The sequence below is a fragment of the Panthera onca genome, chromosome E2 (genome assembly GCF_046562875.1).
Source record: "Panthera onca isolate mPanOnc1 chromosome E2, mPanOnc1 haplotype 2, whole genome shotgun sequence".
Taxonomy (NCBI): Eukaryota; Metazoa; Chordata; class Mammalia; order Carnivora; family Felidae; genus Panthera; species Panthera onca.
Genome location: NC_138353.1, coordinates 57,452,336 through 58,576,026, shown reverse-complemented (window position 1 = coordinate 58,576,026; position 1,123,691 = coordinate 57,452,336). Strand labels below are relative to the sequence as shown.

The window sequence follows — 1,123,691 nt, the reverse complement described above, 5'->3', positions numbered from 1 at the left end:
CCTGGTGACCCCAGAGAGCTGGGCCGCAGCAGAAGAAGGAAACCAAGGGAAGGAGAAAAATAAGACGCATCGTATCCCAGACCGAATCTCCTCGTGACACTGTGAACGGGTCAGGGCACGGTGGAGACGTGCACCGCGTGTCTCCATGGGAGGCATCTCTCGGGGCCAACGGGTCCCAATTCCGTCCACATTTGTTCAGACCCTTGGTGGCTTTGGCGTGCAGGATCCTCTCCGTAACCTCCCACGGCAGGTGCTGGAGCACACCCTGGGAAAGGTGGGATTTGCACTCAGGCGTCTGGCTTCCAGCAGACTTCTCTTGGCTCTGGTCGACCGTGAACCCTGCAAGGAAAGGACCAGGTCCGACATCACTGCACATTTCCATCGCAGGGCATGCCCCGCACACAGGTGCTCCTTACGTGCACGTTGGAAGTCAGGTGGTGCTTTCCCGGGTCCCCGCCGCCTGTAGAGATTCTCCCGCCTCTCACCTGGTGGGGTGGGTGGTCTCTACCTGGAACTTACGCCATGGCAAAATGTCCCAGTGCTTAAAAGGGTCCCCGGATGCAGTTGATTCTCCCTCCAGTGTCTGTCCCCAGGGCGGTAGTCATTAATGCTGTTCCACAGCTCCCCTCTTTTGGGGACCTGCCAATTTACATTTCCTGCCCCCCCCCCCCCCCGTGCCTGAGGGGATCGTGTAACACGTGCTGACCAAGGGCTTGTGAGCACAAGGGACATATGTTATTTCCAGGCTGGAGTGGTTCCTTGTCCTCTCAAGACCTGCAGGGCTGTCTCTGGTCTGGTGGCCGACAACGTTTGAGATCGTGGCAACCCATCAGCCTCAGTCCCCGAGTCCTGTATGAGCAGAGAACCCCTACGTTGTTGTCCCATGATGATCTCGCATGGGTGAAAACCACACCTCTGTTACTTACGGCACTTAGACTTGGGGCTGTTTGTTACTGCAGCATACCCTAGCCTTCCCTGACTGATGCACCCAGCCTCCAGGTCTTCTTCTAGAAGGTCCCCACATTTACCATTTTCCTGGGTATCCTTCCAGAGAGAATCAACACATACACAAGAAAAGATGCTGTTCCCCGTGTTGTTATTTTTGCAGTTAATAGATCTTGGAGAGGTTTCCACATTGATATGTAAATATTTGCCTCGTTCTTTTTCAGCAGCTAAATTATATTGCCTTCGAAGCATGTACCACAACTTATTTAAACAGCGCCCACTTATGGGACATTTGGCTCTAATCTTTTGCTATTATTAACAGGGCTACAATGAGTCACCTTTCATACATGCCATTTCAGACTCATGCAGCTACAACTCTAGAGCAGGTTAGGCGCTCAGTTTCTCCATCTGTAAAATGGGAATAATATAAAACCTACCTAAAGAAATTTCTGAGTGTGGTTTATATGTCTTAGTACAGGTGAAGCACTCTAGCATGTAATAAATGCTTTATGAAAGGGTGAATGAATGAAAGCAAAAAAAAAATGAATGAATGAATAAAATACATAAAAATATAAATAAGTATTGCTCATTTTATTAATGACTTCCGGGTAAATTCATGAGCTAAAAATGGGCAAAATAAAGATTCTAAATGGACTCCCATTCCGTGAAGAAAGGGAATGGAAATGTTAGTGTTAAATTACCACTGATACGGGTGTGTTACCATTAAATTACCACTGATACGGGTGCGTTACCATTAAATAAGGCAGATACAGCAGGATCTCCTTCATCTGCCCATCCACTCGTCCATTCTCTTATCCAACAGTCTTCATTTTCCGAGCATCTACCGCGTGTTGCCCGCTATGCTAGGAACAGGGGATGCCAAGGTGAATCGTATACAAAAACATACAGCGTTATCATCACCACTTCACCCAAAAGTCAAAAATAAAAATACGTTACTTTGTGTGTCACAACCCACACGCACTGTTTCTTCATCATTGCTGATTATGTGCAGCTGTCCTCACAATTTCCGAACACTTCCTCACCTCCAAAGGAAATCCTGGCCCCCCTGGTGACCACTGGTCTGCCTCCATGGATTTGCCCCCCTTCTGGGTGTTTCCTATGAATGGGGTCACACCTCATGTGGCCTTTTGTGTCTGGCTTCCCTCACTCAGCCTCGCATTTGGGGGGTTCATGTTGTAGCCCAAATCGGAGGCGAAGAGTAATCTCTTTTTATGGCCGAATAATATTGCACCGTGTGGATCGACCACATTTTGTTTATCTTCCCTCTTTTGGCGGACATTTGACTTGTTTCCACTTTTTGGTTCTCGTGAATAACGCTGCCATGGTAGCTCGTGTACGGGTGTGTGTGTGTGTGTGTGTGTGTGTGCATATGTTTTCAATTCTCATGGGCGCAGGTGCTGGGTCCTATGGCGACTCTACAGTCAATTGTAGATGGTTCTCCAGCGGCTGCCTCATTTGCGTTCCCGCCAGTAGTGCACGAAGGCTTCCTTTTCACCGCATCCTCACCGATACCTGCTATCATCTGGCTTCTAAGGGTGAATTCTCTAACCTGCCCTGAATTCTGAGCAAAATGGTATCCGACTGAGGATACGGCTTCGTGCTCAGTAGAGCCTTCTCCTTGACATAACCCTACTGGTTGTGTGTGCTCCCGTCGGTAAGGTGGGACGGTCTCCGAAGGACCTTCCGTAGAGCGCTCTCTCCATCGTCCCCGTATCCCTGTGAGTCAGGCGAGGGAGGAGTTGTCATTCCCATTTCATAGACGAGGGGCCCGAGGCCCGTGCAGCTTCTGTGAGTGTTTGACGTCCACACAGCGGGACCCCCCAGTCCAGTCGCCTCTCCACCACACCCCCAAGAAGCCCTGTTTGAGGCATTTCATCCAATATCCTGGCCAGGTCTTTCAGGGGTCCCTTAATTATCCAGAGGAAATAACAACAACCCGAAACTGCCGTTTTAACACACTGGCTTCATCGGAAGTTTTAAATTAGTTCTGAACAATTTGGTGGAGAACGCCGAGTTGAGCTTTTTTGTAGTGATTTCCAGCAGCGAGGGAAGAGGTCATGCCACCGAGGCCTATTAGCAGGGTCTATTGTTCAGCATCTCAGGGCCCCCGCTCGCCACAGGAAACGCACAGCAAGGTGAAGGCCACGCTTGCCAAGTCTTTGAAAGCAGTTCCTCCTGCCGGCAAGTTCCTTACAGAAGCCACAGCCCACCCGACTTCCCGCGGCACTGGCTGCAGTACAAAGGAAGAAAATATTTTTTGGACCAAACACGGCGCCGAGGTTGATACTCCACAGCGGAGGCGAGTGCAAGCCGTATGCGCTCCGGCTCCGAAAGCTAACCGGCTAAAACCGGAAACTGCGTGAATGCCCACGGAGAGTTCTGGTGAATAACCCACTGACGAGACGCAGTCCAGCCATCTACTGTGAAGTCTTACGTTAGAAAAAAGCTGACGGCCGGAAACCACGTGTAATGCGTGTGAGTAAGTGAAAGAGGCAGGTTACCGTAGATCAGCCACTCTCAACTGGGGTGAGATGTCGGAGGACGTTCGACAATATCGGGACACGTTTGGTTGTTGTAACTTGGCTGTGCTGCTGGTGTGTGTGGGCAGAGCGTGCCCCGGATGCCCTACAGTGCCCAGGGCAGCCGCTCCCAGCAGGTCAGTCCACGCCAGTGGTGCCGAGGCTGAGACGCCCTGCTGTGCAACGTGTGGTACACGTGCGGTATAACAATGCGCGTTCTCGTTGAGTAAAGGCGTTATATGTCACATATGCCCGGAGGAGTGTATACCAAGTACATACAATCGATTTCTTCTCGGATAAGGGGAAAGGCTGATTTTGTGAAATTTGGGGATCTTTCAAAGTTTCTAATCTTTTCAAACTAAAACCATATTACTTAGCAATCAGTTTAAAAAGTAAAATGAGGGGCGCCTGGGGGCTCAGTCAGTTAAGCGTCCGAGTCTTGATTTCCGCTCACGTCATGATTTCACAGTTCGTGGGGTCAAGCCCCGTGTCGGGTTCTGTGCAGACATCATTGTGCCTTCTTGGGATTCTCTTTCTCTCCCTCTCTCTCTGCCTTTCTCTCTCTCTCTCTCTCTCTCTCTCTCTCTCTGTCTGTCTCTCTCTGCCTCTCCCCTGTTCACATGCATGCCCTCTCTCTCAAGATAAGTAAATAAACACTAAAAGGAAAAAAAAAGGTAAAACAAAATCAGATAGTGACGATTACAAAAATAGGGATTTCCCGGCAGTGAGAGCCATCATCCCTCATCCACAAGCTCAGTCTGCTTTGGTCACTGCCAGCCCATGGTTTGTGTGTGAGTCATGTGACCTTTGTGCCCGGTGTCCTCTGGAAAGCTGACTTCCATCTCTGTGTTTCACTTCTTCCTTCTATCACATTTCCATCTTCAGATTCAGTCAGTAAGCGCCAACCATGATTCTGCCGTGCAGAAGACATGTCTCAAGAATGGAGACTCTAGAGGTAATGGAGGCCCGTTCCGAGGCCCTGTCCACAGGCTGGGAGAGGGGCCTGCACAGGCAAGGGAGGGCTGTGGACAGAGGCCTCAGGCACCACGACCCTAAACTCAGTCTGACAGGAGCTACAGATCTCAGGGCTTGTTGGCGAAGCCAGATGAGCCAATGTGGGTAAATGCCTGCACGGGATAGGCCCACAGCAAGTGGTGTCTCATACGATAGTCTGAGACAGTGCTTGTTCTCGGTATTGTTTAACTCGTGTACCCATAGGCACCGTTCTCATTGCCGGCAGGTCAGCAGTGAGGAAAACAGTATTTCTGGCTGCATCAGTAACATATGACCTCAAACCTGGTGGCTTAGACCAACATACATTTATTATGCCATGGTCTCTGAGGGTCAGAAGCCTACGATCAGCTTAGCTGAGTGGTGCTGGTGCCCATGGGGTTTCGTGGGCATGCAGGGGTCCACTTGGAACATCAGCAGGGGCTGCGGTCTCATCCAAAGGCTCGGCTGGGGCCGGGGGAGCTGCTTCCACAGTGGATCCTCGTGTGGCCTTCGACAGGAGGACTCAGCCTCTGCTCCGTGGAGGGGCCCCTGAGCGTCCTTCCACTGTGCAGCTGGCGTCCCCCAGGGTGGGTGACCGGACACCTGAGTGGGAGCCACAGTGCCCTTGGCGACTGGGCCTCTGAGGTCACATAATCACTTTTGCCTCTTCCGTTTATTCCGTTTGTTACGCGTGAGTCACTGAATCTGGGCTACACTCAAGGAGAGAGGAATTTACTCCCGTCTCTTAAAAGGGGGAGTGTCAGAGAGCATACAGAGGTATTTGAAAATCACCACACTGTTCTCAGGTAGATGACAGTCTGGCTGGCACTTTAAAAATAGCAGAAAACTGGGGCGCCTGGGTGGCTCTGTCAGTTAAATGTCTGACTTTGGCTCAGGTCATGATGTCACCGTTCGTGAGCTCGAGCCCCGCGTCGGGCTCTGTGCTGACAGCTCGGACCCTGGAGCCTGCTTCGGATTCTGTGTCTCCCTCTCTCTCTGCCCCTCCCCCACTCATGCTCTGTCTCTCTCAAAAATAAATAAACACTGAACAAAAATTAAAAATAGCAGAAAACTGGGGCACCTAGGTGGCTCAGTCAGTTAAGCGTCTGGCTCTTGGTTTCAGCTCAGGTCATGATCTCACAGTTTGTGAGTTCGAGCCCCATGTCAGGCTCCACACTGACAGCTGAGGGCCTGCTTCGGATTCTCTCTTCTTACCCTCCACACCCCCCCACTCCGGTCACGTGTGCACTCTCTCTCTCAAAATAACTAAACGTTTTAAAACATTAAAAACAATTAAAATAGCAGAAAGTTCTGAAAATATGGAAAATCAAAAGAAATGAACAGCAAACGTCCCCTATGTGTTCACAACTCCCCCAGCTTCGCTGCAGAACCTCAGGAGCACGGCTCGACGAGCTGGGCCGTGCGCGAGGTCCTGTGACGGCCACCACGACGGACAGAGACGGCTTCCTTCCCTGCCGGAGCTCCCTGCGTTCCTGCCCGGCGGCCTGCAGCCCCCACCCACCCCCAGATCCCCCCTCGGCGTTCTGTGGCCAGAGATTGGCTTTGCCTGTCCCAGAACCTAACTTCAATGAAGCTGAACGGCACAGGCCCACGGGGCCCGGCCCCCTCCGTGCAGCAGGATGTGGTAACGATGTTTCAGGTCCCGAGGGCCGTCCTTTTGTCGCTTGGTTTACATCGCTGAGTAGCTTGTCTGGATTCCCCACAGTCTGCTCACCTGTTTGCCCACAGACCCTCTGTCTTCGCGATTGCGTCCCGCGACTTCTCCGTCTCTGCCGGTATCCAACGACAGGTGTTGCGTGACTGGACCACGCTCCCCCCGCTACCCACCTGACGACAGTGAGGGCGGGGTCCTGGTGGGAGGCGAGGTCAAGTGCATCCCTCCTGCCTGGTCCATAGTTGTTGGGTCTCAGGGACCTGAGAGATACGTATTTCTCTTCCCTCAGCTGATGGCGCCGTTGTGGGTGGGTGGGTGGGGGGGGGGGGCGCGGAGGTTTTCCAGGCGCTTACCCATCTGTGGGACAAACAGGCAGGTCACGGCCTGATAAAAACTGCCATACCTTGGAGATGCTGGAGCCAATGCAAGGGTCTGTCCCCTGGGCGCCCCCGCGGCTGTCTCCCTGGGTCTGCCCAGGAGTTTCTGCCTACGGGAGGGGCAGACACGCATGGGCTGCCCAGATCTTTGTCCTCAAGCCGTGGACTTGGGGGCCGCCCCCTGAGTCTGAGAAGCAGGTTAATCCAGTCTTTTTCTCATAGCTGCCGCCTTTCGGCGGGCTCTGGAGGCCTGAGACACGAGGGAGGCTCCCTGTAGGGCATGAACAATGCCTGGGGGGTGGTGGCTGGGGCTGTGAGGTCACCATCCAGGGGGGATCTCGGCAGAGGGACAGCCCTCTGTCCTGATTCCCAGGCTGGACCCGTCCCTGAGTGTGGGCCGCCCTCCTCAGCTGGAGGCCACCCCCGAGAGGGGTCGGCCGCTAGTCGCCGGTAGCCAGCTCTCCCAGCAGCTGGGGAAGGAGCGCTCGGTGGGAAACTGGGGTGGGGGGAAACATCTACCCCACACAGCAAGCTACCGCTCGCGTCCGGCTTTTAAGTAGTTTCCTAGAGCACGCTACGAGGGCAGACTTGAGAAGTAGCAGCACGCCATGTGACTTCGAAGCCTAAAACATTTGCCATCTGGCCCTGCAGGGAAACGTTTGCCGATCCCCGATCTACCTTTATTGAGTGCATCGAGACCAGCATTTGAAAAATGAACCAGGATAGAAGTGACCAAAGTACAGGGCTCTCAGTGAGGTTCAGTGTGGCGCCCCGAGCCTCTGGTCGGGGTTCTCTGTGATTTGTAAGATGTGTGTCTTACGGCAGGTGGGTCACGCTCAGAAATTTGGGAAGCCCTGATGCACGGTGATGAGTTTGGTCACTGCCAGCCCATGGTTTGTACGTGAGTCATGTGACCTTAGCTGTCCCCCGCAGGGTGCGAAGGCCGGTAAAGTCCTTGCCATTTCCGAACGTGGATTTTGAGTAAAGAGCGACGGGGGCCGGCGTCACGAATCCAATTGACAAGTTCCAAACTTCCATCTTGGGTAAAGTGCATCTGAAAGGCCTCTGAGCAGTGTGGTCAAGGCCTTTGTCGAATCCCTCGTTCAGTTTCTGCTTCTGAATGGTTTCTGTTCGGTCTGAGCCAGAACGGCACCGCCTGGGCCAAAGGTTGTGGATCGTGGTTCTAACATTTGGGTGAGCATCTGGGGCCCCTGGAGGGCGTGGTGAACTCAGTCGCCTGGGCCCCACTCTGGAAGTTTCTGAATCTGTGGGGCTGGGCTGAGGTCTGAGACTTTGCTGAAGCTGCTGGCCTGGGCACCCCTCCTTGAAAACCACGGCTGCGGGCCACACAATTCTAGACCGTCTGAAATTGTGGGGCCAGGACGGCTCCTGCACCATCCGGCTGTGCACCCCCCTTTCCCCGAATTCTTTTTTTTTTTTTTTTTTTATTGTTTCTGGTTGAGAACCAGTTTAATTTTTTTAAATGTTTATTTATTTTTGAGAGAGACAGAGCGTAAGTAGGGATGGGGGAGAGAGAGAGAGAGAGAGAGAGAGAGAGAGAGAGAGAGAGAGAGACACACAGAATCGGAAGCAGGGTCCAGGCTCTGAGCTGTCAGCACAGAGCCCGATGTGGGGCTCGAACTCACGAACCTCAAGATCCTGACCTGGGCTGAAGTCGGACGCTTAACCGACTGACCCACCCAGGCACCCCCACTTTCCCGAATTCTTAATCATTTAGTATGTTTAACTAGACTCCTCCTTTGCTGTTTCGATGTATGTGTTTTCAGAGAAAGCTCCGTGTCGCCATTGTAAATGGAAAACCAGTGTCCCTTAACAGAACCAGAGAGTAATCGTAACGGTGAACACTGGAAATAAGAACACTGGAACTAAGTCCAGACGAGTCACAGCCCTGGTCCTGCTCTCCCTTTTGGGAGGGGGCGTGGGGCACAGTGATCGGTAAAGGTTAGAGAAGTATTAAAGGCCTTTCAGTGCCGAACGGAGACTTAATCGGAGGGTTGAAAGAGGCCTTCTGTCTCCAGGAAGAAACGTGGGGTGGGGGGCGGGCGGAGTGAATTGATCCACTTCTGCGACCGCCTGCTGCCTGATGTCACTCGGGGGACCCAGCCCACGCCGCAGCCAGTGCTCACCTCCGATGCCGGCCACTCTCTCCATCCCCGTGGCAGCTGCCACAGCCTGTGATGGTCTTACTGTTTTTTGCCGCTTTGCCACTCGACTCTGCCGTGCCTGCTGGAATAAACACCCCGCTAGGGGAGGGCGCGCCGGCTGCTCCCCGCGGCAGCCCAGCGCCTCGCGAAAGGCCTGGCACTGGCGTGACCCTCGCTGAAGATGTGCTGAATGAGCGCAAGCCCCTCCCACCTTGTGGTGGCACTGGCCCGCGGTTCTTCTCCATGAGGGCCATCTCTCTCTCCGGCGATCGCGGTGTCCTCCTGAGCAGGACCCCTGGAATCCCTGGGTTGCTCTGATTTCTTTGTGGCCAGGAGATCCTGGGCCCCTCAATGCACCTGTTTCTGGATCCCGCCGTCTTCTCGCTGGACCGCAAGCCCTCGTGAGACGGCACACTCAACTGGGTGACCGGGAGAGGGTGATAAAGGGACTGTCTGCAAAGGCCTGGGCGGGGTCCACGGAAACCTGGCTGTGGAGAGGGACAGGGAGATAGGACGATAATGCCGGGAGTGGAGAAGGGGCTCCCAAGGGGGGAGGGCTGTCTCGTGGATGCAGCCACACGGGGACCTGCACGGAGGGGGATGGGAAAGAAACCCTCAGGCTTCCCCCTTCTTCCCGCCCTTGGCTCCTGTCCCGTCTCATCGGCCGAACTCAGCTGGAAGCCAGAGCCCAAGGAGTTGACTGGCTCCTTCATACCTGCCCCGGGGGGCGCAGGGCAAGGTGGAGGGGACGGACCTGGAGAGGTCAAGGAGCCCGGCACAGCCACTGTGGGCGTCTCTGTCCCAGGGCTTGAGCCGAGCCTGGGAGCGGGGCTCAGGGTGACGGGCCTGGGTGTCAGGTGGCCTGGTGTGGGAGAAGAGTATGCAGTCACCTGGTGGCAGCCTTCCCGGTGGGTCCGGGCGTTTCTAGTGTCCTTCATTTTCCTGGTTGTGTCTATCTGAATTTTCTAGTCTTTCTTCACTTACGATCTATACAGTGAAAAAGAAAGTATATCAGAGCACGTAAGTGAGGATGACGCCATGGGCAGGAGAACATTGACCAGGTTCCAATAAGTCAGGTCTACTCTGTGGAGTGAGGTGAACCCCGGATAAGTCAGGCCGAGTCCATAACAAAGTGAATCGTTGGCATATTTCAGTACCTTGAGCAGTCCTGTCTCGCCACTTCTCTGTGACTTGCCCCCCGGGGGATCTCAACTCATCACAACGTCAGGCACAGTGGCCGAGAAGGTTGGACGGACGAGCAAGGCCTCCAGGAGGGGAAGGCGGCCGGTGTGGATCCAAACTGGCGACAATAATAATGTGAAAAGGAGCGGCTGGGCTATTCCGAGCTTTTGCTCTATGCCAGGCATGGTTCTTAAACACTCCTCGGGGCTTGAGTGCTTCACCCCAGTGGCCACCCTCTGAAGCGGCTCTTACTTGCCGTTTCACAGAGAGGGACATCGGAGACGCGTGGGGGAGCCAGGCTATAAGTGGCGGGGCCGCGGCTTGACTCAGGCCACATGGCCCTCGTGCCTGTGCCCTCCTCTGCCACGGAGCAGACCCCGGATCTGCTGCGGGGGCACGTGCCCGGCTCTCTGTGGGGACTTTTACAGTCTCTGCGTCCCCGACGGGGAATTAGGTTCACGCGTAATGAGTCCTGTACTCTGTGGAACTTGCCTCCAGAATTCTTGGAAATGAGTACAGCTTTCTGTCTTCCTTCCAAGTTCTGAAAGTTCAGCTAATGGGGAGGGTGGACTCGAGAATGGAAAACCCTGCAACCCCAGAGAAAGTAGGTAGTTGTTGCCGTCTTGCCTTCCTGACAAAGGCTCCTGGACTTTGTAACGTGTCACCTGGGTGTCAAACAGCACACGTCAAACCCCAGGGGCCTCAGCCAAATCGAGCAGTCCGGGAATGAAGTCCAGGGAGAGAAGGAAAGGTGCAAACGTGAAAGCTGGCGGGTGCCGGAGTGCGGATCAGCCGGGGTCAGCCGGCAGGAGTCGGGGTGGCCGACGGGCACCGACCGAACGCCGGGGTCTGTGCTGAGCTCTCACTAGATAGACTCTCCCTTTCATCTGTCCACAGGCAGAAGCAGTAGACAAATATCACGCCGTGTCCCCAGGGTGCCGAAGGTGAAACCCCGAGGCTCAGAGAAGCCGAGTGAGTCACTTAAGGCCACACAGCTGGGGGCATCCGTCAGGGTGGTCGGGGTGTTGCTGTAGCAGCAAACACCCCCCAGATCTCAGTGGCTTCAAAAGACGAAGGTGTAATTATGCTCCTGCTGTATGCACACTGTGGGCTGCTGGGGCCCCGAGGTCCCTCAGGGACCCAGCCGCCATCTTGGACTGTGCTGGAAGCCGTGACAGAGGGAATGGGCTCTGAGGGGTCTCTCCGGGGTCTGAGGACAGAAATTAAGTAGTCTGACCCGGAAGTGTTACAGTCATGACTCACTGGCTGGAACCAGCTGTGTGGTCCCGGAAGGGCCATCCTGCCACGTGCTCAGAAGCCTGGAAGGAAGAGCCGGGAGATGCCAGACGTTGCCGTGTGGCACCAGCTGCCACTAGTGTTAGTTGGGGGGGAGGGGGGGTGGAGTCGGAGCCCCCTCGGTCTGACTCTGGGTCGCCGTGTGCCTTCTAGAAGAGTGGGCTCCCGGCAGCCACCTTCTGCATCCCCGGGGACCCCCTCAGTCCCTTCTGCCATGGACATGACCAGATCATCCCATGCGTCTCCAGGGGAACGAGCCTGTCCCCCTGCACTCGTGGGTACAAGCATCAGCCCACGGGGCCTCGGCTCTGAATGGCGTTGATCTCACTCGCCATCGCCATCGCATCAAGCCATTGAATGCGCAACTTCCTCTTGAGGATGAGAAGGGCGGTTCCCCAGGGAGTGAATTCCGAACTCAGCCCCTCAGCCCGCGGATTAGTGAGCTTCAGGCCTGGTTTCTGCAACAGAAAAGGACCCAGCAGGACAGCCGCTCATGTGACCGGAGGCCTGGCTCTCCCGTAGCATGGGGACAGTCTGGGCCGGCCAGACAGCTGCACGCCGCAAGCTCGTGCAAGGGTCCAGGTCCCCTCAGCCGTGTTCCTGGCCGCCCCCCGCCCCCCGGAGGAGGGTGGTGCCCTTGCCCACGGGCTGGAAGCTGACCCGGAGCACCACATGAGTGCTCCAGCCCGGACAAGGAGGAGCGGAACGGACAGCAAGCCATGCCTCATGAGAGGTGACTGGGGTCCCACACCCCCCCTGGCGAGAGCGCCGAGCTGAGCGGGAGGCAGAGCAGTGGCGGCCACGTATCCCATGGACACCTGCGGGAGCACTTCTGTCGCTGCAAGGAAGGAGCGAGGTCACCTCTTCCTGGCCACCTCCACCCGCTTCTCCTCAGGGCCTCTCTGACACTGGTCTCGTCCGCCGGGGTTTCCATCCGGCTTGCTGCCTGGCGAGACATCCCCCGTCCTCTGTGCTGCCCTCCGCCGAGTATCCGTCCGCGTGGGCTGCTGTAACACAGCGGCACAGACGGGGGGCTCAGACCGCAGACGTGTATCCCTCATGCCTCCCGAGGCTGGGCGTCCGGGATCGAAGCACCTGCAGAGGCCGTTCCTGCTGAGGACTCTCGTCCTGGCCTGCGGAGGGCCGTCTCCTGCCCGTGTCCTCACACGGTGGAGAGAGAGTGACCTCCCTCTTCCTCTTCTTAGAAAGCCACTAGTCCCATCATGAGGGTCCCACCCCATGACCTCCTCACCTCCCCGAGGTCCCACCCGCAGACACCATCCCCGTGGGGGCTAGGATGTCAGCGCGTGAAGTGGGGGAGCACGGTTCAAGCCATAGCAGTGAGACTCCACAAACGTCTTGCTGTCCGGGTCCGAACCCCATGCAGCCCCACTGCCCACGGAGCCCCGTCTCTGCCAGGATCCTACAAACGCACCACACGGCTCTATTGTTCCTTGCAGATTACTTGCTATTTACATGATTGATTACATGGGCCAGGGAGAGGGATGGGAGCCAGCAGCCCCGGGGACCAAATTCCACCCTGCTTGATGAATAAGCCTCCGTTTCCAGCGCGGGCCCGGAGCAGCAGATGTATATAGGAATGCAAATTTGTTTGAAGCCAGTGACTGGATCCTCGGCAGCTCCAAATATCCCCAAGGCTTCCCAGCCCCTTCCAACGTCCCACTGCCAAATTAAACACATGCGTCCACTTGGTGGCTGTGCACCCAGACGTCGGAGGGCAGGAACAGAAGAGAAGCCGGCCTCGGCCCGCTCTCCCAGGACCGCCTCTCCCGGGCTGGCGGAGAAGCCCCGGGCTGTGTGAAATGCCAGTCACGGGCTCAGCATCCCCAAGATTTGCGAACCTATTTTGGGGAATAAATGGCTGCTCAGAAAGGTTCCCACCTCTCTGTATAAATGTGATTTCACACGCTACTCAAAACGCCCCAGGAACTTGCAGCCAAAAACGGGCGCTCACATGGGCCCCCTCGATGAACAGCCCCTTGTGCCCTGCCGTCGGGCAGCCTGCGAAAACCACTTCTTGTCTCTCCGGGAGCCCACCGACCAGATACGTTTCCCAGAGCTGCACCGAGCCCACGGTCTCCCGGACACCTTCCTACCCCTGCTGATGCCGTCCGGGTCACCGCGAGCACTGCCTGGCTGTTCCCGAGTCCCTTCCCATTTAAACCCTGCTCTGCCTCCCCAGCCCAGCCCAAACGCTGCCTCCTCCTGGAGGCCCCCCCCCCCCCGCCCCGTTCTCATCTCTTGTCAGCGTCTCACCTTGTCTTTGCTGTCCTGTCCAGACCAGGCTGCTTGACCGATGCTCTCCGAACACTTGGGAGGGGTGGCCCGTGCAGACCGGGCCTTACAGAACGACCGTGGACTCCAGGCCTAACTCATCGTTAGCTGCGTCACCCCGGGAAGGTCATACAGCCCCTCTTGTGCCTCAGTTCCCCCACCGGTAAGAGGGTGAGGCACTGAGGCCTGGTGCCTGTGTGACAGTTCATGGGTATGCCGTGGCCCCTGCTCGTGCTTCCCCACCTTCCTCCGGCCTGGGAGGAGGGCCCCACGGAAGAACATGGTGGAGGAGGGGGCAGGAGGGCTTTGGGGCTTGGGGCCCAGGCCTCGTGGGGTTTGCAGTCAGGTTAAGGACTTGTGATGTTAACCAGGGAACCTGGCAGGGATTTGGGCCAAGGAGTGGCACCCTCAGAACTGCCTTTGGGAAGGTGGGTGGGAGGGGCTCTCTAACCTGCCGCTCGCAGGGCTGAGGTGAGTGCAGAGCACGGCCCTGAACGCAGAGCGCCTGGCGTGGGCCCCTCCCAGATCCGCTGGTCCCCGCGCTCCGGCTCTCCTCCTGACACAGCCCGACCCTCCTCACACGTGTGCTGCGCGTGCAGGGAACAGAAGCCTGGCCCCCCGAGTGGCCAGGGAGGAACGGGGCTGGCCACCAGCCAGAAGCTGTGCCAGGCTCCTTCTGGAACATTCCTTGGCAGAGCAAAGCGTGTGATGTTCGTGGCACACGTAAGACAGAGCCCTGACGCTCACTGGGTACGCGCCCAGGAGCCTGGGGAGTCTCTGGACTTGGGAATACCAGCGCTTCCGAGACCGGCGGCTCCGGCGGGGTCCCTGGCTGCTCAACGCGGAGAGGCTGTGTGGCCTGGGGTGCGTCAGTCGAGCTCTCTCGGCTTCTTCCCTGTTCGGCTCTCCTCGAGGCAGGTCCTGTGATGCGGATTTGAGTGAAGGGTTATTTGGGGGGCGGGAGCAGGGGGCAGGGTGTGGGGTAAGACCCGAGCGAGGGGGCCAGAACAGCTACGTTGTCAGGCCAGGTACCCTTGTGGATGACTGGAGCTTTACCCCCCTGAGAAAACTCTGGAAGGCAGAGCAGAGCACAGAACACACACCTCCGAGGGGTCCGGAGCAGTGTTCCCGTCATCAGTGGCGGGGCCGCCTCTGTGGGATGTTCGTCCCTCACCCCTGCAGCCTTCCCCGCCCCCCCCCCCCCACCCCCCGGCCCAGCACCAGAGCCAGCTCGGGGGCATCGACTCCCGGTCCGCAGGCGGCTGCTGGTCCCGGGACCGAGAGCGTGGAAGGGGCCGGGGTGAGGGCCAGGAGGGGAGCGCCCGGAGGATGTGCCACACGCGGAGCAGACTGGGATCGGTCTCGGGATTGGTGTGAGGGTCAATGGGAGAATCGCCGTCCCTGCCAGGGCTGGGCCCTGCACCTCTGACTTCCAGACACACTTCCTACAGGGTCGCCTCGTACTGACCTCGCCTCGGCGGTCTCCTGCCGGGCCCCCGACTGCCCACGGGGTCACCTCCGCGTGCAGCGATGTCTTGTCCTTCTTTCTGGCCACCCGGGGAAGCCGAGCTCAGAAGCTGATGGCCTAGGCGGTCACTCCCCTTGCCTCCCAGCGGTGGGGATGTGGACACGGGACCTGCGCTCCGCTGGCCAGACCGACCCGTGCCTGGCTTTAAGTTGGGAGCTCGTGTCCCCGAGAAGCAGGGACTGTCGCTGGTCGTCTCTGATGGGGTGGCTGGGACCCCAGAACAGGTGGGTTCTGGGACACATTGCCCAGATGGCCCTCAAGAAAGGACTCGGCCCCCCGGGGGCCGAGAGGACGTGCAGTGGACACACTGTCTCTGGGGTTCCTGTAGCGGGAGGGATGTGTCTTGACCAGTGTCACGTCCCGGGTTTGTGTGGCAGCTGTATGACAGGTCTCACAGGGTGTGAGGCCCAGCCCCACCCCGGCGTGGGACAACTCTGAGCTCCCCGGGACGGTGGCCTTTGTCGGGACTGCCCCAGCCGAGCTCCTCCTCTGCCCCGTCCTGCTTTCTGCTCCTCCCCCGGGTCCGGCCCTGGTGGTGGGAGGCTGGCTGGTGCCCACTTTGGGAAGCCTCAAAAGGGGTTCAGCCACGTCTGATGCACCAGTGATCGTGGGCGGGGCTCAGCGGGTGGGCACTGCGATGGGCGTTATGGGTTCTGTCTGCTCCAGGGGAGTCACGGGAGGAAGGACCCAGGCTCCTGCCAGCTTGTGGCTCTGCGTCCCCGAGGACGTCGGAGTGACCCGCATTCCGCGAGCAGACGGGAAGGAGAACTTGGCCAGACGGCGTGTGTGTCTTCTCCAGCTGGGTCCTTACGCCCCTTCTGCTCACATTGTCTAGATGGGGACCAGCCAAGGGGTCCCCTGCTCCTGCCTGCTTGCCGGGCGGGCTGAGGAGTGGGGCTCCTGGCTGAGCAGTGACTCTAGCCGCCCTTGCCAGGCCCGGGTTGATAATAGAGCAGGAACCCCAAGGAAAGGGACCCTGTCTGACAGGATATACCCCCCACCCCGGGTATTATTTATGGAGCGGGTGCTCAATACAGATCTGTTGAATGTGTAAATGAAGGAATAAAGGAATGAATGAGCAAAAGCCACAGACTCAGCTACGTCCAGGGGGATATTTCCAGGTGGCTCTGGCTTTTTGGAAAGCATTCTCAGCGTGGTTCTCCAGTCAAAAAGGAAAAAAAAAAAAAAAAAAAAAAGCATTGGCTGGATAGAGATGCCATTTTTCTCTAAGACAGTGGAAGGAAGCGTTTTGACTGTTGTCCAGGATATCCGGAGCGGGGCGGACGGACCCCTTTCCCCAGCCGGGCCTCATTCCCAAAGGCCGTGTGTTTATCTGGAAGGGGTCTGTTCCTGCCGGAGGACAGGTGTTCTGAGTGCAGCCGACGAGCCGCGCTTGGAGGCCCGGGTCCTGCCCTGGCTCGGCTGCCTGGAAATGGATGGCTTTTCTCGTCGCTCTGGTGGGAACTGGGAGTTTCCCAGCAAAAGGTAACACAGCCTGCGGAATATGATTTCCTGAGAAGCACTGGATTTCCCCCCACATTAGTCATCGCAGAATGTGTATTATTTTAACTCTTCGAGTTGGACTCGGGTCCCAGTCCACTCTGAAGAGAGAGTGGAAAATCGCCGGTGGGGCCAGCGGCTGGCGACTTGGGAAGGAGTGCCTGTCTTCTCCTCTTGGAGACGACACGGTGCTCCCCGGAGGCACAAGCGAGGCTGGTCCAGGGCCAGGACCTGGGGACTTCTCGGAAGCGGGCTCCAAGCCCTGGGTCCCTTGGGGGCCAGGGGGCCGTGGAGTAGAGGGGGGTGGTGCCCACTGAAGGTTAGGAGGCGCAGACAACGCCCTGGGGGCGGGGACAGGTCGGCAACTCAGCTGCAAATGGAAGGGGGACACCACACGTGTTACAAGCTCACAAGAAGTGACGATACGCTGTTCATGGAATGGGTGGGCCCCACGGATGTGTGCAGTTTTCCAGATGCTGCAACGAGGGTGCCGCAGGCGTTAGGATCCGCGAGAGCAAGGGCCCAGAGGCTGGAAAGGGCAGGTGTCCTCGTGGAACTGGAACTGTCTCCCTGGGGCCCCCCAGCGTAGCCCACGACACTGGCTGCACGGGTGGCGGTGGGGGGGGGCGGGAGCAGACATCTGCTCAACAGCAGTGGTGCGGGCTGGGAAAAGTCAGTGAACTTGAAAGTCCCCTCCCCCCCCCCCCTTACCTGCAGGAGAACGTGGGCAAGATCCGGGAAGGCAGAAGGCACCTGGGGGGACAGGGGGGCTGTCGGAGGTGATCACATCATGGCTGCCAGGGTCCCCCTGTCCTCTGAGCCCCCATCCTGTTGGTGGGGATCCGGGGGGAGGCTATGAGCAAATGTCCCCCTATAGGCACCTGTCCCTTGGTATCCGGGAAAATCTTGTTGGCAGGTGCCAGGTGTTAGAGTGAGGGCCCTGGAGCCAAACTGCCTGGGTTCAAATCCTGCTCTGTGATTTCCTAGCTGCGTGTCCTTGAACTGGCCCCCCCCCCCGAACCTCAGGCAATAGCATCCACCTGAATTAGGAGGGTCACAGAGGAGACAGAGAAATGCCAGGCACATTTGAGTCGTGCTGTTAAGCCGTTACCTTTGACTAGCTGACACTTTGGGATCCCCAGGTGCCTGGCCTCTCTTTCTCTGCACTGTCCCCCCTCCAGTTCTGTCTCCTCCTGTGTCCCTCTGCCGGCCTCAGGAGTCTGCTCTGTTTAAACTTCTTCTCCCAGAGGAGTTGGTGACAACATTAAGTGTTCCTGCCATTCGACGCGGTCACCTGAATCCCCGTTCCCTGGTCAGAGCACGGGCGAAGTCACGGGGAGGGGCTCAGCTGGCCTCATGCCTGCGGCATGAATTGTTACGCAGTTTCCCAGACCCAGCTCAAAAGCCCCCTCCTCCAGGAAGTCCTCTAGAACTCCGCTGAGCAGCCGGTAACTGCCTGTCCATCCCCACCGCTGGCCACCGCCACGCTCCTGGCACCGGTGTGAAATGCCCCTGGGGTTCAGCCGCAGGCAGGCTCAGCCTCCCACACTCTGCTGCCCCCCGCCTCCCCACCACACGTCCTTAGAGACCCTGCTTCTATCTCTCGTCTTCTGCCTCCTTGCTCGTCCTTGCTGTTATTTTCCTTGTCCCTCTGTCCCTCTTCTTCCATGGGAAAGGCCTTGGGACATAGTTTTTATTTGCTGGGCACGTGTGATACGCAGGCCAAGTGGTTCCCACGCCGTAACCCCGATACAGTCCGGGGCCGCCTGGGGTTCAGTCTTTGCCTGAGACGGGTCCCCAGGAAGCAGCATCTGGCTGCACAGAGTCGTCCAGAGAAAGGAACTGTAACTTTTATTTCAGGGGCCAGCTGTTTCTTGAAAGGGGCGGATAGTAAATGTTTTGGGGTTCGCAGGCCGGGCGGGTTTGTGGCCGGCCTCTGTCAAACTACTGAAGCCTGCCATTGTGATGCCAAAGCAGCCAGGGACATGACTGTTCCGATAAAACTTTATTCGCAGACGCAGGCGGTAGACTGCGCGTGGCCATAGCTTGCCGGCCGCTGCTTCGTGGACGGTGTTTAGGTCCGTCCCACGGCTGTCGGTCCGTCCTCGGTAGCCGCACGTCCCACAACATGCTCCCTCCCGTCCCGAGTCCTCCTGGAGGTCGCTCGCGGGTGAGACCCCCACACGCTCCGCCGAGCCCTCGCCAGTGTGGTTTCCTTCTCCGCCTCCCTCTGGCCCCTTCCTCCCGGCCCCTTCCGCGCAAACGGGCTCGTCTCTCCAGCCGGGTTCTCGCCTCTGCCGCGTGCCTCGCCCTCTCCCTGTCTGTCTCCCGCACGCAGGCCTGGAGAGCGGCGTTGGCACGGGAGAGGGCGGCGAGGTGGGCCACCTGAGGTTAGCACGGCTTGTCCTTGGCACAGTTCAGTGACCCGTTGACTCCCCTCCACCGTCTGCGACTTGGGATGATGGCTGTCGTCTTATAAAACAGTCAGGGGAGCAGACTGACCCAAAGATGGGGCTGGGGTGCAAGCTGGCAGCTCCCGCTCCTGGGGCACCCCTGCCCAGACCAGGCCCAGAGGGCCCCTCCTGCCCCGGAGCCCCAGCTCCTTTCCTCTCGGCCACCTTGTGAGGACGCAGCTCCGTTTCCCGCGTCCTCTCGGGGAATCTGCCTCTGGGGCCGAAGAAGGGGCGCCAGTGACTGTCGAGGCCCCGAGCCTTCCTGGGACCCCCACTGTTACCTCACATGGGGCCCCTCCCCCGCAGCAGCCTGGCCGAAAGAGGGGGTCTGGCAGGCCCCTCGGCACGTCCTAGGTCCTCTGCAAAGGGCTGCGCACTTAGACCGCGAACGGCCCTGCGTCTGTGCTCGCCGTGTGCGGGCCCTGTGCCCGAGGGTCCTGTGCAGCCACACTGTCATCCCTGCCTTAAGGATAGGGGCCGGGGCTCAGACCTGCTCAGTAACCTTCTCAGCGTCATAGAACCGGGTCCAAACTCACACCCCGGCCCTGCCGCCCACGCTGGCTTTAGTTACTCGACTGGGTTGGATGGTGTCCCCCAAACTCGCATCCTTCCCAGAGACGTGACCTTCTTCGGAGAAGGGGCCATCGCACATGTGATTAGTCGGGTGAAGTCATTCTGGAGAACACGGGCCCTTAATCCAATGTGACTGGTGTCCTTGTAAGAAGAGGAAAGACACGCAGAGGGGAGACGTCTCGTCTCGTCTCGTCCGAGGGGCGGCAGAGGCAGAGGCCGAGGGATGTGTCTACAAGCCAAGGAACACCAAGGATTGCCGGAAGCTGAGAGAACAGCACGGAACGAGTCCTTCCCTGGAGCCCTCAGAGGGACTCCTGGGTTTGGGTCCCCAGCCCTCCTGTGTCTCACGCCCCCACTTCGGGCTGTGTCATCGCGGCAGCCCTGGGGAACAGGTACTGTCACCGAGACACGTGACACCGACCTGGCCCCCGGTCAGTCCAGCCCTCGGTGGGGACATTCAGCAGCTCAGCCTCCAGGGTTGAAACCTTGAAGACTCTGGTGGAGACCAAAGAGATGGGAAGAGCCCGGAGGGGCAGCCCGAGGGCCAGCGGGGGTGGGTTCCTCCCCAGATATTTGCAGGCTGCGGTTCCCCGAATGGTCTGGACACCGCTGCCGCCCCAGGGCTGGGGGTCTGTCCGGGACCAGCACGGAGCTCCTCTCAGGGCCCCCGAGGGTCAACCAAGACAGACGGTGTGGCCCACACTCCAGGTCCCCTGCTGTGTCATTCCGGAGCCAACTTGGGTCAGTGACAGTGGTCCCGGGGTGGGGGTGGGGGTGTCTTCAGCCTCTCCTGGCAGGTCCCATGGTTGGTCATGAGACTGAAGAGGGCAAGGAGGATAGGAAGGAAAGACAGAAGTCAGGTGAGAGACGGACATGGGAGAGGGAGCAGGTGGGGGCGCGGAGAGAGGCAGACGGGAAAGAGAAACGGAGAGAGAGATCGAGAAGGAGGTCGGGACAGATGGACAGATGTCTGGACAAGTCACAGATATGGATAAGGAGGTAGAGAGGCAGAAAGACAGAGTTCTTCAAGGTAGGGGAGGGGGCGGGGCAGACAGGAAGGGGCAGAACAAAGAAGGAGGAGATGGGTGGAGAGGGGCGAAGGAGGGAGGGTCCGCAGAGACCGCAGCAAACTGCCCCTGCAGATCGCCTCAGCTGTGTGCCTAGCATCCCTCACCACACAGACAACCCCGGTGGGGCCCACGTCGTGCCTGCGGCAGAAAGTGCCCTCGAGCCCAGCCCTGGGTGTGCAGGGTGGGGTGCAACCAGCACTGGGACGAATGCATTTAACTGGAAAGGGGAGAGGCCCTCCCACTCCCCTGCGGTCACAGCTGCCGTCTCTGCCAGGAGCCCCTGCAAGACTGCAGAGAGACGCCTTGGACGACAGGCGGCAGGGAGAAGGGCATGTCAGAGTCGCCGGTTCCCCTTACCCCAGGGCTTAGGGAATTGGAAAACTACGTCAGCCAGAGGGGCTTTCACAGGGCGGGGGATGGGCTTTACATCGACACACAGGGGACCCGGAGGGAGTGTCACTGTCGGTGAAGCCTTGGCTGGTTGCAAATGGCAGGAAGCCCAGCTCAGCCCGGCTGAGTTGAAAACCAGTGTTTGTTCAGTTACCTGAGAAGTCCAGGGGTAGGTCGGCTTCAGGTGCTGCTGGATCCAGGCGTTGCGGTGTGATCAGCAAGCTGCCCCTCTCTCCTTCCCTCACCTCTGCTTTCGTCTGGGAGAACTTCGTCAGCACACAGTCCATCCAAAGTGATGCCTGGTAACTCTCGGTTTCCCACTAGCTCAGCAATCCTCCAGCCCTCCCACCCCCCCCCCGCCCCGTTTCTCAAGCTTGACCCCCTCTGGGGTGCCCCGAGTTCACTGCTGCTGTGACACAGGGCTACCCTAGAGCTGGGGGTGGGACCGTCCCATCCAACCTCATGGCCGAGAGTTGGGAAGGGTGCTCGCGGGAAAAGCGTTGAGTCAGAGAATATGAGAAGTCACTACCGCTGGGGCTGGGAGCCTGCTCGTGCTGGTCCATCTGTGCCAATGGCTGAAATACGGACAGAGTTCAGGGCCATGGCCTCGAGTCTTCTGAGCGCTCCCCCTCGCGCCATCCGGGACACCCTGACCCTGGAGTTTGGTTGCAGTGCCTGGAAAGTAAGGGTCTCCGGGAGGCCAGTGTCTGCACCATGGTGGTGTTGAATGTTTGGAACATCGCTCTAGAATACAGAGACCGTCAGAACCCCGGGGCCGGGACTGAGCTGGGGAGCAAAAGCGGGCAAGGTGTGTGGACAGGTCCCGTGTGCCTGCCAAGCAGGCCGGTGCGGATGCCGGGCTCTGAGGAGCCAGAGTGACAGAGGAGCTGCGTCCCGTCAGCGGTGACGAGAGCGGGCGCCCGTCACCGAGCGCTCCCCTTGCGCCAGGTCCCGGACTGCGCGCTCCGTGCGACCATGTGGTCCTCACCACGCCTGTGGCTCTGGGTTACGTTCTAGAGCCACCCAAGACGCCCAGGAGGGGGGTGTCCATCCTGACACAAAGGGCTGGGGACTCCTGACGGCACGCATCTTTCGACGTGGTTTCCGGGGACGAGGCTGAGGCGGAGGGTGGGGGCTCTGCCAGGTCAGGTGCAGTCTTCTATCTCCCCCTCATCCTCTCGCTCCTCCCCCCAGCGAGGACCTTCCAGAACATTCGTTGTCCCTGATGCACGGGGGACTGACAAGAGCCTCCCCGCGATGCCCAGCGTCTCCCTCAGGAGGCTGGACCAGGGCTGGGAAGAGCCCCCGGGACCCCGTCGGTACCGTTACGGTGACCGTCCGCGCCCTGGTCTGCTAATCCTCTCATCGTGTTATTTCCGTTATTTCCCGTGGATTGTTTTCCTCTTCATTATGGGTTATATTTTCCTGATTCTTTGCAAACTGGAAAACTTTGGATGGGATGCCACCTGTTGTGGATCTTACCTGCCGGGTGACAGATACTTTTGTATCCTGCCGGTATTGTTGAACTTTGTTCTGGGACGTAGTTAAGCCACTTGGAAGCAGCTCGACGGTTCAGTTGTTGCATGGTTAGAAGTAACCAGTTGCAATAATCCTCTGAGCATCTCAGAGGTACACGATCTGGGCTAGGATTTTTTTTTTTTTTTCGTGAGTGAGAATGTAGGCAACCCACTCCTGCTCGGAGACGGTACCATGCACGTGATTCTGAGCTAAGTTGTGTTTAGGTCCAGAAATTGATACCTGTGATAGGTGTCTTTTGACACTGGACTCGTGATTTGGAGGTAACGTCTTTCGTGGTCAACGAGTAAACCAAATCACGGCCACCTTTCTCCCTGCCTGCTGTGGGCCACGTGCCACATACTGTCACTGAACCACCAACCGTTGCCTCTGCGGTGCGTAGGCTACACAGCCCAGGGCTCGATTTCTCCCTCGAGGTGTAGACGGGAAGGTTGGCCCGTGCCGTGGGACAGACGTGGAGGATCGTGGCCGTCTCGGTAACGCCGCATACAAGGCGTTCGTCGTGCATCGAAGGCATTTTCCTCCAGACGCCTATTTGAATCTCACAGGGGCCTTTGTTTCTTTTCTATGTTAGCAACTTCTTTTCCTCTCCACCACTCACGATTTAATTCAATCCCCACCACCTCCCTACGCAGCCGACGTCCTTACGACTGCCGTTTGCCCTTTGAGAAAGCGGGGTCGGGGATGGGACCCTTGCCCGAGGCGGTGCCCGTGGCCCAGGACGGAGGCGAGACGTGAGTGCGCCCTGACACCAGGGCCCCGTCTGTCCTCCACCACGCATCTTGCCTCTTTTCAAAGTGAGTCACAAGGAAGACGGCCGCCAGGAAGCCAGGAGAGGTGGGGAGAGCCTCTGCCCAGCCACACGTCCATTGAATGCAGCATTGTGAAAGATCGCTTGGCAAAGGATGAGCAATAAATTAAATTACCCCGAGCACACACTCGGCATTGTCTCGGAGAAGCAGAGCGTTTGCCTGTGCAAGCAGGGCTCAGTTGTAAACCACAAGGAGACTCCACTACCTGGGGACTAGGCCCAGGAGCCCCCCCGCCACGGTCCCGGGGCCACCTCCCAGTCTCTGTGTTCTCCCTGCTCCCCGCCGGTGATGGTGGCCCCCAGCCCTGGTTCTGGGGTAGGGGGAGGCCCGGTTCAGACGACACTCTGCCCAGAAACCACAAGTTTATGAATCCCAGAAGTTTCGCTCGCTCAGGTCAGGCGCAGAGCTTGGCTGACGTTAGCGAAGACATTTTTCTCTGTCAGGCAACAGAACGCAGCACAGGGACGCCAGCTGCGAGGCCTCAGAGCCCAGGTCTCTAATTAAAACAGTGGAAAATTAGATATCTTCATGAATTCATCACTGCCGCCACTGGCCGTCCGAGGAGAGGCTTCGGGGGGCCGCCCCTGCCTTGTCTGTATGCCGGCGGGCTCCCTTTGTCGGCCCGCGTGTGTGCGCACGTGTGTGTGCGTGTGAGTGTGTGTGTGCGTGTGTGCCAGTGTCAGTGCGTCGGTGAGCGTGTCTTGGGGAGTGTGTCGGTGTGTGTGAACCTCCGTCAGTAAGAGTGTGCGTGTGTGTGTGTGTGCGTGTGCGTGTGCCAGTGTCAGTGCGTCGGTGAGCGTGTCTCGGGGAGTGTGTCGGTGTGTGTGAACCTCCATCAGTGAGAGTGTGTGTGTGTGTGTGCGTGTGCGTGTGCCAGTGTCAGTGCGTCGGTGAGCGTGTCTCGGGGAGTGTGTCGGTGTGTGTGAACCTCCGTCAGTAAGAGTGTGCGTGTGTGTGTGTGTGTGCGTGTGCGTGTGCCAGTGTCAGTGCGTCGGTGAGCGTGTCTCAGGGAGTGTGTCGGTGTGTGTGAACCTCCATCAGTAAGAGTGTGCGTGTGCGTGTGCGTGTGCCAGTGTCAGTGCATCGGTGAGCGTGTCTCGGGGAGTGTGTCGGTGTGTGTGAACCTCCGTCAGTGAGAGTGTGTGTGTGTGTCAGTGTGCCAGTGTCAGTGCGTCGGTGAGCGTGTGTCGGTGTGTGTGAACCTCCGTCAGTGAGAGTGTGTGTGTGTGTGTGCGTGTGCGTGTGCCAGTGTCAGTGCGTCGGTGAGCGTGTCTCGGGGAGTGTGTCGGTGTGTGTGAACCTCCGTCAGTAAGAGTGTGCGTGTGTGTGTGTGTGTGCGTGTGCGTGTGCCAGTGTCAGTGCGTCGGTGAGCGTGTCTCGGGGAGTGTGTCGGTGTGTGTGAACCTCCATCAGTAAGAGTGTGCGTGTGTGTGTGTGCGTGTGCGTGTGCCAGTGTCAGTGCGTCGGTGAGCGTGTCTCGGGGAGTGTGTCGGTGTGTGTGAACCTCCGTCAGTGAGAGTGTGTGTGTGTGTCAGTGTGCCAGTGTCAGTGCGTCGGTGAGCGTGTCTCGGGGAGTGTGTCGGTGTGTGTGAACCTCCATCAGTAAGAGTGTGCGTGTGTGTGTGCGTGTGCGTGTGCGTGTGCCAGTGTCAGTGCGTCGGTGAGCGTGTCTCGGGGAGTGTGTCGGTGTGTGTGAACCTCCGTCGGTGAGTGTGTGTGTGTGTGTGTGTGTGTGTGTGTGTGTGTGCGCGCACACGCACACGCCCGTGTTTTCTCCTCCTCACGTTCTACCTTTTCTGGAGTCTCGTCGAGTCAAGCAAGAGGAGAGAATTTCGTGCGACGGTGACTTTCATCAGCTCTCTGAGCTTGACGATGCGTCGCTGCTCACCGTGATCCTATGCTCCGTCCCGTCCAATCCTCCCCCTCGCCAGGCGGAGTGGTGCTATCTTTGCTGTCGAGTTTACGGAAGAGGAAACTGAGGCTAGGTGAACTCGGCTGCCCGGGCCAGGGGACCCAGCCTGGTGCTCAGCCGGGGCCTGGACCCCAGCTTGCTCCCCGCCCCTGCCAGGTTCCACCTCTGCACAGACCCGGCCCCTGTCGGCGTCCAGCCCTGTGCCGGAAGTCCGAGGCACAGACGTGGTGTAGCTGCGATGCACGCCATTTATCGTGCTTCGCAAGTGAACAGCACAGGTTAGGTAGTGTGAATATCCTCATCTTACACAGAAGGACTTGACACTTGAGTATTGGAGCAGGCAGTGTGGACCAGATACCAGCTCCTGGCCCTCCCAGTTTCCCGCCCCCGGATCTCTATGCCTGATTTGCCTCAAGTCCCCAAGCCCGCTCTGCCCCACGTGTCTGCAGACCCTAAGTGCTGAGGTCTCATGCCCCCGGCAGCAGAAGAGCCCGAGCTCCGCGGGTCAGCCGTAGTAACTCCGAGGTGTGATCTGTGATTTCCCAAGGGCTTACGATTTGACGGGGAACAGTCAGCGGTACACAAATCGAGGTGTGATATGACGTGAGCTAGAGACGCACAAAGAAGAAGTGGAAATCAGGGTGGGGGCTGCTGAGGAATGGGGGTGCCAATTTGTAGAGGGTGGTCAGGGAGGCTTTGGAGGAGGCGTTGGCTGCTGTATAGATGTGAAGGAAGTGAGTGAAGGAGCCATGAGGAGAAATGGGGGGAGAATATTCCAGGCAGACAGAAGAGGAGGGGAAGATGGCGGCTCTTACCATCGCCAGAATTACCATGCGCACAATCACCAGGACCATCACCATTCCAAGTCCAATTCCAATTCCAAGTCCAATTCCAATTCATTTAGTCTGGGGTAGGATACAGGGGCATTTTTTTTTAAAGCCCTCCAGTTGATTCTAAGGTACGTCACCAAGGGTGGGAGTTGCCACCCTAAGCTAAAACACCTTATGGGCAAAATTTTGTGTTAAAATCCCGTACTCACAAAAACTCTGTGGGGTTGATTTTCTTATCCATCCCGTTCCAGACGGGAAGACAGATTTAGAGAGAATAAGGGGCTCGAGTGAGACCGCCAGCCCACCAGTTGTGTGGTGTCCGTGTGACCCAGGTGCCCACCCTCAGCCATTGTTCCCTGTGGCCACTGAGTCAGAGGGACCTTCAGAGCATCAGCACATAATAGGCACCCAGGGAATACCTATGGACGGTTTGAAGCTCGTTTCCAAGCCAGGGCCCCCGACTCCCAGCCCAGGACACTTGCAGTTCCCATCCTTGCCCCAGATTTGTACGCTGCCCTTGAAGAAGAGAGCCAGCCATGAGAGGCCAAAAAATAGATCAAGGCGATCATCTCACCGTAGCCGTTAATGCTGTTGTCTCTCGCGTCACTGAACCCCACTTGGCGCGATATTCTAAGAAGCATCTGTACATCTATTGATTTGCAACAACCATATGAGACGGTTGCCAATCATCTCCCTGCATTTTCAGATGAGCAAACCTAAGGCACAGAAAGAGTTAGAAACTTGCCTAAGTCACACGGCGCGTGAGCGACAGAGCCAAGATCAAGATCACGCATAAACTTTGACCTGGTGGGAACCCGGCCCCATCCTTCCATCCCTTCCCTCCCTTCCCTCCTGCCAGCTTTTTGAGGGAAAACGTGGCCTTGGAACCAAAGGCTCCAGGTCTAAGCAGCAATGAGCTTTGGCAAGAACTTCTCTGAACCTCAGTTTCCTGGTCCGTAAATGGGGGGGGGGGGTGATTTGGTGCTTCCTCTGCTGATCTCACAGGGTCATCACGGACCTACAGCAGAAGGGACGTGGCCACATTTTGCAAACCTCCGAGCCCTGTGCACATGCCACACCCTGCTCTGCGGGCCACTCATGTGAACTTGGCCAACCGTGACTTTAGCCCATCAGCTCCCCGGGCATCACCGCTGCCTCCGCTGGAGGAGGCCCCTGACCAACGCTGAGTCTTTAGATGCCCTCTTGTTTCCGGCTTATGCTCATGCAGAGGGCAGCCCGGGTTCCACGCCCCCACGTGCTTCCGCACCCACGGCCACCGCTTGCTGCGGGGCTGGATGGCGGGCCGGGCTGGGGACGGAGGTTGGAGGGAGAACGGTGACGGTCCACAGTCTGAACCTCAGGGACACGCTGAAAACGCACGTCCTGGAGCCCAGCACGAGAGACGCCGTGAGGAACCTGTGTTAGCAAAGCCCCCTGGGCCGTTCTGCAGCCGGCAGATTGGAGATCGATTTCGTGTTTGATCATCCAGGAAGTCCGTGGGGGCCCCCACTCTGCGGCGCGCCTCGAGTTCCGGCTGGCGAAGCTCCGGGGCCGCCGTACCCGGGATCGCGTCTGGACGCTGCACACCGTGGGTCAGTCTCGTGGTGTCTGCGTCAGGAACAGTAGTGGTGATGCGTGCTGACTGCTCGCCACAAGGTAGTCACAGAGGTGTGCTGGTGACCCCCCAACAATCGGTTCTCTGCGGGGGGAGGGGGAGACGCGACTTGGGCGTCTGCCGGCTTCCGTGGCGTGAACGTCCTCGTTGTGGCTGACTGCAAGCTGCCGGTGCGACATCCCGGGACAGGGAGTCAGGAAGAGGCGTGCAGGCGCTCGTCGTGACCGCGTGTTTCCACGGCGATTCGACACCCGGAAACAAGAGCAGGGATGACTGTGAAAATGCAGTCACGTAATTCGGGAACGATGAGCTTCGAATACGCGTTGCCTTTATTCCTGATGTGACGTATTTAGCTTTAACTTGCACGTGACTTAAGTTTTGATAACGGGAAAGATTTGAAGCTGATGAAAGTGTAACAGTGGCCGCGAGCTGGCACGAGTTGGTCCCAGTTCTCCGCTGGGTCCCTGCCGCGCGGATCCCCATGTGACCGATGAGGGCCGCGAAGCACAGAGAAGTTAAGTGACCCGTCCAGGGTCACAGGGGGGCCGGGGTTCAAACCCGCTAGTCTGGCCGCTGCGGATAATCATCCGACACGCTAGTCTGCTGGGGTTACTTGAGGGATCGGCGCCTGTAATTGTCTCTAATGTGCTCAGATGGACAGCTCACACCTACTGTGTGCTCGGTCGGTGTGGCTGCTCTTAGCGCCGTTCCTGTTAATACAAGCCGGTGGTCCGTAAGTGCGTCACACCCGGCTTCTGTCCCGACGAACCCTCCGGGTGTGGGCCGTGGCTCCCCCCCCCCCCCCCCGCCCCCCGCCGACTTTGTGAAGCAGGCACATCGGGTAATCTTGCATTCACAAATGGGGAGCCGTGGGAGCCCCTGCCTTGCCAGGCCACGAAATAAGGCAGCTCCAGAGGGGCAGTCCTGCCCCGGCACGGTCCACACTTGGCACCACCCACGCCTGGAGACGCTGCTTGGCGTGCGGGCCAGGTGAACTGGGCTGGTGCGTGTGGGGAGCAGGTAGCGTCTCGGGGCGGCGCGGCCGACCCAGAGCCAGCCCCGCAGGCCTCCCTGCCAGGTCGGCGTGGGCGTCAGGAAGCCTGTGGCCCGGTCAGCGCGGGCTGTCATTGTCCCACGAGGTGAAAGCATCCCCGCGATGCCGCCCTGTGGCGCCCTTACCTCTCAGCCCTTCCTTTGAACTCTGACAGTAATCCCACACGCACACGGGGCTGCCAAGCCAGCGTGTCTGATGTCCTTTCCGGCTTTTGTAATGTCATTTCCCGTTGGGGATGGGGAGATGCGTTACTGGTGGAGAAGTGTTGCTTTTTGGCATAAGATCCCTGAGCTACATAGGAAAGCAGCACGAGCGGACCTTCTGGTTCAGGTGTTGTGGGCAGTTCAAAGTGTTGCACTTGGCCGTTTCTTTCCTCCCCCTCCCCCTCCTTTTCCATCTCCCTTGGCCACTCGGGGGGATTATCCGTTCAGCAAATGTGGCCGTGGAACTAGAAGCCCCAAGGGGCGGGCCAGCTTCTTTAGGAAGTGCTCGGTTCCTGGTCAATTAATCGTAAGTGGTTTCACTCGAAAAGCAAAAGCAAAAGGACGCTGAGAAATCGTAGCGGCAAAGCCCTTAAATCTTCGCTACGAATGGCAGCGTATACGATGAGTCTGATAGGACTAGTATAATCAATATGGAACAGGATCACAGAATAGTATAGCACACACAGGTGGCACAGAGCAGGGCTCAGCCAACATTTTTGCAAAGGGCAGATCGTAAATATTCAGACTCTGCAAACTGTACTGTCTCTGTTGGATTACTCAACATTGCTGGGGAAGCAGGAAAGCAGCCGCGGACAATGCATTTAAGAATGGGTGTGGTTGTGTTCCAATTAAACTTCACCCGCTCTCATGAAAAATCCCCTGCTTTCGGTAGCGTGAGCATGACGCGGCATGTGGCTGCAGGCCACAGGCCAGATCTGGCTCACGAGCCCCGGTTTGCCCACCACTGGCTCTGAGCCCCGGTTTAGGAGTCAGACGAGTTAAACTGGAACCCCGGCCTCACCGCGTGCTGTCACGAGTGAGCACGCTGCGAAGGTATTCCACGTCTGGGGCCTCGGTTGTGCCATCTGTAAATTGGAGATGACGGCGGGCGACGCACTGGGTCGTGGAGAAGTTGGACGGTGGGTGCGAGATGCTGGGCGCAGTGCCAGGCAGGGGCAGAGAGTGCGTTCGCGGGAGCGGCCCTGGTTGAGGATGGTGATGATGGTGATACTGAGGAGGAGGAAGGAGATGATACGGTGGGGAGGAGGGTGAAAAGGAGGAGGCCAGGAGGGGAGGGGAGGAGGGCAAGGAGGGGCCGGGTGACGATGGGGAAGAGTGCTGGGTCTCCGCGGGACAAGAGGGCTAGGACTCTAGACTCCGCCTTGCTGCTGACCCGGTGGCCTGGGCAGACCCTGGCCCTGACCCGGCTTCGGTGTCGTGACGCGTCCACCCGTGGGCGGCTCCGCGGGCTCAGGCGAGACCTCGTGCCTTCACGCGTCCCTTCAGGAGCTCTGGAGGGCGTGCTCTGAGTGCTGTGACGTAAAGCAGGGCAGGCGGGGGCGGCCGCATAAGCTCGCCACCCTCCTCAGACCCTCCCTCTCAGAACAAAGTCCGACCCGGCTGCGGTCACCGCGGTGCCCGCACGAAAGGGGTGTCCGCATCCTGGCCCCCAGAGCCTGCACATATGCCCTGATTTGGAAGTAGGCTTCCGCACAGATGTGATTCCGGATCTCGGGGTGAGATCGCCCCGGACGTGGGGTGTGCCCCGCGTCCGGGGACTCGTGTGCTTATGAGACACAGAAGAGGGGAGGCACGGATGCGGGGGAGGCCGTGCCAGGACGACGGCCGGAGGGACACGGCCGTGAGCAGAGGCTGGGAGAGGCAGGAAGGACCCCCCATCCCGGGGAGCCTTGATTCAGGACCCCCTGCCTCGGGAGCTGTAAGAGAATAAATGTCTGCGGCTTAAGCCGCCAGTTTGTGGCCGTCGGTGGCGGCAGCCAGGGGACACCGACCCTGTCACCGAGCACGGCGTCGCTGCAGAGACAGTGCTGCCTACGTCCTCCCTTGGGGCCGGTCCTGCCTCCAGCGTGACGCTTCCTCGTGTCCCTTGCGGAAACGCCGTTATCTCCTGATAAGTGGAAATATTTTTTTGGTGGAGATCGTTCAGAGCCGAAGTCATTCACGAGGCTCAGTGTCCGGCCTCAGCTCCTGGGTCAATGCTGGCCCAGAAAGTTCGGACTGATGCGTGGGCCAGTGAGTTCAGCCGAGTGTGTGCTGAGTCAAGGAGTGGCTTCTGTGTGTGTGTGTGTGTGTGTGTGTGTGTGTGTGCGCACCTACATGTTAATTTCTTTTTTAGTTAGGGACCAAAACTCTGCTTTAAAAAGTTATGAAGCTACAGACTGCATTATAAAATACGAGATAACACTTTAGATTATAATCGATTCACTTCCCACCTCCTATCTTTTTGTTCTGTTTGTTTGTTCATGTTTTGAGTTGGGTTTCCCGGGCTTTGTCATTCAGTCCATTTTGGCCAACAAATTCTTATCAAGTGTGCCCCGGGGGAAAGCAGTCGTCCCCCAGCGTTGCTGGGAGTGGAAACATGTCTGCTTAGGTTTTAGATGAGATATGTACCCCCCCCCCTCCCAGCACCAGAGGATCCGCCTGCTGCAGTGCCCTCGGACAAAATAAACAAAATCCAAGCTCACCTTTGATGAAAAGGATGGTAACCTGAAGGCCGCTCGGCCCAAGGTCGGACTGGGAATGGCCTGCTCGTGGCCGATGTTTCAGCCCGGCAGAGGGGTCGGGCCAGGAGAGGACACAGGGGAAGGGACCCGCGCCCCCTTTCCCTCCTCCCTAGCCCGGGAATGGTCACCTGCAGAAAGGGGACGAGGCTCCTGACGGCGGACCAGGACTCAGCTTCATCAGACTCAGCTTTGGCGTTAGACCCACCTGGCTTTGGATTTGGCCCCCTGCTTGAGGCGGTCACTTAGAAGCTCCTGTGAGCCCTGCTGTCTCCCTTTCTGCAAAGGGTCTAACAAGGAGAGCCTCACGGGGCTGCTGGAGGGACCGGAGGAGACGAGGTTCAGAGAGCAGTGAGACCCCGCCCCTTACCCTAACACACTGTCCGACACTTGCCGATGCCATAGTGAGGTCTCCGTCAGGGGAGGCATTCAAGCACTTACGCAGGCACGGGCACGAAGGAGAGTGCTGAGGACCTCGAGATCCCCTCCTCGTACGGCCTCTCTCGCACCATCAGCCACTGTTGAGCCGTGGCTCCTTGGTGGGCTGAGCCCAGCTGTGCGTGGGGTGCCAGCCTTTTCCAGCCCCTGCTTGGTCCACAACGACAGTGACGCCAGGGCAGAGGCCACAGCCTGCGTCTCACTCTGCAGCCGCGTCTACACAGCGCTCACTACCAGCCCAGGGACAAGCAAGTTCGTTTTAGAACGCCTCGTTTTATTTGGGTCACTTTAAACTCTCCGGGCTTGCCTGGCCTAGCCCTGTCCTCTCTCCCGTGTGTGGCGACATCTGTGGTGGCTCCCTGGAGGAGAGGCTGTCGGCCTCGGCCGCCTCCCGGCGACACCCCCTCCGATCCAAGTTTGGAGGCTGCCTCTCGCTACCAAATGATAACAGCTTCCTCCATTCTTTATTCAAGGCCCGCACCACGGCAGCCACTCAGAGCATGAGATAATCGGCAAGACCGGTTCCCAAAGCAGTGAAACTTGACCTCTGAGTCACTCTGGTTTTGATTCATGTGCAAGTTCTCTTAGGTTTTGTGAAATTATGAAAATAGCCCCTGGGTCACCAGCGAAATGTGCTCAGAGTGATGGAGAGGCAGCTCCGTGCCAGGCCGGCCGAGGCCCTGGGGATGCAGGCTGCATGCACTAATGCCCTGCTCGTGTACGCGAAGGCCGGCGGGGGGGGGGGGGGGGGGGGCCGGGGCGGGGGAATTCCTGGTCCTGGGGGTGAGCGGGGAGGGGGCTGTGCACAGCAACCAGCATTTTGCTTAACAAGTTGCTGAGGGAAGAAACCCGAGACCCGTAGGAGGACGGCAGGGACAGCAGGGACAGACCGTTGGGCAGGAAGGCACAGGGGGTGGAGTTTGAATTGGATCTTGAAAACGGAGGTGGAGTTCGTATGGGGAAGGGTATTTCAGACAGAGGGAACAGCATGTGCGAAGGCCAGAGGACTGGCAGGGTGTGGAGGGCTGGCGGCTGGGGAGAGAGCCACGGGTGGGTGGGAATTCGAAGACACGCGATCCGAGGACTCACGTCGACGCACCCAGGGGTCTCCGGCAGAGACTTTTGCCAAAGCTGTTGGCTCTGAGTCCGAAAGCCCCAGAAGGTGTGGCTCCAGGTACAGCCGTGGTCGTGTGAGTGAGTCCCAGTTACAGAGACTCTGACTCTTTAAACGGCATATTTAGAAAGTCCCTTCTGGCTGTACCTCCGTCTCAGGGGAGAGATCACCAACTGACTTTGGTGGGAGCTCCGTTCTCGTGGCTGTAAATACTGGGGCTTCCTGGGTAACCCCCCCCCGCTAAGAAGCCAAGGTTCGATAGAGGAACGTACGTGGAAAAAGGAGGATATGGGACCTCCCGTGGAAGTGTCCCGGGTGGGTTTTCTGGGACAGAGGTCTGCGTGCAGGCGTGCACCTGGGGTCAGCACCTGGGGAGGGGTGCAGGATACGGGGCGGGCAGCGGGAGGGGTGAGCTGAGACGCCCTGTAGAGCTGTCCTTGTCCCCGGAGGGGCTGTGACTCAGGGGGAAGCGGGGCCCTTTAGCTGAGGGGCACGGCTCTCCCCAGCGTGCAGGGGAAGGACGACATGGATGAGTCCCGAATGCAGGCGGCCCCACGGCATCTGAGTCCGGAGCCGAGATCTGACCACCGGGCAGAGGGGCCGACCAGCACCAGGTTCTCACCACCTTGCGCTCCGGGGCCGCGTCGCATCCTGTGCCGGCCGGCAGGCTGCGTGGCCGGTCGCGTTGGCATCAGGCGGCCAGCGGTGGTCAGAGGAGCCGAGGTCCGAGAGGGCGCCCTTGAGTCGGGGTGAGGGGGCGGACCACGGGCCCCCTCCGAGGGGCTTTCTCGGCTTTCTCGGCTGACCCTACAAACGGCAAAGCCGCTACTTTACAAGCCGGTCGCATTCAGGACCTCTGGTAAATAGACCACTAACTTTTGTTTATATGTGAAAGACTTAATTCCAGTTAGTTAACACACAATGTTGTACTAGATTCAGGGGTGCAATATAGTGAGCCATCATTTCCGTGTAACAGGTGCGCCCCTGAATCCCCATCAGCCATTTCACCACCACCCCCACCGCCCCTCTGGTCACCATCCGTGTGTTCTCTAGAGTTAACTCTAGAGGCTCTAGAACTAAGAGTCTCTTTCTTGATGTCTCTCTCTCTCTCTCTCTCTATCCCTTTGCTCATCTGTTTCTGAAATTCCACATACGAGTGAAATCATACGGCATTTGTCTTTCTGTGACTATTTCACTTAGGAGAACACTCTAGTTCCATCCACGTTGTTGCAAATGGCAAGATTTCATGCCTTTTTATTGCTGAGTAATATTCCCTTGGATATGTACCGCACCTTCTTTATCCATTCGTCTATCCATGGACAGTTGGGTTGCTTCCATAGCCTGGCCATTGTACCTAATGCTGCTATAAATATTAGGGTGTGCGTGCCCCTTCGAATCCGCATTTTTGTGTCCTTTGGGTAAACACCTAGTAGTGCAGTTGCTGGATCATAAGGTAGTTCTATTTTTAATTTTTTGAGGAACCTCCACACTGTTTTCCAGAGCGGCTGCACCAGTTTGCATTCCCACCAGCAGTGCAAGAGGCTTCCCCTTTCTCCACATCCTTGTCAACTCTTGTTGTTTCGGGTGTTGTTGATTTTAGCCATTCTGACAGGCGTGAGGTGAGATCTCACCGTGGTTTCGATTCGCATTTCCTCGATGATGAGTGATGTTGAGCATCTTTTCATGTGTCTGTTGGCCGTCTGGATGTCTTCTTTGGAGAAGTGTCTGTTCATGTCTTCTGCCCATTTCTTAACGGGATGATTTGTTTTTTGGGTGTTGAGTTTGAGACGTTCTTTATAGATGTTGGATACTAACCCTTTATCAGACAGGTCATGTGCAAACATCTTCTCCTATGCCATAGGTTGTCTTTTAGGTTTGTTGATTGTTTCCTTTGCTCTCCAGAAACTTTTTATTTTGATGTAGTCCCAATAGTTTATTTTGCTTTTGTTTCCCTTGCCTCAGGGGACGTATCTAGAAAGAAGTTGTTACAACCAATAAAGAGGTTGTTACCTGCGTTCTCCTCTAGGATTTTGATGGTTTCCTGTCTCACATTTAGGTCTTTCATCCATTTTGAGTTTCTTTTTGTGCATGGTGTAAGAAAGTGGTCTGGGTTCATTCTTCTGCTGTCCAGTTTTCCCAGCACCGCTTGCTGAAGAGACAGTCTTTTTCCCATTGGATGTTCTTTCCTGCTTTGTCGAAGATGAGTTGACCATATAATTAGGGGTTCGGTCCTGGGTTCTCTAGTCTGTTCCATGGATCGATGTGTCTGTTTTTGTGCCAGGACCACACTGTCTTGATGATGACAGCTTTGTGATATAACTTGAAGTCCAGAATTGATGCCTCCAGTCTTTTTTTTCATTTTCAAGATTTTTTTTTTCTTTTTCCTGTTGGCTGTCGGTTTTCTTGCTGATTGTTTTCTATTTCAAGTTGGCTCTTTGGGGACAGTCAGCTCATTCTTATGTCAACACTGCGTGCCCCCCCCCCCCCCGGGAATTGGCCACATCTGGAAAGCCACGACATGTGTCCAGTCCCGTATCTGAGGCCCGTGTGGCAAAGACAGTGGCTCCCACCAGCCAGTTGACCCCACGCGCTCCCTGGGCCCCCCCACCCAGTTGTTAGGAGGGTCCCCGTCACCGGGGACGACCAGTTCCGGCCATTGAAGTGGCAGCACGTGCAGGCAGACAGTGAAAGGCCCTGAGAGACTTAACTTCTTTTGCCAGCGTCTGCTGCTCGAACACCTTGCAGCTACTGGACAGTGGTGTTACCAAGAACTTGGGCTCCTGCGGGACCACGGGGAGCACGGCACCTGCTGACCCTCACTGGACATGATCGCGCGAGAGAAATAAACCTTTGCTGTGTTAGGCCTCAGGGACTTGGGGGTTTCGTTTGTTCCCAAAGCATAGTCTGGTCCCTCTGGACCAATTCAGAAATTGATGTCAGAGGGGGGTGTTGGTATCACAACGGCTCAAACACGCAGCGTGAGCTCAGCGGTCAGACGGCAGAGACGAGGAAGAACACCTGGTACGGGAAACGTGGGACCGACAGCGTGCGGTGCTAACTCGGCTTGCGTAACGAGCGTGCGTCTTCGGAGAAGGGTAGGAGCCCAGCACAAACCTGGACGCTGCCATCGACCTCGCTTGGCAAAATCCAACAAAAAAAGAGACAAGCTCAAGAAAACATCTCCTCTGCCCCCGAATCAGATGCGAACCAAAGATCTGGCCCCGTTGAGAAGCCAGATTCCGCTCAACCCGGCAACAGAAAAAGCCAGGCTGGAAGGACTCTGAGAGACAGAGATCCGGGAAGACCTTATAAACTGATTGTTGGCTAAGTTTTCTCGAGGCCGAGCGCAGACTAATGGTGCGGTGGCCTGTAAATCCTTTTGGTCGGGTGGAATGACTCATGGCAGAGATTAATGGTGAGACCTTCCCAAAGGAGCCCGGCAAGTTCCAGAAAGAGAAGACGATGATGCACAGAAATATGTCCTTGTGAGCGCTGTGTCTCAAAAGGCACAGTGGGCACGTTTACTGGCTCATGAGGCCAGTGGCCACCAGATAGACAAGAAGCCTCCTGACTTGTGATGGGGGTTTTACTGCCACTGGAAAGCTTGGTCCCCCACCGCCGACAGGCGGAAGGTGGCCGAGAAGTGGTAGGTACAGCCTCTGAAGAGGGCCCATCCCCAGTGTCCACCTCAGGGGACCCAGGAGGATGGAGGAGGGCAAGGAAGAACTTTCCAGGGGCTGTGGACAAGAGACGAGGGCCGGGGAGCCCCGGTCAGGGCGCGTCTTCTACCCCAGGGAAGCGTCTTCCTGGACCCACCTGGATTGGAGAAGTGCTCTTGGCTCCTTCCCCTTTGCGAGTGGGAACGTTGACCAGTCTGTGTTCTGCCCTCTCTCCCGCCGCCCCACCTCTGCGCACCAAAGGTGCCTAGAGACCAAATAGCACCCTAATTCCGGCGCTCCGCCACGAACCTCCACATCGCGTGTGCCCTGCAGGCCAGCCCGCGTCCCCAGACATCCCGGGCTTCTTGCCGGGATAGATTCCTGGCGGGACTTCCAGGCGTCTTGCTTGGAGAGGGGCCGAGGGTGGTGTTGCCATGGGACGGACGAAGCAGCAGAGACGGTGACTCTCGCTGTCACACCTGCCGTTGCCGTGTAACAAAGATCCCAACACGCGGGGATTTGGAACGATCACTGATTACCTCCCTGTCTCCCTCCCCCGTGGGTCTGGGTCGGGAATTCAGAAGAGACACGGCAAGCTTGCTCCGTCTCTGCTCCGTGATGTCTGGGGCTCGTTGGAAAGACGTGAGCAGCTGGCTTGCTCCCTGGCTCCCTCTCCACTTGGCCACACCGGGGCTTCCAGGGGCCACGGAAGGGGACTTGGTCCTCTTAAAGTCCAGGTCCGGAGGCGGCCTAGTATCACCGCCGCTGTGCTCGGTCAGTCGAGGCCGTCGGAAGCCCACCCAGACTCCAGTGGGAAGTGCCAAACCGCCCTGCACGCGCAGCCCCCTTCGGCCTCTGGAGAGGTTGCTGTGTGTGACGAGCAGCCTCAGTGTCGGGGCAGCCGGTCCCGCCCTGCTGCTGCCGGCCCTGGGCTGCGTCCGGGTCTGCTCCGGGGTCTTCTCTTTCCGGGCTCCGGGCGGCTACAAAAAGGAATGTCGCCCTGACGCATGCTACGGCGTGGCTGGAAATAGCGTGCTAGGTGACAGAAGCTGGCCCCAGCAGGTCCCACTTCCTATGGTCCCATTTCTATGAAATATCCCGATTACGTGGGCGCCAGAGATGGATAGACGTGCAGTCGTGGCTGCTGAGGGTGGAGAGTTTTCTTGGAGGGGATGGAATGTTCTAGAAGTGACCGTGGTAATGGCTAGCTGTGTGACCTCGGGCAAGCTCCTTCGCCTCTCTGAGCCCCGGCTGCTGCCTCTGGAAAGACGGGGTGCAAATCGCACCTGGATTACAAGTGCTGTTTACGCAGATTAACTACAGTCATCGGTCGGTGCTCTGAGCGGCTGTGGCCCCCAGGGAGCCTGGCCGTGCTCTTGGGGCCTGTGTGTTCTGTGGGGGAGAGAACGGAGTCCGGAGGAGCATGGTGAGTCTCACGGGGCCCCCGAGGCCGCCCCCGCCGTCCCTCCCTTCCACATTCCGGCCGCCAGCCGCGGTGGGCCTGGATGGTTGGACCGTCCCCAGGGCCCAGGTCAGGCCCAGCCGCGGGGCCTGCTGTCTTTGTCGTATGGATGCTGGCTCTTCAGCAGGCCTGTCGTTGTGGTCTGGAGAAGTACATGGCATGCTGATTACTTAATCCTAAAACAACGAGAATTTTCTCTTTCTTAAGGGGCAATGACAGGAAGCTGGCAACGTCGCAGAACTGGCCACACGCATCCCGGGCTCCTTTCCGGGGGTGGAGGGAGATGTGGCCTGTGACGCAGGGCTGGACCGGGGGGGGGGGGGGGCTGGGCTTGGTCTTCTCCCGGCTTTTCCTCCCGCGGGCTCAGGGCTCCACTCTGGGGACCCTCCTGCACTGAGCCGTCTGGTCCCCGCGGCCTGGGGGGACACTGGGGGCCCAAGGAAGGGGCCAGCCTTCAGATGGAGAGGCCGCCGGTGGCCAGCCCTCAGCGGGCAGGCCATTTGGGTTTGCCTTCAGGGGTCCCCGAAGGGTGAGGCCTCACAGAAAGGACACTGGCCGCCCCGCGCAGTGTGTCCCCGGGAGGCGGGGATCTTTTTCCCTGGACTTGGGTTCCGTCACCCATTTGAGCATTCTCCCCGGGACAAAGATTCACGCCAGGGAGCCCCTGCAAAGCCCCGGGGGAGGTGCTGGGTGAGCAGACACAGCCCTCGCGGGGTGCAGCGTGGGGTGCGGGGTGCGGGGCGGTGCTGGCTGACCCCGGTGGGGGTGACAGCCTCAAGGAGAAGGAACGGAGCTCTGAGATGAGACGTTGCGGCAGAGTCTGTCCAGTGTGGACTGCCACTGCAGTGGGGCGCACGGTGTCCCCCAAAATGTGCGTCCCCTGGCCCCAGAGCCTGTGAATGTGCCTCGACTTGAAAACGGGGTGTCTGCAGATGCGGGGAGAGTAAGGATCGAGATCAGCCCGTCCTGAATCTGATCGAGGAGAGTGTCCTCGTAAGAAGAAGAAAAAGGCTCTGAGTCCCCGGCCCAGAGGACAGAGGCAGAGGCAGAGGACGCCTGGGGCCACCTGAGCTGGAAGAGGCAGAAGGACGCCCCCACCCGGCCCCACCGGAGCCTCCGGAGGGAGCCTGGCTCTGCCCACAGCCGGTCTTACGGGGGAGAGATTCCTGTGGGTTCAAGCCCCTAGGACCCTCATATGCGACCCAGAGGAGGAATTCTGTCCCACTCTGACCTGGTGTAAACGTGGCCATGGGGTCTGTGCCGATGTCGCCGTGGCTGCTGGTGGTGGCCGCCCACCTGCCCCGGGCCGTGGGGAGGCACCTGCGGGCTGGCTTCCCTCCCTTCTCCCCGGGGGTCCCTCCGGCCTCGGGAAGCCGAGGGAAGCCTCAGCCGGCAACAGGCAGGAGTGTCGCTTGCAGCTACCTTGCCCCCCGGGGCCACCTCAGGCCCCCCCCGAGGCACCCTCACCTCCTCACCCCTTCGCGGTGCTTCCTGGAATCACTTCCTGGATAAAGTACTCGTCCTGTGCTCTGCTCTGGGGCAGCCCACACATGACCATGAGCACCAATACCAGCTCTGTGGCTGCAGGAGCACCTGATGAGCACCTACTGCATACCGGGCCCAGCAGGGGCAGTGCTGAGCGCCTACTGCATACCGGGCCCAGCAGGGGCAGTGCTGAGCGCCTACTGCATACCGGGCCCAGCAGGGGCAGTGCTGAGCGCCTACTGCATACCGGGCCCAGCAGGGGCAGTGCTGAGCACCTACTGCATACCGGCCCCAACAGGGGCAGTGCTGAGCGCCTACTGCATACCAGGCCCAGCAGGGGTAGTGCTGAGCACCTACTGCATACCGGCCCCAACAGGGGCAGTGCTGAGTGCCTGCTGCATACCGGGCCCAGCAGGGGCAGTGCCAGCAGCGTGGACTCCCCCTGCTCTGCCTTCAGAGGCACCACAACCCCACTCTGAAGCCAGCGTGGGGGGACTTACACAGGAAGTACCCGCCGGCCCGGGGAGCAGGCTGCCGAGCATTTATCAGCACAGCACCCAAGCCAGAGGGGGAGGCCCCGCCCTCCCGGCACTGCTTCTCGTGCTGGGGTGGGACCATCCGGGCCCAGCCCCCAAACTCGCCTCCGGGCTCCCTCCCGATAAGCTGACTTGGGACAAGCTGGACCCACCCGGTGTTTGAGCCCCATCCCCTCACAGGGGTCAGAGATGACAGGAGACGACTGCAGTGTCTCGGGCAGTGGGCAGGGCCTCCAGCTCTGGCTGACCGCGTCTTGCAGCCACACGGTGACGGTGCAAGGAACCGGACACACGCTCTTTGGCGGGGGGGGGGGGGTCCCCTCCAGCCCTCCCTGGAGTCGCCGGCCAGTCCCCTCCATCCCCTGCCCTGCCTGCCACCCCCACCCGCTGGGCCGGAGCACACCCCGTGCTCCCAGCACCTGCTCCCCACCGCACTGAAATGTCACCTCTCTGCCACCCTCCTGACTAGGAGGTGCCTGCTGGGTACAGTGACCGCACTAATGAGAAGAAACAGTGGTGTCTGTGCGTGTGCGGTGGGCACAGCCTAGCTAACCCCCCGGCTCCCGGAACCGTTGCCAAAGGAAGGACGGTCCTGAAAAACTATATGGGGGTGGCGGCTCTCAACGTGCCCCCAGGAGGAGGGCTCCCACACGTGACCGGCTCATGCCCGCACAGACGACTGGGATTTAGCCTCCCAGACGGCCCTTCCCCTCATCGCCCGCTTTGTTTTCCATTCTAGCCAAGGCTGCTTTGCTTCTCTGGGAAAGTGGGAAACTGCTGGATCCTGTCCGCCGCACGAGGGAGACCCACGGTGCAGAGAACACAGGTGGCATGGAGCAAGGGCCTGAACCTCCCGCCCCTTCCTAAGTTCCTCGAGAAAACTGCACGCGGGCACACAAGCTGGCCCCCTGTGAGCTCGCGGCCAGAGCTGCCGCTGGGCCTGGCTTCCTCCAGGAGGCCCGTCCTCCCTGCTCAGGAGGAGCGTCCTGCCCCCTCCCCCCCTCCCCCCCCTCCCCACCCCCCCCCCCCCCCGGGGCTGCCCCCAGTAGAAGCCAAGGCTGGCGCTCTCTCATCTTTCCGGGGCAGGAGACTGTGGCTCCGAGAGGGGAGGGAGTAACCTGCCCAGTCACCCAGCTAAGCGGTGATCTGAGGTTTCGGTTGTGCACTGGGGCCACGGCCACGGTTCCTGAGGCCTCAGCCCTCGTCTGCATCGTTGGGTCCCTCCGGGATGGGTCTGGAGCCTCCGTCCCCGAGCGGACTGTCTGCGCGGACCCTGGTATCGGCCCTCTCCTGGGGCCGTCTTCCGCGCCCTCTGGCTCCCTGCAGAGCAGCTGGGGGCCTCGCCGTGCCTGCACAGAGATCTCGCGTCTTAGATGACCACATGCTCGGTGCTGATTGACAAACGAGCTGGGACCTGAGCGGCTCAAGCAGAGTAATGACACCAAGTGTTAGCTCAAGGGCCGGCGGGGCAGGCCAGATAAAAACAAAAGGCCGGGATGGCCTGGGGGGCGGCCTGCTGGGCCCCTGGGGCTCGGGTCTACATGCAGGACCGGGGAATCAGTCACTCCTGAACGCTGCGTCCGGCCCGCACCGGCGAGCTGGGTGGTCCTGTGCTGGCCGCTCGTCAGCTCCCGCTTCTCTCCCCATCTCCACCGGCCGCTGTGACAGTTCCCGCCCATCAGTCACTCGGCAACTCAAGCAGTTACTGAGCCAGACGTCGCCCCGGGCTAGCGATAACACCAAGGACAGCAGGGACAACAGTAATAGTAAAATAGTAATAGCAAGGACAAGTGACTTTCCTAATTCACTTGATCTTCACCACAAATTTTTGAAATAGATACTGTTCATCAGCTTTTATAGATCAGAAGCCTGATGTAAAAGCCCACTAATACCCACTGCCACATAGTAAGTGTTGGAGGGGGGTATTCCTTAACCCAGGAGCACATCTGTCCGGCTCTAGACCAGTGAGGGACCCTGGGTGGAAAGTACGGTGCTTGCCCTCCAGGCTTCTTGCTCTTAGAAAGAGACACAAAGAACAGTTTGCTTTCTCCTGCCGGGCATTGTGACAGCTGCAAGTGATAGCTGGAGCCGTGGCAACCATTTTGTGATAGCGAGGAAGGGGCTGATGTGTTGAGGATGAGAGAGAGCAGCTCGAGGGAAGAACATGGGTTCTTGATGATGATGCTGAATTAACCATCTGCGCCTCCCGGTTTCTTTGCCTGCAAGGAAACATACGCTCCGTATTGTATGAACTGCCTCGGAGGGCGTTCCTGCTACTTAAGGCCAAACACCTCCTCTCTGACCGATGGACTAAAATGGGAAACGCCCTTCAGAGTGACCCTCTCGCAGGGGACCTTCCCGACAAATCTACGTGCGCAGCGACGATCTGGGAGATCGGACTTTTGGAGAACGCGGGTTTAGTGCTTCCAGCCTGCTCCCTTTCAGGCTTGAACAGAATGACCTCGGGAAAGGCCAAGCACGGCAGGGAGCGCCACTCCGGGTTGACCTTCTGGTCTGCTCGTCCTCGTAGCTGCCACAGGCTGGCCCTCAGCGCGTGTAGGGCCAGGCTGGGTTTCTGCTTGGGTTAACGCCTTCGATGCTCACGTCCGTCCCGTGACAGAGGGACCGTGCTTATTCCCCTTGTACAGGTGGAGAGACTGAGGTCCGGAGTGGGTATGTGTGTCTCCGAAAACACAGGAGGAACAGGTGAAGCCAGGGTTTGACTTCAGGTTTGGCAAGCCGTGTAGCCTGGAGAGTGAGGGGAAACGGGAGTGCTCGTCGGAGCCCGCGGGGTGCACATCGCTGTGGCCTTGGAGGCAGCCAGATGTGGCCCAGAAGTCTGGCCTCAGAAGATCCATCCCGTAGCGGGAAAAGTGCCAGTGTGCACGGATGTATTTACAAGGATATCTGTTTACGGCATCATATGGTGCAGGAGCGAAACAGCAGACAAATAGGCCAGGCAGGCTGGGGACACACAGAACACCGCTCGGTGGGCAGGGGGAGCCGTGGCCGTTCTGAGCACACGTGCCGATGGCACCTCGGCAGCCCAGGAAGGAGGAGGGGCTGGGGGATCATCAGGGAGGCCCGTCCACGTGAGGAGGGAAAGGACCTGGCGTGCACAGTAATGTCTATGATTGAATCCCCCTTGGGAAAAACAGGGACGGACTCTTCATTTGGGCGCACACGGCTGCATTGGGTCGTTCACGCATACGACAGGCACGGCGGGAAGCGGGCCACCCCACTCGCGCACCCAGAGCAGAAACACGCCAGGTGGGCCGGCGAGAGCATCACCAGATGCTCCTTAAACAAAACGCACCACTAGCCTTTAGGCAGACAGAGAAACCAAACACGGAACCGTGAGCCATTTCCTCGGGTGACGCCTACTAACGCCCCCTGAGCAAACGTGGCGTATGTGTGGGGAGGGCAGAACTAACTTGGCTCCCTGACCTCTCCCCACTCCCCACATCCACACCTTTGCGCGCCCCTCCTCTCGGCTGCGGGCGCAACCTGCGACCTGCCTCTGACCCGTGGAACGTGGCGCACGTGAGAGATTTTGCAGATGTAATCAGAGTTGTTCCTGAGCAGATTTTGAGTTGATCACGAGGGCAGTTATCTTGGGTGGGCCTGGGTTAGTCAGGGAAGGGCCTATAAAAGAGAGGCTGAGACACCCCTTGACGTCGAAGACTCTCCCATTGGCCTTGAAGACGCAAGGCATCATGGGCTCTGCGGCTTCGAGAAAGAATTCAGAAGAAGAATTCTGCCGAAAACCCACGGAATCTCGGAAGGAAAGCCTTCCCGGTTGTGGCTCTGATGAGAACACAGCCAGGTCTCACGCTCAGTCTCACAAGCCTTGTGAGACCCCAGGCAGAGGACCCAGGGAAGCCGTGCCCAGACTCCTGACCCTCAGAAACTGTGAGATAGTAAATGTGTGTTGTTTGAAGCCACCAAGTTTGTGGGTAGATTGCTACGCGGTGGTAGAAATGTAATGCAGAGCTCGTGGCTACCCGGTTGAAACAGTGAAAGGGTGTGACACGCAAACCCAGCCCCGACCCCTGTCACCCCCCATCCCGCTGCGGTGCTGCCGCCCCTCGAGGGACATCTCACGTGCAAGGGGGCCTCTTGGGTGGGGAGCGGGGTTTGTTTTCAAGTATATGTAAATGACTCCCTGCATTGGCCTCCGTAGACTATGGAATCCACCCTCTCTTAAACAAATGTTGCTTATTTTTACTTAACATCGCATCTTACAACCTTCTTTATTAGCGCCCCCCCCCCCCCCCCCCCCCGCCCCGACCTCCCGGATTCTCTTTCTCTGATGAAAACGGGTCTGAGCACATTTTCTCCTCCACTCTCTCTGGGCATGTGGACCAACCCTCCCCATTCTGGTTTCTGATGGGCGAGGGCTTGGCCGAGAGAACCACAGATAACTCCGGTCTCTGAAAATGATTAGGTCAGCTAATGGATGCTAGAGCCTATAAAATTCACGAGGCTGTCAAATCATTTCCAGACACGGGAGGGACGAGCAGCAGAAAGGCTGAGCGCCTCGGCGGAGGAGGAAGACGGAGCTTTATGGAGGCTGGAGACGCAGGGGGCGGGTGTCCCCACCGCGCCTCGGGGGCACTTCGGCGATTTGAATGTATTTCACTGGATTCTTTTTTTTTCATCATAAAAGGACTGTGTGATTCTTCGCTAAGCCCGGTGACCCAGAGGTAGATACGTGAAAAGATGGGCTAGGAATTTGCCTACAGGGAGACTGCCCCACGCTGTGAGTTCGGGAACAGAGAGGCAGCGTTCCTCGTGGCCACCCCAAACGAGACCCCCGCCTCGGGGTTTTGAAGGAGGGCGAGTTAGATGAAGCAGAACACGCCCGCGTGTTGGAATACCACGCAGCTGTCAGGGACGAAACCGAGGTCAGATGCGGGCGGGTGTGGCGAAATAACGCACAGCAACCAGAATGAACAATTCCGAACCACAGGCGGCAGCCTCGATGAGTCTTACCGACGTGATGTTGGGCAAAAGGAGCCACGCGCGGCGTGATTCCCTTTATACGAAGGCGTAAAAGCAGGCAGAGCAAACCCACGCTGTCGGAAGTTGGGGCCGTGATAACCCCTTGGGGGGGGCGGCGTTGCAGAGAGGGAGAGTTTCCGGGGGCCGGTGATGTCTGTTTGTCGGTCCGGGCGACGGTCACTCGGCTGTGTTCAGCTGTTAAAAATGGGTCCTGCTGTGTATCTGTGATTTCTGCGCTCTTCTGCAGGTACAGTAGACTTTGGGTAGAGGTTTGAAACTTGATACCGCTTGTCACGACAATGTGGGACCGCGTTCAGAATTCAGGCGTCGCGCCTCGTTGCAGAGGATGACACGTTTGGAAATCCAGCAAAAACGGTTTTCGAATGACGGGAAGTCAAAAGCGAAATACAGCTGACCTTTGAGCGCCCTAAGTCTGAACTGTGCCCTTTTACGTGGACTTGTCCCCCGTACACACAGTCGAGTACCGTGCGGGTATCTTCTTTTCTTTGCGGTCTTCTGAATGGCATTTTCTTCTCTGTAGCTTCATGGTAAGAATACACCAGACAACACACAGCGCACAAAACACGTGTGAATCAACCGTTCGCATTATCGATCAGGCTTCCAGTCAACAGTAGGCCGTTGGTCAGGTGTCGGGGTGGGGGGCGGTCAAAACCGACACACGAATTTCCGGCCGTTCGGGGAGGCCGGCGTCCCTCTCCCCTCGTTGTTCCAGGGTCAGCTGGAGCTTTGTCTTAAGCAGATGAAGCGGTTTCGGGAGGCCCGAGGGAGCTCATCAAAGGGGGGGCTGCAGGATTGGCTGTTAAATGGCGTCACAGCCGCAGCGCTCCCATCAGCCGCGCGTAGAAAGAGAGGAAGCGGGATGCGGGCAGCTCCGGTCTCCCGGCAACGACCCCCGGCTCACACCTCATTGGCCAGAATGGGGTCACACGGCCACTTCTAGCCCCAGAGAGCCTGAGAAGCCTCTCTTTTGCTGAGTTCTGTTTGTAGGGGAGACGTTCAGAGAGGATCTTGCCCATAAAGAGCAGGGCTCACCCAAGAAGCCCGTGACTGGGGGGTCACCGGGGACGAGGAAAGAGGACGCCTCCTGGTCGGAAGACTGGGACGCCCGGGGCCCGAACCTGCCGTGGCTGAGCCCCCTGGCGGTTACGGCTCCAGCACGGACCTTCCAGGACTGCTGGGGCCCTCGGGGTCATTAGGAATTAAGGCCGGGATGGGCAGCACAGAAGGGGAGGAAGCGGAAGCTGCCATTTCTCAAGCACGCTTCCCGCGGGAGAGGCAGCGTGCCTCTCACGGGCCACACACCATCCTGGGGTGTGAGGAAAGCACCCATTTCGCAGATGGGACGATGGGAGGTGAGCGCGGTGGGTATTCGACACCAGCACTGTGTGCTTGGCCTCCGTGCCTCTCACTGCCCTTCTGGGAAGCACAGACGAGGAGCGGAAGGCCAGTGGGGGGGGGGGGGTCTCCGTGTGCTCAAAGTGGACGGCGTGCCCCCAACTGGCTCTTGCCGCCTGCCCCCCCCACCGCCTGCGACAGCAGCTGACCGGCACCCTGGAAGGAAGCTCTCCGCGTCCGTGCACTGAGGCCGCTCCCCAGCCCTGTGAGCCGTGGGACCCTGGGTGCCGTGCGGACGCGGAACTCCGAGTTTCCTGACCCAGCCAGCCCTCAGGAGGTGTTCGGGGCGGGCCAGAGGGCTCCCCTCGGCTGACCTGGAGCTCTGGCTTTGCAGCAGGGGTGCCGTACGTCTGCCAGGCCGCCCAAGGTCGGGGCTGTCACGGTGGCTTGGTGAGTGCACGCCCACACGCGGGGCCCCCGCTGCCCGCCACGGCCCTCCTGGATGACGGGGCCGGCTCCCGCAGCCCGGCCGGCAGCAGGTACACGCCGGCCTGTGGTCTGGACGCTCCCTGCTGATGAGAAAGCCCAGAAAAGCCGATCATCTGGCTTCATTATCTCCACGCCTTTTCCAAAGGACCTGAGTTTTCATCGGCGTCCCGCCCCGGCCCCTCGTGGGTCCATGCGGAGTATACAAAGAAGACAGCTCTTTCTGGCGTGATGTATGGGCCCCCAGCGAGGGGGGCCATCTATCTCCACAAGACCCCGCTCCCCGGGCCAGGTATTGCTGGGGTCACGGCCCTGGGAAGGTCGCCAGAGGTCAGATAAGGATGATGTTGAGTCTGTCAGTGATTCCTCCGCTGGCCAGACCCCGCGTGATGGGGCTCTGCTTGGGGTATCAGTGAGATCTGTCGTGGGGTCGGTGAGGGAGGGGAAGGGCATGCTGGCTGAGGTCACGGGGTCACTTTGCCTCGGTGACTGAGTACCTCCTGGCTGATGGGGTCGCCCCATCGCTCCCGCTAAGCTGCACTGGGTCCAGCATCCCCTGTGGAAACCGGCCCCGAGGCAGTTCAGTGCCCAGCCCATAGTAGATGCACAGTGAACATCACGCCCGAATGAATGAACTTCTGTGTGACCTTGAGGCGGGGCCCGTGAATTATCTTGGGGCCTAGCCTCACCCCACTTCTTTGGTCAGCATACTCTGACTTCCCTTTGGGAGAAATTATTTCTTCCAATAAATAAAGTTCTGTGCGATCATGACGCCCCACCCTCCCCAAGCCGTGGGGTGGACCCGTGACTCATGCTGCGGCAGCCGGCCCTTTCCCCACCGGGAGGCTGTCCTGGGCACAGAGGGAGGAAATCACCAACGACGGCCAGAGTGGCCCATCCCCACGGAGATACCAGGGAGGTGTTTCTTGGCTGAGGGATGAAAGAAAGAAGTCCCTGTCCTGTCTGGAGTGGGGGGCACAGGCAGTGTCCTCTACCCTTGCCCGCCCCTGTTTGCTCATCCATCCATCCATCCATCCATCCATCCATCCAGAACACGCTGGTTCTGCCCCCTTCTGTGTGTTCCATCCCACGGTCACAAGCAGAAACACTGTCCACGGGCTCACAGCTGCACGGTGACAGACGGGCCGCGCACAGAAAGATGGCAGTGGGACCGTCCGCAAGGGGACGGCTGTCCAGGTTCAGGGCGTAGGGTGAGGGCTGCGGCCACGGAGGCCACGCTAAGGGTGGACCCCCATCCCGAGGGGACCCGGCCACGGGAAGGCTTGAGTGCCCCGTGGGCGGCGGTGGCCAAGGAGACGGGACGCCGCCTGGAGAAGCTGGTGCCTGGCCCGTTCAGCGCGTCTGCTCCCGCGTGCTCGGCCTTCGTACGGAGACTTGGGGGAGAGTGGCAGGAGGCCCATGGGTGCTGGACCTGAGTTGCCCCCACGCATCCCCCACCCCCGGTCCTGAAGAGAGCAGCTCCAGCCGCGAACGTGTGTGCAGCGCTGGTCCCGGGTGAGCCCCGTGAGCGCCCACGGGAAGGAGTTCTCTGGAACTTTGTGATTTCTTCTGGCGAAAGCAGCCCTTCCAAAGGGGATCTTCTCAGCCAGTTTTGTTCTGCGTTGTTTTGTTTTCCTGGGGGGCGTGTGTGGCGGGGGGCTAGGTGCTGGGTAACGGGGTCTTTGAGTGCCCCTCCGTGACCATCAGAAACCAGCTCCGCGTCCCCTGAGGACCCGGGCGCACAGTTCTTGGAACTGTACCCTCACTCCGTTATGTTTCGGAAAGTGCAGGGCCAGAGGCATTTTCTGAGGAATCAAGATCTGAAACCAGCATTATCTTACTCTCTTATTGTTGGCTCGGGAAGACATCCTGGCCCCGGCCAAGGGAAACATGTCACACTTCCATCAAGTTCCCGAAGGTCGGAACCTCCAAGATGGGCGAATTTTGGTTTCATCTTAGGAAAAGCTCGGAATGTAATGCCAGGACGCGGTGACTGTTCTAAGTAGCCTCACGCATTGAGGAGAAAACAAACAAGAAGAAGAAGAAGGGGGGATCGCTGGTCGAAGCCCTGCGCAGGGTGGAGGGCCCCGGGGACTGAAAACCAAACTACGCACAGGCCCCTCCAAACGCCACGCCTCACTTTCTGCTCCACAGTCTCCTGTGCTACCCGTCAGGATGGGACTTACCTCTCATTAAAGCCGGATCGGGTGCCTGGGCTTTGTGACACCTTCCCTGACCCCTCCAGTCCAAGCTGGTGATTCTCTTCTCTATAGACTCGCTTGTTCTGTGTTATAAGGCAGTTTTTGTTATTGTTTTGGCCTGAGAGTTACGATTATTTATGACCCCTCCCGCCCCCTCCCGCCCCAGACCACAGGTCCCCTGATGGCAGAAGGCTACATTTAAGTCTGTGTTCCTCCTGGGCTCCTGGAGCGTGGCCTGGTCCTTGGCAGGAGACCCACACCCTCCCGTCACGGTCATTCATGAGCTAAACTAAAAAACGGTCTCCCCCGTATTGACGTGATTCTACTGGCCCCCGCAACCAGCCTGCCACCGCTGTGGGTGCGCGAATGCACCCGTGTGAGTTTGTACACCTTTCCTCCTTGGTAGCCACCGAACGTAAAGAGAGATCTGAGCTCACGTAGAACCTTTAAAACTCATGCAAACCATGAGGGTGCACAGTTGAAGGCCAACCAGAAGCCACTTAGAAGCAGAAAGACCGATTTCCAGGAATCTGGAATGAGTTAGGTGCTGTAATTAAACATCAAATTTTACTCTGCACTTCCTGGCTGCTGAGATAAAATGGAAATTATTCACGATCATCAGCGTCTTCCTGTTATTCAGCTCTAGGAGGACTTTAAGGAGGAGGTCCCTGTCTCAGGCTGGTGGAAAATGCTTTCGACTTCCATTTTGTGAAAGATACAAAACATCGGTCACATATTCAAATCTGAGGTCACGGGAAGGTGACGGATGCCGGGGCGTCTTCAGACCCGCGACTCTCAGCTGGGACCTGCTGTGACGGCCGTCCCCGCACGCTTCAGGGCCCCGAAAGGTCATTTCCTGCCCTGCAGGTGGTGAGGCTGGGGCACCGCTCCCCTCCATGAGGTCATTCGGGGACCTGGGGTCCTTCACCACGTGGCTGAGTCACCCTCTTGCCCCCGTGGTCCTCCCCGTCCAAGTGGCGGTTGGGGAAAGGCACATCCACTTCTGAGCCACTCGGACCAGGAAGTGAGTCCCGTGTCACCGTGAGAATGTGTCCCAGGGCCACCTTAGATGCAAGGGGCCGAGAAATGTAATTTCTGGCTCGGCAGCTGTCCCCAGTGACAAGTGCTCGTTACAGAAGGGGGCTCACGACTCTGTGTCAGGATCTCCAAGGAAACACTTGTAAAACCCACGGGCTCGGGGCTCTGGGTGGGCACAAGCATGGGGATTGTGGAAGGGCGATTCTCACGGCGTCCTCGATGCGGGGTCCTTCCCCAGGCCGTCCCCCTCCACCATCGGGTCAGACTTTGACCACGTGCTCTGGGTGGGGCAGTGTGCCCACAAAAGGCATGTCCCCCTGGAGCCCCAGAACGTGACCTTATTTGGAAGCAGGGTCCCTGCCGATGTAATCAGTTTCAAGTGAGGTCATACTGGGGTAGGGGGGACCCCGAATCCAGTGCAACTGATGTCCTTACAAGACGAGGGGACACAGAGACGCGCACAATGGAGGCAGGTGCGTCTGCAAGGGGCTGGAAGAGGCCAGGCAGGAGGCTCCGAGGAGCCCCGGAGAAAAGCACGGCTCTGTTGACACCTTGGTCTAAGACTCTGGCTTCCAGAACTGTGGGCGCATAAATCTCTGTTGTCCGAGAGCCCTCGGTTGGTGGTGACGCAGCATTTCAGGAAACTAAGGCACCACCTGATTCCACAGTGACTCTGGCCAGGCCCAGGAATGCAGAGTCCAGGAAACCCGCGTGGCCAAGGACCCGGCGGCTAGAGGGGGGCTACGCTGAGGCTCCCACACGGGCTGGGGGCTGGCGGGCTGTATCTGGGATTATAAACTGGATGTGGCCCCCACTTCTGCCTTCCTCTCCTCAGCTATAGAATAAAGCCTAGAAAGGGGGGTCCCCACAGCATCGCCCACGCCCACCGGCGGTAGAAGCACCCGGGGCACCGTGAGACGCAGACTCCCGGGCGGGCGTGGGGCGTGGGGCGCCCCTTCTCGAGTGGCGTGCGGACGGCCCAGGGCCCCGGCGCCCTTCCTCGTGGGCCCCCGGCCGCGGGAAAGCGATTTCAGAGTCTGAGCAGCTAAACGCTTCTCTCCTTCATCGGTCTCCGGGACTGAGCTCCAGAACCCTCCGTGTGGTCGGCTGACAGAAAGACCCTGACTGTGGGGGAAGGAGAGAGACCCCTGATTACATTAGAAAGACAGTTTCAGCTGCTGTTGGGCCACACGTGAGAAAGCATGACGTAAATGTAGACTCGTTATCCAGGCAGAGAAGTTTGGGAGAAAAACAACACACCCTCAACCCGGTGGGGTCTCACAGCCAACTTGACCGCTGCGTTTTTTTGTTTTTTTTTTTTAATCTAGAACACACAGTGACCACATTGCCCCGGCCTTTTCTCTCATTCCTGGATCAAGGTGCTGGCTCGCTTTTAATATTTGCTAATGTTTCCCACACCAGTTGGAGAAAAATTGCATTCTACCTTTCTAAGTTCATAGGTAGAGAAAGAAATCATAAAGAAAAAGATTAATGCACTTGACCTTGTAAAACCTTTCTATGAATCCATGACAAAATGAGGAAGCAATCAAGTTGGGGAACATGTTGGCAATGTCTTTCAAAAGGTGGTCTGACTTGGGGCGCCTGGGTGGCTCAGTCGGTTAAGCGTCCGACTTCGGCTCAGGTCACGATCTCAGGGTCCGTGAGTTCGAGCCCCGCGTCGGGCTCTGGGCTGATGGCTCAGAGCCTGGAGCCTGCTTCAGATTCTGTGTCTCCCTCTCTCTCTGCCCCTCCCCTGTTCATGCTCTGTCTCTCTCTGTCTCAAAAATAAATAAACGTTAAAAAAAAATTAAAAAAAAAAAAAAAAAAAAGATGGTCTGATTCCCTAATCGGTCTCTAGAAGAAGAGATTAGTTCTAATGAAGGGTTAATATGAACTACATTTCTTAATATGCAAATGACATTGGTAAATCAGGAAGATCAAGGCAATCACCCCAGCAGGCAAAAGCCGATGGACATTTTCTTTTTTTTTTTTAAGTTTATTTATTTATTTTGAGGGGGGCGGGGAGGGGCAGACAGAGAGAGAAAGAATCCCAAGCAGCCTCCATGCTGTCAGCACAGAGCCCCGCGTGGGGCTTGATCTCACGTGAGATCATGACCGGAGCCAAAAGCAAGAGGCGGATGCTTAACGGACTGAGCCCCCCACGCGCCCCTGCAATGAGTATTTTCAAGCCGTTCACAGAAGAGGAGGTTTGTCACATGGCTGGCTCACAGGGAAATGCGCAGGCGCCCTAGCAATGTAAGGAGACAAAACGAAACTCAGCGGATGCCCGTTCTCTTCTGCCTGTCAATGTGGCAAAGAGGCTTTTTTAAAAAAAAAAATTTTTTTTTAATGTTTATTTATTTTTGAGACAGAGAGAGACAGAGCATGAACGGGGGAGGGGCAAAGAGAGGGAGACACAGAATCTGAAACAGGCTCCAGGCTCTGAGCCGTCAGCCCAGAGCCCGACGCGGGGCTCGAACTCACAGACCGCGAGATCGTGACCTGAGCTGAAGTCGGACGCTTAACCGACTGAGCCACCCAGGCGCCCCCAAAGAGGCTTTTAAAAAATTACTGCATTCATCACGAGATTCCAGAAAAGTTCTCTTATCATATGAGCTGGTGAGACTGGAAGCTGGCACAAGCTTTATGGAGGGCAACTTGACAGAGGGCGTTGAATGCCATAGAAGTAAGTGCACAGCTTCTAAGGCGGTCACTATATTCGCAGCAATTGATTCAAAGGAAACACTCGGAGATGCTGAAGCAGATACAAACGTACAGCCAATATGTATTCATCACAGCATCATTTAGATACCGTGTGGAAAAAAAAAGAAACAGTTTCATCAATAAGTAGCAACCAGGAATTGGGTGAACAGAAGGTGGGCCGTATCAGCAAAGAAGTGCTTTAAATCGTGTTCCTGAAAAGTACGTAAAGATCTAAGAAATGTGTACAAAATATAGTTATAGGAGAAACATATGCAAGGAAAAACAAGTGACGAGGCAGTATGTGTGTTAGGATCTTTAAATTAAGGATTTTCTTTATCAGTCTGGGAAAAAGCAAGACCTGCTTGGGATGGGTCCAAGTGTTAGCCATGAGTGAGTCTGGCTTTGTTTCTATGCTCAGTTTATTAACAGTGAATAGGGTTGGGGCGCCTGGGGGGCTCAGTCTGTTACGCGTCCGACTCAGGTCGTGATCTCCTGGCTTGTGGGTTCGAGCCCCACATCGGGCTTTGCACGGACAATACGGAGCCTGCTTGGGATTCTCTGTCTCCCTCTGTCTCTGCCCCTCCCCTGCTTGTGCTCTCTCTCAAGATAAATAAACATTAAAAACAATTTGTTTTAAGTGAGCAGAATAAAGACAACAGAAAGATCATGGCCGGATGTGATTTTTATCTGCGTTCAGGTGCTTGGGTATGCCTTCTGGGTTTTCTACAGTAAACACATACTGCTTTTATTTTAAAAATGTGTGAAATGCCCCATCTCTGACCAGCTCCTTCTGTGTTCTACTTTGCCTGGTGGTTGTGAGCTCAGGTGGGCCTTACATACAGACTTGGGACATTTGAGGGACGATCGGGCAAAGAAGCGAAGAAATGATTGCTGCTGGGCGGCAGAGTGAAACCCTGCGCAGGCCTCTTCCTGGGTAAATTCGCCTCCACTGGCCTCGGACCACGGGCACTGTCATGCTCAGGGGGGCGGCTTCTGGGGCCTGGCTCCGACCCAGTCTCCGCGGTCTGCACCTTCATTCTGCCTGACAAGCTGGGTTTTCTGCAAGTAAAGGGCCCCGTGGGTTTCAGCAGTGCGCTATCGTGCCTTATAGTAAGAAATACAGGATTTGTTCCTAAGGAAGAGCTCCTCAAACCTTTGGAATTTCCCGAGAGAGGAGCGCAATCCAGGTGTCTTTGGTTATGTGGGGGCGGCTTCTGGAAAGCCCCGAGGTCGCCTGCCGATAGGGCCGATTGCCCGGGGGGCCAGCCCTGCGGTCAGAGGGCTGGGAGCCTCCGAGTCAGCCCCTGGCCTCCGGGGGGTTCAGCCGGCCGTGCTGTGATGTGCACCACGCGTGGGGCGCGCATGGTGAGCTCCGAAGGTGCAAGCACGCGGGCCGTGCCTTCCCGCGGCGTCTGCCCGATTCGGCCATCGAGCGAGGTTAACGTAATCGCAAGAGGGTTCGGGATCCCACACCCAACGGCGTTTCAGGGCACGTGTAAGTCGGCTTCTTACACGTCACACCGGGCAAAGCCCACGACAGAGTCACACGGCAGCGAGATGTGACCGGGGCCAGGAGTCGAGGAACCAGAGGGGAAGCCGGGCGGGGAGTGCGCAGCGCGGGGGAGGCCTGGGGCGGGGCCGGGCCAGCTGTCCGTGTCCCCGCCGTGGAGTGTCTGTCGCGTTCCGAGGCGGGTCGGGCGGAGGCTCCGTGGCAGAGTTGTCTTTCTGGTGCGCTCGGACGTGGGAGGTTGGGCGGCTGGAGGGTCTGACCTCCTTTTGAAAAGAGTCTGATCAGTCTCGGGCCGCCGCAGGCCTCCTCCGAGTCTCGCTCTGATCGGCTTTGGTTCTAGCAGGCTCTGTTGGCCTTGCCGGCTATCAGCTCTGGGCGTCCCCAGCCTGTGCTGCTTTGGGCCGTATCTGGTCTTAGCTGCGGTGCGCTTGGCCGCCCCCGTTCCTTGCCGGACATGCGTGGCCCCATCTCGCTCTCTCCAGCGGGGTTCAGGGAGCTTCCGGCGGGGGTGCTGGGGGGCGCGGCACCCCTGGAGCGGGTGGGAAGCACCACGTCCCTCCCCACACACCTGCCCGGTGCATCTCTCCCACGTGTGTTGCTCAGCTATATCCCCTCCTAACAACCCGGCGGTGTAGCGAGAAACGCTTCCCTGAGTTCTGTGAGCCTCTCTAGCAAATCACCCCAACCTGCAGAGGGGGTCACCGGGACCCCCGACCTGCCCATGGCCGTCCAGCCAGAAGCACAGCTGACGAGCTGACCTGCGACTGGCACCTGAAGTGGGGGAGGGGCAGCCCGGAGGGACCGAGCCCCGCCCCCACCTGCGGGGACTGACGCGGCTGTCCTCGCGGGAGACGGTGCCATGGCTGTGTTCACTGCTCCGTGGTGTGCAAAAGGGCACGATGCAAGCCCTTTGCAAAGTGTTGTGGATCCCGCACGGGGCAAAGCTGAGCCCCTCGAATGGGCTTGATGTTAACAGGCTAAGAGTCTAGAACCTCGGCCCGGGGCAGGGGTGTTGGGGGAACACAGTCCGAAGCCACGTCGGTTGAACAGGCCCTGCTCTCTCTCTGTCCGTTACGAAGGGAAGGGCTGCTCTTGATTTTTGCAACAGCCCTGGGGACAGGGTCTCTGCTCGTCCCTACTTTACAGATGAGGAAACTGAGGCCACAGTTGTCCAGCAGATGTGGTGGAGCCAGGATTCAGACCCGAGGCCGACGTCACAGTCCCTGCACGGAACCGGCCTACTGACCGATGCGTGCTGGTGGGCGCCGAGCCCTGGGCAGGGCGTGTGCCTCTCATCCCTGGGCAAAGCCGCCTGGGTGTGGACAGGTGTCTGAACTTACAAGGACCAGGTTGTCCCCGGGAACCATGAGTCGGGCCCTTCCTGGGAAGGCGTGAACACCCGCTTGCATATAAGTGGGTTGATTGATGGAGCCCCGAAACGTGCCCACGTCCTGACCTCAGAACCAGTAAGTGTGGCCTTGTGGGAAGAGGGTCTTTGTGGATGTGACCAAGTTAAGGATCTCACACTGAGGTTTGAGATTATCCATGTGGGCCCTGAATCCATAACTGTCCTCCTAAGAGACGCACAGGGAGAGAGGCCAGGTGAGGACAGAGGCAGAGGTGGGAGGGACGTGGCACAGCCAGGGGACGCCTGGAGCCCCCAGGTGCTGGGAAAGCCAAGGAATGATCCCCCACTGGAGCCTCTGGAGGAAGTGTGGGGCCCTGCGGACACCTTGACCTCAGAGTCCGGCCTCCAGAAGTGGGAGAGAGTAAAGAACTTTCCGTTGTTTCAAGCCACCACTTAGTGGCCCTTTGTCACAGCTGCCCCAGGACCTGAATTCAGAGGAGGTCCAGTAAGGCCATTCTCGTATTTGTGTTTCTCTTGGCCAGCTTGTCCCAGCTCTCGGTGTCTGAGGAGGACGTTCTGTCTGCATGGAGGGTCGCGGGGAGACCCCCATGCGCGGGATCCATAGCCTCCCTGAGCCCTGCCTGCCCGGACCTAGAAATAGCTCGGGCCGCAGCGCCCTTTTTTGGTTAATGGATCGGGCTCGAGGTGCTGGCCATTTGAGCAGATTTGCCAGCTGGGAGGCCGCAGGGAGCCTGGCTCCTTCCCTCCCTGCCCCTTCTTATCATGATGGATGGCCGCTCGGGAGTGAGATGGAAACTGAAAAATGCCTTGCCCTGCACAGCTCCGGGCTGCGCCCTGCTAGTTTGACTCTCAAATGCAGGGTCGTAAACTTTTAAAAATAGGCACAGGGCTGCCGGTGTCGTTCAAGGAGAGTCTGATTTATTGAGATGCACCGTCATCGTTGCGGATGGTTCTGGAACATGCCGGAAGGACCCTACAGGTTGTGACGGTCCTAGGTTTTGCCCTCAGTTCTTTGCATTCCTCCTTGGCCGTTGGTTTTCTTCCCTGTGAGGAGATGGTGATGTTCTTGAGGACTTTCTGGGGACCTTCCCTGGAAGGCAGACATCTGGTGCTCTGTAAATGCTTCCCTGACGGTGTGAGCTAAAGGGAGCCAGTCGGAGGTGCCTGGGGGTTGGTGAAGTGTCCGACTTGGGCTCAGGTCATGATCTCACGGTTCGTGGGTTCAAGCCCCACGTCAGGCTCTGTGCTGACAGCTCGGGGCCTGGAGCCTGCTTCGGATTCTGTGTCTCCCTCTCTCTCTGACCCTCCCCCGTTCATGCTCTGTCTCTCTCTGTCTCAAAAATATATAAACATCAAAAAAAATTTTTTTAAAAATAGGGCAGCCAGTTGGGCTGAGGACAGATCGTGTTTGTACTGAGCACATCAGAACAAAAGCCTCTGTAAAAGAGGATTTTCAAAAACATAAAAAAGCAAAACCAAACAAAAACAAAAACCAAAACCCCAACCAACGAGGGAGGCAGGGCACGTACCTCCTGAAGAGTGCTGCTCTCAAAAGTATATTTAGCCAACTCTGTTCAGATAATGGTGGAAAATAAAATGTGCCAAGGACTCAGCTGACCGCTTTACGGCTGAAATCAGATCCCCTGAGCAGACTGGAGGTGCAGAACGGCTTCTTTACCGCCCGTGCTCCTTCTTTTATGGAGGCAAGGAAACGGGGAGCCAAACAATGGAAAGAAGGCACCGCTCGTAATCCCGCTGCTCTAGGAAAATACCCGTGGCCCTTGGGAGGCAGCTCTCTTCTAGCTCCTCCGTTGTGCCCCCTGGGCTGCAAAGTGCGGTCCGCGTCCCGCGTGGCTGCTCGCAGCCCTTCCTCCGCAAACCTCTTTGGATGCGGTGTCCATCTGCTGGCGTCGTTTTAAATGGACAGGGCTCCGTCATATGGCTGGCCATACCTTGCTCTGCCAGCCCCCTTATGGTGGCATGTTCGGCATAACAATCTGATTCTGGGCTGGTTGTTTCGTTCTCGGGTTTGAGCAAGCGGCAGATTCCTTCTTTACACGGAGCACACACTCGATGCCAGGGTTTTGTCCTCCCTCTGAGATTAGATGTGGTCAGCGGGGAATGCGGCTGGCTTCAGGCTGACATTTCAGACCTTTCCGGGCAGGGTTCAGAGCACCCTGATGGCAGAGAGGGACGTGCAATCGGTTCGACAGCTGGAGGGCCCCTGGGGAACTGGAACATTCTCCATCCGATTAGAGAAGGAACAGCAGTCCCCAAAGTAGGTTTCTGAGGGTGCAGGGAAGGCCCTGAGCAGAGTCTGTCCTAGAGACTTCCTGGTCCTTGCAGCGTGTATCATTCAGGACTTGCCTTTGGAAGCTGCTAACAGAAATCCCCCAAACAGTGGCTTAAACACACTTGGTGTATTATTTCTCTCAAGTGCTGAGAAGTCCCAGGGTGGCAGCCGACAGCGCTGGGTCAGTACGAGATTGTCGGAATTGAGATCTTTTCAATTATCTCAGACTTTATTTTATCGGTGTCTCATGGCACCAGAATGGCTGCCCTGTCTCCGCCATTGCATCTGTGTTCCAGGCAGAAAGAAGGGAGAAAGTGAAGGTCAAGTGGACAGATTCTGTCCAAATCTACTGGGACTCTGCTCGCAACCCCTTGCCCCAAATTGTGTCACCTGATCACACCCATCTGCAGAGGAAGTCTTTCTAAACTCACGTGCCTTCAGGAAACCCTAGAGCGTCTCCTATGCATGCTAAGACATCTTTTTTGGTGGCTGGAAAATAAACGGTATCTAAAAAAACAAAAACAAAACAGAACCAAAAAAACCCAAAAAACAGAAACCAAGCTAAACCAGAACAACAAGAGTAGCTATTTCCAGAGCTTTCCTTCCATGGCGACAGGGCCCCCCGAATTCCAGTGAGGGGTCCTCTGACGGCGATGCCGTCGGGGGTGCACCTACGTGCGCGGGTGGGTAGTGAGAGGCTGGGGGTGGAGTGTGAACTCTCAGGCAGGCCTCCATGATTGCACCCGCCCGCACCCAAGTGTCCTTGTCCAGGAAGCGCGGCAGAGACCCTCCGTCTGACCCCAGCCCAGGGCGTCTCCCGCCACACGGTGCTTTCCCAGCTGCGTGGACGGTCACGACTCTCGTTCAGCAGTGTCTCTGCTGCTACCTTAAGCCCTTTGACTTTTACTGAAACGGGGGATTGGCACGCATTGGGCACTGAAAGCCTGTCAGAGCAGCCACCTCTGCAGTCAGAGGGAGAGAGAAAGGCTGGGGGGCTTCGTGAACCAGCGCGAGTGACACCCCACTGCTGGGGTTGTGGCACCCCCCCCCCCCCAGCCAGATGCCCTGTGTCCCCGGGGCCGCCCCCCTGGAGACCTCACTGCAGGAAAACGGTCTTTCCTCGAGCGGATTGTTTCTCCAAACAATTGCACTTCCTTCAACGCTGGCTCTTACCTCCCGCTCTGCACAGTCACCCCGTGGCCCGGTGCGTCTGACCTGAGACCCCGTTGGGTGTCATAAAAGCCTTCGAAACATCGTACAAGCCCGTTGACGCACGGCTCTTCCCGTTACCCCCAGCCCCGATTTAACGCATATTCCCGTGGGAGAAGATACTCGGGTACGTTACTTGCCCCTGTAGACATTTGGGCCTGAGGCCCCGGGTCTCCAGAACAGACGGTCCTCGGAAAACACCCTGCTGTGCACGCGCACGTTCTTATAGCCACTTCTGCCTCTCGGGCCCCGGTAGCTTCTTTACCGGAACATCCGTCTCCCTCCCCGACGCCGACCCCACACGTCGCCTATTGTCCTCAGCCACCTGCTCCGGTCCCCACTCGAGAGCTGAGGCCGTGGCCGTCCACAAAGGGCGGCTCCCAGATTGGCCAGGAGGAGCAGGGGAGGGGCGGCAGGGCGGGGCCCCTCTGAGGCTGCGAGGGAGACTCCGTGCCAGGCCTCTCCCCAGGCTCTGGCTGGTGTGCCGGCGATCCGTGGCGTCCCGTGGCGTCCCGTGGCTTGTGGACGCACCGCCCTGGTGACTGCCTTCGTCTTCACGTGCCAACCTCCCTGTGTGCGTGTCTGTGTCCACAGTTCTCCCCTCGACAAGGACACTGATGCTTTTGGATTAGGGACCCACCTAGTCTAGTATGACCTCATCTTAACCTAGCTAATTGTGTATGCGACAAATTTATCTTCAAGTAAGGTCACGTCCTGAGGTTCTGGGGCTGGGGACTTCGATATGTGAATTTGGGGCGGGGGGGACATAGTTCAACCCATACCAGCACTCTTGCCGGATTGGAGAGTCTTGGAAGGAAACATTCAACCCGAGAGATGGGCTGAGCTAAAGAAGAGGTGAGGAGTGTTCCAGGCAGAAGGGACAGCATGTGCAAAGGTCCTGAGGGTGCAGAGAAGATAAGGCGTGCCTTCTGGAAATCGCAGGGTCAGAAATGCTTGAGTGGGGGGTGCTGAGCCCTAAGAGGTTAGCAGCATACGTAAGCTGTGCGTGCAACGTGGGCTCATCTGTAAACTCACACACACGTTAGACACATTCGTGTCTATCCAGGGCAGAAGGAAAGATGCCAGAATGTTCCCAGGGCCGTCCCTGAGGGCTCAGGGGTTGCTGGGAGGCTAGGTCTGGTTCCCTAGGCCGCGTCGCTCCCATGAGGATGCATTTCCCGGTGTGGTACGGTCTGGGCCGAGCAATTGCGAAAACTTTTAAAGGCTTATGCGGCAACCCTTCCAGAACGTTTCGCCGCAGCCGTCCTCGTAAACAGATTGTAAAGACGCAATCAGCCCAGAGCCACTCCGCTGTGATAATCTGATGTAAGCCAGGCACTGATTTATATGCGCCAGTCCAAACAAACATACCTGTGGACCATCAAACTGGAATTTCTTCCATACTTTGCTCTTATGCCGGAGGGAAGTGATATATTTACTCTGCGGAAGAAGAAAAGTCGTGTGCAGGATGCTGGGGAAAGAGCCGTGAGGAGAGCTGCAGGCCGGGTGGGGGTTAACGGCTCCTTTGCGGCCGGGGCGAACCCCCCAGTGGGGAGCCAGGCAGTTCGTTTCAGGCTCATGCTCAACGCTGCTTCCGTGGCACTTCCGGGCCCTGCCCTGAGAGCTCAGCAAGCATTACCTCAGGAGCTCTGCCACCCCCATTCGGAGACGGGTAAACTGAGGCACGGGGAGCGTCCCGTTTTCCCCAGGAGAGGGCTGGGTTTTGGATTGCCTTCTGCCTTTCCCCCTGCCCCTCCGGCGCTCTTAAGATCTGGGTCTGGGCTTGCCTTTTTAGTCCCGGCTGGGGACAGCACCGAATCAGCACGCTGCCTTCCCCTTACACCCCCTTCTCCTGCCCCGCTCCCCTTCCGCCTCCTCCCCACCTCCCTCTCCTTCCAGTAACACTCCTGCGGTGACCCTGGATATCACACCACTGACTCCAGTCCCCCACCCCTCCTGTATCCGTGGTGTTTGCTGTGTGACACTACAGTCCCCCTGCGCCAAAGGGACAGACTCCTTCGCGCTGAGTTCATGCCACGTGACGTGTTTTGGGCGTTAGAATGAGGTAGGAGTGACGGGCGTGCCCGTTCTGAGCACAAGCCTTGCTGTGTTCTCTCGCTCCTCGGCCGTGGCCGGGACAGCACGTGCCCAGGCTAGCGCACTCGCCCCAGAAGGAGGGGGGGGGGGTTGCATAGAGCAGAAACCTGGTCTTGCTGCTAAGAATCGGTGCTTTGTTACACGGCGTTTTGGGAGCCGCAGCCAACTGCTACAACGTTTCCTATAGAAAATTTGACAGTTGCAGACACAGTGCAAATAAGACAAAGTCGCGTTCAGTCCTGCCACCCACAGACAGACTCTGTGAACACGTAGGGATCTTTTCTTCTCTTCCGCCCTGGGCGCCCGCAAAGGTGCCTGCGCGTTTACAAGTGAGATCACGCTGCTCGCACATCTTACGCAGGCCAGTTACCCCCCCTCAAGGTTCCGTACCCTCTCCCCGAGCTTTTCTGTCCCGGCTCACTCCAGAGGGCACGTCTTGTCTTCGCTGCATCCTCAGGACCTTTGCACATGCTGTCCCTTCTGCCCGGAACACTCCTCACCTCTTCCTTGGCTGAGTCAACTCCTGCCCGTCTCTCAGCTCTTACCCTTCCTGGAGGTTGCCTCCCTGCACCCTACCCCCTCCCCCCCCCCCCCGCCCACCCAGTCTGGGTAGGGTGTCCCTCCGTGGTGTACCCATAGCTCCCTATCGTCATACTTCATTCATCACCTGCCTTGTGTGTGCGTGGGAACGTAGCCCGATGTTGATGTAGCACGATGCTGTGGGCAGTTTTCCTCTGCCATTGAAGGCCGGCTTGCTTTTCAGCGGAAAGCTGACTAAGTTTTAGGAGATGCTTGGCATTTTATCTGGCTGGAGGGAGACCTGTCGGCCTGCTCTCTTGAGCTAGAGCTGGAGGGGGACTCTTCCCCGGATAAACAGCTCTGTCTGTGCTCTGCCCTCTTGCACTCCCAGCCGTCCTGCGTGCATCTCGCAGCCTAGAGCGCCTTTCCTTACAGCGCTTCTCCTGCCCCGTGAAGCTCAGAGGCTCCCCAGTTCCCTGGAGGAGTGTGCAGGCAGGCTGGCCACTTGGGCCGGAGGCAAGAGGAGTCTCGGTCGTGGGAGGGCCTGGAAGGAGAAGAGAGGAGGCAGGCTCTCCTTGGTTCCCTTTGGTCACTGGCGCCCGGTCTGTGGTCCCTCAGGACCGCGAGCTCCTTGAGAACAGGGAAGAGGCCCTTTCTTTTGGTCTCACCGGGGCTGGGAGCTCTCTGGAAAGGTTTGGTGACTCCTGATCTCCGCTAGCTGCCTCTGCACCGGCGGTCCCGGCTTGTGCCCAGGGTCCTGACCACCATGCAGCTGGACCCCCGGGTCTGCTCCTGCCTGCCCCTCTCCAGCCCCCCCCCCCCCCCCGTCTCCCACCCTGGTTTTGAGGAGGCACGGACCTCACTTGCTTTGGTCTGACTCCTTTTTACTCTGTAACTGGCAACCCCTTAAGTCTTTGAGTTTGCCTTCCTGGTGGGACCGATGCCATTCGACTCTGTCTGGAGGCCTTTCTGTTTCGTGCGTCTCTAGTGTGGCAGGTGCTGGTGGGCCCCCCCCCCACCCCCGCCCCCATCCCTCAGCCTTTTCATCATGCTCAAACTGTCACACGCTTGCCTGTCACCCGGGAAGCTTATTAAACTACAGATGACAATTCTGGGGTGGGGCCTGTACTCTGCATTTCTGTCAGGAGGCTGACACCTCTGGTCCCTGGGTATCGGTTGAGTCCCAGGCTCTGGCCAACTCCCGGCCACTGCTGTCTGTGTATCTGTGCCTGGGGCACAGATGTCTGTTTTCCCCCAACCACACGAGGCTGCTGCGTGCCACGGAAGGGACCCCGAGCAGCGGCCCTCGACTTGTGACTCCTGGGGGCTGCTCCCCTGCCCTTAAGTAGGTGGCTCTCCCCACAGCCGGGAGCTCTGGTCGCCAGAGGGGCAACTGGATAGAGAAACACCCATAGGGTGTTGTACATTCTCGAATGAACCTTAGGTCACAACAGCAAAACAGGTATTTTTTAATTTAGCCAGAATTATTCTAAAAGAACATTAAACTGATGTAGATGTAGAACTTTTTTTTTAATGTTTATTTATTTTTGAGAGAGAGAGAGAGAGAGAGAGGAAGAGAGGCAGGGGGAGGGAAGGGCAGGGGGTGGGGGGGGGGAGAGTCCCGAGCAGGCTCCGCACCATCAGCACAGAGCCTGATGTGGGGCTTGAACTCACAAACCGAGAGATCGTGACCTGAGCCGAAACCAAGAGTCGGACGCTCAACTGACTGAGCCACCCAGGCGCCCCAGCGAAACAGAATTTTGAACTTGGGTGAGAAATGCCTAAAACGGAGGAGTGGTTAAACATGGGGTTGGCTTATCGTTTGGACCGGAGGTTGGGAAATGTTTCCTTTAAAGGCCCAGATGGTAAATATTTTAGGCTTTCCAGGCCATCCAATTTCCACTGCAACTGTTCTGCTCCCCAGTCCCCATGCAAAACCGGCTGCAGACCCTACGTAAGCCGACAGGCTGGCCGCGTGCCGATAAAACTTTATTTACAAAAACGGGTGTTGGGCCGCACTTGTCCCCCCAGCAGTGGTTCACTGGCTCCAGTACAAGCCTCGGGGCTCTGTCTCCGTTTAGGTCCCCGCAGAAGCACACCTCCACGTGAGGATGTGAGGAGTTTACCTGGGAGGTGACCCCAGGAGGCAGAAGTGGGAGCCGGGGCCGCGGGACATTATCAGGAATGTCCCCGGGCCCCCTGGGAGGCAGTGCTGACCTCGCTCCTGCACTGTGCCACCAGCTCGCGCGTGAAATCCCTCTCCCTCCCTGTCGAGGGCTGCTTGGGGCGGGGGGGGGGGGGGGGCACCGCGGCCCTTGCGTCTGTGCGTAGACAGGCTCGTCCCCAGAAAGGCTCGGGCGTGGGGAGGTGGGGACTCAGGGGGCGTGGTGGGTCCCGGTCGGCGGATCTACGGGCACAGACAGGAAAGACGTCCACGCGGGACTCAGCAAGCGAAAAAGGAAGGCGCGGGGGAAGCATCCCGGAGTGATGCCGTCTCTGCAAATAAACAAGGTGTGGGATGTCTCCACCTGAACACGCGCCCTTGAGCGCGCGACGTGCGGCCTTGGGGCAGGTGACAGCGACGGGTGACGCGGACGGGCCTTCGCTTCGACTCTGCTCACGGCGGCATCGTCCGCCTTGTTGCAGACGGTGCGCGTGGCCCTGGGAAGGCACAGGTCGGCCGAAGGATATGAGCGAAGCTGTGGGAGAAGGTGTGGCTTCACAGGGGCCACGCCAGGGTTGGCCAAGCCAGGGAGGTCGGCTGTAACCCCGTCTACGGAGTAGGATTCCAGCTCTATATGCTTGTGCGTGTGTGTGGGTGCGCGCGTGTGTGTCGCTGTGTGATGCGCCTGCCTGTCTGTCCGTCTCTGTCAGTCTGTCCGTCGTCTGTACCGTCGTCTGTTGATGCTCAGTATGCATCCGTGTGCCTTTCTATCTATATGTCCTCTGTCTGTCATCCCATGTGTCAAGATATATGCGTGTGTCGTGTATCACGTATCATCTGTCAACAGGGGCGCCTGGGCTTCTCAGTCAGTTGAGCCTCGGACTTCAGCTCAGGTCACGATCTCGCGGTCCGTGGGTTCGAGCCCCGCGTCGGGCTCTGGGCTGACGGCTCAGAGCCTGGAGCTGCTTCCGATTCTGTGTCTCCCTCTCTCTGCCCCTTCCCCTCTCATGCTCTGTCTCTCTCTGTCTCTCAAAAATGAATAAACATTAAAAATTTTTTGAAGTATTTATCATCTATCAATCTCTCTCTCTCTCTCTCTCTCTCTCTCTCTCTCTCTCAATATCTGTCTGTCTATCCATCTGTCTGTCTCTTCCTAGCAGGCACCTCACCCAGACGGAGGGCTTGTTCCCAGTATGTACTCAGACTTGGGACCCTTGGGTCAAAAAGTCTGTTTCCTGTGTTCCCTCCTGCCCACCGGAGGTGGCCGAAGGTGGCCGAAGGTGGAGAGGAAGGGGGTCTTCAGCAGGATGTGTGAAATGAGAAGCGGGTCGAGGGTCGACTGCCAGGAGTCTGTCGCATGCTGGGGGCGAGGGGGTCGGGGAGGAGGGGACGGAGCACTGGGGAGGGCCGGAGAAGGGCTGGCAGGACGGGGGGCATCCTGCTGCAACCACACCACTGGGCCCTGTCACGTGCTTCCTTGACCCAGTGCTCATGCAGTCGAGAGTCCCTTCTGTGTCTTCAACACCTGTAAGAACCACATAACCTCAGGGCCTTTGCACATGCTGGTCCCTCTGCGGGGGGGGGTGTGCTCTCTCAGCTCATCACTTGGCTGGCCGCTTCTCATCCTTCGGTCTGAGCTCGGTGGCCACTTCCTCAGAGAGGCGGCCCTTGCCTGCTCTGGCTGTCCCACCAGCCTGCCCTGCCCTGTTCATTTTCCTCATAGCTCTAATCGCTATCTGGAATGCTCTGGTCCCTGTGCTGTTTTATTCTCTGTGTTATCTGTATTCTCTGGCCACCAGGGAGGGCGAGGATCTGGCCTGTCCAGTCCACAGCTGCACCCGCAGTGCTGGGACGCAGTAGATGGTCAATAAAGCCTGGTTCCCATCAGCGCTCCTCCCACCTCCCCCCCAAGGATAACAGGGCCTGGGGTGGGGGTGGGTTGTCGGGGTCGGAGCCGTGCAAAGGAAGAGAGCTTGGAAGCGGGTGAGCTGGCTGCCTGTGGCTCTTCCTGCTCCAGTTCAAAGTCGGCCCTGCCCCTGGAACTGCCATTGCAAGTTTAGATTGTTCCAGAATCCCGCTGCTGACTGTTCAAAAGGCTCCCAGCTGCTATCAGGAAACAGCTCAGGAAGGTCTCCGTTAAACACCAAGAAACTGAGATGCAATCAGCCGGGCTGGAATTCAGGAAAAGTGCTAGCTCTGGGGTTTAAGAAAGAAAGAACGTGTTTCAGGGCGAGAGGAGGCAAATCAGCGGCCGAGCCCTGTTCTGCGTCCACCTGTCAGGCGCGGGCAAATCCGCTTCTCCCGTCCCAGCACCAGCGGCAGGAAGAGGCGGCCTCCCGCCGGGGCCGCAGCGCGTCCTCGCGTCCCCGCGTCCTCGCGGCAGAACCCGGGGATCCCGCTGCCTGTGGACGAGAACGCTCTGTGGCTGATGCTTCTTCCTGCTCGTTGGCATCGGCCCGTAATCTTCCAGCCGTGGTCTTCAAGGCCAAACACGAACCAGGATTTTCCATTATGGCTGCAATTTTGGCTCGTAACTTTATCACTCAAACTAAACCCACTTCAGAAATGCCATAAACTAATTGTCACTGAATAAACTGAAACTTTTGAGGAGTTTACGAAAGTGATTTAATGAAAAAAAAAAAAGGGGGGAAATAGAAAGCAAATGTTGGCTACAGAACCGCTGGCAAAAAGGTAAAACCTCGCTGTTTCTTTTGAAAGCGTGCCCCCGACTTGGCCGGGAGCCCCGTCTGCCCCGGCCCTGGTGCCCGGTGTTGGTGATGCTGTGTAAGATGCTTGTCTTCTCCGGGGAAGCCGGTTGGGGGCCGCAAGTAGAGGGGGCACAGACCAGATCAAACCCTCGTCCAGTGGAATGAATCCTGGTTCCTTGATTAAAAATCCCAATAACAACCAAGTGAACGTCGGGGTTAAGTGAATGCGAGTTAATTACGAAGCTGCGACCATTTTCACAGTTTCTGAAGTTAAACACGCCGACGCAAGCTGTCAGTTTACGTTAGGCGATCACTTGAACGACTACCGGTTCACCGTTTCACCTCATTCCTGTTAAGAAACAATATATAAAGGGTATAAAGTGATCAGCTCTGTTTATGCTGAGGAGCCGGGTTGTAATGTCAGCGCACAGGAGCGGGGCAGAGGGAGAGCCTGTTCCTGGCTTCTGCTGATTGTTTATGAACGAAAATCTTTGGAGAAACTTCCAAACACCGACAATCTGGGAATGGTCAAGCGGGAGCAAAGCCCATCAAAGCATTCCCAGCACGGAACAGGGAGAGAAGCAGGTTTCCTCCCCGGTGGGGCTGGTTGGCAAGAGGGGGGTCCGTGGGACACACGGCATTTGGGGTCTGTTGAACTCCTAAGAGAAGAAGCCAGCTGGGACCCATGAGGGCTGACTCCAGCATTTTCCGTGACTGCCGGGATGGAGCAGCGTGCAAGCAGTTGTACGAGTCTGAGCTTCCTGTTGGCTGAGGAGAGTGGGGTCAGGACGGGGGTCTGCCTCCCACTGTGGCCGCAGAAGAAACAAGAACCTCCTGCCTGGCACCCCGGGAGTGTCAGGTCTTCTGTGAGAACGAGACGCCAAGGCATCAGAAACCAGCCTGAATTCTGTCCCATGTATCACGGCAGCAACCACGAGAGCCCAGAAGAATGTTTTCTTTAGTTAAGCCTCACCGAATGGGAGGTGAGGACAAACGGCCCAGCCGTCCCTCAGCGGAGGGACGGACCGAGAGAATGTGGCTTGGACGGACAACGGAATATTACTCAGCCTTAAAAAGGAAGCAGATTCTAACACCTGCTCCAACGTGGACGGACCTTGAAGACAGCACGCTGGGGGAGGTAAGCCCATCACAACAGGACAGACACCGTAGGGTCCCCCTCACGTGAGGTCCCTAGAGGAGTCCGGTCCGTGGAGACAGAAAGCAGATGGGGGGGGGGGGGGTGGTGGCGCCGGGGGCTGAGGACGGGGTGGTGGTTGGCGTGTAATGGGGACAGAGCTGTGGTTCGGGAAGGTGAGAAAGTTCTGGAAGCAGACGGTGGGATAGCCACACAACACGAGTGTGCTCGATGCCCCTGAACCGACCCCTGAACACGGTGAAAATGGCAAATTCTGTTATGTTTGCTTTACAACAATAAAAGAAAAATAGTATATGGGGCTCCCGGGTGGCTCAGTCGGTTGAGCGTCCGACCTCGGCTCAGGTCATGATCTTGCGGTTCGTGGGTTCGAGCCCCGCGTCGGGCTCTGTGCCGACAGCTCGGAGCCTGGAGCTGCTTCGGATTCTGTGTCTCCCTCTCTCTCTGCCCCTCCCCCACCCATGCTCTGTCTCTGTCTCAAAAATAAATAAACGTTAAAGAAAAGAAGAAAAGAAAAATAGCATAAAATACGTGCGAAGTTGAGACAAAGGAATACGTCCCAAACAAGTAGGCTTGGTTGGCAAAAAGGAAGCACTCGTGTATTTAAATATTCATTATCGTCATTATTACTGGCACCCCATAAATTCCTGTGGGTTGCTTTATGAGGGAGAGAGGGAGAGAACGAGGGAGGGAACGAGGGAGAGAACGAGGGAGGGAACGAGGGAGAGAACGAGGGAGAGAACGAGGGAGAGAGGAGGGAGAATTGCCTTCTGTTACTGACCTACAGCGGATGCGTCTAGAGTCGTTTTAAGTAGAAAGACGGCCCCTGTGATGGTGTGAGCCGGGCCTTTAACATCAGCTCAGTCCTGCTCCCGTGATTGCGGCCCCTAAAGGATTTGTGGGGCCTCCAGTACGTTCTCTACAGCCCGAAGCTGTGACCCACGGGACCACGTATCGCCCACGAAAACCCAGGACACGGGGCCTGCTCACGTGTCACCTTACGTCTCCAGGGAGTTAGACCGTCTTCCAGACACTCTCCGACTTGGCCTCCACTTCTGCCCTCCCCACGGCGCCTCGAGGGCCACGGCAGGAGCCATCTGTGGATGAGGGGCAGAGAGGGGCAGCCTGGCCACGGCCACGGCCACGGCGGGGCTGTCCCCGGCTGGAACAGCCTGCTCCGAGAGCAGAAACGACCTACCATCCGGGTTTCTATCTCGCCGTGGGGCACAGCCTCTTAATGGCCAGGTGTTTTTAATAAAGGGCGGCCGATTCTGGCTGGTATGTTGCACAAACACGGGGGAGGAGAGAGAACGACTTTGCCCTTGGGACGTCCATCCCTCGCACAGGGCCGGTGTCACGGTTGATGGGAGAAGGCGCCACAGACACCTTCCCGTAGAGACTCACTGCCCCCCAGAGCGAGCCGCACCTCCCCGGGGAGCGGCTGTCCCTCACCCCATCTCCCTCTCCTTCCCTCCTTCCCTCCTTCCCTCCTTCCCTCCTTCCCTCTCCTTCCCTCTCCTTCCTTTTTGCCTGGAAGAATGTTTCGGGCGGCTGCCAGGAGAGAGACCCAAAGCTGGGCACCAAGTCGGGCTTCTCCCAGAGGAGAGAGCACTGTCTTTCGTCGGAAGGTACCCACTCGACCTAAGCCCCCGAGAGCGTGCAAAGGAGGCTTCTGAGAGTGTTTCTGGGGTGCTAAAACCAGGCCGTCCCAGGCGAGCAGGAGTGAGCCGGTCACCCAAGCCCCCAGGCCGGGCTCCAGGCATCTCGAGCTTTCCTCTGGCTTGAAACAGATCCCTGCGGCCCGGCCGCATCTGGACTGTGATCGGAGCCCTGTCTGCTCGAACCCCTAATTGGATATCTGGCAGTTAACGAGGGCATCTGATCTTATCGCCTTCTTCTCTGGCAAGCCTGGCTCCACCAAAATAACTTTTCTCTGGAAATAAAATAATACAATTAATGTCCTGACTGTCTAATGCCCTCTTGGGTGACCTCAGCTCTAATGGTTTAATAGGTGTCCTTCATCCGTTAATTACACAGAGTGCTCATTAAGTCAGAGGCATTTCTGCTCAAAAACAAAGGCTGGGACGGATAGCGGTCGTGCACGATGAAATGAGTTCGCAGACCGGGAATTTTCGTTTTCTCTTCTCTGTTTGGCGCTAAGATGGCCCCATCCCCCACACCCCACCCCTTCCCGGGGCAGGAAAACGCATGCCGCTCGCTCTCAAGTGTCTTGACTGCATTTACGTCACCTAAGAATTTTCTTTTTCTGGCTCGCTCTCTGGCATCACCCGGCCGAGAGGCTCCAGGAAAATCGTAAAGCCCGATGAATGGCACCGCGGTAACAGCCTGTCCCGCTGGAACACATTTGTGCTTTTTGTCTTGTAATGTCAAAATGAGCTTGGCCGGGAAACCGAAGCCGCCAGCTGAGTGCGGGTTTGGCTTTCTGCGTCTCTGGGGGGGAGGGGTGGGGGTGGGGGGCAGCCCGGCGTGGGGAGGGCTGAGTGAGGCCCGGCGGGCTCCCTCCGTGTCCTTGGTGGAGTCGCTTCACCCACCTCCGCGTCTGTAACGTCAGGCCGCTGAGCATCGCCACAGACCTTTGCCCCGACGGCCCCGTGAGGGCCTCCGCCACTCCCTCCTGCCGCTTGGGGCTGAGTGTGTCACACAGGCAAGTCCTGGACGAAGAGGAACTCAGCCTGGCTGTGCCACGGCGTGGCTGTGTGACCTCGGGGCAGGCACCCCACCTCTCTGAGCTTCCACAACTGTGAAATGAGGGAGGACCGGAGCAGCCGGGAGTTTCCAGCTTTGTGTCATCCCGCGGTCTCGCCGTCTGTGGAGTCCTGCCCCGGACGTGACGTGTGTCAAAGGACTAAAAGCGGGCTCTGTCTGAGGCCGACCGTGTGCTGAGTGCCCCCGGCCCCCTCCTCAGGAGGGCTCTGGGCTCTACCGGCCGCAGCGGGTTCCACGCTGGGGGCTCTGCGTTCTGCGACCGCGCTTTGGGCCTTCCTGACTCCCCCGCGTTTGCCGACACGGAGGGCGTCTCCGCGTTTGGTTTCAGAAGCTTTTGCAGACAGGCCCGAAGCGCAAAGAACGGAGATACCGCCGTCTGTTTGTCAGCCGTTCTCCGAGTGAGTGCGCCCCGTGTACTCAACAGGGTACCTACGTCCAACTTGACGTTGCTTTTCTGCCGCCCGGGGCCCAGCGGCACACACGTCAGAGAATACTTGCATCTATCAGATGAAATCTCTCTCCCCTTACGGTCCAGGGGGAAACAAAGTCCCGACCGGTTAGTAGCCGCCTCAAGTGTCCGTCCACTCGTGCGGGGACCCGGCCACACCCCAGGCCGGGAAGCGTCCTGTAGAATCCTCACCGGGCCCACGCCGGACGGGCCCAGAGACACCACCCGAGTGTCGCCAGGGGTGTCGAGGACCAGGGACAGCGGACAGCACAGTGAGGGTGCCCGCCGCTCGGGCCCCGGTTGCAGACGGGGGACTGGGGCACCCGACACCATGGGTAGATCTTCATACCGTGCTGCGGGGGGAGGCCAAGGAGAATTCCGCGCATTTGACACGAGACCGCCGAGGCCGATTGCTTGTACGACACACGGGCGCAAGGGACAGTTGCCCAAGTGGTGGGACGGGATTGCAGAAACAAAGCAAAGGGGTGTGTGGTCACCGGGCCCCGGGAGGAAACGCGAGCCCCCGCAGCTGACGGCTGTGATGGACCAGCCCTCTGTACGAGAGTCGAACTAAAAACTCCTGAGCAAATCAATACATAAAAAGGGAAAAAGGAAAAATCCACACGCAGGCCCTGGGCGTCCGCGGAGAAGTAAGCTGACTCCTCCCCCAGCAGCCTCGGCCCCCCTGCACTCCGCGGGTGCCCCTCTCATCACCCCGGGACCCCTGCCCGCCCCTCCCGTGAGTGCAGGGAGCAGGGCATCCGGGCCTGGTCTGAAGATGGGAGCGAAGCCGCACGTGAGGGCTCCTCCCTGTTCTCCGCAGCCCCTCGCGGTCTGTGGTCCGTGCTGGGGACACTGGGTGTCCCTGTGGAGGGTGTGGGCGAGCCCACACGTGGTCCACGGGCCAGCTGCGTGAAAATCAGCCAAGCCGCCTGACGCAAAACCCCCAAGTCCCCAGGGTCTGCTGCAAACCAGGCCCTCCAGGGCTCAGGTGAAGGAATCTGGGGGTTCTTTTCTGTTCATCTGTTTAATTTTTACCTAGGTTTTCGGGTGTCTGGGATGAAACCCAAGTTAGAGCAAGGAGTGAGTGTCTCCCCAACCTTGTCTCCAGGTGCCCGGACGGGACTCCCCTGCGCCCCCTGGTGGCGAGGATGAAGTGCACTAGGTGAGCCTGGGTTGAGAGCCCCCGGGGGCAGGTGGGCGTCAGGAGGATGGAGGGGAAGCCGCCGTGTCCAGGAAGGTCGCGTCCCGGGGTATGGCCGCGGGCGTTACGTCGTCTGATCTCAGTACTGTTTTCACATGTGCCTGTCCTGAGTCCAGAGGAGTGGCTTTTCTGGTGGGATTTTCATCGTGGCCGGACCCGAGGGGGATGGTTTGCTGGAGACCTTTTTCGTTCCTTTTACGCACGTCTGTTCAGGTCTGTGGGCAGGCCAAGCTCACCGACCCCCGTCACTGCTCAGAGGCCTGTCCGCTGGTGCTTAATGAGGAGGACACTGGCTTCCCCTGCATTTTATTAAGCGGGAAAAGCTGGCACTTGTGTGCGTGTGAGAGAGGCTTCTACACGTTTTATCCCGACGGGTGAATTTTACCTCTTTGTTGTATCGGGCAAGTGCGGAGAACCAACACGAGCCAGAACTGTGCTGGGGGCTGGCACATATCCGTGTGTGAACACACGTGGTCCCTGTCCCCCAGGAACTTGGAATCTATCAGGGAGGAGCATGTAGTCAAAGAACCACACAAACATGTAATTAGGATCGGAAGACCTGATGAAATTTAATCTGAGTCGACAGTGACGAGCCAGGCTGAGAGCACTCACAAGGCAGGAACGGCAGGTGCTAAGGCCCTGTGGCAGGAAAGGGCTTCCCCAGAGCAGCGTGGGAGTCCATGAGAAGATGTGGGGTCGTGTTCTGTGAGTTTCTACACCACGGAGGGGCTTCAGCAAGGGGTTGACATAATTCCATTTATATCTTTGTTCTCTCTGATACGATAAATGCACATAGTTAAGAAAGATCAAATAATCCGAAAAACGTTTTAGTAGAAAACACTGGCATGCTGCTTTACCCCAGCTCCTCCCCAGTTCCATTCCCCAGAGTAAGCATTTGGGACGCTTTTGGTTTCGTTCCTTTGTCATAGGCTCTGTGTTTTTATCCTGCTCACAACAGTAGAGCACATCACCCCTCATTGAATGAATGAGTGAACGAATGAATGAGTGAATTAATGGATTCCCACCCCAAACCCACCAGGGCAGACTCAGGAATAGCGTCTTAAGTTTTGGAAGTACCAGAGAAGCCAGCAGCCTCCGCCCCAGGCAGATCCAAGCACTGCCTGTGGGCCTGTTAGGAAGGGTTCCTGCTGTATAAGTAGGAGTGCTACCTTCTCTTGGGGGCTGCATGCCGAGAGAGCCGGGCCAACTGGCGGCGGTGAGCAGGCGTGGGGTCCTCCAGGGCCCGGTGTCTGAAGCACGAGCTCTGCCGGGTGGCCCCTGCCAGGAGAGGTGATGCAGGCTGGCAGGTGCACAGTCAGCGGGGAGCGGGCTGCATGGACAGGAGAATGGAAGGACACACGACGCCCACAGCCTGGCTCTGGGGCTGGGGGCGGGGGGCGGGGGAGGGGGAGAACAAAAGCCGGGGCTCCATTTTCCCGGACAACCGTCAGGAAAGATTAAACCCAGCCGTGGGCCCAGGGCTTGGTCAGTGGCTCAGTGCTCGCGTGCGGCCGGGTGTGTGGCGGCTTAGTTCAGATGACAACAGCCATCGGGCCCTGGGCTGGGCCTGTGCCCCGCACCTCACCAAGAGCTTGGTGTCACCTCACTGGCTTCGTCCTCACCAGCAGCTTACGAAGGGTCACCCCCCCCAACCAGGCACCCAGAGGAGAGAGCTTGTCCTGCACAGCTCCCCCGCCCCCGACTCCAGCTCTGCCTGGTGACCACTGTGGGTGACAGTCCCACCCACCTCACTTGCCAGTGAGGAAAGGGACCCCCGAGCAGACACGGCCGGGGGTGAGGGACAGTTGGCAGGGCCTGAGGGTTGAGGAGCAAACTCTCCTGGGGGGTAGCTCAGTCCGGTGGGCAGGTGCTGATCGGCCGGCCAGCGTGCCCCTGCCCTCTGCCCACAGGACCTCTAGCCCCGCCCTCTGAGTCTGGCAGGCCTGGGCCACACTCTGGGCTCTGCCTTGACCCCTCCGACTTCCTGGGAGGTAACTAGGATTTGCGTGCAGCTGGCCCCCTCCAGGCCTGGCTCTCCATCCCTGTGGGTGCGTCCCTGCAGGCAGGGAGAGGCACTGGAGGGATGCACAGAAGCGGGGAGACACCTAGGGAGGGTGGACGGCTCAGCTTCTTGACCGAACACTTCAGAGAGCTTCCCGCAGTCTGTCCTTCCTGAAGAAGGCTCCTGAGAGATGGGGCGTGTGGCTTGTTTTAGATCAGGAGTGGGTGTACAAACGGATATAAAGTTGTAAAGAATCCCCAGGTAGGGCGTTTGCCGTTCTCCGGTCCTGTGCGCGAAGCCGTGTCCTGTGACAGACAGCCAGGGTGTGGGGACCTTTTATCTCAGTGACATCAGCAGCAGGAAACTTGATAGGAAAATAAATTTCCCAGGAGAATGCCTATCACGGTCATCAGAAATGGCAGGGACCAGCCCAGAGTATGATCTGAGAGCAGAGTGGAGGGAGGGAAAGGCAGGGAGAGAATGGTTCATGCATCCTTCTATCCATCCACCCATCCATCCATCAATCCATGCATCTATTCATGCATCTATCCATCCATCATGCATACAGCCTTCCATCCATCCATCCTTCCATCCATCTACCCATCCATCCACCCACTCACCCATCCATCCACCCACTCATCCATCCACCCACCCACCCACCCATCCATCCTTCCATGTGGTCATCCTTCCATCCTTCCATCCTTCCATGCATCTATTCATGCCTCTATCCATCTATCCATCCATCCATCCATCCATCCATCCTTCCTTCCTTCCATCCATCCATCCATCCATCCATCCATCCGTCCATCCATCTATCCATCCATCCATCCATCCACGCACTCATCCATCCACCCACCCATCCATCCACTCTTCCATCCACCCTTCCATCCATCCATCCATCCATCCATCCATCCATCCATCCATCCTTCCATCCATCTATCCATCCATCCTTCCATCCATCCACCCTTCCATCCATCTACCCATCCATCCATGCACTCATCCATCCACCCACCCACCCATCCATCCACCCACCCATCCATCCACTCTTCCATCCATCCACCTTTCCATCCATCCATCCATCCATCCATCCATCCATCCATCCATCCTTCCATCCATCCATCCATCCATCCATCCATCCATCCATCCATCCTTCCATTCATTCATCCTTCCATCCATCCACCCTTCCATCCATCTATCCATGCATTCGTTCAACAAGAACTTGTGGGCACCTACAGTGTCCCAGGCTCTGCCGTCTGTGCTAGAGATGCCATTAAGGACCCTGTCCTCAGGAGGCTTGTGTTCAGGTGTGGGAAGACAGGTGACAATGTGCAGCGTGCAGAGGCACTGGTTTCTACGAAGAAAAATCAAGCAGCACGAACAGGGTAGAGAGTGTGCACGGTGTTATTTAAGTAGGACTGTCATGTAGTCTGTGATCAAGTCATTTGATCTGGAAGAGAGTGGTGACCACAATGTGGATGCCTGGGGCCCTGAGCTCCTTGTGGAGAGTGGGTGCAGAGATGGCTCCATGACTGGGGGACAGCAGGGAGGCTGAGTGTGGGGAGCAAGTGTGGGAGGGAGAGATGGGGCCAGGGAGGGCAGGGACCAGCTCATGCTTCAGGCCATTTTAAGGAAATTGGATTGTATTGTGCCCAGGCGGGAGCCCTTGGAGGGTTCGAGCAGGTCTAAAGAATCCGGTTGTCTGTTGCGTGAGAATTCATTGGTGGTGGGCAAGGTGCAAGCCGGGAGGCCTGTTGAGGGCTGTTTGATACTCCAGATGGGGATGGTAGGGCTCTGGGCTCCGCCTGAAGGGAAGCAGGGGAGGGTGACGGAAAGAGAGGGAACCTGAGTGGGAGGGGAGAGAAGGAGGAGGAGGAGGGAAGAGAGAAGAGAAGGGTGACCCAAAAGTTTGCCGCCAGAGCGTCTGGGAGATGTTGCCCATCAGTTACGATGGGGAAGACTTGGGAAGGAGCAAGTTTAGAAGGTTCAGGGGTGGGGTGAGGGCAGTCGTGGCCTCGGGCTCTCAGGGGACACTTTTCAACCATGGGAGCCTGAGGGAAGGTTGTTGGGAACGCGGCCAGGCCCGGGCAGCAGGACTCCTCAGTGCTGTCCCCACAGGTCCCCCACCAGAGGTGCCGATTCTCCGTCCCTGCCTGGCCTCTTGCAGGGGACGGGGCACAGCGCCCTGGCCACATCTCCCCCCAGGGGCTCTTCCTAAACCCCTATGTCCTGGCTGTAGCTGTGAGCTACCAGCCACAAGTCCAGGCCTGAGCCCCCCAGGGCCCCGTGCCCCATCTTCCCGCAGACTGGTCCACCCACTCCTGACTGCCAGTGTTGCGTCCAGAAGACCTTGCATTTCTTCCTGGAGGGCTACCTGAAGGGGTGTAGAGCCCCCACACTCCATGCCCTTTGGCTCCAACCAGGCAGAATTTACATTTGCAAAAGGACAGGGAGTAGAGGGCCAGATGCACAGCGATATATATATATACATGGATATTATATTTAAATATAGTTCTACATAAATACACTTATTTCTAGAGGGTACATAAATATATAAGTAGATACGGGGCACCTGGGTGGCTCAGTCGGTTAAACGTCTGACTTGGGCTCAGGTCGTGATCTCACAGTTCCCAAGTTCGAGCCCCGCATGTGGCTCTGTGCTGACAGCATGGAGCCTACTTCAGATTGTCTGTCCCCTGCTCTCCCTGCCCCTCCCCTGCTTGCACTCTGTCTCTCTCCCAAATGGAAATAAAAGCATTAAAAGTAATAAAATAATAAACATATAAGTCTGTATTATATTACATATAGTATATAAATTAAACATATCAATTATCTTGTTATCATTATTATATAAATATGTTTATGTTACATATCCATACTTTGTATGGATGTAAATATAATTTCATATAAATAAATGATATTTAATTATTACACTTATCAGTTATAATTACAATATAAATATTATAAAGTATATAATTACAAATATATATAAATACAGACATAAAAGCATTTATATGTAATAATGAACTATATAGTACATAAATTAAAAATAACATAGAATATGAATATAATAATAAATTATATATTATTATGTACTTATTCGTGTAGTATATAAAAACATATAATAAAATAATTACTAGAATACATAAATAAATCTATAAAAATAAATAATAATAAGTAAGTAAATACTTTTTGCTCGAATGCAAAAATGTATGTAAAATATACGCATAAACGTCTGTAACTTTCCAAGGAGCTTATCCTGCACCCTGCCTGGAGAGAAAGCCCAGGGAGGGCAGGTGTGTGCCTGCATTAGTCTGCTGGCACGTGACTGCGAGCAAGGCTCTCTTAGGAATAACTTTTAAATGGAGAAAAGCCATTTCTTAGCAGGAGGCGGAGAGCTCCGAGGCTGAGTTGTGTCTGCGCCCAGGCCTGCCTCCTGGTCTCCCGTCTCTTTTAATCAAAACGCAAAGGTCTTTCCCAGAGTCCCTGTGAGAGTTGGTGGGAAAGCACATCGAGTGTCCCTCAGGAGGTTTGTGAGTTCTGTTAGGTTCTGGGGCAGTGCCCCCGAGATAAGACACTAGTAACATGCAAAGAACTCGCTTGGGATGCCTCTCACCCTGCAAAAATGCAGCTCCAGGAGGGACGGGAACCGCCCTGCGCCCCTCCTCCCAGACCCTCCCAGGTCCTGGTTCCCAGGGGCTCTGTGCCCGTTGCTGGCTGGCGGAGTAGACCTTCACTGAGCCCCGCCCTGGGCTGGGGGCCGGCCAGGGCCTGGGAATTCACACAAGCAGATAAGGCGCTCCCTGTCCCTTCCTCTGACCCCAGGAGCCTGGCAGACCCACTAAGTGACACGGGGTGCTTTTTTGCATCTGCTCTGGGAACTTGGGAACTGGGCAAGTTCCCGACAGAAAATAACTACGGTAGGAAAACTTTCAAACACCCATCGCAAGAGCGTGTATTGAAATGTCCAGAAAGGTGTGCAAATCACAGGTATGCAGCTTGGTGAATGTTCCCAAATAAACAAAGCCCTGGGACCAGCCCCTGCAGCCCCCAGAGCCCCCCACACCCCTCCAGCTGTGCCTCCCGCCCTCCCGCCCCCTGATAAGGCTTATCGGGCCCGACGCAGCTGGGAAGGCACAGCCACCATGAGTGATGTGCAGTAAGGGATTTATTGCAGGGATTAGACCGAATGTGGGTGTGGGAGGCGCTGCGGAGGGTTAGAGACAAGCCCTGCCCAGCCTTCCAGGAGCGTCCCTGCAGCGGAGCAGCGTGGCTTGTGGGGAAGGTGGGGAAGCAGGCTCCCACGTGGGCTGTCGGATGGGAGCGCAGGCAGGAGTCCGTGGGCGAGAGCTGCTTCTGTGGCGGGTGGTCTGCGAGGCTGGCAGCTGGGAAGGACGGGGAGGGAGCAGAACCAGGCGCGACCCTCCAGCAGCTCGGTGCCGGCTCTCACCCGGGCAGCCGTGCGGACGTCCCGAGCCCTTCCGGCTCGAGCGCACACCCCGCTTTCCGCCAACTCCAGCCGCGCAGGGCGAAGCGGCCTGGGCTCAGCCGCGTGTTCGCAGCCCGACACCCACACGATTGGAGCGCGGATCCGGGTCGCCTGTCGGCTCGGCGGTACGTCCCATCCGCGTCACGTTAACCAGCCGCGTTCCCGTGCGCGGCAGGAGATGTTCGTTCTTGCGTTGATATGTTGCATCGCATTCACTCGTTTAGCTACGAAGGGCCTTTGAGTGGCTTCTGGTCGTTGGCGGTCAGGAGGCGCACGGCCCGCACGCGCCAGCACGTGCGTTTTGGTGGCCCCCACACCCAGTCTCCTCGGTTTGCGCCCTGCGGCGGGCTTCCCGGTGAGGCTGGCACCCAGCTTCGCGAAGTCCAGCCAGGCACCCTGCTTTTCCTTTTCAGTGTTGCCTGTTTTCATTTAGTCTGTGTCTCGAGTTCGGATTTTGACTCTGTGACCCGCAAGCTGAGATCGTGCCAGGGGCCCCTGGGTTGGGGGAGGGCTGGGCACGCAAGGGCCGAGGAGGAGGGGGCCCCGCGTTGTTGTGGCTTGTTGATGGCCTGCCTCTCCCGCCCCGGACGTGAGCTCCGTGCCATCAGAGGCTGTTAGCAGAGTGAAGACCCTGGGAGACGTCACATCCTGGTCCCCGGAGCCTGCGAAGAGGCCGTCCCCTGAGGCACAGGGCAGCTGGGGCTGCTAATCAGCTGACCTTGAACCCGGGAGCTTGTGCCGGAATACTTGGTGTCCCCGAGGTAACCACGGGGGTCCTTGGAAGCGGAAGAAGGGGACAGAAGAGAGCAGGGTCGTGGAAGTTGCAAGTGGGAGAGGACTGGACCCACTCCGGCGGGCCGTGAAGGTGGTGGACAGGCCAGGATGTGGCGCCTCCGGGGGCTGGAAAAGGCCGGGAACCAGAGTTTCGCCTCGACCTTCCGAAGGAGCCAGCCCTGTAAGCGCCTTGATTTTAGCCCAGTGAGACGACGCCATATCTCCGACCTCCAGACCGTAGGAGAATGAATATATGTATCATTTAAACCCCTAAATCTGTGGTGTTTGTTTCAGGAGCCACAGGAAACGGGCACCGTCTTGCTCCCCGCTGCATCCCCAGGGCCTGGCCCACCGTGGACTCGCGGTATTTGTCGAATGAGTCCGCGTAGGGGAGGCCACCCTGGCCGTGTGCCAGCCACACGGCACACAGCCGGGCTCGCGGAGACAGCCAGCAAAATGCAGGAGACCCGGGTAACTTTGAATTCTAGATAAACAACAAACCGTTTTTATAAAAGGGTGTCCCATGCTGTGCCAAACAAGTCATTCATTGTTTCTTGGCCATTCAGAGTGACCTGGGTGTCTTACATTTAATTAGAAGGTCATATATGCAGTCAGTTCCCTGATCGCTAAGTGTGTTCCAAATTCACAGCTAGTTAGAGGCCGACACGAGGCTTGAAGGCAGACCCGTGCGACCCCCGAGGACCCCCTACACCTTCCACCCTCCTGTTCCTTACGGTGACTGGATGAGCTGAACGCGTGATCCCTGGCAGGATGCGCCCTTCCCCCGCCATTCCCCACGTGCTTTGAGGAAGCGGGCCTGAGGGAGGGATGACTGGGCGAAAGCAGACACCGCGCAGCCTCTGTGGGCCTGTGAGGCCACGTCCCGTCCAGTCACTGAGCAGGAACCGCAAGGACCGACGCGGCCAGAAAGACCTTGGCCGCTTGTGTCTTCCTGCCAAGCCGGCATTCCCCCGAGCGGGGTCTGAGGAAGCCTGGTAAGGAAACCAGGGGGACAAGGGAAGTCCTTCCTTCGCGGCCAGGAACACTCCGGGAGGTGAAGCCGCCGGGATGCGAACTGGACAGGATCGGGCTGTTCTATTTCAGGGACAACAGTACAGAAACAGGGTCCGTGTGGAACTGGCCCTCCCCCACGGCGCACCGCCCCTGACGCTGGCCACCCCGCCGGCCTCACAAACACCTCCAGGAAGCGCTCACACGTACCTGCACGAGCACAAAGATAGCGTGGAGGGCAGCGCAGGGGGGAGGCTGGGCTGCTGTGGCAGCAGGCTTTTCGTGGTTTTGCTCCTTTTATTATTGGTGAGGACTCCAACCCACCTTGACTTTTCAAAGGAAATTAAACCGTAAGAGACGGAGGGCCTGCCCAGGGTCCCGGAGTTCAGCAGAGCTCTGCCCGCCCCAGACGACGGGGGCCCGACTCCAGTGAACATTAAGGCCTCTGAGCCGGCACGGGGACTCCCGAAAGCCGCCAGCTTCAGACAGGTTTCGGGTTTTGCGAGCTCTGCTCTGCAAATAGGATCGTGCACTTGAAGAAGTGAATTTTGAAGGGCTCCCTAAGCGAGTGGAGGGCGTGTTGTCAGGCATCCTGGGGGCCCGGGACGATGGTCCGTCAATCCGGGGGCTCTGGGGGAAGCTGCACAAAAGGACCATTGACAAAGCTGAGGACAGGGCGTGGGGACTGCAGGGCGGAGGGGCTGGAGGGGCGCCGTGGGCTGTCACCACCCAGGGCAGGTGAAGGGACACGGCCCGGAGCCTGCGCGGAGGAGGAAGGACCCCGGTCCTGCTGCAGGACAGGCCATGGCAGGCCTGCCTCCGTTTCTCAGGCAACACCCTTCTTCCGCCCCCCCTCCCCCCGCCCCGGTGGCCAGGCTCTCACCTCACATTCCTCAATGTTTTTCATTGTTGCCGATGCGAGGAAGTATCTGGCCTCTGTCTCTTCGTCTGGGTCATAAGAGGAAGCTGGGAGCTACGTTCCTGCCCCTGCCGCTCCGTGTGCCGGCTTCCTCTCCTCTCCGTCAGCTTCCTTCTTGCTCACACACCTTGTCAGGACCTTGGCTGTCCCGGCACCGTCTCCATGCCCGGCCTGAAAGGCCACACGCCCACCACCCCCTGATGGCCCCTCCGTGTCGCCCACCTCACGGCCTCCCGAGAGTCTCCACTTCCACGGCCAATGGATGAGCTGCGTGCCAGCCAGCGGCCAACCGGCTGGGCCAACGGAGGCTGCCCACACGGCCACCGCCGCTGACCCAGAGAGGCCACGCCAGCAGCAGGAAGCATGCCTAGAAAGGGCCACTGAGGTGTAGATGAAGTTGTCACTGGACCAGGTTGGACAGAAACCCGGCGATGCTTGGGCGCTGCCCTTCCAAATGACCTCCCTCCATCTCTGCCCGTCGAGGACACTCTCCAGGTGGGAGAGCGAATGTGAACTCAAAGACAGCCGGGGTCCGATAATCACCCTCCCGAGTCCCTAGGATGCCAGCCTTGGGGCTGGCAGCCAGGCCCAAACCCGGGACAGGGTCGGATCCAGGGCTCAGACGCGGGCAGGGGAGGGGTGTGGCGCATCACCTCCTAACTAGTCGTTAACCTGTTGAGAACAAAACAAGAGGGAAGCAGAAGGGACATCCCCTTTTCTTGACGGATGCTGGTAAGTTACAGTGCGCCGTGTATCTGCAGGTCAAGTTCGTTCTGATACCCAGTCTCAGGTTTAGGCAGATCTGTCCCCCCCCCCCGTCACAGGCAGCCCTGGACCAACCCGGGCCTCCCCTCTCGGAAACCTGTCCCTGCAAAGCTTAGAACGCCAAGGAACAAAGCGGAATGCATACTTCCCGTGCAGAGTTTCCTCCCAAGAGACAGAGGAGGCAGGGGGGCAGGGCCAAGCACACCCAGCTTCTGGCTCTAACTTCAGCAGCCCTGGGAAGGAAGGGCTGGGTGAGAAAGCAGAGATGCCAGGAGTGTTCCGTGAATGGGCTCCTTCCACGTGGAAGGAAACATCGGGGTGGGGAGGAATCGCTCTCCCCCATACGGTAGCACAACTCACAATTTAAAGGCTTAAACAATAAGAGAAATTATCTCACGCAGGAACTGTCTCAAGGTCAGGCGATTCTAGGGGTGGTTAATTTAGCTTTTCCATGCTGCCCTTCCTTTCTGCCGTTTTCAGCCTGTTGGATTTGTCCTCAGCTAAGACCCTCATGGTCACAAAGTGGCTGCAGAAGCTTCACATACGCATCGTCACACAACATCCAAGAGCTGGTGGGTGGCACCATTTCCCCTGCGCCTCTGTGTTAGGGAGGGGATCGTGTCCCCACGGGCTCCCAGCTGGCACCACACCTCCGTCCTCCAGTGGCCAGAGTTGCCTGTTGCGCCCGTGTGGAAAGCAAGTGCTGCCGACAGACCGTGGAACGAGCCTGATTGGGTTAGACCGAGGGGAGCGCTAGGGAGGGGTCAGGGCAACCCCGTACCTGAACAGAGTCAGGGGTCTGTTACCAAGTCATGCAAGGGAGGAGGGCACAAGGGTGGTCATCGAGTAGGGAAGGTATAGGACGGGTGAACCAAGAGCACTTGCCCTTCCCCCCGCCCCCCTCCCCCCACACAACCCCTTCGACTTACAGAGACGGTTGCAGATCAAGTCTTGTAAATCGGATCCTCATCTCCTAGGGGACATCACGTGCGGCCACATCTGTAAGACCAAAGGCTTCGGCTCAACCCGTGCCTCCCTCAGCCCCTTCGGGGGGACTTTTCCGCACAGCCGGCCTGGCTGAGGGGTCGGAAAGAGGCGTTTCTCAGGCCCGAAGCCTCTGAGGGCGGAAGCCACCCGTGTCCCGGCTGCCGGGGCAGCCCGGGGCTCCAGAAGCGAGTGCACAGCCAGGGAAGGCCTGCGGGCGGCCTTCAGGGCCTTCCGACTGAAACGCGCATCATGGGTCTGGACAACCTTGCTGCTGATTCAGCGTTCACGAACTGCTCTGGAATGTCAGTTCTGGGGGCGGAAGCAGTTTCCATGGTGACTCAGCTCTCCCTGACCGGAGGGGGGGGGGGGGGGGGAACCTTGCCCCGGGCTCGGCAGAGTCACTGACACACAGGTGCAGAGTTCACGGAGGGGGGTGTTTCGCCCTTCATTTCGAAGTTCTCGCTCACGATAACGAGGGCTCTCAAAGCGGGTGTGGGGGATGGGGTGGCCGCAGTCACTACGATGGGGTTTCCCTGGAAGGCGGGGGGGCGGGGGGGGGGGGGCTGGGATTACCTACCTGCTCGTGTGTGGGGCCCTGGCAAGGGTCAAGCCCCCGTCACCCGCAAGGCTGGGGGGAGCGTGACCAGAGGCGGGACTTGTAGGGGACCGGTAAGTGCTGGGGCGGGGGACCCGAACCCTGCCCTCTTGTCCCGGGATGGTGTCGTCCTGTCCTCAGAAGGTAGCCCTGATCTGTGAACACCCCCGTCTCTCGGTCTCCACAACACGCCGTCCAGCAAAAATGTGTCACGTGTTCACTTCCCTCTTCCCAAGCAGCCAAAGAGAAAACAGATGGTGGGAAGGGAGCCAAACGCTGCATGGTCTGTTTTCTCCCCCAAAACATTACGGCGTCTTCTTCGCGGGGTGACGTGGGGAAGAGGTCTCGTGCCATCGACTTCTCAGCCGCGTGACTTCGCCAGGAGTCTGCTCACGGGGGAAGCCTCTGGTCCGTTTCCCCACGGCTGGGGGAATCCGGCGGGACTCCACGCTTCATGCCAAGGCCAGCCGGTCCTCCAAATCCAATTACCTGAGATCATCAGCGGCTTTGGACGTGTCCCCGGGTGACTGTTCAATAATTTGTTGCTGGAAAGCAGTCGCGTTGGCACACGGCCCCATCGGCCGCCTTGGGGCCTCAGTCCTAGAGCCCTGCCTCAGCCTTACTTTGTCGATGGCTATTACAAGAATTACGGTAACATAACCGTCCAAGATGGCCCGATGGCCATGACATAGACCATTCTTGGGCTCTGAGTCATTCGACCAACTTGGTTGACTTCTGTCGTCAGTGACCCAGTTTTGTTGGGAGACAGGGATTGGATTCCTTTGGGCTACGCTGGGGAAGCGCCTGGGGAGTTCCTACCCCCTCCGCCCTCGTGCATTCCGGGCTCCGGGGCACCTTTGCTCTGGTTCGACTTGAATCGTGGTAGCGGCAACCCTGGCACCGCGTGCGACACCCACGAGGGCCCTGAGAGCGGGGGTGGGCACCCCACAGACACGAAAAGAGCTGGAGAAGAAGCTTCGTGTTCGTGGACATACTCACGCAGAGCCCAGTGGCTAGGAAAGCGGGGGGGGGGGGGGGGGGACCCACCGGGGCTGCAGGTTGGGGGCTCCACCGTCCAACCCGATTTACCACGGTTCTGGTTTCTGCTTCGCTCTCGCATTTGTTCATTCCAGATAACTGGCCTGGCCGCGCCCGCGACTGGAGCCTTTTCAAGTCAAGGAATGCGTGTCTGTGTGTGTATGTCCTGGGTCCCCCCCACTTAAGCCATCGGTCTTGTTGTGCAGGGGCCCAGACACGCAGGCATGGAGAAGCTCCCTGGGAGCGTCAGCTGTCAGGGACAGAGTACCCCAGGGGCCCGGAAGGATTGCTGGGGGGCCCTGCAGGGGAGGAGGCTGTGCGCACACACATTCACTCGTTCATTCAGTCAGTCATGAGCCCTTTATTTTGAAATAACTTTGGATCTTCAGAAAAGTTACCAAAGCAGTACAGAGAGTTCTATGTGTTCCTGTATAGGAACAGGGACGCTGTGTGTGCATCCGTATGTTTATTATGTATAGAAATCTATTAATATATATTAAAATATATAAATGTATTAAAATATACGTAAATATATATATTTTGGGGGGGAGGGTTCAAGATCTGATCCAGGAGCACAGGTTACGTTCTGTTATCCTGTCTCTTTAATCTCCTTTATTCCAGAACATTCTTCAGACTTCTTCGGTCTTTCAGGAACGTGACATTTTTGAAGAAGGAAGGCCTGTTATTTTGTTGAATGGCTCTGTTTGGGTTTGTCTGGTGTTTCCTCGTGACTGGATTCGGTTTACGACGCTTTGGCAGGAATACCCCCACGGTGACGTTGTGTCCTCGTCAGGGCCTCATATCAGAGACCGATGATGTCATTTGTCCCATTAGTGGTGACAGTCACTGATCCCCCCGGTTCGGGGGTGCCTCTCCTCTGTAAAGTCGCCGCTCCTCTCTCTGTAAATGATAAAGCGTCCTGTGAGCGATATTGGAGACTGTGCACCCACCCGTCTCACTGCCGTATTTCTCCTGCCCGTGTCGGACCCGTCAGTAGTCTTGCGTGGCCTAAGTACCACGAGGGTGGTTGACTTCTGCATCCCGTCCTTCCTTCTACATTTGCAGTGGCTTCTCCTTTTCCACCTCTATTCCCGGGGTTATGACCCGCTAATCCCAGCATCTGTTGTCTCGCTCCAGTTGTCCTAGATGGGGCCAGCGGGAGCCCCTGCAGGTGACTTTGACGTGTCCCCGGCCCTCACCAAGCACTTCCCTGCGTCCATCACAATGGGATGCCTCAGGCTCATCTTGAACTTTCCCCGCCGCGTCTTGGGATGAGCCCCTCTCCCCACACAAATGTGACCCCCTTCTTGCCGCGTATTTGCACCCCCACAACTAGTATTTACGTCATCTGAGTCGTACCCCGGCACCGTCTCTGTTTTCGTGCACCTGCTGTGGTGTAAAATGTAAGACACTCTTCTCAGGAACAGACCGCCGAGAGGACCCAAGAATAAGTCCAGACACAGGCTTCTTGGACTCGTGCAGACAATCTGGTGCACGGGCGATGGCCTAAGAAACATGCTAGCTACCCGGGGCTCATGTTCACCCCACCAACTATCCGCCTGAAACTTTGCCTCAGGAAGCCCAGCTGCTGGACTGGAGGGTTGGAGGATGAAAACAGCTCTGCTCAAAGATGAGGGGAGCACAGCCCTGGTGCACGAGGGCAGGAATGCTCAAGCTCCAGGGAGTGCCCCAAACCCCCCGGGACGCGCTTTCACCGCTTTGCTTTGCATTTGGGAGCCTCGATGAACACAAAGAGGTAGAAACCACACAAAGACGACGTTCTGCTGGTGAGGGAAGCCCACATAGTATCTTTGTGCAAATTAGGAGAAGATGCTTTGCCCCCCCCCCCCCAATGCTCCGGCAAACAGAACCCTGAGCCATGTGTAAGCCTTGTGAGTGCAGCGTGGGCTACCCCCTCGCTGCCTTGGCTAGGCACCTTGTGCAGTGGACGACCTGTATGACTGTACCCAGCTGCTCAAAATCAAGAGCGTCCTGGATGTTTTCTTTCTGCCGCAAGTTGTACTGACAGTCCACAAAGAACAAAGAGGGCAACTGCGCGGTTAAATGTTAGCACGTAGCTGTGTATGGATGTCAACTCCTCAAAATCTTTGATTTCTTGAATTCCAGGCTCAACTCTTGTTAAGGGAAAACTAGGTTAAGAGGCTCCTTGTCAGGACCTTTGCTTTGTTCATACCTCTGAGGAGGTGCTGGGGGTAAATAAGGGACCAACCGGAAGCTTGCCCGCGCTGCGGAAATAGCATTTCTGGGGCTGCGTGACTGCCCGGTGGCCAGAGTGCTGATCGGCTGTGACACAGGGAGTCAGGGTCATCCCAGGCAATGCCGTGAGCATCTGAGGGCGCGGGAGGGCGTCTCAGAGGGCAGACACAGGCCGCGAGGAGAGTGTGGAGTGGCCGGGGGGAGGAAGCAGGAGCTTCTTGGAGTCCAGGCAAGGGGGTGGCCTTCTGTCCATGCATTTTTATCTCCGTTTCACAGAAGAGACTCAGGGAGCAGTGAAGCTGCTGCCTCTCGTGAGCAGATAATTACTCACCCCTGCAATGACGGGGCAAAAAGCTCCGTCCGAATTAGACAGCTTACGTTGCTCTGGCCGTGGACCGTCTTCTTCACGCACATGACATCCCCTCACTTAGCCTCTGCAAGGGCCCTACCTTTCTATAGGTAAGCAATATAGGTGTTAGGACTGGGTGAGATGCATTTAACCTAAAACCCAAAATAGCGGTGGTCGTAACATATAAAAGCGTGTTTTTCTCGTTAGTAAAACAAGTGTAAACATAGGGAGTCCCGGGTCAATACAGTTGTCAGGGACTCAGATTCCTTTCCTCATTTGCTCTACCCTTAGACTTCATGGTTCAAGATAGCTGCCAGAGCTCCAACCATCATGTTTGCATTCCAGGCAGCAGGGAGCAGAGGAAGTGTACTATTTGTCTGTTTATTTCTCAAGGAGCTTTTCCAGCTGTCCCACCCAGTAAGATTCATACGTTTCCTTAGCCGACCCTCGCTGGAAGGGGGGCTAGCAAGTTACAGTCCCTTCAGTGAGTGCATTACCTCCTGGGATAAACATGGGATTGTATTACTAAGTAGATTCATCAGGGGGGCACTGGGTGGCTCAGTCGGTTGGGCCTCCGACATCGGCTCAGGTCATGATCTCACGGTCTGTGAGTTCGAGCCCCGCGTCGGGCTCTGGGCTGACAGCTCGGAGCCTGGAGCCGGCTTCGGATTCTGTGTCTCCCTCTCTCTCTCTCTGCTCCTCCCCTGCTTGCTCTCTTTCTCTCTCTCAAAAATAAATATTAAAAAAAGTTTTCTAAATCAGGTAGGCAAGGTGCTGAAATAAACTCCCACTCTCAGAAACTTGATGAAATAAATGGTGTTTTGTGCTCACGTCACAGTATGGCTCCGATTGAGCGGTGGGCTGGGCTGGGGTGCCGCGCTGGGTTCGTCAGAGACCCAGGCTCCCGTTTTGTGGCTCCCCCTCCTCCGGGCGCTTAGAGGCAGCAGGTGGGAAACCCGGTGGGGACTGGGAATAGGGGGTCTGATGGGCTGGGCTGGAGGGGGCACGTACCGCCCCACTTACACACCATCGGCCAGAGCTCGGTCAGGTGGCCACCTAACAGCAAGGAGCCTGGGACATGTCGTGCACAGAAGGGAGAGGGGTCGCCGGCAAGTGCCGTGGCCGTGGGGCACACCGTGAGCGTGGGGCCGGGCTGTGGGAAGGGAAGTCACGGGCCCAGGCGGGAGTGGAGTTCAAACCTCGGGACCCCAGAAGGAAGAGCCAGCCTCCCTCCTTGGTGGCGGAGAGACTGAGCCCAGGGCTTTGGTGGGACGGCATCCCCTGCACTGTCCCCTCCCCGGAAGCGCGGGGGGCAGACCCAGCCTCCTGCTAAACTTCCTCTGAAGGATACAATTAGTGGAGATCTCCAGACAGGGGCAGAAAAGTGCGGCCGCCCCCCATGACCTGAATGGATCATTTGTGGTTCAAATGACAGACAAATGCAATAATTAGGCCTATTTAGTAAAGAGGAGGTGAAAGGTCAAACTAGGAGGCCAACTGTCTCCTGTTACCAGCCTGGTGACCACGTTGGGCGATGTTTGCACAATAAAGCACCGTCGGCCGTCCAGGAACTTGGTTTCCAGGAGGCCACACCGGGCTTGCGGGACCCAGGCAGGACCGTGTCCCTGACAAGCCCCCAGGGCCGAGACGCTCTCACCGCCGCCTCCATGGTGTTGTGTCACGGCGGGGGTCGGGGAACGGACTCGGGTCATCGCGGACAGGCTGCCTCCTGCCCTGCGCTCTGACTCCCCAGCTTATCGCTTTCTTTTTCTTCTCCCCGCAAAGCTGATTTCATTTCATTTTAACCCAAAGCAGATGATCCACCAGCCTCTAAGCCCTTGCTGTGCTCCCCGCCTGGGAGGGTTTTCCGAGGGTCCCGCGGGCTCGAGGGGTGACAAGGGCAGGGGCAGCCGGGCGTGGGCCCGGGATCACGGACACAGAATGACAAGTACGCGGCCTCGCTCCCCTCCTCCCTCCCTCCTGTGGCTCCTTCTCCTCTTCTCCCCGACCTCTGGCCTCCGGCTCGTCCTCCACACGAACACAGTGGGGACTGGGGTCCTTGAGGATGACAAAGCCAACACTGTCCCTGGGGCCTCGGCCTCCTGCCACTTCCTCCCACGCCTGCAGGTGTCGTGCCCTTGAGACGGTGGTGAGGGCTCAGGTGGGACCCGGCAAACAGCTCCCAGCACCCGGAAGGGTGCAACAGCGCCTTCGCAGCCTCTGGTCGGGCATCTCCGGTCAGAGGAGAGGACGCTGGGGGGGCCGCAGCCCCTCCCGTGAGCCCCCTCCCTCCCCCCCCCCACCGCTGCCCACGAGGCTCAGAACAGAGCCAGGTGCCAGCCGCGTCTCTCAACTCCCCTTCTAGACCCTTCCTGCAGGGGGGACGGTGGATCGTGCACAGACCCCTCGTCCCCCGTTGGTTTCATGCTCCTTGAGCCTTTCCACGACTCACTGGGAGCCAGGGGCAGGGAGGACGAGCTCATGACTGCAGGGACATCACGGGGAAGCCGCCCAGCTCTCTGGGCTCAGTTTCCCCATCTGTGAAATGGGTTTGTGGGCATCACGGAGAAGCCGCCCAGCTCTCTGGGCTCAGTTTCTCCATCTGTGAAATGGGTTTGTGGGCATCACGGGGAAGCCGCCCAGCTCTCTGGGCTCAGTTTCCCCATCTGTGAAATGGGTTTGTGGACATCACAGGGAAGCTGCCCAGCTTTCTGGGCTGTTTCCCCATCTGTGAAATGGGAGTGAAAGCTCTTGTCTCAGCATTGACATAGGAACTGAAGGCAGGCGGCACCCCCACGGCCCTGGTTAGTGGGGGCCCCCCGTTTCCTTTTGAAAAGACTCCCCAAGGCCTCCAGGGGACAAGGGTTGCTCCTTCTTGCTTTGGGGGACCCTTTGGAAAGCCCCCTTCACATTCTCTCCTCATTCCTACCTGGTTATTCCTGCTCAAAAAGGCAGATCCAGCTGGGGAGGGGGCAGGGGTGAGGGTCATTGTCCTTGAGGGGAAGGCTTCATCCGGCCCGGTCACTCAGGAAAAATGGCCATCCCAATGTTCCGCCCCCTTTGGCCTCGAGAAGCCAGGAGGCCAGAGGCTCCAGGCCAGAGCCCCCGAGCCTGGCAAATTCTGCGTCCGAGCTCATGGAGCCTTTGCCAGTGCTTGGGGTGGGCACGGCAGGGTTTGGGGAATCTGCTCTCCGAATACAGCCTCCTGGTTCCCACAGCAGAAGGAGTTTTATGGTTATCGTTTTTGGAAAAGCCTCAGTCTCTTTCCTGCCTGTCACACCAGGTTTTGCTCTGCCTGGTGCATGAAGGTGCAGAAGCAGAAGCCAGAAGGTGCGGGGAGCAGAAGCCAGCAGACCCGGGGCGATGCCCAGGGAGGGTATCGCGTGCGGGAGTCCTGCCTGGGATTCGGGCGCCCCGCGCACGGCCACGGGGGGGAGGGGTACCCGAGATGCTTGTCTGCTCACAGTCTGCCCCCCGCCGAAGTCCAGGCAAACCCCCGCCGGGACCTGAGACGCGGACGGGTGGGGGTGGGGGTGCAGATAAGCAGCCCCCGCCAGGGAGGCCCGGCCTGCCAACGTGCTTTGTGCTTTGTCGAAAGGAGAGCCGGCAGGAAGGAGGCTGCTTTGTTTGTTTGTTGGTGGAGGATGTCCTCGTGCGCCCTCGAAAGCCCCCTTGACTCCGGGGGACAAGCCGGGTCCCTCGGGAGGGATTGTTTTTGTTTTATTGTACAAATTAGAGCCCAAGTGTGGAAGCCGCCGAAAGGCACGGCCCTCGGAGCTGAAAATGCTGGAGATACGTTGACTGAGGGGAAAAACACCACGTTGTCCAAAAACACAGTGCAGGTCAACTCCAGAGACGCCCGAGACCCTCCTCCCGTCGGCGAGGGTCTGGCCTCCCGCACGAGGTGAGACTCGTCAGGGTGGGTGTTTCTGTCGAGCGGAGACGTGACTGTTCTCCCGCCTGGCACCAAATCAGCTTCTTGCTTTCAGGAGTTCACCTTCACCCTCGTGGAAAGCCAGGCGCTTGAGTCACCTCTGGGTGTACCCAGGGACCCTCGACTTGGGCTTTTCCGGAGCCGGGACGGGTGGCCGCGAGGCACGGTGAGGGAGACAGACCCCCATCGGCCGCCCGTCCTGGCCTCCGGAGCTGCAGACGTCGGGCAGGGCGTCAGCACCCTCGCCTGGGCTTGTCCCCGGCCCACGGGGCCGGTCACGCTGCCACCCCCGGGACCTCGGCGCTGCCCAGATGGGGAGACGGAGGCACACGTGCCGAGGGCCGCAGAGTAAGCTGGGAAACCCGGCACCAAACCGCGTCACAACCGACTACCTTCCGGGAGCACGCGATCCTCGCCTCACACGCCTGTGTGGGAAGCGTGACTCTGCCAGCATCCAAGCTTCGGACCTACAGAAACGTCCGTGTTGTGTGGCTGAACCCGACAAGAGGCATCGGTGCGGGAGCCTCTGGCAGCTGAGAGGCGCATGCCCGGGCGGCTGGCGGCCCCGTGTGCTGGGTGCGCGTGCCGCGGTGGGAACGGCCGAGGGCAGAAAGTCACGGTGGCCCCCGGGGAGAAGAGTGTCACTTGCAGAGAAAAGCAAACTGCGGGGCCGGGGGATGGAGCCGGTCTTGAAGCTAAAGACAAGGACCATCTCCCCCCGGAGACTGCGGGCCTGCCTCTTGCTTCACTGAGGAAATCACGTTTTCCGGGGTGGACTCAAAAATACTAGAAATATTAACACTTGGGACGCCTGGATGGCTCAGTTCGCTGAGCGTCTCACGCTTAGTCTCGGCTCAGGTCACGATCTCACGGGGCGAGGGTCCGAGCCCCACGTCGGGCTCTGTGCTGACCGCTCACGGCCTGGAGCCTGCTGGGAATGCTCTCCCTCCCTCTTTCTCCGCCCCTCCATCACTCACGCCGTCTCCGTCTCTCTCAAACATAAAATAAATAAAGCTTTAAAAACACGTATGGTAACCAGGCTGGCTGCACGTAGATTCTGGCTCCTTGCAGCCTGAGTGCTGTGTTCTTACCCAAGTCTTTGGAATTGTGCGAGACGATTGGATATTTTTGTCCCCATTTTAAAGATGAGAAAATCAAGAGAGGAGGCGCATAAGAAGCAGCATCTCGAAGCCCTGGGTCCTTCACTCCGGGGGGTCACAGCCGTCTTCCTCTCTGCTGGAATCTGTTTCCCAAAGAGCCTCGTGTTTCTGGCACAAGGTCACTGAAACCGATTAAAACGCAGAAGTCGGTACCTCGCTTCTAACCTACTGCAAATCTGATTTAGTAAAAATCCGATTTCCACTCTCTTGTAGTGGGTAAAAAAGAAAACTCTCTTTTCCGCGAGCTTCTGGTTTCGGTGCCTAATTAGGTTGGTTCTACCATTGTTGCGTTTTAAAAGTAAAACATGACTTTATAATGAACATGGAAACCGGGCAGGAGGGAGTCGGGTTCAGCTGACACGCGGCCGTGTGCAGCTGCCACCCGCACCCTGCACTGAAGCGGCCCGTCCTTTCCTCCATTCGTTACTGTCTTTGAAAGGAACACTGGAAGGGAGAGGGCAGGGATGGCTCAAACTGATCAGGACCTTTTCCAGAATCCAGCCTTGGCTGCGTTCCTCTCCAGCATTAAACACGCTGGGCCGGTTCTCGGCGGCCGCCATCCCCCGTCCTCCTCCCGTGTCCCGCTTTCTGGGGTCCACCCGGTGCACAGACATCGTCCCCAGAAACCTGAGCGCGGGTCCTCGCCAGAGGAAACTTCTGGGCCAGCTGCTTGGTATGGCAGATGTTCCGCTCAGATCTCCAGCCTGGCACGGACAACGGGGATGTTTGGGGGGCCGGCATTTCCCGAGACCGAGGGGACTCCTCCCTACCACTGACGTGCACACCTTATGGAGCTCGGTTCTTTGCAAGCACAGAGAAAAATTCCGCCCCAGGGCTGCGATCACAGTCGAAGGTGCGGAGGGAGTAAGCCACCTGTCAGTTAGCTGGAGCCCCAAAGGCTTCGTGGGTTCGAGCCCGGTCTTGGAGAAAAGAGAGAGGAAAACAGAGGTGAGGGACAAGCGCTCGCGGTTCAAACGGGGAGCTCGGAAGTCATCGTGAGATTACCGTCTGTGCGCATTGAGGTGGGTGTTACGGCATGTGCCCATTTTACAGGTGAGGGAACCGAGGCTCAGCAGTCAGCTAAGGTCGTCCTAAGGTCGTCTAGACAGTGTCCCGATTCAGATTTAAATCCAGATTTGCCAGATGCGGGTGTCTTAACTGTTTGCTAACTCCTTACTTAGCAGGGCATGTTCCTTCCTGGCGTTCTCGAGTCAGAGCCAGCCCCCCGCCCCCAAGCCTCAGCAGAAATTATTGCCCCTCTTATTGATGAGGAGACGGAGTTAGCCAATCCCTCCACCCCGTCCGGGGGCTCCGTCCCACCGGGCCACCGGCACCTCTGAGAGCGAGGGACCCCCTCCCTGGCCAGATCTTCACGGAGGAACACAGTGACCTCTGACACGACTCGGTCTGCAGAGCCCCAGCACGAACAGACCAGAAAGCTGAGAGCACGCAGATTTCCGTGAAGATTGGGGCGTTTATCGCAGGAAACCACCTTAATTGCTGTTCACTTAAGCCCCTGCTACCCTGCGTGACCGCAGCTAGAGATCTTGATCTGGGCCTCGGGACGGGGGGACAGGGAAGGGGGACCAGGTCTGCGGAGGACCTTAAGGAGACGGGCGGCCTCTGGGTATCTCTTCTACTCTGTTTGTTTGTTTTCATTAAAAATAAATAAATAAATAAAAACAACCCAGCGTCAAAGTGGGTCTGCTCTGAGGGGCGGGGCTGTTGCGGAGGGCGGTGGCCCCTCCCCAGAGCCTCGTCTCCTGCAGGGTTGTGCAGGGGTGAGGAGCACTTGACGGTGCTCAGCCTGAAGCTCTGCTCGGGGTAGCTCACCCCTACCTAAACCAGCCTCTGCTGTGAGCAATTTCCTGGGCGTAGCTTTCTTCCTTTTATATACATTCCACTACATCCCCCCTCCCCACCGCTCTTTTTTTTTTTTAATTAGGAAAGGACTAGATGCTTGTTTTGACAAATGCAGCCAATATAGATGATTACAAATAAAAACAAGGCATGTCTCGCCTCACTCCATACCGTTGGCAGACTGGGAAGTATTCTGATTTTTCCTGTAGTTGTTCAAAGCCTCTTGTTTTGTGTTTTCTTTACAAATTAGGATTGTTGCGTCCATATTGTTCTTCAGCTTGCCTTGTCACTTACTAACTAACTTACCGGGGATAATTCTCAAAGTCGGGATGAAAACGTCACTTTTTTCCCACCGGAGTATTGGATTAATTCCATGAACAAACCAGTCGATGCAATTTCTTAAAGTTAGTCTTTTTCTTTGCCCAGTGAAATGCACATAAATTAACCTATTCCACCTTTTCCTTGGGCTGCCGGGAAGCTCAGTAAAAAATTCCATTACTAGCTGATGTCATGAATCGCCCCCTCTCTTCCCTCCTAGCATGAAGTAGGTAACACTACCCTCACCTTCCCTACTGTGACATCAGAGTTATTTTGCACAAATGTTTACTCTGTGCTCCAAATTATAAGCTTCTTGCAAGCAGGACACGTGTGCTTTTCATCTTGACTTTCTTCCTCGAACCAGGGCCCAGCACGTGCCCAGTGGATCGTGTTTTATGATGAATTAATGAAGGTACCTATGATGCCTAGTATCCCCTGTTCCTCCCTTTCGCTGGCTTTGTTCCGTAGGAATTTGTCAATTATCTTGGTTTCCGTTCGGCTTTGTTTTAAAAGATGTGTTAAATTATTTGGGGGCCCAGGTGGGATATAAAACTTAATTATGCTTAAAAGTAAAGAAAGATCCATCAAAGCAATGGGACAAGCTACTAAGTCAATTCCAAATCATCCCAGAAATTGCAGTAGGAAATTTCTCCCTGTCCCTGTGGCCCCTGAGGCCATGCTGGACGGTCCCTCTCCATCTTACCAAGCTTGTCTCTGTGGAGACCTGGGGGCAGGATTTGTCTAGAACCACCACCACTTCTGATCCCGTTCTCTGCAAATACCCCTTTCCGTAACCTACCCCCCCTTCCCCATTACTGCTGACCGTGGTGTCAATAGCCCAGCTCTATCGATAAACCAAGGCTGGACCAGTAAATTCCTTCCACCTTGGCAGATCTTCCCACAGCCATGATGTGCCTCATCAATGACACAAATCCTGATGATGTCCAGTGATGCCCGAAGATGCCCAGTTATATCTAGTGATGCCCAAAGATGCCCAGTGATGTCCAGTGATGCCCAAAGATGCCCAGTGATGCTCAGTGATGCTCAGTGATGCCCAGTGATGTCCAGTGATGCCCAAAGATGCCCAGTGATGGTCAGTGATGCTCAAAGATGCCCAGTGATGCCCAGTGATGTCCAGTGCTTCTCAAAGATGCCCAGTGATGCCCAAAGATGCCCAGTGATGGTCAGTGATGCTCAGTGATGCCCAAAGATGCCCAGTGATGGTCAGCGTTGCTGAGTGATGCCCATTGATGCCCAGTGATTCTCAAAGATGCCCAGTGATGCCCAAAGATGCCCAGTGATGTCCAGTGCTTCTCAAAGATGCCCAGTGATGCCCAGTGATGTTCAGTGCTTGATGCCCAAAGATGCCCAGTGATGCCCAGTGATGCTCAGTGATGCCCAAAGATGCCCAGTGATGCCCAAAGATGCCCAGTGATGTCCAGTGATGCCCAAAGATGCCCAGTGATGGTCAGTGATGCTCAGTGATGCCCAAAGATGTCCAGTGATGCCCAGTGATGCTCAGTGATGCCCAAAGATGTCCAGTTATATCTAGTGATGCCCAAAGATGCCCAGTGATGTCCAGTGCTTCTCAAAGATGCCCAGTGATGCCCAAAGATGCCCAGTGATGCCCAGTGATGTCCAGTGCTTCTCAAAGATGCCCAGTGATGCCCAAAGATGCCCAGTGATGGTCAGTGATGCTCAGTGATGCCCAAAGATGCCTAGTGATGCCCAGTGATGTTCAGTGCTTCTCAAAGATGCCCAGTGATGCCCAAAGATGCCCAGTGATGGTCAGCGTTGCTGAGTGATGCCCAGTGCTTCTCAAAGATGCCCAGTGATGCCCAAAGATGCCCAGTGATGTTCAGTGCTTGATGCCCAAAGATGCCCAGTGATGCCCAAAGATGCCCAGTGATGCCCGACAATGTTCAGCAACGCCCAGTAATGTGAAGTGATATCCAATCGTGTCCAGTAATGCCCACCGATTCCCAAATGCCCGTGACATCCAGTGCTTCCTAGTAATGCCCAGTGATGTCTGATGTTTCCCGTGGGACCCAAATGTGCCCAGGGAAGCCCGGTGGTGCCCCGTCGGAAGGGCTCTTTCCACAGCCGGAGTGCCAGCCCGCTCTGTGCACGCTTCCCCTACTGCATAGCTGGGAAGCTTCTGGTTCGGTCCCGTTCCAGGGGGTGTCCCTCATGCATCTGCCACGCTAGAAGCAGACTACCCTGTGTACATATGCCCCAGTGTGTTGGACTCTTCATGCCCGTAAAGACTCGTCCTCAGACTACATTTCACAGCCATGACATTCCAGACGACGAAAGCAGCATCTTCCTATGTTGTTGGACTTTCAGGCTGGCTCCAGCTTTTTGGTCCATCACAGAAGGCTTTGCTGGCCATGTCCGCAGTCGTATCTGCCCACACCTTAATTACGTCCCAAGGATCTGCGCCTGGAAATACACACGCACGAATGACCACATTCGCTGAACCGTCCTTCTGGAAAGTTCTACCACCCGTACACCCCAGCAGCGCAGCTGTGCGTTGATGACGGGCTTTTAAAGACGGACGTCTCCGGGCGCCTGAGTGGTCAAGTGGGTTCGCGTCTGACTCTCGGTTTCAGCTCAGGTCGTGATCTCATGGTTTCGTGAGTTCAAGCCCCGTGTCGGGCTCTGTGCTGACCGTGAGGAGCCTGCTTGGGATTCTCTCGCCCTCTCTCTCCGCCCCTCCCCTGCTTGCACTGTCTTTGTCTCGCTCTAACGATAAATAGACTTAAAAAAAGAAAGATGGATTTCCCCAGGGCATAGGCGCTCGCTCACTCTTGGATGCGTTTTTACAGCCACATGGGGAGCTTTTAGAAAGGAAAACATTTGCAGTAAGTGCCCAGGTGATTTCAGGAGGCAGACGGGCCGAAAACCCCCCAAGAGGGACCCTGCCTGCTCCTGCGTTCCTCTGTCCCTGGTCAGCGCGTGTTTCTGGAGCACCTGCCGTGAGCCACACTCTTCTCCTGGGTATCGGGAGCACAGCAGGAAAAGCGCCTGTGCTCGTGGGGTTTGCCAGTCTGAACCCACCACGGCCTGGGCAGCCAGGCCCCTTTGAGTCTGTCAGGCAAGCGCCCGCCGCTGGAAGGGCAGAAACCCACCCGCTAAGGGAGCGAGCGGGGCCCAGGCTGCTTCGGGCCGCTGTCTCCCTCCCCTCCTTCCTGGTGGCCGTTGCAGAGGAGATCAAAGACTAGGACCTTCCAACCACAGACATCCCCCCCTCCCCACTTTGTCACTCGGCCACTGGGAGTTTGGTGGTGGGCGGGCCTCTCCGGGCAGCTGCAAAGGTCATCCGCAGGCCCCCGCAGAGCAGCGTGGCCAGGTCGTGCGACCGTCCCTCCTTTCCTGCCCCTCTCCACCCCTGCAACTAATTCTCTCTGAGGCCAGTCCAGAACTGATGGCCGCCACACTGGGACTCAGGTCTGGCTGATGGGTGCCCGTGGCAGGGTGGCCTAGCACGTGCCTTGGCCCCATTCCTCCCTCCTCCCTTCCTTCTTCCCTTCCTCCGTCCCCTTCCTTCTTCTTCCTTCCGCCCTTCCTTCCTCCCTCCCTCCCTCTTCCTTCCCCCCTTCCTCCCTCTTCCTTCCCCCTTCCTCCCTTCCCCCCTTCCTCCCTCTTCCCTCCCTTCCTCCCTTCCTCCCTCTTCCCTTCCTTCTTCCTTCTTTCTTCCCCCCTTCCTCCCTCCCTTCCTTCTTTCCTTCCTTCCTTCCTTCCTTCCTTCCTCCCTCCCTCCCTCCCTCCTCCCTTCCTTCTTCCTTCTTCCTTCTTCCTTCTGCCCTTCCTCCCTCCCTCCCTCCCTCCCTCCCTCTTCCTTCCCCCCTTCCTCCCTTCCTCCCTTCCTCCCTCTTTCCCTCCCTTCCTCCCTTCCTCCCTCTTCCCTCCCTTCCTCCCTTCCTCCCTCTTCCCTTCCTTCTACCTTCTTCCTTCCGCCCTTCCTCCCTCCCTCCCTCCCTCTTCCTTCCCCCTTCCTCCCTTCCCCCCTTCCTCCCTCCCCCCTTCCTCCCTCTTCCCTTCCTTCTTCCTTCCCCCCTTCCTCCCTCCCTTCCTCCCTCCCTTCCTCCCTCCCTTCCTCCCTCCCTTCCCTTCTTCCTTCCTTCCTTCCCTCCCTCCCTCCCTTCTTCCTTCCCCCCTTCCTCCCTCCCTCCCTTCCTTCCTTCCCTCCTTCCTTCCCTCCCTCCCTCCTCCCTTCCTTCTTCCTTCTTCCTTCCCCCCCTTCCTCCCTCTTCCCTTCCTTCTTCCTTCTTCCTTCCCCCCTTCCTCCCTTCCTCCCTCCCTTCCTTCCTTCCTCCCTCCCTCCCTCCCTTCCTTCCTTCCCTCCTTCCTTCCCTCCCTCCCTCCCTCCCTTCCCTCCTTCCTTCCTTCATCCCTCCCTCCCTCCCTTCCTTCCTTCCCTCCTTCCTTCCCTCCCTCCCTCCTCCCTCCCTTCCTTCCTCCCTTCCTTCCTTTCCCCTTCCTCCCGCCCTCCTCCCTTCTTCCTTCTTCCTTCTTCCTTCCCCCTTCCTCCCTCCCTTCCTTCCTTCCCTCCCTCCCTCCTCCCTCCCTCTCTTCCTTCCTTCCCCCCTTCCTTCCCTCCCTCCCTCCTCCCTCCCTTCCTTCCTTCCTTCCTACCTACCTGTATTCATTCACTTACTCCTTTTTCACTGCTGTGTCCCTGGGGAACAGGACCAGCCCCTGCTGAAGCTCCCTCAGCTGGCCAGCAGCAGACCCGGGGCCAGAAGTCCGGCCCCGCACAGCGCTGCACATGGGGCAGGTGATTCGCAAACACTTGCTGGTTGTTGAGTGAACTGAATCATCTCGTTTGGGCTCTCGGTCATCAGTGTACGTGGCCCAGGTGCCACGTGTGCATACGGGGCTCAGACTGGGGACAGAGGAACGACGACGACGAAAGGTTCGGTGACCTGGTCAGTGAGTGTGGGGAGGGAGCAGGATGTGAACAGGGACGGTGGCTGTGCAGGGACCTTGGGCCTGGTGTGCGTGAGGTGGAGACTTTGGGAGCCATCGATATTAGCAGACGTTCGATTGTTCTCACAGGGAGCAGACAGAGACGCGGCAGCATTCTGGGTTCCTCGGACTTTAATTACAGAGCTGAAGCACTTCCGTTCAGGAATTTGGAGGAGCAGAGACCATAAGTCACTCAAATAATTTGCACCGAGTGAAGGTTGTCCCGAAGGAGAATGCAGCCCCGCTCCGGGGAAGGTCAGCCCTTCCTCAAGCCCGGCGGGTATCTGAAACTGCCGTGCGCGTTCCGAAACGGAGGGCAGCGGCCCGGGGACTCTGCCCGGGAGTCACAGACCCGAGGCCGGCACCGTGGGGGACACGCCTTGTTGTCAGACCCCCCCAGTGCTGCGTGGAGCGGGGGGGGGGGGGGTGGGGGGGGGGGGGCGTCTCCAGAAACATTAGTGCGTCCCTTTGAAGTCTGTGAGTGGATTGTCCTCGGAACAATAATAAAGATGAGACAAGCCCCGCTCGCGGCAGGTGGAAGCCAGACAGAGGTTTCGCTAGAGAAAGTCGTGTTGGTGAAAGCAGGCTTGTTTCTTCCCCGTGTTACCCTCCCAAGAGTGAGCGCCTGTGCACCGTGGGCCTGGAAGGGGTTGACCAGAGCCAAGGCCACGGCTGCCTGCGTTTCCCTCATTTGCAGGCCGAACCTCGTGCGTTCACGTAGGCATCTGCAGGGTCCGGGGCTCCGTACTGGCGGTCTGCAGAGTGTGACGGGGACACGGGGGCTCCTAGGTCTGGGGCGCGATGCACGGCACCCGAGAGGGTACGGCAGGCTGGCGGAGACGAGCAAGAGAGGGGTTGGAGGGGTGGACAGAGAAGTGCAGGGAGCGAGAGAGAGAGAGAGAGGAGAGAGAGAGAGAGGAGGGGGGAGGAGACGAGAGACAAAAAGGAAACAGAAGGACAGAAGTGCACACCCGTGCAGACGGATGGACGGAGACAAGCAGAACGAAGGCGGAAGGAGAAAGACAGACGAAGGCGGAAGGAGAAAGACAGAGAGAACTGGGCAGAGAAACGGAGACACAGAGAAAGAAACAGGGACCTGGAGAGAGAGATGCACAGACGGAGGCAGAGACCCACCCTCTAGTCTGTGCCCCGAAAGCACGGTCACCCCCCATCCCCACCGCGTCCCGCCTTCACATGTGCCCCGTCTGTAGGCTGTGCCCCACTTTCGTTCAAATAGAAAACACGGGTGTCCTGTTGAGACACAGAACTTCGAACATCTGAGCACCTTCTGGGGAAGCTTCCAAGGGCAGCCGCGTCCAGGAACATCTCAGCTTGCTTAGCGGGTGCCTTACAAGCGAGGCGTGCCCTCGACTCCGCCCACACAAGTTTCGGGGGCCCGGGGCCCTGGCTCCCTTCCCGGAGCCTTGGGCGTGAGAAGAGAGCCCAGTGTCTCATGGGTCTTCAGTGGGACCCAGGGACCCCGGGATCCCACGTCAGGGGTCTTGTGGCACAGCCCCGGTCAAGGTCCCAGGGTGTCTCAGGGGGTTATCTGTATATTAGGACCCTTTGGGGTCTTTTCTGGGAGGAAACAAACAGGAGACACCCCTTCTTTCGGGCCATTCTTTGCGGACAGGTAAGAGTGGAGCTGGAGGTGTGGTTGAACGTGAAGCCAGAATCTGAGGACACAGACCCGAGCCGCTCCCCGAGGCTCCCCCAGGCTGCCACGTCCCCCAGGAGCACCCCGGGTTCCTCGGAGCCGACAGGCCGGGGGTGGGGTATAGACGCGGGGCATTCATCATGGAAGGGTTGGGGTGCTTAGGAGGAGGGGCGAGAGGAGAAGAGAAGAGGAAGAGGAAGAGAAGGAGGGATGGGGAGGGAGGGTGGGAAGGGGAAGGACCAAGAGAGTGAGATGGGGGAGGGGAGGGGAGAGGACACAGCGGGACAAGCGGCTTCCCTGAAACACCCCTGCTCGGCTTTCCCTGGAACCTCCCGGAAGCTCACGGCCAGGTGCAACCTGAACCACGCAAACCCTTGGTCAAACGTGTGAAATGAAGGGCCGGGACCTGAATCGACCTCCCCCCGCTGCAGCTCTGATATTCTGGAATTCCGTGAAATCATCGTGTAGCGGAGTCCTAATCAGGGCGCGACACCGATGGTATCGTGCCCCATGTGTGCACTGCGTTTGCGGTAAATGAATATTATTTCATTACGAGAACAAATCATTATTATTGCCAAGCAGAGAGCAAGTGGGGCCGGGGATGATTAAAACCATACTTCCGACGACTGTCAGCTCCTGTACAAAGACATTGATCTCTCCTCCCGGGCAGCTAAGCCTGGAGAAATCCGCTTTTCATTACCAATCGGCATTGACTTAATGTACCATAGCTGTCTTATCACATTTAAAGTTATGTCTACTTAAGATATTTAATTTAAAGTGATATCCTTAATTTCCTCATGGTTTCCAAAGTTTATGTTAACCGTAACCTGCTCGTTTGCAAACGCTCTCCCTCTTTGATTGCAAGTCTGATCCCACACTTTTGTCTCCAGTTACCCCAGGGTCGAGGCCCGAGCCCGGGGTTGCTCATCCCTGCCCTGTCCGGAGTTCTGCGTTTCTGTGGCGCGAGGTGATTTTGATCAGGCCTCCGGGCACATGACAGTTACGATGCCGGCCGGCGTGGACTTGTGTGGCTGCTGGGTGCCAGGCAGGGGGATGCGCTCGAGAGGGGTCATCTCCTGGCGCCCACCCGGCAACCCAGGGGGCAGGGGCCTCTACGTGCCCGTTTACGGAGGAGGACGAGGAGGCCCCGGTCACGCGGCTGCAGGGCAACAGAACCGGGAGCCCCCCTACGTCTGTCTGCCTCTTTTAAGCATGACGCCCGTCCTGACAGACCCCGTGCCAGGGGCCCACCTGGGAGCGCCTGTTGGCGGCCCCTTGGGGCACACGGGCCAATAGCGTGTGCGGCCGAAGCTTCACGCCAGGCGTCCCTCGCTCTGAGCCTCGGAGCAGGCGTCCGCCGTCCCCTCTCTGCAGAGGGACGTTCCACCCGCCCCTCTCCCCAGGTGACAATGGTCAGCTGTTGTGGCTCTCCCCACGGTGCCCTGGGGGGGAGGGGGGGTGCTGGGGGTGCTCACGGCGCTGGCGCAGGGCCGAAGGGGCAGGACCAGCTTGGCCCCGCGGAGCGTGACTGCAGGTGGAAAGCCCCAGCCCCACACGGTGTCGCCGCCCGCTGCTGAGGCAGGCGCTCCCGTCTGTTGCTAAGCCGCCCAGAGCAACCGTCCGCGTCCACGGGAGCTGTGCCTCTGCCCCCTGGGTCGCTCGGTTTGAATAGACTCCTCCCCCAGGGGCGGCGTCACTCATGAATCTGTCGTGCTCTGTCCTTATCGTCCTTGTTGTTTTCCTTATCATCAGATATTTCCGGGAAAGAGCTGCCCCGTTTGAATTCCATAAGCTTCCATTAAGAGATTAAGTGTTTGTTTTTTTAATTTGAGAGGAGAAAATAAATGGATAAATCCCCCCTAGAAGGGAATGACGGGCGCCCGGGTGGCTCAGTCGGGTGAGCATCCGACTCTCGGTTTCAGCTCGGGTCGCGATGTCACGGCTTCGTGAGTTCAAGCCCCGCGTCAGGCCCTGCACTGGCAGCGTGGAGCCTGCTTGGGATTCTCTCTCCCTCTCTCTCTGCCTCTTCCCGGCTCGCACCGTCTCTGTCTCTCTCAAAGAAATAAACTTAAAAGGAATAGAGCGAAGGGAATGACCTTGTAGGCTGGCCGCAGAGAGTCTGTGCGCGGACCCTGGGGCCGGACCGCCTGGTTTGAGCCCCGGGGAGCCTGGGACAAGCTCTGCGTCCGTCCCGTGCCGGTTCCCGCACCTGCCGAGCTGGGCAGGCGGCGCCCCAGCACACGGGAGGGCTGCGGGAGGTGCTCTGGGTAAGTGCACGCTCTCCCCACGCTGAGCGATGGCCACGCCGGTCCGTGCTTCGCCGTTACTATTCGTTAATGACACGCCTGCTTCGCAGGGCGCCTTTTACCAAGCACGACGTCAAAACCTGCTGGTGAGGTTGGCAAACAGAACCTGCTCGCGAAAGCTCCCTCCGCGTCACCCACACCCCCCGGATTTGTGAGCTGTCTCAGATACCTGGATCCTGCCCCTTTTATGCGCAGTTGATTCCATTTACAATGTGAAATTATAGCCCAGATTAGTCCCAAACGCTTAGCAGTGAGAACGGGTCACGCTTCGTCCATCCGTCTGCCTGAAGCCCCCAGCCACCAAGCATCCCTGTCGTGTCCCGTCCTCAGGATCTTCCAAGAAGACCAACAACGTGCTTGATCCTAAGAGACGCGTTGAGTGGTTTCCCCGCCGTGTTTCCTCCCCGGGTCACGGCAGCCAAGAGGCAGCGTTCCGTTTCACGGATGAGGGTCCTGAAGCTTTTAGGACTTTGGTGAACCTCCGAAGGACACGCGCGTCCTGGTTGTCCACGGAACCCGGGCGCTCAAGCGTGTCGTTGCACTAGGAAGGGATAAAACTGACAACCAAAGACCGGGAGCATCTGAGAGCACGTTGCACAGACGTTTCACGGAGGAAAAGGACTGAGTCAGACCTAATTCCGTCAGAGAGCTTACCGCACACAAGACCAGGCGGGATAAACACATGTGACTATTTTAGTTCCCCAATGACTAAGGCAATGCTCATTTTGCAACTCTTTTCAGAGCGCTAAATATATATTGGTTGCGGATTGACACAACTCTTGAGATTGTCTCAGTTTCACTCTTTTTATTTTGTAAGTCCTTCCTTTGCGATCCACGCGATGTCTTCAGTTGCAGAGAGAAGTTCAGAGTTTTTCACTGTTTGCAAAAAGTTTTCCCTGTTAAATGTCAACAGCGAGTGCTAAAACAACAAAAACCAAACCAAACAAACAAAACATTCTATGATCTTCCCAGAATTATGGATTGAAGGGATCTGAGATAATTTTGGATCTGGGTCAGAGGGGATCCTCATTAATTAAACCCTCGGGCCTGGGAATTCTCCAGGGGCGCAGCGAGGGCTCAGGGCTCAGGGACCCCTGAAATTTCGGGGGGAGCCTGGGAACACCCGCCCCCAGACACAGGCCTCACGCCTTTCCTCATCGTTCTCGGCCTAGCTCATGACTCACAGCGTCCTGGGAGGGACGAGGCTCAGCACACCCCATGGCACGCCCACCCCAGTGTCACAAGGAAAGGGTCTGGCCGCTCCCCTTCCTCTGGTCACCTAGCGGGTCGGTATTTGGAATCCACCAGGAAGTAGGTACTTGGGGTAACAAAAAATGTGTAATATTTTTGACCTAATTTCAGGAAATCACAAATAACCATTCCAGAGCAGTTATTCTATTTTTTTCCACTGGGAAAGGAAGCTTGCACACTTTAAAACATTTTTTTATCGTAGAGGAATAGTAAAATAAATTATGGCACATCCATAAGTTGGCATATTGGAGACGCATTAAAACGACGTTTGCACGGGTCCTTTAATGATGCGGGGACGTTCCTATGAGATGCTGACCAAGGGAGGGCAGCGTGAAACAAAACTCCTGACGCTGGCTTTGTGTAAGGATGCGTCTTATGAGACTCGCACGTGTGCACACACATGCACACGCGTGCAAACGTTTGCACACGCACACATACACACGCGCACGCACGTGCACAATGCTTTGCGCACAAGTGTGTACACACCCATATACACGTGTGCGCGCACGCACACACCCACACACATGCGTGTGTGCACAAACACGTGCACGCGTGCAAACGTTTGCACACGCACACATACACACTCATGTGCACAATGCTTTGCGCACAAGTGTGTACACACCCATATACACGTGTGCGCGCACGCACACACCTGCACACATGCGTGTGTGCACAAACACGCGTGCGCGTGCAAACGTTTGCACACGCGCACGCACGTGCACAATGCTTTGCGCACAAGTGTGTACACACCCATATACACGTGTGCGTGCACGCACACACCTGCACACATGCGTGTGCACAAACACGTGCGCACGCGTGCAAACGTTTGCACACGCACACATACACACGCGCGCGCACGTGCACAATGCTTTGCGCACAAGTGTGTACACACCCATATACACGTGTGCGTGCACGCACACACTCGCACACATGCGTGTGTGCACAAACACGTGTGCACACGTGCAAACGTTTGCACACACGCACATACATGTGCGTGCGCGTGTATACATGCTTGCACACAAGTGTGCACACACGCACATACACACGTGCACACACGTGCGCCAGACAGAAGGCAGTTTGCTGCCGTGCTGACCGTGGGCACTTCTGAGCAGCGGGACTGCGTGTCGCTTTAATTTTCCTTTTTAAAACTCTCCTAGATTTCCTCCAAGCAAAGAATATTATATTTATAACCGAAACCGGAGGATTCTGGTAAAGCACCGTCTCTCTGGAACAGAGGCTGTTGAACCAGGGTATGAAGAGAAAATTAGCAGCGATCGTGTTGTAAGTCGGAAGCTTTCAAAACGATCTTTAAAAGCGTAAATCCAAGGCTTCAAGTTTAATTCAAACGTTTGGAAACGAGCAGATCCCGTTACACATGTTTATTTCTTTCACGTCTAAGCAGCCGCGCGCAGGAGTCAGATTCCAGTCTCCCTGGCCGCTGCAAAGGCCGTGGCCGGCGTCGTTTCGGGGAGCTCCGCGAGGGTTCTGACCGCTGCCTGGCCTCCCTGGTTTTCCGTTTCTCCCTCCGTGTACCTTTTGGTGTGAGAGTTCGAGGGACCGAGATTCAAACCCGATTTGCGGTGTGGTCCACAAAGACCAAGGAGTATCCCCATCCAGGCTAATTACTTCTTGTTTTGTCTAAAAAGCGAGGGAGCTTGGAGCTGGCCCCGGGACAGGGTTTCCAGAACGTACGAAGCATGGAATGGCAGGTCACGACACACCCGCCTCGCAGGCTGTTCCAGGCCAGAGGCCAGACCCGGGCGCCCAGCGGGCAGGGGCTGACCCTGACCTCCCGGAACGCGCCCCTCGCCCCAACCCCGGAGCAGCCCCTCACCAGCCCCCGGCTCGTCCCCTGCTTGTTCCAAACTGGTGGGTCTGGACGCAGGCCCCGGGGTCAGCGCCAAGGCGGGGCGCCACTTTGCAGAGCTCACGCAAGGGCCTCTGCCCGAAGACGGAGTAAACAGACTCTCCTTAAAGGTCACTCCTTCAGGCTCCAGCTCCGGCGGCCAGAGGAAGCTGCAATCATTTTTCAGGGCTGTAAATGCCAGAAGAAAAACTCACCAAGCCACAGCTTCCCTCCATGCCCCTCGTCCGCCGAGCGCCTTCTCACAAGGCATTTCCTTGCCAAATAAAGATGCTTTTTTTAAGCCTGAACCCGGAATAGACCTCGAGTAACCTTTACACAAGGGTCTTGGGAGGCGAGGTTTTAAATTTAGTTTGCAAGCCTCGGTGGCCCCAGCCCGCGGGCCCTGGCCCCCGCGGGCACCTTCTGCCCCGTCCTGGCGCTCTGTGCACGCGGGACTGCCTGACTGACAGGTCTGGACCCGGGGCAGAGTCTTTTCCACTGAAAGGGGTCTCAGCGTGTGCCTCTGTCGTGTTTTATTCTCATTGTTTCATCAGGTCCTGTTTGCTTTGGTTTGCCACAAAAGGAAAGATTTTATTTCTCCGACCCGGTCTCCCTGAGATTAGATGTGGCCCCCTGTTGCTGGTTCATCCTGAGGACAGAGGAGTCCTTGAACAAGCAGGGGGGTGGGGTGAGGTGAAATTTAAGGATTGATTTCAGTGGAGGTGAGACGTCTCCTTTCAGACTCAATGTGCCTGCCCCACTGCCCACATCCCGGACGCCCAGCTCGTGGATGAACATGTCCCCTTTAAAAAAAATAAGGGGGGGGGGATGCTCTTTCTCGGTAGGGCTCAACCGTTTAAGATGTTGGACTAGTTCATACCAGAGTGTGACTGACTGATGCCAGAGCCTTGTTTTCAGGGATCTGCGGGCTAGACATACAGAGAATGAAGTTCTGAAGAGTAACAAGAAGGCGAGGGGGGCGGCTGGGAAGCAGGTGGCCGAGGCCGGAGAAGCAGGGCAGGAGACAAGGCGAATGCGGTCATTGTAACGTCGTGTGTACCCCTGTTTTGCGCAAAGGCGTTTCTGCAGGAAGAAAATCCAATGTCTAAAAGCAGCTCACGGAGGGAAAGAAAATAAGGGTGAATGAATGCCGTGGCCTAATTTGGGTCTGTATCAATTAAATTATGCTGTAGCCACTTCTGCCTTGTGGACCGGCGACATCTTGAGTCAACAGGGACATCCTCGGGGCTGGGCCAGGTCTCCTGCCTCCCGGGAGCCCCAGCACCCAGCAGGGCTGTGGTCACAACGCCTGAGGCTCTCACTTCAACAGCTTTGGGACAGTGGCTCTCGTTTCCTTGGGCAGCTAGAGAAAACGTCTGTAGGAGAGGCTTTGAGGAAGATTTTGAGGAACTATCGATCTGTCTATAGTTTGAGAAAGTATTTTCTTTTGAAAGTCAGGTCTCTAACCAGCTTCACGTGTCCTTTGTGAGTTTCCACAGGCTGGAGAAAACAGCTCAGCTACTCTCTCTGCCGCTGTCCTGCTCTGCGACCCTCAGCAAGTTACTTAGCCTTCTGTGTCTCTGGAGATGCTGTTCACGGGAGGGACCAGCGCGGTTCCCGGGCAGGGCTGGGAACCCTCGGACCCTCAGGCGGTGGTGAGCCCGCCGCCCCCCGCCCTCACCATCTACAGGAGCGCCCAAACACCAGAGGCAGGACCGTCTCTTGAGAGAAAGAGACGAGCCCTCGGCTCAAGGAGGTGTGGGGTGGGGCTGGACCCACGTTTGGAAGGCGTCATTTGCAGCCCAAAGACCCGGGGTTTAAATAGATGTGCCAGTCCACAGGTGCGTAAGTGGCTGCTAACTATGTGCAAAGTACTTTTTTATTTTTAAGACAGAAGCAACACGAACTCCTCGTTCCTACCTATGATATTGGCAGACTGATAGATTGGCAGAGGGTCAGGTGATACGCCGTGTGAGGCAGGAATGGGACCCACGTGCAGCTTGTTGGTGGCCAGAAACTCGGTCACTCCTTGCTGAGACACATCTGTGTTCGGCGTGCGGGCGCCTTCTGCTCACCTGGGGAGCTTACCCAGGGAGATTCGAGGTGCGGTGCTGTTGATAGTGCTGTGAAATCACTTATCGCTGAGCTAGAAGCAAAAGCAGGCCAGCAGCCGCATGTCGGGTCCGTCCCCTTTTTGTCACATAGGACGCACAGGTCTCTATGGGTATGATTTGTGCAGACAGACGTTGGATGAGATTTGACCAAAGCGTTATTTCTCGGTGATGAGGTTTGGGGTGGGGCGATTATTCCTTTCTCCTTTCTCCTTTGATGGTTTTCTTTTGGAAATTTTCAGTCTGAAATTTTAAGTCGTTTCAAAAGAGTATGTATGTCCTAATTTTGCAAATAAGGGTGAAACGCGTAGCTGAGCCCTGCAGAAACCGTGAGCCGTGCCACGGGGGCCGGATCCACCTCACGAGAAGACATTCCAGGACAGGGAACTTTCAAGGACGACAGAAGACAGCTGACGGACGGCAGAGCCCCGCGGCCTATCTGGGCCGATGGGGTGATAGCCGCTCATGGGGCCTGGCTGGTTTTAGACCCAGGGCTGGTTACAGACCCCGCAGGCCCCAGCCTCTCTCTCTGAAGTAAACAGGAAGCAGAGCCCGGCCAGGCGCTGGTGGAGGACCTGTGTTCCCGGCTGCGAGCAGAGATCGGCCCCCGCTCCACACAGACCAAAATCCCCAGGAAACAGCAGGTTGGATGCTGGACACCGTGGGGCGTGAGTCGTGAGCCAGGCTCCTGCGCGTCCCTTCAAGGTGCGGGGCCAGAAGGACAGAGGAAGACGGCCTCACACAAGGAGAAGCGGGACGGCAGGCCTGCGGGGTCCTCTCTCGGAAACAACGGGGCACACACCCCGAAAACGGCTGGGTGGCTCCCTCAACGTGAGGACGCAGGTCACGACCACTCACTGCCACGGCGAGAGACAGACGACACCTGCTGACTGAGCACTGGGCTGAGGCCGGACGCGGGAGAGCGGACCCGTTTGCTCTCCTTACCGCCTGGCGTTGAGGGACCGTCCAAGGGGCACATGGGTGCGAGCTCATTAAAACATTTAAAATGCTGCATCAGGGGCGCCTGGGTGGCTCAGTCGGTTAAGCGTCAGACTTCGGCTCAGGTCACGATCTCGCGGTCTGTGAGTTCGAGCCCCGCGTTGGGCTCTGGGCTGACAGCACAGAGCCTGGAGCCTGCTTCGGATTCGATGTCTCCCTCTCTCTCTGCCCTCCCCTGCTCGTGCTCTGTCTCCCTCTCAAAAATAAATATTTAAAGAAGCATTTTTTAAATAAATAAAAAATATGGAGCCAAACACACGCTGCCCGCAGTGGACTCCGTGATGCCCAGCGTCCGCGTCCACACGGCACCTGCCCGTGCACACAGGCGCCCCCTCATGTGGGACCGTCGAGATCTGCCGGGGATCCTCGCCACGAAGGGGACAGCTCACCCAGGCCACACGCAGCCTGTTTGCAAGCCCACGTATTTGCGAGACGAGCAGCTCGAGGGGCTGTTTTGTGACAAAAGACAGAAAAACACGGACGTGTGACTAAAGTGCCTTGAAATGGGGTTTATCAGAATAGAAGTTTCCCCTTTTTGTTGCTATTGTTTTTGCCATGCTTTTGTGTGTGTGTAAAGAAACAGTTTTAAGCGATTTTAAAGGTGTGGCTGTGGCAACTCTCCCTCTAATGGCAGCAATAAATGCCAGTTAGGCAGGACCCAGGGGTGCTGTCAGTGCTTTGCATCTATTAACTCACACCCTTCTCCCCACCATAGGTCCTCCCCATTTTGCAGACCAGGAAACCAACCGAGGCACGCAGAGAGGTTGAGTAACTTGCCCAAGGTCACACAGCTGTCAAGAGGCAGCTCCATAATGTGTGTGTGTGATCCCTTTGTCACAGGTCTGCAGCCGGAGATGTGACACTGAGAGTCACGAGTGCCTGTAGGCTGCTCCCTGTCGGGCTCTGCCGGGACATCTGTGTCCTCGTGTCTAATTAGCCCGCTTTGTGCGGCTAAGTCCCAGTCCCCTCCCGTTTCGCCAGCGAAGGAGATGTCAAGTGACCCAACCAGGATCACAGACCCAGTGAGTGGGGGGGGCCCGCGTCACACCAGGTCCGTGTGAACAACGTCTGTGTCTTTCCACGCCTGCTCGTCATCCCCATCCAGTGAAACGTGGAGAAACAAAGGAGCATCTCTGCGTCCAATCGTTGTCTGATGTCGATTCCGTGACATTTCGAGTCTTTGGAGACGATACACTTATAGGGAGGGGAAAAAAATGTCCTTGGAGAAAAACACAGCGACCAACTCAGCTTTCCTCGCAGGAAGAGCCCGTTGCAAAGTCCCTGCATGAGAATGACGTGGCAGTCTAGAGGCTTTGACCGTCTTTGCCCCGCAGAAACGCTCGCCCCAGGGGGCTCGTGCCTCCCCGGCCGCCCCGGGAAAATGTGCCGGGACCTGCGGCCCCTGGGTGGAGATGTGTTGGTTGTTGGAGCTTCGGCCACCGGGCTGCCGGTCGTGGTGAGCCTCGTCCCCGCCCTGCTGTGTGCGTCCTGCTCACGATGCAGCCAGTGAAACTGGTTTCTGTGGGGCCAGACCCCTCTCCCGCGCTCTCTCCCGCTCCCTCCCGTGCGCCGAGAGCCTCTGGATTGCATTAGCTTCATAAATAACACGTCTGTTGTCAGATTTTCCCCTGGTGAGGAAAGGGCAGCTGGGGAAGCCGGTGGGTCACGACCTTCATGTTTCGCAGCGGGAGTCAAAACGCCTCCCATGCCAGGTCGGGAGCGGAGGGTCTGTGTTATGCTTGCGCTGGGCCCTGACAGGCACATGTGATTCCCGCGCTGGGGGGACCCGGGGTTTGTTTCATGGCCTGCTCGGCACCGAACATCTGCTGGGAAGTGGGAACGACCCCCCACCGCCACCCCCACCCCCACCCCCGCCGAACCTTCCAGGCTTGGAGCTCTAGCTCGGGCACCCAGCCAGGGAAGGGTCGCAGTTTCTCGATGCCCAGGTTCAGCAGCGGTGAACGAAGGGCATGGCGGGTCCCGAGCCCGGTCACCTGAGGGCTCTGTAAACCGAGGCTCCGGGCCCAGAGTCGGCGCTCAGCGAGTGGCAGGTGTCGCTGTGCCCTTGATCCCGAAGACACGGGGACTTTCCTCTCTGGAGGCCGTGCTTCCTCCTTCTCCGCCCCAGGCCCTGCTTTGGGCGGGCCCGCGGCTCCCTCGGGTGCACGAAGGCCTGCACGGGGGAAGGAGTGCCAGGCCCAGAGCGCGTGCTTCTGGCTTCGGGTCCGAACCCTCATCTGCTTCCACGGGCGCCGGGGACAAGGCCTGACCCTCAGTTTAATGCCCGCGTCCTCACTGCCTATCTCTCCAGCGTTTAAGTGACTCTGCGTCACCTCTTAGTGGTCTTACAAGAAAAGGAAAACTTGGGAGATGGGGGCACCCAGGGGAATGGGAAGATGACACACCCGTTTTGTATCAGGCACCTGCTTCGACTTTTAGAATTCCGTCTTTGTCGTCCTCCTGCTGACGGGGGTTTTGGACCCCTCTCCCGAATGAGTGCAGGGAGATTCGTGACTTGCCTTGATCACCCCTCGCGTGGGATGCAGCCTGGACCCCAGCCCCAAGGGAAGGTCGAGCGAGCTTGGGCACCGGGATGAAAGCCGTCACCCTCCCACGGGTCCTGAAAGTATATTCCGGTGAATTCTCTCCCCTCCGGCCAGGGCTTCCCTCTATCATGCTAATACGGTCCGTTCCCTCTGTGTGACTTTGTAAAGCACAGCCCTGCCCATTTTAGCAATAAGTGACCTCAGGGTTCCTCCTCTGTGGGAAGCCTCCCTTACCCTTGTGACTATTCACTGGTAATTTCACCCCATCCCGAGGAGGAGTCGGGACAGGACGGCGTCTTTCCTCCCTGCTCAGGGTGGCAGATCTTCCCCAGCGTGCGTTTATGCCCCGCACGGACTGAACACGGAGGGTCGCCCCGCGGGGATGGGCACTGTGGCCGGCTCTCCGGGTCTCACTGGGGCTTCGTGTGTGACCTCCTGCGGTCCTCAGAGCTCGGTACCCTTATCATACCCATTGTGCAGATGAGGACACTGAGGGCTGGTGCACCAGGGAGCTGGACCTTGAAGGATGACCCGTGGTAATGGAGAACGGATTCTCAGGAGGCAGTTTCTGAGGTCTAAATCCAGACAGAGCCCGGGCCCAGGGCTGCTGACCACCAGCCGGGAAGTCGCCTGCCCAGCCTCCCCGCATCCCAGCCCCGTTTTCCCCTGTGTTCTCCCTACTCTCTGAGAATCTCATTTCCTTCTCTGCCTCTTGTGTGCTTCCCCCTCCAGATTACGAGGCCTCTGCCCTGATGTTCACCGTTACGTCCTCGAGCCGCACTGAGACCTCTCCTGGCATTAAAAACGCATCGGACCTCAGGAACAGTGGCCTGGGCGGTGGGTGGAGGCCAAGAGAGCAGCAGAGCAGAGTTCAAAGGCGCGGCTCTCGCCCGCTTCTCCCCTGGAGGCCTGCTCCCCGGGGGCCCCCGGCCTGCAGACCCTTCTGTATGGGGGTGCGCCCAGGACTGCCGTCCGACCCCCTCCGATCTGCACAGCTACACCCTTGAAGGGAGCTTCAAAGCATGTCTGCCGATAGATCAAGCCTTCTCTCAGCCATGACAGCCCCCCATCGCTCGCCTCCCCAAATAAACCCGCGTAATGAAGACAGATGGCCCCGGTCAGCCGCCGGCCCCAAGCAAGGCCTGCAGATGGTGCTGTGGGCGGCCGGAGGCCACACACCCCACCCCCGAGCGGTGCTCTGAGGTGTCACCGGGATGGAGACTGGCCTCGGCCTGCACTCCCCCCATCGCCCTGGGGGCAACACCTCTCCACGATGAGCCTGGTGAGTCTGAGTAGATGGGCCCCCTTGCAAGGCGCGTCTGGAGCCTAAACCACCGCCAGCCCCGCCTTGGCCAGCGGGCAGGGGCTTTATTCGCCTGGCTCCCCGTTAGGGAGGTGGCCTGGGATTCGGGGGCCCTCCGGAGATGGCAAAGTGGCCCGGGGCGGTCGGGGCCTCACCCTGGGGTGTCTGAAAGCGGGGCCCCGAAGAGGAAGGGCACCTGCCCACCTCGTGCCAGCCCACGGAAGTGGGGGAGTCCTCACGAGAGGGGCAGGGTCTCTGCGAACGTGCTGGGGGGGGGACAGCCGTTAGCGAGCGCTCCCCAGGGGCGTCCCACTGGGTGGGGCTTTCAGGACACAGCCTCAAGTGTGCCAGGTGGCCTCTGGGTCTGAGGGTCACCTGAAGGGACTGGTCTGCAGAGGTCACTGCCCGCTGGGAGCTGGGTGGGGGCAGGACGGCGGCCGCCTGGTAAAGGGTGGCCAGTGTTCAGGGCACCGGCCTCAGCGGGATGTGGGCCACTTGCTGGGGGACAGTAAGAGTCACACGGGGGCCCGAGGGGTCCGTGAGCCACACACCCCGCACACCAGCTGCTCTGAGCGCCCCAGCTCACAGATGGGGGAGACTGAGGCCTCAAGGCCCAGAGGGCCTGTGACCCCGAGACCCTGCCCCCTCGGCTTCTCGCGGCCAGTGGTCTCTGTCGCAGGGCCTGACTTGAGGGGGCTCCAGCGGGGGCCCCTGGAAACGCCAGGGTCAGCCATGGGTCTGCAACATCCAGGCGTTTCTAGACGCTTCTCCAAATCTCCTGTGGCGCGGGGGAAAGGCGCGGTGAGGCGAGGCCAGCCTTGTGTGCGTGTGGCGTAGGCAGAGGCCGGGCAGGCGGATGCCTGTGTGGTCCGAGGGGGCCTCGTGTGTGTGGTCCGTCACCAGCTCAACGCTGATCATCTGTCCAAAGGCTGCTAACTGCCTGCCGATGACCACTGTGTTTACTTTAGTCCTGTCTGCGCCCACGGAGCTCCGAGCGCTGTCTCCTTCCAGCTGGACCTGCTCAGGGAGGGGGGGGGAGGGGCACGGTGCACAATGGACAGGCTGTAAACGGGGCTCGGGATAAATCAAGACATCCCCCCACGGGCCACGTCCCCGCCGTCGTTTCTCCGGCAGCGTCCAGCCTCCCCGGGGGCCTCCGGCCCCCACCCCAGGTTGGCCCAGACGGACCAGGGTCACGAATCACCCGCGCCGAGTGGGGCCAGAGGGCTGTTCATGCTCCTGACCACGGACATAAACACGCGCTTGTCTGGCCGGGGCTTGCGTGTGTGTGCACACGTGTGCGTGTGCCCGCGGCGGCCGCGTGTGCGTGCCTGTGTCTGCACGTGTGGGGCGAGGGAAAGACGGATCTGTTGGGGGGTTCGGCCAAGTGTTGGCAGGCGTCTGCCGGCCCCCGGGGTCTACCCGCCGCATGGAGATGCTTAGCGTCAGTCCACCGCTCCGGGGTCTCACGGTGGGGAGGTAAACGCACTGTGCAAACACGTTTCGGAGTCTGCTTTATGACGCGCTCCAGCGGCTGTGCGGGATTCTGTAGAGTCGGTGGACGTGTTCTGATGACTTCCCCTCTTTGCCCCGATTTTACATGTTTCATCGGCACCTTGCTCTTTAAGATTTACTTCCTCTAAATCATCTCCGATATTATATGCAATGAAGAGGGTTGGAAAGGAGACAGCGACAGACGCACAAAGAGAATGCCTTTTTTTTCCCCCTTTAAACTGTGGAGGTTCTGGAAGGTCTAGTTTCAGTGGGTGTCAAGCTGGACCTTTGCGTTAAGAGGTTAAGCCTGCACGGGGTTCGCTATGACCAGACGCCATGTGCAGAGAGGCTCCGAGATTCAGAGCAGTGCTTTCTGAGCCACGTGGCACCTCGGTGGCCAGCCACTCGCTCACCGGGTGGCACGAACACAGAAATCGGGTCCGTGTGCCTCGGGACAAACCAGTCGTCTGGCTTCCCGTCCAGGTCAGTTAGGAAATGCGCAACTCGAACAGAGACCGGTAACTCCATCACGAGGCTTCTGTTACCAGAGAGAATCAGGATTTACCTAGAAAATCAGCTCCTTCTTACTCACCCACGGTGCTAAATGCAAACAGCTTAGCTGGGCTTTTGCTGTTGTTGGTGCAAAGATAACAGATGCCCGTGTAGAACATTCGATTGCCAAAACACGTAAAGATGTATTTTTTAAAAAAAATTTCCCCTCCCAGTTTCCCGTCCTAAGTAAGTGTGGGCAGCGTTCGGCGGCCCCCCAGCCCTCCCCACCCCAGGCGTCTCTTCATATAAACACTCGCTTTGAAAAAGCTATTGGAATCATATTGGACTGCGAGTTTGGAGCCTGATTTTTTTCAGCCTAACGGTAGACGTCACGGGCATCTCTCCACGTCCACATGTACCTCGATCACTTTGTGGCTGCCCGGGGCTCCTTCACCCTTGGGATGGGTGGTTAGGTGTGAGCGTCTAGTTTTCGCTCAAGCAGATTGACTTTCTGGGCGGCGTTCTCTGATTGGGTTTGGGGGCTTGCCCCCAGGCAGGAGGGACTCAGGAAGGATTTAAGAATTCTATGGGAGAGTTCAGGACTTACGGCCCCTAAAAATGAGGCCCGGGTAACATGCAGACGCCCTGGCTCAGTGTGCCTTTGCACTGTGGGTGAGGGGTGGACACCAGCAGAGAGCAGAGACTGCGGGAAAGGAGGGCCCAGGGCACGTGACCGGCCAGCAAGTGCCCCTGAGCGGGGAGCTCGGGGCAGGAAGGCCACCATGGCCCCTGGATCCTGGGCAGGAGAGGCGGCTGCTGGGGGCTTGTGTGTGTGTGTGTGTGTGTGTGTGTGTGCACGCGTGTGCGTGTGCATCAGCCAGAAAGAAAACAGAAATTCCCTGCAAAGGGAAGGATGTGTCCATCTTCCAGAACCGTCTCAGAACCTTGTAACAGCCCTCCCTCTGCCTCAGTGACATGAGGCATTGCTCACAGAGATTCCTTCAAGCCAATCGTTTTGTTACTTATCTCAGACACGTGCTGTCTCTCCCCTTTGTCAAGTTCCCCGAGGCCTGGGAGAGTGTTGCCTCCTCCAGGAAGGCTTCCGGGGCTCCCGCTGGTCCAGGGTGGATCCCCGCACGCACTCCTGTCTGCTCAGTCATATCTGCTGCAGGCAGGCCTGTCCCCACTGGGGTCCCTCCCACATCCTGTCCTGTCTGCACCGCCACACTGCAAGCTCGGGGTCGGGGGGCACCGGCGTCTCAGGACCTGACCCCGGTCTTTGCACATGTGAACGCACAACACCACGTGTGGGTGAGCAAACAAACCATCGCTCTGAGGCCGCAGACCCCCGGGAGCCGTGGCTGGTGCTGGGGTTTCTGAGAACACCAGGCTCGGAGGATGAGACTGTCCCGGGGGCAGGGGGCAAGGGGAGGGGAGTGAAACCCTCGCCTCAGGCCCAGAATTGAAGGAGGTGCTGAAAAAACCCAGGCGTCAAGAAGAAAGGTCTAAATGAATGCAAAAATAAATCCATGCAGAGTAAAATCTGACATCTGTAAGCAGAGACGGGACACGGGTCTGGCTCAGGGCGAGTAAGGTGGTTCGGGCAGGGGAGGGTCAGGTCCTGTCCTTCCTGCAAAATTCTGCTCTTTTGTTTGTCGTGGGGGTTTTGCATTAATTATGAATTTTTTAAATATAGAAGTACAGTTTCTGTCTTGATGGCTGAGTTTCCAGCGCCCCCTTAATCGTGGTGCTAGCAGGAAGTGCCTCCCTCACCCCGCCCTGGTCTGGCCCCGTGACAGGTCTTGTCCCCGGTCCCCAGTGCCGGAGCTGGGGCTCAAGCCCAGGGCTTCTCTGCGAAGCCGTTGGCCCCGAACTGTAACTGCCAGCGGGACCCCAGATGCGCCTGGGCCCCTGGGGCTCCCGGGGAGAGCACATGGAGAGAGGGACGGGCCGAGCTAAGGACCCACAGAAGTCACACAGTAATTCTCTTTCTTCCCTCCCCCCCGCCCCCAGCCCCCAGTGCCTGTCACAAGGTACACAGAGGTCCCTTACAACCCACCGGGTTGCTTCTGCATCAACGTGGCACGGTCACCCCGGGCGTGGCAGTGGCTGCCCTCGGGACTCACGCATTAACACTCCGGGAACAGTTTTATGGAAATGAGTCACGTACCTCATGGGGAATGTACACTTCGCTTACGATGTTGACGACAGAACGTTTTCCTCGTTTTACTTAACGTATGATTTTTTTTTAAACAAAATGTTCCCGGAACCCAGACCCTCAGAATCTGGAGAAGGGAAAGTTTACAGGACACACGGGAAGGGTCATTTATAAATTGATTTCGCTGCTGACCAAACAGTTTGGCCTGTCTTCTTCTTCTTCTGTTTTTTCCTTCAGTGAAATGATAACATTCTTAAAGCCAGCCCCTCGCCCTCCGAGGTAGAGCTCTGTTTTGCTAAGATCCAGACAGGTCCTGTCAGTGCGGGCTGTCTGCAGTGCTGGCTTCGGGGCCCCGCGGCCTGCCGGCTTTAACGGAGCTGGGCGACCGATTCACTTAAAACAGCAACAACAACAACAACGACGACAGTGTAATTATTCGGTGGCACAGGGTAGCTTCCTGAGCAGAGCGTATCCGCCATTAAGACAGACGGGGAGGGGAGCAGGAACAGAGACCGGGAAGGCTTCTGTGTGGCTTCGGGGGCCGACCTGGGCTTCTCGGAGACTTGGTCCCCTCACCCGGAATGTGGGGGCCCCACACCCTCCTTCCAGGTGGGACGGGCCGTGCACCGCCTCTGGCTCCGGGCTCGGTCCCAGAGGGTCTCTGCCGTGTCGTGTGCCGTCCTCCCCCCGGAGGAACAGATAGTGTCCAGGAGGGAGAGGGCCATCTCAGAGGCGGGAAGGCTCGAGTTGGGCTTGGATGCCGCTGGGGGAGGTGGTGAGACACCCTTTAGAAAAAGCTTTATTTAACATCACATATTGAGCACCTGGGACGCGCCGAGGCCTCCGCTAAGCTGCTCCAGGAAAGCCCGACCGACCGCAGTGGGCTGAACGCCGCGGAGGGACCAGGCGGGACCCGGCCGGTCCTGGGGGCGGGAGGGGAGCCGGGCCCGAAACGGCCGGCCTCAGCTTTCAGGGCTTCGATCCCCGTGTCGGCGTCTCTCTATTGCAGGGGGGCTGCTGAGCCTCGACTTTTCGGGATTCTTGAGAAACGAATCATGGAAACGGTTTGCAAAGTGCCCTGTGTTTGTCGTAGACTATCCGGAAAGTGCCGCAGCACAAAAAGGAGGGGAAAAGGCACACCCAAGTGCACCACCAGGAGGTACCAGCTTTTCACGTCTTGGTATTTTTGTGTGCAAATTACACGCACGCACGCACACCTCAGGGAGGAGCAGTGAGAGCATTAGCTACTGTTACTGCTGTTATTTATTTTCTCTCATCCTTATAAAAACAGGGCGACCTGTGCATGTGCAGGTTTTGCAAATTACTTTATGTAATTGCTTGAACATTCCCTCCTTCCCCCCCCCCCCCCCCCCCGCCCCCCACCTTCTCCGTTTTTCTACAATGTAATTCTTCACGGCCTGGGAGCAGAAAACTGCTTCGGACTGCTACCCCAGTCCCCTCCCGGTGTGTTTCTCTGTGCTCAGCGCCGCCTCCCGGGCAAAGGGCACCTCGGGGCCCACGGGCTCTGGGAGGCTGCGAGGACGAGTGACCCTGGCGCGATTTCTGAAGTCCTGTGTCCCTAGCCGATGCCACCTGGGGGGTGGGAGGGAGCAGATCAAAGCAGCTAGAGCAGGGGAGTTTCCGGGCTCCAGGCGGGGCGACCAAGGGAGACTTCGGAGGTCCCCTGCCCCGCCCCCCCCCCCATGGGATTGTCGGATTGTCGCAGACCCAGGCCAGGAGGGCTGAGTCTTAGGGGAGCCAGTACCGCTTCCTTCCAAGGCTCCTTTATCAAGCAGAGCCTCCCAGCAAAGTCAGGGCGAGGGAATCTCAGTTCTGTGGGTGAGAAGGGTGCACGTTCACGGGCAGCTCCCGGCTCCCCTGGGGCTCTGCAACCACTGGGGCTCCAGTAACAGGAGCACCGGGGTCCACACCCCTGAGCAACCAGGTCCCACATACTGTGGCTGCCACGCCCCTCCCCTCCTCTGAGAGCCCCCAGAACCCAGTGTGGGAAAAGTCAGGGCTTCCAAGTCCGTCTTCTGGGAGAACAAACCTGGAGGGCTGACCTCTGCCAGGTAAACTGCGGCCCGTGTTGTTCTGACCTGAAACTCAAGCCCCCTTCCCCCCGCCCCAGCAATGGCCCCATCTCTGGCTCCCTCCCTTTCCAGGGACAACACCCACTCGACAAAGTGGGATTCTCCGTAATTTTAACTCTTTCCTCTTAGGCGTTTCTGTCCCCAACTCTAAAATGTTCACTATCACAGGCTCAGATGGTGATTGAGTCAAGGCTCAGTCTGGCCACCGCCCTACCGTGGTCTTTTTATTCCAAAGGGAAGCTGGCAATGATCTTGCCCGGTGAGAGGTGGTCTAAGGGGGGCAGTTGCGGTGGCCCCAGGGCTCCCCTGTCCCGTGGAGCCGGAGGACGCAACTGTGCGATGCCCCGCCACCCCCTCCCCCAGCAAGCCCCGACCTTCCCCTTCACCTTTGAGGCCCGACTCTGGAGGTGGGGGGCAATCGGGGGATTTGGGAGGGTGGGGGTGCCCCATAGCCAGTGGGGGGAGGGTGTGGGGAGGGGAGGCCACGTGGAGGGAGAAGGCAGGAAGGAAGTGTGAAGGGTGCAGAGAATCTCCTGGGTAGTGAAGGGAGTGTTCGATGAGCAGTGAGTGTCAGAGGCCAGGGAGCACCTTAGTGGGGAGGAGGGGGAGAGGGAGGGACCGAGTGGCAAGCCGAGCAGGGGAGGGAGGCGGCAGGGGCTCCGATGTCACTCTGACCTCCCTCCTCGCTAGCTAGCTCCTGTGTGTCCCGGCCCTGCACCCGCCCTGGTGCCCAAAAGGAGTGGAATGTGACCCTCCCCACCCCCCATCCCTGCTGCTGGCCCCTCCGCACACCCAGCTCTCCATTGTGCCCCTCCACCCCCCCCCCCGCCCCGTCCCCCACAAAGGCTCCGGCACAGCGTGCTCTGTGCACCCTCCCCCCCCCCCCACAGGCCGCAGGGGTGCGGGGCGGGGTGCTACGTTTACAGGGACAGAGCCCTGCGGGGAGAAATACAGGAAGGGCTCAGCTGGGGGCCTCTCCCTGGGGCATCTCCGTGCTGAGCTGTGGATTGGAGCACTCGTGGCCCCTCCGGCACCGTGGTCTTGGGTTGGGTGTCTCCAGCAATAACCAGCTCCCCCAGGGCCAGTGTCCCGAGAGGACCCCGGGAGAGCTGCCCGCGGTGCCGTGATCTGGCCTCGCTCGGAAGGCGCAGCGGCATTCCCACCGCACTCAACCGAACGAAGCGTCCCAAAGCCCCGGATTCAGGGGGAGGGGACATAGGCCTGACCTCTCAGTAGGAAGAGAGCAAGGCTGCCTGGGGGGCGGGGGACGGGGCATGGGGTCGTGGCCCATCTTGGAGGGTGCTGCTCCTTCTGTTGGAAAAGTGTGCGTTCGGTGCTTGGAACACCTCCGGGAATGACCTGATCTGTCTACAGATGGGTCATTGAGGCTCAGGTGGGGCTGACACTTGGCCAAAGCCACAACTCTATGGGGCGCCTGGTGGCTCAGGCGGCTAAGTGCCTGATTTCGGCCCAGGTCCTGATCTCACGGTTCATGGGTTCGAACCCCGTGTCGGGCTCTGTGCTGACAGCTCGGAGCCTGCAGCCTGCTTCAGATTGTGTCTCCCTCTCTCGCTGCCCCTAACTGGCTCATGCGCTGTCCCTCTCTCTTTTGAAAATAAATGAACATTTAAAAAAGCCACAGATGTAGATGGAGGTGGAGCTGGAAGCAGCCCTGAGTCCGGGGAGAGGCCGCAGGTGCTTTAGTGGAGAAGCAGGACCTTCAGACTCACTGGCTGCCGGGGGCGGGGGCGGGGGCGGGGAGCGGTACTCAGACTGGGGTTCATCTAGTTCCCGGCAGGGTGGCCTTGGGCGCATCACCGCACAGACCGCTGGCAACACATTGAAGCAAAGATCGCCTGAGCACCTACTGTGCGCTGACATTCCGTGTGTTTCCACGGATTAACTCATCAGATCCTAACAACACTGGATGAGGTGCGATAATGATCATCCCCGTTTCCCAGATGAGGACACTGAGGCACAAAGACCAAGGTCGTTGCCAGCAAAGAGTGGAACCAGGGCTTGGCCCCGAGCACTGAGCCTGCAGAAGTTCTCGTCTCCACAGCGACACGGAAAGGAGCTGTAGTGTGGGGACTGTGGTTTCCAGGCAACGAGATGTCGGGCTCATCGTGAAGGTCACCAGTGAGCTGCGTGACATGTCCCCCCGCACAGCAGTTCAGCGCTGCCCGTCAGGCCGGCCTCTACACACGCCACACGATCCCCGCCGGTTTTCAAACCCCAGCCAGTTCTCTTCGACAAGGACGAGCCCTCGACAAGGACGAGCCTGGCTTCGGCATGTTTATCGGAAACAAATGAGCGCTGTTCGTACAAGCTCAGCTAACTAACAAGCGTTTGGTCTCCCACAGCAAGACTGTCGAGGGAGAGTGGGATGGCCCTGCTGTCGGAGCCAGTCTGCCTCGTGGTTGCAAAAGGGCTGCCTGGCCTCCAGCCTCCTCACAGCCTTCCTATCAGCCAGCTGCTGTTCCAAGGGCTTTGTACCTATTAGCTCATTTAATGCCCCCAGCAAGCTGTGAGGAAGGAGCTCTTTTATGACAAGGGCACCGAAGCCCTGGTTGGGGGGGGGGGGGTTATGCAGAAGCGATAGGACTGGTAAATGGCAGGGCGCCTGTCTCTCTGGGCCTCATGCTAAGTTCTCCCTGTGGTGGCGGACAGAGCCCCGGGCTCGGGTCTTGAGGACACATTTGGCCTCCACAGACAGGACGGGTCAGCTTGGCGGTAACCGGGAACTCTCACCCCGGGCCCGGTGGCTCCGCGCCGTGGGCCCCCTTCCTCGGGAGCCAGGGTCACCTGGATCCATCGTGAAGAGACCCAGGCAGACGGCCCCCGGCTGACACGTCGGTCCTGGGGAGCAGAGTGGGGCCCAGCTGGGGCTCCCCGCAGGCGTGCCCGTAAAGGAGCCACAATCTGTCGCCCCCCCTTGGACAGAGGTTGCCGTGTTTCACGGCCCTGCTGCGGAGCTGTGTTGAGTTCACTTTGCTTTGACGTGCCAGGGAGGACAAAACACTCAGTGACCTCCTGTCTCTAAAGCGGCTCTTTCTTCCAAAAGGGTCACGAGTTTTAAGGCTGACTTTGTGCCCGGACGGGCTAGGTCTGAGGGTGACTGGCTGGTCAGGAAGCCCTGTGTTTAGACCCTGACTCCCCTCCGCCCCTGCTCTGTCATCTGGGGGGGCCACTTAGGTTTGAGGGCCCTCATTTCATCATCCATACAATGGGTGTAAGACGCCCCTCTGATTTGGCTCATGCCAGAGGGAGGGGGACCAGTGGCACAGGGGAGCGTCAGCACCCCTCCTGGGCAGCCCGACCGGCCCCTCAGCCCGGCCTTGACCTCCGCTTCCGCAGCTGGCCGTTTAGGGAGAGCCCATTAGTGGAGACGGGGCCACGGGGCTCTCGCGGCTGGAGCGCTGGCCCTGCCACTTCGTGGTCAGTGACCTTGGGCTGGTCGTTTTACTTCACGGGCTCCGCTTGGAGAGGAGTCTTCAGTGGCTGCTCCGGGGACACCTGGCCTCTGCTTGGAGGGCCATCGGGGGACCTGGTCCAGGGGCTGGGGAGGCGGAGCCAACACCTGTCTCCGTTCCGCGAACCTTCTGCCGTACGACTGGGCGGGGCGGGAGCAAGGGCCTCCATCAGTTCAAGGGGATCCGGACACAGACCAGACAAGCTTCCCGCCCCTCTGGCTTCTCTCACCTTCATGTGAACACAGACTCCTTCTGCAGAGGGCTCCAGGGGGCGGGCCGCCTGAGGCCAAGGTGCACGTGTGACGCCCTCACTCACCATTCTTTTGTTCCAAAAACTGTCGCCGTGAGCCTGCCACTGCTTCGGAGCCCCCCTCGCAGCCCCTCCCTACTGGAGCCCGTGCGGCCACAGGGGAGCCCGGCCCGTCACCAAACAAGCACGCGGGTGGGCGCGAAGGCCCGCGGGGAGGGGCCCACCTCTCCCGTGCCTGCACCTTGGACAGAGGCGTGGCCTTGAACCGGGGGAGCCGGGGCTGCGGGTGAGGATGTGCAGGCAGCTGGAGCTCTGGGCTCCAGACTTTGGATTCACAAACCAGGACAACCCTCCCCTCCGACAGAAGAAGAAATCCCCTGCGGGAGCCGACCTCGAGCGGTCAGAGTTTGGTTTCCTTTCTGCCGACTAAGGGCCCTAAATGTGCTCTGTGCTGTTACCATCGTGTCCCGAAGGACGTGTCCCAGGTTAGAATGGATGGGTCTCACTGCCCCTCCCTGGTCTCCTGCCACCTGTCCCCATCGCAGACCCCACCTACCTGGACCCCTTCACCCTCACCACGTCAGGGTGCACCTGCCCAGCTTTCCTTCTCCTGGGGCTGCCTCTGGTCTTTGCCTGCACAGCGATCTAGAAGTCCTGGGTGTTCAGTCAGTCTCTCCCTCTCTCTCTCTCTCTCTCTCTCCCTATCTCTCCAATGTCTCTATCTCTCTCTCTATCTCTCTATCTCCCTCTCTCTGTCTCTATCTCCCTCTCTCTATCTCTCCAATCTCTATATCTCTCTCTATCTCTCTATCTCTCTCTCTATCTCCCTCTCTCTGTCTCTATCTCCCTCTCTTTCTCTCTCTCTCTCCATCTCTCTTGGCAATGGAACCCTTTGATAAATACCCAGCTGCCTCTGCGGGGGTAACTGAGCACTCATGTACACTGGGTCCCAGAGTCTCCATAGCAGGACTGAGCTCAGTGGCCCAATGACCCGCCCTCTGCGGGCCGCCCTCTGCCCCCGTCTCCCTTCACCACTCACCCATGATGTTTCCTGGGATCATCAACCAAACAGACTTCACTTAAATTCTGTCTCTGCATCTCTTGGGCAGGATCCCAAATTAAAACAGTCCCCAGGAAATCTGGCCGCCTTTCTCAGGCACCAAGGCTCTCCCAGACCAGCCCTCCATAGAAGATGCTCCTAAGAAGTAAACAAAAGTGAAGGACTCACAGACTCATGGCGACTTCCACACTTAGGACCGCCCCATGCGAGACTCAGGGAATGTCCCAGAAGCACCCCTCCCCCCCCCCCCCCCCCCCCCGCCCCTGGATGTTGCCCAGCTCTAGCTCCTTGAGTTGCCGGGAAGGTTTGGTTCTCGGCAAAAGGAGACCCGGGCGCCTGCTGTCACCGGCAGCCAAAGCGGGGATGTTATGAGAAGGAACCTTAGCCGGCAGCTGGAGATGGGGTCCGGGTGGGGAAGACCCCGCCTGAGAGGTGGCAGTCTGTCCCAGGGGCACTCCCTCTGCCCTGGGTGGTGACGGCAGGCCTGCTCAGCCAGACCGTGCATGGTGATGAACTCATCCGAGCCCTCCACGAATGCACGAACGAGGCTCCGAGAGTGGGCCCGCCCAGCCTGACGATGGCAGAGGCTTCCTACGCTTGGTCCTGGCAACCTTGACCGTCTGCAGTGACACAGAGCTGGCAGAGGCTTGAGGGCTGTGTTGGGTGAACCCTGCACGCGTGGTCGACTTAGGGAAAGAGAACTCGCTGTAGAGGGCCCAGCCCAACAACCAGCCACAAAGATGGAAAGCCAAGCTCAGGAAAAAAGCGGCAGAAGAAAAAAAGACCCCAGGAACGTGCAGGAGTCTAAGAAGCAGGAGCTATTTGATGGTCTCTGTAGGTCACCCCTGGGGTGGGGGGTATTGTATTTCTTTAAACACGTGTGCGTAAAAAAAAAAAAAAAAAAGTAAAAAATAAACACGTGTGCGTATAGCTTTACTACTGCCAATGTACACATATGCGTCGAATCCTCGTAACGATCCTGTGAGGTCAGTAATGTTATTATCCCCGTATTTTAGACAAGGAAACTGAGGCAAAGGAGAATTTAAAATGGCTTGCCTGTGGTCAATGGCAACCATAGCAAGAAGCAACAGGGTTGGAATTTAAGCTCAGGTAGTTTGCTTTTGGAATATTATTGCTTTTGCCATTAGGGTAAAAGTCCAAAAGATGGGTGATCTGGCTATTGGCCCCATGAAGGTCTTCAGAAGTCTTTCTTCTCCACTTGGCAAACTTTTTTTTTTTTTTTTTTTTGAGGTCTCACGGCCCAAGAAGGCTGCTGGAGCCCCATCCATGGCATCCACATTCCAGACAGAAAAAAGTGGTGGTGACGGAAGGAGAGAGACAAAAGGCAGTCCTCTCAGCCGATCAACACTTTAAAATATTTTCTGGGAAGAGCGACACAATAGCTCTTGCTTACATCTGAACGACAATAGGCTAAGAATAGGTATATTAAAAATAAAGAGGGGCGCCTGGGTGGCTCAGTCGGTTAAGCATCCGACTTCGGCTCAGGTCACGATCTCACCGTGCATGGGTTCGAGCCCCGCGTCGGGCTCTGTGCTGACAGCTCGGAGCCTGGAGCCTGCTTCGGATTCTGTGTCTCCCTCTCTCTCTACCCCTCCCCTGCTCTCTCTCTCTCTCTCTCTCTCTCTCTCTCTCTCAAAAGTAAATAAACATTAAAAAAAAGAAAGAAAGAAAAAGAAAAATCCTTGCACCAACCTCTTTTTCTGGGGCCAGGTAGGAAGATCCACGTGAGGTTATAATAAAATCTGTCGTATCCTGACTAACGCTAGAATTCCCGCATTTAAAAACTCTTTGTGTCGCCAGTGACCGCACAGCTGTCGTCCTGCGGGTGTGGAGCGCAGCTGCTGGGGTGCGGGCGGGCTTGGAGCCGTGAGCGAGCTGGTCCGGTCTCTGTGGGTGGGTTCCACGGGCAGTGCCGTCCCCCCAGGACAAGGCTTGCTCTCCAGTTCTTACGGGTGTAATTAAATGAGGTGCTTTGCAGAGAAGACCCTCCCCTGTTTACTTTTACGCCCGAGAGAGGCAGCAGTCACCTCCTCCCTCTGGCCCTGGGAAGGTGTGACAGCCCACGACGGCCCCTGCTTTGGGGCCGCTCTAGTAGGCATGCCCGGTGTCACCCGCAGAACCCCGCGGGCAGTCCCGTCCGGATTTCGGCACCACATCATGTCAAGGACAGGTCTGGTGTTTGTTTGTTGGTTGGCTCATTCGACTTCCCGGTGGGACTTCAGAGCGCAGTATCCGGGGCCCCTCTAGGGACCTGGGGACAGGTGGCACTGGGGCCGTTTGGCCCCGATTCCAGGGGGTGGGGGCTTCTTTCTAGCTCTTTGCTTCAGCCCTTGAGCCTGGGGGTTGGTGAGGTGAGGGCTTCGCTAACTATCAGACAACTTTCCGGCTCTGAGCCTTGCCACCCCTTCTGGCTAGCTGTCACCCTGGGCGAGGTGGCTCGCCCTTTCTGGACTCAGTTTCTTCATCTGCAGAGTGGGACGATCACGACTGGTAAGCCAGAGGTGCTTCCAGGCATTGTGTTTGATTAGCCTTGAGGCCCAAACAAAGTGCCCAACAGAGAAGCTGAAGTCTTGAGCAGTCGTCTTTTCGTCCCCTTCCAGAGATCTGTCCCCACCCCTGCATTTTTATCTCCCCGCCCCCAGGCTGCTTCTTCCAGGCAGCAGCCTCAGGAGCTGATTGACAGTGACCTGGGCATCTCCAAGTGTTCCCGTCCTCAAAGTGCGCGTGCCACACAGGGGCTCGGTCACCTGGTGAGACGCACTTACAGGCAGAGGCCGAGCGCCCCGTGCGGACAGTTCCCGGGAGGGTGTTAGGTTTGTCGGTGCCTCTGAACTGCCTTCCCCTGGGGTTTTTAAGTTTGATTCCCTTGGCTGAGAATTCAGATCTCGGCCTCACCACAACCTCATGAAATATTAACAGTTTCCCCGCTGGAAATCGTGGCGGGGGGGCGGAGGGCAGGCGAGAGCAGCGACAGCACTTTCTTCTAGAAAACTTGGTTCAAGCGTGCCTGCCGTGCTGCGCGCCCCGGACCCTGGCCACGCATGTCTCCCTGATTCCTCCCGGCGCTCTGTTGGGTTGGGATCGTTTCTACTCCCATTCTAGAGATGAGGAAGCTGAGGTCACACGGGAAACCGGAGGCTCGCCAGGGCCGCGTCGGTGGTCGGGGGTGAGGTCACGCCCAGACCCTGAGTTGGGCTGGGGATCCACCCGGAAGGATTGTGCCCAGCCCTGATTCTGGAACTTTCCCCAGAAGGCCCGTCCCCATCAGGGGAGCACCCGCGCTCTCTTCCATATTCCACGAGGTCAGGCCCACGCGCCCCACGCCTCCTTGGCTGGTCCCCAAAGCCCCCCGCGGCCCAGCCCCCAGCACCGCCAGCTCAGGCCGCCTGCGTTCCTTGGCAATGGGCCACACTCCTCCACAGCCCGGGGCTGTCTCTAGCGTTCTCTTCCATTGGCGGCCGTGGGCACGGACGGCTTTGGTGGCCCCGCGTCACGTTCTCCCCGGCTCGGGCTGGCGCCTCCCTGGACATTCTTCTCGAAGCTTCTTTTCGCGCTGTGCTGATGTTCTCCCCTGTCGGCTCCTCAGGCTGGAAGGGACCTCCAGGGCCTCAGAGTTAGTTCATCCTCTCAGAGACAGGAAGAGTCGCTCTGCTCTCGATGCTCCTGAGAGAGGTTTTCAGGTCTTCAAGGTGACCCCCCTGGCTGACCCCTCCCCAGCGACATCGGATTTGACGCCTGGATGGACTTCTTTTCCTTCTGAAATCAATCCCAGCCTGGGTGTGAATCCCAGTTCTGCCATCTAATACTGTGTGACCTTGGGTAAGCAGCTCAACCTCTCTGGGCCTCGTTTTCCTCCTCTCTCAAGTGAGACCGGCAATAACCCCCGCCTCACGGGATCATTGTGGCGACTGTGTTGGCTGAGGCACCCGGCCTTAGAGGGGCGCCCGGTGCACAGCAGGCGCCCGGGGCTTGTGGGTGCTGTCTCCAGCACACGTGTGGTGTTCCGGGGACCCGAGTGCCTCCTCGCAAGTCTAAGGGAGGCTGTGCTGTCGTAACTTTCACAGCCCTGGGTTCAAGCTGAGGCATGTCTGGACTTAAACCCTGGAGTCCCCTTTTAAAAAGAGCAAATCACACAGAAACCTGTGTTCTGGCACTTCGTTACGCAACACTCTCTCTACGGGAGGGAAAACGGTACCGAAGAAAGAGCAAAGCGTATTTTTCGTCCAGCAAACTGAAATACCAGGCGTTAAAGGGAACGTGGGAATTTTCTGGCATTAAAACACTACTGCTCAAAATAAACCAGAGAATATGAATACCAGAGACTTATGGACGGGTTAAGGTTCCAGGAGAGGCTGGAAAGGCTGCTTGCCGGGGTCATAGACAGCTGAGCCCGTGGGACTCCAGCGCCCCGGTTTCGGCCAAGACTCTTTCCCATGATCCCATAGCAGGACAGAAATCCCACCGGCTCTGGCCCTCCAGACACATCTGCGAACCAAGCAGGTGCTCCCGGCTTCCAGAAATGAGCCAGCGTCTCTGGGTGTAGCCGAGGGGACAGACGGGAACGCGTGAGCCGTGGATATGAAAGTACCACGAAATGCCTGCGTGGGGAGATGGTATCCAGGGGAGCACAGGGGTCTCCTGATGATTGAAACGAACCGGTGAGGGACGGTGGGGCCCCAGGGGTGAGGTGCACAGGAGCTGGCAGGTGGCAAAGGGCACGGGACTTACTGAGCCAAGTAGAAAGACTCCTTCTTTGACTCCGGGATGGTTCAAGCACTTGCCCCACGCACCCCCTGAGAACAGAGTGGCCGGCCTCCGTGAGCGCCACATCCAGCCCAAAGTCAGTTTATAGGAGCGGTATTGAGTTGCTGAAACAAATTCACTAGGTGAAACCGTGGGTCCACTAAGGGGAAATATTAGGCGGCGGGTGGGGACGGGTGGGACCGTTTTGCGGCTAGGACCGCAGCATTTTAGTGGCCGGGCACACAACGGAGATTATATGTGGGCGCCAGCCTGGGCGGCTGTCCAGGTCAGGACTCCTCCGTGTGGGCAGCGGCCCCCAGGGTGCTTCTGTCCCACGGCTGTAGCCTCCCGTCAGGTGTAGGGTTTGCTGCAGGATGGGGAAGATAGTCCTGAGGGGCCTTATGCAGGCAAGTAAATGCACAGCCCAGGAAGGGGCACATGGCACCTCACAGCCCACTGGCCACAGCCAGTCCCACGGCCCAGCTCAACGGCAAAGGGTGCTGGGAAGTGAGGTCTTTTCCAGGTCTAGGAAGGTGTACAGATGCTCAGGCTGGTCACAATGTCTATGGGAGTTCCTTCCAGGACAGGGGCAGAAAGGAGACCCTTTTGTCCTGTATCTCCTTCATTAGTTAGAGGAAGCATTTCCCACATCCCATGGGTCAGAAATGGGTCAGCATGGCCGTCGCTAAACCAGTCACCGATGGAGGGAGGGGGGTTACGATGGCTGTCTTAGACTGCTAGGAATTTGCTCCTGAGCTGAGGTCTGAGTCACCTCCTTGAGGGATGGATAGTTAAGCAAAGTTGGGGTTTTCTTAGCAAGACAGAGGAGGGAGGAACCACATCTGGTCCAGATGGATGGATGGGTGGCTGGCTGGGTGGGTGGATAGATAGAGGAAGGAAGGAAGGAAGGAAGGAAGGAAGGAAGGAAGGAAGGAAGGAAGGACAGATGAATGGAAACATACATACACAGAGAGTCAAACGTCTGGGTGATTTGAACCTAAATTTACTGATGTCCACGTTGCTGTGCCAGAGGAGGGAGGAACCACATCTGGTCCAGATGGATGGATGGGTGGGTGGCTGGGTGGGTAGATGGATGGATGGGTGGATGGATGGATGGGTGGATGGATGGGTGGGTGGATGGATAGAGGAAGGAAGGAAGGAAGGAAGGAAGGAAGGAAGGAAGGAAGGAAGGATGAATGGAAACATACATACACAGAGAGTCAAACATCTGGGTGATTTGAACCTGAATTTACTGATGTCCACATTGCTGTGCCAGAGGAGGGAGGAACCACATCTGGTCCAGATGGATGGATGGGTGGGTGGCTGGATGGATAGAGGAAGGAAGGAAGGAAGGAAGGAAGGAAGGAAGGAAGGAAGGACGGACAGATGAATGGAAACATACATACACAGAGAGTCAAACGTCTGGGTGATTTGAACCTAAATTTACTGATGTCCACGTTGCTGTGCCAGAGGAGGGAGGAACCACATCTGGTCCAGATGGATGGATGGGTGGGTGGCTGGGTGGGTAGATGGATGGATGGGTGGATGGATGGATGGGTGGATGGATGGGTGGGGTGGATGGATAGAGGAAGGAAGGAAGGAAAGAAGGACGGACAGATGAATGGAAACATACATACACAGAGAGTCAAACGTCTGGGTGATTTGAACCTAAATTTACTGACGTCCACGTTGCTGTGCTTGTCCCCCTTAACATACCGGAAGGGACTGCTCACTCGGATATTCCTCACACAATTGCAGGAGCTCTTCCTCGTTTTGTGTGCAGAGAAATAACTTTTACACACAACTTGGCAGAAGTGCTGATTCTGGCTGACTGTGGCCTGGAGCCTCGAGGTGTCTCTAAGGCAGCGATGCTCTGGGTGAACGGAGAACCTTCCCAGCATCTTCATTTGGTGCTTATCTGAAACTGACTGATCTCCAACACAGACGATGGCCTGTCCCCGATGTAATTCATCCGATGGCACTCGATCAGCCTTGCCGTGCGCCAACGCCCCTCGTCCCGTGGCCCCGAGCGGGAGCCCGCCCGCCGAGGACGTGGTCCTGTTGTCGAGTTCCGGACCCTCCCGGCCTCGGGTTCTTCACCTGTGACATGAAAGTCCCTTCGAGGTGACACTGTCTTCAACCGCTGGTATCTGAGGTTTCGGGAGGAGCAGGAGAGGGGGCCGGAAGGGGCTGGCCGGCGCGTGCCCGCCTGGAGATGTCAGCTGTGGTCCGCGAGGGACGGGACGGTGAAGGGATCGAGGCGGCCGTCTTCCTGGTCGGAACCTGACCTGCACGAGAAAGGTGTCTCTGGCTCTTGATAACTCGACCTACCCCTGGGCTCGAGCTTCGGTCCCACTGGTCAGCTGACAGCTGTCGGCTCCGGGGCCTCCCTTCACCCGCGCCCGGTGGTGTCTGAGCGGTAGGCGGGGCCCCTGAAGCGCCAACGACAGATGGAGGGAGACATGCCTGCCCTTGGTGTTGATGTCCACGTGGTCACCACGGACAGCATCCTCCTCCCTGTCCCTTGGGTCCTTCGGGTGTGCTGGCCCCTGCCACACCACACTCAGGGCCACCGGAATCCCGTGGGGCCATCTGTCGCCCTCCCGGCCTACGTGGGCTCACGCCCATTCCCTCTTGGCAAGCAGCGGACAGGATCTCATTTGCATAATTCAGAAAGAAGGTTCAGCTTATGTAACAGAGACTCAAAGGTCCAAGGCCTGTTTCTCTCTCATGTTAGACACAGACAAGACAAGCCTTAACCAGTGGGTGGAGGGTGTCAGGACTGGGGACGTCAGGTCTTTGGCGGGTTGGGGGGGGGGGCAGGAATGTGGGAGCTCTGGCGTGCTCATCTCCAACAGCATCGAGGTTTCGGAGAGCCGGTCCAGTCGGGAGGCCGGGACCCGCAAACGGCCAAGGTGGATGAGGGGCGCGAACAGACAAATGTCTCTCTTTGTGCGGGATTACTCAAGGGACGTGGCCAGCACACCCCGCTGGGAGGAGGGGCCCGGGGAAAGCATACACTCAGGAGATGCACGGTTTCATCCTAAAAAACGCCCAGCCTCCCTTCTGATAGCGGCCATCTTCAGACCGAGCCCAGGCTGACTTGGGGACGGGCTAGAAGATGCTCAGAGCATTCCCCTGGCGGCACCTGTCTCTGAAGCCCGGTTGCGGACACGAAGTAGGAGAAAAAGAAGTGTGGGTTCCCAGATCTCCACCACTTTACCTCCCTCCGCCTCTCCTGTCGATGACTAGAAGGCCTCGGTTACTGGAAGAGACGTCCTTTTTGTAAACAACTTACAGTTTCTGGTCCCTTCTGTGGGACTTTCCAAATGCTGCCCCTTTTCCCAAATCGAATGCGGAAAAGTGAGTTTGAAGTCACGGGGATTTAAAACCGAAAAAGAAAAAGAACTTGGTAAGGGTTCTCGGTGACGGAAAAATGTTGTTCTGCAGAGACGCTGGTAAGAGGCCACCGGGAAGGCGGGTACAAGATTAGTAACTCTGAAAATACTTGGTATCATCGCGTGGGCCCCACGAACGCGCTCATCGGTCATGTGTGTGACCTGTCCTCTCCCCGCAGCTGAGTGTTGGTATTGTGTCCAGACCACGGACGGAGAAGACAAGACCTCGCTCATGTTTAGGTGTCATCGGTTGAGCGAGTGACTGAGGTAACAGTCGACGTCTGCGAAGCGCTCGTAACTTTTGCATAAAAACCGGGCAGAGAGAGACGTGCCTCTGTGCTACGGTCTGTTTCTGTAACGTACCCCCGGCTCGCAGGTCACAAGGCAGTGGCCTGGACGTCGGGCTCTCCCCTGCTGTCCCCCGGCCCCCGCAGACCAGCACCTCTTCCGTCCCACGTTCCCGCTGCTCACGTCGCGTGAGCGCAAGGAGGGGCCTTAGCACGGGCCGATGGATTTTCCTCGGGCCACCCGCGCGGTCAGAGGCCGAGGAGGGCTGTGAATGCCTTTCTGCTGAGTGCCGCTTCGGGAGGCCCCGGATGCTGCAAAGAGCACGGGGTGCAGGAGGGGAGACCTCCTGGGGCCGCCAGAGCCCAGGCTTTGAGTCCGCCTCCGACGGGGGCCAGGCTCGGCCACGTGCCCCGGAGGGATGCCACCACACCGTGCCTGCGGACCCCGACTGGCCGGGGAGGCTCGGAGGAAACGGTAGCCTCATCCAGAGAGCCCCGGGCGGGCAGCCAACTGGGCGCTGAGCGGTCAGCACAGGGGAAAGGGGCAGCTTGGCGGGCAAGCAGGTGGAAAGCAGGGGTGCTGAGTAGGCAGACTTGGGTTCAGGTGTGGCCTTCCACACCTGGTCCAGATCCTCCCTCCTCCGACTAAAAACCCGGAACGCAGCACGACAGACCAGCCACGGGGAGCATGGAGAGAGGAGGACAGGCTGCTCCGGGACTTTGGCCCCAGAGGAGGGGTCGGCAGTGGCGTCCCCGGATTTCCTAGGGCCTCCCGAACATCCCGACAGAGCACTAGAGGAGCCTGGGAGCCAGAACCATCAGCGCACGTCAGGCAAAACGATGCCCCAAGGAGACATTGCTCCCCTCAGAATGAGGTACCAGGAGAAGTGTGGGTGAACAGAACAGAAAACCTTTATGACGATACCGTCCTCCAGCCAGCCGAGCTCTGGGGGGCGGGGGGGGGGGCAGCTGCCACTCCCCTGCGGTTTCAGGGGCGCTGAGGGGGATCCCCACCCCCTCATGCCACCACGGAGGACACCCTCCACCCCCACCCGGTGGCATCGGCACAGCCGGTGGACAATAGGCTCAGTAACAAAGAGCCCCAAACTGGTGGCTTAAAACAACAGAAATGAATCCTCTTCTGGAGCCAGAAGTCCAAAATCAAGGTGTGGGCAGGGCTGTACTCCCTCGGGAGGGTCCTTCCTGCCTCTTCCAGGTCCTGGGAGCTCCCCACGTCCCTGGGCTGGTGGCCGCCTCCCTCCGGCCTCTGCCTCTGTCTTTACATGACCATTTCCCTGTGTGTGTGTGTGTGTGTGTGAATCCACATCTGTCTTCTTATAAGGACACTAGTCATTCCGGGTCGGGCCACCCGGATTCACACACACACACACACACACACACACCCCTCAACCCAGAGCAGGTGCTTTGGACCTGAGACACGGTAGCCCAAGAACCAGCTGGGCATCATTCTGACAAGCAGGGACACAGGCCCACTCTGCCCACACAGGGCCCTCCGACGATCAGAACCCGGGTCCTCATCTAGGAAACACAGGTGAGCACCAGCTGTGCATGGGACTCGGGCTCACACGTGTGGGACACGAGGGAGGGAAGGGACGTGGCGCAGGCCGTGCCATGTGGGTGTCCTGGGATTCCGGGCTGAAACCCTTGTTTTTGTGAGCTGGTGGGGGGACAGAGCCGCCCAGCTGGAGTGTGAATGGGGCGGGAGATTTGTAGGATCACGAAGCTCTTCCTGAAGCTCTTTGGTGGTGGGGGGGGAGGGTTGAGGGATCCCAGATGGGGCACAGAGCTCACGGACGCGGCGCAAAGTGGTTTTCAAAGGGCCAGGGCTGTGGCTCCCGGAGTCATCTGGCCCAGAGTAATGTAAACTGCCTTCCCTTCTAGACCTACGGTTTATTTGTACAGTTTGGGCCGTTTCTGTAAATGTTTGACCCGTTTGGAAATCCAATCCAAAGGGAAAGCAAATCGGGGCTTTTATTTTGTGCGGTGGCGTTCTCATCAGCGGTGCCGACATTTAACCTGTTGCGACGTATCGCGTGCTGCGTTCGGCCAGCGAGGAGAGGAGAGGGCCTGTCCTGTTCTGCTCTGTTTTGTCTCTTTTAGAAACATGTCGAGGTGGAGGGTGTGGACGTGTGAGACGGAACGATCCCCTCATGCCCGGAGCCCCCAGCGTGGGGCACAGGGCGCGGATCTTGGACGGACGGAGAGCCCCGGAAGCAGATAGTCGGGGCTTCCCGGGTCTCCAAAGAGGCACACTGTGCCTCACTGCAAACCACGAGCACTTCGCGCTTTTCTTGTTGATCGACGTGCTGCAGATACGCCAAGGCGCTCAGTAAACTTACGTGGCTTCCGATAAAATGGCCAATTGGCCCCAGCTTCTCTTCTAACAGATTAATCTAGATTTTCACAAAGCCGGACTCGCTAACCTTTTGGGGGGAGGGAGAGAAAAGAGGAAGAGAGCGTGAGCGTTGTTGGTGCCCGCACACCAGATTCCAGGTTGTTACTGTGACTTTGGTGCTGTGTGAGTTCTGGGATTGGAGATACAAACCTCGGGAAACCGTTCAGCGGGGACTTTCCAAACCTTGAACCCCGGGCTCGGATGGCCTGGGTCCCGGCCCCTCACGGGGTTGCTGACGTTACGAGGTCCCCCGTCCGGGATGTCACTTCTGTGCATAGCAGATGGGACGTAGTCCTGCTTCGTGCAAGGTGTCACCCAGAACGTGAAGGAACAGCCCGTGGCCCGTGGCCCGTGGCCCATGGGAGGGGCCAGACCTCAGTGCAGACAAGACCCTTGAGAGTCCAGCTGGAACTTCAGACTCAGGGCCCCTTCCCCAGAGGGTCTGGCTCACCGACCAGGATCCAGGCCCAGGAGTCCGCTTATATGCAGGGGCCCCGAGGCCGCCCTGTGCTGTAACTGTGGGAGCAGAGACCCCGTCTGCACCGTTCTCTGCTCGGTGCCTGGCACACAGGAGCAGAAGCATGGCCGGGACCTGGGGGGTGACAAGGAGCTTCTGAGAAGCAGATGTACCGCTTGGTGTCAGGGTCAACAGGAGACAGGCCACTCGCATCAGGAGAATTTCAGGAAGGTCTGTCGACAAAGAGAATTCTATTCAGGTGGGGTTGGGGTGTGGGGGCCCCCGGGGGGAGAGCACAAAGGGGGGGTAGGGGACAAGGGGACTTGGGGGACAAGGGGAAGGAGAGATGGCAAGACTCAGGAGAGAGACTGGTGTAGAAGTGACCGCCGTGAGGGGAACAGTGACTTCAGATTGAGGACACGCCCACCCAATGTGACCTCCCAGGGGAACCCCAGCGGGGAAGGAGGATTCCTGGTCCCTATCCTGCCCGGTCTCCCTGTTTTCCCCGAAGCTGTGCTTACCCTGGACTCAGGGGGCACAGAGGCTGAGGACAGCAGAGACCCAGAAGGCAACGTCCTAGATCCTTCTCCCGGAACTCTGCTGTCCCCGCTGCCCACGTCCGCCCCCTCTTTCCCGGTCTGTTGTCACAGCCTCCAGACTGGGAGCCTCATGCTCTTGCCATCCCCCTTGCATAGGCCAAGAGCCGGGGTCCTAACACGGCCCGGATCACACCCTCCGGGGCCGCCCTCCCTGCAGGCCCCTCCCCTCTTGTGCAGGCACCACCCTGGGGACCGGGAGTTCCTGGTGATTTCCTGCCTTTGAGCCTGTGCACGCCTGCTGCTTCCGGCTACCGTCCTTCGCCCTGGTCGCCGAGGGTCCTTACGTCTTCAAGATTCTGCTCTGGTGTACCTGCTCCAGAAAGCCTCCCCTGACCTCTAAGGCTGCATCAGGCCTCCTTCCTCCGAGTTTCCGTGGAATCTCGGCCCCTCATAGGAATGATCCCACATAAAGGGAGTTTATGCAGGAGCCGTGCGTTTGCAGCTTGACGTGGACGTTCGAGGTAGGGACCTAAGGAGGAATTCTCCCCAAATGCCAAGGAGAACTGAGACACGGTCAGGCTAAGCGTGCGCAGTATGAGGTCCTGTAGTGATGATGTTGTCATTGCTGATGAGGGACACACCTCCTGTGCCAGCCGGGAGTCTGGCCGTCCCGTGCTGCGTGGGCATCATGGAGGGCGTTGGCCAGGCTCAGCCCCGCTCCCCGAGAATCTTCCTGGGTTCAGTAAATGCGTTGTCCTTCAGGCCACTCCCCCTGTACCCCTGAGCCCTCGCCAGCGGGGGAGCCTCAGACTGGGCGTGGACTGAGTCCTGATTTGGAAGACGGCGAGGCCTCTAGTCTCCTTGAACTAGGAGCCAGCTCGTCCCGGGGCTTTCGCCTTTCAGCCGGGTCTGCGGTCACATCCGAGCTGTTCGATTTCACCTAAGTCAGCCGCACCCAGGGTGGCGACCTCAGCCCTGCGGGTTTGGTGATCATCAGTGCCAATTACCAGAAACGCCATTTGCCGGGGCCGTGCTGCCTTCGCTCAAGCCAGCAGCAGAGAAAGGCATCATTCATAAGGTTAACCGAGACCAAAGTGAGACCACACTGCTCCTTTGGGGGAACCGACCCCGGCCCTTTGCCATCCCCCCACCCCCACCCCGCCCCCACCGCGTGGTGTTGGAGCGGGTCCCACCCACCGCACATTCTGATCGCTGTGCGATCCACCTTTGCGGGGACCCGGGTTTCAGGTCTTTGAGGGGTTGGTTGAACCAACAACCCATGTGGACGTTAGCCTTTGGGGGGCAAACCGGGATCATTTCTCTGCCGGGCTACACGTCTGCGCTGTGGGGATTTTCGCCTTCGCAGAGGCACTTGTGAGCTCTAGGATTATAAAAAACATAGAAACCAAATCATAATAACTGGCGTAGAGAGAGGGGAGAGCAGAGTGACTGAGCCAGTGGGGTGTCGAGTTACGTCCGAGGCCAGTTGATTTCTAGAACCTGTCCAACCTTCTCGCTTGTTGGCAGTGATGAAATTGATTGTGAACCAACTCGCCAAAGGTCTCTCCGGCAAGACCCAGCTGGCCGTTCTCCGCGGGGCCTTTGGCTTGTCTGTTGAGCAAAGGCTCAGTTCACAAGAAACAAAAATGAGCAAAGAGCGTCAGATTCCTTCCTGCAATGTTCGTGACGACCGAGAGGGTTTTATCTTCCCGTTCTGGGCTGTACCATTTTTTAAAGGTATCTTTATAAAAGTTGATTTATTTCTGCTTATCTTTTAAACAGCTTGAGATCTAAATGCAGGTATCACGAACTGGTCGACAACTCAATGAGTTTGGGTTCATGATATTATTAACTTTTTTAAAAAAAAAATTGTGGTAACATACACATAACATGAAATCTTCAGTTCTAACCATTTTTAGGCATACAATTCAACGGCATGACTTACTCCCCCCGGTGTTGTGCAACCACCCCCGCTCTCTGTTTCCAAACATCTCCCCTCACCTCCGAAAATACCTTTCTCAAAGGAATCTTTGTTAACCTCCCCACGGATTGTGAGAATATCCAGATGAAAAGTGAAATAAAATCGTCAGGCTTCCTAAAGGTATTAACCCCAAAGTGCAGACACCTGGTTCACTGGTTACTAGAAAGTTCCAGAAGGTACTGGTTCCTGAACCTGAGCTCCTCGGAGGAAGGGAATCGGGCACAGCGTCTCCGACACCAAGAGCTGTGTTCGGCCTACGTGAGCACGTAGTCAGTGTCCGTGAGATTTATTCTTGGAAGCGTCTTAAATTTGGGGTGTTGAGTTGGAACCACATGGCTGGGTGTGGGGTGGTCGGCCAAGAAGGCAGGACTCTGTGGTGCGGTGGGGGGAGGTGGTGGGGTCCGGATCGGGTGTGTCCTGGGGCCCCGGGGGCCCCACCTGCCCACTCTCCACCCCATTCCATAAACACCGCGGTCTGCGTCTGTCCTCACGCTCTGTATGTTTTTTAGGACTTTTTATTTAACCCGAGAACTTTTGTACAAGGAGAGATGCTCGTAGCATATTAATAAAAATGCAAAACTGTATTGCTCGCGGTTATAGTGTTGCGTTAAAAAGCATCGATATGTCCGCTGGGCGGCCCCATGGGGCTCGGTCATCTTGCGGGGCCCGGGCCCCACGCCGTCCTCCTCGATTGCCCCCGACCATACCTCCTGCTCCTCCCCTCGACTCAGCCACACGGACGTCTGCCTCCCCAAGCACCTGCTGCTCATCACTTCCACTTTGCACTTTCCCGCTTTCTGGAATGGCCTTCCCCAAACTTCCACAGGGGCGGCTAGCAATCCTCTGAGAGCCTCTCCCGCCCACCCCACGTCTCCTTCTCCCCTTAAAACCCGCTCTCACCATGACCCGACGTCTGTTCATCTCCGGCCCGCACCCCAACCGGACCGGGAGCTTGTCCTGTGTGCCGTCACGGCCTCAGTGTCTTGTGGCACATAGTAGGTGCTCAACTAATACCTCTGGAGTGTTCCAGAGTCGCCCAATGGGCAAGCGAAGGGCGGCCGTCTGGAGTCCCACCCCACGCCTTCTCGTCCTGTCCTGGCCATGCCGGCTGCCCCCTGGCCCCGCCTCTCATACCCTGTCCCCCGCCCTTCTCCTGCGGGCTGGGGCCTCGTGCAGGATGTAGCACTCCCTCCATCCAAAGGGCTCAGACGTGAGGTGACCCCGTGGACGGATGCTTGGGGCTGACCTCCTCTGCGGGGGTCCCGGCCGTGCAGGTGCTGGCTAGGGGGCTGAGTGATTCTGCAGCTGGGCTGCAAGCCCCTCCGCGGACGGTGCCTCCGAAACCTCTCCGGGAGCCAGCCCCGCTTCGGGAAAGGGGCCCTTCACACATCCGGGGTTCCAGCCACGACAAGATTACCGCGACCCAGCCCCTGGCTCTGACTCTGCCGATGCTCTTTCGGTCTGCAGCCTCAGAGTGATGGAGAGACCCAGCCTCCAGCCTGGCCGTGCCGGGGGGGCATGGAGAGAGACCCTGGCGAGGTCGGTGCCAGCCACCTGGAAGGCTGCCTGCGCGCCCCACAAATGAACCTCTATAAAAGGGATTCAGAAGCCGGTTAGCACAGCCCGGCCCGGCCGGTTACTCGGCACTGGGTGTCCAGAGCTCACCCTGTGCAGGGCGGACCCTCGTGGGGTAATGGCCCGGTGCTGGAGTCGCCCTCAAATGGAACGGAAATGCCGGGCATGGCCGACCGGCCAGTGCTCCCCGAGGGACCTGGGCTGTAGGACAAAGCGCCCCGGTGCCCTGAGACGTGAGAATAGACCCGGCAGGTGCCACCCAGGAAGCCAGTGCTGCACCAGGACCCGGGGAGCTGGAAAACCCCTGCTTCCTAAAGCGTATTGTTCGGAGAGGGGTCGGCTGGTGCGTGCCATCTGGGTGTGTGGGAGCGTGTGCACGAGCGTGTGCGAGAGTCTAGAGGCCAGGACACCTCGGGCCGAGAAGGGCGTGAACGTACCTTTGCCCCCACGCGCTCCTGGGCCCGCCGACGGCTCCCTCTGGACACCGCCAGTTTTCCGGGGAATTTCTGCAACACCCGAGAGCAAATGGCAGGGCCCTTCCAGGGGGCAGTGGCTTCTGGTCAGAGGGAGGAAGGCAGCCAGCCTGTGGCATGTTGGGAGACCTGAGGGCAGAGGCGAGCGTGGGGCTGGGCAGGCAGCAACCCGTGCAAAGGGCAGAATCGCTTTTCTTGTTAGAAAAGCACGCGCAACACCCTCCCGGTTAAACGTCATCCCCGGTGCTTTCTCTCTCTGTCTCCTCTCCTCTTCCCAGGATCCCCAGAGAGGGGGTTGAAAGAGGGAATTATCCTGATTTTTGGCTGCAGAACTGGGCTCGATGAGGTGGCTTGTCCAGCGTCCGGTGGGCTCAAGCGACCGAGTGGAGTCCGGGCCTGGGGAGCTCCCGCTGCGGGTGGGCCCCCTCCCCACCAGTCCCAGCAGTGGGGGCCCGCGGCGTTTTTAATCACAAGTATTCGGTGGTTGCCAGCGCGTCAGCTCCGAGACATTAAATCCCTCCCCCTCTGCCCTCGACATCCGCAATATTAACATCCTCGGGGGTCACTAGTTGCCCTGTTCTGCCAGTTACGCCATGGCATTACTTCTGCCCCTGTTTTGTGCCAAATATTTACACACCTGTTTGGGGTGGCAGTTTGGAGAAACGCTTTGGGGTGAGCGTGCCCTATCTCCACCTCCCGGCTGCCTTCCATCCGGACCGACGGGAGGAAACCCGGGCATCTCAGCTGTTTGGGGGGTCTGCCCATGAGCCACCAGAACGGCGAGAACCCTGGTTCCATCTGGCGCCCTCGGACGTTTGTCGTCCCAGAGACGCAGCTGCACGGGAGACGCGGTGGGCTCTTTATTTACCGCCTCCTTTCGGTTTTACTGGGGTCCCCATAAAACCCGCTTGTTGAGTCAGAGGTTTATGGTCCTGGCTGTGTTCTGGGGATTTCATATTCCGTGTGTCTGGTTTGTCATTTTGAGAAAAGCCACAAGTTTTGTTTTGTTTTGTTTTTGTGTTAAACAAAGGAATTTCAGGATTTGTGGGGAAGCTACATCCTGCAAAAAGGAAGAACTTTTTCTGGGACATTTTCAAAGAAATAGAAGCTACAAAGATCGAGACCCTTCATCTGGTGTTTCTCAGCCTTTAATTTTGAAGTTCTTAAGTCTCTCTGTGTCTGTCTCCCTCTCTCTGTCTCTCTCTCTTTGTATCTCACACACACACACACACACACACACTGATGAAATAGCTAGAGACAAAAAAGGCAAGTTTCAGGAAAAATAGTAATCTCCACAAAATGTCCAAAGCCTTCTTGGTTCTCGTACTTAAACACAATTAAAACTTGCTCACCAAGGTGAGAAACGCGTGTTTGTGATCTTACGGTTCGTGGGTTCGAGCCCCGCGTCGGGCTCTGTGCTGACAGCACGGAGCCTGGAACCTCCATCAGGTTCTGTGTCTCCCTCTCTCTCTGCCCCTCCCCTGCTCCCGCTCTGTCTCTCTCTCTGAAAAATAAAATAAACATTAAAAACAAATTAAAAAGCAAACTTTTGGGAGGCAAAGCCACTATGGAAAGCCTATTTTAATGTAACGTCACCCGACACGGATACTTCACCTGTTTGCATATTTACACACATTAAATGTACGTCGTCATCTCAGGGACAATAGATCATACTTGCCAGAATACACTGTTAGGGTTACTGTGGATGTGGACACAGCACAAGCCAGAGTGCGGTAAAAGGGTCTCCAGAGTGGCTCAAACTCAGACACGGCACAAACCAAAATGAACGACAAGGATTTTTGTAACAGCTCAAACCCGATCGCTAATTTCAATGGGGTTAGTGAGAGCATCTTCCTTCGGGGTCTTATGAGTAAAACGCCTTTCATTCTGCCAATGGCGGAGTTGGTTCATTAGATAGAAACGCGCACAAGAGGTCTCTCTCTCTCTGTCCTCGCGTTGTTTGAAACGAATGACCAGACGTATGGCTCACGTTCTCCCTGCCACAAAACAGCAACAATCAAACGACCCCTGGGAGAAATGGCAGACGGAGGTCTTCCCGTGAGGACGGCAGACCGCTTCCCCCCGGACAGGGAGGGCCATGCGCTGTGCAAAAGCTGTGTCCCTCCTCCCCGGGTGAGACCAGCACATTCGGTGACGAGGGCGAAATGTGGCGGCCTCGGCTGGTGTCAACAGCAGGGTTTACAAAACCCACGTCTGGCAGAAAACGTGACTTGGGACTGACCTAATCTTTCTGCCTTCAATGTGTGTCTGTGGAGTCGTAGATGCGGTCTGAAATCCTTCGCTGTGACAAGGAGAGCGTGCAGGGAGGTGGACGTCCCCCTGCACCGTCTCTGGGGGGGCTCCTTCCCGCCTGCCGACGGGGGGAGGCGGCTCTGCACCCAGGACGCCCGGCCCCGGCCCCGGGCCGAGCACCTGCAGAGCCCAGGGGTGTGCCCCGGGCCGCCGGCTCCCAGGCTGGGCCGTGTCCCCCACACGCCATCGCCCGCCCCACAAATACAGGGGGGCAGCCCAAGTTGCCCCTCGGTCCTGGCACTGTGGCTACGGCACCTTTTTATTCTCAAAAGCGTCCTGACCGAGATAACAAACGGTCACCTTCCTCATAAACACGTGTAGACATACATTCCCTTAGTGACTTGCGGCAAGTGCTGGATCCGGCGGGTTTGTTCTTGGGCACACGGAACCGACCCCGGGACCCCTCCCCCCACACACTGTCTCTCAAGTTAGAGTCAGCTGACATGTCACCACAGGACACCTGTGTTCCGTAAGGAAGGGCCCAGCTGCCTTCGGTGGTGATTGGAACTTGCTGCAAATGGGCCATGGCGTGTGTGTGTGTGTGTGTGTGTGTGTGCGTCTGCATGTGTGGTGTGTATGCTGTGTGGGGTGTGTATGGCGTGTGCATGCGTTTGTGTGCGTGTTTGCACGTGCATGTGTGTGTGGTGTGTGCACGCGTGTGTTTGTGCGTGCATGTATATGGTGTGTGCATGTGTGTGTGTTTGTGCGTGCATGTGTATGGCGTGTGCATGCGCGTTTGCGTGCATGTTTGCACGTGCATGCGTATGGCATGTGCACACGTGTGCGTGTGTGTGCATGTGTGTGCGTGTGCATGCGTGTTTGTGGATGGCGTGTGTTTGCACATGCATGTGTATGGTGTGTGCACGTGTGTTTGTGCATGCGTGTGTGGTGTGTGCATGCATATGGCGTGTGCACACGCGTGTGTGTGCGCGTGCGTGTGCGTGCGTGTGTATATGCGTGCATGTGTATGGTGTGTGCATGCGTGTATGTGTGGCGTGTGTTTGCACATGCATGTATATGGCGTGTGCACGTGTGTGCATGCGTGTGCACACGTGCGTGTGTGCGTGAGTGTGCTGTGGTGTGTGTGTGGCGGGCACCTTTGGGAGAAGCAGGGCAGCAAGCCTGAGCAGCACAGCCAAGCGGCCGGGCAGGCAGCCACGGCCAACTCCAAACCCTGTAGGTTTCCAGCCCGGAATTTCCTCCATTTGCAGCAAAGGGGACAGGAAGTCAATCTGTTCCTCTGACCCCCGGGCAGGCTTCTGGCAGCGCACGTCAGGTGTGACCGCCACTCCCACACTCCAGGTGGAGGAGGAGGGCGGGAAGCATTTTGAGCGGAAGCGGTGCCTTCTAGGAGCTCAGCCTGCCGGAGCTCCCTCGACGAGTAACTTGCTCAGTCCCAAAACTCTGGAATGAGGGCCGGGAGCGCAGAGGCAGGGAACCTCTGGGTCTGCCCAGGTGTGGGCGTGGAGGGCTGGAAACAGCCTGCAGGGCAGGGCAGGGCAGGGCAGGGGCCGGACACGGGGTGTGGCCTGCTAGCTGCCTCTGAGGGACTGTGGCCAGGTACCATCGTGGACAGCTGAGACCGTGTGCCCCCCTGCTGCACCTCCCCCTAGATGTGGGTGGCCTGGGGGGAGGGGTCCACACACCACGATTCCCCGGCCACCCAGGGAGAGGGTCGTGCCTACAGCAAGCCGGCTCTCTGCTCCTAATGGACGCACAGGGGTCACGTGCAGGGTCGAGATCTGACCAGATTTCCAGCACGCTAGGGGTACCGGCCGCCACGGCTGCCACTCGCTCCCGGAAGCCACGGGCAGCGGCCTGGGATGCCCAGCCGCGATGCCACCAGCCCTGGTGGCTCGACCGTTACAGACAGAAGTGCGTGGTGCAAGGGCAAAGCCGTCAAGGCGTGTCAGCACTGGCAGCGGCCCCCGCCGTGGTCTCCCCAAAACCAAACTGTCCAGGCGGGCAGGCCGGCTCTCCCACCCCAGACCGTATATAGATCAGAATCGGCGCGTGTTTGCCCCTTAAGACCACACACGCGGCCTCGGTGAGAGGGGAGGGGGGCACGGCCCCTGGGCTCCTTCTCGGCCGGTGTCCCCAACCGCCCCCCCCCCACCCCACGAGGACCGCGGTTCACAGTCGCTTGTCCACCACGGCCCTGACCTCTGGCTTGGCGTGCCGAGGGGCCGGGGGATGGCAGCGAGGAAAGGAAAGCACCTTGAAGGAGGAAGCAGAAGAGCAGGAAGGTAGTTTAATATTTTAAAACGCAGGTTACGCCCCCACCCGCCGGCCCGGCTCAAATTAAACGTCGCCGGGGAGGTGGGAAGCTGCGGGTGGGCGTGTGGACTTGCCCTGCGCAAGGCGACGCTAACGTCGGCCCCGCCAGGCCTGTCAGGAGGCGCGGCGATTCTGCTCCCCGGGACACGTGACCGGAAGACAAACGTGCGCGCGTCCGCGAATGCGCAGGCGCGCCCGGCTCCCGCGGCCGCAAGGTGGAGGCCGCCCGACGGTCCCCCGGGGAGGTCAAGGGGCCGGGAGCGTGGGCCGGTGTCCTCGGCGGAGCGGCCCAAGGCCGTGAAGACGGACTCGAGCCCTGCCACGGGCGCATCTCAGTGGTGAGGAGCCCAGAAGCCGCCGCCCACGGGACGGTCCCAGCAGGTGGAAGCGTCCAGGACGCGGGGGGGCCGGGAGAGCCGCCGACTTCGCAGGAGCGGGGGTGCGGACGGGAAGGGGCGTCTGGGGCGCCCGCGCCGCCGTCCTCCCTCATGAGGGCGGGGGCTCCGCGGGGGTGTTCCCGGTGGTCCACACGTAGGCCCGGACACCTTTCCGTGTGTGCTTCGCGCAGAACAGTGGAGCGCCCCGCATTGCGTAGCAATAGATGTGTGCACTGGACGGTACGGGGGAGAACGGCGGGCTGGCTGTGGGGCCCGGAGGCCCGATCCACACCGTACTCGCTCTGGAAAGTGAGGGGTGTAGGAGGTCTCCTCGGTGAGAGCGTGGGCCTCTCCAAAATGCTGTGGGTCCTCGCCCGGCAAAATGTACGTATGATGTTCTGCAAGCAAACTGTGGGGTCTCGCGGCCCATCCGGTGACGCCCAAAGGGGCCCACAGATCCCAGGCTAAGGAGCTCCACTCAGGGTGACTGGGGGTGCCGGGGTTAGGGAGCAAGTTCCGGAGCCCAACACCCTGAATCTGGGCCCCGTCACCTTCTAGCTGAGGGGTTCTGGGGGCGGGGCTTGCTGTGGACGCTTCAGTGTCCTTGTCTGTAGGATGGGGATAGCGAACCTCGTGGGGGGAACAGGTCCCCCTGGGGCTAGGAGGACGTATGTCCCAGGAGGGCCTGCTCTTCTGCCCCGGGCTCATCTCCTCGTGCCAATAAGAGAGTATTTGGCCCATGGATTAACTATGTTCCTCCCTCCAATATTAGGGCTCTACAGGTCAGAGCCAGGCAGGACTCCTTCTTCAGGAGCACCCGCATCCCCTGGCTCCCCAGCTGCCCCTAGGCCCTGAGCCCCTCCATCTGAGGGTGGCTGGGTCTGAGAAGGGGGTCGCATCCAGTCAGCTGTCCCACTGTTGAAAGGAACCGGCCCCCCAGGTGTTATGGTAACTGTCACCTGTGCTGCACATCTGTAACATCGAGAACAACAGGTGGTCTCCGTTGAGGGCTCCCTGTGCTCAGAGTTGCATTGAACCCTTCAAAGCACCTTCCAAGTCAGGGACCGTTTATGTCCATTTTACAGAGAAGGAAATTGAGGCTTAAGGGAAGTAAGTCAATGTTAGTGATTGCTGAGGTTGGGATTTGACCCAGGCAGCACTGGTAGCCCTCTCCACTGTCACACAACACCCCCTTGATGCAGGTACGGGACCGTTTTCTTCATTCCTCACTTGGCGAAAGAAGTGCATAAACTGACTACGATGTTTATAAAAAAAAATGACATGAGCCCAAGTCTAATCATCAGCAAACACCAGAAAAATCCTGCTAGAGGCACGTTGTACAACATACCTGGCCAGTATTCCTCAAAACTGTCAAGGTCACCTGAAACAAGGAAAGTTTGAGTAACTGTCCCAGCCAAGAGGACCCTAAGGAGACATTGATAACTGTCATGTGATCCTGGATGGGATCCTGGAACAGAAAAACGAAAACAAAACACTACATGAAAACTAAGAAAATATGAATAAAGTATGGACTTTAATTAATAATGATGTAATAGCACATCAATATTGGTTCATTGATTGTAGCAAATGTACTATACTAATGCAAGATGTTAACGATAGGGAAACAGGGTGTGAGTGTAAGGAAGCTCTGCACTATCTTCTCAATTTTTCTGTAAATCTAAAGCTATTCTAAGGAATAGTCTATTAAAAAGAATAAGATGATTGGCTATCTAGAAGGATGGATGGATGGACAGGAGGATGACAGGATGGATGGGTGGATGGATGGATGGTTGGATGGTTGGGTGGATGGATGGATGGATGGATGGATGGATGGATGGTTGGATGGGTGGGTGGATGGGTGGGTGGATGGATAGATGGATGGATGGATGGATAAATGGGTGGATGGATGGATGGATGGTTGGATGGATGATGGATGGATGGATGGATGGGTGGGTGGATGAATAGATGGATGGATGGATGGGTGGATGGATGATGGATGGATGGATGGATGGGTGGATGGATGGGTAAGTGGATGGGTGGATGGATGGATGGATGGATTGGTGGGTGGGTGGATGGATTTGGTGGGTGGATGGATGGATGGCTGGATAACTGGGTGAATGGATGGATAACTGGGTGGATGGATGGGAATCTGGATGGATGGATGGATGGATGGATGGATGGATGGATGGATGGATGGGTATGTGGATGGATGGGTGGGTGGGTGGATGGATGGGTAAGTGGATGGATAGATGGGTAGATGGAAGGAAAGAAGGAAGGGAGGATGGAAGGTAAAGTGATAAAGAATCACAGAACATTGACAATGGCAGAATTTCAGTGATGAATATATGCATTTCACAATGGGTAACTTTCCTGTATGTTTGGAATTTCTTCTAATATAATGCTGGGAGGATAAAAATGATCAGAGGCTAATTGATGCATGCAACTCTCACCATTTGGTCTCCTATTCCTTTCCACTTTGCACTACTCTGCTGGTGATGAGGGTAAGGGTAGTTCCATATTAAATATTTAAATGAATATTTAATGTTCACGAACACTTCATCACCGTGCCACTGCCTGAACCTGGTGCCTCTGGAATAATGCAGTGTGGTCCCCTTTTACTTCCAAAGTGGATCCAAATTTTGACAGGACAGGCATCAAAGGCTATGAATGCCAGGGTAAACTGGGGACTAAAGAATGGAGACAGGGGCCCTGGATAATCACCATTGAAGTCCTCACAACACACAGTCGGGGCCCCTGGATGGAATTGGGTTTTTTTCGAGTATGTTCCAGTCACCTCCTGCTCACGCAAGGAGGACAACCTCACACTGGGGACTGAAGAATCTGTCAACGCGTTGGAAAAGTGTAACAAAGAGGGAAATGCGCATCTGGTGATGGACGGACAGCACTGGGCATGTTGCTGCTACCGGGGCGGCCCCTCCTCCACCTGATTGAGCATGGGATGCACAAACAACCCCAAATGCTTCCAATCTGGTCCTTGAGGAGAAAGGATATTTGTGGTAACGGAGAAATTTGCCACCCAGTGCTGTTGCTTTGGTGTCGTGTTTCTGTGGTCGCAAGTTATTCATCCAAAATTGGTCTCTGCTAGGAAACAAGAAAAATATTCCATACTATAAAATGAGATTTGAAGTGATCTTCCTTCCCGAGGTTGATATTTGGGGGAATGAAAAGAAAAAAAAAACAATCAAAAGAAGAAAAGGAAATGTATTGGGTTGAAGAAATCCTCCCGCCTTTGAAAGGTGTTTCTCATATTCTGACCCTGGGCTTTCTTTTCCTGGAGCCAGGGTGATCTTCCCATACCTTGGAAGGTCTCCAATCTTCTCCACATGGATGTCGGGGCGCATTCTCAAAGGGCTAAGATTTAGTGTGCACCCAAATGTGGACCCCAATTCAGACCGCCATAAACACACCATGGAACCCCAGTAAGACGGCTGAACTCCCCAGACTTGTCTTCTCTACCCTCCAGTTTCCATTTTAAAGGAAAGATGTTTCTCAATCAGCCTCTGGTCCAGTCCCTGGAAAATCTGGATGCATGCAGTGGCAGCACTTGCCAGAAGGACAGAACGTGGGGTATCTGGCTGAGATCTCCTGCCCACACCCGCCCCAGGCTGTCCATCTGCAGGATGGGCGGCTGGCCCAGCCACTTCCAATGTGGGAAGCTACGGCCCCTGGGGGAGCTGATCAGCCCCAGCCCCAGGGCTTCTAGCCCCACCTAGTCCCATGCAGGTCTTCTGGAGGTGCTCAAACTGGGGGTCCGATCCTAGTCCTTCAGTGTGACCAGTCGCATTGCTTGAATCTTGCAAAATGGCACTGTGATAATGCCCACCCCTGGGATTTTGTGGGGGAACGACTGAGCCGACCCATGCAAAGTGCTTACCATGGCACCAGACCAAAGCATTCGCTCAGCAAATGGTCCCCATAATTATGGGACAGATCCAATTCTGGAAGGGTCTGGTCTCTCTTCCCAGGTCTCAGGCCTTGCCTGCCTGCAGCTGACAGGTAAAGGAGCTGTGTTTGAAATCAGGGAGCCTGGGCTCTCAGCTTTCTGTAGGAGTGATGGGCAAGTACGGCTGGGCACTGAGCTGCCACCGATGAAGCCGCCTGACCTGACTTGGAGATGCCTTGGTTAGCCCGCTGGTCTTCCAGACGTCCCCCACCTTGGGGACAGGTGCAGGCCAGGGAGGAACCATGCACACTGCTTTTCCTGATCCGTTCCCTGATGTGACGTTTAGATGCACTAAGGTTGCCCCCTGTATGTGCTCACAAGGTGAGCAGAGATGGATAGGTCCACACGACTCCTCACCGTTCCCTCAACGTCACGTGCAGCCTGTGTCTCTGGACTAACAAGCATTACAATGTGGTCAGCTTTGCTTCCTGTTGATGCTTCTGATGATGGGCGTTTTGGGAAAAGGACAGAGAGTTTGAACCAATAGAGAAGGGACTGGAACTTGCTGGGACAGGTGCCCTAGCCCCACAAAGCCCTGCTTTGCAGCGACATGGGGCTGTGGGCTGATAACCGACTGGCTCAGTTGGAGAGGATGAAGCCACTCAGCGTGGATGTGGGATCTCTCTGGGAAGTGCTCACGAGGATAGAGCATGTTTCCTCGTCACTGATGCCCTTACAAATGTCTCTCCACCTGTCGCTCGCACTGCAGACCCTTTGCTTAGGGAACTTGGGACCTGTGGACAGAGCCAAAGCCCAACTAGTGATAGGGATTCCTAGAACTAGTCTACTCTGTGCCATTTATTGCTTTACCCATCCATTCACTCATTCAGCAAACATGCCATGTTATCTCCTCTGGGTCAGGTTTGTTCCAAGATAGTGGGTACTGAAATGCCTCTGTATCCCCAAAGCCCAGACCAACCAGTGCTTGGCACCTGGTAGGAATGTATTTTTGAGGAATGGATGGATAGATGGATGAATAGACAGGTGGGTGGGTGGATGGATGGATGGATGGATGGATGGATGGATGGATGGATGGGTGGGTGGATGGATAGATGGGTGGATGGATGGATGGATGGATGGATGGATGGATGGATGGATAGATGGGTGGGTGGATGGATGGATGGATGGATGGATGGATGGATGGATGGAGAAGAGGATGGATGGATGGATGGACAGGTGGATGGATGGATGGATGGATGGATGGATGGATGGATGGATAGATGGGTGGGTGGGTGGGTGGATGGATGGATGGATGGATGGATGGATGGATAGATGGAGAAGAGGATGGATGGATGGATGGACAGACGGATGGATGGATGGATGGATGGATGGATGGATGGACAGACGGATGGATGGATGGATGGATGGATGGATGGATGGATAGATGGGTGGGTGGATGGATGGATGGATGGATGGAGAAGAGGATGGATGGATGGACAGACAGGTGGATGGATGGATGGATGGATGGATGGACGGACGGATGGATGGATGGATGGACGGACAGGTGGATGGATGGGGGGGAAGATAGGTCACCTTCACCCTCCAGGAGGGTAATCTTTACTGTATCCCCATAAAATCCAAGCAACACTCTCTTTGTATCTTTTTCTTTCTGGAGAGAAGTGGACAGACCACCCAGATGCACAGACCCAGCCTCTCATTCTTACATCCTCTTATATCCTACATTGACTGGGCACCTACCATGCGTTCAGCATCATGCTGGGTCCCCAGGGTCAAGACTACAAAGGAATATGGTGGTAGGTAGGCCTTTATCAGAGGGTAGGGATCTTCTGTTCCCATGGCCCTGCCCAGGTGAGGAATCTGAGATCAGAAAAGTTAGGGACTCAGTCAAGGACACCCTCTGTGCTGCCCTGAGAGGCCAGTGTCTGCTCTGGCTGGAGCTCTGAGGTGCCCATGCTGACAAGAGCAGCATAAGGGAAGACGGAGTGTAACTGTGGACAGGCTCCAACCACCTGGATTTGGAGGGAGGAGCGGTGTGAGGGCTGAAGGGCCCAGGGATGGCTCCGAAGGCAATGGGGCTAGTAGACAGCAGGCAGTACCTCCGGTGCCATGGGCTCCCAAGAGCAGAGAAGGGGAGAAGGAGTGACCAGCCTTGGTCAGACCAGCAGCTGAGCCCCCTCAGACCCAACCAGCCACTGGGACCACCAGGACCCAGCCTGCATTCCTCCCACCCCCAGCCCCAACAGCCACCTCGATGACAGTAATAATGGTGGATAGACTTGACCCTGACTGTGTGGGGGCCACTGAGCTGAGAGGCCATTTCACTGTTGTGTTTGACTCTGCTGGGGGAGGGCCACTAGGGATGACAGCCCCATCATACAGGTGAGGGACTGAAGCGTGCAGTGGTCAGAAGGTTTGCCCCATGTCACACACTAGAATCGGCCCCTGTGACGGCTTGTCCTCATGGCTTCTGTCCACGGCCATCTCTAGGAACAGCTCCTGCTTGTTGCCCTTGGGGGGGGGGGGGGCGGGGTCTGTAAGGAAGGGTTCTTTGGGGAAGCTGAGACCCTTGCCCCTGAGTGCAGCCACTGAGTGGCGGTCCTGAGCTTGGATCCCTGTAGACTGAATCGCCCCTGCCCTGTGCCGCCTCCTGGTAGCCGCGATCTTGGGCCTGATTCCAGCTTACTTCCTTTGAGCCTCAGTTTCCCCATCTGCAAAAGGAGTGGGTTCATTGATAGCAGTGGTTCTCACTCCACGGCGGCATCGCCCCCAGGAGCATCCAGCATGGCACGGTGGGGGCGTGGGGGAGCGTGGAATGCTGCACAGGACGCCCCAGCAAAGACGGATCTGGCCCCAGTGTCATCAGTGCCGAGGAGGAGAAGTCCTGACCTAGCGGGCGTCAAGCTTCCAGAAACTAAGTAAATGCCAAAGTTCATCAGAAGTGGAATTCTCCTTCAGGATCTTGAAAAGAAAAAAAAAAAAAAATCCTCTCTCCTTTTCCCAACGCGGGCCCCAGGAAACCCACTCGCCAGCCTCACACACAGACCCTCTTGCAAAGCTGCAGTGAGTGCTTTGAGGGTGATTCCGATCCAGACAGGAAAGCGTCTAATTCCCCAGAGCACACCCCGAGTTTCTGACTATTGAACATCTGCACACGCTCGCGACTCCACTCTTCCCGCCGCTCAGCGCCGGGGCAACGACTCCCTTCTTTCATTTTGTTTTCCCCTCCCAGCTGCCCTCAGATGGAAACCTGGTGAACTCTGGCTCCGGCTGCAAGAGCATATTTCTAGAAGGCTGCATGAGCTTCCTTACATATATCGCAGTTCCTGAGGGTGATGTATCACGTTACTAATTCCCTTAATTGCATGTCTGGGCTAAAAACAGACTTTCTTAGTTTTCCTAAGAAGTTACATTCTTAATGACATTAAAACACTGTGGTAAATGAAGCTAAATGTTAACTGGTGGACGTAAATCATGAATCAGTATGTAGAGTGTTTACCTAAACTTGTTTATCCTTCTTGGTCACTCGTTTTGTAGGTTTTGCCAAAACTGAGAGAGGGATCGTGGTGTCAGATTCAGTATCTGGAAATAACTCAAGAATTCTTGTTTTCTTTCGATTTTTAGCCCCGGCCTGAGTGGATGCTGCAATCATGTAGTAATCAAAGAATTAGAGAGCAAAAAGGCTGCAGGCTGATTCATTTCCCTGGATTTTTGCAGAGGATGGGAGGGCGGCAAAGCTGTAGGGAGAGATGACGTTTTTCCCCTAAGGATGAAGAACTTAAAACTTGCGTTGTTTGGTTCTTTCCAGTTCAATTTTGAAAAAAATAGAAAGCAAAGATAGATGGGTGATTTATTGTAAGAGACAACAGCCACCGAGCACCCACTAGACGCCAGAGGCCCTTCTAAACACTCCGTGTGTATTAGTTCAGAGTTCTTCCCACAGACCCAGAAGGCCAAAGCAGCACCCTTCCCAGCTGCTGGGATCCAGTCAGGCCAGGCGCCTTCTCCAAGACCGCATGGCTAGACAGGGGAGACTCTCGACTGGAACCCCAGGAGGCTGGTGCCTGCTTCCTGCCCGGGGATCGAGCTGTGAGGTTCCAAAATCACATGCTTTCTTGGGAATGGAAATAGTCCACAACTGAAACTCATCTGTGACAAGCATTATTGCTCGTAAATCCCTCTCCACCAGATAAGTTGTCATGTTGACTTCATGATTTTTTTTTTTCCTCTCTGTGGGTTGAAAGTGCTGTATTTTGGTTTGTCTCCATTTCTCTCTGTCTCTGCCTCTCTCTCCTGGTCAGCCACATTTTATTTGTAGATAATTTATTTTTTTTCATAAAGAATGCATCGTCAAAATTATCCAACAGGACCCTTCAGACCTGTGCATTTGATTCTTTGTACATTTTATCAAAAAAGAAAGCCCATAGACAAATACTGGGCTCTAGCGAATTGATATTCATGCAAAAGAAACTGGGAGGAAGCACACTAATATCTGCAATTTACTTTGAAAGGAGGGATGGACAGACGGATGGATGGATAGATGGATGGAGAGATGGAGAGATGGATGGTTGGATGGGAGAGATGGGAGAGATGGATGGATGGATGGATGGATGGATGGATGGATGAATGGTTGGATGGACAGATGGATGGATGGAGGGACAAACAGATGGACGGATGGACGGACAGACGGACGGATGGACAGATGGATGGATGGATGGATGGACAGATGGATGGATGGAGGGACAAACAGATGGACGGATGGACGGATGGACAGATGGACGGATGGATGGATGGATGGGTGGGTGGGTGGTTGGATGGACAGATGGATGGATGGAGGGACAAACAGATGGACGGATGGACGGACGGACGGACGGACGGACGGATGGACGAATGGATGGATGGATGGTTGGATGGATGGTTGGATGGATGGTTGGATGGAAGGATGGATACATGGATAGATGGTTGGATGGATGGATGGGAAACCAAGCACAGCAACATGCTGACTTCAGAGCTGAGAGGGTAGGCACATCAATGTTCACTGTACAACTCTTCAACCTTTATGCATGTTTACAAATTTTCATCAAAAACATTGAAAAAAAGAGGGGTGCCTAGGTGGTTGGTTCAGCCTCCAACTTCAGCTCAGGTCACGATCTCACAGTTTGTGAGTTCGAGCCCTGCATTGGGCTCTGCGCTGACAGCGTGGGGCCTACGCGGGATCCTCTCTCTCCTCTCTCTGCCCTTCCTGCTCTCTCCCTGCCTCCCTTAAAATAAATAAACTTAAAAACGTAAAGAGTATTGGAAAAATAGAGAACGAATATTCTTGACAGAAATTCAAAAGCCACATGGTAGGAGTAAGTGTTCCGCCACTTGACCCTGCCCTCAGTCTCTCAGTGTCTCTGGCCCCTGTGGTTCTGGCTACCCTTCCAGGGGCTTTCAATGCCTATCTCAGCCCATGTGCTCTCTTTCTGCCGATGGTGATGATAAAGTAATAATAACTAATGATTGTACAGCCCGTGCTCTGTGCAAGCAGTGTCCTAAACGCTCTACGCATACTGATTTGCGAAACCTTCTCCAGAGCCCTGCAGGGTGGCTGCCGTTATCACCCCCACTTTACGGTTGGACAAAGTGAGGCAGAGAAGGTTAAACAAGGTGCCCGACACCACCCATCTCATGGGGCAAGGCGGGGGGCGGGGGGGAAGCAGACGGCATGCAGACTCTTCCACACTCCGAGGCCCCCACTGAGCGACGTGCCCCAGGGATCACTGCCTTTGTGAATCTGCCTCTTTATTCTGAAGGCTGCGCCCGTCCTTCTCGGGATAGATCCCGGTTCACTGGCTCACCCCCGGTGCATGAAGGTCTAGGTTGTGTCCAGGCTTCTGCTCCCACACACAGTGCCTGCAGGCTTCTGAAAGTGCACACGCGCCCTCTCATGGTGGGGCAAACCCCCGAAGAGTGGAGTTGCAGGGTCCGGGAGAAAGTGCATGCGAAATTTTGGTAGCGACCGTCATGTGTCTTTCCAAACAGCTTGCCCTGCATCCGCTGCAGCCAGCTACATGTGAGAGCCCCTGACCCGCACGCCAGCACGCACACTGCTCATTTAGTCCACGGTGCAGCACCGCACCCAGGTGAACGGTGCCCCCCCCCCAGGTTTTGTAGGGCGCATAGTGTGTGGTCACACCTAGCGCCCCTGAGATACTGGAAAAACAGCCTCACTGTGGTTAGAACCTGGTTTTCCTTCACTGAAGATGAGTTAAAGCATTGTTTTATAGATTGAGACTCCTTTCTACGGCCTTTCCTTTAACTAAAACATGTTCACCCCCAAACTGTGGCTGTAGGTGTTGGTTGCCACACAGGCTTATCCCTCTCCCCCAGTGTGCTCCCAGAAGGTAGATGAGAAAACATTTATTTTACTGCTCCGAAGGAAAAACATTTACAAACCATAAAAGGAGACAGGGAATATGACAAAGAAAAGAAACCTGGGTTGTGGGAGCCTGTGAGATCCCTGGGCCAAATCGCCCATTTGAATCTCACTCCGGTCAAACCCCATTCCAACATTTTCCAAGAGGCTGAGAAAGGAAATCTGCTGGGAGCGGAGGGAGGGAAACACCCAGGGGGTGTGTGCGCGTGCGTGCGTGCGCGAGTGCACACGGACTCCGCGTGTGTTTCAGACGTGGACTTACGAGGACAAAGAATAAGTAAGAAAGGAAAGAAAGGAAGAAAATAAAACACAAACCTTGTGTTCAGGTGGGCGGCGTGCTGGGAAACCCTGCCAGGGGATCTCAGAGTTACCGTGAGGGTCTTTGCAGCTGTGTCCCGAATATCTAGAACATTCCGACCCAGGGTGCTCTCAGAGAGGAAGTGGTGGGTTCTCCTGTGCCCTGCACTCCCCGTGCCCTCTGACTAATTCACTGGTATTTATGAGAAGAACACAGCTTAGCAGTCTTTTTCTGATCTAACGCATTTGGAACGTAACTTAGGACAGTATTCCGTGTTTCCTTGCGAAACCGTTCCCGGGTCCCCGTGCCCCGAAAGCTCGCCGTTCTTGGGGACTCTCGGGCAGCTCCTGAGCTCGCCTGTCAGGGAGGGACGGTCCGCAGGTCTGGGGTAGGAAAACCAGTCTCGTTTCGGGTTTTGGGTTGTTTTTTTTTTGTTTTTTTTTTTTTTTTTTTTTAATTGTGATGAAATTGCAAACTTACATCCTGAGACTAAAATTAAATGGAGGGAAGGTCTGACGTCGTGGGTGGTCTTCCTCAGGCGCTTGGAAGGAGGGGTGGGGTGGAGCGGGAGAGTGCCTTTAGCAACGTTTCCAATAGGGTAATGACAGCAATAATGATAGCTGTCCCACTTGGGAAGGGGAAATCACACAAGCCTACACGGCGACAAAAATAAACAAGCATGCAACGCTGGCCAAGGGGCCCGGGGTCCGTTCTGAACTTGAAAAACATCAAAGCGAAGCCAGTTATCAGGCCGGCCAGGCTCCAGGCTCCGCCGCGTCCTGCCCGGCACTTTTTATCGGCCTTGGACGGGCTCGGAGGACGGCCGCCCGGCACAGCTGTGGGAAGGACGACCCGCAGACGGAGGGGAAGACGCCGAGGTTGAACAGGGGTGCCCGGGACCCCGTGCATCCAGATGCCCTCCGTGCCGCTCCTCGGGGTGCAGCAGGGACAGCAGGAGCCAGACTGCGGCCCCCGGGGCCTCAAGACCCCGAGCGTGAGCCCAGCCCTGAGCCCCGCTTCCCCGTCCGCGCAAACGGGGGGTCCTGAGGACGAAACGCACCCGACGCTCAGCCAGTAAAGGCGTTTGAGTCTCTGTCACGTGCCAGGCATGGTTCCGGCAGTGGGAGGAAAGTCGTCGCAAAATAAGGTCTTAAGAGGCTCTTGAAGAAATCAGGTTAGAATACAAATTCCAGAGAAATCAGATTAACAGCTTCCGGGTGCTGAGGGAAACGTGCGGAGCCACGACCGCGTGCGGAGGACCCACGTCATGCACACACGTGAGCTCACACACGCGCACGACCACGGGTAGATCTGACAGTGATGTGAGTGACCAGGGGGGTGACGTCAGCATTGAGACGCCGCTGGCACCTTCGTACGGCCGTTTTGCGAAACGTTACCCCTGGGGGATCCACCTCCCTGGACCCTCTCGTACGACTAGGGGCGACTCTGCCATGATCTCAGCAGGAATTCCAGGAAAAGGAAGACGAAGCCCCTGGGCTCCCCGAGCCCGTGTTCCAGCGGGGAGTGGCTCCTCCGAGGTGTAAGCTGGGCGCAGAACCCCACCTTCCAGTAGGCGTCAGGTGCGTGGACAGCGGGTAACCGGAAATAGCGCGGTTAGGGACACGGGATCAGTCCGGGTCTCGCTGGGCTGGAAATAAACAGCCGCTCGAACTGGGTTTTAAATTGAAGGGGTTTGGGGGCACCTGGCTGGCTCAGTCGGTGAAGCATCCGACTCTTGATTTCGGCTCAGGTCACGGTCTCACGGTTCATGGGTTTGAGCCCCACGTCGGGCTCTATGCTGACAGCGCGAAGCCTGCTTGGGATTCTCTCTGGCTGTCTGTCTCAAAATAAACAAATAAACTTAAACAAAAAATAAATTGAAGGGGCTTTGACAACAGCAACATTTGCAAGGTGTGGGCAAGGTCTGTGGACCTGGGGGAGGGATGGGAGGCAGCAGCAGGGGACTGTAGGGATGAGGAGACACAGGTGACATCATGGCAGGGTGTCCACATGGAGAGGACCCAAACGGGAGCTGTGACCTCGAGTAGGGGACACCGCCCGCCAGGTGGAGGTGGCCCAGCGGGGAGGGAGCAGAGAGCACCCAGCCTCCCTCCCCTCACTGTCCTGTGGTCCACGGAGCCCCCGCTGCCAGCTCCAGCCGGGAGCACAGGCCAGGGTGGGACGATGGAGTCCAGGCAGGTCGGCCGCCAGGGAAGGGAGGACTGAATCGGGAGGGGCTCGAAGAAGATGGTCGGCAGGACGACCATCCATCAGGATGATCTAAATTAAGACACAGAGACCGGCGTGGGCATCTACTTGAGCATCACGTCCTGGGGCCCCCGTAAGGGGGAGCACGCTGGGCAGCTGGGAAGGCAAGGGCTTGGGGCGCTCGCGGTTGGGGTGAGGGTCTCCGGGTGTGAGTCAGAGGAGCGGACCCCTCCCGGGAGTCATCGGGCTGCCTGCAGCTGAGGTCCGGGCTTTGCTGGCAGTTTGCTGCCCCACAGGTCACTTTGAGGACCAGAGCAATGCTTCTCGCTCCCTGGGGCCCGGAGGCTCCGGTTGTCGCTGTAAAGGCACCGGGGCCATGGCCGTGAGCAGCACGCACACGCACAGAGCCTCGCCCGGCTTACAGCAGGCGGGGGAGAGCTCACGAAGCTGGCACAAAACAAAGCAGAGAGGAAGTTGGATGGCGCTGCCATAAATAATTGCCACCAACCAGGTGATTAGAGCAACAACAATTTATTCTCTCCCAGTTTGGGAGGCCAGAAGGCCCCAATTCACGGTGTCACAGGGCCTCGCTCCAAAGGCTGGAGGGGAGGATCCTTCCCGCCTCTTCCAGTTCCTAGGGGCCCAGGCGTCCCTCAGCTTGTGACCGAGTCCCTCCTCTTCTGTCCCTGTCCTCCACAGCCTCTCCTCCCCTCTGGTCTAGGGAGAGCATTCAGGATGGTCTTCTCTGCACTTCTTAACCTAATCACATCTGCAAAGACCCTTTCTCCAAACAAGGCCCCATCCACAGGGTGCAGGGATTAGAATGTAGACATACTTTGGGGGACCATCCAGCAGCCCCCCCACCACCACCACGGGTGGTTATAGGGAATGGGGAGCTTGGCGGAGCAGAGGAGGGAGAGAGACCATCCGGGCAGGGAGAGGCGAGGGGAGGCATCGGTGAGGTGCACCGCCATCAGCCCTGTGAAGGAGCAAACCCTGAGGGCGGGGGTCAGGCCCCAGGTGAGGTGCGGCCCTCGGTCCTGTCTTTGGTCCTGCCCTCGGTCCTGTCCCCGCCTCTCACGGCCTCTCAGCCTTCTGCCCAGTTTTGCACTGTGGCTGGTTTTGATTGTCTGCGCTGTGTTTACTCGTCGGATTGATTACCTCGTGTTATATAACCTGGGCCGCCACAAGCCGCCATCTGTATTTTACAACATCCAGAAAGCCCAGGCCGGCCTCAGGTGTTGAGTTGGGAGCCTGGGTCTGTGGGAGGAAGAACCCTCCAGGCGGGGCTGCATAAGCCCTGGGGGCCCCGGGCCTAAAGGAAGCCCCAGGCCCCTCCCCGCTCAACAGTGATGAATTTCAAGACAGTGACACTGGGCGTTAAACCCAGCGGGACTCTTGCGACAGGGACGCCCGCTGAGTGGCAAAGGGTTAGAGAATCACCCAAGTTGATCCAAAAACAAACACAAAACCCAGACTGATCCCGGGTCCCGCCCAGACCAGTGAGATCAGAACGTCCAGGCGGCCGGGGTAGCAGCATGTCTTAAGGCTCCCGGGGTCTCTTCCTTAAAGGGAGCCCATCGTCTCCCACAAAGGCCTGCTTCTCCCTGGGAGGCAGTCTGCAGAGCCGCTGAGGCGAGGCGGCGCTCACCGGCCACTCTGTGCGTGCTGGAGGTGGAACTCTGGCCACACACCTCGGTGCCCTGGGGACAGCCAGGGCTGGGAGCTCAGGGGGCAGGTGAGGGCGTTGCAGCGGTTAGCGGAGGTGACGTTCTTCAGACGCGCCCGCTCCTGACGGCTCCCGGGGGGCCCTGTCGGTGTTGGCTGTCCTTACCAGGCACCCTGGGCCAGCACAGCGCCCGCACGGCACGGTGTCCTGCAAATTCTTGGGAGCGTACAAGACCTGGGTATGAGAAGGGAGGAACGCGGTTGCCCGAGGCGCGCGGCATCCCTGGGGTCTTTCCCTGGCCCCCATTTGGGCTTCCTGCTAACAGCAAGGACCAGCTCGAGCCTTTGCCTAAACTAAACAGCCCCCTCTCCAGCTCCCACCCCACGAAAATATACCCGCACAGCCTACACACACACACACACACACACACGTTCATTTTCTTGGCTGTTCACACTTCTCCTTTTACAGGTCCTCCAGTCCTGATCCTAAGACTCCCTTGATTTTGCTCCGGGCCCAAAGCAGAGCACTGAAGGCACACACCTGCTCTTGCTGCAGTGGGTCAGCGGCGGCTGAGGGTCAGTTCAACACTGGGCTCCCACCAAGCTGGGACCCCCAGGGAGGCACAGAAGAGTCAGAGATATGGATGGAGTCCACCCTGCCAGGAGCCAGAAGTGTGATTTAGAGGAAGGAGCCCATGGTCTACATCGTGGTACAGAGGAAGGGGCCATGGTCTGTGTAGTCAAGGAGAAGGGGCATGTGGTCTAGAGGTAGACGGTCTGGCTTCAGAACCCAGGCACCGTCGTTCACTGGGAGCGTGAACCCGGGCAGTTACTTAACCCTTGCTATGCGTGGCTTCCTCATCTGTAACCTGGGGACGGTGCGAGTGCCTTCCTGTCTGTGGCTGTCGGGAGGATGGGATTAACGTTAATCTTAATAAAGATGGACAGGGGTGCCTGGGTGGCTCGGCTGCTTCAGTGTCCGACTTCGGGTCAGGTCATGATCTCACGGTCCGTGGGTTTGAGCCCCGCGCCCGGCTCTGTGCTGACAGCTCAGAGCCTGGAGCCTGCTTCGGATTCTGTGTTTCCTTCTCTCTCTGCTCCTACCCCGCTCATGCTCTGTCTTACTCTGTCTCTCAAAAATAAATAAATGTTAATAAAAAAAATTTTTAATAAAAATTAAAAAATAATAAAGATGGACAGGAATTTAGTAGATGCTCAGCGAAGCTTTTCCGGGCCCCTGAAGCTGCTTACGGTCTAATAGGAACAGGATGCCCGCGGAGGACCGAGTAAGTTGGGGTGAATCTCGGGGAAGGATCGGGTGGGGATTTCAGACACTCGGTGTCATGGAACCTCAGAGAAATCAGAACCCCCCTTCTCACCCCAACTGTGGCCAGTGATTCCTTTTCCCTTTACCCACCCTGAAAGCGGAGGTTAATTATTACGATTCCAATATATCGCGTTTATTTTTGAAAATTTACATATTCCTCAACTAATGCCGTTTGTTACAGGAAAATTGGAACATACAGATAAAAAAAAAGGAGGCCAAAAACCCACCGTGCTCTACCAGCCAGAGATGACGGTGAACATTCTGGTTGATGCCCATCCAGGTTTTCTTACTTAAAACACAGAAATGGGATCGCCGGCCTTCTCACCCACTCGCCTGGCTTCCGCCCTCCCCCGGTCACTGACCACCACCCCCACCCCCGCCTTGTCCAGGTCACCAGTTAACCTCGAGGTGACGATTTCTGCGGCCACTTGGCTGATTTCACAGCCACCCCGTTGTGATGACACTGCAGTGAGCATCCTTCTGGCTAAAATTTGCATCTTCTTTATATGCAAACAGATGTTTAAGTGAACCCCCGTCCCCAAACGTATCAAACCCTAAAGCTGTGGAACGAGCAAGGGCCTACCTGATCCCCACCTCTGCACCGTCTCCCCCCTCGGGAAGCCAGTGCCCAATCAGGACAGACTGGCGATATGGCAGGCGGCACCCCCCGCCCCCCCGGGTGGGACTCCCCTTGCCCAGGAAATAGGATGGTTCTAGACGCACACTGCACAGCCGCACGTGGCTCCTGAGCCCTGGCAGCGTGGCTGGTCTGAACGGAGATGTGCTGCCATGTTCTGAAGAGTCAGTGTACAGGAATTTTAAATATCTCCATCTTCCCATTAATTGCAGGATAACGTGTTGGGTATACTGGGTGAAGGTATTTTAAAATCAGTTCCGCCTGTTTCTTTCTACATCTTTTTTACCGCGGTCGCTAGAAAATTTTAAATTACGTGTGTGGCTTGAGTTATATTTGCATTGGACGCCGCTGGCCAAACACGCCCCCTTTTCACATCCGTGAAATTAGTTATGCCTATCAACGAACGTTGTGTTTGTTTCATTTCACCACCCTGGCCGGTGAAGATTGCTACGTCTTCGTCTTGTAGATAAAAATGGGTCCCTTGGGGCACCTGGGTGGCTCAGTTGGTTAAGCGTCGACTCTTGATTTGGGCTCAGGCCACGATCCCAGGGTTGTGGGACCGAGCCCGGCTAAGCGTGGGCCCTGCTTAAGGTTCTCTCTCCCCCCACCCTGTCCCCCTCCCCTGCTAGCGCACTCTCTCTCTCTCTCTCTCTCTCTCTCAGATACAAAGATAAAATGGAAACAAACGTACCCCTTGGAGAGATGTGAGATTTGCCCGAGATCACAGCGTGCTGAAAAGAGCATGCTCTAGAACCGGACCTCCGTGCAAGGCCAGGGCGTGTGCCCCGCGCTCCTTGGAAGCCCACCTGCCTGGACTGCGGGTCCAGACTCCCATCCTGCTCGCTCTGGGCCTGCGAGGCTTTGCGCCACACTCAGTCCTGCGTCCCTGAGGGAGTCTGGACTTCTGGGGGACTCGGCTCTGATCCCATAGGCCTCAGGGAGCCAGGACAACTGGGGAGAGAGAACTGAGCCCTCCCTGCCCTGCAGCCCTGCCCTCCCTTGCCTTCTCCCTGCCCTCCCCTGCCCTGCAGCCCTGCCCTCCCCTGCCCTCCCCTGCCCTGCAGCCCTGCAGCACTGCCCTCCCCCTGCCCTCCCCTGTCCTGCAGCCCTGCCCTCCCCTGCCCTCCCCTGCCCTGCAGCCCTGCAGCACTGCCCTCCCCTGCCCTTCCCTGTCCTACAGCCCTGCCCTCCCCTGCCCTCCCCCTGCCCTTCCCTGTCCCGCAGCACTGCCCTCCCTCTTCCCTCTCCTTCCCTCTCCTTCCCTCTCCTTCCCTCTCCTGCCCTCTCCTGCCCTCCCCTGACGCCCTGCAGCCCTGCAGCTGCCCCCTCCCCTTCACCACCAAGAAGAACACAGAGCGGGAGGGAGGGTGCCACACTGTCTTGCTGGGTCCTGTTCCCGCTAGGGTGACTGTTGACAGGAACACGTCACCCGAGAAGACAGATGCTGGCCTGGTCCTCAGGCCTCAGTGCCAGAGGCAGCCCTGGGAGGCCTCTTCTCTGTAAATTACTGCATTTATTTAGCCCTTGAAGGTTTTATACGGAGCCTGCTAGGCCACAGAGGTGGGGCATCCGGTCCCCCCTGACGGCCACACCGTCCTCTCTGTCACAGGGACACTGGAACCAGCCTGGCTCAGACCCACCCCCTCTGGCCATTCTCTGTATGTATTAGAGGCACTTGTCAGTCGTGCTCAGATGTGGTTCTAATCGTCTGTTTCGCATTATCGATGGCAACGTAGTGAGTTGGTGAAACCGCACAGGCTCGGGGGTCCCTCGGTCGGCCTCTGACGGCCCCCCACGCGCCTCCTGGATGGGACCTCACGGCTCGTCATTACGAGGCGCCACCACACGCCTGGCACGGGGCTGTCGTTTCCTAAGGGAGGAAACTGAGGCGGGAGGGGCGGAGGCATAGCCAGGACGTGGAGGCATCAGAACGTTAAGGGGGCTGTGGCCTGCCAAGGGTCTCAAATAGACCGCCGGCCAGGTGACAGCACGGGAGTGCCACGCTGAGATTGTTACGTGGACCAAGAAGGCAGGACGGCGCCTCCGGAAGATGCTGTTGGAATAAGCCGTTATCTCTCCCTCTGTACACAGATCGGACCCCCCTGCCCTGCTGGTGGGAACGTGGAAGGGGCGGGGCCGTGGAAAACCGTCCGACAGCTCCTCAGAAAGTTAAATCCGGAGTGTCCGTGAGATCCGCAATCCCACTGCTGCGGACGTAACCCAAAGCTGCGAACAGTTCAAGTGTCCGTCAGCGGGGGACTGGATGGACAGACCGCGGTCCGTCCAGGCGGTGGCCTATCGCCCAGCCGTACGAGCCCCGGGCACGGCGGGCAGCAGCTGGGAACGGTGATGCGGGGGGCAGGGAGACACAAAGGCTGGCAAGCTGTGGGGCTCCGCTTCCGTGAAGTATCCCAAAGAGGCAAGTGAGGGAGACGGAGGGCGGACGTGCCGTTCCAGGCCGGCCTACGGAGAGCGGGGAGTGCGAACGGGCCTGGTGTCTTTGGGGACGACAGAGATGTCCGGGGACCACACAGAGGAGGCGACTGCACGATGCCGTGAATGTACCGAATGTCATGGGTTCGGACCCTTCAAAGGGTCCATTTCTTGTGTTTGCTTTTTAAAAGGGGCAGGCTCCTTACGGCAAGCTTCTTTCAGCCACAGGGGGTGAGTTTGCAAGCCATCCTTCCCACCTACAATCTCACGAGAAGTCTCTGTGCCCCCTTCCTCCGGCCCCAGTTTCCCCGGGCTGGCCTCTCCAGCAAGTTCCCCACAGGCAGCCACGATTGATAGCTGTTCAGAGGGGTGGCCCCTGTCCCCATGCCTGAGCTCTGCAAAGGGAATCGACGCTCTCACAGACGGAGAGCCAGCCTCCCCGTTCCCATAACACCCCGCAGTTGCTGTCTCCCAGTGTGGCAGCTAATGGACCAGATGAAGGTGTTCAGAAGTGAAGTCAGGTGTCTCAGAACCACAGTGGTGACTCCAAGTCCTGGCTCCTTAAATTAGCAAAACCAAAAACCAAAAAACAAAAGAACAAGGCAAAGGTCTGAACACCAAGGTGGAAAGATACAGGCGCTTGCGTGCACAGCTGGGGGACGGGCCCGTGAATTTACAGCCTCTCCACGCGGTGGCTTTGTCAGTATACACGCAGGAGCTTAGAAGCGTCCACACCCCCTGAGCTGTGGCTCCTGCACCGGGAAGTTCCCGCAGGAAACACACACACACACACACACGACTCGCGTCCAAGGATCTGCATCCGCATCCTCGCGTACGAAGGTGCCCGTCCAGCAGCAGCCCCCGTGTCAGTCAGGAGTAGGACGGGCTGCGTCCTGTCTTGGCGTTTCTGCTCACTCTGCAGAAGCATCTTCCTTGGGGTCCACAACAGAGTTCGGTGTTTCAGTTTTAAAATGTACGTGTTCTGGGGCGCCTGGGCGGCTCCGTCGGTTGGGCGTCCGACTTGGGCTCAGGTCCCGATCTCGCGGTTCGGGGGTTCGAGCCCCGCGTCGGGCTCTGGGCTGACGGCTCGGAGCCTGGAGCCTGTTTCAGATTCTGTGTCTCCCTCTCTCTCTGCTCCTCCCCCACTCGTGCTCTGTCTCTCTCTCTCTCTCAAAAATAAATAAACGTTAAAAGACAATTATTTTTAAATATACATGTTCCCAAATGATATTTTAAAGGAACAGAAACATTTCATGATACAGTGGTTATGGGGAAAACAGGATCTAAAATTATATCATTCTAACTGTGTTATACACATATACGTAAACGGAGAGAAAGAGAGAGAAAATACAGCAAAATGCGTAAAGTGGCTAATCCCCAAATGGCAGGGTTATGGATAATCAAGAAATTATTCCTTAAGTGTTTCCCTTTCTTAATCAACTTTCTATACTGAATGTTTTGTTTTATAATAAACATAAGACACTTACTTTACAATAGGAAGAAATGTGGTGGTTTTCAGATCCCCCACTCGTCAGGAACTGAAACGGCAAATATAAGAAAAGGCATGAGGGGCAAGTACGTCTAGGATTATCGCTTAAGGGGCTGTTGACCCTACGAGATCCCACGCCCAGCTTCCTCCTCCAAGGAGGCAGGTGTGGGGTGTGGAGATCCCTCGGGTTTGGTAAGCTTGCTAGGCGGAGACCGGAGACCGGGTCTCAGACCTGGTGCTGAGGAGGGCGGCCTCCCCTGTGAACCGGAGGAACCGACGGCCCCCAGTCCCAGCAGGGCTCTGGGGCCCAGGCCCAGAACAATGGAAGGTGTTAAATGTCTGTTATTCCAAGCCAGCCGAATTAGCAGACTTCAGGGTACTTAAGACCCGTGCCACCCTCCAGAAAGCCCTCCTCCTTCAAGTGCCGCAAAGCAAACCTCTTATTGGCGATGCTCTAACTGTTGAAAGATCACAGGCCCTTTACAGGGCCTGACAAACCCCAGAGACCCCGGAGGGAGGGCGGCAGTGAGACTCCCAGAACGGTCAGGTCAGTGACACAGGCTGGAGGGGCAGGGGGAAGCTTCCCCGGGTAGGAGAGGGAGCACAGCCCCAGCCACCGTGCCGAGACTCCCCTGGACACCAAGGGCTAGACTCTCGACAGGTCTCGGGTTGCCCTGATGTCACCACACCCTGCAGGTCGGGAGCACTGAGCCCAGTTTATAGGTGTCTTTAAAAGGGAGCTCATGTGGCCCCGTGAGGAAGCATCATTCACTCACCCGTCCATTCAAAACTATGTACTAAGGCCGGACGTGACAGGCACTGTTCTCCACGCAGGGGATACAGCAGCGAACGACACGGGCAAATCTCTGACCTCCCGCAACTTGCGTCTCTGGGGGAGCGTAAACAGACCCGCAAACGTCAGGTCATGTTAAGGAAAAGGAGGGCAGGGCGAGGGGTGCCGAGTGGAGGGCCATGGGGTCTGAGCAGACACCTCACTTTCCTGGGAGCCCTGCTCCCCTTTGGCCTGAATAACGCGGTCGGCTGTGCTGACGTCACATCCCGGTTGTGACCTCATGCCGAAGCTATGCAGGGCGTCACCACTGAGGGAAACTGGCCAGAAGGTATACAGGGATCTTCCCAAATTATTCCTTACAACTGGGTGTGCGTCTGTACTGATCCCCAAATTAAAAGTGTTTTAAAAAACAAATAATGATCAGCCCCCCCTCCCCCAGTAATAATCATAGCTCCCATCTGTCAAGTGTCAGCCAGACCGCCTGGGTTCCAATGTCCGCTCCACGCGTGGGTGAACTCCTAACTGCTCCGTGCCTCAGTATTTGCATCTGAAAAATGCATCCTAGGTGGTCCCTACCTCCTCTGGTTGGTGCGGGGATGAGCTATTTCTGGGCCGGCGCCCCACTTGGGCTGTTTGTTTCTTATTGCTGTGACTCTGCGGAAGGTTCTGGAAGGCTCTGGGCTGGCCCTTTACAAGCATGGATCATTGCCTCACATAATTCTCACAGCCACACTTCAGAGGCAGGAGGAGCCCCCTTTTACAGCCTGGAGATGGTGGGGGGGGGGGGGTCCCAGAGCTGAGGTCAGGTGGGCAGGGCTTAGAGGGCATAGGGGAGGCTCCTGGGCCCACCGAGTAGAGGGGGGCCTGGCCTCTGGGGTCAGAGGCTGCGGGAGGCAGTTTGGCCGGGCCCTGGCTTTGCAGAAGCCACAGCCCCATGGGGAAGCAGGGACAGGGCTGGCTCCCATCTCCTCGTAGGGAGGGGCCGCGTGCCCTCCCACCACTCGCACGGAGGCCGGAGTCGTGTCAGAGGGGCGGGGGTCCGCAGGGCCAGCCAGAGCTCCTGCCTCCTTCCCGAGCCTGCCTCACTCTCTTTCTGTGTCAAGCCCCGAGGTTTGTCTCGGCAAAGAGAGGCTTGGCATTTCCAGAAAGCGTTCTTCCTTCCCTGAGAACAAACAGACCCCAGCCCGTCACCAGCCCCACGGGAGGCCCGACGGAGGAGGAAGGTGGCTGCGCGTTCCTGCCTGTGGAGGGCAGGCTGCGCGTGTGCGGGGCCACCCCAGCTGAGCCCCACCTTGTGGGGCAGCAAACGGAGGCCCTCAGAGGCAAGAGCGCCCCACGGAGAGGAGCAGAGCTGGAGGGGCCGGCCTGCTGCTTTGACACCGTCCGAGAGGCTCTCCGAGATAACATGCCATCTTCCGGCTGTGGCGCCAGCCTCTCTTCCCCGCACTGCCGACGGGGTTCCCACCCCAGCTCTGGCACAAACTACCTGTGTGCTTCAGGGAAGTCACCTCCACTCACCCCATCTGCGAAATGGGCACAAAGTAACACGCGCCCCATAGGGTGTTGCCATGAATGAGGCCGCGTGAGGCTCCCCGACGGTGTCTGGACTTCTCGATACTCTACGCGAAGTCTCATGAAGGAGGCTTGCGATTTACAAGGGGCCAACGGAACATCAGGGTTACTTAGAACAGGTAACTGGGCTGTAGGTTCCAGTTCATCAAGATTTGCTTTTTTTTTTCCCAGAAAAATTTAGAATTTTGTTTTTATTTTGTCCTGCTACCTTTACCAAGGAAGAGAGAGCCACGCGAAGATTCGAGAGAGCTTTGTGGAAGTCCCACTCTGGGCTCAGAACCTGCCTGTTCTTTCAGTTTGGACGCTAGGCCCTGGGCCAGGAGTGGGGGTGTGCAAGTTAACGAGGGGCCCCTCGGTCGCCCAGATGCCCAGCCCGGTGTGCACGCCACGGACATCCTTACCGATGCTGCATCCCCAGACCAGGGCTGGCCCACCATCCACACAGCGTCTCCAGCGCGCGAGTTACCAACAGCCAAGCCTCTGCCGTGTCCAGTTAGACAAGAGGAAGCTCACAGAAGAAGTCTGCACCTGGAAGTTTAGGGTCAGGACAGCGGTCTCAGTCCCTGACTGTTCACGGAACCCCTGGGAGCCAGTAAAAACATTGGTGGGGACCCCCGCCCGGCCTGAGGCCTCCCCGATCTCTGGGGGTGCAGGCATCCGCACCGTCAAAGCTTTCTAGGGGACCATCAGGGACAGTCAGGGTTGAGAGCCGCCAGGGGGCGGGGTGGGAGGCTTAGGGTGGGAGCAGCAGGGGACGAGCTGCGGCCAGACGGTGAAGGGGAGGGGAGGGCAGGTGGACCCTGCCCCTAGTGGACTTTCCTCCTTCTGCTCCTCACCACACGTCCCTGACCCCACAGCTTTCTTCTCCCCTCCCGCCCGGCCCATCCGTCACCCCCTCCCCCCGCCGTGTCCCAGGCCGGCCACACGTCCAGTCTTGCAGACGGTGCCTCTCCAGACCCCCGGGCTTCCTGCTTTGATGCTCAGGGGGTGGAGGGGCTGCCGCTGCCCTGCTGGGAGCGACGGCCAGGCTCCCCAGCCGCTCTCACTGACCCGGCCGGAGCGGCACGTGGGGTTCTTCCACGGCAGCCCTGCTCCAACGCTGGCCTCGGTCCCCTGGGCCCCTGCCCGTCCACCCAGAGTCCAGGCCACCCTCTGAGCACCTCCCCACCAACGCATTCCCAGCTGTCCCGTCCCCTCCGGCCTGACGAGGGCTCCGGAAAGCTGAGCACAGAAGCCAATGTCGGGCTGCCCGCCGTCCTGCCCTGAGGCTCCGTGGCCGTCGCCGGGGCCACCGTCCCTGCGGGCGGCATGCACAGGTGTCCGCTAAGAAGGGGGCAGCGGCACCTGTCCGGGAACAGGCACGGCAGCCGGGGGTGCCGGACCGCTCCCACGGTCTCGGCACCAAGGCTTTGCTGCCGCATTGCCGGACGTTTTCCTTCACCGCCTACGCTGCTGCCCAGGGTGACTTAGCCGGAAGGGTCAGGCCGTGGGTCTGAGCCGAAAAGTAGACGGCCCGTCTGTCCGTGTTGGGGATAAAGGGAATCAGATTTCCCGAGGAAGGGCCCTGGGCGACATGGGGTTTTTAGGAAGGGAATCCGTAGGGTCTGACGATGTGCGTGACTACATCTCAGGCAGATGAATCAGACGGGGGCTGTGGGTCCCGGGTGCCCCGTCTGATCCGTGTCCAGTCCATTGACAACGAAAACCTTTAAGTGAATATAAAGATCACTTTGGGGGTGAGGGAAGAAAGACAAGGGGTAAGTCCCCCGCCCAGGCACACGCGTCCGCTGGGGCACGGGAGGGACTCAGCCTGCTCTCTGAGGTCCGGCTTCGAGCTGGTTCCGGGTGCTCCTTCCCTCGGGTCAGGAGACTTTAACGAGCTAGAGGGTGGTCGCTGAGAAGTGCAAAGACTCTCAGCGGGGGGGACGAGCCTCAGCACGTGGCCAGCCCCCACCCTTTTCACAGAAGGAGAAAACGTGGCCCGGAAAGAAAGACGCGCCCTTGGTCACACACACCCAACTCCCCTCCCGACCCTCTGCGGAGACCCCAGACCCGGCTCTGAATTGGCCGGCACACGCACACAGACCCGGCGTCTGTCATGAGCGAGCAAATGTGGGGAAGGGGCGGGATCTTATATTCCCAATGCTTTTTTTTTTTTTTTCATTTGAACGTAGACATCTGGCGTCCTCTAAATACATCAGAAAAATGTAAATCTTGTAAAACCCATCAGAGAGCGGTTTTAGGTTTGGCGGGAGCACGGGTCAGCGGCTGCCCGCTGCACCGTGCTGGGAAAACGTGGCTGTGCACACGGGTGATCTCGCCCGTGGCCCGTCACCCCCGTCCCCAAGGTGGCCAGGCTACACTTTGTCTGATGCATCCACGTGAAAACGTGGGTCAGCGGCCTCATGCGCATTGTGTTGCATTAACCGTTTTCAACAGCTACCTAAGACCTTTCCTGCTTTCGTTTTAGGACGACGGGGCGGCGGGCAGGGGAGGGGGGCGGGGACCCCAACTCGTGGAGGAACAGCGTGCTTCTGTCTGCAGAACACAAATCCCAGGCACACCAATTAAGCCTCAAGACATGCACCCAGCCAGATTTCTAGTCCCACGTCTAAAACCCTCCTCAAAAGACATTTTCTGTTTGAGACATATTAAACAAGCTTTATTTAATAATGCTCGACTTGACTTATCCAGTTTAAATATTTGCTCTGATCAGCAACCATCTGATCCTGGCCTCCTTCGTTCCTGGCTGAGGAATAATTTCTCCGGGTTATTTTTCTTTGGTGCAGAGTTGATCCCGGAGGCAGGGGAACTGCTCTCGGGTTCCCTCCGCGTCTCTGGTCCGGGCCGTGGGGAGAAACGAACAGCGCCATAAAAAGCCTACGCCGCAGGCCGCTTTTACAAAGCGGACAACTGTGCCGTTGACGGAGGAACGTGTCGTTTAAAAGACTCCCCCTAAGCACATAATTATAAGGAGAGATTTCTCTTCTTAAAGGAGAGCATCAGAATGTAAGGCAATTCCCGAGGAGGTGACCTTTCGGGCGATGTGTTCTGTCCTCCGCCATCCGCTTCCCCCCGTTCAGGGATCTTTATAACCATCGCTTACGCCAGATGCAGGGTCGTCCGTCAAGGGTCGGGGATTCCAGGATAGCACGGAGAAGATTTAACATCTTAATTCGCTGTGTTTTAAAGGAGGGAAGGACACTTGGATTTCTACTAACTTTGGGGACCCTCCACAGAAACGTTTCGGTTATTACTGTCGCTGTTTTTCAGATTTTATTGTCAATGTTTAAAACACAAGACTTTTGTTTGTTTGTTTTTTAGGTCTTACCTTTGCACACTGCCTTTGAAAACGGCCACCTTGACGCCCGTGGGCCTGGCCATCCGTAACGACACAGACCTCTGACTGTGCTCCAGATACCAGCCCAGGGTAAGCCGGCCAGCGGCGAGGGCAGTCGGTTATCTGCGTGGCCTCTGCGAAGGGGCTCTGCTCCCATCCCGGGAGGGGTCTTTCTCGGTGAGAGGGACGTTTATGATTGCGGGCCAGCGCCTGGTTTATGGACCCCGGCCGGGTGGGAGGGTGCCGCCCGCCAGCCTGCGGCCTGCGCCGGCCTGAAGTGTTTACCGCCGGGGTGATTTACGCCGTCCAGGTGTTCGTTTGGGAAACATCTCAGCTCCGGGCTGACACGGCGATTGCCCTGCATTTGCAGACTTTGGCATTTTTCTGTTCCTGGCGATCCAGGGCCCAGAGAGACGGTCAAAAAAAAAAAAAAGCACTGAGCCAAAGTGGGTCGTCTCCTGTGATGGTCACACAGGCCGGCCGAGGAAGCCCCAACCCGATGCCCTGCGTCCTGCCCCACGCGGGAAATTTCCCGGCACGGGGTCTGTGCCCCCTCATCAGAGTAGTGTCTTCTTCTGTCCGTTGGCTCTTTGGCCTCTTGGACGCTGCGTAGATGTCGTCCCAGGCTTCCTCTCTGCCCTTTTTAGCCCCCTGGTGCTTGCCAAAGGGCCCCTGAAGCTGCTCTTTTCTTGGGCGAGATTCCGGGACCTTGGGTACGGCAGACACGTTCTGGAGAGCGAGCTGGGGTTGGTGGGGGTTTGCTCTGCGTGGACCAGCCTCGGCTAGGGTGCTTACACTTGGAGGGACCCACTCGACAGAAGGCTCTGCCGCTTTCCTCGACTTCTGCTCACATTCAGTGCCGGCACGATTGTTAGTGTTTGTCACTGGGTTTGCGCCAGGAGGTCCTAACACCCATCCTGGAGCAGCCGTGATTAAAACATGCCCCAAGCAATCAAAATGGCTTTTTTTCTTTGCCAGAAAAATACGCATTTTGTGTTTAATCCGATCCCTCCCATCCTCACTGGAAAGGAGCTTGGACATCGATTACGCGTCTATTTTTACACTTATACTCATCTGTTCTCCAGCCACTTCTGATAAGTCTGGTGAAAAAGCAAACAACTGTATTTTTGCCTCATAGAATATTATATCAATGTATATATATTGGCATGGAGGCAGGCAAGGATGCTCGCAGAGGAATTGAGAATGATTCTTTGCCTATGTTTTAATTTTTACAAATACCCTTCTCGCCGATTCAGGGATACTGGGCTGCTTTTAAGAGCTCATTTCAATTTACTATTTCTCTCTCCTTGACAAAAACGCCTCCAGAAGCCACAGTTTTCCTCCTTACACAATCTGCAGACGGAAAACATTGGGTCAAACACAGACGGATAAAGAGTAGGGGCCGTCAGACCCAGGTTTCACAAATGATACAATTCCTTCTGTTTTGAGCCCTACATTTAAAACAGCCTTTTCAGCCAGTGATTCGCACACTCACAAATTCACCAAAAAAGCATTCAAACTTCCCCTGTTTGTGCTCCTTTCTCCCGGATTGTAAATACACGAACCTCCCACCACAGAGAAGTATCATCATTTTGCCACACTAAACGGCCACGTTCTCACCAGCAGTGAGACTGTTTCAAGTGATCAGCCCTGGGGCGAGAAAAAGAAAATTCCAGCCATAACACAAAAATCTTGATTTCTACACATCAGGCCGAAATCCTTTCAAGTGACTGTGGGCTCCCTGGGAAAACGGTTTTTCTCCGTTACCATTTACAGCCTAGTATCGAGAAGCGCCGTGGAAAATGTCGTGCGGTTTCGAAGAAAAAGGTCGGGTGTTTTAAAAGAACAGCTTTTGCCTTCGCTGCAGATTTCCTAACTGTGTGTCTTTGGAAACCTCTGTCCTGAGTCTAAATAGGATGTCTCCACAGATACACGAAAACGCATGTGACCGCGGTCTGTTGTAAAGAATTGCCTGAGAAAGTTGAATTTTCAAACGCGGGCACGTTGGCCATGGCCCCCACAAGCACGGTTTCACCAAACCACCAGATTCGTTTATTTTAACCTCTCCTGGAACCGTCCCCAAAAAGCAGGTGACTCTTGAAAGATTTTGTTTTTTCATTCTCAATTACGAGCGGGATAAAATGAACGTCATTCTATGCAGTCTGAACATTAACATGTAGGAGGGAGTTCGCCGGGATCTGGTAAATGGCTAAACAGATTAGTAGCCTTACTTTTTAACATATAAACATCTGAAACCCGTTTCCTGTTTAAGAAGAAGAAGAAGAAAAAAAAAAAAAAAAAAGTCTAGGTGGATGACCCCGGGTACTTTTTTTTTGATTAACAAATGTGACTTGTACATCATGGTGGAAAAAAAAAATGGCCCACGCTTGGTGGTCTTTCTACAGTCTGTATATGGGAGAGAGAGGAAAAAAATACAAAAATAAACGTTACCTTCTCACTTTCGGGGTGGGCAATGCCATTTCTACAGCGGCGTCCCGGGCTCTGGTAAATGTTAAGGCTGTCACCACAGACAGAATCCCCACGGTCTGTGTGCCTCGATAGAGTCCGAAGAAAAACATTCCCTGCATTCCTGCTGGCTGGTCCTATCTCCAGGCCCCGGGCTCGGCCCTGCAGACCCGTGTCACCCTGTCAAGCGGCAGAGGACACGGCTAATCTAAACCTACGCCTTCCCCCCGGCCAGCCCCGGCGGCAGGGCGAGAACCAGGACCGGTTTGCTGTGAATGCGCCACACGCAAAGTCGAGGCTCTCCCTCGAGGGCAGAGCGGCAGCTGCAATTTGTTGAGCTGAGAAGGGCTTAGAGGTTCTGGCACATTCTGACAAGATAGATTTTATAGGGTTTGCGCTCAAACTTGATATTGGACGTTGGGATTCCAATTTTATGTCTCGAACGATAACAATAGCAGCTGGGACCTTTAAGAAATGCGTTGTATCCCTTGTATTGAAGAGTTACATAATAAAAGCTATTTATGTCAAACCCCTTATAAGGGAAAGATTTAGCCCGAATGTCAATATAACATATAATACTTTGTATATTCAGATAGGGAGAAAATCCATATCAGCACCGCAAATAATTTTTGGTCTGGAGTACCTGATACGTGGGGCCTTTAAGATTTTAAAGGAAGCATCTCCTTGCTTTAACTTGCAAATTCACTGAGTGGCGTTTTGGGGGGGGGGGGAGACGGGGGGGGGGGGGAAGCGGGGGAGGGATACTATTTCTCTTAAAAAAAGAAAACAAGTGCTGATGAACCCTTATTTGTTGTTCCACGTCCTTCTGGTGGAAAGACACAAAGGCACGCGAACGCGCTGTTGTTTGCTTTGATTGTGACGATTTCCACGGCCTGTAACGCAGGCACTCGCTGGCCCGCGTGCTGATGCCTCCCTGCTTGTCTGGAGGCGGCCGTCGCTTCGGGCAGTGACCGGCGGCCAGAACGTGTTCGTTCCGACGAGCGGACGGTCAGCCGCTCAGAAGGAGAATCTCTCCGGGGGCTGCAACCAGACCCGGCAGCCTTCCGTAGGCGGATGTCAGCGGGGCTCAGGGTGGCCTCCTGCTGTCCCAGCGACAGCACGCCCGATGGTTTCCGAGCGGGGCGATCGCACCGCCTCACCGACGGGGCTCTGGCTGACGCTGGCCGCTCGGAAATGACCACGTGGCCCCGCCAGGCGCGCTTGTTAGAAAAGCCCAGCTTCCTTCTTATCTTGTCTGCTCAGACAAAGAGCAGAGCCTGATCGAGAGGAGCAGAGAACCCCAATTAGCGAGGCCCAGAATCTTCCCCCCTCCCGGCACCCGCTCCTGCGGCTCAGCCCCGCCCTCGCTCTCGTCCGACTTTATCAGGCCGGTGTGACCGGGTTAATGAGCAGAGCCTGGCTGGGTGGTGGCGGCAACGGTCATCCGGACAGAGGCCCCGGGGACAAACGAAACCACGGCTCCTCGGGCCCCGCCGGAGCCGGCTGACACCCACTTAAACTCGCCAAAGCCCACGCTCCGTTTCTCGTCCTGAGGCCACAAGTTGAGCGGGGGGGGGGGGGGGGGGGGGGGGGGCAGCAGACGAGAGGTTGAACAGGGACACTCCTGAAGCCTCTCCGCTGTCGTGTGTCGGAAGCTTGCGGCTCAGCAGAAGGTATCTTCCTGTCCTTTCCTCCTTCCCTCCGAGCCCCGCGCGGTGCCCTCCCCAGTTTTCCCACGGAAACCGGCACAGGACAGGGCAGGCCTTCGCAGCGTGTGGAGTTGGGCGCTGGCCCCTGGGTGGCCGTCAGGGAGCACGGGGGCCCGTGAAGGGCGTCCGAGGACAGCGTGGGTGCTCGGGACACGAGCGGGCCGGCACACGGGTTCTGGAGACACGTGCTGTTTATCCACATCGCCCCTCCCCACCCCCACCGGTGACACCCTCGTCCACCATCATCACCTCCACCAGGAGGAAATAGCAGGAAAGGGAGACGCGGCCGCCCCCGCGGAGGAGGCTGCTTGGTCCCCAGTGATGACCGCGTGGCTGGCGGCCAGCCGCCTGGAGGCCATGCTGGATGCCAGACCTTGTGCGCCGTTGCATCAGCTTACGGAACAGCCAGTCCGACCCCCACGACAGCCCAGGGGGGAGTTTCTCATTGCCTGCACTTGGCAGAGGCAGAAAGAGGTCAGCCTCTGAAGACCAGATGGGAGGGCAGGGGCAAAGTCACAGGGTCAGGAGCCAAAGCCGTGCCGTCTGCCAGCGGGCCCCGGATGTAGCCTCTGTGCCGTGATACCAGGGAGAAAGCTCGGGCCACACCACCCAAGGGCAAGCCCTGGCCCGTCTCCTGGGCCTGTCACGCCGCCGTCTGGAGCCTCCCGGTGCTTGCCTGCAAAGCGGGGCCGGCACTGCTGGTCCCACCTGACAGAGGTGTTCAGGATGGCAGAAGGAGACAGGAAAAGCGTACCTCACATCCGAAGTGCTCGGCAGACCCTAGGTGCTCGACCTGGGGCCTCGGCCACTTGACCAAGCCCCCTGTCCGCTCACCGAGTGGGTCACAGACCACCAGGTCCGTTTCACGAATCCACCTGGGAGCTTGGGCCGTGTTCTCGGACACGGGATAACACAGCTGCTGGGGACACACGGTGGGGTCCCCCGTGCCTGCCGCACGGAAGCCCAGGCCGGCGGCAGAAACCCTCGGTCCCGCGGGGAAGGCGGGCACAGCGCCCGGGGCCCCAGCCCTCGCCGGGAGGGACCGCGCAAGGCCCCAGGCCTGGCCGTGGGAGTCACGTGACATGCCATCACAAGACCGCACGCGAGCCCCTGCAGGCTCGCCGCCCACCCACCGGCCTTCCGGCCACCCTGGCTGCCCTCTGGTTTCTGTTGCGTCTGTTTGGACGGCAAACCCCCGTGGGACCCCGCCTTCTGCACTCTCTTCAAAGCCCACCGGCCCCACCCTTCAAACAACGTGTTGATGGTTGCACGGGGAGCCGCAGGAACACTAAACAGGCCCGCATCCTGCAGCCGGCCTGCTCTGGGCATTCCCAGCCGCAGAGGCCAGGCGGCGTGGTGGCTGGGGGCCTGGGGGTCGGGCAGACCAGGTTCGAATCCCACTTGAGCTTCCCGTGAGCTGTGTTTGCTCAGGCAAGCAGCTTGCCCTCTCTGGACCCCAGCTTCCCCGGCCAGAAAAGGACAACAGACACGGGCAGCGAGCCGGTTTGCAATAAATGCCGATTTTTGTACTGCTGTTTCACTGAGGCTAAAAAGGAAAACACCTGAATGTGTTGAGAGCAGCAACTCATTCTTAAAAAACAGGATGCTGCCTCTTTTTTAAGGGCTAGAGGGAAGGCACGCAGTGGTCTGGCGCGGCGGTGAGCAGGGGCGCTCTGCCTCGGGAAACCCGGGTTTGGCCTGGTGCGGTTTGTACGTGCTTCCTGCGTGACCCTGGACATCCTTCTCCTTATTTCTGGACCCTTCCTCCGTCTGTACACGATGTCGCCCACGTTTTCTCCCCACCTTCTTCCTCCGGCTCCCGAATAAAACCTTCCGTAAGACACCACCTCAATACAGACACCCCGCTCTCAGCCGCACCGGACATTCTGACGGCACCCACCCCCGTAATTAGAAGAATGCTGACTTTTCGCAAATGTGAGAAAACCTGAAAGTGGAGGGATGATGGGTGATTCTCTTCTGCAGCCCATCTTTTCTTTCCACTTCTTTTGAATTAAGTTTTCTATTTTATAAAGTATAAAGTTATTATAATCACATATAATTATAATGAATTATCATACAATGACAGAGTTATAACATAACTATAAAGTCTTTTTTAATAAAGTACGATTAACATAGAATGTTCTGTTAGTTTCAGGTGTACATTATACTCATTCAACAATTCGATACGTACTCGGTGCCCATCACGACAGGCGCGCTCCTGAATCCCCATCACCTATTGCCGCCGTCCCCCCACCCACCTCCCCTCTGGTCACCATCCGTGTGTTCTCTAGGGTTAAGAGTCTCTTTCTTGGTTGGTCTCTTTTGTTGTTGTTGTTGACTTTCTTAAATTCCACGTATGAGTGAAATCATACGGCACCCGTCCTTCTCTGACCGATTTATTATACTCTCTAGCTCCGTCCATGTCATTGCAAATGGCGAGATTTCATTCTTTTTCTGGCGGAGTAATGCTCCTTTCTATATAGGTACCACATCTTCTTCACGCATGCGTCTGTTGAGGGACACTTGGGCTGCTTCCATAGTTTGGCTATTGTAGATAACGCGGCAGTAATCATAGGGGTGTGTGTATCCCTTCGATTTCGTGTTTTGTATTCTTTGGGTAAAAACCCAGGGGTACAATTACTGGACTGCGGGGTAGACCTATCTTTAACACTTTGAGGACCCTCCGTACTGCTTCCCAGAGGGGCCGCACCAGTCTGTGTTCCCACCAAGAGCGCACCAGTGTCCCTTTTCTCTGTGTCCTCACCAACGCCGGTTGCTTCTTAGCTTCTTGTGTCGTTGATTTTAGCCATTCTCTTTTTTTTTTTTTTTTTTTTTCCTTAGAGAAAGAGAGAATGCGGGTGGGGGAGAGGGGCAGAGAGAGAGAGAGAGAAAGAGAGAGAATCTTAAGCAGGCTCCACACTCAGCACGGAGCCCGACACAGGGCTCCATCCCACGACCCTGGGATCATCGAAATGAGCCGCCCAGGCATCCTGATTTTAGCCACTCTGACAGGTGTGAGGTGGTATCTCATCATGGTTTTGATGTGTATTTCCCTGATGATGAGGGACGTTGAGCATCTTTTCACGTGTCTGTTGGCCATCTGGATGTCTTCTTCGGAGAAATGCCTGTTCATGTCTTCTGCCCATTTTTAATTGGGTTATTTATTTTTTGGGTGTTGCGTTTGGTAAGTTCTTTACATATTCTGTGGGTTTTCGAATGTCTCTTTATTTATATTGAGAGAGAGAGAGAGCGAGAGTAGGGGAGAAGCAGAGAGAGAGAGGGAGAGAGAATCGCAAGCATCTGCCTGCTGTCAGTGCAGAGCCTGATGCGGGGCCTGAACTCAAGAACTGTGAGAAAGAAAAAAAAAAAAAAAAAAAAAAAGAACTGTGAGATCATGACCTGAACCAGAAACCAAGAGTTGGAGACTGAACCAACTGAGCCACCCAGGTGCCCCAGTTCTTTATGGGTTTTGGATACTAACTTTATCCGATACATCATTTGCAAATATCTCCTCCCATTCCATAGGTTGCCTTTTAGTTTTGTTGATTGTTTCCTTCCCTATGCAGAAGCCTTCTATCTTCATGCGTTCTGCAACATATCTTTGAGTAAAGTCTCACATCTTCTCTCCCCAACCCCTTCTAGGAATTTCTCCTGACAGGCACCTGGTTGTGATGACAGGTGTAGCTGTATGACCCCACAGCCCTGCAGCCCTAACGTGTACCCCACCGCGTGGGCACGGCATTCTAACGGGCGACCACACCCCTCCCTGTTGTGGGTGTTGGTATAATTGCACGTCTGTGTTACATGTTTATCTCTGTAACGGAATATTTTACCCAGAAAGCTTTGTGCCGTATCTCAGTTATTTTGGGGGCCGTGGATTTACAGTAGGTCATAAAACAGAGTCCAAGGCTACCAGGCTTTGATGACCCTTGGTTCATTTTAATGGCACTAAGGAGCCCCACGGGGGGACATAAGGCACCTCTGCCCAAGCAGCAGCCCATAGGTCAAAGTTCAGTGGAAGTGACCCTAGGGCCTTTGCCTGTGAATTTCAAGAAGCTGCATGAACTCAGACTTTTTCTAAGAAGCAGACTTCGTGCGGGGAGAGGGGGACGTTTTCTTTAAATTGTCACAAGTTCTCTGGGGGAGAACAGCTTTATAGATGAGATTAGTATTAAGAGAATTATTTACAGAGACTGTGGAGAAACCATTTCTGCTGATTAAGGGCACATCTAAAAGAAATGAAGAAAAATGAAAAACCTAAATCGCCATGCTGGGGCAAGGACAGGGACAGTCCCTCCACCGTGTCATCTCTTAAAATCCACACCCAAACGCAGGGGAGGGAGGTGAGTGGAGCCCAACCACAGGCTGCCAGCCCAGCAAGGCCCCTCAGCATTCATGTCTTCCGTGGCCCTTCCGTGCAAATGCACGCTAATCCCTGGGGTCTGGCTAAAGCGAAGGTTCAGGTTCAGCAGGTCGAGGTGGGGCTGAGACTGTCCATCTTTTTTTTTTTTTTTTAATTTTTTTTTTTTTCAACGTTTTTTTATTTATTTTTGGGACAGAGAGAGACAGAGCATGAACGGGGGAGGGGCAGAGAGAGAGGGGAGACACAGACTCGGAAACAGGCTCCAGGCTCCGAGCCATCAGCCCAGAGCCTGACGCGGGGCTCGAACTCACGGACCGTGAGATCGTGACCTGGCTGAAGTCGGACGCTTAACCGACTGCGCCACCCAGGCGCCCCTAGACTGTCCATCTTTTTTTTTTTTTTTTTTAATTTTTTTTTTTTTTCAACGTTTTTATTTATTTTTGGGACAGAGAGAGACAGAGCATGAACGGGGGAGGGACAGAGAGAGAGGGAGACACAGAATCGGAAACAGGCTCCAGGCTCTGAGCCATCAGCCCAGAGCCTGACGCGGGGCTCGAACTCACGGACCGTGAGATCGTGACCTGGCTGAAGTCGGACGCTTAACCGACTGCGCCACCCAGGCGCCCCTAGACTGTCCATCTTTAACCAGCACCCAAGGATGCCCGAAGTTGCTGGTCCCTGAACCACACTGAGTGGCCGTTGATTTTACCCAGTCGCTGGGAGTGGCTTCCCAAGCTCCTTGGTTTGGAGCATTCAAGACTTTAGAATCACCAGGGGAGATTTTTCAAAACCCAGTACCTAGGCCGCATCCCAGACTCAACCAGAATCCTCACACGGGGGGCCCAGGCATCAGGACGTTCTCACACGTCCCAGGTCCTCCGATGTGCACCTCACTTAGATGCTCCCTTCGTCTGGGCTGGGCAGGAGGAGCAGGAAGCCTGATCGACGCACCAGAGAGCCCCACCATTTAGGGTCCCGGAAGCTCGCAGGAAGGGTGGCTTGCCCAAAGGGCAGAGTTAACAGATCCCAGCAAATCAGGGCATCCAACGCAAGGGCGGCACTGAGGAGCCTGGTGTTTTTCCCGGCACACGGAGGGTGGAAGTCAGAACAAAGGCCACCCCTGGGGAAAGTATAGGCTGAGAAGGGACGGGGCTAACGGGGGAGGCCCGGGTACTGGCGAGATAGCATATGTCTCCACTGAGGTTACGCATCCATAACACTCGTCAAGCTGGACGTGTAAGATGTGTGTACTCCATATACTTTCTGGATGTAAGTTAAACTTGAAGAAAAAAAAAAACGTTAAAAGCCAAGAGAGATAAATCTATATACCAAGTAAGATGGCTGAGCGGCGCCTGGGTGGCCCCGTCGGTGGAGCGTCCGACTTCGGCTCAGGGCGTGATCTCACGGTCCGTGGGTTCGGGCCCTGAATTCAGCAGCCTGGAGCCGGCTTCGGATTCTGTGTCTCCCTCTGTCTGTGCCCCTCCCCCGCTCATGCTCTGTCTCTCCAAAAAATGAATAAACGTAAAAAAAGATTAAAAAAAAAAATAAAACAAACTCAAATCGATACTGAACCGTAAAAATCAGAAGTATTGACTATCAAATCCTTTTTTTTTTCTTTTTAATTTAAAAACTGTGTTTTGGAGGAGGGAACTCAGGGAGGGGCTGGTCATCCACGTGATGACAGAGGAAGCTGGTCTCAGAGACACGGAGGGTCTGGCACCCACTTGTCTTGGCAGCTCCTGCCCTGCAAGAGGCTCGGAGCAGGGGTGAGTGTCAGGTGTGGGAGAGCAGGTCTCCGGGAGCTCTCGCTGGAGAAGCAGGTGCAGCTGAGGACAAAGAGCCCAGCGTTGCTCAGGGCACCAAGGGTGGTCCGATTGTTAGCACAGGTGCACCGCGCACCGCCCGCCCCCCCCAACCCTGCCTCTCCTCCCCGAGTGTCGCGCCCGGGAACAAGTCTGACTCATTCACGAGACGTGATTCGTAAAACGCGCTTCCCGAGTCGGATGGAGAGGCGGGGACAGAAGTTCATACCGAGGTGTAAGTGACTGTCTCCAGGCCCCTTCCCCAAGCCAGAATTGCTGCAGACCTCTGGGAGGAGAGAGCTTTGAGGCTGGGAAGGGGCGGCCAGGACCCTCCAAAGCAGGAAGAGTGGGCCCCAGGCCAGTCACCGCCCACTTTGACTCTGCAGCACATGGAGGAAACTCTGGGTCAACGTTGCTGTTGTTACTGTCACGGAAGGTGTCAGTGAATTTGTGCGTCCTCACAAGCGTGGAGTCCCTTTCTCTGGGTGCTGAGGGCGTGTCGGCAGATTCTGCATGTGGCCCGGGCCACTGCACCCAAAGTAGAGAGACGGACAGTCAGCACGGGTCCTGCGGAGGCTGAGCCCAGACCTGCGGGGAGACGTGAGGGCGGAGGCAGCCCCTCCTCCGGACAGCGTGACACTTGGGTGCCCCGGGACGGGCCGGTGAGCAGCATCCGGTGACTTGGGATGGCTGTCCTGCGCCGTGGGAATCCCCGAGACCCCTTCTCGCCCCCACGCCCCCTCCCCTGGGGTGCCACGGGTGGCCGAGTGTATCTACTGCCCTCCGGAACTGGGGCATGACCACAGGCGGGTTTGGGGACCCACTGGACCCGCTTACGACACATCTGAGCTACCACCCCGCTAACCCCCTGCCCCCCGTAAGCCCCTCCTGGGACTGGTGGGCTCCCGTGGTATTGTGGGCCTCCTGGATTAATGTCCGTTCGAAGCCAGTGTCCGAGGATCCGCCAAGAGACCTGATTGCCCTCTTTCCCCCATGCAGTTGCCTCCGTCAATGGCTGCTCTTGTCCCCATCCAGCCCTGCCCTTCTGAGCTGTGTCCTCACACGGTGGGCCGTTCTCACCTTCAGAGAGGGTCGTATCATCTGCTGTTCAAACCTGGGAACTTCTGAGTGTACGTGGGACAGCAGCCACAACTCGGGACAGACAGAGCGGGACGTGTGGCCGCCATCACCCATGCATGGACAGCAGCCAGAAGCGTCTGGGTGACTCATAGCGCTGCAGGTGTTGGGTCTTGGCCCCCCCCCCCCACCAGTCTTGTCCTACATCTGTAGCCCAGACAAGCAGGCTTTCCTCCGCCCACTGTGCCTCTGAGCTGCCGTACAGGCAGGTTCCTCCTTACCTGCCTTCCCTTCCCACCTGGCTGCCTCTGAACCCGCAGCCCAAGAGTAGCTGGGGCCTCTCTACGGTGATGTCTCTATCCTGTCGCCCTCACCACACTGTGGTTTGTCATTTCTGCTGGACGGCGGAGACAGGGCCACCCCCTACGTGGTCCCCACTGGTGTCTGCCGTGGGCATACGGCAGACGACCAAAGATACTCGTCAAACGAGCGTGGGAATCTCTCTGGATGCCTCCGACAGGGGAGGAAAGTAGCCGCCAATCCGCCGGGACTCTCGGCGAGCCGATGCAGCTTGGTGACGCTTTCGCGCGCCGTGTCCTGATGTGAAAGACAGCCATCCCGTGGAGAAACATGGAAAGTCTAGAGCAACGTGGACAGCTCAGTAGTTGTCCCAGCCGTGAGCGGCCCCAGACTCTTGCCACGCGCAGCCCCATGGCCTCTCCTGAAGGGGGAAGTGCGGAGAGGGAGGGACCGCCTGGGACCTGGTCTCTGTGGGCAAAGCGCACCAGGCGGCACGGGCAGGGCAGCCGAGGCCGGGCGACACAGCGCCTTTGCGAGGACCGTCAGGGCAGCGCCACCCTCTGGGCAGGCCCGGCGCCGCACCGGGGTGTGCGGTTTGGTGAGCTGCCTGGGGGCGGGCGGGACCGCCACCAGCCCCCTCGCCAAGGGCAGTGGCTCAGGGAGCAAACCGCACGGCTGCCCACGGCTGCCCCGGGAGGTGCCACGGACAGCGTGCAGCCCAGGGGAGCCCTCGCTCTGACCTTGGGTTCCGCGTGGAACCCCCTTCCCCCTTTCCTGCCCCGAGCCCCAGGTTACGGGAGCAAACCATGGTGATGCCCGCAGGACGGCTGCATTCAGAACAGTCCCTACTCCCCGCTGCCCGATGTCACACCAATGCTATTTCCTTTCATTATAAATAGGAATCTCACTCAGGGGTACGGCCTCGTACCCCCTCGGCCGCTTTGTACTTTAATCAGAGCTTTCCTGCCGAACATGTTTATCTTCCAGCAGAGAGGTGCTAATTTTATCTTGCAGGAGTGGATATCTGCTTACGTCCCTTCTACCTTGGAGGAAGATAACCGAACGCGCATTATGTCATCTAAATACAGCATCCTTGGAGATCAAAAGGCATAATGTATACATCTGCCAAAGTTGATGGAGCGGCCATTGGTGGACTTTTCCGCCGGGTCGTATGCGATTCATTGATAGGCATGCTTCGCGTTTCTGTGAAAGAAACTCCCAAGCTCTCTGTTTGTGCCAGTTGATTTCAGTGATATTGAGAGGTTTTGAAATCAGAGTCCAAAATAGATGCGCCCTCTCACCCCTCTGTGTAAGCCCTCACCACAGGAAATGGCACAGGTTCAAATTTTCATAATGGAAGCGCCGTGGGACTAGATAAGGCGAATGTCCCTTACGGTGACGTTTCAATGTTTAAAATAGAGTCAAAATGATCCATAGCCAAACTCCACCTGAGCGTATTTTTGTCTTTGGACGCGAGTCCCGCCTCTGGTTCTAGTGCCCGGTCCTCACTTTCTTGGCTCCCATTTTGTTGTGAGCGTGCACATGCCAACACACACACACACACACACACACACACACACACACACACGTATTTGAACTAAATGGCCGCAAAAGTAGACGTACTCTTCCGCGACGCATTGTCCCCTGACGTTTCGTCTAGTGTAGTCTAGCCAGAGATCTCATCCTTTGCTTCTCGAAGTGTGGTCCCTGCACCAGCAGCAGCAGCATCCCCTGAGAGGTACTAATATGGAACCCAGGACCCACCAGCCTGCGAAACCATGGTCTGCAGGGTCATCAATTGGACGAGCTCCCAGGCAATGCACACTGATGGCCGAGAAGCTCCGGGCCGGTCTGTTTCGTTTTCTGAAGCTCTGTCTCTTCTTGTGAGTCGATCGCCCTTCTCTAAATGGACCAACACATTCTTCTGTGCTCCGTGACCCAGGGTTAATTAACCTACTTGGGGACCCTGGAGCCAGCATTCTTTGGGCTTCACGTGGCTTTGTTGGGAGAAGAAATTGATGTTTGCCTACAACTGTGTGCTCAGGAGATGCCCCAGATGGGTCTTCGAGATGCAGAAAGATGAAGGCAGATGGTTGCCTCTTGACGTAATGGTGCTGCCTAACAGCCAACCACAAAACCTCAGTGTCCTAAGGACAGTAAATTTTTCTTTGCTCATGTATCTTGAGCTGGGCAGCGCCGCCGATCTGGGCTGGGTTTGCTCACATGTCTGGGGCTGGTAGGCTGTGGCTGATCTGGGCTGGCCGCAACCGGGACAAATGGGAAGTCAACTCGGCTGCATTGTGTCTCACGTCTAGCTGGCCAGCTCAGGCACGTCCTCATGGCGTGGCAAAGACACAGGAAAGCACATCCCAGTGCGGGAGCTCGTAGCGAGCCCCTACTTCCCTTGTGTGGCTAATGTCCCACTGGCCAAAGCAAGTCACACAGATGAGGCCAACATCAAGGGGCGGGACGGTTCTCCCAGCCCGCAGTGGGAGAGCCCTTCACAGTCACATGCACAGGCATGGATGTAAGGAGGGGTGAACGACTGGGACCACGGTGTGCCACCCTAGCTGTGTGACACTTCCAGATACTCAGATGGCTGGGAGACAGTGTTCTAGCTCACAGTACCGGTGAGAGGCTTGGATTAGATGGGGTAGCTCCAGCAGATGGCGGGGTGCCTGCACACAGGGCGTGCTCTGTAAATGGCCGCCATGACTTTAATGGCGGTAACAACTAAGGATGATGGCAGGTCTCATATTCCAGCCCCAGGGGCCTGACTCTGCCTGTTCTTCAACTCTACAGAGAACAGATAAGTCTGTGCTCTGTGTTTGGGGGCAGAGAGAGTTGGAGTGTGTGTGTGTGTGTGTGTGTGTGTGTGTGTGTGTGTGTGTGCCCACATTACCCAACTCTTGCTTTAGTTGCCCGTAATGAGGTTGAGGCTGGAGCAAACCCTGATTGCATTATGCAGACACATTTCCCCACTAATAACCACACTCATAGCTCTTGCCCAGCACCCAGCCTTGATATCTGCAGCTGCCCCTGGAAGGATCTCAACTCTCCCTACACCTCCCACTAAGATGAAAATGTGGCCATTATTTTAAGAGCCCAGTAGACATTTCCATTAGCCTGAGGGTAACATGAATACACATTTTTATGCCTTGGGGCAGATTTTTTGAAACCGATCTTATTGAGGCAAATTTTATTTACAACAGAATGCGTCCATCTCAAGTTTTGACCAATATACACACACTGCAACCATAACCGCGACGAAGATATAGTTTGTTTCGTCCATTTCTGTCACCACTCAAATACCGCTGCCCTTCCCAATAAATCCTCCTACCTCAGGCAACCACTCATCTGATGTTTACAGCTATGGGTTACTTGCACCTGTCCTAGAACTTGATTTCCATGGAATCATGCAGGATTTACTCTTCTGTGCCTCGCGTCCTCCACACAGAATAATATTTTAAGCTTCGTCGATCTTGTTTCTTATGTCAGAAACTTGATCCTTTTTATTATTGAGTTGTGTTCCACCATACAGATTTACCACTGTGTGTCCATTAACCTGTTGATGAACTTTAGGGCTTTACGCAGTTTTGACCGCTTAAATAAAACTGCTCTGATCATTTGCATGCTAGTCTTTTTGTGAACATGTGCTTTAATTTCTCTCGGGAAGAATTCCTAGGAACTTAATCGCTATGTCTTTCAGGAAGTGTATGTTCCACTTTATTAGAAACTGCAAGCTGCCTTTCCAAGTGACTGTCCATTTTATACACCCACCAACAATATGACAGGGTTCCAGTTGCTACTTATCTTCGTCAACACTTGGTAGTGTCAGTGTTTTAATTTTAGCCATTGTGGTGGGTGTGTGATGTTGCCACACTATAGTTTTGATCTCCATTTCCCGATGACTAATGATGTGGATCGTCTCGTGCGTCTCGTGCGTCCATTAGACATTCTCCTTCTTGGTGAAGGGTCTCAGTCCTTTGTAAAATTGTGTCGATCGTCTTTTTAATATCGTGTTGTAAGAGTTCTTATGTATTCTGGTTACAAGCCAATATCTAAGTATGCATACTGTAACCATTTCCCTCCATCTGATGCTTGCTTTTCCATCTTTAATAGTATTTTTTAAAGAACAAATATTTTTTATTTTGAATTTCAATTTATCACTTTTTTTATTAGTGTGTTTTCTATCATGTCTAAGAAATCTTTGCCTGCCCTAAGTTTGTGAAGGTTAGAAGCTTCGTAGTTTCAGCTCTTGCATTTAGATCTTTGATACATTAAAAAAAAAATTTTTTTAATGTTTATTTGAGACAGAGACAGAGCATGAGCGGGGGAGGGGCAGAGAGAGAGGGAGACACAGAATCCGAAGCGGGCTCCAGGCTCCGAGCTGTCAGCACAGAGCCCGATGCGGGGCTCAAACTCACAGACCGCGAGATCATGACCTGAGCCGAAGTCGGATGCTTAACCGACTGAGCCACCCAGGCGCCCCTAGATCTTTGATACATTTTAAATTGATGTTTGTATATGGTGTGAGGTAGGGATCAGGGTTGTTTGTTTTTTCTTCTCCATTCGACGATCGAGTTGGTCTTCACCAGGTTCAGTAAATTCCCTCCTTATTGGCTGAGTATTGAATTGTGTCAAAAGCTTTTTCTGCACCACGTCACACACTGAAATACTAATAAACATGAACTGCAGAAATAGGTAATAATCACCAGGACTATATAATTAGGGATGGCAAGAGGACTCATTCCTTCCCTGGCTCTATTGCCCTAACAGCAAAAGGCACGTGTCAGCTGGTGGCCCAGCAGCTACTTGCAAATCTTTTTCCTTATCTATCCAGGCAATCACTTTTCCAGCCTTTCCTACAGAGAACACACGACCCAGTTTGGGTCAATGAGCCATGAAAGAAAGAATGTTATAAGACTCCTGGAAAAGAGTTTTTCTCCCTGATAAAAGGGGTGAGGTTGCTTCTCTTTCTACCTGTCTTTGGAAGCAATCCTACAATGGTACGATCCCTAAATAAACATCTGCCACCTGTGACTATGCTAGAAGGTCAGGAAGATTTCAGAGATGCTACCCAGAGTCCTGACATCACTAGGAAACCCATTCTACCGTAGGATGGAGAACCCCAGATGTCTTATTTGGGTAGATAATTTATTTATTGGGTGTGCCAAATCATTTGGTATTTTAATATTTACTTAATACAGGTTTCTCCTCCAACCCCTAAATCCCATTCTGGTCTGGAATGAATCTTCTCTAGAATGAAGCAGCTGTGTATTTTCATTACCAATTCTTTCGAAACATGAGAATCAGAGGAAAGACTGATTCCACAAGGTAAAAGCCAGGGGATGGGACCTGCAGAGCATTGTGGAAAGACTGCTCAGCCTAGAAGTTGCAAGCCTGAGTTCTAAGGCTGCCAGCCTCCCCAGCACTTCCAGGCTTCCTTCATTTTCACAGTGTCTCATGCTCCTTCCCTTGTTCAAGACTTCCCTCTGCCTGAAATACTCATGTCTAACCACGCTTTCCTTTGTCTGGCCAGTCCTACTCATTCTTCAGGTCTCAGTTTAAAGATTACTTCCTTAGAGGGTACTTCCCGATCCCCCAGGATCCTCTCTCCTAGGACGCTGAATTTTTTCTCATAACAATGACCCCAATTGAAATTAAATACATGATTTGCCCTAACCTGTCTCCTCCACTGGAATGTAAGCTCTCTGAAGAGGGGGATCTGATCTGCTTGTTGGTGCCCTACTATGGTGCTTAGCACATCAGAAATCTTCAGTATGTATCTGATTGGTTGAATGATGGATGGATGGATGGATGGATGGATGGATGGATGGATGGATGTGGGTGGGTGGGTGGATGCATAGTTGGATGGGTAGGTGGGGGATGAATGGGTAGGGAAATGGATGGAGGGAGGGGTAGATGGATGGGTAGGTGGATGGATAGGTGGATGAGTGGAAGGAAGGAAGGAAGGAGGGAAGGAAGGAAGGAGGGAAGGAAGGAAGGAAGGAAGGAAGGAAGGAAGGAAGGAAGGAAGGAAAGATGGGTGGGTGGATAACTGCATGGATGAATGAATGGATGGACAGATGGGTGGATGGGTAGGTGAATGAATGGATAGGTGGGTGGATGGAGGGAGGGAGGGAGGATGGAGAGATGGATGGATGGATGGATGGATGGATGGATGGATTGAATTGCATTAGCGCCAGCTTGCTGCATGACCTTAGGCAAGTCATTTCCCTTCTAGGCTGTAGTTTTCTCATCTGTCACATAAGGAGTTTGAACTGAGTGGGTTCTAAGAGTCCATCCACCACCAACTCTTCATCAGATTCACTCCAGATGCTCAGATGTGGCTTTTTAAAATTGGCCCTCCCCCCATCTATCCATTTACGTTCCACCACTGCTGGTGACCCTGCAATTGTTCCAGAAGCTCATTCCAAAGAAGGATCCCATGGAAGACAGCTGGAGCTGGTCCCCTTGACTACCCCCAAGATGCTGGGTGCACTGGTCTACAGACATGGGAGGGCTGCAGTGCCTGGCAGTTTCGCCATGATGCCAAGTCCCCAGTCCCCTTGTTCTGTGATGGGAAGGCAGGAGTTTCGGTGGGTCGGTGGTAATCGTCAGAGGCGGCCGTACCTATTTGCTTCCATTCCAGCACATGTGGTCATCATCACTCACACGGTGGATAAGAAGAGCCCTCTTTGCAGATGAAGGATCTCAACCAGTGCAATTTCCTGCAACGCCTATTCGGGCTTTTACATCTACATGGCAGGTGCTGCAGGGGTTTAATCCTGAGCACCTGGCTGCACATGGAAAGCTCTTCTCGAATCCACAGCCTGCACACTGTGTATTAAACCCCTGACACACACCCTCACTATCACCCCCAGTGGGATCAGAGGCTAAGGAAATCCCATCACATTTACTTTACCCTTTTTGTTCATGTCCTCAGGGCAGAGTCACTGGCTCGTCTGCCAACCCCCCCCCCCCCCAACAGCAGGAATCATGACAAGAGGTGACCAGTTACTGAACCTACTGTCAGGAGCACTGCTAGGGCTATTTAGTGCTCTCTCTCTCTCTCTCTCTCTCTCTCTCCCTCCGTGTGTCTCACAATTCTTGATTATGTATTCTCGTCTCCATTTGATAGAGGGAGAAACTGAGGCTCAGAAGCATGCTCACATCCTGGCCCAATGTCACACAAGCGAGAGTGGTGGGTCTGAGATTCAAACCCAGGTCTAAGCCTCGGAGGCAGAGCATGTGTTCTACTCCTGGCCGCCTGTCCAGTAATAAGGCAGGGGGCTAGACAAGGTGGCGGGGGCTAGACAAGGTGTCAGTCATGGAATCAGAACCAGGAAAGCAGGCTGCCCAACAGCTTTGCCTGCGGTGGGGCTGGGGGGAGGCAGGGATGAGCAATGAGACACTCATGGGGACCTCCTCTGGGCTCACAACCATCCGTCCCAGAAACCCTCAACTGGAAACCAGTGCCCCCCGCCCGAGATTGCCATATAGCTCTCTGAAATAGGGATAAAGCAATTTTTTAATAAGTGAAAAGGGGATGTGTAATAGAAGGAGATTGGAGAGGTCCGGAAATAGGATGCTCAGAACAGCTGCCACGCGTCGGGGCAGAAGCTAAGAAAATCTCCAAGACGCCGCCTTGGAGCGTCGATGTTGCTTTGATAACCGCTCCGTGCAACCTTATCCACCTGTGAGAAAGATAACCTCCCACAGACGCCCTCTACTGGTCTTAAGTACATTACTTGCAGCTGACAGCATTCCTAACTGACACACGACTTAGGCCACAAACCACCTGTGACACACCCAGTCCCTTCAGTGGCTCTTGGTGGGGGAAGGGGGGAGAGCTAGCTCCTTGGCCTATATTCAGAGACCCCTGTACCCAAACCTCCCAACTCCCCTGCCACAGATCGTCTTGGGCAAGCCACCCGATATCCTTTGCCTCTCTCCTACAAAACCCCACCGCAAATTCCAACTCATGCATTGTGAAGGGATCCTTATCCAGTAGGAATAATAGCCACCGTCTGTTCTCTAGCTGCATTCCCGAATTAAAAACAACCAAAAAAAAAAAAAAAAAATCGGGGAGGGTTGGCCTCCCCACATTCCCAGCTCAATAAATACAATCAAATGATGGCAGATGAAAATCAAACAGCCAAGCATTCCATCTGAATCGGGAATCTGCAGCCCAGATCCTCCTGGGTAAAGCATGCCCCATCACCACATCATTACCCAACCCTGCCATTAGGGAAGGCAAACCCGTACTTACAATCACAATGAACGTAATATGTAACCAGGAGGCAGCCTGCTTCCAGGAAACGTGGCTGAGCCCGCCCCATCCCCCAGCTGCCCTGCCCGCCTCCTTCCATCACCCGTTCCTGGTTCTGTGCTCAGCAGAGGTCCCCGTGACATCAGACACCTAACATCTCTGTGTCCCTCCTGTGTCCTTCTGCCTCCTGCTGTGACAGACGCTGTCTCTCTCTCTCGGGGCATTTTCCTCTTGTCTGATGCTAACGCGTGCCTTTCTGATCGCGACTCGCTCTGCCGTCGGTGGGATTGCAAGTCAAGATCTCAGGGCCAAAATGCACCTTGTGGGCCCCGGTGAGGGGCACAGGGGCAGCAAGCATCTTCCGTTTGCCTTAAAGGAGCACGAGTTAGGGCAGCAGCCTGGAGGGGCAGGTCCCCACCCTGTGTGTGTGCCCGCTGGTCCGTGCTCCTAGGCGAACCTGGAGATCGCACAACAGTGCACACGTGGGTACAGTGTACAAAGCATTGTTTTTATGGCAAAGCCCTGGGAACAACCCAGCTATTCAGTTATACAGAACTGTTACATTGATCAATTGGCAACGAAACAAAGGGCGCCGCCATTAAGAAGCATCTTCGTGCGGAAGAGTTAACGCCAAGAGACATTACTAATAATCCATAGACGTGAATGAAACATGCTGAGTGAAGCAAGCAGTGAGTGCCTCATACTGAGCGCCTGTGCACACATCCTTGCAATGGTCACAGCGACCCTCTATGACACACCGAGGCTCCAAGCCGCCCAGCTGGTCAATATCAGATCTGGGATTCCACACCAGGAAGTCCGGCTTTTTGGCTGTATGCTGGAACACGTCAGAACGGTCGTCGGCAGAAAACGGGGCAGGCGGAGAGGACGAGAGGGAATAAACCGGCAAGCCGATCAGGTGGCCTTGCAACCCTCTTTGTGAGAGGTCCAAGGAAGGGAGGGCAGAAAGGAAGCCGAACGCAGGGGCAGGTATAGGTACAGATACAGGCAGAGGCGTGTGTACAGATACAGGTACGGAGAGAGGCAGGGTACAGACGTGCGTGTGTACAGATACGCACAGTGTGACACAGCTGAGACTCTGGCGTGCCCCTGCTTCCTAGGCGGATCCACCGTCCCTGGGATCCTGTGTCTCCCACCCGCCCGCTCCCTTACCCTGGTCACAGCTGACTTATTCAGGGCTTAGCACTTAGCCCATAGGAAAAATAATCCACAAGCTGGCCAGAGATCTCTAACCTCAAAAATGCTCGCAAAGGTTATTTGATTCACACAGGCTCCAGAGAATTTGAGCGAGCGACACGGAAGGGATTCTCCAGCGAAGGTAGCCCTGTGACGGAGAGAGGGCCGTGCGGACGGGAGGCCGTGGGGCGGTCCAGGGGACGAGCTGTGCGCCTCCCACGGCGGCTGCGACGTGGGCCGAACGGGGACAGAACAGGGCTGTGGGGCTGTGCAGACAGGGGAAGAAGAAAATCTCGCAGGGCCCGGCGTTCCCCCGGAAGGCGGCCTGGACTTCTCGCTGCATGGCAGTGGGGGGTGAAGGCAAAAGCTCCAGACAGATATCTTCAGACCTCCGTGTGTACTCCACTCTGTGCGTCGATTTCCCCATGGGGCCCCCAAGCATTCGTAGCTCCAGACGTCGGTCGGTCCCTGGTCTACGCCTCCCACGTGCTGGGCTTCTGCTCCTGCTTGGCAGACCCGTTGCCGTTGGCCGTGAGGCCTCGGGCGGGGGTCACCCGGACTGGCCGCCCCCACCGTGAGCAGGGACAGAGCTGTCCCACGGCTCTCTCAGCTGTGTCTCCCGTGAGCCTCTCAGCCCCCTCCTGCCACCACCATTGACGTGCCCTTAAAACGGTTAATTACGACGACTTTGTAACTCTGAGAGGCCAACTTGGCTACGGACGCCATGTGCCTATTTCTCTCCTTTCTCTTCAATTCCTGGGGGTGGGAGGGACCTGAACTTGACCTTGAAAACACAAAACACTTCCCAGTATTGACAACTTGTCTTCGTCAACCAGTTAGCACTGGGATGGTGTTCCCGAGGGAACGCGGAACTCGGCGCACGAAGCGGTTAAGCTAAACCGTGAGCCTGGGAGCCAGGGCTCGGGGCCGCTCCGTCGCTCCGCGGCCCTGTGTGGTCCGGGGGCCACTCGCTTGTGACCCCGATGCCTCTGTTTCCCAGAAGTATAAATACCGATGTCCTTTCCTGCTTGAGGCTTTTCTTCCCCCGGAAACTCAAGTGTTGAACTAAAAATATTTGCTCAAATGTGAAAATGAAACCGTAGAAAGTCCCATGCATACAGGATGTCTGGATTCTCTCTTCCTGTGTGTGTATTGTAGAGTCCAAGAGGCAGTGACTATAGCTGGAGGATAAGGGTTCTAATCCAGCCCGCAGATGAACAAACAGCGGCTTCACCCAAGCCTCTTGACCTCCCTGGGCCCCAGTTTTCCATGTGTACAAAGAATGCTGGCCCAGATTAGCGGTTCTCGACCTTGGTGGTACATTCGAGTCATCTGGGAAGATTTTTTTTTCAATGCAGATGCCTACACCCCACCGTGGATCCATTAAGTCTGAATTTCTGGGTGTAGGGCCTGGGCCTTGGAATTTAAAAAAAAAAAAAAAAATTCCTCAAGTGATTCCCAGTATGCCGCCAGGATTGAGAGCCTCTGAACTGGGTTCATGGTTTTAAAACTATTTTTAATCAGATTCGTTTCTTTAAACAAACACACTAGAGGCCCCGTGCGTACAGCAAATCACATGCAGTGGTTCTGTTTGAGGCCGGAGAGCAGAGAGGGGTCCAAAGTTCTGCCCACCCAGCCTCTCCTCCTTCCGCCTCCCGACCCCGGAACCAGCCCCTGGGACCCCTTGCAGCCCTGGAGGCCCCCTCCGGGCCCTGGAACCCGAATGTTCTGCCGAGCACGGTGCAAAAACTGCTGGAGACTAGACAGTTTCCAAGACCGTTTAAAGAACTAACGTTCTGCGTTCGTGTGAGAACAGTCACCATCTAGAGCAGGTATCTGGTTCATAAATATCGTCACACACCCATTAGCTCAGTGAAACCGAGTTTCCGCCCTAGATCGTGTCTGGTTGTAGAACCCGGGGCCGACGCTGGACAGTCGGGAAACTCGTCCAGCCGTGACTTCCCCGGGCGCTCTCGCCAGCCGGGGGGCTGCCCGGGCCCATCCCTCTCAGAGACCCAAGGGGAGAGAGAGGCCCACATGATCTAGTTCACACGACCGCGGGCAAGGAACAGCGGCTCTGGAAGTGACCCTGGAACCACCCAGCTGGCACGTGGGGGCAAGTGCAGGGGTGTTCACGGGGGGAGCCCGTTTTCCAGACTGAATGTGGAACTTGTATCCGAAGTCGGACCCCCCCCCTCAGGAGGTCCCAGTTCTAGGCCCGAAGTATTTAAAACAAACTTCCCTTTGCTCTGCAAGTTCAGAAACACGAAGGTGCGAATACAGTCCCGTGGGAGCAGGGCCAGAGTCCCCAGAAGAACAGTGTGTCAGGGGGCACGCAGAGGGAGAGCAACGCGGGACCATGACAACATGGACAGCGAGAAATGTCAGCATCGCCATCAGAGCCCCGGGCCAGGATCAGGGAGTGGCTCCTGAGGCACCTGCCCCGCCAGCGACGTTTAAGGCGCCACTAAAAAACTCAGCACTCAAATAAGGAACACTTCAGTGCCAGATTTCAAACAATTCCGCGAGGAAAAAATATGAACGTCGCAAACGGAAGATCAATACTGGGATTTTCTCATTGCCGCGGCCCCCAACACGGCTCAGGTTGGTGAGGACAGAATCCTTTGGATGGAAACGAAGAAAGCCTCATTTGGCCTATTGTTAATGACGGTTTCAGGAAAGAAAACCAAAACTATGCCATCCAGTGGTTATGATTACGGAGGGCTCATCGCGGTCCAGACACTTTACCAGTATTCTCTGCATTTACTTCTCACAACCGTTCTGAAAAGAAATTAACCATTTTACAGATGAAGAAGCTGGGGCCTCAATAGATAGTAATTTATCCAAGTGTGAAAGAAGGAAGTGGGGAACCCCAGAAAACCCTGTGCAGAACTCACCAGGGAGGAGGCCTGCAGATCAGACAAAAACGTAGTCATCAGGCCAAGGTTTCCACCTGATCCCCGACCAGGGGTAACTGGACACTAAGACCACCAAGGCCTCCTGGGCCTTGTTTAAGTTTAATTGTGCTTATGATAACCTTATAAGGACAGGATACGTGTTTTTACTGTTATGCATTTGGGCAGGTCACTCTTGGTTTGCAAGTCAGTTGGCTCAGCTCGAAAGCAGGAGCGGGAGTGGGACCTGACTGATGTCCATGCATCTGAGGACACTAGAGTCTGTCCTCCAGCCACCCAGCTCGTCTGTGACCGCTCTCAGCTTTGGGGGCTGGTCCTCTCCCTTTGACTGTAAGGGAAGCTGGGGATTACCTAGACCTTTCTCTGCAAAGGGAAGTCATTTGCCCCCAGGCTGAGGAGGAAACCCTCTCCGTTTCTCCTCTAGGCTTTCGTAACTTATTAGGCAACCTTTATAAAGCTTCACGATAGAGAAGCCCTCCCTTGGACCGCCTGGACTCTGATGGGTGTATCAGGCAGGCAGCCGCCTTGCTGAATGTTGGTTCAAGAAGGCAAGTTGCTGACTCAAGCCCTGAGAACACAGTTGTTTGGGGCATAGCTGCAAGGCAACACTCCCACGTCCGTCCTGCTCCCGCCTCCAGCAGAGACCCAATGACGTGGAAGGTAGAGAGTGACACAGAAAGAGACAGAGGACTGTGCTCAGTCGAAGTGCCCCTCGTCGTCAAGAAGAGAAAGGGTGAACACATGCAGAGAGCGGGAGTCGCCTGGGGGAGGGGGGGGAGAGTGGGATCCCACCCAAACCGACTTTAGTTTGTTGTTTGAGGAATTTCCAGGAACCTGGTCAACAGGCCTGACGCCTAGGGCTTGGATGTATACAAAAGCAAACGGTCTTAAAATGAGCAGAAGCAAACAGTGAATGCCACGTAGCTGAGAGCCTAGGCCTCAGGTAGCCGAGTTCTAGGCTTCCTGAGAATGTTTTAGGTGTGGTATCAGACACACCCTGGACAGTGTCGGGTGGGCGTGATGGGGCGATACAGACAGCAGTTCTGCCCTTCCTCCTGGGCACAAGGCTGGGCCACGTTTTCTGGAATCCCTTGCAGTTAGATGTGGTCTACGGCAATGAGCAGAAGTGACACGCCCCCCCCCCCCCCCTTCCACACCTGGCCTGTCAAAATCTCCCTGTGCTCACTTCTTCCACCCAGGGACCCAGAGGGGCCCACGAGCACAGATGCGTTCAGCCTGGTTCCTGAACGCCAGCACGGGGCCGAGAACCCCGTGGACTAAGTGAGGAAGAAATAGACTGTGTCGGGATAAAGCCCCGAGACGTTGGGGTCGTGAGTTATGGCACTTGGTTGGCTCTAATACAGGCAGCAAGGGGCACCGATTTGAAGGAATTCCGTTGTTGAAGCAAACAAATATCAGGAAAGGCAGAATGAGGGCATCTGAGAACCTGCCCCATAGGAGTTCATGGATTCCCTTTCCGGAATGTTCCATTAATGTGGCTCTGCTCAACACTCTCAGATTCTGCTTCTCTGGGTTCAGGGCTGAAAATTCCCAGGAAGAAGGATGTTCAACTGAATCTTTTTCTCCCCCCCAAACCTATCCTTCCTTCTGTCTTTCTCTGTCTCCTGAGATTTTATCACCACGCAACCTGCCAAGGAGGCTGAACGCTTGGCGCCCACTTCACCTCTCTCCCTCAATCGCTGCAGCCACTGATCACCAAGAACCACTGCCCAAACATCTGCCCAATTCAGTGCATCATCAAGTGTCTCCGGGACAACAGCCAAACTATGGAAGCAGTGCGAATGTCCACTGACAGATGAATGGAGAAAGAAGACGCGGTATATATATATACAATGGAATATTAGTCATCAAGAAGAATGAAATCTTGCCATTTGCAATGATGTGGTTGGAGCTAGAATGTACCCTAAGCGAAATAACTCAACCAGAGAAAGGCAAATACCATGGGGTTTCACTCATTCACAGAATTGAAGAAACGTAACAGATGAACATACGAGAAGTGGGCGGAGGGGAGAAGGGAGGGAAACAAACCATAAGAGACTCCTAACGATGGAGAACAAACTATGGGTTGATGGAGGGAGGTGGGTGGGGGATGGGCTAGATGGGTGATGGCTACTAAGGAGGGCACTTGCGATGAGCACTGGGTGTTCTATGTGATGAATGACCAAATTCTACTCCTGAAACCAACTCCTGAAACTCCTGAAATTCTACTCCTGAAGCTGCACACTAGCTAACAAAAATTCAAGTTAACCATAAATAAATCAACAAAAATGAAAAAAATAAAAATCTGAATTCTGCCGCCAGAAAAAAAAGAACGTCTCCATGGTACCTACCAAAGCTGACTGTATGATTATCCTAGGGCACAACACCTCCGGTCCTAGGTACCTACGCATCAAAATGAAAGTTCGTGTTCGCCAAGAGACACGTAGGAGAACGCTCATGGGACGTGCGTTCACGATAACCCCAACTAGAAACCTCCACCAATGGGAGAATAAATAAATATACCGTGGCATGTTCATACAATAGAACAGTATTCTGAGAACAAGAGGAACCACGTTCTAATACTTAGAATAACGTGGCTAAACGTCGAACGAAAGAAGCCAGGCACACCCTACATGAGTCAGTACACATATGAAGTCCAAGAACAGCCAAAATGAATCAATGATTCTGGTGAAAGTCAGAGTGATGGCTGCCTCCGGGAAGTTGAGCTTTGGCTGAAGAGAGACCCGAGGGAGCCTCTTGCGGGTGCTAGAAGTATTCTGAGCCTTGACCTGGCCGTGTGCCTATTTCAGAATTCACCGAGCTGTACCCTTCATCGCTGGTCGCTTCGTTACAGGCACGTAATCTTCAGTTAAAAATGATAACACGTCTCCCCCGTTCCACCACCGTCAGTGGCTCCCGTTGCCTCCAGAAGGGCCACTTCCGTTAGCAAGGCCCAAAGGCTCTTCACGACTCCGCCTCCCCTTGGCCGTCTTCGTCACACACATTCCATCAGTTTTCCAGGCAAGCTGCGCCCGTCCGTGGCTCTGTGTGCCTTCACAGGCTGTGACTTCTGCCTAGAATTCGTCTCTCCTCCCCGTCTGCACAACACGTTCTTCACCATCCTCGGGGGTCCGGTCAGCGCTCACCTCCTTGAAGCACACCCTGATCCTCTGGGGAGGAGAGGCCGCCCCCCCCACCCCCACGCACCTGTTCATTTCCTACGGCCGCCTGAACAAGTTACCGCAAACTAGGTGGCTCAAAACAAAATAAGTTTATTCCGTCCTGGTTTGAGAGGCCAGAAGCCCAAACCCAAAGTGTGAGCAGGGCCGTGATGTCCCCAGGGGCTCGTGGGTCCCGTGCCGTTCTCTTGGCTTCCGGTCTCTGTGGCAATCCTTGGCGTTCCTCGGCTTGTGCGTGCCTCGTTCCTATTTCCGCCGCCTCGCCCCACGGCCTCGTCCCCCATGTGTGTCTGTGTGTGCCTTTCTGTCTCTTACAAGGATGCTTTCATGGAATTCGGGCAGGAGCTCCAAGCGAATGTCCAGGAATTAAGTGACTAAGTGATCCAGAACTTGCTTCTTCTAAGCCTCCTACCGGTGCCTTCGCTGGACCCGATATCCCAGCCGTTTGCTCGAACGCCCTGACGCGTTCTCCCCTCTGAAGGGGTCCACCAGGAGTCAGGAGCAAAGGGAGAAAATCTCAAGGGCCATCTGGCTCCCTTTCGTTCCAGGAACTCTCCGCGCCAGCAGCCAAATGATTCAGTAGGTCTCAGGAACTCCAAGGCTCTGCCACGGAGGAGTTCGATGGGAAAGATCAGATGTGCACTGTTGGTGTGGGAGGAGAGCCGCGGACGTGTCCCAGGAAGCAGATGGAGGGCAGAAGGTGGGGACTTTTTATGAGCGTTCGTTCCAGCTGTGGGTTGGCGGTTTGGCCCCCGGAGCGGCTGGAACCAGGCAGCTCGGCCTCCGAATTCCAACCTGCCTGCACTTACCAGGAAATGGCACGGCCTGTAACTGGGGTGATCCCTGCTGCCGTCCCGGGGCCCCTGGCACGTGGAGCGAATACGCAGCCTCTCGCTGGCCCGTGGAACCACCTGCGTTCCCGAGGACCCCGAGGGCTGTGGGTTCTTTCTGGGGGGCCGTGGGGATGCCCATTACGTGATCGTCAACCGGGCCTCTCTGTCCCACTCTGGCCTGCCTCTGATGCCAGTTCCCCGCCCAAGGGCTGTCTCCTGACACTCCCAAAGCTGCTGAGCCCTGAGAGGAGCAGCCTGGTGAGTCTGCACCGTGATGTGCCCCGTGCAGAAATGGGGAGGCTTCTTCCTCTAGCCTCCTGTGTCCTCCGGGGACCCGGGGTCCACCCGTCTCGCGGGGCCACCCGCGTATGGTCTCTGTCTCCTGGTTGCTGGGGAAAGAGACAGAGTGTTAGGAAGGCAGCAGCTTCCTTAGGAGAAGAAATGCAGACGCCGTGTGGTTATGTCCACTCACGTCCTGAAGATGGGAACGTGGCCCCGGGGCCTCCGCGAGCTTCAAGGGAGGCTGCAGGTGGGTGGCCAGGGGCCTGATGAAAACCCAGGGACTTCCCTGGAACTAATGTAACCCTGTGTGTCAATTATGCTTCAGTCAAAGAAACAAACTAGGGGGGTTATTAATACAGGAAGAAAGAGAGAAGGCTATCGAGGGGCATTTCGCATTGTCCTCAGGGGCTTTGTGGAGACTGAGCACAGGGCAGCCACGGGAGCTCGTGGAGTGACGGGGCGGGGGGGTGGGGTGCGGGGGGATGCACACTGAGGTCGTCAACTGCCTTCTCTCTGGTTCTGGGAAAGGGAGGAGACCTCTGCGTCCTGTCCCCTTGTGGGAGCCATGAAAAAAGGCCTAAAATTAGTTTGGAGCGAGCGATCTTATATGCCATTGGAGGGTCATAGTTTGCAACAAACTACACAAGCCGGAAAGTCCCATCAAAAACTTAAACATGAGACTATCCGATCTAGCACTTTACATTTCTAAGAATTCATCCCACAGCTAGAGTCACATGAGAGGCAAAGACGTTTTCAAAAAACGTCCACCGCGGCATCATCGTTACAGTAAGACTAAAAAATGCCCAGGCGTCCGTCAGCAGTGGGCTGGCTTGATAAATTATGCTAAATCCACACCACAAAATACTATACAGCAGTCAAAAGCAGTAAATAAAGCGTATCTGTGTAATAAAGCAGCCTCCTTAGAGCTGCTCTCTCCAGAACACAGACACTTCGAGGACCCGGAACTCTCTGTGCACCGGGATTCCACACGTTCAACAGCGTCAGCACCAGAAACAGACGAGAACACAGAAGGACAGAAATAAATCCCTAAAACTGCTGGGTTTGGAGTTACCTGGGCCAAGGCGCCCGTGGGGCCTGTTTTTAGGTGGTAGACGGTGTTTTCTGCTTTCTTCTTTCCGGTGATCTGTCGTTTTCAGTTTTTCCGGAGCGAGCGAGTAGCGTGAGAAGCAGGGAACTTTACCTTTTAGCAGCTGTGTTGAGCTAGAACTCACGTCCCACACAAGTCACGGTGCCAGAGCGTGCGGTTTGGTGGCTCTCGGTGGGCTCAGCGATACGTGCAGCCGTCGGCACAGGCGGCCGTGGAGCGTTTTCCTTACCTCGGGGGGAAACCGTGTGTGGGCTCGCGGTCCCCACCGGTGTCCCCGCGGCCCTGGGCAGGCACCCGTCTGCTTCCCGCGTCTGGGCGTCCGCCTGCTGTGGGTGTCTCGTGTTCACTGAGCCACACCTGGGGGTCCTTTGCGTCTGGCTCCTCTCGCTCCGCGAAACGTTTTCGAGGTTCACACCATCACGTGCGTCCGCGTCTTTCCCCCTGCCATCTAATACTCCGCCAGGTAAAACATTCCACTGGTTTCCCCGAGTCTCAGATTTTTCCCAGCAACAGTGAAAACGGGATTCCATGATGTGTCTGCCCAGCACCCCCACCGTTTCCCTAGGTTCCGTCTACTTGTGGGGTCACCGGCTAGGACCTCTTGCCCCAGCCCTCGCCTCCGTGCGAGATTTCCAGACAGGGCCGCTCAACATTTCACCGTTGGCTGTGGCTTCTAGTCCAGGCGAGCTGGGAGGCCGGATGGGAACGGAACCCATGGGGGGCAGGTGGGCAATGTTAATAATAACGGTCGGCCCTTCGGGGGCCTTGCTCTCCATCGAGCCTGCCCCTGTACTTCCGCTGTCGGTCTTTGGGAGGCAAACGGGATGAGGAACACAGAAGGGGGGTGGGGGGGGGGGCGGTCAGAGAAACAGCCACAGCCAAGAGAAGGCAAGGTGGTCAGGCGAGGACAATACGTGAATGCATGCCGCCTCCTTCAGGAAGCCTTCCCTGACTGTCCTTGCCCACGGTGATCTGGATAAAGGGAGGGGGGAGTCTGGACACCGAGACTCAAATATTGACTGAGTCACTTGCAGCTGTGTGTCTTGGGCAATTTACTTCCCTTCTCTATACCCGAGTTTCCTTATTTGTCATCCAGATTGCATTTTCCAGAGATGACCACAACAGTATTCATCAGTCATGCGTATCTATGGTCTGACCCTCCTCCAAGGGGGAGCTGGGGTCCGTGTCCCCTCCCTCAGTCCAGGTGGGGGGCTTGTGACTCACGGATAACCACAGGAAAGAGGGTGCAGGCTCCCAAGGCTTATCAGAACGGGTGCTGGCATTTCTGCCTTGTTCTCTGGAACTCTTGTGCTTGGGGCACTGGGCCACCGTGGGCAAACCTGACTCCACTGGGCCACTATGCTTGAGGAAGCCCAAACCCTGGGGGAGCATTTGAGACTCGGGGCCCTCTCAGCCTAGGCAGGAGCCTTTAGACGATTCCAGCACCCGCCCGCCCCCCCCCCCCCAGAGTTCTCCCAGCTGGAAGCCCATCTCCACTGTGTCCCATCCAAATTCCTGACCCACGGAGGCCATGAGCCTAGTAAATCCATTGCTGTTTCGGGCCACTGAGTTCGGGGCGGTGTGTCCCATGCAATAGCAGCTGCAGGAGACTGTGGAAGGGGCCACACCACACCCAGCTTCGGTGGAAGGCCTGAGGAAGGAGGGGTCACCAAGCGTCAGCTTTTCCCTTTCTCCTTCAAGCTCCTATGCTGTCTGTTCTCCAAGTAGCACCCGGCACCTCCAGACTCACGGACATTAGTGAAAATTCAGCCAAAATACATCATGTCCTCAACTGGATTATGGGCATCGTAAAAAGCCTTGCTCATCCCTATACAGGTGACCTGGCACACACTGGTCCTCAGTTAATATCTGATGAAGGAAGGGAGGAAGGGAGGAATGGAGGAAGGGAGGGAGGGAGGGAGGGAGGGAGGAAGGAAAGAAGGACTGGCCAGCTAGAAACACCTAGAAGGCAGAGACCTGACCTTGCTCGTCTGTGTAACGCCAATGCCCTGCACGTAGTAAGTGTTCAATTAATTCTAGCCTGCAACTTTGGCATAAACCATGATCATTTCTCTTAAAGAGCTTTGAGCTTTTTCCCTCTTAGTTGGATTTTTTTTCCCTAAAATTCTTTACTTTTTGAAGGATAATGCAGTAACACAAGCCAGCCCTGGACTATCTGTTTAATCTTCTTTCCCCTAAATATTAGCTCAGTGGGAAAAGGAGCCTAACCTCTCTGTATATTTTTCTCTGTGTATACTTTTGGCCAGAAGGCTGGAAAACCCAGCACTAAAGCAAGATGCTTGGAGATTCCAAGAAAAGATGGAGAGAAAAACCTCCTGCCAAGGAAGGAAGAGGGGTGTCGGGGGGCAGGGACAGATGTGACACATCTCTTCTACAGGGGCTCTGTGTGAGGACGTGCCTGTGTTATGTGTGCGTGATTCTCAGTGACAAGCACGTGCACCTCCACGACCCCAGGGGAGGACGGCTTCCAGCCAGGTCACTGCTCGGACCGACCTGAGCCAGGCTGGGGGCACAGACCCCTTTGCTTGAGTCCCTTCCCCAAAGACACGCGGGGCTGAACTGGGCTGACGGCTGCACGACCCGACCAGTTACTAGCGATCAATGAATTTTACACTCAAACTGGGCGGACTTTGCGATTTGTCCATTTTACTTCCATAGGCCGTTTAAAACAATTATGTCATTGGAAAAACTGCCTATATAGATATGCACATGCATATATGTAGATGTGGATATATACACACGTGAGTATATTGCACACACATACACATCTGTACACACACATCCATGCGTACATATGTATGGAGACACATGTATGCACACGTGTACATGCGCATACGTACGCATTTATAATTTAATGCGTAGAGAAGAAAGGCCCTTTGGAATTGGAAGCATCACAGACTGAGAGGCAGGAGCCTGGCTCCCCCACTCACGTGCAGAGTGGCCCTGAGCAGGCCCCTGGCCCTGTCTGGACCACGTTGGCCATTCCCTCCCTCTTCTCCCCAGAGATGTTCCTCGCACGACAGCTGGAGTGACCCTTTGAGAACAACAGCCCTCTGGTCAGAACCCAACAGTTTCCCATGTCTGTCAGAGTAGAAGCTACGGTTCTTACGATGATCTCCACGGGTCCTTCCAAGACCCTAGAGTAGCGGTACCCAGCAGATGGAATGTTCTAGAACTATGCCATTCAGTAGGGTGGCCAGCAGCCACGGGTGGCTGCTGAGCACTTGAAATGCATCTAGTGTGGCCGAGGAGTCGATTTTATTTTAAGTAACGTAAACGCAAGTGTGAGCGGCCACGTGAGAAAGTGAGTCCTGAATCCCTAGACTGTCTGTCATCCCCCTCCTCCTCCCCACCTCCCGACTTTCCCCTCATTCTCTCTGATCCGACCATGTTGGACTCCTCACTGCCCTTCCCCCTCTTCTGCCTCAGGGCCTTTGCACCAGCTGCCCCCCCCCCCCCCCCGTGCAACTTCCTTCTTATGTTTCCCACTCCCAGCCTGGAAGCCCGGCCCCTTGAAAACAGGGACCCCTGCCTGTTCTGTACATTCGTGCTTCCCAAGCTTTTGGAATAGTGCTTGACACAGCGAATGCTCAACAAATATTTGTTGAATAAAAACATTGAACCGAGGCTCCTGCTGTGGTTCTGCTCGCGGAGCAAGGATGGCCTGACCATTCAGTGTGCCACACGCAACCTCCCTGCTTCTTTCTAGCTCACGGGATCCCAGATTCCCTAACTTGCCCGTGTCTGAGCAGGTGGAAGGCTTCGGACTGAGGGGGCAAGCCGCCCGTGCCCAGGCATCCCGGCTTTACGCGGCTCACAAAGACGCTCGTGCTCTTAGCCCGACTGGAACAGGCTGGCAGGTGGGAGGAGAGTCCCCACACACCCGTCTCCCCTCACTGGCACTCCCCGGGCTCCGCTGCTCCCGCCTCGAGTGGAGAGCCCGGCACCGTGAACGTGTGCGATCACGCACCTGCCAGCTCCTCCCACTCTCTCCCTCGCCTTCCTCACATCTGGGAGAGAAGGCTTATTAGCGAGAAGCCAGGGGTTTGCATTCCCACAAACACGCGGCAAAGGGAGACAAGAAATGATTTTCCCTCTTGGGCCGACCCCCATCACGTGTGTCTCCCGGTCTGCAGGTCGGGTCCAGCTTCTCCCCTGAACTAATTCACCCTTCGAAACTCTCCAGGAGTCTGAATGCCCCCCAAAGTATAGACGCCTCCTACACTTCGTCCCTTCTCGAAACTCCGCTTTCCTTTCCTTGGTTCCGGAGAACTTTGTCCACGTAACGGTACCCAGGTCTCCCAAAATAGCGGGAAGGCCGTTTGCTTCCTGGCTGCTGGACCCCCTTATCCACGCTCCCTGCAGCCCGGGGACAGTTTACAAGGCGAGGCTGGTCTCCTTGCTCATTCCAACAGGGCTTTTACCCTTGTCGCCAAACTAAGCCTTGAAATGGTAAAGAGACATTTAGATTTCTCTTGTGCCCAGCTGACAGTAGGTTTACAGTTTATAATCTGGCCTTTGTAAAAGCATTTGTCAGCCTGGATATTTCATTTTAAGCCCGACCACCCACGCAGAGGGCCAGGCAGGAAGCGGCCCTTCATTTGCACCAACAGCCGACTTGGAGGCTGGCTGCAGAATGACAGAATTCAGTCGCAAAGGGGGACTTTTTTGGCATTATCTCCTCCGCATCTCCGGGCGAAGGCAGCCCTTGTTTATAAGAAGCAATTCCTGAATGCTAAATTTGGAAATTCTACGTGTCCCGCTAATCCGCCGGCCCCGAGCGGGACCGGCCCTCTCGAAGAAGCCTCTCCGCTTCCCCTCGGGTCCCCAGCGGGACCTCCCGACGTGACCGTGAGGGCCCGGGCGCTGCGGGCCGAGCAGCCAGAGGCCCACTCAGCCTAAGCACTTCTCCTGCCGGCCCAGGAGGCGCTCCGCGGCGGGGGTCGGTTTTATTTTTAAGTGCTGGCCCACCGCTGTGTGTAAGGCGGCTCTCCCCGGGGCCGGCCCAGCCCAAGCTCTGGCAGCATCTCAGGGGTCTGGGCTGTGGGAGTGGACACAGAAGGACGGGAGGCCGGTACAAAGGCGGCATGAAGTGATACGGAATCTCGGTAGCCCAAGCCGGCCTGATTAGCGGGGAAGGAATGTAATCTAATAAGTAACACTCACATTTTATCTACATTTTGCCTGAAGACATTTTCAAGGGAGGAAATAACACCGTTTCGGGCGACGGGTGAAGGAGACAGCGTCAGCGATGGTTCATTTCCAGAGCTCACTCCCCCTCCTGCACCCTCCACCTGAGCCAGAACGCTGGAATTCAGCTTCGAGCTGTCCCGCTGACTCTCCTCCCCCTGCCAGACCTCCGCGGTCCGAGCTGTGTGTGCACATGAGCTCCTTCAGGGAATCCGGGGTGAGCTGGCTGGTGGGGACGCAGACGCGTGAACCCAAGGCGCTTCCCGACCCTCTCTTCACATCTCTTCTTGCCCTGGAGCTGGGGTGGCTTTTTTGCCACCCACACAAGCTAGGTGCACCCCAGGCTCCTGGATCCTACTCAGAGACCCAAAGAACTTGGTCATGTGTTTGGAGCGAAGGCTTCGTGCCAGCAACTTATTCGTGTGGCTAAGTCCTCATCCCGGGTCAGTTTGGGTGTCTCTCAAGCAGAGCCTGAGGCAAGGATTCTCACACAAGTAGATGATCCGGGGAGCAATCCCGAAGACACCAGTAGGGGAGTGAGGACGTGAGGCAGGGAAAGGAAGGAGGCTGCAAATGCACCTTTTCAAGCAAGTTACGCACCCCCCCCCCGGGGGGCCCCTACAGAGTAATCCCTCTGGGGAGTTCTGTGGAGCAGTGGACAATATGCACCTCACACCTTCCCGTCCTGAGCAGACTGGGACCCGGGGGGGTCCCCACCAGCTCACCGGCTCCGTCATCATTGGCCGAGCCTATTGTCCACGTAAACAGGACCAGCTCTGATAGCTGGACAGAGCCCTCAGGCAAAGGAACACAAGTGCGGTCAGTTGGAAAACGGGCATTTGCTTGAATAGTGAGGGCGAGGGGTATGGATGGGCACAGAGAACCCAAGGTCACTTAAATAGAAAGGAATGGAGACAGACCCAAACCTAGGTGGCCTAAACGTTCTTAACCCTCTCCCCACCGCCTCGCTTATCAAACACGAACCCTGGTTTGTTTGGCATAGAGCCCTCCCTCCGAACCACACTTTGGTTTCTGTTCATGCATTATCAATTCAAACGAATGCCCATGAAAGCGTCCTGGTTTCTTACAAGAGACACGTATTTTATTTGGATCGATTTCTCATATGCTACATTGCAAATACTCCAACCCCAAAGGTTAATGTTACCTTTAAAGTGGCTATAACCAGATTCCACTGGGAATAGCCAAGCTATACCCAATTTCACCAGAAGTCTATGCCAAAGCGTATTTTACATTCTAAAAATTAAGACTTTAATAAAGCTGTGGAGACTAGTTTTTCCTGAATGGCTGCATGGATCTTCGGTTGGACTGAGCCCTTACTCATGTAGACGTGAATGGAGTAGCTCCTGATCTCCTAAAATGTTGACGAATTAAGGCAATTTCTTCTGACCTGGAATTGAGAGGGAACCCACTAATGGTGCCATTAAAGATATTACAAATCTAGGGGTGAGGGGTGGATGAAGAAATGGTTCAAACTCATTTATCCAGGGAAATAGGATAGTGTTACACCACTATTTGTTTTTACAGTGAGATTATTTTACATTTTTCAAAAGACATAACATTTCTCTTGTTCAGAGGATCGATTTAGCTTATATAAGAACTTACCCTCCCACTTTTTTTTATATTAAAAAGCTCAAAAGGGATGCCTGCATCCTCAAAGTCATTTGCTAAAAATGTTCACATAGACCAACGTACTGATTTTGCTGATGTCACATATCACATGTAACCAAACACACACACACACACACACACACAGACACATAGTGGTTTCTCAGATTTTTCACTTAATAGCGATTCTTCCTGCAAAGCCTTATGTAGAACTTCAGTATGGGAAGCAGACAAATACGAAGCTGTTTCGATAGAAATCGGGTAAGGAGTTCTGGTTGGATCTCCGATCTCCCCTCCCCCCGGCATAGTGTCTACCCACGTACCTCCCGACAACCCCAAGGACTGAATAAACCGGCCTGAATATGGCGACTCAAGACCAGACCGCACATGACACCTGCCACATGAGAAAAGTAAGACTAAGCGATGTAGAGTCATTTGGGTAACACAATGGAGCAAATCGACAGGCTGACACAGATCAGAATCCAACTCTGTTAACTCTAGGCTGCCCTCCAGAGCCGTAAGGAAACTGGAAGACGCAGCAGAGATTCCAGAAGGGCTATGCCTTCACAGTGCAGCTAAAGGGACCCTAGAGGTAAGGCTACTCCAGACCTTCCCTAACAAAGTTAAAAACAAGCCTCAAAAGGATCAAGCTGACTTTCAAGTAACTTAACCTCCCGCTCCTGCCAAAATAAATTTCAACCCTCTTTAAAGGAAGACAACCAAATCCAACAACTCAATAACAAGCATTTGTAATGTTTGGCATCCAATCAAAAATTACTAGACATGTGAAAAGCAGTAAAATGTGACCTATAACCGGAATAAAAATCAGTCAAAAGAAACAGAGCCAAACAATGACAGCAACGTTAGAATTAGCATGGAAGGACTTCAAGCTGCTTTTCATAAGTAGGCTCAAGGATTTAAAGAAAAACGTGAACATAATGGACAAAGAATTGGAAGGCACGAGAAAGAGCTTAACTGGAAGTTTAGAGCAGAGAACGCTAACTGGAAGATGAGATTTCCACTGGGCGGGCCTCAGAGAAGATTAGTCGCTGCAGAAGAAGGGATCCGGGGCCTCGTGGCTGCCGCAGGGTAGACCGCCTACACCAAAACGGTTCCGTGGGACGACATCAGACAGAATGATATGCAGGTAACTGCATTCTCGGAAGAGTGGATAGAGAGAGAGAAAGGAGCAGGACAGTTTTCGAGGAAGTAATGGCCAACATTTCCCCCCATTGGATGCCAACTGCAAACCTACTGATCCAATAAGATTAACGCAACCCAAGCAGGATCACCGCAAAACCACGCCAAGGCACGTCCTGACAAAGTTGCTGGAAAACGGCGATAAAGCACAAAATTTAAAATCTGGAGGAAAAAAGGCACATTGAGTTCAGAGGAACAAAGATAAGGATCTTCGCAGACTTTTCATCAGGAGAGGGAGTCGTCGCGGCTGCAGGAAGCTGGTGAGCAAGGAAACCCAGCTGGATTAGGGAGCCATGCTTAAGCCTCTGGATGGAAATCCATGCGGCCCCTACAGTGATCTGTGCCAGCAAAATGTGTGCCTCACGTGCCACCTCTCTATTCGTGAGATCCGTCCCCTTGTGGTAGACCAGATCACTGTTCGACAGCATTCACTCCCTCCTGAGCCCCATCTTCCCCGGGAGGAACGTATTTCTTCGCCACTTGACTTTAAGCTTGGCCACGCGGCTTGCTCTGGCTGAGATTTAGCAGAGGCGTGATATGTGCTCACACAGTTGGGTTTTCCTTCTCGCGATCCTGTCTTTGACCATGAGTAGGACGTGCCCCGGCCAGAGCCTGGCACAGACGGGTCCACCCTCGATCGGCCAAACCTAGTCCAACCTCCGCCGACCTCAGAGATGCATGTGCACGAAATAAATAAGTAAGTCCTTATTCTTACATGCCGTTGTACAGCTGCCTTTCCTTTCAAACCCATCCTGAAATATGTTCGAGTATTCATTCTGTCATCCGGCTGTGCAACCTAAGCAAACCGCTTGGCCACTCTGGGCTTCATTTTCCTCTTCTGTAAAACAGGGATGTCGGGTGGAATCAGAGGGTTCCAGTATTGGCCTTAAATATAAAAGACATCTTTCGCTATTTTCCCACTCAAAGCACATTTGGGAAGGGCCTCTCTTCCATGAAGAAACTAACTTTGTTGAATTATAATTGATTAACACAAATTAGAAAATCGAATAAAGGCATATATAACTAGGAGTCAGTTGGGCTCAAAGACACGAAATATTATCCCATTGAAGGGTATTTAGTTAGCACAGGCAAAAAAAAAAAAAAAAAAAATCACAAGGCAGTGTGTGGTTTCCAGGGGATCTCGTCACATAAAGTAAGGAACCCTAGGACCGCTCAAGACCATCTCCCAAGGATCTATGTAGGGGATTCTCACCGACATTTATGTCTACAAGCTTCGCTCAGCCTAACCATGTTTGGCTCCCCAGAAATGGTGGCCAGCCTCCAAGGCCATGAATTTGTGCTTTCTTTGCTGTCATTAGCTGGTTTTTAAGATGTTGTCGGTTAACCCCTGAATTCTTCTCACTGTCATTTCTCTGCCCAACATTTTCTCCATGGCCTCCATAGAGCAACTGTCTCAGTGTGGGCTCCCCATGAAGGCAGAGCCTGAGACAAGGGTTTGGGTGCCCGTAGGCTCTCTGGGAGGTACCTCGGGGAAGCATAAGTCAGCAAGAGGGGAAGTAAGTTGGGGGTGGGAGACGAGACGATCAAACCGCACCAATGAAAGGACTACCGCTGTAGGAACGGGGACCCGACTCCCGGGGTCTTCTGACAAACCGTGTGCAATACGCTCCAGAGTTACCCTGTTGAGGGACTGGCAACCCGAGGTATTTACCCACCAAATCCCACCCCTCGACGACTGAGGGTTCTTCCAGGACAGGTTCCATCTTGGCGATTCCGAGCCGCCCTGCACGTGCACCGACAAGAGTCCCCGCAGTGCCAGAGCAAGTCGTCAGGCGGACGTGAGAAGGGGTGCAGAGGGCTGAGCGGGGAGGCACTTGGGGTGCCCGGGAGTGCGCAGCACAGTCTCGGGTTCGGGGGACCGTATGTCAGCAGCACCGGCTGCCAAGGGCTATCCACTGCCACGTGTGGACACGAGCCAGAAACCACGCCCCCCTGTTCACAGGCGTGGTGTCCTTGACCTCGCTAATTCTACGCAGTAGGTGTTCTTGTTCTCCCATTTCTCAGACGGAGAAAGTAAGGCTGAGCAGGGTTACGTACCTTGCCCAAAGCCACCTAACTTGTGACCGCGGTAGCCGCGATCGGGACTCCGGCCTGACGCCTGCCTCTCGAGGACTAGAGAGGGTCTGTCGTGGAGGCCGTGACTCCGGAGGGTCTGTCGGCTCTGACCTCTGACCTCTGGCACACCTCAGCTCTGTGTAAAGTGTCACCTGCTCTCTGTCCCCAATCCTCCTCGGGTGCCCCCTGCCCACGCACAGGTGCTCACCACCTTAATCCCAGAGCCGTGGCGAATTCGACCGGGCCGCCGCTGCCCTGCACCGATGGGCCCCAAGCTGCCCCTGCTCACAGAGGCCCTGCAGATGTGTGCAATTAGGGGGCGGGGAGGGCCTGCGTCGGAAAACAGAATTCTGCAAAGGATGCCACAAGGACTTGGTCAAGAATACCAACCTCATGTGACCGGTGCCCAGGGAGCAGAGGAGGCAACCGTCATGCCTCCTGGGACAACGCTGAATCCTCCTCTGACCGCAGCTAAGAAGAGGCTTTCAGGAAGAACAAAGGGTTAGCGGCCTGGACGGCCAGCACGACCCTGGCTTGGCTGGTTAGGGTAATTCCAGGACAGACCGTAATTAAGCTGCTTATGGTTTTGGCTTTGAACCCACAGAGCTCAAGGCAAAGGGAGAATATGATCTAAGAGCCAAGCCCATGTGGAACCTTCAGAGAGGGACGCAAGGGCTGTGGCAAAGCCCACCCGTCCCCCAAGCCATCTGTCCTAACTGCCCGCGGGGGCCTCACAGTTGAAGGAGAAGGGAGGACCCGGGAGCCAATGAGACGTGAGTTCCAGTCACTAACGAGTGGTTTTCCTGGGGCTCGAATGACAAATGGCCCAGACTGGCAGGGAGGAGGGCGCTCGAAAGAACAGAAATTTATTCTGGGGGCCGCAAGCCCACGGTCGAGGTGTGGACAGGGCCAGGCTCCCTCCAAAGGCTCTCGGGAGGGTCCTTCCCGCCTCTGCCAGCCTCTGCCACCGCTGGCCACCCTCGGTGTCCCTGGCTTGTGGACACATGCCTCTCCGCCTCCGTCTGCACACGACCTTCCTGCCTCTGTGCCCCATTTCCCTCTTCTTATAGGGTGCCAGTCCCCGGGTGAGGGCCCAGCCCGGTCCGGTATGACCTCACCTTACCTTAATCATGTCGGCTAACACCCTGTGTCCAAAGGAAGTGACACTCACTGGTACCAGGGGTCAGGACTGGAACACGTCCTTATGGAGGACACAATCCAACTTAACAGCATCCTCCTAGCCTCTCCAGACAGAGGCCACTCACTCAGCGTGCAACCAGGGCACCAGTGCTGGTCTGCTTAGGAGCGTTTACAGCAACGTGACGTGGCCGTGACGTCGCTGTTCCCAGACTATCTCTGGTGAAAGGCCAGATCTTTTTATTTCCGATTCCTCCTGGTTGGATCCAAAGACCTACTGCCCAAGCCTAAGTATTCAGCCTTCGCTCCCGGCCACCCACTTGCTGGCCTTGACCGACAGCAGTGGGCTGGTGCTGGCATTCATGCACACGCACACACACGCCCATAACACGTGCACACACATGCATATATGCACATACACATACGCATGCATATACACACATGAACACACGTGCGTACATTCATGCACATCACACGTACACACATGCTCACACATACACTCATGCACACATGCTCACACATACGTACATTCGTGCGCATCACACATGCACATGCACACACACGTGCATACACATACATTTGTACGCACATACATTCGTGTGCATCACACGTACACACATGCACACACATATGCACACGCATGCACACACATTCCCATACACACGTGCACACACATGCATACACGCACATACACACATATGCATACACGCACATGCACACACATACGTTTGTGCACACACATACATACATTCGTGCACATCACACATGCACACACACACACATGCACACACATACAGTCGTGCACACATGCTCATACATACATACATTCGTGCACATCACACACATGCACACACGCACATGCACACACATGCACACGCACACACGCACACGCCCATACACACGTGCACACACATGCATACATGTACATACACACATATGCACACACACATGCACACACATACGTTTGTGCACAGACATACATACATTCGTGCACATCACACGTGCACACACACACATGCACACACATACGCTCGTGCACACATGCTCATACATATGTACATTCGTGCACACACACATGCACACACATACGTTTGTGCACACACATACATACATTTGTGCACATCACACGTGCACACACACACATGCACACACATACACTCATGCACACATGCTCATACATATGTACATTCGTGCACATCACACGTGCACACACATACATTTGTACACACACACACATTCGTGCGCGTCACACGTGCACACATGCACACATGCTCATACATACGTACATTCGTGCACACACACATGCACACACGCACACGCACATTCATGCACATGCACACGTACACACACGCACTCGTGCACACACACGCACACTGCACCTTCCCCACAGCAGAGCTGCCCACCCTGGGGGCCTTCGCCCCGAGCCCCCTCCTCCGGGCAGCCAGCCTTGGCGACCTCGGCCGGCTGCGCTTCCCACTGCCCATCTTTCCTGTGGAAAGTAATTCAGGCTTGTCAGGGACTCTCACAGTCGGGAAACTTTGGTCTCAGAAACAGGTTAGAAAAGTCTACAGACCGGGCTGTAACGAGACCTCCGGATAGGTTTTGTGGCCCAGCTCTGACATCAGGAAGCATCCCACTGACCCACAGAAACGCAACCGCTCTTCGCAGAGCCCGCTGCCTCTTGCAGCATCATTCGGGCCCGCAGGAAAACCGCAGGTGGGACCTGAGCGCGCGTCCACGCCATAGCCGGGAAGGGCCGGGAGCGTGGCGGATGCGGGAGTCCCGTGGGGACAGGCAGCGAGACGCGGGGCCCGCGGTGGACTGACTCTCCCGCGAAGCCCACCGCCCGCAGCTTGAGGAAGAAGGTTGTACAGACACCGCGGGGACCCTTGGGAGGGCCTCCCCCTGGAATTGTGCTGGGGAGTCTCAGGCACGTCTGTCCAGTTTCCTACATAAACATGTACCTACTGGTAACACAGAGCCGAGTTTGACACGGTTCTCCACCTCTTATAAATAGTATTATTCTGGGCGTCTCCTTCTGTTAGGAATTATTCGCCCCTGTCGGCGCGTGTCGCTAAAATCCATTCGCTTTTCGCCGCTAGGCAGTAGTCCGTGCTGTGAACATGTGACACTTGATTTCTCCTCGTGTGAGGGGCATTTGGGCTGGGACATCCGCCTGCCACTCCACATCGTCCCACCGTAAACATTCTCGTGTGAACGGGGGCGAGGGAAGGAACTAGTGACAGGTAAGGGAGGCACAGCCTGAGCCCCACGGGCCCCCTCAGCAAGCAGGAGTAAGGACGTCATCAGAAAGTCACAAACCGCCCAATTTGAAAATGGACAGATGACCTGAGTAGACATCTCTCCAAAGAAGACAGACGAATGGCCAGTCGGCACCTGAAAAGATCGTCCGCGTCGTTCGTCGTTAGTGAAACGCAAATCAACAGCACAATGAGGAGGCTAACACCTGATCCCCACTAGAACGGCCAGAATCAGACAGGCAGGCAACAACAAGACGGGGAGAAAGCAGAGGCCTCGCACACTTGTGGACGGAACGCGAGATGGGGCAGCCGCTCCGCAGCTCTTCGGAAAGTGAATCAGAGGTCCCGTGCGACTCAGAAATTCTACTCTTAAGGATACATACCCAAGACAGAGGAAAACACACGTGCACCCAACAACTTGTGCGTAAATGTTCACGGCAGCATCATTGATACTTTTTCTGTAGCTTATATTTATAGCCCAGAGCAGAAGCAACCCAAATGTCCATCCGATGAAAAGGATGAGCCAAACGTAGCTCGTCCACACGCTAGGATACTACGGAGCCATACAAAGGAATGAAGTTCTCACACTTGCCGCAGGAGAGATGAACTTGGAAAGCACTCTGTAGAGCCCGGGAAGCCTTCGGATTCCCTTTATACGCAACGTTCAGGACGGACAAATCCATGGAGACCAGGCAGATTGGTAGTGAGGCAGGGGAGGGAGGGAGGGGAGAGGGAAGGTGACCGTTAGTGGGTACAGGGCTTCTTTTTGAGGTGATGGGAATATTCTAGAACCGACTTGGCGGTGAGCGCAGAACTCCATGAATATACTAAAAGCCGCCAGAATTGCATGCTTTAAACGGACGGATCGTCTGGTGTGTGCGTTATCCCTTAGTAAAGATGTCCGCCCTGACACACGCACACGGCGGTCGCATTGGAAATGTTCGTGGACCGCTCTCCCTGTTCCTCTGGCGGGCTGGAGAACAGAATCGGTCAGGAGAACGTAGCGACAAGCGTGGGGCCCAGTCGCTGACTCAGACACACCCGGACCCTAATCCCTCCCCGGGGCGTGAATGCCGTCAACCACACGGCCCTCTTTGCCTCTTCACTTCCCCTTCTTTGCAAAATACGCGCTAACAGGGCCTAGCTCCTACAGCTGCTGGGAGGGTCAAACGTGATCATGTGTGGGCCCTGGCCACAGGGCCTTGACACGTGCAGGCCCTGCCTCAGGGTCACCAGGCGACTTCCGCTGCTGCCGCCCACAGGCCAGGGACCGCTTGGGACCCAGAGGGAACTGCGTCCCGAAGGTGACAGCCTGGAAAATCAGGAGTTGGGGGTGGAGGGCGTGGGGTGTCAAACCCTGCTCCTAAGGTATTTGGGACAAGGTTGGGAGAGGCTCCACTGCCTGCGAGCATGTTTCTTCCTATCACAGAGAGGGACCCCACTCCCCAAGTTGGAGAGGCTCAGAGAGATCCTTCTAAGCTCAAGGATTACCATGGAGGAAAATGACAGAAGACAGGGGCCATTTCCCCCCAACTTCAAAGGCCGCCTCGGAGTACGGCCCGGTGCTATCAGGGTATCCCAGCCAACCCCCACCTCTGCTCGCAGGGAAAAAAAAAAAAAAAAATCCTTGGACAGGATCCATCTTTAACTCACTTGCTGTGTCTGAGGCCCAGACACATGCTGTTTAGACAGCCTGTTTCGGTGGGTGGTCAGGCCGGGAGACCCGCGTGCAGAGTTTACAGAAGGTCCCGGCACAAATGAACTGTTGACGACCAATTGGAAAGGCTCAGTGAAATCACAACATGTAAAATGTGAAAAGGGGGCCCTTTTCCATGCGGGGGGGGGGGGGGGATGGGGAGAAAAAGAGGAAAGAAAGGCCCATTTGGAAAGAATTCAAGCAACCACAATAAGGCAACGCACAGGAGTCTGGCCATCAGACCCGTGTGCGCTCCGCAAAACGCGGCCCCTCCCTCCCCGCTCACACACACACGGCCTTTTTTTTTTTTTTTTTCAAAGCTTCATAGATTTAAATAGTTTTTCTGCATCAAATACAAGAAACAGACCGACATTTTCTCATCCCTGTTATGTGGCAGGCTAATATTTGGCTATTTACGCTCCATTGGAGACCATTTCTGGGAGAACACGGCCCCTTTCCAGGTTGGTGGCCACCCGCCCCCACCTTGACCGCCAGGGCTTGGCGAGGTCTGAGCGAGCAGGGGCGGCCCCGCCGAGGGTTTGGGCACAAAAGCCTGGCCGGGGCCGGGGCCGGGGCCGGGGAGCGGCTTCCATCCACCGCGAGGATCCCCGCTCCGCAGCACAGCCCGTGGGGGAGGGGGGGGGGGAACGTCCTCTGCGTGGGCCTGAGCGCGAGCACCCGTTAGCACGCCATGTGGGAGCATGCATTCTAGAATCTGCTCACACCGGCTTCGTGTTCAGCCCCCCAGCAAGTCCCGCAGGGGTGCCCAGAAGCTCTTGGGTTTCCATGTCTGCGCCTCCCTGTTACCCTACGCACATCCAAGAACAACCCATAGCTTTATTCTGCATGTTTTTAAAAGGCGTTAAACGCGTCAGGTTGACATTTCCTTTCGAAACGTTTAAATTTTGCTCCGAAGCGTGCTTTTGGCATTTGTGGATACGGACACGAAGCGTAGGCAGGTGGTGAGCAGGTACGCACCCCGCCCCCCCCACACACACACACACACACGCTCTGGTCGGTCCCACGGCCAGGGGTGTGGGGGGCGGCAGCTCCTGGACGGTTGCACGAAATGCGCATTTGCGAAAATTCCTCCAGGCAGGAAAAGTGCTACTCATTTTCAGGCTTGCCGGCTCTGGCCGGATCGCCGTGCCACCGGGGCTCTGGGGGAGAGTCTGGCTGCTCAGCGTAGGCGTCCTCCCGCGACGGGGCTTCGTCAATAGCACGACAGTCACTTGTGGTCGGCAAGCCCCCACGCACCTTTCCGGGGCACGTTAACACCTGGTTCCGTCTTCTGCCCGGGCACACCTTGCCTGCCTTTCTGTTAGGTTCTGTCGCTATTTGTTGGGTTGTTTAGGAGCCTTTCACACGCCTGTGTGATTATAACACTGGCAAACGCCAGCGCCCCCGAGGCTGGAGGGGCTGCTGCGAGGGCACGGCGGATGTCACCTGCGGATGTCACCTCCTGAGGACTCCCAGACGGGGAGGCGGGAGGCTGGCAAGGAGAGTGCTTGCGGGCAGGACCCTGACGGAGCCCCGGAGCTGTCGGGGAGGACGGGAGCCCCTCCTTCCGGTCCGGGGCTCCGCCGGTCACCCCCCTTCTGCCTAAGGGTGCGTTCGTCAGGGAGAAGAGCATTTGGGGTTTTCGCCGTGATGCGCCAACCCCTTTAAGGTGCGTGGTGCCTGTGCAGGAGTGGCCCCGACTGCGGAGTCGGGAAGCTCCCTTTCGGGACTCCAACAGGTACGTTTCGATGCACTTGGCACTTCCTTTCCGCAGACACCTGATTTTACTGTATCGTCTCAGGTAAACGTCCACCTTACTCTGGGGGGGCCGCTGACGGATGCCGGTGTGGAGAACGCAGCTCCAGCTGGGGCCTGGGGGCCGCGCGGGACCCCACCAGACCGGTGTCTCATCGTAAAACGACACCGGGGACCCTTGGTCTGCAGCCAGAGTTTATTGCCTCGAAGATGATCCGAAGGAGGGGTTACGATTCCAGAAAATTCTTTCAGGTCTCCGTTGGCCCCATCCTGACTGGCCCTGCCAGCCACCCGTTGAGAGCGGGACCCCCAGGCCCCCCGGCTTTCGGGTCCAGGCCGACAGCAGGAACTCGAGCTCTGCTGGGAACCCCCCTGCCGAGCGTTACCGCGTCCCCTCCGTTCAGCGCCCCACACCCCGTCGCCACCTGTCACCGCCGTTGGCAGTGTCCCCGTTTACAGACACTGACACCCTGGGGCTCAGGAGGCGACGCATCTTTGCCGAGGCCCCACAGCTGGCACTGAAACCTAAAGCGGATGCCAGAACAGGTGCTCTTTCCCTGTCCCGGACTCTCCCAGCCGCGGGGGTGTCTGCTTCCGGAGGCCTGCCGGGAATTCAGGTGGGCGCCGAGAGGACGCCTATCCGTGTTCGTCGTCACGTGGGTTGGGGAGGTATGAGCCACCCAGGCACCTGTCACACCGCTCGGGTGAGGCGACCGGGGCCGGACGCGGTCGGTGACGCCCGTGTGCCCTGAGCCGCCCACCGGGGTCCGAGCCCAGCCCTGCCCTGGCCGGGTGACCTCAGACCCATGACGGGACTTGGGTCTTGTTTAGGAGTCTATCCACTCATCGGTCCATGGGCATCCGGGTTGTTTCCAGGCCTCCGGGCCGACCCTTAGGAGGCGCTGCGGACGGCGACCGGTGCGGGAAAGCATGCAGTCAGCGTCAGGTCTCAGGTCAGATGTTTCAAGTAGTTTTGCTTAAACTGAAAGTACTTTCTAGGGACAGAAAAATGGTACCAGCATTTTGTAGATGTGGAAACGATGGCCCCGTCGTACCCAACGTCCTCACGGACACTCAGCGTTTTCAGAGCGTGACTCTCAGCCCCGGGCGCGCCCGAGAGCCGTGGGCGGGGCCTTCAGCACCTGGCCCCACCTCAGACCGCGTGGAGCACCGCGGGGTGCGGCCCAGGTCAGGAGGACGGGGACCCCAGGTAACCTGCGCACAGTGGGTCTCCTATGTGCGCACAGTGGGTCTCCTATTGCGGGCACAGAGTGAAGACGAACTGGAAAGGAGGGTGAGGGCTGGAGACTCGGGGGACCCAGATGGGGCGGTGGAGACGGGGTGGGGCTGAGAGGTGACCGTGAGCCCTACTGCCGGGTTGAGGTCAAGTGTACATTTAACTGCTTTAAACTGAGCGATTCAGGGGCGGTGAATGCGTTCCCAGTGCTGGGCAATTGTCACCAGTATCTGATTCCAGAATACGTGCATCTCCCCAAAAGGACGCCTGTCCCCATTTGCAACGAATGGCAGGAACGGGGGCTCCTGCCCTCCCGGCCCCAGGCAACCACTGGCTTCCTTTCTGTGTCCGTGCATCTACCCGTTGTGGACTTTTCTGTGGAGGGAACACACGGGCTGTGGTCTCCCACGCATGCCTTCTCTCGCTCGGCACGGCGTTCGCAGGTTCGCCCCCGTGGTAGCTGGGAGTCAGGGCTTTGTCCCTTGCCGTGGCTGTGGGTCCAGGCCACGCCTCAGTTATCCACTCATCGGTTCATGGGCATCTGGGTTGTTTCCGCTTCTTGGCTGTTGTGAGTAATGCCGTGAGCATTTGTGTGCAAGTGTTGGTGTGGATGTGTGTTTGCGTTGCTTGGGCAGGCACTAGGAGCGGGCGTGACCCAGAACTCCACTCCTTGCAGGGAGCAAACTCCCTTGTTTTAAACACAGATCCTTGCAGCTAACATTTGTTTTTGAGAAGGTACTGGGGTCTCAAGAAGTTTCTAGACCCTTTTCTTTCTCCCCCTGACTTACTCCTAAGCAGCATTCCCGGCTTGCCCACAGTGACGGAGCTATCGGGGGTCCGTGCAGGGAGGGCCACAGGCGGCCTGGGGAGCCCCCGCAGGCCCCCCTCACCTCAGCCCTGCCCTCACCCTGATCCGCAGATCAAGGTGGCATGGCAAGAGAGGGAGGAGAGCAGACGGGCTCGAGGAACCCGGTGTGGCCCCTGGTCCGCTGCCTGCGGGCCCCGTGCAGACCCCGGCCTCGGCACCTGTCGCAGGAGGTGGTCAGACGGGAGGCTGTCCGAGACCACCACCAGCTCTGAAGGGACACTGCATGGGAACGCGCTCGCCTCACCTCCCCCTGCTGCCCTACAAGCGCCAGTTCTGGGGTCCAAGGTCACATCCGAGCTGCGTGACTTCCTGACCTCACGGGTCTCATTTTCCTTATTTGCAAAATGCGGATAATAAATGGGTCCAGCCCCTACAGCAGCGGTGAGGCTTCCGAGCGTCAGGCACCCCCAGGGTCGCGTGCGCCCCCAGTGTCAGCTTTTGTCACTGCTGTTTAGCCACCAGAAGAAGCTCTTAGCCCCAGCCTGGCCCTCGGCTCTCCAAATCTAAGTGGAGAAGGAGGAGGTAGAGGAGAGGGTGGTGGGAGGAAGGGGAGGAGGGGAGACGGGGAGGGACAGGGAGAGGAGGAGGAGGGGGGCTCCGGGAAGGAAGAAGCTGGTTCGAGGGAACGTGTGAGAAAGTGGCCGTAGGTCTCCTGTCCTCATTTCAAATGCGGGCTTTAATTACACATATGTGGCTGGCAAAGAAAAATATGAACCCCCAAGAGGGTCACGACCTCAGAGTATGTTTTTAAATACACAGAGGAAATCCCCAATTTGATGCTGCTGGATGGGTAATGTTTTTATTCTTTTCCCTCGCTAAAACCTGGCGCACGACCTTCAGCCAAAAAAGCAGTGTTACCTTGACACTGGGCTTTTCACGTCAGGCAAGGGGCTGGGGTTTGCTGTCGCGGTGAGATCCTCGCTGGTGCAGAGACAGGGTCCTGCCTGCGGGAATCGAGCCAGGTGGCCCCAGATGCGCCTTCCGATCAGATCGGAAGCGGAGCCACCTGGGCAAGGGGATGGAAGGCGGAGACGAGGTAGAGACAAGAGCCAAGCACGTTCGCGATTTCCAGCGTTAAACACGAGGACGCCGAGCGTTGCTTCCCATCGAAAACCGTGCTGCAAGTTCAACGTCTAACTTAGCAACAGGGCTGGAACCCGGGCCGCCGAGCCCGCTGGTCGGTTTCCCAGGCGACAGAACTGTCCGTGACCACACTGCAGCTCAGCGAGCCACTTAATCAGGCCCCCACATTGTGTGTGCCGCTTTAATCAACAAAACTTGTTTTGTTGCAACCATTTTTATGGAAAATTTTTTTTTTTTTTTTCCGAAATGACTTGCACATTTCTCAGAGGGTTTGGGACATATTTTGAATTTCTCCGGATGCCACGGCGGTGCGTGTGGGTCCGCGTGCCAGCTTCCACCGCCGCCCCTCCTTCACTCTGCCCACCAGGAGCAGAACAGACAGACAAGCTCCCTGCCCGCAGGGCACAGACACTCTGGAAAGCAAAGCCAGTGGGGAAGTCAACCGCGTGGGGCTCGTGTGAGGAGGGCCCAAGCGCTTGGAGCCGGGACACGGGAGCAGGTGCCGATCAGGTCGGCCCCCGTCCTCCGGGTTTCAGGGCGCTCGCCTCTGCCCAAAATTGCCCCGCCTGCTGTGGCCTTCAGGATCGCAGGATCCGTGCTGGGAATACTTTTCCTTCTGTCGCCATCCTTGAATAGGAGGTTCTGAGCCACCGAAAGGAAAGGCATCGAGTGCCCGCGCGGAGACCAACGTGCTGGCTTCTCCCTGCCGCGTGCGCAATCCGGGCAGCTCCCGGCTGATTCCCACGTGAGGCCAGGCTGGGGAGCCCGGCTTAATCTGGAGCAGAGCGCCTCTCGGCCTGGGGTCCCCCGACCCCCGGCATCAGCATCACCCGGGAGCTCGCTGGAAATGCAGATTCTGGACCAGGAGGTCTGGGGGCCGGGGCCCTTGGCACACCCTCCGGGCCAGCTCGCGCAGGGAAGCGGGGTGGGTTCTCCCTCCCCTCCCCGGACCATCGCTAATTCTGCCACCGACACACAGGAAGCAGCGCGTATCACAGCCATTCCTCTCCCGTCTGGGCTCTGCCCTGCGGGTGATAAAGGCGGCCCTCGGCTCGCAGAGGCCCCGCGGCTAATTAGATCCAGATGCGGCCTAATGAGCCCTGGGGCGGCGGGGCCGGGGCCCGGCAGGCACTTGAGCCCCCGACTGACCAGGCGGGATGCGCCTGCGCCCCAGGCCTCCTTGTCCCACAGACGCGGTGGTGACCGTTGCTTCGAGAGCCACCACAGGGAGGGGACAGGAGCACCTGCTGAGTGAGAGGGGGTGCAGGTTAAAGCAACTGTGCGTGCCAGGGCCTTGGCAGGGGCGTGGGAGGACCTGTGAGGACCGCGGAGGCCCTCCTCCCCTCCCCTCCACTGGGAGGCCCTTCTCAGAGCCCGTCACCTCCCTTTGCCTCTGCACCCTCCTGAGGGGGCCCGGGCCCGGCTGCCTCCCTGGAAACTATCAGGCAGAGAGGACCCCGCACTGGGCTGTGTGGCCTGTTTGGGTCTCCGAAGGGCGTGTCCACTCATCCCCGGGGCTTGCTCAGGGAGGAAAGAGGGGGTGTTTTCCCTTGCTCCTGAGAACCTTCTAGACCAGTGGTTTTCCAACTGCAGCTCCATCAGAATCACCCAGAAGGCCTGTTCATGGGCAGATGGCCCCACCCCCAGACTTTCCGGTCCAGAATCTGCATTTCCAGCAAGCTCCCGGGTGATGCTGATGCTGCGGGTCTGGGGACCCACTCAGAAGCTCTCCTCCAGATTAACCCGGGCTCCCCAGCTTGGCCACACGTAGGAATCAACGGAGAAGGTGTCCACGTTCCAACACCTGCCAGCCTGCTTCCCAGAAATTAGGAAAGGATGCGACTTTAGGGTGACCTCCCATTTTGCAGATGAGGACACTGAGATCCAGAAAGCTCAAGGCCATGCTTGGGGTCACTCCTAGTCAGGCACCACCTGCTTTCAGATGGGTGCTGTTCCCATGAAGTTCTGTGGCCTCCTTCGTCCTCTGGGTGGGGGTGTCTTCCAAGAGTAAGCACCTGCGGAAGCAAAGAAACGCTGAGCTGCAAGCGGAAAGGCCAGCGTGTGCCTGGAGAGGGTCACTTCTTGTTCCCGGAGGGCCCGAGATGAGTGACCCTGACTGGTCCCGTGGCCCTCATCCCCACAGCGATCAGAGACCCACATCCCCCTTGTCTCGTGGCTCTGTCTCTCCCGTCATCGGCTTCCGAGGTCGACAGGTGTATCTGAGCCAGGCCAGCGGAAGGGAGAAGGGCACAGAGGATGGCGGGGAGGTGTGGCCTGGCGGTGGCTCTCGCGTCGTTTCTGCTCACGTTCCGTTGACGCAGTCTGGCTCACGGCCTCACCTGACCGCGAGGGCCCCTGCGGAACGCACGCAGGCTGGGCTCCGGGGAAGAAAAGGAAATCGGTTGTGAATGGCTCGCCGATCTCCGGCACAGTTCAGCCTGAGCCGGGTGGGTCCCACGCCTAGGTGTATTCAGCCCCCAAAGACGAAAACACATTTGCACAGGAGACGTGCCGAGAAGAGGTTTACGGCAGCCTGCTTCCCGAGAGCCCCTCCTGGAGCCGACTGGCTGTTGGCCAAGTGCCGGCCAAGGCCACATCCGCTGCACCCACACCCGTCCCCCCAGATCCCCTGGTCCCAGACTGCCGGTCTTCCCTGTGTCCCTCCTGACTCTTGGATGCACCCCCTTAATTTCCTTTAATCCTGCCGGGAGAGGAGGGCAGTCTGCAGTGACCCCTGGAGAGACCACGGGGAGGGCCGTGGAGGTGGATGTGGCGGTCTCCTCGTCTGTGGTCCGATCATGCCTTGGGGTGCTTCTCTGCCCTTCCCCTGCTTCCTGCGGTCTGACCCTAGAGCCAGAGAGATCTCAGGGTGACTAGTCACAGTGGCTGCTCCGGGCCATCTGCAGAACGAAGCAGAAATCAGGAGCCCGTGAAGGACACCCCTCACCCCAGAGGGGAGAAGGGGGCCCACGTCCAAGGACGAGGGGGCCGTGAGCCCGGCAGAGGGAGCTCAGCAAGCACGCATCCCCTGGCGCGGGCCCAGCTCCACTCCGTCTTTCCCCCTGTCCTGCTCCACGTGTGCCACGTGGACATCTGTCACCAGATCCAGGGCCCCCCTGGGTGACCCGGGCCCGGCCCCTCCTCTCAGGACCACTAACTTAATTGCATATTTTTGTCAGGCAAGGTAACAGTCACTCCTTTGTCAAATAAGGTCACGGGCACGGGTGCCGGGGATTAGGGCGCGTCGTGTCTCTCGGGAGCTGAGCCACCTTGGAGGCCACGGCACAGCCTTAGAGCGTTTGAACCGGGGAGGACCTCGGAGGGGCTTGCGCCAACCCCCCGCCCATTTACAGCTTGGAAACGGAAAGTGCGAAAGAAGTCATTTGTACAAGAAGCTGGTGCCCAGGTACACGGGATACGGGGTGCGGACAAGCACCGCAGTCGGGGGATCCCCGGAGACGAAACGATTGCCCCAAGCGCTGATAGCAACAGTAGCGGGAGTGGTGACATCCCGCCCGATCTTTGCTGAGCGTTGACCCCGTGGCCGCCCTGCACGGGGTGCTGAGGACACAACTGTGAACCCAAAGTGTCTTCCTGACGGAACTCACCCTCTCGCCGGAGAAACAGACGACGAAACATCCCGTGTTCCAGAGCCACGCGCTAAGGAAGGAGAGCCGTCCGAGCAGCGGGGACAGGAGGGTCAGGAGCGGGAATCCTGAACTCTGAGCTTGCAAGGCCAGGGAAGCCCTCACCGAAAAGGGGTCGGGATTGAATAAACCCAGGAGGAGCGGAGGGAAGAACTTGCCGATGCCTGGGGAGAACATTCCAGAGGGAACAGAATGCACTGAGTGCTGAAGCAGACGCAAGCCTGGAGCACCGGAGCATCCACAGGGCCCCACAGCTGGAGCAGAGAGGCGTCTGGGGTGTAATGGGCAGGATCGGGGAGAAGCTGGGCACCGGGGGCTGGCGGTCGTGGCTTCACGGCAGCGTATCCTGGGGTGACGTGTCCCGGCTTTTCCTCTGAGCGTCTGGCTAACACGGGAACAGGGTGCGGGGCAGACGGAAGCAGGGAGAAGCCAGCAGGTATTGGGGTGAGGACGGAGGGGGGCTTAGGCCAGAGAGGCCAGAGAGCGGTGGCAGAGAGAGCTGGACTGGGGCCAGCGGGATCTGCCTGAGACCGAACGTGGCACCTGAAGGACGGAGGAACAGGGCCGACCCCGGGGCTTTTAGCCTGAGCAACTGGAAGGAGAATAATCATTTCTTCTCTCTTTGATATCCAGCTGTGGACAAAACAGCAAAGGCCCTTGCCTTCTGGACTGTACAGCTAGTGCGGGGGAAGCTCGTGAAGAAAACCAAAGACGGGAATAAAAAAAATACATGTAAATTATAGTAAGTGCTTAAAAAGCAAGCGGGGGGAAATGCACTCTCTAAGAATGTCAGCTCTTGGCGGGCAGGAATGCCTTATTATCCTCCGCTGGGGCCCCGCTGCCCGGAAAGCACCTAGCAGTGTAGCACCCGGGGATCAATAAATATTGGCTGAAAATGACAAAGGACAGGGGAGGCCATGGTCACTGAGCCCTACCCGCGTGCCAGGGAAAGAGCACAGTGTTTCGTATGCAGCCTCTCATACCAGCTTCACAACCTTCGAGACAGTACTGGTCCTCTCCACATTTGATTGATCAGAAAAGGTGTACCGATGAGGCTAAAAATCTACTCAAGGTCAGCTAACTAGCAAATAGCAGAGATGGGACTTCAACCCATCTGGCGTCTGGCTTCTGAGATCCTGACTTTAACAGTCACGTGATTCTGCCCCCAGCTAAGCTTCATGCAGTCATCTACCCACCTAACCATCCACCCACCCAGCTACCCACCCACCCAGCTACCCACACACACACCCAACCACCCACCCACCCAACCACCCACCCACCCAGCTACCCACACACACACCTAGCCATCCACCCACTCAACCGTCCACCCACCCAGCCAACCACCCAACCAGCCATCCACCCACCCAGCTAACCAGCCATCTACCCACCCAACCATCCACCCACCCAGCTACCCACACACACACACCCAGCCATCCACCCACTCAACCACCCACCCACCCAGCCAACCACCCAACCACCCACCCAGCTAACCAGCCATCTACCCACCCAACCATCCACCTACCCAGCTACCCACACACACACACACACACACCCAGCCATCCACCCACTCAACCACCCACCCACCCAGCCAACCACCCAACCAGCCATCCACCCACCCAGCTAACCAGCCATCTACCCACCCAACCATCCACCCACCCAGCTACCCACACACACACACCCAGCCATCCACCCACTCAACCACCCACCCACCCAGCCAACCACCCAACCACCCACCCAGCTAACCAGCCATCTACCCACCCAACCATCCACCTACCCAGCTACCCACACACACACACACACACACCCAGCCATCCACCCACTCAACCACCCACCCACCCAGCCAACCACCCACCCACCCAACCACCCACCCACCCAGCTACCCACACACACACCCAGCCATCCACCCACTCAACCATCCACGCACCCAGCCAACCACCCAACCAGCCATCCACCCACCCAGCTAACCAGCCATCTACCCACCCAACCATCCACCTACCCAGCTACCCACACACACACACACACCCAGCCATCCACCCAACCACCCACCCACCCAGCCAACCACCCAACCAGCCATCCACCCACCCAGCTACCCAGCTAACCAGCCATCTACCCACCCAACCACCCACCCACCCAGCCAACCACCCAACCAGCCACCCACCCACCCAGCTACCCACCTAACCGGCCACCCACCCAGCTATTCACCCACCCACCCATCCACAGAGTCATTCCATCCAGCATCTACTCAACCACCCATCCATCATCCATCCAAGCGCTCATCGAGCACCAGCTGTGTGCCAGGCCCTGGAGAGACGATACTGATCAAACCACACACGCTCCTCATGTTCTTGGAGATTCCAGCCTACAGGAGGAGGCCACAACATGAAAGCTGAACCTAGGAGGATTGGTGGTGTGAGGCAATGAGTATAAACAGAGACACATCTGTTGGTCGTGGAATCGGCTCCACCTGGAATGAGCTGTCGTTGCACATGGAAGCCAGAGCTTGGCCTGGAGTGGCTGAGAATGTGCTCAAAAGTCCTGCCGTGACAGGGCTGACCCAGGAGCAAAATTGTGAAATCACGCAGCCTGTCCATAAGCCTCTCTCTCTGTTTGGAAACTTCCAGCACCCACACCAGGGCTCTCACGCTATCCTCTGAATGCCAGAGCCTCCCACTCAGGCTTCCTGAGCTCCAGAATTCTCTCTCCCTCCTAGCTTCCTTGTGCCCTGCTCCAGGACCTCAAGTCCCTGTAAGCGCTAAACCCCAGTCCCCAAGTGCTAGCAATGATCTCGCATCAGAGCAGCAAAAGGTTAGGACACAGGAAAAGACCCTGGTCTTTGGAGGGTCTTGAAAGGAGTGTATCAAATGGTGGCATTTCTGGCACGGTAGTGGACAGCCTTTATCTGACCGCCCGGCCGCCGTTACTCCCGCTTCAGGGATTAGCGTCTCTGTTTCCTCTGGGGAACTGTCCTTTCCCTGTTCTCCCTCCTTGAGGTTCAGGTGTGCATGACGCCACCCCCCAGCTTCAGGCGCGAACACAGGACCCAGGCCCAGATAGCGCAAGTCACAGTGGGGGGCTCAGAGATGCCACATGACCAGGCCTGTAAGAGTCACCCTCAGTGTCTTGCTGGGACAGCGGAGAACGAAGCACATTCTTCGCCTTGACGTGACACGCCTTGAGTGGTTGCACCTCGGTCCAGAGTTCCCAGAGACTGGTACCCGGACCAAGTGAAACCGACCTAGAGAAAAGCAGAGCCGAGGGAAGGGAGAGGGGCAGACTGCCACATTAGCCAAGGGCCTGGATCCAACTGTGCCTGAACTCCTGGCTCGGGGGGGCGTTGTGTTATGAGTCATAAAGTCCCTTGTTTTTATTACTTAAATGTGAAGCGAGCCGCTGCGGGGAGGCCGTGCTGAAGGCATCCTCCCCCCAGAGGCACTCAGGTGAGGCACACAGCGACCACACCATCCTCTCCTTTGGGTTCTCAACGACCCGGGCCCTTCCTTTTCCCAGTGAAGCCACAAGCCTCTCATCATATTTTTAAGTGAAGGTAATCGGGCGATGTCCGCACACCGCTCAGCGTCCTGCCCCACGTCCTGGAGAGAAACGTGATCGGGAAGGACGCTAGTGTTAACCGTGAATTACTTCCGGGAGGTGGGATTTCAGATGATTTTAATTTCATCCCTGGTGGCTCTTTGTTTAGCACGTTGCCAATTTTCTACCGTGAAGACAGATTCCTTTTCTCGTCAGACCAAACATGTACTTTGTCTTAAAGGAGAGAAGGAGGGGCGCCTGGGTGGCTCAGTCGGTTGAGCGTCTGACTCTTGGTTTCGGCTCAGGTCATGACCTCACAGTTCGTGAGTTCAAGCCCCACGTCCAGCTCTGCACTGACAGTGTAGAGCCTGCTTGGGATTCTCTCTCTCTCTCTCTCTCTCTCTCTCTCTCTGTCTCAAAATAAATAAACTTAAAAAAAATAAAGGAGAGAAGGAATTAAAACCGGGAGTGACGTGGACGTGGAAGCTGGCAGGAGGGACACAGGTGGAATTTCAGCCCGTGGTACTTTAAAAAGGCCATGAACGTGGGGTTTTCTTGCTGGGTCTGTAAAGCAGCTGCCAAAACCCAGAGCAGCCTGGAGACCGACACGGACAGGGCGCCCCAACTAAGATTATGGGGTTTTTCCAGTGATAAAGGTTTCTGATGTGGAAGGAAATGTGTTGTGTAAATGCACACCGCGGACCCCGACTGGGTGCTCCGGAGCTGTCTACACTGCAGACCCCAAGCAGGTGCTCCAGAGCTGTCCACACCAGGGACCCCAAGTGGGCGCTCCAGAGCTGTCCACACCAGGGACCCCAAGCGGGCGCTCCAGAGCTGTCCACACTGCAGACCCCCCTAACTGATCACCACTCCCCTCCCACTGAGCCCAGGCAAAGCTGCGTGCCGCCTCCCGGAAGCCGCCCTAGCCGACTGAGCTGGCAGAGGGGTTGAGACCTAGATGCCTCCCGGAGCCTCGGGAGGGCCCCCGACTTGAGGAGCCCGTGCTCAGCCGGGTTGAGGCAGGGAGCCCAGAGGCGAGAGCAAGCGGGCCTGTTTCGCAGACGAGGGCAGAGGTCTCAGACTTGAGGCCGCCTCGGAATCACCCGGAAGGCTTGTGCACAGACGTGTATGCCGTTACTGATTCCACGGGGGCGGGTGAGGCCTGAGAACCTGTGTTTCTAACAAGTTCCCAGGGGATCTGGTGCCGCTGGTCCGGGAACCCACCTTGAGAACGGCCAGATTAGAGGAAGAAGAACCCGGAATTTGTCACTCGGGTTGATTAGAAGCCAGAGATTCTCGACATTAACTAACTGAGTTCAGATGTGTTAGGGATCCCACCTGACCCCCACCACCGCCCCCCAGCCCGAGACTTCGACCCAGCTGGTTTGGGGTGGGGTCAATACGGATAGTTTTGTATCGCTCGAGCTGCAAACCAGGGCCACAGGCCTTTCCAAAGTGTTCGGTTTCTAACCCTTTAACCTCTTGCTCCTTAAAATGTCCATTTTCCTTTTTATTTACTTATTTGTTACTTGGAGGGATATACATTAGTTGCAATTGTTCATGGCTATAACTTCAGCTCCAAAGATGAAGCTTGGTGGTTGGCACTTAGTAATTACCTACTGAGTGACTCATTTCTCTCAGTGGCATGGGAGCTAATAGGATCTACTGGGCCTAGTGGAGGCCGTTGAAGGCAGAGCCATGGCGTCTGAAGGGGTAAATCTAGAATATGCTGTTTGCTCCAAGGTCAAGGTGGATAAATCGCCATATGGAAACCCTGATTATAGTAAATGCAATGGAAGTGCAAAGTAGGAAGGGAGAAGGGAGGGAGGGAGGGAGGGAGGAAGGAAGGAAGGAAGGAAGGAAGGAAGGAAGGAAGGAAGGGGGAAGGAAGGAAAGGAGAAAGAAAGGAAGGAGGAAGGAAAGGAGAAAGGAAGGAAGGAGGGAGAGAAGGAAGGAAGGAAGGAAGGAAGGAAGGAACGAAGGAGGAAGGAAGGAAGGAAAGGAGAAAGGAAGGAAGGAGGGAGAGAAGAAAGGAGGGAGGGAGGAAGGAAGGAAGGAGGGAGGAAGGAAGGAAGGAAAGGAGAAAGGAAGGGAGGAGGGAAGGAAGGAAGGAGGGAGAGAAGGAAGGAGGGAGGGAGAGAAGGAAGGAGGGAGGGAGAGAAGGAAGGAGGGAGGGAGGAAGGAAAGGAGAAAGGAAGGAAGGAGGGAGAGAAGAAAGGAGGGAGGGAGGAAGGAAGGAGGGAGGGAGGGAGGGAGGGAGGGAGGGAGGAAGGAAAGGAGAAAGGAAGGAAGGAGGGAGAGAAGGAAGGAGGGAGGGAGAGAAGGAAAGGAGAAAGGAAGGAGGGAGGGAGGGAGGAAGGAAGGAAGGAAGGAAGGAGAGAAGGAAGGAGGGAGGAAGGAAGGAGGGATGGAGGGAGGAAGGAAAGGAAAAAGGAAGGAAGGAGGGAGAGAAGGAGGGAGGGAGGAAGGGAGGAAGGAAAGGAGAAAGGAAGGAAGGAGGGAGAGAAGAAAGGAGGGAGGGAGAGAAGGAAGGAAGGGAGGGAGGGAGGGAGGACTTGGATTCTGAAGCCTGGGTACTTTCCAGAAAACCGGGCTAAAGGGAGAGCTGCCCCCAAGGAAAGCTGTAGCTCCAGCAGCGGGAGCCCCCACTGGGAAGTCACCGGGACTTTCTTCCTGCCTGGGGGAAATGGGTCAGGGTTTGGGGCAGCCGCCGGGGCGCCAGGAAGCATAGCGTGTGGCCTGCAGGCCACGGGCTTCTCACGATGTCTTGGGGACCCGGACCCGGGGATCCAGACGGCCGACGTCTCTGGGCGAGGGGCTCTGGGCCCCGAGAGAGGCTCCGTGCTCCTCGTCGCCCTGGAGCCTCCCTGCGTCCGGGGACTGCTGTGGGACCTCTCCTCCAAGGGGCCGAGATCCTGTCCGGGAACGTGTGCCCCGGCAGGCGTGGGGGTGGCAAGTTCCACAGCCCCGCCCCGAGGCCACACAGGATTGCAGGGCTATTTTTCATGCGACACCAGTCTCCGCACAGGGTTGGCGTGGCAGGCCCCTCCTCCCGTGGGGCATCTCTGCTCCCAATCAGTTTCCGTCCCAATCAGTTTCTGGGATTGAGTCCTCTTTCTCTAAATAAGTAAATTAGCTCTAATACCCTTATTTGCTATCAACCTTATAAACCTAATGCAAACCAGATGGGCCTGGCTTCCCGAGCCCCCCACGCTGCACGGCCCAGCCTCCTTGGGTCCGCCTTGGCAGACTGGCTTGCTCGGCCCCTGCACCCCTCCTCACCCCTGCATACACAGCCCCCTGTGAGGGGAGAGCGTGTTTGGACTGCTGCCCGCGCACGAGGCTTCCCGGGGAGAAGCTCGGGGTCCACCAGGGATCCCTCGTTCTCCGCGGCAGCCCCCACCGCACCTCTGCTTCCCCGTCGCATAATTTCTTCTTCTGCAACCAGAAAGCATCGATGGTCTTTACTCCTCATCGTCAAAAGTGGTGCTTTCATTGCAGAAACTCCAGAAAAGACAGGTAGGAAAAGAAGACAAGGTAAAACGGCCTATCGCCTGTGCACAGAGACGGTGAACCACAAGTTTCTCTGGAACCAGAGTTTCATCTGGAGCAAAGGTCAGCACACTTTGACCGTGAAAGGACAGTCGGCGGATGTTGGGGGGGGGGGGGGTGGCCTCTGCCGAACTCGGCTGCCAGAGCGTGAACATGGCCAGAGACAGTACGTCAAGGAACGGATGCGCCGTGTACCGATAAAACTTGACCAACAAAACAAACCAGAAAACAGGTGCTGGGCCCCACGGAGCCCACGAGCCGTAATTTGCCGACTCCCGGCCAGGAACAGTGCTGTGCAACACAAAGGAAGTCTGGGCCACGAGGGTAATGTAACATTTTCCACCAGTCACATTCGAAAAGGTGAAAAAGGAGCAGGTGCCATTTGCACCCAGACTGTATTGTATTTCACCCAAAAGTCTCATTCTAACGTGAAACAATATTAAAAATCGCCGATGAGAAACCTTACACGGTTTTTTTGGTACCGACTCTTCAAAGCGCAGACTTCATTTGTACACCGACGGCACATCTCAGCTTGGATGAGTCTCGTCCCAGATGCCAGGGAACCACGTGTGGCTAGTCGGCCACCGTACCTTACCACACTTCCCGCTGGTTGTTTTTACAAAGTGGCATCTTCCGCCCCCGCCGCTCGGCCGTGATCGGTTACTTCGCCTCTCCGTGCCTAGTTCCTCATTTATCGCGTGAAGATCGCGTTACCTCCTAGTGTGGCTGTAAGAAGTCGGTGAGGAAAGGCTCACAAGTCCCGCCTGGGGTCTGGAAAACAGCAGACACCCAGCAGGTGCAAAGTCTTTGGTGGACCGTCAGCATGAGGCACAGCCACAGAAAAGGATGATTCTTGTCTGCTTTGCCAACATCCCCACCACAAAAAGGCAGGGACTTTTGGAAGTCGACCATCCAGCCCGGCCCCCAAAATGGGGAGGGGGCGCCCGGGTGACTCAGTCGATTAGACGTCCGACTTCGGCTCAGGTCACGATCTCACGGTTGGTGGGTTCGAGCCCCGCGTCGGGCTCTGTGCTGACAGCTCAGAGCCTGGAAACTTCTTCAGATTCTGTGTCGTCTTCTCTCTCTGCCCTTCCCCTGCTCACACTCTGTCTCTTTCTTCACCAAAGACAAATAAACATTGAAAAAAGTGTTTAAAAAAAAGAAAAAAACCATAGGTATCTTTAAAAAAAAAAAAAGGTCACTCAACCAGAAAGGCCTGGAAGCCGTTAGTAATAACCAGCACATGAAGCATTTAAGTGTCTCTTTTAGTTCATCAAAAATTCAGTGAGTTTGAAAATCAGCGAATGTGATTTACCACATTAATAGATTAAATAAGAAAAACCGTGATAATCTTAGTAGATGCAGAAAAGGCATTTGACAAAATACATCCTCTATTCACGACCAAAAAGAAACTATCGGAAAACCAGGAATGCAAGGGCACTTCCTGACCCTGGTAAAAGGGTCTTCAAACCCTACAGCTAACATCAGACTTGCCGGTGAGAGCCTGAGTTCTAGTCCTCCAGGAGCTGGAACACGACAAGAATGTCCTCTGTCAATTCCCTCGTTCACATCACACTGGAGGTCCCAGCCAATGCAATCGGGTAAGAAAAAGAAATAAAGGCATGCAGATTGAAAAAGGACAGATAAAACTGTCCTGTATTTGCAGGTGATATGATTATCTATTTAGAAAAATCCCAGAGAATCTTTTAAGTTCCAGAATAAATAAATAAGCTTAGCAAGATCACGAGACAAAAGGTCAAGATGTACAAAGAACCAACACACACTTCACATTTAACCCAAAAAGTAATTCCAAATGGATCATTAACACTCCACCCTAGGAGTAATAGGGATGAGACCCTGAATCTATTTTTGTTGTTGTTGTTTATTTTTGAGAGAGAGAGAGACAGAGCATGAGCAGGGGAGGGGCAGCGAGAGAGGGAGCCACAGAATCCGAAGCAGCCTCCAGGCTCCAGGCTCCGAGCTGTCAGCACAGAGCCCGATGTGGGGCTCAAACCCACAAGCTGTGAGATCATGACCTGAGCCGAAGTCAGACGCTTAACTGACTGAGCCATCCAGGCGCCCCAGGACACTGTTAAAAGAATGAAAATGTAAGGGTGCCTGGGTGGCTCAGTGGGTGAAGTATCCAACTCTTGACTTTGGTTCAGGTCATGATCTCCCAGTTCCTCAGATCGAGCCCTATGTCCAGTTCTGCACTGGCAGTGTGGAGCCTGCTTGGGATTCTCTCACTTCCTCTCTCTGTGCCCCTCCCCCACTCTCTCTCTTTCTCTAAATAAATAAATAAATAAAAGCCATTTTTTTAAAAGAATGAAAATACAAACAACAGATTTGGAAAGAATATTTCCAGAGCAGGTATCTGATAAAAAAAAAAAAAAAAAAAAAAAAAAGAGCTTGTATCTGGAATATATAAAGAACTCTTACAACTCAGCAAGAAGAAAACAAACAGATTAAAAATGAGCAACCGATCTGAACAGACACTTCACCAAGAAGATATATGGATGATAAATACCCTATGAAAAAGTACTCAACATCAGTGGTCATTAGGGAGATGCAAATGAAAACCACAATGAGATATCACTACATGTCTATTAGTATGGCCAAAATCCAGAAACCTGGTGGGAATTCTCATTTCTCGCCGATGCCACAAAACGGTAGAGTCGCCCCTGAAGACAGTTTGACCGTTTCCTATAAAGTTAAACCCTCACTATATTGAGTCGAAAACTCGTGTTTACACAAAATCATTTATGTGAGTGTTTATAGCAGCTTTATTTGCCCAAAACCGGAAGCAACAAAGACGTCCTGTGACAGACGCGTAAAGCGTAGGGCGCCCATACGGCGGAATACCACTCAGCAATGGAATGTTCCTGCTTCGTGTGGCAGGATTCACTCACATGTGTTTTGCTCAGTTAAGGAAATCAGGTCCAAAAGGCTACCTATTACATATGCCATTTATATGACAGTCCGGAAAAGGACAACTTACGGCATGGAAAACCGATAAGTGGTCACAGGGACTTAGGGAAGGGACGTGGCCCTTGACGAAGGGGACACACGCAGGGGACTCTGGGGATGGTAGGGCTGTTCTGTGTGGCGCTGGGTGATGGGCAGATAAAAAAAAATTTAATGGAAAAAAGGGCGAAATCTGGACAAAGTCTGTAGTTTAGCTGATGATAATGTCCCAGCTGGAATCTTGTTGTGCTGGCCCACGTCCCATGGTTGTGAAAGGTGACAACAGTTGGGGAAACGGAGTGAAAAGCGTATGGGAACTCTTGGAGTTATCTTTGCAACGCTTGTATAAATCTAAAGTTAGTCCAGGATAAAAATGCTTCCTTGTGTTTTAAGCCGGTGAGTCTCTTGGGTCACCCCCCTCACTGGCCGCCCTCCGCGTTCAACTTGTCCGTTCGGCGCTCTGCGCGTTTGCACGGCTCGTATCTCCCTGTCCTCATCCAGACAGGCGACAAGGCCTGGTGGTTTGGGGCACAGGAGAGAGAAACAAGGCCCCATTCTTTCCATTTACAGAGGAGGCGCCGGGTGCCCAGAGACGGTGAGGGCTTTGCCCCCCGCCACCCAGGATGCCCGCGCTGGCCGGCCCTCCCTCCACCTACGTGCTCGCTAACCGCCAACATGCAAGTGCCGGGTCAGACTCAAGGCTGCGGTCATCCGTGTCTTCATGGGACACCTCCAGGCCCTCCCTCCTGCGGCACGCGGACAGTAGGCTCGCACTTCCACCCCCTTGCGCCGGGATGGGTCCCAGGACTACTTCCGCCACTACATTGTGAGCCAAAGTGCCATGTGTCACTCGTCTCAATCGAACATCTCGTTACAGGTATGACGCCCCAGGCTCCCACCTCCCTCGGGCACGGGGGCTGGCGTCCGGGTGGTGGCTGCTCTGCCCGCCTGGGGCGCCCCGGGGCCGCAGCGGGGGGGCCCTGTCCTGCCTCGGGCGCATGGGGAAGGGGAGGGGGCCGTCAGCCTGGTTTGCAGTGAGTCACTGTGACCCGCTGTGACTGAGGGTCACTTGTCACAAAGAGTAGGGGGTTCGTGGGTGCGCAGTCAGAAAACCAAGGAGGGACACAGGGCACGTCACATCGGCTTGGAAAATTGGGGGGTGCTGTCTCAACGCGCAGTCTTTTCTCATCACCTGGGCGGCGGGCCCAGCCCTTCCTGGGGAGGTCGGGGCAGGGAGAGGAATGCCAGCAGGCGGCCATGTGACCCCGTCAGGACAGAGCGGGACCTCGGCCGGGGAGCGATGGTGGTGAACACGGTGGGTGACCGCGTGGGGACACAACGCAACGGTTCCCGATGGCCACCGACATTGACAGAGGGCAGTGGACGTGGCGGCAGGTCCGAAACACAACCAGACGCGTCCGGCCAAGCTTTCAGAGACTCCGGAGCCCGAGACTCCACCTGTCCCGACCCCCCTGGGACCTGGTGCCCCTTCCTACAGCCGGGAGATGCGAAACAGCCCGGGCCTGTGTTCTCTCCGAGGAGCCCTGTCATCTGTTCGGTTGCTCCTAAATTCACAAAATGACTTGTAACTCTTCCTCCTGCCCCATCCCGACCCTTGTCCCGCCCCAGATACCCCAGTGCGGAGGCTGTGGGTCCCACACAGGTGTCCAAGGTTTGTCTCCCTGCCTCCCGGCTTCTCAGATGCCGGTGGCTCCAGGAGGGGCCCGGGACTCTCCAGCGGGTCGAGGAGAATAGTGTGCGGCTTGCCCAAACACTGACTGCAAACCGGGTTTTTCCACGAAGGCTTTTACGGGATGTGAAGATGTTGGGGGGGGGGGGCTTCCTCATGGAGCTCCCCGGCGGTGCTCTAAGGGGCCGTTAACAAGTCCCGTTTTGCAGAAATAGGAAAAAAGACCTGGGGAAGGTGAGAGATGTGGTTTGTTCAAGGCCACAGGTGGGGAGGCCAGAGCTCCAGGGCCCAGCGGGGGCCCAGCCTTGAACAAACAGCAGCTTCCCCGCAGGGGGGCGGCAGGTGCATCTGTGGCCCCCCATCCGAGGGCAGCCTGGGCCCCTGCATTTACTCCAAGGCCCCAGAGTTTTCCCGTGTCCTGAAAATTCTGTCCCCAGAACCGTCCCAACTTCTTGTGTCCTGGTAAGACGGGCCACCCAAGGCCGTGGCCTCACTCCAAAGGCAGCACCATTCCTGGATCTCGAGCAACCCGGGGGGGGTCCCATCCACCCCAACGTGCCTGGACCCCCAGTAGTTCCCCTCTCACGGGCTCGGGCAGGTGGTGCTGGGGGCAGAGGGATCGAGGAATCAACACTCACTTCCCTCCGGGCAAGAAAGGCCCCCATCGGACCTACTCTAGGAGCGTCGCCATCACAGGGGGAGAGGGGGCAGGGTGTAGGGGTGAGGTGGTAGACCGAGGCGGGGTCCTCCAGACAGAGCCGCGTCGGGAGTGAGCAAACGGGTCTCCGCTTCCTCGACGGTGGAATGGGGCGAGCCCTTAGCCTCGGAGGGTCTCCGGGAAGACACACGGGTCATAAATGCACAGCTCTTAGAGGGGCCCGGGGCCAGAGCTGGTCTGCACGTCATCACGGCAGTGACTGTCTCTGCTTAGTCACCGCGACCGTAATCGCAGGATAACAGCGCGCCCATGCGTGCGTGCCCCTGGCACCGGGCTAGGTACTTCGGGAGCTCTCGCACACTTCACCCTCGCCGCTGCCCCGAGGCAGGAATGAAAACCCGAGGCTTCGAGTGAGGAGACGGCCTGCAAGAGAGCACCGCCGGGCCTCACGCTGCCGGCCTCCCGGCGGGCCTCCCCGGCCCGGCCTCCGCGTCGCCGCCGCCTCGTGACCGTCGCACAAGCGGCTGCGTGAGGGAGAGGGATGCAGGAGGAACCCAGGCCTCCCCACCTCCAGCATCCGTCCGCACCCTGCGGGAGCCGAGGAAGACATCTCGGCCAAGAGGTGGCCGGCACGTGAGAAGCGCGTCAGCGGCCCCCCGACCCGGGCCCCGTCCCCTGCTGCCCGTGACCTCGGCAGAGCCCGGAGGGCCCCGGGTTCGGCTGCCTCCTCTCGCACGGAGGGTGAGGGCCGTCCTGAGGAAAAGAGGGCTTGGCCCGCATCGTGGGCTCGTGGCCCCCAGAGATACAAGTCCACGTCCTGACCCCCCAAAGCCCGTGGATGCGACCGTATCTGAAGAAAGGGTGTTTGCAGACGCGATGAAGTTAAAGGTCCTGAGATGACGTCATCCCGAAACATTGGGATGGACCCTAAATCCAGTGACAGAGGGAGAGTGAGGACACAGACAGAGGACAGTTCACATGAGGAGGGAGGCACAGGTGGAGGGCGCGGCCAGAGCCCAGGGGGTGCCGGGGGCCCCCCGGGAGCTGGAAGGGGCAGGAAGGACCCTCCCCTGGGGTTCCACAGGGCGTGCGGCCCCGTGACGCCTCGGTCTCAGAGCCCTGCCCTACTGAAGTGTGACAGACTAGGTCTCTGTGTTGTTCGCCCCCGGCTCCGTTAGGGCACCTGCAGGACGCGTGGGCGGCTCGGAAAAGGGCAGGTGGCCTTCAGTGGACAAGCGTGTGTGGAGTAGCTGCCACGGGGCCCCTGGTCCGGCACCGGGGACACAGCGGCGGACATCGTCCCCCTCATGCTTGTTCATCAAGTCCCTCGCGGCCCGCCCGTGTCTAACAGAGAACAGACCTTAACCCCACGCCAGGGCACAGGGGGAGGGACACCAGAGTCCTGATCGTCTCTCTGTTCCCCTCCCCTCTGGATCCACCCCGGGGCCTCTGCTCTGCAGCCTCCTCCAACCCGCGATCTGGGGACGTGCCTTTGGCAGCCAACACAAAGGCCCTGGAAAGTTCGAGGCCTGTTTCCACAGGGCCGCGTGCTCAGGGGATGCCTGAAGTTTCAGGCGTGGGGGGGTTCCCAGCCTGGGCCTTCGGGGTCTTCGGAGAAGCCCGGGGCTTCCAGCTTCGTTGGTAGGATTCCAGGCTGCCCCTGCGGACCGGACACCAGGCGACAGAGGCCTTCGAGAGACGGAGACCCGGAGATCCTCCGGAGGGAGGAGAAAACCAGGGAGGAGGCCATCACCCCTCCCCCTGAAGCCCTGCGGGCACTCGCCTGCCGCCAGATGAAACCCGGTCAGGCTGCCAGGGGTCGGCAGCGCCGCCTCCCGGGCCTCAGTTTTCTCACCTCGTAAATGGGCTCCTCGGGAACACTTCACACACAAGCGCCCGCTTGTGCGACATAATCTCAACAGCTGCATTAAATCGCGGAGCCTGCAAGGTGGACCCCAGCAATCCGCCGGAATTAGGGGCATCCTGATTCCGAACAGAGTCTGCTAGTTCTTCGCTCCCAGACGAAAATCGAGTCACCGTCACGGATGGGAGCCCTGTGATCACAGGGAGGTGGCGGCCACGGAGGCTGGGCCAGCAGCGGCCGAGGCCGCCCACGGGCCACCCGCCACGAAGCCCGGTGATGACTTAATCCGTCCCACATGGAGCCCTGGTAGACGCTGACCTTTGCCCATTAACCCCACGACCCCGCCGCCCTGGCTTGGGACTACTGTCTGTCCTCGATAACCTCCCCGCCATAACTCAGGCCTCGCCCTGGCTGCAGAGATGGGCTGATAACGTGCTGCGTTCTGGGGTCAAGTTAGCGGGGCTCCGCCGACAGCCTCGCTGCCTGGGAAAAACAAAGCCCTTGGAACGAGGCCACCGGGCTCTGGAACGCCTTCACGCTGGACACCTGGAGGGAACCGCGGAGCAGCTCGGGGACCGAGACCCCCATCTGGCAGACGGAGGGGCCAAAGCCGCCCCAGCGGGGCTTCTCCTGGGCCTTGCAACCCGGCCGAGGAGAAACAGCCTTGCTGTCTGCCCTGTTCCCGTCTTGCAGAGACCAGTTATGGGCACGGACTCAGGCGCCTGGGAGAGCCCAGGGGTCCCCCGGGAGGTGACCTGTGAGTATGGACTTGGCTTCCTGCTGGGGAGCAGGCCTGGGTCCAAACCCCACCCGCTCTGCACCTGACCAACCTTGGGCACTGCACAGATGTGCCCTGAGCCTCTCCCTTCCTGACATGACCCCACGGGTGGCAAAATCAGATCTGGAGAGAAAGCCGGTCCACCGGGCGTGACTCAAAGCCCCAAAGTATCTGTGGACACTGAGGGAGCGTCATCCGGGGGGTGGGGGTGCCCACCTCTGGGAGCCCCGGTGTCCTCGCCAGGACCCCAGGCAGGTCTCCGGGGCTGGTGCCGACACAGACAAGGCATCACCCTAGGACTCGGTGGGCGGCCAGGGGCTCACCCCACCGCCGGGGCCGTCGGGAGCGGAGCCTTGTCTGATTCTCAGACATAGGAAGTGCTTCAAACATACCTGGAGATGTGCAAGCGGGGACTTCGGGAACAGGCTTGGGACGGGGCAGTGGGCAGAGGCTGGCGAGGTTGGAGGAGCTCGGTGGGAAAAGCCGGGCGGGCCAGGAGCTGAGCGATTTGGAAGCAGGAGGAAGTGAGCAGTGTGCCGGGCACAGAGAACAGCTGACCTTGAGCGCTGACCGCGGTGTCTCTGGAGCCCGCAGCCACCCTGCATGAGTGCCCTCCGGGCCTGGAAACGCGCGGGCGCCGAGCTGTGGCAGGTGCATAACACCCCACACAGCACAGGCTCCCCCTCGGACGCTCGGCCTGCGGGAGGCTGACCCGGGAGGTTGTGTTGGGCACGTTCTGGTTCCAAGATAGAGGCAAAGAGGCAGCTTTTTTGGACCCCACTGCCCCAGGGTGCGTTAAATAGTTCAGAGACTCACCGCTCAGAGTGGGGCCCGGGGGTGCTGAGAGGCCGCGCTCCCGGATGGGAGGCACTGGGAGGTTCGAGGCGCCCCCGTCCCACGTATCCGGCAGAGGGGACGCCAGCGCCGGCAGCCGGCCCTGGGGCTGCGCGTGGGGTGTGCTCGGAGCCCTGGCTCCCTGGACTGTGCCGTGGAGGTGATGACAACCACTTCCACGGGGTCAGAGTGAAGAAGGGTGTTTGTAGAGGGCGTAGCATGCAGTGCAGGAGACCCGCCGCTTGTTATCATTATTCATCGGCTTGGCTGTGGGGCATCACCTCCTTGAGGCACGTGGAGGTCACCCACAGGGGAGCTGGGAGGTCTGGCCCCCGGCTGCCCCCTCCAACTGGGAGATGAAGTCCGTCAGAGACCCTCCAGGCCGGGACGCGTCCGATGTGGCCCCTGTGAGAGCAGGTGTCCCCGGCCAGAGGCCAGCTCCCCTGGCTACAGACAGCCCAGAGCGCCCTCGGGGATGGGGCTATCCCACGGGGGCTGGGAGACGCCAGGGGCCCCCCTGCGCAGGAGCCGTGGGGCTGCCCTCCCCCAGTCCTGCTGCCCCCTCGTCCTGCCTTCAGGGCCCAGCACCAGGCCCCAGGAGTTGTTTAAGACACGTGCTCGCCGAGTGAGCCCAAGGAGGGATGCTGGGCCCCTTGCCCGCCCCACCCCACCCCCGACACCCTCTGACCTGGGACACCGGCCCTGGGGAACTGCACCTGACACACCTAGCCTTTCGTTCTCCGGGATTCTTCAACCGGGAAGCGAGCTGTGTGCTCAGCGTGGCCCACTCAGCGATATCTGAGACTCACCAAGCGGGGCGGACACGGGAGTCTGACGACGATGACGGCGACCTTGTCCCACGGAGGGACCAACCCTCCCACAGCGATGAGCTTACAAAACAGGGTCGCTTTGTTGCATTGAACCGCATGGCGCGTCCCGGTCCCCGGAAGAGTGGGAACCGCGCCCAGAGGACGTGCGACTCACCTGTCCCGCCCCCGCACAGATGCGCGCCATCACCGTCCTGGACAGGAGCCTCCCCAGGAGCCGGAGCTGACCGGGCGGGTGCGGAGGGAGGGGCCCGGGACAGGAGCGGGGGCCCCAGCGGGGGACAGCTGCAGCCGGTCTGACTAATGGACGGGCCGCCGCTCCGACAGGCCTCGCAGACACCCGGCCAGATAAACGCACCGTCTGTCCGGGCCATTTTTCCTGTGCTATCTCCTGTGGAGGCCCCGCTGACACCCTGTCAGCCCGCCAAGTGACGGATGGCCCCGGGGAGCCGGCCCGCCCCACCCCGGCGTGCAGACCTGCGGGGCTCCCCAGGGCCCACCTGCTGCTACCATGCAGGCGTGCTGCTCTCTGGGGTGCACAGGGGGCACCCCAGACTCCGGAGCGTCACATGCGTCGGCCCACGCCGTGCACGCGCCCACGCGGACGCACGTGCTGCCTCGAGGCGGCCGGCTTTCGAAGCGTGGGGCTCGGCAAGCCCGGCTCTCGGCAGTTTTTCCGCGATCACACGGCTGGACCCTGAGTTTCTTGCCGACCCCCTGCACGCATTCATAGGGGTCCCGCTCAATCCCGAGGGGGCCGACCCACCAAAGGCACGACGCTGGACGAGGAGGCGAGCTGGCCACCACGGCCTGGGCAGGGCTGTCTCAGACCCCGCCCCCGGGGAGAGCTGGCCAGGGCTTCCCGTGCCCCGAACCCCCAAAGTCGGTCAGAAGCAGCACTCCACCTTCAAGCCGTGAACTTCCCGGGGAAGCGAGACAGAACGAGCCTCACGTGCTCCCGTTATGAAATGGACGTGCGAGAGTCACGTGGCCACGGCGAGTAAACAGCGGACCGTCCGCTCGTCCCCAGCCGTCTCCGGGGAAATGACAAACGCCGGATAGAACCGGTGGGACCCCGGAGGCCGGATGCCCACCATCGCGGACTGTTTATGTTTGAGGCCGTCCTGGAAGAAAAATGTGAGAACGCCTTTCCAGAACATGGCAGGCAAGCGAGGCCTGCCCGGGTGCCAGGGAAGCCGCACAATAGGGCAAACGCGTAGAGGAAGGGTAGGGCCGGGCACGGCCGCCACAGAGACGGAGCGCGGATTCAGCCCTTCCCTCCGCTTTCTGCCCAGATGCTGCAAAAAAGGGACCTGGGGTCTGCTCCCCCACCTGGCCCTCGGGGCCTGGCCCTGTCCCTCGGCCCGCCAAGTCCTGTGAGCCAAATCCGTCTGCTTTGGTGGCCTGTGCAAACCCTGAGTTTGGGGTGACGGACGCTCCAGACGGACGGACACACAGGAGCTCCGTGACAGTTATCGGTGAAGCCCGGTAAAAGCAGGCCTTTTATTTTATTCCAGCTCAAACGCTGCGGTCCGTTCAGGAGCAAGGCGGGTGTCTCCTCGCAAAGGACGGGGCCCTTTGAGCACCAGGGAATCAGGAGGCCGATCGTGTGACTTCCCAGGAAGCTTAGCTCCAAGGGAATCCGCTCTTGGGCAATGTCACCCTTCCTGGCCTCACATCTTAATAAGAACCAACTTTCTGGAGGTATTAACCCAGGAACAAACGTCGACCCACGTTCACGAAGACCCCCGCGTGTGCCAAGTGCTGTCCGTCAAAACTCACCGGCCCCCGAGGGAAGAGCCGGCTGCTTCCGTGACCTCGTGTCCCCAGGGGGGGCTCCTCCTTTTCACCAGCGACCTGCCCGCAGGCCAGAGGCTGACGCGCGTCTGCCCGGGTTTCCTCGCCTGCAAGGTGGACGTGGTCACGGGGCCGCCATCGCTCAGGGGCCGTCCTGAAAACGACACAAAGGGGGGGATGCACAGAAAACTCGGGCTCAGGAGTCCCCACCGGGCAGGAGGTGGGTCGAGCTGTGTCTCAGAGGGACCCCAAGACACGGGAGTCGCTTCTCTCGGCCACAGAGGCCAACTCTGCTCCCCTAAGGGCACGGTGGGCCGGGGCCCCCTCGCCAGGGCGTTGTCCTCATCCCCCGGCCCCGAGCAGCCCCCCAGCCACCGTGCGCCCCCCGCCCCGTGAGGGCTGCAGGCTCCACGGGCTCCAGAACCACATCCTCGGACCCGCTGGCCCGCGCCCCGTCACACGGCCACGCCCGGCTGCGAGGAGGCGGGGCAGACAGCATTTATTTGGGGTGGCCCCTGCCCTTGCTTAGAACTGGGGGTGTGACGGCACGGAGGAAGGGCAGGCAGGTGTGGGGACGTACGAGCCGTCTCAGCCCCGCCCCGCCAGGCAAGCACCGTTCTCTCCATTTCACAGATGGCACCACTGAGCCGCCTCCGAAGCCTTGGGCGGACGGGGACGTTGTCTTCTCCCACCGGCGCGCAGGATCTCACCCGACAGGCAGTGCGGTGGGGGGTGGGGGCCGGGTGGGCGTCCCGTGGGGCCTCCGGGGGAGAGACCACCCTGCCAGGCCCGCACGGGGGGCCTCCTCAGGAATGTGCCCGGAGGCCCTTCCCACAAGGCCATTTTTCTCACCGCCTCGGGGGATTAAGATAGCAGACGGGGAGCCTCTCCCCTCCTCCACATGCCCGCCTGGCTGGTGATGCCCAGTCGGGGGGAGGGCCGGGTGGGGGCCGGCTCTGCGCTCTGCTGAGCCCACGCCGGCAGGGCTCCGGGGTGCCGCCTGGGGCCAGGCACGGCGTGGCATCATCAGTCTACCACCGCCGGCAGCCACGGAGGCCGGCTCCGCGCCTCTCCCCAGCCAGGACTCGAAGGCGCAGAGGCACGGTCACCTTGCCCAGGTGACTCGGTGACTCGGGAGGGCACGGCCACACCAGCCGGGTCCCGCGGGGGTGTAACCGCAGCTCAGCACGACCTCCGGACAGGTGCTTCGCCCCTGCGTCTGTGACGGCGAATCTGGAGCTCCCCTCGGACGGGTGCAAAGAGAACCATGTGGCCACGCGGGGCGCTGGCCGTGCGCTGCCTGCCCTCCCCGGCGGGGCTTCCCCGGCGCGGTCTCCCCATCCGTCGCCCGGGGGGGGGACAGTGGCTGCTCCCCTGCTCCTCTCCGTCGGGAGAGGGTGACAGCAGCTGGCATCGCCGTCCTGACTGGTACCTGTCTTTGCGTTTGAAATGAGACCAAAAATTGAAATAATCAAACGCAAGAGAAGAGAGGCAGAGGGGAGGGTGCAGATTAGAGGGAGCTGGGACGGGCCGTAGACGCCTGGAAAGGAAGCCCAGCCGCCGAGCGGACCAGGCGCCTTTGGTGCGAACACAGAGGCGAACACAGGCACCACGGCAGCAAGAAGGGCGATCGACGCTTCCGCAACGTCTTCCGTTTCAAAGCCTGGTTCTCGCCCTCGGAGAAGCCGGGCTGGACACGGGAAGCCGGACCAGGGAAGCCTCGAGTTCAGCGATGTCCAGCACCGGAGCCCCCCCCACCACCACCTCCCGCCACGGGGACGAGGGCTCCGGAAATCGTGCCAGGGCCGCCAGACGACACACACAGGATGGACACCGGGCCCCCAGGGGCGGACCCCGAGACAAGGCTCCGGGAACGAGCAGTGTAGTTTGGGGGTGACCACAGCCCCAGCAGTGGGGGGCAGGCGAGACCCCAGGGGGAAGCCCGCCCCACCGGGTGCTCACAGAGCAGGAGACCACACGGGCCAGCGGGCCAGGCCCCCGCGCGCTCCGGGAGCAGGGCAGCGCCCACCCGACCGGCGACCCAGGGCAGGGAGAGGGCAGAGGCTGCCGGCGGGTGGGGCCCACGCGGGCGGCTGCACCTGCCGACATTCCTTCCCCTTAACCGCACTTCCCTGCGTTTTATGTCGTGTCCTTTTTAACGAGAAAAGTAACGGAATCTGATGAAAGACAGAATGGCCCCGAACCCTCCCCAGCGGAGTCAGCTCTGCGGTGTCACGGTCCCTCCACCACCGGACGCGGCTCCCTTCCAGCCAGGTCGTTGCCTCTGGCCGCGCACCCGCCCCCTCGGACGCCTGCGGCCCATCGGGCGACACGTCGTCAGATATTTGAACAAGGACGGGTGTCCATCAGCCTGAGGCCATCGCTGCCGGGCTGTGAACACGGGTCCTGACCAGGCCCCCCGGAGACAGAAATCCCTTAGCTCCTGGCGGGCAGGACTGCAGGGACCCCGGCGGGAGCCTGCCTCCATTTTGGCACACTCTAACATTGCAAGGTCGTCCGTGGAGAGGAGGTGTCCCTGGTACAGCGGGCGTCTGGGCTCCGTGGGGACCCGGGCCCTCCTCCCACCCCTGCTAACCTGGGGATGCTCTAGGGATGCTCCGGGGCTGCAAGCTGGGACCCCCCCCCCCGATGCCCAGCCGTCCGCTGGCACGTGCCCTCCCTGCCTTCGACCCCACGTCGCACGCACAGTCCCAGGGCAAAGTGCCAGCCGACACAGCGTGTCCTCCCTTCTCTCTCCCTCTTTCGCGTTTTTCCCCTCGCCACGTATCGAGTGTCTAACCTTCTCCCACCCAGACCCGCTCTGAGAAATAACACCTTCCCCGTCATCCACACCCCATGTGAGTCAGATGGCTCGGAGGGTGATTGCTTTGCGGGCAAAGGGGCACACGGGGGCCTTGGAAGCAGCCAGAGCAGCCGGGGCACTTCTGCTCCAGCCGAGCGCACGCCCACCCTGGGTCCCTGTGGTCGAACGCTACGTGTGGGCGCAAAGCTCCGCGTGCAAGAATGCTCGCTGCAGCCGAGAAGCGGTAACCCCCGGATGCTCACCGCCCGCGCCATGCGATGGACGGGCCCCTGGGTTGTTCCCTGACACGGAACACTTCAGAGCAGCAAGACCGAGGCGCCCAGCCACCCCAGAGAATCCCAGGCAGCTCCACGGCAGGGTCTGGGGCGCCCCCTGGGCGTGTGCCTCCAACGCAAAACTGGGGTCCTCCCCTGAGCAGAGTAAGTTGAGAGCCACTTCCTGGAACTCTGTGTCCTGGGGACAGTGGCTAGACCTGAAACCCTGCAGGGACCAGCCGTGCTGTGTGACCTTGGGCAAGTGACTTAAACTCTCTGTGCCTTCCTTTCCGCCTCTGAAAAGCGGAGATAGTGATACCTGTGGCTACCATGAGTGAGATAACACAAAATCTCGTGGAGCTATGGTGGCTGTGGCAGGGATGTGATGCCTTGCTCTGTTTGGGACACTGGGAACACTGCCTGCTGGCGAGCCAGATGGCCCACGTGACCATTATCCTTAGGCAGTGCACGGGGTGGTACAAAGATTACAGGCTTTGGAGGCCGGGGCATCTGTTGGCTCAGCTGTCTCCTGTGTGTCCTTAAGAGAATCGCTCAACCTCTCTGACCCCAGTTCCCCATCCATAGAATGGGTTGTTCTTGGGACACAGAGAAGATAACGCAGCGTTTAAAACGCACAGCGTGGATCCTTGGGTGGTAACGGGAAGTGATTTTAGGTGGTCAGTGGGCAAACCTTTTGTTTTAACGGTAAACACGTTTATGCTAATGCTCGTTAGAAAGAACTTCAGAACTAAGTATCGAATCTGTCACTTTCCGGGACTTATTACTGAGGCTGGGTTTCCTTTCGCACCTTTAAATGTCTTCTACGGCAACTACGTAAAGGAGAATATTTGTAACACCAGGGGAACAGAGACAGGGCACTTGGGTGCCCCGCCCGCGGCCCCTCTGCGACCTGAGTTCCCCCCCCCCCCCGCCCCGCCCCACTGTGGCCGCGTGTCCCTGCTTCTCAGCCTGGGCCAGGGGACCGCGCCAGCCCTGCGGAGGGCGGCCTGGGGGCTCCAGGAGCCGCCCCGCAGCACAGACGGGCGTCCTGAGCACGTCGGCTGGTGCGGTCTGGTCGATTCCTCATCGAGTCCTGCGTGGGGCTTGTGCCTCGCACAGTTATCAATAAGCTTTGTTAACAAACCCTCCGGCCCCTCTCCCTGCCTGTCTCCCTTCTCCTCGGCCCTGCCCGGGCCCTGCGTGGGCAAGAAGCGGCCGCAAGCTTCCAGAAGTCCCAACCTCAACGTGTCCGCCAGGCTGCGCTCCTTCTGGACGCCGTAGGGGGGACCTGTTCCCTCGTCTCTTTCTGGTTCTGGAGGCGCCTGCACCCCGTGCTTCGAGGCCTCTCTCTCCACCTTCGGAGCTGGCGGTGACAGCCTCAACCCTCTCCCTCTTCCTTCCTTCAGGGATCCTTGCAGTGACCCTGTGCCTGCTCAAATCACCCAAGACACTCTCCCTGTTTTAAACTCTGGAACCTAATCCCACCTGCAAAGTCCCCTTTGCCACGTAAGGTCACATACTTGCAGGTTCCAGGGATTCAAGCGGAGGCATCCTCGGGGGCCAGTGTTCCGCTGACCACAGACTTCCTGGGCCACCCTCCCCACCCCCTTGAGGCTACCTGTACCGCATCCTTGCCTCAGGCTCTGCTTCTGGGGACCCAAACCCACCCCCGAGGACACACACCGCCCCTCAGCTCTCGCTGCACCCTCAACCCGTGCGACGAGGAGCCCATGTGGGACATCCGTATGGAATCTGACCTCATGCCGCTGTGATCCCCACTCAGATCCCAACACACCCCCGTCAGCCAGTGCTCCTGGCGGCTCTGGAGTTTCCCCTCCAGAATCTCAAGTTCTGTCTCAATGTTCCACACGTGGGCATCTGTCCGGGGCCTGCGGGAAGGTGGGACGGAGGATGGAGAGAGGGCCAGCCCTTCCCCCGCCGCGGGGCCCCCGGCAGAGAAACCGGGCAGGGGGAGATGATGGAGGGGCACCCCGGAGGCAGTCTCCCAGAGAGGCCCTTGCCCCCAGGCGGCCCCGGGATGGGGGCGAGTCTCAGAGCCGTCCTGCAGGTCCGGCCGCAAGCACGAACCCACACACGGTCAGACAAGAGCCGGCCCCGTGCCGCCGAGCCCCTTACGTACGTGGTCCCATCCGTCGTCCCAGGAGCCCTGCCAACTGGGTGCTATGCAGCAATCCCATTTAATAGATGAGGAAGCCGGGGCCCAGAGAGGTTGGGTAACTTGCCCGGGAACACACAGCCAGTGAGTGGTGGAGCCTGGGCTCGCGGTCGGTGTGTGAGATGCTAAACTCCTCCCGACCCCCAGAGGGGCCAGCGGTGTAGACCTGCAATGTTTCAGCTTAACATGCGTCCCCTGGAGTCCAGTCGGTGCCACTAACCTAAGGGAAGGGGAACGTGGTCATCCGAAGGAGGGGTCGTTGGCTCGAAAGCAAGGATTGTTCCAGAAGCAGCTCCCTGACCACCGAGCCCCCAGCTGAAACCCCGTGACTTGGGCTCCTGGTCTGAGCGGACGCGGGCAGAGGCCCACCCCAGGGACCCCTCCTGTCGGTGCTCAAAACTCCCACCTGCCAGGGCCCGCGTCCCCATGCCCGGGGGCTTCACGTCCCGGGTTAAAGAGCGTCCCCTCGGAGTGCACGTCCGACCAGAACCTGGGAACGTGACCTTATTCGGAAATAGGGGTTTTGCCGGTGGAACTAGTTAAGTCAGGCTGTACTGGGTCAGCACCGGCCATGAGCCCGACCGCCGCGGTCCTCAGAGGAGGGCGGTGTGAACACGGAGACACGGACGCACTCTGCAGGCTGGGCCTCCGACTCCGGCTCAGGTCCTGATCTCACGGTCCGTGGGTTCGAGCCCCGGGTCAGGCTCCGTGCTGACAGCTCGGAGCCTGGAGCTGCTTCGGATTCTGGGTCTCCCTCCCTCTGTGCCCCTCCCCTGCTCATGCTCTGTTTCTCTGTCTCTCAAAAATAAATAAACGTTAAAAAAATTTTTAAAATATATGAGAGAATAAATTTCTGCTGTTCTTAAGGTCCCGCTTTGTGACATCGGTCACAGGCGTCCAGAAACAGCTGCTCCAGCGGAGCACAGGGCGAGCTGCAGGGGCTGGGAATGCTCTCAGCGGGGGCAGATGGGAGTCCCTTGGATGGGACATCAGTGGGGACCGTGTGTCACACCCTCTCCTGTAGGACCCCAGCAGGACCAGGCGCCGGGAGCCCACGGGGGGCCACCTCGATGCCTCTCTGGGTTGCCTCGTCTCACCTCCCCACTGCCCTGCTGATGTCCCAAACATACAACGTGCACACACCCTCGCCCCAGGGTCTCCCCCTGGTGGGGAGTAAAATGAAAACACCACCTCTCCCCATCTGGACACACCTCCAAGGACAGGGACTGCGAAACTGCAACCAAGCTTTCTTAAATACTCGCTGAGTGTCTCCCAGGAGCCTTGCGTGGGATATAGCAGACAACACAGGCCCAGATTCCGGGGTTGTAGGCAGACCGAGATGCCTCTCACTGATGCACTGTGGCCAGGGTGGGGGCGGGGGGCTCACCACCGAACGTTGCCTTGTCCACCTTTGCCTAGGATGAGGGTTTTAGCGTTGCAAACCATGATTCCTAAGTGGACTGGCCCAGGGCACAAAGCCTCATAATAACTCAACTCACAGGAGACGGATGTATATACCATAACCCATATTTAGAGAAGGCGCTGCCTTTCCGGGGACTGGAGTTGCCCGGGCTCCCAGACACCACGCTGCCGGCCCGCTGACATAGAGATCCAAAGGCTTCTGGGAGGACCAGGGCCGGTCCCGACACTCACAAGGTCTTGATGATCCTGCTGCCTGTGCCCTGAATGTGTCCTTTTCTGCCCCCCCCCCCCCCCACACACACACACAGAGCAGGGAACTTCTCTGTGTGGTTCGCAGCCGTATTTCTGGGGTGGGCACAGACTTTGAAGCAGTGCTAACTGTTCAGGAGGTCAGGCTCCCTCCAGTTTGTGCCCTTGCTGTCCCCGTGTCTGACCTGTGGCACCCAGCCAGGGGATGGAGAGGCACAGCGCCCGCGGCCCACAACCCGCGGCCCAGATACCTCGGTAAGAAACAGCAGCCTCCTTCCCCGCTGTGGCTCCTGCGGGCGAGAGCCAGGCACGTGACCCCCCCACCCCGGATGCAAAATCATCTGGGAAACGGGGTCCCCGGCCCGGCAGCCACACCCGAAAGACCGTCCTACATGCTGGGAAGAGGAGCATCGCGTCGGAGAACAGCCAGCGCGCTCGGCATTTGATGGATCCATTGATCGACGCGTTAACTAACGAGCGAACAGACCGCTGGAAAGAGATCTCGTGACTGCTGGCGAAGCGTTGAGCTGGCCCAGGGACCCTCGGGGCCGAACACGTGAGCTCACAGACGTGCCGTCCGCCCCACAAGTCACCACCAGGTGCGTCCCCCACTCACGGGGCCTTCGTGGGGTCCCGGAGGCCCGCTCGCCGGCCTTCCCCACCCCGAGAACCAGGCCCAGGGACGGGGGATGTGCCCAGGGTCACGGGGCGAGCCTGTCGGTGAGGAGCGGGGCCCCCGGCCACCTGACCCCCAGGCCAGGGCCTGGGCCGCTGCATGGCCGCGGGACCCTCATTGTTCAGCTAATTACCGCAAGTCCAGGCCTGCGGAGCCTCTGTGTGGGGACGCTGTGTAAACATTTCCTCTTTGGCAGAGCAGGAAATGAAGGGATGACAAGGTCAAGTGACTTTCCTCGGCTCCCGCTGTCCTGCCCGTCATCCCAGGCCCCGCCCAGGCCTGCTGGCCGCCTTCCCAAGGCTCCTGAGCTGGGCTGGGGGGAGAGGGCGGGGGCGGGTGGCCCCACATCGCCCCCCAGCATCCTGCCGCCTCCCTGCTGGACGTTTTGGGGAAAGTCGCTCGACCTCTCTGGGCGTCCATTTCCTCCCTGCCAAGTCCCTTCCCCGTGGGCTTGTATTAAAGGACACAACGTGAGCAAAGCGTTTGGCACAGACCCTGACAGGGAGTGGGTTCTCACCATTGTTTTCCTATTTTTAAGCTCTACTTAGATTATTCACAGAATTGTACACTTTACGATGGTTAATTGTATGTTATGTGATCTTCACCCTGATGAAGATTACGTATGAGACTCTTTTCTCCTGTCCCCTATCATCACACACACACACACACACACTCACACGCTCTCATCTCTTATCACACTGAGATCTCACAGCACCCCTGCAAATGTGCCCCGCGTCCCCAGCCTGTAGATGGGTAGACTGAGGCACGGAGAAACGAGCCACTGGAAGTCCCACGCTGGATTAGTGGCAGGGCCAAGCTGTGCTCAAAGTCAGACACACACACTGACTGCAGGTCCGATCTGCCGGGTCTGCCCCCAGGTCCCACACGGGTCACGGGCGCTGCCGCGCTACCTCTCCTAAGCTGCTCTCGGGCCCCAGGCTAGCAGCTCTCCCCGCGCCCTCCCCCCGCCCCCACTGACTTTTCTGCTCAAAGGAACTTCACGATGAGTTAATCCGACACCCCATTTAACAGAAGAGTAAACAGACCAGAGAGGTTAAGTGACTTGCCCAAGGTCACACAGCTAATTAGTACCAGACCAGACACACAGCCAAGGCTTCCTGCCTCCCCCGCCTGGGCGGCTCCTGGAATCTTCTGCAGACATCTGGGGGGGGGGGCTCAGCTCCAGCGACAGGGCTCCGCGACCGTGCCGCCAGCCAGCGGGCCAGTAGTGAGGGGCTGTCGCAAGTTCGTAGGACTTTTAAAACTCTTTAGGTGCCAGGCTCCGTGCCTGAGCCAGTCAAAATCTGACCCGTGCCCCAGGTCTCTCCCTAAGTGTTCTAAAAAGAGAAAAGTTGCTTTGAAACTTAGAAGGAAGCAATTTCCCAATTGCCTGTGCATCAAATCCACTTATTTTTTCCCCCTTGTGTGGACTGTGGGATTTTTAAAAAAGATATTTCCCATTACAAAAAAATAAGTTCAAAGAGAAGAAAAAAAAAAAAAGCAGCGAGCCCCTGTGAGCGCCGCGGGACGCCAAGCTGCCGGGAATGGGTTGCCCTCTGCTGGACACACGGGGTATAGCCGTCTTCCGGACCTGGCTTCCTGAAGGGCCTAAGGAAGCATCTGCGCCCCCTTCTCACTCCCCAGAATCATCGCGGACCCAGCGCAATGGCTGTGGTGCTGCCCCCAAGCGGGTTCGCATCTTCCCCACAACTAGGAGCTGCTCAGAAGTTAGACATGCGCTTGGAGGACGTGACGACCCGTCCGGGGGCCGCGTGGGTGGCTCAGCGGGTTGAGCGTCCGCCTTCAGCTCCGGCTGTGATCTCGTGCTTTGTGAGTTCGAGCCCCGCGTCGGGCTCTGTGCCCACAGCTCGGAGCCTGGAGCCTACTTCCGCTTCTTCCGCTTCTGGGTCCACGCCTCTCTCTGCCCCTCCCCCCACTCACGGGCTGTCTCTCCCCGCCTCGCCTCCCCCTCCCCTCCCCGCCTCCCCTCCCCTCCCCGCCTCTCCCCTGCCTCCCCTGCCCTCCGCCTCCACTCCCCTGCCCCCCAGCCTCCCCTTCCCGCCTCCGCCCCCCGCCCCCGCCCCGTCTCCCCTCCCCTCCCCTGCCCTGCCCCCCGTCTCCCCTGCCCTGCCCCCCTCCTCCCCTCCCCTCCCACCCTCCGTGCCCCCGGCCTCCCCTCCCCTCCCCCCGCTTCCCGTCTCCCCTCCACTCCCCTGCCCCCCCCCCCCCCCCCCCCCCCGCCTCCCCTCCCCGCGTCGGGCTCTGTCCCGACAGCTCGGAGCCTGGAGCCTGCTTCCGCTTCTGTGTCCCCCCTCTCTCCGCCCCACCCCCCACTCACGGGCTGTCTCTCTCAAAAATAAACGTTAGAGGACGGTTAGAGGATCACCTGGTCCCTTGGTTGGTTTGCCTGCCACGCCTCCCACGTGGACCTCCCACGTGGAGCGCTGTGCGGGACCGGACAGGTGCGCCCACTCCTGCTGGGGCCACAGACAGCAAGCGGTTGAACAAATTACCCCACGAAGTAGAGCAACACAGGCCAGGTGTACAGGCCAGGTGTCGGTCCACGCTGGGAAAGAGCAGGGGAGGTGGCGGGGCGAGGGCGGTCAGCCCAGGCCGCTCTGGGCACAGACCTGAACGCAGGGACGCGCCATGCGGCTGTGGGGGGAGCGGTGCCCCAGGCAGAGGCGATGGCCGGTTGGAGGGAGAACGGGAGGCTCAGGTGGTGGAGGTGGAGGGACAGAGACAAAGCATCGGGACAGGCTGTCCCCACAGCCCCGAGGACGTTTGAACGGAGCCCCACCCAAGCAAACGCTGGAGAAAACCGCCCCACCAACAGGTGACATTTGCACCAAGGCTCCCTGGTAGGCCTGGAAGAGGCTGGGAACCCGGGGGGACCCAGCCTGTCCCATGGCATGGTGACAGTGGGGTCAGCCGCACCCACTCAGGAGAACTAACGGTGGGGTCAGGGGCCGGGGTTCCCACCTGGTCACCCGCGGAGGGAGACAGCCCTTATGGAGGGCTCTAGTGGGGAGCACACAGCCTTCTGGAAGTTTCTGAGCACTCGAGGGCAGATGGCAGGCTTCTCTGGGCTCCCCTGCCCATCCCCAGTCAGGCCGGGCCTGTTGTGCTGAGCAAAGGCCTCCGTGTCCAAGGCCACTGCTGCCCCCACTTAGTTTCCTCTCAGGAAGGGGCCCTGCCTCCCTGCGGCTTAGGTCATGATGACAAATGGAGGGCAGCTGACCCCTGGCCCCGGGGTCAGAGGGCACCTGCACGTACCCACGCCAGGCAGCATCGGAGGAGGGGCTCAGCCCGAGACGGGAGGCCTGCACTTGCTCAGCACATTGGTCCCTCTGAGGGGCAGGAGGCCGGACAGGGTTTGACCCCATCACGAGGCTCCCCACGCCACCTTGCCCTTGAAGCAGAGGACGTCGTGTGCCCAAGGCCGGCCGCATCGGCATCACCAGGGATCTGAGAGAAATGCAGGGTCCCAGGCCCACCCGCAGAACCAGGCCCAGCCCACTGGGGCCCCGAGGCGCAGGGCCAGAAAAGAGCCACTGTGCACGCTGCCCGCTGCTGCCCGCTGCTGCTGGCATGGCCCTGCCCTCCCCTTCCCCTCCCTGCACCCTGGCCTCCTGGGCTGGCTGAGCTCCCTAAGTGCCCCCGGCCCCCCCCCACCCCCCCGGCGACGGTGCTCGCACCCGTCAGCAGCACCCGTCAGCACTCTCCAGCAGCCCCCCAGAGAGGAAAACGCTTCTCAAGCGCTGACATGTGAATGAGCCGGGGAGGAAGAGGGGGCCTCTGCCCTGGGACACCCTGGCTCCACCGCCCAGGGTCCGGGGCAGCCCCCGGGGACAGCAGGGCCGTGGGGGCGAGGTGTGGCCGTGGCCCTCGGGCCAGAGGAAGGACAGTTTGAAAGTGTGGGCTGGTCCGGGGGCCCGGGGACGAGGCCTGGGCCCCTGTGGTGGGAGAGGGGCAGACGGGCCAGCTGGGACTCTGTCATCGGAAGGCCGGTGGCCAGCTAGCTGCTCAGGCGGGAGTTGGTCCACACCTGCCCAGCGCCCAGCTCACGCACGCACCTGCCTGGGCACTCCTCCACCCTGACCCAAGTGGTTAAGTTTGCGTTACGAAATTTTCAAACATAGTAGAAGCGACCGCCTCCCATATGTCCTCGACTTACCCTCGGCGATTAGCTTTTCGCCAATTTTTCTGCGCAGCCGATAGTCACAGACGTTGTGGAACCCACTAGCATCGTGCGGACGTGCACGTACTTCCATCCGAACTATCACAGCAGCATCTCTGCAAACGGAAAGACGTTCGTCCCAGCGATCACGATGCCGTTAGCTCACCTAGCAGAAGTAACAGTAATTCCCTCATCGTCTGCTACCTGGTCTGTGTTCGGATCTCCCCAGAGGACCCCAAAATGGACCAGGATCCAATGGAGGCCTGCGCGTTGCACTGGGGCGTTTTTACCCCGGGCCAGGGTCCCCGGCTCCCCTGATTTCCCCGTGCGCTGCACCGTTGAGGAGACCAGGCTACGGCGTGCAGAGTGGCCCCGACCTCAGCTCTGGGATGAGCCCACAGGCGAGGGAGGCCTGGCAAGAGGGACCCCAGATGCCCCAGAACGGCATCCGTCGACACAAGCCAGTGGAACGGGATCTGCCTAGGACAGAGTCACGGCCCAGTCGGGACGAAGTGCCCAAGGCCATCCGCCAGAGCTGTCAGGCAGGACCCCCTCGGCCGCAGGTGGATTCGTGTGGACGGGGAAGACGACGTGGCTCCACCAGTGGGCGCCAAGGATCGAAGGGCAGACTTGCGCACGGCCGCCAGCAGATGGGTGCTAAGCGTGCCCGGCTCCCGGCGGCTCCGTGGGGCGCACGTCAGCCCTCGGAGCCCCAACACCCCGGCTGCGGCGATGGGCCTACGAACAGGGTGAACATCCCACCGGGCGTACGGTTTCCGCGTGTCCTTCCTCCAGCGTCTCCCCTTCTGCCTCGACGGCCGGGCACCTGGGACTCTCTGAGAACGGTCCCAGAGCCCCGGCTTACCGTGGGGGAGTCTGGAAGCCCCCAGCCCGAGCCCCCCGCCCCCCGGCGGGTGGACCTTGACCCCAGGACGCCGCTGGCCTGGGGCGTTGTCTCTCCTTCTGTCCTTCCTCACCCGTCCTGGTTTCTCCCGTGGCCTTTACCGCCGGGACACAAATCTGCTTCAGGTCCGTCTCCAGGGAACCGGATCTGGGACCGGGAACCAGCTGAGAACCTTCCCAATGAGCCTTTCGAGAAATCTTGCAGAATCAGTGGAACTGCTTCCCAGGGAGAGATGCTTCATATTTACATAAATTTGCATACCGTTCTGGGTCCCCAGAAAGTCCACCTACACCCCCCCACTTTGAGACCACGCGCCCGTGTTCGGGTCTGCTGCCTCGTGCGGGGCGGGGGCGTCTGATGGAGGGTGACGGGCGGCCCGCGGGGCCCGCGCTGGGACCCCAGCCGTGCACCTGCAGGCTGAGCAGCTCGGGGCAGTTCCCCGCCCCCCCCCCCCCCCCCCCCGGTGCCGCACGGGCCTAACGATAAACCGGTTCCCACAGGGTTCTCAGGGCGACTGGTTGGGACAATCCACAGAAAGCACTTAGCCCACAGCCGGCGCGGCATAGGGCCGTCTGAAACCCTCACTGTCGTCCCTTTGCCGTGAGATGCTTCACGTCCCTACTGGTCTGCGTGTTACAACTAAATGCACCGAGTCACCGGAGGCCAGTGAGACAGGTCTGATTCATTTCCAGGGTCCAGATATTTGAAATCACGCACCGCGGCTACTCTCTGCGTATCATCTCAGTTAAACCCGCAGACAAATCCTGCCGGGCGTGATGTTGCCAGACGGGGAAGCAGGCGCAGCACCTGGGGAGAGGCGAGCTGCCCCCGACCCCGGCTCGCAGCTGGCAGGGCAGCGGGACAACGGGCCTGCCCGCGGCCCCCATCCCCCACCCCCCCAAGAGCCCTGGATGCGGTCGGGAGACTCCCAGGTGCCAGTGTTTGCGACTTCCCTGGAAAGAGGTCTTGAGCACGGAAATCCGGATCCGTCGTCCCAACTCCCGTGTCTTCTGCTGCTCATCAGCCTTGGAAAGCAGCTAAAATATCGCTTCCGCCTCGCGGGTTCCCATGCAAATCGCTCCCAGAGCTGGGGAAAGTGCGGTGCCTTCAGTAGGTCACAACCTTCGCCCCTTCCTCTCCTTTCCGATGCAGGAACTGGGTGTAGTTCCTTTCTCCCCATGCCGGCCGCCGGAGGAAGCCGTTTCTGGCCACCGCAGCCTGTGCCGGCAGAGGCCTGGGTGGGTGGGCTGCCGGCTTCCTGCCTGCCCTTTGCCCCCTGTCATCCCCGGCCCAACCCCCACCGACACATGGGCCGCCTTCAGTCCCACGTTCCCACTGCTCCTGCCAGGCAGCCCACCTGGATTTCACCCACTCTCCGGGCGAGGGTGGCCGGGGCTGGCGGAGCGGCCTCCAGCGACGCAGCCAGCTGTCCCCCCCCCCCCACGGGACAGCCGCCAACCACGCTGGGGACCCCGGAGCCCGCAGGTCGTGGGTCGGACGCTGTCTACACCGCTGCCCTACTGCACCACGGAACAGAACGGAGGGAACAGACCACCCACGATGATGTCAGCGAACATCCCGCCATCGAGAGGGACCGACTGGGCCAGTGTACAGACCCCGGTCCAGCTGCAGGCCGCATCCCATGCCAAGAAGCTGCCGTCCGGCTTGAATGCTCCTAGGAGCGGGGAGCTCGCTCCTTTCCAAGGAGAGGAATTTATCTCACGTAAGGAGAGGGTACTGGCCTCGCTGCCCCCTCCTCCATCAGACCTTTGAAACATCCCCCAAAGCAAGCCAGCTGCGGCCCTGAGACCCCTGAACTGCCCTTCCTCCCGAGACTTCACCGTGTCCCTTCACCCTTTCTCTGGCATTCTCTCTGGACCGTGGAAGCCAGCACCTACTGACGGCACCCTTCATGCCAGGAGCGTCCTCACAGGGCCCCCAGCACCACCGCCCTGTGGCGCTGTCTTCGCCCCTGGCGCCCAGGTGAGGGCCCGCGGGTCACAGAGCCGGAGCCCTGCCTCTCGGGCCTCAGCCCTCGGCCAGTTCTTCCGGAGGGTTTCCGTGAGCCCGAAACACTTCAGAATCCCCCAGAGCCCCTGCTGAAGGGCTGTGAGCCTGAAGAGACAAAGGGCACACCTCAGGAACTGACGTGGAGTGCTCCCCGTGACAGCCGAGGGTGCCCACACCTGCTCACACCTGCCCGGGAAGGATAGGACTCCCCGGCCTGGGGACGGGGCGGGGACTCGGGGTGAAGGATTGGGAGGGAAAGGGCCTTGTCGCCCACGACTCTTTGTCAGGGTTTGAAATCAGCTTTACCCTGGCCACGTCTTCCCTCTTTGAAATACTTTCAAAGATGGGAAAATGAAAGAACATGAACATCTGGAGGGCGGAGACCGTGGGAGAGGCTCCTGTCCGCCTGGAGGGAGGGGCAGGGGCGTGAACATCTGCTTGAGCGGAGAAGGGCAGGGGGGTGGGGGGAGAGGCAGGATGACCTCAGCCAGCCCCTTGGGAAATCGCCTCCACATTTTTATTTTGACGTTCCCGCAGCAGGCACCGCGGGCTGAGCCGCCGTGGTGCAGGGGGCGAGCCGGAATGAGCTGGAGACCTTACCCCGCTGTGTTTCTCTGCGGCAGCCAGCCCTTGGAGACGCGGTGGGCGCCCACCTTGGGAACGACCGACCTTCCACGGGGACCGCAGCCACCGCCCGTCCGGCGCCAGGGGCTCCCAGCGGCTCAACTCTGTCTCCCTGCAGGGGCCCGGACCCTCCCCAGCACACGTCCACCCGCACGCCTCCCGGAAGAGCAGAGACCCCAGGGTTTCGTGCGCTCTCGGTCTCCGGTAGAACTGAGCGGGGAAAGAAAACCCACAGGAGGACCCGAGGGGCGTGGGGGGGGGGGGGCAGTCAACCGGCAGAAGGGGCCCTAAGGCGCAGCTCGCACACCGTTGAGGGGAGTCCCGACCCCCGTGCTGGGCCGGCCGGGGCTGCCGGGGCATCAGTTGTCAATACCCCTCACAACGTCCGCGCGTTCAACCGAGCCAGGCCGCCGCTCGGAACGCAACCAGGGAAGACGCTTGGCTCAGCGTGCTTACGACGGCGAAAATGGGACAGAGCGCCCACACGCGCCCCCCGGCGGGGCCGGTGATGCGGACGCGGGTGTGGCCCCGGGATGCTGCCCTTCAGCAGCCACTGAGAGTGTGGTACGAAAGTGCCCTGGAGGATGTGGAAATAGGCCCTCAAGACGCTGTTAAATGGGAAAAGGAAGGGCGCCTGGGTGGCTCAGGCGGTTGAGCGTCCGGCTTCGGCTCAGGTCACGATCTCCCGGTTCGTGAGTTCGAGCCCCACGTCGGGCTGTGCGCTGACAGCCCAGGGCCCGGAGCCTGTTTCGGATTCTGGGTCTCCCTGTCTCTCTGCTTCTCCCTGGCTCTCACTGTCTCGCTCTCAAAAATAAATAATCATTAAAGATTAAAAAAAAAAAAGATTCTCTCTCTGTCTCTCTCTCTCTCTCTGCCCCTCACTGGCTCAGTCACTCTCTCTCTCTCTAGCTCTCTCTCAAAATAAATAAATAAACTTAAAAAAAAACAGAAAAAGGAATATAGACATAACAGGACTCTGATTTTGTAAAACCCCGCATATATACACATACGTGTAAAGAAAATATCTATAAAATCATTTCGGCTGCGCTCCACAATCCTTACAGGTCATTTCTGAAGTGTAGGATTACAGGTGATGTGTGTTTAATAGTTCCGCTCATCTGTGCATTCCAACTATTTTGTGAGATGCTAACTCTCGCTACATTGACGTCTTTGAGGCATGATCTGCCTCCAAAACCGGACCACTCTTTTCAAGTGTACATTTCCTCACGTTCTCACAAGTTTGTACCGCCCGCGTAACCCCCACCGCAAACGAGACCCAGAGCTTCCCGCCATCCCCGAAACGTTCCCGTAAGCCCCTCTTCCGACAACCCCTGCCCCCTCCCCCAATCCCGGCCCCAAGCGACCATTAATCTGCTTCTTGCTACTCACTTAGGTCCACCTTTTCCAGAGTTTTATAAAAGTGGAACCACACTGTGTGTGGTCTCCTGCGTCTGTGTGCTTCCACTCGGCATAATGTTCTTGAGATTCGCCCACATTCCACGAACCAGCAGTGGTTTCTTCCCTTCTCGTAGCTGAGTAGGATTCCACGGTGTGGCTACGCCTCGGTGTGTTTACCCACTCGCCCTTGATGGGCAGCAGGGTTGTTTCCAGTCTGGGGCTGCAATTACGAAGTAGCCGTGAGCATTCATGTTCACATCCATCCGTGGGCATATGCTTTCCTTTCTCCCGGGGAGACGGGCTCATGCAGTAAATGTATGTTTGGTTCTAGAAGAATCTACAAAACTGTCGTCCGCAGTGATTGTATAATGGTACGTTCTCACCAGCAACAGAAATTCCGGTCGCCCTACTCCTCGCCAACACTTGGTATTGTCTGGTCTTTAATTTAGCCACTCGAACGGGTGTGTAGCCCCCTGTGGCTCTAACTTGTGTTCCCCTGAGGACCCGTGTGGTCAAGCATCTTCAGTGCGCTTGATGACCATTCGTGCATCTTTTTGTCTGAAGTATCTTCTAACATTTTCCCCATCTTTTCGTAGGATTGAATGATTGTCCAGCGTAACACATTTTTGTTTTGTTTTGCTTTTAATATACTGGATAAAGGTCCTTCGTCCGATGCACACGTCATGAATATTTTCTTCCTACCAGTGACCACGGTGGCCTTTCCCATTTTCCTATGGTGCCTTTTGAAGAACCTGAGTTTTAAATTTTGCTTAACATTAAAATATCAATGTTTTTCTTGTACAGTTTACATTCTTTGGGTTTTTATCTAAGAGACCTTTGACTACCCAAGGTTACAAAGATCTTCTCCTATGCTTTCCCCTTGGAATTTCGTAGTTTTGGCTTGCATGTTTAGGTACGTAATGCATTTCGGTTTAATTTTGTGAATGGTGTGAGTTCACGTTCAACGTGCATTTTTGTCCGTCACCTACGATGTCCAAACTTGGAGCCGCTGGCCACAGGTGCCAGCTGCGCGCTTAAAACGTGGCTAGTCCGAATCAAGACGTGCTATCCGTTAAGAATACACAACACACGTCAGAGAATTGGAGCCGAAAAACAAAGTAAAATGCCTCACTGGTGATTTTATTGATCATACGTTGAAATGACAACGTTGTGGGTATACTGGCTTAAACGGACTACATTATTAAAATTAACTCTACCCACTTCCTTTCGCTTTTTGAGGATGGCCACCGGGAACTTTAAATCACGTGTGCGGCTCGCATCGTGCTTCTGCTGAACAGCACTGGGCCCGGTGGACACCCATTCCAGGAAACGACTCCCCTTCCCCTGAATCACTTGACCACGCACGTGCGGTTCAGTTCATGGCTCTCTGCCCCGTTCCACTGGTCCCCACGTCTGCCCGTGAGTCACAGCCATGCCGTCCCAATTGCCACAGCTTTATCAGAAGGCTTGAGATCGGGTCACGTAAGCCCTCCCACTTTATCCTTGTTTTCCCAGTGTGTGTTTGTTCCCTTCAGTTCTTTCCATCTCCGTGGGGATTCTCAAGTCGGCTGGCCAGGGTTGTTTTTGTGTTTGTTTTTTTAGGGCTGTTGACATTTTATTAAGATTACGTGAAGTCCGTAGATCAGTTTGGGGAAGGCTGACGTCTTAAAAACGGTGAGTCTTCTGGGCCATAACGTGGGGTAGCACGCCGTTTACTTAGGTCTTTGTCGCTGTCCATCAGCAAACCGTCCATCAGCATTACGGTTTCACTTACCCCAAAATAGGTGATGGTTTTGATACAATTTTACATGGTGCTTTTAGGTTTTTATTTTCCAGCTATCGATATAGAAAACGTGACTCAATTTTGTCGTAAAGCGATCTAGTATTTGCTGTCTTGCTACATTCACTTACTGCTTCCAGGAGTTTTTTGGCGACCTCCTTAGAAACTTCTACGTTTACAGTCGTAACCACAAGTTCTTCCTTCTTTCCGGCGGCTCCCTCCTGGTGATGCCTCCCCGCACCCGCCGTGCCCTCAGGGGGCAGACCGCGGTGTGCACGGGGTGACGGGCACCCCTGTCTCGGCCCCTGCTCAGGGACACGGTCAGCCTGTGCTGTTGGTTGCTTTCTATTGTTGTTGTTAATGTTTATTTCATTTTGAGAGAGAGCGAGCGCACTTGTGCGAGCAGGGGAGGGGCAGAGGGAGAGGGAGACGCAGAATCCGAGGCAGGCTCCGGGCTCCGAGCCGTCAGCACAGAGCCCGACGCGGGGCCTGAACCCACGGACCGCGAGATCGTGACCTGAGCCCAAGTCGGACGCCTCAAGGACGGAGCCCCCAGGCGCCCCAGCCTCTGCTGTGAAGTGAACCTCAATGCAGGCATCCATTGATCCGTGAGCCTTTCTCCGGTTCAGAAAGTCTTCCTCCTTCCCAAAGCGAGAGTTTTCATCATGAGCTGTTGTCAAATTCTTGAAATGTGTTTTCCGGCCGTACCAAGATGGCCTTCTGGTGCTTTCCGCTTCACTCCGTTAAAGAGGGTATTCTCGTGTGCCGGACCAGCCCCGCTCGCCTGGGGTAACCACTGGACCCTAGCGCCCCGCGTGCTGGGCTCTCCTCGTGACGGAGGGAGGCTGGGCTCCGCCCTGACCCGCTCACCTTAGAGCCCGGCCGCCCCGGGCACCAGCGAAGGGCAGGGCTCCCAAGCTCTGTTCTCTCCAGGTTCCCGGCGGGGAACGTCCCCAGCACAGCTAGAGGCTCCTGGATGCTGCGAGCCACGTCCAACAACAGCATCCACGTGTCCTCGGCAGCCCTTCAGGGAAAGGTGCCCACGTAAGGCCATGACCGTGGCGGTCTGTCAGCACGGCTTGACCGCAGGAGCTTCAGACCCCGCCTGTCATCAGGTTCGCTTAATCCCCAGAAAACGGTCTAATCCATAGCGTCCCCCGCAGGATCGAGGACAGAAAGTGTGATTTATTGCTGCTGAAGTGTGTCCTTTCATATTTCCAAACTGCCTTAGGGAGCAATTTCTCACGATGTCAGCAGCCGGCTGCGGAGAAGAGGAAAAGGGGCAGAGCCAGGGGCGGGAGAGGGGCCGCACATGCTCCCTCGTCCCCGGGACCCCGCGCCCGGGACGCTGCTGACCACCTCGGGCGGGGAAGACGCCTGGCCCCATGTCCTCGGCTCCTAGGGCCCTGGCCCCGCGTGCTCGGAGGGGGCTCCTAGGGCCCTGGCCCCGCGTGCTCGGGAGGGGGCTCCTAGGGCCCTGGCCCCGCGTGCTCGGGAGGGGGCTCCTAGGGCCCTGGCCCCGCGTGCTCGGGAGGGGGCTCCTAGGGCCCTGGCCCCGCGTGCTCGGGAGGGGGCTCCTAGGGCCCTGGCCCCGCGTCCTCGGGAGGGGGCTCCTAGGGCCCTGGCCCCGCGTGCTCGGGAGGGGGCTCCTAGGGCCCTGGCCCCGCGTGCTCGGGAGGGGGCTCCTAGGGCCCTGGCCCCGCGTGCTCGGGAGGGGGCTCCTAGGGCCCTGGCCCCGCGTGCTCGGGAGGGGGCTCCTAGGGCCCTGGCCCCGCGTGCTCGGGAGGGGGCTCCTAGGGCCCTGGCCCCGCGTGCTCGGGAGGGGGCTCCTAGGGCCCTGGCCCCGCGTGCTCGGGAGGGGGCTCCTAGGGCCCTGGCCCCGCGTCCTCGGGAGGGGGCTCCTAGGGCCCTGGCCCCGCGTGCTCGGGAGGGGGCTCCTAGGGCCCTGGCCCCGCGTGCTCGGGAGGGGGCTCCTAGGGCCCTGGCCCCGCGTCCTCGGGAGGGGGCTCCTAGGGCCCTGGCGTGACCGGCTTCCTGGGCCTGCGGGAGGAGCCCGGGTCCTCCCCACTTCCTGCCCGCCTGCGCCCAGCTGCCTGGTTTTATTAGAGCCAGTTGTCTGTGAGTTTCCTAGAAACAAAAGGGGCTGATCTCATCCGCCTCGCCCAGAGAGATGAAATGCTAGCACAAAGGCCTTCGCCTCGGGCCCAGGGCGTCTCCAGGACCACCTCCCTGAGTCCTCACGACCCCCCAGGAGGCCACTTGTACCACGACGGCCACTGCCCGGGAGGGGAAACTGAGGCACGGCTGGAGTGGGGCCAGCACTCCTCAGGCACTAGGGTGGGGCTACAGCAGGAAGCCCCAGGCCTGCCCCTAGTGACCTGGGTTCCCAGCAGCCACCATTGTCTTCCCGGCACAGCTGAGGACGGGGCCGGCGAGGTCGGGGCCCCGAGCTGCCAGGGGCACGGGACTGAGGCTGCTCATCTGAGGGCCCGTGGTCACAAGTGACCGTGGCCCCGTGACCTCCCGGGGGGACACCGACACCACCCCCAGAGCGGCACCGAGAAGCCACACCGGTGACCTGTGTGCCGGCTGCTGCCTGCTCCCGTCCCGGCCGTAAGCTCCGTGAGGGCTTGTCCCCAGAGGCCAGAGTCGTGCCCGGCACGCGTGGGACTCCGTGAACACGTCGAACGAATGAACGACAATACTTAGCGTTCCCTAAGCCCTTGCTCACGTCGGGGATGGCGCTCAGGACCTGCCCGCACGGATGCGCCTCAGTTTTACCTACCACACGCGGTCAGAACCCCAGCATAGTAGCACTTCCTTACGGTCGCCCGCTGTCCTGGCGGCCAGCGGTCTCGGCCAGGTCCAGCCGGGCGGGGGCTGGGCGCTCACTCACCTGTCTGGCCCCCGGGGCTGGCGAGACTAAGACCCGGGACTGGAGGGGCTCGTGGTCACCTCCTTCCCCGGGGTCTTTACCCGTGGTCTCGGTGAGACTTCCGGGTGGCCAGAATATCCCATGTGTTTTAAATCTACCCCAGGTGAGTGCCGTCATCTCCACTTCACAGATGAGACAACGAAGGCACAGAGAAGTTAAGCGGGCGGCCCAAGGTCACACAGCGAGTTAGTGGAGGAGCCAGGACTTGAGCCCTGAGTCTCTGCCCTTGACCACCTCCCTGTGTTGCAATTCCAGGGGCTCCTGTTCCCCTGACACTCCTGCCTGGATCCCAGACCAAAATCCCACTACTTCTTTTTGTTGTTGTTTATTTTTGAGAGAGAGAGAGAGACAGGGCAAGCAGGGGAGGGGGAGAGAGAGGGAGACACCGAATCCAAAGCAGGGTCCAGGCTCTGAGCTGTCAGCACAGAGCCCGACACGGGGCTCGAACCCACAAGCTGAGATCAAGACCTGAGCCGAAGTCCGTGGCTCAACCGACGGAGCCACCCAGGCGCCCCCAAAATCCTACTTCTAACGAGAGGGGTAAGTCGAATCTTCAGTTGCAACCAATCAATGTTTCCGAAGCTCCCTGGAGCCCCCAGCCCCAGATTTACCCATGGTGATGCTAACGAGGACACAGTCCCTGCCCTCGGGGAGCTCCGGGCCAGGCAGGGAGACAGGCCGGCCCCCCACGGGCTGCCGGAGAGCTGTTGGTGAGACCACGGAAGAGCTGGCTGGCCTGGGCGGCGGGGACAGGAGCACTGACGCCGGGGGGTCTGACGGGACTTCACCACGGACACGTGACATCTGAGGGACTTAGGGCGGGGCTCCTCGACCTGACCTCAGCACGGCTGACATTTGGGGCCACACGCTTCTTGCCACGGGGTCTGTCCTGTGCATCGTACAATACAACTGCACCCCCTAGCTTTGACCAGGAGCACCCACACGGCCAACTGCTGACAAGGAGAAACGTCTCCAGACGGTGCTGAATGGTCCCTGGGAGCAAAATTACCCCTAGTGGGGAACCACTGGCATGGAGGAAGGAGCAGGATGTTTTCCAGGTGGAAGAGACAACCTAAATCCAGGCAGGTTCAAGGTGGGGCTGAGAGGTGGGCTGTATGGCAAGGGAAGCCAGCTAGCCTGGGAGAGCCTTGGATATCTCGTCGGGAAATTGGGACTCTGTCCTGTAGGCAACAGGGCGCCGGGCAAGCAATGATTATTAAGCGGGGGAGTGAAACAAGAAGGCTCACTCCTTAGGAAGATCACTGTTAGTGGTGTAGAGGCGGGGAGCGTGGCTTAGAGGCTACTGCACTGATCCGAGCGAGAGAAGACAGGCACCCACAAATAGGAATGTCACCGGGCGAGATTTGCAAAGCGCTGCGGGAATTTGGAGCAAGGAAATGCTGAAGACAGAGGTGACTGAGGCGAGTTCCAGCCGGTGGGCGCTCTGCGTTGAGCCCCGAAGGGGGTGGCCAGGAGGGGAGGGGCCTTCCTTATTCCTTGCTGCTGAAGAGGCATATGTCATCCCTGAAGCAGGGCTGCAAGTGAGCCTGGCTGGAGGGGAGGGCACATCTTCCCGATGCCCGGCGGAAGGACCCGGATGGGGTCCTGGAGCCACATGCTGGGAAGGGCGTGCCCCCACGAGGTTCAGGAGGGTGTGCTGGGGGAGGGTGCACAAGGCGGGTTGTGCACGCACATGCCCATCAGGGACCCCAGGCGGAAGCTCCCCATCCCCCACGTTTTTACAGCTGTCTGAGCCCCCACGGGGCCGTCCTGCCCAGGGGCCACCCCCTCAGCCAGAACAAGTCCCGCAGTTTTCCCAGAGTGGGAAATCCCAGAAGGAGAACCTTGATTTCAGGTGGCCGAACACGGGACTGTGGGTGAATCCAGGTGACGCGGCCACGGGGTCTGGAAGCGTCTCCCGCAGCCCCTTCCGCCGTCCCTCTGCATCTGTCTGCGTCTCGCCCCGGGAGGACCAGGGAGGTCCCGTGGCACGCAGCCACGGGCGTCATTGCTGCGTGACCCACATGCCTTGCTCTGTGCCTGGCACGGAAACGATGCTCAAAGAACACGCAGGAATCCAAGCTGCCGCTTGGCCCATGAGACAAGTTCTGGAACCAGTCCATAAACATACCTTTAAAAGACCAGCTCCTTCGGCTCAGCTATGCGAACAGTCAGCACCTTTTTATCCAAAGAGAGAACTCTGAGCCTCTTTATCTGACCCCCGGAGACTCAGCAGGGCCTGCGGGCTCTGAGCAAAGGGCCCACACAGACAGTGGGAGGGAAGCGAGAGCCGCCGGTGCAGCGTGCCGAGGCCGGGAGGAGCCCCGTCCCCCGGGTTCCGGCACGTTTCCAGCTGTGACGCCCCGGGTGCTGCCCCAGGACTGACCTGTGCACAAGCAAGTGTTGTGGGCTGAACCTTTGCTGCTGTTTTCTCCCGTGCGTCTGTCTGCTCCGACGGGCAATGTTTCCTGACGGCAAGGAGCGCGGGAGGGGACACCGGGGTGCCGTCCCTGGCCTCGCGGGCTGGCACGCAGCGGGGCTCCCTCAGCCGGACCGAGCGCCGGCCCCCCGGACGCGGCCGGTGCACCTGTTGCATGAGGGCATTTGGGGCTCTCCTTATCCCTGTTTTGCAGACGAGGACGCCAAGGTGCAGAGAGGTTGCTGTCTCATCCAAGGTCACACAGCCGATAAGCAGCAAGCTGGGAACGAATGCCTTTAACTAGGAAACCACACAGAGTCTCCCGGCATTTGGACCCCTTAGTACTTGCTGGGTGGGCGCAGTGAGCCCAGTGGCTGGTGTGCACGTCATTATCACCATCGTTCTCACCAGGGCTCAGGTGTGACGGGCAGGGCTGGCGAACGGGAGGGCAGCTCCCGGGACGCCCAGCCCGGTGCTCTCGGCCCCGTGCCCAGCCTCCGTGTGCCAGCGTGGTCACCCTGCTGAGTGCCCTGGGAAGCCCCACCTCTGCCTCCTGGGGACCTGGGGCGTCCACCCTCAAGGGTCCCGGGGCTCTTCCCACCCAGGGCCTGGGCCAGCTGTCCGCCCTGATCCCCTGCCCGGAATAGCTCGAAGGTCAAGGCAGTGCAGAGACCAAGAGCACGGGCCTGGGGACTCTGGTCAGGCACTCACGGCAGACAGGCTGCTGGACGGGCTTCCTCGTGTGTGCTTCCTGGTCGGGACCATGGGGACAAGGGCAGACCGACCTCTTAGGGCCGTCATTTCCTTTCCCCAAACCAGCGGTGTCCACGTTCAGCTCGAGGTGGACAAGCTCCCGTGGACGAGGGCACAAATCCCCCCAGTGGCCAGGCCTGGGCTTGGGAGATTCATTTGCACGGTGGCCTCTGTAAATGCTCCAGTCTTCTCCGTTGCTGGCGGTCTTTCAATGTCTGCACATCCCTCCGCTGGCTTCCCCATCCGCCCGCGCTGGACACCAGGTCATCTCCAGTGTGGGGTCTTACCAGTAAAGCCACCATGGACATCCTTTTACCAGTCTTCTGGGGACCCGTGCACGCGCTTCTCTTGGGCACGTGGCCCAGAGGGGAATTGCGGAATGAGTTTAGATCCCGCAGGCAGTGTTGGGGAGCTTTCGGAACATTCCAGACGGCGTCGTCCGCAATCCTCGATGCTCTGCTGGGCCTGAGCTGGGTCCCGCCGTGACTGTAACTCACGTTTCTCTGGTGCATAATGACACCTGGTAGCATCTCACGTGCTTCCTGAGCATTTCAGAGCTTCTTTACGGAAGTGGTAGCTCTGGGCTCTTGCCCCACATTTATTTGTCTTTTTCTTATTGATTGGTGGGAGCTCTTTATATATTGTAGGTATGCGTCCTTTATCAGATATGTGTGTTTGGAATATTTTCTCCCAGTCTGTGGCGTGTCTTTTTGCTTTCTTAAAGGGGTGTTTTGGTGACCAGGAGTGTTTGATTTTGCCGGAGTCCCTGGGACCGACTTCGTTATGGCAGTGCCGTGTGGGTCCCCTCTTGGAACTCTGCCCACTCCGAGGTCCTCAGCGCATCATCAATACCAATGAGCACATTCCGGTGCCCTGTTTCTTCCATTTCAGCCCTGCAGACTTCACACGGTCGGGGAGGTCTGTCCTGTCCCTGTCCCAGCCCCTGGCACCACACCCAGTGCACCGTGGGGGGAACCAGGGGCTGGGGGCATATGAGGTGCCCCCCCAAAAGCCCAGGCTGTCCCTCACTGCCTCCCCCCTCAGCACTCGGAGAAGGAAGATGCCCTCTGACAGAGTCCCGGGTTCAGAAGGCCAGAGCACAGAGCAGACTCCCAGCCAGCTGCCCTGCCCACTTCCCCAGGGAGCCCGCCGGGACCTGAGTCATCTCCCAGCCTGGTCCGGACACCAGGGCGTCCCGGGAGCTCAGATCTTCCCAAAAGGGAAGATCAAAGTCCCGGCCCCACTTCAGAGGCAGGAATTTGATTGCAGAGATAACTGGGCTGTGGGGTGAGCGAGCACAGAGATAACGGGAGGCGGATCATCGGGTCATTTGAAACCATGACTCCTCATGCACGTGAGAGACTCCCCCAGACCCTCTCCTCCTGGGATCCTCGCGGGATTAGAAGCCCTCGGTTCAGGAAACTCAGAGGGAAAAACCTCCCCCGGGACCCTGGAAGCACAGGGCGAGCAATCCAGAAATCTCCTGGCTCACAGGGCGCACCGACCGCGGGGCCGAGAGCAGCTGCGGCCGCTGCCCGCCTGCACCGACTGCTCTCGTGGGCCTGCGCCCGCGTGTTCACCGAAAGGCATGTTCTAGAATGTTCGCTTTGGTGCTGACGCTAACAGCCCCCAACTGGAAACCACGGCGGGACCGAGAGGTAAATCGGGGCGTGTCCGGATGATGGATGAACGTGAGCGTGTACGGTCGCAACCCACACCCACGCGACCGTGTCTCCCGACGGGACCCTGACAAAGGAGCCGGACGGAGAAGAGTAAATAACCACGACTCTGTTGTGCGCATTTCAAACCCGGATGACCTCACGGTGCTGCTGGGAGCGAGGAGAGTGAGTGCCCCGGGCAGGGGGGCACAGGGGCCTGGGGGCCGTCCTGAGCAGGTCTGCTGGCTCGGCTCACGGACTGTCATCCGCGCAGCCCCTGCCCCCTCGCCCACATGCGCTGTGTACCACAGTCCAGGCCTTCTCTTCAAAAGGGGGGCATCGATGGGGCACCTGGGGGGCTCCGTCGGTTGAGCATCCGACTTCGGCTCAGGTCACGATCTCACAGTCTGTGGGTTTGAGCCCCGCGTCGGGCTCTGTGCTGACAGCTCGGAGCCTGGAGCCCGTTTCGGATTCTGTGTCTCCCTCTCTCTCTGACCCTCCCCCGTTCATGCTCTGTCTCTCTCTGTCTCAAAACTAAATAAATGTTAAAAAAAATTAAAAAAATTAAAAAAAAGGGGGAGCATCGGGGCGCCTGGGTGGCTCAGTCAGTTGAGCAACTTCGGCTCAGGTCATGAGCTCACAGTTCGTGGGTTCGAGCCCCACACCAGGGTCTCTCTATCAGCAGTGAGCCAGCTTCAGATCCTCTGTCATCCTCTTTCTCTGCCCCTCCCCCTCTTGTGTGCTCTCTCTCTCTCTCTCTCTCTCTCAAAATAAATAAACTTCAAAAAATAAACTAATTTTTAAAATAAATACAATTTTAAACAAATAAAAAGGGAGGGTCGGCTTCGTTGTGGAGAAAGCTGGGCTCGCCCCTGGCGGGTGGCCCGGTGGCCCCGCACCGCCCTCGGCTTGCCAGCGGGACACCGGACAGAGGCCACCCCGCGTGCGCCAGGCTGACCCGTGGACACTTGGCTGGAGCCCAGGAAGCCCAGGGATCGCAGAAATGGATAAAAGTGATCTAAGTGTGGCGGGATCGACAGGGTCCCGAGTTTCGTCCAAAGACAGAAATAGGGATGGAAACACAGAACAGAGACTGGCCGTGTGACGAACAGCCTGCCTCCCGCTCCGAGGACGGGCTATTTATTTGGACAAGAACCCACACGGCTCTCTTTTTATCCCCTCTGGAGCACATGTCATGTCGCCAGGAATTTCACGGTTATTAAAAGCTGCAAAGGAAAAATCCTCTTAGAACTGCCTGTTCGTAGCGACGGGCAGGCCGGTCCTCAGAGCAACGAGGTGGTGAAGCTGTGGGAGCCGTGACGGTCCCCCGAGGCCACTGCAGATGAACGCACACCCCGCCCCGCGGCCCAGGGGGCCACTTCTGGGCCTCCCCGACCAGAAGACGCAGGCCAGAATGTTCGCGGCTGCCCTACCCAGTGCCCACCGACGGGAAAACGGAGAGGCGAATCAGGACGTATTCTCACCATGGAATATTCCACAGCGATGAACTCGAAATCCGACAGCCACAGACCCACAAACGTGGTAACGACCAAGAGAAGCCGGGCACAGAGGCACGCACGCGATACGACTCAGTGGCCATAAAGCCCGACTCAGACAAGCGGTCCTGGGAGGGGTGGCTGTGGGAAGGGGACGGAGCAGGGACTCTGGGGGACTGTGGGGGCAGGGTCACGTTCCGTGCCTTCTCCTGGGAGCTGGTATCGCGGGGGTGCCCGCCTGGTACCCATCCCTGGGTGTCGTGCTTTGCCGTACGTACATCCTACTCCGGTAAAAACTTAGTGCACGTTTAAAGCACGGTTTCTAAACGCGGCCTAGCTCTTGACCGAAGAGCTGGAAAATCACCCCAGGAGGAAGGACCTTCCCGAAGGACCCCTGGGAAGGCGGGGGCTGACGAGCCCAGGCGCTCCGCGGACGGTGCTCGGGCACGAGGCCACTGTGTCTCCTCCTTCTCGCCAGCCCAGGGCCCCGCGCCCAGAGGTGGTCAGTGAAGGCACCACAAAGAAGGACTGCTTCTGAGCAAAACTCTGTGTGGAAGCCGCCCTGTGGCCCTGAGACAGGGGACAGGCTTTGCCGCCAGCCGCAGAGGCCCACGAGTCTGGGGCCAGAAACAACCGTCCCAGATGGTCTCTGCGGAGTCTGGGACGGACCTGGACGTCCACACCTTCTCCTGATGATTCACCAAACGCTGGTTTGTGAGCGAAGTCCCTCACCCGTTTGTTTTCAGTCACTCTAAGGGAGATTCCCATGGGTGGGCCTGGCTTAAGCAGTAGCAAGGTCTTCATAAAAGGATGTAGGTCTTCCCCGAAGGACACTCCAGATAGTCGCGGGGTCTGCCTTCCCTCTGGATCCTCCTTCGCGTCTGCCGCCTGAGGACCACAGCTTCGCCCAAGCCCACGGGACCCCAGCCTGCTCATCACCGTCCTCCCCGGCCGCCTGGCCTGCCGTCAGTGGCCGAGCTCGGCCCCCACAGCCAACACCTGGTGATAAACCTGTCCCTCTTTCCATCCATGCGTCCCTCCGTCCATCTGTGTATCCCACAGCTGGATCTAGATACCTGGGCACATCGCTACCGCACGTGTCTGTCCACCTACGTGTCTACACCCGCTTCGGCTTCCCCGCCTGAGCCCTGACACCGATGCCTGTGTGTCCCCCCACCGACAGGTGCCAGCCCCGGGGTGATGGTTAAGCGCCCACCTGTTAGGCAGGCAGCCTAGGCCGGTTGTGTCACCTGTGACCTCCCAGGCTCCTCCCCTGTAAAATGGGGACAATCGTAAAGCACCTTCCTCACCGTCACCGTGAGGGTGAGCGACGTCAGCGCAGGTAAGGCGCCTGGAGAACGCCTGCACGCGGGAAGGACCGTGCGCGGGTCAGCTCTGATTTCCTGCGCGTGACGGGGCTGAGAGGCGCGTCCGTGTCTCCCTCCGTGCCAGAGTGGGGGCTGGGCTCTACCTGTGCTCCCTAAATCTCGGTCCCTCGAGGGGAACCCTCCCTGCTACGGTTCCTGCATGCCACGCACACTGGTTTGCTTCCCTATGTTTCTTTTACTCGACTTCCTATAACTCAAAACCTCCTTTAGAAGGGAAACTGCCCATCACGGGGAGCAAAGGGGATCCGGTCTCACCTTGGACACGGGGAAGGCGGCATGAGACTCCCCACCGGGCTACAACCCCCAAACCCGGGGGCTCTGAAAGACACACGATTTGGGTCTGGGTTTGGTTTTCTCTTGCTTTGTCCGTTCAGCGCGTGCTCACCGGATGGTAAAACCTCGAGGCCGTTCGGTGTATTTATTCCAATCCCATGAAAATCGCGTCTCGCTGAAGAGACAGAAACAGAAAGAGAACCGTGAGCGAATGGATGGGAGCCCGTGCACCTGGCACAGGCTGAGGGCTGGGGAAGCCTTACAGGGGTTCGGGCGTCCCTGGCCTGGGCGTGCCAGCCGCCTCTCCTGCGGCGGGCGCTGGGGCTCGGCCGGGAGCCGCCAGCATGTGACAGGGTGGAGGCTCACAGGCGGCGGCCGTGTTCCCCACGCGCTGCGTGTCGTAGGCATCGGGGTTCCTCGGTGCCACAATACGCTTCTTCTCCAATCCAACCGGAAGACGTTTGTGTCTCCTTTCCGTGCAGCACGGGCCGCCGAGTCCAAAGACCCCCCAACTCTGTCACCTGCTAAGCACGTACCCGGGCAAGTCACTGGGCCCCGCAGAGCGACCCTCACACCCTGGACTCGCGCTCCACACCCGATATGCCCGCCGTTGTGATATGTGACAGCTCTCTTCGTGTCGCCGTCGGCCACAGCTACACCCCCACGGGGACGGCAGTGCTGGCGGGGGGGAGAGAGGCCCCCGGGAGCCCCCTACCAGGCTGGCTGCCACGGTGGCCCTTGGGGACCCTCCCTCTGGCCCTGCCCGGTCCCCTTCCTTCCCCGCCCCCCTCCGGACTCCCACGCGTGTGCTGGGAAGAGTCCAGAAACCCCCAGCATCTTCCGTGCTCCCTTCTTGTGCCAAACGAGGGCCCGCGGGGAGAGAGGAGCCTCAAGGCCGAGGGAGGGTGGTCATCCTGGACTTTGGAGGCCAGCAGTCCCTCTGAGACTCCGTAAGGACAGTGCTCGGCAGCACAGCTCTGGAGTTCTAGGTGGTTTCCATGGCTCGGGACTTATAACCTTATTTTCTTTTTTCCCATGTAAATGCCTTGGCCCCCCGCCAGCCTCTGACCAGCAGCTTGTAATTATCCGCGTGTGGAGAAGGGCTCGCAGTGTCATGGGGAGCAGGGGCCGGAAGCCCAGGAGCTTTCCTGCTCCCCGGGCCATGAGGAAGCTCTGCAGGGGAGGGCAGGCCAGTCTGGGGGGACCTGGACGTGTTCTCAGAGCCACACCCACTCGATTCCCTTGTGCCTGGAAGTGCAGTCCATGAGGGCAAGGGAGGACCCGTCCCTCCCCTGGGACCGTATTAACCAGCACACCAGCTGCTGAAACAAACAGAACCCGTCCCTCCCCCGGGACCGTATTAACCAGCGCACCAGCTGCCGTAACAAACAGGACCCATCCCTCCCCCGGGACCGGATCAGTCAGCGCACCAGCTGCCGTAACAAACAGGACCCGTCCCTCCCCCGGGACCGTATCAGTCAGCGCACCAGCTGCCGTAACAAACAGGACCCGTCCCTCCCCCGGGACCGTATCAGTCAGCGCACCAGCTGCCGTAACAAACAGGACCCGTCCCTCCCCCGGGACCGTATCAGTCAGCGCACCAGCTGCCGTAACAAACAGGACCCGTCCCTCCCCTGGGACCGTATTAACCAGCACACCAGCTGCTGAAACAAACAGGACCCGTCCCTCCCCCGGGACCGTATTAACCAGCGCACCAGCTGCCGTAACAAACAGGACCCATCCCTCCCCCGGGACCGGATCAGTCAGCGCACCAGCTGCCGTAACAAACAGGACCCGTCCCTCCCCCGGGACCGTATCAGTCAGCGCACCAGCTGCCGTAACAAACAGGACCCATCCCTCCCCCGGGACCGTATCAGTCAGCGCACCAGCTGCCGTAACAAACAGGACCCGTCCCTCCCCCGGGACCGTATTAACCAGCGCACCAGCTACCGTAACAAACAGGACCCGTCCCTCCCCCGGGACCGTATTAACCAGCGCACCAGCTACCGTAACAAACAGGACCTGTCCCTCCCCCGGGACCGTATTAACCAGCGCACCAGCTGCCGTAACAAACAGGACCCGTCCCTCCCCCGGGACCGTATTAACCAGCGCACCAGCTACTGTAACAAACAGGACCTGTCCCTCCCCCGGGACCGTATCAGTCAGCGCACCAGCTGCCGTAACAAACAGGACCCGTCCCTCCCCCGGGACCGTATCAGTCAGCGCACCAGCTGCCGTAACAAATAGGCTCTGAAATTTCCACGGCATCACACAACCAAAGTCCATTTTTCACTCTGGACGTAACCCAGGGTGGATCAGCATGGCATCACACACTCATTCGGGGACCCAGGCTCCTTCTACCCGTGGCTCCGTGTCCCTGGGGGCATCCAATTTCCTCTCTGGGATGCTCCCTGTCCCGCCAGCAAATAAAGGAGAAGGTAGAGAAGGCACATTGTTGTTACCATAGGGCCCGGAATGGCCCACATCATTTCTGCCTCGTTCCTGGGGCAGGAACAGGGCACCCGGTCCCACCTAGATGTAGGGGCTGGGGTGAGCCGTCCTCCTACACCCAGGGAGGGGAGACCACACCTCTTGAGGCTGGCCTATGGCTGCTAGAAGACTCATTAAATACTGGCTGAGGTCGACTGCATGCAACCCCCAGCCAGCAGCAGTAGGACTTGCTTTGAGCACCCCGGGATGACGGTTCTGGGGACTCTGGAAGAGCCTTAGGCTGCTATTGCAAAGGCTCAAATATCTCTATAAGTGTAGAATGAAGAATACACTCTTTGGCCCACCCCATCCAACAACAACACTCCCTCCTCATCTGTGAATTTACTCCTCACCCTACAGACCTTCCCTCTAGATTCTTGGGTGGCCCCAGGAAACAGCAGACTCTTACTCTACTAACATCTACGTTATAGGCAAGTGCTTTCAAATTGCATAAATGCTATGCACATAGCATTCTATTTGTGTGGAGAAATCTTGACAGTAACTCCATGCAAATCAAGAAAGGCTCTCTTGTGCAGTCAACAACCTGCACAACCGTGCCCAGCAATCCTGTCATAAGTTCTGTCATCTGCTCAGCCTCGGGGTGGGAATGGTGTGAGCCAGTCCTCAGCCCAACCATTGAATCACAGTGGGAAGGAAATGAGGTCATCTAATCTGGCCGTTTTGAAAGCTCCACTCCGTCTCCCTCTAATTCTCTAAAACCACCGGTCCAGTCCAACCTCCTCAATTTCCTATGGAGGCTCCGAAGTTCAGATGGACCCGGGACTTTCCCAAGGTCACAGAGCCCTGTGGTTAAAATCAGACAGCACATCGGTTTCAAACTCCCAGTTTGACCATCTGGACCAGCACTGCTCCCCCACCCAAAATAATACGAGCAACAAGGGTACTTTTAAGCTCTCTAGCTGCCATATTTTAAAAAGGAAAAAAATGCAAATAAAAAAGAGGGGCGAACATTAATTTTTATAATATATGTTCTTTAACCCAGAACATCAACATGTAACATAAGTTAAAAATATAATAATGTACTTCACGTTCCGTATTTCACACCGTCTACAAAATCTGGCGTCATTTTACACGTAACACGTCCTAATTTGGATGCTAAATCTTCACCTAAAATACTTGATCTGTATTTAGAGCTCATAAAATTTATACTTGGAAAGGTAGGTTCATATGCCAAGTTGACACGAACATGCTTTGGAGTTTCCTTAACAACTGATTCGGGGATCTATGCTCACGTTAAAATTAATTAAAATGAAATAAAATGGACGTCTCAGCCCCTGGCTCACACAGGCCACATGACAAGTGCTTGGGGCTCCTGGAGACCGTGAAGAGGGGTTCAGCTCTGGAACTAGGACCAAATCTACCCTGAGCCCTGGGAGCCTTCGTTACAAGAAAAATACGTTCGGGGCGCCTGAGTGGCTCAGTCGGGTGAGCGTCCGCCTTCGGCTCAGGTCACGATCTCGCAGTTCGGGAGTTCGAGCCCTGCGTCGGGCTCTGTGCTGACAGCTCGGGGCCTGGAGCCTGCTTCGGATTCTGTGTCTCCTTCTCTCTCTGCCCCTCCCCAACTCTCTCTCTCTCTCTCTCTCTCTCTCTCTCAATAATATAATAATAAACATTTAAAAAAATTTTTAATTAAAAAAAAAAAGAAAGAAAAAACTGTGAGGATGACCTCTTCCCCAGGCGCATTGGAGAAAGAAACGATCACGCTGGGAACATAACAGGGGCTCGGAAAGCACTCCTCATTCTCCCTCTCCCGCGGTCATGCCCCTGGTTTCCCAGGGCTCCCGTCTGACACATGGCGGCATCGTGCGGCCCCTCGGGCTCCCACAGCGGAAAGAGGCCCGAGTCTTCAGCAAGAACAGGCTGTGGGGCCACCAGTGTGCCTGGGGACACCCTAGACGAGGCCTGGACGCAGAACCCGGTTGATGGCGAGGACCGGAGGTAGGACGCACAGCTTCTGCCTAGAGCCAGTGCCCCGACGCCCCACAGACGCATGGGCCCCGTGGCTGCGGACGGTCTGGTTGCAGTGATGGGGCCTCGGGGGGTGGGTCCCACGTCACCTACTACTCCTTTCCTAGGGGTCCTGCCCCAGGGCCACCAGCTGGGAGCTTAAAACAACGGAAACACGTCCTCTCCTGGCTCTGGGAGCAGGAGTCTGCGATCCGGGTATTGCCGGGGCCGGTTCCTTCTAGAAGGCTCTCAGGGAGGATCCTTCCTGCCTCTTCCAGCCCCAGGTGCTGCCGGCCATCCCCAGCGTTCCCAGGCTTGTAGGTGCACCGCCCGGATGCCCGCGCCTGTCTCTACACGGCCACTGTCCCTCTGTGTGTGTCTGTACCCAGTGTCCCTCTCCTTGTAGGGGACTTAGGATCCACTCTAGTCCAGGCCGAGCTCATCTCAACTTTGTTACATCTACGAAGACCCAATGTGCCCAAAGGGCACGTTCACAGGCACAGGGGTGGGGGGCGGTGAGGACTTGCTCACATCTTTGGGGGGACCCAACTATGGTGCTTTAAAACCACCGAATTTCAGTCCACCTCGGAGGCTGAAGTCTCCTCGGACACAAGTCTCTGCGGTGCAGACAGAGAACACACCAGGAGTGGTGGGAACCTAGCACTCTAAGCTGGTCCTCCCCAAGCCGGGGCTCCCAATCTGCTCCCTCCACCAGGCCCTTCTGGAATCTCTCGGGCTCTTCCAGCTCAGAAACTGGGACAATGCTCTGTAAAACCCCAGCCGGCCCGTTCAGGTTGGAGCCTCCCCACTTAAGTGACCCAGGGTGACAATTCTGATTGATTACGACCGCTTTCCTGGGGACTCGACCAGGATTCTGGAAAAGTCGACTTGATATTTCTCTGTTCCTTCCAACCCCAATGAACCTGGAGCACGAAGTGGAAAACTCCAGACACAGCGTGTAAAAATGGATTTTCCCCTAATTAGCCAATGAGGGGAAGGCCAGGGGCAGCCTGTCTTACTCCCGCAGAGGGACACCCCCACCTTCTGGAGCCCCTCCAGCCCCTACCTGGCCCCCACGCTGCTCGGCCCCGTGCCGAGAGGCAGACGAGATCAGGCAGAGGCTGAACGCAAGCACCCAGGGGATGTGCACGTCCGGGACAGCCACCTCGGGGACCACACGGGCCCTGCACCGAGAAGCAGACGGGCCCTGGAAATGTCCACAAGATCCGTCCTCCAGCCTGGCCAGATGGGCTCTGGGGCGAGCGCGGGTGCCAGCGGGGGGCCCCTCCAGGCGGCGACGGGGCGAGGGCCAGCTCCTGGGAGAGGCTGGCAGCCCAGAGCTGAAGGCTGTCCCCAGGTGACAGTGGGGGCACGGCTTCTCCAGATGCAGCCACAGCCTTCGTCTGGGGAGGATGAGGCTTTGATCACAGCCCTGTGTCTGCCGGCTGGAGCCCGACCATTTTCCTGCATCTCATTACGGGAGCGCGGGGCCACCAGTACACGAGACAAGCCTGGCATTCTCTCTTTGACCTAATAAAGCCTTTCTGAATTGCTCTGCTCGCTCCTGGGGAAATGAGGAGGCCTGCTCCAATTACTGCCATAAGAAAAGCCTCTTAGAAAATGCCGGAGTGCGGGCAAAGGAAGGCTCCTCCTGCCTGCCTGGGAGCAGGGTTCGGAAATCCCAGGCGCCTTCTGCAAACAGCCCCTGAGAGGAACCTGTGTGGCGCGTCGGGCTCTCTGGGAGAAGGTGGGGGCCTCTGGGGGCCTCCGAGGGCCCTGTTTTCCTCCCACAGGATAGGGGGGCTCTTGTCTGCAAATTGGCAGGTGAAATTGAGCATTAAGGAAAAGTCAGCCCGGCCAGGTCAGGGTGGAGGCAGAAAGAATTTGGGTTTGGTAGGAAAGATGGCAAAATATAGGGGGGGGGGGGGTGGGGAGGAGACAGAGAGAGAGAGAGAGAGAGAGACTTTCACAAGGTGCTGGGTCTCTGAATTACAATGAGGCAGCCTTGCAGGACTCGGTCAGATTGTCCAGTCTGGGTTTGGAAAATGGTGGGATTGATTAGGTTGCTGTTCAGAGACCTTCACCTCCCGCCCTTACCTCCAACTCAGGAGAAAGGGACTCTAGAAATCGTTGAGCCGGGTGCCGCAGGAGGCCGACCCCTGGTTGGCAGGAGGTTTAGGGAGTCCGGGGAAAAGGGAAGGGGGGGAAAGGAGTGGAAGAAGCTGGGTGAGGAGACCCTATCCAGGAGAGGCCACAGTTGTCTCCATGGAGAGCAGGACAGATGGGGTCACCCTCCCCCCCAAGAGCTGTCCCCTGGGGGAGCAAGAGTTCCTAGCCTCTAAACCCCCAGGCTGATCAGACCCTGGATATGAGCTGTCTCCTGCTGTGGCAAAACGGTAAAAATTACACAAACAACTGCACACATTGGTCTAAGACTGAGCTCAGAGATGCAATTATATGTCAGATTTTCTTGAACGGTGGATTTTTCTAATGAGCTTATGTTCATAATTTTGGTGGAGTGTTGGTGTTCTTGTGTTTAGGATAAAGGCCTAATTTGCTCTGCAATGTCAGTCCCCTTGAAGCAGATTCACTTTTCCGCGCACAGCTTATCTGCCTCAAACTGTACCCATGCCAGACATCGCGAATCAATCACAGAACACACGAGGCCCCATGCCAGACATCGCGAATCAATCACAGAACACACGAGCCGCCCTCCGACCACAGCCCTTCCATCGTGACCCTCTCTGTGCCTGAAGGTCGCTCCCTCCCTCTCCCCTCCCGAGGCTAGGTCTCAGTTCACGTTCTCCTCCAAAACTACTGTCCTGGCCATCACCCTCTCCGGACCAGCTGTCTCTGCCCGTGCCCACCCGGTTACAGCACCGCACGGGTCTGCTCGCTTTCTGTCCTTCCCGCCAAGTGTAGGTTCATCAGAGCACGGGTTAATGTCCCGTTCACCGCGACCCCAGGGCCTGGCACAAAGCCCCATGTACTAGGAACGCGTGGTGAGCGTTGCAGAGGTGTCCCCAGATCCCTTCCATCCTGCCTCATCGTGACATAGACACAGGTGAGGAGGAGGGGCCGAGCCTTCCCCAAGGTTCAGGTGTGAGTCCGTATCAGAGAAATCAGCCCAGGTAAGTCAGACCTAAAACACACACAGCATTTTATTCCTCTGGCCAGAAGGACTGGTCCCCGAATGGACACGTGATCCATCTGGGGCCAACAAGATGTGATGGGGCACTTGCTAGAAGCTTCTGGGTTCAAAGAAGAGTCCATTCTTAGGAACAAGCTCTATCTCCTTACGAACGGAGGGGTTATAGAGGTGATGCCTGGAACGTTTGCAGCCCGGAGCGCTTAATAGATGCCAGGCTTGGTAAATGTCAACAACTCTATGAAGCGGGTACTACGGCCATAGCCCTTTACGGGTGAGAAAACCAAGGCCCAGAGAGGCTAAGGGACTGGCCTGACGTCACAGAGCCGATGGGCGGCGGAGCCTGGGTTTGAACTCAGGAGGCCTGTGGCCCCAGAGTCGGAACACTGAACCACCTGTCGTGTCGCGACGATCGTGTGCATTTGCCACGTCAGGACATCCTACCTGGAATATCTCACCGGACGTCAGAGCAACCCCACAAAACAGATAGCATTACATCCCGCTTGACAGATGGCAGAGCCGTCTCTGAAAACCAGGGGAAATATGCTACATCCGTGGACGGGTGGATGAAGACGGGAGGCCGGACCCGTCGAGTGGCCCTGACTCGATCCCCGTGCTCCCGGCCAAGACTGGGCTCGGGAAGTTCCCGTCGCCCCTGGAGCCGGCCCTTGGGACCGAGAGCCTCATCCTGTCTGGGATCGCCGAGGGCCGCCCTGGGCACCGAGTTCCCAGTAGCTTCAAAGGGAGCCCAGAGCCAGCCGAGGTCCCAGGGGGCGCGGACAGCAGGAACGCCCGCCTGGCCCCCGCCGCCGTCGACGCGCCCCGCTGTCAGACGTCAGAAGCGCGAGGCGGCTTTGGTCTCGGCCGTCGGCGGATGCGACCAGGGCAGCGCGGAGCCAGGCGCTTCTGGGAACCGTGCCGGCATTTCCTCGTTTCGTCAGCTCGGCCGAAGCGCCCCAGAAACCACATGCAGAACAAAGTCTCCGGGGCTCTGTCTGGAAGGCGAGAGGATTAGGGAGGAGAGGACGGCGTGCCGCTGGGGAGCCTCCCCAGGGCCTGGGAACCTCTCCAGGCCTCCCCTGAGCCGACCGGCCCCCCCCCACCCCGGGATGGCTCGGGGGGCCTCGCGCTGCGAGAATGACAACGGGCAGGCGGCAGGGGCCGCCCGTGTCCTGAGCGGGGGCTCGCCAGCCAGGTGTGCGGGCCCTCACGGGCCTGGTCTCAGCCCCTCAGACGCCCCGGGGTAAGGACCTCGCCGTCCCTCTTTCGCACATGGGCTCAACAAGGCTTGGGAGCCTGGCGGGCGACGGGGCCGGGTGCCAGCGAGTCCGTTGCACCCCAAGGGATGCTGGGATTCTCACGTGCTTCTGTTTGCCTTGTTTTCACAGATAGCGTGGTGTGCAAAAACAAGAAAACAGATGAAGTGTCGTGGAGAGTCGCTGCGTCTCTTACAGATGGGGAGACTGAGGCCCAGGGACGCGAGTGACTTTCCCAAGGGCTCCACCCGCTCTCGGCCGGGACAGGAGCCACTGGGGCTGGAATCAGAGACTCAGATAACTTCGAGGTGCTCGTGGCCGAGGCTGGGGCCGGATCGAGGGAAGCAGTGAGGGGGTTGTGCGGGTTGCCCTGGGGGGTCAGGAGGATGTGAGTGAGCATGGGAACCAGCTGGCCGTCCGACCTGCCACCAAAGGCCCGCTCAGAAAGGCTGTCACGGACCTGAGCCCCGACACCCCCACGTGGAGGTGGGAGTCAGCCAGGTCCATCGGGACCACCCTGGTCACCAGCCTCTGTCCCCAAGCCCTGCTGCCCACCCAGCAACCTACTCAGATGGGAGGGAGGCTCTGGGGGGGGAGGGGTCTGGAGGCCTGGGGGGAGGCTCCTGGGTGGGGATCCGGGGAGACCCCGGGCCAGGCTCTGGGATGGGGAGGTTGGCTCTCAGGAAGAGGACAGGGAAGGCAGCCAGGATGCACGCTCGAGTGCACACAGCCCCCGAAGGGCGGACACACACCCGCCCGTGTTCTCCGTGCTCCCACAACCCAGGCGCCCACTGGCTCCCCGGGCAGGTCAGGACGAGGGTCTTGGGATGGTGGGCACACACAGCCAGGTAGGCTGCTCCCCTCCCCAGACCGGGAGCCCCTGCTGCGTCAGGTGTCCTCCCGGTGCCCGGGGGGAGGCTGGTTGCCACCGTCTCTGCCCACCCCGTCTGCCCTTCTCCTTGTCCCGTCTCTGGGTGTCCCCGAGACACCTGCTCCAAGTTGGCTCCCCTGCATCCCTGTGGGTGTGGCCTCGCTCTACCTGCTTCTGTTCTCAGTCCGTCTCCCCCCACCTCTGCTCTCTCTCTCTCTCTCTCTCTCTGTGGCTTGCTCTCTCTCTCCCTCCCCACCCCAGGGGCTTCTCCCATGGACATTTCCGGGACAATCCTCTCCCAAACCCCACAAGCGATCCACTCTCGTGGCCTCAGAGCCCCACTCAGAGCCACACGCCTTGGACCAGAGGCGGCCAGGAGACGGGTGTGGGCCTGGGGCAGGGTGGGTGGGGGCTTCACTGTGGGGGCTGCAGGAGGCAGACAGCAGCCGGCCCCTTCCCTGTCACCCTCCGAGTGGGCTGGGGGAGACCTCTGCAGAGGTTTGCATCTCGTCAGTTGCTTCCCCCGCCCCCAGGGGCTCCCGGGAGCAGCCTTCCTGAGTCCCCCCCGGAACGTGTGGAGGGACGGGCTCGGGTCTCCTGGAGACAGACGTGCCCAGGATGGGTCTGAACCCATCTAACCTGCTTCTCCTTTCTTCCAGAACATGCTTTGTCCACTTCAGGAATCCTGGACCTCCTGAGGTCTGCCTGGAGGTGGGGTCAGCAGCGCCCCCAGCCCGGCCTCTGGGGCTGCTAGGGAAAGCCCTGGGGCTGTGGAGCCGGGGAGCAGCACAGGGGCAGAGATAGACAGGGGTGGGAGGTGGCAGGGAGGACGGGAGGAAGGTCCGGGGCGGCCCCGAAAGCCAAGAAGCAGGCGGGCTCGCCCCACGTGGCACAGGAAGATGGTGGTGACCGAGGCCAGCCCCAGGCTTGGGAACTCGTGCCTGCTACCTGCTGGCTGTGTGACCTGGGGCAGATGACTCAACCTCTCTGTGCCATTGTTTCCTTACCCAGAAGCCATGACTAATAATCCGCAGCATGGGTCTGTCAGGAGAACGACACGAATCGATACGTGGAAAGCGACTACGAGCTCCCCTGCTGGACCACCTGCCAGGAGGCGCTGAGCAGGGCGCCTTCCTGCCAGACACCCCGTGTCAGTCAGATCAGCCGTGAAGAAGCAATCGGACAGACCCAAACTGGGGGACAGTCTGCAGCATAACCCCCATGCCCTCTGCAGAAGATGAGCCCACGGTCACGGTAAGAACGCGCAGCCCTCCAGCCCCACGTGCTCAGCCGCCGAATGCCACGCGGGGTCCTGATCCCGAGGGGGAGCCCTTGTCAGGCAAGCACTTCTGGGCCATCTGGTGGCCGGGGACCGAGGGCTGATGGCGGGGACACGGAGAGCTCCCTTGCCCCGCGCTGGCGGCTCTTTCGTAGGTGTGAGATGATTTCACGTTTTAAAAAAATATACGAACAGGTTAAAAAATAACAGATCTGTACCCGCAACCCACAATAATGGCAATAAAACCCGGAGCGAGATCAGCAAATGTTCCGGAGCGTTAAGGACCTGTTGGGAACCCACCGTCCCCCCCCCCCCCACCGCCAGACTTTCTTCCCGATGAAGCAGCCTTCTGTCCCCCCAGTGAGCCCGTGTGTTTAGGGCTCAGCCCTGCCTGCCTCTCCATCTGGGAAACTTTCTCGTGCTAGGGAGACCCAGAGCTGTGGCCTCAGGCAGGCAGCCTGAGCAACTCTCTCTCTCTCTCTCTCTCTCTCTCTCTGAGCCTCAGTTTCCTCATCTGAAAGCGACCCGCAAGTGATAGTAATGACACGAGGCGAATGTTCAAAAAGGCAACAGAAAGTAGCTCCGTGTGAGGCTGTTTTTAGGAACCATTTTCACGTCTTTTCTCCAAGGCCAGGGTTCTTGTCCCCTACCCCTTTGCTTCCTTTCAAACACGGGCCTCCAGGCCAGCAGGCTCCTGGGCCGGATGCAGGACACCTCCAGGCTGGACAGGGTCCCCTGGAGCCACTGAGCTCAATTCGAGGCCTGGGGGGGAAGTGGGGCCATAAACCTCCCCCAGCCCGGTGACAGGATGTCACTGGAGATCAAACCGTTATCAGAATCAAAGCCGCCCAGCTGATGGATGAGACTCCAGGATCCAGGGGCCCAGGCGGCCAGCCCCTCGCTGTTATGGGGCTCCGAGAGCTGCAGCCCCCTTGCCAGAAGGCTCGGCACACTTTAATTTGGGCCAGAAGGTGACTTATGGCCTCCCAGGAAAGATGCTTATCTCTCTCCGCAGGCAGGGAGGGGACCGAGGTGCCAGCAGGCCGGCGGCTGGAGAGGCCGAGCCGGGAGGGAAGGACCAGGCTGCCGGCCGGGGCCTCCCGTCCCCACCCTCTCCTCCGGGCTAGTCCCGACAGCTGGAGCCCCACAGGGCTTTCAAACGGCCCAGAGCTCACATTTTGTCCACAGCCGACAGACGCACCAGCCCGGAGCGCTTCTCCCAGGAGGCTCCGGGGGGAGAGGTGGGAGTTGGCACCCTGACCTCATGCGCAGGGTCAGAAGATTCCAGGAGGGCCAGGCCGCTCTGGAAGCTACATAAAGCCCCAGCCTCAGAGGGGCCCCTGAAGGTTCCCAGAGCTGTCAGGGTGTGATGTCGACCATGTCAGGGTCCCGGAAGCTCAGCCAGAACCCGGAGATGAAAGGAACTCAGCTGTCATTGCTGGAGGTGCCAGAAGAATTCCGGTGTGGTCTATGCCGTTCGGCCGCCTGGGTTCGAATCCTGACTCCGGTGGTGCTCCTGCCTCCGTCAAACAGGACGGGCAAAGGGGCGTCCTTCAAAGGGTCACCCTTCGGACTCCGTGAGCCGCCGCTGTGCCTGGCACGTGCCCGAGATCGCTTCATTGTTATTAATATCAGGGTATGGACCTAATAATAACGTCAGGGAAGGGCTGTGGTGATGGTGCGAGACGGCGCAGCCGAGGCTTTGCTGTTTGACTTGTGTTTTCCAAACCTGCCTTCCTCCTCTAAACGCGGGTCCGAAGCTCATGAACGCGGCAAGAGATGCCCCACGCGGCCAGGCCTGGGGCAAGGTGGCCGGTCCCCCCCTTCCCCCCCAGCTCTGCTTCTTGGAAAGACCCCGGGCCCCGCAGGGCCACACTGCGCCCCCTGCAGGCTCCTCCCAGTAGTGGCAGCCGGTGTAGACGCTGCCACGTGCAGAGTGGAGAGGATCGCGGTGCTGCCCCGTCACGTGCGCGAGAAGCTTCCCCACGCCGTGCGTGTGCGTCGGGTCCCCGGGCCCCGCAGCTCCATGCTCCAAGACTGAGCCCCTCCGGTCAGTGTCGCGGGCCACCCCCACCCCCCCCACCGGGCGCCACACGCGGCCTGCGCTTCCCCTGGTTTAACGGGGAGGGAGCGAATGGGTAACAGAGAAAACAGGAAACCCTGTGGAGACACATGGCGGGGGACGGACGAGCAGGACAAGACCGGGCAGGCCGGGGACCCCGATCTTCAGCGCGCCGGGGATGCAACAGGGACTCTGGACACCGGGAGGCCCGGGCTCCAACGGTCCTCTGCCCCCCACTCGCCGTGTGGCCCCAGCACAAGACGCCCCGTTCTGGGAGGCCCTGGTTTCCGTGCGCAAAAACAGCCCGCAGTTTCTCCCTCGTGCGCGGTCTGCCACGTGAGCTCCCCTAGCCCGGGGCGTGTCCACCCGACGCGGCCGCGACGAGAAGGGCGGGCGCGGGGGGCCCATCCGGCCGGCGGCCTTCCCGGTGCCTCCTCCCCGGGGACATCTTCAACGGTACGAGCTCCAGGACGCGCAGTGGGAACCGGCCGACGGCGGGCTGGGCAGGGAAGGCGGAGGCGGGCCCAGAACTCGTCCGTCCGTCCGTAGGGGGAGGCCGCGGAGGACGGTTCTCCGGACGCCGTGTGTGCGCCACGCCCTCGCGCGCCGCGTGGGTCCCCGTCCGGGGGACGGGACCCTGGACGGACCCTGTACTCGGGCCTTTGCGGGAGTCGTCAGCTGGAGCCACGCCCCGAGGGGGCACACGTCTGCTTCACAATTCCGGATCACCATGGTGGGCAGCGTGCGTGTGTCCCGGGGGCCTGCTATCCTCGGAGAGGCTGCGTCCCCTGTCGGGGGGGGGGGGGGGGGGGGGGGCGCCTTGACCCCCCCTGACGATGACGGGCGTGGAGGGGTGGGGGGAGGGGGACTTTAAGAGGCAATACTGGGCCTGGGGCAGATAAGGACCAGTTGAATGCAGAATGTAACTTGGCCACATCTGACCTCAAAACCGGGGGAAGCTGGGCAGACCACAGCCCCCACGATTCGTCTTTGGAACTACGGCTCTGGGATCATGGGATCTGTCAACGAGAAAGGATATTTGATCTGCAAAGGCCCGCCGGTTCATGGGACACGTCCCAGGGTGGCCGGGAGGCGGGCTGCACTTTGGGGAAGCGGCTCGACCACTTCCTCTTAATTCTTCTGGGTGCGTGAGTTCCCCCGAGGGTCTTTTCTTCGGTGACCCTGCTGCCTTCTCACATTGTTCTGTTTTTCTGACAACAGCCGGTTGCCCAGGCAACCCCCCCGGGGAGCCCGAGTCAGACCCACGTCTTCCCTGCGGGGAAGTTGAGCCCTTAGCCCATCTCTGCATCCTCCACCAGCCGCCCCTTGGCGTGACCTCAGAGCACGCCCGCCAAACCCCAGGCAAAGAGCTCCCCTTCCCTGCGGGGACCCTTCCCGGGCGCTGAGCCCAGCGGCAAGAGGCAGCTGGGCTGGGACCCGGAGCCAGCGTGGCCCCGAGACGTGGCCCTCCCAACCCTTCCTAACAAACATACACAAAGTGCCCAGGTCCGTGGTGCGGAGCGGCCCACGCAAACAGCACCCAGAGAGAAGCAGAGCCGCGGCGTCCCCCGCCAGAACGCCCTCCGCCTCCCCTCGTGGGCACCCCGTCCCCCCGCGTCCAAAAGGGCAGCCGTTCTCCTGACTTCCAACCAGCACAGCTCTCTTCTGCCTGTTGCTGAACTTGATACAGACCGAGTGGCACAGCGTGTGCCCCCGGGGGACCTGCACCGGGCCGCCGTCACGTGGGTGAAGCCACACACGTGCTCACGCTCCCAATCACGTGGCCCGCTGGCTAGTCCGACCCTCCGGTCTTTACGGATGAGAGCACAGAGGCCCAGGGCGGGAATGTGCCTTGCCCGAGGTCACACAGCAAGGCTAGCAGCCCGGTCTTCAGACTCCACATGCGTTCAGTGGGCTCTCCCTGACCCCGAACTGCTGGGGGGCCGTGGATCTCGAAGCGTGGCCAGGGGACCGGCGGCATCGACGTCACCCCGGACTCTTGTTAAAATGCGCATCTCCGGGTGCTGCCTCGCACCTGCGGAATCCGAATCCCGGAGGAAGAGGCGCGGGGCTCTGCCTTTTGGCGAGCGGGTCGGGGGTTTCCTGGGCTCAGGGAGTCCCTGCGAACCCCGAAGGAGCACCGTGCGATTCTCCGTTTTAGCCACTAGGGGGAGCCAGCGCCCCAGAGACACAGCCTCGCGCCCTCCAGCGAGCCCCAAACAGCGAGTTTTACCTGGCGGCTCCGGGGAGAGCCTCACGTGACGTGACACCAGTCGGCAGTGTTCAGGGAAAAGTACTTTTGTTAACACGGGAGGCAGGAGACCTCGGTCCCCACGGGTCCCTCCTGGGCCCCAAGCATCCCACCTGTGAGCTCCAGATTCCACACCCCACCCCCCCCCGACCCCCCGTCCGCAAGGCAGGGCTGTCGCACCCTCGTGGCCTCTGAGTCCCCACCCCCGGCCTGGGTAGTTCACAAGACGTCCACTGACGTCCTTAAGACATTAGGAAACGCGAGACAGTGTTGTCACGCTGCAGGCGTCTGTGGGCGGTTTGTGGATGGTTCTGCCATGGTTCCGTGTGTTTTATGGGTAGCGCTTCTGGAATCACGTGCTCTCCGGCCAGGACGTGTGAGTGGAGGGTTCTGTGCCTACGTGTGAGGTCCGGAACTGTGGCAGCCACCTTGGGCCCATGAGATCCCCAAGGCAAACATGATGAGGATAGTAATGCTAAAAACGGAGCCGAGCCTGGAGCTTCCCTCCCTCGGACCCTCTAGCGAGGCAGGTTGATAAACCTCCTGACGGCTCACTCCAGCCGGGACTGGACTCCTCTGGGACTCCCCCGAGTCCGCGGCGGGTCAAGGTGTGGGGCGCGAGGGAGCTGTCCGGGAGGTGGGTTTCTACGTAGTCACGCAGGGGCCGCTTCTGCGTCCCAGCAGCATGCTACCCGCTGCTTCGGTGAATCAAAGGAGGTTCCTAGCGCCGTCACACGTAGTTGTCATCTAGTTTTGCTTTCCGCTCTTTGCTATCAACTGAGCACGTATGGATACACACACTACCTTTTCACGGGGACGACTAACGCGGGGGATACAAGTTCGGAGGCCCTCCTCCATCCCTGGCAGGCCTCACAAGAGCCCCTGTCAAACCTGGATCCGCATAGTATAAACCTCACCTGTAACGAGGAGGCTGAGGCTCAAAGAGCTCCCCTGCCCGAGGACGTGCGGCCAGAACGGCCCGGCTGATGTCGCCTCTCCTCCGAGTTAGGTCACGTCAGGTCGGCGAGCCACGTGCTGAGAAGGCGGGCTCAGGGCCCTGCGTTACGTGCTGCCCAGGTAGGAAGGAGAGAGAGCGCGAGAATCCGGGGAATGACTATCCCGGTGTGTGAAGACAGAGCCCAGTCCCTCCGTGCTTCTGGAGCCGTTTCTGAAGACGCCGGACCGAGGCTCCCTCTGAAGGGCGATTATCTGCTGGCAAAACTGGGATCAGCTCTCCCCCGAAATAACAGCCTTGGTCTCCTTGAGCGGAACTGAGGGGCAATCCTGACTACGGTCGGAGGCCCTGTACTGCTCCCCGCTGACCCGCTTGTCGTCAGGGCAGGGGTCAGAATCCCCAGGAATACCTCAGTCCACCCTCCGAACATCACAGCTCCTAAGAACCTGATTACTTCTCCCGCTGTCCCACCCCCGCCCACGGGGCCCCGTAAACCCTGCGCTTAGGAGCGACACACAGCCGATTTAGAAAGGCACAGACCAAAGTCGGGCTAATGACATAAGCCGTGATCGTTGCCCTTACCGGTACTCACGCCAGCCCCGCCCCACGTGCCTCAGCCATCTCGTCCCTTTTCTCAGCCTCCCGAGGCCTCCGCCCCCCCCCCACCCCAGCTCCAGGGGCCTGTACCCCTAAGCCATGGTGGCCTCCATGAGCTGGACTCGGCGTCCCCCCCGTCATCACTGGGGTTGTAAGGTCACCCGCCGTAGAAACTTGCAAATCACTCTACGGCGGGGCTCTCCAGACATCAGGGGAGGCTCCCGTGGAGCTTGGAAGACCCCGAGCCCCCGGCCCACGCCCCGGGAAGGTTGAAGGAGAGCCTCCAGGGATGGGTCAGCGGTTGGCGAACGTCCCAGACGGTTCCACCGTGCAGCCCGCGTCCTAGACAAGCGCGTAAGGGCAGGGCCGTCTGTTAAGAGTCTCTGTGGGTCACCGTGACCGAGGTAAAAAGAGACAAAGTGAATTAATTTTAACAGTCTGTTTTATGCCCCCCGATATATCCAAAATGTTATCCTTGTAACATGCAACCCGGCATGGAAACATTTACTAGCAAGGCGTTTAAGTCAGTCTTCTCTACGAAGTTTTGGAACTCAGCTGCGGATTTCAGACCTGGGGCGGTCTCAGTTCAGACTCACACGTGGCTACCACATTGCACGCCCACCTGGCCAGATGGGCAAGTCCCCACTCTACAGATGGAGAAACTGAGACACCGAGAGGGGAAGGGCCTAGCCCAGGCCCCGCAGCTGGGGGCAGCAAAGGGCAGGCAGACACAGGTGTCCCGGCCCAGCCCGGGGCCCCCTCTCCTCCCACACACAGCTCCAGGTGGTTCCTGGCCGCATGCCCTGTCTGGGGACTCCCCCAGGACGTGGGAGGGCACGGTGGAGAGCAAGCCCCCCCGGTTCCCGCACCCCGGAGACCAGGCGGGGTGGCTGAGCGCCATGCCGCACGCCGGGAGGACTTCTCCGCTGTCCATAGTCACCCTTCCGGCCGCCCTCGCAGGGCAGTGGCGGGCACTTGGGGCTCTTCACACCTCGCCGGGCACGGCGCCCGGGAAACAGCAGGGGCACGGGGGAGGGGCGTCTCCAGAAACCGCTAAGCGCAGACAATCCGTAGGACGGAAGTTTCCAGGGGTCCCGGCATCGTGGCCACCGGGCAGGGGCCACTCGGTCCCCGCGGCCTGCCCGGCCCCTCCTGGTGGCTTTCCTCGACAGAACCCCCTTCCAGCTCTTGGGGACTCTCGGTGGCCCACCCCCGTCACCGCTGTACTCTTTCTACCGTCAGGGTACGGCTTGCGCATACGTGAGTCTTTCCCCACCAAAGGGAAGGTGCAGCAGGAGGCCGGATCTCCCGCCGAGGCCCTGCACCCGGGACAGGGGGGCCTGACGCCCAGCCGCTCCGCCACAGCCCGTAAATGACCCCATTCACCAGGTCCGGGCTTCGGGAACCTGGAGAGGTGTGCGTGGCGTCTTTAGAGTGGGGACTAACCGGGGTGCAGGTTTGAGGGGGAGAAGGCCGCCGTCCCATTTCTGCCACGAGATTCACGGGTTGGTGTCCGTCCGCTCAGGGGTGGCAAGGCGTGTCACCCCGGCCAGCTTAGAGCACCCCCGGGGGCCCGTGGCGATGACGAATCCTGTGCAGGAACGAAGCATCCAGGAAAAGGGGCCTCACTTCCCAGCCAAGTGCAGGGACAGTGTGATTTCTTTCTTTCTTTTTGTTTCTTTCTTTCTTTTTCTTTCTTTCTCTCTCTCTCTCTCTCTCTCTCTCTTTCTTTCTTTCTTTCTTTTTTGAGAGAAACAGAGCACAAGCAGGGGAGGGGCAGAGAGAGAGGGAAACACACAATCCAAAGCAGGCAGGCTCCAGGCTCCGAGCTGTCAGCACAGAGCCCGACGCGGGGCTCGAACCCACGAACCGCGAGATCATGACCTGAGCTGAAGTCGGACGCTCGACCGACGGAGCCCCCCGGGCGCCCCTATGATTTCTTCCTTCATGGAGCAGCTAGCCCTTGGGAGTATTATGGGCACCCGCCCCCCCATAAATCTCCTTCTCGGCTCGTCCTGCCTGGGGTCTGCCTCCTGGAGGGGCCTGAGGCATATGGCAGAGCCCGAACGGCCCGGGTGGTACTCAGGGCGGGGGACGGGCCCCTTTTCCCCACGTGGGCAGGAGCCGAGGCTCCAGCACCTTCTCAAGGAAACACTCTGAAGCTTTGTCGACCTGACAGAAACTTCAGAAGCATGTTCAGAAAATGCACGCTCCGTGGCGTTCGAGCTGGGAGAGCCCTCAGCCAAACCGTGGCCCCGGGGCATGACGGGAGCAGGCCCAGGTGCTGTGGGGAGAAGGACGTTGGCCGTGACTCTCGTCGGGGAGCACGCACCCCAGCCCAGAAGCACATTGAAACCAACTTCTTATATAACTCAGCCCATTCTTCCTCATCTTTGTGGTCAGTTTTCTAGAACCCACCAGCAACTTTTGGGTTCACCTTCTGGTTTTGATGTGCTGTTCTCCACCTTTGAAAGGGGAAATGGTCAGGAGACCTCAGTATTTGTTTTGTTTTGCTTCATCTTCAGTAATGAAATGGAGGCAGCTGTCCATCACGGCACACCTGGCCGGGGCAGCGCTGAGCCCACCTGCCCCACGGAGGGGACACGGACCGTGAGGAAAGGGGGGCAGGAGCCACAACTCAGGGACGCGAACACAGACTCCCGTGGAGTTCGGGGAAGCCGGAAGGTGCCCCGCGTTGTCGACTCTGTTCTTGGTGGCCCTAAACTCTGAGCCGTGTTCTTCTCCCCGTGACCACGTTCCATCCTAAAGGACATGGTGCGACGTCCCCATTTTACAGATGGGCCATCTGACGCTCGGGGAGCTGACGTTGCCCCCCGGGAACGGAGAGGTCAGGTCCCAGCCCAGGGCCCTAACCGCTGCCCCAGGGAGGCCCCCTGTGTGCTTGACACCTACCAGATGCTCAGCTCTGAAGATGAGAACCCCTGACATCTGTCCTCCAAGAGTCGCTGACCAGTAAGCGAGCCCCCAGACTTGGGTCGTTTCAGACAGACCCCCCCCACCCCACGGCAGGGCCAGGCGCTCTCACGGCCACAGCATCGCTCCGACGTGAGCCCGCTCCGTGCTCTGGGACAGGGACTTCCCTCGCCTGGGCGTCAGCGTCCTCACGCGTGAAGTGCGGCTCCAGCGCCAGACCCCCAGCGCTCAGATCTGGGCGGTACTGCGTCTCCCCAAGTGACCTTGCCCAGGCTACCGAACCCCTCTGCCCCAGCTTCCCCGTCTGTGGAATCAGCCTCTTGCAGGGACTTGTCATGAGAAGCATCAGCACCTAATAAGCCCCGGCCCTGCTTAACTGTACATCACTCCAAGGATGGAGGTGAGCTCCGGAGGTAGCTGAGGGCCGGAGCTCCCCTGCAGGTGTGGGAGGCCGCGGACCCGGATTCCTGCTGCGCCTGCGGTTTGGGAGCCAGAACCCGGCTTCCCGGAAGGTCTCCCTGCAGTCAGGTCCGGTCGGCCAGCCTGCAGCGGGTCTCTGGGCCCAGCTCACGTGGGGCGCCCCGCGGCGCGACCGTGAGCGAGGTGTGCGGGAGAGAGGCCAGCCCTTCGCCAGAGCCCCTCTCCTTGGCTGTCATCGGGGGACACCGTGTCATCCCTCCCGCCTCCGTCAAGCGGGGATGAGAATTCCCGCCTCCAGAGCTGCTGCCGGAGGCTGAAAAAACTGTAATCGTTATATTAACGACGCCCACTTTATGGAGCCCTCGCTATGTGCTGGGTGTGGTGTGAAAGGTTTACGTACGAGAGCTCGTTCCATCCCTGCCACGATCCTGTAAGGTAGACACAGTTCGCTTCCCCGTTTTGCAAAGAGAGAAACCAAGGCACGTGGATATGAACCGGGGTGACGGGGTGGGAAGGTTACCCGCACAGCTGTCTCTTCTCCACACCGGCCGTGAAGCAACAGGGGTCAAGACTCCTCTTTCCCGGGTCTTAATTGTGGCGCTCGGCCTCAACTTTTCAGGACTGTCAGTCAGGAGGACGTGATGACCCCTGGGAGAACCGAGTAAGGGTTCGGTGTCTGTGCTTTGGGACAGTGACAACCCTGGGGTTTCTGGGAGGCTTCCCTGGTCCTCAGAACAAAACTCAAGAATGTTTAGAAGCAGCCGCGTCCGACGCTAGGTCCTGCCTGCGAGAAACCCGCTGTAAATGGGCTAAGTGGAAAGGCAGGGGAGGGGCGACTCCGGGAGAGACACCGTGCCAGCCCCAGTCAGAGAAAGCAGGGGCGGCTTTGTAAACATCAGACAGAGGAGATTTTACGGGAACAACACGACCGGTGATAGACGGACATCTCCTAAGTAAAGGGGTCGATTCGTTGGGAAAACATGAGCAGCCTCTATGAACACCTGCTCACAGAGCTTCAAAAGAAAAGCCCAAGAAACTGCCAGAGAAAGAACACATCCTCTGATGTGCCCAAAGCGGATAGAAGACAGAGCCAGGGCCGTGACAGGGTCTGAACCGAGACTCGGGCTGAGGGAGGGAAAGGCTGCGAAGGAAGAGCTGGCACCGAGGGCGAAGACGGGCACTTCTCGCATTCCGTCAGGCTGGCGGGGGCGGGGGGCACCCGCTGGCATCACTAATAAAAACAGCAAAGGAACGAGGTGGTGGGGGCGGCGGGCGGGGGACGCTGACCTGTTTGGGGATGTGCACGGTCATGCGGCCAGCAGATCATGCAGGCTGGTAGAAATTTCTGGAAGGCAGCAGTAGAAGTAAGGCAGCCAGAGGAAAGCTGGCGCTGGGGGCGGGGCGGCCAAGAGGTTATAACCCGGACACCGTCCAACGAGCAGCCTCCCGAGAGTCCCGGCTTCGGCGTCTGCCGAGCCCCCTTGGTGGAAACACGCCCACCACCCAGATACTTATCCGGCACTCGGTCCCCCTAAGTGTTTGTTGAGCGAATAAACAGACCGGAGAGCCACAGCCTCCACTTACGAAATCCCGGAAGGAATAAAACCCAAATCTGCGTGTGTAGGTGTGTGTGTTTCAATAAAGCCACGAGGAGAAAACAGGAGGAAACATCAAGTCCCCCGACGCAAACTGGAACCGAGCCTCCAGCGTTCCCCAACGAATGACCCAGAACAAAACAGGAACATCCGAGGGCTCTCTGGCCGGGCTCGATATTTCGCTTTGACTCTGCTCCGTGACAGCGGGTGCCGTTTCCAACAAAGAACAAACGTACTTTCTGCTTCGTGTCGAACAACTTTCGGGCGCAGTCCAGGAGAGGCCCAGGGGACGGGGGATCGCCGTGCTCTGGGGCCCCGAGAAGTCCAGCGTCCGACCCTGGGAAGGTGTGTGAGGCCACAGGGCAGATCTGGCCACAGGTGAGAAGCAGGACCCCTCCTTGCGGCCAGCACGTGACGTGTTTGACCACACGTGGTCCTGCTGTACACACACACACACACACACACACACACACACACACACCTGGCCGCGTCTGTTCCCTCTCCCGTCAGGGTCCACAGAGCATGGCATCTCTGGGAGGAACGCCCAGGGACGCTTCGGTGACTCGCACATACGGAGAAGCACAGGAAAGCACCTGCCAGACCAGACTTTGATGCCAGGGGGGTTAGCAGGATCTCACAGCGACAGCCCGGATGGTGTTTTCGTCCCGTGACATCGGTTCCAAAAGGTCAGGAACGTGCCCGCAACGTCCCCCAGAGAGCTTGCCCGTCATGTGAGCACGTCATGTGGCCTCTCCAAGTCCAGTCCCGGGCCTGCCCCTGGGACCTTGGACAGTCTGCACCTGCACAGTGGGGACCGTGACGGGTGTCACAACTCCCAGTGGCCGTGAGCGTCGCCACACTAGGAACGTGACCTTTGACACCAGCGGTCTCAGGGGCAAAGCCTGGTTCTTCCTCCGGCTCGCTGCGTGGGAAGCATGGCCGGCCTTCCTCTCCAACCACGTCTTCACTTTCTCCTCCATAAAATGGGGACAGTAAAGCGCCCATCACGTGGGGTTTGGGGCGAAGGGGGTGCAGGACGCTTTGGCACGGGGGTTCGGGGACCACACGCTCTCCCTTTGGGGCTGCTTGTCCCAGAGCCCGCTCCCAACTGCTGCTCGCAGGCGTGTGTGCTCCAGGCGGAGGGCGAGACCCGGTCCCCATCCCCCACACCCCCATCCCAAAACTACATTCGCTGTGCATCCCTGACGCGTCACACGCAGGGAGGCCTGGAACTGGCTTCTCAAGAAAGAGCAGCTTTGATGGCTAAGTGGTTAGAGCCCCCAAAACAGCCACCGGAGGCCAAGAGCCGTCCAAGGAACGACACATAACCCTTTAATGAAAAGGCAAAGGCTCGGAACAGCTCGGCCAACCAAAGCTCCACGTCTGGGCGCTGACCTTCCTTCCGAGCTTCCTGGAAGCGAGCAGGGAAGGCGGCAGGCTCTCAACAGCCAACAGAGGCACTGAAACCTCGTCGCGGCCCCGGACTTGGCTCTGGGGGAGAAGCCCGTCAGAGGCGCTCGTGTAAGTGGCCCCGGAAAGCGAAACGCGGACGCCTGAGAGAGCAGATCTGCCGGGGAGGACAGACGGACAGACAGGCTGGCGGGAGGGGCTGGGTGGGCCCCATTCGGCGTGGCTATCGAATCGAGTACGGGACCGGGGCGTCTCAGAGGGTCAAAGGAGGCGCCACTTACAACGATAGCCACACAGGCATAAACGAGGCCTCTGCCCGTGCAAATTCGGACCGCGGCCACCAGCGGTCACCGCGGCCGTCGTCCGGTGTTCGGGGCCGGGGGCGGAGGGCCGTCCGCGTGTGTGACTTTTTAGTGATTTGACCTAATGGCCACGGCTGATGTTTGTATGGGCGATAAGACACTCGAGGGCCGGCCGGCGCCCTTGGGCTGGGGACCACGCTGGGCCCACCATCATCCACCAGCTCTGAAGGGAGGTGACAAACAGCTTTCCTGCGAGGCTTCCCACGCGTGGCCCCCGGGTCGTGGAAGCCACGCACCCTTCGGATACCCTTGCTCATTCAGGAGTGTTTGGATGCCCAGCTCAGAGGCTCTGTCCCCTCCCAGCTGCAGACCTCCCTACCCCTTTTCCTTAGCTGAGAGTTCACCGTGCTCCCGTTTGGGCCGTGACACTTCGCGTTCCGAGGACACCGGACAGGGTTCCTTTCGCACAGCCCATCTGACATGCTCCCCATAGCCCCAGTATTTTTCCTAGGTTAACTGCTGTCGGGGGGGTGGGGGCAATAGGCCAGGTCCCGCCTTCCTCTGGAACAAACCTACGATCAGAAATAACTCTCTCGTTTAAGGATAGCGGGCGGCTTCTGAGCAGCCCAGCGGGAGCCAGCGAGGTTACAGGCTGCAGAAAAGAACTTCGGAGAAAACTCCTTTTGATGTCCTCTCCTCCGTTCGGACGGCAAAAAAAGAATTCTCCCGGTGGGAATAAATGTGACCGGTGAGTTCGCACACAGAGGTTTTTAAAACCTTTTACGTCTTTGGGTTGTTCCGGGAGTTCTGAAAGCATTTTGGGTGACTGTGCGTCCCGCGTCGTCACAGCGAAATGACTTCTTTTTAGACGGTGTCGTGTGATGTAGAGCCTCCCCTCGGCGCGTCCTGACCCCAGAGCCTGCACGGCCTCCACCCGGGCTCAAATGTGACGACGGGGTCCCGCCAGCCTGCACCACCGCGGGCTCCTCTCACAAAGCCCTGAGTGTGTGTGGCTTTCGGTTTTCCTGAAAACGCAACCGTGATGTGACTTTTTCTGCTTTTGACACAGGATGGGTCCCCTAGAGTGAGAGAGTTAACAGGTGAAGACGGGGCCCGGCAGTGGGCACACGGGGGGGGGGGGGGGGGGGCCTCGGGCATCGTGGTGTCCCGCCTCCCCTTAGAAAGGGGGAAACTGAGGCCCAGCGACAGAGCCAGAACGAGAGCCTGCAGCTCTTAGTGCCCCGGCTGAGGTTGTAAATCGATGCTGCGGGGCTCTGAGCCCCCCACGTCCACCAGACTTTGCTTCCCCACCCCGCAGGCCAGCATCACCCCCGCCGGCCGGCCGGGCTCCCGCCTTGCTGGGCTCAGACCCCCGGGGGCATCGTCGTCTCTCTCTACAGCATCTCCCTCGCTCGTGGTGTGAAATTAGGAACAAGGGCCTGCAGCCCCTTCGGTGGCAAGAAAAAGGAGCTCTGGGGGGGCTTTCCTCCTTTCCTGCCAGTCAGGGCTGGGCCCCCAGCTGGACAGGGCTGCAGGGGGGGCTTGGGCAGGGACCGGAGGGGGCTCGGCTGTCAGCAGGGATGCCCAGGGGGCAGGAAAGCAGCCCCGGGCCTTGTCCGTCTCGTCGCCTCCCCCCCCACCCCCGGCCCTTCTCCAGCACCTCACAGGCATCTCCCACACTCCCAGGTGCTCTGTAAACGCCCCCCTGGTGGCTTGAAGGGCCCGCACCCCTCAACTTGCACAGCGGCACAGCTCAGGTGCCGAAAGTGCGCAGATCACGCACCCAGGCCTCGGCAGATCCCACGCGAACCCCCCAGAAGCCCCCTGGTGCCCCCTCCCGGGCGCCACTCGCCCCCCAAGGGTAACCCCAGCCTAGCTTCCAGTGATGGGGATCCCTCTTGCTGCTTTGATCGTGCACAGGTGCAGTCATGGTGTGGACCGTTTCTGGTTTGCTTGGCCAGATGGTCTGTTTGGGAACCATCCGCGCTGTTCAGTGTGGCTGAGGGTCGTCAGCTCTCAGCTCCCCAAACACACCAGGACGGGGAAGGCCGCCCAGAGGACGTTCCCACTCTCTCAGGTTAGAAGAACAAACCGTGAGGCCGCGGCAACTTCGGACGATTCCTCCTCGTGTCTGTCCGTGCGTCTGACATCGGGAGAACACGGGGGATAGAGCTGTACTCTTTCCAGTTCGTTCTGTAAACTCGGCGTGATGTTTTTAAACCCGTCCGTGCTGCTGGCGGGACCCGCGGCGTGGGGGCCGCACAGCCCTGCCCACCCCCGATCCCTCGCACGCGTCACACGGCCTTCCACATCCCCATCCCTGTCCCCTGAGGGACCTCCGGGCAGGAACTTCTTGGGCCACACGTCCACCCTGCAGCCCCAAAGGCAGCTTCTGGACTAGGTGGTGAGCAAATACCCCAAAGTTTCAGGGCCAGGGGAATTGGAGGAAGGGGTGCCACGACCCGCCAGCAGGGGGTGCTGCCTCCCTTGGGATCTTTGAGGCCCTAAGGGTCTCAGGAGGTTGGAGAGCCCCTCCGATGGATGGGATGGATGGAGTGGGGCTGTGCCAGCCACACCTGTGCCTCCACGGTGACCCCAGTGACCCCAGACACTGGAGCTTCCCTGAGCCCCGCAGGTCGACCGCTGGCAAGGGGTGTACTGCAAGAGTGCATCGGGCAGGAAGGGGCCCTGACACCCCCACACGCCCACACGTCCTGCTCTGCCGTCACTTGGCCATCGGGAAGGGAAGGCAGAATGCGAGGGGACACCCTCGGGCCCATCGCAGCATCTGAGAGGTCAGGGCCCCGCCCCGGGAAGCCAGGCTGCCGGCCAGCAGCCTCTGGCGTCTTCCAGAAGCTTCTCCCACCTCCACGGCCCTGCCCGGCCTCTGCACCTTGCACCACAGGGAGAAGAAGGAAAGTGAAAATGAAGGGAAGTCGAGCAAATACTGAGAGCAGAGTCCCGGGGCAAAGCACCCCCAGGTCAGAGGCAGCCGTGCCCTCATCCAACCCGCCCAGGGCTGATGCCACGTGAACCTCGGGCATGACCCTCCGGCCTTGGTGACGGCGCTGGGCTCCGGGACCAGAACACGTTCCTGCCTTTTCTCCTTCTCCCGTGCTGACCGGTCCCGTCCGTGCCCTCGGCGTCCTTTTACCCACCCAGCATGCACTGGGTCCCCGCTGCACGCCGGGCGTGTGTGTAGGGACCGAGGGGCAGCGGGGCTGGAGCCACGTTCACGAGGACCTCCGGCGTGCACGGCCACCGGCGAGAGGGCAAGAGCCCCGCCACCGAGAGGGGTCACACTGCTGTTCCTGCAACTGGGTTCTGGCATTTCATTATTCTTTGTAAGCAGGCTCCACGCCCACGGCGGGGCTTGAACTCACAACCTGAGATCAAGACCTGAGCTGAGATCAAGAGTCGGATGTGGGTGCTTAACCGACTGATGGTCCCTGGACAAGACGGGGAGGTTCCTCCAGGGAGCGGCTGCATCCCTCCCACGCGTGCCCTTAAAGCAACCGTTTCTTAGTAGATGGGGGCTCGGGGTGTGTCTAAAGTCACTGCAGCCATCACCGTGCGTGTGGCACTCTGTCCGCGACATCTCACACGCGTCAACTCATTAGGATCCCATTTCACAGGTGAGCAGGCTGAGGCCCAGTGACGTCAGCAGACTCCTCAAGGCCACGCAGACAACTGGGGCAGAGAGAGGGAGGCCCCAGCCCGGGCAGTTGGTACTAGAACCCCCCAAAACCCCCTCCCGAGCTGCGCCGCTGGACATAAAGCCTGCCAGCGGGTCCAGATGGGGCGGCCATCCACCCCAATCCGCCTCCTGGGTCCCTAGGCATCTGGAGCACAGGAGAAGCTTCCAGAAAGTGAAATTTTTCCTCCAGCAGGCTCCAGTGGCTTCGAGGGGCCCTGAGATGTTATGGCTGTTCAACACCAGGACCAAGCGGAGTTCCAGGAAAGCCGGAAGCTTCATGACCCCTCCTGTCCGACTTTCTTTTTCACTTTCTTTTTGTTTGGGTTTTTTTTTTTTTAATTCCCCACCCCGTGTTTTGTTTGTTTCTTCTTTTTTCTCTCCGACTTCGTGTTTCCCTGTGCTTTCCAGGCTGCCTGCACTGGGCCCGTTGCATTTGGAATTAAAGACATGTTGTCTTACGTCACTCGCTAGACACACGTGTGTGCTGTCTGTCACCACCAGTCAGGAGAAAAAGGAATAACCAGCACAATTCAAGCAAACGGGCAGGATGGTTTTCTGCATCATTTTCTAGGCATTTTTTCTTTCTTTCTTTTTTTTTTTAATGTTTATTTTTGAGACAGAGACAGAGTGTGAACAGGGGAGGGGCAGAGAGAGAGGGAGACACAGAATCAGAAGCAGGTTCCAGGCTCCAAGCTGTCAGCACAGAGCCTGATGTGGGGCTTGAACCCACGGACCGTGAGATCATGACCTGAGCCGCAGTCGGACGCCCAACCGACCGAGCCACCCAGGCGCCCCTCTAGGCGTTTTTTCTAAGCAGACACGACCTCAAAGAAAATCCTTTGGAAACATGCCTCCTTTTCAGATTGAAACCAGGAGCCTGACCCGTCCCCGGGTCCGAACACAGAAGCCTCGGCTTCCCCATCTGACGGGTATCAGCTCCCGGCCGAGGCGGAGCTCAGGACACCAGGGGTTCCGAGCTCGGAAAGTCGGGGGGCTGGAAGGCGAGGCCACAGTGGGGCTCTGGGCCGCGGGCGCGGGACCGCCACAGCGCAGCCGGCTCCCGGCTGGCCTGCCAGGAGCTGGATCCACGTGGGTCGCTCACCCGTGCCGCGTGTGACGGCCGCCGGGAAGCCCCGGAACAGCCAGAGCCAGGAGTCGGGAAGGCAGGGACTCGAGGGGGGCGGCGACCTCGAGGGGTGACAGGGCCGCCCAGCCGGCCCTGCTCTGCGTACCGGGCTCCAGAAGGCAAACTCTGGGCGGCCGCACGCTGGACACCAGGGAGGAAAACCCGCTCGTTCCGCTGCCCTTCCGGTGGACCGGGAGGCCCTGACCGTGAGGACCGGGAGGCTCGGGGACAGGCGTCTGCTCAAAATCCCGGGGCTGCCTCCTTACGGAGCGGGGCCTGCCTCGGAGTCGAAGGAGACTCAGCCATGCCCTGGAGGCTGGCGGGAGGGACGCGACCCCGAGGCGGGCGGACTAACGCTTCTGCCCCACCGGAGAGATGCTTCGCGAGGGCCTTGGAGCCTCACACACGCACACCCCCGTCGCTCGCCCTCCCAAGTGCCTTCCGTGCCTGAGCGTGAGTCCCGGCGGCCAAGACCCTCTCCGGCCCCGGCGGAGGCCTCGCCGCAAAGTCACCGGAGGGCTTGGAAGCTCCGAGGAGGCCAGCGCCCAGGACAAACGCGGGGGAGAGGGAGTGGCCACCCTGCTGGGGCCGCACCGGCCTGCGGGGCTCCGGAGGCTACTCCCCCAGGAGCCAGCGGACTGGAGCACGAGGGCCTCGGCCCTGGAGCCAGGCTTCCTCGCCGCCCACTGCTGCGCCGCCTTGGGAAAATGGCTCCACCTCGCTGGACTGAAAGGCCAAAAGGAGTTCTTATCTCCCCGACTCACGGGTTACACGGGCTGGGGCCACGAAGTGCTCAGGACGGGGCCCGGCGCATAGTAGGAGCTCAGTAAGTCAGCTCTGTTGTCACTACTGCCTGTCCCTCCCAGATGGCAGCACCAGGGTCCGTGCTGGGGCCCCGCCCAGCGCCTTTCTGGCCGTCCTTGGAGAGGCCACCCAGGAGACCGCCTGGGACCTCAAGCCCGGAGGACTATGGGAGCCACTCCCTGGCCTACACACTGGCACGCGAGGCCACACGTGCACACGTGTACGGGCACGTCGTCACGAACATCCACGGAGGAACACGCAGGCCCACTGGCAGCAGCCCTCCCCTTGCCTCCCCTCCCCTCCTCTCATCTCATCCCTTCCCCTCTCCTTCGCTCTCCTCTCCCCTCCCCTCCCCTCCTCTCCTGCCATCCCCTCTCCTTCCCTCTCCTCTCCCCTCCCCTCCCCTCCTCTCCTCCCATCCCCTCTCCTTCCCTCTCCTCTCCCTTCCCCTCCCCTCCCCTCCTCTCCTCCCTTCCCCTCTCCTTCCCTCTCCTCTCTCCTCCCCTCCCCTCCCCTCTCCTCTCTCCCCTCCTCTCCTCTCCTCCAGTGTGAGTAGGACGGGGCAGGGCAGGGTGGGTACGGTGCCAGGGTACAGCCCTATTGCTCAACGCCAGGACCACACTTGGTCTCAACGGTCAGGGACCCGACTGTCGGAGCCCGCGGGACCTTGCAACCAGGCCTTTGTGGGCCACGGGCTTTTAATACTTTTGGAGAAGTTGGGTTTCGGCCAAGTTCCTCTGCTTCAGATTCTTCCCGGGCTGGTGGGCTCCTGCCCCGCTGAGGCCTGCCGGCCGCCCCGGGCGCCCTGAGGGGTCACGGGGGTCACCGCGGCTGCCGAGGCACCCTCCAGCTCCCACGCGGGGTGCCTGGCCGGCCGGGGTGGCTCACCCCAGCCCCCCAGCACCCCCTGTCCGGCAAACTCAGACCGGGCGCCCCAGGAGGCACTGCGTTTCTCCCCACCCTTTACCCCTCAGCTTCTCGTTTTCTGTTTTTGTCCCCCCTCCCTGCCTCTTCTTTATGCAAAAGATCTGGCTCCGAGCAGCTAGTGAGCCACGGGGCACCTTCACTTCACCCCTCGCTGAGAAAAGGGCCGCGTCCTTCTCTAGGCAGTCGGGGGACTCCACTCGAAGCCCTCCGGGGCGCGTGTCCTTTACGTTGCTGTTTGCTGAGACAGACGTGGGCAAAAGTCATTTTCCAACCTGCCCCTGGGCCACAGTCCACAAACCGGCTCCCGGCCCGGCTGAGCCCCGGGCCGTCCGCGGTGCGGAGCTGGCTGGCTGGGACGCAGCCCCCTCGCGGCCCGGGACGGGCCCAGCAGCCCGGAGACGCCGGACAGGGAAGGGCGGAGGAGGGCAGGTGCCTGTCCCCGCTCTGAGAGGGGCACCGGGTCACAGAGCAGGAGGTCGGGTTTGAAAATCACCGTCGCATCCGTTCTTCAAGACCTTCCGTTCCGCTCTTGTCGCTGCCATAACACCTGAGCACAGATTCGGCAGGTTAAACCGACACGGACCCGTCATCTCTCGCTTCTGGGAGCCGCAGGTAGGACACGGCCTCGTTGGGCTGGGGTCAAGGTGTCCACAAGGCCGTGTTCCTCCTGGAGGGTCCGGGGAGGAATCCGTTCCGGTGGCTCTTCCAGCTTCTGGAGGCGCCCGCTTTCCTTGCCCCGTGGCCGCGCCTCTGCCTTCAGAGCCAGCAGCGTGGCAGTCCCCGACCTGTCGCCCCTGCTCTGTCCTCACGTCTGACTCTCCTGCCTCCCTCTCACCAAGACGCTTGTGCCCCCACTGAGCCACCGGGTCGCCCAGAATGATCTCCTCACCTCGAGATCCTTGACACAATCGCATCTGCGACGTCCGTCTGCCATGAAGGTCACAGACTCTTCGGGGGGAGGGGGCCTTTGCTCTGCCCACCACGCCACCCCGGGGCAACTTACGGGGCATCTCCTGCCTCCTCCACGAAATGGTGGTGGTGACGGTGAGACCTGCTCCCGAAGGACTTACGTGGTTCATATTCGCGGCTCCAACAGCCACGCCACGTGCAGAGCGGGCGCTGTATGTGTGTCTGTCGAGTACAAAACAGGGGAGCTGGCGCTCCCTTCTGGGTAACCGACTTGATCTAGAACGCCGCGGTGTCATTCCGCCTCGGTCCCTTCGGTCGCGGGCTGTCCGCAGCACTGGCCGCACGCGGCCCTTTGTTCTCCCAGTGCCCAGGCCACGCCTGGCAGCTGGCAAGCTCTCCTGGTGCTTGGGGGCGAAGGCCTCTCGAAAGCCAGACCCCCGGCTGTCAGGCTTCAGCCGGCAAACGCTTCCCGGGCCCTCCCGTGGACCAGGCATCACGCCAGACACCGCACACATCGAGGCGAAACAGCAGAGAGCGACACGCTCAGGTCTTCGGGACGCGGCCCGGCGCGTGCGCGGACGGCCGCTCTCAGATGCGGTGAGCACGTGGCCCCTGCTGTCCCGCCGCGGCCGCGTGTCAACCTCGTGAGTTAGGGAGGGCCGGGATGCCTGCGCCGTTTTAAAGGTGCAGAAACTAAAGCCCAGAGAGGCTGCTCAGACCGCCCAGATCCCACAGCCAGCGTGCCGCCCAGCTCCCGGGTCTCCAGCCAGCCCCTCGGCGCCTCCCCAGCCTTGGGGGTGAGGGCGACCCCGTCCACAGGGAGGCCGGGGAGCTGCCCACCCCCCTCGTACGCCACGTTAAACAGAACAATTGGCGGCGTTTCTACGAGGTCAGGGAGGAGCGCGTGTCAGGAGCTCCCGCAGCGGATCCAGCGCGAAGGTGCCCGAATGCCCCGCACCCCGACCGACGCACCCCACGGAGATCCGGAGTGAGCCTCTCCAAGAAGGAGAAGCGAGGCAGGTGGCGGGTGGGGGGAGAGATCACGGGAGAGAGCTGGGGGGCCGCCGGGCGAGGACCCCGCTGGGGAGCAGGGAGAGCAGGGAGGGGCTCGGACAAGCCCGGGACGGCCGGGACACAACCCCAAATTCAGGAGGCCCAACGTGAGCGTAGCTCGTGTCCCTTGCTAAATAACAAATCGTGACCGTGCCTATTTTCACCTAACCTTCGCCGTCCTCCGCGGTGCAGAGCCGTGACAGCCCAGGAAGTGGCAGGTGGACTGTGTCCCTTCTCAAAGCGCAAAGGCTCTCCCTCAAGATCCCGCCCTAGCCAGGTGCACCCGAGGGTCCGACACGGCCGCCCTGACAGCCATGTGTTGTGACATCGCCAGGGTGGGCCGCACACGCTCCCAGGGTTCAGGGTTGGTTTTTCTGATTACCCTTGAAGACTCTGGCCCGGAGCCCTTCTTTCATAACGTGGCTCAGAACATTCCCACAAACGGTTACAGGGTATTTTAGGCGACACATCTCTATAACCGTAATGCTTTTTAAAACCTGGTTTGTTTTTTTTTTTTTTTTTTTCAGTTTTGCCCTTTTGCAAGATAACTGTTGTTATACTGATTCAGAAGCTCTTTCTGTCAGAACTGTTCTCGGCCAGAATTGCTCTGCAACGCAGCGTGAAAGACAAAGCTGAGCCAAGGGCACCGTCCCCACCCCCCAAGTCCAGCCCGGGCACCATGCCGTGGGCATTCCGCCCAAAGCAGCAAAAGCCACGTCCTCTGGCTCAGGGTCTCCAGGCTGAGTACTCCCCGCAGGGAAACGCAAGTCTGGGTCACCTTCCTTTTCTCCTCTGGAGCAGGAAAAGGCATCGCTATTTGAAAGCAACTGAGAACACAAGGCATCACGCCGGTCCCACGGCAGGAACCCCAGACCCGGGGCCGGTCCATTCAGACCACCTGCGGGTCCACATCACTGCGAAAAACACCCACTCGGAAACTAAACACTCCCCCATGTGCAAAATACAGACACCGCAGGGCGCAGAGCAGTGTGCCTGGTATAATCCTATTTTTATAAAAACAGAACACCCTCTCGCGCCCGGCAAGGACGCCTAGCAAACCGTGAGCGTCACGTATCTCTGGCTTTTGGAAGGTTGAGGAAGGAGGAAGCTTTGTTTAAATTCTCTGGCCATACACAAACGCTGTCTCGCGGGTGCTTCTTACGTTTGTACGTGTTTTTTCCTTTAAAGAACAACGAAGGAAAGGTATCATTGCGTACCTAGCATTTGCAAGGCACCCAGATGAACGCCGAATGTCATACAAAAACGCGAAGCGGCGGAAAAAGTAATTACGGTTTGATTTAACTGAGCACCGACCACGTGCTCAGCAACGCTGTGACCGCTTTGTGTACGGGATCTCATTGGAGGCTTCAGCAGCCCTTTGAAGTGGATGCTGCTTTTCTCTCCACTTTTGGAAGAAGGGGTGGGTTCAAATGTTTACCCAGAGGCACCCTCCTACCACTGTGCTTTTGAGAGTCTCCGTGTTTTGTGGAACGCCCGCATGTTTTTAAACCCCTGTCCTTGTGCCTCCGTTTACGCTTCACCCTGCCGACATGGGGACCTCAAACAGACAAGGATCGAGAAAGCGTTCCTCGAGCCTCTGAAACTCTAGGGACAGCATTCCCAGGACATCTGTCTCGGGCAGTGAATATTTGGAAGGACGTTTTAAAGTCCAGTTCGCATCACATGCAACGCACAGGCTCCAAAGAGTTCAGAGAAAGTGGTCGAGAGCTTTGCTTACAGAAGCGGGTCCTCAACACATACAGATGTGGTTTGTTTGGGACGCAGACGCCATCTAGAAATTTGGTTTGAGGGTATCTAATTCCCTGTTGTTGGTTTTGTTTGGGAGTTTGCCTCTCCGGCTGCTGTGTAGCAATCCGGGTATTTTTGAGGAACGTAACGGCGTGGGTGGCAAGAGATTACACCACAGACTTTTCAAAGCCGATGGATCGGGTGTTCGAAGCGGGGCTGCCACATACAGTGGCACAGTGTGTGCACTGCACAAAGCACCTGGCTTTCAGGCGGAGTTAAAAACACAAGCTGTATGCGGCCTTCTCTGAAGCAAGGGGCTCTTTTTTCTTTACACAAAAGGCGTGGCAGGCAGTTTGCCAAGCCCTAGGCCTGCAGGTGTTCACCCAGAGGGGGAGCCTTTTTTAACCCATCTTCCCAGTAGGGGTGACTTTTTCCAGTTCACAGAGTGCCACATAGGCTCGCTGGAGCTGGCTCTGGACCGGGAGCGCCAGGGAGGGAAGAGAGGGGCGAAGGCAGCCTTGAGGAACACCTCTCCGTGAAGGTCAAAGGAGGAAGAGAAGCAGGTGCGGTCTGATAAAGGCACGAGGCTCTCAGGAGTTCCGTTTGCAATGAACGTGAAACTTTCGCGGGCCCTCCACCTTGAGGTTGGCCGTGAACCCTCTGTTACACACGGACGAGGGCGGCCAGAACTCCAATCTGAGATTCCCCTCGAGGCCACGCCTGCCGTCTGTCGTGCGTGTAGGACCACGGCGGGTAAGACGGACGCTGCCCCAGCCAGGCCGCTGGCCTCCAACCGGCAAGATTTTCATTAGACAGCCGTGTGTCACGCCTGCTTGCCTGAAATCGCTTCGCCGAGAACCGGTTAGTCCTAAAAGAGAGTTAAGGGGCCCCTGTAGCACTCTCGGGGTTGGGGCTATGGCGACTTGTATCACAGGGAGATGCAAGGGGCTGGAGCCAGAACCCCCGGGAACCGGGCGTGACCAGGAGGGGAGACACCGAGGCAGTGCCGGCGGAGGGAGGAGGGCATCGCAGAGGGAAGGGGGCAGGGGAAGCAGAGGGAGAGGCCAGGGCCGTCTGGCCCGCACCCGCCTTGCGAACTCGGCCCTCGTGCCTTCACTCGCTCACTCCATCGGCACGCGCTGGCCTCTGGTGCGCCAGTCACCGGGCCAAGGCCGGACACACGCAAAGGAAGACACTGTGCCTGCTGTCATCTCTCAAGCAGCATGAAAATAACGGGGCGCCCTGCGTCAGGCGCTGCGGGGGCGTTTCAGCTACAACAACTCACGGACCCTCACGTTAACCCCTGGAGACGGATGCCGTTTTTAGCCCCGTTTCCTAGAGGCAGAGGCAGAGGCAGAGAGAGGGGAGGCCGCTTCGCTGAGCTCACACAGCCAGGACCCTCCGGCTCCGAGGCCTACACTCACCGACTCAGAGACGTCCCTTTGAAGTAATATTTTACCGGTAGCATGTTGTCCAAATATTGGACATTAAGAGGAATAAAGAGGTTTCAAGCCTCGTGCTACCTAATGAACGCTGTTGGTTTGAGTAACCCCAAACTGTCACTGAACAGAAACTCAATACAGGGAGTTTTTATGACCCAGGAGCTGGTAGTTAGCCTGGGTGCCTGACCAAAGGTCAAAGTGAGTCCACTGTAAAAGGGGGGGTCCCCAAGGGGAGTAAGGAAACAGGTGCAGCAAGCCTACAGTCACATGACGTAACACCTTCCCTCCATCCCGCTGGAATCTCCCTGCATGACAGAGTGATAAGCATGTCAGGCCGACGCCCCCTGGGCTGTCCCTAAAGGACACCAACCCCCACCGGTGCCCCCCGGGCTGTCCCTAAAGGACACCAACCCCCACCGGTGCCCCCCGGGCTGTCCCTAAAGGACACCAACCCCCACCGGTGCCCCCCGGGCTGTCCCTAAAGGACACCAACCCCCACCGGTGCCCCCCGGGCTGTCCCTAAAGGACACCAACCCCCACCGGTGCCCCCCGGGCTGTCCCTAAAGGACACCAACCCCCACCGGTGCCCCCCGGGCTGTCCCTAAAGGACACCAACCCCCACCGGTGCCCCCCGGGCTGTCCCTAAAGGACACCAACCCCCACCGGTGCCCCCCGGGCTGTCCCTAAAGGACACCACCCCCCACCGGTGCCCCCCGGGCTGTCCCTAAAGGACACCACCCCCCACCGGTGCCCCCCCGGGATGTCCCTAAAAGACACCACCCCGCATCACAGGACACTTGAGGGAGGCTCCGAGACGCTGGTGTTGGAGAAAGACTCAGGATAAGACTGTGCAGAGGACGTCACCCGGAAGGAAGCTGGGTGGCCACTGCCGTAGGGATCGCCACGGTCCCGCCAACGGCAACCACGGAAGGAGTCCTTCCGTGAGCAGCAGTGGCCTGTGGCGGGCGGTAATCCCACGGCCCGTGGAAGCAGGGGCGGTAGTGACAGGAGCTGCAGTGACAGCAGTGGTCCCAGGAAGAGCAGCAACAGGGCGGTGGTAACAGCCGCCGTGGCCCAGTGACAATGGCGTCCGGGGTCGTGGCGGTAGGAATCACCGCGGTGGCAGCCGGAGGAGGCGTCGACGGAGCTCCAGCACCAGTGGCGCCCATCGTCATGGTAACCGTGAGCTGCGGAAGCAGTGACGGGGGCAGTTGTGGCCGTGGCGGGGGGCGGGGGGCAGTGCTGAGTGCGTTCGTATATTCGCGTAATGCTCCCGACATGCTACCGGCCGTGTCCCCATTATACAGATAAGGAAACTGAGGCACAGGCATATTAAGCGTCTCACCCAAAGTCAGCCCACAAGCGTCGAAGGCAGGACGTGAAGCTGGGATGTAGGGAGGTCTTAACGGGTGGCCCCGCCCCCGAGCTGCAGGACCCCAGGACCTCTCAGGACCTGTGGGTGGCGGGGCTGAAAGCCACGCGGGGGATGGGAACCACCGGCCGGGCACCGAGTTCCAGCCCGTGGGAGCTCATGCTCGGCACTGGGGAGGCCGGATAAGGGCAGGGGACCCTCGCCAAGAGCTCCAGCCACTGGACAGAAGGTGAACAGGCCGCAGGCCATACAGGGCCCTGAGGGGCGGACACCCTGGGCGCGGCCCGGCCAGGCAGGTGTCTCGGGAGGCACCAGCCTGTCCCAGCCAAGGGCCGCCTGATCCAGTGGTGCAGACCCGGAAGCTTCCAGGAAAGAGCCTTCAGGGCCAGGGAAAGGGCTCTTGCAAACCCCCGCCCCCAAGGCAGGAAGAAGGGGGACTGGCTCAGGGGAGCCCCAGCCCACAGGCACGGAGAGGAAAACGCTTTCCGCCAAAAATGTTCTTCAAAAAATACACAAAACCTTAAAACGTCATTTACCTCACACTTTTGCAATATTGCACAAAGCAGCGAGACCCCCCCCTTCCCTCTGTCCCCCGGCAAATCGGGGGAATTACTTGGCAGAGGAAGTACAGGCCTATCAAAGTCACGGACACAGAACGGCCCAGACGTCTCTGTCTCCACCACTCGGTCACATGCGTCTCACCGTCCCTCCCCAGCAGCCGCAGCGGCCAGAGCCTGTGGCCGGACAGTGCACAACAGGGCGGCTGGGCGGCACCACCCGAGGGCAGGGGCTCCGGACCCGGCCCTCGGGCCCCATGCGCGGAGCGGACGCTTTTCGCTTCTCGTCTGTCTTCACAACTACTTTCTGGAATTTGTTGCCATCTGACTTCCAGATCGTCAGTGTCAGCACTGTGACAAAAGAGCCCCAGCTGGAGAACGAACGCGGTTGCCGGGGCCCCGGATGAGCAGAGTAACTTAGCACGGATCGCTTAGGCCCCACAGGGCACCCAGAAAGACTCAAGACGACTCAGGGCACCCAGAAAGACTCACTCCCAGCCAGGGATTCACCACCTGACGCACGGCAAAGAGCCCCGGGCACCGTCTCTCGGGACGAGGCGAGCACGGGTGGGTAGGACCACGACACAAGTCAGTTCCGAGGGCTATTTTCAGCCCACTGGGCCACCAGATTCCAACCACAAAGGCAAATGAAAAACCAGAAGTAATGAAATGATCTAGCCAGCCAGAGGGGACTTTGGGCAGCAGAAACTTTCATATTTTAGGTAATTTCTTAAAAGAGCAGAACTCACTACGGGCCACCCCCCCCTCTACCAGAAGAGTGTGGTCTCTCTTGTCACTGTGTCGTGTTTCGTTCCTTCCCCCACCTTCTTCCCTCTCGCCCTCCCCACCGCCCCCTGAAGAGCCATCACCACACCCCTAAAGCCCAGAGCTCCTTCTGGGGTCTCTTTTGCAAAACTGAGCCTCGCTCACTCATTCTGGAAAAACGTCCTGGCACTTTATTCTGGTTCTGTTTTACGTCACTTTTAGAGCACACGTGGGGAGCTCGGACGGTGCTCAGCACCAGCTGTACAGACGTGTCCAGTCACCCCAAACTAAACTCAAGTACGGCTACACTCGAATACGTATAAACACATACGTGAAGAATTTGAAAAAGAACCATGTTCTCTTGGATCTGTTCTCGCGCTCAGAGGTGGCCTTGGAGGCCGTGTCGAGCCATCACCCCTGCGGGGCAGGGGGGAAACAAGAGGTCAGATTAAGGCTGAGCTAAATCTTGTGTCCCAGTGGGGAGCCCTGGGGCCACCTGCCAGTCACCGCGGTGTTTTCTTTCTCCACTTAAGTATTTGCTCCCGATCTTTCGTGCGTCCTGTGAGCAGTCAACCTCAGGAACCATCTTTTTAAATTTTTTCAATGTTTACTGATTTATTTTTGAGAGAAAGAGAGAGCACGAGCAGGGGAGGAGGAGACAAGGAGGGAGAGAGAGGGTCCCAAGCGGGCTCCGTGCTGTCAGCGCAGAGCCCAACGTCAGGCTCGAACCCACGAACCGCGAGATCGTGACCTGAGCCGAAATCGAGAGCCAGACTCTTAACCGACCGAGCCACCCAGGGGCCCCCGTCATTTTTATGTTTTAAAGTTCATTCAAAACCTCCGACACAATTCCCCCATCGAGCGGCGTTAAGAACGTCTTGCACCTCCGCTTCTCAAAGCACAATCCGGTCCCCCGGGAGAGGGTCAGAAGTGCCCAGTCTCGGGCCCCGCCCTCTGGGGTGAGGACCGGCTTCCACCGCTGTCCCTTCTGAACCCTGGCGACCTCACGGGGGAGGATGCCACGTGAAAGACACCGTGCCTGCTCGCAGGTGCCCCCCACTCAGGGACGGGCAGAGCACCCAAGCTGGAAAACGTTAGCTGGCCGCCCAGCCAGGGTGAGAAGCAGACGATACCCCCTCTGGTTTTGGCAGAAGGGCAAACAGACACCCTGTGTGAAGCCGCATCACCTCTGCCAGGAAGCCTTTGTGTGTCCCCTAAGACAGGGTCTGGCCCCCCAACTCCGGAAGCATTTCCCCTGCAGGCTGGTGGTTTCAACCTGGCATCATCTGAGGAAGTTGTTTTAAGTACAGGTGCCCAGGCCCTCTGCCCTGGTCAGCAGAGTCAGGATCTCGGGGGCTGGGGGCCCCCCTCCGTATTCTCAGCCGCTCCCAGGCACGTCTTCTGCGCAGCCAGGACCGAGAGCGCCCGCGCTCACTGGCTCGCACGGTCCCCGGTCTGCCCCCGCTCTGTGTCTCCTCGCCCCCCCCCCCCCCCCAGGCCGGCCGCCCCCGTGGATGCCCCGAGCGTGATTTTCTGCTCGTGTGCCTGCTCATCTGGACTGCGAGCTTCCAGAGCTCAGTGTGCCTTAGGTCCCACCATATTCAAAGTCTCATTAAATATGTGCATAACTGAACCAGACAGCCAGCTGGAATTAGAAGCACGGGGCACCAGCCGCTGCTTCTCTCGATGTTGCCCGTCACACCCGGCCGGGTCCTCACCTCTGCTCTCGTCTGAGCACAGCTGTCGCCACTGCACACCCCACCCCCCACCGCCCCTGCAGGGCCAGGCCCGCCTGCCTCGCTCGGGGGCAAGCACCCCGGCCCAGGCCTCTGGGGCTCCGTGCTCGTGCCTGGGAGCTCGCCAGGTCGACCTTGGGCGTCCGCTGTGACCTTGGCCGTCAGGTTGGGCGTGAGCACGTAGGTCTCCTCGTGTCTTGTTTCTGAGCCTTTTCTCCCCGGCCTGTGCCCCAACCAACGGTGAGTTGAGTTTCTTGCTTGCTTGTGACATCTAGTCCCCTTGTCGGGGGCCCTGACGTCTTCTTCTGACTAGTCCAGGGCTCCCCACTCACATGTAGGTCCAGCTTCTAGAACCCTCCCTCCTGTTATCAGAGTTTCCCACACCGAACAGAGCTGCTTGCACAGGCCTTCGAGCTTCCCCTGTTCCCAAATTCCTTTGAGCTTTGCTCTACATATCAAGACCCTCTTGACTTCCTCTTGACTGAGTGCATTTTGGCCTGGGATGACCTTGTCCGTGTAGACTCTGGCCTCCTGGCCTGGGTTTCCCCCCGTTTCCCACCATGGCAGCTGTGTCTGTGCTCCCCTCCCCCGCACCCCTCAAGCCCGCACTTAATTCTTAAGTATCCCGTGCTTAAATATCCTGTTCTTAAGCTGAACATGTTTGGTGATGGATGTGAAGACAGACGGATAAATGGTAGCTGGATGGATGGCTACGGCGATAGATGACAGATAGATAGATAGATAGATAGATAGATACCAATAGATAAATCAGCTGAACTGCCTTGATCCTAGAAGCCCAACACAGATCCAGCAGAGATCAGTGGATCAATTCAAGGCTTACACCCAGGTGTCTACACCCACGGTCTACAGACAAGTACAGAAGACGGCCCCCGTCCTCTGGCCAATCAAACCTAGAGCGCTCGGGCCCCCATCTTCCAGGGGAGCCAAGGGGACAGTCCACGGACAAACTGAACCGACCCCTGGCCACACCCAGTGCTTCCCTTACAGGTCAAGGTCACTTTCCTCACCCGTAAAACGGGGCGACGTTCGTTGTACCTACCCGCGTCCGTGTCCCAAGGCCGCTGTAACAAACTACCACTAACTGGGCGGCTTACAGCGACAGAAATTTCTTCTCTCACAGTTCTAGAAGCCAGAAGTCTGGCATCTTGTTTTGCTGAGCTAAAAATCAAGGTGTCAGCACGCTGGCTTCCTCTGGTGGCTCCAGGGGGGACTCCACTTCCTCCCCTCCTCCAGTTTCTGACATCTGCTGCCTTTTCTCGACTCACGGCCCCGGGGCTCAGCCTCTGCCTCTGGGCCCACACGGCTTCTACTTCTCTGCGTGGAATCTCCCCCTCCCGCATCTCCGAGAACGCTCGCGATCGCGTTCAGGGCCTACCTAGACCCCCCAACACACTCTCCGCGCCCCCCCAAATTGGAACTCGGTCGCATCCGCAAGGTGGTCTTGGGGCCAGAGAAGGCGGGGTTCACGGGCGCCACGCTTTAGGACACGGACTATCTTTGGGGGGGCCGTTACCCAGCTGACCACGTTGCCCCCGTAAGGGTGGCCTCAGGCACTGCAACGGCCCTACCAACACCGGCCGTCTCAACGACACCACGGATCCAGCTCAGTTCTGGAGCCGACGTGAACGTGGGAGCAAACGGAAATTTCTGGGCGTTCTGTGAGTCCAGAAAATAGAAACGGTGCTCACTCGCTTGTTTGGGAAACCGGAGCCTCTGCCGTTTTTCTGGCTGAGGCCGTCCACTTTTCTGTGGCCACGGACCCGCGCGCCCCTTCCCTGCAAAGGGTCGGTCCACACGGCTCACTGAGAGACCCGATTTGGAGGAATGATTGCCTCAGCACCGGAGCACAGACAAAGCAGAAAGCTCCCCGTTGCGGTGTCACTGGAAGTCAAGAGAGTCCGAACCCGCAAACGCTGAGAAGGGAGAGCGGAATCCACTTTCCAAGAAGCTGGTGGATGCCAGAGATACATCGTCTTGTGCCAAGTCCCGGGAGCCCCAGGAGCCCGCCCCGGACGAGACCCTAGACCTGCACATTAGCATGCCATCTGGTTTCTGCCCCGTGGATGACCGAAAACAAAACAGAACAAAACCCCAAACCGAGACATGTAAGAGGGAGTAGAGAAAAGGGTGACTTAGACCTCGGGGCGGGAAGACTGCCTGTGTTTTTCAGTGCATTTGGGGCCATAAGAGAACCAGCCCCATTAACCCCTCAGAGGCTGGAGTAAATTCACTTTCTTTTCAGATCCTGGCGAATCCCCGTGATGGATACGTGACCGGGAAATGTTGGTGGGGGCTGGGTATTAACATTTCTATCACATTTTTCTTTTGTGCGGTAATTGCAGCAGGATGGTGAAGGACGGGGCTCACCCTCAGCAGACGCTGCGAGCGTATTTGTGTGTGTTCCACCAACACGCCCACAGCTCACTTCCAAACCGATCAACACATAACATCAACAGAGAGACAGAAGGCAAAAATGGCAGAATGGTAACAGCTGTTGAATGGGGGTCACGGGTAAACACTGGTGTCCATCATTCTTAACTGCTCTGTGTGTTTGACAAGTTTTCATAATAAAAAGCTGGCGGGTTGGGGGAGACAGGAGAGATGACCGGGTGAAGCCGAGTCCTTCCGATGGTCTTTCCAAGACTCCACTCGATGGGTGGAAGGAAAACCTTCAGAGAACTTGAGCCAAAATGCTGAGGGGCGGTGGGGAACTGCTGTGAGTCGCTCCGTGTCTGGGAACAGCCCCGTAAATCCGATGTCGGCCAAGGGGCGCGTTAAAGGTTGGTCGCTGTAGGGGTTTGCGGGTGGGAGCAGACTTCTGAGTCGGCTGTACGTGGGACGGCTGTTCTGACACAGAAGAATCCGGAGACCCCGATTTCCAGAGGGAAGGACCCCACGAGGCTCACACAATCACGGTCTTTCGGCTGTGATGAACACTCCCCTCAGCCTCCCTTCCACCCCCTCTGATCAGTCTCAACCAATCGTGCAATCGTGTCCCTCCAGAGCGATTGGTCCAACAATGGGCACGTGACCCAGCTCTGGTCAATGACTTGTAAGACGTCAGCCAGGGTGCTTCTGGGAAGACGCTCCTCACTCCCAGGAGAGCGCCCCGGAAGAGGTGGTCTCTTCTCGGTCTGGATCCTGTCACCCGAATGTGATGTCCGGAGCGACTGCCGCCATCTTGTGACCAAAGACAAAGCCAGTGTCAAAGTTGGCAGATGGAAAGGACCTGGGTCCTTGGGGACATCTGTGAGCTGACCTTGAAGGCCACCCATAACTCCCCACTAAGGAAATCATAGATGTCCTTATTCTGTAAGTCTGTTGGACTTCACTTCTCGTATTTCTGCTACAAGGCCGAGAAGCAGTACCGTGCCAACCCACATCAGGCCTTTGAGTTAGGAAAGGTATCTCTTCCTCCAGGAAGACACCCAGCTTGGGGAACAGGATGCAGCTGGCTTTCAACCCCAACTTGCCCCCAATTCCAGGAACCTCCGCCCATGAGCGACCCACACAGTGGTCATAGAGGACATCTGGCAAAAACCCCGGGGTCCCACCTGCCAGGCTGGTACCTCAGCAAGAACAGAGACATTGCTCCCTCCACTCCTCCATTCCTGGATGATCCTGGCCTTTGAGAAGTTCAGGATGGTGCCAAGGGGTGGGGCAGCCGTCACCCTCCCACTCAACCCGCCCTTCGTGCGTACTTAAGTTTTGAACAATTCACATTTCCTTGACTGTTATCCAAAGAGCTGTTTAAGCACCCCCCACCACTTCCTTTCCAACCAGAGTGGCCCGTGAGCACCCCTCCTGGAAATCCTGGAAACGTGGCTGTGGGGGGAGCTCCTCCTTCCGTCCGCCCCGCACCCAACCCGGTGGGGCTGCGGGGACCATCACGGTGGCCAGCTCACAGTTTCTGAGACCCTGGCTGCTCTTGGCTCAGCTGAGGACTCAGAGGCGGGCGGATACAAGCTTCCCACGAAACATCCTCAGGAGCCAGATGTTTCCAAAGTGCATCCAAACCTCTGCCCGCTGGCCTCCCCCAGGGCTTGGGCTCGCTGACCTGGGAAGCGAGGGGGCGTTGGTGGGGCCCCGAGGGATGGGGGGCAGGATGGAGTTCAAGGGCCAGGAGAGTATTTTGGTCTTGACCCCTGGGGCTCCGTGCGAGAGGTGGCCGGGCCCTCGACTTCTGTTTCCCATTCTAAAAGGAGACGGCGTCAGCTTCCCCTTCTGACTCGGGCCGGATTCCACTGCTGGCCCACGGTGAACCGTGCGGACCCTGCCCAGGCTTCCGCGAGGCCCAGACGGGCACACCGGCTGGCCTTCTCCCAGCTCCAGGGGCCCAGGACACCCCGCAGAGGCAGCTCGGGCTGGTGGTCGGAGGTGGGGAGTTTGGAGTCCATGGGATCCAAGTTCAAGCATCAGCAGTGCCTGCTCCTGGACGTGTGACTTAACCTCTCTGGTCCTGCTTGCTGTCTAGGAAAGGGGGATGTTAACCAGGAGCTCCCTCTCGGGGCTTCTGGCAGGACTTCATACACACAAGGCACGTAACGCACCCCCTGGGCCTGGCGTAAGTGTCCAGAGACGGGTCTGGTTACCGGTAAGAGTTCACCGCCCTTTCCAGTTTGCAAAGCACTATGGCGGCTGTTACCTTAGCACCTGAATAGCTGCTGCGGGGGCTCAGAGGCGGGCTGCACCTGTCCCGAAGCAGGAGGTCAGCTGGCTCCAGGCCCCGTGCCCCTCGCTGCCCCCTTTCCGCCTTCCCGCTGCCTCTAAGCTGTGGGTGCCCAGCACAGCCGCCTGAGAGGCCGATGCCCAGCACAGCCGCCTGAGAGGCCGAGAGCGGGCCCCGGGTCGGGTTCCGGTGTTGATATTAATGTGCTGGATGACTTTGGGCAAGAGGCTTCCCCTTTCTGTTCTCACTGTCTTTCAGAGTCGAAAGCCGCATCATGTCCAGAGTACCTTCTCCCAAATTCGACAGGCTGAGAATCTTCCGCTACCAGGGAGGTCGACTGCCTCACTCACGTTTGCATCCTCACCGCGAGCCGCTCTCGTGCCGGACGTCAGCTAGACGCTCGGAGTACATTATTCTAATCCTGACACCAAGCCCTGGGGGGGAAGCCATTTTGTTCCCAGTGTGCAGACAGGGAAACTGAGGCTCGGGGAGGAGAAAGGACTGCGAGAAGGCCACACCAGTGAGTGCTAGAGATGGGCTTGAGCCCACGATGATCAGGCTCCAGACGCAGCCGTCCCCAGAAGGTGCCTTCCGTTGGGCCCTGCACGGCTCTTTGTAAACGACCAGGCTTCGCCCTTGGCCGTCAAACTTGGGAGCGAACAAATCACACGATGTTGCCGATTTGAGGACGGCCAGAGCCACGGGGCAGAGAAACCCATCCAGCATCCCTCTTCCGTGAACATCCACCGTGCACCTGTCCCGTGCCGGCCTGGTGCTGGGTGTGGAGTTCAAGACAACACAGGACCTACCCGGCCTGGCCCCGAGAAGCTCTGCCCGGCAGGCAGCATCGCAAGTCACGGACGAATGCAAAACGGTGCGGCGAGAGCGCAAGCGAGGGCCAAGGACTTTCCGATGAAACCCAGAAGGTTCCACTCAGGTCTCGCCTTCCGCGTACCTCTCTTCCTTGCGTTTTCTCCGCTTGAGGCCATGCACACGTCGGAGCCCCGCTCAGTGGAGGCTGGAGAGCTGTTTCTCCCGCTTCTGCGTTGCCCGTCTCATACAACACCTGGCGTGGAGGTTTCTTAACTGGCCCACGAAGCGGTGAGTGGGCAAGCGGGTGAGGGAGTTAACGAGCGTAGCACTTAGGCGTAGAGACCGTTATTTTCTATATGACCCGCGCGGGCGTCGAGCCCGGGGTGGTACCTTACTGAGGACGACCTTCGTTTACACAGGACACGTGAGCTTCTCGGTCGCTGCTCACAACTTAGGACCCAGCGCGTGGCCCGCGTATCGGCTTGTGCGTCTCGGGAGCTGGGCTCTACTGTTGGCTTGGCCGCTGATCCCCTGAGACGTAAAATCAATTCTTCCCCCCGCCCCCCTAGCCTCTGCGTCCCGATCTTTTGTATCCCACAGAGAAATCTGAGCGCCCTCCCCGCTCCTCGGAGGTTTGCAAGGCCGGCGACGTTCCGGAAGGCACCGCGCCAGCCCACGAGGGGTAATGACGAGCCTCGCGTCCCGCGGACCTCGCGTGGGCGGCTTGGATCAGCCACACTGGGAGTGGTTACCCCACGGAAATTGGTATGTGTGGGGTTTGTTGTTGTTGTTGTTGCTTCTGGAAAAGAGTTAGATTTCTAGCAGGACCTTTCTAGTGTACCACTTTAAAAGGTCCAAATCTCTTTGAAGTATCTGGTGTTCTCTTTAAGACCCCTCTGTGTTTTGCGATTACCCAGAAAACATCATCTTTTCTGTTAATAAAACATTTACTGACTCGTTGCGGTACTCTGTCCACCCCTCCCTAATCTCTCATCGAAATGAATGCTCCAAGAAGGCTTCTGGGTTTAGCCTGTGCGTTTTTACGTCCGCCCGCAACCGGCTTTTCCCGTTGGGAGAACAGAGCCTGGGCAAAGGAAGCGGGAACAGGTGGCACTGGGTGCCAGAGTGCCAGGGGCACCTCATTAGACATCTGTCCCCACCCACAGACTGTGCTGCACAAGGGACTTCGGCGACGAGGACCTGTCAGTCGTGGCTCATTGGTTGTAACAAAGTTGCACAGGGGCGGTCAGGGGCGCAGATGAGCCCGGGGGGGGTCCCGACCCTCCACATCTTTATTCACCTGCATCAGGATCACCTGCTGAGTTCATGAGAATGCAGATTCCCAGGCCCGTCACACCCAGGAATGAGCCCCTTAAGGAGGTCTCTGTCTGCGGGTGACGGTGCCCAGTCCAGCAGTGCGGGGGGTGGTGGGGAGGGGCCAGCAGTGCATGGGGGGGGGGGGCAGAGCACGAGGACCCGGGCCCCGTCCAGCTCAGCAAAGGTACCAGAGCCGTCCCCCAACTCACACAGCCTGGGCCCGAGGCCCCCTCTGCTGTGCTGTGTGACCGTCCCCTTCTCGGGACAATTCAACCAGACACCCCGTGGTTGGCAGGTCAGCAGGCCGTGAGCCCTCAGCAGGGGGGACAGGCCCTGGGAGCCCCCTCAGTGCCGCGCTCGTGGGGCGACTCCTCCTCTGAGTCTGCCGCCAGCCTGAACCACCAGCCAGGGCAGGCATTTTGTCTCTGTGGACAGAGGGGCCCCCGCGGGGACCTGGGCGCTCAAGGACACAGGTCCAGCTGCCGTCAGGGACACATCAGTTCCCTTTCTGAGTGGGCGACAGTGACCCAGGCCACACAGACTCAGCGACCCACCCGGCTGCTTGCCAGGAGCTAAAATGCAGGGAGACACCTTCCCCTCCCCTCCTGAGTGGATCTGCCCGGTATTTGCCACAGGGATCACCACCGGTTACTTCCACTGAGGGACATTGGGCTCTCCCGCTCACCTCTGTCCTCGGGGCCCTGGGAAACAGCAACTGTCCCCGAGCCCTGGTGGAGGGGAGGATACTCATCTCAGGCTGTTGAAGCCACTTGGCCAAGGCCACCCAGACTGGAAACACCTGGGCCGGGACTGGAAGCCAGGACAAGCCCTTAACCATCACCCGGCCATGGCCTGCGTCCTGGGCACCGGGGGGCTGAGGCTACAGGCTTGTTGAAATGAACCCCGAGCCACTGCTTGGCCCAGAAATCTAACCGGGAAAATAGCGTCACCGAGACTGAGAGCCCACTGTGCGCGAAGCATTCTCCATGGGTCACCTTACCTCGCTGAGACTGTTGGCAGGGACCGGCCGGGTGGCACTGAGGCCGTGCCTAGAAGTAAGACTCCCGTGTGTCCGTCCCACCTGCACCACAGTGAGCTCTGAGCAAACCCGGGGCTGCCTGGAAAGTCGACACAGGAGCCCCCCGGGACTCAGGGCGAGGGACACACCCGAGGTCACACAGCGAGCTGCTGTCCGAGTCTGTCTTAGAACGTGGGCTTGTGCTTTCCTCTGCTGGTTCCGGCACGATCCAGCCGGCCAGGCTCCCGCGTCAGGAGCAAAGCGCCAGCCAGAGGGGAGCTCGGCCCCAGAGAAGACGTTCTCGCCCAGGCCACACGAGCTGGCTCATTTCTCTCTTACTTTCTCGTCTGCGTCAGATTCGGGATCGAGGCCCCGGAGCTCAGTTCGGCTCAGGCTGCCCTGGGCCAGGTCAGCATCGCCCGGACCACTCGCGCTCTGCTTCCCAACGCGGTGTCATCCGCCGTGGGGACTGAATGGACCCTCGCGTGGATCGCTTTGGTCTCTGTCCGTAGATGTAGCATTTCTTCTGTCTGGGACTGGCCCAAATTAACTTGGTGCCTATCAAATTAACACCCTGAAACGTTCATATCTGTGGTTTTGGAGCGTGAATGAACCAGAGGAAATCCCCAGCGGAAATTCGCCTTCACGGAAGCCAGCCACGGACAAGTGCTGGGACACGGCCACACCTTCCAGAAACAACATGGGCACCCACGTCAGGGCACCTGGAAATGTCCACCACCCTCCCTGGGTTTGAATGTTCGGTCAGCCAGAGCCGCTGACCTCCTCCTGTGTGCCAGGCACCTGCAGAAGCTAGACATGCACAAGACACAGTCCCTGCCCTCATGGCATTTACCGTTTAGCGGGAAGCCACCAACGGCATTAATGTCACAGGGTAGCAAGTGCTCCCAAGAAAAACAAGGCTGGACAACAGCGGAGTGAGGACAGCTCTCTGAGGAAGTCACATCTGAGCAGATCCCTGGACGAAGTAAAAGAAACGCCATGTGGACAATTGGGAGGGATGATCGGCGGGGGGGGGGGGGGGGGGGGACAGCAGTGCAAAGGCCCTGAGGTAGGACCATGCCCATCACATCTGAGTGCAGCAAAGAGCCCTGCGAGGCTGCCGTGGGGTGAGGGGTGGGACAGAGGATGGAGAGCTTCTCCCTCAGGAAAGCCAGTCCTGGACGTCATCCCAAAAGAGAAAGCATGTAGCATCGTCCGCGAGGATCAGAAATTTCCAGACCACCCCGATGACCACCCACACGCGGACAGCTGAATGGAGGACGGCATACGGGCTCTGTCGGGCCGATTCTGCAACAATGGGGAAAACCTGCATGATATAATGTTAAAAAAAAAAAAAACAAAAAACACAGAACTTTTTTAATCACAGCTCAGAATATGGTCTCCAGCCGGAATGAAGACCAAAGCTGTTGGTGTGGTCTGGGGGGGGGGCGGGAGGGGGAATGTGGGGAGCAGTTCTTTTTTCCCTGTTTCAAATTTTATATAATGCGGTTGCTGTATTATTTTTATAATTTTCAAAAAAATTAAGGTGAAAGATGTGTCTCAACCAAACCGATGGCAGAGTGAGGGAGGCAACGAGAAAGGTTAGTTTCCCTTCCTCACGATACCAAACCCCCACCCCCAACACACACACACCGATGTTTCGGGTTTTCTCACCGGGGCCTTCTGGAACGCGGCCAGACGCAGGGGACGCCATGCTCAGCCCCAGAGAGCCACAGGGCTTCCTCGGACTGGGGGAGCCCTGCCCCTGAGCATAACTAGATTTCTAGAACAGGGCACATGACCTGGAGAGACCTTGCCCCCAAACACCTCCCCGGCTTCTGCCCGACACCCCACTGCGTGAGGCTCATCTGAGCCACGGGGATTCCTCCGAGCCCCCAGTGGAGACAGCCCAGCGCTCCCTCGCGTCGTATCCCACGTAAGGCGAGCCTGGGGTCCGGGCTCACCGCCTCCGGCCCAGCGTTAAACAGCCCCCCAGCCGCTCTGTGGCTGTCCCCATACTTGCAGGCAAGTCAGAGGCACAAATGCCCTGCGTGGCCGCCCCCGCCCTCGGTGCAGGGCACGAGGCCCGGAGGGGACTCACAAGGAAGCTCCTGCTTCCTTCTGTCCCCCCAGCTCGCCTAAACCTCTCTCCTTCCCCAGGTGCCGCCCAGCCAAGCTGGCTGCTGCTTCCTGAAGGACACTGCTGCTCTCTGGACTGAAGGCAGCCTGCCCACCCAGCTCTGTGTTTGGCTGAGCCCTTGACATTGGCTCAGACGTCCCCTCTTCCAAGCAGCCCTCCCTGACTTGACCACATCCCAGCGAGGACCAGGAGACCATCCAGGCCCCCCCCCCCCCTGCCCACACCAGCACCCGTCCTGACTAGCCGGGTGGGAAGAACCTGCCTCCTTCCCCCCACACACATCCCTGGGATGCCAGTCCACAGGCCATGGTGCAAGAGTGAGCCCAGGTTAGAGAAAAGGCAGCATGAATGAGTGGGAGAGGGGCTCATGTGAGCCTGGGACAGACGAGGCACCCGAAATAGGCAGGAGTGCCTGGATGGCCCCCGCTGAGAGAGCCATAGTATCGTGGGCTGGGGAGAGGTGGCCGGTCCAGGCGTGGTGGGGAGGGACCAGCCAGGCAAGCCCAGCCCCCAGCCCCCCAGCCCCCAGGAACCCATTTGCCTTCTATGTCATAGGACAGGATACTCGCCGGCAGAGAAAGAACCTGGCATCTGCTAAGTGAGCCCCCAGGACCGGCAACCTCTGGGCCTGCGCTGGCTGACCGGGTCCCCCGGCGCCCAAACAGGGCCGGGTGGGTTTCCTCCCCCAGCCTTCCCACGCAGCTTTCCACGTGATGAGGGTCTTTGTCTCCCAAACAGGGATAGGAAATAAACTGTCCTGTTGTTGTATTTTTTTAAATCTCGTTGCAAAAATAAATTCAGAACATAGAGAAAAAAATCCAAAGACGAAACCCACGAGTGGACTCATTTCTACACCCGCCCTCGGAAGGGTCGGCCAGGTTTAAAGAGGACCTGCGTGGGGGGTTCATGGCCACGCCACGGCCACATCACACATTCCAGTCCCCGGAGATTTTCAAAGTGCAGGTGCCCGGGTGCTGCGGACAAGAGAAGGGGTGGCCTATGGCCTTCAAGAGCCATTCGCTTGGGTCCCAGATCTTAACGGTTTCCTATTTTCACCTCCCTCTATGTTCCCAGCTGGACTCCACTCAGCGCGCCAGGGGTCTGATTGAGTGAACAGAGACTGCATCTGCCCAGGCTGCGGGGACCCATGAGCCCCGGGGTCGTGGAGAGCAAAAATGCAGGAGTGTGCAGTCCGATCAGGCCTGCAGGGTCTGGGGGTGGAGCAGGGTGGTCCCCTGGCCTCCACACGAAGGGTCCAGGGACCCGGCCAGAGCCCCCACCCGCTGTGTGGTCCTGGGCAAGCCAGCTGGCCACTCGGAGCCTCCGTTTGTTCAACTGTGTAAAGGGAACAATGATTAGACTGAGGAGTGGTGGCCAGGGGTCCCCCCACCCCCAGAGACACGCACGCCCGAATCCCCCATGGATGTGTCAGGTTACGCGGCAAAGAGGAGTGACGGCTGAAGACGAGACTGTGAGTCAGCCGACAGAGAGTGGCGGGTCGGCCAGAGGGGTCCAACATCATCAAGGGTCCTTAAAAGGGGAAGCGAGAGTCAGTGATGCAGGTAAAGGGGGCTCCACCCGACGCAGGTTTTGAGGGCGCGGGAGGAGCCCCGGCCAGGCAAGGCGGCATCTCTAGGAGCTGGGAGCAAAGCCAGCGGGTTCTCGCCCCGGAGCCTCCAGAAGGAACACGGCTCGGGTCGCGGCCCGGGTCGGCGGGGGGCTGTGCCAGACTTCTGGCCTCCGGAACCGTAAGCGAGCACATCCGTGGGTTCTAAGCCGGCAAGTCTGTGCCAACGTTACAGGAGCCACGGCAGACTAAGTCACGCGCTTCGCAGGGTTGTGGGCACCAGGGGAACAGGTGTGCATGCAGCGCGTGAGGTTCAGGAACGGAAAAGCTCGGCCAAGGTGACTCCGTGGTTGGGGGAGCCCGAACTCGACGCCCTCACCCACGTCTTCCCCCTTTAGCGAGAACGTGCAAGTCCTCACCCAGCTCCACGCGGGACCGCGGGGCGAGCCCGCCCTCCCCGCTCCTGCAGCGCGCTGACCGCAGGCCTGGGTCGTCAGGCGGAGCCCCGCTCCGGTCTGGGGAGCCCGGGCGTATGGTCGGACCCGGGAGAGGGCGGTCACGTCCACCCGGGCATCACTCTCGGTGTGGGACCTCCTGGCCCACGGCTCCTGTGAAAACACAGGCCCCCTGAGTCAGGCTTTCTCACGACCAGTATCTTGGCAAAATACACTCCGTGGATTTTCAAAAAGATGCTTCATTTATTAAAAAAAAACAAAAAACAAAAAACAAAAAACGATGGAGTTTCGCTCAGAGAACTGTTTGTTTCTGAGAGTGTGGACCCTCCAGCCAAGAGCCCCGGGGGGCCCGCCTGCCCTGGGATGGAAGAATCCGGTTTATTCCTCTTGCAGGGAGGGCGGACCCTCCCGCGGGAACCGCGCATCGAGCAGGTGTTAGAGCCCTGGGGGGGCGGCTTGGGGAGGGTCTAAGCGCGGGGTCCCCTCTGGACTGGGTGCTCGGCAAGGGGGGGCCGCTCCTCTAACTGCAGGGCAGGGGGCAGCCCAGATGGAGCCCTCATTTGAGCCGAGAGTGGAGAGTGCTTGCTATCTCGCAGGCGACACGGTGACCCGTTCCGTCTCCCCGGCACTGGCCTCTGGGCGACCTTGTCTGAGGCTGGTGTTCTGGGAGGCGGTTTGCGCCCAGCCAGGAGCCAGGACCGTGCCCGGGGGGCCAGGGGCCCCCTGCTTCCTCAAGAGTAATCGAGTGAGCCCTTCCAGAAACATCCCGCAATCCCTGCTTTTCACACTGGCCACCCCCTCCGTGCCGGGCGTCGTAGGAGACGGTTCCGGGCCCCACACCTCTACGGGCTCATGTGCAGAATGAAGCCACGTTTTCCAAAGGATTTTTTTATGTCACGTTAGAGTTTCATGAGTTTCCAGGGTCTCATGGAAGACAAGGGTTCCCTGCACTATTTAGTTTCGGCAGCACTGGGCTTCGGCTGCAGGACTTCTCAGAGCCTTCAATGTGTTCCAAAGCACCTGAAATGCACAGGAAAAACTGGGGTACTTTCAAGCTTAGTCTGACTACAAACGAAGTTTGAAGTTTCTTTGTCCGCTCTGGAAGCTGGGCAGCTTGTGGGAGAGAGTTTATAAAGCGCAGAAATAAGGGGGAAGCTACCACAACGGCGTCCATGGGAGCCAGGGAGTCTCACAGCGAGTTCCCGTCGCAGATACTCCGTAGCACCGGCGTGCGGGGCTACTGAGCGCGTGGACGGGGTGCTGCCGTGACCACTTAAGGGCAGGCCTGCCGGCTAAAGCATGTGGGAGGGCTCAGCACCGCGCCTGATAACTATGGAGGCTCCGAAGGCGCAGCCCCCCTGGGCCCTACGCGGTCTGGCCCCAGCCCGCACGCCCCGAGGCCTCGGCTTGTCCCCTCGCCCCTTCCCTGCCCTCTGGCTGCCGACACGAACCGCGCTCCTTCCCAGGCGCCCCCTCGGCCCGGAAGCCTCGTCCTCACTCCGGGCGAGCTGAGCTCCCAGCAGCGTCTCTAGCGGCCCTTTCCTGATTTCTTTTCTAGCACCTTCCACGCTGTGAGTAACACGGGCTCCTCGAGTTTCCATTCGCCCCGTCTCCAGCCCTAGAAACGGGCTGTGTCTGTGTCGAAGTCTGTCTCAGCCACCGGCCCTGGTGCCGGGCTCGGCGCACGGAACGTGCTCAACAAATCCGTGTTGAGTGAATACACGAGTGTGAGGCCGCTGCCGAGTATTCTCATACCCCCTCCGGCAAGGGGGCCGTCAGCGTTCACCTCGCGGGTCCCCAAGCTCTCCGCCTGCGTCCAGCCGCTCGGAGCCGCCGGCCTCCCTGAGAGGCGGGTCCCGTCCACGCACCCATTGCGCAGACGGGAAGCCAAAGCCCGCCGCGGCCAGTGGCCTACGAGACGGCCCAGCGGGTAAGCAGAGGAGGCAGGGTGTCCGAGCGGGGCAACGCCGTGTGGGGTGCGGGCCGGGAGCCGGGCCTGCAGGGGAGCAGGCCGGGCGTGGAGGGCGGGGGGCTCCAAGGGGCTCTAATTCGGTCTCTCCCACACGGGCTGCCCGCAGCACCTGGGCCGCCCTCTCTCTGCAGGCGCCGCAGAAACCTCAGCCGGCCGTGTTGCAACCCAGCGGCCCCGCCGCCCGGCTGCTCAGGAAGACGGGCCCCCGACGCAGGCACAGGTGTCCAGAGAGGGACGGGCCGGCCCCGGCACAGCGTGGACTCTGGGCCCGGGGCGGGAGTGGGGGGAGACCCCGAAACCGGACCCCCGGCCAGTTCCCCTTCCGCCGCCCACAAAACGTGGGACTTCCACTAACGATTCCTCTTTGGGAGTCGCTTGTTCCCTAGGGCAGGACACGCCGAGCCGGGCGCCTTCCGTCCCCAACTTCGCGATTTCACTTTTCTTATCAGAAAGGTGCATGTGACTCATCTCGGGAGCCGGGCACCTTGCCGCCGTGGAGCTGCCTGGATGTGCGGGGTCCCCGAAACCTCTCCGGTCTCTCGTGTACGTGTGTCGGGGCAGAAGCCTGAGGCGAAACGAAATCCAGAACGAGAAGAGCTGGAACAGAAAGGAGAAGAGCCGGGCGGGTCCCACGGCCCCGGGAGCCGCTGCCGTCCCCCCCCCCCCCCCGCCCCGCCCCCAGGCCGGGCTCTCCTCTGGACGCAGAGCCCACTCTCGATGGCCAAGCCGGGGACACAGTGCCATCCCGGAAACAGACCCCTTCTGAGCCACGCAGACCCGGCCCCACCAGCGGCCGCTACCGGACACACAACCGCTTCGCCTCCCTAAAGCCTCGGTTTTCCCATCTGTGAAATGGGGCAACGGTACCACCCACCCCACCAGGTTAGAGAGGACTAGGTGCGCACGCCCATCACCGGGGCCGTTGATTCTGATAATAACCACGATGTATCAAGCACCCATTTTGATCACACAACATGACCCAGCATTTCAGTACGTACGGCCTTCCTGTCGTGCTCTGAGCACTATTCCCCATTTCCTTACACGATCGGTACGGTGAGCCAGTGGGTCCGGGCTTGGGACCTGCTGCTGCTGACCTGGGGTCCCTCGTTAAGATACAGAGTACAGAGTGGACACCCAGCCGGTTAGGGATCCACACGGCATAGAGCTGAAAATATCACCAGCCCCGTGGTTCATGCGCAGCTGAGCCGACCCCGGGTGGTCCAGCGCCTGGACGTCGACCTCCACCACGTGCAAGGACACTCAAGGACCAAGTGCTCTGTCACCCTGGAGCCTTGCAGGAGGAGTAAGGGAGGCATACGGATGGGGACAGAAGGCACAGGGGTGTGGGACACTGGGGCCAAGAGAGAGGCACTTGGGAGGGAGGTGGGAGAAGAGGGGCGGACGGGCGTGTGAGCAGAGAGTGGGAGATGGGTACTGGCCCCATAAAAGCCAGGTTCTCGAACATTCTCTCTGGCTCTTGTGCGGACGATGGGGCAGAGCGGGCCCCCTGGAGACCCACTGGGAGGCCATCATGACTTAATTACTCTGAATTTAAATAGCCACATGGGGCTAGGGGCCACCGCATGGGACAGCCCGGCTCTAAATCACTACAGGGCTTGGGGCGGTGGGGAGGCTCGTGACGTCCGATCTGTGAGGCCAAGTGACAGTCAGTTGCTATGAAGACAGCGGATCAGAAGGGTGGCCGGGTGTCTGCAGGGAGAGGTTGCCCCTCCATAGGCAGTGGTCCAGGCAACAGCGGCTGCTGGCCCGGAGGGGGCAAGCTGGCCAGGGAGGCTCAGATGTCTAGCGTCCTCGGCCTCCTTGGCTGAGACACAGGGGCAAGGAAGGGAGGTGGCCATGGGCAGCCAGGGCAGTGGCTGAGATAAGGAGCCTGGTCTGAGACGTGCTGAGTTTGAGGTGTCTGTGGCCCTTCTACCAAAGTGGGCGTTTCTTAGATACCTGCAGAATCCGTCAGGCCCGTGTGAAGACGTGGGTTAGGCGTCCCCAGCCTGCGGTGGCCGCTTTCTCACGGCGGGACAGGTGGCCTGGCAAGGAGACCGGGCCTGGCCTGGCAGAGCTCAGCCTTAACAGGCGGCAAACCAAGTAACAGACTCCCACCTGGCGACCCGACCCCACCGCACTTGGTGCTGAGGAGGTCTGAGCACCAAGAAGGGAGTTTCCCCTAACCTGGGGCACTGCCCCTGACCCCTTGCACAGCAGGAGCCGCGGGCCCCAGCCTCTTACCCACGAGGTGCCCCGTGTCTCTTCGCCTGGCAGCTTCCTCCGGGCACCTGCGTCTGTTCCACTGCCTGGGCCAGATGAGCAGGGAACTCGTGCCCCGGGGGGGCAGCGTGTGTGTGTGTGTGTGTGTTCACTGCCATTACTCTCACAATAACCCTGAGAAAGGGGTGCCAACTGCATCACCCACAGTTCAGAGGCAAGGAAGCCGAGCACAGAGAGATGATGCCCTTGCCTGAAGCCACACAGCAGGGAGGTGGCAGGGCCAGGCTTCCGGCGTGTTCCAGCATGTACGAGCCCCACAGTCACACCCCGATCATGACACCAGCGTCGGGATAGTAAGGGCCGCCGGCCCCTGCCCCAGCCTCTGCGTGCTGTTCACCCCACAGGGGTCCTCTCGTCCCCCCCACCCCCTGCAGCCCCAGTGGTTGCCGCTTCACTGGAGGAAGCTTCTCTCTTCACACTCTAGACTCAGGGTTTAAAAATAAAGAAAAATAAAACTGATTCAAAATTAGCACAAGACTCGCTACAAAGAACACAAGACACGGTTTCCTGTGTATGTGTGTTTTCTTCAGTTTTTTTAAGACTTCCAGAAAAGTTTCCTCTGCAAAACTGAGACCAAAAGGGTAAAAAATGCAAATGTGCTGGTCCAACCTTGAACCATCATCTGTACCCTGCCCAGGGAGGCCACAGAGACTCAGGAGAGAGAGGGCCAAGTCCCAAAGTCTCAGGAACTCTAAAAGGGAGCTCCCTAGAACTGTGTGCAATCGCCAATACTTTGGGCTCCAGCCTGGAACGGGCAGCTCCTTGTACCCTGTGTCCTGAACCTGGCACCATGCTTGGTTTGATGGGTGGACGGATGATGGGTGGACAGTTGGCTGATGGATGGATGGATGGATGGATGGATGGATGGATGGATGGACAGGTGGGTGGGTGGATAGATGGATGGATGGATGGATGGATGGATGGATGGATGGTTGGGTGATGGATGGATGGGGATGGATGGATGATGGCTGGCTGTTGGATGGATGGATGGATGGATGGATGGACAGACAGGTGGATGGATGGATGGATGGATGGATGGAGGATGGGTGGATGGTGGGGGGATGGATGGATGGATGGATGGACAGACAGACGGATGGATGGATGGATGGATGGAAGGATGGATGGATGGATGGACAGACAGGTGGATGGATGGATGGATGGATGGATGGATGGAGGATGGGTGGATGGTTGGGTGATGGATGGATGGATGGATGGATGGACAGACGGATGGATGGATGGATGGATGGAAGGACAAATGGATGCATGGATGGATGGATGGATGGATGGATGGATGGATGGAGGATGGGTGGGTAGGTAGGTGGATGATGGGTTGTGAGTAGGTAGGGGGAGCTGGACAGGTAGATAGGTGGGCAGGTGTAGGAGTGAGTGAATGAACATGGTGTGTTTATAAAAACTCCATCACTCGACAGTCGACAGAGCCAGCCCGAGAGGAAACCGCCAGATGCTCACAACCTCAGATCTGGGACTCACACGCACCCCCACCCTGCCCTCACCGGCTGAGCCCCCAGTCCCTCACCATCACCAAGGAATGGAACCGCCAGTCCAGGAGGCTCCCACCCTAAGAAGCTGAGAGGCTATGTGCTGAGAGCGCAGGGCCCTGTGTGGGACAGGAGACAAGAAGAGATGGTGATGAGCCAAAGCGAGTTGTTGGGTGAGGCTGGGAGGCGGGATTCTGAGTAGCTGGCCTTGGGGGGAGGCTGCAGCTTCTGGGGATTCGGGGGGGACAGGCCCAGACAAACGTGTGGGATATCAGGGAGCCAGAACCCTCTCTACAGAAAAGGCAAACCTCACACAGGAGTCCTGTTACAACGGAACAGAACTTTCTGGGTAAAAGAGGGAGCAGCAGCCCCCCCAGCTCTAGCTGGGACACCAGCTCTAGCTGGGACAGGCCACGGGGGGAGTCCCGGCAGAGGAGGGAAGGAGCCGTGTGGTCCGCGAGACCATGATGCTGCGTGGCGAGGCCGCGACAGGGTCAGGCCCTCCGAATCTCACTCCCTTCGGTTTGGTAAGACCCAGATCGATAAGGCTGGGACACACAGAAGACTGGAAATCCCAAATTTGCCGACTCAAAAATCTCACCTCCTCCCATTTGAAAGTGCACCCTCGTGTGCCCTCCGAGGGCAGGGCAGGGGGAGGCAAGGTCAGGACAGTGCGAGCAGTGAGCCCTGCTGGTGAAACCCGCTGTCTGTGTTGCCCACACAGCAAGAGCCAGGTCTCCCGCGTTCACGCCTTTCATCCCGCAGGCATTTACGGAGCAGCCCGCGCTTTGTGACACAGGCTTCTGGGGATGCAGACAGACACGGGCCCATCCCCCTTGAACATAGTGTCTGGCAGGGGAGACAGGCCCCCCAAAAGGAAAAACTCGCACGCATGAGTACATAAGTGTTCCACGAGGTGGTGCGGTGAGACAGGGCAACAGTCCTAATCTGGAGGCCGATCGGGAAAGGTTTTCCCAAAGACGCGGTACTTAAGGAAGGAAGGAAGCAGGGGTTCGCCAGTCCAGGGAGAAAGGGAGCGGACTCCAGGCAGAGGACGCGGCACGTGCCGAGGCCCTGGGGCGCACGGGAGGCGTGGGGCGTGCTGGAACAAGTCCGGTGTCCCTGGAGCTGGGTCGGCAAGGAGGAGCGTGGAGCGAGAGAGGGCTCGAGGCGCTGCTCGAGCGGGGCACTCAGAGTCCTACAGCCACCCGAAGGGTTTTGGTCCTCACCCTGAAAGCAATCCGAAGCCACAGAACGGATTTAAGGGGTAGAGCGCCGTGCTCCTGGGCTCGTGAAAAGACCACGCGGATCGACCTTCTAATGAACGCCTCGAGGAGCTGCGTCCGACCGCTGGACGGCCAGCGCCGGGAGGGCCACGGAGCCTACTCGGCCACGGCTCTCCACGGCTCTCCTTGCAGACCAGGTGCCCGAGGCAGAGCGGCCAGGGTCAGTGCCACCCCACCGGCTCCTGCCTCGGTTACCTTGAGAAAGACCCCTAGTGTCGGGAAAACGGGACCTGTTTTCTTCGAGAGCGTGGAAAGGGGTCCGGGAAGCCTGACAGGTGACCACGGTCAGTACCCACAGCGAGAAGTCGCCTGTATGACGTGCTGAGAAGCGCCCCTCGCCTCCGGGTTCCTCCCACGACCCGCAACTCCAGGCTGCGGGTGACAAGAACATCAGACACACCCGAACCGACGGGCAGTCTGCAAAGCGCCCGGCCGGCTCTCCTCAATGCTGTCGGGGCAAGTCCGGGAAACTGTCACCACCCAGAGGAGCCTAAGGACACAGGACGACTGACCCCAACTTGGGTCCTAGAACAGGAAAAGGACACTGGCTGGAAAGTAAGCACAGGCTTAGTTAACAGGAACCTGTCAACTGGTTGTGACGGAGACACCACAGTACGGGCTCGGTGAGCACGGGAGAAGTAGGCGGATGGACGTCCGCTGACGAACCACGCTGTCCCCATCACTGGTCAGCTTCAAGGCAAATCCGGGTCGCTCACCCAGACTCGGGCAGTTTGCTCACTTGGACATCACTCAGCCTTGGTTTTGTCATCTGAGCAACGGGAATAGTGTTTTGCTGAGGCTCTCGGGAGGGACTCAACAAATACGAGTTCCCTTCATAACTGGGATGACGCCCGCTCATCCACAGGACACACATTTATTCCCCTACACGCCACGCCCCCCACAGAGCCGTCACCGTCGACGGCACAGTCCGGGAGCGGGAGACTCGTCATCTGTCTCCTCCAGACTCCCAGAAAGCTCGCTCCGGCCCGACCCTCTGGGCCCGTGACATGTGCCTCGGTCCCCATTCACCAAGCGTTTGGGCCACGAGAAGACTCTCATGTGCTGAACGGCTCAAAGTAAGAACAAAGGATCCGTATCAGAGGGACAGTGTGACGGTAAGTTCTGGAACATTCCGGCCGCTTCCGAACTCTGCCCCACTCACACAGTCCTTTGGTTGTTCCTTCAACAGACACCCCCTTGAGCACCTGTGACGTGCCAGGGAGCAAACTGAACACCCAGCTGGCGGCTGGCAGCTTGGGTCTCTACTGTAAGCACACAGGCTTTTTATTTTTTTTTTTAATTTTTTTTTTTTTTTTAATGTTTATTTATTTTTGAGACAGAGAGAGACAGAGCATGAATGGGGGAGGGGCAGAGAGAGAGGGAGACACAGAATCGGAAGCAGGCTCTAGGCTCTGAGCTGTCAGCACAGAGCCCAACGCGGGGCTCGAACTCACAGACCGTGAGATCATGACCTGAGCCGAAGTGGGACGCTTAACCGACTGAGCCACCCAGGCGCCCCAAGCACACAGGCTTTTTAAAACGTCTTTGGCATTTGTGAAGCACTCCTGTCTGAAATGAAACAGAAATCGTAAGCCTCATTTAGAAAATAATTCCTTTCCTCCCACACACGCTACACCGTGCGCCTACGATGTTGTTCAGATTTTCCAACTACGAATTTCCTTTAGGTCAAGCCCGAGAACCCGGAGGAAGCTAAGGAAGATGTCTCGAGAAAGCCTTGCGCTCACAGCGGTTTTGAGTGGAAATACGGCCTTTGCTGTGACTGCATCATGGTTGAATTTCGCACCAGAGAAAGGAAGGACCGACGTTAACCTCAAAACGAGGAAGACCGTACTAGTCACACACAGAAAAGCAGTCCCCTGAGCCAGAAGCCCCGGGGGCCGCGGCCCGGGAGCCCGTCGCCAAAGTTTCCGAGGACAGCTGGAAGGCGGGCCCCGGGCTGGCCGAGCCAGAGTCTGGCCGAGCAGGCTCGGAGACAGAGGGAAGGCAGAGGAGGGAATACCCGTCCAGACAGGCTGGCAACAGCGAGTGGGAAGGAAGTGGCTTTGTGAGTTGTCGACCTCACGGCAGGCCGAGAAGCAGAAACTTAACCACACAGGGTACAGAGCTATTTTCAACCTTGGGGTTTTCACCCCCTGTCCCCAAAGCGCTCGGGCGGCCTGGCTCCCGTGTGACACTGGCGGGGCCCTGGACTCATGGGACAGGACGGGAGACAAGGCAGGTCTGAGAAAGGCACGTGGGGCAGCAGGCCCCCGCTGTGGAAGCTGAGCCTCGGTTTCCCCATCCGCTCACGCGGGTTCTGAATCGGTCTCCTCCCGAGGCTGTAACAAAGGACCACAAACCCAGTGGCTGAAAACAACACACCGTGTCCTCCTCTGTTCTCTGACATCTCGGTGCACACTGAGGCCAGACGTCCGGAGGTCAGACGTCCAACACGGGTCTCCCTGGGCTCGAGCCCAAGCGTCAGCCGGGCTGGTTCCTTCTGGAGGCTCCGGGGACCATGTTTCCTCCCCTTTTCCAGTTTTCAGAGACCACCAACTTCCCTGGTTCGTGGCCCCTCCGCATCTCCAAAGCCAGCGGGATGGCCCCTCCAGTCTCCCTCTGACTGACTCCTCCCCTCCCCCCTTAGAGGACCCTGCGGGGACAGCGGGCCCACCAGGTCATCCAGGACCACCGCCCCATCCCCAGGCCCTCGACCCCGCCACACTGGCAAAGCGCCTTTGGCCATGAAGGGATCGTCCTCACGAATTCCTTCTGAGCACGAAAATACGGACATCGTCGGGGGGCGTTACCCCGCCTACCCCAAGTTCCTTCCCTCTTGAACCTTCTAAGATTCTGGGCAAGGGAGAGGAGTCTTCTCTACCAAACACCATCAGTGACAATGGCGGCGAATGTTCGTGGCGGCCTTCCTCCCCCACAGTGCGCTGTCCCACGTGACCTGCAGCAGTGAGGCCCCGTCCCCACCCGTCCACAGAGGGGTAAGTCGGGCTCGGGTGGGGAGTGCTGGCTGGCCTGTCCACGTTCACACGGGAGAGAACGGCAGGCCCGGGCCCGGGCCCCTGCAACCCACACCTTGCCAGAGTCCGAGCCCTCGGCCACCTTGACGTAACACCGGCTTCGTGTCCAAGGTGGGAACCTCACTCACCTAGTCGAATCGGGATGGACCAAAGGTCTGAGCATCGAGCTTCTCAGCCCCAAGAGCTCTCACCCGCTGCTGGTGGGGATACAGAATGGCACAGCCACTCTGGAAGGTGGTTGGGCATTTTTCTCACGAAGCTGAACATCGGCTCACCCTACAGCCCCGAATCGGTGCTCCCAGGTGCCCACCCAGAGGAGCTGAGAGCTAATGTCCACACAAACACCTGCACGCGCGCGTTGCAGCCGCTTCACTCATAGTGGCCAAGCGGGACAAGAAAGAGAGCAGCCAAGGTGGCAGGGAGGCCACGGAGATGCCACGGAGATGCCACCAGTGAGCCACTGAGGTAGGACAGAGTCCAGGCAGGAAGATCACAGCCGCCGCCACGGGGTCCCGGCCGCCTCTCGCCTCCCTCCACTCGGCCTCTTCCAGCCTTGCCCTCCTGACCTTCCCAGGGCAAAGCCCCCCTGCCCTTTGCCAGTCTCCCGTGTGGTCCTGAAAGTGGGTGAGGAGGCCCCCGGTGATGCTGGTGAGGACACCATCTCTCAGTGGGGGAGAGGAGGGCGTTAGGGGCGCAGACGAAGCCAGGAGCCAGGCGCCCGCCAAGGCGAGGACGCGTTTACCCTGGGCTCGCTGGGCAGGGTCCAGGGCCCCCGCCCCAGGACCGTCTCTCTGCGGCTTCCCGCCCATTTGCCAGGGGAGGAAACTGAGCATGAGAGGTCCCAGTCGTGCTCCCACAAACCGGGCAGGGCCGGGGTTGGGGGTGGGGAGGCAGGGCCCCCCTGCCGACCTCTGGTGCCAACGGCCCTGCAGCCCGAGGGAAGGGAAGTGATCCAGGCCCGCATCACACTCAGGAAGCGAAAGGCACCCTTAAGGGAATCACCTTGACTTTCAGAACGGCCCGTGTCCCGCACCTTCCCCCGAAACTCCCGGAAAACAGTATCCTCCTGAGTCACCTGTGTGTTGGCTCACGTCCTGCCGCTCCGTGGGCCACGCGGCTACAGCCACCCGCCGTCTTTGTCGTGCGCAAAGGCCCCGTGGCTTCCCCAGGCCTCCTGACGGGCCCCCACCTTCCCCCTGCCGCCAGCCCAGGCCCCAGCCGGAGACGCCGCCCCGCCCCCCGGCTACCCCGTCCTGCCTGCACCCCACGTTCCATTTCCATCCTCTGAACCCCCGGGGCCTGTGTCCCACGGGGTCCACACGCTGCCTTGGGTACAGGACGCACCTCCGGCCCCCTGGCGGGAGCCCTTGACGAGTGAGGGAACTGGGGCGCTCCCGTAGTGAAATGTGTGCCACCTCTCAGAGCCCGATTCCTGCGGCCCTGGGAGGAAGACTGTCTCCTGTCCCGCTCCTCCAAGAGAGGAGTGTCGTCAACACCCACAAGAACACAGAACCTCAGGAAAGAGGAGTCCTTTGCATGAACAGGACTCCCGTGGTCAAACGGGCACCAGCCGAGGGCCCTGCGGAGGTTAGCGAAGGCCCGGTCTCTCCCGTGCGGGTGGGTCTGACGCAGAGCTTGACAAGCGGCTCCAAAAGGCTAAGGAGAACCGGAGAGTAAACACTGCTGGCTTTGGGGGCCGTGCGGTCTCTGTTGCAAACGCTCACCTCTGTCTCTGTAGCACAAAAGCGGCCAGAGACAGCACGGAAACATGCGAGCGCAGCTGCGTTTCAATAAAACTTTATTGACACCAACGGGCAGGGGGCCAGATTTTGCCAGACTCGCTGACCCCTGGCCTAAGGGCACCAGAAGAGATGGCATAGGAGCCAGGACTGGCAGGAGCAGAGCGGTCACCAAGGTGGTGGCGTCCAGAGGGACAAGAAGAAGGAACAGTTCCTGGAGCCCAGGGACAGTCACAGGCAGACCACCGCACTGGGGGAAGCATGGCTGACTCGGGCAGACGCAGGGAGAAGACGGGGGTGTGCGCGCCTGGCCTTTCTCCTCCCTCCCTCCGACTTCCTGCTGGGGCTGACGCGGCTGGAAGGGGGGGGACCGGGGGAGCCTGCCAGCGCGTCCATGGAGGTCCGCTTCCCAGGGAGCGAGCAGGTGGGCACCGAGCGGACAGGCCCTTTGGGGGCTCTCTTAGCTCCCTCTGTCTGATTCCACGCCCACTAAGCACTCCCCCAAATTGTCACCTGCCCACAGGAAGAGGCTGGCCCAAATGCACCACCTTGAGCACCGGGCCAGGCCTAAGCGCTGTGCATCGACGACCTCCCCCGAGGTCAGGGCTGTTACCCCCACAGCAGCCGCGTGTAGTAGGAGTGACAGATCATTTAGAGCCAAGGATGCTGAGATTCAGAGAAGGGAGGTCATTTCCCCAGGGTCTCACAGCTACTCAGCAGCCCACTCAGGATCTGAGCCCTCCGTCCGTGTATGTGCCCTTGGCGCGCGGACCTCGGTGACAGCGGGGCCCTTTTCCCCGCCCGTCTCCCCCTTCCTCCTCCTGGTCTCCAGACCCAGCCTCCTGGCCCCTCCTGGCCTGCCGCCCAGCCCCCAGGCTCCCCGCCCCCCTCCGTCCTGTGGCCCTGCCTGACCCAGTGATGCAACAGCCCGGCCAGACTTGCAGTCGAAATCTTCCGAAATGTACAGTAGACCAGGCCGCCTGCTTCCTGCAGGCTTCGCCCCTGCCCCTGTCGGGACCCCGGGGCAAACGAGCAAGGGCAGGAAAGCAACAGTCGCTTTATTTCTGGGCTTGGGATTTCTAACCGGCCCGGGGTTGCTCAATGTGCGTGTTGGACGAGTAGCGGGGACGAGGTCAGAAGGAAGGTCTCGTGTAGGAGCTGCAGGAGGGGAAATGCCGAGCGGAGGGGCACATCTGGGGCGGCTGGGCGCTCCGTGATTTTTGCCCCCAGAAGCTCTTCGAGAAAACAACACAGGAAGCCCTTGTGTGTCTCTGAGAGATTGTTCTTTTCCAGATTCTTTGTTCTTTCCAGCTCCCTTGGGTCCCTACGGTTGGGTGAAAAGGAGGAGAGGGCACCCTTCAGGTACCGGGTGACGTAAGCATGTGTGTGTGTGTGTGTGTGTGTGTGTGTGTGTGCGCGTGTGCAAAGCCAGGAACCGGGCCATCTCAGAAACGTCCCTCCCGAGGAAACCTAGCTCCACACCACAGGCCGATCCAGGGCAGCTCAGATCCACCCCCCCCCTCCCAACGTCACCGTCGAGAAAGAACCCTGAGCTGGATCCACACGGCTAACCCACCCCGGCATTCAGGAAAAGCCTTTGCACGTCCTGAGCACAGACCACCCGCGTGCTCAACGCACCCGCACTCCGGGGCCTCTCTCCCTGCAGACCCACGTGGTTCCTCTCCCCCCGGGGAGACAGCCCGTCTGGGAGGGAAGCCAGCGACCCTGGGCCTCCAAGCAGAGCTTTGAACCTGAGAGACCTGTGCATTCACGTGACCCCGCGGAACCCTCCGAGAGCACCGTCATCCTTCCACCCTGCACGGTGGGGGGAGGAGGCGACCCAGGGCGAGTGGGGGGGGGGGAGCCTACGTGTCTTGAGCACCTACCGTGGGCCAGGCAGCTTGGAACACCTGCCCTCTGCAGCCCTCGCCTCCCCTGCGAGAGAGAGGCAGCCCCCACGTCCGTCCGCGTGCCACAGTGGCCTCTCCACCGACCCACCTGCACCATCAGAGCCCTGACCCACCGCGTGCACACATCCGGGACTCGCTCAGCAAACGCCGAGTGCACACCTCTGCACACCGGGCCCTGGTTCACATGGTCCTTGCCTTTGCTGAAGAGCAGACAGTAAATAAGAAATAACAGTATAATTCAGGGGCACCAGTGGGGGCAGGGGGGGGGGGGGCTCCATCAGTTGAGCGTCTGACTCTTGATTTCGCCTCAGGTCATGACCCCAGCATCGTGGGATCGAGCCCCTCGCGGGACTCCACGCTGGGTGTGGAGCCCGCTTGGGATTCTCTCTCCCTCTCTCTCTGTTCCACCCCCACTCACATGCGTGCACGTGCTCTCTCTCTCTCTCTCTCAAAAAATAAAAAGTGTTTAAAACAGAAATTACATTAGGGGCGCCTGGGTGGCTCAGTCGGTTAAGCTTCCGACTTCGGCTCAGGTCACGATCTCACGGTCTGTGAGCTCGAGCCCCGCGTCGGGCTCTGGGCTGACGGCTCGGAGCCTGGAGCCTGTTTCCGATTCTGTGTCTCCCTCTCTCTCTGCCCCTCCCCCGCTCGTGCTCTGTCTCTCTGTGTCTCAAAAATAAACATTAAAAAAACAATTTTTTAAAGAATTGACAGTATAATAAAAGTTATGTTATAATTATTTCCATATTTATATACTATAACATAGTTTCAAACTCTTAATCATTATGTGATCTAATGAATAATTATTGTATTTATGAAGTTACGTGATTCTAATGAGAGATGATCAAATAATTCTAAAATTAGGCCAAGTACATAAACAATTTGTCACGTTATTGAGTAAGAATTTGCAAATAATTGCATATTATCATTTATAGTTCATGTAAACAACACTACTTCCTAAGACTTATCAATATGGAATAATAAAGGAATTTAATTACATAAACGATAAATATAAATATGCTTTTTCCAGTACTTGCTGAGGCCAGGTGCTATCGTGAGCCCTGGTAACCCACAATCGGTGGTTGTGAGGTGATAGATCACTTCAAAATAGGGGATTACCCCCGTTTTACAGATGAGGGAACTGAGGAACAGAGAGTGTAAGTGATTTCCTTTAGGACACACAGCTAATAAGCCCTGAGCAGGAAGCTGAACCCTGGGCTCTCTGGCACATCGTGCCTCTGCTGAGAGGGTGACCACACTTGGTGGAGCTTCCCGGGGCCCCAGCTCGTCCCCTGGCCCTTCCTGCTCCGGGGCACACAGCCGACCCCCACCTGCCGGCCGCTGCGGGGGTGGCCGAGACGTCCCCCGCTGCCAGAGCCCCCTCTTCCTGCACGAAAGGCAGGGGGAAAGTGCCAGTCGCTAACGCCCCCGGGAGCGGCCTCAACCGGCACCTGGGGGAGGAAGGTGGGCGCGGGTCCGGGTCCCTCCCGGGGGCCTGGCCCTTCCGAGTCCAGCAGGAGCACTCCCCAGTAGCCAGGGGGTCACCTCCGTGGGCTCCTGTCCCCCCACCAGCCTCTCCTGACAGGACTCCACACACAGACTACTCACACTCCATCCTTGCTTCAGGCTCTGCTTCTGGCGGCATCAGAAGCAGGACCCCGCACGGCTTCTCGGTAATGACCGTTCACACCAATAAACCGCCACCCGCTCGCCAAGCACTGTTCCAAGTTGCTTCGAGGTGCTAACTCACTTACCCCCCCCCCCCAAGCAGCCTACAAATGGGAAAACTGAGGCCTGGGGGATCTTCCCCACCCACTGTCATTCACTCAGCTCCAGAGCTGGAAGCCCGACCCACCACTCCCGGCCCCACAGAGACACAGCCAGCGGCGTGACCTTTCGTTACGGCTCTTGTGGTCACACAGACATTCTGGCAGAGCCCCAGTGCGGAGGATGGCAGGAAGGAAGGTGGCCCTGAATGAAAATTAATGAAATCTGGCCATTTGCAACAACGTGGATGGAACTGGAGGGTATTGTGCTGAGCAAAATAAATCAGAGAAAGACAGGGATCGTATGATTTCACTCATACGTGCAACTTAAGAAACGTAACAGAGGATCACAGGGGAAGGGAAGGAAAAGTAAGATAAAAACAGAGAGGGAGGCAAACCATGAGAGACCCTTAAATACAGAGAACAAACTGAGGGTTGATGGGGGGGAGGGGGGATGGGGAAAGAGTGATTGGGTACTCAGGAGGGCACTTACTGGGATGAGCACTGGGTGTTATAGGTAAGTGATGAATCACTGAATTCGAATGCTGAAGCCAAGACTACACTGCATGTTATCTCACTTAAGAATAAAATAAATAAGTAAAAAAAATAAAATAAAATAAAATAAAATAAAATAAAATAAAATTAAATTAAATTAAAATAAAATTAAAATAAAATAAAATAAAATAAAATTAAAATAAAATAAAATAAAATAAAATAAAATAAAATAAAATAAAATAAAATAAAAAGAAGGATGGGATGAATCTGAATCAGGGAGACACCACTCAAGGCTCTTGCCGTTGCGGCCAGGTTAGCCCCCTCTGAGAAGCTCCGTTCAGGCCCCATCCTCACGTCTGGTGGGGACGGGGTCTTTTTGACACAGTAAAATACACCAGAGTCACGCCCTGATTGGGGATCAGTGCTCCCAAGAGAAGGGCTACTTCCCGAAGAAGGGCAGCGACCACGACGGAGCGAGGAGGTCTATCTGCCTGGGACTTGGGGAATCAGGGCAGAAAGGAGCTGGGGTTGAAGGAGCTGGGGTTGCAGGGGTGGGGGCAGAAGACTTGTTTAACTAAAGGGCAGGTGGGATGCGTAGGAAAGGAGATGTTTCCGGGCCCCGCGGAGGCAGTTTTCAAACATGGCTGCCAGCACTTGGACACTCCTGTCACGAAGAGGTGGGGGCCCTGCTCACGCTCCTCGCCTGCGTGGCGTGTGACTGTGTTGGCCAACAGAACGTGCCAGAAGTAACTCTCAACAGTGTCCGAGGCCGGGTCACAAACAGCCATCCAGCACGCCCCGGGTCCCCCGCGCTACCCCGGGGCCGCCATTTTGTGAGGAAGTCCCAGCTACACAGAGAGGCCGCGTGCAGCCCCAGCTGTGCCCAGCCTCCCAGCCCTCCCGGCCACGGGCACCGGCCATGTGGATGAAAAGGCCTCCGGAAGATTCCACCCCCCCCCCCGACCCCCAGACGCCGAAGTCACCCGCCGCCATCTGTGCCTTCCCAGCTGGCACCCCAGACGTGGTGGAACAAGGGGAGGTCACACCATCATGCCCTGTCTAAATTCTGACCCACAAAATCCATGAGCAAAACAAAATGCAAGTTTGAAGGTAGTGAGTGTGAGGGGTGGCCGCCCCCATCCCTGAAAGGCTCCATCTAGATGGAAAGGCAGCCCAGCCAGAGCAGAAATAGGGCCCCGAGGTTGGTCACACCATATCAGCCACTGTTTCCCCATAGACATGTTGTAAGGAGCAACCTCAGGGCAAGTTAAGTCTGGAAAATGCTGGATCACGTGAGTTTCTCAGCACGAGGGAGAACTTTCTACGCGCAGTATACATGCCCAGGAGGAAGACAGACATTATGAGCGGGCCAAGACATTTATTGCCTCCCCCCTACTTTTAGTGAAAAGAGCCAGACTTTCCAGTGAGAAACCACCCCTCTCCCTCCCTCAGCCCACTGAGCTGTTGTTAAAAATTACAGTCATTAGTTATAGATCGTTCTTTAGAAAGAATTTCTAAATATTTCTGAGTAGTTGAGTTGCAAAAGTTTCTCTTGTGGAGAGGCTGACTCACTCACATGAACTTCTTCCTGGTTCCCACAATGGCTTCTTCATGGAGAGAACTTGTCCCCAGGAGCACACAGGGGTGCCTGCCCAGGGGACCCCTCCAGGAGGACTCTCCTAGGACCCCAGGCCCAGCAGACCCAGTGGATGCTTATCAGAGGGGGCCGACATCTTAATTCACCACCATCTTCCATCGCACATGGATTTTGCAAAGGTTGGTGTTCCTAAGGGGCAACCACTCAGGAAGTGATAGCTGAAATATCTTAATTTGTGTAAATGTTTTTTAGAAAACAAAGTGTGAAGGCTGCTCGTGTGACAGAATGTCTCATGAGCCCGTTCCCACGGGCTGCCCTTAGGTCCCAGCAGCTACTTGTCCAGAGGCAGCCACCCACCTCAAGAGTCAGTTCATCTCTAGGGCCCTAACGGCATTTTCTTTTCTTTTCTCATTTATTTTTATTTGTTTTCATGTTTATTTATTTTTGAGAAAAAGAGACGCGGAGCACAAGCAGGGGAGGGGCAGAGAGAGAGGGAGACACAGAATGCGAAGCAGGCTCCAGGCTCCGAGCGGTCGGCACAGCGCCCGACGTGGGGCCCGAACTCACAAACCGCGAGATCGTGACCCGAGCTGAGGTCGGACGCTTAACCGACTGAGCCCCCCAGGCGCCCCCCTAACGGCATTTTCTAAGCCCCCGATTATTCCTGAAGCACCTCGTCCCTGAACCCCGTCCTCTGCGGATGAAAGCGCTCCGGCCTCCCTCCTCTCCCTGCGAGCAGCTGAGTGAGAAGCGTCTTGTGAACCGTCCGCACAGGAGAGTTGAACTCCGGGGGAGAAGCAGACTCAGTCAAGTTTCCACATTTGGCCCTGAGGGATCCCCGGGCAGAATAGGACTTGCTGATAAACAAAGTGTCTGGTTGCAACCGCGAAGGTTTCTAAGAAAGCCAGCGATTGGCCCAGCAGCCGCCCTGCCCGGGTGTCACAGGCCAGCCACAGGCCTTGTCAGAAGGCCTCTCACGCCGAGCTGTCCCGGGACACGAGTCGGCCCCAGCCCGCCCAGCATGGAGGGGCCCGTGCCTTCTTCCCCCTGTCTCTGCGCTGAGGAGGACAGTCCCAGGACCGCGTGGTTCGTCTGAGGCTGCAGAGAGAGTGCACGTCGCCCATAGACAGAGCCTGGCGGGGGACCCCTCTCCCCCTGGGCTGGCCGGGGTCTGGGCCTCCCTGAAATGGACCGACTGGTCCTGGGTTGTTCAAGGGGCGTGTCTCATGAGGCAACCTCCAACCGGACCAAACTGGGTCCCCCCGTGTCCCCGCTGTCTGTGTCCCTAAGGACCCAGCACAGCGAGCACGTGTGTAACTGGAAGGATATGGAAGGATACACGACCCCATCGTGTGCGGCCGACCCAGGCCGGGGGGCCTCGCGCAGATCACGCCCAGCACTTTCCAGGACTTGCTCCACACCCCCCCCCACACCCCTCCATCAGCTCATGGGACCCCAAACAGGACCCCGGACTTTCATAAAAACATAGCATGTCCCACATTTTCTCCAGGATATCCTGTATGATCTGTGCGCCTCAGTACCTTTTCGCTACTGTTTTGGGGAGGAGTGAAAAGCAAAACAAAACAAATCGACAGGCAAAAAACCCTTAAACTCCCAGCGTAGCCTTGTGTTTTAATCCCCACCCCCTTAAAGAACCCAGAACAGAGTGACAGTGATGAAATATTTTACAGTGACTTAAACAAAAAACGGAGCATGAACCAGCTTTTAAAAAGGCACTTTATTTTAATAAAGAATAAGAGAGATCAATACACGCTTTAAATGGATACAAAAATAAATATTCACTTAGCATATTCAAGATACACGCTTTCCCATTCATTTGAGCTAGAAACCGAAAGTCGCTGTTCTCTGACGTAATTTCAGAAAACGGGTCTGTTACCCCCAACAATGTGAGGCCGGCTCTGTCCGCCAAAGAGGAAAAGCCACTCTTGCCGCATTTTCCTGTATTTTCAGGTGAATTCAAACACACCTAGAGGGCCTACGACCATCAAGTCTCGCTACATATGCCACGCCTGCGTCACCTTCGTGGAAGCAGCCACGGGCAAAGTGAACCAGTCTTCCTCGGCTTGGATTTTAAAGCAGCGACTCATGGTTACAAGGGGGCCAGGCTGGCAGTCTCGTCCCCCAGATCCCGGGTCCTCCCACACCTCAAGGTGAAAGCCGACAGGCGAGGCCGCTTCGTGCCCCGTCGGCTGTCAGTCAGGGCTGGTGGCCACAAGGCTGGGTTACGAAGGAGAAAGAACGGGGTGACGACTCTTCTCCCCCTCCCAACCCTGCTCCACAGAGAGTTGGGGGGAAAGCCCGCGGACCCTCCCCGACCCTGCCAGGGGTCCACACTGCAGGTGGGACGGGCTCACCCCGGCCGCCGACTTCCACTGGCAAGCGGCCGGCACCCGGCCACCCTCTGCCAGTCCCACCACATCGCACAGGATACACGGGCGGAGAGGGGGCACCCCAATCTAGCGAAATACAACTGGCTTTTTTTTTTTCCCAGAAAAAAACGTTTAAGTACTTTTCAATGATGAAAGTGATTTCAGAGCGGTTGTGGAGATGGGGAAGGTCGACGGGAAGGCTGGCCTGCCGCTGCCGTTTTGACACATTGTGGGGCAATAAATGCATCTGATTGGACAGGAAATAGCGTGACGTTCCTCTGGGGCTAAAACTGGGACTCCTCCCCTGGAGTCCCACCACAGGACTCGGCTGAAGAGTAGAATCTGGTGTGGCCCCAGGCCTGGGAGTCCGAGGGATGGGGAAGGCCTTGTCCCTGCCGCCATCCACCCTGTGACCAGGGCAGCGGTAAGACGCCGACACCTCTCATCCGCGGTCCCCAACCCACCCGAGCCGCGCCCACACGCTCACCACCGCCGGCTCGTCGATGGGTTGACCGAGTCAAAGGCACAAATCAAAATGCTTGTACAATCTACAATTACTTTTTGAATCTGTGGTTTATATCCTGCTCACCTTATGTGAAAAAAATATATATATCAAAGCAGTTTACAAGAGGACAAATTGAAAGAATGAGTATTTTTAAAAACAGGTCAAAACCATTTAGAAAGAAGAAAAAGTGAGGGATCTGGGATGATTGAATTACAGCAATGAAAACACACACACACACACACACACTTAGCTCGAAGCTTCCAGGCGACAAGGGCCCAGAGGAAAAATCTTCATTGTGTGGAGGTGAAACCACACCAGCTCACCTGGTGATGGAAATGCCCTCCTGGCAACAGATCCCCGGAAGGAGGTGCACTCCCGCAACAAGCCAAGAGTTCTGTGTTCACTTGCTAAAGGGGGGGCTGCTATCTAAGTTTCTCTAAACCTTATTAACGTGCTTAAGAGCAGAGACGCTCCACGCGGAATCAAGCATATCAAATCACGAATCTATGGCTCTAACGCAAGGTACAGACAAAAAGCAGACTTGTTCTGACAAGTTGATCTCCTACTCCAATTTTTTTTTTTTTTTTTTTTCTTCCCTGGAAGCAGCTATTTGCTAGTAAAACTAAATGGCGAGTCTTTGGAAATATCGATTATCCCGAAATGCTGAAAGAATCTAGCAACTGATGATAATTAGGGGAAATGCAGGGAATACATGTTTTAATCACGGGTTGTGTGTGTAGTTACAGCATCTGGATCGTTCGGCGCACTTTCCTACGTTTATACCTGAACAAGAGGCGTGACGCGACTCTGTGTCGAACATCAAGCCCTCACGGGACGCCCTTACTAAATTAAGAGCAGATGAAGCCCCGCCCCAGGTCAGAGGGAGCCACATCCTTAAATAATTACGACAGTAATTGTAATAACGAAACGCGAGACGCGGGCAGGACGGGGTGCCCGAGAGAGAGGCTTAAACCGTGATCTGCTGGTTTTCTCTGAAAAAAGGTCTCTGGTGGGAGGCACAGATGTCTGGAAACATCCGGAAGACCTGGTCCGGCTGGGGCTCCTCGGGGGGCGGCACCATGGGGCCGGAACCGCAGCTCTTCCTGGCTTCCTCCACCAGCTGCTGGACGTAGAGCTGCTCGATCTACGGGGACGGGCACAGGTCAGACGTGGAGGCGGGAAGCGCGGTGGCCCCGCCTTTGGCCCTGGCCAGATTCTCGGGTTACCCAGGCCGAAGCTGACATGGAGAACCTCCACATGAGTCCCACACGAATGAGCCCCAAACAGGCGGTGCAAGGAAAGGGCAAGGGGTCTCCCCATAGGGCCCCGGCCTGGTAGCCAGTGGCCAGAATTCCACCATTAGGGTTTCATTCCTTTGACTAGATTAAACAAGGGCTTGCAAAGCCCTAATCCGTTCCTCAGACCTTGAGGCAGCTGAACCTTGCTAGAAAGGTAGCGTCTTGCTAGAAAGGGGGTTTCGACTTAAAACACAAACAAACAGGAAAGGCAGGGAGAGAACACAAAGATTGTGAGTCCCGGAACATGGGAAGATGGTTCAGAGCGGCAAGAATGGCAGATGGCAAGAATCCCCCAGCCCCGCGTGGAGGTTCACCGTGCGCCCCGGGCCTGCCTCTGCCCACGGGTGGAGCAGCCCGCTCCCTGTTCTCCAGCCCAAGCGTAAAGTGGGTCCCGCCGTGCGGGCCAGGAGATCCGGCCCCGTGGCCAGAAGCCCCACGGCCGCCTGTTCCTACCTGCACGAGAATGAGTTTGGATCGCAAGGGAGTCATATCTGGAAACTCCTCTCCAAAGCACAGCACCACCCTGCTGTCGGGAAGCCGGCTCTGGTTGTTGTAGAACTGTTGGAGCTCTGGGGAGACAGGAGGGGGAGGGGCCCCTGTCGACGCCGCCGGGGCCCCCGCCACGCTCTCTCCCCGGGGGTGCTCCCCGCGGCTGTCACACCTGAGCCCACCCTTCCGGGGCCCCTTCTCCAGGGAAGCTGCCAGGACTGCTCAGGCCGGGCGGCAGGAGAGGCCTGACCCCAGCTCTGGGCCGGCGCGGTCACGGGGAGAGGAGCAGAGAGCTCTGGGGACACAGAGAAGGGAGCGGCCACGGCACTGCAGGTGCTCATTGCAGACACCCTGACCTGGAGGTGACCTGGGAGGAGCACCCGGGGCGGGATCCTAGCCACATGCCCCACAGAATAAGTCACGACAGCTACCGCCAGCGTGAGTGCCGTCCGCGGACTCAGCGCGCCTCGGGACGTGCACATCAAGCCCCGGGGTGCCTTGCCGAGATGCAGGTCTGACCCCGCAGGCCTCGGTGGGGGGCGGCGGAGACCCCGCACTTCTGACCGGCCCCCGGGTTACGGGGACACTCGGCGATGCACCTGCGAGCTACCGGGTCCCTTCATCCCCCCGAGGGCCACACGGGAAAGCTGCGGTCTCCGCACGCCCATTCCACACACGGGGCAGTCAAGGCGCGGAGCGGTTCCCCCCCAGGGTCGCTGAGCAAGAGAGCGCAGAGCAGGACCCCCCCCACCACCACCGGGGTCCCCAGCTGGGGGGGGGGGCGGCCCGCGGGAGGGAGGCGAGATCTCTGGGAGGCAGGGTCCCCAGCTGGGGGGGGGGGGGGCGCAGCCCGCAGGAGGGAGGCGAGGTCTCTGGGAGGCAGGGTCCCCAGCTGGGTGGGGGGGCGTGGCCCGCGGGAGGGAGGCGAGGTCTCTGGGAGGCGGGGGAGGCCAGCCGGCGGTGGCACCGACCTCGGAAGAACTGGCTGGTGTCGAAGACCTGGACCACCTCGTCCCGCTCCAGCTTGTTGGGCCTGTCCCTGCGCGGGACGGCGTTGCCGCTGCAGAACACGCGGCCCTGGCACCGGCGCCGGACGAGCACGCCCTGCCGGCTGCTGTGCAGGAGCACGCCCCGCTCCAGGTGCCCGAACAGCTTCCGCGTCACCTGCCTCTGCCGCTCGCTGGGGATGGCGTCGGCCGGCGGGAAGCACACCAGCTCCAGGCCCTCGGGCCCGAGCAGCCCGGCGCCGGGCGGGCCCGGGGGGCTGAGCGACAGGCGGCAGCCCTCGGGGCGGGTGGTGGTGGTCCGGCCCACCAGCTTGCCCCCGTAGTAGAAGCTGATGACCATCTGGGAGAAGGCTGCGGGGAGGAGGAGGGCGACAGGTCAGCTCCGCTGGGCGGGGCGGGGGGGGGGGGGGGGGCTCCCCGGTCCCTTCCGGGCCGGTGCCCAGCGCTCTCCTTCCTCCCAAGCAGGCCGGTTGGCTCCTCGCGTGCGGGGGACCCCTCGGCAGTGCGGGAAGTTCACGCACGCCTTCCGGAAACGGTGTCTTTGTGAGCACGAGGACGTACGCAGAATCACTCAGGAAGCAGTGACTCGAAATACGAAACAACTGTTCTCGTGCTCTCCGTTCTCCTGGGGAAGGTCGCAGGGCCGGTACGGTTTGGAAGTCAGTAGAACTGCCCCGTCACACGGCACTCTGGGACCGTCATACGACGTCACAGAATACCCGTAAGCGACACGCCACGTTATCCGTTACCCGACAGATACACCGTCGCTCGTGCTGTGGAACAACGGGGCCGTGACCGGATTCACAACGGACCGAAGTGTGAGATTTGAACTCCACGCCAGGGAGAACAGACATGCCCTCTTTTCCTTGACAAATTCACAGCCCTCTTGGGGTTCCTCGGATTTCAAATCACAAATCCCTCCAAACCCTTCATCTAAGCCTGTTCTTAGAAGAGTCTGAAAATCATTCAAATTAAGTCAACGTTTCTCCAGACGTGCTACACTTAAGGTCGGGGAAGGAGGCAGGGCGGTGACCCAGAGCTAAGTAAGTGAAAAGATCATTCAATCTTCGGGGCGCCCGCGAGGCTCAGTCGGTCAAGTGACCAACTGGCTTAGGTCATGATCTTGCAATGTGTGAGTTCAAGCCTCAAGTGGGGGCTCTGTGCTGACAGCTCAGAGCCTGGAGCCTGCTTTGGATTCTGTGCCTCCCACTGTCTGTGTCCCTCCCCCGTGCACACACACAACACACACACACACACTCTCTCTCTCTCTCTCTCTCTCTTCAAATAAATAAAAACTTCTTTTGTAATGACAGTTAGAGAAAAAGAGGATGTTACCAGGTGGTACCCAGATACGAAAAACCATCGTGCAAGTGGGGCTCCAGTAACTGAAATTTGGGAACCTTTAAGCTAAGGCACCAATGAAGACAACAGCTAACTTCTGCGACAGTCCCAGAGAAATCTGCATTTTGATAGTTTTAAACTGTAAGAATTACAGGCACTATCACCAAACTTGGTGAGTTTGGGGCACCTCCTAAGGGTCCCGGATCAGTCCAGGGCTGTCTTCTAGAGCCACACAAACTGTGAGCTGCCCACCCCCATGGCAACCCCTCGAGTTGTGCAGTGCACCACCCACACAATAGTCAGGGGCAGCCCTGTGGGTAGCCACCTGCCTCACCCAGGTTAATAATGCTGTGTACTTATAATTTCTTGCCCCCTCCCCACTGGGCTCTGATTAAGAATCATTTGCTCAGTCAAATAATAAGACCCCCTGCTGCTGTGGGCACAGGCTCCATCTTCCCCCACATGGGGGTTAAACGGCATTCTAGAACCACTCTGGGTTGGGAGCTTCAGGTGTTACGGTCCAATTCATTTATATGACATGTGGGAAAACTGAGGCCCAGCTGAGGTCACCCAGCTGGCGAGTGGCAGCTGAGGTCACCCAGCTGGTGAGTGACACGTCTCATCCTGTCCAGTTCCCCATCCTGCGCACTGTGCCAGCTCTGGGACATCTGCATCCCCCGATGGCACGCTCCACTTCCTTCGCTCCAGAACATTTCTGAACTTTGTCACAGACGAATGAAACACTACAGACGACTCTGTCACCACTCTGCACCCTCGCCCCGCCACTGCCGAGGCTTTATCTCACACCAGCGCCTCGCGGCCCGAGGGAGCCACAGATGGGTGCTCTGGAGAGGCCCAGACGAGGCCTCCTAGGGACCCCAGTGCCACAGGGCAGCTTAGCTTGGGGCCAGTTCGAGCCGGGAAGGCCTGAGCGACGACCGCTGCCCCCGCAGTGAGCGGCCAGCAGAGACCCGTGGAGAAGCCGCCACCAAGGCCACCAGGTGGCTCTGGCCAGCCCACCTTGACCTGCCCTGCCCCCGCACGGCCACCTGCCCACCGGGGGACAGCCGCCCCACAACGGCAGCAGAGCAACGATGCCAGGAGCACAGACTCCCCGACGACGCGTGAGCCCAGCTGTGACTCTGTGCCTCAGTTTCCCCATCAGCAAAGCAGAGATCGTGGTGGCACCCAGCTCCCCAGGCGGCTGGGGACGAGCAGGAGCTCGTGTGTCGTGCGGTGCTCACGGGCGGCTCCTGAAGAAATCGGGGTAACAGGACCGGAAGCTAGCCGCGTAGATGAGACTCCCGGAGTCATAAGCCCTAATTCCTGGTCGAGGCAGCACACGCCAGGCGCTGTTCTCAGTGCGCTGAACTGAGGGGCACGTTTAACGCTCACGATGGGAGCTGGAGGCTGCTGATCACTCGACGCCTTTTCCAGGTAAGGAGTCGGGTGTCGACAGGTGAAGGCATTTGCTCTGATGGCGCAACCACGAAGCGGGGAGAGGGGCTCCCCGGCAGGCCGGCCCTGCACCCGCGTCCTGCAGCGCCGAGCCCGCCCCCTCCGTTTCCGGACACGGCCTTGCCCCCCTGCCCCACCACTGCAAACACCGCCAAGCACACCCCCACCCCCCCTGGCAGCCACGGGCGTGTCCGGATCCAGCCCGGGGTGGGGGGGGGGGCGTCCACGCAGCTCTGTTGCCCACACTCCACACGGGGAGGTTTCACGTAAAGGTCTGGACTTCTGATCCCTCCGGAAAAGTGGGGACACCAAGCCTGGCGGGTCTGAGGCCCGCAGGGCACCGTCCAGCGCTGAGCAGCCGAGGGGCAGGCCCTGCACTCCTTCCGCGGCCCCGCTCACTCACTACCTCGTCCCCGCGGCCCTGAGAACCGGGGACCCTCGCCATCACCTTGTTTCCACAGGGCGGGGCCAGAGAGCCTGTGGCCCGAGCAGAGGGACCAACGTCCGCAACACCTAGAAGGTTTTAGGAGTTTCTGTGCACGCGGCACTGCTGTGGGTCGCTCCGCCCGCTGTGCGCCGGGACGAGTCCGGAGCCACTCGGCACACTTCCTCCTCACCCGGATGCCTCGGCCCTGCCCCCGGCTCCTCTCCCGCCCCCAGAGAGCACCGGTCAGCAGACTCCCCGGGCCACGGAGCTGACTAGCTCAGAGGTCTGGCCCCGCGGGCCAGGGCGTCCCGGAGCGGTGACAGGAGTGCGACGAACAGGAACGCGGGTTCTCCGCACTTTGCGGGCCTGGGTGAGAACCTGCCTCCGCCACACCCCGAACACTCGTCCCACGAGGCCCGTGGTCCAGACACCTCTCTGAGCCCCGCTTCCTCCTCCGCACCGGGGGGGGGGGGGGGGGGGTGCTCTGGGGTCCATCCTGATGGGTCAGGCTGTTCACTTCTCACAGAACTATCAGGGAGGACACGGGCTTTCTCTGCTCCGTCAGTGAGCCAGAATGCAAACTCCAGGGGCCACGGCAGGAGGTCTGAGTCCCCAGCATCAACAGACAAAAACGTGGCACAGAGGCCACCTCTGCCCACGAGGGGCGGGAGCCTGGAGAGGACGGCCAGAGGCCATGTCCTGGCTCTGCGGCCCACGTGCTGTGTGACCCAGAGCCTCTGAGCCTATGCGGCGGGAACGATGTGGCGGGAGGTGTAACGGGACGAGGCCTGACCCTGGCGCCTCGCCAGTATTCGGCGTCAGCCGCCACCATCAACCCCATCACCACCGTCGTCACCACCACCAGCCCCAGCCCCAGCCCCATCGTCGCCATTAATTAGGACCATCGTTATCACGAACTTGAGTGTGGAAGACAGTAGAGGAAATGGGCACTGGGGACGCTCGCTGACCAGTGACGCTCCTACCAGAAAACTAACGCTACGTCTAATCCTCACGAGGGTCCGGTGAGGTTCTGCCTGGCGTCACACAAGAGAGGCAGGGCTGGGCCTTGAGTCCGTCTGTCCCCCTGCTCTCTCTCCTGCAGGGTTACGCTGCAAAGAGCTCTCGGGATCCATCTTTCGGCCCGTTCTGAGAAGAGCCTCAAAACGGCCGGCCCCTGACGTGCTCAAAAAGCAAGCAGCGAGAAGGATGAACTGGGGTGCTGCCTTCTGACGTGCGATCGGCTCATCCATGGGCCCCTGCGAGCCCACTCGGCCCTCTGGGCTCTGCCTTCCAGGAGCGCCCGCGTCCCACCGCGCCAGCCCAGCCCCGAGCACCCGCATACCTGAGTGGTGCGGATCGTAGGCAGTGTAGCCCGTCACGAGCGGCAAGCCTGTGGGAGAAAGAGAAGGCCCAGTTGCGCGTGAGGAACCAACCCCAGCGCCGCCCCCCCCCCCAACAGTTCCTTTAAAAGCCACACGGGGTGTGCTCCCAAGGCCCAGAGGCCCTGCCACAGGCTTCCGCTCAATTCAGTGCTTTTCCCTCCCAGCGCCATGACCCGCGTTTCAAAAACACGGAAAATCAGGCCTCAACTCGACCGGCACAGAGGGGGAGGAAACGTCCTCTGTGCTGTGGGGTTTTTGACCAAGTGCCGGGGTGATGCTTTCCTCCCACCCAAGGGCCTGCTCCCGAAATGTCACTGGACGGCGTGCCCACCCTCCAGGCCTGGTCTCCGGAGGGAAACCTGGGGCCTCAGCTCGCTTTCCGGGAGGGATAGCCACCGTGCAGGGAGAGGGGACTCTCCCGGGGCCCCTGATGCAAAACTGCCACCCACAGCCTGGAGACCTTTGAAGTCAGTTGGGCCAGAGTCACCTCCCAGTCTCCCACAAGGAACAGTCGGGGAAAGAGGCGGAGGGACAAGCAAAGAAATCTGTGCTCGTGGAGGGTCGTTCGAGAAGGAAGCGGGCTGGGGGGGGAAGTGGTATCAGAAGCTAATTAAGTAATTTATTAAATAAGTGATTATTTATTAATCCCAATGAAAATAGGGGTATCATGACCCTATGGGACAGGTCCTGGTGTCTCCATTTCACAGATGAGTAAACCGAGGCGTGAATGAGATCTGCAGGCCCCCGCCCCGCCAGGGGGCTTCAAATCCAGGGCGCCACCCGGGCAACCCTCGCCCGCCTCCTCTCCTGACGCCCTGTGCTCCCCTTGGCTCTGAGGGGTCCCTCATGTCCCAAGGGAGTGGCTGGCAGACATCCGTGCCAAGTACGAGTGTGGCCGAGACCCCCAACTCCCCTCTGGCCTTGGAGAAGTTTGCACACCCCCTCCCTCCCCTCCGACCCCTCCAGGAGCGCAGGAGACAAGCAGCCCCCTCCTACGGGGAGGGCCCATGTGCCCCCCGAGAGGCAGTGGCGAACGGGGCCACGGGCATCACTGCGGACTCAGTTACCTTCGATAAAATAGGGCTCACAGTAGAACCACCGCCCCACCTGCCCCCAGCTGCCTGGAGGCTGAAAGGAGTCAGTGCCCAGACCACTCGAACGAGCCCCGCACGCCGGCCGCACCGGGGGGCCCCTCCTCACCTGCGCTGGGCTGCTGGATCCACCAGTCTGGGAGCAGCTGGCCCCTGCAGGCCTCCGGCGGAGAGGGGCTCCTTTTGACTACCCCCATGTAATCGTCCACAGAAGGCTGGAGGAACAGGGTGAGAGAGAACAGCATTGCGGTCGGCGGGCTTCCAAAGTGGGGCTCCGGTGCTCGTAAAGGCAAACGGTTTAGACTTAACCCAAGCCACACTGTCAACCTTTTATCCCAAGACAAAGGGAAAGTTTTACTTCGCCTCTTGAAAGACCTAAGACAAATCCAGCAGGCTGAGCGCTCAAACCACGCGCCCGACTTACCAGCCCCTGCGGGACCCCTAATAAGTTTATGGGCGCCAGTTGCAAAACCAAATGGCCACGGGTCGCCCAGCCGCCCGGATGCCCCGGGGAGGCAGACAAGTGCTGGGACGCCGAGGCACAGCGACGCCGGACAAGCTCTGCCACGACCGGGCAGGCCCCGAGCACCGTTCCACGCCCACGCTTCCGACCTCTGACCCACTCCTCAACGGATGCGGATAAATCTGGGTAGGCAGCATTTTGAAATCTGCTTTCCTTGGGATCCTGCTGCGCCAACCCAACCTCTCTCAGCTGAGTCAGCAGAAAAGCCTCGTGCAGAAAAGGGGACGTTGCTGGAGAGACACGAAGCCCGGAGTCCACTTGGCCTGCTGCCAGAGACCACGCAGAAACCTAACAGCTGCCATCGGCAGGAATACTCAGCAGCCGAGAGGAGGTTGGCACCTCCTGACAGCCAAGCTACTCGTAAAAGTTCTGTTGCTGCCACGACGGTATTAAGGAGAACGTCCACAGCACCCACACCGCCGTGTACGAGGACCCTGCGGGATTATTTCAGCTAGGCGACGTCTGCCTTGTACTGGCCGTAAAAACGGAGTTAAGAAGCAGATGGCGGCAGGAAAAGGGTATTTGTAGAGAAAACGCTGGAATCCGAAAACCGTGTGTTTTGCCTCCGGAGACCCCGTTACGCCTTTACTCACAGCCTATTAACTCGGAGTCGATATACAGGCCTAACAAGCTCCAAGGCCCGCCTTTCCAATCCATCGAGACCTAACGCCGCAGATTAGGAAACAGGGAGCCCGCCTGACCTGAGCGCCCCCCTCGAGAAGCCATGTGGTCACGACGACCCCAAGCTGCAAGGGAAGTCTCTCTTTCATCGTAGCCTGTCTAAGAAGCCAAGAGAAAGCAGGATGTACTTTTTCTAAGACTGCCAATCGAAATGTTTAAAACGTGGCGAGTTTAGGGCGGGAAGAAACGGCACCCAGCCCCGGCGCTCGGGATGGAGGCGGGGAACGAGGCGACGGGGCGGCCAGACGGCAGAGGCTGGCCTCGCCTTCCGTCTCGGGGGAGCAGGTGCCGCTGCCCGACAGAGCCCAGGGCTCTGCAGGCCTGGCCAGGGCAAGAGGGGTGCCGCTCCTCGCGGGGACCCACGCGGCTCCTCCCAGGGCCCCGGCAGTGCCGCGGACCGGCCACTCACCTCCTTGATGAGCTCGTCGATCTCAGAGCGCGTGCACTCCATCTCCGTGATGTCGCTCACGCAGCCGGGAGTCGCCATGCCTAACTTGCCTGCGGAAAATCGGACAGGCGCGTGACCAATAGCACTGGGGCACTGCAGCCTTCCGCGAGGCCAAAATCAGTGTGTCGTGCTTTTTGGTTTTGTTTTGTTTTTTAAATGCCGAGTTGAAGGAAATAAAAGTCACTGAGTGTCTTCGCTGGTTTGGAAAAAGGCCCGGAAACTATTTCCCGTGATGCTTCAGTCCTCTGACGGGCAAAGTCAAAGGGAGAAGTCAGTTTCGTGGTTTCTAACACTCAGAGGACAAGGACAGTGGTGCGGCTGGGCCGTTTGCCCAGATAGAAAGCGAGTTCCCGTCGGACACACTCTACACTGGGCGGTCACCACCTGTCCAGGTTCCATTTGTAAGTCAGGCTGTCTGAAGACGCTCAAAGATCTCCCGGCAAAATGCGTGTGCAGATTGGAGTCATTTTTTAAAGTTAATTGACAGGAAATGTCTCTGTGGCCTTTCCAAATATACAGCATGCATCTGTGCACACACGGCAGGCCCACACATGGGGGCCCGGCGGGGTGAGGGGGGGCAACAAGCTCCGTCAGGCATGGCTGCAGGCACAGAGCGACCCGACAGCAAGCCCCCCACTTCCTCCCCATCCCCCCACCACAGACCTGCCTTCCGAAGTGATCAGAGGGCCACAGACACTTGACTGACCCATCGCTCTGTCCTGACTGCATCTGGATTCTACTTTGAAAGACTCAAGAACTGGCTAGAAGCTGCTGATGGGGGAAGGAGGGGGTAGCCTGCAAACCACTGAAGGACAGAGCACAGTGGGTCCATTTAGACTTTATGCAAATGCAGCGTCCCTCTGCCCCCTGAGAACCTACTGCTTCTTTAAAACCCGCCCCTGCAGGTGATGCTGGCTGCACCCCGTACAAACAAGCTAGGGTCACCTGCCGGCTCAAGCTCGGCCAATCCCAGGGTGGGAAGGACCAACAGAAACCTCTCCACTCCTTCAAACCACAATTCGATTTGTGACAATGAACAATTATCCCAACCTTGGAGGTGAGTAAGGCAGAAACGATGCACACTTGGCCTTTCAAAGCCATCCCGGAGGGTTAATCTAAGAAGTCTCCCTGTAAAGGCCGTCAGATTCTCTGGGGGGTGGTCAGTTTGTTTGACTTACTGTTGACTATCGATTAGGGCTCTGACTCAGTCAAGTTCGGTGCTAATTTACAGACAATTCAGCTTCAAGTGACCGGCAGCACAGATAACCCCCACACTGGGGTCGGGGGGAACATCCACGGGTTGGGCTCGCTGACCATGTGTGACCCATGCTTCCTGTCCTCTGTTCAGTCTTTATCACTATGCTGGCTCCCTCGTGGGTGAGTTGAAGGGCTGAGACCCAGGCTCACTGTCTCTTTGGAAGACTCACAGTTTTAACTGTTTTTGAAATTACATGTCGACCCTCTCAACCTTCCCCCCCCCCTCCCAAGTGGGAAGGGCTCGAGTTCGGAATTTCTGCACAGCCCTAAGGAGTTTCTGAGGGCTCCATTTATTTGTAGATGCCCCGGGCATTCCTGGACCACTAAAAGGCAGGTAAGGAGAAGAGGGTAAGGCTGCAGGGGTCTAATTGCTACATCCAGCGGCTAATCGATGTGTCAAAGAACGCTTCAAGCCAGTGACGGTGATTAGCTTTTATCCCACGGGCCGGGCGGACTCTGCTGATTCCCAGCAGCTACACAGGCTGCCACTTTGGAAAGGGTTCGGAGGCCAGACCGAGCTCAGCGCATCCCGGTTGATTAGTGATGTCTGACCAGGGTGCCGAAGCAGGACGACGGGCTGGGAGGCGGGTTTCCACCATCCCTGCTTTAATCTCCTGGGAAACACTCTCTTGGGATTCTAGCTAGAGCGGGAAGACCTTTCGGGAATCATCACATCCCAGAGTTCCCACATAACGATCGGATGTAACCGTGTGCTGGGGCGTATCTGGTCTACGGCGGCAAAGCTAACAGCGCCATCGTCCCCAGACGCATTGGTAACTTTACCCTCCATCCTGTCACCCATCCCTTCTTCGACCACCTGACTGGCACCTGGCCCCCTCTGGGCATTGCTGGAAAACAAAAGGGATGCCTCATCCACACTGTCCAGGATGCTCGCTCCTGTCTAACCCTGTTCGTTACTGAGCCTCGGGGAGGCCCCACAGTGAGCTCCCGGTCTGACAGCCCCAACCTCCCCACCCCTTCCTCCCACGGAAGCTGCCACTCGGCCAGCGGATGGTGGCCAGGGTCAGGGGAAAGGGCTCTCCACATCTGCTTACGCAAAGGAGTTGACTGGCAGCTGAGCTAAAACCACTTGCCCCGACCTCCCACCCCCGACCCAGGCTCTCTGGCGGGGCCTGCGGGCCGGGCAGCCTCTGCTGGGCTGAAAACCCGTAAGGGATACTTACATTTTTGCTCTTCCTCGGGGACGATGCGGTAAACTTTGTATGGCTCTGAAATGTCCAGCTGGGACCGGTCTGTCACCTCCTCAAAATCTGGGCTCTTGTTCAAAGCACAGCGTAGTCTCGTCTTCCAAGTGGCTGGTTCTGCTTTGTCCCCTTCCTTGAATTTCCCTTTAAACACTGCCCAGGCCTGTAGAAACAGAAAGAAGCGCATAAAATACGTGGCCGCCCACCCCCACCGGCCCTGCCCACAGGCATCCACGGCCACGGGCGAGACCAGCGCGTTCTCTCGCCAGTCCTGACAGTCACTTTTGGCCACCACCTCTCGTTCGAGGACTTTCGGGACAACTTTCTGTGACAGATGTGAAAAGATCGGGGCCAGGAAGGGGCCCCGGGGGTCACCCAGCTGAGCCAGAATCCGGCCCAGGGCCTTGGCTCCTATACAGCACACATCTCGGATCTGTCTCTGGGCCATTCCTGCCTGGGACCAAAGGGTCTGGAGGAGCCTGAGGTCAGCTACAGCACAAAGAGGAAGTCGCACATGGTTTCACTAGAATGTTCAAAACAAAGAACAATTTGTTGCTTTTTCAAATCAACCCCTGGCTAAAATTTAGCATGAAAAGGGAACATTTGCAAGAAGTCTGAATGTGGTCACCGCTGCCTTGCTACTTTTAATAGAAATTGTGTTTTGCATTTTGGCGTTTATTCTAACCTTCCCCGCCCCACCCCCAGGGCCCTGCTTAAAAGGGCAATGAAATGGGTTCTGTCGCTGTTGGTTTTCCACGGCTCTGCTTCTGACCTCTCCAAACCCCTTAGACTCTGAACAAGGACGAGAAACTCAAAGCTGAAGACCTAAAAGCCACAGTGCAGAATGGGGCAGAACTAAAAGAGAATTCAGACAAACATGCGAACGGGCACGGTTTGAAGATTTCAAAACGGGAATCCAGACACCCCAGTGAGGAGGTCACTGCTATCGGGTGAAGATAACCTCCCCCGTCAGACGAAACCGGATGCAACTTCCAGCCTGGGATAGCACGCCATCTGGGGGGAATCCCCAGTCCCACTCAGGAAAATGCAGTTCCAAAGGTGACCTCCCCAAGGTGACCCAGCCTGGGGTTAAACACCACTGTCCTCACTTCCGACCCAATTAAACTCCACTACAGCCAGAGTTCTGAAGCTTAATGCCGACACCGGCCCCCTGGGAAGCTCGTGAAATGCAGACGCCTGGGCCCTGCCCCCTGAGATTCTCATTAACTGTGGGTCAGGTCTGAGAATCTGCACCTTTTCCTTTAAATGTTTATTTATTTATTTGGGCGGGGGGGGGGGGGGCGCGGAGAGAAGCGAATCCCAAACAGGCTCCGAGGGTCACCTCCTTCTCGGACGCAGACGCAAACTCCCCCCTAGAAATGTGTTCCAAAGTAAATGGTTTTCAGTCCCTTCCGGTCTTTTGCCCAAGGATTTTTTTTTTTTTTTTATTTTTTTAATGTTTATTTATTTTTGAGACAGGGAGAGACAGCATGAACGGGGGAGGGTCAGAGAGAGAGGGAGACACAGAATCGGAAGCAGGCTCCAGGCTCTGAGCTGTCAGCACAGAGCCCGACGCGGGGCTCGAACTCACGAACCGTGAGATCGTGACCTGAGCCGAGGTCGGAGGCCCAACCGACTGAGCCACCCAGGCGCCCCTAGGATTTATTAACTGCAGCTCAGACCATGCATTGATTTATTTCTCCCAAGGAAGGCCCGTCACGCACCCGCGGAGCGGCAAGTTCACACTTCTATTACGTTAAGTCAGAGCTTCTCCACCTCAGCACTGTTGATATTTGGGGTCGGATCGTACTTTGTGACGGGGGCCGTCCCGTGCGTGGCTGGCTGTCCAAAAGCATCTGTGGCCTCCACCCGCTGGATGCCGGGAGCGCCCCTGCCCCTGTTGTGACAACCCAGTATGTCTCCAGCCACTGCCGCGCGTCCCCGGGGAGGCGAAATTGCGACACACTCACACTCCCCCACCCCACCCCCCCCTTTGAGAACCACTGGTTAACCCACATTACAAACGGACCCCGAGGAGCACGGGCTTAGAGGCATGCTGGGCCCAGCTGGTTTTTAGCCGACGGTAGTACCTTCCGTCCACGGCTCGCACTCCCCCGAGAAGAAAGCCAGGACATCACAGAACAAAGCGCGGCCCCGCGGTCAGGAAGTGCCCTGGGTCCGTATCAGGTGCCTTGCTTCCAGCCCTGCCCTGAGCCCTTTCGTGGGCTCTCTGCTGGGCTCTAAACCTCCCAGCTTGGCTGGCTGATCTCTCAAGACTCTTCCCGAGCTAACATCTGGCAGGACAGAGCGCTTCTGAGGCCCAGTGACAACAGCCAGCACGGCGGTCAGTGCCCCCCCGCCGCCCAGGCACTGCATTCAGCAGCAACCAGCATTGACCACACACGCTTCCTGACCCAATGTTACTGCCCCATCTCGTGTCTTAAAAATCAAGCACTATTTTTTTTTTTTTTCCTCGAAGGCCTACTGGGTTTGAAATACCTGTGCTACTAAGTAAGTTCTAACTCACTCAGGCCTGTCACAAGGCTGGTCGAGGAGAGAAACAACCCTCAGTCAACAAGGATTCCACCCACCCCACCGCCCCGGGTTTGTGAAAAGGAGGCAAAATGCTTTTTGAAAAACAAGCATGAGTGGATACGAGGGCCTCGGTGTGCCCGGGGACGGTACCAAATGGGCTCCGTCTTTTTCAATCCCCATCTCTGGCCCTGCCCCACGAGGCCGGCCGCAGAATCCTATCTGCAGATGACGAAGAACGCTCTGGTACAAATGCCTTCTTAAGCTCCACTCTATCCTCTTAACTCACGGACTTTTTAAAGGTTTCCTTTGAATGCTTCAAACAAAAGTTTCTCTACGGAACCAGAAGATCCATAAAATGGCTCCATCCAACCGAGGCCCGACTGCGGGCTCTTCCCGTGGGCGTCGCGGGGACGCACCCTCAGAGGACGGGAGCCAGCCAGCATGGCACAGGGCAGAGCCACGTGGCCTCCTCCCCCTGTTTCGCACCCGCGTGCCTCCCTCCCCACGGCCAGCAGCTCTGGGGGCTGCCCGCGCCCCCCTCCCACCCGGCTCCTGCCGAGATTGTGGGCTTCTCTCAGATTGCCACACTGGGCGACTGCGAAATGAACGGAAACACTGGGAATCTTACACATTTTTCTCAACGCTGTTGAAACGGCCATGAAGGGCATTGCATAAGACATATAAATCTGGGGCTTTATTTCATTGCCCCCAGAGCGTAAGCTGAAACAGGGAGCTGCGTGAAGGGAGAGGCCTGGCAGGCCACCAGGGGCCTCGGCCAGGGCCCCTCCCCTCCTCCCAAAGAGGCTGCCGTGATGGTCACCCTGAAACCGTGTCCTCGGCACCCCACGCGTCTGCTTAAACCTGCTCCCTCTGGCCGCGGTCGGCAGCCTGCCGGCTTCTCAGTGGGGAGGGGGGAACGTGCCCCCCCCCCCCCAGGCGGGTCTGGCAATGTCAGGGTGCCTTTGGTCGTCACACTGGGAAGAGGCGTTACTGGCATGTAGTCGGCTGAGGTCAGGGGTGCCGCTGAACGTGCCCCAGTGCCCAGGACGGCCCCCCAAGGAGGAACTAGCTGGCCCCAGACGCCAACGGGGCCAAGGCTGAGGGGCTCTGGCCTGTAGCCAGCTGCCATCCAGAACTCCCAGCGGGCCCAGAGAACCTTGGGCACTGTTTAAATGTAGCCAGAGCCATTCCCAAGAGAGGTCCACCACGAGCCCCAAAGGCAAAAGGCACCACCGAGAGTGATAAGGGGGCCATTGTCATTGCCAGGCTCCTGAGCCGGGGTCCTCGAGGGGAAGAAATCTGCTGGACACTCAGGCTACATGGGGCCCCCTGAAGGCGACTGCGTGCACTTGTGTCCGCCCGCATGTGCCCACTTTTCTGGAAGAGGGCCAGTAACTGGCAGCGGATTCCCAAAGAGACCCACGCCCCCGGATGACAGAGGTGACAGAATTGCTCAGATGCGGAGCCTCCCCGCAAAGCCCAGAAGCACTGATTACGCCTCTGAAGCCAGCCGCGACCTGCCTATGCTCCGCTCTGGGGCCAGGGGTGATCTCCGGTCGCTTCTGTTTGGTTGGGCCAGCGGATCAGTCATCCCTGGGGAAGCGTCTGGGTGCTGCGCTGGGGTCCCGCAGGCCTGCGCTCCCTCCCTCACCACGGCCCAGGGTCCGGTTCCTCCCTTCCACAACTCAGCCCGCCCTGCTCCTCCCCCATACTCACTCCCATACCCCCATGCCCACAGAACAAGGGAGGGCTCAGGGTCAGCTACCTGCGGTACATCTGTTTGCAAACACAGAAGCCTGGGCTCACCTTGACCGAGGGATCCAAATCTCCCAGGGAGAACGCAGCAGGGAGCCTGCATTCCTGGAGCCTCAGAGAAACCCACGGGTGACGATGACCCCCAGGGGAATGACAAACACCTCTGCTTATGGGTACGGCTCGGGCTCGCTCGGGGGCAAGGGCTCATGCTTGGGCTGCCAGGCTCCATCACCCAAGAGCCATGAGATCTTGGACAAGTCCCTTCTCTCGGGGCCTCTACAGAGGCAGGAGAGCAGCACAGCCGTGTGTGGAAGGAAAAAGAAACACGTGGGCCAGGCCTGGCACGGGGCGAGCTCTCACTGGGCGCTGGCGGTAAACAGCGAGCCTCTCCATGCTTGGGTACTTCTTATTCTCAAGGGGAGGAAGACTATTTTAGATATCTGCTGCTGCCTCAGGACACCCTACATGACCAGGCCCAGGAAGTCACGACAGATGGTGTCTCTCTCATCTGAGCCGACCCTACACTGCCAGGCAGATAACCTTGAAAAATGAAGACTTATGCCCTTCCTAGAATTTTTTTGTGGATTTAGGCGGTAGCGTCCGGGGGTCTCAGGGCCTCGGAGAAGTACTCTCACTCCCGCTTCACTAGTCCTCGTGCAAAATAAATGGTGGTGTAGGTGATAAAGGTGCCCTCAATTTCCTCGGGGGGGAGAATACCAACAACACACAACCTCGAAGGGATTCGATCACACATACCGTAGATGCAAAACCACCCGGTATATATTTCTGAGACACGTTCGGCACTCAATCGATGTGTGTTTTAAGAAAACAGGTTAATTTTCGAGCAAATAAGAGAGATGTCACTCAACCCCTCCACGGGCCTGCAGGGAAGACCGAAACCACTGGTGACGCGGGGAGGGAGCTCGAGTCTGTACCTTGAAAATGGAGGCATCCACTTCCTGATTATAATCTTGTTTGCCAGCGTGTTTCCAAGGGATCCGGAACATGCTCTTCTCATCGTTTTCCCAGATCAGCCCCGGGTACATGTTGCTGTCGATTTGCTCGATCAGCCACTGCCGAAGCCGCCGGCCACCGTTCCGGTCACACATCCTTGGAAAGGAAATCGAACACATTCTGTGATGTTACAAATATCGTCCCGTTAAACGCAGCATCCCGTGTACTGGCACACCAAGAAGCACTGACAGGAAGATCAGAGGGTTGCCACACAGGTGCCCGCCTCGGGGAAACCCACGGACCTGGGACGCCGGGCCACCTGCCGAGGGGAGGCCATGCCTCCCCTGGGCCTCAAACCCCCGAAGGAAAAGTGGAAGCTCCCCGGGAAACCTGCAGCTTCCCAGCAGCCAGACGTCAGTCCCTCCTAGGGTTCCGCCTGGCACTCCTTCTAGCTTTCGCCCCTCGCTCTGGTTTGGGCAGACAGCCCCATCTGAGGACACCTTTCCACTCACAGTACGAGCTGGGGAGTAATCACTCTGACACTGTCAGGTCCCTTTAGTGAGCAGCTCGTCCCTCCGAGAGCAAGCTCCATTACTCGATGCCCAGTCTGACCAGTGTTCATGAGTAAATATGACATCTGTGTGTGCCAAGAAAGAAGAGATCCTCAAGGCTATCCCTTTGAGATGGTTCCTTCACAGCTGGGCTAACGATAAGACCAAGAGTCTGGGAATGAGACAGAGCTGGGGGCCCACTTGAGTCCCGCCATCTCCCAGCTGAGTGACCCCGAACCATCATTTAACCTTGGGTGCCAGGCACCCAGGCTGAAGCCCCAGGACAAGTATCAATACTTTGCGTCATTGCGGTGAGGGCTCAGAGGATGTGTATAAAGCACCTGAGGCCACGCCTGGACCTTAGAAGGTTCTCTCTAAATACCGGATGTCATTTCTTCCAACTTTCTTCCTCGGGAAGTCTCACGACCAACGGGGACAAAAGCAAGGAAACCCACTCTGACCACTGGACAGACCAAGTTAGCCGGGCTAGACTCTTCCAGAAGGCACCAGAATTTGGGGATCTCACCAGGGTGCCCAGAGACATCCTTTGGAGGAACATTCTTGCCAGAACAGGCAGCTTTCCCAACAGCCCAGAGAAAAAGAGAGAACAGTCATGCCACATCCACTCATAGCCCACATTTACAAGAACAGGGGTGGAAATCCCCTAGGCGGTTGGACAGACGCCCACCAAAAAAAAAAAAAAAAAAAAAAAAAGCATTTCTATTCCTCTGATTAAAATGTGGCCTCTTCGGGCAAATCGGTTTGAGACAATCAGTGGAGACAAGACACAATGTCCTCCAGAAAACAGTCACATCCAGAGCCATGCTGGTCCATAATGTACATGACTCGGAAACCAGCCACCCTGCAGGTAGCTGTCGGACCGGAAGGGGGTCCGGGTCCCAGAGAGAAGGTGAGTCCCAAGTGCCAGCTGTAACTTTTCCATGCCCACCTGTGGAGGTAAAAGGAGTGAAGCACGTGGGACAGAAATTGGACTTGGATTTGGAAACTGCAGACCCAGCAAAGGCTTTGCTCCAACTAGAGGAAGGTGTTTGGGAAAACCACCTGAACGCCTCTGAGGCTCTCCTCATCTGCAAAATGAGTGCCTCTCAAGCATCCCAGAATTCCAAAACAGTCCCTGTGTGTATAAGTAAGAAGGTACAGATTTAGGAGGGACACCTAGTAACAGAAAGAGAACGACACCACCAAGCCCCCCCTCCCCCGGCCCCGGAAAAATAACCTCGCAGAGGACTGATTCCTACAGATCCCCCCTGGAGAAAAGACAGGAGACTGTCCCCTCGCTTGAGGAATGAGCTGAGTGCAGGAGGAGGGTGAGGGGCCAGAACACGATAGAAGGGGCGGTGTCTGCGGGTCTCTCAATTCAATGAAATGTGCCCACCCAGGAGTATTTTGTTCACCCTCTTAGTACTAGGCTTATAAACCCCAGTCCGTGTTCCAGGAGCCCCCTGAAATGAAAAGCAAGATTTTGTTTGTATGGATGCTTTTCTAGAAAGTGAACCAACACCTTCTTATTGAGATTTCTAATGGATTCACAACTCCCAAAATTGTCAGGAATAACTGCCTTGCTGATTTATAAGAACAGGAAAAGAGAAAAGACAGAGAGGGGCACTAAGAGGAAAAGTGATTACGGGACATGAAAGCGGGACAACACTTTAGAAGCCATGTGAGCAGCCGGTTTGCTCACAGGAGGGAACATGGAGACCCAGAGAGGCACCCTGACCCCCAGGCACCCCGGCCAGCGTCTTACTTCACTGACTCTGCAGAGAAAAACCACGGTTAAGTCACGAGATCTAAGCACATGGACCGCCCTACCTAAACTTTCACTGAGATCACCTCTAAGACCCTAAACAGCAGTAAAAGCCAAGATTCTAGCTCGATGATGACCCACAATGATTTACTGAACGCTAACAAATTAATTCCACCAAATGCCAAGCCAGAAAAAAATGTATAAGTCCAGTCACATGTTTATAACTTCCTCTTCCTTGATTTTTAGGTAATAATTCTCTTTATGGGCCAAGTCCTATCTGGAGCTAATCTGCATCCCAATAAATGAGTCCGGGGGATCAGGCTTCCCAGGCAGGAGATGATAAGACGCTTAGCCCGGGCCCCACCCAACCCAGATTCCAGGATGTGCCCATGAGGCCACAGAGGACTCACCTCCCGCACTCCTCAGGGCCCCTCGGCATTTGCCTGGTGGCCACAAATCCCCATCTCCCCTGACCCCAGACCAAAAGCATCAAAGCCATTTCTTGCTTGGGCCTCAATCTTTCTGAAATGACTGAACCCAATTCTGTTCATGGAGGAACCGGACACAACCCCAAAGGACAGGCTCGGAACCTTCATTTAAGGACCAGCTCCTAATTTAGGTTAAAAAAAAAAAAAAAAAAAAAAAGTGTCATATCTCCCCATATGTTGAAGGGTTAGGTTGTTTTGGGGTTTTTTAATGTTTATTTTTGAGAGAGACAGAGAGAGAGAGAGAGAGAGAGAGAGGGAGAACCAGCAGGGGAGAGGCAGACACAGAATCCGAAGCAGGCTCCAGGCCCTGAGCTGTCAGCACAGAGCCAGATGCAGGGCTCCAACTCAGGAACCATGAGATCATGACCTGAGCCGAAGTCAGACGCTTAACCGACTGAGCCACCCAGGTGCCCCCAGGGAGAGTCTGAGGTTCTGGAAAATTCAGTCTCCAGTCTCCATTCACAACACCCTCCACAACCTTGGGGAAGCAACAGATCTCACCTTAGAAAGTCTCCCCTTGGCCCTGGAGCTTTTATACCAAAATGCTCCCGTTTGCTGTGAGCCCTCCACAGCCTTTCTCGCCAGGGACCACTGGGCTATGACAGGAGCAAAGGGCCGCAGACCCACTCATAAATCCTAACTGTCAGCAGGCAGAAGAAAACCCCAGGGCGCACCCCTCCACAATGCAGGGCACGCAGCCTCGGCGAGTTTCCGGGCAGTTTCTGGGTCGTGACCCTCCAAGCGTTCCTCCAGGCAGCAGGGCTTGGGCGAGACCCAGGGGCAGCTCTTGCAAAAAGGGGTCAATACTTCCCCTCGTTAGGCAGGCCATTCTAAAGTTTTCCGTGCAAACCAGATTTTAAGAAAAATGGGATTATTTTTTGTCAAGCATCAGCCATTTAGGGAGCGGCCACCCCATGCTCAACGCCTGGACTTTGGGTTTGGGCTCCGGGGGACCAGCAGAGGGGGAGGAGAGACAGAGCCGGGCCGGCCCGCCGCCTGGGCCCGCTCCCGCCCAGCCGCCTACCTGCCGCCGCGCGCGCCCGGCCCTCCGCCCGCCTTCGGCGCCGCCGCCCGCGTTCCCACGCTCGCCGCCGCGCTCCAGGGATGCGGCCTCGGGCTCGGGCGCCCGCGCGAGTGTAGGGACGGGGGGCGGGCCCGGGGCGCCGAGCGACGGCCGCGCAGGCCAATGGGCGCTGCAGGGCCTCCCGGGTGGCCCAATGGGCGCGGACGCGCCGCCAGGACCGCCCAATGGGCGCGGCCCGTCCGGCCCGCCTTCTTCGAAGCGCTCAGCTTTCCGAGAAATCACTTTGCGCAGGGGCGGCCGCTGACGGCCCGGGTGCCCTTCCGGGGTCCCCGCCGGGGGTCCCGGGGGCGGCGCGGGACGGGGGTGTCCGCAGGAATTCCCGAGGGGACTCGGGGGCGTCCACGCGCCCAGGCCGAGGGCAGGGCGGGCGGTGGGTGTCAGATGGCGGAAGTCAAGGCGCTGCCAGGTTCTCGGGGCGATGCTGGGGTCAGACCGCGGAGGTGAGGCCACGTCGGGGCTGGGGCGAGGGTCAGATGGCGGCGTTCAGGACACGGTGGGGCTGGGGCTGGGGCCGGGTTCAGATTCCAGAGTCAGGGCTGTGGGATTTATGATGGGTGTCAGACCGCAGAGGTCAGTGGAAGTCACGGCTGGGATGGTGGGGGCCCAGAGGTCAATGCTGCAGACGGCCTGTGGGTCCCTGCAGAGTGACCCCCAGGGTGCCCACCCAGCCCTGGTCAGGCTATCATCTCTGTGGGCTGCGTGGGAGGCATCCGCCACCCGGAGGAAGCCCCTAATAACATGTCCAAACAATGGCCAACCTTACATCCGACATGTGTCTACTTATAGACCTGGTCCTAGATGAGGAATGCTTGCAATTGACCGGGAGTGTTAAAAAAAAAAAAAAAAAAAAAAAGTGCCCAGCTAAAAAGGTATCCGAAACCACTGCCCTCTGAAGATCAGAAATAAAAACAGGATTGTCTAGCATACTTGTGCTAGAATGTCCAATTAGGGAAATTTTCATCATAAATTATTTTCCCCAGAAAATGTCACTTGTGTTGAGGCAGGGTCCTCTGTGGGTGTGCGTCCAGTTTCCAGCCCCCTGTGGATGTAAGCTGGCATTTACTATATATGGGAGTGCACTGGGGGGGCAACAGTGGTGACGGAAATGACAAAGAAAACCCTCGAAGACAGGAGGAAAAAGACACGTTTCCCCACACTCAGGTCTGGGGCAGCCTTATATAGAGAAGAAGGAGAGCCTTCATTGGTTTTTATGGCCTCATCGGCCGCTAATACACAAGCATCGGTGTTTTCCGAGCCATTTATTCATTAGGCTTTTCAAGAACCTATAAAAATGTTTGAGCCTGAGAAAGAAATTTTATTGGCCCCAAAATGCAAAAAGTACGCTGCCAGTTTGAAATTACTAAGTGCTCAAAGAAAAGCCCCCAAAACATAATGTGCCAACATCAAATTGTAATTTATTTACTGATAAACATTCCATCGTCTTTGAAAACCACATGCAAGTTAGAAATCACTTGGTAAGAATTTCCTGACACCATGATTGCCAGGAAGTCATAGCAATCAAACATTAAATGAGTTCCCTGTCACCAAATAATTTCAAGTGAAAGCTATTTTTGCAAAGCTCAAATTCTTTAAGAGTAGTTGGATAATTTTGTGGGAGTATTTTGATATGTCTGTTAGGATGTGGGACAAGCTTCCCGAGCTCAGAAATGCTTTAAAGAGGCTGCATGGGTGTTTATAGTCCTACCTTTTCGCAAACGTGCCCCTTAAGGTACCCAGAGTTACTGACCGATCAGTGCTGCCCACGACACAAAGATGTGTGCTCAAATTCCTGCTCGACACTCCAGTTGGGTAAAGACAGGAGCACACAAATATAGAGAAGTCAGCCCTGGAACCGTCACAGCATGCATTGTTGGCGGTAGGTGTCACTATATACATTACGGGAGCCGTTCACAATACACGAGCTTGCGTAAAACTGCTCCTGAAACCCGTATTTTCACCGTGGTGATTCCTCACTGCCTAGCGACAATTTCTAACCTTATCTGTTTAGCTCTGTTCTTACTTAATGAGCATTTATTGAGCCATGGCTGTGGGTTAGGTACGGTGCCACGGACCGAAGACCCAAAAAACAAAAGAGTCTCTGACCATTCCTTCCTCTCCGGTGACCTGCCAGCACCCCATAATCCAGGTAGACTTCACCCTGGTCTCTGCTGCAGCCGTGGGCACCTTCGTCCTCCGGGTCTCTGCGTGTCCCACCCGGTCCCCCTGCTGAAGCCTCTCCCTCCAGGATGGATTCGCTGTGGCTTCACAGCACGTCGAGATGTTCATCCTGGCATCTAGAAACCATACCCTCCTGGGCGCGCCTGGGTGGCTCGGTCAATTAAGTGTCCGACTTCGGCTCAGGTCACGGTCTCACAGTTTGTGAGTTCGAGCCCCGCGTCGGGCTCACTGCTGTCACCACAGAGCCTGCTTCGGATCCTCTGTCCCCGCCTCTTCCTGCCCCCCCCCCCACCCCCGACTCTCGTGTCCTCTCTCTCTCTCAAAAATAAACATTTAAATAAATAATCAAATAAATAAATAATAAAAACCATACCCTTCCAAAATCACCTCTTACATCATCTGACCCGAACCCTCTCCCTGGGTCGCAGCCTGCCAACGCGGTCAGAACAGCACGTTGTGCAGCCGGGCCCCGGTTCAGATCCCAAGTTCCTGGCTTACTAAACGTGTGACCTTGAGCAGAGGAGTTAACCCTCCTAAGCTTCAGTTTCCTCGTCTGTATAATGGCGCTGATGATACTGTTATGTTAAATCATTTGAAATCGCTGATATTCAGTTGCTTTCTGCTCCACAGAAAGGGCAGTTTCGCATGGTTCAGCCTAGTCACGCCTGCCTCTTAGGAGTAGCGAGGGTTGGTGAGACCATGGGGGGCGCCAGGGAGGTTGCGGGCTCAGTAAGGGAACTGGTGGAGAGATTTCTCGGGGGGGGGTGGGGGGGGAGATTTTCATTTTCCAGTCCCCACCTTTGCACTTTCCAAGCCAGGCTTAGAGAGGAGGGTTCAAGAGAGCTCGGAAATGTGCTCGCTGGGAGGACAGGTGTCAACTCCCTCCTGAGAAAGCCTGGGGCGGGGGCTCTGACTCCTGTTCTGGAAACCTACCGGGCAAGGGAGACCTACTGGTCGTGGCACCGAGCACTTCTGATGAGCGGGTCACAGCCCGCAGCCTGTGCCTTGTACTGTTCATCACCTACCTAAACACACTAAAAAAAATCTCCAAGTCTCTATTCATTTCCTGTGTCTGCTGTAACATCACCAATAACTAAAGGCTTAAAACAGCACACATTTATTATCTTGCAGTTCTGGGCGGCAGAAATCCAGCCCAGGTCTCGGGGGACTAAGATCAAAGCGTCCACGGAGCTGCGTTCCTGTGTCTTTCCAGCTTCTTCCAGCCGTGTTCTGGGCTTGGGGCCCTTTCCTCCATCTTGAAAGCCACATCCCATCACTTTGCCCTTTTCTTCTGCCTCCCTTGTCACCCAAAATTCATGCGCTGAAATCCTCACCCCACGGTGATTAGGAGGCGAGACAGCCCCTCCTATTAGGATAACCCCTCAGTCGCATTAGGAGGTGAAGCTTTGGGGAGGTGATGGGGCCGTGACGGCGGGGCCCTCGTGAACGGGAGTAGGGCCCTCGTGAAAGGACTCCAGGGACTTCCCTCCCTCCTTGCCGTGGGAGGATACAGAGGAGGCAGCCGTCTAGGAAGCGGGCCCTCACCAGACACCGAATCTGCCAGCACCCTGAGGGTGGATTTTCCAGCCCCCAGAACTGCGAGAGACCGATCTGTGCTGTAGATAAGCCACCCAGTGTGCATGTTTTGTCATAGCAGGCCCAAGAAGCTAAGACATTCCTCTCCCACATTTAAGTGCCCTGCGATGACACCAGGTACACATGCATTTCCCACCGGCGTCATCCAGGACACCGTCCCCACCTGAGGACACTGTCCCCACCCAGCTGATTAGTACCTTCAATCCCATCTGCAAACTGACTCTCCCTTCGCTGTGTAAAATGACACGTTCCCAGGCTCCACAGATTAGGACCCGGGTGTCTTTGGGCCCATTACTCTGCCTGCCACACTATCCCTAAGATCCGACTCAAGCCTAACCTTTTTTTTTTTTTCCCTCCAGCCTTTGACCCTCATTTTAAACGCACTGGACTCCAGCCACACGGAAGTCTGTATAACATAATTTGTGGGACACATTTATGAACGATTGCTCTGAATTCTCCTTAAGATAAAGAATAAAACCTTGCTCTGGTTTAGCACGCCTAGTTAGCACAGCCCTGAATTGGGAGGGGCCTTAGACAGACAAGAGGTGGTCTCGGGGGGACAAGAGGAGAGAAAGCTGGAAGAACATTCTTTCGTCTTTGTGCTCTAGGAGAGGAGTTATTTTTTTTACACTCCTCTTAGCTGAGCATCTCCAAGAACACCCTCAGTTGTGGTATTTCACTGGAAGGACTCAAGAACTCAGCAAAGAGTTGTACTCACGGCCAGGATATTCTAAGGACAGGACACACGGCACGATCAGCAAAGGCACAGGCACGTGGGCAAAGTCTGGGGGAACAGGGGCCAGCTTCCGGAGCCCTCTCCCCAGGGTCACACAGGACACAATTCCCCAGCGATGCGCTGTGACAGCAAGTGTGACGTGGCATCCCCCGACGATACTCGGTAGGGACTCAGCGCCCGGGGTTTCATCGGGGGGCCGGTCCCGTGTGCGCCCACCTCTGCCTGGCACGTGCCCAAATCCCGGCCTCCCAGGAGAGGAGCAGGCGTTCAACACCAGCCACACCGTCTGCACAGTGTCGGCACAGGGAGCCACTCTTGTCGATTCTGGGAGGGGGGGACCCTCCCCGAATCCCGGATGCCGGCCGAGGGCCGACCTTGCCAACAGGCCTTCCCGGGGCCCACGGTCTCAGCCCTGCCGCGTCCGCTCACTTCCGCACACGCTCCCAATTCTGAGGGGCTTTTGACACCCAAAAGGCGCCCGTGGCTGTGTCCCTGCTACCAGCTGCCTGCATTTACTTGTGAACGAGGGTGAGTTGCGTTTTCTCCTGTCGCCCAGGGGCGCAGCTCGCAGGACAGGCAGGAGTGAAGGCAGGTGGGAGGAAGGCCTCCGGGGAGGGCCTCTCTCCTGCCACCTGCATCGCCTACGCTGCGTGGGGCCTGCTGGCTGCCAGCTGCGTCTGCCGGCCACGGGGACCCCGATGTGCCTCTCTAGCTTCTCTGGCTTCCCAGGCTTGACCCCACTGCCCTCCAAGTACGGCCCTGGGCTTAGGAAACAAGGACCACGGTCGGATTTTTTTTCCTGAGGGCGTGTTTCCGTGAGACCAGTAAACAATGACTCTAATGGAGTTGAGCCCCTTCAGGATGTGATACTGACTCTGAATTGAACTTTCTGTTTAAGACCACATCCACACAAGGACATGACTGCTCTCCTCCAAGACAGGCGAGGCCAAATCGTCGAAAGGCTGGTTAATTGCTAAAACTGTGAATGGCCAGCCAAAGAGCACCAGACACAAGGAGCAGGACAGTCAGAAGAGTATTCATCTGGGTGGATACGAAAGAAAGGCTTTAAAGAAAACACAATGTGCCGGGGGTGCGGCGGGCCGTGGGTCAGAAGCATAGCGCCGGCAGGACAGGATGCTTGCTAAAAATAATCTAACAATCGTCTCAGTGGGGCGCCTGGGTGGCTCAGTCGATTAGGGTCCGACTTCGGCTCAGGTCACGATCTCGCGGTTCGCGAGTTCGAGCCCCGAGTCGGGCTCCGTGCTGATGGCTCAGAGCCTGGAGCCTGCTTCGGATTCTGTCTCCCTCTCTCTCTGCCCCTCCCCTGCTCACGCTCTGTCTCTCAGTAATAAATAAACGTTAAAAATATTTTTTTAAATAATCTAACAAGCAAGAAAACAGTTGTGGGGCGGGGGGGAGGGTGGGTGCAGGCAAAGGGTCCTCAGACAGGACGGACAAAGCAACAAAGCCATGAACGAAACGCTACATACACGGGGCTTCACTAAAATCGGGAGTTCACATTCGTTATGAGACGGCATGAAGCGAGCCCAGAAACTCACCACGCCCATTTTCAAGAAATGACTTTTGTCTAGAATAGAAAGGAGTCCTATGCACCAGTAAGAGCAAGATTCCATCTCCACTCCAAAGCAGAGGCGGTTGGGTGCCTGGACCTTCTGTGCCGCCAGACGTCACAGGCCGTTTTCGGAGAAAGGCAGTGGGAAGAGCTGTGTGGAAATGCACTTTATCATCTGTGAGTCGGCCCCCTAGTTAATTCTCCGCTTGGCTGTTACAGAAAACTGCTCTGTTGTGACAGATGGCGGGCGCGGTGACAGCGTAGTGCCCAGACCTGTGTCTCTAGCGGTCTTCGTGCGACACGTTTTAATGCCCTGGAGCCCCGGCAAGCGCTCAGGCTTTGTAAAAGGAACGTGACTTCCTTGCACAAGGCTGATCCCCTTTGCGAGAGCTCCTTGATGTGAAGTGGTTTGTGTGGGCACGAAACAAAGGACACATTTGAATCAGTCCTTCTTCTAAGACTATCGAGATTAAGTCTCGCTAACACGGAAAGTCATGCTCGCGCTCTGACCTTCACACGTGCGTCTGTCAAGAGACGGGACACATGAAGCGAAGAGAAAGATCAAACAGCCTCGGCACTAACCAAGTAAGTAGCCACAGAGCGCACGAGAAGGTGGACAAAGTCGCCGGCCAGGGAAACGCGAATCGAAACCCACAGCAAGATACCCCGATACACCCGCCGGAACAGCCAAAATTATAAAGGGACTGACGATCCAGGGGTCGGGAGAGACGGGGGAGGATGAGGGCGATGACGCGCGGCTGGCGGGAGCGCAACCTGGCGAGATCGCTTTGCAAAACACAGGTGGAACCCGTGCCCAGAACTTCTCCTCCTAAATCTGTCCCCAAGAGAAATGAGCGCAGGGAGCGTGTCCACCAAAACCCACGTGCCGGAGACTTCACTGCAGCTTCACGCAGAATAACACCCAGTGTCGGACGGAGGCAGCCCGGATCCCGACTGGGCTGCGCGCGGATGACCCGGCGCGTCACAGACAGAAAGAACACACTGTCACTCCGGTCGGCAGCGAGGACGCGGCTCACAGACACGACGCTGAGTGAAAGAAGCCAGAGCAACGGTGTCTGCTTTTGTGTGCACGAGTTCAGGAACAGGCTAACTAAGGTGGCAGAGGTCAGAATAGAGGTCACCTCGGGGGGGGGGGGGGGAGGGGTGGCATGGGGGCGGGGCTTGAGCAGGACGTGATGGGGATGAGTCACCAGGGAGCCATCGACACCTTGGTCTGGGGGTGGGGGGTGCACACGGCCGTGAACGTCCGGAAAATCCGTCCTGCTGTATTCAAGGTTTGTGTAGAACGAGGACTACAGTGGCAGAGGGGCCACTCACAACCTGCGAGCAAGTGACGGGGATGTTGGCTCAAGCCGAGACGCCCGACAGACCTTGGCGAGGTCAGAACAAAGACCCGAGGGTGTGCACGGGCGGCCCTGGGCCCACAGTGCAGGAAGTCTGAGCTCTGCCTGACAAAGCCAGGCTACTTGAAAGCTGGCTCTTTATCCAGGCAGATAAGGGAAAGATTCGTTCATTAGTGCACCCAGCACAGAAGAGATGGCTGCAGTGTGTCAGGTTGTTAAACACACAGGGCGTGTGCGTGCGTCTGTGCGCGTGAGGGTACACGCAAGAGGTCAATCTTTTTTCCGTGTAAGAGGCTGTCTTTCCATAAAAGGGGGATTTCTTCAAGGTGCCGAATCGGGGCGGACCCAAGGGCCTTGGGAAGGAAATATTCAGAACCTGGACACAACTCGTCTGCTCTAGGGATGTGAACTTTGAGCCCATGTCCTTATAAGCAGTTTCTCTTTTAACTGAATCAATTGGTCTATTTGTTCAAGGTGGAGTTCGATGATTATTTACCCGTCGCTAATATTGCCCCCAATTTATTTCTTTACCCCGGAAGGATGACAAAAATCTGAGATAAGTCTCAGTTTGTTTATACCCTAAAACCCATTACTTTTCTTTTTTATGTTTTTATTTATTTATTTTTTTTATGTTTTTGTGTATTTTTTGAGAGAGGGAGAGACAGAGCACAAGCAGGGGAGAGGCAGAGAGACGGAGACACAGAATCGGAAGCAGGCTCCAGGCTCTGAGCTGTCAGCACGGAGCCGGACGCGGGGCTCGAACCCACAGACTACTGCAAGGAAACACCGCTTTACCAAAACTACCGATTCTGACATGTAGCGTAGATGAAAGTCTTTAAATTTTAATATGCGTAAGTAACACGGGGCGCGTAGTACCTTCGGGCTGGGGCCAGGACCCTGCTCGCGCTCGACCAGCAGTGCTTAATAATCTAGAACGAGTTGGTCCATCCCGTCTCCGAGCTACCTTTGTGGACTTGCCATAATTATCTCTCTGATAAACATACGACTGAGCACGGGGGGGGGAAAAATAGCACAACGGTGGTTATTTACCTCTGCGTAGAGCCATAGGCTCTGAGGATTCAAAGCGACATTGAAAACGGTGAGCCAGAAGCCCGTCTTCACACTGGTCCTAAGAGACAGGGCGGAAAACTTGACAACGGTCCCCACGTGACCTTCTTTCCGACCTCTGTGGCACGTGGGGCTGTTGCTTCCGTGTCCACTGCAGTCCACGTGATGGGTGAGCTGTGTTTTCACAAGCCCTCTGAACGCGGGATGACGGGCCCGGTGCGTTGGGGAGCTACCTCTCCCCTGGGGGACCGCGGAGGGAACAGGTGCTTCCCCGGCTGTGGCGGTTTTTTTGCGGGAAGTGCTCCGGCGTCATCAGGAGAGAGCGACTGAATCCAAACTACTCAGGTCCCTTGCAAGTTTAAGATCCCGATTGCAGGGGCGCCTGGCCAGCTCAACAGCAAGAACATGTGACTCGATCTCGGGGTCATGAGTTCGAGCTCCGCACTGGGTGTAGAGATCACTTAAATAAAAAAAAAAAAAAAAAAAGATCATGATTCCAGTTCATTGTCACTAACGGGAACTGGGGCGGTTAAATCCACACCCGGTCGTAATTCGTTTCGCTGGAGCCGCACAGTCACTGGCTGGGATGTGCCACTTAACTAGCAACAGAGAAAGGTCGCAGGGAAGCCATAACGCGAGCCGGTGCCCAAGGCTGAGGAGGCGCAGCGCAGGGACCTTCTGGTGGCCAGCGCTGGATCACAGGACTCCGCCTGAAAGTGAAGGGCAGGGCTTAACGCCCTCGTGGGCCGTAACAACTTCAATCCGCAGTTTGCTTTCTCTTTGACAAAACGCTTGCTCTCGGGCCTTCTCATGTGGTTTTCCAAACAGCCCTGTGGGACAGGTATGATTGTCCCCATTTGGCAGATGTGCAGGGTGAGGCCCAGGGAGGCCGAGAGCTCTTGACCTCAAGCCCAAGGCTCCTCCCCCTCCTCCACGTTGCTTTGCCCCGGGGGTGCCTGTCTCCTCTCCTGGAAGATTAAAGGGTTGAACTGGCCAGGTGCTTCAGTTTCTTCCAGATCTCCGGGACTGATTTCTCCGGCAGAGCTAGGCTGCAATGCCCACCCACTGGGAACTTGGGGCGTTGGAGAGAGGACACAAGTGGCTGAAATTTCTTTACAAGTTAGTCATTTCCTTCCTGACAGCCTTCTTCTTGCTCTGAGCTCTTGCTTTGCACCCCTGTCACCTACTCATGCAAACAGAAGCATCATCACTTGCGGGTCAGACTGGAGATGTGTGCGAACACCACCTGCTTCCCCTCCGCTCCTGGAGCAGGTGTGAAGGTCGCGTCTGCGGGAGGGTCGCACGAGCTCACACCAACCCTCGGGAGCTGCGCACACCCTCTCCTTGCTCGCTTCCAAGTCTTGGGGCTGCTTTCCGGGCCCCTGAGCGTTGGGGACTATCTCTTTGTAGAGTAATTTCCAGGGACTCTTTCTCATCGGATGCGAGTAGATGGAAACCTGTTTCATCCCAGGAGGTAGGACTCCGGAGAGGCAGCGTATGCTGCTGATGCCCGCGGAGACTCCCCTGTATTGAGCAGGTGCTTTACCCTCTCAGGCAACGGATGCCATGTTTCTTCCCCCCACAGACCGTCCGAATGCTCTTACCTCCTCATTTGCTGCTTGGTTTGGGTTATTTACTGTTTCGATACATGAACTTCCTGGAATGGTGCATGTCCCTCAGTATTCGTATGTTGAAGACTGACCCCCAATGTAATGGGATGAGGAACTGGGGCTTCGGGGAGTGATTAGGTCATGAGGACAGAGCCCCCATGAATGGGGTCAGTGTCTTTATGAAAGGCTCCAGAGAGACCCCTCGCCCCTCCACCATGTGAGGACACGGCCAGAGGGTGTCATTTGCGAATCAGGAAGTGCTCTGTTATTGGAAGTGAGAAAACAGAACATGACCGGATAGAGAGCATACCATGTTCATGGATGGGAGCACATAACATCACAGAGACGAGCCAAGACAGTGTTGCACAACGATGTGGGGGGCTCGCCCTGCCCGATGTCCAGTCCTGTCACTGAGTGGCTGGGACTGAGGGAATGCGGTGACAGCCCAGGCAGAGACTGAAAGTCATGGAAGCCACAGGGTCAGCTCGGAAACTGCCCTATGTGTGTGGAAATGTGATGTGACACCCGGGAGTGAGAGCCAACGGCCAGAACAGCTTGTACCAGAAGCAGAACTCAGAAGGACAAATCCAGAGATGTGAACCAGATGGGAAGAGGGGTTTCAGGCAAGAAACAGTGTGCTCACAAGGGAATGCAGACAAGGCACAGCTGGGACAGGGAGGGGATCCTATGTTGTCCCTTGACCCAGGACTGACTTTTCAACCTTGTTAGCAAATGTACCCACACAAAAGAGAAGGGGGGGGGTGGTTGGGAGAAAATGCACACACACGGCATATACTAAATGATTAGGAGGAGTAAAGAATAATCATAATCTCCTCTCTCAGGACACCTGGGGCCTCTCTAGCAGGGACAATTGGACAAGTGCACAATCACTATAATTCAAAGTAAAATATGCATGTGGTTAGAAGGACCTGGGCAGGGCCAGCACGTGCGGGTCCAGAGGGAAAGATAACAATGTACCCACGCAGAACACTCTGGTAAAGTCGATGAAGCCCTTCCTCACAGGCCACGGGCCGTCTGCTGGAGCTTCTCGGCCATCTGATTGGGGGATGGAGGGTCAGGCTGAACACCAGCACCCCCACTGGACACATGCAGAAATGTGGATGCATCGAGGCACAAAGGGTCGGCCAGTCAGCAAACTGGAGAAGGAGAAAACCTGGTTCTCTTGACGTGAAGGAAGTAGGGCTTACCTGTTGCACCAAATTCACCCCAACTGGAACAATCAGGGAAGACTTCACAGAGGAAGCCACATTTGAAATAGGCTTTAAAGGTTGAGAAGGGCTTTTTACAGGTAGAGGCAGAAAAGACCTAACCGGGAGAGAAACTTGTGGCGGGGACCCCTGGGACAATAGAAAGCCTGGTTTCATCTCTTGGAATCTGGTTGCTTTGTGTGGCAGCGCCCGGGGACACTGGTGGTCACAGGGTAGCAGCATCCAGGTTACAGACGGGAGAGTAAGGGACACGTGGGCGGGGGTGGGAGCCATGCGGAGACGGGCTTTCTACGCCAGAACCCGAGTGACGAGTGACGTGCTGAGACACAGATGGCCTTTGGGAAGGCGGGGGAGGGGGGAGTAGGGGGAGAGGGGGAGGGGGGAGGGGAGGGCTCCGTGGGCATCTTCGCCTCAGGTGGGTGGCAGGATGAAAGAATTCATTGTGTCATTAAGAAAAGTTTTCCGTGGGTGGTTGATCTCCCTGACCGTGAACCTGGGGGTTTCCGGACAGGCAGTTCTCCTTTCCTGGCTCACGGCTTCCCGCCTCCCTCTCTGCCTGGCTCCCCCTCCGCCCGCCTTCCAGCCGGGCAGCACCCCTGCTACCGTCCGGCCCCTCACGCGCTCCCCTGCACACAGAAACACAGAAACACACTCAAGTTCTTTTAATGTGGTTTCAACACCTTAACAGGCGCGACACAAATTCCATACTAGAAAAAAAAAATGTTTTTCACCCTTCGCCTCTGCAATAGCCAAGCATCCCAGGTGCGGCTTGGCTCAACCCTGTGCGTGGACTAAAATGCACTGAATTGCCCTCTTGAAAATGGCAGGTTTGGGGGCATGTGAATCCTACCCCAGTAAGAAGAAACGAATCCTACCCCAGTAAGAAGAAACCGTACCCAAACATACGGTAGTGGTGGTGGGTCTGGGCACGCAAACGTTTGCAGCTGGGGATCGGGGGGTCAAGTTCGAGCTCCCGCGCTCTTTCGGAAAAAAGGTCATTTGAACGTTCAGACTAAAATCACCCGAATTTCACTGTGCGCATATCCTAAGCTATTGAATGACACGGTTCTCACCCAGCGTTCTCCACTTCTCTCTTCTGGTTTTGACTGGAGGAAATTTAAAAATTATGTCATTCAAAGGCACTGAGGTTGCTACCTGCTCGCTATGCAGACATCTTCAGGAGACGACAGGGGAGGGAAAAGAGAAGAGGAAATACGAGGCACCTCAGGGCAGAGAGGGTGGTCAGGCAGCTCTGAGGGGGTGACATTTAAGTTAAGAACAGAAAAGCGGAGAAATCGGCTGTGTGAGCTGGAGGAAAACCAGCGTCGTGGCCACATGGAGTCATGTGGGAGAAAGTGGTTTGTAAAGGACGGGGCGCCCAGCCAGCCCTGACCCCGCAGTGGTTTCCAGTGTCTCGGGAGAAGTGACAGGGGACAGGGGATGTGGGTGTCAGACTTGAGACCGGGCCCAAAGCTGAGAAGTGCTGTCCCAAGAACGGCGGGAGTTTCCTCCTGGCGAAAAGGCATTTAGCAAACGTCACGCTGTAGAATGTATGTGGGAGAGGTTTCACGTCACCTCCATCCAGTGGTTTCCTGATTAGACAATATTTGAGAGTAAAAAAAAAAAAAAAAGCAGGGGAGGTGGGGGAAATGCACTTGTCAGTCCTCAGTATAACTTGATCCTGTTCAGAAGCTTTTCAAGGCGGAGGGGAAGCATTATTTTTGGTGGGCAAGTCAGGAATGCCCGCAAGTTCCAGCAGCAAAAATCATGAAAAAGTAAGGTTTTGACAGGAGACGTCAGTAATCCCCTAGGGAGGTCACAAGGATTCTCCGCCTCTTTTGGGTCGTGGACCTCACGGTGGGCTGGATGGTGACCCCTCCAAAGAGATATGTCCACACCCTAAGACCTGTGACTTTGCTTGGAAAAGGGCTCTTTGCAGATGTGACTAAATTACGGATCTCGAGATGAGATTACCTGAGACGTAGGAGGTCCTTATAGGAAGAAAGGACACGGGCACCCAGGGAGAGGCCGCACGCAGACAGAGGCTGAGATCGGAGCGACGCGGCCCGACCAGGGAACACCAGGGTCCCCGGCAGCCAGCAGAAGCTGGGAGACAGGCACAGAATGGGTTCTCCTCCCAAAGCTTGCCTACACTTTGATTTCAGTCGTCTGGCCTCCAGAAATGTGAAAGAACGAGTTTCTGTTGTTTTCAGCCACGCGCTCTCTGGCAATTTGTTGTGACGGCCCCAGGACACCCATACAGATTCCTTTGGCAATCTGATGACAGGGCACTGTCGAGAATAACGGTTTTGGGAGCCACATCATGCAGTGTGTATATATGGCTGAAGAAGAAACCAATCGCATCGCAGTGCACCTTTCTCTCTTGGCCCCGTGGGCCTCAGGTGAAGAGCAAGGAGGAACTTCTATGGTTCCCGCTGGAGAATTTCTTGGTGTTTGTCCCTATCCAGAAACCCTGCTAATTTAGCAACTCCCAGGTTGCTAAATACAGATACAGATACAGCGGTATCTGGGGGCCCCTTGCCCTGGACACTGCCCGGGACGGCACTGCCTGGCTTCGGGACCGCGTGACTCGTGTGAAACACAAAGCCTCGAACGATGACATTTAAAAGGGACAAAGAGGGGCGCCTGGGTGGCGCAGTCGGTTAAGCGTCCGACTTCAGCCGGGTCACGATCTCGCGGTCCGTGAGTTCGAGCCCCGCGTCAGGCTCTGGGCTGATGGCTCGGAGCCTGGAGCCTGTTTCCGATTCTGTGTCTCCCTCTCTCTCTGCCCCTCCCCCGTTCATGCTCTGTGTCTCTCTGTCCCAAAAATAAATAAAAAACGTTGAAAAAAAAAAAATTTAAAAAAAAAATAAAAGGGACAAAGGAATACATAACATTTCAGTGACACGCCTTCCATTTAAAATCTTCCAGCGTCACCGTGCACTGATTTCCGGGGATAGGAGCAATGACACCAGACTCTTGAGGGGTCTGGTCCTCCAGCACGGGCTCTGCTCAGATCTGAGCTGCGCCCGCAGGGAGCCTCCTGTGCCCGCAACGGGCTCCCAGCCTCACGACTTGGGGGTGGCGGAGTGGGGTGGGGGGGGGTGGGGGGAAGACTGATGACCGGTCTTTCAGAGAATAGCGCTTTTTGCTTCCAAAACATTCGAGGTAATTCTGGCCCTAAAATCACCACCGCATTTCAACCTCAGAAAGCCAAAAGGACCAAAAGTGTTCGTGTCAGATCACCGTGTCCCCTGATGTACAGATTTGGTGAGAAGACCGGCCACCAGCTGCCCCGGGTCAAACACTTGGGAAGATTGTTAGTTCAGAGGGAAAGAAAGAATCCCCAGGGTCAGCAGCAAATCAGACTGACGTGTGCAATCTACAGAAGGCTTCACCCCTTTAGCACCTCCCTTGCCCCACTGCCAGGGAGCCAGGGCCGCAACCCCCGCCCCCGCCCCCGCCGCACCCATAAAGCTTGCTGTGACGTCCAGGCCAGGGAAGCACAGATGACCCTCACGCTCCCATCCTCCTCTTCCTTTAGTGGCTTGTAGTGGCAAGCTCTCCTTGTCCACATCACCTCTACTTGGACAGCGCCTGAAAACGCACCCCCCACCCCGATTCCCTGCCCTGATCCCTGGGGCCTGTGCAGGCGACGGGACGTCATGCCCTGATTACGTCTGTTACGTGACATTTTGTAATTAAGATCACTCATCAGTTGACTTTGAGTAAAATCAAAAGGACGATTATCTGGTGAGTCGAATCTAATCACACGCACCCCTGAAAAACCAGAGAGTTTTTCCCCCCCGCCGGCAGCAGGAGGGGAGGTCAGAGAGGCAAAGCCTGAGGGGCCACATGGAAAGCACGAGGAGGAATGTGGGTGGCCTCTAGAAGAAAAGACCGGTCCCCAGAAGACATCCAGCACGGCAGTGGGGAACCTCAGGCCCACGTCTTCAAGGAGCTGAATTCTGCCAGGAGCCTGAGTGAGCTTGGAGGCAGGGCCTCCCCAGTCGAGCCTCCGGCAGAGAATGCAGCCCGGCCGACCCCAGGAGGGCAGCCCACGGGGCCCTGAACAGAGGACCCGGCTGAGTCCACACGGACATCTGACCTACGGAATGTGAGACGACAAACGGCCGTGGCCGGGAGCCACGAGTCCCTGGCACAACCAAACAAAGGCTGCGGAGGGGGACGAGACCACACGCTGATCGACCCAGGGCAGCATTTGGGGGCAGCGGGAAACCCCTCCGACCTCTGCACATTCTGCACGACGAACAGGCTCCGATAAGCCGCTTGAATGGCACCACGGTCATCAGGGACACCCCTTCTCCGGGACACCCAAAAACGTATCATGAGAAGAGAAAGGTTAGGGTCCCCACGACGTGACCAGTTTTTATAAACGCCTCCTATAAGCCCGGGTTATCTTCACGTTAACTCCCACCCAAGATGCCTCCAACCAACGGAAGTGGCCCGTGCTGCGTCTTCACGCTCTGTGGACACGGTCTGGGAACAGAAAGGGCAGCGGTGGCCTGGGCTCTCGCACGCAGTCCCTCCCCCTGCCCTGAAGACCAGTTCCACAGGGGGTTCGGGGACCCAGGGGTCATCCGTGGCACCAGGGGAAACTGAGGGGTACGTGCACCCATTGAGGAAGTGGCGAGCTGAGGACCAGAAGCGGGGAGCAAAGGACATGGCTCGGTCCCTCATAGTCACTCACACCCGTCTCACATCCACCTAGCTCTAGCTACTCAGCCACGACACTGCCGTCTTTTACACCCTCTTGCTGTCCCGCTTCAATTTATATTCCGTTTGAACCCCCTCGTAGAAAATGTTTGTCCCTTCACAATTTCAGTGTTCACTGTGTTGAGAATGCCAGGTTCCGAAGTCCCCTCTCGGGAAAGCTGGTATCCTCATCGCCGAGCCTACCCTCAAGGATACGAGACCTGCCAAGCACACCACCTCCCAGGAGCCCTCCTGGGATTGCTCCCGGGGGTGTAGGTCAGAGGCGGCTGAATGGTGTCGGTGGGGAAATCTCCAGGGTCATGTTCTGAAACTCTGTAACTTGTTTTTGTAAAAACATGTGACACTCTTCGTTACTTCTCAAAAACTCTTGCTCTGAAGATGCTGACCTCGCTCCCATGGACTGTGTGCCTCCAGCAGGGAACTAGGCTCCTTCCTGCACATCCCGGGATGGGCTGAGCGTGACCTGGGAGAACGTGCTTCCTTCTGGGTCACACGACCTAACAGGGGTGACTGCGGGTCGGGAAAAAGCAAAATGCTCCACTCAAGTTCCCAAGACCTCGAGGAGAGGGTTATGATTTTTCTTACGTTGGAAAGGAACCAAAATTCTTTGATTACAGAAGTTTAGGTCTGCCATCAAGCCTCTGCATACTTTAATTCTTAGTACGTTTTTTCCCCTGCCAGCATCGCATCCGGCCAACTCTGAGTGCGCATGCCTGAGTACGTCCTCTGCTTGGAATTGAAAAGGGGAAGGGCGCCCGGGTGGCTCCGTCGGTTAAGTGCCCAACTCTTGATTTTGGCTCAGGTCACGATCTCACAGTTTGTGAGATCGAGCCCTGCAGTAGGCTCCGTGCTGACAGCACGGAGCCTGCTTGGCTTCCTCTCTCTCCCTCTCTCTCTGCTCCTCCCCTGCTCGTGCACTCTCTCTCAAAATAAATAAGTAAACTTAAAAAAAAAAAAGAATTGCAAAGGGGAGCTTGGGGACCCCGACCTGCCCCTTGCTCCTCCCCTCCCCTATACACTGAATCTTTCTTGTGTTTATGCCTTTTAAAAATTGATGGTCATGGTCACATCTGCTCATGCACGTTCAGGGCGGCGCCATTCACGATGGCCAAAAGCAGAAACGGCGCGAACGTCCATCGACAGATGACTGGAGAAACAAAAGGTGGTCCAGCCACTCAGTGAAATCCTAGTCAGCATTAAATAATAACGAAATCCTGACTTCGTGCTGCAACATGGATGGGCCACCAGGACCCGACACTAGAAGGGAACCAGACAGAGGGACAAGCGCTGTCTGAGTCCACGTGTACATTGGATACACAATAGGCAAATCCGTAGAATCAGAAAGTAGATGATGATTCTGAGGGCTGGGGGAGGGGAGGGGAGCTGCTATCTCACGGGGACAGAGTCTCGGTGTGGGGAGAGGAGAAGGTCCTGGTGACGGACGGTAGTGAGGGCTGCACAACAGCGTGATGTCCTGAGTGTCGCTTCAAAATGGTGAAAATAGGACATTTTCTGTTGTGTATGTTTTAGCACAGTAAAAAAAAAAAAAAAAAAGTTAAAAACGTTTTCAGCGATAGGAAAAAACAGATTCGCTGTACTCTTTCAATGATCAATATTAACCTTATGAAAATGAAAACTTTCCAATTCTGAAATGCTGAGTCAGCAGCTAACCAAGGAATGTAGGATGACAGGGAAATGAACTTGCTCTTTCCTTGAACTCGTGCAGAACAAAGAAAAAAAATCAGATGTAAATATATTTTGCCTTCTGTTGGAGAATTAAAGGTTTGCATTTTCTGTAAAAAAAAAAATGAAAAGGGGGTGCCTGGCTGGCTCGGTTGGAGGAACATGCAACTCTTGATTCTGGGGTCCTGAGTTTGAGCCCCACATTGGACACAGAGATTAAATAAATAAAACTTTAAAAAAAATGTTTTTGAGAAGTTGAGAAAGGATATAAGGATCAATTTCCATGGAATTCTGTAAACTGCTTCTTTTCATGTACTTATTCCTTTGTTTCCCTGCTCTCCACTATTGAATTATTTTAGGGTAACTTCCTATTAAAATCTTACTGTTTATAAAGATAAAAGATGCTTGTAGGAAATTTCCAAAATGTAGAAAAGCATGAGGAAAAATAATTTCCCCAAAATTCAACCACCCAACATAAACACCACCAATATTTGGTTAACGTTTTCCCAAACCCCTTGTTATTCTAATGGATGTAGATTAGCTAGATTAGAGGGATGGATGGATGGATGGATGGATGGATGGATGGATGGATTGGTGCATGGATGGTTGGATGGATGGTTGGATGGATGGATGGATGGATGGTTGGATGGATGGATGGATGGATGGTTGGATGGATGGTTGGATGGATGGATGGATGGATAGATAGGTGGATGGATGGATGGATAGGTGGGTGGGTGGGTGGATGGATGGATGGATGGATGGACGGATTGATGCATGGATGGTTGGATGGATGGTTGGATGGATGGATGGATGGATGGATGGATGGATGGGTAAATGGATGGATGGATGGGTAATAGATGGATGGATAGAGAGATGGATGGATGGATGGATGGATGGATGGATAAATAGAGAGATGGATGGATAGATGGATGGATGGATGGATGGATGGATGGATGGACGGATTGATGCATGGATGGTTGGATGGATGGTTGGATGGATGGATGGATGGATGGATGGGTAAATGGATGGATGGATGGGTAATAGATGGATGGATAAATAGAGAGATGGATGGATGGTTGGATGGATGGTTGGATGGATGGATGGATGGATGGATGGATGGATTGGTGGGTACGTGGGTGGATGGATGGATGGATGGATGGATGGGTAAATGGATGGATGGATGGGTAATAGATGGATGGATAGAGAGATGGATGGATGGATGGATAGGTGGATGGATGGATGGATAGGTGGGTGGGTGGGTGGATGGATGGATGGATGGATGGACGGATTGATGCATGGATGGTTGGATGGATGGTTGGATGGATGGATGGATGGATGGATGGGTAAATGGATGGATGGATGGGTAATAGATGGATGGATAAATAGAGAGATGGATGGATGGATGGATGGATGGTTGGATGGATGGTTGGATGGATGGATGGATGGATGGATGGATGGATTGGTGGGTAGGTGGGTGGATGGATGGATGGATAAATAGATGGATGGACAGATAGATGGACAGATACATGCATGGATGGATGGATAAAAAGAGAAATGGATAGATGGATGGATAGATAGATAGATAGATAGATAGAATTATATTTACATAAATAAAACAATTATACTTGTTCCTTTTTTACTCAGCAAAATGCTGTGGCAATCACTCCCTACCAAAGAGTACATTTAGCTATAGCGCCCTTCCCAAAGGCTGGTTAATATTCCAGGGTGTGGATAAACCATGGTTTATTTAACCAGCCCCCCATATTGGACAATTTCAGTTGTTTCCAATGTTTCCCTATAATAGACAATGTTGCGATGGTCATCCTTGCCCATTTGACTTCGTGACCGTTGTTGGGGTACCTCCCTGGAGAAGTTTCTAGATCTTGGTTACTGTGTCGAAGAATATGCACTTGAAGTTGTTGAACATTTTCCCAAATTGCCTTCCAGAGGAGCTGTGGAAATCTTATGCTCCTGCCAATGGTGCCTGAGAGTGAGCGTCCCTTTTCCCGCACCCTGACTGACACGGGACAGGGCCACGCTGCCTTCCTATCTGCATCTTCCTGAGCAGTAGTGAGGTGGGCCAACCAGATTGATTTTTCACAAACTATAATTACAGGCAATTTAAGTCTTATTTGAATTCCCTGCTCATTTCCTTTGCTCACTATCATTCACCTTGCTCTTTATTAATTTGTGGATTTTTTAAACATACCTTTATCCTTTGTCACATACTGCAACCATGCTTTCTCACTTTGTTTTAACTTCGTCTATGGTATTTTGTTTTGCTCTCCTGCACAGAGCTTTTTGATTCTCAAGGAATCGGATCTATGAATCTTTTATTTGGTGCTTCTAGACTTCATTCATGCTCATAAAAGGCTCCTCCCAAGATTACAGAACATTCATCCCAACTTTCTTCAAGTAGTTCTGTGTGTTTCACACGTAATCTTTCATTCTGTCCTAAACTTATTTTGATATAAGAAGTTGGGGGCGGATCCCACTTTTTATTCCAAACGGCCACCCAGTTATCTCAATATCTCAGTTTCCCCCTCTGACATAGCTTCTTTCTCTGACAGTCCTCATGTGGTTTGTAAGGTCATTTCTGCATTCTTTCTTTCTCCCTCATTATGCACACAGTCTTCCTCACCATGCACACGGTCTGCTTGGACGGTCGCACATTTGCTGGGACTCCAGGCCCCAGGCGGATGGTGCAGGCACACCCTATCCTCCCGCCCTCTCCGCACAACCGAACCCTGAACGGACGCCTCAAGCAACTCTGTGACTTTCCTAACAGGTCAGTAACAGCAGGTGGATTCGGGGGGATAATGAAGATTTGAACAACTGATGGGGTGATGAGCTTCCTGAGTTTCTTCCCCCCCCTTATGTCCAGATTTAACCGTAGGGAAGCCTGAATCCTGGAACCACACAGTGGATGTGGGCAGGACAAAGCTGCATGAGAACTACTCTCTTTCTGGCCTGCTGGCTGGGAAGGCGGGGTCCTGAGAAACAGAGAGTGGGGGAGACCCCCTTTCTGCTCTTTTCTTTTCACCATCCTGCCCCCCCCCAAAGCAGCCCCCATCACAGATCTGCACTCCCGTGGTGGTGCCAGTGCCTGTGGGACATTTCAGACAACCAACACTGAGAGGAAAGCCCTTCTCTCTGGCCAGACGCACCAGGGAAGAGGGCACTGGCAGTCCAGAATCTCTGCTCTCTCTTTCCTCTCGTTGCTTCACCCTGAGGCCGGAAGTGTGCAATTGTGCAAGAAGGCTACCCCCCATCTTTCTAGTCAGTACACCTGGAAAAGGGACCCTTCAAAGCTGCGGGTAAGCCCCTAGGCTCACACCCAAGTTGCACATGTGTAGCATTGACCGATGGCACACAGCAAAGGCTCTGAGAACTGAACCACAGTGTGGCCCGCTACCCGTGTCCCTGACGGGACGGCGCTGGGCAGTGTGCATGTGGAGTGACACGGTTTATGCTGCAGAGGCTTTGGAAACTAAACAAACTTGGAACCACAGCCCACAAAGGGCAGGTCAGTAGTCTGCAGTCTGAACTTAACCAGACTGCTAACCTGCTAAACCAGAAAAGGAAATATTCTCCAGAGTCATTTAGCAAGAACCAAAGTTTCATAACATAATATTTAAGATGTATGGGACACAATCCAAAATTACTTGACATACAAAGAATCCAGAAAATCTCAACAGCTCTCAAACCCAAGATGACCCAGATGTTGGCGTTAGTACAGCCTTTCCAGCGGCTGCTGGAACCACGCTTTGTGAAATAAGGTGAGTGCGCAGAACAGAGCAAAGACAGAAGTTCTCGGTAAGGAAATAGAAGGCATAGAGGAGAATCAAAGAGAAATTTTAAAACTGCAAAATTCAGTAACAGAGATTTAAAAAGTCACAGCTCAATTGCAGAATACGTGGTGGAGAACAGATCCACAGCTGGGGAGCCTAGGTCCACTCAGTTGGTTGAGGGTCCGACCGGCTCAGGTCATGATCTCATGGCTTGTGAGTTCAAGCACCGCATCGGGCTCTGTGGTGACAGCTTGGAGCCTGCTTTAGATTCTGTGTCTCCCTCTCTCTCTGCCCCTCCCCCACTCACACTCTAACTCTCTCTCTCTCTCTCTCTCTCTCTCTCTCAAAAATAAACATTAAAAAAAAACTTTAGGGGCACCTGGGTGGCTCAATCGGTGAAGCATCCGACTTCGGCTCAGGTCATGATCTCACCGTTCATGGGTTTGAGTCCCACGTCGGGCTCTGTGCTGACAGCTCAGAGCCTGGAGCCTGCTTTGGAATCTGTGTTTCCCTCTCTCTCTGTCCCTCCCCTGCTCACACTCTGCCTCTCTCTCTCTCTCTCTCAAAAATAAATAAATATTTAAAAAAAAATTAATAGCTCAATAGGAAGGATCTAATCTGCACAAAAGAGAGAAAAAAGGTTTTGAAAAATAAACAGACTTGGACACTGTAGGAAAAATATCAAAAGGTCTAATAGTCATTTCAGTGAAGTCTCAGAAGGGCAGGAGAAGAAAAGTGGTGCATATCAAAATATTCAAAGAGAAAATAGTGAAAAACTCCCCAATCTGGTGAAAGGCATAAGTGTACAGATTCAAGAAACACTATAAATCTTAAAGAGATAAACCCAAAGAAATCCCCACCCTGCCATATCATAATCACACTGCTGAAAACCAAACATAAAGGGGAAAATTATTGGAAGCAGCCAGAGAAAAGGCATATGTTACATATAAGGGAACAATGATCTAAAATACTGGAGATTTCTCATCAGAAACACTGGATGCCAGAAAATAGTGGAAAAACATTTTTTAAGTGCTGGAAGAAAATAACAATTAACCCTTAATTTTATATCCAATAGAAACACCTTTAAGAAATAAAAATGAAGTAAAGCCAGTGTTAAATGAAACAAAACTAGAATCCACTGACAGTAAACCTTCTGTAAAAGAAATGCTAAGAAAAATATTCAAATGACAGGAAAACAACAGAGGGAAACTTGGAACTTCAGGAATAAAGGAAACAGAAATGGTGAATCTAATAAATATTGTTTTTGAGTTCTTTAAACTATGAATGACAGTTGAAAGGAAAATCTATAACATTTTCTGATGAGGCTTTTAGTGTAAGGAGATACAGTACTTCTGACAAGTACAACACAAAACAGGGGGAAGGACAGTAATACCTATGATCATAAGTTTTCTACATTTTACCTGAAGCGGTAAATTATCAATCCTAAGTAGGCAGGATAAAACCCTAAGTATGGCTGTATATTGTAATCCCTAGAGCAACCACTTAAAAATGATACAAAGAAATATAGTCAAAATCCATAAACAAGTTAAAGTGGAATACTAAAAGAAATATTCAAATAATCCAGAAGTTAAGAAAGGAGAAAGAGGAAGAAAAAACAGAGAAATAAAAAACAAATAATAAACTGCTAGACCTCTATTTAGCTATATCAATAATTACATTAAATGTAAATAGTCAAACACGTGGATTAAAAGACAGAGATTATCAGACTGAATTTTTAAAATATCCAACTATATGCTATCTACAAAGAACATACTTCAATGACATAAAAAGGCTAAGAGTTAGGTGTATGTCATGAAAACATTAATTAAAGAAAGCTACTCATGGGCGCCTGGGGGGGGATCAGTCAGTTGAGCATCTGACTCTTGATTTCAGTTCAGGTCATGACCTCACAGTTCGTGGGATCGATCCCCATGTGGGGCTCTTTGCTGACAGCACAGAGCCTATTTGGGATTCTCTCTCTTCCTCCCTCTCTACCCCTCCCCGACTTGCACTCTATTTCTCTCTCCCTCTCAAAATAAATAAACAAACATTTAAAAAAAGAAGAAGAAAGCTATTCACAAATTTAAACACAGGTATCATATAACCCAGCAACTGTATTCTTAGGTCTATAATCAAAAGAAAGGAAAATCTATGTTCACCCAAAAACTGGTACATGAATTTTTATAACAGCATTATTCAGAATAATCAAAAACTGGTAACAACCCAAATATCCATCAACTGATGAATTGATAAATAAAATACACCCATGCAATGGAATATTAGTCAGCCTTATAAAGTAAGGAAGTACTGAGGCACCTGGGTGGCTCAGTCAATTAAGCATCTGACTGTCGATCTCAGCTCAGGTCATGATCTCATAGTTTGTGGGTTCAAGCCACTCATCAAGCTCTGTACTGGCAGTACAGAGCCTGCTTGGGATTATCTCTCTCCCTCTCTCTCTGCCCCGTCCCTGCTCGTGTGTGTGCTCTTTCTCTCTCTCAAAAATAATAAACTTAAAAAAAATTTTAATGAAAAAATAAAGCAATGAGGTACTGATACATGCCATAACATGGATGACTCTGGAAAATATGCTAAGTGAAAGCAGCCAGACACAAAAAACACAAATTGCATTATCTCATTTATCTAAGTGTCCAAAGAGATACATGTACTGAGACAAAAGTAGATAAGTGTGACAAAATTGATAACGCAACGTTTTCACACCCTGTGAAGGTACTAAAAAGCACTGAATTGTGCAGTTTAAGTGAATTCTCTGGTATATGAATCTTAGGTCAATAAAGCTGTTTTTATTAGGAAGGAAAGCTAGAGTGGCTAGCTCAGAATAGCTTCAGAATAAGGGGAATCGCCAAAGACAAAGAGGAACAACATATGGTGACAAAGGGCCGATTCTTCAAGACGACGCAACCAGCCTAAGTGTGTAGCCATTAACGGCAAAGAATGAAAACGCAGGAAGAATCCCGCAGTGTCGGGGCTAAGCTCACGGGCCAGGGTGGGGTAGGCAGCAGGTGGAGTGAGTCTGGCGCGACGGCCCCCACCGTGTCGCTGGTGCAGCCTACCACGGGGCCAGAGGCAGAACTCACGCCGACTCTGCATCTCTGAACGAGCGCGGGGAAGGCGCATGTAAAATGTCTGAAGACCTGAACAACCAACTTGGCCCACTTAACATTTCTAGAGCACTCCATCCAACAGCACGAGACGGTTTCTTTTCAAGAGCACGTGGACTTTCATCATTGTAGACCATGCCCTGAGTCACACCACACAACGACCAATCTAAAATGACAAACCTCAAATGAAAACAAATCATACTAAGCATGTTCTTTGCCCATAACAGAATTAAACTACAAATGAATGACAGAAAGATAGTTACAAAATCCCCCTAAATATTTGGGAATTAAACAACATACTTCTAAATGATCCCTGGGTCACATAGTAAGCCACAAGGGAAATTATAAATGTTTTGAATGGAAGGAGAATGAAAATTTGTGGGATGCCAGTAAAGCAGAGCTTGGAGGGAAGTTTAGAGATAGCAAATGTTTATATGAGAAAAGAAGAAGGTTTTCAAATAAATAATCTAAGCTTCCACCTTAAGAAACTAGAAAAAAAAAAAAAGAAGAGAAAATTAAACCCAAAGCATGTAAAAAGAAGGAAAAAAGTCATACTAGGAACAAGTATGAGTTGAATTAAAAACAGAGAAACGAGAGACAAAATCAATAAAACCAAAAGTTGGTTCTGTGAAAAGACGAGGAAAATTGATAAACCTTTAGCCAGACTGACCAAGAAAAAAAAAGAAAGAAGAAAGACAAGTATTAGCAAAATAAAGGCTAGTATACAGCTCCCAGAGACATTAAAGGGAGAACAGAAAAATATTATAAAATTTCTATGGTAAAGTTTGACAACTTGGGTGAAATCGATCAATTCCTTCAAAGACACAGACTACCAAAGCTCCCTCAAGAGGAAACAGACAACTTAAATAGTCTTATATTTATTAGAGAGTTTATAGCTTCAAAATAAAACCTTCTTTTTTAAAAATGTTTTTCTAATGTTTATTTTTGAGAGAGAGAGAGAGACAGAGACAGAGCGTGAGCAGGGGAGAGGCAGAGAGAGAGGCAGACACAGAATCCCAAGCAGGCTCCAGGCCCTGAGCTGTCAGCACAGAGCCCGACATGGGGCTTGAACTCACGAACCATGTGATCGTGACCTGAGCTCAAGTCGGACACTTAACCGGCTGAGCCACCAGGCGTCCCCAAAATAAAACCTTCTAAGAAAGAAACCCCAAAGCTAGATGCTTTTATCAAGCACCTAATGAAGGAATAATACAAATTCTACAGTTTCTTCCAGAAAATAAAAGATAAGGAAATACTTGCCAAGTCGTTCTATGCATCCAGCATTACCCTGATACCAAAACCAGAGAAATACTACATACGAAAGGAGATCTGCAGACCGGTATGCTTGATGCAAAAGTCCTCATCAAAATATTAGCACAGCACAACCCGCAATAAGGAAAATGCACCATCACCAAGTAGAGTTTACCCCTGCAACATCATATTAGATCAACACGTAATTTGCCGCTTTAACAGACGAAAGAGTAAAAATCACATCGTTGTGTCAATAGATGCAGAAAATGCATTTGACTCAATCTAACATCCATTCCTGATTAAAAAAAAAAAAAAAAAAAAAAAAACTCCCAGAAAATTAGCAATATAAGGAAACTTCTCTAACCTGATGAAGGACATCTACAAAAAACCTACAGCTAACATTACACTTAATGTTGAAAAACTCAATGCTTTCCCTGTAAGTTCAGGAACCAGGCAAGCTTATCCACCCTCCCCCTACTGCATTGAAAACGTATGTCCCCCAAAAAACCTATACACAAAATTTATAGCAGCTTTGTTCGTAGTTGCTAAAGGTCAGAAACAATCAGGCATCTTTCAGTGGATGACTGGATAAACGGTGGTGTTTGTTCCCCTACTGTGGTGTGATATATGGTATATTTCCATACAGTGGAATAATACTCAGCACTGAAAAGGAATAAATTACTGATTACACACAACGTAGATGAATCTCAAATGCATTACGTGAAAGAAGCCAGACCCAAGAGATTACATTCTGTATGATCCGGTTTATGTCACATTCCTGAAACGGTGAAACTACAGGGAGAGACAAGAGGTCCATGGTTGCCTTGGATGAAGGGCGGAGGGAGGGTGTGACAGCGTGGGGCAGCGTGGGGAACGGGGGGTGGAACTGTTCTGTATCCTGACGTGTTGGCCGTTAGAAAACCGTGGCCATTTGTCAAACTGTGAAGACCTGTACACTCACACACACACACACTTTACGATAAATTTTGTAGAAGTTAGCAAAACACACATGCTTCTTAGTCATATTTCCACGTAGAGTCTTACAGATGAACTTTAAAACAATTGTGTTAAAAACAAAAAAGGTCACAAGTAATTGGCTTGGAACTCCATTGAATTTATAGATAATTTATGGAGAATTGACATGTGTGCACGTTTTTTTAAATTTATTTATTTATTTTGAGAGAGAGAGAACCAGCAAGCAGGGGAGGGGCAGAAAGAGAGGGAGAGAAAGCATCCCGAGCAGGCTCCCCACTGTCAGCGCAGAGCCCGACGCAGGGCGGGCTCGATCTCGTGAACCCTGAGATCATGACCTGAGTAGAAATCAAGAGTTGAACACGGGCAGCCTGGGTGGCTCAGTCGGTTAAGCCTCCGACTTCGGCTCAGGTCATGATCTCGTGGTCTGTGAGTTCGAGCCCCGCGTCGGGCTCTGTGCTGACAGCTCGGAGCCTGGAGCCTGCTTCGGGTTCTGTGTCTCCCCCTCTCTCTGCCCCTCCCCCACTCATGTTCTGTCTCTGTCTGTCAAAGATAAATAAACATTAAAAAAAAAAAAAAGAGTTGTACACTTAACCGACTGAGCCACCCAGGTGCCTGGTTGTATTTTCAATAGTAAGTTTTTTTTCTGATAGAGAATTAAATTAAATTCTCTATCCAAGAACAAGTCGTTTTTTATGCCCTCGAATGGAGTCATCAATACTTTTTTCAGTGTGGGTCCTGCACAATTTTTGTGACAACTTTTTATGGATTTTTATGCATTTTGTTGTTACTGTGGATGAAATGTTTTCTCTTCCACTACAATTTTTAAATTATCATTCTTGGCTTAAAGGGAAAACAGAGATTTCTGAATACGCGTTTTGTGAACAGCCACCCCGTCGATCGCTTTTGCTGTGATTAATGTCACTTATTGGTGAATATTATGACACGTGGTGTTTACATCACCCATCCACAGTGACTGCTCTTTCCACCATTTCTATGTCTGACTTCCTTTTTTAATCATGATGACTAACGCCTCAAAAACCGGGTGAAGTGATTCCACTTTTATTTTCTAAGTTTCGCCCAGTCACAAGGGACCAGGCTGCCCTTCAGCCTCCTGCTCTCAAGGGCCATTTTTCCGAACTGGGAGACAAAGGCTGGGGTCTGTACGCACTTCTGTCTCTCTCTCTTACAGCAACTTTCCAATAACTAAAGATCAATGACTCCTCAATATCAGAGTTTCCAAAGGAACAAAGCAAACCACTCGCCACTCTACCACTGGACAAATCAACTGTGCCCACTCTCTCCGGCTCCCTGTCTGTGTTAGTCCCGCATGACGCGTGCTCGGCCGGCATCGTAACCTAGAAAATGTCAGCTGAGAGGCAGGGAGCATGGACTCCTAGACCCAGACAGTCGCGGGGGCACAGCCCCACCTCTCCATCAGAAGTTCGGCTGAAAAGCAGTCATGTAAGGAAGAATCAGGAAGATCGGCAGGTGCGGAAGCAGGGAGGAGGGCTGGGCGCCGTACCTGGCCCCAACCCCCTCGCACCCCCCAAGGCTGGCCAAGCAGGCAAGGCACAGAGAGCCGGGGGGAGGCTTCCAGCTCTGATGTCACACATCTGTCTCTTGGGAAACACTGGGCAGGGCAACAGGGATGGGGGGTTGAGCCATCAGAGCAAGACAGCCAACAAACAATTCTAGGTTCTTCCAGATCATGAAATCATCTGCTCTTTGCGTTGGAAAGGACCGTAGGGTGACCTAACATAACTTCCCACCCCTTGTAGGAATCCCCTCTAGAACACCCTTGACAATCTCTTGGCATTATTCCAGAAATCAGTGTGTTTTTTTGTTTTTTTTTTTTAATTTATTTATTTTTGGGACAGAGAGAGACAGAGCATGAACGGGGGAGGGGCAGAGAGAGAGGGAGACACAGAATCGGAAACAGGCTCCAGGCTCCAAGCCATCAGCCCAGAGCCTGACGCGGGGCTCGAACTCAGGGACTGCGAGATTGTGACCTGGCTGAAGTCGGACGCTTAACCGACTGCGCCACCCAGGCGCCCCCAGAAATCAGTGTTTTTTTAACAGTTTAATGTCCAGAGAACTCTTATACGGAGACCAAATTAGTTCCCATTCAAACTGCTTTCAAAAACTGAAGTGGGGCTATCTTCTGTGCCACCCCATACACGGCTTCTCTCCCCAACACGTGACCATGAGTGGACCCGTAGTCGTGCTTATAAAGAATTCTTTTGACATACAGTATACTCTTACTTGGATTTCAGTAGAAACAAACTATAGGGATTCTATTCGTAAGCGGGGAGGTTTATGATCACAAATTTTGTTCGACGGACCTTCAGGCATGCCCTGCTTGTGTCACTGGTTCGCTCTGCTGTCCACGGCTGTGTGTCAACGCCTATGGCTTTCCCTTGCTTTCGGGTTATCCCTACCCCTCCTGCTTTATCAGCCTGATAAAGGATTGGTAAAGGGTTCCTATTCGTAAGTGGAATGAAAAGGGGACGCTGGTTTTTCTCCAGGTAAACGGGCAAGATTTTTAAGTTATATTTATTTATTTTGAGAGACAGAGCCCAAGTGCGACGTGAAGCGGGAGACAGAGAGAGAGAGAGAGAGAGAGAGAGAGAGAGAGAGAGAGAGAATCCCGAGCAGGCTCCACACTGTCAGCACAGAGCCCAACGTGGGGCTCGATGCCATGAAGATCATGAGATCATGACCTGAACCTACATCAGCAGCTGGACGTGTAACCGAGCCACCCAGGTGCCCCAGACCCTCAGTCTTTTAAAATCCTGATGGGCCAGAAAGCTGAGAAAGCTGTCATGTAAAAATTGGGAGTAGCTTCCGTTTAGAAATGAGGTGTGGTTGATCTTTAAAACTCATCAGGCGAGAACACCGAGCCTCAGAGAGCGAACAGCTCCGTGAAGAAAGTCACAGACCCCCCGTTTTTCATCCTGAGACTGATTCCAGCCTGACGTCCTTTCGGCGGCTTTCCCTGAAAGCTCTCAAACACTGGCTCATACACAACGCCAGTCTGAGCTAGCCCTCATAATTCAGAGCGAAAATATCCTTTCTTTTACGAATAATGATACCACTGTATGGTGGCTGGTTTTCGAAATGACCTTATTACAACGTCAAAGTGCCAACTCCCCAACACAACGGGTTTTTTTTTTCCTACTGGTCTTTGAAGCACAACAAAGTAGAAGCCCCAGACAGCTACCATATGTGATAAAAAGGCATCAGATATGAAAGCAGAAAACAATATGAGAGCATCGTATGTTTCAATGCATTCGCTAAAGACTATTACATAGGAATATGAAAATAGGGCTTTATGCCTTTCCCCTTATGCACAGCGGTGCGTGTCCCCAGGCCACCAGGTGGAAATGGGATGAGCCGGTTGTGGAACATGAGATTACCCACACCGGACGAACTTTTGTGTTAATTACCATGCCAAGGAACAGAAATTCACCTATGCAGACTCGTGCCTGACGTCTGGATAAGTGAAGGAAACCTAAGATATTTCTGGAAATCGGGACGCGTCACTAAGGTGCATGACAAGGAGAACTGTGTTTGAAACCAACGCCCACCTTCCAAACTTTGAGTCGGAGGTTTTTCTGGATACTCACTGAGCTGGGAGTTGCAGAAGAGAAAGAAACACAGACCTAGGAGCAAGGTATGTATTTCAGATTGTTCTGTCTCATTCTCTAAGGTCGCTAGACCACTTTGGCCACTCGTTTCTCTAAGTCACAATATTTGAAGGGGGCCCAGCTACGAATGCTTTGGCCAAAGTGCACTACAAACTTGCACAAAGTCAGACTACAGTCTTCAGAGGGAACGGCAATATTCTAACTGGCATCCCAGATAAATACGCTATCTGATAAAGTCTGAATTCTTTTCATGACAGGCCCTGTATATACACTCCAGTCTTGCTTTTTCTAGTAAAGTCAAAACAGAATAGAGTCTAGAAATAGATCCACATACATGTAGCCAATTAATTTTCTACAAAGGAGCCAAGGCAATTCAATGAACAAAGAGGAACCTTTTCAGCTAATGGTACCAAAATGGTTGGGCATCTAGATAGAAATTTTTAAATGGGGGCGCCTGGGTGGCTCAGTCGGTTAAGCGTCTGACTTCGGCTCAGGTCATGATCTGGCCGCTTGTGAGTTCGAGCCCCGCATCGGGCTCTGTGGTGATGGCTCAGAGCCTGGAGCCTGCTTCGGATTCTCTGTCTCCCTCTCTCTCTCTGCCCCACCCCCACCCGTGCTCTGTCTCTCTCTCCTTCAAAAATAAACATTAAAAAAATAATAATAAAGTAAAATGAGCCATGACTCATTTCATATACAAAAAATGAACTCAGAAAAGCCTAAGACATAAATGTAAGAGCTACAACTAAAAACTTCTAGAAGAAACATAGGAGAAAATCTAAGTGACCTTAGGCTAAGCAACGTTTTTTTAAGACACCAAAAAGCAGAAACGTAATCATTAAAAAAAAACAACTCAGTTTTCAAAAAATGACCAAACACTCCAAACAGACATTTCATCAAAAAAGATACACAGATGACAAATAAGCCCGTAAAAAACATCATCGGTCCTTTGGGAAATACAAGTTAAAACCACAAAGCGAGGGGTGCCTGGGTGGCTCAGTTGGTTGGGCTTCTGACTTCGGCTCAGGTCACGATCTTGCGGTTTATGGGTTCGAGCCCTGCGTCGGGCTCTGTGCTGGCAGCTCAGAGCTTGGAGCCTGCTTGGGATTCTGTCTCCCTCTCTCTCTGCCCCTCCCCCTCTCATGCTCTGTCTCTCTCTGTCTCAAAGATAAGTAAAAACTAAAAAAAAAGAAAGAAAGAAAAAGTAAAACATAAAATAAAAAATTTTAAAAAACACACAAAGCGAAATGGTTAAAATTAAAAGCCAGATGGCGAGGCCTGGGAGCCACCAGCCGGGAATCTCATCCATTCCTGGTGGGAAGGAAGACGGCGGGCGGGGCCGCTCTGGAAAACAGTGTGGCTCTTCCTAAGAGTCAAACATAAACTGGCCCTATGACCCAGCAATTCCATTTATGGGCATTTACCACAAAAACAGAAAAGAGATGCCCATATTAATACTTGTAATCGAATGTTTGTAGTGTAGCAGCCCTGGAAGCAAGCCAAGTGGCCATTTAACTGGCGGGCGGACCGATGCACCGCGGTGTCGCCACACCTCGAGGCGGCATTTAGCTATCGAAGGGAAGAGTTCCCGAGGCACACGACAGCGGACGAACCTGAAAAGCGTTACATGACGTTTTAAAAGCCAGATATTAAAGACGACCCCCCCCCTGAGATTCCAGGTATAGACACTTATTTGCTAAAAGGCCAAACGCAGAGAGAGAGAGCAGATGGGGACCTGCCAGGGAGCTGGGGCTGGAGGGAGGAGACGAGGCAAGGGACTCTGGGACGATGGAAACGTCTCACGTCGTGATCGCGGGGCTCACACGGGCGCTCGGGTTCGCCAAGACCCACCGGTTGTGCACGGATTTCATTGTGCCTGAACGACGCATTGACAGAGCTGACCCGCGGCCACTCAAGGGCGAGTCCCCGGGAGACGGTCAGTGGGGAAGCGCGATTTCAGTTTCGTTTTGCCGGAGGATTCCTCTGGGTTTAAGTGGGTGAAAGCAGAACGTGGTGGAGAATTTTCAAAGTTTTCCCGATGCCTCCCCCCACCCCCAGCCCCACCCCCGGCCCCCTCGCCGACCATGGCCGCTCTCCCAGCCGGGACTCTTGCTTTTGCTACTGATTAGAGGGAGGAGCGTGACCACATGCTCCAAGGGGGTTTGGCTCCCGGCTGCCCTTTCGGCGCGTACTTTCCAAGCTGTGTTCCCCAGAGCACACCCCTGACCCGGAGCCCCGGCCCTCTGTGTGTGCTCACACGGTCCTCATCCTCCGTTTTCCGGTGACACCTCGCGAACGTTTACATCAAGGGCCGTCCCGGGGACAGGGGGGCCCTCCGTGGACCCATCGCGGGTGACACACACGGAAGGTAGAAGGGAATGCCGGTGCCAGGTGCACAGCTCAGATCACGGCTTCCCGGAAGCCATCGCTCACCCTCGGCAGTGGCCTGGCGCACCCCGAGACTGGGCGCGGCCCCTCCCCCTGACTGTCTGTCCCCTGCGAATAGCGCTGGCCCGTGAGCCAGTCCTCAGGACACTGCTGTTGCCCTCGCCGCCCGGCTGCAGCCCCAGTGAAGGTCGTCTGGGCGTCTTAGCTGTTCCCCACAAACGCCCGCAGCCAATGAGTCCTGGCCGTGTGCCTCCCTGGATGCCCAGTCCACACGCCGCCTTGGGGTTCGCTCCTGCTCCGACCTCTTTTCCTTACCCCTGCATCGAGGGGCCTCAGCCTCCTCCTGGAAGGGGCTGGGCTGGACGAGACAGAGGCCGTGCCAGCTCCCCCCTCCCCCGCACTCCACCCCCACCAGATCCCACGCGGAGCCAGAGGGCAGCCTGCGCGGGACTGAGCGGTCACGGCACAGTTCACGGCCAGCGGGATGCCACCCTCACGGTGAGGGCCCAGTTAACGGGAGACGCGCTCAGCAAGGCGGGCTGGTGTGAGCGGTCACCGGGGAGCCCCTCACCAGTAGGGCCATCCCCCTGCAGCCCCGCACCTAGGACCCCCCAAAGCCACAGGAGGCGCTACGCCACGAGTGCGGGAAAGGCGGCACGGTGACTATGCGGCGGGAGGCAGCAGCTCTATAGCCATCGTATGGAGGGGCCAGTGACTGACGGTACCCTCTCCTGCCTGGATAGGCGGAGACCAGCCAGGATGCTTCAAACGGAAAAGATCCAAGGCAGAGCTGAGAGCTGAACTTAACTTTTCCATTTCCACAATATGCCCAAAGGCCACAGCACACACACCAGTTGCGGCTCAAGGGGGAAAAGGGGGGAGCTTTTTCCATTGGAGAAGTTCCCAGTCAGATGGGTTTTCCCACAGAGCTCGGTCGGAGACAAACGGGGTCCTTGCCCTCCAGGCTCAGCCGGTCCTTGGAGTCACTTCAAGGCTCTGCTGACATTTGGGGCTGGGTCATTCTTTGTGGCGGGGGGCGGGGGGTGGGGAACGTCCTGTGCGCTGGAAAGGGCTTCCACCCACTGGGTGCCAGCGGCACGCCTCCCCCAGTCGTGACAACTGCCACTGTCTCCAGACATCGCCCAGCGTCCCCAGAAACACCCAGTTAAAAACCACTAAGCTTTGTTTCTTCCTTTTGGTTCGGTCCCTCTAGTTCTCTTCCCCTCTTCTCCGCCTCTTCCCTCTCCCTGCTTCCTTCAAACCTGCCCCCAGACCACAGTCGCCCCCTTGGCTCTCCCACGCGAGACCACTCCCAGCACGGGGTCCCAGGGAGAGGCCCGTGGCTTCTGAAACGAGAGTGCCGCGGTCCCTGGGTGAGGACCTGTCTGCCAGGCATCACCCACGTTCCCTTGGGCGTGGCCAGGGACCTGCAACTCGAGGACACCCTGCCCTGCCCTCCACCTGCCCCCCTCCACCTGCCCCCGCCCTGGCCCTCTGGGAGGCTGAGGAGCAGCGGCCCCACGGCACCAAAAATTTCCTAGGAAGGGCTTTCCCCACCTGCTCCAAGATCAGAGCAGCAGGATTCACAAGAAGTTGACAAGAAAGGAAACTGAACTATGGGGCAGCACTCACTTCCCTTCAGGGGGACCCACCACAGTCGGAAAACGGGGGAGTCCCTCGGGCTGCCTGAGTCACAACGTGGCCCATAAAAGGTGTGGAGATCACACCTGTCAGGAGCGATCTGCGCACAGACAGAACCCTGGTCTTCAAGCCCTCCACCCTGGTCTTCCCCCGTCGCCTGTCTTCGGGGGCAGAGACGGACCAGGCTCGGTCACAATCCCCAGGTCTGAGCTTGTTGGACACCGTGTGTTGATGTATCCCTGTCCCAGCCGATCGAGTCCAATGAGAAAGCAAGTCTCGAGGTCGTATACTTCGTGAACCCCATCTCTTGGGCATGTAGTGGACACCTGTGCCAGAAGCACGAATATGATGGGGGAATTTTGCCTTCAAGATGAAGGTTGTTCCTGGTAAGTTCTCTCTTCAGACAAGAGTCCCTAGTGGAGGGATCGGGGCCGGGACAGAGAGCTTCTGGCGCTCGATGCCCACGCCCACCCCCCACCTACCCCTCAACCCCCGCCACGTGGTGCACAGGTTCAGACGAAAATCAGCGGCAGCCTTGAAGGAAAGTACATTTCGGTCTAGCTGGGCTCTGGTGGGAAGGCTGGGGACGTTCTGGATGTACGGAAGGTCCTCCACCCCCACCTCTGACCCGGGCACCCTCAACCCGCGGGGAGAGGTCCCTCTGGCTCCGCAGCAAAGGAAGGGGAACCTGCCCCCACAGCGTTACCCACTCAGCAAACACCACGCCTGGCTAAATGCCACCCTCTGCTCTCTCCATCCCCGGCCCAGAGTCCGAACGCGGCTGCAGGGGGGGCACGCGGCTATGCGGTCCATGACCCTTGGCAAGCCTTCCTGCTGTCCAGTGGCCGTACCCACTTCTCTAACCTTTTCCTCTCTCTGGACAACTATCTCAGACGTTCTCCCCTCAAGCCTCCAGTTCCTGTACCACTGGGAGAACGGAAGCAACCAGAAGACAGGGGGCCTGGCTGCCGAGACAGGGGCGAGGTCTGACTACAGGCAGGGCCTTCACGGAGGGTTCACAGCCCCAGCGCCCAGCTCCCCAGGCCTGGCGCTGCCCTCGGCACGATGTCGCGTGAGGAGGCCACGTGCCTGACCAAGCACGTTGCCCTGAGCCTGGCCGGAAAGCCCCCGTGGTTAGAATGGGGGTTAGGAATGGATCAAAGGAGAGAAATTTTAAATTTAAGGATTTAAATTTAAGGTTGATTTAAGGATAATCAACCAACACCCCTTTCTAAGTCCCCGAACGCCGCCGTGAGCAAGCAGATGGAACGTCTAAAAGTCCCCGTAAGGACACAAGAGGGAAGGGGGCCGGGGAGCCGGGCAGGGATGGACTGAGTTAAGGACCTGGAGAAAGGACGTAGTGCTGGACGACCCAGGGCCACAAAATCACCAGGGCCCTGAGAAGAGGTTGCTGGGCTTTGCAGACGGAGGAGCGGCCCTGAGTCAAGGGACTCGGGTGCTTCTAGAAGCTGGGAGAGGCCAGAACGGATCCATCCCGGAGCCTCCAGAAGGAACGCAGCCCCGCTGATGGCCTCATTTTAACCACCGAGACCCAAGTCGGACTTCTGACCTCCAGACTGTGCAGAAACAAATTTGTGTTGTTGTTTTTTTCTTTTTCTAAAGTTTATTTATCTATTTCGAGAGAGAGAGAGAGAGTGAGAGTGTGAGCAGGGGTGGGGCAGAGAGAGAGAGGGAGGGAGGGAGAGAGAGCATCTCAAGCAGGCTCCGCACTTTGAGCGCAGGGCCCAAAGCGGGGCTCGAACTCACGACACGACGAGACCATGACCTGAGCTGAAACCAAGAGTTGGACGCTTAACCACCTGAGCCACCCAGGTGCCCCCAAATTTGTGTTGTTTGAAGCTGCTAGGTTTGTGGTCATTCGTCGTAGCAGCCCTGGGCAACCAGCACGGGACCTCAAATGTCTTCTGCTCCAATCCATTCCTTGAGTGACAAGAAAGGAAACCGAGGTACTGTTACGAGGCAGGTGCCACATCAAACACACACACAGGAAGCACGCTGACAGCTGAGAAGTCCTAGTTCCTAGCAGGGCTTCGGCAAGAAACTCCCAGGCTGAGGGAACAGAACAATCGAGAACACAGCCTCTCTCTCAACTCCCAGAACAAGAGTGGTTTACCCGAGGCACCTCCTTTTGTCAATTACGCCAAAGCCCCACAAGAAAAGATGAAGGGCGCGGGGGGCGGGGATGCAGTCAAGTGCCGTGCATAGCTGCCCCAGGCTCGCAGAAGGTTCTAGAAGGCCCTCCTCATGAGGGGCTCTGCACACAGCAAGCAGTTAGGACGCAACTCCATTTAGCCACAAAGGATCTCGAGGTGCTGACCTGCGGGCCAGGCGCTAGGCAGGTCCTGAGACAGGAAAATGAAGGAGCTAGAGCGGGAGCCCTCTTGGTCGCTCGCAGCCGAGAACAAACATAACAAGATGTACGGGACAAACATAAAAGAGGGCACGTCCAAAGGCGCAGATGCAAAGATAAGCAACGTTTTGTGGTTTTCCCACTTCATTTTCAGTCCCAGAAATCACATCACGATGGGAAAAATTCCCAACGTTTTCAAAAAAAAAAAAAAAAAAAATTTTTTTTTTTTAATTCTAAGTGGGCCCCATGCCCAGCGTGGGGCTCGAACTCATGACCCTGAGATCAAGAGTCACATGCTCCACCGACTGAGCCAGCCGGGAGCCCCTAAATCTTTTTCGGCGTAGTCTGAATGTCTTCCGCCTCAAAGACGCAGATTAAGTGTGCTTATTTTAATATTTATTTAGGAGATAAGCGATACGCGTATGTTACAAAGAGAGAAATCACATCGGTCTACGGGTAGACATGCTTCTCATACCCAGAAACGGAAGCAGCAATTTGGAACCGGCGCCTCGATGGAAAAGCATGTAAGTCACCCTCGAGTTGGGCCACCCTTTAAAGAACGCTGCCCTGAGCGTCGACGCCACTCGAGATATTTCCACGGTCGTGCGCTGTCTCGCCCGTACACTGTTGTGAAGGGTGACCGCGGCATAACCCTCGATCCGCTCAACCAGACAGGCGCACACCACGCATCTCAAGGGGCCACGACCTGTCGTCTGGGTTGTGAGGCGTGTCCCCCTGCCTCGGGGTCCTCTGTGTCCCGACAGGACTCAGAACACCCGACGTGAGCTCCAGGGGAAGGTCTCCCTGTCTGTCCGTTTATAAACGTAGCCAAGTTAATCTCCTTTTTGGGCAAAGGGAAATATAAATGGGGTCTCCAACTTTCTCTCCTGTCCCCACTGCCCCGGCTGAGCCCCCTCTTGGTGGGGGAGAGTTAGCACCCTCCCATCCTGGGATACTCTGGAGGAAGGAGGCAGGCGGGTGGCTGTACCGTGGGACCTCCGGGGAACGGACGCTGCTCGGCACAGCCCTGAGGGGAGGCGCGGACACACCCAGTCTCCCCTCGATGTTCTTCGGAGCCAGAAGCCTGTCCGTGAGTCAGGTGGGGCTCCTGGAAAGTCCATGGGTTGAAGTCCTGCCTCTGCGGGGAACTGGTCCCATCGTCTGGGCGGGTGTTAGAATAACGGCCCCCTCCTTGCAGGGCGCTTCCCGCGATCCCCTGCTTAGCCGCGTGGCTCTGCGGCCCCTCCCCTCCAGAGGTGCTAGTCGTCCCCTCCGGGAGGGCCTCGGGACCCCCCTGGCCAGTGCGGTGGAGCAGGAAGGACGTGTGACGTCCAAGGTGAGGCAGGTCCTCCTTTACGCTCTTGGCACGTGCTCCCCGTCGCTTGAAGACGCCCAGGATGAGCGGCTGAGCCAGGTGGGAGCAGCTGAAGGATCAGCAGTGCACGCGGGAGTCCTGAGGAGCGACGCGGCAGCGCTGTTTTAGGCCTCGGTGTCCGGAGGCAGTTTCTTACGCAGCAACACTCACCGATGCATCAGCGAGGCCCTCCGGTTCCTCGTCAGTGCACCTGTTTCCCGATCGAGAAGGCGAGTTTGAATTCGATGGTCTCCAGGCCCCGAACGCTCCAGAGCCACGTTGGTAAACAGAGCCGTGGCAAAGATGCCAGGCCAGAGGGAGCAGGACTCAGGAGCACGCGGCGCCTCCCCGTGGCCACAGTCCGTCCCGCTTCGGGGACGCTGACGAGGAGGGCGGCCAGTCCACTCCAGCCACGCTCCCGGAGCACGGGGCGCGGTGCCGGGGACAGGTGAGCTCGGCCACCGAGGGCACGGCCCTCCAGACCTGTGGTCACGCCCCGCTCCACTATCCCTGCCGCCTGCCCTTCCTCAAAAGGCCCCCGGCCACCCCGAGCCCGTGTCCTCCTCTGCCGACCACAGACAGGTGTAGTCACCCCCGGGAGCCGCTGTGAGGAGCAGACGCCGTACGAGGAGCGCCTGGTGCCCAGGAGGCACCGAACGTGGGGGCTGCAGCCTGCGCGCTCGAGCTCAGAGGTGCGTGGAGGGGGTGACAGCTGGGCCGGCACTAGTCAGGGGGCTTCGATCATGCCTACGACTTGAACGGGCAGCGCGTTTACGGGCAGAAGCGCTCGATGCCGACCGTACGCGGTTCCCAGAGCCGAGACAGAAGGGGACGTTGGACGGTAACTCCCCCTTGTTCATCTGGACGAGCGCAAACATCGTAGTAAGTCGTCAGTGAGGGCCGCACATTCCTTGGGCCATAAACCAATGACCGTGGGCTCCCCGTAGAAGCAAAAGGGTACTTTTAAAAGCAGCAGCCCTGAGTCACTGGTACCTCCCAGTGGTTGGGTCATTCTATTTTTCCCTCGTCCTTCTCTAAACTCTTAACTTCCCCATTGTGGAATATCATTGGCTTGACCTCTGACTTCAGGCTTATTTCCAGAGGCGGTTAGACTTTCTGTTCTGAAAAGGCTCTTTCTCCGAAATAAATATTTAATTACCCTTTGATTCTCGCCTTCTCCGTCCGTAGGAGAGCATCACACCGGAGATGTAACTATCGTTTGGACTCCCAAACTCCAGCTGCCCCGGGGGCACAAAGTCCCCGTGGCTCCAGCTAAATGTATGCGTGTTGTGAAATCCAGGGTGTAGAGGGATGTTCAGAAAATAGCTTCTTGAACAGGGCTTCCTTCCTGTGGCCAATTTCATGTAGACATGTCACAATTGCAAGGAGGAAAAAGTGAGAGGTTAAAAAAATACACTGGATTTGCTGAAAAAGTTGTTTCTTGTAAAAGCTTCTCCCTTCCACTTAGGGAACGTGAACAAGCAGATTCCCCCCCTTGGTGTCCCAAATCTGTGAAGGTGAAGAAAACCTGGCTCCAGCAGGGGTTCTGGGCCTGAGCCAGCAAACCTCTGCCAGCCTCGGGACAGAGGAAAATGACATGAGAAGAGGTGGTCAGACCACCGGCTACGCTCACGACCTGGGCATTGGGTTGCTTGAACACCTCTTGTGTCATCAAAACAAACAAACAAAAAAAAAAAAGGAATGGCACGGAATGGGGTCCTTGCTGGGCCAAGCTGAGATCTGGGCATATCTTCCATTTATGTTCAATTACTCCATCCCCGAACACGGCCCTGACAGTCTTCCCGTGCAGACTGCTGGTGGTGAACCTCTCTGCATCTCCAGCTGAAATGTGTTTGTTTCATAATTCCCTCTTGAGTGACAGTTTCGCCGGCTTTCGATTCCAGCCTGACGGTTAGATTTGCTCATCTCCTTGAAGACGAGATTCCACTGGGTCCTGCTTGAATGAGTATGCCGGAACAATGGGACGAAACTGGACCCCTACCTCACACCATATACAGGTGCACCTCGTTTTATTGCACTCCCCAGATACTGTAGTTTTTGCAGACTGAAGATGTGTGGTAACCCTGTGTTGAGCAAGTCTATCGGCGCCTTTTCTCCAACAGCATTTGGCTCGCTTCTCGTCTCTGCAGCACGTTTCGGTGATTCTCACGATATTTCAAACTTTCTCATTATATTTGCTACGGTGATCTGCGATCAGTGATTCTGACTCACCGCAGGCTCAGATTACGGTTGGCATTTTTGTAGCAGTGATGTGTCTTTAAATTAACGTACGTGCCTTCTTTAAACACAATGCTATTGCACACTTAAGAAACTACAGCATAGCGTGAATACACCTTTTATACGCACCAGGAACCAGAACCCTCATTTGACTCACTCTACTGCGGTATGCACTTTATTGTGTGTGATCCTGACGTACCCGCTCCATCATGGTGGCCTGGAACCAAACCCGCCACATCCCTGAGCTTGGCCTGCAGCTCCCGCGTGGGGCTCCTTCCGCTCAGCACAATGCTGAGACTCATGCACGCTGCCGTGAGGACAGGCAGTCTGTTTCTTCTATCTCTGGCTAACACCCCACTGTCCGGAACACCGTAGTCTGCCTGCCCGTTCTCCCAAGGCTGGACCCCTGGACTGTTCCCAGGTGTTGGCTATTTTGCATGAAGTTGGCTCTGCCCATCCTTGTGCCAAGCGGCACTCCTGGAAGAGTGAGAGGAAGCACGATGAACAGTCAAGCTACTACCGCTTTCTTTTAAGTTTATTCCACCATCCTGAGAGAGAGAGAGAGGAGAGTGGGAGCAGGGGAGGGGCAGAGAGAGAGGGAGAGAGAGAATCCCAGGCAGGCTCCAGGCTCTGAGCTGTCAGCACAGAGCCCGACGTGGGGCTCGAACTCACGAACTATGAGATCATGACCTGAGCCAAAGTCAGACATCAGATGCTTAACCAACTGAGCCACCCAGTTGGATCTAAAGGTGGTTCCCACCCCGCCCCACCCCCCCGCCATCTCCCTTCTCAGACAGCCCTACCTGTGCCCCTGAAACCGTCTCGACACGTCCAGAGCAGCGCTGGACACACAGGACATTTCAAACCAACCCTGGTGGACAAAGTCCTCACAATGGCGTTGGGTCTGTGAAGTCCCAGATGGGGACTCTGGGGCCCAGGCAGCTTGAGCAACCAGCCCTGCGGCAGACAGGAAACCCTGTCCCACCAGAACCATCCTGAACTAACCTCCTGTCTGCCTGAGGCCTGGGTTCGGGGTCACTTTGAACGTGTCTCAACTTCCGCCGACACACCAAAGTGCCGGCTGTTCCGTGACCCTGACGGTGTGCGGCCCAGCACGACCCACCCGCAGCAGGCTTTGGGCAAATACTTGCGGGATGGGGCAGGAACTGCAAGAGAGCAGCGTGGAAGGAGGGCCACCGGAGACCAGGATCTCCTTCACAGACAGCCCATGAATAGCAGAGCTCCCAGATTATGCAAACTCTGTTTTTCCTGATGGCAAATCCCAGGGCAAGGCCTTGAAGGAAAAGAAATGTGGGCCAGAGAGGTGCAGCGAAGATTGGGGGGCCAGACAAACTGCCTAACGGGACGAGCTCAGCGCCCTTGAGCTGGACACAGAAGGCCTCCTCCAGGTTGAAGAGCGGTGCCCTGCACGCGCTAACAGGTCCACAGAATGTGCCGGAACCTGGCCGGGAGAGGAGAGCCATGCTCCCCCACAATTCAGCGAGTAAGGTCTCCGTCAAACGAGGGTAGCACCCTCGACTCGGTTGTTCTTGACCACTGACCAACAAAGAGAACCGAATAATATGGGGGATGTGTTTCTGGGGTAAACGTTTTCCCATGAAGTGAGACCGTGCACCCCACCCTCCCCCCCATCCGATTTTTCCATCAGGACTTGGAAATTAAGAAGTGGGAACTTTTGGGAAGCCACACCAAGCGGCGAACGTTTGAACCTTTCAGGCAAGGTCGGTAGCCAGACACGAGCTCGCTACAGCCCCGGGGACCAGCCGCCCCGTCCAGGTCCGCCGTCTGACGCCGGGGCTAAAGTGCACGTGACCTTCAGACCCACAGGCACCTGAGCAGCGAGAGAGGGGGCACAGCCTTGAGAAACCCGCCACCCGGAGGGGAGAGTGGCAGAGACCCTCGCAGAGGAAAGTGGCCGCGGTGCCTAACGGGGGCACCCTGGTCCCTAAGGAACAGCCCCGGGGCCTTTCGCCAGCGGGTCAGAGCTCTTGGCCGCAGACCCACACAGGGAGACAGTGCGGTGGCGCGGTCTGGGAAGCAGGGACCCGCGGGAAAGCTCAGTTCGTGCACACACTGTGTCTACTGCACAATCGCCAAGGATAACGAATAGACATTTCCACGACCCGAAACACTAAAGACACTGAGCTGCGACAGAGAGATCAAGGGACGTATAAATGATCTAGAATCATGTGTTCCTGCCCCGAAAATCCCAGTGTGGAAACACTAACGCTGATGACAGAATTAATGCTTGTACTGGGGGATCCGAGAGAGGACGGACAGCCGTGTGCTCGACACATGTGAGAACAGACTGATAAAAATTCAGAACGACATGTCTGCTATAAGGACTTTGAGGACCCAGAAACAGGGGAGGGTAAGGGGACAGGTGCTGGGGTTCTGGGGACGTGTCTGGGAAGTTCCAAATGTCGAAACCCCAGCAGTGTGGTCACGGGGAGGCCAAAGAGAGCCACGGACGTGCTCCGGGCAGGGCTGCCCTGCAGACGCGAGCTAACACAGCGGCCTCCGGAAGGGTCGCTCGGCCAGCATCTGGGACGTTGGAGGGTCCCCCACTCCCAGAGCCGGTGACAGTGGCTCCCTGGGCTGACACTTTTGTGCAAACGGTGTGGTTGAGGCCGAGCACCTGCTTTCGTCCCGGGACTCTGGGATTTGGGCACGTGCCAGGCAGAGGGCGCTCACGTGACCGGCCCCGGATAAAACCCCGGGTACTGAGTCCCTACCGAGCATCATCGCTGGTGAACAGAACTGCTGGGGGTTGAGTGTGCCCCGTGTGCCCCCCGGAAGAGGGCTCCAGAAGCTGGCACGTGTTCCCCCCAGACTTTGCCTACGTGCCTGTCCCTTTGCAGTGGCAAGGCAGCCCTGGAACCCAGCTTAGCCTCATGCTTTATCCACAAAACGCCACCCTGGAAGGGAGGGGAAGGGCATTCTAGGTGAGGACAGTGAAGAAGAAAACAGCGTTCTTTTTAAAAAATTTTTTTTAATGTTTATTTATTTTCGAGAGACAGAGAAACAGAGCGCAAACAGGGGAGGGGCAGAGAAAGAGGGAGACACGGAATCCGCAGCAGGCTCCAGGCTCCCAGCTGTCAGCCCAGAGCCCGACGCGGGGCTTGAACTCGCAAACCGTGAGATCGTGACCTGGGCCGAAGGTGGTCGCTCAACCGACTGAGCCACCCGGGCGCCCCTCTGTGTTACACTTTTTGATGGGGCTTCCAAAACGAATGAACTCCGCGTGTCAGCTATATCGACTACGAGAAATAAAAGCGGTCTCTCTCTTTGTGGGGGGTGGCGCTGCGTCCCCTGAACAGATGCGTCCGAGCCCTAAGCCCTTCACCTGTGGGTGAGCCGCTATTTGGAAACAGGGTCTTTGCAGACGTCAGGCTACGAGGAGGCCATGCCGGAGCAGCGTGGGCCCTGAATCCAACGCCTGGTGGCCTGAGAAGAAGACCAAACGTTGGACACAGACCCGGACATGGGGAGCACCTGAGACATGGTACCGATGGAGCCCAGAGTGACGTGCCCGCCAGCCAACGGAGGCCCGGGGTTACTGGGAGATGACAGAAGGGCACGCGGGGGTCCTTCCCCGGAGCCTCCGGAGCTATGACAGGACGCACTTCTGCTGCCTCCAGCCCCCGGTCTGCAGTCCTCGGTTTAGCGCAGCCCCAGCGGGTGCCCGTGCCCACCCAGCGATGAAGCGCGTGTGCGTGGAATGCATCCTGCCCCGTCCAGCGCAAGGGCGAAAGCTTTACCCAAGCTGGGCGTATTTCAAGGAGAGCCGCGTGAAGCTTTCACCCCGTGCAAAAGGGAATCAATCGACTTCAGCCGCGCCGAGGGCCCAAGTCACAGTTTCAAAATCAATCACGCGGGTGCCCGATCCATCAGTCCGTCGCTTCTGCTCTGGGAGAGGCAGAACCTCTGACGTCGAGCTTCACAAAGTTAGCTGACGCGGGTCAGGGCCACATAAGTGGTCAGGGGACACCCTTCCCTGCCAGCGGGGCGTGTTATCAGTCGTCGGAGGCCGGAAGAGAGGAAAGACTGTAAGTATCCAGGCTTCGACCCGGGTCGACCGGCATCGACCACGTGGCGGTGAGCTCAGAAAAGGACTGCTCGCGAGTGGGAAAATATTTTTAAATTCTATGTGTCAGAACTGAAAGAAAAAAGATTTTACTCCCAAATCATCTGTCCAAGGCGATCAAAATTTCAAAGACACACTTTGGAATCTTACCACCACAGGGCAGATTTAAAATCACATACGTGCCCAGAAGTACCCAAAAGCACAGGACGGTGTCCCCGGCCTGGGGTAAGCTGGCGAGGGGGGACAGGTGGATGGGTGATTCACAAGCTGGTAAGTACCCGACACCAAAGAAGCCGTAACATAAGAAACACTTTACAGTGTCCAAAGCTCCAGAAGGGAGCTTCGAGTCTCCAATTCCCACGTTCAAAGGACTGTGAAATTTTGTACCCAAGGAGGTGAACTCACTCTCCCAAAGTGACACGAGACAGGAACAGGCTGGGCTGGTTTGGGGCTCCTGGCTTCCCATCCCCTTCTTACGCTGCATCCCGGCAGCCCTGTGGCCCTGTGATCCCCACAAGAACGCCTCGTGCATTTCTACACTTGGCCCATGTGGCAGATGAGAAAATGGGGCTCGAACAGGCAAAATGCCCTTCCCACGACCCCCCGGCAGCCAGCGGCGGGGTGGGGACGAGAGCACGGCTCCGCTCTCCTTCTCTTGCAGGGCACTCCCTCCTGAATTCTGGGGAGAAGGATTTGCTCCAGCCGGGGGTGCAGGAGGTTTCCTTGAGCTTTGGAGGGCGAGGACTCTTGACTGGGTTGAAGGGGGGGCGTTGAAGAGGGAAGGAAAAGGGATGGTCTCATGAACCGGACCTAGAACCAAGCCGTCCCCAGCTCGCTGCAGCAACAGAGCCAATGGGACGATGTGGGGCATGTGTGGTGGCCATTCAGACTGGGGGCTCCCCCCTCACTGTCGTCATGGGGAAAATTAGGAACCTGGGGCCCGTGCGGGGACACGCCCGAGTGGGGACAAGTTCTCCAGATGATCCCACAGGCTGGATCCATATTCAGGTCTCGGCCTCTGCAGACATGGGCGTGGGCTCACTGTCCCTGGGGTCCATGCTACGAGGTGGCCAGAGACAAATGTTCCCGCCCCAGGCTGGCACCACCTGGAAATAGATGTAGACACAGAATGTCCCAGGGAGAGGGCAAATCAGTTGATCCCTGGGTCTTAGGACTATGTCTTGCTTCCAGCTTGTCGGTAAAAAGAATCACCCCTGAGTTACACAAGCAGGGGGTTTTGGACCTGACTTCCGGCAGATTCGATCACCCCTGTGGTCACCCCGAGCTTCGGGAGGGGGCAGTGTGTCTGCAGCTGGCACAGAACCCCCCCCAAAAGGCGCCTCCCCTTTGCCCCACGCGGCCCCCACTCTGACTGGGGCTCCGCGGCAGATCCTCTCATTCTGACCACGTCCTCCGAGCTGGGACGTGGCCCCGGTCGAGGGCCTGGAAAGCTGGAACACGCACCTCCAGGAACCCCTCCGTGGGGGCCCGGCTCGGGGGCGGCAGAGCCGGGGGACGTGGCCCAGCGTCCTGCATCCGGCAACTGGAGATGCAGTGAGGCGTCCGCGGGGGGGGAAGAAGGGAGGAAGAGCAGAGAAGGGGAGAAGGTTCGTGAGGCGCCTTCAGAGAGAAAGGTGGAAGCCAGGCCACGTCTGGTGCGAGGCGTTTGCGCACTTTGTCCCGTTTGAGCCTCCCTGCGCCCCGTCGCGCATCGCTGACGTTGCAGCGGAGGCTCGGAGGGGCTCAGGCTGGGCAGCCCGGGGACCTCCATCTTCCCCCTCCCCCCCCCCCCCCTCCCCGCACCGCACAGCCCTCCGAGGGCCCACGCTCACAGGTCACTGGGTGGGGACGGGCGCTGGCACGCAGAGCCCCAGTCCCAGCTGCCGAGCCAGCCGCAGGACTGGGACTGCAGGCCCTGTGGCCAGGCTTCCAGCTGGGGTGGGCAACAGCAGCCCTGGGAACGCAGGACCAATGGGGAACTGAAAAACAGCAGGCCGACAGCTGGAGTGGGGGAGCCCAGTTCTCAGGGACTCTGCCTGGGGACGAGGTCGTCACCGCATCCGGGGCCCGTCTGGGAACTGCGCACGGGGACGGACCCGGTGGTCTCCTGGCCTCCACGGCCCACACGAATGCCCTGAGTGTGGCACAGGGGCCCCGCCTCGGAGACCCCCACTCGGCCCTCGCCTGCCCGGAGCTCCCGTGGGTCCCCCCGCACCCGCGATGCCCGCTGACGAACATTTTGCCCCTCTCTTCGGGACGTTCGTCGATGTCCACCCTCAGTAATTAATCAACCCTCTCCCGCTCGGCCCTCCGTGGAACGCTCAACACCAGGCCAACTGCTTCCCAAGGTCCCAGATGCGTTTCTGGATGCACCTTGGTCGTGGTGGGGGTGGGAACGGGTCCTCCTGGTCAAGAACGGAGGCTGGGGCGGGGGGGGGGGGGGGGCGGGCATTCAAGGTCCCGGAAGCCACAGGTGACGGCGGCTCAGCGGCCCCTGAGTGGCGAGGGGCAGGAGAGCCCCCTCCGGGAGAACTCCGGAAACCGGCGTCCAGCCTGTGATTCACTCCCGTCCCGCAGGCGGGTGGCCCCGTGGCTCTGTGACACCAAGCCAAGGAGCTGGGGGCCAAGGCCTTCCCGCCAAGGAGGGCAGGGAGCCGAAGCTCTCTCGGCCCCCGAGCTGCCTCCCCACCGACGGCCACTTCCACATCAAGTCCGGCGGCCTCCAGGGTCCGGGCCCACGGGTGCCGGGGATGCAGGCGAACCCACCAGCTCAGGACGTCCCCCCGGATGCTCCCAGCACCTGATGCCAACGGCTTCCTTATCGTTGCCCTCCTTCTCCCAAAGAAGGGATCTTTAAAATCCCTTTACTGAGAACTTTGCGTTTTGAATTCTCAGAACGACACTCTCTCCTACTTTGCAGGTAGTTGGGACTCCAGAGCCAAGGACAGAACCACTTTGACGTCGTCACTACGTCACTCTGGGAGTCTGGCTGGGCACTCGGCTGACCCGTGGACCCCTCGTGCCGCCTGAGCCTGCGCGCGTGCCCCGCACGGCCCCGCAGCCTGAGTTCACACGGACCTCCCAAGTAAGCTTCTGAGCTGTGGGACTCTGCCCACGGTTCCCAGGTCGCGGTCATGAGCCCCGGGTGTCAGAGGCGCTGCTGCGGCCAGGGACTGTGACTTCCAAACCCCGCGTGGCCCCCGCGGCCTCACGAGACCTCGTGGCGCACGGCTCGGCTGCCGGGGCTCTCCTGGCTGACATCGTGTTTTCCGTTCATTACCTACGAGGAACACCCCACCTTCCAGAAAGCTGGGCCAATGCCGGCAAGGAGTTCCCACAGCCAGAACCCCAAGCCCCAACCTGGTACCCAACAGGCAGCACCTGCCTCTGCAGAGAAGGATCTGGAACGCGGACCCCGGGGTTGGGGCTTGAGACCAGGAGACCCCCTCCAGAAGGCCATCTGGCCCCTTGTGCCACTAATCCTGCTCCACCAGGATCTGCTCGTCTCAAAGATGCAGAACAAGGACATAGGACCCAACCTGCTAGACTAGTACCAGAAACACATAAACTTCTGGGCACTGGAGATGCCGGGGGTCACGGGCCCAGAATACGCTTGTCCACACCACCTGCACAGCTCCCCTCTAGACAGAGCTACACGGAAGCAGTAAACGGGGCCTCCCCTCCCGCGACACTGTGGACGGAGGCGACGCCCACTGCCCTGGGCACCTCCTGAAGAGACAATGTCTCTGGGCTTCTCCCCCCTCCAAGCTCCGTGGCGGGCTGAGTCCCTCCCGGCACCACGGAAGCCGGTCTTTCTCCGCTCTGCCACCGCCCTCTGTGGGACCCGCGGAGCCAGGAGGGTGTGGAAGCCACGTCTGGCTCCGCCTGCCTATCTCCACACCAGGCCCGTTGTCTGGACGGCCATGCCAGCCCCGAGCAGGAGGACTGCCCGGGTTCTCTTCCCGGTCCTGCCACCTGCCAGCTGCGGACGTGGGCTGGCCGCACACCGCTGCCCCCACTCTGTTGCTCAGCTTCGGGGTACAGAGGCTCAGGCACGAGATGACACCCGGGGGCTCTCGGGACAGTGCCTGGCACAGCAAGAAGATGAGTACCGAGGGGCGGGAGGTTGTCCTCCCCTAAATGCCCAGGGAAAACCCTCACCGAGCTGCCCCGTTGAAAACTGTAGCTGCCAGAGCATTTTATCATGTTGGGTTGGAACGGGCTCCCCGGACCCCCCCACCCCCAGGGCCCACAGCCAGCCGGGGTCCTAACTCCTTTCCAGCACGGCAGCCCCTGTGAGTCACGGGCCCACCTGTTTTCCCACAGGGCCGCCCCCTCTCTCCGTGAACCCCTCCCGTTCTCCAGGCCTCGGGCAGCAACTCCCTCCTCACTGGCTTGGATTCCACCCCCTGGCGAGGATGGAGTTCGTCCACAGGCAAAAATCAGGAGCACCGCACACCCAATGCCCAGAGGCACCCGCTTAAAATCTGGCAGGCATCCTTGCAGAAGTGTTTTTCAACAAGAGAAGCTAATTTTTTCAAGAAATGAAACGTAAGCTGGAGTGTGCTTCGCTCCCTCCACGCATTCTCCTCAAAGAGAAAGGGAGTGGCTCTACCTCCCCCCTTCTTCTTCTTGGCTGGCCGGAATGCAGACCTGATGGCTGGAACGTGAGCAGCCGTCTTGGACCCTGAGGCACTGTGCTGGGAATGACAGAACAGGAGGATGGGAGAAGCTTCAGGACGCAGTAGCCATACCTGCGTGGAGCTGCTACCTTGGGAGCTTTCTTGTTCTAATATGTGGCGAGAGCAATTTTCTGTCTAGGGAAAGAACTCCTCCTCTCATTAATTTCCCTTTGATTCCTTCCTTCCCTCCTCTCTTTCCCTTCTTCCCTCTTTCCCTCTTGCCTTCCTGCCTTCCTTCCACACAGCCAAACTTGATTCCAACTGATACCCGGCCCGACGCTGTTTCCATTTGCCGGTGAGGCAGACCAAGCAGGAGGATAAATCGAGTGACGTGTCCCACCACCTGCCCGGTAGGAAAACACCGTCCATCAGGAGAGGCGGCTCTTTCAGACAAGCCGTGTGCTGAGGAGGGGCAGAAACCAGCCCTGCGGGGTGGAGACGTTCCCCAGCGGGTCTGGAGGACAGACAGCCTCTCTGGACGCTCGCCCCACAGTGGAGAGTGGTTCTTCACTCGCCGTCCCGCTCACTCTCTCACTGTGGGGGAGGGCACTGCGAGGGGACAGGATGACAGGGGATTAGACACCGCGCACAGAGCCGCGTGCGGCTGAGAGCACCTGGCTGCGGACAGGGGAAAAGAGAGAGAAGGGGAATGAGCTGAGACCCCTTATCCAGAACACAGGTGCTACACGGCCACCACCCCCAATTCCGCCTCAGACCTCGGGCAAAATCCACTAAGTCTCTGTGCTGGAATCTTCCGTGTGCCTCCCTAGACCTGCTTTCCATCCAGCCTGCGTGGCCCCATCGGCAAACCTCCGCTGCGTCCAAAGCCAGCTACGGGGAGCCCAGTAGGAGGCTGGAGGGAGGAGGACCGGGCTGTGGCCTCTGTCCGCTGGCCCCTCCCCATACGACAGGCTGCATCCCTGCCCCAAGGATCAGTGCTCCTCCCAGGAGACCTGATGGAGAGAACTCCCTCCTTCCGGTCCTAGAAATGTCTTCCTTCCCTTGGCCCTGCTGGGTTGGGGTGGGGACAGCTGCTCTGCCCCCATCTGGGGTCCTGAACTCTCCTGGGTTCTGCCTCCCTCACCCTCCCCCCTAAATCCTCTGAAATGAGTTGTGGACCAAGGGGCCGGGCACTCCTTCCTAACTTGAGGGTGCCCTCCCTGCCCGGGGGCCCCTGGCATAACCCCACAGACGCTCACGTCCCCGGCGGCGGCCGCCTGTACTGCAGACACAAGGGCTCAAGCCCGCGGAGGGGGCTCCTGCCAACCGTAACCCGCGGCACCAGCAGCAGACGTGGCTGTCTGTGAAACGCGACAGCAGTGGCATCGGGCAGGACGGCCGGGGCCGAGAGCGGGGGGCGGCCAGGCCTGCAGTCCCCTCCAGCCAGGCCACGGGGAAGCCCGTGCTCACTCGGGACATGGCGCCCAGAGACCGGGCTGTGACCAGAGGAGCCGGAGGCCGTGGCCTGGAGGGCGGCCGCAGGAACCACAGCCTGTACCCAGAGAAGGGAGGCTGGGGGCCCGAGCCGTCTTTGCCCATGCCGTGACCTGCTGGGTGGACGAGCCTCGGATTTGGCCTTCGAGCTCCACGGCCCCTGCGACAGATAGGAGACCCCCCGGAAGGTGGGTTCGGGAAAGGACGGCGTAGAAGCCTCAAGAAGATACATCTGGGTGCAGAAGAAGAAAGAAATTTCTGGCAAGGCGAGCTTTCTAAAGCAGAATGCTTCCCAGGAGGGAACGGGGCCCCTCCAGTGTTGTTGGGGGAACTGGAGGCAGATGAAGGGACCACCGATAGAGCCGCCACAGAGAACGAGGCCACGTTCAGAAGGAGCGAGATCCTGCCGCGTATGGGACAAGCTCCGTCGCGGAAGGTGGAGTGACAAGAGTGGCTTGCAGAGACACGTGCGGTTGAGGATGAAAATAAACGGCGACAGTCACAGAGGCTGGCTTTGAACCGAACAGGAGCCCACGGATGCGACTGGAATAAGCGAGAGAGCGAAAGAGGAGGCTCTTTCTTACGGGAGAACGCCAACAGCCACACAGAAACAACGGAATTAAAAACCACCGCGTGGCCATCCTAACGGCAATGACTAACCAAAACAAGAAATACTCGCGGATACTGAGATTCGCGAAAGAGTAGCGGGGAGCAGGACTTTACATCTTCCCCAAGGGCCTCTCCCCGAAACGCTCACCGAATGCAAACGCGGGGAAGTGACGTCACGATGGCGAGACCCAGCCGAAGCCATCTCAATCAGGTGATCGCCAGTGACCAAGTGATCAAGTAATGAGGCATCAGTGCCGAGGCCACCGGGCTGGCCAAACGCTCACGTGCACCCCCACCCTGGCGGGATGCACTGACCAGAATGCTGTGATGTTCCAGCCGGGGGCTGGGGTGGGCAGCAACGGGCAGGTGCCGTTTAATGGGGGACAGAGCTTGTGTTTGGGACGACGGGAAATTTCTAGAGATGCATGGTGGGGATGTTGTGCAACAGTGTGGACGTGCCTCACGCCACAGAGCTGCACCCTTAGTGCGCTTTCTCCCCCTCGCGAGGAAGCGTCGGACAAATCCAAGCGGAGAGGCATGGGACAAAAGACCAGTCTGCAACAGCAAACCTCTCAGGGCTGTGAATGCCGAGGAGAGAAACCCATGAACTGCTCCAGACCGAAGACTGGGGCAGATCCAGCGGCCCTGGATCGGGTCTTGCCTTAGGGAGCACGTGACTGGAACAAGGGCCCCACTGTTTGGGAAACGTGGATGGGGGTCTCTGGATGAAGGGTACACAGGAGTTCTCCGAAACGTTCTTTGAAACGTGCTCCTGTAAGCTCGAAGTGGTTTCAAAATAAGCAGTAACAATAAACATAAAGGAGGAAAAAAGGCAAAAGAAAACTCGATGGGCTGAACACGAGCACCTGCTGATCCACTACAGCAGGAGGGACACGGTGCCTGCAGAAGCGCCCCTACCAAAGCTGACCCTGAGCCGGGTCCAGCCCCGACGGACAGAAGGGCACGTCACAGACACACGGGAGACATGCCACAGGACGAGGACCCAGTCTCTTCGACAAACAAATGGCAAGAGAAAAGGGAAAGGACAAGGGAGTCTTAAGGAACACAGCCACCCTTCTTAAAATTCTTTTTTTCAACGGTTTTGTTTTTTTTTTTTTTTTTTTTTTAATTTTTGGGACAGAGAGAGACAGAGCATGAACGGGGGAGGGGCAGAGAGAGAGGGAGACACAGAATCGGAATCAGGCTCCAGGCTCTGAGCCATCAGCCCAGAGCCCGACGCGGGGCTCGAACTCGCGGACTGCGAGATCGTGACCTGGCTGAAGTCGGACGCTTAACCGACTGCGCCACCCAGGCGCCCCTTAAAATTCTTTTTAATGTTGATTTTTGAGAGAGAGAGAGAGAGACAGACAGAGCGCGAGTGGGGGCGGGGCAGAGAGAGAGGGAGACACAGAATCCGAAGCCAGGCCCCGGGCTCCAAGCTGTCGGCACGGAGCCCGCCGCGGGGCTCGAACTCACGAACCGCGAGATCATGACCGGAGCCCAAGTCGGACGCTCCACCGACTGAGCCACCCAGGCAGCCCCACATCCACCTTCTTTAGATCCTAATTCATTCAAGCCAAACAACTTTAGGAGGACATTCACAAGAAAATCAGAAATCTGAACGACGCCTGGATATTAGGTGCTAAAAAGGAATTGTGGTTAACTTGTCCGGATGGAATGGCTGTTGTGCTGAGATTTCTTTCCTTAAAGTCCGCATCTCTAAGTATTTAGACATATTTGTCGATAGAACAAGATGATGCCTGGAACCTGCTTAAAAATACCAGGGTCGGGGCGCCTGGGGGGCTCAGTCGGTGGAGCGTCCGACTTCGGCTCAGGTCAGGATCTCACGGCTCATGAGTCTGGGCCCCGCATCGTGCCCTCTGCTGACAGCGCAGAGCCTGCTTAGGTTCCTCTGTCTTCCTCTCTCTGCCCACCCTGATTACGTGCACGCACTCTCTCTTTCTCTCTCAAAAATAAACATTAAGAGAAAAAATACCAGAGTCAAACAACCCAAAGGGCCGCCGATGGATAAACGGATAAACAAAATGTCGCCTCCGCATATAATGGCATATCATTCGGCCATAAGAAAAGGACCTGGGACTCATGCTACTAACGCCTGAAGCCCGAAAACATCGTGCTGAAAGAAAGAAGCCAGTCACAAAAGGTCAAATGTTATTATTATTCTGCCTGTAAGAGGCACCTAGGTAGTCAAGGTCACGGAGACAGAAAAGAGACTATGGGCTCCTGGGGACTGGCAGGGGGGAGACATGGGGAGCTGCTGTTGGATGGGGAAGCTTCTGTTTGGGAAGACAGAAAAGTTCTGGAGATGGTGGTGGGGATGTTTGCACAACAGTATGAACGTACTTAAGGCCACAGAACCTGCACGCTTAAAACTGGCTAAAATGCAAGTTTTAGGTTTTACGTTATACCGCAATAAGAAAAAAACCAGCAGGGCGGTCAAGCCACTTGCCGAGAAGCATAAACGCGGGACGATGGGCACAGAGTTTTCTCTCACTACTCACTCTGCTTTCGTGTGTCTTTGACCTTTTTCCACACTCGAATGCTTTTTTAAAAACCTGCTGATAGGGGCGCCTGGGTGGCGCAGTCGGTTAAGCGTCCGACTTCAGCCAGGTCACGATCTCGCGGTCCGTGAGTTCGAGCCCCGCGTCAGGCTCTGGGCTGATGGCTCGGAGCCTGGAGCCTGTTTCCGATTCTGTGTCTCCCTCTCTCTCTGCCCCTCCCCCGTTCATGCTATGTCTCTCTCTGTCCCAAAAATAAATAAAAAACGTTGAAAAAAAAAAATTAAAAAAAAAAAAACCTGCTGATAGAACAACAGTCCGAACCCCCAGGGCTGAAGAGGCTACGTACAAAAAACACATGGGCAAATGCTCAGGAGATTACGTGGCTCTGGACTGTGCTTAAACCGCATGCAAAAACACGCATTCGGGGGGAGAAAGTCTGGAAGGAACTCTAGCAGAATTACATGAGCTATGGTGCCCGGGGGGGCAGAGGGGGGTGGGGGAGCGGGTAAATTCTGTTTTCCTTTTCCACACTTTCTCCCACAGAGTTACCGGTATGGTGTTCCGAACCGGGCTGCACGAGCCCCAAGGCAGTCACAGGGGGAGACGACGTTCAGAAGCGAAACGCGACAAGGGTGCCCAGTGGGGAGGCGATAGACTTCGGGAGAGTCCCGGGGGCTTCCTGGAAGAGGTGGGCCGAGGTGGGGTGAGAGCTTCGGGCGCCCCCCCCCCTCCAAGCCTCCCTCTATCTGACCCTCTGGCTTAAAGCTTGGCACCCCCGAGCCGGCTCCACGGTGGTGTGCAAGGGCCACAGCCCTGGTCCCCCCCCAACCCCCCCCCCCCGCCCCGGGAAGCCGGGCCCTCGAAGCGCGCAGGACCCCCGAGGCGCCCACCCTGCGTGCGCGGAGGGGCCCGCCCGTCCCGGTGTGGGGGCGCTTCCTGTGCAAACACCAGGCAGCTGCAGCGCCCATGGACTGTGGTTGACGGCCCCAATCTGGGCCCTGAGTTGCTCAACCTGCCATGCTTTTCCTGTTCCCCTTTTCCCCAGCGGGTGCAGGTCCTGCTGCGTGTGGTCCGGGCGGCTCTGCGGGCTCACCGCAGGGAACGCCGGCTCCCTGCACAGTGTCCCCCCCACCCCCCCCCCCAGCGCTGTTTCCACGTCTCTGATTGTTTTTTCCCTCCCTGGGTTGCTAAACAGCTTATGAAGAAACCCTTTTCTTTTGCTTTTTTATTTTGGGGAAGGAGTCCAAGGCTGTCTGTGTGCAAAGAGGCTATGACGGTCCAGCCAAGGTGGCGGGACCAGCACCCTGCACCCCAGGAACGAGGAGGAAGCAGCTCCCCTCCTCTGTCTCCTGAGAAACAGCGTCAGAACGTGCCCGGAGCTTGCATGATAATAACAACCCATAATATTTACCGCGGGCTCCTGTCAATCAGAGGAGGGAGCCCCTGCCGTCGTCCTCCCAACAGCCCTCCAGCCCCCTGGGGTGGGGGGGGGGGGCGCCGGCTGAGCCCCTGGCTGTTTAGATGAGGAGGCTGCAGCGGGCCCCGGGAGGTGGCCCGGGTGACCTGGGTGAGGCAGGCAGGAGGTCGACCAGAACCAGGACCACTCACCCATTAGGGTCCACCCTGCACCGTCCCCGGGGCCCAAGCACCACACGGGCAGAAGGCTACAGGTACAGGAGGCTCAGGCGTCCTTTGGAAAAGTGAAGAAATCACTCCTGAGTTCACCCCTTTGGGGAAGGAAACTGCAGGGGGGAAATGCCCACAGGGAAAAACACCTTGTGTGAAGAGAGGGTCACTTCTGGGGGACGGAGCAGGTGAGCGAGAAGGGACCCCGGGGAGTGTTTTGTTTCTTACGCCAGGCGACGGGTCTGCTGGGTTCACTGTATCACCCTTTATACGGTTCTGTACGTCTGAGATATTTTGTAATTTTAAAGCAAAACCAAGAAAACCTTCAACTGCACAGGCCTCTTCTCTAACACTAAATCCATACTCAGAAGAATACTGGCCAAGTGGCTGGCGGTCTTTGTAGCAGAGACCCCGGGCCCCACCATTTATCCAAAGACACAGCCTCAGGATCCAAGTGCCTAGCCGACAAAATGGAAACAAAGCCCCTCCCCGACCACGGGGTCGGAGCTGCGCTGGGGGCCGCGCCACGGCCCCTCCGGCTTAACTGGCCTTTGCGGACAGAGCTGCCCAGGCCGCTCCCCAAATGCGCACAGCCTTGCCCTCCTCTACCAGAAGCCCAAGGGGGACCACGGGCCACACTAATACGGCAACGGGGAGTCGGGGGGCGGGGGGGGGGGGGGGCGCTCTGGTGTGTTTTTCAAGCTCGAGGAAGCAAAACGGGCCGCTCAGACATCTGAGACCCCGATTCTGACCCAACGGGATCCTTCCAGGGTAAGCATCAGAAAGATCTGTTCCCTGCAGGTGGCCGAAAATACAGAATTCACTCACAACATAAAGAGCTCAGCATTCAGCTGCTGCAGTCCCTGGTTATACACCATTATGTCAAAAACCCCATGGAGGCCAGTGACCAGCGCTCAGTGTCCACGGTCACACGGTCACAGGGTGGAGGGCTATGTGTACACCTGCACGGCTCGCCTGGCTAAACCTGAGCTTTCCATCTACACACGGGAAGGGTGGCCTGGATCCGGGGTTGGAAACGCACCCCAGAGGCACAAGGTCCCTACACTGACCCCATGAAGCGCATTCAAGTCGAGGTGTGCGGCCACAAGTAACAGAAAGCCACCCACTCTGACTGCGCAAAGGGAAACGCGATTCACCCAACCACCTAACCAGGGAATCCTGAGGTGGATCCGGGGTGGAGGGGTTTGGAGACTTACACAGAGTCGTCAGCATTCCGGGCGTGTGCGTGTGCGTGTGTGCGCCTGCCTGTGCGCGCACATCCCTGGGTCCGCGTGCACTGTGGGCGTGTGCACTGTGCTGTGTGTGCCTATGCACGTGCGCCTGAGCGCGGGCGCACACCCTGCGTGTGCAAGGGTAGGGTTCGCGGGGACCCCGCAGGGCAGGCCCTGGGGCCGGGGTTCTCCTGGGTCTACGCCTCACGGTCGGCAAAGAACCAAACCCAGGCAGAGTTGGCGGCCCTGCGTCCCCCAGACCCCTCCGCGCCGGCCGGGGCAGCCCCGTGCCGCAGCTGCACACACACCTCACACGCCCACGCCGCTTCCCCCACCACAGGTGGAGCACCCCCCCCCCCCGCCCCCCCAGGACCGCGTGACTGCGGTGCTCCGCGCCCGGGCACCACGCCCTCAGCTTCTTGCAGCCTCTCCCCGCACGGGGTGGCTCCTCCCTCTGCTGGAACTCGTGCACCTGCAGCTTCCAGACGACCCGCGGGAAGCGCCACCATCCGTTTCCACATTCCCCTCTCGGTAAACACGGGCTTGTTTCCCTTATTTTTATTTTAAACAGCGCCGCGGGGCCGCATCCTCAGAAGCCCTCCCGGGTCGGGTGCCCACCTTTCCGGGCAGCCGCCCCCCACCCCCAGCGTGGTCACGCCCACCTCCCCCTCCCACTTCCTGCCGCCCCGGAGACTGCAGGTGGCAAGGGGAGGAGCCGGGACTGAGCGGGAGGGAGGCCGAGGTGCAGAGCAGATACCTGATGCAGCCGCCCTGGGCTCCCGTCCCTCTGGGAGGCAGGCAGACCCCCCCCAACTCCCCCCCCCCCCCCCCCCAGCACAGGGCTCTGTCTCCTCCCATCTCAGATCCCAGATCCGGGAAAGACTCCGGGGTGGCATCCAAGGGCTTTTTAGCATTTTCTGTCAGGTCGGTTTCAGCTCGAGATTCCCGGCCCCCCCGCTGGCCTCCTGGCCGGACCGCTGGCCCAGTTGTGTGTGCTCATAGTGCTTCTGGGGAAAGGAGTCTTAGCTTTGGTTGGATTCTCAGAGAGGGTGTCGACTCCCAGTGTTTGACCCCGTGTGCTTAATTAGGCTCTTTCTGTTATGAATGATTAAAAAAAAAAAAATCAACTTAAACTGGCTTGAGTGGATGGAGGAGGAAAAAGGAATTTATTGGCTCATGGTGAGGCTGAATCCGGGGCTCAAATTATGCCAGACAGCACAACTCTCTTCTCCATCTCTGGCTCACTCTGCCCCGTGGGCTTGGTGGTCAGGTGGGCTCACGACCGCCCTGTGCCCCGGGGGTCCAGACTCAGGGGGAGAAGAAGCGCTTTCCCCCAGCCTCTCCGGCAGGGGCCCCGACTACGGTGCACAAGGGGGGGTCACAGGCCACCATCCGTCCCTCAACCACAAACGGATCCCTCTGGCAGAGGACTGGGATGCCCGGTGGGCTCAGGCCAGGCCCCACACCCAGCCCCCGTCCAAGGGATGATGAGTCACCACCAGAAATCCGCGTGGTGCTCTGAGGAAGGGGTCGTGGCCCGGGGCAGAGGCAGAAAACGTCCCCTGCACTCTGAAAAAGGCCAACTCCTAAGACAAGTCCAAACTCAAATGCTCTGGTAGTTTATTGTCACGGTTGTGGGATAGCCTGAGGGCGGCGATGCCATCTGCTGGGGGTGGGATCGTGTCCTCACCCCCCACCCCCCGTCGGTGAAGTCCTGACCCTGTGAACGTGACCTCGTTTGGAAATAGAGTCCTCACAAATGCCACACTGGACTAGGGTGGGCCATAAACGCAATGCCAGGTGTCCTTAGAAGAGAAAGGGGAAGGAAATTGGACAGACACAGGGAAGGCCGCGTGACAATGGGGTGAGGGACCAAAGCGCTGCAGCCACAAACCCAAGAATGCCAGGGGCCGCCAGAAGAGGAAAGTCCTTCCTTGCATCCTCCGAAGCGAGCACAGCCCTGCCCACACCTTGACTCTGGACTTCTGCCCTCCGGAACGGGGAGAGTGAATGAATGCCTGTTGTCTTAAGCCCCCAGTCTGGAGTAACTTCTTTCTGCAGCCACAGGACACTCCTGTTCTGCCCAACCCTGACGCTGAGCTAGCACCCAACACCGCCTCCAGGCACCTGACGTGGGCCCTCAGTCTCCCCAGCCCATCGCGTCCCAGCCGCAGAACAGCAGCTCTCCCAGACTCAGGACGATCCCACGCTGGTGTTTTCCAATGGGGCCTCGGGGAGGTTTGAGGAAGCAGTGGCCCTAATGGCTGGGAAAGTCCTCCAGGGCAACCTTGTGACTCTGCTTTACAGGTGCCCCCAGCAAGCTCCTGATCAAAGGGAAAACCCCGCGAGACGCCCTCCAGCCCAGCACAGCTACACCGCATGCAGAAACAACTTGGCGGGACCGAAGCCCACGTGGCTGCTGGCCAAGAACCCCCAAACATGAAATCGCTGCCTAAATTCCCTGCTGTCACACCTCCGGAACCCGTGTGGTCAACTCCAGCGGGCCGTCTCTGCCATCCGGACACTGGATCGTCTCAGCATCCCATGGAGAAGCTAAATCAAAGCCGTCCTGGCCCAGCCAGCCTCGGGCGCTCGTGCCCTGCCCTCTCGGCTCAAGTCCAATCTGACGGCTGTGCCAGGGTCCTCAGGCCACCGTGGGGCAAGGTGGAGCTGCAGGCACTGCAGCCGGACAGACCAGGATCTGGATCCTGACTCTACTGTTTACTTGGCATACGGCCTCTGGAAGGGGTCCAGCCTCTCTCAACGTCCCCATCCAGAACAGATAACCGTACTTTCCTACTTCTAGGACCGCAGTAAACAGGAACCGAGATAATACACAACACAGACGCTGGCTTGATTACGTCACGCTCAAGCACCCACTGGGTAAATATTCATTGGCCGTCTCATAGGTGCCAGGCAATATCCTAGAAACCAGGGTTACGGTGGGAGGCAAACAGGTGTTTTGAAGTTTATCAAGACGAAGAAGGTAATAATGGGGACGGTGATGGTGGTGATGAAGCTGAGACCCCTCTCTCGACCATGAGACCATCATGAGCGGGAGCTGTGTCTCCCATTTCCTGGTCCCTCAGCGCCTGGCACATAGCATGTACTTAACAAATGCGTGTGGCTCACGGACTTATTCTTCAAGTTCCCTTAAGCAGAGGAGAGCTCCGCCACGGATAGTTCCAACTGGCCCCCGTGCAAATCTCTTTGAAGCCATGTGTTTTGTCTTTAAAACTGACTTAAGCTTTTAATTCCGTTCTACGGCATATCCGTGTTTGCTTTACTCATAAACAGTAAGGACTTTTTTCCAAAACTTTGAGTGAAAACGATGCCCCAAGAAAACATACCCTGTTTACTCCTGTGGCTTCTGAGATACTCACTGCACACGCACACACGCGCGCACACACACACACACACACACACACACACACAGCCCAGTCGGTCAGGCTGCCCCACACATGACCAGAAGCCCAGAGCCCGCGGCCAGAAGTGCGAACCCAAGCTGTTGCCCGCTCTGGATAAGAAGCCTCTCTCTCCTGGTGACGCTGGGGGCAGGGGAGCTGGACAGGCAAGGCCCTGAAGGCAGCTCGTGCACTGCTCAGTGCTCTGCGGGGCAGGGAGGTTGAGCCTGGGCTCAGCGACTTTAGGCTGAGAGCCAAAACATGGCAACATAAGAAGGCCCTGAGAAGGTCTCTGGAAACTTCATTTTCCCTGTAAAACCCCAGTGTTCCCAGCATGGGGAAGCTGCACCATCAACCTGGACAGACCCTGGGCCACAAAGCAGCGGTGTCCATTGCGGGAGCCCCGCGGATGCCGTCAGCTGGCATTTCAGGAGCTGCTCTGTGTGGCCGGAGTCTGCAGGTTGGCTGAGGAACCCGCCCAGCTCCCCAGTGGCAGCCGTGTCCTTGTGCTACACCCTCTTCAGATGGTGACACCAGGCAGGAAGAGGCAGGGCGCTCACCAGGCTACTGGGCAACGAGGACTGGACTCAGGGCCTGGCTTCCCCACCCCACACAGCCCGGCTCCCGGAGGCTCTGTTTCCCCATTTCCAAAGTGGGCCTTTTACGCGATGTTTTTCAGCTCTGTTACATAACAGTCACCCTCGGGGCCTGGAAGTACAAAGCAGTTCCCGGGTACTTTGACAACGACACGAGTTCGGAAATAAACTGGGCTTTCCCGAGCAGATGAAAATGCGTCTCGCTTGACCCATGAGGACGGGGGTCCCGTCCTTCCAATCGCAGAGGTTTGGCGTCGGTAGGGACAGGGACAAAGGGGGAGTCTATCTCGCTCCGTCCCCTTCCCCGGGGTGGAGGCAGATCTGGGGCCTGATCACACGGATCTGAGCTCCTCAAGTCGGAGAAGGTGAGCTCACCTCTGACGTGTGCGGTGCTGGGAAGCCTACAAAAGCTGTTCCCCCAGGGAAACGGGGAGGGGGGCCCATTTCACTCTCAATTTGCAGAAATAATCGCTCCCATTTTCAAACAAATACAGCCGTGTGGTGGAGCAAACCACATATATATGCCCATGAATGTCCACCAGCAGACACGAGGCTTTCAAAGGAACGTCACGCCCAGCAGGACGATTCAGGCCACCGTCCAGAACCCAGATCGCACCAACTCTCCTCCGGCTTTCCAGGAGACAAGTCTCACAAAGGGGAAAAAGTTGTAAAGGCAGAGCCAACCTCTGGGGGCTGCAGGACAAGCACGGAGCCTGGATGCCACCTCGTGTTCACAGGGGATATGACAGCCAGCCCCGTGCCACCTCTGTGAAGGCGTGAGGTTCAAAAGCCTGCTGATGGGGGAGAGCCCGTGTCAACGCGGGGACCTCGCACCGAACACCTCCCTACCTCTCCCGTCAGCCCAGTTCAGCAGCTGGGTCCCCCCTTGGTCACCAGGCTCGTCCGGGGGAGGTGGTGTCCCCACCCCGAGCCTGGCCTCAAGAGCGCCTGCCTGGGGGCTTACTTACTCCAGATTTGCTCCCCTGCAGAGTCTGGCTCAGGAGCCCCGGGTTGGGCAGAAGTCTGTTGGTCCCACCCATTCTCCAGGCAACCTGGGAATGAACGCAGCGGTTCGAACCTACACTGAGTCACCCGGGGGAGATTTTCAACCCCACTGATACATCCAGGGTGAGGCCCACGCCTCAGTGCCTTCAGGTGGCCGCCAGGAGACCCCACCTCGCAGCCGGGGCTGAGGAACACGGGAACAAAGCCTGTTTCACCGTGAACTTCCTCGTGAACCTCAGCGCCCTCGGGAGGGATGCCCGCTCTCAACACGGCTCTGCAGCTGGGTGGCCAACCCTCCGGTCACCCTGGGACCAAGGGGCTCCGGGATGTGTGGTCGCCTGCACGGATAGTTCCCGTGCTTCCCGTGGGACTTTGTCAGGACGGCCTTCGCGTCCTACGACACAACGTAATTGACAGCCCTAGGGACGCAGAGCTTTTGAGCTAAAACTGTAAAGGTCCCAGGGTAAGCCAGGACGAGGTGGTCACCCTGGCTCAGACTAGCAATGACCGGGCCTGGACCTCCATGTGCGCATCTTTGAGAGCGGTGGCCAGAGCGCCCATCGGCTTCTTACAGGGGACCGTAATCCCCCAACGGTGATAGTGTCGCTTTCCATCCCTGTCTGCGACCCACACCCTGCTTGTGCACCAGATTCACAGTGGCAGGGGCACCGTACGATTATGTTTCATGGGAGGAATGGGATTCCTAACATCCATCCCAGACGCCGCCTGTAGGGCAGGTCTGGGAAGGGACGGCTGAGCTGCTGTGATGTGATTGGTCGGTTGGACAACAGCGACTGTGGCTGATTTGGGTGTCGACTTTTGGTTGGTTCAGGGGCCAGGAAGTGGTGGCCGTCACAGGAAGATGAGGAAGTCATTTGAAGAGATCCTGAGAGGTTGACTCGTCCTAGGGTTTGGACACGTATACTCAGTAAACATTTACTGAGCACCTACTGTGGGCCAGGGGCCCAAGCAAAGACTGCACCACAGCAGCCGCTGATGGGGCTCTGGTGCAGGCCACCGGGGGGTTGAATCCCAGCACTGCCTTTACCGGCTGTGTAACCTCAGCCAAGTCACTGCACCTCTCTGTGCCCCCATCCCTGACTTTGTAAAATGCAGTGAATAACTCCCAGCTGTTGTGAACAAATGATGCATGAGAACGGTAAGCCAGGGCCAGGACCCAGGTGCTGGAGGCACACTCAGCCCCTCACCAGCCTTTGTGCGGTCTAGGGTTTAGGCGACGTGTGGAGTGAGCCCACATCTGACACGTGTGAGGGCTGCGGGAATAGTCCTGGGAGTTCATCGCACCGGGGGAAACCAACACTCTGAAGGCAAAGTCAGACGCAAGAAGGTGATGTCGGCTTCAACTTGTGAAGCATTTCAAAGCACCCAGAAGACTTGACAGAATCTGAAAAGGGTTTCTAAGAGTCGCTATCAAAAAAGGGCTATCTCGGAAATGCAAACTGGTGCGGCTGCTCTGGAAAACAGAAAATTACAAATTACACAAAAAATTACAAATAGATCTACCCTACGACCCAGCAATAGCACTGCCAGGGATTTACCCAAGGGACACAGGAGTGCTGATGCACAGGGGCACACGTACCCCAATGTTGACAGCAGGGCTTTCGACAACAGCCAAAGTATGGAAAGAGCCTAAATGTCCATCAGCTGACGAACGGATACAGAAGACGTGGTTTATCTATACAATGGAATACTACGTGGCAATGAGAAAGGATAAAATCATGCCATTTGCAACAACGTGGATGGAACTAGAAGGTATTATGCTGAGTGAAATAAGTCAGAGAAAGACAGACATGATGTTTTCATTTATATGTGGATCTTGAGAAACTTAACAGAAGACCATGGGCGAAGGGAAGGGGGAAAAAGAAAGTTACACACAGAGAGGGAGGGAGGCAAACCATCAGAGACTCTTCAATACAGAGAACAAACTGAGGGTTGATGGGGGGTGCAAGGGAGGGGAGGGTGGGTGATGGGCATTGAGGAGGGCACCTGTTGGGATGAGCGCTGGGTGTTGTATGGAAAATATTTGACAATAAATTATATTTTAAATAAATTTTTTAAAAACTAAAAAGAACAATTATGTGTGTACTAAGAATAACATAACTAAAGTAGAAAATACTGGCAACTATTTTGCAATAAAAACCCACTTTTTTTTTTTTAATTTTTTTTTTAACGTTTATTTATTTTTGAGACAGAGACAGAGCATGAACGGGGGAGGGGCAGAGAGAGAGGGACACACAGAATCGGAAGCAGGCTCCAGGCTCCGAGCCGTCAGCCCAGAGCCCGACGCGGAGCTCGAACTCACGGACCGCGAGATCGTGACCTGAGCTGAAGTCGGACGCCCAACCGACTGAGCCACCCAGGCGCCCCAATAAAAACCTATTTTAAAGAGAGAGTGCTATCGACGTTCTCTTAACCTAAAAACATCTTTTTCTCCTTCAAATACCAATATCAAAGATGCATTAAAAATACACGTTAGGGGAGCCTGGGTGGCTCAGTCGCTTAAGCATCCAGCTTCACATCAGGTCACATTCTTGTGGTTCGTGAGTTCGAGCCCCGCGTCGGGCTCTGTGCCGACAGCTCGGAGCCTGGAGCCTGCTTCGGATTCTGTGTCTCCCTCTCTCTCTTCTCCTCCCCCACTTGTATTCAGACTGTCTCTCTCTCTCTCAAAAATAAACATTAAAAAATTATTTTAAAAAGTACACTTTCGGGGCACCTGTGGCTCAGCTGGTTGAGCATCTGACTCTTCGTTTCAGCTCAGGTCATGATCTCACAGTTCACGGGTTCGAGCCCCACGGGGGGCTCCTCACTGTCCATGCAGAGCCTGCTTGGGATCCTCTCTCTCCCTCTCTCTGCCCCTCCCCCAGGCATACACGCACACGATCCCTCAAAATAAACTTTAAAAAAAAAAATACATGTTCAACCTATTCAATTGCTCTTTTCGAAAAAAACTAATTGACCGTGCTCCTGCCCCCACCACGGTGACACTCCCTTTTGGAGACCGCTCTGTGACACCTCGTGGGACCCGGGATGTCTCAGGCTCCTCAAAGCCCCAGCTGACAGCCTCTCCGCGGCAGGACGGCACACAGAAACTCCTCCACATCCCAGGCCCGGCTGCGCGCTGCTCTCCCCCTGTACCAGGCCTTCTCGAAGAACTCTGCTAGGCTAATCCTGCGCGAGAAAGACGGAGACCAGACTCAACTGCCGTGATGAAAGGAGCCACCACTACTGAGTTTTGAAGAAGCTCGGCCGGTAACACACAAGGGGGACAAAGAAGCAGACCGCAAGCTGTCGGGAAACAGACAGGTTATAGGAAGCAGACAGGAAGCAGACAGGCCATAGGAAGCAGACAGGAAGCAGACAGGCCATAGGAGGCAGACAGGACGCAGAAGCAGACAGGAAGCAGGTGGGCCACAGGAAGCAGACAGGACGCAGGAACAGACAAAAAGTGGACCGGTCACGGAGCCGTAGTCGATATTCCCTAGCTTCCGCCTTCCACTCTCCATCGTTGGGAAGGGGTGTTCCGTAGGAGTAATACCTCCTTGCCTCATTTTCTGATACCGTCAGTACGGATTTTGGCTTCTCTATAGTTACTGTTTTTATGTGGGGGTTCACAGACACTCAAGAAGGAGGTCACTGCAGGCTCCATCCTCCTAGAATCCCTTCCCCACGGTGCTAGCCACTCACCCCCACAACTGTCATCGTCGAGTTCACCGCTGCCCTCACCGGCGCGGGGGCGCACCTGCCTTCACGGCTCCCGGTTCCTCTGCCCTTCCTTCTCGCAGCCCACTCCTTCCCTCGGAGTTCAATCCCCTTCTTCCCGACCGTGCCCTGCAGCACTTCTCCAGAGACCAGTCCGTAATAAAAGCTGATCTTCACCTAGGAAGATCCTGCTTTCTCTGCTCGTTATAACAGTTTCACGGATTCTGTCATTCGAGAGGAAATTATCGTTCCATTGCCTTCTGCCTTCTAGGATTGTGTTTCAGAAGTCTGCTGTTGACTGTGCCTTTGCAGGGAATAACTTTTGTTTGTTTATTTATTTATTTATATTTTTAGAGAGAGAGGGAGAGCAGAGGAGGGGGCAGAGAGAGAGACAGAATGTCAAGCAGGCTCCACACTCAACACAAAGCCCAACGCAAGGCTCGATCCCACAACTCTGGGATCATGACCTCAGTCAAAATCACAAGTCTGACGCTCAACCGGCTGAGCCACCCAGGCGCCTCCAGAATGATTTTTTTTAAGTTGTGCAGGGTGGAAAGCTGCCGGCTGGTAACAAGGTGAACACGAGTGAGAGGCAAAAATAATAGGAAAAAGGGACAAGGTGCATTTCAATAGCCGGGAACTCTCCCAGCAAAAGTGAGGAGCTGCCGGGGGGGGGGGGGGGCTCTGCAGATGGCTCCACGTGGAGACCAAGCCTGGGTCTGTCGGGAGCCCCACTCCTAGGGGCGCAGGGACCCCCCGGCCTCGCTGGTGTTCCCAGCGCCCTGCCCCAGCTTCCTTCCTCCCCGCCACCGCACGGCACTTCAGCCCCGTCCTCCCAGGGCCTTTGTCCGGAACCGTTTCCACCTGCCACCCGCACCCCCACCCCAAGACGACTTTTGATGCTCTTCTTGGCTGGTCCTTGACAAGTTACATCCTCAGGGAGCCCTCCCCCAACCAACCTCAACTTGTTCCCACGCCCGCCCCAACCCTGAGGAGCATCATTGAAGCTTCCCATTCTGCCCATCGTTTTACTCGTCCTCGGTGTTCCTACGAGCCCTGCAAGGATAAGGGCCCCAAGGGTCGGGTCTGTTACACCCCACAGCATACAGATGAGAGAGCAAAGGTCAGGTGGCCCTCTGGCGTAGGGATGACAGACTGAACCAGGCACGAACGCTGCTCCCTCCTGAATTGCCACTACGGTGGCAGGAGAGGGGCAAGGACACAGACGACAGGACTCCAGGGTCACATTTTGGAAACTGACGCTGATGTACAACTAGAACCCTCTTAGCAAGTTCAAGAGAGCAGGTTCCAACACGGTAAGGGCAGGCCTGGTTACCCCAGAGAAAGTCCCCAGGCTCAAGGAGACTTTGTCTGGAGCTTTCCGGCATAAGACTCCGGGGGTCAAAAGGACCTTCGAACACCGTCTCCGGGACTCTCTCGAGTTCCCTCAGGCAGAGCCCTCCACTTCTAGCCCCGTTTAGCTCCTTCCTCTCGGGGTTGTTCTGTGGAGGGACAGTGGCCTTGAAGTGCCTGGCCCGGGTAGGTTCTCAATCAATGGGTCATTTAAGGGTCAGAAGGGCCAGGTAACGAGTCAGGAGTGACCCTGGGCCACGTCAGGCACCTCGGGCCCATGCAGGAGCCCACCCTGGGAAAGAGCTGAAAATGGTACCATCTAGCAGGAGGCCCGAGCTTTGTAGGTGAGGCCATCCGGAGGCTATACTGGCCTCACACTGGCCCTCACAGCCAGACTCCCATCCCCTGCAGATCCCAGCATCCCTCCCCCCAAGGCGGGGAGGGCCTCCCGGGGAAGTCAGTGGGCCCTTCAAAACAAGGGAGCAAGGGCATTCCTAAACCATCAGGACGATTCTACAATCACGGGTTTTACATAACCTGCTCAATCTTCAGCTACTTAGTTCAAGCCTTCTAACCACCTGTGACAGCCTCTGATCGAGCCCCCGGCCAACTTCCCCTCCCAGTTACGGCTGCGCTTCTCAAAGGCCGCCTCCCACTCTCCGCACACTCCCCACCGAGGCTGCTGGGAGACCCCTCTGTGCCAGCCCTCTGCACAGCTCCTCGCATGGAACGTTCTAGGATCTGTTCTGCTGTTTCGGCAGGGCCTCCAGGGATCAGCGAGGGGATCTGGCGGGCAGGGCAGGCGGGAGAGCAGGGCAGCGGGATGCGAGCCCAGAGGGGGCCTGCCGGGGCTGGGATGATGGCAGTTCCCTGGCACGGACTCCGACATCGCTTTCTAAACTAAAAGGCTGAGACCGGCCAGGGAACCACGTCCATCACTGACGGAGCTCAGCCCGCCCTTCCTAAGCCCACGGTCACCCACTCCAACCTGCACGGACAACGTCAAGGCGGGAGGGCGGTCCCAGAAGAAAAACAGCCATGGGGGCTTCTGCTGGCCCAGCTTCCACGATGGGATTTCACGCTCATAAAAATTTCTAGTCGAAAACCCAAACACCCCGCGTACAAAGACCCTACGTTTCTCGTTTTTCTATGACGTCCCCTTGAACGACTTACTCTTGCTATTTCGTCCACACCCGAGATAAGTTTGCAGCAGACACTTGGGACAAACCGTTTCAAACGGGCACTGGCGCTTACAGTCACCAAAGAAGCGACCACGGCAGGGTTCACGTAAACTGCTCGTTTATTAGCATCGGTACTGCAACATAACAGTTTCCGGGAGACGCGCTGAGCTGCACGGAGGTGGCGGAACGAGGCGAGGAGAGGCGAGGCGAGGCTCGGGTGGGCGGAGTGGCGGCTCCTACTTCTTCCACTCGTTCTTGTCGTAGTCCCACTTGGCTGAGAAGCCCTGGATCGGACTGACCTTCATGTCCAGCATCCTCTTGGTCTGCTTAGCCACCCACTCCTCCTCGAAGGTGTGCGGGATGGGGCCATACACTAAAGCCCAAAACAATTTCATGAGACAACGTCGTCCTGACCGGTTGTTTCTAAGCCCACGCGTTACACGGGTCAGGCCTTCCCCCAACACACTGGCCGCCAGGCTAGCAAAGTCGTCTGCCGCTCGGCACCCACACCCACACCCACACCCGGGTTTTGAATTCTGGGCACTGACAACTCTTGATATTTCCCAACTATTCTCTGTTGACGAAAGGTTATCAATGAAACACGAGCTGAGAGCACAATGTCTGCTCCGTAAGACGTAGATGAGGGGGCCTACAGACCAGCGCTGAGCACAAACAAGAAACCACGAGTGACTTGTGAGTCCTGAGGAACACGTCCACGGTCAGACCAAAGGTACAGGATCACAGCCGTCTGGAACGGGAAAAAGCCATTCTGCCCGGACACAAAGAACCCGGGAGAGGGAGCACGGAACGAGCAGACAACTCCAACGGCCTCTGTGCAGACCCTGTGAGGTCTAATGACCCAGAAATCTGCTTATGGAGACACAGTCCCTATTCAGTCGAAACAGCCCTTCGATAAGAAACAACGCCCTTTTCCTTGACCGAACCTTCCCGACGCCGTCCTCCAATAACGTAATAAAGCGCCACAGAAAGGCGGTGTGCCATACAGAGCAGGAAGTCCTTCGCTACCGAGCACGGCCCGCCGCGAAGAAGTCAGAAGGTGGCTTACACCGCTTCGGTGAACGTGAGCCGGACCCCAGAGCGGAGGCGCCCGCCTCGCGCACAGGCGCCCACGGCCCACTCCCGGGCGCCGGAAGACGGCGCGGAGCCGACCCGATCCGGGCCTGCGTGGCTGCGACCCGAGACCCCAGGCCCCCGCCACCCCCACTCACCATAGTGCTTCTCCCAGATCAGGAGGAGAGCGGTGAAGCCGATGAAGAACATGGCAGCGCCAACAACCGTCTTCCACTCGTTCGTGCTCCTGTTCATTTCCGCGAAGCTCTCGTTGAACTTCATGCGGTACACTGGGGAGAGAGCACAGCCGTCGGTGCGGGTGAGGGGAGGCCGTGCCAGATTGTGAGGCGGGGCCCGCGACGCGGCCGAGGGGCACAGCGCACACGCACGTGCTCTCCCACACGGGTACGAGGGGTGGCGGAGGGGACGGAACGCACCTAGTCTGCTTTGAGCACGAAAACCCCACAGAACCAGTGAAGTCTTCCTCCTCGGGTTACGGTGCAGGATCCACTGAGTCCCCAGAGTTTCACCCCCACCCCCCGCCACCTGACGGGGACTTTCGGCCTCTGATCTTCTGTCAGTAAGTTAGAGCGGACACCGCCCACCCGGCAGGGCCGCCAAGAAGCCGTGTCCGCACCCTCCTCCTGGGGGACCGGAGCCCCAGGGACCCGGGCAGAGGTGCGGCCAGCCCACAGAGCCGGGACCCCGGAACAAGCCCCCGGGACACGCCCCGTGCTGGTCTCCGGGCGGCGCCCCCAAGCTCACAGCCCAGACCCCGGCAGACATTCTCTCTCACACGGTCTGCCAACACTTCTGTTCAAGACCCACATTCAACTTTCTCATCGATGGAGAGGCTGCTCCAGGGGGCCTTCTCTTTCTCTTTCAAGGCCTTCTGGCTGGCAGAGAGGTTCTTGACGTGAGCCACGTCGGGCAGGGGGTAGTCACGCCGGTCCACATAACTCGGGAGAGCGTAATCTTCACTCTTCACGACGCTTCCTACAAAACACAGCGACGAGTGTTTGAAAATTCACACGGGTTCCGAGTGACCAACCCACACGAGGACAGGCGTGTGCACCCTGAAGACCTCGGTCATCCCAGGGACTGAGGCCACAGTGTCACACGGCCGACGGACCGTCGGGGGAAGCAGGCCCAGACGGCGGGGCGAGGGTGCGGGGCCGGCTGAGCGCGGCCCTTCTCGCAGCCGACACGCCCCTGCCAGGCCAACTGCCACCGGGGACGGCAGGGTCACGCGTACCAGCACCACGCAGAGGGCACGCGGGGCTCTCGGGACGCCCTGCTGGCCTACACGAAGGCCCTTCTGCAGGAGACTCAAACTAAGGAGGGAGAGCAAAATCGACAGAAAACTCGTAAAAGAAACAAGCGTCCAAAGGTCAGAAACAAGACACAGGGCGCTGTTTACTGTCCCAGAAACAAACAACCTGCGCCCAACAGAGGAGGGACGCAACTACCCCCACAGGCGTGTCAAAGGTGTCATTCGTTCACAGGTTCAGAAATGTTGGCTGAGCACCTGTTACACGCTCGCCGCGGCTCCAGCTGAGAGCAGCGAACAGAGGCGGCTGCCCGTGGGTGCTCACAGGCCAGAAGCGGACAGACCCGTGGGTCCCAGGTCACGGCACGGGGGCTCAGGAGAAAGAAAAGGTACAGCAGAGGAAAGGAATCGGGGCGCACGTAGAGCAGGAAGCAAGGGACGGCAGTCAAGAGAACGAGGAAACAGTCGCGTCCTCAGCAAGTCACACAAGATCCCGGGACTTTTTTTTTTTTTTTTTTTTTTTTTTTTTAAGATAAACCGCTGGTGTACTTACACGTCCACGTAACTGAACACACAAAACTCCCGGCAGAGCAAACCCAAGTTATTATCAGTGGAGAGAGGACAAAATGGGGATTTCTGCTCCAAGAGATAGAAATCTTAGTGCCTTAAAACAAGCACGCATCTGTGTGTGGCTCAAGAGAAACAGTTCAGAAACCAGAACACAAAGGAGTATCTTCATTTGTATTTAGGGCTTTCCCACTGCTGAAAGCTGTTTTTTCAATTCCATCCTATGCTTGCAAGAAAACGCTGTGATCCAAACTGGTCTGGAGGAGTGAGGTCTTGCAAAAATGCTTCGCTTCCGTTAGCGGAGTCGCCATGAGCACACGCTCCCAGGTCACGTTAACAACAGTGACCCATTGCTGCATCTCAAGCAAAGCACAATTTCTCTAGATGTTTATCTCTGGAGCGCAAGTGACTTAGGTATACACAGCCCGATTCCAAAAACTTGAAGGTGGAAAGGACTGGAATTACTTTCCACGGTTCTATAAAAATGAGTGGCCTAAAAGAAACAAATGTCTACCAGCACTCAGCTCCCATTAATCACTAAAAACAGACGTAAACTGGGGTAACGAGGACATTCCACAACTGACCGGTGGTTATGGCACAGCTCAGGAACTCAACTCAAAACCACTGAAGGGCGCTTTCAATGGGCCCGTGTCTGTCGTGTCAATCACCTCTCAGTAAAGTTATCAAAATGCGAATGCTCGCAACCTTGGAACACTCTCAGCATAAAACTGCACTTTCTAGAACAAGAACGGCCAACGTGTGGTCTCGGGGCTGCAAGGGTTCTCAGCACTTTGGGCCTGGTCCCCCACACCCCACAAAGATTAGCACACCAAGCATTCCTTTAAGAGGGAGACGAAAAGAGACTTTGCATCTGAGCGAGGGGCTCGTCGCTGCTGTCCTCAGCTGGGTGGGTCTTTCTCTGAGCCTCTGCTGAGGAAATCTGGGGAATCAGGAGCGGCCCCCTCGATCATACGTGTCACAGCACAAGCACCCAGACACAGAGGCGGCTGCCGGTGGCACTTCAAAGCGCTACTATCTTAGGGGGAAAACCAGTCCGTGTATTCAGGCACCACGCGTGAAAGCTAAAAACGGAAGGCCAGGGGCACCCGGAGGGCTCAGTCAGTTAAGGGTCTGACACTTGATTCGGCTCAGGTCACGACCTCACGGTTCATGAGTTCAAGTCCCACGTGGGGCTCGGGGCCGACAGCACCAAGCCTGCTTGGATCCTCTGTCTCCCCCCCCCCCCACCCCTCCCCTGCTCATGCATGCACGTGTTCCTTCTGTCCTCAAAAATAAACCTACAAAAAAAAAAAAAAAAAAAAAAAAAAAAAAGGACAAGACCTATTCAATGGACCGCAGTTTTCTCTACCTGCGCACTGTGTACCAAAAACACAGCAATGAAGAAAGGCAGGTTCTCAGCCTCAAAAAAGTTTGCATTCTGGAAGCAAAGAGACGACACACAGAAACCCCAGTACGTCAGCCCTCCAAGCAGACAAAGCAGGATGATGTAGGCCAGGCAGCATCTTCACAAAGGGCGGTGAGGAAAGGCTATTCTAAAATAACAACTCTGGAGCTCTGAGGCAGAAGCCACAGCCTGCCACACACCAGGAATGGGTCACACCCCTGGGGACGGGGACCCTGAGCACCCGGGAGAGCTGCCTTGGGTCTGTCATTTCCTTTTTGCGTATGCTTTGATAACATCAGAGAGGCCTAGTGCAGATCTTACCCCAGACACGAGAAGCCACCGGAGGATTTCAAAAAGGGACTAATTTAACTAAGAATAAGTTTTGGCTAATGCCACTGTAAACAGAAGGAAGCTGGCCTCTTATGAAAGGCCAGAGTGACCAAGGGGACGTGAAGGAACTTTCGGGGGTGATGCAAATGTCGTAGTCCTGACTGGCATCGCTGTTACACAGCTGTGTGAGCTTATCAAAATCCACAGAACATTATGCTTACAAAAGATAAATTGTACTTTCTGTAAACTGCACCTGCAAACGAATTAAACAAAGCTAAAAAAATATATAAGCAAAGCCAAAACAGAAACAAAATATAATCTGTCATAAGTGACTTGCTAGGTTTTTTAAAAATGTTTATTTCGGGGTGCCTGGGTGGCTCAGTCGGTTGGGCGGCCGACTTCGGCTCAGGTCATGATCTCGCGGTCCGTGAGTTCGAGCCCCACGTTGGGCTCTGTGCTGACAGCTCAGAGCCTGGAGCCTGTTTCAGATTCTGTGTCTCCCTCTCTCTGACCCTCCCCCGTTCATGCTCTGTCTCTCTCTGTCTCAAAAATAAATAAATGTTAAAAAAAAAAAAAATTAAAAAATTAAAAAATAAAATAAAAAATAAAAACGTTTATTTCAAGAGAGAGAGGAAGAGAATCCCAAGCAGACTCCTGTGCAGAGCCCAACGCAGGGCTCACCCCCACGACCATGAGATCTTGACCTGAGCTGTAATCAAGAGTCACACGCTTACCTGACTGAGCCACCCAGATACCCTTGGCTTCCTACAATGAAGGAGTGTTTCATTCCACACCTACTAGTTAAACAACAAACTTGTCTTTATTATATCCCCATTTAAATAACAAACATTTCAACGATACTCTCACCAGATGATTTGTGTTATCCTGGACAATATAAGGAATGGAGGAAAATGTTAAGACAACAGACAGGATCACCAATTCGAGGACACAATTTCAAGGAAAAATTCACACATAAAAGCAGTTGAGGCAGTAGCAGTTACTGGTTATTGAGCCCCTGGATTCATAAGCCTTGCTCTCCCAGTTATCACTACTCAAGCCTTGCACTTGACCCCTCCCTAACACAACCTGCCATGGTAATTTGCATTTTGTCCTTTCGCTGGCTTTCTCTCGGTCTAGGATGCCATTCTCCTCTAGAAAATAAGGGTAACCTGCTATTCCTTCAGCACAGAGAAGCCGCCCCTCCAAAAACCTCTCCTGAACCCCAGGCCGGGGTAAGTGTTTCTCCTCAGGGCACATCACTTATTCAAACACTGTCTTCACATATCTGTCCCTCTCCGGACTGCAAACATCCTGGGGAAAGGCCCAAAGATGCTTGACAGATGCAAAACTAAACTCGCCATGTGCTGCTGGGCACTGAACTAAACTCTTTACATATATTTCAGGTGAGAAAAGATTCCTACATGTAAGTAGCTCATCCAAGACAAAAATGAGATTGAATTCTGCTCAGGCTAGAAGTCCAAGCTCCTTCCCTTCCATTGCCCCAATAATGCAAGTGGTATTTAAGATAAATGGTTGAGACTTTTTTAGGGGGAGAGAGGAAATCATTAAAGTCGTGTATGGTGGAGATCTCTTGAAAGGGGTGGAACTTGAACCTGAAAAAAATGGGAAGGGAAGGAAAAGGGGGGAAATATCAGTGTAAGCAAAACTCCAGACTAGTATTCAACATGATTCATAAATGCTCTATAATCTAGAGGTAAGCCCTGTTAAAATATTGATACCCCCCCTGAAGTCCCACAACAGCAGAATCAGGATCTGAGCCACCTTAGACCATCTGTGTTTGAAACTCCGGCACAGGAGCTCACACACAGTGGGAACAGGATGAAATCAGCTCAGCCCATTTAGAAGAAGTTACACTTACCATGCGCTCGTACACACACAGAGGTGGAAATTGCTCGCTTGCCAATTAGGCTAAACACTCTGGTAGCCAACATTCTGAAAGAGAAAAATGCACACCTTCTCTATGAATAAGGGCAAACACCCATCGGGGATTCCAGTGCATTTGGGAAGTCGATGCAACTTTGGTTTTTTATCCCCCAACATCTATGACCCACTGTTTCTTCGTTACCGACTCTAAATTCACAAAATACCCGAGGATGAGATTTTTCTTAACAATCGACACGTTTTTACGGGGCTTCATAATAGGCCAAACGCCGTAATATATACTCAGGAAATATATATATACAGGAAATTAGCAGAAAACTGGCTTTGTTAAAAAAAACAAGAAGAAATTTTAGTGAGGAGACTAAACCCTAAAGCGCTGAGCTACCATGACGGGCTCCACTGTCTGGACGAAAAGGGTAAACAACTCAAAGGTACCGGCATGCACTGCACGCAACTGAGCATTTGGTTAAAAACCTAGCATGTGCCTAAAATAGGAAGAAGACATCAGGCAGAAAGGCTGCAAATACGGCCTGGTCCACTGCCAGTGTCCGCGGACGATGACCTGGATGACCCAGCTCCCACCCGGGACCTTCCGGCTTCGGGCCCATCTCCCCTACCTCCCCTTCCTTCCAAACGGGGACTTCAGCAGGGGACTGCTGGCGACCAAAGGGACGCCGAACGCATTGAGAAAACGCACAATAAACATAAGCATGACGTCAGGGCTGAACTGGCTCGCACCCTGCGTCTTCTCTCCCGGGGCCTGGCCCGCGCGTGGGCGGACGCGGGGCGGCTCTCCCCGAGCCCCGTTAAACCGGTGCGGTCGCGCAGTCGTAGCTGGAGGGCTGCGGGCCTAGGCTGCAGAGCCGCCGAACCCTGGCCCCGCCCTCGGCCAGCGGGCGCTCCAAGGTCAGAACCCGAAACCAGACCACGGCCGGGGCGGCGCAGGTGCAGCCAGGCGGGATGCCGCGGGGCGGCACACAGGCCGCGAGCCGGCGGCCCCCGAGCCCCGAAACCCCGCCGGCCGGCCTCAATGTCACAGGGCTCCGAGGCCCAGTCGCCGCTCCCTGCTGGCGCCGGGCCGCCGGGTCGCGGGCACGCTCGTCCGCTGGCTGCCGGCCCCTGGCCCTCCCCGGCCCCGCGGCGAGGGCCGCCCGCCATCCTCCGCCCGCTCACCTGCCGCCCGACGCTGCCCGCCGCGACCGCCGCGACCGCCCTCTATGTCCCGGCTGCCCGCTACCGGAAGAGAGGAACGAGGGCGCGCGCGGAGCACCACGGGATCGAGGAGGACCCGGCCGCGCCGGAGGTCACCCGAGCGGAAGGAGGGCAGCGCCGCCAGCGTCGCAAAAGGGCTGGTCGGGCCGCTTTACGGCGGCGTCGAGAGGCTGCTTTACGGCGGCGTCGAGAGGCTGCTCTACGGCGGCGCCCGGCCAGAAGCGCGAGTGGAGTGTGAGGCGGGCGCGTCGCCTTCTCCCCGGCGGGTTGCTGGTGTGTGGGGAGCCCAGCCCGCCGCGGGTCTCCGCCAGCCGCGGGGCCGCGCCAGGCCGCCGCCGCCTCACCCCGCTTCTCCGCTGAGTTGCCGGGCGGCCGGGCGGGGGATCCAGGCCTGAGCCGGCGCCGGGGCCTCCGGGGCCCTGCCGGGCGCAGTATGCCCGGGGTGAAGCTGACCACCCAGGCTTACTGCAAGATGGTGCTGCACGGCGCCAAGTACCCGCACTGCGCCGTCAACGGACTGCTGGTGGCCGAGAAGCAGAAGCCCCGCAAGGAGCACCTCCCCCTGGGCGGCCCCGGGGCCCCCCACACCCTCTTCGTGGACTGTATCCCCCTCTTCCACGGCACCCTGGCCCTCGCCCCGATGCTGGAGGTGGCCCTCACCCTGGTAAGCGCGGGAAGGGCGGCCTCCCCTCGGAGCGTGCGGGCGCGGCCCCGGCTGGAAGCGCGGGTGTCCGGCGGGAGCCCGGAGGCGGCCGCGGTGGCGGAGAGCGGGGTGCCCCCGCGGGCTCGGCCCGGCGCCACGGGGCCGCAGCCGGAGCGGCCGCCTATGCGGTCGCCGTGCCCCCAGAGGCGCTGTAGGTCCGTTCCTCAAACCGGTAGCCTTTGCAGGAACGAGCTGTCGCTAACTGGGTCGGGACTCGACCGCGCGGATGCTTTGGGGACCGGGAGGCGCGGGCAGTTGTGATGAGCTGGGAGTTCGACGCTGCAGCGTGCTTCCCGCGCCGCCTCCCAGAGCCCGTTCGGTACCTGGCGTGGGTGTAGACGCCCTGGTTCCTTGGCGGGCAGTGCCCCGCGGCTCGAGAGTCCAGACGTGTTCGGAGAGGTAGTTCTGACCTGACAGGCACTCCTCCCTTTGAACGTGCGCGACCGCCGTGTAAGGAGAGCCTGTCTGTTCCCGCCCGTGGTTTTTCTTCGTCGAAGTCGTCTCTACCCGCAGCGCGGGGTTCGAACTCACGGCCCCGAGATCAGGAGTCGCACGCCCCACGGACCGAGCCTGCCGGGCGCCCCAGAGGACGCACCCATGGTTTCAAAAGCTGGAGACTGAACTTAGAAGGCGGTAGCAGACCTGCCTCTCAGCCATCGCACTTGGGTGTGCTGAGCGCCTGCTGTATGCACGTGCGGTGGGGGAGAGGTTTAGCTCACGGACCAACTGTAACGGAACTCCGGGCAGTAGTTCTTAGGGTCTGGGGATCAGCGCAGGGAAAAGACCACCTGGAAGGTCCACGGACTTGTTAAAACCTCGGAGCGGAACAAACCCGAACCTCGGAGCCGCCTCCTGAGTTGAGATACTGTTTACTTTCCGTTTAAGTACAAATATAAACTACGATCCTTAAGAAAGTTGGTTCACACAGAAGGTAGTTGAGTTTGAGAAGGTGTGGCTAGAAATGCTTTGTCCATACTTCACCCCAAGTAAAATGAGCCCGTTTCATAATTTTCCTAAATGGGTTCTCGGGAGGTGGGAAGTCCCCTTGGGCAAATGGCCCCCCAAGGCCTACGGGGCGCGTCTTTGAGGGCCTGTTAAACTGGACCATTGTGTGCATTTCTCCACATCTTCTCAGGGCAGGAGATAAATGAAAGTAGGGATTTATAAAACGCATCCTAGCTGCTCTTGAGGGGATGTGCTGTCAGTACCAAATTGGCCCGGGGAGTGGGGGGGGGGGGGGGGGCAGTTGATGCAAGTGTTTCAATCCAGCCGCCTTAATTACTCTGATCTCAAGGGAATTGCAGGTGCTTGGACATGCGAAATACAGTCATTTGCAGGGAACTAGGTTTACCAGGAGCACTGATGCAGGATTATTCAGTTTTCCAGTCGGGCGCCAGGCCTGTGCTGGGGGGCGGAAAGAAAGGGCTGTGGATCACAGCACCTGCTTGGCCGTTGATCGTGCTCCAAGCAGAAATACAGTCTCTAAGGATAAGTGCCGTATGTGGGCTGGGGCAGAAAGCGGTGAGGTCCAGGGCTGGCCCAGGCTTGCCGAGTCAGGGAAGGCAGGCTGCCTGGGGAAATGCACTTGCCAGGAAGGGCTAGGCGGGCCACCCAAGTAGTAATGGGGGGAGGGGGGGCGGGGCGGAGAGAACATTCAAGGCAGAGGGGGGACGAGAAAATGGCAGAGAGGGGGAGCTAGAGCGTAGAGTGTTAGGGGATCGAGGGCAGATTTCAGAGCAACCCGCAGGTCACACGGGAGTGCGGGCACCATCATGAGGACAGAGGGCCGCCACTGGAGACAGTTCCACGGGCGCATTTGTGTGCTGGAGGGATGGCTCCAGCCTGCAGCAAGGAGAGTGTTGGGAGAAGTGCATACAGGACCAGAGGCAGAGAGGTGGCAGGTCAGACAGAATCAGGAGGAAGACTCCACGGGACTCTGAGACCGGTGACTGATCGTAGTGTGGACATAGGGAGAAGGAAGCAAGGGTGGCGCCTCGATTTCTGACTTCTGCCTTGGACGACAGTGGTGCCGTTTGTAGAGGGGAAATGAAGACCCAGCATTGAATGTTGCAAAATGGGTCTGGAGCCTGGAAGACGGACCGGCTGGCATTGCAGGTTGGGAACCGGTAGCTTTGCAATGACTGTTGAGGCTATGAGAGCAGGTCGTGTTGGGAGGGGCAGCGTGTGGAATGAGGGGAGAGCTATGGATGGTGCCTTTACAGGGTGGATGGAAGGGGAATCGGCAGGGGAGTAGCCAGAGGGGTCTGAAGGAAACGTATGTTCTTTAAATCCATTTAAAATCCTGTGAGATGGCCTCAGTTAAGCATCCAACTTCAGCTCAGGTCATGAGCCCACCGTTCATGAGTTCGAGCCCCGCATCGGGTTCTGTGCTGACAGCTCAGAGCCTGGAGCCTGCTTCGGATTCTGTCTCCCTTTCTCTCTGCCCCTCCCCTGCTCAGACTCTGTCGCTCTCTCAAAAAAAAAAAAAAAAAAAAAAAAAATCGTATGAAATATCTAAGCGTCTTAAAGACAACTTGAACCTCACTTGGAATTGTCAAAGAATTTTTCTAATTCTTATTCTTAATTAAGCTTTGTAGAGTTAAAGGATTATAGTACTTCCATAAGATAGAAACACAATACTCGAGAGAATTAAATATACTACTAACTATAAACAACTGCATTAGAGTTACCTTTACACAAATTTTCCCCAAGGAGCAGAGCTGCCTCCCAAACCACTTAGCTGGGGAGGGAAGATGCCCAGAGGAGACCCGGACTCTTACAATGGCCCAGTGCCACCAGCTTGTTAAGAGGGAAAGGGGCACCCTGTCCCTCTCCCCCTGCCCCTCCCCCACTCACGCTGTCTAAAGAGAGGGAAGGGGGTACTGCCCGGGGCCCTGTTTGATCTTACCCGCCGCCCTTTTCCGTTCTGCCCTCACTCTCCACTTCGAGCACTTCCCCAAACATGCCCTTCGGTGTTTGAGTCTCCCGTCCCGCAGAGTTAACGTCTGCGCTAGATTCTGGGCCTCAAGTTCTGTAAGCAGTAAGAACAAGCTGGGGCTCCGCCCTTGCCCAGCGGTGGTGGGTTACGTTGGCCTCTCTTATACTGACCTACCCTGAATCACAGCCCCAGCCTTAGACAGGTGTGAAAAAGATGCCGATTGAGTACAAATTAAGTAACTCTCAGAGCAAAGTTACAAGGGAAAATTTGCGATTTGAGTCTATCCAAAAAAATTTTATCACAATTAACGTATTTCAGTTTATGCCATTCAGCTTTTGACTTAGCAACTTTATAACCTGAGGGCGGTGAAAGGTCTCAGCATACGGAGCCACAGTTTATCAGTATTTCAGCTATGGAAGATGCGGTTTTAATAAAGCTTCTAAATCCATGAAACTGTATAAACGAGGCCTCATTTTCATGGCTTTTTTCTATTCAGGGAGTTTCATATTGTAATTATTTTTAGTAACTGGGAAAGGCTGACTTGATAAGCAGTCCATCAAAGGGCAACATCAGATTCCTTTGAAAAGCTTTTCATTATAATTTTCCATTTAAAAAAAAAACCCTTCCATTTCTGGGTGCTTTTCATTTTTTTTTTTTAAAGCACTTATGCCTGTTATTTATCCTTATAACCCTTTGACGTAGGTAGTGACGGAATTATTTCTAATAGCGAAAACCCATAAAATGTTAGCAGGAAAATCAGTGTGGACCTGCTGTTTCTCTAATCCCTTTTTGTCCTTTTGCCCTCAGTTGATTTCCTGGTCCTGGTTCCGCTGAGATGACTTTCTCAATGGCCGGTTGGTCTAACCACCTTGATTCTTGTCCGGAATTCTTTCTGCTGCCTCCATGTGTGCCTTCTCTGTGCTCATTGGCATGGGCCGCTGTCCTCCGGCTCTTTCCTAAGCCCCCTGCCTACTCTGCCTGGTTACCTCCAGAACATTCACAGCTAGCCTGGGAGACGGAGATGGTTTGCTCCAGGCCCTCTCTTCGTTTCTTCCCTCTGAACTTCACCCTCGCCCCATCCCATGTACCTCCAAAGCTCTTTCACGGAGCCAGCGGCTTTCCATCCCGCGGAGAATCAGCACCCAACTTTTCTTCTCGATGCGTCTAGCCCTCCCCTTAGGCTCCCAAGACCTGCTTGTTGCCGCAGACGGCAAGGCTCCCAGACACCCCCAGCTTGTGGGTGGCACGTGTGGGAGTGATGCCCTCCTCAGGGTGGCTCTCCTCCTGCCTTACCTGCTTTATGGCGATGGCAACGGCACGGTCGCACGAGGGAGGTAATACTGCTATGAAAATGATAATGTCACACACGCGTGTTAGCAAGTTTGCAGAGAGAAGCTGGTAATTCTTTGTGCACAGCTGAGCTGGCAATGAACGAGTGGGGCCTGGTGCCTTTAGTCGTTCTCCTATGTGTCTGACACGGAACAAGCCAGAAAAGGCACTTGGCAGAGGGTGTGGCAGGCTCATGCCACGGTAAAGGTGTCCTCCTTTTGCCTCTGACGGGTAAAAGAAACCACAAGAGTAAATATGGAATTCAGACCCTGTGTGCGGAGCCTGTCGTCCTGAGCTGTGGTCTTCGTGTGGATTGTTCACGGGATGCGTGGCGGGACAGCAGGGACCGTGGAAGTGGACTCACAGAGAACGGAGATCAGATGCCAGCCGCTCAGTTCTTCTGCCTTGCCCTGCCCCACCTCGGGGCGAGCTGCCTCTTAAATCCACTGAGGCTTTTCTTAACAAGCCACTTGGGCTTTCTGAGGATTCGGAAGCCCCTCACCACCTGCCCGCCCCCTCCTTGCCTCCCCTGTTCACACTGCTCGTCTTCTGCTCACTGGCTTTTACTGCCCTCCGGGTCACTCACCTGATGAGGTCTGGTTCTATTTTTGAAACCATCAAAGAAAACTCTTCCATCTTATTAAAACTTGTTCACTCTGGGGCGCCTGGGGGGCTCAGTCAGTTAAGCGTCTCTCTCGATTTTGGCTCAGGTCATGATCTCACGGTCCGTGAGTTCGGGCCCCGCATCCAGCTCTCTGCCGTTAGCACGGAGTCTGCTTGGGATTCTCTCTGTGCCCCTCCTCTGCTTGCGTGCTCACTCGCTCACTCTCTCAAAATAAGCAAATAAACATTTAAAAAAAAAACCTTTTTTTCCACATCCGCCCTTCTGTATTTTCAACTGTCTGTCTGTCTGTGGGCCGTGGACGTGGGTGTGCATGTCCATCACAGGCATCCTCACAGCAAGCTTAGTTGTCCTTGTTTGAATCGTTCAAAAGTTTTAAAACCAAGCCAGAGCCTTTATGAACGGGCTCACTTTTAGGGCAGCCTTTTCAGAGAGTTTTAGAAGCTCGAGGTCATGATGCTGTTTTTCTGCTGAAATTGATTCGACCACCGTGTTTGTCACAAGAATCGCCTTCACGTCAGTTACTTTCCGTGCTCCCTGAGCACAGATACAGGTGATCCCACCTGTGTCTGCTGAGGGACATGTCCTGAACTGTTGCCTCCAGCCCAGGATCGGATCAGGAGCAGCTGAGACAGCTCACGGGGTGGTCAGAACAGCAACAGGCAGCAGGTAGTGGTCCTTGTACTAAACGTAGCTGTGGTCAGCCAAAAATGATCCCCTGGCGTGTCCACACCCTAATACTTGGAACCCATGAATATGTGACCTTACTTGGCAAAGGGGACTTTGCAGATGAAATTAAGGATCTTGAGGTGGGGAGGCGAACCTGGGTGATCTGAAGAGCCCGGTGTAATCATAGGGTTCTTTTAAGGAGGAGACAGGTGGGGCAGTACAGGGAAAGGAGAGGTGATGACAGAAGCAGAGGTCAGGGTGGTGCAGCCCCCAGTCAAGGAATGCGGGTGACCTCTAGATGCTGGACAAGGCAAGGAGGAGATTCTTCCCTAGAGTTTCCAGAAGGAATCAGCGCTGCCAACCCATTTTAGATTTGTCTCCAGTTCTGACTGGCTAGAAGGACAAGCCTCACCAGAGAGCCAGGAGAGGGCCTCTCAAGTGGCTAGCGAGGACGCACTCAAGAGGCTGGTCTTTGAATAGAAGTAAAAGCTGAGAGGGCGGGCTATGCTGAAGGGGCTAACCCTGTGGGTTTGAGTTCAGGGAATGGGGCCAGATGCCAAAGTTTAGAGCTGGGCTATGTCGTTTGGTGCTACAAAAAAATAGTTTTAGAAAAAAATGAAAGAAGTTGCTGCTGTAAGTACCAACAGAAAGTTTCTGGGACCCGTGCCTTTAAGAAGTGATAGAAACAAAATACAAGTGATTGTGGAGTACTTTGCAGCAAAGTTACAGCGAAAGAGCCATTATAAATATTGGAGACATAGCCCTAATCTTTTGGGTGGATGACCAAAACATCTAATTGGTTCATTGAGCCTTGGTTTTGACCCAATATGGTAATTCATGAGCTCTTAGGAGGCCAGAATTATTATTCTAATCCTTGTGCGAGCAGGGAACCTTGGACTGGGACCATCTGGTAATATCTGCTTTTAGTCACAGAGGACGCTGCCTGAGCCCCAAACCAGAATTCAGGAAAAAGAGCAGTACAGCTGTTTTTGTTTTTTGGTTTTTTTTTTTTTTTTTTAAGGAAAGAAGACTATTTTTAACTAGTTAATTTACTATGAAAAAACTGAGAATCAATTTTATTTCCTCTTCTGATTGAGAATAGAATTTACTGCAGTATGTTATTAAAATTCCATTACGGGGGGCGCCTGGGTGGCTCAGTCGGTTAAGCGGCCGACTTCGGCTCAGGTCACGATCCCGCGGTCCGTGAGTTCGAGCCCCGCGTCGGGCTCTGTGCTGACAGCTCAGAGCCTGGAGCCTGTTTCCGATTCTGTGTCTCCCTCTCTCTCTGCCCCTCCCCTGTTCATGCTCTGTCTCTCTCTGTCTCAAAAATAAATAAACGTTAAAAAAAAAAAAAAATTCCATTACGGCAGGGGCACCTGGGTGGCTCAGTCGGTTGAGCGTCCGACTTCAGCTCAGGTTGTGATCTCGCAGTTCATGGGTTCGAGCCCCACGTCGGGCTCTCTACTGACAGCTTGGAGCCTGGAGCCTGCTTGGGATTCTATGTCTCCCTCTTTCTCTGCCTCTCCCCTGCTCACGCTCTGTCTCTCTCTCTCTCTCTCTCTCTGTCTCAAAAATAAACATTAAAAAAATAAAATATTTTTTAAAATTCCATTATGGCAAAACAGGAGGACCTTTTGTTGTTTTTCATAATGGCATTAGACCTGCCAGAAGCTAAATCTGATGAGAGAAGAGTGGCATTATAAAATGGACAAAAACTTTGAAAGTCGGCCACCGTGCTCCCGTTTAAAAGCATGCCACAGGGAATTGAGTGCACGTGCATACACACCCCCACCTGCCTCTGCCCCCAGATGTCGGTGGCCTGTTTACCCCACATCCCAGCATAAAGTGTTTTCATGGTTTGTTGCTAGGAATACAGAAATTTAAATAGAATATAAAAAAACTTGGTTTCAAGAGACCGAGATTTCCATTGTGGCTCTGCCCCGGCTGTGTAAATGTATAGGTTTAGTTTGCTTCTCTGTGAGAGATCGATTTCCGGCATCTGAAGGCTTGCTCAAGCCCCAGAATGCGTCCATTCTTTATATCTGACGAGGAGGTGGGTAAACATGGTCCCCTCCTTCACCTCCCTGCAGTGCTGCCCCTGTGCAACATGTGTGGGCATTGGGGCCCCTCAGCGAGAGTGATGTGGCCTCCCGTGGACCATGGACAGCAAGCTAGTGGGGCCTTTCTCGTGGGAGCACCCATTTTCTTGTAGCTTTCTCCTGGGGACGAGGATTCAGGGATTATACTGTGTCTTGTCCGGGCGGGGAGGGCGGGGGGCAAGGTCTCCTGTGTTTATGAAGAGGTGACATTTAAGAGAAAATCATTCATCTGTTATTCCCAATGTTTGTCTCTTTCAGATTGATTCATGGTGCAAAGATAATAGCTATGTGATCGCCGGTTATTACCAAGCTAACGAACGAGTCAAGGATGCCAGGTATGTCCAAGCCACAACCCTCTGGTGTGAAAGAACGATCATGTGACACACAGTCTCTGATGCGCCTCTTGACCGTCGGTAGGCTCTGTGAGAACAAACCCCTCCTCGCCTTCCGTGCTCGTTTATAGCGTCTGAGAGGAGCTGCGGTGTGGTTAATTTCCAAACAGAAATTGTGACACTTGCATTAATTTGGAATTGAGATTTGTATAATCTGTGTTTTGCTTGAAGGGAATTCACACAATGAAAGCGACAGTCAGGGGCCTCTGATTCCGATCCCAGCTAGGAGTGGTGTAGGGCCGAGCATTAGGAAAGACTGCTGCCGTCTTTGGGGACAAATAAAACCACTTTTGGGTTTGGTGCTCTTAGGGTCTGTACCGTGATGAGGATGTAGTGTTTGCAGCTTCCTTCTTGTGGGCCCCTGGTTCTCACTAGTGAGCAAAGGCGAGGACGTGGCTCGTTTTCTGCGTTAGTCTCCTCCTCCACAGAGACAGGGACGGCACACTGGATGTTCGGATAACTTGAGGAGGGCCGGTCTGAGGGTCGTTTCCGAAGGTCTGGGCAGCGTGTAAGGGAACTCACCAGAGGGGAGGGCTCGGACAGAAGGCGGCACCAGCAGCCCTGCGCCTAGAGGGACCGAGGGGAAGAGGGCGGTAAGGACGTGCACCTCAAGAGAAGCAGTCCCTCTAGGGACACGGCCAGCAGGGCAAGCCCCAGAGGAGTCGGTGCTCTGATCTCCCTGTGATTTCCTTCAGCCGGAAACCAGGCACAGACGGGAGGTGCCCGGCACGGCCCTCTCGCTCGGCTCACGTCGTCAGGCAGAGCCACTGACTCCGGCGTCCAAGCAGTTGGGGGCTGCAGTGGACGGTCCCAGAGTTCCTGGGATGCCCGGAGTGCACCCACTTGCTCAGCATAAGTGAGGGAATGGACTCAGGAGCACTTTAGGAAATAACGCAGTGAGCCGGTGACCAGGCGTTGCTGTCATTGATGAGGCACAGACGTGCTTCAGGGACTGGGTGCGGGCAGGACTCACGGGGAGGCAGGGTGACCAGCCAAGTGCTGGGCTCCAGACAACCCTGGCGAGAGCCCCTGCTTGGATGGCAACATGCAGGGCCTCTGTGGTCCCGGGAACCACCACTCCTCCACAGGCCCCTTCTGCGTGTGATCCCATCGGCCCCCCGCGCATTGATGGCACCACGGCTGCGTCTCTGATCCAGACCTGTTCACAGGGCCCTTGTGGTCTCCGTCTTTGTTACGTGAAAGACCGGGCCCAGAAGGACCGGCCCAGGGCCACACGCACGCCCTGAGGGTGGTGCAGAGGCTCTCGCAGCGAGAGCGATGAGGAGCTGCTCTGTGGGGATGACCGGGAAAGCCCTCGGGGAGCGGTGTCGTCCGAACGGGGCACCCGGGAGTGGGCTTGTCAGGTTCACGTGTAGAGAGAGGAGGGAAGAGCGTCCAGAGAGGGGACGGGTGAGGTAGACACCGGGCGGAAGTGGGCAGGAATCCAGGGCACAACCCTAGAAAGGTCGGGCTCTAAGGCCTCTGGACCTGCACTTTGTAAGCAATGGGGAGCTGTCCTCGGAAGGAGGTTTCCTGAACTGAGCAATCCCCTCCCACAGGTGCTCTCACAGAAAGGCGAGGAGAACAGGCAGGAGGTAATGGCACCAGCGTGTTAAGTGTAGAAGCCTCCCTTTCCTTCCCCCCCCCAACACACTCCCAAACCCCGGCCTAGCGTGGTTGCCCCACGTGTGTGTGCACGGCTCTCATCTGCGCGCCTGTGTGGCTCACGGCGCCTCCGTCTTCCTGCCTCTATTTGGACCTCAGCCCAGCCCAGCCCAGCCCAGCCCTCTCCTACCCAGACACCATTTTTATGCGACTCGTAATCTAGACTTTCCCATTTCCTTCACCTGCTCTGCTCGGGAGGTTTTGCATTCCCTCATCTATGTCTGTTTACGTGCCTGCTGAGAGGCCCTTGTCAGATCTGTAGGGGGATTAAAGAGAGCTGGGGGACAAGAGGGCCCGTTACCCTTTAGTCCCTTCGGATGAGTCTCTGCGAGATTTGGGGCGGGGGGGGGGGGGGGGCGGCGCTTATCCTCCCGGTGTGTGTGCCGGGACTGCGTGTCGTCCTTTCCAACCCTCACGACACTCCGGTGGACAAAGTCCATGCAGACACGGTCACTGCACAGACGCCACACACAGCTTGGAAGCTCAGGAGCTACCGTTACGCTAACGTCCGTGTCCAAAACCATTTGCCGGGAAAACCTTCACTTGTCTCTCAGCCAGGCCTAACTTCAGATGTGTCCTTCTTTTAGAAATACCAGCTGATTGACTGTCTCACAGCCTGGGCCTTACAGTCAGGTACACTTGGATTCGAAGCATAGATGACTTACTGATTCGCCTCTTTGGGCTGCAGTGGTCCTGTCTGTCAAACGGTGGTAACAGCTCACGCCTCAGAAGCCGGTCTTGAGGACAAAGTGAAGCAACGTATATCATGTTTAGCTTTGTGCTTGGTTGGAAGTGCCAGCTTTGGGCTGTTACTATCACTAGTCCTATGATTGCTTTTTCCAAAAAAGGATCATTCAAATGTACTATTAGGACTATACCAAAAGAAAAAGCTTTTGCGCAGCCGAGGAAACCACCAACAAAAAAAGGCAGGCGAGTGAGCGAGAGAAGATGTGTGCAAATGACATAACCCATAAGGGGTTAATATCCAAGATGCAGAAAGAACTTCTACAACTCAACACTCCCCCCCCCCAAAAAAATAATAAATAATGAGCAGAGGACCTGAATAGACATTTTTCCAAAGAAGACATACAGAAGGCACAACAGTCCCAACAGAGAGGACGCTTGGCATCGCTCATCATTAGGGAAATAGCAATCGAAACCACAATGAGATGTCCCCTCACAGCTGTCAGAATGGCTAAAATCAACAACATAAGAAATACCAAGTGTTGGTGACGATGTGGAGAAAAGAGGACGTGTTGGTGGAGAATGCAAATTGGTGCAGCCTCTGTGGAAGCAGTGTGGAGGGTCCCCCAAAGTTAAAAATAGAACCACCATATGATCCAGTAATTCCACTACTGGGTATTTAAGGAAAATGAAAACACTAATTAGAAAAGATACATGCACCGCTGGCCGCAGCACTATTTACAGTAGCCAAGACCGTGGAAGTAACCTCAGTGCCCATCAGTAGATGAACAGATATGGAAGGTGTGGTATATACACACATAGAATAGTACTCAGCCATAGAAAATGAGATCTTGCCATTTTTGACAACATGGATGGACCTCAAGGGTATTATGCTAAGTGAAATAAGTCAGAGAAAGACAAATATATGATTTCACTTACATGTGGAATCTTAAACTCTTGGGGCACCTGGCTGTCTTGTCAGTGGAGCATGCGATTCTTGATCTCAGGGTTGTGAGTTTGGGCCTCATGTTAGGTGTAGAAATTACTTAAAAAGAAAATCTTTTTAAAAATAATAGGGGTGCCTGGGTGGCTCAGTTGGTTAAGGGTCTGACTTCGGCTCAGGTCATGTTCTCGCAGTCTGTGACTTCAAGCCCCACGTAAGACTCCGTGCTGACTGCTCAGAGCCTGCTTCGTATTCTGTGTCTCACTCTCTCTGCCCCTCTCCTGCTCATGCTCTGTCTCTCTTACTCTCAAAAATGAATAAATGTTTTTAAAAAATTGTTAATAATAGTAATAAATATAAATAACGAATAACTATTAAATACAGGGGATAAGCTGGTGGTCACCAGAGGGTAGGTGGGCGGGGGGGATAGGTGAAATAGATGAAGGGGATTAAGAGGTACAGACTTTAAATTACAAAATAAATGAGTCACAGGGGGCACCTGGGTGGCTCAGTCGGTTAAGCATCTGACTCTTGATTTTGGCTCAGGGTGTGATCTCACAGTTCCTGAGTTCAAGCCCCACATCAGGCTCTGCCCTGACAGCACAGAGCCTGCTTGGGATTCTCTTTCTCCCTCTCTCACTCTCAAAATAAATAAATAAAATTTAAATAAATAAGCCACAGAGATGAAAAGTACAACATAGGAGACATAGTTGTATTTTTAATGTTTTATTATTTATTTTTGAGAGTGAGAGAGACAGAGGACGAGCAGGGGAGGGGCAGCGAGAGAGGGAGCCACAGAATCCGAAGCAGGCTCCAGGCTCCAGGTTCCGAGCTGTTAGCACAGAGCCCGACGTGGAGCTCGAACCCATGAACCGTGAGATCATGACCCGAGCTGAGATGAAGAGTCGCACACTTAACCGACTGAGCCACCAAGGCACCCCAGGAAACATAGTTTTTTAAAAAACCAATCCATATTTTAATATTTTGAAGTGTAACATGTTTGTAGCTATTTTATTAAGCTTAAGGGCATCATGTCAAGTTTTATTATAGTACTTGATAATGACTGGTGTTTTGCTTCCTAATTTGGATTACACGTGGGGAACGTCAGTACCAGGCACAGCGCCCTGGCCTGAGGTTAGATGCTCAAAAAAAAGCATTTAGGTCGAGAATGTGCGATCTCAGTTCAAGCAAATTTCTGGCTTTGCGAGTGGGGAAGGGGATTGGCAAAGGGGTCTCTGCCTCCAGGGTGCTCCTGCAGGTTTATTTGAGCCGAGTCTTGACGGGAACAAGGGGGTGACCCGGCCTAGGAAGAAGCAAGGGGGTGACGCTGCTCCCATAAAGTGACAGTCCTACATTAGGAATGCAGTCAGGGGTGAGGCTGGTCAGGATTTGAGAGTAAGTGCGTGATGCCAAAAACTGTAAAGTGGCATTTCTTTCAAATACTTTTTCTACTCATTAACTACAATTCGACTTTTTTCAAAAGAATGCATTTTAAATTTGAGTTTCGGGGCATCTGAAGAGGTAGTTGTTGTTTTTAACGGATGTTTCTTGACCCCTTCCTGATAAAAGTCGCTAGCTACTATGAGTGATCATCATAAATGTTAGGACGATGGTTTTAGAAGTGTCTTCATGGCAGAAGCTTCACGAGTCTCAGAAGATCACTTACTTAGCAAACACCGACTTCCTTTCTCTGCATCCGAGGCGTGAGTTAGGGACGTCAGATTGTGTCTGGCCCGCGTTTCATGGGTGAATAGGCAGGCCTCCTCCGTGGCTCCAGTCCCCCTCCTTGCCATTCGCCACTCGAGCCGTGGTAACTGGGCGCCTGCCGGCTCCTGGTAAATGCGGCACGGCCGTGCGTCCCTTGCCAGGCTTTCCGCGGTGGCCTGAGGGACAGCAGCCCCTGGGACCCGTTCTCCTTCAGACTGCTTTGTTGTTTTTGCGTCATTTTTTCTAATCCTGCAGACTTACAGGCATCACATCACTGCAAATTCTCAATTTTGGACGTGAAAATGGAGTAATTAAATAAAATAACTCATTTTCCTGAGACATTATTAATCGGACTTTTTTTTTTTTTTTTTTTTTTCCCAGCTCAGTCACAGCATAATCATATGTTTCCTTAGGTAAACCCCATAATTATCCATGTGTTTTTGTGGCCGTTAAAATATATTACGTCTCCGTCCTGGGTTCAAAAAGCTGAGACTCTCCGTTGTGCGGGGCAAAAATGAGATGCACAGAAAGATCTGTGCGCCAAGGGTTAGGCGTTAAAGCGCTTCAGGAATAAACAGAGTTTAGATAAAGGCAGGCCAGACGGACCCCCGCCGGGGCAGCGTGGCGAGAAAAGAGTTTTCTGGGCATCATGGACGGGAGGGGATTCGGTAAGCAGAGAGCAGGTTGGAAGGGCATCCCAAACAGGGAACAGTGTGAGTGCCGGGGGAGCACGCGAGGGAGGCCGTATGCAGGCCGTTGCACTGACGTTAAAGACCCACAAAGCACTGCTCCCGTGTGTAGGAACGGTAGCTGGTCCACAGGGAGAAAGGCTAGACGCACGGAGCTGAGCACAGTGGGCTCTTGTCTCCCAAGCTTTGATGAGTCGCGGGAAACAGACCGGAAGTTTCATTTTAGGAAGTTTGATCTGAAGATACACGAGATAAGAGCCTAGAAAACGAGGCCGGTTAGGAAGCAGTTTTGGAAAAACCCAGGTGTAGGGTGACAGCCTGAGCACGGTGAGTGGGAGGAGGGCAGAGGAGGCCGAGGCAAGGGAAGAGTCTCCAGCACCCGGTGAGGGTCAAGGGGGAGTGGGCAGGCAGAGAAAGTAGAGCGGGAGGTTCCAGCTGGGCCGCAGGGCCGGGGGGAGGACGAGGGTGCTTGGCAGGCCTCCGGGGTGCAGACCCTCGAAGGTAAGGGGGTGGGTACCCCGGTGGCCCGAAGAGACAAGACTGCCGGCTTATTAAAGAGTGAGATTGGTTGAAATTTAAGAAACACGGGTGAAAGGAGACAGGTTGGACAGAGGGAACCAGGCAAATAGTGTTTTTTCCCATGGAGGAAAAGACCGGCTCAAATTTGGAGCGGGGCAGGGGCCACTAAAGGAGACCCCTGAGGAGGAGGTCTGCGTGGAGGGGCCCCCGGGTGCCAGGAGGCCTCTGCCTGAGATGGGATCAGAAAACAGCCAGGGCGGCGAGGGTAGTGCAGGGATGATGCGGGAGCCTCTCTAGTCTGCTCTGTGGACTCAAGGGTGCAAGTTGTCACTTACCGAGGTCGGGATGGGCCGGAGCCAGCGATAGGAGGCTGACGAGCGTGGAGAAGATTTGGAATGGCCTAGAAATGTTTAAACTTAAAAAGACAAGGCGGCCGACTCCATTGCCAGCAGCCGAGAGGTAGATGGAGTCCCTCTGTGAGCAGGTGTGTGATGAAGCAGGCGGCCAGGGAGGCGTCAGAGGGCGGGAGCTCCGAGCGTGTGCTGCGCTCTCCTCTCCGCTGGCTCCAGGGGGCCCTTCTGCCGGAAGGCAAGGGCCCGCTTCGCGCCGTGCTCCCCGTGGCCCGACGGCACTCCCTACCCTCGGCACAAGTCCCTGCGGCTGACCTCGATGGCCAGAAGCCGCCCTGGCAGGCGTGACGAGCGCGCACGGGTTACCGGCACCGCCCTCTGCCTCCGTGCGTGTGAGCCCTGCCCCGGGGGAGACTGTTGGACGGCGTCGACTAGAACGACTGTCAGCTCACTGCCGCGTCTTTTGCAGTCCGAACCAGGTTGCAGAGAAGGTGGCCTCCAGAATCGCCGAGGGCTTCGGCGATACCGCCCTCGTCATGGTGAGTCACTCTTGGGCGCTGTCGCGTTTTCTGTTGCCGGACCGGCTGCCGAGCGTTCTCTTGCTCACGCGGAGCCTTCTCGTGTGAGCGGTCTCCTCTCCGCAGAGGCTCCGTCAGGCCAGTGCCGCCCTTCGCGGCCTCCTCCCGGCTGCAGGCCCGCAGGCGCAGTGTGAATGCCGCCGGGGCGCGGCCCACTCCACGCCTCCAGGAGGGGCGGTCGTTCCAGCTCAGTGGTCCTCAGAGTGGGGCTCTGGGCCAGCGGCATCAGCACCACCTGGGAACGTGTCGGAAATGCAGATTCTCAGGGCCCGGCAGGCTGCTTGAGTAAGCTTCCAGATGATTCTGATGCGCGCTCAAGCGTGAGAGCCGTTGAATCAGAGCAGCCGACGGCCCAGAGGGAAGGAAGAAGTCAGGCAGACGCTAGCAAACACCAAACCCTTGGTACACAAGCTCAGTTCAGACAGACTTCTTTTTTTTTTTTTTTTTTTTTTTTTTATTTATTTTTGCGACAGAGAGAGACAGAGCATGAACGGGGGAGGGGCAGAGAGAGAGGGAGACACAGAATCGGAAACAGGCTCCAGGCTCCGAGCCATCAGCCCAGAGCCCGACGCGGGGCTCGAACTCACGGACCGCGAGATCGTGACCTGGTTGAAGTCGGACGCTTAACCGACTGCGCCACCCAGGCGCCCCTAGACAGACTTCTAACAGGGGGGCAGAAGCTCTGCTTTTGTGAGAAAGCTGTGAAGTACTTACTGAGCACTTATTCTCCGTAACAGTTAGTCTCGGGCCACTCGAGGTGTGATTGCACGCGTCGGGTTTGCGGAGTCCGCGCACCGTGTGGGGGTTTCTGTCCGGGCCGGGGCTTCCGCTGCCGCCTCGAGCCACGAGGAGGCACCTGAGGCCTTCCACCAGGGTGCCGGCTGCCGCTCCCCGTCAGCTCTGTTCACGAGCGCGTCCTTTGTCTTGTGCGCAGGTGGACAACACCAAGTTCACGATGGACTGCGTGGTACCCACGATCCACGTGTACGAGCACCATGAAAACAAGTGGCGGTGCAGAGACCCACACTAGTGAGTGCCGTGTCCTCGGGGCGGCCCCGTGCGGTGTGCTGGGGGCTGCTCCCACGGGAAAGCCGGCCCGGCCTCTGGTTTCGAGAGAGCGTATTCTCCAGGGGGGTGTACAAACCTCACACAGAAAGCGTGCATGCTCCCTGGCTCCCGAGAGAAGCTGGGTGCTACTCCGGGGTCCCCGCCCCGCCCCCGGGCCCCCTCTTTCGGGCCTCTGCTGTGGTTATTTATAAGCACTCTGAAAGCATCTGCCGTCCCCCTCCGGCTTCTTCACAATTTCGTTCGGAAGGGGCTCCTTCATTTCTCAACCATGCCCCGTGCTCTTTAGGCACATCTTTGTTGAAAACATTCGTGGGTGCTGGCATCCGTGACTGTCTTCCTTTGTCCCACTGTGTGTGTGGCCGGTTTTCTGTGTGCTCTGTTGGAAAGCCACCTGTTCTTTGCCGAGGGCCTGATCTCTCCTGTTTCGCCTTGTAGTGATTACTGTGAAGACTGGCCAGAGGCCCAGAGGATCTCCGCGTCGCTCCTGGACAGCCGGTCGTACGAAACACTTGTGGATTTCGATAACCACCTAGATGACATTCGGAATGACTGGACAAACCCGGAGATCAATAAAGCTGTCCTGCACCTGTGCTAGGGAGGGCTGTTAGCGACTGCTGTCTGGCTATGTCCACTGCACGGAAGAAGAAAGCTATTTTTCAGTGTAAATAACATCTCTCCTATAGCCCGTGTGGAGAGCTGGCCGTTCTCAGAGGCGGCACGTGTCCTGACAGAGGGCAGGATGTCCCTCTGCCGGCTTTTTAATGCAGTCGCCAGAAGAGGGGCGGAGTGTCCCATCCGACTGCCCCTGTGGAGTCCTTCCCAGTTGTCTGTTGCTCTAATCCTCCAGATCAAAGCTGTTTCTGCCTGTCCAAGATTGTTCCTATTAAACAGTTTTAACCTTTTATAATCTGGAGAGAATACTTCTTAAGTCTTACGAACTACCTTTAACAGAAAAAGCCCAGATCTTGTACTTGAGTGTTTGTGACTTTTCGTCCCGTTTGGGTTCGTGTCCGGTCCCGGGATCGGGTGCATGGCGGGCTGGTGTCCGTGGTGGGGAGCCTGCAGCCCTGAACCGCGCGGCCCCACACCCGTCGGGCGCACGTCGCTGCCGCGACCACACAGTGGGAACGATGCCACTGTCGCCTGAGAAACCTTCATCGTGAAGGGTGAAAACAGCCACCGCTGATAGTAGGAATTCGCGCGGGAGCACGGTTGTGATGCTTCTCAGTCAACCAGAAAGCTCGTGAGCCTGTGGGACCGAAAAAGGGAAAAGGGAACCGTATTAAGATGACCTTTGAAAGGCGGAAATCAGTCCCAACTCCTGACTCACTCGCATGATGATCCAAATGGTTCTAATCTGTTCTGTAATTGTTTCTTTTGTATTTGAAGCAACAAAAGCAACACCGAACTTAGACTCCCCAGCTTCACAGAGCGCTGCGAGCTCTGTGGTTGGAACAGGTGGTCAAGCTCTGTAATGCAATCCGAGGAGAGGACGAGGGGGCTCTATGGTACCGCGGCATTCTTTCTCTCCTGCAGGAGTCCTTTTCTCCGCCCTTTCTTCAGACACCCCTCCCCCTTAGCTTCTGAAGCTGGCGTTCCTTCACGTGAGGACGTGGACACAGGGGTGACGGGTCGGAGAGCGGGGAGCCGTCTCGTTCCGAGTGGGTCTGTGTTTGTTTCAGAAAGGGAGCATTTACCACCAAAGAAAGCTCTTTTCCTGGGATTAAAACCAGCACGTGCTACAGCGGCCCAAGGCCAAGGGGAGCTGGCAGAGCTGGGTGGCATGAAGGTGTGGCCAGGGCTGTAACTCAGAGGCATTTTAAAGACCGACTCTTGCTGTACCTTGTGTTCACCTCTCTGTGGGATCCTTGTGCTCGTTTTTCCCACCAGCTTCCCAGGAAAGCTGTGCCTCCCTCCCGTCCGGATTTCGGCCTGGAACCAGGTTCCCGCTCTGTGGCTGAGTCAGGCTTAGGTTTTCAGAAGAAAGCGTGTTAAATATTCCAAAAGGAGGAATGTAGGTTTAAAAGAACAAAAACGCATTTCCCAAGTGCACACACCTCCTACATCCTTGTAAAAACAGCAGAAGCCCGTGCCGGGCTCCCCCCACCTCGCCACCCAGCCTTGTGGTGAGGTCCCCGGGCCTGTGGTCTCCCTGGCGCTAAGAACCAGATTGTTTCCTCCCCAGGATAAAAGTGAGAAGCTGCCCAGCAGCCACACATTTGTATTCTTTCTTTGCCTTTTTGTAGAAAAGGCTTTAAGGAATGACACAAAGCATATTCGTGTACTGAGAAACTCTGTCCATCAAAATCTTAACTCTGAAGGGATCTGAGGGCAGGCGGGGGGCGGGGTGTGGTTGTGTAGAGATGTCCCCTCAGACCCAGCCGTGTGCTCAGAATCACCCTGGTGGATGTTGTGGTCTCTACCATAGCACCCATCCAGTACGAAACAGGCAGGATAAATCATTAATGGATAAAATGTCATTTCCATTTCTAACCATGGTCGCCTGAAGAACTGGGGACACCGAACATGGAAAAGTCAGCAGGAACTTCACAAATAACAAAAGCACTGTGCTTGCTAGAAGAAAATCAGTCTGGCTAATTCTAATTGAGTTAGGGTGATTTAGAATGCAAAACAACTTAGAAATCTTGAGCAGTTTAAATTTTTTATGTTTATTTTTGAGAGAGACAGAACACAAGCCGGGGAGGGGCAGAGAGGGAGGGAGACAGAGAATCCGAAGCAGGCTCCAGGCTCTGAGCTGTCAGCACAGAGCCTGACGTGGGGCTCGAACTCACGAATCGCGAGATCATGACCTGAGCCGAAGCTGGCCGCTGAACCAACCAACTGAGCCACCCCGGGTGCCCCGCAATTTAAATCTTCAAGTCTGTTTTCCGGGAATCTGATGTTTTTAAGCCTCCTTGGTGTAAAAAGTCCTTGTGTAATTAGCTTTGGTTGTACAGCTTATTTTTCTGATCTACTTGAAAACCTGTTGTTTCTGCATATGATGATTCTCAGCTACGAAAGAAAAATGCTTGCTTCCATAACTGCCCCTCTTTGGTATTGTATGTATCTTGACACAGTAGCTACTTTATGACATCATGGTAGGCAGACGCTAGAAGAAGAGCCAGGGGAATCAATCTTTGTACCCTGCGGGCATTTTTAGCCACGTTAGCGAAGAGAGCGCAGTCTAAAGATAGACTTCCGTTTGACTAGTTGACATTTCTTGAGGCTTTCCATCAACTCAGTGCCTCTTAAACGTGGGATTTTTTTTCCCTTCAATACCAAGAAGGCCTGGCAGCAAATGATGGTTTGTGGCCCCTTGGCAACTCTCAGGTAGGCAGTTAGAGCGCTCCGACTTCATTTGCATATGCTTTAGAGTCCAGGGGGTAACTTGAATATTTTTATCCCCATAATCTTGACTTGTGTCTCCTTAAAAATGTCGAAGATACCTTCGAATGGGATGCAAAATCTGATCAGCTTTCCGTGTCTTAGAATAAATTGCTTTTCTTCTGAGGGTCCTTTTGTTCCTTAAGGATTAACTTGCTGGGGTGGCTCTTTCCTTGCAGGGACCTGAAGGTTTTTCTTTAGATGATGAGATCGAGTCCAGCTCTAGAGCTGCCAAGAATTGTGTTCTTGGTCTTTTGCTTCGAAAGCAGTGCATCTGGTGCCAGCGAAGCATCCGCTTGAATTTGACTGGAGGGAACCTTTGGCTCGAACTTGTGTTGCCTCACAAAGCAGAGAGAGTAACATACTATATTTAGGGCTCTCTGAACAAACGTTCCAGATACCAATTACAAACCTGTAAATAATTGCCTTTCAGAATCATCGTGAAGTTGTGTGGGCAAGGCTCCTGGCCTGGCACGGTCCCCGGTGGCCGGGGAGCCTGTCCCGAGGCAGGACACTGGCCAGTTCGCCGAGGGCCCTGGATGCTCCTCGGGCACTGAGGATTAAGTGAATTCCGGGGTGGACAGGATTCGGCACCATCCAGGTCCCTTCCCTGCGTCTGCCTCGTTACTAGAGAAGAGTCGACCGTCTCAGAGTCGATTTCTCACAAGGGAGAATCTTCCCGTTGCCTCCCGCCGTGCCTCACCCCCCCTTAGGTGACCGCACGAGGCAGCAGGGTCTGGCACCCGCCGGCGGGAGGGGCTGTGTGGCAGTGAGTGGCCCAGCGTGCCAGGTGTGAACCCCAGCTCTGCCGCCTTTGCTCTGCGGCTGCGTGCAAGGCGTGTCTCGTGTCCCGTCAAACGTGGGGTGGTGACGCCTGTTTGCGGGAACGTCGTGAAGACCCCATGTGCTGGCACTTAGCGGGACACGCTAGGGCTGCGCTGAGGAAGGTTCTCCACTGCTAATGCTGTAGCGGTTCCAGGCCGGACCGAGAAAGAACAGAGCGCTTACTCAGGAGACATCCAGGGCACGTTTGTCGAATGAGTAAGTAAGTGAAAGCAGCCTTCTCGAAAGACAACAGCAGCTTATATCTAACCCTTTCCTCCCGTTTACCTTCCCAACCCTGCTATGATGTCTCAGGGCCTCGTCTGCGTTTTGCAGGGGGAACCAGGGCACGGGTGTTGACGCATCTGCCCAAGACACAGACCAGAAGGGAAGGTGAGGCAAGGGCTCCAGGTGTGGCCCCTCTCCTAGGAGACCGGGAGCAGAAAAGCCGTGTCTGCCTCTTTCCCACCGTCAGCTTCCTGTCCCCACCCCATTGCTAACACGTTTTCGTCCTCACTGTGACGTCAGTGTATGCTCATGTCAGAAGATGGCAAAGAAACAAAGTTACTCCCTGCCTCCATCCTCCGTTCCCCTCCCCCCCCCCCCCAAAGACAAGGTAGAAAGTCAAATGTGCAGTGATGTCCTTGGATATTGAGATGCAAAGAACTTGGAGGACCTTACGGCATAATTTAAGATATAGAAGGTATAAATACAAGGAAAATATTAGGAAATTTGTGCAGATTCCTGGGCCCAGACCCCAAGCATCGCAATTCATTGAGATTCTGCGCCCAAAAGTTGGCATTCGTGGCAGGTAGATTCAGATCCACAGAAATCCAGAGATTCACCCAGTGGTACCCAGACAGCCAGGACCTGAGGAGCTGGACCGTAAGGCTGGCACTGTGGAACCTAGTTGGGCAGGTCAGCAGCTGAGAACTCACAGCTCGACCGGGCTCACACTGGCAGAATTCAGGGCTCCTGAGTGAACTCTGTCTCAGCGGGAGCTTCTTTGATTTTTTTCTTTTTTAAAACGTATTGCACACACAATGCACAAAACGTATGCTTAACATTTGAACAATCAGAAACAGACTGATAGCTTTTGAACAATCTCATAGCCCTAGACCCAGGGTGATAGAGCAAGGTCAATGTCTTAACACTCCCTCTGCCTTCTGAGGTGTCCTACACGTCTTAAAATTGTTTTGTAATGTCTATTTATTTTTGAGAGACAGCATGAGTGGGGAAAGGCAGAGAGGGAGACAGAATCGGAAGCAGGTTCCAGGCTCCTAGCTGTCAGCACAGAGCCTGACGTGGGGCTCGAACCCACAAACCTTGAGATCATGACCTGAACCAAAGCCGGACGCTTAACCGACTGAGCCACCCAGGTGCCCTGTGTCTTTAATTTTCAAAGTTTGGGCTCCAGTCTGTCCTGTGCTGCTCCTTTCCAGGAGGTGCCTTTATAGTGAGACTCATGTGGCTCCCCAGAGCCCCGCCCTGGCCCCCATGTATTAAGACATACCCACAGGGACCTACTGCAGATCAGCTCAGACAAAAAGAGGTACAAACTAAAAGTCATCTGAACTCACCATTTGCTGATATCCTTCTAACTACCTCTCCCTAAATGTCACAACTCTGGATCTTTGAATTCTCAAGTCTTAGATTTAAATTTATTAAAAGAGATGTGCCATGAAACCCCTTTATAAGAGCGTAATTCATATTTGCTGGACTATGTAAACAGTTTATTTCCGAACTGTTACGTTGCTCACTTACATTCGTCTCCTAAATTCAACCCTTGGTGTTGGCGGTCTTTAATTTCAGACATTTTGGTGATTTGTGGTGGCATCTCGTGGATTATTGGTCTATGTCTAAAACGATACAGCTTCCAGAAGGTAACAGAAGAATGTATTCATGACATGGGCTCAGCAAAGATTTTTCAACAGGACCTATAAAGAAACAATCCGTTATACTCTGTTGAAATCAAGAACTTTTGTTCATTTAAAAGACATAATCAGGGTTGTGAAAAGGGAGGCCACAGGGCAGAAGAAAAGATTTATGATACAGTCACTCAACCGAAAACTCCAATGTGTCTACCCAAATATATTAAAAAACTACAGATCAGTCTTTAAAAATAGACAGCCCGGCTGATCGGGCGCTTCCCAAAAGAAGATATCCACACAGCCAGCGAGCGTATGAAAATGTGCCCCACGAATGTCATCAAGGGGAAGCAAATTAAAAACACGGGAGTCCGTTTGTTAACGGGAAGAAAAGGTCAGGAAGCAGAACCGTCCACGTGTGCTCAGCTCAAATGCCCCAGTGATCCCCAGACCGCTTCACACAACCGTGACTCGGGGTCAGAACCACCCCCTCCCGAGATACAGCATCCGGCTCCTTCGGTCCTGGAGTAGCGGAAGCTTGAGATTCCGCGTTAATGCCTGGCCCAGGCAAACAGGGAGCAGCAGTTACGGATGTGAGGACCTCGGCTGGGTTTCTCCCAGCCTACGTAGGGCATGTACCTCTGCAGGACTTAAAGGAAGACCCCTCCTGTGGCCGCCTGCCTCCGCCATCCCGGCCTCCCTCCTTGTCCTGTCCCGAAGTTCAGACCTAGTCTTTCCAGACTGGAATTGTTCTCTTAATCACCCATAATGCCTGGAATTTACTCAGCACCTGCCTTCTGAGGAGCCGAAAGTCATTTGCAGATCCTGCTGATAAAACGGCTGCCCCGTGGTCAAGCTCTCTGCTAAATTACGTCTGTGCTAAGAGGTAGTTTTCAAAAGGGCTCCTCGACAGTCCTGGGGACCTGGGGCGCCTTTATGAGCCGGCTCTGTGCCAGCTGGAGCCCCGGGACGAAGGCACTGTTCATCCAGGCTTTACAGGATTATCCGGGAGGGATGGTGGTGTTCTTCGTCATAATTATGGACTCAAGTGCGGCTATCCAGGTGGGCTGGTGCACCTGCCAACGCAGCCACACTCTGTGCCACCGCTCACAGCTAGGCAGAGGGAAACCGAGGCAGGGCTGATCCCAGGACAGTGGGGAGGCTGGAAGCAGAGAAGAGGGGAGGAGGGTGTTTTGGTTGTGGGACCGGTACAGCAAGGCAGATGGGGAGAAGCCCAGGACCCAAAGGAAGATAGGACCTACCTGCGCATTTCCCCATTTTCAGCAAGGGGTCCCTTGGCTCCCTTCCCGGATGTTTCTCCCAAGCAGCCCACCGTGCACACGGGCCGCACGCAGGCAGGGCTGCAGGCCCCCTTCTGCGGCCAGAAAGGGAAAGGGGCTGAGTTCATAGGCAAGAGCCATCACTCTGGGGAAGCTGGAAGCCGAGGTGCAGAGCCACGTCCCTGAGGGGTGCCCACCTGAGCAGTCAGGGAGGCAGGACCAAGCCAGGGCCAGGGTGGCAGGGAGGGACCCGCCCCAGCAGTGTGGGTGGGGGCGATGGGGTGGGCGCAGAGGAGCAGGCACAGGTGTTGGAGGAGGCCGGCAGTGGGTGCGGGCATGTGGGTGCGGGCATGTGGGTGCGGGCAGTGGGGCATGGGGCTTGGGCCTGGGGGCCAGGGTTCAGCTGACTGCCTAGTATCGCACAGTTTCCATTCGCATCCCTGAGGCCTCAGGGAGGAAGTCGGGGTGCTGCCTGCACAGGCTCCATGGGCGGGGGTGGGGGGTGGGTAGGGGAGGAACGTTCCAGAGACTCAGAATAGGGAAACGTTATTCTGTGCAAGTTCCGTCTGTGCTGACGACCAAGAGGCTCCCTGGGGCCTCCCTGACCACCTCACCTCCCACCCCCTGGAGATGCCAGCAGCTGCTCCCGCTCGCTGAATCCCCCCCCCCCGGGAACCCAGACCCACTCCAGGCCCCCAGAAACACGCCGCAGGGAGGAGGCCTGGAAATGACCCCTGACGAGCTCCCCCCGCAGAGCTGGGCTCTCTGTCTCACTGTGCGTGGGTTAATTTGGGTGGGAGATCGAGGGTCACTGGCTAAGCCTGGAGCTGAATTAATCTTGTCATGTATCGTCCCCGCTCCACCGGAGCCGTCAGCTGGGGCCAGACCTCCCCGGCACCCCAGACGCTTGGGCCGCCACTCTGGTTTGCTGAGTCACGGGGGAAGGAGCGCCACAGGCTGACAGGCACATCACGGCTCACCTCCACCCTCAGAGGGACGGATCCGCCAGCCCCCCGCCCCTCCCAGGGCCAGGGAACTGTTTTCCTGGTGACGCGCTTAGCTTTCCTGAAGCAGGAACTTCCAGCCCCAGGGCAGGCAAAAACCTCCCCAGTCCGTGGCCACGGGGCCTTTGCTGGGGACCTGCCCCACCCTGCCCTTGACAGGCCTGGCCACCCAGCCACCCAGGCTCTGACAGGATACAGGATATGAAAGCCCCAAACGCAGGGCCTCCTTCCTGCGGTGCGCCTGTGGCAGGAAGTACACGGTCACCAGGTACGAGTGGAGGCGGGGTTGGCCAGGCCTCTGCTGCTGCTGCTGGCCGGGCCCCGGGACAGGGACTGAGATCCCAGCTGAGGATGCTAGGGCTGTGGGGACCGAAGGCAGGTAGGACGGTCCTCCAGGCCTTTCCTGCTCTGTGTGGCAGCCGCTTCACCTGCGTCCCGTCTGCTGGAGCAGGGGCGGGAGAGCGGCTGAGCCAGGCTGGTGCTGACACTCACTGAGTCAACAGGACTGCAGAGGCTGGACCGGCCTGGAAAATGGCCCCGTGGCCGTTTCCCTCCCGCTTCAGAGGTGCCTTGGGGCTCCCTCGCTTACCCCGGGGACCTTGGGTTCAACTGTGCCTCAGCTCCTGTCCCCTAGATCGGTTCTGTCATGACGAATGCCGCCTGAAGTGGCCAAGGGAGGGGGGCGGGTGAGATGAGCAGAGGCCGAGCTCAGCCATCAGCAACGTCTACACCCGCGGACTGCACACCCCGGCACAGCATTTGCTGAAGCACTGGAATTGCGGGGCCCCTAAAGAAACTCTAGGAAGGGAGAGTCACAAAGGTGTCCCACAGCAGTGACCAGGGCACAGCCTCAGGGCCTGAGTCACGGGTCCTCAGACACCGAGGCTTCCCACGGGGAGCAGGAGACCCACGTCCGCCCCTCTCCAGCCCCATCTGCCTCTGGTTCCAGCTGCTTGTCGGCGTGGCGGTGGGGTCTGGGCCCTGGACGGCCCAGCACGTCACTCCCCCCCGGGCCTCTCCGCAGCCTCGGCCTCCTGGGGTCCACAGAGGCTTTCATTCCAGGAATGCTCTTCACTCCCGCAGGCTCAGAGCCTCGTAGCGATGCCCTCATTCCTCCGCCGGAGTCTCCGAAGCTAAGTGGTGGCCTGGGGAGCCTGCTGGGAAAAGAGGCCCATCTGCTTGCTGCCTTCCCAGAAGTGGCATGGCGACTGGACGCAGGTGGGCCTCGCAGGCCTGAGCAAGCGTCCTTGGCTTGTCCTTGGCCACGGCTGACTCGCTTCTTACCAGCTTACTGGAAATCCCTGCTCTCTGCCAGGCCTGTCTTATTACCAGACACAGCCCTTGGCCACGTGTGAAGTCCTGTGGCTCCGCCCACAGCGTGTCCTTGTGCTCATCTGCTCTCTGCCTGTGACAGGTCGAAGCCCCCAGGTCAGGATCAGCCTTGCCCTCTCGCCCCGGCACTGCCTGTCAGCACCTCACGCGGGCGTCCTTGGAGCAGCCCGCCTCTTCTGCTTCCCCTCACGAGGGGAGACCCGCTCCAGTGTGGTGACAGAGTGCCAGGCACACCCGGACTTGGGGACTCACTGGGTCTCGAGGCAATTCATCGCCCCGTTCTGATTGCCAGAAATTTCCCCTTCTGTTACACATAAGCTGTGTCCCGCAATCCCCTTCTGACCCTGGTGGCAGCCCCCAGGGCCTCCTTCCCAGGAGAGCTTTTCAGAAATAGTGACCTCCTCCACCTCTTCCCCAACACCCCCCCCCCCCCCCGCCACCGTCGTGGTTTTGACTCCCTTCACCACGTGGATTCTATCTCCAGTCTGTCCATTCCTCTGTCCTCAAGGCCGGGAACTGGGGATATGAGCCAGGGATTAATCGCACGGAGTAAGCTTCCGAAAGTCACGGGGGCCATTGGAAGGCCTGAGCTTAGAGATAATTTCCCTTCTCTGCAAAGGCCAGGCATTTAGTCCAAATGGGCAGAGTCGGGCGAGGGCCAGGCCAGCAGGGGACAGCAGCCACGGCCCAGATGGCCATCCCAGAAACACAAGCTACCGTCCCCAGCCTGAGACGCGAGACGGCCGCTGATCTCTTCTCCTAGAGGTAAGGGGGCTGCCACTGGGAGCCTCGCGGGGGCGTCTGCGAGGGGCTTGGAGGGAAGAGCGGCCCCGGCCCCCTGCCCCATCTCCAGACCTCTCTAAGTTTTAGGAAGAGCCCTCTCTACTTGCCCTCACCATGCAACTTCTCTCAGTACATAACACCACCTCCTGGGTGCCCACGGGACGCCAGACACTTTTCTGGACCTCTGCTTGTGAATTTTTAAACCTGGGTTTTTATTGTCTTATATCAGAAGCCAGATACACCCTGGTGGGGGGGGGGGGGGTTAACCTAAAGATGATAGACGGTTGTACCAGAGAAAGAAGTGGCAACCACACTTCAGTGGGACTCGGTCCAGTTTAAATGAGATACTGGAATTAAATGGAATGTTGAAAAGACAGTTCACTTTCTTCTCGCTGTCGGCGAGCAGCACCCCGGGAGGAAGACGCCGTTCACCTGTTTGCCCAGTTGTGTGGCCGCCCAGCAGCGACCCTCCGAGCCTTCGGGTTTTGCCTTTATGCTGCGGGGAGCAGGCACTTCCTTTGCTCCCCAGATGAGGCAGCCAGGCCTTCCAGCCAAGTGAGCAGCTCTCCAAGGCCCCCGGGGCGAGGCGGGGCGGGGGGGGGGGGGGAACCTTGAAGGTGGATCTAGGACTCAGAACCCCCTTCCGTGTAGACCCCCATCCTGGTGAATATTTTTATAGCTGGAGACAAAGGTGGGGCTGCTGATGGCCTCAGTCTTAACTTGGTGCACTCCTTTGAACTTGGTGTGCTGGCGGCATGGGGGTGGGGGGGCGGGGGCAGGGGCTAAAGTCGGCAGGTGGCTCTTTGGTCCCCAGGCGGGCTTGTCCGTGCAGGGGAGGGCCATCTGCAGCCAGAGCAAGACCCACCTGCCTCTCCGGGGATTAGCCGGGGCCCCAAGCACCGGGCTCGACTTGCCACCTGCAGGCTCGAAAAGTGGTTTCCGCGTCTGGGAAAGGAGAGCGAATCAGCACTGAGTAGGCGCAAGGGAGTCAAAAGGCCAGTTCTGAATCTGGCTGGCTGAGCTCAAACCCCGGCAATGCTGGGCGACCTCTCCGCCCTCCGTGTCCTCATCTGTAAAATGTGCTCGTCGCCATCAGGTCGGTTCGTTAGTGCCGGGCACACACCAAGCAGTCCACAAATATTCACGGCTGCGATTCTCACCAGACGCTGGTCGTGAAAAAATGGCCACGCTTTGGCTCCACGTCAGCTGGGTGATGTAGGTACTCTCACCCCATCTTTGAGGGGGGGACACCGAACGGCGGGGTGGGCAGGTGACCTTCGCGAGGCCATTCTTTAGTTTTTCGTTCAGAGGGGCCTTAATTTTTTTACTACGGAGCATCTCAAGTACAGATGAGTACAGAGAACACCTTCACGCGCCCTCTCGTACGACACTCAGGAGCCCCTCGCCGCAGTTGCTGAGTTTGCTCGGAGCTAAAATGTTGAGCTGAGACCGCCTCTGGCTTCCTCCCCCTTCCCGCCTCTTTCTCCCCCTTCCCGGAGTCCAGCGCTCCCCGGAGGCGGGGGCGTGCCTCCCCGCGAGTCGGGTCGCGTTGCGGGGGTGTGCGACTTCCACTTGGTCTTTTTTCCAAAGTGTCCCAATCGACATCACGCCGTCCGTGCGTTTCCCTACTCGCTGTGCCTTTGAGTATTTCCCGTGCGGACACCCACAGGTCTGGGTCGCGTCCCCTTGGCCGCCGTGCGATCTTCCGCCGAATGAGGCCACCGCCTATCCACGCCCCAGGGCGTCCGTTCATCCTTCTGACGGATGGCAGTTCCTACTTGGCGGTTTGACCCACGGTGCTGGGCGAACAGCCCCGCGCCTGCCTGCTCGTGCGCGTGTCCCAGGACACAGACCCCTCGGTGGAGCGGCTGGGCGGCGGGGGATGAGCTTCCCAGATGCTGCCCGCTTCCTTCCACCGCACGAGCTGGGAAGAGTTCTCGGCGCCGCGGCCAGAGCCGGCGCTTGGCGCCCGTCGGGTGGGTGTGCGCTGGGGCCTCCTCGGTCGCCAAATGCGGGCGTGCCACTACCGAGTGACGCGGCTGGGACCTGAAATGCGCTGTTCTGAACCGAGATGTGCTCTGAGTGCCCGAGTGTAAAATACGTGCCCGCTTTGGAAGACGCGGTACAAAAAAGGAAAGAATACGAGCTGTCTCATGAATAATCCTTATGCCGGTTACACGTTGAAACGATCGTGTTTGGAGACATTGGGTCAAACGAAAAAGACCCCTAGAATGCACTTTGCCTGTCTTTTTTTCACTCCTTTTAACAAGGCTGCTAGGAAATCTGTAAGTGGCACCGGGGGCAGGAGTTAGATTTCTGTGGGATGATGCAGCCCTACAGTCTGCCCGGCAGGTGCCTGGTGGCAGGCACCCGGGGAGCGTTTGATGAATGAGTGAGTGAAATCAGACACTTGAGAGGAAGACATCCTTGGCGTAGCTGGGGCCCCCCGGCCCCACCCCTGGCGCCTGTGCCAAGGCTGAGAGCTATGCGCCCCTTGGCCCCCTGCCTCCGGGGACTGAGGGGTGGGCCCCTGGAGACCAGCTGCCTGGGAGAGAAGCCCGGGCTCTGCCGGGCCAGACTCCCGGCCCTCCCCCCCCACCGCAGCAGGGCCTCCCGGAAAGCCCCACGCCGACCACAGAAACGATGTCCTGCAGGATGGCTCGGGCCCCCTTGGGCGAGCACCCTCGTTTCCCTCCCAGCCCTACCCTGCCGGCGCTGTCCCTAAGCCCACGGGAGGCCAGGACTACACTGTGGAGGGTGGTGAGTCAGCCGCTGTGCCTGCCCAAGGCCTCGAGGAAGAAGGACACCAAAGCTTGGCTCGGCCCCTGGGCACGGTGCCCCGGCCCTGCACTCCACGGGGCCGCCGTGATGCCCTGAGAAAGGTTAACTTTGAAGCCGCCTGTGGAGCGGCTAAGCCAGGCGGAGCTTGAACAAAGAGCCCCAAGGCTTCCAGCTTGGGGTGCCCTGCAGAGTAACCCCGGAGCAGTGGGGAGCCCGGTCTGAAGTGTCGGCGGCTCCCCTCTCGTTCCAAAATGTGCAGAAAGCTCACCCATCTGGACTCTGGGAAGAAATCTGTCACTCAGGGCTTCAGGCAACTGAACGTCACCCGTCAGACACGGTGCTCACACGTAGTCTAATGGTTTTAGGTGGGAAATGTTTGCCAATGACCTTCATCCTTTTCTCCGTGACACATGGTGACCGGTAGGTACGAGGCTGGACAGTTGAATGGCGACACCCTGAGGCCCTGTCGAGCATGGAAGACTGTGTCTCCACCGTCCCCAGGGGCCACACTTTCTGGGCCTTGGGTCTGCTTTCCTAGTTCCTCGTTCTTCTCTGGTCCAGAGCCTTCATCCGCCCCTGCTGCCTAGGGCATCTGCGGTCCATGTCCTTCCCTGCCCTCATTTTCCCCTGGCCCATCCAGACCCCCTCTGAAATGACTCCCTCTAAGCTGAGCTGGAGAAAGAAACCAGACTTGTTCAATAATATGTAAAACAAAGGCAAAAGGTTTGGATTGGGTCTTACCTCTGACCGCTGGGTGGTCTTTGGCACAGGGCTTCGGGGTGTGGACAGGTGAGGTCCCCAGACATGACTTCACATAAGTGGCATTGCTGTCGTTTTAGAACATACTAGTACATGAACAAGAGTGCCGATCAAAAGCAACCAACTCACTACAGATCACCAAGTACCAATGTTTTTGTCTTCAAGATGGTTCTAAGATCTGCCGTTTGCTTGAACTTGCCAAAATAGAAATGAATTCAACAAAGCAAATTCACCCACGGGCTGAAGGAGACACAGGATGGGGACCCATCCTTGATTCCTCCTGTCCCCCATCCACTGCCCACATGTCCAGTCCTTGACCCCTCAGGGACGCCCCTTCCTGTCCCCCCACCCGTCCACTGCCCACAAATCTCATCCCTGCCCCCGCCAGGGACTCCCCCTGTTTCTCCACACTCATGACCCCAACCCCAGCCCAGGTTGGTGCTTCCAAATCTCCTGCCTTGCCAGGCCTCACCCCAGAGTCCTGGACACTGGTGAAAAGTCTCACCCACACCTACCATTAAACACCATTGGCTCTGGAGCTTTTTAAAAAATAATTTCTGTGATTTTGCATTTGAAATATTTGGCTATTAGGAGCGCCTCGGTGGCTCAGTCGGTTGAACACCCGACTTCGGCTCAGGTCATGATCTCACAGTTCGTGAGTTCGAGCCCCGCATCGGGCTCTGTGCTGACAGCTCGGAGCCTGGAGCCTGCTTCGGATTCTGTGTCTCCCTCTCTCTCTGCCCCTCCCCTGCTCACACTCTGTCTCTCTCTGTCTCTCAAAAATCAACAATAAAAAGTTTTCTTTTGAAATATTTGGCCAAAAGTAACTTCCCAAAGTTAACATCAGCTTTGAGCGCTCACCGTCTGGCGTACTCGAACACTCGCGAGTTTTCAATCCGACTGAAGTGAGCGTTTCCAGGTCTCAAGCTCGCGGCTCAGTAACGCCCCGCGTGTGGACGGTCACCGGGCTGTTTGCACCTGTGGGTTGTGGATCCAGCCACCGTGAGCATGCGTGCACCAGTCTTTGTGAGGACCCAGAATGTCATTGCGCCCCCCGCTCCGCCCCCCCCCCCCCCCCCCCGGGTGGAATCATGGTATGTTTAGCCTTTGAAGACTCTTCTCGGCTGCTTTCCAGAGTGGCCGTATCAGTTTACATTCCCAGCAGCGATGGCAGAGCCTCCCCACAGCCTCCCCAACATGTGCTGGGTCCCTTTATTACTCTGACGGCCACCCTGATGAAAGTGAGGTGGCACCTCGCTGTGGCATTCATTTGCATTTCCCTGACGACCAACGACCCTGAGCGTTTCTCTCGTGCTCCCTGCCCCCCGTGTACATCTCTGGTGCCCTGTCTATTCAGATCTGTTTTTTTTTTTTTAATTTTTTTTTTAACGTTTATTTATTTTTGGGACAGAGAGAGACAGAGCATGAACAGGGGAGGGGCAGAGGGAGAGGGAGACACAGAATCGGAAACAGGCTCCAGGCTCTGAGCCATCAGCCGAGAGCCCGATGCGGGGCTCGAACTCACAGACCACGAGATCGGGACCTGAGCTGAAGTCGGAAGCTTAACCGACTGAGCCACCCAGGCGCCCCTATTCAGATCTGTTTTGAATGTAATTTTGTAACTTAAATTTAAGTGTCTTTCTTTTTTTTTTTTTTTTTAGAGAGAGAGAGAACATGAGGAGGGGAGGGGCAGAGGGAGAGAGAGGGAGGGAGAAGGAGAGAGAGAGAATCCCAAACAGGATCCACACTCAGTGCGGAGCCCAGGTCAGGGCTCGATCCCACGACCCTGGGATCATGACCTGAGCTGAAATCAAGAGTCAGAGGCTCAACCAACTGAGCCACCCGGGCGCCCCTTAGACTTAAGTTTTTAATTGAGTTACTTGCCTCCTTATTATTGAGTCTTACGGCTTCTTTCTGTATTCAGTCCTTTCTCAGATACATGATTTGCAAATGAGTTCTTCTGGTCTGTGGCTTGTCCGTTAATTTCTGTAATGGTGTCTCTTGAAGGTTTTTACTTTGGTGACGTATAAATCGAATCTCGTGACTCTGCATCTGTGGGCAGATGCTGCTTTGCCTGTGGCCACTTTCTGCCCTCTCCCCCGACGGGCAGCCCTGATGGTCCCCGGGCAGGGACAGTTGCGCTCACACGCCGACTTCCGGCCGCAGAGCGCATGGAGGGTGGCGAGGGACGCCTGACTGCCGGGTAGAAACCCAGGCCCTGCCACCCCCAGCCCAAGCCCTGGGGCAAGTGAGGCACCGCTACCGGCCTCAGCCCTCCCTCTGTACAAGGCGTCTGCCTCGGAAGGCCGCGCAACTTAACATGGGGCCCGGCACCCAGGCCAGCTCAACACGGGCGTGAGCTCCAATCTGTCTGGTTCTCCCAAAGTTACGGCTGCTCCCTGAAGGCAAAGTGAGGCTCTTTCCCGACTCCCCAGGTTCGCGTGCCGACCAGGACGCAGGGATGAGACTCGTTCACTGCTGCCGGCCCCCAGCCAAGCCCTCACAGCATCCCCCAGGGGCACAAAACTGCTGGGACAGTGTGGTCATGGAGGTTGGAGGGCCCTGGGCATTTGAGGAGCGTTGAGGAGGGAGCCAGACCCAGCCTGGGGCGTGAAGAGGGGGCGTCTCAGCCTCCCCCAGGGTGGGGTTGAGCCCCTGTGGCCCTGCTGACGACCTCAGAGCAGCAAGGGCTCTCGGGGAGGGACCCTGTGGGGCAGACAGCCCAGCACAGACCGTCCCCCCGTGCAGCCACCTAGTTAGTCCCCGTCTCCTGGGGCCTGTCTCCCCAGGGCCTGTGTTTCTTTTTTAACTTTTACTTAGGGAATTTTCAAACATATATGTGGAGACATTTGAAGAAAACTGAATTATCGTTGTAAGACTCACATTGGCAAGAGTGTCTCCAGCCAGTGTTTATTTATATCTAGAACACTTATTGTGTCCTGTGTGAAGGAGAACGCACTTATCTGCATTTCGCTTAATATATGAAATGAATACAAAGGAAAAGTTGCGATTTAAAAAGGGAGAGGATGGCACAACCAGTCCCATGGACCCGGCCCCCGGCCCCGGCCGTGGCCTCGCCAGGGCCGCTCCCGTCCACCCTCCCATCCGCGGAATAAACTCCAGGCGCCCCATCCCCAATCCCCAGTCCCATGGCCCACGTTCCCAACGTCCCGCAGCACGGTGCGAGCACATGCAAGCACACCAAAGCTCCCTCGGAAAGAAAGAGCCAGCTGCCACTCACCCCGTGCTGGAGGGTCCTGGCGAGAGAGGCCAGCCCTGCCCCTCTCCAGCCCGGCATCCTTGGTCCACCTCTCCGAGCCCCATTTCCGCATCTGTAAAATGGGATGTCGAGGCCCGCCGCCTGGCAAGGCGCCTCCAGAGGCAAACCCAGACAACTGCAGACCGTCTGTGAGTGCACAGGTACCCAGCAGGGCACAGCAGGACGGTCAGCCTCACAGCCAGGAGGACAGGCAGGGAAGGGGATGAGATTGGGGAGGGGGACACACAGAGCTTCGGGTATCTGTCACAGCAACAACAGAAACAGAAAGCAAATATAGCAAGTTGTAGGTGTACATTTTCTCATGCTCTGTGCTTTTTTGGACATGTGGAATAATTCATAAATCTAACTGCAACAAACTAAGGCCAAGCTTAAACAAAGCATTAACTCAGATCACATCTATGCTTGGCACTTCATAGAAGCTTGTCTCAGCAATCTGTTGCCGTGTAACAAATGTCCCAAAACTAAGTGGCTTGAAACAACGACTGTGTTCTATTTCCTCCCAGTTCTGTGGGATGCGTGGGCTCGGCCAGGTGGTTCTTGGGCAGCTCATGACACAGGCTGGGGCTGCTGTCACCTGATGGGGGCTTGCCATTGTCAGATGACCCAGATCCCTCCAAGCTACCCGTGACTCGGTGGTGCTCCCAGGGTACAGGGTGGTTGCATCACAGTGACCAGGAAGACCCAAGCTTCTCAGACCCATGTGGGGTCTGCTAGGAGGCCAGACTGCAGGACCACCGCCCCCCAACCCCAACCCTGTGCCATATCACAGGCTGTCCTGCGATCATCCCAGATCGCAGCCCACCCTTGGTCCCCGCTGAGACTCGGGCCTGCCTGATGTCCGTCTAGGCCCAGAAAGTGTCCGGAACAACCACACCTCCCCTCCTCTCCGTGGCCTCTGGCCCCATCTCCTGATGCAGCCCAGATGGGGACTGTCACCCTCCTCCATGCAGCCCCTCCGTGACAACTGAGAAGGGCCCCAAGTGACCAGGTCACAGAGACAGGACCAGCTCCTCCCTGTATCTGGGCACAGCACCCTCGGAGAGGGGCTCTCCCCTATAGGTCCCCCGGCCAACTGCACCGGTTGGCATTTTGGCAGATGGCTCCCTTTGGGAATGGGCCCCAGCGTCTGGGATGCGTCTGGTCCCCCAGTCCCCCAGAACCCTTCTGAGGACTTGTAATTCTTCGTTCACTCATTCACACTCCATTCTCCCTGAAGCGTGGAGTGCCTGCACTCTGCCAACCATGTGACCGTCAGCAAAGCAGACCTGGTCCCTGCCTCCTGGGGGCTTACCTGCTGGTGACAGACAGACCTTCAGCGACATGGCCAGTGAACCCACGACAGGCTGTGGTTCCACACTGGCAAAGGGACCCTTGCTCAGAGCTCTGGAAGTCAGGAGGGGCCGGCGGGGCTAGGGCAGTGGGGGAGGAGACGGTTCAGGAGGAGGAAGTTGTCCTACAACTGTGTTCCCTTTTCCGCCCTCCTTGGGACCTGCCCCGAAGCCAGAATCCCCGAAGCTAGCGTTTCCTCCTGATGCCCTCCAGAGGCTTCCCAAAAGGCCACCTTCTGCAAAGTGTTAGCTCCCCGCCACCACCCTTCACAGCCTCCTAACCATTTTAGTTTCCTTCTCAGTGCGCAGCCCCTAATGTCCACGGGGCTAGGGCTCTCGACGGTCTTGTTCACCCACTAGAGCCCAGAGCCTCTGGCACGTGCAGGCACCCGGTCAGGGCTGGGGACTCTTGCTGAATCCCGCACAGGAAGCTGTTGCTGGGTTCATCCCCAGGGGAGGGGCCGGGCCGGGAGGAATTGCTCCCACCGTCCTGCTTCCTCCGCAGACCAAGGGGTTTGGGGCTGAAAAGGAAGGGCTTTGGGGACAGGTGTCAGGGGCCTGACTTCACAGCCGCCCGGCCGGGCCCACACCTAAGGAAGCCTCCCCTGGCCTGCACCACCTGCCTTTTCCCGAAGCTCCAGGTGATTCTGGTCACAGGCCTGGTGTGGGGCCCCCGGCCTGCAGGTTCAAGGCTGCCCACTCCTCTCTTCAGTAACGGCTGCTTCCAGGTGGGGGTGCAAGGTGAGCCTCCACTCCCAGAACCCACCCCACCTCCATACCAAGCCCAAGCTCCAGGGGGTGGGTACCTCACCCGGCTGCCAGGAGAACAGTGTCCACATAGGCCCTCTCTCTTTCTTCTCTCTCTCTCTTTTTTTCTTTTAAACCAAAATCTTTTTATTTTTGGAAATTTTCTTTTTTCTTTTCTTAAAGATTTATTTAAGTGATTTCTACACCCAATGTGGAGCTCTAGCTCACGACCCCGAGATCAAGAGTCATAAGCTCCACCGACTGGAAAGTTGCAAACACACACTCAAGTGGAGACACATCCACGTAACTTCGACAATTATCCACGTTTCCCGTCATTTGCTTTGTCTCTCTCCTCCCCCTTTTTATTTTCCTGGACACTTTTAAAGCAAACTGCTTCTCATACCAAATTGACCCATAAATACACTTCCATACGCATCGCTAACAGGAGGTTTTAAAAGCACAATGATACCACTGCCGTATCTATTAAAATCAGTAATAATTTCTTTTTTTTAGTTTAAATTCAAGTTCATTGACGTACAGTGGAGTCTTGGCTTCGGGAGTAGAATCCAGTGACCCATCTCTTACCTACAACACCCAGAGCTCCTCCCAGCAAGTGGCCTCCTCAGTGCCCATCCCCCACCCACCTCCCTTGTCAACCCTCAGTTTGCTCTCTGTATTTAGGAGTCTCTTATAATTTGCCTTCTTCTCCGTTTTTATCGTAGTTTTCCTTCCCTTCCCCTACGTCCGGCTGTTTCTCAAATTCATCATTTCTTAATATTATCTAATACCCAGACCCTGTTCCTTTTTCCACTGTTACCTCACAAATACCTTTTCGTAGCAGGTCTGTGCATATCAGGATCTGCACACGTGTCACACACGGCACTTGGTTGATGTGTCCCTAAGTCCCCAGTCTGCCAAGTGGACCCTGCTGTTAGACTCGAGGTTCTCCATGGGAGCAGCCACTGTGTGTCACCTGGGAGTTTTTAGAAAACACCCATACCTGGGCTCTGCCTTCCCTGGGGTGAGCCTGGGCCTGGGTGTTTGCCTTATGCATTTTCATTTATCTGCTTGTTCACCTCCCCCCCCCCCCCCCCCCCCCCCGCCCCCGGGAACCGCTGGAATCCACTCAGGGGATGAGCAGGTGATTGCGCCCCCCAGTGGACAGGTGTGGAGCTGTCACAAGTTGCAAAGGGGGAGGTGATGCTAGTGGGATCAGGGGGTGACGGCCAGGGATGCCGTTCAGTATCCCACAGTGCCCAGGACGGCCCCCACGACAGAGAATGACCCAGCCCCGGAAGGATGTCAATGTCAAGTGCAGACCCTGAGCGGTTCGGACACACTGAAGCACAACCCCTCCTGTTCCCCAGGGAGGGGGGGGGGGGCGCAGGGGGAGGAAGGGGGAGCCGGGCGGGGGAGGAACAAGTTAAACTGGATTGTTTGCATTCCTCACCTCAACCCTTGCTGTTGACAAAACGCATCCTCCTGGCCGCCTCTCAGTAGCAACCCCCAACCTCCCGCCCTGAATGGGGACAAAGTCTCTCCCGCTGCCCCCTAGCTGGCCTGTGCCGCAGCCCCCTGGGGAAATGGAGAGAGCATCAGTGTCTCCCCCTCGCAGGGCCCGTCCTGAGCAGGTGATGACGTGGGGGTTTCGTGCATAGGTGACGCCGTCACTGACAGTGATCCTACACACTGGGGTTCCCCGGTGCCTGACGCAGAGTAAGTGCTCCAAAAGGTTTTGTAGACACGAATAGATCCCCATTTGTCCCTTGTGGAAACCGAGGCCCGGAAATGCTGATCTCACAACGAGCATCCGTTCAGCCGGCTGAGGACTTCTCTGCCTGCTGGAAAGGCCTCGCTGGTCTCCACCCGGCAGGAACAAGGCCCTGGTGGCTGTGCCCACCGTCCCCAGGGCCTCCCCCACACCTGTGTTGCCACCATTGAAGGAGACCATTCCGAGCAGCCCTGCCCCACAGCTCACAGCCAGGACACAGACCCTGGGCAGCCCACCTTCCCTCCCAGTGGGGACCCATGGAAGGAGCATCCTGTCCCTGACCCTGCCCCCTTCTGTCCTTTCGGGAGGGGAACAGGATACATTTCTACCTGTCACTCCTGACTTTGATACAAAAAGATTGCAGCATTTTTAGGAATGACTCAAAGGGCGAACACAGCTAGGATGCTGACTCTATTTCCTGCAACTCAATTCTTTCCTGCTTTCGCCAAGGGAGTGTCACTGTCCTCTGTGACTCAGTTTCCCCTTCCAAGCCTCCAGAAGTACACACAGCACAGGGTGTGGAGACCTTGGGCGTGTTAGATGGAGCTGGCATGAGGGACTTCTGCAGGGACAGAAAGAACCCATGGGAGGGGACGCTTTTGTTCCTCCGGGCTAGCTGGGTGGGTGCCAGCCGAGACCTCCACACCAGGGAGCCTCCTAAGAAACCCATTTGGATAAAAGATCTCTGTACCCACCGGGAGGGGAACTGGGGAGTTACTCCCAGCTGGGTATCAGCAAATATCTGAAGCTGTCACCTCCAGAGGTGAAGAGTGATAGCGCGGGCAGAGAGCAGAGGGGCCAGACCCCCACACCAGGGAGGCTTCCTTTTGATCACGAGGGCCATCCAAGGCCCCGTAGCTCCCCTAAGACGTGGGGGCACGTTGCTTACTTGTCCCCAGGGCCCGGCGCAGGGGTAGGGGACTGGGGATGGCGGGATGTTGGAGCCTCCCCTCCCTGCAGCCGGGCGACGGGGCCGACTCAAGTATGACCACACGGTACGGGGTGACCCCGGAGCCCCTCTCCACACACCGCCGCCGCCCCCCCTCCCCCCCGGGCAGGGGTGCACGGCTTCAGGGAGCTTGGCACCCAGCCCCGGGGAGGGGCCCACACTTTCCTTGGGCCCCACCCTCCTCCTCCTCCTCCTCCTCCTCCTCCTCCGGGCAGGGCGAGAGGAAACTGAAGCGGGAGGCCGGAGGCGCGGGCGCCGGGCGCGCCCCTGGCACGGTCGGCGGGAGGCGGTGGGCGGGCCTGCTCCGCCCCCGCGCCCGGGCCGAGCGATCCGGCGCCCGCGGGCGGGGCGGGGCTGCGGGCGGCACCGCCCCGAGGGGCCGGGGAGGGGAGGGGGGGGCGGGAGGCGTGCTCGCGGCGGCGGCGGCGGCCAGGAGCGCCGGCCGGGGCGGAGAGGGGACCCCAGTGCGCTACCCGGCCCGGGCCATGACCCCCGCTGCTCTCTCTTGCAGGCTCGTCGCCGCGGCCCCCGGAGCCCGGCCGCCGCCGCCACCAGCGCCCGGGTGGGCCCCGTGCGCCCCGGGCGCGGCTCCGCAGTGAGCCCCCCAGGAAGCGGTGAGTGCCCCGCGCTGCCCGCCCACCCCTTCCAGTGGACGCCGCGGTCCCCGAGAGCCGCAGTCCCCCCCCCCGAGCGGCGTCCACGCCCCGCCGGCTCCCGCGGCGGGAAGGGCGCGCCCGGGGAGGCCAGAGGGTCCCCGGGGGCGGTGGGGGGAGGGGGGCGGGGAACCCTCGCGGGCCCGGACGTCCCCCTAACTTCTCGCAGACTTTTCTGCGGACACGCGGGCTGGGGCAGAGTTGGGCCCCTCTGGCCGTGTTGCAACTTACACGGGGCGGGTGGGGGGTGTGTCCGCGCGTGGCCGCCTCTGGCCCCCCACTCTCCAGCCGACACCCCGCGCTGTCACGAGTTCCTCGGGAATGGGCCAGACCGCCATTCCTCAGAGCTGGAAAGGAGCCCAGCCGGGGGTGGGGGCAGGAGGCCTCGAGAGGAACCATTTCCCCTCGATCGAGTATTTCAAACTATATTATTTATGAGCCGCCTCACTTAGGGGCCCCCTCGGCTCCCAGGGCATCAAAGCAGGTTTGCAACCGCAAAGGGCGACCAGTGTGAACGCACGCGCGCCTTCTCCGGGCAGGCAGAGCTCAGCGGAACCCGGGGAGGCTCTCATTAAGGGAGACCCGCAGCTCCGCTCGCTCGGCCGCGTGGGGGGCGGGGTCGAGGGCGGTCGGACTGTCCCGCGGCGCCGGGCTCTGGGGCCTGGGTGGAACCCACAGCAGGGTCAGCCTGTGCCGGCTGAGCAGCCAGAGGGGAGATGGAAGGCAGCGGGGTGAAGGCACTTCTGAGATCGTGCAGCCTTTGTGGGACGAACGCCCCACTTTACAGATGAGGAAGCTGAGGCTCAGAGAGGCGCGGCTGGACTGGCAGGCCCTGGTGTTTCCTGCCCAGCCCCCAAGGATCCCTGCACCAGCCCTCCCACTTACCGTGTCCAGGCCACACCCACCTTGGGTTCTTCGTCCCCACCCTGGGTACCGGTTCCTCCGGATGGATGGCAGGGTGGGAGGGAGGGAGGGAAGCAGTGTATTTATGGAAAGACTTAATCCCTCTGCAAGCCCCAAGGAGGCTGAAAGCTTCACCACCTAATCTCCTCTCCCTGGAAGCCCTTGCTGGTAGGGTGCAACTCAGTGGGCGCTGAGCCCGAGTTTAGGTCCCCTCTGAGGACTTGAGCCTGGAACTTGCCCTCAGCCGGCATGGAAAGAGAGCAGTGCTATTGAACATGGAGCGAGCCCCGCCGTCCCAGACCCCGTGGTGGGAGCTGGTCCCATCACCTGTGTTGTTCCTTCTCATCCTCTGACCGGATACTGGTGTTATCCCCATTTTACAGATGAGGACACAGAGGCTTGTGAAGGTCATGGGGCGGGAAAGAGGCAAGGCCAGGCCCCTGGGACCACCAAGTGCAACCCCCCCCCCCACCACCCATTAAAATATTATCACGGTACAGTATACACAGCCACAGTCTTCCCTGGGAGCCAGGGCTGGTTCCTTGTCCCCCACAGGCAGTGCGCATCGTTTACTTTTCTCTTTACACTGAAAACCTTCAGGAGGTGAGCTGGCAGGTACTCACTGCTGTGGGCTGGTAGTTTGTGGCTCCTGTCATCAAGGCTGCTGGAAAGAAACAATTGCATGGGGCGCCTGGGTGGCTCAGTCAGTTGAGCGTCCGGCTTCGGCTCAGGTCACGATCTCTGGTTTGTGAGTTCGAGCCCCACGTCGGGCTCTGTGCTGACAGCTCAGAGCCTGGAGCCTGCTTCGGATTCTGTGTCTCCCTCTCTCTCTCTCTCAAAAATAAACATAAAAATGGGGCGCCTGGCTAGCTCAGGTGGTAGAGCATGAGACTCTCGATCTCAGGGTTGTGAGTTCAAGCCCCATGTTGGGTATAGAGAGTACCTAAATATAAAATTAAAAAAAAAAAAAAACATAAAAAAAATTTTTTTTAAACAAACAATTGCGTGTTTTGGGGGGCACCTGGCTGGCTCAGTCAGAAGAGCAAATGATTCTTGATCTCAAGGTTGTGAGTTCGAGCCCCACCATGGGTGTGGAGCTTACTTAAAAAAAAATGTTTTTAATTGCATGTTTTTTATTTTAATGATTATTTATTTTGAGAGAGAAAGGCAGGGAGAAAGGGAGAGAGAGAATCCCAAGCAGGCTCTGCACTGTCAGGGCAGAGCCTGACGTGGGGCTCAGACCCACGCACTGTGAGATCATGACCTGCCTGTGTCGAAATCAGGAATCGGATGCTCAGCTGACTAAGCCACCCAGGCGCCCTTTTAATCACATGTTTTAAAATTAACCCGTGGTTCATTAACCATTATCTTGACTTCTAACAGCATACTTCTTATTTTGAAATAAACACTTTTATTGGCATATGACATTTGAAAAGGTACACAAACCATAAGCATTGAACTTGACCACACAGAGGCCCAAGCAGGCAGTGGGCAAGTATTTTGCTCAAAGTTACACGGTCAATCACAGGGAAGCACCCTGTGCCGGGACAGAATAGTAGCTGGCAGTGTCAGTGTGTGCCCTGCCCCCCCATCCTCTCTCACTTGCTGCTGGCCCCTGGCAGCTGTCCCCGGGCTCTCTGTCCCCGCGCTGTCTCTCGGAGAGGAGCTCACAGCCTCCTGCAGGCCCGCGGGCAAAGGCCAGGAGATGTTCATGTTTTGCACTCTGTGTACCAGGATGGGAGGCGTGTTAATGCTCGGAGCATCTGTTCCCGGCACAGACCCTCTGGCTGGAATTGCAGGAATTCTAAGCCTGTGACAAAAAGAAAGTGCCTTTTCTAAAGAAGGAAGAAAACCAAGATGTTCCCTGTGCCTACGGGGAGCCCAGCGTGCCCAGCCTGTTCGTATCTGCTCCCCTGTGTTTGCAACACGGACCCAGGTGTGGACAGCTTGCCCAGGTCCCCCCAACCCCCCACCCCCGCTGGCTGGGAGCGGCACCTGGTTCCCTCCTGCCGTGGGCCCACCCACTTGGGCAGAGTGTCGCATTCCTCAGCTATGATGCTTCCCCCTTGCCCCCTCCCTGGGCTTCAGGTGAGGTCTTTGTTCAGGAGGCGCCACCTCGAGAGGGTTATTCTGATCTCTTCCGGGAGGTGGCTCTGCAGAGACCAGGGTCAGACTTCCAGCTGGACTCTGCCTTTCACTCACTTTCCCTCTCTGGGTCTCCATGTCCTCATCTGGGAGACCCATGTTAGAACGACGGCCGCCTCTGTGTCGAGCTGCCGGCTCTCGCAAATAAGAATTCGGGATGCCCGTGGCTGCCTCTGTCGGTGGAGCGTGTGCCTCCTGATCTTGGGGTCACGAGTTCGAGCCCCACATTGGGGGTAGAGATTACTTAAAATCTTTTTTACTGTTACTGTTTTAATTTCATTTTTTTAATTAAAAAGGTGTTTTAATGTTTATTCACCTTTGAGAGAGAGAGAGAGAGCGAGCATGGGGAGGAGACGGGCAGAGAGAGGGAGACACAGAATCCGAAGCAGGCTCCAGGCTCTGAGCTGTCGGCACCGAGCCCAACGCGGGGCTCGAACCCAGGAGCCGCGAGATCGTGGCCTGAGCCGAAGTTGAACTTAACTGAATGAGCCACCCAGGCACCCCTATTTTTTATTTTTTTAATTTTAGAGAGAGGCAGAATTGCGAGCAGGGGAGAGGGGTAGGGAGAGAGAGAGAATTTTAAGCAGGTTCCATGCTCAGCACAGAGCCCAACACGGGGCTCAATCCCACTGCCCTGGGATGGTGACCCGAGCCGAAATAACAGATGCTCAATTGACTGAGTCACCCAGGTGCCCCCAAAATAAAATTTTTAAGGGGCACCTGGCTGGCTTAGTTGGTAGAGCATGGGACTCTTAATCCCAGCATTGTGAGTTCAAGTCCCACATTGGATGTGGTGGCTCAGTCGGTTAAGCGTCCGACTTCGGCTCAGGTCATGATCTCACAGTTTTGTGGGTTCAAGCCCCGCGTCGGGCTCTGTGCTGACAGCTCAGAGCCTGGAGCCTGCTTTGGATTCTGTGTCTCTTGGCCTCTCCCCCACTCACGCTCTCTCTCTCAAAAATAAGCACTTTAAAAAAAGAAAAGACAATCTTTAAAAAAAACAAACAAACCAGGATGCCCAGTTAGTTTTCAATTGCAGATAAATGATGAAGGATTTTTTTTTTTATTTTTTTTTTATTTTTGGGACAGAGAGAGACAGAGCATGAACGGGGGAGGGGCAGAGAGAGAGGGGGACACAGAATCGGAAACAGGCTCCAGGCTCCGAGCTGTCAGCCCAGAGCCCGACGCGGGGCTCGAACTCACGGACCGCGAGATCGTGACCTGGCTGAAGTCGGACGCTTAACCGACTGCGCCACCCAGGCGCCCCATGGATTTTTAATATGAGTATGTCCCATGCCGTAATTGGACACTCTATATTTTATCAGGAACCGCTTATCTACGGCCACTTCCAACCCTAGACCTGTATGATTCACTCCAGAAAGATTTTATCTCCCCCTCTAGAGCCCGGCTTCTGAGCTGCAAAAGTAGGAACTGAAGGGAATCAGCAGACAGACCCCCAGGGGCCAGCCTTCTAGAAGTAGGCACCTCCCCGCCCGCTCCGGCCCCCCAGCCAGCCGGCGCGTCGCCTTAATTTTTCTGCTCTGTGCAGAGAACAAACCGGTTGATTTTTCCCTTTGCAAACCCGTAGGTGAGCCGGCAGGCACTCACTGCTGTGGGCCGGTGGTAGTGTCTTGAAGGCTGCTGTGAAAACAGGCACAGACAACTTGGCCAAGCGTGTCCTTGCCCTGGAGATGCTCATGGTTTCAGAGAACGCCGTGTGGTGTGCAAAGAGCTGATCCCCATCTATCTTGATGGCGCAGAGGAGGGACAGGGCCCCCCCACCCACCTCGGGAGGAAGGAAGTTTGTATCATTGCCTGTCCCTGTTGTGGCCGTTTGGCGTAGGGGGATTTTTATGCCTGGGTGCAAGAAAGAACCTGTTCTACTTCAAGCTGTTGTGCAAATAATTAACAATCTGATATTTCCAAGGGAACATAAACAGCCCGATTCAAGATGAAAGGGAGGTTTTTCACACTCCTGCAAAAGTGTGAAAGAGAGAACATTTATACCTAAACTAGCCTGACTGCACTTGGAGCCCAGGGGGGGACCCCTCCCGCTAGATCTCCTTTCTCCCATTAAATCGTTACTTTCTAAAAAATTGTAGGGGTTTTATTTATTTTTGAGAGGGAGACAGAGTGTAAGCGGGGGAGGGGCAGAGAGAGAAGGAGACACAGAATCCGAAGCAGGCCCCGAGCTGTCAGCACAGAGCCCGACGACACTGGGCTCGAATTCACCAGCTGTGAGATCAGGACCCGAGCCAAAGTCAGACGCTCAACCGACTGAGCCACCCGGGCGCCCCTGAGCGGAGTAATTTTTATAATCATCTCGGCTCACGAATTGGCTTTTTATTTATTTATTTATTAACGTTTATTTACTTTTGAGACAGAGAGACAGAGCATGAACGGGGGAAGGTCAGAGAGAGAGGGAGACACAGAATCTGAAACAGGCTCCAGGCTCTGAGCTGTCAGCTCAGAGCCCGACGCGGGGCTCGAACTCACGAACCGTGAGATCATGACCTGAGCCGAAGTCGGACGCTCGACCGACTGAGCCACCCAGGCGCCCCAAGACTTGGCTTTTTTAAAAGCGTTCGCTTGATATCAGTCAGCTGTCGTTGCCGTGAGAATGACCGTGAAGGCAGGCCTCCACTCACACAGGTGTAGAATCAAGCTTCAGCCCGTCCCACGCGGGGCCTCTCCCACGCAGCATCCGTGGCCTCTTCCGGGCTGGCCCTCCGCCCCCAGCCCCCACCCCCCACCCCAGAGGGAGTGGATCACCCCGGGGAGCACCTCCTCCTCTGGACCCAGCTCGCGATGCCCCGGGCAGTCTTCCAATGCAGTGCCCTCCCGGGACTGCTCCTTGACAGTGACTGACAGTGACAGTGGCCACCGTCCCTGCGGCTGGTGGCAGGATGCCTGTTTCACAGACCAGGACACAGAGCCTGGGGGGGCCGAACTTCAGAACCTCAGGCTCAGAGAGGGAAGTGCCTTGGCTGAGGTCACACAGCTCTTGGACCCCAGCTCTTCCTTGATCCCCAGGGCCACCCCCCACCTGCCGCCCACCTTCTGTCCTGTGGGGAGGGAGGAGCTGGACGAGGAGAGGCATGGCGGGACGCTGGGATGAGGAACGGCGCTTTGTGAACATTCTGCACCTGGGAATTCTAGAAAGCGGAGACACGACACCTAGGTGCCACCTCCGCCTGACCCTGGTGCAGCTTCTTGTCCTGTGTCCCCGCACCAGCTGGGGCCACGCCTGCTTCCCCTGCCTCTTGCCTCCTTTATCGGCTGTTCTTTCATCAACCTCCGTCCCTCCCCCCTCCCCACTTCCCTCCCCTTTCCCCCTCCCTCCCCCTCCTTCCCCTCCTCTTCCCCCCACCTCCCCTTTCCCCTCCCCCTTCCCCTTCTGTTCCCCCCTTATCCCCTCCCTCCATCCCACTCCTCTTCCTCTCCTCCCCCTCCCCCTCCCCCCTCCCTCCCACTTCCCCTCCCCCTTCCCCTCTGTCCCTCCTTATGCCCTCCCTCCATCCCACTCCTCTTACTATCTTCCCCCTCCCTCCCATTTCCCCTCCCCCTTCCCCTCTGTCCCCCCCTTATCCCCTCCCTCCATCCCACTCCTCTTCCTCTCCTCCCCCTCCCCCTTCCTTTCCTCCCTCCCTCCCTTCTTCCTTTCTTCCCCCTTTCCTCCATCCTTCCCTCCCTCTCCCCTCCCCACTTCCTCCCCTCCTTCCCTGCTGGGTGTTTTGAGGTGGTTATTTTTAAACTTATTTATTTTGAGAAAGAGAGAGAGGGAGAGAGAAGGAGCAGGGGAGGGGCCGAGAGAGATGGGGAGAGAAAATCCAAAGCAGGCTCTGTGCTGTCAGTGGGGAGCCCAGCGTGGGGCTCTATCTCATGAACCACGATACCATGACCTGAGCTGAAATCAAGAGTCGGACGCTGAGCCGACTGAGCCCCCCTGGCGTCCCAAGACGGGTATCTTTTAAGCTACAAGGCAGCTCTGGGACGACACCTGTCAATTCGAGGCAACTCTTAGGGAGGTGGTGCTCCCGGCACAGCATAACACAGCCTCCAGGCACCAGAGCACACCTCCCACTGCATCAGAGAAGTTTCTAGGAAAACGGGGTCCCATGCACAAAACTTCCCGTGCCACCGCTGGGGGGCAGCGGTGTTGGGCACAGGGGCTGCGGGACCCCTGTTGTCTCTGCCGTTTTCTTCCCTGGTTGACTCCTGGAAAGAGTTTCAAGCTTCCAGAAAAGTTGCAAGAACACCAGGTGCCCCTCGTGCCCTTCCCCAGAGATGAACGTTTGGCCACATTCTGCTTCTGCACATACACATGCGTGTTTTGACTTTCCAGCTGTGCAAGCTGAGAGTTCAGTTGCAGGCGTGATGGCCCTGGACCCTTGGGCGTGTGTGTCCTAGGGGCAGGAACCGTCTCTGACAGACTCGGTCCAGTGATAAAAATCAGAGAACTGAGCGTTGACCCCATACTGTTGCCTACAGATAATTGTCTTTTTTTTTTTTTTTTTTTTTTTTTTTTTTTTTTTTTACTCTTGTAGTGCTTTTCAAACAAACACAAAGGTACATAACGAATATTCCCACCTTTCAGTGTCGGCGCCCCTGCCCTGGTTGTGTCCTCCCCCTGCACCCACAGCACGGTGGTGGTTTTTCATCGCTTCCTCCAGGAAGACCTCCTCATAAACCATTGTCTAAACCGTGGGATGGGGGGGGGGCGTCTGGGGGGTCAGCCTGTTGAGCACTGGCTCTTGATTTCAGCTCAGGTCATGATTTCAAACTTCGTGGTATCAAGCCCCGCGTCCAGTCGGGCTCTGCACTGTCCAGAGCCTGCTTGGGATTCTCTCTCTCTCTCTCTCTCTGCCCCTCCCCTGCTCCTGCTCTCCCTCTCTCTCTGCCCCTCCCCTGCTCCTGCTCTCTCTCTCTCTCTGCCCCTCCCCCTGCTCCTGCACTTTCTATCTGCCCCTCCCCTGCTCCTGCTCTCCCTCTCTCTCTGCCCCTCCCCTGCTCCTGCTCTCTCTCTCCCTGCCCTTCCCCTGCTCCTGCTCTCTCTCTCTCTCAAAATAAATAGTTTTTTTTTTTTAAATAATAACCCCTGAAAAAAAAAATAATAATAACCCCTGAGATGGGATGCACGTGCGATCTGTCGGGTGCACTGTGGCCACCACTTGAGGACCACCCAGAAGTGCACAGTGACATCAGTGGGGTGCACCATACAAAGCGTGATGTCACGCGGGCTGCTTACAGTGGCCAGCGTGGGCCCTGGCTGTATTTGTATGAGCCCGACCTCAGGGCTGCAGACCCCTGGGCCGGAGACCCAGCCCCGGGGAGGGTGGGGAGAGACAGAGGGAAGGTCTAGGCCACCCCCCTGCCTACCACTCCCCCTCCCAGCCCTGTGGTTGGAAGTGTTGTCGCTCTAGGGCCCAAAGTGCCGTGTTTGAATCCTGACCCCTCCACTTGCTATCCATAAGACCTTGTGCAAACTAACCTCTCTGTGCCTGTGTTTCCTCCTCTGTGAGGTGGGGATGGTCCCAACCCCTAAGGGCTGTTGGGAGTATTAACTGACCAGGAATCTCGGTCCAGGAGCTCTGGTGGGTGCTGGGCACACAGTGAACGCTCCAGAAATAACACCCGTTATTCTCACGGGCTCTCTCTTCCCCCAGCCCAGCCCTTCCTCTCCCCCTGAGGAAGGACACCCTTTCCATGGCATTTCGTCCTGCACATTAGAATCCCCTGGGGAGCTTTTAAAAATCCCAGTGCCAGGCCCACACCCCAGGCCAATTACCCCGGAATCTCTGGGGTGAGACCCAGGCATCGGTATTTTGCTAAGTGCCCAGGCGATCTTGCTGGGCCCCGTGCCTCGGCAGCTGTGCTGAGCCTCCCCTGCGTCTTGCTTGGATACAGCCCCCAAGACTGCAGGCAGGATGGGTCCCGAGAGCTGGCATTTCTCATGAGCTCCCGGCGATCACTTGCCCCAGGCCTCTGGGCCAGGACCACACCCGGGACAGCACAGCCCTGGAGAAAGGCCCCCTGCTGGAAACCAAGACCTGTCCTCTCTCTGGGACTGTCATAAACCACAGCAGCTGACACTTCTTGAGCTTGAGCCTTGTGCCCCCCTGATAACTCAGTTTTCCATGCTGCTCAGTGACACCTCCAAGAGCATCCTCCCCATTTTAAAGATGAGGAAAGTGAAGTCCAGGTTGGTTGAGGAACCTGCCTGTGGTCAGCTGGCTGAGTCAGGCCCCGGCCAAGTCAGAGATGCTCCACGGCAGTCTGTCCCTCCCCTGCCCTGTCTCCCTCCCTGCCACTTGTGTCCCCAGCCCATCCCCCAGCAGATGTCTCCAGGCCACCTCCTTCCTGCCTGTCCCACATACCCAGCCTGGATGAAATCAGAGCCCTCCCCTTGGGTCCCTCCAAGTCCCCCCCCTGCCCCCCCATCTCCTGACCCTGCGTGTCTCCCGGACTTCCAGCCACTTCTCCACACCCTCACTGCCCCCCATCTTCCACTCTGAGACCCCACAATTTCTGGCCCAGAGCCAGCATCTCTGACCTTAACAGGCACACGACTCCCAGGGGGCCTTGTTAAAATACCGATTCATTTGGGTGTGCCCGAGATGCTGCATGACTGAAGTTCCCAGGGGGGGACCAGCACAGCCCACGTCATGGACGCCTGGGGGACCCCAGCATTTCCTAGGCATCGGTGCCAGCCTCTGTGCAGGACGAGGAGATGATGGGCCCCCCTGCCGGCCCCCTCCATCCCTCTCCCCTCCCCAGCCTGGCACACAGGCAGCTCCCTGTGAAAGGAGGGATAAGCACCCCGCCCCCATCAACCCTCAGACACAAGGACCCTCAGAGGTGAAAACAAGAGCCTCGCCTTCCCTGGAAGGGCCTGCAAGCCTCACAGGCCCCTGGAGGGGCAGCCCCGGGGTTGGAACCCCAGCTCCCCTCTCCTAGGAAGCTGGCTGGCCTCGGGCAGGGGACACCAGCTCTCTGAGCCTTGATTTCCACATCTGTCAATGGGGAAGTCGTAACACCTCCCGGGGTTGTTGCTGCGGAGTGTCAGGCGCATACATCGTCAGCTGCCCCCTGTTTTATCCATCAGTCGGCCGGCAGATCGTGAGAACACTTGGGACAGTTTTAACTCCCACGGACTAAGGCCCGGGTGCCTCAATCTGTTAGATCTCCAAAGCACGCGCATTTATAAAGAGTGGCCGCACCATAACAGAAGGTGAGCCCATCACGGCGGGCTCAGGGCCACCTGCAGGCTGGCCAAGGGTTCCCCCACCACCACCCTGCTGCTTCTGAAGCCAGCAGCCCCTTAATGGAAAGGCCAGGTGGCTTCGGTTCCGAAGGGCGGCCCGACCACACCCTCACCTCAGCTGCACCCCACGCTCCAGGACCTCCAGTATATTTAGCTCCGAGGCGCCTGAAAGCTTTTTCCGCCAGCATAGGCTCATCTTTGAGCAAACTCAGCCCAGATGCAGCCAGCACGCACCCTGACCTCGCCAGTCACCGGCGGTTTCTCTCCCCACTACTTCCTGTTGTGCACCCGTGGGGCTGCGGGGGGGGGGGGGGGGGGGGGGCTTGGCCGCACATGGCCAGCACCCAGCAAGCCCCTTCTCTCTCCGCAGGCCTGCGGACGCGCCGCCATGGGGCTTAAGCTGTCCTGCCTGAAAGGTAAGGGGGGCGGCTCCCCCACCAGCTCTTCTGGGGCCCAGGGAGGTAGGGGCGGTGCAGGAATGAGGCAGGAGAGAGCAGGAGGCACACCCCGGAGAGGGAGGGGGCACCGCCAGTCAAGGCAGCATCTGTACACAGCAGGTGCCTTATATATGCGGGCTGTGGCTCTCAGCACTCCTCCTTCCCTGCCACTGGCAGGAGAGGGACGTGGCCACGGTGCCCTTGGGCCTTGGCTTCTCCCTCAGGGGGACTAATCCCAACCGCGGAGAGTAAGGGAGGAAGAGCTGGGCACACACGGCGTTTTTGCTCTGCACCCCGCGGGCCTGGTGTCACCGGCATAGGGGTTTCGGCCTGCCGGGGCCCGGGGAGGGTCCTAGAAGGACACAGCGTCACGGTGGCACGTGGTAGGTGTTGGCAGAGGCAGTGCAGACATCTGTCCTGTGCCCTAGCCCCTGATGTCCAGCCACGGTCCACAGGGAGACCTCTCCCCTTGAAGCCCGTTATTCAGTGACAGACGCCTCCCAGCCTGAAACCTGGGGGTCGTTCTGATGGCCCCTCCCTCGCCCATGTGGGTGGCATGCCTCGCAGAGCTGACTCACCTCCTGGATGTTTTGGGGGTGTCCCCGGCCCCATCCCTTCACCGCAGGAAGTCAGGGGTGTGGGAAGGCCCTGGCCAGGCAGAAGGACCACCTTCAGTCCCCCTGCCGGGATGGGTGAGCTCAGGAGTGCATCTGATTGGCCCCGCTTCGGGTATGGGCCCCGCCCCTTGACCAGGGGGTGGGGCATCTTGGTGGACAGTTTCTCTAAGACGCGGAGCAGGTGCGCGGCAGTGGTTCCCCTGGACACCAACAGGGTGTCGTTTGCAAAGTGGGGACGGGGATGCTGGAGAGGCGGAAGCAGCCCACCTCCCTCCAGGGCCCGGCCCCTCTGAGGCCGCAGGCTGAGCCCACGCAGGAGTAGGGGGGGGCACCTGCTGAGCGCACACCTGGGGGGGGAGGGGCACCTGCTGAGCGCACACCTGGTGGGGGGGGGGGGGGGGGAGGGCCAGCCGTCGCATCCAGACCTCGCCCTTGGAGCTCAAGGACCGTCATCCTTCAGGCTTCGCTGCGGGCCTCCCCGGCGCGGGGCACAGAGGAGGCATTCGGCGCCAGCTTATCGTTTTGGGTTTTAATCGTGGCAAAATGTACGTAACATAAAGTTCGCGCTCTTAACCATGTGTAAGCGGACAGTGAGGGCCGAGACATCAAGCGCACTCACGCTGTGTGCGGCCGAACCCGCCTCCCCTTTGCGGACCGGAACTCTGCCCCCGCCCGCTGCACACCCTCCTTCCCCGCCCCCTCTCCCAGCCCCGCCTGCCGCCGCCCTTCCTTCTGTCTCTGTGAAAGCGCTTACCCCGGGCACCGGCGCACCTCATCTGAGTGGGTGGTACAGTATCGGTCCTCTTGTGACTGGCCTGCTTGACTCAGCATGATGTGCTCAGGGCATGATGAGCATGATGTGCTCAGGCCCTCCTTTTTCAGGCGGAGTGAGAGTGCCTCGCGTGCAGAGGCCACGTTTGGGGTACCCACTCAGCCCCCCACGGTCCAGGGCTTTGGGTTGCCGTCCCGGCACATCTCTGACGAGTAAACCGAGGCCTTGGAGGAACCTCTGGGGCCCAAGCAGGGGAGGACGCCCGGGCGCTGGGGACCACACCGCCGCCCTCTCTCCCCTCCCCGGCAGGGCAGCAGGCCGAATGCTCCTGGCGCTGGGAGCCTTTCAAAGGGCCACCTCCAGCCTGGCCCCCCGAGGAGCCACCTGCCGGGACAGGGGCAGTGCCATTGAGTGAGGTCTCAGACCTCGCGTATTTTTCACTGTAGCTCTTAGGGGCGAGGCCTGCCACCAGCCACACCAGCCTCTCACAGCCGTGATCCCTGGAGGTGGCAGGCCACTCGAGAGGGACAGGCAGCGGGGCGGGGGAAGCTGGGCACAGGACCCGCTCTCGGTGCTTCACCAACACCACCCAGGCCGTCCTCCTCTGCGGAGCCTGAGTTTGACTCTTGCCGCCAGGGCCGTGCGCAGTGCACGCAGTTGTCCACCTTACCTCCTCTGCCCTCGCCGCCCGCAGAGGCCTGCCGTCACCCGGCCGTGGGGCCGAGACCCGTACGTGTTTAGTGTGGGCCCTGCGCGTCCTTCCACGCTCTGATGCCTGTGTCGCCTTCCGCCAGCAGTTGGTCTTGGGTCATTTCCAGCTTGTTGCGTTTGTAAATGGTGCCGTTTTGGTCATCTTTCATTTCCGATTTTGTTAACTGTTATTTCCTTTTTTTTTGTTCATTTATTTTTGAGAGCGGGAGAAAGGGCACAGCTGGGGAGGGGCAGAGAGAGAGGGAGACAGAGCGAGAATCCCGAGCAGGCTGAGCACTGTGAGTGCAGAGTCTGACAATGGGACTCGGACCCACGAACCGTGAGCTCGTGACCTGAGCCGAAGTCGAACGCTTACCCGACCAGGCCACCACGCCGCCCCTAAACTTACTACTTCTTTGGGATAAATTCCAGAAATCCGAGTGACCCAGTCACATAGTTAGGATCGATGGTGAATTCTTGATCAGAACTTGATGAGAAGTCCAAAACCAGGGTGCCCGCAGGGTCGCCGCAGGACCTCCGGAGGCTCCAGGGGAAGGTCCTCCCTGCCTGCCTCTGTCCCCACACGGCCTCCTCCCTGTCTCTGTGTCCTTCCTCTTCTGGAGACACCTGTCCTTGCACTTAGAGCCAGCCTTAAATCCAGGATGATCTCATCACAACGTTCTTAACTAATCACATCTGCAAAGACCTTGTTTCCAAATAAGGTCGCGTTCCAGGTGGATGTGGATATGGGGGGGACACCCGTCACCCCACTGCGAGTCACTTCACCCCTGAGCCCCTTGAGTGACGGGTGGGAGCGTGCCCTTCGGTCTGATGGCAGAGACCCCACCCGAGGCAGGAGCTGGTGAGGGTGTGGTGTGGGAAAGGAACACATCCTGGTTTCCTGTCCCCAAGGCGAGTGGGCACAGAGGAGCCCTGGGAGTGGGGTCCTGCTGCCCGAGGGCCTGGCGGGAGCAGCCGTGGCGACTGGGAGTGCTCCACTGTCCAAAGAGCTCCTCCCTCGTGCCCTCTCATCCAAGGATCCAAGGTCAGGCACGTGGCCGGCCTCCCCGTGAGCCAGGAGCTGCTCCTGGAATGAGTTCCCCGGATTTGCCTTTTAATCCTCACTACAGCTGGGCAGCGTAGGTAACTTCACAGATGGGGAGACCGAGGCACAGGCCCCGGGTCATGTGGCCGGGCAGGAGGGGCGGGCTCAGCAGGCGGCAGGGAGGGGTGCGTGGTTTCCCCGTGCCTGAGCGTGGGGTGGTGCTGCCCGGGAGACAGCACGGTAGGGCTGTGTGGTTCTCGGTGGGGTCCCCAGACCTGCAGCCTCAGCGTCATCTGGGAACCGGTCGGACGTGTGAGACCCTCCCAGACGACTGAGTCAGAAACTCGGGGAAGGGGGGGGGGGGGCGGTTAACAAACCCTCTGGGGGATTCCGGTGCCTGCTCAAGTTGGGGAAACACTGGTGACGGGGCTCTGGGGTTAGAGAGAGCTGAGTTCGGATCCCAGGTGTGCCCTAAGTGCAGCTTTGTGAAAATCCTTTCCTGTATCAGAGCCTCAGCTTCCCCATCTGTGAAGTGGAATGATGAGTGAGGACATCGCCTGGGCCAGGTTTTGAGAGTTGGAGATGGTACCCAGCAGACAGGGCTCCCGGGCCGGGCTGGTCCCAGCCGACTGTCCTTCTGGGGCCACCTGGGGCCAGGTGGGGCTGGGAGGAAAGGGGACCAGGAGACGGAGACTGCGTCCGGAGTTGGTGGCTTGGTCAAGTGTCTTAACGACTGTGTTTTAGAACAGTTTTAGATTTACAGGAAGTACAGTTTCAAATTTACAGTTTCGCCGAGAGTTAGCACACTGGCCCCTTCATCCGGGTCAGCAGATCAGTCCCGACAGGTTAGCATAGGTAGAGTCCATGCTTTGTTTGGGTTTTCCTCCATTTGCCCCTCAAGCCCCTTCGCTGTCCCATGAGCCCACCTTGCAACGACTTGTCACATCTCCTCAGTTTCCTCTGGTCGTGAGGGTTTCTCAGAAGCTCCTGTCTTCGTGACCTTGACCATCTTGAGGACCGGCTGGCTGTTTGGGAGGACGGCCCACTGTTGGGATCTGGCCGATGTTGGGGTTTTTAGTCTCTTCTGAGCAGGTGACAATGGTGATGGTGGGGACAAGGGACACGGGCATGCCCTCCCCGGCGCCCCCGACTGCCCAGGGCATTTCTCCCTTGCAGGGGAATTGAGCAGGGGCTCAGAGCCTCTCCCCCACTCGGCCTGTAACCCAGGCATGGGGTGGTTGGGGCTGGCAGTCAGGATGCCCATTCTTCCGATTGGTGTCGGGAGGCCCAGGACTCACTGCGGGTCCCGGCGCAGATGAGAGTCACTCCGCGGCCCCGTCTAGGGCAGACGGTTGGTTCCAGCCGCCCGATGCTGCCGGTGGGGTCCGTCTGGGGACTGTTGATTGCACAAACATTGATTGCATCCCTACTGTGCGCTGACCCAGGGCTGGATACAGGGCTTCAGACAGGAGCAAGGCCGCTGTGCAGCTGGGAGAGAGGGGAAAGGGGGAGAGAGGGGGAGAGAGGGGGAGAGAGAGAGAGCGAGCGAGCGAGACAGAGAGAGAGAGAGAGCGCGACCCTGGCAGCAAGCAAGCCTGCGAGAGCTGGTCTGGGAGAGAGTGGGGAAGGAGAGCGGAGAGGAGCAGGTGCTCAAGGAGAGAAGAGGCCAGGTGGGAGGGGAAGAGGGCAGAACTTGGGCTTTACTCCAGTGGGGGCTGGGAGCTCCATGAACAGGGGGTTGTAAAGGCCTCCATTCAGCCGGTACATTTTCAGCAGTTTTCAGAAAGAGTTAGAGGCTTTATACCTTTGAAAGGAAGGCGACAGGTGGGGCTCACATGGGGACAGAAGATGGCCAAGGTCAGTGTCTCCGTTTACCGAGTGTTACTGTTCCTGTCTGTACAGTGGGCTGCGGCTTCCCGCCCATGGGGATCCTGGCGGGGGGGGGGGGGGGGCTAACCTTGCCGCCTACCCCTGCACCCCCCTTCCCATGGGGGACAGAGCCCAGACCAGCACTGTTCTGGCACGACCTTCTATCTGTGGTTGAGTGTCTGTTACATGCCAGGCACTGCACTGGACCCCAGGGAAGGGCAGTGAGCAGCTCAGAGTCCCTGCCCCCACGTAGGAGAGGCAGAAAGGAGTGTGTGAGCACGAGACCCAGATGGGTAGATTTTGCAGTGACGGCAGTAAAGGGAGGTAAAGTGGGGACGAGGCGGCTGAGGGCCTCTTGCCGTGCGTACGTCAGAGCCAGCCATGCAGAGGCAGTGTTCCAGGCAGAGGGAGCAGCAGGTGCAAAGGCCCTGAGACAGGAACATGTTGGGGGAGCTGATGAGCACTGAAGAAGGGCGTGTGGCAGGAATGAGGGGCCAAGCAGGAGGAGGTGAGGTCACGGGGGCAGGCAGGGCCATGACAGCTGAGCCATGGGACCCAGAACGTCTTTTATTAGTCACAGGAAGCAGGGAATCGGTGCAGACCAGGGGTCAAAGCATCCCCTGCCCTTCAGAATCACATGGATGGCTTTCAAAATGGTGCAGCCCTGGCTCGTTCCCGGGGGGGTTAGGACTCAGCTGGGGTGTGGGCCCTGGGCACCAGTGTGTTTACGAAGCCTTCCAGCTGATTCGCCTGTGCAGCCCAGGTTTGAGAACCACCGTTCGGATCCAGTGTCCTTGCTTTTCAGGTGGAGCTTGGGCCGGGGACTGGCTGTCCAAGGCGACAAGGTTAGCTTGGCTGCAAACCCAGAAGGCAGGGGCTCGGAGGGCGGGGAGACCCCCACCCACTCAGAGGAGGGGTGGGTAATCAGAGCCGGTCTTAAATGCTGAAGCAGATGGCAGTTCATCTGGCCGTGCCCTGTCCCCGCAGGAGAGCCCGCAGCCCTCCAGGCTCATGGCCAGGATCTAGCCCCGTGTCCTGCTCAGGCTGACCCCACCTGCACCCTGCTGTCCTAGGGAGGAAGGGAGGGGTTGCCGGGAGGGTCACAGTCAGGTTGCCCGGCCTGGGGCGCCCTGAAGGACCCATACCTAAGGTTGGCCGTGGAAGCCGGTGGCCCGAGGGCAGGCTTGGGCTTCTGAGCACCAGCTACGCCTCCACAGTCCCACCTGCTTGGACGCACCTCCAGGGCTCTGTACCTGAGATGGCCCCACACAACTGTCCTAGATCAAGGGGGACGGGCCTTTTACCTGCCCATCTACCGGACGAGGTGGAGGGCTACGCCGGGAGGGGCATGACCTTGGGCAGAGCCGAGATGAGGGGAGTGTGGGTGTGCCTGGCCCTGAGCGCCTCGATCGCCACACCTCGGCCCCTCCCAGCTTGATGGAGGGCAGGCCCTAGGGGCCCATCAGCAGGCAGCACTCCAGGTGGCTGAGGACTAGCCTGGTCCTGGGGGACAGGGCTGAGCCACAAAGGGACGGGCCCTGAGGACACCTGTCCTTGAAGTCATAGCCATCCCCACAGCCGGCCTCAGCTCCTGGCGGCCCACCCTGGCGTCCTGGCCGTGGGCCTTCCACGTGTGGGTCAGAAGTGTGGGCCATGCAGGCGAGAGCACGAAGGTGCGAAAAAGGACCGGCCGCTCTATCTGAGCAGCTGGAGAACCACACGCACGGTTCAGTGAAAGGAGCAAGGGGCGGGATGGGGGGGGGGGGGGGTCTAATACCACCAATCGGTGGGAAAAAGGAACAGAATTTGCATGTGCAGACAGAGAATGTTCTGGAAGGAAGGGGACTCACAAAGCAGTCACCACGGCTGTCTCAAAGTGAAGAAGCCTTGAAGAACAGGGTGCCTGGGGGGTGAGCTGAGAGCAGAACCTGGCGGGCTGGACTCCAGCTGCCAATGCTGCTGGCCTGGGAGGGGGACCAGCTAGACCCGGTGTCCCCACCCCAGGACTCTGTAGGGTTCACTGTGGGCTTCCCTGGGCCCGGTGACCACAATGGCCCACCTCTCTCCTTCCTACTACCTAAGTCTGTCTATGTTAGCCTTCCTTAGAAAGTGTTTTCTCTTTTTTATTGCTTTATTTTCTGAATACATAAAGTACCTCCATGGTACAGAATGTAAAATGTACCAAAAAATATGTTGGAAAGGGGCGCCTGGGTGGCTCAGTTGGCAAAGCATCTGGCTCTTGGTTTTGGCTCAGATCTCACAGTTCATGATCTCACGGTTCATGGATTCGAGCCCCGAGTTGGGCTCTGTGCTTACAGTGCAGAGCCTTCTTAGGATTCTCTCTCTCTCTCTCTCTCTCTCTCTCTCTCTCTGCCCCTCCCATGCTTTTCTCTCTCCCTCTCTCTCTCTCTCAATCGATCAGTCAATCAATAAACTTAAAAAAAAAAAAAAGAGGATATGTAGTAAAGAGTAAGTCTGCCCTTACCTCTATCCTGACCACCTGCTTGGAGCCAGCCGTGGTCACCGCTTCCTTGCGTCGCCTTCCAGAATATTCTATGTCTTCATGCGCAGACATGGTCTTGGGCGTACTCCTTTTCTTTTTCCAACGCGAGTGGTGGCAGTCGACCTGCCGTTAGGTAGCAGCGCGCCTGCCCTTGTCGCGTTGAGAGTGTTGCCACGTGGCCTCAGGAGTACCCACCTCGTGGGGAATGACTGAGCTAATGTAGCGCGAACGGCCTTTGTTTTCCTCGCTGGTCTCACGGGTGCAAAGTGGTATCTTGGGGAAGATTATGCGTCGTATCTTTCCTGAGAGAAAGGTCTGCGTGGACAGAGCAAAGACACAGGCTGTAAGGGAGCCGCTGGGTGGAGTTTCACGCACCGGCCCACGGCCGCGTCCAGAAACAGAACGGTCCCCTAGGACCACTCCCCCGACCCCTGACGGCACCGATAGCTTCTCCTGTGCCTGATCTTTACCTGCCCGAGACCTCTGTGCGTGTCACCTGTCACCTGTGTCCTTGTGTGGAGCAAGCAGCTTTGCGCTGCCCAGGCCACGCCTGAAACTCGTCTGAGACCCTCTCTGAAGTCACCGGGGAGCCCCGTGTGTCCCGGGGCCCAAGGCGGAGGCCTCCGTTTCTGTGAAGTGAGGGCTGGTCTGCCCCCCCCCCCCACCCCAGGCGCCAACGTGAGGACCACGGGGGACGCTCTGGGTCAGAGCTGGTGCAGAGTTTCCTGTGTGTCAGCCTTGCATGTCCTGGGTCACCACCCAGAACTTTACAGCCGTCACGGTGCTGCCTCTGGTAGGATGGGCGTGTGCTGTGGGCGGTGGCCGTGTGATCAGGGGCAAGTGGGATGATTTGTCTTTGCCTCCGTTTCCCCCACCCCCTCAGGGCTGTGGTCTAGATAGTCCCAGGCGCGGCAGGCCCTCCATACGAGGTGCTGGGGGGTGGTCCTCCTTGTCTTCTCCCTCCACGGAGGCCGGTGTGCCCTCCGGCCGTGGGCGCCGCCACCCCTTGCCTGTGCAGAGCAGCAAGCGCTCTGAGAAGGCTCGCTGCACTTGCCCTGGCATCAGGGTGTGCAGGGCAGTGGCAGGCAGGTAGCTCTGTGCCCAGCGGGCGCCAGATCCTGGAATGACGTGTGCCTGTCCTCAGGGCCCAGGCTCCCCAGGAGCTCACATGTTTGCTCAGGACAGTCCCGCTCACCGTCTGCCTCTGGGACTGGCAGGCATCGACTCGTGCGGTGGCCCCAGTGGCTGTGCTGACAGCCCTAATGATACGGCCCCGCCCACTAGTGGCCAGCGGGCCCCCACACACCTTCACTGAGCATCACGTGTCCTTACGGGAGCCCTGCGGGTTACAGGCCAGTCTCCTGGGTGAAAGCTCGCATCTGTGTCCTGGTAAGGGAGGCCGGGGCTAGCCCCCCTGCTGGGCACAGGGCGGCCCCCTCCACAAAACACAGCCTGTCCCAAACGTCAGCGGTGTGGACGCAGAGGAGCCTGGAGCTGCACATGCCAAGCATTTCCCGGGCCCCGGGCCCGTGCCAGGGGCTCTGCCTGCTTTCTTTGACTTTGTTCTCACCGCACCCTCACCCCCCTGGCCGAGACCCAGGGAGCCTTCCGGAGAGGCTCGGGGCCGGGAGCCCGCCAGAGTCCGCCCTGGCGCTGGGGGCAGGTGGGCGGGCCGAGGGGGGCTGAGGGTGGCGGCCCCGTCCACCCCACCTGCCTGCCCTTCCCTCTCTCTCGTGCGTCTTCCCGGGCTCTTGCTCACGCAGTTCATCCCTGACGCAAGCTGGGGCTTTTTCCTTAATTAAAAAGAGATTTAAAACATCCACTGCTGTCTCCACTGGGCCCAGGCTGCCTGGAAAAGGTAAAACCGCCCTCACTGCCCTGGCCTCATCCGTAATCGTGCAAGGCTTTCTGCTTAATTGGAATGAAAAAAAAAATGAAGTGCGTCTGGAACCCTTGGAGGCATCGGTCGGCTTGTGTTTTGAAAGACCTGCGCTCAGTCCGACATCCGGTCAGGAGTTAGTTAGCACACAGTAGGTATACACTACGTGCCTGCCCACCGAGCACCTCCCTGGGCCCGGCTCTGCGCTGCAGGGGACGGGAGCGTCGGGGGAGAAGGCCGGGGCCAAGCCAGGTGACGTCACGGCCGGCCAGCAGGACGGAGTCAGACTCCGTCTTCCCTCGTTCCCCAGCCGGTGGCCATTCCAATCCAGTTCGGAAGACGCGCCTCCGGGTGTTGAGTTGGAACCAGGAATATTTTGTCAGAGCCGCCCCCACTCCAGCTGTCCCTCGGCGGGGGTGGGCTCGGGGGCCTGTGAGCATCAGCCGGGTGGCACCCGCCCCGCAGGTACTTAATTCGGGCTGAACCAATGAGCGAGTGCTAAGGGTAGAATCCCGTGCTCCTGGTGACCCCGTGTGTTTACCGACTCTGGATTTCTCCCCTGCAAACGCACTTAATGACCGCACCCCCCGGCCTGAGCGCAACCCCCACTGTGGGTCCTAGAGTCCTCAGCACCCCCTGGAGGTGGAGGCCATTAGTTACCTCCATTCGCAGGGGAGGAAACCAGGCCCAAACAGGTGGAGTCCCTGCCAGCTGTACCAAAGCCCAGGCGTACGTTCTGGCCCCCGCGACGTCGCAAGCCCAACAGTCGCGCTGTGCGCTACGGGGTCTCCAAGCTGGGTGCCGGCCCATGCGCCATTTTCAAAAGAAGCAGCAGAGGGCGCCCGTGAGCCACGATGCCTGCTGCAGGCAGCAGGTGTCGGCTGTGGCCTCTGAGTGGCCTGGGCCCCCCCCCCCCGCCCCCTCCTCCCCCCGAGAGCTGCAGAGGAAGGGGCCCTGGCCCCGGGGAGCTGGGGCGTCCTGAGCAGGGCACAGGCCTGGCTCGGGGCTTCTGAAGGCTGGGAGGTGGTGGCTGACACCAGAAGGGGCAGGCCTGGAGCCACGCAGCCTATGCGCATCCTTGGCACCTTCTTTCCTCGCGTGGTGAGCGGACAGGGTCCTAGTATCCACCGGGGGGGGGGGGGGGGGTGGTGACAAAGCTGCAGTGGCCCCCAACCCGGGGCCCCCCCAGGCCCCAGCCAGCTGGTCACCCTTGGCTGTTTCTCTGACACTTGGCCGGCCCGTGCCCCACACCAGTGTTTCATTCCTATGAGACTGGTATTAACCCTACTTTTATGGTGGGGAACTAGGCCCAGAGTGGTGCCGCTGTGTCCCCACGGTCACCCTAGCCTGGGGACTCCCTGCCCTGGCTGTTGGACTCACCTGGACGCTTTTAAGAATCCCGGTGGCCCAAGTACAACAGCGAGATCAGGTTCCCTGGGGGTGGGGCCCTGCATCAAACTTCCCAGATGAGTCCCCGTGGGGCAGCCAAGATGGGAAACCACTTCCCTGGAGCCGGGGAGAGGGCAGAACCAGGTTCCAGGGGGATGTCTGTCCGGCCCTCGAGCACAGCGTCTCCCCATTTCACCCGCTCCCACAGGCCGGGGTTTGGCTGCCTGGCCTGCTCCTTCTCCAGGGTGAAGAACAGCGTGTGTCCCAGAGCAGGGGCCCAGTCAAGGTCAGGTGACCGCCAGTCCCCGCCCCAAGCTTCCTGCACAGGCACCCCGAGATCTTTCAGTATTGCTGGGGTGCTGAGATCTGCTCCCAGTCCCCTGCCTCTTCGGGGCCTGGCCCCCTGGAATCCCAGCCAAACCCACCGCTTTCAGGAAATGGGCTTTTAATGGCCTGAGGCGGGCACATAATTAACGAGTAACAATTCTGGCTTTAGCACAAATGAGCTCCTTGTCTGGGGCACGGTTGGCATTTGTTTTTAATCCCCAAAGTAGACTTTATCTCCTGAGAGCTTTTTCCCTCTGCTGGAGGCTGGGCAGTCCCCGGGGGTGGGGGTGGGGGGTGTCGAGAGGTTCTGGAGTCCTGCCCTCCCTCTTTCCGCCCTCTGCCCTCCTCCCTCTCCCCTCCCCTCCCTCCTCCCTGCCTCCAGCATCTCTCCAGGGCCCACTGAGTGACCTTATGCTTCTCGATTAAGAAAGTGGGCTTTGTCGCCAAGCTCCCAGAACCCGTTAAAATGCAAATGTGGGGGCCCTGGGAGGAGTGTGGCTCTTCTCCATTAGCATTTTATTTTAGAACTTGGGAATATTCTCGGAGGAAGGGGCCTTGAAGACAGAGCAGGGAGGCTCCCTCCTGTTACAGATAACAATAATCAGAGCCTCCTTTTGTTGCCAGCACCCCATGAGACGCTTTTTATGGATGATCATAGAGAAAGCTAACAGGGATGGGGCACATTCTAGCGCCCCCCCCCCCCCCCCCCCCCCCCGCTCTCTGGGCAAGCGCTTTACGTGAATTCATTCATTTTCTCCACCCCCACACCCCTCAGAGGTAGGCGCTGTCCCTATAGGACAGCAGCCAGGTTTGGGATTTCCTTCTTGTCTTCGGCATCAACCGGCCTCAGGCTTTTGAGGTTCTGTTACTGCCTCTTAGGACCTCAGGCGCGTTCCAGATCCAAACTCCCTGACTTCCGGATGGTACAGGGCAGGGACTGGCAAACCACAGCCAAACCCAGCACGCGTCCCGTTGTTGCAAATAAAGTTTTATTGAAACACAGCCGCACTCATTCATTTGCACCCAGTCAGCCGCAGCTCTCCTGTGCTGATGGCAAGGTTAAGCAGTTGCAACACAGACTGCATAGCCCCGGAGCGAGAAATATATGTACCGTCTGGCCCTGTGCAGAAAGTTTGCCAGCTACATTGTATCGAATTACAAGAAGCACCGGGTCTTGCAGTCAGGCAGATTGGCTTTGGGCTGGGATCCTGGCTAGCTGTTCAACTGAGTGCAGGTTCTTCTTCCTCTCTCTGGTCCTCAGTCTCCACGTCTGTGAAATGGGGCTGGTTAGACTTGGCACCTCGCGGGGGAGCAGTGAAGACCGAAGAAGTCTGGCACGCAGCAAATAACCTGTGAATGTCAATGATTACCAGTGATACAGGAGGGCCTCCTCCTGGAGGCTTCCTTTTGTCTGTTTTACATCCCGGCTTGTGCTGCTTTAAGGGAGGCTTGCAAAGCACGGCTTTAGATCAGGTTGGCAGCAGCCTTGGTGGGTGCTCCCCAGGGACTCGTAGTCTGGTGGGGAGATAGGGTCTCCTCCTGCAGAACTAACTGGCCTGGCAGAGCCGGAAGAGGGGGGCACGGCACCACCCCAGGGAGGAAATAGGATCAGGGTTCAGGATGGGGAGGGGCCTGGGGCGTCGCTGCGGCTGTGAGTTTGGTGTGACTGCAGAAGGATGCCGCGTGGGGCGGGAAGGCTGCCGCTGGGAGCAGGCCGTGTGCCAGGACAGCCTCGCCCCAGCCCGCGGAGCGGGGTCCGACCACCCCGCTTTGTCAGCGAGAACAGGAAGTCAGAGGGAACACAGTCCACAGGACACCCTCACTTCTGACACCAGCTGCAGGTTCAGGGGTTCGATAGTTCCCCGGAAGGACAGAACTCACGGAAAGGTCTTATACTCGCGGTTACGGTTTATTACAGGGAAGGGACACAGATTCGAGTCGGCCAAGTGAGGCGGTGCATAGGGTGGAGTCCAGGAAAGTTCCAGACGGAGCTCTCCTTGTCTCTGCCCACCGGATCACAGAGGCGTTACCTTCTTGGTACACACGTGCGACACGCACACGCACGCTCGCACACACGGAGTGGTGCCGATCGGCGAGGATCTCCTGAGCCTCGGTGTTCAGAGTTTTTAGTGGGTGTTCCGGGTTGAATCGCGTCCCGCCCCCCGATTCACTTATGGGAGTCCTAGCCCACAGTACCCTAGAACATGACCTCATGTGGAAACGGGGTCGTTGCAGACGTACAGTTAAGAACAGGTCATACTGGATTGGGCGATGGTCCAATGTGGATAATTACGGATTATGCTCCATTATGACTCGTGTCCTTACAAAAAGGGAAATTTGGACACAGACACACAGGGAGAAGCCGTGTGAAGAAGAAGGCGGAAACCGGGGTGATGTGTCTGTGAGTCAAAGAATGCCAGAGGTTGTCCGCAAACCACTGAGAGCTGGGGAAGAGGCCTGGGACGCGGTCTCCCTCGTGGCCTCTCAAGGAGCCAGCCCTGCTGGCCCCTGGGTCTCGGACCTCCGGTGCCCAGACTGGGGGAGAGTCAAGTCAAGTTCTGTTGATGGAGCCCCACGGTCCGTGGTGCTTTGTCACAGCAGAGGACACGAGTACATTGAACCCCATTGCAGAGGCTCAGTTGATTGCCCATGTGGCGGGTCTGTCTCCAGTCCCTTTGGGCATCACCCAAAGCCCATGTGGCTGGACTCTCCAATGTGCCCAGGGTCCCCAGACACACAAAGGCTCTCCCGCCAGGCCTGGCATCCCAGGGGCTTAGAGATCACCTCCCGGAAGCCGAGAACAGAGGCCGGACCTCTTTTGGGGCACGGGTAAATTCACCACCACACAGGGGCCCGGAGAGGAGATGTGATTTGCCCAGGGTCGCACCGCCAGTGAGCAGCCGGCCCGACTCAGAGCCCGTGACTTTGCCACTGTGCCGGCCACGGGCAGCTCTTCTGAGCACAGAGCCCAGGCCCCGCTGCAGATGGGCCAAGAATTCGGCCTCATTCCATTGCTTCCGGTCATCTGAGGTTCATGCTTTTGCGGATTTGGACAGACTGTCTCTGACAGACCAGGCACGAGCCGCCCATCAGAGGAACACCCCTTAGGTGACCAGAGGCCGCCCTCAGAAGCCCCTTGTGGTTTTCCCACAACCCAGAGGGTCTGGCTGTCCCCACCGTGCACCTGCTGCCCCTTCCTCCTATGGTCGGGGCAGGCTATGTGGACTGTATCCGTTTCCAATCCTGTGCAACAAACTGCCCTCCAACTCAGTGGCTTAGGCATTATGTCGCAGCGTCTGTGGCTTGGGAATTCAGGAATGACCTAGTGGGAGCTTCTGGCCCCGGGTCTCTTGTGGGGCGACGTTTAAGCTGGCAGCCAGGGCTGCGGTGTCATCCAAAGGCTTGACTGGGCTGGAGGACCCGTTTTCCTGGTAGAAAGGAGGCCCCGTTCCTCACCGCACGGGCTCTCCCCCAACCCCAGCCCGCTGGCTGCTCGCTGGTCCTCGCAGCGTGGCGGCCGGCTTCCCCCAGAGCGGGAGGCAAGGAGCAAGTTGGCGTCCTTTGTGACTTCATCTTGGAAGCCCCACCCAGGCCTTCCATCATATCCCGTGTGCTGGAAGCCTTGCTAAGACCCTCCACCCCAAAGGGGAGGTGAATTAGACGCCACCTCTTGGGGACATGCCTCAGAGCCACGCCCTGGCCCCACAGGGGCCGTCGAGGAGCCCATTTCCTCAGCTGCTGCTGTGGCCCGGGACCGAGATGCCTGAGCAAATGTCATCCCAGTTGGAGGCTGTTTGGGGTGAAACCAAAGGGGAGGGGCCCGGAGACCAGGATTTTCACACCCAGTTCGGTGGTGCCTGAGGTCCTTTGGCATTCACAGTGTGAAGCACTCTGCTTGTTCTCTCCCAGATGCTATGCCGGGCCCAAGGGAATCACAGAGGAGGGAGTCACTGGCTGCCCTCCAGACGCTCACGGTAAAGGGAGACAGAATTAAGAACTAATGTCTCAATACAGTCTGATCAGTGCTGGAAGAAGGTTGAGGAGTGAATCCGTGTGGACAGACAAAGGAGGGAGGGACCGCATTTGCTGGGACGTCTTCCCCCAAAGAAGAGCCCAGTGCGCTGGGCTCTGAAGGGTGAATAGGAGCCCATTCCCCTGGTAAAGAAAGAAAGAACATTCCAGGCAGGAATTGGGTCGGGAGCCCAGGGTTTTGGGGAGCTGTGAGCAGTATCGGGAGTGTGGACCGGTGGCGGGGAATGAGGCTGCGGGTCGTTTGCGCCGGATCTTGAAGGCTGAAAGCTGGGCTGGGGGGTTGGCTGCAATTCGTGATCAATATCTCCCAACGTGTATTTCACGATTCACGGTTCTGTGAGATGGCAACAGGCGTTCCTCCAAAAACAGACCCCAAGATTACTTAAATTCAGGAAGCCCAGGGTGAAACTCAATTAAAGAGCTGCTTCCCTGCTGCAGGACTTCTCAGAGCCTTTAATTCTCTAACATGCACGAGAATCCCCAAGAGAAAGATAGATTAGGTGGGGTCCAGTCCACATTCAAATATGTGCTATTCTCAAACCCATTTGGTCGTGGAACCCCGGGAGGCCGGTGTTCCAGGGAACATGCTTTGAGAACTGCTTGTAGCTAGTTGTCAAGAGGCCGCGAGGGTTTCGCAGGTATGCGGTATGATCAGGTTCGCAGTTTCTGGCAGAGAGGCTAGTTAGGGGCTTGAGGAGGGAGAGAGAAGGACGGCAAAGCCACCGAGGGATGATGGCATCTGCAGGCTTGTGATGGGTTAGGCTGGCTGGGACGTCGAGGGAGAGGAGAGAGTCAGGGTCCCCTAACTCGGACGGGAAGGACAGAGCAAGGGTGTGGCGTGGGTGACCTGGGTACTTAGTAGCAGCCACGGAGCAAGGAATCCACCAGCAGTAGAAGAAATGGACAGATTCCTCCCGGGAAAGCCCAGCTCACCTGAACTGACACAGGAAGAAACAGAAAACCTGACTAGCCCCGTGTCTATTGAAGACCCCAAATTCCTAATCAGAAAATCTTTGCACAGAGAAGATTCCAGACCCGGACGGTTCCCCTGGGGAATCCAATTAGATGCGTGAGGGAGAACTTGGGCATCTCCCAGACGCCCTTCCAGAAGGGGATGTGGGGGAGGAGTGGCCGCATGAGGGGTTCCTTCTGCGCGGCAGACGGGCCGATTCTGGTTCAAGCTGCGCTCCGTGCCCCACTTTAGAGCCGTGTTCCGGGGGCCTCTGGGTATCAGACGTTGCTCCGGGCACCCGAGCCACGTTAGTGAACAAAGCAGGCGAAACTCAGTGCCCTCCCTGGGCGACGCAAGCTTGGACGGGCCGTTGAACTGCCCTGCGCCTCAGTGTCCCCCTGCGCGGAGCGAGGCCAGCACTCCCCTCCTTGCTGAGAGGTGGCGGTGAGGGAGGGAGGCAGGCAGCCCGCAGCCGGGGGCTCCCGGCGGCCACTGATGCTTGTCTCCCTGTCGTGTGTGTACGTGTGCGTCCCGCGGCCTGCCCTCTCAGGCTTTAAAATGTGTGGCAGCAGCAGCAGCAGCAGCCATGACGAGGCCCCCGTCCTGAGCGACAAGCACCTCGACGTGCCCAACATCGTCATCACCCCCCCGACCCCCACGGGCATGATGCTGCCGCGGGACTCCGGGCAGACAGGTGAGGCCCCCCGCCCTCGTGTGCCGTGGGTCTGAGCTCACGTCCCCACCTGCCCGGGGAGCGTTAAAAATGTATGCTTGACTCTGCGTCCGTTCCACCGTGGGCCCCTCGCGTGTACCAGCCTCAGCAAGATGTGGCATATTAAGTAATTAGCTAGACAGCCCCTGCCGGCAGCCGGGGCGAGTGATGGATGGGGCTGGGGGAGCCCAGCAAGGTAATGGATGGCTGTGCCTTCCCCCGCCAGCTGGGGACGGGTGCTCCGTCTTGCTGGCCACAGCCCTTCAGTGGACAGGACAGACCGTGTCTGGGCCGAGCCCGTCTCCGGGCCTTCTAGATACAGCTCGCTGCGGGGGTGGGGGGGGTCAAGGAGAGAGACTTGTTCCCAGAGAGAGACGCGGACCGGTGTCCCCACCTGCCCCTCTGTGGACACTGTTGGAGCCTGTGGGACAACTTGTTCATCTGTTCATCGAAGAGATTTACCGAGCCACGCCCGCCCTAAGTGCCGAGGCTGCTGTCATGAAGGATAGTAATAAAAAATAATGATGACGTTAGCAGTAAGCACACTTTCTTGTGGAGTCCTCAGGGTAACTCTGGGTTAGGTCCCGGTCTCGTCCCCGTTTAACAGGCGGGGAAACTGAGGTCCAGAGAGGGTGAGACATTGGCCATATAGCTGGTAAGTGGCAGGGTTGGGATTCAGACCCAGCGGTGTGGTCCGGAGCTCGCTCTGTGGGCCCCAGGCCAGGCGCCCTCCCAGTCAGCGGCTGGCATCATTCAGCCAACCAGCCATCACGACATCAGTCCCGCCTGATGGCTCCTGCGGGGGACACAGACGCAAGGCTGACGTGGGGCTGGCGAAGTCTGGCGTGGGGGCTTGGATAGACTTTTCCAGAAGGGCTAAGCTTGGATCTCAGCTTGCCCACCAGGGTTAGAGGATCCGGAGGAAGCCACTGGACCCCCTCTGGGTCGAGCCCTGTGCAGGGACTGCGGCTGGGCCATTCTCAGTAATGACTCACACTGGGTCACATTCCTGTGTCCCCTTCCCAAGTGCCAGGCACCGGGCTGAATGCTTCTCTTAATGTCTCCTTCTCCTTCCAACCCTGAGGCTCATGAGTACCACCCTTATCTCTAGTTTACAGATGGGGAAACTGAGGTCCAGAGAGGGGCAGTGACTCACCCAGGGGCACACAGCAAGGTGGGAGAAGACCCAGCCTCCTGCTCCAGTGTCCAGAGAGCTCAGTGCGGGCTGCCGTTAGGCGTTCTTCCCTGCCAGCCTTGGTGTCCTCATCTGTAAAATGGGTTCGCAACCACCTTCCTGGCCCCCAGAGCCAATGTGGGTGTGGGGAGACTTAGGGTTACTTTATGAGGTCAGAGGCCCTGAGCTTAAGGCAGGAGAGGCCCCTTTAAGCTTAAGCAGCTCAGGGGGGGCAGATCAGTGCAGAGACTGCCAGGGGGTCACCCTCCTGTCCTATCTGCTCAGACCCCGTCTCTCCGTGTTTCCCCTTGCAGAGAACGGAGGCAGGGGATCAAGGGCACAGACCTCGGGGTCGGAAAGCCCTGAATTCGGACCCCTGCTCTGTGGCCTGTCACCTTGTGACCGTCAGCAAGAGGCTGTACGTCCCCGAGCCTCAGTTTCCCCATCTGTAAAATGGTGCCTCAGAGGTTGGGGAGGATTCGTGACAAGGTCGGGGTCTGATATCACGCCCTGCACAGTGGCCGTGTTGTTGATATTCCCTCCCCAGCGACACTTAGGGCTGGAGGAGACCACCAGACCTGGGTAGCACCCGGGGCTGCATTGCTGAGTAATGATTAGATCCCGGGGCTTCCGCAGGTGGTGAGGAGCGGGGCTCCCCTGGCTGACCCGAAGCAGCTCTCCCCCTCTCTGGGCCTCAACTTCCCTCTCCAGGACAGCGGCATGGAGGTGTGGACCTCCCCGCCCAGCCCTGGGCTTGAAGGCCCCTCCAGAAAGATGCTAAGTCGGGGGGTGGGGCCCAGGGTAGAATGCCAGGGACCTCAGCCGGGGCCCCGGGCGAGCTCTGTGTTGGGTGTGGGTGTCACCGGGGCCCCCCGTCGGCATCCTTACCGCCACTGCCACTGTGCGGGGGGAGCCCGGAGATACTGGCCCTGGAGCTCTGCGTGCGGTGGGTGGCTGTCCAAGACGCTGATTCCTTCTCTTCCTCCTAGTCTGGCTGGACGAGGCAGGGCCGTGCCCAGAGGACGGAGACATAGACCCCGAAGCCTGAGGACGGGGCACGGGTCGGAGAGCGTCCTCCCCGGCTCCTGCTCCAGCCGCCCGGCTCCACAAGTCCCTGGGGGCGAGGCTGCCTGGGACAGATGCGCTGCGTCCCCTGGACGGGAAAACAAAGGCTCCTGGTGCCCGGCAGTTCGCAAGACGAGCAAGGAAGGAGCCCTGCTTGCGTCCGGAACCGTGTTTCCCAGGCCCCACTGAGCGGACCGGACCTCTACTGCCCATGCGTTCGTGCTGCCCCCGGAGCCGTGGCGACGGCCGTCAGGACGCGCTCACCCTCCCCGCGCCCCGGGCCACGCAGCCGGGCACGCGGGAGGTCCACACACGCTCAAGAACTCCTTGCAGAGGAGTGACTGTTTTGTACATGTGGTTTTACAGCTACCGAAACAGCCCAAAAAGTGGCTTATGATTTCTCTTTTGCATTATAAATAAAGGCCATCTGTAACGATCGGCGAGCCCGGCTGCTTGGGCTGGAGAGGAGACCAAGCACACGCGGGTGCAGAGGTTCCGAGGATCCCTCCACGTGGAGGGGCGGGGCGGGGCGGGCCGCAGGGGCCTCAGGATGGTCTCGGGCCCTCCACCTGCTCACCGGCCCGAAGTCACGTACCCAGCTCCGGCCTTGCCAGCTGTGGGATCCTGGTAATAATGCACGTCTAGGATGGGAGGCAGTGGTTTCGGGTTTCGTTTTTCTCAAGGACGTTAAGTTGCTAGTGTCCCCGTCCTGCCCCGTTCTGGTGGTGACACCTGTGTTTGGCTTCCACCCGATGCCGCGTGGCTTCTGTTGGTTCGGGTTTGCCTGCTGTGCTCGCCGGGCTCCCGAAGGCGCCGCGTCTGAGCCGAGGCTTTGTGAGAAAAGAGTGTATTTGGAAGGTGATCCGGGAGCACACAGGGAGGGAGGGGGGTGGGAGGTACCGTGCGGGGGACTCCGCGACCCCTCGGGGGTTCGGTGATTCCCCAGAGGGACTCGCGGAACTCAGAAACGCCACCACGGGCGTGTTTATGGTTTCTTACAGTGAAAGAATGCAGATTACCATCCGCCAAGGGCAGAGCCGACGAGGGTGGGGCCCAGAAGAGAGCGCAGGAAGGTCTCGTGGACAGCTTTTGATTCTCCCAGCAACCACGATGACGCACGCTCGGGTCCCGCCAGCCCCCGGAGCACCCTGAGCCTCGGTGTCTGTGGTTTTCACCGGGGGAGGGGGTGGCCACGTAGACTTGGCTGGCCGCCCACGCGGTGACCTCAGCCTCCAGCCCCTCTGGAGGTCAGGCCGGTAGGGAGTGACTCAGGCTTACCGTAAATCCTACTGCTAGACTGCTCCTCGCGGCCCAAGGCTCCAGGTAAACAAAGACACTCTTATCTGGCAGGACATTCCAAGAGCCTAGAGGTCACCTCCCAGGAGCCCAGGGCAAAGGCCAGACCTCTCCGGGAGGTTCCTTCTGTACTGCACGAGGAGGGAGGCAGGGAAGGGAAGGAGCCGGCAAGGGGGTCCTGGAGCCAGTCACTCCTGGGGTCTCTGGGGAGGTGGTGTTGGGCCCCGTTCAGCGCCGTCCCCGCCTGAGGGGTGAGGAAGGGGGTCTGTGTCCTCCTCCTTCCATTTGGCCCTGGCCGGGCCCTCCGGAACCACCCGGCACTTCTGGTCCGGCCCCTGGCAGAAGCAAGGCTTGCAGAGGACCCCGGGTGCGCTGGAAGGCTGAGCGCCCCTGGGCACGGTGGGCCCACAGTCGAGGCCTGCTCGGCGGCTGTGCAGCCTGCACGGTCCAACGGTGCCACCCTCAGGAGGGCCCGCGCTTGCTTGAAGGCCCTGCGGCCTTGCAATTCTCTTTTGGTTTCTTTAGTGTTTGTTTATCGCTGAGAGAGAGGGTGGGGGGAACAGAGGATCCCAAGCAGGCTCAGTGCTGTCAGAGCAGAGCCCGACGTGGGGCTCAGACTCACGAACGTTGAGATCATGACCTGAGCCGGCATCGGACGGACGGTCAACCGACTGAGCCACCCAGGCGTTGACCTGGATGCTGAACGAGGGCCCGCACGTCCGCTTTGCCTTGGGTCCTAGGAATGGCCTTCCCTGGCCCTGCTTCCCGCCCCCGTGGCCCTCGGTGCACTGAGATGCAGCTCGGGCCATCGGAGCCTCTTCCGTGGAGCCCACCCGGCCTCCCACTCCGATGGAAGGAACAAGGTCAAAGGCACATTGCAGAAAGAGCATAGGGATAGGAGATGGGGGCCGTTTTGGGAAAGCATAATCTGTCACCGCGTTCGTGCACTGCCTGTCCCTGGGTCCCAGACCCGTGCAGTCTGGTGCTCCTCTACGACGGGACTTGCCGGCTGGGAGCCTTTTCTGGCCCCAGCTCCACAGCACCCTGTCTGTCCCACCCGTCTCCTATGAGAGAGACGCCCTTTCCCTGTGTCATAATCACTGACGTGCAAGTTCTCAGGTGATCGGGCACCCCCGTCCACCAGCTGGGGCTGATCGTACCCACAGCCAACCCTCCAGCGCCCTGACACATGACCCTTAGAAAATAAAATTCCATGGGGCGCCTGGGTGGCTCAGTGGGTGAAGCATCCAACTCTTGATTTTGGCTCAGGTCATGATCTCACGGTTCATGGGATGGAGCCTCGCATCAGGCCCTGCACGGACAGTGCAGAGTCTGCTTGGGATTCTCGCTCTCTGTCTCTCTGTGCCGCTCCCCTGCTTGTGCTCGAGCTCTCTCTCTCTCTCTCTCTCTCTCAAAAATAAATATTTTTTAAAAATAAAGAAAATTCCAGAAGGTAGTGACACAGTCTCATACACCAGCCTGTTCCCAGAGCTCACAACAGGCGCTCAAGGTTTTTTATTTTTTAATGTTTTTTATTTATTTATTTTGAGAGAGAGCGAGAGAGAGTGGGGGAGGGCCAGAGAGAGGAAGACAGAGAATCCCGAGCAGGCTCTGCGACACCGCAGAGCCTGACGTGGGGCTCAATCCCGTCAAATATGAGGCCGTGACTTGAGCCAAAATCAAGAGTTGGCTGTTTAACCGACTGAGCCACCCAGGCGCCCCAAGGTGCTTACTATTTAGCACTCATACAGCTAGCTGTGTCCCAGGCACACCTCGGAGCACTTTGAACTCATAAGATACTCTTGGAGGGAACGCTTAGAGATAGCGTATGAGTCAGCGTTCTTTTTGCTGTGATGCTGCTGTGTAACAAACGACCCCTGCTATAGGACGAATGTGTACCCACCCCCCAAATTCATATGTTGAGACCTAATCCCCACTGTGATGGTATAACGGGGGGGGGGGCCCTCTGGGAGGTGACGAGGTCACGAGAGTGGAGCCCCCAGGAATGGACTGACACTCTTACGAGAGAGACCCTCAGAGAGATCCCACCGTGGGAGGACACGGCCAGCTCTGAACCAGGAAGCAGGCCCTCACCAGACACCGAATGTGCTGGCGCCTTGATCTTGGACTTCCCGACCTCCAGAGCCGTGAGAGATCCGTTTCCGTTGTCGGTAAGTCATCAATGGACACACACATGCTGCCCAAACTCAACGGCTTGGAACAGCAAAGCCTCCGTGTCTCACTCCCTGGTCTCTGGGTGGCCGTGAGGAGCTGAGCTTTGTCAGGCCGCAGCTGGGTGCAAATCAGCTTTGTGTGTCTCCTGCTGTGGCCAGCCACCGCTCCAGTATGTTCTCGTGGAGGGCGTCGGGAGCACGCAGCACAAGCCAGCCCACGCAAGGGTATTCTCAGCTCCTGCTCCTGACTCGGGGGCCCCCCCAGTCCATGACTCTGGGCCCCAGGGGGATGCTGGGCCTCAGGGCTGGGGCTGCGCACGAGCCCTGAAGACCGGCTCAGTCTACAGGCCGGCAGGGAGCCCCCACGTCTCCCTGGGCACAGCTCAGAGGCCTCCAGCCCGCTCAGCAACCTGCTGCGGCTAATCATGGCTTCATCCCAGGCTTTTAGTGCCCATGGCAACAGGAAGCGGGGCTGTGAGCTGGAGCCCCGGCAGGAGGGGCTGGTCAGAGCCTGTGCGGTCCCAGGATGCTGGATGTGGCTTGCTCGCAGGGGCAGGGTGAGTTCCCTTGCTCTCACGGGGCCCAAGGTGTCCACACCAGTCCTGGGCTTTTGGCCTCTTGTAGCTGGAGGCTTGATCGGTGCTAAAGCCCGCATCCTCGGGTGGCTGCCCACTGAGTAAGGGGACGGGGACCTTTCCTGGTGACATCTGCACCCAAAGCTGCAGTCAGCCCCATGACACTACTCACTGCCCAGCGCCTGCCTCTGTCTTCAAGGAGGCTTTCTCTTCCCACAAGGGAGGGGCGAGGTGGAGGGGGCCTGTTCAGGGCAAGCTCTCGCCCAAGGAGGGCATGAAAATGGGGGGCCGGGCACCCCACTGCAGCCCTCATAGGAGCCGTGAGAAAGAATGGGGGGAGTGGGTACCAGCAAGGACCCTTTTGCTGTGTGATCTTAGAAAGTCACTTGACCTCTCTGAACCTTTTTTTTTTTTTTTTAACCCAGAAAGAGAGGATAATATGGGGAGTATCTTGAGGATTAGGTAAAATAATCTGTGTAAAACCCCTGCACGGTGCCTGGCACAGAACGAACAGTCAATGTTAGTAGTATGATCAGGCAGGTCACCAACAGCTCTGGGCCTCAGTTTCCTCATCCGGGGAATGGAGACAGTGCCACGGGCACCTGAGGATTGTGGGACATTGAAGGTATGAATATGGGGTGCACGGCAAGCATCTGACCCATTCTTTTTGTTTTTAAATATTTATTTTAAGAGAGTGCAAGCAGGGGAGGGGCAGAGAGAGGGCGACAGGACCCGAAACAGGCTCTGCACTGAGGGCACAGAGCCCGACCCCGGGGCTCGATCTCACAAACCGCGAGATCATGGGCTGAGCCAGTCAGATGTTCAACCGACTGAGCCACCCAGACGCCCCTTCTTTTTTTTTAAGTTTATTTATTTTGAGAGCAAGAGAGCACATGTGCGCGCGCGCGCGCGCGCACACACACACACACACACACACACACACACACACACACACACACACTCACACGAGCGGGGAAGGGGCAGAGAAGGAGGCAGAGAGAATCCCAAGCAGGCTCTGTGCTGTTGGAGCCCAATGTGGGGCCCCAACTCAGCCACCCCGGTGTCCCCACCTGCCCGGTTCTTTCCAAGGCTTTCTCTGGAACAGAGGCAGGTGAGCTGGGGGCTCTCAAGGTCAGCTGCCAGGGCCGGGGAGTTCACACATCGGGGAGCACCCCTCATTCCCTGCGGATGGGAGTTGCACACTATCACCCCCCGCCTTCCGTGCCCTTGTCCCCTTGGTGGTGTCGGTGAGGCATCCCTGAGGAACGTTCTGGTCTACACTAGTGTTTCTCGAACTTGAGTGTGCTGTCTTGAGTAGGGATCCTTGAGTAGGGATCTCCTTCCAATGCGGATTATGTTTTGGGAAGTCTCGGATGGACTCGGCGACTGTGATCGTGTATTCCTGCTTCCCAGCCTGAGTCCCAGTCTGTCCCTGGGCGACCTTCAGCAAGTGACTTCACCTCTAGGAGCCTCAGTGTCCTTGACCTTCAAGCAGGGGTAGTAGCTAGGTTTGGGGGTGGGGGGAGTTTAAACGTACGAACACGCAGAACCTAGAATAATAACGTGTGGCCCAGGATCCAAAAAGTCCTCCAGGAGGTGCCCGATAATGCTGATGTTTGCAAAGCTGTGTTTGAGAAGAGCCACCAGGCCCACCTGTGTGGTCACAACCTTGTGCAGTTGTTCAGTTCTGTGTGGACCTGACCCTTCGTTGTGTAGCCGGGGCCTAGGGGTGCCCGAGCACCGGACTCCAGCGGTCCCCGACAGGCCAAGTCTGGCCGCCGGTCGCTGACAAAATCCAGAGGCAGAGACAGGAAAGGGATTTATTCCTCTGAGGGCGACACTGGGAAGACAGCGGACCAGCGGCTCAAAGACTCTCCAAAGTGCCGAAAATACTTCCAGTTTATCTCAGGAAAGTGTGGGACAAAGGTGGGTGGGTGCGTGCAGGTAGGCAGTCAAGTCAAACGCACCACTGTCTGGGGTCAGTCATGAGAGGTCTTGCGGGCTGTCAGGGCTGATGGGCTTATCACTTGAGGGGACAGCTTCTGTTCCCATCACAGGATGCTCTGCCCTCAGGGTCTTCTGCCTGAGTGGAGAGAGGAGCTGGAAAGAACCCAAAGCAGCAAGCTTGAGGTCAGGGGCGCCTGGCTGGCTCAGCTGGTGGGGCGTGCGGCTCTCGATCTCAGGGTCGTGAGTTCGAGCCCCACATTCGGCGTAGAGATAAGTTAAGAAATAAAATCTTTTTGGGGCACCTGGGTGGCTCAGTCGGTTGAGTGTCCGACTTGGGCTCAGGTCGTGATCTCACAGTTGGTAGATCTCACAGTTTGTGAGTTCGAGCCCTGCACTGGGCTCTGTGCTGACGGCTCAGAGCCTGGAGCCTGCTTCGCATTCTGTGTCTCCCCCTCTCTCTGCCCCTCCCCTGCTCATGCTCTGTCTATCTCTCAATAATAAATAAAAGTTAAAAAAAAAAAAAGAGTCAGACACTCAGGAGCACCTGGGTGGCTCAGTCAGTTAAGTGACCTACTCTTGATTTTGACTCAGGTCATGATCTCATCGTTCGTGAGATTGAGCCCCGTGTCGGGCTCTGTAATGACTGAGAGAAGCCTGCTTGGGATTCTCTCTCCCTCTCTTTCTGCCCCTCCCCTGCTTATGTGCTCTCTCTCTCTCAAAATGAATAAGTAATCATTAGAAAAAAACAGTCGGGAGGTGCCTGAGTGGCTCAGTCGGTTAAGCACCCGACTCTCAATTTTGGCTCAGGTCATGATCTCACAGTTTGTGAGTTCAAGCCCTGCATCGGGCTGTGTGCTGACAGCATGGAACCTGCTTGCGATTCTCTCTCTCTCCCCCTCTCTCAAAAGTTAAAAAAAAAAAACAAAAAACAGTCAGAGGCTCAGCCTACTGAGCCACACAGGCACCCCCCAGAATAAAATCTTCAGAAAACAAAACAAAAAACAGTTTGAGGTCAGAATGGAGGCAGCCGAAGTCCTCTTTCAATTAAAGGCGGGAAGTGGTGGTGGGGGGGGGGGTGCTTATATTTAGGTGGGGAGTGGGTGTCTCTCTGGAGCTGGTCTAGAATGATGACTTAGTTGATCCCAAAGCATGGCTCCCCGATTCTCACTTCCTGATTCTCTTCTTCCCTAAACACATCCTGGGGGAAATGGGTACTAATGTCTGTAGTTTATTTTTCATTTATTTGTGATGCCAGAGTGGTGCATACCGATTAAAACCAACAATAAAAACGCTTTGTAAATGGCTCCCCCCCAAGTGTGTGTCGCTGGGGTGTGGAGCAGGGTGGCGGTTAAGTGGCGAATGGAGAGGAAACAGAGGGGCATGAAGGGCTCTGGCCACCGAGAGAGCCTGTCACCCCTAACCCGGGCGTGTCCCGGAGAAGTTCCCAGCTTCCGGGAGGGGAGGGAACGTCCCGGCCCCTGACTAGGGACTCACGCTGCATGCTGCATGCCTCCGGGAGGGGAGGCTGGGAGGGGAGAAAAGCGTGAAAACAGATGGAAATGTAATTTTTTAATGACAGCAGCAGATGGCAGAAAGACAAGAGTGTATTCGCACCATGTCGGAGCGATTTGAGAGCGCCCGGCTCAGCCGTGATGTGCTTCAGCGGCTGGCAGGACGGCTTCCCACCCCCCCCCCCCCCCCCCCCCCGCCAAACCCTGGAGGCCTGCCTGGAGGGGGAAGGTCGCGGGGCCTCCGGGGAAGGGCGGCTGCCTGGAGCCACAGGTGGATGGAACCGCCTTGGCCACCTGTGCTGCAGGGCTTTTCTGGATCGGCAGGTACTCTCTGAGCTCTGTTTTTAGCCGGTCCCTACTCTTGCCGCCCCTCACCCCCACCCCACCCCCCCGCTGCCCTAGGCCAGGCCATTGCCACGGCTCACCTGGACTTCTGCCCCATGCCCGCTGCGTCCACAGCAGCTCTGTCCTAAGACGTGAGTCTGTTCTTGTCACGCCCCAACCTACATCCCTCCGAAGGCCCTTCGTTGAGCTCAGGATCCCGTCCTCAGCTCACCCAGCGGGTCCTGGAGAGCCGGCGTCTGCTGCACACTCAGCAGGGAGACTGGTGCCTCGAGGGCTGTCCTGAGGAGGCCACTCCCGCCTAGAGTAGGAGCCGTCACCTCTGAGCATCACTCGTGTCATCCTCCCCCAAGCCCCGCGGTGGCTCCGGGAGGTGGTGACGTTCAGAGTGGGCCACAGCTGGAGCCGGTCAGCTGAACCTGTCGGTCAGAGTCACGGCTGGCCAGAAGGTCCTGTTATCACCCTCACCCTGGAGCCCCTGGAGGGGAGACAGCCCCCTCCACGTGGGAGCCATGGCTCTCAGGCTCCTGGGGCTCAGCTGGGTGGCCCGTCCCCATTAGGGAAGCCATCCTGCCCTATCATCAGGCCCCTGCTCTGAGCTATCTAAAGACTTGTTTCAGCCGAGACCAGGGAATGAAGGTGTTTTCCAGTCTGCATTTCCCTTTTGCAGCCGCGACTATAATTCCAGCCCCCTCCTGTGTGAGTCACAGCTTCCCCCAGAGGCCACAGGAACGAGCCTGGAGTCCGTTTATCAGCTCAGGGGCCTTTAGCCTCGGCGGGGCCATGCCCCAGAGGTGGTGACTCCTTCAGTCCAGGTGCGGCCTGGGCATAGGGCAGGTGATTCCCCTGTACAAGCAGGTGGTGCCTCCCCGACCTCCTCCACTCTGCAGGGCAACTCGTCACCGTGCTGGGCCACTCTCCTCCCTAGAAGAAAATCGCCCTCACGTGGCCGGGATTCAGACTTCAAGGTAAATTAATCAAGGATTGAATGAACACGCTTTGCACAGATGGGCCGCAGGTGCTTCCCAAACACGCTCGGCCCAAGAATCACCTGCGGGGGGTGCCTCGGCGGGTCGCGGGCCCGACGTCAGACGCAAGGCCGCCTGACCCTTCAGAGGACCCCGGGCCCGAGTCTGTGGCTCATACTGCAAATGTCCAGTTTCCACATGGGGCTAAGTGGCTGCCTTACTGGAGGGGGCAGCTCCAGGACACTTGTCCGCTGCCTTAAGGTCCCAAGTCCAAGATGCTGACTCATTTTCTGAGTGCCATTCTGCCGGGCTGAATTCTAACGTAACCGAAGGTATTGTAGCCCTGACTATCCTGAAGGAGGCAACAGGTTCAATTCCAGGGGTGTTTAGATGCCTGGGGGAGCCCCTAAAGGAGAGATTTCTTTTTTTTTAAGTAGTCCCTCTACCCAGCCTGGGGGCTTGAATTCATGACCCCCCCCCCCCAAACCCAGAGTCACATGCTCCACCAACTGAGCCAGCAAGGTGCCCCAAGATGGTTTTCAAGAAACTTTTCTTTCTTTTCTTTTTTCTTTTTTTTTTCTAGAATAGCTTTAGATTTCCAGAAAGGTTGCAAAAATCCTATGGGGGATTCCCATAGAGTGCCCGCCTAGTTCCCCCTGCCCTACTCTGATCCGTTTCTCAAAATTAACGAACCAATTTTGATACACTATTATTATTATTTTTTTTTTAGGTGCAAGGTTTATTTCCAGTTAGTTAATGTGCAGCGTTTATGAGTTTCAGGTGTCCAGTCGAGTGATTCAACACCTTTCACACAACCCGGTGCTGATCAGGACAGGTGCCCTCCTGAATCCCCATCGCCTATTTCCCCCATCTCCCACCCACCTCCCCTCCGGTCACCATCAGTGTGTTCTCTGTCCTTAAGAGCCTGTTTCTCGGGGAGACTGGGTGGCTCAGTCGGTTAAGCGGCCGACTTCAGCTCAGGTCCCGATCTCATGGTTTGTGAGTTCGAGCCCTGCATTGGGCTCTGTGCCGATGGCTCGGAGCCTGAGCCTGCTTCAGATTCTGCGTCTCCCTCTCTCTGCCCCTCCCCTGCTCACACTCTGTCTCTCTAGCTCTCTCAAAAATAAATAAACATTAAAAAAAAGAGCCTGTTTCTTGGTTTGCCTCTCTTTTTCTCCTTTCTTCATTTGTTTGATTTCTTAAATTCTACGTATGAGTGAAATCATATGCTATTTGTCTTTCTCTGACCTATTTCACTTATTATACTCTCTAGCCCCATCCATGTCGTTGTAAATGGCAAGACTGCATCCTTTTTATGGCTGAGTAATATTCCATTGTATATATACACCATATCTTCTTTATCCATTTATCGGTTGGTGGACACTTGGGCTGCTCCCATAGTTTGGCTATTATAGATAATGCTATAATAAACATGGGAATGCATGTATCTTTTTGATTAGTGTTTTTGCATTCTTTAGATATATACCCAGCATTAGAATTACTGGATCGTAGGGTAGCTCTATTTTTCATTTTTGAGGACCTTCCACACTGTTTTCCAGAGCGGCTGCACCAGTTTGCATTCCCACCAGCAGCGGAAGACGTTCCCCTCTCTCCACGTCCTCACCAGCACTTGTTTCCTGATATACTGTTATTAACTAAAGTCCACTCCTACTCACGTTTGCTCAGGTTTTCCCTAATGTCCTTTTTCTGTTCCAGGACCCCAAGTGACATTGAGTGAAGTCTCCTTAGGCTTCTCCACTCTGTGACAGTTTTTTAGACTCTGTTTTTGAAGAATTTGATAGGTTTTTTTTTTTTTTTTTTACTGTTTATTTATGTTTGAGAGAGAGAGAGACAGAGGGTGAGTGGGGAAGAGGCAGAGAGAGGGAGACACAGAATCCGAAGCAGGCTCCAGGAGCCGAGCTGTCAGCACAGAGCCCGACGTGGGGCTCGAACCCACGAACCGCGAGAGCATGACCTGAGCCGGGTCAGACATTTAACCGACTGAGCCACCCAGGTGCCCCTCCTGTATCTACCTTCTTGAGGGCAGAGTCTCTATAGACATCATTTGGAATTCTTCTGCACAGTAAGGTGTATGGTCACTGAATCAGAAAGTCTACCTCTGGAGCTTAGGGAAGGCATTTTATTTTCATTTTAATTATTATTATTATTTTGTTATTATTTTGAGAGAGCACGAAAGGGCGAGCGGGTGAGAGGCAGAGGAAGAGGGAGAGGGAGAATCTTAATTAAGCAGGACGATCATGAGATCCTGACCTGAGCCAAAACTCAAGAGTCCAACGCTCAACCGACTCAGCCACCCAGGCGTCCCTGTAACTGGCTCTTTTCACGTGGCATAATGAATTCAAGGTTCATCCCCATTGTAGACAAATCAGTTCCTCATTCCTGTCTGTGGCTGAATAATATTCCACAGTATGTACAGACTATGTTTCGTTCCTCTGTCCCTCGGCTGAAGGACATTTGAGTGGTTTCCACCTCTCAACTGTTGTGAGTCATGCTTCTGGGTATGGAAACACATTTAACCGCCCCCCCCCCCACCCCGGCCAGGTGACCCCGACGTATGCTCCTGTTTGAGACTCGAAGATGTCATCATTTTCGCAGTGTGTAATGCTCGCCGTCTCATCTTGTTCTCTCAACAGCCCAGTGAGGTAAGGGCAGCCCTGCCCCTGTTCGACAGACGAGGACAAGGAGACTCAGGTGATGTGGCCCCCGGGCTCTGCTAGCTTTTCCACTCGTCCCGTCGTGCGTGGTCTCTCTGAACCTCAGCTTTCCCACCAGCTCTTTTCCTTTGCTCTTTTACAGGCTGTGAAAATCAGGGAGGGAAGCCTCGCCAACTGCGGAGCACAAATATTTGCCAGTCAAGAAAACATTCCCCTATCAGTCAAAACCCAGACAAGCTGGCATACACCCTCTGCAGATGCCTGAGGGAGCTTCTATTTCAGGAGGGACCAGGTGGCTAGCAGCTCCCCCCGCTCCCCAAACATCCCAGGGTTCTTCTCATTCCTACCTCGTCTGCAGATGAAGAGACTGAGGTTCAAAGTAGTCACTTGCCTTCCGTCGCACAGCATCCAGAGGGACCTTTTATTTATTCCCCCCCCCCCCTTTTATTTCCTTCAAAAAATCTCCACGCTCAATGAGGGGCTCTAACTCAGGACCCCACGATCAAGAATAGCTCCCTCTGCGGTGCCTGGCTGGCTCAGTTGGTAGAACATCTGACTCTTGATCTCAAGGTCATGAGTTCGAGACCCATGCTGGGTGTAGAGATTACTTAAAAAAAAAAAAAAGAAAGAGGCAGGGGCCAGAGCCCCCTGCCCCCCCAAAAAGAAAAAAAAAAAACAAAACAGTCACCTGCTCCACAGACTGAGACAGCCAGGCTTTGAAAGTGTTTGTCTTAATAAATGGCATACAATGAAGGAGATTTTCCAAAGCAGATAAACAGCAGACATAGCTTTCTAGGCCATGTGGGTGGGCAGAACTTAATTATGGCCTTACTTCATCTCTCTGGCAACTCTACAGGAGGCAGGTGCATGGCGCAAGTTTCAGGGGGGCTAGGGAGGAAAACATGGGGCTACCTGGGGTGGGGCAGCTTTCCTGTCGCATTCACAACACTGGAATCCGCCTGTCTCCAGGGCCTAGTGATCCAGGGTTCAAATTCAGCCCACTGCCTGTCCCTTCTAGCCTGCAACCAGCAGCTTCACCTCCCAGCAAGCTTTCCTGGCCCTGGTTAACATTCAGTTTCTACAAGCGTCCACGTTGACACCTTCTAGGGGATTCTGACACAGAAGAGTGTGAGAACCACTATCAGGTGTTACAAAAGCTCGCCGCGTGGGGGACTGTGCAGCAGCCTTCAGGAAACTCGCCTGGGGTCCTTGCCCACGTAGAACTCTGAGCCTCTTCCCAAACTTTCTGAGCTGGAACATGCGGGTCGGGTGGAGGAATGCGCATTTTTATAGGTTCTGACCAATATGTAAAGACAGGACAGAAGGCTGTGAAGTTAAGAGAACTAGACTTTCCTTCACTCCGCTGGGGCCCCGGCGCCGTCTGTCCAGCCAGGTCACGCCGTGGCCTAATAATAAATGCATTTACTCCTGGCCCTGTGCGGGACCCAATGTAGACGTCCCCCGAACTCCACCCACAGTTTGAATCAGAGTGTTGGCGAGTAGGCGTCCGGGACAGGTGAATGGACACGGAAGCATGGTGACAGCTGAGCAGCAGGACGGGCAGAACGAGGGGCACAGCCCGAGAGAGGAGTGAGAAGGGGGCGGGGTCTGGACGCTTCGGGTCGCGGGAGGGGGTGTGGCCGCGGCGCGGGCGGGGCGGGGAGGAGCCGGGAGAGGGGCGGGGCCAGGACGCGGAAGGAGGGAGAGGACGTCGACGCGGGACGTGAGGGGGCGGGGCCTGGTCTCGAAAGGTACGGGGCCGCCCCGCGGGAGGGGGTGGGCCGGGCCGTCAGAGGGGCGGGGCCGGGGGCGGGGTCAATCAGGGAGGGGCGGGGTCGGGCCGCGAGAGGAGCATGGTCACGCCATAAGAGGGGCGGTGCCGGGCCGCGGGAGGGGCGGGGTTGGGGCGTGAGAGGGGCGGGACGGCGACGCTTGAGGGGCGGGGCCGGGGCCCGCGGCTTGGGGACGCGGCCCGCAGCCGGGGGGCGTGGTCTGCTCTCAGCCTAGTTGACCCTCGCCAATCCGTAGGCTCGAAGCGGCCGCGGTCCCCGCCTCCCGCCGCTCAGGGGAGAGCGCCGCTTTGCTATTGGTTGCCGATGCTCGTTCCGGCCGGGGGCCGGGCCCCGCGCGGTGGCGGGAAAGCTGAGGCTTCCGCGCTTCCCTGGACCTTGTAGGGCTGCGGGAGGCGCCAGCATGGACGCGGCTGAAGTGGAGTTTTTGGCTGAGAAGGAGCTGGTTACCATTATCCCAAACTTCAGCCTGGACAAGATCTACCTCATCGGGGTAAGGGTTGGGCCGGGCATTTGCCTCAGACCCCAGCTCCTGAGAAAGGCCCTAGTGTCGGAGCTTCTGCGGACGCCTGGCCTCCATTTCGCCGAGTGGTGGGGAGGAGTGCGGGGGGGGGGGGGCGGGGAGTACGGATGCGGACCCCGAGTGGCCGGGGGAGTACGGGATGGGGGACGCCGAGTGGCGGGGGCGGGGGGAGTACGGGGGGAGGGGGGACGCCGAGTGGCGGGGGGGGGAGTACGGAGTGGGGGGACGCCGAGTGGCGGGGGCGGGGGGAGTACGGGGGGAGGGGGGACGCCGAGTGGCGGGGGGGGGGAGTACGGAGTGGGGGGACGCCGAGTGGTCGCTGGGAGGGGGGAGTACAGGGTGGGGGGACGCTGAGTGGCGGGGGCGGGGGAAGTACGGGGGGAGGGGGGACGCCGAGTGGCGGGGGGGGGGGAGTACGGAGTGGGGGGACGCCGAGTGGTCGCTGGGAGGGGGGAGTACAGGGTGGGGGGACGCCGAGTGGTCGTGGGGGAACCCTGAGTGGCCGGGGGGAGTAAGGGGGGGGGTCGGAATACGAGAGGGGGGAACGGACGGCGAGGGACGCCGAGGAGACGAGGGGACGAACAGATGGGGCGACGTTGTGAGTCTGGGCCCGGGGAGACCAAGTCCGAGGGCTGGGCCCGGCCCCTCAGCTGTTCCCCGCCGTCCTCCCGGAAACCGGCCCCGGTGGGCTGGCCAGGTGTGCGCAGGTGAGCACAGTTCTGCTCCCTCGCTTGGAGCGGCCTCCCTGGGTCTGTGTTCGCAGCTGGGCTTTTAGATTTCTTTGGGGTTCGGCTTGTGCGGCACCCTTTCTCTCGCTGGACAGCAGTGGGGTCCGGTGACGCTCGTTGCCCTGTTTTGTCTTACTGGGGGCTCGATTTTCTTTTGGTAGGGGGACCTGGGGCCTTTTAACCCCGGCTTACCGGTGGAGGTGCCTCTGTGGTTGGCGATTAACCTGAAACAAAGACAGAAGTGTCGGCTGATTCCTCCTGAGTGGATGGATGTGGGTAAGCATGTGGGTGCAGCAGAGCTGGGGTGACCCCCGCCCTTCGGGTGGAAGCAGGGGGCCCCTTCCACGCAGGCCACCAGCCGCTGATCAGCTGAAGTTAATGAGTGCTTGGAGACTCACCTGGCAGAGCTCGCTCATGGCTGTTACCAATGTCACGCTGTCACATTTTTTTAAATTTATTTTTGAGAGAGAGTGAGAGACAGGGCACGAGCAGGGGAGGGGCAGAGAGAGACGGAAACACAAAATCTGAAGCAGGCTCCGCACTCTGAGCCGTCGGCAGAGACCCGACGCGGGGCTTGAACTCACGAACCATGTGAACGTGACCCGAGCCGAGGTCGGCCGCTCAACCAACTGAGCCACCCAGGTGCCCCTCAACTTGCTTTACGTTTAAAACTATCGTATGACGTTGAAGGGGCATTTCTTGGGACTTTTAAAAAAATAACTCTGTCGGGGCCCCTGGCTGGTTCCGTATGCAACGCGTGATCTTGGGGTCGCGAGTTGCAGCCCCACATCAGGGATACGGTTTACTTAGAAGATACTTCTATAGGCTTGCATGTGGCCCAGACTCATCTTACCTGGTACAGCGTGCACGCAAACGATGCATCATCCCAAACAAGGGAATATTATTTGGCCACATAAAGGAATGAAGTACATGTTATGCTACAGCTGAATGAACCTTGAACACGTGATGCTAGTGAAAAAAAAAAACCCAAAGATCACACCCAACTCCGAATATACTAAAAACTGTCGAATTGTACATTTTAAATGGATGAGTTGTATGGTGCGTTAATTATGCCTCGGTAAAAAAGAAAATGAGATACAACAATGCAGACAGGCTTCATCCTGAGCCTTTGCGGTCTTTTTCCTACCTGAGACAAAAGCGGCTCATTCTAGCAAAGAACGTTCATTTTATTTGGAATGGGGGTCCATACGGGATTTGAACGGCCTCTGAGTGACTTTGATCATCCCCTGCCAATTGGGAATCCCCCGGGGGCACCTCCCTCCTAGAAGCAAGGACCCTTCGAGCCAGCCACTCTCAAGTATACTTCCGGAAAGACTGTGGGCATCTTCTCCTTCCGGTCCTAAAGGTGGGGGCTGGCGGCCCTGGTGGGTCTGCAACAAAGGGAAACCCCCAGTTCCTTCTGCTGAGGGGCTCTTGCCAAAGCAGGGAACGCTGTCAGGTCTGGCTCTGTTAGTGCTACCTCCTGTTCTGGCAGTTTGGGTCCATCCAGACCCAAGGTGACGGGGGCAGAGGCTGTCTTGTCGCAGGCCCGTCAGGGCCAGAGAAGGTGTGGAGGGCGTTAACCCGAGCTTTTTCACTGGCCGAGGCCACACTGGGGTGAGTAGTAGTGAAACAGCACTGGTCAGTAGGCTCTGCCCAGGAGCGGGCCGCCTTCGGATTCCGCGGCTATAGCGGAGTCCTACCTGCTCTTGGGTGTCCTTTAAACGGAATCACCTGGTAGGTGTTGAGTTCTCTTATTTAAGGCTGTTGCACATGCCATTACGTCATTCTTGTGTTGCCGAGCAGTGTTGCATTCACGGTAGAGTACTCCGGTTCGGTCACCCATTGTTCTGTTGGCGGATGTTTGGATCCTTTCCCATTTTGGGCCATTGCTAATGAGGCTCTCATGAACATTCCTGTCCAAGTCTTTTTGTGGATATACGTTTCTAATTCTCTTGGGTAAATACCGAGAGTGGCAGATTGCCAGGTCACAGGGCAGACTGTGCTTAACTTTGTAAAAAACTGTCAGCCAGCCCTCCAGAGGGGTCGGGCTGTCACTTATCCCGCCAGAAGTGTAGGCGAGCTCCCACTGTTCCGCATCCTGGCCGCCGTTGGGTGATGTCAGTCTTTTCGATTCGTTGCAGAGTTTGAACAGAGGTGTTTCATACTGATTTAGATACTGGAGGTGGGCAGACGGGGTTGGAGTCGAGGCGTATTTGAGTTTGTTTATTTTGAGAGAGAGCGTGTGAGCAGGGGAGGGGCAGAGAGGGAGGGGGCGAGAGAATCCCAAACAGGCTCCACGCTGTCAGCGCCGAGCCCTGTTCAGGGCTCAAAGCCACAAACTGTGCCATGATCTGAGCCCAAATCAAATCAAGAGCTGGACGCTCAACTGACTGAGCCACCCAGGTGCCCCTAGGTGTATTTTGAAGGAAGAATCCACAGGATTTGCTGAAGGACGGGCTGTGGGATCTGAGAGGAGAGTTAAGAATGGATGCCAGGGCGGGGGTGCCTGGGTGGCTCAGTTGGTTAAGTAAGCGTCAGATTCTTGATTTTGGCTCAGGTCTTGATCTCACGGTTCATGAGTTCAAGCCCTGCCTCGGTCTCTGTGCTGCCAGTATGGAGCCTCTTGGATTCCCTCTCTCGCTCAAAATAAATAAGTAAACTTAAAAACAACAACAAAAAAACGGTTGCCAGGGTTGCTGGCCTGAACTACAGAAGGCTACGGAGGTGCTGTTCCCTGAGCTGGGGGAGACTGCAGGAGCGCGAGGGCTGGGGTGCGGACCAGGAGTCGGGGTTTGACCGTGTTACACTGGAGGTGCCTATTGGACATCCAGGTAGAAATCATGTGAGCAGGAGTCTTTGGTCAGGGAGCTTGGGAAGGGGAGATGGGGGGATATGAATGAGGAGGTCATCAGGAGTGTTTAGATGGTATTTAAATGAGGCAGGATGAAGCCACATGGGATGTGGTTTGGGTGGCGGAGGGGTCAGGGGACTGAGCTCTATATCCCAGCGTTGAGAGAGAGAGGTCAGGAAGGCCTGGAAGAATCCGTGAGACAAGAGTCCTCAGAGCATGGTGTTCCAGAAATCAAATAATAAACCTGCCCTGGGGAGGTTTGATCTTTGTCAGATGTGAGGACAGATGGAACCATTGGGTTTGGCTGAGCAGAGGCCGTGGGGGTCTTGGTGAGCTGTGTTGGTGGAGGGGTAGAATAGACACCCCCCTGAGTGGTCGAAGAAAGGAAGTTTAACTTGGAAAGATGGTTTGGTAGCTGCTGTCGGGAGAATGTTTACACCCAGTGTGAGGCTCGAACTTTGGGCTGCAGTATGGCACCAGGGGAGAATGGGGGCCACCACTGAGAGCGAGCCCCCCCCAGCATAGTTGTGTGTGTGGGTGTGTGTGTGTGTGTCCTTTAGCAACAGCGGCCAGTTCAGGTTCAGGACTTTCTCAGACCAGCGAGACAGGGAGATGGGGACTGGGCTCCACTGAGTGACTTCAGCTGCGAACATTCAGCCCTCCGGTGTCCTCACCCCGCCCCCCGCCCCGGCCGCAGTGGCCGCGGTGTAGAGCCGTCTTGCTCTTCTGGAAGACGCCTAAGTAAGTTTCTCCAGCAGCCGGTCCCTTTGTGCATCAAAGGCAGGACGCTGTGCTCTTTCCCTAAGAACTCTGACGTCCTTTCTTCAGTAATAGACCCTGCGGGGCCAAAGCAGCAACGGTGAAGGAAATCTACCGCCTTCTGTAAGAGAAGTATTGGGGGAAATAGACCCTGAACCATCTGGTGACTGGTGTGTGATTCCAAAAAGTGTTTTCTTCTTCTTCACGTTTTTGGTAGTTAATCGAATAGGTAGTAGAGACATTTGGTTCATTTGGAAGAGGCTTAAAAAATACGCTGGATGTGGTGATGGTAAAACGTATACTCTTCTAAATTTCAGAAAAGTTGGAGAAGATTAGGGATCACGAGCGAAAGGAAGAAACTTTTACCCCTATGCCTAGCCCTTACTACATGGAACTTACCAAACTCCTGTTAAATCAGTAAGTACGTTTCCCTTCTTAGAGGCCACCTGTGGGATACGACTCGTGATTCTCCTCCCCCGGCCTGTCCCTCCTATCCTGTCGCACGTTCACCTCTGGGGTCAGCGGCGTCCCTGGCCACCCGGTTCCTCAGGTCGGTAATCCGGGAGGCGTGTGTGTGCACGCACCCTTGCCTGGGCTCCCTCCTTTTCCCTTTCCTCTTCCCACCCCTCCCTCTCCTAGGCAATCCCTCGGCTCTCTGTCACTTGGCCTTGGACCCACGTGTGAGCCTCCATTGTCCTCTCCGGCCTTTATTCTTAGCCGTAGCTGGGCTCTATGAGTGAAGCTTTACCCCTCGGTCTTTGTGCGCAGGAGTTCTCGCACGGCCTCCGCAGGAAAGGCCAGAGGGCTCGCGCTCGCTCGGAACCCTACCTGTAATGAAAGCCCGCTAGTGGCAAAACCTGTGGTGCGGTCACTTCTTGTTTCCCTGTGTCCAGTTCTGGCTCCCCGTTGGCTGCTGCTTTTTGGTTGTTCAAGAGGAAAACTTTTTTTTTTTTTTTCCCCCGAGCGAGCGAGTGAATGAGCTGGGAAGAGGGGCAGAGGCAGGGACAGAATCTTAAGGAGGCTCCGTGCCGGGCAAGGAACCTGACACGGGGCTTGATCTCACAGCTAGGAGGTCGTGACCTGAGCCGACATCAAGAGTCGGACGCTTCGCCGACTGAGCCCCCCAGGCGCCCCAGAGTAGTCTTTTAAAGACGGAGCGGCTTGTGACTCCCCTGTTCCTTGGAGCCTGTCCAGGGTTTGGGCCGATGTCCCGATTACGGCTTGCAAAGCGCCGCCTAGCCTGGGCTCCTCCTGCCTTCTCTCACGGCTCTTACACCTTCTTCCCTCTGATTCCCACGTCGGCCTCTCACTTCTGTACACGTACCAGGGTCCTCGGGGCTTCCGTACTGTGTTCCCTGTGTCCAGTAGGTCCCTCTATTCTCTGCTCCCTCCTTCGGTTTAGCCTGATGGGGGCTCTCTCACAGGTTCTGTGTGCCTGTCCTCTCGGCAGCTCTGTAGCCCCGTGGCGTTTGTCAGCCGTGGTCTCGTAGTCACTCGTGTGGCTGTGCCCTGCCACCCCCACCCCAGTGCTAGTGGGAATGGGTAGGGACTAATTTGCACTAGTACGGTGCCTGGTGCACACGTTTGTTGAATGAACGAATGACGTCAGTAGAGGGGGGCAGGCAAGCGTGGATGAGTTTTACTAGAATGTGATCTGCAAAATGGGGGGAACCTGGGTGGCTCAGTTGGGCCCTGTTGGGCCCGGTGCTGAGCATGGGGCCTAAGTTTCTCTCTCTCTCCCCCTCCTCCACCGTCCCTCCCCCCCCCCCCCCCTTGCGTGCTTGCTCTCTGAAAACAAAAAATTAAATAAATAACAAAAGCGTGGGGCGCCTGGGTGGCTCAGTCAGTTAAGCGTCCACATCTTGATTTTGGCTCAGGTCATAATCTCACAGTTGGTGAGTTCGAGCCCCACGTTGGGGTGTGGCATTCTTTGTCTCGCTCTCCTCTCTGCCTGTCCCCTGCTCACACACCCAGTCAGTGGGCGAGCGGTGTGAGCCTGTTGACCGGCAGCCTGAGGAGTGCCGTTCCCATTATGCCGGGATGCAGCCGCCTGCTGGTGCCAGAGAAGGGATCCTTGGCTTGAAAAACGAGGGACAGTTGACGAGAGGAGGGGACGCTGTAGGTAGGAGGCAGGGACCTGTTACGTTTGGGGAAGCAGAGCTGATGGGGCAGGTGTGAAGGGTAGGGGAGCCCGGGCTGTCATTCTGGGGCCGCAGAGGCCCCGGGAGGGTGCCCGACGGATCTGAGAGCCTCGTGGGGCAGCAGAGAAGGTGACTCGGAAGGGAAAATACGGACGCCGAGGCGAGGGGCCTGCTCATCTTTAGTTTTTGTTTTGTTTTTTTGTTTCTTTATTTTTTGAGCCAGCACGAGCAGGGGAGGGCCAGAGAGAGGGGGAGAGAGGATTCCAAGCAGGCGCCGTGCTCGATCGCACACAGCACGAGATCGTGACCTGAGCCAAAATCAAGAGTCGGATGCTCGACCGACTGAGCCGCCCCAGCGCCCCAACATGTTTAGTTTCTGAAGTTCAGTGTCTTACGTATGCGGTTCCTATCGAAACTCTTGTTTGAGAATTCTTTGTGACTCATTCGGCCAGGGGCCCTAATTTTACCTTTGTTCTGCAGTTCAGTTAACAAAGTGGCTGGGGTCCTTTGTTCCTTAACCTGCTATTCGGAGCGTCAGATCCAAATGTTTGGGTCTTCAATCCAATCCACTGTGTAGATTCTGTACCTCTGATTCTCCACTGCTGATCACAAGCTACTTTCAGCTTTCCCAGCATGCCTGGTGGCGGATGGTGTTGGCCTCTGCTTTCGTCTTCTCTTTTGTCTTCTCCTTCAAAGGTTCGTTGACAATCTAGCTCCCAACGGGACGGCCGTCCCACTGACCCTTGCCGACTCCAAACTTTTACCCAGAATTCACTGTATATAGGTTTGCCGGGTTTATGCTAATGTGCAGCTTCTTCTTCGGTTTCTGTAAGCGTACTTGTTTTCTCTGTGGACTGGGACCGTCCCTAGCCTTCAGAGCTTTGGGGAGGCCAGAACTGCTTTGTGGTGCGAGCCCAGTGGCCGGCACAGGGCTGTTGTCTTCCCCTGGTGGGTTGTAAGCCCTTGGATAAGCGAGGAGGCGTGAGCATAGAAGTCATGACCTTTGAGCCAGCCCGTGAAGCAACTTCATTCAAGGTGGAACTTCTGCAGCACAGAACACTCCGTTACCCTGAGACAGAGGATGTCCGACTTCCAGCTTACTCTCCGAAGGTCTCGCGCTGCGGCCTGCCGCGGGGCAGCTGACATGAGCACGAGTAACTTTGTGCGGATGGATCGTGGCTGAATTTGCTTGGCACCCAGCTTACCTGCCAGAAACGTTTACCTCTTCAAACTGAAAACAAAGGGAAACGCATTTTGTATTTATAACGGCTCGTGTTTCCCTGAGCCCGAGCAGCAGTCTTTAAGCAGCCACTTCTACCCGGAAGGGCACCTGGCTGGTTCAGTGGGTGGTGCGGGTGGTGAGTTTGAGCTCCCCGTTTGGGTGTGGAGCCTGCTTAAAAAGCAAAGGCCGCTTCTCCCCAGTCGTTGCCGTCTGTAGTCTACCAATGTGATTTTTTTCACATTTCCTTCCCTCAGCGCTTCAGACAACATCCCGAAAGCGGATGAGATCCGGACCCTGATCAAGGATGTGTGGGATACTCGCATTGCCAAACTGCGGGTGTCTGCGGACAGCTTCGTGCGGCAGCAGGAGGCCCATGCCAAGGTGGGCGCGGTGGGGGCGGGGCGGAGGGACGCCCCCTCTCAGTAGATTTTACATTTTCTCAAATCAAACACTCCCCAACCAACCCAGTCGGTTTTCTCTTGCGTTTTAGCTGGATAACCTGACCTTGATGGAAATCAACACCAGCGGGGCTTTCCTCACACAAGCGCTCAATCACATGTACAAACTCCGTACCAACCTGCAACCTTCGGAGAGCGTCCAGTCGCAAGACTTCTAGAGAAAGACCCGGATTTGTAAAGAAAGGCCGGCCGGAGGCGTGCCAGGTGGTATGTGTGCGTGCCCGAGACGTGGTAGGGGCACTCTTATTTCTGGAGTGTTCTAGAACCGTTTTTAAACGCCTGAGAAACTGTGTACCGAAACCAGGAATGAGTTCGTGACATTGGTGGAAAGCAACAGGTTCGTGCTCAGTCATCGAGACACTTGAATTCCACATCTGTCTCTGGGAGCCAGCTGTTCTCTTATGGGGGGAAGAAAGCAGCTTTGGCGAAACATGTGATCTTTCTTTCCTAGCAGAGCCTCCGGCCTCCCGGGTGGTTGTCGTGTGGGTGAGCATTCGGTGATGTTTTGTGTTTTAGAGTAGGATACAGTAGGAGTGGCGATGTGGCCTAGGACTTTCCTTTCTTGACCAACGCTGATCTCTTGGGCTAAACTTAGCGCCTCTCCTTGAGTTTGCTCACAGAGAAGGACACAGTTGACCATCTGAGCCCAATAAAGATGGAATCCGCCCAATTCTTGAACTGGGGTTTTCTTCTGCATTACTACCAAGGGAGCAAGTCCCATGGCTGAAATGGCCTGACTGATCAAATGGAGATCAGGGGTAATCTTCACACTGTTCTCTTGGGTACTTCTGGTTAAGGTGCAGGGCTGCTTATCAGGAGGAAAGCCAGGGGGGCGCCTGGGTGGTTCAGTACCTTAAGCGTCTGACTCAGGACATGATCTCCTGGTTTGTGGGTCTGAGCCCCACGTGGCCCTCCACGCTAACAGCATGGGGCCTGCTCGGGATTCTCTCTGCCGCTTGGATGTGTGTGTGCGTGCATGCACGTAAGCTCTCCAAGTTAAAAAAACGTACAAGACCACACCAGGGGTCATCTTTGGACTCAGAAGCCATTCTGGAGGTGGCAGGACATGTGGCCTTGGCATGATTTAGGATTCCTTGGATTGATTATACAAAGAAAAGATGAACCCAGACATAGATTTGCAAGACATGGCCCGTATGGGAAGAAAAGGCCTTAGGAGAACAGAATGAAGAACAGGCCGGGGCCTGGGAAAGGCCAAGTAAGTAAGCTGGAGATGGGACAAAGGAAGGAGTAAAGGTTCTGCAGGGACTTGACTTGTGGTGACCCTGCAGACTTTTCACAAGGAGATTCATGAACTAAGAACTTAAAGAAAGGAAAGCGTGGGAAAAATGGATTGTGTGCTCTGGGGCACGTGACGAGGCTCCAGGCATTGTTCTGGGAGGGCCTGTGCTGCTGCCCTTGATGGAGAGGAGAGACTTTGCTGGAGGCAGTGTCTCAAGGAAGGATCATTTCTTTTCCGAGGAGAAATACCTTTCAATTGCGGTTTAGAATCGCTCTAGAAATTACCTTACCTTGAGGGGAGAGATGATGCTTTGGAGGCATACAAGGGATAGAAGGTTCTGTACCCAGCTGGCTTTTGATAGTAGCACGGTCAGGAGCCTGCTCTCCCTCGGGCTTTTCGGAGTGATCACTTTTACACGCGTGATCAGCTGAGCAGAAAGAACGGCTTCTGGTGTTTGCCCTTTAGTGTTCAAAGCCCAAACTCACCTGATGTGACTCAAGCACTGTTTGTCCGTTCCAGATCGCTCCCCAGCTGTCCTCCGACAAACAGCCAATGGTTGTTATCTGAGCACTGAAGGGCCAGACACGGAGCAGACTGCTCTCTGTCATTTAAGGGGACAGTGTAGAGGGTTGCTTTCGGATGACAGGACTTGCCTTTTCATCTGGGGACTCTTCTGGAATGAAACCGCACGGTACTGGGGAGAGCCAGGAGTCCTGCAGAGCTCAGACCTCACCCCTTAATACCTTTCTTTTAAAACCTGTCTTCACATTTTACCTCTAAAGCTAGATGGCTGGGCTGCTGAGTTGGTTTTTTTTTTGTTGTTGTTGTTGTTTTGTTTTTTTTTTGGCCCTATTAGGACATACAAAAGATTTGCCTCTTAACATGATTTAGGAAGATTTTATTTTTTTGGATGTTGTCAGAAATTACAGCAATATATTCATAAATACCTAATTACTACATTCAACAAATAATATTACAATACAATTAATTCAAACAAGTACACTTAGAACAGGTTTAATTTCACAGCATCTAAACTGCCCCCAGAGTGACCGAGGCATCCCTCCTCCCTCCCCTGTACTGGTTTTACTGTTCTAGCAAGTGAGCACAGGCCACATACAAAGTAACACAACCAATCAGCGTGGCCTTCCTCAGGTCAAGGCAGAATGAAGGAGTCTAAGTTAAGTGCTGGATCAACAGGTTGGGACTGGCTACTGTGAGACGGGAGAAGTCAGGTACTGGTTTCCGTGGGGTGCGGGATATTTCCGCTGCTAAGTGGCCGAGAGTTACAGAATTGGCTTGTGCCGACCATCTCCATCTTGTGGTGGATCCCTGGAATTTTCTACTTTGAAGACCGCTCAGAGGGGAAAGGGGGCGCCTGATTTTTGAGATTCGGCAGCCTTATCGAGCTACTGGAGGAAAACCCATTCCACGTACAGACCTTCTTGGACTAGGATCCTCCGCTGCCGAGAGTGCGGGCTCCTCTAAGTACTCTTGGAATTTCCTTAAGGATGTAATCTATTAGAATGTGAATGCCAATGAAGTGTTTAGCCTATATTCTGTAGAAAAAAAAAATCCTGTTAAGTCCTGTCTTGGTCACTTATCTGAGATAATGGACGGAGGTCATGATTTTATGTCCCTTTGGCTCTAATTAGAGGAAACAACGTTTTCAAAGGATCAGGTCGTAAGCGCCAAGTTCGTTTCTAATGATGGGATTAAATGCAGAACCCCAGGACCCCACTTTGGAAGAGGACCCTCACAAGCGGAGTGCAGTCCCCTTGAGGACGGACGGCAGCCCGGTCTCGCAGGGGCGGCAGGAAGACACAAGGTCGTGAAAGACGGGGGTCTCCACGAAAATACTGACCCGAGTTACGTAATGAGTTCTAGAGCAGATCTGGCGTACTTCTCAACTCTGTCTTTTAAACTCAACGTGAAATAGCGGACAAGGATCACGCATTTGTCCATTTTCAAGCCCAAACTGAAGAGAGGTGGTGCTGTTGTTTCCAAACCCTCTGAAAACGAAAACTAGCCACCGGACGGGAAAGCCAGCTCCTCGTGGTGCACCCCTGCTTTCTTCCCTTCCTTAGTTTCTTCGTGCTGCCTTACTGGTCTGTATTCTGATTGTCTTTCTACTGAGAGGTGGGAGTGCGGGGAGGAGGAGGGACCGAAGCTGGAAGGCAGGGGAGGCGGTTAGTCTCCAGCGGCAGGGAGCGGAGCCCTTCTAGCTGCACCCACCCCTGGGTGGTGACCGCCCCCCGTGGGCGTGGCCCTCGACCTGTAACAGCACCCCAACAGGGGGCTCCCCTCGGATGGTGAGGGGCGGGGCGGGGGCTGTTTCCTCAAGCCCTCCCCAAGCTGCTTAGCAGGGGCGTCCAGCCCTTTTCTGGGGCCGGGGGAGGGCGGGGAGCGGGGTGCTGAGGTGGAGCCCTTGAGCTTGCTCTTTCAGACCGGAACGAGCCAGCCGACTCGGGAGCAATTCGGTCATCTCGTCCCCTGACCGCTAGCAGCAGAGCCCCCTCTCAACACCTGTCCCCACTTGTGGAACGAGTTGGTCTCCCAGTGTCTTGGCAGGGGAGGGGAGGCCCGCAGCACAGGCCTGCGTTCTCGAGTCGTTTTTGTGGAGAGGAAGGCGCTCGTTGACTGCTGATAATACTGGCGGCACTTTTTGTCTGAGTTTGCTAATAACTAGAAGATTCTTGGCAGACATACAAAGCAAACTGTGTGGGAACAGATAAAGCAACACAATGCCATCTGCCAGCAAGCTGTTCTGCACAGCTAAGGTCTGGTGCCGAGGGCGCGGCCACCGAGCGCAGTGAGTAGCCTTCCTGAAGGTCGGCCAGCCTGTCCCTGACCCAGGGTGAAAGGGACAGCGGCCATCGAGGTTCTTGCCTCCACCCCCACCCCCGACGGACCCGCCCCTGGCTGCTTGGGCCTCAGGTCTGGGCCCATTCGGGCGAGAGGAGACCCCGCCTGGATGAGCTGGAACGGGGCCGAGAAGGAAACACTGCTTTGCGCGGAGAGAGAGGGCGTCCCCGGTTTCTAGCCGCTGCTGTGCTCAGAACAGTAAGTTCGAAGGGAGGGGAAGTTCAGCTCAGACATGGTTTACCTACTTTTAGGCTTTTACAAAGCTTTGCATCTAAATAAAGCTTCTAAAGTTTCTACTTTGCACCTGTTCTCAGACTGCTGTAAGACACCTTAGAATCCTATCACAGAACTCGCTCCCTTCCTGACAGGTTCTTCCGGCAGAGCCGCGGGCGCGCTCGGCGGCACCGGGCGGCCTCTGCCCGCCGGGGCCCGAGCCCCTCCACAGTAGCAACTGGTTCTGTCTGCGCTCCAGAGCCAGGGGGAGGGGACAGGAGGAGGTAAGAAGGAACAACACATGGCTTTCTACGTCACTTTCTGGTGCAACTCAAAAATGAAGTGATCGCATAGGCGCCAGTGGTAAGCTCTTTTACTTTTCTTCTTCTTTAATTGTTAAAAACACTTCAATAGTTTAATGTCCTGACCAGCAGCAGTACAAACACTAAAAGCAAGTTTTTTTGCCCAGGAAAACAAAAGCAAAAAAACAAACAGAACCCCCAAACAGGAAAACAAACAAACAAAAATCCCCCCAAACCACATATTTAAAAATGGCAGGCTTTTTATAACAATAATTAAAGTAATAAAAACATACAAAACTTTGTTTTTTTTTTTAATATATATACACAGTACAAGGCTGAAGCACCTTTGACTTTTCTCTCAAAATTTACGTTTGTATGAAAACACAACCCACCGCAGTAACAATTTCGTGGGTGTGAACGTATGTATACATAGAGCTCTGTACATTTTCCCCTACCGAGTAATAAAAAGGTACCTTCAGTTGGGTGATGCACTTTAGATAAGAGCTTTTCCGGGGAAAAGCCTGTGGGTGAGGCTTCGGTATTGGTGCTTTGTGGGCTCCTAGGACCTGTTGCTTCGAAGAGAATTTTGCAGACAAGTGACAAACAAGCCCTTTACCAGGAAAATGCACCCCACCTTCCTTCTGCCGAAGCCGGTCTCCGTCCTGGGGAGGAGCGAGGCCGACCCCGCGCCGGGGGCAGAAGGGGACGGGGGGGGGAGGGGGGGGGCTCGAGGAGGTGGGGAGCCGCGTGGCCACACCAGAAACCCAACACAGTCGGTCTGATCCATTCTTCCGCACCCAGGGGCCCTCAAGGATACAGTTTTAGTGTTGGTAAGGGAGCTTTCACTTTCAGACTAGAAAATAACGGCGTGGGGGAAGAAAACCACCTTTAAAAAGAAAAGACCAAACAAAAAGAACGATGGGCGTCCTAGACGGTTGCTCGCTGAATGACAAAGGTGATTCCGTTGCATTGAAGTCAAGGCGGGTTCGTTCTTCTGGGGCCTGGAGTCCTCTGCTTCATGCATGGCACATTCTCTTTTTTTTTTCTTTTTTTTTTTTCTTTTTGTTAAATTTTAAGCTTCAAACCTCCCAGTGAAAAATATTAAATATTCAAGGTAATAAAATAGATAATATTTCTATACTATAGGTTCGGCCTAGCACAAGGGAAACCGTCACCTAGGATATCCCTTAAAGTAACCCCTAGGCCAGTGCATTGCAGGCAACACAAGGCACTTCCTTAAGTGATCCAGTTCTGCCTGGAGTCGCTCCCTCTCGGAAACAATCTTCTGTTTCTGGCTCCTCAACTCCTGGAGAGAGAGAGATTGATTCAGGTAAAACACTCATCTCACGGTAAGGAAGTGTGTGTGAGGCATGAATGCGCCAACCTCTAGTCTGGAAGCTTCCCCTTCCCAGCTCAGGATTCGGGCGGTGGTCTCTGGAAGAACCAGTTCAAACCGTGACCGAAGCCTTGGGTTCTCCCAGTATCTGGGCCGTCTCCTAAAACCAGGGTCTGTTGCTGGCTCAACACCAACCCTGAGATTTTAAAAATGAGCCGATACTACACAACTGTGGCTGCTCAGGACCGGCCAAGGGCTGCACCCCACGTCCCCACGTGCCGGGAGGATGCCGGGGAGTCGCTCCCGTCATCGGCTGCAGGAGGAAGGGGGCTGGGGTGCGAGAGCTTTGCTCCCCCTGTAATAGCGTCTTCCATCCCCCTCAGCCAATCACCGTAGGGGGAGACATACGGGTAACACCTCCCCCAAAGGGATAAGCAAATAGCCTCTTCTCCCTTCCAGAACCAATACCCTGTACGTGAACAGTACCTGCCTCCTTAGCTCAATCTTGGGGAACCCTCGGGCTCCTGAACTCCCCGCCCAAGACTACACCTGTTAGCCTCCTAGGAGCAGTATTCCCACCCCTCAAAACTTGTCTGTAGCGGGGACAGACACAAGCTTAGGCTCCACGAAGCTGGCTGTGTCTTAGGAACCTGCCCGCCCCCCACCCCGGCCCCTCTTCCCTGGGGGCACTCACCGCCATGCTGTGAGAGAGCTGCTCGGCTGTGAGGCTGAGGCTATAATGCTGTGCCTCCAGCCGCCTGCACTGCGTCTGCAACACCTGCCGCTCCATATTTTGCTCTGAAAAGACAAGCCGTGTCGAGCTGCTGTGTGTGTGTGTAGGGGCCACGGGCCTGGCCGGGGTCGCCCTTCTTGCGGTGCTCTCCTCGGGGCCGCACTGCTCCCCGCCCTCTGATGGGCACAGGGAAACCCAGCCCGGTGGCCACAAGGCTACTAGGAACTCCTTAAGGGGAAAGTGGTGGTTGCAAAACACGTTTTTCAAAAGGAAGGGTACAGTGAGAGGTCTGAAAGCTGGTAATAAGCTGCTACGAGGCCAGAGTAAACTTAGAAGCCGAAAATAGAATTCTAATTAGTAAAATCTCTGCCTTGCCACAAGATACTGGGCCTGCTTTTCACAGGAGTGACTTCAAACTTGCAAGGGTCAAGGACAAGTCCCTGCTTTCCTATGAAGCGTTTTGAGAAGGGAGACCCGGGAGAGCAAGCGGACAGCCTACAGAAGGGACAGTGCAAGGAGGGGCACTAAAAGCAGCCTCCTGCCCCCTCAGAACACAGATTGAAGTTGTTAAAAGCGCTAACGAATGCAGCCTGGAACCAGCGACATCAGAAAACACGAAAGCTGGACTCTCCACCGGAAACACTAACTCTGACGAGTCCTCTGCGGCCAACTCGGCAGGAATGAGGACCTCTATTTTGTCCCCAAGGTTCAGAAACCAGAGAAGCGGCTCTCTGTCACTGCCACTCTCTGTTCAATTCAAGAGCCCAGAGCTCAAGGAGAGAACTAAACTATCACAGAAGGTCTGACCCGCTAGGACTACCTAAGGAATAAGGGACCACACAAACTGGAAAACACAACTGGTACCTAAATCAGTCTAATAAAAAAGGCCCCGCTCACGGCAGAAAACCAGCAAAAGTCGCTTAATGCAATTTAATGCCAGATTCACGGAAAAACATCATCATCAACAAGATCCATTCTCCCCCAATCTGTAAATTCAACACAACTGAAAATCTGCATAGGGATTTTCTGGGTGGCGCAAACAAGGCGGCGATCTTGAAACCCCTGGGAGAAGCCCAAGGGCCAAGAACAGGGGGGCTGTCCGAGAGGTGAGTGCCTGCGGACAGCCGAGAGCAGGGGGCCCACGGGGAGCGGCCAGGAGGATGCCGAAACCCGCCAGGATAAGGGGTTGCCCAGGTGGGAACGGTGAGGTTACATGAATTCTAGGCATAAGAAACGCGAAACTTGAATTTAAGGAAATGGACAGAATCATCACGTCCTGGGGGCAGAGAGGGATTCCCAAACAGGGCACCAAAAAACAAACCCAGAGAAGCTGGACTCACTTTGCTCCGTCACAATAAAAAACGCTCTACGCTGGCTCTGGATACCGAACTCTGCCAGCCATGACTGGTGCGCCCCAACTCCGCTCCAGCCAGGAGGGGGAGCACGGGGGGCCGCGGCACTGCAGCCTGGGAGGTCACGGGAGTCCTCTTGAGGAAACCGAGGAGCAGGGAAAGGAGGCAGAGGGCCAGAAGCCCAAGGATAGCGCCCAAGCCTCGTGACCCCACCCGCTGCCCCACGAGGGCGACGAGCCTGTGGGGGAACCGCCAGCAGCCCTGAGGCGCTCAGCTGAGTTAACACACCTTCTTCTGTTTTCAGGCCCCGTGTGTGCGGCCACAGTCAGGGCCGATGGGATATTTAGAAGTATGGCGGCAGACGGCACAGAAAGCACGGCCCAGGTGGGGGCCGTCACGCTGGGTGGGGACAAGCAGTACTTAGGCTTGTCCGGTGACAGGGGCCTCATGTCTGGAAGCTGGGGCGTCTGCAGAAGGCTGACAACAGTTCTTGAAACAGGCAGAGTGGCTGAGGACATTCCTGAGCGCCAGGGTCACCACGCACAAACCGTCCCCAGGGCTAGCAGTGAGGTCCCACAGGGACGGGGCGGTCCAGTCAGCATTCTGTCACCTCCCCGCGGCCCTGCGCCCACTCCCATACCTTCTAGGTGCTCCTGATAAGCTTCAAAAATGGCCTCAATCCCTTGCCACTTGCGCCTGGGGGGCTCGTCGTCGTCCTCCTCCCCGTCTTCGTCGTCGTCCTCCGAGGCCTGGTCCGTTTCCTGCGTGAGGGGGCCCTTCCTCCCGGTGGGGGCCTCCTGCTGCCCGTTGTGCGGGGGCACGGGGAGCCGGCTGGACGACTGCAGCTCGGGAATGTTGTAGTGGATGGCCGTGTCCATTTTGTGGTTCTGCTCCGCAGACAGCGCGGCCACGTTCCCTGCGGGGGGAGAACGGGCAGGTCACGGGCCCCCGCGTCCTTCGGAGATCCAAGATGGCGATCCGCGGCAAGGTCGCCGAGCCACAGAGACCGCGACAGCCCTGCACTGCGTCCCAACGAGGGTGTGATCCCTGCCGCGCCAAGCCCCAGGGTCCCGCAGTCCCCCCCAGTCACATCCAGCGTCAGCTGCTACTGGGACCCGTTTACGGGAGGCGTGCGCCGCCTCGAACCACGGCCCGGTGGGGCGTGTTCTAAGGCGGGCACAGCGCCTCCAGTGTAGACAGCAGCCTCTGCGGGCCTCTGGGACGCGCTCGGCGGACTTGTCCGAGGAAATGGGGCACCTGGGTGGCTCGGTCGGGTAAGTGACTTGACTCCGGCTCGCCGTCTGTGAGACCGGGCCTCACACTGGGCTCTGTGCTGCTCAGGACTCTCTCTCTGCCCCTCACCCGCTGAAAGCACGTGCCCTGCTCTGCTCTCAAAATAAACTTAAAAAACAAACTCCTGAGGAAACGGCCGCACGTTACACGTCAAGAAAAGGGCCGGTGTTGGGGCGCCTGGGTGGCGCAGTCGGTTAAGCGTCCGACTTCAGCCAGGTCACGATCTCGCGGTCCGTGAGTTCGAGCCCCGCGTCAGGCTCTGGGCCGACGGCTCGGAGCCTGGAGCCTGTTTCCGCTTCTGTGTCTCCCTCTCTCTGCCCCTCCCCCGTTCATGCTCTGTCTCTCTCTGTCCCAAAAATAAAAAAAAAAAAAAAAAAAAAAACGTTGAAAAAAAGAAAAGGGCCGGTGTAAAACAAGGCAGGAAACGCGGGTCCTGGGGCCCCAGGAAAGCCTCTGCGAGGTGTGTCTGGGAAGGGCACGGGGCCTTTCCCCGAGCCAGCTCGTCCAAACACGCTCTCCTTGCGAAGGGGAATTCTTCGCAGCGAATTCATGACACGCATCCAGTGAAGCGCTCCCGATTCTCACTGCGAAAACGGCCATCCTTTGCCTTTGGGTATCCTGGCATCGCCGATGCCAGCGGTAACTCGGCTGGCGCCGACCCGGCACCCGACCTGAGTCCACAGACACGTCCTCTATCCAGCTCCCAGGGCTGGCAGGGACAGACATGCTTGGGCCTAATAACCCAGTTATTTTTCCTGGCTGTTGGGGCACACGCAAGTTTCTCTCAAAGTCCGTAGTCCTTTAATCCCCGGGGATTCTTTCCTAACCAGTTTCAACCTCGGACTCCATGAGAACCAGCTGTCGGGACCCCTGTTCTCCCACCAAATCGTCTGAGGGCAGGGAGCGTGGGGGCTCAGGTGTTACAAAACGCTCTCTGGGGTCGCTGGAGCAAACACCTGCTGGGTCTAGTCATCAAAGGGCGGGAAGATTCCCGGGCGAGTCTGTGTGGCAATGGCGCAAAGTCACCGAGCTACAGAAGGACCGGATCCTATCCGTGCGGGGGAGGCCCCTCACCTGGCCTAATTGAAAGGAAGCGCTTCTGACTCAACTCAGACGGCGTCACTTGCTAACTTTTCCTGGAGGGCGGTCGGTAGACCGGGGGCACCAGCATCACCCGGGCTCCCGCCGGCACCGGAGAATTCTCGGCCCCGCCGCAGGGGCCCCGTGCGCGCCGAGCTTAAGGGGCGAGCCCCAGCTGCCGCAGTGACGCGGGAGCAGGGCCGGGCCGGGCCGCCTCGTTACCTTTGTGCTTCTGCAGGGCCTTCTGGGTGGACTGCAGCACAGACTCGTGGAACTGATGTGCAAACTCCTCCGCCACGAAGGGCTCCCACGGCTTGCTCTTCCCGTTGATGCTGTGGGACAGCGGCACGGGAATGTCCTTGGGCGCGGGGCCCCGGATGTAATGGAGCATGCTCACGCCCTTCTTGCCCCCGGGGGCCTCGCTCAGCCTGGCCTTCTCGCCGCCGGCAGGAGCGGGCTCCTGGGGCCGCAGCTGCTCCGGTCTCCCAGGCTCCGTGGCCTTTGGGACGTCAGCCAGGGAAGCAGCGACACCCACAGGCTTCTCCGCATCCAGAGAGGTTGGCTGCGTGGCTGGTTCTTTTAGAGACAGAAAGCGAGGGAGATGTTAAGAGCGCCAAGCCAACAGGCCGACCCTGACCTCCAGAGCTTACGTTTAAGAAAGACCTAGCACAAAGGACAGAGACCCGGGGGACCGTGTAATGAAACGTCCTCGTGAGCGCGTGCGGTTGGAAGGTGGGGCTGTGTTCAGCGGCAAGTCCGTCCTTGAGAGGCGCCCCAGGAAGGCATCTGGGAAGAGAGAGAATCTGAAGGAGGAAGCAAGTGGCTACCAAGAGGTAGAAGTCACGAGGCCCAACCCGACAAGAAAGACCACGTTAGGATTTGAGAGCAGGGCCGGACCATAAAGAAAGATTTCCTGCTCCACTTGGCAGCGTAGCATGAGAGAGAGAGAGAGAGAGAGAGAGGAGGAGGTGTGAAAGCAGGTGTCGGAGAGGCCTGAGGGCAGAACAAGCAAGACAGAGAAGCTAAAGAGCAGCGCGAACGCAGGGCCGCAGCAGGTGCTGAAACACGGGGCCTGGGGCTCCCGAGGCCCTGGCGGTGACGGCCGTGGCCTGCCCCGAACGGCCGCACACAGCCCCGCCACACAGCCCTGCGGAAGCCGGGACCCGCCCCCTGGGCTCCCGGCTCTGACTTCCCGCTCTCCTGCTCCGTCCAGAGAACAGCCTTCCCGATGGTGCAGGAAGCTTGTGCGAGAGAGACCGAGAGACACCCTTTCCAGGAGGAAAAGATTCGTGATGAAGAAGAGACCCTGAGCGGCCGCCTCTGACCTCGGGCAGCCCGCGGGACAGTCCCAGGCGGGGGCGGGAGGGGCTGTCCTTCCCGCCCTGGGCCTTACCGCTCAGGGAGATAGCAGGACTGTCCCTCGGAGAGTTCCTGAGCGGGTCCGCCACCACCACGGACAGTGCCTTCTGCTTCATGGCATGGAGCATTTCAACAAGTTTCTCTTTGTCTATGAGAAAAGCAGCCCGAGATTAACAGCACGGTCGTAGCACCTCCGAGAGGAGAGGGGAGTAGACGGCCAGCCCAGGCCGTGCCCGGCAGCTGCAGGTTCTCTAAACCAGGAGCAAAGCAAGCACCAAGGGACAGGCTGTGTTTAAGGAAAGAAACCTTCGGTTTAGGGGGAGCCCAGATTCTGCTCAGCTTCTGCATCACATTAGAGATGCATCCCAAAGATCGCTGTGTGTGCAACAGCAAAATAACGGGTTCCTATGACCTTCTGAGAGGACTTCCGAGGATGTGTTCTTACTTAAAAGACAAAAAAAAAAAAAAAAAAAAAAAAAAAAATCCCAACACAGAAGGACCACCGCGAAGATCCACCCAGCACCCCGGAAGTCCAGGCTGCTTCGGGGCGCGTTCTCCGCGGCCCAGGACGCTTGCCATCTACTGAGACGGAATCAGAGCCTGTGATGTCTGCCACTGCGAGCTCTCGTTGCAGGGGCATTTGTCCCTGCCGAAGTGGCTGCATCACCGGTGGCTCCCGCGAGGACTCAGGTCAGGCAAAAAGATGCTCTTTTACAAACAGAACTGTGGCTGTTCCCAGGGACTGGTCCTGGTGCCCACCATGTCACCGTCTCTTTAAGAGAAAGCAAGACCCCCAGTTTCCTGGTTAAGAACGAAAAGGAAATCGCCGCACACCAACTACATGCACCGGGAAGCAGGTCCGCTTTCCTTCCGACTTCTTTCCAGAGAGAAGTGACCGCCTGGGGTCAGCGAGGAGGGCTTGGAAGCGTGCACACGAGCTCCCCAGACAGGCCGGGTTCTCAGCTGAACCCACATCCTGGAGCTAAGTAAGCGAGCGTGTGGGGCAGACCGAGGAAAGGGATACCAGAAAGTGTTCAGACCCCACCCCGCTTCTGCACTACGTTCTGGCCCAAAGAGTCGGCCCCCACACGGAGGGGTGGCCGGGAGGATCTGGAAGCGTTTTCCAGGGCAGACTGGCCGGGCGGCACAGACAGCCCCGAGCCCACTGTGGCCGGAACAAGAAGCCTCCCGTGGGCACCCACCAAGCAGAAACGCCCACTGCGCAGGCAGGCGCGCCTCCCCCTGCACCCGGGGCTGCGGGGTTGCCCCGCCTGCCATCCCAGGTGCCAGGAGGTCTGACAAGTGACAAGAGTGGCTTGACTGCAAGTCCGGCTCGCAGCGACTTTTACATACAGAACCGCCCCACCCACCCCCAAGCCTTCCGTTCCACCCGGGATGCGACAAGAGCAAACGCACTTTGACCAGGGCAATCTGCGTCTGGGATGGAGAGAAGTTAGATGCGGGACAGACCCCGGGGCAGGCGCGAGAGCCGAGCGGCTGCCTCCCTGGCGCCGGAGGGAACAGAGAGAGCCCTGGGCCCCCGTGTTCTCAGATTCCACCAAGAGCGAGGTGCGGGACATTCCCCGGGGGCCCACGGCCCCTGCCTCTCCGCAGTCTCGTGGCCGCCCGCGAGCCCCGCGCCCGGTCCTACCTTTCCTCTTCTCGGCACTGACGTGAGTCAGGTTGAAGATCGTCAGGAACTTCTTCTTCTCCTCGAAGTTGGGGCTGTTGTTCATGTCGTCGGGGCTGTAGCGCGTGGACAGTGCGAGTCTCGGCGAAGGCGTCTGCCGCTTGTTCTGAACCGTCGGGGGTGACGGGCTTCTCTCTCTCAGCATCCGCCGCCGCTTCCTCCGCTTCTGGGTCAACAATTCCTCCTTCTGCTGTTGGGTGGTCAAGCCAAAAAGTTGCAAAAACTCTAGCTTCTAGATCGGGAAAGAAAACAAAGGAGTCTGAAAGCCCCGGCCGTGGCCTGCTTCCACCGTCCCAGGGGCCCTCCTGGAGTCCTTGAAGCCCACGCGCGGGCGAACTTGGGGCCGACGGCTCGCCGGGGGCGGGGGGTGTCAGAGCGCAGGGGTCCCGCAGGTGTGGGGCTGACCGGGACGGTGGGAGCGAGGCCAAGGAGCAGGCACTGATGGGGGCGCCCGCAGCCCGGCCCCCGGCCCCCGGCCCGGCCCGGCGGGGAGGGGATCCCAGATACCTCGGAGGACGTGTCCAGCTTGAGCGGTGGCTGCTCGGCCACGCAGCGGAGGTGGGCCCTGACCTCGTCCTCATCGCTCTCGTCGTACGAGTCGTCCAGGTCGTAGTAGTACCCTGGCAGCGAGAACGGCCCCGTTCAGCCGGGCCGGGAGCCTCAGGGCTCGGGCGGACGCACATGCGGGGCGTCTCTGGGACGTGTGTGCAGACGCGCCCCCTCAGCCCAAGCCCTGCCGGCCCCTCTGCGCACCCCACGACCCAGACTCCTTTTACCCCAGCTGTAAACGCGCATTAACCCCTAGTCCTAGGACTTCGAGGCAGAGGGGAGGGAGGGGGGCAGTGGGAAATGCAGGAGGCAGGCGTCAGGCTTCCCTCGGATCCCAAGTGACCAGGCTGAGGCGGCCTGAGCGGATCCCTCTGCAGGGACATTCGTCACACAGGCCTGGGGCTGTGTCCTCAGCAACCCAAGGCCACTCGTGCGCATCCGGTCCCTCCTGCCATCTGGGTCCACTACTCGGGAGGGGACAGGCACACTCAAGTCCCCACCGAAGGCTCAGGGCACGCACATGTGGAGAGCAGCACCCCGGGGCACCCCCTCGTCCTCCCTCACAAGGCAAGTGGCGGAGGGAAATACTTCTTGGGCCCTGAGCCTAGCCTAGCCCAACAAGCCGGGAAAACTTGGCCTTGGCCCCAGCTTCTGGCTAAGAGGCTGAGTTCAACAGGACTGGTGGTTTCCAGCAGGAGAAGAGACATTGTTCTGGAGCAGCCCCTGACGCCTCCTGGGCAGACAGGATGTGCAGGTCGGGGGGGACAGCCGCTCTCACCCCGGGCCTGCTGGCCGAATCCCGACCCCTGCGGGAGGAGGAGGGGGCCGGACCTCCTCTGCCGACAGCCTCCTCCCCCGTCATGTCGGATGATTAACATTTAAAACCGTCTCGTCAGCCTCGGTTCCTCACTTATGAAACGCGTGTCTGTGGAACCGTCTCCCACTTGGCTTTTTCGGGACAGTCTGCGCCATAACAGCGCCGGCAGGGCCCCCGGTCTGTCTCGCGAGCAGCGGGAACCGGGGTGCGGGGTGGCGGGCGCCCCCGGTCCCGGGGGGTCAGGGCCCCCAGGGACACCCCACCTTTCTCCTGGGCTTCTCGCCGCCTGCGCTCCTCCAGGTCCAGCTTGCTGACCAGCTTCCGGCGCTGCTGCAGGAACTCGTCGTAGACGTAGGCGGGGTCGGGGCCCCGGGGGGCCGCGGGCCGGTAGGGCGAGCCCGGCTTCAGGGGCCCGGGGAGCTCCCCGAAGGGCGCCGGCTGGGAGAGGGGGGCCCGCTGCTGGCCCAGGAGGGTCTGCGTGGACCTCTCGAGCTCAGCCAGGAAGGGCGCGGGCCCGTGGGCGAAGGCCTGGTGCTCCAGGCTTCCCGCCTCCCGTGGGGGCGGCTGGTACTTGTCCAGGGGGGCGGCCTCTCGCTTCCGGGGCCCCTCCTCGACCCGCTCGACCTTCACCAGGGGGACGGCCGCCTGGCGGCCGGGCTCGAACGGGGCGGGGTGGCTGTGCAGGGGGTGGCTCTCGGGGGCCCGCCGCGTCTCCAGGGTGCTGTCCATCAGGGACACGGGGTTCCAGAGGCCCGTGGGCACAGAGTGGTGCTGGGGCTTGGGCGAGATGAGGGGCGGGGGCCCGCCAAAGTGCTGCGGGGGGTCTCGGCTGCCCGGCTCCTGACGGTTCGGTCCAGGCCTGGGGAGCGAGCGGAGCAGGCCGTGAGTCGTGGCAGCGGTCACCTCCAGGCTGCCCACCCGGGGGCGAGAGGCGGCTCGGGGTGGCCCGGACGGGAACTCCCCCGAGAGCCCCTTCCAAGCCACCGGGCAGGCTACCGCCTGTGGGTTCCACTTGCCCTCCACACAGCTAAGGCAGGTTCGGGCGGACCTGCTTCTGAGAGGACGCAGAGGCTCAAAATTAGACACTGCTTGCTGACCGCACACAGACGCTCTCAGGCCAGACCTGCTTCCTCTCCTGTGTCCCACCCGTGACCCAGCTTATTCTGTTCCGCCGCTTCCCGAAACTCTGTGAGGAGAGGCCCCCGTCTTTGTTTTCCACGGGCAGACCCGCCACGGAGAGGACGACAAGGTTCCCACGCCACGCCACGGGCGCGGTCTGGTTAGCGGCACCCACCCCCAGACGTGCCACTCTCCTCTCGCAGGTGCCTGCCCAGCCCAGTGGGGTGGGGGAGGCCGGCTTTGGGGGAGACCCTCACAGCTAGTACGGGTCTGCGCTGTTGCTCAACCCCAGGGCTCCCCAGCAGCAAGGGCGGCAACCCCTCAGGGCCCCAGAGCAGGAGCCACACCCAACGGGGCTTCAGGGAGCCCAGCCACCGGCCGGGGCGTCGCGCGCCTCACGCTCAGGCGGGGTGGGACCCGGAAGGGACCTTCCACCTGCTAAGACGCTCTGCCACTGTCCTAGCAGGGCCCTGGGGCTCTGGCCAAGGAGGGGGGACATTTCACCACAGCCACCACGTGACTCCCAGACACCGGCTGGGAGAAAACCCCAAGGCCGCAGCACCTGGGATCGGCAGAGGACAAGAGAGAACCGTATCGAGAAGCCGTGTGTCCTTAAGTAAACAAGCCAAGGAAAACCTATCAGTGGGATAATATTTCATGCCCCAGAGCCAAACACTGAATGGTTTTCTAACTCAGAACACAAGAGCCAGTCAGCTGTCAAGTTCACGCCGCTGTAAGGCCAAGCGAGCTGGGACCACAGAGGCCAGGAGGCCTGCTAGGTCCCGAGGTGGAGGGAGGCTCACGGCAGCGGCGGGGCTGGGATCCTGGGGCCTCGGGCAGAGGAAGACCCCTGTGGGAGCCAGAACACCCAGGTTTTATCAGGAGGTGTCGAGGGGCGCTGGCTGCTCTCCAGGCCCCGGGGTGTGAGGGGGCTCAGAGACCTGGCCTCTGTGGGGCCTCAGAGAAGCAGAGGGGACCCTCGCTGCAGGCTGTCGGCTGCGGGGACACTCAGCCGGGGCGGAGGGCCCAGCTACCACGTACCCCCAGTCACACCAGCCCAGCCGAGCGAAAGAGGGAAGGAGCACGTGGACGTTCCAAGAGCCTCCGACCCAGACAGCATCCCAGACGCCGAGAGCCGGAAAACATTCCACGGACCTCCCCACCCGGCCTCCTTTGTGCACAACTGAGAAAACGGGCGTCTAGTATCCCGCGTCCCTGAGACGTGGCCCGGGCCTCTCCCCCAACTCTGGCCGATGAGGGGGACGGAGGGTGGGAAGGGAGACACTAGGTGACAGCCAGACCGACAGGTGGGGGGGCTCAGGGCGCAGCTGTGAGGGTAAGAAGGGGCCCAGCTCACAAGGCAAGACTTGTCCCCAGCTGGGGGGACCCAGGGACGGCCTCCCGGGGAATCTGGGGCTGGCAAGTGGCTATTATTACAACAGCAACGAACTTGATTTCCTATTGAAATAAAAATTAAACGCAGTCCCCGTTCTCATTAAAAAACGTTTGGGCTTGAAAGCAGAGAAAGATGGAAAGAATGGGTCTAATCGTCAATTAAAGCTTCTCACGCACCCCCCTCCCCCCCAAGTGCCACGACCATCCCTGCAGGGACACAGCCGGGCTCTGCGGGAAGGCCCTGGCTCCGGCCGGCGCCGTTTCTCGGGGACAGGCCCCTCTGAGCGCCTCCTTTCCCTGCTCGGAGGCTCAACCTCCTCACGGGCTGAGAGCAGGGAGAGCGGAAGCACTCGGGAGGCCGGGCGAACGGCAGCGTGCGGACCCCCCTTCCCTCCTGGGGGCCCCACCTGGCGCTGTCGGGCCTGTGCTCCGCCTCCGCGGGCGCCGGGGGCCGGCCCATGTCCAAGTGCTGCTCCAGCACCTGCTGCCGGAACTCGGACACCTGGGACTGCCGGTCCTCCTTCTCCTGCCGCAGCCTCCGCTGCCGCGCCAGCCACTTCTCCTCCTCGTTGGTGCGCTGGATCAGCAGGGCCGTGGCCGCGCTGCTGCCCGGCAGCGAGAAGATGCTGTGGTTGGAGAGCAGGCTGGGCACGCTGTGGTGGGGGGCGGGCGTCGGGTGCAAGGGGTGCTGCACGGCCTTCGGGGCTTGCAGACCTGCCTCCTTCAGCTTCTCTGTGGGGGGGACAGGCCGTCAGGGCGGGACCGCGGCGCCCCGGGCCCAGCCCGAGCCTCCCCTGCTCTCCTCCCGCCTTTCCAGGAAGACACCCCCACCCCGGCCCCGCCCCTGGACACTCGGTGGCGGCCCCGCCAGGTGCCGGACTGAGCAGGCAGGCGCCGGCTCACGAGAGCGGACCGAACTCTCCAGAGTCACGCGAGCCCGCCCGTCGTGCACAAGCCCTCGTAAAAGTCCGATCGCGTGTACTCGCAACGAAACAAAGTAGGTTAAAAAAAGAGAAGCCTCAAGACTCATCCGCCACCTCCTAACGCTTTCGCCGCGCTTCGCTGCCAGGCGCGCGTCCCCGGCACCAGGGCGCGTCCCTTCCCCGCTCGCGCCCTGCTCAGCGGCCACCTCGAGGCTGTGGCCTGGGGAGGGCCACGCGGTGAGGCCGGCAGCTGCCCGCCGCGGTACCTGGGCGCGTGGGGGTCAGCTGCTCCGAGGGCTTGGCCCGCTCCTCCGCGGCGTGGCTCCGCAGCCCGTGCAGCTCGGCCACGGGCAGGAAGGCCGGCTCCAGCGCCTTGGCCGCCAGCAGCTCCTTCTCGCGGGCCCGCTGCTCCCGCTGGCGCTCCAGCTCCCGCTCGCGCTCCTTCTCCCGCTCCCGTTCCAGCTCCTTCTCGCGCTCGCGCTCCTTCTCCCGCTCGCGCTCCTTCTCGCGCTCGCGGTCGGCTTCCCGCTCCCGCTCGCGCCTCAGCTCCTCGTCCAGCTGTAGCCTGCGGCCAAACGGGAACGGCTGGTGCCGGCCCGCGCGGACCCAGAGGGGACCGGACACGGGCCCCCAGCGACAACTCCCAGGAGCGGGACCCCGGCAGCCCGACCTGCACGGCGGGAGCAGGTGCACGGGGCCCCGCTCTCGTTGACCCCCGAGGGACTCAGAGGGCTCCGGGCCGCGTGCCGCCGGGCACCCGCCACCGCCCCCACCTTGCGGGCGAGGAGACCGCGGACACGGGCGCTGGCCCAGCCGCTCCGTCGGGGCGGCAAGCGCGGGGGCCGCCCCAGCCCGGCACGCGGCTCACCTCTCGGCACTGAGGCTGGACATCCGCTCCGAGTGCAGCGCCGCCAGGGACGAGTGGGAGAGCTCGGGGGGGTAGCGGACCCCGGACAGGTGGAGATGCATAGCCGATGGGTGCAGCGGGGGCAGGGAGCCGGGCGTGGGGATGGGGTAGAAGGGGGACCGTAGGGCTGACAAGCAGTAGGAGTCGTCCATCCTGTGCAGGGAAGACAGGGCCGGGTGAGAAGCAAAGGCAAAGCAAATGAACCCCGGCCCCGTCAGCAGGTGCGCCCCGGGGCATGTGGTGCCGTGAGCACGGGGGACGGGGCGGGAGGGACGCGAGCCTACACAGGCCCCGCAGACAGAGGCCGTGGCCGTGGCCAGCCCCAAAGCCCCCGCCCGAAGGGCCGCTGGGCAACAGCAGCTCGAGGTCCGAGGCCCCACACGAGCAGCAGCCCGCTCCCCGTAACCCGCCGGGTCGGGATTCGGGAAGCCCCTACACAGAGCAGAGACGCGGGGCACACTCCCCCTGGGGCTTCTCCGTCACACGGCAAAGGGTCCCTCGTCTAAGCGAGGCCGTGTGCCCGGGCGGCCAGTGAAACAGCCAGCAAGAGGGGAACTGGCGGCACAGGGGGCAGGGGGAAGGGTTCCCGCCACGGGCCAGCAGCCAACTTGGAAGGTTCGGGGGCCGCTCGAGACGCAGAGCGCGGCCCCAGGACGTGAGGCCACGTGGGGGGACGGCCCCGGAGGACTCACTGGGGCGTCTCACCTGAAGGCTGGGTGGGGGAAGGGGTGCGGGGCCAGGTAGCTGGGGTGATAGTAGGCGGCGGCCGCGGCGGCCGGGTCCAGGCCCAGGGGAGGCAGGGAGGTCATGCGGAGGTCCTCGGTGGTGTGGTAGGGCCGGAAGCTCCTCAGGTAGTCCTCGGTCACGGTGCTCGGGGGCACCACGTGGTGCACAGGCCGCTGCAGGCTGCGGGGGCGGGGACGGGGACGGGTGGATGAGGGAAGGACGGCGGAGAAGCAGGCAGCTACTGCTGGCTCCTGGGGCCTGCATGGCCCTCGCCGTCCGGCAGCGGGCACGGGCTTGCCACCCACGGCCGGGAGGCGCCCCGGGGCCCCCGGGATCCAGACCCCAGGCGCACGTGCCCCCTGCGCCCCCTGCACCCCCAGCCCCCGATCCGCACTTACTTGAGCGGTGGGAAGCGCGAGTCTTGCACCACGGAGCTGGGGGAGATGCCGAAAGGGTAGGGGGTGCTGAGCAGGTGGGAGGGGATGGCGGGGCCCCCCGCCTTCTCCTGGGGCAGCGGGGGCTCCACGATGAGGCGCTCCCGACCGCCGCCGCCGCCCCGAGAGCCGGCGTCCTGCTGGAGGACAGAGAGCAGGAGTCAGGCAGGGGCGCGGGGCCAGGTTTCAGCGCCCGCTCTGAGGTGCGCCTTCCTGGAGGGTCTCTACCCAAACGCGCGCTGCACGGAGGAGGCGGCACGGTGAGAAGAGAGGGCACGGGCTGTGATGCCGGGCTCTCCCCTGGGCATCAGGTCTGGCCGTGCCCATCAGCAGACCGAAAACCAGGGCCGGGAGAAAGCAGGCGGGGCTCAGGGGGGTCGAGCGCAGGCCGGTCAACCCGCAAACCACGGTGTTCCCGCCGTGCCACGGAACACCAGGCACCCCTAAAACGACAGGGAGCCACGGCCCTTTGACGGTCTCCAGGAGCTGGCAGGCTGAGGGACGCGTCCAGGAGTGGACCGCCGGGCATCTGGAGGCCGAGCCCCGTGCCGGGAAGATGCTCCCGCTCCCCAGACCCTCCCCCACGCCCGAGGCCCTCCGGCTCGGTTGGGAGGTGTGAGCAGCGGAGCCCCAAGTTCATCTCCGCGGCCGTGCCCTCTGACCCCAGCAGCCACCTCAGGCCCGCACGCGAGGTGGGGCAGGAGCGGACGGCGGGGGCCAGGCAAGGAGGCCCCGGCCGTCAGGCACGTCTACCCGGCAGGCCGGTGCCAGGCCGCCGCGCCCTCCCCGGTCTTCCAGAAGACACATCAGTGATAATTAATTGAAGGAGACAGGCCGCTGATTGGAATTTTTAATGAGCGGCAACATCTGTTCCTTCCCACACGCTGGCACGGCCCCTCTGCTCACGGCGGGGTCCTTGCAGGTTCGCGAATTCCGACTCGCCCTTCCCCGAAGGGGGGGGGGGTTTCACATGGCAGGTGTCGAGGCGGGGGGGACACACGCACCCACACCCACATCCGAGGTCCGAGCGAGCAGCCCAGAACTCCCAGCCCCCAATTTTCCAGAGACTTCTATACAAGGGCCCACACCTATGTGGACAGCAGGGTGGGCTCCCCCCACAGCCTTATTGAAGACGGCTCCTGTCCGGTTCTGGAGACCCCGGATGAGACCCATAACGGCCCCGTGCCTCGGTTTCCCCATCTGTCAAGCGTCCCAATCGCAGCGCCAGCTCCTAGCGTGACAGGGACGGACGGGCGGAAACGGAGGCGAGGAGGGTGAAGCGGCAGCCGGTCGCCCGCCCACACCAGCGTCTCAGGGGCCTTTGCCAGGTCAGGGCTTGCCGGGTCCGCCCACACGCCCACCACCTGGTGCGGGGCAGGCTTGCATGAGCCCCTCCACCCACCTGCTGCCACGCTCTGGCCTCACGGGGGCCACTGTGGGCCGGAGGGGGCCCTGTGCCCGTAGTCTGGGACGGACTGAACAGGGGGTGCCCAGCACTGAAGGGGACTCCAGGCACCCTGGACGCTGCCCTCAGGCTGGCCAGGACAACCCCTGCCCCCCCGGGCCAGAGCAGGACAGAGGTGGCAGCCGGGGGCGGGGGGGGGGGGCCACAGAATCCTCGGAGGGGGTCCTGGACCCTAGAACAACATCTGGGGAGAAGCTCCAGGCGGCTCTCCCCAAACCAGGCCGTCGCCCGCCTCCACGTGCGTCAGCCACCGCTCGCGGAATCAACGGCAGAGGCAAGTGCCCCCGGGGCGGCCCCTGCCACGCAGGAGGGGCCCCGAGCGCACCGGCCCCAGCCGCCCCTTCTCCCCCTCAGCGGGACAAAGCCCTGCTTGCAGGCGGCCGGGCCAGATGGCACCTTCCGGGCGGCAGAGGACAAACAAGGCGCTGGAGAGCCTGGGGGAGGGGCTGGCGGGCGAGCAGGGGGTGCGACGGGCCGGACCCACGTGCCTTCCGTCTGGCTGGAGCCCAGCCACGCTTGCGACAGGCACCTGGGAACGGGGGCGGCCCTCTGGGGGCGCGCAGGGGCTGCCCCGGGGTCCAGGGAGCAGCCCCCAACCGGGGCCAGGCCACCGCGGGGCACCCCAGGAGCGCGCCGGGCTCCCACCGCCGCCCTGGCAGACAGACGAGCGGCAGGGAGCATCTGGGGGCGGCTTTTGTTTCAGGGCTGCGGCCGCAGGCACAGCCGCGGAGGTGAAAGGGCCGCAAGGGGGTGGGCGGGAGGGAGGAAAATCCTTCTCTGGTGATTAGAGAGAGGGCTCCAGGCAGACAGGCCCGACATGCTCTGTTAGCCCGAAAATAGACCATTTTTCATTTCAGCTGTCCTCCGCAGCTCCCACTACCTGGGAAACAGGGCCCTGGCGACCCCGGTGACAGGCCCAGGGCCCCGCCCCCACGCCTCCCCACCTTGCGGGATCCCCCCCCCCCCACTCCTGTGCCACCACTTGGGGAAGCGGCTCTCCTCCCCGCCTCCCCTCCCCAGAAGGATTACATTCTCCACTGAGCCTTTGTGAGAAGCTGATGAGCCATACATCATCTGCTAATGCAGTTCCCTTCCCGCCGCCCTCCCTGGTGGCATTAGTGTTTCATTAAGCGCCGTGGTGGTAAATGGCCAGAGCAGATCCATCACGGCCCTTTCTCTGGGGCTACTAAACGTTTCTGAGGCAGTCAGGACCCTCCGCGGGGTGCCAGGGCACAGGTGCTGGAGGAGGGGAAGACAGAAGGCGTCCCATGGCGGCTGTCACCAGCCAGTGCTGAGCCAGGGACAGGGCAGGATCCGGAAACGACCCGGGGCCGAGGGAGTCCGGGAGAGGCAAGGAGTGGCGACGAGTCAGGGTCCGAGTCGGGTGGCTGGGGCCCTGAGGTCAAGGTGGATCGCCAGGCGGCTGACAGCGAGAGGCAAAGAGTCCCCCCTCCGGAGGCAGAAGGTCCCGGGGAAGACCCGACCCTCCCTCGAACCGGGCCCAGGGGCAGCTCAGGGGTCTCCAAACCCCTCTGGCTGGAATCTGCCCGCCAGGCCCCACCTGGTCTCTCCCGGTCTCCAACTGCACAGAGGGCTAAGCAATGGCCACCTCGGACTCGGGGCCAAGCCAGGGCCACACCCAGGAGGGTCCTCACCCCTGCCCGAGGGTCACCCCCACCCCGTCTGTGGACAGAGGCTGGCTACCTCCCACCCCCAGGGCAGAGGAAAAGCAGATCTACTATCTACTGGATGACCAGGGCGTAGGGGTGGGGGGAGGCTGGTGCCCAACTGACTCCCCTCTTCCACTTTTCTTGTGGTTTAGCTGGTATTTTTTTTTATGTTTATTTTTGAGAGAGAGAGAGAGAGAGAAAGAGAGAAAGAGAGAAAGAGAGAGGGAGAGAGAGAGACAGACAGACAGAGTACGAGCAGGGGAGGGGCAGAGAGAGAGGGAGACACAGAATCTGAAGCAGGCTCCAGGCTCCGATTTGTCAGCAAAGAGCCCGATGCGGGGCTCGAACTCACGGACCGTGAGATCATGACCTGAGCCCAAGTCGGTCGCTTAACTAATTAAGCGACCCCCTCTGGGGACTCAGCAGAAAAGCCCAGAAGTATCCTCTCACCCCTGCTCCGCCCCCCCCCTCGGTTAGGGGTACCCGGGTGCAGGTGGGGGGGGTCAGCCGAGGCAGGAACAAAGGAACCCTCCCAGGCCTCCCGCACTGGCAGGACACCGTGGCAACAGCCACACCCAGGGGAACCCCAAGTGCGGGGCCTTCAGAGGCCAGGACAGAAACGGGAAAGCGGGACGCACGAGAACACCCAGCGCCCTTTCCCCACTTCCGTCCCGTGTTCGAGCGGCAGGTATTCAGAACAGCTACCCTGTGTCACCTCTGCCACCTGTGAAGCACCTCATGCGGGGCTCACGCGGGGCTCCGGACTGAGCCGTGTCCCCCTCAACTTCTCACGGCGGAGTGCCAACCCTGGGAGCGTGCTGGAGACGGGGCCTCGGAGCAGGTAACTAAAGGTGAGGTCATTCGGGCGGGCCCCGATCCCCCAGGACCCGTGTCGCCAGAGAAAGCAGACCGGGCCCCGCATGAGAAGACGGCGTCTACAGGCCAGAGAGAGAGGCCTCGGGAGGAAGCCCGTGCCGGGGTCTCAGACCCCCAGCCTCGGGGGACACGAAGAATAAACCTGTCGTGGGAGCCCCCGGAGGGGTGCTCGGTGCTGGCGGCCTGACTGAAGCCCGGGGATCCTCTTCTGACACCCGGCCCTCCGGGCGGGTGTCCCGTCGTCCTGCCCCGCACGGGGGTCGGGCTCACGAGAGCGAGGCAGGGCGCGCGGCCGCGATCCCGAGACGGGCCCCCCCCCCGGCCGCCCCCCGGCTCACCTGTCGGCTCTCACTTCTCCAGACGCCATTGACGGTCTTGGTCGGGGCGATGGTCACCACGGGGGGTGTGCTGGGCACACTGTGGCCCCCAGGGGGGACGATGACGGGGCCCATGGGCACGCGCTTGGGCGTGCTGGCGGGAGAGCTGTGGTTGGTGGCCGGTGAGGACACGGGGGACGACTCGCTGCTCAGCGAAGACCCTGCGGGAGAAGGACGCGGGAGGCTGAGCAGGGGCCACGGCCACGGAGGGCTCCGGCCGTCCCCAGCCCTACGCAGCCCGCGGACAGGCAGGGAACCTGCTTCCCCGGCCGCCTCGGGCCGCGCCGCGCTCCCTCTCTGGCTCCGCGGCCCAGCGCCCCTCACCCAAGCCCCAGCCCGAGGCCAGGGTGGGCAGGAAGGGCCGCCCCCTCGGACGCTGACGGAGACACGGGCCCCGACACGAGAGACGTGTCCCATCGCAGCTCGGGGCCACGAGCCCACATCCCACATCACACAGGCAGGATGTGCTCCGTCGGGGGGCTGCCCCTGGCTGGGTGGGACCCGGTCAACACAGCAGCCGGACCGGAGCCCCCCCTCCCCCCCCCCCCCCCCCCAGCTCATAACAGGCCCCGAGCCCTCCGCCTGCAGGTAGAGGGGCTGCAGGAAAAGGCAGGGCACGCAGGATGCCCGAGCGGCCAGCAAAGCACCGGTCACAGGGCTGGATGGGCCGGGCACGAGGCAGGGACACAGAGAGGCGGCCGAGGGACGCTTACTTTTTCGTTTCTCAAATATCAACTGCAGCTTATTCTCAAATTTTAAAAACGGAGACCTAATTCGCCATTTAAAGCGCAGAGGCTGGTGGCTTCTAGCACATTCACTGGGTTGTGCAATCATCGCTGCTACCTGACTCCAGATCGCTTCTGTCCCCCAGAAGGAATGCTGTACCCCAACATCACACCCAGCGGAGGTCCCCCCGGAGGTGGGATGGGGTGGGCAGAGTCAGGAAGCGGGGGACCCGGGGTTTCTAGAGGGCATGGGGGGTGGGGTGGGCAGGGCCCGGGGGGAAAGCATTCCGGGGTCCCCAGGGAGAAAGCTCGGGTGCAAGGCCAAGCTGGCCGGCTGCTCCCCCGGGAGGGGCGGCCAGGACAGGGAGCGTATGAGCTGGGCAGTAACTATGTTCAAGTGCGTCCTGCTCCCGGGTCCCCGCCTCCAGCAGGCACCAGCCTTGACCTCGCTGTGACTCAGGCACGTCCCGGCCCTGGGGCCTCCAGCAGTGTCGGGGGGGGGGGGGTCCCCGAGATCCCCACCCAGGCTCAACAGAGTCTGTCACACAAACACACACACCCTGCATCCCGAGGAGGAGGGAGACCCCCGTCACGCGCCCACACGACGCCGGTGGTCCCCACCCCCATCACAGACGGCCGACACGGACCCGGGGCAGACCCCACAGCATCTGAAAGCACAAACCGCAGCTGGGGCTGCCTGGGACGCCCTCGCGCCGGGCGGGCAAGGGGCACACGCTCGCCTGCGGCCACGGGGGTGGGATGCGGGGGCCCAGGCGGCCACGTGCTCCACCAGCCGGGACGCGGACAATCACGCGCGGCCCAGGGACGCCCCGTCTTGCTCGCGGACTCAAAGGGCAAACGCTGACCCTTCTGAAGGGCTCAGATGGCCCATTCTGTCCGCAAGCGCCCCACGCGGGTCAGGGGAGAGAGGGAGCAGCGTCAGCAGAGACAACCCCTTGCGGAAGGAGAATCCCGTCTGTTCACAGGTGTCCTCCTGTATTTCGCTCCAAACGTGCCTCGTTCCCGGGGCCGAGGGACCCTCGTCTCCACACCGTCTCAAGCGGCCACGCTCACATTACCAAATGGAACCTTTGTGTTGAGGGGGAGGCAGGGCAGCCTCCGGCTCGCGGGCGCAGACAGCCGCGCGGCTGCCAGGGCGGCACCGTGGGGCCATCTCTCCTCTCTGCCCCAGAGGCCCTGGGAACGTGGCCCCGCGTGGCCTCAGCAGCATAACCAGGAAGCAGAGCGGCCGGACATCAAGGCCCCAGCGACATCAAGACAGAGCCTTGCCCTAAGCAAGGTGCTTCCATCCAGGACTCCTCAACGTTGACTCCCTAGGCTTGTGCACAGCATGGGCAACTGTACAAAGCAGCCCCACGGGGAGACACCCAGCCCCAACCCCACAGGCCAAGCCCCAGAGCGGCCCGGCAGCTCGTTCTGCTAGCAATATTGGTAACAACACCGAGGCCGGGAGCCCCGCGCTCCCAGATCCCACCTGTCAGGGCCTGGCCACGTGGGCAGGAAGGAGCTGCCCGAGGGCTGCTGGCCCTGAACTGCGACCCCAAGTCCCCCCCCCCCCAGATAAAGCAGCAACCACAGCCCACACCCCAGAATGCTGCAACCCCCAGTCGGCCAGGCCAGGCCCAGCTAGCTGGGTCGGATGTCATGACCACCGGGGGAGAGCCAGTATCACACGCTGGCCACCCTCCCTTCCCAGTGGGGACAGCTTCTGGGGTTTTAGGACAAGCTACTGTCTGGTCAAGTTGGTGACCCCCCCCACCCCCTGCTACGAAGCCGGTTTCAGGACCGCTGAGGGGGCAGGTGGGGTGTGTCACAGGCTAATCCGGCCAGCCCTGTGAGCGGAGCTCCCGGCTGGAAAGTGACCCCCCTGAGGTTCCGGAATGGCTCTCGTGGACCCTCACCCAGGTTCGTGCAACTGTGGGAAACTGGGCACATCTCTCTCAGGCCGCCAGCTCTCTCCCTGGCCTGGCACTCCCCCCTCTTCAGGGGTACGCACCCAGCAAAGCACCTGCCCCCCAGCCCTCCACGGGGACCTCCTCCGACGCCCGCCTGCACGTGGCCACGAGGACACAGAGTCGCTATCAGGTCGAGGGCCCGGGGCGGGGGGGGGGGGGGGGGAGGGAGGACAGGAAGCAGCCACAACCCTCAGCCACGCGATAGCAGGGGCTTTTTCCTGACCTGTGGGGTCACTCCCGATACCTGTCCTGCTGGATACTCAGTCTGTGCACTTTTCTGTAGGTTATTTAGATATTTAACTTTCGTTTATTTTTTAAAGTTCATTTATTTATTTATTTAGAGACAGAAGAGTATGCAAGAGCAGGGGACAGGCAGAGAGGGAGGGAGGGGGGCGGGGGGGAGAGAGAGAGAGAGAGAGAAAGGGAGGGAGGGAGGGAGAGAAAGAGAGAGACAGAATCCCGAGCAGGCTCTGCACCCAATGCAGGACTCGATCTCACAGACTGGGAGATCAGGACCCGAGCGGAAATCACGAGTCAGATGCTCCGACCGACTGAGCCCCCCAGGCGCCCCTGGCGTCGAAATGGTTTTACTGACCTAATTCCCGCAGCACAGAAACTGTCCCCCATCCCCATCTCAAGGGCACAATTCCTCAGTCCTCGGTGTATTCATAGCTGTGCAGCCATCACCCCAAACAGGAACCCTGTACCCTTTAGACCCCGGCCCCCAGTCGGTCTGGTCTCCAAGGACGTCCCTACTCGGGACGGTTCCCACAAACAGAATCACGTGGTGTGGAACCTTCCGCGTTGGCCTTTCACTCAGCCGGCGGTTTCTTCCAGTTTGTCCACACTGCAGCCGTGAGTCAGGGCTCCGTTCCTTCCTCCGGCTGACTCCTGCTTTACCCTATGCGGAAACCCCTTTCATCTGCGTGTGCCCACCTCTGGGCTCTGTGAGGCTGCTGTGTCTCCTGCTCTCGCAGCTCATCTCCCGCCCAGCTCGTCGTGGGGGCAGAGAGGGTGGACGTTTGTGCTCTGGACCCAAAACAGGAAGGAAAACACACACACACACACACACACACACACACACACACACACACACACACGCCAGGAGGACCTGCGGTCACGGCAGGGGCCGCCAAGAGCCTGGAGGAAAAGCTGGGGTCAAAGGCAGATGGGGCTCTGGTGGGGGGGCCTCGCACCCCGCCCTGCAAGCGCCAGGCTCTGGGCCGCAGGTCGCAGGGGCCCTCCTCCCTCAGACCACCCTCCTGGCCTCCGAGCCCCCCCTCTGGAGGGGCCCCGCCATTAGCTCGCCTCCCTGGATTAACCTCATTCCTAATCACCAAGGGGGGAGGGGCGGGGGAGCTCGGGGGCGCAGGTGCACTTGGACCGGGAGGCCACCGACAATTAGCAGCCTAATCTCCTGGGGGAGGGGGGAGGGGGGAGGGCGGCGGGCGTCCCTCGCCGGCCGGAACAGGCGATCGATCCCTGACCACGCACCCACAATTAGCGAGCGGCCGCCCCGACCCCGCTTCGCGCTGCGGCGGGAGGCCGTGACCGCCCTAATTAACTGGAGGCGCGCGGCGGGAGCCGGTCCACGGGCGCGTGCGGCTGGGGGGTGACGGGAGGCGGCGCTCGCCGTCACCTCGGCCGCCCGACTTGGAGGATGAGCGCCGAGGCCGCGGGGCACGTGTAATTAACAGCTGAGACCCCAGACTCAGGAGGGGAGGGTGGGGGGGGGGGAGGCCTGGCAACGAAACCACGGCGTCACGACGGCCGCTGGCTCTCCCAGACGCGCGCTGAGCCCGCCACGAACGCGCCCACCACCCGCTGGACGTCCAGGACCACCGCCCGCCCCGACTGCAGGGCACGGAGGGCAAGGCGGGCTCCCGGCGACAGGGGCGAGACGAGAGGCTGGCCTCCCGAAAAAGAGGGCCGCTGGGACGTCCTCCATCCCGGTAGTCGGGCCACCCGAGCTCGGCGGGGTTGCGCCCAGGTTCAACCAGTACAGGCGCTGACCCAGGACCCGCGGCCACGACAACCGGGGGGTGGGGTTGGGGGGGGGGGGCACAGGCATCGAGGACCCTGCGTGTCCCTGGCTCGCCAGGGCCCTCCTCTCGCTCCCGGAGTCTGTTCTGTCCCAGGTCAACCCCGGGTGGTCCCAGGCAGACCGCAGGGCATGTGACCGGAGCTCTGGGGCTGCCCTCTGCCCTCCCCGTACTCGGCCACCACTGTTTCCAACCGGGACTCGGGGACCCGGGCCTGGCGGGCGCGCACCATTTGGATCCAGAAAGGAGACTGGCCATCAGTACGCCCCCCTTGCTTGCAAGGCCGAGGGGCCGTGGGAAGCCTCCCAGCCGGCGGGGTGTCAGGTGGACGGAACCCGGACGGTCCCAGAGTCCGTCTCCCCAGAACGTGCCCGACAGAACAGAACGGTGGCCCCGCGCCCTTTGCAATCGAAGTGTGTAGGTTCCAGGGGCCAAACACCACGGGGAGCACCTGGAGGCAGGGACGGCCCGCAGGGCTGCCCCTGCCCAGCCGGGGTCAACGGCTCCCACGACCGGTGGGTTTGGGGAGAGGTGCCCCGAGAGAGTCACGGGGCAGCCGTATCCCTGCTTCCGGGCCCGGGGCTCTCCCCACCCGCACCTCCACAGTGCAGGACGCTGTCCCCCCACACGGCCACCGGCATGTTCCTGGGCCCTATCTACCATCACGGGATGGTCAGGGAAACCCAGAGCAGCAAAGGCCGGGTGTGGGTCTTTCTCATGAAACGCGTTTCCGGGGGCTCGTTATTTGCCAGTGGGCAGGCGAGGGCGGCGGGCTCCTCCGTTTGCCGACAACGCTGTCGGGGTAGGGCACACGGAGGGCAGGGGGCTCCGGAGAGGTGGCCGGTGACCAGGGAGGTCAGTGTTGTAGCACCACAGCCGGGGGAGGCCCGCTGCACCACTGGCCACCCCCCTCCCTGGCCTCACCCTCCTCCAGCCCCGACCTCCCTTGCCCACCTGCCTCCAGAATCCCCAGGGCCCTGCAGACAGAAGTCTCCCTGCTCGGCGAGCTGACACCTGTGCCCGGAGACAGATGGGGCGGCAGATCCCGCGGGGAAACGCCACCCCGGGGAGCCTTGCCAACGCACGGCTGACACACACGTGGCCAGCGTGTTCGGCGGGATCTTCTCTGCAGATCTGTTCTGCTGTTTTCTTTGAAACAGGATTTCAGGTGTCAGAGGAAGCCCCGCCCTCACTCTAGGGGGCCACTGGCGGGCGGGGCAGAGTCCCGCCTCCGGCCTCAACGAGGGCCCTGGGGCTCGGGGACAGGACCTCGGTGGGTTCCAGCAGCCCAAGGCCTGCCAGTAACCAGACCCGCCTGCAGAGCCAGAGACGAGATGCGGCAGACAGCCAAGGAATGGGGTGGAAGGAAGCTTCTGGACAGCGGCACCCGCGTTTGGGGCCCTGGACCTGAAGAGTTAGAAACTCAAGTCTGTTGCCCGCCACCTGTGCTCCCGGCCGACGCCAGCTCGGTCACCCGACGGAGCCCAGGGCGGCCACCGAGCCCATCCCGCTCCCTCTGCCTCACCGGGGCCCCCGAAGCCGCCCGAGGAGACCCCGCCCGGCACAGCCGGGTCCTGGGGCCGCAGCACGGGCTGCCCACAGAAACCTGGCCTCGACAGGGGCGTGGGTGTGGGGCAGCCGGAAGGTGGGAAGGGTGGGCCGGGCACGCAGGGACAAGCAGCGAGCCCGAGTGAGGCCCGGCCCGATGCGTTCCCGGGGCGGGGGGGGGGTCGGGGGGGGGGGGCACACAGCCCCAGGCGACTTGCGCTTCGCCAAGCGGCGGAGGATGCGTCGTGGAGCCCGCCTGCTGCAGCGTGGACGCGAGCAGATTGCCACTCAGCTTGTCAGAGCCGCGGCCTCTGCTTCCTCGTGCTCAGGGACAGCAGGGACTGGGGCTCCCGGGCTCGCCCTCTGCAGGGGGCAGAGGGGAAGGGTCAGGGCCTCTGGGAGCACCCCCACCCCCACCCGGAAGCAAGGCGGCTCCTAGGGCAGGCGAGCAGGTGTCAGACTCCAGGGGGAGTTTCCTGACTGACGGGCACGGACTCACGCCCTCACACAGTCACTCAACAAGCATCTCTGGGCGCACAGGGCCACTGGGGAGCCTGAGAAGCCCTGTGAGGCAGGCCCGAAAGAAGGTTGGGACACTCTCGGGGTTAGAGGTCCTGACCCGCCCCAGGTCGGTGGGGTCTTGGGATTCCTAGGTTGGGGCTCATTCAAGGCTCATACTTGGGCTTCAGATGCCCGTGGAGGAGGGGGGACCGTCTCTGTCCAGAAGAGGCCCTGGTTGGGGGACAGGCAGGGAGGAGGCGGCCAGGCCAAGGCAGGCCTAGTAGCTTCCAGAAGACACAGTGGGTCGAGTGACCCAGGAAGACGTCCTTTTTGCCACCAGAGGATCAGGAGAAGGACCCACGTGACGCCTCAGCTCAGTGGGGCCGCGCTCTGGCCGGTCTCGGAGAGAGGGTCCCAGGGGCACAGCTGCGACCAACCGGGGTCAGACCCAAAGAGTAGCCAGTGTGGGCTCGGTCACTCCCTGTGCTGGGCGCCCCTTTGTCCCAAAGAGTAAAGACGAGGGACCGGGAGAGACAGCAGCCACCCTGAGCGCCCCGACAAAGCATGTGACGCGGGGGCAGATGAGCAGGTGCCGTGGCAACCGACCCTCAGAGGGGAGGGGCGGGGTCACTCCCAGAGTCCGGTCCAATTCAGCGACCGGGGGCGGGGCCAGAGGAGGCGATGGCAGGGGAGGAGTGGTGGGGGTGGGGGTGGTCAGGGGTAGGGGATGATGGCCATGGTGGTCCCCACTTGGCACACAGTTGCTATGCCGGCCGCTGGTATGTTCTCCCTGAATCAAAATCTAGGAGGATGACACCTGAGAAAACACAGGCTCAGAGAGGTAAAGTGAGGTGCCCAGGTCACCCAGCAAGGACATGAGCCAGAGGGTCAGGCGGGTCCAGGCCCTGGGCCGCGCCCACAGCCCCTTCAGGAGCAGCGGGCATCTCTGTCCTATGCGGCCCCCCCGGGGCGGCCTGGCTGCAGGAAAGGCGGCATCGTGAGCCCCGGGACAGATGAAACACCCCTCCGAGGGGCTGATTTCTCTCTTCTGTCCCCTCTCAGGGTACAGCCAGCCACACAGCACTCGGAACACTTCCTCTGAATTGAATGTTTGAACTGCACCCTCGGGACACGATGTGAGAAAAGACAATAGCCCAAGAAACGAAGGGGCGAGCTTGGGCCAAGGCTTGAAATAAGGGGACGCTTCACGGCGAGGGAGGGGCGGCGGGACAGAGGGCCAAAGGGGAGCGGGAGACGCGCCAGGCTGCGTGTGGCTGGCACCGTGGGCCTGGCGGCTGGGGTGGGGGCGCTGGAACCACACATTCCTGGGCACGGCGGGGGATACCTGCAGAGACAGGAGCCCCGGGGAGAGGGGCTGGAGGCCGTGATGTCCATGGACCCCAGTCCGCGGCTTCCAAATCCCCCTCTGCTGCTCTGGACGAGGGACCAGCCCAGCCCAGCCCTGCCCACAGCCACGCGGACGGAGAACAGAGGCCAGAGCAGGCCGAGAACACAGCGGGCGACCGGCCAGTGCACGGCCCACACTAACACACGCCGCCGCCTCGATGAAGCGGGGGACGGCCTCGCACGCCCAGTGACAGGTGGATGGTGCCGGCCAGCCGCAAGGTCGTTCAGCCGTGAAAAGGAACGAGGTCCTGGCACACCGCGCGGGGACGGCCCTGGCACATCAGGCGGAGCGCGGGAAGCCGGTCGCTGGCGCTGTGCGCCCCCCCACCCCGGCCAGGGGAGGGGGCAGGGCCCGCTGCCGGGTTAAGTGCTGCTTTAGGGGCAGCGGTGTGGCCTGGGATTAGCACCCAAGGCGGCACGACTCCGAATGCACTAAAAACCAGGGGAGGGGACTCTTACGCCACCGAACGAGTTACAACTTGGAAATCTAAGAAACGTCCTGACCCTTCCCCGACCGCCAAGCCCCCAGCGGCTCTCTGGTTCCAGAGGGAAAGGTAGGGCCAGCTGGCTCTCCCCTTGCGCCCCCACTGCACCCAGGCTTCTGGAAGCCGACAGTCCACACGACCCGCGGCCCCCGCCTCAGGCACAGACTGCCGAGTGCCCCCTGCACCTATGAGGTGGGCCTAGGAGCGAGGGAGCTTCCCCCCGGGCTTGCAGCCCTCACTCCGGCTCTCCAAGCCCACCTCGACAGGCCTACGCAGCAGCCGCAGCAGCGTGGGGCACAGGGCGCGTGCTCGCCAGCTGGGTGCCCGGGGCTCCTGACTTGACCTCCCCGAGCCTCAGCTTTGCCATCTGCACGACGGGCAACTCTGGGCTGTGAGCCGCTTCTGCCGATGGAGACGTCACGGCTGGGGTGACTCAGTGAGACCCGGGGCGTGGCCCAGGGATGCTCACGAGTGACGGCACCTCCTCGTTTGTCAAACCGTGGCCTGACTGGGGGGATCAGGTAAAGAACCGAAAACCGAGCTCCCTGCCAGGGCTTTGCTCACGGCCGCCAGGAAGCCTGCCATGCTCAGGATACAGCGTGATGAGGGCCCGGCGCCCACGCGGTGGGACCCATGCGCGGGGCATCCCGGGGTTCAAACACCGCTCCACGGTCCACGGATGCTGAGCCTCCCAAACCCGAGCCCTCACATCTGAGCGACGCGGGTGGCTCCGGTCAGCCGGCGGCAGAGGCCGAGCTCCCACGACAGCGTGCACCGTGGCCAGCGTGGCCGCTGCCGGTCGTCCCTCACCCGGCCCTTCGCCGCAGTCACTCTTCCCAGGGCGGCGAACGTGCGGTGGGGAGCGGCGCCCTGTCCCCGGGCCCGGCCTCTCCAGCAGCACACTTTGCTCCCGGCCAGCAGGCCCCGGGAGGCTCTTACGGGTTGACTGCCCGCTGGCCCGTGCTCCAGCCAGACGCCGGGGCCAGTCTGGGGCAGCGGAAAGGGGACAAGGGCCATCGAGGCAGGCTCCTGCCTTGTGCCCATGGCCCTCCCGTGAGCCCCCGTCTGCAGACCTCTCCCCTGCAGCTTCCACGAGGAGGAAATGTGCCGCTCCGTGGCCACGACCTCTGCTGACGGGAGGTGTCACCCCAGGACGAGCCCCGTGGGCCGGGAGGGACGCCCGGGGGCGAGCCAGCCCCAGTGGAACCAGCATGCATGCTCCCGTGACCCTTGTGAACGCCGAGGACGGAGACGGCCAGGCCAGGGGGGTGGCGGGCAAATTCTGCCACGAGGGCTTCACCGTTGAGGGGACCAGCAAGCCTCAACCCGCCCGGTCCCCGCTGTGCGCGCGCCTCCCTGGCCACCGTGCAGGGAGCCGGCTGCCGTCGGCAGACATCTGTTCTCCAGCTGCGTGGCAGGAGCAGCAGGGACGTGCCGACACCAGCGGCCACACTGGGCCCAGGTGGACGGAGCGGCCCACAGCGGGCGGACGCGAAACCAGGCCCCAGCGGCTGCTCTTCCCGGGCAAGCGCCCACCCTGTCAGTCCTAAGCTCATCCCCTCACGCTTCCTCCTCCGCCCAACGACCGGAAGGAGGCGAGATCCCGAACCCAGGAGACCCCCCGGCCCGTCCCGGTCGGGGCAGACGTCCCGTCCGCCGAGCCGCAGGCCCGGGAGCCTGTGAAAACAGACACGCTTCCTTCCCATACCCGCGTTCCCCCGCCGAGGGCCCTGGACACCGAGCCCTGGATCTTTCGGCCAAGGCACCCAGCAGGCAGAGACACTCGGGTCCCTGCTTTTGTCTGCCCAGAGGTCAGCCCCACCTCCGAGCGGCAAGTCCACAGGCTGTGGGAGAGGCCTGCTCAGGAGTCCCCGCGGCCCCCGCTACAGACCGCCCCCGACCCGACTCGTCCAGCCAGCAGCCCCTGACCAGGACTAACACGGACAACTGGATGACCATCCCCAGAAGCGCCCGAAGCCAGCGGCACAGAGAGCCTCACGGTATGAAGACCAAAGCTCAGAGAGGGTCAGCGTTTCCCCAAAGCCACACAGCCTGTCACCACCCAAGCGACACCAGGAGCCGGGGCTCCAAACCTCCGGGGAGCACCCGCCCATCCACAATCCTTGCCTCGGCGCGTTAAGCGGTAACGGTCCGGGTGGAGGGAGCCGTCCCAGAGACCCCACCCCTCTCCCACCCCGACCCCGAGACCCAGCGGGTTTCCAGAGATGCGCTCCCTGCCGGGCCTGGTGTGGGCAGCAGAGCCCGAAGCCGCCGCGTCGCCTGGGAACCGCGGGCTCCCAGGGAGGGGGCCCGGCACACCCACCCTCCCCACCGCGGGCCACCCCTGCGGCGCCTCCTGGAGCCCAGGCCGGACCGAGGCGGCGGCGGCGGCGGGGGGAACGGGAAGCAGAAGCGCAGCCCAGGCGGCCACGTGGGGGGGGGGGGGGGGTCCGGGACGGTGCTGCCCCCCCCGCCCCCGCCGGCGGAACGAAGCAGCAGGAGAGACACCTGAGCAGCCGCGAGGGCGCGAGCGCCCTGCCTCCAGACCCCCAAGGACGCGGCTCTCCCGCCCCGGCCGCCGCACCCGCTCCCCCGGGGCCTGGCGGGAGAAGGGGCTGCGCCTCTTACCTCTGGGCTCCTCCGCCTGTTTGGCGAGCTTGCGCAGCGCGGCGGCAAAGCTGGAGGACGGCGCGACCTGGGCCGACAGCGCACTGCCGGTGGTGGGACTGCTGCTGGGCACCAGGGCGCCATTGAGCGGCGAGGGGGTGAGGGGGTTGACGGTGGCGGTGGTCCTGGTCGCGGTGGAAAGCATCCCTAGTGAAGGGGACTTGGGCTCATGGCTCATGCCTGAAACAGGAAAAGAAGAACCAGGTCACCCAGAGAGTAGGAGGGCCCAGCACCAGAGCGGGGGGGGGGGGGGGGGGGGGTGGGGAAGAGGGGTGCGCGGGGTCCAGGGGGTCCGGGGCCAGCAAGCAGCATGCAGGGAGGGGGGGCAGGAGCAGACCCGGGCGGCCGCGGCGGGACAGGAAAAGCAGGCCAGAGCCGGCGCGGCAGAGAGAGCAGGGCTCACGGCACCCCCGAACCCCAGATCCGTCATCAGAGCCACAAGCGTCCCCGGGACCCCAGTGACAGCAAGATCCCACAGCCCGGAACATCCACCAGCGTCACGCAAGATGGGCGCGAGGGACAGTAAGACACGGCCGCATCCTCGCGACGGAAAGGACCCAGCGGGAAGGGAGAGGGCCGCGCTGACGGTAAGGAAGCCAGCGCCACGGCTACTCCTAAGGTTTCTGCCAGCCACACGCGCACCCTGCCCCCCACCCCAATGACGCTGGCGAGCCTGGCTCTGCTCCCGCCCCCGTGTTAGAGAACACGCGGGCAGGCAGCGCAGACCCGGGATCCGACCCCAGGCGGGATCCCGGTGGGTGTCCACCCGCACAGGTGCCTCGCGGAACAGCCCCATCGGCAGTCGCGGGACACGTGGGGGAGGGGACCCGGCCGCCCCGCGGACCCTGCCTGGAGGCTGAAAACTGTGGCTCTAAACCACCATGGCTGGGAAACCCCGCTTCCCGCTGGGGACCGGGCTCAGGCCTCACCGTCCAAGGAGCTGAGGAGCCAGTGCCCACCAGGGTGATACCCGACGCCACGGGGGAGGACACGGCCACCTTCCCACGGGCCGCCAGCCTTTCAAGTCCCGTCTACGTGTCAACGAGGAGGCTGAACTGCCTCCCGAGCGGCCGATCAATAAAGGCCCAGCTCCGTATCAGGCGGCGAGCAAGCAGCACCATAAATAAGTTTTCCATTAACGTTCCCTGCCCTCTCGGGGCACCTGCCCAGCCGGGCCCCGCTCCCGCCCCCCCCTCGCCGTAGGTGCACTCCAGGGGTGTAAATCAAGGCCCATGGCCTCCCAGCTGGCAGGGGCCACAGGTCGTGAGCAGAAGGAAGCAAATTGACTTCCAACCCCCGAGACGGACACCTGGGAGGGGCAGGCTCCAGGAACGCCCAGGGTCATCCGGGGAGGGTCCTCGGGAGCCACCGCTCTCCTGCGAGCGAGTGGGCTGGCGCAGAAAAGACAATACTGAGGCAGGTGTGAGCTTGGGGGAACACCGTGCTCTCGGGTGAAGGCTTGCGCGTGGGAACCAAGGACCCCCACGGCCAGGCTGGGGGCAGGTCACGTGGGTGGCTGGTCAGCGGTGCTCTGAGGCAACAGTTCCACTGAGCGGCCGTGGCAGCGCGGACCCCAGGCTGACCCACGCGTCCTCCTCTTTCTGGAACGGCGGCGGGTGGGCGGACCCCAGCAGAGAAACCTGACCCTCCAGCAGGGGTGTGCCGTCCCTTCCCCCCACCCGTAGCCTGATCGCCAGAAACATGCGGGCGTCGGACACGGGTCGTTCTCAGTGAACCCAGCAGCCGGCCAGCCCCTCCTCCAGTAGGCAGCGTGGCGGGGGAGGCGTGGCCATGGTCCCGGAGTAAGGAAGTGGGGGCCCGAAGGTCAAGTCTTGAATTCACTTGGCTGCCAGATACCAAGTCACTGCCTCTCTGGGCCTGTCTCCTTGTCTACAAAACAGAGAAAAGACAGAGTCTACCTCGTGGGGTTCATCTTGAGAGGCCTCAAGGAATTAATTTACATGAAGGGGTTTCAGAGTGTGCCTGGCACGCCAGGGGCCATTTAACATACAGTCCATCAGCCTGCAGAGAGGGCAGAACCACGGGTCCAGATGAGCAAGGGGGCTGGCCAAGGCCACACACGTCGGTCTCCGCAAAGCAGGACACAAGCTTCTGGCTTTGTGGACCAGAAGCCCCTGTCACTGTCCCCTCCCCGGGCTGGGGACTGCACACCCTAGTATGCATGCCTTGGGCAGAGAGCCACTTCCGCGTTCCTGAGTGGGTGGACGCTGATGCGGGCGGTACCTAAGCCCTCCTCCGGCCCCGTGCAGCACCCACACCCGGCGGGCTGATGGGAGCTCTGGGGAGCGTATCCACCAGTCGGAGGTGCTACGCGGTAAAACGGAGCCTGTGTGGGGGATGAGGCCCGGGATAAAGCGCACCAGTCCTGGCGAAGCACGCACGGAAAGCTGTCCCTACAAAGGGCTGCCGGGGAGACGATGTGTGCGAGGAGGGACCGCAGGGGACATCGCTTATACCTGGCTGAGTCACCTCCTGGGACGCCTCCCAACGGGCCTGGGAGAGGCCAGCAGACCCACCACCTACCGCCCACACCGCACCCGCCCCACAGACCTCAGAGCATCCTGGGAGCCGTTCACAGCCTGGTCCCGGTCATACAGATGGTTCAAGGCCACACAGTCAAGCAGCACGCCCAGGATTCGAACCCTGTCTCCTGGGCCCGCACAGCAGCTGCCCAGTCCAAGGCCTGACCGTGACACCCGTTCTGGAGGGATAAACAGGCAGGCACATGCACGCACATACACACGGCTAAAATACTTTTCGCCAAAGTAGCTTAAAAATACGTCCACCTAATCCCTTCAAGAGGCGGAGACTAATTCCCTTCTCCCAAATGCGGGCCAGACTTACAGACTTAATTCTAATGAACAGAGTTTGGTGGAAGACACAGTCTGTCCCTTTCAAGAACAGGCCACCAGAGGCGCCGTGGCCTTGTGCCACCCACCCGCCCTCTTGAATCACTTGAGGGCACTCAAGCAGGCTGCAGAGACTCCCGTGTTTCAGGGAAAAGGATGCTTCCGGACAAAAGCCGCGGCTCCTCCCCCAGCCTGGTGGAGCCTTCGGATGAGACCACAGCCCCAGCCGCCAGCTGGATTCCAGCCTCCTCTGAGACTCTGAGCTCCACCCACCCAGCTGAGTCACCCGCGGACCTTCCCCCCCCCCCCCCACCACCAATGTTTGTTAAGTCTGGGAAGAGTTTGTCACGCAGCTTTGAAAAACCAACACCGTGGCACCACACGCTCCACTGACCAAGACTGCCCTCTCCAGTTCTCTCCCCATCCCCTTTCCTTCTTGGAGCCCAGTTCGGGCAGAACTTGCAGACGTTCAGCTATCTGCAAATACCCTGTGACTTTACCCACAGTCTCCAAAGCGGGCCCCCCGCCCCCCCCCCCTTCCTGATGCCATCAGAGACCATCGACCGCCGCCTCCCTGCTCCCTTACTCCTTAGAGAGCCAGCCTCTTTAGTCCCCAATCCTATCAGAAAGGCATCACTGTGCCCATTCTACAGACGGGCAAGACACGCTTGGATCCACAGGCCGACAGATGGTTAACGGCGGGACTGAGATCCCGGGAACACGGCACCTGTGTCCTGTTTATGCTAAAGTGGTCAGGGCCCAGATCCAAACCCATTCTGCCCTGCGGCCCACACCGCACACTGATGTCAAGATAGGGACGAGGGGTGGGGAAGTGAGGGTAGGCAACGTGGTTATTCCACATCCCAGTGACCGGTCCCCAAGGCCCAGGAGCAGATGTGAGGTCACTGCTCGGTGGCCATGTGACAGGCTGGCCAGCTGGTGACCCGAGTGGACCTGCTGTGACCGCCAGCTGACAGTGCCGGGCACGGTGGCACAGAGGTGCTGGGACAGGCAGTCAGCGGCCACCGGACAAATCCCAGGCCAGACCCCAAGACATCACACGCCCCCTAAGGTGCTGGGGGGGTGTCTTCAGTCGCAGCGAGGGGAGCGAAGGTCTCACTTCTGTCCTTGTGGCTACATCGTAATTTCTCTGCAAGGAACCAGGCTTTTGAAAACGCGGCGGGGGGGGGGGGGGGGCCGCCAAAGAGATAGTCACCGACGTGAAATTGGCACACCCTCAGAAGCCCGGGGCGTCCCCCTGACCGGGGCCTCCTCTGGCGAGGTGCAGGGGCTGAGGGAGCTAGGAGGCCCCTGCCTGCTGGCCCCTCCCCCCTCCCTGGGGCAGCTGCCCCCTGAACGGCAAGGTCACATTCCTGCCAGTGACAAGTGACCTCCCCTCCCAGCTGAGCCTGCCCTCCCCTCCTCAAAGCCTGGCACCTGCTCCCTGGGCTCAGGGAGGAGCCCCCCTGGGTTCCTGGGGGGAGGGGGTCCCCCCAAAGCCAGCATCTCTGCTCTGGTGTCGGCCGTGGGCTCCAGGGGCGCTGTAAGCCAAGAAAGCTCCTGCTGATGTCAGGTCACTTAAAATAGAATCCCAACCCAGACACTTCATTAAGGAGCTAAACTTAGCCCTGCTCCCCAGCGTGTGCGGGCGCACCCGCAGGCTGCCGGGAGGGCAGGGACCGGGGACCACCAGCGGCTGGGGTGGCAGCACCCTTGCACCCGGCACAGGCCAACCTCACGGGCCCCTGACACCTGGCAAAGGGTCGCCCCGGATCTACAGCGGCTCGACGCGGCCTCGGGGGAGCCCCCGCCCACCCTGCCCCTCTGTCACGGGCTGGGGTCACTTCGGGGCCCACAACCCCCTGCTCTGCCCCCCAGGCCCTGCCCAGGGAGGCCCTGCCCAGGGAAGCCGAGCCCAGCCTCCCACACAGGTGTTCTCTGGCTGAGGCCGGGGCGTCCCCAGGGGTGGGCCGAGGGGACAGTGGGCTTTGGGGTGGCCCCTGCACCTCAGGAGGCCCTGGAGGAACGTGGGGCACCTGCTCCCCGTGCCCTCGTTAGAGGGGTACTTATTAGCTTCTGTGCTCCTGGCCGCTGCCTGAATTCTTGTCTACATTATCAGCTCATGTAAATTCATTATCCTAACAGCTGGGAGTAAGCTCCACTGTGGGGAGGCCGATGATGGATGAGGGCCGGGGTGCGGCCAAGGCGGGGGCGGCTCACGAGCGACTGGGTCATGCGGCCCCCCTGCTGCCCTCCTCTGGACAGGGCTCCAGCCCCCAGGAGGAGAGATCCCACCAGAGGTGAGATGTGACCGCTCCACGCCCCCCCCCGCACCCCCCAAGCCCCAGCTTTCTGCCCCCCCCGGGTCCCAGCACAGCCGAGAGCCCACCGCGATGCCGGAGGTCGAGGGCAGGAAGGGGGCAAACCCCACCGGGCTGTCTGCACCCACAAAGTGCCCCGGCCCCCACTCCACGGACAGGGCCGGTGTGCGGAGGCTAAGGGCGCCCCGTCTCAGAGCTGCCACCGGGCAGGCGAGGCCCTCTCGGTTCCCGCTCCTCCTCCTCCCCAACGTGGTGTCTTTGATCAACACTTTTCCTCTTCTGCCTACGTTTCTAATATGGCCAGAAGCAGCACAAAGCTTCCAAAAAAAAAAAAAAAAAAGGCAAGGAAGGAAAATCCAAGTGCAGCGCGGCTGACGGTCTCTGTTCTCCAGAAACCCACCTTGTTCCCGTCCTACGGAATGGACCCAAAGCTCCCAGAGGCAGGACTTCAATGGGGGGAGGCCCCCCGACACTCCATTAAATACGGCCCCCGCCCAGCCCCCTCCTCTGCGCGACGGTGGAGGGCGTATTAATCAGCACAACGGCCTCCCGCAGACCCCGTAATTACTGCTTCCTTTCATTGGCTCATCCGCGGCACCAGACCTCGGCCCGCTCCCTCCCTGCTCTGTAATTACAAGCTAATAGCTGAGATGAATTTTCTGCTGGCTCCGGGTTCAAGCACCAGTCCGCCCCTTCCCCCTGACGGCCCCCCCTGGGGTAATTACACCCCGCGGGGCCGGGCCCAGCGGGGCCCCGGCTCTCCTGCCCCTCGCGCCCAATCTGGACTTGGATGCTCTAATCGCCCCTCCTGGTAATTTTTCATTACCACCGGAAGAAATGTTTGTGAACAAATACAGAGCGTCCCCGGGCTGGGGGGAGCGGGGGGAGGGGGCCCGAGCCACGTGCTTGGTGATCCCCACACCCCCAAAGGGGTGAGGCTCCCGCAGCCCTAACGAGGCCAGGGTCACCCTGCCCTGGAGACGGAGACCGGGACCGGTGGGCGGCTGCGGTGTGGGGTGCCACGTGATCCTGGGAGCCTGTGCGGCTTCATAATAAATTCATTATTTTATTTGCCTTTGGCGTGTTCTGAGCTCACTCGCACGAAGCAATTTTTCTTGGGGGTGGGGGTGGGGGAGTCCGGAAGGTTTTCCTGTCCGGATGCACAGGACGGCCTGCTTAGGCCCGATGTCCTTTTCCAGCTAAGGACAGCCCCCCTCCGGCTGCAGGTTCCTAAGGGGACTGGGGCCTCCTTCTGGTGCCAAGTCCCAGAACCGGACTAACTCCCCAAGGCCAAGGCCCCAGCAGATGGCAGGGATCCTGACCTGGAACCAGAGAGGACAGCAGACAGAGCAAGGAGCAGGGACGGGGAGGCCAGCCTGTGCACCCACGGGAGACCCTGGTCCGGAGCGAAACAAGTCACAAGGCGGCTGGCTGTCCCACACGGCCGCCACCCCCCCCGCAGACCTGTCACTCAGCAGTGTGAAGTCACCACAGAATGCCAAAGGCAGGAGCTTATGAGCTCCTCCAGAACCCCAATCAATGAGAACGGGAGCTCACCCCCACAGAGCCGGCACCACAGGGGGAGTTGTTTCCAAAGCAAATTTCCGGGGTCACCCGACAGCCACCGTAAACCCTGAGTGGGGCTCAGCCCAGGGCACAGAATGCCCACGCAGCAGCCGTGAATGGTGCACAACGGGGTGGGGTGGGGGACGTTTAGGGTCCTCCCCAGCCTCAACCCTCCCCCGACTGCCACGTTAGTAAGGTGGGAGGGGGGGAAGGGGTGCAGAAGGGAAGTGGAATCCAGATTCTAGGGAAAACAGGAGACAGGAGCACTCAGGACAGGACCCCCCCCCCCCCCACACACACACATACACACATACTTATCACTTGGTGCCTGTGTAACAGGTAACAGCTGAGCGGGTTGGGCCAAGGGGCAAACCCAGCAGGGTGAGGCTGAGATTCCTGGGAGGGGTGCCCCCTCCCAGTGGGAGGCACAAACCAGGTGGCCACAGAGATGGCCAAGGACAGTCTAGGGGTGGAGGTTCAAGGCTGCAAAAGACCAGGAGAGCCAGAGGCCGGGAGGGGGGGCGGGGGGGGGGGGGGGAACGACGGACACAAGTCAGGCAACAGATGGCAGCGACATTTGACAGCGATTACTCTGAGCGGCCGCGGCGTCTGGAGGAGCCTGGACAGATGATCGGCTTGGAGCGGCAGGGGGCGGCCAGCCATCCCGAGGGGGCGGCAGAGGCAGGAACCACAGCCGCGGGGAGGCACACAGTTAATAAAGCAAGAGAAGGCCAAGAGACAGGGTCAAGGCTGCAGCCCAGCATCCGGGACCCCAGGAGCCGTTCCCGAACACCAGACAGGAACAGCAGCCGTAAAAGCAGGGACTGCTGTGCCCCGAGCTTCACATCACGCAGTAACTCCTGAACAGACCCAGCAGGCAGCGAGGTCAGAGAGGCCACCCGGAGTCCCAGGGCCGGAGAGGGAGATCCCTCCCACCCCATGCCTGTGCCTTCTCCACACCTCCTGGAGGCGGGCAGCCACCGGGGGTCCCAGGGCCAAGGAGCCCCCCACCACAAATTGTCCCGAGGGGCCTGCCTCTTACTCCCACTCTACAGGTGGGTAAGCAGAGGCGGGGACAGTTGTGCCCTTGTCTAGGCTTGCATGTCAAGAGGCCGGGACCTGAGCCCAGTCTTTCCTTGCTCCTGTACTGGCAGCCTCTCTTTAAATATGAGAAGACATGGGGGAGGGTCAGTCACTGGGGTCACCTCCCATTTTGCAGACCCCAGTCCTGTGACGGCCGGTTCCTTGGAGAGCACCCGCCTCTGTGCCATACCCATTTTATGGTCGGCATACGGCCCGGGAGTGATGATGAGAATCTGATTTTGGGATTCCCCCCCCCCCCCCCCCCGCAGGTCCCCACAGCTCCTGGCTGGAGGGTATCCACCCTGCAGCCACCTGAGGCCCAGGTGACAACCCCGGACTGGGACCCTTTTATGTGCCCGTTGGCATCTGAGCTAACCAGGCCACCTCCGAGCTGAGTCTTGCTCACAAAGGAGCCCTTTCAGTGGACTCCAGAGGCACGGGGTGCAGGAAGCCGGTGGGGGTCAAAGGTGTCCGAAGCAGAGGAGAGGTCCCGAGGGAGAGAAACCCAACCCAGCCAGGAGGCGGCCACTGAAAGCCTCCAACTTTCCACGGGGCAGCAGGTGGGGAAGAGGCCAGGAGGGCAGGGGTCAAGGCCAGGTCTTTCTTCTAAATGGACAAAACCTGATGGGGGGGGGGGGGGTGAGGGAGTCCAGACTTTGAGGAGCAGAGCCTGGGCCCTGCCTCCTGCCCCCTCACTGCAGTGGGTGTGGGCGCCAGGGGTCCCTGTTGGAACAGCTCCTGCCTGACGCCTGCTTCCGGTGAGGGAGGCGCAGAGAGCACGGTCGCTTCAGCACAGAGTAGGTGTTGACAAAAGCTGTCTGCACCTGCAGCCCCAGCCCCCAGGGGCAAGAGAACAGAGATACAGGTACGCCGGGCCACGGGCACATCTTGGCAGGTCCTCAGACCAGCGGGGGGGGGGTGGGGGGAGGGAAGGGGGGAAAGGGCCGGCTCTGGGGGCTCACGTTGCAGGACCACCCGGGGGCTGAGGCAGGGGACTGAACTGTGGGTTGAAAAACCAGCCAGAAGACCAGTTCCCAGTCTGGCTCCCAACACCACTTCTCAGCGGGGTGGTCCGAACCTCAGTTTCCCTATCGGTAATGGGATTGGGTGGGGGGAGAGCGGGGGACTAGAGGCAGTGGGGCAGAGGCTAAGCAGGCCTCCTTTTACCCGCCAACCTGTTTTTATTCGGCCTGATGTCACGTTGCTTAAAGGGGAATCAATGGACGTTTCGAAATGGAAGGTTTCAATTTAAAAAATGAAGATCCCGGTTTCTCTTACAAAATTAGAAGCCGCCAGTCCATCATCCTGAGAGGGGCACCTGTCCCAGGTCCCCACTGCTCCCTATGGTCTCAGGCCGGTCTGCGTGCTCAGTACGGAGCGTGGGTGTCCCCCGCTCTGGAAAGACGTGTGCTCAGGCAACGAACAGTATCCACAGGGGCTTAGTGACAAACGTGTGCGGCCGGGACCCTCCGCCCAGATGTCACCGCCACCCTGACTCCGTCCGGACTCAGCAGGAAGAGGTCACCAACCCCTCCACACTCAGACTTGGGGGCGAGGGCCCACCAGGAAGGAGGCCGTGATCCTGACGTGTGTCAGCTGCAGGGTCGGGGGGGGGGGGGGGGGGGGGCCTTGCCTGGCTCAAAGCCAGCACGCTCAGGCCAACAGATTTTTGCTTTTGTAAAAAAGGTCCGTTATCGTGATGGTCCAAGTGGCAGACTATATAGCCTCTCCCGCTGAAAACGTACCTACTGAATTCTGCATCAGATTTACCAAATCCACACAAGCCAGGCCCACCCGTATGAGTGACGTCCGTGAACACAGGTTATAGGCTCCGACGGCATAGATCCCCTTATGTATCAGACCATGAGTATTAACACCCTTTCCCCAATGTTACACACCCAGGCAAAAAAAAAAAAAAAAAAAACAACCAAAAAAACCCCCAGAATATCAAGAAAAAGATCCAGAAACCTCCAAATTCTGATGGTACTTCCTCCTGGGCTCATCTACCAACCTCAAAGCCCTGTGTACTATGCCCAGAGGGGACTAAATGCCCCCCCACCCCCAAGAAAACAACCATCCTGCGGCCAAAATGGACCCGGTAACAGGGCCATCACTTACCAACAGTTACCATGAGCTCCCACTCCTAACCCTGCCACAGGCCAGGCCAGGCCAGTCACGTCCTTCTGTCCCCAAATGTCCTCCGTCAACTGCCCAGGAGCTGACTGCCCGGGCCTAAAGAATCCTTTACTTCTGAAAACAAACACAAATCCCTCTGCGGCTCCCACCAGGAACCTGTAAGGTTCCTGGAACCCCAGCAGGATGCTGGGGCCCAGAACTGGACCTTATGGGCACCAATCTTCACCCTCTGGAACCTCGAACCCCGCGCTCCCGGGTCACACAGCAAGCAGCAGCCCGGTCTACCCCGAGGACCCACCGTGGGTGCCACAGAAGCCTGAGGAACAGGTACTTGCCAAACGAAGGGTTTTCTTCTGCTCATGAGGTCAGCAAACGCCCTGGGAGCCAAGGCCCCTTGGGGAGGTGTGCAGAGAGAAGCCCAATGAGCCAGGACTGGGCCGAGAACGGTCTGGGCTGCTGCGGGTGGGCAGAAACCACAACCGCTCCTGGAACAATCTGGCAACATGGTCGAGGATGTCAAACCTTCACACCTCGGCCTTTTCCCTTCTTCGCAGCTATTCCGCAGGCAGGTCCCACGGTGTGAACACACGTGTTGGGGGCGGGGGGGGGGCTCCCGGCGTGCGGTGCGGGGGCGGCTGTTGGTGGCAGCAGGAAACCCCGACATGTGCAGCGGACCCCGGCTGCAGACGCGCTGGCGTGGGCCCCCCGCCAGGCACAGCACAGCAGGGGGAGGAACTCGACGCTGCCCTATCGGTTTCAACTCGGAAACCAGCTATCGGGGTAAAACGCACGGCCTGTGCCCGAGTGACAGGCTGCCGGGTCTGGCGATCCTATTAAAGAGGCCCTCCGGTCTTATAAAATGTTATAAGACATATTTAGGCAGAAAGTGCTAGATGCTAAAAGTCTACACGCGCTCAGAAAGGCAAGGCCTGGACACAGAATCCCAGGCCGCTCCTCCTACCCCCTTGGGGAGCTTAAGCAGAGCCCACTGGAAACCCTTCGTGAAAGGCTGCAGGCAACCCACGGGGGGTGCGGGGGGCAGATGCTATCTATGCTTTAGTTTTCTGAGCTGTGAATCCCCACTCCAGACGGCAGGGGACAAGCAGACAGCCCTGCAGCTTCAGGGACACAGAAGTCCCTCCCATGGGGTGGCCTGGGAGGCTCAGTCGATTAAGTGATTAAGTGTCTGACTTCAGCTCAGGTCACGATCTCATGGTTCGTGAGTTCGAGCCCCACGTAGGGCTCTGCACTGACAGTGCGGAACCTGCTTGGGATTCTCCCTCTCTGCCCCTCCCCTACTTGCGCACCCTCTCGCTCTGTCGCAAAATAAATACACTTAAAAAAAAAAAAAAAAAAGAGGGGACACCTGGGTGGCTCGGTCAGTTTAGCATCCAAGTTCAGCTCAGGTCATGATCTCACCGTTCACGGGTTCGAGCCCCGCATCCGGGTCGGTGCTGACAGCTCAGAGCCTGGAGCCTGCTTGGGATTCTGTGTCTCCCTCTCTCTCTCTGCCCCTCCCCTGCTCACACTAGGTCTCGCTCTCAAAACTAAATAAACGTTAAAAAAAAAAAAAAGAAAAAGAAAAAAAAAAGGTTCCTCTGATGTTCCCAGGAAGGCGGCTAAGAACTTTGGCTTTGTATCCAACTTTGTATCTTCCCTGAGGGCCGCCTGGTCTAGTCAATGAACAGAGAAAGCCCCCAGGTCACCTGTACCGCATGTACCCCATGTTAACACCTGCGTCACACACACAACAGTAACCAAAACGCAAAGCTAAACGCACCAGAGGAACTCAGCAAGATGAAGCCGCTCCCAGCTCCCATCGCTTAACTGCCTCTTCCTTCTCTGCCAATTACCAGCGACGGGTCGGCGGGCCTGAGCCCCCCTGGGGCCCCCATTTCTCCAGGCCAATGGCCAGATGGGGTTGACCCCCAACCTCACAGTTAGGCCCTCAAGGGAACACACAGCGCCAATACCAGTCCGCGCCCCACGTCACACGAAGGCATCTGTCCGACCCCCCGCAGGGGCTGGGTGGCGCGCTAGACCTCGGGGGTCAGCACAAAGGAGGCCCCTGCCCACCCCGCGCGGAGGCCTGGTCCTCCTCAGTTTGACACAGAGATTTTCCTTCGGGACGGCTTAACCTGCCCGGCGTCGATACGGCCCTGACCAAAAGCTCACCGATCGATTCCTTTTATTGCTGCCTGAGGCCACACGCCCGCCATCTGAGCACAGGAAGGGCAGCGCCGGGGGGAGGGACGAGTCGGCTGGAAACGGGAGGTGCGCACGTGCAGGGTGGCTGGAGTCCGTGGGGGCAGGTGCGGCCCCAGCACCGCAGGGTCAGCAGGGGCTGATCTGGCATCTCGAGCCTTTGTGTTGGTCGGAAAAGCGGCTGCAGCCCGTCCCTACGCCAAGCGACTGCAAGATGCAGGGCGGGGAGAACGGGGCCTTCCAGCTTTTATAATTTAAGGCCTGGGGTCACCGAAAAGGAGAGGACGTGGGGGTGCTTTCTCTGGCAAACCCTCATACAGGAGCCTCTGTGCCAGGCGCTGCCCCGAGCTTTTCTAGGAGAGCACCTGACCTCCAAGAGCCTGAGGACACAGGTGTCCTCGGTTGCCACCCGATTTTACAGATGAGAAAACCGAGGCCCAGAGAAGCGCCGTGCACGAGATCACACACAGAGGGGGACGCTGCCACCCAGGCGCCCCCTCCAGGCTCGCTGGGGGCTTACCCCCAGCATCTCCCTGCGGTGCCCTTTCACAGGTGCGTGGCACACCTGTCACCTGAATCCTCAAGCCGGGGAAGGTGTCCGCCCCCCCAAGGTACAGACGGGAGACAGCTGGAGGGATGCCCCGTGCCCAGGTCTGGCAGCCCCAGAGACGCTGCAACGTGCAATTCCACACATATGTCAAGTTCTCAAGCCGGAGGAACCAGTTCCAGAAACGGCAGGCTTGGCCAGAGCTCCAGACAGGCACGGAAGCCATCCATCCAAACACAACTCCGCAGGCCCCCTTAGGGGAACCGCGTGCGGCGCACCCAGGCCGGGGGAGAACCGCCTTCGGGATCCCACCCCAGGCACACACGAGAGCCCTCCAGCGACCTGGGGATGGGGTCTCAGGGGTGGCCAGAGACCTCCGCGCCCACTGTCCTTCCCCACCACCTGCCCCGGTCAGGCGAGGTGGTACCAGTCCCCAGGGGATGTTTGTTGGGGTTCACGGGGTTGCCCCATCCGATTCGGGGGCAAAAAGGCTTCCTGGGGAGGACCCCAGATCACCTTCCCCAAGCGGGGGAAATTCCTTACCCCCACTTCCTGCCCCCCCACCCCATGCTCCCCAGAGGCTGCTTTCACTTCCCCTGGCCCCACAGTCGCTTCCCCTCTGAACTTGGGAACATGCTATGCTCAAGGCCTCCAGAAGGGCAGGCAGGGGGGGCTGGTGTCGGGGCCCCCCGGAGATCTGGAGCCGCCTGGAGAATGCCAGGGACAGGGCCAGCCTGTACAAACTCAGTGGGGGGAGGGGGAGGGCTGCGCGGTTCCGTCCTGAAGGGGGCGGGGACGAGTGCCTGGTGGTGGGGAGAAGCTGCAAAGGGGAGATTAAAAGGCCCCTGGCTTGAGTTTTGGCAGGTGTGCAAAGGGCCGCTCCTGTGTTATCTGTCCCTACACCTCCCAGCGGCGAGCGCCGGCTGGGTTCATAGGAGGCGCTCAATAAATTCTCATTGACAGGGACACTCTGAAACGTCACCTCCCGCCGCCTGTGGCCTCGGCCGGGAGAAGGGCCAGTGTGGGGGAGTGAAGCTGGCAGCTGGGGGGAGGGGGGGCCACGCTGCGCTCCGAGAGAGGCGGGGAATGGACGCGCAGCGGCCAAGCCGAAATGTCACCTGAAACACGGATCCCTGCAGGTTAAAAAACAGCTCTCCCGGCACACCGGGCGGGGGCGGGGGCGGGGGACAGGCAGCCAGCTTGTGTTGCCATAACAAAGATAATTAACGTGCTCCCAGCCCAGTGTGGACGTCGAGTAACCCAAGCTGGGAATTCCAAGCCTTCAGACGGGGCCAGGAAAAACCGGCCCTGCTGGCTGACTCCGCAAGCCCCTGCGAGTCCCTGGGGCAAGAAGAGAGGTAGCAGGCAGGTCTTGCCTGCATTCTTCTGGAAAAGTAGGAGCCGCCAGCACCCACCCCTCAGGTGGGGACGCAGAGCCCAGAGGCCCTTCCTTCTCCAGAGCAGGAAGGGAGAACAGCACCTGCCCAAGGGTCAAGGGCACTTAGGAACTTAGGGGAGCTGGGAGGGCTCAAGTTTGGAGGTGCAAAACTCAGGTCTGCCACCGAGTGGCGCTGCGTAGACTTTGCTCTCGTGCCTCTGGTGGGAGATGCGGACAGAGCCCAGGGGCAGGCGCCTTCTGCTTTGAAACCACAAGGCTCTATCGGATCTGAAGCCCCTGAACTTCCCCAAAGACAGGGAAGTCATTGGCGGCCAGACGGCTGCCCGAGGCGACAGTTTTGTGCAGGCCACCGGAGGGTCCAGAGGGGTCCTCTTCTAGCTGTGAGCGCTGGTGCTGGCCTCCAAGCCCCTCTGCTTGCTCACCCCTCAGGGGACCGATTCTGTGCCCCAGTCTGCACAGCAGAATCACCTGGGGAACTCCAAGCCTTCTTTAGCCTAGGGCAGGAACCCAGAGGCTGTGGCCTAGCTGGGTTCGGGGACACCGGGCCACTCGGCGAGCTTAGAAAACCAAGCTTGGGGATCTATACAAACCCTTCGCAACTCTGACAAGCCAGGATTCTGAAAGCCGTCCCCAACAGGTCAGGGCCTGCACCAGAGGGCAGCCCTTGCTGCCTTGTTTGGAGTCTGGCCCCGCACAGAGGACGGGGCCTGGAACCAGGACAGGCCCCACAACCCCTCTCCCCGGCCCTCCTCCGCAGGCGGGGCTGCTCTCTCACCAGCTCCGGACTCAGGCTCCCAGGGGTTCACAGAAAGCCAACTCCCAGGTGTCAAAACCCCGCCTGCTCCAGCTGCCCCCACCTTGCCCTTCTCGCAGTGTTCCTACTCTTGCCTCGACACGAAGTGACAAAGCCGACCCCGCGCGGGCCATCATCAGCACCCCCTCCCCCAACACTTCGCCCAGGGGTCAGGACCACGCGGACACAGGCTACTGAGCTCGCCGCAGGCTTCAGCAGAGCCAGCCCTGCTCGCTTCCGCGTCCACCTGGGCAGGGTGGAGACTCCCGGCACAGCAGGCAGCAGGGATGACACACGGCCGGCCGGGTCGGAGCCTGCGCCCTGGGCCCCCTCACCTGTGGCGTGGCCCGGCTGAGTCAGGCGGCAGCCTGCGCCTCAGGTTCCGCCGTCCCCACCGGTGGAGACGGCCTGTAAACACAGGGTGAGCAACTTTTACGTGCCCCAAGCTTAAGTAACACTGACCGAGACCCATAAACAGGCTGCTGACCCGGGGTTCCCCACCCCCGCTCCGCTTTCCAGTCTGGGGCGGGGGGAAGGGCACAGAGTCCCCCCGGGGAGAGGGGCCAGCCGGCCAACCAGGCCAAGCACCCCACCAGGACCTTCTGGCCCACCATCTCCGCCTCCTGGAAATCGGCTTAGGCCGGGAGGTTCCCACCCAGAGTAGCTGAGCCTTTGTTCCGGGGCCTTCACAAAAGGAGTCCTTTTTTTCATCTGGTGGTCTCGCTTTTTGTTTCCAAACCCCGACCTGTGTGGGCCCCAGATAAGGCACCGCAGGGGTTAACAAGGGTTTAATGTATTTTAGATGCACTCGGCTGACAAAGGCTAGTTTACAAAACAACGGCCAAATCGACTCAACTCCAGGCTGGTAGCCACCACCCAGCTGGGGGCCAGCTTGGGGTGGGGGGGGGGCGCGGCTTCCCCACCCGGCGCTCAGCCCTCAAAACTTACAGCCGGCGCTCCCGCAAGGGGTCTCCCGGACCCAGCGAGCTGGAGGGGGGAGGTGCCCGAGGCATCTCTTCCCCCCCCCCCCCAGTCCCGAGAACCCCCCTTCTCCCCACGACCTGCGCTGGGAGCCTCCACTGCACACTTCTCAAGTGGTCCACTGGTTCCCCACCCGGAGCCGCGGAGGGCGAGCCCAACTCCCGCTCCGCCTCCACGAAGGGAATTTAATTAGCCTGCTGGAGAGGCGGGCGGGCGGCCGAGGAGGTGTCTCTGGTGCTGCAATATAATTGAATCGGCTCCACTCGGTCGGGCCACTCGCCGCCCATCAGCGCGGCCGCGGGCCCGGGAGGGCTGGGGGCGGGGAGGCGCATCCAGGCGGAGCAGGAAGGGCTGGGGAGGGAAAAAGGGCAGCGCGAGAGTGGGGGGCGGCGGATGCAACCACCCTCCCACCTCCGAGGCTGGGGCAGCCATCTTCGGCAGGAGGAGGGGCAGGGGCACCGCTCCAACGGGGGGGGGGCAGCGGAGCCCGGGGCGGGCCCTTGGGAAGCAGAGTGTGGGGGTCGGAGACCCGGGAGCCTGCAGCTCCGCCCTCCCGGCGGTCTTCCCCGCACCAAGGGGAGGGGGAGGGGAGCAAGACAAAAACCTTAACCGCGAGTCCCCAGTCCGCGAGCTCCGCCCCCCCCCCTTCCAGCCGCCGCCGGCACCTGCCGTGGGGGTGCACGGCCGCCCCCCTCGCTCCCGCCACCGCCGCAAAGTTTTTGCCCCGGCTCCGGAGCGTCGACAGCTCGCCCAGAGCCCCCTAGCTTCCCGTCCCCCTCCCCCGCTGCGTGCACCCTTACACGCCCCTCGCCGGGAGCCGCCACCGAGCCCGAGCCCCGCGGCGGCCCGTGTCCCCGCCCCGGGCCAGGCCGCCCTGGTTCCGACCCGTGCGGGCGGGGGGCCTTTGGTCGCCTGCCCGCCCGCCCGCTCGGCTCTTATCGCCGCTCGCACTCCGGGGGAAGTTGACCAGGAGCCGTTGGCGGCCAACCCCGCGGAACCCGCGAACTTGGAGGAGGAGACGCGGTGGACCGGGGAGGGGGGTTGCGGAGACCACCCCCCACCCCGCCCCACCACCCGCCCCCGCCTAGCGCGGCGCGCTCACCTTTCATGCCAGGGCCCCGCAGCTCCGCCTCGGCTGACCCATGCTGGAGCCACCGTCGCCCAGTGTTTGTCTAAACTGCTTATCTCACCCCGGGCTGCGCGGCGGCGGTGGCGGCGGCTCGGGCCGCTGGGGAGGTGGAGCTTCCGGGGCCCCGGCCAAGAAACACCTGCTGCTGTCGCCGCCGCCGAGGACACACCCAAGCGCAACGCCGCCCACTCCCGGGCCACTGGCTCGCTCCAGGCTCCCTGACCTCAGCCAGCGGGAGGTGTCGGGTTTCAGCCGCAAACACACACACGCGCGCGCGCACGGACGGGCGCCCGGGTACACTGGCGCGGGCACACGCCCCTCCCCGGCCTCATCGGCCAGGTGAGTCGAGGACACTAAGCAGGTAGGGGAAGTGCCACCCTCAGGCTCCCGGGGGGCCCCTGGCCCGACCGCTCAGGGGTCCCAGATACACTAGTGTCCGAGGCCCGCCACTTAATTGCACAAGTAGGGGGCGGTCAGTTCCAACATGACCGCCACGCCGGCAGAGCCCTAGCAGGTCTCGTGACCACCGCGTCCCCAGTGCCTACAACAGTGTCTGGCACAGAGCAGGCCCAATAAAGAGCGGATAAACTCGTGGTCTGGAGGCCTTTGGGAGGAGGAGAACTTTCTTGGAGCCGGTGAGCCTGTTGGCGGCGGCGCAGGGTGGGGTGAGGGCAGCACAAGATAGGCCGTGCGCTTTATCCTCCCCGACCGCCCCTCCAGATTCGTGACCTTACAGCCACAACTTTGAAAGGGTTGAATGTGAAAACCTCGAGCCTCTGCGCCTTCCCGTGCCCAAATTCTAGGAACTGCCCCCTCCCGTTGTTAGAAGTAACTTTTGGGAAGGCCCCACGCCGGGCCAAGGGGCAGTTCTTTCAAGAACCCACGTCTCAGAGGCTGGGGAGTCCACGAGTCCACGGAGGCGCCGCTCCACCAGCGGGATCATTAAGTAGCTGGGGTTGCGGTCAGAGGCGAGGCCGCCCGCCTCCAGAAACTGGCAAGACCCACTGGGCCTCGGGCCCCAGCGCAGCGCCTCCCCATTCCTGGCACCCCCCCCCCCCCCACCCACCCTACCTCACCCAGGCACTTGACAGACTGGAATGACTCAGGGAGCGTCCTGAAATTCCTGGGCACCCACAGGCGGCTAGGCGAAGGACTGCGGGCCCCAGCCTTCCTGCCCCCAAGCCCACCCCCGCTCCGCCCCGCCCCCACCGGCGTTGGGCGCAGACCGGGAGCCTGTAGCCCACCCCCGCGCCGCCTGCGTCTCCAGGAAGCGCCGGGTTAATGGGGCACGCCTCGCCCAACGCCCCTGGCCCCGGCGCTTTCCGGCGCCCCGGGGTCTGACCCCGCGCGCGTCCCAAGCTCCCGGCAGTGTTGCGATGCCCCAGGGTCTCTCCCTGTACGTTCCCTTTTGAAAAGTCTCTAATCTACGGCTTTCATACTTCTGGGCCCGGAGGCAAAGCGGGACCCCCACCCCAGCGCCGCGCGGCGGGTTTCAACTTTCGGACCCAGGTGCCAGCCCGCGCTTCAGCCAGCCCCAAACCTGCCCCGGGACATGCCCGCGCCGCGCTTGGCAGGCGCGCACGCTGCCGCCCCGCGGGCCCAGCCTCCCCCGCCTTCCTCCCTCCCTCCCTCCCTCCCTCTCTCTCCCTCCCCGCGCCAGCCCGGATTGCGATGGGAGGGAGCGCTGGGCGCCTGCCACCCCCCATCCATCTGTTCCAGATGACGCTGGCGGGCCTGGAGCATTCGGGGCCCGCGCCAGCGGGGAGCCGAACCCGCCTATGTGCCCGCTGCGGGCCGAGGGGCAGGGCCCCGACGGGCGCCCCCAAGCCACCCGCTCCCCGGCTCCACCTTCGACTTCGCGCCAGCAGGGCCACACGGAGTGGGGGCGCACACGGGTCGCGCCCCCGCCCCCCCGCCTTGCACAAGGCTCGGAGCCGACCACAAACGAAAAGGGAAACGGACCCGCGAGGCCGGGCCGGGGGGCCGTTACTGGCTCCTACCTGCGGGCGCCGGCCGGCCCTCACACCGCGCGGGAGGGGCGCTTCCCCTGCACCACCGGCCTCCTGCGGGCCTCGGCCTCCGCCCGACGCCTTACGCACCGCACCGCACGGTATCTCCGCAGCGCGGCCTCCGGTCATGTATGCCCAGCAGTGGCCGGCAGATTCACCGCGGCCCCGGCGGCCAGAGCGCGGGGGGAGGGGAAGCGTCCGTCCCCGCCGGGACACACCGGCGGGGGCAGGGGAGGGAGGAGTCGGGAGAGAGCTCGGCGACAAGCCTAGGGCCTCAAAAACAAAATTAAAAACCTCTGGGGCTGCTCCAACGCTTTCCCACCTGAATTTCAGGCTGCGGGGGAGGTGGGGAGGGGAGGGGAGGGGAGGGGAGGGGAGGGGAGGGGAGTAACATGCAAATGAGCATCTCGCACCTGGCCGGGGAGGCTCCTCCCAGCTGGCCCTTCCAGGCCCTCCAGGCCGGCCTCCAAATACCTCCTGCCGGGAGGGACACCCAGCACCCGCTTTCTCCCTTCAACCCCGGGAGGCCCCGTGAGGAAGGCGGCCCAGGTTCTTCCACCTGTTTGAAGAGGCCCACGACAGCTAAGCACAAAGTGGTGGGGTCGCCACTCAGGTTATCATTTGGCTCATGTTTAGAGTTGGAGGATCCATCCCGTGTAGACATCTGGTTCCACTGGATTGCGAGACGGGTGGTCCGGTCCCGTTTCACAGATGAGGAAGTTGAGGCCGAGAGTTGCTCAAGGTCACGCGGGCCCTGGTGCGAGGGGAGCCGCTCACACCTGGAGTCTCCTCCCCAGCCCGGCACCGCCGCGGAGGCGGGGGGGGGGGGGGGCGCTGCAGGGAACCCCAGCGACCACCGGGGGGCAGCAACGAGCCGGCGGAGTGCGCGTCGGTTTAGTTGTGCTGGCGGCCGCCAGGCGGGCTGGCAGGGGGGTGGGGGTAGACGGATGACACTCACTGTCAGCGCGCCCAGCTCGAGGAAATTAGTAATCCGGGAGCACGGCCTCCGAGTTTAAGGGTGGGAATTGCTCTCCTGCAGCCCGCGTTCCTCGCTAACGAGGTTTGTAGCTTGACTCCTAATTTCCCGCCACTCGGGGCTCAGGCTGGCGGCCCTCCATTTCCCTCCAAGGCGCGTTCTTTCTCTTTCCTCCTCAGCAGCTCCCACCGCTCTGCCTCCCAGGACCTCCCCTCCCTCCTTCCCATTTGCTGGGAAACAGAAGGCAGAGACAAAAGGTTCGGGGTAAAAGGGCAAGGTGCCAGGGCCAGTCCTACGGGGGGCCAACGTGGGGACAGCTCCCTGAGCTGGGACACCTGCCCCTACCCTGCACCAGGGTTCTGCTTCCTACGTGCCAGGGGCGACAGGATGCGGGTGCATGCCCCCTGCCAATCTCAACTGTGCCTCCTGGTGCAGAAAGCAGGGTTCCTACCGCCCTCCCTGGGCTCGGAGCCCCTAGAAGATGGATCCCTGCAGATCCAGCCCGGCCTCCTGGAGCCTGTGAAGTCTGCATGGCCAAAAAGATGAAGAACCCTCCGTCAAGGACAAGTCCCGGGCACCTCTTAAACCTGCCTACCACCTGAGGCTAGGAACTGAGGAGGAGGTGCGCGATGGAGAGGCACAGAGGGATGGGCTGGAAAGAAAGGGGTGCCTCTGACCACCATGGTGGGCATTCATTCAGTCAGTCAAGAAACGCACCAAGTGCCAGCGCCCTCCAGGAAACAAAACTGAAAGTGCCAGGCCAGCCCTCAGCTGCCCTCAGAGACCAGGCGACAAACCTCGGTGCCAAAGTGCTGTCGGGGCGGGGGGGGGGCGCTTCAGGACAGCGCAGAATGGAGAAGGCAGGAGGTGGTCGGCTACTCAACCCACCACCACCCCAAGGGCACCTACCTGGGCCAGGTGAAGTTCCCAGGAGGGTGGGCACTAGCAGGGACTGCTTCCCACCGGGTCCCAGCACAGGTGCCAGCCCCTGGTCTGTGACGGGCCCTTGGCACCACGGAGGGAATCCCACGGTCCTGGTCCTGGTCATCCTGCGTCCTTGTGGGGCCAGTGGGACGCTCAAGCACTTTAACAGTGCCCTCTGCCCCGATCAGGTGCTCCCAGCACACAAGGACACCATCACTGTCACATGGCCGCAGCCACCTCATTCGGCACCTTTATCGGCAAATAAGCCTCAGGGACCCGGACGTCGTCGTCGTGGGTGGGAAGGGGATATGGCTTCTGCCATTTACCAAACACCCAACACGTGCCAAGACAGCTCAGCCTGGGCCTTTTGAGGTGGACCGGGTGACCTCCATTACAAAGCCTGGCTAGGAGACCAGAGGTTAATTAACTTGCCCAGGGTACACAAATTCGATCCGGGCCTGATCCAGACCCGGGCTGTCTGCCTGTACCTGGCAGCGTTTGTAATAATTACCTGCTGCGGACACCCCTGGGGGGTGGGGGACCCATCACACAGAGCCTGTCACCTGGGGACCTGTGCAGCACCTCAGCTTGAGTGGCCCACCCTCCCCAAGGCGACGAGCCCAAGGGTGTCACCTGCGTGGGTGGGGCCCCACCGCGAGCAGCAAAGGTCTGCCCAGGCACCACTTGCAGCCCAGCGACCAGACCCCCACCACTGATCTACAGAAGTTCTCTTTCTCCTTCCAGCCAGCACTGCCCAGAGCACCTCTCCCTCTTCAAAGCTGGACTCAAATCTTATCTCTTTCCAGAAGGCTTTTCCCTTCCCTGCCTCTGGAATTCATCCCTCCGGGCGCTGAGTCCCACAGTGCAGTGGGTCTTAGACAATGTGAAGGCGTGGGGGGGGGGGGGGGGGGGTCCGTGAGAAACACAGATTCCCCAGGCCACTCACTCCACGGAGCAACCCTGTGGGCCAGGAGGGAGCATCCCTTGGCAGGCCGGGAGAGGGGGAGTCTGGGCCTCGCGGGCTCCTTCCCCTCCCCCGCACGGCGGCCTGGAGGGCAGAAGGACAGCAGCGGCGACACGGCCCCAGCCCCCTGGCACGCCCGGCGCGTTCCGACATCCCGCAGATCTGTTGAACCGGTAAACGGAGGGAGAGGGCGGCGACGGGGCGGGGGGGGGGGGGGAAATGGGAGGGAGCGCCCCGCCCTCCCTCTCCAGCCGTGGGTCCTGCGGCAGGCGGGGCCGGCGGGCGGCTGGGGGCGGGGCGGTGCTGGGGGCCGCCCCCGCCCCCACGCCCTCGCGGCCGGCGCGCGGTAGCCAAGGTCACCTGCGGGGGAGCAGCCAGGGTTAAGGCCTAGACGGCGCCCCCGGACGAGGTGACGGGAGTTTGCCTCTTCACCCCGGGCTGCCCCAGCACTTCCTGCCCTTCCGCCAGCCTCCAAGCTGCACTCGGCACACAGCTGCACTCCCTTACAATCAGTTAACAGCTGTTTTGCATAGATTTTCAATTCTAATTGCCTCGCTTTGTGAGCGCCGCCGAGCCCCGGTGAATGGGGAAGCCGCCGGGCGGCGCGGAAGCGGGCGGGGAGGGGACACTCGACGGGGACTAAAAGGAAGCCGGTGGGCGCGGGGCGGGCTGCCTTTATTCCTTCTAAATGAGAAAAGCACACCCCTGCCACCAACTGCCCCCGCCCCTGCTCCTGCCTCGCCGGGCCCGGCCTCTGAAAGGCGCCCCCCCCCCCACCCCCCTCCCCGCCCCAGCCCGTCCACCCCGCTCCTCCCCCCCCCACATACACACACACACACACACACACACACACACACACACGGTCCCCTGGGGGCGGCCTCCAGCTCCGGCCCCGCCGCGGGAGCCGTGCCCCCCTCCCCCGGCCCCCGGGCTCTCCGGGACCCAGATATGGGAAGCTAATTGGACAATAAAGTTGAGCTGCGAGCAAACGCGCTCTCTGGAGACAGCTGGCATCTATAAAAGAGAAATATTTGCATTTAAAACCTTTAAACTTTATACGGCGGGGCCAGGCCAACGCGGGCGGAGAGGGGGTGGGAGACGGAAGGGGGCAGCGACTCGTGGGGGCCCGCAGAGGCTTTTCTGCCACTGGTGACCCCCGCCCCGCACCCAGTACCTGCAAGATGCCATTCGGGACAAGGATCGCCCGGGTGGCCCTCCCACGGGGTCACGCACAAACCTCCTTAGCTCCACCCCCATCTGGGGGCTCTGCAATGCCCTTCCCAGCTGAGCCTGCCGGGGCCGGCGTCCCCCACCCTCAGGGTGGGCCCGCCTGAACCGCTGCCCATCCCCCCCGCCACCTGGGCAGAGCCTGGGCTCCCCTCCACAACCAGTCTCTCCCCCCTGCCCCCTGGAGGAGGGAGGGAAACGGCCTCCAGGCTGCAGCTTCCGGAAAAAGACGGTTTGCAAGGAGTCTCCCCCCTCCCCGCCCCACGGTGGCCCAGCGCCTCCCGACTCCCAACACCTTTAGGGCACGGCCGGGTGAGGGCACTCGACCCCTTCAGCATTCGGAGCCCTGTGGGGGTGGCGCCGCCTTATCGTCTGGGTGAGGAAGTGGTCGCGCAGAGACATCACCCCGCTTTCCAGGGCGCCCCCTCCTCCACGCTGCTGTCTGGGGCAGGGGGGCTGGGTTTCATTTCCTGGCTTGCCTACTTCCCATTTTTCATATCTGAGAGAAACCTGGCCACATTTTCCTACTGTCAACATTTGTGATGTAAAGCAGGAGAGAATATGTTCCTGAGTGGTCTTATTTTAGCAGGCTTTTATGAAATCGCAGAGCACTCAAAATCCCCGAATCCCATCTACCTGGCGGGCCTGCGCTGTGGGACAGGCGCGAGCTCCCTGGTTCTGCCTCCCAGGGCAGGTGCGGAACCTTCCGGGCAGGGGGCGGGGGGCACGGCCCGCAGTGGTGGCCAGCAAGGCCCATTAAGCAAAATCCTCACCGGCCACTCGCCCCCGTCAGGAGAACACAGTCCCAGCGGCACCGTCTGGACTCCTGGGCCAGCAGCGTCCTGGCTCGGCATTCAAGGCCCCAGACCAGCTGTCTTTCGGCTTCACCCATCTCCCTCTTCTCCCCAGGGCACCACCCTCTGGAGCCACTTACCTGCTTCCACACCCTCCGCAGATTTTCCCACCGCCTCATCCTAAGCATAAAATCACCGGGCATCTTTGCACCGACCTCATTCGATGGTCGTCCAAAGAGCAAGCTGCCGCAAGCACATGCTGGCATTCGGAGGGACGTGAGCATGGGGACAGAGGGTCTGAGGCCAGAGACACTGGCCTAAATAAGCCTGCGCGACCCCCGCCTGGCTGGGCACATCGCCACCTCACCCTGTACTAATTTTGCCTGCTGTTGTCGGGCGAGCAACACAACCCTTCCCGCGGCTCTCGGGAGGCCTTCCACGAGAACATAAACCAGAAAGAGCCTCGCACGGTGCCTGGGACACAGTTGCAACTCAACAGACGCGCTCCCGTTCAGTTTCACGAGGAAGCGCTTCTCAGATGGGCAGGGAGGCCAGGCAGGCGACTGCACCAGTACAGGGGTGGGGGGTGGGGGGGTCGCTCTTGCACATCCTGGCAGGAACATCCCTGCCTTTGCCCATACGCAGGAAGAGGCCTCCAGGAGTCAAATACTCGGGCACTGTCCTCCTGGACGGTCTCCTGCAGGGTCTGCAGAAGAGTCAGAAGGGTGGAGACGGGCCGGCCACCAAAGTCCCTTGGTTTCGTCGTTTTTTAAATGTTGGTGGCGCCTAGTCGGAACTTGCTTCTCAGAGATGCGTCTTTAAAAGTCACCCGACCCACCGGAACGTCCCCCACCCCCCCCCCCCCGCCCCAGATGAGGGGATAAACAAACATGGCTTAGCCACACAGAGACGTGGCGTCCTGACACAGGTTCCAAGGCGCGGTGCGTGGGAACGCACGTCCGCACAACCCTGTCCACGAACGGTGTTCATTCGTGGCCGGAACCTGGAAACAACCTGAGTGCCCATCAAATGATACGTGGATTTAAAAAACCCCAGGTCCTGGCCACGCGGCAGAATATTACTCGGTCATAAAAAGGGTGAAATACACGAGGGGGAGACTTGGGGGCTGGGGGAGGGGTAGGAGCGCGTGCTAAGGAGGACAAGGTTCCCTTCCGGGGAAGCGAAAAAAACGTTTTGCACCAAGATAGAGGTGGTGGTTGTACAATTTCGTGAATGTACTGAATGCCTGAGTGGTTCAGTTCAAAATGGTTCATCTGGGGACGGCTGGGTGGCTCGGTTGGTGGAGCATCTGACTTTTGACTGCGGCTCAGGTCGTGATCTCACGGCTCGTGGGATGGAACCCCGAATCGGGCTCCGAGCTGACAGTGCGGAACCTGCTTGGGATTCTCTCTGCCCCTCCCCTGCTCGCTCTCTCGAGAGGAAGGAAGGAAGGAAGGAAGGAAGGAAGGAAGGAAGGAAGGAAGGAAGAAAGAAAGAAAGAAGAAAATCATTAATTTTATGTTATGCGAATTCTACCTCAATTTTATTTATTTTTTATTTTTTTACCGTTTTATTTATTTTTGAGACAGAGAGAGACAGAGCATGAACAGGGGAGGGTGAGAGAGAGAGGGAGACAGAATCTGAAACAGGCTCCAGGCTCTGAGCTGTCAGCACAGAGCCCGACGCAGGGCTCGAACTCACGGACCATGAGATCATGACCTGAGCCCAAGTCGGACGCTTAACCGACAGAGCCCCCCAGGCGCCCGTCTCCTGGGCATTTTGCCCCCGCAGGCTCCCACCCCTCACACAGACACGTTCAGTGCTGTCTCTGCAGACCTGACCTCTGAGCCCTCCAGGTGGGGGGGCTCACAGTGCCCTGTCCTGCCCCACAACAGTCCTTCGGCTCCAGGGGGAGGTCCTGACGGGGAAAGGCAGACGCCTGTCGCGGAGCCGGGCTCCTGCCACCTGGCCACACCTGGCCGGAAAGCGGCCGGCTGTGATGCGGGCAGGGCCGGGGGGGTCACTGGTGGCGGGGGAGCCCTCCAAGCCCGGCCCCCTGACCTGAGGCCAGTGTGGCCCCTTAAGGCAGGGCAGCGAGAGGGCCCCCATAACCCACACACCTTCCGCTGCGGAGGCCCGGTGCCTCCTTCTGTGCCCCAACACCCAGTGGACACAGAAATCTGGGTGGTTCCCTCAACAGCTTCTTGGGAAGAAGCCTTCTTTGTAAACATTAATCAGCCGTCTTCTCGTTGGGAAAACCCCTACCTTCCTGGTCAGTAGACCACTGGCTTGCGTGGTGCTCCTGCCCCTCCTCCCAGTGCCGAATCCCTCCTGGCAGCAGCTAAGGTGTGGGGAGTGCTTACCGTGTGACAGGCACGCTGCTCCTGGCACAGGAGGCTGAGCAGGGGTGAACCGGGGGCCCTGAGCCTAGACCTTCACCCTCCCCTCCCACGGCCCTGCCCCCCCCCCCCGCCCCCTCTCCCCACCTCTCAGGATGTCAGCGCCTGACGAACTCCTGGATTAATTCATCTACTGCCTGTTATTAAAATCCCAGGCTGTCTCCCGGACAATCAAACCCCAGGTGCCCCCTTCCTGCCCGCCAACTGGACGAGCAAGGCCGGAAGAGAGAGAGCACAGGCCCGGCCTCGGCCCCCGCTGCCCACCAGCGGCCTGGGACAATAGGTCAATGCCAGGGCTTGGCCACCCGCCCCAGCTCTTGTCGTATTTATGTCCTTATAATTTGGTCTCCCCACTGGAAGTAATCAAAGAGAGAGGATTACGTTGAAAGCGTCATTTCCTCTGTTGGAAGCTGCAGGTGCTTTTCGCCCGGTGTCTGAGGTGCCCAGGCGTCCGCAGGGCCCCCAGCGGAAGGTTGGAGGCACTGGTGCACTGTCACCTCTCTCAATTTCCACCTGTGTGCCCCAAGACGGGACTTGGCTTTCCCTCCTGCGTGGCCCTTCTGGCCTCCGTCCGCCATGCTCCCATCCCAGAACCCCTGCCTCCCACCAGGGACTCCAGCCTGGCACCAGAGGCCGTGCAGCCTCCCCTGCCTCACCCCACTCTCAACCTGGGCGTCTCACTGTGACCCAGCACCCCCCCTGCACCCGTGTCTCTTCCTCCCCACATTTCCCTTTCCCACCCCCACCCCCTGCACAGGCCTTCCTGGAAGTGTCTCACATAGTCTCTTTACACACCCAAGGCCCCACCACGCCTGCCTGTCCTGGCCGTGTTCCCCGATCCTCTCCAGACAGGTTAATGCGGACTTAAGAGCATCTCGTACCTTTGCTCCGCGTACCTTTGCTCCGCGTACCTTTGCTCGTACCACTGCGGGGTGCACCCTTCCCAGCCCTCCCCAAATCTCCCTAGTTTACAGCTTACCTCTTCCCTCAGGCCCTGGCTTAAATTCCGCCTCCTCCAAGGAGCCTTCCTGGACGTGGCTCTAACCCCCTCTAGTGGAAGTCGACCTTCCCCTACCCGGGGTGACTTCAGCCATCAATCCAGCCTCGCTTATTTCTGGGCCCTCACCAGCTCTTAAATAAACGTTTGCCGAATTGATTTAAAGGAAATTAGAAAGCCCCTAGGAGGACACAAACCTTTATCAGCAACGAAGGCTGCGCGCATCCTTCCTGCCCCGAGAGAAGCCCAGCCAAACACAGAACGTGGGGACCTCCAGGAAGGTACACTCGGAACCCTCTCTTGCTAGAACGCCGGGGCCTTTCCAGAGTCGTTAGGATGCAGTTTTTTCCATCAGCCGTCGCAGAGGCCACATCGCCCATGCCACACCGATCCCTCCCCCCCGAGAGGACCCGGAGCGTTCTGCAAAGAGTCGCCGGGAAAACAAACGCTGGGTTGTCGGTTGCTTTTTCCAACACTCCCGATGCCCTTACAAGAAATACACGGACAGGCGCGCCATCCCCTCTCCACGCCAACCTCCGCAGGCCGGAGTTCAAACCGGCCTCCTCTTGCAGGATGGACAGCAACAGCCGAGTGGGCCTTCCGCGTCCACCAGGGATGAGAGCTCCCGGCCCCTCCCCTTGGCCCACATACAGGGCTCGTGGCGGCTCCCTCCTGACCCGAGGCCTGCTCCCCGCTGCTCCCCGGACAGACCTGCCGGGCTAGCAATTTGAGCCCGGGGTTAGCGCAGCCCAGCTCAGGAGTTCTATTCCTGGCTCGGCCTGCAAATTGCTTCCTGACCTTGGGAAAGTCCTCACGCCGCCTGACCCCATCTGCGAGCGCGGCCACTGCTGTTCGCGAATAACCCGGGGTGGCGCCTTACAAGCAGGTCCCGCTGGAAGCCGCGCTGTTCGAGGTGACCCCGGTGTCCCCAGCAGGCTGCACGCGGCTGGGCGAGGAACGGTTGGCACAACACCTGGAGGCCGTCCCCAAGTGCAGGGTGCACGAGCAGGGCACCGGCCTCCGCCTCAGATGCTCCCAGGGGGACCCTGCCTGGCCCTCTGTCCCCGGGGGAGGAATAAGGAGGTAACTGCCACCCTTCTGCTGCACAGAGGGGCGTCTCAGGGCCCTGGCCACGCCAGGCAAGCTCACCTCTCTCGCAGGTGACATCTGGCCGGGGTCTAAGAGGAAGGGGGGGGGGCAGGGAGGGAGGGGCCATGCAAAGCGTTTCTCCCAGCCCCTCCACTGCCTGTGTGGTTTCTCTCGGCGACGCAGAACAGCCAGACAGGTGAAACTCAAGCACCTGTTGTCACAGCTGGCCAGGGCAGCGCCTGCACAGGAAGTGGCCCTCAAGGCCCAGCCCACTGCTCCATTAACCTGTGACCTCCAAGCTCCACCCCCCACCCAGGAAGCAGGCTGCCAGGGGCACCACCCCCCCCTTGCACCTCCCCCACTTTCTGATTTGGGGGGTGGGTCCCGGGTGGAGCCCAGGGACCTACATTTTCAGCAGGTGGCGGGGGGGGGGGGAGCCCTGGGGCTCACCCTTCCAGAACCTCGGCGTCCCAGCTTGCTGTGACATCTGACTTGGGGCGTGATCCTCTTTTAAAAATTAATTTTAACTTATTTTTCCCCGCCTCTCTCCCCCAAAAGAATTCAAAGCAGCATTACCAACCTCTGATACGGAGACGTGTTTATTATTTTTACGTTTTCTCCACGAAGCTCCCTGGAAACTCGAAGGGGAATTATATTCAGAGAGAATTGGGTCCCCAGCGTAAGTCAACATTATTCATTTAACAACTTCTATCGGCGCATGGAGATGTGAGCCGGGCCTTACCCGGAGCCGTCTCCTGCGGTTACTGTTAGATTTAATTCACAACATCCGAGGAAAATAATTAGGGGGAGTGGGAGGGAGGAGGGTGTGGGGGGCGCCCACGGCGCTGTGGCTGCCGGGGCCACCCCCCACCCTGTCACCCCAATTCGCCCACGGCCTCTCTCTCCGGCACAGAGCACACACCGCTCGCTCCATTCCGGGACTGCACACGCACACCAGGGGGCTGGTGCCCCCGAACCCATCTGCACAGAACTTTTGGGAGAATGGAAGCTGCCGCCAACCAGGCCACCCCTCCCTGGCGCTCAGCTGTTGGGGGAGCAGCCCCAGCCCAGAGCATCTGCTTGGAGCCCCTTCCCTGCCTGGCGACCCCCGGGAGGGACAGTCCCCTGGCCTCGGCCTGGATCCTCTGAGGCGGCCAGGGAGCTGGGGTCCAGGGGGATTAGGTGTCCCCACTCAGCTCTCTGGAATGCTGGTGCTTTCGTTAGCACGAGTGAATTATCCTGGCAATTCCCGAAAGATCCAAGTTGTTTTCTCTGTGTGTATGTGGAGGTGGGACACAGAACTAGAGAGTCAGGCTCTCTGGGGGTGTGTGGGCACCCCAGTGAAAGCCAGGCCTGCTATCTGGGAGGGGAGGAGGGGGATCCAAGGCAGGGAGCACTCTCACGGCTCCCCCAGGCGACCAGGCCAGCGCTCCTTCACCCCGGAGAGCGGGGAGAGGCAGACAAGTCCCAGGGTGGCCCATGGGACACAGAAGGCAGGAATCTGCAGCAAAGAGCCTCGGGGCCAACCTTGTCCGGCCTGCTCTCTGAGAGGTGACACAGTGAAGGAACAGGAGACAGAACACAGGCCCGGGAGGAGAAAGAAAAACATCTTTCCTTGCAGACCGTCTTTGCAGAAGGGGTGAACGCTCTCCCTGACACTGTCCAGAGTTCAGGCCGGAGGGACCACAGCCCTCCGGTCGTCACACACTTTTACATTACGTTCTTAACCAACACGTCGTCCCCAAGCCTGGGGAGCATTCCAGATCTGTGCCCCGCCACGTCTCCCTTTCCTCTCTCTGTTCCAAAGACCGCAAGAACACCCCCTCCTCCAAACGCCCCCCAGATCTGACCCCTATCCGCCAGAGAGGTTCAGTGATCTGATTCAAGCGACACAGCACCACGGACAGGATGAAAATTCAAATCTGGTTCCGGGCTCGGACTTCCCCCTCTTTCTGGGAGAATCCAGAAAGTTCTGAGGCCAGTACCAACTGAGGACAGCCTCTCTTTCAGTTAAGACGCTGCATTTGTGAATATGCTTAGGATAGTGCTGTCCAACAGAACTTTCTGGATGGCTGAAATGTTCTCTGAGCTGTCCTAGCCGGTTGTCACCAGCCACGTGTGGCCACTGACCCCTTGAAATGTGGCCAGTGAGACCAAGGAGCTGAAATTTTAATGCTGTTTGATTTTACCTAACTTAAAAAAATTTTTTTTTAACATTTATTTATCTTTGAAAGAGAGAGAGAGACAGAGGGTGAGCGGGGAAGGGGCAGAGAGAGAGGGAGACACAGAATCCAAAGCAGGCTGCAGGCCCCGAGCTGTCAGCACCAGAGCCCGACGCGGGGCTCGAACCCACGAACCCTAAGATCACGACCTGAGCAGAAGTCAGATGCTTACCCGACTGAGCCACCCAGGCACCCCTGAGTTTATCTAATTTAAAATGTAAAAATTAAATTGAAAACAGCCAGATGGAGCACTGGCTACTGTACTGGACGGCACGGAATACAAAAATGACCCACTTTCCCAGCCACAGGTTGATATTCAGTCTGAGAGGTTACGTGGCAGGCTCATGGAGAAAACCATCTGCATATCGGAATGGAGGGCTTCCCAAAGAACAGAGCTGTAGTGAGTCCAGAGTCCTGCCCTCAAGGGGGTCTCCAGGAAAACCGTGGTCTGGAAACATCACAGGAGTCTGAGAACACTCCTAACTGGGAAACTGTTTTGACACCTCATTTCCCGAGTGAGCAAGGGGTCTGCCCCACTCCCTTTAGGGGACACCACGATGAGGTCAGGAGAGCAGGTGCAACCCTCCCAGAGGTGTGACAGAGCAGCAGGCGAGGCAGCCCGGGATCTGCCAGAGAGAAGATCCCACTTTTAGAACAAGTATAGGGGCTATGGATGGATGGGTGGATAGATGGATGGATAGAAGGAGGGAGGGAGGGATGAGGAAGGGAAGAAGGAAGGGAGGAAAGATGGAAGGGAGGGAGGAAGGGAGGGAAGGAGGGAGGAAGCAAGGGAGGGGGGGAGGAAGGAAGGAAGGGAGGGAGGAAGCAAGGGAGGGAGGGAGGGAGGGAGGAAGGAAGGGAGGAAGGAAGGAAGGAGGGAAGGAAGGGAGGGAGGAAGGGAGGGAGGCAGGAAGAGAGGGAAGGAGGGAGGAAGCAATGGAGAGAGGGAGGGAGGGAGGGAGGGAGGGAGGAAGGAAGGAAGGAAGGAAGGAAGGGAGGGAGGAAGTTGCTTAATGGATGGGCGGATGGATGGAAAAAACAGAAAATATCTGCCATTCCAGAATGCGTCCAGAGCTTTGGCAACAGTCATCAGTGGGTTTGCAGGAAGGAAGACGCCAATGTTTTCTGGTCAGTAAGATCATGACACCAGGGCCAGCCATCTGCCCCAGGGGTTCTGAGCCGGGAGGCAGGCCTATCACTCTCTCCGGGGCTAGGTCTCCGCCTGGGGAAAGGGGCCTTGAGCTCTCAGGCTGCCTTTTGTCAGGCGGACAATTGTAAGCTGAGCCCCCGCAGAGAAAGGACGCCTCCTGGGTCTCTCCTGATGCAAACCCCAGAAGACAGGATGCCAGAGCCTGGCAGGGCCAGCGAGGCTTGGGGAAGTCCTTTCAGGGAGGGCGCGGTCGCTGTCGCGGAGGGGCCCCCGGGGGGCCCGTGGGCAGGCGAGGGGGCGCCTGTGTTTGTCTGTCTGGAGCAGACTCAGACTCGGGGAGGCACAGGTCTGGGCAAGCCCCCTGCCCGCCCTCCCCGCGGCTCCTTCCCACCACACCGGGTGCCTCTTCCATTAGCCTCCGGTGTCGCCAGCGGAGGGCAGCGCCAGGGCCGTCCCCTTAATTAGCCTTTGTAATTAGCAGTCACACACCTCAGCAGCCACAGGTACCGAGGACCTGCTTAGTGCAGCCGTCGCTTGGCAGACTTTATCCATATCACGTCCTTTGATGCTCCCAACAAGCTCACCAGCAGGGACGATTATGATCCCCGTTCGACAGACGAAGCAACAGCCATGAAATGTGCTCGAGTCACACAGCGAGGGGGACCCGTGGAGTGAATCGGGAACCCAAACTCATAATGGAGGAAAACGCCCATCCCACGCTTGCTGCATGAATGAAGGCGTGCATGGGTGAATGAGTGCACACAGGACCGAGCAAAGCAGTTCCCCGTGGTCTGGGGACTGAGGCTCGGCGGAAGGCAAGGTTGCAAGGCAGGCGTCCCCGCAGAAGGCCCCGGCCAGGCGACCTGGCCAGCCCAGGATCCCCAATTCCCCCGGAGGCTCCGGCGCTCACAGATGGGGCTTCCAGCAAAGAGCGGATGGATGGGCAGAGATGTGAGGCTCTAACCTCTGCCCACCTGCCCCTGCCAGCCTCCCAGGCTCTCCACAGCAGGGGTGGGGGGAGGGGGGGACGCTGCCCTGTCAGAGCCAAACCACAGGCGGGCCAGGCCTTGGGCAGCCCCCACCGGATCCCTCCCTCCCCCGGGCCTCTCTCCTCCCTCCCTTTTCTGCAAAGAAGTCAAATTTGCCACTCTGATGCATTAACCAAGCCGGGTAATGAATGGCGAATGAGAGACGCAGGCCAGGCGCGGACCCCAGCAACCGGGCAATTTTCCAGGCTCTGCTTCCGAGCCCCTCCACTCAAGCCCCCGCCCGCCCGCCCTCCCCAGCCCCCCGCCCCCGTAAGAGAGAAGCAGCATGCTTCTGTCATCAGAACCGCATTGTTCTGGCCAGAAGAAAAAACGGGTCCAGCAGATGGCAGGTGTAACAAAAGCAGCTTGCTGTGGCCAAACCAATTATTTATCTAATTATGATTTACCACTTAACCACATGATCTTTCTGCAGAGTTGTGGGCAATTAAAACCAGGGTGACTATGTAGATTATGCAAATGGCTGGAGCCCAGCGAATAAAATTGGAGATTAGACATTCACACAGGCAGGAGCTGGCACAGGGCAGCCCCCGGGGGGGAGCAGAGGGGCCTGGGGGGGAGGGGAGGCTAAGGGGCCGGGCAGTGGGGGGAGCAGGAGGGAGAGAGAGAGAATGGAGGAGAAGGGGCTGAGGGAGTAGGGGAGGGAAGGAGGGGCGGAGGGAGGGGATCTGGCTGTGGGAACCGCACCTCCCGGCTTAGGCCCCCAGGCTGCCCCCAGAGATGACATCAGGCCTGGGACAGGGGACTCAGGGCAGCTGTCCCCACAGGAGCTGCAGACGGCCAGGGGTGGCTGAGCCTGAGCCCTGTGGGGAGGCACCCCCAGGGCGACCGGCGGGCCAAGCTGGACGGCCCAGGCTGACTCCAAGTGCCAAGGCCGTGGGCAGCCACACTCCAGGCGCTGGGAAGGTGGCTGGGGAATCCAGAGGGGTGCAGGGACAGGAGGGGACCTCAGTGCCTCCATCCAAGGCCCTATGATACCGGTGACTTCCCAGTCCCAGCCCAGCAGGTTGCAGCGAACTCTCTCTTTCATTCTTCACCACCAGCTCTGAGGCAAGGCACCAGTGGCCCCATTTCACAGATCAGAAAACTGAGGCTTAGGGAGGTTAAGTTACTTGCCTAAGTGGCCTTGCTGGGAGGCTGCAGGGCCAGATGTGGGTAGGCCAGGTCAGCCTCCAAGCCCCCAGCCTGCCAGGACAGCGTCCTTGCTGGAGGGGAGGGTGTTTCCCTCCGTTCCAGAGCCTGCCCCTCCAGCGGACCGCCCCCACCCCCGCCACTGCCCCATGGCGAGCAACTGCGTGGCAGGCCGTGGGCAGAGCTGCCCTGGGAGGACAGGTCTGTTCAGGCAGACGACCAACAAGGACAACGCTAGTCCAGAACCTGGGACACCCAGGATGGGTCCCAGTTCCCTGACTGACCAAGCAAGCTGTGTGATCCCAGCCAGGTCACCAGGGTCTCTGGGCTGAGTTTCCAAACAAAGGAACTAGAGATGATTTCTCCAATCCGTACAGGTCTAAAAGCAGGGGTGACACTAGTATTCAAATGTGGCCCAGGTCTCCCCAAGACGGCCCTGCGGAGGGAGGAGGGACAAAGAGAGAAACCAGCAGCCAGGGGAAATGCCCCAGGAACCACCACTCGGGGCTGGTTTCCTCTATTACTAATAAAAGCAGTGGACAAAAGCAGTTACTGAGTGCCCAAGCCACACCCTGCTCCCAGCGCTTTGGGTGTTTCCCCCGCCAAAAGCCACCTAACCGCCCCGTGGAGTAGCACTATGATTCTCGTTGACCGAAGCACAGAGAGGTTAACCAAGTCGCCCACGGTCACACAGCGGGCGAACGGCCGAGCTGGGACTGCCATGCATTCACTCTTTCCACAACTGTTAGCAGCCCCTGAAACGTCAAGCTCTGGGTTGGAAGTTCACCATAAAAGCGGACAGAAGAGAAGGTCCCCGTGCTGAAGAAGCTGACATTTTTGCACCCGCTGTGTTTAAGGCAAACCCTGCCCCCGATACTCCCGAAGGTCCTGTACCCCGTCCAGGGGCGGGGGGCCACTGGCCACCGGCGCTAAACTGAAAATAAATTAAAATTCAATTAAAAGGAAAAAAAAAAAGCTTCGTTCCTCATCACGACAGGTGCGTGTCAAGTCCTCCACAGCCACACGTCAGTGGTGGCCACCCATCTAGAACGTTCCACCGGCGTAAGACATTACACGGGACGCGGCGCTGCCCTGGAAGGTGAGCTGTGGGAGGGCAGGATTTCTGTCTGTTTTGTTCACGGATGAATCCCCAGCACCTAGAGAGAGCAGCCTGGCTGCTCACTTATGCAGGAGAACGAATGCAGGACGCGCCTCTAGTAGCAGACGGGGTCCTGGTGAGGCCTGAGTGCTGACGGCTCAGCCTGCCGACCGCCGGGAGGCCACGGGCACCACTGGCCCAGCTCTGTGGAAGCCAGCCCAGGGCCCAGGGCATGCGGCTCCCACCAGGCCCCCTGGGGAGGTCCCCCACTGCTGCCCACGCCTGTGACTCTCTCCAGGACCCTCCCAGCACCGCGACCGAGCGAGGCCACAGGAGAGGGATGGCTCTCTCTCCAGGAAGAGGCCAATTCCCCACCAAGACGGAGCCCTCAGGGAAAGGGGAGAGCAGAAGGAGGGTACCCTGGGCTCCCAAACGTCTTGTCTCCTTGTCTAAACTGGCTGTCTTCCTGGGTCAGGGGCCTCAGGCTCAATGTTGGTGGGGGAGGGGGCGGGGGGAGCAAGTTCAGAGAACCCCTGCCTAAACATTCACAGGCCTGGGGTACCTTCCGGAGCCCTGGAATAAAGCGGGTGCAGCCTGGAGGGAACCGTGCACTTTGGGGTCAGGTGCCTTCCTGAAGGTGTGAGGACAGCAACGGACCCTCTACCCAAAGACCATCAGGATGTCAGGGGGTCTGTGGCCCTCATGTCTCTTCACACACTGGGGAGAACAAGGCAGAAGGTGAGACCCACACCTGGGGCCCCTGGAGATGGGTGGAAAGGACAGGCGACCTGGGCGTCTCCAGCCGGGTCTCAGGTGGCCTCGACCGCCAGGGCGAGGGCGAGGGGTCCGTCCCACCGGCCTCTTCCTGAAGCCCCCGCCTTGTCCCCCAAGGGACGCTCAGCTGCACTTCACCCTCGGTCCGGTTCTAGAGTCTGTCCTGTCCCGTGAGAACACCGTCGCGAGGGCCCTTGCTGCCGGGCCGCTCGGTGCACACACCGTCTATCCCCACTGCACCTTGGGGACATCCTGCGGCTGAAAAAGAGGCCCCAAGAGGCAAAGCGGGCCGCTGAGGGTCAGAGTGGGTACGGGAGGGCCAAAGCGGGAACCGGGGCCTGACCCTAAGGGCGGGCTTCCCTCCGCGGAGGAGCTGTCAGACTCCCGCGCACTCGCTCTGTGCGCCCCAGGCCCCCGAACGCTTCTCCTACACGCACTCACACCCCTGTTCACGGCCTCACACACACACACGCAGGCTCTCTCACACTGTTGCTCCCGCGCTCACCTGTAATGCTTCACAAATGTTACTCCTTGCGGCAATTAATTGGCCAAAAGAAGAAAACACCAGCAGGGAGCCACCCCTTCCCAGAGATGCCAGGGAAACGCCAACCAGGCTCTGGCCCGGGGCCCGTCCGCCCACGGCCAATTCTGCCCGAGAGACCGGAGGGTCTGCGGCTCAGCGGGCGCGCGTGTGTGCCCGCAGGCGCAGGATGGCGTCCCGGCGTCTCAAGCCGCAGGGCAAGGTGCTGGGAGCCCCCTCCAAAGCAAATCCCCACCCCAGAGACGACGCTGGGGCACAGCACACTTCCAGCTCTGGCTAGGAGGGTGGGGGGGCCTGAAGTCAGGGCGGCCACGCGCAGGGCAGGGGGCGGAGGGGCGGCAGGGGCGGCCTCACCCCGCCCGCCGAGGCCGGCCTTCCCCCTTCCCCCCGAGAGCACTCTGCCGCCTGCCTCAGTTGATAGGAGATTTACGCGGCCCGCGAAGTCGGGAAATACGGAGGTATTCCTGATAATTCTTGTCCTAGCAAAGGGCGCGGGCAGGGCCCATCAATCCCGGGAAATAAAGAAGGTCCCGGTTTTGCTTGTTCTTCAGCGAAGGAGGGGAAGAGCCTTTTAATCGCCTCATTTGGAGAGCCGGCTAGGGTTGTATGTCATCCGAATTACAGATTCAGCATTAATTGACCAGATGTGGGGGGCTCTCTCAGGGCCCCAGAGGACCATAAAGCCGTTCCCACACTGGTAATTAGCAGACAGAGCGGCCCAGGCTGGGCCCCCCCGGTCCCCCAGGGCACGCTGCGGGAAGGAGGGGGAGCACCAGGACCCTGGGGGAGGGGAGCACCGGTCATCCCTGAGCACGTGCTGTGTCTGCTCCAGGCTGGGGGCCCCAGGGGCTCAAAGGCCCACCCTCAACACAGCTGGACTGAGGCCACAAGGGGGACGTCACGTTCTGAAAAGCAGGTAGACCAGGGCTTGCCGGGCAGCTGCGATGGGCACATTCCCCGGGCTGGTCCGGCTGTGCTCTCCTGGGGGGGGCGGTGGGCACTGAGTGGGACGCAAGAAACCAGTGGGGACACTGTTCCCACCCCCAAAAGGGTGGGTTCACTGGTTAGGCTCCTGGCCTATGGAGGGAAGGGGCTCTCTCTGTAGACAGCAGGGAGGATCAGAGGGGCAGGCTCTGCCAGCCCAGCCACAGCAGAGGTCAAAGCAGGGTCCAGGGGCTGCCTGTCCTGCAAAGCCTGAACTCTGCTTGCCCAGACATGGGAGGCTCTGAGGCCGGGGGCCCAAGGGAGAGCCCAGGAAACCGGGGGGGCGGGACCCCGGGCTAAGTATCGCCAGCCTGGCTAACCCTGACTCCCTGGGAACAAGCGGGTCAGGAGTGGGTTCTCAGGTGGGAGAGCTTCCGGGGGTCCAGCAGCCCTCCCCACACCCCACACCCCGGGTCTCCGCTCCATGACGGGGCCAAGCCAGCGAAGGTCATGACCTGAGATGCATACCTCAACGTACCTGGGCTGAAGGCGGGAAGCCCAGGGGCTGGTCCCCAGGACCCCAGCAGGTGCGTCCGTGTCCCCCGCCCTCCCCCCTTGGAGCCCGACCACCCGGAGCCCCACATGCACACTGCCGCTCGATCAATTCTGCCGTAATGTATTTTATGAACATGCAGATGGCAGGACTAGGGCCAGGGGGAAGGTTTTACCTTGGGATAAGAAATTAACACTGGCAAATAGCAAATTTACTGCATGTATTTTCATTTTCCTAATACCAGCACCATCTGCTAGCAATTGGGGCTCCACATCGCTGTTTTCCCCCTTTATTTCTCCCTCCCGCTCGTATTTATGTTTTTCATTTTACGCAGCCGGGCCCTCCAGACGCCCGCCCGCGGGAGTGGGGGTTTCGTCGCCCCGCCGGAGTGCCCAGGCTGTGATCGGCACCCCACAAGCCCCGCCCGGGCCAAGGGCCATCCCTGTTCTTGCTTCTCTAGCCTATTAAGTGATGGAGGCACCCCCACCCCCACCCCACCAATTCCCTGCCTTGGAGGGGCGACATCTTTCCCAATGAGAAAGACAGACGTCGAGCAACCCACGCTCTAAACTGAGGTTGCTCGATAAAAACCAGCTACATCAGGACCCCTGGCAACTGCGGGCACTTATGCCTCCCTTGTAACTTGCTGGAATTACTTAAGACTAAAAGGTTTGCCACCATGTGTTCTGTAGGGTGCCTCCCCCAACCCCCGGGGCAGGAGGAGTGACCTTCAAGGAGCAGTCCTGACTCCTGGCCGTGTCACACAGCCAGTGGGGATCTGGTGCCCAGAGCAAAGGCTCCATTGTTGGGGGGGGGGGGGGGTCTGGAAGAGCACGCACCCCGGGCTGGCTGGTGGAGACCCCAGGTGGAGGAGGGATCGGAAAAAGGAGAGGGCAGGAGGGGGCCGGGGAAGCAAGGGCTCCCCTCCCCTGGCATCCGGGGAACTGCCCTTGGCTGGGACCAGGGCACATTCACGCTTTAGAGCTGGAAGGACCCCTTGGTCCGAGGCCATGCTGAGGCCTGGGCTGAACTGTGCCTCCCCCCCACCCCCAAATTCATAGGCTGAAACCCTAATCCCAGGACCTCCGAATGTGACCTCATTTGGAAATAAGGTCATTGTAGATGTAATTTAATTAGTTAAGATGAGGTCATTCTGGGGAAAAAAAAAAAAAAAAGATGAGGTCATTCCGGAGCAGGCTGGCCCCCTAATCCAGCGTGACTGGTGTCGTTTTAAAATTTGGACACAGACAGACGCACACGGGGAGGACGACGCGAGGAGACGGGGAAAAAGGCGGCCGTCCACAGGCTGAGGGGCGCCTGAAACAGAGATCCTCACGGCCTCAGAGGGACCAGCGCTGCTGACGCCACCGTGATTCTGGAGCCCAGGCCTCCAGAGCGGAGAGAGGGGACGCTTGCGCCGTTTCAGCCAGAGCTTGGGGTCCCTAGCCACAGCGGCCCCGGGACTCTCCTGGAGCGGATCAGCCTCATTGGACACCGGAGGTGAAACAGGTCACTTTCTTGGTAAGCCTCGGACGAGGATCGCATCTTCCCTCAAAGGTGGCGGACTCAGTCGGTTAAGCGGCCGACTTCAGCCAGGTCACGATCTCGCGGTCCGTGAGTTCGAGCCCCGCGTCAGGCTCTGGGCTGATGGCTCGGAGCCTGCAGCCTGTTTCCGATTCTGTGTCTCCCTCTCTCTCTGCCCCTCCCCCGTTCATGCTCTGTCTCTCTCTGTCCCAAAAATAAATTAAAAACGTTGAAAAAAAAAGTTACAAAAAAAAAAGGTGGCGGACAGAGGGCAGGTTTAAGGTTACGAAATAATGGCTACCTGCTGTTGCGGGCACTTCCCACTTACTCCCTGCAAAGCCCCACCTCTCACCACGAGGGAGACTCTTCCATCACCCCCATTTTACAAGCGAGGGAACTGAGGCACAGAGAGGTAGCGTGATTTGCTCGAGGCCACGCAGCTGGTAAGTGGCAGAGCCCGGAAGTGAACACAGGCAGGCCGGCTCGGAGTCCCTGCTCCTCACGGAGGCACCGCGTGGCATCCTGGAGCCAGAAGAGGTATAGACCGGGGACCCAGCTCGGTGCCCGGCATGGAATCACTTAGGAAGGACGGCTGCCACTGTCCTGACCACCAGCCTTACAAAGGAGCGCCTGTGGCCCAGAGAAGGGGGTGGCCTGCCCAAGACTATTCGGGAAGCAAGGATCAGAACCGGGATGGGGTCCCAACCTGCTGATGCCAGGCTGCAGTTACGGCGGAAGGCTCCAGACTTGGGCTGTATCCCACTCCACACGGAGGTACAGCCGGGCAGAAAGACACCTCCAGAGAATGACATCCCAAAACAAGGCATTAGAGAAAGCGCTGGCAACACGGGGGAGCCCCGCTGCCCTTGGCGTCCCCGATGGGGTCTCCTGGCACAGGCCTCCAGCACCGGGCTGCGTCCCCGGGTACCCTGAAGACATCACCTCGTCCGCCATGCAGGAGGGCCACCAAAAACAGCAAGAGGAGAAAGACAGCCCAGGCAGAGCGCGTCTTTTCGGGAGCCAGAGAAGCAGGGCAGAGCGGGGAGCATCCCAGATGGGCCTTTGGTCCCTGCAAGCCTTGGGGACCGATAGGTAGCGACCTCTGGGCTCCAGGCTGCCAGCACCACACAGGCTTGGCAGGCAGAGCCGGGGAGGCTGGTGCCTGGAGGCCAAGCTCATTTTATGGTCCCGTCCTCCCGGCCAGCTCCCGAGACAACAGCAGGTAGAGGTCTATGGCTGTCCCCTCTCTCCCCTCTCCCTGCAAACTGCACACAGGTCATCGCGCCTTTTGGTTTTGTTTTTCCATCTTTTAAAAGATGCCCTGGCAATCAGCAAAAGGGAGGAGGGGGGATCCAGCCCCACACGACAGGATCTGGCCCTGGAATACGTCCTCGGGTCCATCAACCTTCCCCTGGTCCGTCCTGGGTGGGCCTGTCACTGCTTACAGTCCAGATCATGCAGACCCCACTACTTACCCCACAGGGGCCTGGGCTGGATGCTGGATGGGCAGCGGGGGTGGGGGCGGCCTCGGCAGCCTCCACGCTGGCACCTGCTCCCCTCCGACAGAACCGCTCCCCCCCGCCCCCCCGCACCCCTGCTCAGCCAGCACTGCCCCCACCAACTTTTCCGGCCAGAGGGGGAAGCAGAGCACAAGACTGGAGGATAAAATTTGATTTGAAAGAATTTTTATCGCTCAGCCCAATGATGGCTTTAAATATTAAAAAGGCATAAAGCGGAGGGGGAACGGAAAAGCTGTACCAAGTACCAGGCTCAGATGCCTTTTGCCAAATATGCTGCCATCTGAGGAAGGAGGGCTGGGAGAGAGGAAGGCTGCGGGCGGGGGGCGGGGGGCCTCTCTGCCTCCCCGACCCTTCTGCTTCGCAGACGCTTTCAAAGCAGCATCCTGGATCTCCCAAACCTTACCCGGAGACAGGTAATACATTCATTATTGATGGATCAGTACCCGGAGAGCGCAAATTACTGAAACAAACATGGCATAATTAGGGCATTAGAGGGAGCGTGGAGGGAAGGCAGGGTAAAGCCACGCTTGGCTGTGGCTTTCGTCTTTGCAGGTGTTCAAGTCGGTGGCAGCCAGCATCCCAGCCTGCTTACCATATGCACATCCCAGCTAGCCAGTTCTCAGCTGGGAGGTCCGCTGGGAACTCACTCCTGCCCAAAAAAGAGGGGCACCGAACCAGCCAGGCCTCTCGGGGAGCAAGCGGAGGGGGAGAGAGCAGGTCTCTAAAAGCACATGCACGCGCACACGCCCCCCCCCCGCCCCCGCACGCGCTCACACACACACACACACACACACACACACACACACACACAGGCACACACACACACACACACACACACGCACGCACGCACGCACGCACACAAAGACCCAAGGCCAGTCTCCGGGCTGTGCAGCTGGCGAGCCTGTGTCCCCGTCCCCGTGCGTGCCCTCAGGATTTCATGACAAGAATGAAACTGATCAGGCAGCCTCCAGTTCCATAATTAGGGCCAATTGAAGGAGACAAAGAAATCTATGGAGATCACAGTGGGAAGTGGTAGTGATGAACGCTGGCTTTGAAATAGCATTTTGTACTCACTGGACCATCACTGTCTTTACATAAAAGCTGCCTGCCTCCTTTCTCTCTCGCTGCCTCCCCTGGGGCAGGGGCGGCCGGAGAGGCAGGCTCCAGACAGCCCCCTCTACCAATCGCCTTTTCTGGGTCAGGCCTCGGTTTGGGTAGCACGAGGAGGAGGAGGAGGAGGAGGAGGAGGAGGAGGAGGAGGAGGAGGACGGGGAGGGGGTCAGGCCTCCTGTTTTGTTTTTCTGGGTTTGGGCAGTGGGAGAAGGCACGGACAGCAGGCATCCGAATCCGAGGCAAGTCAGGAAGGCGACCAACTTACTGGCTTTCTGGGACAGGACCATGTGCACCCGCACGACGGCAGGTGGGTGTGCGTGCGACCGGGCGCACACGGGAGTGAAGGCGCGTGAGCGTGTGGGTCCTGTGTGCGTCGGGGGGACCGAGGGGTCCACAGGAGTTTTCTCCCTCTCGCTTTACGCCCTCCAAACTTAGGACGACCGACGACACGAGCTCCGGGCCCGGGACTGGAAGCCGTCAACTCTGGGGGACCCCACAGGCAGACAAGAAAAAAAAAAAAAGAGAGAGAGAGAGATTCGGGGGCAAAGGGGCCGCCCCGCTGGGCACGTGCTGTCGCTCAGGAAGGACTCGGCCGCCTGTGCCCTCAGCTGCCGGCTCCCCGGCGTGGGGTGCACGGGGTCAGGGGGGGGGGTCGGGAGGCTAGGTCAGCCCCACCGGTCCTGTACATTCTGCCCGGAGACCCCACGACAGCACCCTCTGGCGGGCGGCCTCTGGGCGGGGGGGGGGGGGGGGGGGGGGGGGGGGGGCGGAGCGCCCCGCCGGGAGGGTGAGGGGCTCCACCCGCACCCCCGCGGCCGCGGCAACCTGATCGCACACGCGTGTGTGGTTTCCCTCCCCGTGCCCCCAGTAATCCTCCGACTTTACAGCAAATTATTAAAACTCACTTATATTTAATCTGCCTTCTGGAATTAATTGAATTTTTACGCTCAGCAAATGCCACAGTTTGTGCTGCCTCCCGATCGCTGGCTCGGAACAGCTAAATGACAGGCTGCCGACCAACCACAGGCTCCACAGACGGGCGCTGGGGGTAGGAAGGCATTAAGAGGCGAGGGGGGGTGTGCAGGACGGCCGTGCCCACCCCCAGCGCCCTGAACCGTGGAGAGAAGAATCTCAGTTTATCGACACAGGGGGGCCGGGGCTCGGGGCGCCCCTGGGCAGGGGGCATGGCAGGGGCTGTGTTCCGGAGGGCCCCCCAGAGGCGGAAGCAAGCCAGGAGGGACCCCTCCCCTTGCCAAAGGGGTCCTCTTACCAATCTGGGGCCAAGGAAGCTTGGTCCTCTCCCAAGTGACCGGCCTCCGGCCAGCTCCCAGAGAGAACACCACCTCCTTTCCCGCGCTTGGCGTCGCGAGCGGCCCAGCGCACGGGGGGCTTCCCGAGCCCCCTGAACCCCGGCCAACTCCCGCAGCAGACGGCTACCCCGAAGGCGCAGAGGAGCCGAGGTCACGCGGCATCTTGGCACGCTCCCTTTGTGCCGGGACACATTAACCGGGGGGTGCCGACACCTCCGGGGAGGAGGCAGTGTTTGCAGAGCCCTGTTTGGGGTGCTAAGTGCATCCTTTACATCTGCCAGGTTCAGAGTCTTATGTGAGATGACACCAGGCCTCGCGCAGAAGCGGCTGCACGCGCGTGCGCCCCCGGCCCCCTCCCCCCCGATTCCGCACCAGCAGCCCGCTCGCAGGGGGCCAGGAGTCTCCACGAGCCCCACAACCCACAACCCACACCGGCGGTACCTGCTTCCCACATCTGAGTGACCGTCCAGTCGGGGCAGGGGGCTTGGAGAGGTGCAGACCCCCAGGCTCCAGCCCGAGTCTCCCGAATCCGATTTGCTGGGTGGCAGGAGACCCGGGACTCTGTGTCTGGTCAACTCCGTGGACTTCAGATGCAGCTGGCTGGGGCTGGGAACCCGCAACCACGAAGACCCAAGTGGCCTCCACGACAGGAGAGGGGCCCCCAGGCCTCCAGCTCATAGGAAGGGTACGCTGACTGAAGGGCGGAGGTCAGCCTGATGCACAGAGTGTGGAAAGTTCCAGGCAGCTGCCAAGTGGTGCAGTGAGACTCACATTTAGTCCCTGGGATCAGAGACGGGGGTGAAGCAAGGCTCAGTCCCCCTGGGTCGGCCAAGTTACTGACCAGCCTGTCCCTGTCCCTCTACACACACACACACACACACACACACACACACACACACACATACACACACACACCCCTCTATGGAGTCAGGGAGCAAAGACCCCATAGGAACAGGTTCCCCAGGGGCCTGCCTTAGGGTCCCACCCCTCAACAGTGGCGCAGAAACAGGACAGGGCCCATCACCCCCCCTTCCCAGGAGCACGCCCCCAGGTTTACTCTGGCTTCTGCACCGCCCGTCCCATCCAGACTCAGCGGAGAGCCAGGGTCTCCCCAGCTCCCCAGGACGTTCTGGGCCCAACTGCCAGGCTCCACAGGCTCTCAGGACATGGCCGTACATGGCACCGGCCTGGCCCTGGGACACTGAGCATCCTGGACCCCAGCAACCTGCTGTCAAGGGCCTGACCCCAAAGTCTGTGTTCCCTGCCTCCCCTCCCTCTCCAAAGCTGCCCCGTGCCTAGTTCCCAGCATGGAGGGAGGCGGCTTCTTCCCTGCCAAAGGCCCCCGGTCAGGAAGCACCCTTCCTCAGTCCCCCCCCACTGCAGCTCCTCATGGAGGGGGACAGACGGGACCCCCACACCAGGCCAGTAGGGGCTTCCCCAAATCCTTATTAAAACCGCTCATGAAGGCAAGTCGGCCAACCTGCCGGGCTCATACACAGCCCTCCCGGGGGACTCACACTCGGTCCCCGGGGCTCACTCACAGGAGATCAAGCCCGGGGGTTTGATCGGGGGCCTTGTGACCGTCACGGGCTGCTTGGGCCACAAAGCAAAACACCACACAGCCCAAGTGGCTTCAACAACGGGTAAGGTCCGGGAGCTGGGGTCCAAGATCAAGGCCCCGGCAGGATGGCACAGGGTCCCCTTCTCGCTATGTCCTCCCATGAAGGAGAAAGGGGGCTCTCTCTCTGCTGTCTGTTCTCACAAGGACACCGATCCTACCAGAAGAGGGCCCCACCCTGTGGCCTCATTTAACCTGAATTACTTCCTTAGAGGTCCCATCTCAGGATACAGCCATACTGGGGGTTAGGGCTTAAATTGAGGGACGACACAAACATTCCATCCGTAACAGACACACCCCCCACCCCTCGCTGTGTGTCAGCCACCATCGCCGGGCTGTGTGGCCCGGCAAGAGACCTGACCCTCTGGGCATCGACTGGGACACGTGTCAAACTGAGCTCACCGTGTCCCCTTGGCTGACGTCTGGCAGGCTCCGTGTCTCCACAGAGGCAGAGGATACCCGAGCCCTACAGGTTTGCAGAGACACCAGCTCTGCCCCCCAGCTCTGCCCCCCTGTCCCGGGCTCAGCCTCGGCTTTCGAGACTTACCACCTGCTACCCAAGGCCCGTGGCATCTCTAGGAAAGGCCCTTCCAGAACTCCTGCACGTACTCCTCCACCACTCACCCTCTCTCTCTGAGCCCATCTCTTTCTCCTCATCGCCACAGATTTTCCCACAGCAGGGCCAGAATACCCGTCCGACCCCAAGTCCCCCCTTGTTCTGGTTTCCTTTCCCCGCAGCTTGCGGAAGCTCTGTGAACATCTCCGAAACAGATACTCAGAGCTGGCAACTTAGTGAAGTTCCAGCCACAGGGCCTTTGCACATGCCAGCCAGCTCACTGGGCTGCTCTTCCCCTATAAATCTACCAAGGCGGCTCCCTCACTCCCTTCAGGGCTATTACTCCCTACAAGGCGCACCCTGGCCCATCCAATTGAAACCTCCACCCATCCCCTCGCCCTTTCCCCCTCCCCCTACACACACTGTTATCTTTCCTTTGTAACTGCGTGACACATACCTTATTTATCTTGTCCATTATTTGCCTCCCCAACTTCCACGCCTGGTCCAGGAGTTCAGGAATCTCTGTCTGCTTAGTTCAGTCCTGGAACCCCAGGGCCCAACATAGAGTGAACGTTCAAAAATGTCAGCTCCCCATCCATGACTCCAAGCAGGGCCTGGACCATCTTTCAGGGCTGGTTCTGACCTACGACGCCACAGGAACCGCGGGAGAGGTGCTGAGACGGGGCTCCTTGGGGACTGTCGTGCCTGGATGAGGGACAGGTAAGGGACCACGCCAGGAACAAACCCTTAGCGGCCCCCCACCCGCACCCCTACACTCAAGGTCCCGGCATATCCCCGGAGCCCCAGCCCAGGTCCCGCAGGAGCAACGCAGCAGGACCCAGGCAAACCCCGCTGTCCCCAGATCTCCAGGACATGTCACTTTGACCCCGGCCACCCTGCCCACAGCAGGCCCGGGCTCCCAGCTGATACAGGCTGCCCAGCAACCCGGCCAGCTGGATTATCATACATTAAGACATAATTACTCGGTGGAAATTTACAATACAAAGCGCCCTCCCCAACAAGTTGGCCACAGAAGGATTCCAAGGACACAAAGCGCTGCTGTGTCTGTGACTGACCCCCGCCCCCAGCTGGCCCCAGCCAGAATTTCAAAAGAAGTGGGTGGGTCAGATCGGGCAGAAACCCCATCCCACCCCAAGGCGGAAGCCCTGCCCGGGGGGGAGGGCCCTGTGGTTCTCTAAGCCCCACCCCCGAGGGGAGGGGCCTCTCTGTCCCACCCCCATCTCGGAGCCCGCTCTGGCTCTCCCTCGCTCTGGCGCTGGCATCGCCCGGGTCCCCGCTGCTGAAGCCGCCTGAGGAGGGGGTACGGCAGATCCCGAGCCACAGACTGGTTGTGACCTGCAGTGAGGCACGGCTTCCAAGTAACGGGCGTGAGTGAGTGCCTACTGCCTGCCAGGCACTTTGTTAGCACCGGGATACAACTGTGAACAAGACAAACCACATCTCTCCCTGTTCTGGCAGAGCTTACGGTCCAGCTGGGGAGATAAACAGTAAAATACACAGAAAACGCACGTCAGGTGTGTGAAGGGTGTACGCAGGGAGGCGAGTCGCGGCATGTGCAAAGGCCCTGAGGCGGGACCACCTGGGGTCAGGGGACACGGGGCACGGCACACAATGCTGCTAAGATCGCTGGCCTTTATTCTAAGGGGGGTTTGGAGCAGGGGGAGCCACCTGATGTGACCCGAAGGGACTGCTCAGCCAGCAGGGCTGGGTTCGGATCCTACTTTTACCACTCCCCGTCCCGTCCACAGGGCTTTCAGAGGCGGTTTAGCCAGCTCGGCTTCTGTTCTCGGCACCAGAAAACTAGTAACAGCTACCACATTCTTGCTGTGAAAACCGGAAAGAATATCAGCAAAGGGCCAGGCACACAAGCCGGGCAGCAGGAGAAAGTTCCCCAGGCCTCAGCATCCCCATCTGCAAAATGGGTACCAGCCCCGGCCAACGGCCACCTGGCACAGACGGACTAAGGGCCAAGCGACCTGTGCTTTTGTCCACTGGGAGCCGAGGTGCTTTAGGCTGTGGCCCCGAGTCGTCCTCCCCCGACTCCCACTGCCCCAGCCCTGAGTGAGGCTCCTACCCCGGTCTACACCAGGGTCCAGCAGCTATGCTTCCAATGTTATTAGGGGCCTTAAGGTGGAAACACTGATCAGGGGTTATTTATCTTCTGGCCATAGAAGCCAGGGGTGGCTGTCCAGCGTCCCCCTCCCAGGTGCCGACACACGATACAGCAGGCTGCTCTGACAGTCCCTCCTGAGGCCCTGGGTGCCGGCAGGAGCAGGGAGGAGGAGCAGACAAGCCTCCAGACCATCAAAGGCTAACAGCCTCCCAACACCAGGTGGCTGGCAGCTTAGAAACAGAGGCTCAGAGAGGGAAGGGACTTGCCTAAAGCCACACAGCACCCCCTGCTGATCTGCCCCCCACCATTCATGTGGCTGCCAACCCCAGTCTCTCCTGGGTCCAGGAACCTGCTCTGCAGAAGGGAGCCAAGCAGAGGAAGGCAAGCTGGCCTTCCTGCCCTCAGGAGCCAGACCGTGGGCTTCTGACCGTCTCAGAAGGCCCAGCTGAGCATTACAAAATTCTGGAGACCCGGGGGGCGGTGGGATGGTCCAGGGACAACCTTGAATCTGGGCCTCTATCTGTTCTGCTGGCGGGGGGAGGGCACCTTGATTGCCCCCAGAAAGTCTTGGAAAGGTGGGAAAAAACCATCAGTGCCAACGGAAAGGCAGTCTGACACGGGAGCTCTTTGGAGCTGGTGATGCAGAACTGCCCAGACACCCTAGACCTCCGGCCGCTGTCACACCCTGGATGGGTGGCTTTGCCTCTCCAGGCTCAGCTTCCGCCTCTGAGATACGGGAAGGTGAGAGCACTCAGCAGACGGACGGACGCAGGCACAGTTAGGCTAGGTGCCCGGCAGGGGCTCACAGGGGCCCGCTGCAGGAGGGCGGGGTCCCGGCCAGGCCCAAGTCTCTTGCCGGCTCGGGCTGGCTCCAGATCACTCCCTCCGGCAGCCTCAGAAGGGCAGCAGGCCCAGGGACAGCAGAGGAAAACAAAAGTGCCCTAAAGGCATAGCCCACTTCTCAGTAAGGCGCTTCCGCGGGGTCCCAGGCACGTATATTGGGCGGGCCTGTGACCCGCCTTCCACGACGTCACCCACCCATCGCGTGCCTGCATCTACCCCTAGCTGGGCCCCACGATGGTGCCAGGAGCAGCTCAGCCCACCTCCAGCACCTTGGTTTCCTGCCTGGGACACGGGGAAGGGGGTATAAAGCCCCACGCAAAGTCCGCAGTCAGGGAGGGCCTGCCTGCTCTTAGGAACTAGGCCATCAGCCGGAGGGTGTGGGGGCCTCAGGGGCCTGCTGAACCTCCCTGGGGGGTTGCAGGGGCCAGGCAAGGCAGACGCATGAGGTTCCCAGGGTCACGCCGGGCTCGGCCAAGGCGAGCCAGGAACCCACACTACAATCTCAGGGAACAGGTGCTAGTGAGTCTCTCCTGACCTCGTAGGAAGGAAAGAGGCTTAACAACCTACGTCGGGCATCAACACTGTCGCGACACCTGTAACACAGCCCCGTCCTTGGGAGGGCTGAGCTTCTAGGAAGAAAGGGAACTCCGCTCTGGGTGGAACTCTGGGTGGAACTCCGCTCTGGGTGGAACAGAGGCTGCGCTCCGGGGTCCGCTCTGGGACTCCGCACAGCCCGCGTCCCCACCGCTGGGCGAGCCCGAGAATCTGTGTCTCACGCAGAGCAGGTCAGCACCTGGCTCCTGCCTGCTTTTAAAGGGCAACCTTGGGGGCGCCTGGATGGCTCAGTCGGTTAAGCGCCCGACTCCTGATTTCCGCTCAGGTCATGATCTCGCGGTTTCCAAGTTCGAGCCCTGCTCTGGGCTCTGCGCTGACAGCACGGAAGGCTGCATGGGATTCTCTCTCTCTCTTTCTCTCTCTCTCTCTCTCCCTGCTCCTCCCCCACTCACACTCTCTCTTTCAAAATACATAAACTTAAAAAAATTTTTAAAGGACAATCTCACCTCCGCATTCAGTTTCACTCAAAGTGCTGTTTAGAAAGATAAAACTCTTTCCTCCTGGATTCTGTCAAACCCATTTATGCCCGACATCCAGCTGCATCGGAGACCACGTCCCTTTCTTCACTTGTGCCTTTCTCTCCGGAATCCACGCAACTCAGAAGCATTTGGTAACATTGTGTATTAAGGACGCGCCATAAAAATAAATTGCATTGTAAAAGGGGCCTCTTAACAGACAACCTTGGCTCTCGGGTTAAATGCCTAATTTCACACTATTATCCGCAGCGGGATCAGATAAGGCAGAGGGTGCCTGGGATTCCAGGGGCCTGCTCCTGGAGGATGCCAGCCTGGCACAGAGCGGGTTAAACAGGGCCCCAGGGTAAGAAACCTCTTCCAGGTAATGCTCCCCAGTGCTGCTTTCACACCAGAAGATTCCTCGGGACCAAATGCTCCCGAAGACAGCTGTCAGACACGTTGAAAAGCAGGAAGAAGAAACACGCACACACAAAAATGAGGCAACGTACCAAATGCCAAAATATCATGAAAATTCAAACAGCTAAAACAAATATAACCATAAAAAGACTGGAATCCTAGAAAAACGATCTCTGCAATTAAGCAGTTTTCTGCTATATAGTGATAATCACCTAATTATACTATTAATGACAGTTCAACCTGCTTTGAAATAAAAGGACATTCTTCCATAACAGGATGCCAGCTGTTAGTTACAGATGTCAGACATCTTTAAAGCATTATTATTAAGGGGGGGGGGGGGACTATAAAATGAACGCATCCATATTTCCCCTCCCCACATGGAAAAAAAAAAAAAATCACGATTAGCCATGTCGCTTTTGCAGGGCCAAGTGAAAACGGAATGCCAAGAGCCAAGCAGGAGATGGGAAGGTGGGAGGCTGACGGGGGAGGGGGGGGGGGGTCCCCACCTCCCTGGCCTGGGCCGGTGCTGGGGTGGTGGTGGGGGGGCTGCAGACACTCCCTCGGGCCGGCCCATTGAACCCCCCCCCCCCCCCCGCCTCGAAGAAACTGCAAGGAGGGTCTGTGTATGTTTCAACGGCGTCTTTAATTCCTTCCAGTGAAATAATCTGCGGGACCAGGATGTTTACGCCAGATAACAGATCTCCTGGCGATCCTGCCAGAGCCACCCGGGGAAACACACAATGTCAGGTCCGTGGTGGGGGAAAGCGGTTAGCTGCAGCCAAATCTGGAAGGGCTGCGGGTCACATGGGGTGGCGGCAGCCGGCCTGCCCGCCCTGGACCCTGCGGACATAGGCTTGGACTTCCTCCCTGCCCGTGTGTCTTCGAACTGTGTGCGCCTTTGACATTCGGGAGCGCCAAGGTGTAATAAATATCCAACTTTGTCTTCTGACAATAGGCAGCCACATTTAATTAACTGGAGCGTAAAGAACCGGGGAGGAGGGGGAGGGGGGCGCGGGGAGCAGCCACAGAGGGAGGGGATTAACCTTTTAGGCAAGCCGCTGGCGGGGCAGGGGGGGCTCTGGCCTTGTCAGGAGGGTGCGCGGGCGAGCCTGATAAATCTGACGCGGGGCGCCGGGGACCGCAGACCCCGTAACCCTGCAGGGCTTCCTCAGGGGGTCCCCCGGGGTCTCCAGGGTGGCGGGGACAAACGCCCGGCTGCCTCCGCCCCGGCCCCCTGCTGCAGATCGGTGAGGGGGCCTGGCATCTAGAAAGCACCAGAGAACCGCCCCCCCTCCCCCCACCCCCCCACGCACCAAAATCTCAGCAGGGCTGGAAGGAGGGCAGGCCGGCTCTGTGCCTTCTGGAAAGGACATCTGCCACATTCCCCAAACTGCACCCCCCCCCCCCCTTCCACCGCAGGCTCTTGGCCTGGTGGCTGGGAGCCCTTTAGCAGCAGGGTGGAGGGGAGGCCTGGAAGGCACACTTCTGTAAGGTCACTCCAGTGGCCTCCTGACCCCGGGGCCTTGTCACGCAGAGGAAGGGGCAGCTTCGCGGAGTCTGGCTCCTGCTGGCCTTTGGGGAGTAAGCCTCGGGTTTTAATGGGATGGAAGAGGCTATGTCAAAGGGCGAGAGAGGATTTCAGAGCTGCTGAAAGGCACGGACGGGGGTCAGGAAGAGCCTTCCCGGCTCAGCTTGACCTTGCTGTGTGACCCCAGGCAAGCCACTCTCCCTCTCTGGGCTGCAGCCACATCATGGACACTGGGATTTTCCCAGGCTGGATTCTCACTGCAGAGCTGCGGAAAAGCATCCTGGAGGGCCATTTATCCAGTTTACAACTCCCACGGCCGGCCCTCAATAGCTTCCTTTCTGTCCCACAAGAGCTCAGGGCCAAGCCAGCGCTGTACCAGTTGGAGGCCGGCCAAGAAAAACTCGGGCTCCAGGGGCTGCCTGTCAGGACCAGACAGGAGGCCCAGGTGCCCCTCCCCCGGCACAGGGGGACCGGGCTTCTCCCAAATCCATCCTCCAGAAACCCAGCACGGGCTGTCTCACTTCTGCCTCGACCGAGGAAGTAATGCCTGCCGGAGTTCTCCAGAAAACCCCCAGACGAGGGCGGCAGAGGTCACCCATGTGTCCCAGCATTTTACCCCTTCTTCTATGGAACTGGGCTGTGCAGAAATTTCTCTCAAATTCCCAGAAGGTTCCCCAGAAACACACGACAGACACTCACTCACAGTGGGTCCATTCTGAGCACGGACGGCCACCTGTTCTGGACTCCCCGGCCACGGTGGCCCCGCAGCTGCCACGAAGGGCGGCGACGAAAGCCATCCCGGAGCGCCTTAGAGTTTCCGAGTCGCATACGTCACGGATACAGAAAAACAGCAGGTCCCAGGACGCTGCTCCATTTCACAGCTGGGAAAACAGAGGCTCGGGGAAAACACAGCGGTTCGCACAAAAGCTCGTGTGTGCGTGTTCACAGCCACGTGGTTCCAACAGCCGACAGGGGGAAAGGGCGCGGACATCTGCGAACGGGTGAAGGGACGAGCCAGATGCGGTCCGCCCCCACGGGGGGGGGGGGGGGGGGGGTTGACTCGGCCGTGAAGGGGAAGGAGGCGTTGCCCTCGCTACGCCGCGAATGACGTCACGAACACGAGGCTCAGCGGACGAAGCCGGTGTCCTATGTGACTCTACTGACGGGACGTGTCGGGACAGGCAGCCCCGGGGAGCCAGGCGCGAGGGGAGCAGCGGCCTAGGGCCTGGATGACGGGGTCAAACGGGAAATGACCGCTTCCCGGCTTGGGGGCAGGGATTTGGGGTTTTTTTTGGGGGGGAGGGGTGACAAATGTTCGGGACCCAAGTAGTGGTGACGGCCGCCCAAGTCTGTGAGGGTGAAGGGCACTCTCTAAACGCACCGTGTGTGGGTTTTATCTGAACAAGCAAACCAACTGAGGGGCGCCTGGGTGGTTCAGTCGGTTAAGCGCCTGACTTCAGCTCAGGTCAGGAGCTCATGGTTTACGGGTTTGAGCCCCGCGTCGGGCTCCGTGCGACGGCACGGAGCCTACTTGGGAGTCTCTTTCTCTCCCCCTTCCCCCACTTCTGTGCTCGCTCTCTCTCTCTCTCTCTCTTAATAAATAAACAAAAACGAAGAAAAAACCTGAAACCCAGACGGCTGGAAGGGCCCGTGCAAGGTCACACAGCCGGTGGGGGGGGACAATCCACGCATGGGGCACGACTCGGCTGGGGGTGGCCATGGGAGGCCCCTTAACCCCTTGCCCATGATTCCAGGCACCCCCGTACCAGACCCCGCTGTGCCCCAGAACCCCAACGCTCTCTATCAGGGTCCAAACCCCCTCGTCACGGTGCAAGTTAGCCCGACACCCAGGCCTCTGCTTGTGATCCCGCTCACCTGCGATGCCCTGACTCAACAGAGGGAAGCCCGCACCTCTTCCGGGAAGCCCTCTGGGTGGCTCAAGGCCTCCCTTCCCCCGGATTGTCTCTAGCACTCGGGAGGAGGTCACTGAGATGCTAAAGCTGCCGGGGCCCCGAGGGGCGGGAGAGCCCCCCCCCCCACCCCCCCCCCCGACACCGAGCAGAGAGAGGTGGGAACTCAAGCATCCGGGGCCCCGAGGGGCGGGAGAGCCCTCCCCCCCCCCCCCCCCCCCCGACACCGAGCAGAGAGAGCTGGGATCTCGAAGAGGCTCGTTCCAGAGGCAAGGCACACGCCAGGGGCGTCAAGACAGCGAACCGGAGTGTGTGTGCGTGCGTGTGCACGGGACAGAACCAGCCTGGGGACCTCCCAAGGAGACACCCCGAGCCTGTGCACGCACCCCCCCCGAATGACGGGGACGGCTCCAGGCCCCACCTGGTCCACAGGTCCAGGGCCACGTGACAATGGAAACGATTCCTTTCATCATCAAACTGTCACTTGGTGGTTTGTGTCCCCACCCCCATCCCAACTCACTTCCCCATTTCATGTCCCTCACTCCTACCTCCTCCATGGCCCTTGTCACCCACACGTGCCACCGCCGGCCTGACCCCTGTCAGGGCTCCCTCACCTGGGCTCTCGTTACCTCTGGACTGTCCCCCTCTGCTCCCGTCCTTCCCGTCTCCAGTGTTGCAGGCAGGCCAACCTCCCTGCTCCGGGAGGTCCCTATGGCTCCAAACACAGCCAAGACCCCTCCTCGGGCTCCCAGGGGCCTCCCGGCCCCTACAGCCGTCCCCCGCCAGGTCGTGAGCCCAGTGCCTTCCAAGGGGACTTTCTGTGATGACGGACAGCTCTCTTGCCCTACAGGGCGTCCAACAAGTTGGCCACTGGCCCCACGCAGCTACAGGGCTGGTGTGACTGAGGAACTTAAGTTTTGATTCTGTTTCATTTTAATTATGTTTCAACAGGGGGCGCCTGGGGGGCTCAGTCCGTTAAGCGTCCGACTCTCGGTTTCAGCTCAGATCAGGATCTCGTGGTTTGTGAGTTCGAGCCCCACATCGGGCTCTGCGCTGACAGTGCGGAGCCGGCTTGGGATTCTCTCTCTCTCTCCCTCTCTCTCTCTGCCCCTCCCGCGCTCGCTCTGTCTCCCTCTCAAAAACAAATAAATAAACTTAAAAAAAAATAATTATGTGTCAATGGTCACGTGTGGCTAGGCCAACGTGTGGCCTACAGACCAGCCACATCCGTGCCACTGAGCCTGGGGAGGGTGCAGATGACCTTGGGGGCTGCTCCCCCTTCCAAACCCACTGATTCTTCAAAGTCTGCTTCCAACACCACCTCCCGCAGGAAGTCCTCCCAGATCTCTCCAGCCACACGGGAACTTTCTGTCCTCTTGAGCCCCCGGAGGCTGCATCTTTCCAAGCCCAGAACCTTGCAGCCCACTCCCGGCCAAGTCCCTCCCCTCCTCAGGTGGCCAGGCGGGCCCTGAAGGCATGACCTGTGACTCACTTTCAATCCCGCCCTCCGCCCCTCTCTGGCACCCAGCAGGTGCTCGGGAGCTGCCCCAGCAGCGGCAGCAGCTGCAAGAAGCCAGCAGCTCCTTCCAAACCGGGGCAAGGAGAACAAAGTTGGTTGCGGGCTATTTGCTTTATTATTCCTTCCACTCGGCTCGCCCCACCGGTCTGACCCGTTGACTGCCTCTCTCCGGGCAGAGCACCTGGGAGGTGACAGAGCCCTGAGTCAAAGGCATCAAAACCAGGATGAAAAGCAGGCGGGTGGAGTTATTGGTTTCAATAAGCCAAATAAAACCTCACAGGCTTTTCATGAACCTCTCTGCAGGCCGCGCTGGGGCCCATCGGCTTTGTCACACAGCAGGTGTCAGATCTCCAAGAGCCTGCCAGCAGCCCACCTGCGGACCCTCGAGGCCCCTGAGAAGCCCTGGCAGAGGCAGGTCAAGGGCGAGGTCCTTTCTCCCCCAGCACGCTCCCTCCCACAGCCACACACCTGGCAGCCTCCCACGTGCTCTGGGCTCTGACCATCTCCCCCGATGCCAAGGCCCCGAAGGCTCACAGGGGCCAAGGGCCAAGGCCGCCCAGAACTCCCCGGTCCTGGCGGAGGCCCCCAAAGCGGCCTGTGGGCCTGGGGCTCAGACAGGTGACGCTGAATCCCATCTGGCCGGTCAGCCGGCCCCCCCAGAGCCGTGGCTCTGAAAGGGGTGGCTGGTTCAGCCTGGGAACCCGCGGCTGCGCTTCCTATCTCGGCTCTAACCCCGGAAGCTGCCAGAAACCTCACTTTTCCGTGTCCTCTTCTGCCAAGCAGAGGATCGAAACCCCCACCTCCACCCCAGGACCTCAGGCAGGAAGTGGCTTCAGCTCCACGCAGAGGCAGTCCCCGGGGGGTTGCAACACCAAGGCGCCTGTCCAGGCAGAGGGCAGGTGCAAGGACCCCAGAGGGACCCACTGAAAGAAAGCCACACGAGCCTGATGTGGTCCCAAGGCCCTCCCCACGGGCACACCGCGTCGGTTCCCAAGAAGCAGGGAAAACACACATTAACATTAACCCAACACTGCGGTCCCCAGGAAATGCCCCCTGTGCCGGGGCACCGAGCCGCGGAGGCCTGGGCAAGCCTAGCCCCCGAGCTCCAATCCCTGCAGGAAATGAGATGACGAGAGCCACACTAACGACAATACCAACAGCAGGTCAACGCCACAGAGAGCCTACCACACGCCGCACGCCGCGAGGGGCACGTGAAACGTTCGATCCCTCCCAATGCTCCCAGCCAGCTCAGGAAGCGCCACGCTCCACACCCGCACAGGCAAACCGCGGCCGTCTAAGCAGCCCGCCCACGACCTTACAAGGAGTCCATGGTGGAGTCGGGGTTCGAGCCCTGGCCGCCCTGCTTTGGAGTCCCTGAGCTCTCCTGTCGCGCCAGGCTCCCTTATGAGTAAGGAACCACCCGAGGAACAGAACCAGCTGGGGATACTAACACACCACGAGCTTCACACACGGACGGGGAGGGCCCTCAGCGGCACTAACCCCAATCAGGCTCCAGAACCAAAGGGTGCCCATCGACGGGACGCTCACCTTCCGGGGCTCCCCAGCGCTGAGCCCCAGGAGACCCTAAGACAGGAGCAGAGGGGTGGGGGGTGGGGGCTTCTGTCCCTTGTCATAGAGACATCAACATCACTGGCAACTGCACAGTGCCAACCGGCCGGGTCCGGAACCCTCTGACTTTAGGGCCTCTTCTCTCAGGCCGGTCTAGCCGCGACTGTGCCGATGGGCTGTGGGTTATCAGCCCCCTCGACGGACGGAGAAACTGAGGGAGGGGAGCACGGCTGTCCCGAGGGCCTCCTCCCCACAGAACTAGCCCCGAATCTGGGTCAGGCGTGGGGCCGGCTGCTCCAGCCGCTGATCAACCCTGGCGTGCTAGAGTCAATGATGAATATTCATGAGCCCATCCGGTTCTACACTTTCATTTCTGGCCCAAATTAATAATTTACCACGGCGTTTCATAAAAACCAGGCATAGCTCATTAGCAGCTCCCCAGAAGGCACTGGCGTCGCCCCACGGATGCCGCTGAGGGGGCTGGTCTTCCTGCCGGGACGGGTAACAGTGCCCCCGCCTCGAGGGACAGCCCTCATCCACGCAGGGCTGGTGAGCCTGAAGCGGGGGGGGGCCCCTCTGCCCAGGGAGGCGCCCGAACCCGAACCCGAACCCGAACCCGCCCCGGAAGGTGCCGTCAGAGCGCCCGGCCTCTGCTCCACGGAAGCATCTCGAGGACACTTTCGAAGCTGACCCTGGAAGGGCACGAAATCTTCTCCCCTCCCTGCGAAAGGCCAGGCCACCACCGCCGGCCTGGAAACGGGGACCGCAGGTGGGTGGACCGCGATCCCACACGTGCCCAACGAGGCGTCGTAGGTGACACGGCGTGACCCGCCCCGGGGCTAGATCCTAAGAGGCCGTGCAGTTTCCCCCTCGCGGGCCAGGACATCCGCCTCTGGAGCTCCAAGCTGCCTCCTAAGAAGTACCAGCTCTCTCGAGGCCGCCAGGTCGTGAGGAAGCCCAAGCCACACGCAGGGGTCACGGGGAGGCAGCCGCGGGCCACCAGCCGGCACGAACCGCCGGGCACGAGCGCGACAGGCCCTCAGAGGGGTCCAGGGGCTGGCCGCCGAAACCCCTCTGCGTCCAGTGGTCCTTGTCCCGGGGCAGAGACCAGCTGTGCCCGCCACGCCCTCTGGGAGCTCCTGAGCTCAGCCACGACATCCACGATGATCCCTCCATGTGGTCACACGCGTGCTCACGGACACTCCCTCCGTCCCAGCCCGGGCAGCCTGGTGCCCCGCACACCCACGCACCCGTCCCCCGGCTGCTGGTCTGGTCTGGCCTGCCCACCCCTGCCCGGGGCATCCTGTGGTTGGTGCTGCAGTGGAGACGGGTTGAAATCCATCTGCCAGAGGAAACTTCCCAAAAGGGAAAGGGGGGGGGGGGGGGCGGGTGACACCTTTGTCCCTGGGCCCTGAAGATCCAGCAGGCTCCTGATACCGTTTGCACTCATTCCCAGAGGGGTGGGGGGCAGCCTGTGTGAACCGCCCCCCCACCCCACCCCACCCCTCCCGCACGCAGCTGCCGCCCCGGCCTCACCTACCCAACTGCTCCCCCAGCAAGCAGCCCGCCCGCTGGGCCCCTCCAGTGAGCTCGATTAAGACCCAGGCACCGTCTCCTCCCCCTTTCTTTATGTTCCCCGCCCGCCCCCCCCTCCTCTTGTCAGATAATCACGGGAAACCAGCAAACGGTTGACAGTTACCAAGGCAACAGAAGTTAGGACTGGCGAGGAGGTCTAAAAGCTAATCCTAAATGAATTATAGGGCAAGAGTGACAAGGGGGTGGGGACGAGTGGCGGGCAGCTTCAAAGGGGCCCCAGTGCAGGAGACAAGGTGCTGTGGGCCCTGGGGCTCGGCCACTCACTGGAGGGTGACACTGGAGTCCTTCGGGGTGGGGAGGTCGGAGAAGGAATTCATTAAAAGGAAACCCTCCGCGGAGGACGGTCCGGCAATGACACCCTTCATCCAATAAGACATAGGGCGCTGGGGTGCACCCGATTCGGCGTTTCTGACGGTGGGGGCCGGGGGGGGGGGGACAGTGGGAGAAGAGCTGGGACCATCTGATCAAAGTGATTGTTTCTTCTTTACTTATTCAGAACTTGCCATCTTGTGACCAGGCCGCTGGCCGACAGCCATTTCGGGAGTCTGAGCAAAGTGGCCCTGAACTCCTCGCTGGCCTGCCCAGCCCCACGGGGGCCGAGGGGCAGTGCCTTCCCCGCCCCGGCCACTGCCCCTGTCAAGAATGACTCAGCCAGGTCTCTCGGGAAGGGCCCCCTTCTCCGGCCCCAGTCCAGAGTCTGAGACACAGGCCCGGAGCCGGAACAGCCCCCGAAGCTAAGGGTCCTAGAGCGCTCGGTCCACAGATTGACCCATCGAGTGCTCACGCCGACCCCACTGGCGGCATTTGATAAACAAACACGCCGAGGCCCAGAGAACAGAAGGAATCTGCCCAGAGCCACATGGCCAGTGGGGAGCAAAGGCAGAATTGAACCCAAGGCTCTTCGCCCAGCTTCCCGGCTGGTTAAGACCAGAGCTGCAGGGCCTGAGCTGGCCCCGCCCGCCAGGCAGAGCCCACGGCCGACCTCAGCCCTCAGCCCTCAGCCCTCTCAGCCCTCGGTCATTACCACCTCCTCCGGGAGGCCACCTGGAAGACGGGATACCCTTCCTTCCTGATTCCTCTACACCCGGCTGCAGTGGCGACGGGCTGAAGCTGGGGGTGGGGGGCGGCTTTCCCTCACCGAGGACCCCCTTCCAAGGAAATTTCAACCCCATTCCCAATCTTCCTCGGGAACTCAGCCACCCGGCTCAGTTTCCATAGTCGGGACAAGGGTCAGACCAGTTGTCACCCTTGAAGGAGCATGGGAATCCCCTGGAGGGCTCGTCGGCACACAGACTCGCAGACCCGCCTCGGGATGGTGGGGGGGGGGGGGGGGTCCCCCGAGAATCTGTACCTCTTGACAGCTCCCCAGCGGTGCCAATGCTGCTGGCTGGGGAACCCCGCTTTGAGAACCGCTGAGACGTTCGCCCACACTCAGCCTTGACTGTCCGTACTTTGACCTCTCCTTGCAGACGCCGGGGCCACAGGCCGGACAGGCACTCCCGCTCTTCCTCACAGACCCCCGGCTCAGAGGCGCCCCCCAGCCCGCCCTCCTTCCGCAGGACCCCCTCACTCTAAGGAAAGCCTCTGCTGACTGTCCGCCTCCACGAGGAGGCTGCTGGAGCCATCTTCCCCAAACAGATGGGCCCAAGGCGGTGTGTCATCCAATCCGTCTCTGCCTCCAGACTCTCCCCACCTCTCAGCGCCTCCACACTGCCAACCCAGTCTAGCCTGCCACCTGTCTCTCGCCTGGGGCCATGGCAGTCCCTGCACCCTGGTGTCCCTGCTGCCCCGACCGCCTGGAATCTACCTGAGCCCCGCAGCCGGAGGGGTGCTCAAGGGCAAGGCCTCCCGCCCCACCTCTCATCTCTACCCTGCTCCCCACGGCACGTGCCCGGTGGCCACACGTCCGTACGTCCTTGGCGCCCCAGGGCCTTTGCACATGCAGGACCCTTAGCCTGGGTCCTTGCCCCTCACATTTCACCAGGCTAACACCGACCTTTCTGGCCACCTGGATAAAGTAGCCTCCACCCACACTCCAGCAACCCCCACCGCCTCCCCTGCTCTCCTTTTCTCCAGAGTCTGCATCACACGGGGGACACAGTGCGACGAGCTGGCTCCAGGAAGGGACGGCCCTCAGGGGCTTCTCGGCTGTATTTCCACGCGTCTGGTCCGGTGCCTGGCGTGTTGTACACCCGCGCTGAATGAACAGAAAGAACCTCGCTGCTTTAAAGCCCTGGGATCCCCCCACCCCTTGCAACACAATCCAACTCACGTGTCACTGGCCTTATGACATCAAGACCCTCCAAAATGTGGCTCCCACCCACCCTAGGGGGTCATTTCCTCCCCCACCGCTTTATTCCGCCTCACCAAGCTCTCCCCTCCCTCCGAAAGTATCCTTCCTGGGAGGCCACCAGCCCCTGCGGGGGTCAGCTCTGCTTCCCAGCTGGGCCCTGTCTGCCCTGCCCCCTGGTCCTAACGCATCTGTCTGGCCTCTGGGGTCTGGAGCCCACAGCTCTCTGAAGGGCGCACAGGCTTCAGAACCCCGCCACTAGATGGCACTGCCGAGCCCCAGGGCAGGAGTGGCCGCCTTCCCTCTCAAGGGCCTGCCTTCCCTCTCAAGTGCCTTCCCTCTCAAGTGCCCGACAGGTGAGGGTGGGGGGGCCGCCTGCGAGTAGGAAGGCCGGCCCCAATGTCCCCTCCTCCCCACGGCCTCTCAGACACTGCCTCCACCCCCAGCTTAATCCCAACAGTTGCCTCCCATGCGCTTCCAGAAGATTCTGCACACACCAGCATTTGTGCCCCTGGACTTCTCAATCCGCACGTCTGCGACCACCAGGGTGGGAATGGCCGGCGCTCAGTCCCCAGCACTCCGGAGGCACCCTGAACACGCCGAGTATTTTAAGAAAGAGCAGCTTTTCTGTTCTTGTTGGTTCAGCCCCCTTCGCTGTACCACCCTCCTTCCACTCAGCCTCACCGCCTCGGTGGTCCTCACTTCCAAGGCCAGCCTTCAATGCCACCTTCTCCGAGGAGCCTTCCTGGATTTCCTCCACCAGGGTGATCGCAGGAGACTCCAGGGCACTCCGTCCTCGTTCGCCTCCCTCCCTGTTTGTTCCCGGAGCAGGCAGGGGATAAGACACAGACCTCCTCTGCCGCTCCCGCCAACGTAGGTCAACAGAGTGCAGGGCCTGGCAGCCCGCAGGGGGAGCCTTGCCCGGCTGGGGGAGGGGGCACAGACCTGTTCTGTGCCCCAGGAGGGGAGAACGGGGTCACACGCACACGTGTGCGTCTATGTGAAAAGCAACATTCTAAGAACCCAGGCCCCGTAGGAGACCACCAAACGGAGAGAAGGGAGGGGCTGGGGCCATCTGACCTCTGAGGTCCCTTCCAAGTCCAATGTTCCGTGACTTCCCAACCCTGCAGGCCATTAAGCAAGTGGCCAAATGCCCACTGGGCGGCGGTCCAGGCCTGGTCAGAGGGCGCTTCCTGTCTCTCGGCAGGAGGAAGACAGGGCAGCCGCTGCTCCTTCCAGGCCGGGGGCTTCTGGGACGGGGTGGACTCGGGCTCTGGGGGCGAGATCTGGACCTGGCTTAAGTCAGACCCGGCCAGCCCACACCAGCACCCCCTCAAGCTTCCAGCTTGGCTGCGATCTGGGCTGAGGGTAACCGCCAATCCCAGCCAGAGCTGCGGAGGGCCTGGCATCAGTGGGGTAAAGCCAGAAAAACGCATTTTCCCCCTAAAGACTTGTAAAAAAAAAAAAAAAAAAAAGAGTCTCACTGATTTTTTTTTTCCCTTTTACCCCAAGCTCTCACAGCTCTAAATATGCCACACTTAGTAATTTTACGAGCAAAGCAAGCTATACATCACACGGTTTTATGTTCCTAAATTAACAAAAGGACTTTAAATCTATATGGAGCTCTTAAAAACACACAAAAAAGCACGGCATCCATTTTTATTCCCTCACCCCCAAATTCCCTCTTCCCTTCTAATGTACTCCCCCCCCCCCCCGGCCCCCACCCCATGGCTGCAAAATTTCAGCTGATTGTGTAGCTAGACCACCAAGGAGAGACAATCCCAAATATGGATGAGCGACTGCTTTGCTGACATCCTCAAACATGGGGCTCCGTCACCCTTTGGGAAAGGCTACTTTAGGGGTGATAAAAGCCTGATTTTTTTTTTCCTGCAAAGTAGATGATGAGAGGCCGTCCCCTTGTATACAAAGAGGCCCCGTCCACCGACCCGATGTCACCAAAAGTCTAAGGAGAATTACAAGCCTTGTTTTCTTAGCTGCAAATGCCAGGGTAGACCAGATGACTGGAGAGGCCCGTCCACACTTGCCCCTGGAGGTGGGGGGGGGGGGGTGGTGGGCACGTCATGTCCACATCCAGGGGGAAGTGGGACAAGGGCTATGGAGCACCAGACTTGGAAACGCAGCCCAGGTCTACAGGCTTCATCCTACAGGCTTGGCCTCTGGCAGCTGGGTGGCCCTGGCCAGCTGCCCCTCGGGCCTCCCACTGCCCCCTGCACCCCTGCACCGGAGGACGAGAATCACCCTGCCCCAGTCGAGGGCAGGAATCCAGGTATCATAATGACTCTTTGCTCCAGGAGCATAAAAGAAACTTTTCCTGACTCCAAGAGTCAAGGAGATAAGAAGCAGGAGAGTTTCCAATGGGGCTGTATCAGATTCCCACCCATGGAGTAACAACACATTTGAGCAAGAAAAAAATCTTAATGAGAACCAAATTGAGCAGGGGGGTGGGAACCAGAGCAGGCCCCTCGGAGAAGGGCTGGGCCACAGCTGGGACAAAAGGCCCCTGGCTTTCCCAGCCGACAGATGGAAATGTGGCAGCCCCTCCCCAGGTCTCAGGGGTATCAGAAGATTAATTAGTGACTGCCTGGAAAGTGCTAGATGGGAGCCGAAATGCTTGTCCCCGCTGAGTTTCTGAGCTGTAAATAAGCAGCTTTCTCAATCACAACCGAAATAGCAATGTTGTCCTTTTATCTGACTCAGATCCCTGTAGGCCCAGCCTGCCCCCAGAGCAGGCCTTGGGTGGTTCCAGAGCCCGCCCCAAAGCCACGGCTCTGCTAACCGCCCGGCAGCTTCCCAGGTCGGGCCAGAAGCCGGGCCTGAGCTCCATCACCCCCCCTCCCAGTTCTGCCCCCCCACCCCGCCCCCAGCAGACACCTGAGGACAGGGGAGGTGGGGGGAGGCTGGCGGCCAGCCCTCGCCTCCAGGCCCCTCCAGCCCCCTCCATCGGCCCAGGTGGGCCCGCGCAGAGACCCACACCCAGCCTCAGGCTGGGGCTTTCTGGCAGCGGTCTGGGCGCCCAAATCAAATCCAGGCAGCTCCCCACAGGCGGCCTGGGCACCCTCAGCTCCCCGCAGGGGAAGCCCAAGTCCCTTGCAAGCCTGTCAAAGGCTCGGGAGGCTGCTGGGGGCAAGGGGAGTATTCTGAGGGGGACCCAGAGTCTCTGAGAGCAGCCACCAGCAGGCTGTGTGGCTTTGGGCCAAGCCCCAGCCCTCTCTGGGCCTCAGTTTCTTCCCTGGAGTTTGGAGTGTCCTTCCCAGCGGTGGACAGTCAATCCCGAGGGGCAGCCTGGGTCACCCAGAGTTCAGCATGGGGCCAGGGTGGGGTTAGCTGACAGCTGGGGAGTCCCCCCCCCACCCCGCCCCGCCGTGAACTCCAGGAACAAGATAAGGGGGCCGGCAGGGCGCCATCACCACCACCACCAACGGCCAATTCCCTCCCTCGCTCTCCTTCAACAAATATTTATTAAGCAGGGACTCTGGAGCCAAACTGCCTGCCGTCACAGCCTGGCCGAGCTGCCGACTGTCTGCTTGACCGCAACCTCCCCGTGCCTCAGTGTCCTCAGCTGGCAAGGGAGGGGGCACACGAACACCATGTCTGCGACGGAGCGGGCACCGCGCAAGAAGCGCCTCCACCACCCGTCCCTCCTTGTTGTGTTTGTTGTTGTCGTTACTGGCCTGGCGCCGAGCTGGGCCTCAAGGAAGCACACGGTCGCCTCCCGCACGGAGTTCGCAACCTGGTGGAGTTCAGGAAAGGGGGTAGCTGGGCGCACGAGCACACCGAACCGGAAGTTTTCCAAGAAGCATCGGAGACCCCACCCATCCGCCAGTCCCCAGCTCCCTTCCCACGGGTACCAGCCCTGACCTCTGCCAGGGAAGGATGCAGAGGTCAGACACTGTGTCCTGGGGGCCAGGGGTCGGGCCCAAAGACGTGAGTTCAAGTCCCAGTCCAACCACTAAGGAGCCCTGTGAGTTTCTGCAAATAATTCCACCTTACTAATGATAATGTGGAGGGCACCTGGCTGGCTCAGTCCATTAAGCGTCTGACCCTCGATTTCGGCTCTGGTCACGACCTCACAATCCATGGGTTCAAGCCCCCAGATCCGGCTTCGTGCTGACAGGAGCCTGCTTAGGATCCTCTCCCTGCCCCTCCTCCGCTCACCTGTGGGCACGCCCTCTCTCTCTCTCAAAGATAAATAAGCGTAAAAAAATATGGTGATAATTTTTATTATAGCTATCACTTGCTAAGTGTTAACCTCATCGCAGGCACGGTCCTCAGTGCCCTGTAAAAATTCGCACATTTAATCCCTTATACCAGATGTCAGCACACTTTCCCTGAAAAGGGCCAGATGATAAATATTTCAGGCCTGACCAGCCTTGTTGCAACTGCTCGACATTGCTCTTGTAGCACGAAAGCTGCCACGGACGCTCCGTTGAAAGAGGAGGCGTGGACGATAAAACTTTATTTACAAACACAAGCGGTGGGCCACAGATCGCCAACCCCTGCCTCGCACGGATACTGACTTGGATACAAGTCTGGAGCCCATCGCACAAATGGGAAAACCGAGTCCCCGAGAGCTTAAGTCCACCTGCCCGAGGTGGCAGCTCAGAAGGGGCGGAGGCTTGGAACGTGCCGCCACCAGCCTCAATCCTGTCTCGGGTCCAACAGGAACAGCAGTCTGTGAACTGCCCCCGGGGCGGGAGGTGAGGGCTGGAAGGGCAGGTTCTGGGCCCTGGGCTCTGCAGTTGCAGAACAGAACCGGGCCCCAGAAGCTCCAGAGCACTGGTACCAGACCTCTGCTGTAAGGGGTGCCACCGGGCCCCTCTGTCCCGGGGCAGTGGCCAGTTGCACACCCCAGCTCCGTCCTGTCTAAGCTGGCCGAATCCCCTAGCTCCTCGGAGCCTCGCTTTCCTCATCTGTGAAATGGGCAGGCACCAGCACCCACCTCAGGGGTGGCAGTGAGATTCACAGGCGGGACTGCTGCAAAGCACGCCCGAGGGGGCCTGACAGGGGTCAGGACAACCAGGCCTCCATTTGACTATCACCTTGACTACTCTGCGCTGACAGAAGCCCAGAGAAGCGAAGGCATCTCCCCACGATTCTTCCCACTTGAGCCCCTATGCTCTGATACCACAATCGTAACGTACAAAAACCCTAGTAGGAGAATTTAAAAAGAGAAAACCTGAGAGACAGAGAGAAAGAGGGGAGAATCGGGTGACAGCCCCCCCCCCCCCCTGCACAGGCCGAGGAGGACTTGAGCCCTGACCTCCCCCGGGGGTCCAGACCTGCCTTCTTCACCCCGCTGCCCCCGAGGGCTTAAGACCAGCCAAGACTGATTTTCCTTAATTGCTTCGAATTTCCTAGCCTGACACTTCCTCCTTTTCTTTCGGAGGCTCCAAGAGTAAATAGAAAATCGGTCACCTGATGAAGAAGTATGTTCCAGCAGCCGTCCAATGGCAGGTGAAGTAGGGTGTAGATTACAAACACCTGTGCTTTCAAGACGCCCTGTACTTAAGAAGATTCATTCTTGCCACAAACATGTACTGTGTCTACAAGGCAAGGCGCAGCACTGGGGGGGGGGCTATAGATACAGAGGAAGGAACTGTCCCTGCTTTGCCCCCGCAGCTCCCGTGCAGGGGGAGGCGGGGGGAGGCCAACTAACTGAAAAGCAGGCACAGCAGCAATGCTACAGCTTGGGTTCCAGGAGCCCCGATGCATCCAGCTCCCCAGCTCGAGGCTTTCTGGTATCTTCCTGGGGGGGGGGGGGGGGGGGGCCGGCTCTGAGCACCGCCCCCGCTCGTCAGCCCCGGGTTGGAACAGAACCCTTGTGCAAACTGGGGGTTCCCGGTTCTCATGTGCCTCAGATCCGCCAAGGGCCGTGTGGACGGAGGGGAAGAGCTGTACTTGCACTGCAGGAAAAAGACCTCAAGAATAAAACGATTCTTCCTCACACAGGCGGTGGAGACAGTAAGCACGAAATGCAGACCTTGTCAGTTTCTGGGAAGGGCTGGGGCCCTACAATAGCCACAAAGCAGCTCAGAAAGAGTAACTGTACAGATTTCACCCAGAACCCATCAGTCTTTCCTGCTTCTTTTTTTAAAGTCTGTGGGACACTTGGACGACCTCTTCCCTTGACCTGGCCCAGGGCAGCAAGGGCCAGATCCAGAAGAGCTGGGTCCTGTCCAGGCCATTCCTTCCCCCCCACGCTCCTCCCAGGGACTGCAGGGGTTCTGTGGGAGCCTCGGCCAAAGTGACAGGGGTTCCTGAACGTGCAGTGAAAAAACCCAACACCCAGCCACCTGCACCTTTCCCCAGCAAAACAGTGCAGAAATTACCCTCCGCGGCCAGCCTCTTTCTGCAGAATTTGAGAAGCCCCCACAGGAGCCCAGGAAGTTCCCCTTCTCCCTACAGCACCCCAGTCTCCCCTCCCCCAGATCCACGGTGGCCCCAACTTCCGCAGGAACTGTGTGAACTCCCAAAGACGAAACTCTCAAGGCAAAGAAGGGAAAATAAAAACAGCTTGTTCCTAGTACAAGCGGTCAGTCGCTGCCCTGCCTTCCTGACCTGCGCGCCAGGGGCCCAGGGAGGGCAGGCCCAGTCAGTTGCTCCTGACCCCGGAGGCACTGGAAGGGGGTGACAAGGAGGCAGCCCCAGGGCCTAGGGATCACCGAGGCTCCTGCCGCCCTCTCCGGGAACCCCTGGCTTCCCGGCTTCCCCTTAGCCCACATGTAATTATTTTTAAGGTCTCAAAGTCCAAATAAGGTGAACTCAAGAGGGGCTCCCCAAACCTCCTGCTGTCACCCCCTCCCCGCCCCTCCACTCCGGGTTACAAGCACGACTTGCCCCGAAACAGAAAGTTACACGGCAGGCTGCTGTCAGCGCGCAGGAAGGTTAGGGAAACAGGAAGCCACGCCAACCACCCTCCGGAGCTTCCCCGGCCCCCTCCTCCGACCTCGGCAGGAACAAAACCTTCCAGGGAAACCCGGGCAGGAAGGGGGGCGGGGGGCAGGCGCGCCACGCTCGCGCGGAGACGGCGCAAGGGGCCGGCAGGAGGCAGAGGAAAATAAGCCCCAGGCTGGGGGAGGGAGGGGGGCGCCTGCCACCCGATCGGGGCGGCCTGCGGCAAAGTAACTTCACACCCGGTGCTTAATTCACCTTGGAAGGCAGCGCGCCCCGGCCGCTCGCAGCGCCGCCGCGGCGGAGCCGGCTCGGGGCAGACAAAAGGAGCGAGACGCGCAACCCCCGGCGGCGGCGCGGTGGGGGCGGCGGGCCGGGTGGGCGCTCCCCGCCGCACGTAGCGCACACACCGCCGGCTGGACCGCAGCGGGAGCGGCGGGGCCGCGCGCGCCCGCCCGCGGGGGAGGGGGGGGGGGCGCTCGGCCGACCCACCGCCCCGACCCAGGCTGTGCGGGTCTGGGGGGGTCGGGAGGGGTGGGGGGTCCGGGACGCGCCGGCGCCGCGCGGGACCCGGGGAGGCGCACAGCTCGCTTACCTGGTAAGTAATACAGAGGCGGCTTCAATCCAAACATGATTCAAATTAGAATTCCATAGTGGCCAGAGAGGGATGAAGAAGGTAAAAAAAAAAAAAAAATTTTTTTTTTTTAAAAAACCCAGCAGTGAGACAAAAAGGGCCGTCCAAGCCCAGGCGCTCAAAAATGTCCAAAACAATAAAATAAAGACAGAAGAGCGATCCCGAGAGCGACGGAGAAAAATGTCTTTTTCTTCCCTTTTTTCCCCCTCCCTAAGATGATGAAAAGGCTCTCTCTCGGGCCAGCGCCCGGGCAGTTTCGGCCACCTCGGCCCGGGCAGATCCACAATGGGGTGACTGACGACCGAGGACGGGCCGGAGCCTCCACGGCTGCCCGGTGTCTTCGCCGCGTGTGTATTTTCTGCCTTTTGGACTTGAGATGCAAATAAAAAAAGGAGGGGGGCGCACGGCGGAGGGAAGCAGGCGGGAGAGCGGAGAGGAGCGCGAGAAAAATAAAGGGGGGAGGTGAGGGTGATGAAATTGGGGGGTTAAGATCTTCAGGGATTACTCATTTGAAAGAAAAAAAGGAGAGAGGAGAGGGAGAGAGAGAGAGAGAAGCAGCCCCAAGACGTGCGAGTAGCAATCTCTCCTCCATTCAGCCATTTGAATGTCAAGGGCGAGGGTCAAGGGACCTGTTTCCAACAGGGTTTCACGTTCAGAACCAGAAGGAAAAAGGAAGGGGGGGCGGCGGGAGGGGGTATCTCTTGTTGCCAAGGAGAAATCGGCTTTGTTTTCGTTTCCCCTTAGCTACTGGGTGAGGAGGGGCGGGGTGGGGGAAGAGGAGGAGGGGGCGAGCGAGAGAGGGGAGAGGAGAAAATTAATACCCAAACAGCCAAGAAGTACCGAGGGGGAGATTTCTTCTCGTAAATAAAAGAGGCGGCGATTGCAAACAAGTCTCGGGCAGGAGAAAGCAGGCCGAGGAGCCGGCTCCCCTCCCCCTCTCGCCACCAACACCCCCCCCCCAACCTTTTTCTTTCTTTCTTTTTCTTTTTTTTTTTTTTTTTTTTTTTTGGTTATCTCCCCGGGCCGGCGTCCCACCACTGACTCAGAGAGCAGGGGTGGGGGAAGGAGGAGAAAGAACTCGCGGGGGCTCGGGCGCCCGGGCAGAAGGAGCAGGAGGAGGAGAGCGGGGAGGCGAGAGCGCACGGCGGCGGAGAGCCCCTCGATCAATTTTCATGCAAGAATCATTATCGGTAAATTGGAAAGCTGGCTGCCTGACAGCAGATTTGTCTCCCCTAATGAAAGCGAAAGGGTAGGGGCGCAGCGGCGGGCGGCTGCAGGCGGCGGCGGCTCCTTCCGTCTCTACGCGGCGTCTTCCAAGAGCTCCATGCTTTGCAGGGCGATAATAATAGTTTCACTTGCGAGCTTCCCCCGGCGCGGCCGCCGAGCCGGGCAGCGGATCCGTGCGGACTAGGATCGGGGGCGCCGAGAGCTGGGCTCCCCTCTCCAAACGCGGGGAGGCTGCCGTTGCTGGCAGCGGGGCGCTCCGCTCTGCCCCAAAGCGGGGCCGTTTGCAAACAGTGGGCGGCTGCGGGCGCCGCCGGGCCCCCCTCGGCTGCCCAACTCTGCGCTCTGGCCGCCGGCCCGCCCTCCCCACCCACGGCTGACAGCTGCGGGAGCCGGAGTTCACCCGCCGCCGGGGCCTGGGAGGAGAATCCCCAAACCGTGCCCGGGGAGTGGGGCGGGGTGGGGGGGGGGGGAAAGCTCTGGCCCGCCTTTTGTGAACCCACGCGGGACTGCGGAAACGCACACACCGCCCAGCCCGGGGGAGCTCCTAAGGCGGGCGGCTTCTTTCTCTCCTTTTCTTTTCCTCGCACCCCACCCTTAAAAATCCCTGTTGCAAGTGTAATCAAATGCCTGATCCCTTCTTCCACACTCTCCCCGCACTGGTGCATTATCAGATCCGGGAAGGCATGCTTCCAGGCAAATAGACCTAATAAATGCTATTACTGGGATTCTGCAAGCCCCGGCTGCACCATAGTAACGAGAGCCCTGGCTAATTTGGTTTAAGAGAACGATCAACTGCACAGAGTGTGTGTGAGTGACTGTGTGGAGTCTGTATCTCTCCTCCCCACGCCGCCTCTCTTTCACACCAGCTCAAGAAGGCCCCATGTGATAATTCCCCAAATCGAAGGGGAAAAAACCCTGCCGCCAAACCACATCCTGTGCGCTCATTGTCCAGCCCAGCGATTTTAAAGAGACAGGATCCCTTTACCCACGCCCCCACACACTCTTTTAACGCACGCTGCAAAGCTGCCTCTGGATGTGACCGTTTATTTTCAAGCCCTTTCACCTTCCGAAGGGCCCCTCCGTGGCACAAGCAGCCGGAATCGCGGCTGGGTGACACTGAGGGGTCACCTTTTGACCCCAAATGCAACCATCCAGGTTTGAGGAACAGACCTGAGCCCGCAGGTACGCAGGGCGGGGCTCCGCGGTCACGCCAGGCTTGGGTTCCTGCCAACGCTCTCCAGCCACTGCGTAAATCAGGGGTCCCCAGCGGCAGCCCGGGGGTCCCTTCTAAACGCGGCGGCTTCGGATGACAATTGAACTCCCGGAATATGATACTCTAGAGGAGAGCTCCGGAGGGCAAATCGGAAGAGGTGGGGGCACCAGGCGCTCCTCCTGACCCCTCAATGCCACTCACCTCCCCCCCCCACCCCCTCCCCCCGCCCGGAGGATCTTAAATGGGCTGGGCGGAGCGCACGAAGCCGAGAGAGAGGTGGCGCTCCGCCCCGCCGCCACCAACGGCTGGGTGGGTGCCGCACGCCGGCGACTGCCTCCTCCGCCCGCTGGGCGGCCGGGGGTGCGAGGAGCATCTTTGGATCCCCTGCTCCCTCCCCCGCCCCCTGCGCCCCGCCCGGCGCCTCTCCCCGCGGGCGGCCGAGCGCGCGCGGTCACCCGGGAGGGCGCCGGGGCTGCTGACCTGGAGGAAACGGGCCGCGCGGGGCCGCCGGCGCCCGCCGCCGACATCTGGCCGCTCCGCCCCGCGCTGACCCCGGAGGTCGCGCCCGGCCCTCGGCGGCGGCGGCCCTTTGTTTCCGGGGCTGCGTGGCGGCGCGCTCGGCGCTCCCCGCACCTCCCCCTGCGCCTGCCGCCGCTGGAGGCCTGGCGAGGGAGACAACGGCCCCGGCCCGGCGGGGTCGGGGTTCAGCACCTGCGCGCCCCCCACCCCCCACCCCGCCCCCGGCTCGGCTCGGCTCGGCCTGGGCCGGGATCCCAGCTTTCGCCTCCCATCCATTTATCACCCACTTATCACCGGCACACTTGATAATCTGCGCCCCTCTGGGAGTGGGGGGCACCGGGGCGCGCACGGGAGGCCCCGGCTGAGCGGCCGCCCCCTCCAAGTGCGTCTTAAGCTTGGAAAATCTCCGGTCCTACTTTGGGGAAAAAAAAATTTTTAACTATTTTTAAAAGACCCTAAACTATCCGTTTCTGTTGTCATTCTTTTATTGGTTTTTAATTCTCCGGGATTACAGGAACAACAGTAGTAATTAATACTAAACCTTCCTCTACTGTATATGCTAATGGCAGGAGCCATAAAAATTAATTTGCAAACATGTCATTACACAATAGCTGTACAGGCAATAAACCTGTAATTATGGGCCAATCACAGGCAGGGTACAGAGGGAGGGATGTTCCCCCAATCCGCTGGGTGCCCCCCTTCCCCTGCTAAAATGGGGAAGGTGGTGCCAGAAAGGAGCTTGCCTTCTGAGAGCCACCTGTGGAGAACGCCGCCAGCCCCAGGGGAATGCCAAAGGGGTTTTCGGTCTCCAGCTCCAACTGGCCTGGCTTCTACGCGAGAGCCTCTGGGCACAGCCAGTCCGGGGCCCTCCAGGACTGAAACAGGGTGGGGGAATCAAGGCAGAGCCTGGGGGAGGCTCCCCGCCAGCCCGGCTGGTGGGGGGCGAGCCGTAAGAGGGGGGTAGGAGGCCCCACACTGGTGGGCCAGCACCAGCCTCTCCGCTTCCCCGAGGAAGGCACACATCTCTCCCTATAAGCATCTGAATGCCTGCATTGAATTATCTCAAAAGCCCAGGCCAACCCTTAATTGCTTTTGGCCACTCCCCCGGGAAGAAGGTAAGAGCCTCTGGAGTCTAGTGACACTAAGCCTCCTTTGGCCCCGGGTCTAGGCGGCTCCACGTAGGTTGGTGACATTTCCTGGTGACAGGGACATCTGTACGGGAGGAAAAGGTGAGCGCCACTAGGGGAGGGCGGCTGCACCACAGCTCCTGACCCGAAGCCAAAACAGCTGAAAAATAGAAAGCAAAACCCCCGCCGTGCCAAGCAGCCTGCTTAGCGGGCAGACTGTCCGCTGAATGGCTCGCTTGTTTGCCATAATGTGGCTGAACGATGAGCTGGAATGGCTCGCTTGTTTGCCATAATGTGGCTGAACGATGAGCTGGAAGGATTTTCCCTTTCCCACTGGCCCTTGTGGCTTGGCTGTGGTTTTTGGAACTCCTCACTATGGCCATTGAGTCCCAGGGGAGCCGCCCCGCCTCTGAGGGTGGCGATGGCCTGCCGGTGGGGGGGGGGGGGCGGGGGGGGGGGAGAAGGGAGGGGCAAGAAGGGCAGCCAGTCTGGGCCACACCTGGACCAGGTGAGAAGGGCAGAACCTCATGGGGATTCCGTGCAAGGACAGGACATCTCTCTCCACCCCTGTCTTCTCTTAGAGGCCGGTCGTGGCAACGACCCTCCCCCTCTGTATCAGCTCACCTCTGGGGAAAAGGAGGGCATTTCTAGAAAACAGGCAGGAAGGGGGGCAGGCTGAGCTTCCAGGGCCCCTTCTTACAGCTGGGACCACCGCCCGGCCAACTCGCTCCCCACTGCCTCCCTGAGAGCCCCCTGCCCACGCTGTAAGCCAACCGAGGGTCAGAGGGGGCACGCTGGGCCTTGTCCCGGGCAGGGTGCAAGGAAAAGAAAGCTGCTGCATTTCTCAAGAGGAAAGCAAGCCGGGGGCTGCCGGCTGCCTCCCTGGAAGCCGAGTGGAGCCCCCTAGACACCCACTCTGAAGATGCAGGGCCCCCGCCCGCCCCTCCCCTGCGGCTCCTGCAAAATGGAGGGGGCCCAGACTCCCCCTAGCGGGGCTGCTGTCGCCACGGCGCGGGGACGGAGACAGCCTCCCCGGCCAAGAGCGTCAGCTGAACGCCATAAAAATAGCCTCCCCACACGTGCTGAGGACACTGAGGCTGCAGCCGGGGTCTGGAGAGCACAGCCGGGCGGGGAGGGGGCCGGCTCCCGGGGCCTGATGCCTTTGTGTCCCCACGGGCACGCCGGTGGCCACCTGGGCCAGGCCCAGAGGCCACCAGGCCACCACCACGCCTGGAGGTGCTCCCCGGGGATCCCAGGAAAGGGAGCAGAGGGAAGGCCGGGAGCGTGGCTCACCTGAAATGCCCCTTTGGGTCTGCCCCCTCCACTTCCCTCTTTAGGATAATCGTGCCAGCTGATGTTTCCTGAGCACTCGGTCTTTGCCAGCTGCTGTGCTAAGCGCTTTTCACAGGGAACTCACTGGATCCTCATGACAAAGCTGTTCAAGGTCACCATGAGGCGTTTCGTTTTCTCGATGAGGCACAGAGAGGTCAAGGACCCCGTCCAAGGACACACAGCCAGTAAATGGCAGAGCTGGGATTTCAACCTGAGCTGGTTCCAGAGTCCAGGTTCCTAACCACCAGCTTCGAGCTGGGCTTGCCAGAGTTCAAGTTTCAGCTGGGGGGGGCCCACCCACTGTGTGCCCTCAGGTGGTGACCTCACCATTTTGAACCTCAGTTTCCTCCCCTGGAAGATGGGATGAAATCACTCCCGCATTCCAGGTTATCCGGGTGGATAAGCACCCCGGTGCCCGGCAGCCGGTAAGGACTCCATAAATACAGCTGTAATTACTCCCGTGTTTTGAAAAATAGCGATAATAACAGCCATTGATGGGGCCTGAGTACACCCAGGGCTGCGTGCTACGTGCTTGGCTAAGGGTGTTCTCTTATCTGGCACCTGCCCCCACCCTGGGAGGCGGACCTACAGTGACCGTCACCCCATTTTGCACATGGGGACACCGAGGCCCCTGGACGTGAAGTCACTCACCCAAAGGGCACACAGGGAGCGGACACACCCACTTGCCCTGTCTGTCCCGCTCTAGTCCCTAGGTGACCGGACGACGTGCGAATGTTCTAAGTCTCAAGACAGGCAGGTCTGAGAGGTCCGGACAGAAATGGCGGGGGGGGGGGGGGGGCGGGGGGGGGGGAGCTCTGTCCAAGCATCCCTCCCGACGACATCTGCAAACCCAGGCCCGGCTTCCATCTTCGTGTGCTGTGCCCGCCTTTCCTCTCCTATCCCCCAGGGGCTACAGTGCACACCCAGGCTATGCTGTCCCATCTTGTGGGGGGCCAGGCCTCAGGGGGCCTCCTCCAGCTGCCCCCGTGCCGTGGGTCGAACGGCGGTCCCGCCAAAACCCGTGTCCGCCTGGAACCTGCGATTGTGGCCACACTGGGAGAAGGAGTCTGTGTCGATGGAATGAAGTTAAGGACCGTGAGGTGAGGTCATCCTGGATTATCAGAGTGGGCCCTAAATCTGACGACAAGCGTCCTTCTAAAAAGACCAGAGAAGATGCATGCGGAGAGGCCACTCGAGGACGGAGGCAGAGAAACGAGGGACTCGACCACAGCCAGGGGGACACGTGGTGCCCCGGGAGCTGGAAGAGGCGGGCAGGATCCTCCCCTGGAGCCCTTGGAGGGAGTGTGTTGGGCCTGCTGATACCCTGGTTTTAGATTTCTGGCCTCCAGCACCCGGAGAAAATAAATCTCTGATGTTTCAAGCCGCCCGGTTTGTGGGACTTTGTTACAGCAGCCACGGGGAACTAATACATCCTGTCACTTTGTAGAAATGCACGCCCTCTGTGCTGCCAACCCAGGGAGGCCCTGGGTGGCGTCCAGGGCTGGACGCCATGGGCCTCGGGCCAGCGGGGTCAGCCTCTCCTTCGGGTCTGTATCGAGGGCCCGGGGTAACATGAAGGGGCCAGGACCCCCGCACAGGTGCGTGGTCAGGTGGCCCGTCCTCCGCGAAGCCGCAGTCAACACCCGCTGGGATGGGGAGGCTTCCCAGTGACCCGCCTACCCTCCCGTCTCCTCCCTGGTGACCCACATTTGCTGGCTGGGGTTTGGGCAGCAGCCTGGGCTGTAAGGGATCATCGGGTGTGGCCATCTGCCCGGGGGACGGCCAACCAGCCCTGCCAGAACAGCCTATGAACCGAGGGCTTAGCTGGCCTTCTGCGTCCCGGCCGCCCCGTGAGGCCTGGGGTAACAATAACAAACAAGGAGCCCTAGAGTCCAGCTTTTCACCGAACCTGTTTCTCTCTCCTCTTGGGCTCAGACCCAGACGGTATTTCTTAGCCTCGCATGCACATGTGTGGGGCCAGATGACCGAGTGGCGGCCAAGAGAACGTGGTAGAAGGGAATAGCTCGCCACTCCCAGGCCTGGCCCCGAGCCACCGCCCGCGGGAGCCTCCGTGTTCTCCTTCTGGGTCTGCCTCCCAGATGTCAGCTCCCAGGACGACCCGGACCCCACGTCTAAAACACGCAGCGCCTCCACCAGAACCCCCAAAGGTGGTTAAGAGCAGAGGCCCCTGACGCGGCCTCCTGCCGAATATACGTCATGGGGGCACCTAGTGGAGAATTACTCCTGTATAGTTTCCGACGTGAGTCGGAAACGGTTACTTGTAGTGCCATGAGCCGCTGGGACTCGGGGCCTTTGTTAGCTGAACACGTTACCTATTTCATACCCACAACCAAAGCAAGCCTATCAGGATCCCCGTTTTTCCGATGAGAACACGGAGGTCCAGAGGAATAAAGTCGGCTTGCCCAAGGTCACGCTGCCGGTAAGAGGCAAAGCTTGCCTCCGAGCCCCAGACCCTGCGTTTTAAGCTGCTGTCTGTGGTGTTCCCCTTATTCTGCCTCGGGTAAGAGCTGGGAAAGAGGCTGGAGCTCGGATGCCCTTTTTAACAAAGCCAAAGGGCAAGTCAGTCGCACGGCCGCGGTCAACGCGCAGAACCGGGCATCCGGCCTCCAGCGTGGGCCCGCTGCTGGAGCGGACTGCCGGCGAGATCCGCGTTTGGGGGACCTCCTTGAGACAGCGGTGGGACCAGCCTCGGGCAGCGACATGGATGGCCACGGCCAAGGGGCTCCCTCCTCGTGGCTGCGTGGAGGCCGGAGAAATCGGACGGAGACGGTGTCGGGGACCGCCGGGGCCGCACGCGGCACATCCCCGAAAAGCACCCCCTGCCCTTCCCAGCCTGTCCTCACACGCCTCCCGGGGACAAAGGCCGGCCACTTCTGGAGGCGGTCCATTCATAATCCGCGACAGCTCTTGTCAGCGTTCTGTTTCCTGTGGAGGCAACAGAGCAGTGCCCAGGGAGGTCTCCGGGGGGAGGGAACACGTTGGCGTGAACGTGCCTCCCGCAAACCCCCACGGGCACCTTCTGTGGACGCGGCGACGGCCCGCGTGGGGCCTGCCTCCTCGGATTCGGCTCCGGCCACTGTCCTGATCTGCTGCCCGGGGCCAAGCCGACGAGGCTTTCTTCTCCCTCCCACAGCCTGTGCACCAGGGACCAGGCGGAAGCCGGTTCAAGGCAAAAAAGGCATTTGTGAGCAGCCCTCCCTGCTGCCTGCTGCTGGGGACTGCTGGGGAAGGAGTGACCGGGGGGGGGGGGCATAATTACCCGCCTGTGGATGACACGCACATCTCCCTGTCTCCCCCTGGGCCTAACTGCTTTGGGTCTCTGTAGCCCTCTGGCCGACAAGATCCGAGTCTTAAAAGGTGGCTGGGCACTGGCTTGCAGCACGATGGGGTCCGAGAGGGGCTCCCCGGGGCCCTGGCTCAGCCCTGCCACGTCCTGCCTTAGCATCTGCCTGGCCCACCCTGTCCCCGCTGTCCCCCACGGCCTGACCGTCCATCCACCCTCCGGTGGGTCCTGCCTGAACCCACGGGATGTCCCCAGCTCAAGACAGCCTCCTGGAGACTAGCTCCCGGGCCAGGCACGGATGTGGCCCAGGGCTCCCTCCCTCGGCACACTGACATTTAAGGCTGGAGAGTTCTTTTTTTTTTTTTTTTTTATGTTTATTTATTTTTGAGAGACAGAGAGAGAGAGAGAGAGAGCAAGCAAGCAGGGGAGGGGCTGAGAGACAGGGAGACACAGAATCCGAAGCACTGAGCCGTCAGCACAGAGCCCGACGCGGGGCTCGAACTCAAGAACCGTGGGATCATGACCTGAGCGGAAATCAACAGCCAGACGCTTAACAGACTGAGCCCCCCCAGGCGCCCCGGGGCCAGAGAACTCTTTGCTGCGGGTGGCCCTGTGCACTGTGGGATGTATGACAGCATCCCTGGCCTCTACCCGCTGGATGCCAGGGGCACACTCCCATCGGGACAAGGAAAATCTCTCCAGACCTGGCCAAATTTCCCCCGGGGGATGGGCGAAGGCACAAACTCACCCCAGCTGAGAGCCATCAATGCAGCCTAAGGGACCCCACCAGTATGCTGCGGGACCAGAGTTGCAGACCCCGTTCTGCCATCGGCCTCGGACAAAAAACCGCTCTCCCTCGGCCCCGATTTTCCCACATAAAAAATCAGAGGGGCTGAATGGGGCCTTCCAGCTGTCCCAGATTCTCCGATGCTGCTTAGAATCAATGGCTCCAAAGTGGGGACAAGCTTGTGTCTCGGTTAACAGGGCCAGGAAGGAAGGAACGCAATGATGTGAAGGTGCTCATACGGCCAAAGGGGGGTGAAGGCCGCCAACAGGTTATGTGGGCTACCCTGGTGCCTTGGGCCTCTCAGTCATTGTCCTTTATCTCCACAGACCTCCTTCTCTCCAGCCTAAGCAAAACCTGCTACGGCAAACAAAGTATATGCTATCAGTCATGTACACTCTAGTGTGATCTAGCCCCACCTCTACTATCTTCACGGAACCATGCTGTGGGCCCCGTTGGAGCATCTTGTGACTCACTGGAGCAGCTCTAGGATGCATTTGGGAAAGGCAGGACAAAAGAGCTATTCTGCCCACTTGGGCCAAAACGGTGGTTTCAATTTCATAACATCATGTGATGAGATGAACTTCCGGGTGCCCTGTGCTACCGTCCGTCTCAACAGCTGCCACGGAGGGGAGGGGACAGTCTCAGTCAAGGGCTGGGGCTGGGAGGAGTTACGTGGCCCAGAGGAATCGCGGTCAAGGGGTGGGTCCAGCAGGGCCCCCAGCGAGTCGGGCCCTGAGTGGCTGGCTCCCCTGGGCCTCGTGACCCTAAGTCTCCTGGCAGCACCTGGGAAGCCCCAGCTCGTCTAGAGCTGCAGGGTGCCCCAAGACCGGAACGTTCTCACGGGGCGACCACAGCCCTGACCCATGTGTCCCAAAGGCAGGATTTCCGGTTGTTCCTGGGGGCGGATCATCCCCCAATCAACACCGCGTCGGCTTTTAATCGGGAGTTGGACGGCTGTTCCCGAGGCGGAGGGGAGGGTGCACCTGTTTACTTCCGCAGAGTGGGAGGCACGCGGGCATGGGGGGGGTGTGGGGGGGGATCTGGGTCCCGGCACAGCTCAGCCCCCGTCACAGGTGCAGCGTGGCTCTGGCCTTCTCTGGCCTTCGGTCTCCTCCTCGGTAGGACGCTCGGACTAAATGATCCCCCAGGCCTTCCAGCTCCGCGAGCCCATGATTAATAAAACTCAGACACACCATCTGCTCACTCTGACATTTAAGAAACAGAACGGCTTTCCAAAGAGAAAGCTGCCCGGTGCAAGTCGCTTCTCCTCCCTCGCCTGCCGATCGAGGGTGGGTTCGCACCCTCCCCACGTCCCAGCCCTGAAGGGAGGGGGGGGGGGAGCCGACATGCGCACGGCACTGTCTCCCCCACTCCACCCCAAAGGTCAAAACGGGGGAGCTCGCGGACGGCAGAGGCCCTGCCCTGCTAGAACTCTGAACCGACCCCCTTCTGGGACGTGCACCCTTTGAAACGTCTTCTCCGGCCCGAGAGCCAAACGTGCCTCCCGCCAATGCGTCCCCTAACCCGGACTGTTAGCGCTGGTCATCTCACCTTCCCCACCGGTGCGACTGTCGTCCGTGCTGGGGAGTGAGAGCCCCTGCCCCCTTCACAGGTGGGGAGACCGAGCCTGAGAAGGGAGGGGTCGGGCCCAAGGTCACGCGGGTGACAAGCAGCAAGGTGGGGGGGGGGGTGTCACCCTTATCCAGAGTGATAGAGAAACAAGGTCTCGGCCCCACTCTGCGGCCACACCGGGATAGCTACCCTCCGGGCCACCCCGGTGGCTCTGCTGTGGCTTAGGACGGCAGGCACTGGAGGCCAGGAGAAGAGAAGGGGGGCAGGGGGGGACATCGGGGCAGGTGAGACCCTCCCCTGCCAGCCAAACTTCGGAAGTGCTTGTAACTCAGCCCCGGAGCTGAGCAGGGTCAGACCCGGGGCCCACACGGGTCTGCCCTCTGCAGCATCGGGCCAAGCGCCCAGGTTCTGCCCCTGGCGGGGCCCCACGGAGACGAGCCCTGTGGAGGCCCCTGGCCTGGGATCTAGCATTCCTTGTGGGCTGAATCTCAGCAGACCCCCATCCAAGCTGGCCTTTTGCTGCAGTTGGCCCTCGTCGGGGGGCCCAGCCGGTCTGCACACCCTTTCCCTGCCGCTCTCCTCCTCCTCCAGGAAGGCCTCCCAGACCACTCTGGACGCGGTGGCTGCCACTCCCTCTCACCCTCTATGCTGGGCACAGCCCGGGTCGTTCCTCCAGTGCTCTGTCCCCACCCCCCACCCCCACTGCCACCCTGAACTGGGAGAAGCAGCAGCCGGGACTTCCTGTTTTCTCGTAACGACCCATCAAATCAACCCCAAAAGCTGGATAAAAATAGCCCCCCTTCCCCCCCCCCCCCCCGTTTCTTCAAAGCACCAAACCGCTGACAAGACTGTAAGGAGTCGCCAGGCCAAAAGGGACAGGGACGTCAGAGCCCCGGAGCTGACTCGCCACAGAGGCCACGCCGGCCCTGAGCGCATCCGCACACCCGGCAGGTTCTGAACTTCCGTTTTTACGGCCTTAAGGGTCGAGGGGGACAGAGAGCAAAGCCGGGGGCCTCTGCCCACGGTGGAGCAGACCCTGCCGGTAACGAGGCAGGACCCCAGAGGGCCACCCCGCTCAGGGTAAGAGGGAGGGGGGAGCCGGCCAGGCCTCGTGCGGAAGCCACCTTCATCTCAGGCTTCAAGCTACACCCAGTTTTTTTTTCTTTTTGCAAATGCAACGGGCACACGCACACGAGAGATCCACGCCTCCTGGCCGAGCGTCAGCAGCACGAACAGGCGAAACAAGCAGGCCCGCCGCGACTCCAGAGGCCGGCACAAACCTGTCGCTCCGACAGAGAAGCGAAAGCCTGACGGGACCTGCGGGCGACGAGACTGTCACAGGACGGGTGCCGCGGCCTAAGGCCGCCCCAGCACGCGGGCTCCCCGAGGGCCCTGCCGGTCCCCTCCGCCTCCTCCGGAACCACGGCCGGCTCGCCTGGCAGCTCCGTGGCTGTCGGGGGGCGGGGGGGACGCGCCACACACACACACACACACACACACACGCGCGCGCGGGACCTGAGACCGTCGGGGGTGAAGGCTCAGCGGGGTCTGCCGCAGGCGAGACTGGTGACTCACACCGCCCGCGAGCAGGCGGGCGACAGGGCGTCGCCAACCCCCCCGTTTCCCTTCGGCGTGACATTTCCGCGGGTGAAGGCAGGTGCTCGCGGAAGAACCAGCCACCGAGCAGCCTCCACGGTGGGGTCTCCGCTCTTTATTACAACTCGCGGCCTTGGCTCCCGGAGCATCAGGGATTCTTTCTGTGGGGGCAATTTCGGCGGCTGCAATTAGCTGAACAGGCATCTTTTGTCCCCGCCGAAGCACTCAATCGCAGGTGTAATTAGGTCCCCTCACCCCTGAAATCTGCAGAGAGCTGCCCGCCTTGACTAACTGCACCCACAATTAAGCGCTTACGGGCATGTGGCTGCAGCCGGCAAACATGTGCACGCGGCTAATCGCGGGGGCACCGAGCAGCCTTTCAAAAATAGACACTGTGTTGGAGAAATCCAGCCTTCTTGCGTTTGTCGTTCGAACGGCTCTGTCCAGCTGGGAATAATGAGGAAAGACAAACACGCCAATTAGGCGAGGTCCATACATAAATAAACTGCACAGCTCCTTAATTAAGCCACTTACGGGAGTGGGCAAGGCCGCGAGGAGAAGGGGGAAGGAGAGCGGTGGCCCCCGAGGGCAGCAGGGGGCGACGGAGATGCCAGCGGAGAGGCCCGGACCCCTCGGCCAAGGGGTGTGGCGGTGGGGGGGGGGGGGGCGGGGGCTGGCGGAGGACAGGTGGGCAAGAGGGAGGCTGGGGGAGGGAGGGCAGAGGGGCGGCCTGAGTGGTGTATCCAGAGGACGGGGTGCCAGAGGAACCTGCCCCCCCCCACCCCCGCCCTTTCCCACAAGCCGGCCCTGCCTGGCATCTGACCTCCTCCCGGGGGAACCGTCACATCTGCTCTTCCCTCCCGCAGCCCCGCCTCCCCCCTGGGGCCTCAGAAGGGTGGCGGAGCCCCAGATCGAACCCCCTGCCTGCCTCCCGGGTCGGCTCCCTCCGACGCCTTGAGCTGAGACCCCAGGCCCTCGCCAAGCCTCCCCCCCCCCGCCCCCCGCCCCCGCGAGCGGGACCCACGCGACGTCACACGCAGTTGAAAAACAAAGGACACCGCAGCCTGGATGGAGCCAGCACATGCCAGGAGGAGCGTGGCTGCGGGTGACGGCGGCTACCTCTGCCCCCCGCTCCCTGCCACATCCACTTTCTGAACTCCCTGCCACGTTGCTGTATTGTTTCTAAACAATACAACCGAGCAGATTATACTCCGCTGTAATCACACAGGGAGAAAAGCTTCCCGCGCCCCCAAGTAGAGCCACTGACAGCCATTTGCCTTTTGCAGAGAGCAGCAGTCCCGGCTGGAAGCAAAGGGCAAAGGCAATATTTAGATAATTAAAAACCCATTGCTGATGGGGCCAGCCGGGTGGCCACAGGTGGCTTTGGGGCGGAGCAGCAATGGCTCAAAATGGCCTCCGTGCCTTCTCTCCTCCCCTTCCAGCCGCAATCGAAGCAGGCGGACAGGTGACCCCTGAGAGACTCCGGTTCCACGGTCCCTGTAAGACGTGGCCCTGGCCTTGCCCTTCTGCCTTACCTCTACTTCTAGCCGCGCCAGCCTCCCCGCCCCAACCCGGCTCTTCCCGCCTCAGGGCCTTTGCACAGGCTGTGCCCTCTGCCTGGGACTCTCTTCCTCCAGCTACCCACAAGGCTCTCTCCATCCCTCCCCTCCCTTCAGGTCTGCTCTCAGACTCCCCCTCCCCGCCGTTGCCCCACCCCCTCACCCCACTGTGGGGTTTCTGTTGCACTTTTTCTCTGCATTTACACCTGACAGATGTGTGCTCCTGTCTTGCTCTTTGGGACTTCACTAGGCTTCGTCACCACCGGGTCAGCAGTACCGAGCCAGGTGTCTGGCACACGGTGGGGGCTCGGTACCGACTAAGTGAATGAACGAATGATACCCAGGCTGGACACGAAAGCAGCCCGGGGCAGCTGCCTCTGAACAGGGACCGGGCCAGAACCTGGACTGGGAACGTGGTTCCGGAAGCTCCCGAGGAGTGCGGGTCCCTGCTCCGTGGGAGCCGGGTCTGGAAGGCCTCCAGGGTGGCGGCCTGCCCAAGCGCTCAGGCCCCAGGCAGCCCCCGGCAGCAAGGGTGACCGCAAGCGGGTCCGGCTCTGCAGCTCGAGTCCCCTCCTTCGGCCCTTGAATTTTTAAAGCTTTTCTCGGCGCTGAGAATCACTAAGCAACCGGGAGCACAGCCTCGCTCCTCTGTCTGACCCTCTTCCTGCCCCCCCTGCCTGAGCAGACACCTGTGAAAATCACAATCAAGATCAGCCAAACCTCGATTATCTGCTGTCACGGGGACGGCGGACCGCGGAGGCGCACAGATGACCCAAAGCCCCAGTTTGGGGCCCCGTGACCCTGTCTGGGGCTGCTGACGAGCCACCAAAGGAGTGGGCTTCACCTCATCCCCCTCCCCCCGGCCCCCCTCCCTGGGGACTTCCAGGATGGGTGCCAGGCCCCACCCGGCGGGCGCGATGCCTCAGGCCTTTTCACCTCCCCCTTCTCCAACTCCCTGCAGGGCGTCCCACACACGACGTGATCTGTCCCTCATCCCTCATCCATCCCTCGCTACCAGCTCGGGACCATGCCAGGGCTGGAGTTTCTGGAAGCTTCCCTGTTGTGACCCACGAACATTCTCGATAGTGACTGTCCCCGGGCTACACGGTGGCCAAGGCTAGGCCTGCTTCCCCAGCCACTTCGGGGCTGTGTTGGCCACTGCCTCCTCGATGCAGGGAGACAGGTGAGGGAGCCGTTCCTGCCCAGGCAGCCCCCCGGGGGTAGGAGCCCAGGGACGAACAGGCTGTGTTCAAACCCACCGCCACCTGCCACCCGGGACGTCTCTGGACCTCAGATTCCTCCCAGCTCCGAGCATGGATGAAGGACCTACCACCTGGAGAGCGGAGAACATTCCGGGCCCCCCGGGAGGCTCGTACATTCCGCCATCGACGAGGTATGGCTAACATCCCCGTGTCTCAGACACTTGGGTCCCTGCCCAAGGTCGACAGAGGGAGGGGGGTCGCGGAGGCAGACATTCGGCAAGGGGCAGACACCCTGGAGACCCTCCCGCCTGGGAGCGTGGCTGGCGGCCCCGGCTTCAGGAGGGGCCCGGCCGCTTCCACGCCACCCGTAACGACCCGGAGCGGCCCCACCCCTCCTTTTCCGAAGAAGCCCAGATCCAAACCTGCACATCACCCCACTTCCCTTGAGGAAACAAGCCAGCGAGCCCCACAGAGAACTCAGAACTTCCTGGCCTTCAGCCAAACCCACAGAAGCTTGGCTGCTGACCCGGCCCATCCTAATCCTCAGGCAGTTCCTGGCCCTCCCTCCTTGGGACACTTCTCCCTCAGATATCCTCACCGCGTCTCGCCCCCACCCCCACCCCCCTTTCACGGCCCTGGGGTCTGCACTGTCACAATCCCCTCTTGCAGCCACTGTCCCGACGGCCCAGCCCTTACGGGGCATCTCCCATTTGGAAAGCCCAGAGCCCAGGCCCCACCCCCAGCCTGTATACAGCAGGCGTCCCATGAATGCACATCAGAAGGCCGAAGGAAGCAGGGGCAGGGCTGGGCCCAGAGGCCCACGTCCGAGGGACTTTGGAAAGCTGATCCCCCAGGCCCTGTGGCGACACAGGCCAAGTGGGGGAAGGGGGTGAACAAATGGTCCCCGAGGGGCCGGGGCTCAGGGCGGGTTGGTTTGGCCCGTTGGCCCCTGGCAGCGGGACTGGGGTCTCGGCCACATGCAGCTTCAGATTAGCAAGGGGCTCACTCTTTTCTGCTTTCAGGGTGTCATCCCAAACCACCAGGCAGCCTTCCTCTTATCAGCAAACTGTCACGCCCAGAGGGCTGTGGGTGGCTTTGTTTTTTATTCTTCCCTCCAGGGAGCCCTGATAAGGAGGCTGACCTTTACCCTCCACTGCTTCCCCTTAGTGGCCTGGAAAAGCACCCCCCTCCCCGCCCCCCAACCTAAGCAGAGATGGGCCTGGGGCTTCCAGAGAAGTCCACTAACCCCACCCTCAGTCCCGGCCTGGGGAGAAGGAAGCCCCCAGGGCGGGGGTTCCCCAGGCGGCCTTGCTGGGGTCCCAGCCCGTAGGTGGCCCCTCATGTGGCCTCTGAGGTCTCAACGGAAGGCCGCATCTCCCTTCTGTTTCCAGAACCATCCAGCACCCAGGAGAAGCTGGTCCGGCTGGCTGCTGGGAGGGGAGGGCTATGCACACCTCAGCGCCAAGAAACAGACGCGGGCAGGGAGCTGGAGCCGCGCACGTCTGACTCGTCACCCCCAGAACAGCCCCGAGCGTCTGTCCGTCAGTAAAAGGACAGCCAAGCACCATGCGGAATCCCACGGAGAAACCTCGCTCGGCAACGAAGAGAACAAACACGGACACACGTGGCAACCTGGACAAACGTCAGGACGGAAGGTCGCGCAAAGGCAGCCAGACACTCAAGGGCAGGTGGCTCCGCGAGGCTCCGGGGCGGGCGCGCCTCCCCTAGGAAACGCCCAGAAGCACGGAGAGCGAGCAGGCCTGGACCAGGCCGCCAGCACCGGCCACGGGGGCCGAGACGTGGAAACCACCCAGGCGAGCGTCGCAGAGGCACGGGCTCACAGCCCACGCCGCGCACACGCAGCCGTCAGGGAACGAAACCCCGACGCGCGCTGCGACGCGCATGGTCCCCGGGGACGTTACGCTCCGCCCGCGAAGCCCGGCACAGACCGCAGACGGGCAGGTCCCGAAGGATGCCACCCCCGGAGTCCCCGCACTGGTCAGATTCCGACTCGCGGGCACAGGGCAGCCGGGCCAGGGCCGGGGAGCCGATGGGGACAGAGTTCGGGTTTGGGGTGACGGAAAAGGCCTGGAGGCGGGCGGCGGCGAGGGTCGCGCCACAGTGAAAACGTGCTTCACGCTGCTGAACTGACCGCGTGAAACCAGATGAGACCCTACGTTTTGTTTCGGCCGTTTTGCCACGAAGTCAAAAGGAGGAGAGACCCTAGCCTGGAGTCAAGGAAGGTCATCAGCGGCCACCTGGCTGGGGTGGAGAGCCACTGGGCAGGTGCACCTGGGAAGGAACTTTCTGGAGGGAGGGCCACGTGCTGCACGAGGACCAGGGCGGTGGGAGCACAGACAGATGCCCGTGTCAGAGGCCAATGACCACAACTCTCGAGATGCCTGTAGTTTACCGGACGCAAACCGTATCCGATAAAGTTGATTCGGAAAGTAAAACCAAAACAAACTTTGAACTCTCGTGTCCCGGTATACGCGTCCGTTCGCTTCCCGGTTATTTCTACGTTGCACACGTTAACAACCTCTCCGTTATAAAACCAATGCAAAGAGAGTATCTAAGAGATTAGACGCACAGAGTTCTAGCACATTCCTCCCGTGTCAGAGGGCTGCTGTGTGTCCCCTGCTTTGGAAGACAGGGGTCAAGGCCGTCTGTGCGAGGGCCGGTTCAGGGGCACAAGGGTAATGTCGTGGGGACAATCTCCAGCCCCTGAAGTCTGCTGACAATAACCACGAACCCCGAGGCCCCGGGCACATGACTTGCAGGTGAGACCAGTCTTGTGCCACACGCGGCCCCCTCTCTCTGTCACACACGTGTAAGAACAGACGTGACCTCCCCCCACCCCCACAAATACCCACGGGGGCAGGTGCGGCAGAATCCTGCCAGAACCTGGGAGTCCAGAGTCCCAGACCAGAGGGGTAGGTCCGTCCTACCCACCCCCCCACTCCCGCCTCAGCCTCTGCCCAGGGTCACAGCTCGAAGCAAAGCTGGGGAGGCGGGGGAGGGGGGGCTGCGGGAGCCCAGCTTCTAAGAGTGAGGGTGGCACAATGGTTATCACTGAGGGGTCTGGAGTGGGAGTGCCCAGGTACAAAGCTCACTCTTCCATTGTTTAGCTGTGCAGCCTTGGGCACATTCCTCCCTGCCTCAGTTTCCCCTGTGTCGTGGGGATGACACTCGCTGTGGGGGTAGCTGCAAGAAGGGACAGCTAATGTACGAGGCACTCTCCACTCAGTGTCATCCTTTCAGGACACCCCTTCCGGCCTCTGCAACAGCCCCCCACCTCCCCAGCTCCTCCCCAGGCTCCAGGGGGGGAGGGACAGAGTCTGCCAATCTCCCTGCAGCCCAAGTCTAAGTTCATCTGCACGGGCGGGTCTGTGTTTATCCTTAAGTCGTCCTTTTCCTGCCCTGGGCCTAGCACCTGGCCCCTCCCTGGCCCATTGTCTCAGGACCCAGGGCCATCCGGTCCATCCTGGCAGGGGGACAAGGGAGCCCCCCACCGCCATTTCCTTACAACAGCTCAGACTCCCAGTCCCTGACCCAGCCCTTGGCCAAATAAACACAAGTGCACACAAAAGGCATCCCGGCAAGGCTGTGAGGGGCAGTGACAGGGTGGGAGGGCCAGGCGGGGACACAGCTCCCAGGGTATTCTGCTTAGGACGCCACTGGGGCTGTCCCCATGTTCAGGGGCGCCCCCACCCCGCCAGCCCTCGGGTCCTGGGGAGCTGGAGCCCATCCGGAATGGACCTCTCAGCAGAGGGCCTCTCTCTCTCCTGCCCAAAGCCACGCAAAGGCCCTGCGGCCCCCGTGTGCACTGACCGCCCTGTTCTCCGACTGGCTGGGATCAGCTGTGCTCACGTGGGCATGACAGGGGTGTCTGTTCGAAGTAAGGGCCACCCACTGCCCCAGGTCAGGAGGTGGCAGGGGACGGAAGCCATTGCTGGAGCATCAGCTCCCCACCAGCAGCCCCTGGACAACCCACCCCCGCACGGAGGCAGCGAACGGTGCACCCGACGCTCCCCGCCCCAGGACGGGGGACAACGGAGGACCGCTCCCCAGCACCTCTGAGGGGCCCCCAGCAGGGCTGAGCTCCCGATGCCCGCACGGGCTCAGTGCTGCCTCCGCATCAGCTTCTTTCCTTTCTTATTTGCTGTCCTCACTGCTGCGTCTCCAGGGATCACCTCCCAAATAAAAGTCTCGAAACCCAGCCAGGGGCAAACGTGTACCAATGCGTAGGTGACAAACCCAACAGGGCCCAGGGACGGATGGCTCATGCCTCGCAGGCAGCGGGGTGACGGAGAAGCCAAGAAAAGTGCCCTATGGTGGGGGGTGGGGGGTGGGGACTGGGGTCTCAGCACTGGGACAGAGGTAAATAATCATCATCGCGTGGACCTCGTGACTTCTTCCCCCGCCTCCGACGGGTCTGGATGAGACCCCGCTATCTCCAATGGCCGTGGTGGCGGCTGTAATTGTTTCCTCCGCGTTCGATCCATTAACGGGAACTCAGACCCACTGGCTGCTTGCTCACAGAGGCTGCAGGTAGCAATTTTCCATTTGTGTTTCAAATTTTAATGAACGTGCCTGTCCCCTGGGCCAGCAGCGCGGGGCTATAATCCTGACGGAGCTGGTCGCAGGCGCACCACCCAAGGCTGGGGCCCCAGAGGGATTTCTAAGAGGGCTTGATTTCTCCGGGGAAGAGCTGCAACGAAAAATGGTCCTCGCTCCAGCCTCCCCGGCCCCCTCCACCCCTCCCAGCTGGCTCGGTGTCGAGCAGGCTGCAAATCGTAAGATGATTATTTCTTTCCGACATCCCCAAAGTATCCTATATCCCAAGATGGAGAGTAAAGTTCAGCTCTGATAAGATTGCATCACCGGGGAGGAGATACATTCTCACCCCTGCTCCCTCTGCCTCCGGCTAACATAATTCCTTTCTGATCTTACCCAGGGCATCCAGTCAGGCTGGGAGGCAAACGGGATAATCCATTTTAGAGAGATTGATCAATATCGTTAGGAGCCTTTTAAATGGTTCCACAGGCTTCGAGGAGCCAAGGCAGACGGCTGCGCTGGAAACTGGGGGGCCAGGGGTGACAGGAGGGCAGGCACAACTCGCAGAGATTTCCTGACAAGCCTCTCATTTCCTACCAAACTTGAAGGGCTGGTTCCAATCGGGGCGGAGAGGCCAGACACATGTGGGCAGGTTGTACACTGCACAAGAGGCTGGGCCAAGGGGGCCAGCAGGGTGAAGTCTAGGGGATCCTGCATTCCTGAGACGGGTGTCTGGAGCAAACAGAAGGGCACGTGCCCCTTCCGGGCACAAGCGGGGGCAGCTCCCGCCAACAGGTGCCGAGCGGGAACGCAGACCCAGCGTAAATAGAGATTTCGACTTGTCAAAAAAAAAAAATCTGTTTTTTAAGTGTTGGCAATACGTTTTAAAAAATAAGCAAGACGCCGTGTGGGAACCAAGTCAAGCAGAGCTGCAGGCCAGATACTGAGGCCTCCAGGACCTTCCACCAGCCCCAACCAGGAGGCTGTTTCTTCTGCCAGAGGCCCTACCCACCTGCCACCGAGCTGCCCACACGCACTGGATCGCGCTCCTTCTCTGCTGAAAATCTCCCAACAGCCTGACCCCCTTTGCTCTCATACCCTTGAAAGGCCCCACCCGCCTCTTTAAAACGCGTCTGGAGTTGGATTACATCTCACCCAGACCTCGCTGCCTGGACAGGGCCTCCTCCCTGGCCTCCGGCTGCCGCCGGCGCCCCCTGCAGTCTGTTCTTGGCACGGCAGCCCGAGGAGGCCTGTTCCGCCACAGAGAACCCTCCGCGGCTCTCCTCTCATTTGGAGTGAAAGCCGAGCCTTTTACAACCCTCTCTGGGACCTTGTGCTATCTGCCCTCGGCCCACCTCTCTCCCCCTCACTGGCCTCCTGGCTGTCCCGCCTGCCTCAGGGCCTTTGCACTTGTCCTTCCCTTGTTGTAACCTGTGTTATCTCCTCTATCCACAAAGGAGCTCTATTAACAACCGTGCTGGAGCCAGCAAGAGGCACGCGTTGGGACTGCCGCAAACAAGACGTCCCTGTCACTTTACATCCCCCTCCCACCCCCGCCCCAGGCTCTGCTAAAGAGTGTCAGAGAAAGGCCTCCCTGACCGCCACCCCCCCACCCCATAAAAAGCGGGCAAGCTCCCCCTGCTTGATCCCTCTTACCCTGGTACCGTCTCTCCGTATCGCTTTCCCCCATCCAACCCAATGCTTATTTATCTGTTTTCTGGTTTCTTATCTGTGGCCTCCCTCTGACTGTAAGCTCAGGGGGGGGGTTGTCCACTGGACCCACTAATTGCCATGTGCCCAGGCTAGCAGGGCGCCGAATGCGTGACCGTCTTCAGGGTCCCTGCAAGCTGCTTATTAGCACGACACTCAAGCCCCCTCACATCCCTACCCGTCTCTCCAGGCGCGTCTCTGGTCCTCCCTCCACGATGAACTGCCTACTGTGTGCTCAGCACGTGGCTCTTCTCTCCGTTCCCAGAATGCCCTTCTTCTCCCCGCCCCCCACCGGCCGCCAGGTGAACTCCTGTTCATCCTTTAAAACCCAGTGAGGAAATCCCCTACTTTAAGAAACCTCCCCGACTCTGTCCCCACTGCCTCCTCCCACTACCCCTCCCACAGGCGCTTGTGGGTGGGGGGTCCACGGCCACCTTAGAGGGCAGGGTCTGCTGTGTGGTCCTCCAGGTTCCGCGTGCCTGTGCTTCGTCATGAGCCCACTGCTGTCGCTCCCCACCCGGGGCGCTGATGACCTAGGGGGGCTGTAATGTGGCCACAGTGACTCCCCGGGGCAGCTCGATTTGGCGTTGGAAGGGCTGCCTTCCAGGGGGTCTCCGCCCCCCCCCCCCCGCAGCGTGGAGTGACCCCCTTCTCTGAGAAGCCAGGGCTGCTGAGAGAGGGTCTGGAGGGGGGCTGGGGCCCCAGCTCCCGCAGGTGGCCTCGTCCTCCCCCCGCACCTGCCCGCACGCTGGGAGCCAGCTCCCCCTCCTTGCTGGTAGAGGGCCCTTCTCCAGCCAGGCTCCCGTCCTTTCTGTCCCCCTCCCCACGCAGGGCAGCACTTGCCCACGGTCACGGGCCACAGGGGCCTCCCTTAGCAGCCCCCCAGTGCCCCCCGCACAGGCGAGGGGAGCGGGCAGGGGGAGAGGAGGGCCAGGAGGAGCCCAGGCAGACGGTGCCTCCCAGGAAGCGCGGTGCGTCTGTCTGGGGCCTCACTGTGCCCGCTGGAGGGGACCCCCGGCTGCTCAAGGGTGGCAGGAGGTGAGGACCGGGTCAGGGCTTCACCCGGGTCAGGGACCGGGCCACTCAGAGGCGGCCAGCCGCGCCCCTCCCCAAACCCCCGTGCCTCCGACAGTATTTTTACAACACTGTTTTGGCACGTCTGCTGTGAACTTAATTTAACATCCATATTGCTGCTACTTAATTAAATAGATGAACTCATTCTACATTTACAAGTCTTAATTCATCCTGAACAAAATTGGCCATGCTCAGTTCTTTATACTCTAACAGCTCCCTGGAACAAATGGTGGCCTTTGCGAGTTAACGGCAGGGACAGGTTAAAAGCTAATTATCGGCTCTGGTCGCCTGTGTGAGAGAGAGTGGACGTCTTTATCCATCATCAGAAGTGAGCGGAGGTCCCAGTCACAGGGCGACCAGGGCCGGCGGGCCCCCCCCCCCCCCCCAGCCCGAGGCGACCAGGGCCTCGACTCTGGAAGAGGGGTGGGCGCCCGGCCCCTCCCCCCCCCCACCCCCCCCACCCCCCCGCGAGCTTCCTGCCTCCACCTGGGGGCCTCTTTCTGTCCCATCCACCAGGCCGCCTCTCCCGGGGAGCCTCTGGTCCTCCCACCGCTCGCGTCTAACCGCCCTGGCGAACGGCACGGCTCCACAGGGCTTTTGTCGGTCTGTCCCGGCCACCAGCACGTCTGTGTCTGCCCGGCCTCACCGCCATACGTGGACTGAGACCAGGGTCAGTGTCTGCGGCTCCCGCGTGGCTGTGAGCAAGGGGCCTGGCGGGGGCCACCTGCGGGGGTCCCTGTCTCACGGGCTCAAGGTTCACCAAGCTAAGCCCTGGGCTATAATAGGTGCTCAATAAACGCGACAGGTACGAGTATGGCTCCCGGCTTGGTGCCGGGCACAGGGTGGGGAGGGGGGTGCAGAAAAGCCTTGCTGGCAAATTGCAAATCGGGTGCCTGCTGCCCGGCCAGGGGGAGACAGCGAGACGGGGGGCCCGCCTCAAAGCAACTCTACCTGGTTGGGACTATCCACACCCTGGTGTCGGGGCCCGGGGGACGAGGAACGTGACGTCTTCTCGGGACCCTGGGAGGAGACGTCTGGCAGATCACCGGCCCCGTCACTGCCAGCAGAGTCAACGAAGCAAACCCGAGGCCGCCAGCGGGCGTCCTGGGGGACCTCCTCCTCCCTCCACACGCAGGCCCTGGGTCGCAGAATGAGACATTTACCTCGCGCCGGTGAGAGGTCTGAGGCGCCAGGTGCCGCTCTGGGTCCCTTCCGGGCACGTTCGCAGGTGGGCCCCACAGCAGCCCCGCGCAGGGAGGGGACGACCGAGCCCAGAGAGGTTACGCGGCTTGCCCAGGGCCACACAGCTGGCAACCGCGGGGACGAGACGGGAACCCGGCTATCCGGGGCGCAGTCCAGGGTCGAACCGCAACGCACGCTGCCCCTCACAGAGCAAACGGAACCCCCAGAGGCCGGGAGCGTGGCCGGGCCCCTCTCGGTCTGGGACCCCGGCTCTCACCTTGGTGGGCAGTGCCCCGCCCTCCACGAGGAGCGGCCCCCCCCCCGCCCCCCACCCAAGGAAAGCTGGCCGGCCTATCGAGGGCATCGCGCGCTGGGCAGGGGGGGCCAAACCACAAGGCAGGAAGTCTGGCCAACTCCCCACTCCTCGGCCCCCGGGATCCTGCCTGCCACCAGCCAGACAGCAGGCTCTCCCACACAGCCACTCCGCTCACCGCCCTCCGGGACCTCTGCCAACGAAGGCTTGTGGGTGGGAGCGGGAGCTAACCCAGGGGAGGGGCCCTCTGTGCCCCCAAAGCCGTCATCCCACCGGCCCGGGGTGGAGACACCCAGGGCCGAGGGAGGCCAGCACGAGGCCACCAAGCTGCCCCAAGGCCCCTCCCCGCCCCCACCGAGGGCCGCACACCAAGGCCTGGAGGCTGTAAAACGCCACGGGCCAACGGGCCTCGGTGATGCAACGGGAGGGCTGGTTGCAGCACGAGAACCGGTCTCCCTGGGGAGAGACTTGTTTGTCGAGAGAGAGGGGAGCTGGTGATGGGGGGGGGGGGCCCACTCATTAGCTTCACTCCTGCTGTGGCTTCACTAACGGCTGCTCCGCGGCCTCAGGGCGTGGCGGGAGAGCCCTGAAATGTGCAGGTGAGGCTCCAGCCGCCCTGGACGAGCCCTGTGGGCTGGCTGCCTCAGTTTCCCCGGTGTGTAGATTCCCGCACCGCGTCCCGCGCACACGGGATGTCACGAGGCCATCGGAAGCCGGACGGCCCCTCTGCCCTCTCCTCCTTGTAATTACAGGCCTGGCCCCAGCTTCTCAGCCCCGGGACGTGGACAGGTTCAAACAATACCTGTCTTCCTGGACCCTGCGAGCAGGCGCGGGCATGCCCCGCCCTGGTCTCCTGGCCTCAACCGTGGCTGCCGGTCCCACCGCTCCACACACCCACCCCCGGTCCTCCTGCCCAGGGCATGAGGCTGGCCCAAAGAGGTGTCTCAGGTGGCCTCAGCGCCCTTAGGACCTCCTCCCAGGAGCAAGGCCCCATCTATCGACGCCCTCAATAATCATGGCCATGCTAGCGCCCTTGGTCAAGTCGCTTCGCCCGGGTGCCTCGGTTTCCTCATCTGCAGGGTGAGAGCAACGGCCCACGGCCCGTGCGCCCACACTGGACCGAGGAAGCCAGGAAGGGAGGGCGCTGGCCCTGGCAGCGAGGTGGGGACCGGCCGGGCATCGAGGGGAGGCGAGGCTGCACCCCGAGGGGTGCTGGGATTCGGGTGGGCCTCGGGCCCCGCCCCCGTCCTGACCACAGGCCTCGGGCAGGTGTGGGGACAGGCACCCCCATCGCTTTCTGTCTCGCAGCTGACCTCAACAGCGGGAGAGGCGAGAGGCATAACGGACGAGCCGCTTCCTGGCAAATCCCACAGTCCATCTGGGGCCTGCGGGAGGCGGAGGGGGCGTCTACTAAGGTCAGGCAGGGCGTGGGGGGCTGCCAGCTGCCTGAGGAAACCCTTACAGCCGCTACCCTCCCCGTCCCGGCTCAGGCAGCCCCTGCTGTGAGTGGGGAAACTGAGGCTCGGAGAGGGGGAGGCCGCCTGGCCGGCAGGGCCCGGCCCGGCTCCAAATGCCCCCTTCCCACGAGGGCGCCTGGGATTTCCAGGAGGCCCTGGAGAGGCTCCCCAGGAAGGCGGCCAAGGGGCCCGTGCCTCCGCCCTGTCGCTCGCTAGGAGACGCCACTGGCTGCTGTGAGTGGTGCCCAGTTTCTCGCTGGCACGCACAGACATGGGAACACTTGGCATTGCAGGGCCCTCATTAGCAGAGGATCTTAAAACAGTATGTGGAAACCCTTCAAGACCCCCCTGGGCTCAGCGCCAGCACACTCGGCATTTTACGGGGTAAGAACACTGAGACAGAAACGCTGGCCTCTCGGGGGGGGGGGGGGAGTGGGGGTCGGGGGGGGGGGCTGGAAGAACAAGGAGGCTGCAAACACATGTTCCCGAATGCAAGGGGAGGGTGCCCAGGCAGGAAGGGGATCCGGGGACGGGACTGCAGGGAGGAAACCGAGGTCCACGGAGGTCTCAAACGTGCCCAGAGCTACTCTGCACCAGGCAGGAGGGAGGGGAGGCTGGACGGGGAGGGCAGGGCAGGGCAGGACCCTGGCTGCATCACGGACTCGCTCTGGGGTCCAATTCCTCATCCAAGAGGCCAAGTTCGAGGTGAGGTGAAGGTGGAAGGTGATTCTGCAGTTTTAATCTCTAAGTCCCGAGAGAGGCCAGCTTCCAGACCCGGGCCCAGCGCCCTCGGCCCCCTACGCTGGGTCCCCCCGGAAGCATCACTGAACTGCAACCAGAGGTCAGCGGGTGGGATGCCTACCCACACGGGTCAAGTTAGAGGGGCAGCCTCGGGGTCAGAGTTTCTGCCGCAACTCAGTCAATCCCAAAGTCTTCCTGAAGACCCCAGACTCGCTCCTCAAGCCTCCCAGCCCCTGTCGCAAAGCAGACCTGTCAACCATTCTCCGGGCCAAGCCGCCGGCCAGCAGACCGGAGGCCTGCAGGGGCCGGGCCCCACTCCGCCCTCGGGTCCTGCAGCAAAGACAACCCTCCCTCAAAGGTCCATCGTCATCCACGGAGCCTTAGCCTCTGGCATAAAATGAAAAGAACAGAAAGCGGGGCGGGGGGAGCTCTTAGCCTCTGAAAAGGTGGAAGTGAAAACAGCAGCAGGGCCCAGGAGATTGTTTAGACGCGTTTTCTGGAGACACTCCTGGGCCTTCTCTTGGGGACTGCTGGTCTCCCTTGTGCACCTGGGGAGGTCAGAGCACAAAGCATTGTGGGTCACCAGGGGTCCTTCCCGAGTCCAGAGACGGGCCCTCCCCCACACGTCATCCACATCGAGGCTTCTAAGGCCGCAGGCCACCGGCGTCAGGGAGAACGGGACTTCTCAGGACTCGACTCCTCAGTCACGAACAAGAATGGCGGCAATGATGATGACGGTCAAAGCTGAAAACAGGCACAGGATGCCTAGGACCAGCCCTGTCCAGGACACCGTGACCCGTCGGGGAGCTCACCAGGCCTCAGAGTGGCCCCCTGAGGCCGCTGCTCCGTCATCCCAAAGAGGGGAAACTGAGGCCTGCAAAGGGAGCCGGTCTGTGGTCACGGAGTGAGGGAGGGGCCACGATCCACGCTGTGAGGGCGGGCCCATCCTGTGCAGGGGGACCCAGCCCAAATCCGGCCCCAACCCCAGAGCCACCAGCCACGTGTGGACGCCCCCATTAAATCAGCTAGCACCGAATGACGTCACCAGTTCATGGCTGCCTGTGCCATGTTTCAAGTGGTCAATAACCACACGTGGCCGGGAGCTGTTGTACCGCACGGTGCAGATCTAGAACATTCCATTGTTGCAGAAAGTGCCGTTGGATGGAGCTGGTCTAAGGGCCTTTCCGGCGGCGAGGGTCGGGGACGGGGAACACGGCTGTATGGGGGGGGCTCTTGCCTGAGGTTCCAGACAGCCCCCCCACCCTGGCCTTTGTTTGAAACGGAACTGGCATTTCCCAAGGGCCTACATGACCCGGTCTCTCTTCTCAGCACCACTGGACCAGGCCACCCCCAGACGGGTGCCACGCGTGCCCTTCATTTGTCCTCAAGGGGCTCCCCCAAACTGACGGAGAGACCAACAGACAGGACCGAGAGACAAGACCGGCGTTTCCCCTGGGGGCGTCTCACGCAGCCACGGGCCCTAAACACACACCAACCTCTGTCTGCACGCGAAGCGTCCCCCGCACCCAGAGGGATTGAGGACGAGGCCGTGCACACCAAGGCTTGACTTTATAGCTGACTCTGAACCTCACCCCTGCGTGGTGTATTCTCCCTTCCCGAGGTCGGGGGCGGGGGGTGGGGGACGGGGTCTCAGGGCGACAGCTGGCCTCAGGCGGTCCTGGGGCTGGAAGCTGAATGTGGACACCCTGGAGGCCCCCTGGCTCTACTCTCTGGACCTCGGCTTTCCCTGCGTAAAACGCTGACAGTCACAACTGTGCCTCACGGTTAAGGAGACCATGCAGACAAAGCACAGAGAACAGTCCAGGCCCCAGGTCAGGGGCGCCCTCCCTGCCCCACGCCTGTGGCTGCCCTGTCCCCTCCACCTGTGAGCATCCTCATGGCCCAGAGACCCCCCCCTTGCCCTCCAGGACCCTGACACTCGGACCCCGGCGCCCCCTCGCTCTCCCGGACCCAGACACCCGGACGCTGGAGCCCCCTCGTCCTCTCAGAATGGCCCTGCACCTGCCCGGGCGGCCGCCGAGGGGCGCTGCAGCCCAGGAAGCCCGGAGGCCCTGGGGACCAGCGCAGGCGGCCTCTGCCGGGGAGAGATAACCAGCCTGAGTTCCTGCTGCCGGCCCGACGGGGCATCGCGGCCACAGCCGTCCCTGGCGCCCGGGCGGGAGGTGGCAGGAAGTGACAGGGAGGCAGAGCCGAGGGACAGGCCCCTCACAAAGAGCGCGTCCTCTGTAAGTGGAGATAAACCTTGGGCGGGAGGAAGGGGCGCTAAATCAGTTGTTGAGCCGATGTACCACATGCTGACAGGGCAAATGCGAGGCCTTTCACGGCCACACGGCTTTCATTTGTCCTTATTCACCGAGGAGCCTCCGCTTTATCTCCCTCACATTATGTGAGGCCACGAGGCAGACACTTGCTCCTCGTGCACGGGGCTCCCTCGGAAAATATTAATATGTAAATGTCACTCTCCGTAGACCAGAAATGAAACGGGATGACGGACTGGAAGGCGCTCTGTCTGCTGGCAAGATAAAAAAAAGAGAGAGGGATGCTCAGGACGGGGGGCGAGCCGGGGAAGGAGGGCCCGCCCGAGCAGGGGCTGGGGTGGGTGGGGGGGAGGCAGTCAGCCACCTGCCCCGTCCCCTCTCCAGGCCAGTGGCTCAGCGAGAGGCCCGGAGGCAGGGAGGCAGCTCCTGGGAGCACTTGCGTGCGGGCACTGGTTTGACCTCCGGCACCCCGACGGCCCCATTTCACAGATGAGCAAACCGGTGGCACCCGGAGGTCACGTGGCTAGACCAAGGCCATTCAACCCGGTTGCGTCCCCCTGCCTCGAGGGCCTCCAGGACAGAGCCCGCGACGGGCCCGGTGCCCCATGAGGCTTGTGCGCGAAGGTCTGGGACCGCAGGCTTCACTCTGAGGATGTGCTGGCCGCAAAGAGACGCCGGACCGCAGACACGTGGGCCCGCGGGGTGACTGCCCCCGGGGCCCCCCCTTCCAGCCCTGCCCGCTGCCAGGCACGTCACTCCTCTGCATCCAGACCCTGCCCCCTCCCCGCCCCGGGCCCTCCCACCCCGGCCCTGCGCAGCGGGCCGAGGGGAGCCCCGGATGAACGCGGGGGCGTCTCCAGCCCCGCCACCCTGACACGTGCTCAGGCGGCCCCCCACCCACAGACAGCAGCGCCCTCGGGCCCCGAGAGGACGCAGTCTACGGCCTTCTGCCTGAGGCCGCTGCCTCCTCTCGGCCCCCACCCTCCCGCCGCTGCCAGGACTCATCAGCAGACTCCACGGCGCGACCCCAGGCCCAGGAGCTGAGGGGAGCAGTTGTTTGTCTCCTCCTGGTAGTGCCAGCTCACTGCTTAACCCCGTCCGGCAGGAGCCCGCTGGAGGGGAGGCCCTGCCGCCCGGCCACCCCCGGGGCTGGAGCGCAGGCCCCCGGGGACAGGGACAAGCCCGAGCAGAGGTGGGGCGGTGCCTGCAGATGGAAACTGTGACTTCAGGCAGCTGGTATGCTGCTTGGGAAACATCAGTGCTCATCCGTCAACGGGCGGCGCCCTGGGAGCGGGAGGGCGGCTCCAGGGCTCCCCCGAGACAGAGCGTGTGCGCACACACACACGTGCACGTGCGGGCCCACGCATGCTCACGCGCACGCACACAGATGCACCTGTACGCGTGTGTGCACACGTACAGGTGCACACGTGCGTACACGCATAGACACGGGTGTGCACGTGCATGCACACATCCCTGCCTAGCCTCTGACTCAACGGCCCCGACCTCCGCTCCCAGGCTCTCTTGCAGGCCCCGGGGCAGACACAGGCAGAGGAGGGGCGGGAGGGGGGCAGAGCAGCTGCCTGGCAGGGGCCGGGGGCTCCGGAACCTTGGGGAGCAGGGCGGAGGGGGCACTCACGGCCAGGCCTTGTGGTCTGGACTTGAGAAATCTCCATCCCGTAATAGGTTCTGGCAACAGGGCCTTCCCCAGAACAATGGGCTGCAGAGTCTCTGAGCTGGGCAGGCGTCTCTGTGTGAGAAGCGGGGCTTGGCAGGCTTTCAGGGGGCTGTGCCAAACCTCCAGTGGGTTCGCTGCTCCCCGACAGGGCTGGGCGGGGGGGGGGGGTGCTGCTAAGCCAGGACTGCCCACCCCTGCACAGGCCTGACTGCCTTCTTCCGTCCTCCAGGAGAGCTGTCCTGGGGGGAGCTCCAGGTGGGGACACCCTGGCGGGGGGACTCACAGACACAAGACAGGGAGGGGAGTGAGGGCAGCAGATTTGCCCCAGGGAAGTCCTGGGGGCCTCCTGGTCCTCCTCCCCTGACACTGACCTGGTGGGAGGAGGAGAGGAGAGTGGGGAGGGGGAGGAGGCAGGAAGGGAGAGAGGAGAGAGAGAGGAGAGAGCCCAGGGAGGAGGGGAGAGCAGGAGAGGAGTCCTCTAGGAGGTGAGTCCCTGCTGGCTCTTCCAACAGCCCCGGTCGCGGCCTAGAATCACCTGGGGAGCAGACATGCAGATTGCCAGGCCCTCCCGGGATTCTGATGCCACCCCACCCCCGCCCCACCCAGGGTGTGCACCTGGGGGGGCCTCCAAGAGCAAGCTGCTGCTTCCGAAAGAGAGAAAAGTGTGGGGCTGGGGTGCTGCAGCAGACCCTCCTGCTTCCCAGAGGAGGGTGGGGCTGAGGCCAGAGGCAGCGGGCGTCCCCCCCAGTCCTTCTAGAAGTTGGGCAGAGAAGGGACGGGGAGGCCAGTGACAGGGAGGCATGTGGGGGCCTGGGAACGCGCTCAGGGGCAGCAGGGGGTTGGGGGGGGAGAGAAAAGCTTCTCATCAGTGGGGTGGGGCTGGGGGTGGACTCAGGGAGAGCCTCAACGTGGGGTGTGGCGGCCGATGACAGCAGTGGCAGGGACAGCTGACGTACCTAGGTGACAGCCCCTGTTTCCGGGCCTTTAGGAACACCGTTCTTCCCACACTACACACAGGAGCCAACGGGGACACAGAGAAGTGTAATACGCGGCCTGAGGTCACCCGGCTGCGAAAGGCAGAGCTGGGGAGGAAGCGAGCCTGGCACAGAGCGAGAACGTGCTTTCACCCGCTTTCCCTGCACGTGAGGAGGAGGAAGGGCAGACCCAACGGTGACGGGAGTCAGGGCGCAGCGCAGAGTCCTGCCCGGACGATGGCAAGGGGTGGCCCCCTCCCCTCCTCCCCCCCCCCCCCCCCCCGTCGGGCCCACGGACCACGGAGCAGAGCCACGGAGCAGCCACATCCTGAGCAAGCAGACACAGGCCAGGATGGAAGGGTGGTTCGAAGGCCTCCGAGGTCCCCAAGGTGATCTGGATGCCAAATGCGGGGGTTTGGGGCCACAAGAGGTGTGGGATGCACCTTCCAAAGGCGCTGGCTAGCGACCTGCCCAACTGTCCCGAAGCTCACCAGGCCGGGGACGGGCAGGTGTGAAACAGGGGTCCCTCTTACAGACTCAGTTCAGTCAGCATCTTGCCCCCTCCACCATCACGAAGTGCATCGGCCCAGGCTCGCGGGCCGGGGGAGCGCTGTGATTCGGGGCTGGCCCCTACCGCGCCCGCCGTGTGGGGGACCCTTAATTGATGACGTGCCGGTAAGTGATGTTTATATAAAGTAGCTCTTACAGCTACTCAGAGTACAAGACGAAGAGCAACCCATCAGCCATTTGCCTCAAAAGAGAGGGAAAACACCACGTCCATCAAAAGCAACCCCCGAAGAAAGTGACGGGGAAGGGGCCGGGTCAGCTAAGCAGGTGGTCACTTTGAAGCTTGGGGCTCCACCCACACAGACAAATGGCGAACGGCGGGTGACAGGGAAATCACCACCAGGTTGCCGGCCACCCCCAGAGCCGGACGGGTCTGGGGTCCCTCCTGAAGGGCCCAGGCCACGGTGCCAGACGCTGCCCACTGCCCCCCCCGCCCCCCGGCCCTCCCACCCACTCTGATTCCTCCCTGGCCACCTGTTCTGTTCCCTGGGGGCCACAGCTCTAAGGACTGTGGCTGGAGGCGCAAGCGTGGTTTTCAGGGGGCCCTGATGAGCCCCAGGGTGACCCCAGGGCCCAGCGAGACCCCCTGTGCCCGTGACTCCTGTCTGCCGCTCAGCGATCCGCACTGGGCACCACGTGCACCCTCTCCAGCGCTCCCCCCCCCCGCCCGAACCGTCTCCATCCAGCTGCTTCTGGCACACGCAGAGACCCAGACTGGGAGCGGCTGGGGAAGGCTGGCCTTGGGGGGACAGTCCGAGCCCCCGGACGCCTGTGCAGACCCCACAGTGCCACTGGAGCTGACTTCTAGGTCGTGTTCAATAGCGCCGGGCCCTGCGCTCATTTCCTGCGGCTGCCCCGACAGACCCCCAGACTTGGTGGATGAAAACAACACGAATAGATTCTTCACAGCTCCGGAGGCCGGAGGCTGGAAAGGAGCATCGCTGGGCCGAATCGGGTGCTGGCGGGGCTGTGCTCCCTACAGAGGCTCTAGGGAAGAATCCTTCCTTGCTCCTCCCAGCTTGTGATGGCTGCTGGCGTTCCCGGGCTCCTCGCTCCAGGCTCGGCCTCCATGCCCTCAAGCCTCCTCCACGTCTGCATCTTGGATCCCCCTGGGCCCCTCTTGGAAGGACACTCATGGTTGCACTCGGGCCCGCCTGCGGGTCACCCAGGATCACCTCACCTCACGGTCCTTAACTTCATCACATCCGCAAAAACCCCTTTTCCAAATCAGGTCACAGTTCCAGGTCCCAGGAATCGGGACACGGACGCTGGGGGGCGGGGGCAGTCTCCAGCCTACCATACGCACAGAGGGAAAATCAGCGAGGTCCCTGCTTCCGTTTGTCCAGCCCCGCTGGCCACGAAATCCACTCCCTCAGTCAGCAACCTCATCTACCAACCGCTTGCGAGTGCCAGGCACCGTGCTGAGCACCGGGAATACAGCAGAGAGGAAAACAGAGAGCGATCCCCGTCTTCAGGGAGCTTACGTGTGCACGGGACTAAAGAATAAAGAGTGACGGCCACAAAGGCCAACAAGTCCAGGAGAGGAACCGAGTGTTACATTTCAGCAGGGCGAGCAGCTGGCTTTTGCACGAAGGCCTGAAGGAGCCGGGAATACGAGCCGTGCGGCGATCTCAGGAGAGCTTTCCGGGCAGCGGGAACAGTAGGTGCAAAGACCCTGTGGCTGCACGTTCACAGAACAGCAAGGAGGTGGGTGTGGTTGGAGTGAAGCAGACGAAGCGGGGAGTCAGCTGTGGGAGGAGGGAGCAGAAAGCTTGGCTGGGGTCGTGGGGGGCTGTGTGGTTAGCAGTGGCTTTCACTGTTGATCCTGTGGGACAGGGGCTGTAAGAAGGATCCTACAATGAGGCCAGAGCCACGTGCACCCACGCCCTGGCTTCCTAATAACCGAGCTGCGTCCTCCCCCACTGCTTTCCGGCATTTTCTTCCAGCACGTGACCATGAGAAGCAGCCTCCAGCCTTTACTGAGTATCCAGTCCAGTCCAGGAGCCTGGGCTCCTGTACACGACAGCAGGTGGCCGTACAAGGCTGTCATCGACGGTGCGCGCCCCGGGCTGAGGCAGGATGTACGGGCCACACACACACACACACACACACACACACACACACACACACTGGGGCGCTGGTTCCGGGCCAGGGGTGAGCCGCGGGCGGTGCTGTGCCTGCTGAAGCTGCAGCCTCCATTAAGAATTTATCAGCCCAGAGGGAAGACGTCTTTAGCTCTGGGTCTCCCACGGTGGGGTCCCCCAAGCAGCAAAACTTTGCTTCTGGGAATAGAATGGAAATCCAGCCCCTGGAGGATAATGGGAAGCCGGCTCACAAAGCATTTCCCTTTGAGCTGGGCCGAGCGGCCCCCTGATGACGGGACAGGGGGGCGCGTGGGGGCCCCAGGGGGCCCCAGAGCCAGCCCACGAGATGGCGTCCACGCTGGAGGTGCTCGGCCCCCAGGGCCCCACCTGCTCGGCGCGCCTGGCCTAATAAACCCTCTCTCGTTCGAGTCACATTTGATGCGGTTCCAACAGGGAGCCATACGTCACCAAATCCAGCAAAAATTTGTGCTAAATTGAATCAATCCATCTTGGAAATGGCTCTTGTCAGGTTCTGTCAGAGAGACCGTCTGCAGGGGACGAAGAGATCAGGAGGGGCCATCGGGATGTGGGGGCGGGGGGGGGGGGGGGCGCGGATCTGAGCACCTCGAAGCCCCCCGAGGGGGAGGCAGGGACCCACGCGCACACACGCGCACCGTCACGAGCGAGGCCCACGGCACGCGGGGGGCGGGGGCAGGGGTGTCCGGTTAGCAGTGCCCCCCCCGCCCCCCCTGCTGTCAGCCGCTGTTTTACCTTCGATGGAGCCTTCTCCCTGCTCAGTGCAGGCGAGACGTGCAATTATGAGGCGCTTACTCACTGCCAGGTAAGCTGTGCGGCGGGAGGGCCCGGGGCGAGTTCCCCACACAGAACTCAGCCGGGCAGGGGCAGGGGCCCGGACGCCCCGGGGTGGGCAGCGAGGAGGACGGCCGGGAGCTGGCCTGAGAGGCTCCTCCGTGGGGACGTGGGCCTCGCCCCAGCACAGGGCTCAGGCCCTGCCTCCGGGCCCCTGGGAGAAAGGGGGCACCGCCCCGCTGTTCTGGGGGAGGCCCAGGCAGAGCAGGAGCTGGCCCAGGGGAGAGCCCCCCCAGGCACAGCCGCCCCAGACCGCACTTCACTACTGCCCCCCAGAATCTGGCTCTCAGAGTCGTCCACGGCGCAGATACAAGCCTCCCGGCCGGCTCGCTTTCAGCACACGTCCACGCAGACCCGGGCTCCCGCCGCGCGAACGGCCTGCCTGGTCCAGCCTCCGGCCCTTGTCTGTGCTGTGCCCCTCCTAGGTGAGCCTTCGCCCCTCTGTGGAGCTTATCCCCACCCTCCCCTCCCTCGGGTCCCAGCTCCCGTCCCCGCCGCTGCCACCTCTGGAAGCTCGGGTCCCCGCCGGGGGACCGAAAGCATTCTATCCGCTCGTGCCACCCACGGTGTCCGCCTCGCCCACAGGCTCCGAGGGGCAGCTGCGTGTGCAGATCGGACGCGCACGTCACGCCTCCCGAGTATGCACGCGAAAGTTCAAGGGCGCCGAGACGCAGGTGAAGGACACAGAGGCAGTGCTGAGTTCTTGCGAGTTTCACTCTGCCGAGAACAAACCGAGAAACCAACTTCCCCCAGCACAGCAAATTCACGGCTGACCACGCGCCCCAACCCCCCGCCTGTGCCTCGGCGGCCGGACACTCCGCACCGGCCAGCCCCACCCCGAGGCCCGGGCACGGGGACAGCTGGGTCGCGTCTGCTCCCACGGCCTCTCCCCCTCTTGCCCCCGGTGGTGCGGAAACGGGGCAGCAGCGATCGGCCCAAGCGACCCAGAATACGCCAGTCCGGAACGTCACTGACTGGAAAATTACCTCCTGGGCTTAGAAGCCGGGGCAGCGGCCACCCGAGGGGACAGGGGCTGACCTGGAGGCCGAGGGAGCCCCTGGGAGCTGGCCACGGTCCGTGGGTTTCTTACCCGGGTGCCGGTCACACGGCGAGTTGGGCTGGTAAACGCGCACGAGGGGTCCACCCACACACACACTTTTCTGATGAATACCGCCCTTCACGGACAGCTGAAAAGGAAGCGTCGGCTGAACCCGGCCCGGAAAATGCCTGTGTTGAAACCCTGACGCCCGGCACCTCAGAACGTGACTGTGTCTGGACACAGGATCTTAAGTTCATGTGAGATCATTCGGGTGGGCCTGGTCCAGCGTGACCGCTGTCCTTAGAAGGGGAGACAGGCCACAGCCACACGCACAGAGGGGAGGCCCGTGTGAGGACACGGGGAGAACGAGGCCGTCTACAGGCCTAGGGAGAGAGCAGCCCTGCCCACTGCCTGACCTTGGACCTCCAGCCTCCGGAAGCGTGAGAAAACAGATCTCTGCTGTCCAAGCCGCCCGGCCTGTGGGGCCTGGTTACGACCACTGGTGACAAAGCCCACTGGTGAGCAGGAGCCCCCCAAGTCCGGCGGGGAAGGCCGGCCAGCCCAGCGCCCCCCCCCCCCCAGCCGCCCCAGCCCCCAGCAGCAGCCATCAGGTGCGGGTGGGAAAAGAGAGGCCCGGCTTCGGCTCCACGGGGATGGTCGTCTCTCTGAGTCACCACAGCCCCCAACTCAATCTCCAAACCGGATACCCACTAAGCTGACTGCTGAGGCCACAGATCGACAGAGGGATTTATTAGCAGGCGGAGGAAGACAAAAGCAATCTCGCCTGACACAAATATAGATGAATACACGTACAGGAAACCCACAGACTGGCAAATTAAAACGTGGGTCGGGCTGGCGAGCATCGAGGAGGCCGGCTGATGGATCTCCCCAGCCAGCCAGCCAGCCAGGCCGACCAGATGTCACCACGACACGCGCTCGAGAAAGTGCACCCCCCTGTGCACCCCGGAAGGAGGGAAGGACGAGGGGCACCGAGGGCTGGCAGGCCCGCGGGGCTGTGCCTTCCCAGGGTGGGGGACCGCGTGACTCCGGAGGAAAGGGGGCATCAGCTCGGCAAACCTGGAGGCCCCGGGGACGGCAGGCTTCCACGGCTCTGTCCCCTCACGGAGCCACGAGGCTCAGGAGAGCAGACCATGAGCGTGGCTGCCTCTCCCAGCAAGTGCCAGGGACTCTCAGAAGAGCTGCGGGCACCAACGGGGGGCACACGGCTGAAGGCTTAGCCCGGTTCCGGGCACAGGGCTGCTAACCACGGGCCCCCGCCCCCACCCCGGGCTCAGAACCGCATAGACGTGGACGGCCTCCGCCGAGAAGCCAGCGCACGACCCCTCAGGATGCAGTGCCCGGCCCGGCCCCTTACTTGGCTCCTTCTGTCCCCTCTTCCTGGAACAACCCTCCCTCCCTCCCTCCTTCCCTGCCTCCTTCCCTCCCTCCTCTGGTGGGTCCCACCTCCTCGTCATCGTCATCGTTGGGGCTCAGCTCGGACCTGTCGTCTGCAAAGGCTTCCCTCCCTCCCGGCACAGAAGGGCCTGCTTCCTCCCCAGCGTCCCCACGGAACCGTGTCCCAGGAGGCAGCCACATGCGGCCGTCGACGCTGAAACCTTAGAATGCGATGAAATGAAACGTTCAGTTCCTGGGTCTCCCTGGCTGCGTTTCAAGGGCTCGAGTGCCACAAGTGGTTGGTGGTGACTGAGCTGGACAGCCGGAACATTCTCCCAGCCCGGCAGCAAATGCTGCTGGATGGGGCGGCCGCGGGACGTTCTGCTGCGGGTCGCTCCTGGCTGATCACTGAGCCCCTCTCGGAGCCTGGCACGCAAGAGGGGATCCGAGCTGGCACACTGACCTGGAGACCTTTCGGTCTTCTGCTCTCTGATCCTCGGAAGGCAGAGTTTCTGGAAGCATCTGGCGATACTGTCCAGGATAACGTGCTACGTGTGTCTGTGTGCAGCACCCGGAACCAGTGTTTCTCACACGTCACCTTGTTCGACCTCTGCAAGGAAGAGGTCACGGGCCTGTTTTACGGCCACCGATGGATGCCGCGGCCGCAGGAGATGCCAGAGCAACGTTGAAGTTGTTCGGCTGACTGCCAAACTGTGCCCTTGACTCACTGGCCTCCAGCCAGGGCTCGAACCTGCAGGCCCCTTTCATTGCAGGAGGGCGCACGGTGAGGACGGGGCCCCCGGGTAGAGTCCTGGGCACGCACGGGCCTCGGGTGCATTTGCTGCGACAGACGTGGTTAAGTACGGTGGCCTTCGGGGCAGGAGGAGACGCAGCGGGGTTCTGAGACTCGTGGGAGTTTGGGCCGGACACGGCCTTGGGTCACCCCACGGCAGACGCCGTGCACCCACATCACCCCGGCTCCGCGACACCCCCGCCCGACGGCACCGGTATCCTCCCCGGGGACCTCTCGTGGGGTCACACGCGGCTCACCGTGCTCAGCTCAGACCTGACCTCCAGGGGCAGCGGCCCACTGAGTCCGTCCCCCCACAGACACAAGGGCAGAGGAAGGTGCAAACGCTTCAAAACACCACGGTCCAACCCGGAACGGTAGGTGGGTGCATGTATGAGCAGGTGTGGGGGGTGTGCGTGTGCAGCCAGGCACGTGGGCGAGGGCGTGGGGTGGGCGAGGGCTGGGTACGGAAGGGACTCCCTACCCAGGGATTCAAGAGCTGTCACTTCCGTCCAGAACTTCAGCCCCAGAAGCCCTGTCCTGACGGGGCGTCCCCATTCTGAGTACTGGGGGGGGGAGGGACATCGGGAAGCTTGGGCGCACTTGGGCAGGACAGGCTTTACAAACTGTAGACGGCCACCCTCGCCCCTCCGCCCTCCCCCATCCAGAGCCCGGGCTTTGAGGGCGGCCCCCAGGGAGCATCCAGGCCCCGCCCCCCTCTCCCACGACATGCCTTCTGTCAAACCAGGCGTCTGCTCCTCCCACCCTCCCTTCCGCCCAGGGACGCGCACACGTCGGTCTCCCTGGACCCGCCCCCGCGTCCCCCTGGACCCGCCCCCGCGTCCGTGGCTTGGAAGAGGTGGATGGGCGGGGCCGACGAGGGCGGAGGGGCGCGGTGGACGAGGGAGCTGGCGCTTTCTGCAGGGTCAGCATCCGGGCTCCCTCCTGCGACCACTGCCACACCAGAGCCTCCCTGCTAATGAAGGAAGAGAGAAGGCGACCGTCTTTTGCGCCGCGGGTCCTAATTAAGCACCAGTGAATTCTCCAACCTGCCTGCTTTCTGTCCCCAGCATAATATGTTATTTACCTGCAGCTAATAGGTTCGCGGGTAATGACAGTCTTGTAGCAAATGACGGCCCTTTGGCTTCTGACAGTTTTAAAGACCAGTCTCGGGGACACTACAGTTTCTAATTACAGGGTCTGTCACCGGCGATGTGCAGTTCAACACCACTCCTTCTCCCACAGGTGACACTTCTGTCCAGATAGGAAATTTAAGCTCGGCCGTGACAGTTAAGGTTAAAAATACTGCTCGGTAAGAGGCGAGGGATAATTTGGGCCGCTGCCGTGTTTAATTAATTGGACTGTGGCAATCAGCACTCCGTGGGCCGTAATTACAGGCGGGGTGAGAGGCCCCGCTCCCCCTTCCCGTGTCTTACAGCTGTAATTTCGCGGGGGCTCTGACCCGGCTCGGAGCGAGGGACCCTGGAGTGCCTTCGAGGCACATGGTACTTCATTAGGCAGCCATGATTTGTGAGCAGGAGAAGGAGCGAGCCCGGCGCAGGGCGGGGAGGCGAGTCGGGAGGGACCGCACCTGCCCTTGCCCTTCTCAGCTGCAGGCTGCTTCCCTCCCACCCTCCTTGTCATGCTGGCAGGCGGTGCGGTGACAAAGGCCAGCGATCCCCGCATGCCAGAGAAAGCCACCCGGAAGAGAGAATCCTGGCCCCCACGCGCTCGGTGGCATCCATGCCGCGCTGTTCTGCAGCAGACCCGCTCAGACCACAGGGCCTTTGCACATGCCGTGCGGCCACCTCCCCCAGATGCCAACGTGGTTTCCTCCCCCTCTCTGTTCAGGAGCCAGCTCAGTCTCCTCCCTGGTGGGGGCGGGGAGACACTTTCCCTGCTCTCATCCCTGTCACCCCATCCCTGCACCCCACGTCTTCCCTCTGACGATCCCTGACACCATCTGAGACCACAGTCTGCTGTATGTTCTGGCCTGTCTCAGAATGGACGCCCCGCTTCCTGGTCCCAGTCCCCCAGGGCCACTGCCTGTCTCTGTTCAATGCTCATCTTGTTCGAGCCTCAAGGAGGGCCCCCCAACAGGCCAGGCTAGATACAGCCCCTCCCATTCTACCTGCCCGGCTCGTGCCTCTGGACCTCGACCCCAGGTGCTTGATCCGGTCCGTGGGTCAGGAGCAGGCTCGCCTGGGACCGCTCGGCCCTCCTTCGCCGTCTTTAGCGTTTGGGGCACGTATACGGCCTCGAGGACTGAGGACTCAGTCAGGACAGAAGACAAGCCGAGAACCGGGACCACAACCCTGAGACCCGGGCTCTGGCCAACCGTGAGGAAGGCAGGTCCCCTCGGAACCTCTGCTTCCCTGGGCACAACCGTGAGCGGCAGGGACTCTCAGGTCAGGCCGCGCTCTGCCTGGATGTCAAGTGCCGTGACTCAGCCAAGCCTCAGTTTTGCTCATCTGTAAAATGGGACAGCCCTCCTTCCTCTCACACGGTGGAGCGGGGCGGCGGGGGGTGTGGTGTGCAGGTCATAGGAGCAGAGGAGCTGAAACGCGTAAGGGGCTCAGGAAGCCACGTGCAGGACAGACCCCGTGACGCTGCAGCTTGCCTCGCCCCCGGACGTCAGGAAGGGTCAGGGTCAAAGCTGAAGATCCACGTGTCCAGGTTCTCGTCCCAAAGGGCACGAGGCTTCAGGGGCTCTTTGGAACCTCGGCCCCCGGGCCACCACACGCTGACCTGTCCCTCTGGCCGGGCCTCGTGCTCGGTACTGGGGAGCAGGGGGTGGGTCTCAGTTTACCGCGCCGTGGGCTGCCTTCCCTCAAGCTCAGCGCCTGCAGGGTATACAACCCCTTCCCGCTGTCCCCCTCTGAGCACCCCCCATATTCCTGCCAGAGAATTCCCCATGGCACCCAGCTCCCCCGCTGGGCCTCCCATGATGAGCCTGCCGCATGCTGGTGGCTCACGGATGATTTTCACGAAGGCTGAAGCGGGGCTGTGCTCACCCCACCAGCCCCTCCCTCCCTCCACCAGGCTGCACAGGGGCTAGAGGAGAGCTCTGTCCGGGCCCGACGGGGACTCAGAAATAGTTACTCATCCGGAGGGGACGCCAGAGAAGGAGCGGAGCAGGCGAGGCCACCGTGCTCCGGGAGCACCCCCTGGGGGAAGGATTCCCATTCCAAACCCACAGGCAGTGAGGACGGCATCCGCCAGCGGGCAGCGCGCCCTCCGAGGCCCTCGCCCGAAAGGGGGGGGGTGGGCTGAACTGTGTCCCCCCCCCCCGAGATATGTGAAAACCCTGCTTTCTCGTATTCTTTCTTTAAGTGTTTATTTATCTTCGAGAGAGAGAGAGAGAGAGAGAGAGAGAGAGAGAGAGGCCGTGCGCGTGCAGAGAAGGGCAGAGAGGAGACACTTTCCGAAGCGGGTTCCATGCTGACGGCAGAGAGCCCGACGCAGGGCTCAAGCTCACGAACCGTGAGATCATGACTGGGCCGCCTGAGCCAAAGTCAGACGCTTAACCAACCCCAACTGAGCCATCCAGGCGCCCCGAAACGCTGGCTTCCGGTACCTCTGAATGTGGCCCTATTTGGACACAGGGCCTTCGCAGATGTGATCAGCATAGAGGCCCAGACGGGGTCACGCGAAGGCAGGGTGGAACCTTCCCGAAACAGCACCCTGACGCTGGGCACAGGCAGAGGCCGTGTGAAGGCAGAAGGAGACACTGCGGGGATGGGGCCACAAGCCAAGGGGCACCCAGGACGGCCACCACCAGCAGCTGGGAGCGACAGCGAGGGCCCTCCCTGGAGCCTTTGGAGGGAGCACGGCCCTGCCCACACCTTGAGCCCAGGCTTCTTTCCGCCTGCGGAACGCGGGAGAACAGTTCGGCTGTCGAAGCCCCCGGTCGTGGCACTTGGTGACGCAGCCCCACGAACCCTCCCGCGGGGCCACGGGAGAGACAGGCAGAGCGGTGCAGCTGGCCGACACAGTGGCAACAGCAGCCTCGGGCGACCTCTGCGGGGTGGCCGAATCCATCACTGCCACGCCGCGCCCCTCCTCCCGGACCCTCGCTGCGCGGTTCCCATGGAGCCCGGGGACCCAGGGGGTGGGGGACAAGCGTGCCTGTTTATTAATCGAAGGCTGGGCTGCTCCCATCTCAGTGGAGAGCTGCTTTTGAAGTGCTGAGTGATTTATTTTAGCCAATTACTGGTTCACTTCCCCTTCCGAGGACCCCCACGTAATTGATTGAAACCTATTGAAAACAAATTAGCCAGCACCAGGATGCAGAGATCTGTTTATCGCTTCTCTGGAGGTTTTCAGGGAGCCCCCGTGAACTGCAAAACACATTCGCGTTTGTTTCCTCCCTTCCCCGGAAGGACGGAGGAGGAGAGGAGAACAAACCTTTCTCCAGGCTGAGGGAGCCCTCTGTGCACCCGGCAGCCCGCTGTTTTCCGGACGCCCGCGGTCCCGGGGACGATCACCTCGGGGACGCCCTGAGTGGCGAGCACGCTAAGGCCGGGGCCCGTGCGGGGCTGTTCAGGGTGGTGCCAGTTTCCGCTGCAGCCGCTCAAGTCTCCACCCCTTCTGGTGTCAGAACCTGCTTCCTTGGCCTCAACCCCTACGTGGCGCTTCTGGCATCTGAGGGAAGGAGCGTCTCCGTGGGTCTCACGGCCAGGCTGTGGCTTCTGTCCATTTCACCACGACTGTGGTTGTTTTGTTACGTTCGGGGGCGGGCTCGGCAGGTCAAAAGTGTCGCTCGCAGGTGACCTCAAGTGCATGTTGAATTAAAACAGTTATTTTCAGGGGCACCTGGGCGGCTCCGATGGTTGAGCCGATGGGTTCCAGCCTGGGCTCGGGTCACGGTCTCCCGGTTTGTGGGTTCAAATCCCATGTAGGGCTTTGCGCTGATGGCACACAGCCTGCTTCGGGTTCTGTGTCTCCCTCTCTCTCTGCCCCTCCCCTGCTCACGCTGTCTCTCTCTCTCTCTCTCTCTCTCTCTCTCTCTCAAAAACGAATAAACATTAAAAATTTTTTTCAAAGAAAAAAAATTTTAAAAAATTTTTTTTAACGTTTATTTATTTTTGAGACAGAGAGAGACAGAGCATGAACGGGGGAGGGTCAGAGAGAGGGAGACACAGAATCTGAAACAGGTTCCAGGCTCCGAGCCGTCAGCACAGAGCCCGACGCGGGGCTCGAACTCGCGGACCGCGAGATCATGACCCGAGCCGAAGTTGGACGCTTCACTGACTGAGCCAGGCACCCCCGAAGAAAAATTACTTTTAATCACGGCACACAAACCTTACCCCCTTAACCAGGTCTAAGTGCGCAGGTCGGTGGTATTAAATACATTCACACGAAACAGCACTGAAAACATTATTTTCCTACCCACGTGACCCCTGCTCCGTGACGGCGGCTGGCATTCTCTCAGTGGCGCCAGCGTGACTTCTCCTGCCCCTGGTTCACGCCTCCTTCGCTGTGCCCACCTCGCCCGCCCAGGCCCACCTCTGAGGAATCCCAGCCCCATTGGCACACGGTGCCTGGGAAGGGGGCTCCCTTCCCGCTCAAAATCCTGCAGTGCCCACCCCTGCTATCCCATCAGGCCTCAACTCCTTCTAGAAAAGCCCCCTCCCCGCCAAGAGCATTGTCACTGGTGAGCTTCCCCAGACCCGCTCACCGCCCCACGGACCAAGCTTCCAGTTAGTGACGCTGGGGATGCCTGCCGCCTGCCCGGGAGGGGCTGACGCCCCCAGCCCCTCCACCCACGCAAGGTGCCCTCCCGCATCCCCGGCCGGCTGCGCGGCGTCCCTCTCCTCAGCTGCCCCAAGCTGAAGAGGGCCAGACCCTGCAGGGGACCCGGCCGCCCCCACCGTCACACCGCGTGGCTCCTGCTGCTATTCCTGGACCGCCTCGCTGCTGTCAGCAGGAACCACCAGGATAAAGGACGAAGGGCCTCTTGTGGCGCACGAGGTCGCGTGGAGAAGCTCCCCACGGGGCACTGGGCGCAGCCAGGCGGGCCCCCCTCTGCGGCCGGGCGACCGGACCGTCCCCGTAAGGGGGAAGAGCTTTCAGAGGTGCGACCAGCGAGTGGAGTCTGGAAACCCGGCAAATCCACACTCCTGCCCCTCGGGGCCACGCCCACGCGCGTATACGTAACGTGTGTGTGACGCGTATACATATAATGCATACACAACACGTATATGACCTGTGCGTGTGTGTGTGTGTGTGTGTGTGTGTGTGTGTTTGGGGACGAGGAGACGCAGATCATAACCGGCAGGTCTGTGCTACAGAAGGGAGGACGGCCAGGGCGCCAGTGGGTGGCTGGGCACCAGGACCTTCCTCCCCCGCCAACCTACACGGCCCTGTGCTCTTCGTCAGCTGGTGCAGCCTCTGCCTTTTGTCTCCTGGGTTCTGGACCTGGGTCCCACCCAGCCTGGTGACGTGCGGCACTCCTGAGCAGGAGACACCGCGGGCGGGGGCACGAGTCCCAGAGCGCGGGTCACCTGGCCCCCCCGCCCCCCGCCTCCCAGCTGTGGGACCTCAAGGAAAAAGCCAGAGCAGCTCAGTTTCCCCATCTGCAAACAGGGAGAGCCAGGGCACAGACCTCACGGGGACGTCACCGAGACTGAACCGTTGCCATGCCGGGTGCCGAGACTGTGCCAGCACAGGCAAGCACTCCAGAGCCAACAGCACGCATCCCGGGGCCCCCCATCCTGTGACCTGAGCAAAGTGCCAGCCAGCTGTGGGCACGCGCCAACCCCTGGGATCCGTGATGCGGATCTCATCTGGAGACTGGGGCCGCATAGCCATGACGAACATGTAGGTCAAGAAGCAGAGGTGTTGGGGCCCCCGGGGGGCTCGGTCAGTGGAGCGTCCGACTTTGGCTCGGGTCACGATCTCGCGGTTCGTGACTTCAGGCCCTGTGCCGACGGCTCGGAGCCCGGAGCCTGCTTCGGGTTCTGCGTCTCCCCCTATCTCTGCCCCTCCCCTGCTTGTGCTCTGCCTCTCAAAAATGAATAGGTGTTTTAAAAAACTGTAATTAAAAAAAGGTAAGTATTGACCTTAAAACCCCAGCAGACATGCTTTCTAGGGAACGCTGACCCTGTGCCAGGCAGTGGGCCCAGGGATTCACACCCAGGATCTCCTTTATAGAAACATCCGTGCCCCTGCTGGACAGCTCCACGGCCCCATTTCACAGATGGGGAAACTGAGGCCCACAGCTGCGGCCTCTGGCTCAGGTTACACAGGTGCCGGCATTCCAGAATCCCCGACGGAAACCACAGCGGGTCAAGGAGGAAAGGGGTCTGGGGCCAGAACAATGTCAAGGAGGAAGGGGGTCTGGGGCCAGAACAATGCTCGCTGCCTGGATCAGTCTCAGTGCCCCAGGCGCGGCCCACGGAGCCACACTAAGCGACAGCTTCCGTGGCACTGCCCGGGTGCAGACACAAGGGGGCCGTGATAACACCGCCCCCAAGGCTTTCCTGAACCCCCAGCCGGCCGGGGGGTGGGGGGACAGGCAGCAGGTAGGGGATGGTTCCCAGCAAAGCCCCCCTCCTCTCCTGCCTGCTCCCGCCTGCACCCAGCCACGCGCACACCCTCCAGGGAAGCTGACCCCCAATCACAGTTTCCGAATATTCCCAGCACTCTGGCCTTGCTCTTCGCCATGGACAGCGTGCTCCCCTTGCCCCCTCAAATAATTGTCCCCGGTTGCATGTCTGCTCTCAGCCTGGGCTCCAGCAGCTTCCCGGCCTGGCTGCTGCTTTGCTCATTTCCGGCCCCAGGAGCCTCCCGGCGCCCTTGGGTGGACCTCCCAGCGCCCTCTCTGGTTGGAAGCTTCCCACGGTATTTACTGCTCTGTTCTCTGGAGGCCTCGTCCGTGGCGCTGTGGGTCCCGGTGGCGCGGACCGTCAGCGGTGGAGACACGATCGCTCACGCGGCATAAACCTGTTGTAGCAATTCCCGGCCTGGGCCCACGACAGGCCCGCGCTTCCCCGACGACGGCACTCAGAGGCGCAGGGCGGCGGAAGAAGGATGCTTCTGGGAATTACCGCCAGCTGCAAGGTGGGGGCCTTTCACCTCCGGGGAGCGGGGTCAAGTCACTGTCACCGTGGGGCCCGGGCCCCAGGGAAATGAAGCAGGAGACCCTTGCCCCGGGTCGTGCCCCCACTCCCCGCCAGACACAAGCATCTGGAGGCATTCTGCAGGGGGGCCCGACTCTGGCCCCAGAACGATCGATTCCCTGGGACCCCCGATGACGCCCTGAGGCAGGTGCTGTCGTGCCTCGTGACAAACGAGGAATCTGACACCGCAGGACGTCGGGCGAACTGCCCCCGGTCCCCGGGCGCCAGCAGCCCTCCCAGCGGGACAGACGGCCCACGCTGGGTCACAGCCTCCGGGAGGCCTTGATTAGGCCTGAGCTGCCTCCTTCGCAGTTGAAAGATTTCAAAGCACGTTCTCATTTGAGCCGCAAAACCCAGTGAGATGTGACCGTCTTTTACCAGCCGTCTGAGAGCAAAGCATCCAGGAGCCCTCAGGCTGTGAGCAACAGGCCAGGACCAGACAGGGGCCTGGACTCCACATCCAGCGCTCTCTCCTCGGGCCTCAGAACACATAGGGGGGAACTTCCGGCCTCCAGAACTGTGACACAATCCACTTCTGTTGCTTTAAGACACCCCGTTCGGGATAATGTGTTACGGCAGCCCGGGGAAACGAACAGAGTCTAAAACCTCAAACCAGGTTTGCTGGGCGTACGCTGAGGTAAGGGCCTGCCCCAGGACCTTTGCACATGCCCCCCTAGCTCCGTGGAGCACACTCCCTGGACATCACAGGGCTTGCCTGCATCCTTCCTTCAGGCTCAAAGCCAGTCCCACGCAGGCCTCCCTTAGCCACTCCATCGACGTCAACCCCCTGGCTCTCTGTCCCCCGCCCTGGCTGTACTTTTCTTATTAGCATGTATCACTACCAGATCGCCTATAATCGGTGAGTTTATTGTCACGTGCTCCTTCCAACACACACAGAACCTGGCACATGGCAGGTGGTCAACAAATGCTCGTAGGATGAATATACATGAGTTTGGGCCCAACACCAGGCCAGGCAACCTCAGGAAGGGGCAGGAAAGGCTCAGTGAGATCATGTGGCATGATCCCTTGGGCACAGATGCCTCTGGGAAAGAAGACACCAGGGCGAGCCTCCCTCTGGGAGGCAACCCGATAGAGAGGGTTGAGGGCGTGGCATCTGGAAACTACCTGGGCTCGAATTCCCACTGTGCCACCTCCAAGCTGTGCGATCTCAGGCAAACTGCTGAACCCCTCTGGGCCTCCGTTCCCATCTGTAAACCGGGGAAATAAAAGTACCAGCCTCGGGGTGCCTGGCTGGCTCAGTCGGACGAGCACGAGCCTCGTGATCTTGGGGTTGTGAGTTCGAGCCCCACAACGGGTGTGGAGATCATTCAAATGAACGAAACTTAAAAAAAGAGGAAGGTGCCAGCTTCCTGCAGTTGTCACGTTCATCGAGCGAAGGGCCGGCCCCCGAGAACAGGTGCCGCGTTTCCCAGCACCACATAGGACCTACGGATGCCGCCCTCGTTGCGGGAATTCTGGGGGAGGGCCGGTGAGACGAGGCGGAGGGTGGGCTGGAGAGGCACGGCTGGGCCCAGAGGGTTGGGGGACAAAGCCCACGAAGCGCTGGGGCGAGACCTGCTCAGGCCTGTCTGGGTGGCTCTGGGGAGCAGAGCAAACTCATCTAAGCGTCAGACTCTGTTTATTTACGGTTCAAATACACCTGCCATCGAGATCCCAGCATCCGCAGCCAAAAAGCCAGCTCTGGCCGAGCAGGAGCGTGGACCCTGGTGCTCTGTCCCTGGTGGGACAGGACTGTCCCTGGTGGCCTCTGAGGGGTGGCCAGTGGTGGCCAGCTCTCCGGGCCTGGCTGCCGGCCCAGGGGTCAGCTCCCCAGAGCCTCAGTGGCACCTGGCAAGAAGAAAGGTGCCCCGGGGCACCCACAGCACCTCGAGACCCACATGGGCACGAGGACAGAAAGCACTTCTTGTCCATGAGGGCCACAGGCCACAGCCACCACCGAGTTGACCCACATAGACAGGGAAGGCGTCCCCCCAGTAAGGGACACTGGACAACATGGCCCCACCCCCATCCAGATTCCTCGCCCCTGCTCAGTTCAGCCCACGCAGGGTTTCGGGGGTCCCCTCTCAAGAGGACACCCCTCGCCTTTTCCTCCCCTCCCCTCCCCTCCCCCTAGGTGTCCCGCTTCTGCCCTCCCCTGCTCCCTCCACAGGACAGCCAGAGGGGCCACACCTGGCCCGTTCGCTCCTCCCCACCCCGCCACCCCCCACGGATGCCTGTGTGGTGGCCTGTCACTGCACCTGCGAGCCGGCCCGTGCCCCAGCTCTCGTCACGTCACCCGCGGGCCCCGCCGGACCTCCCTTTGCTCCCGCCGCTCCCTCTGCCAGGAGCACCTTCTCTCGGACACCCGGGCCGCCCACAAATCCTCCCCCGAACGCCAGCTCCCTGACCCCTCCGCTTCTCCAATTTGCAGCCGGCCGCCTTCCCCGAGGCACCTGCAGCTTCGAAGCCCCACGGCTCCTACGGACGTACTGGGTTTGTCGTCTGCTCCGAGGGCAGGGATGGCTCTCTGTGTGGTTCCAACGTGGCCCTGGCGCACCACAGGGGTCAGGTTGTAAGTAAACGGACCCCGTGTCCCTTCTCCCGGCCCCGGGGACGCGGCCCGAGGAGGCACCCGTGTGAACGAGGCTGGGGCAGCTCACCCAGGACTGCCGGCGAGGGCGTGGGCAGGCAGGCGCCAGGCAGAGCTGCGGGAGAAGCTGCCAGAAGAGCTCTTTCCAGCGCCCCCGGGGGGTGGTGGGTGCACGCGGGGTCCAGCCGTATCTCCTCGTCCGGGCACCCGCAGGAGCCACCTGGAGGACAGCTGGGGGGTCCCCCGGAGGGCGGAGCGAGGAGGAGAGACGTGTCCCCCGTGGTCGGGGTCCGGGCTGGGGCCCCCGCCCCCCAAGAGTGGCTCAGGCAGGAGCTGACGGCTGCGCCCCTATCCGGCAGACTTGGCCGGCATTAATTTGACCATATATACGCACGCTAATCAGCTGTAACCGTGGCACCCAGCTCAATTCAAATTGATTTACTGAGCCTGCAAATGGATACAAATGTGATTAGAGGCTTTTTATTTTACATAGGTTCTCTATAAAATGATTTAAATCAATTGCCCGGCAGGCCCCACGCTATTATTGCACGGAGCCTTCTCTTCTATTGATGGATTCGGTGCTCCGAGCTAGAGCTGGGGTGCCAGCAACACCCTCTGGCCCAGCCCCGGGATCAGAGTCGGGGCGGCCACGGCACCTGCCGGGCGTGGGGCCACCTCCTCGCAGGGTCACCCTCTGCGGCCCGCAGGGCTGGCCCGGCACCCTGGAGAGGGTGGCGAGGGCAGGTGGGTGATGGGGGGGGGGGGGGCGCGCGGTGAGCCTGGCTGGGAGGAGAGGGCTGGCGTCGCCATGGCAACAGCCTCCAGGGCCCTCCCCCAGCCTGCCTCCCTCTCACGTGACGCTCACCTCTGGAAGCCCGAAGGGGCTGACCCGACGAAGGTCATAACCTGGGCCTCCAAAGCACAGTGTGGGAATGGGTGTTTCCCGAGGACGTCATGTGTCCCACCCTGAGGTTCCTCCGTCCAGACAAGGCCGAGGGGTGTGTAGAGCACGGTCTCTGACCCACCTCAGACAACACGAAATGCCACCTCCGGTTTGCAGCGTGCATCTCGTCCAGCTAACACAGAAGGTACGAGGGGCTCCCGGAAGCTTCCGCACGCTCAGCATGGAGTTAGGGGCACAGCCCAGCACAGGGGATGCCCAGCGAGGGGCCGCTAGGCGGCCAAGGACGAGTCCGTGCCACCAGGCCCGCGGCGTGTCGTCTGGGGCCACAGAGCAGGGGTCTCAAACAACAGAAGTTCATTCTTTCACGTTCTGGGAAACCGGAAGTCGGAAATTGGGGGGTCTGCAGGGTCATACTCCCTCCCAAGGCTTCAGGGGAAGATCCTTCCCGCCTCTTCCAGCTTCGGGGGGGGCTCCAGGCGTCCCTGGGCCACGGCCGCCTCCCTCCCCCTCTCCCTCCTCCCTCTCTCTCCTCTGCTGCAGGGAAACCAATGCGTTTAGGGCCCATCTCCATTCGGCGTCTTAACTCGACTGCATCTGCAAACATCCTGTTTCCAAATAAGCTCCCATTCTGAGGTTCTGGGTACATGTGAATATCTGGGTACACTATTCAACCCAGTTACAGACGGAATCTCAGCCGCCACACCAGCAACACAGCCGTGTGGGACCCGTCTTTTTCTTTAATGTCTTTATTTAGTTTTGAGAAACAGAGAGAGAGAGAGCACGCGTGAGCGCAAGCAGGGGAAGGGCAGAGACAGAGAGGGAGACGCAGAATCGGAAGCGGGCTCCAGGCTCCCAGCCGTCAGCACAGAGCCCGATGCGGGGCTCGAACCCACGAACCGCGAGATCATGACCTGAGCCGAAGTCGGACGCTCCGCCGACCGAGCCCCCCAGGCGACCCTGGACCCCTCTTCCGCTAAGGCAAACTTGGGCCATTCAGTAGCTGAACCACAGAGGCAAGGCTCACGGTGGGCTGTTGGGCCACATGCTACCCCTGGTTCGCAGGCTGCACGGTCCCTGCTCCCGGGAGAGGTGACGTATCACCCCCGTCTCCGCCTGTGGGCTCCCGCAGCCTGTTCTGAGCACCTGCAGAGGCAGGGTGGGTACCCCGGCCATGGGCACCCTCCTGGTCCCCCGGCGGGCTCCGTCAGCTGCTGGAATAAACCCACAGCGCCCACCGAGAAGCAAGGGCAGTGGACAGAAAGGACATCAAACATCTCGGCGGCAAAGCCCTTGTTCAGGACAATCAAACGGGCCGGCTCAAAGCCCAGCGAGGCGGGGGATGGGGTGGCTGGGGGCTGAGAGAGAGGGGGCTTTATTTCCACTCCACAGCCCCGCTGCCGGTACAGTAGCCACTGGCCACGGGCGGTAATTTAAATTCAAAGTAACTAATTAGAATTAAATACAATTTAAAATTCCATTCCTCAGGCACACAAGCCACATGTACGGAGCGGCTACCACATGGGACAGTACAGCTGTGAAATATTTTCCACCACTGCAGACTGTTCTAGCGGGCAGGCTCTCTAGGCTGTTTCTCTTGCGTATTTTCTGCCACGGGCAAAAAGAATCAATGCAAAAAAAAAAAAAAAAAGCAAAGATAAAAAATATTAAAAGCACCCAGGGCTTTGATTTGCCATCACACCGGATCAGACCCCTGGGGACAGGGCTAGGAGTCTGCAGTCTGCTTCGGCCTCACGGGCCCTCCCCCGTCACCGACCAAACGGCGCACGTCCTCCCAAGTCTGGCCCCGTCTCGACCCCAAGAGCTCATTCCCCCTCCTCTCCCCACTCTTGCCTAATTCTTGCCCTCGTCTGATTCTCTGGTCTGCTTGAACGTTTCCCGGAGCCCTCACAGGGTTTCAAACACTCTGTTCTCTGTCCTCGACCTCACAAACTCCTACGCATCCTTCAAAACCCCAACACAACTCCCTGCCTCCGGGAAGCCTGCTCCTGTAGTATCTTGGACTACCCCCTCTTGAGGCATTTCCCGCCATGAGCTGGTTGCTTGCACATGCGTCCTCTCCTTGGCCACGAGCATTTTGTAACCAAACGAGTCAGTTTAATACTTGGCAGGGAGCAGGAAGTCTGGACGTGCTGTGGGAGGGATAAGCCAGATCTCCCTCTCAACTTGACCTTGAGTTTCCTAGAGATTAACAGCCTGCCTAGCGCCCTGCAGACTCTGCTAGGTGTTGGCTGCGTGAATAAATGAAGGAGAAACAGAGGCCAGGGATCAGGGTCTTGTAACGTCCCTCCGTACTCTGAGCACACGGTTGGAGCTTGCACGGAGCTGAATTAGCTGGAGAAAACACTGGAAGAGCGCGAGGTTATCTGATGTGGGAGCGATGCTGGAAGGGCCATCCAGACACCGCGGGGGGCGGGTCTGTGTCCTCCCTGAGGACAGACTCCGCCCCGGAGAAGCCAGCCCAACTGCTTGGTTCTTCCTGTGCCTCCACAGCCGGGAAGCCCTCCGTGAGGTCACTGTGGGGCTGGGCCTGGCTCCCTACACGATTGAGAGCCACGCTCCCAGGCCCCCCTCTTCTGCTCCTGTTCGAGGCCTCTATGGCTGGCAGTGGGGCTGCCTCTGCCTCTTGACCCCCCCCCCCTCGCACACACTGCTGCCCTGCAGAGAGCTGAGTGACAGGTGGGTGACACAGAGGGGCACCAGCGATGTGTCACCGCAGCCTGATCGGCCCTTCCCAAGGCTGGGAACTGCAGCCTATGGGGGACCGTACCTAACGGAGACCCGAAGGGCACATTGACTGTCCAAGGTCCCACAGACCCCGCCTCCCTTGGGCCGTGCTACCAGCTACCAGAAACTTCCTCTCTACTCACAACGCTTCAGACACCACGTGGGGGGCTTTCCACAGCAGGCAGTGCTCGGCCGGGGCAGACCCCGCAGCTGCCACCCCACGGCCCTGCCTTCAGACCCCAGCCCTCCTCCCGTGTTTCTGGCTGGCCAGCATTAAGTCAGGGAGTGTCAGCACCCTTCTCGGGGTTTATAATTTGCTAAAACAGCTCACAGAACTCAAGGAAATGCCTGACTTTTGTTTACTGGTTTATCATAAAGGACACCACTCAGGAACAGCCAGATGGAAGAGATACCCAGGGCAAGGGGTGGGGGTGGCGTGGAGCTCCCCTGCCCTCGCCGGGCGCGCCACCCTCCCAGCACCTCCCCTGTGCACAGCCTGGAAGCTCGGCGAGCCCTGTGCTTCGGGGACCTTCGTGGAGGCTCGTCACACAGGCAGCACGCATCATTAACTCAGTCTCCAGTCCCGCTCCCCTCCCAGGAAATCAGAGTTCCACTTGTAACTGTGGCTTGGCCTCTCTGGGGACCAGCCCTGTCCTGAAGCCCACCCACAGTCACCTGTATATTCTAAGAGACAAAGAAACTGGGAGCGGAGGGGGGGAGAGAAACCAAATGTGGATTTACCACGTCACCCCTCTCTCCTCTCTCCTCCCTCCTCCCAAGGGCGCAGCCTGGGCCTCGGAGCACCCAGCTCCCTGCCTCTTTCTATTCCAGGCAGCACGGCAGGGGGGGGGGGGGGGTCCCATGTCAACCTGGGGCCATACTACCTACGTTCAAACCTTGGCCTGCCATTCCTTGCTGTGCAACCTGGGCGGTCACCTAGCCTCTCTGTGCCTCTGCTTCCCCATCTGTAACATAGAAATAAAAACGGAAGGAGTCACGAGGTTCCCAGGAGACCGAAATGAGTTTGCACCTGCCCTGCTCAAACGAGCCCTCAGTGTTTGTCAAATCGATTTGCCCAGGGTGCGAATTTAGACAAGGACCGCCACGCCTCTCAGACACGACCCCTCACGGCTGGGATGAGCCGTAGGGGCCCAGGACCCAGGTCTGCAAAGACGTACTTAAACTTCTCCACACTCGTGGGTGACTGAGCTCTCCAGAAAAGAGCAGGAAGGCAACGCTTACCGAAGCAAGGCACGCGCACCCACTCCGGGCTCCCCCCCCCCCGCCCAGGTCTGAGTTAACACAGCGCTCTCCCCGGGGCGGGGAGGTGGTGACTGCCAGGTGCCGCTGGTACCCAGCCCATTTAGGGGGTGCGTGGCCTGGCTGCTGTCTCTTCCCAACGGCACCGAGGGGCAGAGGCGGCGTCTGGAACCCTCTGGAATCTCCAGGACGCTGAAGGATCCCTGCGCTCGATTCCCCCGGGTGCTTCCCAGCACTGAGCGGACCCCCTGGGTCCCTGGGGCGCCTACACCAAACGGAAACAGGGGCCTGTGCCTCTCCCCCAAGCTGGACACGGCCCTAGGCGCGTGAGAAACTGGTGAGACAAATTCTGTCTTAGCCTGAATTCTGCAGCCTACATCCAGCAACACCCGAACTCATTCCAACAAACGCACAGGGAGCAGCTGGCCCTCAGAAGCAAAGCGCGCAGACAGGGGAGCAGCCGGGCTCTTCCCTCGAGTCAGGGAGGGAGGGCTGCGTGCCCAACGTTCGGGGGGGGGGGGGAGGGCGGGGGCAGGAGGTGAGGACAGGGCGACGTGTGGAGGGAAGGCTGCGGGAGGGGCGGCTCCGCGTGGAGGTGGGAGAGGGGCCAGCGGGCCCCGGGGAGCCACGGAGGGTTTCGCACAGAGGCAAGCCCACGCCGGCGCAGAGGCGGCCCGCCCTCCTGCACCCTCCTGGCACGGCCTCCGGGCACGGGGAGCGCCGCGGCGTCCGCCCGGTGCCGATCGCCATCAGCGAGCGCCCCGGCTCTTCGTGCGGCGGGGGGGGCGCCGGGCGGGAGGGGCCGCGCCCCCGGGGAGACCCGTGCGCGCAGCGCGCGTGCACGTGGGTGAGCAGACGTGGGCGCGCACGCGCTTCCGGGGATGAGCGAAGGGCCGGGGGCGAGGCAGCGCAGGTGAGCGCGTGCGTGAGCACCGTGCGCGGACACACAACGGAGGCTGCGTGGGGGGCCGGCCGCGCGGGTGCACCCCGCCGCCGGGCAGGCCCCCTCCCGGCTCCGGGGCACCATCATCGTCCCACCCGCAAACAGGGCCGGGACAGGAACGGGGCTCTGCGGAGCCGGAGCACCCCCAGGCCAGGCTCAGGACGGGGCACAGGTGCAAGGGGGTCGTCCTCCCTTCCCGTGGTGGTGGAGGGGCAGGGAGGCAGGAGGGCCCCCCACCCCCACGCCCCGGGACGGGCCGGGCAGGGGTGAGGTGGGTGGGAGAGGCAGGGCAGGGGTGGGGGCGCGGTGGGCAGCTCCCGCCAGCCGGCCCTCCCCGGGGGAGGCTGGCATCGGGCTCCCAATTACAGGAACAATTAGGGCACACTGATGCACAGCCAGGCGCCTCGGCGCCACCGTGAGAGTGACAAGCCGGCCCGGCGGGCTGCGAGCCGGCTTTAATCCCGGGAAGGCTCTCGAGTGTTAATGGTGCAAGCAGGCTCATTAGCTGTAATCCATCTGTCCTTAATGCGGCCGGGGAGCAGGTCTGCGGGATGAAGGAGGTCCTCCCAGGAACTGCGGGCAGACACGGCACTCAGAGGGCCGCCTCCCTCCCTCCTTCCCTGCGCCAAAAAATGAAATAAAGGCAGGGTGAAGGCGGGGGGCGGGAAGGAGGCCGGCGCTCTCCACTTCCCCCTATTTTGGGAACACGCTGCCCAAAGTCTGGACGCAGGACCTGGGCCTACGCAGTCCTCTGGGAACAGGCAGGGGCTGGAATGGGGGCCTCTAGGGCACAGGAAGCCAAGGGTGGGTGGCCCCAAGGTGCCTCTCTGTAGGTTCAGGCTGCCCCTCCCCCGACCCTGACTCGTTTGGGGAGGGTGGGGGGGGCGGTGCGGAGTGTGAATGCTGCCTGGAATGTTCCACATGGTTTTCTGACAACCATACATCCTGCCTTTGTCTGTGGCGGCACAAGTGACCCTACCACCCCATCTGGGCAGTGGGTGACCTGACCCGGCACCGAGGACAGGTGCTGAGGAGTCAGGGCTGAATGCGGACCGAGCAGGTGGGTAGATGCCTCAGGCGGGGCTCACGGGCACCCATGCCGAGGCCTGGGGGGCCGGCGCAGGGGAGGCGGCACCCCCACATGTTGTCTCCATAGAACAGAGGCTAAGAAAGCAGGGGGCTGGGGCTCAAGGGGGCTCAGGGCCGGGCTGCCTGGGTTCCGGTCCCAGCTCTGCTGCGGGATACGGGTTACTTAGCCTCTCTGTGCCTCCGTTTCCCCATCTGCAAGACTCGGGAAAGTCGCAACCTCCCTGGAGGGTTGTGAGGAAGGTGAGCCATTTCCCTCTGGCCCAGCACGCGGGAGGCGTTGACGTCCCCTGTCATGATCCGAGACGTGGCCTCTCCGTGGCTGGTCCCTCGAGGGCCAATGGTGATTGCCGCCACGTGGCACCCCCCGCATGATTTACTTTCAACTTCAAATCAACCGGAGAGAGAACTCACATCGGCTAATTTTTTTAGAAAACCAGCTGACGTCCAGAAGGAAGCTGTCACTCACGAGCAGAAACGGAAGTGAGTACCCCAACCTCGAGCCCTCCCGGGGCCCGTGGGCTCGCGACACCTGCTTCCTTTGTTCAAAGGGGATTCGCAAAGGCAAGAGAGGCGCGAGGGCCTCCCTCACGGCACATCGGAAAGATCAGAACCGGGGAAACTACGCCCAGATGACAGACGACCCTCCCGCACGACACAAGATGGTCTGGAGCGCCCCCACGGAACCGGAAAGCAGAGCCCGCTTCGCCGGGCTCAGCCCGCGGCCTCCAGGCACTCGCTCTGCCTCTTAACCACCACGGCCTCGGTTTCCCAGTCCGCAAAATGGGGGCACTCGATCGACGCCCCTGTCGCGACGGCAGCCGGGGGTTCCCACCCAGCACGCGGGCCTGAAAGCCTCTCCATCCCGTGGGCTAAGGGGCCGGCGGCGTGCGGGCAGGGACGGCCAGCTGGCCGCGGGCGGGACGGAGCACGGACGCTGTGCCGAGGGCTGCCGTTTCCTCGGCGCTCTTCAATTATTCAAACAACAGCCGCACCCTTATTTAAAGTCTAGTCTTGCGTTCGTTGCATCCGGCAGCGAGCACGGGAGGCTGCCGGTAGATTTACACGGGGACAGGCTCCCTCTCGCAAAGTCAATTAATTAAGCAAACACTCCTGCCAGCGGGTTCTCAGGTGCGCACCGGGAGGCCCACGGGTCTCAGCCTGCCGCCTCCGGGACACTCGAGCCGCAGGCATGGCCAGGTGGGGCGCAGCCGGGGCTGGAGAAGGGCGCAAAGGACCGCTCACCGGCACCTGCCGTGGGCCAGGCCCAGGACGGGGCTCGGGTGCCTGACAGGCTCTTCCAGCCCTCGGGGCGGGCCCCTTCCCACCCCAACTACAGACGGGGCAACTGAGGCACGGGGAGGCTGAGGGACTCACCCAGGGCTGAAGGCCAGAGAGAGGTCACAGACGCTCCTCTGCACCCACACTCTTCTGTTCTCCCCTTCCGGCCACCCACCCAGACAGGAAGCGAGAGGTGCAAACGGGGTCCGGCGTTGACTGGGTGCTTCCCACCCTTCTAACTCAGGGTCCGTGGCAGCCCTGCAGGTGAGGACTGCCATGACCTGTATTTGACGGAGGGGAAACTGAGGCACGGAGTGGCTGAGCGACTCACTCAAGCTCACGCCAGTGGTGAGGAATGGGGTGGGGAGCTGAGCCCGGGCTGCCAGGCGCCGGTCCCCGCTCCCAGAGCTGAGCCTCAGGCTTTCTGGACGTCCACGCCTCATCGCCTTGCCGGGCCCCGCTCGAGGCCCGCCCCCCTCGCCCAGAGGCACGTGGGCACTTGCTCTCTCTTTGTCTCTCTCACCTGGCAGAACGGTGCACCACCCAGGGCGCCCCAGATTCAGTGCAGCCCATTGGCAGAGCTTCTGGAATGTTCCCCCCCGCCTCCATCCATGTTAGCTAACATGTAGTAAAATAATGGTTTCAGGAGTGGAACTGAGTGATTCATCAGAGGAGGTTCTGGAACGTTCGGGTGGTTTGTGGCACTGTTCTTCTCCAGTTAATGGCAACAGGCAGACCGTGGAGGGCACTTGGCTTGCAAAGGCCTCTCACAACCATCTCACAGGCGAGGATGTGAAACCCAGAGGCGCAATGACTCAGGCCAGGTCGCCCGCCCACCCCCAGGTCTCCAGACACCAAGCCCCCAGCCCTTGCGGCGAAGGGCCAGCCTGTCTGCAGAGGCCTCAAGCTGTACAGCTAAGGGGTGGGCGCTGGGGCGGCGGGCAGGACCGTGTCCCAGCTCTGTCACCTCCCAGCTGGTCACCTCGGCCAAGTCACAAGCAACGGCTCTCGGTCTCAGTTTCCTGATCGGTCAAAGGGCAGCGAAAACACAGGGTCTCCTCATTTCCGTCGCTGGGGAAGGAGCGCACACGGCACCGGTCACCTTGTGCTTCTCGCCTCGTGTCCCGGGGCGCGGGGCACAGGTCCTCCAAAGCGTGTTACCTGCTCTGGCAGCAGGATCAGTGGCATCGAGGTGGAAAGAAGCTGCCGGACCCCGTGTGCACCGACGCATCTCGGCTCCTGGCAACAGGCCACACCGGGTGCTGCTGGCCAACGGGTGTGGACCGTCCCAACCTTGGCACACGTGCACGACGGAGGACTTCGGCTCAAGTAAAACCTCTCCAGTAACCGCCCACGGGGACGGAGAAGGGGTCCATCTGCGAAGGACGGACTTCGATGCCTTGACTGGGGCTCCCTTCACCTGGAGTGCCCTCTCACCCCCTCCTCATCCATCCAGAAGACTGACGCCCTCAGAACCCGGCTCCGGCATCACCCCCTCTGCACCCCGAGTTAATCCCTGCCTCTCCCACCACAGAAACCACCGACAGGGAGCCAGACATGTGCCGAGCACTCTTTCAAAAAGGGAGGTGCCTTCTGCCTGGTGTATGGCAAGAGAAACTGAGGCATAAGGCGGCTAAGCCACAGGCTGAGGCTGCACGGCTGGCCGGTGGCAGGGTCCGGACTTGAGCCCAGAAGGTCTGGCTCTGACCTCCACGAGGCTTGACTGTTTGCGGAAGAGGAGGTGTCGGGATCGGAGATGGGGGACGGGAAGGGGAAGTCGCCAAAGCTCCAGGCGGGAGGCCACTCGGCCCAGGGAGGCAGCAAGGGCAAAGGCTAAAAACCAAAACTGAAACGTGAGACGAGGTGGCTCACACTGTCCCAGGAGGGGGGTGACGAGGCCGCTGGTTTCTGCACACGCGGCTCCCTGGGGGCAGCTCGTGCAGCGAGGAACCCAGCTGCTCGTGGGACTGTTATTTCAGAGCAGAGAGAGGTGGGGTGGAGGGCTCCGGGCCGCAGTGTCAGGGAGGCGGTGCTGGGGCGGCAGGGGTGGGGGGGGTGTCAAGCAGAAAAACCAGACTGGGGGGCCCGGGACGTGCCCCTGGCAGTGCCGGCCACCCAATCTGGCCCCTACCCTTCCTGGGGAGCCTCGGCCACCCCCACCGCTCGCCACACCAGCTGTAAAAGCAACACCCCTCGGTGGATGGTCCCTGCCGTGTCCCCTGGGAGGGCAGACGCCCAAGGCAGATCAGGGACAGGCCGCCGGGACACTGGGGGTGGCTGGGGGTCCGGGTGGGGGCTCCGCTGGGTCCCCCAGAAGCACCAAGTCCTGAGGAGGTAGGCTCAGGAATGGGGGAGACCACAGTAGGGCCCCCCAGGGACGTGGGGGCAGACAAGGGGTGGGGGACAGAGGCTTCCACAGGTCCCAGACTTGCCCCAGTCACACAGCCAGTAAGAAACGGAGACACAGGGGCGCCTGGGCGGCTCAGCCGGTGAAGCGTCCAACTTCAGCTGAGGTCATGATCTCCCGCACCGGTCGGTTGTGGGTTTGAGGCCCAAGTCGGGCTCCCTGTTGTCAGCATGGAGCCTCTGTCTCCCTCTCTCTCTCCGCCCCTCCCCGTTCCCCCATGCGCGCATTCTCTCTCTCAAAAATAAACATTAAAAAAAAAAAAAAGGGAGGGGCGCCTGGGTGGCTCAGTCGGTTAAACATCAGACTTTGGCTCGGGTCACGATCTCGCGGTCTATGAGTTCGAGCCCCGCGTCGGGCTCTGTGCTGACAGCTCGGAGCCTGGAGCCGGTTTCCGATTCTGTGTCTCCCTCTCTCTGACCCTCCCCCGTTCATGCTCTGTCTCTCTCAGTCTCAAAAATAAATAAAAACGTTAAAAAAAAAAAAAAGGAAACAGACACAGAAGCCTCTGAACAACAAAGTCTCGCCTCGCCCAGTGGGGCCCCACAATTTCCCTTTGTCCCCATCCAAACATCTGCCTCTCACCCACGTGGCACGATGTCAGGGTTCAGGTGCTAGAATCTGCAGCCAAACTGCCTGAGTTCTACTCTGGCCCTGACACCCAAGGCCGACGACCAAGGCGTGTGACTTGGCCTCTTGTGCCTCAGTGTCCCCGTTGGTCACGTGGGAACAGTGCCAGTCCAGACTTCATGGGGGGGGGGGGGGTGTTGTAAGCGTCTGAAGCTTCCGAACACGGGCTCAGGAGCAGCCGGGACCCAGGAGCCGCTAAAGCAACCCCCCCTCCCCCGCCACGCCGCTTCCCGCCCGGCCAGCTCAAGCAGCTGGCGGCCCTCCAGCTCTGGGACCTCCGATCTGGCAACAGGGCCCCGGAGAGTCCCGAGGAGGAAATAGGTCCTGACGCCGCAGCCACAAGCAGGTGGAGCCGAGCCTCAGTTTCCCCACTATGTACCGTGTGTGCAGAGGCTGAGGCCTCTGTGATGCCCAGGGCTGGCGTCCAGGCACCCGGTCACATGCGAGAAGCAGTCACTCCGCCGTGACAACGGCCACCCCCCGGCTGTCCCCGGTGGCCCCGCAGTCAACGGGAAGTCCACAGGACGGGGAGGGGAGGGGCCGGTGAAACACCCACAGGCCCAGAGAACTGAGAACAGACGTCCCTACAGCAAGCTGTGCAAACACGTCCACAACAGCCAAATCGTGGAGGGCACCCAAACGCGCACCAGCGGACGAACGGGCAAGCGGCATACGGCCCGTCCGTGTCTGGAGTATTACTCAGCCGCGAAACGGAAGGCGGTCCTGTGGGACAAACCTGGAAAACGTTGTTCGGTGAAAGAGGCCAGACACAAAAGGCCCACATTTGAGGATTCCGGTTATGGCACGTGTCCGGAATGGGTAAACCCACAGAGACAGAGTGGAGACTGATGGTTGTCAGGGGCTGGTGGGGGAGGGGCGGGGGCGGGGAGATAAGCCGTGACGGCGAACGGGTTCGGGGTTTCCCGGCGGGGTGACAGAAGCGTTCTCAAGGACACAGTGGTAACGGCCGTGCAAGCCTGTAATTGCAGAAAAACCACGGACTCGCACGCTCTATCGGGTAAATCGTATGGAACGTGAAATACATCTCCGTACGACTGCTGCGTCAACTCAAACCCGTGGAGCCTACTCGGTGTCCAGCAAGGGACTCCGGAGGGCCCAGAGGCTCGTGGCGCCCACACGAGGAACGACCGGGGGGGCCAGTCGGCCCCGGCCAGGAGGACATCACTCGCGGGCAGCCGGCACGCAGGGGACGGTCTCTCGGAGTTCCAGTTTTGGCTAAAGAGTGGGGAAACACATGAAACGTTTACCCAGGATCATTATTGAGCTCCTCCTGCATACGTGTTCCAGGCCCTGGGGATGGGCCCTGGAGCCAAAGAGCTGACCATCCCTTGCCTTGGTGTGGCCCGGCTCAGCAGGGAGACGCTCGGAATCAGGAACTCCCATGAGTACGTCTGTACCAAGCGGGCCAAGGAAATGCTCCATCTGAAGGAAAAGCCGGGGTCGGCGGGGAACAGCATTACAGGAAGTGGGAACCGCATGTGCAAAGGCCGGGAGACAGACCGGAACATAAGGCAAGGGTGGCAGCTGCCAGGACCTCCACCTGGGCTGATAGAAATCTCCCTGCTCCATTCTGTCCCCGGAACACCTAAGAGGTCCCCACTAGGCTGTGACAGCATGGGGTTTGAAAAGCAACACGCTGGGGCACCTGGATGGCTTGGTTAAGCATCCCACTCTTGATTTCAGCTCAGGTCATGCTCTCACGGTCGTGACGCTGACCCCCGCATCAGGCTCTGCACGTGGAACCTGCTTGAGATTCTCTCTCTCCCTCTCCCTCTGCCCCTCCCCTGCTTGTGCTTGTTCTTGCTCAAAAACTAGATTAAAAAAATAAATAATGCAATGCAATGAAGGACACCCCTCAGCATCATTACGGGCTCTGAGTCGAAGTCTGTCTCTGCCTCAGTTTGACCGAGCTCCTGCCCTCACCTGCCTCCGGACATCTTTCTGCTTCCCTGGCGGCCAGGCCTGCAGGGGTCTGGATGTGGCCAGACACAGCCCAGCACCCCCAGGAGGAAGCAGTGTTCGGGCTTGCTGTGCATGGTCTGGTGGCCACCCATCTGCCCGCCCGCCAGGGGAAGGCAGCTTTGCGGAGGTCCCCCCACCTCCCCCCCCCCCACCGTGGATTAAAGATTTACGGAGATGTGTGTGCACGCACGCTTCCTTGCAAATTGGCTGCCTTGAGGGTGGGGACCTGGCTGATGAGGGCAGAGAAGCGGGGAAGGAGAAGGAAAAGTCAGCATTCTGTCCACAGGGGGCCAAGCACACAGGGGGCAGGGGGCCCTGGAGCGGGTCGATTCATCCACGGGAAACGTTATTGCAAAAGTCACAATACATCGTCTCTGGGCCACGTCAGCTGTGGCCCGGAGGATGTGGGGTCGGCCCCGGCTGAATCAGGAGGTAAACCAGGGCCGTCCGGAGAACAGAGCCAAGGGGGAGACTCCAGCAGGATTCAGACCGCCGAACCCCGAGCCCCGGATTCATCAGCGCCGTGGGGCTCGTCCAGTACGTTAGAGACCGAGGCTGCAGGATGGGCCATCAAAAGCATCATTTTGGAAGCGGCAAGGAGACGTCACAGCAGCCCTGGGGAGGTGGCTGGAGGCTCAGCTTCCAGGCAGGGGGCAGCTCGGGGCAGAAGGGGGGTGAGGAGGGTGGTGGGGAGACGGTGACAAGACGTCACCGGCGAGGGTAAAGCTCTCGCGGCAGCCGGGAAAGACCATCAGCAAAAGGCACTCAGGTGTAATTGTGGGAAATGCTGCAGAGAAACGAAATGTCTCTGGCGCCCCTGCTGCCCGGGCCCCCCCACCCCACCCCCCTCCCCGCACCTCTTAGCTGTTCTCCCTGCTCATGGTGCACGGAGATGTGCCTTCCCCAGATGAGAGCCCAAACTGATGCCCCTCCTTTCCTCCCCCGCCCGGACCCCCCAGGCACCTCTTGCCCGGACTGGTGCAGTAGCCAACTCACTGGTCCCCCTGCTTCCACCCTGGCCCCTGGGCTCCACCCCCCGCGTGATGACAGAGGACCCCGTGAGAAGGGAGGTTGACCCGTGTCCCTCCTCTGCCCGAAACCTCCCAGGGCTCCCACCTGGACCCCGGTGCAGGCCACGTCCTCTCCTCTCCTCTGTCCCGCCCACTGGGACTCTTGCTACTTCCTGAACATTTCAAGTATGTTCCCCACTCGGGGCTCTGCCCCGACTGTCCTGCCCGGAGCCCTCTCCCTCAGCTGTCGGCCTGACCAGCTCTGGCACCAGTCACTCGTCACAGAGGTGTTCAGTGACCCCACTGCAGTGGGCTGAATGGCGGCCCTCCCAAAACACGGGTCCACGTCCTAACCCCTGGAACCTATGAATGGGACCTTGTCTCTGGGACCACCTGGGTGATCCAGACAGAGCAGAGAAATGCGGCCTCAAGCCCACCAGCTCCCCTCACCTGCAGCCATAGGAGGAGGGGGAACCCCGGCCGGGGGGCTGGGGGTGGCAGGCGGTTCCAGAGAGCCCAGGAGAGACGGGCACGGCTCCCGGCGCCTCCATTCCTGGCCGGTCGCCTGACCTGGGCTCACACAACGGCCAACCGCTTTGGAAACCTCATCCTTCGCCGTGGGGTCACTGCAGAAGCCTGGTGGGGAGGCAGGGGGCGGGGTGGGGGGGCTCCTGCTCCCCCCAGAGGACCTCAAGTATTTCTTGACTAGGTGAACCCTCAGAAACTCTCAGAACTCTCAGTGAAAGGATCCTGAGCCCTTAGGAGGCCGCCCAGGGCTGCCGGCTCCGGTCCCGGGCCTCAGCCCCTCCCGGTCCAGCATGGACGTGGCCCCTGGGAGGCCGGCGTCCAGAGAGGGTGACCTTGCCTTCTCTTCCTTGGCTTGGCCGCCCCAGAAAGACAGACTCCTGGGGAATCGCAACACTGCCGAAACGAGCAAGGGAGACCAAAGTTCTCGGTTCCTCTTGGGACGTGGGGTATTAGTGCCTTGGGGCTGACCCAGCAAATTTGCATTATGCCGGGGGCTCAATACGTGGCAATTTACGTCGTCCCGGTTCTGGGGGCCTGAAGCCCCGGTCCAGGTGGCAGGTCCGCACTCCCCCCGCCCAAGGCTCTCGGTGGGGGAGGCCGGTCCTGCAGCTGCCAGCTCCTGGTATTGTCGGCCACCCAGGGCGTTCCTTGGCTCGTAGACGCAGCCCTGCAGTCTCACGGGGCCTGTGCTGCAAGGCATCCTATCCGAACATCTGTCTGTCACCGTGTGCCTGACGCCGGTCACTGGATCGGGGCCGGTCGTAACCCAGCACGACCTCATCTTAAGCCTATCACGTCTGTAAAGGCCCTGCTTCCAACTACGGTCACGTTCACAGGTACCAGGGGCTTGGTTGTGAACGGATCTTTTCTGGAGGCACGGTTCAACCCACAAGAGGTGCCACCGAGCGACAGGACCAGCCCTGGACCCAAATCCTGCTGGCTGAGCTAAGCCCACCCCGGGGGGGGGGGAGGCTGTGTCCGTATCCAGGGTCTCCCTGATCCTGTAAACACGGCGGGCAGCCTTAGGGAGGCCCCCAACTTCCTGACTCAGGTTCCAGCTCTGTGAAATGGGTTTGCGGATCCCAACCTCTCCAGATGGGCCGGGGGAGAACTGGAACAGGAGGGGCCCTGCCGGAACCTTCTCTCCAGGTGAACCAGGGTCTTAAACCTCAGCTCACAGCCACCGTCTGGGCGGAACGCACCTGCCCACACCCAGGCCTGCTGGCTCACCGTTCTAGGTGCCGTCTGTAGCTCATCCTGGGTTCAGTAGCGTCCCCCCCAAACGCGTGTCCTCCTGGAAGCTCAGGATGTGACCTTATTTAAAAATGGAGTCTTGGCGGATATAATCAAGACAAAATGAGGTCATACAGGATTAGAGTGGCCCCAGATGTAATGACTGGTATCCTTAGAAGGTGAAGGAATTTGGACACACACACACAGAGGGGAGGCCGGAGGCAGAGACTGGAGGGACGCGGTCACAAGCCAGGGGACGCCCGGAGCCCCCAGGAGCTGGAAGAGCCCCAGAAGGACCCTCCCCAGAGACTCCACAGGGAGGGTGGCCCTGCGACACCCTGATTCAGCACTCTGGCCTCCAGAGCTGGGAGAGAATATACTGCTGTGGCCTTAAGTCGCTCAGTTTGTGGTAATTATTTTTACGGCAACCCCAGGAAACCCCCCACTGACCTTAAGCTGAGTGATTCTCAACCGGGACCATTTTGCCCTCCTGGGGGACAGCGGGCAGCGTCTGGAAACCTTTCTGGCTGTCGCACCTGGGGGCTGGAACCGGCACGTGCTGGGGAAAAGCCAGGGATGCTGCCCAACGTCCGTCTGATGGTGCACGGAGAGCCTCACGACAAAGCAGCATCCGGCCCACAACGCGTCAACAGTGCCCGACGGCTGAACGTTTCGTGAGTGACAAAGGAAACAGACTTGGCACCCCTGAGCCTTCAGGGTCCATCCCGGGGTCCGGCCGCGAGTGGCAGCTCAGTAACCAAGGGCCGAACGAACGCTCGACAGGCTGGCACAGGCCACCGGTAGGCCCTGGGAGCCCCGGGCTGCCCGCAGGCCCACTGAGGAAGGGGGGTCACCAGGAGAGGGTCTAGCACACGAGGAGGGGGGCAGGCTAAGAAAGGCCACAGAGGCGGGCGGGCACCTGGTGCCCCCCGGACTCACCCCTGCCTGCTGAGGGGGAGGGGGAGGGGGCGCGTTGCCCGGGGCCTGCCAGCAGGAGCCCCTCCCCCGCCGCCCCTTCCCCCGCCCCCGGCATCGAGCTCCAGTGGGCTTGTATGTCGGCCAGATGGCCACGCGCTGCGTGTCAGGAGATAATCGCTATTAAAAATTCACTGGGTTTCATCTTTTTTTTCTCCCCCAGGTTCCGTTCGGGCTCTCTGCTTCCTCCTAAAGAAGCCACCAAGCCACCACCCGTTACGCTGTTCTCATCGTCTCTGATTAAAAGAAACACTGACTGGGTCACGGGGGTTCCTCCACGCTGGTGGCTGGGGGAGGGGGGAGGGGGGAGGGGAGGGAGTGCTGGCTCCCCCAGGGCGGCCCCACCCCTCACCCCAGCGGCACCTCCCTGGGGACTGCTACTCCCGTCCCCCCAGATCCCCGCTGCTCCCCTCCTGAGACCCAGACTCCGCAGAATTGCTTTTCCGCCCCAGGGGACTCCAGGGTCTCCCCGCCCCACGTAAGGGGTTTCACGCCCCAGCAAGAGGCAGCTGAGAAAACTCCAGAGGCAAACGGGGCAAAGACAGTATCTAGAAGATCCCGGACACACAGGGCGGGCAGGGCGTCAGAGGTCTGTGCTGCAGCGAACCCCGAGGGGCAACTTCACCCAGGAAGGACTCCGATCCCAGCCCTGCCCCTGCCGCGCCTGCTCGGCCCCCACGTGTGCCCAGCGCCGGATGAGGTCGGGAAGCAACAAGGCCGAAGGGCTCACTCTCCAGAGCGCAGGGCTGGGGGCGCGGGGGCATCAGGGGCGGACACCCCGCAGGCCTCACGGGAACCTCAGGAGTCAGTCCGCCACGTTCCAGCACATTCTGGGCACTGGGGTCCCAGCTGGCTCATGGTGCCGGCCTTCCAGGAGGGGGTGACAGGTGATAAACCACCAAGCAATACAGACGGGGCTCCTGCAGAGGGGACCCCAGCTCCCAGAGGCCACGTACCTCACCCCAGAGGGAGGGGGTGTGGGGGCAGAGGGGACAGCATCTCAGGCCGGCGATGACCAAGAGTGACAAGCCTCCAGGCCCCTGGCGATGGTGAGGACAGGGTCCGGCATGTGACCCGGGCGGGGGGGGGGGGGGGCTCTGGCAGGCAGAAGACGCTGGCTCCTTGCCCCACCTCGTCCCCAGTCCTCTGGCGTCCCTGATCTCCCACAGTGACAAGTGACAGCTAAGGTGTCTCCTGGGGCCAGGGCCGGACCCGGCGGGCTCAGTTCAGACCGGAGAGGTCTTCCTTTCTGCCAGACCCGCTCATCTCTCCCACCTGAGATGGGGACCAGAGAGAAAGTGACAGCCCAGCCTCCCAGGTCCCCAAAGCCAGGCGTGTCTGCACTTTTGGCCACCTCACAAAACTGGGGGTCCTTGCAGTCCATGGGGGACAGATGGAAGTTCTAATCACAACATAAAAGATAAAAGCTTAAAAAAAAACATAAAAGCTCAAAGATACATAAAAGGGGGGTAAACGAGGGAGTATTCGCGTCCTGGGGCTGTAACGACAAATGACCATGAACTTGGTGCCTTGAAACAACAGCATTTACTGTCTCCTGCTTCTTTTTAAAGTTTGTTTATTTTGAGAGAGAAGGGGGAGGAGGGGCAGAGAGGGGGAAGAGAGAGTCCCAAGCAGCCTCCACGCTGTCAGCGCAGAGCCCGATGCAGGTTTGAACTCACAAACCACCAGATCGTGCGTGACCTGAGCCGAAATCGAGTCAGACGCCCAACCGACTGAGCCCCCCAGGAGCCACTCCCTTAGCTATTTTCTTATAAGGACACCAGTCACGGGATCTAGGGCCACCCTAACCCAGAAGAACCCACCTCCAGATCCTCAACTAACTGTACATTTCCGAATAAGGTCCCATTCTGAGGTCCCAGGTAGATATGAATTTGGGGGGACACTGTCCCCCTAGTAAAAACCACCTACAAAATGTCACCAGCATACTAAGCCTAGTGTTACCCCATTTTCTCCCAGAGCCCAGACTCTTAGACATTGAGAGAAGGGAAAAGACAGTCACTGTTGCCAACTTCTGTCCCTAATGACCTTTGGTGGGAGGGAGATGGGGGAGGGGGCGGGGAGACGAGCCGGCCCCCCCCCCCCCCCCCCCCCCCCCCGTCCCTGGCAGAGCTGTCCAAGGTGATGACCCAAAGCCGGGCAGGTCCCTCCACAGGGGGTCAGGGAGGCAGAGGCCCAAGAAGGGAAGTGCCTGCCCAGCCAAGGTCATGCATTTGCTTCTGGATCCTTCACTGCTCCCCAGGGCAATCTCCCATTCTTGTGGCTCAAGGATCCCTAAACGCACACACATCAGAGACCACAGAGGTGATGAGGGCCCCTCGGTCAAGGCTTTCAAGGTAGACAGCGGCACTCGAAGGCCAGAGACCCGGGGAGGGGGGGTATAAAGAGCAGACTTTAAAGGTCAAGGGTCACTAAAAACAAAGGGAAGGGCAGAGAGAGAATCTTAACAAGGAGCTGGTGAGCAGACCCTCCCATACGCTCTCCTCTGCCCTGTCCCCCAGGTCACTTAAGACGCAAAGAGTTTCTCTGGGACCCGGCTCTGAGGAGCATTGACGTTTACTAGTTGGCGGGGGAGCGGAGAAAGGCCGGGGGGAAGCCCAGCACCTTCCATGTCACTGCGGCCACAGGCAACCCGAGAGGGACAGCTGCTAGCCGTACCCCAGACTCACGAGCAAACCACACGTTGTTGTTTCAAGCCGCTACGTGAGGACGATCTGTCGTGCGGCCCTACCTGGACCGGGACGGGCGTCGTTATCATCTCCTTTGGTCGATGAAGAAACTGCGACCCAGAGAGGTTGAGCACCTTGCCCAAAGACACACAGCCAGGAAGGCAGATCCAGGAACGGAACCCCAGCCATCAGGCTCCAGACTGGCACTCCTAACTGAGAGCAGCCAGGAGCCCCAGGCTAACTAACGAGGGCCCGGCAGTCCCACCCGGCTGCCGCAGCCCGTGCTGAGCCCCGGACTGGAGATTAAACCACCTGCTCAGTCCCGCTCCTTCATTTGCCTCTTCCTCTCCCGGCTGAGGGTCTCCAGAGATTCCCACCCCAAATAAAGCAAAAGGTATCTTCGAACCTGGAAGCGGCTAGTCTGGTTTACTTACTGAAGACAAAAGAACAAATGATCCCATCCCCCACTGAGTCTTCCTCGATGGCGGGGAGGCTGTCACCAGCCCCACCTCCCACGGCTGCCAGGACCCACCATCAGGCCCTCTGAGGCTGCAAAGTCTCAGGGGAGGAGCCTGGTCTGCGCCCATCAGCACTGGCAGCGAGGGGAAAGGGCCACGGGCTGACACGGCCCCCGCCGGCCCTCTAGGGGTGCCCCAGGACCCTGCCTGCTCTGGGAAGGACTCAACAACCGAGGCCGTGTGCCGGCTTCCCCAGCCTCTCGCTGCAACCCACAATGACCGCCCCCCCTGCCCAGAGCCCGGCCCCTTGGAGACTGGATGATCCCAACCCCACGTCCTTTCCAGGTGGAAGAAAAAGTTAACATCCGTTGACATTTACGAACCCGACAGCCTGCAGGTGCCCTTTCTAATTGGGTTGATGCATTTGTTTCCAGGAGGGGAGAACCACAGCGCCTGCTCCAGCTGGAGACTGCAGCACAGAGAGGTTAGGTCACCTGCCCCAAGTCAGACAGCAAGGAGGGGGTCTGGCACTCTGCCGTTATGCTCGGAGCCTCCCCAGCGGCCAACGGCACTAAGAGACAGAAATGGCCAGGCCACAGCAAGACGCAGGGTCTAGGGGGCTGGAGAGAGACTCTGAATGGTGGGCAGGGGGCCGGCCACAAGCAGCTCTCACTTCAGACCTGACAGATGGCGTCAGTTTGCGGTAGAGTAGGGGACTGATCTCCCTGGCCGTGCGTGGTTGGCTCGGGGACGTGGTCCTGGGGCAGAACTGCCCGGGGCCACCATCACCTCTCCCCTTACCGCCTCACCAGCTGTGTGACCCTGAGTAGTGAGCTGAACCTCTCTGAGCCTCAGTTCCCTCACCTGCAACAGCGAGACCTCCTGCCGTGAGGCCTGGCGCCTGCACCAAGGGAGACCCTGCTGGAGTTCAGCAAGGGGCTGTCTGGAGACCCCAAGGGGCTGACCCAGCCTTCCTCACGCAGCCTCCTTCTGCCAGCACCACCACAGTAGGGCTCCGGGAACCAGGTAAAACCCTCGCAGCTCCAAAGAGACCGCTGGACGCGGGTGTGTGAAGCCTGCGGTTCGACCGTCCCCAGGCAGCGCACACCCTCGGAATCGTCCTCCCGGGGCCGCCTAGGGAAACTGAGGTTCTGGAGGTGCCGAGTGACCGGGCCGGGGGCCTTCTGGGGCGTCTGAGGCCCCACGGGGCCCAGGAGGAAGGGCCAGCGGAGAGGAGTGCCGATCAAACACTAAGAGGGTCTAAGCTGCAGCCCCCACCCCGACACCCCCCAGGAGAGCACTGGGAACCACCTAAGCCGACATCTGATGGACGGGGATTTGTTTTAAGCTCTTTCTACCCGCTGGACTATAATCATCAACTGTTCACGACCTCTCCGCAAGCGATTCCTCCCCCCCGAGTTTTCAAAAGGCAAAAAGCTTTAAAAGCTGCCGTTCAAAGAGGCACAGAGGCACACTCAGAGAGATGCAGGGCTGGGAGGGAGGAGGGGGCCCGGGAGACCCCAGCAGGGTGAGCCAGGGGCTGGGCGGAGAGCAGGAGGGGCACCTGGGGCCTGGCAGGTTCCACTGGCCACTCCCTTCTTCCCAGCCTGGCCCACCTAGAAGAGAAGGCCGTGGGCGGGGGGCACCTGGAGGTCAAGGTGCCTAACCTTTCTTTCACAGGAGCGGGAGGGCTCAGCTGATGTCATCATCCCACCCACTCAGTCACCCCACCTGAAGGAACCTGGGTGACCCGCGTTTCTGGCCACCGCTGCCTTCTCTCCATCACCCTCCAACGCCTGCCCTTGGCTGGAGCCAAGGGCCTGGGGGCTGCCTGCCCAACGCCCCCTTCACACTTAATCAGCTTGCAGGGGTGCCCCCTGGGCGTCCGAATCCTGCTAAACCCTCTCCAAAAGGGAATGGAGGCTCCCTGACACTTCTTACCCTCTTACCACCTAGCCAGCGACCAGCCCTTCGAGGTCACAGCCTTGACACCGTGAGAAAGTTCGCCCACTCAGAGGGCTGACATGGGCCCAGGGTGAGCCTACTACAGCTTGAAAAGGGGGCAGGTTGTGATAAAACACAGTGGGGGGGGGCACACCCCCACACCGTAATTTGCCCCTGGATCCGGTTTCCTGGAGGCACAAAGGGGCCCAGCTCGCTAACTAGCCGGATAACGCAGGCCCCAGGGCAGCCCTGCGACCCCGCCTGGACAAAATCTGGGGATTCTCCACGCTTCTCATTCCCCAGGCCCCGGACGGGCCAGACAGGCGAGCAGATGGGGCTTTTCTACTTTAAAAAATAAATCGATTGGCTTCTTTTCCGAGTGGACAGGATGAGGCGGCGGCGGGAGGCGTCCCTGGGGAAGCACGTGCACGAACCCGGAGGTAATCCGGGGTCACGGGGCCAGGCGGGGTGGGCGGCGCGCCCCAGAAAGTTCCATCCCGGGCCCCCCTCCCCCCCCCCCGCCCCCTTCCGCGGGCGGCAAGCCCGTCACTTACTGAGGCTCTCCAGCAGGTTCGACCAGGTCTTCGCGCCGAGCATGGTGTGCTACCCCCCGCCGGGGCCGCGGGGGACTCTAGGAGGGGCTTCCCCGCATAGCCGGCGGCGTGGGCGCGGGGGGTCACCAAGGGTGGGGGGGGGGCGCCCAAGCGCGGCACGCGCTCCTTCCGCCCGCTGCGCGCCGGGGGCCGTACAGGGGATCGGGGGTCACGGGACAGCCGGGGGTGTCCCCAACCGGGGGGGGGGGGAGGGGGGCTCAGGAGCAGCCGGGGGCGTCCGCCCGCCGTGCGCCCTGCCCGCCGCGGGGACCCGGGGGAGGTGCCGCGTCGCCTGGGAGGCGAGCAGCCCGTCACGCCGCCCCCGGGAGCGCCCCGCGCCGCCCGCGCGCCCTCGCCGGAGGCTTCGCGCACCACCCGCCGTGGCCGCGCGGCCGCCTCGCGGCCACCATCTTATTCCCTTCGCGCTCGGCCGGGCCGCGCGCCTCCTCCCCGCCACCTCCCGCGCGCCGCGGCGCCCCCGCCGTCCTCCCCCCTCCCGGCGGCCCCGCCCGCTCCCCGGGCAGCCCCCGCTCCCCTGCACTTGATAACGCGCTTGTCAAGACTGCTGAGTTGTTCCTGACCTCTCCCCCGCCGCTGCTAATTAAGGCTCCGCCGTGACAGTTCAAGTGCCGAGCATCAAGTTTGCAGAACCAAAGCCTCTAATTGGGGCCGCTTTTCATTTCTCCATCCCGCGGGCTGGGGCTCCCCAGACCTGGGCACTGGCGCATTTTCCTTTTGTATTTTTCATCAGGGAGGTGGGGGGGGGGGGGGACGGGCACCAGGAGAGGAGGGCGGTCAAACCACCAAAAGGCTAGGGGTGGGGGGGGGGCCTCCTCCGCCCTCCACTCGTCGGCCGGCCGCCCCAGGACCTTGTTCCCCACCCAAGGTCCCTGAGCTCCCCGACCTGGGGCTGCAAGGAGCTGAGCCCCACCCGCAGGAGGCGACTGCAAGGGCAGCTTCTGCCCCCTCCACCCTCGCGGGGTGTGGCAGGGAGGGGCAGCACCCGCCCCCCCGGGCGCCCGCTGGGGTGGGGGTGCTTGCAGCCTGGGGTGCCCGTGACCCTGCGGAGCGCCGGGACGGCGGCGGGATTGCCACGCCCCCTCCCCGTCGGAGGGGTGCGTTCTTACGCCCCAGTTCCCTCCCTGGGGCTGCCGGCCTCTCCTTTCCAGATAAGTGCTGGCGAGCATCGGGGCTCTTAGTGACTCTTCAAGCTGCCTTTCTCCTCCAACGCCTACTAAATCAAGCCGGCGCTGAGAGCCACCGGCTGGGAGGAGAGGAGGGAGGAGGGGCCGGCTGCCGGCGGGCTCGCAGGGGCTGGCGCAGGGGCGGGGGGACTGGGATAATGTCACTGGGGAGGAGAAGGTGGGGGAGGTGAGCAGGAGGCCCAGACCCCGGCTGGAAGAGGAGGGGGGAGGGGGGGAGCAAACGCAGCGGGAGGCACACGAGGTCCTAGCGTGGCCGGCCAGCCAAGGCCTTTCGGCTCAGCCTCCTGGAGCCTCACGCCGCCAGGCGCTCGGCGTTTCCCACACTCGCCTGCGCCTGAGAATTCCAGGTGCTTCTAATTAAACCGGGACGCATTCTTTGGAGCCATCGCCCAGGTGATTCCTCTGACTCAAGTTGGCGACACAAAGCTGTCCCCGGGGGTCTCAAAGATTGCCGCCTATTAGAACCACCTGGGGCAATCTGAACCCACCCCACCCCTAGCCCCCCGGGTTGTCTGGGCCTCACCCAGACCAATGACATCAACCTCTGGGCGTGGACCCAGGCAGCGTGAAAGCACCCAGGGGGTTCCTGAGGGCAGCCATTGTTCTAGGCGGTGATTCTCAGCGGGGCAGGGGATGGTTCCGCCCCCTCCCCCCCCATACTTGGCAAGGTCTGCAGATGCCCCACGAGGCAGATGCCAAGAAGGGGGCAGAGCGCTCCGCAGATGCCACCCGCACGGAATCATCCAGCCCCAGATCTCTGCAGGGCCCAGGTGGGGGGAACCCCGGGCCAAGCCAGGCCCAGCCCAGCTCGGCCCTTGCCTCAGACAGGCTCCCGGCAGACGGCTGGGTCTCCCTTCCACCCTGGAAACCCTCCTTCCCGGGAGGTTGGCTCAAGCTGGGGCTGCTCCTTTAGGACTGTTTGCTCCAGCTGAGCTGAAATCCCCTCAACTCCCGCCCCTGGGCCAGCCCCTCCCCAGCCCCCTCCAGGTGCGAACCTGGTACCTGCCTGCAGCCCATTCCCACCCTCCAGCAGAGTCTCCCCCCACCGCCACCCCACCCTGGTTTCCTCTGCTCGTTCCCCATCACAGTCCCAGGTCCCGGAATGTTCCCGGGTTTGCAGACATCTTCTGAAAGTTCAGGCCTGCAGGACCGTGGCTGCCCATGTGTGTGTCCCATGTCTCCATGCTCCAGAGAGGACTTCCCCCACTCATCCCAAGTCCCCTGTCCTCTGCTGTGCTCGTCTGCCTTTGCAAACTCCATGCTGGGCTGCACCGAACTGCACTGCATTTCATCAGGGGGGCTCTTGGATTGTTCAGCAGATTAGCAAACGATTCCGTTTCAGGTATAGTCTGGTATCCCTCCCGTGTGGACAGGTAGCTGTATACGTATCGGTGTGAGCTTGGGTCTCATCTCTCCCAGACATGCCAGTCACCTGGGGAGTTTGTAAAACACCAGGCTGGGGCCCCATCCCCGACCCCGTGACATCACGATCTCTGGGGAGGGGCCCCAACCATCAGTACTTCTGGATTTCAGGTGGTTCCGACGTGCGGCCAAGACTGAGAGAAGCGGCTGTAAGGATTAGGGACGCAGGCTCTCCCTGGCCAGCCTGTCTGGCCTTGAACATGCTTGGCGTTTCAGGCGAGATGATCTGTATCTTCTCTGGTCCAGGGATGTGGGCTGGGTGCAGCCTGCTCCTTCCCCAAGCTCAGGGAGAACTCCCAGCGGCCAGGGTGGGCCCCCCCCCCCCACCGATGGCGTCCTCCCCCTGCTGACAGCAAGAGGGGGCGTCCTTGTGTATCCCCGAGGAGCAGGTGTGGGGAAAGCCGGCCACGTGGCCAGGAAGCGGGGGAGGTGTGGCCTGTGGGAGGTCCTGGAAGCCCCTCTTCTTCATCCCAAAGGGAAGAGAACACGATGTGGAGAACTGTGGGGGCCGCTCCCTGGTGGGAACTCTTGACAAGCTCCTGGGAGGAGACCCGAGCGTAGGCTCCAACTGCGCCATTAGCTCACTGTGTGAGCTTGGGCAAAGTGCCCTCATCTGGAGAGGACGGTAAACACTCGCTCAGCCCGGCACACGGCGAGATATATAACACACGGGCAAAAGAGACCAAGCCGGGCAGTGGCAATGAGCACGCCGCTCTTCCTAGGGTGAAGAATCTCCTGGGTGGTACTGGGTTTGTGCTCTGAACCCCTAACAACCAAGTGGAGGTGGGGTTGTAATGGGCTCCCAGCCCTGGGAGCAGGGTGGCCAAGCACAGTTGTCCAAGTTGTCCACTGCACAACAGCACCTAGGTGAGATGGCAGACGGGAGCTGAAACCCCACCCTGACTCTGTTCATCAACACACACCTAGCGCGGGTTCTGTCTGCCTCAAGGAAGAGTCATAAAGGACCCATATGGGCGGGTCATGGCGCTCTAGGAAAGGCCTGCGGCTTCCCAGATCCTGACCACCTATTGCCAAATCCCTTTATCCCGCATATATACTCTGCCTGCCCCCTGACTTGGCCCCAATGCCATGTTCAGGGTGAATGAGGGCAGAAACCACCAGCCAAGCAGGGCCGGGTGAGGTGGCTTCCAGAAGCCTCCAGAGCCCCCCAGGGCCTGAGAACACAGGACTAAGAGAACCCAGGCAAACTGAGCACACCTCACTCGGACACAGGGTCTGGAGTTTCCTCATCTGTCGTTCAGAATGGGGCAGGGTGCCCAGCGAGCTCATTCATCGGAAATGCCAGTCGCTAGTCTGTTGTTCTTGGGAAGCTAGGGGGTAGCACCGAGACTTGGTCACCTTCCCTGCGCTCAGGGCAGCTCCCTCGGCCCCGCGTCTGTCCCCCTGCCCAGCCGTGCTAACGCTGGACGCCTGGGGGCTGAGGTCGAATCACCCTGCGTCTCGTTCCTGTGGCCTGAGGACCTCACCGCCTGGCTCGCGTGGGGGCCCCTAGGAGGGAAGCCCGTCCCTGCCTCACCCTGCCCCCACAGGCCGAGAACTTGGGACTGCCCGAGCCTGGCTATGGGCACATTTCAGAGCCGCGAGGGAGAGATCCAGGCCTGCAGCTGAGGGCCCCTGTGCTCAGATCCTTCCCCGGGATTCCCTGAACCCATCAGGACGAGACAAGCACCGGTCTTCACGTGGGAACAGACCTCTCGGGGCGGGCTGGCCCGGGGCCCCCGCTTCTGCGTTCGGGATGGCGACGCACTGCCCCCCTACCCACCCCCCCACCCCGGCCCGTTCTGGGGGCTTGACCGTTTCCAGATGAGCCTGACGGGGCCTCACACCAGCCTGTCTCTCCCCTCCCCGCCCTGTCTGCCTCTTGGCCGTACCATCCCAGCTGCCTTTCTTGGGGACAGCAGAAAGCAGGGGAGGCAGAGCCCGCTGGGCTGGCTCCCCTCCCCAGCCATCCCGGGCTGGCAGGAAGCCCAGGACACCGACTTCTGAGGCTCATTTATCGGAAGATGTCTCGGAGCCCAACTGGCAGTCTTCTGGAGAGAAGGCTGCGGAAGCCGCGGGAGGTGTTCACGGTGATTCAGCGGGAGCAGGACCCTGTCCTCACGTGGTGAATGGCGGGGTGGCCGAGTCTCCTTTTGAGAGCACAGCCTGCCCCAGGGTGTCTCCGGGAGGGGAACCGAGGGCTGTGTGCTCACCAGGGGCATCTTCCCTCCCCCCAGACGCCGCACTAGCCTTAGGCCACTGGGCTGCCTTGAGTCCTGGCACACACGCACACGCGTGCACACACGCACGGGGCAGGAAAGAGCCCATCTCCTCCCCGACCTCAGGGCCAGGACCGTGTTCACTCAATGAGACGTCAGCCTCCTCTAGACCCGGCCGGGAGGAGCCGTGGCCCGAGGGCAAGCAGACACCCAGGTTCCAGTCTCGAGTCTCGGCTCTGTCACCTGGCAAGAGTGTGTCCCCAGTCTCTCGGGGTCCGCTTCCTGATCTGGAAAATGGGACCACCACAAGCACCTTCTGCCACGGTGCCGGGGAGGATGAAGTTCATAGGTGTTTGTGACGTGCACGGGGCAGGGCCTGACTCTCGGGGGCCCCTGGGAAGGAAGAGCGTTTCAGCCCCGGACGGGGGCAGGTGGCGGGACTCAGCTGCCAGCTGCCCGCAAGGGCTTCCAGGCTTCAGGCTAGGGGCCTGGGGCCACCGTGAGGGTTTCTGAGGGGCAAGAGGGCTTTGGAGAGGGGCACCAGGCAGGTGGGGCTGGCCCTATGGGTTTCCCCAGTCCCGTGTGCGTCTGGGGGGCAGTCTTCCTAGACTAGGGTGGCCTGTGACCTCCTCCTGCAAAGGGAGGCGGGGGGGTGAGGAGAGCATGGGGCGGGGTCACTCACAGGAAAGGCGAGGGCCACCCCTTCCCTTCCCGGGCCCCTTGGGTCACCACCTGATGGGGCCTGCCCCACCCCCCCCGACTCCCCCTAATTAAGGGGGCCCAGCGCTCACCGAGCGGCTCCCCAGCCCCCACCCCTGCGTGGCTGGTGCCGGGTCTCCCTGCAGCCTCCCCTCTCCCAATTAATCATGCTCATCAAGCCCCTGACGCAGCCTGCACCCAGAGCCGAGCCCTCACCCTGTGTCCGCTCCCAGAACATTCTGCACAGCCCTGGGAGGAGGCGCTGTGGGAAGGGAAGAGGGGCAGAGGGCTCTGCCCGCTGCTCAGGGTCCCCTTGCCTGGGGCAGTCGCACTGCAGAGCTCCCCATAATGGCTCCCTTCACCACCTCATCAGCCCAGCCGTGCCGATGCCAAAATCTGGAACCTTCACCCACGGTGGGAACTGAGAGTGTGCTCTGTGGTTGGCAGCCCAGCACCCCCCTTTAATAGAGGAGGTCTGTGCCCAAGCCGGGCTGCCCGGGACAAAGCCAGCAATGTTGGGGCACCTCTTGGGGGGCACGGAGCCTGAGACACAGAGGCAAGGGGGCAAATACTGCCAAACGCACTCCCAGGGCGGGCAAGGTCTCCAGCTACAACTCGTGGTGCCCACAGGGTGGCAGGGTAGGGGTGGAGGCAGGGAGGAGCCCCCCCCCGCCCCCCACCAATGCAGAGGTCTCCACGCCCCCCCCCCCCCGCAGCGAGGGGTCATCTGGCAGAAAGGAGGTGCTCAATAAATGTTTGTTAACAAACTACACGGGGAGAGAAAACGCCAACATGCTGCCCGGAAAAGACCCAGAGTCCCACCCACCAGATGTTTTTCTCTGGCAACGTCTACCCTGAGGGTCCCTGTGCGCGGATCCTTCTCCAGGATTCCGTGAGCCGTAAGGAGGAGACAACCACAGGCTTTCGCGTGGGAACAGCCTGTGCCCACGGGAGCCGGGTGAGTCCAGGGAAGGAGGCAGCACCCACTCTGGGATTCTAGAAGCATCCGTGTCCGACAGGCCAGGGGCTGCCAGTGGCGCTCACCTGGGGGAGATCTGACAATCCCAGGGGCCCGGCCACAGTCCCAAATCGACCGCATCAGAGCCCTGGGGGAGGGAGGGGGCCCGGCCTCAGTGTCGTTGGAGGATTGTGGTGATTCCCCCAAGCCTCCGGGCCAGGGGCTCTGGAGGCAGGGTAGAGGTGGGTGGCCGGAGTGGGAACACACAGGGCCCGGCCCGGCTCACCACCCCAGTTAATTACCCCGGCCCCGTCGGCATGTCCCGGCTCGTGAAAGTTGGGTAAATAAATAAACAAGCGTGCTGGCAGGGCCCCGGGCAGCGCCAAATTAGGGATGCAGAGTCAGACAGCTTGACTCCCAAGACATAATCAGTTTAATTGCGGGGCCTCAGCTCAGGCCAGGGTGGCGAACTGCTTCCACACTCCCGTCCGTTTTATTAAAATCCAATTATGTGCGCTGGCCGCGAGTCTCCGGCAGGGACAAAGAGGCATCTTCAGCCAAGGTCGGACCCAGCGCTGGGAGACAACGGGGCGCGGGGCGCGGGCCCCTCCTGCTTAGGGCACACGGGCCTCGGGCTCTCTGGGGACCAGAAACAGGGAGGAGGCTGGCGGCATGACCCTGGGCTTCCGTGTCACCAGGGGGGACAGCGATGCCACAGACCGCACGGGATCCTTGTGAGTTGCTGTTGTCGACTGAACGTTCGTGACCTCCCGCCCCCCACCCCCCCCCCCCGGCCCCACCATTAGGCATCTGTTGAACCCCGAGTCCCAGCGCAATGGTATTCGGAGGTGGGGCCTTTGGGAGGTGAGTAGTTTCGAGGAGGTCACGGGGGTGGGGCCCCCTGATAGGATCGGGGTCCTCAGAAACAGAGGGAGAGACACAAGAGGATGCAAGCCACAGGTGACACCGTCTGTGAGCAGAAGTAGACCCTCACCCAGCGCAGAGTCTGATCCCCGCCTCCCGGCTCTGTCGGCATCTGCCGCTAAGGCTGCTGAGCCTGCCCGGTGCCTGGTGTTTCGTTACAGCAGCCCGAGGGACTAAGACAGGCCCAAAGCAAACACCCTAATGTCCACCGCTGGGCTAACAGACAGACCCCTCGTGGTGCATCCGCGCCAGCAAATGCCCCTCGGCAACCCCGATGCTCTCACGCCCGCCGGGCGGATCTCGACGGCTAAGCCAAGGCCACCAGACGTGAAGGTCTTTGCACGGAACGCTTCCGACCACGTGACATCTTAAAGGCAAGGCCAGAGGGACAGAAAACAGATCTGTGCTGGCAGGGACCGGGGGCAGGGGACAGGGGACAGGCTGCCAAGGAACACGACGGAACGTCGTCGTCCTCAGATGCACGAAGTGACTCTTCTCATCCAAGCTCTCCGTTTCACGGGGAGCGGGAACAGAGAAGTCAAGCCACCTCTCTAAGGTCACACAGCGATGCGAAGCCAGGCGTGCTGGCCCAGAGCTCCCGTCCGCAAGCACCGCGACGGTCGGGCTGCCTCCTCTGGGGAGCCCTGTGCTCACCGAGGGGATGGTTAGCTGGCCGGAAAACGAGGCCCCGGAGCTCTATCAGCTCTGCTCCCCGAGGAGTGGGGAGCTCCTATTTCCATCGATTGTACTTGGCGAGCGCTCCTGGGCCCCTCTGGGCCTGACGCAACCCGGCTCCTCGGGTGACCCTGTGCCCGAGGCGGCGTGACAGGCCCCGATCCGGAAGCCGGGGCTCCCCCGGGCTGCGTCGCCCCGGCCACAGGCCCCCCGTCCCCGCGAGGGCCCTGCCTTTCCCCCAGACACCCCCGGCTTTGTTTTTCCAGGCCCTTCCAGGCCCAGCACCATCCAGAAACGTCGGTTAGGCCAGAACAGCTGCCTGGCGCCTCGTGAATGCCTCAGATGCGGTGCGCGGCGGGAGCCCCGAGCCCACATGCTGCCACTAGGTGAATCGGGCCTGCCGTTAGAGTCACAAAGACCAATTAAAGCGAGAGGAAAAGCGGCCTCCCCGCCTCCCAGAGCACCCCGGCCAGCTGCTCCTCTACCCCCGCCTCGCCGGCCCCGCGAGCCCGCTCCCTCCGCACCCGGGCCACCTGCCTCTGACAGCGTCATTATTGACACCCGCCTCCTGAGCCCCCCGCTTCGGTGGGCGAGGGCCGGGGGGGGCGGCGGCGGGCGCGGGGGGAGGAGGCACACAGCTCCCGGATTTTCGACGCCGTTGCTGCGGGGAGAGATGAGAAATTGCCTTTCTGACCCAAAACCGGAGTTCACAGCTGCACGTCATTACGGATGTCTCCAGGAGGCCCTGGGAGAAGCGCGGCTCGGGAAGGGCTCACCTGTTAGCGACAGCTGTGCCTGCCTCTCCCGCAAGCACGTTGGTGGTTTCCTGCCCGGGGCTGCAGGGGCAGGGGGTGGGGGGCGGCCCGCGGCCCCCCCCCCCCCCCCCCCCCCCGCCAGTCTGATGAACTCAGCGGACGGAGGGAGGAGGAGGCACCAGACCAGTGAGCGGGAGCGAGGGGGAAGAAATGGCCACAGGTCGGGGGGGGGGGGGCTCGTTTCGGAAGGCACCAGAAGCCAAGGGGTACATCTGCCCCCCCCTCCTTCTTCCGGGTCTCACGTCCACCGGGGTGAACGCGGGCATGTGTCGGGCACCTGGAGTACCTCCGGGTACACGGCAGGCGCTCAATGAATGCTCCCTCCCTTCCTCCCTTGCGGTCGGCCTCTCCGTGCTTCTGAAATGCCACCTTTCAAAAACGCGAGTTATTTAAAGAGCCCAGGCTCCTGGGGCGCCTGGGGGGGCTCAGACCGTTGAGCGCCCAACTTCGGCTCGGGTCATGATCTCACGGTGCGTGGGTTCGAGCCCCGCGTCGGGCTCTGGGCTGACGGCTCAGAGCCTGGAGCCTGCTTCGGATTCTGTGTCCCCCTCTCTCTCTCTGCCCCTTCCCTGCTCTCTGTCTCTCAAAAATAAATAAACGTACACACACACATACACACAAAAATAAATACAGAGCACAGGCTCCTGAAGGTCAGGGGTTCTCCACCCTGCACTCTGGAGTCATCTGTGGACCTTACGGAAAGACCCAGAAGCTCGCTGCGGGATCCCTGAGGTTGGGCCCAGCCGCGCTTCCAGAGCTCCCCGGGCAGTCTGAATGCACAGTGGGGTGGAGACGCTCGGACCCGAATGGCTCTTATCTGGCTTTTGAGGTCTGTACGTGCTTTTCTAAAGAGGGCGGCGGGCCAGGGACGAGGGACGGGGCCCAGAGCTGGCTCCAGAAGGAGAGCCGGGCTGCAGAGTCGTCGTCGCTAGGCGCCAGGCCGCCCTGCCCTCGCTTGCCAGCCGCGAAGGCTTGCACTCAGGTCCCCAGGGCGGAGACAGAGCAGGCCCCTGGTTCCGGCCGCTGCTCCCTGCGTCGGCCCCACCAGGAGAGAGCACGGCAGCCTGGCCGTGAGGGCGTATGTGACAGCAGGTGAGGCCTCTCTCTGGAAATTTGCTGACCAGGCTGAGTCCTGGCTGGGTACACGCCGTCTCAAAGCTGTGCCTGGGAAGGCACCCCGTGGGTGGGCCTCACACCTAAAATCCTGGCTGCTGCGTCTCGGGAGCATTTCCACGCTCATCGCGGCCTGGGGCGGGGGAAATGGCGTTTCGGTTCCTTCCCTGCGGCTTGCTAACCAGAAGATGCTGAAGAAGCTCTAAGCCCTGCAAAGCTTCACTTGCCCCATCTGGGAAGCAGGAAGATGGCCAACCCACGGGGTCACGGTGAAGTTGAAATGGGGAGACAGGCCGAGGCAGGTGTCTGCCCCGCAGAGGGGGGGAAACGCCTGGCATGTCCCGAGCACCCCCACGTCCCGTGTGGCCGGTTCGTGGAGCAGCCCCACTTTCCAGATTGGAAAGCCAAGGTCTCTACAGGTTGCCTCCCCAAGGTCAAGGGGTGAGGCCGGGATCTGAACTCGGGAGCCCAAGCTGTTGGCCACCACTCACTCATGCGGGCCGGGCCCCCTTCTGGAGGCATCTCTCACCGCATGCTGGAATGCCCCGGCTGCTGATGGCCGAAGGGAGAATCCTCTTGGGGGGAAGACTTTGCATGCAGGGGACCCCGGGCCACGAAGGGAGTGGAGGCGGACTGCACGTTGCCACCCGTGTCCTCCACTAAAGTCTGGGCGGAGAGCAGGCCCGGTAAACCTGGCCTGGCTTCCTGGACACCGAGAGGGTCCAGGGCCTTGGGGGCGCACTCAGGGTCAGAACCCGGAGTGCCGGCTCGCGTCCTGGCCGAAAACAGAAGCCCGGTGGGGCACGCGGCACGCACACAGAGCACCTGACGTCGTCGGGGGCACCGAGGAGCGGGGCTCTGGGCTCCGGGAGGGGCTGAGGGTGGGGGGAAGGTGGAGAGAAAAGTAGGTAAGGCGCGGACAGCAGAGGCCGGGAGGCAGAGCCGCAGGACGGGCCCGGGAGGGCCCCCGGGGACACAGACAAGGCAACCCAGGCCGAGACGCGAGCTGACGTGCCCCACCTCCCCGTCCCACCTTCTGTCTGTCTGTCCCGTCCACGCATCTCCCAGGTTGAGCTTTCGGCCCCCGGGCCGGGCACGCGGCAGGTCCTGGCCCCCCCCATGTGCTGAAAACCCACTGGTGGCCGTCTGTGGAGGCGCCCTGCCCTGGGCCAGCCCTTGTGCCCTTCTCATTCCTGCCCCGACGCCCCGGTGTCCCAAACCCCGCCCACGCCAGGAGCCGCCGTTGACGCGTACCTACTGGGCGCCAGGCGCCGGCCCCGGAGGTTACCGCGGACCATCCCACTGACGCCCGTCACCGACACTGTGTGGGAACGTCTGATACTGTCCTCTCTCGACCCCTGGAGAAACCGAGGCACAGAGCACCTCAACTGCCTCCCAGAGCCTTTACTCAACGGGTGCACGGATGCACAGGGGTGGAGGTGGGGGGCCTCGCGGCGTCCTGGGAGAGCCGGGGTCCTCCCGGGAATGAGCCCCCCCTTCCCTGACCTGACCCCACCCGGCCCCCCGCGGTGCGATGCCAGGGCCGGGCCAGGCTCTCTGGAAGCAAGAACCCCAACGATAATGATATGCTGGTGGCACGGATACCCGCAGCTAATATTTACATAACGCTCACCGTATGTACTCCAGGCGCTCTTCCAAATGCTACGCACGCAGCCATTACTCACAGAGCCTCCCAAGCCTGTTTGGTGCATGCCGGTATTTGCCCATTTCACAGATGGGGCACAGAGAGGTTAGCTGGTCTGCCGAGGACACACAGCCGGCAGGCGTCAGGGCTGGGATGTGAACCCCTCGCTCGGCCTGACCCCAGGGGCCGTGAGGTGGGCCCCCCGGCAGAAACCCACAGGGGCGGGGAGGGGGACAGGGGGGCGGGGGGCAGGCCAGCCGCCCAGGGCCAGGGGGTAGGGGGAGCTCTCCCTCCCGCCAGGAGGAGGCCGCTGCTGCTGGCGCTCTCCCCGCGAGGCCAGGCCTTGCAAGGGAAGCAGAAATCTGTCGTTAACACAGTGCCAAACCCAAAGTGGCTGGTCCCGAACTGCAATCCAATAAAAGTGCGACTTGTCTATTTATCATCCTCGGGGCTTTTTATCACAGTGCAGATGGCTGCTACCTTTGGAAGGCTCAGCAGCTCGCTGCCAGCCGCCCGCCACGCAAAGCTTAGCTCAACAGAATCTGGGCCTGCACCTGTGCAGGGCCGCGAGCGGGGGCCCCCCGGGCACGCGGGGTCCCGTGTCCTTCTCCCGCTCAGCGCTCACGCGCTGCCCCCGCGCCCGCCCCCGCGGAGCTGGTGGCCCACGGCCGCCGCAGCGCAGAGGCTCCCCCCTCCACGGTGCTCACAGCCGCGCCCACCACACCCGGTGCGGAGGGAGCCCCCAATGACCCGAGGAGGCAGGTGCTCCCGGGAGCGGAGAGAAAGCGGCAGGAGCCCCGCGGGGGAGCGGAGGGCCGGGTGCGAACTCGCGGCCCAGGCGGCTCAGAGCAAGGGGCCCCGTGGGGCGCCCACGGCGATGCAGGCGGGAAGATAAAGCCAGGGAAGATCAAGGGCCAGGCGTGCAGCCTCCCGGCGTGCGGGGAGTGGGGAGGGGGGGAGCCCCAGGAATCAGGAGCCGCCCCAGACCCCTGCAGGCTCACGTCCCGCGGGGCCTCCGGAGACCGGGTCCGGAAAGAAAGCCCGCGGGAGGGCGGGTATAGACACCCACGCGGAGGCGGGGCGACAAGGAGGGGTGGGAGGTCCCCCCTGGCTGGACGGGAGGTCGGGCCTGAGGCCGGGTGCCTTCCAGTCCTTCCAGCTGCCACAGGTTTATGTCGAGAAGGCAGCTTTTCCACCAGCCCGGGGCCCCAGCTGCAGCGCGCGTGCGTGCCCGTGCGTCTCTGCACATGACCCGTCTCCGTGTGCGCACGTACGCGTCTGCGTGCGTGTGTGCATATCGGCCTCTGTGCGCACCAATCTCTGTACACGTGTGTGTGTGTGTGCGTGCGTGCGTACGTGTGTGTAGGGGCTGCAAGTTTCGCCCCACCCCCACCCCGCAGCCTGCAGAGGTCCAGGGGCCACCCCGGCACTGTGAGCCATGACCTTTGCCCTTGGGGCTGCGGCCCAGGAAACAGAGCAACGACCAGAACGCCCTGCCACCCCAGGTCCTCCCGGCTGGCCCGGTGTCTGCTCTCCAAGTAAACCAGACTCGGCAGGCCTCCTACAGCACGCACCTTAGGATGCTGCTGGACTGGACGAGGGGCTGCATCTGGAAAAGGCACTGAGCATCCTTCCAGGCGTGTCTGTGGTCTCCCCTACGGGGTTCAGGGCTCCGGCCTTCCCAAAGTCCTTTCCAGCCAGCTGGGGAGACTTAGGCCCTTCCGGTTGCCTAGAACGCCCCTCCCTGCCGCCCCGAAACGGCCTGCCCCGCTTCCAGATAGGCGCTCCAAGCCTCTGTTATTTCTGGGTGCCACAAGGCACACAGGTGGGCGCAGCCACCCCCGTGGCAGAAGCTGTGGCTCAGAGAGGCTGGGAACCGCCACAAGGTCACCCGGCTGCACGCTTTTCCGCTGGGCCGGTTCGCAGCACTGGGGCTCCTATGCCCCAGCCTCTCCCGTGGTCACAAAACGGGGGCCGGGAGGGCAGCTGCGCAGAATTCCCTCGGCCCGGCTACACTGTTAACACTCGCCTCGTCTGTCCTACAGACAGAGGTCTGTAGCTTTGTTCTTTTTTGGCCAGGGTGCCTCAGTTTGTGCCCATCGTAACAATACCTAACTCGTAGGTAAACGTTACCTCGGGCCGGACCCAGATCTAAGTACACACACTTCCTCCTTCGATAGTCCTCTCCCCCACCCATCTTTATGTTTCAGATCGGAAAGCAGCACAGAGAGGTGAAGAAACGGACCGCAGGTCACACAGCTGGGGCCAGGACTGGGACCCGTGTGACGCACCCCAGGCCATGGCTTGGCCGAGAGCTACACAGCCCTCACTGGCCATCTGCAGCACGGTCTGGTCACGGCAGACTGGACTGTCTTTGTGCAGGACAGCGGGGACCGGAGAGTTCCAGGCTCTGCCTGCAGCTTTCCCCTGGTGGAGTGGGGACAGGTAATAACGAGCCCCTTTTCACCTCAGCCTGCTGGGGGCCACACCAGGAGACCTGTCCTTGGCCCCCAGGGTGGAAGCTGGACCTCCCCTCTTCAGAGAGATGTCAAGTCTTCTCAGCGGGCAGGGTGGCCGCCCCTGGGCCCCTCATGTGGCAGGCAGCACCATGAGGAGAAGGGAATGGGGGCCACGCAGGGTTGAATAGCGTCCCCCCCCCCAAATTACATCCACGTGGAACCTCAGAAGGGGACTTTATTTGGAGATACGGTCTTTGCAGATGGGTCTGGAGGTGCGATCGCCCTGGATTTAGGACGAGCCCTGATGGGAGAACAGACACCCCTCTCCTGAAATTCTGGACGAATCCTTGGCGGCACACCGCCAGCCTCGGTTTACCTCCACAGTCAGGTTCAACCTCCTGCTTCCTAACGCACCAGCGGCTCTGAACTGGCCAATGAGTCCATCACAACACCCTTTATGCATTCGCTCAACAAACATTTATCAACCATCTACTGCGCACGTGCGCCAGGTTCTTCCAGGCCCCAGAGAATATGGCAAAAGTCCTGCCTGCATGGGGCTGATGCTGAGCTGGGGGAGCCAGACAGTAAACGACCAATCAAGCGACACCACTTCAGCAACCAAAGACTGTCTGGGGGAAAGGGAGCACCAGACTATTAGAACAGTAAGTGCAAAGGCCCTGAGGCAGAAACGAGATCTTCTGTTCAGGAGGGAACAAGCCGTCGGTGGGGTTGCAGCAGGGGCTCCTTGTGGGGGGAGCTGGGGGGGGGGGGCACTGGAGCTGCCTGACCACACAAGGCATTTAAGGTGTCCTAAGGAGTTGGGATTTTATTCCACCTGTTACGGGAAGCTGCCGTAAGCCAGGTGGTTTTGACTGAGTGGAGTGGGCTCCCCTCTGACGGCTACAGGGAGAAGGGAGGCCGTGGGGGCGGTGGGGGTGGAGGGGGGGTTGGGGGCAGGACCGGGAGACAGGCCTGTTCCTCTGGGAAGAGGTTTTGCTGGAGGGAGAGGTGGGCCAGAGCAGGCGTCGAGGGTCCAGGAGGAGAGAATTAGCTCTCAAGTCCAGAGGGAGGAACTTGCTCGTCAGCGGGCTGGTGACCCTTGGGAGGGCAGAGACGTCCGTGGGTGGGCGAGTGTGCGTGTCTGTGCCGACGTGTCTGTGTGTATTACAAACGTGTGCCCGTGTGCCTGTGTATGGAGGTGTGGGCGTCCCCGTGCACGCGTGTGGACGCTCACCCGTGTCTGTGCCGGGATGCGGAGGCTTCATCCGCCAAGTCCGGACCCCCAGGCTCATCAGAACCCCGCCCCCCACTGACACAGGCCCAGAATTCCAAAGCGCCTCAGCCTGGCGCCTGGTGGGGGCGGGGGCGCACCCTCCCCCTCGCAAGTGCTTCTGAACGCGTTCTACCCTCTACCTCTCCAGGCCCACCGCCATCTGTCTCTCCCCCTCCTGCCGCTCGGCCATTTGAGCCAGTGATGGGGGGCGCTCCCCGCCTCCGGGACCGGGAGAGCCAGATGGCGGGAGTCAAGGCCCCGTGGTGCCCAGGGGAGGCTGCACGGGGCTGCTGTCCCCACAGCCACCCGGGGTCACGGGGCAGGCCTCCACCGTCATCGCTGGCGCCTCCTGGCTGTCCCGGCCCCTGTCCCCGGGCCCCACCTCAAGTGGCCTTTTGCAGCCACCACATAAATCACCGTCCAGGCCAGGACCGGGTGAGGGAGCAGGGCTGGGGAGGGCACAGCCCCTGGGGCCTGCAGACAGACTGGCTGCCAGCGACCCCTGACAGCCCGGGCCAGGGGTCTCCAAGGGCCAGCTGGGAGGTCGGGGAGGTGCAATGTTGCCCTGGGCCTGCGGGTGACCCCGGCTGGCCCCGCTGCACGGGGAGGGCCCGGGTCAGGGGCGCAGGCCAACACCTGTCCAGGTGGCCCGCGTGGAGGGCAGGCCGGAGGCCACGCTGGGTGGCCCGGAGCAGCTGCCCGCACCGGCCGGTTCTGGGCCTTCATCTCTGCACACGACCTCAGCGCCCGCGGACCTGGGCGCAGCTCTGTGAGCTCGGCCCCCCGTCTTGTCACCAACTTCACAGACGCTCCCTGAGAATGCCCGCCGCATTCTGGACACGTAAGCTCGGGAGCTGTTTAGTTTCTGTTCTGCCCTCTCCTTTCTAGCTGTGAGAGCCTGGGCAAGTGATTTGGCCGTTCTGGGCCTCAGTTTGCCCATCCGCGAAAGCGGACGCTTGCACCTACCTCTGAGGGTCTCGGGAGGGTTCGATGAACAGGGCCACCACCTCCGTGGAGGACAGCTGCCCTCCACGGAGGCTCCGGCGCGGGCCTGGGGGCTCCAACAGGACCGGGCAAGGACGCAGCCCCTCCTCCTTGCTCTCCCACCCTGGAGAACACACTCACTACTTTGCACGAGAGGAGCAAAGGCCCAGGAGGCCCTCAAACACGAGGGTCCCTCAGGCCGGGCTCGCAGCCCCTCGCGTCAGATGCGTGGATTCACTCGTTCACTCACTCATTCGTTCACTCATTCCACGAAGTTTATAAAGTGCCTACTCTGTGTTAGACGACTCGTAGGGAGTGTAGAAAAGAGGGGGTTGTCGAGTAGGGGCTCGGTCCGATGGGGGCGGCAGAGGCACAAACACAGGGTCCGATTCAAGCAGAGACACAGACAGAGGTCGGCAGCCTCCAGGATGCTGAGCACAGACCTCCCTTCTCCAAGCCTGGGACAGCTTCAGGGAAGCAGACACTGAGCGGTAACGAAAATAACGAAGGGTACTTATCATTTGTTGCGTTGTGAGGGGAGTACTGTTACGATCAGGGAAGCTGGAGGCCCAGAGAGGCTCAGCGACTTGCCCGACACCACACAGCTAAAGCATCTGGGGAGGATCCCAGCCCAGAGACGGCACAGTCACTAGACAAACATCCTAGGGCCCTAGGGGTTGGGATCCGGCCTCAGGGACATCCCGCCCGGTTCCTTGACCCCCCACAGCCGGAAGGAAGGTGTACCAAGAGCACATTTGCTTTACAGGTGGGGAAACTGAGGCCAGGCGGAGTCCCGGATGGCAGGCAGTGAGTAGAAGCTCTGGGAGCCCAACCCAGATCCCCTCCTAGGCTCAGATTTCTAACAGGCCTCAGGGCCTGCCCCCTCTCGCCCCCTTCCTGGGTGGAGCCCGCCCGGTTGTGCAAACATATAGCTCCCCCCTCTGGGGGGGGGGGGGGCGTGGGTGCCGGCTCCCTAGATGGCATTATTTCCTCATTTCTCCTTCCTAGCACCAGACGGCAGCCTCCTGGTCCAGCAGGAGGCCCCGGGCTTGGCAACATCAGGCTTTCTCGAAATAAAAATGAGGAGGGAAAAAGCCTTTCCAGGAGGCCAGTTCTCATATTTACATGTAAAAAGGTCCCCTCGGGCTCTCCCCGCCCTTCCCCCCACTTCCTCTGGGGGCGGGGGATCGTTTGGAGGGCGGGCAGGGGGCCTCTGTGACCCCAGGCGCCTCCTCAGGGACGGGCGGAGGCGACCGCTGGGAGAAAGATCAGATGGCCCGGGAGGGGGGAGGGGAGGCGGCTGCTTCCTCGCTCCCCTCCCCCCTGGGATTTCGTGGGTGTGGTAACACGTGAGGCCGGCCGTCTGCGCCCCGCGCCCGCACCCCCCGCCCCAGCCATCTGCTCCGAGGCCAAAAGTCGCCGGGGAGGTGTGGGGCGCTGCCGGGGGCTGCGCGACCCCGGCAGTAACCTTCCCCCCTCCCTGTCCCCACCTCTTAAAGCAGATGTCCCTTACTGATGGGCTCGGGGTCCGCTCCAGCTCCCCCCCCCCCACACACAATGGCCCCTCCGGCCCCGATCGCCCGCCGCGGACGGCTGCGGGGGGCGGGCTCCGACCCGGGGAAGGCCGCGGCGTGGGGTCCCTGCCCGGGAACCAGGGCGCCCGGCCAGCGGGGCTCCCTCCAGGCCGCCGGCCCGCCCCTCCGGCGGCGAGGCCGGCGCCCACGGGCCCTCCCGGGCTTGGGCCGCGCGCCCAGCTGGCCCGGCTGGGGCGGGAGCTGGCTCCGGGGACTCCCCGGGAGGTCAGAGCCTTCCCCCTCCGGGCTGCCCTGTCCGCGCCTTAACCCTCTGGGCCCAGAGTTTCAGCTCTCGCCCCGGTTCAAGAGGAGAGGGACTCTCTCCCGGGACCTGTGAGTGAGGCCCAGCGGCTGGGCCCAGACAAGGGATTGCCCAGAAACCGGGAAGGTGAACCACCCCCGCCCCAGGCTCACCCCCACGCCAGCGGCTTTCATGCCTCCCCTCAACAGCAAGCTGGAGCTGTAAATACTCCAGGGATAGGCTCAGGCTGACAAAATCGCACTAGAGTGTTAATGACTGAGCTGATGCCCCAGCCAGAACTCCGGGCAGGCATCTGGTTGAGCCAGTTATCAGCTGTGTGTCCTGAGGCCAGGGTCTTGAGCTCCCGGTGTGGTTTCCCTATCAGTAAAATCAGGATAAGAAAAACCCCTGCAGAACTGAGTTGCTGATACCTTCAAGGGATGCTTGCTGAAGCGCAGAGGAGGGGTGGGGTTAGAGGGTAGAAAGGGCTTGAGCTTTCAAACAGCACCCCCCCCCCCCACTAACCCTGGGCTAACCCTAATCCAGGTAAGGCCACAGAGGCTGGGGGGTGGGGGGGGGTGGGGAGCCATCAGAAACTAAATAAATTTCCAAAACATATCCCTGAGATTCAGGGCCCTGCAGCCCCAGCCCCTGCCTCTTTGGGGCAGCTGGGGAACACCGAGGTCTTGGGCCGCAACCCTACAGAACTTGTGCTCACCTCATCTCTCCTCACCAGGAAGATGGGAAGAATGGCTCTTCCTTCCCTCATCGAGCCAGTGTTTTCTTTTTCTTCCATTTAGTCACCAGCCAACATCCACTCAACATCCGTCCAACATCGTCCATCCATCCGTCCGTCCATCCAACATCCACCCAAGGAACCCAGGGGTTGAGATCAGACAGACCTGAGCTTAATCAAATCACAGTCCTGCTTTTATGTCTGGTGACCTGCCCCAGGTGACTTAGCCTCCCACAGTCTCAGTTTCCTTGTCTGTAAAAAGGGCGTAAGGGCTGCCTCATTCAGGTTTTGGGAGACTAAATGAAAAGCAAATGGCACCTATAGTCGAGGCCGGGGGTGTATTTAACCCACACACGCCTGATTACTTGCAGTTCATGGTCAGTAACAGCATCTGCCTGGGTCGATACCGGAGTCTGAGCTCTGAATCCCCCAGAATCTCCAGGCCCCCCTCCAACGTCCCCAGAAGAGTCTCTGGGAGAGGGAGATTTATCACCACCTGAAAAAGCACAAGGTAAACAATGAGGACCTTCGGGGGCGCCTGGCTGGCTCAGTTAGTAGAGCCCGTGACTCTCAATCTCAGGGTCAAGAGTTCAAGCCCTGTGTTGGGCACGGAGCCTACTGGAAAGAAACAAAAACAGGAGGCCCTTCCACGCACAGGGTGACGACTCCAGGCTTCCAGGCTCAATCTCCAGTGAGACAGCCCCGACTCTGTCGCTCTGTGTCTGGGGCGTGCTGCTTAAACGGTCCCAGCCTCAGTTTCCCCGTCTACAGCGTTGCACTCAATGCCTGTAAAACACCCAACACATACGTGTCCCTCGAGGAACAACTACGATCCTTAGAAACGGGCAGAGAAGGGATCTGGGGGCCGGGGCCGTGCACAGAAGGTGTAACCGCAAAGGTGGCCCGGCGCCCGCCACTGTAAGCGAGGTACGCGACAACACGCGTGTGCACGCGCCCCAGCACACGGGCACGAGGGCAAGGCCTGCGCGGGGCGGGCTCGCGTGCCAACCACCGTCTGAGACGCGCGGCTCGGGCGCCAGGACGGCTGTGAGACGGCGGAGGGAGCGGTCGGCGGCCACACCCGGCCGAAGCGGTTTCTACCCGCTGGGAGGTGAGCGCAGCTGAGAGCTCCTACCTCAAGGGAGATTTCCCTTCGCTGGGCCCCACTGGTGATGTCACGGGTGGCGGAAGGGCCATGGGCAGGCGACCCCGCCCCCCCCCCCCCCCCCCCCGCCTCCCCTCTCTGGGCGCGCTCCCGCGCCAGCCAATGGCAGAATGTTCTGGAAGCACTGCAATCCATTCTGCATGCTCAGAACCTAATCTTATGACACTCTAAGGGCTTTATTAATAGCCTATTAGTGGGTAATTCATGCATTTTGATGAGAAATCATCTAGTGGTCGTTTATCGGGGAGGAGGGCTGTGGGGGCAGGTAGGGGGCGTGGAGCGCGGGGGCGTGGAGCGCGGAGGCGTCGCCTCCACGTTGCTTCCCGGCACCTGCCCGGCGGAGGACAGCGACTCCACCAGGTCCCGCTGAGGCGGTGCGTCTACAATGCCCCCTCCTGACAACCCAGCCACTCATTAATCTTGATGGGCTTTCTGCTGAGCATTCTTCCCGGCTTTCAAACCGTTCGCTAATTGCAATTAATCACTTACCGAAACAGATGTCAGGAACAATAGGGCTGGAAAGGCTGGAGGCTTGATAAAGCTGTCAGGAGAGGGTGCGTGGGTGGCTGGGGGACCAGGGGGCCCGACGCCCTCTGGGTTCTGGGCGCTTGGGGGGTGCCAGGCAGCCCGCTCCTGCCCTGGGCTCAGGGGGTGGGGGGAAGGCGAGGCCGCTATGGGGAGCTCTGGGGAGGCGGGTTCAGAGTCAAGGCCAGGTGTCAGAGGGGAGCCAGGGGGAAGACACCACACCCATCCCCTCCGGGGGCCAATTTCCAGCTCTAATGCCCCAAAGGATCAAGATGGGGGGAGGGGGAGGGGGGAGGGGGACCGGCAGGTGCTTGGATCAGAGAAGCAGGCTCTGCGGTTGGGGTTTTCTGTGTTTTTTTGCCCTGTGGTAACATGAGGATTGTATATTCACATTAGTTGCCAACATTTGAAAATCAGATTTGACAGAAAAATCTGGACTTCTGGCTTCTCTTGAAAAAATAAAAAGATTTTGCCACACGCCATCTTGCAACAGCAATCAGCTGTGGCTGAGCAAGCTTCCAACCCCCCCCCCCCGCCCCCGCCCCCACCGTGGTCTGGGCCACAGTCCACCCCAGGTGGCTTCCCTCTTCCTCTGGCTCCTGGACATTCTTCCTTTGGCCACTCCGCCTGTCGGGCTAGACAGGAGAGGCTTTGCACATGACCACCCTGGACGGGCTCCAGGAGCCGAGCTCACAGGGTTTGAACGCTGGACATAAGAAATCTGCCCCCTGAGGGGCGCCTGGGTGGCTCAGTCGGTTGGGTGGCCGACTTCGGCTCAGGTCACGATCTCGCGGTTCGTGGGTTCGAGCCCCCGCGTCGGGCTCTGTACTGACAGCTCGGAGCCTGGAGCCCGCTTCGGATTCTGGGTCTCCCTCTCTCTCTGCCCCTCCCCTGCTTGCGCGCGCTCTCTCTCTCTCTCCCTCTCAAAAATAAATAAACATTAAAAAAAAAAAAAAAAAAGAAATCTGTCCCTTGAGGCAGAGGTTTCAACCTTAGCTGCACAGGAGAATCTCTTTGGGGGCCCTTAAACATTCTCACGCCCAGGGCCCTCCGGGACGGGGGTTGGGAATGCCTTGTGTCAGTCAGTGGTCCTCAAAGTGGCATCTCCGAGCAGGGGCAGCGTTACCTAGGAACTTGCTGGAAATGCAGGTCCTCGGGCCCCATCCCAGACCTCTGAACCTGAGACTCCGGGGCTGGGGCCAGCAAGCTGTGCCCGAGGGAGAGCCCCCGGGGGGGACTCTGACACCCGCTCAAGTTGGAGAATCACCGTTCTGGACCGTGACCTGGGCGGAGGTCACGCAGGCGTATTCGTGCGTAAAACTCCCTCCAGCTGTACACGTAAGGTGAATGCCACGTGCCACATCTCCGCGCCCACACCGCGTCCCCAGCCAGTCACGCCAGAATCTCCGGGGCTGGCAGGCGGGTGCCTGTATTTTGTCAAGCTCCCCAGGTGACCGCGGCTGGGAGCCCGGGCTGAGAGCCACTGTGTGGGCTCAGCTCACCAGCTGCGCTCACCCACCTCCTCCCTGGCCTGCTTTTGCAGGTGCCGAGGACGTACTGTGGTAGGACTCAGTCTCCGAATCACCAGGCGGGGCTCCCTCGGCCCTCCTCCCGTCGGGCTCCCTCCGGGAATCTACTGAGCGGGTCCTCCCAAGGCTGGGTGATCTCGGGCAGGTTGCCTGACCTCTCTGTGTGGGCCTCTCCCCTCCTCCGCACTGGGATCACGACCACACAGGCGGCACTCCCCGAGTCGGGACAAGGATGGCTCGTCTCGCTATCTGCGTGGCCTCACCGCTCCAAATGACCGCGAGGGGCTAGACGGTATCCCTCGGCGTATGTCTGTGCTTGTTTTCCCATCTGCGAAACGGGCTTCGTGCTCCACAAGGTTGTGGAGATTCAGGGAGTGAACACTGAAAGCTCTCGGCCCAGCACCGGGTCCTCTGAGAGGGCTTGGAAAGTGCTAGACACTGTTACGATCCTGCTGCACAGCTGGCCCAGAGCCGGGCTCAGGCTAAGCCCCTGATGTGGTCATGGAGGGGACAGAAGAATGAATGAGACCCACCAACAGTCGCTCACTGCACAGCCCCTACTGTGCACCTGCCCGGTTCACGGCCCCGTGCACGGCCCTGGGAATAACGCCCCGGGCGGAACAAGTCCAGCGGGGAGGCGGAATAAGTAAACACGCACATCCGTGCATGTGTCAGCTATGATGCAGAGCTCTGGAGAAAAACAGAGCTGGTAAGGTAAACAGAGAGCCCGAGGGAGGGAGGGAGGGAGGGAGGTCTCACCAAGGCTGCGCTTATAAAAAGGAAGGGAGGCCGGAGATCATGCAGATGCGTGTGAGCGGGAAGAGGGTTCGAGGCAGCAGAAGCAGTGAGTGCAAAGGCCCTGGGGCATGTCTGAGGACCAGGAAGGAGGCCAGCAAGTAAGGCAGAGTGCGGGAGGGAATGAGGACAGGGAAGCAGTGGGGTTGAGGGTTGTGGGACAGATCACACTAGGCCTGGCGGCCAGAGTAAGGACTCTGGCTTTGCCCCAGTGGCACGTGAGCCATGGGAAGCTGCTGAGGAAGCAGGGGGGACGTGTTGTGCCTCATTAGCACATTCACACTTGTCACATGTAAGGACAAGCTGCGCCCCGTCCGCCCACGGCTACCAGAGCCCCTGGGGTAAATACAGGGTCTCTGGCTCCCCGGGCACAAGGCATCCAGGAGAGATGGCTTCTGGGCCGCAGCCTGGGCCTTCTCTATGCTCCGAGGGTCAGGTACTGGCACGTGTGTGGGGCACACACCCATCACAACACGGTCACGGGCATCTGGCACGACGGGCCATTCTCTGAGGGTGCCCCAGACAGACGCATGTTCCGGGCAGGAGTCGCGCGTCGTGGGAAGGTGTACGTGTCCGGGGCTATGTCTCCCTGCGTGTGGCTCTGCGTGTTCCCTTCGCTCGCAGGTGTATGTTGCAGGAACACGGGTGCCCACAGATGTCTGCTGCTCCCTCACGTGTTCTCGGGAGTTATGCAGCATGTTGGGTGTGTGTGGTGTGTGTGTGTGTGTGTGTGTGTGTATTCAAGTCTGTTTTGTGTGTCGGCGTGTGCTTAGAGCCGTGGGTGTGCCATGGTGGGCACAGAACCGACACGTGCCGAGCCCATTCCTCCTGGGAGGTCCTGGCTCCCATGGGGTAGACGAGCTCATGGTTCCATTTCCCAGGTGAGCAGACCAGGGCTCCAGTCAGGATTCAAAGCAAGATGTGTGGGACATGCCTGTGTCCTGCCTTGCCCTCTCCAGCCTCCTCTTCAAGCCCTTCTCACTAAAACATGAGGATCTTAGAGCCAACGTCATCTATCATCCATCCATCCAACCACCCATCTATCTGTCCATCCATTGATATATCCTTCCTTCCATCCATCCATTCATCCATCATTCATCATCCATATATCCATCCATCCATCCAACCATCCATCTGTCCATCCACCCATCCTTCCTTCCATCCATCCATCCGTCCATCCTTCCATCATCCATCCATCTATCCTTCCATTATCCTTCTATCCATCATCCATCCATCCAACCATCCATCAATCTGTCCATCCATCCATCCTTCCTTCCATCCATCCATCCATCTATCCATCCATCCATCCATCTATCCATCCATCCTTCCATCATCCATCCATCCATCATCCATCCATCCAACTATCCATTAATCTGTCCATCCATCCATCCTTCCATCCATCCATCCATCTATCCATCCATCCTTCCATCATCCATCCATCCATCATCCATCCATCCATCCATCCAACTACCCATTAATCTGTCCATCCATCCATCCTTCCTTCCATCCATCCATCATCCATCCATCCATCATCCATCCATCCATCATCCATCCACCTATCCATCCATCACCCATCATCCATGTATCCATCCATTCATCCATCCATTATCTACCCATCCTTCCATCCATCCATCATCCATCCATTCTTCCATCTGTCTATCCATCCATCCATCCATCCATCTTCTATCCATCCTTTTCCCACAAATTCTGAGAGAGCGTTGACTGAAAATATAGCTTCTGGAGCCTGCCAACTGAGTAGCTGAGCAGCTGTGGGCAGGGGACCTCATCTCTCCGTGCCTCAGTCTCCCTATTTATAAGAAAGTATAGGGGCGCCTGGGTGGCTCAGTCGGTTGAGCGTCCGACTTCGGCTCAGGTCATGGTCTCGCGGTCTGTGAGTTCAAGCCCCACATCGGGCTCTCTGCTGTCAGCACAGAGCCTGCTTTGGATCCTCTGTCCTCCTCTCTCTCTCTCTGCCCCTCCCCCCCACTTGTACTGTCTCTCTTTCTCAAACAAAAATAAACATTAAAAACAAAAAACAACTCTGTATCTATAGGATACTATCTATATTGAGCCCGAGGAGGGAGCAGTGGAGGAAGTTCCGATTCCTACTGCGGAATCTGCAAGAATCCTTGGCCAAGGATTCTTGGCCAAGGTGAGTCACTTGCGTCTCAGCCTCGAACTCTCCACCCGTGATTCAGGAACAAAACTGTTCTGTCCTAGCATCAGGAGGCCAGGGAGTTAAGACTGTCCAGCACAGCCTGATAAATGGGGGCTGCCGTGACTTTAGGAAGGTGGGAAGGCAGGCTGGCCTGGCCGGCCTTGGAGGGTGGGCCGGGTGCTGGTGTCCCCTGGGTGTGCAGGGGTGCGGCCCCCCAGCCCGGCAACACCCTTCCTCTGGGGTCTGGCTCCCAGCTCCATGGGTGCCTCCTGTGCCAAGCTCCTGGCTTCCAGCAACCCGGCCCCGGGGGTGGACCTGTGTGTCCTCCCTTTGCTTTTTCGGTCAGTCCCCTGGCCTGTGTCAGTCCCCTGGCCACCCGCGGCCTGTGTTAGCTTCTTCCTGTTGAAATACCTCACGCGGTTCCCATCCTCGGGCCCCTGGCTGAGACGGCACGGCACGGGCAGCTGCGCGACAGCTGTGACCGCACAGGGGCAGGCAGGGACACGGGGCACCGCCAAGCCCCCCGCGCCGGAGCACCGAGGGAGGGCCGACCGGAGCCCTGGGTGCACAGCCCCGCCCCCCTGCCTCCGCCACCCGCCTGGCCCTCTGCCCGCCCCGCTGCCTTCTGGGATGAAAGCGAAGCCGCAGCTGCCCGTACGTGCGGGACAGCGTCTGCCTGCAACCCGAGGAGGCCCTGACACATGTTAAAATAAATATTCTGCAAATATGATGTTCCATATGTATGACTTCGTGGGGTGATGATTTTCCTACTGATCGCTGTGACAGCTGTGCTAGGAACACGGGCCTGGGCGGCCCTCGCCGTGCCACGTGGCGGGGGGCGAGGGGGGCGCCGTGGCGCGGGAGCATCTGGCGACTCGGGACGCGCGGGGAGCCCGATGCCTGTCAGCGCTCAGCGCGGGCACATTAGTGATTCCGAGGGACGGATGGAGCAGGTGTTCCCAAGCAGCCTGTTCGTGATAATTACTTTTAGATTGTTTTAAAGTATTTAAGCAAGATCCTGGAGGGCTGGGAGGGAAGGGAGAGGGACGGCGGCTGGCGGGTGGGTGGGCGCCCCCAACCCCGGAGGCCAGAGGACCAGGCCGCGTGACGTGGGCGGACTCCACCGGCCGGAGGGTCAACGCGTGGCTTGTACCAACGAGTCCGGCTGGGCCAGCGCTTACAATGTCGACACAGTCGGGTCCCATGGCCCAGGCCCAGGCCCAGGCCCAGGCCCAGGCCAGCCGCTTCCAGAAGGCCCGGCCTCTCTCCAGGAAACCCCCGGTCCCCTAACGGAAGGCGGGCCACGGGTAGAACAGGGGAAGTGCCTCGAACATCAGCCCTGACACTGCATCTCAAGCCTCGACTTCCGACAGGGATATGTGGCCCCGGCCTCTGCGAGGGGCGGGGTGGGGGAGGGGGGGGCTGAGGCCCACTTCCTGCCCCGGTGCTGAGAACACACAGGGAAGCCGAAGATGGTCCCGAGGGACCGACTGAGCAAGCGAACAAATGAATGAGTGAAGGGACGCACGGGGTCGTTGTTGCTGGGGACACAAGAGCTGCCTTCCGGTCTCCTTCAAGAGACTCCAGAACATTCTCCGTGTGAGTAGACAACAGCTCCAAACAGCAGGCTGGTGTGTGGCCTGCAGAGCCCTGGGGAGTGGGGGCTCGGGTCTCACTAGGGGCTCGGCCTAGACAGCGATCAGGGCAGGAAACGCCACCTCTGGAGGTGTCCTCAGCTCAGCCCCCCTCTGTGGGCAGCGGATGCCGGGACGGACACCGGCCAGCGGCTCAGAGGGGCCCCCTCGAGACACGCGATGACCTGGGGGCAGGCACCTGGGGAGAGCTCTGCATGCAGCAGCAGCAGGGGTGGGGACGGCGAGCGGACAGACAGGTGCCCACTCTCCCACAGCCGCGGTGGCTTGGCGGAGCACGGGGGCCGCCCCGCCCCTCCCGGCGCCCAGCCCCCCTGCCCTGATTCACTCTCTCCTTTGCCCACGAGTCCTCTCAACCCCTGGCCCGTCGGGATTCACTGTCCAGGCAGGTCACAGCAGTGCCCCGTGAGCGTGTGCGAGGCCAGGCCCCCCTGGACTGACGGGACGGGAGCCCCGTCGGCTGGGCCCTGAAGTTCCCCCCGGGGGCCCTCAGGTACAGCAGGAGGTGACCACGGCCCAGAAACGGGGGCCCAGGCCTGGAGCCCTGCGCAGGGGTGGGGGCCGGCTGGGCGTCCCCAGGGGGCTTGAGGCTAGAGCTGGCCTATGGGAGCGGGCACGGGGGAGGGCAGAGGCCTGGCTTTGCTGCTGCTGCCTGGGCAGGATGCCCACGCAGGGCTTTGCCTCTCTCTGCAGACAGGAGTCCCTCCGGCCACTTCCCGCCCAAAGGAACATCTTCACTCTTCAGGGGGGCAGGTCAGAGGATTCGATTCTGGTTCCCGCGGAACTGGCTCTGCCCTCCTTGCCCTCTGCAGTGTTTGCCCAGGCGGGGCCTGGGGCCAGCTACACCCTGCCCTCCGCGGGCAGGGATCAGAGGGCCGGGGGCCGGGAGCGGTGCTGTTTACAGCCGCTCTTTAAAATCCAGGCAAGTTCAATATTAGCTGTGGGGTTTGTGCAATCTGTTGCCAAGATAAAGCAGCCGGTGGGGGAGCAGGGTGCCGTGCCCTGCCCCGCTGGAGCCCAGAGCGGCCAGGCCTGGTTAATGAACAGCCAGCGGGCTCCAGCAGCTGCTCCCCCAAAAGCCTGCCTGCCAGGGCCCACCGAGTCCAACCCCGGGGCGACAGTGCTCCGTCCACGGGGCGCCTGAAAGCCTCCTTCCCGCTCCGCTCAGAAAGAGGCCCGAGCCCTGAGGGGCCTCCCAGCACCCGTCCCGGCTGCTTCACGGCCTCACCCACCCCTCTCTCTCCTCACTGCCCGCCTCAGGGCCTTTGCACCTACCGTGCCCTCTGCTTCCTCACCAGCTTCAGGCTGGAATGTCACCTCCTGCAACTTCAGCTTCATGTGTCCCTTTCCTGCCCTCCCCTGGCCTTACGATTTCCAAAGACCTTATCACACCCTCTGCCTGGATCATGGATCACTTTGTGCACACGTTTATTTCCTGGTCATGCCCGTCTGTGAGGGCAAGGCCCTTTCGTAAGAAAACTTTTGGGGGGCCAGAGCGGCTGTTCGCTAAGCATCTGTGCCATGGGCCCGGACTCCCGGCCCAGTGCTCCTCCCCGCACACCCCCTCCCTGCCTCCCGGCCCCTCCTTCCTCCTTGCTCCCTGCAGGTGTCCCCCACCTGCTGGGCCGCCCTGGGAGCAAGCTGACATCCCTCATTTAGTGGCCCCTTCTCCTCAGAGCCTCTCACTGTCAGAGCTGCTGGGAGCCACGCACAGGAGGAGCTGACAGTCACCCCTGCAGATTTTCATTTCTTATTCATGCCGATAATGTAAACGGGACTGTGTCTGGAGCAAAGTCACTTAACCCATTAGAAGAAGCTTCTGCTGCATCACAGCCCCAGATGGGGGTGGCGGGGGCTGCGGCGGGTGAGTCGGGCCTCAGACACAGCAGGTGGGGGGGGTGGGGGGGGGGCACCACCCGGGACTCGGGTCCCCAGACGGGTCCAGACCTGGCTTCCCACACTGGCTTATCCCCACACAAAGGAACGGTCAGTTCTGCGCATTCACCAGGACCATGCCAGGAAGGGTGCCCCCCGGAGGTGTTCAGCAAGGACGTTAAAAATGCCGACTTCGTGGGGGGTGCGGTGTGGACTGAACGTGGAAGGAATACAGGGAAGAGGCCCGTCCCCGGGGAAGCCTTCAGTGAATGCCAACCACTGTTGGTTCCTTTGGGAAGAAAACTCTTGAGTCAGGGCCCCCCCCCCCGGGGTGGGTGGGGGGAGGGGGGGGAGCTCAAAGGAAACGTGAAGCACGGAAATACAGCCGACGTCTCCCGCCGCCTCTGGGGAAGCAGGCGGTGTAAAAAGCGATACTCTAGCCGTTACCCCTTGTGCGGGCACAGGTGCACATGTGCACACGCGGAGGCCATTCACGAGGACAGCTTTGCAGAAAGAGGGCCAGATGGTTCAGGAGACCCGCCTTCTCAGAAGGAAGGAGCCTCTGTGGTCAGGAAGTAGCCGCCCAACGGTCCCGAATGCGTCAGTGACGAGCTCGCCGGGGCCGCTGGTTTACGCAGCTCTACGTCCTCTGAGCCCTGGGCCCGTGAGCCTCCTGGGGCCTCAGGGTCACGGCCGCACGGTGGGGCGATCGCACACCCCCGCGTCGTGGGCTGCTGCGGCAAGGATGAAATGAGACACGACGGAGTGAGCACTTCCGGGTCTGGTGGCCTCGGGACCCCAGCCGGCTGTGCATCCTCGGGCAGGCCCCGCCCCTCTCTGTGCTTTGGCTTACTCTGCGCGTTGAATGAGGGGGGAGTCGGCGCCCTACTTGCTGTGTTCCTTTGTGGGGTGTATCATCCAGGGCCGGAGAGACAGGAGAATTGAGGTGATCTGTGGAGAGCAGGCACCCGGTGAACGCCCCGGGTCCCCATCCAACCATGATCCGGGGCCAAGGCCAGAGACAGCCCTCAGAGCCCCTGTCCTGGGCCCAGAGGGCTGGGAAACCTGGTCCATGAGAGGCCGGGGCCCCGCCTGCACCCCCACCTGCCCAGCTCTCCTTCCGGGGTGTATTTCCCAAACGCTCCCACGGCTCAGTGCCTGCTGGGTGCTCCCTAAACGTTAAGTGTAAGCCTCCCGAGGGCCCTTGAGTACGTACTGTGATTCTGCCTGTTTGGCCGAAGAGGAAACTGAGGCCCAGAGCGTCAGGAGACATGACTGGACCGGCAGGGCACCAGGCAGCAGGGGAGGCACACAGCGGGAGCACGGAGGGGGAGGGGGGCGGCTTATGGGCCCGAGTGGCGCCCCCTGGTGGAGGCTCACAACACTGCCACTCGAGGGGCCTCCCACCCTCTCCGGGGGGGCCCTGGAGGTGGCCCTAACCGCCCCCCCCACACACACACACTCAGGCCAACTGGAAGCCACCCGCCCTCAGCCTCTGGGAGCATCGTTAATCCCCAGACTCGGCAGGGCCACGGGCGCCCCATCACGGGCGTCCCAGCGGCCAGACACAGCCAGCAGGACTGGGTGGGGCCAGAGAGCACAGGTGCACGGTCACAGTCTCGGGACAGCCTGGCACTCACGGCCGTGCCGTGCGCGCTCCCTGGTTTCCTCTGAGGTAAACGGAGCGGGAGGATAAAACGGTGAGGATCAGACCCTGCCTGGCCCCGTGTGAGAGTCCGGTGGCCGTCCCAGAGGCATTCTCCCCGAAGTCTGGGAGCCCCGAGTCCCAGATCAAAGCATGGGCAGGGCCACGCCCTCTTAAGGCTCTAGGAGGATCCTCCCTGCTTCTTCCACTCTCGGGGGCTGCCCGCACCCTTGGCCACTGCACGGGGCCTTCTTAGAGGGACCCCAGTGTCGGATTTAAGCCCCACCCCCCTTATCCAGCATAACCTCATCTAAATTAACTGCGTCTGCAAAGATGCTATTTCCACAGAGAGTTCTGAGGGGCGCCTGGGGGGCTCAGTCGGGTGAGCGTCCGACTTCGGCTCAGGTCATGATCTCGCGGTCCGTGAGTTCGAGCCCCGCGTCGGGCTCTGTGCTGACCGCTCGGAGCCCGGAGCCTGGTTCGGATTCTGTGTCTCCCTCTGTCTCTCTGTCCCTCCCCCGCTCATACTCTGGCTCTCTCTCTCAAAAATGAATAAACATTTAAAAAACAAAAATCATGGGGTGCCTGGGTGGCTCAGTCGGTTAAGCGGCCGACTTCGGCTCAGGTCATGATCTCATGGTCTGTGAGTTCGAGCCCCGCGTCGGGCTCTGTGCTGACGGCTTGGAGCCCGGAGCCTGGTTCGGATTCTGTGTCTCCCTCTCTCTGACCCTCCCCCGTTCATGCTCTATCTCTCTGTCTCAAAAATAAATAAACGTTAAAAAAAAAATTTTAAAAACAAAAATCAAAGAGACTTCTGAGGCTCCAGTCGAGGAACGTCGCCGGGCACTTCCCAGACCCGTGACAATGACAACTACCAGCAGAAGGAGGGACCAAAGAGTCCCAGCCGGGTCTCACAGGCGCCTTCCCAGCCACGACCATCCCCGCCAGCGCCCCACGACTCGGGTGCTCCCGGAGCGGGGGTTCTCAGCCCTGGCTGCACACCCCAGTCCCTCGGGGCTTCTCAAAACTCCCCCTGCGTGACCCCCACGCAGACCCCGTCTGTCGGGACTTCTGGGGCAGGGCCCGGGCACCAGAGGGGTTTCAGAGTCCCCTGGGGCGACCGCAGCAGGCCCTCGAGGCCGAGGAGCGTGGCGCACAGGCGAGGGAGAGACGGTCCCTTGCTAAAGTCTGGAGCGACTGCTGACGTCCACGCGCCCTCCACGGGGAGGGCTGTCCCCAGGGCAGGGCGCCCTCGCTGCAGTGACCGGGCCAGCGCTCCCCGGGGCTCCGTGCTCCCCCTCCGCCGCTCACTGCCAGGTGTCCCCCCCGCCCGGCCTCCCAGCTTCAGGCGCCATCTGTGTGGGGAGAACACCCACGTTCGGAGCGCCAGACTCTAACGCGACTGCCAACTGGGTCTCTACTTGAGCGTCTAGCAGAATCTCTTAGCGTGGCCAGAAAGGGGCTCCTCTCCTTCTCCCCAGAGCGCTCCTTCTGGCAACACGGTCCCTCCAGCGCCTCAAGTCAAAACCTGCAGGACCTCTGCTCCCCTCTTCCTCTCGTGTCCCCCTCTGACCTGCCCCCAAGTCCCAACAACGCGCCGGTCCAAAGGTAGCCGGATTCCGGCCACTCCCTCCCAAGCGACTACCCTGGCCCTGCAAACCGCCGGCTCTTGCTCCGGTCCCCCGCTGCTGTCCTGGCCCACCCCAGTCTCTTCTCCCCACCGCCCCAGCAGATCTTGGGGCAGCGCCTGGAAGGGACGACGCGGAGGCTGTCCGTCCCTTCAGCTCTGCACCCGTCCTCTCAGGGGAAACTGTCCCCAACACCACCCCCGCCCCCAGACACGGTGGCCTGTCTGTGCTGGCAGTTTCCAGCAGTCACGATGGGCTTCCTGGAGGAGGCGGGGCTTGTGTTAAGTGCCGATCTGGACGGGCGGCCAGAAGGGAGACCGGCAGTCCACCACGGGCAAGGGAGAGGAGTTGAGGGGACCAGTGTGCAGGGAAAGGCGGTGAGCAAGCCGTGTGGTCTGCCTCTGAAGGAGCCGGGGGTCAGGGGCAGCCTGGCACAGCCCTGGGGTCCCGAGTCTCGCAGCTTCCACTCGTGGAGACCACACCCAGGCGGTTAACCCGCTTCGTGCAGCCAACAGATTCCTGCTCGGCCCATTTCTAGCAGCCCTGCCCCCATCGTGGCTTCCTCTGGTCCAGGGATTCTCTCTGTGGCCGCCCCCCAACCAAGGAGTCAGAAAGGCCAGGCTGGGGCCCGGCAATACCTATTTCAACCCACCTTTCAGGGGGTGCTGATGACGCTAGATTTCGAGAACCCCAATCAAGCCCCGTGGAACCTTATGAATATCGGGGCCTTGAGCCCTACCCAGCCCCGCTGGACTCGGGATCGGCCTCCTAGGGATGCCACCTGAGCGTGTGACCACATGTGGCCAAGGCCTCCCCAGGGGGAACAGAGCTGGCGAACCCACTCACAGAGACGCTGGGGCCAGCAGTCAAGGTGGGAGTCCTGCAGCCGTCCCCACACACCTGTGCCAGTCCTTCTAGAACGAGCGGAACTTAGCGCCCGGGAAGCCAGAAACCCCGTATGTACTCTGACCCCGTGCTTTTGTAGGTGAGGACACAAAGGCCAAGAAAGCGAAAGTCACAGCGGTGACGGTGGCTGAGAGGCAGCGTGAACCTGGGTCTGGTGACACTAAGTTGAGCCACCCGACGGGATTTATCGGTGGCTGGGCTGCTTCGCTCCCAGGAGACGGTGGGGGACAGGGACGCGGCTGCTGGGGGCGTGGGGGCTAGTGGCTCCGAGTGGGGGGCCCCGCTTGACATCCCACAGGTCACAGGACGGCTCCCTGGGAGGACGACCAGTCAACAGCAGCAGGGTTGAGGAGCCCTAGGCGACAGGCGAGTTCTGGGGCCGCCGAGCCGGTCCAGGCCCAGGAACCCAGGGACTTGCCAAAGCGCAGCGCCGGGAGCCCTCAAATTCCCGCCAGACTCCTAGCAGGGAACGCCACCGGCTTCTGGAACGTCCGGTAAGGATCAGAGGAGCACCGTGCGTCCGGTCAGCAAGGCGGCACCCATCCCCGCCGTCCGCCCGCGGTCCCTCCCGAGGGCACAGGCCCTCCTGGCCCGGCAGCTGAGCCCCCCTCCCCGGAAGGAGCCGGGCGGAAAGCAGAACCCCGACTTCCACCTGCTCAGAAGCGGGTCAGCCCGGCACCGCCGCCCCCACGGCATCACGCCGTTTGCTCCCACGTGGGGTCCGAAGGGGGGAAAAGAAAAACACCCCACGGAGCAGAATCACACGTTCAACCTTGAGAAATTAGGCGGCCCCTCCCGGCGCCGGGCTCCGAGCCCCCTCCCTCCTTCTGCTCTCACAAGCACTGGTTGCAAGAGCGGTTCATATTTAATAACGCAATTTATATTCCACTCTCCACATAAACTATTGTAAAGGCGCTCTAATGTAAAAATACATCTGGCTTGTCAATAGTTTATCTTCTGGATCTGCATCTAAACCCCTGGGCCTTTCTGACTTATGGCTGCACCACTGTCTAATGAATAAAAAGGTGCAAATTATAGGCCCGGCTTTAATGCTCATCATAAAATTAGACGGTAGTTGCAAAAGCTGCATTCTCCTGCCCCCAGTGCAGCGGTGGTGAGCCATAAATAAAGTGTATTTAATGCATCCCAGGGCTGTGCAAACCCAGGAAACAGCGTGTTATTGCTTGGCCTTCGATGGGTCCGCCACAAGTTCAATGAAGTGATAACGGATCCATCATGTGAATTTATGTTAACTGTCTCCTCGCAAAGCCATGGCCTCAACGCTGTAAATAGCCCTACAATCCTTCTAGCAGGCCCGCCTGCCAATAAAACCGTCACTGCCAGGCTGGCAGCAAAGCACCTTCAGGACAGGGGCCAACGGGGGCCTTGCCTCCGACTCTCCCCGGCTCTGCTGCGGGTCCGCCGACGGCAGAGGGAGTGACTCTTCTCTCAAACCGCAGATCCCACTCACGGGGGTCGACGGAGGCCACCTGCCGGGGGAGGGTTTGCTGGGGACTGGGGCTGTGGCTGGCGGGGGGTGGGGTGGGGGCTGGCCGTGCGCCTCAGCCCCGGGGTGGGGGCGGGAGCAGGGCCGGGGAGGCGGGGCTGGACACCCAGGCACAGGGGTCGCCGCCCCTGCCTGTGCCGGCTCACCTCCAGGGCGCCTTCGGCACCTGCTGGCCCCACCGTGGGTTCGTCGGTTCCTTCGTTCGCTCACTCATCGCTACTGTGTTTCCAAGCGCCTGACGTCGTGTGCGCCCGAGGAGGACCCACTTCCCCTCTCGGGATTCCGGACGGTGGGGGAGACGAGACTCCCAAGCCTAGGTCTACTCACACCTGTTCGTATCTCACTCACAACACCTCCTCCCTTCCTCGAAGCCCCGTGGCACCAGCCCGCACGCATCTCTGTTGCCAGATTGCCAAGTGGAGACCCGTGGAGAGGCCGCGAAGCCGGCCCGTGCCAATGGGCTAAGACGTTTTTCCGCGGAAAACCCCAGCGTCCGTTACCCATTGTGTCAAGGACGCATTTGTGCACGCGGGGCCCGGGTCGCGATATAAAACCTAAACGTCGCACTGGGGGGTTGCAGACCTAAACGTGTGAGAAACACTGGACGGCCCCCGTCGTCTGGCCCGACGTCTCAGCGGCGGAGCACGGGTATCGAAGGCGAGGCCAGGGAGCGTGGAGTTCTGGGAGGGACGGTTCTTTGAACGAATGTCTGAATCCTTTCTGAATTCCTCCTCTGGGGTCAGTTTTCTAAGGGCCCCAGGCTGTTGGGACAGCGGTACATACGTGCATGTAACATACAGATACCAGCGACCGTGTGGGGCGCCTGGGGGGCTCCGTCGGTCAAGCGTCCGACTTCGGCTCGGGTCGTGATCTCGCGGTCTGTGGGTTCGAGCCCCGCGTCGGGCTCTGTGCTGACGGCTCGGAGCCTGGAGCCCGCTAAGGATTCTGTGTCTCCCTCTCTCTCTGCCCCTCCCCCGTTCATGCTCTGTCTCTCTCTGTCTCAAAAATAAATAAACATTAAACATAACTAACTAACTAACTAAATAAATAAAAGCGACTGTGTGGGGGCGCCCAGGGTGGCTCAGTCGGTTACGTGTCCGACTTCGGCTCAGGTCGTGATCTCACGGTGCGTGGGTTCGAGCCCCGCGTCGGGCTCTGTGCTGACGGCTCGGAGCCTGGAGCCTGCTTCCGATTCGGTGTCTCCCTCTCCCTGCCCCTTCCCACTTGCACTCTGTGTGTGTCTCTCTCTCTCAAAAATAATTACATGTTAAAAAAGAAAAACTGACAGCGAGTGTGTGGACAAGGCAGTCTGGAGGCCACAGGGACCCCGGGACCACAGCCCCTGGTATCGGGTGTCACTGACACTCACGGTTAAAGGCGGCCTTTCCAAACTCAACTGCAGCAGTGGCCTGCTGTCCTCGGGGATGACAGCTGCGGAGGTGGGGATATCGATCTTCTGTGTCTTTAGCAACGTCCCGTTCTAGTGCCCAGGGCCGCCCCTCCCGGGTAGAAGTCCTTGAAGCTGCTCATCCCCCAACCCCGGCCCCCGACGGACACCCCAGCTACCGCGGGTTCTCCTTCAGGACACAGGCGTCCCATAGTGCCCCCCACGGGGAGCTCAGAAAACAGGGCTCCTGCCTGAAGGGGCGGGGGGAACAGCCAGCCTCCCCGTGCTGTTCGCTGGCGTGCAGACCCCACGCCTGGCTCTGCCCTCCCGGGGCTGGGGGCCAGGGACCCGGCCACCCACTGGAGCATGACAGCCACTAAGTGTCACAGCTGCTTGGCAGGATGTGTGGAAACACAAGGGCCGTCAAACAGGAACAAGCATCTGACCCCCCCGGGCCAGCCATGAGGCAAACAGAGCAGCTGGGGCTCGGAAGGGTGTCCCCTGCGGGTCCCAGCCGCGCGGAACCTTCCAGAAGCCAGGGCTGCCGTGAGCAGAAACCTGACTTCGTACACGTAGGTCAAAGGTTCAGCTTTGCAACCGCACCTGAACAAATGGAAGGAAGGGCTGGCTTCCTCCCAAAGATGTCCGTGTCCTAGGCCCTGGAACCTAGGGCCAGGGTAAATACGCTACCATGTAGAGCAAAAAAAAAAAAAAAAAGGAGTCTGCAGGTGTGGTGAAATTAAGGCTCTGAATGAGGGGGATTAGCCCGGATCATCCAAAATGCAGTCACATGCATCCTTTTAAGAGGGAGGCAGAGGGAGCTTTGGTGGCCACAGAGGGCCACATGAGGACAGAGCAGAGGCTGGACGAGGCTGGCTTCAGAGGCCGGGATGTAGTGGCCGAGAGAGGCCAGGGACCGATGCCCCAGAGCACCCCCGCCACCGGGAAACCCTCCTTGGTTTCACCCGCGGACTGAATCTGGCCTCCTGGCCTCCTGAACCGCGACCGAGTAAATGTCTGTTGTTTTCTGCCACTGAGTTTGTGACGGTCGCCCCAGGACGCGGGGTCTAAAGCTTGCAGCTTCATATCCTGTAGTCACTCCCCTTACGTCCCTAATCACTTCATCCGCGAATCGGGGGCTCCCGAGTGACATGTGATGGGACAACGGGGGCTTGAAGCCGTGGCCTGGGTGGCAGGCCTGTGAGAAGGCACCTGGGCCCACAAATGGGGGAGCCCACCCCGACACCCAGAGGGCCAGGGGGGCCAGTGGGGCGGCAGCTCCTGGACACCCCTGCCTGCAGAGGCCAAGGGCGAGCCCCTCGACCTCACGTCGTGCTCCCCGTGCCTTACCAGACCCGTCCCCCGAATCCCCGACGATCCCCGGGGTGGTGACCCCGTAAACACCAAGCAAGGCACACACGTCAACACCCCAAGGTCACCCGGCTCGGCGACCCTCTGTTCTCGGAATGCTCATCGCTGGGACCGCTTGGCCAGCCCCCTCCGTCCTGGGTTCGGGCCCCTTCAGCGAGGGGCTGGGCCTAGGGACTGACCTCTAAGGAGCAGAGCGCAAAGCGACATTGGACGTCCCCGCCCGGATGAGTTTACGGAGACCGCAGCTCCCCTCCCGCCGACGCCTGCTCTCTGGCCTTCCCGGCTTCTCGCTTCGATGAGGCAGGCTGCCACGCTGGGGGCTGCCACGTGGGAGAGGGCCACGTGGCAAGGAGCCAAGGGAGGCCGCGAGCCAACATCCAGCAAGGGACTGAGGCCCTCGGTCCAACAGCCCCCGAGAAACCGAGTCCTGCCAGTGAAGCTGGGAACGGGTCCTAGAGATAAGCCCGCAGTCCCGGCCGATCCTGGATCACAGCTCAGTGGGGGAGGGGGGGGGGGAGGGGGGGGGGTTCTTGGCACAGGAAATCCCGCCGGGCTGCACCCAGATTCCTGACCTACGGAGACTAGAAGATGGCACCTGTGGCTCGGAGCCGCTAAGTTTTGGCAGCGGCAGACCGCACCCAGCCAGACGTTCTTCGGAAAGCCCTGGGCCCCGCAGCCCGCGCTCCGGTCTCCAGCCAGCCTCCGCTCAGAGCCCGCTCCTTCTCACCTGCATTCTCCACAGTCGTCTCTACCCTCCAAGGTCCCTGCGCCCCTGGGTTCCGCAGCATCTCTGGGCTCAGTTGGGGAAATGCTGTGGTCCCGACAGCAGGCTGCTTCCCATCTGGGGACCCACAGGCTCGCCCCCCACCCCCGCCAGGACGGGGACCTTTCTTGCCCCACTCCACACCAGACACCGTAGGGCACCCACTGTGTGCTCAACGCTGGGCTCACGGGGGAACGGCATACGGTTCTTGCCCTCTCTGGGCCCGGGGTTGTCAGGTTGGGGACCGGAGGACTGGGGTGGGGAGATGGCTGCCCCCTCCGCCCAGGCTCCGGTTCTGAGAAACCCAGCGTGCGGCACTCAGGACTCACGGTCATCCCGAGGCGAGCCCCGTGGGGAAGTGACCGGGCGCGGACGCAGGCCCCGAGCGCCCCAGAAATGCTCACGTAGAGGGCGGCCGTCCGCGGCCAGCATCCGCTCGCATTAATTGCATTTAGACTGCCTTATAAGAACAGAGAGCGGAGGGGCGCCTGGGTGGCTCAGTCGGTTAAGCGTCCGACTTCGGCTCAGGTCACGATCTCGCGGTCCATGAGTTCGAGCCCCGCGTCGGGCTCTGGGCTGACCGCTCAGAGCCTGGAGCCTGTTTCGGATTCTGTGTCTCCCTCTCTCTGCCCCTCCCCCGTTCATGCTCTGTCTCTCTCTGTCTCAAAAATAAATAAAACGTTTAAAACAAAAAAATCTATAAAAAAAAAAAGAACAGAGAGCGAAATGGTTAAAGATTCGGGGAGCGAGCTGCTGGAACCCAGACCGAGAAACGCTGCTCTCACAGCAGGCTGGTGGCCAGTCTGCCCAGCAGCATGTGCCTCGTACAGGAGCCCAGGCCTCAGCAGGGCAAGCGCCCGGGGCAGGATCCAGCGTCCGTGAACGTGGAGAGTGGGGCACCAGAGGTCGTCCGTCCTCTGAACGGTCTGCCGTTGCCGTTTCCAAAACCCCCACTGGACCCGCGGCCTGACAGCGGGAGGACAAAGGGACTGTCAACGCAACACACGCCTGGGGGGCACACGCTGTGAGCGAAGCCTTGTGTATACAGAAGGTGCTCCATAAACACTCGGGGAGGAGAGCCTCCTACACGTTCTGCGATGCCTCACTCAGCACACAGCCCCTGGGCACCCAGCACCCTTTCTCTCTCCCCGGTGGTCCCCCTCTTGTGGCCACAGCCACGTCCGCCTGCCCCCGGGAGGGGCCGAGCTGCCAGGACAGGTGTCAGTCTTCGCCGGTGGCGGGGGGGGGGGGGGGGGGGACCCACCTGCCAGCCAGGTAGACAGCCACCTGCCTCCGGGCCAGCTGGTTTAGCCGGTGCCTGAGTTTGGGGGGGGGCGCCCCCAAAGAAGGTAGCCACGTACCTTTGAGGTCGGCAAGTCAAACTGAGCTCCCCTCTGGCTGGGCCAGCAGTGTCTCTGACCACCCCCCCCCGCCCCACCCCGTCCCCGTGGTCCCAAGGACTCTCTAATAATAGCAATACTAAATCCTCGTGGCCAATTCTGCTCCGTTTCTATAAATAATGTAGAATCTTTTTATTTACTGACAGGTTGTAAAAGTATCAGGGAGAATAATGTGAAATCAGGAGCTGCTGAATAATGCATGACATCACGCTCGCTCCCTCCCTCTCCTGCCCGGGCGGGGTCCCCACGGCCCCCTCCCTGCCACCGCGCCCACCTGGCGGGGGTCAGAGAGCCAGCTCCCGTCCCCGGGCACCGCCTGCCCCGCACTCCCACGCCCGCGGTTTGGAACCCGCGCGCAGGTCTTGGGCAGGGAGGGGTCCCTGGGGCCACAGGAGTGCAGGGTCTCTGGATTTGCACTCCTGCTCACGTGGGTGTGCAAAGCAGGCCTCAGGCCCAGCCGCCTCCTCCTGCAAACAGGCATTTGCGTGGTTTGGGCCGGGTTGGCCAGAGTCTCCTTCCAAGCCCCCCCCCACTCCACGGCCACACACACACACATACACACACACACACACACACACACACGCGCACTCTGGGCCTTCCCGTTGCCATTGATGATCTCAAAGTCTCAGCGGGGGGGGGAGGGCTGGCGCAATCTTCGGTGGCCAGTTCCATATTTTTTCTTGACTTTTGAGGAATTGGCATTAATTATTCAAGGTGCTGGCTTGGTTATGCCACTGTTAACTGTCGGTGGCTCAGGGTGGCCAGGACGCCCAGGCTGCCTGGGTTCACTCGGGGCCGCTGCCTGCGGCGGGCTGACCTGACGGGTCCCAGGGCCACGGGCGCTGCTCCCAGGGCAAGCTCTCCGGAGCCCGGCTGCGAGGTGCGCCCGTGGGTCCAGGGTCTGCCCCTGGCCGGCAGTGACCTCTCGGCCACCGGCAAAATGGGAGGTGGGAGGGAACAGCGTTTCCTAGCTGCAGGGGTCGTTCTAGAAGCCTCGCACATGTGCCTTGCTTGTTCTCGCCCGAACTCTCTAGAGTACCTGCGCTCATGCACCCCCAAAGCAGGGCCGTGATCTGCTTCACTGACCGCTGTATCCCCCATGCCCAGGGCAATGCTTGGTACTTAGCAGGTGCTCAGTGAACTCACGCCAACAAAGCTTGGTAGGAAAGCGAGGCAGGAGAGCTGGGAAAACCGGTAAGGCTTCTCCAGGAGCCTGCGGGGACCAGAGCGGGGGAGAGGGAACTCAGAGGGGGCACAGCCATGCTGGCAATGCCTTCTTCCCGAGGCCGGTGTGGGGATGTGGGAGTCGTTTTCTTCTTCTTAATGTTTTATTTATTTTTGAGAGAGAGAGAGAGAGAGAGAGAGCGAGCGCATGAGCAGGGGAGGGGCAGGGAGAGAGGGAGACACAGAATCGGAAGCAGGCTCCCGGCTGTCAGCACAGAGCCCGACGTGGGGCTCGAACCCACGAGCTGTGAGATCATGACCTGACCGAAGCTGAACTTAACCGGATGAGCCCCCCAGGTGCCCCTGTTCTTCTCTTATTTATCCTTTGCCAAATGCTTACTGTTTCGCAGTGAGACGTGGTTGAGGTCCCTGCAGCCCCTGGGGATGGAACCCCCCCTCGGAAGCACAGCTTTCCGGAGGCCACGGGCCCCTATCGGGGTGGCGGTCAGGGGCGGGGGGCTCGGATCTGGGGGGCACCCTGCCGGGCCCTCGAACCAGGCAGCTCCCTGTGAGCGTGAGGGTCGGGAGGGGAGGCTGACGCCCCTCGGGAGGGCTCCTGAGTGCGCGGCACACGCAACATCCACATGCGTGTGCAAAGACGCACACACACGTATTTGCACGGAGCACACACACACATTTGTGCACGCGGCACGCGCACGAGTCACACATGGCACGCGGCCACATACGCACAATTGCACACGACACTCGTCACGTACGTGTCCACACACATCTAAACACACACGCGCACGCACTCCTCCGAGCAGGACCGAGCGACAGGGAGGGACGCTGTCCCCTGGCCCGGGAACCTGCATCAGGCTGAGCGGTCCGATTCGCCCTCTCAGCTACGACACCGGAGTTGCAGGCGTCTGAAACTGGTCTCTGGATCCTAGCCTACGCTCCCATTTCACAGCTGGGGACACCAAGGTCTGTGTTACCTCGATCTATTCCCGCCACAGCCCTGGGCGACAGGTATGTGCCCACTCTGCAGACGCGGGCGGGGATGCCACCATTTTCCCAGAGGCAGCCAGCAGTGGGGCTCAGATTGAACCCAGCCCGGCCACCTCCAAGCCCCCGCCTCCTGACCTGGGAGGGAGTGGGTTCTCACGTCTCTGCCCGGCTTCCCCCCGCCCCGTGACGAAGAATGACTTTACTAACACTCCCACCCCACACACCCAGTGGGCACTTTGGGTTTTCACGTGCATTAACTCATCGAACCCTCACCACCGTCCGTGGGAGTCAGTGCCACCACCACGCCCATTTTGCAGATGAGGACACTGAGGCACAGACAGGCGACACCACTTCCTGGGGCTTCAACCGCAGCCACCCGGCTCACTCTAGAATGCCGAGGTGCATCTACACGAGGCTCTCGCCTGGGTGGCACGCGGAATCACCCAGAAGCTTTGACCCGGAGTTTCTAAAGTAATTGGTCCATGGATGGAGCCCGGGCCTCGGGATCTTGTAAAGCTGATTGCAGGGGGTGGGGGGCAGCTCTCCCTTTGGAAGCCTCACGCCTCCTTCCGTGAGGGCTTCGGGGAGGGTCCCAGGGGACCGCCTGAAATAAATCAGACCTGCCGGAGGGGCTCCCTTCCCTTGTCATTTTAATCCTGAAGCACAAGGCCAGCAGGTCCCCAGAGAAGCTGGAGCGAAGACGCCCCAGATGTGAAGCTGACGGGTGTCCTTGAGTGGGGCCAGATGGCGGCTGGGCCGGCAGGTGGTGCCGCCCTCGCTGCCAGAAGCTCTGGGGAGGCCCAGGGGCTGAGTCAGAAACCTAGGCTCCCTGCCCAGAAGGTGATTTTGGAACCTCGTGAATTCGGACGTGACAGCTCCAGAAGCTGGGAGGAGGGCTCCGTTTCCAGAATTAGTCCCTCCAAGAGACGGGCCACGGGGACCACGTGCTCTGGGCGGGGACGATGCAAGGAGACACGGCCACCAGGCACCTGCTTGTGGGCTGTGGGGCGGGAGGGGACAGCCCCACACCCACAGCAGGGGGCAGACACAAAGGAGTGTGTGTGTGTGTGTGTGTGTGTGTGTGTGTGTGTGTGTGCGTGTGTGTGTGTATGTGTGCAGAGGCAGGGGTCTGGGGCCGGCAAGCCTTGCTGGGTGGCTCTGGGTCCCACACTCTGCCTCTCTGAGCTGCCGTCTACTTCCCCGTCTGGGAAAGGGAGGAAAAGCTCTGCTCTGTCAGGGGCAAGAGAAGGTATGAGAGCCCCTGACCGCGTGTGTGAGGAAGGCAAGCCTCGCCCCTCCCTTTCCTCGCCACAGGACTTCACAGGCAGACAGGGAGCCAGGGAGGGCCCCAGGGTGCTGGGTCCATACGCCCCCCTGCACCCCGCTTTAGCCAGCTGGTCCCTTCCTGGTCCCTGGCTCTCTCCCTCCCTCTCCCTGTCATCTGAAGCTCGCTGCCTCCAGGGTCACAGGCGGCAGCCCGCTTTCCAGGCATGGCCTCCTATGGCTCCAGCCCCCCGTGGGCCTGTTGACACCCACGCAGCCCCGTTCCAGGCGGGCAGTCCCTACACGGTGGCCCCGAGCCCTTGGGACAAGTCAGAAACGGCCCGGCCACCCCAGACCGCACACAGCCTCCCCCTTCTCAAGTCGGGGAGCGGAGAGCACCGCCAGGGCCCTGGGCCAGCTGGGTTCCTTGGCTGGCGCCTGGCGGTGGGCAGTGGGCCTCTGGCCGCGGCCGCAGGGGCGCCGGGGGCAGGGGCGGGGGGGGGGGGCGGCTGGGGGGCTGGGGCTGAAGGCACGGGGCTGTCTATACCCCACCTTCTTCCCAGGGGACCCGAGGGGGGGCCTCCCTGTGGACCGTGAGCTGTGAGCGAGCAGGACGGGCCGAGGCTGGGAGCAGACTGCCCGGGGCTGACAGGACGCTCTCCACAGCCCTATTAATACCTGAGAGAACGTTCCAGAAGAAGCAGGAAAAACCCCAGGGCACCTCGGAGCTCAGCGGACCGTGCTCCGGGGGGGGGTCTTGGGTCTAGTCTGGGGCGACCCCAGGTCCCGCAGGACTCCCCAAGGCATCCCTCTGCAGGCCTGCACGCTGTGGCTTTCCCCTCTCTCTAGATCTATTCTGGGCTCGCTCTGCTCCGGGCCAGGCTGGGAACGGGGCTGAGGCTCGGGGAGGGCGGCGCGGGGAGGGCGGCAGCGGGCCAGGAGGAAGCCGGGAGCAGGCAGGCGGTGGATGATTTCGGAGCTGTTCTGGGCAGGCCCCTGGAGAGTGTGGGCAGGGGAGGGCGGAGGTGACAGATGGAGGGAGCATTTATTAAGGGTGAGCCGAAAGATGCAAAGGGTTTTCTGGGGAGCCCTGGTGAGAATGGAGCTTTGGAGCCGCTGCGGTGAGGGCTGGGCATGGCGCCCGGCCAGAAGCCGGAGCCGCAGGCCTGGGCACCGGCCACGGGAGGGTGTCTCCGGCTGGTGCCCATGCCAGCCTGTGTCCAGCACGGCCGGGCCTGCCCGCCCAGAGACGCTCCTTTGCATTCCTCCTGCTCCGCCCTAGGGCAGACTGGACCCGCTCACTGGCCTCAGTCTGTCCGCCCGTGAGATGGGGAGACTCGTGCCAACCTTCTCACACGGAAGAGCCTGCTGCTCGGGAGGGACGTCATAATCTTAGTCTCTTCCTTCCTTTCCTTTGTAACGCGCTCCATAGCCAACACTCTTCTCAAGTCCTGGCTGCCCAGGCTTAGATTATTCCGAGCTGGATCCATTCGATTCTCAGACCAGGGGTCAGGGCAATGTCCAAACTCAGCCTGGCATGCAGGGCCGGCCCCGACTCGCCCCAGGCCCTCCTTCCGGCTCATCTCCCCCCTTGCTGCCGCTGCTGTGGCCCAAACCCCCAGCCTCCCTTCCTCGACGTGCCCACGCCTCTGCCTTCCCCACGTGCTCACCGTCCCCGACTGCGAACTCCCAGCTAATTCCCATGCATGTCCTTCGAGACCCGACTAGAGCGCTACCTCCTCCAGGAAGACTTCCAGGATGCCCCCAGCCTGCCCTGGGTTGAGCTCGGTATGCTGATAGAAGGGGGCGGGGCCGGCACGGAGGGTGTTCTCGGTGCCCAGGGAAGGCTGGCTTCCTGCAGGCGGTGGGACACGGGACGGGGAAGGTTTACTTCGCTGCAGGAAAACGTGCTCTGGGGGGAGATGAGGGGTTTTCCACTCTGGCTAAGACAGATGAGCTGAGCTGATGCTCAGTCCCCCAGGGGCTTGCAGGGGGAGCCCACAGCGGGGCCCGGCTGCCGGCAGGGCCAGGAGCCCCGAGGTGAACCGCAGAGGGAGAGGAGCGGAAGGCCTGTCCGGGACAAACGCAGCAGCCCCAGGGGACAGTCCCGGGGCAGACCCGCCGCCCCCCCCCCCCCAAGAGCCCACCCCATCAGCGGCTGGTGGAGCTCAAAGCCTTACTGTCCTCTTCCCGTTCATAGGAGCAAAGCAAGCCCCCCGCCTCCGCGATGGTTTGAGAATTCCCCTCTCCACCTATCACATTAGAACAGTGTCTGCCGGGGCCACAGGGGCTCCGACAGGTATTAAACTTTAATGAGCTCTAATGGCTCTGCCCTACTTTGTGAGCGCCGGGCCTACATTCACGAACGTTTCATTTCTCAGGCCCTGACCTCCTTCCGTCCCGCTCCCGCTGCCCCCTGGCCGGCTCCCACCCTCGAGGAAGTCTGTGGGCAGCAGGCAGGACAGGGGCCTTCCTGGGCCACCTGGAGGCCAGCTTCCTGTGCCAGGCGGTGCAAGGGTCATTGTCCTGGGGAGGCCAGCAAAACTCCACGACCCAAACCCCCAAGTCGGCAGCCGGCAAACAGGCCCGCCAGCCTGATGCAAGGGGTGGGGGCATTTCATTAATTCCTTTGCCTGCAGGTACATTAAGTTCAGAAGCATCGGGAAGGTCCCTGGGATGGGGGGCGGGGGGCGGATTCCACTGCTGCCCGCATCACGACCTAAAGCCCTCCATCGGGCCCCAGACAGGATGGGACCAGCATGAAGGGACCCCGGGGCTGGCAGCCAAGCCCCCCGCTGCCCTCTGGCTGCGATGACGCCCACCTGCTGGGGGAGGGTGAGAGGTGGCGGGGAGGTGGGGGGGGGATGCTGCAAGCCCCCGACTCAGGCCCAGCTACCAGGCTGGGGGGCTGCCCGGTGCTGGACCAGAACCCCCGAAAGGACTGGAGCCCTGGAGTCGGCTGCTCTCTCACGGGTGTGGCTCCCACGGCCTTTGCGGGACTGCAAATCACCCACAGCCTGAAGAAGGGCTGTCCCGGAAGGTTCCAGACCCGTCTCCGTGAGCAACAGGTGGGGGGTCATCTCTGCAAACGAGGTAAACAGAACACCCTCCGGCGGCCCCAGCAGCCCTCCAGCTCCAGAGAGAAGCAGCAGGTCCTGAGCACCTACTGTGTGCCAGGAACCGTGCGGGCCCGAGCTGTGTGACGTCAGTCACCACGGCCAGCAAGATTCAAAGGGGGTGATGTATCAGTCACAGACATCAGCTCGTGCGGCCTCCGGCCCGGGGAGGGTGTAGACCGCCACCTCCCGTCTGGCCTGACGCGGCCAGGGGGCCCCAGACCCAGCTGAGGCGACCGTGTGCCTCCCCTTCTGGGTGGCACGCCTCAGGTTCGGGCACTCCGGGAGGCAGCTGTAGGGTTTCAGCCGCTGGCCTGAAGCCGCGGCATCTGCCTGGACTCTGTCCGACCCTCCTCCCTCTGACCAGCCTGCAGTCCTGTCAAAGGGAGGAGGCCGAGCCCAAGGAGGCACAGAGAGGAGAAGAGGGAAGCCCAGCCACGCCGGGATTCGGCCGCTTGAGAGGCACAGGCCCCACTTCTGGGTGGACAGAAAGGCATCTTTGTGAGGGCCCGTCCGCCTGGCCTCTGTCTCCCCTGCTGGCCTCAGACTCCGCGTCCCCGGGAGATCTGCCGGCTTCCCAGAGGCAGCGTTCCCTAATCGTTAAGGACGCCCATCGATCACCTGGGTGGGGTCCAGTCCCTTCTGCTGCTTCCTGGCTGTGCTATCTGGCTGGGCCTCAGTCTTCTCATCTGTGAATTGGGGATCCTAACATAACAAGGTTGCCGGATAAAATACAGAGTACCCGGTGCAATTTAAATTTCAGACAAACACCGAATAACATAGAAACTCCATGGTTTTTGGCCTACTCGTAGAGCTGGGCAACTGTCACCACGGTCCGCTAGAATATACACGCCACGCCAGAAAGAAACCCCACTCCCGTCAGCTGTCACTCTCCGTCACCCCTCCCCTATCCTAGGCAAAGAGTAGTTTTTAGTACGAGTATATCCCAAATGTTACGTGGGATATACTTGTACAAAAACCCGTAGTCGTTGTTTATCTTGAGCTGAAATGTAACGGGGCTCCTGTTTTGTTTTTCTTTCTAAATCTGGCAACCCTGCCCCCTGGGCCTGCTGCGGGCATTAGATGGTTAAACAGTCTCAGTTACCCCTGTGGGCTGTTTTGTTATGTTTAGTGTTTGTATTGTCTTAATTTGCAATCCCCCAGAAGCAGAGCCTGAGACAAGGATTCAGGTGCCAGGGGTTTGACTGTGAGCAGATTCCAGGATGGGAAGCAGTGAAAGGGTGAGATGGGGAAGGGAGGAGGGCCACAGAGGGGCCACCTAGAGCAGGCCTGCTGGGGACCCTGGCAAGGACACGGAGGAGGGGTTTCATCCACCAACGCCTCTCCTTCCTGGGTAGGAGTCGCTCCCGGGGATGTCACCCCCTACCCGGAGTGGGGGCATAGCCAGCTAACAGCGCGGAGCATAGAGATCCGGGAAGCGTCGGGTTCTAGGGACTTCTCTACAGGGTGAGGTCTGGGGCGGGCTTAGCAGATGTCAGCAGGGCCCAACAGCATCTGGTACCGTGACTGGGGGCAAGCATACTGGGGTGAACTGTGCCCCCCCCAAACGCATGTCCACCTGGAGGCTGTGTGACCTCAGATGGAAACAGGGTCTTTGCACGTATAATTAAGATGAGGTCATACCGGACCAGGGAGGCCCTGATCTAAGGCTTGCCGTCCATATAAGAGGGGGATTTTGGCTGTAGGCGCGTACAGAGGGAAGGCGGTCATGTGAAGGCAGAGGCGGAGGCTGGAGGGATGCGGCCACCAGCTAGGGGACACCCGGGATGGCCGGCCACACCAGAAGCTGGGAGCGAGAGGAGGGATCCTGCCCGGGAGCCTTTGGGAGGAGCGCGGCCCTGCCCACACCTCCTCCAGACTGTGAAGGGACACGTTTCTGCTGTTCCAACACTGCCCCCCCGCCTCCCGCAGGGCGTGTGGCCTTTGGTCACGGCAGCCCCAGGACACTCACGCAGCACGCCTGCCCCTCTCTCCGCGCCTCAGCATCTCCAACTGACAAGGGATGAAAACGCCTGTCTCGTCGGGTGGCAGGTGCGAAACGCGCCCGTAAACCTACAGCGCGGCAGAATCCCGCACCGTGTCCGCTGCCCTGACCGCTTCCGTCGTGGGTCTGTCGTGGGTCTGTCGCGTTCCTTCCCGGCCGCTCCGGGAGCGTGCTGGGCTGACAGGCGGGGGCGGGGAAGGGAAAGGGGGAGCCTGGCGCCCTCCCGGTGTCAACCCCCGGGGCGCCGTGATCGAGTGGCCCGCTGTCACCTCCCTGCGGCGCCCGCCCCAGCCGGGGGGGCGGGGGGGGAGCGTGCTGCGTGTCGAGCACAGACACAAAGTGCCACGTCGCAACATCGGCGGGCCAATCACCTTTGCTTCAGGAGACAGCTCCGGCTGTCAGAGGCGCCCGGAGGTAAATATTTCAGCGGGCGGAGGCCAGCGCGGGAGCGTGACGGGCCAGGCTCCCCAAGGCGGGCAGGAGGGGACGGGCACCGCCGGGGAGCGCTGGAGTCAAGCTCCCCCCGTTTAAAATAGACGCACAGTAAATCCAAGGCAAGGAAGCGGGAGAGGCTAAAGCCGGGATAAAATACGAGCGGATATAAAGCCGGACACCTTTATTGTTCTGAAACGTCTCCCAACAAGTTATGGGACCACAGCTTGACCCTAACCCATCATCTTGTTATACGGCGGGACCCAGCGCCGGCGCTCGGAATCCGGGCTCACGGGGGGCTCGCCGCCCTGGCCAGGCCGTGGCCCCGCTCAGCCGCCCGCCCAGGCAGGTCTGACCCTGACCCGGACGTCCCTGCCTGAAGGCAAACAGCCCCGCCCCTCTCCCGCCACCTCCAACCCCTGCTGAGCAACCCCCCCCACCCCACCCCGGTCACCCGAGTGGTGTCCTCCCGCCTGGGCAGGGCCGGGTCTGTGGACTCGCGGAACGACAGGCACTTACTGGGCACCCACCGCTTGCCAGCCGCAGTCCCGGATTCTGGGGACACGGAAGTCCGCGGGGGAGCACGATGCGTCTTGGCACACGCCCCCTCCCGGGGAACAGCCGCTGGCACTAATGCCCCGACCCCCTCAGGCTTCCTCAGCGCCCGTTTCTTCCCGTGGAAGAGAGCAAAGGGCCTGGCTCTGCGGGGTCCCTGGGAGCTGTCGGGCCCCAGTCCGCACAGAGCGCCTCCCCACCGCGTGACGCCCCTCTCTGAGCCTCCGTGTGCCCCTCTGTAAAATGGGGATGGCGGCACGTACTTTGTGAGGACTTCGTGCTAACCCGGGAACGGGGGCTTCGGCAGGAAGGGCTCCGTGACTGCTCGGGATCTTTCTTATTGACACAGGAGAGGAGATCCCGGAGGCAGCCTCCTGCTCCCTGTCTCAGGGTCTCCGGAAGGGTAACAAACGGGGGGCGGGGGGCAGGAAGAAAAGCAGAGACAGGGCCACCCGAAGGGACTTGGAACAGCCGGGTCTCAGGCCACCTGCACGCAAACCCCATGCAAATCCACGTGACCCCCCCCCCCCCGCCCCCACGGGCCCTGCTGTGACCCTGGCAGCGTCCCCGCGAGGCTCTGCTGCATCAGACAGCTTCACACGAGGCTCGGCAAGCCCAAGCTGGTGCCTGGCGGCCGGCCACTCCTCCGCCGGCACCTGGCTGGGAGGCCTTGGGCCCAGTCCCCTCTCTCCGTCAGCAAGAGCCACTCGAGGTTCAGAGAGGACTCCATGTGACCCAGCTTTCCTCCACCTTTTGGGACTCGTGATGCACCTGTGGCCTTGCCTGGAGGCGCCTCGTCTCACCCGCCTTCCCGCCACCTTGTCACAGCCCACGCCCCCTCCCCGCGCTGTCCCTCATCGATGGGCAGAATCGGGTCCAGGGAAGAAGCCTCGATGTTGTCTGCCTCCCTCTCTCTTCCTTTCTTCCTTCCACCCGCCCATCCATCCATTAAAGCGTCCTTCCTTCCTTCCTTCCTTCCTTCCTTCCTTCCTTCCTTTCCTTCCTTCCTTTCTTCCGCATCCTTCCTTCTTCCTCTGTCCACCCGTCCTTCCATTCACCGGTTTGGGCAGCCAGTGTTTACTGAGCACCTACTACGTACCTACCAGGTACTATCCCACGTTCTGGGGGCACACCAGTGCACAGAGGGGAGGGCAAGCTCTCCCATCCCTACGTTCTCGCCAAGGGAGGCAGATGTTTTAAAAAAGAGGAAATCGACAAATGAGCAAATGTGGGGTCATTAGCACCTAGTAGGAGGAAGAAAGCAAATCAAGGTGAGAAGAGAGTGAGTGATTCTGTGGGGAAGGCAACCCAGAAGGACCTCACGGAGGAGGTGACATTTAAGCTGAAGCCTGAAAGGCAGAAGGAACCAGTCACGCCAAACTTCCGGGGGAAAGGGAGTTCCCGGCCCTTTCCAAGTAAGTGCAAAGGCCCCTCAGCAGGACCAGGAGAGACCGGGCCACAGGAGGTCAGGGGTGAGGAGGCCGGACACTGAAGGGGCGATTCTGGGAAGCCGGCTGCTGTAGGAATTAGGCTGGGCCCGGAGGCTGGACCCTCAGGTGCTGGGGGGAGCTCACGCCCGAGACCACGATATGGGGTCACCCCGCCCGACTCTCTGTGGTCTCCAGGTGGTTCCAGAGTGCCCCCTACTCAGAGTGGCAAGAACTCGGGAGCTGGCACGAGAGGATCTCGTGTGTGATGCTGCGTGGCCCTGGTGGGCCCCAGAAACTTCTGTGCCTCAGTTTCCCCCCACACACGCCCTGTCACTGCAGGGCTGCCTCGAGGAGGGTTTGGCTCCCAGCATCTAGGCCCACTGACCGGGAGGCCCTCCTCCCTCCCTCCCTCCCCAGTGCGGCTCTGGTTCCACACAACTGCCCATTGTGGGCCCAGCTCACCCGGGCACACCCAGCGCAGGCTCTGACTGGTCCTGGAGGAGGCCAAGGGCACCGCCTGCCCACCGCAGGGGCCAGAGGGAGGGGCCAGAGGCATCTCCGCAGGCTCACCCTACCTGGGCCCTCGCAGTGAGGGGGGAGGGGGTGCCCAACCGGCGGGGCTTGGAAAGAAGACGGGGGTGGGGGGGGGGGCGGGGGCTGATCATTCCAGCCCTTGGGCGCCCGTTTCCGGAAACCCAGCTGGGTAGGGGTGACCGTAGGGGGAGCCGCGGCCCCTTCCAAAGTCGACCCAGCCGAGGTACGGGTTCCAGGAATATCGCTCTGGCCCCCTCTTCTTCCCCAACACACCACTGGGGTGGAGTCTGATAACGAGAACCCCAGGAGAAGGTTCTGGAAAGAGCATCCCAGGAGGGTAGCATGGGGGGGGGGGGGTAGCTAATCCTTCCGGGGCACTGAGCTCCGTGAAGTCTCCCTTGCAAGGCTTTTCACGAATCAGCCCGTTCAATCCCCTCATCACCATCCTACAGATCGAGAGGCTGGGGCCCAGAGAGGGTAAGGATCTCCTGGAAGGTCACGCAGCCGGGATCCAAGCCTGTGCTGTGAACCAATGGTGCCGCCACCGACAACGACAAGACCGGACCCCACATCCAGAGTGCCAGGTGCCTGGTGCTGTCGGGAGCACATGCCCCACAATGGCTCGTTGCACCATCGCAACGCCTGGGTTACTGTCCCACGCTACATATGGGGACACTGAGGCCGCAGAGGATGACGGGACTTGCCATTTGCACAGCAAGTGAGATAGCGGGGCAGGATTTCAACCAGGCGGGATGGGCCCTCTGCCCCTTTCAGAATCAGCTGCCCCCTCCGGTTCTGGGGCAGGAGGGCTGTATACGCGGGCGACCTGGGGCACCTGCCCCACCGCTGAGCTCCTGGGGCAAGGCGGCACGTTGAGGGGTTCCACCTGCCGTCAGCCGTCGCCCGAACTTAAACAGGGTGGGAGATGGGGGTGGGCCCCGAGCAGACACCTGTCGACCCTGACCCAAGGGGCAGCTGTCACCCAGACACCGGGGACCCCGGACAGGCGTCACCCCGGGCCCCGGAGCTCCCCACCTCGGGGAGGAGTGTCCTCCCCTCCGCTGCCCCCCTCGTGGGGCACGAGCCGACCCTGACAGCCTCCCGCCGTCTGGAGCTGCAGCCAGAGCCGGAGCATTCTGGCCCGCGGGTCACCAGCGGTCATTCCTAATGGCTCGGCTCCCCTGTCCAGCTGTCTCCACGAGGGAGTGATCTATGACCCCATTACCGCCGAGGCCTCTGAAGGGCTCCGGGATGGATTACCGGCTGCCTCGAGAGAGCGGGGAGGCAAAAGCACGCACAGGTGAAAAATGAACTTCATCAGACTCCCCGGGTCTCATTACCATCCATCAGCAGCCAGCCCGACCCTGGGGTGGGGGTGGCCACTCGCCAGGCTGCAGACACCCCCCCCCCCCCAGCCGCTCGGCCGCCAGACCTCCACCTAAGCTGTGGCTCTCGGCTTTGCCGCCTGCCTCGCTCCCCAGGGACCCTAAGAAGGGGCTGATCGCCAGGGGTGGGGGCAGGGGGCGAGCGTCTCCCACCGGGCCCTGACTCCGTGCACCTGGGAGTCCCCGTCCGGGCGTCGCGACGGCAGACTCCGACGGTGGGGGCCATGCTGTGAGACACGGGCCTCCTGCCCGGACACCCCCCAGCAGACCCCGCCCCAAACACCTGCCCAAGTTGCCCTGCTCTGCTGGGGCAAAGGGTCTCCCGGCCGAGAAGGGGCTTGTCTCCCATCTGGCAGAGGCCGCCAGGGCTTGGCGTAACAGGGAGTGCTTCTGGAGACATCTGGCTGTGCCAGGCAGGGCGGGGGCAGGTGCCCAGCTCGCTGACCTGGCCCAGCGGAGGCGGGTCTCCCGCCCTGGCCCGGTCACCTGGTCACCTGCCAAAGATCCCTCCAGACGCAGAAAAATAAAACTCGGGTAGGGCCTGATGTGCGTCCCTCCTGGGCCCCACCCCTCCACCTTGCGTCTCCTCAGGAGGCCCCTGGGCTTCATTAACCAGAGCTCATCAAGTCCCGGAAGATGAAGCCTGCCAGGCATCCAGAACGTTCTACCCACACGCCTGGCTGTGAGCTCTCGGCCCTTCTGGGGGCTGAGCCTCTGGCTGCACAGGTCCCAGCTTGAACGAGAAGAAAAAGGGAGGTCTCCGGGGATGAGGGACAGGTACCCGAAATCTTTTCTCATGTTAGTATTTGAGACTCCTTGCTCAGTGTCTCTTCTGTGCAGGCCCATCGCTGAACAACCAGCAGGAGCTCACGCGATCTCTCGGGTGAGGCTGCGGGATGGGTGCTTTTGGCGATCCCGTTTCATAGGTGTGGGAACGAGAGTTCAGAGAGGTCAAGAGACTGGTCTGAGGTCACACAGCAAGTGAACAGCAGAGCTGGGAGGGAAGCCAGCGCCCCTGCGTCTCAGCCACATTACAGGGCCAGTGAGAGGTTCTCCACGCGGAGCCCGACCCTTGCCGGATGAAGGCCAGCCTGCCGCACGACCACATCCTCACGGGGCATGGGGGGGCGGGGGGGCGGGGCTCAGCCAGCGTGAGGCATATTCCTCTCCTCTCAGAGGGGGTCTCTGGATCAGGGGGCCTGGGCTGGGTGGTCCTCACCAGCACATCCCTACCGCTCTGAGCCTGTCCCTGCCCATGGAGGGAAGCAATACAGACCGGCTCTCGATCGGCGGTGAGTCCTGGGGAGGGCGGCCCTGGGAAGCTGCTTTGGAAAAGGAAGGCTCCCGGATCCAAAGGGATCGTCGGTATTAACTGGATTCCGAGGGGAAAAGCAATCGGAATCTGAGCCAAAGTTGGGGGTGGCCGGGAACGGCCACGGACCGGTGAGAACAGCCTCTGAGCCAAGGACTGTCCTGTGGCCTAGACACCCACAGTCCCCTCTGCCCCCCGGCTCTGCAGGCAAGAGGCACACAGGGCCCTCCCATCTCCAGCGGGATGCCTTTCTGCTCTTGGCGGGGGTGGGGGGGTATCTCTTTAATGGCAGACGCTTCTTTTCTTAAAAAATTAAAAAAAAATTCTTTTTAACGTTTGAGAGAGAGAGAGAGAGAGAGAGAGAGAGAGAGAGAGAGAGAGAGAGACAAAGCGCGAACAGAGGACGGTCAGAGAGACACAGGGACAGAATCTGAAGCAGGCTCCAGGCTCTGAGATGTCGGCACAGAGCCCGACGCGGGGCTCGAACCCACGAACTGCGAGATCGTGACCTGCACTGAAGTCAGACGTCTAACGGACTGAGCCACCCAGGCGCCCCTGTGGCAGACCCTTCGTGTCCCAGCCCCACCCTCGAGCCCCTGCTGCTGTCTCCTCCTGGCTTCTGCTCCCCTCCCCAAGCAGACGGACACCCACGGAGCACGAATGAGCAAGTGTGGGCAGCTTCTGGGGAAACCCGCAGTCACCCAGGCTAGCCTGAGACAGGAGTGTGTGTGTGTGTGTGTGTCCGAGAGAGACGCCCGGCAGGGTGCGTGTGCGTGCGCCCGCGCGAGGGTGAGAGGACGTGCACTCGGGCAGCGAGCTCTGTGTGCCCACGCCGGGCCCCCGTCCCGCCCTGGCCAGGGCTCTTGGGTAAAGGAAGGGCCCGGGATGCCGAGATAAGGCTGGACTCAGTGACCGGGGAGGGAGCACCAGACGGGGAGATAAGCCATTGGAGCCGCCTGTGCTCCCCGGGCCCCGCGGCGGCGTGTGGCTGGGAGATAACCACATTCTGAGGGCGGCGCCCAGCCAGGCCGGGGCCGTGTGATTGATGTGCAGTGGACAACCTGCCCTCCCGCCCGCCTGCCCAGAGGGGAGGCACCGGTGGAGAGCAGGCGCCCTGGAGAGTGGAGTCGGCTGGGAGCCCACGCCGCCGGAGTCTATTATTGGGCCTCGGGGAGGCCTCCTAGGGCGCCCCCCCACCCCCCCCCAGCTAGCCCTGCACGAGGCCCGGCCCCCAGGCGAGCGGGGTGCCCCGGACAAGAAGAGGGGCCCATCGGCCGCGTGCTCTGTGCAGACATTTCTCTCTACAAACAGGAACACTGGCCCCAGGCTTACCCAACAGGCGCCTGAAGGCCGGTTGGCACAAGTGAGTCCTCCTGGGCCCGGCCTGTGTGCTGGGCCCTGAGGCCCTGAGAAGTGAGTCACCGTCCCAAAGCTGCTGGCCCCGGTTCCGCATTAGTGAGACCCGCCGTGGTGCGGCTGCCTTGTTCAAGTCCTGACTGTCCGACTGCCAAGCCTCAACTTCCTCATCTGTAAAATGGGGCTGGCGGTGCCCGCCTCCTAGGGACGTCGCGAATGTTACATTGGCACCTGGTAAGAGCTCTGTACGCGTTTATTAATTCAAATGAAGTTAATCGCACGGACTAGTAGATTCTACTCCTCGGCGGATCGCCCACAGCACTGAAACCAGGTGCTGGAAGTCAAACTTGTACGCGTCTATTTGCACCAGCATTATTCACAGCAGCCAAGAGGTGCAAACGGCCCACATGCTCGCTAGCGGCAGAACGAACACGTCACACGCGATCGACGCGCACGCCGGAATATTAGTCAGTCAGGAAAAGGCGTGAACGACTGTTCCCGCTGCACGTGGATGAGCCTTAAAAACGTGCTTGGCGAAGGAGGCCAGTCACAGAAGATCACGTCTTGTAGATGCCGCTCATTCGAAACGTCCGGAAAACACAGACCCGCGGAGGCAGAAAGCGGGTTAGCGGCTCCGGGGCTGGGGGAGGGGAGAGGAGAACGCCAGCTGATGGGTAAGGGGGCTTCCTTTCGGGGCGGGGAAAATGGTTTCGAACTGGATAGACGCGGCGGTCGCACAACACTGAGCGTACTAAGTGCCACTGAACCGTGTACTGTGAAATGGTTAGTTGTAGGGGCTCCTGGGGGGCTCGGTGGGTGGAGCCTCCGGCTTCGGCTCAGGTCACGATCTCGCGGTTCGTGGGTTCGAGCCCCGCGTCGGGCTCTGCGTTAACGGCTCGGAGCCTGGAGCCCGCTGCGGATTCTGTGTCTCCCTCTCTCTCTCTGTTCCTCCCTTGTTCTCTCTCTCTCTCTCTCTCTCTCTCTCTCAAAAATAAATAATTTTAAAAATATTTAAAACGGTTAGTTTGACGTCAGGCAAATTTCATCTCGATACCAAAAGGTTGCATTCCTATGCATTGCAAAGATGTTACCAGAAAACCAGAGGGTTCTCAGACCCACTCGGAAACCCACAGGTCCCCCCATAAAATGCAAAGAACGGGGAGAGGGAGTCTTCCCCACCTGGGGACGGCGCTTCCCGGCTGCAGGAGCCAATTTGTTGAGTGTGTTTATGTCAGGATTTCAAATCGTTACCGTGTGGCACATTAACTGGATCACGATGGAGGGCCACGGAGATGGGGGGCGGGGCGGGCAGAGGGGAGAAGCTGGGAGGTGGGGGCACCTGGGCGGGGAGGGGCCTCCCTCGCCTCACCTCGCCCCCACTTCTATCTTGCTTGTGACCTTGACCCCCGCCCCCCCCCCGCTCTCGTCTCCAGGGAGCGGGAGCAGAAGTGCCCACAGCCACTTGCTTCCCTCACCTCCTGGGCCGTGGCCATGGGGCTCTGGCCAGGCCCCGGGGTCAGGCTGTAGAGGGAGCACATGCCCAGGCTCCCTCATGGCCTGCCAGGGGTCTGCCAGCCCACCAGGGAGTGGGTTCCAGGCCTCAAAACCTGAGCCGGCACCTGCCGGGAGGGGCCGGTAGGAAATGCCTGCAGGAATGGGCAGCTGGTTCTGCTCTGGCGAGGACCAGAGGCCTGGGAGACTGAGCAGTGGCTCACCTGGGGGAAGGGGAAGGAAACCGATACCTGGATGCACCTACTATGTGCTGGGAGCACCTAGCGGATCTCTTCAGGAGCAAGGTGGGGGCGACAGTCGAGAAGAGGGAAGGTGGGAACCTTCTCTCCGTTTCCTGTGTTGCCGGTACACCCATCCCTTCGTTCGGCAAGTATTTCTTGAGGGCCTACTGTGCGCTGAGCGCTGCCCTGGGTGCTGGGGGCAGAAGCAGACACAGATGCTTGCTCTCTTGGAGCTGTGCTGCCAGTGGGGACAGCCAACAGTGAGCGGGAAAATCTGCTAAGCGCACTAAGGGTGGTGGCTTGTGCCCAGGACAGGCGGGTGACGGGGAAGAACGGACACTTTAGAAGAGGTGGACGGGAGGGGCGCCTGGGTGGCCCAGTCGGTTGGGCGTCCCACCTCGGCTCAGGTCATGATCTCGCGGTTCGTGGGTTCGAGCCCCGCGTCAGGCTCTGTGCTGACAGCTCAGAGCCCGGAGCCTGCTTCGGGTTCTGCGTCTCCCTCTCTCTCTGCCCCTTCCCCGCTCACTCTCTGTCTCTCTGTCTCTCAAAAACAAGTAACACTGAACAAAGAAGAAGAGGTAGACAGAAAGCCCCCAGACAGCGTGGTTTCATCTACAGACCTCAGGGGAGGGAAGGGGGGCCCAAGGCTCCCAGGGAGCGGCCACAGCAGGGACGAGGTGGGGGCGTCCTCTGGAGCGAGGAAAGGGTGCACGGCCCCCTGCGTGGCCAGGAGGGCCGGGTGCCTTGCCCAGGCTTGACCAGCCAGTACGTGCCAGAGCTGGGTTCCCAGCCTGGATATTTTAACTCTGAAGTCCTCTCTCTGGCGGTTTGCACCACCGGATTAGTAAAACCTCTCCCTGAGGGAAGGAGGCAGTGGAACGGCACTGACACATCTGGATAGCTGGGGACCAGGCTGGCCACTGGGACAGGCGGCCACTTTCATTCCCAAGTTGCCTGCTAGGCCTGCCCAGAGACCCGGGGCGTGTACGAGGCCACGGGGCGCAACGATTCTCCCAGGCCTCAGTCTCGTGGTCTCTCAGATGGGTCAATAACTGTGCATACCTCCCTGGAGTCATGGGGAGAAGTCAGAGAGTGAATCCGTGCAAAGCATGGGCCTTCCTGTGCAGTAAACGCTCCAAGCACAGAGCTGCTGTCCCAGCAAAGAGAGCAGGCGTCTCCCTGGCCCCTAGTGGGGGAGTCAGGGAGGCCAGGTGGCCTTCCCACGGCTCATTGCCCGGAAATGGGCCTCTGGCTTCAACCCTCCCACACTGGCTGCTCCTGGGAGGCCAGCCCAAAGACGGCCTGAGGGGACGGGCAGCCGCGTGTCGGGCACCGAGTGCCCCCGGCCAGGGAACGTCACGGGCTCTGAGAAGGGGGTCTGGAAGCCGGGCCCTTCCTGAGCGGCTCAGGTCCCACCATGGGGGAAGGGGCCATGTCAGGGTCAGGTGGACGCGCTCCCCTGCCTTCCCTCCCTTCCCTCCCTTTCCAGCCCCTGGCCCGGCCCTCCTAGCCTTGACCGCTGGCACCGGGGGTGGGGGGGTGGGGATGGGTTGCCGTTCCCAGGGAAATCCGCTTGATCACATGTGTCCCCGAGCCCGCTGGGATGCAGACACCCAGGCCGATAAACCCCTTTCCTGGGGACAGGCCGTCTGCGGAAGACCCGAGATAAGACTGAGCGGCCACCGCAGCCGCTGTGCTTTCATGCACATCAGCAGAGACCTTCTAGCAAACTCTGCACCACGGCGGGGGTGGGGCGCCTCTCCCCCCAGCTCCCAGGGAGCAAGAGACGGAGGCCTCCCCCTACGACCCTGCACGTGTTTACGAATCCGGGGCCTACCCCAGGCCAAGCCTGCTGCTGCCCCCCGCCCTGCGCGCCCTCTGACCTCCAAGGGTCAGAGGCGAGAACGGGGCTGGGAGTTCTGCCCAGGACACGCGGAGTGAAGAGCACTCGGCCCCCTCTGCCCGCTGTCCCTGCTCCAAGGGCCTTCCGTCACTATCTCACTTCATCTGCCCACACCCCCATGAGGTAGTCGATCTCCTCTACTTTTCAGGTGAGAAAACGAAAGCACAGAGAGGTTAGGCAGTTGGCCCAGGGTCACACAGCCGGGAGAGGGTTCGTCTGGCGTCTCCCTCCCCAGGCTCTGTTCGGCCCGCAGGCCATCGGTGAGTCCTAGAGTGAGGACTGGAGGGCAACGGAGGGCACGGGGCGGGGAGCAGGGAGGCACGGTACCCACGGAGCCCGACACACGGATCCCGGAGGAGGATCGGATGCCCGGCGTGCTCGGAGGGATGGTCACGGCTTCCTGCAGCGCCCCGAGCCCTCACGCCCTGTGCGGCCCAAAACGCGTGCCCGTCACCCGCAGTCGTTCACCCGCGCCATCCCACCGACATTCCGGGCTTACAGTCAAAAGTGGCCAGGATTTCAGAACCGAAAATCAAAATGTGGTTGGTGGAGAAGGCGGGAAGGACGCCCTGGGCCACGGCACATGGCCCCCTGCGGTTGTGCAGTGCACGACCTGCCCCGTGGTGGGAGCAGCCCGGAAACCCGGCGGGACCCACGCCCCCGGGATGGTGGCCGCGCAGGGAGGTTTCCGGACCAACCTGCAGGTCGCCTTGGATACGAACTCCTCCCCCAGGACAGGGCGGGACAGCTGGCCCCACCGGAAGACCCCCTCTCTGCTGCCCTGCGTGCCCCTTCGCGGAGCCCCCCCCCTGCGCAGCCCCAGCCCTGCACCCAGTGGACTCCCACTCACAGCTTGCGCTGGGGGGGCACCTGTGGCTTGGCAGGGCCTGGTGCTGAGGGGCGAAGGCGCAGACATCCGCTGCCGTCCTCCACTTCTGGGCTCACCTCCAGCTCCTGGCTCCCGCGGTGACAGCCCGCCTCCCACAGCTCTGCGAACAGAGCCAGGCTGTGCTCACGTGTCCCCGCCGGGACCACACGGCGGGCGGGCGGGCGGGGAGGGGGGCAGTGGGGGGAGCGAAGCGCCGTCCCACGCCACCAGGCCACAGGCTCTGTCTGTGCCCAAACCTGCCATTAGGGAGGCTCGAGGCGGCCAGCCCAGCCCGCCCAGTCACCGAGCTCATCCCAGACCAGCCCCTGGGGTGGCGGCCGCAGGGCAGGGCCACGGCAGCAGGCTCCAGATGGCCTGAGGTTACCAGTGTTCACTCCGCACCGGGAACCATGCCCCAGGTGGCCTTCCCGGGCCCTGGGAAGACGCAGATCCCGGGGAACTGAGCCTCGGGCAGGGCGCGCACCTCTGCCCGTGTGGTCTGGTTCCTGAGGCCATGCTTGGGGGGTGGGGGGTGTGCAGGGAGAAAAGCTGCAGAGGGTTTGCTGGCTCTGACGCTGGGGAGGGGCTGGAGCAGCGCTTGGGGTCCCCGAGGGCTCAGGGGGCGGTTGCTCGGGCCCAAGGAGGTGGGAGAGAGGCCGCCCCCGAGTGTGGAGGTTGGCTCCTGGTGGACATTCCTGCTCCAGAATTGCTGGGCTGGTCCTGGGCCCTGTATCTGCCCGGGGCCAACCTCCCAGATCACTGAGACTATTTCCTGATCTGCAAACAGGGCAAATCGCTTGAAAGCTGGCATGCAGCTGGTGCTTAATAAATGCTCCTTCCCTGTGCAGCTGGTGCTTAATAAATGCTTCCTGTACCTCACTGGGTGAGGGGGAGAGAGGACCAGAGGCCAGGGGCTGCCCCCAGGATGTCTTCCAGCCGTTTCTGAGCACTTACTCCGTTCCAGAGAAGGGAGCTGGGTCTCACCTTGTGGGCTGTCCCCCACCCCAGGCCCAGTGAGGGTCCCAGGGGGTCCTCCCTGGCCCAGTCGGGGTGTTGAGATTCCTGCGCTTCTCCCCACCTGGAGGAGGTGGGCTGTGGGTGGAGCGGGAGGTGACACGGCTCAGATGCTTCCAGACAACGGCAAAGACGAGGGGACAGTGACAATCAGGGTGCTGACCGTCCACGTGGCCGAGCTGGGTGGTCCCGAGGGCCTCACACCCTGACCCTCCCCCCCTTGCAGCCCCCACCCGTGGGCTTTACACCAGGCAGTGGCCCAGAGAGGGCAGGCCGCTCGTTCAGGGCACACAGCTCTAAGTGGCAGTGCCGGGATTCGAACCCGGGCCGGCTGGGTCCGGAGCTCCACTTTTCATACCACGTCTGGGGAGCGAGGGGTGCCTGGGACGGTCTCTCGGCCCCCGTAAGGGAAACCGTGGTGCCACCGTCACCGAGGCGAAGGGGTGGAGGGACTCTGTGAGTCTGTCCTGGCCTCCGGCTTGGTGGCAGAGGGCCGCCCGGCGGGAGGGGACTGGGGTCCCAGAAGCTGGCCTCCTGGGCCTTCTCCTGCACAGCCCGCCCCCAAGCCAGCAGGTCAGACGTGTGTCGTGACCTCGTCCTCACACCCTCCGGGACGGCAGGCCTGGCTGGTCGCCACAGCCGCCGTCTCACTCGTTCCCTCGGCCAGAAGCCACAGGGGCCACCGCGCCCGCTGGGCCTGCCGGGCACGCACACGCCCACAAACTCCGAATCATACACACACACGGTCGCACACGACTGGGGTGACGAGGCCTGGAAACCCACTCGACTGGCCCATCCTGATGGTGCCTGGAGGCGGGGAGGGAGGCCTGTGGGCGGCCAGGGCCTAAAGGAGGAGGCGTGGAGGAGCCTGGCCCTGCTTGGCGGTGGGTGACCACGGGGGCAGGACCACGGTCACACCACCCCAGGCGGCGGGGGAGGAGAGGAGACCCAGCCGTTCTCCATCAGTCACACGTCCCGCCACCTGCTCATCCTCAACTATCCACCCACCCGTCCTAGAAAGGTTTGCTGAGCACCTGTGTTTGCAGAGCCTCTTCTAGGCGGCCGGCAAGAAACACACGACAGACCCTCCCCGGCACCGGGTCGGTGCCGGAGGGACGCAGGTAGAGACGGGACACTTGCCAGCGACGACGACACTGTCACCGAACGTTGGCTACGCGCTTTGCCTCACTCGCTCCTCCCCGCGACCCTCTCAGCAGCTGCGGCCAGCACCCCCGCTTTGCAGATGAGGAAACTGAGACTCCTTCAGAGAGGAGCAGACCCAAGGGCCTGTGCCTTTCGCTCGTTCCTCTCCCTCCTTCCCCTTCCCGTTTCTGTCTTTTGTTTGAAATAACAGCGAGAAAGAACCAGAAAAAGCGACACCCAAACAGCCAGTGATTATGTTACAAGCTGAGCAGCCATATGTCCTGGTTTGCCCGGGACAGCCCTGGTTTCCCCCCTTACATCCCACGCAAGAAGTAACACCACCGCCTCTGCTCTCACAGTGCCCCGGTTTAGACCCAGCAGAAGCCAAGTAAGGTCCCTTCCCACGACAGAAAAAGGCAGGGTCCGGGGACGGAGCAGTCGTGGAAGGCTTCCTGGAAGAGGCGGGGCTGAGCTGTGCCGGGAGGGAGGGAGAACAGCGCCTACCTCACCGTGCGCTGTGAGGCTTCTGTGAACTGGCGCCTGCCACGTGGGCAGACAGCCTTGGCATACAGTAGGTGCTCGCTAAACGCCACCTGCTATGGCCCTTCCCGTCGCGCAGACAAGGTGCACGGAGGAGAAGGGACCTGGAATCTGAGAGCGTCCCATCTGATCGCTGCCCTTCCTCGACTCTCCAACCGGTTTGGGGGGGCTCTGCTTGAATACCATCAGGGTCGGGGAGATCACTACCGCACAGCCGGCCGGCCGATCTACAGACGAGCAGGGGAGTGTGCCCGTCCGTGCGTTCCTCCTGGATCAGACCGAATCCAGGCCAGGGCGCGCGGGGTCAGGCCCGGAGTCTGTGCCTCCTCCCACCTGCCAGCTGGGGGTCCCGCAAGACGTCCGTGCTGCCCCCAAGGCTGGCCGTGATGAGAGGGGAGGGGAGGTGACGAGAAGCCCTCACACCCCACCGGGTACGGGAACGGGAGCTCCAGGGCTTTGGCATCACCTGTGCCATGCACGCCTGTCCCTCCCGGGATCTCCTGGAGACTGAGCCCCAACCACGCATGTGCCCTCGGCCTTCTGGATCCGCCTGGCTCGCATCCCGACCCCTCCCCCTTTTCTTCCCACTTCCTTCCGGAAGCAGGAGGTGGCCTAGGTTCTAGACCTGGCCCCGTCCCGGGCATCGGGGTGCTCCCTCCTCTGAAGGAAGGGAGGGGAGGGTTCGGGGACCTTCCTCTGTGCTTCCTCTCAGGTGCCCAGAGCTGGCATGGGGAAGAGGGGGTGCCCGGGGCAGGGGCATCGAGCACACACAGGGGGAGGCCCCGGGCGGCTAGGGTACCTGCTGCCACGCCTCGGTGCCCTGCTACACCCCCTCAGGATTCCAGCGCTTGCCCTTGGGCCCCTGGGCCCTGACTGGGGTCATCGCTCTGGCCCCTGGGGACATTACATCAGTCCCCTGGGCCCTGCTCATGCACGGGGCCGACCCCGGGGGACTCACCCGGGAGCAGCACTTTCCACCTGGGGCTCTTCTGGTCCATGAGAACTGCCTGTCCCAGCCCCTGACCCTCCCCACCCCGGCCCGGCCAGGCGGCCTCGAGCAGCAACCTTCGGCCTGGGGGAGGGACGGGGGGGGGGGGGTGTTGCGGAGCCGCAGGGCCAGGAGGAGCAGGGCCAGGCTCTCAGCTCTGCAATTCGGTTTCGGGAGCAGACTCCGGAAAAGTCCGTGGGGAGAGAGCGCGCGTGCTCGAGCTGCCCAGCGAGCCGCGACACGAGCACGTGGGCAGCGGGCCCTCCTTCGGCCCTCCCAGGCCCCGGCCCGCCCTGGCACACGCCCCCTCGGGCTGCACACAGAGCTCTGGAGGGAGGAGGGTGGCGGGAGCGTGGTCGCCACTTCCTGCTTTCCCTTTGCAGACTCGGGCACCGGGCTTCTCCGAGCGGACCCGGCGCGCCAAGGTACTTATGGCCGTGTCCCGGGGAGCAGACAAGACCCCGGATCCCACGGGGGTCCCAGTGCCCCCCAAGGTCACCCTTGCTCAATCGTACAATCGTTCAGCATCTATTCTGAGCCCCTACTACGCGCCAAGTCCCCGCGGTGTGCTCGGCACGCTCCAGGCACAAGGAGCCGTTCGTGTGGCCGCGTTCCCAGAGGTCAGGAACGCCAAGGGCACGTGGCAGGGAGACAGGGGCCAAGGACGGTGCAGCCCAGGCCGAAGGAAGGGGTGCAGGCCCGGTGCCCTCGACCCGGGACCTCAGGCCTCGGCGGGTGCCCCGTGGACGGGGAGGGGACACAGGGACGATGCCGCAGCCGAGTTGGGTCCAGCCCTGGTGGGGAGGAAGGGCCGTGGAGGAGCAGAGGCAGGAGTCCCTGGGGCGGGGTGGGGGGACTCTGAGGGGGATTCCGGGGCGGCCTGGGGGCCGGGGCAGGAAGCCACCCGCCCCAGGGCTGTGGCTTTGGCCGCCTTTCCAGGGCTTAGCTGTGCCCCGACCTGAGAAAACATCAAAGTGCACCGAGACCATCCTGGAATGGGTGGGAGTCCAGCCCCTTCCGGGACGCTTCCCGGCCGGGCCGGTGAGAGCACCCCCGAGGGCCCCCATTCCCCATTCTAAAGGCAGAGCTTACTAACTCAGGTCGCTTTCACAGCAACAGCCCCGTGAGAAAGGTCCTGTCATCATCCTCACGTTCCAGAGGAAGAAAGTGGCCCAGGGAGACCCCTGGTGCACCTGCTGGGGCTGAGCCGGGCTGTCTCGGGTCCCCCTGGGGCGTGGCCACGAAGCCTGAGGGGCCAGTCCTGGCAAAGCGCCCACAGGGGTGCCTGGCATAGAGTCAGCGCCCAGTACATCCCCGCAGGCCGCCGCAGTCCCCACCAGCCTGCCCATTCTCCAGTCGAGAGTTGCGCCCCATGCCCCACAGCCGTACACGGCCAGCTCAGCCCAGCCACAGCGGCTGGCGTGGCAGGTCAAATAATGGCCCCCCAAAGACGGGCGTGTTCTAATCCCTGGAACCTGTCAATGTGTCACGTCACTTGGCAAAAGGAACTTTGCAGATGTGATTAAGCTAATGGCCCTGAAACAGACAGATGACCCTGGATGATCCGGGCGGGGGGGGGGGGGGTCGGGCAACGCAATCACGAGGGTCTTTGTAAGAGGGGGGCACAGGTGCATGGGAGCCGACCTGAGGACAGAAGAGATTGCGGTGATGTGGCCAGGGAGCCATGAGCCAAGGACCTCGGAAGCTGGCAAAGCAAGGACTACAGCCGCCCGAAGGAAGCAACCTGCCCGTGCCTCCGACCTCCCGGCTGGAAGGTAACAAACCTGAGTTCACGGTCATGTGTCACTGTCGCTGCAGGGAAGTTGTACGACCAGGAAGATAACTCCCTAGACTCACAGCACCTGACGCATAGTAGCTGCTCATTAAACACTCTTCTGTGTGTTTGATCCAAGGTGCTCACAGCTTCTCAGTCATCCGAGTTCAAGGGGGAGAAAGAACCAGTCATGTGCAGGTGACCTAGTGTCCTTGGCCCCAACACGTCAAACCTCTGGAAAGGCCACCAGTGGTCCCTAGAATTTTATAGTTTACTTAAAAAATTTCTTTTAATGTCTATTTATTTTTGAGAGACAGAGAGAGAGAGGGAGGGAGTGCATGAGCGGGGCAGGGGCAAAGAAGAGAGGGAGACACAGAATACAGAGCTCGTTCCAGGCTCTGAGCTGTCAGCACAGAGCCAGATGCGGGGCTCGAACCCACGAGCCATGAGATAGATCATGACCTGAGCTGAAGTCGGATGCTTAATCGACTAAGCCACCCAGGCGCCCCATAGAATTTTATAGTTTAGAGCAGCACCCTGAGAGGGAAGAGAGGTTCTGGAACGGAGTAAGAACCTGCTTGGAACATCAACCCCCAGTCCAGGAAGCCTGAGGAGATGTATGCCCCCTATGCGTACAAGAATCACGTTTTCTCGTTACGTTCCCCCGTCCGGGTCCCCGGCACTAGCTGACTTGAAACCTCATATATTAGACATTTGTATTGACAGATGTCTACGGAGCACCTATTACGTGCACTGTGCCAGTTTCAGGAGCGCGAAAGACGACAGACAGTAACACGTGGGCCCACGAAGAGGGCAAGTGTGCTGCGCGCAGGCTGCCCCAGGACCTTTGCACTTGCTCTCCCGGTGGCCTGGAACTCTCTGCCCGACATCACCGCCTCAACAAGGCCTTCTGTGTCTACCCTGCCTAAAGCCGCAGCTGTCACCTCCCTGGGTCCCCCTGCCCTACTTTTCCTCACGGCACCTAACACCACCTGGCGTCACACGTTTTGCCCAACACGGTCTTCGGCATGCGGTGGGCGCTCAGTAAATGTCTGTGAACAAATGCACACACGTAAATGACAGTGCGGATGTGCAAAACAGGCAACGGTGAAGGCACGAGCAAAGGTCTGCTGGGAGAGACGCCCAGGCTTCACGTGGTTTCTGCTCCGAATCAGGGCACGGGTGCAAGTCGGTGTGGGGCACGGCGAGGCTTGGAAATGATGCTCTTTGAGCCAGACGAACCTATACGGTAGCAAACTGGTGGCTGCAGTCCCCAAGCACCCTGGGTAAGCCGCCGAGCAACAGAGAGAAGGGTCTGCAGGCCCGCGGGGGTGAGTCCCCGTGAAGGATTCAGAGACGCTCCCGGGGAGACAGGAAGCCACCAGCAAAGGGCCCCTCAAGGCGGCCTGGCTTCCTCAACCTCCTGCCCCGACTTGCAGGCTCTGAGCTCCCCGGCGTTACCCGAATTCCCGAGAAAATAAACACGCGGCTTGTCGCAGAGAAAACAGACTTCGGATCCCAGCTTGGCCGGGGCCCCACAAGGGAAGGGAGAGAGGTGAGGGCTTCGGGAGGCCCTCGGGCTGCCAGACGGGGGCCTTGCCATCGCAGCCGGCAAGCAGGGGCGGGCAGGGCTGCAGAAGCAGCGGCCGAGCCGGCCCCTGGGCGCTCCGAGCGGCTGCCACTTGGCAGCTGGGGCACGGTCCCCCGAGTCCTCTGTCAAAGCACTCGGCACCAGCACCCGCCCCGAGTAAGGCCTGCCAAGCACTTCTGAGGGCCTGAGCCAAGTCCCCAAGTGGAAGGCCCTGCCTTGCTGGCCCTGGAGGCCCCAGGCCGGGAGCCCATTTGCCCGACCAAGAGACAAAGGCCTTTGTGGGGCCAGGACTTCAGGTGGCCACCAGGCGCCCTCTGCAGGGGTGGGGGGGGGGGAAGGGGGGGCTGGGGCCAGCTCGGGTGTTCCTGTGGGCACTCGCAGGGACAGAGCCGGGTTACGGGGAGGCCGTCTGCCTGGTACCACGGGCTGGGATTTGTACCTAGAGAGCAGGAACCCCAAAAATTAACCAGCCCCACGGCGGGCACCTACGTACATTCGACTTCCGGGCAAGTCACAGTGCTATGTTCCCCTCGGCTCTCCCTACTGGGGGGACTCAGCCCGGGCCTGAGGGGCTCAGCTCCTAGGACCCCGCCTGATTCTCCACTGGCTTCCTTCTTTCGTGCCCTCGGCCTGACTTCTGAAGGGCATCCTTCCCGGGAGAGCTGGGTGAGCCCCAGCACCTGCATGCAAAGCAAAGCTGCACGGTGTCCCTGGTAGGGGGCGGGGGGGGGGGGGGAGGTGGTAGAGAGAGAGGGGAGCAGAGGTGAGCATGCATTTTTCTGCCGTTTGCACAGACAAGGCTGAGCAGGACGGTCCCGGGAAATGTGCCATCCCAGGTGGTTTCTTGGCAGCGGAAAAGGAGATAAGGACTTGTGTGCCAGTGCTCTCCCAGGCACAGCACCCAAGGGGATGAGGGAGAAGGCGGGAGTAGGGAGTGGAGGAGGAGGCAGGAGCCCACTCCAGGTGAAGCCCCCGAGGGTAAGATGCGTCTTTTGCTGGAAGCCAAGGGGCCAGGCTTCCCATCCCTGCCCCTGCAAGGACAGGAGGACGCCCAGCCCTGCCCCGAAAGCACACAGGGACCCGGGGAGGGCGTCCGGGGGACCAGCAAGGCTCGGCCCCAAGCTCTCGGAGCCCGGTGCAGCGTGCGGCTGGGGCACACATGACCAGTGAGCCCTCAACGGCGCCCGGCCCCTCCTGCAGCGGGTTGTTGCCACCGTCCGGCCCCCTTGGCACCCGGAGGTGGTGGGAACTGGTTCAGGCCAACGGGAAGAAACGTGGGTCCCCTCAGGGCCAAGGTGAGGGAGCATCCAGTGTTTCCTCCTATGTGTTCTCCTGCCCGCGTCCACTGGCCATGGCATCAGAGCATTCTAGAAGCCGAGAGGCGGCAGAGACACAGGCGAAAGGGAAACCGGGACCCGGTATCCCCCAGCCGGGAACCACAACGGGCTCAGGGTCGTCTGTAATGGCGCCCACAGGCGGGTGTGCCCCAAAGATTTTACGAGTGACTTTGTGATCGGCCGGATCATGGCCCCGAAAGACGTCTATGTCCTATTTCCTGGAACCCGTGAATCTGCCCAAGGGTCGCTCACGTGGCAAAGGGGAAGTAAGGGAGACCCGGGGACAGAGAGCACCCTGGATTATCCTGTGGTTACACGAGGCCCTCACAGGTGGAAGAAGGAGGCAGCGATGTGCCTGGAGAAGCAGAGACACGGCGTGGCCCGCTGTGCAGGTGGAGGAGGGGCCGTGAGCTGGGGAATCCGCACAGCTTCCAGAAGCCGGAAAGGGCCAGGAAGAGGATCCTCCCCTGGAGCCGCCAGAGGGAACGCAGCCCTGCCCACTCCTTGCTTTCAGGCCAGGGAGACCCACGTTGGACTCCTGGCCTCCAGGCTGCAAGGCGGTACGTGTGTGCTGTCTGGAGACGTAAGTCGGTGGCCGTCCCGAACGGCAGCAGCAGGAACGAGGTCAGACAGACCTCTTCCAAGATACGCCACCGCCATGGTGGGTCATGGGAACAGGGAGAGGCCGGGCACCTGCTGGGCCGACCCGGGGGCCAGCGGGGTGTGAGATACGCTCGCTGACCCTCCCACCCCGCAGCCCCGTTCCTGCTCGCCCCTGCCCCACGAACCGGGGTCCCCGAAGCCCGGAGTAATGCGAGTGGAGGCTTTTTGGGTGGGAGGACAGCCGCAGCTCTGGGGACAGAAGGAACCCAGAGACCACCCGCAACGGGGCCCGGCCCCCCGACGTGGCAAGTGAGGAAGAGAGGAGCCCTGGGAACACGGCTGTCGCTGGAGAGTCGATCGGGGCCTGGTCTCCTGCGCCCCCGTGGCAACTCCAGGAGAGGGATCTGTGACTTCCATTGTCTCTGTTAATAAAGATACTAGAAGCTACTTTAGAAGCCGTTCCACAGCTCGGAAAGGACATCGAGGGTCCACGCGGCACAAATATGGGACCACCACTTAGCTGTATAATGGGGCTGCACAGGATGACCACACAGAGAGCACATTCACAGAGACGCAAGGAGAATGGCACACCCTGGAGTTGTGCAGTGTGCAACCCGCACGGCCTTGCATGGCAACCCTGGCCGGCTCCTTGATATCCATCCCACCGACATCCTGCTACGGGAAGCCTTCATTTTTACCACGAACTACTCGCAGCTGGGGCGGCTACGCTTTGGGAAGGCTCTGAACCTGGTACAGCCTCCACGGCTGGGAAGCGCAGCGCTGACTCGGAAACCTGGACCTGGGTCTCGGACACCAAGCCACACCCTCGCTCGTCAGCGGATCGTGCCGCTTCTCTCCCAAGGAGGCCGCGGCGGCACAATGATAATTGTTCCGGAACGCCTGTTCCCATCCGTTCGTGCTGAACTGGGAGCAGCCTCTCGCTGGAGTTTATACCACACGCAGACGGCACAGCCCGGGCTACAGGCTGAACAATCTCGGGCAGAGCTGAGCCTGGGGGCTCGTCACCCTACGAGGAAGGCTGCCTCATGGCCGGGTTTCGGCTGTGCCCTTCTCCCACCGGCTGGAGACTCCTTGCCTGCCTGAGGAATCCTGGCCTGAGGTCCCCGCTTCCCTTGCAGCCCCACAGCTAAACTCCCGACGGTCAGCAAGTGACCACATCCTGGGGGTCACTCGGAAGCATGCAGCATCCGCCTCTGGGAGAGAACAAAGCAGGGTGGCCCCCCGTGTCCCTGGGGGCACTCAGCCCAGTCACCTGGCACCAGGGTTCCTGCGGTGACAGCCTCCTCTCCTGGCGCACATTGCTGTCCTTGCCTACGGGCTGTTTGCAGGGAGCCGAGGGTCAGAAACGGACCCCTCAAGGCAATAGATGCACGCCTTTGACCTGCCCGTAGCCGCCCAGACGTTCTGGGAAAGGCCCCTGCCCCAGGGAGCACTGGGGGGAAGCCACCATGAGGGGGCAGGGACAGGTGGGGGGACAGGGGTTCAGAGCTCTGGAGAGAGGTAGTGGTGTGTGTGTGCGTGTGCGTGTGTGTGTGTGTGCATAGGGATGTGTAGTCTGTACGTGTGTGTCTGCGACGCGTGTTTACATGCTCGTGTAAGAGAGGCCCGGGGCCCGTGGGTGCGCACGCATCTGTACGTACGTGCCTGCGTACGGCACCTTGTGCGCACGGATCTATATGTACGTGCCTGCGTGCGGCCCCTTGTGTGCGCGGTAGTTGCTGGGTCTGGGTCCGCTCCTGTGCGTCCCTGCTCCCGTATCCAGGTGTCTGCACGCGCTCACCCCCGGTGCCTGCCCGCCATCCAGCTGGCAGTGCACAGCTGGACCCGGGGGCCGTGCCTGCGCGCCCGATGAGAGGTGGCAGGTGCGTAATAAACCATTAGTCACTGTCACGTTTCTGAGCAGCCTCCGCGGCCTCCCGGGGAGGGGCCTGCTCCAGGACTGCGCTCCTGGCAGGTCTCTGGCTGTGAAGCTGCCCACCCCCTTCCGGGCAGGGCGGCAGCCTGACAGGAGCAGCTGGCAGACGGGGGCCTTGGGCCCCTGCCCTGCCCCAGGCAGCCCAAGGCCCGGGTCTGGCCCTGTGTGCGCCCGCGGGGGGAGGGGAGAGTCCCCAAGGGTCACGTTTTGCCGGATATTACCCAGCACCGAGGCGGGATTGGGGTGGAGGGGGCAGGGCCGGGAAGCGGCCTCCAGGATGCTCCACGCTGCCTGGAAGAGGCTCGGCAGGTGACCGGGGCGCGGACACCAGCCCACGCGTGCCAGCACTCGGGGCCGGACCTGCACTGAACGCTCTTCCGTCCCAGTGGATACCCACGCCTGCCCTTGTAAGCCAGCCCCCCCCCCCCCCCCCCCCAATTAGCCTTCGTTCCCATTTCTCAGATGAGGAAGAACAGGCACGGAGCAGAAGACACTGGTCCAGGGCTCTGAGTGCCCGGGCGCCAGGGGGCGTGGCTCCCCGTAGCACCCCGCCCACCACCTGCGTGCCCCGCCCACCGCCCGCCTGCCCCTCTGCCAGGGTCTGGGAATCCCTCAGAGGGCTGCATGGCCCGTGAACCCCTGGTCTTCCGGCTGTGCCCCTTGCCCAGAGCACATCACGGAGAGAAAGGGGTGGGCACTGGGGTTGTCCCGGGGGCGGATGTCCCCACCACCCACTCCGCACATCCACCAGCCCGTCGCCTCCCGCCCTGGCCCGCTAACAAGCGCCTTCAGCGTGGGCTCACACTGGGGGCTGGCACGGGTCTCAGGATTCAGTCCTCTCTGGGCAGTGACAGGCGGGACACATACAGGGACACCCCCTCGGAGGGGTCTTGTGGACAGAAATACGGCCTCAGGACCTGCTCTTAGGACCCTCCCCAGGTAAGAACGCAGGCGCCCACACACCCCCACATCCGGCCAAACGGCCTGCCTGGGATCCACTCACTGCCCCCGGCCCGGGTCCCGCAGGCCCCGCAGCGCAGCCCTCCGGACTCTACACTCACAGGCCCATCACCCAAGGAGGGTGACAGTCGTCAGGGAAAGGGCCGAGATGGGCGAGCAGGCGGGGTCTCCGCGGCTGGTGCGGCGGGAGCGAGATGGCCACGACGGGATCGGTGGGCAGCGTCCTCCCCCAGCCACGCGCCCTGGTTCCCCCTGGCCCAGCTGAGGCTAACTCGGGAGACAGATGTGTGCCAGGCCCCGGCGCCTGCGCATCCACGACGGAAAAGCCCAGAAGCCGTCCCTGCACCACTGGCGGAGAGAGGGCGCACACGGGGTCGCGCGCGGGACGCCGGAGCAGCACAGCGCGGCGACCACACAGAGCGACCCGCGGAGTCTGGGGAGGGCAGCCGGCCGAGAGACGGCCCAAACCGCCAGGAAACGGAGATCATCATGGTTTGGGCAAACACCGGTGTGCGGTTAGAGACGCGCCCGCGGGTGGTCCCGGGGGGCGGGGCCCGTCCAGGCGGAGGGCGTGTCTTGGCGGGTGGGCGGTGGGTGCCGGCGCCCCATTCGGGGTCGTTTAAAGACGAACGGGTGAGTACCGTGGCATCACGGATAATAAACACAACAAACAGGGGCCGTCTGTGAATATCCAGGATGAGAGAGTCAGGAAGCAAGGGGTTCTGATCAAACCACCAGGCGAGGAGCGTGAACGAGAAAACCCCAACGCGAGTTAAGGGAGACCGGAGCCATGTGGAGACCGCGCGGGGCGGAGGTCTGTGCCCGAGCTCCGCGTTGGGAGCCGCCCTCCCTGCCGGGGACGGCATGAGCCGCGCCGGCACCCGGGGACGGAAAAGAGCCCGCGTCTACCTGCGCCTGCGGGGTCTGCTCCGGCCCCGTCCAAGCCGCTCTGCTGACAGCGGGCGGGCCCCGGCTCCTGGGCTGTCCTGGGGCCTCTGGGCGTGCTCTCTGCTGGGGCGCCTGGCCGGGGCTCAGGCTCCCTGGCTGGGGGGTGGACGGCTGTCGACGCCTCCAGAGATGCAGAGGTGACCTGGAAGGACAGGAGGGGACATGGTGAGTCTTGGGCACACTTGCCCAGAGGTGCCCAGTGGGTGGGCCCCCGGACGCCACTCTTGCCCCCGCCCCCGCGATGGCCCGGCTTGGCCATCAAGGACTCAGCTGGGCTGGCTCAGGGCGGCACAGGGCCGGTCGGTCCCCAGCAAAACCAGCGGGAAGATTGCCCGGTGAACCCTGCCCGAGGCCACCGGGCTGGCCGCTGGGTACTGGGGTCGCACCCGCTGGCCCCGTTGCTCCCTGAGCCCCCTCAGCTCCTGCCAGGAGTCGGCAATAACTACGTGCTAGTTAATTATAACCGTAACAATTAACTTAGCTAACCTTCAGTCGGCTCTGCAGGGTGGTCAGCCCATCCCCCACCCTTGTGTCTTCGGTCTCAAAAATTTTTTTTAATTTATTTTTGAGACAGAGAGAGACAGAGCATGAGCAGGGGAGGGGCAGAGAGAGAGGGAGACACAGAATCTGAAACAGGCTCCAGGCTCCGAGCCGTCAGCCCAGAGCCCGACGCGGGGCTCGAACTCACGGACCGCGAGATGGTGACCTGAGCCGAAGTCGGACGCTTAACCACTGAGCCACCCAGGTGTCCTTTTTCTTCCCTGTGGTAAAATGCATCTCACATAAAATTTACCATCTCGACCGTTTTTAAGTGTACTGCTCACCATGGGCCAACAGTCACCTCAACCCATTTCCAGAACTTTCTCGCCCAAACAGACACTTCATACCTATTGTGCTCTAAGTCTCCAGACCCTCCGACACCCACCATCCCGCTTTCTGTCTCTCTGACCCTGACTATGCGGGGTTGCCTCACCCTCTCCCACATCTGGGGAAACCGAGGCTCAGAGAGGGGCGCGAAGGAGCCTGAGGCCTCGGAGCCGCCAGACTCGGAGGCGGGGTCGACCCGACCCACGGGACTTCAACAGCTCCAACCTGGGGGAGCCAGGCCCTGCCCCGAGTGCCTGGGGGCCGGTCCCTGCCACTGGCGACTCCCCACTTCCCGCCCCTGAGCCCCAGGGCCGGTATGGCTGTCGGAAAACAGCTCCATGTTGATCCAGCTGTTAGGGATTAATGCCACGAAGCCAAAGTGCCCTAAGAGAGAAGGATGGCCCAGAATCCCCCGGGGCGAGCCGGGGCCCCGCCAGCCCTCCCTGCAAGAGGCGATACGTTTACCGTCTGTTTCCGGGCATGCTTTAATTTATGGGATCCATATGGTGACATGGCCCAGACCACAGCCCCCGCAAATCCCACGGGCGTGCTGGCGGCTTAGGCCGGAGCCAGGAGGAGGCGGCACCCCAGCCCGGCACACTTCCTTCACTGGCTCGCTCGCTCAGGGGCCGGGGGCCCATCGGCATGGCAGGGACCCCGGAGCCGCAAACGTACCCCGTCTTGTCGGGTTTTAGCTGCTCTTACAGTCCTGTCCTCATCATCTGGGGGAACTCTGCCAGGCGCAGGCCGCTGGGGCCACCGTTAGTCACAGGGATGGCTTGTCCAGCCAGCCTGGGGACCCTCCACGGGGTGGCACCTGGCCAAACCGGGCCGCGTTCTTGAAAGCCCCCCCGGGTGGGCTGGCGGGCAGTGGGGGAGGGCGGTGGGGGGCCCTGGCTCTGACCCCTGCCCACGGGCTGGTGGAAGGGAGAGAGGGGAGAGGTCCCCCTCCTGCTTCTCCTCCTGGAGCCTGGGGACCAGGGTCCCGCTGGGGGAAGGCAGCCCGGGGCTGCCCCTGGAGGGTAGGGGTGGCTCCCAGAATGGGGAGCTGTGGGCAGGGGGACCCCACTTACTGAGCACCTATGTGTCACGCTTAATCCTCCCAAGAGCCCTGTCACAAACCAGGACACAGAGGCATGAAGAGACAAAGTGACCTGGGCTCCTACCTGTAACTGGAGGCATCAGGATGTGAACCCAAGCAGTTGGGAGAAGATTCAGCTGTTACACACCAACTGGGGGACATGGCTTTTAAGCAGAGACGGACAGACGGCAAAAGAGGCTCTGACTGGGCAAGAGGGGTGCGGACGACAAGCACTGCGGGACCTAGGAGCCCTCCCGGGGGCTGGGGAAATCCAGGCAGGCTTCCTGGAGCAGGTAGAGTTTGAACACAGCCTTCAAAGGGAGCAGGCTTTGAAAGGGGGGGGGGGGGAGGGGAGGGATGAGACATTCGAACTCATCCCTGAGGGACCAGGAGAGTGACGTGTGAACAAGGTACTGGGTAGCTGAGAATGGAGGGGGATGGCAACGGGCTCGGGGCCACGGGCATCACATGGAGGGGACAGAGCTCCATCTTGCGAGGTCCGATTCTTCGAGAGGAGGCTGTGAATCCACTTTTAAGAGCCGCGATCTCATGATTATTAAGCGTTGGCAACTAGTCCAAGACGTGTTACAACACCGTGTGAACCCTCAGATGCTGCTGGTAGGATTGTAAAATGGGGCCACTGCTCTGGAGACCGGGCCGGCAGCTCCTTCCGAGGTCACACGGAGCGTTAGCACCTGACCCAGCGGCTCCTCTCCCGGGTAGGTGTCCAAGAGAACCCCACACCCACGTTCACGCAAACACTTGCACGTGGGAGCTCGTAGCAGCCCAGGGTCCCCCAGGAAAATGGATTCTGCCCACAGCCTGAGTGAGCCCGTTGAGTCTCCGGATGAGCACGCGGCCGGCCGTCGCCTCCACTGGCAGCCCGTGAGGCCCCCGAGCGCAGGACCCGGCCGCGTCGTGTTACGACAAATGTGTTGCTAAAAGCTGCTAAAACTTGTTACGCGGCAGCTGTGGATAACTAACTGATACAACACGTCAAGCTCTCGAACGGTGCCCGGCCCAGACAGAAATGTTCCTTGGCACCACGGTGTGCCAGAAGCACGAGGGGCCCGGAGGCCAGTCCCCCCCCTCTGGGCTAGCTCCTCCGGGAGGTAAAAGGATTTCACCCCCTTTCTCTGTGCTCAGCAGCAGCTGCCCGCGACTCCTGGCGGGGCCCAGTCAGTATTAACGGACAAACAAGGCTGCCGGGTGCGTGTGGTCCTGCGAATACGGATTATCTCGTGTTGGCTCACGTTAGGTGGAGGCCAAGGTTCCAGCCAGACCATCGAGCGGAGGCGAAGTCCCCTTTCCTCAGGTTTCAAAGCCGAACGGATGACAATTCTCGACTAAACAAAAGCATCTGAACCCACACGTTCACAGTGCCCTCTCTACACAGCCAAGAGTTCCAACCCCAGGGCCTGTCTCCATTTAAAGGACTATTAGGACGGGGCCTGGGGCATACCCTGGTCCCTGCCTGGGGGCCCTGGAAATCAGCAGTATCTCGGAGCAGTCGGGGGGGGGGGGGGGATTGTTTTAAAAAATAATCTTATTGTGGGGCGCCCGGGTGGCTTAGTCGGTTGAACGTCCTGCTTTGGCTCAGGTCATGATCTCACGGTCTGTGGGTTCAAGCCCCGCGTTGGGCTCTGTGCTGACAGCTCGGAGCCTGGAGCCCGCTTCGGATTCTGTCTCCTCCTCTCTCTGCCTCTCCCCTGCTCACACACACTCTCTCAAATATAAATAAACATTAAAAAAATTTAAAAACCGTCTTACTGAGCTATTCACGTAACTACACGATTCACCCACTTAAAGCATACAACTCAGTGGCTTCTAACACACTCAGAGTCGCACAACCACCGCCAGAATCCACCTCCGAACATTCTCGTCACCCCAAACGGCGGCCCGACCCGCTGACAGTCCCCTGTCGTCCCTCCCCAGCCCTGGCGGCCACGGTCGCCTTTCTGTCTCGGCAGATTTGCCTGTTCTGACGTTTGCCATTCATCTGCCACCCTCCGGCGTGTGGCCCCTTCGCTCAGCAATGCGTCCCGGGCTCATCCGTGTTGCAGCCTGCACCGCATGTATGTTTGAAAACCGGGGAAGTTCCAGCTTGAGGGCCCACAGCAGCCCAGAGGCTGGGCAGGACACCGGAGGGTGACAGGCAACCATGACTGCCCTGAGCTCAGGTGACACTTCTGGAAAATGGGCGAGTGATGCCTACCCTAGATTTACTGAGCAGCTGCTATACGCCAGGGGCCCACCAAGCGCCTGACATCCATCCATAGCCCACTGAGTCCTTCCAACAGCCCTACCTTAACTCCCACCTTGTAGAGGAGGCAACTGAGGCACAGAGAGGTCAAGACAGCTGCCCCAGGTCCCCCAGCTGGTCACAACGACAGCTGAGAATCAGGCCAGCGCTGTGGCCTCAGTCCAGCACCTAGACCCACCAGCCCCTGGCACACAGTTGCCCCCCACTGAATACTAGCAGGGCCCGGTTCCCATACTCACGGCCACAGCAGACACCCAGCAAGGCCGGACCGCAGTCTCCAGCACGCCAGTTTGTGCCGCGGGAAAACGGCAGTGGGTTTGCTGATGGGCTGTGACCGATCTGTCACGGGAGCGAGGCTGGGAGAAGGAGACAGGGTGTGGGGCTGCAGGAGAGGAGGAGACGCCAGGGTCCCGATGGCGCAAAAGAACACGGCCTTCCCTTCGCCCCAAGGAAAAATCGGGCGAAGGCAGGAAGCCGAGCTCGGGAGGAGAGTCACCTCCCTCCCAAACAGGGATGGCCGGAGGTGAGCCTTGGCTGGGAGGCTGGGTGGGCCTAAGGGGCGCCTGCTGAGCCGGCCGGAGACCTCTGCCTGTTGGGGGCCACGGGGGTCACAGGCCTGCCCGGGAGGGAAGTGAGGGGACACGGCCCAGCCCTGCCGTGGGGGCGCCCTTCCCCCTTCCCACCCACAAAGACGCTGTGCTCTGTCTGGTGGGATTCCCTATTCTGCACCGCGAGCTGGTGCGCCAGAGGCCCAAACACGGAATTTGACGCCCCTTAATTCCCTGTAACGGCCCCGTAACGGCAAGCAGAGGACTCCAAACACTGCAGTAAAGGGAACGATAAGGCTCTGGGTCAGGGGGAGACTGGGCTGCTGAGTGCAGAGGCCCCGATAAGCAGACAACTAAAGGGTTATTAAATGTGCAGCGCAGACCGGGCGTAATTGGAAAGTTATTAGATGTGGAATACACACAGCACCCAGTAAATGAGTAATCAGGGACTAATTAAGCTCACGCGACACAGCAGCTCGTGCTGGAGAGGCTGGTGGCTGCCGCATCTGTGACAGCAATTAGGGGCGCTCGGCTGCAGCACCGGGGCGGTGGGGGGGGGGGTGGGGAGGGTCGCCGGCTCGGCCGGGGGTCTCGATCTGACTCTCCTCCCCACCTGAGCCCTCCCAGGTGCTCCCACCTCTCAGGGGCTGGAAGGAGGGGGCGAGGCACCAGGCTCGTCCAGCCTGGAGGACAAGAGAAGTCCAAGCGGACACGTGATCCGGGACTCAGAAAAACGAAAGCCAGGCTCTGTCCCCGGCTTCGAGTCTAGCCAGGTGACAGCTGGCCACAAGCACGTAAGGGGACAGAGGGTCACGACTCCCCACCTGGACGATCTGCGAAGCGTGCACAGAACCACTCCCGGGAGCTGCGCCTTCAGGTGGGGGAGTATGACTAACCTACGGTACAGAGGGGGAAACTGAGGCTCAGAGGACGGGAGGCAGACGGAGGCCGCCCAGCCTGCTCAGCTTCCTCACCCGTAAAAGGGGGGTGCGGAGACCCACACCCACAGCCTGAGCGGTCACAAGGACTCAGCCTAGCACAGCCTGACGCACAGGAAGCCCGGGAGACGAGGGACCCCAACTCCACCTGCTGCAAAGAGAAAGTCTCCGGATCAAGGCCTGGGGCTGCTGGGGCCGAAGAACCTCCCGGTTCAGATAAAGCGGGGGTTTCTTGCCAAGCTGGGAAAACGGTGTCTCCGAAGGGCCGGGGTGGAAAGCTCGTGCGGCAAGACCGTCAAGTGCGAGGCTCGCCTGCCTATCGGCTCTGGTGGCAGCTGTGCACCCACAGCACCTACAGGGGCCAGGCCTCTTGCTAATCTTGGCAGGTGTCGGCCCATTAAACCTTAGACTGCCCGGGTCGGGGTGGGGGGTGGGGGTGGGGGTGGGGACGGGAGCAACTGTTAGGCTCCGTTATACAGATGAAGAAACCAAGGCCCAGAGAGGGTAACTTGCATTGGCCACATTTTGTGGGATGGGCAGGTGGCGTGAGATGTCTCGGAGAGCCTTACTGGAAAGCCAGAGTCTGCCGCTAATGCACCAGGAGCCTCGGGAGACACATCTGGGTGGGGCAGGTGTGGCCAGGAAGGCTGGGGTCACAGGGAGGCTGGTAGGATATCTGGACCGCAGGCGGGCCAGTGGGAACTGGCCAGAGGCAGGCAGGCCCAGCTTCTGCTGCTCTCGTGGCCAGAGGGAACATTCTAGAAGGCATGTCCCTGGCTCCCTCCCTCAAGGAAGGCCTCTGAGGCAGCGATTCCCTCTCATGGCCTGGGACAGGGCAGAAAGCTGCATGGAGGAGTCCCCTGTTTCCAGAGGCAAGAGCGCTCCCTAATGGCTTGCAGGCAACAGAGTGCTGTCGGTGACCCAGTCCAGCCCAGGCAAGAGCCCCCGGGGACATGGAGCCCCTGAGTCCTTGGCATCAACCTGGAGGGCCACCTGCTGGAGGCCGGCACGGGGAGCTGGACTGATCTCTGACAGTCACGGCCTGACACCCCGGTTCTCCCGGGGTCCCCTTATCCTACCCTTGCCGAGGCCCACTTCCCAGGGAGACAGCCTCCCATCAGTCTCTGGGCATACACCCTGGCCCACTCCATCCCCAGCCATGCCTTGTTCTGAGTGATCTTCCCAAAACATCACTCATCCTGCTGACCTAAAACCCTTTACCCAAGTTCTGACTCTCCGTGGCATCCAAGAGACATGTGATTAGGCCCAGCCTAGCTTTTCATCCACCCCATCCACCTATCCAACAAACCATGCACCCACCCACCTGTCTATCTGTCCATCCTCCATCCATCCATCCATCCATTTGTCTGGCCATCCATCCATCCATGCATCCATCCATCCATCCATCCATCTGGCTGGCCATCTGTTCATCCATCCATCCATCCATCCACCCATCCATCCATCCATCTGGCTGGCCATCTGTTCATCCATCCATCCATCCATCCATCCATCCATCCATCCATCCATCTGGCTATCTGTCCATCCATCCATCCATCCATCTCTCCATCCATCCATCTGGTTATGTGTCCATCCATCCATCCATGCATCCATCCATCCATCCATCCATCTGGCTGGCCATCTGTTCATCCATCCATCCATCCATCCATCCATCTAACAAACATATATTAAGCACCTAATGCCTGCATCCATCTGTCTGGCTATCTGTCCGTCCATCCATCCATCCATCCATCCATCCATCCATCCATCCAACCATCTGGCTGGCCATCTGTTCATCCATCCATCCGTCCATCCATCTGGCTATCTGTCCATCCATCCATCCATCCATCCATCCATCCATCCATCCATCCAGCTGGCTATCTGTCCGTCCATCCATCCATCCATCCATCCATCCATCCAGCTGGCTATCTGTCCGTCCATCCATCCATCCATCCATCCATCCATCCATCCATCCATCCATCCGGTTATCTGTCCATCCATCCATCCATCCATCCATCCATCCAATAAACATATATTAAGCACCTAATGACTACACTGTGCCTGGGATACAGCAACAAACAAAACAGTTAAATTTCCTGTTGGGGAGGTTGGAGTGACAGACATATTCATGTGTCAGTTTGTAGAAAGTGCCAGGAAGGCCAACGGAAGAGGCTAGGGAGGGGGGTGGGTGAGTAAAGTTAGAGTTCTCCATAGGCCGGCCCCAGTGACAGGGGCCATTTATGCAGAGACCTCAAGGAAACAAGGAAGCTAGCCGTGGAGACAGGTATGTGGGGGAAGGGTGTGGCGGGTAGACGGAACAGTAAGTGTGATGGCGCTGAGGTGGGAGCATGTTTACAAACCTTTTCTGAAAAAGCCACATAGTATTTTTGGCTTCAAGGACCGTTATAGTCTCTGTTGAACCTACTCAACTTCGGCATCGTAGTGCTAAAGCAGCCTTAGACCACGCGAAAATAAGAGTGTGTGGCTGTTTCAATAAAACTTTATTTGTGGACACGGAAATTTGAATTTCGTATAATTTTTGCATCATGAAACTTTTTTCCTTTGATTTTTTTTTTTTTTTGCAACTTTAAAAACGTAAAATGCACGTTTAGTTCATGGGTTGTACTTAAACAGGCTGCCTGGTGGATGTGGCCCGCGGGTTGCGCTTTGCGGATCTCTGTTCTAGAAGCAGCAAGGAGGCTGCGCGGCCACGGGCAGTGGGGAACGGGGTGTACCGTCTGCCGCTATTCCCAAAAGGCGGGGGAAGAGGGGTCTGTGGGAGGAGGGGAGCTGAGGCCTTGACGGGGGCAGAGGAAAGGCTAGGAGAAGTAGGAACGGTGGGGCCACGGCTGGTTATCTAGTTTGACGTGTCCTGAAGGCACCTGTCACCCACCCGAGTACCGCTGGACTCATTTTGCTTCAGGGTTCGGGGCAGATGCCACCGTCAATGCCCACGAGGCCTCCTCCCACCCCGCCAATGCCCCGTGCCTCCCTCTTGCTTGAAATGTCTCCCCCCATATCCTCTGCCTCCTCCTCAGCCAAGGGTGTGCCCGCTTCCGTGGTCTGTGTCCCCAGCTCCCCTCCCCAGGAGGAGTTGGCCGCCCCCCCCCCAGCCCTCCTCCCGTAGTGTCTTCACCCCTATTGCCACACACCTGCCCAGACTGTTACCCTCCCCCCAGGCAGCACTAGGTAACCCCAGGCCCTGCCACGATGTCCCCAACACGGCGGATAGAGGAGACATGTGAGTCATGGAAGGGACGACATGGACGCCTAAGGTCACGGTTCCAGGCATAGGGAACATCCCATGCAAAGGCCCTGAGGCAGGAGTGTGTCCAGTGTGTTTGAGGAACAGCAAGGGGGCCTGTGGGGCCAGAGATCAAGGGAAGCAAAGGGGTGACATTTCAGAGGGCCTCCTGGGTCCCGTAAAAGGCTGTGGCTGTCGTTTGGAGGGAGCCCAGAGAGATGTGACCCAGCTTTTGTTTTTGTTTTAATCTTAACGTTTTCTGTTGAGACGCTTACAGATTCACGTGTGATTGCAAGAAGTCATACGGAGACCTGGCGTCCCCTTTCCTGCTATTCCCCCGGGAGGACATCTTACAAAATCGTGGCCCCACATCACAGGCAGGATGCCGCCCCCGCCTGGCCTGTGCGTGTGTGCGTGTGTGTGCGCGCCCTCTGTCCCATGTGGCGTCACCGCTGGCCCCTGCATTCACCGTCGCGGTGCAGACACGGGTGGCTGGGCCACGGGCGCGCTCTGTGACCCTCTCCCACCGTGTCCTCCTGCGGCCATCACTTCCAGCATGTTGTGTGAACACAGCCACACGGGCCACACCACACGATCCCTGGAGCCTCACCACGGCGCTGGGCACAAGGGCGGGTCCTTCCTCTTTACTGCACCTGACTCAGGTGACGGAAGGCCCGTTCCTGCAGGTGCGGCCGCTCCCTCTGTCCCCACACCAGGCTCACGGCCCATCAGAGCCCCATGCCTGCCCCTCCTGTGTTCGGAGTGTGTGCCTGGTTTAACTGCCACGCCTCATCCGGGGCTCGCAAACATCCCTCTGTCCGTGCACGGATGGCCCCGGTGGCCCCGTTTACCAGGCACCGTGCTCCCCACGCACCTGCCCTCTGGCCTCACCTCCTTTCTTGCCCCGAGCTAGGGAGGTCAGGGGGTTCATGAGCGGTAACCTTTATGGTATGCTCCCTTCTCCAAAGTGGATCAGAGACGTTTAGCAACCTGTCGAACGCCACACAGCCAGAAAGATGGGCAGACGTCCACACCCTGGTGCACCTAAATTACCGCAAAGACAGATTTGGGGGCGGTGCCTGCCCTGGGCTCCGTGGGGAGCCCCGCACGTCCACCAGAGGGGCCCTGCCCGCTGCAGGTGAACATGACATAATTACTGTGGAAGGAACTGGGCCGTCTCACCCAGGGCAGTCAGTTTATCAAGCGCTGACAGTGCATTAGCTAAGTGATCACTAGACTATTAATTTTTTTTTTTTTTCCCCAGCCCTTGCCAGGGGTATTATAGTGAAAAACGACAGCTTAACCGCGGGGAAATTCTTCAGGGTGACAAAAATAAAAATAGCTCTAATTGAAGTTGATAGAAATTATACCCTTTAAAAACACACGTCGGGGGGTGCACTGGCTGTAATGTAAATTAACGTCGGGGCAGGGTTTCTGTCACAGGATCGTGGAAACATGGTGACAGCCACAGCAAACAGCCTCCCGGGACGTCGCATCTGCTCGGTGGCAGCTAGGCCCGGCCCCGCCCACCGTTGTCAGGACTGGGGGGGGGGGGGGGGCTGGAGGCGGGGCCGACAGGCACGCGGGCGCGCGCACGGCCTCGCTCGCTCACCTGCCCCCTGCGCTCGCACTCTGCCGGCGGGCAGGGGCCCTGCTGACTCTCCCCCGGGCGCGTGTCCCTGGTGTCCCGCAGCCCCCAGGGAGAGGCCATCGGAGCGGGAGGCCCAGCCACCACGGCGAGGCCCTGCTTCCTGAAGCCGGTGCCGGCTTGAAACACACACGTGTTAATCACGGGGTCCCAGGAAACGTACAAGGATCCGCACGATCCGGTACACGGCGGCGGATCGTCTCTCCGGAGCCGGAAAGGTTTCCACTGGGCGGGCGGGAGAATAATAACCGTAATGGCAATAAAATAATAATAAACACGGGGATAGCATCTGCTCTGCGCTCCGCACCGTTCTTTAAGTACTTTCCACGTATTTTAATTCACTTAGCCCTCGCAACAACCCGCGAGGTAGACCCTGTCATCATCATGCTCCTTTTCCAGACGCGGAACGGAGTCTGGAGGCCCAGAGAGGCTGCGTACCCGGCCTGGAGGGACAACGGGGCGGGCGGAGCGGGGAGCAGGGGGCTAATCGGCCTCCAGGACCCCCCGCCCGGCCCTGCCCGGCGCCCCTCAGCCCTACACCTGGAGAGCAGGCTGAGTCCGAATGCAGAGCACGCCCCGTGGACAGCGGCCTCGGGAGCTGGCCCTGCGCGCCCGCTGATTTTCAGGTAACATGTACAATTCGGTTCGGCTTTGGCTTCGGCCTCACCTGCTGAGACTGGGAGGTTTCCCTAAGCTTCCCAAAGCCCCCAGCGTGCACTCCAAGCGGTGCCGGGTATGCGTGGGGGCGGGGGGGGGGGGGGGGGAGCGTCCGAGAACAAAACGGCCCCAGTCGTTAACTGTAGACAATTTTTCTGCCCCTGCCCTGTGCCAGGCACTGTTCTCGGCGCTGAGGGTTCAGCAGCGAGCGAGACGGGGTGAGTTCCGGGAAGGCACACGCTAGCACGTCCCCTCATTCCGGGTCCGCGGGCACACGAGAAGCTCCTCGAAAATGCAACTCCCAACGCGGTCTTGCAAAAGGACGCAACCTGAGAATCGAAGAATCTGGCCGGCAAAGGACTTTCAAGTTCCCTCCTTCAAAAGGAAGAATAAAGGGAAAGATGGGAAGGAACCCTCGTTTTCTCTCTCCCTCACCACCCACAGGTGCACACACCCAGGTCCAGGGACAGACATCCGAGGATGGAAGGGGCCTCGGGGGGCAGCGATTTTCGGGGCTGTTCGCTGCTGCCTTCCCCGGAAAGATCGAAGGGCAGCAAGGGGCCGGGGTCCTGGCTGACTGAGGCGGGAGGGTGCATAAAGGAGGGAAGCAAGCAGGGGGCCTCCAGGGACGGCCGGATGCGGAGACACGCCACGCGGGGCCAGGCGGTCTGCACGCCGCTTGCTCAGAGGAGCCACAGGCGGCCCCCGTGTGCCCCTCCTCCGGAGGACAGAGATGCCCTACGAAGGGAACGACAGGCCTGCTAGCTTGGCTTCGACGCCCGGGTAGACTCGAGGACAAATCGTCAGGGGGATAATCGGCTGCAGTCACAGCAAACAGCACGGGAATTACTACGTGACAAGTGCCCGGCTCGGGGGGGGGGGGGGGGGGGGGGGGGAATGACGCCGGAGGCAGCTAAATCCCTTGGGTGCCAAAGTGGCCCTCCAGGAGAGGGGAGCCGGTGCACGGGGGCCTCGTGGTCCCTCACGGTAGTCACTCTGCTCGTGACAGCCCCCTGGGCCGGCCCGGGCCACCTGCGCAGCCTTGGCCTCACTCAAACACCTGCCCGACCGCTAAAACCTGCGATGCTCGCGGGGTGAGCTGCTGTGGGCCCCACCTCCCACAGGCCGAGCTCTGCACAACTGCCTCACTGGTCCTCAAGCAACAGCAGCCGGAATACTCAGCCTCCTTCTATGAAGCTCACCTTGCTTCAGGAACTGACTCCTTCCCTAGGGGCTGTGTGGCCACGGGGAAGTTACTAAACCTCTCTGGGCACCACCCTGTCATCTGTAAAATGGTCATAATGACCCTAGCCACTTCTCGGGGGGGGGGGGGGCGGGGAAATGGCCTCAGACACACATGCTTAGAACACTGTGTTCTAAGGACCCGCCCAATAAGGCCTAGATGATTTTACGTCTCCTTACAGCCACGCTTTAAGACAATTGTTCGACATCATCTGATTTCACACAGCAAGCGCTGTTCAAATGCTTTACGAATCTTAACTTGCTCGCCCCTCCTAACACGCCCATGAGGTAGCTTCTGCTATTATGTACCCATTCTGCAGATGAGAGGACTGAGGTACGGAGGGGCTAAGTCAGCTGCCCCGAATCACACCCAGATGTTGACATGCTGTCATCCGTGGTCTGTGTTGTTCACCTCCACAAGAAACTGTCCCTCGAAACGGCCCGGAAAGTCCAGGGGGCCCTGGGGTACCCCTCATCATGCAAAGGAGGTTGACCGACTTAATACAAACGGCTGCTTTGAGGGAAGAGAGGTGCAGAGGGAGGTGTGAGCTCTGGAGACTAAGAGGGGTAAACACCTGTCAGTTCGGCGACTGGGAAGCAGGACACGGTGAGGGTAAAGCCGGCAGGGGGAGGGAGGGCCGGTGGGCGCTCTCTCAGTCCCTGCCTGGTGAGCGGGGTGGGGGGCGTGAGGAGACAGCCTGGAAGCAGGAAGCTTCAGGAAGAGGAAGGGACCCTCCTGCGGTCCTACGTCCATTGGTCCAGATCTTTATTCTGATGCTGGGTCTCTTCTGACCGTGTTGAAAAAGGACCACTGACCCACCACCGGCCGCTGCAGAGGTGTGGGCGGAGGGGCTGGGTGACCGAGGACGGCACAGGAGGCCGAGAGGGGTGCAGGGGGCTGGCTTCGTGCATTCTTGGTCTCGGGGCAAAGACGAACGGGGGTCCGGGGACGCTCGCGGCACCCCCAAATCTCGGAGGTGGGAAGAGCCTGAATTGTCCTCTGCCCCAGGTTTCTCAAACTCGGGGACATATCCCACAGGAGAAGAACTTTTAAAAAGGAAATGGGGTAGAATGAACATGCCGGCGTGTAAGGCACAGAGTAAAAATACCACCTCCCGAAACCGTTTCAAGCATCAGATGGACGTCAGCAACACCTGAGACCCGGGCACACGGCACCCCGGCCCTGGGCCCTGGATTAGATCCCCGCCCCCCCAGCTCCGGCCCTCCCCAAGTGTCCCCCGGAAAAAGAGCCTGTGGGGCCAGGGGCCACGCCCCCCGCTCCAGGACCCCAGGTCTCCCTGCGTGCACGGCCCCCGCCCGTCGGTCCCCTGAGCATGCTGCAATGCTGGAGGGCCCATCCTGAAGGGGAGTCCAAGGGCAGCGTGGCTACAGCTCGGGCAAGCGGGCCGGGTGCATACTGGGCTGTGATGCTCTGTCCTGTCCAGGAGTTCGTGGAGCAGCTCTGGGCACCACCCCCCGCCCCGAGGAAACCCCCCTCCCCCTTAGTGCTGGCTCCTGGAAAACTGTTCTCTCAATCTGGTGCTCAGACCGGGAGCTCCTTGAGCAAAAACCCTTGCTAACCTCCCGGCCTGGAGCCAGGCTTCATAAATGTTTGTTGAACGACTAATCAAAGGAAGGAAGAAAAGCTCAGAACCCAACAGCCAAGCCCCAAACACCACCGAGTCAGACACAGCCAGAGATGGGTCCGTGGATACTGCCAACGGCCCCTGGTGATCACGAAGGCCCAAGGCACAGCCTGGAAACTTCCAGAAGGACCCCAGCTGGCCCCCATGCTGGAGCCAGTCCCCATGCCCTGTTCTGTCCCGGTCCCCAAGACGCTGGGATTCCAGAATGCCTAGGCCCCCCCCCCCCGCCCCCCTGCCATCAAGGGCCCTGAGCCCTGCCTGGCTGTTCTCCTGGCACAGCCCATGGGAGGGGGGAGCCCCCGCGCCCCACCTCCCGCTGTTGGAATCCGTCCACCCGGCAGCCCGGAGTATGCTGGGGACTCTTTACTCGAGCCCCGATGCGAACAGCAGGCTAAGGCCCACACTTGCTCCCAGGCTGCGGCTTCCTTTCTTTGGGCCTCAGGCTCCCCGGCTCTGAAATGGGTACGGCCCCTCCCCCTCCCCCCTCCTGTCTTTCTCGCCTCCGTTGGTGTGATCACTGGTGCCGTCGTTGTTGGAACAGGGCACAGGACCACGAGGCTCCACGCACCTCAAAGGGGGAGCCTGGCCACTGGACAGACGCCGCCCGAGGGGCGCCAGCCTCACAAGTTTCCACCTGGATTACTGAGGACACCTGGAGGGGCTGGTCGGGATTAAGGGGAAGCCAAGCCCCCAGGCGCCTTCCCTGGGCACGGAGGCTCCCGAAGAGGAGGCCCTGACGATGACGTAGGGCGCGGCCGCGAGGTGGCCACGGAGGGGGGACTGCGGGGGGCCTTTGGAGCGGGCCAGAGCGGGTCTCCAGCTGGCAGATGAGTGCACTCAGGCCGGCGCCTTTTCCTGTGGCCACAGAGCCACCGAACGGACCGGCGGTGCAGCTGGGTGAACGGCGGGCGGGTACGGCAAGTCCCTGCCACTCTGTCCGCGTCATGGTGGCACGTCGCACCGAGACCCCCAGGGCGCAGGGCCGACAGCCCCAATTTACGGCCCGGGAAGCTGAGGCTCACTGGGGTTGGGGGAGAGGAGCCAGGCGCCGAGTCTGGGGCAGGAAGCACCCCGTCCCCGGGGATGCCACCCGCGCCCCAGGAAGCACGCGCCCTGGCCCTTCTGGGACCCTGCTCCTGCCCAGCACGGCCTTCACCTCCTGAGGCTCCAGAGCCCCGGGTGGGCACACGCTCAGCCAGGCGGAGCGCCCGCCGCGGTGCCAACTCGCTGGCTCCTCGCTAAGTACTCATTTTTGCCAGATCAAAGGACTCATTTATTAAAAAGCGGATTGAACTTGCCCGCTTGCCTCCCTGGAAACGACACTGAGACAGGAGCCCCCCCCCCCTCCCCCCCCCCCCCCCCTGAGCTCTGCCCTCCTCCCGCCCGGCTCCATGGGGGGCCTGCGGCCTTGAAGGGCCAGCCCGGGGGACAGGCCGGCCTGCGCCCAGCGCCCGGACAGTGGTGTGGGGCTGGCCCCACACATCGCTGTGTCTGTGGGCAAGGAGAGACCTGGAGGTGAAGGGAGCAGCTGGGTCAGTGACAGGCAAGGCCCAGCGGAGCCGGGAACGCACGAAGGAGAGAAGGAGCTGGATCCCGGGCAGCTCGGGAGGCAGATGGAGGTGTGGCCCCCCTCCCGCCCACGAGCCCCACACCTGCCCTGGAGGAGGCCGCAGCCGGGCACCTGCAGATCCTGGCCCCCCACCCCCACCCCGGCTGGCCGGCTGGCCCCGCCATCGCGAAGCCAGTCAGTCCCTGGTCAGGGGTTGCACCTTCACACCCCTCTCCCTCCGGTTCCGCTCGTCTGGTGGGAACTGCCCGGTTCAGGGGTTTATAGAAGGGAGAAAGGCTGCCGGGACATAACTGGGGCAGCGGGGGGACGGCAAAGACCGAGAATTGGTCACTAGCTTTTAGGGTCACTAACAGCCACCAGAAGCGGCCGGGTGGCCTCTGAGAGCAAATACAGGTGAGGGGCAGGCTGAAAGCCTCCTGCAGGGAGAGACGATGGGGAGCTTACCAGGCAGTGGACACGCTGGGAACTTGCTGGAAATGCAGATTCCCAGGTCCCCCGGCCCTGGAGCACAAACTGATCTTTAGTGGGGTCTCTGGGGGGACTCAGAGGCTCACCGCAGGCTGGCAGGCCTGAGCCCATCCTGTAAACGCTAGAAGGGAGGGGAGGTGACTGGGGGTGGGGGGAAGAGGGAAGTTGCCGAGGCTGGGGGTACCCCGGGGTGGGGGGTGGTGGTGGTGAACAGAAGTCAAGAATGGCCTCTTGAAGGAGAGATGGGGTTTCTGAGAGAGGCACAGACAGGAGACCGAATCAGGCGTTTCCACACAAATAACTAAATATGCTGTGGGAGCAAACGCTCCTTCCCCTCACTACTGAAGAAGCTTGTGTTTACCAGTCAGGACACAGCGAGGCCCTGGTCTCACTGCAGCCTAGAGAAGCAGAAGGGTGGGGAGGGCAGGAGAGGAAAGGACAGGGGAGGGGAGGGCAGGGCAGGGGAGGGAAAAGAAGGGCAGGAGAGGGCAGGGGAAGGCAGGGGAGGGCAGGGGAAGGCAGGAGAGGGTGGGGCAGGGGAGGCAAGGAAGGGGAGTGGAGGGGAGGAGAGGACAGGGGAGGGCAGGGGAGGGGAGGGAAAAGAAGGTCAGGGGAGGGGAGAGGAAGGGAGGGCAGGGGAAGGCAGGAGAAGGCAGGGGAGGAGAGGGGAGAAGAAGAGAGGGCAGGAGAGGGCAAGAGAGGGGAGCGGGGAGGGCAGGGCAGGGGAGGAAAGGACAGACAAGGAGAGCACAGGAGAGGGCAGGGCAGGGCAGGTACCAACAGGAGGGACGTTTAATCATATTAATCCAGAGCTCCAGCTTTGGGAGCCCGCAGAGCTGGCTGTGAACCGCACTGTGACCTCAGGGAAGCCACGTCACCTCTGGGAGCCCCTGCTGTCCCTCCTGGAAAGCGGGGCCCAGTGGGACCACACTGAGCGGCAGTCCCCTCTCCCAGCAGGGCCACACGCACCTAGAAGACGGCACTCCCGTTGCTTTTCCCTGCCTGCAGGCGTGAGCGCGGTCTGGTGCCTGTGCCCCACTGGCCGCATGTGACCCCGCTCTGTGGACCAGGCTGCTCCTGGGGTCACGGGTCTGGAGCCCTGGCTCCCGAGAGGCAGCCAAACCGGACCTGAGGCCCCAGCTCCACGCCAAAGCAGGAAGCCCCCGGAGGGCACAGAATGGCCATAAAGGTGAGTCAGGCGTCCACACTCCTTTCATCCAGAGGTCCTGGTGCCCCACACACGGACTCGTTAAATGTCTCCGCGTCCACCTGAGCAGGAGGCCCTAGGCCCGCACCCCACCCCCCCACCGCCCCCGCCAGGCCCGGAAGGGGCTCTACGTCCTTAAGGGAGCTGCACAGATCAGAAGCGTTTTTTATGGTCCACGCGAGAAGCCTGAGCTCAGAAACGGTAGGTGTCTTGCCCAAGGTCACACAGCAGGGCATGAATGTGGTCTCTCGGATTCCTAGTCGGGTTGGTCCCATTCATTCCCGCCCCATAACCAGGCTGGGAAATGTGGGCCTTACCGGCTCCCATGTGCCTTGAGCAGGGAGACTAGAACGTCCTCACCTTGGCCATAGTTCCCCATGGCCCAGTCCAAGCACAGGGAAGGTCTGGCCACAGGCCCCAGCCTTGGCCACAGATATTTGCCAAAAAGGAGCGGGAGGAGCCCGAAACAGGGAGCGGACTTTGGGACGAGACACATGTTATTGAAAAACACTTTAAATTATGAAATATTTTTCACATTATGAAACACACTTCGTGCCTTCCCCCGACACAACTCACTCCCCCACAGTTCGGAGGCCAGACGTCTAACACGGGGCCTCGCGGGGCTCAAGTCAAGGTATCAGCAGGGCTGGCTCCTTCTGGAGGCTCCGGGGAGAGGCGTCTCCCCGTCTCTCCCGAGTCCAAGGTGTCCTGGCTCCTGGGCTGCCGGCCCCTCCAGCCCCGTCTGATCTCCCACGTCCTACTTCCTCTTCTGAAGCATCCCTCCACCTCCCTCTCATAAGGACCCTGTGAGGACACTGGTCCCACGCGGATCATCCAGGACCACCTCCCTGTCCCCTGTCCTGAACTGAAGCACAATTGCAACATTCCCCTGCTATAGGCGGTCACGCGGGCCAGGTTCCGTGGGTTAGAACACGGACATCTCGGGGACCGTGATTCGGCCGAGCGCAGCACGCGTTTAATGACTGTCACCCCCCACCACCCCCTGTCACAGGAAGAACACGTGGGACCCCATGAGCCCACCAAGGCAACCGGGGATACCGGCAGGTGAGGGCCAGAGGGCCCGCCAAGCCCCTGCGGAAAGGACTCTGCACCTGCCTCTGGAGCCTGGCCCCGCCCCCAATGGGGGGGGCGGGGAGAGGGAGCCGGCTCTGCTCCAGGTTCTCCCCTGCTCAGCCCCCACTCCCCAGCCCTCCTTCCCAGGCAGTCCTCGGAGTTACTGTTTTAATGAGTTCCCTGCCCTCTAATTAGCAGGTGCGGCTTTGAAAGGAAGCGCCTGGTGTTTACCTTGCACGGAGCCTTTAATAACCAAACCCAAGGAATCGCGGGCTGGCTCCCGCCTAATCCCCATCTGAACAGCAGTGCTTAATGAGCCTCGGCACCAGCGAACCTTCTCCTGCCCTCTCCCAGGCGCCCTGCGGCGCCCCAGGGGCTCGTTACCGAGCAGGCTTCAGCCCTGCCAGGAGGCGCCCAACAGCCCAGCGGAGTCGGAGGCCCGGGGCAGGGGGAGGGCCGGGGGGGGGGCAGCGTGTGCCCGGATTGACTGGTGTCCTGCAGGCCACTCCGTGTCCCCCGAGCCAGCAGGGCACCAGGGCTAGCATTTACCAGCACCCGTGGGAGCCCAGGCTGTTCTGGGGCTTTACCTCTCCAAGCCAACGCCCTCACAGCACCCCTACTGTGGCCCCAGGGGAGGGGAGACTGGTAGATGCTGGCAGTTTCTGGGCTGATTTCACACGACAGTCCTGGGAGGCAGGCAGCGAGCACTGGCCCCCATGTTCCAGATGGGAAGCTGATGTGCAGAAGAGCTGAAGACTTTGCTGGAGGGTCAAGGGTGGTGCCCACAGCCCACAGCCCTCTCCGGGGAGCCCCGGGCGCTGTAGGGAGGAGCAGGGGCAGAGGGCAGAGTGCAAACATCAAACAGAGGTGCTCCCCCCGCCTCTGGCTCCACTAGGGGTTCGGGCAATGACCCACTGAATGCGTGCCCCACTGGAAGGTTCCAATCCTGGAGGCCATGGGCGACCTCCTGCAGACCCAGCGTCTCCTAGCTGGAGGCTGCGGGCAGACAGCGGCCAGCTGGTCTGGACGGTCGCCTCCGTCCCCGTCCATCCAATCAGCACAGGGGACTGGGTGGAGCTGAGGCCCCAGAAGGCACAGCCAGCTGCACGGGGCCGGTGGCAGGCCTCGTAAATCACAGGACAGGCTCAAGGATCCCGAGGAGGGGGAGGGGGGACAGGCACGGCAGGGGGGCAGGGCAGGGCCCCCCCCCCCCCCCCCGCCCATCTTGTCTCTCCACTCCCCTCCCCAGTACGCACCCTGCAGAACCCAGAAAGGCCCCCCCCCCCCCCCAGCACTCTGAAAAGAATATTCTAGATCATGGGGGTTTTTGTTTGTTTCCTTGTAAAAATCAATGGATCTGCCTCTGGGTTGCTGGAAGGCAGAGGCGCCTCCCACCCCATTTGTGCCGTAGTTACGTCCCCCGCCTCGCCTCTGAATAGCCCGCCAGTCTGCTGGGGAGCTTGAAAGGCGTTTGGAGAGTTTAGGCGGGAGAGAAAAGGCCTCCTCGGGCTTCCTTTGTTGGGAGAGGGCCCCCGCTGGGCCTTTATCTGGCTCAGCCGGCTCTGCCTGCAGCTCGGAGACGCCCCCAGAAGGGGAACAGGAAGCCGGGCCCTCCAGGCCTCCCTTCCCTCCTGGGGTACAGGATGCCACCCAGGCCAGAACCTCCACGGCTTCCTCTTCCTGGGGGCTTGGTTGGGGAGAGGAGGGGGTGACAGCTCGGCCACCACAAGGGAGCTCTGTCTGCTGCCCTGCTTCCCTGGCCTGGGGGTGGGGGTGGGGGGGGGTGGGGGGGGCGGTGCTGAGTTACCTAGCATTTACTTACTGCACAGGGCACCGTCCATGTGGTCTTCTGGGACATGGCCTGGGGGGTCGGCGGGATTCAGGTGTGGCCAGGGATCCAGGGATTTGAGAGGCAAAGGGGGGCCCCAACAATAAAGACGACATCCTTCCAGAAATCTAACGCGGGGCAGGAGAAAACCTGTGACCTGAGAATTCCCTTCTCTGCGGGTTTCAGTTCCCCCACCTGTGTGGCAAGGGCCAGGGGACCCGTCATCCCAACAGCGCTCATTCTCATTTTACAGATGAGAAAACCGAGGCACAGAGAGACTAGCCAAGAAGAGGTGTGGCGGGATTCAGACTGGGCCACCGGCCCAGAGTCCTCTCACCCTTAACCATTGTGCCCTCCTGCCCCTCCCAGCGGCTGCGAGGGTCCCACATCCCGACGAGGCCAGGAGGGCCCTGGTTCCAGAAAATGTACTTTTTCCAATGGAGAGACGGTAAGCGCAAACTGTCAGGCCATTTTTCTGTGCCTGGAAACATTTTCACGCGAATATAGTTCTAAAAAACAAGGAGGAGATATCCTTTACCAAATCCACAGGACCCAGTTTTTGGCCTGAAAACCATGATGGCGACGAGAGTGAGCCCCAAGAGGTCAAAGCAGCGAGGAACACAAAGAAAGAAGGCACCCAGGCCAGGCCCAAAGCATGCCCTTGCCAGCAAAGCTTTTCCAGTTTTATTTACTTATTTAATGTTTACTTATTTATTTTGAGAGACAGAGAGAGAAGGGAGTTGGAGAATCCCAAGCAGGCTCTGAGCTGCCAGCACAGAGCCCGACGTGGGGCTGGATCCCATGAACCGTGTGATCGTGACCTGAGCCAAAACCGAGAGTCAGACGCCCAGCCAACTGAGCCACCCAGGCGCCCCTACGCTTTAAAAAACAAAAACAAAAACAAAAAAGACCCAAAAAACTGAGATATAATTTGTATCATAAGATGTAACGTTTTCAAATGTACAGAAGCTGGCTCAGCCTGACGGCCTCCGGAGAATCTGATTTGAAAGTTCTAGTCTTCCGGGGCCCGCCTGACCTCTAAACTTTCACCTTTTCTAAGGGCAGTGGAAGCAGGCAGGGGATCCGATCCCGCTCTCCCGTGGTCCCCACCTACCAACGGACGGTTCCAGAAATGCTGAGTCTTTGGCACTGAACGCTGTCTCTCAGACTGCGTCTGCCCCTTGGCGACGGCACAGAATTGCCCTGTTGGACCACGGACCTCATTTTTGGTCTGGAGACCGTGGCGCTCAGAGTCCCAGGCAGTTCTCCGAGGTCCTGTCTCCACCGTGAACCACAAATGCTTGGAGGCCACAAACAATGGCGCCCTGTTCCGTTTTCCCTTTCGACGGCTACTCCGGAGGCGGCAGGGGCCCAGTCCTTGGGGGGGGTCTCTCACCAGCCGCGACCCCACCCGTTGGCCGAGCCTTGGTTTCCTCAAATGAAAAGTGGAGATAACAGCCCTTGCCTGTTGGAGCCCTTGGGGGGCCCAGAACGACCTCCCCAGGGCCCCGGGGCTTGGACCCAGCCGACCCCCACGGACGCTGGCTAATGGCAAGGCGACAGTGTAAACAGTCTGCTGGTCACTGCATGTGGCAAATTCACCTCTGATTAGGTTTATGTATTTATTTTTCTTAGCAATAGGGTTTGGCAGCGCAAACCGTGTGGCCGGTTACACTGTTTCCAGAAAGCTCAGGGAGTTCTTGGCCACTCTGGGTGGGCTGCTCCCCCCCCCCCCGCCCCCCCCCCCGCCAAAAGCCACAGCCAGACCCCCGCCCCTGGCTTCCAGGGCGCTGACCCATCAGGCGCTATCAGACCGCGACTGGCCGCCAGCGACGGCTGGGGATGCTCTGTTTCCTGGAAGTGTGCCCCGTGACACTGAGCTGGCCTCTGGAGGACAGCAGTGTTGAACTTGGAAACTGACGCTGTGCTCTGGGAGGCTGGGAGGGTCCGCTCCACCTAGGCCTTCTGACCTGCAAGCTGCTGGGTGCAGAGCCCCGGCCGCCTTCCCACGCAAGCCTGGTGCCTGCTCTGAGCTGCTGAGTCCCCCGAAGCCGCCTGGGGAGGGAGGGGCCGCAGTCAGGCCCAGACGGGGACCCCGCCCTGGTGTCACAGAGACACGTCTGGCTCTCCCCCAACCTGGCTCTCCCCCAACCGGACCGGGCATGTCCCTGCTCCGCCCGCCCCGTCCTCATCTGAAAAGTGGGGCTGTTGGTCTAGATTGGAATTCAATCAGCTGCACACGCAGTAGAATTTGTCCCCCCCCCCCCCCCACTTTCAAATAACAAATACACAAAATAAATTCGGGTAGGCTAGTTGAGGCATTGCAAGGGGGCGGGGTGCGAGGAGCTGACCTCCTGGCTTCCCCTCCCTTTCCTCCCTGGCCCGAGGCCCCTGAGGTCAAGCTGCCGAATACTCTTTTTTTTTTTTTTTTTTTAAGTTTATTTATTTTGAGAGAGAGAGAGGGGGCACGTGTGCGCACAAGTGGGGGAGGGGTGGAGAGCAGGGTGGAGGTGGGGGGGAGAATCCCAAGCAGGCTCCACACTGTCAGCACAGAGCCCAACGCAGAGCCCACGAACCGTGAGATCATGACCTGAGCCGAAGTCGGCCGTTTAACCAACTGAGCCACCCAGACGCCCCTGAATACACCATTTTAAGGACCCTTTGGTATCCCATAAAGCCTGAGCACGAACTACGTAAGCTTTCATCAGGCTACAGATTAGCTGAGCACGTACTAAGTGCCAGGAACTGTTCTAGGAGCTGGGAATACAGCTGTGAACAGGACAGACAGGGTCCCTCGTCTTCTGGACTCCTAGAAACGACAAGACTGACAATGAATCTGTGACACACGAGAAGGAAACCAGAGCCATGGACAAAGGACTGATGTGATGAACTGTTATTTCTGGGAGGGCCAACCCCTGAGGAAGGTGAGGAGGGGAGCTCTGAGTGCCTCCCTGGCAGGAGGACCGGCAGTGCAAAGGCCCTGAGGCACAAGCACCTCGGTCGTGGGGGAGCGTGGGGAGAAAGCAAGCGAGAGAGCCAGCTGAGGGGTCACATCACATTTCAGTGGGCTGAGTGTACTGAGTTCAACAGCATCCCCCAGCAAGTCACGTCCCCCTGGGACCTCAGGATGTGACTTTATCCGGAAGTAGGGTCTTTGCAGACATAATTAGTTGACGTGAGATCACACCGGATTAGGGCAGGCCCCAATTCAGTGAAAGTGTCTTAATGAGAAGGGGAGAGGACACAGACACAGAGGCGGCCAGGCGGAAGCCGAGGCAGAGACTGGAAGGACGTGGCCACAGGCCAAGGGACGCCTAGGGCCCCTAAGCCCTGGAAGAGGTAGGAAGGTCCTCCCCCAGCCCGGGCCCGCACGGGGGCTTCTGATGTCCGGAGCTAAGGGACAAAACATTTCTGGTAAGCCTCCCAGTCTGTGCTCATTGGTCAGGGCCACGTGGGGCACTCCTACACCCGGGGCAGGGCTCTCCTTCCGTGCGGGGAGCCACGCGGGTCAACGCAGACTCTGGGTGCTTTGGATGCCGGGATGGCACGATCCGATGGGCATCTTCCAGGGCCACGTGGCACGGCGCGGCCCGCCCTGTCCAGCCCTGACTCTGAGTTCTCGAGTTCAGGCGAGCATCTCTGACACCCGGCTCCCAGCCCCAGAGGCGCCTCATGGGGGCAGCATCCTGGCGGAGAAACCGTGGCCTGTGCTCCCCGAAGAGCCCCCCGAGTGACACACGTCTGCTGGGCCATCCACAAGCCGAGCGTCCGCTCTGTGGGAGATCAGGGCCCTGCCTGGGGGGTGGGGGTGGGGGTGGGGGTGGGGGGGAGGGGGGGAGTCGCCCACTCTACTCTCCACCCAGGCCCCTCCGGAGGCCCCGGGGCCCGAAACGACAGCAAAATGGACCCGCCGGCCCGGACTGGTTCTCCCTGTTGCCTTATTTACAGTTTCCCAGACGGATTTTTCCTCTGCAAAGCTGGAGCCTGTCATTATCCATCCCGGAACCTGTAATTTTTTTTTCAAAGAACACAGCCCGGAAGGAGAGATGAGTCAGAGGTGGCGTCCACGACATGCTTTGCCAGTGGTAAGCCTGGGGACGAGGCGGGTCGAGTCGGGGGCGCAGGCAGAGATCACCCACCGACTCAAGAAGCATTTATGAAGCACCCTGTGTTTGCCAGGCACCCAGCGAGGTGTCTCCACAGACCCAGCGCCCAAGGCTCAGCGCTATTCTAGCAAATGGGACACCGGGGCTGGCATTTGCGGCCCCTGTGAACGTGTGTTTGTGGTAACCACAAAACTCCGACGGGATGTGCCCAAGGAGCCTTCCCCACAGTGACCTCGTGGGGCGGCCGCACCCACGCCATCCCGCCCCAGCCGGATGCAGGGAAGGGGGGAGACGCTTGGAGGCCCAGCTGTCAGGTGGATACGGAGGGGGCCCAGGAGCTGCCTTCCCGCCTGCTGCAGCCTGAGCTCTGATGTCACTCAATCTGGAAGCTTCCGTAAGGATTCCTGCCTCGCTGCCCCACCGGTGTGCAAGCCCCACCGACCGCAAGCCTCAGGTCAGAGGTCCACTTTTCCAGCCCTTTGCCTCACAGATTTCTGTCGACTGGTGGCGGGGAAAGAGCTCTGAGACCCCCGCCCAGCCCCCGGGCAGCTGCCCAAAGGGCAGGGCGGAAGAGGAGGAAGGGGGCGGTGTCAGGCCCCACGGCTGTGACCCCCCTCGCGCCCGCCCGAGCCACAGGCCGCCCTGGCTTTCCCAGCACAGACACGGCCACCGGACACTTGGCCACACGCCACGTGAGCGCCGGGGCCCCCTCGGCCCCGCCGGTTCTAAAGAACGAGGCCTGGTTTATAAGCTCCTCGGGAGCCACGCTGCTTGGGGAGTCAGTGCGGTTTCCGAGATCATCAGAGGTGACGACATCAAGACCCGAGGTCGCTTCACGTCGGCCCAGGAACAGCCAGTCCTGGGGGGCCCGCGTCCCCGGGGAGGGGGGAGGGGAGCTGAGAAGCCATGTGCCACAAGGCCTCGCCGGCACCCCTGGTGACCGCCCGTGTTCCGCCCGTGCGGCCGAGCCTGCCACCGCGCCGAGTGCTTGCACACCCCGTGTGCTCGGTCCCCGTGAGCAGACGTTGCTGTCATTTGCATCCTACAGATGGTACAACGGAGGCCCAGGACGGGATGGCCACCGCTTGCCCAGAGCTGGATCTCCTACGGGGCCTGGCAGTAGGTGCCCCCTCCCACGGTGGCCCGCCCGCCCGGACGCAGGTCCCTGCCGCGTCACCACGGGAGGGCCTCTGTGCGGATACTCACCTGCCCTGTTTGAACTTTGCCCTGCCCCACCGCCAGACCTGGGCAGACGCTATTCTCCCTGCCTGGCCTGCCAACCTCTTTCTCAGCCTTCTAGAACCTTCTGCGTCCTTTCAAAGGCTCCGCTCAGGCCCACATCACCCCAGGACCCCCGGCACTGGGTTGACATTCAGACACTTGGTAACTGGGGGCTCTTGTCTGCATTTGGGTGCCCCAGAAGCTGACCCTGAGACCGGACTGGGGTGGAACAGAACCCTGATGCACGGGGGTGGGGGTGAGACAAGAATGGGAGGAGCCAGGAGGGCACATTACTGCTCATGAGGCTACACTGTGGGTGGCGGGGACTCAATCCCTCTGGGGACGTAGGGGGCCGTGTGGACCTGGGTTGGGCCACCCGAGGGGGAGGAGGTTGGAGGGTTTGCCCGGCTCCTGCTGCCAGCTGCTGGCACACACCGGCCCGTCCCCTCCAGAAGCTGGAGGCGGGAACAGGGGCAAGCCCTGGGAGGGGCGGGGTGCCTACAGGTTCTGACCAATCAGAACAGACGCCTGGTGTCAGCAGCGGGAGGGGGGGCCCCCACAGCACCTGCCAGCTGCCCACCTTCCCTGAGGCTCCCCACAAAGGCCCAGTCTTGCTCCCAAGCTATCCTCAGAGCACACAGTAGGTGCTCAGTAAACGCTGGCGGTTTAATAGACACACAGCAACACGGGTGGGAGACCTTTCCATACACTTAGGGGAGAAATGTGCCTCTGCCTTAGGCCCCCGTGGAGGGATCGAAGGCCGCCAGTGGGCGGGGCCTTGGTCCCCTCCTGCAGAGCCCCGTGTGATCGCAGGGGACAGGCGAGCATTAGGATGCCCCCGCTGGGCTCCCGCTGTGATTACCGTTGACTCAAGTGACAGTTCATTCAATATTTAGACTCTGTGAAGCCTTCCCCCCTACACGGTTTTGGGCCGCAGCCAAGCCGGATGGGGTTACCTGAGCCGGACAGGTGTTCACACCTGCCCAGGTTCTGCTCGGCACGCCCCTGGCGAGAGAACGGGTCCTCCTGCCAAGACGATACCACCTCTCCGCTCCCAAGACACACAGGGACACCAGCCACCACGCCACTGGGGACCGTGACACCTGCAAAGCCCCATGGGGTCAGGACGGGGGAGTGGTGCAGCGGGGGCTCCCAACCCCGCCATCTACTGCAAAAGACCACCGACTGTTTACTTCCGTGGCCCCTCTGCGGAGGACAGGTGCAGCCCTTGCTGGTGGCCTGGCCCGCGGAAAGACGCCGGGCACTGGCCTACCACTGCCCCCTACTGGCCACGAGCAGTACCCCTTCCCGTCTGTGAGCAGCTCCCTCTGCTGTCGGGGATGAGAACTTGCAGGATAACCTGCGCCGGTTGGGGCACCAGGGAGAGAGAAAGTGCCCCGACCAGGGGTCAGGGGCGTGGGTCCCACACCCGCTCATCCAGCGCCATGGCCACGGGCCACATGTCGCTATGGAGCCCCCAGAATGCACCCTGGGCCACTTGAGATGTGTCATAAGTGGACACACCACGTTTGCTGTGAAAAGATCTCACTGATAACTCAATGCAGTGATTACACGCTAAAATGATTATATTTGGGCTACATATTAAACTTTATTTCACCCGTTTTTACTTTTCCTCTCCGGTTTCACTGAGCTATAATTGACATACGACATTGTATTGCCTTCAGGTGCATCACACAATGATTTGATGTGTGCACGTCCCGCAAAAACGATCAACACAATGAGCTTCGTTAACATCTATCACCTCGTGTGGTTACAAAACGTTTTTGCTTGCGATGAGAAGGAGAATGTTTTCACTTGTTTGTAAGGGGCTACTAGGAAAATTAAGATTACATGTGTGGCCTGTGTGGTACTTTTTTTAAATGTTTTTATTTATTTTAGAGACCGAGAGAAGGCACGAGCTGGGGAGGTGCAGAGAGAGAGAGAGACAGAGAGAGAGAGAGAGAGGAACCGAAGCAGCAAACCGGATGCAGGGCTCGAACTCACAAGCTGTGAGATCATGACCTGAGCAGAAAGACGCTCAGCCAACGGAGCCACCCAGGCGCCCCTGGCGTGGTATTTCTACCGTGCAGGGGTGCTGTTGTAGAAGTTAATTGGCTGCTATGAAGTTTCCGGTAAATCACTTGACCCTTTGGAAACCGGCAGACGGACCAGATGGCCTCTGGCGTCGGTCCGGCTGGGATACTCTGTGGCCCTGAGCAGTGGCCTGGGAGCAGCCAGGGCACAGCCCTTCAGGGCAACATACCGTAGCAGGTGCGGCCACTCCCTTCCCCCCTCTCCCCTCCCACCTGGGGCCCCCCACCTGCCCTGCCCTCCAGAGAGCGGGGGCCTTGGCGGCCCCTGTCAGCTCCACACTGCTGTCCCAGGTCTGGTTCAAGGATGGGCCAGGCTGTTTGGCCCTCAGGGCGAGGCAGGGGTAAGTGTGGCCACCAGCCTCGCATCCCCTCTCCCTCAACTCTGTCTCCTTCTCAGTGGTCAAAAAAATTTTTTTTTAACTTTTTTTAATTTTGTGATTTTTAAAAATATCTATTTATTTTCGAGAGAGAGATACAGAGACAGAGTGCAGGCAGAGGAGGGCAGAGAGAGAGGGAGACAGAATCTGAAGCAGGTTGCAGGCTCCGAGTTGTCAGCACAGAGCCTCACGTGGGGTTTGAACCCACGAACCGTGAGATCGTGACCTGAGCCAGTCGGAGGCCCAACTGACCGAGCCCCGCGGGCGCCCCTCAGTGGTCAAATCTGACTGTACAGAGGTGTCCTTGCAAATCTTGAGAAAGACACTAAAGACTAAAGACAGCCAAAGGTCACTGGACGCTTTGGCTGCTCGTGTCCAGACGGGGCAGAGCTGGGCACTCTGGACATTTCTGAATCAGGCCTCTGCTTGGTCCCAGCACACGCACGCGCAGCAGATTTTCTGAGCTGGCTCTCATTGGAAACACTGTGGCCGGCTGTCCCTCCAAACCATGCAAATGTCCTGGATGTTCTGATACATCAGGGTGAATGTGGGGACAGCGCCAGTCGGCCTCGTGATCGAGATGTGAAGGCCCCGGGTCTCTCGGCTACCGAGGCTGGGCCCCAAGACGGGCTCTGTCTCTCCTAGCAGATGCCCTGAAAGGTACCCGAGAGACCGAGACCACGCTGGTGCCTGCCCTCGGGGAATCCTGTCTGGGGAGATAAGACTCGGGAAAGAAAGGATGAACGACAAGCTGGGGAGAGCCCGGTGCCTGTGCCGGGGGACAGGGAGGGATGACCCAGGATGGCGGGGCGCCTCTGGGAGTGTACAAGAGCAGGCAGGTCTCAGGGAGCAGACAGCAGAGGACGGAGGGGCCCCAGGGGTGTGTGTGTGCACGTGAGGGGACAGTGGGCAGCCAGCCTGGCTGCCTCCGAGGCCTGCAGCCTTACCAGAGCCCTGCTGTGCCTGCCATGCCGCCATCTGGCCCCCAGCTGTCCTCCCCCCCACCCCCCGTGCTGGCCGCGTGTGCTTCCTGTCTGCTTTTCACCCCGAGTCGTGAGCTTAAAACAAACATCCAGAGCAATCTAAAGAACTTTCCAGAAGGTTCCTGGGAGGAGGCAGCATTCCTGTCCCCCCTACTTCGGGGAGGCACGTGCACACAGCCTCGGGGTCTGGGCTGTCTTTGTGGCCCCAGCTAGCAGACTGACTTCTCCTTTCTTCTTCCTTCCCTCCACGGCATGAGGCACTACTGGGGAGGGGGGGTGGGGCGAGGGCGGGAGGGGGACCTCTCTGAGCCAGCTCTCTCGTTCTCTCTTTCACCCCCCCCCCGCCACACCCTCACCCCCCACTCCCCAGCACACCCTGGCTGGGACCAGTGCATTATCATATCACCCTAGAACCTGCTCACCTGTCTTAGGTCCCCTGGCCTCTCAGCCCCCCAAAGTGAGCAGGTGTGGGGGTCCAGCGGCCCAGGGTGGATATTGTCAGCTCAGCCTCGGCTGGGGGCTGGCGGAGGCCAGGCCTGGCATGAGAGCCCCCAGCAGCTCCCAGACCCCATCTCTACAGCTGCGCAACTGCCCAGGCCTGGGGCCACCTGGCCTCAGCCCTCAGTGCCTGTCTGAGCTGGCCCTGGGGTCCTGCTTCAGGCCGAGACCTTGCTCCCCCGGGTATGATGCCCCAGCAGCTGTCCTGTGGCGACCAGCAGGGCAGGAAATCCTCTCACGGCAAAGGGCAGGGAGGGGGCAGGAAGGGGCACTGAGGCAGGGGTGGGATTATTCCGCTTGGCTTCCTCAGACCCGACATGAAAGGCGCTGTTGTCCGTGAAAGAGAGACAGCCAAGATGGCCTGGCCCTGGACCAACCAGGCAGGCCATCTCGGGACACCCACCCAGGGTGGTCCTCGGGCGGGGCCTGCCTCCCAGGCATGGAACCACACGGGACAAGGGGTGAGCAAGGTGTCTCGGGGCCTTGAAGGGGACACACGTGGCAATGGGGGTTCAGCCGGAGAAGCAGGATGGTGGGAAGGGAGAGGGTTCTCTGACCCCGACCCTGCAGGCGCTCCCAGAAGAACGTCGCAGACTAACTCACTCAACCCTACAACGGCCTTCGTGCAGCGGGTACAGGTGGGGCCACTCCCTGGGTGGGAAGACGGGGCATGGCCAGGACGGGGCAGAGTGGGGACTTGAACCCAGAACCCACCCCGCTCTGTGGATGCCCAGCTGTGGTCTCGGGGACAAGAGGCCACTGCTGGGTCTGCCCCTCCCGTCCTGAGAAAGAGCCCCGGGAGGCCCCACTGGCTTCCCTCCTGTCTGGGTGGCAGGAACGTCCTGCCAGGGCTGAGGGACTACTGGTCCCTGGGGCATCAGTCCCAGCGAGGCCCCTTCTCCAAGGACCCGTAGCTCCTGTTGGTCCTGAGGCCTCTCCATCCCCCGCTCGGGGGCCCGCCAGGAGGCCGCTCAGTAAACACTCCAGGCCAGCCAGGCCAAGCCAGCATGGGGACAGGGACCCAGGGATGCCCCTCCTTGACCTGGGTGGACGAGACCTCCTCCGGCTCCTGCAAACACCCAGGACAATCTAAAGAACTTTCCAGAGGGTTCCTGGGAGGAGGCAGCATTCCTGTCCCCCTACTTCGGGGAGGCACTTGCACACAATCTCGGGGTCTGGGCTGTTTTTGTGGCCCCGTGTACCGCGGTAAACAGTCCCCCCCCCCAAACGAATGTCTTCCCGGAACCTACAAACGGGACCTTATCGGAAACAGGGTCTTTGTAGATGGACTCAAGTTAAAATAAAGTCGTGCTGGATTAGGGTGGGCCTGAAATCCGATGACAGATGTCCTCATAAGAAACAGGGACAGGGAGAGGTGGGGACGCAGAGGAGAAGCCACGTGACAGCGGAGACAGAGACTCGGCTGGATGTGGCCATAAACCCAGGAACGCCCGGGGCCCCCAGACACCCTGGCAGTGAGACCAGCGCCTGGCAGAAGGAGGGGGCATCTCCTCTGTGCCTCGCTCTGGCCCTCCTGGGTCACTGGCCCCAGGCTTAAGGTCTCCACCCATCTGCTGGGGGAGGATGGGACCCAAGAAATGGGGCATCTTGTGGGGCCTCTGGAATTGGAGGCTGGCACCGGGGAGTAGCGGGCTGTCCTTCCCGCCCGGGCTTCCTCCCCCGCGATCAGAACCACTACCGGCTGGAAGACGAGCTAATCCTTCTTGACAGACCTACAACCATTCCTGACAGCCGTGGAGGAGAGGCCGGCGGGGGCTATATTTAGCCTCAGATTGTTCCTGCCCAGGTGGATCCGAGTGGGAAGGCGCTGAAGGGTACGGGGCTGCGGTGGCAGAGAAGAGGGGTCCCGCCGGCCCCCCTGCGTGTGCCCCCAGCCCCGTGGACAGACCTCCGGACTCAGGACTTCGGCGGGAGCGCGACCTGAGGTCCTGGGTGGGGTGTCCCTCCCTGGGGCGTCCTGACTGGGCACAGCCCTTTCCAGACGGGGCTGGGAACGCCCTCCCCAGCCAGGAATCCTCCTCGAGCTGCCCTCGCCTTGCCCTCGTGGGCCTCCGCAGCCCCCACCGGACCCCGGATGGCGTGGCCCCCCTTAACCCGGGGACGGCCGATGGAGGGTGTCCGAACGCCAGGGAGCAGGGAGGAGGGCGACCGAGGGAGAAGGAACAGGGAGGACAGGTGACAGGGTCTGAGAGAAGGGCCGGGGGGGGGGGGGGTGGGGGTGGTGGGCAGGAGGGGAGGGGGAGTGGAGGCGGTGGGTAGGGAAGGCTGATCCCATGCTTATGAAAAGAGAGGGTAGAGCGATGAAAATATTAAGGGGAAAGATAGTTTAATAAACACACCTCCCTCTCGAGGACTGCCGGCTGACTTGCAAACCTTAACCCGTCTAAGTTCACAGGCACCCAGTGCGGGGTAGCCATGGCCACTGTTCCCATTTCCCTGAGGAGGAAACTGAGGCCCCCAGAAGCTACAGGCCCCAAAACCTCGGGTGATGCTCGAGCCCCACGGCGCCCCCGCTAGGGCACACCCCTCCCCGGGGCCTCCCTCGTCACAGTCAGGACGGCTCTGCTTGCCCCCCTCCCCCCGGCACCGGGGGCAGCTGGCGGGGGCGCAGGCCAGGCCCCCCCCAACCGGGCCCGGGGCCCAGCCGAGCGCCGACGCGGGTCAGGGGTGAGGCGGCGCTAAGTGGCTTATGCCTCCATGCAGAGGCCAACCGACAGACGGCTGGATTAACAAAGACGCGCTCTGTTCCCCGGCAGGTCATGTGGAAAGCACGGCCACGGCCCCTGTCACTTCTCCTTTTCTATTTTTTTGTAAGAAGAGATGTTTGTTCCCGAGCCGGGGCGGGGGAGGGGGCGCCCGCCTCTCCACCAGCTGGAACCACATCAGCTGCCACGGGCACAATGGGCGCTTCTCTGCCGCGTCCGCGCCTCACCCCCAGGCCCCGGCACGCGGGGGGCCCGGCACAGTGACCCTCCCGAGTGCCAGCTCGAAAGAGCAGCAGCTGAAGGTGGGCCCCGGGCCCACAGCCTCAGCATCCCTCCGGGCAGCTTGTCGGGGACGCAGGTTCCCGGGTCCCACCCGGGCCCGCGGCTTCAAACCCTCATTCCCGGGCCAACTCCGGAGCCCCCGCTAACCGCCGTACCGAATCAGGCCGCCGGCACCGCCACGCACCCGTCCGAGCGCCTCCGGAGTCCCGAGCCGGCAGAAATGCCTGTCACCCCATCCACGACAGCGCGGTCCCCAGCCGGGGGAACCTTCCCTTGTGGGATCTCAGAATGCTGAACTTGCCCTCGTGTCCCCCCCCCCCTCCCCCCCAAAAAGGCTTCTGGTCAACCTCTCTGATTTAGACTACACGCAGGGCGGCTGTCTGGCCTGCAGAATCGGAGAACTGTTTACTGGAACGTATATATTCTGTTCTTTCGGGGTACACGCAGGAGTGGAAAGCCAGGCCTGCCTCTCAAAGACCTGTTGAGGGGGGTGGGGAGTCGGTTGTAATAAACAAGAAAGAAAGATTTCCTGTTAAGGACTGATCGCCGTAGGAACGTTGATAGTCCTGGGAGCCTCTCTCCAACGGTGGAAAAGAAGGCTCTGTCCTCCTCTCTGTGGTCAGCCGTGCACTTTGCGGCTTACCACGCGTGTCCGTTTCCCAGGATGGCTTTCCAGGCCTGGGAGCAGAGAGGCTGTTTCGACACTCGCTCCAGTGTCCGAAAAAGGAAAATGTGCTCTCTGGCCCAGCTGCCCCCAAGGGCCCCTTCAGGGTCCTCCTGGAGGGCTGGGCTTGGGGTCCACGGCACAGAGGGGACCAGCCAGCCCTTCCTACCCCCAGGCCCTCACCACCGAGCTATCAGCCACGCGGCAGTGAGGTCCTGAGGGCCCCTTCGGGCACCTCCTCTGAGTCCAGAGAGACAGGAGCTCTACCTTCTAGTTCACATATGAGGACACAGACCCTCGGACGCTCGTTCAGGGTCTCCTCGAAGTTCATGGCCAAATCCCTCCCCTGCCCTCCCCCTGCCACCGGAGGATGCCGTTGGAGTTGCTGGCCCACCACTGGGGAGGAAATTACCACATCCTTCCCTTCGAGAGACTTCTACTGGCTTCAACAGAGCTGAATCCAACTGCTAAAAGTCCCAAGTAATGAACAGCGCCCAGAGAGGTCTGGTCCCCTGCCTCTGGCTCCTGGGAGGTGACCTCCGGGTCCTTGGGATGCCCTGGGCAAGAGTGTCTTCGTTTACCTGGGGCCGTGGGCTACACGGCATGGTCCATGCGTCAGTGATTTCTCGGCCGGGGAGGGGGGGGTGGGCCACCTGGGTGGTCAGCCATCTCCAGACACTGAGGCTCGGGGGAGCATCTCCAGCTGGCAGCACGCCATATGGGTGGGTCACCCTCATCGCCGCGAGGGGTCAACACTGTCTTGATCCCGCCGGGAGGGGGCGGCCGAGAGCCGGCCCCCTGCCCCGTGTGCCTCTCGCCTCGGCCCATCCTGCTCAGGATCATAAACCTCAACTTGAGCGTCACAGCCTTCCGCTCGGACTTCCGTGAGGGCTCCCAGCACACGGCCCAGCCTGGGCCTGGGGGTGGGGGGCGGGGGGCCGCCTTGCGGACCTCCTCCCACGTTTGCGGATGCTGAAGCAGAGAGAACACGGCAGAGGAAGGAGGGCAAGGTGGAGGCTCTGGCAGAGAGCTGTCAGCCTCGATGGGGAGCACCCGCCTCCCACCCCGCGTAGACCGGCTCAAGCCCCTTAGGGGCCGCGTGTCAGCAGGTGCACCGTGGCCGAGCCTTCCCCGCGCCTGGGGCGGCCCATCTGCCTCAGCACAGAGCCTGGCTGTGCGGCCCAGCCCTGCAGACCCCGCACCTGGCACTCGGGGCTGGGATACTCGAAGGCGCGAGCTGGGTTTGGACGCCGGGCCTCCCTCCTTCTCCCCCAAAGCAGCGCTGGTGCCCCAGGGCCTAACGGGCAGGGGGGCCGGGAGCCCCCTCTCTCCCTCTCGGTGAACCGCCTCTCCGTCCGGCCGCTCTCCTCTCTCTGGAAAACGCTTGGCCTAAAAGCTACCCTGTCCGCTTCCGGTGGCTTCCCCGAATCGGCCTGGGTGCGGCCTCGCGCCGGGGTGGATGCAGGCCCCTGTCTGGACGGCCTTGAACTGCCAAGCTAGCTGTCTCAGGGGAGCCCTCGGCCCCCTAGCAGTCTCAGGGGAGCCCTCGGCCCCGTCCAGAACAAATCACTCACACTCCACACCACGCACCCAGTCTGCAGCCACAACGGCCACGCCGCCCGGGACGAAGCATCGCGGACCCTTTCGCCCCGCTCTGGAGCCACACGGCTCCCGGCACTCGCTGTCTGGTCGGGCCGCCCTCCTGCGCACCTGCCGGCCGGGCCAGGGCTCCAGAGCATCCACACCCGCCCCCTGTCCCCAGCCCCACGCGCGGAGAATTCGGAAACGGATCTGGGCAGGATCCAGAGCCGCGGGACGTTTTAGGGACACTGTTCCCGGCGAGGTCGTGAGCGCCCCGGCCTGCCCCATCTGTATTCCGTGCGTGCTGCTTGGGTCCAGCGGGAAGGTCACACCCAGCTGCCAGCCGGCGGCTTCTCACGGTCTCAGCTGATGCCAGGCCTGGTCGGCTCGGGGCAAAGGGACCCCCACCGGGGCAGCTGCTCACGGGGTCTCCAATCCCAAGAGCCCCCTTTCCCTGCCTTTCCGAAGTCACGGGCCTGGCGTTTCTCCTGACACACGGAATGGGGCTGCTCCCGGCGGCTACCCTGTCTCCCCTGTGATGCCGGGAGGGGGCCCAGTGACCTCCGGAGAGGGCCCCCCACCCCACCAGAGTGCCCGTCCTCCCCAGGCTGTGGGTCGTCAAAGAAAACAAGCCTAGGCATCAGCCGGGGGACTACTCAGAGCTCTACACACAATGTGTAGATGTGATGCGATTGATCCGCTCCGCCCTCTGGGACTCAGTTTCCCCACCACAGAACAGGAAGGCTGTCTCTGAGGTTCCTGGGAGCCCTGACATTCCATGATTTGGGGACATCTGGTGCAGGACGCACAGCGGCCGCCCGGTCCCATATGCTTGGCCCGCAGAGAGGCACCTCCTGCCGTCTCCTCTCTAAGGATGCCGTGGCTGGCTCTGCAGAGCGCCTGGAAAAGCACAGGGTACAGCCCTTGTGCTCAGAGTTTCCAAGGGACTCGGGGTTCAAGCAGGGCCAGGCAGTGGCCACACTTACTGGGCACTCCCCGTGCCAGGTGGGTCATATACTTCCTCTCCTGTAACCCTCGCAGCCCATTTCAGTCATGGGGAAACTGAGGCAGGGCCCGGTTTCCCTGGGTCTCCTGGAGCCTGAGAAGTGCCGTCGGCTGTGAACCGGCCGCCTGGCTCCACGGCCCCGCTCCTGGCCTTCGTACTTGTAACCCGGTCTGTAATTGCTGAGCTGTGTGGCCTTGGGCAGCCCGCTTCACCTCTCTGGGCCTCAGCTCCCTGGTCCATAAAGCGCGAGTGACCGCAGAAGCTGCTAGCCAGGGTGGTTGTGGAGGCCAAAAGAGTGAGTCCGGGTAGAGCCCTTGGCATACAGCAAACGCTCAACGACTGCGGAAGCGCTGCGAGGATTGGGCTCTGCTGCCCACGTGCAGGGCGGACATCCTGGGAGCACAGGTGCCGGGTCTGGTTCAGAGGAAGGGGCGTCTCAGTGCCCTGGGGCGACAGGGAGGTCTGCCTGCAGGAGGAGGCGACGCTCAGCATCACCAGGTGGACAGGCAGGGGACGAGGACAGCCCCCACCCGCTGACCGCAGCTGAGCAGGGACGTCACGACAGCCTTCTACTCCGGGCACATCTGGGTAGTGATCGCCACCGAAACCCAAGGACGGGCCTCCGTTTCCCAGGAGGCTCCCCGACCTGAGCACTACCATGGCTGGGGGGAGTCCTGGAGCCCCGCGGATCGGCCTAATCAGAGTGACCGCCGAGATTAAGGCACGCGCCCCACGGCAAGCCCTTCAGTCACCTGGCCGCCTCGCCCGGAGGCCGGGCATGGGCTGGGCGCTCCCCGAGGCCCGGGTGAGGCAGAGACTGGCTGGACGCTCACCAGATTGGCTTCCTCTCTCTGGACACACAGCTAAGCAGTATCTCCCCCACCCCTCGCCTCGAGCTGGACTGAGCCGGCCAGCGGGGTGGAAGCGGAAGTGACGTCACCACCGCACCCTCTCCCGCCATCTGGCAGCTGGGCCAGCGGCAGGGGACTGCGAGGCCCCGGGAGACCACAGCGCCCGGGGCCCCGAGCCATCTCACGGAAGGCCCCCCTCGACCCCCCGTTGAACCACGATGCCCGGATGAGGGTAAGCTTTGCTGCGTTACGCGTGAGGGTGCGGGGCTGTTTGTCACAGCAGCTGGCCTCGCCTGTCCTGACGAACACACTGAGCCTCATCAAGGCCCCTGCCTCAAGGGGCTCACGGTGCTCTCGGGCTGAGACGTATGGGCCCCGCACGGGAATCCCCAGGGCTGCTGGGTAAACCCGCACCCTCCTGGGCCCCCGGCCACGCCTTCTCGACCAGAAGCTCCCGGGGGGGGGGGGGGGGCGAGGCCCCGCAACCCCATTTCCAATCGGCGCCCCTGGTGATCCTGCCGCCCAAATGCCTGCGAGAACACGGCTGGTGACAGAGCGGAGAATCGCCGTCTCTCACTGGATGCTGGAGAAGGGGGCAGGCTGGGACCTCCTGCCTGAGTGCGGCGCCCCCCAGGCTCCCCCCCCCCAGTCCGTGAGAGGCCTGATGGCAGCGCCGTGGGGGCGGGGAGGCTGGGAGCCATTTGTGGCCGACGATCACTCAGTAAACTGGGCAGACAAGAGATTCGTTAGGGTCCTCGCTTAACGCAATGACGAATTCATTGAATTCTGATAAGGTCGTCCCTTAGCAGGTGGGATAAATCGTGGCTGAGTCTTGTCGGGACGACTGAGTCATCCCGGATTAAATTAATAGTGATTAATTGGGGCTCCTGAAAGCTGAGCCACCGAGCGAAGATTAGAGTGTGCGTTCGAGCTCGCTCTCCCTCCCTTTTATTTCCTCTCTCCCTGCCGGGGCCGTGTCTCGGGTGGGAAACTGGGACGGGAGGTTTGAGGACCCGGGGTAGCCGTGAACAGCTGTTCGGAGGCCGCCGCGCAGCTCCGCTGGGAGGGCAGGTCTGCGAGGGCCCCTGCCTGGAGGGTTCTGCTGGGCTTTGGATGTTCTGACCCGCCGAGGTGGGCAGAGCCGTCTGCCCGGGGCGCACACGGAGCCCAGAGAGGCTTGCTCTCTGTCACCCATGTCACCGGGAGCTACGCTGGCAGCAGCCGGCTCGTGCACGGCGCCCGACTGTCAGCCCGGGGATGCGCGGGCAGGGAGGAGGGCGAGGCGGTGGGCTCCTGGCTGTGCTCATCTCCTGAGACAAACAGAGGGTCTCTGGGCCAGCTGGAAGGAAGCTGTGCCCAGGCTGGGGGGGTGGGGGTGGGGTGGGGACAGGTCCCACGTGCAAGGCCACAGACACGTAAGACACAGACAGCAACAGAACCGGAGACTGTCCCACCTGGAAGTCACGAAGCGGAGACAAGTCAGGCTGGTCCCCCCAATATCCCTTTGGTGGATTTCCTGTCTGTTGCCCATTTAGGGTGGCTCAGGATACCCCCCTCCGCCCCCCGCCCCGTCTCATTTCTTCTAAGCTGTGGCTTCTACAAGCCAGGGCAGAAAAAGTCTGTGTTCCGTGGCAGATTTTTCAGAGGGGGCTGTATTTTCTGGACACCGCTCATTATCCCTAAAGCCCATCTCCCGGGGACCGCCCCATTCCGGGGGCTCCCCTCCAGTGCCCCCCAGTGATCCCACACATCTCCCCCCACCCCGGTGAAGGCCACTTCTGCCAACCGCCTGGGTTATTAGCAGACGTTCGCCGAGGGCAACGCCGTGCGAGGCCCACATGGCTTGTAAAACGCAACAGGGACTCAACTTGGGAGGTTCGACCATAAACATTCCTGCAGCGGGCTTGGCAACCTCCCTGACTCCAAACGTCAAGGCGCCGTGTGAGCGAGGGGAAGGAAAGGCGAGGGCGGTCCCGGGCAAGCCCTACGGCTCTGGGGAGGTTTTATGCCTCTGCAGAGAGCCATCGGCCGGACCCGTGCAGGGGGCGTGCGTGGCGCAAGGATGCAGGGCGGAGGCAGCCCCGGAGGAAGGTAAACTTGGACCCTGTCAGCGAACGCTCTCATCCCACACTCAAGAAGGCCGGAGAAGTGAGTCAGTCCTGGGGACCAGCACTGCGACCCTGCCTCCTTCTCCTCCTCCTCCGGGGCACTGCGCCCCCAAATGCCAGGGGGCAGCCGGGCCGGGGGCTCGAGGCACGGGGTGCGGAGTGCAACCACCGAGGTATGTCCTGGCTCGGCAGAGCGTGCCAGGTGGTGGGGCCCAGGTTCTTCACCGTGTAGACCCTCCAGCCTCCTCCTGCACCCTCGGGGGGCGAGGGCCTTGAGAAGGAAGGCGCGTGCAAGGGGAGCGCTCAAAAACGCAATCCTTAACAGACGACGGGTCGACAGATCGCGTCTAGCCGCACGATGGAATATTACTCAGCCGTGAAGAGTGATAACGTCCGGACGACACAGGCTCAACGGGACGAGTCTGAGAAACACCACGCTGAGGGGACAGAGGCCGCACACAAAAGCACAAATATCGTGAGATTCTGCGAAACGAAATATCCAGAACAGGCAGAGTCACAGAGACCGAAAGTAGAGGTTCCCGGCAGCTGGCGCTGGGGGAGCGGGGGGAGGTCATCACTGAATGGGGCCAGGGTTTCTGTTTGCAAAGATGAAAAAGTCTCGGAAACAGGGGTGGTGACGACGCAAGGCCGTGAAGGCACCTAAGGCCGCAAACTACGTGTGACGGTTAAAATGGCAAACCTTATGACATCTTAATACGATAAAAAGCAGCATGGTCGAGTGCATCGAAAACCATTTTCGTTTCTGTGCCGGAAGGCGCAGGCCAGAGGTCTCCGATGGAAAACGCTGCCCTTGAGCCCTGAAAGCAAGAGCAAGCTCCCTGGATGCCAGAAGGCAGCCCTGCTCTAGGACATTCCCCGCAGCCTCGGGCAAGTCGCCCGACCTCACCGCCTGACGCGGTCAAGGACGCAGCTTCAGTGGCCAGGTGAGGGCTGCTGGCTGGGGGTACACAGGGAGGCCCGATGGGACAAGCACGACAGTCCCGGACCCAGGAACCTGGGTTCTGCCCCCAGCTCTGCCCCCCGGAAGCTTTCTGCCCCGAAGACCAGCCAATTCCCAGATCGACACGGGAATTCTGCTCTGCCGCAGAGCAGACTCAGCACCTGCTGACATTCAGGACCAAGGCTGTTAAACGCCAAGGTGCTGTTTGGCCCGCCTATTTCCTCGGTTTGCCAGGTCAACCCCAAACGCATTTTCCTTCCTAAAGATGAGTGCGCAAAGGCGACGTCTGACTGTCTTACCAGCACGGTCCACGTCCGCTAAACGAACTCACTGACCAGAAGGTAAAGCCACACGGTGGGAGGGTGCAGGGCTGGCCGTGGAATGTCAGTGAGACACGGAGAGATGAGGGGGTGCCTACAGCCATAGGCACCGGTGGGGGAGGGGACCGGCCTTGACAGCCAAGAAGGAAAACTGTCCAACGCCACGTACGAAAATACCTAGACTCCCCCTGAGCCCATCCTGTGGGCTCTTCACCACCCGCAGTGGAGCATCCACACCCAAGCCCTTCCATCAGCAGGGCCTGAATCGGTTTAATTACTTTACAATATGATGAGGTCTCTTTCGTCAGGGCTGGACAAAGCAATGTCCCTCCCAGGGACCCTTTCACACGGACCAAGGACATCAGCCAGCTGAAGAGGGTGTCCCAGACCCCAAGGGCAACTTCCCGGCGTTTGGGATCTCTATCCCAGGAGGTCCCACTGCCCAGGCTGGCCGCAAAGTGCCACAGAGACGGCACTTCAGGCCCGTCGACCTTGAGAGACAGAAGGTGCTCACCTAAGGTCGGATCTCTGCCTCATCGGCCCTGGGCCTCACCCCAGGCCACCCCTGGCTCGGGGCTCCCTCGGCCCCTGGGTGGCAGGTTCACAGCCAGCCCACACCCCCTTCTCAGGGCGGGAGGGTCCCCGGGGCCCCCGGGCCGCCGGTCAGCCGGCTGTGGCAGGCAGAGTAACGGTCCCCCGAGATAAGTCCGCTCTAGGCCCCGAGCCTGTACGTATGTGACCTCATATGGCAGAAGGGACCTTGCAGATGTGAGTGAGATGGCGAGGTGATCCCGGAGGCGAGAGAGAACCACGAACAGAAGCGGGCGGGAGAGCCGCCGGGCTTCGGGCTTGGAAGAAGGAGCGGCCGGGAGCTGGAGGCCAGGAAGCGGGTTCCAGGAACCACACCTTGGGGTCAGCCCAGCGAGACCTGCGTCAGACCGCTGACCTCCGGGGCTGCAGGCGACTCAGGGGGTGTTGTTTAGCCGGCAAGGTCAGGGGCACTTGTGAAGCGGCCACAGGGCGCCAGTGCCCGGGCTGAGGGGATCCTGATCGGCTGAGCTCAAGGCAGGGTCCCCGAGGGGCGGCCCCGGAAGCGAGTCTCAGCTCCTTCCTCCGCCTCTCGGGCAGGGTCTGCGGGTGGAGTGTGAGAGCAGGTGGGGGCCGTGCCGTTAAGCGCCCCTGCTGGCCCCTCCGCGGGTGATTCAGAGGTGTCTATGGGAAGAAGTCAGGTGTCACCTGACTGTCAAAGCTGCGAACGACCCCCTGTCACCCACGGAATCGATCCCACCAGGACGCTTCCCCTGCCCCTCGTAAGGACTACCACTCACCCCCCTTAGGGGATGAGGAGTCTGGCACCTACCGCGGGGCCCTGGCACCTCTCCCCGCTTCCCATTTCCACGCTGAGGCGGAGCCCCGCCTGGGACCTGCGGGAAAGTCCTCTCCTGGGACGGCACAGCGAGGCTCCCAAGCACCCCTGGGGGTCTACAGGCCCACATCGGGGACGCTCAGGCAGGTGCAACCCCACCCCACCCACCCCTGCCCCTGGGCAACAGCGGTGAAAACGCGAACGTGTCGGTCCACCTGCCACGGGAGGGTACGCCGGGGCCCGAGCACAGAAGTCCTGGGGGCTGCTGCCCACGGCCCTGCCCCCTAGGGGACTCCGAGGGGGGAATCTCCGACCATCCGGGGTGACATCTTGCCTGCTAGTGTTCTGGCCAAGATTCGGCCGGAGTCCCTCGGCAGGTACGGTTGGAACCACAGCTGTGGCAGAGATGGGGCGTGAAGGAGAGACTCAGGAACATTCTGGAATCACCCGGGCGGGCGGGTGATGGATGGGCTGGACGTGGGCAGGGGTGACGCCTTGGCTGAGCTGGGAGACCTTGGAAGGTCACCAGGTTGGAAGGGTGGAGAGAAAAAGTTGTCGCTTCCTGGACACCCTGGGTGTGTCCCCTGGGGACATCTCGGAGGAGGCGGCAGACAACAGGTCTAGGCTCCTGACCTCGGAGAGCAAGGCTTCCACAAGCCAGCGGCGGCTCTGTCCCCAAAGCTGCCGGACCTGCAGGGTCCCCGGCCCACCCAGACCAGGGGAATCAGAATCCGCTTTTTCTAAAATTTTTTTTTAATGTTTATTTATTTATTTATTTAAAAAAAAATTTTTTTTTTCAACTTTTTTTATTTATTTTTGGGACAGAGAGAGACAGAGCATGAACGGGGGAGGGTCAGAGAGAGAGGGAGACACAGAATCGGAAACAGGCTCCAGGCTCCGAGCCGTCAGCACAGAGCCTGACGCGGGGCTCGAACCCCCAAACCGTGAGATCGTGACCCAAGCCGAAGTCGGGTGCTCAACCGACTGAGCCACCCAGGTGCCCCCAGAACCCGCTTTTTCTAACGAGATCCCAGGGGACGTGAGTTGCCTTACAGTTTGAGAGGCACATGGCGTCCAGGCCCCCCTGGAGAAGGAGATTCTCACCTCCTGTACGTGGCCCGTCCTGACGTGAGCTCACGGGATGCAGTCCTTGAACCGAGCTCAAAGTGACCAGGCCCGTTTCTCACTTTTGTCCCTGTGTTTCTAGATGCAGGAGAGCGATTTACCTCCAAGTCACAGGGCTCCCCCAAATGAGCTCTGGGGGTGATGACAAAACCCCCAGGGTGCCAGCGACAGAGGGAGAGAAGGGACTTCAAATCTCAAAGATGCCGGCGAAGCCTTGGCGACGGGGCTCCCCGTCGGGTGGTGACGAATGAGGTGTGACTGAAAACGAAAACGGCCTTAGATGGACACGGGAGGGCTTTACAAACGCCGCTCTCCGCTCACTAAGATCGGTCCCCCCCACCCCAGGCCTGGCCGCCGTGACCGTGCCGCATGAGAGACCCTGAGCGCCAGCCCCCCGCTGAGCCCAGTCAGGCTCCAGAAGCTGGGAGGTCACGGTGAAATGCAGGCTGATTTAAGCCACTCCGTTTCACGGGGACGTTCGTCATGCCCTGCAGATGACCGGACGTTGCCCAAGGAAATACTCTTGCCACCTGCAGACGGGGACGGGGCCCCCCTCCAGTCCCAGTGCCCAACGCTGAGGGTGAACAATGGTGAGGACGTGGCCTGGACTGTCTCCCACCCTCCTGGAAGAGGAGAGGCCAATGCAACCGGTTTGGCCAAGTCCCCCAGAAATTCAGCCGCCACCCCCCCCCCCATGAGGATGTCCCCTGCATGAGCGCAGAGCGCCAGGGACAAGATGTCACACGCGGGGTACCCCGCAGCTGGGACAAAGGGCTGGCCAGACCCACACGAGTCGCTGAGAGGACACCGCAGACCCAGAGGCAGGTGCTGGGGGCCAGGCGTGCCAGGAACCCACACCCTGTTGCATGTCATACCCCAAGAGAGCTGATGAAAAAAACAAAACAGAAAACAATGCTATTTGTACGCAAACGCAAAAACTTCTTCACGAGAGAAGCCTTGTTTTCCAGATGAGAACTCAAAGCCCAGAGAGGTTGAGTAGCTTCCCCGCGGAGGCACAGCAACCAGCCACAGATGTGGGACGATGGCACCTCCCAGGCTGAGGACAGTTATTCTTTTTTTTTTTTTTTAATGCTTATTATTTCGGGAGAGAGAGAGAGCATGTGCGCACGAGGAGGGGAAGGGCAGAGGCAGAGGGAGAGACAATCCCAAGCTGACGGCGCTGGGCCACGAGAACCACGAGAGAGCCACGAGATCACGACCCGCGCCGAAACGGAGAGTTGGACGCTTAACCGGCCGAGCCCCCCGGGCGCCCCGGAGGGCGGCTGCTCTGTTTACCTCCGGCCTCTTTACTGGGCTCTGAGGGTCGAGAGCAGGCCTGTCACTCCTGCCTAAGTCCCCGCAGCCTGACCCCGGCAACGCACAGTCAGTGCTAACAAAAGATGGAGGGAAATAAAAGCCTTTTGTGGTCAGAGTGACAAGGAAGTGTGTTCTGGGCTCGGGAGGGAGGAGGGCAGAGCCCGGCCGGGAGTTTAATGGCCCCACGGAGCGGCCTGTCGCGTCTTGCCAATGGACGGCCGTGCCGGCCCTGACCTCCACCCCCAGCCTTCTGCAGGGCGAGGACAGCATGGGGAGGGGCTCCCGGGGTCAGGGGCGCAGTCAGCAGCTGGGGCTGGCTCGGCGGAGAAGGGCTGGGACGAGGCCCAGCCTCCCTGCCGGGCAGAGGCCACACACCGCGAGCCTGAGCCGTGGCCCCGGGCCTGCGGGCACATCTGCCCTCCGAGGGCAAACAGCGCCGCATTCACACCGGGGGAGCGCTCAGGGGCCACGCGGGAGGCGGGGCGGGGCGTTGCTCTCCGCCAGGGTGGCAACAGGTCTGCTCGAAAGGAAGGAAGAATCCAGAAGGCGCCGCCTGACTGCTTCAGGAAGGACGGAAAATACGGCAGGAGCCGGACAGGGCCGAGAGGGCAGGGGAGGGGCAGGGGGGTACTGGCTGCGGCTCCCCACCCCTCCTCACCCAAGCTCCGGGTGGGTCTGGGGGTCCCGGACACCTCACCGGCCTGGATTCTACAGCCAGGTGACCTGGTCTGGACCCTGGCTCTGCTGAGTGACAGACCCACTCGGGGCCTCAGTTTCCCCCACTGTGAAACTGGGATCATGCCAGCAACTACCCCACGGGGCTGTGGTGACGGTTCTTGAGTCCCTAGAGGCCCTGCATGTGCACGGGACGCGTCACGTAAGGGCCTCGTTCTTGCGGTTCTTCGGGGGGCCAGCAGCCCCTGTTCTGAGTTGAGCAGCTCTGGGTCTGACGGTGAAGAAACGCTTCCCTGCTTCCCTCCCCGGAGTTGCAAGCACACACCGCCCGGCTCGTCCTCCCGAAGGGAGGCTGGGCAGGGGTTCCTACACTGGCCCGGCGGCCGTGGGAGGGGCAGACAAGTCTAGGACGCAGTCCTTCCTGGCCATGTGGTCGGCGGGACAAACGCAAAGGCACCTCAGAGCCTACGGGGTGGCAAGCAAAGGACCGCATCCTTTCTTCTTTTCTGTCTGCCTCTGCCCCCGCCAAGTTTTTACGCAGAGCCGCTCAGCAGTGCAGATTTTGATCAAAAAGGGGAGCCAGGTGTAAGCGAGAGGTTTAAGTTAGAGAGAGGTGCCTTCTTGCTCCAGGACGCGTGGCCCGGTGTGCCGTACAGAGGCTGGACTGCAGTTGACGTCCTTGTGCAGTGCGGCACTAGCACAACTGCACGTGGCAGCCCCCAAATCACAAGCAGAGCGCCCACCGACTGACAGAGGTCTTAAGCACGTTCCTTTGCTCTCCAGAGGCGTTCAGGTGCAGGAAAGAGACCCGCTGACGTTGCGGTCAACCGCATAAGGCAGGCTGCCATCAGCGCCGAACGGAAAGGCCCAGACCAAGGTGGCGCTCGCTGGAGAAGGATCCCCGAGGGCGTCGCGCTCCTGGGTGGGTAGCCAGGTAAGGGCACGTCAGGTCGGGGGCGTAAAGTGGACAAGGAGGCGTGATGAGAGGTCAGCAAGGGGAGTACCGGAGACGGGCCAGCCGGGATGAGCTGGGGCCGGCTAATGGCGCTGGGCCTGGGCACAAGGGCAGGAAGGAGGCCTTCAGGTGCGGCACGCAGGCCGGCCTGAGCCCCAGCCCACCTTCCAGAGGGGGCCTGTCGCCCCGGGGCACTGCACCCTGAGACCCCCCCCGCTCCTGGCCGGGTCCCCCAAGCACGGCCTCCTCCAGCTTCACCAGAGAAGGCACCGCGAAGACGCGAACGCAAGCCGGTGACCAGCCGGGTCAGCAAGCATCCTCGCTGGAGGGGAAGTCGGGGCGCCCCACCCCGGGGCTCGGGGGCCCTCAGCCATCGCGGGGAGAGGGAGCGCTGGCTTGCGTTTTCTCCTCCGTCCCGCCGGGGGCCCCATCCCTTCCCCCTGTGCAGGCCCTGGCTCGGAGGCCGCCTCCCCAGCGACTCAGTAAGCATCGGACAGCTGCTCGGCACCTTCGTAAGAACGAGGCAACCCTCCCGTTTTACAGATGAAGACGACTGAGGCTCGGAAAAGTTAAAGGCCTCGCCCAGGTTACACAGGGTGCAGGCCCTGCGCGTGCCGGCCAGACAGGCCCGGCAGGGACAGCAGGCGACACAGAGCCCCCACGTCACCTGGAGACCCTCGGCCAGCACTGGCGGTGACGGGCGCCGGCTCTTGGGCCCGCCGGAGGGAGGGCAGGCCAGGGAAGGGACTTGTTCACGTTCCCACCTGCCCGCTGCCGCCCTGCGCTGCGTCCCGGTGGCCTCTGTCTGCCAGCTGCCGACGGCAGGGCGGGCACGTCCCCGCCTCATTCCTCCGGTCCCGGCCGCAGCCCGCCTACTCCCCCCTTCCTGGCACCGCCATGAAAGGCCATCGTGAAAGGCGGGGGGCCTGAGGCCCGCCGGGCGGGAGACCCCGGGGCCCAGGCCGGCTCCGGGTTTGACTTCTCTCCCGGTGAGGAGTTGGAGAGGCAGTGAACCGGGATGGCCTCGGGGCCCCTTCCGCAAAGTGTCCCTTCAGGAAACAGGAATGAGCGGCATGGAGCTTTCACGCACGCATGTACGTGTGTGTGTGTGGGGGGGCTCTGATGGGTGGGGACCCCAGGGGGACCCGTTCACTGCACCTAAACCTCTCCAGTCCTGACCCATGCGCAGCCCTCAGCAGCTGTCACAACTGGCCCCGCGGGAGTTAGTGCTCCCTCCCCGGCCCCTCCTCCCACCTCGTCTTGCTGTATCTTGCCTCGCGGCTTCAGCGGGGCCGGGAGGTCTCAGTGGGTCAGGAGCAGCCTCCAAAGAAGCTTCAGGAAAGGGCTTGTGGGTGAGCAGGAGACAGCCAGAAGCAGAAACAGGTGCCAGGAGGCCTCACGGCCAGATGTGCCCGGGAGTGGGGCTGCCCAGGTTTGAATCTTGCTTTATAACCTAGCTGTGTGACCCTGGGCAAGTCGTCAGCCTCTCTGGGCCTAGACGGCCATCAGGCCAACAGGGATGAGAAATCCCTTCTCAGGAGACGGTGTCAGGAGGGCGAGGGGATGTGCCGAGTGCATGACCGACGGCTGCGTCCTTGGCAAACCTCCCGCTCGCAGCTCTCGGACAGTCTGCCCCCCGCCCCGGGCCTCCCTCACCCCTTTTTGTATTTCCTCTCTGGGTTCCGCCTTGGAAGCTGGTTGGGGGTCACCCCAGAGAAGGAGACTCATCGGTTGACATTTGCTTCTCGGCTTTTCTCCACGTGGCCCCCACAAGCTGGTGTATCCCCAGCTCATCAGCAACTGCTGCTGGCTGTTTCCGGAAATCGATCCCCGACCTCCCGAAAGAGGAGAGACCCTTATGGGCTCCGAGGAATGACGGTCACAGGAGGAGAGGAGGCCTGGGAGTCTGGGCGGGTCACCGGACTACGGTCCCACGTGGGAGGGGACGGCAGTGTTTGTGTTGTAAGCACCGTTGAGGTTCCTCGAATAATTCATCTGGTCTCCTTTCGTCCTGGAGCGCCCTGGCCGGCCTTCCTTCAAACGCCACCTCTTCTGGGAAGCCCTCCTGGGTTCGAGCCCCGCATCAGGCTCTGTGCTGACAGCTCCGAGCCTGGAGCCTGCTTTGGATTCTGTCTCTGTCTCTCTGTCTCTCTGTCTCTCTCTCTCTCTCGCTGCCCCTCCCCTGCTCATGCTCTGTCTCTCAAGAGCATTCTAGGCGGAGGGAACCGTACGTGCAAAGGCCCTGGGGTGGCAACACGGGTGGTGTCGGGGAGGAACATCAAGAAGACAGCTGAGCTAGAACAGAGTAAGGGGAGGAGATCAGGCCGGGGGGGGGGGGGGTACGGCCAACCACTAAAGGCCTCATGGGATGCCGTGAGATCATGAGTGGTCATGAAGCTCCAAGGTCCTCCCACAAAATCCCGGAGTGCGTGGTGCAAAGTGCACGCAGGCAGTAGGTCCCCCCACTCTCCTGCTTCCCTGGCCCCACCGAGTCGGCCTCCAAGGCCACCCTGGGAGCCCAGGCCTCCACAGCCCCGCCAAGTGTCACCTGTCTTGCACAGTTTCCGGGAGCCAAATCTGACAGAGCCATCTGTCTCCCACAGACCCCAGCGCTTGCCTCCAGCTGGTCCCTCGCACGAGCCAGAGTTCTCAGTGACACCGCAGAACACTCATCTGCTGTCCCCGTCCCCCGAGACGCGGGGGGGAGGGGACCAGAGGCGTCGAGAGCCGGGTGTGCGGACGGGGCGAGGTGGAGTGGACCCGCGAACCCGCAGCCCCCCTGCCCTTCCAGGTGGGAGAACATTTTGCCACAGCCGATCCTCAAGAGGAACTGCTTCTGTACCCCGGCCCCTGAGAGACTCCGAGACCCCCACCCAGGGACCAGGAGAACACTCACTTGTTGGTTGGCTTTTTTTTAAAACTCCCTACGCAGGGAATAAAACATCCCCCTCTGGCTGATCACACAAACTCGCCCGACTTTAAACTTCCCAAGTGATGCCACAACAGATGTTCAAATAGCCCCTCAATCTTTCAGCTTTCCAAACACACACACACACACGCACACACAGGCACGCACGCGCGATCCCATCTGAAGCTGTCGGGCACTTGGACCAGTAGATGTGTAAACCTCAGCGCCAAATAATTTCTGGCAGGCCCGAGAACTCCTCGTGATGATTATTACAGCTCAGACGTGCCTGCTCTTAATTTATGATAACAGGACCCAGCCTTCCGGGCCAGGCGCTCCACAATAACGTAGTGTCGGGACGGGGGTCTCCCGGTGCAGAGCCCAGCGTCTGGAAGCCCACCTCGTGGACGGACACCCCAGGGCGCCAAGTCCCCGGCTCGGCGAGCTGGAGGACGGCAGGGACTTTTGGGGAGACAACGTACCGGCCGGGAATGTGGACACAGACACCCCCATCTCACCTTCCAGACCTCCAGTGTCCCACGTTCCCTCAAATAAATGTTCCCGTTTCGAATGAGTCACTTGGCAAAGAGACAGAGCACTTGTGCCAACGTGCGGGCTGACCCCCCCGAACCCTCCCTTGGAAAATACCAAGTGGCCACTGTGCTCCCTGCTGACGAGCTCGGGGGAGTGAGCCCTCTGCCTCGGCTGGTCTCTGTCGCGGGGGGGGGGGGGGGGGGGTCTGCTGACTCCCCCCGGGCGAGCGAGGTGGGGTTCTGGGGTTTGTCAGGACGCTCGGCTCTTGTGCACCAAGAGTCCAGAGAACCCCCCGGTCTCCCACATCACCGGCCTCACCCCAACAGCCCTCGGCTTCCCCGTCCGCTTCTCCCCTGCCAGGGTCGTGCCCTGACGTTCTGCTTTCCCGCGTGGTTGCTCGTGACGTCGAGACTCAAAGGGGATCAAAACCACGCACTCCCAGGTGTGGAAGATGCGTGAGAGCTCTCGAGAGCAGGACGGCGGCCTCTACGGTGTGTGGGGCGCACAGGGGGCAGGGGTCTTCTCAGAGCGCAGGTTCTGTTCGAGGGCCGGGGCCGGGACTCTGCATTTCTTACAAGCTCTGGGGAGGCCGTGCTGCTGGTGCACAGACTCACCGAGGGGTGAGAGGCTGGCCCGAACCCCCTCCCGGGGCAGAGTCCGCGAGCTCAGGAAGCACCCTGTTTAATCAAACGGGCCACGGTGGGCGGCAAGAGCCCAGAAGCGACACTGTGTCCTTCAGCGTGTGACATCAGGGGGCCCGTGACGTCATTCGTCACACCTGGTGATGGCATCATTGATCACCTGGCACAGGTACGTCCACCTACGTGGATGACTACTTGCTAAAATTTGTTTTTACTGTTTATTTATTTTTGAGGGGGGGGGCGGGAGGGACAGAGAGAGGGAGACACCGAACCCTCAGCGATGCCCGTCTCCCGCCTGCCGGCCAGTCTGCGCACACGGCCGGGAAGGCAGCCTTTGCCGCACGGTGGCCCCGTGTGCCGGCCCTCGGCCCGCATCGGCCGCCCTTCCCTTCCTTATTCCACCATTTTCCCCACCGTCCCTCCCGCCTGCGCGATCCCAGCAGGCCGCAGACCACGACCCTCCCCTGGGTTGACATCCAGTCCCCGGACCCCCGCCTCCCCCTCGCTGGCTCGTCCCCGAGAATCGTCAAGCCGGCACGTCCCTTAATTGGCGCACGAGAAAGACCGGGGCTTCGAGAACAGAGTCCTGGGGGCCGGGGAGGTGCTGCTTGCCTGGGGATGAGGCGTCCGGGCAGGAGCAGAGGGGAGGGCACGGGGCAGAGCGGACGGACGCGGGGGCTCTGGCCCGGCTCCCGCCCACCCCTGCCCTCTCCCGCCCGCTCTCCGTCTGATCTCTCTCCGCCGTCATGTTCTTTGTCCCCGCGCCGCACGCTGTGATTACATGCCAGGAGTCATCCTGCCGCTACGGAGGACCTGTCGGGCACATCCTCTGTGCTCCCAGCCCGCTGACCCGCAGGGCCGTCTCCCGCGCCGGGGCACCTTAAAAAGCACAACAGCGTGTTTCTGAGCCGGAGGAAGGCCACAGCGGAGGGCAGGCATGCACCTGCCGGGAGGGGCAGGAGACGTGCAGTCCTGCCCGACCCCCTCCAATCCATTTTACTCGCGCCCCAGGGCACACGGCGAAGTGGTAAGAGGACCAGCCCTGAAGCCACGCTGCCTGCAGCCGAGTCCCAGCTCCACCGCTGCCTTGCCGTGCGGCCTTAGGCAAGAGGCTTCACTTCTCTGGGCCTCAGGTTCCCCATCCACTCCCCAGGGGCTGTCTGGGGCTGCACTGAGCTAATAGGCCGAGGAGGGTCCCGGGCACAGGACCCGGCTGCGGCTGTGCAAACACCTGCGAATATTTTCTTCTCTCCTGTGGTGCTGCCCCTTGGTTCGGGCTACGGGCCTGACGAGGCTGCACGGTGCGGTTCAGCCCCCCCGGACGGGGGCGGGGGGCGTCCCAGGATTCAGGACGAGCCAGCTCGCTGGGGCCCTCAGGCACCCCCTCTGTCCAACTCAGAACATGTGTTGGGGGCCCCCACACCCCAGAATAAGAGTGTGAATGGTCATCTGCTGCTGTGGTTCTAGAAGGCAAAGGGAGAGACCCAGGGCCACCTGGGGGCAGGGCGGGGGGGGGGGGGTTGGCTCACTCAAGCATCTGACTCTCGATGTCAGCTCAGGTCAGGATCTCACAGTTCATGGGTTCGAGCCCCGTATCAGGCTCTTGCACTGACAGCATGGAGCCGGCTTGGGATTCTCCCTCTCCTTCTGCACCCCCCCCCCCCAAAATAAATAAATAAACTAAAAAAAAAAAAAAAAAAACGAGAGAGAGAGAGAGACCCAGCTGGGATTCACGTGAAACTTGGGCACAAAGGGCTGGCACCCACTCATCTCTGACTTCTAAGGCCCCCCCCTCCCCCCAGCAGGGTTTTCAGATTCTGCTAACTCGGCACTTGGTTAGGGACAGAGCCAGCAGGGGGCGCTGGAGGTCTAGTGAGATGAGGGCGGGGTCCTGGGTGGCCCGGAAGCGACGACAAGGGGCCAGTTCACGACTCTAAGACTGGTCACCAGAGTGTTACCCTCCCACCGTGCTCTCTCGAGCTGCTGACCGTGTTGCAAGGTCACTCACGCAGCCCCGTGGAGAGACCCACCACGTAGACCGGACCCAACCCGCCCGCCAAGTGAAGGCACCAGCTTGGAAGCTAATCTTGCTGCCCGGGGTCAGCCCACAGCTGACGCCAGACCCAGCCGACCTCTTGAGAAACCTTACGTCAGAACTGCCCTGCGGAGCCACTTCCGAAATCCCGACCCACAGAAACCGTGAGAGACCGTCAACGTGGTCTTAAGCCGGTGCGTTTGGGGGTGGTGGCGGGGGTGGGGGCGATTAGTCATGTGGCGTCCGGTGTTAACACAGCACTGAGTTACACAAATTAACCAGGAAACTAAACCTTACGTGATAGGTGATAAAGGTGGATCTAGACTTAAGAAACCCCGGCACAGAAAAAGTATGAAAGTACGACCAGGAAGAGAGAAGTAACTCACGATAAAACTCCTCCTAGGAAAACAAGAGCCTCGGGGGTCCTCCCGGCTGCTAGCAACGCGCACTGTGCAAGCCCCGTTCCTCTGGGGGCTCCGTGTCCTCGTCATCAAACCAGCCGGCTACCAGGACACCTCCGGTCCTTTCTCAGACATTCGACGTTCTTGGATTGGCAGCTCTAACCCGGTCCTGTACATACCGCGGGTCCCCCAAAAGACAAGCAACTTTCACAAGGCTGGAGGGAGAAAGGCTTTAACATCTATCAACCCCAGCGGGAGGCAGGCGGGCCACCCAGTCAACGTAAAGCAATGGTTACAAAAAATGACGGCCAAGAGCCCGGATGTTTGGGTGGCCCCCCCCCCCACCAAGATCCTACACGGGGCGAATGCAGCCTCCAAAGCTCCAGGGAAAGGGAACGTCCCGCATGTGGGCTGACCCCGGGGACCCCGTGATTTCCGGCTAACTAACCCTGCCCGTGTCACAGTGATCGCGCCCCACTCAGACAAGGTGACTCCATCCCGCTCCTGGATCTCCCCAAAGCAGAGGTGACAAGGCTTATTAGCACACCAGTCTAATGCACCCCCTTCTCTGTCCTCCTGTCCCAGAATATCACCCAGAGCCCAGGAGTGCGCTCATTTTCTAGACGGGCAGTCGAGCCTTCTGGATGGAACTGCCCCCCCCCCCCCGCCACGCCCACTGTCTCAGTTCTGCCCACGGAAACCCCACCACAGGTGGAGTGGGGGAGGGGTTCGAGCGTCACATCCTTCTGGGACTTTCTTTTTCTTTTTCGAGTGGTGCGTGTGGTTTTTGAAACAAGACAACAAAAATGGAGTCTTTGAGACTGGTCTTTGAAACTCCCGGCCCGGACTAATTAAGAGGTAGGTTAGATTAAGCCTCGATGCAGAGTAACTTCTCCGCTGGGCATTTAATCCACTCGCTCAACCCTGTGGGCCTCGGTTTAGCCACCTACGGAGGGGATATGAGTAATAATTATCTCCTTTGGAGAGGTGCTGGGAGGGTTAATTAACTGAACCGCTTTGAGTTGTTCCGTGGCCCAGCTTGGTGGGGGGGGGGGGGGGCGTGAGCACCACCACCCAGTGTCTCCAGGAAGAAGCCATCGCCCTCCTGCTGTCAAGAATTCATGACCTCGGAGGAGTCCCCGGGCTCCGGGCTCCGCAAGGCCTTGGATGTCCTGCCCGCCCCACGAGGTTCACAACTGCTGGCCTGTTAAGGTACCTTGCAGCTCTAAAGCTTAATGGTGCTTGTGTCCAGAGAGAGGCCGCTGGCATTGTGGGTTTACTTGCTTCTTCACCTTTCTGGGTCTTTACTAAAGTAACTTCAGGGCCGGGAGAGCCATTCTTCCCAAACTGCCTGGCACAGAAGCAGCAAGGGCGCCTGGCCCAGCCCTCCCCAGGTGAGTTCTCGCCTGGCCCTGCTCCTGGAGTAAGTCCAGGAGGGACGGAGCTGGCCGGGCCACCCCAGGACTCAGTGAAGGTTTGGCCCCGGGGAGCCAACCTCGGCCACAGCAGCGTGGCCCACGGGACCCTTCACCTTGTCCCCGGTTCCCTCTGCTTCTCCTGAGATGGTTTTCTAAGAAGCTGGACTCACATAAGACAGTGTCCTCAGAGGGCTCTGGGAATGGAAAAACAATTCTGCAAACTATGGGGAAGCAGTGGGGACGTTTCAAAAACTAATGGTCATGGCTTGCCAGAACAACGTGGGGAAAATCCCCGAATAAAAGAGACGGCAGGACTCCGTGACCTTGGCCTGGACGATGACCCCTTACTGGTGGAGTTGGAGAGCCTCGGTGTCTGGGGGGGGGGGGTGGTTCTGGGGCAGAGGGGCCTCATCCTGACCGGCGAGGGACTCACTCAAGGTCACGAGGCAGGCAGAGGCAGGAGCTGGGTGCATGAGGTCCGAGGGCCACGCCCATCGGCTCTGAAATAATATGGGCTTTGGGACAAGCACTGCGGACCTCGCTCTGGGGAAACTGCCAACAGATGTGCTGACTTCAGCAAACCTTGGGGGAAAGAGCGCTTTTGGGGCCTGGGCGGCCTCAACTGCCCCCCCCCCCAACTCTGCAGGTGCACAGAATCCAATGACTCCCAGAGCCACACGCCTAAACTCAACACAAGGCATCCCCCTGGCTAATGATCCGTCCCCCCCCTCCCCCCCGCCCGATGAAAGCCCCTCATCAGCTCTGAGATTCAGGGAAGGGGCTTTTCTTGAGATTTCGATCCAAACGTGGGCAGGGGAGGGGCACAGTCTCAGGGACTTGAGTGAGCACGAGAAAAACGGGTGCTCAGAAAACAACCACCTCCAATACGGGCACAGCGCTGGGCAGCCTCACAGGTGTCCCGATACGGGACACATGTGCCCCAACGACCCAGGAAGCAGCAGGGACGGCATGAGCCCCGTTACACGCGAGGAAGCCAAGGCTCTGGGCTGGGGAGGGACTGTCAGCGGGATGAAAGGCAGGCCGGCCGGGCAGCAGGGTTTTCATCACTGAGAGCGGGGACACAGGGGTCCCCTCTGCAGGGGTTCAGACCCCAAGCTTGCCCTTTCCTTCCCCACTGTTCCCCCTTCCGTCTCAGCCACGGCGCTCCACGCCAAAGGTGGAGGAAAAAGCCCGGAAACCTCTCGTTCAACACCACGTTAACACGTCATTTGCGTCTTAAGACGTTGGGGGTAAAAACATCCCCCAAAACGTTTGAAGCAGGAAGAGACAAACAAAAAATTTCACAAATTCATGCTCATAGGGGAAGCGTAAGTCGGTCCAAGCTCACGTAATTTTGTTTTGAAAACCCACGTTATTTTCTTAAAGTTTTATTTATGTTGAGACAGACAGCACAAGCAGGGGACAGGCGGGGAGAGAGAGAATTCCAAGCAGGCTCCAGCAATGACCCCGCAGCAGGAAGTCCTGGGGCCACCTGGGGTCTCCCCGAGGCGCACGGCCCACCCCACCTCTGCATCCTCCACTGTCTTCCTGGCCGGCCCTCAGCGCCCTCCTCCCGGACCCCACCACCCTTTCTGAATCAAATATCCTGAACGCTGCCCGAGGCAGTCACCTGCCTCGGTGACTCGGTCACCTGCACAGCCCCATTTAGCACGCGACCGTTTAGTGGGTTACTGATTTCACCAATGTCCCTGCCGCCAGGCGCAGGGGCGCGGCCAGGCTGGGTCACAGCAGGGGCTCGGGAAACGGTCAGCTGAATGAGTGACTCCAACCCAGTCTCGCTGCGGATCAGACGTCCCCGCCCACCGCACGGGAGCTCTGAGTCTCCTGGGCCGACTACCTTTGGTCCTCCTGCCTCGGTTTGCCTCAGTCTCTCCCTTTGGGCTAAGTGAGAAGGTCTGCGTCAGGGGTTCACACAGCAAGGGTGCAGCAAAAGTCAGCAGCCACCAGAAGGGCCTTCCAGCCGCCCTACAAGGTGAGACAGCTCGCCCGGCGTAGTCCCCCCAGCTGTGTGACCTTGGGCAAGGAACGCAACCTCTCTGGGCCTCCATTTCTCTCCTCATCTGAAAGGTGGGGACGGGAACCCTGCCAACGCAGTCTCACAGTTAGGACGACCTTCTCGGTGACCAGATGCTGTGCCAGTGCACGGCTCAATTACCTACGGGCTCCCCGCCGTCTGAGGCGGGAAATATGCCCACTGTGGAGAGGGGGACCCTGAGGCCCAGGGACTTAGGAAGTGCCCCCTCTGGCTTTGCCCATAGCCGTGCAGGAGCGGAGGGAGGGCCTGTGTGAGGCCTTGCACCCCAAAGTGCAGAAATAAATGGGGACCAGAGGGCATCTGCTCAGCCATCTGCCCGGTCCCAGAGAAGCCCCTTCCCTGCCCAGGCCAAGGGCGCCATCTGCTGGGGGCGTGGCGCTCGGCACCCCAGTGTGCCCTCTGCTCAGCGGCCAAGTGGGTCTGGGGCCTGGGAGGGGAGGCATGACCTTAATGTACCCAGGTTGGGCCTCTGGGGGTCCCCGTGCCCTGGATGGCTCCGCACCTCCCAGGACACACCTGCAGAATTCATCCTTGACCCTCATGGCTCTGGGGGGGGCGGGGATGGCTCCGGAACCTTCTCTCCGTTCACTGGTGTGGTTCACAGTGGATATTTACTATGAGTTTGGTGAGAAGGCTCTAGACTCAGGCCAAGGCCCTTCCCTCAGGACGCTCCCTGCCAGTGCCTGGGGGGCCCGCACCCCTCAGCGTCCCAGGGTCCCAGTCCCCCCTGCCTCCAGGCCTTTGCTTCTCAAGGCCCCTGGCCCAGGCTTTCTTCTCCCACCCCTTCCCCCGGCCTGCCTTCCACACGGCTTCCACGTCCCGCCCTCCCTCAGTGCTGACGAGCCGGACTGTTGGGGCTCTGGCTGGCCGTCCTAGCCTGGAACTGTCCACCCTCCTCCCCATTCCTGAGGCTGCGCGCTCTGGAATCTTCCTCCGCCGGTAGGCGGGGCCAGAGCAGGCCCCGGTCAGCGCCTGCGGCTGGCTGCCGTTTGCATGCCATGCCCTGTGGCCAGCCCCGGCAGAACCGCGTGTGGCCTCTCGTGTCTGACAACCTCCCACCGCGGGACACGGGCAGCCGAGGAGCTGTAATTAGGGGCGCTGTGATCTTCCAGTCTGCTGATGGAGAAACCACGGGAAGTGCCTCCGCTCCCCCACGAGCTACAGAAGGCGCAGGGCCGGGGCCCTGGGAGGCTGCGGGGTCCAGGGCTCGGCCGTCTGTACCGAGCGGGTGGCAGGTGACCTGTTCCCGGGGGCAGGTGCCGGTCACTGGACCAGACCAGACCGGCGCTCTGGGCTCGGTTCCTCCCACTGGCAAGGGGAGGCTGGGGCAGCCGGGCTTCGTCCGCACGGCCGTGACTGAGCCAGCTACCACCCCTGCCGGCAGAGGGCAGGGGTGCGGCCAGTACCCCCGATGCGGTTCTGGAACCCCGCAGGGAGCAGAGCGCACAGTGCTGGGCCCCTGGCCCCAAAGCTACGGAGTCAACCCTCCTGAGTGCCACCACGGCCATGCATCACTGAACACACCGCTCTATCTGCATGCAAGACGGCCTTGACCGTGTTAACCATCTTCGACGATTCAGTAGCATTTACTCCATTCCCTGCGTGTGATTTCTGTCACCGGAAACAGAGACCCTGTCCCCATCAGCACTCACTCCCCATCTTCCCCCTAAGCCCCTGGCAAGCCCCAGCCTGCCTACTGCCCCCACGGGTTTGCCTGTTCTGGATGTTTCTATGCATGGGATCACACGCACGTGGCCTTCTGGGGCTGGCGTCTGCCACTCGGCGGGAGGTTTTCGGGGCCCGAGCAAATCTTCCACACAGTACGGATGGACCACATTTGGTTTCACATTCGTTGATGGACATTTGGGCAGATTCTAGCTTCTGGCTCTTGTGATTCATGCTGCTGTACCGGCTCCTTAAAAAGCCTTCAAAGTCAGGTTTGTTAGGGTTAATTACACACAAAGACTCACCCTTCTCACCTCGCTTGGCTGTGACGTCCCCTCCACCCTCACACCCTCTGTGCAGCCGGTGACGGTCACCCCGCGGTAGAGGTGACGACACAGAGCTATGGTCACCCCATGTTGGAAACGAGGACCCCGGGGCCCAGAGAAGCTGAGTCGTTGCCTGTGGTCCCCTGGCTCTGAGGTCTGCGTGGCCCGGAAGCTGGCATCCTTCACCTCAAGGCTGTTATCGTGCCAACCCTCAGCCGGTCCCGGCTTCCGATCTCGCCTGAGCAGAAGCAGGGACGCCCGAGCACAGACAGGGCCGTGAGGGTCCCTCCCGCTCCTCCTTGAGGTCCTCAAGCCCGCGCCCGAGCCCCGCCAGGAGCCGTGGGGTTGGGGCGGGAAGGGGCTGGCTGATCCGTGCATCTGGCAGGTGCCCGGGGGGTTACGGCACACCGTGTACAGCTGAACCGTGGCGCGGAGAAAGATCCCACCAAAAATGGGCAGTTTTCGAGGAAAGTAAAATCTTCCAAATTCACCCAGGAAGCAGCAGAAACACGAACAGACTTCAGACCCGGAAAGAAACAGGCAAAGTTGTCAAAGGATTAACTCCAAGGATGGTGAAGGCCAGATGCGGCTCCGTTGACTTGGGGGAGTGATCGCCCGGATCCCCCCCACTCTGCCAGCTGTCCCCAGGCGCAGGATCCCCCCCTCCCCCTGCACCCCGCCACCAGCTGTCCCCAGGCACGGGATCCACCCCCCGCCCCCCGCCCCCAGCTGTCCCCAGGCGTGGGATCCCACCCCTGCCCCCTGCCACCAGTCGTCCCCAGGTACGGGACCCCCCCCCACCAGCTGTCCCCAGGCGCAGGATCCCCTCTCCCCCTGCACCCCGCCACCAGCTGTCCCCAAGCACAGGATCCACCCCCCCCCCGCCCGACACCAGCTGTCCCCTGGCACAGGATCCCCCCCCACCCCCGCCAGCTGTCCCCAGGCGTGGGATCCACCCCCCGCCCCCCCCGACACCAGCTGTCCCCAAGCGTGGGATCCCACCCCCGCCCCACGCCACCAGTCGTCCCCAGGTGCGGGACCCCCCCCACCAGCTGTCCCCTGGCACAGGATCCCCCCCCCCCCGCCAGCTATCCCCAGGCGTGGGATCCCACCCCCACCCCACGCCACCAGCTGTCCCCAGGCGCAGGATCCCCCCTCCCCCCCACCAGCTGTCCCAGGCACAGGATCCATTCCCCCCCCCACACCAGCTGTCCCCAGGCGTGGGATCCCCCCCACCCCCGCTGCCAGCTGTCCCCAGGCGCGGGTGAGGGTGGAAGCCACCTCTGGCGGTGTCGCAAAGTGTGCAGAGTGAACCCTCGTGCCAAGAACGGACAGCCACGCACTCAAGGCGAGCCTGGGGCTTGACTGTCCCTCAGCCAGTGGCCGGCCCGAGGCCGCACAGGACGCGGGGCGCCCGTGCACCTGTGTCCGGCTGGCCGCTGCCCACATAATAGGTTGCTCGGGGAGCGACCTCCAGCAGAGGGGAGGGGAGGGGAGGCCGCGTGTTCAAAAGGAAAGAGTCCTTAAATGTTTTTAGAGACAGAGCGAGCAAGCACATGAACAGGGGAGGCGCAAAGGGAGAGAGCGAGTCTTAGAAGCCCAAGCAGGTTCCACACTCAGCACAGAACCTGAGGCGGTGCTCGATCTCGTGACCCTGGGATCGTGACCTGAGCTGAAACGCTCAACTGACCGAGCCCCCCCAGGCGCCCTGGAAAGCGTCTTGAAAGAAGGCATCCCACGGATGCTGGCCTGGCCACAGGGCCCCGCAGGTACTCCCGAGGCCCCCCCACCCCTGCCCTGGGGCAAACGCCTGCTTCCCTAGACTGAGGTACATCTGACCCAGAACGTGACCCAGACCACCCCTCCCTCCAGGCAACGCTGCCCCCCCCCCCTTGGTCTCTGTCCCAGGCACCCAGGCAGGGGGAAGGGGGGCAAAAGGTCAGAAGACCCGTTGTTGGCCTGTGACCCTGTCAGCCCCTCGGCCCCTGTGAGCTCCTGGTTCCCTCCAGCTCCTGGTCTCACAGCCCCGCCTGCCACTCGGGAATGGAGTCCCAGAACACAGAGTGACAGCTGAGGGGTTTCCGATCTGTAAAGGGCTCACCGTGTCGGTTACTCCCTGGTGCGGGCAGGGTTTCCAGGCTTTGGGGAGGCCTCTCCCTTTGCCCCTTAAAGATCACCGATGCCAGTAACTACGGTGACAGTCCGCCCCCAGCCCCCAGGACCTCGAGTCCCCGGGCCAGCCTGCGCACCCTCCTCGACCCCGGGAGCACACGGGGGTCTCTGCGTGACAGGGATGTGGGGAGAGCAGATGCGGGGAGGGAGGCGGGGGTTGGGGGGGGGGGCAAGGACACCGTAGAGAGAGGCACGTAGAGAACAGTAGCCTATCTTCAGCTCCCGGGGCCCCGGAAGCACCCAGAGACCTGCAGATGAAGCGGTAAGGGACATGGGGCACAGGCAGGGCCTGACGGCATCTGCTGTGCCTCCAAACGAGCCACGAGTCCCGGGGGCACTGGCTCCCGCTGAGAAATAAAGCATCCGGGCTGGCCGCGCTGCTACAAGGTGAGGCGGAGATCGGAAGCCAGGCGTGGCTGGCACAGGGCGCCCGCTTCCCGCCCCCTCCCGCCTGCCTGGCCCGGATGGATGGGCTGTCGCAGCCTGCAGACGGGCACATTTAGAAACTGCTCTTTCTGGAGCGGATGGCAAGACCTCACGCAGGAACCTCTCCCACCCCGGAAACACCCAGGGCGACAGTCTCTGCAGCTTGTGGGAGGCGGGCTTCCAAGGATTATTAAATGGATTTTTCCTCCCTCCGGTTTGAGTTTCCTTCAAGGCTGCACGCAGGACAGAGCATTAACAAAGCGGCCGGCCCAGGGCAGCATCGATCCAACAAGCATGACAGCCTGTGAGCTTTGATTGAATAAAATCGGCCCCCACTGGGCCGCTTTAATTGTTTCCAGATTCTGAAAATATTTGAAAAGAAGATGCGAATGGAAAAATCCACCTCTGGCCACGGCAGCGTCGGGAGCTGCTGTGCCAAATGCCCACGCGAGCCGTGTCCTCGCAGAGTCACAGGGGCAGAGGGAGCGAAACCCTGGGGTCACCAAGAAAAATGGCCCCGGGGAGGAAAAGGACACCAGGAGGAGAGGCTCCATCAGACCGGGCTCCTGGATGACGTCAGTGGGACAGCAAACCGGTCACCGCCCGGGCGGAGGTGGCCCCGGAGAGGAGGAGAGCCCAGGGCAGCCTCTGTCACCCGCAGAGACCGAGGGGCCGTGTGGCGGCAGGCACCATGAGGGGTCGGCATCCTAGGCGTCTGCTCGGAAAGCAGGTGCCCCAGGAAGGTCACTCCCCAGCACCTGCCTGGTCCCCGGTGGCCATGGTGGCTGTAGAGGAGGACACCTCCCCCGCCGTGAAGGGCAGGCCACCAGCAGCATCACAGGGAGAGCGTGGGGGTGGAGACCCGCTGTCCCAGCTGTGCAGCCTTGAGCAAGTCGCTTGCCTTCTCTGGGCCTCAGTTTCCACACCTGCAAAAGGGGCTGGGCGACTCCAAAAGCCGTCAACGGTGTCTCTGGAAGGCAGCTCCAGGCTGTGCCAGCCCACATGCTGCTTCATCAGCGACACAGTGCGTGCGTGTCTGGCGGGGGGGTGGGGCACAGGTACCCTTCCCACGGTGCCACCGCCTGCCTCGAGACCCCAGGGCAGCCTGCTGCCGAGAGGAGTGCCCCACAAGGGCACTTTTCAGGGGCACTGGGAGCCCTTCGCCAATGGCGTGGGTTCGAAGGTGGGCAGGGGAGGGACTGGGCAGGCAGGGCTTGAGAGGAGGCTCCAGGGGGTCAGGAATCCCCTATTGTGCCCAGGTTCCCCAGCCCTGCGTGCCACCTGCGCAGCATTTGTAAGGATCTCCCTAATCAGGAAAGATTGTTTGTTATCTCCATAAAACATGAGGGAGAGAGCGCGTGCGCGCACACACACACACACACACACACACACACACACACACACACACAGGTGCACTCCTACCCTGAGCCCAACACAGATGACAGCCTGTCACGGTCTGCATGTTACAAGTCAATTACGCCCACCTCCCAGCCAGCCTCTGATGCCGCCGGGGGCAGGCATCTCACCGTGTCGGGACACCGACGAAGGACGTGGGATGCTCCCCCGGGAGGGGCCCGCCAGCCCTCGGGAGGCCGCCACCTCTCAATCAGGAGGAAATTGGAGGTGGGGGCGGCTCACTTATTTTCATCCTTCAACCTCCATATTAAATAGCACGGTGATTTAAAAAAAAAAAAAAAAAGAAGGGAAAAAAGAGAGGAAAAATGGTGGGGTTTCAGCACAGCCGTGGGCAAGTTTCTGAACCCTGCCCTCGGTTTCTCCATCTGTAGAATGGAGCTCATGCCCACCCCAGGGTCGCCGCATGGGAAGCCCTCGGAGCAGAGAAGGTCACTGCCTCCTTTTCCCTTTTCTTGTGTTTTCGGCAGCCTGCTCTTCCCCTGCCCTCCCTGGACCTTGGTCATTAAAATCAGACCCTTCCCGTGTACCTGGGGTACAGATGGATGCTGTCTTTTATTTTTCAGTTTTTTAAATATTTACTTTGAGGGAGAGACAGAGAGAGAGAGAGAGCATGGGGGAGGAGCAGAGAGAGAGGGAGACAGAATCCACATCAGGCACCTCGCTGCCAGCACAGAGCCTAACGTGGGGCTCGAACCGACGAACCGTGAGTCCATAACCTGAGCCGAAACCAAGGGTCGGACGATCAACCGACTGAGCCCCCCAGGCTCCCCGGATCCTGTCTTTCAGACCCCGAGTCTGGGCAGCCCTGAGTGTGCAGAGAGCGTGGGGACCCCAGAGTCTGCCCCAGAGAGTGGTGGCACGTGGGTCCTCCCCCACCCCCCGCCCCCCGAGTGCAGGCACGCCTGGAGGGAAACGCCTGGTCTCCCACACGGATGCAGAGCTGGGACAGCTAGGACCCCTCCCGCTCAGTCTGCACGGGCGAGTGAACCGTCCAGGCCCCGGTGGGGGCGCGCCGGAGACAGCCACACCCCGAGATCCTAACAGGAGCAGAGTCGCAGGCCAGCCTCGGGGCTTCACTCCCATCCTGGACAGCTGCACAGGGTTCGGTCCGACACCTGGACGCCCATAAAGGCTGTCTTTTGTCCTGAGGGGTTTGTAGCTTCTGACTTATCGCTGTCCCCAGAACAGGAGACCCAGTGCCCCACGCCGCTCTCCACCAAGGACACACGTGGAGGCAGGGTGCTGGCTGGGGAGGGGAGGGGAGGGGAGGGGTGGGGAGGAAGGGGCCGCGGGCAAAGTGCAGGGTGGGTAAGGCGGGGCTTCGCGGTCCCCGTGTGACATGATGACCATTGCTGGCACTGCCATTGTTGACATCTTTACTAACAGGAGGAGGGTCTGGGGTACGGCTGCGGGGTGTCACAGCTGACAGGTGCCCTGTGCTGGAGGACCTCGCCGCACCGCCGTGCCCCGGGCCCCGCCTGGCACCAGAGGCTCAGGGACCCGTCCCTGGAGAGCAGCCGGTCCTGGGCCTCGGCATGGACCAGCCAGCGGGGTGGCAGGAGGGCCAGCGCTGGGCCGCAACAGAGGCAGGAGAGAATGCTGTCTGGGGGCTGGGGGGGCTGGGGGGGGCTAGGAAAACCACCCCCTCCTCACCCACCATGACAAACCCCAGCAGGTCCCGGCGGCGAACCGAGCCCCGTATACGAAATACTCGTCTAAGCTTGACACGGGCTCTTCTGCTATCCCCATTTCACAGATGAAGAAACTGAGGCGCAGACAGGCACCTTGGCCAAGGTCACCAGCTGGTCTGTGGCGGCACAGGGTTTGAAGCAGGCATCTGGCTCCACCGGCCACGTTGAACCAACACACGCGGCTGCCTCTTGTCCAGGAGGGCGCAGCAAGAGAGGACAGGGTGAGGTGCCAGCCTGGAGGCGGCGGCTGAGGGGCGCGGCTCTACCCCGTGCGCACAGGCACCTCCCCACCCCTTCTACGGGCCCACTCACTGCCCTCGCTGCCCGCCAGCCCCCAGCAGTGCCCGAATCGCCCAGGGCCAGCCCCCTACTGCCCAGAGCCCCCCCCCCCCCACACAGGGCATCCGTGGGGAGCGGCCAAGGGCGTGACCGAGAACCCAGCGGACTCGGTGGGCCGGCGGGAAGGGGGCGGGAGGCTGGCCCGCTTCGCCTCTGGATTTCCAAAGATTGGGGGGGATACACTGGGGTTGGGGGGAGGGGAGCTGCCTGCTGCCCCCCCCCCTTCCCGGGGACCTCGGCTCTGGGACGGGAGGGGGGGACACGGCTCTGCTTCAGGCGAGGGGCCTGGCGCCTCGAGGGAGGCCGGCCGGGCGGCCACCGCTGCTGCTCCGATAACCTTCAGCCCTGACCTCATTTCCCACCAAGGCTCGTGCAATTTCTTCCAATTTTCCACATAATTAGCTGAGCGGGAAACACAGCCCCGGCGCTGCGGCAGGAAGGAGCTGGCTGCTCCAGGACCCACAGCCCTGTGGCTCAGGGCACAGCCACCCCCACCCCCCAGTAGCAGCGGGGAAGAGGGACGAGGGGGGAAGGGGCAGGGGTGGGCGGGGGTGCCTGCAGTCACGCAGCTCCCCACCCGCGAACTCCGTGACTCGGGTCGGGTATCAGACGTGGCCTGGGTGAGGTTCTCCTGGGATGAAATCCCGGGACAGTCCGGCAGGGGCCTCTGGAACCTCGTCTCTGCCTGCCACCCGCCCCAACACAGCCCCGGGCCCCCCATCCCGCCGCCCCCTTGCCCTCCTAGTCCCCGAGCCACCCCTTCCCCATCCTGGAGGGGCTGGGCCCCAGCTCTGTCTCCCACGTGCTGTGTCAGCAACACAGACTTGCTGGCCTCGGTCTTGCCATCTGTGAAGTGGGTGCGACAACGGAAGCAGCCTCGAAGCCGGGAGGGGACGGGTCCGCATGCAGGAGGCCTTTGCCACAGGCCGCCCCACTCCTCGGACGGAGGCACAGCCACCGCAGGAGTCACTGTCGAGCCCTGGGAGGGCGTGCTCAGCTCCTACCACCGGCTTCCTTTCCCGGGGCACCCTGTCACCCCTGCCCGCGAAGAGGGAGGCCCTGGGGCGGCTCCGGAGGGCTTCCTGTTAGCAACCCCCGATGTGGCCAAGCAAAAGTAAGAGTAAGTAAGGGGCAAAGGTCTCCTTGATGTCCTGATGGGCTCTGCCATACGCTAATTTGCTCCTCGGGCCTCAGTGTCCCTAACTGAGCAACGAGCGAGGCCACGCATGCCTCACCGTTCAAAGCCCTCCTTCCTGGCCGAAGAGAGAAAAGATGCGGGACGGGGGGCACCTCGCCCCGCAGCACAAACAGGCCACCGCGGCCCCCAGGTGCCCTGCAGCCCGAGGGGGAGGCCTCTCCTGGGCCGAGTGGGGTGGGGGCCCCTCCACGTCTCCGGGGAGCCGCGGCCTCCTTGGAACGGCCTTCCCCTGACAGCATGAATGATTCCCTTCCTCCCTCTGGAGCCTGGAGCCAAGGCCTGGAATCCATCATTCCGTGTCATCTGTCTGGGCCTCCGCAGGCCCCCAAGCCGCTCTCACGGGCAGTGCGCTAAACGTTCTCCAGCGGCACGGGGCACGTGGTACCCAGAGAACGTCAAGGCTCAGTGCCTTGGATCTGGACCCACACCTGCCCCGTGACCACGGACTTGGAACCTCGCCTCCCAACCTTGGGATGTTCATCGGAAAACTGCTTTTGCAGCTCACGTGAAGCTCGCACACCTAGGGCGTGGGCAGGACTTGGGCACGCGGTTCCCGGTGAACAGCAGACAGCCCCCCGAGGCTGATCAGAACCCTCCTCCCTGAGGAAAGTCAGAACCACCCACCCACCCCCCCCCCCCGGAAGTGGCGAGGGAGCAGTGGCCCAGGGCCAGCCGGTGGCTCAGAGTGTGCCCCACAGCCGCCCCGTGCCCCAGCAGGTGGCCGAACCTCTCTTTCACTGAGGCAGCTCCCCACACGCTGAGGGCACAGGGCCTCCGGGACGGGTCTGTGGCCCCAGGTGGACCGTGAATCCCCATGTGGCTCTTCGGGGACCTGTGCTTCAGGATCGAGGGCCTTGACCCTGTGGGGCAGCCGCCAGGGAAGGCACAGGGCCCTGGACCTCAAAGCTGAGAAATGAAAGGCGTTGCAGAGACTGTGGAGGTCAGGGAGGGCTTCCTGGAGGAGGGGAAATGAGGCCGGCGTTGGAATGAGACAAAGAGTAAGGAGAGAAGGTGGCCCAGGCAGCGGCAAGGGGAGCCAAGGGGCTAGGGGCTGGTGGCGGGGGAGACAGATGTGAAACCGGTTACCAGAAAGTCAACCTGGAGAGGGCAATCAGGGGAGACTTCCTGGAGGAGGTGATGCCTGAAAGGAGTACATCTGAGGGCAAAGGAGGGGTGGGGGGGGACCCCAATACAAGAGATAGGCCGGGCATACTCAGGAGACCAGAAGAGGGCCCAGGCTGGGCCGGGGTCTGCGTGGGCGGGGTCTGGAGGGTAGAGACTAGTCCTGGGAGGTCAGACTTAGCGGGAGGAGGGCGGCCAGATCCCACCGGCGGGGCCCTCGTCTACGCTCCCTGCCTCTACCCCGAAGGCCCTGGGCGGTCTGATTCCCCTGCTGGTGCCCTCTTGAGAGGAACCAAATGGTATCGGTCCCCCCTTCAGGCCACTCCCAATGTGGCGCTACGGGGAGGCGGGCCCCCCCGCCCCCGTCAGCTGCACAGTGAACACCCGCTGGCCCCGCACCACCCTCCGCCACAGCCCGACACGCCCCTTGTGCTGGTACCCGCCCACTCTTCAGAGGCCGCTGTGGAAGCACAGAGAGGCCAAGCCACCGGACTGGCCTCACACAGCAACCCGCGTCGGGGCCTGGGATGTCTGGTCTTGAGACCAGGACTTCCGCCCCCCCCCCCCCCCCGCCCCCCAGGCCAGGGCGGCCCGTGTGCTCCTGACAAATCCCACACCAGGGGCTCTCGGCGGAGGGCAGGCCCAGCCAGCTTCACAGCCGTCTCACTCCACACGTGCTGGGGCAAGTGCCGCCGGGAAGCCGGCCGGGACAGAGGCTGGAGCGCCCACAGACATGTGCACCCGACGGCGAGGTTCACTCGGCCGTACTGGGCCAGGATCAGGTGGAGTCCCCTGTGGGGCCTCCTGGGCTCCAGAAGAATCTGGGGGAGGGGGCAGACGTCACATTCCACATCCAGGACAAGTGTCTGCACAAAGATGTTACGCCTGATCTGCCCGAAGCCCCCAGGATGAGCCCCTAGGGTGAAACGTGCCCGGCAGGGCACTGGAGGCCTTGGAGCGGGGCCCCATTCTAGCCCCCCAGCAGGCTGTGCCCCAGGATCGCCAACTCCTAACCTTCAAGCGACACGTCCCCTGGAACAGCCACCCCACCTTCCCCACCTGGAGGCACTGGGAGTCTATGGAAACGTCACTCAGGCGCCTCCTCCTCCTGGAAGCCCTCCTTGATGCCCAGGCTGAGCATTATCTGTGCTCCCTGCTGGCCAGCAGCTCTGGGAGGCCAGGGTGGCTGCTTAGACCCAGCATCTATGAAGCCAGCCCACGCGAACCGCGGAAGGTGGCGACTTCACAGTTGGACCTGATCTTCGATGCCTCTGCAGCGTCTGCCCCAGGAATCAGGGGCTCTCATCCTGTAGGTACAAGAAATTCAGGCTTTAATGCATGAGCCAAGCCTGTTCCTGGCGCAGACGAGGGATTCTCACCTGAGAACTTGTCAGAAATACAGATTGGGGATGAGACACTGGGGGTGGCCCAGCTATCCGTGTTTTAACAACCTCTCCAGGGGCCCCTGACGCTGCTCCCTGAGAACCCCCCCCCCCCCCCCGCCCGAAAAGATGATACAAAGTCACAGACTGTTTCTCTAACAAGGGGGAGGGGAGGAGAGGGGAGGGAAGAAACTTATTTAAAAAAGGCGAGGGAGCTGATGATCTTTGTTATTGATCCCTGTAAATAAACACGAGAGTAACACTCACTGATGATGATGATGATGATGATGTCAATGAGGCCTTTCCTGACCGCTATTGGAAGGTGTAACCCTGTCTCCTGCCCGAAACTCTCTGCCCGCCCCCACCCACTCTTCCCTCCAAGCCTCTAATCACCTCTAATTAGCTGTCAGGAGCTTCGAGCTCTGCGGCACCCCTCCCAGACAGCCCATCATACGTGGGTCTTTTTATCCTTCGTTCTGCCTCCTTCCTTTACCCTTCCTTCTGTCTCCTTCCTCCCGGAAGGTCAGCAGCCATTTCCATCTCTGCGCTAGCCCAGCGCCTACAGCAGAACCTGGCACACAGTAGGTGCTCAGTAAACGCCGATCGGATGAATGAAGGAACCGGAGGCTTGCTCCTGTCCTTCGGCTCATCCGCAGCACATTCGCCCACTGGACGGTCTCTCGACAGGCTAAGGGCGCCCGAATCGGTGTGGCTCCCGCACCCAACGTGCAGGTGGGCAAAGTGAGCCTCGGGAACAGCGGACTTGCCCGAGGTCGCACGGAGCCTCAGATTCCCACTCTGCTCTGCGTCCTGAGCCTGAGGGCCCCGCTCACTGTTGGCAAAGTCGGTCCCCAGGGATCGGCCTCTTTGGCCTTGCCCCCCCCCCCCCCCCAGCCAACACAGACAGACCCCAGCAGTCCAGAGGCATCGCCAAAACGGAAAGCGTCACCCTGGAACTCTCGGGGGGATGCGGGAGGGAGGCCACGGCGTGCCTCGTCGGTTTTGCAGCTAGCGGGGCGAGCAGCGTCAGGGCCGTGCGACGATGTCTGCCATACGAGAGGCCCCCCGGTGCTAAGACACACAGCTAATTAGCTGTCAGGAGCGAGGCAAACTCTAGCCCGGCCCCTCCCCGACCATCTCTCCCGGAATCGCCCTCTGCCACCGTGTGTCACCACATGATAAAAGGAAATATGTTCAAAGCCGAGGCACTAACAAGAGACGGGGAGGCTGGCGGAGGCAGGGAGCAGCAGACTGGCTGTGACACTCTCCCAGGAAAGGGGGATAAATTAAAACCATTAAAAAAATAATTTGTCATCGTCACTTTCCAGAACGACATTATTCTCGAAGAGCGGGGCTTTCCGGGAGGCGCCGGGGCCCCGGGTTCACGGCCGGCTCTGCCCCTCGCTACCTGTGTGACCTGGGGCGAGTCACTCCCGTGCCTCAGTGTGCCCGTCTGTAGAGCGGGGGTGGTAACGGCCTCTCCGTCATAAGGTTTGGTTGGGGGTGGGGGTGGGGTCCTAGAAGACGAATGCACTTGATCTGCTCAGCACCAGGGGGACAGCATGAACGCGTGACAAGCCACAGGGGGTTCTCGCCCAAGCTGCTGCGGGTCTGTGCGAAGATGGCCCAACTCTGAACCCCTCTCAGTCTCCCCTTCTGCAGAACGGGGATCATAGTAGCTCCGGCCTCAGGGTCATCGGGAGAATTCAGTGAACCCAAGAAGCACAGACACACCCGAGGGGAGGTTTGCCGTCCCGCACCTGTTCCAGGGCATCTGCTGGGTCCCGTGGACACAGCCGAGGACGGACGGCTTCAGAAGGGGACCGATAAATAAATGCTGGCTGCCGCATCCTCCTCACCCCGGGCTTGCTCTCACTTCCCCCGAGGGGACCCCATTTTAGAACCTGCTGGAAGCGTTGCCTGGCGGTCAGAGCCTTGGAGATGTGACCACCTCTCTGCAGGCCAGGAAGAGGCACGCGAGTTGCCGACCTTGATGGAACCCGGACCGGAAGCCAGGCAGGGTTCGAAATGCCACTCGAATTCCCTCCCTGAGGTCCGGAAGCAGCCCACTGTGCGGATCGGGAACGCCGGGGCGCCCAGAGGCGGTCTCGTCCCCGAAGCCACACACCTAGTGAGGGGTGGCACCGGGACGCCCGCCCCCCCAAGAGCCCTCGCGGGGTGCAGCAAGGGTGAGATCACGCACACGGCGGCTTCCACGCATGCCTGGCACACAGCAAGCCCTCAGTAAGCGCCGGTCGGGGCCGCGGTGCAGGTGCAGTCGGCAGGAAGGCACCGAGCGGGGCTGCTGGAACGCAGGCAGAGACACGGCGTCCCAGGGCGGGAGGACAGCACCTGGATTCCGGGGGTGGCCTTGGCCCGCCAGGCCCTGCAGGGTGGAAGTGAGCGCCGGTCGCTCGAAATCGCGGCTGAACAGCCAATTCTCGCGCCGCAGGCCCCTTTCCAGGTGACCCGCGCCCCCACGGCAGGACGAGGCCCATTGGCACACAGCCTCCGTGTGGCCGGGTGTCACGGGCTGTCTCGGCCGAATCCTTCCCGAAACGCCGAGCCAGGCCTCGGATCCTCTCCGCACCCTCCCCTTCTCGCTGCGGCGGGGCCAGGGACGGTCAGCAGATGTCCCCAGAAAAACACAAGAGCTCATGTTGATGCTGCCGACCGAGGCCACAGATGGATTCCCTGTGTCCTCATGGACAACAGCCCCCTGTGCTCGTGTGACATGTGCTCGGTGCCAGGAGCGGGGGCCCCACCAGACACAATCCTGGGCTTTGCACGGCGCAGCCTGGGGGGTGATGGGCACACAGAGGGCAGGGGCGACTCAACGCCCAGAGTGCCGGGACTGTGGACGTGCAGGTGGGAGCAGAGAGGCGGTGTCCTGGGGGGCCGGGGAGGCTCCCGGTGGGTCAGCCTCCGTTGCCATGGAAACCCACTCCTGCCAGATGAGTCGGCCGAGTTGAAATATTTGACCTGACAAGCGTCAAGGTCACTGAAATTAAAGCCCTGGTGCGACCCCCGAGACCAGAGGCGATGGGAAAGTTAGGTGGCTGGGAGGGCTTGCTGGAGGGGGAGGGGCTGGAGCTACCCCTCCCCCCCCCAAAGCCCCTACCCCCCGTGCTGCTGGGAGGGCAAGTGGACTGCCACGGGGCCCCTCACGTGAGCCTCCCGGGTCTGGGACCACCACCCAGGGTCCTTCAGAGGCTGTGCTGGGGAGGGGGGGGGTGTGGCCCTGTCCCATCCCTTACTAGACCCCCACCTCCTCTGTCCTTTCAGCTCCAGCCAAACTAACGCCGGGCGGGGGGTGGCCACCTCCAGGAAGCCCGCATCAGGGCCCCCCCCCCCAGCAGAGCCCCCCACACGGGTCCGGCCCGCCCGCCTCTCGCACATGGATCTCCCTCGGGCTCTTCCTTCTCCAAGGGTCCCCACCTCTGCCACTGAGGCTTCCAGAGGGACAGCAGCCCCGCAGAGGGAGTCTGGCTGCAGCCCGGAGCAGCCCCCCATCCCGACCCCGTGCAGTTCTGTCTAGTCGCTGAGCCCTCTCTGCCTCCAGGAGGGCCTCCAACTTTCTCAGGCAGCCCTGCCCGTGGTCTCTATTCTGACGTCCCTCTAGGGCTGTTTTTGGACCCTAGGCTTCCTCAGAAGGAAAGAGTCTTCTGGCTTCTGACACACAGTGGGGGGTGGGAGGGGACGCACAGTGGGGGGGGGTACATGGTGGGGGGGGAGCACACAGTGGGGGTGAGCACACACTGGGGGGAGCACACAGTGGGGGTGGGGCACACAGTGGGGGGCACACAGGGGGAGGACAGTGCGGGGGGGGGGAAGCACACAGTGAGGGTAAGGCACACAGTGGGGGTAGGGCACACAGTGGGGGTGGGGCGCACAAGGGGGTGGGGTGCACAGTGGGAGTAGCACACAGTGGGGGTGGGGCACACAGTGGGGGGGCACACAGGAGGGGGCACACAGTGGGGGGGCACACGGCGGGGGGAGCACACAGTGGGGGTGGGGCACACAGTGGGGGGGCACACAGGAGGAGGCACACAGTGGGGGTGGGGCACATAGTGGGGGGCACACGGGGGGAGGACAGTGCGGGGGGGGGGGGAAGCACACAGTGGGGGTAAGGCACACAGTGGGGGTAGGGCACATGGGGGGAGCACACAGTGGGGGGGGCGCACAGTGGGGGTGGGGCGCACAGTGGGGGAGGGACGCACAGTGGGGGAGGGACGCACAGTGGGGGTGGGGCGCACAGTGGGGGTGGGCGCACAGTGGGGGTGGGGCACACAGTGGGGGGGGAGCACACGGTGGGGGGGCACACAGGAGGGAGCACACAGGGTCACAGGTGCTGTGCACAGGAGGTCAGGGTGTCGCAGACGACTAGCTGGGAGCGGTCAACCAGGCCCTTGGAGATCCAGGGGCACCAGCCCCCACCCTGGCTTATCTTCCTCTATGTCTCTGTCGCCCGGCTCCCACCTCCTCGCTGGCCACCTCCAGAGCCCTGGTTCCTTGCCCGGAGCTCCCATCCGTCAGCAGGAGTCAAGCCCTGGCCGGGGCCCAGGACCCCACGGGGCCTCTGAGAACCTCTCCTCGGCCCGGCAGCCCCCAGGGCCTCCCAGAAGTGGCTCTGGCCCCAGAGAGAGGCAAAGGGGGAGCAGCGGGCCCCCGCTGACGTGCTGAAGGATTGCCATGGCAACCGCGCAGGGCCAGGCCAGCTGGCAGCAGAGGAGTCTGGCAGAGCAGCGGGGCTGGCTTCCCCCCAGGGAGCGGGCTGGGGCCCAGGGGCCACGCAGGGTGGGGCTGGGGGCCGCCAGTGCCGACGGTGACTGGCCGTGTCACTTTCCGAAGAGCGCGCGTGTCAGTCACCCGGCAGGGCCGGACGCCGGGGACGTGGACATTCGCACCCAGGGGTGGAGCCGGGGGCCCCTGCCTGAATTCTCTGATGCCTCCTGAGCCCCGGAGCCCGGCCAGGAAGGGCAGGGGCGGGGGAGGGCGGGCTGCACACGCTGGGAGGCTGCGCCCTACGGGCCGCGCACACTGTTCCCGTGGCACGTAGTAGGTGCCCCACGGCAGAAGGAACAAACGGGCAGCTTCCTAACCAGGGCAGGCTGCTTGGTGCCGGGCGGGGCCAGCGATCCCCTGAGATCACACTTGGTCCTGTGGACACGGGAGGAAGCACACACACCCTTCGGGACGTTTCTTGCTCTCACTTGCACCCCTGGAAGAATGTGGAGCCCCGCTCTGAAGACAGAGTGCCAGGAAAACGCGTGTTGGGGAGCTCCGTCTGGGTCCTTCTCCCTCCCACCTCGGAGAACGTGCCCTGGGCTCTTCCGGGCCCTGTGACAAATGGGGCCTGTGCGGCCTTCACGGTGCGTGGGCAGGCGCAGGGGCCTCCCGGCCCAGTGTGTCCATTCTGTCCCTCAAGTCCCCTGCTCCCGCCAGGCCTCCCCCGGGGGCCTGCACGTGCACTCCCTGATTGGATGCTCAGCTCAGCAAGGGTGAGTCGACCCATTCTAGAGACGAAGAAACCGATGCCCAGAAGCGAGCCAAAGTTGCCCGAGATCACCGGGCCAAGCGAGGAACGTTCCGGGCCCCGTGTTCCCCGCCGCCGCACCTGGCCTCCCGCAGTCTCCGAGCTGGGGGCCCGGGAGATGGGGCAGGAGCAGATGTGTAAACCGAGGCCTGCAAGAACGAAGATAAATGTCCCATGTGTTCAGAGAGATGGTGCAGCTCAGTTTGTTCTGACTTCTCAGCGAAGCAATTGGCAAACTGCTGGACCAAATACGATTTCATCGCTCGCATCCTGAGACGGCCACAAATCACATCACGGACACGCTAAGAGCTATCCTTTCTCAGACCGCGTGCTCCGCTGTGAGCTTTGGTGAAACGTACGGGCTGAGCCGGCAGAGAGTGCCTCTGGGGCTCGGCCTCAGTTTCCCCGTCCGTAAGACCGCAACAGCAACGGGACCCAACCTAAGGCTGCCGTGAGTTTGAGTTCACACGCGCAAAGCGCTTGGCGCACTGCCGGCTACAGAGACCACGCCTTCCGTGTGTGCCTTGACCGTGGCTGCGGGTGCTGTGGCACCCAGCCCACTGCTCGTGCCTCCCGCCACGCCCTCCCCCTGCAGGCAGCTGCCAGTGCCGACGGCTCCGCCCACAAGCACGCCACGGGATCACGAGAACTCTCCCGTTTAACAGATGGGGACACACACAGAGGGTAAGGACCTCCTGAAGGCCACACGGCCCCGCACGGAGGAGCCAGGATTCCAGACTCCCTGCCGCCACCCCATTCTACAGATGGGGAAACTGAGGCTGGGGTGGGCCAGGAGGGGTGTCCTCGGTGGCTCCGGCCACACAGCCAGGACGAGGCCGAGCTGGGCTGCCAGCCGCGCCTTCGCCCTCCTGAGCCCAGCCTCCGACTCTCGGGCCTCCCGGGGAGAAGCCTCTGGAAGGGCCGAGGAGGCGGGCTGGGAGGGGAGGCGCCGACAGCAGCCTGGGCTTCTGCCACCGGCTCCCATCCCTGCCTCTCACACCCACCGCCTCGGGGGAGCCGGAAGCCAGCGGTGCCAACTGTTACGGCCGCCCCCCTCCCCCTGCCCATCTGCTCCTGTGCCGGGATCGGGGTGCGCGTCAGGCCCTTGCCTGGCCCGCCGGCTGCTGCCTCGGCGGGGGCTGCTCCGGACCCTCCCCTTGTCCCAGGCCTGGGCGTCCCCAGGGGGCTTAGTACCGTGAGCAGGACAGGACCCGATGCGCCCCATGTCCTTGTCGCGTGCCCTCGGTGTGGCCGTGGGCCCTGCGCCAGCTCCCGCGCACAGCCCAGGGCCAGAGCCCCCTTCCTGTGTCCTCTCCTCTTCTGGCCACGGGGCCCAGGGTCCACAAGCCTCCCACTGCAGATGTTTCCTGCCTGGCAACTGTTCCAGAAAGTTATCCTGGTCACCCATCGTGTGGCCTGAGTTAGACTTACAGCAAGCAAGGTGGGGAGGGACCTTTGAGAGATCATCCGGTTGGTGGCAGAGGTCCCTAAAAACCGAGGGCCCAGGGCCATCTGTCTCAGTTTGTGACACTCACTGCCAGACCTCCTGGGGGTCCAGGGGACAGCTCCCCGTGGTGCAGCCATGTTGAGGGACCACCTGAGAGGCAGGAGAACACAGTCTGGACACCTGCCGTGTGCCGGGCACTGTGGGAGGGGTGATGGATCATCCCTAAGGGTCCACTCGTGTCCCAGCCCGGGCACCAAGAGGACAAGGCTTGCAGGGCACGTGGGCCAAGGGGGCAGAGGGCGGGACAGGGTGGTAGGCAAGGCTCCAGAGGGGCAAAAGGTACGGGTCCTAAGGGCCGCAGAGGGCTCAGAGGGCACCCAGGACCGCCCCCTGCTCCCCCTACCTCCAACACTGCCCCGCGAGAGGGCTCCACACTGGCTTCACCACTTCATGGCTGGGTAACCACAGGCTAGTTGCTTAGCCTGTCTGAGCGCCAGGCCCACCGGGGATAAGAACAGTGCCTTCTTCTGGGGTGACTGCAAGGATCGCTGAGTACTGCCTGGCGCGTATAAGCGCTCACTCCTGGCCAAGCAGCAGGACAATGGCGAGGTCCCCCTCCAGCCACCCGGAACCTCCTCTGCTGTCCCCAAGCCCATGGCACCCGGCCGGGTTCCACCTCCTGGCCTTTGCACATGCAGATCCCTCTACCGGCAACACCCTTGCCTACCCCACTTTGCCGCATGGCTAAGTTAATCTCTTCCTCCAGGACTCAGCCCACGCAACGCCGGCTCTGAGAAAGGGGCTGGATGGGGGTCCCAGGCGAAAACTGCAGAGGACCCCCCCCCCCCCCGCCCCCCCAGGCTTGTTAGGCCACGGGCTCGACCGGATCTTGCAGGGGACAGCGACATCTAGTGGGCAGAAGACACACTGCCCTATCACCCCAGGAGGCCCCCGCCCCCGCCAGAGCACCCTAAGTGCCAAAGCGAACAGAGCCACACCCTCCCTGGGAGAACCAGGCCTGACGGGTGCCAAGGAGGCCAGGCAGGCACACTGTGTCGCGGGCACCGACGGCTTAGCTCCCCCCCTTCCAGAACCCCTCCTGCCTCTTCCCGTGGGCAGCCGTGTTCCTGCCTGGCATATGCCAGCCATATGCTCTCCCTGTCACAGCATCCTCAGCGGGCCCGCGAGCAGCCTGCTGGCGGGGGTGGGGGTGCCTCTGAGCTGGAGCTCACCCCAACTGCTCCACCGAGCAAGCCGCTCACGGAGCCGCTCCGAGGGGTTCCAGCGCCCCGGCGGGGGAGGCGGGCCTAGGAGCTCACATCACAGACCCCAAACGGAGACACCGAGCAACCTGCTTGCGGCCACACAGCTCACGGGGCAGACCAGCGTCTCTAGCCTGAGCGGCGCGCGGGCAACGCCCCGTGGAATTCTCGGCTGGGCGGGACGCTCAGTCGTCCAAAGCTCTGCCTGCGTGAGTCCCCTCGCCACGACACCCTGCCGTTTCCTCCTCCCCTGGGAGAGCCTCAGGGCCCCCTCGGAGACCACAGCCAGCTGGTCTCCTCCTGTTCTGGCAGCCGCAGCAGGGAAGTCTTCTGAAGGGCACTCTGGGCCCGAAGCCTGAAACTGACTCTGCTTCCCAAACTGGGTTCCCCGGAGCTCCGGCATTCTGCAGACAGGCCTGGGGTCTGCGTGGGGAGCTGAGGGGGGAACGGACAGACGCAGGGGCTCGTCCCCTTAAACCACAAAGTAGCTGGCGCTGATTTCCTTAGGAAGCACGTGGGCGCACAAGGCCTCAGTGACGGGGGAGGGGAGGAACGTTCCAGAGCTCTGCACAGCGCAGGAGGTAATACTGAGCGTGTAATAACAGAATCAGCCCCTGAATGCCGCCCGATTCCCCTGCAGGAGCCAGGCCGAGGCAGCTCCACAGAGGGTTTCACACCGAGTACCTCCAAGGTACTGGGCAGGGTCACTGTACCCCACACTACAGGGGCTCACTCAGGGACCCGGGCATCTGAATCCCTGAGGTGCAATCCTGCCTCTGCCTCTTGCTAGGCTGTGCAGCCCAACTCCACCTCTCTCTGTGCCTCAGTCCCCTCATCTCTGGCAGTGCGGATAACGTGGACGAGCAGACCGCGTTACTTTTCCAGGGCTTACACCCAACGACCACAGGCGGGGGGCTTAAAACCACAGAAGCGTCCTCTCGCGCTGTCTGGAGGCCAGAGGTCTGAAATCAAGGTGGGGGCAGGGCCGTGCTGCCTTCGAAGGCTCTAGGGGACGGCCCTTCCTTGCCCCTTGCTGCTTCTGATGGCGGCCGGCCCTCCGTGGCCACGAGTTCCAATCTCTGCCTCCATCTTGACGTGGCCCTCTCCCTGCGTGGCTGTCTTCACGTGCCGTTCTGTCTGTGTCCAAGTCCCCTCTTCTTATAAGGACACGAGTCATTGGATTTAAGGCCACACTAACGCGGTACGACCTCATTTTAACTGGTTACATCTGCAAAGACGCTCCTTCTCAATAAGGTCCCCTTCTCTCAGGTTCCGGGCGAACATACACCTGAGGAAACGCCATCCGGCCCCTCCACACACCGACAGGGCTCGGCGCAGGGCCTGGCACACAGAAGTGCTCCGAGACCGTGAGTTTACAGATCCTCACCAGACACCTGAGACAGGTGACTTGGGCCCCCCCCTTACAGACGCGGACATGGAGGTTTGGACAGTGAGCTGTGCGCCTGGAATCAGCCTCACAGCGTGGGGCTCAGTTTTGTCGTCCGCATTCCTGGGCACTTTCCGGGTTCATGCTCCCTTGGCCACCTTCTGGGGTGGCACAGACATCTTCCAGCCAGGCCATCACCCGACGCGCTGGAAGGAAACCTATTTGAGGAGCCGCAGAGGAGGAGAGCAGGAAGGTGTGGCCTGGCGGGAGGGCGTGGCCTCGAGGGGCGTGGCCTAGTGCGAGGGCGTGGCCAGGCGGGGGCGCGGCCAGGCGGGGGCGTGGCCAGGCGGGAGGCTACTGTCCTTGGGAACCTAGCATTGAGGCTTTTTTCACTTATCATAAGGAAACAGCAGTCTGACCCCGTTGGATAAATGTTCACTGCTGAAGCAAGGGGCAGGAAGGTCAACCTGACCGCTACGTTCCCATCTATCAAACAAGCATTGAGCCCCCTCTGGGTCGGACAGGTGACCATGCCCACATCACAGGCAGGGGGATGCTCCCGGCCCGGCCGGCTCAGCCCCACGCCTGGCTGGGCCCGCCCGGGGGGTGCAGGGGAGAGCACGGAGCCTCTCTGAGATTGGCACATGGTAGGGCCTAGTTACCCAGAGGACCAGCAGAATGAGAGCAAGGCCCGGATGCAGACGGGGGCAGGGAATTAGTTGCCTCTGATGGGGCCGCTTCAGCGTGGGGCTGAGGAAAGAGCCGGGGGGGGGGGGGGGGGGGGGGCAGGCCGCCGGCTCAGCCACCACCCTCCAGTGTTTACTGACCTCCTGCCGCTGTACTCGGGACCGGGACACGGTGGCGGACAAGACCCAAGACCTTCCCCGTAGGGACAGGCTACATTATCCCGGGCGGGGGCGGGGCGTCCACGAGACGACCGGACAGAGCCCAGGGGCGGGCCTAGAACGGCGGGGAGAGATTCTGCCACAAAAGAGCACCGAGGCCTGGAGCCACCGTGCCACCTGGCAACCCCACTCCCGGGGGGGACGCGCCCAAGAGCCCACGCAACACCTGCACGCGCCACGGTCACGGCAGGTCTAACAAGTGACGGCCCGGAGCGGAAACAGCCCGGACGCCCACCAGCGGTGAGCAGACAAACTGCGCGTGGCACATCCATCCCGTGAAACACATACTCGGCCGCCCTGACCCCCGCGACGGCATCGGCGTCGATGGACCCCGACACCCTGCCGGGTGAGAGAAGCCGGGACGACCTAACATCCAGAGCAGGCAGACCCACCAAGACAGCAGATTCGTGGCTGCTGGCGGCTGGGGAGACGGAGGAGTAGGGAATAGCTACTAAGGGCAAGGGATTGGGGGGGGGGGGCGATAAAACGTTCTAGAATGAGACAGTGGCGATGGCTGCATGTATCTGTGACTGTTCTAAGGTACGTATTTTTAAGTTGGTTTATTTTGAAAGAGAGAGAGAGAGAGAGAGGGCATGAGCGGGGAAGGAGCAGAGAGAGAGGGAGAGGGGGAGAGAAAGAATCTCGAACAGGCTTCTGGCTGTCAGGGCAGAGCTGACAAGGGGCTCGAACCCACGGAAGGTGAGAAGAGTCAGATGCTTAACGGACTGAGCCACCCGGGTGCCCCTGTGACTATTGTAAAACCCACTGAACTCCGAACGGGTGAGTCGCCCTTTAAAAACGGCACTTGAAACGACACTCACACACACGCGTGGTTTTCAGATGTTGGGAGAGATTTTGACGTTATTAAGATTAAAAGGAACGAGCACGTGTCGTTCTATGATCAGAGAACTAAGACGGGTGTGTGCGGACGCCCAGCTTCCGTGGCAAGGCAGTTTCGCTGGCGGGGCCAGGAAGGCTCAGGGCGGCGGCGGGGGGGAGCTCCCCAGGGGCCTCTGCCAAGGACGGTGTGGCACGGGGGTGGCCACGAGGCCACCCGGGGCAAGGACCTGTAGAAAGGGGTCTGAGCTCGTCGTGAAAGAAAGGCCGCCCGCGTTCCCTCTCTGCGGTGGGCAGGGACGAGGGCAGGGTCTCTCGAGGGCACGGCCGGGAGCTCGGGCCGGCCTCAGGATGGCGACCAACGTCACAAGACGCGCCACAGAGCGTGACGCACGTCCAGGCGGGCGCCTCTCCATAGATCTTGCACACTCGCCCGTGGACCCCACGCCAGCCCAAGAGGAGGGACTGGTATCATCCCCGCTGCACAGATGGGGAAACTGAGGCAGGGAGGGGCACCCGGCGACACCGGTCTCAGCCCTACGGCGTCAGCAGCCACGGGGTGCCGGGCTGCGGGGGCCCGTCCGTCCGTCTTCCCGCCGAACCCCAGCGTGGGCCCGAGCGGCGGCCTCGCACTCGCCTCTGGGCACAGAGAAGTCACGCGAAGCCGGGCCATCAGGCGGTCAGGGAAACACCCTCAGGACGCTTCTCACACCAAACGTGTGGCTTTGCTACACCAACCACCACGTCTGCAACTCTGCAGGCTCCAGACCCGGGCTGGGGGTCCTGCCACTGATGACCACAGTCAGCCCCGATCCGCCGGGGGACGGCTCGGTCCCGGGGAAGTGCCTCGAGTCACATGCCGACTGAAGTCCGGGTCCCCTACGCCTCTGACTGATCGGCCACTAGAAACTGGGGGCTCCCCCGACCGCCTCCTCACATTCGATAAATTGCTCGAGGGGCTCGCAGAACCCGGGGAAGCACGACATAAGGGCGCAGCTCGGGGAGGGCCGCATGGAAGGCCACGGTGTCCCGCTCGCTGGGTGGACAGCTGGGCAGCGGGAGCGCCGGCCTGGACGCCTGCCGGCCCCACGCGGGGGCAGGAAGCCCAGAGCTCCCCTCTGAAGAGCCGTCCCGCTGCCGGTGACTTCCGCCGTGCGAGGTCCCGGTGCTGCAGGCTGGCAACGCCCTTAGAGAGAGCTGCTTCCCGGCCGCCCTGAACTCAGGGTCCTGGTTTGCTCCCCGGCTCTGTGTCTACCAGTCCCCCAGCCTCGGAAGCTGGCCAACGCCGTCCTCCTTGCCTACGTGAAACCAGCCCGGACCCAGCAAGTGGCAGGAGGTAGTCAGGGCCACCCAGTGACCTCGCTTTGCTGGGCCCCGTGGCTCCTTCCGTGAGGCCACGGGGGAGGTCTAAAGCCGGGGTTCCCCTGGAGAAGGGGCCCCGGCCCTGCCCCCTCCCCCTGGAGCAGCCTTGCTCCTTCCGATAGGGTATTTGGGCTGCTGGACGAAATGTGAACAAACACCGCTCTTGCTTACGAGTCTGTCGTGTGTGGCTAAGGCAGGAGGGTTCACTGGGCCTCACGCTGGCTGGGTGAAACGGGGGTTTTGTTGATTCGGTAAGGGAAGAGTCTGGGGCATGAAGGACTTCAGGCATGGCTGGATCCAGAGGCTCAACCACATCTCCTGTCTGTGTCTGTGTCTCCCTGTCCCCCCAGGTCCTGAGTTCTTCAGCACTGGCCTTGCTATTGGCCACAACATGCCCTCCTGAGCACTAGCTGGAGGGGAGGCTGAGTGCTCAGCGCCCAGCCAGGTGGGTCCGACCCGACCGCCCCCGGCGTTGAGCCTGTGCCTTCTAGGACCCTCAGCCCAGGGCCTGGCATACTGGTCCCAAGGCGGGGGTTCCCACTGACCAGAGACCTTCGGAGTGGGCTTGCAGGGGGGAGACAGAACCGGTCAGAGCCGCCTCTCCCGGCTCCGTTCCAGCCAAGATAAGGTTCCCAAAGGACTAATGCTTGTGTGTAAATATTAGATACTTCTGTCCCCTTCGAGACCAGTTACACAGATCACGGTGGCTCCCCCAAGACTCTGCCTTCTACTTACTGTATCATCATTAACAGCCTATTAGGTAACAGCTGCTTGGAGACAGAGAGAGAGGGAGAGGGAGAGAGAGAGAGAAAGAGAGAGAGAGAGAAGGAGAGAGGGGGAGAAAGAGAGACAGAGGGAGAGAAGAAGAAGCAGGAAGGCAAGGAGAGGAAGGGGAAAGGGAGAGAGAGGGAAAGAAGGGGAGAGAGAGAGGGAGGAGGAGGAGAGGGAGGGGGGAAAGAGGGAGAGAGGAGGGCAGACAGAAAAAAGGGAAGATGGGGCGCCTGGGTGGCTCAGTCAGTTAAGCGTCCCACTTTGGTTCAGGTCACGATCGCACAGTTCGTGAGTTCGAGCCCCGCGTCGGGCTCTGGGCTGACGGCTCAGAGCCTGGAGACTGCTTCGCATCCTGTGTCTCTCTGCTCCTTCCCTGCTCACATGCTGTCTCTCTCTCAAAAATAAATAAAGATTGAAAAAAAAAAATTAGAAAAAGGGGAAGACACAAAAGGAGAGAAAGAGACAGAGATGTGAGAATGACAGAGACACGGAGGAGGAGACGGGAGAGCCGGGAGAGACAGGACAGGTAGAAGGAATAGGTTCAGATACACAGACACCGGGGAGAGAGGCAGGGAGGGAGGCCCAGGGAGGCAGGAGGGAGCTGAGGAGAGGGAGGAAGGAGAGGAGAAATGGAGCAGGATGGGTGGGGGGAGGAGCAGTGGGAGGGGGAGGGGAGGGGGGAGGAGGGAGGAAGTGGATGGAGAAGGGAGCGGAGGAGTGGGGAGGACGGATGGGGAGAAGGAGAGGAGGAGGGGGAGGAGCCAGGGACAAGGCGGCAGCTGTGAGCTCTCTGAGGGGCACGCCACGGGCCAGCCCACCTGCCCATCGGGGTCCCCTGCGGATGAGCAGCCGGAGCCCCCCATCCCGGTCAGCCTGCCCCCGCAGCGGTGCTGGCCCCACAGTGCCCTCAGCCCTGCAGGCAAGCAGGCAGGCGGGCAGGGCCGGGGGCAGACAGTGGGGGTGGGGCAGACGGGAAGGGTGGGGGGGGTGGCAGGAAGGGCTGGGGGGCAGCAGGCGGGCCACAGGAAAGCCCTTCCAGGGCGGCTCGCACCAGGCCTTACCCCCACGGCACCGAGCGATTTGCTCCCCAAAGGCTCCCGCGGCCCAAAGGAGCCCAGGCCCTTTCTGCAGAAGGCCTTCAGGTGCACGTCCGGCCTGGCTGCCGGGCACACTGTGGGCGTCCGACACCGTTCCGAGGAGAAGACAGGGGTCGGGTACCTGCACGGCAGTTCCAAACCAGCTCCTCCCCGCACCCCCGCTCTGGGTCCCCGGAGCAGCCCCGCGGGGCAACACGGGGGCTCCACGCGGAGGCCCAGTGGCCAGGCTGCCCGAGGCCACCAGGCTGGGGCGCCCCACACCGGCGCTCAGGGCCAGCGACCCAAGCTCAGGGCCGCGCTCCTGAACCCCAGCAGAGTGCTCCCAGGAGCATCAAGTCCCCTGCTGGAGGTTCAGGGACAAAGCGCGGCCCCCAGGGCGCGAGGGCCTGAGCCTTCCCCAGGAGGAGGCCAGAGAAGCCACCGTGAGCTCAGCCCAGGCCGGGACCCCTCTGGCGAGTGCGACGCGGCCCCACGCCTGCAGGGTGCCTTTCCGGAACAAAGCCACCCACGGGGACCCCACTGCTTCACTGCTTCACTGCTTCTCCCCAAGCGCGGGCTCACCCCCCGCCGTCCACCTGTCTGTCTGTCCAACCCAAGCACAAATATTTACTGAGCACTCCCTACCCACTGGGCGCTTTTCTAGGCAGCGGGGACAGCACGAATGGCACACACAGGCCCACAGGGAGCCGAGGACACCTGCAGTCAGCACACCAGGGGCGGACGCGTGGCGGGGGGCGTGCTAGGGTCCTGGGGTGAGGATTTACGATTTCCTCTTCCCAGTGTCCTGGGAAGCCGCCTCTGGGCCCTCGGCGAGGGTGACCCAACCCGGCCCCCCCACAGAGCTGCCTGGGGCTGAGTGTGGGGCACACACGGGCCGCAGCTCCTGGAAGGAAGGCTGACCCCCACACCTCCCAGCCTTCAGGAGTGGTGACAGACACCCCCCCCCCACCCAGGTCTGCTCCCCAGAGACAGAGAGCTCTTTCATCCTTTCCAGGCTGCCCCCCAGCCTCCCTTCCCGGCCCAGGCAGGTCTGGTGGGCTGGGCCTGGTGTCCCGGAGCCCCCCCGGCCGGGAATTCGGGCTACCTGGTCCTGCAAAGCATTTATTTTGCCTCCGCCGGGGCTGGGAATAATTAGGCGACCAGGAACATAAATCACAGCCTGGCCCTGGACATCTGCTAATCGCGTCCGAGGACGGGTGAGGTGGGGGCAGGAGACAGCCACCCCCCCACATACCCCTGCACAGACACGCGCGCGCACACACACACACACACACACACACACACACACACCCTGGTAAGCAAGGCAAACTGCAGGTTTGGGGGTTTGGCGCCACCTAGGGTTCATCTCCTGGAACTGCCAGACTGGACCCCGAGGCAGGGCCCCCCACCCCCACCTCCTCCCTACGGCAGGGGCGGGGGGGGGGGGGGGGGGGGTGCGACGGGGGGCAACGACGACTTCTTCTACTGGAAGTCCCCATCTGTACCCATCGCACTAAATTAAAGTGGGAGGGAGTGGTAAGGGCTATTTTAAGAATTAAATATTTAAGAAACGTAATGTAACTGCTTTAAAACCAAGATGCAGGCAGGTAGCTTTATCTCGATAAATCCCATCGAAAGGGCCAAAAACGGGTCAGTCAGGAAGCCCCTCTGCAACGACCACAATAATGGGGCAGGTGCGGGGACAGTGTTGGCAAAAGCAGCCCTCCCACGGCCGGCCATGATAGGAAGCTTCCTTTTGTTCTTTCAAGCTTATTTATTTATTTTGAGAGAGACGGAGAGCATGAGCAGGGGAGAGAGAGGGAGAGAGAGAATCCCAAGCAGGCTCCGCACCATCAGCGCAGGGCCCGATGCAGGGGCCAGAACCCACGAACTGTCAGACTGTGACCTGAGTCGAAATCAAGAATCAGACGCTTGACCAACTGAGCCACGCAGGCGCCCCAAGACACGTAGTTTTTAATTTTTTTTTTTTTTTTTTTTAACGTTTATTTACTTTTGAGACAGAGAGAGACAGAGCATGAACGGGGGAGGGTCAGAGAGAGAGGGAGACACAGAATCCGAAGCAGGCTCCAGGCTCTGAGCTGTCAGCACAGAGCCCGACATGGGTCTTGAACTCACGGACCGCGAGATCATGACCCGAGCCGAAGTCGGCCGCTTAACCGACTGAGCCACCCAGGCGCCCCTTTAATTTTTTTTTAATGCTTACTTTTGAGAGAGAGAGACAGAATGCACACGGGGGAGGCGCAGAGAGGCGGGGACAGGGGACCTGAAGCAGGCTCTGTGTTGTCGGCACAACGTCCGACACGGGGGCTCGAACTCCCAAACCCTGAGATCATGACCTGAGCCGAAGTCAGACGCTCAACCAACCGAGCCACCCCGGCGCCCCGAGACACATGCTTTAAGAGGGCCAAACAGTGTGGAGCGCAAAGTTGAGGGTCCCTCGTACGTCCAGGAGCCGCTGCTGTCCACAGCGGGCCGTGCATCCCCGCAATTCTGCCATGCACACACGTGTGGGTGTGTGCACCCATTCGTACCTGTCAAGACACAAACCAGAGCCCACGAGACGCACCCATCTGCTCCTGGGCCCCCGCCGAAGCACCTCTGGGGTTTTCCAGCCCTGCCCGCCGCACGGACGTCCTCGCACGGCTCGGCTTACTTCAAGGCCACCCTCTCTGGCGGGACACAGGCGCCCGAGGTCCCGCCAGGTGCACAGGGCCTGGGCGACACGGGTCAGGCTGCTCTGGGACGCGCCCGCTGCCCCCCGAGAGCCCCTCTGGGGAGAGCGACAGCGGCGGACGTGGTTCCGGCAGCAAAACTGTCAGGTCAAAGGGATGCACGTCCCCAAGTGGGGCTCCCCTCCCGTGTCTCTCTCCCTAGGGGCCGGAGTCCTCTGGAAGCTGAAAAAGGACAGGAACAGATTCTCCCAAGGAGGCTCCGGAAGGAAGCGGCCCTGCTAACACCTTCCTTGATTTGAGTCCCGTGAGGTTGATGTTGAACTTCTGGCTTCCAGACACTACTATTCAGAAATTACCCAGGCACGATTTTTATTAATGTAACAAATGCGAGGATTTTTTTTTTTTTTGAGAGGAGAGAGAGCGCACACGAGTTGGGGAGAGGGACAGAGAAAGGATCGTAAGCAGGTTCCACGCTCAGCTCAGAGCCTGACTTGGGGCTCGATCCCGCAACCCTGAGATCATGACCTGAGCTGAAATCAAGAGTTGGACACTCGGGCACGTGGGTGGCTCAGTCAGCTGAGCCTCTGGCTTCGACTCAGTTCATGATCTCACGGTTCGTGGGTTCAAGCCCTCCGTCGGGCTCTGTGCTGACGGCTCAGAGCCTGGAGCCTGTTTCAGATTCTGTGTCTCCCTCTCTCTCTCTGCCCCTCTCCTGCTCACACTCTATCTCTCTCTTGAAAATAAACGTTAAAAAAAAAAAAAGAGAGAGACGTTCAAGCGACTGTGCCTCCAGGCGCCCCTAAATGTGTGTTGTTTTTAAGCCACTAGGTTTGTGATCGTTTGTTACAACAGCCTCAAACAGCAAAGTTGGGGGAACTTTGCAAGTTACCAGCTGAGCTCGGGCTTCACCCCAGACCAGTTGAATCCGGATCCCCAGGCAGCGCCGGCATCTGGGTTTTTCTAAGAGCAGGTGGGGGGCGGGGGGGCAGCTGCCTGATGCCTCCTGCTCCCGGAGCCCCCTTTCCCGCCCCAGCACTGGCCGGGCTACGGGCACGAGTCTCCCTTCACATGACACCCACCGCCACTGCCCCCAACCCCCACCAGCAGCAGGCCACCGGGGGGCCTCTCTGGGCCTGTTTCCCCATCAGTGAAACTCCAGGGACAGCCCCCGCCCCCACCAGGCCGCCGCGGGTATAAGATCAGGAGGCATGTGCAGAAAGGGTGGCACGGGCTCAGCACTCGGGAGGGTGGTGCTGAGGTCCGTCTGCTGTCACCTTTGCCCCAGAGAGGACGACACGGTCCCGCGTCCCAGGGCAGACCTGGCCCAGGACCCACGCACAGCCCTGGTCCCTGTCACCCTGGGGGCTTCGGGCAGTTCAGGGCTCACCCCCAGGCCCCCAGGGCTCACCCCCAGGCCGCCCAACCCCACTGGTTCCTTCTGTTGGCATCAGAACCACAGGCGACCGAGGCCTGTGGGCAGAGCCAGGTCCAGCAGGGGGCGCCACCGAGGGCTGCGGGATTCTGGAGGGAGGAGAGGGGACAGGAGGGTGGCTGGGGAGGGGCGGAAGCCATGTGCACACGTGACCAGGAAGGCATTAAACCCCTGGGTGCCAGGAAATCTGTGGACCCTTAGAAGCATGGAGCTCCGAGGTGCAGGCAGCAGGGTGGCCGCGGGAGCACAAGGACGGGTCACAGCGGGCTGGCCCGTGATGTCGCGGTGGGGGGCAGCAGGGAACTCAGCTGACCGACTGGGGTTGCCGACAGCAGCTGGGAGAGATGAGCGTCCTTCCAGGGGCTGGCTCCCTCCCCAGCAGCCACCACAAAGGATGGGCAGGCTGCCCGGGCCAGGAAGTGTTTGGGGAGGACGCCACGAAGAGGGTCTGGCCCATTCTTAGTCCTAAAGCAAGCGCTGGGGATAGATCTGGGGGAGAGAGTCCTTTGGGGCCTGGCTGTGAGCCCTGCCACCTCTAGGAAGCCCTCCCTGACTCTCTCTGCAGGGCTCACTAGCTAAAGCAAAGGGTTCGGGATTCTTGCAGACTTCAGCTTGAACCCCCGTTCTGTCGCTGAAGGGCTGTGTGGCCTGTTCCTCCGTGGCGGCCCTGGGCGGGGGGTGGGGGGGTGTAACACCAGCAAAAAGACACGTTTCCTTCAGAGATTCACCCACAGCCCTCCCCCGATGGGGTGCGGTAAATGCTTAACCACCAGCTCGCCGAAACGCAGAAACACCACCAAAACAACATCACGGATTCGTAGCACCTGCCTATTTCCAGGGTAGGAACACTCCCAGGGCACCTGAGTTCGAGCTCGGCGTGGAGGCGGGAAGAGGTGTGCGTCTCTGGGCCCCAGGGCGACGGGAGGAACCGAGAGGCCGTGCGGGGAACACAGGCGACACGGCATCTGTGCGGCCCGGGCGCTGGCCTGGGCCCCCTGCACCGAGCCCTCTGCCACCCTTCGAGTGGAGACCATCAGCCCCGTTTAACTGATGTACAGACGAGGCTCAGAGAGGGCAGGCAAGGTGCACAGCTGGATGGGGTCCGAGCCAGGTCCAAACCTGGTCTGGCTGCAAAGTGGGCAGGCTTAGCACAAGCGCCCCGGGAGGATGGGGACCTGCCTCCTCACGCATCCCGAGCTGGGCTGGGAGGCGACAGGACCTCAGGACCTCAGGTGTCAGCTCTGTAACATAAGGCGCCTCTTTTTTTCTGATTTTGCATTCTTTACTTTTTTGAATTTATTTTTTGGGAGAGAGAGAGGCAGCACGAGTAGAGGAGGGGCAGAGAGAGAAGGAGGGAGAGAATCCCAAGCAGGCTCCATGCTGCCAGCACAGAGCCGGATGTGGGGTTCGAACCCATGAGACAGAGAGATCATGACCTGAGCCGAAATCGAGAGTCGGACGCTTACCCGACTGAGCCACCCAGACGCCCCAAATAAGGCAATTTTCAAAAGTGAGCCCGGATGGTGGAAAGCAGGGTCAGAACACCCCTTGTGCCATCTGTGGGGATGCGGGAAGGACCCGGCCCGCGCCAACAGGAAGAGCGTGGGATTCCAGCGGGGAAGCCACTGCCCGGCCACCTCCCGCGCGGCGGTGCAGAAAACACCCCGGACGCCGCACATTTCATCGAAACGGTGACAACGGCTGAGCGCTGCACTTGTGCTAACTTGTTTCTCCTTCACCAGACTCTGGGAGGGCAACACCAACGTCCCCACTTTGCAGATGAGCAAGTTGAGGCTCCGAGAGATTCGGTGATTTGGGCACAAGCAGCCACCCCGCTGACGGGCGGTCCCAGAGGCCTGCAGACCTCAATCCCCCAGGCCCTCTCACCTGTATTTCCCCCTCGGGGTACAGACTCCCACACGCAGGCGCGTGCGAGCGACTCAGTGACCCGCCTGACGGAGGTACCCTGTCGCTAGGGGTCTGAGACACAGAACATTTCTAGCCCCCCAGGGCTCCTCGCGTCCCTTCCCAAGGTAGCATCGTCGTCCTGACGGGTTGGTCGGCCGATCCTGGGGTCCCCTGGGATAGATTCTCGAGCACAGATCCCAGACCCCATCCCCGGCCAGCCCTCCCTTTGGGACGTGGGGCCTTCAGGAGTGACAAAAACAGACGTCTGCTGGCCCACAAGAAATGGCAAATCACAGACCCCGCGTGGTTCCCCCCAGCACCGTTCGGAGGGCGACAGAGTTACCCAGAAGGAGCCTTGCTGGCTTCATCCCCCCTCCTCTCGGCCTCGGTGGTCACAGCCTCCCTGGACAGCTGCAGGCAGCGTTCAGCAGCAAAGTCTGGCCCCGAAGACACAGGGGCTGCTGGGAGGGTCTGAGCCCTCGCCCTCGCTCAGAGAGAGGCTGCGGGGAGGGGGAAGGGCTGGCGGGACTTCTCGGGGCCCATCGAAGCCCCTTCCGGTGGCTCGTCCAGCACCTTCTCATCCACCCCTCCTGCACCCCGCCTTCCAAGCGGGGCAGGGAGGCATTTCTGCCTGCTTTGCTCCCACCCCCGGCCTCGCTCCGGGTACGTCTGTCCCTGGGAAGCTGCCACCCTGCTTCCTTTCTCCGTACGAGTCTTGCTGGCCTTTCACAAGCCCAGCCCCGGTCGTGGCACCCTCCCTACTGCCCTCCGGTGGCTCTCCCTAACGTTGATCGAGGGCCACACCGCCTTCCCCGGGCGCTGCCCTGCAGGGCGGGTCTCGCCAGCTGGGGCACACAGTAGATGTGTCGTGTGTCTGTTGGGTGACCTGACCGAGAGTAGAAACTGGGAAGGAAGGGGGCACAGCCAAGCTGCAGGAGAGGCGCAGGCGTCGGCACCCTTCAGACGCCCCTGCCCTCACCAGACCCGGGCCCAGGGTCCTGGGGCCACCAGGGAGAGTCCGAAGCCAGGGTCCCGGACCCAAATCCTGCCTCATGCCTCCAAGGGGGGAGAGACGGAGCAGGGAGAAGGGCCAAGACAAGCAGAGAGCCATCCAGAGCCCCTTCCCAGGACGCGCCCAAGCAAGAGGCCACTCTCACGCATGTTCGGGATGCCACCGGCAGAGGCAGGGGCCAAGGGCTGACGAAACCCCGGCTGCCCCAGGATGCCGCCCGCCCGCCTGCCTACCCAGGGCCCCAGCCTCCCACACCATGCCCTCCAGGGCTGCGAGGCATGGTGGGGCTGCGGAGGGCAGAGGGATGTCTCCAGAACACCACCTCCTTTGGATGACCGCCTCCGTGGGAGGCGATGGTTCTGGAAGAAAAACAAACACGCGCTGGGGGAGGGAGGAAGCAGAGGCAGCAGATGCTGGCAGGCGAGACACGGTGTCTGGAGGAGGTCAGGGCAGGCTGGCGGGTGGCTGGGCTGGAGGGTGGCCCCCCGGGTGCCCTATGGCGCCAGGCCAGGGCCGGGGGGGGCCCCCAGGCTCTTCCGGTTGGGCCTGGCAGGGAACCTGGGCAGAGAAAGCGCCCCTGGCAGGATGCCACCACGCAGGGGTCCTCCTGCACCCACAGCTGCCACTCCACACCATCCTGGGTCTGCCAGCGCCGCTGGCTGGGGGGCCCAGCCCAGGACCCCTGGGGTCAGCCCTCTCCTGTCCACTTCCCTCCACTTCTGCCCCTGCCTGCGGTCAAGCCCTTGGCTTCCCTCCGGCACCCTTTACGCATTCGTTCAACCGGTCACTCGGGAGCTCCTAGGATGCCCCAGGCCCCACTCAAGGCTCTGGAGTGGCTGCAGTGGCATTAGCCAGCAGACCCAGCGCTCACTCGCCTTCAATGGCTCCCTACTACCTTCAGGACAGGGCAACCCCCACAGCATGCATTCAAAGTTGTCAACCGGGCCCTGAGCTCCGCTCTCAGGACTCCAGCCCCACCCAGCCCTCCAGCTGGCCGGACAGCCGTCCCCCTCCCCGCGACAGCCTGCACGGTGCCCACGCTCACCACCCCCTCCAAGCCTGTGCCAGAGCCAGTCCCTCCGCCGTATGGCCCATCCTGTCCCCTCTGCCCATGGCTCTTTCAAGAGCCTCCCTCCTCCCCTCCGGCAGATGCTGTAGCTTTAAACCAAAGACTCCTGGTGTGAGATCAGCGGTGAGTGCACTCAGGGGTGGGAGAAGGATGTGGGGCCTGCGGAAGGGGTGGCAGGGAGAGCCGGGCAGAGGTCCCGGGGGGCCTGGCGGGGGCAGGAAGGTCACAGTGTCTAGGCCTTGTGCACGTGGCAGAAATCATTCTGCTATAGACCCCAGGCCCCTCCACTCATAGCCGGAGAAATGCTGCCTGGGGGCCACAGGCCATTCTCCTGCTCGTGAACCTTCAAGAGCTCCCCACGGTCCGGCCACAAAGCCCAAGCGATGCCAGGTGTTGGCACCCGGGAGTGGCCATTCACAGCCTTCATGCTGGCCCAAAGCACCTCCGCTCCTGACCCTGGCTCCATCACCCGGGGCCCAGGCACCCGCTTTTCTCTGGCTCCCAAACGCCCCTCTTTTCTCCACTTGAACCGCAGCCCTGGCCCTTTGTGACACCACAGCAACCGGACTGCTTGAAGTAGGTCCCCTGACCGGCCCATTTTACAGATGGGGCTGAGGCAAAGAAAGGCTAAGCCACACACCCAGGCCACAGGGCTCTCCAGTGAGGGGCTGGGCTGGGCAGGGACAGGGCCGCCCTCCCGAGGGCCTTATACGGCTTCGCTTGGACCGCCCGCACTGCTCTCTCCCGGCCTTGCCTTTCCTTCCCTACGGGCCGGCCCCAGAACTTCCGGCCCCGCAGGCCAGAGATGAACACCCACCAGGCCACACCAGGGATGTGACCGTGAACCAATGTGGGCTCTACCAGACTTTTTCTGATCTTATTTCGACGCTGAAATGAGCCTCTGCGGCCCCAGGGCCCACAGCCCCGGGGGGAGCCCGGCCGCCCCGGGGGCGGGCGCGGTTCCCTCCTCCCCACCGGGGGTCTCACCCGGGGCCCCGCGGGGAGGAGGCCGAGGGCAGCCACCCTTTCCGGTCGGCGGGCAGCCCGGCCCGGGAGCTACCGCGGCGGCAAGAGGAGGGAGGAGCCAGGAAATCCGGGCGGGGCGGCGCCCACCCCCAGCCCCGGGCCAGGCGCCGGAGGGGGCGCCGGCTGCCCCCAGAAACGCGCTCCAGATGCGCGCGGCGCTGCCAGCATTCCTGGAAGGTAACGCCAGGCCGGGGGGGGGGGGGGGGGGGGGTACCCGCTGCCAGATGTGCGTGGCGCACAGCTGCCCCCGGCTAATAAGGTCAGCTCCTGGCTCCGGCGAGCCGCGCACACACCGGCCGCCCCCGCCCGCCTGGCACCCGCTTCCCGCGGAGGGAGGGGGAGGAGGGGGCGGACCCAGCCCCACCCCCCCCGCTGCGGGGGAGCCCCCCCCACCTCCCCCCAGTGGGGACGGGAAGGACCAGGGGGTCTGGGAGGGCGGGGAGGTCAGAACCCATTCCCACCCCTGGGGGAACGAGCCAACCCCCCCTGGGGGTGGAGCGAAAACGCCCAGCGCCCCCGCCCCCCCAATACCTCCCTGCAAGGCGTGGGGGGGGGGGGGAATGGGGGGGCGCGGGGCTGGCTCTGATTTTCTCATTTTCTCCCGTATTGGCCGCTTCCCTTCGGGGATTGAGAGACCGCGGGCTGTTTGGGGTCCTGGCCGGAGGGAAGGGCAGGCATACTACGTGCCCCTAGGTTGGGGATCCCCACTGTGCGTTGGGCCAGCTGCGTGGGAAGCCCAGCTGCAGAGCCTGGGGCTCCTAGGATTCCCTGTCCCTGCCACGAGGGAACTCACCGCCCCCCCTCCCCGCCCAGGCTATCCACTCCACCTCACCCCACCCCAGGGAACACCCTGCCCTCCATTTGGGAGATGTGAGGTCACCAGCCTCACAGTCGTGGGCAGGGGGGGGGGGGCGGGGGGGGGGGTAAGGGAGTCAGTTGGGGGATCAGAGCCCAGATTCCGCTCCTCCCTTCCATCCAGGTCCCCGACAGGGCCAAGGGCAGCCCCCCTCCTGCCCCCTCCTCCCTAGATAAAGGCGCCGGCAGCCGCCTTTGTTTCTCGGGTGTAAACCGAGCCAGATGCGGTCTAATCCCCCAGCTGGGCTGGATTTGCTGGCGGCTTGGGCTGTAGAGCCTCCCAAGCCCTCCAGCCCCGCCTGCCCGGCTGGCGTTTTCTGAGCTGCTGGGGTGGGGGTTGGGGGCGCTGGCAGCCTCCACCTCACCCATGTCCCACCTGAGGGCCAAGGACACAGTGAGGCCCCTGGCTTTGGGACTCTGTCCCCTCCCCCCCCCGGGCCTAGGGACCTTGGGCGAGCCTCGGTCTTCTGATCTGTAAATTAGGAAGGCGCAGAGGTCCTATAGCTCAGATGCTACCGGGACCTGGGACGGGCGCTCTCCTCCCTGACCACCCCGCCACCGTGCGCAGTCTAACCACACCTCGCCAGGGCACAGAACAGCGGGGTCTCAGATGCCTACGGAACTCTGCGGGCTCCTTCAGTCCTTCCGAGAACCTGAGAGAACTCAAGGAGGCTGGTGCCAATATTAACCCCACTGCACGGAAGGAGAAAGGTCCCAGAGCTAGTAAGAGACGGGGTTATTATTAAAACAGGGCAGTGGTCCAGGGCACTGAGCAAGTGAGAGGCAGAGAGAACGGATGCCCAAGGGGCAAACACAGGAGGAACAAGGGGAGGGCGCCTTCCCAGCCCGGGCTCCCTTGTAGCTCTGGGTGAGCTCCTCAACATGTGCTCTAAAGCCCTCCAGAATCAGCCCCCTGGGAGTCTTGTTAGAAATGCAGATTCCCAGGCACTGGCCTGTCCTGTGGGGGAGGCCCTGGAATCTGCATTCGCTATGACCGTATGTCACGGCCAGAGGCGGCGGGTGGGGGGGGGTGGGGGGGGGCAGGTTTGAGGACCCGCGTTCTGTGCTGCTGCCCAGGTGGCCGATGCCATCTGTGTACGGGGTGGGTGGGGGGCGAGGCCGGAGGGGGCTGGGGCGGGCCAAGCCGAAGGCAACTCTGAAGGGGGCTCTCTGTCCCCGCTGGGGCCCACCCCACAGCCCTGGGCCACCCGGGCCGGGAACACAGCCTCACCTGGGCTGGTCCAGCCAGAAGGTGGGCAGGACGCCAAGCTCAGAACCTGCCAGGGGCGTCTGATGGATTCGGCGCCTCCTTCCAAAGGCCATTAATCATCCAAAGAAACTCCCTGTCAGTCCCTCTGTTGCCAGCGCCCCCCCCCCCACGCCCCCCGCCACGCACACACGAACACATACGCGCACCTCATGAACGCAGATGCACGCGGCGCCCCCACACACCCACACATACAGGCACACGCTTCTCCCACCACACGTCTCCCGTACAACGTGGTGCGCACACATGCACGGACACACACGCGGCTGTCAAAGCGGCTCCCTCCCCGGGAGAGGAGACCAGCAGGGCCCTGGAGTGGTTCGAAACATCCCCGAAGACCAAGCCACCCCGCGCAGCGTCCCCTGCAGGGCCCCAGCCAGGTCCCAGCTTGACAGTCCTTTGCTTGGGGCTGCAGTTCTGTCATCCTGGTCCCTCTCCGGGGCTTCTCGTCCCCAGCCAAAGCTTGGGCTGGTGGGCAGGGTGATTAACAAAAAATGAGGAAATGAATTAATGATTGGCTGATAAGCATGGTTTGGCAGAGGCCTTGCCTTTGCGAGCGGGGAGGGAGGGGACCGTGAGGGTTCTTCAGGGTGAGAAGGCATTTCACGGATGAGAACAAGGCCCGGGAAGGGACCCCGTCCAGAGCCAGCAGCCCCCCCCACCCAAGTGGCCTCCGGGACCACAGCACAGACACCCCCGCCCCCCGCCTGCCCACCGCCCTCTCGACCCCGGAAGCTCAGCCATGTGTGTCCTACCCAGGCTTGGGCACCTTACACACCGGACCCTGGGGCCGTTCATTCATTCGTTCGTCCGCTCATACCAAAAAGGACAGAAATGCAGGGTTGAGATCCTGGAGCTTCAGCCAGGGTGGAGGGAAGTTTCTTCAGCGGAGCAGTTGGGCCTCCAGGAGGAGGTGACATTTGAATATTCAACGAAAAAGGGCTGGTGCTCCGGACAGAGGGCAGGGGGCAGGGGGCTGCGGTAGAAGGACCCCTCCCGCCCCAGACCCAGGAAGAAACAGCAAGCGAGGGTCAGGGCGGCGGGTGGGGGAAGAGGACTGCCTTCTCTCTCTCCTGACCCCTCACCCGGGAACCCAGCTCAGCCGCCTTAGGGCCCTCCTGACAGCAGACCCAGCCTGAGGATCTGTCCCACACCCACATCCTGAGCAGGACAAGGCACCAGGAAGCAGTCCTGTCCCTCTTTGCTCCCCATTCCGTCCACACCCTGAGCCGCCACCCATCCTGTGCAAAGCTCGAGGGGAGCAGACCAGGGCTCGCGTGGGCAGGACATCTGCATTCAGGTCAGAGGGCTGGAGTTTTGGGGGTGCGCCCCCAGGAAGTGCCTCGTGGTCAGGGCTTGTCACTGGGGTTTTCACACGTCCTTGAGGGTAGCTTCCCGCGGGAGGAGTCACGGAAGTACGTGGCTCCACGTGGCCTCGTGCTGACAAGCACGTGCCCCGTAAGGGACGCAGCAAAGGCCAACACCTGCGCTCTGGCCTCTCCACCACAACGCCTGCCTCGCTGCCGTCCGTCTCCCAGCCCCAGCCGTGGGGAAGCAAGTCTGGCTGGGCACAGCCCCTGGGGCTGTCAGAGCACCGAGCGGCACCCACCAAGGCACATTTTGTGCTGGGGGAGCAGTTAAGGGTCATTAAAGACACTCACGGGGGGAGGGCGCCCGGGTGGCTCGGTCGGTTGAGCGTCCCACTCTTGGCTTCGGCTCGAGTCGCGATCTCACAGTCCGTGGGCTCAGACCCCGCATCGGGCTCTGTGCGGGCAGCGTGGAGCCTGCTTGGGATTCTCTTTCCTTCTGCCCCTCCCCCACCGGCGCATTTTCTCTCTCTCTCTCTCTCTCTCTCTCAAATAAATACGTGAACTTTAAAAAGAAAAAAAAAAAAAGACACTCACGGCAGGAACGAATAGAGGTGACCTTGATACAGAAGTGAAGCTGTCAAGGTTCAGATGGGCCTTGGGACCCCGGCGGGCACGTGCCTGCAAGGAGCACCCGATGTAGCCGTCACACTGTTCACACGGGTGACTCCACACACAGCCCCTAAGGAAGGCTGTCCGGTCACAACTCTGTTCCACCCATGCGTCCAACTACCGATCCATTCATCCATCCATCTAAGCATCCGTGTGTCTGTCTGTCCCTCCACACACCTGTTCTTTCCACCTGTCCATCCATCTGTCCGTCCGTCCGTCTTTCCATCTTTCTGTCCTTCTGCCCACGCATCTGTAGTAAGCAACTTTTTCCCTGTACCTAACCAGCATCTCTGGGCCCCTCCTCGCCTAGTGGGGCGGTCAACGAGCACACGCCTTCTCCCTTGATAGGGGCAGGCAGGCGGCCCAGGCTGGGCCAGTCAGAATCCTCCCTGGGCCGCTAGCAAGGGAACCGCCCTCCTGCCCACTCTGGGTCATGCCAGGTGTCAGCCTGGAAGCACTGGTGGCAATCTCTGAGTGCATGTGAAGAGAACCACCCACTCCACGAGTGAATCCCACACACAGGAGGAAGCAGAGGCCTGGAGAGAGCCCGACGAGCCCCGGATCCGAGGGGGACCGATGAGGGGGACCCTCATCAATTTCACAGCTCCTAACTTTGTGCTACAGCCAGCTGGGAGCTGGGCTCACGTCACTTGGGAGCAGGGAGGGGCGTGGGCGACACAAGCCCTCCTAATGCAGCATATAAGGTGACTTAGAACCTTCCGGGTGCTCATCCCTGAATCAGACAAGGAGACCCAAAAGACACACAGATCCTGGTCTTGCCGGCCAGAGGCTGACCCCCTAGCTGGAGAGGCAGTTCTAAAGCAAACAACGAAGAAAGCCACAGAGCCCAGACATTCAATGCCAGCATGGGATCAAAAGGGGAAGGCAGGTTATCGCTAAGCCTCGGTTTCCCTATCTGTTAAATGGAGACAACACCTGGAGTGCAGAGCTGCTCAGAGATCAGTGATGGAAACAAGCCACCTAGGCTGCCTACCCACCAGCCATTCGTACCCCTTCTTTTTTTGATGGCACGGTCTGTCCCCCCATAAAGTCTGAGAAGGTCAGACATTCATGTTCCCAGCACTCCTGCAAATACAGATGGGCAGATGACCAGCCCTGGACGAGTGAACTCAAGTTTGCGGAAATCTGGGAGACACTCTTCCCCAAAAGGGAAAAAGACAAGAGAGCCGCCTTCCCCTTCCCATCCTGCTTTTGGATGTTATCATGTGAGAACGTGATGCTTGCAGCCACGGCAGCCAGCTTACCACCATGAGGACAGAGTCAAGAGAATCATGCTTGAATTTACTGTAAGGAAAAAGTCCTCTCTTGTAGACTTGGGACTGTGGGCGGGGGTTTACCCTCTCATTACCGGTTGCGGGAGGTGGTCTCTTGAAGCAGATCAGAGCACAGATCCTGGGGGTGCCTGGGTGGCTCAGTCAGTTAAGCATCCGACTCTTTTTTTTTTTTTTTTTTTTTTTTTTTTTAATGTTAATTGATTTTTGAGACAGAGAGAGAGATAGAGTGTGAGCAGGGGAGGGGCAGAGAGAGAGGGAGACACAGAATCCGAAACAGGCTCCAGGCTCTGAGCTGTCAGCACAGAGCCCGACGCGGGGCTCGAACCCACGGACTGTGAGATCATGACCTGAGCCGAAGTCGGACGCTTAACCGACCGAGCCACCCAGGCGCCCCCAGCATCCGACTCTTGATTTCGGCGCAGGTCATGACCTTGTGGTCATGGGATCAAGCCCCACATCGGGATCTGTGCTGACAGCATGGAGCCTGCTTGGGACTTTCCCTCTTTTTCTCTGCCCCTTCCCTGCTCACGCTTGCGTGCGTGCACACACACACACACACTCTCTCTCTCTCTCTCTCAAGATAAATAAATAAACTTAAAAAAAAAAAAAAAGGCACAGATTCCGGAACCAGCCTTCTTGGGTTCAAATCCAAGGTCCACTACTTGCTGGCTGTGTGACCTCAGGCAAACTACCTAACCCCTCTGTGCCTCCATTTTCTCCTCCATAAAACAGGGCTAATACCCGGGAGTCTTAAGAATTTAGCACGGCTTGAAAACCATCTAGCACAGCGCGTGGCACACGGAAAGTGGCCAACTGCCATTAGGTGTCATGACTCGGAAAACGTGGGGGTAGGGGCGGGCCAGGCCGGGGCCGGGGGAAGCCGGGCGCGCACAGGGGCCCAGCCCGCGGGAGCCGAACAGGAGCCGGGAGTCTGCTCCCGGCCTTGGCACCGCGGTGCACTTGCTCTGTGTTCGCCCTGCCAAGGCCGGAGCAGCTGGCTCCAGCCTGCCGATGACGCAGCCCGCCCGCCGTGCCCGCCGCCCGCTGGCTGGACCGCCCCTGCCCACGGGGAGCCAGGCTGGCAGCCCACAAGGTGGGCGCCCTGTGCGCCGGGGGGGCCGGAGGGGGGGGGGACCTCGGCCCCGATCCGGAGATGCCCCCCCCCACCTCCGCGCAGGCAGCGCTCTCCGGCTCGCGGCCAGCGGGCACCACCTTCGGCGGAACAAGCGTGGAAGCGACTGCACTTAGCAGCCTCGCAGCAGTGAGTCAAAAACCGTTGTTTGGCCCGGCGGATGCCCAGGCCCTGCACGGCTCCCTGCACGGCTCGGAGAGGCCGCTGGGCTGGGGGCCAGGGAACTCTTTCGGGTGTGTTCTCTCCAGCGAGGCCCAAACGCCCCGGGCTCCGGGAGGTGGGGGTGGGGGGAGGCCCAGGGTGCTTTGCAGCAGGGTAAACCGAGGCAGAAGGCGGCTCCCATCTTTCCGCACCACGCCCTTCTCCGAGCAGACCCCTTCCACTCTCTGGTCCGTGGGGCGCGAGGATGTGATCTTGCTGGGCCCCCCTCTTCCAAGAGCTAATCAGACACGAGGGAGCTTCCCTCCCCCACCTATCTGCCCGCTCCCGTGGTTCTCCCAGGGCGGGGAAACGGGAAGGATCGACGCCAGGCACGTCGTGCAGGCAGGGGCCTGGCTGTTTACGCACAAGGCCGCCCGCCTCGCCGCGAGGGCCCCGAGACGGGCGCTGCCGTCGTTCCCATCTCACGGGTGAGCACACTGAGGCTCGGGGTGTGCGAGTACCTTCCCCGAGTGACACAGCCAAGTGCACGGAAGGACGGGAATTCAAACCCGGGCTTGGCTGGCCTTAAAGCCAGGGCATTAACGGCACTGACTCAGCATTCCCAGAAGCTTCCGGCCGCAGGGAGGTTCCCTCCCCCTCCTGCACACTGCTGCCCAAGAACAGTGTTTACAACCCTCCTCTGCTCAGCAGCCTTCAGTGGCTCCCCAGCACCCACAGGAAAGAAACAAACCAAACCCTTTGCAGAGTCCTCCGCATCCCTGACTCCTGACGGCAGTCCCAGAAGCCACTGTGTCACCAGAGCCAAGTGACAGGGCTCCGTGACCTCCTCCAGCAGGCCAGGCCCACACCCACCACAGGGCCTCCTGTAGCGTGCTGTTCTCTGCCCACAGCCCCTCTGCTTACCTGCCACCTCCCGGGGAGAGGCCGGCCTGGCCCCCTCCCTGCGGCAGCAGCCCCCACCCCTACAGGGATTCCTCTACACCCCTCCCTGCTCAGCATGACCCTCTCCTGGCACTGACTGATGTGTGAGGCCTCCGATCAGCCGATCAGCCCAGCCGGTGGGCTTGCTGAGGGCAGGACCCTGCCTGCCTCGTTTCCTGCCGCATCCCCCCGGGGCCAGCACATGGCCGGTGTTCGGGGAAACGCTGAGGGAGTAAGTGAATGAGCGTGCAAATGGATGAATCTCTGTCTCTCGGGGCTCACCCAGGGCCAGCACAGATCTCGAGACCTGGCTGGCCTGAAAGGAACCTCCCCTCCCCCGTTTTCTCTGGCCTACAATTGTCCTCTCCAACCCTCACGGGACCCAACCACCCCCCCTCTGGCCCCAACCTCTAAGACCCCGCCCACTCCCCTCCCAGACACGCCTCACCTGGGCCGACTCCCCCCACTGTGCCTATGCGTTCGTGCTGCCGGAATCACCCCTGCTCCCCCGCCTACCCGGTCAGCTCCCGCACATCCCTCAAGAGCCCCTTCAGGTATTGCCTCCTTTGCAAGGCAGAGCTGACCACACCTGCTTCTGACACCTCGCGTCCTGCGGACACACCCACCGTGAGGTCCACAGGTCCACAGCTGTTTGTCTTCACTGAACGTAACGCCTACACCCAGGAGGTGCCCGCTACCCTTACCGAACACCCACCGCCTCTCCGTTCCTTCGCGGCGTGCACGCCTCCCCACTGGGCTGGAACTCTCTGATGGCTGCTGGGGTTGTGCTGTTCGCTGTTACGTCCTCAGTGCAAACTCTAATGGCTGTCGGATGGATGGATCAGTAGAAAGGAAAGAAAAATGGACGGATGACTGGGTAGATGAATTGGTGGATGGCTGCCCAGAAAGCAACAAGAGGGATGGATGGATGGATGGATGGATAGATGGATGGATAGATAGATGGACAGATGGACAGATGGAAGGATGGCCAGCCAGATGGACGAATGGCTGGCTGGCTGGCTAGATGGATGGATGGATGATGGATGGATGGATAGATGGACAGATGGACAGATGGAAGGATGGCCAGCCAGATGGACGAATGGCTGGCTGGTTGGCTAGATGGATGGATGGATGATGGATGGATGGATAGATGGACAGATGGACAGATGGAAGGATGGCCAGCCAGATGGACGAATGGCTGGCTGGCTGGCTAGATGGATGGATGGATGATGGATGGATGGATGGATAGATGGACAGATGGACAGATGGAAGGATGGCCAGCCAGATGGACGAATGGCTGGCTGGCTGGCTAGATGGATGGATGGATGATGGATGGATGGATAGATGGATGGACAGATGGACAGATGGACAGATGGATGGATGGCCAGCCAGATGGATGGATGGATGGATGGATGGATGGATGGATGGATGGATAGATGGATGGATGGATGGAAGGATGGCCAGCCAGATGGACGAATGGCTGGCTGGCTGGCTAGATGGATGGATGGATGATGGATGGATGGATAGATGGACAGATGGACAGATGGAAGGATGGCCAGCCAGATGGACGAATGGCTGGCTGGTTGGCTAGATGGATGGATGGATGATGGATGGATGGATAGATGGACAGATGGACAGATGGAAGGATGGCCAGCCAGATGGACGAATGGCTGGCTGGTTGGCTAGATGGATGGATGGATGATGGATGGATGGATAGATGGACAGATGGACAGATGGAAGGATGGCCAGCCAGATGGACGAATGGCTGGCTGGCTGGCTAGATGGATGGATGGATGATGGATGGATGGATGGATAGATGGATGGACAGATGGACAGATGGATGGATGGCCAGCCAGATGGATGGATGGATGGATGGATGGATGGATAGATGGATGGATGGATGGAAGGATGGCCAGCCAGATGGACGAATGGCTGGCTGGCTGGCTAGATGGATGGATGGATGATGGATGGATGGATAGATGGATGGACAGATGGACAGATGGACAGATGGATGGATGGCCAGCCAGATGGATGGATGGATGGATGGATGGATGGATGGATAGATAGATGGACAGATGGACAGATGGAAGGATGGCCAGCCAGATGGACGAATGGCTGGCTGGCTGGCTAGATGGATGGATGGATGATGGATGGATGGATAGATAGATGGACAGATGGACAGATGGATGGATGGCCAGCCAGATGGATGGATGGATGGATGGATGGATGGATGGACAGATGGACAGATGGATGGATGGACGGATGGATGAATGGATGGATGCCCAGCCAGATGGATGGATGGATAGATGATAGATGGATGGATGGATAGATGGACAGATGGACGGATGGACAGATGGATGGATGGCCAGCCAGATGGATGGAGGGATGGATAAACAGATGGATGGATGGATGGATGGATGGATGGATGGCCAGCTGGATGGATGGATGGATGGATGGCTAGATGCATGGATGGATGATGGACGGGTGGATGAATGGATGAATGGATGGATGGACGGATGGATGGCCAGCCAGATGGATGGATGGATGGGAGGAAGGGAGAGAGGGTGGATGAGCAGGCAGGCAAGCAACTGGGTAGGGGGAATGACCACTGCCTGAGTTACTTATTCCTTCATGGGGCACCCCAGTCTTCTGACCAGATGAAGACCCCACAGAGGAGATGCCCCCACCCTGACCAGCAAGGGCTACCGTTGCTCTAAGCAGGAGGCGGGGGTTGGGGGAGGTATCTCCGTAGCACTCCATCCACACACAGATACACGCGCACATGTGCATACACGCGTGCACACACACCCCACCCACTGGGGTCGTCGGGACCAGCCCCACAGACAGTGTGTCGAGGCTGAAAGCACCGAATCATCTCCTAGCAGGGGACGCCCGGTGAGCGCTTACTACATACCTGGCCCCGGGCCAAGCCCCGCTGTGGAATCTCCGCGCAACCTGAGTTCCAACACGGCACCAGGCGGCACACTGCTCCCTCCCTTTATCAGAGGGGAAACTGAGGCCCCAACAGGCTAGATTGTTCCCCGCAATCACCCAGCTACAGATGGCGGAGCCAGGCTTCAAACCCAGGCAGTGTGGCTCCGGAGCCCGCACGCCTAGCCACTCGGCCGCCAGCGGTCCCCAGACTCGGCCGCCATGTTCTACCTGCCCGCTCCCTGGCATTTCACTCTCTTTGGCCTTCACCTTAATTCTACGTAGTATTTCCTATTTCACGGTTTTCCTTAAATCAACTCACTTTCTGAGCTGCAGTAAAGCTTAAAATGTATGTGGCCACCATAAAAGGAAAACTGGTGTTAAGCAACATAAATAGAAGGTAGCCCTAAAAATACATCCTACGAAAACAAAGCAGTGTTGTTCAACTTTAGCCAAATACTACTCCCAACCAAGGCTCTGGGCCTGAGGCCTATTCTCTCTTAAAAAGAGAGATCACGAAGCGTGGTAGTTTAAAAATACGTCCACAGATGCTCAGACACGCTTCCCTTGAAGAGGTGGGGCCCTTGAGTACGGGCCGGACTTAGTGATTCACCACCAGCAAAAGGAACATGGCGGGAGTGACAGCGTGTGGCTTCTGAGACCTCCTGGTCATCTCTTAGATCACTCACTCCGGCAAAGCCACTCGCTCTGCCGAGCCCCACGTGGCAAGGGACTGCGCCCTGTTGCCATCAGCTAGCACCGGACCGAGGCCTCCAGCCACCAGTGTGAGGGAGCGTGTGCGGGTGCCATCTTGGCAGCTGACCCTTCAGCCTCAGTAGAGCCTTCCACTGAGACCGCAGCCCCGGGCGCCATACTGGCGACAGTCTCCCCCGAGACCTGGAGCCAGAGTCACCCGGCTGAGCCACTGCCCACAGCAACTGCGGAGATAATAAACATTTGTTGCTTTAAGCTGCAACGTTACACCATGGCAGGTAACTCACACAGCAAGCGTGAGGCCTTCCAGACAGCAGTTCCAAGCTGAGAACTTCTTTGAAATAGGACGATCAAAGAGCAAGAAGGGGAAGAGGTGACCCCGACAGGACTCAACGTACCTTTCAATATCATTACTAATACTAATTGGGATGCCTGGGTGGCTCAGTCAGTTAAGCATCCGGCTTTGGCTCAGGTCACGATCTCGCGGTCTGTGGGTTTGAGCCCCGCACCGGGCTCTGTGCTGATGGCTCAGACCCCGGAGCCTGCTTCGGATTCTGTGTCTCCCTCTCTCTCTCTCTCTCTCCCTCCCCCTGCTCACACTCTCTCTCTCAAAAATAAATAAACATTAAAACATTTTTTAAAAATAATATTATTAGGTCCCTCCAGTCTGCTCTCCCCCAAGCCGCCAGGGGCAGGGGGCTACGCTGAATCCGCTCACGACTTCCCGGGGAACTTCCCCAGCACGCGCCCTTCACGCTTAGACTGCACTCCCAAGGAGCCACATCCTCCAGCCCTTACTGACCTCCCAGACCCCCACACCCCGTTCTCCCTCCTCCCTGCCATCCACACCGGCCTCCTGCTTCCCCACAGAAGCCCCAAACTCATTCCCACCTCTGGGCCTCCCGCCCTGATGGCTCTTCTGTTCCCTCTGCCAGGACCGCTCCTCACCGGTCTGCCCCTCACCCGACTCAGGGCTTTGCTCAGAGGCCCCTCGGCCACAGTACGTAGCGGTCAACGTCTGAAGAGCCCCCGTTCCCCGACGGCTTCCGACCCTCCAAGGCTCCACTGCTATCCACAGCTCTGACGTGCACGTGATATCACGGTGCACACTCACTCCCTCAGTCTCCACTGCTCCCCGGCAGAAGATACACCCGACCGGGGCCAGGGCGGGTTCGGGTGGCTCAGGGCTACATCTCCCTTGCTTGGAGCAGCGACCTGCACACAGTAGGCGCTCACCGAGCGGCTGCAGAACGAACGACACAGCCTCTCGATCCTGCCAAGAGCATGGCATCCAGGGAGCTGGGGACTCAGACTCAAACCGAACGAAGTTACAAACTCGAACTGGAACAGACCACGCTAATTTGTAGAGCCTCGAGCTAAACCCAAATATAAAAATGTTTCTCGGCTGCCGACCAAACCGAGGAGTTTTTTTCTTTCTTTTTTTTTTTTTTAATGAGTTTGGCTCCAGGAATCTCTCCTCTATGTTCCTAAAGCTTGTCTCCCTCACTTCTTCCCTTCTCGGGCTTTGCATATTCGCTGTCATCACCAGCCATGGCTTTTCCTACACGGTTCCCTACTCTTTTGTTCTCCGCGGGGCAGGGCATCGGGGTGTCAAACCTCTGTAGGGTCCCTCCTCTGCCTTTGACATGCGCCAGGCATTGCCCCAGGAAGCCGAAGTCCAGGGAAGTGATCTTCCTCCAGAGCATCTTAAAAATGGTATTGAGAATGGGTACAGGATGATGAGAAATCTCTGGAAAAAGACGGGTCGGCACAACAGCGTGAATGTACTTAATACCGCTAGACTACACCCTTTATTTAAAAAATATATATATATTTTGTTACTGTTTACTTATCTTTGAGAGAAAGAGACAAAGCGCGAACAGAGAAAGAGCAGAGAGAGCGGGAGACGCAGAATCCGAAGCAGGCTTTCAGGCTCTGAGCTGTCGGCACAGAGCCCAGCGTGGGGCTCGAACCCACAAACCTGAGCCGAAGTCGGACGCTTAACCGACGGAGCCACCCAGGTGCCCCTAGACTATACCCTTTAAATGGCTAAGTGGTAACTTTTACATCGTGTTTATTTTATACACAAAGGAAAAAGACGTTAAAAAAAAATGGTGCTGGTCCCATGTGGCATTATCAAGTCCAAGAGCCTGAAAAATTTATACTTTGCGATGACGGTAGGACTGCACACGTTTTTCTGTGTTTCTCCGAGAGAGAGAGAGAGAGAGAACAGGTGGTAACAGCTCTGATTCCTGCCTGGTCAACAAACCAACTTCTCCTTCGTACGGGGACGCGGAAAACCATCAAAATCAGCCCGGTAACGCCACCCACAGAAATGTTTCACAAGCGTGCTTCTGGGACAGACAGGACACGGTTTGAAAATTTTTAGCTTCCTCTGCCGTCTGCACAATCAAAATAGAGCCAGGAGAAGCGGTCACTGGATGAATGGGGCCCTGCGGCCGGTGGACCCAGACTTCTGCAGGGGAAGGGAAGGCGGGCTGAGCCCGAGGGGCCGCCCCCAGGACAGATGGAGACCAGTGAGACAGAAAATAAACAAACAGAAGCTTCCCAAACCTGGATAGAGGGTTTTCAGCGGGGACCATCCTCCCTCCGCAGTGCACACGGTGAGCCTCAGATGCATTTTTAATTGCGCCACGGTTTTCGGCTCCCAGGGCTTCGTTTGGGCTTGAGGAAGTGCTACATTTCATTATAATTTCCAAGTTGTCTGGTCCGACAGAGACATTGGCGCACGGCTGGTTCAAGTGGGGATTGGCTGTTTTGAAAAATAGGTGTAACCTGCCCCCCCCCCCCGCCCCCCCAACAGTGTTCCTCCAGACCTCAAGCTGCTGGTGGGCCAGCTTCAGGCACCAGAGAGCAGACACAGGGGCGGCGGATAGGTCCAGTGACCAGAGGCACCGCCCGCAGCCCAACCTGTGGTCCCGGTCACTTCGCCAGCTCACCGGCGCACGGGGCCAGCCTGAGTTGGGGAGTCCCGGTCCGGCCCCAACCCAGGGGCTGGCCGTGGCGGGCAAATCTATCCCTGAGGTCTTGGCTGGCCCAGCTCAGGAGGGCGTGTGATGGAGGAAGAGGCCGGGACCTCCGCCCTCAGGCACATGAGCTTGCGGCGAGGAGGCCTCAGTGGGGGCGCAGGGCAGTGGAGGTCAGGGCAGGTCCCCTGCCGGCAAGGACGCGGACGAGAGCAATGGGGGCTGCAGAGCCAGCATCCTGCCCCCTCCCCCTCTCCCAGGCACCCCCGGGGGACCCTTGGCTGCTCTGTGGCCAGGTGGGTGTCAGCCTCCCCGCCCTCCCTAAGGCTGGCCAAGCCGGAGAGCAGAGAGCGGATAGCGGTGACCCTGGGGAAGAAGGGCTGGGCCGGCAGCTGAGTCAGCTCCCCCCAGGTCACCCGGAGAGCGGACCTCCCCACCCCACCCCACCCCACCCCGTCTCTGCCCAGGGCCTGCCCCGCCCAGGCGAGGAGCCCGAGTGCCATCAGCCAACCCCCCCCCCACGGTGCCCGGGCGGCTGGGGGGCTGCGCCCCACCCGCCTGCAGAGCACCGCTCTCTGGACGCGGGTTATTTACAGAGCCGGCTGCTATTTTAAATCCTTGGCGTGTTTAGGAAGCCCGGGCTGCGAGGGCGGTGCAGGCAGAGCCCGAGGGGATGGGGGTGAGGGGACAGCTCCGGCTGGGGGTCTGGGGCCTGATGCCATTTGAACAGGGGACCAATTAATCCCTACGGGGGCGTGGGGGGGGGAGGGTGGCTCGTCCTGTGCAAAAGCTGTGTGTGTGCGTGTGTGTTGGGGGAGCGTGGCCCACACCAGCAGCCTGCAGCTGACCTCCCCAGCGAACCAGCCACACAGGGGGCTCCTCAGGGGTGACCAGGCTGGTCCCCTCCCCCCGGCAGGGACAGCTGCAGGCCGCCCCTGGCCTCCCGGCCTAGAGCAGGGGCGAGCCACTTGACCTTGGAGGGCTGGTCTCCTCTGGGATTTTACGGTTGGGGGCCTGGTTTTCCCAGCCATGGTGTCTCAGAGAGAGGGCAGCCCAGAGGACGCTGAGTGGCCACAAAGGCTTGGCTGTTCTCCCATGTGCCTTGCTGGGCTGGGGAGGAGTGGCGGGGGGGGGGGGGTGGTGCTGCTGTGGGGGCACAGGCGGGGTGGGGGTGGAGGAGGAGGAAGCTGAAGGAGCCAGGGAGCAGGGAGGACGTTTGGAGAAGGTTTCCTGAGGAAAGGGGTGGGGAAAGACACAGAGGACACAGAGATAGAGAGACAGTCACAGAAGGAGACACAGAGACACAGAAAGAAACAGACACAGAGATGGAGAGACAGAGACATATAGACAGAGACACAGAGGGACACAGAGACAAAGAGAGACAGAGATAGAGAGACAGACACAAAGAGACACAGAAACAGAGAGACAGAGACAGAGAGAGACACAGAGAGACAGAGACACAGAGACAGAGACACAGAGAAACACAGAGACACTCAGTGGAGAGAGAGAAGCCGGAAGACAAAGACAGAGACCCAGGCCGCGAGACAGACAAAGAGAAGCGGAGAAGGCGCACACCGCACCCGCGGGAGAAGGTGCTGGAAGGCCGACGTGTGTGTGCCGAGGCTCAAGTTCAAACAGGAGGGGAAGAGGTGGTTTGACGACCAAAGTCATTGAAAAGTTTTGGCACATCTGCCCGAGGCTCCTGGCCGCGGGCCCGGCTCCGCGCTGAACTCAAACAAACCCCTGTAGCAGCCATCTGCTTGATTTTAAAATAAATCAAACAGTCTGCTGAGCCGGGTGATCGAGTTTCCATCTGTGCCGCCGCCCGCTCGCCGGCTTGGAGCCGCGCTGGCCTCTCCCAGCCAAGCCTCCTGGCAACGTGTGGGCCGGTGATTCCTCCAGGAGCAGGGAAACCGGACCCCCGCCCGCCCGGCCCTAACTGAAACCAAGTGCTATGTTCACAGCCACCCACTGGAAAGGGGGACCGAGAGGCGCTCCCAACGCCCAGCCGCGGGGTCACGCTGCATGGCTTCGCCCACGGGGAAGGCCTGTGGGGACGGGCCGAGGGGGCAACGGCCCCACGCTGGGCCGGAACACGCAGGCCGGGCGGCCCGGGCCCCACCTGGAGCACCGAACACAGCGGCAGGGATGCCCCTCCCTCAGGCGGGGGCCACCCTGGCAAGTGCGGCCCGCCTGTCCCCAGGTCAACTCCTGCCGGGGCCGCAGGGCCGGGACGCCAGCAGGGCCCGGGCCCAGGCCAGAAACAAAGAATGAGAAACACCAGCTGGGCAGGCCTCAGTGATCCCATCTGTTCAATGGGCATCAGGCAGGCCCCTTGGTGGCCCTGGGGGAGCAAGCATGGGGGCCGGTGATCCCCAGGCACACGGGGCAATTTCGGAAAACACAGGAAGGAAAGAAACGACGGACGGCAGGACAAGATGCCTCCTGGGGAGCCCCCCGTCTCGCCCAGGACAGAGACGGTGACTGGGGCCCCGGCTGTCGGCTGAGCAGCCTGGGGTCTCTATCCCCAGCCGGATGCCTCTGTCCCACCACGCAGGCCGCCCTCTGACCCTGCCAGACGTTCCCTGAGGCAGGCACTGGGTCCCAGGAGGGAGGTGTGGGGGTGAGCAGACACTCCAATCTTACCCCTGATCCCATGATCCACGGCACCCCTGGCGGGGCGGGGTGGGGGGGGGAGCACACAGGTCTGAACACCCGCCACCTCTCCCACAAGGCGCTATGCTGCCTCTGAGCCTGGGATTCCCGTCCCCTCCGCCAAACCCAGAGGGAGGCGGAGTGCATGGCCCTTCCAAGGGGTGACCAGTTTCTTGCACCCAGAAGCTGCCTCTGGATGGCCTCGCCCGGAAACGCATACGAGGCACGGCCTCGCCAGGCACGCTCTCCCCCTTCCCACCTCCCGGCTTTGCCGACAGCCTGTGCGAGGCTCCCGCCACACTTCGCCCCCTCCTGGCCACCTGTCAGGTTGGGGCCTCCTCACCCCCATTTTCCAGACGGGAAGACTGAGGCAGAGAGGGGTAGAGTCAGTTGTTCAAGTTGCCCCAGGACAGCAGTGGGGCAGCCAAGGCCCCGATCAGACCGGCCCCCCCCCCCTCGACCGCCACGCCATCAACCACCGTGCCCCCCTGCCTCCCTGAGCCCCACCTACGCATCAACCCGATCAGCCTTTGTCGGGACCCACGCGGAGGTCAGGCACGCCTCTTCCCGTAGGCCGCCTCGCTTGTTCCCCAAGAAAACCCACAGCCAGGCAGCCAGCAAGAGGCGGGAGAGGGACGCTGAAAAGCGCCCACGCTGGGCCTGCACAGAAGCCAGGCCTGGGCCCGGCGGGGAGGGCGCGCGCGGGAGGGGAAGGGGCCGCCCTGCTGTGGCCACAGGGTCTGCTCCGAGGGTCACCCTGCCTTCCTCCTCCCGCCCACCCCCGCCCCGCCCCCGTCCTCCTGCCACAGCCCCCAGGATCCCCCTCAGCCACTCAACAAAAGTTTCCTGCAGCCCCACTATGTGCCGCCCGCTGTCATCCCACGGGGCCGCACGGAAGACGCTCTCATCTCCTGGCGCGGGCGCGGGCGCAGGCCGCCAGAGGGAAGGTGCCAGGGCTGTGGGGGGAGGGGAAGGCCCGACGGGAGGGTGCCCCAGGCCTGCCGTTACCGCGCTCCCCAAACCGGGTGGGTCACAGATCCCCTTTCTCAGTTGGCAGGGGTCCGACTGAGCCTGCGGGGCCCCGCGCCTTCCGAGGGCGGATCCTTCCTGCCTTTGCTGGCTTCTGGTGACTGCCAGCCACGCTCGGGGATCGTGGCTTGTAGCTGCCATATTCCCATCCCTGCGTCCGTCCTCACGTGGCCTGTGTGTGTGTGTGTGTGTGTGTGTGCGCGCGCGTGTGTCCCTCTCCCTGCGGGGACAGCAGGCGGTGGCCTCACCGTAACTTGATTCCATCTGCAAAGCCCTCGTTTCCAAATAAGGCCGCACTCGCGGGATCGGCAGATGTGAGCGAGGGGGACACGGCACCCCGTACGCTCGGCTCCCACACGCTGCCGCCGCCCGAGCAGATCCCGCCGGGGGAGGAGAAGCCGCTCCTGTGGACACGGGCCCGACGGACATTCCAGTCACCGAACCCGATACTCGCATGATGTCAATCTTTCTTCTGTCTCTGGACTGCGAACAGCCAGCCCCTATTATGGGATACCGTGTACCCGGAGGGAGGCCGCCGGTGCCGGCTCCCAGTCTGGCAGGAGACGCCCGGGGACGGCCTCCACCCTCCACCCTCCACCTCGCTCACCGGCGCTTGCTCGCCCCCTCTCCCTCCCTCCCGGAACCGGGCACAGAAAATCTGGGTGGGGACGACCCAGGCCTCCGTTCCCACACAACTGACTCAGTGCAGCCCGCTGACCTCCGCCCTCCGAGCCCGTGGGCGCGGGCCGCCCGCAGGCACCTGCCCCCTACGCCCTGCCCCAGGCTGAGGGGGTCCTCGGAGGCTCTCAGCTCCCGCGAGAACCCCAGCGCAGAGTCTGGGCCCGGAAGATAGCCTTCGAGGTCACGGGGTCCCCTCAGGGGGGCTCCTGAGGGTGTGAGCCCGGGCTCCCCGGGCCGGGGACATGTTCCTTACACGGCACGCACGGCAGGGCCGGCCTCGCTGACGAGGGCACTCAGGCGGTGGCAGAGATGCGGGCGGCGGCCGCCGGGGTCCGGGCACCGCTATTCTGTGACAGCGGGAGACGTGCTCTAGACGCCCGACGGGAAACGTCCAGCGTGCGTGCACTGCCGAGATCCTCCGCTGTCACCTGGGAGCGGGCGGGCGTCCCGGCACGAGGTCTGGGGGGCAGCTAGCTTGCCGGAGTGGCCACGGGCAGGCCCCGCGGGCCGGGTGGCTTCAACACCCCTTCCGGAGGCTGCGGGTCCGAGACCCCGGCGGGGGGCAGGGCGGCTTTCTCCCGAGGCCTCTCCCCGTGTCCTCACATGGCCCCTCCCCCGGACCTGGGTCCCAACCGCTCACAAGGACACCAGTCACGCTCATGCTGGGCCAGGGCCCACCCTAATGGCCTGGTGTTAACTGAATCCCGTCTTCAAAGGCCCGGCGTCCACACACAGTCACATTCGGAGGTGCTGGCGGTTGGGGCAATTCGGGGGACACGACCCAGCCCACGTCAGGCATCCGCCACCAAATGGAAGCCATGTGACGGGTCGCGTCTCAAGGGGCACCGGCGGCACAGAAGCTTTCGGCTCCCCGTGGCCACGGGACCCGAGAGTCCAAAGGTCTCATCAGGTGCCGGGAAGGAGGCCCCGGAATGCTCTACCCCAAGTGGCAGCACAGAAACCGGGGAAACGGCCCGCGGCCAGCGCCCGGCTGCAGCTCGCGGGAGCTGCGGGGCCTTGGACAGGCCACCCCATGCCTGCCTGGTGGGTCCCCAGTAGAGAGGCCGGGCCCCCTGGTCTCACCAGGGGAGGCTCCAAGCAGAGTCACGCGTGGTCACCCGCAGGGGGCTTGCAAAGCAGGCCCCTCCAGACCCTCCAGCCGCCAGGAGAGCCGCAAAGGTGCACCCCGTCTCCCAGATGCCGGAAGCAGGGCCCAGACCCGTCCCAGCTCGGGAGCGGCAAAAGCGCCTCCCTCACGTTTAGGACGACGGGCTGGGGACAGTGTCACAGGTGGGAGGGCGGGCCCCTCACCTCCTGAACACAGACGCGTCATTGGCGTCGCACGTCCTCCTCCAGCCCCGACGCGCGGACGTGCTTCCTCACGGCTGCCCCCAAGGCACAGATGCGACTTTGTGACCTGCGTCTTTCTACTCAGCGTTAGGTCCCAGCACGGAGCTGATGGGCCGGAGGGGCCTCCACGGCGGTCTGTCACCGCCTCGTCCTATTCCGCTCACGGGGCACACGGTAGTTCTCCTTAACCATGTCGTGCCGGTGGACGTTTGGAGCTGTCCCCGTGATGACAAATAGAGCAAAGAACACCTCTGCGCGCCTGGTCGCTTTCCTTTCTTGCAAGTTACTTCCTTAGGATGGGTTTTCAGAAACGAGATTGCAGGTCGAACCGTGGAGGGCTGGAAAAGCCCTGGGCGCGTATGGACGAGCGGTTTGGGGAGAGAACGTATGACACAGATTCGTGCTGTCACTCCCAGGGGGAATGAGCCATACTGATGCAACATCACCAGCACCAGAGCTTACTGCTTTTCCGGTATTTTAACAGTTTTCATGGAAACGCTTCTCTCTATTCTTATTATTTGCTTTCTTTCTCCCTTGAACTACTTGTCCAAATTCCTTTTTTTTTTATATTTTTTTACAGCAACCCTAGAAGCTGGCAAGTTCAGAACCAGCTTCTGGTGGCCAACTGGTTCAGGACACCAATGGGTCACTCTTTGTGCCTGGTACCCGACCAGGGGTGAGGGACAGCCTCTCCCAGGGGCCCTCCCAGCCTCAGCTGCCTCCACCGCAGGGGCAGGCCCCGCAGGCAACGTCTGGGCTGCCTGCCTGGGGCTCCTCGTCCCTGCCTCGGGTCACGTGCTATGGCTGAGCCCATGTGGCTCAGATATAAGGTTGCAGAATGTGGGCCAAGCAGCCGAAGGGACACCGCTTTGCCTTGCGTGACCCGTGGGCTGGCCGTGGAGAAGCAGGTGCTGTTGAAGCTGTTCCTGGGACTCTGGGTTGCCCTAGAGGCCATCTCATCTCCCTAATTTGGGGCGGGTGAAGGTACTGGGGGAGACGATGGGAGGGGGCAGATGTCAAGGGGGATACGTGCCAGCTGGAGCCCAAGAGAGACTCAGAAAAAGGCAGGGACAGAACACAGACCCTCAGCTTCCTTTACACTCAGAATAACCGGGTGCGGGCAGAAGGCAGAGAAGTCAGGCACCCACAGCCATGTGGCAAGGCGCTGCGGTTAAAAACGGGGCCATTGGAGGGGCGCCTGGGGGGTGGCTCAGTCGGTTGAGCGTCCAACTTGGCTCAGGTCGCGATCTCAGTTTGTGAGCTCCAGCCCTGAGTCGGGCTCTGTGCTTACAGCTCAGAGCCTGGAGCCTGCTTCGGATTCTGCGTCTCCCTCTCTTTCTGACCCTTCCCCCCTTTCACGCTCTGTCTCCCTCTCTCTCTCAAAAATAAACGTTAAAAAAAAAAGAGATCATTGATAATGATTAAAAAAATAATAAACAAATAAGACATTGGTGGTCTTGGGACAAATCCTGGTGTTGTCCTGACCAGCTGTGACACCTGGGGCAGGTTCCCTAATCCCCTGGGGCCTAAGTTTCCTCATCTGTAAAATGGGCTCATAGCGCCTATCATACACGGTTGTCATCAGAGTTGATGGGGCCAAGGTGTAGGCAGCTCAGCGGCCCGGGCCACGGTTAGCGCCCGGACAACACAAACTTTGGACGTGCGCTGACACACAGAGCCAGCCCCCACCCCACCCTGCCGGTCTGCCACCCACCGGCTGAGCCAAGAACACTTGTTACATTTTTAAAGGAGTATTTGTTAAATAAATAAGTAAATAAATAAATCAGTAAGAAGAATATAGGGCAGAAACCCAGAGACCGGCCCACAAAGCCTGAAATATTTACCGGCTGGTCTTTGAAGAGGCAGCTTGCCGACTCGGGGCCTGGGGACCCCAGAGATTCCCGTGGAATCATCTGAAAGGGGACAGGTGGCGTGTGGGGCAAAGACCCAAAGGAGCGAGGAGAGAAGACAGCAAGAGGTCGGTGGGCGAGGGAAGGGCTGCCTTTAAGGACCGGTGTCTCAGAGAAAGCTCCGGGCCCGGGAGCAGGCCTCGTGGGGGCACCAGCCCGCTGGTCCTTCCCCGGTGCACAGGAGCACCTGCTGAGACGCTGCGGGACGAGGCCCCAGCCACGGGGCGTGGTCCCTCGCCCCCGGAGCTCAAGAACCCAGATCCGGAAGGAATATTGAGAGGCCCCGGGGAAACTGAGGCAAGACAGCATGAATCACCCAAGGTCTCTGGCCAGTCAAGGGTCCCAACTCCCCAGCCGGTGCCCCATCCTGTACGTGGTGCTTTACGGCTCTGCGGAAAGGGGGGCCTGGGAACGATCCTCAGGTCCTCGGGGACCCCCGCCGGGGCACGACTGGCCGCTCCCGGGCTGGGCCGCCGGCCCCAGGGGACGGGGCCTCCTCTGTCTTGCTCGCTGCCATCATCGGGGGCCCGGCCCACGCCCGGGGCTCGGCACGGATCTGCCAAAGGACCGAGTGACTGAGGCTGGCCGGCGGCACCCACCCACCTGGCGAGCCGCAGACGGACCGGACCCGGGCCCTGAACACCCTGCCTGCAGAGGGTCTCCCGGGAGAGGCCCACGCGTGGCTCCTGGCTGAAGGGGCAAGGCCTCGGCCGCGGGGAGGATGGTGCCCTCAGCTGGGTGGGGGGGGGGGTGGGGGGGGGCGGCCCCTCATTCTGCCTCCTTGAACGTGAGAACGGGAGGAAGAGAAGACAGCGGCTCGGGGACGTGAGCAGCCCCCAGCCGCCAGCCCGTCCCCGTCCCCGCGAGCCGCGCGCCGGACCCTGCCAGGAGCCGGGGCCAGCGGCAGGCCTGGAGAATAAACATGTCACCGCGAGGCCAGCCCGCCGGACCGCTGGAGCCGAGAGCCGCCGGAGGCAGTAAACAGTCTCTCCGCTCTTGGCCGCGGCCCCGGGCCCACCTCTCTGCGCCGGGAATTAGCGCGGGGCCTGCCATAAAGAAAGGGCAGGCCGGGGCGGGGGCGTCGCGGGAGGGGGCGCTGGGCCCGCAGGCAGGCTGGGCTGGCGGGGGGCCAGCACGTCCACCCTCGAGGCCTGGAGGAGGCAGCGGGAGATTGTGAATGAACCGGCCCCGGGGAGGGCGCCAGGAGTCCCTGTCGCCTGCAGAAGGGCGGGCAGAGGGCGGGGGAGGGGGAGAGCCTTTCTCTCCCCCTCCCCCCCCCCCCCCCCCATAGATGCTTTCCGCAGCCTAAAGGCCACCTGGGGCCTCCAGCTGGTCACACAAGCCCCAGGGAGTCGCCCCTGTGTCTCTGCCCCCGGACGGCCCCTGTTGCTGGTTCACATCAGGCTGAAAACCTGCTGCCTTCGTGTTCGTTGTACCTTCCAGAATCACAAGGCTCCTCATACGGCGAATCTAGCCATGTCACTCCCAGCTGAAACCCTTCTGTGGGGCCCCCAGCCCCCCAGCCCTTGTATCTTGGGTGTTTCCAGCCCTGCCTGCCTCGTCTTTAGACACAGCCTCCCTCCCCACCATGGGTCTCTCTCCTGCCTCAGGGCCTTTGCACTCCCTGGGAGCTCTTTTCCTGGAATGTTCTTGTGCCCCCTCCAACACCTGGTCCACTTCCCCTGTTGGTCAGCCCTTGGATCAGCAGTCCCTTCCTCCAGGAAGGCTTCCAGATGTCTCCATGAAGTTAAAGGCCTCCATCCCCTACTTTCCAGGTACCGCGTTCCTCTCCTTCTGAGCCCTCGCCCCAGCCGCAAGCTTAACTCTTGGTGTGGTTCCGTGACTCGCACTCTCTCCCCGCGAAGGGGAGCTCTGTGAGGGAGGGGCGGCGTCTGCTTCTGGGAACCACCTGGTTGCCAGACGTTAACCGGGCACAACAGGTACTTGCCGAATGAACGAATCAGTGGGTCAGGCGACCTGGCGCTCGGTTCAGGTCCCCTCCCGGGCGGTGCGGCCTCCACGGGCGAGTCCCTGCCCCCCTCCCCTCAGGGCTCGCAGGGACACCCCACCGCTGACAAGAGGTCACTACGGGCTGCCCAAGCAGGGCGGGCAGTGAGCAGGGGCCGTGAGGGCTGCCGCTCCCCCCCCACCACAGAACGTCAGGACGGTGGGCACGAACGGGCTGGAAGAATCCGAAGGAAGAGAGAAAGAAGCAAGGCCATGAAGCCTGAGCGGGGAGCAGCGGGCCAAACACGGGCCCCTGCTGTGCAGCCTTGGGCCAGCGGTCGGACCTCTCTGGTGTGGGGGGCAAGGGGGCAGGCCTGGTGTCTGTGGCAGGGGAGTTGGGGCTGTGGGACCCCGTTCCGCTGCCCACAGTGGTCATCCCGAACGCGGTACCAGGAAGAGGGCAGGGGTGGGGGCTCCTGGGGAGGAGGTGGGGGCTCGGCGAGAGGCCCAAAGCCAGATGTGAGCTCAGGTGCCCCAGAGGACCCGCTCCCAGAGGAAAGGACGGGACTCAAGGCGTGAGCCTCTGGGGAGAAATCCTCTGTGGGGTCGGGAGCCAAGGCCCCAGGAGCCGGGGGTAGAGGAGAAAGAGCCGACAGGAGGGGGCGCAGCCAGGAGCCTGTGGCCTGTCACCAGGGGGGTGGCCGGACGAGGCATGACTCGGCCTCCCGCTCCCCCCAGGCCGGGCCCGGCCCCACGTGCAGCACATCTGGGCTCCAAGGAGGGCGCCCAGGTGAAAACAGACACCCAAGGATTCTTCCAAGAGGTCCCTGCCGCGAGGGACCCTGGAGCCCCACGTGGGAAGATAAACGTGGCCCACAGGTCCGGACAAACACTGCTGGTGACAAAGATGAGACCCAAGTATATCCGAAGGTGGAAGGAAAGGGAGGAAGAGAGTGACAACGTGTCAGGGAGCAGGCAGGGGAGCAGGTGGGATTGTCCTCAAACGGCAGAGAACACGGTGACAGTCCTGGCTATTTTTATTTAGGAGAAAAGAGAGCAGGGCGAAGTCAGAGAGAGCAGGCAGCCACGTCTTCCGGCCTGGAAGTCTGTCTCCGGGCCCGGCCTGTCCCACCCCACAGTGCCCATCCGTGCTGCCCCCACACCTGGGCTCGGACCGGTGCAGTAGTCTCCCCCTAACCCCCGCTCTCTCGGCTACCAGCCTCCGGATGCCACCCTGGCCTCCACACGGGGGTCAGCTCTGTCTGCGGTCACGTCGCACTCCTGCTCGCAAACGTTCCCTGCTGCCCGTGGCTAAGCGGGCGAGGTATGCCCTCCGAACAGAACGTGCCCGATGGATCCTTTTTGGATCCGGAGCTCCCACACTTAGACTTCAGAGAGAAAACAAAGGGCAGAGGCGCGACCTCTGAGTCCCCGCCCCCAACGCTTTTTGACGGACAAGGAAACACCGCGTATTTACGCAGAAACGGAGGAGGAGAGTCTTGGCGAACAAGCCAGCCTCTCCTCGCCTGGGAGAGAATACACACGGCGGGACTCTCGGGGAGGGGGTCCACGGCGCGTCTCCCTCCCTCGCGTCTTGGTCAGAACGACGGGCCAGGCATTCACGCCCTGCTCCGCGGGAGCCCCACGGGGGACAGAAGGCACCCCCCGCCCCAGCTCACACTTTGCCAACACAGAGAAGGCCTGGCCAGGAAGGCGGGGCGGGGGCCCGGGGAGCCAGGAGCTGGGGGGGGGGGGCGGGGGGGCGTTGGGAGGTGAGGGAGGGGTCTCTGCAGTGCTCCTCAGAATCAAACGGTGGCGTCCAGGGTTGACCAGGGGAAAAGGTGCACGGCACCTCTAAAGTCGCCAGGGTCTCCCCACGGGGGAAGCAGCTGGCGCCCTCGCCAGGACAAGCCTCCGGCCGCAGGACTCCGGGCCACCTCCTTCCCGGCTACCCCATCGGCCACCGCCAGGCGCACCTGCCCACGCTCTGCTCATTCGCTTCTCTTGTGCCCGTCTCCTTGGCCGCAAGGTCGGCTCCCAGCAGGCAGAGGCCCCGGCGTGTGTTGTCCACGGCCACGGGCACCCCTGCCCGGTCCCGGGTGGGAGCCTGCCCTCAGCGGGCGCTTGGAAGACGTGCGCACTTGGCCAGCTGGGCACCCAGCCCTTCACCCAGCCGGCAGACGCAGGGCCCCCTCCCCTTGTACATCGAGGGACACAAGGGCTCCTCCCCCGGGCGCTCTGTGGCCCTGAGGCCCCCCTCCCCCAACAGGGTGACAGCAGAGAGGAGGGACAAAGAGGGCTGGAGGCCACAGGCCCAGGCAGGTGGGGCTCCTGATCCCGCCTCCTCCCCCCCCCACCTCTCCACTCGCAACCAGGCAGCGAGGACCCCGAGGGCCACAGCCAGGTGCCCCAGGCAGCCGCGGCCCGTGAGGCCCCCCCAACCACAAGGGTGCCCTGGGCGGCAAGAACTGAGGCCTCCTTACAGAAAACACACTCGGCTGGGTGGTTTGCCGTGGACCCTGCGTTGAGAAACTGCCTCGTACGCTCATCACACATCGGAGGCGTGGCCGAGCCACGTGTGAACAGGCTCGCGCTGACCGCTGCTCCGCTCACGACAGCCCGGCTCCCGCTGCAAAGCTCAGGGCCAGCCCCGGGCCGGCCGTGCGGTCCGCGCCCACCCCGGTCCCTCCCGGCCTCGGGCTCTCGGCCGTGCCGTGGTTGGGGCCCTCAGGACGTTCCCGCTGTCCGCCCAGGAGACAGGAGCACCCAGGGAAGGGGCCCGCTCCAAGGTGACGCGGAAGCTCGATCCTGACAGAGAATTGCCAAGTGACCCGGCGTAGGGAGGAGTTTACTTTAGCGCCGAGGACGGGCTGACTCTCTCGTGACCGTCGGGGGCTCCCTTTACCCAACCTGTGGGACTGCGCTTGGAGGTGCTGACCTCTTTGGGGTTTTGGGCCCCAAACCAGGATACAGATGTGGGGTTTTGAAGCTAGAGAACCCGGCCCGCCCCTCCCCGCCCCTCCCCGCCCCACGTGTGTTCCCACATTCTTTACCCCGGATGCCGACCCCGGCCCAGCCCTCGTTCCGCCGTCCTGGAATCGTCCGTCCGTCCGTCCAGCTCTCCCACCGGGCTCTGCGCCCCTTGGGACCAGCCCCTGGTCCTTCCTGCGTCTGGCACACAGTCGGTGCTCAATCGGTGGTCGATCCATGGAAGAATCACATCCAGTCCCTCCTCTGATCCCTCGGGAAGCAGGCTGCTGGCCCGAGGACACCAGACGGCCAGGGGGCTCCCGTCCTGGGGTGCTGGGACCCCTGACAACAGTGTGGCCCGCCCCAAGGCTTGTGGCCGGTCCGCAAGTGCTGCGGTCACACAGTCCCTCTCAGCACGCTGGGGAGAAACCCAAGCACAGGGTGACCTTGAAATTCGGTTAAAAATGGATTTTTCCGATCTTAATAAAGACCCACTTAGCTTCTGAATGCGGGGATGCATCCCGTCTAGACTCGCGGCCTCCGGGAGTCCCTCCCGGGGCCACCGGGGGCATTTGTGCAGGACGGTAACAGGCTGCTGGATGGATTCACGTTGCTGCTTGAGGCCCGGGCAGGCCTGGCTGCCAGCAACCGGGGAAGAACGGAGCGAATACGAGGGAGTGTCCGACGCCCCCTGGCACGGGGGGGACAATGGGCACACGGGGGGCCACCCTCTCCTTCTCTAAGATTTAAGAAGGAACACGCTCACCGCAGTCAAGCAGTGCAGGGGTCTGTGAACAGCAGGCCGATCATTTTCCTTGCTCTGTCACCCAACCCTGGCAGCCGCCTGGGCTTACGATCAGATGTGACTCCTTCCCCACGTTTCTTTTTTTCAACTTTTTTTAAAGTGATTATTTATTTTTGAGAGAGCGAGAGAGAGACAGCATAAGCATGGGAGGGGCAGAGAGAGAGAGAGAGAGAGAGAGAGACACAGAATCCGAAGCAGGCTCCAGGCTCCGAGCTGTCAGCCCAGAGCCCGACGCGGGGCTCGAACTCACGGACCACGAGATCATGACCTGAGCCGAAGTCAGATGCTCAACCGACAGAGCCCCCCAGGCGCCCACCACCTTGCCCCCGACGTTTCTACATTGTGGAAAAATCCAGGACAGGACCCTCTCTCCCAGTCACGGAAACCGAGATTCTCCCGTACCCCGGGCTTTCTGTAATTCAAGGGCATCTACCGCGTCGAGGCAATCACGGCACCCATCCCGAAACCCTTCCCCAGAGCCCCCACAGCCCAAACTTCTGGAAACCAAAAGTTTTCTGAGCTCGTTTGGCGGTGAAACCTGCCTGGCCTGGGGGCTATTTGTAGTCTCAGCTTTTTGCACACTGGGTGTGACTATTCTCATGTTTTGCACAAGTACCCTGTGCAGCCCAGGCGCCACTGGGCGTTAGGTGAAATACAGCCTCTGCACCAAAGATGCTGGCCACCAGCTGAAAAATTCCCAAGCGTCTCTGGCCCCAAAAGCATCCAACAAGGGCCTACAGACCAGAAGTGACCGGAAAGCAGCTGCTAACCCTTAAAACAGGGCACAGTCTCGATGCCTCCACCTTTCCATGACGCTCAGGGTGCCACAGGGCCTTGGGACGTGCTGAAAGTTCTCCGTCTTGGAGAAATGCATGGGGTTATGCTGCAATGGACATCTTGACTCTCCTTCTCTCTCTCTCTCTCTCTCACACACACACACACACACACACACACACACACAAGCCTTGTTTTCTACAGCGAAGATTAGCAGTACATACCCTGAATGCTGGCGAAAATGCGAGGCAGATGAAGACGGCTATGTGCCAGGTGGCAATGTTCCAAGACTCGGAAATTGCAGAACTGTCTCCAAGTCCCGGGTCTGCAGGCCATCAGCTGTGTGACTCAGGGCACGTGACATAACCTCTCTGGGCCTTGGGAAACTGCGAAGCCGTGAGGCCACATGCAGCTCTCCCTTCTCGGCCACCACCCCTGCCCAGGCCAGGACCCCGGCCGCCATCTCCCAGCGGTCTCTGCCTGTCTCCTTCCTTCCAGCTCGCCTGCCCGACACCACACAGAAAAATTCCCTTAAACCCGCTTCGGTTAGGTCGCCCTCAACCCTTGCTTCAAACACACAATGGCTTTTTATTGCCCCAGTGAATGGAGCCCAACCTCCTTTGTTGGTTTAAGGAAGAAAAATCTTATATTAAAAATAATAAATCACCTGGAATTCTGTCAACCTAAGGCGGCCGACCTCCCCCGCTTGTCCACACAGGCACACGCAGAGGCACACGGCTGTGATCACCGGGGGGGGGGGGGGGGGGGGGATGGGGGGGATGGGGGGGCATGGGGGGGTGGGGGGGGCACATCTGCATCCCACTTCCCACTCGTCATGTCATTCCTGTTTTTCCCGTGCCGAGAAAGAGCCTCCACATTTACCTGAGAGCTGCTGGTCCCACCATCAGCCCCAGCAGAGTGATGGATGTCCTGAACTCTCAGAATCTCATGTCGCAGGATGTCTTAGCAAGCAGTTCCCGAAGTGCATGATGCAGAATGGCGATCTGTCCTCTACCCGGAGGGTCAGAGCGAACGTCGGAGCGTGAAAGGCACTGATAAGTCCTGCCGCGCACAACCCAGCACAGATTCCTATAACCTGTTCCCAAACACACGTGAGCAAGGAGGAGAAGTCATCCCAACACCCGAGTCATCAGTGTCCCTTGGCACACACCCGGGGGCAGGCTAACCGTCCGAGGCCACCCCGGACGCGTCCAGAGTCCTCTCCTGCCCAGAAACCTTCCCAAATGTCCCCCAGCGATCTCCCTGGTAACTGATTTGAATCCTGAGCCTGGTACTCGTGCTCAACAGGGACTTCTCTCCTTTCACCTCTCGGAAAAAGTTCCCTGCGGTTACTGCCGCAGGCAGAGCTGGAGGAGACGGCCTCAGACCAGCCCCCGACCAGCTGGCGGGGTGAGGTCAGGCGACTGTTCCCTTCTGGGAGCCCCGGTTTTCTGGGAGACGGAGAGGCCAGCGGCTCGGCACCGACGTGTTATGATTCTAGCCTGTCTGGGTTTTCGGCTCACGGCCGCGGCAGCGACCGATGGGGTTACCGTGTCCAGGAAGGGCAGCGACGAGCAGCCCTGACTTTTCTTCCTGGAGCCAGTCATGACGTGGAGTCAGAGGGGCCAGACGGAGAGCCCAGGACTTCTGTGTGCGCCCCGGCGGACGGGTCCTGGGCAGGGCCGGGGCCCCGGGACTTCACTTCCTCCCCATAAAATGAAACAGCCTCACAGACACACAGGCACAAACACGCACACGGACATACAAACACACGGACACAAAGGGGCACAGAGAAAGACAGACCGACGCAGAAGCAGATACGATACGGAGACGCGCGCACACACACACACACACACACACACGCACGCAGAGGCACGTGTCCAAGTGCGTGTAAGACTGGCGAAATCTGAACGAGGCCGGCGGATTGTGTCGAGGTCGACATCCCGGTTGTGACCTCGGACCGCGGTTATGCAAGATACCGCCACTGGGGGAAATTAGGGGAGGGGCACCCAAGGTCTGTTACCTCTCACAACTACGTGTCAATCTACAATCATCTCAAAATAAGGTTGTTGTTGTTTGCTTTAATTTTTAGGCAATACCGCCTTCCCCCATCCTTTTTTTTTTTAATGTTTATATATTTTAGAGACAGAGCACGAGCAGGGGAGGGGCAGAGCGAGAGGCAGACACGGAATCCGAAGCAGGCTCCAGGCTCTGAGCCGTCAGCACAGAGCCCGACGCGGGGCTCGAACCCATGGACCGTGAGATCGTGACCTGAGCCCAAGTCAGATGCTTAACCGACTGAGCCTCCCAGGCGCCCCTAAGTTTTCTGTTTTTGTTTTCAATAAAGCCGGCCAACTAACACCTGTAGCATGGGGACGTCACACGGACTCAACAGGACGGTGTATTTATCATTCCCTCTGGGACGCCCAACCGTATAGCAGGTGTTCAATAAATCAACCCTGAAGAACAGGATCGACGGAAGAACGTGGAGAACACAGGAGATGTTCGGGAGCTTTCCTCATTCTCTTGCTAAAGCCTGAACCACAGCCCAGAGAGACGAACCCGGCGGAGCCCGGGCGCTGGGCGCACCGTCAGCGGAGGGCTCCCGTGGTCTCTCGGCACCAGGGGCTGGTCACCATTCGCCAGCTGCCGGTCCCGGGAAGCCACTCGGAGGCTGCCGGAGAAAACTGCCCCGTCCTGGTCTCATACCCCTCTGGCCACTTACTGCACGGCTGGCGGGGAGGCCAGGGAGTCCCCAGGCTCCCCGCTGCCCGATGAGGCAAGGCCAGGGCGGTCCACGGGGCCACTCGATGGGAACCAGAGGGCGGGGGGGGGGGGGGGGGGGTCCGGGACGGGGACGGGCCCAGGGCGGAGGCTTCCGGGAGGGCAGACGAGGTTCGAGAAGGCTTACTAGCGAGCAGCCTACACCTGTGAAAACCCAGAAACCAGCTGGGTGTCCAGCAACAGACGAACAGTGGTCACTACCTGGCCAACAGGTCACTACCTGGCCCTTGCTCCAAGGACGCTCCGTGCCACGAGGACTGTGTCACGGCCGGCCCTCTGCCCTGACGCGTTCTAACTTGCCCCGTCTCCCCTACGGATCCTGCCACTGTCCCCCACCCCTCAGCTGGGGAAGTCACAGTTCAAGTGGGCCGGAAGCTCTGGGTTATGGAATCACGGGGAGTTTTCATCACGTCCTTTCAGTCTCTATTAGCTAAGTTTTCAACACCGGACATGTGAGACTTCAGGCAAAAGACTCAACACTGTCAGGTAAGCTCCCTTGACCCCTTGGTGCCAACTCCTCCCTCGTCCCGGGCCCCTCCCTGTACATGCTCCCACCCTCACGTTCTGGAAGCTTCCCTCAGGGTCTCGTCCTTCCAGGCCGCCGTACCACACCCACCCCGAGGGAGGGTCTGAGTGTCACAAGGTCCAGGACGTCTTCTCAAGCTAAAAAGCTTCTCCAGCATCGCCTTGAATGCATTTTGCAGAGTCCCAATCCGCTCGGGGCGGGGTGGGGGGTGGGGGGGGGTGGTTAGGGACGCTCCTTCCGCGTGGGGGCCCCGTCTCAACCTGCTGGACACACGCCCCGGTGGCGCCCAGGAGGAGGAAGCCACGACGGCGGCTGCCGCGGAGCCGTGAGGCCGGGCTGGGGCGCAGTGCTCCCCCAAATCCCCACCGCGACAACGCGATCGTAAGGTCAAGACGACAGCCAGCGCTTATACGGAGCTTGCCGACTGCCAGGGACCAGGCTGAGTGCTTCAGGCGCATGAATCCACTCGACCCCCGCTTTGAGGCTGATTCAATCACAAACGCTTTACAGATGAAGAAACTAAAGGGGACAGTAGTCACTTGCTCAAGACCTCACAGGAAGTGTTGGAGCCGGGATCCGTCACCTTTAAAAGTGAAATAAAAAGCATTAAAATCCTTTAAAAAAACCTTTTAATGTTTATTTATTCTTGAAAGAGAGAGAGGGAGAGAGGGAGACAGAGAGAGAGAGATAGAGAGAGAGAGAGGGAGACACAGAACCCGAAGCAGGCTCCAGGCTCCGAGCCGTGAGCCCAGAGCCCGAAGCGGGGCTCGAACTCACGGACCGTGAGAGCGTGACCTGAGCCGAAGTCGGACCCTCAACCGCCTGAGCCCCCCAGGCGCCCCAGAAACCTTCTTTTGATATGAAGGCTCAAGACTCGAAAAGAACTCTAACATCTGTTGAACGTGCACTGCTATATCAGTAAGGGTAACAGGAACACTTGCTCTGCACCCCGTTTAAAAGCAAAGCACACTTGCGGCACCTGGGGGACTCAGGCGGTTAAGGTTCTGACTCTTGATTTTGGCTCAGGTCATGATCTCAGAGTTCGTGGGATCGAGCCCCACGTCGGGCTCTGTGCTCACAGCTCGGAGCCTGGAGCCTGCTTCGGATTCTGTGTCTCCCTCTCTCTCTGCCCCTCCCCTGCTCACGCTCTGTCTCTCTCTGTCTCAAAAATAAATAAAACATTTAACAAAATTCAAAATAAATAAACAGACATTTAAAAAACAGTAAAAGCAAATCACATGCAAGAATCCCCGTGTATCGCTGGTGGGGATCTAAACCTCCGCGGCCTCTCTGAAAATAGTCTGGCAGTTTCTCGAACAGCTAAACAGACTTATGACAGGACTTAGCAATTCCGCTCCCAGGAATACACCCAAGAGAAAAGAAAATACGCTCACGCAAACACCTGTACGCAAATGTTCGCGGCGGGAATCACAACAGCCGAAAGGTGGGGGCGATCTAAATGCCCACCGACAGATGGATGGACCGAAAATGCAGCACATTCACACGCCAGAATATCATTTGGTCGTAACAGGGCATGAGGGCAGGGGTGACCCTGGACAGCCCTTCGCTAAGCTACAGGAGCCAGCCACAAAAGGCCACGTGTGGTATGATTCCATCTCTAGAAAACGTCCAAAACAGGCACATCCATCCAGAAAGTAGTGCTCGCAGGGCCTTGGGGAGGGGAGCTTGGGGTGCCTTTCAGGGGTGATGAAAAATGTTCTACAATTAGTGGTGATGGTTGGACCATTCTCTGAATGTAACAAAACCACAGAACCGCGTGCTTTAAAAGGGTGAATTTCATAATATCTCAATAAAACTATTGTCAAAAAAATTATTTTTTTTTTTTAAAGAATGCAACTCCCACAGGAAAAAAACTTCCCCTGGCCCCGAGGGGACACAAGGAGGTCCTAGAAATGGAAGGGCGGTGGGTTCAGAGGGTGGCTGTTCGCCATCTGGCTTTGCCCTCCCGAGTGCCACCGCTGTACCCGGGGCTGGGGATCCCATGCCCCTCACATCGTGAACGCAAGCACCTGTCGCCAGAGGAAAAGCCTTGGCTGATGGGAGTAGAAATGTCCCAGGGCACCTGCGTCCAGCCTCAGCCTCCAACGTGCCCCGGGCCAGGCCCACCCCCCTCCCCAGACCTCAGGGTCTTTGACAAAAGTGAGGGATGTCGGACTCAAGAGTCACAAAGGTTCCTCCCGTCCTAGGAGTCTAGCTCTGAAATTTGCCATGAATGCAAAGACAAAAGAAACAAGAGATTGCAATCACGGTCACAGATAAAATATACTTTGTAGCCAAAGTATGGGAAGACACGGGCCTTTTTAACAGTAAATATTTTGTATAATAAAAAACAATACGTCGTTATTACGTGCATATGTTCCAAATAAGAGAGCCATTAATATACGAGAGACAGCTGGTTATCCTTCGCATCTGTGGTTCTGAGATAACACAGTTTTCCTCTTCTGCGTGCAAAAATGTTTAAGTCTAGTATGTTTCTTACTCACGCCAGGTTCGATAAAGTCCCCTCCAGCAAAAGGACGTATCACCTTGACTACCAGCGAGGTCACGAGAGCAGGCTGATGGACAGAAATCACTCTTGCCTCCACGGACTCAACAGACAGAGAGGAGACCAGGCATGGAAAATGTTCCCATAAGCATTAATAACCTGGAAAAGGGCCTAGTGGCCTCACGAACATTTCATCTACACTTGCAAAAATACAGCAAGGGAGGCTGCAAGCCTAAAAGACATTGCCTTTCAAGCCCGAATGGGCTGGTTAAAAAACTTTTAAAAGGCCCAGTCTCTTAAATATAAACCTTTTAGGAAATCAGTAAAATCGATTGATCAAGAAGAAAGAGAAGGCACCATTCACCACCACCACCACCAAAGAAAGAGGGGACGTCACTACAGAACTTACAGACATTAGAAAAATACTAAGGGAATGGAGAGAGGCGCCTGGGTGGCTCAGCTGGTTACGCTTCCGACTCTTGATTTCAGCTCGGGTCCTGATCTCGCTGCTCATGGGATTGAGCTCCGTGTTGGGCTCTGTGCTGGCAGCTTGAAGCCTGCTTGGGATTCTCTCTTTCTCTCTCTCTCTCTCTCTCTCTCTCTCTCTCTCTCCCTGGATCTCAGCCCCTTCCCCTGCTTGCACAAGGGCACACAAGTGCACGCACTCTCTTAAATAAGTAAACATTTAGGGGCGCCTGGGTGGCTCAGTCGGTTGAGCGTCCGACTTCGGCTCAGGTCATGATCTCGCGGTTCGTGAGTTCGAGCCCCACATCGGGCTCTATGCTGAGAGCTCAGAGCCTGGAGCCTGCTTTGGATTCTGCGTCTCCCTCTCTCTCTGCCCCTCCCCCGTTCATGCTTTGTCTCTCTCTGTCTCAAAAGTAAACATTAAAAAAAATTCTTTTAGGGGCACCTGGGTGGCTCAGTTGGTTAAGCGGCTGACTTCGGCTCGGGTCATGATCTCGCGGTCCGTGAGTTCGAGCCCCGCGTGGGGCTCTGTGCTGATAGCTCAGAGCCTGGAGCCTGTTTCAGATTCTGTGTCTCCCTCTCTCTGACCCTCCCCGTTCATGCTCTGTCTCTCTCTGTCTCAAAAATAAATAAACGTTTAAAAAAAAAAAAATTAAAAAAAAATTCTTTTAAATAAAATAAAATGAATAAACGTTAAAAAAAAAAAAGAAGAAAAATACTAAGGGAATATTCTACAGAAGTGATGCCAATTAATTTGACTACCTGCATGAAATGGATAAGTTCCTTACAAAACAGTAATTAGCAGAACAGACTCAAGAAGACATAAACCTCATGGAATAATTCTCTCTCAGCACATCAAGACGGCGGCCAAGTCTCTTATCCGCTGAAGAACACGGGGTTACCGACCAGAGCAGGTTTTTAAACGCGAACAAAGCTAGTTGGTTCGGGCAGCGACGTGTCCTAGAACTTCCATTTCTGGTGGTTTTTAAAAACATATATTTAATGTCATCTCCATTCATCCCCCCCTCCCCCAGCTCCTATCCTCTCTGAGACTCTGATCTTGCCGCAAAGTTCCTCAGGAATACCGCTCCCGTGGGCTGCAAGGAAACACCGTGTTCGATACACGAGGGTCAAATTTTAGCTATTCTCTGCATCCGGTGGGAGAGACGGGGCTCACACGCATGAGAAGACCACATGAGACCACACAGAACAAAGTTATTACCGAGAGTGACCAAGCTGCATACAGACAAGTGCCTCGGGCAGCCAGGAGAGAGGAGAAACTTCCAGCGGGCGGGAGTTAGCAAAGGAAGGTGTCCCGGAGCAAGAAACAGACGGCGAGGTGGAAGAAAGAGCAGACGTCAGGACACGACGGCGGGGACAAGGGTGGGTTTCAAGCAGTAACGAGGAGCTGGGCACATGCGTAGTGCTTATAAGCACACCCGTGACAGTGGCTCTCTCCCCACCGGGAGCCACACGACCCCCGTGAGAGCCTGATGACGAGAGTTACGGACCCTCTCCCCAGAAAAATACACGTATGTACCCGGTTCTGCATTGCGTTTTGAGGGTTGAGAAACACGTATGTGAGAAGCACGGGTCTTTGTAAACTCTCCTAACCCGGTTCCAGCGTGTTCCTCTTCCTGGGGCCCGACCCCAGCGCGGCCCCTCCCGGTTCGCCTCCCTCCACGAACAGGGTCCAGATCCCTGTGTGTTTGAGCTCCACGGCTCAGCTCTCCAGAACGAGGACCCTGTAGCAAAAACAGTTACGAGCCGGTACTTGCTGGGCACGCACGACGTCCCGAGCCCCATGGCAGACGTGCCGTGGAAAGTCCCACATCCAGAAGAGGAAACGGGGCCCACGGACAGACCGACAGACAGGCGGTCAGGTGGCAGGTGCCTGCCGGCCGTCGCCAACTGCGAACGTGGGTCGTCTCCGGGCCACGAGTCCCGGGAAGGGCCCTCCGCCGTCTGCCCGGATGCCCCCTCGCCCTCTCAGGCGGCACCAGGAGCCCAGAGAAGGAGTGACAAGACCTCAGATGGCAGGTGGCCCAGGACAGTTCCAGGTGTTGCAGCCCCCGTGCTGCCTCCTCCCACAGCTCCGTGGTGGGGTCATTTGGAACATGGCCTGGATTCCCTGCAGCTGAGGCCAAGGTTCACGGGAGGGTAATCAGGAGCCCTCCCTACGTGACAGGCAGGACCCCGGTGGGGGCCTTCTGAGGCCAACGGGCTGCGAGCGGGGCCTCAGACGCCTCCCTCTCCTTCCCCTGCTCCCAGCAGTTTGGTTGCCACTTCTGCTGGAGTCCTGACTGCCTGCCAGGCCCCCGCTGGGGACTCTGCCCGTCATGTCCCCCACACACACACGCACACACACGCACACACACGGCTCTGAGGCGACGTCCCCCAGGCTCCCTGCAGGGCCCCAGAGTTTCCCACAATGCCCCAGGGAGGTACACGGAGGCAGCTCTCCCGCGGACCCGGGCCCGGGGAGCTGGCCGGGATGCCTCAGGCCACCGGCAGGCCCCCAGCACGGAGCCCCCCGGGGAGCTCCCGACCGCGGGCCGGGCCGGGGTGAAGCCACCGGGAGGAGGACTGGGCCCAGGTTCCAAAAGGCCCACGCAGAAGCCAGCGAGGGGGAAACACTTCTCCCGCCGCCCAGAGAACTGCTTCTTCCCCCGCGTGAGTGCCGAGAAGGTCCGCCCAACACGCTGGGGACGGTCCCACCAAACGGGGCGGGGAGGGCGAGGAGCTCCGGAGCAGAGTCTGGTGAGAAGTTTCCAGAGCGTGTTCCAAGCATGCTCCGCTGAGCTCCCCCAGGCTGCGGGCCAGATGCTGGGCTCCTGGGGGGTCCTGGGCTGAGGGCGGGCGGGGACACGGCTCTGGCCGCCTGACGGCGATGACATCGAAACGCAGGCACCCAGAGAGTCACCGGGAAGGGGCTTCTCCCAGACCTGCCACCCCAACGCAGCTGGCGGGGCGGAGAAAGCGGCAGGCAAGGGTGCGTCCCGCCTGGTGCTGGCAGCTGGGTGGCTTGGGGGGGGGGGGGGGGCGCCCTCCCTCTCGGAGCCTCGGGGGCCTCGGTTTCCAGACGGGGGAAATGCCGACAGAACGGACTGCGAGGTGCTACCGGAGAGAGACGCGGGACCGCGACAAGGGCACAAGGGCACCAACGCATCAGAGACAGAACAGTCTCTCCTCCAGCGAGGAGGTAAACACGGACACCGTTAGAGGGGGGAAAAGGAAAGACTCCCCCGAGAACGCAGCACGGCCTGTGTGCACACATCCCGGGGCACGCACGCGTGCGAGGGCACAGGATGTAGGAGAGAAGGTTGTGAACGCGGGCAGGATGTCTGTGCACGCGGAGGGGGCCGGGGGAGGCCGCAGGAAGAAGGGCCCCTCCGGGCTCTTGCGACACCCCCCGCAAGCCGCTGTCCTGGCTCAGCGGGCCCCCAGCGACGCCCGCCCGCCTTCCGTGGGGCTGCCCGGAAGCCACTCCTTAACCCCCAGAGAAAGGTCCCGGTGTCCCGGGCACCTGGCGAGAGACGGGTAACCGGTCACCGGGGACCCGGGTTCGCCCATCCGTGGGGAGGAACCCGCAATCACACGGCACGGGAGCTGGCAAAACCAGGCCCGCGACCGGCCTACACGTTTTGTGAAGTTTGTTTACTTATTTTGAGAGAGAGAGAGAGAGGGAGAGAGAGAGAGTCCCAAGCAGGACCCGAGCTGTCGGCGCAGAGCCCGAGCGGGGCTCGATCTCAGGAACCGTAAGATTGCGACCCGAGGCGAGACCCGGAGTCGGATGCTTAACCGACCGAGCCACCCAGGCGCCCCTCGACGCGCTTCTGCAAAGGGAAGAAAATGCAGAGCTTCGAGGAGAGCAGGAGGGCGAGGGGTGACGGGAAGCAGGAGGGTGGGGCCGCCAACCGAGCCCCCTGTTGACACACAGAGCGTGAGAAGGTGGAGAAAGGCCGCTGGGGTCAGTCTGATGCTCTGCCACCACCAGCCCAGGGCCGGGTTTCTCCGCACCGCAGGGCTGAGGGGAGGGAGTCCGGGAGCCCCCTTCCGTGCTTGGCTGGGGACGCACGAGTCCGGTGGGCAAGTCCTCAGCTCCTGCACGAGAGGGGAAGCGGGGGCTTGGTCTCCAGAACGGCACCCCCTCTCTTCCGCAGGCAACGGGCCGGGGGAAGGGGCCGGGCCGCTTTCCGCAGGGCTGGCGGCCCGGGGACATCGAGGCCACTCCACCCTGTGCCTCCGGGTGGCTCCCAGGGCTGAGCTGCTTTCCTCGGGGCGGGAGCAGCGGCCAGGAGCCCCGCGAAAAGCCCCTCGCTCTGAAGGCCCGGGGCCTCCCGTGTCCAACGGTCCCGGGACGTCGCATCATCGCACAAAAGGACGAACAGCGCGGGACTGTGAGAAAGGAAAGAAGCCAAGCCTGGAGGAATCCAGCCGCCCAAAGGAATCGGATTAAAGGAGCTGCTGCTGTGGCCACTGGGAAGCCAGGCTGTCAGGCCAGCTGAGCCCCCACTGCCTGAAGGCTCCTCCCGGCCTCCCTTGTCCCCGAGTGCCCGCTGTGCTGTGGTCCCCGGGAGCCCCGGTGCCCCCTCGCCCCAGTCCTGCTTGGCCCGGGGATCTGGAAGGCCCACGCCTGCCTCCCACCTGCCTGCGTCTCCAGCCCATCAGGACCCACACAAGCCTCTTAACCCCCGTCTACGAAGCCTCTCGTCTGGAAGCCGGGAGACGAGGTTTACGGGTCCGGGGCGGCCTATAAAAACAGTGCTGCCGTGTGTCAATGCTCCGACCCCCTCTCCCAAAACCCCTTTCTGGAAGCGGGTGCTTGTGCGGCTACACCAGGGCAGGGCGGGATAGAGGCCAGGTCCCTGCCAGCCCCACATCATGTCCAGGGAGTGCTGCTGAAGCCGGGGCGGGGGTGGAAAGGCCAAGGCCTTGGAGCCGGACCACCCCGACCACCCAGTTCTCCCTCGTCCTGGCGTCCCAGCTGCCGCACTCACTGCTTGTAATTCGATCCCGAACTCCCAGGTTCAGGAGTCTCGGTCTCTGCATCTGAAAAATGAATGGCCCCCATGCCACCCATCCACAGCGCAGGTCACCCCGCCCCCCACGGTCACGGGAGGAACCCGCAGCCCGGGGAGGACACTGGCATCCTCCCCAAGGTCCCCCGCGTGGCTGGTGACAGAGTGGGGCCAATGACGGGACCCACGGAGGTTTGGGGCTGATGACCCATCAGTGGGCAGCCGCGGACACGGAGCTGAGACGGTCGGGTGACCCACAAGGCAGGGGTGAACCGCACCTGGCACGCGGCCACCTGTCACCTGCCCCACGTCTCCCACCATGAAGCGCGTGATACTTTTAATGTAAAACGCAACGCGACCCGAAGATACCTTTCGGACACTGAGGCGGCTCCTACGGTATAATCGACAGTCAGCAGCAAACACGTTAAAAGAATAAAATAACATTTACGATGGCGTGACTGGCATATAAACTCAAAAAGGGAAGACCTCTGTAGATTCACTGCTGATTTAAAACCCGCCCAGGGACACCTGGGGGGCTCAGTCGGTTAAACGCCCGACTCCTGACTTCAGCTCAGGTCATGATCTTACGGTTTGTGGGATCGAGCCCCACACTGGGCTCTGTGCTGGTGGCATGGAACCCGCTTGGGGCGCTCGCTCTCTCTCTCTCTCTCTCTCTCTCTCTGCCTCTCCCCCACTCACATGCTCGCTTGAGCTGTCTCCCTCACTCAAGGTAAATAAAGTTTACAAAAATGAATCAAATAAAACCTGCCCGTTTGTAGGACCCCCATCAGTGACCCCCTCCTCCAGGCAGCCTTCCTAGATCCCCACTGCCTCCCCCGCCCCCACGGGGGCCAGGTCCTGGCTGGGCCCTCAGCCCTCCCCGCGCTGACCCACACACACCTGCCACGTGGCTGCATCGGGGTACCCACTAGGGAGGAGTGTGGTGCCGCAGGGAAGCCTCCCAGCTCCTGTACCTCCTGGCTGTGTGACTTTGGGCAAGTGACTTCCCCTCTCTGTGCCTCAACTTCCTCATCAACAAAATCGGAGAACCTGCCCGACACGAGGGGTGGAGGCTTCCACGGGGCACCGCGGGACGGCATCAACACGCTCGGCTTGTCATCGCCGTCCCCTCCCACCTCGCTGTGTCTTCATGGGGACCGGGTGGACAGACGGAACCCCAGGGCCCTTCCTCGTCACCGGCTCTGCCCCACAGCTGTCACTAACCGGTCGGCGGGGTGTCGTGGCCACCGTGGGCTCTACCTTTGAGGGGCCCTCCTTGGGCCGCGGGCTGCTCCCTCGCCCCCACTGCACTCTCACCCGACAGCCCGCCAGGCGGAAACGGTCACCCCCAGCGCTGCCCGCTCCTGCCCGGGGTCCCAGCACGCCCGTCCCTGCCCAGCTGAGCCACACGCTGACCGCGACCTGTGCGCCAGTCGTCTGAGGCTGTGGCACCTCGTGGAAGAGACCCAACCCGAGCAGCGGTCTCTGCCGCAGCAGGGAAGCAACGGCACGCGGCCCGGGCGGCGGGGGCGGGGGACCGGAGCGCCACGGGACTCACGGCCAAGCCAGACGTCTGTCTCGGGGGTCTTCTCCACGCACCCCCCGGTCCTGCTCCTGCCGACGGGGCCGAAAGACGAGATGGCTACTGCTCGGCAGCCATACAGGAGCCCAGGGGCCCAGCCAGCAGGCCACCGTCTACTCCCACTTCACAGACAGAAAACTGAGACCCAGACCAGGGGAGAGTCTTGCCTGTGGCCACTGCGAGTGCTGGCGCTCAGAATCCGGGACTTCTGCCTTCCAGGCTGGAGCTAGTCCAAAGCCCCTTCCCAATTCTTTTTTTTATTGTTTTAACGTTTATTTACGAGAGAGAGAGAGAGAGAGAGAGAGAGAGAGAGAGAGAGAATCCGAAGCAGGCTCCAGGCTCCGAGCTGTCAGCACAGAGCCTGACGCGGGGCTCGAACCCATGAGCCGTGAGATCAAGACCTGAGCCAAAGTCGGGCGCCTGACTGACTGAGCCCTCCGGGCGCCCCAGCCCCATCCCAATTCCTAACACAGTCCCTCTTATCCCAGGGAGAAGACCAACTCCCACCTTCAAACTCAAATTCGACATCAGGAGACCTAGGCTAGGAGCATGGCCGTGGTCACGTTTAGTTGGTCGACCTTAGCCGACGGAACCACCCCAGTCGTACTGTGTCATTAAAACCCACTAGGGGCGCCTGGGGGACTCAGTCAGTTAAGCCTCTGACTTAGGCTCAGGTCACGATCTCACGGTTCACGGGCTCGAGCCTCGCGTCGGGCTCTGTGCTCTGTGCTGACAGCTCGGAGCCTGGAGCCTGCTTCGGATTCTGCGTCCCCCTCTCTCTCTGCCTCTCCCCTGCTCGTGCTCTCTCTCTCTCTCTCTCTCTCTCTCTCTCTCTCTCGACAATAAACATTAAAAGTAAATAAATAAAAACTAAACTCCCTGGTGGGAACTCTGAACTGGAAGCGTGAAACACAAAGCTCCCAGGGGACTGAGCAAATCCCTGCTCAGGGGCGTCTCCCCCAGGAGAAACGCAGACACGCGTCCACACGAAAAGCTGCACGCGGACGTTCCGGGAAGCATGGCCCCCGGGGGGCCAACAGAATCAGCGCCCACGTCCGCCAGCCGAGGCGCGGGTGGGCAAAACGCCCATCGGTGTGGGGACGCCGCGCTGGCACCTGCTCTGGCCGCGGCAGACCGGGGACGCGCGCTGTGTCCGAGAAGCCAGGCACGAAAGATCGCGAGTCGCGTGGCTCCGTGTGTGTGAAATGTACAAGACGTACACCCACAGACACGGAAGGGACGCGAGTGCTTGCGGGGCTGGCAGGGGTGGGGGGGGACCGGATAGTGCCGGTGGCCGCACGGCTCCCCGAACGAGCTAAATGTCACCGAGTTGTAGGCTTTGAAAGGGTGAATTTTATGGTGTGTGAATTATATCTCAACTGAAAAACAGATAAAACAGTGTCTTCGCAAGGTCAGGGCGCCAGGCCTGTCTGACCGGCCCCCTCCCCTGCCCTCTGGCACCCCAGCTTCCTCGTGGTCCCCTGCCCGGACCGTCCTCCTGGCTCAGGTGACAGCCCCCAGCCCTCCCCCCTCCCCCCGCCCACTCATTTGCTCGCAGCCACAGCCCTCCCTGCACCCCATCTGGGTTACTCACTGTGGGACCCTGGGCCCAGAACAGTGCCTGGGACACAGCAGGTGCTTCATACAGACAGACTGAACAAAAGAATAGAATCCTTTCAGCGACCGGCACAGCTTTCAAGATAAAAGTCCCAAATTCCTGGGCTATGCTCACAATGGCCTCCCTCACCAGTCCTTACCGCAGCGCTGGAATCTTCTGGAAGCTTTAAAATACCAGGGGCCCCAGGGCTACCCCTTAGAGATTCTGATTAAAAGGCTGGGCTAGGGCCCAGTCACTGGCATAAAATTCAAACGGATTCAAATTGGCTCTCAGGCAAATCCCACTCCCCGCATCTAGGCCTTTGTACATACTCCCCAGGAGCACGTGACTCTCACATGGACCCGGCTGAGTCCTTTCCAGCCTTCGGACTCAGCTTAGAGAGCGCCTCCTCCGGGAAGCCTTCCCTGAACACACCAGCTTCCCACCCTCCTGCGAGCTCCCGGCAGGTCCCGGCACAGAACCCGGCACGCCGCACGACCACGGCCAGAGCCTGTCACCGCCTCCCCACCCCCCACCCACGCGAGCAGCCGGGGGCAGGGCCCGCCTGACTCCACAGCACGTCTTCAGAGCGCCTGCTGCCGTGTAGGTACGCAAACACCTGTCGACCTGCTGGGTGGAATGTGTTTCTCCCGGGCGGCCACGGACAAGAGTAGAAGCATGAGCGGGGACGAGGCAGCTGTGTCCCCGTCACAGGGCTGCCGGGATTTCTTTCAAAACCTATGCGTCTAATCAGCTCGTATTGCTGAAAAAATACAGCAGCAAAGTGGCATTAGGCTGTGGGCTTCTTGGGCCCCCTGGCATAGTGTCGCCCCCCAAAAGGTGATCCAAGAGGTTTCCTGACCCTAACGTGGGGCAGAATATCACGGGAGGGGCCCCCACATCATACCCTGAGTTTAAAACCCCGACCCCACGAGACGGGGGAGATACTGAAGGAAGGCGTAAACTCCCAGGTTCAAGATCGCCAAGGGAGGGGGTCTAACGCACAGCCGGTAACTACCGCTACTGATCCTGTATCACATACTTGAATGTTGCTAAGACAGCAGATCTTAAACGCACAGAAAAAAGAAGGAAAACGGCCACGTGGTGAGACCGGTGGTGATCGTTGTATAACATATAAATGTTTCCAACCAACGTGTTGCACCTTAAACTCGCACAATGTTATACCAATCATACCTGAGCACAGCTGGAAAAAAAGAAAAAGAAAATAAAGAAAACCTAGACCCCGGGAAGGCGCCCTCTCCTTCCTAACCCTGCAGAAGAGACGGCCGATAAATTACTCGACGTTCTACCCGCAAGGGCAGACAGCCCCGGCATCCCTTCTCAACACAGCCCCACCCGCCAGTCACACGTGTGAAATGCAAACCACCTGCGACCCTTGAGGCCCTGACCTTTCATTTTGACAGACGGGGAAACTGAGCGAAGGTCACATGGCGAGAAGCTCCCTCCACCGTGGCCCCCGTGAACCTCCCACTTGCGGCTACGTGGCCATCGGAGGCCAAGTTCCTAGATACTCTTCCTGGGGGCCAGACGCATCACCCCTCTCCCCGTCCCGACCAGGATAGGGACCAGGGGCAGAAAATGAACGTGATCTCCAGACATGGGTGCTTCCCCAGCCCAGAAAACGTGCCGACTGGGGAAACCTGCCCACAACCTACAAACCCTCCAAAGACAGTCACAGAGAGCTAACCTCCCAAGAGTAAGATCCCGAGAGATCTAAGCAGAGAAGGGGCCGGAAAGCTCTGAGGACTCTGGACTTCACCAAAGACGGCCACCCTGCGGCCCTGCCCCTGCCCCTCCCTGCTTCCAGGGAGGGCTGAGCCTTGGAAACCTCCTGCCTCAACCTCCTCTTTCCCAGTTGCCTCCAATCACCTCCAGGTTTAGGACAAGGCGGGTCTGGAGAGCTCACTCCTCTGAGCAGATGGCTTCCAACCTGCCAAGAAAAGCACAGCCCTCCCCTCGGAGGAGGCGGTGGGAGCTTGAGAAAGGCCCAAAGCCCAGTCGCTGCCCAGCTGCCGCCAGGGAGAGAGGGTGCCGGTGTCGGCCCAGCCGGGCAGCCCCCGCCCCCCGCCCACCCCGGCATCTTCCGGAAGGCTCCCCGCCTCCAGTCACCTTGCCTAGGTGTCCCACGAGCCCACACCGGGCTGGGGAGGAGGGCTGCCAGGCCCTCCCTGAAGAGCACGGAGCCGTGTGGGCGCCGAGAGCCGGGGAACGGGGGAAACAGATGTGCGTGTCGGCCCCGACAGGCAAGTGATGACAGGCGCTCTCTGCGGGCCTCAGATGTCAGCCTGGAGACAAGAAAGGGGCCGCGGCAGCAACACCTGTTTTGGGTGCGGAGGCCACGCTCTGGGGGCCGGGCCGGGTGTCCCCTCCGTGAGGGGCCAGGGTGCGGTTAGGTAAGCAGCTCTCCAGTCCCCGGAACGCTCCCAGGACAGACCGCGGGAAGAGGGCAGGGTGGCCCGCCCGCCAACTGGCTCGCAAAGGAGGCCGAGGGATCCCGCGGCGGACCTTTGGGGACGGGGGCAGGCTTGTCCCACCAGCAGCGGGAGGTCCCAGCTGCGATCTGAACACCAGAGCAGGGCTGGGAGAGGAAAACCCAAGGGTGCCACTAGTCAGCAGGGCAGAGAACGGGGAGTACAGGACGTCCGGGCCGGCCAGCGGGGGCCCATCAGGACCTCGGGCCCGTGCAAGCTGACCTCGTGCCTCTCAGCTGCTCTGGGGGAGGGGGTGGGGCCCGTGCAGGGGACATTAGGACCACGTCCCTCCAGGGCACTGCCACCTTCACAGCTGGAGCCCCGGGGTCTAGAGAGCCTAGAGGCTGGAGCACAGACGCCAGAGCGGGCCTCCTGGGTCCAATGCTGGTCCCGCGGTTACCAACTGAGCGACCTTGGGCCAGTCACTTGACCTCTCTGGAGTCGTCATTTCCGGTATGAAACGGAGGCAGCGGCACCTGCCTCAACAGCGTTGTGGGGAGGGCTCAGTAAGAGTGAACACGGGGGAAGCATGTGGCACGGTCTGGAACGCGGAGAACATTCTAGAAAGGCATCATCATCCCTATTACGTCCCCAGCTGCCATCTCGGGCAGCCTGGCCAGCTGTGCCCCCTAGCTCCAGGGGGAGGGACGACCGACCCCTTATCCCCTGCAGAAAGGTTGGAGGGCAGAGGCCGCGACATCGCGGCATGCGGGCGCCTCCCAGAGACCTAACCCGGAGTCGCCAGCACCTCAGGGACAGAGAAGGGAACAAGCGTGTCCCGCGTTCCCACCGGGCACCAGCCACTCTCAGACCCCAGACCTTCCAGAGGAAGGATCACCTCGGCGTCCCAAGCACAGTCCTGTGCACGCGGCCGGCTCAGAGGTCTGGTGGTTTACACGGCCCGGTGCCCTCCAGGAGGCGTGCACTCGGCTGGACCGAAAAGCCGCAAACGCGACCCCGACAGAGGGTGTCGGTGACTTCTTTTCTTTCCTTTCTCTTCCTCGCTCTCTTTCCCGTCCCCTCTCTTTCCCTGTGTTCTTTCACACTGTTTAAAGCTGATTCGCCAATGAATGAACGTTGAGCAGGAAACAACGGAGGCGTCGCGGGAGGCGGTATAGACGAGGTTCCGGAACATGCCGTTCCGGCTCAGCGGTTTCCCTGTGGCTACCTTCCAATGCCCCTGGCCACTCCCACCCAAGTTCTCAAACCACACGGCGGAGACAGACAGGGCTCAGGGGCTGGCGGGAGCGAACCCTGCCAGCCCCCGCCGGGAGTCCCGGGTCTGTTTCCAGCCGCACTGTGTTGAGGCCTCGTGCCCACCGTGGCGCCTCCGGAGAGCCCCGGCCCCGCTTTGTTTACGGTTCCGCGGGAAGTGGTATTCTGTGCCGGGCTCCGCGCCCCTCCCCCCGACACTGAAGGCGCTGCACTTGCCTCCAGATCCCCAGCGTCTGGAACAGTGCCTGGCTCAGAGTAGGCGCTCCATAAACATTTGTTAAATGAATGGCAGGGAGGGAGGAAGGAAGGGCAGGAGGCTGAGTTTCCGGCATTCTACCCTCTCACAGGCGGGAGCCGATGCTCCCCCGTCCTCCCTCTGACTACTGGAGCCGCACGGCTGCCCTCCCCACCCCGCCTCCCCCGCCCCCACCCCGCCCCCCCACCGCCAAGGCCGATGGCCTCGCCACCCACCTGGACGGCTGCCACGGCCCAGCCCTGGGTGGATCTCTTCCCGGCGCGTTCCGAGCCTTCTTTCAAGGACTTTTTCTCTCTCCCCTGTGCCTCCAACTCCAAAACTGCCTCCTGTGCCTGACTCCGGGGCCTTCCGTGCACGCCAGCCTCGTCCCCCCTGCCGTCATCCCCACTAAGCACCTCTGGTCGCCCCTTGCCTCCGCGCCTCCTCACCCTTGACCCCTCCCTCTCCACCGCACCCCGCCCGAGGACGGAGTGGGGCTCGGGGCTGGGAAGACGTAGGTTGAAGACCCACTTCAGCCACCTCTACTGGTTGTGGGAAGGTCACCGATGCCACCTGACTTGTCTGACTTCTCGTCTGCGAAATGGGGGCAATAAGGCCTCCCAGGAGCAGACGCTCTGGAAATGGCGCCGAACCGCGCAAGCCAGCCAGCCTTCCCCAACTCACGCTGACCCCTTCCGGGCAGACTCCGGCTTGCGTTTTCATCCCCACGAGGCTCCCCTCCACCCCAACCTTCCCAGCTGGACTGTTTCCTCAAGTTCCTGCCCGCGAGGCCCGCGCTTGGCAGCTCATCAACTCCCGATGAGTGAGCAAATCAACAACGGAAAAACTCGCCACGGCGTGGACGCTGTGCAGAGAGCACCCGGAAACCTCAGAGAGGGCGCTGTGGCCGGCACGCGGCACCGCCACGGAGCCCGAGACCCGCGGCCACCCCGCGAAGCGACAGCCTCACAGAGGAACCGGCCTGCCTCCTAGAACAGTCTGCCCGACACACCAGGTGGATGGGAGGGTCTCACTGGGCGCCAAGGGCCTGACCTTCCGGGGGCATCCGAATGCCCACGGCGGTCGCACACTGGCCCTCCGCTCCGCACCAGGGGGACGAGCACAGACACGTGCTCTCACGTGCTCGGTTCCCAGGAGACGGGGAGGGATGCTTGGGGACGGCGCTGGTGGCGCAACAAATGTTTACGGAGCACCTACTCTGAGCCAGGCACTGTTCCAGACGCTGGGGATCTGGTAGCAAGCGCAGAAGCCGGGCTCACCTCCCAAGTCCTGGCCCTTCCGGAAACCGCTTCGGATTCCCAGCAGCAGATCCACAGGCTGGACCGCCGCGTGCTGCTCACGAGGAGTCCGCACCCACAGCGGGGAGCGACGTGTGCCCCCGTTTAGAACGAGAGGCCCAACAAAGCCCCCAGTGACACCTCCACGGCCCGAAGGGGACGCGTGCAGACAAGGTAGCCTGGGCAGAGCGCGACGGCACAGAGCAAGCACCGGTCACGGGCCCCACGCCCGTGACGTGGTACCATGACAGGCGTCCGATCAAACAGGCCGGTCTCACGGTCTCCGGTGGGGATTAGGGTTCAGGGCCCCCTCGGCCACGACGCTGATCCCAACTCACAAACACCTACTTCCCCAGACCCGCTGGGGGCAGGTCCCGCCTCGGCCTCTGCAGAGGCAGATCCAAAATTAACTGAGCCCCGTCTGGCTCCTCCGGGGCAGGCAGCGTGAAGGCAGGCGCCTTATAAACAGGGCGCCGGCACCCCCCCCCCCCAACCTCCTTCTGCACAGCTGATTTGCAGCGAAAAAAGACTCTCTTCCGCCGCGGAGGGGAGGGGGGCGGAGTCTGCTCAGGCCACTGTCCCCCAGGGTCCCAAACCCCCACGTCTGAAAACCTGGTTCCATCTGCTGTTAAGCAACCAGAGGGTCTCAAAGGACAAGTGTGAACTTGGGTGTGGAAAGCTCCAGAAGCTACACAGTGCGAGCGCTGGAGCGGAGAGGACCGTCCACGTCTGCTGCGTTTCCAAAGGGGTTAGCGCAGAGGCCTCACGGTGACCCGCGTGGCCGGACTAATTACCAATGTTATCAGGCAGATGACAGACGCGCCCCGAGCTTCCTCTGTGTGACAGACTCCGCTCGCTGCAAACACCCTCAAGTTCAGGCCCGTGCCTGCCGTTTTCCGCAGTGCCCTGTTCTGCCACAAGACCGCTCCCGGTCCCCCCCAACTCCACTCGCCTGCCAGCCCGGCCAGGCCGGCGCTGTCCCCCAAGCACCAGCCCGGCGGCCCCAGGAGGGCACCTCCCCCCTGGAACGCGGCACACAGAACCGGTACAAACGCCTCCCCGGCAGAGGCACAGAAAACAACACGTCTTCCTTCCCCGCTCGGATCGCAGAGGCCAAAGAGAAAACCGCCGCTTACCTTCATCGCCGGTGCCGCCGGGGAGCTCCAACCGAGGGGCCCCTGGCGGGCCAGCCCTTGGCCGGCGCACACCAGGGTCCCACACTCCACGCAGGCGCCGATGATCAGCTGCCGCCCATCGTCCACCAGCAGGCTGTGGCTCGCTCGCAGGGTGTAGAGGAACAGCGGCAGCCGGGCGACCCGCACGGCCCTCAGCCCAAGACACCGCTCCTTCTCCTGCTGGCAGAAGAAGCACACGAACGTCTCCACCCGGTACTGTCGAGACCAGGCGCTGACGGTGTGCTGGGAGCCGCGGGCCTCGTGCTGCAGCCACTGGCCCAGCAGGTCGTGGTAGCACAGCACGCAGGTGGCCACCAGGCCGGTGGAGTCCGCGGGCCTGGCGCGTGGGGCCGGCGGGTAGACGGTGAGGAACGGGAAGAAGGGCTCCTTTTCGCCCAGGCGGCCCGAGGGGTTCACGTTGAGCTGGAACTCCTTCCCGGGGCCCAGCTCGGCCCCGCAGACGTAGCAGACGGAGGCCGGGCTGCCCGGGGCCGACGCGGGCGGCTCGGAGAGGGCGGGGTCCGAGGCGGAGAAGGCCTGGTGGTACCTGCCCAGGAAGCCCTGCACGGAGGTGATAAGTTCGTCGTTGTGGCAGGTCCGGTACAGGGCCCACACGTCCTCCAGGACGCTGAAGCACTTGGGGCAGCTCCGGACCTCGCAGCGCTTGTTGGGGCCCCGGGCGTTGGGGGGGCGGGGCAGGAGGCTGAGGAAGGGGAAATGCATGGAGCCCCTGGGGGTGCCGTTCAGGATCCTGGAGGCCACGGCCCGGGCGTCCTGGGTACAATCCTCCCCGCAGAGATAGCAGGCCTCCGGCAGGGCCCCGGCGGGCGGGCCCTCCTCCCTGGGGGGCCGGCGGCCCTTGGAGGCCATGCCCGGGGCATGGCTGTTCAGGGGCACCACGTACAGTCGCTGCAGGACGGGCACGTTGGCCAGCTCGAAGCTTTGCCACTGCTGCATGAGCGAGGAGAAGCAGCAGGGGCACACCAGGGTGCTGCCGCCCTCGCTGATGGGCTGTGCCCCCGGAGGGGGGCTGTGCAGCCACAAGAAGGGGAAGAAGGGCGCCTGAGCCAACTTTTCCTGCTTCTGCACGTGGATCTGGTGCCGCGAGGCCGGGGCCAGCGGCGACCCGCAGATGTAGCAGCAGAGGCCCTCTGCTGGCGCGGCCCGGCTCTCCGGGGAAGCCCAGGGGCCGGCGCCTCCGTTCTCCTTCTCTTTGGCGCCGGGCAGGGGCTCCTCCTCGCTGGTGATGTTGATGTCACTGTCCTCGGACATGCAGTAGCTCCCGCGGGCCTCCCCGGGCGGCCTGCTCTCCGGAGGAGTCCCGGCGGCCGTGCCCGGAGGCACTCCTTTGGCGCCGTCCGCGGGGGCCGCCTGGACCGGGGGGCCTTGCCAAGGGTCCTGAACGCCCCTCAGGACGCTGGCCCGGGCCTCGGGGACCCAGTGCCTCCCGGCCGTCTTCCGCCGGCGCCTCGTGCCGGCCTTGGGCTCCCCGTCCCCGCGCGGCTTCGAGGGGACGCCCTCCTCCTCCTCCTCCTCCGCGTCGCCCTGTCCCGGAGGGGGTCCCGGCGCCGGCCTCCACTCCTGGCAGCGGCCCGCGCGAGGCCCGGGCCCGGGGGGGCCGCGCGCCGCCCCCGCCGCCGCCGCCGCCGCCGGCGCCCCGTCCCGGCGGGGACTGGCGGCGTCGCGCGCGGCCGGCTCGGGCTCGGAGAGGGGGTCGGTGTCCGACAGCTCCGACAGCTCGGAGTCCCGCGTCTCGTCGCCGGCCGCGCCGCCCAGCGCGTAGGCGACGTTCCACTCGCGGGGGCCCCCGGCGGCCCCGCGGCGCCCGGCCGCGCCCGCGTCGCACTGGTGCGGCCGCTTCAGCCAGTACATGCGCTTGTCCACCGGCGTGCGGGCGCGCTCGAACGCGGCCCACTGCTCGCCCAGGAAGCAGCGGCACACGGCGCACACCAGCACGCAGCCGTCGGCCGGGCACAGCTCGCGCGCGCCGGGCGCCGGCTCCTGCTGCTGCAGGAACGGGAAGAAGGGCTGGGCCGCGGCGCCCGCGCCCGCCGCCGCCGCCGCCGCCGCCGCCGCCACCGGCTGCCTCACCTGCAGCTTCAGCTCCTTGCCGCGCCCGATGCCGCCGCCGCAGATGAAGCAGGAGAGCGGCGCGCCCCCCCCGCCCCCGCCGCCGCCGCCGCCGCCCGCCGCCGCCGCCGCCGCCCGCTCGCCCACGGCTGCCATGAGCCGCTGCTTGCGGGAGAGCGGCGCCGGCCGCCCGCTCATGGCCGCGCCGCGTCCGCCCGTGCGCCCGCGCCCCCCGGGGCCGCCCTCAGCGCCCGCCGCCCACGCCGCCCACGCCGCGCCCGACGTGGGGCATGAGCGCGCCGCGAAGTTTGGCGGCGGGCGGCCGGCGCGGGCGCGGGCGCGGGCGCACGGCCGCTCGCGGGGGCGCCCCCCCCGGCCTGCCGAGCCCCCGGCGGCGCCGCGGCGAGCGCGCCCGGAACGCAGCGGCAGCGGCGGCGGCGGCGGCGGCGGCAGCGGCGGCGGCGGCGGCGGCGGGCCCCGGGCGGCTGGAGCGGCGGCCGCATGTGCGAGCTCCGGCGCCTGCCAAAGCGTGGGGTCATTTAATTGGGGAGGAGGGGGGCGGGGCGGCGCGGAGGGCGGCGGGGGAGGGGCGGGGGGCGGGCGCGCGGCGGGCGGGGAGGCCCTCCCCCGCGCGCCCGCCCCGCCTCCCCGGCGCTCCCTCCCCCCGCCGCCCGGACTGCGCACAATGGCCCGGCGGCTCCGCGGTCGGGGCCGTGTCCGGCGGGGGCCCGCGCGCCGAGGATCCCGCCCCGGGCAGGGGCCCGCGCTCTCTCTCTCCGTCTCGCTCTCGCTCTCGCCCTCGCTCCCCCCCCCGCCCCCCCGACCCGGACAGCGGTTAAGTAAAGGGCGAGCGGGGCGCGCGGGAGGAGCCCGGTGAGGACGCGGCCGGCGCCGAGACTCCGAGGAGCCCCGTGGGGGGGGAGGGGGGCGGGGGGGAGAGTGGCTCTCGGGAGGGGCGGCTCGGGGCGCCGCGGCCCCCTCCCCGTTTCAAAGCGGCGGGGGTGGGGGTGGGGGGGCGAAGGAGGGCCGTTGGCGGCCCTGCGCCGCCCCGGGTTGGGGCACCTTTCGGGGTCCAGTGCGCCGAATGTGGAGAGGGAACAGGAGCGGTTCCCTGGCTCCTGGGGCGTGGTGGCGAAGGCGCCGTCAGGGGGCCGGAGTCCTTAACCTGCCACACAGCTCTCCCCACCGCTGCCCCGCGGCCACTGCAGCCCCACCGGCAGCACAGAAAGGGTCCTGCGTGTCTCGGCGCTGTGTGTTCCAGAGCAAGTGACTCAACAACTCTGGGCCCTTTCTTCCTCCTAATGACTAGGAGCTCTGGCAGGGGACCGACTGCGTGCCAGGGGCCATGCTAAGCACTTTCTACACATCAGCCCAGTGCCTGCCCCCAGTAACTAACTCTGGGTTGAGTGCTGACATCTGCCCATTTCACAGATGGGGAAAAAAGAGGCACTGGGGGTTTAAGTTACTCTTCCGGAGTGGCGGGAGGGATTCAGCCCCAGGCAGTGGACTCCAAGCCCCACGCCAGGCCAACATGTCGTCCCGTGGCCGGGCCCCTTCTGTCCTCCCCACCGCCCTGGCTCAGGCTGGGAGGCCCTTGTGCGAATCCGGGCCTCGCTGGGCCTCCTCTTCCCGTCTACGAAATGACATCTCTTCCAGCTTCAAGAGTCTCTGAGTCTCTGACTTCAGAGCAGTTGACAGTGAGCTGCCCCTGCCTGCCAGCTGGAACCCAGAGTGAGCCTGGGGACAAAGGTGCCAGGTGGGCCCTCTGCCCTCCGGGGCACTGGCACGTAAATAAACCTAGGCTTCCCCCTTGGCATGGGGGGGGGGGGGCGCACGCATTATAAATCAGCAGAACAAGGGCGAGGGGCCGCCTCCTGGGAACCCCTGGAGCGTATTCCAGGGGTCACAGTCTAGGAGTTAAGAAAAAAATCATCACCACCACCAACACCGCCAGAAACCCAGTACTGCAGCTCCTCACCCAGACCCAGAAAAGAGCTGCGTCGGCAAAAACTGTCCCCAAGGAATGCTGGGGCAGGGCAAGGGTTTCTCCCTGCTTCTGGCATTTTGGTGGCAGGAGGGAACCGATGAGGAAACGCTAAGGGGCAAGGTCCACTCCTTGGGCCCCTAGCACAACCCTCGAGCCCCACACAGACCGGTGAAACCGTGCCCCTTTGGAAATGCAGATCCCCGTGGGGTTACCCGTGAACCCCTTAAGCTCGTGCTTCCTCCCTCCTCAAAATGCCTCCATGGGTTCTCTTTGTGCTACTGCTGCTCACCTTTGCGGCCTTGGCTGCCGCGTCTTCCCCCAAAGGCTTCCCTGCCTTCAGCATCCCAAGCAGGTCCCCCGCGCTATTCCCTGTCTCAACTCCCTGGCAAAGGAATTTGCTGATGGTTCTATTTATTTTTCTGTCCAACTCTTCCCTGAGCTGCAGCCTGGGTCCGCCCCCGCCCCGCCCCGGGCCCTGCACCCCCGGGGCAGCAACCAGGTCTGGCTTGCTCGCTGGTCACATATCTGGGGCCTCACTCAGGGCCCGGGTCCCGTGCACTGGGGTCCCGATCCTCCCGTCCCTCTTCGGTCTGTGTGAGCGTCAGACGAACCTCTTAGCGCCCCAGGCCTCAGTTTCCTGCTCTGCACAGTGCGGTGGTGACCCTTACCAGATTTGTGTGTGTGTGCCCATGAACTGAGGCAGGGTGATGCCCTGGGCACAGAGGCCTGGCACGTTGGGAGTGAGAATGTGTGCGTGTGGCCCCTTTGAGGCTCCGTGTGAGGGAGGAGGGCCACGGGGGTCAACAGGACAAAATGAGGGAGGTGGGAGTTTTCTTGGCTAAGCTGGTCTTTAAGCGGAACTTCCCGAGCATGTGCCTTCTGTGTGTGTGTGTGTGTGTGTGTGTGTGTCAAGAGGACCCGGGGTGAGAGGAGGGAGGCATCCAGCTGGATGTTTTTGTTTCCCTCAATGACCAGTGACTCAGGAAAGTCCCCTGGCACGCATCTCAGCAACCAGGAAGCAGGTGACCACAGATCAGAGGGAAAAGGCAGGTGATGATGGTTGGCTATCTGTGGGTGGGTGACCGAGGAGTGGAGCCGTTGGCACGGTGTGACAGTTACTCGTTGTATGGCCTTGGTCTGCGACTTCGCCTCTCTGAGCCTCAGTTTCCCCATCTGCAAAACAGGGATAACAAAGTGGCTTGTCCCGGAGGGCTGCGAGGGGGGTGAACTGGGACAATCCAGGTGAAACACGCTCTCCACGGCCCCGGAAATAACTGTGTTTGGACACATTGGTGGAATGTTAGTCTCACCGGGACCTGTGCCTTACAGACGTAAACTCACCAAATTTGTGCGACAGGCCTGTGAGGTAGGTTGTCCCGTACCCCCAGTTTACGGGCGAGGAGACAGAGACGCAGGGAAGACAAGTCGAGGCCCGAGGTCGCACAGCCTGGTGCAGCTGAGCTAGAGCCCAGGCACCTTGTAGCTCCCTGGCTGTTAGCTAAGAAGACGAGCTCTGTCCTGAGTCCAAAGATGCTGGTGGGTCGGGGCAGGGATGGCCTCCGGTGCCTCATGTGTGCTCCCCGTTTCACACCCAGGGCAACTGAGGCCCTGATGGGTCCCCGTCTGGACGCAAACAGGCGGGACAAGTGCCAGAAGATGAGACGCGTCGAGGCCCCCTTGTGTTAACCTCACTTGGGAGCCACAGCCTCCCGGCCCCAGCAGAGCCACGTCCCTGCTCCCCGCTCTGAGCACATGGCCTCCCTGCAGCTGGAAAGAGGGTCCCCATCTCCCCCCGGGCCCCGTGAACCACTGCCCGCACTCCCCATCTTCCTTCCTAGGGCGTGGGGGGCGGGGGGCTTGCAAGCAGCGACAGGTGCTCAAGGGCAGAGCCGGTCCTGCGGACGGACAGACGGCGAGAAAGCGCCCCACCTTGGTTCTGAAGGAGACCAGAAGGCAGGCAGCTTGGAACGTCTGGGCGCATCTCAGATTCGCAGCTTCCTGTGGGGTTGTCTTGGCCCAGAAACCACAGGAATCTGCCCTCACCCTGCCGGCGAGGCGACTTTCCAGGCTCTGCGCACTTATCGCACGTTATTGTGTGCATCTGCCTCCGGGCCTGCTGTTCCCACTGGGGCAGAACCCGAGTGGCTTCCCCTGTGCTGTGGCACGGTGTCACAAGGCCAGGGACGTGGCTGGGGCTCCATCGGCGCTTGACCTTCGGATGCTAAAACCTCACCAGGCCTTCCAAGTTCCAGAATTGCCCGGCCGCTCCTGCCGGCTGCCAGTGTCCCGCTCCCCCCGCGGGGGCCGGCAATGGAGGCCGAGTCCGTTCCAGGCGCCCAGCCTCCCCCCTTCTCCCCGGGGCCTTTGCCCTTTGGGTCCTCCCTCGAAACTGCATGTGTGTGTTTCAAGCACCCCTCCCAGGGCCGTTTCCTTCTGCAGGCTGGCCTGTCTTGGCTATTTCGGAGGCTGTGTTTGGCCTCTGGCTCACTGGGGACCAGGAAAACAAAATTTATCATCTGACTGCCCTGGTTTTTTTGTTTTTTTTTTTTTCCTTCTTTCTCCTCCCCCCACCCCCCCAAGAATGAAGCAAGCACTTTTCTGCCATTCTCAGAAAGAGCTTTAAACATGGCAGGCCACCGGCAGAAGTCTGTCCTCCTCAGACGGAAGGAATGCAACCATTAACAATAAAAAAAAATCCCCGGGATTTATGGGGGCCTCGGGCTTATGAGCCGTTTCACACCCGTTAGCTCACATGACATAGCAGTGGGGGGGGGGGCGGGGGGAGGAAGAGCGGGAATCGTCCTCTCCCTTTGAGACACAGGGACACTGAGGCCCAGAGGCACAGGCCCTCATAGTGAGATTTCCTTGCACTTTCGACGCGGGCCAGTTTGTTCCGTGTAAACATTAAAAACGCACAGCATGTTGGGTGACCCTGTCTTAGCGCCCCTTTTTTTCTAATACAAGAGCTTTGGGGAGTGGAGGGGGCAGGGCGACCTTCCCGTCGCGGGGGCCCGAGACCCCCGTGCAGATCGCTTCGTTAAAAACCAAAGTAAACACTGCCCGCATTCTCCAGTGAGGCGCCCGTGTGTGGGGGTGCACGTCCCAAGAGCAGAATCGGGTGCCCTTTAAAGCCTCGCGTGGTTCCCGTCCACCAGGAAAAAGAATCCGGAAGCAAACAGCCCAGTCTCCCCTTGGGTGACACCATCCCCCCCGACCCCCTCCGTCTCGAAACCCAAGGCTGTTGCCAGGAACTCCCGGGGCCTCGTAAAACCCCTTTGATGAACGATCGCCAGGCTGGCCCCGCGGCTGGGGATGCGGGGACAAACACTCCACATAAATCTCGAGTGAACTCAGATGCTCCCGGGCTGCTGGGTTCTCTGCAGACCCCTGGTCTGCTGCACAGAATCCGCAGCAATCATTTATGTGGTTAGCTGCCAGCCTTCCAGGTCAGGGAGGTTTCCCCGAGAAGGTAGGGCACGGGGAGGGGGGGGGGGGGAGGGCTGGGAACAGAAGGGCTGGGAACAGACGAGCCGCCTCAGGGGTGCGTGGCTTGCGGGAGGCGCTCACGCCAACCGGCCCGTGTCCCCCAGGGTGCCACGCCGGCCGCTGAGGTGTGCTGCATTCCAGGCTGACTCCACGAGCCGGTGCAGCCTCCGTGACAGGCTAGAAAACAGGCACTCTTGTCACCCGATTGTACTGATGCAGACACTGAGGCTTAGCACGTCCCCAAGGTCACAGGGCTGGGAAGTGGCCTTGGAGTCTTGCTCTCATCCGCGCTGCCGTGTGCCCAGCTCCTGGCCGGCCATCCCCGATCCTCTGCAATAAAGGCACCCTTGTCCCTCGCCGGGTGCCGCCAGAGAGGCTAACGGCCAGCGCTTCCTGGACGCCTTCGGGTCCTGTCTATGGCTCCGCCGGGGGCCCCACCCAGCCCGGCTCCCTCACCCTCAGGCCCGGAACACTCGGGGGGCTGCGGCAGGTCCTGGGCGCCGGCTAACGGGGGGCGGGGGCTGGCGGCCAGCAGCGACAGATTCTTTCCAGCTGCTCTGAGTCACCGAAGGCCGGCCCGCCAGCCCGCCTGCCCTGGTCTTTCACTTCTGTGGTCGGCTGGTGCCGGGCGCACGATGGGGACGAGAAGCGAGGCCGACGCACGCGTCTAGTCCTAACCCGGGGGGCTTGTTTCTAAACACCTCTCGCTGCCGCGCGGCCCTGAAAAGCGTGCATCACCGTGTGGGGACGGCTTGCGGGAGGTTCACAAACCGAGCACATCTGTGTTACCAGCACCCAGAAAGAAGGCAGGTCCAGCCTCCCAGGAGCCCCCCCCCCCCAGCTTGTGTCCCTTCCGGGCCCCGCCCACCACCAAGGGTAAAGACCCACGGCCAGAGCCCCGGGCGTCCTGGCTTCCAACGCCACACCGGTTTGTCACTTTTTTAGCAGCTTTATTGCGACGTGACTCTCACGCCACACAATCCCCCCGCTCAGTGGCTTTCAGCACGTTGACGTGTGTACCACCACGGCCACCTTCGGAACGTTTTCACCACCCCCCGGAGAAACTCCGGACCCTTTATCCATCACCTCCCGCCCACCCCAGCCCCCTGGCAACCCCTACCCGGCTGTGTCCCTGTGGGTTTGCCTGCCCGGAACGTTTCGAGTTAAGCGGAATTGTCTACTCTGTGGTCCTTTGTGCCCGACTTCTCTCACTTAGCGTAAGGTTTTCAGGGTTCACCCATGTGGAGGCATGTGTTGGTACAGACTGTCTTTGTACCTTATATAAATAGAAGTATGTCATATGTCCTCTTTGAGTCTGGCTTTGGGCTCTGTATTATGTCTGTGAAACCCTTGTCTGCTTTCTCCTGGAGGCGTACGGGATTCTTCTCTTCTCTTTCTTTCTTTTCTTTTGTTTGCTATATAGTATTCCGTCGGGGACGATGCCGTAACTGATCCGTTCCGCTCTCTTTCTAAGTTTATTTGTTTTGAGAGAAAAAGGGGTGGGGGAGGGGCAGAGAGAGAGAGAGAGAGACACAGAGAGAGAGAGACTCCCGAACGGGCCCCGTGCTGTCAGCACAGAGTGGGACGCGGGGCTCGATCCCACAGGCCGTGAGATCGCGGCCTGAGCCAACATCAAGAGTCAGACGCTCAACCGACCGAGCACCCCGGCCGCCCGTCACCCGTTACCGCTCTAGACAGAGCTTTCGGCTAGGTGCTGTCTCAGGCTGACACGAACAGAGCTTCTCTGAACGTTCTGGCCCACGCCTTTTGTCGAACACTCATACTGTGTCTCTGGGCGCACGAGTGCGGGCCCCAGGGCGTTTGTGCGTACCGAGATGTCAGAAACCGCGTTCGGGGTGGCTTACGGCACACCCGGGGCTCCCTGGCTCCCCCCCCCCCACCCCCGCTCTCAGCCGCCCACTCGCCAGCCCGACCCCGTGTGCCGTCTCCCCACCCAGCAACCCCCACGAAGCCCACACGGGCCGCAAAGGACAAGGGCCCGGGGGTCGGTGTTTTCCTTGGGCTGTGTTAGCACGTGTGGTTTCTCGGACCCGGCTCTGAAACTGTATTCCTTTCAGAGGCCAGAAATACTCCGGCATGGCTTGCTCTAAAAGGGGAAACACATTTTAAAATTCCAATCTGCCCAGGTCTTAGAATGATTTAGAACATTCCAGCTGTCGAGAGGACGGCGCTCACCAGGAACAGTGACTTACAGTCCCCGGTTCCCACTGGGAGTCCTGACTCCACTCCCCCCGGGATGCAAAGCGTATTTCGGGGGGTGGGGCGGGCTGGGCTAGGGTTATTCCCACTTCGTACATGAGGAGAGTGAGGCCCAGAGGCGCGGAGCCACTTGCCCGAGATCACACAGCTTCTAAGGGACAGATCTGGAACCAGAGCTGGGGAATGACGGCACCCGCTTCCCCAAACTGCCGTGGGGCGACCGGGGCCCCTCTGAATACAGACGCACCGCCCCCGCGGAAGGTACGGGAGGGACCGTCTGTTTCTCCCCGGCTGCTCCCCGAATGGCTCCTGCCTTGAAGAAGTATGTATTTTCGGAAAGCTGAGGCTTGGGACCTTCTCCAGCCCACCCCCTCTATTTAACAGGTGGAGGGGCCGAGGCCCGGGGACCTGGCTCTTTCCAGGCCGCACGCACGCGGCGTCGGGGGGGGACCTCTCAGCTGAAAGCTCTTCCAAGCCCTCGGGAAAGGTGGGTTTATGGTTTCGAGGCCAAGGTGCCCTTGTCCAGGAGCTCTAGTATTCCTTCCTGACCCCAGGCCTTGCTCGGGACCCCGGGGCTCGGCTCCCGTGAGGACCGGCCCTGGCCTCACGAGAGAACCAGAGCAAGTCTGATGCTCTGGGCGGTCTCCCGAGGCTCCGGGCTCGCCCCCCGAAGGGGCGCAGGTGGGGGGCAGGCAGGAGGCCGGGATCAGGCCCCGGGGGTCCCGCGGCAACTCGGGCTGGGCACCCTGACGTGCCTTCCAGAAAGACTATCTCTCTGTGGGGCCACCCGCGACCCTGCACGGCCATTAATATTTATCGGGCCTGAAAGCCGAGCCACTGGAGAGGGGAAAACGGCCATGAACAGGTGGCGTGGTGGCTGGCACCCCGGCCCGGGCTGTGGGCAGCTGGGGGGGCTTAGCGGAGGGGAAGGGGGCGGGTGAGGCGGGCTGAGCGGGAGGCCACTTCCGGGGGCAAAGATCTAAGAGCAAGGCAAACACATGGTCAAGGAAGAGAACATCGCATTATAGGAAGCGGCCGGGTGCATGCGGCCAGAGGGTGGGGAGGAGTCGGGGTGGGGGGGCCCTGGCTCGGGGTGGAAGCCGAGGTTGGGGGAGGGGCAGCAGAGGCCTCCCCCCTGCTCCCCCTCTGTGGGCGCCTCACATCTGCTCTCCTCTCCGCTGGAGCCCGCGTGATCTTTTCAAAAGTGCAAATCCGGCCGCGGCCTCCCTCCTACGTAAAACCTCCTTCTCAGGTTTCATGGCTCTCAGGTGGTCAGACCCCCTCTTTGCCGGAGCCTGAGCAGGTCCCCCGGAGACCCGAGGACTCTGCTTGGCCACTTCCGCCCTCCCGGTGCTTTGGCCTTTCTAGGAGGCACGACGCGCTTGGCCTCACAGGGCCTTTGCACGTGCTGTCGCGGTTGTCGGGAAGGGGAACTTGCTTCCCTCCCCTCTGTGCCTGTTTAATTCCTGCCTGTGCCAGACGTAAGGCGTTCCTCACCCTTCTCCTGCTCTGCGGGCAGGCCCTGCAAACTCCATACCCCAGCTTCCCCCGCCGTGTGACTACCCGCTAGGTTCAGCCAATGGAGGCCCTGGAGGGAGACCCAGGGACGGACAGAGAGAGAGGCCGGGTATTTCTTCCTTTCTCTTCTTCTCTCCTCTCTCCCCTCTCCACGTCTCTCCCTCTCTGCTTCGGGCAGTGTCTCCAGAAAGGGCATATTTCTGCTGTGGCTCCAGTAACACTCCTCTCTGTCCCTCCAGCCTGGGCGGGGAGTGGGGAGGTGACAGCAGCTCTCTGTGGTTCCTAATCTCCTGCTCCTCTTACAACGGGCTTATCACTTTTGTAACCAGGTCCCTTCATTTAATTCCCTCTTCTGAGCCACCTGGGGCGGGTGTCCTTTTCCTGATGGTGCCCGGTTCATCTTTGGGTTCCTGAGGGAGGGTCTAGACCTCACGGGAGCCCTCTCTGGTCCTCAGGCCTGGCTCGGGAACCGCTGGGATATGCTAGGTGATTTCTTTTCCTTCTGGGCACTTCGTGCCGTTCGCAGTTGTGAATTCATGAGTGTGGTTATTCGATTCACATCTGTCTCCCCCCACCCACCCCCCAAATTTGCAAGCTCCGTGAGAGTAAGAGCCAGACATTTGTTGTTGTTCAACACTGTATCTCTAGCACCAGAACCTAGCATAATGCCCAGCACTGACGGGGCACTCAGTAAGCATTTGCTGAAGAATGCACAGATGGATGGATGGATGGATGGACGGATGGATGGATGAGGAGAGATGTGAGGAATTCATCCAATCAGAATCACTTATTCTAGGTGAATCTTTTTTTTCCCCCTTTCTCATAAGGTCACTAGATAGACCGCTTGGAGAAACTCATCATTCATTCATTCGTTCAACTATGGTTTATTGAGCACCTACTGGGTACCAGGATGAATGAATGGATGCGTGCATGGGTGGATGGATGGTTGGATGGATGGATAGATGGATAGATGGATGGATGCATGGATGGATGGATGGATGGATGGATGGAAGGAAAGAAGAGGGATAATGGATGGGTAGGTGGTTGGCTGATGGATGATGGATGGATGGATGGAAAGAGGAAGGATGGATGGATGGACAGATGGAAGGAAAGAAGAGGGATAATGGATGGTTGGCTAGCTGGTTGGCTGATGGATGGATGGATGGAAAGAGGAAGGAAGGATGGATGGATGGATGGACAGATGGAAGGAAAGAAGAGGGATTATGGCTGGTTGGCCGGCTGGTTGGCTGGCTGGCTGGCTGATGGGTGGATGAATGGATAGATGGATGGATGGAAAGAAGATGGATGGATGGAAGGAAAAATAGGGGATGATGGATGGGTGAGTAGCTGACTGGATGGATGGATGGATGGATGGACAGAGGGAAGGAAAGAGGAGGGATGACGGATAGATGAGTTGCGGGTGGGAGGAAGGAAGAATTTACTCCTAGAAAAAAAAGGAAAGCAGCAAGGGAAGACGGACAGGCTGCATTAAGATAAAAGATACAACTATTCTTTTGAGGAGAAGCACAGGGAGGGGGGTGGCTGTGCTCACATGGGACCTTTGTCCTGTGTCCCTGAAATATGCAAGAAGGCCAGGCTCCGAGAAGGGAGTGGGCAGGAGAGGTAGCTTCTGAACTGAGCTCTGTGACCCAAAATTAATGGCTTGGGTCTGAAGAGCCCATTCCCAGCCATGACTTTGAGGCCAACAGGGTGTGGCCGGTAGTCCCCGGGCTGCTCCAGAGACTTGGGGCTCCTGAACCGGCGGTGTCTACATGCATCTGGCAGCAGGATGCAGAGGCAAAAACTGAGACAAAACAGAGACCTTGGAGCCCCCGGGCCCCCATTATCATGGACAGCATTTCCCTTGACCCCAGTCTCCGGGGCGCAGGGCAGAAAGTCTCCAGCTTGAAGAGCCCCAGGATCGCCACGAGTCTGCTTGGCAAGCTGATGCCTGGAGTATCCGGGGACCCCCGAGGCAGGGGGCACGGACCACAGTTCGAAAAACACAGATATCAGGGGCACCTGGGCGGCTCAGTCAGTTAAGCGTCCAACTCTTGATTTGTGGCTCAGGTCATGGTCTTGAGGTTCACGCGTTCGAGCCCCGTGCCGAGCTCTCTGCTGACAGCATAAAGGCTGCTTGGGATTCTCTCTCTCTCTCTCTCTCTCTCTCTCTCGCTCTCTCTCTCACTGACCCTCCTCCACTCACTCTTTCTCAAAAATAAACTTTTAAAAGAAAAACAGGTTTACACGTTTTGTTTTGTTTTGTTTTTAAAAGAAAGAAAAACACTGATATCACTGGGTCTCAGATCGTATCAGGAAAGAGCGGGAGGGAGGCAGGGGGGCAGTACGTGCTTGAACTTGGTAGCCAACGATCGGGGTTCAACTCTGACCCCCTGAGCCTCCGTGTTTCCACCTGTGAACAGGGCACAGTGCCCTCTCTCGGTGTTGACGTGACTACTACATACAAAACACCAGCAGAGAGGGTTCCACACCCAGCAAATGTCCAGCTCCCAACACATCCACCCAGTTAAAACCCAAGAGCACACCTCCGTGACACCAGACGAGTTCCGGAATTCACAATTCCGCGGCTAACCCCGCACAGTGTTACTGCACGCCTCAGTGGGGTCCGACACGACACCTTGAACCAAACTCACGGATATTTCTACAGCAAAACATGTGAATCTTCGCGCCGAGGCAGGGAAACTGAGGCTATAAACGGCCTCACGTCAGTTCGGGGCAGATCTCTGTGACCGATCGGGTTCCGCGCAAACTTCGTCTCTCGAGCTTTTGCGATTTGGGCATTTCCGATGAGGGACTGGGTCCCGGGTCAAGACACAGGCGTCCCAAATGATTGCCACGGTAGCCTCGCTGTTGATGGAGAGGATTACACCGATACTGTGCAAGCAAAAGCTTGGAAAACACGATCTGCACGTCCACGGAAAGAAGACAAGACACCGAGAGTCGATGTACCTGCCAGGGGGGTGGCTTCCTTCTACAGGTGGTGGTTTCCTTCTTTTTGTTTACAGGTGTTTTGTATTTTCATTCTACCATGAACTGTGCATATATATTGGTTTGTGATTTTTTTTTTTAAATAATAGGAGCTTCAAATCTTTAAAAAAATTTTGATGTTTATTTTTGAGACAGACATAGTGAGAGCAGGGGAGGAGCAGAGAGAGGGAGACACAGAATCCGAAGCGGGCTCTGGGCTCCGAGCTGTCAGCACAGAGCCCGACGCGGGGCTCGAACCCACAAACCGTGAGATCATGACCCGAGCTGAAGTCGGACGCTTAACTGATGGAGGCCCCCAGGCGCCCTGGGAGCCTCAAATCTTTAAATGCCCACAGACTTGGTGACATTTCACTCTGGGGGGGCAGTGGTGGGCCAGGGGTGTGGGGAGACTCAGGAGCAGATGGGCACACGGGCCCGCTCGGGTCTCCTCTGGGGGTGACCCAAGCCCCCTTGGCTTTGTTCGCCTGAGTTTCGCTTTCCCTCCAGCCTCTGAGGAGATGCTGGCTTCCCCACCAGCGCAGGCCTGCAGGCTGCAGGGGTGCACGGAGCCCAGGGAGGAGGAGAGACAGGCCGAGAGGCAGGCGGGAGGGTGGAGGTGGGGGCAGGCGGCAGAGGGGCCACTGGGTGGGAGCTGCTGTGCCACAGCCACCCCTCCGACAGGTGGCCTGCCATCTGTTCCGACTCCCCACCCAAGCCACGTGTCCAGCCCTCTTGAGTTTAACTTTGGCTGCGCACGCGGCCTGAGTTCATACAGCCAGAAAAAGAACTCGCTGAGCGCGGGCCGGGCAGAGGACGGATCGCGGGTCGCTTGTCCCCTAGGAGCGAGGCTAAAAATGACCAGGGACCTTGGAAAGTCCCCGTGCTCAGGCCCTGACCTGCAGTTCTCCGCACTGCGTTCCCCGAGTTTAGCCTAAAAGCTTTTCAGAGCTGGGCGCACCCGTCGTTTACCTGACAGACACTGAAAGGCAGGCCCAGAGAGGCAAAGGGGATCACACAGCTTAACATCGGTCAATTCGCTCATTGATTCCCCGTTTATCAACTGGGCTCCCTGCCGGCTACAGAAATAAGGCCTCGGGGAGCCGATAAATCCAGCGGGGAGACGCCATATAGACAGCAAAATTTAACAGAGTTCCCTAGCCCTGCCCCTGAACACCCGAGAGAGTGAAACTCTCTGAGCCTCAACGTCCCCACTTCTCAGAGCGGTGGTATGAAAGGTCACCGCCCTGGGGGCTACGGGCTGGTCCTTTCACTCAGCTTCCGCATCACAGACTTTTATTTTATTCTTGGGACAACCTTGTGCGGGGTCACGATCATCGGCCCTTTGCAGATGGGGGAAGGGACACGCCAAGGGTTTTGCCAGCAGGCGCGGGGCAAGCCCAGACACAGACCCGAGTCCCTTGGATCCCCAGCTGCCCCACCTCGACCCTCTGAGGGGCCCCTCCTCCTTCCTCTCTGAATCTGCCTCCACCCTGGAAGGGAACATGTTGGAACCTGTCACCAGGGCAGGGCCCAGCTGTCACCCTCCCAGCTGCTGGGACCCTGGTGTGTGGCCGCCAGGGCCAGGCCGCCGGGGGACGCCGGGGGGGGGGGGGGGGGCGGGGAACGCATGCAGCTTCTGACCCACCCGAGGCAGGGAGGGAGGCTGGGCAGGAGCCACAGTTACAGCGTTCTACCCTGTGCTACTCTCTGCCCCCTCGCAGGCCCCTTCCTCCAGGCAGCCAGCCCGGCCTGACCCCTTGCTTCCCGCCAGGCCACGTACCTCCCCCACACTGGACCAAGGGACGCGCAGAGAGCCCTTGGTGGGGGCTTCCGGGTGGGAACTGCCTGCCTGGAAGGAACCCCAGGAGCCTGACACCGAGCCCGGGATGCACGGCGGCTCGTCAGTGCGTGCTGATTCTCACAAGTCTCCGTTGCAAGAGTGCTTCGTGAGGAGGCACTGAGAGCCCTGAGCTCGTGCCTGCCCTCCGGCCCTCCCATCAAAGGGCAGGTGCTCCTGGCACAGCACTGCCCTTGCCAGGCAGGATGGTCGGTGGGGAATGATTGGCTGACGTTTACTGCGGACATCTGTGCGGCCACGGGCTGTGGTCTCAGCCTCCCTGGGAGACGACGACCTTGAACCTGGAGACAAACAGTAACTGACACAGGCCGAGAATTCAGGTCGGTCACCTCCGAAGCTACGTCTGGCCCGCTGGGCTCTGTCTTTTTGAGTAGATAGCTATTCTGGGCGGGCTGGTGGCTCTGGAGTCCGGTTCGGCCAGCCCTGCCCGGGTTGGCGGGGGGGAGCCTCTGACCTCTGGGGTCCTGCCAGTGGCCTCAATCCTCAAAGCTGTTGGGGGCTCCCCAGCAGCTCATCCAGACAGGGGCCAAGAAGGGGAGTATGGTGGGCACTCGACTGGGAAGGTCCCATGAGGGGACAAGGGAGGCCGGAGGCTGCACCAAGGGGTGGGGCCCGGGCCTGGACACCCCCTCCCAAAGGGCCCCAGGACACGCAGAGTGGGAGCCCTTGAAACGGACTCAGGGCCTTCCCTCCAGTGCTCAGGGCCCTGGAAACACAGGGAGAGGGAAAGGCAGCCAGCTGCAGGGGGGCGGGGAGCGGGAGGGCCCGTCCCGGGAAAGGCCTGCCTGCCAGGCCCTGGCCTCCCTGGGCCGAATGCCTCTTCCCACCGGCCCACAGGCGCCAGAGCCGGCCTGGGAAGGAGCCGCGCCAGGTCAGGGCAGGCCCGTCCCCTCCTTCGGGTCCCCGCCCTGAGAAGGGCTTTCTTCCCACCAGAGCCAGAAGCAGACAGAGACACCAGAGAGAGGCAGAGACAGAGAGCTACAGAGAGAGACAGAGCTACAGAGAGACAGAAACAGACACCAGAGAGAGACAGTCAGGGAAAGGCAGACACTCATCAAAGACCGAGGCAGAGAGAGAGAGAGAACAGAAACAAAGAGACAGTAGGAGGTACAGAAACAAAACGAGACAGATACAGAGACAGAGATGGATAGAAACAGAGAGAGACAGAGACATCCAAAGACAGACGTGGGTGCACAGACAGACAAAACGACCTCACCTACATGGTAAAACACAGAGTCAGAGATACAGACACAGGGAGAGACACACACACACACACACACACACACACACACACACGGCGACCCAGCACCTCCCCGACAGAGACCTGTCCACGGCCCTTGCCAGCCTGTCACCCGCATCACCTCGAATCGGCCCCTTGTTGGGGGAGCAGCTGGTGTAGACCCTGGGGCCGTCCCGGGGGCGGTGACCCGAGACTGCGGGTGCCCCGGCCGCCCAGACCGTCCCCGACATCAGCGTTGTACGTTCTGACCCACACTTGCTCGGGCCGATTCCTTGCACGTCAGAACCCCGGCTCTGCCTTCGCCCGCTGACAGACCCGGGTCAACGGACAGCACCTCTCGGAGCCTCAGTTTCCTCCTTTCCAGGTGGAGAGGGGGTGGCCGTGGACCCGCCAGGGGGAAGTGATGCGCCTCAGCAGGTGCCACCGGGCTGACCGCCCCGCCGTGCGGACATGTCTACACCACCAGCATGAAGAATGCCGGGGGTCAGGCCCCCAGGGTCCAGACGGAGGCCTGGCCACCGGTCCCAGGGAGGGTGCGGCCTCGGGCCCGGGTTCTACATGGAGCCTCCGGGTCTGGGCTCTACGCTCCATCCAGGGTATATCAGGGGGGTCACAAGCCTCGGGCAGAAGGACCTCCTACGTGCCGGCCCCGCGGGCTCAGCTTGGGGCAGACTCAGACTCCGGGCAGAATAGAGGGGCTCAGCCTGCCCCGTCCGGAGAACGGGGACCAGAGTGGGGCCAGGAAGGACTGTGGGTGTGGGGGCAGGGACACAGAGCTGCTTTTCTTGAGCCGATTCTACGGAGGCGCGGTGTATTCGCTAAGACGGGTCCGTTTCAAGTAAGTTCAGGGGCGCCTGGGGGGCCCAGTCAGTCAAGCGCTGACACTTGATTTCGGCTCGGGTCATGACCTCACGCTTTGTGAATTCCAGCCCCACACCCGGCTCCGAGCTGGCAGTGCGGAGCCTGCTCGGGATTCTCTCTCTCTCTCTCTCTCTCTCTCTCTCTCAAAATAAATAAACTTAAAAAAATAAGTCAAGGCTGACACCCGTATACACCTGTGTGGCCGCCGCCCCCATCCAAACGACACTTCCGTCACCCCCGAAATCTTGCCTGGTGCCCCTCCCCGGCCCCTGAAAAGCACTGATCTGCTCTCTGTCACTGCACGTCTGGCTTTTCGAGAACTTCGTACAAACGGAGCCACCCGCACTCTCGGGTCTGGGTTCCTTCACTCCGCGTCGGGTTTCTGAGATCGTTCCGAGGCCCCGGGGGACTCTGTCACCCCTCCCTCTCTGTGGAGGGCCAGGACCCTGCCCCACGAGGAGCACGGCACGCTCGCCCTGTCCCTGCACATCTGACCTGTTTCCGGTGTGGCTTACCAGCTCTTGGTGTCCACACGCGCTCTCGTTTCTCTCGGGTGAAGGTCTCGGGGGGGAATTTCTGGGTCACGGGCAGGTGTGGCCCTTAGGCCAATAGCGGGTTTGGTTGCGGTTTCCAATTGTCTTTAAAATGGGGGTGAAAAAGTGGAAACAACTCAGACGCCCCCAAGCAGGCGGATGGATAAACAAAACGGAGTCTATCCACACGGCGGAGCATTATTCGGCGGTAAAAAGGTGCGAAGTCCTAACACCCACTACGGCGTGGCCGGACGGCACAAACACCCCGCTGAGCGACGGAAGCCGGACACACAGGGAGCGCCGTGGGGGACTCCATCGGCATGAACTGTCCAGAACTGGCAAATCCTTAGAGCCAGAAAGCAGACCGCGGTGGCCGGGAGTTGGGGAGGGGGCGGGGGTGAGTGCTGCTGGGCACAGGGTCTCCTTTCCGGGTGATGGAATGTTCTGGAATTAGGTACAGAGGTGGTTGCCCAAGCCGGAGAATGCCCCACAGGCCACAGAATCGCGCATATTAAAACGGTGAAGGGGCCCCTGGGTGGCCCCGTCCGTTAAGCTTCCGACTTTGGCTCAGGTCACGTTCTCACGGTTCGTGGGTTCGAGCCCCGCGTCGGGCTCTGTGCTGACAGCTCAGAATCTACAGCCCACTTGGGATTTTGTGCGTGTGTGTGTGTGTGTGTGTGTGTGTGTCTCTCTCTCTCTCTCTGCCCCTCCCCAGCTGGCACACTCTCTCTCTCAAAAATAAATAAACATTTAAAAAAATAAAATACAATAAAATGGTTACAATAGTGAATTTTAGATGATGTGAATTTTGCCCCAACTTTCAAAAGGGGAGAAAATCTGGCAGGAATAACGCCTTCTTCACAGAAGAAGGTGGGGAGGGTGAACAAGATGGCCCACAGAAGCACTGAGCGCAGGGCTGGGCACCCAGTGCCCAGGATAAAGGACTGAGATGTTCAGGGCTCTTGTCTGCTTATTCCCAGGAATGGCTCTCTCCCCCGGGCCTGGAACACAGTAGGTACTCAACCAACCGCCTGGCACGTAGTAGGTGCTCAACCAACATTTGTTAATCCCGAGTAGCTAGCTTTCTGACCACGATCTCCCCAGGCCCTCAGGCCAATCCCTGCCAGGAAAAAATGGTAATGAGCGTGTTTATAATGCTACTCTGACCTTCACGTTCATTATCTTCAAGAAATCTTCAAAACAATCCCATCCGATGGGAATCTTTTAACATTTATTATTATTAATCTCCCCGTGTTTACTGAGAAGGAAACCAGGAGAGGTTGAGGAACCCGCCCAAGGTCAGCCACCGACCGGCCCAGGCTGGCAGACTTGTGAGCCCGTGGGGCTAGGTGAGCAGGCCGCCACGGTCAGCCGGCCCGCACCCCCAGGCAGGACACACATCTGGGGGGCTCAGGGCCTCCACGGAGGGGCACATGTGCCCCGGGCCCCCTTTGCAGGCCGCCCTCTGCCCTCTGGAATTTAATAGATCTGAGGGGAGGGGAAGCCAAGCAGTGTCCCTGTGAGCTCCCAGCGGGTGGCAGGATGTGGCCTGCTTGGGACCCCCCCCCCCCCCCCCCCCCGGCCGAGCCAGAAGGAAGGGCCGCGAGGCGGCCTGGCAACAGGAAGTTCCCAGGGACTCCAGTCTGTTCCAAGTCGCGGGGAAAGAGGAGGTAAGGAAAGCACAGCGAGAAATAAGCCAGGGAAACCCGCGTGCGTGGGCGTCTGTCTCCAGGTGGCCAAACCTCTCCCGTGGACTCAGCCATCGGCCTCTCGTGCCCGGCCCTAGGTGGCCACCTCGACCCCCTGGCGGTTGTCCCGAGACCTCGCTCTTGGCCGCGTCTCAGCCGCGCCGGCCCCGCCCCACGCGGTCATACCGCTTGCCGCCTGGATTGGAGGCCGGTGTCCCGCGGGGGCCTCCCCTTCCCCACCCCACCCCCACCTCCCACTGCCCTTCACACACACACACACACACACACACACACACACGGGCTCCCCCCCCCCCCCAGCCAACCCATCAGCACGCCGCTGCCCCACTCGGCCTTCCAAAAAAGTCCATTTTGCTCACATCGCTCCCTTGCCCTCCAACCGTCTGTGGCTCCCTGGTGCCTCAGGGAGGCATTTTGGAGATGGGCTCCACACAAGGCCTCGAGCCAGGATTTCTGGATTTGCATCCTGGCCCATCCACAGACGAGCTGAGCGGGGTCAGGCAAGCCACCGGGCCTCACTCCGTCCATCTGGAGAATGGAACAACGATGGCGCCTCCGACACCATGTGATCGGTGTCGCTGCTCCTGCCCCATCACGGCGACGTCTGCCTGCTGCATCCCGCCCCTCCAGAGGCACACCGCCTTCTACGGCTCAGCTTGTCCCCCCGCCTGGCCCCCCGGCCCGCGGGGGGTCGCCCTGTTCTGCCTCCCGATTCTCTGTGGGTCAGACAGGCAGGCAGGAGCCAAAGCACTTGGAAACCTTACTGAAATGCAGATTCTGGGGGCGCCTGGGGGGCTCAGTCGGCTCAGGTCACGATCTCACAGTTCATGAGATCAAGCCCCGTGTTGGGCTCCGCGCTGACAGTGCGGAACCTGCTTGGGATTCTCTCTCTCTTTCTCTCTCTCTCAAAATCAATAAATAAACTTAAAAAAAAAAAAAAAAAAGACACGCAGGGTCTGACTCAGCGGGTCTGGGGGCGGGGTGGCGCTGAGATTTCCATCACTTAGCCTGGGGGCATCCTGACTCAACAGTCCTGGGTCCGATCGCCCGGCACCGAGCTAGCGGGCTGGGAGGCAGAGAGAGGACAGACTCAGCCAACCACTGCCCGTGCTGTCGAGGGCACGGCCCCTCCATCAGTGGGGGAGGAGTCATACGGCCCCTCAACGGTGTGAGTCCTGGCTGCCCCCCCCCAGAGCAGACCCGGGCTGGTACATAGCCGGCTCGAGGTCACTGGTCAGATTCAAGGGCCATTATGGCGGAAAGGGCGCCTTTGGGGGGTGGGGGTGGGGGGGCTCTGTCCATCCCCAACCCCAGCCAGCAGCTCCATCCGTGGGCACAGCTCGGCTGCCCTTACTTCTCCCTCGCGTGGGACCCCGGGCCTCCGGCTGTCTCCCCCGCACCACACCCCACTCGTTCATCCATTCTACATCCATCCATTAAGCGCCTGCTGTGTGCGTGTGCTGCAGTGACATCCCCACTGCTGCTGTCCCCACAATCGCCCTTCTTGGGACATCCTTCCCTTGCTCACCTGGGATGGGCCGTCTGCCCCTAAGTGTGAAAGGATCTGGCCTGGGTATCTGGGTTGCCCCAGTGCAATCACGAGGTTCTTAGAAGAGGGAGGCCAGAGAGTCAGAAGCAGAGAGAGGGAAAATGAGGCCGCTGGGAGGCTGGCTTTAAAGACGGAGGGCGAGGCGGCAGGCCAAGGAAGGCAGTGGCCCCTGGAAGCTGGAAAAAGTAGGCGCACGGATTTCCCCTGGGGTGCCCAGAAGGAACGAGCTATGCTGCCAGCCTCAGCTGGCCCGCGAGACCCACGTCAGGCGCCCGACCCGCAGCGGCGTAAGAGGATACGTCTGTGATGCTTGAAGCCACCGTGACTGTGGCCGGTTGTCACAGCAGCCACAGGACACTCGTACCCTGCCCTCGACGTCCCCTGGGGTCCTGACCACACCTCCCCTCCCTTCCCCGCCCCAGCCTGCCCAGCGCCGAGGACTGAAGGAGAGCCCAAGCGGGGCCTCGGCCACCTCTGGGCTCCCGTGCCCTCACCGGCTAGTCCTACTAGCTTTCTTCCCCTGCCTGCCATTGTTAGCCACTTATCACGCCTCTGCATCGCACCTCACATCTAATTGGAATTTCCTCAAAGGCAGGAAACCTGATTTAGGGCTCTTTGTCTCTCCCACAGCACCCGGTGCAGTGTGGGCTTAGCCGGACCACACGCGGCCTCCCCACCCTCTCGGCCCTGGGGGTCGGCCTCATGCCCTCTGGACGCAAAGCTCCCACTTGTTCTCAAGCTCAGCACAGCATCAACGAGAAAGTCACCTCTTCCGAGAGGTACTCTCGGATCGCCTCCTGGAGATGCCCCCACGTAGCATGCCCCCCGCTGGAAATCATTTCGTTTATTGCTTAGGTTTTTTTCCAGAACCTTCTTGGGGACAGCACTGTGCCCCCGCTGAGGGGGGGAATCCACAGCGCCCTCACAGAAAGAGGACGACCGATGTCCCTGCTTCTAGCCCAGCCCCACCTGACCAGCTGGGTGACGTTGGGTGAGCCGCGACCCTTCCCTGAGTCTAGGGGCTTCGTCTGTAAAGTGCCAATGACAGCACCTGGCTGTCAGGACGCCGAGGGCCAAATAAGACGCCCAGGCTGGTGGCCTGACACGGTCCCGCCCACAGCAGGTGACCAGTTAACGGCAGCTCTTGTTTTCACCAAGGTGAATGAACCCCGGCCCACTGCCAGGAGGAGGTGGCTTTCCCTGGCAATGGACAGACAGCCCACGGCTGTCCTCTCCTCCTCTCTCCAGCGGGGCCGAGGGTCGGGGGAGACCCAGAGCTTCCGGGCCCCACCACTGGGCGGGGGCGGGGAGGGGGGGCACTCTCCCGGGGAGCCGGCATTGCTCAGAGCAGGACAGGGCCTCGTCCAAGGTCACGCAGCCACATTGCCCACCTGCCCTCCACTCTGGTCCATGGGGCAGACAAGCAGGGCTCAGAGGCATCTGGAAGGTGGATAGAAACACCCCAATCGGTCCCCTGTTCGGCAGTAACGGGAATCGGATGACAGCTGTTGTCAAAGGTCCCCGGGCTCCAGGCATGTGCGTGGGCACAACGGGGGGGGGGGGGTGCCGGGTGTGTTGCCGGTGGTGGGACAGAGGCACCAAAGAGGCTTGGGGGCTCAAGAGGTGTTTTCCCCAGTCACCCTGGGGCAGGAATCAGGTTGCTGACCCCCACCTCCGCCCGGAGCCCTGTGCTAAGGCCCCAGCCGGCTTCTCATAGAACCACCGGGGCCCCGTCCAGATCCAGGCCACAGGGAACGCGGACGAGCCTAGGACGTTTGGCGACAGGACACGTTATGTGGCCTTGGCTGGGGTTTGGAGGCTGCAGGGAGGCAGGCCGGGCCCCTGGGGTATCGTAGCCTTGAGCCACAGAGCCTTTCAGGGGGTGGCCTGTCGTGGTTGGGGGCGTGGTGGGCTGGCTGGATGCCTCCCCTCCCCCACCCCCCCACCCCCCGTCCCCCGACGCCCATTTATTGAGCCCCTCCTGGCCGCTCGGCACTGGGTGGACACTATTTGTATAAATATAATTCCGTTTTGGCCAGCGTGTGTCCTTACTCTCAGCCAAAAGCAGTTTGAGGCCAGGAGTGACAAGCCTCACATGTTCTCGGCGCAGGGGGGTCCAAAGGGCCCTTCTGATGAGGAGGGGGACACGTCCTGAGGTCCCTGAGGTCCCAGATGTCATGTCTGCTGGATGCAAAGAGCAGACGAGCCGACGGCCAGCTGGGGTCAGGAGAGCCTGCCACCGTCAGAGCCACGGCACCCCCTGCAGAGGATGCTGGGGGGCGGCCCCCACCCAGAGCCTGGAGGCCGGTGGGCAGGGCCCTGGAGGTCCCGAGGCCCAATGAGCAGAGAGCACCCACTTCCTGCATAGGCCCTCTCCCCAAGGTCCCCTTTGCTTTGAGCGACGCCCCCCCTTCTGCCGCCTGCTGGGCCTGACCCTGACCCTGGCCGGGCAGCACGGGGCTCTCCGGGGAGCATTTCCACAAAGCCCCGTCCGGCCCCTGGGCTGCTGCAGGAAATCCTGGAGGCCAGCATGACAATGCATTGCTTCCGGCCGCCAAGTGGTCCCCGAGCACAGGAACGAGGTGCCAGTGGACCTAATTCTTCCCAAAGGGACAGGGCCAGGCGGTCCCCAGGGATGCCGGGGGTAGAAAGGTTGCTGTGGGTGAAGGGAGGGCATTTAGGCCTCTGAGGGACAGCCTTCCTAACAGCCCCCTTCCTCATGGTACTCCTCTGCTCACACACCTTCTGTGGCTCCCGACTGCCCAAGGGATCCAGTCTAGACACCGAGGCTCGGTATTCAAGGCTTTCTCAGGCCTCCCCACCGATGGGAGCCTTCTCTCCAGCGAGGCCCCTCTCTGTCTCCAAACATTCCAGCCCCGACCCCTTGAGGCCTTGGGCCCCACCATCCCGCCTGCCTGGGAGACCACCGTCCCTCTCGCTATCTCGCCTCCGATCGTCGGTCAAGCTTGTTCGGTGCTAATCGTGATCGGTTCCGACAGCTCCTCTAAGTCAAATGTGGCCTGACACCCCCCGGGTCGTTCCCACAGGGAAGACGCGCACGGCTGGTCCTGCCTCTGCTGCGGTGACCCGGGGCCTCTGGTGCCCCGCTGACGAATTGGAGAGAGCGGCCTTGTGGGTTGGTACACAGGCTGCCAGGCAGGTCAGACGGGATCGGCAGGTGCTAACCACCACCGTCGTGGTCCTCAGGACAACAGCTCCGAAGAGATCCACACCCGAAACCCCGAAACCTGCGAATTCGTGACCTTACCTGCCAAAGGACCTCGCAGAGGTAATGGAAGGATCTCGAGATGGAGACCACGTCCCGGCTTGGGGGGGGGGGGGGGCCATGTCGTCACGAGGGTCCTTGTAGGAGGGCAGCAGGAGAGCCCGAGTCAGAAGACACGTGTGACAGAAGCAGGGTCAGAGAGCAAGAGACGGGCAGGTGCTTCTCGGCTGGCCCTGAGAATTCGGGAAGAGGTCTCGAGCCCAGGAGTGCAGGTGCCCTGGGGAAAGGGCAGAAGAGTCCCCCCTGGATTCCCCAGAAGGAGCGCAGTCCTGCCCACACCCTCGTGTTAGGGCTGCTGACCCCCAGAACGGCAAGACAATAAATCGGTGTTGTCGCCGGCCACACCTCTTGTGCCGATTTGTCAGGGCGGCCGCACCCACGTGGACGCCTGGTTCAGTCCTCAGGGCCGGCCCGGGAGGGAGGCGTGGCCATTTCCGGTCTCCACCACCTCACGAGGGGGGACTCTGGACCGGTGGTCTCCGTGCGCTGTCCCCCCGGGGCTCGCCTTGTTCCCGAACTTTTTCTGACGAGACCGTTTACATTCATGTCAGGTCACGTCGCCGTATTTCGCGTTGTGTCGTGACCGTTGCGTTTCACCGTACTGAATCTCCTCGCCGCGTGTCTCTTTGCCCACCTGCCAAGTTGTCGGGCGTCCTGAGGTCAGGGGAGGTGTCCTCTCTGGATCCCGGAGCCCGAACCTGGTGTGAGTGCACAGGTGCCTCGCCACGCGGGGATGATTGTGTCGTCCTTAACGCGCTTCCCTGTAAAATCACCTGGGAGTTAAAGAAAACAAAAGGCAAACTAAAAACAAACCAAAAAAAGGCCACAACACCTTTCCCAGGCTGCACCTGAACACATCAAATCGAACCTTCTGGGGTTGGGGACCCGGTAAGAGTATATTTTAAAGCTCGCCAAGGGCCATCAGTGTGCTATACGCCAAGATCTCCTTCCCCCGTCCTGGCTTATTTCATCTTTGTGGCAGCCAGCCCCACGAGGCAGGAACACTCATCATCCACATCGTACGCCTGAGATGGATGAGGCACAGAGAGGCCCATTAACCTGCTCAAGGTCACACAGCTAGTAAGCAGTAGGACCAAAGGCATCAACCCGGGCACGTTGGCGCTTGGGCCCCACGCTTAAGATTTTACCAGTGATATTATTTAGAATAAAAAAGAGCCTGAAAAACCTCAACCTAAAATTCATAGGGGAAATTCCAAAACAATCTCCAGAATGAAGAGCAAACCTGGAGGAGGGTCACTGCCCTGATTTCAAAACCTGGCGCAAACCTACAGTCTCTCAGGCTGGGTGGTGAGGGAAGACACATAGATCAATGGAAGAGAACCGAGAGTCCAGAAATAAAACCCTCACCTCTACAGTCAACCGATTTTCAACAAGGGTTCCAAGATCGCTTAATGGGGAAAAGAATAGTCTTTTCAACAAATAGGGCTGGGATAACTCGACAGCCATATGCACAAGGATGGAGCATGACCCCTACCTCACACCATACACTCAAACTTAAAAAGGAATCCAAGACTTACGTGACAAAATGGATAAAACTAAAAAACTCTTAGAAGAGGGGAGCCTGGGTGGCTCAGTCGGTCAAGCGTCTGACTTTAGCTCAGGGGTTCATGGGTTCGAGCCCCGCGTTGGGCTCTGTGCTGACAGCTCAGAGCCCGGAGCCTGCTTCGGATTCTGAGTCTCCCCCCCCCCCCCCCGCCCCTCCCGCACTCGCACTCTATCTGTCTCTCTTAAAAATAAACATTAAAAAAAAAAATTCTTAGAAGAAAACTTAGGGGAAAATCCTCATAACTGTGGGTTACGCAATGGCTCTCTGAAATGACATTGAAAGGACAAATAACGAAAGAGAAAACAGGGAAATCGAGCTTTGTCAGAACTGAAAACTTTCCCACTCCAAAGGTGACCACCAAGAAAGTGAAAAGACAACTCACAGAGCGGGAGAAAATATGTGCAAATCGCGTATCTGATAAGGGACCTGTATTCAGAACACATGGCCGTCACCAAAAAGGCAGATAGAAACAAGGGTTAGTGAGGACGTAGAGAGAATTGAGCCTTCACACACGGCTGAGAGGCGTGTAACATGGGCGGCCACTCTGGAGAACCTGGCAGAGCCTCAGGAGGCTAAACGTGGACTTATAATATGACCCTGCAACCCGGAGACCTGAAAACATACACCCGCACAAAATCCTATACGCAGACGATTCCAACAGCCTTGTTCATAATAGCCCAACGTGGAAACCACCCAACGGCCATCAATGGATGAACGGATCGACCAAAATGGTCTAGCCACGCACTGAAATATTACGCGGCCATAAAAAAGAGGAAAGGACACCACCGACGACCTTTGACAACATCACACGGGGTGAAAGAAGCCAGTCACGAAAGGCCACACACGGTAGGATTCCATCTGTCTGGAGAAATAGCCAGTGTAGGCCAATCCCAAGGGACAGGGGGGAGCTTACAGGTAGCATAGGGATACCGACTTGGATGAAAATGGGGAAGGACGGTGAGAACAGAATAGAGAATTTCTTTCCAGGTTGACGGAAATGTTCCGGAATTAGCTGGTGGTGAAGGCGTCACAATCTGCGACTATACTAAGAAACACCGAATCGAGTACACGTGACCCGTGTGGCCTGTGACTTAGACCTCAGTGACACTGTTACAAATTGAAAAGCAGATCAACTTTTAGCTGGCCCCATCATTATTAACTTCTTTTTTTTTTTTTTTAACTTTATTTATTTTGAGAGAGAGAGAGAGAGTGTGTGGGTGGGGCAGAGAGAGGTAGAGAGACAATCCCGAGCAGAATCCCCGTGTGGGACTCGAACTCACAGACCGGGAGATCATGACCAGAGACAAAACCAAGAGTCGGATGCTTCACCGACCGAGCCCCCCAGGTATCCCCGTTAACTTCCGTGTGGACGATGCCCCTCACGGCCCACACTGCTCACACAGCCACGCTCTCAGCCACTATGCCACGACACCTTGAACACGCACAAAGCCTCTGGGCAAGGGGGTGCTCAGAGAACGGGAATTCTCTTCCCCATGCCCTTCCTGCAGGCGGAGTTCATGGTCCTGCAGTCTGCCCCCCCCCTTTATTTATTTTTTATTTTTATATATTTTTAAATGTTTATTTATTTTTGAGAAACAGAGAGTGCGAGCAGGGGAGGGACAGAGAAAGAGGGAGACACAGAATCCGAAACAGGCTCCGTGAGCTGTCAGCCCACAGCCTGACGTGGGGCTCGAACCCACAAAACTATGAGATCACGACCCGAGCCGAAATCGAGAGTCAGACGCTCAACCGACCGAACACCCCCGCCCCAGGCGCCCCTAGTGCAGTGGTTTTTAAACACACACACACATACACACACACACACACACACACACACACACGTATAAATATATATGTGCATTACTACTTAGGGACCATGTGAAAATAGACTCCCACCCAAGACAAACAACCCTGTTCCATCAATAAATACATTGTAAGGACAGAGAGGGAGGGGGAGAGGAGAGACAGAAACAGAGATAGGGACAGAGGGAGAGAGAGAGAGAGGGGAGAGAGAAAGAGAGGGACAGAAAGGAACAAAGGAGAAGCCTACGGTCTGTATGTTAAGCGTCTATGTTAGATTAACCCTCCACGGCGTGGACCTTAGTTGGATCCTGACTCAAACAAACGACCGAGCCCCCCAGGTATCCCTGGGGTGGGAGGCAGTGTTAAGAGGGAAAGAAATGAGCACGTCTCCGCTCCCCGAATGCAGCGTCTTCGTCGAACCTTTGTGGGACTTGCCTTCCCCGGGCTGGGCCCGCAGCAGACGGCAGGCCAAGGTTGAGTTCGATGGGCTCCTTAATGCTTCAGTTTTAGCCCTGGGGTGACAGCGACAGGCCTTCTCGATAGCTGTGGGTGTTCTTCCCAGGATCTGTGTTTCTCCTTCCCCGGAGGCCCCTTCTCCAAACGCCGCTTTGTAGGACCGGGAGGCCACATCACCAACCAGCCTCCCCTGCTGCCCGAAAGCACCTCGCAGGGAGAGATTTGGTTGTTGAAAATATTTTAAATATTTTTTAAAGCCAGGCTATTCGTGCAACGGCTTTCACAGTCAAATAGATTATACATTTTCCCCTTTCGATTAAAAAAAAAAAAAAAAAGGGCGCCTGGGTGGCTCAGTCGCTTAAACCTCCGACTTTGGCTCCGGGGAGGATCCCGAGGTTCGCGGGTTTGAGCCCCGCGTCGGGCTCTGCGCTGACAGCTGAGCCTGCTTGGGATTCTCTCTCTCCTCTCTCTCTGCCCCTCCCTCCTTGCACTTTCTCTCTCTCAAAAATAAATACACATTAAAAAGAAAATCCGATGAAGATACAGAAGACGCAGATGTCTCTGAACTGGAATCTGATTGTGACGCTGAGGTTTCAATCCCCCAGTGGTTCCTGGGTCCCCGGTGTCCCTTCGTCACCTCTGCCCTGGGGACGCTGACCTTCCGTGGCCCTCGAAGGTGTCTGCTCCCTCTTGTCTCCAGCCCTTGCGTGGGTTGTTCCCACTGCCTGGGACACCGTACTCCCGCTGTGCCAACCCCCTTTCTCCTGGCTCTTACTCATCTTTCCGTTTTCAGCTTAGATGTCTCCTCCTCCAGGAAGCCCTCCTGATTGTTCCAAGACTAGGTTAGGTGCCCCTCATTAAGGACTCCTGCAGCCCCCCACAGCTGCTCCTATATTTTGTATTTAAATACATGGTTGACTGTTCCCCTTGCTAACTAGGCCCCGACGAGGGTGGAGACTCTGAGGTCTCCTGGCTTAACCTGTTGTCCCACCTCAGGGCCTCTACCCAGCCAGGCCACCATCACCTCTGCTTCCCTGATTATGGCTGGCTCCTCCCAACCTCTGTCCCAAGACAGAGCTCTCTCTGCTCTGTCTTTAGGAGAGTGGTCTTCCTAAAATGCAGGCCAGATGGTGACGCTCCCTTGCGTCGGCCCACGGAATAGCTTCCCTCTACTCTTCGAACAAAGCTCAAGGTCCCGGCCAGGGCCCACGGGATTCCCATGATCAGGTCCTGTGCCCCCACCCCCTCCTGTTCCTCTCTCCTTGCTCCCTCCATCAAAGCCCCACAGCTTCCGTTCAGGCCCTAGACCCCACCAAGCCTTTTCTACCTCAGGGCCTTTGCACGTGATCTCCCCACTGCCTGGAGCATCGTTTCCCCTACTCACGAGGGGAGACCTCTCTTCCTGCCCGGCCCGGGGGTTAGAGGCACCCCACCCGTCTGAAACAGGCTGATCTCGGCCTCATGGGTTCTGGTGCCTAGCTTCTTTATAGGCCCACCCTAATCATAATGACTTGCATTCACTGACTGGATTTGTTTTATTCCTAACATGCCAGTAAAGTGAAGGAGGCAGGGACACTCTGTCCGGCACTGTTATAATCCAGGTACCTGGCACGGGCCTCGACCCGGGACGATTCGGTCACTGTGAACAAAACCGAAACGAAACAAAACAAAACCAAAAACGAATACACGGCTGAAGGGGACGTTCTGGCTGAGCCTGGGAGATGGCCGAGAGCCTCAGGACTTCTCTGCTCTCCTGGCTTCGAGGAGACGGGACAAACAGCCCTGCCCTGCCGCCCCCGGGGCCAGCCAGCCTTCCCTGGTGAGGCTTTCCATTTGCCGAAGAGCTGATACTTTTATTTTTCTTTTTAATTTTTTTTAATGTTTCTTTTTTTGAGATAGAGAGAGAGAGAAAGAGAAAGCAAGCAGGGGAGGGACAGAGGGAAAGAGAGACACAGAATCGGAAGCAGGCTCCAGGCTCCGAGCCGTCGGCACAGAGCCCGACGCGGGGCTCGAACCCACGAACCGCGAGATCGTGACCTGAGCCGAAGTCAGACGCCTCACCGACTGAGCCGCCCAGGCGCCCCAAGAGTTGTCACTTGTAAACAAAATAAATACGACATAAAGTGTCCTGGTGGTGGGGGTTTCAGCAGGTAACGGGAGGAGGGTGCCACACACAGACAGATGGACAGACTGACGGATGGATAGACAGACGGCCAGGAAGCCACAGGCTGCCAGCACCCAGCTGGCCGGGACTGGGGGGTTTGTGGCTGCGGCTGGCAGTGGCTCACAGCTCTGGGGGGTCCGTGAAGCCCTCTCTGCAGCCGTGTCCAACTCGGCAGCCAGCGTCACGGCCCGGGAGCACCAGGAAAGTTCTGGAGGCTGCAGGGTCATCTCTCTCTCTTTAGAGGCCCGAGAGGAAGGGGTGCAACACGTGATGGGGGCGGGTAGGGACCGCAGCTGTCCCCCTTCCCGCGGGTAGGGACCGCAGCTGTCCCCCTTCCCCATCCGCCACCCCCTGTCGTCTTCCAGCAGAAAGCCTAGGTGTGTCCAAAATAATGCTGTTTGTTCAGGATCTTGCCCCCTGCTCAGTTGCAAAGGTGGGGCTTAAGGCCGAGCTCCTCCAAGGAGAAGACGCGAAGTCTCGGGGAGGGGAGGAGAGAGGAGAGACACGGAGGCGAGGGAGGAAGTGGGGGAGGGGTAACCACTGCTGAGCCCTAATCAGAGAAGCCCCAGCACCCCCCCCCCATCACGTCCCCAACCTAAAACCACCCCAGAGGCCCCCTCCCTGGGCTTGGCAGGCCAGCCTGGCCGGGGGGACCCCGCCCTGGGCCCAGGCCGTCCCCTCCCTCCTGGACGAGGCTGGTTACACAACCGCCTCCGTGGCAGCCGGCCAGGAGCGGTCACACGGGGCAGCTTTGCGGGAGGGGTGCGTAGGGGGGGCGGCGCTTCCCAGACCCGGGCTGTCGCCACCGCCGCCCCCCCCTCCCCCCGCCCCGTGAGCTTGGCCGGGAGTCAGCTCTTCGGCCCACTGGCTCGACCAGACTGATCCAGAGTGTTCCCAGATGTGCGCTGCGGGTAATAAAAAGGCGAGAGCTGGTTCCTGTCAGCAGCGGGGAGCTCCAGGAGGCGACCCCCAGCAGCCGCCCTGCCGGGCAGATGTTTGCAACGTGTGCTCTAGCGGCGGGGAAGGGAGGCCCGGGGCATCGGGACAGCCCGGCCACCGCACCGCGACCGCACAGGAGGCGTCACCACACCCCTTCTCTGTGGACACATGGCAGAAGGAGGGGGGGGGGTCCCAGAGCCATTGGGGGGCGGGGGGGGGGTGCGTTCCCCCTGCCTGACCGACCCCACACAGCCCGCTCCCCTCACCCCACCTTGGACATGGCCTGGGTGTGGCCATCTGGCAGGGTTTGCCCAGAACCCCCACTCCCTGCCGGTGACACTGCGGCCCCGACCTTGGGGAATGGGCTTCTGCTGGCCCCGACCTTGAGGTTCAGGGGGCAGGTGCCAATCACCAGAGTTTGCCTTTGCCTCTAGGCAACGAGGACCGGTTCTGGCCAATCACAATTTGCCATTCTCCCAGACACTGCGATTGGTGCAGGGAGGGGCATGTGACCTAAGGAGGACCAATCGGAAGTCCTTCCCTGAGATTTTTTTTCCTAGGTGGGCGGAGGTGCGGGGAAGTACCAGCCTGAGCCCTGCACCTTGCGCGATGCAATACCGGGATGACGTTCCTGTTCCCCAAAACGGCTCTGCGGGCGGGGGCGGGGGAGGGGGAGGGGGGCTGGGGTCCAGAGCTCCTGCAGCAGGTCGGTGCCCGCGCCCGCTCGCCAGCCAGGCGGAGCCCCAAGGGGTCTCTGCAGGGCCGCTTCTAGTTCTGGAGCCGCGACGCTGGCTCCTTCGCCGGGCCTGTGGGCACAGGAACCACCCCGGGTGACCCACTGACCGGGAGCATCAGAGCACCACGGAATGGGAGCGTCTGGAAGGGGCGGGGGGGGGGGGCAGCTGCCGCGTGCACTGCGGCGAGGAGGGGGACCGTTTCCGCAGGTCCTGCAGCTTCCCTGCCTATTTTCGCTTTAAAACGCAGGCTGAGGACAATCAGACCAACCTCGCCGGGTCAGGCCCTGGCAAAGCCGCTGAACGGTGGAGAAGTTAAATGAGGGCAGGCCTGCGCGGCCCTCTCGGAGCAGGAAGCGGGCCAAACCAAGGCCAAGTCCTGGAGGAAACAGAGGATTCTTTCCCTTAACCCTCGCGCTGACCTTTTGGGGATGGCCTGAACCTCCTTCCTTTCTTTCCCGCTTGTGGGAACACCAAGAAGCACTTTGATTCCATCATGGCAGCTTCTCTCCTCCTCACAACCACTGTCCCTTCCCCACCACGCACCCCCGAGTCAGGGACTGTGTCGCACTCACTTTTCAGACGAAGAGACGGCGGGTCTGAGTGGCGATGAATCTGCTCAGGAATACGGCTGCTAATGCCTGACAGGACTGAGGCCCGGACGCGGCGCTCCTGACCCCCAGGCCAAAGTGGGGGGGTGGTCAGCAGTCCGGCAGGACTTTCCTCAGCAGGACAGTGGCTCCGACTGATTAGGCTTTGCTGGGGGGGCTGGGAGGGACAGACACCCGCCCCCGGGAGCTGCCCCGCGTCTTGGGTAACCTGTAACCCCCCCGGTCCTGTGGCTTGACTGCGGTCCTTGCCTCCCTTCTCCTCGCTTCCGCGCCCCTCCTGCCCTCCGCTCCACGTTCCCCTGACCGCCCGGCTCCCGGGAGACGTCTGCCCCCCAGGTGTAGGTGGTGACCCCCCCACCCCCACCCCCAGCGTCCATCCTGGAGAAACTTCAGAAGGAAGCAACGTAGTCGCTGTGGCCTCCCCCTAAGAACTGCCGTTTGGGCAAAGGCCACTCTACTTTCTGCGTTGTTGGGGTATTACTGGAGCCAGGAGGTGGGCAGGGGTGGGGGGTGGGGATCCGGCCGTGACCCCTGCATCTCTACCAGGCGCAGATGCGGCCCGAACATGCTGGGCCCCGCGGAGCCCCGGGGTTTGCAGAGCCTCTGTGAGGCAGGACGGTCGCGTGGTCAGTCACTCCCGGTTGGGAGGCAGACGTGTCTGAGCATTTTTTTTTTTTGAAAGATACATATATTTTTTATTTCATTCATTTATTTACTTATATTTTAATGTTTATGTATTTTTGGGAGAGACAGAGAGCAAGAGGGGGAGGGGCAAAGAGACAGGGAGACACAGAATCCGAAACAGGCTCTGGGCTCAGAGCTGTCAGCACAGAGCCCGACGCGGGACTCGAACCCCCGAACCGTGAGATGGTGACCTGAGCCGCAGTCGGCCACCTCAACTGACTGAGTCACCCAGACGCCCCAAAGATAGACATTTTTTAAAGTTTATTTGTTTATTTTGAGAGGGAGGGAGAAAGCATGAGACAGGGAGGGGCAGAGAGAGGGGAGAGAGAGCCCCAAGCGGGCTCTGAGCTGTCGGCGCTGAGCCCGACGCTGGGCTCGAACCCACAAAGCCGTGCGACCAAGACCCGAGCCGAAACCCAGAGTCGTGCACCTACGACTGAGCCCCCCGGGCGCCTTGGATGTGCCTGAGCCTAAACCCTGCCCGCAGCTGGTAACCTCAGTCACGTCCCCCATGTGGCAGGTGGGGGTGACAGCTGCCTCAGGGCTGCTGGGCAAAGCCCGAGCAAGTCGGGGAGGAGGGCACCCACACGGACGAGCCCCCCCCTTCTCAACACCCACCCCTGCCAAGCGTGACAAGCGAGTCAGGCACCCGGGCCCCAGCCAGCACCACCCCTGTGCTCAATTCCCTGCTCGTCACCTCCTTCCATGGGGAACTGCCCTGACAGCCTGCGGGTGGTGGCGGGCAGAAAGTGGAGCGGCCCGGCCAGCAGGGTGGGGGCCGGGAAGAGAAGGGGCGGCCACAGGAAAGGTGTGGCCGGAACCCCCGGAGCCAGCAGCTGGGAGGAAGGAGTCGCCAGGTGGGTCCCGCCCTTGGAAGGCGGTGCTGGGCGGGCAGGGGGCCAGGCCACTTGGCAAGGGCGTTCTGGCCTCCGGAGACCCCGGGATGTCCTTCGGGACAGAGGGCCGAGCATTGTCCCTGATTACAAGAGGTTCTGGCTGGTGGCTTTCACACGGTCCACGGTGTCCCGGGGCCTGTGGGAGCTGGCTCCGATTCCCCTGGCTCGGTGGGGTTTCACACGGTGGCCCCTCCATCTGCCACCGTCCCCGGGCTCGGTGCCACGTGGGCGTCAGACAAGGCGTGAGGGGAGGGGAGGCGGCCTTAGCCTTCGCGCATAAGCACAGTGGTTCATTCGATCTGCATTAATGAGCGCCTACTGTATGCCGGGCCCTGTACCAGCACTGGGGAGGGAGTGATAGCAACTGTATGTATAGTTGACCCTGGAAACAACACAGGAGTTAGGGGTCCCGACCTCCCCCCCACCCCTGCAGGCGAAAATCCACGGATAACTTTTGACTCCCCCGAAACTTAACCACTAAGAGCCTACAGAAGGCTCACCGATGACAGAAGCAACCAATCAACACCTATTTTGGACGTAATGTGTGTTATACGCTGTATTCTTGCAATAAAGTAGGCTAGAGAGAAGAAAAGGTTATTAAGAAAATCAAAATGGGGCGCCTGGGGGGCTCCGTCGGTGAAGCGTCCGACTTGGGCTCGGGTCACGATCTCGCGGTCCGTGAGTTCGAGCCCCGTGTCGGGCTCTGGGCTGACGGCTCGGAGCCTGGATGGAGCCCACTTCGGATTCTGTGTCTCCCTCTCTCTCTGCCCCTCCCCCGCTCACGCTCTATCTCTCTGTGTCTCTCAAAAATAAATGCACGTTAAAAAAAAAAAACTCTAAAGAAAATCATGAGGAGGAGACATTGATAGCACTGTATTCATTGGGGAAACAAACGCCACACCTAAGTGGACCCGTGCAGTTCAAGCCCGCGTTGTTCGAGGGCCAGCTGTATCATCCCCTCCCCCGCTATTCCTTTTATGCCCTTCTGACCCGTCACTGCTGTTTGTCTTTGAGGTTAGAAACTGGGGTGGGGCCACGTCACAAGCCAATTAAATCATGGGATGAGCCCGTGGGGTACCCGGGCTCCGGAAGGCGGTCCCAAGTTCAAATCTGCTTATGCATCAGGGCTGCTTATCATCAGGGTTGCCACGGGTCAGTTGCTTAGGTTGCACAATGCGCAAAGAACCACATCCAAGGGGATGCTGTTTGCATCGGGGACATCTTTATAATTTAAACAAATATTTCTGTATGTTTATTATCGCCTTACTGATGGGAAAGCTGGGCTATGTGCACATCAATTATGTCAATTTTCTGCCAGACAGCAACAGAGGAACTCGATCTAACAGTCCCTGTAATGCAATGGTCGTAATCGTTCCTAACAGTTGGTATGACAATTTTGAATTCTTCATTATTTTATGTTCAACAGTTTATAGAGAATGCCTTTGCACTTCATATACACTTAAGCTTCTTTCTTTCTTTCTTTCTTTCTTTCTTTCTTTCTTTCTTTTGAATGTTTATTTGAGAGAGAGAGAGAGAGAGAGAGAGAGAGAGAGAGAGGGCACAAGTGGGGGAGGGGCAGAGAGAGAGGGAGACACAGAAGCAGAAGCAGGCCCCGGGCTCCGAGCTGTCAGCGCAGAGCCCGACGCGGGGCTCGAACTCATGAGCTGTGAGATCGTGACCTGAGCCCAGTCCGACGCTTCGCCGACTGAGCCCCCCAGGCGCCCCAACGTAAACTCTTTGTAAGGAGCCTGGGCCAGACTGTTCACCTCTCTGAGCCTCAGGTCCACATCTGTCTTAGGGACCTGATGGCCTGTCCCTTGCGGGGCATATGCCAGGGACCCGGGAGCGTAACAGAAGTCCGTGCACACGGCTGCTGCTCGGGAAACGTGCTTGTGGTCATTCTCCGCAGCCATGCAGCCCTCCTGGAAACTCGCTCTGCAAAGCGGAGGCAGCTTGGTGCCTCAGTTTACCCGTCCCAGAAGCAGAGGCGGCTGCCCCCGGGATCACAGTCACAGGAGGACGCTCTGTGTTTACAGAGCCCTATTCCACCGGGGCTGAAATTCTTGCCCCTGCGTATCTCCAAATTTGGGCCTGCCCAGTCTCTCGACCCCGTTTCCTGTCCCCCGCCCCCGCCCCTCTCTGCCACTGGTGGGGGCCGTCCCCAGAGCCCCCAGAAGCTGCCCGAAGAGGAAATCCTTTTCCTGCACTTCCAAGGCTGGAAGCTACAGAATGTTTCTCCCGGAATGTTTTGGCTTCCACGTTGCAGAATGTTCTAGCCTCATCAGCCACAGGTCGGCCGCAGGCTCCCCACCCCCTTTCCCTCCCTCCGGGCTGGCAATTCTTTGGCCAAAGCCTTGCGTGGACCTCCCCTCCCCTCTCCCCTACGCTGGCTCCGCCTACACCACCCCTGCTCGTAGGTTTGCTGCGAGCAGAACAACATATGCCAAGGAGCCCAGAAGAACAGACCGGAAATTACCCAAACTCGCCCACAGCTGATCCTTTCCAAAACTAGAGACGCCGGGGTAGCAGAAACATGACAGCCTGTGGCCCCCAACACGACGCAGCGGGGGAGGACAGACACAGATCCGAAGGGCTACATCGGATCCTGCCTTGGCCTTTGCAAAGAAAATCCCGGTTCTCCATTCACTTGGCTCCTACCCCTCCCCTCTTGGCAGCCGAATAATTCAATATTCATGCATTTTCTCCTTCCCCTAAGAAAGCGATAAGTCCGATTTCTGCTCACACACAGAAAAAGTGCCCCAAGGCGAGGGGTTGGAGCCGAATTTCAGTTGAAGACATCCATTCACGGATGAAAACACCCTTCACCTTTACTGCTGTGAATTTCCCAGATACACACGGTCAAGACAATCGGAGAATTATGAGGCTCCAGGACCAATTAGGGCTGTTTGTGTTGACGTAAAGTCTGGGGGAATTTTTTTCTTGCCCTTGCAAGTATTTATGATACTGACAGATGCGACGGGGAAAAAAAAAGAAGAAAAAAGAAAAAAAAAAAAAAATCCCAGAACAGGAATAAGCCTGTGGGGCCACGTGGATAAGGACTCCATGTGAAAACCCGTCTCTGGTTTTGTTCGGGCCGCCAGATCCGCCACTGCCGGCGTCTCGAGTCCGGGAAAGAAACATGCCTACTGTGTGCCGACGCCTTCCCCGGGCACGGGACCGGGAGGAGGCGGCTGGAGGGCAGCGACGTAATTTTCTCCGGGCGACAAGAGCAGGGGCTGGGGTTTGAGCGCCGGTCTTCCAGCTGCCGAGACCCCCGCCCCGTGTGAAATTCTGTTCCACGCGGGCCCTACTGTGTGCAGAGCTCGGCGGGGTGAAGGGGTGCGCAGCCAAGGCCCCCGCGAGCGGCCACGCGGCGCGAGAGAAAGCTGGCATCCTTGGGACTCGGCCCCGAAACAAGTCTCTCCTGGGCACGAGGAAGGTGCCACGCGGGCGGGGTCCCCGTGCCGCTCACAAATCTGCCTGGAGCCGGGGTTGGCCCCTGCTGGGCTCGAATGCACCCGCAACCTTCCAGAAGAGAGGCATTCAGCACCTACCGTGTGCACAGGGACTGGGTGACGGTGTAAGCACGGAGGCCTGGACAAGCGAGCCATGCCTGTGACCTCAGTGTCCCGTCTGGGAAATGGGGACAAGGAGAGAAGCAGGTTGCCGTGAGGACGCCCCGAGACGAAGCAGCAGGGGATTCCCATGGGTTTATGCGGCCAGAGGCCGGGGTTCAAATCCCGCCCCAACCCCTTACTGGACGATCTCAGGCCCGCAAGTTACCCCCTCTGCGTCTGTCTCCACATCTGGAAAATGGGATGGTAATAGCTACGCACAGGGCTGCTGTGAGGTTCAAGAGTGTTGGGGCGCCTGGGGGGCTGAGTCGGTTAAGCATCAGACTTTGGCTCAGGTCACGATCTCGCGGTTCGTGGGTTCGAGCCCCGCGTCGGGCTCCGTGCTGATGGCTCGGAGCCTGGAGCCCGCTTCGGATTCTGGGTCTCCCTCTCACTCTGCTCCTCCCCTGCTCTCTCTCTCTTGCAAAAATAAATAATGAGAAAAAAACCTCTATAAGTTGTTAAACAGTATATACAAGTTTTACGTACTTTTCTGTATACATGTTATACTTTATAATATAAAGATTGTGTGTGTTCGTGGGGAAGGAACCCTGTATACAAAATCCCTGAACACCATCTGGGCACATAGAGAATGGTCAGTTAAGGCGGGTGTTATTATCATTGGCCGGTAGATCAATGAGAGCCATGGGGAATATCCGCGCGAGGGGGGGGGGGGGGGGGGGGGGTCACGCTTAGCAAAGTTCTGTTTTAGGCAAATTAAGAAGTAAAGATACAGAAGCCAGGATCACTAGCCCAAGCAGTATCTGTGAATATTTTTTTTTAATGTTTTTATTTATTTTTGAGAGACAGGGAGACAGACAGAGCGTGAGCAGGGGAGGGGCACAGAGAGAGGGAGACACAGAATCCGAAGCGGGCTCCAGGCTCCGAGCTGTCAGCACAGAGCCCGACGCGGGGCTCGAACTCACAAACGATGAGATCGTGACCTGAGCCGAAGTCGGACGCTTGGCTGATTGACACCCCCCCCCCCCCCGGGCACCCCTTGTGCAGAAGTACCTTTGTTGGGGAGGGGAAGATGCTCCGGCCGGGGGACAGAGTCCCAGGCCAGGGCACATGGCTCGTGGAATGCAGCCAGCCACTCTCACAGAGTGAACAACCTGCCCAACTGTACCCAGCAGCCCTGGCCAAGAAGAATGGACGGAATGACTGTCCTCCAAATTTCTTTGCCTTCCTGGCTCAGCCCCCACAACCCCCTCCACCGAGCGGGCAACTCTGAGGCTGGAAACCCACGCAGCAGATGGGAAGGCTTCCCAGCTGGCATGTGTGTGTGGGTGGGTGGAGAGGGGGAGGGCGTAGCGACTTCCTGTGCCCCAATCCCAGCGAGCTCGCTCTCTGACCACATTTTTCCACCTCGCTTTTTGCCTTAGAATGCGCTCACACGTCTTAAGATCTAGATTGTTTTTTGTGAATGGAATGTAATTTGAGAGCCGGAGAGGAAAGTTCAGACGGAGAAGGTGTCCCTCTCCGTGAGAAAGGCAAGCCGGGCGGGCCCCGCGGGGTCCCTGGCGGCCAGGGCCGCCGGTGAGATGGACAGGGCCAGGTGGGGAAGGTCACGGGTGCTGGCAGGGGCGAAACTGGAGAGGCCGGCCTCCTCCCTCAGCTCCCCCACCGCGTGGCGGCCCCTCCAGCCGCATTTTCTGGGCTGTGCGCTGACCGAGCTCCAGGGCGGGACCACCCACGGAGAAGCCGACCTCTGCCCGGGCGGGGGCACCCGGGGGCCGTGGCCTCTCCTACCGGGGCTCCCGGCGACTTCCATCCCGCAGTGTGGGCCCAGCCCCTGCGCTGAGCAGCACTCATTCATTCGTTCGTTCAAAAACTGTTACCGACGGGCTGACCTCGAGCCAGGAACTGCACCGGGCACCGGCTACCGCCGTGAAGGAGACAGCGCAGCCCCCCGCCCTCGGGGACTGGCGGGAAATGCAGCCCACCCGTGACTCTGAGCCTCAGCACGGACCGGGGGTTTCCTGCGGGTGTAAAATCGTTCAGTCCTTCCAGCAACTCTAGAAAGACATCATTACCGACCACTTTAGAGATGAGGAAATCGAGGCCCAGAGCGATTAAACGGCTCCCACAAAAACAGAGTCAGCAAGGCTGGACCAGGTCCGCTCGATCCCTGGCCCGAGGGTTTAACCGTTGCCCTTCCGGCAGCGAAGGCTCAGCTACGGGCAGGCGCAGGCTCCCTGGGCTCCCGGGGTTGTGGGGAGGCCTGGGGAGGCCAGGCTCCCGCCAGAGTTGCATCGCTCCCAAAGCCACCGGGAAAGGAGGGTGAATTGGGGGGAAATCATGGAACTTCCCAAGGCTCCTGTCTTCATAAACGGAGGATAGTAACCCTCACTGAAGGGTGAATGTGAGGATTAAGCAAAGTTCATCACAGGTAAAGTGCTCAGTACAGTTTCTGGTATATAGCAACGTTTAATAAACGCCGCTTGCACAGTGGACAACCCGCCCAACAGTACGTGGCAGTACCCTCTCTAACCTCTTTCACGAAAAGGCTTACATTCAAACTGAGAGGACCCAGCAAGGGCTGGCTTTGAAGGGCAGAAAGATTTGGATGGTGTTTAGACCTCCAGAGAGAAACAAAGAGGTGGCCATCTCAGACTTCCCTGCTGTTCCTGACATGCCTGTGTTTGTGCGCAACTGTGCTCAAAACGTACCGGCCCCTTCCCTGGACGGTCCGGGCCACAGAAATAACCCCCGGCAAGAAGACCTTGAAGAAGAGGTTGCAGTTACCAGCTTTGAAAGCCTGTAAAGTTTCAAAGGCATGAATACCGTATAGACTTTCCAGGACTTCTGAGTGGAGAAAGCTGTGAAACATCTAAAGCTCCCATTTCCCGGCTCTTTCCTCTGCCTTGCTTTTATTTATTTATTAAAAAAAAAATTTTTTTTTAACGTTTATTTATTATCGAGAGACAGACACAGAGTGTGAGCAGGGGAGGGGCCGAGAGAGGGGGAGACACGGAACCCGAAGCAGCTTCCAGGCTCCGAGCCGTCAGCACGGAGCCCGACGCGGGGCTCGAAGCCGCGAACCGCGAGATCGTGACCTCAGCAGAAGTCGGACGCTCAACCGACTGGGGCCCCCCAGGCGCCCCTCCTCTGCCTTGTTTCTGATGTTAAGATATAATCCACGTATGGTGACGTTCACCATTTTAGGGCGCACAGCTCGGCGGTTTTTAATGGCTTCACAAGCATCACATACGTAGTTCAGGCCGTTTTCATCACCTCCGGACGAAACCGCGCGGGCTTCGGCGTCACCCCACTCTCCCTCCCCCAGCCCCGGCCACCCGGAATCTCCTTTCCTGTCTCCGCGACGTCCCTGTTGCTGACACGTCACGTAAACGCAGTCACGCAGCATGCAGTCCCAGCCCGTGTCAGGGCTCCGTTCCTGTTTGGAGCCGGCCCACGTCCCTCGCGCGGTGGGGCCCACGTCTTGTCCATCCGTTCACCCGCTGACGGGTCTCTGGGTCGCGGGCACTTTCCGGCTCCCGGGGACAACGGCACTGCTGCGGAGGTCTGCACGCCCGGCTCCGCACGGCCGCTTCCACCTGCCCTGGGTCGAGTCCCCGGGAGGGGGACGGCCGGGTCACACGGCCGGTCCGGGCGTCACCTCTGGAGGAGAGGCCCCAGCGGCCTCCCGGGTCTCTGTCCCCGCCGGCAGCGCACGTGGGCTCTGACTTCTCCGCCTCCTCGCCCAGGCTGGTCACTGTCCCTCTTTCTGCTTCCACACGTGGGGGTGGGGGCGACTCCCTCTTGACTCTTAACTCCCTCGCCTACCGGATCGTCTGAACGAAGCCCTCGCCCCCCCGACCCAGCCCCGCCATGCTCTGGTTTGACTGGGGCCTCCCGCCGGCCGGCCGGAGGCCCCAGGAAATCAGGGCACGCACCTGTCTTGTGTGCCGCGGTCCCCGAGGCCCGGCCCGGAGCAGCTGCTCAAAACGAATCGCGTTGACTGAGTCCTGACTGCACATGCTTCGCGATCTAAAGATCGCCTGTCGGTTGGAGGCGGGAGGGCCACACCGAGGCCGGCGCCGCGTGGAAATTTCCAAGTCCTCAGCTCCGCTCCGATCGCTAGCCGCCACTCCAGGCCCCCGCCGCGGCGGACCTCGTCCTCGCAGTGACCGCCCCGGGAGGGACTCGGGGTCGGGGCGGGGGAGACCGCCGGGCCCCGGGGCTGCAGCTCTGCTCCCGGATGGCGCCCCGGCCTGGCCGAGGCCCGGCCCCCGCGACTCGGCCTCGGGGGTGCTCATCTCGGCCAAATGTGGTGCGGGGTCGATTCATCGGGGCGGGTGTGCCGGGGCCGCCCCGGGGAGAGAGGAAACCCGAGTTCAGCACAGCGACGCTGAGCCGTCCCCGTGGGATCAGGGAGCCTGCGGGGAGGTCACCCTTTGTTCCCGCTGACGGAGGCGGCCTGGGCTTGGACGGGGGCCGCGGGCTGCAGCGGAACCCTGAAGTCAGCAGAGTTTGTCTTGGGTGCCTTCCCACTTTCCTGGCTCACATCCCCCCCCCCCCTCCCCGTGCTCCCTGCTCTGCCAGAAAGTTCCTACCCCGGGCCCGGCCAGTCCCCCCGGCTCCAGGACCAGGAATAAAATCGCCCTGGAGCCCTGACTCTGCGCCAGAACCTGTCAGCGTGCCGCGGTATGGCTTATCCCTCCCGCGAGGGAGGAGGCTGACGTACTCGTCCCATTTGACAGACGAGAACACTGAGGCCTGCAGCAGGTCAGAACCGGTCCGCGGGCCCGCGAGACTGGGAAGCAGAGGGGCTGCTCTGGCTGTGGGGGGGGGGGGGTCCCCAAAAGGGGGGCTGGGGGTCGGCGCGGAATAGTCGATGTGTCTGTAGAAAGCGTGGGACCGCTCGGTGCTGGTTTCCCACGGGGCGGGGGGGGGGACGGGGGCGGGGATGCCCTGGGGATTCCGTCCTACTAAGCGAAAGGGTCCCGAACCGATGGGCCAAAAGTCCTCAGGGAGACCTTCCCCCGCGAGGTGCGCTGAGCCCCCAGGAAGGCTGCTGGCGTCGCGTTCGCACGGTTAGAAATTTTACTTCTCCCCCTGGCCGCCGCTGCGATGCATCCTGACGTGCTGTGCGTCAGACCCTCAGCGAATGCCAAGGCTGGTTGTTCCCGGACGTGGCCCCCGGGCACAGGGCAGGTGCTTCACGTCCAGGTACGTGTCCTGTCGTGGAATATCGCACAGTCATTAAAAAGTGGCCGGCCGAGGCCAACCTCGACGGTGGGTACGCAGATCGCCATGTCCTATGGTTTCCCACGGTTCCATATATTTGAAATCTTTTTTTTTTTTTTTTTCATTTATTTTGAGAAAGAGAGAGCAGGGGAGGGGCAGAGAGAGAGGGAGAGAGGACCCCAAGCGGGATCCACAGCGACAGGGCAGAGCCTGACGCGGGGCTTGACCCCACAGGCCGGGAGATCATGACCCGAGTCAAAGTCGAGAGTCAGACGCTTAACTGACTGAGCCACCCACGCGCCCCTTGAAATCCTTCTTAATAACAAAAATCACACCAAGGCAGAGTTTATAAGAAACAGCACGGGAATGCCTGTGATCTGCAGAGTTTAGGAAATTATAAAAATTATTCACCCGGGACGCCTGGGTGGCTCAGGCCGTTAAGCCTCCAACTTCGGCTCAGGTCACGATCTCACGGTTCGTGGGTTCGGGCCCCGCGTCGGGCTCTGGGCTGACGGCTCAGAGCCTGGAACCTGCTTCACATTCTGTGTCTCCCTCTCTCTCTGCCCCTCCCTTGCTCGTGCTCTGTCTCTCTCTCAAAAATAAATAAACGTTAAAAAAAAAAAAAGCATTTACAAAAGACATAGTAAAGAAACGTATCTAAATGTCACTCCCTGGATGGCAGATTATGGGCTTTTCTCTCTACTTACGTTTCTGGATTTTCTCTTCTTTTCTTTCTTTTTTTAAGCAGGCTCCACGCCTAGCGCGGAGCCCAACTTGGGACTTGAACTCACGACCCTGAGGTCAAGACCTGAGCAGAGATGGAGCTTCAACGACTCAGCCACCCAGGCGCCCCCCTCTGGATTTTCTATAATCAGGGGGAAATGCTTTGTGAAAAATGTAAGTAAGACGCGTCCCCAGGGTTTTACGCTCCCCTCCACCCTTTCCTGTCCTCCTTTCCTAGGGACATGGCAATTGCTCCTAAACTGTCTTCCCTTTGCCTAGAAGGGATCAAGGCTTTCCCATTGTACAGAAGTGTTTGGGCGGCCAGGGGCTCAGCAGGAGCAAAGAGGGGAGCTGGGGCTGGGCTCCCCGGAGCGGGGGGTCCAGAGATAGCGCCCAGCCGGCTGCCCGTCAGAAAGCGATACGCAAGTCAGAGTACAGGGCGCTCGGTCTCCAGGGCGGCACAGATGGGAGGACACTCGGTCTCGCCCTCATACAGATCAGAACACGAGATTCAGAGACGGACGGTGACCCGACGCAGGTCACACAGCACGGTTCCCCCAGGACAAGGGCCTCCCCCCGGGGGCCCTTCCCGCAGCCCTCCTGGACTTTTCTGTCAGGTGGACCCGGAGAGCAGCTACCCCAGCCCCTTCCCGACTTGTGCATCATCGGGTTTTGAAATCATCCCCGGGTTTTCCAAAGGAAACATATTTTGGGTTTTCTTTGCTTTCTTCTGCTCATTTGAAGAAATCCGAGAGTCCTTTCCTAATTGTTTGGTCAAGACTGCAGACGGGCAGTGAGGCACGCCACAAAAATGATGCCGAGCCCAGGGAGCCCGCTGGCCTGGAGGAAGGACATCAGGCCTGTCACTGGTGCTGGGTCAGCACATGAACTCTGAGTTCCAGAGAGCACAGGGTGTTTGCCAAGCTCCCCAGATCCCTGACGTTGGGCCCCTGTTGGGAAAGACCGAGGGAGTCCACATCGAGCTCCCTGAGGCCGGGGCTCTTGTGGGCGTGGGTACAAACTGAGTCCCTGGGGAGTTGGTAGCTGTGAGGCCTGCCAAAAGTCAGGCCCTGCAGCCTAGGCTACATTCCCTAGCCTCCTTTGCAGCTAGGCGTGTGGCTGTATGACTGGGTTCTGGCCGACGGGATGTGAGCACAAAGTGATGTGCACAACTTAAGTCAAGGAAGGGGCCTGGTCTTCTTTGCCTCGCCCCGCCCCCTTCTTCTGAGCAGATAGAAGGTGGATGTGATGGCTGGAGTTCCAGCAGCTATTTTGGACCAGGAGACAACTCTAGGAGTAGAAGCCAATAGAGGAAAGAGAAGGGCTCTGACATCACGACATCATACAGGTGAGAAATCAATGTCCATATTCTTAAAGCCATGGTTATTCGGAGTTTCCTTTTACTTGTAACCAGTACTATTTCTAAATGATGCATCGTGTTTTTGGCCGGGGGTGAAGTTCCAGCCAGTTGCAGAGGGGCTGTAGGGGACCTACCATGTGTGAGAGGCTGGGGCAAGCATGAAGACAGAAAGATAATTATTATGCACAACAATAATTGTGACATGTATCACTCTGTGTACAGCACTTAGCCCAGTACCTGGCACAGAGTAAGAGCCCAATAAATGTTAGCAACTGTATTGTCCTTACAGGTGATTAAACCATGTATCCCGGCACGGAAGATACAAAGCCCAGGGGGAGGAGACATTTGACCATGGCCCTAAAGATGGAACAAGAAAGAGCAGGGGGACCTGGGTGGCTCAGTCGGTTGAGCGTCGGACTTCAGCTCAGGTCACGATCTCGTGGTTCGTGGGTTCGAGGCCCGTGTCAGGCTCTGTGCTGACGGCTCAGCGCCTGGAGCCTGCTTCAGATTCTGTGTCTCCCCCTCTCTCTGCCCTTCCCTGCTCACGTTCTGTCTCTCTCTCCCTCCCCAAAATAAATAAACGTTAAGAAATTAAAAAAAAAAAAAAGCAAGTGACATCATCAGGAAATGCGGCAAAGAGCTTCATGGGTGTTTCACAAGATGCCCTTGGAAGCCAGGAGAACAGTCACGACCCACCCTCACTATACGGGTGAGGACACTGGGCCTCCGAGAGGGCACGTGCCGCCCCAAGGCACCCAGCAGGGACGGATTTGAACTGGGACAGTCTGGCTCCACGGTCCTCCTCCCTGAGGGTCTGTGGGCTGGGAATCAGGGCTCAGGCCACGGGGAAAACAGCAGCAAAGAGCCGGGGCTAAGTGCCGGGGGTCCGGTCGGGGGCTCAGGGCCCCCGTCCGGGAGTGGGCAGCACGAGGAAGCCGCTGAGGGCGGTGGGGGCGCCAGGGTCAGCGCCCCCCGGACAGGCGCCCGCAGAGTCTTCTCGTCCTCCGTGGCCAGCCCCAGAAAGGGGACAAACGGCTAGACTTGGAATTTGAAGGGAGTTTCCTGTGGCTGGTGGAGCAAATGACCACAAATGTCGTGGCTGAAACAACACACATTTATTATCCCACGTCCTGGAGGTCAGAAGTCAGAGTCGGGCGGGGAGGGGCGGGGAAGGGCGGGCAGGGTGAGACCCCCACCCCCACACCTTTCAGGGCCGCCCGTCACCTAGAGCTGGGCCGCTCTGGTTTACCATCGGCTGCTCTTTGCCAGTCTGAGGCCCAGCAACCGGGCACAAACTCTGCCGTCCCCCCTGCCGGCCACACCCGGCCGGGGCTGGCCCGACGCCCCCCAGCGCGGGCGCGTTTGGGATGGAGCCATCTCCCGGGGGTCTGGACCACCCTGCCGCTTTCCCCCACCAGGACCCGGCTGGCAGCTCTACCCACCCCCGGTGCCACTGGGGCCTCTCGGCACGACCCCCGGGACCCCCGCACACACACCCCCCCCCCCCAAGCCGGACTCGGAATCGGAAGGAACGCCGGGGCCCGGCGGGACCGCGAAACCACTGCCGACCGTGGGGTCCGCAGCGCCCCCGAGGTGAACCCCCTCCCTGAGTTCGTGCGCTGGCCCCCCGGCTTCGCCCAGTCCGCGAAATGTCAGCACAGGGTGAGGCGGCTGCTGGAAAACGAAAGTCAGTCTCTGCACTGACAACGTCTGAGGCCAGATCCCGGGAGGGAAGAGCTCCCTGAGCCCAGCAAGGTCGGGCTACATGTGGGGACACGTGTAGGGGCAGGCCCTCTGCCCATGTGGACCTCATGCCCCCATCCCTCCCTGGGTTACTAAGGCCAGACACAGAGGGTCCCTTCCCAACATCTCCCCAAGGTGACCTTATGAGGGAAGTTGCCGTCCCCGCTTCACGGATGAAGAAACTGAGACTCAGTGGGGGCGTCCTGGCCTGTCCTGAGTCCCAGCCAGGAGCCCGGACTCGGGCCCCCGGACAGAAAGCTCCACGAGGCAAGGACCTGTGTGCTCACGTAGGGACGTGTCCCTTCCAGCAGCCGGGAGCCAGGGCGGAGGGGACACTCAGGACACCTAATCCTGGACAGAGGATCAACTTCGCCCAGACCCAGGGCCACCGGGGAGAGCTCCTCCCAAGGGTGAAACCTGATGTTCCAGGAGACATCAATGACCCCAATGGAGGCCCGTCCCCTAGAACGACTGGCCCAGAGGCCACAACAACGTCAGAATCGAGCCAGCTAAAGACAGCCGGTGACCCTGGGTTGGATCCTGGAGCAGGAGAAAATGATGTTTGCTTCTTCACGAGAACGACTTTACCGGGACAAGCGTGAATTCTGAACAAAGTCTGTACATGAGATAATAGAATAATACTGTGTAAGCAGAGGTAATTTCCTGATTTTGCCGTCTGTTCTGTGGCCGCGTAAGAGGCCGGTCGTGCTCTTAGGAAACACACACGAAGGGTCTGGGTCCGAGGGGGCGTCGGGTCCACAACTCGCTGTCCGGGGGTTCAGAAAATAAACTACACGGAAAGAGGGAGAGAGGGCGATGAGACAAACTCAGTAAAATGTTCGCAATCGGGGAGTCTGGGTGAAAGAGTCTTGCGTTATTTCTGTACGACTGAAGTTATTTCCAAATAAAAAGTTGCAAAATAGAAAAGTCAGTATCCTGGAAGAAAAAAAAAAAAAAGGCTGAGGGCACTTCCCACTCTAAGGAGACCAAGAATCGGGCAGGGATCGCAGCCCCTCCTGAGTCTGCAGGGACCCACATGCGACAATGGGGGACGCGTGAATTTCCGGACAGGGTACTGGATGCCAGCGCTGCGTCCGTGCTAACTTCCTGGGTGTGACAGTCCCATGAGGTCTCCTAGGAGACCGTCCTTGCTCTCTGCAGACCCACGCTGGATTCTGGGCAAAGGGTCAGGAGGTCTGCGTCCCTCCCTGTCTCCTAGCTGTTCTCCCTCTGGCCGCAAGATGTCTCTAGGTGGCCCTACGACAAGGTGGTTTCCATTTTTCAAGGTTCCTAAAAGCCTCTAAGACGTGAATTCAAACGTCGCCCTTCCTCTCCCACCCGCTGCTTTCTGCCATCTGGGCTCAGGCCGTGCTTTCTTGCGTGTGCTTCCTGCCCTGTGTTTCCAGGTCCCCGGGCCGCTCTGCCCGCGCCACCCGGGAGGTGCCCATTAGGGGGTCTCTGCTGCCCTCCTGTGGCCACTGTCTGCAACACAGACGCCCGTCCCCAGCGGCCGAACCCCGACCCGGTTCCCGTAGCTTCTCCTCATCCTAGAAGAGCCGGGGTCTCCAGGGAAACAGAACCAGGCAGGTAGATGACAGACTTATCGTAAGGGGTTGGCTCGTGGGGTCGTGAGGGCTGACAAGTCCAAAATCCAGCGAGCAGGCTGGAAACTTAGGCCGGAGCTGACGCTGTGGCCTCGAGACTTTCTTCGTCCCCGGGAAACCTCAGTTTGGCTCAAAAGGCCTGCGACTGATTGCATGAGGCCCACCCAGGGCACGGAGGACCACCTCCCGCACAGAAAGTCAGCCAACGGTGGGCGCTGACCACAGCCACCAGACGCCTTCCCGGGGACCCCTGCACCCGAGCCTGGCGGACTACTGGAAACCCTGAGGGCGAGGCGGTCGACCCAGGAATGCGACCCCAGGACTCGGTTACCTGAAAAGCTGACATTAAAAAATTTTTTTTATCTTTATTCATCTTCCGGAGAGAAACAGGGCGCAAGCAGGGGAGGGGCAGAGAGAGAGGGAGACACAGAATCTGAAGCAGGCTCCGGGCTCTGAGCTGTCAGCACAGAGCCTGACATGGGGCTCAAACTCACAGACCGTGAGATCATGGCCTGAACCGAAATCAAGAGCCAGACGCTCAGCCGACTCAGCCTCCCGGGTGCCCCTCCAACTCCTGCTTTTTAAAAGAAAACCCACCCTTTGGGAGGAGAGAGTCTGTTACGGCTTCTGAGTGAGTCAGGAGCGAATGCGAACCGGCCACACAGGGCTCCCCGCGTCTGGCTATCACGGGGATTATCTGCATGAGTCCTTAATGAAGAAGCTGGAGAGAGACAGAAAGACAGAGACAGAGAGGGGGGCAGGGGGAGGGAGAGAGAGGGAAGGAGGGAGGGAGGGACACACAAGGAGGTCTGGATGCTGCTGGCAGGGGACAGGGCTGAGGAAGGGCACCAGATTTAGTGACCACAACGAGGCAGTGGCTGGAAAGGCGAGAGGGAGGGACGGAAACAGAGGCCACTTGTTCTCCAAAGTTCTACTAAGCGGGAGCAGACGAGAGGAGGGCTGGGGAAGTCAGCTGGGAGAGCTTCTCCGCGAGGAGAGGCGCACTCACGCGCAGCCGGCAGGAAGGAGCGCTGAGGGACAAGGACCCAGAGCGGGGATGCTTCTCTGGCCAAGGACCCGAGAAGGTGCCGGGGACGGGACCCAGAACCCCCGGGGCAAAGGGGCCTCCTCCGCTGTGGGCACCTCTCGACCTGGACGAGACTCGCAGCCGGGCCTGCTCAGGAGGGGACTAACCGTCCAAAGGGATAATCAAAAGTGTAGGGCGCAGGTGTGAGGTCAGAGGACCGGGACAGCAGGCAGGTCACCGGCCCCCAGCGGAGGTCTGTCCTATTGCGCGGCGGCCAGAGGTCCGAAGTCAAGGTGCGGGCAGGGCCGAGCTCCCTCCGAGGGCGCCAGGGGACGGTCTGGAGCCTTGTCCAGCTCCGGTCTTGCCGGCGGTCCCTGGCCAGTGGCCACATCCCTCCAGTCTCAGCCCCTGGGTCACACGGCCGTGTCCCCGTGCCTCTGCCTTCTCTTCTTACGGGGACACCAGTTGCTGGACTAGAGCCCCCCTACCCCAGCACGACCCCTGTCGCTAATGACATCTGCAAAGACCCTCTTTCCCAATAAGGCCGCTTTCAGAGGTTCTAGGTGGACATTGGGGGAGACGTTATTCAACTCAGTGCAGCCCCCACGAGCGAAGGGAGCCAAGGATGTGAGAGGGAGCCGACCAGGTGCCCAGCTTCGTACAGGGAAGAGCCGCGTGATGGCCGGCAGAGCCTAGGCGCGCGGGTCACAGGAGGCGGTGGGTCCCACGTGGATCTACGCAGGAGGAAGCTGAGTCGTGCTCACGCACTGCTCAGGGTCCACGGGAACACGGGGTAGGGAGGGGGCAGGCAGCAGCCACGGGGGAGCCGTCACCACCTCGGGGGTCCGGCCCCTGCCCTGTCCCTTTACCCGCACACCAGAGACTTCTATTTAAAAAAAAAAAAAATTAATGTTTATTTATTTTTGAGAGAGAGAGAGAGAGAAAGCAGGGGAGGAGCAGAGAGAGAGGGAGACACAGAATCCGAAGCAGGCTCCAGGCTCTGAGCTGTCAGCACAGAGCCCCACGCGGGGCTCGAACTCACGGACCGCGAGATCGCGACCTGAGCCGAAGTCGGACGCTTCACAACTAAGCCCCCCAGGCGCCCCCAGACTTATTTCTTCTAAGCGTGGGCAAGGCAAGGAGGTATTGTCAGGGTCCCCTTTTACACAGGCGGTGAGCCCAAGGTCACACAGTAGGGCTGGGGGCTGGGGGCTGGGGGCTGAGCCCGTGTTCAGCCGACTCTTAAAGTCCCTGCTTTTATAGGTGCTTTTGAAAAAACGCTCTCCACTGTGGAAACCTCCAGACAGGCAAGGCGAACACGGTCGTCTGGGGAGTCCCGCAGCGGCGACAGGTGCCAACGTTCTGCTCTCTGTGTTTGCCCCGCACCTGCCCCTCTTCTCACCCGGCCTCTGACACCGTTGCTACTTGGGTACTTCCTTTCTGTAGGTAAAACGTTCATGCCCTGAAACGAACAAACCTTACAATTAGTACAACGTGTCGTAAGTTAGTACAATTTTCCAGGTGGCCTGGGGTTTTCTTTTCGTGTCTTTATTTTCTCGCTTTTCTAACAATGGGCTGGTACTGTTTTTATAATAAGGGGGAAAATAATGAAATGGTGATTGAAACGTTAAAGGAGTTCCTTTGGGCTGGTGTCCTATCCCCTCCGTTCAGCGACAAGGCTCCGGGACCCCCCCAGGCCGACTGTGTTTTCCCACACACCCCTCTTGAGCCTCTCGGTCCCTCCTAGGACCCTGCCGGCCACTCCCAGACTTTGGGGAAGGCTGGGTGGCCGCCCCTCGTGGCTAGGAAGGGCCCTGGGCAAGCAGGGGCTGAGGCACGGCAAGCTGCCCTAACTCCGGTCCCTGCTGCCTCTCGGGGAACCCCCACCTTCAGACGAGGAGTGGGGGCTCCCTGGGACGCCTCCCCCCAGCTGACGCAAGGGTGGGCGGGGCTGGCCCGGGGACAGGTTGCCAGGCAAGCAGCTGGGGCTCCTCCCAGGGTAGCTGTGGGTGGCCACGTTGCCCGGCGACCAGGTGGCAGCGTCCTTTGAGCCGAGACGGCGCAGCTGCGCCCAGCCCTGCCGGCTTCCCCCAGGGACCCCCGGGGCCCTGTCCCTATTCCCTTAGCCCAGAACAGCTGGTGCCTCTGGTCACAATGAGCGTCGTTCTGTCCAGGTGAGCGGCTCTGCGCTGGCCCTGGCCGGGAGGGAGGGGGCAGCAGGGTTCGGGGGCCTGATGCACCAAGAGGGATGGGGGCGGCCGGCGGTAAGGGGCGCTCTCCCTCCCACACGACCCCACCTCAAGGTCAGGGGAAGACGGGGCTCCAGACCAGGGAGGCTTCCAGAAGCTGACCTCTGCTTCTCCAGCATTACTGTCCACAGCTCCGGGGAAGCCAAATTCACGGGGTCTAAGCCCTCTGTCCCTCACTCATGTCCACTTGGAAAATCTCCCTTCGAGCCTCAGGGCCCAGCAGACAACATCCCCCTGTGGGGTCGTCCCTGACCGCACTCCTCTGGCCAGATTCTACTGATGCTCTCCTACAGCGCGCCTGCCCCTTACCCATTCGTTTTGATGCCTGGTTGCTCTGAGGGTCACACACTCAAGGCTGCCTCGGGACCACCCGGTGAACTTCTTTAAAAACGCAGCCCCGTTAATAACGGGGGAAACCGTGTGTGCTCCGAGCAGAGGAAACAGGGGAATTCTCTACACTGTCCACGTCGTTTTCCTGCAAACCTGAAACTGGCCCCCTAAAAAGGTTTATTCTTTTTCTTAATGTTTATTTTTGAGAGAGACAGAGAGACAGAGCGTGAGCAGGGGAGGGGCAGAGAGAGAGAGGGAGATACAGACTCAGAAGCAGGCTCCAGGCTCCGAGCCGTCAGCCCAGAGCCCGACGCGGGGCTCGAACTCACGAACCGTGAGATCATGACCTGAGCCGAAGTCGGACGCTCAACCGACTGAGCCACCCAGGCGCACCTAAAGTTTATTCATTTAAAAAAACAAAACAAAAAGCTTCAGGGTTCGGAGAGAGGAGAGAATTTCCACAGCTGGGGGGAAAGGCAAACTCAGGGGATTTGGAGAAAGAGGCGATCGCAGCTAGGAAGAGAAGAAGAATAACTCTGCCAGGAATAGAAAAGCCCCACTCAGGGTCCCAGGGAGGGTAAGACTGGATTTGGAGCCAAAGCAGCCTTTGCATTCCCGCCGGCCGCTTGACCAGCCCTGCCGCCTGGCCGGTCTCCCGACTCTGCCTCGATGGAACCGGGAGGGAGGGACCGGGCGCCTGACCGGGCGCAGGGTGGCAGGCGGGCGACCCTGTGTGGCTGTCCCGACCGGGGCCCAGAACGGCCTCTCGGGCCCCACCTCCCCAGGGACAGCCAGGTGAGGGTGATGGAGGACACGGTGACCGACGCCGAGAAGCACTTGGGCCAGTTCTGCTCGATGCTGGCTGCCTACACCCGCAAGACGGCCCAGGTGCGGGACAAGGCCGACCGGCTGGTCAAACAGCTCACCGACTTCGCCAACACCGAGCACCCCGACATGCGGGCCACCTTGAGGAGCTTCGCCGAGGACCTGGCCAAAGTCCAGGATTACCGGCAGGCCGAGGTAGGCGGGGTGGCCCCGGGGGGATCCCTCGCGGGGGGTCAGGTCTGAGGGCGGAAGCCGCGCTCCGCTGCTTCTAAAAAGGTTTACATACGTCCCAAAGGGACAGAGAAAGGATTTCTCATCGCAGGTTTTCTAAAAAGAAAATGCTGGAAGGAAAGCAGGGAGGAAAGTCCCTCTGCCTTTGGACTCCTGGGAAAACATATATATCTTTTCTTCTAGATTCGTGTTTATCCCACAGGATAAGGAAAAGGAACGGGCATGGGGGGATTCTAAGACGGGACTCCCATCCGTCAGGCCAAATTTTCAGGCCACTGGGCGTCAAGGCATCGGCCTCACCCGGGAATTTGCTAGAAATGCAGGTTCCTGGGCCTCACGGAGAACCTGCTGAGTCAGCACCCCTGGGGGCGGTGCCTGGCAATCAGGGTCTTAAGGAGCCTGGGGGGGAAGGGGTCGGGGACTCCTACACCTGGCAGTTAGGCACTGACTCGGGGCTGTGAGGCATCCGCCCCAAGACCATGCTGTGCCCTCGGGGGCTGCATAGCGCACTTGGCTCAGTCGGGTCTGAATCCCCTGCCCTTCTGGGCTCCCAGTGAGTCTGTTTAGCCCCCGCGTGAGATCGTGAGGCAGGCTGGAGAACTGAAAGAGCCACGGGTCCCAATGAACCGTCACGAAACCCTCAGTGGGCACAGTCATTATACCCATTTCACAGGTGAGGAAACAAGGCTCGTGGGATGAAATGTGCTGCCGGAGCCTTTGGGAGGTCGAGCCCTGAGCTCAGGCGGCGCTCACAACCCTAAGGGACGAGGGACCGCGTCCCGGGCGTCCACAGCTCCCCACGGGCTCCTGCCACGCACCCACCCATGGGTGTGCCCACGGCGCTCTATCCGTGCAGCCGCCAAGCCTCCCCGGTTCTGTCCGCTCTGACTCTCTGCCTGTCCACACTCCCCCAGGTCGAGAGGCTGGAGACCAAGGTCATCAGCCCCCTGAAACTCTACGGGGCCCACATCAAGCAGACGCGGGTAAGCGGGGGGGGGGGGCACCGGCTGACCAGAGTGGCCCATCTGGACATGCAAGACGCAGCCCTCCTCCCTCCTTTAGGCCGAGATCAAGAAGTTAAAGCAAGTCCAGAAGAACGAGATCAAGCAACTGGCAAAGCTGGGGAAACTGAGGCAGAAGTCACCGTCGGATCGGCTAACGATTGTATCCTTCCCTGGGCCGTGGGCCCAAGGCTGCCGGGCCACACTGGGCGTCCGTCACAGGCGTCCTCTGGGCAGGGGCTGCCGAGTCACCTGGCTCCTTAACAGCACCCTCCCCAGTCCCAGGTGAGTGCCCCGCGTGTGTCTGGGCAAGGCCGAGCCCCGTGCAGGTGACGGACGACCTCCCCAAAGAGCCAGGTGAACCTTTACCTGCGCAGGTGCGTGCACAGCCCTGGGCTCAGGATGCGAGTCAGAGGTGCGGGGCCAGCAGTGGGCTGGGGGCACTTTGAACTTGTAGCCCCACTACCATCATCTAGATGAGGAAGCCGAGGCCGAAAGACGTGACCTGCCTTAGGTCACGCCAGGGAGGTAAGGGGCAGGCGTGGAGCTCCACTCCGAGGGTGCCCGGCGTGGGACCGGGTCATACGAATTGGCTAATTACCTAAAGAACGTTCCACGTGCGGGAATTAATCATCATCGACAGCGCAGCACCTGTTAGGATAGCTCGGCAGGTGCCCCCCGTTTGATGCAAAGCCGCTGCGATCGCCGTCCCCCGTTACAGGCAGAGAAAGTGAGGCTCAGAGAGGTTTAGCGACTTGCCCGGGGTCACGCGGCTAGTCAGCAGGTCTGTCCGAGCAGCGCCTGCCCCTTCCACCACGGTCGCACTCGGCCTTTCCTCCGATGACCAAACTGGCGAGAGGCGTCCGTGAGGCAGGGAGCTGACCCAGAGGAAGACCTGAAAATGATCCAGAATAGTGTCCAAAGGCCAGAACCACCCCGTGACACTTCCCACCTCCGGAGCCAGGCAGAGACCAGCGTGCAGAGGGCCTCGGCGGATGCCAGCCACACCACCCACCGGCTGGGGGAGAGGATTGAAGCCTTCCAGAAGCGGAAGCTGACAGATCTTCAGGTAGCGGTGGTCGCCCTGTGGTAGACGTGCTCTGGCCTCTAGGAGTGTGTGGGTGTGTGTGTGCGTGAGCCCGTGCCTGTCTGCGGGAGTGTGCGTGTGCACGTGTGTGTGAGCGCAGATGCGTGTACGTGAGCGTGGGCGAACACCCGTTGCCCAGACGGCTCTCAGAGCCCCGGCTCCCAGGACGATTAATCCTGGCCCGATCTAGCCGCTCAGCGCTCACAGCCCCGCCTCTGAGCACCCGGGCCCGGCTCCCCGCCAGGCCAGTTTGGCAGACTCCGTCCCCCGACGCCCTCCTCGCCACGGAGGGACCCGCAGCCTTTGCCCTCACTCCCTCCTCCTTTCCTCACCCTCCGCCGAGCCAGCCGTGGTTAGGCGCAGGGGGCTGGGCACGGGAGCTTCCTCCTCACGCACCCCTGCCGCCGGCACTGCAACCCAGACTCCTGGGCCCAGAGCCCCGGCTGGTCACAGAGGTCCCTGCACCCACTCTCGATCCCCCATCCGGTCCATTTCCCAAGTTGCAGCCCCGGGGACCTCACAAAAGGCAGCTGTAACTTGTCTCGCCTGGGTTTAATGCCCTCCCACAGCTTCCCTGATTCTAAAGATAAAGGCGGAAATCCTCCCCAAGCCTCCGGAAGCCCAACCCGGCCTTATCTTGGACGCATCACTCCAAGCTCAAGGGCGCCAACCCCCCGACGCACCCCAGTGCCTTTGCACAGGCTGTGCCCCTCTGCCAGGAAGGCTTAGCCCTTACTCTGCATCAAGGTGACACCCCCTCATCTCCAGCGACACTCACCTGGACCCCCAGCCCAGTCCGGCCCTGACGTCGATTCACTGCTCTGCTCCCTCTGGGGTCAGTTATCCCGGGGCGTGGCGGATAGGTTAATTGTATTTTTAATTCCCTCATTAATCCAACACATGTTAAATACACACCTACTATGTGCCAGGCGCTGTGCCTGGTGCCGGGACACCACAGCCAGAAAAGGAAGGCCCCTGTCCTCATGAAGTTGCCACCCCGGGGAAGACCCATGATGCACGCCATTCGTTAGGGAGTGGAGAGCGTGGGGGGCGACTTGCTGTTCCATGCCTGCCCCCCGACGCCGTGCGCCACAGGGCACGCACACGTGGGGCACGGCACGGCGCCTGGCTGTCGTGTCCCCCTGCCGGGTCCCTGCACAGGGTCCAGGGCCTGGCACTTAGCAGTACTCAGGGAACGTCTGGGAGACGAACGAACAAGTAACGCACAAGCGGGAGCGGTGATGGTCGCTGGTGCTCCGCCTCTGTGCGGCAGGCAGGACCCGAAGTCACCAGCAGGCCACCATCAGGCATCTGCTGTTTATGAGGCCCGCGGGGTGCCAGCGAGAGTTGAGCACAAGAGGCTTGGGCTCCCCAGTTAGGGGCCAGCAAACGCACGCAGTTGAAAGCGGGCACCCTTTGAACTTTGGGGATTAAGTTTGGAAGAGGCACTTATCCAGACCATCCCCTAAAAAGCGCTCCCAGTTCCGCAAGAGAAAAACAAGAAAACAAACAAACAAACAAAAAACCCCTCAGAACTGGAAAGAATGATTACCACCGTATCGGGGTTAGGTCACGTTTCTGTATGTACAATGATCACATTGACAAAAGAGCTCTCTGGCTCCTGTGAGAGCACGTGAGTGACGCTTTCGTCCGGGGGTCCACACCGCTGGGCGTGCGTCAGAAATCTGGAGGGCTGCCTCAGACGCAGATCACCCGGCGACCGGCCCGCCCTGGTTGGGCTGCAGAGTCCGCATTTCTGACAAAGTCCCCAGTGGAGCTGGTGGTGATCCGGGGACACGGACGCAACCGCCATACTGACTCACGGGGCTTGGTGAATTGGGACCACACGTGTCCCTACCGTGCAGATGAAGTCACTGAGGGTCAGAGAGGCCACACGCCAGTAAATGGCAGAAGGTGACCACCAGGCCAGCCTCCCAGGGGCAGAAGGAAGGAGACGGGACGCACGTATCCCCATCACCACCTTGGCCTTGGCCCCTCCCCCCTCCTGTGCTCGCTTGGGGACTTCCTCTGAGCCTGCCTCCCCCAGCAGGCACGGCAATGTTTATGTGATTGGTGGGTTTCCAAACCGCCCACTCCTCCCCCAACACCGAGCCCGTGTCCTGCTGGGGCCCAAAGCAGAGTAGGAGCCTCTCCTCCTAAGTTGACACACAGTAGGAGCTTATGTGAGGCCTGGCACACAGGAGGCGCTTATGTGAGTCCTGGCACACAGGAGGAGCTTATGTGAGTCCTGGCACACAGTAGGAGCTTATGTGAAGCCTGGCACACAGGAGCTTATGTGAGGCCTGGCACACAGTAGGAGCTTATGTGAGTCCTGGCACACAGGAGGAGCTTATGTGAGTCCTGGCACACAGGAGGAGCTTATGTGAGGCCTGGCACACAGGAGGAGCTTATGTGAAGCCTGGCACACAGTAGGAGCCCCCACTGGGGCTGGGCATGCAGTGGGAACTCCGTTAGAGCTTGTTGAGCTGAGCCGAACCATCTGATCTAGAGAAATCAATATCTCTATCACAAAATTACGTTCTGGCGAGGTTCTGAGGTCTCTCCCGGAAGATCCACTCACGGCCCATGGGTGACAGAGGCCAAAGGTTTTGTAGCCATCAAGCTGCAAACACCTGTCCTCAGAAGCAAAGGCTGTGCAGATGAGCCCAGGTGACAGGGCAGAGCAAAGCCTGCCCCTTAGAGTCACCAAGAAACACGCCCTCTGCTTCCCGAACAATTCCTGGGCGAGGCAGCTTTTGAATGGGAACGTATTGTCTGTTCGGCAAAAACAAAAGTTACGTTGGCCTTGGACCTGCCCCATAAGGGCAAGTAACAAAGTAACAGTCCCTACCCCCATCCCCCCCCCCCCCCCCCCCCCCCGTATTCAAGATGGCCCCAGGGCTTTGAGAATGTGGTTTATGTGATTCCGCCTGCTCTCCCCACAGAAAATTTTTTTGGACTTTGTCACTATTGAGATGGTCTTACATGCCAAAGCGGTGGAGGTATATTCCAGCGCCTTCCAGACCCTGGAGAACTACGACCCGGAGAGAGACCTCGAGGTACACATCACAAACGCTCCCTTTTCTATCTGATGGTGTGGGGCTGAATTTGATTTTCACTTGTCTCGATTCAGAAGCAGTTTTCATTGGCAACATTTTGCAATGGTTATAATTTTGAAGACTCACTCTGATGAATCCTGGGTCGCCTGGGTGGCTCGGTCGTTTGTGAAGCGTCTGACTTCGGCTCAGGCCACGATCTCATGGCTTCATGGGCTCGAGCCCTGCGTTGGGCTCTGTGCTGATGGCATGGGCCCTGCTTGGGGTTCTCTCCCTCCCTCTCTCTCTGCCCCTCCCCCTGCTCAGCACACTAGCCCTGTCTCTCTCAAAAATAAATGAATAAGCTTTAAAAAAATTTAAAAAAATTTTTTAAATGTTTTATTCATTTTCTGAGAGAGGGAGAGAGCGCAGGGGAGGGACAGAGAGAGAGAGAGGGAGACATTGAATCCGAAGCAGGCTCCACGGCCCGGAGCCTGATGTGGGGCTCGAACTCACGAACCACGAGATCATAACCTGAGCTGTAGTCAGACATTTAACTGACTGAGCCGCCCAGGTGCCCCTAACAAAAATTTTTTTAAACAAACCCACGAGGGGTGCCTGGGTGGCTCGGTCAGTTGAATGTCTGACTTGATTTTGACTCAGGTCATGATGTCAGAGTTGTGAGATTGGGCCCCACCTCAAATTCTGCTCTGCCAGCACGGGGCCTGCTTGAGATTCTCTCCCTCTCCCTCCCGTACTCATTCTCTCTCTTTCAAGATAAATAATAAATAAAATTAAAAAAAAAAAACCAGACACAGGAATCAACAACGACAAAGAGCATCCCAGGCTGACGTCTGCCGTAGTTTGGATGCAGACAAAATGCGTATTATCCCTATCTGATCTGATGAAAATCAAGAGCGGACTTATCTAGAAAACACCACACCACACCCAGTGCTGGAAAACGGCTACCACTTGCTGTGGTTATCTTCTGGGGGCTCAGCTGGACGGTCTCGTGCGGGTCTTTCCTGGGTTTTCAGTCAGTCGGCAGCTGGGGCCGGAGTCACTTCAAAGGCTTCCGCACCGTATCTGGCGGATGATGGCTATTATCCGGGTACAGGACAGGCCTCTTGGTTTGCAGGGTTCAGTGCAGAATGAAACCGTGGGCCCTTCGTTCAACAATTATTAAGCGTTTCAAGGGGCGCCCGGGGGGCTCAGTCGGTTGAGCATCTGACTTCGGCTCAGGGCACGATCTCACGGTTCGTGGGTTCGAGCCCCGCGTCGGGCTCTGTGCTGACGGCTCGGAGCCTGGGGCCTGCTTCGGGTTCTGGGTCTCCCTCTCGCTCTCTGCCCCTCCCCTGCTAGTGCTCTGTCTCTGTCTCTCAAAAATGAATAAAAACGTTAAAAACTAAAAAAAAGAATTTCAAGACGGTGACAGCAGCGTGTCAGACGGAACACAGGGTTCTTCCGCGCTCAGGGCCCAGGGCTACGGCCTGAGCCGCATGCCGCAAAGCCCGACCCGCCTGCGTCCTCAGTGGGGCCTGCAGCCCGCGTGCCTACCCTGCCCGCGGCCTCTCCGGGAGGCCCGGCAGCGGGTCGGAAGCGAGCATCCCATGACAGAGGCAGGCAGAATAGGTACCACCTTTCACGTGTCACTCCTGCCACAGTCTATTTGTTGGGCGTGAGTCCGTCACTGAGGACACATTCAACGGGAGGAGAATCCTATCCCGGCTCCCGATGGGTGACGGGTCAAGGCATTTGCCGGAAGCTTGGAAACCACCATACGAGGTTATATGCAGACTGAACGGGCTCCGGGACCTTCGCTCACCTCTGTGACGTTCTTCTAGGGGAAAGAGCAATCTCTAATTTCCTGTGTGACTACCTGGCCCCTCCGGGCCTCAGTGTCCCCATCTATAAAGTGGGGTGGTAGGACTACTGTAGATTACAGCACAGGTGGGGGTGGTGCCGGCCGTGCACCTTCTCCCCACCCCCACCCCACCCGTCCCGGTCTCTCCCGGCAGGATTTTAGAGCCAAGATGCACGGGCTTTACGGACATCGCGATGCTCGGCCACTCACGGACACCGTCTCCTCCCCAGCTGTCCCGTGGTCTCTCACTGGCCAGGTGAGCGCTGGGGGTGGGGCCGTCAATCCCGCGACAAAGGGGAGGCCGTCTCAGAACAGGGGTCTGCGGGACATCCTGAGAAGGCGGCACAGCTTGGGGAGCGTGCAGCCCTCCCCCGGGGTCTGGCCTGGACTGGCCTGGAAGCGAAATCACATCAACACGTAAACCGGCCCTGTGCCGCCAGCGCCTGTCCTGAGTGCCCCCTAGAGGCGTCCTGAAGCGTGGCGGCTCGAGAGGCGAGGGCTCGGCACGGGTGGCTCCTGTGCCCTGGGGCCCACGGGTGTCAGAAGCCTGAATTTCTCAAATTTGAGGGAAGTCATAAGGTACCTATACTCCAGGGCACCCAACGAGCGCGGCAAAGCACATTTCTGGTTCTACAGGAAAACCCCTCCGTGCTCACCCGAGTCAGATAAAGGAGCAGCCTGGTACCAATCGGGGTAGGGGTAGTCACCCAGTGGGTGGGGGACAAGGGGGGCGCCACGTCCCACAGTCGAGGGGGCAGGGAGCGTCTCGTGTCTTTCTGACAAATTCTAACGGCAGTGAAGCAAGTAAGTACGGCCCCGGCTACACCACCTGGAACCAAACCCACTGTGCCCAAGCTGTGTGACCTCAGGACAGGTCCTTAACCTTTCTGTGCTTTAGATGCCTCGCCTGCAAAGCAGGGCGAATAGCAGTATCCCCCTGTGGGATCGTGGGGAGCGTCAGGCGAACGAACCTGCACGAAGCCCCTTAGAAAGGGCTCAGTACTTGTCCCTGCCCTCGTCATTCCCGCTTGTTATCGTTTAGAGCGCTCAGACCGCCCTACGGGGCGAGAGAAGAGAAGACGAGGAGACTCTGGAAGCCTCTGCCGAGGAAGACCTCAGAGGACGGGGGCGGGCGCTCCATCAATAGGACCAGAGCTCCCCAGTCGGGCAAACGGGGGCTGACCCTGGATGCTCAGGGCTGGGGCGGGCTGGGGGGCTCTGGGTAAGGCCCGTGTCCTCTGAGCCTCAGTTTCCTCATCTGCGCAACGGGGCAATCTCGCCGACCTCAGAGGTCACTCTGGGGATCGCTGTGCCCAGCACGGTGCCGGGTACGGAGCAGGTGCTCAATAAACGGGGGGTGCCCCTTAACCTGAATCGTGCTGGGTCTCCTTTCCCACCTTGGGACCCCGGGGACTCGGGTGTTTACACCCGAGGGCGGGTTTAATGTTGAGAGCGCGGCCGATTGGCCTCCAGGGCTGCGGTCACAGAGCGCCACACACTCGGGGCTCACACAACAGGAATTTACTCTCTCGAGGCTCCAGAGGCCTGAAGTCGAGAGCCAGGGGTGGGCAGGGTGGGCTCCAGGCCTCTCCCCCAGCCTCTGGGGGCCGCTGGCCATCTCTGGGGTCCCTTGGCTTATACACGGCACCCTGACCTTTGTCTCCACCCTCACGTGACCTTCTCCCTGCGTGTGTGTGTGTGGATCTGTGTCCAAACACCCTCTTTTTGTAAAGACACCAGTCTTACCGGCGCAGGGATCCACCTACCCAGCGTGACCTCATCCGAACTAATCATATCTACAAAAACGCTATTTCCAAATAAGGCCACATTCTGAGGCACCGGGAGTCAGCATTTCCACATACGGGTCTGCGGGGCCACGAGTCACCCCTGACACGTGGACACGATGCGCAGGGATACCCTTGGGAACCAGGGACTCATCACGGAAGACAAGGGAGGTGGAGGGTGGCAAAGGTGGGGAAGGGAGTGAGCCCCGTGATTCTCTCATCAACAAAGTGGGGGACAGAAGACTTTCAGGGGATCATTGCAGGATTCGCACCCTCAGCACACTGATTTTTGTCACCCCCAATCCAGCTCCCTGGCACCTCCTCAGGGAAGCCCACCCTGATTCTACCAGGGAGAACGCTCATTCCCAAAATCACCAAAACATCCTAGGGGCACCCGGGTGGCTTAGTCGGTTCGGCATCTGACTCTTGGCTTCAGTGCGGGGCATGATCTCGCGGCCTTGTGGGTTCGAGCCCCACACGGGGCTCCGCACTGGCAGCCTGGAGCCTGCTTGGGATTCTCTCATTCTCTCTCTCTCTCTCTCTCTCTCTCTCTCTCTCTCTCCGCCCCTCCCCCGCCTGCACTGTCTCTGTCTCTCCCAAAAATAAACCTAAAAACTTTTTCTACTAACTACAACATTCTACACTTTCTATGCAATAATTTCTAAACCAACAGCTCGGAGATCGTATTGTAAGTCACACGTAGTCACGTCATAGAGCCATACATCTCCTACGTTTATACGCTCACGCGTGCACCACACACACACACACACACGGATGTCCGTCTTCTTTAACCTCGTCCGTGTCCCGACCCCACTGACAGTTTCTGAAGGAAAATGGCCCTGCTTGGTGACCTGGCCCGCCGTCTGTGCCCGCCCCTTCCCGCTCTGGCCCCGGAGCATCGAAGGGGCGGGTGGTTCCTGATTCCGGGGTTGGACTAAATAAAGCCCGGGCCTGCCTCGCCACCCTCTCTGAAAACGCAGGTCTGTATTTTTCGGCCACTTGGGAAGAGCGGCTCTCTTTCTGGGCCCCAGAGGCACAGGTGGGCGGTGGGGTGGACAGAGCGACTTGTGGCGGCTCTCGGGTGCCACTGGATTTCCAGGGTCCCCCTCTCTGGGTGTGTTTTTGCTTTCTCTCTCCTCCTGATGGAAAGCGAACTCACTCGCTGCTCGCCAGGGCAACTGGTGCAGGTGCCCGCAGGGGGAGAAGGCGCCCCACGGCTTCCGGGCGGGAGGGAAGGACTGACCCGGTGAGTGGGAGCCTCGTCCACGCCCGGGCAGAGAGGAGCCGCTGCCTGGGGACAGCGGGACTTTGGGGGGGGGGGGGGCCGAGCGGCAGGGCCCGGGGAGGGGGGGGGGGCCCACGGCAGCCAGAGCTCACAGGGTCCGAGCGGAAGCCCCAGCCTTTCAGTTGAGCCACGCAGGGCCAGAGGGCCTCCGCGCAGACTGCCAGACCCGACGAGGACGCACACGTGGTGCTCGGGGGCGCAGGAGTCCCTCCTGCCCGCACCCACGCTGCCCCAGGGCGGCCAGACTCACGGCGGCCCCGATCCAAGTCCAAGAACACACAACCCAGCCGCGTGCTTCTGCCCCCACGGCCAAAGCAGAGGGGGAAAGACCAACGAGCCGGAGGCGACAGGCTCCCGCCACCCAACCACACGCACATCTGCCGCCCCTGGGGCGGGGTGGCGCGGGCGGCAGGGGGAGGACCCGCCAGGCACGGCGCCACCCCTGGCGGCCGCCCTCACCAGAGCCACGCCGGACACCCACGCCCGCCGCCCACTACTGAGCCCCCCGGGCCCACTGCGTCCTTCCAAGCCTCGCCTCTCCGCCGCCGCTGGGTCTTCAACTCCCCCTCCTCCCGCGTCCTCACCCCCTCCTCCCACACGCTCACCTCCGCCTCTCGCGGCCTCGCCTCCTCCTTCCCCAGCTCCTGCCAGCATCCACCGGACACACGAAGCCACGAAGCCCCGGGGCACCTCCACAGCGGGGCTCGAGGTCGTGGGCGCGGCCCGCACGGTCCCAAACGCGCCTCCCCGGCCGGCGTCAGGGCGACCCAGCTCGCTCGGGGCAGCTGGCACGCGGAGACGGGGCGGGGCCCGGGAACACGCATGCGCGGGGTGCGGCGGCCGCCCCCTGTCGGCCCTCGGGGGCAGTGCGGGTCGTCCAGCCGCCGGTCGAGGGCGGCCAGGGCGCCCGCTGGATCCCTTATCGCGTTGAAAGTCACACTGAACGGAGCCACCCATCCCGCCTCTTAGCCAAGGGTCGTTAAGGAACAATTCGTTGGAAACTGCACGGAATGCAATGAATGCAGCCGCAGACATGACTACGTACACCAAAACGCACTCAAAACTGTCCGCAGATGAATTTCAGATGCAAATCTACAAAAACTCTAGAATAAACACAGAAGAAAATCTACATGACCTCGGGTTTGGTGATGAGCCTCCCGCAAGACACCAAAAGACGACCCACCCCCGCACAAAAAGCAGTAACGTGTACTTTTCAAAATGAAGCTTTCCATTCCGTGAAAGACCTTGTTCGGGGACCCGGAAGGCAAGACTGGGAGAGAATATTGGCAAAGCCCGTATCAACAAAGGGTTTGTAGTCAAAATATACAAAGAACCCTCGTAACCCAACGATAAGACAACCAGCCCCACTAAAAACAGGTAAAGGTCTGAACAGACACCTCAGCAGAGAAGACACATCATCACTAGCCACACAAACATAGCTCCAAGCCATGTATCGTTAGGGAATTACAAACCAAAACCTCAATGACCTAGCACTGCACGCCTTTCAGAAGGGCCAGAGAGAGAGGGAGACACAGAATCGGAAGCAGGCTCCAGGCTCCGAGCCGTCAGCCCAGAGCCCGACGCGGGGCTCGAACTCACGGACCGCGAGATCGTGACCTGAGCTGAAGTCGGACGCTCAACCGACTGAGCCGCCCAGGCGCCATGGCTGTTGACTTCTTATAATGGGAAAAAGAGAAAGCCCAACATTTCACAAAACACCTCTGTCACACCACATTGGAAGGGACCGATAAAGGCACCCTGCTCCTGTCAGGGTGCAGTTGGGCTCCGCCTACAGCTCCCCCACCGAGTCCGTGAAACACAGTGCGGAGGCAGCTTGGGTCAGAGGAAGAGTGTGGGGAATAAGGTTCGGAATTCCCTGAGCCTGCACTGATGGGTTAACAAGGCATAAAGAATTAGAAAGCCATAGGACTCTCACACCCAAGTCTGGGTAAACAAGATAGGTTAAGTATAGAGAGGGCGGGGCAAAGGCCCCAGTATAGAACAAAGGTATACGAGGTGACCAAGATTAGGTATTCAGGGCGAAAGCGTCCCCCAACTTACTACAATAGCAGAAAGCTGCTTTCACAGGAAGGAAGGACCAAATTAGGTAAGTAGCGCTATAGATCCCTGCAGCTCAAAGTTGCCCAGAGTGGAGCTAATTAGCAAAAGAAAGGTGCCTTGCTGACCCTGAGGTCGCATGCTCTGTCTTTCCTGTCCCCTGGGCCAGTTTAGATAAACAGAGGTGGTGCCTCACGTCTGCTGTAAACAACCTTCCACCCAACCCAAACCCCTTACCTGGCACATCTTCAAAACCCCCTTTGCCCCACGCCCATGAGTTAATGTTCCCGATTTCATTGTCTCTCTATGCACGCCCATCACGCTTATAAGCCTTTTGATCCTAATTAACACAGAGCAAGGACCCTCACTCGGGGCTCTTGTCTCCTCCCGGACATTAGCCTCTCTCGCATTTTTAGTCCCGCGTCCCGCTTTCTTGCTGGACAAGCGAGCACTCCAGACCCAGAGCCTACACAGAAGAGCCAGATCAGGATTCCAGCCAGAAGGGGTTCTAGGCATCCCGGAGGCACGGGCTGAGGTCCAGTCCAGGGGGCCACTCCAGCAGACCCCCACGTGGGCTGTCCCTCAGAGGGACGCTCCTCCTCCCGCGCTTCCGTGGGACGTACGTGCATCTGGACAAGATGCTCGTGCTCAGCGTAAACGAGGAAATCATCTATTTGACCCCAGAAAAGAATGTTTCCTTCCGAAAAGCCACTCATGCCACTGAAAAGATCGCCAATTCTGTAAGGAGTCCTCATGGATACGTGAAAACAAAAATTAGGCAGACCGGCTTTTTTTTTTTTTTTTTTTTTTTTTAAAGATAATTTATTTGCATTTCCACCTTCTGACAATCTGAGGTGCAATATAGAGACATATTTTTTTTTCTTCACAGGAAACAGTTGTGATTTTAGCACTGTTCTGAGACCTTCACCCTTGAAACGTCCTCAGCTTTAAAATACTGTTTGTAGGACATCACCCAATGGGACACAGAGTTGTGTTAACTTTATCAGTGAGAACACCCGCGGCACTGAACTCTACTTTGGGGCGACTGAAAGGCAAGGTCTGGGTGTGGCGGTGGCAAGTTCAGGTCGGAGACCCACTGGCCAAAGGAGAAAGCACGATGCACACGTGTAAACCGTCACCGGAAGCCCCAGCGGAGGCCACGGTTTATAACAAAGGCGGCAGACTGACCGTGTTCTAACACATTTACGTATTTTAAGGGGTTGTGAGTCTACTGTGTGAATTTCTAGCATCTCCTAATAATCAAAGGTTTGGCTTGTCTTTCTCAAGGCGTCTGCAGAAGTGACAGTCCCAGGCTTGCGGGAGGCCTCGCCCAATGCGGTCCCTAGCACAGAGGACATCAGGACCCCACCCCTGTCAGAGCTGACGTGTGGGAACAGCGCCCGCAGTGCCTTCTCCTGTCTCCTTTCATGAGCACATGCCCAGGACCCAGGAGGGAACAGGGACAGTCCCCCAATTCTAGGACTGAGCGGTGGGTCAAGGGGGATTTAATAGGCGGCCCCTTTTGGCTCAAGTGCAACCCTTCAGGTGCAGTTCCGGAGGGTTCCAGGTTACGGCGGGCTCTGCTCTGGCTCTGCCTTGTTGAAGCCCTGGATTCTGTAGGCTGAGAGACCCCAACTGTGCGGACACCCTGTGACAGGCTTGTGCGTGGAAGTTACAGGAAGATGGGGCAAACCCAGACCATCCTGTCTTCCAGAAGTGACGAGCTTATCCCTTTCCATTAGTAACCACGAGCCCTGCAATGACAGCACGGCCGTACTTGAATCCTGGGGACACTTGAGCCCCTTGGACACAGCTCGGTGGGGTTCCACGTACGAGCTCTGGTCGACTCGGGGAACACAGGCCAGCACCCAGGAAACAGAGCACGAGGCCCTTCCATCCTCCACAAGGAGTGTGACTCTCGGGCCCGAGGACAACAAGGGGACCGATGATACCCCGCAGGAGGCAGCCATGGAGGACGTTCTTAGCATTGAGTGTATTTGCTGAACGGGGACACCCTGAAAACGACTCCTCTCTTTGCTACTTGGTGAACCAACACATCCCTATTCCCAGCCACACGGCGACAAGGATGTATGGGACACGTGGCCCTGTGTGGCTTTGCCCGAGGTCTGAACACTACACGTTGGTCATTAGGGGCGCCTCTAGCCAATATAATTCCCCTTTTGGTGAAACTCATCCCCGAGGGTCCTGAGGCAGTCTGGGGGGGGGGGCAGCGGAGACATGGGAACAATGGTTCAGGAGAACTACAAGGCCGGGGGGTGGGAGGGACCCCCACCTGGCAGCTTGGGCCATGACTGGGAACAGGGAGAGAAGACAGCAGCCTGAGCTGGCCGGGGGCGGGGGGGGGGCTTCATCCCCTCCTGAGGCTGGGGCTGGGCTCCGTCCGCTCCGGCCTCCTCCCTCTGGGCCACAGACCCTCCTTCCCAAGCTTCCCCACTGTTCTGGGCAAAGGGCTCGTGCCACCCCCACCGCCACCCCCGCGGCTGCCCAGGCGTCTGCGGTTTTAGGTAATTTGGTAATAAAGCTGATCTAGCCTCACGGGTCCACCTGGATCCCCCCTAAATAAAAGCCAACCAGTTAGGAAGCTGTGACGTGCAGGAAGGCCAGGCGCCCAGCTGGCGGCCTTGACTCGCGGCTGCGGTCACCGCGGTGAGACGAAGCCGCTTACAGACCCGTTCACGGTGTGAACGCTGCCCTCGTCGCATCAAGAGCCCGCGACGGCAGGCGCTCTGCGGGACGAGCGACCCACAGAACGCAGTCCGTCTCCACGGTAACGAACTCACTGTCTAGCTGGCCTTGGAGAAGTAAGGGGACACGCTGGTTTCAACTCCCAAAAAGGAGGGCAGGGAGAGGCGAGGCGGTCCTCTGACTCTCGCCCCGGGTCTCTGGCCTAACCCCAGCTGGGCGAGCCGGCTGACCTGAACATCCTAGGTTTTGACTTGGGTAGAGAACTCAGGAAATGGACCCTTTGCGGTTCTCCTTTTGGTAACGTAAGAGCTTCTTAGCAACCCCCCCCCCCCCCTTTTTTGGCAATGAGAAAATCATAGCTGACTCCATTTCACTGTACAAATAACTTAGACTATCAGGGTCTGATACTCCTACCTTTGGTTAAACACACATGCACACACACAGCAGGCGCGATCTGAACGGTAACGGGGCCCCTCTTACGCGTCTATCAATATTGCTAAAATTAAAGGCTAAACACATACGAAGCTGCGTCTCAACAACGTCCTGTTTTCCAAGCAGGGACCTTCCTATTTGAGAGGACGAGCCATCCTGGCTCACTGTGACTCACACACCCCCCTCCCCACCCGCCCCTGAGGACAGCCAGCGAAAATGAAAATCTGAAACGCCACTGAGCCTCCAGAGCTCCTGGCTTTGGACACGGTACCTGCCGGGACGGGAAACTCTCTTCTTGGGTATAATCTGATGCTTTCTGCATGGAGTCTATGGTTCCTGAGTTTACAAGAAGAGCTGTTAGGGCTTTTAGAGCAAAGCATCCGTGTGTGTGCACGCCCTCTTCACACGCTGGGACCTCTGACAGTGTCCCCTGTCTGTCTGCTCTGGCCGGGCTCCGGAAGGAAGAGACCGCGTTACAGGGATAGAGGAAAACCACGGTGGGGCGGGCGGCCTGCCGGCCTGCTTTCTAGGTGACGATGGCCAGAGGCACCGGAGGGCACAATGCCACCACCAGGAGTCGGCATCATGCACTCTGAGGAGGACCCAGGTCTCTGGCAGGGTCTGAGCAATGCCGGGGTCAGACCCGTAGGGACAAGGAGTGGAGGGTTGGTGGGGGGACCCAAGCAACCCTTGCTTTCACCTTCAAGGGCTATTTCAAGAGGCCTATGTGGGCGGGGGGGGGGGGGGGGGGAGAACCTCAAGATCATTTCTGAAGCTAAAGTGCTTGGAAAAGCCCAAAGCAGTCAAAGCTGCATTTCCTTCCAGAGGCAGCGTGGTCCTGCGGGCCCTACCCCAGGGGGAATATTCCGCGTCGCGCCCCCCAGCACGCTGGGAAGTCTCAGAACCCACTTTCTGCCTCGGGAAATCAGACCAAACTTCTATACAAAAATCTTATATATACAAGGATAAGTCTTCTGTGCACCTTAGAATAAAGCAACGCGTTTCAACGACTAAGAGATGACTGATAAAGCCAACGACACGGCAGCTAAAGGGAGAGTCTTGCGGGGGGCCTCGGACAGACCCCTCTGTGTGGCCCTGATTCTGCAGATGGGCAGGGGAGCACAGCACGTCCAGGGGGCGTGGTGGAGAGGCTCAGCCAGGTACCCATCATCTGAAGCAGGCGCTGGAGGGGCCCACACACCCATTCATTTGACCTTAATTCTCGAAATGCATTCCGTGGAGGCATGCACCAGCCCTGGGGCCCAACACTGGCTGGGGGATGGAGGGACCTCCAGTCTGTGTGACCTGTCCCAGCAACAGGGCTGTGCTTTGTTTGGTGACACTGCCAGACCGGCTGCTGTCACACACTCACACACACACACACACACACACACACACACACACACGAAGCCATCATAAAAACGAACTGAGTTTCGGGACCCGGTCTTTGGCTGGCAACGTTGCTCAGATCATACCAAGCCTCACATCTCCTCTCCCGTCATCCCCAAGATGCTCGTGCCACAGCTCAGACAATGCGTGCTCGTGTCTGGAACATTCCAAGGAGGCATCCCACGAGGGAAAGCGTTCCGGCACTGGCCGGGTGGGTGACTACAAGGCATGTATTTGCTGCGGTTGAGAGGAGACCGTAAGGTAAAGGCCGAGAGTTGAGGAGGTAGAGGGGGGACACAGGAGGGGAGGACGTGGGGAAAGGAGAGAGCCCGCCAGGCCCACTTCAAGGTCAGTGCCCAAGAGGGGCGGGTGGAGGCAGAGGGATCCAGACTGATGGCCACTTTCACGCCAGGGGAGCCGCAGGCTGGACGCCTGCCATCAGGGGTCAGCCCTCGCGGGTCACCCCTCGCAGGGGTCAGTCACTCCCCCGCTGTGCCCGGCACAAACCCGGGGAGAAGAGCCGTGGTTCCCAGACACCAGATGGGAGACGAGGGGGCGGCCGCAGAGTCTGCAGGAAAGAGGTCACACGGCGTGCGAGCTAAGGAGCCTCACACCTGCCACCAGAAGCCGCCTCTGCCCGGCTGTCGGTAACACTGGCACAGATTTCTCCGTCATCTTTGTCTGCTTTCGGAGAGCGTGGTGGTCTCGCAGCCGCCAGAGAAACCTCTCTTTTCTGGGTCTCTTCACGGGACACACAGCCCACGCTTCCCCCAGGGAGCGAGCGGCAGAACCTTCTATGCTTCAGAAGGAAGCCGTCGGCCGAGCAGGCACGCTGCAGACATGTCTGTGCTGATGTGGCTCTAACACAGCCGCGCAGAGCCTGTGAGGTCCCCAGGGTGCCCACAGCCAGGGAAGAAGGTCCTTGCACCGCTCTCCCTCCCTCCCTAAAACATGAAGGGTGTCTTTCCTCCTGGAGCTAGCTTCCTGTGACTCCAGTTCCCGTCACACGGTGGGGACCCGACAGAGAGGCGGCGGGAGCCCCGGACCCACCTGGCCCGCCCTGAGACACCCATGGCCCCCTCGGCCTCCCCCCCCACTGTGGGAGCATGCCCTACTCCGTTCCACTGCTGAAGAAAAGGCTCCCAGATGGTCACCAGTGACTGCCCGGGGTCACTGGCCAGCTCGTGATGTCCTTCTCTGCATCCGCATGTGCACCCCACCCTCTCTCTCTCCTGCTCGTCCGCTTGGTCCTATGTCACAGCCCTGACACTCAGGAGTATGGACAGTCACCTTGGTTTTAGCCATGTAACCCCAGGGACGCTTTGGCATGTGGATGGGGGGAGCATTCAAGGCAGAGGGTGGGTGGGGAGGTCGGGCAACCAGATTCTTCTAACTGCTAGTTCTAGAGCAGCGTGGAGTGGCTCTGGGTGCTGCTGATGTCATGCAGGGTCATCGGGTGGGGTGACAGCCAGTCGCTGGCCCAGGAGAGTGGCGGGTACCCTCAGTCCTCCTGGGGGGGTGCCTCGGGCGACCTCCCGTGGCCTACTCAGCGGTCATCTGCTCGATGTGGTCGCTCAGCAGCTTGTACTGCTCTGCAAAAGAAAACAACGTTAATTCTCGGAAGAAAGACGTCGACACGGGCAGGGAGGTCCTGCCCCCCTCATCGACCAAGCAGGATCTCGCCAGGAACGGCGAACACTGGCTTCTGAAGATGGCCAGGGCCACCGAGCCCTCGGCGGCCAGCACGCTACACGTCTGGCTCCTGGAAGGGGGCTTCTCGGAAAGCGGGTGCCTCTTCTCGTGGAAATGACGTGAGGCCGAGGAAGGCACCGTGCTGCTGGACGAACGGCACCGGGGCACCCAGGCCCAAGTCCTACCCACCGCACAGCGCTGCCTGGCGGGCAGGGGCCAGTGTGCTTGCCCAGCACCGTGGGGCTGATGACAACATTCCGGGACGTTCCAGGGAAGCACTGGGCATTCTCCTGCCTCCTCAGGCCACTCCTCTGTGGCCCCTTTAATTTGGTGCAGGATGGAGGGCTTTTGTTTTTGTTTTTGTTTTAAAGAATACCGTGTGAATCCAAATTCGTGTAAGTACTTAAGTGGAAGGCTTTTTAGGCCACAAGGGAAAGTTTTGGTAGCAGGTGGGATGACCCACAGAGGCTGTCTGCACTAGTAGATTAGGGGAGCGGACATGGAACGTAGCCTCTTTCGTTACAGAGGTCAGAGCTTCTAGAGAAACCTCGAGACCCCCTAAGCCCGCCCCCGCCTTCTCCGCCTGTCCCCATACCTCTCATGGCAGTGTGGCTCAAGAAACAAAACCAGGCATACGGTGGCCGCTTAGGGGAGGCAACTCAGGGTCGGAGCTTGGCCACGGTCAAGTTCAGAGTCTGAGCGCCAGGTTACATCTTGGTCTTTGGCGCTGTTCGTAAACACTGAGCTGGTAAGCACCCCCCCCCCGACCCCAGCCCACCACCCCCCACCCTGGCCAGTCCTGCTTATGCAATGACAAGTGTCCCACGTGTCTGCACAGACAGGAGAACAGGACCGGTGAACCTGCCAGACAGTGTAGCACATTTCTAATTGAAACACCGGCAATGCTTTGAGCGGGGTGGGAAACTCCCAGCAGGCTGAGCGTTTGTTCCTAAAACCTGACGCCCCCGCCCGCCTCCGGCCCCCGCTCACCCTCGTCCAGATTGCCGATCACCGCCTGCTTCTTCAGGAAGTCGCTGCACAGCTTCTGGTTCAGTCCGAACGCCAGCATGTTGTGAGTGAACGTGCTGGGGGGAAACACCCGTGAGCTAGCACCCTTTCTGTTCCCCGGGGAAGAGGGGGAGCCGGGGCCCGACACGCAGCACCCCTGAAGGTGCTAGAAGCGGGACTCAGCAGTGGCGTCCCCGGCCAGCCGACACCCTCACCACGAGACTGGGGTTAGGACGCGCGTTCACTAGGAACCGGAATCCAGCCTCGATGTCACTCGTCGTGTGCTTTCGAGCCATTTGAGGACACGCAGCTACGACGACGTGGTGTCACGGAGGCGTGACGCCGTCGGGGATGGCACCCCCTCTGCCAAGCGTCTCCTCTGGGGGCCCCTTGTCACCGCAGCTGGGCACCACGAGGACGGGTCTTCCCGCAGGAGAGAAGCCCAGCTCGGCCCCGCCCGCCCCCACTCAAGTCAGGGTCCCCCCGGGGTCCCGGGTGGGGTGGCCGTCCCGGGCCCTCACCCCAGCTGCCCGAAGGTGATGTTCTCGTTGAAGCGCAGGCTGTCGTTTCTCTCCTCCTGGGTCATGTGGCACCACTTCTCCCTGAAAGCACAGGTGACAGGAGAGGGTCTCAGGACCCCGTCGCATCCCCAGCCGCTCGCCCCCTGCCCTGGTCTACAGGTGCTGCCGGTGCCCGAGCGCGGCCTCCCTGACGCGGACAGGGAGCCCCGTCCCCAAAGAGCCGCTTGCTCTGCGTTCGCGCAACGCCTGCCCGGGTTCTCACACGCTGCCTGGGGAGCCCAAACACACACTTAATCGCCTCGTCCTTCCGGGGACGAGGAGACCCCAAAGCTCACACGCTTCCTACTGACCCAGAGGTGACGTGCGCTTCGTGCTCGCCCAGAACGTTCTCTAGGAGACGAGAACACCACCCTCCGTACCCTTCTCCGTGGTTCAAGGATGGGAGGTCCCGGGCCCATCCGACAGGCAGAGAGATGGGCAGAGGGGACAGGGCCCTACCGGCGCCCCGGGGGAGCGGGCGTACAGAACCCACCGGGGAGGCTCGCAGGCTGGCGCCACGTCTCCAGGCCTCCCTGGCTCTTCGGTGGGGTCCGCACAGCCTCTCGTGGCCAGGAGGCCCGGGGAGCAGGGGAGGCTGGACGCGCCGAAGGCCACGCTGCCCTGTTAGGCGGGATCTTGGCTCTGCTGCCTTTCCCCGCCCTGGCTTCCGCGTGGCCAAGGTTTAGGCTCCGTGCCCCTCCCCAGAGCACACAGATAAGAGCCCGGTCTGTTGGGGGCCCCCGCACACCGTCCCCCACGACCACCGTGAAGAGGCGCTAGGCCTCCGGCACCAAGTGAGAGAGTAACGCGGTGTGCGTGTGGCTGTGCACGTGGAGGCCTGAGGACAGAACCGCCCGTCCCGTGTGGGGGCACAGACACCAGCCCGCACAGCGTCTGGGGCGGGGAGGGGGTTCTCTGGGCGGCATTAATCCTGTGTCGCGACTGAGAGCCGTCTCCAGCAGCTCTCTGCAGTGTGCCATCTCCCCCTCCCCTGGCGGGGCGCCCCTGTCTCCAGGGGACCGGGGTCCGTCCAGCCCCGGCACGGACCGCTCCGTGCCCGGCCCCTCGGGCTGCCGGCAGGGGCAGATGCGTCTGTGGAGGAGACGCGCGTTTAAGCCCATTTCCCCTTAAAACTTAAGCTCTGGGTGATGAGTCTGACTCGACCAAGGTTAGGAGAGAGAAAGAAGCCGAGGGAGAGAAGAGGCGGAGTGAGGGAGTGAGGGGTGGGGGCAATGGAGAAGCCAAAGGAAGAGCAAAAGAACCAAGAACATCGAATCTTCGCTGCTGCCCACCCGCCGGGCCCAGGGCCACTCCTGCCACTGCGGCTCAGTGGGAGGCCACAGGGCATCAGGGGCACGAGAGCCGTGAGGGGCGGGGTCACTCCCCGTCTCCTCGTGCCGATGACAAGATGCCCATGAAGAAACCCAGAATATGCTTCCAGGCATGATGCTCATCCCATCCCGTTCTCCTTCCCACCCTTTCCCTCCAGTGGTTACCCTTAGGATTGTCCAGGCCCACAAATCCCCATTCCACCATCGGGCCTGCCGTGTACAGTTGCACAGGCTGTGCAGTGCACAACCCCACACCATATAGGAATGACTCAGGGGCTCTGACCCACCTGACCTGGATGCAAAGGTGATTCTTTTTGCCATGGCTAGGGCTAGAAGTGGGACATTTAATCTGACCTCTGAAAAAAGAGGTGGGAGGTCATTAGCAAGCCACTCATCAGGTGACGCCCGCAATCGAACCAATTCCTTACAACGGAGTTCAACACCCAGTGCTGGTCGAGGTCTCACAGCACACGGAGGGCAGAGCGTGTGTCTAAACTGCCACAGTGGGAATGTGGAGGTGAGCAACAGATACCTTTGGAAAAGGAGGCTTTTCCGCCTCAGAGTATCATCAGCCGAGTTTACCAGAAAGCAGATGGAATGCTGGCCTCCCACCCCGATCTCGAAGGAACACTCGCCCTTCGACTCGCCCTTCATCCGGGCGAGGCCCGGGGCATGTGTGTGCGGTGGGGGCGGGGGACAGGTCCTAGATGCGTGGGGTCCGACCACGTCTGCTCTGGGTGAGAGGGCCCAGGGGGCCCGGAGGCCGGCATCCCCTTGTGGGCTCCAGGCCGACCAGTCTGGAGGTGGCCGGGATGTTCCAGGCCTGCTGGGCCTCAGGCGCGGTGCTAAGAAGCCTTGCCCTCGGGAGGCCGTGGCTAGTCGCGCCCCCACCCACAGAGACTGTGGGAATGGGGCGGCTTTGTCCTAACGGGGGCATCCCAAGCCCAATTGCCTCTTTTATAGCCATCATAAGGCTGCCCAAGAAACAAGATTTCTCATAAAACAATAAGCACTAAAAATACATCACCGATTAAAGGAAGCACACTTTGGGAAGTTTCCAGCAAAGAAACAATCATTGTATCAGAAACCGTATTTTGAAGAGGCAGGCCTTTCACTCTGAAAATATATTACAAAACATCTCTGACAAATACGAAGGTCAAACGATTAAAGTCAGACCCCACCGTGGCTCGAAGGAAGCAGCCCCGTTCTAGGCCCTTCTCTTCAGGGACCCCCCCCTCACACACACACGCACACACAGACTCCATGCCGCACGGTGGCCGGGAAGGAGGGGGCGGCTGTCCTCCCTCCCTGTGGCCCCTGCACACCTCGGCGCCTGGCCGCGGAGAGGCAGGCGCTCCGCACCCGTCCATGGCTTCGAGCCGGGACCGGGTTCCCCGGCGTGAAGTCAAGGCGGGGGGCTCGAGGGCGGCTTAGGAAGGGCCGGAGTGGCCAGGGCAAGGCTGGAGGCGCACAGAATCGGACTTCGCGGCTCACTGTCTGAACCGACCCCGGGCCTTCTGGGGTCTCGAGTGCCCTATCTGTTTCCTCTTCCTGGTGCTCTGTCCTCTGCGACCTCCCACCCGTCGCCGGCCTGTCCCAGGGCCGGGCGTGCCCCCGAGTCTGGGCTCCGCCCCCCGCGGCAGCTAGCGGGCAGCTCCCGCCCTGAGGCGGCCCTGGCGGGGACCCCGGCCCTGTAACATGAACAAAGTCACGTGGACACACACCTCTTCTTCTCCTCCTCTCCAGCATCCCCTCTGGAGCGGCAGCAGAAACAGGTAAACAGAGGAACATGTCAAAGTCATGCAAGATATGTGGATGGAAAAAAGAGAACAGCGAAAGGGGAGCGTTATTACAGGCAGAAACAGAGAGACGCAGAGAGACGGGGTACTCGAGACTGTTCGTCCGCTGGGGGCCCGACAGCTACACAAGCAGCAAGAGGAGACCCCGTCCGCCTACAAGCATCTAAGCATTTCCTGCAGCCTGGCTTCCTGGCAGAGCGTGGAATTCTCTCTCTAGAATCTCCCGGATGGTTCCAGCATCTCCCCGCTCGGCGTGCTCCCTCCGCCTCCCTCGGGAAAGGCAGCCGCAGCACGCCGCAGGCCACCCCGCCCCGTCAAGGTGAGCTGCCCCCCAAAAAGAAAGGTTGCACTTGGGATCCCCCCAGTGCTAGCGGACCGGTCTTAAACGGCACGCACGTGCTCCCTCCTGCCAGGGAGAGTGACTGGGGGTGGGGGTGGGGGTCTCCCCCCGGTTAGAGAGGTTCAGGGGCTTCAGGGTCCCATGACTGGGGAGGGGGCCAATACGGGGACGCGGGACCGGGAGGGCTCTGCCGCACTTTCCTGCCCAGCCGCCATACACAGTGGGCAATGTTGGCTCGCTGTGGCCAGAGAGGCAGTGACCTCCAGCCTCGGTGCCTCCGTGGAATGGTTTACAAAAGGGGTCTCCTGACGTGGCAAGACCACCCTCGGGGATGCTGGGGAGGTCTGTTCAGGCTGCAGACCAGAGGTGCAAAGCTGAATGTAGCAGCCGTGTCTCCAGACATCAGCTCTCTGAGCAGAGTCCGCGGCGGGGGCGGCCGGCCCTGCGCCCCACAGTCCCGTGGCCGCGGTTCGTGCTCAGGATTCTGATTTCTTACAGTGACAGGCAGAGTGGAGCCTGGGGGGGGTCCCGATGGTTTCATTCTGGGGGAGGAGGCGGTTTTTAGGAGGGTCAGGGCAAGTCATGCCAGAGCCCAGGGCAGAAAGCGCTCATGCAAGCTGTGGACCCCCACCCACGAAGCTGTGCGTGCCCAGGACCCTGCGGGCAGCTCGCAGGGCACCGGGGTCAGAAGGAGCTGAATGGGAGACAGACGCCGCGGACCCAGCCATCCTGCTTTCCTCTTCAGGAACCGGAAAACAAAGCCACTCCCTGGTCTTCTCCCCCAAGGCGAAGCGAGCCCAGGCGTTGCCCTACCTGGTGGTGGGAGACCGTTTTCTCCTCTCACAGTGCACAGCGTCAAAGAAAGCCGCGTTCCAGAACCTCAGCGTGTGCCTGCGAGACAGAGGTGTGCTTAAGTCCTCTCCGGGGAGGGCCGGGAGGCGGGTCCCAGCACACGGGAGGGGTAAGGACGCAGTGTCCCACATCTGTAGGAGTTTCTGATGAGTCTCAGACGCGGAGCAGAGAAGGAAAACAATGAGCATCCGCCTTTGTCCCAAACCGAGGTGGCGCTCCTGGCTTCCGGCCAAGGGTCACGACAGCACCTGCACCCCTCTCCCAGGACAAAGGCGCAACGCGGGCGGTGTGTGGGCGGGACGGCGGCCAGGCGGGTGAACCCTGCATCCGTCGGGCCAGAGCCGAAGCTACCGCCCGCGGGGCACGGATGAAGGCCGTCTTCCGCTTGTCCACCCGCGCTGGGCCTCCCAGCGGAAGCGGGGCATTTGGGGGCACCTGCTGCCTTAGGTCAGGGTCTAGTAACATAAATGGGAACCCGGCACCGACAGGCCACGTGTAGAGAACAGACACGTTCCCAGGGACACACGAGTCAGAAACGTTCTCCTTAAAGAACTACGCGGAGGGCGTGTGGGCCAAATCGGGCCACTGCCCCTGTTGGTGTCAAACAGGTTCTACCGGAACACAGCCGTGCCCGGGCACATTGTCCGTGGCGGCTTTTGCACGGCAACAGCGGAGTTGAGTACTTGCCCGCAAAGCCTGAAATTTTTGTCGCTTGGCCCCTTCTAGAACGGGGTGCCAAGCCCGCTGCAGGTGATAAGGCAGCAGCCGAGTCGCAGCCCAGAAGGCCCGAGACAGAGCCCCGGACAGGTGTGACGTGGCCGGTGGCTTCTCCCTGCTTCCACGGAACCTGGCCACGCTCCTGCGCCAAGTTCTCCCGGGGCCACAAGGCTGTCTTCGAGGGAGGGGCGCGTGGGACGCCCTGTGGGCTCTAGGTGCTGCCTCTCTGCCCGCTTGTGAGTGAACACAACCCAGGGATGGGGAGGCTCCGGAGGGACTACAGCAGCACGAGAGGTCGAACAGAGCAAGACAGAGGGCAAGGTTTCCCCTGATCCCCGGTCTCTCGTTGTAATGACGACTTTCGTCTCTGTACGTACGGAGGAAATAGCTTTACTGGGATAGAATTCACATACCATGAACTCAGTCTTTTAAAGCAGACAGTTTCACAGTTTCTAGTATATTTGGAGTTGTGCCACCATGACCACTATCTACTTCCAGAACACTCCTCATCCCCCGTCCGGCACCCCCGTACCCATTAGCAGTCTCTCCCCTCCCCCTACTCACCTACACTGCCTCCGGGGACGTGCCTCACCTGAACTGTCTCCTATGAACGGCATCAAACACCAGCTGGTCTCTTCCATCTGGCTTTTTCACCGGGCTAACTATTTTCCAGGTTCCCCCACGCTGTCACCTGTCAGTGACTCTTTAGGTGGCTGAATACCGCGTGTCGCGTTTCGCGTGTCCACGCGTGGACATTTGGGCGCCCTCCACCCTTCGGCCATCACGCGCCCATGTGCGTAAGGTTTGCCTTGAGGACCCGTCTTGGCTTGTTCTGAGCACACCGTCGCTCAGAGGGTAACTCGACGCGTAACACTTCGGGGAACTGCCAGGCCGTTCTACACGGCGGGCGGCCCGGTTTACATTCCCACTGGCGCCGGAGGAGGGTTCTGATCTCCCCGTGGCCTCACGGACACCTGCCGCCGCTGGCCTTTTTGATTGTGGCCCCCCTGGCAGGCAGTGACCGCGGTTGCTGGGGGAGACAACGGTGCCGGGGCTGCGGCCTTACCAGATGGGCTGCTGCTTCAGGTGCGTGTACAGGTAGATCTTTTCCCCCTTCCTCTCTTCCTCCGGGCTGCACACGGTCACTGCGGGGCGGGGGGCCGGGGTGAGAAAGACCGACCGTGGCTCTGGCTGCAGCCACGCCTTGGCGAGCCCCTCGGGGACCCTCCCGGACAAGGAGTTTGGTTCCTGAGTCCTCTCCCCAGAGAAGTTTTCCCCGGAAGTCCAACACGAAATGACCGACCGGGTGGAGAGAAGTCAGGGGTCACGCACGGCATCATATGCTGCCGGGGTGGTGGGGGGAAGGGGCCCAGATATTCAGGGGCCACTCGGTGGGGCTGCTAATGCCCAGTGGCCGGGTCACAGGACCAGGGGCGCTGTGGTGGCCACACCCGGGCCCCCGCCGGGAGCACTCACCGGTCTTCTGCGGCTTCTCCTTGGGCTTGCTCTCCTCCTCCCTGGGGGAGAGACACCACAGCGGTGACAAAGTGACCCCCTGCACATTTTCTCAGCTCTATCCGGGCTGCTGAGCCCGGATTATGTCTTGCAAGCAATGGGTACATTTACTGCGACTGTCTCTGAAAAAGTGTCATTAAAGCAACGCTACATTTACCAATTGCCAATCTTCCAGAATTGAGATGTGGCATTTAGGCTACCTTGCCCCATTTTCTCTGAATCCAAAGCTGCCTGCACCAGACGAGGAACGGAGCCAAGTCATGGTGGAAACCCGCCGTCGGAGGTGACAGTGGGGACTGCAGGGGGTGGACGGGCACCGGGAACCCGGGCACTCTCTTGCTGACGTGCCCCCTTTCCTGGGAGGTCTTCACTTCGACACCCCGTTCTCAAGTGCCCCGACCCAGAAGGCTCCCAAGCTCCTGTGGGAGAACAGCTGTCCCGGGGGACAGTGGTCTCTCCACCACCCACTGACCCTCACCAGAGGGCTTGTGACCCCGCTCCTGCCCGCAGGCAGTTTCCACACGCTCCCCATCAGTCCCCTAGGGGACACCCCTGACCAGCGGCCAACCCAATGGCATTTGCAAAGCACAGAAAACTCGGGGTGAGGACTCAAACGGGGCCGGCCGCCACGCTTCCTGGGAGCGGCTGGCAGGCGCCCAAGGTCACCAGACTCCCCCCCCTGCCAGGCCAGGGCCTCCCAGCCACCGCCACTGGCGGGCCGAACGCGGCCTCTGCCGTGGGTCCCAGAGGGACGCACACCCGGCGACACCTACTCTTGTTTCCTGACCAGGGGTCCCTTCAGCTTGGTCTCCAGCCCCCCGAAGAAGCCCTTGACGTTCTCCGTCTTGGCCGACGTGTTCTTCAGCAGCCGCTCGGCGATGTCCTTCTTCTCTGCCAGCCAGCTGTTGGCGGACTTGAGGTAGGAGTCGATGCTCCCCGCGGGTTTCTCCTTGGACTCGGGGGGCAGCAGCTGTGGCTTGCCTGGAGGGGGGAGAGGCGGGAGGGGACAGGAATGGAACCACACTGCATGGCAGGAGCCGTTCTGTGGCGGCGGCCGTGACATGCAAAGGCCCCCAGATGCCCGGGAAGGCGGAGGGTGACGCCTACTGTGTACAAGAGGGCAGCCAGGCGCACAGGGGCTAAAAGAAACAGGTGAGGAGCCAGCCCCGAAGAAGCTGGAGGGCCTGAACCAGGAGTGTGGCTTCCCAGGAGACGGCGGTAAATAGGCCAAGGCCCCCTGCAGCAAAGGGTCTCCTGCAGGACAAGGCGCCCCCTACAGGCAGAGGGTCTACCCAAGGTCAAGGCGCCCCCTACAGGTCAATAGGTCTCCTGCAGGTCAAGGCATCCCCTACAGGCAAAGGGTCTAGTCGAGGTCAAGGCGCCCCCTACAGGCCAAAGGGTCTCCTCTGAGTCAAGCTGCCCCCTTCAGGTCAAGGCACGCCTATAGATCAAGACCCTACCTCAGTCAAAGATACTCACTTTGGGGCAAAGTGCCCCCTCGGGCTAAGGTGCTGAGCGTCCCCTACTAACGTAACCTGCTCTGTGCGCAGATGTGACTCAGACGAGCCGCGTCTGCTGTTCTTTGAGAAGGAGGAGCCACGGTTTGGACCAGGGGATCCCATGGATGGAGCGCCCGCCCAGTGCTGGCCTGGCCTCGAGCTGAGGCCGCCTGACCAGCTATCGCCAGCAGAAGCGAGGCATGGCGAGGACGGGCAGCTGGGAGCGGAGAGAGGGCGAAGCCACGCTGCAGAGGACGTGGGGTTACAGCACGAGAGCAGACCCGTGTGTCCTGGGGGGGGGGGGGGGGTGGGAAGGGAGGCCAGGCTTAGCGCTGCCCTGACCCGGCTCTAGTCCACACACAGGCCCCAAGTGGCCTTCTGCCTACGGCGGCCTGAACGAGTCCCTCTGTCATGCCCAAGGAACTTCACGTAGGGAGCCTCGAGCTCCAATTACCAGAAAGTTCCAGTGCAATGAGCCAGAAGAGCTGTGAGATCTCGGGATGAAGAAGAACCCACACTCTTCGTGAGGGCCTCTCCAGCCCACACCCAGGGACGCTTTCCTCCCTAAGACCCTGGCCCGCTCCCCCCATCTCTCTTCAACAGCCATCCACCTCACATTTTGCTAAAACATGAAACTGATGTCCTCACATCCCGCTATTCCCGAGTCTACCGTGAAACGTCCCGCCAAACGAACCTGTTCTCTCTCCTCCTAGCTGCTGGGTGGTCTCCTCCCTACCATGGATAGTCAACCTCATGACCCACAACACAGACCGCGTCTTCTCCCGTTTTAGGAATCTCACTCATCAGGTGCTTTTGTTTCCTGGAAGCCTCACGCCTTTGCCTTTAATCGGGAGAAAACCCTCACTTGCTGTCACGTTACAGGTTGACAAGTCTGGGGTTTCCACGTTTGTCCCCACGGCCGTCGCGTCCCTGGGCCTTACCGATGTGGTAGTAGGTGAAGCACATGGTCATGAGGTTCTTGGCAGGCCCGAAGTCGTCCATCTGATGGCACCTGATACGGGACACGAGGCTGACTGAGTAAAAAATTGTTGTGCCTCTCCCTCAGCCTGGCCTCCCTCCCTTCGAGGCAGAACAGGAAAGGCTCAGGACGCTTAATCCTACACGCAGGAGCAGCGCCAGGACTGGAAGTCGGGCCTTGGGTCTCAGGCCAAAACCACTGGCCCCAGGCCACGCGGCCCTCCAGCCCCCAGTTCTCAGCAATCAGCAGTGAGTTAGAGGGCCCATGCTGTCAGTGGTTTTCAGTTATATCAGAACTGAAGTTACAGAAACTGAAGTTTCTGAGTTACGTCGGAATCACCGCGAGGGCAGTTAAGATGTGGACTCTTGGGCCCACCCCCAGAGTCTGGCTGTGTGGGTCTGGGGCAGTTGGCCTAAGAACTTGCATTTCTAACACACTGCCTTGTGAAGCTGATGTTCTGATGCTCCTGGGCCCCGGGACAGCACTTTGAGAACCACTGGGAATATGAATACCTCCCTGCCCTACGTCACTTGCTGAAAAATCTAATTAGTATACACAAGAACCTTTCTATACTCAAAAATGTTCTCCAGATGTAAAGGATGATCATTATTGTATTGTTCCTACTATGTTAAGATGTATGAGCTACACAGAGGTCCGGTCAACTCAGCAAGCGAAAAGCGGGGGGGGGGGGGGGGGGGGGGGGCGGGAAATCTTCAAACAGGGGCCCTGTCTGCCGCTAGGAATATGCACTGCGACAGCTGCAGATGTGACGGTGACGTCTACCACCACGTGAGCCGGGGCAGATGAGGGAGAGGAACAATCTACCACCCACGGGGCATGAGTTGGAGAAACGCTGGAACGTTCAGATATCGGAACATCACAGAGCCATCACAAATGCAGAAGTGCATGTGGGTGCAGTGCCTTTCCTGGAAAGACACAGAATCTCTGGGGTGCACACCATCCACAGGAGTCATTGTCAGGGAGAAGACCACAGGAGCCAGGGCAGGGCTGTATAAAGGGGATCCCCTCTCCATTTTAGGCGCTGTGCCTCCCTATCCTGTGCTTCTGCACTTTTCTTTCCCGTTTAGTTCCTAACCTTGGATGAGTATTATTTAAAAAAAGAAAAAAAAAAAGTGGATGGACTTTATCTAGACAGTAGGGTCAGGGCCAGTTAGCTTTCAATATAAAAAGAATACAAAACTTAACTAAACTGCCAATAAAATCATAAAAGACTATAAATAAAAGTAAAAACGAAAGGCACTCATAAGCTAGAAATTTTTTAAAAAACTCATAAACTTTAAAAATTAGTAAATATTTAAAACATATTACAAGGTTTCTTTCTTTTCTCCCAACCACAGCCAAAAATATATACACTCACAAAGCAATGGGGGAAGATTCTGTGTTTCGGTCCGGTTGGAATTTGAAGGGAATTTCCTCCCCCCGCACCCCAATTTTATTTCAGGGAAAATTCAAAGGAAGTGGAGAATGAAATACTTCTGTTGCCAAGCGGAACAGGTGCCATCTCTGTAAAATATGGATTCGTGAGAATTCCTATCGATGTGACTGGAAGCTGAGTGGTCTCAGTGCCGGGGAGCCTGTTGTGCACAAGACAGCTGGGCCTGCTTGGAAACTGCACCTCCCCCCCCCCCCCCCCCGCAGCTCCGAGACCCAGAAGCCCCCCACGGGAGCCTGTCTTCAACTTGGGACATTCTGAGCGAGCGCCGGAAACATGGGGATCCTCCTTTTTAAGGTCTTTCCCCTCCAGTCCGTGCCCCACGTTCGTGGGGGAACAGAGAGAGGTGAGGGGACCTCCAGACACAGGGGGGCTAAGGGTCACAACAGCAGCTACCTTTCTGCGGGGAGGAGGGAGTTTTCAAGCCTGGAAGGACAATGGGGACATGGGGACAAGCCACGGGGCTGCTTTGAGGCCATGATGACGGAAGGAGGGTAAGCGGGGGCACAAATGACTGTCAGATCGGGGCTTCCCCCCACCCTGGCCTTTCCCACCCACGGTGCCTTGCCTCCCCTCCCCCGCATCGGTAAAGCTGCTGTCCCACGTCTCCAAGGCAGAGCCACATCCCCTCCATTTCACGCTGGGGGGAAGGGGGGGGCGGGCTGTCGCCTGCTCTGACACAGGTCCAGGATGGATGACGTGGGTCTGGCAGCCCTAGAGCCCCGCGGCCTGAGGGGGAGAGAGCCGTGACTCACTCACGTGGCCTGCCTCCCCCACGCACACCCCCTACGGGGACTACTGTGCCGTCTGTGATAAAAGGCTCCAGCGGGGCCTAATTAGCACGCAGGGCAGGCTGCACTCATCGGGTCCCATCCGATCATTAGGCGGGCGGTTGTCTATCTAGTTCGAAGCACTCCACGGCAGGAAACCAACAAAACGCCAGCGCCCTGCGCAGGAGGGCAGGGTCAAGTGCGTGTTATCCCAGCCCGTCCCGAGGGCCCTGGCGGAGGGATCTGCTCAGGCCCAGGTGCAGTGCCCTAACCTCTCCTGCGGGGGGCCTCGGGGGAGGACCCAAACTCCCTCCCGCGAGAGGCCGCACGGCCTTGCCTCTGGGTGGATGCCGGGATTTCCGAGCAGGTGCTGTAAGGCCCGGGTTAGCACGGGGCAGGACGGGGGTCGGGGGGAGACACGCTCGTAGGACGAAGGCTGTGAGCAGCAGCACGACTTACTCGAACAGGACGACGGCGAAAGACTGCACCAGGCGGTAGAAGGTCGCCTCCGAGACGCACTTGGTATTGCAGCGCTGTCCGGGAACAGGGCAGACGCGTCACGGGGCGCGCAGGTGGCACAGGGCTTACCGCGCCGGGCACCGCTAGACACAGCGGGGCCCGCGAGCCCCCGGCGGTAGCAGCCCCGCCTGCGCTACGGAAACCGGGACCCCGAGCAGAGCGCGGGCCCGGACACGCGACCGTCGCTCGGCAAAGCCCAAGCCGACGTCTTCCCGCGTCTCCTCGGAAGTGTTAGGTCCAGGGGTGCGACATACCCGCCCACACAACACAGAACAGTTTGGAGGGACTAAACCCCCCAAACGGCAACACGCGCGATTTCTGGGTTGTAGATTTGTGGGTCGCTTCTCTATTTTTGCTGATCTGCATCTTCTAATTTTTTTTGGAGCCAATAAATTGTGATAAAGACACCTTAAAAGCCGGGGCGCCTGGGCGGCCCCATCGGTGAAGCCTCCGACTTGGGCTCAGGTCATGATCTCATGGTTTGTGGGTTCGAGCCCCGCATCGGGCTCTGCGCTGACGCCTCGGAGCCCGGAGCCTGCTGCGGATTCTGGGTCTCCCTCTCTCTCTGCCCCTCCCCTGCTCACGCTCTGTCTCTCTCTCCTTCAAAAATAAACATTAAAAAAAAAAAATTAAAGTAAAAAATACTTTAAAAGCTAAGAGTTTAAAGCTACTTTACAGAAAAAAAAGGACCTAGCAGGTATTTACAAAAAAAAAAAAATTCTTTTCTGAATTCACATGGCTGTCACTGCCTTGGTGATCTTTGTAAAAACTGAACATTGTGGGTTATGGAATACAACTATGCATGGACACAGTCCACAAGCTTGCCCTTAAAAAACTTGTCCCAGGCACCTGGGTGGCTCAGTTGGTTGAGCGTCCGACTTGATTTTGGCGGTCATGATCTCATGGTCGTGAGATCGAGCCCCACATCAGGCTCCGCACTGACTGTGGTGCCTGCCCGAGATTCTTTCTCTGTCCCGCTGCCCATCTCCCCCACTCACTTGCTCTCTCCCTCTAAAATAAAATAAATTGTAAGCAAAACACAACAAAACTAACTTGTCTATCATTTCACGCAGTTAAAAGCCCAGTTTGCTCACGTTTCTTTCTAGCGGGGGGCATCTACACGAGCTACTTTTCCCACTTCCTGCCATTCTAACTAGGCCTTTTCAGAACATCTTTGGGTAAGTTTTACTTGTTTTCCTGCTGGGTCATTTCCCTGGACTCCTTCCTCCAAAGTGGGTGAGGCAGACGTGGCCCCAGTGTCCCAGATCACCAGCACCTGCCGTCACCACCCCTCACCTGGGCGCTCACGTATCGAGCAAACCACTCCCGGCCTTTTCCGTTCTCACTGCTACAGTACTCCCCAAACTTGGCTTTCTCCTCCTGGTCCAAGTCCTCCCTGAAAGGAACAGAGGAGAAGAAAGCAACCTTCAGTCCTCCGGAACAAACACGGCCACAGCAGGGGACGGGGGGAGGAGGAACGAGTAAGTACTGCCCTGCCCCCCCACACCCCCTCCCCGGCCCCGGCTCACCCCACCCTCAGGCGGCCCCCACGAGGAAATGGGGTCGTTTCTATTTCAAAGACAGGAGACTGGCTCAGGGGACCAGACACAGCAGGCGAGTGGCAAATGGGAGCTCCATCCAGACGTCCCGGCTCCAAAGCCCGTGTCCCATCCCCTCGGTCCTGCCTCCCGTGACATGGGAGCACCGGCCGGGGTCACACGACCCTCTGAGGGCCTGGTTCTCTAGCTCAGCCGCCTTCCCGCTCATTGGTGAAGTCAGCACAGAGCCACAGCACATTCCAGAACAGCTAACTTGCTCAGCCCCAGCAGCACACGCTGGGTTGATGCGGGGGGGTGGGCACGGTCAGTTACCATGAGGACCCAGCCTGCTCCCCTCTCTGACGATCCTGGCTCTGTGTGTGAGGGAGACTGGGGGACCCTGGAGGGGGTGGGGGAACAGAACGCTCCCCCGACCTCAAACCACTTCTGATCACTCTTCGTGGAAAGCCGATACGCTACCCCACATGCAGAGGCAAAACAAAGAAGCGGCAGAAGGCTGAGGCTCAATCAGCTCGTGCGATTTTTCATTTATTTAAGGTTTTGTGGGAAACATCTTGGTCTCACTTATCCCAAAATACCAACACCGGATGAAACAGGAGAAGGTGCCAGCCGGTTTGCAGCGATTTCTGGAATGCTCTCGAAGACGCGTCCAGCTCAGCTGTCCTTGCTCCGTACTGCTGACGGGCTGTGGCAAATATAGATCGGCCTTCCCGACAGATTAGCAGGCTTCTGGGCTTTCTCCCCTTTCATTAACTGGGTGTGCTCAGAGGAAGCTGACTCATTCCAGTGTTAGTCAAACAGAATTAGGAGGGAGCCAGATCTGCTCTCCCAGGATGCGTTCAAAATCAAACACGAATGCATGTTGGGAGAGTCCGATATTCGGATTTCACTGAGCTCTTCCCTTTTCTCTTTTTCCTTTTCTTCATGTTTTATTATTATGTATTTCAGAATTTTAAAAATATTTATTTATTTTTGAGAGAGAGACAGAGCACGAGCGGGGGAGGGGCAGAGAGAGCCGGAGACAGAATCCGAAGCAGGCTCCAGGCTCTGAGCTGCCAGTGGAGAGCCTGACGCCGGGCTCGAACCCACGAACTGTGAGATCATGACCTGAGCCGAAGTCGGACGCTGAACCCACTGAGCCACCGGGGGCCCCTGGTCTTCCCTCTTCTAACTGCAAAGAAAACGGAGATACACCTGGCAAAGGCAGGAGTCAACCTTGCCAGATTACAAACAAGGGACCCAAATCGCGGTAGGAAATAATGCCTCTCTGCACTGTGTCAACAGGCAGAAGTTCCTACTGTGTTAATAAAACTGGAAACTTATCCTGTGGGGTCCTCAGCTCCTCTCACCGAAGGGCGTGTACAGAGAGTGCAGAGGTTTGGTTAGAATGCAGATTCAGACTCAGTGGGCCTGGCGGGGGCCCGAGACCCGCACTTGCCCCAAGCTCCCGGGACGCTGACGCTGCGGGTCCACAGACCACAGACGGGTGGCAAGGCCGCCAGGGACTAGCGGGCGGCCGGGACGCAAGGCAACGGCTGACGTCGGAAGCCCAGGGCTTTGGGTTTGTGCCCCACCCCCACGTGGAGATATGGACAAGCGGGGGCCCACCCACAGACACCCCCTCCTCCGCCTGATCCCAACCCCCCTCCGCTCCGTGTGTTCCCTTGCCAGGGCGCCTATTTACACCCCAAAAAACTGCGAAGGAAAGGCAAGAGAGAGGAGCAAGCGGGGCGCCTGGGGGGCTCGGTCGGTTGGGCGTGCGACTTCGGCTGGGCTCATCATCTCGCAGTTTGTGAGTTCGAGCCCCGCGTCGGGCTCTGTGCGGACAGCATGGAGCCTGCTTGGGATTCTCTCTCCCTCTCTGTCCCCTCCCGCACGCGGGCTCTCTTTCTCTTTCAAAATAAATAAATTAAAACAAAAAAAAAGAAAGAGGACCGAGGAAGGGCCCCCACCCTGGCAGCTGCTGAAGGCCCCGCTGCCCACGAGCGCGAAGAGGAGTCTGGGAAACGGAAAGTTTCCGGCCTCACCGGCAGGTGCGGGAGCGCAAGCCCCACCCCGACGGAGAGCCGCGTCCCGGGGGCTCACCCGCCAGAGAAGATCTTGTCCACGTAGCCGCGCATGAATTCCCGGAGCTCCTGGGTCTCCTCGTCCTCGGCCGACTCGGCGCTCTGGTTGGAAGAGAAGGACTCGTTGGAGGAGGAGCGGCGGTACCGGTCCCAGGACGGGTGTGGGGGCAACTCGCCCATGTCATTCTCGCTGTCCGCGGACTCCGTGGTCTCGCTCTCCGAAGCCCCGTCGCCCTGCGAGCTGTCCCCATCCTGCAGCTTCGGAGGCAACGCCTCCAGGGGCGAGGGCGCGGCTGGCTCGGTCCCGAAGTCAAGCAGCGCGCCCACGGGCACCTCCGGGGCCTCCATGGTTTGGGGGGGATTCCAGGCGGGAGGGGCCGGCGGACCGCGTTCCCGGGGGCGTCAGCGGGAGCTGGAGGCCACGCACAGGAGCTGCTCGGGCGCTGCCGGCCACCAGGCGTCCTCTGGGGCGGCTCTCGCGCCCTAAGGCATCTAGAAGGGAAGGCACATCAGCGTTACCGCTGCGCCCGCGTAAGGGGAACGCAGCTCGGAGACTCCACAGACTCCGCCGAATCAGCGAGGCCCCAAGATTCCCTGGATAGGGAACAGGCTCCAGACGTCCAGAATTCGGGACGTCTCTACATGGACATCATTTCGCCACCGTCTACTTTGCTGTCACACGCCTGGCACGTGGTAGGTACTCGGTAACTCTTTGTCGAATAAACGCACGAATAAACACCAACGATCGGGATTCCTCCAAACTCAACAGACTTCCGAGGCACCGGGCCTGCTGGCCCTCCCCCTGCTCTGGGCCACCAGACTGATGCCACTAAACAAAAAGGCTGACCCCGGGCTAGAATCAGAACATCACCAAGGACACACGGGCCCGCTCCCTGCCCGTGTTGGAGTCAGCGGCCATGGGAGACGGTGTCGCCCAGCTCGGCGGGAAAAGCCGCCTCTGCTAAGCACGTGGGGCCCCTCGGCTGCCGGCCTGGCGTCTCTTCCCTCCCGGGCTCCTCTCTGCGGAGTCTTCCACTCAAGACCCAGAACCTCCGCAGGCCGCCACACAGACGTCCCTTCTCGCGTCCCTCGCATGCCCTCCGATGGCTTCTGAGCATCGTGTGCCGCCCGGACCCCCCTTCTCCTTCCTGCCCCCTCCCTGCACACAGCCGGCTGGGGGACGGCGTGCATCCGTGGCGCCCGTTCCTTCCGCCGCTCCCCCTTCCCGCTCCGTGCCTTCTTCCTGCCTCCCCCTGCCCGGATGCCGACCATCGCCCGGGGCTGACACAGCCCCGCCTCTCCCGAGCAGCTCACGCCACCCTTGTTCAAAACTATTCAGCGATTCCTCCGCGCCCCTCCGAATTTTATTTGCACCCATTTGCAATTCCGTTAGCGTCACGGGTAGATATTAGCATCTCTGCTTATCCCTCTGGAGTAAGAGCCCCTGGAGCACCTGTGTAGCCATCCAGCCTCCAGCACGGTCTCGACTAAGGGAGTGTTGGCCGCACGTCCGTGAATGCGTGGACACAGCTGCCCGGGAATGTGCTCGAAGGGCCGGGAGGGTCCACGATGGGACCGGAACCTTCGCACCTGAACGGGGTCTCCCGGCTGCCAGCTGGGGAGTCACCCACCGGTTCCGCGACCCTCCCTCCCGGGTGAGGAGTGGCAGACAGCTCAGCAGGAAGCGAGATCTCGCCGTCCTGCCACGTCAGCTCCCCCAGACAAGAGCGACCTCGAGACCGGACACGTCCTCCTCCTCACCCTCGGCAGACCCCAAGCATCTAGCCGACAGGTGGCCAGCGACACGGCCGCAGTGCGTCTCCCGAGCGTAATTCAGTATCAGAACCGCCTTTGCTGCCTGTTAAGAGCGTGATGCTCACAAATCGATCACGGGCTCCTCCGAATTCCCCAGCCCAGGATATTTTTAAATGCCCTGAGTCAGGGAGACGGAACGCTGGCTCCTTGCTCTTGGAGTAACAACGACACATCTTCGGTAGAGTCCTACGAAGCTTGCGCTGGCCCAAAAAAGAGAAGCGAACATCTCCACCTAAAAGAACTTTCTGGGCCAGGAGAGCAACGTGGGGTTTTCAGGGGTTCAGGAGACAGCGCTACCACTCAGAGAGGCAGAGACTGAGGAGTGACGGTCTGGAGCTGGGGGCGGCCCGGACTCCCCTCCCACCACCTGTGCCCACGGGCTCTGCTCTCTGGGCCGGGGTCTCCCCGACTGAGACACTGTGGTCTAGCTTGCATTCTTTTTTTTTTTAAGTAGGCTTCATGTCCGGCATAGAGCCCCAAATGGGGCTCAAACTCATGACCCTGAGATCAAGACCTGAGCTGAGATCAAGAGTCAAGATGCTTAACCCACGGAGCCACCCAGGTGCCCCAGTCAGGCTTGAATTGTAAGATCCTTCTGGCCACCACCTTCTCAGATTCTCCAAAGCACAGAAGACCACCCCTGTAACAACACACTGGATGGTAAAAATGGAAAAATCACACATATCAGAAATCCACCCACCCCAACCCGACCGAAAACTCTGTATTCGAGTAGATGTACAAACTATTCAAATAGGCAAGTCACGAAGGAGAAATACTATTGCTAAATGCTTAGGCAATTCTTCAGCCAGCACTAATAACCACACAGGCAGATAAGCAAATTAAAACAATTCGGTGCCATTAGGTACCAAGTTAGCAGAAACTTTAAAATGCAATCTAAACGCTGATGAGGATACGGTCAAGTTAATACCCTCAAGTAACCCTGACAATAGGGATAAATAAGGCTCTAGAAACTATCTTTATTTATGTATTTGTTTATTTATTTGTCTGTTGGTTGGTTTATGTAATCTCCGCACGCACCGTGGGGCTCAAACTCATGACCCCAAGATCAAGAGTGCTGTGTTCTTCTGACTGAGCCAGCCAGGTACGCCTGGAAAGTATTTTCTATAGCTCTTACTTTTCTATCCTCTGATCCAAGAATTCAAATGCTAGAAGTGTATCCTAAGAAAATAATTCAACTCAAAGCTAGTTACGTGGAGAAAAATGCTCCCTGTAATAACAGTATTTCTTTTTTTATTTTATGTTGATTGTTGAGAGACAGAGAGAGAGAGACCGAGCTCGAGTAGGGGAGGGGGAGAGAAAGCGGGGGGAGACACAGAATCCGAAGCAAGTTCTAGGCTCTGAGCTGTCCGCACAGAGCCCGATGCAGGGCTCGAACCCATGAACGGTGAGATCATGACCTGACTGACAGAGCCACCCAGGGGCCCCAGCAACAACAGTATTTCTAATCCTGATAAGTTGGGGGAGGGGGGGGTGGGATCTAAATACAGGAAACTGGCAAATAAATTCTAACAAAGTGATGCAACAGTAATCAGTGAATGATGCAGTTGGAAACAATTAGAACGTGAGTGAATGATGTTCACTTCACAGCCAAGTAAACAAAACAGTCTGCAGTCAAAAATATTTCCTGAGTGCCCCGCCCCCCCCCCCCCCCAACCCAGCATGCCGTCCTCTGGTCTGGCTGCTGCGAATATTGTAGGGCGTGAATTGTAATCTTCTTATGTAACAGAGAAGCATACGTACAGAAAAGGGCTGGAAAAGAAGACAAGTGCATTATAGTCCTGGCACCTTTCGATTTTGTTTTTCATCACAGGGATGCAGTTTCTGAACAAGTGAAAATTCCGAGGGAAAGGGAAACAAACTTCCGTACCTCGAGACAGTGTCACGCGGTGGGACAGGCTGCACCCACGTACCCAAGCAGAACCCCCAGCTTCGGGGCTTCACGATCAGATCGAATTATCACAGCTATTTCTGGTCCGGCCTGAGGCTAGCAAGCGGCTCTCCCAGCGTCTCCCTAGCTCGAAATTCTGGGAGTAGGTCATCCTTTCCCAGAAGCCTCCTCCGTGGGCTCAGGAAGGAGGGAGAGGCACAAAGGGGGGGGGGGGAGAAGTGGCGGGGGACCCAGTCCTGGCGCGTGAGGGCGCCGTGGGCCACAGCGTGCAGACCCAGGCCCGCCGCAGAGCAGGGCACAGTCACCGCACACTGCCGGCCCCCGGGGCCCTCAGCCCGGGGATGCCATCCCTCGTGGCAGAGAAGGCAGGGCTGCCGAATCGGGCCACGGAGCTCAGACACCAGGGAGAAGCAGCCGCCGGTGGTAAGGGCCTCGGAAGCATCCCACCGTCTTCCTTCAGGAAGGACGCATAATTATGAGCCTCCGTGCAGGACAAGGGGACGGTCGCTCTGAACACAGGTCCCACACCTCGCGTGACCACCTATGTCGGGCCGGCCAGAGGGAGTGGGCCCCTCGGGAACCAACTCGCTCGTCCCCGCTCGGAGCCACCAGGTGCGGCACTCGGGACCCAGCGGCACCAGATCTAAAGAGCTTTCCGAAGAACTGCGGAAATGCACTACGTGAAATCCTCCAATTCCCCAACGTGGGCAGCGAATTCGAATTCATTTCAAAACACCTCGTGGGCCGAAGAAAACACATCTGTGGATCGTGCCCCAGTGCCTTTGGAGGCTCCCAAACCCACTCCAGGGCCGCAGACTCTGAGACCTAGGGTTTTAAATCACAGCAGCATCATTCCAACTACGCTGCCTCGTGCACATTGAAAATGCTTTTCTGTGGCCTTGAGGTAGAACACGCCTTCCTGCGAACGTACTTCCACTTCACTTCCTGGGCCTTGGGGCACAAAGTTTCCACCAACCAAATTAGACTAAAATTCTAATTCGGGGGCACCCGGGTGGCTCAGTCGGTGGAGCATCTGACTCTTGATTTCGGCTCAGGTCACGATCTCAGAGTTCGTGGGATCGAGCCCCAGGTCAGGCTCAGGGCTGAGAGCACCGAGCCTGCTTGGGATTCTCTTTCTCGCTCTCTCTGTCCCTCCTCCGCTGGCACGCGCCCTCTCTCTCTCTCTCAAAAATGAATAACAAATAAGCTTAAAAAATGTATAAAAACATGGGGCGCCTGGGTGGCTCGGTCGGTTAAGCGTCCGACTTCGGCTCAGGTCATGATCTCACGGTCTGTGAGTTCGAGCCCCGCGTCGGGCTCTGTGCTGACAGCTCAGAGCCTGGAGCCTGTTTCAGATTCTGTGTCTCCCTCTCTCTCTGCTCCTCCCCTGTTCATGCTCTGTCTCTCTCTGTCTCAAAAATGAATAAATGTTAAAAAAAAAATTTAAAAAAAAAAAAAAAAGAAAAAAAAAAAATGTATAAAAACAAGTAAATAAAATTCTACGTCAACCTATAACCCAAAGGCCTTAACCACCCAACCTGCTCATTCAACAGGTATCTCTTTTCTTTTTGCTTCTTAAGTAGGTTTTACGTCCCACCCTGAGGTGGAGAGTCACATGTGCTACTGATGGAGGCAGCCAGGTGCCCTCAACAAATACTTACTGAGCAGCTACTATGCGCCAGCAGCTGGGGGTCCAGTCACGGACGAGGCTGTAAGGAGCATTTGGTGTTGGGCGGGCGCAGGCTAAGAGATGGGGCGGAGGAGGGGTAAGGGGACGGGAGGGTAAGAGACACTTGATGAAACAGAAACCCAAACAAGAGCTTCAGAAGTACTGAGTGCTGGGGCGCCTGGGTGGCGCAGTGGGTTAAGCGCCCGACTTCAGCCAGGTCACGATCTCGCGGTCCGCGAGTTCGAGCCCCGCGTCAGGCTCTGGGCTGATGGCTCGGAGCCTGGAGCCTGTTTCGGATTCTGTGTCTCCCTCTCTCTCTGCCCCTCCCCCGTTCATGCTTGTCTCTCTCTGTCCCAAAAATAAATAAAAAACGTTGAAAAAAAAAAAATTAAAAAAAAAAAAAAAAAAAAAAAAGAAGTACTGAGTGCTGCTGCGAGTCCCCAGGCGATGTCCCCGAGAGCGACGAGAAGGGCTTCTTTGGACGGGGGGTCAGGAAGGCAGATATGAGCTGAGCGGGAAGGAGCACCGGCCGAGAAGACGCGAGGGACCTCTGACACAGGAGAGTGGTCCAGGCAGAGGGAACAGCCTACACAAGGGGCCTAGGCAGCGAGGACTTTGGAAAGTTCGGGAACCAGGAGGCTGAGGGACAGCTGCGGTAGGAGTTTAGGCACAGGCATCTGTACGCACACAGGACGGGAGCAAAGGGGCAGGCGGGGGCAGGCCAAGGTGGTCTCCTTCTGACCTCCTCCCCTCCGCCATCCCTCCCCGCCCCTCCCCGCCCCTCCCGCCACACCACCCAGGCTTTCCCGCCCTGCCCTGAGGCCCCAGCTGCAGAAGGAACTCGGAAGGAGATTGCTTTCCTGTGGCTGCTCAGCCACATCCCCACGGGGCTTTGCTCAAACTCTGCACCTTGAGCAATCAGACGAGGCTCCCTGGGGGAGAATCCGGAACTTTCCGTAACTCTGCCCCTGGCCATCCACCTCAGGCGACTCCCTCTCTTTGAGTGTCCCCAAGAACTATCAGACGTGCTGCTCTTACAAAAAGAGAAGGGCCTGCGAAGCCTCGCTCACCCGGCGTCCGTGACAGGCTGTCTCACAATCACGCCCATCCAGCTCGTCCCTCATCACGCGACGTCAGTAAATCAAGCCTTGGAGACTCACTCCCAAGCACACAGCTAGGAAGCGACAGCACCCACAATCCAACCGCAGGACCACTGCTCTTGACCACCAGGCTGGCCCCCTACAGCTCCCTCTGGGGGTACACTTCTGGAAGCGGGGTTGCTGGGTCAGAGCTTCGCACATTACTAAGCCTGACGATGGGGGCTACCAAACCACCTTCCCCGAAGTCTGTTCTGGGGCCACAGACACTCGGTGGGTTTTAGATCTGCACCCTCCTTCCGCGTGTAAGGTCGAAACCCCAACTAGCCCCCAAATTCAGAACTCTGACTCATCTGTTTCACTCGGGGTTAAGTGCCGGGCAGTGTGCGAGGAAGGGCGGGTCCGTTCTGCACACCAGGGAACTGGGACCCACGAGGCCAGCTGTGCCTCTGCAGCCGGATTGTCCCACAAGCCCCAGCCTCCGACGAAGGCGTCTGGTTTGAGTCCTTTGCCTGACGACTGACCCAGAGAAAGCCAGCCTCCTGCCTCAGGATCCAGCTCCCATCAGACTCACACTGGGAAAGTCATTCATTTTGTTTAAGTATTTTTTTTAATGTTTATTTGTTTTTGAGAGAGAGAGAGAGAGATCGAGCGAGCAGGGCAGGGGCAGAGAGAGGGACACACAGAATCCGAAGCAGGCTCCACGCTCTGAGCCCTGGGCGCAGAGCCCGACCTGGGGCTGGAACTCTCGAACCGTGAGATCGTGGCCAGAGCCAAAGTCCGACGCCCAACCGGCTGAGCCCCCCAGGTGCCCCACATCCATTTTTTAAAAGATTTTCTTTTTAAGCAATCTCTACTTTGATCGAGTAGAGCGGGGCTCACGGAGAGGTGTTCTCGTCCTCCTGGCCCACGAGGAGAGGGTGAACGAGAGCCCTGCTGTGGCAACGGTGACACGGACAACAAAGGACATCGAGGCCAATATTATCAGAAGAGCTGACGCTTTCCGAGGCACAAAAATACGTAAAAACGTTGTTTGGGACCACTCTGTCACGCGGTTGGGCAGTGCTCTGTTTTTACTCCTACTTTAGAGACGGAAGTCTGGGGCTGGGGGAGGCAGGTGCATGGCTGAGCGAGGTCACCTGGTGGGTGGGTGGGTGGGTGGGTGTGGAACAGGACCACCTGCTGTTCTAGGAGCAGAGGTCAAAGGTCCCTCGCAGCTACTGCCTGAGCTCCTGGGACATTTGGACCTCTCTCCAGCCACAACTTGAATGTCACCTGCTGGCACCTCCCGTAAAGTAGCGAGCTAACCTCCCCACAGAAAATCTGCCTTGCTTTCCCTAAGGGCTGCAGAGGGCCGGTGCAAATCAGGAAAACTGCACACCCCTGACGGATGCTGATTGCTTTACTGAAAGTCCTTGACCCTGAGACTCAAGTCCTGAGACTTTCAACCCCACCTGCTCTGTGCGAAACAGAGAGTCCAAACAGAGAGAAGGTGAGGGTCTTGGGTGAGAAGCAGAATGTAAGCAACTCTCTCCCGCAGTCATCAGACTCACGTAAGCTCCAGGACTTAACCCTCTAAACATGGTTCACTCCCCAGACATGGGCATCCTATTGAATTCACACGGCCTTCGTCGCCTAGCATCAACTGGATGCCCTCTAGGCCTTTGTACTAAATTTTGTTAAGAAAATACAACCGGATAACCCAAGAAAAGTGTCCTTTCCTCCCCTGTGGTTGTGGACACAGGGTGTCCTGAAGCGCCTGACTGCAGGAGCCGGAATGGGAGGGCAGGGTCGGTGTGACCGGCTAAGGAGGCCAGTGGCCCTTAGCCCCTCTGCACCGGGCCAGAAACGGGGCCAGGGCTCGGCCAGGAGTCGACCGTGGGTCCGACGGCCTCTTCGGACTTGGGCACCACGTTCTTTTCCGGAGCCACGTCTTAGCCGAATGCCGCCCACCACTAGAGGGGACAGCCTAGCTAAGGGGGGGACCCCCAATCCTTCCCACATGAGGCACAGCCCAAGGAGCCGAGCCAGGATGCTTTTAACCTACAGCTGCGGTTCCCAAACTGGTGCCGGGGCACCCCGGGATACCTGAGCAAACTCACAGAGGTCCTGTGGGATATTTCAGGATTTCGAGGCAAATACAGCAATACTGGACATCTTCCAGACACAAAGCAAACTGCTGGCCCGAAGCAGTTCACAGCTTCACCGTTAGCTCTCGCTGGATTGCTTCCCGTGACCTCGTATCTTTGCGAAGCTGAATTTTCTGCAGTCTACCACAAAGAAAAGTATTGCGCAAAAGTCAACACGGGACAAGAAAAGAGAACGGCCACGTCCAGCGGAGAATGAAATAAAAAATAGTTTTTCTCATGGTGTAGTATGCTAACCAGTGGTCCCCCCTAAGTGTTCACGTCCTCATCCCCAGAACCTACATACACGTGACCTTACATGGCAGGTTGGGGGCCCTGAGTAGGGGAGATGGTCCTGGATGATCCGGGGGGGCCCACGATAACCACAGGGGTCCTCAGAAGAGGGAGGCAGAGGGGTCAGAGTCAGGGAAGGAGCTGGAACAATGGTCTTTTGCAGATGGAGGAGGGGCGTCGGGCCGAAGAATGCGGGCACCTCTAGAAGCCGGAAAACTCTAGAGACTTCCCTGGGGCCTCCAGAAGGAACCTGCCCTGCCCACACCTTGACATCAGCCCCATCAGACTGCCCCCAGAACTGTGGGACGGTAAATGTGTGAGGCTGTAAGCCCCCGAGTCTGTGTAACTCGTTCAAGGGGCCGTGGGAAACTAACACAGACAGCCAGAATGTTGTTAGGACCTGAGGACCCACTGGGGTGCCTGGTGTTTGTTCTAGCCTAGGAGCGTCAGGACAAAATGAGCGAGACGCTAAAGCGCTGTGAGCGTGGGGACCTCGGGCCCCGGGCCCGTGCACCAGCCACGTGAGCCTCGAGCCTGATGTGGGCTTCAGGTGGATCCCTACGAACCCGACGTTTCCAGCCCTCAGTCGGGCTTGTGGGGCTCATTGGTGCCCATTTCCCTCCATCACGAACACAGCATTACAGAGAGATCTGGAAACAGAAGGGGGGATAAAGCCTCTCGAGGCCACGGCGCCCACAAAGCCCACGTCCGTGTCCGTGTATCTCTCTCTACTTCTTCCATCGGTACCACAACCACACAAGGGAAATCTCGACGTTTGCTTTGCACCTAGTGCCTGGCTGTCCCTCTCCCGCCCGCAAGCGAGCGGGTGACCTTGCCGAAGAGTCCCCTCTGGTCCCCCGCACAGCGTTTATTTCAAGGTGACCTCGCGGGAAGATCGACGGGGTTTGGCAGGAGTGAGGGGAGACACAAACCTCAGCTGAGGTTTCTGGTCTCCAGGGTGGTCTTGACATCGGTGAAGCAGATCAGCTATCAGATTACTGGCTCCAGGGTCGGTTCCCCTACGATGTGATATGATAACGGACGGTCTCCAGGAAGACTGTGCCTCCCTGAAGCTGCCCGAGCGGAGGACAGGGAGGAAGAAGAGAGAGCTAAACGCGGTCACCCTGTGGCGAATGGGCCTGCCGTGAACCATGGCTGACGGCGCGAACCCCCCTCACCTCTCCGCTCGGGAGATGCTTCCAGATCCCCCCTCGTGCACCCCGCCTGCCGCAAACAATCGGCCTCAGGGCCAGGGCTCTCCCTGCGGCTCAGGCTGGGTTTGCTCAACACCGTGCGTGCTCCCCCACGCGCCCCGACCCCCGCGGTCCCGAGTCAGAGAAGGACCCAGCGGGCCGGCCCTTGAGCCCCTCCGCACAGCTCGGTCCTCCGGCGCCCCAGCCAGACCTCGGCCACCAGCCCAGGCTGGTAGAAAGCACGCTTCCTGTTGCTCAGAACCTCTCACACACAAGACCACAACAAGGACTCTCGTGTGCCTCTCCAGGGGCTGAGCAGCCCCAGGGCTTCTGCCAAGCGAATCCGTTCATCATCTTTGGGTGATCACCGACTTTGCCTCTGAACCAGGTAGAGAATTTGGGGCCTCTTGGCCGCGAGGCCAGAGTCATTTCAGGGAACGAATACATGTCAAGTAAGAAACGTCACCAATGCCCACTTAGATGTCGCTGCGTTTGGGCAGCTGTTCAGACGTAGATTTTCTCCTGGTCAGTGTGGACCCAGGGCAACTTACAGGCCCGTGGAATCAAGGGAACAATGACCTATGTTGGGCGAGGAGCTCAGTGGGGCTTCCTGGAGCGAAAGCAAAAAAGGGAAGCGCGCTGGGCCATACGGTTCTTTTCGTTCTGACAGAGGCATCTGCAGGCTGACTTTTCCCAGACACTGGTTTTAAAAATAAAACTGTCAAGGAGGTCCTCACGTGAACAACGCTGACGACTGTAGTGAGATCTGTAAAAGGCCTGTAGGCACTACAAGGCTCCGTAACAGAAGCAGAGACGTTGGAACGTGTATTTCTAAAGGACTCTCCAAAAGTCTGAAGGCGTGCGCTGAAGCAGCCGGGCGCAGGTGTCCGTGGGCTTGGGGCACACGCCCCTCCAGGGAGAGGACAGGACGTTCCTGGCGACACAGGGAGGAAGCAGCACAAGCCTGGGGACGTTGTAACCGAGGTGCGCACGGGGGCCCCTTTCCCTCAAGGACCAGATGTCCCAAAGGGCTTTGGGCGAGCACCAGACCACCAGTCGCTCCGGCCGAATTCTCTCAGACGCCAACGTTCCCATTTTACAGCCAGAATAGGAGCCGGGTGCTGCCGCTCCCAGTGGGGAGAGGACGGTCCTCCCGCTGACTCCCTCCCTCGGATGCGGGCAGCAGCGGCCTCTCAGGTGGCCGCAGGGGCTCCGCTCGTGACGACGAGGGCAGTGGCAGCTCCCGTTACGTCTCCGCAGCCGTGCGCGGCCCCACCTGGCTCCCACCCAGGACGGGGCGCTCACGGGCAACCCTCTCCGAGGGTGCGTCCGAGCCGGGCACCTGGCAAGAGCGCTCTGGCCCCTGCGTGTCCGGGCAACTGTCTCGTCGGCTGTGCCCCTTCACGGCCTTGGTTTGGTGAGCTCAGGACCGCGCTCCCCCAGGGGGTGCTCCCTGTGTGCCAGCAGCCTTGTCTGCTTTCCTCACTGTAGGGTCCTCGGGGCCAGGGCAGTTGTGGGGATCTCACAGGTCAGAGTTCAAAGGTGATCACAGGGCAGAGGCTGCATGTGCCCAGGCAGCTGGCCCACCCACCCGGCCCTGATCACCTGCAAACACTTCCTCCAACGCCCTTGGCCTCCCTGAAGGGAGGAAGAGGCTGAAGGAAGACTCAGAAAAACACCACTGCCGTGTTTGTTTGTTTAAATTTTTTAATGCTTATTCTTGAGAGAGAGAGAGAGCAGGGTGTGTGAGCACCCTGTGTGTGAGCAGGGGAGAGGCACAGAGAGGGAAACACAGAATCTGAAACAGGCTCCAGGCTCTGAGCTGTCAGCACAGAGCCCGATGTGGGGCTTGAACCCACGAACCGCGAGATCATGACCCGAGCCGAAGTCGGACGCTCAATGGACTGAGCCACCCAGGTGCCCCTCGCTGCCCGTATTTTTACAGCTAAAAGGAGGAAACCCGGCAGGATCACTACTGACTTTTCAGTCAATAAAGTTAACGAGGCGCCTGGGTGGCTCAGTCGGTTGAGCGTCTGACTCTTGGTTTCAGCTCAGGTCATGATCCTACGGTTTGTGCATTCAAGTCCTGCATCAGGCTCTGCACCGACAGCACGGGATTCCCTCTCCCTCTCTCTCTGCCCCTCCCCTGCTCACGCTCTATCTCTCTCAAATAAATAAAACTTTAAAAAAATAAAAATTAAACATAAAGTTTATAAGCCCTGCCCCTGAGCCTTTCTGCTAGGCTGCATGGGGGAGGCACCCACCCCCTTCCTGACCTCAGTGGGCTTCCAACATAACCCAGGAGGCGAAGAAAAACGCATTCCACCAGCCAACTGAAACGAACAAACCTGTTTTCCGTGTTAGGTGCCCAGAGGAGTTCGCAGACCCGGTCTTTACGAAGTGCACACCTATTAGGGAAAAGAGGACAAGGATCTAACCGACTGTGTGGACGGGCAGGGGGCACGAGCACCACATGGGGCACGGGGGCCGGAGGACGCCCACAGGCAAGGACAGTCTCGGGAGGCCGGGTCAGTTTCTGCTACGTAGAGACGGGAGGACAAGCATCCCGGGAGAACGATCCTGTCGGCAGGGTCCCGACGTTTCCCGTGGGGTGGACTGTGGAACGCGGCCAGCTGCCACTGCAGCGTGACCCTGGGGGACACTTAGCACCGCCTGGTCCAAATCTGAAACCGGAGGCTTACAAGGCGCTCAAACCGAGGGGCTACGTGTCCAGAAGCGGCCTCCTTGGAGGTGGGCTTTTGTAATACGTCCCTGACCAGAAGAGTGCAGGGTGGAGGTCTGGGGAGGGGCAGGGGCGCCTGTGGCCATTCGGGATCCACATTCCGGATCTGGGATCCCAACCACACACCCTCAAGCCGTCCATCCCAACGCAGCCCCCAGCTCCCCTGGGCTAGGACGTACCTGGCACGCTGCAGGTGACACTAGATGGCTGTAGCTCCCGAGAGAGCCCAGGCTAACAGTGGACTCGGGGATCATGAGGCAGGAGCACATGTGACACACAGGACCGCTCCGAGGGCGGCAGAGGAGGACAAAGCTGAGCGCTGGCTACGGGGGGTGCGTGTAGGAAAGGGGCACCGGCGGGTGTGGGAAAAGAGAGTGGGCTCGGCCCAAGGCCCCGCACAACGCACACGCTTAGGGGTTCTGATGGGGCTGAGAGCCCACGCCGGTCAAGGGAACCGAGACTGAGTGTGGGGCTGCCGAGCGACGGATTACAGCTCCCAGCCTCTCCAGGGGAAGCCTGCGCCATCTCTCGTCTCCCAAGAAGCGATGATGACAGGCGGGGGAGGTAAGACAAGGACAAATGTCAACCCCACTTCTGGAGGGGAAGGCGGAACACGCTGTGAATGCATTAAGTGAGATGGCCGTGCCAGGGAACAGCGAGCGGTTACTAACGGCGTCGCTGTGGGAGCACCTCGAGGGGGAGGCGGTGAGGTCACGGTCTAAGCCAGCCTCATCACGGGCGCTGTTTGTGTTTCTTTCCTACTCGTAGATCCGGGGGTCACTGTGCTAAGTGTGCATCGGGGTTGACCTTCAGTGAGGTACTTGACAAATTCATCACAGCTTTGAGGGCGAAACGGACAGACGTGTCGGGGACACTGTGTGATTAGGCAGATGTACAAAGGCTGTATTTCTTTGCCCCGAAAGGCTTGTTTTTTTGCATTTTAAGATCTCTGAAATTGGATGTCTCATCAGTGCCCTTAGGCAGGCTTATCATGATCCACTGTCACTGTCTGGGGACAAGAGCGGACCCGCTTTTATTTTTCAAAGTAACTAAAAAATAAACTAAAAGGGTGCATAAGTCATAATTGTGTCCCTCACTGAATTCCCCCAAAGTGAACAGCCCCGTGTAACCACACCCCCCTCAGGGAGTGGAGCAGCGTCGGTCCTCCTCCTGCCCCTCCCTCGGTGCTCCCGTCCTCCCCAAAGGGACACGGACGGGGTGCTCCATAAACAGCATGTTGATGGCAGAGAGGATGATATTTTACAGAAACCCATGGACTTCAGAAGAACGGGTCTCTGCATGTAAAGGAGTTCCGGAAGTCCTTGAGCCAACATACTCTGCTTCCGTCTCCCTCCTTGTAATGGACGAGAGTGATACGTGATGATAATCTACGTCGATGTAATTTTAAAGGCATTCTTTCGATAAGGACAGAATAAAAAGTCTAAGTGATTAAAAGCATTGTGTGACAGTATAAATGGCAATATGTGACCTTTCCTCATTGTGCATAAAATAACGGTGACTCTTAAAACCGATGAGGTCTTAAACTCAATGACACGTGGTGGCCTGGAAGATGGTCTACCACTCCAGTCCGGGCTCTAACCTACATCTTCATCAATTACTCAAGCTCGAAGGTAAATAACGTGGTGACGGAGCATGTGCAGAACCCAAAGCCAGCTACCACAGGGGACGACACGATCGGGACCCAAAAAGCTCTCGGCAGACCTCAGTGGTGGGCTGCGTCTTAAGAGATGCCTCTCGATAATAAATCTGTTCGCTTTCTGCCCTTGAATAACTCACGAAATACTGGTGAGGGAGCCTGACATTTTGACAGAAACGTGCCCGATCCCAAGAGGCACTGCATGCCGCAAGTCTGCGTGTCTGACGCTAACAACAATAAAAAACCGTGTTGAAGACAGTGGCGGACCCAAAGCAGGAGTGGCGGTTTCGCCACACCCTGCTTCCACCGGTCAGGATGCTCTCAGAACATCGCGTCCAATCCTACACCGCGAAAGGAATAATCAGCCCCTCTTAGGGCAGCAACGGCGAGTAAACACGTCCAAGAGCCCACGCGCGTTGTTCTCTTCAATCGCTGAGTCCAAAGCAACCCATGAGGATTCCTTGTGTGGGGAAAAAATAAACTGGCAAAGGCATTTTTAATTCAATGAATGCTTGTGAAGTCTTTAAAAAAAAAACAAAAAAACAAAAAACGGAAGGAAAGAGAACCGCTGAAGATCTGGACAGTGTCCAAAAAAATAAAGACGAAAACGAGAGCCCACCTGACAATCGTGTCACGTGAGCAACAGTGGGAAAGTGGAGGAAACGTACCCGGGGAGTAAGTCACGTGTGGGGGACAGGACAGGGGTCTTCAAATTTGTGAGGAGTGGGCACCTGCCCGAGGGACCAGATTATGTCTATGTGGCTCTGGAGGGAAGAAGAGAGTCTAATGGGGGAGGTCCACCAAAGCAGCAGTCTCCCCGGCCCGATGGTGCCCCCAGCCCCCTTCCCAGGGCGGCCGGAAGCAGAGGGCAGACGTCCGCTTGTCAGCAGGTTATCAACAGGAGAGGCCCTTGGACCTCCAGGATTCGTGCCAGTGCCATTCCGAGATAACATTTTATGACGCTTAATGCGGGCCTTACCCCACCACAGCTGTCATAAAGGTCACATCCAAAGATGACCCGCATTTTATGACCTCCGGGAAGAAAGAAACATCTAAAGTGCCCACGGTGAACAGGAAAAAGACATAAGGGACCATCTGCTGGTTCCCCAGTGCGGTGAGAGGGCGAGACGGCTTTAGTTCTCCACAAAGACCTCCCCACGAAACCGTGACTCGGCCGTGTCGAATTCAATCCACTGTGACGGGCCAGGCGCTGTGTTATGTGTGGGGAAGAGCCATGGAAGAGACAAATGTCCGGCCTCGTGGAGCTTGCAGAAGGCTCCGGAACCGATTCCATTTCACCACACTGCCCCAAACAACCAAGTACCCAGGAGTTCCATTAGCCCCCCGGTGGGGGGGGGGGGGATCAGGGAGGCAGCGAGGGAGCACTCAGATTGCCCACCAAAGGCCCCTCCACAGTCCAGGATGCTAAATCTCGCAGTTCCTCACGAGTGACCCTGAGTCCCGACACAAAAGTCACCTCCCACGAGCACCCGGATGGACATTTTGCACTTTGCTACCGTCTCACTGGTCCCAGGCACCGCCTCTGTGAACCGGTGAGCACTCTCATTTAAGGCGACAAGGAGGAGGTCGGTGACAGGTGTCTCCCATGAAGTTTCACTACGGATTCACTGAGTTGGTTCCAATACAACCAAATGTCAGAACTTACTGCAAAGCACACCCCTCCCTTGGTGAGCAGCTGTGCTTCTTTACTACAAGGACACGGCTGACAATTTGGGGACAGCTGGATTCAATTTGGATATAGCCGGACACGGCCGTCCATCGTTTTGGATAATCTGGCAACATAAATTCGTGCTGCTCCGACCCCCGGCACGGAGAGAGCCACACTTAATCGCTGGATGGGGACGGGCTCCCTAAGAGATCTGGGACTTGGCCCCTCTCCGAAGAAGCCGGGGGAGGGGAGGGACGAACTGAACAAACGCCCGCTGTCTTCGGGCTTGGGGCTTCGCTCCCGTTGGCCCAACGAAGAAACACGCACGCTGGACATCTGTGTCTCCGGGAGAAAGGGCTCTAGGCAAATCCTCCTGGACGCGGTTCACCTGGCTGGCGGTCATGGCGCTCTGCAATGCGGAGCTGGTCGGGGCTGCCCACACAGCTCTCCAACGGCCGCGCGCAGAGGGGACACCGCCGTGGGTCACAAGCAACCTGGCACAAGCTTCTGGCCGTTGGCTTCTTCAAGACACAGCTTCTGCTGTCATCTGGCTAGTTTCCTCCCCCTCTGCTCGCCCTCCCCCTCCGGCCCCTCTCCCTCCCTCTCTCTCTCTCTCTCTCTCCCACACACACACACACACACACACACACACACAATGCCTGTGTTAATCCTTTCTTCATTTCCCTATACAAACACCTGCCTCCCTCTGGCTACATCTCTTGACACATCCTGAACCTGCTCTTCAACATGGAGAAATCTGGAATTGGTCAATGTGTTATGCGGCCGTGTGTTCTATAGGTCATTCGTGGTCTTTTGAAACGTGTAATGTTGAAACGTGTTTAACAACATTTTAAGAGTCTATTTAGTTTGTCCTAAGGAAAGAACCCAAAACATGGCCAAGGAACCTACGCGCAGCAGGAGTTAACGCAGCAAACAGAGCGACAATGTGACCGTAACCTAGATGCTCAGCGAGAAGAAAACGGTGCCAGTTCTGCTGCCTCACTGAAATGTCACGGGCAGCGGCAATGGCAGCGTGGCGTCGGGAAAACGCTTACGGTAAATGAAAATGACACGCAAAATGGAAAACCGAGACGTAAATTATTCTCTCTGGGGCTACAACTCTGCAAAAATAACGCAGGACGATGCCACGGCTACCCCGTCTGCCCTACGCTGTTGCTGGTGACGTCCAGTGAGCTAATAACGCAAAAACAAAAACAGAGACCCAGAACCAAAACACAAGTCTGAGGCACAAACGGTGAATGGTATTCACATCGGGCATCTGCGGAACGTTCGGTACGCGAACCCACAGGGAGACGGAAACCCTGAGGACGCGTCGGCATCACAGACCCGGGAAAGAAGCCACATCAGAAGCTCTGCTCTGCACTTCACACCTGGTCTCTGTTTTCATCTGGGTCAACATGTGCAGACGGAAATTCGGTGAGACCGTCACGGGCATCAACGTCTCAGCAAAACAAGAGTTATTCTTGCAATAGAGGCTGTGCTTTATTTGAGTGAGCGAGCGAGAGAAAAGGAGACACAGGTTTACTCTATGGGATTGGCTTCCCTGTCGAGACCGAATCAGATGGCACCGCACGAGGCCACACGCGCTGGTGACAGCCTGGGCACAGACACCCGATACCCCGGAGTACAGGCTCTTTCCTCAGGGAGAAATCTCTCTCCGTGTGTACTTTTCCCAACAGCCCCGCGTGGACATGAAAGCTCATTTGCTTCTGGCCAAACGAAACCGTTCCCTGCAACCCGGCAGGCTGAGCGGGGGCCGAGGAACCGCCTGGTCACTCCGTAAGGGCAGACACCTCCCAGACACCTCGGGATGGAAGGAGGAAATCTCGAGAGAGGGGGCTCCCTGGACCCTGCAGGTCGGCCGGTTCTGTTAACATCTACCCACTCCTTCAACCTTTGTTTCCCTCTTTCTCCACACAAACCACAATTTTCCTGCACCGGATACACCCCGATTTCCTCACTCCTCGGTTTGATCCAGATTTCATTGTCGAATGCTTCTAGAACACACGTCTTCTGGCTTCCCCGTGGTCGCGAGATGAAGTGAGCACACCGTGCCGTCTCACCCACCGAATGTGCCTCTGAGACCCGGCCGGGCAGCATGAGCAGAGCGGCTCTCCGAGGTCTCTGCGAGGTCTCAGTGGCAGGTAGATGAGGGAAGCGCCAGCAAAGCAGGGGGGAGTCTGCCGGCTCCCCACGCCAGGACCCCTGCCTGGACGCGCCACAACCTGACGCCCAGCAGTGTGTGTCCGTGTAGACGGCAGAGCCCCAGGGGAAGCCATGCGATCCCGCTTGAGGAGCGGGGAAGGGGCCCCTGGTTCTCAGACACAGTGAGCCAAATCCCAGGGTGTTCCTTGTATCATGCCTCTGTCTTCTTGGCTCTTTGCACCCGGCCCCCCAGCGAGTTGGCAGGAGCGGTGACAACAGCAGCTGAGGGGTCCACAGATGCCCAAAACGCTGGAGGCAGGAGCCTTCCTGTCCGTTGCAGGTGCCGCGCTCTCAAGTGGGCGAAAACCCACCGGATTTTTCTCTCTCGACCCTCCTCTCGCTTAGTCGCAGACACGAGCTAAGTTGCGGGGAGAGTGCAACAGACCAGGAGAAGTAACGCCCCCGCTTTCTGGTGCAAGGACCCAGGGGAGGAGGGTCCTGGAAGTGGAAAGTCCTGGGAACATCAGGAAGAGGGAGGAGCTCAAGGGAACCAGCCCATAAAGCTGCGGATGTGCTCCTGGGCGCACCCCAAGAGCCGCACACATCCAGACAGAATCCGCAACAGCACATCGTAGACTCTGGGCGCTGAGGTTCCGGAGAGACCGCTGCCAGAGACCGCTGGCCACGGGGTAGCACGTGGGGGGCAGATCTGAACGGCACCACGAAGGCTTTGAAAACACAACTGATACTGAGGCCCACAAAAGCCGGTAGGGACTCAGAATCTGAGCGCCTGGGCCAGAGTTTCATAATGTAGTATCTGAACAGTCAGGATGAATCCAAGAATGAGGAAAATCCTCAACTCACATGGGAAAAGGGAATCAACAGATGATGCCAAGGTCAAGGTGACACACTTACTGGAATTAGCTAAGACTTCAAAGCAGTTGTTATGAAAAGAAAAAGAAAAAAACTCCAAAAGTGAGGAGTTTGGGGAATGAAGGGAATGATAAACAGTCTCAGCAAAGGAACAGACGATATAAAGAATCAAATGGAAATTTCAGAACTAAACAAAATACAGTAACTGAAAAATTAAAAGCCACTGGCTATGCTCGACAGCAGAATTAATAGGACAAAGGTAAAAATCAGTGACCACGAGAAGCGATCGGTGAAAATGACCTAATGTGAACAACGATGAGAAAAAATGATTTTTTTTTTTAATAAAATGAACAAAGCCTTGGGGACTTGTGGGACGATACTAAAAGATCTAGCGTTTGTGTCATTAGAGTCCCAGGAGGACAGGTGAGAGAAGGCAGTCCAAAAAATCATCGGAGGGAACGACTGAAACTCCCCAAATGTGGCAAAGGACACAAGCCATCAGACTTCAGCAGCAATGTTAACACAGAAGAAATCCACAGCCACGTGCATCGTGATATACTTCCTGAAGATGAATGACAAAGAACACATTGTGAAAGCAGCCAGAGAAAAGCAACACATTACTCAACGGGGAATAAGGATTTGGTGAGCGTAGATTTCTCAACAGAAACTGGGGCAGCCAGGAGGGAGGGAAGCATCAGTTTTTAAGTGCTGAATGAAAAGAGCTGCCAGGGTAGAATTCTATAGCCAGCAAAAAAAAAAAAAAAAAAAAAGGGAGGAAATCTGAGTAAATACAGGAGATTATTCTCCTCCTCTTGAGTTCTTTGAAATATGTTGGACAGTTGAAAGCAAAAATCGTAAGATTGGCTGATGAGGTTTTCAGTGTAAATGGACATAACATGTAGGACAACTACAACATGAAGGGAGAGAACAAAGACCCCTACCTCGTGGTGAGGTTTCCACTTCCCCCCTGAAGTGGTCGGATATTGATTCTAAATAAACACGAGAAATTAGGTGTGCATACTGTAATCCCTAGAGAAAACACTGAAAAACTCAAAGCAAGCAAACAAACAGCTATAGTTCACCCTTGAGCAGTTCAGTGTGAATAGCATGGGTTCACTCATGCACAGGTTTCTTCCAATCAGCACAGGACAGTACTGTAATATTTTCTTTTCTTTGTGATTTTCTTTTTTAAATTTTTTTTTTCAACGTTTTTTTTATTTATTTTTGGGACAGAGAGAGACAGACAGAGCATGAACGGGGGAGGGGCAGAGAGAGAGGGAGACACAGAATCGGAAACAGGCTCCAGGCTCCGAGCCATCAGCCCAGAGCCCGACGCGGGGCTCGAACTCACGGACCGCGAGATCGTGACCTGGCTGAAGTCGGACGCTTAACCGACTGCGCCACCCAGGCGCCCCTCTTTGTGATTTTCTTAATAGCGTTTTCTTTTTTATAGCTTACTACGTCGTGAGAATACAATATATGATAGATATATAAAATATGTATTAATCAACTGTTTATGTTGTCAGTAAGGCTTCGGGGCAACAGTAGGTTATTACTAGTTCAGTTTTGGGGGAGTCAAAAGTTATATATGAGTTTCTGTGCAGGGGATTGGTACCCCTACTCCCCATGTTGTTAAAGGGTCAGCTGTATAAAGTTAAACAACTCAATAGATACAATGGGATGTTAAAACACTCAAATAATCCTGGAGAACACAGGAAAAGGGAGAGAAAACTACATGGAACAATGAGAAAACAACAATAGAATGGGAAACTTATTAAAGTTTTATCCAAACTTATTAATAACCAGGTCAGGTATAAATTGTGCATACACACACCAATTAAATAACAGAGACGATCAGAATGGATAAAAAGACATGACCTAGCTACATGTTACCTACAAGAAATTCACTTCAAATATAATCATATTAGATTAACAATAGAAGGAGACAAAAGAAATATGCAAACGCTAATCAAAAGAAAGCTAGAAAGGCTGTATTAGTAACAAAGTCTAGGCTAGAGCTAGGAGAACTGCCAGGAATAAAAGGGAACATTACATAATGATAAAAGTGTCAAGGCGTCAAAAGATGTCACAATCCTAAATATTCAGGCACTTAACAACAGAGTTTCAAAATACATGAAACAAAAATGGACAAACCTGAAAGGAGAAAGAGACAAACCCACAGTTGTAGCTGGAGACTTTAGGACTCCTCTCTGACTCGTCTATGGAAGCAGTAGACAGAAAATCAGCCGGGATACAGAGGAGTGGATCAATATCAACCACCTGGATCTCACTGACATTTATAGAACATTCCACCAAACGTCAACAGAATAAACATTCTTTCCAAGTGCACACAGCATATTCCCCAAGATAGTCCCCATCATGGCTTCTAAAACAAACCTTAGCGAATCTAAAACAACGAAATCACACAAAGCATGTTCTCTGACCATAACAGAATTAGACTAGAAATTAACAGAAGCATAGCAGGAAAATCTTCACACATTCAGAAATGAAACGGCACACCTCTACACAATCCACTGGTCAAAAAGAAAGTCTCCAAGTACACGAGAAAGTGTACCAATCTAAATGAAAGTGAAAAACAACTAATTAGAGCCTATGAAATGTAGCTAAGCCAGTGCTAAAAAAAAAAAAAAAAAAAAAAAAAAGACATTTACAAATGAAATTCTTATGCTAGATAAGAAAGGTCTCAAATCAATAATTATGCTTCTTTCTTAAAAACTAGAAAAGGAAGATCAAAATAACCCAAACTGGGTAGAAGAAAGGAAATAAAAAAGAGCAGAAATCAATGGGGTTAAAAAAGAGAAACAACAAACCAATAGAATCAAAAATGTCTTTTTGAAGATCATTCAACTTGATAACCCTCTAGCAAGACAGGTCAAGGAAGAAAGAAGACACAAATGACCAAAATCAAGAATGAACGGGAGAGACATCACTGGAGGCGTTGAAGACTTGACAAGGACGACAGGGGCACACACAAAGCCAAGAAGCTAGATGAGATGGTTAATTCCAATTCCTTACAAATCACAAACTACCTAAACTCACCCAAGATGAAACAGACAACCTAAATAGTCCCATAACAATGAAAGAAATCGATAGACCCTTCCAAAAAAGGAAATCTCCAGGTCCAGATGGTTTCGCTGGCAAATTCTACCAGGCGTTTAAAGAAGCAGCCCTGGTGGCGTCTGGGAGGCTCAGTCCATTAAGCATCTGACTTTGGCTCCGGTCATGATCTCGTGGCTCACGAGTTCGAGGCCCGCATCGGGCTCTGTGCTGACAGCTCAGAGCTTATTCTGAAGCTTATTCTAAAATTTGTATGGATAAAGAAACAACACCAATTCTACACAATCTCTTCTTGAAAATGCGTCAGGAGCTAACGTGTTCCAATTCATTTCGGGCCAGTATTCCTCCACCAAATCGAAGACAGTGCAGTACAAGAAAGCAAGCCAGTATCCTGCACGAACACAGAGGCAAACATCTTAAACGTTAACAAATCTGCCACGTAAAAAGAATGATTATGACGAAGTAGAGTTTATCCTGGGAATACGATGCAAAAATCAAACAACGTGATCTGCTTCGTGGACAGGAAACATAGGATCAGATCAAGCAATGCGGAAGAACAGACCTGACAAGGTTCCAACCCCATTCGTGATCACTCCCATAAACATGGTACAACACGGAAGCCTTATCTAGCGCAATGAGGCCAGGAAAAGGTATCAAAAGGCCTTGGGAAAAAATACTGGGATGGAGAAAACAATCCTTTTTATTCATAGATGGCATACCGTTTAAGCAGAAAATTCCAAGGAATCTTTTTGTTAAAAAGCATTTATTTGTTTACATCATCTCTACACCCAACGTGGGGCCCAAACTCACGACCCCGAGATCAAGAGTCTCATGCTCCTTCGACTGAGCCAGCCAGGCGCCTTCTAAGGAATCTTTTTTTTTTTTAAAAATCCCTAGGATAGGTGACTTTTGCAGGTTTGCAAGATACAAAGACAACATAAAATTCAGTCATATTTTCACATATTAGTAATGAACATTCCGAAACTGAAGTTAAAAACAGGATAGCATTGACAATAACTCGAGGGGCGTCTGGGTGGCTCAGTCGGTTGAGCGTCCGACTTCGGCTCAGGTCACGATCTCGCGATTCGTGGGCTCGAGCCCCACGTCGGGCTCTGTGCTGACAGCTGGGAGCCCGGGGCCTGCTTTGGAATCTTTGTCCCCCCCCCCCCCCGCCTCTCTCACACTCTGTCTCTCTCTCCTTCAAAAATAAACATTAAAAATATTAAAATTTATATGGATAGGGGCGCCTGGGTGGCTCAGTCGGTTAAGCATCCGACTTCGGCTCAGGTCACAATCTCGCGGTATGTGAGTTCGAGCCCCGCGTCGGGCTCTGTGCTGACTGCTCAGAGCCTGGAGCCTGTTTCAGATTCTGTGTCTCCCTCTCTCTCTGACCCTCCCCCGTTCATGCTCTGTCTCTCTCTGTCTCAAAAATAAATAAACGTTAAAAAAAAAAAAAATTAAAAAAAAAAAAAATTTATATGGATAGACAAAGGAACTAGAAGAGCTAAGACAACTTTGAAAGAGTCAAGTTGGAAGAATCATACTCTCTGATTTAAGACTTACTATGATAGGGGCGCCTGGGTGGCTCAGTCGGTTAAGCGGCCGACTTCGGCTCAGGTCATGATCTCGCGGTCCGTGAGTTCGAGCCCCGCATCGGGCTCTGTGCTGACGGCTCAGAGCCTGGAGCCTGTTTCGGATTCTGTGTCTCCCTCTCTCTGACCCTCCCCCGTTCCTGCTCTGTCTCTCTCTGTCTCAAAAATAAATAAACGTTAGAAAAAAAATAAAAAAAAAAAAAAAAAAAAGACTTACTATGATAGGTGTGGTAATCAAGACAGTGTGATGTCAGTGGGTGATAAACACACAGATCAATGAAACGGGACAGTGTCTAGAAACAGCCCCATACGAGTACAGCTGATTTGCTTCTGACAAAAGCAACTCAATGGTGCAGCGATAGTCATTTCAACAGCTGGAGTTCAAACAACTGGGCACCCATGGGCAGACAGAGACATAGATGATAGACACATAGATAGATAAATACAGACACATAGACAGAGATAGACAACAGATAGATGACAGAGAGAAGGAGAAAGATATATGACGGGGCGAAGAGTTCTTAGCCATTCTTAGCCGTAACATCGGCAGCCCCCTCCGCCAAAGGAACAGTTGGCAAACTTGACCTCATGACGATTAAAAGATCTTGCTGTGTGAAAATTGCCGTGCAAACAACGAAAAGGCGAGTTACAGACCGGGAGAAAATACCTGCGGGTCGCACGGCCAACGATGGACTTGCGGCCGGGATGTGGACAGAACCTCCAAACGTCCCAGTGAGAAGCAGCGGCCGACTCAGGGCCACGGGGCAGGGGGCCAGACACGGCGCGAAGACCACACGGAGGGGGAGTCGGCACGTGAAAAGGCCAACGTTTCAGCCGACGGGGAGAGGCGGGTTGCAACCGCGACAAGCTAACATCCGTTCAAATGGCTAAAACAGACGATCCTGAGAGCCCCAAGCGCTGACCACGCCGAGTAACTGGAACTCCACGTGTTGCCGGTGGGGATGCCAAATGGTTTGGCGGCTGCTGCGTGTTTTCTTAAGAAACTTGTGGAGGATTGAATGGTTTTAGATTTACGGAAAAGTCACAAAGATAGTGCCGAACGCCCACACAGCCCACATCAAGTGTCCCCTACCGCTGGCACCGTAGTTCAGTGAGGTGCATCTGTCACTGTTCATGAGCCGTACTGGTCCATTCTGATTAACCAACGTCCCTACTTTATTCCTATTTCCTCGGCTCTTCCCTAACGTCCTTTCTCTGTTCCAGGATCCTGCGTTAGTCACCCCGTCTCCCGAGACTCCTCTCGGCTCTGACAGGTTCTCACACCTCCCTTGGCTTTGAAGACCTGGACGGTTCTGAGGAGTGTGTGTTGGGTACTTCCTAGAATGTTCCTCAACTGGGATGTGTCTGCTATTTTTCTCGTGGCTACCCTGGGGTTACTCGTGGCTACAACTGGGGTTACACTGGGGAGAGGACAAGAGGTAAAGGGCCACTGTCATCAGGTCATATCAAAGGCATACGCCACCGGAAGGACTTTGTGCCGCGGACCTTGATCACCTGGCTTGGGCAGCCCCTGCTTAAGGAGCGGGTAGTTACACTCTCCCTCCTTCAGGGCAGAGGACCCGCACACATTATTTGGAGCTCTGCATAGGAGACTCAGGTCGCTTCTCATAAAGTTAAACATCTACGTGCCACACGACCCATCAACGCCACTCCTAGGGTGTATTCAGTGAGAGCTTAGCTGACACAAAAATCTGCATGCAAATGTTTCCGGCAACTCTGTTGGTAATCGTCAAAGACGGCCACAACCCAGCGTCCATCAGCAGGTGGGCGGATAAACGAAGTACGGTTGCTTCTACAAGGATCTACCCCTCGGCGATAAAATCCCACTGCACGTAACGCCTTGGGTGAACCCCAGGTGCATTTCGCGGAGGGAAAGAAGCCATTCTCCGAAGTTCGCCTATGGTATGATTCCAGTTATAAGACGTGCTCCCAAACAGGGGCTTCGTTGGTTGCCAGGAGTTAGGGATGGAGTGGGTGTGCCCCTTGGGAGAACACAAGGAGGTTTGGGGCGGGGGGGGGGGGGGGGACGGAGAAAACGTTTTCTTACCTAAGTGAACGCGGTAGCGGTTACACAAACCTACACATTTTACAACTTACAGAAATGTACTCCAAAAAAAAAAAGGTGAATTTTACCATGTGTTAATGAAAAGGAAAAATAAAAGAGGTGGAAACAGCCAGCTGAGTTGCCAGAACGTAGTAGGGGCTAAGTAAATGTTAGTTCCGTTTTCTTATAAAAAAAAAGTTGGGCCCAAGAGACCCAAGCCTTCAGCTGCTTGGCTGGCGCTCGCCCATCGTCCAGCCTGCTGTGGGTCCCAGAATCCTCGGTTTCTCTGCCCACACTTCTCCCAGGCATCTGTTAAGGACTACACACCCTTCCTGACATGCAGGTTCTGACCCCGGGTCCCTGGGGCAACCGAGTCAGCCACCTCAATCTCCACCAACAGCCAACCCTAAAAGATGGCACCCGTCTGCAGGTAGGCTGTCTGTCCTCTGCAGTTTTTGCGCCGATACCCTCTCCCTTGGGGAAGGAACGGTCTCTCTTGCGTTGTGAGGAAAGCAAAAAACAACTGAGGATCCCGTACACAGAGAGCTGCTAGAGATGATTAAGGCAGGGGAGAAGGGCCTCCGGTGGGCAAACTCTCCAATTCTTGGGAGACAGGGTTGAGCATCAGATACGTGGGAAAGGAGCCAGAGAAGTGGGGGTGTTTACAATGCCAGAGTCCCTGCTTTTTCTGTGATTTTTTTCATGCTTTGTCTCCATGGAGGAGGCACCCGCGCATGTAGAAAGTACTGCGTGTCAAGTCAGCTTTGTTTTAAAACTAAACAGGCAAGAAAGACACTATTAGGAGAGTAGCCACAGGTAGCAGGCTTGACCGCACGGTGGAAAGAGGCACGGGGCGAGAAAGATTGAAGAGGAAACCCACAGACATGACTCCTGCCAGAGTCTCTACATAAAGTGCAAACAGCCCGAGACCAAAGTGAAGTTAAGAAGCTAGAACACAGCAGTACCGAGCGCAGGGGTCCGGCTCGCTTCCCAAGGGCTGCCCGGCACCTGCCCACGCTTCCTTCTGGACCCTTCCCTAAGTGGGTACCCCTGGAGGACGTGCGTGGCCTGTCAGGGGTGCAGCCGTGCGCCTGACATGAGTACAAAGAGCCCGAGCCAGACGGAAGGATCAAGGTCAGTCATGCAGAGGCTCCACAGAACCGTGAGCTGACTGCCGGTCTGAGAAGGTGACGATTGTCCATGCAGCATAAAGAGGCTGGAGCACAGGCCCACACACACAGGGCAGAACCTGGTCACCTCGTCTGAGGGGACAATGACGGAGGATCGCGGAATCCTTGAGGTGGAACCCAAGGTCGGGAACTCCCTCCGCTGCGGTCTTAAAACAAGGTCACGGGCCTCTGCTCAAGCATCACACCTAAGGGCTCTTTCTCTCCCCGAAGAACCGTGCTCATCAACACCCCTGCCCAGCTCCGGACCAGCTGTGGGGCAGTTCTGTCCTCCTCTCCTCGCACTGTCACGCCCGACCCATCCAGAAGTGCACCTGTTAGAGACCATCTACCTGAGTAGAGACGGAGAATTCCTTTCTTCGTGACCTTGTGGCAGTGGTAGGAGACAGACTGCTTCCAGAGCGGCGGGTAAAGTCGAGGTCTCACCCTTCGGCATTGCAACAAAGTCAACGCAGTCAAAGCCGCTCCGTTCGGGGCGACGAGGGAGAGGCCTGGTTTCTGAGTCACTGCCCTGAAAGCCTGTGACTTGCCCCGGGTGATACAGGAGACAACCACCCCGCCTTCCTGGGGGCCCACAGTCCTGGTGTGCACCGTGGCACGGGGTCGCCGCCTTCCTTCAAACCCACGTCAGCATCCAGCCCCTTCGGTACGACCAGACAAAGGCACTGAGCCGCAGAGAACCCGCCAAGCGAGCAGGAGGGAAAAAGACAAGCCTTCTGTAACCAGGGCCTTCCTTCTGCACCGCTGGGGTTTTAAGGAAACAGAGACAAAAACTTGCATACCTTCCTAAAGACACAAAGGTCCACTTTCAGGCACCTAGACGGACGTCCACCAGCTCTTGGCAGAACCAACCAAGCAGACAGAAGAGACCGTGGCCTGCGAGCCGCGAAGGGCAGCGCCCGCGTCCTCGGAGGCAATGTGGCTGTGGGTTCAGGGGTCACACTCTCCTTGCTCGGCCACAGCCCGACCCAAACCTCTGCCAGTCATCAGCCCGTCCCTCCACCTCAGGGCCTGGGCCAGGGACAGTCACACACCAAGGCTCAGGAGAAGCCAGGGATGGCGGTCCCGGTTCCCCTGCCGGGACTGTGGATGAGCCAGGGCCGTTTCCGGACCGCCACTGCCTCCACGGCCTGCTTTGTTTGTTTTCTTTCCCGGAGTGATCTGCCCCACTTCCTAACTGCCGTTCCTTTACTGAGCAAATGAGAATATCTTCCTAAAATCCCATTCCGGACTCTCAGTGTCAACCCGAGAGATCAAGTATGCTTTTTTTGGACTCAGAATCCCCGAAAACATGACACGGAGGAAGGTGTCATTTCAGCGAGTGCCTCTGGCCAGACCGTCCCTGCTGGGTTGTTCCAATGATCAGAGAGAGACGGAGGGACAGAAGGACAAACAGAGGGGGAGAGAGGGACAGGGAGACACATACACGAGGACATTCCATGCTGGATCTAATGACAGAGCGTCATCGATTCTGCAAAGTCTGAGATGTGAAACGAGAGGTCTTGCTTTCTAACATTTTAAAGGTTTTTTATACCACCCATTAGAGAAGCTAATACCAAATCACATTTTTCGAAAATTTCTTCCTCTTACAAAGTTCGTATTTGAATAAAAGGATGGTATTTTCAGGGGCGCCCGGGGGGGGGGGGGTTCAGTCTGTTGAGCATCTGACTCTTGATTTCAGCTCAGGTCATGATCCCGGGGTCATGGGATCGAGCCCCGCATCAGGCTCTGTGCTGAGTGTGGGGCCTGCTTGAGATTCTCTCTCTCTTTCTCTCTCGCTCCCTCGCTCTCCCTCTGCCCCTCTTCCCAGTTCGTGCACACTCTAAAAACGTTTTTTATTAAAAGAAGAAAAAAAGGACGGCATTTTCAGACACCTCAAAAGTTACCACTCTTCCCTCTCCCGTGCACACGTGGGCGTCCCGCCACACCTGAGTGCCACTGTGGTTACGTGTCCCGTGCTCTCTAGAAGGTCAAAGCCACGCTTCCTGCTGCTGCTTTAGTTAACGCGATGGCGTGAGAAAGCCAAGCCGGTTTGGGCTGCTCTTTGCCATACTAAGTATTACCGTTATGTAATGCTTTTTGATAGTTAAATGACAATTACAACTAACGTTCATCGTGTGTTCGCGACCCACCGGGCGCGGAGCTAACGCTCTCTGCGATAACCTGACCTAACGCTCCCGTGACACGTGGGCTAGGTCTGTTAGTATTCCTGTTTTTGTGGTTTTAGAAACTTGAAGGCTTAGGAAGGTTAGACAGCTGTCTAAAGCCACAGAGCCCAAATGAAAGAGGCTAGATAAACCCAAGCAGAGCCAGACTCCACAGCCGTGCTGCAATGCAAGCAGGGAAGTGGGACGACCTGGGGTCCAGATGAGGACCCTCCAGACATCTGCAGGACACCGGTGTGGATCGAACCTCTCTTACCCGTCTCTACGGGAGAAGATGGGGCAGGCGACGTCGGATTTAGATATTTATTCCACAGCATTTAAAGGGGTTGCCTGATTCCTATTTCAGGAGAGATCAGCAAACAAGGAAGGTTCGGCACTGTTCACCCACAAATGCTAGGTTTTCCGTGCCTGCAGGAAAGGAAGCAAACGACTGAAAAATCCCAGTACTAAAGGAGACGCTTGGAAAGCAGCGGGAACAAAAGAGTCATGCCCTAAATAACTCTAGACCTTGTTTTGCTCAAATAAAATTCCATGATGTGAGGGGCGCCTGGGTGGCTCAGTCGGTTGAGCGGCCGACTTTGGCTCAGGTCGTGATCTCGCGGTTCATGGGTTCGAGCCCCGTGGCGGGCTCCGTGCTGACAGCTCGGAGCCTAGAGCCTGCTTCGGATTCTGGGTCTCCCTCTCTCTCTGCCCCAACCCACTCGCATTCTGTCTCTGTCTCTCTCAAAAATAAATAAACGTTAAAAAAATTTTTTTTAATTCCACGATGTGAGAGGGTCGGATGAAACTTTAGATTTCCGGGAGCTGGTGGGGGGATGGCAGACAGACAAGAAAGGGGCAGGGAGGGAAGCTCAGGCAAAACACGTAAAGATCTAATAGAAGCCTGCTGGTCAGACAAGGGAACGTACCCCCAGCAGAGAACACAGCGCCAAGCGGCAGGCGATGCCCCTCACGCACACAGCTAATTACACGAATTCAGATCTCGCTGGAGACGCGGGTAGGGTAACAAACATCGCCGACTCTGGTACAACTTCGGCTTGTATTTGCAGGTACGGGTAGTTGACGCTTAAACCACATGGTGGGGGAGGTGGGGGCGAGTGCCGACCCCTCACGCGGTTGCAAATCTGCGTATAACTTCTGATTCCCCCAAAACTTAACGACTCATAACCTACTGTTGCCCGGAAGTCTTACATCTGGCGTAAACAGTCTACTAACATGTGTTTTATATGTTATGGGGATCATATATACTACTTTTTTTTTTTAACTTTTTTAACGTTTATTACTGAGAGACAGAGAGGGACAGAGCATGAGCATGGGAGGGGCAGAGAGAGAGGGAGACACAGATTCCGAAGCAGGCTCCAGGCTCTGAGCTGTCAGCACAGAGCCCGACACGGGGCTCGAACTCACAGACCGCGGGATCATGCCCTGAGTTTAAGTCGGACGTTTAGCCGACTGAGCTACCCAGACGCCCCAGTGGATCATATGTACTGTTCTTACAATAAAGTTAGCTAGATAAAAGAAAACACTATTTAAAAAATCATAAAGAAGAAAAAATACAGTTATGGTACTGTACTGTATTTGTTTAAAAAAAAAAAAAATATATATATATATATATATATATCAGGGCGCCTGGGTGGCTCAGTCGGTTGGGCGTCCGACTTCGGCTCAGGTCACGATCTCACAGTCCGTGAGTTCGAGCCCCGCGTTGGGCTCTGTGCTGACGGCTCAGAACCTGGAGCCTGTTTCAGATTCTGTGTCTCCCTCTCTCTGACCCTCCCCCGTTCATGCTCTGTCTCTCTCTGTCTCAAAAATAAATAAACATTAAAAAAAAATAAAATAGAATAAAATAAAATAAAATAAAATAAAATAAAATAAAATAAATATATATACACATAGATATATATCTGCATATATGTAACTGGTTCAGTTCAAGCCCGTTGAACCTGTTGTTCAAGAGTCAACGTATTCCCCAAAACCTGAAAATTGAAATGTATATAGTTCATCACTTTTCTACCCCCAATAATAAGGGAGCTGAATTCTCTTACTTGTGGGGAGGGGACTTAATGTATCACGAGAATTAAAATGCATATAATTCTGTGCTCCAATCCTGCTTTGGAGTCTAAATGAGCATTTTTTCAAAGCGTAGCTGGCACGTTTATGCGCATGTAACTGAAAAGAAATCAGTTTCTGCCGCGGCTTTGCTCAGAACGTATCCAAATAGCTTTCAGGGGGCGCTTCGAGCGTATTGATCCACGGTTCTTGAGACACAGGCTTTTCCAGATGTCTGCTCTGCAGAATGCTAGCTCCCGGTTTCCAAGGGAAGCTGATTTTCTTTCGTCTCAAGTGCTCTCGCTGAGGGCAATTTTGTTGCGTCTACACTTGTAGGAAAAGAACCAATAAGCAGGGGCAGGTTGAACCTGAGAGAGAGAAGGGAACAAAAAGATGGGGTCTGCACAGAATCTGTCGCATCTGCAGAGGCTCATACCCTTCCTGACGTTATCAGAGGCGACGCAGATGCGCTGGCCTACAGCAGGCCTTCTCGACGGCAGGGCCATCGGCGCTCGGGCGGGTCACTCCTCGCCGCGGGGACTGTCCTGGGTGTGTGCTGCAAGGTGTCTAGAGCATCTCTGGCCTCTACCCCCGGATGCCAGACGCACCCCGCGGGTGTGCCGGTCAAAAATGTCTCTAGATGTTTCCCCAGTTGAAATCTCTGATCTATATCAACTCCGAGCACCAAACATCGCCAAAGAATCTCAATCGGGTGAAAACCCTTCCTAGTGAAAAGCTTTGCTCTTCGGTTATCATGGTACCCCACCCCTCCCCCAAACAAATCCGATAAAAAGTGATCACAGGAGACCTTGGACAGACAATATCTAAGTCTCTGTGCGAACAGTTAATATTGTTGGTCACAGGAAACCTTGGGCATTGAGTTCCTCTGATTAAAACTGGCTCCGGGGGCACCAGGGTGGCTCGGTCAGTTGAGCGTCTGACTTCAGCTCAGGTCACGATCTCATGGTTTGTGGGTTCGAGCCCCGCATCGGGCTCTGTGCTGACAGCTCGAGCGTCCGACTTCAGCTCAGGTCACGATCTCATGGTTTGCGAGTTCGAGCCCCGCGTCGGGCTCTGTGCTGACAGCTCGGAGCCTGGAGCCTGCTTCAGGTTCTGTGTCTCCCTCTCTGTCCACCCCACCCCTGCCACCCCTGCTGGTGCTCTGTCTCTCTGTCTTTCAAAAAATGAATAAACATAAAAAAAAAAAACTGGCTCCGAATGCACTGGTTACATGACTGGCTCTGAACGGTAAGGTGAGGGTCTCACGCATCCTGTCACAGGCTGGTTCAATCATTCCACAAATATTATTGTGCATGTGCCCTGTGCTAGGCATTGTTTCAGATGAACTAGACAAACAGTAGCCTAGCCCTCAGGGAGCTTGTGTTCTAGGCAGAGAACAAAGAGATTAAAGATATCATTACAGCCCATCGTACGTGCCGTGATTAAAATAGAGCATAGCAGGGGCGCCTGGGTGGCTCAGTCGGTTAAACGTCCGACTTCAGCTCAGGTCACGATCTCACAGTCCGTGAGTTCGAGCCCCGCATCGGGCTCTGGGCTGATGGCTCAGAGCCTGGAGCCTGCTTCCGATTCTGTGTCTCCCTCTCTCTCTGCCCCTCCCCCATTCACGCTCTGTCTCTGTCTCAAAAATAAATAAACGTTAAAAAAAAAATTAAAAAAAAAATAGAGCATAGCACCGTCTAACATAGTAGCCGCTCGCTATGCGTGGCTAGTAAGCCCACGAAACTGTGGCTCACTGAGCTGTGCTGACCACACCAGATTTCAAACTTAGTGTGAAATGAGAATCTAAGATGTCTCGCTAATAATTTTTATACTGATTAGGTATGGGAGGGATATTTTGGATACGGTGGGTTGAACAAAATCGATTATAAAAATTAATTGAGGCTGTTTTCTTTAGTTGTTTAGTGCGGCTGCTGGCAACTTAATATAATACACGCGGCTCACCCTGTATTTCTACTGGGCAGCGCTGGGCCAGGGAAACCAGATGGACGTAGGCAGCTCCTTCGGCCTGAGGGGCCAGGGAGGGTCATTCTACCATCTGGAGGACCAGCATCCCAGCCTGAGGAAATGGCTCTGTGGTGGCCGTGAACCTGGCCCATTAAAGCAGGAGTGAGGCAGTGTGGCTCAGCGGGGGAGACCCAGGGAGGGAGGGAAGGAGCGGAGGCTGTGGCACGGCTGCAAGCCAGGCCCGAGGCAGGGGCTTGGAGGCCAAGCTAAGGGGCTGGGATTTCATCCCAGGAGCAGTGGGAGAGCACTGGAGGGTTTATCTCCGGGGAACATCACGACCTGATCTATGCTTTGCAAAGACGCTACATCCTGGTGGCCGTGTGGGGACAAGAGTTGCGTTCGAGCGAGAGGAGAAGGGGTGGGAGGCACCGATCCCGTGGGACCCGTCGGCGTTTGGCCACCCGGGGCCAGCTGGCAGGATTCCTTAGAAGAGGCGAGGACATCGGAGATGCTACTCTTCTCCCATAGGAGAGATAAGTCTGGTTAATCCTACTTACGCGGAAATTTCGATTATATGTAATACCTCTTTCCTCCATAAGAGCAGATAAGTGAGGTATTTTTGTATTATCCAAATGGAGCCTCGGGATTCTCAGAGCGATCCTGCTGCTTAATGAAGTTCAGCTAATCTGCCCCCTCTCGGAGGAGGGAGGGTTTTAGACTCGCTTGCCTCGGCTAACTGGTTTCCTACCTCCTCCTATCACCACAAATTGAGTTTTTAAAATTGGTTGTTTGGTTTTTCTAGGTTTGTCGTTGTTTTGATCACATTTAACGCATGTACTTCATTCCTGATATCTACTATTAACTCAAAATTGGGTTTTCTGTTCTCATGAGGCTTTCACCCCTTTTAACTGGGCCCCATTTTTGTATCTCGGCCACATGGGTTCGCCCCCAAATCCCCTCGCTCAACGGTGTCAGCAAACAGCAGCTCACGGAGCTCGTTTGCTCTGGTATTTTCCGTTTGCCGCCTGCTCCGCTGTTGCTAGATTCTCGTCTTTTCCCCAGCTCGTTGGTCATTTTTGCCACCGGTGAGTCATTTGCTCTGAGTCATGCCTGGCTGTGATGCAAAGGCTAGGAAAATGCCTCCGAACGCACCTGCTTTGCGAAAGGACGTCACGGAGGGACATGGTGTTCTCCTAAGTGGACTCGGTGATTAAGAGAAAAATACCCACCCCACCCCCCACGCCCCCCGCCCTCTCTCTCCCCTCCAGATGTGCCATTTCCTCCAGCACGTGCTGTAGATTATTCCTATGGTGGGACGGGTCTTGGTCATTCGTCTTGGGCGCCGAGAGGCCAGAGACCATTTCTGGAACGAGCCCAGAAAAGCCGAGGAGGAAAGCAGGTGCTCCCGGCGTAGCGCACCTGCTCCGTGGAACAAGGCCAACCCCCACGTGCAGGCCACACGCGAACGCTCCCGTCCAGAGCTAGGAAGACGCTGCTTTACCCGGGACCGCTATGCCATACATAACATGAGGGAAGGTGACAACCGTCCCCGACCGGAGGAAACCAGGGAGACAGAGGAACCTAACATGGGGCCCGGACCAGACGCTGGGACAGAAACACAAGCTGCCGGGATCTGCACGCCGACTCGGCCCTTGTGGGCGGCCTGACGGCAGGCCTCAGTTGTCTCATCTGTGCCGCTGGCCTCAGAAGCCCACATTTCACGTCACAGACACGTTTCTCCTGAGCACCTTCCTTCCACATATGAAACTCGTGGCAGAGGTGCCATCATCAGCTCCCGACACATGGGACCGAATCGGCCCATCAGGTGCCCACGAAAAGGGTTCTGGAAACACAGGAAGAAGGAACAGAAGGCGGGGACGAAAGCACAGCCCTCAGGGTGTGTGTGTGGGGGGGGGGGGGGGTGGCAGTCAGGGACATTACAGGGGACATCAGATCCGGAAGGAGACAGAAGAAACTGGTGGTGACGGGTGCCCCTGGGGAGGGGGTCGGGGAGGCAGAGGGAAGAGCCACTTTGCACCGGACATCTTTTTTTATCGTCTGAATTTTGTCCCATCTGCATGTATTACCTAGACCAAAAATTAATTAAATTAAATAAGGGAGAGAATATCTCCCCGAATAAGGTGAGACAGAGCCAGAAATAAAAAGGTCTCGAAAGGCAAAGGTGCAAATGATTTCAGACATTTTGCTGGCAGCCTGCCCTGCTCTCACGCACCCTCCCCCCCTCCCCCCGGCCCTCAAAATGAAAGAAGTTTCCCTGTGAATTCCTGGACGGCTCATGCTCAGGACATCAGCAATACTTTTTCAGGCCATAATCTAAGACACTGAACACCAGAACTCTTGAAGCCTTATGGAAAAGACTTTGGATCGCTGGAAAAGCCCGACAAGGGGAAATGCAGGTTCTCCTAATGTTGCGGCATGCATCCAAGCCGGCCACGGGCGGTCTAGTGCTGGGGTGACAGGGCTCTGCTGCCCCCCACATTTCTCTGTGCCATCATGACAAGGACAAGGGAGGAAATGGTCCCTCCGGGGCTCCTGCAGGGCCATCAGACATCCCCCGTCCTACCCCGGGCTTGCACTGCTAGTAAGACCTGTCCCAGCAGGCAAGGGAGGGCTGGGGAGGCCGCGGTCCTTGCAATCAGATGCAGGAGATTCACCTTGTCCTCGTGACCTCGGGCAAGTCACACAATTGCTCAGACCCTCGGCCTCCTCACCTGGGACACGTGCAGATCACCTCTTAGCTTGCAAGTTGTAAGGACCATGATGCTTTTTTTTTTAATACTTAAAAAAAATTTTTTTTATGTTTATTTATTTTTGAGAGACAGAGAGAGACAGAGCATGAGCCGGGGAGGAGCAGAGAGAGAGAGAGGGAGACACAGAATCCGAAGCAGGCTCCAGGCTCTGAGCTGTCAGCACAGCGCCTGACGCGGGGCTTGAACCCAGAGACTGTGAGATCATGACCTGGGCCGAAGTCAGGGGAGGGGCAGAGAGAGAGGGAGACAGAATCCAAAGCAAGCTCCAGGCTCCAAGCCATCAGCACAGAGCCTGATGCGGGGCTCGAACTCACGAACTGTGGGATCATGACCTGAGCTGAAGTCAGACGCTCAATTGACTGAGCCACCCAGGTGCCCCAGGACCATGAGGCTTTATGTAAAAATATCCAAATCCATGCCATTATCCCTAAAAAGAACCCAGCGCCTCCTGCCAGTTTCTCCCTTTAAAATGTCACTGGATCTTGAAGTGAGAAGGTGTTATGCATTGAATTGTGTCCCCTAAAAAGATATGTTGAAGTCCTAACCCCCGGAACCTGCAAACATGACCTTATTTGGAAATAGGGTCTTTGCAGATGTAATTAAATTAAGATAAAGTCATAATGGAATATGACCAATTTGATGGTATCCTTAGAAGAAACAGAAACAGGGGCGCCTGGGTGGCTCAGTCGGTTAAGCGTCCAACTTCGGCTCAGGTCACGATCTCGCGGTCCACGAGTTCCAGCCCCGCGTCGGGCTCTGGGCTGATGGCTCAGAGCCTGGAACCTCCTTCCGATTCTGTGTTTCCCTCTCTCTCTGCCCCTCCCCCGTTCATGCTGTGTCTCTCTCTGTCTCAAAAATAAATAAACGTTAAAAAAAAAAATTAAAAAAAAAAAGAAAAAGAAAGAAAATAAATAAATAAATAAATAAATAAATAAATAAAAGAAGAAACAGAAACACACACACACACACACACACACACACACACACACACACACAGCGAGAAGAACGCTCCAAGGCTAGACACACCAATGATTGCTGGGACCCACAAGAGGCCGAGAGGGAGGCACAAACAGATCCTCCCTCTGAACCCCCAAAAAGGAAGCAACCTTGTCAGTGCCTTGATTTTGGACTCCTAGTCTCTAAAACTGTGAGAGAATAAATATACGTTGTCTTAAGCCACCAAGCCTGTGGTGCTTTGTTACAGCAGCCCCAGGGCACTAGCATAAGTTATCTGGTTTTCCTAGCTATCTAATGCTTGAATTATCTTGCCCCATGGCTGGCTAGTCGGCTCGTGTCTGACTGTCTCTAGCGCAAGAAAACCAACTTGGTATCTACCAAGGCAGCAATCCCTCCCATCTTTGAAAAGATCTGTCACAAAAATCATTCATTCAACAAATATCAATTGAACACCTACTATATGCCAGGCACTATTTGGGGCACTGTTGATACAGTGGTAAATGGGCAGCACGTAATAAAAGCATTCTCAAAGAAGGACATCTGTGACACTGTTATGAAAAAAGAAAACACCATAAAGTAATAAAGTGGGTGGGCTGGGGACCAGGCAGAAACTATTTTAATTGTCAGGGAAGTTCTACGGATGTGACATTAGAGCAGTTGACTTGAATGACAGGGAGCCAGCCATGGGGAAATCTGGCAGAAGGAACAGTGAGTGCAAAGGCCCTGAGGCAGTTAGAGTTTTCCTCCTCCGCCAGCCGGAAGAGAAATGCAGTGGTTGTGAAACCCGAGGAGCTGACCCAGTAGTGTTGTTTATTTGACGCGGTATTTTATACGTGGCATCGCCTGGGTTATGGCGACTTTTTTTTTTATTTTATTGTTTTTTAAACAGGGCACAGCTGTTCTCATTAGGAAAGAACAAGCTTTAATCCCGCTTTCTAGATCTGGGCAGCGAGATCCGGAAAAGGACTTCAGGGTGGGTAGAGTGAGGCAGAGTGAGCTGGATGTGTGCAAGGCACAGGAAGAAGGTGGGACTTTTGTGAGTGCTAAGTGATGAAGCTGGAGACACAAGCAAGGTCAACTAGCACTCACATAGCCCCCACCCCCCCACGCAGACCACAGTGAGCAGTTTGAATTCGCTCCCCAGAGTCCTGGCAGGCCACTGGGGAGGGGTATGGTTCAATTCCGGCACGATAAAGGCCTTAAAACTAAAGTCTCTCTAACTTTAGACAGAGAGCTTGTGTCCTTTGGTTCTTGGGCCCCTATAAAACAAGTTTAATAAATGACAGCCCTAAACCTTCTGGGATCATGGCTCCCCAGGTTCTCAGGCTTACCCAGCCATAATTCATTCACCACTGTAGCAATTTCCAAGGAATAGTCTTGATTTTTTTTTTTCTCTGCCCTTTATTAAATGTGACGTCCAGAAAAGAACACGATATCCTCAGCATGGAGTAGATTGGACCTCTATCACCTTTCTTCTTCAGATCTGTACATCTCCTGTCGTGCCCTTTTCATTGTCATTCTGTTTTGTGCCATTGCCTGCTGAAACAGATCTCAGATAACCCCCCCCCCGCCCCCTCCCCAAAGTCCTTTTCCGGATCTCGCTGCCCAGATCTAGAAAGCGGGATTAAAGCTTGTTTTTTCCTAATGAGAACAGCTGTGCCCTGTTTAAAAAACAATAAAAAAAAAAAAAAAAGTCGCCATAACCCAGACGATGCCACGTATAAAATACCGCGTCAAATACACAACACTACTGGGTCAGCTCCTCGGGTTTCACAACCACCGCATTTCTCTTCTGGGTGGCGGGCGAGGAAAACTCTAAGGGCAAGTTTCCCTAGAATCGCCTTGCTCTCTCGCCCCACCCAGCTGAAGACACCTAGACTATTTGGAAACACCAAGCCATGGAGCAAGAGATCCCTTGCGATCATACTTCCTACTAGATTTCTCTAAGACGGAGAAACAAATCTGAGTAGACGCGGACCCTCAGGCTTGGGTGGGGATGCGGTGAAGGCCATGGGAGCTAAGCTGACTCCGTGACTGAGACGGGCGGGGGGAGAGAAGGACGCGCGGCCAGCCCCCGGGCCAAATCTGTCCCCCCACCGCACCCCACTCCACAGGCCGATGGCAGGCTGCTGCATCTGGCGTCCGATGGCTAGGTCTAACATTTCACTCTTCCCCCTTGTACCTAAGAGACTTTGGGCAGTCGCCTGGTCTCAGTTTCCTCATCTGCGACATGGGCACGAAACACCCCCTATCATGCCAAGTTTCTTGCGAAAATCAACCGAGATTTTGTGCCAGAGCCCTTTGTAAAGTACTCTGTCACATCAAAGTGGGGGGTTAGCATCAGCAACAGGGTTTTACTCCTTCCTTTGCATGTTTTTCCTGCTGCTGGTTGAATTTTCATGACTTTGTTTTTTTTTTTTTTTTTTTAGATCTTCCCAGGTTGCTTTTGATGTTTCTTTCAACCTGATTATCTTCTTTTTTGAGGAAGGAAGCGGGGGGGGGGGGGGGGGGGGGGGGGGAGCATGTAGAATGAGTCATTCCATCCTAAACCTTTCATAGGGTTTGTCCTAAAAGGTGTCCTCTCTTGGGGTCCCCATAAATCAATTTACCTCGGAAGAACCAAAGTTATTTGTCATAGAGAGAATCACTCTTCTTCACTTTCTAGAATTCCGTAGCAAATTATTTAAGGTTTGTAATTTATTCACGTCACTGAGTGGTAGCTTTGGTCACTGCCCTTAGGTGTTACATTCTCAAATAATTCAGACTATCTGCACGTTAGCTGACGCAGGCCATACAAAAGACAAACCCCGCAAAAACAAAACAACAACAGAAAAACCCACGGGAACGTATCCCAGAACCACGCAAGAGGCTAGAGACGATATGCTAATCACTAAGAGCGCTACATGTGAGTCCTGGGCCATCTTCAGTTCTTTTATGGAAAAAGAAAATCTCACGAGGCAACTTTTTCGCTGTGAATTGATCTCAGAAGCCTTTCGCCCCCTGTCCACAGGCGTAAGCAGTCCTACTTCTGAACAAAACGGAACTAAAAACAGGTGACCGTGGGAGGGAGAGACTCTGAACAAAGCGAGCACATAAACTTCCACCCAGAAACGTGTCAAAGACCTGGAGAAGCGCTCATGCACAACCAATCACCATCTTCCTTGTATTTTTTTCTTTGCTTAATTCCGCGGTTCTGTATCTTGGCTCCCCTGGCTTAGGTTCCGGGAGCGGGTGCCTCTCACCAAACGAATCAGAAACATCAGCGTTAGGTGACAGCGGCCTGGGGGGCAGCCTGGTCCCTGACAGCGGTCTGCGTGCCTCCAGCCCTGACTCACCTGTGCCAGCTCAGAGGCGAGCTCCTGCTCAGTCTGCAGGTCGGCACCCGTGCCCCACGCTGACCCACAGAGTTCCGGGAGCTGGCTGGCGCCCACCGCCAAGTCCTCCTCCCGAGTGCAATCCGGGGGCAACCTCGCGAAGCACAAACCCCCGGACACGCGGGAAAACGCACCCGGCTCCAGGAAGACCACCTGCCGTCCCTTCCGGTCCCGGGGCTTCTGGTTCAGTCCACCCCGAACCAGTCCAGCTGTTGGAGCTCCCAGCGCTGCGCCTGGGCTGCCGTGCCCTCTGCAAACCTCTGTGCCTACTGACCCGCACCGGGGGACGGGGGAGCGCCGCGAAGGCACGCGCACAGTTGTCGCCCCCCCCCCCACCCCGTCCAGAGCCCCAGACCCTGTCCCCCCCCCCCCACCGTGCCTCCCCCGCCGGCCCCCCGGGAGCAGAGACGCAGCCAACTTAAGACTGAACACACAGCACGACTTGGCAAATGTCTTTCCCCTCCTGGTTCCGGGCACCCCCCTCCCAGCAGTCTGGGGGCTCTTCTTCCCCCAGGACCCAGGGGCCGACTCCACCCCAAAGCCACCTGGCGACAACCATCTGCCACCGGGGGGGGGGGTGGGGACCCCTTGTCCATCCTCCCCCAGGCGCTGCACTGCCCCCCCCCCCGCGGGCTCCCGGCTCCCCTCCCACCCTCTCCCCCCGGCACGCGCGGACCCCGCAGAAGCTCCCGACCCCCGACCCCGCGTCATCCGGCCGCCCCCTCCTCCTCCCAAGCCCCTCACCCGCCGGCCCTCGGAGAGCCCCGCGCCGCCCGGACAGCTGACGCGTTTCCCTCTCGCAGGCGCTGGCGGGAGCCTCTCTCACCGCGGCGGGCGCCGGCCGACCGGTCGGACCGGGGAGCGAGCGGGCGCCTCCGGGCTCCGCGCTGCAGCCACTGCGCGGGCCTGCGAGCCGGGTCCTTCCGAGGCGACAGCCGCGGGAGCTGTCAGTCAGCCGGCAGTGCCCGCCCCCTCCCGGCGCCGTCTGCGCAGGCGCGAGAGCGGCCCCGCCCCCGCCCCGCGCGGGCGACCCGAGAGCGGGTCACGTGACGGGGAGGGGCCGATGCTGGCTGCTGGCGCCCGGCGCCCGGCGCGGTCAGGGTCCCGACCCCGGCCCCGAATCTCTCGGGGCCGCGACTGTGCCTGGACGGGAGGCCTGGGCCCGCCGTCCCCGGAAGCACGCTCGGAGTCCAACTGTGGATCCCGTTTCCTGGATCTGCTCAAAACTAGGGTTCCCCCCTGGGGACCGGCCGTTCCGCGAGCGCGGGAGAGGGGGATTTGGTGATTTGGGTGGGGGGACCCGGGAGCCCTGGCAGGGAGCGGGGGGAATAAGGCCTGGCTCTGGTTGCTTCCGGGCCGGGATCGTCTCCACCTTTAAGACGAGGATGTCATTTGCCATTTCCTGCCCGCCCATGCCAGAGTTAGGGTGAAGTCTTGACGTTAATGAACACACTTTTCAAACAAGTCAGGCAACGGTGCATGGTATATACAAGGGCAATCTGCGGCCTGATTTATTTTTTCAAAGGGGTCATCTTAAAAGCTGATGGATCCCACTTCACTTGCACCAAAAGTTCTAGGCGAGTCTGCAATTTTTCGGCACAGTAAACAACTTTAGGCCCTATGGTTTCTGCTGCTTCTACACCTCTAAAATTAAAAAAAAAGAAAAAGGTAAAAATAGGAGTGTCTCCTATGGGAAATAGGAGGTCTCCCACTCCCGATAATACTGGGGTTATGTCAAACTTGGTTCCAGCACCAGCAAAATAGAGAATATGTTTCCAGAGAGAGGACTCACGTTCTCCAAACACATTTCCACGGCTACATCGCGGAACTCTAATGCCCCTTCTGGTGGCTGCTTGTATGAAATAAAGCCCTGTCTAGGGGCACCCGAGTGCTCAGTGGGTTAAGCAGCCCACTCTTGATTTCGGGGCAGGTCTGGATCTCATGGTTCAGAAGGCAAGGAGGGCAGCAGCCCCTGACCTGACTCTGGTGATAATGACTATTCAGTAAAGCTGGAAGATGGGAGCTCATTCAGGGTCAGATTCCATTTGGGGAACGTGTGACTTCTCCTCAAGAGATTCACATGAACCCTGTCTCTCCATGCCTCATAAAAGGTATTCTGATCTTGCCAGAAGGGTGGACAGAGGCAGACGCGTGGCCATTAAACAAAGATGGAGAGAAAGTAAGTTCTGCCAACCACAGGCCAGTGAACTAGATATGGGCGTGGGAAATATTCAGGACAGATTACCAACAAAAAACCATCTGACCCCTCAGAAGAGGAAGCACCGATGACCAAGTTGTGCTGGGTTAACCATACTCCTGTTGTGAAACGCACGAATTGCTAAATCAGGAAATCGGATAGAAATCGTGTATTTGGACCCGGAAGCTGTATTTATCAGGATTCTTTCAGTTGTAAGTGGCAGAACTCCATTCAAACTGGTTTTTCAGGGGCGCCTGGGTGGCGCAGTCGGTTAAGCGTCCGACTTCAGCCAGGTCACGATCTCACGGTCCGTGAGTTCGAGCCCCGCGTCAGGCTCTGGGCCGATGGCTCGGAGCCTGGAGCCTGTTTCCGATTCTGTGTCTCCCTCTCTCTCTGCCCCTCCCCTGTTCATGCTCTGTCTCTCTCTGTCCCAAAAATAAATAAAAAACGTTGAAAAAAAAAAAAAAAAATTAAAAAAAAAAAAAAACTGGTTTTTCAAAAAAAAAGGGACTACATCGGCTCACATAACTCACCTAACTTCTGGGGCTGGCCCAGCAAGATCCAGGGGCGCCGATGATGTCATCAGAACTTGGTGTCACTCCCGCTATTTGACCACCTCCCTCGGAGCTGGCTTCGTTCTCGGATTAGGGGCTTTTACATAAAGTGGTCTCCAGTAGCGACAGGCCTATGTTCTTTCAACTTAGCAACCTCAGGGGGGAAAGGACTCTGTCCTTCAGTATTTCCAGCAAGTGACCTAGGATTTGGTCTAAATGGGCCAACGTTCCTTGTGTGCTCAGCCCTTTGAACCAACCTCTGAGGCCAGGTTGTTGGGATGACGGGATTGGCCATACTCGGACACGAGTGAAGATAAGCTCCGCTCTGCTACTTGGGTGGGGAGGGCGGGTCCCCACAGGCAAATGAGGAAGGAGACGGATTCTGGGCAGGTGGCGGAATGCAACCAGACATCCAGGACAAAGCATTTGCTGAGATTATCTCGTGATATTGTGCAAAGGTGGGAGAAATAGTAAGTTTATTGGATGGCTGAATCAATATTCACAAACCACTTTGAGTAGGGGATGGTTCTGGAAACCAATTACACAGATAAACGAGGTGATATGACTTGGCATCCCTTCTGTTTTCCGTTGCCTGTCATGTCTATTTCCACCTCCCCTTTGTAACATATTGCCACAAACGCTGTGGCTTTAAAAGCACATGGACTTAGTATCTTACAGCTCTGGAGTCAGACCCTAAAAGCGAGGTATCAGCAGGGCATCTTTCCTTCTGGAGGCCCCGGGGGAGGAGGGCCTCCTCGCCTTTTCCAGCTTCTGGGGGCCGGGTGCATCCCTTGGCTGGGGCGCCGTCCTCCATCTTCGAAGTCAGTCTCCTTCTCTGTCCTGATGTGCGTATGGAGCGCAGGCCGGTTGTCTCATGGGACGCCTCTCGGTTCAGGTGTCTCTGACTGCCCCTTTGTCGTCAGGGAACACCGTGCGGGCAGCGGGCAGCGGCACCGATGTGTGTCGTTGCATCAGGAGGTGCCCACGCCAGTCTGTCTCATTACTGCTGCTGCCGTTTGACCCACGGTTGAGACGGTGACATGTTTCCCTACCGTGAAGGTTCTCGTTTCCCCTTTGTAAATAATTAGTCATCTGCGGGAAAGATACTTTTAGGCTATTTAGATATCCTGTTTTCCTAATGAACTTTCACCCGGTGGCTTGGCATCCATTAATGATGATGCTACGCCGACCGCAAAGCGTGGAGGGTTCTGATTCCATGGCTCCACTGACATTTACGAGCTGACATTTTCCTTCTCCAGTCTGTTCTGCACAGGGCAGCTGGAGTGACCTGTAAAAACCACAGATGTGGGGGCGCCTGGGGGGCTCAGTCGGTTGAGCGTCCGACTTCGGCTCAGGTCGTGATCTCGCGGTTTGTGAGTTCCAGCCCCGCGGCCGGCTCTGTGCTGACAGCTGGGAGCCTGGAGCCTGCTTCGGATTGTGTCCCCTTCGACTCTCTGCCCCCTCCCCCACTCACGCTGTGTCTCTGTATCGAAAATAAATAAACGCTAAAAAAAAAAAAATTAAAAAAAGAAAACCCCACAAATGTGACCGTCTCCTGCAGTGGCTTCCTAGTGCCCCTCAGATGTGGCCAGAATCCTTCTGGGTGTTAGCACGACCTGGCCCTTCCAAGCTCTCCAGCCTGGTCTCCCCCAGTGCCCCTGCCCCCCACCCCGTCCTCCCCACACTGGCCCCTTGCAGAGCTTCAGAGGATCGATGCTGCCCTCTACTGAGGCCTCCCACCTACCCTTTTGCCTGGAACCCTCTTCCTCCACCCCCAACACCCCCTTGCTTATCAAATACCCGTGTGTCCTTCGCATATCACAGCTGAAAGGAAGCCACGTGACACCCCCCCTGGAAGGGGGGGGGGGCAGGCCAGCTTCCCAGGTGCACCCTTTTACCACATCATGTCCTTTGCCTTTATAGGAACACGCCTGTTTGTAACCGTGCACTTGTGTATTTGCTCAGTCTATGCGCTCTGTAACAGGCAGGGACTTTGTCTGCTTTTGCTCACTCGCGTGTCTGCAACACCTGACAAGGTGCCAAGCACAGAGTAGATCCTTAAATGCTTGTTGAATGAGCCAACAGGACAAAGAGAGGATGAGCACGATGGGCGGGGCCTTGCTTCCAGGCGGGTTGGTGATTGGGCCCTGGCAGCAGGAGCAGACAGGCTAACAGGAGCGTGGTACGGCCTAAGGAACAGGATCTTCACAGGCAGACAGAAGGAGGTCTGCAAGCTAGCTGTGCTGTCCCTGCTAGGCCATCACTTAACTCTGAGCCTCAGTTTCCCCGGCTGTGTGAAGGGATCACACCAACTTCGGAGGGCTGTGAGGCTGAGGTGAGTCTATGGGGAGGCCAGCAGGAAAGAGGACAGACCTGCGTCTGACTCCTGGCCCTCCCCCTCCTAGCTGTGTGACCCTGAGCCGCCGCTTAACTTCGCTGAGCCCGTTGGTTCCTCTAGGAAAGGGGCCACGCACAGTGTGCCCACTCATTCGTTCAATGTAGATTTCTTGGCTGATGGGCGCTGGGGAAGGACTAGCGGGCAAGAGCAACAGAGCTCCCCGCCTCTCGTGAGGCTTGCCCTGCAGCCGGGGATGGGCCGCACTGGAAGTGAACGACGTATGGCGTTAGCGGACACGTGGCAAGGAGCGGAGCAGGGAGGGGGAAGTTTGAGACGGGGTTCCAGGGAGGAAGGCGCCACAGGATGAAGCCCTAAAGGGCATGAGAGAGCCATCGAGGCGACAGAGACCCGAGCCCAGAGTGTGGCACCCAGTAGGTCCTCCATACCCATCCACTGGCCATTCGTCTTCCCCACCGAGCGGCGGGGGGGGGCGGGCAGCAGGCTCCACCCACAGCCGGGGGCGAGGTGGCCCGAGCCGAGGAGCTCAGGACATACCACTCCGGGCTCTTGAGACTCCCGGGGCCTCGTCCAATACCCACGCGTTGTGGACGGTCAGCTTTCTAGCTTCCCTAATTCTGGCTGTTGCATTCGATACCACAGAACCCGCGGGAAAACCTAAGGCAAAACCCAAACCCCCTTCCAGAACGAACCTCTGATTTTCCACTGTACAACCTCCGGAAGTGCCCGCCTCTTTCTCTCTCTGCCGCTGTCTACTTGCGGAAGAGCTGGAGGAACACACAGCTGGCACCGGGACCAAGACACCGAGTTTTATTAGTAGCCCGGCACCCCCCCTCGCGGGTAACCCTTGCCCCGCCACGTGTGCCCATACCAAAGACCAGTTTCGCCGGGAGTCCGAACCTTTTATTGATGGAACCACGCAGCACGTACCGTCTCAGGTCTTGCTTCTTTAACCCGACACGTGTTTGTGCGACTGGTCTCTATTTTGCACGGTAGTTCATTGTATGAGTACGCACCATTTATCCATTCTGTCGGTCACGGACATTGAGGTTGTGAACCGTCCGGCAGGTGTCTTCGGGTGAACACAAGTCCGTGCGCGTGCGGCTTGGGCAGATACTCCTAAGTGCCCTAGGAGGGAGTTTAACGATTACCTGTCCCCCCACCAGCAGCAGATAGAGGCTCCGAGTTATTCCAGGTGGTTGCCAGGGCTCGGTGTTTTTTCATTCCGGCCATGTTGGTGGGCGTGTAAACACGTCCCTGTGGTTTCAGTCTGCGTTTCCCGGGCGTCTAGTGAAAACAAGCACTTTTTCACGTTTTGGACAGTCTCTTCTGTGAGGTGCCTCCCCACCTGCTGTAGCGTGTTGACTCCGTTCAATTATATTTTTGTGTCTCTAAAAATAAACACACGGCCAGAAAGTTAACAAGTCACAGGGGTGCCTGGGTGCTTCAGTAGGTTAAGCGCCCGACTCTTGATTTCGGCTCAGGCCACGATCCCACCGTGCGTGAGTTCGAGCCCCGAGTAGGGCTCTGCGCTGACAGCGCGGAGCCTGCTTGGGATTCCCTCTCTCCCTCTCTCTGCCCCTCCTCCCCTGCTCTCTCTCTCCAAATAAATAAATAAACTTAAAAAAAAAATCAATACGTTACATGCCCATTTCTCGTGTATCTGTCCAGGGATAGCCTACGTACATATAAACGTATGTATCTCCCCGCTCTGCTTTCTTACACAAGAACACGCAGTTTTAACAATAGACCCGATATAGCTTGAAGACCAGGTATCTGAATTCGTGAAAACACGCCTCACTTCCTTTTTACAATTGTAAAGCACGCTGTTCCCTTTTGCGTGCGCAACGTATTTTTTTTTTTTTGCAACGTATTTTACCTAATATATTCACAGGCTTACAGGGCACTGCCAGTCTTTTGCTTCGCTTCTACAGCGTGCTACCGTGTGAACGAACTCCAGGGCAAACAGCTTTGTGCACGGGGGTAAGGCTACCTGTAGGAGAAACTCCTGAGGGGAATTGCTGGGTCAAATTTTTGTGGCTCATATTGCTATCTTGCTCTGCAAAGAGATGAACAATTTACAATTGCATCAGTCGGGGCTGTTTGCCAACAGAGCCTTCCCGAACCTTTTATCTTTGCCAACCTACTAAGTGAAAAGTGGCATCTCCTTGTACTTCAGATTTGCATTCATTCCTCGGACTGCAAATGAGGCCGAGCATCTTTCCACATGTTTGAATAGAGCCTTTACTTTAAAAGGGCTGCTTCCTGGGATAGGTGGTGAGCTGGAACCTAGCTCCTGAAGGGTAAACAGAACTGACCCAGGAGGTGGGAAGTTTCCTCTCACTACAAGGGGAATGGGAAATACTAGGTTTTCTGGTCCCAGGGCCTCAGTGAAATCAGGGAGAGGCAAAACACTCTGGGTTGAACCACAATCTTAAAACAGGAAGAAACCTTAGAAATCAAATCTAATCTCCTATTTTAGAGATAAACAAAAAAACCCTGAGGCTTGGAGAGGGGAAATGACTCGCAGGAGACCTTTTGAAAAAACATGCCAATTCTGTCGAGATTAAAAAACAAAACAAAACAAACCCTTGATAACAGTTGATTGTTTTTGCCAACTGCTGCTAAATACTGTTAAATATTTTAATGGATGCTTTTATCGCGCCATTTCCTTTAGGAAAGCGGCGCACTGTCAAAATTATGATACACAAGATACGCCAGGATTAAAAGCATAGGCAATATAAACAAGTTGGGAGCTATCAGAATTATGGGGTGGGGATCCCTCTACCCTCCACTTTTTTGTGACAGACTCTGAAATGGTCCAAAAAGATTATTAGGCGTCTTCACTGAACACTAGACATTGTCTGGCACACCCTTCTGGGTTATCTGGTTCCTTGGGGTCTTCTCCTTTCTTTAAGTTATTTATGACTTTACAGGCTGCAAGGGCGATGCAAATGATTCTTGTCCATAGCTATGAGGCATAAAGTCAACTTTGTCTGGTGAAAGTTCAAGCCAGTTCCGCATCTGTTAAGCAAATTTTCTTTTTTTTTAAAGCCCTATTCTTTTAACTCGGCTCATAACAAAGATATCCCAAGCACAGGCCCGCTTGCTGTCACGGTGTTATTCACAGATAATCATCCTTTCTTTCAGCCCATGCAAAAAGAATTGGTCACTGATTGAAGGCCTCACTCACTTTCCTCCCTTGTGGAAACAAATCCCAAAACAAAGACAGCAGGAGATGGGAGGCTCCGAGAGGGTGAACTAAATTCACAGCCCCATTTTGAACACAGAGGTACAAGATACAGTCACAAAAGTTTCAACTTTTAAATGCATCCCCCACCCTTACTTCCAAAAGTTTAGCCGGAGTGACTTTCTGGAAGCAAGAATGGTAAATGGCGAGAAGGTAGCTTGCACACAGGGAGATTCTGATAGATCCCTTGGCTGTCATTAATCTTACAACGATTTAGCAAGCAATTACCAGTTTAAAAACAAACACTGAGCACCTACTTCCCAGCCCTGCGGAAGTCGCCCCCAATACTACAGGAAAATCAAAGAAATAAAGCATGTGTCTACCTTCAAAGCCCTTAGGACCTATCGTCCGGAGGGGATCGCTGGGATGCTCAGAGCGGGGTCCGGAGGCGCAGCGGACCCCAGCAGCCCCCAGTCCAGGGCGCTTCCCCTTCTCCCCACGCGCTTTCCGGCCCAATCGTTTCCACCCCCGCTCCTCCATTTCCCCCTTTTCTGAGTTCTCGCTCCGCACGCTGTACAAGCCACACCTAAAGCTGGCTCTAGGCCGCCCCCGCGGCCTCCGGGACGAGAGCGCTCCACGGAGTTTGACAGCCTGACGGCGCGGCTTGGACCGTGCGGCAACCCGTAGCCCCCATCCTTCCCTTCCGCACGTCCCTTTGGATGGAGCCTTTGATTTTGGCGAGAGGAGCTTTCGGCTGCGAGCTGCCTGCGGCAGAAAACTGTCAGCCCTTACGCCTCTCGGCTCCACGACGACCGAGGCTTCCAAGCCCCCACCAATCGCCTCCCGCGCCCTCTCCGCGGCCCGAGCGGCGCGGCCGGAACTGCGCAAGCGCGGCGCCGCTGACCCCCCGCGGGGTTCACTTCCGGGGGTCGCGCCGCCCGGCTCCCCAGGCAGGGCTCTGCGCTCTCGTGTCTGCTCGGCGGCTGCCTCCCTCAGACCGGGCCGGCGGGACGTGCCCGAGCCGAGCCGCGGGGCCCGCTCCGGCCCGGCCATGAGCGCGGCCGCATGATGCGTCCCTGCCTCGGCCGCTGCAGTCGCCGCCGCCGCCGCCGCAGGCCGGGAGGAGCCGCAGCGCCGGGCGACCCCGCCCGGGCCTCGGGTGAGTGCGGCGGGCCGGGCCGGGCCGGGCCGGGCCGGGCCGGGGCCGGGCGGGCTGCTCACACCCCGGCCTCCCGGCCACTCCCGGTCCCCGGCCCGCCCTTCCTTCGGCCCCCCCTGCGCCCTCTCCTCCGGACGCCGCGCTTCTGCGACCTTCCCGAGCTCCTCGGGGGCACCTCTGTGCCACCTCTGTGCCTGCGCTTGCCTTCCCTTCCAGGTGTCTCCTGTCACTCTTGATCTCTCGGGATACGGCCCGAATCGCAGCCCCAGGTTTTCGCCTGACCTTGGGCGTGACACTTAGCTCTCCCGAGCCGCGGTTTCCCCCTCTCATAAACTAATAACGGGGTTGTTGTTAGAGCCAAAAGAGAGAGTGGCTATAAAACCTTTCCGTAACCTGTAAAGAGTGCTTTATAGCCAAGCATTACAAAGGGCTTTCTTGAACTTCGCCCGTGGCTTCTCGAATGCTCCTGTTCTCCCCTTCTTTCTGAAAAGTTTGAATCATTCTCCCATTCTTCGCCCGTCTTCCTGATGATCTTCCCTTCCCCCAATCAACGATCTTTGGCGGGGGGGTGGTTGCCGGACTGGGCATCTGGGGCGATCAGGTCAGCCTTCAGGACAACGTCTGCGTCTTTTCTTGCAGCCAAGGTTCATCCCTCCCGAGGCGTCATTGCTGCTGGAACTAAGTCTCTCTGCTGTTGGACCGACACACTTTGCTAGCTTACCAGTAACCGACTCGTTATGCTTCCTTTCGTGATCGGTTGTGCAGTGAGTCTGCTTAGTGTCTGTCCCTGCTGCTCATGTATGTATCTATTTCGCTCTTACCGTCTCAGGTGGTCTAGAAACCTGGATCAATATGCAGTTCTCCCTACACTCTTCCCCTCACAGAGGAGGAGTTTCATCTCTTTGTTGTACAACCTGAACTCACCTACAGTCACCTTTCGAGAGGTCACCTTGTTAAGCTTGCTGGTTAGGAAGTCAGAACTCGACTAAAGGGAAAAGCTCTTGGGGTATTTGAACAAATGGGGTGGAACAGAAGTGTGGAATTGCATTCCTTGAACACCCTGGGAGGTGTTCGAGGTAGAAGGGTTCGGGTTATTGAGGTTACTTGGGCGTTGTGTATTTCTGGGAGTTAGACGGGTGGGTTCACCTTGACTTTCGAGGACAGGATGACGCGAAAGGTAGCTTCGTAAAGAATTCATTCGACAGCCATCAGAAGGAACTCTTCGCACGGATGTCTCAGCTCAAAGCAGAGGGCGTAAAACGCGTACAGAAATATTCCTGCTACCAGTGGCTCAGAGCCCGCCTCAGCTTCCAGTGAGCAAATTGGATCGTTGCAGCTGTGCTAATCCATCCATTATAAAAGCAGAAATCCCCTTCTAGAAAAGGACAACTGTTAGCAGGAACGGAACGAAAAGGAACTTCATTAAGAGCAGTCTGGATTCAGACAAAAGTATGGATACGTTTCTGCTTTCTTACTGAAAGTGTTACCTGTAGGCTCGAGACTCTTACCGATAGTATCGTTTTCCGTAACTTGAGGCAATGGGACTAGAAATAAGTTTGCAGGGGCGCCTGGGGGGCTCAGTCGGTTAAGCGTCCGACGTCGGCTCAGGTCACGATCTCGCGGTCCGTGAGTTCGAGCCCCGCGTCGGGCTCCGGGCTGACGGCTCGGAGCCTGGAGCCTGCTTCCGATTCTGTGTCTCCCTCTCTCTCGGCCCCTCCCCCCTTCATGCTCTGTCTCTCTCTGTCTCAAAAATAAATAAAAACGTTAAAAAAAAAATTAAAAAAAAAAAAAAAGAAAGAAGTTTGCATTGGAACCTAATGTTTGGAATGAACTGAGAAGTCGTTTTCCTGATGATCTGAGAGCTTCCCGGCTCCACTGCAGGCGGGGCAAGGCTCCAGATCATCTACCGGATAATTTTCCGGAAGTGGCTCCTAGGGATTATGTTTCTTAAAAATAGTGTTTTTAATTATAAAAATAATACAGCTCGGGGTGTCTGGGTGGTTCAGTCGGTGAAGCGTCCGACTCTTGGTTTCAGCTCAGGTCACGATGTCACCGTTCGTGAGCTCGGGCCTCCCTCTGTTTCTGCCCCTCCCCCACTCTCTATCGCTCTCAAAAAAAATAGTAAGTTAACTTAAATAATACAGCTTATTTTGTATAAAAAGTCAAACACTAGAGCAGAGCATAAAGTGTGAACACTCATTGTATTCCCTTGTGTCCCCAAAGCCAGTGTCCAGGGTCAGTGTTCACAACGGGCCGCATGACCATTCAGCTGCGGCATCTGAGACGTGGTTAGGTCGACTGTGAGAGTGGGTCACTTCCAGAGTTTAGAGGGAACAGTCCTGTCAGACCACCCTCGCTTCTGACACCAGCTACAAGTTTTGGGGTTCTCAAAACCACCTTCAGTTTTGATTGTTATTGAGAAGGACTCGCGGAACTTGCGGAAAGCTGTTAGGGCACAGTCGAGGCTTTTTTACAGGTAAAAGATAAAGATTAAAATCAGCCAAGGGAAGAGGCTTCTGGCTCAGAGTCTGAGGAGGGAGCCAGGGTGAAGCTCGGGTCTTCTCTCTCGGATCCAGAATGTGTCCCATTCCCCGCATTGATGGGACGGCTCGCACGCGCGGGGCACTCCCAGCCAGGGAAACTCAGAGGAGCCGTGGTGTTTCGAGTCCTCTTTGGGGTTCCCTTCCATAAGCATAATTGGGTGATTCATCAATTGCCATGCTGATACTGCGTGCCCCAGAGCCCCCCTCGGAGCCACCTTGTTGGTCTCAATGGCGTGGCCAGCTCCCACCCGAAATCAGACTGTCAGCCGAGGACAAAGGCCAGACCTCCTTTTGGGCAAGGTTAAAGTTTTTATTACACAGGACCCTTCCTTCTTTCATGGTCCCTTTCTACTTAAAAATACACTCTTTTGCTTTACCACTGATGAGTGGCTACCTTCTGGAGCATGGAGGAGACAGAGGCCACTGGGAGAATTCGCTCAACCTTGATTTTTTTTTTTTCTAGCTAAAATATCTCCCAATGTCCATCAGTCTTTTTCTTTCCTTTACCTCTGAGGAAGAGAGAATCCCTCTTCCCATTAACTCTGTGTCTGTTCTTTGGTCAGCCTGTTTCGGGACCGGCATTCAGTCCTTTCCTCTTACTTTTGCCTCTTTGATTTTTTTTCTCTCTCACTGACTGCTTTGCCTCTGTCTACAAACATGTCTTTGTCTTGCTAATCTTAGCTCTGCTTACCACTGAGTTTTGTTCCATTCTTGGAAAACCTTGTTAGAATCCTATTGTCTAATAAAATCCAGATCCTAATGGGCCCAAGATAATGCCTCACGTTGGCACAGCATCTTACAGTTTGGAAAACAATTACGTCATCCTACAATCCCCTGTATATAGTGGGGGCTTGGTAAGTGCTTGATTAATGGGTAATTTGGCTAAGCAGAGATGAGATTCCTCAACTTGGAGGAGACAGCAGGAACAGAAGCACAGAGGGGTAAGAGGGCATGGTGAGGGAACCGGCATAAGCACCGTGTGAAAGAGAGTGCGAGCACCACGCCTGAAAAGGAAGGGGAGCCAGATTCAGTGGGGCCTTGAATGCCATGGGCAAGGCTGAAAGGTTTTGGACCAGACTGACTCTGACGCACCGGGTGATTTTTGGTGATGACTCCTGCAGCTGCATGGAGGGTGGTTGGACCTCGCGACCGACCGTGGAGACTAGGATTCTGCAGAGGCACATACCGGAGGCGAGGTGCCTAAACTTGGTGGTGGGAAAGGAGAGAAGAGAAGGGGCCGAGCCCTAAGCGGGAGGTGTCCTCGAGCCTGTAGGGAGGGGTGGAGGGGTTGTGTGTCTAGAGGGCGAAAGGGACTTAATAAATACCGGTTGCCTGAGGAGTGCTCCCGGTACGTGGGAGGAGAGGAGGGCTCTGTGTTTAGCTGGCGCTTTGGAAAGGGTGCTGTTTGTTTACAGCACCCAGTAAGCAGGGGGCAGGCAGGATAGAGAGGCCGCCAGTGTCTCTCGAGACAGGCTCTTACAGTATCAGTTCTGTGTTGAAATGTTTTGAATTCTTAGAGTTCCATATTCCCTAATTCAATTTATTCGTTACAGAATGCATTTTCTAACACCAAGTGCCCTGGGAGGAGGTGTATTTTAACGGAAGAGCATGGGTTTTGGAGTCAGAACGGTCCCACGTCCACCCTTCACTGGCTGTGAGCTCGGGCAGGTTTCTATAGCTGTAAGGCTGCATCTGTTCGTGCCTGAAGTGAGCTCATATTAGGGCCTTGCTCTTAGGCTAGCGGCCGGCTTCAAGGTAATGATGTATGTAAAGTTCCGGGGTGCACGGGGGGTGCGTAGTGATTGGCCTTTCTGATATCTTACATTGTCGTTAATTTGCAACCGAGAGCTAGCTACGTTAGCACGTCAGATGCTCCCAGTGTTTTGGATTTGGGCGAGTCTGATGTTGCAAGAGTTCACGTCATGTTAAACAAGGAAACCCTATTTAGGAAGACGTGGAAAGAGCCTGGGATTCGCCAGCCTGATTCAGGTCCAGCCGTTCCCTGGGACAGGACACCTGAGAGAGGTTTGGAACTCTGGTGTTCTTTGTATCTCTGGATTTAGAATTCCTGAGGGTTCGTTTACCTTTTTGGGATCTTTAGAAAAAGCTTTCAGAGACAGGCTGTGGCTCTCGCGCGGGGATAACCGTGAAACCTCTGGGATATCGGTGAGCGCGTCCTTGAGGCCACCTCATCCAGCCCGTGCTCAGGATGACACTGGAAATGGAGATTCCCCCAGAAGTGTGGGATTCTCTCCTCCTCCCCTTCTCCCTCTCTCCCCTCAACCCTTCCGCACGTCTCCCCGACTGCTTTTCGCAAGGCTCCCAGACTCCTGACCGCGCCCCCGCCTCCCCCACCCCGGCCAGATCCCACCGCCTCCCCTCCGTGTCCCTGAGTCTTCTCGGGCACGCTCCTTGCCCCTCAGCTCACTGCACAGACAGGTGCAGAGTGCGCAGCGTCCTGGGGGTGTGCCGGGACATTGCAGGGCATGTTGCAGCCCGCGAGGTGGGGAGGTCAGCAGGCTCCAGGTCAGGTAGAGCTTTAGACCACAGGGAGGCCTTTGGATGTTACTCTAACGGCAGAGGCCCTCGTTGGGTGGTTTTAAGTAAGGGAGGAGTATGATCTGATTTGTATCTGTGAAACCTTGTTCGGGGTGGGCCATGGGGTGAGGGAGGCAGTGACGGTAGAGACCGACCGGGAGTGCTGGGGAGGCGCCCTGCGGACTGCCTGGGGGAGGGCTCGTGGCCGTGGTTTGGCTGGGCAGGAGGTGGAAGAGAGCAGATTCGGGCTGGTTTTGGAGATGGCGCCCACAGGACTTGCTGGAGGGTTCGATGTGAAGAGGTTGGGGGGGGCAGGTGGGGGAAGAGTTCAGTGAAGAGTGACTCCTATGTGTTGACCTTGACAACTAGCTGGAGGAGGTACGCCCTACGGAGCTGCGAAGGTCCGTAAGGGTTTGGTGGACGGAGGGGGTTGTTGGGGAGGATCTGCTCAGTGATGTACCGTTCGTTTCGGAGCTTCCCAGATATGTGTATCATTAGCAGCGGCGTTCGTGGGCCTGAGAGCCCAGAAGATCCTTGAGAGAGAGCGGAGATAAAGGGAAAACCCAGGGCTGAGCCTGAGCACCGCCACCGAGGCACCTACAAAGAGGAGGACCCAGTAAGAGACTGAAGCATGGCCCGTGGGAAAGAAGGAAAACCCAGCACCATCCCCGTGCACCCATGAGATTGGCTCCTGGTGGGTGCGTTTCTCCATCTGCCATCTATGACCGGCAGCATCCAAGGCCTGTTCTAGGGCGGTTATGTATTTTAGTGTTGAAGACCTTCCTAGAAACCTTAAATAAGTTTACTTGTCACAGTGTGGATAATGTGCCAGCATACTATTGAGACTTGGCTTTACTTGGCTTAATACTCTGTTGGGTTTTTTCCCCCTTAAATGTTAATATTCTGTTCTTTGGATTCAATAATTTGAGAAGATCGTGGTTTTGTACGGCATACATTATTGGTAGGGTTTGAAAGCACAAACGAAATCTTTCACGATTGCAAAATGATGGAAGGAACGTTCGAGAACGTAATTGCCATAAATACACTACAGCACGTTATGTGGCCACTCCATTCTTTCCTTCTTTCAGCAAGTCCAGCTCCGACTCTACGGCCTATAGTCCTCCGCTCCACCCTGGCTCACTTGGCATCCAGGATGAAGGTTGATGCCCCGGGACAGACGTACTAGACCTTTCCCTTCACGTCCTTTCAGGTCGCAGCCTGTTTGCACAGCCACGTGCCGGAACTTATTTTTATCCCGAAGGGCCCCCCTGCTGAGCTCTTGGAACTGCCCTGCTGATCCAGCCTCCGTCCGACCTGGCCACCTTGTCACTTCCTCCAAACCCGGTTCTTAGTCTCACCAGGACCTCCAGCTCCTTAGAATTTTCTGCCAACTGGCTTGTCAGGCTTCTCCCCTTCCTCCTGCATTCCACAACGGGTCATTTCAGCTCAGGCCTTGCCTTTGACACCTGTTTGACACCTGGTTTTCCACCGAATCATCGGTCATCGTGGCTACTCTCCAGCCCCGCGTAAGCCTTTGGGTGCTGAGCTGGGCTCTTGGACGGCAGAGCAAAGCAGTCCCATCACGTTGTTAGAAAGTGGGGGTCTGAGGCACCTCGTGGGCCCACCACTCGCTCGGCTGCTCTCCCTGCAGCAACCGTTCCCCGATCTCAGTGGCTTCCTGCACTTGTGACACCCACAGCCCACTGGTTACTCTTTGCTCAGAAAACAGTGCTGTGGGGTGTAAACGGCTCTAGCTTCAGCCCATCTCCATGGTTTTCCATAGACCCCCTGCCCCACTGTTGCTTCCTCCTTCTCAGGAAGGGGGATCGTCCCCCCGAGTCTGCAAACTTGGACCCTCATCCTTTCAAAACACAAAAGTGCAGCGAGCCTAAATTACTTTTGTAGTGGCAAGAAAAGTTCAGCGAAGTACAGAATTAGAAAGAAAAAAGAAACAGGAGTAAGCACGGCGAGGCCTCTTAGCTTATGTTTTCTTGGTCTGATATCTTAATTGGCTCAGCTGTACATAAATATTTCATTCTGTTTCCATTAAATCACTTTGGGGGCCGTGGTAGGCTTTTAAAAGCGTGGCATTGTCAAACCAAGATGCACTTTGGTGACACCTGCGTGGAGCCCCTGCGGGTCCAAGGCGGCCCGTGTGCAAACGGGGACCCTGCACAGCCCGGGTTTGACCGCGCAGGCTACTTACATGTGAATTTTTTTGATACGGTATATAATACCGTAAATGTGTTTTCTCTTACGACTTTCTTAACACTTTTTCTCGTGCTTCGTCACAAGAATACGTACAAGAATTGTGTTCGTTGGCTGTTACCGTCATCGTGAGGCTTCAGATCAACGGGGGGCTGTTAGGAGTTCGATCTCGGGGGACTCCGAAGTTACCCACAGGTTTTTGACTGTCTGTGGGCATGGCGTCCCCAACCCCGTGTTATTCGAGGGTCCGCTGTTCCTGTTTAGGATTACCGTGGCGTATGAGATGGTGCACGAGAGCGGAAACTCAGACACAGAATCCCCTCTGCTTTTCCTTCCAGCCGCGCAGATCCTGGACTTACCGGCACTTCTGGAAAGCGCTTCTCTAATTTTCTCACCACCCACTCTCCTGGCTCGTGGCCCTGGACTGAACCTGCCAGGGCGAGATCCCTGAGGGGCTCCTCCGGTGCCCGCTTCGCTGGGGCTGACCGCTCCGGCCTGCCTGCTCTTCCCCGGCCCTTCTGGCGCCCTTGCTGGCCCTTTGGACCCCTTCCAGGGCTCTAGCCCCACACTTCTGTGGCCCCTCGGGTGGTCACGTCCGTTCCCCCTTTGCTCGTCCCCTCTGTGCTGGGGTCTCTAGGTCGGGGCAGGGGGAGGGCGGAGGATTGTCCGCCAGTGTGTTCCACAGGTGCCTGTAAGTCTGTGAGTCCCAGTCTCGGGCTCTCTCCCTGAGTCTGCGGCTCCTGCGTTGGGGAAGAAGCGGCCGGGGCAGCAGTGTTTCCGAGTCCCTGTCGCGTCCTTGTATGGTGCCCCCCGCTGCCCCACGCTGTCGGTCCCTGCTATGCTCTTTCTTCCTGGGCCTGGCTGTGAGATAGGGGCGCACGGGCCCTGCCCCCTCTTGGCCCCGGCCTGCGCCTTCTCTGCTCTCGGCCGCAGCAGCCTCCTTCCACCCAGGTCTCACCTTGTTGCCAATTACATTTTAAAGCATCTGTTTACAAAGTACTGGTGCCTCCCGTTCCAGCGGGATGAGTCCAGGCTTCCAGACTCCTCCACGGGCCGTTCTGAGCGCCTTGGAAGTGGCCCCGGTCTGCCCGTCCCCTCTGCCTCTCCCCGCCCTCCTTCTCCCCAGGCCTGAGGCCCCGTAGCACGCCGTGCGCCTCTCCCACCCGGGTCTTCTCACACTGTTCTCTCCTGTCTGGGCCCTGCCTGTTGTCACGGCCCACCACGCGGTCCCCTTTCTTTCTTGACGCTTTCTCTGGCTCCCCCAGACAGAATTAGCTGCCGTGCTCCCTCTCACTCGTCACACTTGGCTCCTAATTTGGGGGTAACACTTAGCATATTATTTACCAGCCCGATTGCCACCTCTGCTGGTCTGTGAACTCCCGTGGGCTAAAGCTCCTGTCTGTGCTGGTGCATCGGGGGCCTGGTGTAGAGGGGATGGTGTTGGAACCGCCCCCCCTCCCGCCCCCCGCCACGTTTGAATTAAGTAGATCTTTCATGGCTTGTGTTTGCTTCATATGCTGCTTCTGTGCCTGAAGCAGAGAGTTGCTTATTCCTGCTTTTTATAGGTCATCAGTGGGTGTATGAATACTAAAGCCATAATGAGTTTAAACAGCATTGTAATATAAACATGAATACCAGACTCTAGGGTAGACATTCTTTTTATTGCAATAGAGAAAGTAATTATATCATGATTTTTTTTTTTTTTTTTTAGATTTTATTTTTTTAAGTACTCTCGACACCCAGCGTGGGGCTCACACTCAAAACTCCGAGATCGAGAGTCACACGCTCCACTCGCCGAGCCAGCAGGCGCCCCTCTTGATTCTTTTTTGTAGTAACTCATCACCAAGGAAAACTGATGTCTTTCGTTCATTTGTTTTCAGTTTGTATTTGAGAACACATTTTCTGTTTATAGCCAAGGTAAAAAGCAAGGGAAGAGGCCAAGAACTGTGTCTGAAGGGACGTCTTGTCAGAGACGTCTTGGCTCCTGAGCGTAGCTTCTGGAGGAAACATCTGGCTGGAGCTTGGCTTCACTTGGCCTTTCCCACCCGGCACATGAACTCGCACTGGTTATTTTCCTCCTGGTCATTCTTTTAGTGAAGCGGAATTAATGTATGATGAAATGTACAATTTTAAGCGTACTGTTGATTGTTGGCTGTTTTTTTTTAATTTTTTTTTTTAATGTTTATTTTTGAGAGACTGAACGTGAGTGGGGGAGGAGCAGAGAGAGAGGGAGACACAGAATCCAAAGCAGGCTCCATCCAGGCTCTGAGCTGTCAGCACAGAGCCCGACGCGGGGCTCGAGCTCATGAGCTGTGCGATCATGACCTGAGCCGAAGTCGGACTCTCAATCGACTGAGCCACCCAGGCGCCCCTGTTTTATTTTGTTTTGTTTTTTTAAGTTTTTTAAAAAAAAATTGTTTTAAGTGTTTTTATTTATTTTTGAGACAGAGAGAGACAGCATGAGCAGGAGAGGGGCAGAGAGAGAGGGAGACACAGAATCCGAAGCAGGCTCCGGGCTCTGAACCGACAGCACAGAGCCCGACGCGGGTCTCGAACTCACAGACAGTGAGATCATGACTTGAGCCGGAGTCGGACGCTTAACCGACTGAGCCACCCAGGTGCCCCGACTTTTGTCTTGACAGATGCTATGTCCCTCTCAGGATCCGGGGCATTTCCAACAGCTGAGAAGGTACCTTTGGCTCTTCTCAGTCATTCCCCTTGTGTTCATACCCACTTTGAATTCTTTCAAAATAAATTCATGTTGCCTGGTTTCAAGGGCCATGTAGATGGCAGAACATTTTTTTTTTAATTAATGTATTTATTTTTTAATGTACATCCAAATTGGTTAGCATAGAGAGAGCAACGATTTCAGGAGTAGATTCCTTAAGCCCCTTCCCCATTTAGCCCATCCCCCTCCCACAACGCCTCCAGCAGCCCTCTGTTCTCTATATTTAAGAGTCTCTTATGTCTTGTCCCCCTCCCTATTTTTCTATTAGTTTTGCTTCTCTTCCCTTCTGTTCATGAGTTTCGTATCCTAAAGTCCTTAATATGAGTGAAGTCATAGGATAATTTGTCTTTCTCTGACGAAATTTCACTTAGCATAATCCCCTCCAGTTCCAGCCACATAGTTGCAAATGGCAAGATTTCATTCTTTTTGATTGCCAAGTAAGACTCCATTTATATCTATACCACATCTTCTTTATCTGCTCATCCGTCGATGGACATTTGGGCTCTTCCCATACTGTGGCTGTTGTCGACAGTGCGGCTGTAAACATGGGGGTGCATGTGGTCCTTCGGAACAGCACACCTGGATCCTTTGGGTAAATAGCTAGTTTAATTTGTTTGGATAAATACCCAGCAGTTGCCGGGTTGCAGGGGAGTTCTAGTTTTAGTTTTTTGAGGAACCTCCAAGCTGTTTTCCAGAGTGGCTGCATCAGGCTTGCATTCCCACCAACGATGCAAAAGAGCTCCTCTTTCTCCGCATCCTCGCCAGCACCTGTCGTTGCCTGAGTTGTTCATGTGAGCCATTCTGACAGGTGTGAGGTGGTATCTCGGTGGGTTTTGATTTGTCTTCCCCTGATGAGGAGTGACGTGGAGCATTTTCTCATGTGTCGGTTGGCCATCTGGATGTCTGCTTTGGAGAAGTGTCTATTCATGTCTTCGGCCCATTTCTCCACTGGATTGTTTGTTTTTTGGGTGTGGAGTTTGATAAGCTCTTTATAGACTTTGCAGACTAACCCTTTATCTGACACGTCGTTTGCAAATATCTTCTCCCATTCCGTCGGTTGCCTTTCAGTTTTGCTGAACGTTTCCTTCGCTGTGCAGAAGCTTTTTATTTTGATGAGGTCCCGATGGTTCGTTTTTGCTTTCGTTTCCCTTGCCTCCAGAGACGTGTTGAGGAAACAGTTGCTGCGGATGGCGGAAGGTTTTTTGGGATTTAGCCACGTTGTTGCAGGTGTCACTAGCTTTTTCCCTCTTTGTTGCTGAGAAGTGTGCCGTCGCAAGAACGTGCCATAGTTCGTCTATTCGCCTCCTGGTGCTGGCTATTTGGATAGTTTCTAGTCCGGAAGATTATGAATAAAGCTGCGTGAACGGTGCTGTCCATGTTTGCGTTCGCATTCAGCGTTCTTGGGTAAATATCTCGAAGTGGAATCGTTGAGTCATAGGGTGGGTGTTGAACTGGGAGAAAGTGCCAGGCCGCTTTGCTTTTCGAAGGGGCTGCTGCGTTGGCTCCTTTTTAAAATATATACAAGTAATTGGGGATTTGGTCTCATTGTAGAGATGCTGCTCTAAACGGGACGCCTGAGCAGTCTTGTGTTTTGCAAAGCCAGCTTTACTTTAAAACATTGTTACGTGAGCTTATCTGAAAACAGTTCAAGATATCATTGCATATTAATAGTTGTTGGTTAGCGCATAGCTATGTGAACAAAGTTACTGTATATAAATACCGTATTTTAAAAGTCCCCCCCCCTCCCCCTGCAATTAGTTTCAGCAGCTTTGGAGTCATGGCCACATTTGTTCCTCAGAAGGGGCTCAGGGCTGGAAAGGTGCTAGGGGACAGTGGCCAGGGTGGAGGTGGGAGGACAGGCAGGGGGGCCGTCGGGTAGGTGCTGAGGGAGAAGTGGCTTCTGAGGAGCCTTGAGGCAGGACAGTGAGCGGCCTCGCTCTGCTCTGGAGCGTCTGTCTGGTGGCAGAGACTGGGGGGCCCCGGGAGAGGCGCCTCCCGCCTCCTGACCCCCGGCCCCTCCTCCTCCCCGACTTGCACGCCAACCTCCCGCTGTCCTAGTCAGGGGTTTTGGTTTCGGAAGACAGCACCGATGGAGGGTTTGCGTGAGCAGAATAATCTATCGGAAGGACACGGGAGGAAGAACGGACAGGCGCCGGGACGGTGGGCCAGCCGACTGTATTTTATGCTCTCTCCTGAGTTCTTTCTCTTTGTCGCTTAGCTCTCCTTTTGGGAGAGTTCCTCACTCTCCTGTCCGATCCTGTTTTTAAAATTCTGTCACCATTTTTATTGCCAGTAACCAGGAAGTTCTCAGAATGTTCCTCTTTTGTTTCACAGATACGATTTCTTATTTCTTCTTAAGTTCTCTCTCTGCCTTTTGCCTGTTCTGTGTCTCTTTCTGGGGCTCTAGCCTTTCGCGAGCCCCGTTGTGGGCTTTTTTCAAAACATCTGAGCCACGTGTAAGCCAAAGAATTATGCTGTCCTCCTTGAACGCACACAGTGATGCGTGCCAGTCATATTTCAGAAAGACTGGAAATAAATGGACAGCTTGAAAAAAAAAAAACTAATGAAAAGATTCGTGCTGGGAATAAAGACTATTTATGTCGGGGGTCCCGCCCACCTTGTTATCTTCAGGCCCTTTTTCTCAGGGCCACGCACAAGTGCTTCTCCAGAGGCCAATTCTGGTTGCCACCCGCGGGTGACCGGGAGCCAGAGGGAGACGCCAAGGGGGGGCGGTCTTTTCCTCCAGTAGGCAGTCCTCACTCGGTTCCCTGTTTCCCTCCCTCCCCGCGGGCCCGGCATCCCTTGTCCAGCACCTCTCCCCTCGTGGTCTGGCTCTCTCCGGTTTTCTCTGTAATTCTCCTGCTGTGGCCGCTAAAACCGTTGTGGGCTTTCGAAACGCAGGCTGGTCAGATGTGGCCTGGATTCTCCCTGGGGATCTTTCTCAAGAGGTTCGGGCTTCCAGACTCGCATTTAATGCTGGGGCAGGCGTAAAGTGAATCACTGCAGAGTTTACTAGTAATGGAAATGCAGAGGAGTGATGACTTCGTCAGGGGTGGTTCCGGATAGCGGAACTTTACGTGACAAGGGTGATGTCGGTTATACAGCTCCCCGAATTAATCACGGCCTAAGAAATGCCGTGTGCTTCGGTCGTAAGAGAAGTAACCTTTCTCATCAGATCTTGTTGTCTTTCAGATCCCGTCACATAGGACACTATGCACCTTCAGATCCTGAAGAAAAGGCGCAAAGTGTTCAAGTAATGCTTCGAGCTCGTTTGTGAGGTGAGCGAGGGGCCCTGTTTGGCTGCGTGGCCACTGCCGCCTTTCTGACGCAGACGCCGACTGCGTTCGTTGACGGGGCGGTTTGTGCGGTATAGACGGTCAGTCTTTGACCTGTGGGCTTCGGCTCGCTCGCCGCCTCTGGAGGGGGCTCCGTGACGCGAACCCGTGAGTGATCGGTGTGGCAGACGAGGTGAGCGCCGGGCGAGAATCAACGGGAAGCGTCGCCCGGATGGCAGTCCCCACACGTCGCGGCGACCCGCCGTGCCACCTGCCGCGTTCTGGGAAACCGCTGTCCCTAACGTGAGCATAAACAGCTCAGGTGCGGCAGCGTGGACGGCATCCCGTTAAATCGGCCGCTAAAGTCAAATGATGACGTGCGCCCCCGGCTCGCCCGTCGCTCGATCGCGCTGCCTCCGGGGTTCCCTCAGAGGTGGCCGTCAGGGCTCGGAGACGAGGGCGGTGCGGCCCTGAGGGGGGAGGGGGCCGCGTCCTCGCCCCGGCGGCTGCAGGCGGTGTCACGTCTGCTGTCCCGTTTCCAGCGTCTGCATGGCTTCTTCACTTCCTCCCCTCCCTTCCTGCGGTGTAAACACAGTGACTCGGCAAAACGCCGGCTCGTGCAGCCGGTGACCGAGAACCCGGTCTAGCCGGCCGCGCCCTGCCGTGTTCAGTGCTTGTTTTCCTGGACACAAAGTGACTTTGGGCGATCAGGTTCTTTTCCCGTGGCCTTCGGCTGGATTTGACAGATGTGGCACATCGGCGCCCTCCCACGGTGTCCGTGCGTCTGCGGCTTCTCCTGCAGGAGCACGCCTGTCACCGGTACCTTGCCGGGAGGGCCGAGCGGGACGGGCCCAGCGTGCGCCGTGCCTCCGGACGACCCGCCGGGCCCTGCTCTCCGACTGCCCAGACGCGCTCTGGCGCTAGGCTGGCCTGTAGCTTCTTGTCTTGCTGTCCAGCAAGCAAGCGCCCGCTCGTCACGGGGAGCGTCCTGCTCGAGGAGTGGCCGTGGAGCAAAACGGATGCTGGTCGCAGGGATTCTCTGGCTTAAGGCCTCGATGTATAGTGACGATGCACTAAGAGTCTTTCATGGAAATCGCTATGAAACTACTTAAATCTGAGAAAGGGACCGCTCTCTTGGCGTTGCATCTGCCGAATAACAAACATGCCCTTGCCGGGGGCCCAACAGCCTGCACGCGGCAAACGGGCACACGGGGAGAAGGCCGGACCCTTCATGAGAGCCCGCCAGGGAGGGGAGATGCACAGGAGCTCCCTTAAGGCAGAAGGGGGTCTGCACGCCACAGGCAGCACCGGTGGGCGGGCCCTGAGAGTTCCAGGGACGGGAGAAGCTTCCAGTCACTGCCCGGGCACTGACAAAACTGGGCTGCGCCAGGGGTGTGCACCCTCCTCCGATGGTCACGTCTGGTGTGCCAAAGCCCTTCTCCCAGCGTGCCCCTCTGGGGAACGGTACCTGTCAGGACGGCTTGCTGGGGGGAGAGGGGCGCGGGGAGCTCCTCTGCACTGAGTGGACCCCCGGGAAGGCGTGCCGACGGGCCGGAAGGCTGGCTGTGATCTGTCCACGCTCTCTTGGTCTTTAGTTTCTTGTGTGTCACTCAGAAAAAACCTTCAAGCGATGTGTGTCTGACCTGCGAGTGAGGTTATTTTACGGCTTGAGGGAAACCGGGTCTGGTCTCGTGCCCGTGCACTGAGCTGCCTCTTGTCGGCTCGTCCTTGTCATCACTGTGCCGCAGTTGCTTCCGAGGAAGAGCCGTGCCCATCTGTAGGCCCGTGGGGGCCCGGCGGTGCCCTCGCTCCTGCTCCCACGCTGAGCGTCCTCGGGGCCCCTGATGGAAGGCCGTGGGTGCTTCTCCTTCCCGTGCATGAACACCAAGGCCAAGCGAACCCCCAGCCCCCCTTCCCCACCGTGATCACGAGCGCTCAGCCGCTCGGGTCGCTGTCGGGGCGGGGCGCGCATTAGCGCGGCAGTCAGAGCCGGCCAAGAAGAGTCCGGGTTTTTCCGGAGTCCCCTCACACCCTGCGCGCTGTCCTGTAGCGGGCAGCGTGGGAAGCACGGGAGAGGTGTCCGAGAACGGCTCAGCGAATGGATTCACGAGGGAACGAGAGTGTTAAGACGTGAAAGCAGAGAGGAGCGCCCTCCAGAAACAGCACAGAGCTCGGGGCGACGGAGGGGACACAGAAGCGCACCGCACGCGGGGGTCCCGAGAGGACGGGGGCCCAGGGCCTCCGCACAGACACGGCCCGGGCCTGCTGGCGAGGGTGGCGGCTGTGGTACGACTCGCTTGGTCTCCACCGCGGCTGGGAGGCTGCATCCGGCCTCTTCTTTCCCTTATCTCTGTTCGTCCGTGGCTGTGGCTGGCCGTCGGTGGCTGTGTGCGCCTCGGGGTCACTCGTGCCGTGGGGTGTACTGTGTCATAGGCTGTAAACTAGTCCCCGAGGTGAAAGATTTTAAAGTTCAGGTCTTGTTCCGTTGTTAATGTTCTTTTCTGCTGTGTGTGGACTGTCTCTCGAGATGGTCCGGAGCAGACTAACCCAGTGTGCACCTGCCCCCCCCCGAGCCTCATCAGCTCTGTCCCGTCTCCTAGGGTGCCCGGGGACACCATGCCGTCATCAGGACACCGGCTCCGGGATGTCGAACATCATCCTCTCCTGGCCGAAAACGACAATTACGATTCTTCGTCGTCCTCTTCCTCTGAGGCTGACGTGGCCGACAGGGTCTGGTTCATCCGCGACGGCTGCGGCATGATCTGTGCCGTCATGACGTGGCTCCTGGTCGTCTATGCGGACTTTGTGGTGACTTTCGTCATGCTGCTGCCTTCCAAAGACTTCTGGTACTCTGTGGTCAACGGAGTCCTTTTTAACTGCCTAGCGGTGCTGGCCCTGTCGTCCCACCTGAGAACCATGCTCACAGACCCCGTGAGTACCCATGGTCACCCTTCATCCCCTCTCGTGTCTGGTCGTGGGGCACCACAGACCCCGTGGCGAAGGTGCTGTTCCTCTGGCCTCGGGCTTTTATTAACTCCTGGTACAGACGTGTAGCATTTTTGTGTTGGTTTTTTTTTTTTTTTTTTAAGTTTATTCCTTTATTTTGAGAGAGAGAGAGAGAGCGTGCGAGCAAAGACAAGTGGAGAAAGGAAGCAGAGGGGGGAGAGAATCCCTAGCAGGTTCCACACTGTCAGCGCGAAGCCCAACGCAGGGCTCAAACGCGTGAACTACGAGGTCATGAGCTGAGCTAAAGTCGAGTCGGACGCTGAACCGACCGAGCCACCCAGGCGCCCCTATTTCTTTACGTAAAGCGGGTTCCACACCCACCATGCAACTCAAACTCGTGACCCTGAGATCAGGAGTCACGTGCTTCCCCAACCGCACCCAACGGGCACCCTGCTTGTTTCATGTCTGAACTGGAGCATAAACATTGCTCAAAGTGGGGTCTCCGTGCAGAAATGAAAATGCATCCCACCGGGCTGTTGGTGCAAATGCAAAGGTGTCCCTGAGTGATTTGTCAAGTCCCTCCTGGTTTAAGTGCTTTGTTTCTCTGCAGATCAGACTGACAGCTGGGAGATCTGGTTCTAGATTTCACCACTTAACCGATCTTTTCCGTTGTCTTTTGACCAGAAGCAACTACTTGAACTTCAGTGGGCTAAATTGAGGTTAGATATGATCTCTAAGTTCTTTCTAGCTTCACAGTTTGCTAATTGTTCCGTAATTACACACAGAAGCCGAGGCTAGCATCTCTTTCTAGCCTGGAGAGGGTCAAGGTCCTGCTTGTCTGTGCGGCAGGGAGGGAGAGCTCCTTAGTGACCGCACTGGTTCCACCAGGTGTGGGTCGTTGACCCGGGAGGAAGTGACTGCGCAAGCGAGGTGTCCTCGGCTCAGGGGTCAGGGAGGGAGCCCGGCCCGGGTGTATATTGTGCGGTGTCGACAAAACCAAGGTGGTGTGTTGGGCTCCGTGTGGGAGCGATTTCCCTCAGAATAAAGACCTGACGCCGTGAACTGCCATCGGTCCCCGATGTCCCGAAGGCCGCTGCATTCAGAACCTCTGCGTTGGGGTTGAGGTTCTTTCTCTGAGGTGTGAGACCTCCTCTAGGTCAGCAGAGCGGTTGAGGCCCTTACAGCTCAGCCAGGAGTCCCCTGCAGACCCTGGATCCAGGCTTGCCGCAGAGCCCGGAGGGGACGCGGAGGGCCGCTGTGTGGGGCAGGAGGGCCCGCAGGCTCAGCGGAGACGTTCCGGCCATCGGCGTGCACGGCCGGGTGCTTGTGGTCCCTGTGGAGCTTCATTTGAAAACAGGTTCTTTCGACAGCATTAAAACAGTGGTTTTAAACCTCGGGGGCGGGGGCTCCTGATTTGTGAATTACAGTCTTTAGGGCTCGTGTCTGTTGGTGGCTCTCTCTAAAGAAAAGACTGAGAAGTTAATGTCTTGTACAGATTTTTTTATAAATGAGATTAGGAGTTTGAGGCTGAAGCGATACTGATCAGTCCGCAGAGGGTGGTTTACGTGGACACTGATGTGACTTTTGCCGTCTGAGCTCAGATCCCGGGGCTTTTCCCTGCTCTGTTCACTCGGTCCCTTGCCTAGTGGGGGTCCTGGGCAGAGGACAGCATTTATAGACCCGGCCGGGTGGGCAGCCGGGAGCGGCACTGTGGGACAAACTCAGATGCATGGTCTCCCAGCGGCTTTGCAGCCTCACCTCACAGTCTCTGACCACAGCCCAATCTGATGTCCGTCAGAGACTTTGCAGGGGCTCTTTCGTTGCCGTCTGTGTGGCACAGCCTCCCTCTGGGAGTGAAACTCTGCTCCTGAGCCCTGCGGTCCAGCTCCTATCCCGGCCCCCCTCCTCCTACAGAAAAGGTCTCAACCCTTGGAGCAAGCCCCAAGGAGGCTGGGGGAGGCCGAGGAGAGGTGGTAGAGGGAAGGTGGGCAGGACGCTGCGTCTGTCCTGCACGGACACATTCGTTTTCCTGGTTGGGTCACTACAGAGAACGTTGGATGCAGTGTTCAGAGGGAGGGCCTTCCAAGGTCAAGGAGGAGTTAGGGGCCTTGGATGTCAGCATTTTAATTCGAATTTAATCCATATACCATAAAACGTATGTTTTTAAAGTGCATAGTTAAGTGGGTCTTATCTGGAGCTGCGAAACCCCCACCATAGTCAGTTCTAGGACATTTTCATCACCCGGGCCTTTGTCTTGAAGCTTCCACTGCACTCTGGAGTTCCCAGCTTGCACCGCTGTGCCTGTTTTCACATGCTCCCTGCGCCCTGGGAGATCCATAAATGAGTATGTAGGTCTAGGGGAAAGCCCCGTTCTCAGCTGCCCCTTGGCTAGGTCTTGGGGATCCAGAACGCATGCCAGGGAGTTGGGATGAGATGGAAAGATACGGGAGAGGGACAGGGACGCAGAATCAGCGTGGGGCCTCCCGAGGCCCCGAGAGCGTTGTCGCCTGCCCAGGGTTCTGGGCCAGGAACCAGAAGAAAGACGCCCCAAACACCAGCGGGGGGCCCCCCCAGCCGTTAAGCCCCGCGTGAGGGCCGTGCGGCTGGAAACGGTCCTGAGGGATCTCTTGGAAAAGAGGGGCGGTTGTTGGGGTGTCTGCTTTTCAGAACGGTACAGCAGTGGGTCACAGTTTTTACTGGGGAAGGGTACATGTCTGTCTCATAAAAATGAAGGTGTGTGGGGTTTTAAAATTGGGTCCCTGGCCTCCTACTATGGAAACACGTGACACTGAACTGCCACCGGGAGCGTGTACGTTGTGGGGTTTGTAAGATCAGTACAGCGTTGTGACTACCGGATGGGTGGAGGAAACCTGATTAAAGACTCCAGATTGTGGTGTGTAAATCCCCTAAAATTAACATCCTGACTTAAATTTTCAAAGCCAAAATGTTTTGAACCTTTCACTTTTAAATCTTTCTTAAGGAGAAAATTGTAGTGTTAGGAAACACTAGGCTCCTGACCCGAACAGCTTCCCAGTGCTAGGATGGCCAAGGGACAAGTGCTTGTGTGTTGGGAGGTAAACTGAGGAGCAGGGAGGGCTGGGCTCCTCCTGCTGGTGCACGGGTATTAGGTCAGCCCTTGCCCCACGTAGCTTCAGCTCTTGTGCCCGGGCCTCAAGGAGTCCCCTGCCGTCCCGGCCACTGTGTCCCCGCCACTGCTCACTGCTGCCTCGCGTCTCCTCGGGTCTGTGCTCCCTCCGCGGCCCCGGCCTGCACTTCCCAATGTGCCTTTCTGCTCGAGGTGCAGGTTCCGTGGCGCTAACCGGTGGGAGAGGGGACCTCGTTCGCACCTTGCCACCGTTAAGAGCCTCCTCCACGCCAGCGGGTCCCCTTTCTTCGTGCGCCCCGCCGTGGCTCCTGGAGTCCCGTCCCGCGGACGTGTGGTCACTGCGCAGCCCCCGGTGACCGCTGCTCGGGCCTCGCTGGCCCTCTGCCTCTTGCCGTATTTCACCTTGGCCAGCACGTGGGGCACCCCTGCCACTGCCCTCCCACCGCGGGGCCCTCCCCACGGCCGGCACCGATCCCGTCTCAGGGCCGCACTTGGCAGGTGTGTGTACGTGTGTGTACGTGAGCGCCCGTGGCGAGGCCGGCAGACCCGGGCGCGTTACGCAACCTCGTGGATGAGAGAGAAGGTCCTTCTTGATAGCGTCCCGTGAGGGTTGCCCGGCTGCAGCTGATGGGAAAACTCTGGGCCACCCTGGTCACGTCAGCCCTGCCCGTGAGAGCGCGGTGACAGGGAAGGGTGTCACCCTTCGGGACAGGCAGCGCCCTTGAGTCGGGAAGGCCTGACGAGTAAGCCTCGCCTCCGGCGTGTTCTGCGTCAAGCCAGGGAAGACTCAGGTGACTGACCGGTTCAGAAAGGATAAAAAGGTATTTCGAGTTCATGTGAACGCAGATGCCACTTTTCGTGGGAAGTGACTTCCGGTCCTGCCCGAGGGACGGTCACATCGCCGCACTTCACGCGGCGGCCGTGGCATCGCGCATCATCGGACGGCATCTCAGACCGCAGCGCGTGCGCTCACTGCTTCTGTTTTTGAGCTTTCCTTCCCTGGAACCAAAATACGCTCTTGTCCCGCCACAGGGGGCAGTGCCCAAAGGAAATGCCACTAAGGAGCACGTGGAGAGTCTGCAGCTGAAGCCCGGGGAGGTGATCTACAAGTGTCCCAAGTGCTGCTGCATCAAGCCTGAGCGCGCCCATCACTGCAGGTACCGAAGGCCCCGCCCCGGGCAGCGCCCCCCCACACCCCCTCCCCAGGGCAGCCCCCTGCCCCGAGCAGCCCCCCCACAGCACCCCCTCCCCAGAGCAGCCCCCTGCCCCAAGCAGCCCCCCCACAGCACCCCCTCCCCAGAACAGCTCCCTCCCCACAGTACCCCTCCCCAGAGCAGCCCCCCCACAGCACTCCCTCCCCAGAGCAGCCCCCCCCACTGCACCCCCTCCCTAGAGCAGCCCCCTCCCCAGAGCAGCGCCCCCACAGCACCTCATCCCCAGAACAGCCCCCTCCCCAGAGCAGCCCCCTGGCCCAAGCAGTGCCCCCACAGCACCCCATCCCCAGAACAGCCCCCTCCCCAGAGCAGCCCCCTACCCTGAGCAGCCCCCCCACAGCACCCCTCCCCAGAACAGCCCCTACCCCAGAGCAGCCCCCTGCCCCAAGCAGCCCCCTGCCCCGAGCAGTATCGCCACAGCACCCGCTCCCCAGAACAGCCCCCTGCCCCGAGGAGCCCCCTCACCAGAGCAGTGCCCAGCCCCAAGAAGCGCCCCCACAGCACCCCCTGCCCAGAGCAGCCCCCTGCCCCGAGCAGCACCCCCACAGCACCCCATCCCCAGAACAGCTCCCTCCCCAGAGCAGCCCCCTGCCCTGAGCAGCGCCCCCGCAGCCCTCTGCCCCGAGCAGCCCCCTGCCCCGAGCAGCGCCCCCTCCCCAGAACAGCCCCCTCCCCAGAGCAGCCCCCTACCCCAAGCAGCCCCCCCACAGCACCCCCTGCCCCGAGCAGCCCCCTGCCCCGAGCAGCGCCCCCACAGCACTCCCTCCCTAGAGCAGACCCCCGCCCCAAGGACCCCTCTGCCCCAGAGCAGCGCCCCCATAGCACCCCCTCCCCAGAGCAGCACCCCCACAGCACCCCCTCCCCAGAACAGCCCCCTGCCCCGGGGAGCCCCCTCCCCAGAGCAGCCCCCTCCCCAGAGAAGCCCCCCCACAGCACCCCTCCCCAGAATGGCCCCCTGCCCTGAGCAGCCCCCCCACAGCACCCCCTGCCCAGAGCAGCCCCCTGCCCCGAGCAGCGCCCCCATAGCACTCCCTCCCCAGAGCAGACCCCCACCCCAAGGAGCTCCCTGCCCCAGAGCAGCCTCCCCAGAGCAGCCCCCTCCCCAGAGCAGCCCCCTGCCCCGAGCTGCGCCCCCACAGCACTCCCTCCCTAGAGCAGACCCCCGCCCCAAGGAGCCCCCTGCCCCAGAGCAGCCTCTCCAGAGCAGCCCCCTGCCCCGAGCAGCGCCCCCACAGCACTCCCTCCCTAGAGCAGACCCCCGCCCCAAGGAGCCCCCTGCCCCAGAGCAGCGCCCCCATAGCACCCCCTCCCCAGAGCAGCCCCCTCCCCAGAGCAGCACCCCCACAGCACCCCCTCCCCAGAACAGCCCCCTGCCCCGGGGAGCCCCCTCCCCAGAGCAGCCCCCTCCCCAGAGAAGCCCCCCACAGCACCCCTCCCCAGAACAGCCCCCTGCCCTGAGCAGCCCCCCCCACAGCACCCCCTCCCCAGAGCAGCCCCCCGCCCCGAAGAGACCCCTGCCCCGGGCAGCCCCCCCATCCCAGAGCAGCCCCCCTACAGCACCCCCTCCCCAGAGCACCCCTGCCCAGAGCAGCCCGTGTTCACCGTGGCCGATACGACAGCCCCTCCTCCAGAGCAGGAGCCCCTTCCCAGAGGCCTCTTCCCAGCACCACGTTCTGTGCGTCGGATGCGTGGCCTGGGGTCGTGTGTTCTCAGCACGTGGAACACCGACAGGTTTCTCCTTTTCAGTATTTGCAAGAGATGTATTCGGAAGATGGATCATCACTGCCCGTGGGTGAACAATTGCGTGGGAGAAAAGAATCAGAGGTTTTTCGTGCTCTTCACTGTGAGTAAAAGTCCCCGCGTGCCGACTCGTGTGGAGTTTGTAACTAGAGCCTTGCCCGGAGCAGGCGAATTTATTCTCCCGTCTGACGGGGTTCTCCGGGACCCGCGTGATAAACTGTGCCGCGGTGGGTAGGACGCGCCCTGGCAGGTGTGTCTGCTCGTGTTAGTTTAGGTACTGGACACAGTGTCGTCCTCGCTCGGGTGCCTTGAGTCACAGTTGCTAACAGCTGGCCGGAACGCGTCCCGCGTCCATCGTGACCTCGGGTGGGCAGCCGGCAACCGCTGGACTGATTCCTCCCGTCCTGAATTGTGACTGACGAACGAGACAGGGTCAACACGCCGACGTGGCCTTTGCTCCTAAAATATGTCATCGCTCCCTGAGTGCTAATCGGCTTCTGTCTTGTTCCAGATGTACATAGCTCTGTCCTCAGTCCACGCTCTGATCCTCTGTGGCCTCCAGTTCATTTCCTGTGTCCGAGGGCAGTGGACCGGTAAGCTCGGCGTGGGTTTCCTTCCCACAAGTGCCGCCATCAGGCGGAAAGGGAAAAGCTACAGGAATCGACAAGTTCCTTTAGGAAGGAATACGGGTTTTAACACCCCCGTTTTGCTCGTGGATCGAAGCCACGTGCACAGAATCGTCCTTCCTCAGTCCAGAAGTAGTTGGTGCTGAGTCGCTCTGCAGAGTGGGAGCCTGCCCGGAAGTCAGCATCCTCCCACCAAACCTTGCGTTTGCTTTCTGGTCAGCCAGCTGGGGGTTGTTCCGTGTGGTCCTCGCGTCACCGGACCCCCAAAGCACAGCGCAGCAGGAGCGAGTCAGGTGGGCGCTGACTGCCGCGCCCCAGACCGGCCGGCAGGTCAGACAGACTCACCCCCGGGGGCCCTGCGGGGCTGTCCCCTCCCCTAGCTCTCGCTGAAGGTCAGTACGCAGTTGAGCGTGCACGTGCAGTCTTGGCAGGAACCTTGGGTGACGGGGAAGCTGACCTAGAGACGGCAGAGTAGATCTGTGCCTGGAGGGGTGGCCGCCCCCGCCCCGTGGTGAACGGCGAACGTGCCCGTCTACGGATGAGCCCTTCCGTCCGTCTGCGCCGGCTTTGGGGCCGGCACCGCGAGGACGCTCCTGTGCGCAGCCGCTGGGCCGTCCCGTGCTTTGGGGGGCTGCTGTGCTCTGGTGGCCTCTCACGGCCCGCCCTCTCTCGTTCACAGAATGCAGTGACTTCTCGCCTCCCGTGACTGTAATCCTGCTGATCCTCCTGTGCCTTGAGGGTCTTCTGTTTTTCACGTTCACCGCAGTTATGTTTGGTACCCAGATTCACTCCATATGCAATGATGAAACGGTACGCTTCCTTCTCCGTTGCGCTCGCCCGGCATTTGGCTTGAGTGAGTGGGAAAGGCCAGCGGCCACAGCGGGTGCGAGTGTACTAACTCGGGAGGTAGGGCCATCTGGATAAGCTGCGGCGGGCTCCCTGTGTCGGTCATTCCCCTGTCGACGCGCCGTGCAGGTTCAGGGATCAGTTTGATTCGAGAGTCAACAGAGCCAGGCAGAGGGAGCCAGGCCGAGTCCCGGTTTCTAGGAGACCCAGCCCCTAGACCAGCTGAGTGGGGGGCAGGGACCCGATGGCCTTCATGCCTCTGCCCTGGAGGGTCTAGGGCAGACACTGGGTAAAGGTGTGTAACAAACGGAAAGAAGGCCGGTGACCCGGCCCAGAGGACGCGCTCCGCCCTGCCACCACTATATGCGGGTGGCCCCCGGCCGGCCGTGTCTCATGTTGGTGTGGCCCGTGGCTGCGGCCTGGATGCACTCAGGAGGCCGCGGGGCCGGTCCGGCAAGGAGGGTCTGCTCTGCTGACCGCGAGGCCACACGTCACCTGAGCACGTGGCTGTCCCACAGAACCGGATCCCACACTGTGGCGGTTCCTCTGCCGTGACCGTGGGGCCCGACCCGCGCGTGTCGGGGGCTTTGCCGGTGCTGCCTGCCACCCACCTGCTCTCCTTTCTGCCTCCAGGAGATCGAGAGGCTGAAGAGTGAGAAGCCGACGTGGGAGCGGAGGCTGAGATGGGAGGGGATGCGGTCTGTCTTCGGGGGGCCCCCCTCGCTCCTCTGGATGAACCCCTTCGTCGGCTTCCGGTTGGGGCGGCCGCAGACCAGACCCAGGAAGGGAGGCCCAGAGTTCTCCGTCTGAGGCCCGTCGGCGGACGCGAAGGGATTCAGTCGAGTCCGGAAGGGCGGCGGCAGCTCACCTGTGACCAGTAGGGCGAACGGAACCGACAGACCAGATGCCTGCAGCGAGCAGTTTTGTTTGTAGTCACAGATCGCAGACTGTCCACGTCAGCGACGGGGGCCGGTTTCCGCCTGTACGACTAACAGAAGGTACGTGGCCACGTGAAGAAGTGTCACGACCTTCCTGCACACTTAGGGTTTGGTTCGGGACACTGCATTTTCTAAGAGGTTGTGTGGGGTATTACATGGGTTATTAAAATCCTGTGTCCTAAGCTGCTTTTTTCAGTCATGAGAAGAAAAAAAAAAAAAGTCAATCCAGTGAATGAGAATTCTCCAGCTTAACGGTTTCGGGGCGTTCCTGTCGGCCCTGGGATTCATTAGTGCGCGCCCTTGATCGAGGAGGGGCCCTGACACAGAAAACACTTTGGTCTCGATGAGCTCCGATACTTTGCACCGAGTTTGCAAACGATCTGTGCACCGAACGGTGAAGGTGGCCTTCGGCACGTGCCCACTGCCCCGAAGAGGCCGCTTCGACCCTGTCGGCAGCTCTGCATGTGTGCGCGCGCGCGTGTGCTTAAGATGGGCGGTGTTGTTGCGGCGACCTAACAGGTAACGGCTGCGTGCGGCCGGCGAGCTGCTTTCCAGAATCCGAGGTTTCAGGGATGAGGGGAGAGCTGCCTCGGGACCCTTGTCCCCTGGGGCTTGTCATGAATTATGAATGTATTGCATTTTGGAGAATGTCTTGATCCAAAGAACAATCACTCCCTTGTGGTCCTTCGTTGCCCTCCTGTTTTGGCTTTATTTTCCAGGTCCCGAGTGCGCGAGGGCCTCGGAACTGATGTTTTTTTTTGTTCCAGCCACATCAGGAGTGTCCTAGCGGCACTTCGGTGAGAAGTCTCGCGGCGGCCGGGTACGCCGTGCGGCCGGATGCCGCTGCCGGGGGTGGAGGGGGGCAGGCATGGCCACAGACACTCACAGAGAGACACGGGCGGCACGGAGGACGTGAGGGGACCCCGAGGCAGAGCCCCGGGACCCCCGAGCCTCAGTCACTCGCAGAGTATTCAGGACGGCAACAGCTTTATTTTTTGTATCGTTCATGTTTGTTTTTCCACCCACGTCCCAAGCGATCCAGTAGGACCTTTGGTGCAGAGCTTAAACTTCCATCAGAAAGCAAACAGCTCCCCTCCGTGGGGACTCGCCTTAAACTCGCCCGGTCTGTACCTGTTTTGCGGGACTCCGGAGGAAGCGGTCCTTGACAAAGCCCGAGGCTCTCCTCCAAGCCTGCCTGCACGCTGACGAGCGCCGGTGTTTCCCTCCCGGCTTCTACGCCTTTCCGTTCACCCGTGAGCTGTTTGGGTTTGGGTTTTGGTTTTAACGAACCCGCACCCTGTCCTAGTCAGGCTTCCGCCCCTGCTGCAGATCCGCGGGGGACCTACCCGAGACACGCAGCTGTAGCCGGGCAAGCAGAGCAGAGGGATGTCCCGGAGACGGACTGAGAGCCCCGGGGCAGGGGCCGTGTCCCCACCAGAGGGACAGGCCCCAGGGGCCCAGACGCGGCGAGCCGCCAGGGGTCGCGCTGCGTCACGTGTCTGCACATCCGTTGTCCGCGGTGGGCGCGTGTGTCCGGCTTCGGTGTGAGGCTTTTAACGTGTGTACCTGTTTATCAATAAAAAGTGGTCCGAGTGGTGGATTCCTGTGAGACTCGGCAAGTGTGTGCAGGTCCGGTGTCCTCGTCCCCTCCAGCACCGCCCGTATGCGACGCGCGGCGGCCGCTGCCGGCCCCAGGCGCTTCGGTAGGTGGCGCGGGTCCTCGCACGCTGTCGCTGTCTTCGGCAGTTGGCTTCTCCCTGGTTCCCGGCACCCGCGGCCCGGCAGGTGCCGTCGCTCCCGCGGCGTTGGCCAAGCCCCCCAACGCTCCGGCGCCCTGACGAGCGGCGTGGGCCTTCGGCGCTGCCCTCGCGGACTCTGCCGCGCCCACACTTCACATCTGCTCCGGCGGGGCGCCTGGCGTCCCACTTCGCTTGGTTGTGAGCATTCCCGCAGTGTTTCTGGTGCCCTTTGAAATAAAAACACTTTTTAAAAAATCCGTCTCGTGGATCCAGAACCCCGGCGCCTACAGCCTCATTCGACAGACGTAGCATTTGTGCTCGAGGGAGCCACAGGCCCGTGAGCGGGGCGGCCGGGCCGGGCACTCCCACCGCCACGGAGGGAAGAAGGGCCCGCACCATCCCGCGAGGCGCCTGCTGGCTGCCCAGACGGGTGGGAACACGGAGACACGGCCCTGAGCACAGACGCCGGGCCGGCGGCGACCCTCAGGCTCGCGTCCCCGCAGGATTTTGCTGCCACGTGCCCCGTGTCCCTCCTCGAAGGGTGTGACGCTGACTCCGTCCACAGGAGTGTGACAGTGGGGTTAAGATGGAGAGGGAAAACATTATCCGAACAGAAAGGCGGCTAATCCCGTCTTCCGTCGTACGTGAACTCGTTTCGGCCGCCTGAGCGGAGAAGAGCGTCCTGCGGGTGGCCCGGAGTGGCATTCCAACGCTCTCGATGGAAGGGTAAGTGGCCTACACTATGGACCGGGGACCAGATGTAAGACCGTCTCCAATTTGAGCAAAGACAGCCCGAAGACACAAAGCGAAGATACGCTGATCTGCGACTGGTTTCGCTTTGTTGTTTTAAAAGCTCGCTTAGTTAGAGACAGAGGGAGAGAGAGAATCCCAGGCAGGCTCCACACTGTCCGCGCAGAGCCTGACGCGGGGCTCGACCTCACGAGCCTCGAGATCATGACCGGAGCCAAAATCAAGAGTCGGACGCGTGACCGACTGACTGAGCCACCCGGGCATGCCAGGTTTTGCTTTTCATCTGCCTGAGCAGGCAGGGCTCGGTTGCCAGGCCCGATGGAAAGGACGAGGGGATTGTACGCACGGCATATCTGCCGTCTGGGGCACGCTGCCGACTTTCCCTTCCCCTCCCTGCTCGCCCCCTGTATCCGCACCTCGATACCGTATGACAGCTTGAGATGACAAAACAAATGCTGCTAAACCAAGTAGGGTCCTGCGACGGGGTTTGTTCCTAGAGCTAACGGTGCCGTGTGTGTGCCCTGTTCCCTGTCACTAAGTCTCCCTCCGCCCCAGCCCGCCTCCCTGCTTACGGGGTGGTTCCTGCCTTGCCGCCCGCCCTGCTCCAGGAGCCTCGGCTTCTCCGGGGGTGCCGCACGGCCGTCCCGAGACGCGTGCGCTCAGGCTCCCCGCCCTCCGGGGTCCACATCTGGATGCCACAGCTGCCCCAGCACATTCTCTGCCAGTTCCCTGAGAAGGTTCGAGGTTGTCAGCACGTTAGCCTGTTTGCACATACCTGTATCCCACGGTCGTCTGGGCTGACGGGCGCCGTAAGCCAGACTGCGGGTTCTGAGTCAGTCTTTCAGCTGCTGAAGAGGGTCTGTGCCTCCTCGGATGGAACCCGATCTCCTCTGCTCAGGCTCACGTACCCCTTCTCAGACACGTGCCTTTCGCTTTAAAAAAAAAATTTTTTTTTAAGGTTTATTCATCTTTCAGAGACAGAGAGAGGCAAAGCATGAGTGGGGGAGCGGCAGAGAGAGAGGGAGACACAGAATCCGAAGCAGGCTCCAGGCTCCGAGCGGTCAGCACAGAGCCCGACGCGGGGCTCAAACTCACAAACTGCGAGACCGTGACCTGAGCCGAAGTCGGACGCTCAACCGACTGAGCCACCCAGGCGCCTTTCGCTTCTGGGGGCCGGGGGTGCTGTGCTGTATTACGTCTTTGCGAACTTCATCCTGTCCACTCTGTTTTTCTCCTACAGATTGAATGTTGCACTGCCTAGACTGGTCCTCTGATTTTCTTTCTTATCGTCTATTCTTTGTTTCCTGGAAATATCCTTAACTTTGTCTCCTAGGTGAATATTTTATTCAGGCAGTGGTAGTTTTAATATCCGAGAACCTTTTGTTTATCCTTTGTTCTTTTTTCCCTTTCTTAAAAAAAAACAAACAACACCCAGCTTTTTAAAAAACTGCTTTTAGATTTACAGCACAACTGTGCGGAACGTTCGGTGGGTTTGGGAATGCCCTCGTTCCCCACTCCCGGCCCCCAGCAGAGGGCCCCTCTGTTACAGTGGTGAGCCGACCTGGACGCATCATTTCGCCCGAAGCCCGCAGTTCACATTTGGGCTCACTCTCAGTGTGAGCTCTGTGGGTTTGGGAAAATGTGTAAGGACAGGTGTGCACAGGTATCTTTACTGCCCTGAAGAAACCTCTGGGCCCCGCCTATCCGTTCCTTCCCCTCCCCCCACCCGGCAGCCGCTCATCTTTACTGCCTTCGTAGCTTTGTCTTCCAGAAAGCGTCGTGTAGTTGGCCTCAGACCAGACGCAGAGACCGTTCAGATTGGCTTCTGTCACTTAGTGACGAGCATACGCGTTTCCTCCGTGACTTTTCGTGGCTCGGGAGCTCATTTCTTTTTAGTGTGGAGTGGTGACTTCGTTGCCTGGGTGTGCCACAGTTAATTTAGCCACCCACCTCTGGAAGGGCATCTTGGTCGCCACCCAGCTCTGGCAGTTACGAGGAAAGCTGCTACAGACGTCCGTGTGCGGGTTTCTGTGTAGACCTAAGTTCTCACCCCGTGTCTTCTGGCAGGAGTTGTGCAGTCGAATCCATGTTGAGTTTTGTGTAGGTGGGAAGGCAAGGGTCCAATTTTCATTCTTCTGCATGTAGATCTCCAATCTTCCCACCACCACCATTTGTTGAAGAGACTGTCCTCTCCCCATTATGCGTTTTTAGCACCCTTGTCAAAGATCAGCTGACCATAAATGCCTGGGTTTATCTCTAGGCTCTGTTCTGTTCCGTCGGGCTGTATGTTTGTGCTTATGCCGTTACCATACTGTTTTGATTACTGTGGCTTTGTAATATATTTTGAAGTGAGGAAGTGTGATACTGCAGCTTTATTCTTTGCTCTCATGATCGATTTGGCTATTTGTCATCTTTTCATAGTTCTAGATGAAGTTTTAAATTATTTTTCTATTTCTCTAAAAAATCCCATTGGGACTTTGACAGGGATCACTTTGAATCTGTAGATCAATTTGGGTAGTGTGGACATTTTAATGATCCAGTCCATGAACATGGGATGTATTTCCATTTGTGTCTTTAACTTTTTTCATCAATATTTTATTAGTTTATGCAAAGTTCTCGTTATGAGTTTATCCCCAGGTATTGTATTCTTTTTGGTGTAAGTGGAATTGTTTTCAGAATACCCTCTTCAGGTAGTTTGTTGTTAGTGTATAGGTATGTGACTGATTTTTTCATGTTGATTTTATATCTTGCAACTTCTATTACATTTGTTTCTCAATTTTAACAGTCTTTTTGTTTTGTTTTTCGTAGAATCTTTAGAGTTTTCAATATATAGGATTCTGTCATCTGCAGACAGGGACAGTTTTATTTCTTCCTTTCCAATTTGGATGCATTTTACTTCTTTTTTGTGTTTAAGTGCTCTGGTTAGGATTTCCAGTACGATACTGAGTAAAAGTGGTGAAATGGGCATCCTTGTTCCTGATTTTTACTGCTGAGTGTGATGTTAGCTGTAGACTTTTCATACATGTATTATGTTGAGGTACATTCTATTTATAGTTGAGCTTTTTTTTTTTTTTTAATCATGGAAGGGTGCTGGATTTTGCCAGATACCTTTTCTTCATCTGTTGAGACGAGTGTGAGATCCTTATGCTTTATTCTGTTAACGTGGCGAATCATATGAATTGATTTTTGTTTGTTGAACCACCTGTGTGTTCCAGGGATGACTACCACTTGGTTGTGGTGTGTGGTTCTTTTAATCTGCTATCAGATTTGGTTTGCTGTTGTTTTGTTGAGGATTTTTGCATGTACTCTCGTAAGAGATACTGGTCCGTGGTTTTCCTGCAGCGTCTGTGTCTGGCTGTGGTGTCAGGGTAATGCTGGCCCCGTAAAATGAGTTTGGAAGTGTTTCCTCCTTTTCGGTTTTTCCGAAGAGATGAGAAGGATGGGCATTAATTCTCTCTTAAATATTTGGTAGAGTTCACTAGGAAAGCCGTCTGGTCCTGGACTTCTCTGTGTTGGGGGGGTTTTTGATTACTGATTCAATTTCAGTATTATTTACAGGACCGTAAAGACTTAATAAAATCAGAAACGAAGGAGGAGACATCACAACCAATGCCACAGAAATAAAAACGACCACAGGGGAGGGACTACTATAAGCAATCACATGCCGCCTCACTGGACACCGAGAAGAGAGCGCATTCCCAGAAACGTACAGCCTATCAAGACCGAGTCACGAAGAAACAGCAGAGCGCTCAGAAAGAACCCACAAGGACAAGTGCCGTGGGTGTGTGCGGGGAACAGGACGCTCTGCATGAGTGTTCCGGGGTGCAGCCGTGTTCATGGCACGTATTTTGAGGAAGGATTTTTTTGGGAGGAGGAACTTGAGACCTCAAACTGATGAACAAGGAGCATTTCCACTGAAGGAAATGTTTGACTTCACCATACTTTGTCTTTCACTCCTCTTCTCATTTTGATGGTCATCCTTGGGGACGCCAAGGAGGGAGGAAGGTGGGGGCTCCTACCCGGCCCAACAGTTCCCAGGGGAACCCCAAACAGACAAGCACCCAAGCCTGCTGCAGGGCACATGAACCTCCGAGAGCCTGTAAGTGGCCACAGGAACGTCTGCAAGGTGACGGGTCGGACGTGAACTTGGCCCCTGCACGTTTTCCAGAAAACACAAACACAGCAACTCCAGGTAAGACTGGGCGAGCGCAGAGGTCCACGGTGACGTCACTTGATCCCATGGACGAGACTCGCTATCGCCACTGTCACGCTGCCTCCATTCTCGTGTCTGGATCTCAACCCAGATCCTGGAGGTGTCCGGCCCGTCGTGCAGCCGTCTCTCTCGGGACCGAGTTGGGCAGTGGGCGCTCTGCTGCGTGGATGAGATTTTCTTCGGTGCCGGCACATCCCAACGAGATGATGAGATGGGAGCAGGCTTGTACGTTCACTTAGGACCCTCGTGCCCCTTGGGTTCTTCTTAACACTGGTCCCACGCGTGGGCCCTTGGGTGCAGAAGCTCAGCAAACACAGCATTATCCTGACTTCACGGTCAGGCTCGGCCGTGTCACAGGCACGACCTACAAGGTGGCGCACCAGCTCTGAAATCCCTTCTATGACAAGCTCCTAACGTGGGGCGACCGAACGCGACGTGCCCCTTGGCCACGGGGAGGCATGCGTGTGTGTGCGAGGACACTACCCACGTACAGCGACTGGCCCTCCGAAAACCCAGTGGCTTGTCTTCACCTGGCCGGTAGAATTTGCACGAGTTCTGAGAGGAGCTCCCAGTGCAAGGTTTAATAATAACGATGCCCAAGACACCATTTCGACATTTGCAGTTTCCAAGATGCCCTCCTGGACCTGATCGCATCTCACTACAACCTTGAGGCAGATAACACTGTGTGCATTTCATACACCAAAACACCGAGGCTCCCTGAGGTTACAGAAGTTCCTCACTAGGGAGGGAAGGAGGAGGATCCCACATGGCCATTCTGGCTAGAGTCATCTAGTTCTCCTCTGTTTTTATTTTTCTAAGTACTGAGTTTAAAAAGTAATACAAATATCTTCTTTGTTTTTTATTTGTTTTTGAGAGAGAGAGACAAAGCACGAGTGGGGGAGGGGAGGAGAGAGAGGGCGAGAGAATCCCAAGCAGGCTCCTCACGGTCAGCACAGAGCCCGACACGGGGCTTGAACTCACGAAACCATGAGATCACGACCTGAGCTGAAACCGAGAGTCCGACGCTTAACCGACTTGACCACTCAGGCGCCCATAAAAAAAACCCTTTTCTGAATAAACAAATCGAAAACAGTAACACGAATTGCATCTTTCACTGAGGTTGTTTCAATAACATTTTTAGCACATGCTTCTGAACTGCAGAATATAGCCTCAAAACGCCATCGTTGTTTCCAGGCTGCATCACGGCCCCGCGACCCCCCTGTGCGCTCGAGCAACGCCCGTCCACGTCCCCGTGACCCCTTCCCTCCAGAGAAGCCTTTGTGTTGGTCTCCGCACGTGTGCAGGTGCTGGGCCCAACCCGGGATTTCTGGGCTCTGCTCCGATATTCAGACCTCATACTTTAGTGTCTGGGATGTGTGTGTCCACACCTTAACATTCCCTGGCTCAGACTCCAGACCCACGTGGTCTTTTCTCTGTGAGTTTAACGCAAATCCTGGGAAGGGTGACGCGGGGGGGGGGGGGGGGGGGGGGGACAGAGCTGGGTCGATGGCCAGGACACGGCCACCACAGCCTTCATCAAAGCCTGCAGGAGCCAGCTGCGGAGAGAGGGCACCTGGGGAGAGGGAGGGCACTCAGGCCCCAAGGGTCCCAGGCGGTGAGTCAGGCTGCTCCAGGACCCACGGGTGGCTCCGGGTGGCCATTTATGTTTAACATTAACAGCAGCGACTTCATAATAATGTGAGAAGCTGGCTGACTTCCCAACTCACCTGGTCATCCAGAAGCAGCTCACAGAACTCCAGGAGCACCAATTTCTGCCGCTTACGTTACCTTGGTGGCCCGGTCCCTGTGCGTCGGGGCGGCCAGCCCAGGGGAGGGAGCGCTGAAAGGGAAAGGGGTCGGCTCTCAGCGTGGTATCAGCATCATGCCACCAGAGGGCACCACCAGACCACAGATGTCCCCGTGCCACACAGGCCACAGACTCCTACCCGGGGCTCTTCCAGGCCTGTGGTCCACACACACGGACACCTAATGCCTACTGTGTGCCAGTGAGGCCTCTGCCCTCAGTAGACATCAGTATGAGAAAGAGAATATACAGTTATATACTGTGATTCGTGCTATAAAAGAACAGCAAGGAGAGGGAACATCAGGATGGACATCACGGAGAGTGAGAAATCAGGTAAGGGCCGGGGAGAGAATAGCCATGCAAAGGCCCTGGGGCAGGGAAAGGCTGGTTTACTGCAGTCTATCCACTAGGTTAGTGAGAGTTCTGTCTCTTTGACATCAACCCAGAATTGGAGCTGCTTAAAACCAGAGAATGCTGGGGCGGGAGGAGCTGCTGGAGCCCACATGGCCCAGCCTGCTGGGCTCAGAGAAGGTGCCCGGGGGCCGACAAATGCCCACACGCACGGTCGCCGGCCAGGGGAGGCAGAGGCTCATCCGAAGCAGGTTTCCTAAAGCACAGGCTAGCCGTCTGCAGACAGGCCTCTGAAGACGAGGGACTTCAGACACCTTCCTCCGGGGTGGGCAGCTAGAGCCCTCGGTGGGCACACCGAGGGCAGTGGGAGCAGGGGTGACGTCTGCCGTGGAAAGCAGGGGACGGGGGCCGAGCAGCCAGGAGGGGTCCGTGCACGGCTTTTCTCCGACCTCAGTCTAGGTGAGACCCTGTCATCTGGGCAGCAGGGGCAGTGGCCTGCTGGGTGACCTGGGCAGCCTGCCGGCGAGGGGCTCCATTCGACACCCCGACAGCTCGGTGACCAGGCGGCGCCTGTGAGGGTCCCCGCTCCACGGGCGGATTGGCTCCGAGTGGCCGTGGAATGTGGCGGAAAGAGCCTCCCAGATGCGGCTACGGTTCCCATCCCTGCCACCTTCCAGCCGCGTGGCCTGGGGCGCCGCCTTCCCCTCCGTGCCTCAGTGTCCTCATCTGCAAGATGATGGCTAACGGTTCTGCCTCATGCGGTCTGCGGGGGGACTGGGGCCACGGGGCTGGCCGCGACGCCCGTGCGCGGCAGGTACTGGGGAAACGTAGTGCCCGCTACGGGGTGGGGGCTTCGCGGCCACGCAAGACCTCACGCCCGCCCGCCGTGCAGCGGGCGGTTGGGTTCCTCGTCCGTCTCTTTTGCCCTTTTCTTGGTTTTTCCGGACTAACCCTGTGTTCTCGCCTGAGATGGTCTTGCGGGCTTTTTTTTTTTTTTTTTTTAAACAAATAAAAACTCAAGCAGCTCAACAAAACCGAGTCCGTTTACAACAAAGTCCCACCAGAGCAGACGTTTAAACAGGCCACGGCTTAGGTCTTGAGAAGCCAGAAGCATCTCGATGTTTGCCCGGGCCTTTCTCCGCTGGGGGTTCTTTCCCACCCGCCCTCCCTTCTCCCAGCAGAGCCCGAGGAGGTGGGGGTGGCCGTCCAGGCGCTGGACCAGGGGTGGGCACTCTGCCCCCGGCTGCGGGAGACGCTGCGGGCTGCTGCTTGACCCGGATGTGACCCCGGGACTGTGGTAAAATACCTTGAGTGAGTCTGACGCGTACAGATCAGGAGAGCTCGCCTGGAAATGCAGAGTCACGGCTTCCCTGGGTCCCGATTCCTACCTGGCCAACCCAGCTGGCAGCCGCTCCCCTAAATGCACACGCGCCCAGGACAGCATTTGAATTGTTTTTATTTTTATTTTTTAAAGTGAGCTCTGTGCACAGTGTGGGGCTCGAACTCACGACCCCGAGATCAGGTCGCATGCTCTGCCGACTGAGGCAGCAACGTATCGAAGCGAAGTTCGCGTGACATAAAACTAAGCGTTTTAAAGTCAGCAGTCGAGTGGCATTCCGTGCCCCCCAAGCGTTGGGCACCCCCACCCCGAGAAGCCCCACGCCCGTCAGCTGCCGCGCCACTCCTCCCCCGCTGGGGACCACCCATCCGCTTTGCCTCTGTGGGTTTGCGCCTGCCGGACGCTTCTCATAGACGGGGTCGCACAAGTACGGTCGCCTCCCTTCACGTGGCGCATCTTCAGGGACCATCCGCGTCGTAGCCCGGGTCACAGCTCCGTCCCCCGCCTCGACACGCGTCTGCCCCCCGGGAGCCCAGCCCCTGTCCCCACCCCACCGAGACTGCTGGCTCCCTGCAGCCCCGAGGGCCACTCACGCTAGCAGCTGGCATCCTCTCCGGGAGCAAGGGCCCACACGGCTGGCCACAGAGTGACGTCCTGGCCGGTCCCTGCCCGGACATTCACGCCCGTGTCTGTGTGCACGCGTGCGTTACGCGACGGCCACACAACTGTCGGGCACGTGGCTGGTTTTCACTCGATGGTGTATCTTGGGGATCATTCCACACCCACGCAGAGACCCCCACCTTGTTCCCTGCTTCCCAGGGTTGCACCGCACGGCTGCCATACCTACGTGGGGACGGAGGCCCCCGGCCCTCTGCCACCGTGACCCTCGGGTGTGGGCCAGCCCTGCCCGCGCTCCCACACCCAGCCTGGCCGAGCCCTGGGCCCCATGCTGGATGGGAGAGGGAGGTCAGAGATGTCCTCTGGTTTCCTGGCCTCTAACCTCAGGGCCAGCTCCGTCAGGACCAACGCCTGACGGCATTTGTACCTCACGGACAGGGGGGAGATGCCTATTAATTGAATGAATGAAAAAGTGAATGGCCCCTTCTCATTGTTTAAGGCCTAGATCAGATGTCACCTCCTCCGGGAAGCCTTCCCAGGGTCTTGGCCCTTCCTCTGGGCCCGCGGGCCCCTATCCTCGGCACAGCACGTAAGCCCACTGGTTGTGGCCGATGGGTGCGGTGTTGGTGGCCACCACACTGGCCTCCACTGGTCCTGGTATCTTCCAGGGGTGGGCAGGACCCCAGCACAGAGCCAGGGGTGAACGGAGAGGCAACGATGCCCGGTACGCAGCCAGGGGACGAACGGATGGGGAAATTCACATCTGTCGTCATCAATGCCACATCTAAGCACAACGAACAGTTTCTAGGTCCACCCAGCTCTGCAGTCATGCCCATTTTGCAGACGAGGAAGCTGAGGCTTTGAGAGATTCAGCATCTTGCGTGACGCCACACGGTTCCTAAGCGGAAGCCCGGCTGACCCGCTGACCACATCTCTCCGGCTCTTCCCCACCCTCCTGTCGGGCCTGGCTCTCTCCGGGATGCCGGCGTGGAGCATGAGGACAGGGGGGAAAGAGGTGACCCCGTGGCCACGTTGTGTTTGCACACACTCTGTATAAGAACCAAGGCTGGGGACCAAGCCCTTGGCAATGGGAGGGAAGGGGCTGGACAAAGAGCCAGTCCCCGAGCAGACCCACCGGACCGTCCTCAAAGCCATTCCCCCAGCCTCGGCGCCTCCTGAGGCTGGGGCCGCTATATTGGCCCCAAAGTCCAGGTCACGATCTGCCCCCCTCACCGCTCCTTTGGGGACAGTGGGGGGGAGGAACCCGTTCACTAAAGGGAGACTGAGGATGTCAAAGGGCTTCGGCTAAAAGAGAAGCAAAGGGGAGCCAGGAGCTCGTAAGGTGATGCACACGCACAAACACATCTACACGACGGGTCCCCCCCCCCCCCCCAATTAGATGTCTTCGCCCACTCAGCTTCTTCCTCCTCCCTGCCTTCCGGAGTTCTCTTGTTCCCAGGCTGGTTCCAGGTTTTAGGCAGAACTGGGGGGAAATAGAGGGAACCAGGACCTACAGAGGCAGGAGAACCCAGGTGAGGGTTCTCCCCCTTATTGTGGAGACTCCGGACCCTAGAGAAAAGCGATGGGAAAACCAGCAAAACCGGGGAGAGGAGGCCTATGTTCATCATCGAGCAGGGTTGAGGCCGGGGAGGGGGTGCAAGGCCAAACACGAAAGCTGGATTTGGGGGGTGAGGTCTGGGGTCGCTGCGGGGGGGGTAAGGGAGTCGTGGAGAAGCAGCCACAGGATTTGGGAACCCTAATGGTGGGTTAAGAAGTAGATTCCCTTAGGGGCTCAGTCAGTTAAGCGTCTGACCTCAGCTCAGGTCATGATCTCACGGTTTGTGAGATCAAGGCCCGCATCGGGCACTCTGCTGTCAGCACACAGCCCGCTTCGGATCCTCTGTCCCAACCCCTCCCCGTCCCGCCCCCACCCCCGCCCCTCCCCTGCTTGCTCGCTCACTCTCAAAAATAAACATTAAATTTTTTTTTTCAAGTAGATCCCCTTAATGTTTCTAGGGCATTGTAAGTACTACAGATTCCTTGTGGATCACACTTGCCTGCAATGCCACCCAGACTGTGCTATCTGGAACCCCAGCTCGTACTAGGGTCACATCCACAAAGCCCATCTCACGACGAAGAAATAACGTAATCCTCCACAGCTCGGAGAGGCTGGGGGCGTCATCATCCCACATCAAAGATGACAGAACGGAGGCACAAGGAGGTCACGTGTGTGGCCCAAGCTCACGGAGCTAGAAAGGGGCCAGACCGAGACAAACCCCGTGTTCTCCAGACCCCAAACGCTGACCTCTTTTCTCTACCCAGCTCTGCCCCTGGGGAACGATCCTATGACACCGAATCGTCTCTCTCTCTCTCTCAGAGTTCGGTGTTTGGGGCCAAACCTGAGTGAGGTTTGCTGCTTCCTCTGAAAAGGTTGGCCTGACCTCAGGGCACCAATGCCCGGCCACCGGCAAGAATCCCCCGTTGGTGGGGATGGGCTAGCGGGCAGGCTGTTCTGGACACAATTCAGTAGAGACTCAGATGACCCAACAGACACTCTTGCTGACTCCTGTGGTCAAGACACACGGGACAGTTTCAAGGTGTCAAGGGTGGCAATGCCCAGCGCTGGCACGGAAGAGTGGGGGATGGGCTCCTCCGGTCTGTGCTGGTGGGAGTTTAAACGTGTACCACTTCTTGGAGAGCCGGCTCGACGCTGCGAATCCGATGACTTCAAAAACACGAGGTCTTTGACTCGGCAGCTCCGCTTCGAGAAAACACAGCCCAAGGAAATAACCCCGCGCGACGTAATTATCCTCCTTCACGCATCCGTGGGCCTCAGACGGAGGGCCCCGCGTGGTCAGTGGAGTTCGTATCTGACTGCTCGACTAGAACAATTTTCTCCCACAGGCTGGCTGTGCTGCCCCCAAAATGGGACGGCATGCTGGCTGCTTTTAAAAATAGCACCTAATGAGGCATACAAATTTCTATTTATGTCGTGGGGCTCGGCTTCCCGTTCCAGAAGCCACAGGATTTTCAGTCTGGAGCGGACCTTAGGGATTTTCGAGTCCAACACTTCCCAAAGCGTTATCGCCTGAGAGGGCAAGTTAAAGGGCGGGCGAGATGCTTTTGGGGAGCGAATGATCACGGGTGACGGGAGAGTGGAACCTGTTCTTCCCTGCGGGACTTCTCAGGGCCTTTGCCATACGATGGGCACTGCAGGCAGAGGGAGGGTGCGGTGTTTCTGAGCCATGTTTGGCCGCTGCCTTCATCTTCTGGGGGCTGCTGTGACAAAGGACCAAGAACTGGGGGTCCTGAAGCAAAGGACGTGTTCTCTCACAGCTCTGGTGGCCGCGAGCCCGAGATGAAGCAGGAGCAGAGCTCCCTCTCACGGCTCCAGGGGACGATCGGTTCTTGGTGGCCCCAGGCCACCAAATTTCCTCTTCCTACAAGGACCCCACATCTTTGCACCAGGGCCTACCCCACCCTAGTATGACCACCTCTAAACTTGACATCTGCTAAGACTCTATTTCCAAATAAGGTCACGTGTTACAGATGGCCATGAATGGTCGGGCCAACTGTTCACCCCGACACAGACGGAAAGCCTCGGAGCCTTCTAAGCTGGGGAGGCAAAGGAACACCCCCTGACCTGCCGCATTGGGACGGAACGTAGGGGCGGTGGGGGGGGGGCACAGGGACAGCAGCGGGGAGCCCCCGGTGAGGTCCGGGCGAGAGGAGACATGGCTCGGGCCAGGCGGAGGCAGGTGCAGGTGGGGGGAAGTGGCTGGCCCTTGGGCTGCATTTTGAATACCCAGCATCTGAACGTGTGACCCCAGAAAATGAGGCATCAGGGGGTAGGGGCCCGAGACGTCAGAATGACAGAGGTGCCCTCAGGGGGGACAGCCAGCTGGTTACCAGTTTCGGGAGGTCTGTTTTGCCACCAGGGACCAGCCGGTCCCCTAGTATAGCCGTCAGCCCCAGCTGCAGCCCGCTCCTGTTTCCAGAGAGGTCCCACTCCCAGAATGGCCCACGACGCCCCCCGGCCCCGAGCCACCTCCCATCTCACGCCCCAGGGGCCTACACTCTGCCTTGCACCCCAACTTTCTGTGCCCCACGTGCGTGTCCTGTGGGACACGCCTGCCTCCCTGCCAGACCGGCCGGACCTTCCGCCGGTCACTCCCCCTCTAGGGGCCTTGCTGTCCCCTTCTGAAATACAGGGTTCCAGGGCTGGAAGGCGGTCATCTGGCGGTCGCCCTCCCAGCCCCCGTGGCCCTGCGGGAACAGCACCCCGCCCACACGCACGGGGCCCACGGAGCCTTCCCGGCAGGCGGTGTGTGCCTGGCCTGTTCTGGGGATGGAAGGCCGTGCCCGGTCTGACCCCCCGCTCCAGGACGGGCGCCACTGTGGGTGCCCAGCAGACAACGGGGCCTGCACAGTGCAGGAGAGGTCACCTGGGTGGGGAGGCTCCTGTGGCTTCTGGTGGCTCTCAGTGGCGGTGCGGCTTGGGCTGGGCTGACCAGTCGGGCTCCAGGAGCCCAGCGGCCACAACCTCAGGCCTGGACGGAGCCCGCTTCTGTTTCGACAGGGCCGAGGGCGGTGTGAGCTCAGGGAAACGGGTCGCGCTGCCCGGGCTGGAGTCACCGACCAGCTCGCTGCCCCACAGTCGCCTCCCAGGCTCTCCACGAAGCAGGTCACAGAGCCAGGCGGCTGTCCTCATTTGAGCTCGGAAATTTCTTGACCTCTCCCCTCTGCCGGGAACTCCGAGGACTCGGTCCAACATCTGGGCGGGAAGGAGGCTGACCCGGGCGGGCAGCGGGAGATGCGGTTGTGGAGAGCTGAGCGACGGCGTGGGCGTGAGGAGCCCCCCGAGAGCCTTGGTTTTTCCATCTGGGAAACGGGGTGTCGCCGGCCGCCTTCCCTTCAGAAAAGAGCAGCTTAGCCCCCAACAATGGAGGAAGCCCGTAAGCTGTGGACAGAGGCCAGCCTTGCCCTTGGACGTGTTCAGATGGGAGGAGACCAGCACGTTCTCTCGCGTCCGTCTGAGCGGTGACCGGAGGGTGACAGTGGCAGTGGGCGCGGGCAGGTCCCGGGGCTGTTGTAACAAAGGGCCACCAGCTGGGAGCTTAGCCCAGCGGAGGCGCGGTTCTGGAGGCGGGGGGTCTAAGGTCAAGGCGCGGGCGGGTGGCCCTCTCTCTCAGGGACGCTCGCTCGCTGCCCCGGCTTCGGGCGCCCCCAGCAGTCCTGGCGTCCCTGGGCTTACCGACCTGTCACTCCAACCTCCACCTCCACCTCCAGTGTCACTTGCCCTCCTCCCGGTGTGTCTAAGTTCCACTCTTCTCACAAGGACCCCGGTCACTGGATCGAGGCCCACCCTAATCCAGCACGACCCCATTCCCCCGGACATCTGCAAAGACCCTATTTCCAAATCAGGTCACTCACAGGTTTGGGGGTGACCTGTCTTTCTGAAGGACACGTCCTTCTCGTGCTGACGGCCCTCCTGGCCATTTTGGGGGAGGGGGGACAGCCAGGCACAGCCGGGGACCCCTGGGCTGTCCCACCTGCTCTCACAAACGTACGTTCCGCGTGTTTCCCTTCCGGGGGCGGCTGGCCAGAGGTCAGCCAGCTGCCCGCTGGCAAAGCCAGGCCAGGGCTGGGCCGTGACCCGGGGACGGAACCCAGCATCCCAGCGCCAGCCCCGCACCCAGGCCGAGTCAAGGATGGGCGGTGAGAGCGGGAACTCCCGGCAGAAAGAAACAGGTGCCTTTGCCTATCGGATCGCAGAATGGCTTGACCTTGTCGAGAGGGCCCCGTGTGACTTCCAAGCCATGTGCACAGACCCCACGGCAGCACCAGCCCGGCCAGTCCCCTGGACCGGGACCGGATTGGCTCACACGCTCCCTGGAGGCTGGCCCCGCATGGGGTGTTTACCAGCCCAAATAACACACTGCCCAGAGAGGTTTGGGGACCAGCCTGAGGTCATACAGCCAGCAGTCAGGGTCTACACGACGGGCCAGGGGCCTTGCCTCCCGTCCTGCCAGCAGGAACCTCGTAGCCTTTATCCACCAGGATGGTGTCTGGCAGAAAAATCTCCACACACGGGAACCAGGGCGGCCTTCCTCACAGCTTTACAGCGGCAGCCAGGAAGAAAATGTCACCCTCGCACGCCCATCCTGCCTGGGAGCCGCCGGGGGCTCAGGGCGGCTGGACTCCCCGCTTGGGCCTCTGGAGGTCACGTCACTGAGCATCAGCTTCCTCCACGGTGACACGATCACGAGCTGCAAGGCCTGAGTGGTCGAGAGGATTAGGGACCTCCTCCCAGCAAGCAGGCACACAGTAGGTGCCTGGGAAAGGTGACGTTTCGATTTTCTATTGCCTCTGGAACCAGTTTCTGCCAACGTAGCAGCTGAAACCACACAGACTGTCCGCATCCTGGAGGTCAGAAGTTGAGCACAGGTCTCACTGGGCTCAATCAAGGTGTCAGCAGGGCCGGGTTCCTTTCGGGGGCTCCAGGGGACCACCCCACTCCCTGCCTTTCTAGCTTGTAGCTGGGTGTTTTCCTGGGCTCCTGGCCCTTGCAGGGGTGTTCACAGCCAGCAAGTATCTTCCCGAGCCTTCTTCTCTTTCCCTGATCCCAGCTGGAAAGGTTCTGGAATTTTAGGACTCAGTGGTTACCTTGGGCCCATCTGGGCCACCCAGGACGACCTCCGTATCACAAGCTCCCAAACCCAGTCGCGTCTGCAAAGTCCCTTTTGCCGTGTGAGGTCACATACTCACGGGTTCCGGGAATTGGGGCAAGGACGTCTGGCGGGGAGGGGGGGGGGTTGTTTTGCTGACCACAGGTGAGTGGAGCTGAATTCCATCGAGCGAGGGAAGCCGGGCCTGGGCTCGGGCAGTTCTTTTCGGAGGCAGAGGATTCCACTAACACCAGCTCATTCAAGAACTATCTCCATCCTTCTGTTGTTTTTGACTCTCTCCAAAGAGGCTCTGTCTAGCCAAGGAGACTGGGTCAGGGCTGCCAAACCTTCGCTTCCAAATAAACCCTACTAGGAAATTTCCATGGGACCAGGCCCTTTTCTTCCCTCACAAACCTGCCTGAAAGCCCAAGCCCAAGCCTGGCTTCTTGCGGAAAGGCCATCGGACCCCACACTCTCCAGAATGGGGCTTTTGTTGTCTTGCTGTTGATTTTCTTTTGTTGGTTTTTCCGCGTCAAGCTACGTGGCATGCAGGCAAAGCGAACTTGGTTTAGGACGTCATCATCAACTTGGAAAGGGTTTTCCAGCCCTCCTTGTCAAGAGGGCCTAAAGCATCCCCGCCTAGATTCTTTGGGGCTCCGTCCCCATTGCCTTCAAGGACTGCTCAGCCGTCTCGCAAGCCCGGCACGTTCGCAGGGAGCGTGTCTTAGGCCAACACGCAGCCAGGCACACAAATCCCACCCGCCTAACGCCCTGCATCCCTTGACCTTCATTTACCAACACAGTATTTACCAACGGGCTCGGTGTCGGCCGTTTCCGCGTGGATTAAATGCGTTTGTTTTGGATTTCAAACAGGTTGCGGGGACAGACATCATCCCGTGAGTTCGCCCCACGGTGCTGGTGTCCCCACTTTCCTGAGGAGGGTATGGGTGGGACAGGGGAGGGGACTGGGTCATGGCCACTCAGCTGCTAAGGGGCAGGGCTGGGGCTGGAGGCTGAGTCTCATCACTTTACATCGTTCCAGTCTCCGGTGGCAACACTCTCTACGGTGATAAGAAATCTACGTGGTCGGGGCGCCTGGGTGGCTCAGTCGGTTATGCGGCCGACTCCAGCTCAGGTCATGATCTCACTGTCTGTGAGTTCGAGCCCCAGGTCGGGCTCTGTGCTGACGGCTCAGAGCCAGGAGCCTGTTTTGGCTTCTGTGTCTCCCTCTCTCTCTGCCCCTCCCCTGCTCATGCTCTGTCTCTCTCTGTCTCAAAAATAAATAAAACATTAAAAAAAATTTTTTTTTTCAAAGAAATCTATGTGGTTTTCGTTCCAGCTTCCGGGCATAAGAGCTCTCCTAAAACCCTAGTAACTTCTTCATACGGGCATCTTTGCTTATCCCTAAGGAGACTGCTTCAATCACACCTGAGTCTATGCTAATGAGGTGACCCTTGTGGCTGGGTAATGAGAAGGCTGGAATTTGCAGCCCTACCCCCAAGCTCCAGGCAAGGGAGAGGGGATGGAAACTGAGTCAGTCACCAGCGGCCGGTGACTACTCCCGTCATGCCTTCCTAACGGAACCTGTATAAACACTCTGAATGAAGGGGTTTGGAGAGCCTCCGGCTTGGTGAATGCACCCATGTGCCGGGAGGGTGGCACCCCCCAATCTCCATGGGACAGCTCGTCCTTCTGGACCTCGCCCTGTGCACCTCTTCACCTGGCTGTTCATTTGCGTCCTTTATAATAAACCAGTAAGTGGAAGTAACATTTCCCTATGAGCTGATCCAGCTGAGGAGGGGGTGGGGGGAACCCTCAAAGTGCAGCCAAGTCGGACAGAAGTGTGGGGGACCTGGGGACCCCCTGCTTGTGACTGGCATCCGAAGTGGGGCAGTCTTGGGGGTCTGAGCCTTACACTATGGGGACTCCAGGTAGCGTCAGGATCGAATTAAGTTTAGGACACCCAGCCGGTGTCCACGGTGAGCTGGAAAACCCATTCATTTGGTGTCAGAAGTGTTATAAGTAAAAAAACAGATCTGTACTCCTTCGTGCATTCGCTCACTCAGCGTTTGGTAAGTTCGTCAAGTCAACTTTGTGCTGCTGATAAAGTGATGGACCAGAAAGGCACATTCCCTGTGCTCCGCAGCCACGGCCCCCCGGGACCCTGCCTCCTAGGACCACTGTGTCACAGCAGACATTCTGGGTCAGTTGGTATGGGGTGGGGCCATCCCTCGGGTAATTCTTTAAATTCCTTTTTAATTTAGGTATGTGGCAGGCTGAATAATGGTCCCCAAAGACACCAGGTCCTAATCCCTGGAACCTACACACATTAGCTTCCATGGCAAAGAGTTTCCAGATACGACTAAGGATCTTGAGATGCGTCAACGATCCCGGATCATTAGGTGGGCCGGAGAGCGATCACTTGTGTCCCTATAGGGAGGCAGAGGGAGATGCGACCACAGAAGCAGAGATGGGAGGGACGTGGCCACAAGCCGAGGACAGCTGTCAGCCACCAGAAGCCGGAAGAGAAGAGGAAGGATCCTCCCCGAGAGCCTTCGGAGGGAGCAGGGCCTCGACACCTTGATTTCACAGTTCCGGCTTCCAGAACCGAGAGAGAATAAATGCAGTTCTCTCACACCCCCAGGTTGATCGTATTTTCCTACAGCGATCACAGCAAACCAACACAAGGAAGGGCTTACATTCGGCCAGAGGCGCAAATCATCAGCGCACGACCCCGGGCACACGTACCCACACGTCACTCTGTAGGCCACCACAGAACATCCCCAGCATCCCCGGAACGCACCCTGGACATAACTCGCTCTCCCCACCGCTGCCCGAACAGATTAGTTGTGCCTGTTGTAGAGCCTCATATACACGGGATCGTACGGCGTGGGCTCCGACAGGAGGCTGCTTTCTCTCCGCTCACCATCAGTGAGATTCCCGCAGGTCGTTGGTTTTTTTCCTTCTCTATGGATATCATTCCACCGTGCGAAGAGATCATAATTGGTTCATCTATTCTGTTGACGGGCCCTGGGGTTGCTCCCAGTTACCAGCTATTACCCACGAAGCTGGTAGGAACCTGAGCCTGTGGTCTTTTGCCGACAGACGCGGTCATTTATTTCAGACCCACACCTGGGTCTGGGCTGGTGCGGTTCTGTAGCCTCCCAGGTGATCCAAATGCGTCATCGGGTGTGAGAACCGGGGCTCTAGACTGGCGGTCCCCAAATGGGGCTGCCTTTGCCCCCCAGGGGACCCTTGGCAAGGTCTGGAGACGTTTGGGTTGTCGCAGCTCAGACGCGGGTCGGGGGGGGGGGGGGGGACGCTAACAGATTCTAGGGGACGCAGGTCGGGGAGGCCGCTAAGCATCCTACTGCACGGAAGGCAGCACCTGCCCCCGCCGCACACACGCGCACCGCCAGGAATTATCCGGCCCCGATGGCCAGGAGGCCTGAGAAACCCTCCTGCAGACCGATGTCACGACCACGCGCATGAGTAACCCACCTGCACGAAAGCTGCAGCGCAGAGAACCCGGTTCCTGCGGAGAGGCGGGCCGGGCCGGCAGCGGTGAGGGGCGGAGCCGCGGGCAGATCTTTCTCGAGCTTCGTGGAGATCTTTCTCGAGGGGCCTCCTCCGCTGTGGGCCTTGAGCCGCGGCTCTGAGGCGAATCCCTGCGGCACGGGGGCGCTGGGTGCATTTCTGACACCGCTCCCCAGTTCTGCAGTTTCTTCCCGGGTCTGTTGGTTCCAGGGACACGGAAAGCCCCCCCCCACCCCCCCCCCGCGTGGGTGGGGGGTTGGGGGGCGGGACGCACGTCTTCTCAGGCGCTGCTGCCGAGGTTCCCTGAGCGAGGGGAGGAGTGGGCTTCCCAGGCTGCGCAATTCCCGGCAGCGTGGGGCAGGGGGCGCTGCAGTGAGGTTGGCGTGTTCGTCCGCCGGGGGATGCCTAACGGTGTCGCGCAGGCAATCTCGGGGCCTCCGTGTGCGGGGGCGATCGGCTGGCTGTCCACCACCCCCTTTCCTCTTCCTCCTTCCACCTCTCCCAGCATTCCTTGCAGTCAGGTGCCGCCATGTGACTGAGTGCAGGTGGAAGCCGAGCTGCTCCTAAAAGCCTCCCACACCTGCCCCTCCTGGCTCTGCCCTACCTGCCAGCTGGGAGCAGAGGGCGGCTGGTGGGTGGCGCAGCCACAGACAGGAACAGCCTGGTCCCTGAGTCCCCCTGCTGGAAAAGCCACCCACCTTACGCCTGCTTGGTGCTACTGAGCGGAAAACAAACTCCGGGTGTGCGAAGCCACTGAAATGTGGAGGCCAGCTTGTTATAGCAGCTAGCGTGTCCTTAACTGGCACCCCAGGCTGCCCCAAACTGGGGATCCGGTTGGCGCCCCAGGCTTCCCCAAACCGGGGATTGGGTTGGCGCCCCAGGCTTCCCCAGATTGGGGGATCTGATTAGCGCCCCAGGCCTCCCCAAACTGGGGATCGGGTTGGCGCCCCAGGCTTCCCCAAACTGGGGGATCTGATTAGCGCCCCAGGCTTCTCCAAACCTGGGATCGGGTTGGCGCTCCAGGCTTCTCCAAACGGGGATCCAGTTACTGCCCCAGGCTTCTCCAAACTGGGGATCGGGTTGGCGCCCCAGGCTTCCCCAGATTGGGGGATCTGATTAGCACCCCAGGCTGCCCCAAACTGGGGATCGGGTTGGCGCCCCAGGCTTCTCCAAACTGGGGATCAGGTTTCAAGTCCACTCCAGTAAGAAGTGATTCCTCCCCCAACAAGGACCTGCAAGCAGAACGAGGATGAGGTGCTGAGGCACCACCGAGCGGCGTGTGACCCGGGAGAGGGCAGAGGCTGTGGCGGCAGCGGGCATCTCTCGGCCATCGAAGAGGGTTGTCGAAATCCCCGGACGGGCATTCGGAGGTGCAAATGCGAGTGAACCATTCTTTGCTCTAGTTCTTGTCAACTGTAATATGTGCACACAATCACGTTAATTTACACATAATGGAAGTCACATTGGCTCTCAGGAAGCACACTTTCTACTCTGACCTGTCACGAAATCCGCGCAAACTGAACTCAGGCTCTCACGGCAGGGCTCTGGCGCCCTTAGCGCCCCACTGGTGTCCTGTCGCTTGTGTTTCGTTGTCTGAGCCGTGGGACTCTGAACCCCGATACTACTTGGATCCCTCCCCGGCTTGGCTGTCCTGTGACCCTCCAGCAGGGTTACCGTGCGCCTCTCCCGCCACGAGCGCGCCCACCTGCCCCCTGGGCCATATTCCGCTCTCCCCACTGGGGCCCCCAGAACTTCTCGAACCTAACACGCCGCACACAAGCTGTGGGAAGCAGGCCCTTCTGTCAGGCTCCTTCCCGGTCCCCACCAACGGCCTCCATCCCGTGTCACAGGGTCCCCAGTGCCTGTGTTTCCCGGGTTCCCAGAGTGAGGCCAGCGTGGGCACTGGAGAAGCGGGGTGCCCCTCCTCCCTCGCGGCTACCTCTCTGGTGGCCGAGGGTCTCCTCCGTGGCTCCTGCTCCCTCCCAGACCCCGGCACGCCTGTCCCTTCCTCCCAGACCTGGAGGTCACGTCCGGCGCAGCCGAGCTCCGGTCACAGCGCAGCCCTCCGTGGCCCGCACGACCAGCTCCCCGCGTTCGGTTTGCTCTGTGGAAGTGCTCGGAGGAGCGTGTTTCCCGGGCTGGACCCCGATTGCCACGCGGGCCTCCACCCCTCCCACCTGCCTCTCTTGATCCCCCCCCCCAGCACTTCCTTCCTGCCTGGGATGCACCCGCCCTGCAGCCGCCCCTCCGATTCACGCGGAGGCCAGTCTTCCCCAGGGTGGCACTTTACGGGAGAACACCCGGGTCTAGGAGCTCCAGAAGCGTCGTCACGTGCATTTGGACACCCGACCTTCAAGACCACCGACTAAGGACTTGAGAAAACCACAGGAAGTTACTTTGAAGCTCAGAGCTGAGCCCGTAGCCCTTCGTGTCTGATCTCCTTCCCCGGGCCCAAGCCGCATTTCATGGCTGGTTGTGACAGCAGAAGGCGTGCTGATGGGGGGGCCCCCCAAAAGAAAATCTCTGACCCGCTTTATACCATTCCTCCCCCCCGGAGAAGTAAAGCCAGCAGCCAGCAAGCGACAGAGCGTATCCACGGGAGCAAATTTGCTGCAGAAACAGGTGATATGTTTGCCCCAGCGTGCCTGGTCTCTCCGGAAGGACAGAAGTTGCTGCTAACCGGGACGGAAACGGGGTGTGGGTGACAGGAACGCGGGGTTCCTGACCATCCGTCTGGCATGTTATACTGGGCAAGGGTGTTACTTTCTGCAAATGGGGGCGGAAAAACATCGCATCCCTCTTTCCAAAAAGTCTGGTTGGCTCGATTCATCCTGTCTGAAACACAGGGAAAAAATGAAAAAAACAGCTGCCGAGAGTCTCCAGCTCGGGGCTGTGCTCTGCAGAGCTTCCCTGAGCCAGACTGAACCTGGCCTGCCGTTCGTGATAAGCATTTGCGGGCTCAGGCGGAGACGGGTCCCAAGCACACAAGGGAGGGTGTGGGTGCGGCCGCCGGATCTCCCGTCTTCTGGCTGCTGGGGGCTTATCTGCCTCCGGTAATGCGGAGGATTAGACTCGCCGTCGTCCCGTCCCTCCTCACTGGCTGGCTGAGCACTCGCACAGACTCATCTGAGGTCTGAGATCAAAGGTCGGAGATGACTAAAGGGACGGTGATCAGGACCCCTCCCTTCCCTGTCTGAAGTCAGACCCAGACCGGGCCCCTCTGGAGGAAACCCGGGCCAGGCGGACCTCCCATTGCCTGTATCTACTGCAGGCAGCAGTCGGGTCCTTCTGGCGTGTCCTGGAAGAGCCTGGCTTGGTGGCATGCCTCGGGAGGCTGGCCCCTGTGAGCTGTGTCCACCAGTATCAACAGGGCGGGCGTCCCAGAAGGACTGTGTCTCCGGACTCTGCAAGGAAGGCTTAGAACTCCGGCCGCGGTTCCTACGGCCTGGGGCCGCCCAGGAGCATCGAAGACGCCATTCCTCAGGCCGCCACCAGAGGGCACTGTCCAATGCCACATCACCACTCCCCGTCTGAAACCTTCCGGGGCTCCCCGCCGCCCTTAGGAGAAAGCCCCCATTCGTAAATCCGGCTTACCGGGCCATGCCGATGTAGCCACTGCCCCTCCTGGCTTCTTCTCACCTTCGCGCCCTGCTCCAGCAATAACGGCTGTCTCTGTCTCGCAGTTCCCGCAAAAGATGACATTTCCTGCGGCCGCGGGGCTTCTGTCACCCCCACCCCCGCCCGCCCACTTGTCGGAAGGCTATTCCGCTCCTCATTCGCTCGCCCACTGGGCTCCCAGGCATCCTGTACGTTTGCCCTCCGACAGCAGGCCGTGCAAACGCCCCGATGAGCTTGCGTGGCCCTGAGTGGCAGCGCCGGGACCCTGCCCTCCTCGGCGGCACCTGCACGTGCAATTCTGTCGCAAATTCTGTCTTCCCAGCTAGACCCCCAGCTCACCTCGTCCCGTCCCCGGACGCCCTAGGCCCCTACGAGGTCCGTGCAGCTTTGCGCACCACTAGAAAGCTGCCTGCAGGGGGCGCTGGTGCCAGCCGCCAAACGCTTGTGGAGGCGGCTCTCCGGGGCGCCTACCCGGTCGGACCACCGGGATTCAGGGGGTGCGTGTTACGAGCCCCAACACAGCCCGTCCTGATGAATCCACCACCTCTGGCAGCCGTTAATTAGCTAGTAACTGATAAATCGATAGATTTATATCAGGACATCATTTTTCTATGAGCTTCACAAAGTAATGGCTGGATGTGTATTTAATACAAGAATTAAGTTGATGGTTCAGAGAAGGGCCATCCTTCCTCCCTCTTGTACTCACGAGATACATTTTCCCACTCGGCCTGAAATTTCACAATGAGAGTGTCATTTCTTGGACGTAGGGGACACGGGGGCCTGGCAGGGGGTGTGCAGCTTGGTGGCCCTGGGGTGGCATTTGAATCTCTTTCGTGTGGGGGTCGCCCCGGTCCTTTCCTGCCAGCCCCCTGTCCTGGCTTCAGCCCTGCCTTCTTCGTGGGGTTGGGATGCTGGGAAGCCAGGCTGGGAAGGCCCTCCCCTGACAGTGAGGCTAGCCTTGCTGCTGCCTGAATCGGGGAGGGGAAGGGGGAGACCCATCGAGAAAAATTCAGCAGAAACAAATGTCTCAAAACAGTAGCTGGCCACACGTGAATCGTAACACTGGGTCAGAGCCGCGAATCAATTGTTCTGGGCTGTCTCTCCCCCCAGTCCGTGCCTCCACCGGACAAGCTGGCAAACAGAACCATGGCCATGGCAGACATCACAGATGGATCACAGCTCTCCAGGCAGGCATCACCAATCAATCCGCGTGAGCGAGAGAATATCTGTTGGCCGCCTCTGGCCATCCTGTCGGACCTGATGTGTGTGGCACCGTGCTTGGCATGGGCATCAGGAGCTTGGTAAATACTTGTTCAGCGAATGCAGGATGACGCTGCTTGTTCCCAAGACGTAACCTCTGCTGACCAAGGCCACCGCTGCACTCCTGTGGCTGTGTAGTCTGTGCACTGAACAAACACACCTGGCCGGGGCATCGGGGGCTGAAACCCAGCTGTGAGCTAGCAGTGGCCCTGGCCGTGGTGCACGGCCCGGCGATCCCTTCCGACGTTCTGGGCTTTACCCGGCCCTGGGAGACAGGGCCCAGAAACCCAAAGCTGTCGGCTTCAGACAGCAGCCCCTGTTCCAGAAAACGGAAGCTGGGCACAGAGGAGAGTCGTCGGGCCCGAGCAGGTCCCATCCACGGGGCCCTGGAGCCCCACGGTGGCTCTGGAATGGTGAGGAGAGTGGCGTGGGCGGGCTGACTGCCCAGCGCTCACCCCACTGGGTGGCCGATGGGGAACCTGACCATCAGGGCAGTAAACGGAACCCACCTGGTTCCACGTCGACACCCTAAATCTCGTCCCCGAACCACGAGAAGCACGTGATCACGGCTCGGCTTCTCCAGGCTGATTTCCCCTCACCCTCTTCACTCACGGCCGAAGACGTTCAATGGGGAGGCAAGCCCCTCTCATTCACTTCATTCAAATGCCTGTTCCCCTTTTTGAAGTACGAGGAAGTCGCAGTTCACCAGTTCAGACCCAATGCAGCAGTTTCTGTTTCTTTCAAACCTGACCCTTCATCTCCCATAGTTCCACGCTTCCTTCTCACTGGCCCGGGGCCAGCCGGGTTTGCTTCCACAGCCCTGCAGGTGCGAGGCCTTGCGCAAAGCCAGCTCCAGCCGGGAGGACCAGGCCCTCCGCTTCCCTCCCCTTGGGAACGAGAGGCCACATCTCCTCCAACCTGAGAGGCACAGTCTACACTCTTAACATCTCTGAGTTGGTTTACACGTTGTACATCACTGTCCCACAGGTGGTGGTCGTTGACGCAGGTGTCGCGGGCTGGGCTGTGCGACCACCGTGTGTCCCGAACTCCCCCCACCCCCCCCCATTCAGCATCTCTGCAGGCAGGGGTGCATCTTGTATGCAGGGGTCTCTCGTCGTTGCACCATGTCATGATTGTGAAGTGGGTTTAAAGCTTTAGTCCTGACACGTGGACTCTCCTAAGAAGGGTGGCCGTCACCACGCCCTTGGTGGCGCAGAGAATGGGGACCGCGATCAGTCTGAGTGCAGAGGTGACGTGGAAGAGCCAGCGTCTGAAAGTGAAGACGTTTAGGGTCTTCCGCAACTCGTTGGTTTCTGCGGCGTTAGGCGTGCCCGAGAGTGTTATGTCTACGTGGAGATGAGTCAACAACAGCTCTTTTGCTAAGTGTCACATGAAAGCTGCATGATAAATGTCCGCTAAAACTGGAACAGCACAGAGAAGACAACACGGCCCCTGTTCAGCGATGACACACAGATTTGCGAAGCGTTCCAGAGTTTTAAACAATCCACAAAGCTAAAAGACAGCCTCCGGAACGGAAGAAGATATTTGCAAACGACATATCTGACAAAGGCTTAGTGTCCCAAATCTATAAAGAACTGATACAACTCAACACTCAAAAAAGCAAATAATCCAATTAAAAAATGGGCAGAGGGCTTCAAGAGACAAAGCAGATGAACATAAGGGAAGGGAAACAAAAATAATATAAAAACAGGGAGGAGGACGAAACAGAAGGGACTCATAAATATGGAGAACACACTGAGGGTTCCGGGAGGGGGGATGGGCTAAATGAGGAAGGGGCACTAAGGAATCTACTCCTGAAATCATTGTTGCACTATAGGCTAACTAATCTGGATGTAAATTGAAAAAATTTTTAAAATAAAATTTTTAAAAAATGTACGTCAAAAAACAAAAAAAATGGGCAGAAGGCATGAACAGGCATTTCTCCAAAGAAGACACCCAGGTGGTCAACAGACACAGGGAAAGATGCTCAACATCGCTCATCGTCAGGGAAAGGCAACTCAAAACCACAGTGAGATCTCACCTCACACCTGTCAGAATGGCTAAAATCAACAACAACAACAACAACAGGAAACATCAGGCGTGGGCGAGGATGTGGAGACAAAGACCCCTCGTGCACTCTTCGTGGGAATGCAAACTGGTGCAGCCACTCTGGGAAACAGTATGGAGGGTCTTCAAAAAAATTAAAAATAGAACTACCCTGCAATCCAGTAATTTCACTACTGGATATTTACTTCCAAAATACAAAAACACTAATTCAAAGGGATACGTGAACCCCTATATTTATATCAGCGTTATGGAAGCAGCCCAGGTGTCCATGGGCAGATAGATGAATGGATAAGGAAGATGTGGCACATATACAATGGAATATTATTCAGCCATAAAAAAGAATGAACCCTTGCCATTGGCAACGACACGGACAGAGCTACAGAGGATAATGCTAAGCGAGACGAGTAAGAGGAAGGCAGGTATCATATGATTTCACTCATATGTAGAATTTAAGGAACAAAGAAACAAACCAAGAAACAGACTCTCTTTTTTAAAAATTTTTTAATGTCTATTTTTGAGAGAGACAGAGCGAGTGGGGGAGGGGCAGAGAGAGAGGGAGACGCAGCATCCGAAACAGGCTCCAGGCTCTGGGCTGTCTGCACAGAGCCCGACGCGGGGCTCGAACTCACAAACCGTGAGATCGTGACCTGAGCCGAAGTCGGACGCTTAACTGACTGAGCCCCCCAGGCGTTCCCTGGGCTCAGAAGATTCTTGAAGCAGCCCCAGGCCTCCTTCTGTTAGTGAAAAGCAGAGCAGGATGGGGAACAGCACTGGGCTCCCCGTCCCTGCTCTGGATTTCCGTTCCTGCTGTCTCTGGTCCCATCGACTGCCCACCCCTGGCTCCTCCCAGGTGGGGGGGGCAGCCCCGGGAGCTGCACTCTCTACCACACTGTGTTGGCCTGGCGGGTACTTGGGCAAAACCTCACCGGCTCACCCCTAGTGCTCTGACACCCACGCAGCTTTCAGGGTGGAGGCTGCTGGGAGCAGGGCTCGTCCCAAAGCAGTTTTTCCGGGGTGACCACGTGGGGACACAGTCCACCCAGGTCACGGCTCACCTTGTTTGAGCCTCCTGGTGGCCTGGCCGGCCGGCTACTCACGACGAGTGTGACCCACCACCTGCTCCTCCCATAGAAACGTATCGAACACACACGCGCGCGCACACACACACACACACACACACGCACGTGCGTGGACACTCCTAGCCCCTAGAATGGTGCTCGGCACACAATCGGTACACAGTAAGTATCACTTTAGTGAATGAGTAAGTCATGAAATGAGTCCTCGTCGGTGTGAGGGCCCATCCACGGGGTTAAAGCAGCCACAGTCCTTTCTGGCCAAGACGAGACAGAACCCAAATAAGATCGAGACAGAGCCCCAGCCTCTGGCTGGGACCATCCACTAAGCCCGGCTCTGCGGGTCCCACGCCGGATCTGCCCGGCAGCCTGGACGCGCACTCTGCCTCTAGCGGGTGAGAGGAGAGCGGCGGGCTGCCTGCAGGAAGGGGCTCACAGATGGCAGGTAGGCCGTGGGCAGCCCAAACTGGCTGGAGCGGGGGATCTTCTGGATGCTCCAGGGGGATGAAAAGCCAGAGCTGGCCCGGCCCAGGCCACAGCTGAGTAAGCCGCAGGCAGGAAGTGTGCAATGAGCCTCTTCGGGCCGGACAGTGTCTTTTTAAGTGGAAATGTCAATCGCCTTTGAGAAGACTCCATCCTTGGGGAGAGGCCAGGTCTCTCCCTGGCCAACGGCCTCGGGCCGAGCGTGGGCTGACCCCAATCGGAGACCAGCTCCTACGTGGCACTTGGAAGCTGGGGGGACTTGCGGGGTCCCCAAGCGGGGCTGCGGAAGCTTTGGCCTAGGAGGAGGGGAGATTGCTGATTATTCCCTTCCCTCCGTTCCTTTCTTCTTTCCTTTCCCTCCCTCTCTTCCTGTTTTTTTTTTTATTTTGCCAGATATTTATTAAATGCCTACTATGTCCCAGATACTCTGCGAGGCACTGGGGATTTGGGAGTGACTGAAGAGAACAAAAAAATCCTGCCTTTGTGGAGGTTGCATTTTAGTGGGAGAGAGGGACGATAAGACAAATAAATAAAAATAAGCTTCAGAAAGCGCTCTGGGGAACAAATAAATAGGGGAGGGACGCGCAGTGTGGTGGGGGGCAGGGGGGCGGCTGCAGAACTCTCAGCTGGGGCAGCCCGGGAAGGAAGGTCTCACAGAGGGTGCTGAGGAAGTAAGATCACCGGGGAAGGGCATTCCGGGGAGCGGGCACAGCAGGTGCAAAGGTCCTGGGGCGCCGGTGTGCCCGACAAGTCTGAGGAACTACAAGAAGGCTCAACTCACCCAGTTCCTTCTCTGGACTGTTGCAGAAACTTCCCCTTGTGCCACCGCTTCTGGGTTCTACGTCTCTGACCCAAGGACGAGCCATGAGTGTCCACTTCCCGTGTGACGCTGCTCTCCGTTCTGGGGACTTGGGTGGGGAAACAGATGGGTCTGCCCTCTCAGTGGTTACGTCTTCTCCGACATAAAAGACGTCTTCTCCGTCTTTTACCCACGCATCCGTGTGACAGAAGCAGCCCAGACGTCCCCCCAACAGGAAGGGCGCAAATGCACAGCACCGACTGGGACACAGCCTGAAGGAAGGACACCCTGCCCGAGACCACGAATCCGACGAATCCGACGCTCCAACTCACAGGGGCGGAGGGAGTGGTCCAAGGGCGCGTGGGCTCCGTTCTGTAAGATGAGCAAGTCCCACAGACCTGCGGCACAGCACAGAGCCCACAGTTAGACGTGTGCGCCCAACAGCGTGCTGGGAGGGTGGGTCCCTCGCTAAGTGTGCTCACTCTGAATGAATGAATGAATGAATGAACGAACCCTTCGGAGGCGATGGGCGGCCTGCGGCACAGATCGTGGCGACGGTTTCGCGGAGGTGTCTTCATCTCCAAACCCATCAAGGGGCACACGCTAAACACGGGTAGCTCTCTGAACGTCGCTCCTACGTCGATGAAGCGGTTTAAAACTCCTTGGGTGTACAGGTCTCGAGGACAAGGACATTGTCTTGCTTGACCACGGTGTTGCAGATCGAAGGCAGGAAACTCGCACGCATACCATTCTGGTATCCAATCCATTTCACTGCTGGTCCGGGTTCAAATGGCCCAGCTGTCCTAACTATGTCCTCTGTAGCTGTGTTTTCTTTTTCTAAACCACATCACCGCCCGGGGACCCCACACGGCGTTTACCGGCCATGTCTCCTGGGTCTCCTTTGCGCAGGAAGGGGGCACGTGGCCTTTTTTTGGTCTTTCGTGGCGTCAGTTTTGAAGTCTACAGGCCAGCTGTTTGGCACAATGTCCCTCGCTTGGGGTCTGCCTCAAAATCAGACCTAGGTTCTCGCGTTTGGGGCAGGAATGCCACGGAAGTGATGTTATGTCCCTCTGACCGCATCCTCTCCAGAGACGTGACGTTGGTTTGGTCCAATATTGATGACGTTAGTGTTTTTTAAAACGTAAATTGGGGGCGCCTGGGGCGCTCAGTCGGTTGAGCGTCCGACTCCCGCTCAGGTCACGATCTCGCGGTTCATGGGTTCGAGCCATGGGTTCTGAGCCTCCAGGCTCAGAGCCTGGAGCCTGCTTCCGATTCTGTGTCTCCCTCTCTCTCCACCCCTCCCCCGCTCCCGCTGTCTCTCTCTGTCTCAAAAATAAATAAACGTTAAACAAATTTTTTTTTAAAACACACAAATTCGAAAGTGTATTAGCCCCAGGAAAAAAACCGATTCCTCAAAATCAGTTTGTAAGTTCCCTATAAAGCGGGAGGCTCACAGAAAGCTTCTCTCTCGTGAACAGAAAATCACTGTGCCTTTGGTCCAAGATATGTTGGATTTCTCTTCCTCCTACAATGACAAACAGATGGAGGTAGTTGAATCTGGGAATGAGCATGCTCGCCCCAAATGTGCAACATAAATACAGAAGCGATCACCAGAAGACTCACAGCCCGTCCTGGAACAGGGCCCGTTTGTAGAATGACCATATGCTGTGTGGCCGGTGCTCCTGGACCCAGAGCTGGTGCCTCTGCCCGGGTCGGGGTGGGGCTGCCCTGCTCGGCTGGGAGCGCGCTCTGCGGAGCCACGTGGGGGCCACCGGACTCGGCTCCCACCTGCCAGGCTGGCGTGGGTGGCCTGGAGGTTGCTGATGTCAGTTTGGACCGCTTGAATAGGCTTGTGTCTGCTTGTTGTCTCCACGGAAAAGTTACCATTTCCCCCTTTGTAAATTATAAATAATCTGTGGGGAAATACTTTGAGACTATGAATGTCCCGTTCCTCCAGACATCGTCCCCCACGAGGTTTTCAGCATCCATGGATGACCCAAAACCAGCATTCGTAGTGCATTTATTTGGAGGCAGATGTCTTAGTTGGCAGATACGTGGTTGCCTGGGAGACGCTTTCCTTCGAAGAGAGCGTCTCTTCTTCTTCATTTATTCACTCATTCCTTCTTTTTGCTTCTATGCATGCAGCATGGGTGCTTCCTCCATTCTAGCCGCTGTGGGAGGAATGCATGGGTGGACGGGTGTATTAGCTAGCTATTGCTGTGTAACAAATCACCCCCCAACAGTTATCTGTAAACATTTATGATCGCTCATCGTTTCTGTGGCCCCGGTACTTGGGAACGGCTCAGAGGGACAGTTCTGGCTTGGGTTTCTTGGGGCCAACACGCAGGCTTGATGGCAGACAGAGGATCCACTCACGGCCGCCACGTTGGTGCTGGCCGTTGGAGGGAGGCCCCAAGTTTCTCTCCACACGGGCTCTCCACAGGCTGCTCGAGTGTCCTTCCGGCATGACGGCTGGCTTCCCCCAGAGCAAATGACCCAAGAGAGGGAGAAGGAGGTGGGACGGCATCACTTTCGCCACGTCCCATCGATGAGAAGTGAGACTTAGCGAGTCTGGCCCCTGCTGAAGGGAGGGGAATTAGCCTCCACCTTTAAAGGTCAAAGAACGTGCGGACGGACACGAGCTCCTCAGAGATTACACACAAGGTCACCTCGTGACCCAGACATCCCCCTCCTAGGTATATACCCAGGGCAGTGCAATCAGGGACTCAAGTGCTCGTACACGGATGTTCCCAGCAGCACCAATGACATCAGGGAAAGCTGGCCAACAGCCCCAGTGGCCGGCAACCAATGATGGACTAACCAAGTGTGGTCTAGCCGTGCGACGGAATTCCATTTTGTCCTAAAAAGGAACGAAGGGCCGACACGTGCTACGACACAGATCCACCTGGAAAACCTCACGCCGAGGGAAAGACGCCAGACGCGAGGGGTCACGTCGAGTGTGATTCCGTGTGTACGAAACGTCCAGGATAGAAAAATCCAGAGACGGGGCCCGGGGGGTGGGGGGGAGGAGGGGCCTTACTTCGAAGGGAGGGACACGTTTTGGAAGTAGGTAGAGCAGAAGGTCGTACGACGTCGTTAAGGTCACTGGATGCCAGCGGCTGTGTCACTTCCGAACGGCTAATGGTACGTGAGGTGAGTTTGCCTCGGGAAATCGCTTTGGAACACAAAACAAAAGCCCCGCGTTGGGCAAACCTGGGCAACGGGGAGACCAGTCGGAGCTGTGCGGTCTAGGGGGTAGGGATGCAGGCAGAGGGAAGGCCGGGGAAGGAACGTGGGTGTGCAGAGATCTTAGAGGGGTGCCCCGGATTCTAGCAAGGAGAGGAGAGGAGAGGGGTGCCCCAGATTCTAGCAAAGAGAGGAGAGGAGAGGAGAGGAGAGGAGAGGAGAGGAGAGGAGAGGAGAGGGGTGCCCCGGATTCTAGCAAGGAGAGGAGAGGAGAGGGGTGCCCCGGATTCTAGCAAAGAGAGGAGAGGAGAGGAGAGGAGAGGAGAGGAGAGGAGAGGGGTGCCCCGGATTCTGGAGGACGGGGCAGGCAGTGAGGACTGTCAGGGTCCAGCACACAAAGTCCACCAGCAGCTTCTGGAAGAAGAGTAATGAGCTGTTTGTATGTTGAGTTTGCGGTGCTGGGGGCGGGGGGGCCCTCGTGGGGGTGCCGCGCATGGGAGCGTCTGCCCCTGAGTGAGTCAGAGGGAGGGCACGTTCCACATCCATCTGGGGAAACAGGCGACATGTCTTGTCATCTGAAACCGGGCCTCCCCACCACATTCCGGGGGCCGCGCCCCCACGTCGGAGCGGCTGGCGTCTCGGCTCAGCCTGGCGACAGACTGGTGAACGTGTCTGTGCCGGGTGGCACGGGGGGGGGGGGGGCGTGGGGGTCTGTGGGTTGCTGGGGAGCTGTGCTCACGTCAGAGGCGTGTCCCAGAATCCCCTGTGCTTGGCCCAGCTGAGCAGAACCTGCCTCGTGTATGCGGGACTCGCCCTGGGGGCTGGAACCCGGGCACTTGGGCGCTGGACAGAACCCGCTCCTTTACCCCCTGAACAGGGAGCAGAAATGCTATGGAAGATACCCAAGATTTAGAGAGACGTTTGGGGATCGGAGTGGACAATACTTTAGTCGATACCGAGCCTGGGATGTTAGCAGCCCAGGCAATATTCACGACCGTGTGAACCTGAGTCCCCACCTAAGAAGGCGGGCGGGTGGGCAGTGGTAATCCCGTGGCAAGGTCTGGGGTGTGTCGCGGGGTTACACGCTTGGGCTCAGGGTCAGACAGACCTGCGGCCAAGGCTGGCCCTCACTAGCAGTTTATCGGGGGGTCAAGTCACCCGACCTCCCTCTGCCTCGACTCTTCCTTCTGTGGAATGGGCTGCCCGCCAGAGAGCGCTGTGGAGACGTGCGCGGGGTGACCCCGGTGATTATCAGTCATTACCTTTACATGACCGTGATACGCCTGGGGTGCCGGCCAAGCTTTATCTAACCCCCGTCCTGCTGACACCTGTCTGGTATCATGACGATTCTCCCCATTTATTAGAGGGGGGGAGACGGTTCAGTTCAGGGGCAGTTTGGGTGGGTCACATGCATGTGATCCCACTACGTTCCAGAAGGGTCCGGTCTTAAAATGGCCCCAGGGTTTGGGAACTTACAGCTCAGCTGGAGCCTCAGCTGTGGGCTCCAGACTCTTGCTGGGGCTGCAGGGTGCGAGCAGGTGGTCACTGACCAGGACTTCCCTGGGTTTGGCTTCAGTACCTCGGGGGGGTGGAAAGCCACCTCCCAGGACAGGGGCTGGACAGAGCGGGTCCCGGTGGGCACGCCCACATCAGGATAACTGAGGGGGGTGCCGGTAGCCATCTGTGCCCGGGGGGACAGGGGAGGCAGGTGCCTGGAGAGGGCAGCAGGAGGGACCCATCAGCCCCCCTGGAAGGTCTATAGGCAGGGCCCAGACCTGCAGGTGCGGGACACGGACAGCCCGAGACCCCCGGGGAGGAAACTACAGGAGTAAATACCCACTTATCTCCTCCAGCTCCTGGTGATGTCTCCCACTGGCCAAACCCTACAGTACCCTGAGGGCAGCTGGCCCCTACAGGTGGGCCCCAGGACACAGAGGGTGCAGGACGGATCTAGACGAGCGAGGACAGCCGTCAGAGCAAGCCCCACATCCTCAAAGGCCAGGCCGGGAGGGGCCCCACCGGGAGCCATGGGGACGGCAGGGTGGGCACTCCCTGGCCCCTGGCATCTCACACGCAGGCCTCACAAGGGAAAGGAGGGAAACCTTATCCTGCTGTTTGTAAACCTGAGAAAGCCAAACAGTCCTTCTTAGAAGCCAGGCCCGGATCTGCCCTGGACATCTAGAAAACGCTGCCCTACTCCCCAGTCTCCACTGACGGTCCTCTGCTAACTCGGGAGTGGGTCCGAGCCGACAGGGGCCAGGGCACCTGAGGAACGTCACATCCGATGGCCAGAGGGACAGCCGAGAGGCAGATCTCACTTGGATCCTATCCAACCCGAGGAGGATGGGCATAGTGTTCTGGAACCTTCATGCTGGTGCGTGAGGCCTCATCTGAGGCCTTCTCTCCAGACCCTCAGCCGGCTTCACACCCTAATACACCTCGAGCCCCTTCCCTGTCGGGAAGGCCGGCCCAGCCCCCTCCCCGCCCCACCGCCGCCCCCTTCAGCTCTCAGGGAAACACTCCCGTCTCCCCAAACTGGCTCACGGCCCGTTGTGAGCTCTCGGAGGCCCTGGTTAAATAATCCGTCACTGGTCAGTCCCCCGGCTGTCAGCCCCAGGCCCCAGGGCAGGGCATGGCTCCTGGATGGCGTCCACGCCAAGCTTTGTAAGGGGCAGACGCTCGGGTGTGTTGAACGAACGGATAGGTCACTGGAAACCCCAGAAACACATGTGCTTCTCCTGCTGCAAATGTGCCCAGAGACACGCGGATGACAGAATTCCTCACTTTTCTTAGATGCGTTTTCAGTGTTTGGAAGGAGAACCACAACGGCACCGAAGCTACTTGTTGACGTGATGGGGACCGAGAAGGTGGTCACAGAAAAACCCTCTGCGGCTTCTGAGCTGCTCCCCTGTTCCCAAGGGGACCGACGTTCCCCCGGGGGAGGCGTGGCCACCCAGGGGGCCGGGCCGGGCAGGGGGTGCTGGAACCCGACATCATTCTGGGGAACTGTTTCCCCGCGTGACCCTTAGGCTGAGGCCTCAGGTCCCCGTCTGTGCTCCAGGAACCGTGGTGGAGAATTCTGTCTGCCCAGGCTTCCTTCGGGGGAGCGGCCGGTCCAAAGTGGGGCGTGCCTCAAAATGCAGATTCCCCGGGGCCGCCTGGGTGTCTCAGTCAGTTAAGTGTCCTAGTCTTGATTTCGGCTCAGGTCACGATCTCATGGTTTGTGAGTTCGAGCCCCGTGCCGGGCTCTGCGATGTCAGTGTGGGGCCTGCTCGGGATTCTCTCGGTGTTTCTCTCTCCGCTCCTCCCCTGATCGATCTCTCTCTCTCTCTCAAAATAAATATTTAAAAAATGCAGATTCCCGGGCATTGAGGACTTAGGAGGTCTGGCTAGGGACCCCCCAACAGGAAAGGGCTTGGCAGAGCTCCCCGGGTGGATGGCCCCATCCGTGGCCACTGGCCACTCTTAAGTGCTCACGTCTGGACACCCCTCGGGGCCACCTTGGTGGGTTTGCCTGAAGGAACACACTGAGTATCAGGGTGGCCCTTATTAGCATTTAGATAAGCAGAATGGCTGACTCATCACCACCATCTCAGAAAGCCAGGTCTGGAAAATTTGCGTAAGAAAAAAAAAAAAAAAGCTGAAATTCACAGAAAAAAGAGGGGAACGGGTTTTTCTTTTTTAAAGGCTGGAACCAATTTTGGGGTTAAACCAGCTGCCCACACAGATTGATTTCAGCTTTTCAAGCGTTATTCTATATGATTTATTTCCTGCTAAAGCATTTGACGACGATTGTGTACATGGTTTCCATTTATTCTGGAAAGACATCTCCTCCGGCGTTGGGGAGGTCCTACTCGGACCCAACGAAATTAAAAACAACAACAAATGGTTTTGATTTGGAGAAACAAAACCCACAAGAAGACAGACGAGTGAAATACATGCTGATTCCAAAAGCAATCGTTAGACACTCCACAGTGAGTCAGCTGGGGCCCCTCTGGCCCTCCCTCGGAGATCTAGGTCCAAGTTCTGCTGTGTGTCTTTGGGCAAGTGACTTAGGCTTTCTGAGCGTCTGTCTCCTCAACTCTGAAATGGGGACAGCAGTTGGAGCACCTCACAGGGAGGCTGAGAACATCACTGAGATTGGATATGGTACACGGCGAACACTTAGAAACGGTCATGGTCATTACTCGAAAAACAACCCCTTCGAACCACCGAGGACTGACTCCCCCTCCCTGGGCTCTAATACGTCGGTTCCTACTGCAAGGGCCCCAAAGAGAACGGGTTAACACCTGGATCCCAGTTTGGGACACGGAAGAGACTTACGACAGAAAACAAAACAAGTGAGGCTCCAGGAAGG

At 59.0% G+C, this 1,123,691-nt stretch overlaps 9 protein-coding genes, 7 long non-coding RNA genes and 2 other non-coding genes across 33 annotated transcripts in view; 9 read left to right on the top strand and 9 right to left on the bottom strand.

Moving 5' to 3' along the window:
• Positions 1–261,596, top strand: part of LOC145713240 (uncharacterized) — a 345,251-nt gene extending 83,655 nt beyond the window's left edge. The window contains exons 2-4 of the long non-coding RNA XR_014136287.1: positions 113,184–113,733; positions 171,721–171,826; positions 261,485–261,596. This is a non-coding gene — a long non-coding RNA (uncharacterized LOC145713240). The remainder of the gene's footprint in view (positions 1–113,183; positions 113,734–171,720; positions 171,827–261,484) is intronic.
• Positions 159,812–174,894, bottom strand: LOC145713241 (uncharacterized). The gene is made up of 5 exons (XR_014136288.1): positions 174,188–174,894; positions 168,798–168,924; positions 166,808–166,920; positions 166,030–166,080; positions 159,812–160,801 (listed from the first exon to the last, which is right to left on the bottom strand). It is a non-coding gene; the product is annotated as an uncharacterized LOC145713241 (long non-coding RNA).
• Positions 261,597–343,923: 82,327 nt separating the features above from the next.
• IRF8 (interferon regulatory factor 8) lies at positions 343,924–366,881 on the bottom strand. The gene is made up of 9 exons (XM_078439127.2): positions 366,779–366,881; positions 362,932–363,106; positions 357,686–357,869; positions 355,206–355,294; positions 353,702–353,807; positions 352,462–352,509; positions 347,858–348,244; positions 346,851–346,966; positions 343,924–346,243 (listed from the first exon to the last, which is right to left on the bottom strand). The coding sequence occupies exons 2-9, from the start codon at positions 363,103–363,105 to the stop codon at positions 346,067–346,069; spliced, it is 1,281 nt and encodes a 426-aa protein (XP_078295253.1). The 5' UTR covers position 363,106; positions 366,779–366,881; the 3' UTR covers positions 343,924–346,066.
• A 68,076-nt stretch (positions 366,882–434,957) lies between these two features.
• COX4I1 (cytochrome c oxidase subunit 4I1) lies at positions 434,958–442,686 on the bottom strand. Its single transcript, XM_060649993.3, has 5 exons — positions 442,575–442,686; positions 441,379–441,452; positions 436,756–436,923; positions 436,086–436,217; positions 434,958–435,229 (listed from the first exon to the last, which is right to left on the bottom strand). Exons 2-5 carry the CDS (start codon positions 441,449–441,451, stop codon positions 435,093–435,095), a joined length of 510 nt encoding a protein of 169 aa, XP_060505976.1. The 5' UTR covers position 441,452; positions 442,575–442,686; the 3' UTR covers positions 434,958–435,092.
• A 130-nt stretch (positions 442,687–442,816) lies between these two features.
• Positions 442,817–460,475, top strand: EMC8 (ER membrane protein complex subunit 8). The gene is made up of 5 exons (XM_060649992.3): positions 442,817–443,277; positions 451,232–451,308; positions 458,392–458,461; positions 459,435–459,529; positions 460,004–460,475. The coding sequence occupies exons 1-5, from the start codon at positions 443,047–443,049 to the stop codon at positions 460,161–460,163; spliced, it is 633 nt and encodes a 210-aa protein (XP_060505975.1). The 5' UTR covers positions 442,817–443,046; the 3' UTR covers positions 460,164–460,475.
• A 21,692-nt stretch (positions 460,476–482,167) lies between these two features.
• Positions 482,168–512,517, top strand: CLMB (calcimembrin). 2 transcript variants are annotated; one of them, XM_078439126.2, is made up of 4 exons: positions 482,168–482,270; positions 492,989–493,034; positions 509,681–509,824; positions 512,006–512,517. In XM_078439126.2, the coding sequence occupies exons 2-4, from the start codon at positions 493,007–493,009 to the stop codon at positions 512,062–512,064; spliced, it is 231 nt and encodes a 76-aa protein (XP_078295252.1). In that variant the 5' UTR covers positions 482,168–482,270; positions 492,989–493,006; the 3' UTR covers positions 512,065–512,517. The 2 variants fall into 2 exon arrangements, with proteins under 2 accessions (XP_078295252.1, XP_060505978.1); XM_060649995.3 differs by lacking the exons at positions 482,168–482,270; positions 492,989–493,034 and having other exon boundaries at positions 508,128–509,824.
• TRNAE-CUC (transfer RNA glutamic acid (anticodon CUC)) lies at positions 484,073–484,145 on the top strand. The gene has a single exon. It is a non-coding gene; the product is annotated as a tRNA-Glu (tRNA).
• On the bottom strand, positions 494,221–504,204 carry LOC144614653 (uncharacterized). 2 transcript variants are annotated; one of them, XR_013552601.2, is made up of 3 exons: positions 503,811–504,204; positions 500,534–500,866; positions 494,221–497,667 (listed from the first exon to the last, which is right to left on the bottom strand). It is a non-coding gene; the product is annotated as an uncharacterized LOC144614653 (long non-coding RNA). The 2 variants fall into 2 exon arrangements; XR_013552600.2 differs by lacking the exon at positions 503,811–504,204 and adding an exon at positions 501,022–501,842.
• A 13,058-nt stretch (positions 512,518–525,575) lies between the features above and the next one.
• On the top strand, positions 525,576–534,714 carry GINS2 (GINS complex subunit 2). Its single transcript, XM_078439125.2, has 5 exons — positions 525,576–525,852; positions 526,772–526,886; positions 530,541–530,640; positions 533,841–533,967; positions 534,077–534,714. The coding sequence occupies exons 1-5, from the start codon at positions 525,763–525,765 to the stop codon at positions 534,200–534,202; spliced, it is 558 nt and encodes a 185-aa protein (XP_078295251.1). The 5' UTR covers positions 525,576–525,762; the 3' UTR covers positions 534,203–534,714.
• Positions 534,715–536,167: 1,453 nt separating this feature from the next.
• On the bottom strand, positions 536,168–924,339 carry GSE1 (Gse1 coiled-coil protein). Of its 5 annotated transcripts, none has more exons than XM_078439122.2 (17): positions 921,858–924,339; positions 781,655–781,835; positions 570,075–570,293; positions 558,724–558,923; positions 554,339–554,514; positions 553,920–554,120; positions 553,176–553,367; positions 552,574–552,872; positions 551,792–552,116; positions 549,134–549,729; positions 548,012–548,124; positions 547,466–547,694; positions 545,849–545,962; positions 544,678–545,031; positions 542,723–542,998; positions 540,692–540,795; positions 536,168–539,967 (listed from the first exon to the last, which is right to left on the bottom strand). In XM_078439122.2, the coding sequence occupies exons 1-17, from the start codon at positions 924,162–924,164 to the stop codon at positions 539,833–539,835; spliced, it is 6,021 nt and encodes a 2,006-aa protein (XP_078295248.2). In that variant the 5' UTR covers positions 924,165–924,339; the 3' UTR covers positions 536,168–539,832. The 5 variants fall into 5 exon arrangements, with proteins under 5 accessions (XP_078295248.2, XP_078295246.2, XP_078295247.2 ...); XM_078439120.2 differs by having other exon boundaries at positions 547,466–547,736; positions 921,858–924,337; XM_078439121.2 differs by having other exon boundaries at positions 547,466–547,736; positions 554,339–554,511; positions 921,858–924,337.
• Positions 924,340–924,930: 591 nt separating this feature from the next.
• On the top strand, positions 924,931–930,258 carry LOC132690058 (uncharacterized). Of its 3 annotated transcripts, none has more exons than XR_013552593.2 (4): positions 924,931–925,353; positions 925,623–925,722; positions 926,929–927,319; positions 927,549–930,257. It is a non-coding gene; the product is annotated as an uncharacterized LOC132690058 (long non-coding RNA). The 3 variants fall into 3 exon arrangements; XR_013552594.2 differs by having other exon boundaries at positions 924,934–925,353; positions 926,929–926,999; positions 927,549–930,256; XR_013552592.2 differs by having other exon boundaries at positions 924,933–925,353; positions 926,929–930,258.
• Positions 927,047–986,780, bottom strand: LOC132677190 (uncharacterized). 2 transcript variants are annotated; one of them, XR_013552596.2, is made up of 4 exons: positions 986,613–986,780; positions 947,833–947,971; positions 947,181–947,415; positions 927,047–927,126 (listed from the first exon to the last, which is right to left on the bottom strand). It is a non-coding gene; the product is annotated as an uncharacterized LOC132677190 (long non-coding RNA). The 2 variants fall into 2 exon arrangements; XR_013552595.2 differs by lacking the exon at positions 927,047–927,126 and adding an exon at positions 944,742–945,352.
• Positions 974,194–984,092, top strand: CIBAR2 (CBY1 interacting BAR domain containing 2). Its single transcript, XM_060649997.3, has 9 exons — positions 974,194–974,490; positions 975,681–975,915; positions 976,866–976,934; positions 977,014–977,115; positions 977,366–977,367; positions 977,913–978,021; positions 980,985–981,098; positions 983,093–983,194; positions 983,981–984,092. The coding sequence occupies exons 1-9, from the start codon at positions 974,471–974,473 to the stop codon at positions 984,083–984,085; spliced, it is 858 nt and encodes a 285-aa protein (XP_060505980.2). The 5' UTR covers positions 974,194–974,470; the 3' UTR covers positions 984,086–984,092.
• Positions 986,781–991,060: 4,280 nt separating the features above from the next.
• On the bottom strand, positions 991,061–1,052,646 carry KIAA0513 (KIAA0513 ortholog). 7 transcript variants are annotated; one of them, XM_081791574.1, is made up of 14 exons: positions 1,052,492–1,052,645; positions 1,023,703–1,023,762; positions 1,011,271–1,011,743; positions 1,008,923–1,009,022; positions 1,007,567–1,007,640; positions 1,004,847–1,004,917; positions 1,003,180–1,003,387; positions 1,002,368–1,002,408; positions 1,001,958–1,002,036; positions 1,000,136–1,000,213; positions 999,819–999,864; positions 995,814–995,894; positions 995,275–995,369; positions 991,061–994,184 (listed from the first exon to the last, which is right to left on the bottom strand). In XM_081791574.1, exons 3-14 carry the CDS (start codon positions 1,011,597–1,011,599, stop codon positions 994,139–994,141), a joined length of 1,248 nt encoding a protein of 415 aa, XP_081647700.1. In that variant the 5' UTR covers positions 1,011,600–1,011,743; positions 1,023,703–1,023,762; positions 1,052,492–1,052,645; the 3' UTR covers positions 991,061–994,138. The 7 variants fall into 7 exon arrangements, with proteins under 7 accessions (XP_081647700.1, XP_081647701.1, XP_060505988.1 ...); XM_081791575.1 differs by lacking the exon at positions 1,023,703–1,023,762 and having other exon boundaries at positions 991,061–994,179; positions 1,052,492–1,052,646; XM_060650005.3 differs by lacking the exons at positions 999,819–999,864; positions 1,023,703–1,023,762 and adding an exon at positions 998,908–998,937 and having other exon boundaries at positions 991,061–994,179; positions 1,052,492–1,052,646.
• Positions 1,052,647–1,057,566: 4,920 nt separating this feature from the next.
• LOC144614652 (uncharacterized) lies at positions 1,057,567–1,060,818 on the bottom strand. Its single transcript, XR_013552589.2, has 2 exons — positions 1,060,346–1,060,818; positions 1,057,567–1,058,163 (listed from the first exon to the last, which is right to left on the bottom strand). It is a non-coding gene; the product is annotated as an uncharacterized LOC144614652 (long non-coding RNA).
• A 16,211-nt stretch (positions 1,060,819–1,077,029) lies between these two features.
• On the top strand, positions 1,077,030–1,087,448 carry ZDHHC7 (zDHHC palmitoyltransferase 7). The gene is made up of 6 exons (XM_060650008.3): positions 1,077,030–1,077,344; positions 1,081,498–1,081,622; positions 1,083,426–1,083,522; positions 1,083,931–1,084,012; positions 1,084,725–1,084,855; positions 1,085,525–1,087,448. Exons 1-6 carry the CDS (start codon positions 1,077,030–1,077,032, stop codon positions 1,085,699–1,085,701), a joined length of 927 nt encoding a protein of 308 aa, XP_060505991.1. The 3' UTR covers positions 1,085,702–1,087,448.
• On the bottom strand, positions 1,077,482–1,113,479 carry LOC132690063 (uncharacterized). Its single transcript, XR_009615219.3, has 4 exons — positions 1,106,813–1,113,479; positions 1,094,259–1,094,371; positions 1,089,094–1,089,250; positions 1,077,482–1,078,814 (listed from the first exon to the last, which is right to left on the bottom strand). It is a non-coding gene; the product is annotated as an uncharacterized LOC132690063 (long non-coding RNA).
• On the top strand, positions 1,113,117–1,113,223 carry LOC132691417 (U6 spliceosomal RNA). Its single transcript, XR_009615765.3, has one exon. It is a non-coding gene; the product is annotated as a U6 spliceosomal RNA (small nuclear RNA).
• Positions 1,113,480–1,123,691: the final 10,212 nt, after the last annotated feature.

What these genes read in the sequence shown, in the direction of transcription:
- IRF8 (XM_078439127.2), bottom strand. Translation starts at nt 363,105, where the DNA reads ATGTGTGACCGGAACGGTGGCCGGCGGCTTCGGCAGTGGCTGATCGAG. An exon ending in TCGACGAGCTCATCAAGGAG is followed by an intron (nt 353,808 to 355,205) that starts GTGAGTGGCCGG and finishes CTGTTCCTCCAG; the next exon opens with CCTTCTGTGGACGATTACAT. An exon ending in CCAAACTCATTCTCGTGCAG is followed by an intron (nt 346,244 to 346,850) that starts GTAGGAACAGGC and finishes CCGTCCCCGTAG; the next exon opens with ATCGAGCAGCTCTACGTCCA.
- COX4I1 (XM_060649993.3), bottom strand. Translation starts at nt 441,451, where the DNA reads ATGTTGGCTACCAGAGTGTTTAGCCTAATTGGCAAGCGAGCAATTTCC. An exon ending in TGTGTGTGTACGAGCGCATG is followed by an intron (nt 436,924 to 441,378) that starts GTAAGTGTAACT and finishes TGTGTTTTGTAG; the next exon opens with GAAGCGTCGTGAAGAGTGAA. An exon ending in GATCTGGGAGAAGCACTATG is followed by an intron (nt 435,230 to 436,085) that starts GTGAGTGGGGGT and finishes TTTGGGCTTTAG; the next exon opens with TGTATGGCCCCATCCCGCAC.
- EMC8 (XM_060649992.3), top strand. Translation starts at nt 443,047, where the DNA reads ATGCCCGGGGTGAAGCTGACCACCCAGGCTTACTGCAAGATGGTGCTG. An exon ending in GCGATACCGCCCTCGTCATG is followed by an intron (nt 458,462 to 459,434) that starts GTGAGTCACTCT and finishes TCTTGTGCGCAG; the next exon opens with GTGGACAACACCAAGTTCAC. An exon ending in CGGTGCAGAGACCCACACTA is followed by an intron (nt 459,530 to 460,003) that starts GTGAGTGCCGTG and finishes TTCGCCTTGTAG; the next exon opens with TGATTACTGTGAAGACTGGC.
- CLMB (XM_060649995.3), top strand. Translation starts at nt 509,626, where the DNA reads ATGCTTGTCTCCCTGTCGTGTGTGTACGTGTGCGTCCCGCGGCCTGCC. An exon ending in GCGGGACTCCGGGCAGACAG is followed by an intron (nt 509,825 to 512,005) that starts GTGAGGCCCCCC and finishes TCTTCCTCCTAG; the next exon opens with TCTGGCTGGACGAGGCAGGG.
- GINS2 (XM_078439125.2), top strand. Translation starts at nt 525,763, where the DNA reads ATGGACGCGGCTGAAGTGGAGTTTTTGGCTGAGAAGGAGCTGGTTACC. An exon ending in ACCAAACTCCTGTTAAATCA is followed by an intron (nt 530,641 to 533,840) that starts GTAAGTACGTTT and finishes TCCTTCCCTCAG; the next exon opens with CGCTTCAGACAACATCCCGA. An exon ending in AGCAGGAGGCCCATGCCAAG is followed by an intron (nt 533,968 to 534,076) that starts GTGGGCGCGGTG and finishes CTTGCGTTTTAG; the next exon opens with CTGGATAACCTGACCTTGAT.
- GSE1 (XM_078439120.2), bottom strand. Translation starts at nt 924,164, where the DNA reads ATGAGCGGGCGGCCGGCGCCGCTCTCCCGCAAGCAGCGGCTCATGGCA. An exon ending in TTCCCCCACCCAGCCTTCAG is followed by an intron (nt 553,368 to 553,919) that starts GTGAGACGCCCC and finishes TTCCCTGCACAG; the next exon opens with GATGGACGACTCCTACTGCT. An exon ending in GGCCCTGCAGAAGCACAAAG is followed by an intron (nt 542,999 to 544,677) that starts GTAACGAGGCGG and finishes CTCCCCCCGCAG; the next exon opens with GGAACGTGGCCGCGCTGTCT.
- CIBAR2 (XM_060649997.3), top strand. Translation starts at nt 974,471, where the DNA reads ATGAGCGTCGTTCTGTCCAG. An exon ending in ATGAGCGTCGTTCTGTCCAG is followed by an intron (nt 974,491 to 975,680) that starts GTGAGCGGCTCT and finishes CCACCTCCCCAG; the next exon opens with GGACAGCCAGGTGAGGGTGA. An exon ending in AGGATTACCGGCAGGCCGAG is followed by an intron (nt 975,916 to 976,865) that starts GTAGGCGGGGTG and finishes ACACTCCCCCAG; the next exon opens with GTCGAGAGGCTGGAGACCAA.
- KIAA0513 (XM_081791573.1), bottom strand. Translation starts at nt 1,011,599, where the DNA reads ATGGAGGCCCCGGAGGTGCCCGTGGGCGCGCTGCTTGACTTCGGGACC. An exon ending in GACAAGATCTTCTCTGGCGG is followed by an intron (nt 1,009,023 to 1,011,270) that starts GTGAGCCCCCGG and finishes TGTTCCTTTCAG; the next exon opens with GGAGGACTTGGACCAGGAGG. An exon ending in GCTCCACTCTGCCTGTCACT is followed by an intron (nt 995,895 to 999,818) that starts GTAAGAAATCAG and finishes CTGTGCTTTCAG; the next exon opens with GGAGAAGTGGTGCCACATGA.
- ZDHHC7 (XM_060650008.3), top strand. Translation starts at nt 1,077,030, where the DNA reads ATGCCGTCATCAGGACACCGGCTCCGGGATGTCGAACATCATCCTCTC. An exon ending in GAACCATGCTCACAGACCCC is followed by an intron (nt 1,077,345 to 1,081,497) that starts GTGAGTACCCAT and finishes GTCCCGCCACAG; the next exon opens with GGGGCAGTGCCCAAAGGAAA. An exon ending in CCATATGCAATGATGAAACG is followed by an intron (nt 1,084,856 to 1,085,524) that starts GTACGCTTCCTT and finishes TTCTGCCTCCAG; the next exon opens with GAGATCGAGAGGCTGAAGAG.